This window comes from Pleurodeles waltl, chromosome 5 (assembly GCF_031143425.1).
Source record: "Pleurodeles waltl isolate 20211129_DDA chromosome 5, aPleWal1.hap1.20221129, whole genome shotgun sequence".
Lineage (NCBI taxonomy): Eukaryota > Metazoa > Chordata > Amphibia > Caudata > Salamandridae > Pleurodeles > Pleurodeles waltl.
This window is the reverse complement of record NC_090444.1, coordinates 1,664,666,690-1,665,820,122: the sequence shown is the minus strand read 5'-3', so window position 1 is coordinate 1,665,820,122 and position 1,153,433 is coordinate 1,664,666,690. Positions and strand designations below refer to the sequence as shown.

General features: G+C 47.1%; 2 protein-coding genes and 1 pseudogene across 5 annotated transcripts; all 3 read left to right on the top strand.

Annotated features, from left to right (window-relative positions):
- The first annotated feature begins 39,249 nt into the window (after positions 1-39,249).
- Positions 39,250-40,032, top strand: LOC138297421 (b(0,+)-type amino acid transporter 1 pseudogene; annotated as a pseudogene).
- Positions 40,033-73,580: 33,548 nt separating this feature from the next.
- On the top strand, positions 73,581-171,004 carry LOC138296657 (b(0,+)-type amino acid transporter 1-like). Its single transcript, XM_069235996.1, has 6 exons — positions 73,581-74,372; positions 81,631-81,764; positions 130,609-130,738; positions 132,999-133,123; positions 139,711-139,798; positions 168,639-171,004. The coding sequence occupies exons 1-6, from the start codon at positions 73,620-73,622 to the stop codon at positions 168,873-168,875; spliced, it is 1,467 nt and encodes a 488-aa protein (XP_069092097.1). The 5' UTR covers positions 73,581-73,619; the 3' UTR covers positions 168,876-171,004.
- A 157,022-nt stretch (positions 171,005-328,026) lies between these two features.
- PUM2 (pumilio RNA binding family member 2) lies at positions 328,027-1,111,616 on the top strand. 4 transcript variants are annotated; one of them, XM_069235995.1, is made up of 21 exons: positions 328,027-328,123; positions 355,341-355,409; positions 378,984-379,086; positions 409,584-409,771; positions 438,598-438,770; positions 456,759-456,966; positions 499,904-499,997; positions 530,302-530,424; positions 557,570-557,718; positions 622,248-622,386; positions 643,154-643,297; positions 686,490-686,846; positions 714,518-714,754; positions 787,588-787,855; positions 841,530-841,659; positions 869,776-869,904; positions 954,884-955,021; positions 963,009-963,134; positions 1,038,611-1,038,732; positions 1,072,912-1,073,104; positions 1,108,528-1,111,616. In XM_069235995.1, the coding sequence occupies exons 2-21, from the start codon at positions 355,359-355,361 to the stop codon at positions 1,108,657-1,108,659; spliced, it is 3,204 nt and encodes a 1,067-aa protein (XP_069092096.1). In that variant the 5' UTR covers positions 328,027-328,123; positions 355,341-355,358; the 3' UTR covers positions 1,108,660-1,111,616. The 4 variants fall into 4 exon arrangements, with proteins under 4 accessions (XP_069092096.1, XP_069092095.1, XP_069092094.1 ...); XM_069235994.1 differs by having other exon boundaries at positions 869,776-869,910; XM_069235993.1 differs by having other exon boundaries at positions 456,759-457,026.
- Positions 1,111,617-1,153,433: the final 41,817 nt, after the last annotated feature.

Below are 1,153,433 nucleotides of genomic sequence, written 5' to 3'. Positions count from 1 at the left end.
TGTTTTGCTGGCTTTTAGACTCTGCGCACTTTACCACTGCTAACCAGTGCTAAAGTGCATATGCTCTCTCCCTTTTTAAACATGGTAACTTTGGATCATACCTGATTGGACTATTTAATTTACTTATAAGTCCCTAGTAATGTGCACTATCTGTGCGTAGGGCCTGTAGATTAAATGCTACTAGTGGACCTGCAGCACTGGTTGTGCCACCCACTTAAAGAAGCCCCCTTAACCTTGTCTCAGGCTTGCCATTGCAAGGCCTGTGTGTGCAGTTTCACTGCCACTTCGACTTGGCATTTAAAAGTACTTGCCAAGCCTAGAACTCCCCTTTTTCTACATATGTCACCCCTAATGTGTGCCCTAGGTAACCCCTAGAGAAGGGTGCTGGGTAGGTAAAAGGCAGGACATGTACCTGTGTAGTTATATGTCCTGGTAGTGTAAAACTCCTAAATTCGTTTTTACACTACTGTGAGGCCTGCTCCCTTCATAGGCTAACATTGGGGCTGCCCTCATACATTGTTGAAGTGGCAGCTGCTGATCTGAAAGGAGCAGGAAGGTCATATTTAGTATGGCCAGAATGGTAATACAAAATCCTGCTGACTGGTGAAGTCGGATTTAATATTACTATTCTAGAAATGCCACTTTTAGAAAGTGAGCATTTCTTTGCACTTAAATCTTTCTGTGCCTTACAATCCACGTCTGGCTGGGCTTGGTTGACAGCTCCTTGTGCATTCACTCAGACACACCCCAAACACAGGGTACTCAGCCTCACTTGCATACATCTGCATTTTGAATGGGTCTTCCTGGGCTGGGATGTTGGAGGGCCTGCTCTCACACAAGGGACTGCCACACCCCCTACAGGGGCCCTGGCAGACTGGATTGAACTGAAAGGGGACCTGGTGCACTTCTTAGCCACTCTTTGAAGTCTTCCCCACTTCAAAGGCACATTTGGGTATAAAACAGGGCCTCTGCCCTACCTCATCAGACACTTGCTGGAGAAGAAACCTGAACCAGAAACTACATCCTGCCAAGAAGAACTGCCTGGCTGCTCAAAGGACTCACCTGTCTGCTTTCTACAAAGGACTGCTACCTTGCTGTTGGCCTGCTGCCTTGCTGAACTCTTGTCTGGCTGTGAAAGTGCTCTCCAAGGGCTTGGATAGAGCTTGCCTCCTGTTCCCTGAAATCTCAGGACCAAAAAGACTTCTCTTTTTCACTTAGACGCTTCGTGCGCCGAACTTTTCGACGCACAGCTTGTTCTGCAGCGAGAAAAACGGCGCACACCGACGCTGATCGACGCAACACCTTCAGGACGACCGGAACTTCGACGCACGGCCTCGCAAGGACAACGCCGCTCGACCTCCAGAGGAGAAATCGACGCGACGCCTGCCGTGAGAGCGAAACTTCGACGCGCAGCCCCGCAGAACGACGCGCAGCCGGAAAACAAGCAGGAGAATCCACTCAGAGACCCGGGACATCTGGTAATCCCCGTGATCCACAGAAAGAGACTGTCCGCGTGCCGGAAAACGACGCACGGCTTCCCCGCGTGAAAAATAACGACGCAAGTCTGTGTGTGCTGGGGAGAAATCGACGCACACACCATTTTTCCACGTATCTCTTCTTCTGTGGCCCTCTGAGGAGATTTTCCAGTCCAAACCAGGTACTTTGTGCTTGAAAGAGACTTTGTTTGCTTTTTAAAGACTTAAGACACTTTATATCACTTTTCAGTGATATCTCTACAAATTCACATTGCAACTTTATTTGTTTTGACCCACAATTATCCTGATAAATATTATATATTTTTCTAAACACTGTGTGGTGTATTTTTGTGGTGCTATATGGTGGTATTGTATGATTTATTGCACAAATACTTTACACATTGCCTTCTAAGTTAAGCCTGACTGCTCGTGCCAAGCTACCAGAGGGTGGGCACAGGCTAATTTTGGATTATGCGTGACTTACCCTGACTAGAGTGAGGGTTATTGCTTGGACAGAGGGTAACCTGACTGCCAACCAAAAACCCAATTTCTAACAATATAGAAACTTAAACTAAGGCACCAAGTATGCGGTTGGAAACGGATTTGCAAAGATACATGCATCGCCTAAGTTTGAAGAAAAGGAACATTTTCAGGGTCATGGCCCTATGCGAGTCAGCACACTGAAAAACAGAAAAATGCTTTTTAATATGAAAGTCAGGCAGCTAAAAACTCCACAACTCACGCTAACTTAAGGCCTATAGGGTTTTCAATACAATATTGCAAACGTTAATATAAGCTTGATTAACCATAGCATTAACAATTCTACTCATTAATTGTTATTAGTTTGCATACATATTGATATAGTCATAATTCAAATGCACATTTAAGCAAAATCACTATTATTGTCGTTTTCTATGCAGCATCATTAAACATTAATATATGCATTTCGCTTTAATATACTTATTATTTAAACTACGCTCTCTCAGTCTCTCCTCTGATGACGCTCGTCATCACACAAACCTTTCCCTTTGATCTTTCACCTTTAATTTTTCATTGTGCGCATAATGCGCATTTCAACATCTTGTCCCTTATGTGAACTTTCCCAAATTTCATTGAACCTTTTCTCTCTCTCACTTTCTTCGTTTCTTCTGTATCTTTTAGTCCAATTTTTCTTCATTTTGTCATTAATTTTTCATGCTCTCCACAATCCTAATAGACAGGCCAGAACAATTAATAGACCCATTAATATTTTTGCAAGCACCCCATTCCAAATACTGGTAAACCAGCTCCCTACTCTGGCAATTCATTTTCCAAATTTCTCCCAGGCACCAAATTCTTTCAAATCCTTCAAATCTGTACTATCTCTAGTTAGGTTAGTAAGCATACCTCTAATCTTTTTGCTATTGTCCGGAATGAACAAGCAACAATGGCGCTCGTTGAGCATCTTGCAGACCCCTCCAATCTTTGCTAAAAGAATGTCTAAAGCAAGCCGATTTTGAAGAGTCATAGCTCTTTCTGTAGCAAGTTCAGTATCCATCAGGAGTATAGCCCCTGTGAAATTTGTCAACATGTTATCCACAATAGTAGACAACCTTTGAATCTTCATAGAATTCAAAATAACCCCCACTGAAGGGATTATAGCTCCAAATATGTCACCAATGACAGCAGCCACTGATTCTCGTTTCTGTCTAGTGTGTTGTAATTCAGACGTTTTAGGTATTTGTTTTAAGTCATCAATCTGGTATATCTTTGGGAAAACTATTCCCAAATAACATGTCCCATACCATCCCTTTGGGAGACGGTAATAGGCATTAAGCCCACAGATGTAATAGATTCCAGGGATCGCTGGATCCTGTCCATTCAACATAAATGTCCATTTACTCTGAAACAAAAACACATGTCTGCATTCACTCGTTCCCATAAACAAATTGTTCTGCTCAGATTTTGGCCTATATATACAAAGTCTACCTACATGTAATGCATCTATAGCTAGCTTGCCTTGTGTCTTGACTGCAATGTAAGCATAATCATTTGCATACGTGCGTTTTTCTAATCCTTTCTCTAGTCTTTCTTTTAACCCCTTCGCTGCCAGGCCTTTTCCCTCTCCTGTGCCAGGCCTTTTTTTGCCTATTTGGGGCAGTTCGCGCTTAGGCCCTCATAACTTTTTGTCCACATAAGCTAACCAAGCCAAATTTGCGTCCTTTTTTTCCAACATCCTAGGGATTCTAGAGGTACCCAGACTTTGTGGGTTCCCCTGAAGGAGGCCAAGAAATTAGCCAAAATACAGTGAAAATTTCATTTTTTTCAAAGAAATTGGAAAAAGGGCTGCAGAAGAAGGCTTGTGGTTTTTCCCCTGAAAATGGCATCAACAAAGGGTTTGCGGTGCTAAACTCAGCAGCTTCCCCCCAGCTTTCAGGAACAGGCAGACTTGAATCAGAAAACCCAACTTTTCAACACAATTTTGGCATTTTACTGGGACATACCCCATTTTTGCAATTTTTTGTGCTTTCAGCCTCCTTCCAGTCAGTGACAGAAATGGGCATGAAACCAATGCTGGATCCCAGAAACCTAAACGTTTCTGAAAAGTAGACAAAATTCTGAATTCAGCAAGGGGTCATTTGTGTAGATCCTACAAGGGTTTCTTACAGAAAATAACAACTGAAAACGAAAAATATTGAAATTGAGGTGAAAAAAACATCAATGTTTCTCTACGTTTTACTCTGTAACTTTTCCCTGCAATGTCAGATTATCGGAAGCAATATACCATTACGTCTGCTGGACTCCTCTGGTTGCGGGGATATATAGGGCTTGTAGGTTCATCAAGAACCCGAGGAACCCAGAGCCAATAAATGAGCTGCACCCTGCAGTGCGTTTTCATTCTATACCGGGTATACAGCAATTCATTTGCTGAAATATAAAGAGTAAAAAATTGCTATCAAGAAAACCTTTGTATTTCCAAAAAGGACACAAGATAAGGTGTTGAGGAGCAGTGGTTAGTTGCACATCTCTGAATTCCGGGGTGACCATACTAGCATGTGAATTACAGGGCATTTCGCAAATAGATGTCTTTTTTACACACTCTCCTATATTTGTAAGGAAAAAATGTAGAGAAAGACAAGGGGCAATAACACTTGTTTGATAATCTATGTTCCCCCAAGTCTCCCGATAAAAATGATACCTCACTTGTGTGGGTACGCCTAGCGCCCGCGACAGGAAATGCCCCAAAGCGCAACGTGGACACATCCATATTTTTGAAAGAAAACAGAGGTGTTTTTTGCAAAGTGCCTACCTGTAGATTTTGGCCTCTAGCTCAGCCGGCACCTAGGGAAACCTACCAAACCTGTGCATTTCTGAAAACTAGAGACCTAGGGGAATCCATGATGGGGTGACTTGTGGGGCTCGGACCAGGTTCTGTTACCCAGAATCCTTTGCAAACCTCAAAATTTGGCTAAAAAAAAACATGTTCCTCACATTTCTGTGGCAGAAAGTTCTGGAATCTGAGAGGAGCCACAAATTTCCTTCCACCCAGCGTTCCCCCAAGTCTCCCGATAAAAATGATACCTCACTTGTTTGGGTAGGCCTAGCGCCCGCGACAGGAAACGCCCCAAAGCGCAACGTGGACACATCCAATTTTTTGAAAGAAAATAGAGGTGATTTTTGCGATGTTCCTAAATGTAGATTTTGGCCTCTAGCTCAGCCGGCACCTAGGGAAACCTTCCAAACCCGTGCATTTCTGAAAACTAGAGACCTAGGGGAATCCATGATGGGGTGACTTGTGGGGCTCGGACCAGGTTCTGTTACCCAGAATCCTTTGCAAACCTCAAAATTTGGCTAAAAAAAAACATGTTCCTCACATTTCTGTGGCAGAAAGTTCTGGAATCTGAGAGGAGCCACAAATTTCCTTCCACCCAGCGTTCCCCCAAGTCTCCCGATAAAAATGATACCTCACTTGTTTGGGTAGGCCTAGCGCCCGCGACAGGAAACGCCCCAAAGCGCAACGTGGACACATCCAATTTTTTGAAAGAAAATAGAGGTGATTTTTGCGAAGTGCCTACATGTAGATTTTGGCCTCTAGCTCAGCCGGCACCTAGGGAAACCTTCCAAACCCGTGCATTTCTGAAAACTAGAGACCTAGGGGAATCCAAGATGGGGTGACTTGTGGGGCTCTGACCAGGTTCTGTTACCCAGAATCCTTGGCAAACCTCAAAATGTGGCTAAAAAAACACATGTTCCTCACATTTCTGTGGCAGAAAGTTCTGGAATCTGAGAGGAGCCACAAATTTCCTTCCACCCAGCGTTCCCCCAAGTCTCCCGATAAAAATGATACCTCACTTGTGTGGGTAGGCCTACCGCCCGCGACAGGAAATGCCCCAAAGTGCAACGTGGACACATCCAATTTTTTGAAAGAAAACAGAGCTGTTTTTTGCAAAGTGCCTACCTGTAGATTTTGGCCTCTAGCTCAGCCGGCACCTAGGGAAACCTACCAAACCTGTGTATTTGTGAAAACTAGAGACCTAGGGGAATCCAAGATGGGCTGACTTGTGGGGCTCTGATCAGGTTCTGTTACCCAGAATCCTTTGCAAACCTCAAAATTTGGCTAAAAAAACACATGTTCCTCACATTTCTGTGGCAGAAAGTTCTGGAATCTGAGAGGAGCCACAAATTTCCTTCCACCCAGCGTTCCCCCAAGTCTCCCGATACAAATGATACCTCACTTGTGTGGGTAGGCCTAGCGCCCGCGACAGGAAATGCCCCAAAGCGCAACGTGGACACATCCAATTTTTTGAAAGAAAACAGAGCTTTTTTTTGCAAAGTGCCTACCTGTAGATTTTTGCCTCTAGCTCAGCCGGCACCTAGGGAAACCTACCAAACCTGTGCATTTCTGAAAACTAGATACCTAGGGGAATCCAAGATGGGGTGACTTGTGGGGCTCGGAGCAGGTTCTGTTACCCAGAATCCTTTGCAAACCTCAAAATTTGGCTAAAAAAACACATGTTCCTCACATTTCTGTGGCAGAAAGTTCTGGAATCTGAGAGGAGCCACAAATTTACTTCCACCCAGCGTTCCCCCAAGTCTCCCGATAAAAATGATACATCACTTGTGTGGGTAGGCCTAGCGCCCGCGACAGGAAACACCCCAAAGCGCAACGTGGACACATCCAATTTTTTGAAAGAAAATAGAGGTGATTTTTGCGAAGTGCCTACCTGTAGATTCTGGCCTCTAGCTCAGCCGGCACCTAGGGAAACCTACCAAACCTGTGCATTTCTGAAAACTAGAGACCTAGGGGAATCCAAGAGGGGGTGACTTGTGTGGCTCGGACCAGGTTCTGTTACCCAGAATCCTTTGCAAACCTCAAAATTTGGCTAAAAAAACACATGTTCCTCACATTTCTGTGGCAGAAAGTTCTGGAATCTGAGAGGAGCCACAAATTTCCTTCAACCCAGCGTTCCCCTAAGTCTCCCAATAAGAATGATACCTAACTTGTGTGGGTGGGCCAAGCACCCGCGACAGGAAACGCCCCAAAGCGCAACGTGGACACAGCCAAATTTTTGAAAGAAAACAGAGGTGTTTTTTGCAAAGTGCCTACCTGTAGATTTTGGCCTCTTGCTCAGTCGGCACCTAGGTAAACCTACCAAACCTGTGCATTTTTTAAAACTAGAGACCTAGGGGAATCCAAGATGGGGTGACTTGTGGGGCTCGGACCAGGTTCTGTTACCCAGAATCCTTTGCAAACCTCAAAATGTGGCTAAAAAAACACATGTTCCTCACATTTCTGTGGCAGAAAGTTCTGGAATCTGAGAGGAGCCACAAATTTACTTCCACCCAGCGTTCCCCCAAGTCTCCCGATAAAAATGATACCTCACTTGTGTGAGTAGGCCTACCGCCCGCGACAGGAAATGCCCCAAAGCGCAACGTGGACACATCCAATTTTTTGAAAGAAAACAGAGCTTTTTTTTGCAAAGTGCCTACCTGTAGATTTTGGCCTCTAGCTCAGCCGGCACCTAGGGAAACCTACCAAACCTGTGCATTTCTGAAAACTAGATACCTAGGGGAATCCAAGATGGGGTGACTTCTGGGGCTCGGACCAGGTTCTGTTACCCAGAATCCTTTGCAAACCTCAAAATTTGGCTAAAAAAACACATGTTCCTCACATTTCTGTGGCAGAAAGTTCTGGAATCTGAGAGGAGCCACAAATTTACTTCCACCCAGCGTTCCCCCAAGTCTCCCGATAAAAATGATACATCACTTGTGTGGGTAGGCCTAGCGCCCGCGACAGCAAACATCCCCAAAGCGCAACGTGGACACATCCAATTTTTTGAAAGAAAATAGAGCTGATTTTTGCGAAGTGCCTACCTGTAGATTCTGGCCTCTAGCTCAGCCGGCAGCTAGGGAAACCTACCAAACCTGTGCATTTCTGAAAACTAGAGACCAAGGGGAATCCAAGATGGGGTGACTTGTGTGGCGCGGACCAGGTTCTGTTACCCAGAATCCTTTGCAAACCTCAAAATTTGGCTAAAAAAAACATGTTCCTCACATTTCTGTGGCAGAAAGTTCTGGAATCTGAGAGGAGCCACAAATTTCCTTCCACCCAGCGTTCCCCCAAGTCTCCCGATAAAAATGATACCTCACTTGTTTGTGTAGGCCTAGCGCCCGCGACAGGAAACGCCCCAAAGCGCAACGTGGACACATCCAATTTTTTTAAAGAAAATAGAGGTGATTTTTGCGAAGTGCCTACATGTAGATTTTGGCCTCTAGCTCAGCCGGCACCTAGGGAAACCTACCAAACCCGTGCATTTCTGAAAACTAGAGACCTAGGGGAATCCAAGATGGGGTGACTTGTGGGGCTCTGACCAGGTTCTGTTACCCAGAATCCTTTGCAAACCTCAAAATGTGACTAAAAAAACACATGTTCCTCACATTTCTCTGGCAGAAAGTTCTGGAATCTGAGAGGAGCCACAAATTTCCTTCCACCCAGCGTTCCCCCAAGTCTCCCGATAAAAATGATACCTCACTTGTGTGGGTAGGCCTACCGCCCGCGACAGGAAATGCCCCAAAGTGCAACGTGGACACATCCAATTTTTTGAAAGAAAACAGAGCTGTTTTTTGCAAAGTGCCTACCTGTAGATTTTGGCCTCTAGCTCAGCCGGCACCTAGGGAAACCTACCAAACCTGTGTATTTGTGAAAACTAGAGACCTAGGGGAATCCAAGATGGGCTGACTTGTGGGGCTCCGATCAGGTTCTGTTACCCAGAATCCTTTGCAAACCTCAAAATTTGGCTAAAAAAACACATGTTCCTCACATTTCTGTGGCAGAAAGTTCTGGAATCTGAGAGGAGCCACAAATTTCCTTCCACCCAGCGTTCCCCCAAGTCTCCCGATACAAATGATACCTCACTTGTGTGGGTAGGCCTAGCGCCCGCGACAGGAAATGCCCCAAAACGCAACGTCGACACATCCAATTTTTTGAAAGAAAACAGAGCTTTTTTTTGCAAAGTGCCTACCTGTAGATTTTGGCCTCTAGCTCAGCCGGCACCTAGGGAAACCTACCAAACCTGTGTATTTGTGAAAACTAGAGACCTAGGGGAATCCAAGATGGGCTGACTTGTGGGGCTCTGATCAGGTTCTGTTACCCAGAATCCTTTGCAAACCTCAAAATTTGGCTAAAAAAACACATGTTCCTCACATTTCTGTGGCAGAAAGTTCTGGAATCTGAGAGGAGCCACAAATTTCCTTCCACCCAGCGTTCCCCCAAGTCTCCCGATACAAATGATACCTCACTTGTGTGGGTAGGCCTAGCGCCCGCGACAGGAAATGCCCCAAAGCGCAACGTGGACACATCCAATTTTTTGAAAGAAAACAGAGCTTTTTTTTGCAAAGTGCCTACCTGTAGATTTTGGCCTCTAGCTCAGCCGGCACCTAGGGAAACCTACCAAACCTGTGCATTTCTGAAAACTAGATACCTAGGGGAATCCAAGATGGGGTGACTTGTGGGGCTCGGAGCAGGTTCTGTTACCCAGAATCCTTTGCAAACCTCAAAATTTGGCTAAAAAAACACATGTTCCTCACATTTCTGTGGCAGAAAGTTCTGGAATCTGAGAGGAGCCACAAATTTACTTCCACCCAGCTTTCCCCCAAGTCTCCCGATAAAAATGATACATCACTTGTGTGGGTAGGCCTAGCGCCCGCGACAGGAAACACCCCAAAGCGCAACGTGGACACATCAAATTTTTTGAAAGAAAATAGAGGTGATTTTTGCGAAGTGCCTACCTGTAGATTCTGGCCTCTAGCTCAGCCGGCACCTAGGGAAACCTACCAAACCTGTGCATTTCTGAAAACTAGAGACCTAGGGGAATCCAAGAGGGGGTGACTTGTGTGGCTCGGACCAGGTTCTGTTACCCAGAATCCTTTGCAAACCTCAAAATTTGGCTAAAAAAACACATGTTCCTCACATTTCTGTGGCAGAAAGTTCTGGAATCTGAGAGGAGCCACAAATTTCCTTCAACCCAGCGTTCCCCTAAGTCTCCCAATAAGAATGATACCTAACTTGTGTGGGTGGGCCAAGCACCCGCGACAGGAAACGCCCCAAAGCGCAACGTGGACACAGCCAAATTTTTGAAAGAAAACAGAGGTGTTTTTTGCAAAGTGCCTACCTGTAGATTTTGGCCTCTTGCTCAGTCGGCACCTAGGGAAACCTACCAAACCTGTGCATTTTTTAAAACTAGAGACCTAGGGGAATCAAAGATGGGGTGACTTGTGGGGCTCGGACCAGGTTCTGTTACCCAGGATCCTTTGCAAACCTCAAAATGTGGCTAAAAAAACACATGTTCCTCACATTTCTGTGGCAGAAAGTTCTGGAATCTGAGAGGAGCCACAAATTTCCTTCCACCCAGCGTTCCCCCAAGTCTCCCGATAAAAATGATACCTCACTTGTGTGAGTAGGCCTACCGCCCGCGACAGGAAATGCCCCAAAGCGCAACGTGGACACATCCAATTTTTTGAAAGAAAACAGAGCTTTTTTTTGCAAAGTGCCTACCTGTAGATTTTGGCCTCTAGCTCAGCCGGCACCTAGGGAAACCTACCAAACCTGTGCATTTCTGAAAACTAGATACCTAGGGGAATCCAAGATGGGGTGACTTGTGGGGCTCGGACCAGGTTCTGTTACCCAGAATCCTTTGCAAACCTCAAAATTTGGCTAAAAAAACACATGTTCCTCACATTTCTGTGGCAGAAAGTTCTGGAATCTGAGAGGAGCCACAAATTTACTTCCACCCAGCGTTCCCCCAAGTCTCCCGATAAAAATGATACATCACTTGTGTGGGTAGGCCTAGCGCCCGCGACAGCAAACATCCCCAAAGCGCAACGTGGACACATCCAATTTTTTGAAAGAAAATAGAGCTGATTTTTGCGAAGTGCCTACCTGTAGATTCTGGCCTCTAGCTCAGCCGGCAGCTAGGGAAACCTACCAAACCTGTGCATTTCTGAAAACTAGAGACCTAGGGGAATCCAAGATGGGGTGACTTGTGTGGCGCGGACCAGGTTCTGTTACCCAGAATCCTTTGCAAACCTCAAAATTTGGCTAAAAAAAACATGTTCCTCACATTTCTGTGGCAGAAAGTTCTGGAATCTGAGAGGAGCCACAAATTTCCTTCCACCCAGCGTTCCCCCAAGTCTCCCGATAAAAATGATACCTCACTTGTTTGTGTAGGCCTAGCGCCCGCGACAGGAAACGCCCCAAAGCGCAACGTGGACACATCCAATTTTTTTAAAGAAAATAGAGGTGATTTTTGCGAAGTGCCTACATGTAGATTTTGGCCTCTAGCTCAGCCGGCACCTAGGGAAACCTACCAAACCCGTGCATTTCTGAAAACTAGAGACCTAGGGGAATCCAAGATGGGGTGACTTGTGGGGCTCTGACCAGGTTCTGTTACCCAGAATCCTTTGCAAACCTCAAAATGTGGCTAAAAAAACACATGTTCCTCACATTTCTGTGGCAGAAAGTTCTGGAATCTGAGAGGAGCCACAAATTTCCTTCCACCCAGCGTTCCCCCAAGTCTCCCGATAAAAATGATACCTCACTTGTGTGGGTAGGCCTACCGCCCGCGACAGGAAATGCCCCAAAGTGCAACGTGGACACATCCAATTTTTTGAAAGAAAACAGAGCTGTTTTTTGCAAAGTGCCTACCTGTAGATTTTGGCCTCTAGCTCAGCCGGCACCTAGGGAAACCTACCAAACCTGTGTATTTGTGAAAACTAGAGACCTAGGGGAATCCAAGATGGGCTGACTTGTGGGGCTCTGATCAGGTTCTGTTACCCAGAATCCTTTGCAAACCTCAAAATTTTGCTAAAAAAACACATGTTCCTCACATTTCTGTGGCAGAAAGTTCTGGAATCTGAGAGGAGCCACAAATTTCCTTCCACCCAGCGTTCCCCCAAGTCTCCCGATACAAATGATACCTCACTTGTGTGGGTAGGCCTAGCGCCCGCGACAGGAAATGCCCCAAAACGCAACGTCGACACATCCAATTTTTTGAAAGAAAACAGAGCTTTTTTTTGCAAAGTGCCTACCTGTAGATTTTGGCCTCTAGCTCAGCCGGCACCTAGGGAAACCTACCAAACCTGTGCATTTCTGAAAACTAGATACCTAGGGGAATCCAAGATGGGGTGACTTGTGGGGCTCGGACCAGGTTCTGTTACCCAGAATCCTTTGCAAACCTCAAAATTTGGCTAAAAAAACACATGTTCCTCACATTTCTGTGGCAGAAAGTTCTGGAATCTGAGAGGAGCCACAAATTTACTTCCACCCAGCGTTCCCCCAAGTCTCCCGATAAAAATGATACATCACTTGTGTGGGTAGGCCTAGCGCCCGCGACAGGAAACGCCCCAAAGCGCAACGTGGACACATCCAATTTTTTGAAAGAAAAAAGAGGTGATTTTTGCGAAGTGCCTACCTGTAGATTCTGGCCTCTAGCTCAGCCGGCACCTAGGGAAACCTACCAAACCTGTGCATTTCTGAAAACTAGAGACCTAGGGGAATCCAAGATGGGGTGACTTGTGTGGCTCGGACCAGGTTCTGTTACCCAGAATCCTTTGCAAACCTCAAAATTTGGCTAAAAAAACACATGTTCCTCTCATTTCTGTGGCAGAAAGTTCTGGAATCTGAGAGGAGCCACAAATTTCCTTCAACCCAGCGTTCCCCTAAGTCTCCCAATAAAAATGATACCTAACTTGTGTGGGTGGGCCTAGCGCCCGCGACAGGAAACGCCCCAAAGCGTAACGTGGACACATCCAATTTTTTTAAAGAAAATAGAGGTGATTTTTGCGAAGTGCCTACCTGTAGATTCTGGCCTCTAGCTCAGCCGGCACCTAGGGAAACCTACCAAACCTGTGCATTTCTGAAAACTAGAGACCTAGGGGAATCCAAGATGGGGTGACTTGTGTGGCTCGGACCAGGTTCTGTTACCCAGAATCCTTTGCAAACCTCAAAATTTGGCTAAAAAAACACATGTTCCTCACATTTCTGTGGCAGAAAGTTCTGGAATCTGAGAGGAGCCACAAATTTCCTTCCACCCAGCGTTCCCCTAAGTCTCCCAATAAAAATGATACCTAACTTGTGTGGGTGGGCCTAGCGCCCGAGACAGGAAACGCCCCAAAGCGCAACGTGAACACATCCAAATTTTTGAAAGAAAACAGAGGTGTTTTTTGCAAAGTGCCTACCTGTAGATTTTGGCCTCTTGCTCAGTCGGCACCTAGGGAAACCTACCAAACCTGTGCATTTATTAAAACTAGAGACCTAGGGGAATCCAAGATGGGGTGACTTGTGGGGCTCTGACAAGGTTCTGTTACCCAGAATCCTTTCCAAACCTCAAAATGTGGCTAAAAAAACACATGTTCCTCACATTTCTGTGGCAGAAAGTTCTGGAATCTGAGAGGAGCCACAAATTTCCTTCCACCCAGCGTTCCCCCAAGTCTCCCGATAAAAATGATACCTCACTTGTGTGGGTAGGCCTACCGCCCGCGACAGGAAATGCCCCAAAGTGCAACGTGGACACATCCAATTTTTTGAAAGAAAACAGAGCTGTTTTTTGCAAAGTGGCTACCTGTAGATTTTGGCCTCTAGCTCAGCCGGCACCTAGGGAAACCTACCAAACCTGTGTATTTTTGAAAACTAGAGACCTAGGGGAATCCAAGATGGGCTGACTTGTGGGGCTCTGATCAGGTTCTGTTACCCAGAATCCTTTGCAAACCTCAAAATTTGGCTAAAAAAACACATGTTCCTCACATTTCTGTGGCAGAAAGTTCTGGAATCTGAGAGGAGCCACAAATTTCCTTCCACCCAGCGTTCCCCCAAGTCTCCCGATAAAAATGATACATCACTTGTGTGGGTAGGCTTAGCGCCCGCGACAGGAAACACCCCAAAGTGCCAACGTGGACACATCCAATTTTTTTAAAGAAAACAGAGCTGTTTTTTGCAAAGTGCCTACCTGTAGATTTTGGCCTCTAGCTCAGCCGGCACCTAGGGAAACCTACCAAACCTGTGTATTTTTGAAAACTAGAGACCTAGGGGAATCCAAGAGGGGCTGACTTGTGGGGCTCTGATCAGGTTCTGTTACCCAGAATCCTTTGCAAACCTCAAAATTTGGCTAAAAAAACACATGTTCCTCACATTTCTGTGGCAGAAAGTTCTGGAATCTGAGAGGAGCCACAAATTTACTTCCACCCAGCGTTCCCCCAAGTCTCCCGATACAAATGATACCTCACTTGTGTGGGTAGGCCTAGCGCCCGCGACAGGAAATGCCCCAAAACGCAACGTGGACACATCCAATTTTTTGAAAGAAAACAGAGCTTTTTTTTGCAAAGTGCCTACCTGTAGATTTTGGCCTCTAGCTCAGCCGGCACCTAGGGAAACCTACCAAACCTGTGCATTTCTGAAAACTAGATACCTAGGGGAATCCAAGATGGGGTGACTTGTGGGGCTTGGACCAGGTTCTGTTACCCAGAATCCTTTGCAAACCTCAAAATTTGGCTAAAAAAACACATGTTCCTCACATTTCTGTGGCAGAAAGTTCTGGAATCTGAGAGGAGCCACAAATTTACTTCCACCCAGCGTTCCCCCAAGTCTCCCGATAAAAATGATACATCACTTGTGTGGGTAGGCCTAGCGCCCGCGACAGGAAACACCCAAAAGCGTAACGTGGGCACATCCAATTTTTTGAAAGAAAATAGAGGTGATTTTTGCGAAGTGCCTACCTGTAGATTCTGGCCTCTAGCTCAGCCGGCAGCTAGGGAAACCTACCAAACCTGTGCATTTCTGAAAACTAGAGACCTAGGGGAATCCAAGATGGGGTGACTTGTGTGGCTCGGACCAGGTTCTGTTACCCAGAATCCTTTGCAAACCTCAAAATTTGGCTAAAAAAACACATGTTCCTCACATTTCTGTGGCAGAAAGTTCTGGAATCTGAGAGGAGCCACAAATTTCCTTCCACCCAGCGTTCCCCGAAGTCTCCCAATAAAAATGATACCTAACTTGTGTGGGTGGGCCTAGCGCCCGCGACAGGAAACGCCCCAAAGCGCAACGTGGACACATCCAAATTTTTGAAAGAAAACAGAGGTGTTTTTTGCAAAGTGCCTACCTGTAGATTTTGGCCTTTTGCTCAGTCGGCACCTAGGGAAACCTACCAAACCTGTGCATTTTTTAAAACCAGAGACCTAGGGGAATCCAAGATGGGGTGACTTGTGGGGCTCTGACCAGGTTCTGTTACCCAGAATCCTTTGCAAACCTCAAAATGTGGCTAAAAAAACACATGTTCCTCACATTTCTGTGGCAGAAAGTTCTGGAATCTGAGAGGAGCCACAAATTTCCTTCCACCCAGTGTTCCCCCAAGTCTCCCGATAAAAATGATACCTCACTTCTGTGGGTAGGCCTACCGCCCGCGACAGGAAATGCCCCAAAGAGCAACGTGGACACATCCAATTTTTTGAAAGAAAACAGAGCTTTTTTTTGCAAAGTGCCTACCTGTAGATTTTGGACTCTAGCTCAGCCGGCACCTAGGGAAATCTACCAAACCTGTGCATTTCTGAAAACTAGATTCCTAGGGGAATCCAAGATGGGGTGACTTGTGGGGCTCGGACCAGGTTCTGTTACCCAGAATCATTTGCAAACCTCAAAATTTGGCTAAAAAAACACATGTTCCTCACATTTCTGTGGCAGAAAGTTCTGGAATCTGAGAGGAGCCACAAATGTACTCCCACCCAGCGTTCCCCCAAGTCTCCCGATAAAAATGATACATCACTTGTGTGGGTAGGCCTAGCGCCCGCGACAGGAAACGCCCCAAAGCGCAACGTGGACACATCCAAATTTTTGAAAGAAAACAGAGGTGTTTTTTGCAAAGTGCCTACCTGTAGATTTTGGCCTCTTGCTCAGTCGGCACCTAGGGAAACCTACCAAACCTGTGCATTTTTTAAAACTAGAGACCTAGGAGAATCCAAGATGGGGTGACTTGTGGGGCTCTGACCAGGTTCTGTTACCCAGAATCCTTTGCAAACCTCAAAATGTGGCTAAAAAAACACATGTTCCTCACATTTCTGTGGCAGAAAGTTCTGGAATCTGAGAGGAGCCACAAATTTCCTTCCACCCAGCGTTCCCCCAAGTCTCCCGATAAAAATGATACCTCACTTGTGTGGGTAGGCCTACCGCCCGCGACAGGAAATGCCCCAAAGTGCAACGTGGACACATCCAATTTTTTGAAAGAAAACAGAGCTGTTTTTTGCAAAGTGCCTACCTGTAGATTTTGGCCTCAGGCTCAGCCGGCACCTAGGGAAACCTACCAAACCTGTGTATTTTTTAAAACTAGAGACCTAGGGGAATCCAAGATGGGCTGACTTGTGGGGCTCTGATCAGGTTCTGTTACCCAGAATCCTTTGCAAACCTCAAAATTTGGCTAAAAAAACACATGTTCCTCACATTTCTGTGGCAGAAAGTTCTGGAATCTGAGAGGAGCCACAAATTTCCTTCCACCCAGCGTTCCCCCAAGTCTCCCGATACAAATGATACCTCACTTGTGTGGGTAGGCCTAGCGCCCGCGACAGGAAATGCCCCAAAACGCAACGTGGACACATCCAATTTTTTTGAAAGAAAACAGAGCTTTTTTTTGCAAAGTGCCTACCTGTAGATTTTGGCCTCTAGCTCAGCCGGCACCTAGGGAAACCTACCAAACCTGTGCATTTCTGAAAACTAGATACCTAGGGGAATCCAAGATGGGGTGACTTGTGGGGCTCGGACCAGGTTCTGTTACCCAGAATCCTTTGCAAACCTCAAAATTTGGCTAAAAAAACACATGTTCCTCACATTTCTGTGGCAGAAAGTTCTGGAATCTGAGAGGAGCCACAAATTTACTTCCACCCAGCGTTCCCCCAAGTCTCCCGATAAAAATGATACATCGCTTGTGTGGGTAGGCCTAGCGCCCGTGACAGGAAACGCCCCAAAGCGTAACGTGGACACATCCAATTTTTTTAAAGAAAATAGAGGTGATTTTTGCGAAGTGCCTACCTGTAGATTCTGGCCTCTAGCTCAGCCGGCACCTAGGGAAACCTACCAAACCTGTGCATTTCTGAAAACTAGAGACCTAGGGGAATCCAAGATGGGGTGACTTGTGTGGCTCGGACCAGGTTCTGTTACCCAGAATCCTTTGCAAACCTCAAAATTTGGCTAAAAAAACACATGTTCCTCACATTTCTGTGGCAAAAAGTTCTGGAATCTGAGAGGAGCCACAAATTTCCTTCCACCCAGCGTTCCCCTAAGTCTCCCAATAAAAATGATACCTAACTTGTGTGGGTGGGCCTAGCGCCCTCGACAGGAAACGCCCCAAAGCGCAACGTGAACACATCCAAATTTTTGAAAGAAAACAGAGGTGTTTTTTGCAAAGTGCCTACCTGTAGATTTTGGCCTCTTGCTCAGTCGGCACCTAGGGAAACCTACCAAACCTGTGCATTTTTTAAAACTAGAGACCTAGGGGAATCCAAGATGGGGTGACTTGTGGGGCTCTGACCAGGTTCTGTTACCCAGAATCCTTTCCAAACCTCAAAATGTGGCTAAAAAAACACATGTTCCTCACATTTCTGTGGCAGAAAGTTCTGGAATCTGAGAGGAGCCACAAATTTCCTTCCACCCAGCGTTCCCCCAAGTCTCCCGATAAAAATGATACCTCACTTGTGTGGGTAGGCCTACCGCCCGCGACAGGAAATGCCCCAAAGTGCAACGTGGACACATCCAATTTTTTGAAAGAAAACAGAGCTGTTTTTTGCAAAGTGGCTACCTGTAGATTTTGGCCTCTAGCTCAGCCGGCACCTAGGGAAACCTACCAAACCTGTGTATTTTTGAAAACTAGAGACCTAGGGGAATCCAAGATGGGCTGACTTGTGGGGCTCTGATCAGGTTCTGTTACCCAGAATCCTTTGCAAACCTCAAAATTTGGCTAAAAAAACACATGTTCCTCACATTTCTGTGGCAGAAAGTTCTGGAATCTGAGAGGAGCCACAAATTTCCTTCCACCCAGCGTTCCCCCAAGTCTCCCGATAAAAATGATACATCACTTGTGTGGGTAGGCTTAGCGCCCGCGACAGGAAACACCCCAAAGTGCCAACGTGGACACATCCAATTTTTTTAAAGAAAACAGAGCTGTTTTTTGCAAAGTGCCTACCTGTAGATTTTGGCCTCTAGCTCAGCCGGCACCTAGGGAAACCTACCAAACCTGTGTATTTTTGAAAACTAGAGACCTAGGGGAATCCAAGAGGGGCTGACTTGTGGGGCTCTGATCAGGTTCTGTTACCCAGAATCCTTTGCAAACCTCAAAATTTGGCTAAAAAAACACATGTTCCTCACATTTCTGTGGCAGAAAGTTCTGGAATCTGAGAGGAGCCACAAATTTACTTCCACCCAGCGTTCCCCCAAGTCTCCCGATACAAATGATACCTCACTTGTGTGGGTAGGCCTAGCGCCCGCGACAGGAAATGCCCCAAAACGCAACGTGGACACATCCAATTTTTTGAAAGAAAACAGAGCTTTTTTTTGCAAAGTGCCTACCTGTAGATTTTGGCCTCTAGCTCAGCCGGCACCTAGGGAAACCTACCAAACCTGTGCATTTCTGAAAACTAGATACCTAGGGGAATCCAAGATGGGGTGACTTGTGGGGCTTGGACCAGGTTCTGTTACCCAGAATCCTTTGCAAACCTCAAAATTTGGCTAAAAAAACACATGTTCCTCACATTTCTGTGGCAGAAAGTTCTGGAATCTGAGAGGAGCCACAAATTTACTTCCACCCAGCGTTCCCCCAAGTCTCCCGATAAAAATGATACATCACTTGTGTGGGTAGGCCTAGCGCCCGCGACAGGAAACACCCAAAAGCGTAACGTGGGCACATCCAATTTTTTGAAAGAAAATAGAGGTGATTTTTGCGAAGTGCCTACCTGTAGATTCTGGCCTCTAGCTCAGCCGGCAGCTAGGGAAACCTACCAAACCTGTGCATTTCTGAAAACTAGAGACCTAGGGGAATCCAAGATGGGGTGACTTGTGTGGCTCGGACCAGGTTCTGTTACCCAGAATCCTTTGCAAACCTCAAAATTTGGCTAAAAAAACACATGTTCCTCACATTTCTGTGGCAGAAAGTTCTGGAATCTGAGAGGAGCCACAAATTTCCTTCCACCCAGCGTTCCCCGAAGTCTCCCAATAAAAATGATACCTAACTTGTGTGGGTGGGCCTAGCGCCCGCGACAGGAAACGCCCCAAAGCGCAACGTGGACACATCCAAGTTTTTGAAAGAAAACAGAGGTGTTTTTTGCAAAGTGCCTACCTGTAGATTTTGGCCTCTTGCTCAGTCGGCACCTAGGGAAACCTACCAAACCTGTGCATTTTTTAAAACTAGAGACCTAGGGGAATCCAAGATGGGGTGACTTGTGGGGCTCTGACCAGGTTCTGTTACCCAGAATCCTTTGCAAACCTCAAAATGTGGCTAAAAAAACACATGTTCCTCACATTTCTGTGGCAGAAAGTTCTGGAATCTGAGAGGAGCCACAAATTTCCTTCCACCCAGCGTTCCCCCAAGTCTCCCGATAAAAATGATACCTCACTTCTGTGGGTAGGCCTACCGCCCGCGACAGGAAATGCCCCAAAGAGCAACGTGGACACATCCAATTTTTTGAAAGAAAACAGAGCTTTTTTTTGCAAAGTGCCTACCTGTAGATTTTGGACTCTAGCTCAGCCGGCACCTAGGGAAATCTACCAAACCTGTGCATTTCTGAAAACTAGATACCTAGGGGAATCCAAGATGGGGTGACTTGTGGGGCTCGGACCAGGTTCTGTTACCCAGAATCATTTGCAAACCTCAAAATTTGGCTAAAAAAACACATGTTCCTCACATTTCTGTGGCAGAAAGTTCTGGAATCTGAGAGGAGCCACAAATGTACTCCCACCCAGCGTTCCCCCAAGTCTCCCGATAAAAATGATACATCACTTGTGTGGGTAGGCCTAGCGCCCGCGACAGGAAACGCCCCAAAGCGCAACGTGGACACATCCAAATTTTTGAAAGAAAACAGAGGTGTTTTTTGCAAAGTGCCTACCTGTAGATTTTGGCCTCTTGCTCAGTCGGCACCTAGGGAAACCTACCAAACCTGTGCATTTTTTAAAACTAGAGACCTAGGAGAATCCAAGATGGGGTGACTTGTGGGGCTCTGACCAGGTTCTGTTACCCAGAATCCTTTGCAAACCTCAAAATGTGGCTAAAAAAACACATGTTCCTCACATTTCTGTGGCAGAAAGTTCTGGAATCTGAGAGGAGCCACAAATTTCCTTCCACCCAGCGTTCCCCCAAGTCTCCCGATAAAAATGATACCTCACTTGTGTGGGTAGGCCTACCGCCCGCGACAGGAAATGCCCCAAAGTGCAACGTGGACACATCCAATTTTTTGAAAGAAAACAGAGCTGTTTTTTGCAAAGTGCCTACCTGTAGATTTTGGCCTCTAGCTCAGCCGGCACCTAGGGAAACCTACCAAACCTGTGTATTTTTGAAAACTAGAGACCTAGGGGAATCCAAGATGGGCTGACTTGTGGGGCTCTGATCAGGTTCTGTTACCCAGAATCCTTTGCAAACCTCAAAATTTGGCTAAAAAAACACATGTTCCTCACATTTCTGTGGCAGAAAGTTCTGGAATCTGAGAGGAGCCACAAATTTCCTTCCACCCAGCGTTCCCCCAAGTCTCCCGATACAAATGATACCTCACTTGTGTGGGTAGGCCTAGCGCCCGCGACAGGAAATGCCCCAAAACGCAACGTGGACACATCCAATTTTTTTGAAAGAAAACAGAGCTTTTTTTTGCAAAGTGCCTACCTGTAGATTTTGGCCTCTAGCTCAGCCGGCACCTAGGGAAACCTACCAAACCTGTGCATTTCTGAAAACTAGATACCTAGGGGAATCCAAGATGGGGTGACTTGTGGGGCTCGGACCAGGTTCTGTTACCCAGAATCCTTTGCAAACCTCAAAATTTGGCTAAAAAAACACTTGTTCCTCACATTTCTGTGGCAGAAAGTTCTGGAATCTGAGAGGAGCCACAAATTTACTTCCACCCAGCGTTCCCCCAAGTCTCCCGATAAAAATGATACATCGCTTGTGTGGGTAGGCCTAGCGCCCGTGACAGGAAACGCCCCAAAGCGTAACGTGGACACATCCAATTTTTTTAAAGAAAATAGAGGTGATTTTTGCGAAGTGCCTACCTGTAGATTCTGGCCTCTAGCTCAGCCGGCACCTAGGGAAACCTACCAAACCTGTGCATTTCTGAAAACTAGAGACCTAGGGGAATCCAAGATGGGGTGACTTGTGTGGCTCGGACCAGGTTCTGTTACCCAGAATCCTTTGCAAACCTCAAAATTTGGCTAAAAAAACACATGTTCCTCACATTTCTGTGGCAAAAAGTTCTGGAATCTGAGAGGAGCCACAAATTTCCTTCCACCCAGCGTTCCCCTAAGTCTCCCAATAAAAATGATACCTAACTTGTGTGGGTGGGCCTAGCGCCCTCGACAGGAAACGCCCCAAAGCGCAACGTGGACACATCCAAATTTTTTAAAGAAAACAGAGGTGTTTTTTGCAAAGTGCCTACCTGTAGATTTTGGCCTCTTGCTCAGTCGGCACCTAGGGAAACCTACCAAACCTGTGCATTTTTTAAAACTAGAGACCTAGGGGAATCCAAGATGGGGTGACTTGTGGGGCACTGACCAGGTTCTGTTACCCAGAATCCTTTGCAAACCTCAAAATGTGGCTAAAAAAACACATGTTCCTCACATTTCTGTGGCAGAAAGTTCTGGAATCTGAGAGGAGCCACAAATTTCCTTCCACCCAGCGTTCCCCCAAGTCTCCCGATAAAAATGATACCTCACTTGTGTGGGTAGGCCTACCGCCCGCGACAGGAAATGCCCCAAAGCGCAACGTGGACACATCCAATTTTTTGAAAGAAAACAGAGCTTTTTTTTGCAAAGTGCCTACCTGTAGATTTTGGACTCTAGCTCAGCCGGCACCTAGGGAAACCTACCAAACCTGTGCATTTCTGAAAACTAGATACCTAGGGAAATCCAAGATGGGGTGACTTGTGGGGCTCGGACCAGGTTCTGTTACCCAGAATCCTTTGCAAACCTCAAAATTTGGCTAAAAAAACACATGTTCCTCACATTTCTGTGGCAGAAAGTTCTGGAATCTGAGAGGAGCCACAAATTTACTCCCACCCAGCGTTCCCCCAAGTCTCCCGATAAAAATGATACATCACTTGTGTGGGTAGGCCTAGCGCCCGCGACAGGAAACGCCCCAAAGCGCAACGTGGACACATCCAATTTTTTTAAAGAAAATAGAGGTGATTTTTGCGAAGTGCCTACCTGTAGATTCTGGCCTCTAGCTCAGCCGGCACCTAGGGAAACCTACCAAACCTGTGCATTTCTGAAAACTAGAGACCTAGGGGAATCCAAGATGCGGTGACTTGTGTGGCTCGGACCAGGTTCTGTTACCCAGAATCCTTTGCAAACCTCAAAATTTGGCTAAAAAAACACATGTTCCTCACATTTCTGTGGCAGAAAGTTCTGGAATCTGAGAGGAGCCACAAATTTCCTCCACCCAGCGTTCCCCCAAGTCTCCCGATAAAAATGATACCTCACTTGTGTGGGTAGGCCTAGCGCCCGCGACAGGAAACGCCCCAAAGCGCAATGTGGACACATCCAATTTTTTTAAAGAAAACAGAGGTGTTTTTTGCAAAGTGCCTACCTGTAGATTTTGGCCTCTAGCTCAGCCGGCACCTAGGGAAACCTACCAAACCTTTGCATTTCTGAAAACTAGAGACCTAGGGGAATCCAAGATGGGGTGACTTGTGGGGGGCCGAACTGGCCTAAAATAAATTTGCCCCCCAACCCCCACCCCCCTCCGGGAGTGACCCTTGCCTACGGGGTCACTCCCCCTGCGTGACATCGGCGCCAAAAAACAAATCCCCGGTGCCTAGTGGTTTGTGCCCCCTTGGGGGCAGATTGACCTAAAATCGACCAATCTGCCCCCAAGGGGGGCAGAAATGGTCTAAATACAATTTGCCCCCCAGGGCAGCGACCCTTGCCTGATGGGTTGCTCCCCATCTCTAAAAAAACAAACAAAAAAAAATATTTGCCCTGGCGCCTAGAGGTTTCTGCCCCCAGGGGGGGCAGAAATGGCCTAAAATAAATTTGCCTCCCAACCCCCACCCACCCCCCGGGAGCGACCCTTGCCTACGGGGTCGCTCCCCCTGCGTGACATTGGCGCTAAAAAACAAATCCCAGGTGCCTAGTGGTTTCTGCCCCCATGGTGGCAGATTGACCTAAAATCGGCCAATCTGCCCCCAAGGGGGGTAGAAATGGTCTAAATACAATTTGCCCCCCAGGGGAGCGACCCTTGCCTGATGGGTCGCTCCCCATCTCTAAAAAAACAAACAAAACAAAAATTGCCCTGGCGCCTAGAGGTTTCTGCCCCCCCCCGGGGGCAGAAATGGCCTAAAATAAATTTCCCCCTCCCAACCCTCCCCCCCTCCGGGAGCGACCCTTGCCTACGGGGTCGCTCCCCCTGCGTGACATTGGCGCCAAAAAACAAATCCCCGGTGCCTAGTGGTTTCTGCCCCCTTGGGGGCAGATTGACCTAAAATCGACCAATCTGCCCCCAAGGGGGGCAGAAATGGTCTAAATACAATTTGCCCCCCAGGGGAGCTACCCTTGCCTGATGGGTCGCACCCCATCTCTAAAAAAACAAACAAACAAAAAAAAAACACACAAAAAAATTTTGCCCTGGCGCCTAGAGGTTTCTGCCCCCCTAACCCCCACCCCCCCGGGAGCGACCCTTGCCTATGGGGTCGCTCCCCCTGCGTGACATTGGCGCCAAAAAACAAATCCCAGGTGCCTGTGGTTTCTGCCCCCTTGGGGGCAGATTGACCTAAAATCGCCCAATCTGCCCCCAAGGGGGGCATAAATGGTCTAAATACAATTTGCCCCCCAGGGCAGCGACCCTTGCCTGATGGGTCGCTACCCATCTCTAAAAAGAAAAAAAAAAAACACAAAAAAAATTAATTGCCCTGGCGCCCCAACCCCCCCGGGGAGTGACCCTTGCCTATGGGGTCGCTCCCCCCTGCATGACATTGGTGCAATAAAAAAGATCCCCGGTGCCTAGTTGTTTCTGCCCCCAAGGCCGATTTGCCCCCAAGCGGGGCAGAAATGGCCTAAATACAATTTGCCCCCCAGGGGAGCGACCCTTGCCTGATGGGTCGCTCCCTATCTCTAAAAAAACAAACAAAAAAAAAAATTCCCCTGGCGCCTCGAGGTTTCTGCCCCCCCTGAGGGCAGATCGGCCTAATAATAGGCCGATCTGGGGGGCAGAAATGGCCTAAAATAAATTTGCCCCCCCAGGGAGCGACCCTTGCCTAAGGGGTCGCTCCCCTTGCGTGAAATTCACGCAAAGAAAAAACTCCCTGGTGTCTAGTGGTTTCTGCCCCCCTTGGGGGCAGATTTGCCTCATCAAAATAGGCCAATCTGCCCCCAAGGGGGGCAGAAATGGCCTAAATATAATTTTCCCCCAAGGGGAGCGACCCTTGCCTAAGGGGGCGCTCCCCACCTAAAAAAATAAAATAAAACATAAAAAAATTTTTTTTTAAAATGATCCCTGGTGCCTAGAGGTTTCTGCCCCCCCTGGGGGCAGAAAAGGCCTAATAATAGGCCGATCTGCCCCCAGGGGGGGCAGAAAAGGCCTTCCCGAAAAAATGCCCTTCCTTGGAGCGACCCTTGCCCAAGGGGTCGCTCCCTTATATCAATTTCACACAAAAAAAAACCCTGGTGTCTAGTGGGGTTTCAAAAGCCGGATTGCAAGCAATCCGGTTTTTGAAACCCTGGGAGAGACTTCAAAGGGAAGGAAATACATTACCTTCCCTTTGAAGCCCCTCCGGGCCTCCCCCATTGATTGAAAGAGAAATGCTTTGCATTTCTCTTTCAGCTTCCTGCGCGATGGGGGAGGCCCCTGTGACAAATCAGCGCATGCTCGCGTGCTGACGTCACAGGGAGGGGTGGGGGTGGGGGGGGGGTCGGGGTGGACGGGGAAGGTCTTCCCCTTCCATCCCCGCCTTGTGGGGGGGTGCACGGGGGGCACGCTAGCGCTCCCCCAAGTTCCCCTGTGCCTTGGACGAGGTGACCTTGTCCAAGGCACAGGGGAACTGTAGCCTTGGACGAGGTCACCTCGTACAAGCCACAGAAGCGGTTAATGCTTTGCGTCTATCATCAGTGTGATCTAAAAAGCTTTTCTCTGCAGGTGATAGCAAGCAAGTCAAATTATTGCGGTGTGCATAAGCAGTTCCAAATGTAAGCGTTGGCTCAAAGAATCCTCTAACTATTTTTATATCATGTTCTTTAGCTAGTTTGTTCAGGAATTCAATCACAGGCACAAAAGAGAACACAACATCCAGATTTGAATAAAAGTATTGCACATGCTCTTGATTATAGAATCTTGTTAGTAGCAAACTACAACTAATCCCTTATGTTAAAGGAAGGCTGTGATACGTAACTCCTTCCTGTATAGATGAAGGAATTTTAGTGCACACATAACAGTCTTTTGCATCCATGGTCTCCACATATTCATTTAGTAAGCGATAGAAGACATCAGTAGAAAGTTCCCCCTTTGAATTAGTTCCCTCATGCAAGTGTCTTGCATCCTGCTCAAATCTCTCCCACGGTGTTAATGTTGTAGTTTCAGGCTTCGAAGTAGCATTAATAGTCTTTTTCTCTATCCATGGCATTCCCACAATCACTCCCACAATTATTATTGCACACACAACACCTATTATAAGACCTAGCCAACCACACACCTTACTTCCCTTGTTACTACCTCTATTATAAGCCATGTCTGTATAGAATCAGATAGTAGACTAACAATCAACTCAGGAATGATTTAGAATTTTCTCTTGCTCTCTGCGTGTATTTACAGTGTCTTCACTCACTCCAGGACCCCCTTTTGTCAAATCAGGTTAGCAGCTTGTCATAATCCGGTTTCTCAAAGTCAAATCCGGTTTCAATATCACATTCGGTAATTTATAAAGTCTCTTTTCTCAAGTTTCAATTTTTCAAGTTTAACCAAGTCTCTTCTTCTTATTAGTTCAGGTACCGTAGTACTGGCCTGGTACTTCTCGGTCAAAACAGAATGCTAGGAATTCTTGTTGCCACTCAGATGTTGTAGCATACGCCCATTCAGGACCTATATATCTTCTGTTTGTGACTCTCTTTCTTTTCAGTCTTCGTTCACCTTGCTGTTCTCCTTCACTCAAATCTTCCACTGTGGATGAATTGTTCTCCTCTATTATTGTGTCTCTTGGTATGTCTCTTATCCTGAAGAGTGGTTTCTCTGGCCAATTATCACCCTTATGCGTCTTCTTTCGGTGTGTCTTTTCAGAACATTGGACAGCACCTTCCTCTTGTGATATGGTGTTTTCGCTTGACGGACCTGCAGCTGGTTCAGGAGATGCTGGCACGCTTCGATTTTTCTCTATTATTTCTCCTTCTTCTTCTGGATCTGTGCCAGGTTCGAGTTCTAACCCGTATCTGTCTACTTCTGGGAGAACCTCTCCTTGACTTAGTTCTCCTGTTGCTTCTACTGAGATAGGCACTCTATCACCTCTCTCGAACTCATTAACTGTTTGAGGGACGAGGCTGTTCTCAGTGGGCTCTCCGGCAGTCTCAGTTCCTTCTTGACTGTTTTCTATCTCTGAGACTTCTCTTCCTGGAGCAGTTGTGCCGGAAACTTCAAGTTCCTCTTCAACCGGGCACTTTACCTTTTTTGTGTGACTGGCGTGTATCCAGTTTGGAACTCCTGCACACTTCACAGCAGTAGTAGTTGTCAGGATTACTTGGTACGGACCTTTCCAACGTGGTTCGAGACACCACTTTCTCACGTGTTTCTTGACAACCACCCAGTCAACGGCTTGTAGGGTGTGGCCTGGATCGCCAATCGGCAGCAATGTGTTAGCTTCCACCTGGTGGGAGAAAGAGCGAATCGCATCAACCAAACCTTTGCAGTTGTCCAACACCATATCATCTGTGATATTCACTAGAGCATTTGAAGGTACTGCTGTCAGCCTCATAGCTCTACCCATGAGGATTTCATGGGGGGGTAGCCCAGTTTTCTTGTCTGGGGTGTTTCTCATTGACATCAGCACTAAGGGCAATGCATCTGGCCATTTCATATTGGTAGCTGCGCACATTTTTGCCATTCTCGATTTCAAAGTGCCATTCATTTGCTCTATTAGTCCTGATGCTTCAGGGCGATAGCTACAATGCAGCTTTTGTTCGATGTCGAGTGCGGCACACAGGAGTTTAATCACCTCATTGTTGAAGTGTCTGCCCCTATCTGACTCTATAGAGACCGGAAACCCCAACCTTCGTATTAGCTCCCTAAGTAGCAACTTTGCAACTGTGAGACTGTCATTCCTGCGTGTGGGGTAGGCTTCAATCCAGTGACTGAAAACACACACAATCACCAACACGTACTTCAATCCTCCACAAACAGGCATTTCAATGAAGTCCATTTGCATTTTGCTGAATGGACCGCCAGCTCTCCCAATGTGGCTCAAGGTTACCACTGTCCCTTTTCCGGCATTCATCTGTTGACAGATGATGCACCTGTGACAAATGACCTCAGCAGCATGTCTGAATTTTGGGTTGAACCAGTCGATTTTAAATGACCTGATCATTGCATCCCTCCCAAGGTGAGCCTGTCCATGATATAGTCTGGCAAACTGTGATAGAAGGCTGTTTGGTAGAACTAATTTTCCTCCTTCTGAGACCCACAAATCATCAGCTCTCTGTATACATTGCATTCTCTGCCAGGAACGTTTTTCCTCTTTGCTTGCACGACTTTGTAATGTTTTTAACTCATCTAGCGTGTCAACCACCCGTAATGCAAGGCTCAAACATGTGTCATTTTCAGTTTGCGGTAACAATTCCCATTGCTCTTTGAACGATATACAGTTCAATGCACAAAACCTTGCGACTTGATCTGCATAACCGTTTCCCATGGACACAAAGTCTTGTGATTTAACATGAACACTGCATTTCACCACAGCAATTTCAAGAGGTAACTGAATTGCATGTAACAAATCCTTTATTTGTTCACCATTTTTCACAGGAGAACCGGAAGAGGTCATGAAACCTCTCTGTGAACAAAGTTGGCCAAAGTCATGTCCGATTCCGAATCCGTATCTGCTGTCAGTATAGATAGTGACCCTCAAGTTCACAGCTGCGTGGCATGCTTTGGTAAGGGCCATTAATTCTGCCACTTGAGCGGAAAACACTCTCTCAAGCCAGGAGGCTTCAATGATACCAGCTATGGTACATACAGCATAACCAGCTCTCAGTGTTCCAACAGAATACCTTAAACAGGACCCATCGACAAACATGATACAATCATTTTCTTTTAAATGTGTGTCCTGAATATCTGGTTGTGGTTTGGTACATAATTCTGTTACCTCAAGAGAGTCATGTTCGAATTCTTCCTCATTGTTAGTCTCAGTGCTTTCAACAGGAAGTAAAGTTGCCGGGTTCAATACAGTACATCGTTTGAGTGAAACATTCGGTGACCCCAGTATAATTGTCTCATACCTAGTGAGACGAGCATTTGTCATGCGCTGTGTTTTAGTTCGAGTCAATAGAATTTCAACTGAATGTGGAACCATTACTGTTAGGGGGTATCCCATGACTATGCCTTCACATTGCGTAAGGCTCTGACCAACTGCTGCAACTGCGCGCAAACAACCCGGTAAGGCTGCTGCGACGGGGTCCAAAGTAGCTGGAAAATATGCGACAGGGCGATTTGCACCTCCATGGACCTGTGTTAAGACAGACAAAGAACAAGCATCACGTTCATGACAAAACAGTAGAAAAGGCTTCGTGTAATCAGGCATGCCTAACGCTGGTGCCCTGCACATGCATTCCCTCAATTCCATAAACGACTCAAGCTCCTCTTTGGACAAAGCTATGGTATACGGCTCATCCTTGATTTCCTTTCCTGTCAGTCTTATTAAGGGTTTCGAGATGATTGAGAAGTTGGGTATCCACTGACGATAGTAGCCCACCATTTCCAAAAACATCCTGACATCTCTTTTTGTCGTTGGAGGGTTAATTTGCAAAATGGCTGTTATCCTTTCTTTTGATATTCTCCTGGACCCTTTTTCGATCAAATGCCCTAGGTATTTTACCTCTTTCTGACAGTATTGCAGCTTCTTAGGTGACACCTTGTGCCCATTCTTTCCCAGATGATTCAGTAAGGCAATGGTATCATATTTACAGTTGTCCCTTGTTTTGGGCGCAATCAGCAAATCATCAATGTACTGCACTAGAGTTGAGTTAAAAGGCAGTACTAAGGCTTCTAAATTCTTTTTCAGTATCTGGTTAAAAATGGACGGTGATTCAGAAAACCCTTGCGGAATTCTGCACCAACTGTACACCTTATCCAGGAATTTGAAACTGAACAAAAATTGGCTGTCCTCGTGAAGTGGTATAAAAAAGAAGGCTTGTGACAAGTCTACGACAGTGAACCACTCAGCATCACAGGGAACTTGGAACATGATTACTGCTGGATTGGGCACTACGGGGCAACATTTTACCACAATTTTGTTTATTTTTCTCAAATCCTGCACAATTCGAACTTTCCCACAGGGCTTCTTCAAACCCATTATGGGAGAGTTACACGGACTGCTCAAAACTTCTTTCAGGACTCCCTGTCTCAGAAAATCTGTAATTATTTGTGACACTTCGATGAGAACATCTTGTGTTATATGATATTGTGGCACCTGAGGAAACACTGCATTTGGCTTTATCTGTACTCTAACTGGTTCTACCCCTTTTATTAGTCCCACTTCCTTTCCAGTCAGGTCCCATACCTTCTCTGTTACCGTCCCCTGTAACTGGACTGGTAGATCAATCATGGTAATCAAAGGTTAATCCTCATTAGCTGTCCCTGTGTCCTCCTCCTCTAAAAACTGACCTTCATCTCCCTCATCGTCACTATTCGTCTGTACTTCGATTCCGTCATTGGAACAGGTAATCGAGCATTTTGTTTTGCACAGTAAGTCCCTTCCCAGCAGGGATACCAGACTTGAATCGCAGACTACAAACCTATGCAGCCCCTGGAAGTTGCCAATCTCAACCTGTATTGGGTCTGTAATCGGGTTTGTCAGATACTGATTTGCCACCCCGACCACCCTTATAGTACGTCCTGAAAGTGGTAATTTCTGGAACTTCTACACTTCTGACCTTAGAGCGTGTAGCTCCAGTGTCAACAAGAAACGAGACCTTATAACCCATCACCTTTCCTTCCACATATGGACCCCTTTAATCCACCTCTAAGGATGCTGCAAGCCTGCACTCTTCGCTGTCTGAGCTATCATCTGACCATTCTCCATTCATGCCATTTTCACCCCATAATGGAAACAGTTGTACTGTATTATTTTGACTCATTACTTGACCTGTGGCCTGCTGAGGAAGCATCACCTGTTGCTGTCCCATCGGAGTCATTGGTAATTGCATTTGCTGTCTAGGTACCACAGGAATCTGCTGTTGTACTGGTTGCATTTGCACTGACTGGAAACGCTGCATTTGCATTTGCTGCATGGGCTGTACCCCTTGCAATTGTACCAGATTGTTTTGAAAATTCGGGTTTTGATGTCTCATTTTTGGGCCTCTTACATTTTGCAATGTACCAACATTAGCACTTTTCTGAACAACACCATCCTGTACCATATTCGGGCACTCCCGTTTCCAGTGCCCCACGCCCCCTCACGCGTGACATGGTAACATCTTTTTCACTCCTTGTACGTCATTTTGAACCACAACAGTATTCAAGTCTGGACCGCGATTCACAAACACTTGGCCTCGACCTCTCGGCTGTGTCTGAAACGCACCATTCATTTGCAGTTGCTGCTGTATCATCTGTTGAACTCCGTTTCCCTGTATTCCTGCCTGTGCAGCCCTTATCTTCATCACCATCACTTTCTCCTTCAGCTTTTTCTGCTGCAACTCAATCTCATCACTACAGTATTTCGCATACTGTAACACTTCATCGATCGGGTTTTGCTTGCCAACAAATCAAATGATTCTTAATCATCTGGCTAACTTCTGGTCTCAACCCTTTGACGAACCTGAACACGAGATGATTCATGTCTTTCGGTTCAATAGTCTCAGTACCACTGTAGTGCTTAAATGCTTTTAACAATCTCTCAAAGTAAGCATGTATTGATTCCTTAACCTCTTGAGAGGTCCGGTCGATTTTGTGCCAATCAGTCACCTTCGGCGACACCTTCTGTTTCAAAAACTCAATCACCTTATGATAATACTTCATCACCTCTTCAGAGGGTGCCCCGGTCACCTTATCCCTTGTCGGCTCCTTTGTCGGCCAATCTACTCCTCTCTTGCACTCAAGCTACAAATCGGGGGGAACAATAATCTCAAACAAAGTATTTAAATATTCCCAAAGACATTTTGCAAGTTTCACAAACCTGTCTGTTTGCTGATACCACTCGATCGGTTTCTCTCTCAATCTGAGGTAATCATTAGTAAAAGATAGGATGTCTCCTCTGGACCACGGTACATGGACTAAGACACCACCAGCTGTCTCTCTCATGGGTAATATTTTTACTGATTCTAAATCAGGTGAGGCCTTAGCTAGGTTAGACCCCGGACTGTCACCCTTCTCCTTATCTCTTTTCTTTGCCCATCTGCCTTCCTATTTTTCCAGCGCACCCCAAACTTGCGCAATCTGCAACAATTCTTTCAAATGTGCCTTCATTCCCGCAGACCTCATGTACTCAAAGTCTTTAGAGTCAAAATCCAATCTGTAACTTCTTTTCAGGTGTTTAGTGTTTCCGATATCAATATTGTATTTGTCTGCCAGGTTCACTAATCTCTGATGCACCTTGCCCACTTCTTTGGTAATCTTAGGACATAAGTATCTTAATTCTGCTTCCGTGTATGATTCCAATCTATTTACCCCCCATCGTACCTTCCACTAATTCAGTAGCTTCTGCTCCTAACCTTACAAAATTTAGGTACTCATCTTGCTTTTCTTTTTCTGGTTCAACTGTGGTCACTGCAGCCTTTGGTGTAGTATAAGTCTTTTCTAGCCATTCGTTTAGCTGTTGAACTGTGAAACCCTGCAGCGAGATATTCCCTGCATGTATCATCGGTGAGTGTAAGGTGCTTGTACTCATTGTCTGTGGGGTTAAAACTCCTAACCCTGCTTGACGCATTGCTTTTTTGGGGGCCCCCACTTGGCTAAGGTCCATTAAAGACCTCAGCTGTTCTACTGCTTGCTCTCCTGTGGCCATTATCTGGGGAGTTCCCATAGACCCTCCTCTTATCACATCCCGGGTCATTACCCCCTGGTCACATACACCAGTTTTGCCCTGCACATACAATGGCACTGGTGGACCCACAGTAATCGGCAATGATATGGCAGCAAGTGTCTGACCTGGTCCCAGACTTCTTGGAGCAGCAACTCCATAGGTCTGTTCCAGTGTACTGGGGACAGGCATGTACTAATGGCAGACCAGCTACTGGGATGTACAGGGATGTGGAGACATGCAGGACATCTTGTTTGGGGTCAAGGGCAACAAGTTTTTATGTTTACTCTGTCCTTGGGACAAGTAGGCCCAACCCTCTGCAGCACAAACCCGTTGGCTGCCTGTTTACAGAGAGTGGAACCCTCTGCAGTTTAGGTAATATGTTTCCGAAAGACAATGCTGGTCGCACATGTATTTATGGTTCATTATTTCAAAGCCTTCATTATTAGGGTGAGTGCTGTAAATAAATGTTTTAAGGTCACACCTCACTACTGACGTTGGTTCCAGTACAAAAAAAAAAAGTGTATACACATGTTTGAAATGTTTAGGCTGTGAGGCTAAGTATAATGCTCCCAGAATGCTCTCTGATTAGATGCAAATGAAGTGTCATTTAGTAAAATGTGTTGATGCATGCTAGTATTTCCCAAAAATATTTATAATGGAAAATCAGTGTAACCATTTTCAACATGATAATGGGAAGCATGAAAATAAACAAACACTGATAAAGCCAACTGATCTGACATATTTTCATAAGTCTTTTAGTTTCATCAATGCGTGTCTTGTTTTGACATGGCTTTTGTAACACTTTATTGTTGTGGGAGCTACCAGGCCCTCAACATTGTAACAAACACTGGCAAAAAAAAAACCCAAAAAGTTTTTGAACTCTAAAAGCACACGTTGCCACCAGTGGCATAACAAAGGCCCCGCTGCCGCCCTCCAGGAGGCCCCTTCAGCACAGCACCTGCCCTGAGTGAGTCTGGAGAGGGGGCTCCTCCATGTTCTTTGCAAAGGGGCACCCTCCAGTTTCGTTACGTCACTGATTGCCACTGTAGTTCCCGACACTGAACAAAACTACTTTGTGTGCCAATATGCTCCTTGTGGAAGAGCAGAATGCGATCACTCACAGTAAAGCCAACCGAAAGAGAGAGATATAGAAGTTTAATAAAAACAAAATGTCTTTGTTAACACCAGACCTAATTAGGGACCAAGACCCACATGTAGGTAGCTTTTTGCATGTCGCAAACAGCGACTTTCTCTGTTTGTGACGTGCAAAAAGCACACTGCGATGCACAAACCCAGTTTTGCGATTCAGTAACCTGGTTACTGAATCGCAAAACAGGTTTGCGACTCGCAATTAGGAAGGGGTGTTCCCTTCCAAATTGCGACTCGCAGTGCAAAGTAGGATTGTTTTGTGACCGCGGGCGCAAACCAATCGCGTTTGCACCCATTTCAAATGGGTGCTAACACTTTCGCAAAAGGGAAGGGGTCCCTATGGGACCCCTTCCCCTTTGTGAATGTCACTGTAAACATTTTTTCAGAGCAGGCAGTGGTCCTGCTGACCACTGCCTGCTCTGAAAAAATGAAACAAAAACGTTTCATTTTTCGTTTTTGTAATGCATCTCGTTTTCCTTTAAGAAAAACGGGCTGCATTACAAAAAAAAAAACTGCTTTATTGAAAAGCAGTCACCAACATGGTGGTCTGCTGTCTCCAGCAGGCCACCATCCCTGTGAGGGCCGCCATTCGCAAGGGGGTCGCAAATTGCGACCCACCTCATGATTATTCATGAGGTGGGCATTTGCGAAGCCCTTGCGAATCACAGATGGTGTCAGGGACACCATCCTACATTTGGATTTGCGACTCGCAAATTGCGAGTCGCTCTGACTAGCAATTTGCGGATCGCAAATCTGAACCTACCTACATGTGGCCCCAAATTCTTAAAGAAAGTCACAAAAGTGCACCCATGGTATCTGTCGTACCCCTATAAAATATTTGTGAACTGTATTTTAGCATGGGTAAATACGCATGTGTAGATTTGCTCATGTGAAAATCTATTGAGCATTTGCAAGTTCATTTTCCCTCCAGCCACTTTCTTCCCAACCCTGGAAGAAGTTCTAATTCTGCCATTGTTAGGAGTAAATGTCCAACCTTTCTTATTATGGGACAATATTAGAGAGAAGCTGGTGAAAATCTTTAAAACATGCAGGTTAGTAGGTTTGCAGACTCAAAGGCATTCCAGTCCTGGAACTATTGCTTACTGCTTCCTCCAGCCCCAGTATGCAGATCTGCAGAAAGGTGGCAAAATAAGGAAATTGCTACAGTAGGGATTGAAACTGCAAGTATTCAAGCCCTACTATGGTAGTAGCCCTGGCATAATCAGAGAGGCTATTATCAGAGCTATTACATAATGAGATTGCTGCCATAATTTTTCGCCACACTACATGGCACCAAAGGGACAAGTAGATCTTTTTACAGGACAAGTAGATTTGAGAAGCAACCTGTCCCCTGGACAAGTAGATATTTTAATAAATTTCACACCCCTGGATGTACCCTGGTATCAGCAGTGGCTGTGGCTGAGACAGTAGTTTCAGAGTTGACTCAATCTGCATATCGGGTCTGGCGGCACTATCAGATTCGTAGTAGTTTCAAGTACTGGGACGTCTGGGTAGATTCTCTGTATTTGCGGTGGAGGTTGCAACTGTATCGGTATGTCTGGAGCAGTGGGTACACTGACACTATTGTGTATCGAAGCTGTATCACTAGTCTGTACCGTATCAGCAACTCCCTTTTCCTGCGTCTGGTTCCCAGGGTCTATGCTAGTGCTTGGAGTACTGTCGCTCACCGCATAAGGTGGCGGGCGATCATGTAGTAAACTGTCCAGAAATTCCTAATCGTCTGAATCATCTTCCTCTTCCCAAGGTCTTTTATTCTATTTAGATTTGTCCGAGTCTTTATCTGTCTTACAGGAGGCTTTCTTTCCCTTTGTTTCTTCTCCCTGTGTTATTGCTGGGAACAGTTTTATTCCATCGACAATTCCCCTTCTCCACATTTTACTCTCGTCATCCCATCTAGCCTCTGCGTATGATTTTTCTGCCCTTCTCAGCCTTCTCTGAAACTTTTCTTGCCTCTGTTTAAGAGCCATTAGCTCCCAAACCGCTAAAGCCTCGTACTGTGCTGGCCTTGGAAGTGGTTTCTGGGTACTTAACATCCATCTCAAATTTTCTAGCACCCTAGTATTGAATGTTCCATGTTCTGGGAACGCTAAACTTCCCTCCTTCTCTGTCAATTTGCGCCACTGTTTCATCCATAAACATGGTGCGATACCTTTCTCTTCCATGACTGTATAAGCTGGAGTACCCTCCGGTGGTGTAGGCTCCCCCTCAGTCGCTATAATATATGCGTCTCCTTTCAGAGCGCTCTTAAATGCCTTGACAAAATTCATTTTGCAATTTTCTCTTGTTTATTTTTTATTCAGAAGTGACTTAGTTCCCAGGACACTCTTCACCCACCTTTCCCAACCTATTGCCTCTCACGGACGGCAGCCAATCCGTGCGCGACCCCTCTCGACAACTGACCTATCTCAGCGCGGCACCACTGACGTCACACTCACACACACTGCAGCTGACAAAGTCTTGCGGCTCGTCCGCTCCTCACTAAACCCACACAAACTAATGCAAATTATTGAGAGCACTTTAAATGACAACACAAATCTGCCAGTTTACTATAGGAAGGGTAACACATTTGCTTCAGAACTTTACAGAGATTTCACTTGAAGCCTCAGCCGCTACTTTCTCCTTGTCAGTTCCCGCATATGCAAGCAGAATTCGACCCGCAAATTCTACTCGCGACTTGTCAATGGCTCATCCTAGTGCACTTTAGAACTTGACAAATCTCCATCAAAGGTTTCACACATACATTTCAATTCAAACTTGACTTGTCAACCACGCCCGATTGACCTATTAAACCGCACAGATTACAACATAAACCCAAGTGTCTCCTACACTTGTCAACATACTCCGGAGTCTTAGACCACAGCGGGTCCGTACATAAACAACCAACCACGTGGATAAATTTTTTTTTTGCATTAAGCGCCACACTCATATAATGTACGCCGACTTCCCTACTCTCATACTGTGGAGTACGCCCACTCCTATTAAACAACATTTACTTGGCCTAGATACACTCAAATTTCACAATCACCTGCAAAAGGCATAAGCTAAGCAAGCGCAAAAAAAAACTAAACCACACACATTATGGCGCCGAGAACATTTCCCAACTCACTTAGGCAGGCTCCGAGATCCCAGGAAAGTCATGGTGAACTTAGAAACCCATCATACCTCCAATTTGCATTATCACAGAAAAACAAATTAAACAATAATTCTCCGTCCTAGGGCCCCCAAGGGCCAAACCGTCGCTCTGCTACCAGAACTGATAACGCGTCCTTCTATGTCAATTTATTACACATTAGGACTCGTTTTAGGCCAATGAATCCTGTGACCCAGTGGTGAGACACTGTAGGACGAGATAACTGATCAATATGTCAAGCAATATATCAATAATGTCATCAATATTTACCACCACAATGCACTTTATTTTGGACAAAGTCATTAATCAAATTGTCGACGCAACCATGACCTTTCAGCCATGAATAACCACACCTTTTGATAGAATTTTATGAATTTTATTCCCTATTGATTACAATCTACGAGCAGAAGAGTTAATCTCAATACCAGGAAACATAAGAGCATAGTCACGATATGACAGCTGTGATAAGATTTCATTAATGCAAGAACCACAAACATAAGAACATAGCACGGCGTGAACATAGATCAGCATACAGTGAATATCATATAGGTGTCAGTTCAGCACAGCGTAATGTCAGTCATTTGTCTATTTGCGTCAGTCAGAGTGAACTCCTATCCTAACCACTAATTAGCATCAGCATGTTGGGCTTCATGCAAAACAATTTAGAACACCAATTTAGAAAACATCTAAACTATGGCCTCTATAAAAATGAGCAGTTGGTACCTAGAAAGGAAAAGCAAACAGACAAATTACAGATCGCATTGTCATAATTACCCTCCAAAGATTAGGTCAGCACGCAGGATCAGTCTTCGTCTTCAGGACATCGGTCGAAACGCCATCAGTCTAAACTTGTCTAAAGGACAGGGGACACTTCCCTCAAAAAGGTGGAGAAATGTAAAAGGGGCAGTCTATGGGTGAGGATGGTTCAATAATTCTCAAAGTCACCAAACAGAGTGACAGAGTTTCTGGATAAAATCAGTAGCATTCCCTACCTAGTTCTTTCGACTCTTCTGTGACATGGGTTTTTATCCCTTTTTCGTAATACCTTCCCCCAAAATTCTATTGGACAGTTGCTATACCCCACTATCTTTAACCTATCAAATTATGCATTAGGTAATTCCAATTGTCACCCCACGATAATTCATAACACTTTGATTGGTCTTCTTAATTCACGTCTTCGGAGGTGGCACATCCGGGGTTACTTCACCGTTTTGGCACGTCTTCTTGGGTCATGAGTTCCTTTGTCCATGGTTTGAACGTCCTTGTACATTACATTAATCTTCACTTGTTACAATTTTGTATACAAACTTAAACTAAGGCACCAAGTATGCGGTTGGGAACGGATTTACAAAGATACATGCATCGCCTAAGTTTGAAGAAAAGGAACATTTGCAGGGTCATGGCCCTTTGCGAGTCAGCACACTGAAAAACAGAAAAATGCTTTTTAATACGAAAGTCAGGCAGCTAAAAACTCCACAACTCACGCTAACTTAAGGCCTATAGGCCCGTATTTATACTTTTTTTGCGCCAAATTTGCGTCGTTTTTTGACGCAAAAAACGGCGCAAACTTGCAAAATACCATTGTATTTTGTAGGTTTGCGCCGTTTTGCGTCAAAAAGCGGCGCAAATGCGGCGCTAAAAAAAGTATAAATACGGGCCATAGTGTTTTCAATACAATATTGCAAACGTTAATATAAGCTTGATTAACCATAGCATTAACAATTCTACTCATTAATTGTTATTAGTTTGCATACATATTGATATAGTCTTAATTCAAATGCACATTTAAGCAAAATCACTATTATTGTTGTTTTCTATGCAGCATCGTTAAACATTAATATAAGCATTTCGCTTTAATATACGTATTATTTAAACTACGCTCTCTCAATAGCACAATGAATAAATGAAACACTAGGTCACCACAAGAACATAACACAACAAAATATCACACACCAATATAAAACACCAAAAAAAAAAACATACACAGCATACCATCATCCCAACAAAATACAACTCAGTTGTTTTGTGTTATCCTGTTAAATTGCCTTCTATGCTGTTTTTGTGTTTTGTAGATGCGTATTGTTTTTTGTGTTTTACTGTGCTATGTCGATTGTTTTATGGCTTGTATGGTGGAATATAATGAGTTGTGTTTCCTTGGGTTATGTTTTGTTGCTGTCTTTTGTGGTTGAGATTTGTTGTGGTTCTGTACATTCTTTATGCATGCTCATAGTACATGGTGCTAACACTGTTAAAAATGTTGTTAGCCATCACTAGTTAGAAGCACTGTTCGCACCCGCTTTAAAACTTGCACATGCATCAAAGTGACCTAGATATTCTTAACTTTCCTTAGGAAGAAACATCGAGAAAATAGTTACCACATCCTTGCTTACTCTGAATCCTGTGCGAGGCATCAAAGATTACAAGCGTGTGTCCATCAGTTAAATATATTATAGATTAACAGAGTTAATGTGTAAAAAGGGCCTCCATTTACAGTCGCTACCATTCATTGTGTCTAAATGTTTAAGTTGAGCAGGTAGCAGTCTGATTCAAAGCTGAAGACATACGATGCACACACAAGCACAGGGTGAGAAGCCAAGTCAGGTTCTCCCATCAGCAGCCATGGATGGAAAGACGGAGAAACTGAGGCTAAAAAGGGAGATTGGTCTCCTCAGCGCTGGCTCTTTAATTGCAGGGACCATGGTTGGGTCAGGCATCTTCATGTCGCCCCAGGGAGTGCTCTCCTACATGGGCAGTCTGGGTGGCAGCCTCGGGATTTGGGCTGTCTGCGGCTTCATGGCCTTTCTCGGGGCCTTGTGTTATGCAGAACTCGGGACCACAATAAAGGAATCGGGTAACGATTATATTTACCTGATGAGGATATATGGCCCTTTGCCAGCCTTTCTGTACACATACCTCACCGTGTTCCTGTTGTCACCCGCCAGTAACGCAGCTATTGCCTTGAGTTTTGCCCAGTATGTGGTAAACCCGTTTTACCCAGGATGCCCTTCCCCGGAAGCTGTGGTTAAAATTACCGCCATTGCCTGCATTTTGGTTGTCGTCACTATAAACTGTCTGAATGTGAAGACTGCTACGTTGGTCATGAATATCTTCACTGTGGCTAAATTCGCGTCCCTCCTGGTCATTGTTGTGGGCGGCGTGGTGTTTCTTGTCAACGGGCACACAGGACACTTCCAGAACGCATTTCAGGGCACAGCGACAGGATTTGGGGCCATTGGAATCGCCTTTTATCAAGGGCAATGGCCGTACTCTGGATGGAACTCTGCCAACTTTGTGACAGAAGAACTGAAGCACCCTGAAGTAAGTGTGCATGTTTGCAGATAGGCTCTTATTTTTGCGCCCTTTAGGAATCCTGATAACCGATACCAGAAATTACCAACTGCAGCATTGTTTATTTTTCCACAGTGGCACATCACCAAAAATGCCCACTGCCACTCGCTCACTCAATTCCATGTGCCAATATCTGGTGTATTTTTGTATCAGCTCTTGGATGCCTCTGTGTCTTATAGTGTCTTATTTGGAATATTAGTGGAAAGATCTGTGGCCCGATCCACAAAACGAATCTTAATTCTGCCCTCTTTCTTATAAATTCTATGACTCGAGGGAGGAAAATGACAAGTTCCCATTATACACAAAACACAGTAGTGACCCTAGAAAGCTGCAGCAGGCGCAGTTTCCCAGTCATCCTACCGAGAATTAGAGTTTTTAAAGTCTGCTGCTACCTCAATGCGCACGTAATTATATAATGCACAATTACACACTATGTTGTCAGGCAGCCAAGTGTGGAAAAGCATTTATTTTTTATTTTCTCAATGGAAAAACTTTTTTTACCCATGGACGAATTTCTATCTCTACAAAGTATGGGTACTCACCATTCCAGGGTGGGAACGGATAAAAGTCTGTGACTCCTCACATGTTTGAGAGTATTCCCAGTTGCAAGAAAAAACGTCCCTTGATTCGCCCACTCTGCACTACTTGTGTGGGGTTTGCTACTGCATAATTCTACACAGTCAAGGCCAGGGGTGGCTCCTCTGCTAAGGCGGAGGAGCATCGCCCCTCTGGATTGCGGGGAAAGGAAAAATAAAATAGTAACACTACGTTATTATCAATTTATTTTTCCTGGGAGAAGGGGTAGGGCTGGGCTGGAGGAAGGGGGCATGTCTGTTTGGCCTGCCGTGTTGAGCCGGCCAAACAGACGTGCACTTTGCATGTTCTCTACCTGACTGTATTGCACAGCCAAGTAGAGAACGTGCCCAGGCTTCCATTCCCAGTCTGAGCGGTGAAGCAGGCCGCTCAGACCAATCACAACAGTGTTGTTGCTGGTGACAGCAGCATCGTGATTGGCTGGGAGCCTGGAAACAGGAAGAGGACAGAGGGGAGACAAACGCTCTCCCCTACAGGTAAGCTTTTTTTTTTTTTTTCTTTTCACCCTAACTACTTCCATCCCCCTCACCACCGCCCACATAAAGTGGCAGCGGCCACTGGTCAAGGCACAGAAATATTAAGTAGAGAAACCATTTACTCTTGACTGGTCAGCTCCCTGGAATAAATCGGGCCATTTATGGCATCCCCTGCATAACATTTGTAATTTTGCTTATATTACACATTAGACATGGGGAGAATACACTATATTCTTCCTGACCACCTTTTGCATCTGGGTTATTTTGGCGTTAAGATTTCATTCAAGCCTATATCACAGTATTTTAGTTGGCTGTCTTTGTGTCAAACACTAGAGCTGTTTGCTCTGGCACCTCCCCGCCGTCTCCCCTGCGCATACATTAGCAAGTGGGTGAGTTCTGCGCAACACAAAGAGAATTTGGCACTTTCTTCGAATCAGTGCAAAATAGTTTCTGCGTGTAAAAATGATGGGCACTGCCATTTGTGCCACAGCTCCAGCTCGCGTGAATACCATCTCTAAGCTACAGTAAATTTTGGGCCTGGTTATGAAGTTTGTAACTTGGTGACTACACATTATGTCCTCCCGAGTGATTCCAAGGATTTATTCATGCTCATACACAAGCGTTACGAAAAATTACAGATTGATCCTTATACAAATGGTGTATGTTTTTTATTAGTGCCTCCCTAATGTTCATTGTATCCTGATAGGGTCGTGCTGGAGCCCTGACAATCTCCTTGGTCAATCTCTCCCTTTCCATAACTCTACTCTCCCTCTCTCTCTGATCGCTTTCTCTCAGAGTGGGACTGGGCCAGAAAATAGGCCCCGGGCACCAAAATAAAAGTGTCCCCCATCAGTGAATTAGAAAGTTAAAAACATGGCCCATGTTTCCACATTAGAGCAGTTTTGAACTTGTAAAGACACACTGTATAAGTGTTTTGCAGAATGTGAACGGCTGCTTGGATTCAAGCTTGCAACAGACAAAAACCCTGACCTGTCTGACCAGCCCATTTTGCGCTGCCTGATCACACTATACACCAGCCAGGTCTTGCTTTCTTTCTCCTTACCCCCACCTCCTTTTCTTAGGTTGAGCATATAGCCGCGCTCAAGCACTGCTTTTTTTAGGCTGAGCATATAGCAGCGCGCAAGTGCTGTTTTTCTTTTCTACCCCCTGTGAACTATTCTCTGAGTTTTAACCACACCCATCTCATGCCCATCACTTTAATTTGTTTGTAGGCTTGCCTAACAAAATTCCCTTGATTTCATATGTTCAAGGCATGCATATGTCAAGTATTTTCCAGTGTTTAGCCCTCCTCAAGAGCACCGGCCAACTACTGTTAACATACGCAGCGTCCATGTTTTATAGACGGTTTGTGGACTACTTTTTTACTTTTAGCTTGACATTCTCTCGATCGGCAATATTGGAGCAATTTGCATAACTACCAGTTACTTTTTATTGTTAATTTTTCAGTCACACTCTTGCCGCTTACAATTTCTATACAGCGGGAACTCGAGCTGCAGTGTTGGAACGCTTTACGCAAATTGCTCTAATACTGCTGACCGAGTTTCCACTGTAAAAAAATTGAAAGCGGATGAGTGCAACGAAAAACAAAACAAACAATAACAAGTAACTACAACTCATGAACATTGCTCCAATAGTGCTGACCGAGTTCCCGCTAGGGGAACTCGATCGGCAGTATTGTAACGATTTGCATAACTACGAGTTACTTGTCATTGTTTCTTTTGTTTTGAGTTGCGCTCATGGCCGCTATGGCGCATTCAAGTTTTACACAGTGCAATGGGCAGTAATGGAGTGCTTTGCATGACTACAAGTTACTTCACATTGGGCCAGAAGTACAAAGCCCTTTTGCATTTCTTAATGGTCCGAGTCAGTATTTTGGGCCATTAAGAAATGCAAAACAGCCTTTTCTTAGGTACAAAGGCCCTTAAGGAATCGCAGATTGCGATTTTTACCTTGTAGAAATTGCAATTTGCGATTCCCAGAATAGAAATCGCAAATAGGGGATCCCTATTAGCGACGCCTAGTCTGATGTACAAAGCATTTCCTAAATGCGACTTAGGCATTTAGGAGATGCAATTACCACCAAAGTCGGTAGTAACCAGGTGCAATAAAAAAAAAAAGCACCCCAAAGTGCTTTTTTTAATTGAAATAGAGCACACATGCCCCTTAGGCATATGTTTGCTCTACTTGGGGTGCACCAAGCAGGGCCTTTTGCCCTTTGCCATCCCTGGTTGTGCATTTTCTAAGTAGTGATTTCTTAATAAGAGATCGCTATTTAGAAAATGCAAAACCGGCCGATTGACTAAAATACAATAGGATTTCTTCATACCAATTTTGCTATTAGGAAATCGGTATGTCTGTACATAGGGTTTTGCATTTCTTAAATAGCAATTTCTATAAAGTTGCTATTTAAGAAATGCAAAATTGCATTTTTGTGCATCTGGCCCATAATTTCTTTTGTTTTTCATTTGCACTCATGGCGGACATCACACTTTCAAGTTATATACAGTAGAATGGGCAGTATTGGAGCATTTTGCATGACTACCAGTTACTTCTTATTGTTTGTTTTCTTTTTCCTTTGTGCTCATGGTGCCATGGCGCTTTCAAGTTTTACACAGCACAATGGGCAGTATGGGAGCGATTTGCATAACTACCAGTTGCTTGTCATTGTTTGTTTAATTTTTTCTTCACGCTCATGGCACTATCAAGTTTTACACAGTGCAATGGGCAGTATTAGAGCATTTTGCATGACTATCAGTTACTTCACACTGGTCCAGATGTATCAAAGTACCCATTTGCATTTCCTAAATAGCAAATTTTAAGAAATCACTATTTGAGAAATGCAAAATGGTATGTAATAAATTAGCGAATCCCTAATAGCGATTTCTTAAAATTCGCAATCGCAATTAGGGAATCGCTATTAGGGAATGGGACTCCATTCATCCCTATGGGCCTGAAGGCCTTTAGGTGTGAATGGTTTTGCATTTCCTAATTTGTGAATTCCTCTTAGGAATTCACAAATTAGGTAATGCAAATCCAAGGGTGCTGGGGGCCTAAGGCCACCTTTGATGCACCCCCGCCAAAGAAATTGTGCACATGTAAAGCACACATATGCCCTAGTGGCATGTGTGCGCTACATGGCACTTTTAAAAATTTATTTTCAAAGCATTTGTTTAAATTGTACATGGTTACCACCAAATTGGATTTGGTGGTAATTGCATTTCCTAAATGCCCAGTTCGCATTTAGGAAATGCACAATACATGTGCATAGGAAATCGCAAATAGGAATTCCCTATTTGCGATTTCCTATTTAGGGAATCTCAATTTACGATTCCCTATTCGGAGTCGCAGTTTTAGGGAATCACAAAAAATTGTGATTCCCTAAAATTGCACTGCACTGCCTTTCATACATCGTGAAAGGCAATTTTGCATTCGCAAACGGTGGAATCTTGCAATTCGCACATATCTTGATAGATCTGGCCCTGAGAATCCACTTGACAACCTCAAAGTAAGTTATGCGTGAGTGATGCGCAGAAAGGGCTTTGCTTTTTGCCCTTCCATGTTTATCTTACCACAAGGGCTGTGCTCCCATGTTGCAGTAGTCTCTTTGGGTCGAGAGTTGGGGGCTCATTAATAAACACACATTAAAATCTAGCATTCTGTTGACTAGAGGGAGTGTGGAACTGTTACCTCTAAAGCCAAGTGCTCTCACTCGCACCTTCAGGTATAGCCATGAAAATGAGCACGGCACTGGAACATTTTTTCACTTCCTGTGAGTCTGCCTGTGTTTTTGGGTGCGCCAAGCCGGGTGCTTCTGTGTATCATTGGATGATGGGCATATCTGGGTTTTTGTTTTTCACTTACAAGCTGATAGGCGTGGTGTAGCAATCGGTGTAGCTCCATTCCGAGTATATCTGAGCTGGTGTCTTGACTGCTCAGAGTGAATGATGTAATAGAATGTTGGTGTCTGGTATGGAGTGGAACCTAGGAGACAGTGACAGCCAGAGGGAGGATGGAGCCTTGACAACGGCTACCTTCTGTTGCTGTAACCTAAGGGCCTAACATGAAATAAAGAACTTACCTCCTACTTGAATGGCTCCAGACAATTACTGCATTCATCTTGCTGCAACGGTAAAATTCAAGGTATATGACTACACGTTTTTGTGTGCTCTAATGGTGTAATCATTGTGTCTATGCATGTAAAAGGAAATGCAGGGACATATAAAGAATGCTGATGTCCCAGTAGAGGAAGACATGTTAAGAAATGTTCAACTACAATACCAGAGAGTAGGTATTGCATTTGAAAGCCACAGTAACAGTAGGGGCTGTTTCCAAGGTTGTAGTTGGCATTTATGTTCCTGAAGGTGGGTAGTATATTTTAGAAGAGTCGACCTACTACTCTCAGTGACAGTCTATCGGTTCGGAACAGGGTCCTGTTTCATCTAAGGGGGCTATATGCTTACCAGGTATGTGGACTTGCTCAAGTATCACAGGTGCAGCATATGCAATGGAAATTACACTGGTATGGAAAGTAAAAGTGGTGGTTATTGGGAGTATAGGATTATGGGGGAAGGTTTCCTTTGGAACACAATGAAACGTTCGTGTTTACTCTATTCATTTAATTTCTTAGTGTTTAGGAAAAACAGTGAAAGCAAGAACAAAAGTCAGAATTCAATAAACTTATTCACTACATCAACCCACCAGTCTTAAATATTACACATGTTAAATGCCCTGAAAAGCCCAAGGTGCTCCCAAAGCTGTTGTCACAGTGTGCAGTTACCAGCCTACCACTGGAGAATGCTGGACCATAGATTCCTTACAGACTCAAGAGGGTGATGCACATCACATATGTCACTTTTAATTTTGCAGAACCACCATCACATTGTTTAGTGCTGTAATTTGATAATTGATGTATCTTCAAAATGCATTTGTAGATTGGTAGCATTCTACTCTGGGGGAGCACTATTGGATGGTAGAGTTTGTCGCTGTCCTCTGACAGTACTCTTTTCATGGCATGTGTGAGGACCAGATTTATGCTATTTTCGTGCTTTGTTTGCTGCACATTTGTAGGTACTGAAGGGAACAAAATGAAAGATAGGATCTTTAGGCTTATAAGTTGTTTGTGTTCAGGTGGTGAAAACAGTAAACGGAACAGTAGTCAAAGTGCCTTAAAAATTGTGTAAACTGTGATCTTGAGTCCAATGGGGTGAGGGGCAGTGAGTTTGCAGGCTGGAGCAAAAGTGTGGCTAAAAATAACAAAATATTCCATAGTTATATTTTTTGAACTATAAATGCAAATTAAACTACTCAATGAAAAATGAATTTGTTATGTTGTGAAACCTCTATTAGTTAATTTGATCGTTGCTGATATATGTGTGTTACCAAAAAGGTACATAGTTAGATTCTTGTTGGTGTACTTGGGGAATAGTGACTTTTTGAATTTTTATTGTGAGGAGGTCCCAGTCTGTGACAGAAAGCACTGTGAATATGTACAGCATTAAACATAGCATAAGATAGGGTGTCACAATAGTGAACAAAAAGATTTAAGTTTAGGATAAAAAAAAGTGCTTCCAATATCTATATCTATGTATGTATATTTACCAGTTATAGTTAGCAGCACTGGCTATAACTTGCTTCCCCGCCATGCACTTCTTATGACCTCACATATAACATCACTCATGACGTTCTATGACATCATATATGACATCACTGATCACATCTCGAATGACATCATTTCAGATATATTCAGTTCTGCTGAGCACAACTCAAACAGATTTCCTTCTCCAAAGCACAAAGGACAAACTCAGCTATCTCTGGTCACAGCATTTCTTCAACCACGTAATAAAAATTGTAACTGTTGGTTGAGTCTTGGCCCTTTTTTACTTCTCCACCTACGCTTTCGCAAGACTCTCACAGGAACGTAAAACACCTTGTGGCATGTCCAGTAATTTTCCATGCGAGTCTCGCCAGCTGCTTACGAGATCAAACTAAACCCATAAGAATTAACCATCTACTCAACACAGTACGTATCTCTTACACACTTTCTCTCAAAACCAAAACACCACAATATGCATCCTACTAATGGAGTGCATGAAGACTTCATCTAATCATTTTTACCATTCACAATCCCGCAAGAGTTCCACACGATCTCAAAAATTACTTGAAAACAATATACATTTATTTTCTTCACAGTAGCTGTCCCTTTGGCACCTCCTATCAAAATCTAGAGGGGTAGCATACCTTTCTGCGGTCCCCTTGTATATATTTTTTACATCATTTCCTCACTATCTCTAATTTATCACAGTAAACAATATTGGCCGCCATTTAATTTCTAACATTCCAACATCCAATCAATCAGGGAGCTTGCTCTTGCGGGACTTACAGGAGCCTTTCTGCCCCCCAGAAGAGCATGGAGGCTCTCAGGAAAAAGAAGCCTCTTGAGGGCTCCCAAGGAAGTCTTGCAGGTCTCTTGCAAGCCCAACTGTCCAGCTATACAATCATTTTTTACCCTTAATTTCTCAAAAACTACTGAACGGATTTACACCAAATCACATAAAGCACAATCTGCAGACCAAGATATTGCTTCCTGCTGAATTTGGTAGAATTACATTCAGCAGTTTTTGCTGTAGCCATATCTAAACAAGTCAATGGAAAATGCATGGGGATTTTATGTTTTGGGACCCCCCCTTTTTTATCAGTCCCTTCTTGACAGATCACCTCAAACCTTTCCAGGAAGGTGCTTTGGTGGATACATTTGTTTTGGGAAAGTTTTGTGAATAATAGGGGAAACCGCATGAATTACTTGAGTGGATATACCTGCAGACTGTGAAGGGCTAGGGATTTGTGAAAACACAGATTCATTTGATTTAGCGGTGTTCCCTAACTCATTTATTCACTGTTTTATTTGGACTGTTTCTTCTATGGTGTTATTTAATTGTTTCTGTAACCCTTCCAAAACGGTGGCTAATGCTTTTATATCAATTCCTTCTGCCATTCTGCTCAGGAGGAAATCTGGTTTTTTTCCCCCTAAAATTAGGGTGATGGCACTTCAATCTGTCAGGATACTTCAATTCGATTTCCTCAGAAGCAGAAGATAACTCCTCAGTCCCGACCCGAGCTACTCACAACGAATATTAATCCTTCGTGCTGAGTACCCCGGAGGGGGAAAGGGGAATGGGATGGTAGAGAGACTGCCACAGAGATGATGAACGCCAGTACTCAGTCTGCCTCTTCACATCTAAGATTGAATACAGCACCTGCAAGAGTCACAGTCGCAATTACTAGGGACATACAACATCAGTTTTTTACTTTCTACTCTCAACACTTAATTCTCTTTAATTCTATTATTTCTTCACTCACCCTGAGTTCTCTGTAGCCTTGCTTCTCTCTATAAATGATAGCTCTTCTTAAAAAAATGCTTCTTACTGATTCTGGAAGAACTTCTCAACCTTTGTTAGAGATTGGTTTTATGTTGCTATATATATATATATATATATATATATATATATAGTTGGTGATAATGCGTTCTTCAAATCAGCTGATGTTATTTAATTTCTCCTGTCTTATGTGACTTCTGTCAATACTTGCATTTGTAAATGCTTGTTTATTTAAGTTCGTTTCTCCTTTCTTACTTCGACATTTGTTGATAACTTGTATTTGTAAATGCTTGTTTATTACAGTTAGTTTCTCCTTCCTTACTTCGACATCTGTCGATAACTTGTAGTTGTAAATGCTTGTTTATTTAAGTTCGTTTCTCTTTTAAACTCTATTTTGGTTTATTACCATTGAATTTGTAAATGCTTATTTGTTAACAGTGCGTTTCTCCTTTAAACTTGGCCTTTGTTTATAACCTTGACATTTATAGATACTTGCCCTTTTAAAGTTCGTTTTTTCTTGACTTTTATATCTTAAACAAGAACCTTGTAAACATAAGGTTAATTCATACATTAACTCTGTAGCCTTGCCGACTTCCACGGGAACGGTCTACTATCAAACTCTTCGACTAAACCTTGACAATATTTATCTGTTTTCTGTAATATAATCTTCAAATGTAATTTTACCTCACAGGAGTTTCTGTTCTGAAGCGCGCTCTCTCTCCACACAGCTGATTCCTGTCAGACCTCAGTTGAAGTGCAAGGCTTCCAGCTGGAGAGCTCGTAACCTAGCAACCAACCGATTGCAAGACTAGAACTGTAACTAACCTTCAGGACTCACAGCGGCCATCTTGGATCTTCTCTTCTTGATTCTTCCTTTGAAATAAGCGCAAGATTACTCTGCAAACCTTCTTCCAGTTTGGGCTTTGCTGTCTCCACTGAGGATATCTCTTTGCTTTTCTCATGCACTTCTTAGATTTGACTTGGCAAGTTTGTGTGGTCATGACAGTACTCCCCCTCAAGGAACAGTTCTCCAATTTAGGTTTGCTTGGGTAGGTTCTATGAAAGTTTCTCACTAATCTTGAAGCATGTACATACTCGTGCGGCTCCCAGGATCGTTCTTCTGGACCATAACCTTTCCAATCAATTAGATAATAAAGCTGGCCATTACGGATTTTGGAATCTAAGATTTGATTGACCTCATACTCTTCTGCAGAGCTAATCTGGATAGGAATTGGAGGGGAGTTTTGACGTAAATTTGGAGGACTGTTCTTTAACAAGGAGACATGGAAAACAGGATGTATCTTTAGATGAGCTGGCAACTGCAATTTAACTGCCACTGGATTGATCATCTTGTCAACTTTGAATGGGCCTATAAATCGTGGCTGAAATTTGTGATTTCCTTTGAGACGTAAATGACGAGTGGATAACCAACCTTTGTCTCCTTTCGAATAAATGGGTCTCTCTCTTCTTTTTCTATCAGCCTGAGTCTTATTTGAGTCTTTTGCTTGAATTATGTTTTTTCTAGCCCTAACTAACGTGGTCTGCAAATCCCTCACCATCTCTTCTACTGCAGGCACTGAATCATCTTCTTTACCCAACATTAAATTAGGATGTCTACCATGGTTCAGATAAAAGGGGGTGAACCCAGTGGTGGAATGTACAGCATTATTGTAAGCAAATTCAGCTGCCCACATCAACTCGGGCCATTCCTTCTCTTTATCGAATAAATTGAGTCTTAAATACTGTTCTAACTCTTGATTCACTCTCTCTGTTTGCCCATCGGTTTCAGGATGGTAACTGGTAGAGTAACGAGAATCAATTGGGACCCCCTGTCTGAAACTAGAATTTTTGGGATACCATGGGCGCGTACTATGTGTTGTGTAAACAACTGTGCAACCTGTGGGGCTCGAGGGATTTCTTTCAAAGGAATGAAATGCGCCATTTTAGTGAAAGTGTCTACAAAAACTAGGATAGTGTTAAAACCTTGGCTACTAGGGAGGTCCACTATAAGATCCATAGTAACAGTATGCCAGGCATGGGGTGCAGTGGGCAAAGGTCTTAACAGACCTTGTGAAGCTGTTTTATTTGATTTCCCTCTTTGACATTTGTCACAAGTTGACACATATTGTCTTATCTGAGTTTTCATTTTTGGCCACCAAAATTCTCGTTGTATTAGATTTTGAGTCTTTTGAATTCCTTTGTGTCCAGCCAATTGATCGTCATGATAAGCCTGAAGAATTTTTTCTTGCAGCTCCACAGTCGGAACATACAGTGCACCTTTAAAGTATGGCAAACCTTTTTTGATTTCTCTGCCTTGGCCTTCTTTGGACCACTTCAGCATTCCTTTGAATGTTAAGTTTTCTTGAATTTATTTGGTTACATTTTCATACACTATGGCAGATATGAACTTCTCTTGTGGAATAATCAATTCTTTTTCTCGAGGCTCTTTAACTGCACCGGTATCAATACGAGATAGAGCATCTGCCTTCCCATTTACTTTTCCTGGTCTGAAAGTGATAACAAAATCAAAGTCTGCAAAATATAGGGACCAACGCAGTTGTCTAGCTGTTAGAGTTCGAGCTGATTTTAAAAACTGTAAATTTCGGTGGTCCGTGTAAACGGTCACTTTATGCTTAGCTCCCAAAATGTAATGCCTCCACTCACGAAAAGTTTCTTTGACTGCCAATAGCTCCTTATCCGCAATTGAATAATTTATCTCTGGTGGTGTTAATTTTCGAGAGAAATAGGCCACTGGATGTAATTGACCTGTATCTTTATGACGCTGGGAAAGGATACCTCCTATGGCAACATCTGAAGCATCTGCCTCCACATAATATGGCTCATCTGGATTGGGGTGGAGCAAGATTGGAGCTGAGACGAAGGAATTCTTCAAAAAATTAAAAGCATTTTCAGCTTCTTTTATCCACTCAACAATCGAGTAATGGGTGTAACTGTTTGAGAAAAATTGGATATGAATCTTCGATAAAAATTCGCGAACCCAAAGACACTCTGGATCTCTTTGACATTGCAAGGAGAAGGCCAATGTTGCACTGTCTTTATCTTGACAGGATCCATACTAACTCCTTCTGGTGACAAAATGAATCCTAAGAACTCAACTCGTTCCACATGAAATGCACACTTCTCCAATTTTACATAGAGATGGTTTTCTTGCAACCTTGTGAGGATGGATCGAACATGAGAAATGTGCTCCTGTAGATTGTCGGAAAAGATTCAAATGTCATCTATATAAACCACGGCAATCCGGTCGAGGAATTCTCGTAATATATCATTAACGAAATGCTGGAAGGCAGCGGGAGCATTGCATAACCCATAAGGCATCACTTGATATTCAAATAATCCGTATCGAGTCCGAAAAGCGGTTTTCCATTCATCCCCTGAAGCCACTCAAATCAAATGATATGCTCCTCGCAGGTCCAATTTGGTGTAGATTCTAGCATTCTTTACTTGATCTAATAAAACTGACACAAAAGGCAGTGGGTATCGATCCTTGATGGTAACCTGATTGAGGGCTCGATAATCAATGCAAGTTCGAAGACTCCCATCCTTCTTTGGTATGAAAAATAGTGGGGATGACACTGGAGATTCAGAAGGACGAATAAAACCATTAGCAAGATATTGATCCAAATACTCCTTTAAATGTTGATTCTCTGCTTCGGTCAATGCGTATATTCAGCTACATGGCAATATCGCACCTGGCTCCAGTTCAATTTTGCAGACGTAGGGTCGATGTGGTGGCAATTTCTCAGCCTCCTTTTCATCAAAAGCAGCGACTAAATCCTCATATTCTTTTGGGATTTCTGCTGTCTTTAGTGCACAGATCATTGAAGAGTGTGATGATAAACAGGCCGCTTGGGACTTGGTGGACACTTCCACTCCATCATGAAAGCAATTCTCTTTGTAGTAAGAGGAATTCATCTTGATCGTTCTTTTGCTCCAATCAATTTGTGGATTATGTTCTGTAAGTCAGGGCAGACCCAAAATGAGTTGAAATTGTGGAGCATCTATCAAATTAAAGATTATCTGCTCCTGATGTGCACCAAAACCTTGCATCTGAATTGGTTCGGTCTCATGGGAAATGGGTCCTGAAGAAAGATTGGTTCCATCCACAGCTCTTACTACTTCCAAAGTAGATTTCTTGATAAATCGAATACCCATCTTACGAGCGTATTTGATATCACAGAAGTTGCCCGTAGCTCCAGAGTCTATCATAACTGAGATCCCTTGAATTTCCTTCTCAAGGGTCTTAACTGATACTGTTTGTACCAAATGTGGCGCTGCGGTTTGTAAGGTATTCGCCACTCGTTGATCTAAAGGAGTTGTCTTGTGTTCTGCTTTCATCAGGGCAACTCCCTCTACTGATGAAGCTGACCTTTTCCCGACTGAAGAGCTTTGGGTTTCTTGGGACAGTTTTTAACAAAATGCCCAGATGCACCGCAATATAAACATAGTTGATTCACTCTTCTTTTCTCTTTTTCTTCCTTAGATAAAGGACCTCGGATGGAACCAATTTGCATTGGTTCTTCTATCGTTATCCCTTCTCCGGCTCTCGTATGATCATTTCTTACACGATTAATTCTCAGGGGAAAAGGTCGATACTCTCTTCTCTTTTCTGCTCTTCGTTCAGTTAACCGGTGGTCAATCTGTAACACAAGATCAATTAACTCCGAAATTTCGGTGGGTCTATTTGGAACTTGTGCTAAGGCATCTTTCAATTCATCTCTCAGTCCACGATAAAATATGGCTGCTCTTTTTGACTCCGGCCAGGCAGTTTCTACAATGAGTTTATTGAAATGAGCCAGATAGGCTACTAGATCTTTATTACCTTGCCTGATTTCCAGTAGTTCATTGTCAGTGGCTTGAGCTGCAGTTCGCCGATCAAAAATTCTTAAGAACTCTTCCTTGAAATTTTGGAAATTATATAAAACAGGATAATTTCTGGAAATTATTGGCATGGACCATGCAGCCGCATCTCCTGTCAGATAAGACAATATAAATGCCACTTTGGACTGGTCTTCGGAAAAAATGACTGGTCTACATAAAAAATGCAATGAGCATTGGGTCAGAAAAATCTGCGCCTTATTTGGATCCCCACCGAAGCGCTCGGGTTGAGCCAAAGGAATAATAGGGGAAACCGCATGAATTACTTGAGTGGATATACCTGCAGACTGTGAAGGGCTAGGGATTTGTGAAAACACAGATTCATTTGATTTAGCGGTGTTCCCTAACTCATTTATTCGCTGTTTAATTTGGACTGTTTCTTCTATGGTATTATTTAATTGTTTCTGTAACCCTTCCAAAACGGTGGCTAATGCTTTTATATCAATTCCTTCTGCCATTCTGCTCAGGAGGAAATCTGTTTTTTTTCCCCCTAAAATTAGGGTGATGGCACTTCAATCTGTCAGGATACTTCAATTCGATTTCCTCAGAAGCAGAAGATAACTCCTCAGTCCCGACCCGAGCTACTCACAACGAATATTAATCCTTTGTGCTGAGTACCCCGGAGGGGGAAAGGGGAATGGGATGGTAGAGAGACTGCCACAGAGATGATGAACGCTAGTACTCAGTCTGCCTCTTCACATCTAAGATTGGATACAGCACCTGCAAGAGTCACAGTTGCAATTACTAGGGACATACAACATCAGTTTTTTACTTTCTACTCTCAACACTTAATTCTCTTTAATTTTATTATTTCTTCACTCACCCTGAGTTCTCTGTAGCCTTGCTTCTCTCTATAAATGATAGCTCTTCTTAAAAAAATGCTTCTTACTGATTCTGGAAGAACTTCTCAACCTTTGTTAGAGATTGGTTTTATGTTGATATATATATATATATATATATATATATATATATATATATATATATATATATATAGTTGGTGATAATGCGTTCTCCAAATCAGCTGATGTTATTTAATTTCTCCTGTCTTATTGTGACTTCTGTCAATACTTGTATTTGTAAATGCTTGTTTATTTAAGTTCGTTTCTCCTTTCTTACTTCGACATTTGTTGATAACTTGTATTTGTAAATGCTTGTTTATTACAGTTAGTTTCTCCTTCCTTACTTCGACATTTGTCGATAACTTGTAGTTGTAAATGCTTGTTTATTTAAGTTTGTTTCTCTTTTAAACTCTATTTTGGTTTATTACCATTGAATTTGTAAATGCTTATTTGTTAACAGTTCGTTTCTCCTTTAAACTTGGCCTTTGTTTATAACCTTGACATTTGTAGATACCTGCTCTTTTAAAGTTCGTTTTTTCTTTGACTTTTATATCTTAAACAAGAACCTTGTAAACATAAGGTTAATTCATACATTAACTCTGTAGACTTGCCGACTTCCACGGGAACGGTCTACTATCAAACTCTTCGAATAAACCTTGACAATATTTATGTGTTTTCTGTAATATAATCTTCAAATGTAATTTTACCTCACAGGAGTTTCTGTTCGGAAGCGCGCTCTCTCTCCACACAGCTGATTCCTGTCAGACCTCAGTTGAAGTGCAAGGCTTCCAGCTGGAGAGCTCGTAACCTAGCAACCAACCGATTGCAAGACTAGAAGTGTAACTAACCTTCAGGACTCACAGCGGCCATCTTGGACCTTCTCTTCTTGATTCTTCCTTTGAAATAAGAGCAAGATTACTCTGCAAACCTTCTTCCAGTTTGGGCTTTGCTGTCTCCACTGAGGATATCTCTTTGCTTTTCTCATGCACTTCTTTGATTTGACTTGGCAAGTTTGTGTGGTCATGACATCAGCAAACCAAAGAACGCTCAGTCTATGCAAAAGCAGACCTAATTATAATTACCTAGTGTCAAGCGCCTCTAGGTAATCTATCTATCTATCTATCTATCTATCTATCTATCTATCTATCTATCTATCTATCTATCTATCTATCTATCTACCTATCTATCTATCTAATATATATGTGTGTGTGTATATATCTATATATATATGTGTGTGTGTGTGTGTATGTATGCATATATATATATATATATATATATATATATATATGTATATATATCCAAGAAAGAAGTGACTCAAACAGATGATCTCACTAAAGAACAAAAATATATTTCTACTACAACGTTTCAGCTTCCGCCTTCCTCAGGTAGTACAAGATTGTTTGCTCAGTGGCTGCACAGCTGACACTGGTGGATTTTCAAAAAGTATCATGAGTGAAGATTCCAATTGGAATGTGGAATCAATGCAGTCCTGAGAACTCTTCAGATATGCAGAAATCAAGTGGTATTGTCAGTGATGTTCAGTCCATCTGGATGCAGTGATTTTAAACGGTACATCCAGAAATTTTCTCTGATGTCCAGTAGTTCTTCCTTTAAAACATGTTCCACAGGGAAAATCTTCAAATCTGATAGTAAATGGTCCACAAGGTTAAAATGGTTGGCTACAGGCTGGTCAAGTTTCTTGTTAATTATTGCCGATTTGTGGTTCCTGAATCGTGTACGGAGGTCATTCACAGATTGAACTACATATTGTTTTTTACAGCTTTGACGTTGGCACTGAATCCCATAAATAATGCATGTAGAGCGACATGTAAGATGCTGTCTTATTCCATAGGTCCTTTTTGTAACAGAGCTAGTTACTGATGATGTTTGTAAATGGTATTCACATGTGATGCACCTTTTGGAATCACAGCAATGAACTCCTGCATTTGTTACAGCTTGCTTAAGTTCAGCTCTCACAATAAGTGATCGTAAATTGGGAGCTCTGCGGTAAGCAATGACTGGCGGTTTTGGAAAAAGCTTTTGCAATTTTTCACAAGTAGATAGTAAGGGAAAAGTTGTTTGTATTATATTTCTGTAGTTGGGAGCTGATGGATGATAGTCAACCACAAAAGGGATTCTGTCACTTTTGTTTCTTCTGTTGTTATTAAAAATAAGTGCTTCCCTGGGTAACTGCAAAGACTTGTCAATTTGTTGCAGAATGATATTCAGGGGATAGCCTCACTTTTTAAATAATCTAACAAGCTCCTGTAAATGGCCTTTACAAGTGTCTTCATTGCTGCAGATGCGTCTTATTCTGAGTGCTTGGCTGTAGATGATGCTGAGTTTAGTGTGGCGTGGGTGACATAAAGTCCAGTTTAGATACAAATGAGCGTCTGTAGGCTTGTGGTACAGATCAGTTATAATTTTTTGTTCATGAATGGTGAGTAACACATCCAGAAAAGGGAGATGACTCTTCTGTGTAGTATTGCTGCCAGTGAATTTGATGGTAGGATGGATACTGTTGATAAAAGCTGTAAATTGCTCAAGTGTTCTGCTTCCTGCATTCCATATTATAAATATGTCATCAATGTATCGTAGCCATACCAGTGGTTTGATGTTAGAACTTGCAAGTATATAGTCCTCCAGTTTTCCCATGAAGATATTTGCATAGGAAGGAGCCATCCGAGTGCCCATTGATGTCCCTTGTATCTGCAAATAGTGTTTACCATTGAAGGTAAAATTGTTGGATTTAAGTATAACTCTTGCAAAGTTGGTAAGCACATTTGTTGATGGTTTTTTCACAGTTCTTTTATTAAGCGCTTCAGATAATGCCATAAGCCCATCATCATGTGGTATATTGGTTTATAATGATGTAACATCAAATGTAGCCAGAAGAGTGTCTTCATCAAATGTATAGGTTTGATTTAATTTTTCAATAATCTGAATAAAGTGACTGGTGTCCTTAACAAATGATGGAAGTTGTTGGACAATGGGCTGGAGGTGCAAGTCAACAAATAAAGATAGTCTCTCAGTGGCCGTATCATTGCCAGAGATGATGGGGCGGCCAGGATTGTTCATTTTGTGAATTTTGGGAAGCATATAAAATCTTCCAGGTCGTGGTTTGGGATGGACAAGTATATCTGCTGTATCATCAATAAGGTTTAAGCTCCTGTACTTTGCAACCATGTTCTTGATTTCTTTATTCAAGTCTTCTGTGGGATCAGTTTCTAAAGGTTTGTAAGTGTTGGTATCCATCAGTTGTCTCATTCCCTCCTCAATATAATCACATACTTTCATGGCAACCACTGCACCACCTTTGTCTGCTGGTTTTATAATGACATCTGTTCTCTTTTGAAGGTGGTAGAGGGCGTGTCTTTCCTCTCTGGTAATGTTATCAAAAATACTTTTAGGTGTTGATTCTTTGATGAGTTTGTTAATGGATAAAATGTATGTATCAAGAACGGGATTTCTACCACATTGAGGGGTCCATGACTTGGGATGGCGGAACTTCTTAAATGGATCTGGAAGGTAGCTTGGCAGATCAACATTAGAATTATTGTTAAAGTATTCTGCAAGTCTGCATCTTCTCTCAAAGGATTTTAGGTCTCTCTTCATGTTGGCTGTATTATGGTCTTTAGGTACAGGACAGAAATAGAGGCCTTTGCTCAAGAGGTTTAATTCGCCTGGTGATAGCAGCCCTCCAGTTAAGTCAACAACTGTATCTGATGTCTGGAAGGGTTGTAGCTGGCTGGTGCTATGCAGTCTTTTTTGTCTTAGAAATCTTCCGGTTTTTTATGCGGTTTACTCACAGGACATACACTGACAAGTGAATCTCCAAAAACAGAATGATTTATGAAGTGGTGATTTGGGAGAGGAGGTATATGAAATCTTAACATGTCTCTTTTCAGTTTTGCAGATTTAATTTTAAAAGCATTCCTTGCTGTTATCTTTTTTACTTCTGCAATCCTCTGCAGTATGTGTGCCACTTCAGAGTCACTTTTTGTGTTCTTTAAAAGTTCCAATTCTTATTGTAGCTTGGTTTTAAGCATCTGCATTTTTTGAATGGTTACTTTAACATGTATTGATAGTGTATTGATAAATCATTCTGTTTTTGGAGATTCACTTGTCAGTGTATGTCCTGTGAGTAAACCGCATAAAAAAACCAGAAGATTTCTAAGACAAAAAAGACTGCATAGCACCAGCCAGCTACAACCCTTCCAGACATCAGATACAGTTGTTGACTTAACTGGAGGGCTGCTATCACCAGGCGAATTAAACCTCTTGAGCAAATGCCTCTATTTCTGTCCTGTACCTAAGGACCATAATACAGCCAACATGAAGAGAGACCTAAAATCCTTTGAGAGAAGATGCAGACTTGCAGAATACTTATAACAATAATTCTAATGTTGATCTGCCAAGCTACCTTCCAGATCCATTTAAGAAGTTCCGCCATCCCAAGTCATGGACCCCTCAATGTGGTAGAAATCCCGTTCTTGATACATACATTTTATCCATTAACAAACTCATCAAAGAATCAACACCTAAAAGGATTTTTGATAACATTACCAGAGAGGAAAGACAAGCCCTCTACCACCTTCAACAGAGAACAGATGTCATTATAAAACCAGCAGACAAAGGTGGTGCAGTGGTTGCCATGAAAGTATGTGATTATATTGAGGAGGGAATGAGACAACTGATGGATACCAACACTTACAAACCTTTAGAAACTGATCCCACAGAAGACTTGAACAAAGAAACCAAGAACACTTATTGATGATACAGCAGATATACTTGTCGACCCCAAACCACGACCTGGAAGATTTTATATGCTTCCCAAAATTCACAAAATGAACAATCCTGGCCGCCCCATCATCTCTGGCAATGATACGGCCACTGAGAGACTATCTTTATTTGTTGACCTGCACCTCCAGCCCATTGTTCAACAACTTCCATCATTTGTTAAGGACACCAGTCACTTTATTCAGATTATTGAAAAATTAAACCAAACCTATAAATTTGATGATGACACTCTTCTGGCTACATTTGATGTTACATCATTATACACCAATATACCACATGATGATGGGCTTATGGCATTATCTGAAGCGCTTAATAAAAGAACTGTGAAAAAACCATCAACAAATGTGCTTACCAACTTTGCAAGAGTTATCCTTAAATCCAACAATGTTACCTTCAATGGTAAACACTATTTGCAGATACAAGGGACATCAATGGGCACTCGGATGGCTCCTTCCTATGCAAATATCTTCATGGGAAAACTGGAGGACTATATACTTGCAAGTTGTAACATCAAACCACTGGTATGGCTACAATACATTGATGACATATTTATAATATGGCATGCAGGAAGCAGAACACTTGAGCAATTTACAGCTTTTATCAACAGTATCCATCCTACCATCAAATTCACTGGCAGCAATACTACACAGAAGAGTCATCTCCCTTTTCTGGATGTGTTACTCACCATTCATGAACAAAAAATTATAACTGATCTGTACCACAAGCCTACAGATGCTCATTTGTATCTAAACTGGACTTCATGTCACCCACGCCACACTAAACTCAGCATCATCTACAGCCAAGCACTCAGAATAAGACGCATCTGCAGCAATGAAGACACTTGTAAAGGCCATTTACAGGAGCTTGTTAGATTATTTAAAAAGCGAGGCTATCCTCTGAATATCATTCTGCAACAAATTGACAATTCTTTGCAGTTACCCAGGGAAGCACTTATTTGGAATAACAATAGAAGAAACAAAAGTGACAGAATCCCTTTTGTGGTTGACTATCATCCATCAGCTCCCAACTACAGAAATATAATACAAACAACTTTTCCCTTACTATCTACTTGTGAAAAATTGCAAAAGCTTTTTCCAAAACCGCCAGTCATTGCTTACCGCAGAGTTCCCAATTTACGATCACTTATTGTGAGAGCTGAACTTAAGCAAGCTGTAACAAATGCAGGAGTTCATTGCTGTGATTCCAAAAGGTGCATCATATGTGAATACCTTTTACAAACATCATCAGTAACTAGCTCTGTTACAAAAAGGACCTATGGAATAAGACAGCATCTTACATGTCGCTCTACATGCATTATTTATGTGATTCAGTGCCAACGTCAAAGCTGTAAAAAACAATATGTAGGTCAAACTGTGAATGACCTCCGTACACGATTCAGGAACCACAAATCGGCAATAATTAACAAGAAACTTGACCAGCCTGTAGCCAACCATTTTAACCTTGTGGACCATTTACTATCAGATTTGAAGATTTTCCCTGTGGAACATGTTTTAAAGGGAGAACTACTGGACATCAGAGAAAATTTCTGGATGTACCGTTTAAAATCACTGCATCCAGATGGACTGAACATCACTGACAATACCACTTGATTTCTGCATATCTGAAGAGTTCTCAGGACTGCATTGATTCCACATTCCAATTGGAATCTTCACTCATGATGCTTTTTGAAAATCCACCAGTGTCAGCTGTGCAGCCACTGAGCAAACAATCTTGTACTACCTGAGGAAGGCGGAAGCTGAAACATTGTAGTAGAAATATATTTTTGTTCTTTAGTGAGATCATCTGTTTGAGTCACTTCTTTCTTGGATATTACATTTTCTTGTGGCTCATTGTATCCTTTGGGATCCAGATGATTTTTGCCCTGGCTGGCTGTTGTTTTCTTTTGATCCTGCATCTTCCAGTATATATATATATATATATATATATATATATATTTATATATATATATATATATATATATATATATATATATATATATATATATATATATGTATATATATGTATGTATATATATGTATATATATGTATATATATATATATATATATATATATATATATATATATATATATATATATATATATATATAAAATATTACTTACTGGCGGTCACCAGTAGGTAGTTATAGTTAGGACCTAGTTTCCATCAGAAGAGCATTATATATTTAACCAACAACTTTGGCGCCGCTTGGTGCATCTTCAGGAAATTTTCAGAACTTAGGGCTCATTACGAGTCTGGCGTCTTAAGACTGACAGACTTGCAGTGGTGGGCGGATCACCGCACTGCTGGTGGTCCGACCGCCAGATTACGTCCCTGGTGATCGGTCTGCCAGGAGACTGCTTCCACCACCAGGAGCATGGTTCCCGATGGAATGGCGGTGGTCGGAGTCATGGTCTGCCACAGCGGCTCCGTCATGCTGATCACGAGTCTGCTTTCCTAAAGGCAGTGCTGGGGGCCACGGGGGGCCTGCTGGGCAATGCAGGGGCTCAAATGCGCAGCACCCTCGGAATGCGCACTGTCTGCTATGGCAGACAGTGCGCATTCCGAGGGTGCTGGTGACCCCCTCTGTGTGACACGATTGGCCTCATCTTCATGAGAAGCCGAGGCCAATGCCACCACACTGTTTCCACTGGACTGACTGGCAGAAACCTCCTCATATGGAGGTTTCCGCTGGTCAGTTCAGTGGAAACATCGAAATAGGGTCAGGGAGGGAGACCGCCAGCTCCGTGGCAGTCTCCTCCCGACAGGGCTGGCGGGCCGGTGGTCTACCTGCCAACCTTGTAATGAGGCCCTTTTACTTTGGTTGGTTCAGCTGCTGTCTTGAAAGTTTTGGGGTGATCCGTCAAGCGGGGGCTGAGAAAAAGGGGGGTCCCAAAACATGTATTTCCCATGCATTTTCAAGGTGGGCCAGGCCCTAGGGGCATAAAAAAGGAGGGGGGCCCCCCCAGAGCTTGTATTAGCCCCGGGGACCACCACCTCCCGAGTGCGATGATACTAAAATATGAGGGAAGGCGTGGCCCCCCCACATCCTAGGGACCACCACCTCCCCAGGGAAAAATGGTAATTTGAAATGGGGAGGCCTGTATGGCTCTCCGACAGCACCGGGGACCTCCCCGGTGCTAAATATGAAATGTATGCAGGGGGCACTTTTGCACCCCCCCGCAGGTCACCTCCCCAGGGCAATTTATTCAATTTAAGAGGGGGCACCACCACCCCGGGGCTGAACTAAAATAATCAAGGGGGTCTGTTGTGGCCCCCTAGGCCCAGGGACCACCACCTCCTTGGGGCTAAGTTAAACGTTGGAGGGGGGCTGCGTGGCCCCTCTTGTGAGCCAATAATGGCCCTGGAGACCTCCAACACCCCTTCCAATCCAATGCTGACCCCTGCGTGTGTCCCTACGCGCCCACCTCCAGGACATAGCTGTTTGCTCTGACTTGGCGAGGTCTTTAATACCTCCCGCCAAGTCAGAGCAAATACGAACTCGACTCCCAAGAAGCGAGAGCTGTCAAACTGCTCTCGCTTGCTGGGAGTGGATTTTTCATTCATTTCCCTGCCCACACAGATGAGGGTAGAGAAAGAGACAAAAAGATGCTCTCACACACAGGGAGCTGCATGCTTAGCAGCTCCCTGTGTGTGAGAGCAGTGCCGGCTCCGCAACGCTGCTGAGTGGGTGCCCTGCGGGCACCCAGGAGACAAGAGTGGGCCTGGGGGTCAAAATCGGCAGAGGGAAGGAGTCCACTCACAGACATGCTTAGACACTCACTCACTTACGCACCCACTCACAGACCCACTCACACACCCACTCACAGACCCACTCAGACACTCATACACCCAGTTACAGACCAACTCAGACATTCAAGCACCCACTCACTGACCCTCTCACACATTCATGCACCCTCTCACAGACCCACTCAGGCTGATGCTCCCACTCACAGACGCACTAAGAGACTCATAATCACTTACAGACCTACTCAGACACTAATGCACCTGCTCACAGACCCATTCAGACATTCATGCACCCACTCACAGACCCTCTCAGACTCTCACATGTCCACTCACAGACCCACACAGACAATCACACACCCACTCACAGAGACACTCTTACACTCAGACACCCTCTCACACCTACTGTCACACTCAGACACTCTCACCCTCTCACCCCCACTCTCACACCCACATAGACCCTCTCACACCCACTCTCACACCCAGACACTCTCACACCCCATCTCATACCCAGAGACACCCTCTCACACTTATCCTCACACCCAGAGAGACAGGCCCTTCAGCCAACTCCCACCGCACACGTGTGAAAGACGTGCACAGCACTGAGTTGGGTGGTTATGATGGTTGGCCTCAGGCTGTAGGCCCTAAGGCAGAAGATCGTGTGTGGCTCAGGGTTGCCCGGCCCTGTGGTCAACTGACGGTGGTTGGATTAAAGTATAGTAATTAAAATTACCTTATGTTAAAATAAACATTAAAATTCACTGAAAAAAACTGAGGTAACAAACCTAACTGCAATGTTTAAACAGTCTTGACATACTTAAACATTGCCAACTTAATAGAATAATTGTGAAAAATGATATTGCGATTATTTTTTCCCCCCACTGGGGTGGGGCTCGGCATTAAAATGTTTGAAAACCACTGCCCTAAGGTAACTATAACGTGCCCCCTTGCCATGCACTGCTAATTACCCTGGATATTACAGCATTACAGCAGTCATGACAACTTTTGTAACATCAATAAAAATAGCAATGAAACATTAGCAGTCAAAATATTGAATAAAAAACTGCATGGCAAGGGCATGACTTATAGTTACTAGAAATAACTCTAACTACAGTACAACTGCTGAATTTCACCTTACCCCACTTAGATTGCGAGATCACTTTGGAGTACGAGAAGCAGAATGCCCCCGGTGTGGCACGGAGGCAGCGGATTTTCTCCACATGTTGTGGTCCTACCCTCGGCTGGAATTTTACTGGGACACAGTGATTGTGGAGGTAGCAAACATTATTGAGATTGAGATTGCCCGCACACCCACTAGGTGCCTACTTCATTGGTTCCCTCACACACCCAAGAACAAGGCTTCTAGTAGATTCCAAGACCTTGCATTTATCTTAGCCAACAGAGAGCTGACACGGAACTTGAAGACCCCGGGGAGCCCAGACCCCCGAGACTGGTGAAGGGAACATAGGAAATGGGCAGATAGTGAGGGAATGGCGTTGCACACGGAACTAAGAAGGGGATCGGGGTCCCCCGAGATGAAGGGGGCTTGGAATCAGATTATCATAGCACTACAGAGGAAGCACTTGGACCCGTGCGGGGGCGGCCCCACACAGGCCATCGCACCTGAAGACTGGTACCCTCACAGAGGTCAAATTACATTGCACCCAACACAGATAGAGCGGATCCCCGAGTAAAGCGATTAGGATACTTTGCGCGACTGACACGGCCATGCACGACCAGGCATGATACATCGCCACTACGGGAGGCAAGCTGAGGGGGAGGGAGGGAGGTAGCAACACATAGGCTGAGCAATACGCACCCTCAATAGATAAGCACAGTTTTAGTTATCAGACGCATCTCGATCTCGCCACCACTTTCGAACATACATCTACTCACCTGGTGAGTGTAGCAGACCAGCCCGACCTTAACACTGATAGAAGGGATAGCAACACCAACAGTTTCTACAGTGGTAGATGGAAATTATTATTGAACAATGATGCTAACAGCTGCTGTGTTTCGGGTTCTGTAAAGAAATGATCTACTGTTAATAATCCTGGCATGCATTATGAGGCACCATGACCTATTTTGCTTACTGTTCTCTATATCTGCCTTTTCTTTCTTTTACTTAATAAAATCTGTTTAGAAAAAAAAAACTATAACTGCTGAATTTCTTTGGTTTTGTGTGTGTGTGTGTGTGTGTATATATATATATATATTAAGAACGAGAGCTGTAGACCAGAATCAAATGTTAGCACATTGCAATGTCAAGAAGACAACAGGATGAATTGATTAGAGTAATTCTGATTTACAGCAAAAAAACAGAAAAATCTACAACATATTGAACAAATACTGGAACTTGATAAGCAAAGATCCGGATATTGGACAGAAAGTGGGTCCCCACCCGAGAATAACATACAAAAAGGTTTCCCTCTATAAAGGACAAACTGGTGAGAAGCCATTTGACAATGTCAAAGAAACAGACATGGCTGGACAAGGGGAATTTAGGCTTTGTGAAATGCAATAAACGCAAGGCCTGTCAAATAACGAAAAATACTAAGTGGATACAGGACTACAAAGGCCATGAGATCAATAATGACCACACAATAACTTGTGACAGTAAATATGTAGCATATGTAATAGAATGCCATTGTGGACTAAAGTATGTGGGCAGTACAGTGTGCAGTCTGAAGAAAAGGATTCTGGAACACATCCAAGTAGTACAAAACAAGTATGTGAGCTATGCAGTTGCAAAACATTATCTGTCACGTCCAGAGGATGATTCAAGGACAATGAGATATTATGGCATTGCTTGCATACCAAAGCATGAAAGAGGGGGTAATGGAGAACTTAAATTACGAAGGCTAGTATCCCACCTGTTATAAATAGGGTCTCCGTTTGGCAGTCAGTTTGCACTCTGTCCAAGCTGGGACCCTCACTCTAATCAGGGCAAGGGAGATACTCACTTAAGATAACTCCTGCTCACCCCCTTGGTAGCTTGGCACAAGCAGTGAGGCTTATCTCAAAGGCAATGTGTAAAGTATTTGTACCAAAACACACACAGTAATACAATGAAAACACTACAAAATGGACACCACACCAGTTTAGAAACATAGGCAATATTTATCTAATTCAAACAAGACCAAAACAACAAAAACCCAACATACACAAGTAAAGTTATGAATTTTCGAAATAATAGAATCTTACTCCATAGGAAACGTTGCTACACAAAGTACCTTGTTGGCGTCAGAAATAAAGCCGCACGGGAGAGCGTTGCTTGGAAAAGTCAGTGATGTATTGATTCCTTACTCACAAGTGAGGCCATGGGTCGTTTTTTCTCCAGACAGTTTGGCGATGTGTCATTTTTCTCTCCTGCAAGACAGCGATGCATCGATTTCCGGACGGGGCACCTCGGATTCATGCAGGTTCACAATTATTTTTTAAGCCCAGCAATGTTGCATGAGAAATCTGGCTGCTTGGTGATGGAAACCCGCGCTGCATGGGGTATGCATTGTTTTCAGCAGCCGCAAGCGGGTGTTGCGTCGTTTCTCCAGCTGCAATGCAGGTGATGCATCAATTTCCCAGCCGCGATGCAGGTCGTGCCTCGAAATCAGCCGCAAAGCAGGTGGCGTGTCATTTATACGGCCGGTTTGCAGGTGGTGCATCAAACTTTTCCCTGCACGGCTTACTGTGCATGGATTTCAGTCCTTGTTCTACCAGCTTCACCTTTCAAGAGCCCAGGCACTTCATAGGGCACCACTTGGTAGGGCAGGAGTCTCAGCAGATAGTCCAGGTGCTGGAAGAGGATGTCTTTGATGGCCCAAGCCATTGGAGATTCTTCACAAGCAGGAATATACCACAAGGTCCAGACTTTGTTCTCTTTCAGGCAGAAGCATCACTGCAGGCCAAGCCAGCAAAGCACAGTCACCGGCAAAGGGGCAGTACTCCTCCTCCAATTCTTCAGCCCTTCTCCTTGGCAGAGGTTCCAGAAGTAATCTTAATATCTGGGGTTTTGAGTCCACTACTTATACTCCTTTCTGCCTTTGAAGTAGGCAAACTTAAAAGGAAAGTCTCTGTTGTTCACAAGACCCTGCTTTGCCCAGGCCTGGCTCCAGGCTCACTCCAGGGGCTTGGAGACTGCATTGTGTGAGGTCAGGAACAGCCAATTCAGGTATAAGTGACCACTCCATTCTATTTCAGATGGCCCTTCAGGATATACAGGCTACACCCCAGCTCCCTTTGTGTCACTGTCTAGCGGAGATTCACAAACAGTCCAACTGTCAGTCTGTCCCAGGCAGAGAATACACAAGCAGGCAGAGTCACAGAATGGTTTAAGCAAGAAAATTCCCACTTTCTAAAAGTGGCATTTTCAAACTGACAACTTAAAAACCAACTTTATCAAAAGACGTATTGTTAAATTGTGAGTTCTGACACCCTAAACTCTATAGCTCTATCTGCTTCCAAAGGGAAACTGCACTTAAAAGTTATTTAAAGGCAGCCTCCATGTTAACCTATGAGAAAGATAGGCCTTGCAACAGGGAAAACGGAATTTGGCAGTATTTCACTGTTAGGACATGTAAAACACATCAGTACATGTACCACCTTTAACATACACTGCACCGTGCCCATGGGGCTACCTTAGGGGTGCCTTACATGTATAAAAAAGGAAGGTTTGGGCCTGGCACGTGAGTACACTTGTCAGGTCGAATTGGCAGTTTAAAACTGGGCACCCAGACACTGCAGTGGCAGGTCTGAGCCATGTTTACAAGGCTACTCATGTGGGTGGCACAACCAGTGCTGCAGGCCCACTAGTAGAATTTGATTTACAGGCCCTGGGTACCTCTAGTGCATTCTACTAGGGACTTACTGATACATCAAATGTGCCAATCATGGAAAAGCCAATTACACATACCATTTACACAGGGAGCACTTGCACTTTAGCACTGGTCAGCATTAGTAAAGTGCCCAGAGTACCAAAAACAGCAAACACAGAGTCCAGCACACAGTCAAAACATGGGAAGCAGAGGCAAAAAAGACAGGGTAGACCACGCTAAAGATGCCAGGTCTAACACTGTTTCATTACAAGATTATGAAAAAAGACTCCATATGGACTGAACAATGATGAGGAGATGTATATACATCTGTGACTGGTAGTGAAATGTGATATATGAACTGGGGGTTGAGGAACATTTCCTTCTTAGATTGCACATCAGTAATAAATGCAGCATTATGTAAGGGGAAATGTATGTAAAGATGCAGGAAATTAACAGTGGAGGTCAACACATGAACTGAGTTTGAACTATACTTATCTCATATACTATATGTCAGTAAGGACAGTGTTAATAACAAAACAAGGTAAGGAACAAATATACTCAAGTATATAAAGGAAAGGTCTTCCATGGTGGGGCTTAATAATGAACACACAGATATAAGAGCACTGAGCTTAGAAGGGCTACAATATGGCATTTGTAAGTACTGGGCCTGTGAGTTGTGGATATGTATACATCTGTGACTGGTAGTGGAATGTGTTATATGAACTGGGGTTTGAGGAATATTCACTCCTTAGATTGTACATCAGTAATAAGTACAGCATTATGTAAGGATAAATTTATTTAAAGATACAGGAAATTGGCAGTGGAGGGCATCACATGAACTGAGTTTGAACTATTCTTATCTCATATACTATATGTCAGTAGGGACAGTGATAACAACAAAACTATGTAAGGAACACATATTATCAAGTATATAAAGGAAAGGTCTTTCCATGGTGGGGCTTAGTAATAACAGGACAGGAGTAAAATACATAGGTATAAGAGCACTGAGATTAGAAGGGCTACAAGAGCCTGTGAGTTGTGGATGGAATGCAACTGCGGGGTAGGCTTATACTGTCAAACATTCAGTAACTTACCACACTAGAGCAGTGGTAATCTGTAAGGCACTAAGCTAAAAGATAATGTGAGGAGGCATACGGCCCGAAAAATGGATGTCAGCTGTGGTGATGTAAATACTGTCTAATATTTAGGAACTCGCCGCACCAGAGTGGAGATACTTTGTAATATGTAATGTAGTATACATAATGATGGTGGTGAGGTGGCAGTAGGCTGACTCATGGTTGAGAGGGTCAAATGAAATGAAGCAATGGTTTATTCACAAGGTTTAAGACACTGTACTGAGGATGTAGATGCCAGAAATGGATATATCTTAATAGCTGTAAACCATCCAATTACAAATATGAGCATACATTTCCCACCATGGAGACCTCAGGTTCAGAGAACGCACTTGATTGTTAATTCATGTCCTCGTGGAATCTCGTCTAGTGCATGTTTTCTCAGTTTTGCCACAGTGGCTGATATTGAGTTAATATCACTCAGCTGCAACCTCTGTGCTCAGCCTGAGATTACAAGCCAATTCGCATCATTGATTTGTGGTTTGGGAAAACTCAAGAAAATTAAAGTACAGCTTCATACCAACGAAGACGTTCGTTCGTTTGTCCAGCGGCACCGTAGAGTTCCTTTTCATCTGCAAAAATCTGTAGAGAAAGAGTTGCAAACACTTTTGAAACATGACATCATTGAACATTCCACAGGCCCCACGCCATGGGTTGCGCCAATAGTAGCTGTACCAAAAAAAGACGGTAATGGAACAGTGCTCACTTGTGTTGTGCTTGTGCACCAGCCAAACAGCGCCATTGAGAGGGACAGACACTTTGGTCCCCATATGGGGTCATGATCATGCAACTGAAAGGAGCTAAAGTCTTTTCCCGTCTTGGCCTAAACAGAGGGTACCACCAACTCCAGTTAGAAGAGAACTATAGATATATGACCACTTTTTATACTCATGTTGGTTTGTTCAGATACAAGAGACTGAGTTGTGGGGTATCTTTGGCTAGTGAGATATTTCCAGATGTTATCTGCAGAGAATTTCAACCTCTTGCTCATGCTTTCGCTTACAGTGAAGACATACTGGTCTTTGGGAGAACCCTGAAAGAACGTGATAAAGCCCTCACTCAAGTGTGCCACTTGCTTGCTGATGCAGGTCTCGCGTTAAATGCCACAAAATGTGAATTTCACAAAACCAAACTTACGTTTTTTGTGCACATATTCTTTAATGGAAGAATGACTCCAGATCCAGACAAGGTGCAAGCACTGTCATCCACTTGCCCCTTTCTCCCCACCCCACAAGATTGTACCATGCTGTGATCCCTTCTAGGCATGGCCAGTTACTGTTCAAGATATATTTGCAATTGTGTCACAGTTAGTGCCAAATTGGGAGGCTCTACAAAGTGTAATGTTCCTTTTCAGTGGGCTCCTGAATGTAATCAGTTTAAAGAAATAAAACATGCAATTGAGAATACAACTGAAATGGCTCACTTTGACCCCAAGCTGCATTGCATGTCAAGGTAGATGTGAGCCCAGTGGGACTGGGGCCAATCCTTGCTCGATGCAATGGCTGTCCGAGTGCTCAGAGACACATTGTGGCCTACGCCAGTTAAAAGCCTGTCTGAAACAGAATGCGCCTACTCTCAGCCGGTGGAGAGTCTGGCTGTGGTCTGGGCCTGCAAACATTTTCATGTATTCCTCTATGGGAAATGATTTACTGCCATCACCGACCTCCATGTGTTGCTCACTATTTTTGGAAACCGGAAGGGAAATATACCTTCTAAAAGGTGGGGGTTGAGGCTACAAGAGTACGACAATGAGATTGTGCACAAACCGGGTAAGGATGAAAACCTGGCAGATTACTTTTCAGGAGCACCACTACATCGTCCTAGTTTGACATCCAGGACTGCTGAAGAAGAGCTCGATTTTATTATGAGGTCCAGCTCACCAGTGGCTGTGTCTGTACACCAAACCATTGCTGGTACCAACACTTACCAAGGCATGAAAATTGCCAAAGAACTCATTGAGACACAATCATGAAGACAAGCCGCATGGCCTTTGGCTGATAATTCTGAATTCCAGAAGTGCAAAAACGTACACAATGAGTTAGCCGTTACACAAGAAGGCATAATACTGAAAGGCTTGAGAATCAACATACCTGAGAGCCTAAGGCAACGGGTCATCGAGTTGCCCCATGAAGGGCATAGTGGCATTGTAGCCACCAAAAGAGCTTTGAAAGACAGAGTGTGGTTCTCTTGACTAGATGAGCAAGTAGAAAAGGAACTGAAAGCATGCCACATCTGCAATTGCCTCTCCTGCAAGGTGATGCAGCACCTTCCTGTCCATGCCTGGGAGACAGTCACAGTTGACTTCTTCAGACTATTAGGAGATGGACAGCATCTCATGGTACTCTTTTTCCTTTGGTGGAAACACTGTTCTCAACAACTCATGTCATAGAAAAGCTTGATGACATCATTACAACTTGGGAAATTCCAGAGATGCACAAATCCGATAATGTCCCACCCTTCAATAGCAAAGAGTTCAAAGAGTTTCTTGAACGACTCAAGATGAAGTACACCCGTCTGGCCCCAAGCCAAAGGTGTAGTCGAAAGATTTATGGGCACCCTCAAGAGAGTAATTCAGTGAGCATCCATGGAAGGAATTGATTTGAGCCAAGCTATGGGCAGGCCCCTCAGGCTTACCAATCAACTCCTCACTCTGCAACGTATGAGAGCCCTTGTTGTTTTGAGAGCCATCAGAACAAAACTACCTCAATTGACATCAGATCGAGCAGTGAATATGAACAAACTTCATGACACTGATGCTACTCATAAGAGCAAAATAAAAGCTTATGCAGATCAGTGCCGAAACCCCTGAGGACCGCAGCTCCTGTGTCTGACTAATCTATTTGCATGATTAGTGCAGGCCCCCAAAAGTAAATGCAGGTACCCCCCACCGGCAACCACCAGCTCAAATTAAGCACTGATGCATATATTAGAGGCTGCTCATACCCCATCGCTGTGAACAGGTAGCTTGCTTGTAGGTGTAATGCAAAGGACAGTGAGAGATGGTTACGCATCAAGCTCTGGCTGTCACCCAGAAGGTGGCTAGTTGCAATTTTTGGGCGCTATCACCCTGAGTTCTGATTATTCACCCCTCCTAGTGATGGCAGGTTCTACGGTCTGCTCACCGGAGAGAAGAGACACATCATTACTGCTTTTGGTAATTCCTGAAGCCTTTAGAAGTGTCTTGTCTTTGTCTAGAGAAAGTTCAGGAGCTTGCTTCTTGTCCTGAGAAGGATCCTATAATCTAGTTTAGTAAGAAATACAGAATCCACAGTGTCGGCACAAGGAAGGCCTCTCCTTGGATTTCACCAGGGCGGCTTCAGTGTTTTGCAGAACGATATAATTCCTCAAATGAAGAGATGACATTTGTGAGATGAACATTTGATGCTCCATGTGAATGGATATGTTATGTTGTACTATTCGCGTCTGTAACTCTTACTGTTGCATATCATGGGTTATGTATATTCACAGGGCTCCAGCGACTAAACTGCGAGAAATGATTTATATGTACTGTGCATATGTACTGTGGAATACCATGTGGGAAAAATGGCACGCAATTCATTGGTTAAAGAAAAACGTCCCGTCTAGTGCTTTGCGCACTATAATAGGATCAACATTCTCTGTTTATACAGCAAAATTAAATCAGATCTTTGAGAGTAACGCACAAATATTGTATTGGTACATAAAGCTGTATGCAATAGTTGGGTCATTAAATATATACACAATACACCACGCTCGAAAGCGCGCAGTTTGCAGACGCATGCAGTCATTAACAGACATATAATCACATCACCAGAAGTCAGGCAATAGGCAAACTCCGAGGACGTCGTATCTTTGTAATATCGCAGCATCCTAATCATGGGGCGTATCCCGTAAACAAACCGTGGCTGTGTTATCTGCCTAAGGTAGAGTTCATTTGAGACGGTAAGATATCACCAAGTAATGGGGTTTGTGGGTGTAATTAGATGAGCACATTTTAACCTCCATCTAATCCCGTCACTGCAGCATTTACTTTTGGATATTTTCCAATCTCGCAGTGCCCCGCTGCTCTCCTAACTTCACAACAGGCAACACAGCCATAGGTTAAACCATCACAAAGTGCACAGGTCCATCATTTTGGGATAACACAGTTTGCACTAATGATGGAGCAAAACTGCATCAGCACTGGTGAAATCAATGTTATATGAAAACATTTGGTGCAAATGGCACCACTGCAGGTAATGTAGTCCCTGGACTGTAACACGATCGGCGCATCTTCAAACACCGTCTGCTGCCCTGTAGCCAAACTTACTCTGCTGAATCCACTAGGGAATGGGGCTTGGTGAAGAGTCATTGACTTAGACGCTATTTATTCAAACCCCATCATGGATCGATAAAGTGTCCATTAATCTGAGACTGCATTGTCTTTTCGGCGGGCCTTTGTTCTCAGCATATGTAAACCCGTGAGCAGCTCTTGAAGTGATGGCAAAGCCACACTGCTGGAAAGACACAAAAAGCTGTACGATGGCACATTCCTTGAAACTGTGGTTGGAGTGTGATGGAGTCGCCACAAGCATTTGAAGTATCGTACACATATTCCGATCCGAAATCTACTTGAGTGTTAAATTAAATGTACTCGTTAATCTTCCCATTTGCAAAGCACCACCTGTCCAAACAAGAAAAGCTGTGAACAGTGACACATTAACAAGCGAGACAACAAGGAGGGCAGGTTAAATAAGTAGTTTTCGTGACTCCATGATCCCTTTGCAAACACTAAACGTCCATCAAGTTAACAAGTAGGTTAATGTTTAGATTCTGACACATTGATATAGGACACAATTCTTGCAGCCTGCCGCTTATGCTTAAATGTGCGGGGTCCGGATGTGACAGGCTACCAGTCGTCAATGCACAGTAGCCATGAGGAGGCAGAAGGAAGAGGAGCGTAGAAGCCAGAGCCTTCCCTCCCTAGATGGAGATGGCCAGAGAGAACCACTCAGGATGAAACGCCGCATTGGCCTTTTTAGTGCTGTGTCATTGGTTGCAGGATCAATGATTGGTTCTGGCATCTTTATGACTCCACAGAGGATGCTGGCCTACATGGGAAGCATAGGAGGAAGCCTCACAGTCTGGGCCGCAGGCGGCCTGGTGACTATGCTTGGCGCCTTGTGCTATGCAGAACTTGGAACCACAATTCCGGAATCTGGAGGAAACTACACATACCTTTTGAGGAATATTGGTCCATTACCTGCCTTCCTTTACATCTACCTCACCGTATTCCTGCGGAGGCCTTCAAGTACGGCTGCCATATCTTTAAGTTTTGCTCACTACGTTGTAAAGCCATTTTACCCAGGGTGTCCATCACCTGAAATCGCAGTCAAAAGTGCTGCTATAGCGTGCATTCTTTTTATACTAGTTATCAACTGTTTGGCTGTGAAGCTGTCCACATCAGTGATGAACATATTTACATCTGCAAAAGTTATAGCCCTACTCATCATCGTCTTTGGCGGTGTGGTGATGTTAGCCAATGGAAACAATTTGCATTTCCAGAATGCATTCCAGGGTACCGCCACAGGATATGGACAGATTGGGATAGCGTTTTATCAGGGTCTTTGGACCTATGGTGGATGGAACAACATCAACGCTGTGACAGAAGAACTCAAGCGACCGGAAGTAAGTGTTTTGTTATGTTATCCTTGATTTGTTATGACCACATTCCACAACCACAGGAAGAAAGAAATAGTTCCATATGATTTTTTACATCCACAGATATGTTATACCTTGAATCTGTTCAAATTATTTTGGATTAATTTCATCAACAGGTATGTTATACATCTAACCTATTCAAATTAATTTAATCAAATCCCGAAAATGCATGCAATGGCCATTCAACATAAAACCATTGTATTGTTGCAGCGTCAGAGTACGATAATCATTCACCATCAATGCAGATGGCGCACTGCTCAAACGTGACAAATATTACATGCATATGCTCACATGCACTTCAAAACCCAGGGCTCTCACATCAAGGGTTCCTCTTAATAGTCGAGTATCATAATTATTTATTTTGTCAGATTTTCTGCCAAGCCATCGCTGGAGTTTTGTGGACATCTCGATCCTGTGGGCTCAATTCGCCATAGAGACGTTTTAATGCATGGGCAAAGTGTGCTCTGGCCCAGGGACCCCGCCTTTCCGCCGCCCCCCACAGAACCAGCTCAGTTCTGCAGAACAGAAAAACCTGCCCTGATGAACAAGAATAATTTTTAAGGAGTTCTGCTGAAAATACCGTTTTCCTTGAATTTATTTTTAATGTGGATGATGTGTGACAGTCTATTACGGACATTTTGCAGAGAAAAGTTGTGTTTATGTTTCATGCTATATCCATAAAAAGTTTATTTTAGTTCAAAACAGGGGACCTCACATAAGAGAAATTGGAGGATGTCACAGAAAATATTTTCAGTAATATTAGTTAGCTGCTGCTGTGTAACAATATTAAAAGAGCATGCCACTTTACCTGAATATCAGATGTAAACATGCTTAGAATTTGGGCCAGCCTGTGCACTGTCAGTGACCTGGCCAAAAAAGGGCATGAAAGAGCTGAAATTGGATCATAAATTCACAGCTATTATGAACAGGGGCCCCAAAATATGTTTGGCCCAGGGCCCCCAAAATCCTTAGGATGTCCCTGATCCGAAGTCTCCTCAGGAGATGATCCATCCGCCTACCAATCTTTGAAGTAGATCACCACACAGTCCATCCTACGAGTCTGTCATCTGTTCTCCAAACTTTTCAATCCGTAACCTGAAATGCTCTGAAAAGATCTGTGACCGCCAGTCACCGAAGTGAAATACTTTACCTGTTGGCCAGTAAGAATGCTCTAGACAGATGGTTCATGCCCTGACCTGCGGACTGAGTGTACGCCATCTTTTCTTCTCTTTTATTAACAGTATGCAATTAAGGAATATGAGGATGGCTGCAATGACTGACTGCATGTAAACCCTGTCCACACAGAATTTTAAATATCATCATGTTCTGCTCCCGTGCTGGTCGAAGAAGGTTGAAATGCACCAGCGGGTACTGTTTTTCCCAATTAAACTATGGGGTGAAACTTCAAGACCCTTTATGCAATGAGATTCAGGCTGGATATCCTACGCTATAGATTTGCTATCCTACAAGGAATGAGCATCTAAATTATTCCCTGGAAGACAAGGAATCGTTTAAGGATCTTCAGGAAAACATGCTTAATTTTTCTCTACTAATAAATCCTGAATGTTTCTATAGGCCACAAATATTTTTTAAGATAGTGAACAAAGTCACTGAACCCGTAGCAGGTAAAAAATACCGCAATAGAAGGCTCTTATCCCTCCCTGTTCTCTTCAGCTCCAATACCCATGGCCCCAGAGATAAATACTTTTATGCATATTAGTTTCCCAGATATTCGTTATAATAGTAGCTACTCTTAAAGCAAGGGGTCCATTAGATCTTTGTCCTGAAAGACTAGTGCACCAACTAGACCAACGTTGTTGTTTCTCCATTGAACATCTTGTATTTCTCATTCAATTAAGGCCTTGTTCCTCAGAACTCCAAAATAGCTAAAAAGCCTTTATCATAATAGCAAAATAGCCTTCACCATAAAATGTTTTGCACAGTTCTACAAAGTTCACATTTCAGATTCAAGCTTGAAAACGATTTTGAACAAGTTGCATCTGTAACTATGTAATATGTGGTACATGTTTGTGCAACAAAATGCAGAGACATTTGTTTAAAAAGTACAACACAGACAAAAACGTGACAATTAATAACTTCTGTCAGGTATATGATACAAACATCAGATTCACAGAGTAGGAGGAAATGACAAAGTCAATGAAAAATTCAATTCTGACAATATACCATTTACTCTATGTTTTATAGCTTGTCTTTCTGCCTGCCTGAAGCTTAGCAACAGTGTTTGCAAGAAGCTAATTTCATTTCTCTGTCTGAACCCCAATGGTTTCACTTGAATCTCTGCAAATCTGCCTGGCTTTAAGGATCTGCTGAAACAATGAGATGTTGGAAAGGGGAGACTAGCTCCACAAACTAAAGTCATGTTTTCTGTGAAATGAAAGTCACAAAACTTGGGACCTGATTTAGAACTTGGCAGACGAGTTACTCAGTCACAATGATGATGGATGTCACATCGACCGAAAGCTAAATCCCATTAAATTCAATGGGATTTAGATTTTGGCAGACTGGACATCCATCACCATTTTGATGGAGTAATCCATCTGCCAAGTTTTAAATAAGGCCCTAGGTTTCTTTTTGTAGAGAGGACATATTCAGATGAGTAGACCTTGTCACAACATTGGGACCAGGGAGGTGGAGATTTGGGTTGGCCTTGGGCTGAGTTTGGAGGGACAGGCACAGAGACAGAAAATAATCAGGCTTCTGGCATCTTGGATTTCTGTATTACACAGATTACTTGAATCATACTGCTTAAAATAGAACTTGTGCCCTAAAATAACTATGACTCATGCCCTTGCCATGCTCAGTGTTATCACCAACATAATTTCAGATGTGAGTAAGGATGTTATCAATGCCATCACTGAACATGTCATGAGTTATGTAATATGTGAGGGTCAAAGCAGTGCAAGGCCAGAGTGTGAGTTATAGATACATAGGCACATGTTCTAGTTACTTTTGATAAATATATGTGGTGGTTTTGTTAGCTTAAAACATGTTGTTTTAACCGACATTTTTACTTATCTATAATGTCCCTTTAACCATTTTTCAGTGAATTTCTGAGGTTTTTGTAAAGTAAGGAAAGAGGTTATTAGGGGTAGGATTTTTTTGTAGTTGGTTTTTCTTTCCCTGTTCCGCTCCCCCATATTTGTTTCAGGGGTGCCTTCTTCTCTGGTTTCTAGTTATTACCATGCCTAACTATAATGTCACTTTAACCTTTGTTTGTTCAGTGAATTTCTGAGTTTTATAAACATAAAATAACAATCTAAAGGCTGTCATTTGAAGTAAGGCAGACCTACCGGCTTCTTTAAAGGGTCAGAAGTCGAAAATAGAAAAGGCATGTCCATTGGCATTATTAGGGGCTCAGCACTTCACCGTACAACATCAACCTATTTATTGGCTTTGTCAATATATCACAACAATAATTTATCACTAACTTTAATCCAGTGTGTTAGACCTGACAGCCTTAGGGTGGTCATTCCTAACTTTTTGCCTGCCTCCCTCCATTTTTTCAGACACTGTTTTTGCTGGTTTTAGGACTTTTCACACTTTACCACTGCTAACCAGTGCTAAAGTGCATATGCTCTCTCCCTTGAAACATGGTGACATTGGTTTATACCCAATTTGCTTATTTAATCTACTTGTAAGTCCCCAGTAAAGTGCATGACATGTGCCTAGGTCCTATAGATTAAATGCTACTTGTAGGCCTGCAGCACTGATTGTGCCACCCACCTAAGTAGCCCTCCAACCATGCCTCAGGCCTGCCATTGCAAGGCCTGTGTATGCAGTTTCACTGCCACTTCGACTTGGCATTTAAAAGTACCTGCCAAGCCTTAAGCTCCCCTTTTTCTACATATAAGTCACCTCTAAGGTAGGCCCTAGGTAACCCATAGGGCAGGGTGCTATCTAGGTATAAGGCAGGACATATACCTGTGTAGTTTTGTATGTCCTGGTGGCGTAAAACTCCTATATTCGTTTTACACTGCTGTGAGGCCTGATCCTTTCATAGGTTAACATTAAGGCTACCCTCATAGACTGTTTGAGTGGTAGCTTCTGGTCTGAAAGGAGTGACAAGGCCATATTTAGTATGGCCAGAATGGTAATACAAAATGCTGCTGACTGGCGAAGTTGGATTTATTATTACTGTTTAAGAAATGGCACTTTTAGAAAGTGAGCATTTCTAGGCACTTAAATCCTTCTGTGTCTTACAATCCACGTCTGGCTAGGTTTAGTTGACAGCTCCCTTGTGTATTCACTCAGACAGTCCCAAACACAGGATGCTCAGTCACACTTGCACACATCTGCATATTGAATGGGTCTCCCTGGGCTGGGAGGGTGGAGGGCCTGACACTTACATGTCAAAGGACAGTAGCCTGCCCTCACACAAAGGACTGCCACACACCCTACTGGGACCCTGGCAGATAGGATGGAACTGAAAGGGGATCTTGTGCAGTTCTAAGCCGCTCTTTGAAGTCTCCCCCACTTCAAAGGCACATTTGGGTATTTAAACATGGTCTCTGACCCTACCACCTTAGACACTTCTGGACAAGATACCTCTGGAGAAGAAACCCTGAACCAGAACCTGCAACCTGCTAAGAGGAACTGCCTGGCTGCCCAAAGGACTCACCTGACTGCTTTTCTGCAAAGGACTGCTGCCCTGCTGTTGCCCTGCTGCCTTGCTGTCCTCTGGCTGTGCTGAGAAGTGCTCTCCAAGGGCTTGGATAGAGCTTGCCTCCTGTTCCATGATGTCTCAGGAACAAAAGACTTCTTCTCTGCAAAAGAACTCCTTGTGCGACGAAAACAGACTCACAGCCTGTTAGAAACGACACACAGCCTGCATCGTGATGAGAAAATCACTGCATGCCGAACTGGAACAACGCAGCACGACTTCCCCAAGAGGATATCGATGCAGCGCCAGCATTGTGACCGGAAATCCGACGCATGGCCCACTGGATTGACGCAAAGCTGAACCGGAATGACACAGCCTGACTTCCTGCAAGAAGAATCAACGCAGCGCCTGCCGGGTGGCAGAAATTTCCACGCATCGCCTGTGACTTCATCCTGCACGCCCAGGATTTCAACGTATCATCCCTGGGGCGTCCGAAAACACCGCAACCCGAAGAGGATCCCAGTCTACATGCCAGAAATCGACACAAAGCTTGCCCTGCATGAAATTTCAATGACACATCCTCTGTGTGTGCCAGAAAAATTGACGCAAACCTCCCCGTTTTCCACGCATCTCCTCCTCTGCGGTACCTTGCAGAGAATTTGAACACAAACCAGTTACTTTGTGCTTGCAAGAGACATTTGTTACATTTTAAAGACTTAAGACTTATTTTATCATTTACTACAGTGATAATTCAAAGTGTACTTATCAAATCTTAATCGTTTTGACCTGCATTTTATCAGATAAATAATATATATTTTTCTAAACACTTTGTGGTGTATTTTTGTGGTCTTATACTGTGTTATTGCATGTTTTATTGCACACATACTTTACACATTGCTTTCTAAGTTAAGCCTGACTGCTCAGTGCCAGGCTACCAGAGGGTGGGCACAGGATAATTTGGATTGTGTGTGACTCACCCTGACTAGAGTGAGGGTCCTTGCTTGGACAGGGGGTAACCTGACTGCCAACCAGAGACCCCATTTCTAACACAGCGTATTCCCATGTATGGCTATGTTTAATAATAATTACTGTTGCAAAGTATTTTGAAATATTTACAATAAAGCATTTTTATTCAAAAGAAACATAAACATGTGTTGAGTCTTTTGGTCATACTCTTTAGGCCACAACATGTAGCCATAGAACCAACCACAAGGGGTCTACGCCCTCCTGCTAAAGAGCTTACAGCTCCAGCTGGAGTGCTTTAAAAATGTTAAGCTCTCCTTGGGTCATGTATTCAATGACCCACTTACTGCCAGTTGTTTAATGTTCTTAGAGGAGCTGCTGCACCCCTAACTTAAAGAAATGCTTGGTGGCACCCCTACACCTTCTCAGGGCAGCACCAGGATCTAAAAGTAAAAGCAAAAGGTTCTTTTTGGGCATTATGGGGCACTCCCCAGCGGAAGCAGTGAATATGAAATGAGTGCCTACTCCACTCATCAGTGAATATGAAATGAGTGGCTACTCCACTCATTTCATAATCACCCACCTGGGGCACCCAACAACTGTAGGCAATGTTGGGGCCCACAGGAGAAAGGCCTAGAGTCCCAGCGGCCCCACCGGCTTCCTTGCCATCCAGGGTGTGATGGAAGCTGGATTTTTTTTAAGTGTGTGCCCCGGGCCCACTCGGGACACCCACTACCTGTCTCTGAGACATAAACTGCCCTTGAGGCCCTAGGGAAAGGCCCTTGGCCCCTGCTGCCCCTCTGGCTCCCCATCAAACATCCCTCCAGTTTGCCTGATGGAGAGCTGGCTTACAAATGTTTAAAAAGGGGAAGGGAATGAGGGTTGAGCGTGCACAGAGGTTTTGGTGCTCCCTCGACAGTGGTGATAAATAGCATATTATACTCTGCGCAGCTGCATGCATGGTTAATGTGATGGCCTTTTTTCGTGTTTGTTTGTTTTAACAACTTTGTTTAACCAAAACCGGAATGCAAGGGTTTACATTTGTGCAGCAAGTTAAAATCACTGAAGAGATATGTGACTATTAGAAGAGTTGTTTCCCTTTGTTTCCTTTTGTAAAATAATAATTACAGTCAATCTGTAAGGCAGTAAAAAGTATTACAGCAATACAGTTTCTCCAAATAACATTAGCTTACACATTAAGCAGTGAGCATAACTTTTAACTAAAAAAAAATGAAAAAATAAGGCGGCAAGGGAGTAATTTGCATTAGGCTTCTGGAATTTAGGAATGTTTCTCTACAACTACTTCACACACTGTGGTATGGGTCAGAAAAGTATATTTGAATTTGACCTTCCTGCTCTGAGTTTTAGAACAAACTTAAATTTATAATCCAAAAGTTGTGCATTTATGTCCATGAGACTGATGATCTCAATAGGGAATCGCAGAAGGAGTGTATACCATATGTGTTTTGTTGTGGAGGCTCAGGAACTCTTAGTCAATTACTTTATGTACAGCACAAGGTGATAGGTTCAGTGCTCAAGGTCTGTGAGATAAGTACTCAAGGCCTACAGCTTAACTACATATATTAATGTAATTTCTACCTTTTATATTAAAATATAGGACGTTTTTGTTGTATGTTTCAGGTAAACCTTCCAAGAGCGTTGATGATCGCTGTCCCACTAGTCACCTGTCTTTATATAATGGTGAACATCAGCTACTTCACCATAATGAGCACTGGTGAGCTTCTGGCATCAGGAGCTGTGGCTGTGAGTTGGGGGTAAGTATGGAAGCTGCCATCACTGGCCTTTGTATTGTACAGTGCATTGTATTTTAAATGCAATAGAAAGTATGACAACATAACAGCATTTCCTGAGATGTTTCTTGGCACTATTGGCAGGTAACAGATGTTTAATGCTACCCAACTCAGTGGTACTCATTTTAACAACCCCCGAAGGAAGAAAGGCTAAGTGGACTTGCCAGGATTTGAACCTGTGACCATGAGGTTGCATATGGATCACTGGAGTGTATGCATTAGTCCAGTGATCCCCAGAGCCAGCATAAAGTATCACTGCATGGTATCCTGGAGCTAAAGGACTGAGACTCATTTTGACATGTAGCTAAGATTACAATTATAGGGTCGCTCTTCCAAAATGGTCTATTTTAGTTGCACAACACCAAGTTCGGGGAGTCACAAAGAAATAATAGATAATAGGACTCCAAATGTGACAACTAGATTTGCTTACCACTGGTGCTCTGAAGCCACAGTACTTTTGGACTGCAGTTTGGCTTGCCAAGCATTCCGATGTAGCATTTGACTCTTCGGATACTGAGACAGAGCAGGCTAAGGCGTTCCAAAGAGGAGGTGTGGGCTAGAAACTCAGAACGCAGTTAAATTTCTTAATACATCTAAATAACTAAGGGCCTGATTTAGAGTTTGGTGGATTGGATAGTCCATCACAAACTTGATGGATACCCCGTCTGCCATTTTACAGGTGCATTATATCCAATGGCACTTGCAATACAGCATACGGGATATCTGTCACGTTTGTGATGGAGTATCCCACCCCGACACACTCTAAATCAGGCCCTAAAGTCCAGTCAATGTTTTACTTTGTGAAAAGAAAGCTTTTAAGACATACAAAGATGTAATACTAGTCAGAGATATGAGCCTAAATGTTATAATAGTGCCAATGTGCTAAGTGATTGGTTTCTTATAACATTATGTCCAAGGCAAGTCTTTTTCTATGATGATCTTGTATACAGTGTCTGTAATCCTAAATAGAATTTATTGACATAAGAGTTCAGCGGCCATACACATCAGTTGCATTTCTTCATAGGGAGATACCAGGGTTTATCACAGATTAGAGAGACTGTGTGTCACTTAAAAAGGTCACATGATTTATGGCTTATCTGTCATCATACACAGAGACTAGAGAGCCTCAAAAGGAAGCCCACATCCCAAATTGTCCAGAAGGCCCCACCCTGATATTGCAATGCTGATATAGGCACAGAAAGAGGGTCCTGGGGACAATGTCCAGTGCTTCCAGTGACACAGATCACAGGGGGTCACATCATCAGAGGATTAAATAAGTCCACTCCACATCTTCAGAAATCCTCCCACTGGTGGCGGGGGCGCTGACATCACAACAACTCCAAAAGGTCCTCAGGCAGATGAACTAATGACCTCCTTTTAGGTGGACTTCCCTCTGTTGGGTGTAATCCAGTATCCCCTTTCCCAGCAGGACGTCTCCTTCTCTAGACAGGACAGAGGTAATCTCGCCATGTCAGAAACAAGTAAATAAGTCTGCTGCTTAACTATAAATTATGCTGCCACTAATGCGCACATAGAGAGGGTAGTAGCCAGTCTCTCAATGAAAGGGCACTTTGGGTGTTTGCTTCGGCCTCAGGACATCACTCTGGGGTCTGAATTTATGTAACAGGGAAACCCACGTTGAACTTGCATGATCATTAAGCTCACTGGTAAATAAATGAAAAACACAGTGACTGAAACACCGGGAGAAATTATGTTAAGTGCACACTCCAAAACTGTGCAGGGAGCTTTCTGACCATTGCTTAGTAGTGCACATTCCAGCATGATTATATGCCAGAAGTCCTAATGCCAAGCTTCACATTGTGAGGGTATAAATAGAGTGGGAACACATCAGATAACCTTTTTTTGAACAGCTTAAGTATTGTTCACACAACCACAGAATTGCTTGCTTTTCACATCCAGAAGGCACTACAGTGTGGTAGAAATAATTACATTGTACAGCCTTTCCTTTCACACTTGCTATACCCAGCAAGAGTATGGCCTAATTCACTTTATGAAACCATCAGAAGTACTAAGGATTCCAGATCCATCTTGAGGTGTATTTGACAGAGAAAAAGAAAAACAAATCTCTGGCTGCAAATGTACCATTTATAATTTTAACTGAGGTATGCATTAAATTGGAGCATGTTGGCTTTATAATAGGGACAGATCTAGACCATGTCCTGTCATGTGTTTCCCTTATACAGACATAGCATACTGCTGTATTCATACAGTCATATCATGCAAATGGCTTTCTTCTTACCGACACTATTCTTACTAAGTCCCTAACAGACCCAAACACAATGCAGTATGTTCAGAGTGTACACAACATCTGATTCTTGAGGACCTCATGAAGATGTAGCATTTCTTCTGGCATACGTCTACTGGTGGGGCCTATGGCAGGATACCCTCATTCTGGGTTGCATAGTCTGCTCACACCCAGACTTTGAATGTTTTCAACAAGAATATGGTGAAGCTTTACAAGCCCTACAGTCCTGGCACTATGGCCCTCATTACAACCCTGGCGGTCGGTGTTAAAGCGCGGTAATTCAGCCAACAGGCCAGCGGTAAAAAAAATGGGATCATGACCACAGCGGAAAACGCCAACACAGACAGTCACTTTAACACTCCGACCGTCACAGCGGTAGCAACAAACCCCGTGGCGGTAACCGCCAACAGACAGGTGGAAGACAATGTACCACCCACCTTATCACAACCCACCAATCTGCCAGCTTTTCCGTGGCGGTACCAACGCTATCAAAAGCCTGGCGTAAACAGGACTTGGAAGGCAATCCACTCACCTTTCGACAAGAAACGAAGAACCAGGACGCCATGGAGGCCGAGCTGCAGGTTTTCCCCATGCTGGTGTATCTTCTCATTCACGACGGATATCAAAGGCGGCGGGTACAACCACGGTGAGTACTGCACCTAGCACACAGGGGGGGGGGAGGAAAAAGTGAGTGACACATACACACACAACACGCAACACCCCCACCCACACCCACAACACCATACACACAAAAACATAAAGCAACATTACATTTACACCCCGTAACCCCTTGGAAGAACACAAGGACAAAATGAATAGAGTCCAATCAGTGATATATTAGAAATAGGCAGACATAGTTAACAATTATAAAAGCAGTATGTACAAATATTTACGATATGTACAGAAGGCCGTACACTGTCCTTTGCAAATGTCCATGGCCCACTGGGCCAAAAAATCATGGGCGAAGCCCACACTTGACTCCTGCCTCAAAACGGAGAGGACACTGTAGGGGCATCAGGTCGAAAACACACAGGCGCCTCAGGGGGAAAGGGGGGGGCACCTCAGCCTGAAGATAGTACTATGCCACTGCTCCTGGAGGGGGCAACATGCCCACAGCGATGTTCTGGGGAGTGCAAACCCACAGTCTCTCAAGTGGGTGGTTTGCCCACTGCTTGGTCCTGGGGAGTGCAAAGCCACAGTCTCTAAGTTGGTGGTTTGCCCACTGCTCGGTCCTGGGGAGTGCAAAGCCACAGTCTCTCAAGTGGGTGGTTTGCCCACTGCTTGGTCCTGGGGAGTGCAAGGCCACAATCTCTGTAGTGGGTGGCTTCTTCCACTGGTTCTGGAGGGGGCATTGTGCACAGTATGCTTCATCCTGCCAAGGATAGGGTGAGTGGATGCATGTCTCCACTGGTTCTGGAGGGGGCATTGTGCCCAGTCTGCTTCATCCTGCCAAGGATAGGGTGAGTGGATGCATGTCTCCACTGGTTCTGGAGGGGGCATTGTGCACAGTCTGCTTCATCCTGCCAAGGATAGGGTGAGTGGATGCATGTCTCCACTGGTTCTGGAGGGGGCCTTGTGCACAGTCTGCTTTATCCTGCCAAGGATACGGTGAGTGGATGCATGTCTCCACTGCCTCTGAAGGGGGCATTGTGCCCAGTCTGCTTCATCCTGCCAAGGATAGGGTGAGTGGATGCATGTTTCCACTGGTTCTGGAGGGGACATTGTGCCCAGTCTGCTTCATCCTGCCAAGGATAGGGTGAGTGGATGCCTGTCTCCATTGGTTCTGGAGGGGGCATTGTGCCCAGTGATGCTGCACTTTGGGTGTGGCAGTTCACATTCCCTCACCTGGGTATCTAAGGCATGATATTTGCAGAGAACAGTTAGCATGATACCCCATGGAGGCTGAGCCAGACTCCATCCTGCGGCGACTAAGGCTGCAAACTGGTGGTAGTGCCGGTGCTGGTGGGGGTGCTTCAAGTGGTGGTGGGAGGTTCCTGGCAGTCTCCTGCAGCCCAAGACAGCTGCCCACTGGGGATGCTGCTGCTGACAGTTGTAGTGGCACCGGCTGGGCATGTGGCGGTGTTGATGGCGTTGCAGGTGGCGGTGCTTGCGGCGGGGTCTGTGGCGGGGATGCTGCCGGTGCTGGCCGTGGTGCAGGTGCTGGTAGTGGGGGAGGGAGACACCAGGCCGTCTCCTGCAGCCTCGGAGGGCTGCCCACTGGAGATGATGCTGCTCACAGTTGGTATGGCAGCAGCGGTGCAGGTGGTGGTGCAGGTGGCGGGGAGGGGGCGGTGCAGGTAGCAGTGCCTGTGGTGGTGCTTTCCGCTGTACAGGTTGCGGGGCTGTTGGGACTGATGGTGGGCACTAGTTCCTCACCTCCGAGGCCTGAAGTGCCTTGCTTTGGGTTTTTTCCCATTCCCCACATTGGCAAATGCTGTTGGGACCTTTGCACTGGCAGCTTGAGTTTTGGAGGAGGCCTTGCTGGGTGGGTTGTGCTTCTTGCCCGTGCTGCATGCTGGCCCCTTCTTCACCTTGGCAGGTGGCGGAAGGGGATGGTCCTTTGCAGTGGTCGGTGGCACACTGGCTGCCCTGACGGGTGGCCCCTTTGATCCTCTGGGACTTGCAGGTACCACAGCAGACGCCGACTCGGTGGCTGAGGTGCTGGCCTGGGATCTTGACACCCTGGCACAAGGGGAAGGCCGGTGGGAAGGTGAAGCGGTAGGGAAGAGGTTAACGTTAGCCAGGAAGCGTTTTTAGACACACTGGGACGGGAAAATGGAGAGGGCTTGGGAGTGGATGAAAAGGGAGTGGTTGTAGGAGGTGTACGTCTGCTGAGTTTGGGTGAAGGTGCATGGGCTGGATGCTGTTGTGAGGTGGATGGCTGTTGGGTGGGTGGGTGCTTGTGTTTGTGTACTTTGGGAGGAGGGGTCACAGACACACTGGGAGAGGACTTAGGGGATGTGTGCATGGTTGTGGGGGTGGTGACTGCCAGTGAGGGGCGTGTAGTGATGGGCGCGCTGGTGATGGAGGTAGTGGAAGAAGATGTAATGCATGCAAGTGTGAGTGTAGATGCTACTGGGAGGGAGGTGGAGGAGGAGGAGGAGGGGGAAATGGTGGAGGCAGTGGATGTTGGTGTGTTTGCATGGGCATGGTGCTTGTGTGGGTGCCTGTGAGATGAAGTGTGGTGCTTATATTTGCCTGAGCCACTTTGGTGTGGTGATTTGGGTGCATGCTGGTCTGAAGGTGTGCTTGGGATAGGCTGAGGTAGAGGGGATTGTGTCTGGGTAGTGGAAGTTGGAGGGGGGAGGCTGGACACAGGAACAATGGCTGCCGTTAGTGCTGAGGCCAGAGCCTGAAATGCTCTCTGTTGGGCCACCACGCCAGAGTGAATGCCCTCCAGGTATGCATTTGTTTGTTGCAAATGCCCTGCTATACCCTGGATGGCATTCAGTATGGTTGACTGCCCAACAGAGAGGGATCTCAGGAGGTCAATAGCCTCCTCACTGAGGGCAGCAGGGCTGACTGGGGCAGGGCCTGGGGTGCCTGGGGCGAAGGAGATGCCCACCCTCCTGGGTGAGCGGGCACGGGAAACACACTGAGGGGCTGCTGGGAGGGCAGTGCTGGTGGGGGGGGTGGCGGCTGTACCTGTTGTTGGGGTGGGCACAGAGGTGTCCTCCACCGCCAGGGTGCTTCCATCGGAGGAGGAGTCGCTGTCAGTGGTCTCCCCTCCTGTCCCCGTCATGGAGCTCCCCTCGTCCTCCGTCCCACTGGTGCCTTCAACCTCGGTGGATTCGGCTTCCAGGCCCATGTGGGATGCAGTGCCCTCCATCGCGGTTGCCTCTGCTCCTCTGCCAAATGATGCTAATGCACACAAGGACAGGGCGACAAAACAAAAAGGGGGGCGGTGAGACAGAGGATACACTTGGTCAATGCCAGCAACACCACTACCATTGGCGGACACAGCACATAGTGAGCTGCCCTATGCACTAGGCCATGCCAACCAGTCACTTAGATAATCACCGGCCCATGGGGTACAGTGCCTAACACCAGCATCTGCACACCTGACACCCACAGGACCCTGCCCAGTAGTAGATGGCCACTCACACCATTGGGGTAGGAGTGTGCCAGAGCCTACAAACAAGGAACCTACCCAGCCATGATCGCCCTGGCCTACGGGCACCCACAGCCCCCACCCAGCTACCTCCTAAAGCACGCAAAATCAGCTTTCTGAATCTGTACTCACCCCGTTGTGGCTGCTGTGATGCCCTCATACGCCCATCCAACTCCGGATAGGCCACCGCCAGGATGCGGAAAATCAGGTGGGTCATGGTGCGACGGGCACCCCTTCCACATTCGGAGGCCAGCCCCAGCTGGGCCTCTGCCGTTTTCTTGGTCCAGCGGCGCAGGTCCTCCCATCTCTTCCGGCAGTGGGTGCTCCGCCTGTGATAGACCCCCAGGGTCCGAACCTCCTTGGCGATGGCACGCCAAATACCCTTTTTTTGGTGGGCGCTGACCTGGAAGGAAAAGACAGCAGAAAAGGAAATCACTCACACGTCCGGACCGGCATACCCATTGCCCACCAGTTCCCACCCTTGCCCTGACACACATACACTGACCACCTCTCATGCAGCACTCAGGCCAGGACGCATCAGCACCCACCAACATGTGGCTTACATCCACACCACTCCAAACATGCATTGTCCACACATCATGCTCACAGTGTACTCACCTGTTTGTCTGGAGGACCGTAGAGTAATGTGTACTGGGGTAGGACCCCATCCACCAGTTTCTCCAACTCCTCCGCAGTGAAGGCAGGGGCCCTTTCCCCAGACACATGAGCCATTGTCGCTTCCAGACTCAGGTCACAGCAGCACTTGCAGTGTAGGTCCTCTCCTGTTGATGGTCACGTAGCAAGTGAGTGAAGAGATAGAAAATGGGGATGACGTCCACAGCAGTGCGTACCGTCACCGCCGGCGTACATCGTCATTGGCTCCTGAAACCCATAGGGCCCAATGATAACCAATGCGCAGTTGCGCGGCGGTCATCAACCGCCTACCGCGATGACGCACAACGCCAGCGCACTTACCTCAATTCCACTTGGCCCTCCTCATAGCTCAGGCAGCCACCGTTTCAGGGGGCCACATGGCATGGCACCTAACTGTGTCACAGCAGACATTGGCACATCATCTGACTCTCGATTTCACATACTGCATCTGTGACGTAAATTCAGCAATATTAATGCAATCTATGTGGAAATATGACCCTCTGCTCACCGTTCTCCTCCATAGGCTACAACCACTGAGGCAGATTATGAGATTGTACAGACCCCTGGTGGACCTGTCGACAATGGAGGACAGACACATTATCATCACATACAGACTTGATCGTGCCACAATCCAAGAACTCTGTGCCCAATTGGAGCCAGACCTGATGTCAGCTATTCGCCAGCCCACAGGAATCCCCCCTCTAGTGCAGGTCCTGTCAGTGGTCCATTTCCTGGCAAGTGGTTCCTTTTAAACTACAGTGGCCATGGCATCAGGGATGCCTCAGCCAAAGTTCTCCAACGTGTTGACCAGAGTGTTGTCTGCCTTGCTGAAACACATGCGCAGCTACATTGTGTTCCTCTAGGTGGATGAATTAGCCACAGTGAAAGCTGACTTTTATGCCCTGGTGACATATCCCCAACATCATAGGTTCCATTGATATTACACATGTGGCATTTGTTCGCCTCCGGAGAAATGAACAGGTTTGCAGGAAAAGAAAAAGCTATCACTCGTTGAATGTGCAGATGGTGTGTTTGGCGGACCAGTACATCTCTCATGTGAATGGCAAATATCCTGGCTCTTTGCATGACGCTTATATCTTGAGGAATAGCAGCATCCCATATGTGATGGGCCAACTCCAGAGGCACCGGATGTGGCTAATAGGTGAGCCCAAGGTCCCCACCCAGTATAAGTAGGTGTCTGGGTATGGGGTTGTCCCTAAGGGTTAGTGTGTGTCTAACAGTTGTCCCTCGATATTTACAGGTGACTCTGGTTACCCCAACCTGTCATGGCTACTGACCCAAGTGAGGAATCCCAGGACAAGGGCAGAGGAACGTTACAATGATGCACATGGGCATACAAGGAGGATAATTGAGAGAACCTTCAGCCTACTGAAGGCCCGGTTTTGTTGCCTCCATCTAACAGGTGGATCCTTGTACTACTCACCCAAGAAGGTGTGCCAGATCATCGTGGCATTCTGTATGTTGCACAACCTGGCCTTGAGACGCCAGGTGCCTTTTCTGCAGGGGGATGACCCTGGAGATGGTCTTGTGTCAGCGGTGGAGCCTGTGGACAGTTCAAAGAGGAGGCAGAGGAAGAAGATGTGAACAACTGAACAAACAATACAGCAGTACTTCCAGTGACACACAGGTAAGAGACTGTAACTCCACTTAACATTTCAGTAATCTGTTGGACATTGTACATGGCAGCCTCTTACCCTATGTCTATGGCCACTGACTGTTCCCTTTTGATTCTCTATTTTCAGACCTCTGTGCCCCATTCTGGCTCCTGCTATATGTACTGCTGCCCACCAAAGGTCATCCTGTAGTATTTTCACTATACATATATGTTGCAATGCTTTGAGAACGTTGTACTAATACATTTGGGATTCATTACACTGACTCCAGATTGGTATTTGTTTCAAGGGTGTTTATTTAGGTGTTAATAAATATAGGGGTATGTGCAAGGGGCTGGGGTGATGGTGGAGGAAAGTCCATGGTAGAGTCCATTCTCTTGGTATCACAGGTGCATTGTCCAAGAGGGCATAGGAATGGGAGCAATGGCAGTTCAAAGTGGACAGGGGAACAGAGTGGGACAGAAGGGTGACTATCAGGAGAGTCGTATTTCCTTGCGGGGCTCTTGGCAATGTTCTCTGTCTTCTGCCTGGATCGCAGGAACCGTTCACGGGGTGGTTCTCCTTCTGCAGGGGGTGGGGTGCTGGTGGCCTGTTGGTCCTGTGGAGGGGCCTCCTGTCCAGTAGCACCGGCGGAGGTGGAAGGCTGTTCCTCGGTTTGGCTAGTTTCAGGCACCCTTTGTTGTGCCACTGCCTCGCTCATGGTCTTGCCCATGTCAGCCAGCATCCCTGCAATGGTGACCAGGATGGTGTATATTTTTGTTAGGTCCTTCCTGATCCCCAGGTACTGACCCTCCTGCAGCCGCTGGGTCTCCTGCAACTTGGCCAGTACCTGGCCCATGGTCTCCTGGGAATGGTGGTATGCTCCCAGGATGTTGGAGAGTGCCTCGTGGAGAGTGGCTTCCCTGGGCCTGTCCTCCCCCTGTCGCACACCGGTCCTCCCAGCTTCCCTGTTGTCCTGTGCCTCTGTCCATTGAATCGTGTGCCCACTGCCATTGACCCCAGGTCCCTGATCGTCCTGTGTTTGTGAGGTTGCCTGGGGTCCCTGTAGTGGTGGACACGCTGCTGATTGACGTGTCCTGGGGACAGTGGCATGGGCCCCCTGGGTGGGTGCTGTGGTGGTGTTTCCTGAGGGGGGAGGCTCTGTGGTGGGTTGGGACTGTGGCAGGGGAACCGACTGTCCAGAGGTCCCTGATGGGCCAGGTTGGTCACCCTGATCCAGGCGTGCAGAGCTGCTGTCATCACTGTGGGCCTCTTCAGGGGGGGAGGGACTGGATGTAGCTGACACCTCCACTCCGCTGACACTGGGTAGCGGTCCTGTTGGGATGCAAATGCATTGTTATCAATCAATCAATCAATCACTGGATTTATAAAGCGCTCTACGTACCCGTGAGGGTTTCAAGGCGCAGGGGGGGAGGAGAGGGTGGGTTACTGTTACTGATCGAAGAGCCAGGTCTTGAAGAGTCTTCTGAAGGTGAGTAGGTCTTGGGTCTGTCGTAGGTTGGTGGGGAGGGTGTTCCAAGTTTTGGCGGCGAGGTATGAGAAGGATCTGCCGCCGGAGGTCTTTCTTCGGATGCGGGGAACGACGGCGAGGGCGAGGTTAGCGGAGCGGAGCTGGCAGGTGAAGGGTGTAGAAGCTGAGTCTGTTGTTCAGGTAGGCTGGTCCGGTGTCGTGGAGCGCTTTGTGGGCATGGGTAAGAAGCTTGAAAGTGATCCTCTTGTCCACGGGGAGCCAGTGAAGGTTTCTCAGGTGGTGGGAGATGTGGCTGTGGCGGGGTACGTCGAGGATCAGCCGGGCGGAGGCATTTTGGATGCGTTGGAGGTGTAGTAGGTCTTTTGCTGGGATGCTTGTGTAGAGTGCGTTGCCGTAGTCCTGTCTGCTGCTGATGAGGGCCTGTGTCACAGTTCTTCTGGTTTCTGTCGGGATCCGCTTGTAGATTCTACAGAGCATGTGAAGTGTGTTGTAGCAGGAGGAGGAAACTGCGTTGATCTGTTTAGAAAAGGTGAGGGAGGAGTCGAGGATGAAGCCCAGGTTGCGAGCGTGGTCAGTCGGTGTCGGTGGGGTTCCTAGTGTGGTAGGCCACCAGGAGTCTTCCCAGGCGGCGGGGGTGGGTCCGAGGATGAGGACCTCTGTCTTGTCCGAGTTTAGTTTCAGACGGCTGCTTCTCATGCATTCGGCGATGGATTTCATTCCCTCGTGGAGGTTGGTTTTGGCGGTGCGCGGGTCTTTGGTGAGAGAGAGGATGAGCTGGGTGTCGTCGGCGTAGGTGAGAATGTTGAGGTTGTGTTGTCGGGCTACTTGTGCGAGGGGGGCCATGTAGATGTTGAACAGCGTAGGGCTCAGGGATGAGCCTTGGGGGATGCCGCAGATGATGTCTGTGGCTTTGGAGCGGAAGGGGGGAGGCGGACTCTCTGGGTTCTGCCAGAGAGAAATTAGATGATCCAGTCGAGGGCTTTTTCTTGAATTCCGATTTCTTGGATACATGATTTCATGGTGCGGTGGCAGACTGTGTCGAAGGCGGCGGATAGGTCCAGGAGGATAAGGGCTGATGTTTCACCATTGTCCATTTGGCGTCTGATGTCGGCTGTGGCGGCGAGAAGGACGGTCTCAGTGCTGTGGTTTCGTCTGAAGCCGGAGTGGGAGGGGTCCAGGATGTCGTTGTCTTCGAGGTGGCTGGTTAGTTGTGTGTCAACGATTTTTTCAATCACCTTTGCTAATTGTTAATGTATCTGCGTGTGCCATCTTGTGCATGGGTGTGTTTCTCTGTATGATTGTGATTTCCCTGTCGGCTTGGCCTTGTGTGAGTGGTGATTTCTCTATTCCTCTATTGGGTGATGGCTGTCCATGCAGGTCTGTGAGTGATGCCCATGCATTGTTGTTGCATGCATGGCTTGGTATTGGGATGGGTGGGTTGTGCTAGTGGGGTACATGTGAGGTGGTGGAGTGATGGAGGTGAGGGTATGGGTAGGAGTTTGTGATGGCATGCAGGTAGGGTGGTGGGATGAGGTAGTTAAGATTTGACTTACCAGGATCCAGTCCTCCTGCTACTCCTGTGAGGCCCTCAGGATGCATGATCGCCATAACTTGCTCCTCCCATGTTTTTAGTTGTGGGGGAGGAGGTGGGGGTCCACCGCCAGTCCTCTGTGCAGCAATCTGGTGTCTTGATACCACAGAACGCACCTTCCCCCGTAGGTCGTTCCACCTCTTCCTGATGTCATCCCTGGTTCTTGGGTGCTGTCCCACGGTGTTGACTCTGTCCACGATCCTCCGCCATAGCTCCATCTACCTTGCAATGGACGTCTGCTGCACCTGTGATCCGAATAGCTGTGGCTGCACTGGGATGATTTCCTCCACCATTACCCTTAGCCCCTCCTCAGAAAACCTGGAGTGTCTTTGGGGTGCCATGGATGTGGTGCGAGTGATATGTGTGAGGATGTGTGGAGTGATGTGTGGGGGGATGTGTTATTGTGTATGTTGTGATGTGCGTGAATGGTGTATGGGTGATGGTGTTATGTGCCTCTGATTGGGTGGGTGCTCCTGGCTTGTCTCTCTCAGTTAGCTATCTTTTTTTTAGTTGTAAAGGGTTGTGGGTATTGTGGGTGTGTTTTTTATAGTGGTGTGAGTGTGCAGGTTTGGTGTGTGTATATGTGTCAGGTGTGTGTGTAGTTTGAATTGTCCAATGTGGTGATGTTTTGTAAATGTGTGTGTATTTTGAGTGCGGCCGTGTGTACCACCAATGGTTTACCGCAGTTGAAAGACCGCCGCGTTGATTCGTGGGTCGTGATACTGTAGGCGTATTCCTGTTGGCGTAATGGTGTGGGTTTTGCTATCACCAGTTTATCACTGACCTTTGGTGTGGCGGACTTGTGTGGGTGTCTGTATAGTGGAGGTATTCTATGTGTGGGTCATAATACCCGTAGTAGAATACCACTGCGGTCACAGTATGTTGGCGGCTGTCAGCACAGCAGTAGGAGGCATTTACCGCCAGGGTTGTAATGAGGGCCTATATGTCAAAGCTGGTAATACTTAATCAGACTCTACCACCAATGACAGTCTTTGCTATGCACTTGCCCAAGAACCAGCATGCCTGGTGCCAACTTCCAGCTCCTACTGTGTGCTGTGAGTGGTACTTTAAGGGCACAGTGTTAGACTTTCAGATGTTCTTCTACTGGTCTCAGCAAGAGGCCTTCTGTGCTTAGCTCTTGACTCCTTGGTTCCATCACAGCCTAGAGAGGTTGGAGTATGCATCTACCAGGAGCTGTTTTTGCAAAGCTGTCAAGCCTTTTGTTTTATAGCAAGACAGACCCATCTTTCTATTGACAGTCAGAAGGTTCCATTTGAGAGCAATCTCCAGTTGAAATATAGTGCAAACTAGCAAGAAAACTCTTTAGTTCAGCATTTCGCAAATTGTTGGTCGTGACCCACTGGTGGGTCGCCAGCCAATTTGTGGTGGATTGAGAAAGACTGAGCAATACAAAAAGATGCCTTCAAATTCCATGTTTATCTCAACAAAGCTAAATCCCTCCTGGTGCCCTCTGAGCGTGATTCAAGGTGTGTATTCTTGTTTCCCACGATTCCACACCATTGTCTTTTTTCAAGTACTAGGGCATCTGCATCTCCTCTCTTCCAGCATTGGTGTGGAATCTTATCATACAGCCCCTTACAACCTGGCTGAATAGGGATCTGCAACAATGGGGCCTTCTACCTTTGAATTCTTTAGGGTGGGTAACCTTTGTAATGGCAGACATTCTCCCTACGGGTTTGGGAATGGCAGACCTTTCTGGCTATTATTTAGCTGCACAACTAATGATGATAAATGATTGGTTTAACTGGGGATGGGACAATTCAACTAATCGTGTGGAATTGAATCTGCTCTACAGTGCCCCACTCCCACTAGCACTTCCTGATTTCATCCCAGTGACCTAACTTTGCTGGAGGGCGGCTCTTCGATTCATTAAATGGGACCGCTGACCTAGTAGTGGCAGGGTGCATGGTTACATCATGCTACTAACCTACAATTTGAGGGTGAGGTGGAACCGAATACTGATTACTCACCTGGGAGTCGTCTGACGGGGTGATGTCATGCTGTCGTTCCAGGAAATGTAGGAACAGTACCAACTCTCCCGCACATAGTTAGTTACACTGCCATTGAGAATTGCACCATGCCATATCAATGCATTTTCTAACAGGTACACTATGCAGTGTATGTAAAAGATAAGACATGCACTGGTGTGTTTTACATGTACTACCAAATTCGTTTTTCACTCTTGCAAGGCCTATCTCTCCCATAGATTAACATGTGCATTGCCTTTAAATATCTTTTAAGTGAAGGGCGTGGCTTAGGGTGTCAAGATGGTGGTCACACTCTAAGAGTGCTCTCGACCCCTCCGTCATCTGCCACAAGCCATGCTGTCAGACTGCCTGCTGGATCCACACAAAAGACGGTAATCTACCTGTGACATACTATAGGCACGATGTGAAGCCCTCATCGCATCGGGGGGAGCCAGACGTCCCACCGGGGCGACGGAGATGACGCACCCACGTTGGGGCGGTTCGCAGCCTGCCGGGGAGACTGATGGCGCGCCACCCTTCACCCCCTGTATCTGACTGCAGCTAGGCTGGCCTCTTGGTACTCGTGGCTCTGAGAGTAAGCCCGGACCTTTGTAGGCAGGACGTGTCCCCTGAGGACAGGGGACTGCAGACACAAGCCCTGGTAGAGTGAGGCAACACACCGGGCGCACTCCGGTCCTTAAGCCGAGTGGTGCGGGACCAGGCCGGATGCACCTTCCCAGTCGCCTGAGGCCTGAGACCGTGTTGGAGTTGAATTGATTCCTAGGCAGTGGCTCTGAATTGGAAGTTGGGGTACCATCGATCAGAGGGGGAAGGCCAGAGTGATAGCATTGGAGGTGTCTGTGGACACCCAAGGATACTGCATAGCTGTACCACGTTGCTGAAGACAACATGCGGTGAGACACACAGTACACTGCTCTCCCCCCCTCTCCTCCCTCTCAGCCTCACGCTGGGGCTGCTGTGATTGTGAATTGAAGGCTATTGAGGGGTAGAGAGGTACTGAAATAATAAACAATTGGTTGACCCCATGGGGCCTTGATACTGCCCCTTCCTGAGTCCCAGGGGCACCTCTGTGCTGGTGGAGGAATTGTGGTTCCCGCATACAGGAATCCAGAGACTGAGACACGATTGGTTGGGTGCAGTTGTCACGATTGCACCCCCAGAGACTCTACGCCTCCCCAATCACCTTCGAGCCTGTTCATCGGGTTGAGGATTGCAAAGTGGGCACGGTTCCCTGCCTGGATGACCCTGGCAATGGGGAAGGAGAAGCGGGCGCTGCCTTCTTCTTCCCAAACCTGTATCGATAAATATACCATCCCGGCTGGGGTGCAGGACGGGGACTACCGGGAAGATGCGATCTCAATTCACAGGAGACACCGCTGAGATCCTACAGGCTATCCAGTCTTCCCAGGTAGCAGTTGAGCATAAGATTAGGGAGGTGAGAGTGGCCATGGCTTTGCTATGGTAGAACCTTAAAAATGCCACACCACGTGTTACTGATACAGAGGAACATGTCTCCTCAGTAGGGAATGAGGTTCAAGAGTTAAAGACCAAAGTAAATTGCTTACTCACTCACATTCATGAACTACAGCGACGGGCAGAGGATGCCGAAAATCGATCGAGACGCAACAATTTGCACTTCATTGGTCTTCTGGAAAGAGCTGAGGGTTCCTATCCTGGTGATTTCCTCGAGGCATGGCTCAAGACATGGATACCCTCCGATAAACTGGCCTCATGGTTCAATGTGTAGGGAGTCCATAGAGCACTTACCGCAACTCCACCCCTTTACCCCCTCACCACTCCCCCCACCCTGGGCACTTCTCTTAGGGCACTGATCACCCGTTTCTTCAACTTCAATGACCAAGACTGTATTCTAACAGAGCCCTGCCGACAAGAAGGAGTACAGTTCCAAAATTCAAACATCCCAATTTATCCGGGCTACTCCAGTGAGGTTCAGACTAAGGGGCGCTCTTATGAACAAGTAAAACGGAAATTGAAAGCACTATACATGCAACACATGCTCCTTTTTCCAGCCCACCTTAAGGTCCTGCATGCCGGAAAAGCCCATTTTTCTATACCCCTGAATCTGCATGGGAATGGGCAACAGAAGAGTGGCTGCTCCAGTCATGTTCTGAGGCAGAGGATCCTTCAAGCCGGACCTCGGCCCGCGGCCCTGAGGTGATTGAGAGAGAAGGCACCCGGCCCAAGTGCTCCCGCACTCAATCGAGCCAAGAGAGATGAAAAACCCCACAAATATCAAGATCATCCAGTCCCGGTTCTCTTGGCCCATCGACTCCACAGCATACAGGTGCGCCTTGCAGTCTGGTCTGGTGGGCTCGAATGCCCCCACCTGAGGGGGAGAGACTAAGTCAAACACAATTATTCTGACTGATCGTGGAGCCACGAGGTTGTGGCTGATTGGGTCAACAGGCAGGACAGCCATAAAGATCTTACTTCCTGGAGGAGTCCGCAACTTCATATCATATAATTCTTTTTCTCCTTTCTTCTGAGTTACTGGTAGACGTTACTGAAAGGTGACAGATGCTTCTCCAGTTGGGAAGGGAAGTGTGGGGAGGGGGGATGTTGGGTGATGTTCACCTTGATTTGTTATTATTTGAGTATTGTTATTCTTGTTTTTTATGTTGATGTCACGTGGTACTGAACACTTACACACAGATGGGACCCATGCAGTAGTTCAAACCCACATCGCATGTTCCTTCGCTGAGCCTCGGGGACCCTCTATTGGGGGGCTCTCTTGGGCCCAACTCTTTATCTTCCCACGTTCCATGGCCCCCGTACCATAATGTTGTGGAATGTCAACGGGCACCACAATAAAATCAAAAGGGAGGCTGTACTGCGACACTTGCAGCATCTTCGTCCCTCCATCCTGTTCCTTCAGGAAACACATCAAATGGGGACTACTTGCCTGTTTCTTGCCCGATATGGATATGATCGGGTATACCATGCGGGATTCACATACGGAGCCAGGGGAGTTTCGATACTCCTACACCGCAGTTTCCCCATGCTGGTGCACCAGGCATGGTCTGTCCGTCAAGGGAGATTTATTGCCCTGGCGGGCATGACAAAAGGCTTTCCTATCAATCTTCTCAGTGTATATGCCTCTTCCACAGTGATCAAGTTATTCTTCACCACTTTAACAGACTCAATCACTCAGATGCCTACGGGCCACACTATTATAGGGGGTGACATGAATGCTGTCCTTCTTTTGGATCTAGATATTACCGGCCCTTTCTCGCAAATCCACCACAGGTGATTTGTTCTTCTGAATAAATGGCTATCGAGTCTGGGCTTGTGTGATATGTGGCGCACTTGGCACCCTCATTCCCAGGAATACACTCATACCTCAGTGGCTCACCACACACATGCCCACATAGATATGCTCCTTATGCCGGCTACCGATCTCCCTCTGCTCACCCACGCACAGATACTCGTGCAGGGCATTTCTGGGCATGCCCCATTACTTCTAAGTATGGGCTTTCCGGACTGTGCTCAGAGGCCAATGTGGTGCCTCAATTCCTGGGATCTACAGGATGCAGCCTATTCCGCCAGCCTCCGTGTTGAAATCGAGCACTACTTTTGGGAAAATGTAGGTACTGTCCAGTCCAATATAATGTTCTGGACGGCAGGTAAAGCCACTATCCGGGGTCATGCTAAGGCTCTCTTGCGTCGACAATATAAAAGGAGAACCAAAAACACATATCACAGCTTGGAGCCCAGGCATTGCTGCTGGAACGAGAGCTTGATGAGGAGGGTGTGGAGGGCCAGGAAGGGCCCTGGAGTTGGTAAGAGAGGAGCTCAGTACTTTTTCCCTCAAAGATGCGAAGCTGATTTGGCCCGCCTCCCAAGTGCGCATATATGGCTCGGGAGACAAAAATAGCAAACTATTATACCACCTGGCCCGAGGTGATGAATGCAGCCAGGGTAATTCATAGCACTCCTCTGGGCATAACCACTACTTCTGCCCAATATTATGCCACTCTATATACACCTACCCCCAGGCCGACCATTGAGCAGGATGCCCAAAATCTTGCATGAGATTTCCCTGTTCTGCCTCCCAACAGTGGTCAGTCGAACTCTGGAAAAGCCCATATCGCCCATGGAGATCGGTTTGTCTATTATGGCCCTGAAGCCGGGTAAGACCCCTGGCCCAGACGGTTAACTCACCAAATATTATCTAAATTTAGCAACATATTGATACCCCGCCTTCATGACCTCTATAACGAGGCACTACAAAGGGGTGCTCTGACAGTGAGCTAGATCAGGCCACAATTATAGTACTTCCAAAATCCCAACCCCCTCTCATGCCCTGCGCTGCATACCGGCCCATTTCACTAATGAATGGAGAGATAAAGATATATGCCACTATCTCAGCTACAGTCTTACACCATCTGGTCCATGCTGATCAATGTGGATTCTTGCCCACTCGTGGGACTCAACATTGTCTATGTTGCCTGGACATACCATTTCCTCTCCTTTGGCCGTACTATTGATAGACTTCGAAAAGGCATTTGATTCAGTGGACTGCGGAGACCTAGACTCAGTTTTCCAGAAAATTGGATTGGGAAGCGCCTTCAATCGTATGCTGCAACTTATCTACCAAACACCAACTGCCCAGGTTCTCGTTAACAGAGTGCTGTCAGAGACCTTCTCTGTAGGTAGAGGGACGCGGCAGTGCTGTCCTCTATCCCCTCTTCTCTTTGCCCTTGCCATAGAACCACTAGCATACTTAATTTGTCAAGATGCATTTCTTACTGGGTGGCGGTGGACTGGGGAGAGGAGGACTGCATAGCTGAATATGTGCTACTGTATTTATTCCACCTGGCGGTAAGCGGTCCCAGATGCCTGTATTTACTCCGGGTCTTTGATGAGGCCTCAGGCCTTCGAGTAAATTATCGGAAATCTCTCTTGATTCCTCTCACAAGCTACCGCAACATCATAGATTGGCAATCACATATTCCTATCCGGCGCCTCAGCTTCACTGACCTGGGCATCAAAGTCGTTTTGGAGCTGTCCATGAATTGGTCCCTAAACAGCACACCCCTTGTCAGGAGAGTGAAGACCGACCTCGGACGATGGCAAACATTGCCTCTGCATATAATGTGGTTTATAACCTCAGATAAGATGTTAGTTCTAGCTCACTTCTTTTATATCCTCCAGAACATATACCTGTGTGTTTTTTATGTCCCGGTAGTGGAAAACTCCTAAATTCGTTTTCCACTGCTGTGAGGCCTGCTCCTTTCATAGGCTACCATTAGGGCTACCCTAATATCCTGCTTGAGTGGTAGATTATGATCAGAAAGGGGTAGACAGGTCATATTTAGTATGGCCAGAATGGTAATACAAAATACTGCTGACTGCTGAGGTTGGATTTTATATTAATATTTTAGAAATGCCCCTTTTGGAAGGTGAGCATTTCTCTGCACTTAAAATCCTTCTGTGCCTTACAGCCTGTCTCCAATCCACGTCTGGGCTGGGCTGGTTGACAGCTCCCTTGTGCATTTCACCCAGACAACCACAAACACAGGATGCTCAGTCACACTTGCACACATCTGGATACTGAAAGGGTCTTCCTGGTCCGGAAGGGTGGACTTGACACTTACATTTCAAAGGCTAGTGACCTGCCCTCACCCAAAGGACTGCCACCCCCCTACTGGGCCTCTGGCAGACAGACCTGTACTGAAAGGGGGACTTGTGCACTTCAAAACCACGCTTTGAAGTCTTCCCCACTTCAAAGGCACTTTTGGGTATATAAACCGGGTCCCTGACCCTACCAACTCAGACACTTCCTGGGACAGACACTCTGAACCAGATTCTGCAACCTGCCAAGAGGAGCTGCCTGCCTGCCCAAAGGACTCACTTGGACTGCTTTGCTGTGAAGGACTGCTGCCTTGATGTTGCACTACTGCCTTGCTGGCCTCTGGCTTTGCTGGGAAGTGGTCTCCAAAGGCTTGGATTGAGCTTGCCTCCTATTTCCTGAAGTCTCAGGGCCAAAAAGACTTCTCTTCAAAGGAACTCCTTGTGTGGCGAAAATCGAAGCACAGCCTGCCGGAATCGACGCACAGCCTGCCTAGCGGTGAAAAAATCACTGCATCGCCGCTCCGGAACAATTCAGCCCGGCTTGCCGAGTGGAGATTGACGCACCGTTGCGACCGGAACTTCGACGCACAGCCCACTGTATCAACGCATCGCCGAGCTGGAATGACGCAGCCCGAATTCCTGCAGGAGGAAACGACACAGCACCTGCAGTGCGACTGAAACTCCGCCACATCTCCCACCAGACCGACGCAGCACCTGTGACTTCGTCCAGCACGCCCAGGATTTCCACGCATCGTAACTGGGAGTCAAAAGACCACGCACCGTAAAGAGGATTCAAACCTGCACACCGGAATTCGACGCAAAGTCCTTGCCGCATGGAAAAGAATCGATGCATCGTCTGTGTGCACCTGGAAATCCGACTCACATCCTTTGTTTTCCATGCATCTCCTCCTTTTCAGTCTCCGTGTGTGTAATTTTGGCACATACCAGGTACTTTGTGCAAACAAGAGACAATTGTTGCTTTTTAAACACGTAAGACTCTTCTTATCATTGCAAAAAAGATATTTCAATTTGTACTTATAAAATCTTGATCGTTTTGACCTTAATTCATTCAGATAAATATCTTATATTTTTCTAAACCTGTGTGGTGTATTTTTGTGGTGTTTTCACTGTGTTATTGCATGATTTATTGCACAAATACTCTAAACATTGCCTTCTAAGTTAAGCCTGACTGCTCAGTGCCATGCTACCAGAGGGTGGGCACAGGATAATTTGGATTGTGTGTTAATTACCCTGACTAGGATTGTGGTCCCTACTTGGACAAGTGTGTATACGTCTGCCAACTAGAGACCCTTTTTCTAACAATATCTAAATACGTGATTGTATGGGACCTTTGCAAATTGCTCAACTTGTCTAATGGGTTTACACCATTTCGTGACGTTTTCATCCAAAACAATAAAGTTGGTTATCAAACAAATATATATCTTTTAAGCACAATTTCCCATTGGGAGCAGATAGAGATTTGGAGTTTGGGGTCTGTTGGACTTTTTCCCTTTTGCAGGGCCATCCCCAATCTTTTTGCCTCCTTCCTCCTAACTTTTCTGACCTGTTTTTGTTGGCTTTAGGACTCTGGGCACTTTACTACTGCTAACCAGTGCTAAAGTGCATATGCTTTCTGTGCAAATTGTATTGTTGATTGGTTTATCCACGATTGGCATATTTGATTTACTAGTAAGCCCCTAGTAATGTGCACTAGAGGTGCCCAGGGACTGTAAATCAAATGCTACTAGTGGGCCTGCAGCACTGTTTGTGCCACCCACATGAGCAGCCCTATAATCATGTCTCAGACCTGCCATTGCAGTGTCTGTGTGTGCCGTTTTAAACTGACACTTCAGCTTGTCAAGTGTACCCACTTGCAGGCCTAAGCCTTCCTTTTCTTACATGTAAGACACCCCTAAGGTAGGTCATAGGTAGCCCCATGTGCAGGGTGCAGTGTATGTTTAAGGTAGGGCATATACTGATCTGTTTTATATGTCCTGAAAGGGAAATACTGCCAAATTCGTTTTTTACTGTTGCAAGGCCTATCTCTATCATAGATTAACATGGGGGCTGCCTTTAAATATGATTAAAGTGTAGATTCCCTTTGGGGAGCATATAGACATATGGAGTTTGGGGTCTCTAAACTCACAATTTAAAAATACATCTTTTAGTGAAGTTGGTTTTGAGATTGTGTGTTTGAAAATGCCACTTTTAGAAAGTAGGCATTTTCTTGCTCAAACCATTCTGTGACTCTGCCTGTTTGTGGATTTCCTGTTTGGGTTAGTTCAACAGTTTGGCTGCTTGCACCTCTCTCTAGACAGTGACACAAAGGGAGCTGGGGTGTAGCCTGAATACCCTGATGAGCCACATGTGCTAGGAGGGAGGGGAGGAGTGGTCACTTACACCTGAGAGGGCTGTGCCTGCCCTCACACAAAGCAGTCTCCAACCCCCTGGTGCGTGTCTGGAGCCTGGCCTGGGCAAGACAGGATCTCACAAACAAGAGAGACTTTCCTTTGAAGTAGGCAGAAAGGGGTATAAGAAGAGCACCCAAACTGCTGAAAGAGCTGAGGAGTAGTGTTGCCCTGCCTCTGACTGTGCTTTGTGGAGCTATCCTGCAGTTGCTGCTTCTGCCTGTGAAATCTACGCGGCTGGAAGATCGATGCAAAGCAGCTGGAGAAACAATGCGCAACACCCGCTAACGGAGGCTGATAACGTTGCAACGCCCACGCAGCGCGGTTTGGTAATACCGTGCAACTGGATTTTCAACGCAACATCGCTGGGGGTGGAAAAACAACGCAAAGCCTTGCCGGACCCGAGGTGCCTGTCGGATCGACGCATCGCTCTCTTGCTGGAGAGGAAAAATTATGCACACCGACCCAACCGGAGGAGGAACAACGCACGGTCTTGCTTGCAACTGAGAAATCCACGCATCACTGGCCTTTTCCAATGCACACTCACCTGTGTAGTGTTATTTTGACACTACCCAGGTACTTTTGTACCCTAACAACGTTCTCACTGTTTTCTAATGCATTTAAGACTTTTATTCTTTGAAAATTCATAACTTGACTTGTGCATGTTGGATGTTTGTCGTTTTGGTCTTGTTTTGTTTAGATAAATATTGTCTATTTTCCTAAACCTGTGTTGTGTCATTTTGAAGTGTTTTCACTGATTTACTGTGTGTATTGTACAAATACTTTACACATTGCTTCTGAAGTTAAGCCTACCTGCTCGTGCCAAGCTACCAAGGGGGTTAGCGGGTGCTGAGTGTCATTCTCCTTTACCCTGACTAGAGTGAGGGTCCTTGTTTGGACAGGGGGTAACCTGACCCCATTTCTAACAGGGTCTCTGAACTCACAATTTAAAAATACATCAGTTGGTAAAGTTGGTGTTTAGGTTGTCTGTTTGAAAATGCCACTTTTAGAAAGTGATCATTTTCTTGCTTAACTGTTCTATGCCTCTGCATGGCTGCTGAATACACGTCTGGGTCAAACTGACAGTTGGGCTGTTTGTGAATTCACTCGAAACAGTGACACAAAAGGAGCTGAGGTGTGTCTTGCATATCCTAATGAATCTTCCTTGGCTAGAGTGGGAGGGAGGAGCTGACAACTGCACTTAAAAGGGCTGTGCATGACCTCACACAATACAGTCTCCAACCCCCCAGAGTGTGGCTGGGGCAGGGCAAGGAAGAGACAGGAGGCCTGATTCTAACTTTGGAGGATGGTGTTAAACCGTCCCAAAAGTGGCGGATATACCACCTACCGTATTACGAGTTCCATAGGATATAATGGACTCGTAATACGGTAGGTGGTATATCCGCCACTTTTGGGACGGTTTAACACCGTCCTCCAAAGTTAGAATCAGGCCCAGGGTCTTGTGCACTACAAAGACAATTTTTAAGTTTGCCTACTTAAAAAGGCAGAAATTAGTATAAGTATTGGACTGCTGACCCCACAATTTTAGAACACTTCTGGATCAAGAGGAACCTCTGCCAAGAAGAAGAGCTGAAGAGCTGTGAGTAGGAGTACTGCCCTTTTGCTGTGTGTGCTTTGCTGGGTTGGTCTGCAGTTGCTGCTTCTGCCTTAGAGAGGACAAAGACTAGACTTTGCTGTGTATCCTGCTTGTGAAGTTTCTCCTTGGGCTTTGACTGAGCTTGCCTTCTGTTAAGAAGTCTCAGGGACATCAAAGACTTCATCTGCCAGCACTAGAGCTCTCTTGCTGAGACCCTTGATTTGCTAAGTGGTGCCACATCCAATCCCTGGGCCCTTGGAAGGAGAAGCTGGTAAACCCTGAGAGAAAATCCATGCTCTGAAGCCGAGCGGCAGAAAAATCAACACAGCTTCTGCACCGCGGCTGAAAAAAATCGATGCAACGTCGGTGAGCTAGATGCATCACCAGCTCATCGCAGATTCATTGTTGCTGTGCATCCGGATTTTCCATGCATCATCCCTGGGCTTCAAATCTTCAACATCACAAGACCGACCCGAGGTTGCCTGTCCAGAAATCAATGCATTTCTTCCCTGCGAAGAAAGAATCAACACATCGCTTATCCAGTGGAGAAAGAATCGACGCACGGCCTCACTTGCGAGTAAAGAATCGATGCATCACTTGTGCATACCAGGTACTTTGTGCTAAAACAACATATCTATTGACTCTTATGGATTAAGACTCTTTTTTTTTCCTTAATATTTGATCTCTTTACTTGTGTATGTTGGATTTTTATCATTTCAGTCCTGCTTGATTTTTATAAATATTGTTTATTTTTCTAAACTGGTGTGGAGTCCTTTGGTGGTGTTTCACTGTGTTACTGTGTGTTTGTACAAATACTTTAGACATTGCCTCTGAGATAAGCCTGACTGCTTGTGCCAAGCTACCAAAGAGGTGAGCAGGGGTTATCTTAGGTGTGAGACTCCCTTGCCCTGACTAGTGGGAAGGTCCCTACTTGAACAGGGTGTAAACTGACTGCCAACTAGAGACCTCATTTTTAAAATTTGCTATATAGTTTTGTCAGTTAAACTGGATGTCTGTGCAAAATTAGTGAGTGTGCTTTAATGCTGAGGGGATGCTGCAGAGGAGCCTGTGTCACCGAAGCTCAGAAGACCAATGTGGCTGTGCAGGGCCAGAGACCTACCAGACTAACTGCTGTTTGTAAGAAGTGAATGCAGTGGACTCTGGGCACAACACTGGGAATTGCAGCTCCTGCAGCATGGGGGGCAAGGGAATAGCCCATTCATGGCAAGTTCAGTGGCTGTATACCTAACACACCGTCGGTCTGCATGAATTGTGTGTACTGTTGGATACTTGCTTGTGTGTCCTGAATATGTGTGTGTGCCTGTTTATAGTATATACCATGGGGGCCTGTGAATTTCATTTTGGAAATAAAGGGCATGTAAGGTGAGATGAGATGAATATGCCAAGCCCTAGAAAGTAGATTGCTGACACTCCTGAGAGCTGGAGTGGAACACACACACTGAAGGGAGAGGAGCAGGGCTTTCTCTGTGTCTCTTTGATTCCAGGAAGAGGTGCTGGTCAGTGGAGTCCTGCGCTCATTGTCAGGGAGATGGTGCAAATAATAAGGTTGGCATTGTGGATCAAGGAATTTTGATAGAGAAGAAAGCTAGCACCTTTGTGAGGCATACTTCAGTGGAGGCTCATAGCCAGATGTGATCACTGGTTACTCCCCTGGCTTGTGTTGTGGGTCAGTGAGAACTGAAGCCATTCCAGCTGTGGCAGATTGTCATTTTGACAAAGGACAGTGCAGAGGACATAGCAGATCAAAGGAGCTGACACCCATAACCAAACCTTCAAAAGATCAGACTCCAAATCACATTTGTGTCTGGAGTAGGACTTGAAAAGTGGGAGCATGAGACCCACAGGTTGTTGATCAGCACTGTGCTACAGGAGAGAAGATGATCAAGACTTCTACCTGCTGGAACCAGGACTAGGGGCCATGGTCTGGTAGCCTCCTTCTGGGTGAGGGGGCTATCACCAAGGAAGTCTAGACCACTTGCCATGAGTCTGGAGCACCAGTCTTCTGCCTGTCTGCCAAGGACCCTGTGACAAGGAGGAGTGCACCTGGAGGGAGCAAGGCCCAGTGATCATACTGCTGAGTGGATCCTCGTGAGCAAACTAGTAGATGCCCAATTCAGTTGTGACTGCTGTATGGACAAAGTTAGCAACCTTCATATGCCAGCTGGGGCCATTGTGAAATAAGGGCATTCACCTTTGTGCATCGCCAGACAGCAACCCCCTTCATGCCAGGTAGGGACTAATGTGAAGTAAGGCCATCACCCTTGTGCAGCACCAGTAGTGACCAAGTATGCCAGGTGGGGACCACCATGAAGTAAGGGCTGCCATCCTACTTTTTTCATAAAAACAAGTATTAGACTGGAAAATCACCTTATTGAGGTTACTATTAGAACTTAGAGTCTTGTGCCTCACATCTACCTCCTCCTCAAAGAGCCTTGGACTGCTTTTAATCTCCCCTACCCCCAACCACCACTGAGAGTCAAGTGCCGGAAAGGGCTTGTACTTGGCCCATTTACTAAGGACCTATGCTAGACTGACCCCTGAACAGTAGGAATAAACTGCCACAACCCCCACATTTGAGACCAGTAGCCCCTGCTTGCAACGTTATTCTTGGAAAGGGGTTATGACAAATGGGAAATTGCCCTTATAAGTGACATATGTGAGAATTTGACTCAAATAAATATGCAAACGCCATTTCTCAGCTGAATTCTGAAAAAGCAACAAACAACAAAGTGATGAAAGGAATAAATATATATATGTATATAACCACTGCTTCATGGCTGACTGGAACACTGGATCCCAGGACAGGTTTCCGTCAAAACGTTGTCTTCCTTATGCATGGTTCAAAAGATTTTGGCCATGCCATTCTTAAAACTGCTGTTGCAAAGATGGGACTGAGAACTGTCGAGGGATAGCATGTTTTCTTGTCTGGCCACTGGGAGAGAGAATTTAACAGATCACAGTGAGAAATTTCCACATTGAGGCCCATATTTAAGAAAAATGATGCACAACTGTGCAAGCGTAATTTTTCTTAACGCAAGCTAACACCATTCCCTAACGCCATCCGTGCGCCATATTTAAGAAATGAAGCACGATGTTGCTAAAGAATGGCTAGCTTCTCAAAAAAAGACGCTAGCAGGTGACGGATGGCATATGGGGAAATGGCGCTAATGGGTCAAAAATGACTTTGGGCTGATTAGCGGCAAAATATCTGCTGCTACTCAGCCTAGTGTCATTTTTTGATACACAAGCAGCCAAAAACTGACTCCTGTCTTAGTGTAGATAGGAGTCATTACCACTACCCTAATGCCCATCAGTGTCCCGTGGGCAAACCCAACTCATCCAGTGCCAGCCAAGTGGCCCCATGTAAGGGGCCCCCAGTGGCACACTACACTTACACATGTACACTTACCTGGAGTTTACATGGGATAGGCTCCCTCCTCCTGTAGTGTCCCTGTGGTGTGAGTGATGTTGGGGGTTGGGGTGGGCATCTTTGTGCCCATTCCATGGTGTTTCCCCATGGAAATGGGCCTACCAGCATATAATGCCTGATCTGACCAGTTGTTAAATAATGACGCAAATCTGGCTTAGCGCCGTTATTTAGGCCCGCCTCCTAGTTGCGCGCAGTTCAGCATTGGGAGTTAAATATGGCAGTGGGAGGCTATCGTCATTTTTAGGAAGGGAACGCCTACCTTGCATCTCATTGTCGTAATGAGACACAAGGTGGGTTGGTGCTTCCTAAAAATGGCGCTATCTCCAATATTTTGACGCGACAGGTCTAGTGTCAAAATATAAATATGGAATTAAGTTAGAGCTGCTTTAACGTCAAAATAAATTACGCTGAGGCAACGCTGACTTTCCAAATACATGGGCCTGAATGTCTTTGATGCAAAAGTCTGAGCGCTCTTCCCGGTGACTGGTCTTTAACTTGCTTTGATATTCATCTCTGCGGTATTAGCCAGCACTTCTCTTTACACTTTCTTGATGGATGAGTCGTGAACAACTTCACATCAGCATTCAATGACCTGACACGGAGCCCGCATGCACCTCCGCATTTTTATATTCCGCTCACATTCGAACTGTAGTTTTGAATAGCTGTGGTGTCTTGTGAAGAATGGATTTTGTCCTTGATGTTTTACATTTTGACTCTCTTACTGGCATATTTAAATTCTTTTTAGGATGAGTTATGTGTACTAGAAAAAAGCAAAATGCTGATCACTAATGGCACCATGGATATTTCATCAAGATTTCGGGTGCTTTACTTTTGCCCTACTTATCGTTTTCAGATAGAGCCCCTCCCTTACAAAAGACAGAGCAGGAAAACAAAACTCCATCCGCCTAGTATTTCTTAGACTCTTCATTGCAAACAAGCCGATTTCGAGGTGTGCCTTATTGGTTGGTGATTTTCTTGAGAACTGGGTTATTTTAATTCCAAAAGAAGCATAGCACACCATCCAAGAATCGGACTGAAATCACCAGACTATTGTTATACTTTTACCTATAATATAATAAACAGCCAAAGCTGGGATCGAACTTGTGTTGCTAGAGGTGAAGTTTGCTGTCCCTACCCCAGACTTTAGAAAGGTAATACGAATGTCATTGCCGATGGTTTTTTAGACGTTAGATTTTTTTCTAGAGTTAGCTCTTTTCTCCTTCTTTCATTTATTTTTGCACTTTCAGAAATTATTTTGTAAATCGACTGGGAAACCTGGCTGTTATTCGCAGGTAAGGACATTAGGGTGTGGACTAAAGGCTCAGCTTGCTTGATGTAAAATAGAGTGAGGCTGGTGCACTTCTAAGAAATCGTGTTATTTCTTTCTAAGTTATTTTCACTGTATTATGAATAAACACTTTTTGTTTGAATGCTCCTAAGTATTTTAATGATGCCGGGGATGGGGGCCACTTCCTGCGTTTAATTTCCCAGAAAGGAGACCCGGCTACCTGGCGTTAATAAGCTACAATGCGCTAGCAGGCCAACAGACGGCGCTAGAATAAAGGTTGGCCCAGTTGTGTGATTAGGTCACTGAATATTAATATGAAATGAACGTAGCTGCCGCCGAACGAATGTTGTCAGCAAATAAGGCTCAATTAACAGCGGGACTCAAACACTTTTTTATAAGGCCTCCCTGCAGGGACATTTCGGACAGCAAGGTCCACCCTGTTGCTGTATAGAGAAGATGGTATTGTATATATGGCGAGTACATATTAACCAAGACCACAAATGAAACACCCAAATTGGTTACACAAAGTACATCTGTGTACCTTGTGTCCTTGTAAGTGTGTGCCCATTAGAATCTAATTTAATGCTATCTCAGTTAGAGAGGTGCTAAATAAACGGGTCACATGGTCACTGACCTGCTTGGATCCCCAGTGAGGAAATGAGTTATCGTTGTCAGTGCGGAGCAGTATGCTCATGTCGGCTAAGCACACGGCATTCCCTTGCTTTCTCAGTAAGATCGATGTGCCCTATCAAGTAGTTCAACTTTTAGCCCCATCAGCACCTTCAAGTTGTGGCAAAGAAGCAGATCAGCTATGGAGGTCTGTAAGAGACATGGAAAGATGGGTGAAATTGCCCACATGAGTTCCAGAGCTGGCCAAACCCTCCTGAAAATTCCAGAGCATTACCATCTCTGAGCCTGGCCAGCACCAGAGTCTAATCCTCATGCTTGCACATTGACTATTTCAGTCGTCCGTCCATTTTAACGGATAATGGTGGACTGCGAGCCTACCCCAAGCCACTCTTCTCCCACCCTTCCTGAATTAAATTTCATGTATGAAAGTCTCGTCCGAGTTGGTCCATGGCCTGCAGCATGCTTTATGCTCACTCCTGCGTCTAATCATTCTGTGGGTTGCCTGCACTTGGCTTTCACCCATACCAAGTATTTGCCTTCGAAAAAAACTCATAGTGATCAACTTGATTGAAATGGACCCAGGAGAATCCGATTGAATCAGATAAGAATCATTGAACTACTGGATATTAGTGCCACAGCCATGCACCAATCTCTGCTTCCATGTATGTCCCCCGCCTAGTCCTACCTGCCATGTTCCCTAATTCACTCACCAAAGTCAGAACTTCAGTACCCAAGAAGGTGTTATTTTAGAGGTGTGCTTACTTTTAAATTACATTGATGGTAGTCGGTTCCTCTTCTGCATTTGTCTTTCTCCTTTCAGTTATGTTGAGCACAGGTCCTACACGCAGCTTTATGTGGTGACAATCAACTGGACACGGCATTTAACCATGTGCAGTTTTGTTCCTCATTCACAACCACATTTCCTTGGCACTAATCTGACTGTTCCTGTTCTTTGGCCGTTCACAGAGAGGACTTGGCACACAATGTTACCTTTGCCCTTATCTGCACCTAGCCCTCATTCCTTCCAAACTTTGGTTGATGCTGGTGTCGTACGTGATATTATCAATGATGTCACTTGAAATGCTACCAGTGATGTCATCAATGACGCCATGTAAAATATCATCACAAAAGTGACATATTGCACTGCACAGCCTACACAGCTGGATGGAAATTAGACAAGGGTGCATACAGTATTCACATTTGTGTGTCATAACCTATTATTTAGGCATTGTTTTTATCCAATCCACATTCTATAAAACATCAGACACTGATAAATGCTAATTTTATAGACAGTGGGGACAATGCAATTGTTGCATTTGTTCCACAAAAGTCTGGAAGGAGCAGCACCCCGCGCTTACTTGTATTTAGGACACACAATAGGTGACGATATTTCAATAAAATAAGGCATAATATGTAGTAAAACCAGCAGTGGAAAAATTAATATGCAGACACATTAAGCCTGACTACAAAACTCTTGAAATCAGTGTGTTCACTGACGCACCACACTTCTTCCCGTTGTTCCATGACTAAGGACATGGTCACGTTTATGACAAAAGTTAAACTTAAGGCTTTAACATTTCATAGCAAAAGCATTTACAGTACGTCACTAAAATCATGTCAACCGGGGTTGTGCGAAGTTGAGAAATTTTCTCTCACACGTTTCACATAATTCTCCTGAAAATGATGAACTAGGCGGAAGAATGGGAGTGGGAGGCGGATCTTCATTTTACGGGCCAAAGGCCGCTCCCATTCACCCTATGAAAAAACAGAAAAGTTTCAGGGAATGGTGACACGAAATAAAAGGTACGGATGGGGATTCAGTTGGTTGGAAACACCGTTTAATTGCAAAAAAAACTTTAAAAAAAATATATTTCTTTATTGGAATTTTCCAAGTCGTTACATCAGTGAACAAGACAGCAGCGCAGCATAACAGATGTTAGCATATAAAACAAGAGTCTCTGTTTTGCAGTAGTAAGTTGTTGGAAAATGGCCTAGCTGCAAGGTCACCCCAAACTTTTTGCCTTCCTCCTCTTCTTTTTCTGACCTAATTTTTGCTGGCTTTAGGACTCTGGACACTTTACCACTGCTAACCAGTGCTAAAGCTCATATGCTCTTTCCCTAAAAACATGGTAACGTTGGTTCATCCCTAATTGGCATATTTGATTTACTTATGAGTCCCTAGTAAAGTGCACTACATGTGCCTAGGGCCTGTCAATTAACTGCTACTAGTGGGCCTGCAGCACTGATTGAGCTACCCACATAAGTAGCCCCTTAACCATGTCCCAGGCCTGCCATTGCAAGGCCTGTGTGAAGTTTCACTGCCACTTTGACTTGAAATTTAAAAGTACTTGCTAAGCCTTAACCTCCCCTTTTTCTACATGTAAGTCAGCCCTAAGATAGGCCCTAGGTAATCCATAGGACAGGATGCTATGTAGGTAAAAGGCAGGTCATGTACCTATGTGTTTTATATGCCCGGGTAGTGAAAAACCCCTAAATTTGTTTTCTACTACTGTGAGGCCTGCTCTTCTCATAGACTAGCATTAGGACTGCCCTCATATACTTTTTGAGTGGTAGATTCTGATCTGAAAGGGGTAACCAGGTCATATTTAGTATGTCCAGAAAGGCAATGGAAAATCCTGTTTATTGGTGAGGTTGGATTTTATATTACTATTTTAGAAATGCCACTTTAATAAAGTGAGCATTTCTCTTCACTTAAAACCATCTGTGTCCTACAGCCTGTCTCCAATCCACATCTAGCTGTGCTGGTTGACAGCTCCCTTGTGCATTTCACCCAGACAACCACAAACACAGGACACTCAGTCACATCTGCATTCATCTGCATACTGAATGGGTCTTCCTGGGCTGGAAGGGTCGAGGGCCTGACAATTAATTTCTAAGGCCTGTGGCCTGCCTTCACACTTTGGATTGCTAAACCCCCTACTGGGACCCTGGCAGACAGGACTGAACTGAAAGGGGAACTTGTGTACTTCAAAAACACTCTTTGAAATCGCCCCCACTTCAAAGGCATTTTTGGGCATATAAACTGGGACTCTGACCCCACCAACTCAGACACTTCTGGACCTACACCTGCACCCTGCCAGAGGAGCTGCCTGGCTGCCCAAAGGACTCATCTGGACTGCTTTGCTGAGAAGGACTGCTGCCCTGCCGTTGCCCTGCTGGCCTCTGAGTTTGCTGAGAAGGGGTCTGCCTTCCCCAAAAATGTTCTCCAAGGGCTTGGATTGAGCTTGTCTCCTATTTCCTGAAGTCTCAGGGCCAAAAAGACTTTGGGGGTCATTCTGACCTCGGCGGTAAAAGGCTCTTACCGCCGGTCAGAAGTCCGCCATTCTACGGCCGCGGTAAACCGCCACGGTCATTCTGACCCACAACTGCCAAACCGCCAAAAACCCAACATCCACGGAAGGCCGCCTCATCAGCGGTCAGCGATAAACTGGAGATGGCCAAACCTCCACCGTCACGCCAACACAAACACGCCCATGCCATTACGACCCACGAATCCACGCGGCGGTCTTTCAACCGCGGTATTCCATTGGCGGTACACCCCGCCGCGGTCAAAATACACACACCTTTACAAAACACAGCCGCATTGGACAATTCGAAATACACACACCTGATACACATACACACACCACACCCACACATCCAATCAACTATAAAACACACACCCACATCACCCACAAACCCCCACTACTAGAATTTCAGAGATAAGGCGAGAGAGAGAGAGAGAGAGAGCACAGCTATCGAAAAACCCAACACACACAGGAACACAACATCATCACCCACACTACATCCACGCACAAAACACCACACACCACCACACACACCACACTCATCACCACAAACACCACCCCACACCACCCCATGGCACCCCAAAGACACCCCAGGTTCTCGGACCAAGAACTCAGGGTCATGGTGGAGGAAATAATAAGGGTAGAGCCCCAGCTATTCGGCACACAGGTGCAGCACACCACAATAGCTAGGAAGGCGGAGCTATGGCAAAGGATCGTCGACAGGGTCAACGCTGTGGGACAGCATCCCAGAAACCGGGAAGACATCCGAAAGCGCTGGAACGACCTACGGGGGAAGGTGCGGTCGGTGGTGTCAAGACACAACATCGCTGTGCAGAAGACTGGCGGCGGACCCCCACCCACTCCACCCAAATTCACAGCATGGGAGCAAGAGGTCTTGAACATCCTGCATCCTGAGGGCCTCGCTGGAGTAGGCGGAGGAATGGACTCTGGTAAGTCTAATCTCAACTACCTTACCCCCCCCAAACACCAGCATGCCAACCCACACCCCCGCCCTCACCCTCAACCCCCCAGCACACATCCTCCCTGCCAATGTCTCACCAGCACAACCCACCCAACACAACCCCAATCCCTGAATGCCACCACTAACCATGGACACCCATCACCTAAGCATGACCACTGCACATACCCAACCCCCCTCACAAACCACCCTCACAACTCCTCCCACAAGGGAATGCCAGCACTGGGGGACAAGGGCACCCACAAATCGCACGCCATGGCACACACAGAAGCAATAACCATACTCTTTTACCCCTGCAGGGCCCGAACGCCAACACACCGGCCAGGAGGGTCCAGATTTGTCCATCCCACCCCCAGAACAGGCCCCCAGTGATGACAGCAGCTCTGTCGACCTAGAACCTGATGACCAGCCCGGACCATCGGGGACCTCTGGACAGTCGGTTCCCCACACACAGACACTGGCCACAGCAGACCCAACCCCCTCTGGGAATACCAGCACAGCTCCCACCCAGCGGGCCCATGCCTCTGTCTCCAGGACGCGTCAATCAGCGGTGTGTCCGCCACTACAGGGCACCCAGGCTGACCCACCACCCCAACGACAACAGGGACCTGGGGGCAGTGGTAGTGGGCACACCGTCCAGGGGACAGAGGCCCGGGGAAACAGGGGAACTGGGAGGGCTGCTGTGCGAGAGGGGGTTGACCGGCCCAGGGAACCCACTCTCCAAGAGGCCCTCACCACCATCATGGGAGCATACCACCACTCCCAGGAGACGATGGCGACGGTACTGGTCAGGTTCCAGGAGATCCAGGCACAGCAGGAGGAACGGTACATGGGGTTCAGAGACGAACTCAGGAACATCGGTACCGCAATGGGGACCATCGTCCTGGCCCTCAACCAGATAGTCACCACATTGCGGGACCATGTGGCACCCCAAAGGGCCCCTGTCACCAGCCCGGACGACGAACAGCCTACCACCTCCGCCGGCGCTAGTGGACAGGAGGCCCCCACACCACGACAGGCCACCAGAACCCCACCTCCTGCTGAAGATCAACCACCCCGCAAGCGGAACCTGAGATCACACAAGAAGACAGAGTAGGATGCCAAGACCCCCGCCAGCAAACGATACCCCCTGATGTCATCCCACTGTCCCACATTGTCACCCTGTCCAACCTTGAACTGCCCCTGCTCCATCCTTCCACAGGCATATGGGCAATGCACCTGTGCTACTGAGAACTGGACTCTGCCATGGACATTACTCCACCCCCACCCATCACCGTTTTACTATCATGGACCTATACGCAGCACTTTAAATAAATCACCAATTGCACTTCAAATGTCAGGAGTCTGCTTGTATTCTTTACAAATGTATTACACATAACGGTGCAATAATGTTCATTTACATTGTGATGACAACATACCAGTGTCAATAAGCATTAGTCCATGGGCAAACAAAGCAGAAGTCACGCTGTGGGTCATACAGCTCTGAAAAGGGAAGGGAAAGTCAAAAATCAGTGAAAAGGAACTGGGGGGAAACACAGAAAGTAGAGATGCAGGAGGCCAGAAGTAAATGTAAAATGGCGTGGGTGATTCTTACCTGTGTGCTACTGAAAATACTGTTGTATAACTGTGTCCCTGTTGTCCGTGTCGTCCCCGTCGTCTTCCTCCTCTTCACTCTCCACAGGCTCCACAGCTGCTACAACACCACCATCTGGACCATCCTCCTGCAGGAAAGGCACCTGGTGTCGCAAAGCCAGGTTGTGAAGCATAGAGCAGGCCACGATGATCTGGCACACCTTCTTTGGTGAGTACATTAGGGATCCACCAGTCATATGGAGGCACCTAAACCTGGCCTTCAGGACCCCGAAGGTCCGTTCTATAATCCTCCTAGTTCGTCCATGTGCCTCATTGTACCGTTCCTCTGCCCTGGTCCGGGGATTCCTCACTGGGGTCAATAGCCAAGGCAGGTTGGGGTAACCAGAGTCACCTATTAGCCACACACGGTGTCTCTGTAGCTGTTCCATCACATAAGGGATGCTGCTATTTCGCATGACATACGCGTCATGCACTGACCCAGGGAACTTGGCATTTAGATGGGAGATGTACTGGTCAGCCAAACAGACCACCTGGACATTCATCGAATGGTAATTTTTTCTATTTCTGTACACCTGCTCATTGTCTTTTGGGGGTACTAAAGCCACATGGGTCCCATCAATGGCACCAATGATGTTGGGGATATGTCCAAGGGCATAGAAATCACCCTTCACAGTGGCCAAATCACCCTCCTCAGGGAAAACAATGTATCTCCGCATGTATTTCATCAGGGCAGACAACACTCTGGACAAAACCTTAGAAAACATAGGCTGAGACATCCCTGATGACATGGCCACTGTTGTCTGAAAAGACCCACTTGCCAAAAAATGGAGTACTGACAGAACCTGCACCAGAGGGGGAATCCCTGTGGGTTGGCGGATGGGGGACATCAGGTCTGGCTCCAGCTGGGCACACAGTTCATGTATAGTGGCTCGGTCAAGTCGGTATCGAAGTATAATATGTCGTTCTTCCATTGTCGACAGGTCCACCAGCGGTCGGTACACGGGAGGATTCATCCTTCTCCTCGCAAGTCCCAGCGGACGGTGCCTAGGAAGGACAACATGGAGCACAGAGTCAAGCAACCCACAGGTTCGTTCACACAGCTTGCACAGTACACGAATCGCTATGCATTGAAAGGCTTGTATGAGTGGCAATGCAAGTCCTAGGCCTGTGTGACGCAGTAGAAATCATGCCATGTGGGCCCTTGAAATGGCGGCTGCCTGACCTGTGAAGTGTGACAGTGGGATGTGAGGTCACTGCGCTGGCGTGGCACACCGTGGCGGTAGGCGGTCGAAGACCGCGGCGCAAAGCAGCATTGGTTAACATTGAACCCTATGGGTCTCAGGAGCCAATGACGATGTGCGCCGGCGGTCGCGGTACGCACCGCCGCGGTACGCTCCGCCGCGGGCGTGACCGCCATTTTCTAACTGCTTAATCACTCGAGACCTGATCATTCACAGGAGAGGACCTATACTGCAAGTGCTGCTGTGACCTCGGTCTGGAAGAGACAATGGCTGCTGCGACTGGGGAAAGGGCCCCTGCCTTCACTTCTGAAGAGTTGGAGAAACTTGTGGATGGGGTCCTGCCCCAGTATGCGCTACTCTACAGTCCTCCAGACCAACAGGTAAGTACACTGGGTGCACGTTGAATGGGCTATGCCTGGGTTGTGTATGGTGGATGTAAGATGGTGGGGTGGGGAGCGAATGAGGAGTGCAAGGCACGACAGATGAGAGCATGTGCCACATGGCAGGGTTGGGGAGGGGGGGGCAATCACATCTAACATGCAGAAAATGTTGAAATTTCCTTTCCCACCCTGTACATGTCAAATAGGTCAGCGCCCATCAGAAAGTAGACATTTGGCGTGCCATCGCCAAGGAAGTCCGGGACCTGGGGGTCCACAACAGACGGGGCACCCACTGCCGAAAGAGGTGGGAGGACATCCGCCGCGGGACCAGGAAGACCGCCGAGTCACTGCTGGGGATGGCCTCCCAACGTAGGAGGGGTGCCAGTCGTACCTTGACCCCCCTGATGTCCCGGATCCTGGCGGTGGCCTACCCCGATTTGGATGGGCGCGTGAGCACATCACAGCAGACACAAGGGGGTGAGTACCAGCACATTCTGCTATCTTTACACGCAGTGGAGGCGTCTGGGTGGGGGAGGAGGGCTGTGGGTGACATTAGGCCAGGGCGCTTTCTGTAGTGTAGTCCCCTCCTTTAGGCATGGCCCTGTGCCCCCGCCCCCCACCTCTGTAGGGTGCCAAGTACAGCAATCCATGGTCCAGCATCACCCATGTGCGCATTTGTTGTCCATAGACCTGTTGGCCTAGTCACAAGTACTGAGTAGTGTACCCCGATTGCGCGGCGTAGTGCATGAGGCTCCTGTGTCTGTCCTCTCCGCCAACGGTGTTGGCAATGCATGCACTCAACCTGTTTTTATTTCTCCCCCCACCCTTTTTCTTTATCTTCTTGTGCATGTGTGCATTAGCATCATCAGGCGGAGGAGAATTGGCATCGGAGCACGAGGGAGCTGCAACTCACAAGGCCCCGGTGGGCCATGGTACAGACACCGAGGTCACCAGTGATACGGAGGGCGAGGGGAGCACCACAACGGGGACCCGTGGTGACACCAGCGACACTGACACGTCCTCGGAAGGGAGCTCCCTAGCGGTGGCGGCAACATCCGGGCCCCCGCCTCTACAGGTACAGCCGCCACCCAGCGCACCAGCTCCGCCCTCCCAGCAGCCCCTCAGCCTTCGCTCCGTGCCCGCTCGCCCAAGAAGACGGGCATCTCCTTCGCCCCAGGCACCTCAGGCCCTGCCCCAGTTACCCCTGCTGCCCTCAGTGAGGAGGTCATTGACCTCCTACAGACCATCATTGTTGGGCAGTCTACCCTTTTGAATACCATCCAGGGGGTAGAGAGGGAGGTGCATCGGAGCAATGCATACCTGGAGGGCATTCATTCGGGTCAGGCTGCCCATCAACGATCGTTCAATGCTCTGGCCTCAGCACTGACGGCAGCCATTGTCCCTGTTTCCAGCCTCCCTCTTCTAACTGCCTCCACCCTGTCTCTGTCTCCTGTTCCTCAGCCTATCCCATCCACACCATCAGACCAGCCTGCATACACCTCAACACCCAAGGGCAGCTCATCCAGACATAAGCACCACAGATCACACAAGCATTCACCCAAGCAACACCCAGATGCAGACATGCCAACAGTCACTACCACCCCTGTGTCCCCCTCCTCCTCGTCTCCCTCCTCCCTCCCTGTGACGTCTCCACTCACACCTGCATGCACACCACCATCAGCCAGTACTTCCATCACCAGCACACCCTCCAGTACAGTCCGCACACGTGCAGTCACCACCCCCACTGCCATTTACACGTCCCCTGTGTCCTGACACACAAACGCAGGCAGCCACCCACCCAACAGCCATCCACCTCACGACAGCCTCTGTCACAAGCACCTGCACCCAAAGACAGCACACCTGACTCTCCTACAACCACATCCTCTTTCTCCACTCCCATACCCACTACACCTACCCTTTACATTGGTCCTAAAAAACGTTACCTCACCAAACTTAACCTCTTTGCCCCACCTGACCAACCCCCTCCATCTGGAGGGCAAGGGCAGCAGGGCGGAGAAGTCAGCCAGCAGGGGCGCGGACCAGGAGGGCCCCACAAGCCCCATCCCGGGTGTGAGGGAGGACACCCACGGGCCCAGGACTCCGTCAGCGAAGGGTCCAGCAGATGCACGGTCGGAGGGCGACTAAGCAGGGAGTCCTGGCCAGGTCTGGCTCCCTTGATTGACTGGACAAGGACCGCTGAAGAGGGCCCCGCCGTGCAGAAAGGCACCGCTGAAGAGGGCCCCGCTGGGCAGAAAGGCACCGCTGAAGAGGGCCCCGCCGGGCAGAAAGGCACCGCTGAAGAGGGCCCCGCCGTTCAGAAAGGCACCGCTGAAGAGGGCCCCGCCGGGCAGAAAGGCACCGCTGAAGAGGGCCCCGCCGGGCAGAAAGGCACCGCTGAAGAGGGCCCCGCCGGGCAGAAAGGCACCGCTCCGCTGGGCCCTTCCTGTCAAGCACCGCTCCGCTGGGCCCCGCCGTCTCAAGCACCGCTCCGCTGGGCCTCGCCGTCTCAAGCACCGCTCCGCTGGGCCCCAGCGTCTCAAGCACCGCTCCGCTGGGCCTCGCCGTCTCAAGCACCGCTCTGCTGGGCCCCGCCGTCTCAAGCACCGCTCCGCTGGGCCTCGCCGTCTCAAGCACCGCTCTGCTGGGCCCTTCCTGTCAAGCACCGCTCCGCTGGGCCCCGCCGTCTCAAGCACCGCTCCGCTGGGCCTCGCCGTCTCAAGCACCGCTCCGCTGGGCCCTTCCTGTCAAGCACCGCTCCGCTGGGCCCCGCCGTCTCAAGCACCGCTCCGCTGGGCCCTTCCTGTCAAGCACCGCTCCGCTGGGCCCCGCCGTCTCAAGTACCGCTCCGCTGGGCCTCGCCGTCTCAAACACCGCTCCGCTGGGCCCTTCCTGTCAAGCACCGCTCCGCTGGGCCCCGCCGTCTCAAGCACCGCTCCGCTGGGCCTCACCGTCTCAAGCACCGCTCTGCTGGGCCCTTCCTGTCAAGCACCGCTCCGCTGGGCCCTTCCTGTCAAGCACTGCTCCGCTGAGCCCCACAGTCTCAAGCACCGCTCCGCTGGGCCTCGCCGTCTCAAGCACCGCTCCGCTGGGCCTCGCCGTCTCAAGCACCGCTCCGCTGGGCCCTTCCTGTCAAGCATCGCTCCGCTGGGCCCCGCCGTCTCAAGCACCGCTCCGCTGGGCCTCGCCGTCTCAAGCACCGCTCCGCTGGGCCCTTCCTGTCAAGCACCGCTCCGCTGGGCCCCACAGTCTCAAGCACCGCTCCTCTGGGCCTCGCCGTCTCAAGCACCGCTCCGCTGGGCCTCGCCGTCTCAAGCACCGCTCCGCTGGGCCCTTCCTGTCAAGCACCGCTCCGCTGGGCCCCGCCGTCTCAAGCACCGCTCCGCTGGGCCTCGCCGTCTCAAGCACCGCTCCGCTGGGCCCTTCCTGTCAAGCACCGCTCCGCTGGGCCCCACCGTCTCAAGCACCGCTCCGCTGGGCCTCGCCGTCTCAAGCACCGCTCCGCTGGGCCCTTCCTGTCAAGCACCGCTGGCCCATTGACAGTGCTGGTTGTGTGTCGAGCTAGTGTCCACGCTGCACTCGGGGCACCCTGCCTCCTCCATTACCTGTGGAGTCTGTAATCCACCTGATGGCCTGTGTCTCTGCACTCCCCAGGATGGCAGAGTGGGCAGACCACCCACTGTAGAGACTTGAGAGACTGTGGCTTTGCACTCCCCAGGATGGCAGAGTGGGCAAACCACCCACTGTAGAGACTTGTGAGACTGTGGCTTTGCACTCCCCAGGATGGCAGAGTGGGCAGACCACCCACTGTAGAGACTTGTGAGACTGTGGCTTTGCACTCCCCAGGATGGCACAGTGGGCAGACCACCCACTGTAGAGACTGGTGAGACTGTGGCTTTGCACTCCCCAGGATGGCACAGTGGGCATGGTGGCCCCTTCGTGGATCTGGCATCGTGGACTCATGTGGCTGAGGTGCCCCCCCTTCCCTTCCCCCTGAGGTGCCTGTAGTTTTGTCATCTGATGCCCCAGCAGTGTTATCTCCAATGGACTCAGTTCTCCTGTGTGGGCTTTGCCCATGTGTTGATACACTTTGGCCCACGGACAGTGGAAATTTAAGTGACTGTGCAGGACTTATTGCCTATGTTTATCGGTCTCGCAAGGTTCTTACTTGATTTTTTTGAATTCATATTGCTATTTTACCATGACTTCAATGACCCTCTTTTATACATAAATTTTGATTCTCACTTTAATTATGTCTTTGGATTATTCCGGGGGGTTTGGGTGGTGTCACTGTGACTTGGTGCTCTGCATTGGTGTGTAGATAGTTGGGGGGGTCGCATATGTGTGTGCCCGTAAGCTTTCGTCCTCCCCCTCCCCTGTGTCGTAGGTGCAGTACTCACCGTTGTCGTCTGGGCCGGCGTTCGTACTCGTGGTAGATGAGCAGGTAGACAATAGCTGGTAGGATGTTTAATTCGGGTTCCATGCTGTTCTCCGTCCTCGTGGAGTGTGTATAGGTGAGCGTTTTCCTGTTCGTAGTCTGTTTCCGCTGTGTTTTTATCGGCGGGGCTCCCGCCCCGGAAAAGGTGGCGGATTGGTGAGTTGTGATAGTGTGGGCGGTACATTGTCTGCTGCCTGCCTGTTGGCGGTGACCGCCGCGCTGTTTGTTTGTGCCGCCGTGGCGGTCGGAGTGTTAAAGCGGTGGCCTGTGTTGGCGGTTCCCGCCAGGGTCAGAATTCCATTTTTTGGACCGCCAGCCTGTTGGCGGGTTGGCCGCCGCTTTAACACTGACCGCCAGGGTCAGAATGACCGCCTTTATCTCTTCAGGAAACTCCATGTGCGTCGAAAATTAACACACCGTCTGCCAAAATCGACGAGAGGCCTGCATTGTGACTGAGAAATCACCGCACAGCCAACCGGAATGACGCAGCCTCAACTTCCCAACAGGAAATTCTACACAGCGCCTACCTTGCGATGGAAAATTCAACGCATTGCCTATCGGTTCAAAGCAGCACCCATGCCTTCTTCCAGCACGTAAAGGATTTTCCCCGCATCTTCCCTGACCGTCAAAATATCCCTGTACTGCAGTGAGGAACCAAGACTGCATGCCGAAAAATTTCGCAAATCCCTTGCAGCGTGGAAAGAAATGACGCATCATCTGTGCCGCATTGGAAAATTCGACACAACACCCTGTTATTCCACGCATCTCCTCATCTGCGGTCTCCGTACGTCATTATTTTTGACGCGTACAAAGTACTGTTTGTAACAAAGAGACAACTGTTTATTTCTAAGGATTAAGACTCTCTTTCAAACCTTTTAAAAATGATATCTCAACTTGTGCTGATTGGAACTCTTTTCATTTTGACCTTATTTTATTCAGATAAGTATTATCTAGTTTTCTAAACATGTGGTGTCTCTTTGTGGTGTTTTCACTGGGATCCTGTATGATTTATTGCACAAAACCTTTACACATTGGCTTCTAAGTTAAGCCTGACTGCTCAGTGCCAAGCTACCAGAGGGTGGGCACAGGATCCTTTGGATTGTGTGAGACTTACCCTGATTAGAACTGTGGTCCATACTTGGATAAGGGTGTATATCTTTGCCAACTAGAGACCCCATTTCTAACATAAGTCATAAGGCGATATGAAGAGACACATAAAACGGAAATCAAACTAGGTTTCTCCTTGTTCATCGTCAGCCTCTGTGCTAGGGGAGGTAGGTTAAAACAACATAGTCCCCATACAATGCCATCAATATATGTTCTTTTTGTAACAACAGCCAACAAAGTATACAACTGAAAACAAGAGTAAACCATCTGGGTACCTGGGGGCGGCTGTGGGGTCTTAGAGGAATTGTCTATGTGACACCAAGGAGATAGGCTACAAAAGGGGGAAGTGTAGAGTGTCGTGGGGGCATCCAAGTATGCCTTTATGTGGGATGTCGCTCACCACTCAATCCATCAGCAATGCTGCCATGAGTCGTGTTGCACCCTGTGCCCGAGGGGATTAGCGCAAACTCTAGTCGGGGCTCTCCAAGTCTGACAGACCGACAGATATCCCACATGTGGTGCTCAGCAATCTCCAGCGGCTCGGAACCTGTCAGTAATCATGTTGAGGCATCCAGCTTGTTCTTTAGTTTAAGTATATATGTGTCACACAGGGTGGTATCACCTTCCCCTCCCACTACTTGTGAGTCACGTGTTATAGCATCAGCCTCGGCCGTCGCCCATCTAAGCACAACTTAAAGCCAAAAGTCATTTGAGGGTGGTTGCACCACCTACCACGACATAGCTATTAGGCACTTGAAAATCACCATTGCCAGGTCGGCCAGTTTCAAGTAGTGCTTCAAGCGCTTTGTGTGCTCAGTGATACCCAATAAACAGCAGGGGGTCAGTTGGCAATTGCACATCAATTATCTCTGATGTGTGGGTCATAACTTGCTCCCACATCCGTGCCAAAGGGGATCATTCCCACACCCTGTGTATGAATTTTGCATCATAATAACTGCATTGGGACACACTGTAGCGACTCCTGGGAGCATTTTATGTAAGCGGTGTAGGGTGAGGTGTGGGGTGAGGTAGGTGTGCTGCAGTTAGTTAAACTTGGTAAACTTCAGGCAAGCATTGCGAGATACCTGTTTCACTTGTTCAAGTGTCATCCCACATTGCCTCTAGACTTGAGTCCCATTGGGGCTTACAAAGCCCCGCTAGGGCAATGTCCACAGTTTGTAGAACTGCACATAGCAATGGCTCTATGACCTAAGCCGTATGTCAGGATGCCCTGCAACCTATGGTGTAGGACAGGGACCTTCGTACCTACTAGCCAAGTATTCCTTATCACCAGGACAAGAGCACTGTATGCCAAAAATCGGACGATTCCCAAGGCCTTACCATCCTGCAGTTCCAGAAAAGAGCACAGGTCCCCGTTGTTATACAAATCTCCCAGGCAGGACACCCCCACGTCTTGCCAAACATCAGGTCATGTATATCTAGCAGGTCTCTCGTTCTAGGCATGTTCCAAAGTGGTAATTGAGGGGTGTTAAGCAGCGGGCTACTGCATGGTTGTATAAACCTGTTCCAACATCTCTTTGCGGTGCTCCCCAATTTGCTCATCCCCCAGTGCAGGCCACCAGATAGCAACAACCACTCTTGTATTCCTAAACCATGCAATTCCTGCATCTCCTGCCAACCACTACATGGGCCACTGCAGTTGTGCTGCCTCAAAGTAGAGCTCAAGTTCAGGAACCCCCCAGACTACCCTCCACTAATGAGCACTGAAATAGCCAAATGGACAATTGCGTACACGCTTCACCCCACACCAAGTCAGAGATCAACCTCCTCAACTCCCCGAAGAAGGCCCTGGTGGGGTTCACAGGTACAACTGGTATGGAGGCCAGGCCCATCAGTGAAAGGGGCAGGTGCATTCAGAAGCCCACTGACTGTCGCAGTGATGCCAAAGCTCTACCATGATTCCCATTAAGGAGGTCCCTGTCAGTGTTGTAGATGTTAACCCCAAGATAGGGGAATGTCCCGAATTGGCAAGGGAGACGGTCAGATTCCAGTTCGTTCGCATCCGTGAGCTCCTCCCTCTGCAGGGGGAGACACAGGACTTCCCCAAATTCACCCTAATACCTGCCATGTCCCCAAAAAGATACAATAGAGTGAAAAGAGCTGCAGCTCGCGTCCAGGGTTCCATAAGTATACCAGGACATTGTCTGCGTAGAGCAAGACCACGTGCCAGCGGGGCCTCACTGCCACACCCCATTCCAGGCCTCTCACCCAGAACAGGACAGGAAGGGGTTCTATGGCCAGTGCAAAAATTATGGGGTAGAGGGAGCAACCCTGCTATCTACTCCTACAGATGTCAAACTGACAAGAGATTGGATGTCCCGTCCGTACTCAGGCCTGTGGTGCTGTGTAAAGCAACTTAACCCATCGTAGGAACTCCAGACTCAACCCTGGGGCTTCCAGGCCAAGCAATAAGTATGACCACCCCAGTGTGTCAAAAACTTTTTTGAGGTCCATAGAGACCGCCACCAGGAGCCCTGCTGACCCCACAACTGCAGACATAACTTGGCATAACCAACACATATTCTATGAGGTGGCCCATTGGGGGATAACTACAAATTAAAATACACCATTCTGATACAGTTAACTCCACTCAACCAATTAAGTGTGGAGTCACCAGGTCATCACATATCCATTTGTTTAGAACAATTGCCCTCACTCGCCCATAGGTGACATGCTTCATCAAAAGGCATTGCTCCTCATCAGGCTGGCACTGCGATGCCTGATGGGCCCTGCAAGGGAGCTCTTCACCGGAGATTTTCCGATTGTTGTTGCCAGGAAGGAATGGGAAAAGAAGAGAGGACTGGATAATGTGAGATTAAAAATGACTATAGGTACCAAAAACAAGTCTTTATTCACAGTATCAGTAGGAACCTATTTCACGATTAAAACCAAATAGAGGGGCGTATCAGGTACAATGACAAAATTCCCCACAGGTGCAAAGGTATCCTCTACTTTCCACACACAGATGGAGGAGAATACTAATGTTAGGTGTGCCTACTTATCTACCCTGCAGATATCATGGTCAACATGTTTCTTGCCCTAACCGTCCCTATGGATCAAGCAGCAACTCAACAGGACCTAAAGTATCTAGTCCTCACTAAGAAGGTATTAATACTCCTCTTTTATGTAACCCAATGGTACTTATCTCTTGACAAGGGGGAACTATCCTACTCTCAGTGATGACCTGTAAAACATGATTAATAATCATATGTTTGTTTAAGGCAACATATCCTTTCTTGCTTTTAGCTAGTTTCGGCTAGTGCTCTTCTTCAGGGGCTTGAGCCTTGGGCTTGAGAAGGTGGAGTGGCTGAGCATGCATGAAATGCATGAACCTCTGCAATTTTCTTAACATATGTCGACTTTGCACACAACAGTAGCCCTAGTAGGATAGCTTACAATGCTCCGGGCATGTTTACTTCATCTTGGATTCCCCAAAAGAAAACCTTTTTGTTAAATATTAATAGCCACCCCTTTGTATGCTTTGAATCTCTGAAAGCAGGGTGCACAGCATTTAAAAGTAGAAAATGTACAAATTTCAAGATAACATGTCCTGTGCATTGTCAAGGCTGGCCGGCCCATAGAGAAACAATGGGAAGTGGGATTAAATATTAATGTGCTATCTCTGGATTGGAACCAGCTAGAATTGTGATTAAACTACTATTTTTAATTTTTATTGAAAGCCCAATTCAATGGTGAAGTTGGATGTTTAATAAATATTAGGGAAAAGTAACATTGAGAAAGTTACAATTTTTCTGCCTAAAGCTCATTGAGGCTAACTTGAATTAACTCTCTAGCAGTGGCCCAGTGAATGATTTGACCTAATGAGGTTTTTACTTGAGGGAGAGCAAATTATATCACTGACACAGCCTCCCTTTATGGATGAGGCTTGTTTTATGTTGACTTTTATTTCCTGGAGAAATATGGAGGAATTATTCATTGAAGAATATATTTTAACTGATTTCAGTATTTTGAAATCTTCCTTCTCCTCACTAGGTGATTGATACCCTTAACGTTTTAGGAGATTATATTAAGCATATTGTTATCTGACTCTGCATACAAGTTTATTTCTGTGATGACATAGTTAGATCACAAGAAATTATAAGGGAAATAAGTGTTTGTATTGAGTGATTAGTAGTCAGAGTTACTGAAAATACACACCCAATAGGGTGGTTTAGAATGCAATTCAATTAAGAGTCATTTAGAGCACTAAGAAAATGTATATTGACAAGCACCAGGGAACATGAGAGAGAAGAAGAAGAAAGTATGGAAAGTAAGAAGGGAAAGAGAAGGAAAAAGGAATGCAAGTCTCAACACTTTGGACAAACATACCCCTACCCCTCACCCTCAACAGTTTGAGATAGGATGTGCATGAAGATAACGTGGAAAAGAAAACAGTGTCCCTTCCACAAGTCATCCAGCACTGAACATGTGAGTGAATAAGTGAGTGACTAAGTGGCAGGTAAAAGATAATAAAAATAACAACTTCACATAAATCAGTAGTAACCTTTTATTCCCCTGGTATAATTTAACCAGCTAATTAATTTGAATATTGTATACATTAACCAACTTTGTACATTAATGACAAGTAAACACTTATCTAAATCATTAAGAAAATTAATGGTGCTAAACAGTTAGCGTTTCAAGTTACTTATGGAAATTCAGAAATTTTAACAAAGTTAAGACACAATACAGTTGGCATGACATTGAACATTAGGAAAATCTTTCGTCAAGTGATGTTCTTTAACAGTAATGGGTATAAAGTGGGTTTAGATGAGCAAGAAATTGGTTGGAGGAAGCTGGAGATATGTTATGGTAAAATGGAGTACTTCAAATACAATATCCTACTCTAAGGATTATGCATCAAGATATGGTGTTGTGTAAGGATTGAAGGATTTTAGTTGTAACTAACATACAAAGTATAGTATACACAGACAAAACGGTATTATGAAGATCCAATGATAACAGGATATTTGCTGTGAGTATACAAAGAGTTCTAATGTATACCATTAGCACCAACCGAGATCAGCAGCCTCTCCCTCCAGTTTTGAGGTCCAACTGATCTACCTAGAATACTCATCTCATAACATTCTAAGATGACCCATACTGACAGAGGCAAGTGACATAACTCACTCATTAGGGACAATTTCATTGTTATTATTTATTATTGCTGCACCACACTGGTCCCTAATGAGTGAGTCTGTGAATGGGTCAAATTCACAAGTGCATGCAAGTGTACGTAAACATGCCACATAATTCACCACACTATCGCCCTTCCCTTGTATTCTCAAGAAAGGTTTGTGGCACTCCAATACCACATAGATCCTTGCCTCAAAATGTTTCTCCAACATTAATTCAGACATGCCAAAAACAACCCTTTCATCTCCTTTCGCATTGCCAGTTGGGATGGTCTCCAAACTGTTGTAAATGTTGCATCCTGGTCGCAGAAATTTGCCCCCCCAGTAGCCACAAGGTATGAATCAAATAAATTCTTCTACCTTATTGGAGATGATGGCATATTGGCCGTAGCCATTCCAATGATGAAAAAAATAAACAAATGTAAAAACAATAACACCAGATTTCAGAGAGGAACAGCTGGAACAAACTGTGAATAATAAATACAGGTTAGAAAATTGCCATAACTCCGTAACCTGATTGTGTAACTTGTAATGGCTTCGCTGTATACTGGCTCTTCAAAGAAAAAATAAAGAGAGAAAAAAGAGAAGAACAGGACAAATTACTTAACAACTGTCGTCTGAAGAAAGAAATGAGTGTTGATGCTGTCACTCATGCACCAAATGATACTGTCTTTGCTGAAAGGGAACTATTTCTGCATAGATGCCCCAGTAATGAGAAATAAGAGTGAAAATGGTGCCAAGTTGAACTGACATCAACAATACCTCATGTGCCTTTAGTGTTCCATGACGAGGTTTATGAAGCATTCAACCAACCATACACTACCCAAGGCTCCATTATGCCCCCGACCACAGCGCAAATCACAAAAAGCAAGCTTTCTTGACCAAGATCTAGCTTTTTGCCACATTTGGTGCAATTCCCTTCAGCCGTTTTGACTGTATCAGAGGTTCCTATGGAAAATTACATGGGGAAAACGTGTTTTGGGACCTCCCCTTTTTCTCGACCTCCCTCTCCCCCGCTTGACAGATCACCCAAAACTTTCCAGGAAGAAGCTAAGGTGGATGGCACTTTTTTGGAAAGGTTTTTGAAGGTTCGTCAAATGGCGACAAAGTTATTAGTAAACAAAAAAATCCATTTCCTGTAGAATCATGTTCCTAAATCAATCTATCTATCTATCTATCTATCTATCTATCTATCTATCTATCTATCTATCTATCTATCTATTTATACATATTCACCGAAAAAAGCAAAAATTAAAGGAACATTATTGTTAGGGAAGATGTCAGTTAAAGTATACCATTTCAAACTAACAAAACAACTGAAATTCACCATTTATAATTACCTCAAGTCACTGAATCTCACTGCATGGAGTGGGCGCCAGTTACAGTTTTAAGATAACTATAATAGGTGAATTTGAGTCGTTTAGTTCATTTAAAATTGTATGCTTTTACTGACATGTTAATCTAACTATAGCATCCCTTTAACCTTTCATTTTTTTCAGGTAATTACAAAGGTTTTTTTTAATACATGCTCAAATATTATTATCGTACCTAACTAAAATGTCACTTTAACCTTTTTTTTTTCATTGAATTAATAGGTTTTTTTTTCCACTGAAAGTAACCTTTTATTACCAAACATCACACCAACCACATGGCAGCGTCCTAGTGAAAATGGCTAAAAAAAAAATGTACAAGTTGCTGGAATTCATAAATGTAAAGTAGATAGATTGTCACATGGATGCATATTTCCTGGAGTATTCCTGTTTTTCTTTGCGAATCTCACAAAAGCCTAAAACAAACTTCAAATGTATGAGTAAACCTATGGAAGGATATTTTCAGCTTTACCAATTCGAGCTTCTTGAATCAGGACATTAAATAAAACATACTATCCTTTTTTTCCTAAATAGGAGCAGAGTACTGGGCAGCTGGATGTGGTTAATGCCTTTGGCCGTGGCAATGTCAACATTTGGCTGCATTAATGGTGGATTCTTCAGTGGAGGGCGTTTGTACTATGCAGCAGCACGAGAAGGCCATCTGGTAAGAAAACTGACATTTTAAGCAGTCTGCTCTAGACAACTCTCAGGTAGCTGGGAGTATCACTGGTTTTAATGCTGAATGCAATCTCTGCCCATTTTGGATCAAAGTATAAGAATGCATATGCCTCTCCTATGTATGTATGCATGTAGAATTATTTCGATAAAAAAACACCTGCACGGCAAGGCAACACTGTACAGTAACACACAATACAATGTATCTGGATCAGCTATAGAGATAGTAGACAATGGAGTACAGAAGCAGGTAACAGAGAAGTGGGAAGGAGAATACAGGATGATGTGGTACTGTGCGGTACAGTATAGAGAGTATCAGCAGGAAAGGGGCAACAGTGGTAGATCAAAGGGAAGGTAGATACTAGTAGATACAATAATGCCAGTACAGAGAAGAGGTGAGGAAAGGACAGCCTTCTGTACCACTGGAGGAAGGGTGTAGGGTAAGAAAAGATGCATTGAGTGAGGCACAGGGAGAACGTGCCATCGGTTGGCAGTGGGGAAGTGGACAGGGCTAGGAAGAAGGGGCAGAAGCTTAGGAGGGGTGCAAGGCAAGTGGGGTGCGAAGGTTGCCAATATAGAGGGAGCAGGACCAAAACTGATGGGCAGGACAGGTGATCTGTGGAACTCTTCAGAGAGGTCTGGTCACCTAGAGGCTGCAAAGTGATAGGGTATGGAGTAAGGTCTTGAGTGACATCTTGAGCTCTTATCCATAGTGGAAAAGGGACAGTGCTTGGTAGATTTCCACTAGGACAGAATTCCACATCAGTGGAGCAATGCAAGGAAAAGCCTAGCATCTAGTCTTCTTCCTGCATTTTCTGGTCCAGAATCTGATGGCTCTGTCACTGCATGTCTTGTATGCCTTCTGAATGTCTTGATCGAGAATGCTAGTTAATGTGGAGTGTTATCTTTGACTGGCTTGTCAGCGACATAGAAGGTATTGAAGATGATGTAGGAGGGCAGGGAAAGGGAGTTGATGGGTGTTTTTGAGCATTGAAGTTATCCTAATAAAATTCTGACCACCTTCATGCCACACACTTCATGTTTGTCATTTGAGTATCTGGGACCTTTCTATTACAGTATTGCCACAGTTGAAATGCGATAGGATTATAGAGTGTATGCCCACTTTGAAGTCATCCTCAGGATTAAATGCATTTCCTCAATTGAGCAGGGCAACTAATACAATGTGCTCTTGGGCTTGCAGGCAAGATGAATCCTAAGGCTGATATCTGTAATAATGGAAGCCCAGGAATTAGGTGCTTTCAATAAAATTGAGGTGTTAAGTGATCTAGAATCATTTTATTGAACCATTTCTTGACCTTGTGTTGTCTGCCAAAATTTGAGCCCAGGTTTGATCTTGATCCAGTTTGAGATAGGATATCCAAGTTTGGATGGTAGTGAGGCAATTCTTCAGTAGCAACTAGATGTGACCTGAAAGAAGAGTTAGATGTTATCCATGCACTGCTGGATGGTTAAATCCTTATCAGCCAGTAAAAGTTCAAGAGATTCAATCTACAAAGTAAAAGCACTGAAAGAGAACGGAGTCCTAGTAGAAGCCACATGTTACAGACACGTGTTATAGACTGGCATGTGGAGCATAGGACCAATTGGATTCAAGCTAGCCTGGCTGATGAGGGGTGATACCCTGAAACCAGACCCAGGATGCTTGTTTCCGGTCTAGGGAGGACCTGGCCTAGCACTTCAGGCTGGACTTTTCCTAAGGGGACAGTATCAAGACTGCTTTGCATATTGCTGGGTCCAAACTGGGGTGGCGTGATGAGCAAATGGACGGATTAGAGCCAGATCAGTGACTGAGGGTGAATGTTTGATTTGTTCTGTATTCCGTACATCATCTTTTATTTTTGCTCTCCTCTCATTCTGTCATTTTAACTACACCTTGGATAGCTCACACATGGTCCCACATCATGTATGACACTCCCAGCTAGCCTGTAGATTTTACCCAAAACACTTGCTGGCAATTGCAGTGCACTTTTAATGAAGGGATACGCCAGGTGCAAGCCCATTAAAGTGTTCTTACCAACAATCTATGGCAACCTGAATTTTTTTACATATGAAGTGAAGTCACTTGGAAAGGTTGTGCTCATAGATAACCTTTGCTTGATTTCTTTACCAAAGCAACCAGTTGGTAAAAATAAAAAGAACTATTAATAATATTTATATTTGATATTTTTAGAAAGTATTTCAGTGTATTGCATATCTTTATTAATTTATCTACTTTTTTTAAACTTTAGCCTGCAATTCTGTCAATGATCCACGTGAGACGCCTGACTCCATCACCTGCCCTGATATTCACAGCCATTTCTTCTATAATTTTAGTAATACAGGGCAACTTCAGCAGCATAGTCAACTATAGCAGGTAAGGCCAGCTCTTCTGCGTATCGAAATGTGGAAAGAAATATAGCTACAGGCACTGTTATTTCTTATATGGTGAATGTAATTTGTTAAATGCTCAATGCATCCATTAGTTGAAGGGATCTAAAAAAATGTGGTTCCAATTATTTCCAAATGCAGGCCAAGGAGCATATATCTTGTTTGCGATAGTTTACAAAAATTGCACAGGTGCATAACTGGGACAGTGTTTGCCACCAGGGCAATGGTATTTGGTATTAGCCACCCCTAGAGATGTCTGCAAGCCCTATTGACACCAATGTAAAATGTATGGATGTAAAATAATATATGCACAGAGTAGGATATGACTCTACCCAAAAGAGTAATTTTTATCTCACCTCATGCCATTGGTTGTTTGATATATCATTCTGTCTCATATGCAGGGATTGCAATGTAAAGCCTGAGACACTATTTTAAGTGTCAAAAATACGCAGAATCATCACATATACTAATCTTTAACCCACTCACACAGTGTATGCAGAAAGCAAGCATTATTTGTTATGCGTTTTACTGCAGCCGGATATTTTATGTTTTAGTGGACTCAAAATACAAGCAAGAACTATTGACTGCCAGCGCATGTAGGAGCACATTAGCTAAGTCACTCTGAACTACAATAGGAGAGAACGATGTCTGAGAATGGCTGAATGGAGGAGTTTTACTTACTTTGGCACAGTGCTTACAGATTCACTTTTAAAGTCATACTGGGCCTAATTCACAGACTCCTCATAAAAAGTCAGTGTAGGAAGTTGGCTCTGTATATACTATTTCAAAGTAAGAAATAGTGTGCACAGAGTCCAAGGGTTCCCCTTAGAGGTAAGATAGCGGCAAAAATAGATAATTCTAATGCTCTATTTTGTGGTAGTGTGGTCGAGCAGTAGGCTTATCGGAGGGTAGTGTTAAGCATTTGTTGTACACACACAGGCAATAAATGAGGAACACACACTCAAAGACTGATTCCAGGCCAATAGGTTTTTATATAGAAAAATATATTTTCTTAGTTTATTTTAAGAACCACAGGTTCAAGATTTACAAGTAATACTTCAAATGAAAGGTATTTCACTCAGGTATTCTAGGAACGTTGAATAATCACAATAGCATGTACAGTTTTGACAAAAATGGCAATAAGCTAGTTTAAAAAGTGGACACTGCAAAAATCAACAGTTCCTGGGGGAGGTAAGTAATTGTTAAGTTCACAAGTAAGTAAAACACTTCCAGGGTTCAAAGTTGGGTCCAAGGTAGCCCACCGTTGGGGGTTCAAGGCAACCCCAAAGTTACCACACCAGCAGCTCAGGGCCGGTCAGATGCAGAGGTCAAATTGGTGCCCAAAACACATAGGCTTCAATGGAAATAGGGGTGCCCCGGTTCCAGTCTGCCAGCAGGTAAGTACCCGCGTCCTCGGAGGGCAGACCAGGGGGGTTTTGTAGGGCACCGGGGGGGACACAAGCAGGCACAGAAAGTACACCCTCAGCGGCACAAGGGCGGCCGGGTGCAGAGTGCAAACAGGCGTCAGGTTTCAGATAGGAATCAATGGGGAGACCCGGGGGTCTTCAATGATGCAGGCAGGTACAGGGGGGCTCCTCGGGGTAGCCACCACCTGGGCTAGGCAAAGGGTCGCCTGGGGGTTACTCCTGCACTGGAGTTCGGTTCCTTCAGGTCCTGGGGGCTGCGGGTGCAGTGCTGGTTCCAGGCGTCAGGTTCCTTGTTACAGGCAGTCGCGGTCAGGGGGAGCCTCTGGATTTCCTCTGCAGGCGTCACTGTGGGGGTTCAGGTGGGTCAACTCTGGCTACTCACGGGCTCGCAGTCGCTGAGGAGTCCTCCCTGTAGTGTTAGTTTTCCGCAGGTTGAGCCGTGGGCGTCGGGTGCAGAGTGGAAAGTCTCACGCTTCCGGTGGGAAACGTGGGGTCTTTAAAGTTGCTTCTTTGTTGCAGAAAGTTGCAGTTTCTTGAACAGGGCTGCTGTTCTCGGGAGCTTCTTGGTCCTTTAGAAGCAGGGCAGTCCTCTGAGGCTTCAGAGGTCGCTGGTCCCTGTTGGATGCTTCGCTGGTGCAGTTTTCATCGAAGTAGGGAGACAGGCCAGTGGGGCTGGGGCCAAATCAGTTGTTGTCTCCGTCTTCACTGCAGTGCTTCAGGTCAGCAGTCCTTCTTCTTCTTTAGGTTGCAGGAATCTTTCTTCCTCGGTTCTGGGAGCCCCTAAATACTGAATTTAGGGGTGTGTTTAGGTCTGGGAGGGCAGTAGCCAATGGCTACTGTCCTTGAGGGTGGCTACACCCTCTTTGTGCCTCCTCCCTGTGGGGAGGGAGGCACATCCCTAATCCTATTGGGGGAATCTTCCTTCTACAAGATGGAGGATTTCTAAAAGTAAGAGTTACCTCAGCTCAGGACACCTTAGGGGCTGTCCTGACTGGGGGGGTGACTCCTCCTTGTTTTCCTCATTATCTCCTCCAGCCTTGCCGCCAAAAGTGGGGGCAGTAGCTGGAGGGGTGGGAATCTCCACTAGCTGGGATGCCCTGTGGTGCTGTAACAAAGGGGGTGAGCCTTTGAGGCTCACCGCCAGGTGTTACAGTTCCTGCAGGGTGAGGTCAGAAGCACCTCCACCCAGTACAGGCTTTGTTCCTGGTCACAGAGTGACAAAGGCACTCTCCCCATGTGGCCAGCAACATGTCTGGTGTGTGGCAGGCTGGCAAAAACTAGTCAGCCCACACTGGAAGTCGGGTATGTTTTCAGGGGCATCTCTAAGATGCCCTCTGGGTGTATTTTACAATAAAGTGTACACTGGCATCAGTGTGCATTTATTGTGCTGAGAAGTTTGATACCAAACTTCCCAGTTTTCAGTGTAGCCATTATGGTGCTGTGGAGTTCGTGTTTGACAGACTCCCAGACCATATACTCTTATGGCTACCCTGCACTTACAATGTCTAAGGTTTTGCTTAGACACTGTAGGGGCATAGTGCTCATGCACATATGCCCTCACCTGTGGTATAGTGCACCATACCTTAGGGCTGTAAGGCCTGCTAGAGGGGTGACTTACCTATGCCACAGGCAGTGTAAGGTTGGCATGGCACTCTGAGGGGAGTGCCATGTCGACTTAGCCATTTTTCTCCCCACCAGCACACACACAAGCTGGCAAGCATTGTGTATGTGCTGAGTGAGGGGTCCCCAGGGTGGCATAAGACATGCTGCAGCCCTTAGAGACCTTCCCTGGCATCAGGGCCCTTGGTACCAGGGGTACCAGTTACAAGGGACTTACGTGGGTGCCAATTGTGGAGACAAAGGTACAGTTTAGGGAAAGAACACTGGTGCTGGGGCCTGGTTAGCAGGGTCCCATCACACTTTCAAATCATAACTTGGCCTCAGCAAAGGCAAAAATTCAGGGGGTAACCATGCCAAGGAGGCATTTCCTTACAGTCAGATATCTGTGAATGTGAGTTTAATGGGATTCAGAAAAAAAAACATTGTAGGACCTGGCCCTTTCTCCATGGTCATCCCAAGATGTTTTGGCTTTAGCATTCTGTACACTTTACCACTGCTGACCAGTGCTAAAGAGCAGGTGTTCTTTACTTAAAACGTGGTAATATTGGGTTATCCACAATTGGCCTATTTAATTTGCTTGTAAATCCCTAGTAAAGTGCACTGTGTGCGCCCAGGGCCTGTAAATTATGTTGTACTAGTGGGCCTGCAGCACTGATTGTGCCACCCACTACAGTAGCTCTGTAAACATGTATCAGGCCTGCCACTGCAGAGCTTGTGTGTGTAGTTTTAAACTGTCATTTCAACCTGGCAAGTACACCCACTTGCGAGGCCAAACCTTCCTTTTTATTACATAGGTCACCCCTAAGGAAGGCCCTGGTTAGCCCCAAGGGCAGGGTGCAGTGTATTTAAAATTTACATGTACTTTAGGTTTAACATGTCCAGGTAGTGAAAAACTGTTAAATTCGTTTTTCACTACTGCAAGGCCTATCTCTCCCATAGGTTAACATTGGGGTTACCTTGAAGCAACCTTTAAGTGTAACTTCCAATTGGAAAAAAATAGAAATTTGTCGTTTGGTGTCTCTGACTCACAATATAAAAGCACAACTTATGGTGAAGTCGGATTTTAAATTGTAAGCCTGAAAATTTCACTTTCAGAAAGTTGGCATTTTCTTACTTTAACCTTTCTGTGCCTCTGCCTGTCTCTGAACACGTCTGTGGTGAGGAACAGCAAGGCTTTGTGCATTCCCTCTAGACAGTCACACACAAAGGCAGCTGGGTTGTGACATTTGCATCCTGGCATTCTGCCAGGAAGAAGGACTGCTGTGCTGCCAGGAAGGAGTGTAACTCTGCTAACTGCATTGCTCTGTTGGTCTACTGCTTGCTGTGTATTGTGCTGTAAGAGGGACTGCCACTTTGCTACTTGCTTTGCTGTGCTGGCCTGCCGCATATTGCTTCTTGCCTGGAGGGAGAACGACTGGAGTTGTTCTCTACATCCTTGAACCCAAGATTCTCCAAGTGCTTGTTGTCGTGCCCCCTGTTCCTGAAGTCTCAGGTCCATCAAAGACTTTAATCCCTTTCATGACACTCTGCCGTACAGGAGTTTGGCAGTTGGACTTCAGCCATAAACCACCAGGGCCTGCTAGCCAGCTTGTTCTGCCCCAAATTGAGCTCCTTGTTGGGAGCAGAAATCAAGCGTTGGCCACTTTGGCCTAACTCAGCTCGGTGATCTGAGGGCTGATCTCAGAAGTAGTGCCAGGTTGTGAGCAGTTCACAAATGGGAGTAATTGGGCAGAAAAAGGAAAGACAAGAACAACAAACTCCCAACCAACATCCATGCTCTCCTCATGCTAAAGCTTATCAGTCAGCTATTCCATGATACAAAAAATGGGTAGTAGTGGATTAAAAACCTGCACCTCCACATGCAAGAGAAATTCAAAAATAGTAGTGGAAAATTATCATCAAAAAAATAATCAATATATTTGGTGTTGGTAAGGTAATGACAGCCCTACTACCAAAGCTCATGTTCAGTCAGTCCCCAAGAGACCAATATGAATTATTAAATAGCATAAACTTTCCATACACAGTTAAATTAATGCATAGCAAATTGTAGATAATCCTGTTGTAGTAAGGATACGTAGAAAACTTAGGCGAAATAGTTTTTTTTATTGGCTTTTCATATAGGTCCACAAACAGCCGACATGTGTTCATCACTAATATGACTTTTTCAAGGCTAAACAACGTCACAGAAGCCACAATGTCAGTTAACAGCATTCAAGGTCTCCAAAAAATGGTAGGATATTGTGTGTTAGTGGTAAGGTTGCATGTAACTACAAAAGGTCTTAGCCTTTCGTCACTGATGAAGAACCCATCCCATTTGGGCTCCCTAAGTAGAAACCAGTAGGTCCATTAGTGAATGTATCTTAGTAAGGTGAACAAAAGGTTCTGTCACGAAGTCAAAATGCCAAACCGTGATAAGTCTGTAGTCTATCGCGTTGACGAGCAGCATCCCTCTGAACGTCATTTCACTTTTAGAGGGACACTGCTCGACAACGTTGTCTCCCTCCTTCTCTTCTCTCTCTTCTCCCTTTCTGATTGCTTGCTGTCTACCTTCCACCTCCCTCTCTATCTTTCTCTCTCTTGAGTACCTCCTGTGCTTCCTGCAGTTAACCAAGAGGATCTGGGGACTGCACGAGTGGACATGGGCTTTCAAAGCCAGGCACCAAGTGCTCCAGCCCACTGGGGAAATGCCCGGTGGAATAAAAGGACTGTCCAGCATTGCAGTTGATCAAATGCTTCCTCTGCATCTAAACTAATTGCTGCCATCGTGATATTTTTGGTTTTGTTGATCCTGAACACACCCACTGCATTCCGAAAATAAAGACTACAATAGCATAGCCAATATTTGTTTTAGCTCTTAAAAAAAAGAAATGTGCCTATTATTGTCAGTCACCCTTAGCTACATTACTTCCCAGCCAGAAAAGTTGCCTTTATAGCACTCCTCTTTTGTAGAAAGCATATGCTGGCCTGTCGCAGCTCCAAGGACAAATCTGACAAAGAAATCTAGACTCACAAGATAACTAATTCTTCAAAGTAATTCTGAACATTTTAGGTCACTCTGCTAAAGGAGTAAGGGCCAGATGTACCAAAGGATTTTACCCATTCTGTGTCTATGGGAAAAAGCTTTCGTACATATGGCCCTAAGTTTCAAGACCTTCTAGAAACTAGTGCTTATGAAATATCGAGGAACACTTGCAGCATCTCTGAACTTACAAAAAGGCAAGCCTTTGCCTGCAGTAGGTCAGAGCACTTCAGCCACACTTTGTTCAGGGTAAATCAGCAACATTTACATGGAATATAAAATAGTTAAACTATTGCAGATACTTAAATCTTTGTAAAATTAATACAAAGATAAACAGATATGCTGCAACATGTCATGTTTGGATAAAGTATAAAGTTGTTTTATGCTAAAAGATTTAAATGCTAATGTTTTCAGAATTTGTTTTCGTTAAATGTCATGGTCAGATGTTCTGCATATGGAAATATGTGCTAGCTGATGTGAACCTAATTTTATGTTTTATCTATGAAGTATTTGCACATGGACAATATATGCTGTAACAGTTTCAAGTCTGCTGTACATGAAAATTAAGAAGCCTGATATCCCAAGACCATACAAGGTAATCACAAGAAAGTATTATTTAACACCTTTTTAAATTAAACCCTGTCTTGCTGCATAAAACCCCTGTTGTCCTATCACACCCTTAATTTGGGTCTTCACATTTCCCACTCAATTGGGCTCCCTACGACTCCCCTCTAACCCCGGACATTAACAATACATCACTGTGGTGTTGCTTCCGACCCCTCCCCACGCCTTGTTCACTTTTGGTTTCTAATTAATTTATTCTCAGTTTTGGTTTCTGCTATAAAGGGACTTTCATTGTTAACTGTCTTCAATTCATCACCTGATGTTTCTAGAACAGGATGTATTGCAATTAGTAATTTCTCTTCATGAACATGCTATATGCTAAGGATGATTTTGATAAATGGGTATAATGAGCAAAAGCAGAATCTGTCTACATGTCATGGTGAAATGTCTACTTTTTCAGAAAAAGTTAAACTATTTATGACAACATTACTGCAATTCATTAAAGAAATTTAAGCTGGTATTTAGTAGTATTTCTTTTTCGGTTCAGGAGGTTTGTTGCTGATTTTGGTTATTTGGTACCAGACAGTACTAACTTCTGTTGGTGCTATTGTATTTCCATGGAGAATTTCATCATCTTTATTATCACTACAGTTGTTGGAGTCCTGTCCATGTACAGTTTGTGTAACCTGTCTGATCCTACAAGTTCCGTTATTGATCAGTAGCATTGTGTATGATCCTGTGAGATTTGTATGCTTTATTTGTCCTTTAATTGCAAGATTTATAATATTTTTGGTTTTTTTCCACCTCGCCTATTCCAAGAAAATCTCAGCCATATGACTGAGAATCTACACTGAAGAGTTTGAATGGAAAAATGAAGTCAAAGAATAAATTCGGAAAAACATGGGACATGACCACATATGTTACCTACCTGTAGCTCTTTATCCATTTTTGAGGGAAATGTCCTTTATAGAATTGTCCTTAATAGAATTGAAACTTTCCTTCACGATAGCTAGGAAATATCTCATTCTATGGCAGGACCGGAGGTGAGGATTATGCAAGTTCAAAGCTTACTTACCACCAATGAGGCCGCCTTATGGATCGGTTTAAAATATAATTTTTTGAAAACGGACTCCGAGGACCAATTTGCTGCATTCATGATGTCCTCAAGCCTACCACCTACCTGCACTGCCTTAGAAGCCATAGCACCCCTAGTCGAGTGGGCTCCAAAAGCCTGAATATCCACACCAGCTTTCGCTAGGATCATCTGATCCACCTAGCAATGGTAGGCGAGGAAATCGCTTTAAACGGTTTCTTCAGGGAAATCAGTAGCTGGCATTCACCCGGAGGACGAAGGGCAGCCGTCATCTCCTCGTACGCCTTTAGGCAGCGAACAATGCATAATTTAGGAGAAAACGGAAACGCCGGATAAGACACTGTCCTGGTATTACATTTTGTCCTACGGGCGAGCGTAAAGGTTACTCCCTCAGGAGAACAAACTCTGGACGAAACGTCAAGAGCCCTAACGTCCGACACCCTTTTACAGGATATGAGACACAACAACATGGCCAATTTAGCCGATAACTCCTCCCTAGAAAGGAAAGAATTGTCCTGCCAAGTGGATAACAACCGCAGCACTAGGTTGACATCCCAAAGTTTAGAATATCTGGGTTGAGGAGGATGGGACAGGCGTATGCCCTTGAGAAGTTTGCACACCCACGGGTGAGCTCCCACTGGATGGCCCTCTAAAGGAGGATGTCCTGCCGAAATAGCCGACCTAAAAGAATTCTCAGTGTAGTACGATAGACCTGCCGCAACCATTTCAGCCAGAAAATTCAGCACGTCTGTAATGTGGGCCCCCGTGGGATCTGTATGGCTGTCCAAACACCAGCTAGACCAGCAAGACCAAGATGATTTGTATCTCTTACCAGTCCCTGTAGCCCAGGACTGAGAGATGAAGGTTTGAGCTTCTTGTGAAAGTCAGCAATCCTGCCAGCGGTTCCTGAAATCCTCCAGGCTACAAGCTGCAGGTGACCCTGGAGCACCATCGGGTGGCCCTGACCCATTGAATCCAGAAGGATTGAGGGATAAGATGGGAGGCAAAGAGGAAAATCGCACAATAGTTCCAGTAGGGTCGGAAACCAAGCCTGAGAACGCCAGAGAAGAGTCACCAGGATAATCGTGGCTTTCTGCCAACGCACTTGAGACAGAACTCTCGGAATCAACAGAAACAGGGGAAAAGCGTACCCCAGAAACGGACTCCAGATCTGTTGGAACGCATCCACGGCCTCTGCTCCCGGATCGGGACGCCAACTGAAATAGCGAGGAAGATGTGCATTCCACCGGGATGCAAAGAGGTCCACCGCACAAGGACCTCAATAGGACATGATCGCTTGAAAAATCATCGGATCCAGCTGCCAGTCGCTGGAATCCGTCAGATACCTGGAGTTCCAGTCCACTGTGGCGTTCTGGATGCCCGGGAGATACTCCGCTGTGACTGATATCTGGCATGCCAGACAAAAATGCCAAAAATCCTTCCCCAATTCCACCAGTGCCCTTGACCGGGTGCCCCCCAGACGGTTGATGTATTGAACCGCCGATATATTGTCCATCCGAAGGAGCACCACACAAGAGATCTTTTCCCGAGCCAGGGACTTGATCCCGAACGAACCCGCTAGGAGTTCCAAGCAATTGATATGCAGGCTGAGTTCCTGGGACGTCGACCCACCCCCGAAGAAAAGGTCCCAACATCGGGCTCCCCAGCCCTGCAGACTGGCATCCGACTCTATGACAAGATCGGGAGAAGAACCAAAGATGGCCCTGCTGTTCCAGGCCTCCATGTGGTCCAACCACCATTGCAACTCCGTCCTGGCTTCCGAATTGAGGGAAATCCGTTCGGAGTAAGTGAGACCCCGGCGAAGATGATGCGCTTTGAGGCGCTGGAGAGCCCTGTAATGAAGTGGGGCTGGAAAAATGGCCTGGATCGATGAGGACAGTAAGCCCACTACTCTGGCAAGTTGGCGAAGTGAAATCTTGTCCCGTCTCAACACAATCCTCAGCTCCTTCTTGATTTTTATAATTTTCTGGAGCGGAAGACTCAGTGAGGCTGCCTGGGAATCTATGAGGAAACCCAAAAAGGTCATTGACTGCGAGGGGGTCAGATCGGACCTCTGGTAATTGATCACAAACCCCAGATCTTGCAACAAACCAATAGTCATGTTCACATTGGACATGAGATGTGATTTGGACTGATCCATCAAAAGGATAACTTCCAGGTAGATAATGAGGCGGATCCCCCGAGAATGACAGAATTCCACCACAGGTTTGAGGAGCTTGGTAAAGCACCAAGGGGCTGAAGAGAGTCCGAAAGGGAGAGAGGTGAATTCGAACACCTGTTGCCTCCACAGAAATTGTAGAAACCTGCGATGAGGAGGAAAAATGGGGACCGTGAGGTACGCGTCCTTGAGGTCCAGACAAACCATCCAGTCCCCTTGTAGTAAGATGTCCCGCAGGAGGTAAATACCCTCCATTTTAAAGTGCCGATAGACAACCCAGTCGTTGAAGGAACGCAGATTGATCACCGGACGAAAACCTTTGTCCTTCTTTTCGACTAGGAAAAGATTGCTGATGAAACCCCTTGGGTGGAGCGATGCGGGGCAGTTAGCGCCTTTGCGCAACAACTCCTGGACCTCTGCGTCTATGAGGATGGAGTCCGAGCCTGAAAAGACCATAGGCCTGGGAAGCACCTCCTGAACTGGAGACCCCCAGAACTCTATGTGGAAGCCTGACACTGTTTGTAAGACCCATGCGTCTGAGGTGAGGAGTTCCCAGTTGCGTCTGAACAAGCAAAGTCGGCCCCCCAGTTCTTGGGGGAAAGAAGAGGTAATCCTTACCCGAGGTTCCTCCTGGGGCGTTGGCTGCTCCGCGGGCTCCTCTACTCGCTTTACTTCTTCCTTTACCCCTGTTGGGGAAGAAGGTCCCCTGGCGACCATCTCACCAACCGGACTGTCGGAAAGCCTCAGGGCCTTATTGGAATTGGCGGGCGGAAGAGCGACCCCTTCCTCGTCCGGCCCCGCCAAAAACCTTCCCAGGAATGATCTTCTTTATCGATGATTGGGCCTTATCAAGGGCCGGAAAAGTGGGCACAAATTTACCGAGCTCCTTGACAAAAGGGTCCCCGAACAAATTACCCTGTGCCACTGCCCCTGCCTCCACAGTTGACAATTCCCCCAACTTGGGGGCAATCTTAATAAGCAGGGAGCGGCACCTCTCTGCTGATATGACGCAGTTGGCATTGCCGAGAAGGCATAATACCCTCTGGGCCCATCCCGCCACGACATCAGTCTGGAGAGGTGTATTTGACAATTTGGCACGCTCGGCCAATTGGATATTCTGGGTCCGAGGCCCAACGACGTCCAGGAGCTTATCCTGGCATGCTCGCCAAGACCTATCAATCCCTTTTTTAGGGTCCTTAACGTACTTTCTGAAGAAAGTACATATTTTAGGGTCTATATCTGGGGTGGCTGCCACCCTATCAGGGAGGGTAGGGCGGGGGCATTCAGCCCAGAGCCGCGCCCGTACATCCTTATCCAAAGGTTGGCAAATTTTGCTCGCCACATAGTCTGCCACCTTCGGATCCGGGCGCCATTCAGATGAGCAGGGGTGGTAGATTCCCTCCGGCTCAAACATGTCGAAATCCGACTCCCCCGGATCCTGAGATTCCGGGATAGAGGCTCCTGGGGGCCACGGACGACCCGTTTCCACCTCCTCAACTGAGGAAGAATCCCCCTCAGAGTCGTCAATCATGCCCAATGAAAACCCCACAAGTAGGTCCGATTTGGGGTGCCACTTGTCACCAGTAACCCCGGGAAAGGAACCCTCCCGGGAGGGTAAACGCAGTTGCGTGTGCACACTCTTACCGGATAGCGCAGAAAAAGGCTCCGTTTCCCCTAGGTGCCCTGCTGCACGCTTGGGTGATTTCTTGGGGGAAGCCTCATGGGCGACCCTCGTCATGCCTAGCCCTTTAGAAACCTGTTCGGCCAGCTGCGCCATGCTCTCCTTAATAGGAGCGAGAGCCTGCGCGATGGCCTGCGACAGGACGACATCCACCCCAGGGGGAAGGATGCAAAGCGAAGGGACCTCTGCAGACATGAGGGGAAACGAGTCTTGGTCCTGGGCAGGTTGCATGCTGTTAGTAAGGGTAATGACAGGAGAAATACACCCCAAAACCTTCCGGGGTAGCCCCCTCACTCTCCTGTCGTCAAAAAAAAGTCCACAAGCCTAAATGCCAAAGAAAACGCACACACTAACCTGTGTGACCGCGTATTATGAGCGTACTTCCCGCTCTAGGTACGCACAACCAAACAGTGTTAAGTGAGGGGGAGAAAAAACAGGGCAGTCGAAGAACACACCAAATTGCCTTAAACGCGTTAGGAAAAACACAGCGCTGAGCGTAAAAACGACTCACGCGCTGTGAACGCGTAGCAAAACTGTGACAAGCGCCCTCCAGAGGGCCCGATGCGTCACCGCAGTACAAACGCGCTCGGGCTGTGAAAAGCCTACCGAGCGTTTAGCAACAGTGAACACACCAAGAAGTGAAGGTTTGACGTGCGCTAAGCCAAAGAATCAAATACACACTCTAGAATGTCAAAACAGAGCTCAGAGGGAGAAAGTCACTTATCTGTCACCGTGAGCAGTGAAGAAAGAGGGAGAATAACGTTACTTTGGGCATTTATACTGTCGGCATTATCGGTGTTCATTGGACTATGGTTGCCATAACTACGGACTCATGGGATTTGTGGTTCTAATGTTTTTTATGTTGAACTTTGAACCTGCTGTTGTAATAAAAAGTGAAGAAAGAACTGCATAATCCTTGCCTATGGTCCTGCCATAGAATTGCGCTGAAAAATCAACTGCCGCCATTTCATAATCTTCAAGAGGATGAGCCTCAACTCTCCTGTGGAATATAAAGCGCAGCTCATACACCACAAAAATATTAGAATATTTAATTCAGAAACTCTGGATTTTTAACCAATGTACCTGATTATTGTACTGTAAATTGCATATTTCTGCCATATTATTCAAACTTTTCTCAGGCAAGACCAGGCTAGATTAAAAATTACATATTAATTTAAAGATGACCGCATTAAAGGCATTTGTAATATAAAGATGCCTGCGGGGATGCTGCACCCACTTTTTGATGGGTTTATAAAGTAATACAAACCCATTGATAAGTGCCCGTCACTCATGTGTGCGCACTTACAAGTGGCTATCTTGAAATGGGTAACAACAATTTTAAGACATACAACCACTGATTCTGTGGTTGGCGCAATAAAGTAAAAAAAAAGCAAAAATGAAGAGGGTAAGGCTAATTTTAAAAGAATGAGTAAAATGGGGAGGTGTGAGGCTTGAAATGAGGTGGAGATAGAAGATCAATACAGAGAGGGAGGGTTGTGGGGGGGGCAAAGTGACGAGGAAGTGGCATACGGGGAGAGAGTAAGAAAACACATGCACACCCATTGAGGGCTTAAAGGGAAGCAAAAAGTAATTTCATTGGTAATGTTTTCTGTATTACCTGAATACAAACATCACCACCAGAGGAAGGATGTAAGTCATCCAGTAAGAACACTGCAAGACTGACAAGTGCCTGGGTTGGACAAATACAAAATAGGGAGGAAGGCCATTCAATCAAGAGAACCAGCTAAGATAGACTACAAAGCCATTAGGCTGACCGAAACCCACTCTATTCTTATTGGAAACAGTAGGTCTTGCCCACACACTGCTAAGATGTCCTAAAAAGAACAGAATCAGTGCTGCAGCTATTGAAAATATAAATGGAGAAAGAAGGCTTATTGAAGGCAACCATTTTGCCTGACCTAATTCTCACTCACACAACATGCACACACTACCCATGGCGCAAACAGCAAATTAACTCCCCAAGATAAACTGAGAACAACTGTTAAGCGAAACCCTTTTGAAGTGATACAACTTTACCCATTCTAGCACACTCAAACTGTAGCACATGTGCCACCAGTAATCACATGTAAAGAAACAGTGTATTTCAAATGTCAAAGCACACACTTAGTTGTTAGTTATAAGATCTGTAGTGTGGCATGAACAAGAGAAGGCTTTAATCCAAGGATAAGGGACTTTAATGGTATTCCCACAGCATGTGTTACACATTTGTGCAAAATGTATCACTGACCCTCAAGCATAAACCATTTAACATCAGATTGCCAGGTTTCTGGGTGTGAACTACTGTCACAATGGCTGAATCCTCAGATTTTAGGATGACAGCTTGGGCCCTCAGGCCCATACAACTGCTACCGGTTTTATGTCACACGGCAGCAGGAGGCTGGAGCCAAGGGGAGGAGTTTGTGAATAAATAGTAAGCTAAAATAGTAAAGGGCATACAGAGCAGGTTGTGTGTACCTCTATGGAAAGTGAAGAGAAAAGAATTATCAATACTTCCTTGTAAACTCCCAAAGACACCTTTCACCTCCCCTGGTTCCTATAGGTTTACCTGAATGAGGGGTAGAGGACAACTTACCACTCCCTTTATCAGCAGTGGCTCCTGCGCAGTGGCAGAGGAGCATCGCCTCACTAGCTCAGAGCCAAAAGCTGAAAAATGAAACAATATTTCATTATAGTTTTATTTTTCAGCTGCTGGCTGAGCCAGCGTGTGCAGGAAGGGGCAGGGCCATGGGAGAAGGAGTGGGGTGCACTTAAAAGTGTGCACGTCAGTTTGGCCGACTGTCTTAGGCCGGCCAAACTGACATACGCACTTAGGTTTCTCCAATCCAGCTGTATTGTACAGCCGTAATAGAGCAACAGCACAGACTCCCATGCACTGTCTGAGCGCTAGACCAAGCAGCATAGACCAATCCTTGCATGGGGAGCCTGTTCAGGGAGCAGTCACTGGGACACCAGCAGGAGCAGGAACAAAGACGAGCGAGACCGCATGACAGGTACGTTTAAAAAAAATATATATTTCCCCTGTCCCTGTCCATCCCTCCTGCTGCTCCCCCCTTGAGATTTGCGGCAGCCGCCACTGCCCCTCACTTGTTCGGAGAAGTGGAGAAGTCCTTCTTTAGTGTTTATACGTCAATCTAGCAAGAGCCTGCCTACAAACTGGCTAGACTCTGATTTCCACATAAAATGTTGTTGTTGGAAGTAAAAAAAAAAAAAACTAGATCCAAACTCAAAAGGGAATAGCTTTAGCAATATTTGTTCAAGCTTTCTTTGGGTTCTATGGCTGGAGTTAATCAAGGAGCTTGAGCTTGCGTCTGTTATTGCAAGTCCTGTTTCTGAAGGTTTAATATAGAATTTAATATTATTCAGCATCATGAGTGCATAAAGTAGCTGATAACGGGTAATAAAATTAATGATGTTCAAAAGAGGCAGCCCCAAAGTATAAAATGCCCAGGGCCCCACAAATCCTGAGATGCCAGTGCTCACTACACAGAGATGGCTGCAAGGCACCACTTATATGCAGTTTTGGGGAAAAGGGGGAGCATAACCGAGACTGACAATGGGCTGTGTGGAAAAGGATGCTTTATTGAAAATAGGTGCACGTAACAATACCAACCCCAAGGCCTGTGCCTTCACAAAACTAACAACCTCACTATACATATGATTTACCTGCAACACTCCACCCACTCCTACCATTGAACCATCTGACTCGTTTATCGTAGCCCCGCCTACCCTTTCCTTTTCCACCTGGGCTGCCGCATTTAAGCCTAAAACTCTGAACACTAAGACAACTTGCCCTCTCCTTGCCAATACACCTGCTTTCAAGCAACAACTACTAACAATAGCTTTAACCAGCACACCTGTAAACAACAAAGCTTCCCAAATGACCGCTTTAAGAAATTGCCCCTGCCCCCACTGAAGAACTAGCCCTTTGGGATGGGAAGCACGGGAACAAATTACTAAGCCCCTGACTGATGCCCATTCACCTTGTCATCTCCATAAAATGGTGGCTGGAGACACAAAGGGGGTCATTCTGACCCTGGCGGCCGGTGACCGCCAGGGTCACGGACCACGGGAGCACCGCCAACAGGCTGGCGGTGCTCCCAAGGGCATTCTGACCGCGGCGGTTCAGCCGCGGTCAGAAAGGGTAAACCGGCGGTCTCCCGCCGGTTTACCGCTGCCCCATTGAATCCTCCATGGCGGCGGAGCGCGCTCCGCCGCCATGGGGATTCAGACACCCCCTACCGCCATCCTGTTCATGGCGGGAAACCCGCCATGAACAGGATGGCGGTAGGGGGTGCCGCGGGGCCCCTGGGGGCCCCTGCAGTGCTCATGCCAATGGCATGGGCACTGCAGGGGCCCCCGTAAGAGGGCCCCACAAAGTATTTCAGTGTCTGCTTTGCAGACACTGAAATACGCGACGGGTGCAACTGCACCCGTCGCACCCCTGCAACTACGCCGGCTCAATTCTGAGCCGGCGTCCACGTTGCAGGGGCATTTCCGCTGGGCCGGCGGGCGCTCTTTTGGAGAGCGCCCGCCGGCCCAGCGGAAATGTTTGAATGGCCGCCGCGGTCTTTTGACCGCGGTGCGGTCATTTGTCGGCGGTACGTTGGCGGACGGCCTCTGCCGTCCGCCAAGGTCTGAATGACCCCCAAAGGGCCTGATTCTGACCCTGGCGGCCGGTGACCGCCAGGGTCACCGGCCACGGGAGCACCGCCGACAGACCGGCGGTGCTCCGAAGGGCATTCTGACCGCGGCGGTTCAGGCGCGGTCAGAAAGGGTAAACCGGCGGTCACCCGCCGGTTTACCGCTGCCCTTCTGAATCCTCCATGGCGGCGGAGCGTGCTCCGCCGCCATGGGGATTCAGACACCCCCTACCGCCATCCTGTTCATGGCGGGAAACCCGCCATGAACAGGATGGCGGTAGGGGGTGCCGCGGGGCCCCTGGGGGCCCCTGCAGTGCCCATGCCAATGGCATGGGCACTGCAGGGGCCCCCGTAAGAGGGCCCCGCAAAGTATTTCAGTGTCTGCTATGCAGACACTGAAATACGCGACGGGTGCCACTGCACCCGTCGCACCTTCCCTCTACGCCGGCTCAATTCTGAGCCGGCGTCCTCGTGGGAAGGTTGATTTGCCCTGGGCTGGTGGGCGGCCTTTTGGCGGCCGCCCGCCAGCCCAGGGCAAATCTCAGAATCACCGCAGCGGTCTTTCGACCGCGGTGCGGTGTTCTGACGGGGTTACTTTGGCGGGCGGCCTCCGCCGCCCGCCAAAGTAAGAATGACCCCCAAAATGTCTGCATATATATCCCTGACCCCAGCAAATAGCACAACAAGCCCAAAATAGCCCAAACAGACCTAGACTGCTCCATTTCCCCTAATACTCATGGAGGGGGACCTCCCTTGATGTCAACTGCACTCCCCCTAAAACCCCATTGACAAAGAGGGGGAGCATAACTGAGACTGACAACAGGCTATGTGAAAAAGGCCACTTTATTGAAAACAGGTGCACCTAACAATACCAACCCCTAGGCCTTTGCCTTTACAAAACTAACAGCACCTCACTATACATATGATTTACCTGAGGCACTCCGCCAGCTCCTACCCTACCATACCCTCTCCTCCCCCGCTTCCATTATTGCACTTCTGAACTCCTGAACATCCTATTCTAGTTGACTGACTGCTGTCTTATAAACTCCTTTCCGTATGATAGTAACTCTGCAACTGTTACTAGGATAACTTCAAGGCGAACAATGAGCAACCTGGCTCATTCTGGCATAGCCCCGTCTACCCTTTCCTTTTCCATCTGGGCTGCCACCTTTAAACCTAAAACTCTGAACACCAAGGCAACTTGATCTGTTCCTGCCACCCAGAAACAGCCTGACCAGGCTTTTCTGCCCCTCAACCACCCACCCTCAGAGATCTAGTAATGGACCTGGAGCATACTGCACAAATTATCCTTAATATGGAACAAGTGAAGCTCCATGCCCATAAAGGATAAGTGGACACCATCCCCCTGAAAAATTCATCATCTTCCAAACGAAGGTCCGTACGTTCTGAACAAAAGTGATGCCTTTCTCTCTACAAAAGCCCCTTATCTGCTTTTTGCCCTTCCTATTCGCACTCGGCTGCCGAGCCAGATCCTATGCAGAACAAAAGCTGCCCACAATATGACAGCCTGACCATTGCCGCTGTATTTTTCTAAGGTCCTTCCTCATGCTGTTTAGAATATGCAAGCGCCTCTGACAAACTAAATTATTTTCTCCCAGGTGGAGTAACAAAACATCCGGGCACTGATCCCTCACCATCCATTTATTTAAAGAAGGTAACAACTCAGACCTCCGCATCCCCCTGTGCCATGCCACTGTAACCTGTAAGATGCTGAGTCCAGGCCCAAATTGCCTCCCTGGCTGCCCTTTTGCACTTAAATTTTGGCCCATTTGATGAAGGAGAGGCCCACCAACCAAATCAACAAGACCTCACTCTTCGGGCTGGCCACCGAAGCTGTAAAGAAACAAGCACAACAAAACAGTCACCAACATGAGATTAAGGTGCTTCCTCCTCCACTTGCACATAATGCTGAAAACTGTAAGAAAACCACCTCCCGGCTTTCTTGATGTGCTCCTTGCTCCAGTCCATGCTTCCTGCTTCTGTAGCCAGACCAATCCTAAAGGAATGCGTGCCAAAAGTTGTGGGACGAGGCCTAAAAATGTAACTGCTTTCCGAAGCACGGATAGCAGCTGTAAAGCTGTCACTGGCTTATTATCCTTGTGTATAAACACTGGCTCACTAAAAGTTTGCTGCTGTTTTTCTAACCTATGACCCCATCCCACTAGGCATAAGGTCCTGTCAGGGTAAGACTTCAACTGAACACTATTGCCTCACCCTCCCTGGTCTGTTTTAGACTTACTGAGCCAGATCCAAACCGACTCCCCGCTAAACTTGACATCCTCCCACAAGACTCCCCACTTTTCTCTACCTCCCAGCGATTCCAAGACCTGAAAGGCCCCACAGAACATCCGCACCATCAATGTACTGAATAAAATCAGCTCCACCCTGTCGATACATTTTGAGGATACGTTCAGGACTATGTTAGTAAGAATCCCTAAAGATACTTGCCTCCTAACTAACCCCTTGGCTCTTACCTCCCTAGCCCATCTTTCAATATCCTGGTCCCTAACACTCCTGCGGAGGGGGGTACCCCCAAATTAGCTTCCCCATAAAAGCTATTCCTGCCAGTTTGCCTGAGATTGTCACCTTGGATTGACCCTTTTGTATGAGTGTCAGGATAAACTGCACCACATCTTCAACTCTATCCCATTCCTGCTGTCTTTTGTAGGTCCTGCTCTGCAAAAATTCCCTCCAGGCTTGCGAATATGCTTGCAGCATGGAGACTGCCAGTGAATTCCACATCAGTTGAAGTATCCCTTGTCGCCTATTGTCCACAATTCTGGAGGCATCGTGACTTTCCTGAGCTCCGCGTCCATGGCCAGATCAAGGAACCTCTCCCACTATGAACGAGACAAGCATCTGCAATGTCATTGTCCACACCAGGGATGTGCCTCGCTCAAAATGCAATATGGTACTGAAGAGAAAGAAGCACAAAAGCTGTCAGAAACTTGGGCACCTGCACATCCCTGGCGGATTGCCAGTTAACCATATGTACAACAGCTATATTGTCAATTCTGTAAAGCACCCTCTTGTGCACCAGCTCTTGTCCCTAGAGGGTCACTGCCACTACCAAAGGAAAGAACTTGATCAAGGCAATGCTCCGCCTGCCCAATTTCCACTGTCTAGGCCACTCTTTCAAGCACCACCTCCCCTGCAAATATATGTCAAACCCAGCCTGCCTGCCGCATCAGACAAAATCTGGCCATTCCATTCCAACTCCAGCCTTGTCATCAAGGGAACCCCATTAAACGCCTCCAACTGTGCCACATCCTTAAGGCCTACTTGGCCCCTGCTGTCAAGTGCACATGTTGGTGGGGCAACTGTCTACCTGCCAAGGCTAAGCCAAGCCTACTGCAGAAAGACCTCCCTGCCCATACAACCCTGCAGGCAAATTTCAAGTGACCTTGCAGGACCTGAATATCTCTCACCTTTACTTTCAATCAACCCAACATGTCATTGAGCAAGCTTGTCATTACTACCCTCTTGTCTACTGGCAATCGGGCCTCCATTGTCACTGAATACATTTCAATGCACAAAAAGGAAAGAGAAGTGCTAGGGCCAAGGGTCTTTTTGGGTGCCAGGTGAACTACTAACTCACCAATAATGGTCTGGAAAGCCTCCAACAACTGCTGACAATGTGATGAATCAGGAGGACCTACCATGAAGAAGTAGTGTGTGATCATATAGCTTCAAGTCTGTTTTGAAAAGACCCACTGCAAAAATGTACTGAAACATTCAAAAAGCATACAAGAGTTGGAGCACCCCATCGGCAGCACTTTATCCACGTACCAGCAGTCTTCAAACTGGATACCGGCAACAAACGGAACGCTGACTAGATGTCACTCTTAGCCATCAGCACCTCCTGTCCGACCTGCCTCACCAAGGAGAAAGCCACATCTACAGATGCATACGTGACTGACACCTGCTCAGGATAAAGTTGTTCACCGAATTTCCTTTCGGCCATGACAAATGCTGAATCAAGCGGAACTGCCCAGGCTCCTTCTTTGGCACCACACCATTAGGCGATATGATCAGATTTTGCACCGGCCAATCTAAGAACAGGACTGCCATATGACCTTCCGAAACCTCCTTTAGCCGCTTGTCCCACACTACTTGTCTGTGAGCCCTAACTGATTTTAATTTGTCCATCCGGCATCACCCCCTATGTCCAGTGTACCCCAGTTGGATTCCCCAAGTAAAGCTGTCCGGAAGAAGAGCTGCATCACCTGGTTTGTCATATAGGGGCAAACAAAAGAGCTTCAACATTTCTCCATATTTTTTTGTTTTGTTGATAACATCAGGTGAGCTCTTAAAAGTTCCCATGTATAGGAGCTTTTTAATCTTAATCTCTTTGCTCTCTAAGCCCTCTTGTTTGTCTATTTTATCTCCGACCACTAAAGCCCTCTCTGACCCTGACCCAGTTGTTAGTTTGTCAACTGTCTGATGAGAACTGTCAGTTTTAACCGTCCCCTTCCTGACTCACTTCCTCCGTCCCCACTCCTAGGTCAGCCATGTACACCTCCTTAAAAAGGCTTGCTTTGCCACCAGTACCAGACTTCATAGCCTCCACTGCCACCGATCCCATGTCTTTGCGGCTCCGCCATGAGAGCTTACCTGGTGTCAAGGTTGGTGACCGCTCTTGACTATACCGCCTTGCGAGTTGCGCTGTTCTTGGTGCACCCCGGTGACTGTCAGGGCTTCATGCAGCACTCGCCACCTGCAATTCATGATGAACAAGGTCAGGTCCCCCCCGTCCCCACCCCTTCGTCACTGTTCCACCATGCCCATTCACTGCCCAGTTGTGCCAAATTCTCTTCACGCACCTCACCATCCTCTAGACTCTCATCATCATCAAAGTATGCCCACTCAACTCATAACCTGCAGCCCATGAGGGCCCAGCCTGTTCATCAATGGAACTGCTCATTTTTGATTGGTGATTTCAAGCGTTTGCCGGTGGGCGCTAAGGGGCTATAGCCTGCCCTTTCTCCCACCCTGCTGCTGAACGATGATCCCGTAGCTGACCTGGGATGGTGGCGGTTGCCCGAAACCTGTCTTCCTTCTGTGCTTCCCATCTGGCAATGGCCCGCTGCGCTGACAAACGAACGTCTCCTACAGAGCTCCAGCAGACCACTCGGGCCCTGCCTTCTCTTTTTCCTGTGGGTATTGAGCCGCAATAAGCTCCCCTTCATCGCTTTTGCTACTATAAGCTGGAACCTGCAAAACAGACCAGAGGCCCGGTGTGCTAGACAAGTTCCTATCTATCCATTCCCCACTCACCCAACCATGATCTGACTTGTCATCGCCAGCTCCACCCGACCCACCTGTGCGAGAGTCATTCCACGTAACAAGTGCTACCCGCCTATGCTGCGTCCCAGGAACCACCCCTCCTCCCGACCCACTCCCCTCCTGCCTACCATATACTCTGGTTGGGGGGCTACACTGCAAAACCCCTTCCTCCTCCTCTTATGTGCTCGCCATGTCCCCTGCATCCACCCTTGTGTCCCCCTGTTCCACTCCTTTGTTCCATTCCAACATCACAGCCACTAAAGTAGAGGCGGGCCCAATTCTCTCTCCGCCACAATATCTGTCTGACCAACTACCCCCTGCTCATAGGCCTCAAGCCTAAGGGTGCCTATCAATGGACTGCCTACTGCCTCCACGCTCCTGCCTCTGTGGTGACACATTTCTCTTCAACCATCTGTGGCCCCATACTCACTCTCTGGTATCCTAACTGTTGGGTCTTATCCACATTTACTGCCAATTCCTCATGCAGAGGCCTCCCCACTTCGTATTCACCCATTCCTTCCCTCTTGGTGTCTTGAATTTCCCACACGCCTCCCCCAGCCCCTCTACTCCTTGTTCCATCATGGGTGTGAGGTCGCCAGTCAAGGGCCTCTCCCCTTCAAACTATCCCCCTCCCTCCCCTTGCCTTTGCAATAGGCCCCACGTGGCCTCTCCCTCCCCTCTCCCCCATCCTACCTCCTCTGTCTCTGCCCTTCAATGCTGAGGCCCACGCACTGTGCGAGGCTCTGCCCCTCGCTAACCCGACTCAGCAGGGCATGCCATCCTCATCTGGTAATGCGCCCTGCCAGCCTGCGCTGGATTCTATGTCCTCCCAGCGCAGCTTCTGGGAGCCTTGCTGCCACGTACCGTGGTAGCGCAAGTGCCTTTCATCCAAAGTAGGAGTGGCCTGGAAAGCTTAACTGTCCTCCATGGCGGCAAACAAGCGAAAATTGCTGCCGCAACCCCAGCTTTAGCACGCCTCGAAGGTTGCACCACACGGAGTGTATTTTCTACAGGGAAATCAATGCGACCTGCCTCCTCCAGCAATTGCATGTCCTGCTGCACCTTATTGTCTGCTGCCATCACCAAGGTATGACAGTTCGGCTAATTAACTAGAAATGCCTATTTAAATGCTACGCACCTAAATACACTAACGTCTAACTAACTACGAACAAATAAATTACTAAGCCCCTGACTGATGTTCAGCCCCCGTGTCACCTCCATAAAATGGTGGCTGGAGACACAAAATGTCCACGTATATATCTCTGACCCCAGCAAATAGCCTAAGGAGCTCAAAGTAGCCCAAGCAGTCCTGGACTGATCCATTTCCCCAATACTCCCGGGTGGGGGGCCTCTCTGGGGTTGGCTACCCTCCCAAAACCCCGTTCTCATGGCAGCATCGCTGATCTTTCTATGTGAGTGTCAGCCCCGAATGACGCCTCCCAGGTCCTCAATGGGATGCATTGAGAACCCGTGGGCAAGGTCCCAACGTGGCCAATGAGATACCCCAGTCTCGTGAGAGCAGGTGATTTTGTGAAACCTAATGTGTTCAGAGCGTGAATGGTATGAAAAAGAAGAACGCCTTCCCCGCAGCTAACATGAGCTGTCATTAATTATTATTAAGGAAAGGAAGGGACATTTGATGCTGAGCGATTCTGAGTTTTCTCCTGACTTTGCTAATGAACATTATTCCAGAAGAGTGGCAATCATGGGATAACCTCATGCGTTAAACCGGCTATGCACTTTTGTACACTTGTTCCGGCTGTAGAGATGAATGGTGCCTTCCCTTTTGTGGAATGCACCCCATGGTGTATCATGAAATCTACCAATGACTTCACACGGCACCTGTGATTGTGTGCCTTCATATGACTCAATAATTTGGTTCTTCTCTATAATGATCCCATATGCATATTCCATTTTAAGAGAGCAGCCACTCAGTGGATTCTCCTTTTGTCCCATTAATCAAAGGGTGTTGCCTGTGTTTGTGAATATTATTAGGCCAGGCAGCACAGAATAAATCTGCCCTTCCCTCTGTGACTAGAGTTGCCCTTGTGGGTTCACTGACATAGTCAGGCCACAACTGTGTTCCCATCTGGAGGCTGGCCACTGGTTTTACTGCTGCTGGACTAGAGGCATTATTTTTGTTTTTACAACCAGGGTTTCCAGTTTAGTGTCCTTTAGTTGTGCAATCATGGAACCAAGCCTTATTGGGATCAAAGTGTCTTCCCTTGTACTAACCCCTGGACTGTGAGGAGCCACAGGGCCCACCCTCCTGTACAGGTTTTTGGGGGCCTAGAGAAGAGGCTCCCATCTTTCCTTTGGGGGTGCTGTTTGGCTTTTTTCATTTGCTCTCCCCCACCAGTGGTAGTTTTGGTCACACTTGTTTTGACCCAGTGGTCTGCCTTCTTCCCCAACTCAAGAAGTAAAAGTGAACCTAGGTCTACCAGGTATTGATGTAGCGTCTCATTGTAACAATTACTTAGCAGATGCTCTTTCATGAACAGGTTATACAGCCAGTCATAATCTTGTACCTTGTTACCAGCTAACCAACCATGCAGCATTTGTAGTGAATAGTCTACAAATTCTACCCAAGTTTAGCTCTGTTTTTTTTAGCCTCCCTGAACTTTGTACGGTACTCTTCAGTTGTAAATCCAAATCCCTCAATCAGGGCACACTCCTTAAGGATTTGTAGGCTGCCACTAGAGATGGGTCCTAAGCCCAACTCTTTTCTTTTAGTTTCTATCTCCAAAGGCTGAGTCTCCAAGGCCAATCTTTTGGCCAGCCTGGCTAAAGCCAGGTCCTCTGTGGGTGCACTAGAGATAGGGGAAGAGGAGCTAGGCTACCTTCTTCCCCAAGAATTTGGAACCCCTTTTTACAAAGGCCAACTATAGTAAGGACTTTTAAACTCTAACTCTTGTTGCAGGGACCTAACTTAACCTGTACTCAAAGTATCAATAAATGTGGACACACTCAAAAGAATAACTTGTACTCACCAGTGTCCAACACATGCATTTAAAATGGCTGCTTTGTACACTTTCTTATGTCGCAGGTTTGGCATGGACACAGTAGGGGCATTTTGCTCATGCACCTATGCCCACACATGCATTATAGTGCACCCTGCCTTAGGCTGTAAGGCCTGCCACAGCTGTGGCTTACCTATATTGCATGTGGTGTGTAGTGGACAGGTCACACAGGCTGTGTGTCATATCATTTTTGCATTTTAGGACTGCACCAGGACACTCAACCTGCAATGGCGGGGCTGAGTGCACTTGGATGCAGGGTCCCTGACAATCTGTGCTGCTGCCCTCAGGGGCCTACCCTTAGTACCCCATGCCCTGGGTACCTACGTACCATTTACTAGGGACTTATAGTGGCAGCTAAAGATGTTGCCACTTGTACCAATGCATCACAACAGTTTTGAGAAAGAGATCTGCCCCTGGGAATCTGTTTAGCAGTGGCCCAGGGCACTTACAACTTTAAAACCACATCATATACCAGGCAAAACGTGGGGGGCTAACCATGTCAAAAGAGGCACTTTCTCACAATGTTTTGTCCCTCCAATGATGGACAAACCTCTGGTGCTGGTGGGGGTGTTGAGAGAGAGTTTACCCATTTGTGATACCTTCTGGAAATTAGCAAACTCCGAAACAGGATAGTCCAGTGCTCCCTTTTAGTCCGCCTCATTGATATGCATGTGACATCAAGTATAACATCACATTCACATTGGAAGGATCTGTGAGGGATTCTGTAGCCTATCACAGGGCCTTCTGAGGATCAACCCAGTGCATGGAGCTATGGGGGAAGGAGGTATGGGTAGCTACCACAGCCCCCAGCTCCTCCTATTCCCATCAACCTAATCCACTTTTTCTGGAGGTGGTGATTGAGGTGGAAGGCATGGTAGAAGGAGCTGCCAAACTAATTCAACCCTCCATCTCACCACATCAACGGACGTTGTAATCCAAGAGCGGGCATTGGAAAGGGCGAAAATAGAACTGTTGTTCTTCAGTAATTTGAGTGATAATGTTTCAGTTATATTTTTAATGATGTTATAGCAGTTGTCATGAGTGCTGTAATATATGGGTTAATTAGCAGTACATGGCGAGGGCGAGAATTATAGTTACCTTAGGGCAAAGTTATAGTTGCTTGAAAGAACTCTAACTATAACTGCTGAATTTCTTTGGTTTTGTACTAGTAAATTCAGAGCCTAACTATAATGTCCCTGTAACCTATGTTTTTTTCAGTGAATTTCTAAGGTTTTTTAATTTTATTTCCTAACTATAACGTTGCTGTAACCTTTGTTTTTTTTCAGTGTATTTCTATGTTTTTCTTAATGTAAAGTAATTTTCATTACTATACGTTAATCCACCACCACCGCCTGTGGCCAGGTCCTTCAGCCAACCCCTATAGCCACCCAAACCTGTACTGCACACAGCCTTTGAGGTTGGCCACAGGGCCTGGCCTGCGGCATGACCTTGCGGCCAACCCCCTATAACAACCCAACCCGCATGGTCCCCCTCCTGAGGCCGATCTCTGCCCTGGGGACCCGTTCTCCCCTGGCCCAGCCTAAATATTTATTTTTGGGGGGGGATGAGGGGCATGAGAGGCCCGGCCTAAATATTAAAAAACATTTTTTGGGGGGGGCATGTGCCCCGCTCCCTAGGCCGATCTTGGCCCCGGGGACTCCATCCCCTGCGGCCAAGCTTAAACATGTAATTTCATTTTGGGGAGGGGGGCTGCGCAGCCCCCCTCCGCAGCCTAATATTGGTCCCAGGAACCTTATCCACCGGAGCATAGCCTAATTATTTTTTGGGGGGTAAAAGGGAGCCACGCTGCGCTCTCTCCCCAGACCGATCTTGGCCCCGGGGAACCCATCTCCCAGGGCCCGGCTATGTGACCTGGGTGCCCCCCAGGGCACCCATTCATAATGTTAGGGGCCATGTGGGGAGCCTGAAGACCCCCACTGTCCCAGCTGGCTCCCCACCTCCTGTGGGAGCCAGAATTACTGTCAATTGCTAAAGCAGCTCCCCCTCTGCATCTTTGCAGACAGGGAGACAGAGGAAACCTCCACTCTGGTGAAGGGAGAGCTGTTTGACAGCTCTCCCTTCATCAGACTGGAGTCTTTGCTGTGACTTGGCAGCAGCTTCAAAGTTGCCACAAAGTCACAGCAAACAGGTATGTCCCAGGGGTGGGCACCCCAGGACATGGTAGGAGCTGGCTCCGGGGGATTCCGGTCCCCAGGGTCATCAGTGGCTCCTCAAGGAGGGGCCATGTGGCCTCCCTCCCATGAATGTAGCCCTAGGGAGGTGGTTGTCCCTGGGGCTGCAAGGGGTCAGAAACGGACACCCTTTCTATTTTTTAGTGTTTGCCCCGGGGAGGTGGTGGTCTCCAGGGCTGCCAGGGTGGGGAGAGTGAGCACCTGTCCCCCACATAGTATTTATGTCAGTGGTTCCAAACCTTTTGACTTCTGAGGACCCCTACCTTATCATTACTGGAGCCCGGGGACCCCCACTGTATCTTTATCGGAATCTGAGGACCCCCTCACTGAGTCATTACTGAAAGCTGGGGACTTAATCTGATAATAAAATGTAATTTTCTAAGCAGTCATGGATCCCCTGAGAAGGCTTCAAAGACCCCAGGGGTCCCAGGACCATCGGTTGGGAACCACTCATTTATGTTATGCCTTGGGGAGATGGTGGTCCCTTGACCACTAGTTGGGAACCACTGATTTATGTTATCCCTGGGGAGACGGTGGCCCCCGGGGCCGTGGGTGGGGCCGTGCAGCCCCCCACATAGTATTTATGTCATATCCCAGGGAGGTGGTGGTCCCCGGGGCAGCAGAGGGGCTACACAGCCCCCCCATAGTGTTTATGTCATGCCCCAGTGAGATGGTGGTCCCCGGGGCTGTGGGGGGGCAGCGCTGCACCCTTGCACCCAATTGTTAAAAGCCCCGGGGATGTGGTGGTCACCAGGGCTGCAAGGGGGGCATGTGGACCCCGCATCATATTTGGTTAAAGCCCTGGAGAGGTGGTGGTCCCAAGGCTGTGGGGGGCAGCGCTGCACCCCCAAACCCAATTTGTTAAAAGCCCCGGGGAGGTGGTGGTCACCAGGGCTGCAGCAGGCCGTGTGGACCCTGCATCAAATTTGGTTAAAGCCCTGGGGAGGTGGCGGTCTCTGGGGCTGTGGGTGGGGCCGGCCTCCCCCCGCATTTCATTTCACAGTAGCCCCAGGGAGGTAGTCGTTCCAGGAATGAGGTGGTCGGCAAGAGACCCCTCCCATTTAAAAATAACAATGACCCCGGGACTTGGCCCACCCGGAGACTTGTTAACTAACAAGCGAGGAAGTCTGCGCTCATTTTTTTAATTTGTTCCTGCAAATTTTGTAAATTTGCGGCAAAAAAATGCCTTTTTTGCACTGAGGCCTACCACCAGAGCATGATGTGTCTCTACCCTGGCCCCTTTTCTTTTTTTACACTTTTTTCTGGGTCTCGGCTGAAGACAAGTCCCAAGATGGCTTCCAACACTTCTGGTTGAAAGTGTTGGCAGCGAATCAGAGCTGTGCATTTCCCTGCACAAGCTTGTCTTCTTTTGCAAACCATCGCAAATATCCAAATGTATTTTCCCTTTAATTTCTCAAAAACTACTGAACAGATTTACACCACATAAGCAAAAGCGTGATCTGTGTACCAAAAGCTAGCTTTCTGCCAAATTTGATGTAATTCCATCCAGCGGTTTGGAGTGTACTCATGTCTAAAGGTCCTATGGGAATTAGCGTGGGAAATGCAACTTTTTTGACCCTCCCCCCTTTTTCACGGCCCCTGATTGATGGATCACCCCGAAACATTCCGTATACAACAAGAGTCACCGTGCCACTTTTTTTGCAAAGTTTTATGAAGATCCGTCAAATGGTGCCAAAGATATAGGCAAGTCAATAAAAGCTTTTTCTAAACATGGTTCTAACTATAACTACCTAGTGGCTTCTGTCACTAAGTAATATATATATATATATATATATATATATATATGTGTATATATATATATATATATATATATATATATATATAATTATATCTATACACACACACACTGAAAAAAACATAGGTTACAGGGATGTTCTAGTTAGGAAATAGAATTATATAGAATTTTAAAAAACCTAGAAATTCACTTAACAAAACAAAGGTTACAGGGACATTATATTTAGATTCAGATTTTACTTGCACCAAACCATAGAAATTCAGCAGTTATAGTTGTTGTTAACTCAAGTTACTAGAACTTGTGCCCTACGGTAACTATAACTCACACCCCTGCCATGCACAGTTTTCTCTTCAGTAATTTTACTGTAAATGTAACATTGATATTATGATTGATGTTATCAAAGATGTCATGAGTGATGTATTATGTGGGGTAATTAGCAGGGCATGGCGAGGGTGCAAGTTATAGTTACCTTAGGGTCCTGCGACCTACCTTGTATATGCATCCAACCTTGAGCCACGTACTGCAGGCCCTGCAGCAGCCCCTATAAAACACCCAACTCCACGCCACACACGTTCCTATATATATCTATATATTTTTTTCCTTCAATATCTCAAAAAATACTGAACGGATTTACACTAAATCACGAAAAGCATGATATGCACACCAAGAGCTAGCTTCCTGACAAATTTGGTGTTATCCGTTCAGCAGTTCGGGCTTTAGTCAGGTCTAAAGACTCTATGGAAAAATGCATGGGGATGAGGAAAAAGTGATTTGGGACCCCCTCCTCCCCAACTTTTTTCTGTGCCCTCACTTGGTGGATCACCCCTAAACTTTGAAGACAGCAGCTGAACCGACTGTAGTATTATTTTTAAAAATGTCTCGCGGATTCATCAAACATTGCTCAAGTTATTGGCAAAGCAAAAAACGTTTTTCCTGTGGAAACTAGGTCCTAACTAAAACTACCTACTGGCGACCGCCAGTATGTAATGTATATGCATGTATAAACTCCAGCACAGAGGTGTTTGCAAACATCCTAAAAGAGGTAATAGCTGCATTGAACTCTACATATTATAGTCCTAAAACCAAAAAAGTATAAGAGTTTCAAACAAATTGACTTATGGGTTGGAGAGTATCAGACATAATAATAGAACCCTGAGAGGGACACCAGTGCGGTATAAAATATTCGCCCTATGAAAAATTAACAACTATGAGGAAGTTACTAAACTGTGCAGAAAATTGTTGAGTAATTTCATTTAGTTCCACAAGTGAACACAGGAGGGCAGCAAAGGAACATTGGCAGCCAGATTCATCCATAAAGCCTAATGGAAAATCCTGTGGCTGTGGTGTAACAAACTCTTGAGGAGCCCGGGTCCACTCTTCCCACAAAATAAAATCAGCCAGCAAACCTCATTTTCAAGCACCTCACCCCTGTAAAGTATCCTAAAATATCAACAGGACTTTCTGTGTTATTATTCGCTTCATGGAGTTTGACCTTCACTGTAGTCACGGTGAAACCTGCATATTAGAGAACGTTTTCATTGTAATTATTATCTTACCGAATGGGGGTTCAGCAGCTAAGAAGTACAGAGCGCTAAGTCATTGCAACACTTAAAGATAGGGTCTTCAGGGGCTTGCTTTATGAAGATTAAACCCATTCAATAAGAAAGAAAGACGAAACCATCATCAGAATGTTAAACCCTTGATTATGAGCTGTTCTTCCTTCTCATGTGCAATTGTCATGTTCTGTAGCTCCTTTTTCAGAGAACAGTTGTCCACCTGAAGTAGTGACACCTACGTGCCACTAGTAAAGAAATATAGTCTCCGATTAGATGCTGCATTGTAGCTAAAGAGACAACGATTTGGATCCCAGCGCCTAACTGGCCAAAATGAATGATCCTCTGCAATGCGCTGCGTATTCCTATGCATTGGTTGACTTGTGTGCCAGCAGTGGCAGGTTCTAGAGGTGATAAAGGTTGTAGTTGAGGAATAAATACCATCCCCATATCTCGATGAGGGGGCAACTAAAGCTCCTTCCAGGTGTCTCATCCTACAGGAAAAAATGAAACACAATATTACTTATCTTTGCTCTTTTCAACACGGTTTAAGAAAGGAAATAGCCAGTAGTTCTTAGATTTTACAGACTGCCCTGAAGGGATGCTCATGACAATCCAATATTTGAGGGTCTTTCAGAAAACTCAGATTCAGCATTTATCTGGATCTAGAACTGGTGCATGTACCTATCCGGAATGTGTGTGCCGATGCACAGGACGCACGAAGGACCAATCACTATCTGCGCTGCGGAAGATGCAACTACTGTATTTTCATCAGTGATCCCCCACATTTTGTTTTAGAGTTTAGGCCATAAAAATGTGTGTGCAAAAAAAATAAAACGTCATCAGAATTTATATTATAGCATGACAATACCAAACTGGTATTATATTATTTTCATTCATATCCATTTATAGATGCAAGAGCATACACCAGAGTATTTCTAAAGTGTTCACATTATTTGTACGCTTTAAGAAAGTATGGCGCGTCTCTTTGGACAGCTGAAGGGACTGGGGGGCATATTTACAAGAAAGTGGCGTATCGGTTCCAGTGCCCCACTTTTCTTATATCGCCCCTCCCTCACCTAATGAGACCATGGTTACGGTACACCATGGCAGTCATTAGGAAAATAGAGTCAATATTTTTGATGCTATTGTGGTGCTTTGCTGCAATAGCGTAAAAAATGTTGATGCTAGTGCAGCAAAGCACAGGGATGCCCATTGATTAAAATGGGTGTGTCATTTTGATGCCTGCTCTGAGCAGGAGTTAAAAATGATAGAAACCAAAGGCACAGTGAAATGTTGTACATTTCACTGCGCCATTTTTTCAGGCCCCCTTTGCATACATTATGCCTGACGCAGGCATAATGTGGTACAAGGATTTCCAAAGTGGTGCAATGCAAGCACTATGCCACTTTGTAAATACTGCAAGGGTGAATGGCCTCCTTAACGCCACCTTAGCATAAAATAAATGATGCTAGGGCAGTGCAAGGGGGCGCTAGCGGCTTGTAAATATGCCCCTATGTTTATTATCTCTGTCTGACAAGGGTGGAACCCGGCTCGATTGTCTGCTAGGGTGTGAAGCACATACCTCAAGGTTTCCAAACAGAGAAATTCCTGGTTATGAGAAATCCCAGTGCAGAGACATATGCAGTGGGCATATCAAGGATGACTGTGAGCAAAAGTGTTGCCTTTGTGCTGTTGAAAGGTTAATGTGCAATGGCCCAATACACCTTGTTACCAGTCCTAGTAGAAACTGAGCAATATACTCTTTCAGACAACTCGTATAGCACAGACAGGAGCTGTTCACGTTACTCATACACAAGGTACGGCTCCCAAACAAAACAGGCGTATTATGGGTAGGATTGCAATACTCCCTCAAACAGAGAACAAGGAGAGCACAGGCAGCATCAGTGGAAGTTTCCTTCACATGAGACAGGTACATCACACGGAGGGGCACTGCAATATTATCTGATGCTAGACAAGTACAGAACAGGCAGCAGCTGTACAGACTCCCTTTGCACAACAAGGGCAGCAGCTGGGCACATCACTCACAAAAACAGGTGAGTGAGCAGCAGTGCAAGCCTCCATAAACAGGTGTTGTGCAAGATTCTTTTGCACAAAACATGATAATTATAGCGGGAAGCTGCAGAAGTCTTCATTGAGGAGTAACAAAAGCTGCCCTTGCAAGAGACATATAGCTGTGCAAGCAGGTCTCACAAACACAAGTACAATACCAGAGTGGCAGAACAAAACTATCTGCAAAAGTAAGAAATGTGTGAGCAGCATGAAGAGATAGTTGTGGACAGTTCCCAAGTGGCACCATGTCACGTGGGAATGCAAAAAGAGCAGATGATGGACGTAATGCTGAATAATGTCACACATTCACCCTCAGTCACAGATCTGGGACTAAATCCATCTGCTCCAGTTTGAACCTTGCCATACACAAATCAGCCTTGTCCCAGCTACCCATGGGAACAGTCCAGCCTGAACTGCCAGGGATACAAGCATCTTGGGACTGGTTTCAGGGTGTCACCCCCATCAGCCAGGGTGGCTTTAATCCAGTGGCATAGTGAGTACATGACCCATATCTGGGCATATATTTCCCACTGAGGGTGACAAATGCAAAAAGAACAGATGATGGATGGAATGCTGAACAATGTCAAACATTCACCCCAGTCACAGATCTGAGCCTAAATCCATTGTTCTTTGCTCGCCACGCCATTCCAGTTTGGACCTAGCCATATGGAAATCAGTCTTGATCCTGCTCCCATGTCACGTGGGACATCTCCAGCCAGTCCTGGCTTTTCATCCAAAAGCACTTCGAAAATATGATTTTTAAACCCATTTTTAGAAAGGTAAATACAAAGTTACCAGAATGCACAGTGATGTTGGCTAAAAAGATAGTAGCTGAACGTGTACCTATGACATGGACTGTGTGTGCATAACTCTGACAAATGGGCTCAAACCGATCATAAAATGGAACTAATTCAGCTGCTACAACGAACACTGAATCTCAGTGGCGCCAGGTGCAGTTGAATTATACACTTTAAGATGCACGCTTTGAATCTGGCAGTGGTGTCCTGAACGCTGTGTCACATAAGCTTTTGGGATATTTACAGTATTTAACATGGTGTCTAAAACTTGTTTTTTGCATTTTACTTTACTGGCGTGTGCAATTCACATTAGTCTGCAAGTGTATGCCTTTCATCAATAAAGTGATTTACTTTCAGGAAACTGCTAAAAACTTGCAAAAAACTTGGTTATTCTGACTTCTCATGTAACCAGGATATCTTCTTGTTCCTCACGGACACCTCTTCTCATGCAGATGCTAGCACCAAGATGCCCTCTGGCATTCGTCGTGCTTTACAAATCATATAACATAACATATAACATAACAATGAAACAGAAAAAAAAAACTTACACTTTTTGAATGTATAATGATTTTGGCAAAGAGTTCAGCCCGGGGCCTCAGAGCATTATGTAAAAGGACCTGTGGACAAGTTGCTGAAACGTTGACCCATTTTTAATCAGGGGCAGGCCACACACCTTCTGCCAGCTCTGATTTCAACTGTTCTTTTCAGGTACTTGGGTTAGAGGTCCAGCCTGTGTGAATTTGAGAAGCAGACAAGAGTGTGAAACTAACCATTAAGAGTGCAATGCACCATCTCTGTGCAGGTGAACTATTTGGCCGACACCAACCCTACCCCTGCAAGGACCCCTACCCTCTCCTTTAAAACTGCCAGTAGTAGAGGGAGGGGCCCATCCAGGTGTGCTTCAACATTAAGAGGTTCACCAGACCTCGCTGTTCCTCCCAAGTTACTTAAAAAAAAAATTATTTGCAGCCAACCAGCAGGGTCCTTGGGGCACTCTCAGAAATTTAGGGGCTGATTTAAGAGCCCCTAGCACCTCGTTGCACCACATTAGCATAATTTTTCTTTTACGCTAATGTGGCCCATTGAGGCCAAAATTTCTGCTCCAGATTTAAAAATTGGCGCATTGCATGCATTACGCCACTTTGTAGCCCTTTGCGCTACATTATGCCTGTCCCAGGCATAATGTATGCAAAGGGGGCACTCCCCCGTTGGGGGGGGGGGACAAAAAAAAATACAAAGAACTTGAAAAGATTTCTTTGCATCATTTATTTCGGCACTTTTAACGCCTGCTCTGAAAGGAGGCATACCATTGTTTTCGATGGGCCTCAATGTTCTTTGCAGGATTAGCGTCAACATTTTTGATGCTAGTCCTGCAAAACTCTGAACTAGCCTCAAACATTTTGACGCTAGGTCCCCTAACTAGCACCATGGTGTGCCGTATCATATATACGGCGCACACATGGTGGTGCTAGAGGGGCGATAAGGGGCTTCTTCACCATACTACTAGGATGATGTTGGGAATTCCACAGTTAGAAACTCCTACAGATTTAGCATTTCTCCTGGAATTTGGATGATTGGCCTTGGGTTGTTTGTGTGCCACTGGAACCAAGCTGCACTCAACTGACAAGCCCCAGTCAGGGCAAAACTAGTCTTGATTTTCTTATGTTCTGGTTCAAGGAGGCCCTAAAATGGCAGTTCAGGCTGGACTATTCCTATTGGAGCAGGGTCAAGACTAATTTGCACGTGGCTGGGTCCAGACTGTGGTGACATGGTGGGTAAAAGAACACTGGGTTGGAACGCTACCCAGAGCAATTGCCAGCTGGGTAGACTTATTTCAAGCATTCCTTCCATCATCTTTTGAGTGTTTGATGTACCACCTATGGTCATACTGCTTGTTAAAGACACAAGTTATGTAAGGGCTGTTAACAACCTTCATAGCCCAAACCAATAGGGCTATATTAGTATATCACCCACTAATAGTAGAATGTCCTAAATGAAATGGAGAGAATCATAAAGCCAAGCATTGGAATTCTGAGGGCAAATGTTTAAACCACTCACTATTGGAGCTCTTCCACTAGATTCTCTTCAGTGGAGATCCCAACATTCCAATGTTCTAATCTCTCTTGAAAACCAAATGGTGTATCTGTCTATAAAGGGTTGTATTGGGTGTGTTGTGGGAAGAGACAGTAGTTATCCATTTTCAAAGATACCAATGGTATCTTCCCAATAAATATATTTTTTACAGCGATTAATACTTAAATCGACTCCACAATCTTGACTATCAGCATATTTCAAGGTAAGTAAATGGAGTGTTAAGAATAGAAAATGTTTACTTTTCTATATGTGATTACCGTAACAATATGCTGATAGTCAGTATTCTGGAGTTTATATAAGCGTAGATCGATATTACTGATTTTAATACTTTGATATACAGTCATACATGCTGATAGTATTCTGGAGTCGATATAAGTGCTGATTAATATTACTGATTTCAATATTTCGACATACAATCATACAAATCAATGTAATATATAATTTTTTATATCTATATTTTTGCAGGTTCCTATCATAGTTCCAGTAATTTTTCTGATTGTGTGTATCTACCTGATTCTGGCTCCGGTCATCGACAGTCCACAGATAGAGTTTCTCTACGTCTTCCTATTCGCTCTTAGTGGCATCATATTCTACATCCCAATGGTCCATTACAAACTCTATCCGCAGTTCCTAAGCACTGCCACCCTACATCTCCAGCTTCTGCTAGAAGTTGCCCCCACTGACAAATTTGAGGATGAATAGACAAGAGATCTTTGAAGACATTTGATGAAGGGTGGTTTGTAATACAAATGTACAGTACGCAAATTGAACATAGGACGTATTTAATTACATTCCAAATAATACTATTTACTTCTCTTGTAAATATAACTTCATATAGAATCACCCTTGAAAGTATATGTATGATTAAGTTTCTTTATTCTGCTAAGAATGGAGTTACACAAACTGTATAAATCCCTTGGCTACCATGTTCATCATTTATTGCACTTCATACAAATGAGCTGCATTTGGCTTTCTCAGTCAGACACTATTAAGTGTAGATTAACCACCAACAATGCATCTTATTTATTACTTTGTTAATAATCTTTTGGAGAATGGCAGGTGTGGTTTGTGGCTGCTAAATTTTCTGAGATAAGCCCTGATTACGATCATGACCAGTAGACATGACGGAAGGAGCTTTAGTTGGCAGTACCAGTACCAGCAGCCATTACTGCCATATTTAGATTTCAAGTTGGTTATTTGTGGAATGTCCAGTGAAAAGATTGTTTCTGCCAGTAGTTCCGCTGCCATGTCCTTGTAATTAACCAGAGGATATGTTTGTAGTATGTGTAGATGGTGCGATAGTACAGAGAAGTTTTCATAATGCAGTGGAGTTTAAAAAAGACTAACGCCAATTACCAGACATGTCATTCCCTCCGCACAATTCCCATGCTCATACTGAGGGTGACAGTTGTATAGTCTCCCAATACTGAGTTCAATTATGGGCATTCTATGCTTCAGACAGATATGTGTGACATTCAGTTAGTTATTGTTTCCCACAACAGATAACTTTGTAATCAAAATTGATCACATACATAAAAAGATAACAGGTTGGAACAAGCTCTTGGGGTGTTGCCGCAGACACACAAATATGTTTTCTAATTAGTTCACCCTTCCACATCTACACAGCATTTCGCTTGAGTACATGAAACAGGGAATTGAGGTAGGATTACATTATCCTTTGCTTACTTACACTAGAAGGATGTGTTTGATGTAAACAGAGACCTGAAATTTTACTTATTGAGTAAGAGACACAAATTTGGATGTCAGGATGAGTCCTCACTCACTCATTTCAGGCTAAATGTCACACCTGCTTAGAAGGGCTACATGCTGAACTCTAAAGAATCCTCCGTTCAGGGCTCTGCTGTTGCCAGAGCAACTTCTGGGAGAGGTATCAATCCCCCAAAGCCATCCAGGGTAAGCCCTCTTAAACACCTGATTGGAGAAGCTGCTTTGGACAAATGAGAGGACTGATCCCCTACTTCTGTAAGCCATGGATTTGGTGTGGGTTGTGTATTATTCTACTAATGTGACCATTATGTTCATTATTGTACATTTCATTGATGTCATCTCCTCTGATATAAAAAAAAGTACCAATTAGTGCTTACTCCTAAGACTTTTCAGAACTTTAAAGGGCAGGATCAGGTAGCTTGTTGACCCAATGAGCAATTGCAGAACCCTTTGAAGTATCACTGACTGTGGTGTCATTACCTTGAGAAAGTTTGTGCTTAACATTTATGACATGATGTACCTGACCCACAAGCACTTTACAAATAACAACCTCTATGCCTCCGAGTGTACTACAATGCAACAAAACACGTTAAATTGAGATGTCAAATGTGATAGTTTTATTCCAATAATACTTGCTAACCCTTTTTGTACAGCATGTCAGACTTCCTTGTTGAAGGAAACATTCTCACAATGTAATCCATCAGGGTGTAAAGGACATTTTCAAAATTTCCTCGAATTGGCAGAGCTTTGTGGTTTCAAACCAAACGTGATGGGTTGTGCATGTTCTCATTCATATGTTAAGTGTTTCATAACTTGGCTGCTTTCCTTGTGGCTTTTGAATTGTGTCTTTTTGTTTGTGTTTCACGTGTGCTGCTGCATACAGCATACTTCGTCATGCCTGATTTGTTATCCATTTCCTAAGGAAAGAGTTTTGGCAACACATGCATTGCCCTGCTTAAAGGAACTATCCGTATGAAAGCCATGTTCTGCAAATGTATCCAAGTACTGATTTATTGTACAGGTGGCTTAATAAAGAGAGATTACAACACAAACGTTTCAGTGATGTGCGATGCACTGATTTTAGATAGAGCTCAGTGAGTGTAGCTACCTAAACACACCCCAGAGATCTAGGGCCAGATGTATCAACGGTTTTTACCCATTCTATGTCCATGGGAAAATGTGTTCATACATATGGCCCCTAGTCTTCTGTTGGTGCTGACTATCAGCTGAAGAAGAAAACAGTGGATTCTAGGAGAGCCAGTGAGTGAGTGAACATCATTTAAAGACATCGTAAAGACCAGGCCATCTCTTGGCGCATATCATCTACACCTGACAAGAAGAATGGATACTGCGAGAAAACGAGTGAGCGTGTGAGAAAATATAAAATCATAAGTTTAGTCTTAGTATCATTTTTAGAATAGAAAAATGACCATGAGTGAGTGATTGAACAGATTTATTTGAAAAACATCACGCAGACCATCTCTTGGTGAATACAGTCAACCTCTGGAAAAAGCAGTTCCTCCTTGGAGAAAAAAGTGAGTGAGACTAACACAAATCCCCAAAAACATTGTTTTCATGCTGTTGCCATCAGAAGACAGCAATGCTGACTAGGAGTACACATATGTGAGTGAGTGAGTCGGTTTTATTAAAACTGATCTCACGGGTCAGACTTTGGTGATAGTGGTCAGCTTCATAAAAGAACATTACTGACAGGTTGCAGTGACAATGCACAGTATGTAGGCCCTTTGTGTGAAGACAGAGCACAGAACATTCAGTTGCAAGTAGGGCATACCTAATCCCTCTATTGTGTGGCTGTCTGGGAGGAATTCACAAAGTCTACCTGGCAGTTACACCCTGTCATGTAACCCAAGACAGGCTACATGCACAAAAGGCAGGAAGATGCCAACTTTCTAAAAGTGGCATTTTCAAAATTGTAATGAAAAATAAAACTTTCCCATTAAAGAGGGTTTATCATTACAATTTCATAGACACCAAACATGAAATAGCCCCCTGCCCTCAAATGGAAATGACAGCTTATTAAATGTAATATGGAAGCCCCAATGTTATCTAACGGGAGTGGTAGGCCTCACTGTAGTGAAAAACAAATGTAGGAGTCATTCACTACCAGGACATGTAAAAGTTAAGCATACATGTCTAACTTTTTAATTACACAGCACCCTGCCTATGGGCAACACAGGGCCTATGTTAGGGGTGAATTGTATGTAATACAAGGGACATTTAAGGTTTGGCCAAGGGAGTTTTAACACCACGTCTGCATGTCAGTTTATAACTGCCTTCAGGCTGCAGTGACAGGCCTAAGGCATGTTTTAAGGTGCTACTTAAGTGTGTGGCACAATAAATGCTGCAAGCTCACTGGTTGTATTTAAATTACAGGCCCTGTGGAGTGTATGGTATGTCACTCCACAAGGCACGTATAAGAAAATTAACTATGCCAATTAGGTATAAACCAACCTAACATGTTTTAAGGAAAGAGAACAAGCACATGAGCACTGGTTAGTAGTGGTAACGTGCAAAGAGTCCTAAAAGCCAATGGAAACGGGTTTAGAAAACAGGGGGGTAAAGGAAAAAAGAGTTTGGTATGACCCTGCAGAAAGGGCCAAGTCCAACGCTTGCCATCATCTACAGAAGACAGCAATGCAGAGGAGAGAAAAAGTGAATGAGTGCATATGATTGAGTAAGTAAGTGAGTGACAATCCAGAGACATTTGAAGCCCTCTGACTACATACTTACTGTTGCAATCTGAACACACCCACAATCCCAATGACACTGCGAATCGTTAACAGGTTGGGTGGCGGGACAAAGGGAGGAACAGCTAAATGTTTTCTGTTATATAGGTGATTATTATACGTGAGCATTTATGGTGGAAATGTGGGTAAGGTTCCTTTGTGTTCTTTTTCCATACTTTTATAGTTGTTTTGTTATTAGTGTCAAATGTACTGTAACATCTGAAATACCTTCAATAATAAAAAAAAGTGAGTGAGTGACGATGACTTAATCAAACGTGTCCCATTTATCCTGGTGCCAAATGTAGAGGAGACAGTGCAGGAAACAGAAGGGCTGAGATTCAAACAGCCACAGGTTTTGAAAACATTTTATAGCTTCTTTTTAAAGATGGCAATGTCAAGTTCTTTGAAAATGGCTAGCAGAAAGCTACTCCAATATTTGGAATTCAAGCAGAAAAAAGGGCTGACTACCAATCTAGCTCAGAAGGGACTGGCAGTAGCAAAGATAAGCCTTATAAAAGGTGAATAACAGGGAATCCATGTTGTAGAACAAATTGACTGTTTTATGCATTACATGGTGAGCTATGCATACAACTTTGAAGAAAGAGTGTTCAGCACCTAGAAGCCAGTAAAGAGAATTCAGACAGCTTGAGATTGAAGTCAGGGGGCGCCAGGGAGACCAGAAATCACAGGACAGCAACATTTATGAGCAGTATGCAATTTGCTTATACTATAGGAAGGAAGTCAGTGAGAGGATGAGTCACCATAGTTGAGGCAGGCTAAAATGATGGATTGTGCAAACATCTTTGCGCTGTACAGATAGTAGCATGGGGATAATTTTATGTAGCTTACAAAGATAGAAAAAGCAGTTGGGCACAACCTTAGTCATCTGATGCTTGACATTCAAAGAGGAGTCGAAGAAAACGCTGACAGTCTTGTCAGGTTGAACAGGAACAGGCATGCTGCCAAGATGGTTGGGGTTACCAAGCAGAGGTCAGATCGAAATTGGTACCCAGGATATGAGGTAGTAGTATCCAAAAGGCTGCTACTGCCATGTAGAACTTGAAGTTCTCTGCCATACCGTCTGAGACTTCATTGAACAAGATGACTATCTGAGTGTTCAGTAGTGTAAGACATTAGAGAGAAACCAAAAGAATGGACACAAGACGGTAATATAGAGGTTGAAGAGAGGAGCCTTGCAGAACTCCACAGAGAACAGACTTTGGTTCGGAACAGAAGAGGTCAAGACAGACAGAAAGACTGACTTCTGTCCAAGAGGAAAGACAATGGCGAGGTCATGGCAGTGACTGATGTACCACTCAACTTCCCACCCTAGACTTAAAGCTGTAGTGGGATGTGATGTCAAAGGGTGCACTTAGATCCAGTAGCATCAGGATACTCTTTGTTCTTAATCTACAATCATTTGTCAGACATCTGTGACTCTCAGAAGGGCAACTTTTGTGCAATGCACAGGGTAGAAATCTCTCTGACCAGGGTCAAGAATGACACTGAATACTATGTAAGTGACAAAGGGGCCAATTAAGAGTTTGGCAGACAGAGATTACTCTTTCTGGATGGTGGAGGATATTACCTTTGATGGCAATGAACATTACCTCCACATCCCAAAGGAACTCAGCACACAAAATTTAAGGATGTTTGCCAGCCCTATTGATATCTCTACATTGACAGGAATTGCCGTAATGGCAGTTCTTGTCAATGTAGGAAAAGGTAGATAAACGGTAATCACCCGTGATAGCAGACGGTCATTTAGAGACAGGAGGCGTTTGTTTCTGCGAAACAAAAAAACTTTTGAAAAGTTTGACAGCTGGCCATCATGGCTACTGGTACAACCCGTCAAACATTTCCTACATTGACAGGAACCACCATTACGGAGGCTCCTGTCTGTGTAGATATGTCTGTGGGGCACACAGACATCTCAAAGTTTGGCTGGCGAGTTCCCTAAGAAAGCCGGACATAATGTCATGTCTCTGTTTAGGTCAGTACACAGTTCTAGGAGAATCTCTGCTCACCTCCGGTAGCAATGGCACAAGCAACAAGCAGTACCCGAGAGAAACGTGTGTCAAGTTCAATCAGAACCAAATGATTTCATAGTCTGGAACAAAGTGCACTAAAATTCCTAAACCGATTTAGAAATATCAATAAATATTAAATAAGCAGAAAGACAACAAAACGACCAAAAGCAGAGAACTTGAACTATGATTTTTTCAGATTGTGCAGAAAAATGAACATAAAAAAACAAATCACCTTTCAGAAGCCTCAGTTCACAGCTGGCTGGGGCCTATCACAATGTCAGGCTGACCTTTATTGACCAGAGGTCGAGTAGGCCAAGCAGGTTGTACCAAAATCTTTAAACTTCTGACAATATACTTTTTGGAGTTCCCTAGTCATGCAAGGCAGGAATCTAAAGTAAGCGAAAGTGAGTTAAAATCACATACGTATGTATTAGTAGAGTATGCAGTCCCTAAAAGAATCAGAAAAGGAAACAGAACAGGCAATAGGGTGGGATGGGTATGAGCACGAAGATCGGGGGAATCTGATTGCTTAGAAGCAAGAGCCCTCACACACCCAGATTGGTGTCATGCTTCATCATTGGGCAGCTCCTCGTTGGACTGGCACTGCAATGCCCAACAGGCGCCTGGACGGGGCTGTTTGCTGGAATTCTTTTAAAATATGGTGACAGAGAGGGGTAGGTCTCAGCTATCCTAACGTGCTGGACGCCTTTCGCTCCGCAGCTAGCACGTCTCTGCCATCACCTAAGGCGCCATTTACTTACTCAAATTGGGTCACATTTTAGATATCATAAGGTATGCCCTACACTTTGAGGTTGACCTCTTGAGATTGGGTCTTGTTGCTAATTACCACTACTATAACCCCAATCGTTGGTAGATTAGGTTACATGGTCCTGACAAAGTGCCCAGATCCTCAGGGACAAAACATGTTGACTGACGTTCTCACTTTCCTGTGAGCTCTACTGGATCATTATCCCCAACACAGCCACCCTTTGTTTATATTTATAACAAGAGGCCCCACATATTAAAACTTTCACTGTTTTTCTTGGTTATTTTTATACCATTCTTACACCAATCTACACACACAGCACCCTCACTTACTCTTCATCACAGTGTCTTATTTTAAAAGGATTCCGGCAAAGGTCCCCCTTGAGGGACCCGTTGGGCATTGCCTGGCTGTCCCAACGAGAATCTGCCCAATGGTGAAGCATGGCACCTATCTGGGTGTGTTAGGGCTCTTGCTTTTGAACAATCAGATCCCCTGATGTATTTGCTCTGACCCATCCCGACCTACGGCCTGTTCTGTTTCCTTTTCTGATTCTTTTAGGAACTGTGTACTCTACTTGTATACATGTACATTTAGGGTGCTTGTATGCTGGACCTACACGTGCTCACAGTCCCCCCATTATTGTGTTATAAAAATCCATTACATCATTGTAAAGTTCTCACTGAAGCCTTCATGTTTGGCACCAAAAACTAGCAAGACAAAACATAGCCTCCAAGGTCGCTTTGCTGCTAAGTGGCTTTGACTCCTCACCCAGGTCAAACATTTTGCCATCAAACGTAGGGCCTTATTTATAGTTTGTCAGATGGTTCACTGTCAAAATGCGATGAAAACCCCAAATGTATTCAGTAATTTTAGAGTGCAAACCTAATGAAGAGGTAGTGGATGCTAAACAGGGTCAAAAGTAAATGTATAGTCAATGAGTAATTAAAAGGGAAGCTGGATTTTTAGAAAGGAATTGCACTGTTACTTTGCCTTGATGTGTTCTTAAAGGAGAAGTGTCTCCAGCTCTTTGTCAAACTTTAGCATGATCGGGCAGTGCTAATGATTACAGTGATGTTATTGAAGATCCTGGAGGCATAAATGGAGATGGCCTGATGTCTTGGTTTTGCTTTTTTGCACCTATCTCCAGTCTTATGGCATTGTGGCTGTGCCTAGAGCAACCACAGGCTGTAAGCTTGCCAGCCAGGTATGCAGGAATGCTGGCCATAATGGCTTTGTAGAGGATGCAGGTGGTTTTGAGGATCCTGCGAGTTGGGGAGGGAAGCAGTGGAGCTATATCGTGGAGTGGGTAATTTGATCACATTTCTTCAAGCCATTCATGTTTGCTACTGTTTATAGGATATTGTTGAGGGGAAACAATGTGGATTCTGAAAGGCTATGCAGCAAATTGTTGCCACATTTCAGATACAGTGGTACTAGACTAGTTCTGAAGTAGCTTTCTAGGAAGAATGTTTTTTTTTCTTCAGGAGAGCTGATACCAGACCATCCTGGTCCTTTTCATGATGTGTTCCTGAGGGTGAGTTTGGTGTCCAGGGTGCATCTGAGTAACTAATAATACAGCCCTCCCCTCTCAACAAATAAGAGTAGTATGCCACAGTTAACTAGCTGCTGTCAGTGGCTGGTTCTCAAAGATTTAGTTGTGATTTAAGACTTCCCATTCCTTTACTGGGAAGAAACAGCACCCTGAAGTCCTGGAGGACTGGAAAATTCTGGGTGGGTGGTGAAAGAGGGACAGAATTAGAATTCAGCCCATTTGGAGGAAAACCATGGAACCCTGAAAACACCTCTGTTGAGGAGATAAGTCTTCTGAAGAAGATGGCAAAGCTGAAGCAACTAAAGGAAGGAAGAGGATGTAAGAAAGTCACCACTCCAAATGCATCCAGAGCAAGCAATTGCCAGGAACATCACTGCATTATTGCTTGTGGTGAAAGTAGAAGACGATTCGTCACAGGGGCCAATCAATGTATCTGGACACAGGCTTTGGGCACATTAAGGGTTCCTTACACTTAGACATTCAGAATATTATATCTTGAAAATGGATTTCATGTTTTCAGAGTTGAATACAGACTTAAGTAACATTTGATAGTTCTCAGATGGAAGCCAAAATAGTGAATGTCTGGTGCTTCTTTTCAAAACCATGATGGCGACCGCACAGTGAAAATGTCATTCCAAATGAGAATAAATATGAAATAAAATGTGTCAGCCATCTTTGAACTCTAGTATATCAAGTAGCTTACCCTGAGGAGGCTTACTTCCCACTTACCGCATTTTGTTTGCTTACGTCACAATCAGTTTTAAAAATCAAATTGTGCTATGCTCATCTCTGGAAAGCCTCTTTATTGTATCAGCTGTAATTCTTCAGTGAATCTGATTGTTGTTGGAGTACCAACAAAAGTGTTTCTATGGACCCGGACATTTCTTCGAATGCAGTTTTGTTTCATGACCAATTCTATTGCACTAATGTTAAGTTTTCATCTGCTGAGCAACAATCTCCCATTCCTGAAAAAGACTTTGAACCACATAATTAAATTGGTTTTTAGAGCATATCCAAAAATGTCCTATATTATTCCTGTATATATAACATCACTCAACAGAGACTAATATGCCATATTATATGTTTCAGGACAGCCATTTCTATACACAAGCATGCATAGCGGTAGAGTGCTACCTGACTCTAAATAGTATTTTATTTCATACTCAGCATTTTAAATAGTTCATTTTCGGAGACTATATAGTAAAGTAGTTTATTAACACTTTTCAAGGCCCGAACATGAGACAAGTCCATACTGTTAGAAATTGGGACTCTAGTTTGCTTTGTCCAAATAGGGATCTCAATCCTAGTCAGGGTAAGTCACACACAATCCAAATTATCCTGTGCCCACCCTCTGGTAGCTTGGCACTTTGCAGCCAGACTTAACTTACAAGGCAATGGGTAAAGTATTTGTGCAATAGTATTTGTGCACAGTGAAAACACCACAAAAATACACCACACAGTTTTGGAAAACTATGAGATATTTATCTGAATAAATTAAGGTAAAAAAATAATCAAGATTTGATAAGCCAAAGTGGAAATATCACTTTTGTAATGATAAGAAGAGTCTTTTTGTTCCTAAAAGCAACAATTCTTGCAAACACAAAGTACATGGTAAGCGTCAAAATTACACGCACAAAGACCGCAGAGGAGGAGATGCGTGGAAAAAGGTAGGTGTGTGTCGGTTTTCCGGGTGCACACAGACAATGCGTCAATTCTTTTGTGTCTTGAATCCTCTTTGAGATGCAGGATCTTTTGACGCCCAGGATGATGCGTGGAAATCCTGAGCATGATGGACAAAGTCACAGGTACTACGTTGATCCGATGGGCAATGCAGGGAAGTTTCTGTCACACAGCTGATGCTGCGTTGATTCCTCCAGCTGGCGATGGGTCGATCCGGTGTGCTGTGCGTCGAAGTTCTGGTCGAAACGCTGGCACTGCGTCGACCTCTCAGGAAGCGAGGCTGTGTTATTCCTGTTCGGCGATGCAGTGATTTTCTCACCGCTGGGCAGGCTGTGCATTGATTCCAGCAGGATGTGCGTCGATTTTCACTGCACAAGGAGTTTCTTTGCAGAGATGAAGTCTTTTTGGCTCTAAGACTTCAGGAAACAGGAGGCAAGCTCAATCCAAGCCCTTGGAGAGCACTTCTCAGCAGAGCCAGAGGCCAGCAAGGCAGCAGGGCAACAGCAAGGCAGCAGTCCTTTACAGCAAAGCAGTCCAGGTGATTCTTTTGGGCAGCCAGGCAGTTTCTCTTGGCAGGTTGCATGTTCTGGTGCAGAATGTCTTCCCAAGAAGTGTCTCATTTGGTAGGGTATTTTATATACCCAAATGTGCCTTTGAAGTGGGGGTGACTTCAAAGAGTGCCTCAGAAGTGCACAAGATCCCCTTTCAGGACAATCCTGTCTCTCAGGGTCCCAGTAAGGGGTTTGGCAGTCCATTGTGTGAGGGCAGGCTACTGTCCTTTCAAATGTAAGTGTCAGGCCCTCCACCCTTCCAGCCCAGGAAGACCCATTCAGTATGCAGATGTGTGCAGGTGTGAATGAGCATCCTGTGTTTGTGGTTGTCTGGGTGAAATGCACAAGGGAGTTGTCAACCAGCCCAGCCCAGACGGGATTGGAGACAGGCTGTAAGGCACAGAAGGATTTTAAGTGCAGAGAAATGCTCACTTTCCAAGAGTGGCATTTCTAAAATAGTAACATTAAATCCAACCTCACCAGTCAGCAGGATTTTGTATTTCTCCTCCGATCACAAGGAGGGGCCGAGAAAGGCATCAAAGGAAAGGAAACGTCTTTCCTTTCCTTTGATGTCTTTCTCAGCAATGCCCACTAGACGCCTGGGAATTTTTGTTGTTGTTGTAATTGTATAAGGGGAGCGGCCCCTTGGGCAAGGGCTGCTCCTCAGGGGGACAATTTATTTTTAGGCCATTTCTGCCACCCCCCCTCCGGGGGCAGATCGGCTTATTATAATTAGGCCGATCTGCCCCCGGAGGGGGGGGGGGCAGAAACCGCTAGACACCGGGGATCATTTTTTTTTCTTTTTTTTATGTATGTGGGAAGCCACCCCTTAGGCAAGGGTCGCTCCCCTGGGGGGGGGCAAATTGTATTTAGGCCATTTATTTTTATTAGGCCAATCTGCCCCAAGAAGGGCAGAAACCACTAGTCACCAGGGATTTTTTTTTGTCAGTTTCACGTGGGGGAAGCACCCCTTTAGGCAAGAGTCGCTCCCCTGGGGGTGGGGTAAATTTGTTGTATGCCATTTCTGCCCCCCTGGGGGGAAGATCGCCTATTGTAATTAGGCTGATCTTTCCCCAGGGGGGGCAGAAAACCCTAGACACCAGGGATTTTCTTTTTTTCTGTTTTTTTTTTATATGTGGGGAGTGACCCCTTAGGCAAGGTTCGCTCCCCCGGGGGGCAAATTGTCTTTAGGCCATTTCTGCCCCCCTGGAGGGCAGATCAGCCTATTTGTGATAGGCCAATGTGCCCCCAAAGGGGGCAGAAACCACTAGGCACCAGGGATTTTGTTTGCACCAATTTCACGCAAGGAAAGCGACCCCTTAGGCAAGGGTCGCTCCCCTGGGGGGGGGGGCGGGGCAAATTTATTTTAGACCATTTCTGCTCCCCTTGGGGGCAGATCAACCTTTTTCTATCAGGCCGATCTGCCCCGGGGGGGGGGCAGAAACCACTTAGGCACCAGGGATTGGTGTGTGTGTATGTGTGTGTTTTGTTTGGAGGGGGAGCCCTTTTGGTAAGGGTCACTCCCCATGGGGGCACATTACTGTTGGCCATATCTGCCCCCCTTAGGGGCAGATCGGCCTATTTTTGGAAGGCCCAGCTGCCCCCAACGGGGGCAAAAAGCGCACCAGAGATCAGGGAAGATTTTTTTTTCCAAAATCAGAGGGTGGGGGTGTGGCCATACCCCCACCCCAAATTAATGGGGCCAAAGTTGTTCTGTCCACTAGTGGGCAGATGGGGTAATTACTCCCGATCCACACCCTAAGGGTGGCAAAAAGTCTACTAGATGCAAGGGAATTTAAAAAAATATATATATATAGTGGGGTGGTGGCTACCAACCAGTATGGGCCTGGTTATGCCCCCACCCCAGCTGAAGGGAGTAACAGTCTTTCAGCTCTCCCCCTGCACACTAAAACATGTTATCTCATGGCAAGCAAGAGGACATTTGATTATTTTGGGTTTTGGTTTTACATTTAGTGCCATGAGAACTTGGCTAACTATCAAAATCGTCACACTTGGAATGGTGAGGTCTGCACTTTTTGGACTTTGGGACACAGCCATGTAGAAACATCCACAAGACCTAGACACATCTGAAAACTAAACATCTGGGTGATTCCAGGGTGGTGTGCTTCACATGCACCCCACACCATTTTCTTACCCACCATGCCCTGCAAACCTCCAACTTTGCTGGAAATCACACATTTTTCCCACATTTATGTGATGGAATCTTCCAGAATCTGCAGGAATCCACAAAATTCCTACCACCCAGCATTGTCTCATCCATACCGATAAAAATTCTGCTGCACTTGTCAGCCTAAAAACTATTTTTTTCAAACTGCCCTTTTAGACCCACTTTGGTTCCCTCTCAATTTCAATATGTTTTTGGCTCATCCCTGTCACAGGCACTTGGCCCATCTACACAAGTGAGGTATCATTTTTACCAGGAGACTGAGGGGAACGTTGTGTGGTAGGAAATTTGTCCCGGTGTGCTGATCGCACACAGAAATGTGGAAAAATTAGATTTTTTTAGCTAAATTTGAGGTTGGCTGAGGATTCTGGGTAAGAAAACATTAGGGAATTGATGCAAGTCACACCTCCCTGGACTCCCTCGGATGTCTAGTTTTCAGAAATGTCTTGGTTTGGTAGGTTTCCCTAGATGGCTGCTGAGCCCAGGACCAAAAACGCCGGTGTCCCCTATCCCCGCAAAAACAGGTAGTTTTGTATTTGATAATTTTGATGTGTCCAGATAGTATTTAGGGGCATTTCCTTTTGCAGCCACTAGGCATACCCACACAAGTGAGGTACCATTTTTATCGGGAGACTGGGGGGAACGCTGGGTGGAAGGAAATTCGTGGCTCCTCTCAGATTCCAGGACTTTCTGTCACTGAAATATGAGGAAAAACTTTTGAGGTTTGCAAAGGATTCTGGGTAACAGAACCTGGTGAAAGCCCCACAAGTCACCCCATCCTGGATTCCCGTAGGTGTCTAGTTTTCAAAAATGCACTGGTTTGCTAGGTTTCCTTAGGTGCCGGCTAAGCTAGAGGCCAAAATCCACAGCTAGGCACTTTGCAAAAAACAGCTCTGTTTTCTTTGGGAAAATGTGATGTGTACACGTTGTGTTTTGGGGCATTTCCTGTCGCGGACGCTAGGCCTACCCACACAAGTGAGGTACCATTTTTATTAGGAGACTTGGGGGAATGCTGGGTGGAAGGAAATTTGTGGCTCCAGAACTTTCTGTCAACGAAATGTGCAGAAAAAGTGTTTTTGGCCACATTTTGAGGATTGCAAAGGATTCTGGGTAACAGAACCTGGTGAGAGCCCCCATCTTGGATTCCCCTATGTGTCTAGTTTTAAAAAATGCGCAGGTTTGGTATATTTCCCTAGGTGCCGGCTGAGCTAAAGGCCAAAATCTACAGCTAGTCACTTTGCAAAAAACTCGTCAGATTTCAATGTAAAAATGTGATGTGTGTATGTTGCGTTTTTTGTCGCGAGCATTAGGCCTACCCACGGACGTGGGAGAACACAGAATAGCAAAACAAGTGTTATTATCCCTTGTCTTTCTCTACATTTTTTCCTTCCAAATGTAAGACAATGTGTAAAAAAGACATCTATTTGAGAAATGCCCTGTAATTCACATGCTAGTATGGGCACTCCGGAATTCAGAAATGTGCAAATAACCACTGCTTATCAACACCTTATCTTGTGCCCATTTTGGAAGTACAAAGGTTTTCTTGATACATATTTTTCACTCTTTATGTTTCAGCAAATGAATTGCTGTATACCCGGTATAGAATGAAAACTCATTGCAAGGTGCAGCTCATTTTTTGGCTCTGGGTACCTAGGGTTCTTAATGAACCTACAAGCCCTATATATCCCCACAACTAGAAGACTCCAGCAGACGTAACGGTATATTGCTTTAAAAAATCTGACATTGCAGGAAAAAGTTACAGCTTAAAACGTTGAAGAAAATGGCTGATTTTATACCTCAATTTCAATATTTTTTCATTTCAGCTGTTATTTTCTGTAGGAAAATCTTGTAGGATTTACACAAATTACCCCATGCTGAATTCAGACTTTTGAGAAATGTTTTGCTTTCTGGGATCCAGCATTGGTTTCACGCCCATTTCTGTCACTAACTGGAAGGAGGCTGAAAGCACAAAAAATAGTAAAAATGGGGTATGTCCAAGTAAAATGCCAACATTGTGTTGAAAAATTGGGTTTTCTGATTCAAGTCTGCCTGTTCCTGAAAGCTGGGAAGATGGTGATTTTAGCACCGCAAACCCTTTGTTGATGTCATTTTCAGGAGAAAGAAAACACAAGCCTTCTTCTGCAGCCCATTTTTTCCCATTTGTTTGAAAAAAAATGAAAATTTCCCTGTATTTTGGCAAATTTCTTGGTCTCCTTCAGGGGAACTGTAAGGAAATGCCTCCTTGGCATGGTTGCCCCCTGACTTTTTGCCTTTGCTGATGCTATGTTTACAATTGAAAGTGTGCTGAGGCCTGCTAACCAGGCCCCAGCACCAGTGTTCTTTCCCTAACCTGTACTTTTGTATCCACAATTGGCAGACCCTGGCATCCAGATAAGTCCCTTGTAACTGGTACTTCTAGTACCAAGGGCCCTGATGCCAAGGAAGGTCTCTAAGGGCTGCAGCATGTCTTATGCCACCCTGGAGACCTCTCACTCAGCACAGACACACTGCTTGCCAGCTTGTGTGTGCTAGTGAGGACAAAACGAGTAAGTCGACATGGCACTCCCCTCAGGGTGCCATGCCAGCCTCTCACTGCCTATGCAGTATAGGTAAGCCACCCCTCTAGCAGGCCTTACAGCCCTAAGGCAGGGTGCACTATACCATAGGTGAGGGTCCCAGTGCATGAGCATGGTACCCCTATAGTGTCTAAACAAAACCTTAGACATTGTAAGTGCAGGGTAGCCATAAGAGTATATGGTCTGGGAGTCTGTCAAACACGAACTCCACAGCACCATAATGGCTACACTGAAAACTGGGAAGTTTGGTATCAAACTTCTCAGCACAATAAATGCACACTGATGCCAGTGTACATTTTATTGTAAAATACACCCCAGAGGGCACCTTAGAGGTGCCCCCTGAAACTTAACCGACTATCTGTGTAGGCTGACTAGTTTTAGCAGCCTGCCACAAACCGAGACATGTTGCTGGCCCCATGGGGAGAGTGCCTTTGTCACTCTGAGGCCAGTAACAAAGCCTGCACTGGGTGGAGATGCTAACACCTCCCCCAGGCAGGAATTGTCACACCTGGCGGTGAGCCTCAAAGGCTCACCTCCTTTGTGCCAACCCAGCAGGACACTCCAGCTAGTGGAGTTGCCCGCCCCCTCCGGCCAGGCCCCACTTTTGGCGGCAAGGCCGGAGAAAATAATGAGAAAAACAAGGAGGAGTCACTGGCCAGTCAGGACAGCCCCTAAGGTGTCCTGAGCTGAAGTGACTCTAACTTTTAGAAATCCTCCATCTTGCAGATGGAGGATTCCCCCAATAGGGTTAGGATTGTGACCCCCTCCCCTTGGGAGGAGGCACAAAGAGGGTGTACCCACCCTCAGGGCTAGTAGCCATTGGCTACTAACCCCCCAGACCTAAACACGCCCTTAAATTTAGTATTTAAGGGCTACCCTGAACCCTAGAAAATTAGATTCCTGCAACTACAAGAAGAAGGACTGCCTAGCTGAAAACCCCTGCAGAGGAAGACCAGAAGACGACAACTGCCTTGGCTCCAGAAACTCACCGGCCTGTCTCCTGCCTTCCGAAGATCCTGCTCCAGCGACGCCTTCCAAAGGGACCAGCGACCTCGACATCCTCTGAGTACTGCCCCTGCTTCGAAAAGACAAGAAACTCCCGAGGACAGCGGACCTGCTCCAAGAAAAGCTGCAACTTTGTTTCCAGCAGCTTTAAAGAACCCTGCAAGCTCCCCGCAAAAGGCGTGAGACCTGCAACACTGCACCCGGCGACCCCGACTCGGCTGGTGGCGATCCAACACCTCAGGAGGGACCCCAGGACTACTCTAAGACTGTGAGTACAAAAACCTGTCCCCCCTGAGCCCCCACAGCGCCGCCTGCAGAGGGAATCCCGAGGCTTCCCCTGACCGCGACTCTTTGAGTCCCAAGTCCCGACACCTGGGAGAGACCCTGCACCCGCAGCCCCCAGGACCTGAAGGACCGGACTTTCACTGGAGGAGTGACCCCCAGGAGTCCCTCTCCCTTGACCAAGTGGAGGTTTCCCCGAGGAACCCCCCCCTTGCCTGCCTGCAGCGCTGAAGAGATCCCGAGATCTCCCATTGACTTCCATTACAAACCCGACGCTTGTTTCTACACTGCACCCGGCCGCCCCCGCGCTGCTGAGGGTGAAATTTCTGTGTGGGCTTGTGTCCCCCCCGGTGCCCTACAAAACCCCCCTGGTCTGCCCTCCGAAGACGCGGGTACTTACCTGCAAGCAGACCGGAACCGGGGCACCCCCTTCTCTCCATTCTAGCCTATGCGTTTTGGGCACCACTTTGAACTCTGCACCTGACCGGCCCTGAGCTGCTGGTGTGGTGACTTTGGGGTTGCTCTGAACCCCCAACGGTGGGCTACCTTGGACCAAGAACTAAGCCCTGTAAGTGTCTTACTTACCTGGTTAACCTAACAAATACTTACCTCCCCTAGGAACTGTGAAAATTGCACTGTGTCCACTTTTTAAACAGCTATTTGTGAATAACTTGAAAAGTATACATGCAATTTTGATGATTTGAAGTTCCTAAAGTACTTACCTGCAATACCTTCCGAATGAGATATTACATGTAGAATTTGAACCTGTGGTTCTTAAAATAAACTAAGAAAAGATATTTTTCTATATAAAAACCTATTGGCTGGATTTGTCTCTGAGTGTGTGTACCTCATTTATTGTCTATGTGTATGTACAACAAATGCTTAACACTACTCCTTGGATAAGCCTACTGCTCGACCACACTACCACAAAATAGAGCATTAGTATTATCTCTTTTACCACTATTTTACCTCTAAGGGGAACCCTTGGACTCTGTGCATGCTATTCCTTACTTTGAAATAGCACATACAGAGCCAACTTCCTACATTGGTGGATCAGCGGTGGGGTACAAGACTTTGCATTTGCTGGACTACTCAGCCAATACCTGATCACACGACAAATTCCAAAATTGTCATTAGAAATTGATTTTTGCAATTTGAAAAGTTTTCTAAATTCTTAAAAGACCTGCTAGGGCCTTGTGTTAGATCCTGTTTAGCATTTCTTTTAGAGTTTAAAAGTTTGTAAAAGTTTGAATTAGATTCTAGAACCAGTTGTAGATTCTTAAAAAGTATTCCAACTTTTAGAAGCAAAATGTCTAGCACAGATGTGACTGTGGTGGAACTCGACACCACACCTTACCTCCATCTTAAGATGAGGGAGCTAAGGTCACTCTGTAAAATAAAGAAAATAACAATGGGCCCCAAACCTACCAAAATACAGCTCCAGGAGCTTTTGGCAGAGTTTGAAAAGGCCAACCCCTCTGAGGGTGGCAACTCAGAGGAAGAGGATAGTGACTTGGAGGACAATTCCCCCCTACCAGTCCTATCTAAGGAGAACAGGGTCCCTCCAACCCTGACTCCAAAAATAATAGTCAGAGATGCTGGTTCCCTCACAGGAGAGACCAACACCTCTGAAATCACTGAGGATAGCCCCAGTGAAGAGGACATCCAGTTAGCCAGGATGGCCAAAAGATTGGCTTTGGAAAGACAGATCCTAGCCATAGAGAGGGAAAGACAAGAGATGGGCCTAGGACCCATCAATGGTGGCAGCAACATAAATAGGGTCAGAGATTCTCCTGACATGTTGAAAATCCCTAAAGGGATTGTAACTAAATATGAAGATGGTGATGACATCACCAAATAGTTCACAGCTTTTGAGAGGGCTTGTGTAACCAGAAAAGTGAACAGATCTCACTGGGGTGCTCTCCTTTGGGAAATGTTCACAGGAAAGTGTAGGGATAGACTCCTCACGCTCTCTGGACAAGATGCAGAATCTTATGACCTCATGAAGGGTACCCTGATTGAGGGCTTTGGATTCTCCACTGAGGAGTATAGGATTAGATTCAGGGGGGCTCAAAAATCCTCGAGCCAGACCTGGGTTGACTTTGTTGACTACTCAGTGAAAACACTAGATGGTTGGATTCAAGGCAGTGGTGTAAGTAATTATGATGGGCTGTACAATTTATTTGTGAAAGAACACCTGTTAAGTAATTGTTTCAATGATAAACTGCATCAGCATCTGGTAGACCTAGGACCAATTTCTCCCCAAGAATTGGGAAAGAAGGCGGACCATTGGGTCAAGACAAGGGTGTCCAAGACTTCAACAGGGGGTGACCAAAAGAAAGGGGTCACAAAGACTCCCCAGGGGAAGGGTGAGGAGACAACCAAAACTAAAAATAGTAAAGAGTCTTCTACAGGCCCCCAAAAACCTGCACAGGAGGGTGGGCCCAGAGCCTCTTCACAAAACAATGGGTACAAGGGTAAAAACTTTGATCCCAAAAAGGCCTGGTGTCATAGCTGTAAACAGCATGGACACCAAACTGGAGACAAGGCCTGTCCCAAGAAAGGTTCCACTCCAAACTCCCATCCAGGTAACACTGGTATGGCTAGTCTCCAAGTGGGATCAACAGTGTGCCCAGAGCAAATCAGGGTCCACACTGAAGCTACTCTAGTTTCTGAGGGTGGGGTGGATTTAGCCACACTAGCTGTCTGGCCGCCTAACATGCAAAAATACAGACAGCAACTCTTAATTAATGGGACTAGAATAGAGGGCCTGAGGGATACAGGTGCCAGTGTCACCATGGTGACAGAGAAACTGGTTTCCCCTGGCCAATACCTGACTGGAAAAACTTACACAGTCACCAACGCTGATAATCAGAGAAAAGTACATCCCATGGCAATGGTTACTTTAGAATGGGGAGGGGTCAATGGCCTGAAACAGGTGGTGGTCTCCTCAAATATCCCAGTGGACTGTCTGCTTGGAAATGACCTGGAGTCCTCAGCATGGGCTGAGGTAGAACTAAAAACCCATGCAGCAATGCTGGGTATCCCTGAACTGGTGTGTGTGAAAACAAGAGCACAATGCAAGGCACAGGGTGAAAAAGTAGAGCTGGAGTCTGGAAAAATGGCCCAGCCTACCAAGAGAACAGGAAAGTCAGTTGGGAAACCAACTGCAACACAGCAAAAGAAAGGGAACCTCTCTTCTCAGGAAGAAGTTCTGCCCTTTGAGGGAACTGAGCCTTTGGAGCTTGAACCTTATCAGGTTGAGCTCTTAGGCCCAGGGGGACCCTCAAGGGAGGAGCTGTGTAAGGGACAAGAAACCTGTCCCTCTCTTGAAGGCCTTAGGCAGCAAGCTGCTGAAGAGTCCAAAGGCAAGAAAAATGGAACGCATAGGGTCTATTGGGAAGATGGACTCCTGTACACTGAGGCCAGAGACCCCAAACCTGGTGCCACTAGGAGAGTGGTAGTGCCTCAGCTGTTCAGGAAGTTCATCCTAACATTGGCCCATGACATTCCCCTTGCTGGACATTTGGGACAAACCAAGACGTGGGAGAGGTTAGTCAACCACTTCTACTGGCCCAATATGTCCAACATGGTTAAGGAGTTTTGCCTCTCCTGCCCCACCTGTCAAGCCAGTGGTAAGACAGGTGGGCATCCAAAGGCCCCCCTCATTCCACTTCCAGTGGTGGGGGTTCCCTTTGAAAGAGTGGGTGTGGACATAGTTGGTCCACTGGAACCTCCCACAGCCTCAGGAAATCTGTATATCCTGGTAGTAGTGGATCATGCTACCAGGTACCCTGAAGCTATTCCCCTTAGGTCGACTACTGCCCCTGCAGTAGCCAAGGCCCTCATTGGTATCTTTACCAGAGTGGGTTTCCCTAAGGAGGTGGTGTCTGACAGAGGTACCAACTTCATGTCAGCATACCTAAAGCACATGTGGAATGAGTGTGGAGTGACTTATAAATTCACTACACCATACCATCCACAAACTAATGGCTTGGTTGAGAGATTCAACAAGACATTAAAAGGCATGATCATGGGGCTCCCAGAAAAGCTCAAAAGGAGATGGGATGTCCTCTCGCCATGTCTGCTTTTCGCAGACAGAGAGGTGCCACAGAAGGGAGTAGGATTCTCACCCTTTGAACTTCTGTTTGGTCATCCTGTAAGGGGACCACTTGCCCTTGTTAAAGAAGGCTGGGAGAGACCTCTCCATGAGCCTAAACAGGACATAGTGGACTATGTACTTGGCCTTCGCTCTAGAATGGCAGAGTACATGGAAAAGGCAACCAAAAACCTTGAGGCCAGCCAACAGCTCCAGAAGTTTTGGTATGACCAAAAGGCTGCACTGGTTGAGTTCCAACCAGGGCAGAAAGTCTGGGTTCTGGAGCCTGTGGCTCCCAGGGCACTCCAGGACAAATGGAGTGGCCCTTACCCAGTACTAGAAAGGAAGAGTCAGGTCACCTACCTGGTGGACCTGGGCACAAGCAGGAGCCCCAAGAGGGTGATCCATGTGAACCGCCTTAAGCTCTTCCATGACAGGGCTGATGTGAATCTGTTGATGGTAACAGATGAGGATCAGGAGGCAGAGAGTGAACCTCTCCCTGATCTTCTGTCATCAGACCCAAAAGATGGCACAGTAGATGGAGTGATCTACTCAGACACCCTCTCTGGCCAACAGCAAGCTGATTGTAGGAGAGTCCTACAACAGTTTCCTGAACTCTTCTCCTTAACCCCTGGTCAGACACACCTGTGTACCCATGATGTGGACACAGGAGACAGCATGCCTGTCAAAAACAAAATCTTTAGACAGTCTGACCATGTTAAGGAAAGCATCAAGGTGGAAGTCCACAAGATGCTGGAATTGGGAGTAATCGAGCGCTCTGACAGCCCCTGGGCTAGCCCAGTGGTCTTAGTCCCCAAACCTCACACCAAAGATGGAAAGAAAGAGATGAGGTTTTGTGTGGACTACAGAGGGCTCAATTCTGTCACCAAGACAGATGCTCACCCAATTCCAAGAGCTGATGAGCTCATAGACAAATTAGGTGCTGCCAAATTCTTAAGTACCTTTGACTTGACAGCAGGGTACTGGCAAATAAAAATGGCACCTGGAGCAAAAGAGAAAACAGCATTCTCCACACCTGATGGGCATTATCAGTTTACTGTTATGCCCTTTGGTTTAAAGAATGCCCCTGCCACCTTCCAAAGGTTGGTGAATCAAGTCCTTGCTGGCTTGGAGTCCTTTAGCACAGCTTATCTTGATGATATTGCTGTCTTTAGCTCCACCTGGCAGGATCACCTGGTCCACCTGAAGAAGGTTTTGAAGGCTCTGCAATCTGCAGGCCTCTCTATCAAGGCATCCAAATGCCAGATAGGGCAGGGAACTGTGGTTTACTTGGGCCACCTTGTAGGTGGAGGCCAAGTTCAGCCACTCCAACCCAAGATCCAGACTATTCTGGACTGGGTAGCTCCAAAAACCCAGACTCAAGTCAGGGCATTCCTTGGCTTGACTGGGTATTACAGGAGGTTTGTGAAGGGATATGGATCCATTGTGACAGCCCTCACTGAACTCACCTCCAAGAAAATGCCCAAGAAAGTGAACTGGACTGTGGAATGCCAACAGGCCTTTGACACCCTGAAACAAGCAATGTGCTCAGCACCAGTTCTAAAAGCTCCAGATTATTCTAAGCAGTTCATTGTGCAGACTGATGCCTCTGAACATGGGATAGGGGCAGTTTTGTCCCAAACAAATGATGATGGCCTTGACCAGCCTGTTGCTTTCATTAGCAGGTGGTTACTCCCCAGGGAGCAGCGTTGGAGTGCCATTGAGAGGGAGGCCTTTGCTGTGGTTTGGTCCCTGAAGAAGCTGAGACCATACCTCTTTGGGACTCACTTCCTAGTTCAAACCGACCACAGACCTCTCAAATGGCTGATGCAAATGAAAGGTGAAAATCCTAAACTATTGAGGTGGTCCATCTCCCTACAGGGAATGGACTTTATAGTGGAACACAGACCTGGGACTGCCCATGCCAATGCAGATGGCCTTTCCAGGTTCTTCCACTTAGAAAATGAAGACTCTCTTGGGAAAGGTTAGTCTCATCCTCTTTCGTTTGGGGGGGGGTTGTGTAAGGAAATGCCTCCTTGGCATGGTTGCCCCCTGACTTTTTGCCTTTGCTGATGCTATGTTTACAATTGAAAGTGTGCTGAGGCCTGCTAACCAGGCCCCAGCACCAGTGTTCTTTCCCTAACCTGTACTTTTGTATCCACAATTGGCAGACCCTGGCATCCAGATAAGTCCCTTGTAACTGGTACTTCTAGTACCAAGGGCCCTGATGCCAAGGAAGGTCTCTAAGGGCTGCAGCATGTCTTATGCCACCCTGGAGACCTCTCACTCAGCACAGACACACTGCTTGCCAGCTTGTGTGTGCTAGTGAGGACAAAACGAGTAAGTCGACATGGCACTCCCCTCAGGGTGCCATGCCAGCCTCTCACTGCCTATGCAGTATAGGTAAGCCACCCCTCTAGCAGGCCTTACAGCCCTAAGGCAGGGTGCACTATACCATAGGTGAGGGTCCCAGTGCATGAGCATGGTACCCCTACAGTGTCTAAACAAAACCTTAGACATTGTAAGTGCAGGGTAGCCATAAGAGTATATGGTCTGGGAGTCTGTCAAACACGAACTCCACAGCACCATAATGGCTACACTGAAAACTGGGAAGTTTGGTATCAAACTTCTCAGCACAATAAATGCACACTGATGCCAGTGTACATTTTATTGTAAAATACACCCCAGAGGGCACCTTAGAGGTGCCCCCTGAAACTTAACCGACTATCTGTGTAGGCTGACTAGTTTTAGCAGCCTGCCACAAACCGAGACATGTTGCTGGCCCCATGGGGAGAGTGCCTTTGTCACTCTGAGGCCAGTAACAAAGCCTGCACTGGGTGGAGATGCTAACACCTCCCCCAGGCAGGAATTGTCACACCTGGCGGTGAGCCTCAAAGGCTCACCTCCTTTGTGCCAACCCAGCAGGACACTCCAGCTAGTGGAGTTGCCCGCCCCCTCCGGCCAGGCCCCACTTTTGGCGGCAAGGCCGGAGAAAATAATGAGAAAAACAAGGAGGAGTCACTGGCCAGTCAGGACAGCCCCTAAGGTGTCCTGAGCTGAAGTGACTCTAACTTTTAGAAATCCTCCATCTTGCAGATGGAGGATTCCCCCAATAGGGTTAGGATTGTGACCCCCTCCCCTTGGGAGGAGGCACAAAGAGGGTGTACCCACCCTCAGGGCTAGTAGCCATTGGCTACTAACCCCCCAGACCTAAACACGCCCTTAAATTTAGTATTTAAGGGCTACCCTGAACCCTAGAAAATTAGATTCCTGCAACTACAAGAAGAAGGACTGCCTAGCTGAAAACCCCTGCAGAGGAAGACCAGAAGACGACAACTGCCTTGGCTCCAGAAACTCACCGGCCTGTCTCCTGCCTTCCGAAGATCCTGCTCCAGCGACGCCTTCCAAAGGGACCAGCGACCTCGACATCCTCTGAGGACTGCCCCTGCTTCGAAAAGACAAGAAACTCCCGAGGACAGCGGACCTGCTCCAAGAAAAGCTGCAACTTTGTTTCCAGCAGCTTTAAAGAACCCTGCAAGCTCCCCGCAAAAGGCGTGAGACCTGCAACACTGCACCCGGCGACCCCGACTCGGCTGGTGGCGATCCAACACCTCAGGAGGGACCCCAGGACTACTCTAAGACCGTGAGTACAAAAACCTGTCCCCCCTGAGCCCCCACAGCGCCGCCTGCAGAGGGAATCCCGAGGCTTCCCCTGACCGCGACTCTTTGAGTCCCAAGTCCCGACACCTGGGAGAGACCCTGCACCCGCAGCCCCCAGGACCTGAAGGACCGGACTTTCACTGGAGGAGTGACCCCCAGGAGTCCCTCTCCCTTGACCAAGTGGAGGTTTCCCCGAGGAACCCCCCCTTGCCTGCCTGCAGCGCTGAAGAGATCCCGAGATCTCCCATTGACTTCCATTACAAACCCGACGCTTGTTTCTACACTGCACCCGGCCGCCCCCGCGCTGCTGAGGGTGAAATTTCTGTGTGGGCTTGTGTCCCCCCCGGTGCCCTACAAAACCCCCCTGGTCTGCCCTCCGAAGACGCGGGTACTTACCTGCAAGCAGACCGGAACCGGGGCACCCCCTTCTCTCCATTCTAGCCTATGCGTTTTGGGCACCACTTTGAACTCTGCACCTGACCGGCCCTGAGCTGCTGGTGTGGTGACTTTGGGGTTGCTCTGAACCCCCAACGGTGGGCTACCTTGGACCAAGAACTAAGCCCTGTAAGTGTCTTACTTACCTGGTTAACCTAACAAATACTTACCTCCCCTAGGAACTGTGAAAATTGCACTAAGTGTCCACTTTTTAAACAGCTATTTGTGAATAACTTGAAAAGTATACATGCAATTTTGATGATTTGAAGTTCCTAAAGTACTTACCTGCAATACCTTCCGAATGAGATATTACATGTAGAATTTGAACCTGTGGTTCTTAAAATAAACTAAGAAAATATATTTTTCTATATAAAAACCTATTGGCTGGATTTGTCTCTGAGTGTGTGTACCTCATTTATTGTCTATGTGTATGTACAACAAATGCTTAACACTACTCCTTGGATAAGCCTACTGCTCGACCACACTACCACAAAATAGAGCATTAGTATTATCTCTTTTACCACTATTTTACCTCTAAGGGGAACCCTTGGACTCTGTGCATGCTATTCCTTACTTTGAAATAGCACATACAGAGCCAACTTCCTACAGGAACCCACAAAGACTTGGTACCTCTAGAACCCCTAGGATGTTGGAAAAAAGGACACAAATTTGACGTGGGTAGCTTATGTGGACAAAAAGTTATGAGTGCCTAAGCGCAAACTGCCCCAAATAGCCAAAAAAAAAGGCCTGGCACCTGAGGGGAAAAGGCCTGGCAGCGAAGGGGTTAAGGGAGAGAGCATATGCACTTTAGCACTGGATAGCAGTGGTAAAGTGTGCAGAGTCCTAAAACCAGCAAAAAACAGTGTAGGGGCTGCACCTTGCCACCACCTACTAGGTGTCCCAAGTACACCACAGAACCCTGCCCAATCTGGCACTTACTTGCCTTGATGGTCAGTCCTGCCTGCTGCACAGCCTGAAGCACCTCTTTGAGGTGGAGCAGGTGTTTCTCCCAGCTGGAACTATAGACGGCAATGTTGTCTAGATAGGCTGCACAGAAGGCATCCTTGCCAGCCAGCACCAGGGGCTGGACCAAGGACTGCTGTACTTCTCTATCACCCAAAGAGCCAGCATCTTGGCAACTTCCTCCTTGATGCTGGACCTCACCTTATCTGACACTTTGTAAATGTTATTCTTTAAAGAGGAACTGTCTCCTGTGTCAATGTCATGGACACACACATGTGTGAGTCCAGGGGTGAGGGAAAACAGGGAAGAGAACTGCTCCAATAACTCATAGCAGTCCCCTCTCTGGTCCAGGGCCAGGGAGTCAGAGAGATTGACACCCTCCACTGACTCATCACCTTCTCTGGCAGAGAGGAGGTAGAGAAGAGGCTCACTCTCCTCTTCCATACCCTCATTTGTCACCAGAAGCATGTTGACTTCTGACCTCTCAAAATGAGATTTCAGTCTATTTTGATGGAGCACCCTTAGTGGGTCTCTGGGGGACTTGAGGTCCACTAAGTAAGTGGCCTCCCCCTTCTGTTCCTTGATTTCGAATGAGCCAGTCCAGCGGTCCTGGAGAGCTCTAGGCTCCACTGGCTCCATTACCCAAACCTTGTTTCCAAGTGAGAATTCTACCAGGGTGGCCTTCTGGTCATATTATTGCTTCATCATCTCTTGACTGGCCTCGAGGTTTGCTCTTGGCCTGTTTCCAGAAGCGTTGCATCTGGTTGCGGAGGGCCAGCATGTAGCTGACCACATCCTGGGGGTGGGGTCCTGGGAGCTTTCTCCCACCCCTCTTTTACTATGCTTAAGGGTCCCCTGACAGGGTACCCATAGAGAAGTTCAAAGGGGCTGAACCCCACCCTTTTCTGCGGCACCTCTCTATAAGCAAAGAGAAGGCGTGGCAAGAGGGCGTCCCACTTACCCCTCATGGTCTCAGGCAGGCATGTGATCATGCCTTTTAGGGTCTTGTTGAACCGTTCCACAAGCCCATTGGCTTGAGGATGGTAAGGGGTGTTGAACCAGTAGGTCACCCCACACGCATCCCACATGGACTTCATGTACACAGACACGATGTTTGTGCCTCTGTCAGACACAACCTCCTTTGGGAATACCACAAAGGTAAATATTCCCATCAGAGCTCTGGTCAGCACCAGTGCAGCCACTGTCCTTAGAGGGATCACCTCTGGATAGCAGGTGGCATGGTCCACCAAAACCAGAATAAACCTGTTGCCTAGGGCAGTTTTGGGGTCCAGGGGACCAATGATGTCAATGCCCACCCTTTCAAAGGGGGGCCAACGACGGGGAGTGGGGTCAGGGGGGCTTTTAGCCTTTTCCCTGTCTTCCCACTAGCCTGGCAGGTTGTGCGGGACCTACAGAAAGCATCTGAGGCTACCGCATTCGGGGCTAATAAAAGTGGGTGACGTGCCTGTCACGGTCTGCACGTCTCTTACCGCAGTAAGCTGCAGTGCTAGAAGGGACACCTGGTTTCTTACTGGTTCTGGACTGGCCAAGATAAGGGCGACCCCTTCTAATAGACACGGTGCTGCTGACTAGAAAAAATGCCAAGGCAGACCGTACCCTCTAGAAGGAGTCCCAGAGGAAAAACCCAAGGAATGGGAAAAAACCTCTATCACAGGAACTCCTGAAAAAGACAAAAAAAAACAATGAAAAAGTAAAAAAAATAGAAGTCAATCCGCAGAGAAAAAGAAGGGGAGCAAGTAGAAGAACTGGAAACAGGAGCGTGGATCCCCACGAAGACGGAAGTGTTTGCAATGCAAAGAAAGAAGGAACTGTAGTGCTTATATACCATTAAACAGGAAGTGACAAAACAGGAAAATGAATGACACAATCTTGGATTGGAGAAGGCTACACAGAAATGAATGGGAAGAAAAGCCAAGTAGAAAAGGAAAGACACAATGCATGCTTGTAAGACAACCACAACCGATTAAGGCAATACGGAGAACCAAGAAGAAAGAAGAAGAAGAAGGAAAAAGAACTGAGTAGGTAAGTGGGGGGGCGGGAGTCAGGGAGGCTGCCAGGGTTCATTGCGTAACCCAGAGCTCTAAACGAGACTCCTGGGCTGCATCGCGGCATGAAAAGCCAGGCCGACAACAAAAGATGGGCCGTGGCGCTTCCAGCGTCCCGAGATGCGGGCTGCCGGCCTGACTGCGGCCCGCAAAAGGGACCACAATGCCTGATGAAGGTCTTGTCTTGCCTCAAATGTCCTGCCAGGGGGATGTTGTGAGCCAACCCCAGTAGGAAGGCCCGGTAGCACTGGGGGACCACTAGCACAAGTGCTGCCCCAGCTTCCGGTACTATGGGCTCACTGTAAAGGAGATCAATAGATATGGTGATTGCCAGAGTCTTCACCTACTGCCTGGGCCGTGGCCTGTTGCATCAAACCCTCAAGATTAGGGCACTCTTTCTGCGCTCTGCAGAACTCCTCCCTGGTTGGCCCACCCTCAACTTGCCAGCCCGCAAGCTCAGGCAGGTTACCCAGGGCGGCAATGTCCTCCCTAGTTGGCTCAGTGGCCTCCTCCTCTGGGACCTTGTCAACCACATTGGAACTTCTGGGACCGATTTCCCGCACCCCTTGCCCTTCCTCTTTGCAGCTGTCTGGGCCATTGTTCCAGGCTCCAGATGCCCTTGACTCCCTTCCTGGGCCTCCATGGACTGTGTGGTCATGCAGACCCATTCAGGCAAACCTAACACCTCCAGGTGAGACCTGAGCTCCACCTCCTTCCAGGTAGTATGCTCAAGGTTGTTGCCTAACAGATAATCCACAAGCATGGCAGGACTCACAGCTACTTTTAGAGTACCAGAGATCCCCCTCCAGCTCAAAGGGAACGAGAGCCACCGGTAGCTGACTCTCACGATTGTCAGCGACTTTTAAGTGGTGGAATGTATTGGGGATTACCTGCTCTGCTGACACCAGCTGACCCCTGACAGTAGTCATGCTGGCTCCTGTGTCACTCAGAGCCTCACCCTTTGCCCATTAAGGGTTACCCACTGCCTGTACTTGGAAGTATTTGCAGGCATGTGGGCTTTTGGCACCATTTCCTCATCTCCCAGGGACACTTTAGTTACCTCTATCTGTTCCTCAAAACTATCTGGGACTACCTCCTCCCCAAGTGCTATGCTAGCCAACACAGGTGTCTGCCCTCCAGTGGGGGGCTGTACCCGCATTGGATACTGGGAGTCGCCCTTGTAGTGACCAAACTTAGTGCACTCTAAGCATTTGGGTATAAACTTTCCTTTCTTTTTATCAAAGAACCCTGGCCTCTTTTCAGGATCAGGTTTGGCTGGTTTTCACCACCCCCTGGGAATTGTTTTGGGGGCCTTTTGAGAACTCCTTACTTTTAAGTGTTTCTCCCCCCTTTTTCTTCTAATGGGAACCCTGGCCACCTTTGTGGGTGTCCCCCGCCCAGATACCTTTCTGGACACTCTGGTGCTAACCCAGAGGTCCACCTCCACAGCAAGCTTCCTAGGGTCAGTCAGCTTACTGTCAACTAGGTGCTGGTTCAACTCTGTAAAGCAAACACAGAGCATATGCTCTCTCAGGATCAAATTATACAACCCCACATAGTCATCTACTTTACTTTACTGCCCCGCACCCATCCACAGTGCCTTATTGGGCAAAAGAAGGAGATGAATTTGGAAGACAGATTTTGGTTCTTTGAATATCAGGCTGTCGTTAGGATTGTGCAATGCACCACCTTCATTTGAACATTTTATTAATGGCCACCTTTGTGAGTTCATGGACATTTTTCTAAACATCAACATCAATGACATCCTTAACTTTACTGACAATGAACAATATCAAATTTTACATATTCAAATTGTACTACAAAGCTTGAGAGAGAATTTGTTGTATGCCAAAGCAGAGCAGCGTTCCTTTCATTATACCACTGTGGAATCTATAGGCTTCATAAATACTTCAAAAGGGCTCCAAATGGACAACAACAAAGTTAAGGTTATCATGAATTGTCCAACTCCTCAAATGCATTAGATATTCATAGCGTGTTAGGTTTTTTGCTAATTTCTATCATTAATTTATTCCTACATTTTCCAAGGTAATCACTCCTATTAGCAGAATGCTTAAGAAAGGGATTCTGTTCAGATGGTCTGAAGAAGCAAATAAAGCCTTTCAAACATTTAAGAAGAGTTTCACTACAGTACCGAAACTGGGTCTCTAGTTGGCAGTGATGTACATCCTTGTCCAAGTAGGTACCACAGCCCTAGTCAGGGTAACTCACTACACAACCTAAATTATCCTGTGCTCACCCTCTGGTAGCTTGGCACAGAGCAGGAGGCGTAACTTAGAAGGTAATGTGTAAAGTATTTGTGCAATAACTCATACAGTAACCCAGTGTAAACACCACAAAAAGTACTCAACACCAGTTTAGGAAATCAGATATTCATCTGGTTAAAATAAAACCAAAACAGCAAAAATCCAATATGCACAAGCCAAGATATCACTTTTTAGAGGTTTAAATGAGTCTGAGTCCTTAAGAATCAGTGGTTATATTCTTTTAACACAGTGTAATGCGTCAAAAATAACAATGCACAGGGCCGCAGAGGAGGAGTTGCGTCGAAAAATAGGGTTCTGCATCGGATTTTCCCGTGCGGCAAAAACGATGCATCGGTTTTTTCCATGCTGCACAGGGATGCGTTGATTTCCAGGAGCGCAGCCTTGGTTCCTCACTGCGATACAGGGATATTTTGACACCCAGGAATGCTGCGTTGAAAATCCTTGATGCGCTGGTAGAAGATGCAGGTGCTGCGTCGATCTGGTAGGCGATTCGACGATTTCTGCAGGTGTTGCGTCGATTTCCCGACACACAGGGATTTTCTTCTCTTTGATGACGTTTTTGTGGCCCTGAGACTTCAGAACAGGAGGCCCGTTCAGTCCAAGCCCTTGGAGAGCACTTTTGGGGAAGGCAGAGTCCTTCCAACAGAGTCAGGGGCCAGCAGGCAGCAGGGCAACAAGCAGGGCAGCAATCATTCTCAGCAAAGCAGTCCAGACGAGTCCTTTGGACAGCCATGCAGTTCCTCTGACAGAGTCCAGTTGTAGGTCCAGAAGTGTCTGATTTGGTGGGGTCAGATACCCAGTATATATATATATATATATATATATATATATATATATATATATATCCCAAAATACCTTTGAAGTGGGGGAAACGTCAAAGAGTGGTTTTGAAGTGAACAAGGTCCCCTTTCAACCCAGCCCTATCTGCCAGGAACCCTGTGGGGGGTTACCAATCCTTTGTGTGGGGTCAGGCCACTGGGCCTTTGAAGTGTAAGTGAGAGACCCTACACCATTTCTGCCCAGGGAGACCCATTCAGTATGCAGATGAATGCAGATGTGACTGAGTGTCCTGTGTTTGTGGGTGTCTGGGTGAAATGCACAAGGGGAGCTGTGAACCAGCACAGCCCAGACGTGGATTGGAGACAGGCTGTAAGGCACAGAAGGAAAAAAGTTGGGGGAGGACAACCCTAAGGCTGTCAGGTCTAACAAGTACCCATACTGCATCATCCAGGTCTCCAGCAACCATACTTTGTAGAAGCAGCTGCCTCAGATGCCGTCCTTGGAGCAATTTTGTACAAACTGCATCCAGGGACAGGTGAGTTACATCTCATGGCTTGTTATTCCAGAAACCTTACACCATCAGGAATAAACTGTACACTTTTAGATAAAGAATGCCAAGCTATCAAATCAGCTTTTGGGAAATCAAGGCATTATCTCTTAGGATCTAAATCTCCAGTCACAGTGTATACTGATCATCAAACTCTTACTTTTCTCAAATCTGCTAATGCATTAACAAGACAATTGAGATGGTCCTTATTTTTCACCGAGTTTGATTTTGTCATCACCTTTAGACCAGTATGTCAAAATTGGAAAGCAGATGCAGTACCAAGAAATCAAACTCCAGTCTCATTCATAAAAGTGAAGTCTTCTATGCCAATAATTCCAAGTGCAAAAATAATCAGAGCAAAGATCATGATGCAAGTATTATAGAATTAATAAACGTTAATGAAGGAAAAACTGGCTTCTGAATTAATTAGTCAATAGATGGCAAGAGATAAACCTATCAATCAATTAATCAGTACTTGTGAAGTGCAGCTTATCACCTGTGACAGTATCCAGGCACTGGGTTGCTGGGCTTAGTCAAAGTGCCAGGTCTTGAGTCTCTTCCTAACATCTGTCAGCGAGGATGATGTTCAGAGGTAGAGGGAGTAGGCCCATCCAGGATTTGCTGTGAGATGGGAAAAGGAGCGGCCTCTGCTGTGGCTACGGTGGATGTGCGGGTCTATGAGAGGGCGAGGGAGGCAAAGGTTTCTGGGTGGTTGTTGGTAGTTCAGGCCACCCAAGAAAAGTAAAAAAAAACAAAAGGTGGTATATTGCGCTAGAAAGGGAGCATTTATGTACCTACTTCAAATTATGACAACAAGTTTACAATTCCTGTTGTTCTTGTCTCATTGGTATTACTAAAACCGAGGTACTAATTAAAATCTGTTTCTGGTGGGAAAGATCAAGAGAGTAAGGCAAAGAATGACAGAATAACTCAATGGGTCATTTATACCCACCTCTTACCCACTGTTAATTAATTCACTACTATTATCATTACGGGTGTGTTTCAATCAGACCTACTCTGCTGTGGTCCATCCAGTGATACCTCTGAGGCAACTGGCATACCAAGGAAGGGCAGTACACAACCATATTATGTCTATATGGCATTTTGCTAGTGTAAGGCCCAGCAGTACAAATTTCCTGCTAAGTTTCCTACCAGAGAGGGAGGGGATTGGGCCTAATATCACTTGTCGCATTACCAATGGTACCCTCCACCAAGTGCCTCCATTAAGATTGCCAAGTATCAGCCGCCAGTATGGTGAGAGAGCCACACAGTCCCAGATCATGTGTATAAAGTCTGCTGTCAGGCTTCGGACCCAAGGACAAGTGTCGGAGCATGGGGGTAAAAAACATGTACGTTCTTGGGGGAAAGGTAGGTTTGATTAATAAAGTTTATAGGAAACTGGCTCTCTTTATATATGGCACACTAAAAAGAAGTACACCATGGAGAGAGTCCAGTGTATCCCATATTGGTTTGCAGAGACAAAAGTAGATAGGACTGATGCTCTATTTTGTGGTAGTGTGGGCGAGCAGTTAGGCTAATCAGAGGGTAGCGTTAAGCATTTGTTGTACTCACTGATGCTATAAATGAGACACGCACTCAAAGAATAAATCTGAGACCAATTTAGAAAATATACACTTCTTTTTATACAGACTTTAAACCCAAGAGCTTCGTTATAAAGTAAGTTTGTTTTCAAGCATAAATACTTTTTAGTTTAAAAAATCGACACAGTGCAGTTTCAGAGTTCTTCAAAGTAAACCTATGGAAGGAAAACACGGTGGGCAAACAAGCACTTATTGACAACTCACAGGACCAATCTTTTAGACTTAAGGTCATGACTGGGCAAGGGTCAGGACAACACCAACAGGTCATTCTGGGCAGCACTGGGGCAGAGGTGCAGTATGCGTCGGGTGCCCAATGTATTTCAATAGGGATTGGTCTCTGTGGATTTAAGCTGCAGGCTCCAGCTGGTGGTATGAGGCTGCAGGTGTCGTCGTAGCGTCCAGGAGGGGTGAAACTACAGTGGACTCAAGCTCAGGGGAGCCTGGGGACGTCATTGCCATCAGGGGTCCACTTCAACTCGAGCCAGTGGCAACGGGTGCAGTTGCTTTAGGTGTCTGGTTCTCTCAATTTAGAAGCTGTAGGAGAAGGGGGCCTGTGTGCCAGGGCTGCAGGCGACTTTCGGGAGTCCAGGAGGTGTAAAACCACGATGGACTCAGACTCTGGAAAGCTGGAGACCTTGCTGGCACCAGAGGTCCACTACCACGCGGGTCAGTGACAGTGGGTGCAGTGGTAACTTCAGGCGTCGAGTCCTTGCAGTTCCGGAGGCTGCAGTCTTTTCTGTGGAGCTGGTTGGAGAGCAGGTCCGCTGCTCATGAGACTTGAGTCTTTCTCAAAGGCAGGCAGTCCTTCCAGGTTTCTGGAGCTTCAGCTACAGGATGAGGCATCTCTTGTTGCAGAGTCTGTCGAGGATGGCAGACAGGCCCTCAGGGTTAATATCAGGTCAGCTTCTCCTTCATCTCCCCTTCTGCTAATGCATCTCTTCTTTGTCCTATTCCTTCTGTGTCATCAGGCTCTGAGTTCTAGGGTTCAGGGGTGCCACCTAAATAATCAATTTCGGGTGTTACAGGGAGTGTCAGGTGGTAAACAATGGGATGACCAACTTTAGGGTGACTAAAGAGTGTGGCAATTGTGGAGAACAAATGTGCAGTTTTGGGAAAGAGCTAGGGATCTGGTTAGCAGGGACACATTGTACCTTTAGTTGATATCACATCTAATACCAAGCAAACAGTAGGGGCTAACCATGCCAAAAAAGGGTGCTTTCCTACAAAGTTGTATTGTGTGAGTTTAAACTTAGCCTTTGAACTGGCACTGCAGGCTCCCTCATCCAGTCCCTCCCGGTCTGTGGGTCCGGTGGTAATTCCTCCCACTTGGCCTGGATCAGGAGGGGTTCCCTTGGGAGGTCCTCGCGTAGTGCCCTATAAATATGTGACACCAATCGTCGACCCCCGCCGACCCAGTAATGTGGTGAGAGTGTCAGAACTGGGCAGGGCTTCAGGAAAGGTGGGGCATATCTCTCTCGATGTGGCCAATATTTTCTGGTATTGCAAGAATAGGCCCGGGTCGAGTTCAAAAGATTCCACTGCAGCGACACATGCAATGAAGCTCCTTTCCAGGTAGCGATCCCCCAGTGTGTTGCATTCTCTGTCCTTCCATCGTTGGAGCAACAGAGACTGTGCTATCATGCAGAAAGGCTGCAGAATCCAAAGCGGTACATCTGGAGCCTAGTGAACTTGTTGCAGCACCCTTTTAACCATTCCTTCCCAAAACCCCACCATGTGACGTATCAGATGAGGTGTGTCGGGGGTTCCAAGAACCACTCACCAGTAGTGTAGGGAGTGCACTATTGGAACGGAAGCCCCTCAAAAGGGTCCTCTCCCAGGAGTCCTCCGTATCTAGCCAGGACACTGCAAGCAGTAAGTGTTGCGCATATCATAGAGTTCCATGCAAGGGACCTTGATACCTCCTTGGGACCATGTTTTTTTCAGAGTGAGGAGACTCACCCATCTACACTTGTCTGCCTATAATAAGCAAATCAGCAGGCTGTCAATCATCCTAAAGTATCGACAAGGGATCACATAAAATGTGCTCTGAAGGATAAACAGGCATCTAGGGAGCAGTAACATGTGTGCAATGACAAGTTTCCCCATAAGGGAATAAGGCAAGTCTATCCAGAATCATAAGGAGGCCTGTAGTCCCCAAATTATTCTCCCGATATTACGATCCAGGGACACCTCCTCAGCACTCCTCAGTAGGCACTAGCTGAAGTCCCAGATATGAGACGTCTTGCAGTTCCCAAGAAAGCCCTACCGGGGAGATCCAGGAGGGAAGATCCTGTCAAGTAACCCATAGAGTGTAGTCATGACTTAGAGGGGTTAATCCCTAGTCCAGACATCTCACCTAACTCCCACACCACACCACCTGCAGAAGTAGAAGTAGAAGTATAGGCACAGAATAGGTTGGGAGACTAAGATATATCAGAGCATCATCTACGTAAAGGAAGACCACTTCAGTGGTCTCTTCTATCATAATCCCCAAGGGACTCATTGTGTTACAAAGTCTCACAGCCAGAGGCTCCATCGCAAGCGTGAATAGGAGTGGCAAAAGAAGGCAGTCCTGCCTGGTGCCCCCACATAGATTAAACATGCCAGAGACCTCCCCACCAGAATGCGCAAGGGTGAGGGTATGTATATAGTAGCTGGACCCATTGAAAAAATGTAAGTCCCATCCCGATCTTTTGCAGGGCATGTCATAAGTACATCCAGCTCAAAAAGTCAAATGCCTACTCAGTGACTAAGAGGGCAAGCGCAAACACATTGTCATGACTCTCCGAGGCATGGTAGATGTGGGAGGGCCGACTCAGACTATGCATCATACTTTTTCCATGGATAAACCCCAACTGGTCCGTATGTACGAGAGACAAGAGACACAGAAGAATATTGTGACATCAATGTTCAGTAGGGATATGGGTCTGAACGCTGCTGCTACAGTAGGGTCCTTACCAGCTTTATGGACCATTACTAATAGAGCTTCATGGAGAGTAGGGGAAAGGCTGCCCTTCTGCAGGGCTTCCTCAAAGACCTCTCTATATATTTATATATTTCCGATACAACTCAGCATGGATACCATCGTTCCCTGGCGTTTTGGCCGATTTCAGCCTCCAGACTGCAGCGAGAATCTCCTTGCATGTAATGGGCTTATCTAGGTTGGTACTGCCATCAGAAGGTTGAGGAGTGGAGCTTCCAACAGATAGTTTACTATGGTGCACAGTGGGGTTGGTTCCCAGCTAGCATAGATGTCACTTAGATAAGAATGAAAAACCTCATCCTCATTAATGGCCCTTTGTGTGCAAACAGGATGTCCTGTGTGTTCATTCAGAAGTAGGATCGGTGTCTGGAAATTCTCCTGTTTAACCAGCAAGCCAGCATTGCTCCATTCATATCTTTCTCAGCGTGAAGTCTTTGGTGGAACATAGGGAAAGTATGTTTTACAGGTCTTAACACTTGTCTTTCAGTCAATCTGGATGTAACGGGAGCATTCTCTCTATGTCACCCAAGCTACTGTCTGACTCCATATGTTGTCTTAAGGTAGGCTCCACGGAGGACAGATTTCATTGCCTCGCAGTCCATGATTCTACTGCCCGAGGTGCCCCAGTTCTCAGGAAAGTAATGTGTCAGTGTGTCTGCGGTTGTAGCTGCAAAGGGAGGGTCTGTAGGTGCCTCTACATGGAGACGCCAGAGCAGTATCGCTGGTCTATGGGTCATTTTAACAAGCACTAACAGGATGGGGAAGTGGTGTGACATATATCTAGGCAAGTAGGAGATTCTGAGAGACCAGAGGTGCCAAAACCTTAGGAACCAGGCATAATCTAATCATCTGTGGGTGCCTGTGGCAGGAGTATAAAAGGAGAATTGTTAGGCTTCTCTGTACCTAACTTGCCAGAATATGTCAAACTTTATACCAGTTAAAGACAACCTACCAGCAGAAGAAACGTGTGATGTTCTGCAAAATATTGTGCTACCTCATGGAATTCCCTCAGTAATAATTTCAAATCAAAGATCTTGGTTTATGCTAACATTTTGGGGAGACGTTTGCAAGAAGGTAGGATCTGCAATTTGACCCTCTCCTGCATTCCATCTACAATCTGATGGCAAAACGGAAGAAGCAAATGAAGATCTGGAGGCTTATCTATGATATTATGTGCAAAATCAAAGAACTTGGGTACAACGTGTGGCTGGCAGAATTTTGATTCTTTAAATCATGATTCTTTAAATCATAGTCTTTTTTTGTCATTAAATCACTAATTTACATGAGGAGACATTTTAATGGAAGCCAAACAACTGAATGAGAAATACACAGCTAAACAATGAAATAAGGCCCTAAGTTATCACAATGGAGACTCAGTATGGCTTTCTACTAAGAATTGGATTTGCATGGAAAATGAAAGTTAACCCCATCCTATTATTCCATTTCCCTTCACAAAAATAACAAATGGTGTAGCTGTGAAATTAGCTTTTTCACCAACTATGGTGATTCCACCAGTCCTTCATGTGGCTCTATTAAAACTAGTGGAGAAAAATACTTGTACCCATACTTGGAACCTCCTCCATCTATTGTTAGTTTTGTAGAGTGTACTGTCTCTGTTGTATATCTTCTCATGATATGAAATCAGCACCACAAAGGCACCTGTATGACAGAACAAGGACAACAAAAAGTTTCATCAACAATTTCTGAAATGATAAATTGTGTCTGGTGTCATATTTCATGAGGATATATTATATTTATATATATATATATATATATATATATATATATATATATATATATATAAGTTTTCATTGGTTTGTCGAGTTGTCTCCAGGGGCCCCCAACAAGAGAATGAGAGGGTGCATCGGGAATTTCACCCTTCTAATCATCCCCCCGTTGGATCACCCCCCCCAGTGCAGACTATTGGGCAGAACAACCACAGAGGCAGTAGATCTCCTCTGTCCTGGACGCCCCTCCAGCAGTGGTTGGAGCCGCCGTTCATGGCCTTCAATCGCTTAAGGGTGAAATACCATCTGGTGAGTAATTTATAGGTGTTTTCTTTGTTTATTCTGCACACAAATAGATGACTTCACCACTCTAGTCCAAGCCTTCCCCCAGGTGTTCTCTGATATCTTTTGGCCCAGGTCCCTACTCCATGTCACTGTGTAAGTGGGGGGTTGCGCAGTGTGTGCTTGATTATAAGAGAGAAGTCCCCTTTATTTTTGTCCCCATTATTTCCGTTTCGTTGTAGCTTAAATGGTGTTTTGTCTCTTAGTGCTTTAAACTGGATTCTCTGACTTTTAACCAATGTAATAGCTGAGTCACACTATACTCATTACGCTGTTGGAGATTAAAACAGTCAATGCAAGTACCTCTCTCTGCTACTACCCCATCAATGTAAAAGTCTCCCAGTTGAGGTGGTGTTCCGTCGTTCCACTGGGAAAAGTGCAGGTCAAGCATGCCTGGTGGAAAGTCAAGGTTGTGAGTTAAAGGGGTAATTGGCAATGGGAAGGTATTTAGGTCATGCATTCCGGAAATCATCTCCCAGTAGGCTAACAGGGTTGCGCTAGAGTGAAGTAAAGTTCTAGAGTTTGGTCTGTTTTTGCAGGTCAGCCAAAGCATTTGTGGCAAATTGTGGTATAGTGTTGTTCTATTTCCATGCTAAGTGTGGTGTTGGTGTGGGGCGTTGCGTGCCATAGTAATGCTTGGCGTAGCTGGACTGCTTGCACATATCCAGCGATGTTGGGAAGTCCCACTTGGCATCAGTTTGTTTCTTGTAGAGAGTGGATCTCAAAACCCTTGGTGATGTGTTACACCAAACAAAGGTGAGGAGATTGTTTTGTATCTGCTAGAGTGTGGAGGGAGGGCACCAAAGAGGGAGTGCTTGGAGGACATGTAGAAGGTTGGGAAGAAAATGAATCTTGATAGTGGCCACCAGCTCTAGCCAAGATATTTCCAGCTTCCCCCAGCTGTGTAAATCTTTGTAAAGAACCTCCAGTACTGGCAGGATGTCGGCCTCATTGAACGTTGTTTGTCAGGGTGATTCCCAAATACCGGAGTGAATCATTGCTCGACAGCAACCCCAAATCTTGTAATATTGGTTTAAAAAGGTGGTGGAGGTTTGAAACCCCCAGCACAGAGGACTTTGTTTAGTTGATTTTGAAGCCCAAAGCCTTTTCAATTTGGTCGAGTTGAGGAGCAAGCCCTGGAATGGTTGTGGCCAGATTTGCTAAAAAGCAAAGCACGTTGTCTGCAAAAAGAGGCAACTTATATTCCCCTCAGGCTGCAATGAAGGACCTGGATGTGGGGGTTGGCCTTTATCCTCTACACTAGGGGCTCCATTGTGAGGGCAAAAATGAGGGGGGTTGGGGACAACTCTGCCTCACTCCTCTGGTTAAGATGGGTCTGTCGGAGTACATGCTGTTAATTTTCAGGCATGCTGAGGGATTGATGTAATTTACCATCATGAGTTTTAAAAAGTTTTGGCCAGCCCAACCCAATCATCCAATCAGTCATTTTTAGAGCGCGCTACTCAACCATAGGGTCTCAAGGCTCTGTGGGGTATGTCCTCAGGGTTCAGTCGAAGAGCCAGGTCTTGAGGTCCTTCCTTGTCTTAGTACTTTTATTAGAAGCCCTACATCCACTCTGTCTAAAGCCTTCTCCACATCTATAAGACAATGACTATTCACATGTTTTTTCTACCCGCTGCGTTAATTATGTTATATCCCAGACTAATGTTGTAAATTGCTTGACGGTTGTTGATGGAGCCAGATGGCTCCGGGGATATTATTAGAGGCCAAGCGGCTTGTATGCAGATGACCAAGATTGATGGGAAAATCTTCACATCAAAATTCTTGACTGCAGGAAGGAGTTATATAGTGTTATTAGTGGGTGGTGTGTGGCTAATGTGTTATTAAATGCCTTATAGAAGAATGTTGACATGCCGTCAGGGACTGGTGCTTTAGTGGGCATGAGCCGTTTGATCACGTCCTTTGTTATGGGGCCATCAATTAAAAAAAAGTCCAGGACTCCCGCACTGGGGAACGATACAGGCTCAAAGTAGGAGTCCTGAGTTGACTTGGTTGAAGGCTGGGAGAAGTACAAGCCTGAATAGTAGGAGTGAAAGGCTTTCAGTATATAGAGTGTTGTGTTATGTGTTACCACTGCTGCATCTGTAATGCGAGAAATAACATTTATAGTTTGGTGTTTTAGCAGTTTGTAGGCTACAAGCCTGTTTGCTTTGTTTCGCTTCTCATAATCTTTTTGGTTGATATATAACATTTTCTTTGTGTCTCCATCAGGAGATGTTGTAGTTCCCCGCACACTGCTTGCAATTCTCTATATGCTTATTGGGAGCCATTATGTTTATGGAAGCTCTCCAAATCTTGCATCAAGGCCTCAAGTTCCACTTTCTTCTGGACAGCAATTCAGCGAAAGTGGGCTGTATGTGAGATAAGCTCACCTTTAATGACCGCTTTGGCTGTGTCCCATATCATGTTCCAATCGACCCCTCCATTATCATTTTCTTTAAAGTAGTTCTCAAATGTTTTACATATGATTCGTACAAGTATGTATCTCGGAATGCTATTTCATTAATTGCTCATCAATTTGGTGTTGGGAGTTGGGGGAGAGACAATCAAAGTGCATTGGCACAGTGGAGTGATCCGATAGGACCACAGTGCCTAAGTCGGTATCCCGCGTTTGGGGAGTCAGGCTCCTATCCAGGAGGAAATAGTCGATCCTAGACAAAGATCTATGTATATTAAAAAAAAAATGTGTAATCTCATTCCACCTTGTGCTGGCGTCGCCATATGTTGATCAGGGATAGATATTCCATCTCCTGAAGCAGAGAGGCCGGGCCTGTTTGCCGGAGTTCTCTGGTGTCGGCCTGTCACTCCATGGGTCCAGGTCCATATTAAGATCTCTGACGAGTACCACTGGGCTCTTGCAGAATGCTGCAAAATGTGGGAAAAGATCAGCATAGAACTGCTATTTGTCATCATTCAGTCTGTTGATCTGTTGGACTTGGCCCATTTTGCAGGGTTATCCCCAAACTTTTTGCCTTCTTTCTCCTATTGTTGCTGACCTGTTTCTGTTGGCTTTTGGACTCTGGGCACTTTACCACTGCTAACCAGTGCTAAAGTGCATATGCTCTCTGTGTAAGCTGTATTGGTGATTTGTTTTTCCATGATTGCCATATCTGATTTGCTAGTTAGTCCCTAGTATAGTGCACCAGATGTGCCCAGTGCTTGTAAATCAAATGCTACTAGTAGGCCTGCAGCACTGATTGTGCCACCCACATGAGTAGCCCTGCAGACATGTCTCAGGCTTGCCACTGCAGTGTCTGGGTGTGCAGTTTTAAACTGCCATTTTGACCTGGCAAGTGCACCTACTTGCCAGGCCCAAACCTTCCATTTTACTACATGTAGGCCACCACTAAGGTAGGCCCATTGCAGCCCCCTGGGCCGGGTGCAGTGTATGAAGGTAGGACATGTACTGGTGTGTTTTACATGTCTTGCTAGTGAAATACTGCGTCGGTTTTCACTATTGCAAAGACTATCTCTCTCATAGGGTAACATGGGGCTTGCCTTGAAATATCTCTTAAGTGTAATTTCCCATTGGGAGCAGATAGAGATGTCGAGTTTGGGTGTCACTCGCAATTAAAAAATACATCATTTGGTGAAGTTGGTTTTCAAATTGTAAGTTTGAAAATGCCACTTTTAGAGATAGGGCATTTTCTTGCTTAAACATTCTGTGCCTCTCCTTGTCTGCTAAATTCACATCTAGGTCAAGATGGCAGTTGGGCTGTTGGTGTATTCAATCTAGAAAGTCACACAAAGGGAGCTGATGTATGCCCTGCATATCCTGATGGCCTATCACCATGGTTGATGGGTCTTCCTGAGCTAGAGTAGTTGGAGGAGATGACCTGACTAGGACTCAGCATGTCACCGCACAAAGCAGTCTTCAACCCCCTAGAGTGTGTCTGGGGCCTGGGCAGGGGAAGGCAGGGTTGTGTGTACTACAAAGACCTCTCTTTGATGGTTGCCTACTTCAAAGACAGAAATGGGTATGAGTACTGGTCCTCTGACACCACAGAGTTAGAATGCTTCTAGACTGAGGACATTCTGCCAGGAAGAACTGGATGCTGTAGGAGGGACTGCCACTCTGCCTGCTGCTTTGCTGTGCTGGCCTGCTGCTTGTTCCTTCTGTCTTGGGAGTGAAAGGACTGGGCTTTTTACATCCTGCTTCCAAAGGTTCTCCAAAGGCTTGTACTGAGCTTGCTTCCTGTTAAGAATTCCCAAGGACATCAAAGACTTTGGGGGTCATTATGACCCCGGCAGTGAGTGTTAATTTGGCGTTAGTACCGCCAACAGGCTGACAGTACATGCGTCCACATTATGAGCCACTTCTCCACTCATACCGCCATGGCAGTATCAGCCGCCGGGCCGGAGATATCAATCTCCGGCGCGGCTGCCAGCACAGTACCACCGGCAGCATTATGAGCCTGCCTACCACCATGGTTTTCACGGCATTAGCAACGCCACAAAAACCATGGCAGTAGGCTCTACCAATGACAGGGAATTCCTTCCCTGTCACCGATAGAAAGCTCCCCCCCAACACACACCTGACACCCCTCAACCCCCTAAATCCAAAGACCCCTACCCACATACACAAACTAACCCCCCACCCTGACATTCAAATAAACACCCCACCCCGATCCAAACACACACACACCCTCATCCCTCCGATCATCACACACACACCCCCACCCCCTCCGATCATCACACCCCCCATACACTCACACACCCACAGACACACATCACGCATACACCCATTCACACTGGCATACATGCATTCATACACGCATACTTCCAGACATGCTCGCACACATTCTTACACACAGTCACACTGACATGCAGACACGCACTCACTTCACCATTCTTAAACGCATTCGCTCACACACAAACAACACACCACACACAGACGCATTCACACACTCACTCACACATTCATGCACACACTCAGACACACACACACAACACCCCCAACCCTCCCACCCCCTCCCCTGTCGGAAGTCTGACTTACCTTGAACAAGGAGGTCTTTCGGCAGTTAACGGGAAGGGGCGCTGCTACTGCCTGCAGCGCCCCGCCAGCAGAACACCACCAGGCTGTATTACTTGTCATAATACGGCTGGTAGCGTCCTACTGGCGTGGCGGTGCTGGTGGTAACAGGGCCACCTTACCACCGTCCACCACCATGAACACTGCCAGATTTCCGCCCTTCTTGTGGTGGAAGACCGGCAGTGCTCATAATCAGGCGGACGTATGCTAGCCGAGGTGGCAGTATTTTGGCAGCCGTCACTGCAGTGGTAGTCGGTTATTACTGCCAATGTCAAAATGACCACCTTCATCTGCTAGTGCCTGGGCTCTCTTGCTGAGAGTCCTGCTTTGCCAAGTGGTGCCAAATCCAGTTCTGGGGCCCTTAGGAGTGAGTTCTGGTGTACCAAAGAAGAAACAAGTTAATCAACATCCAGAACAACTTTGTACCTGGTGCTGCTTTCTGACCCCGTGCCACTGCCTGCACCGGAGCTGTGGTCCCGGTGAGTGCAACTGACATCACAGGCCGACGCTGCTGCAGCACTTCTGAAGTACTGCCACAGTGTGAGTCCAGCGTGCCGTGTCTCCGACATCCATGGCACCCGACTCCGACTTTGCGGCAGCACCAGTGGCCCCTGGGTGTGTTTGCAACACTGCGAAGTTGACATCTCACATATTGACCTGCTGGATCCATCAACCCCAACCTTGTCATAAGGAACCGATGTCATGCCGCCAATGCTGCATCACCTCCCATGCGACCATAAGGAACTGACGTTTCATCTCCCCTGCCTCGCAGTAAGTAACAAAAGCAGTGCTAGCAGGTAAGTACCTCCGTCCTCAGGGAGCAGACCAGGGGGGTTTTGTAGAGCACTGGGGACACACACACAAGCACACAAAACACATCTTCAGCAGCATGGGGTGGCCGGGTGCAGTGTGCAAAGTAGGTGTCGGGTCTGCTATAGAAAGCAATGGAGGGACCCGGGGCGGCCACTCTGGCGATGCAGGCAGGGCACAAGGGGGCTTCGCTGGCCAGCCACCGACTGGGCTAGGATGAGGGCTGCCTGCTGGTCACTCCTGCACTGGTAGTTGGTTCCTCTCGGTCCCGGGGGTGCAGTGCTTGGTCCAGGCGTCGGGTTCCTTTGTTACCAGCAGTCGCAGTCAGGGGGAGCCTCTGGATCCTTTCTGCAGGTGTCGCTATGGGGTGCAGGGGGGTCGACTAGGGGTGTCCACATCGTTGGAGTCGTCTGGGAGTCCTCTCTGCAGTGTTGGTTGTCCTGAACTCGAGCCGGGGGCGTCCGGTGCAGAGTGTGAAGACTCATGCTTCTGGCGGGAAGTGAGAGTCTCTTTAAAGTTGTTTCAAAGTTGCAAAGTTGTTGCAGTTTCTGAACAGTGCCGCTGTTCTCAGGATGTTCTTGGTCCTTTGGATGCAGGGCAGTCCTCTGAGTCCTCAGAGGTCGCTGGTCCCGCTGGATGCGTCTCTGTGCAGGTTCTTCTGAGTCTGGAGACAGGCCGGTAAGTCAATTGGTGTCTCCGTCGTCTCTGTGGGGCTTTCAGGTCGGCAGTCCTTCTTCTTGTTGTAGGTTGCAGGAATCTGATTTCCTGGGTTCAGGGTCGCCCCTAAATACTGAATTTAGGGGTGTGTTTAGGTCTGGGGGCAGTAGCCAACGGCTACTGTCCTTGAGGGTGGCTACACCCTCTTTGTGCCTCCTCCCTGAGGGGAAAGGGGCACATCCCTATTCCTATTGGGGGAATCCTCCAAAACTAAGATGGAGGATTTCTAAAGGCAGGGGTCACCTCAGCTCAGCGCACCTTAGGGGCTGTCAAGACTGGTAGGTGACTCCTCCTTGTTTTTCTCATTATCTCCTCTGGACTTGCGCCAAAAGTGGGGGCTGTGTCCAGAGGGGCGGGCATCACCACTAGCTGGGATGTCCTGGGGTACTGTAACAACAAGCAGGAGCCTTTGAGGCTGACCGCCAGATGTTACAGTTCCTGCAGGGGGAGGTGAGAAGCACCTCCACCCAGTGCCGGCTTTGTTCCTGGCCACAGAGTGACAAAGGCACTCACCCCTTGTGGCCAGACACTCGTCTGGTTGTGGCAGGCTGGCAGAAACTGGTCAGCCTACCACTAGGAGTCGGGCTGGTATTCAGGGGGCATCTCTAAGATGCCTTCTGTGTTTATTTTTCAATAAATCCCACACTGGTATCAGTGTGGATTTATTGTGCTGAGAAGTTTGATACAAAACTTCCCACATTTCAGTGTAGCCATTACGGAACTGTGGAGTTTGTAATTGACAGACTCCCAGACCATATACTCTTTATGGCTACCCTGCACTTACAATGTCTAAGGTTTGGCTTAGACACTGTAGGGGCATATTGCTCATGCAACTATGCCCTCACCTGTAGTATAGTGCACCCTGCCTTAGGGCTGTAAGGCCTGCTAGAGGGGCACTTACCTATGCCACAGGCAGTGGGATGTGGGCATGGCACCCTGAGGGGAGTGCCATGTCGACTTAGTCATTTTCTCCCCACCAGCACACACAAGCTGTGAGACAGTGTGCATGTGCTGAGTGAAAGGGCCCCCAGGGTGGCATAATACAGGCTGCAGCCCTTAGAGACCTTTCCTGGCCACAGGGCCCTTGGTACCAGGGGTACCATTTTCAAGGGACTTATATGTGTGCCAGGGCTGTGCCAATTGTGGGAACAAAGGTACAGTTTAAGGAAAGAACACTGGTGCTGGGGCCTGGTTAGCAGGGTCCCACACACTTCCAATCATAACTGGCATCAACAAAAGGCAAAAAGTTAGGGGGGAACCATGCCAAGGGTGGCATTTCCCTACAGGGTGTCACACTTCATCAGCCAGACTAGCTTGAATCTAGTGCCGCAGTGAGCACGGGACCCACATCTGGGCGTACCCTTTCCACTTGGGGCAACAACTGCAAAAAGAACAGATGACGGACGGAATGCTAAACAATGCAGACATTCACCCCCAGTTGCAAAGATCTGGGTTTAATCCACAGTTTTTTTGCTCACCACGCCACCCCAGTTTGGACCCAACCATATGCAAATCAGTCTTGACCCTTCACCCCCAGTCGCAAAGATCTAGGTTTAATCCATTGTTTCTTTGCTCAACACGCCACCCCAGTTTGCACCCAACCATATGCAAATCAGTCTTGACCCTGTTCCCCATGAGAACAGTCCAGCCCGAACTGCCAAGCCAGGTCCTCCCTGGACCAGAAACAAGCATCCTAGGACCGGTTTCAGGGTATCACCCTTCATCAGCCAGGCTAGTTTGGATCCAGTGGCGCAGTGAGCATGGGACCCACGTCTGGGCATACCCTTCTCACTTAGGGCAACTTTAGCAACACAAAAGGATGATGGACGGAGTGCTGAACAATGCAAACACTCACCCCCAGTCACAGATCTGGGTTTAATCCATCGTTCTTTTGCTCACAAGCCACCCCAGTTTGGACCCAGCCATTCACAAATCAGTCTTGACCCTGTTGCCCATGGGAACAGTCCAGTCCAGTCTAAACTGCCAAGTCAGGTCCTCCCTGGACCAGAAACAAGCATCCTAGGACCAGTTTCACAGTATCACCCTTTATCAGCCAGGCTAGCTTGAATCCAGTGGCACAGTGAGCACGGGATCCACGTCTGGGCATACCCTTCCCACTTAGGGCGACAAATACAAAAAGAACAGATGATGGACGGAATGCTGAACAATGCAGACATTCACCCCCAGTCGCAAAGGTCTGGGTTTAATCCATTGTTTTTTTGCTCACGAAGCCACCCCAGTTTGGACCCAGCTGTATGCAAATCAGTCTTGACCCTGTTTCCCCATGGGAACAGTCCAGCCCGAAATGCCAAGCCAGGCCTCCCTGGACCAGATACAAGCATCCTAGGACCGGTTTTAGAGTATCACCCTTCAGCAGCCAGGCTAGCTTGAATCCAGTGGCGCAGTGAGCACGGGACCCATGTGTGGGTATACCCTTCCCATTTGGGGTGACAAATGCAAAAAGAACAGAAGTTCACCAAGGGTTGGGGTAACCTAAGACCCTCCTGGATTAACCACAGCTTTGAACGATTAGCCCTATCAAATGCGTAGCTTAAATCCACGAAGGCCAAGTACACAGCTCCCTTCTTGGCCACCACATATTTACCCACCAGTAGATTGAGATTCAGGCACTGTTCCATCATTCCCTTACCCTCTCTAAATCCCAACTGGGCTAGACAAAGAACACCCTTAAATACGGAGAAGAACAATACACCAACAATCATGATCGCGGAGTTCTTGCCTACAACATTTTTTGAATACTGGAACAATAACCGCTGACTTCCATGATTTGGGGATACCAGTTTGTGCGGCAGAGTTAATTACATTGGTCAACAGTGGTGCCCACAGACTAACATTATCCTTGTATAGATCCATAGGAACGCCATCTGGGCCAGGGGCTTTGTTAGAGGGGCTAACGATGATGGCCTGTTGAACCTCCTCCAAATTAAACTGTAGACCCAAGGGAAAGACACTACGTCTTCCCCCTCAGTCAGTTGCTCCACACTATACAAGAAATAGACCTTCTCCAAATGGGCAAGCCATTTTTGGGGAGTATATTCAACCATACAATCTCGTAGGGAAATAAGTATGCAGGTTTACCATTCCCTATCTTCAAGAAACTACTCACAACCCACAGCTTACAAGCGCTCACTAGCTGCTTCCACCTCTCTTCCTTGAGGCATTGCTTTCTATTTCTAATTGCCTCTTTATAGGCTACCCTTTCTAGGCTGATAGACTGCTGATCTCTTGGTTAAACCTTAAGGGCTTCATGCAGACGCTTTTTATCAAACCACCACTCTTTGGGGTCCCCTATGGGTCCAGAAAGATCCAGCATAATGGATCTAAGGGTACTATTCAGGGTCTGAAAATCTGCCAAAACAGCAGCCAGCAGAGCTTCATACAATGCAAGAGAGCTAAAAAGCACTTTCCTGCAACTCCTAACTACCCTTATCAATAAAGTAGGAATTGGGATGTGGATGAGGATGAGAATCCAATAACAGTTGATTCTTTGCCAACTGATTCTCCTACCCTGGTTCTTTGGGGACGTCTCAACTACACCTAATGCCACAGTCTGATGGCCGAAAACAGAGGTTACCATCCTGGCTTAAATGGAATTATGGTCACTCTGCAGTGAACCATGAATCTGTCCTTTAGTGAAAAAATCTCCAAAATTACTGGAGGTAAAAATATAATCAATTATATCCCCCTCACCCCAACCTACAAATGTAGGTTTATATAGGTCAGGGCTAGCCACCCGCTCCAGCATATTCTATAGGCCAGCCCGCCCCAGTTCATTGATCAGCTGCCTATCTCTAAGGTCAGGCAACACCACATTCAATACCCATCGCCCAGAGAAAAGAGATCTATAATAGCGGGAATCATACCTAGTTTAGCAATGAAATCCCCAACTAAAAAAACACTAAAACAACCCAGCCGATGAGCAGCCCTTTCCTCCACAATTGATAGTACTTGGAATAGAGTCTCAATCTGACATCCTGTGTTACACACAGAGTTATAAAAATTCACTATTGTAAAGTGGAAATCTGCAGAAAGACCAACTCTGTATTCGACTGTGCTTAAGGGAGATCGTACAGCTCGTAACTGTGCAGAAACTCGGAGCATGATGGCCAGGCCTCCCCTAGCTCTCAAACCTGGAGAAGGGGTTGTCCGGACAACATGAATCGCGACCCCCCTCCCACATTAAACAGCTCCTGTGCCCATGTTTCTTGGAGCAGTATAATATCATACTGGGAAATAAACGTAACCCATTGGGGGTCAAAAAATTTATCCCCAAGACCAGCACAATTCCATGAAAGGAAACTAAGTTTCCTGCCTGCGCATATAGGGGGTCATTACAACCTTGGAGGGCGGCTGAAGCTGGAGGGGGACTTGTAATCCCCAGGGCAGCACTGCAAGGAGCGCTGCCCTGGACGATTACTCCCACCGGGACAAAAGTGGTGGGAAACCGCCGGTCCCGGCGGTGCAACCGCGGAGCTTCCGCCGCGGTCGTAATCCCCAGGATTTCACCGCCAGCCTGTTGGTGGTGAAATCCCTAAAAATGACCCCCATAGTGTTTCTCACCCACGAGCAAACATCATGGCCTTTGTCTACAGCTAAAACCCCTGCAGGCACAGTATTGGACTGTCAATCATTTTCACCCAACTCAGACAAAGGAGAGAATCTGTTCCTTGTGGGGATAGAAAAACTCCCTAGTCTCTGCTCAAAGCGGTTGTGACCCCTGGAAATTTGCAAGAATGTGGGCTTATAGAAGAAATCCAATGGCAAAGTCCTAATACCCAATCCTAGGTTAGGTGGTTGCCTAGTTGTAAATATTAGCTTCCTAGTCATACCAAGTGTTCTACAGTTTATCACCACACGATCTCCCACAATAGTCTTATTCATTGGACCAATTCAATCAAATCTTCTCACAAATAATATATCCCTTGATTCCTTAACGTAAAAATTTGCATTTTGACTCTCCCAATAACAAACTTTATTTTACAAATTTTCAGTAGACTCACCATGAGATATCTCAAGATGGGGGAATCCTGCTAATACTGCTACATCTGGGCAGCATTCGGGTGGAAAATTCACGGCAATCTCTGAGCTGGCCGATGAGGAGCTTCCTCACCACTACCCCTACCCCTAAAAACCCCATCAGCAGTTTGCTTATATCGTTCTTCACCCCTCCCACCCCCCCACCATCCAGAGACTGGCAGCACCTGGTGTTGCCTGCCGATAACCCAAGTGTGCAAGACTGAAAGAAAGGGGCATTTGACGGGGTGTTAGGCAGATCTCCAGAGATTGGGGGACCTCCTTCGCTGGCCTCAGGATCACTCAGAGCCTCCCCGGATGAATGAGACTCGTCAGTCATGTTATCACCCAGAGTGGAATTCCTAGCAGCAGTAACTGCAGGCGCTGATCAGTCCATGGTAAGGACAGTCAACTCCAATTTGTGCAGCCTTTCTATCAAAGGGGCCATACACTGTTCAATAACGCACTTAAATGCATCCAAGATAGAATCCCAATCCAAGGTGGGCACTTCCTGAGCTTCATTTATAACCAAGTCCCCCACCAACTCCCCAAGGTATCATTTATCCCTGTTTGCTTTGTCTGTCGCTTCCTTTTAACTGCCGGTGCACAGTCTCTAGTTGTTTGAGGGTCCTGTGCTGGTGTATCCGTCAAAGGGACACCCCCAGCTACCACCACCCTTGAGTGAGTATTGGGGGCTCCTAGATTTGATTTTTCATGGAGCAATGTAGAATGATAAGAATCCAATAACAGAGACACAGTTGATTGCAGAACACAACTTGGGCCCTCCCCAGGGTCCACTGATAACCATCTCTCAGCCAAGTCAATTTCTTTGGAAAAGAGTTTAAAGATATGGAGCCCAGCCCAGTCTCTTCCGGTTGACGAAGAGGGGCCCGCTCTTGCCCCGTGCGAGTCATCCCACCCTAAAGTGCCTCCAGGCGAAAGTGATGTGGTGTGGGGGTGGGCCTCCTGGTCCTGTCGATATCTGAGCCGCGTAGTCGGCCCCACTGTCAGGCTCCCCCCAGAGTCTCTTGATCTACTTTAGGCACAGTGCTTTTTCTCAGGTTGACATCTCCTTCTCAAACTTACTCCAGCTCCTTCATGACGATGCGCAGTGGGTCCCTCTCTCCTTTCAATTCCACCATCACAGAAGTGCACAACGCGAACTGAAGGGTGTATTTTCCCACAACCTGGCCACGCTCGTAGTTGGTCATGTAGTTGGTTGTAATTTGCATTTGGTTGGCCTGCTGCCCTCCTATGGAGGGTAGGATCTCTACTCGCTCATGGTCTTCCTCCTCTGCATTGTCCAAGTCGTCAAGACCTTCATCCTCCTCAACATCATCAAAATCATCACCATTCGCCAAGAGTCAACCTCCTCAGAGTCACTTTTAGCCTTCAAACGAGTAAAACGACTCCTATTAACTCCAAAAGGATCACCAGCCTATGAAAACCTCCAGAAACATATTGCATCTCCCATTGCTTAAAAAAAACATATTTTTTTATAGATCATTTCTTTTTGCCACATGTCCTAAGTTTACCATCTTTCTTAAAAGACACTACTGATTTTCTAAAACATTATAAGTAATTTAATGGGAATTGGATTGTCTAAAACATTATAAGTAATTTAATGGGAATTGGATATGTGGCTAGGAACTATGGATGTGAAGGTGCTATTTAAAATCTATTCGTCATGGTATTAAAGCAGCAGAGTCATATCTAAAAATGAAAATGCGTGAGTTGCTTACAACATTCTCAATGGCGTTGATGATGATTCATTTTGTGCTTCACATAAATATTTTAATTTCAACAAAGAATTGTTTTTAAGAATCTGTGAAGTCACCATGGGTTGTCATTTTGAGCTGTCATTGGCAAATTTTGCCATGGGGTGGTGGGAACACAATCATGCTTGCCAAGATACTGAACAAAACTTTGTAAGACACCTATGAAACAGGCTTAATTTTTATTGATGACATATATGTAATTTGGAATGGGACAAGAACTGCACTAAATGAATTATGTGGTGTTTTAAATGTTAATCCAAAGAATATCGGACTAACAATGACTAAATGCAGAGAAAGAGTAATATTTATTTTTAAATACAGTAGTAGAGATCAATAATGGTAAAATCACTTCAAGAATCCATAGAAATGAGACTACATGTAGTTTGATTCTACACGTAGCTTCATGTCATCCTAAAAATTAATATAAAATATCCCTTATGGAGTATACCTAAAGCTAAACAAATCTGTGCCCTAGAAACAAAGTTCTAAGAAGAATTTAACTTGATGACCAAAAAACATTTTCAGTGGCACAATAACGCTGCAAACGTTGAAATCTGAATTAGCTAAATTTAACTCAATATATTGATGGATTTATTTTTTAAACATAATTCAGAGGTAGACATTAACAGTTTAGATTCTAAAAAAACTCTTGGTAATCCTGGTAATCCAATATAATTCTGATCATCATGAAATTTAAAAAAAACAACAACCATTGCTATTTGATAACTCAAGGTAAGTGTCTAAATGCTCCTAACTGTTCTGCTATCACACATAAAAAGTTATCTCATTTAAAAGACATTCTCAGTGATAGTGATTTTGAGAACAAAGGAATTTCAGATTAGAACCTGGCCTCCCTCTTTACCAAATAGTTTTTAAAATGTGTTTCCATGCAAGAGGTGCAGTAAAAAAGTTTGATAATGAAGAGAGGGATAAATATGACATAAGATACTTTATGAATTGTCTTTGTGCCTTTGTGGTATACATAATTGAAAGTGCATGTACAAAGAAATATGTTGGGAGTACAGAACATGCTCTAATATTATACATTGCAGAACATATTAGTAAAATTTATAAAAGTGATTTAATTTGCACTACAGCAGTACATTGTGTTTCAGGACACAATTTGACTAGGTAGGTTTTTGAATTCTATGCAGTTGATCGAATTCTGCAAAATACAAGAAGTGGTGACAATAACAGATATCAAGCAGCCACACCTCTCCCTTGTCCCAAAAATTTTTGGGAGAATGATGTGCACACACCAGAAGTATCCGCTGCTCAGAGATACACTGCAAACCAGCCGCAAACATACACATCCATGTAGAGGTGCACCAACAAAGAACATATGTATAAAAGTCCAATCAAACTGTGGATTGTTCCATGTCTTCTTAATTTCAAAGCAGTCATTAAAATGTTATGACTCCATAACATTACAGCCAAACAGACAGCCAGCACATTGTGTACACCACCGTGAACTTCTTCAGGGCATCCACATTTGTTTAGATGATAAATCATCCAGTTGGGATTAGTAAAATGCATGCCTTATTCCAGAATATTGGCATTTGTACTTGTGGTTCCTGTTGTATTCCAATCCAATGCCCCACTTGTATTTCTAGCAAGGCAAACCCCTCGAGAGACAAACATTGGGGAGGTGTAGGCGGCTCTGAGCATATTGCTAGGATACAGATTCAGATATGGAAAGCTTGCTGAAAGCCCCCCCTTGAAATGAGCATGTCATACATATTATTTTTTAAATCTAAAGGTTTTGGCTAGCACCAGACCTAAAAAAAAGGACATGATCGATATAAAAGCGTGGTAGCGTATTATATTTTGTACGCCATAATGAATGTGAGTTTTAACAAGCAAGATAAATGTGAATCATTTTTGTTAGACCAGAAATGTAAATTAAATATTTTTTTACGTTTTCTGCTTTACTACTGGATCCGAGGCAATGGACCTTGGAGGCGTATTATGAGCAGCGAGAAGCTGCATATCAAAGCATTAACACAATTCTCAAATTCACAATGGTATTTTATGTAAGTCAATGATGAGAGTTTGAGGAAGGTTTAGTATTTTTATTTTCAGTTTTCTTGGTCTCTCATCTTTATTTGACAGGATCAGAAATGATATATCAAAGGACAATAAATCAAAGCTAAACAGAACAATGCATGAAGCACGTCCCATACAATTTAAACTCCCTAATCTAACCCAGAGGACGGTTTCATAAAAGAGAGCACTCATTTAGCTAGTGGAACCCAAAAAGAATTCATAAATCAGAGATGTAAAACCATTTAGAAATTTCAGTTTTAGAGCAAAATCAGTTTCAGGCACAGAGTCTCACATTGAATCTAAGGCATATATTTATGGAAAATGACACACAACTGTGCAGTTGTGCGTCAAAAAATGTAATGCGAGCTACCATAAATTCCTAGCGCCATCCTTGTGCCATATTTTAAAAATGGCGCACAATTGCGCTAATGAATGGTTAGCATCGTAGCCAATAACGCAAGCCGGTTATGGATGGCGTTAAATTACGCTAGACTGATTAGCACCTAAAAATCTGCCACTAGTCAGCCTAGCGTCCTTTTTTTGGCTGCACAAGCAGACAAAAAATTACGCCCGTCTAAGAATAGACAGGAGACATTACCACAACCACAATGTCCACCACAGGGGACCAGTGTCTCCAGGAAAACCCCAACAGAACCAGTGCGAGCCAGAGGGCTCCATGTAAGTGGCCCCCTGTGGCACACAACAGTTAAGCATGTATACTTACGTGTGATGGCTCCCTCCACTTGTAGTGTCCCTGTGGTGTGGGTGGTGGTGATGCTGGGGTTTGGAGTGGGCCTCTATATGCCCACAATAGTGACACCATGGTGGAATCCATGGTGTTTCCCATAGAAATGTGCCCAGCATCACTTTAACACCTGGTCTGACTAGGTGTTAAAAATTTACACTAATCAGACTTAGCGACATTTTTTGGGTCCGCCTCCTTAGAGTGCCCAGTTTTAGCATTGGGAGGTAAATATGGCACTGGAAGGCTAGTGTCATGTTTTCCAGGGAATGGCTACCTTGCATATCATTGTTGCAATACAACGCAAGGTGGGTTGGCGCTTCCAAAAAAGGACTCTAAGTCAGATATTTTGATGCTAGACGGGTCTAGCGTCAAAATATAAATATGGAGTTAAGTTAACGCTGCTTTAGCGTAAAGAAATGGCGCTAAAGTAGCGCAAACTTTCCAGAAATATGGGCCTAAGTGTCAAACATAGAGCAGCTCAAAGTGAGGCTGACCGGTATCTCAGAGAGCATCTGCAAGAAATTACAGTGTCAAAATGGAGAGAAGGTTTGAGCCCCGCTTCTAAGCTTCTCACACTAATATAGGAACACACATTATATGGTAGTACAATCTTCTTTCTTCACCTCAACCACTTTTTTTCAACCAAATTTTGATGTCTTCATAAGAACAGGATAGCTTCCGTTGACTAATCTATCTAATAAAGCAGCTAAGAATGAATTGATTTATTTTGTTCTAATGTTGCAACTAAACTATCTACTGGATGCCGATTATCACCATTTCAAGAAACAAGAGTGCAAATGTTAATGGTTGGTGTAATGCATATTTGCAATTCACATTTCCATTCCCATACGCTCTTTTCTTTCCAGCATATTCCTTAGTCAGAGTTTGTGATATTACTAACATTTGTATTCATTAGATGAATTTATGAATATGTGAAGTTTAAACGGAATGTGTTTTATAGCATGGTTCATTGTTAAAAGGTTCTAAGCATGTTTTAACAGTTATTCATGATACACTCTTAACCTAGGGCACTAATGTCAAATCAAGTAAAATATGTGCATGATGGTGCATTCTTCAACTAAAGCCTACAGATATTGTTGCCTTGTGCTTTTTCAGCTGCTAAGATAGCACAGAAAGGAAAATAGAGACATTTATTTTTTGTTTTTGTTATTTTCTACACTTTTAATTCTGCACCCATTAGTTTGATAATTAAAAAACATTCTTCCTCTCCTCCATCTGATGGTTTGGAGCCATCCCAAAACACATTCACAGATGTATTCAGAGTTCACTCATCTTCTGCTAAATCTCTCCTTTTTGCCTTCAAATTGTCTCTTTCTTTTAGTCTATTATATTCATTATTAATATGCTCACTTAATTATAAATCTTTCTTCAGTCTTCTATTCATTTATCTAATTCTCTTCTTTATTAATAGCATTTTTATTGTCTTGTAAATTGCTAAGGTAGATAGAAAAGAAAGAAATACCATTAGTGCAGGAAATACAACAGCCTTCAGGATTCCTCGTCCTGCTGCTTCTATTCAGTTTCCTATTGATGAAATTCCCTTAGTAAAGCTGTGCACTATGCTAGTGGTTTCTAGAGGTTCTAAATCAAGCTTTATATCAGAAATATTCTTTGCATTGAAGATAATCTTCCTACTCTCAACTGAGACAGTTTTCAGTCTTTGGCATCTTCCAGACTCCACATTTTTCTATGAGTAAAATGTCTAAAGCATAGCAGCTTTGAAGTACCGTTGATCTTATTGCAACTAATTTTGTGTTTTTAAATAATAAAGCTCAAGATGTACTTGTCAGCCATTTGTCTACTACTGTTGAACTCTTTCTAATCTTTGCATCATGTAATACTACCACTGCTGGTATAATAGCTCCAAATATGTCTCCCACTAAGGCCCTCATTCTAACCCCGGCGGTCTCAGACCGCCGGGGCCAGGGTCGGCGGGAGCACCGCCGACAGACCGGCGGTGCCCCGCAGGGCATTCTGACCGCGGCGGTTTGGCCGCGGTCAGAAAGGGTAAACCGGCGGTCTCCCGCCGGTTTACCGCTGCCCTTCGAATCCCCCATGGCGGCGCAGCTTGCTGCGCCGCCATGGGGGATTCTGACACCCCCTACCGCCATCCTGTTCCTGGCGGTTCGCCCGCCAGGAACAGGATGGCGGTAGGGGGTGCCGCGGGGCCCCTGGGGGCCCCTGCCGTGCCCATGCCAATGGCATGGGCACGGCAGGGGCCCCCGTAAGAGGGCCCCACAAAGTATTTCAGTGTCTGCCTAGCAGACACTGAAATACGCGACGGGTGCAACTGCACCCGTCGCACCTTCCCACTCCGCCGGCTCAATTCTGAGCCGCCATCTTAGTAGGAAGGTTGATTTGCCCTGGGCTGGCGGGCGGCCTTTTGGCGGCCGCCCGCCAGCCCAGGGCAAATCCCAAAATACCCTCAGCGGTCTTTCGACCGCGGAGCGGTATTTTGGTGGGGGAACTTTGGCGGGCGGCCTCCGCCGCCCGCCGAAGTTAGAATCACCCCCTAAGTGTCTTCCCTCATTCTATTCAGACTGCATAAATATCTATGTGCAGGTGTCATTTTTAGTACATCTAAACTATCTACATGATACATTTTTGGAGAAAGAAAACCTAAATAGCAAATTCCTTTCCAGTCAGCTGGCAATCTAAAATAAGCATTCTCTCCACAGATAACATATACTCCACATGTAGTTGGATCATCCTCCTGCAAAATTTGAAATGTTCCCCCTGATAATTAAAAAACATGTTCACAATTACTACTCCTTACTGGTGTCTTTCTTAAACACACATAATTTCCCTTTGTGCCTCTTCTCTAATTTTAAATTAGGAACAGGCATTTACTTTCTAAACTCATCTCTTTTCCACACATTATTCAAGACATCTTCCTTTTTATATGCATTTCGTGCAAACTGTGTTTCTTTACTCTAACATTAATATAAAAGCCCTTTCTAGTGGATTCATTAAGCATGTTAAGTTATTTTCATGAGCTTTGCAGGAAGTCTCCATCTTCTTAGCTTGTGGATGTAGATTCATGTTTTTCATTGGTGGAACATTTAAAAAAACGCTATGTCAAAGTTTTAAAAGTAGCATTCAAAATGTCTCTCCCTATATAATAATCTAGGCAATGCACTGCATGAGATAGCATAGGAAAGAGGAATATGATAATAAGCTACTTGTTCATCAGCAGAAGAAGGCATGTGTGCACAAACATTGCAATCCTTTACTTCAACAGCGTTTATATACTCTTGCACTAATCTAAAATAAACATTTGTCGAATAATCTTCCTTCATGTAATCTACACAAGAAACCTTCAACTCATCTTCATTAATATCTGTTCCAGATGTTGTGTCAGTTATCATTTCTACTAATTTCCCTGTCTCTGGTACTAAATGTATTAGCAATATTATAGCAACTGCAAACAGAACTATAAGTGTAAATAAAATACCTGTAATAACCTTCCATCTATTTCTGGTTAAGGTACACGTTTATCTAGAGTCAAATTTATAAAGCAAAAATGTGTGTTACAGCAAAGTTAATGTCTCTGTCTCAGTTTTTCAGATTCCTTGATTATTTTGATCTTTCTGAGTTTCTTGCAGCTTAGTCTTCCTTAATCCTACTCCCTGTTCTTCTAAAATGTTATCCCTACTCTTCTGCCGCTGCCTCAGGCATAGGTACTCTTCTTATCTTCTTTTAATAACTTTATTTAAATCTCAATCTAAACAGTTCATTTAATGCATTGGTTCACAACTGAATTTTCTTCCGAATTTTTCAAGGAGTTGGGGGCAACTCCTTAATCCAGTAAAGCAAATCTGAAATTGGGATGTTTAGTACTTACCTCACAAAATGTGTCCATTCAGATGCCGAATATCTTCAACAAGGTACTCTAGTTCTTTTAGATCTTCTGGGTCACTTATACCACTTGATTCCGTTTCTTCATAAATAGTCAGTGGTATGGATTCAACTGACACACTTGATTTTAGTTTCTTTCGATTGTATGACTTTGGCCATTCAGCATTGTGGTGTCTTTCGTTGTTCTTGGCCCAGAACTTGTTTCTTTTCCTGGAGCTACTTGTAATTCTTCAGGTGTTTCAAGCATCACTTCAGTTTGAGCTTCTGTTTCTCTACTTTGTACGTCAAGACCTCCAATGCCACTTTGTGAAATATGCGTAAATTGGATTTTTTTCTTTCATCTATCCAAGGATCTTAACCCCTTTCTTCTTCTTGTCTCTGATCCTAAGCTCTCTTTTTCACTATTCAAGTCTGCACAATTTGCAGTGTACATCCATCAGTCTCCCCGGTTCAGGCTAATAGAAAACTATTTCTTCATAAGAATCTTTTGGTCTCTAAGTATGAGAAGCATGTACCCAGTTTGGCACCCCAGCACACTTGACAGCTGTATTCATGATCAAATGGACTTGATAGAGCCCTGTCCACCTTGACTCTAGACAAGACTTCCTAGCATGCTGCTTGACCAAGACTCGGTCTCCTGGACTAAGGTGATGGCACTGCTCTTGATGTGAATTTACCATGACAGCTTCAACCTGTTGAGAGATAGAGCGCACCAGATCAGCTAGTCCTTTGCAATAATCGAGTACAATTTAATCTGTAATGTTCACAAGTGCATTTGCAGGAACTGAGGTAATCTCATTGCTCCCCCCCATGAGTATCTCATGTGGAGATAAACAAGTCTTTCTATCAGGTGTACTTTGCATAGTCATTAACACCAGTGGTAATGCATCAGGCCACTTCAGTGACGTTGAAGCACAAACTTTTGCCAATCTGGATTTAATGATTCTGTTGATCTGCTCAACGATTCTGGTTGCTTGAAATCAATAATTGTGGTGTAGCTTCTGTTCAATTTGCAATGCTGCACACAACATCTTAATCATCTCACTGTTAAAGTGAGTCCATTGATCTAACTCCAAAGAAACAGGTATACTATACCTTGAAACTACCTCCCTCGAAAGCAGTTTGGCTACTGTGAGACTGTCATTTCTCCTTGTTCGGTAGGCTTCCACCCACCAAGAGAAAATGCATACCATAACCAGGACATATCTCAGCCTGTTACAGACATTTCTATTAAATCCATCTGCGTTCTGTTGAAAGGACCTTAGGACCTTCCTATGTGGCTCAATGTAACTGGTGTTCGTTTTCCAACATGTATTTGTTGACATGTTACACATCTGTGACATAATTCTTCTATATGGGGTCTGAATCTGGGGTTAAACCAGTTTTGTTTGAAGGAACTAACCATAGCGTCCCTACCTAGATGCGTAGGTCCATGAAAATGTTGTGTCATTGGAGATAACAGATTGTTTGATACCATTGGTCTTCCATCTATTAGAACCCAAATGTCATTCTTGTCTTTCCCACATCCTTCCCTGATCCAACTCGGTTGTTATGCTTCAGACAATTTTCCTGCAAGGCTTTCAAATCTTCCCAAGTTTCAGCTGCTGTCATCAGCATTGAATAGGCAGTGTCCTCGAATTCCACCTGAAAATGTTCCATTAAATGTACAGGTCACAACTGTACAATAGCGTGCTACTTAACCTGCATTTCTGTTGCCAACAGTTACAGAACCATTGTCGCTCCTCTGTGCCAACAGTGACAGAACCATTGTCCCTCCTCTGTGCTGCACACTTTAACAACACCAATTTCAGTTGGAAGCTGTAAAGCTTCCAGTAGTTGTCTCACATGTTCACCATTCCTTATGGGTGAACCAGAAGAAATATTAAACCCTCTTTGTGACCATAACTATCCAAAATCTTGGACCACACCAAAGCCATATAAACTATCTCTAAATATAGTCACTCTCATTCAGGCCATCAAACTGCAAGCTCTAGTAGGACCAATCAGTTCTGCAACTTGTGCTAAGAAACCTCCTTAAAGCCATGAAGCTTCTATTATTTCTTGCATTGTGCAGACAGCATATGCTCCCCTCAAGGAACCGTCATTCTGAGACAAGAGCCATCCACAACAAGGACATAATCAGGACTTTTCAATGGATCATCCTTTATCCCAGGTCTTGACTTGGTGCATAAATCTGTGACACCACGGCATTCATGTTCGAATTCATCAGAATACATCATCTTCAGGTAGAGGGAGCAATGCACTAGCATTCAAAACTTGGCATCGTTTCAATGTTATGATGCTGGAACCAAGTATTTGCTGCTCAAACTTAGTGAGTCTTGAACTCGTCATGTATTGGTTCTGGTGAGCAAAACTTAAACCGTGTGAGGGACCACAACAGTTATAAGATGCCCCATCACTATGCTTTCACATCTTTCTAAACTTGCACTGATGGGTGCAACTGATTTAAGGCGACCAAGCAGTGTAGCAGCTACAGTATCATGTGTGACTGACAAATAGAGCATAGGCTTTTTAGCATCACCATGCATGAGTGCAAGCACTGAGTGAGTGCAGCCATCCCTAACAGTGCAAAACAAGGCACCATCTTTTGAATAATCTGGCATTCCCAGTGCCAGGCATGACAGAGATTCTCTCTCAGCTCTAGGAAAGCTTTCATGAATTTGTTGTCCCATGGAATTGGAATAGGCACATCTCTGTGTGTCAGCCTCAGTACAGGCTTTGCCACCAAGGAAAAGTAGGGTATCCACTGTTTGCAGTAGCCAACCATTTCCAAAAACATTCTGACTTCTCTCTGTGTCCTTGGAGGGCTCATATATAAAATAGCTTCCTCTCTCTTTTGACACTTTTGTGTTCCTTTGTCCCAAATACTGAACTTCTTTTTGACAGTATTGCAACTTGCTTGGGAATACTTTATGTCAATTTTCCACTAAATAATTAAGTAATGCATTGGTGCCTTGTTTGCAAGATTCTCTTGTCCCTGCTGCCACTAATAGGTCATGAATGTACTGGACAAGAACTGAGTTACAGAGCATAATTAATAATTCCAGATATTTCTTTAGAATTTGATTAAATACAGAGGGACCCTCAGTATAGCCTTGTGGGACTCAACACCATGCTAATACTTTCTCTTGAAACATGAAGAAGAATGGGTGTTGACTACCCTTGTGTAACAGAACAGAGAAGAAAACATGGCAAGGATCTACAACTGTGAACCATTTCGCTGAACATGGAATTTGGTGACTGGATTTGGTACCACAGGACAACATGGGATTAGAATATCATTATCCTTTTTCAGGTCTTGCATGATCCTATAACTGCCATTTGGTTTCTGTAATCCAGTAATAGGTGAGTTGCATGGACTTCTGACTATTTCATTTAGAATTCCTTTCTAGATCATATCCTCAATTATTGGTGCTATTCCTGCTATTATTTCTGGAGTCATTTGGTAGGATGGTATTCTTGGGAAAATAGCATTCAGCTTAACATTTATCTGGACTGTTTGTACACCTTTAATTAGTCTGATACATTTTCCTGTGAAATCCCATGCTTCCGGATTCACTGTCTCTTTAAAACCTGGTGGTAAATCCTCTACAGTCAGCATTGGGTAAAGCTCTTCTGTTTCTTCTTGAGCCAATTTGAACTCAACATCCTCATCATAGGTCTGTACCCATTTGGTGTACAATAAATAGTACAGTTTAGTTTACACAGTAGGTCCCTTCCCAATACAGTTACGGGACATGAGTCGCAAACAACAAACTGATGATCCTCTTCAAATGAGCCTATTTTTACAGGAATTTATTTAGAAACTGGATTAGAAATTTGTCTATTTGTAACACCTACAACTGAGATCTTCTTTGCCGAGAGAGGTAGGTCTGGGGCTTCCTCTGTTCTCACAGTGGAACTGTTACGCGATATGGAGGAGGACCCAAAACATTGCTGTGGCCCTCTTCCCATATTACCGAACCAAAAGGACTTCTCACTTTTTCACAGGCTGCCAGGGAAACATGGCTCTTTAAATATCCTTCTCTGGATACCAGGGAGGAGTGGCTGGAGCCCGGACAAAAGAGGATGTACTGCTGGCGGGAGGAGACAAAGAGGACGGAATAAGATGCGTACTGGGAGAGACCATGTGAGAACAACACGCCTACCAATGGAACCCTGGGAAATGATGACCCAAGAGCCAGAAGAAGGGGAGTACCAAGCCAGTTCAAGAAACAAGAAGCAGACTGACACGAGGAAGAAGGTGCTGCCCCACACAGAGTTCCAGAGGAAGGAGTGACCCGCCAGTTGGGTGTATATGCCAGCCACACTCCTGGAGGAGCGTGACTCTCACAGGTGTATGCTAGGGTGCAGGCTTGATTTGGAGGCAGGAAGGTTTGTAGAGAATTGCACTAGAAGCTGGCAGGTGTTTAGCGGCTGCCTGAGCAATGGTTGTTTGTATTGTTTTCATTTACTTTTACTTTTTTGTATTTAGCCCCTGGTGATGGAGTCACTTACTGGCTTGGTTCACAAGTGTGTATTACACAAAATTGTATCCTGGGAAAAGGTGGACACAACTCAAGTGGAAAACCTCTTTAGGCACTATTAGGGTTAAAATATCTCCTTCCCTTTACCTCAGAACATTGTGGTGAGACACAAAGTGGTAGAACACAGGTTCAGGGGACATCACCATTCGAGATGAACAGGGAGGAAGAACAAAACACGTACTTGCATTATTTTAAATTCTTGCCAGGGTACAGGTGGGATCCGCTTCAGACACCTGACTTAAAGAGAGGAGACAAACCAACCGGAAAAGAAGATTAACCCCTCCCCCAACCTGCAAACCTTTTGTTGCCAGCCTTCACAATAAATACCTCACTAAAGAAAACTCTTGTGTTTCTGGACTTATATGAAGAGCTGATACATCTTCAGACACCATACGTGACAGGGTAGCTCCTGTTTCAATTAGGAATGACACTCAGTGGCCATTAACTTCACCTTCTACAAATGGTCCACTCTGGTCTATCTTTAAGACTGCGTAAGTACGCAATCTGCCTCCCCTCTCATCATGACATGCCTGAATCTAAGCTCTCATCATCAAACATAGGAAATTGCTGAATCGCATTTTGATTTTGTATTAGCATTGCATTTCAAACTACTTGGGGCAATTGATATTGATTCAGTCTTGTTTTGCTCACATTCTGTTGCACTATAGAGCTTGTGGAAATGGTATCCTTTGAACTTGATTTTGCACTGCGATTTGCACTTGCTGCGCGGGCACACTTTGCATTTACATCTGGCTTCCTCTCTGCAATTGATTTTTATTCATGCTATCTGGATTCAGCCTACATTTGCACTTAGTTTTCCCACACAAATGACAAGGAGTCATGTTCTTTAGCGTTGACATCCACACCTGTATTTAGATAAATTGGAGCTCCTCAACCTCTACATCAGGCCCTCAGTTTTTAATCTTGAAACATTCAATCGACCTTCTTTTTTTAAATTTGGGCTAGTATTTGGACTTTGGACTTCAACTAGTACTGGGTCTTTCTTTATCCTCAACTTTCATAAATTTCTAGCAGCCTCTTCAAACCACGAGGGACAAATTCCATCAACTAACAGATTAATTTTGCCTGGTGCTCTTTGTGTTGTGAAGACAATTCATCTTCCTTCTATTAATGTTTGAATAGTTTGTGGAGGTGTCCAAACTACAATCTTGCCATTTTGTGATGTCAGAACGTATCCGTTCACTGGATCACCTCCAGCAGCTCACTGGGTCACTGTATTTGGGGAACAAGAAATTTGAACAGGTACTGTCTGTGTCATAATCATTCTTGCAATTTGTGCAGGTGCCATTATTACAGGCGCAGTAAAGCCTACAGGCATCACAGTTTGAGCAGCTCTTATTTGAGTTTGTACATTATTGGAAATGACTTGTTGAACCACAGGCTGTGCTGTAACAGGTTGTGCCACAATCGGATGGGTTATGAGTAGATGTGCTATTGTTGTTTGTGTCAACACCGGTTGTGAAACAACAGGTTGTATTGCTTGCAATTGGCTAGTAATCTGATATACATTCAGGTCAACCGGAGCTCTAGCTACTGTTACATTATTATTTACAGTTGTATCAGCGATTGCTTCACGTCCCACATATGGTGGTGGATGTCCAGGTAATAGTTCTACCAAAATCCCATCTCCTGAATCTGTTTCAGAATCTGCTTTTGGTTCAGCCTTTATTTCTGAATCTTCTTCAATCTTTTTCTATTTAGGTTTCTCTGTCTTCTCTGACTGCCTGCTTTTCTCTTTTGTAATGGCAGGATATAATCTAGTTTCCTCTACTATGTGTTTTATTCATCTCTTTTTATGTTCATCCCAAACTGCATCTTCATCTTTTTGCATAGCTATTTTTGTTCATCTTTGGTATTTGTCTCTATCCCTATCTCTCTGAATTTTCTACCAAGGGATTAAGGCTTCAAATTGTGTGGGCCTGGGAGGTGGCTTGATTGCACAAAACATTTCTGGTAACTTGCCTATTATTCTCAAATTAAATGATCCCTTTTAGCCTTGGAATCTGTTTTTGCTCTTTTTGATACTCTGGGCACTTTACCACTGCTATCCAGTGCTAAAGTGCAAGTGCTCCTATATACAATTTATGTGTAATTGGCTTTCCATGATTGGCATATTTGATTCACTAGTAAGTCCCTAGTACAGTGTACTAGTGGTGCCCAGGGACTGTAAATTAAATGCTGCTAGTGGGTCTCCAGCACTGGTTGTGCCACTCACATTAGTAGCCCTCTAAACACGACTCAGACCTGCCACTGCAGTGTCTGTGTGTGCAGGTTTAAACTGCCAATTCCACTTGGCAAGTGTACCCACTTGCCAGGCCTAAGCCTTCCCTTTTTATATATGTAAGGTACCCCTAAGGTAGGCCCTAGGTAGCCCCATGGGCAGGGTGCAGTGTATGTAAAAGGTGGGACATGTACTTGTGTGTTTTAAATGTCCTAATAGTGAAATACTGCCAAATGTGGTGTTCACTGTTGCAAGACCTATCTCTCTCATAGGTTAACATGGGGGCTGCCTTTAAATATTATTAAAGTGCAGATTCCCTTTGGGAGCAGATAGACATGTGGAGTTTGGGGTCTCTGAACTCACAATTTAAAAATACATCTTTTAGTGAAGTTGTTTTTTAGATTGTGTGTTTGAAAATGTCACTTTTAGAAAGTAGGCATTTTCTTGCTTAAACCATTCTGTGACTCTGCCTGTTTGTGGATTCCCTGTCTGGGTCGGTTTGACAGTCGGGCTGTTTGCACCTCTTTCTAGACAGTGACACAATGGGAGCTGGGGGTGTAGCCTGCATATCCTGATGAGCCATCTGTGCTAGGAGGGAGAGGAGGAGTGGTCACTCACACCTGAAGGGCTGTGCCTCCCCTCACACAATGCAGTCTCTACCCCCCAGTGTGTGTCTGGGGCCTGGCCTGGGCAAGGCAGGATCTTGAAAACAACAGAGACTTCTTTTTGAAGTAGGCCTACTCCAAAGGCAGAAAGGGGTATAAGAAGAGCATCCAAAACCCCAGAAAATTAGATCACTTCTGGAATCAAGAGGAGCCAAGGAGAAGAGCTGAAGAGAAGTGCTTCCCCTACCTGTGACTGTGCTTTGTTGGGCTATCCTGCAGTTGCTGCTTCTGCCTGTGAAAGGGGACAAAGACTGGACTTTGTTGTGCATTCCTGCTTGCGAAGAATTTCCAAGGGCTTGAACTGTGCGTGCCTCCTGCTGTTAAAGTCTCAGGGCCATCAAACACTTCCACTGCCAGCACCCGGACTCTCTGCTGAGACCAAGGGGTGCCCTAACCACTTCCTGGGCCCTTGAGGGATGAAGCTAAAATCAACACTCCACCTGCATCGCAGCTAGAAGATTGACACAACGCGGCTGGAGAAATGATGTACAACACCAGCAGCGGCTGCTGTTAATGACGCAAGCCCCCACGCAGCGCAGTTTCTTGACACCGTGCAACCAGAATTCAAAGCAAAATCGCTGGGCAAAGAAAATCAATGCAAAGCATGTCCAGACCCGAGGTGCCCGTCCAGATTGACGCATCACTCTCTTGCAGGAAAGAAACGGCGCGTGCCAACCCGACCGAAGGAGGAATGACGCACGTTCTAGCTTGCGGGTGAGAAATCGCTGGCCTTTTTCGATGCACACTCGCCCGTGCTCCTTCATTTTGACACTACATAGGTACTTTTGTGTGCTAACAGCATTCTCACTGTTTTCTCAGGATTAAGACTCTTATTCTTTAGAAAATTCATAACTTGACTTGTGTATGTTGGGTTTTTGTCGTTTTGGTCTTGTTTTGTTTAGATAAATATTACCTACTTTTCTAAACTGTGTTGTGTCATTTTGTTGTGTTTTCACTGAGATACTATGTACATTGCTACAAATACTTTACACATTGCTTCTGAAGTTAAGCCTGCCTGCTCGTGCCAAGCTACCAAGGGGGTGAGCAGGGGCTCAGTAAGGGTGATTCTCCTTTACCTTGACTAGGGTGAGGGTCCTTGCTTGGAAAGGGGGTAACCTGACTGCCAACCAAAGACCCCATTTCAACAATCCCCATCTAGGAAAGGTCAGTGGACCCTCTTTCTCAGTGATCTTGCACCACTGCTGAAGTCAAACTCATATAGGTAAACCTTCCTCAATCATCATATGATGTGCAAGTGAAAGTGAAGAGGCACCTCAGGAGGTGCCTTTTCACCTTCCTAAACAGCAATAGTCACATCACCTCTAATAAAATTTCTAATAGCTTTAAAAAATTTCATGATTTGGAATTTTATTGAACAAATGGCAAATTAAATAGCATACGAAGTTTCAATGTTTTGAATTTGTTCCGTATACGTCAAGCTCAAAAAAAGCCCTTCCTCCAATCTTATTGTGACTCAGTAATCCAATCCACCAAAGGATGTGTGATGCTCTACACAGCTGAACCAATCCAGCATGAAGTTTACACAAATCGACCGATACCAGTGCTGCACAATATGATGCAACAACTCGCTCCTTGCAGCAGTTCACCCTCACAGACAAAGCTTCAATTCAATAATTCTATGAAACATAAAATAACAGTCTTTGTATGCTTCATCTACAGAAAACAATAGAACAATCAACAACCGCTTACGAGTCTCCGGGAGTGATGGGAGGGCTGGCTGGGTCCGCTGCAGGAAGAGGATTGGCGCGACGCCTTAATGGTCCCCAGGAGGCCGACCATAACTACCCGCCTCCAGCTGGTACAAACATATTATCTACACACTGCATACCTTACCCCTGGCAGAATGCAAAGAGCGGGTCTCCGACCTCATGCTGATTGCCCGCGCTGCTCAGGTCCCAATTCAGACTTTTGCCACATGTTGTTGAAGCAATAAAATCAATAATGCGGCTTATCAAAAAAAAAAAAAAGAACAATCAAAAACTGGAATGTTGAGTTTCTGTTTTTTTACACCTTCTGACTTTTCAACCAAAAAGAGTTTTACACCCACAATGATGAAATCTCAATCAACAGGAAATCACCTAATCAATGTAGTGTCACTTGTGTGCATCAGATTCACCAACACTGATCAATATTAGTACAACCACAAGAAATTGTTATTGTCCCTATCTTAATTGTGCAGTTGACGACTTCTGACTACCTGCACTTTAACTCATTACCAGACAAGAGTACTATAAATCAAATCTTATTTATCTATATATCTATACAGGGATCTTGGACTACTTCTTAGTCCAATAATCTTTTTATCTTCTTCTACAAAAACACATAAACATCATCAATGCAATTCAAAACATCAATGAATATGCATTTTAAAAGAATATACAATTCACAAAACACAACTATCACACTTACGACACACAACCCAATTGATACACACACCTGAAACTGGAATTCACCATGCTGCAACCACTACCAGCAACCAATTCAGGAACCGCACTCCATCAATCTTCAAACGCAGGCTTTGGGCAATTGGGCATTTATATACCCTGAGCACTTTAAAATTTTTGCAGCCAATTTTTCTCATTACCTAACCTTCTCTCTGCTACCAACTTTTTTAGAGTGGAAATATTGATTTAAATAATTTTTAAAGTTCTCCGATTTACTACTGGACCCTAGGCAATGGACCTTAGAGGGGTATTATGAGCACGGAGAAGCTGCAAATCAAAGCATTACAAATTATCAAATTATGTGTGGCAATTTATGTTAGTCAATGATGAGAGTTTAAAGAAGGTTTAGTATTTTTATTTTCAGTTTTCTTAGCTTCTCATCTTTATTGACAGAATCAGAAATAATATATCAAAGAACAATAAATCAAGGTTAAACAGAACAATGCATGAAAAGCGTTCCATAAATTCTGTAGAGGATAGTTTCATAAAAGAGAGCAATCAGTTTACTAGAGGAACCCATAAAGAGTTCATAAATCAGAGTTGTGAAAGCATTGAGAAAACTCATAAGAGTTTTAGAGCAAATTAAGTTTCAGGCAGAGAGTATCACATGGAATTTAAGTGTCAAATTTAAAGCAGCCCAAAGTGAGTCAGAGAAATATCTCAGGGAGAGTTTGTGAGAAATCACAGAGTATCAGAATGGAGAGTAGGATTGAGCCTCACTTCTAAGCCTCAAAACAACCTTCTCACGCTAAACTAGGAACACACATTATATGGTAGAACAGTTTTGTAACTTGTATCTTCTGTTTTCGTCTCCACTGGTTCGTCCAATCAAATTTCAATGTCTTCATGAGAACAGGACAGCTTCTGTCGCTAATCTATCTAAACAAAGCAGCTAAGAAACAATTTATTTATTTTGTTCGAACGTTGCAACTAAACTATCTACTGAATGACGGTTCTTACATTTGTAGAAACAACAAAGAAAAAGTTCATAGTTAGTGTAAAGTATATTTGCAATTCACATTTGTTTTCCCATACACGCTTTTCTAATCAGCTTAGTCTTAAAGAAACAGATTTTGTGATATTACAAACATTTGTATTCATTAGATGAACGTATTAACATGTCTTCCACTAAAATCTATAGATATTGTTGCCTTGTGTTTTTTCAGCTGCTAAGATAGCAAAGAAAGGAAAATAAATGCATTCCTTTCTCATTTTAAGGTCTAAATGTTATTTTCTATACATTTAATTCAGCACCCCATATTTTGTTAATGAAAAATGCTGTTCCATCATCATTACTATAAATTAATATGTATTAAAAAGATTAAGGTATTTGTCCACTATAACAGTGTTTCCCAACCTTTTGACTCCCAAGGACCCCCCCACTGAATCACTACTGGACCCCCAAGAAATTTGTACGATTTCAATTTCAAACATTAAAACAGTAATTCGCAAAAAATACACAAACAGGTACACGCCAAACAAATACTCAAATTTGTAAAGATATCATTGTTTTATATTGAAAAAAATTGCTAAAATTTGAAAACTTTAATGGGAAGGTTGGTGCTGCATCTCGGCGACTAACTTTTCAATGTTTGGTTTTATTTAGGAAAGCTGAATCCTCAAGTCAGTTTCTACATTTCCCAATCGATTTTTGTTCTTATTTTTTAGATACATAAACTTTTGAATTTAATGTGTGGTGGGCAAAGGAAGTAAAACCATAAAGGCCTCTCACCTCTCCATAGCCTCTCTGTCACTGTATTTAGTTGGATTATAGCACCTCTCATACCAGTGAAGGGTGTTGAAACACTTTACCTCATCCATACTGTTAGGCATTTTCTAAGAGTGCTTGGTCTGGAAAAACACAAATTAAGGATTTAGAACATAACACATTGACTAGCCTTGACTTTAATAATAGTGTACTCCTATGCAAGCAAACCTTTTTTTTTTTTTTTAGCAGTAATGAAAGAATTGGAAAAAATATACTTTTCTAATTTGTTCCATGTAGTTCTTTATTGGCAGTTCATAACTCACTGTGCTAGATTATGATTGTGACTTATGAACTGCACAATAAAAAAAGAATCTCTGTGACAAAAGCGGTAACCCACTGTGCTATGCACATAAAATGTGGTTCTCTTTGCATGATACACATTCTTTGCATCTGGCATATTAACCATCTGCATTACCTCCAATGAGTCAAAACTGCCACTACTAGACAAACTCTCATCTCTCCAGCAGGTACATTAATCACCAGAGTTATCTTGACACAATTATTTATGTCCGAAAGCTTACACTGAACTTTGCAGTGCTTTTAAAGCTGCCGCACAAATGAATAAACAGATAAAAAAGCATGCACATGTCTCTGTAGAGGGCCCAGCTGGAGAAGTGCCTTCATGCGGGTCCAGGCCTGCGGACCCCCTGGGAATGTGTCACGGACCCCTGGGGGTCCGCGGACCACAGGTTGGGAAACGCTGCACTATAATATAACTTTTTATGTATATTTTGCATTTGCTCTAAAGATGGTACTGTGGATCTTAATCTGAATGTTTAAGGACATATGCCTTAAGTGAGTATAAATTGTGAACAGACTCATGTTGATTTTGAAAGTGAAAGGCGTGTCTATTAATTTTAATTGTATATAATAAGGTGAGGCTAGAGTAAATGAATTGATTACATTGATCATCACACACAATTATTTTTTATTTTGAAATGGTGCATTTTGGTTGGGTTAAAGTTAATTGAGATAATTGTTTTAATTAATCATGTAGCTGTATGATGGTTTGATGGTGATAGTATAACAGAGTTTGAAGAATGTTTCCACTGTTTGGTTCTGTTTTTGTATGAATGGCAGTCTTGGAAACTTCTGAGGAAGAACTAGTGTGGAGCTCAAAACGTGGTGGCAGGGGAAAATGCTGCTATGCTTGACTACTTTTCAATGAGAAAATAAGATATTTTTGATACTGTCTGAAGCAATGCAGGCTGCAGTATATTATACTACTTTAAAATCTTGTAAACCAGTGCATGAGGAAATGCTGTTTGTTGAGAGGACATTTTTTCATCTCTGCTTTGATAGTTAATTAACCGTTGTTGATACACACTTTCGATGCCAGCCCCATAGTCTCAGTCTGTCTGTGTTTGGGAAATTGCAAGGCAAAAAGGATCAATTTTGGTGGCCTCTAAGGTTTCAGAGGCTTAGCATTTTCTAATTACAATGCAATGAATCAACAAACTATTATATCTACTAAGTAGACAACCACTAGCTGTTGAACATTTGTTTAGCTGTGAGATGTATAGGAAAATGTTCCTTGACAGGGTGAGGGACTGGGGCAGGGGAATAACACAGGCACCCTGCAGTCCATGTGGCTCAGGGGCCCACTCAACCCTTCTGGGTGACCCCAACACTTGGGGTGGCTCCAGTATGGCCCAAAGTCTATGACTATTTGTGCAATATGAGACTCAGGCCCCTTATCACATTCTGTAGCAGGCCCATCATTTTGTGTTACGCCACTAGAGTGAGGTGAGGGAAAAGCAGGGGAAACTGTCAATCTCTTCCCAATTTTTTTCACAATAAAATGTAAAACTTCTATGACCAATTCTCATTGCTAACAATACCTGATGTGAGCACCCCTGGTGTCACGAAGTCAGATCCTCTTCTCCTGAGGTTTGATCCTATCTCCTTAGAAGATTCAGAGCCAGAACTGGCTTGGTATGATTCAGGATCCCTTTTGGTCCTCTGGATATTTAAAATCTGGCCTCTAATGTGGTTAGCCCCACCCTCATTATTCTGTTGAATAACTCCCTGGAATTGGGGGTGGTTCCAGCATGCTGGAAACATGTGCTATTGCTCCCTCTGCTGAAAAAGCCGTTGAATGATCCCAAGGTTCTCAGCAACTTTAGATCTATCTCTGTTCTTCCTAATGTTGCCAAGCTTCTAGAGAAAAGGGTCAACAAACAGCTGTCACTCATCCTTGAATCTAACCTCCTTCTGCATGACCCCAGTCGCGATTCCGCACAGATACAGTACCAAGTCCACCCTACTTGAGGTATCTGAATTTATTAAGGAAAAGCTTGATCTGAGCTTTCCTGTGATGGGCATGCTTTAGGATGTTTGGGTACAAGCAAGAAGAAAATGAGCTACAACTAATGTTCAAAATTATCAAACAAATACAAAACTGACATTGCTGATTGAAATAACAGGATTATGTTATTTTTAATATTGTCAGGGTTTTTGCTGATAGAGGAAATACTTATATTAATCTGTAATTAAATATATCTTTGAGGTTTTATAGATTTATGTATTTATTGTTGTGTTATCACTATTGTATTGTCCTGTCTTGCGTGGCACTCTGTCCTTGTGAGTTATTTGTGTACCTGTACTTATTGTATTGAACTGTTTTTTAATATTCATGGATGATTTAGGCTTATATTTGTTTGCTTCCCTTTACCATATCTGTATATCCATATAATCAAGATATGTTTGTTTTGTTGTACATACACACTTAATAAATATCATTGTTTGAACTTATTGTTAAATATTTTTTTTTGTGTTTTGTATTTGTTTGATAATTTTGAACATTAGTTGTAGCTCATTTTCTTCTTGCTTGTACCCAATTATATTTCCCTGGATGGGCTACTGATCATACCAGGGACCCTCAATAGCTCATTCCATGCTTTTGGATGTGTCTTCGACCTCTGATACTGTTTCTCATGCCATTCTACTTGACAGATTTGAGAGAATTTGTATCAGAGGCCAGTCTCTGCATTGGCTTAAATCTTTCCTGTCTAATTGCTTGCAAGCAGTCTTCCTTTCGCTTTTCACATCTCCTTCAAAACGTTTGGTTTGCGGCATCCCCCAGGGTTTAGCGCTCAGGCCCATCTTTTTTAATATCTACCTTGAACCACTGGCAAATCTGGTGGAGTCCGGGGGGTGAGGGTGGTCTCCTATGCGGATAACACCCAGCTCCTCTTGGACTTCCATGAAAACACGCCTGCAACTATACTCTCCATCAAGCTTTGCCTGAAGTGAGATATATATATTTTTTTTCACTTAGGGGGTCATGACGACTTCGGCGGTCGACCATAATATGGCGGTAAGTACTGCCAACAGGCTGGCGGGACTTACCGCCATATTATGAGCCAACGGGCCAATGTACCACTCTGACTGCCATGGTGGTAACAGCCGCCGGGCTGGAGAAATTCATCTCCAGCCCGTCGGCTGTCACTATTCTGACTGCAGGATTATGACCCCGCCTACCGGCATGGTTTCCGTGGCTTTCTTAAAGCCACGAAAACCATGGCAGTAGGCACTATCAGTGACAGGGAATTCCTTCCCTTTCACTGATGCAGGTCTCCCCCTCTTCCCCTCGAGTTAGCCCTCCCCACTGTGAGAAAGTAGCCTCTTTCTAGCCTTGTTACCCCCACTTTTGGTCTGTTTGTGAGTGTATGTCAGGGTATTTGTAGGAAAGTACCATCTTGCCTGGCATGTTACCCCCATTTTTCACTGTATATATGTTGTTTTAGTTGTATGTGTCACTGGGACCCTGGTAACCCAGGGCCCCAGTGCTCATAAGTGTGCCTGAATGTGTTACCTGTGTAGTGACTAACTGTCTCACTGAGGCTCTGCTAATCAGAACCTCAGTGGTTATGCTCTCTCATTTCTTTCCAAATTGTCACTAACAGGCTAGTGACCATTTTTACCAATTTACATTGGCTTACTGGAACACCCTTATAATTCCCTAGTATATGGTACTGAGGTACCCAGGGTATTGGGGTTCCAGGAGATCCCTATGGGCTGCAGCATTTCTTTTGCCACCCATAGGGAGCTCTGACAATTCTTACACAGGCCTGCCACTGCAGCCTGAGTGAAATAACGTCCACGTTATTTCACAGCCATTTTACACTGCACTTAAGTAACTTATAAGTCACCTATATGTCTAACCTTTACCTGGTAAAGGTTAGGTGCAAAGTTACTTAGTGTGAGGGCACCCTGGCACTAGCCAAGGTGCCCCCACATTGTTCAGAGCCAATTCCCTGAACTTTGTGAGTGCGGGGACACCATTACACGCGTGCACTACATATAGGTCACTACCTATATGTAGCTTCACAATGGTAACTCCGAATATGGCCATGTAACATGTCTATGATCATGGAATTGCCCCCTCTATGCCATCCTGGCATAGTTGGCACAATCCCATGATCCCAGTGGTCTGTAGCACAGACCCTGGTACTGCCAAACTGCCCTTCCTGGGGTTTCACTGCAGCTGCTGCTGCTGCCAACCCCTCAGACAGGCATCTGCCCTCCTGGGGTCCAGCCAGGCCTGGCCCAGGATGGCAGAACAAAGAACTTCCTCTGAGAGAGGGTGTGACACCCTCTCCCTTTGGAAAATGGTGTGAAGGCAGGGGAAGAGTAGCCTCCCCCAGCCTCTGGAAATGCTTTGTTGGGCACAGATGTGCCCAATTCTGCATAAGCCAGTCTACACCGGTTCAGGGACCCCTTAGCCCCTGCTCTGGCGCGAAACTGGACAAAGGAAAGGGGAGTGACCACTCCCCTGACCTGCACCTCCCCTGGGAGGTGTCCAGAGCTCCTCCAGTGTGCTCCAGACCTCTGCCATCTTGGAAACAGAGGTGCTACTGGCACACTGGACTGCTCTGAGTGGCCAGTGCCACCAGGTGACGTCAGAGACTCCTTGTGATAGGCTCCTTCAGGTGTTGCTAGCCTATCCTCTCTCCTAGGTAGCCAAACCCTCTTTTCTGGCTATTTAGGGTCTCTGTCTCTGGGGAAAATTTAGATAACGAATGCAAGAGCTCATCCGAGTTCCTCTGCATCTCTCTCTTCACCTTCTGATAAGGAATCGACTGCTGACTGCGCTGGAAGCCTGCAAACCTGCAACATAGTAGCAAAGACGACTACTGCAACTCTGTAACGCTGATCCTGCCGCCTTCTCGACTGTTTTCCTGCTTGTGCATGCTGTGGGGGTAGTCTGCCTCCTCTCTGCACCAGAAGCTCCGAAGAAATCTCCCGTGGGTCGACGGAATCTTCCCCCTGCAACCGCAGGCACCAAAAAGCTGCATTACCGGTCCCTTGGGTCTCCTCTCAGCACGACGAGCGAGGTCCCTCGAATCCAGCAACTCTGTCCAAGTGACCCCCACATTCCAGTGACTCTTCAGTCCAAGTTTGGTGGAGGTAAGTCCTTGCCTCACCTCGCTGGGCTGCATTGCTGGGAACCGCGACTTTGCAGCTACTCCGGTCCCTGTGCACTTCCGGCGGAAATCCTTTGTGCACAGCCAAGCCTGGGTCCACGGCACTCTAACCTGCATTGCACGACTTTCTAAGTTGGTCTCCGGCGACGTGGGACTCCTTTGTGCAACTTCGGCGAGCACCGTTTCACGCATCCTTGTAGTGCCTGTTTCTGGCACTTCTCCGGGTGCTACCTGCTTCAGTGAGGGCTCTTTGTCTTGCTCGACGTCCCCTCTCTCTTCAGGTTCAATTTGCGACCTCCTGGTCCCTCCTGGGCCCCAGCAGCGTCCAAAAACGCCAAACGCACGATTTGCGACTAGCAAGGCTTGTTGGCGTCCTTTCAGCGGGAAAACACTTCTGCACGACTCTCCAAGGCGAGAGGGATCCGTCCACCAAAGGGGAAGTCTCTAGCCCTTTTCGTTCCTGCAGAAACCTCAGCTTCTTCTGTCCAGTAGAAGCTTCTTTGCACCCGCAGCTGGCATTTCCTGGGCATCTGCCCATCTCCGACTTGCTTGTGACTTTTGGACTTGGTCCCCTTGTTCCACAGGTACCCTAGATTGGAAATCCACAGTTGTTGCATTGCTGGTTTGTGTCTTTCCTGCATTATTCCTCTAACACGACTTCTTTGTCCTTAGGGGAACTTTAGTGCACTTTGCACTCACTTTTCAGGGTCTTGGGGAGGGTTATTTTTCTAACTCTCACTATTTTCTAATAGTCCCAGCGACCCTCTACAAGGTCACATAGGTTTGGGGTCCATTCGTGGTTCGCATTCCACTTTTGGAGTATATGGTTTGTGTTGCCCCTATCCCTATGTTTCCCCATTGCATCCTATTGTAACTATACATTGTTTGCACTGTTTTCTAAGACTATACTGCATATTTTTGCTATTGTGTATATATATCTTGTGTATATTTCCTATCCTCTCACTGAGGGTACACTCTAAGATACTTTGGCATATTGTCATAAAAATAAAGTACCTTTATTTTTAGTATAACTGTGTATTGTGTTTTCTTATGATATTGTGCATATGACACTAAGTGGTACTGTAGTAGCTTCACACGTCTCCTAGTTCAGCCTAAGCTGCTCTGCTAAGCTACCATTATCTATCAGCCTAAGCTGCTAGACACCCTATACACTAATAAGGGATAACTGGGCCTGGTGCAAGGTGCAAGTACCCCTTGGTACTCACTACAAGCCAGTCCAGCCTCCTACATTGGTTGTGCAGTGGTGGGATAAGTGCTTTGAGACTACTTACCACTCTTGTCATTGTACTTTTCATAAGAGAAAAATATACAAAACAAGGTCAGTGTATATACACATAGCCAAAAAGTTTTGCATTTCCTCTTTTCACTCTTTTCTAAGTGCTGAAAAGTACTTCTAACTTTCTAAAAAGTTCTAAAAAGTTTAAAAAGTTTTTTTCTCTGTCTTTCTAAAAGCTCTGACAAACTTTTTATGTTTTACTATCACTTTTACTCTCTCTAAAAATGTCTGGCACAGGCCAAAATGTTGATCTGTCCAAACTTGCATATGACAACCTTAGCTGGAAAAGAGCAAGGAGTCTCTGTATAGAGAGAGGTTTGAGTGTAGGGAAGAATCCTTCCTTGGAACTGTTACTTAACATGCTTAGAGAACAGGATAAGGCCATAGGTGCCTTATCTGTTGAAAAAGTACCTAATAGTTCTCAATCTGATTCAGGGACTCCCCCAGGAAAAGATTCAGGAAAGAAACTTCCTAGCCTGCCCATTACTAGACAGTCTAGCATAGTTGGTAATGATGATGAGCCACACCATACAAATAGTGTTGTCTCACATCATAGCAAAAGCATTTATTCTCACCATACTGGTAGTAATGTTTCTGTTAACCAAGCTGTTAGGGTGGCTTCTGTAAGGGACAGGTCTCCTTCTGTTCATTCCCATCATACCTCCGTTTCTAGGAATGTCCCTCCCACCAACCCTGATGACAGAATGTTAGAGAGGGAACTCAATAAGTTGAGGGTGGAACAAACCAGACTGAAGCTTAAAAAGCAACAGCTGGATTTGGATAGACAGTCTTTTGAACTAGAGAAGGAAAGACAGAAGTTGGGTTTAGAAACCCATGGTGGCACCAGCAGTATTCCCCATAGTCATCCTGCAAAAGAGCATGATTCCAGGAATCTGCACAAGATAGTTCCCCCTTATAAGGAGGGGGATGACATTAACAAGTGGTTTGCTGCACTTGAGAGGGCCTGTGTTGTACAGGATGTCCCTCAAAGGCAGTGGGCTGCTATCCTATGGCTATCATTTAGTGGAAAAGGTAGGGATAGGCTCCTTACTGTGAAAGAAAATGATGCTAATAATTTCCAAGTTCTTAAGAATGCACTCCTGGATGGTTATGGCTTAACCACTGAACAGTACAGGATAAAGTTCAGAGAGACCAAAAAGGAGTCTTCACAAGACTGGGTTGATTTCATTGACCATTCAGTGAAGGCCTTGGAGGGGTGGTTACATGGCAGTAAAGTTACAGATTATGACAGCCTGTATAACTTAATCCTGAGTGAGCATATTCTTAATAATTGTGTGTCTGATTTGTTGCACCAGTACTTGGTGGACTCTGATCTGACCTCTCCCCAAGAATTGGGAAAGAAGGCAGACAAATGGGTCAGAACAAGAGTGAACAGAAAAGTTCATACAGGGGGTGACAAAGATGGCAACAAAAAGAAGGATGGTAAGTCTTCAGACAAGGGTGGGGGCAAATCTAAAAATGAGTCTTCATCAGGCCCACAAAAACACTCTGGTGGGGGTGGTGGGTCCAAATCCTCCTTTAATCAGAACAAGGAAAAGAAACCATGGTGCTATTTATGTAAAATAAAAGGCCATTGGACAACAGATCCCAGTTGTCCAAAGAAAGGCACCACTGCTCCTACCACTACAACCCCTACTGCTACACCTAGTGTCCCTACTAATAGCAGTGGTGGTGGGAGCAAACCTACTAATAGCCAATCCAAGGGAGTAGCTGGGCTCACTTTTGGTAATTTAGTTGGGGTTGGCCTTGTTAGGGAGGCCACAGAGGCTGTGTTAGTCTCTGACGGGGCTATTGATTTAGCCACCTTAGTTGCTTGTCCCCTTAATATGGATAAGTACAAGCAGCTACCCCTAATAAATGGTGTTGAGGTTCAGGCCTACAGGGACACTGGTGCCAGTGTGACTATGGTCATAGAGAAACTGGTCCACCCTGAACAACACCTACTTGGTCACCAGTACCAAGTAACCGATGCTCACAACAACACACTTAGCCACCCCATGGCTGTTGTTAATCTCAACTGGGGGGGGGGTTACTGGTCCAAAGAAAGTTGTGGTAGCTTCAGATTTACCTGTAGACTGTCTATTAGGGAATGATTTGGAGACATCGGCTTGGTCAGATGTGGAGTTGGAGGCCCATGCAGCAATGCTGGGCATCCCAGGGCATATTTTTGCTTTGACAAGGGCTCAGGCCAAAAAGCAAAAAGGACAGGGAAGCTTGGATCCTGGAACAATGGACCAAGTGCTCCCTAAAGCTAGGGCTAGTAGAAGCAAACCACTTCCTACTACCCCTCCCTCTACAGTGGATTCTACTTCTGAGGAAGAAGAATTCCCTCCCTGTGCAGAACCTACACCAGAGGAGCTGGAAGCAGACACTGCTGAGCTTTTGGGTGAAGGGGGGCCTGCCAGAGAGGAGCTGAGTGTGGCACAGCAAACCTGTCCCACATTAGAGGGTCTCAGACAGCAAGCTGTCAAACAGGCTAATGGGGATGTCAGTGACTCTCACAGAGTTTACTGGGAGGACAACCTCTTGTACACTGAGCATAGGGATCCTAAACTTGGAGCTGCCAGGAGATTAGTGATTCCTCAGGAGTACAGAAAGTTCCTCCTAACACTGGCACATGACATTCCCTTAGCTGGGCACCTAGGACAAATGAGAACTTGGGACAGGCTTGTTCCCCTGTTTCATTGGCCTAGAATGTCTGAGGACACAAAGGAATTTTGTAAGTCCTGTGAAACCTGTCAAGCCAGTGGCAAGACAGGTGGCACACCAAAGGCACCCCTTATTCCACTGCCTGTGGTTGGGGTTCCCTTTGAAAGGGTAGGGGTTGACATAGTTGGCCCCCTTGACCCTCCAACTGCTTCAGGCAATAGATTCATCTTAGTGGTAGTGGACCATGCCACAAGATATCCTGAAGCTATTCCTTTAAGGACCACTACAGCACCTGCAGTGGCAAAGGCCCTCCTGGGAATATTTTCCAGGGTGGGCTTCCCAAAGGAAGTAGTATCAGACAGAGGAAGCAATTTCATGTCTGCATACTTAAAGGCCATGTGGAAGGAGTGTGGTGTAACGTACAAGTTCACAACACCCTATCATCCACAAACAAATGGACTGGTGGAGAGATTTAATAAAACTCTCAAAGGCATGATTATGGGTCTCTCTGAAAAACTCCGCAGGAGATGGGATATCCTTCTACCATGCCTCCTTTTTGCCTACAGGGAGGTACCCCAGAAAGGAGTGGGCTTCAGCCCCTTTGAACTTCTTTTTGGACACCCTGTTAGGGGTCCACTCACACTTGTAAAGGAGGGTTGGGAACAACCTTTAAAAGCTCCTAAGCAGGATATTGTGGATTATGTACTTGGCCTCAGATCAAGGATGGCTGAGTACATGAAAAAGGCCAGTAAAAACCTTCAGGCCAGCCAAGAGCTCCAGAAGCAATGGCATGATCAGAAGGCTGTTTTGGTTCAGTACCAACCAGGGCAGAAAGTGTGGGTCTTGGAGCCTGTGGCCCCAAGAGCACTCCAAGATAAATGGAGTGGTCCCCACACAATTGTTGAAAAGAAGGGAGAAGTCACCTATTTAGTTGACTTAGGCACTGCCAGGAGTCCCCTTAGGGTGCTCCATGTCAACCGCCTGAAACCCTACTATGACAGGGCTGATCTCACCCTGCTCATGGCAACTGATGAGGGACAGGAAGAAGACAGTGATCCTCTACCTGATCTCTTCTCTTCGACAGAACTAGATGCTCTTGTGGAAGGTGTAGTTTTGGCTGATTGTCTTACTGCTGAGCAGAAAGATAATTGCATAAATCTCCTAGATCAATTCTCTGAACTCTTCTCTACTGTGCCAGGTACCACTTCTTGGTGTGTGTGCACACTATAGATACTGGAGACAGTTTACCTGTCAAAAGTAAGATCTATAGGCAGCCTGACCATGTCAGGGACTGCATAAAGCAAGAGGTCCAGAAAATGTTAGAACTAGGAGTGGTTGAGCACTCTGACAGTCCATGGGCTTCTCCTGTGGTACTGGTACCAAAACCCCATTCCAAAGATGGAAAGAAGGAAATGCGGTTTTGTGTAGACTATAGAGGTCTCAACTTGGTAACCAAAACTGATGCTCACCCTATACCCAGGGCAGATGAGCTCATAGATACACTGGCATCTGCCAAGTATCTAAGCACTTTTGACTTGACTGCAGGGTATTGGCAGATCAAATTGTCAGAAGATGCTAAACCTAAGACTGCATTTTCTACCATTGGAGGACATTACCAGTTTACTGTAATGCCTTTTGGTTTGAAAAATGCACCTGCCACTTTTCAGAGGTTGGTGAACACAGTCCTGCAAGGGCTGGAAGCTTTCAGTGCAGCATATTTGGACGATATAGCTGTCTTTAGCTCCAGCTGGGATGATCACCTGGTCCACCTATGGAAAGTTTTGGAGGCCCTGCAAAAGGCAGGCCTCACTATCAAGGCTTCAAAGTGCCAGATAGGGCAGGGTAAGGTGGTTTATCTGGGACACCTTGTTGGTGGGGAACAGATTGCACCACTTCAGGGGAAAATCCAAACAATTATGGATTGGGTTCCCCCTACCACTCAGACTCAGGTGAGAGCCTTCCTAGGCCTCACTGGGTATTACAGGAGGTTCATTAAGAACTATGGCTCCATTGCAGCCCCTCTTAATGACCTCACATCCAAGAAGATGCCTAAAAAGGTATTATGGACAGCAAACTGTCAGAAAGCTTTTGAGGAGCTGAAGCAGGCCATGTGCTCTGCACCTGTCCTGAAAAGCCCTTGTTACTCTAAAAAATTCTATGTCCAGACTGATGCATCTGAATTAGGAGTAGGGGCAGTCCTATCACAACTTAATTCTGAGGGCCAGGATCAACCTGTTGCTTTTATTAGTGGGAGGTTGACCCCTAGAGAAAAGCGTTGGTCTGCTATTGAGAGGGAGGCCTTTGCTGTGGTCTGGGCTCTGAAGAAGTTGAGGCCATACCTGTTTGGCACTCACTTCATTGTTCAGACAGACCACAAACCTCTACTTTGGCTAAAACAAATGAAAGGTGAAAATCCTAAATTATTGAGGTGGTCCATATCCCTACAGGGAATGGACTATACAGTGGAACATAGACCTGGGAGTAGCCACTCCAATGCAGATGGACTCTCCAGATATTTCCACTTAGACAATGAAGACTCATCAGGTCATGGATAGTCTTATTGTCCTTCGTTTGGGGGGGGGTTGTGTAGGAAAGTACCATCTTGCCTGGCATGTTACCCCCATTTTTCACTGTATATATGTTGTTTTAGTTGTATGTGTCACTGGGACCCTGGTAACCCAGGGCCCCAGTGCTCATAAGTGTGCCTGAATGTGTTACCTGTGTAGTGACTAACTGTCTCACTGAGGCTCTGCTAATCAGAACCTCAGTGGTTATGCTCTCTCATTTCTTTCCAAATTGTCACTAACAGGCTAGTGACCATTTTTACCAATTTACATTGGCTTACTGGAACACCCTTATAATTCCCTAGTATATGGTACTGAGGTACCCAGGGTATTGGGGTTCCAGGAGATCCCTATGGGCTGCAGCATTTCTTTTGCCACCCATAGGGAGCTCTGACAATTCTTACACAGGCCTGCCACTGCAGCCTGAGTGAAATAACGTCCACGTTATTTCACAGCCATTTTACACTGCACTTAAGTAACTTATAAGTCACCTATATGTCTAACCTTTACCTGGTAAAGGTTAGGTGCAAAGTTACTTAGTGTGAGGGCACCCTGGCACTAGCCAAGGTGCCCCCACATTGTTCAGAGCCAATTCCCTGAACTTTGTGAGTGCAGGGACACCATTACACGCGTGCACTACATATAGGTCACTACCTATATGTAGCTTCACAATGGTAACTCCGAATATGGCCATGTAACATGTCTATGATCATGGAATTGCCCCCTCTATGCCATCCTGGCATAGTTGGCACAATCCCATGATCCCCTGAGTCTCTAGCACAGACCCGGGTACTGCCAAACTACCTTTCCCGGGGTTTCACTGCAGCTGCTGCTGCTGCCAACCCCTCAGACAGGTTTCTGCCCTCCTGGGGTCCAGCCAGGCTTGGCCCAGGATGGCAGAACAAAGGACTTCCTCAGAGAGAGGGTGTTACACCCTCTCCCTTTGGAAAAAGGTGTCAGGGCTGGGGAAGAGTAGCCTCCTCCAGCCTCTGGAAATGCTTTGATGGGCACAGATGGTGCCCATCTCTGCATAAGCCGGTCTACACCGGTTCAGGGATCCCCCAGCCCTGCTCTGGCGCGAAACTGGACAAAGGAAAGGGGAGTGACCACTCCCCTGACCTGCACCTCCCCTGGGAGGTGCCCAGAGCTCCTCCAGTGTGCTCCAGACCTCTGTCATCTTGGAAACAGAGGTGCTGCCGGCACACTGGACTTCTCTGAGTGGCCAGTGCCAGCAGGTGACGTCAGAGACTCCTTCTGATAGGCTCTTACCTCTGTTGCTAGCCTATCCTCCTTCCTAAGTAGCCAAACCTCCTTTTCTGGCTATTTAGGGTCTCTGCTTTGGGGAATTCTTTAGATAACGAATGCAAGAGCTCATAAGAGTTCCTCTGCATCTCTCTCTTCACCTTCTGCCAAGGAATCGACCGCTGACTGCTCTGGACGCCTGCAAAACCGCAACAAAGTAGCAACGACGACTACTGCAACCTTGTATCGCTGATCCTGTGGCCTTCTCGACTGTTTTCCTGGTGGTGCATGCTGTGGGGGTAGTCTGCCTCCTCTCTGCACTAGAAGCTCCGAAGAAATCTCCCGTGGGTCGATGGAATCTTCCCCCTGCAACCGCAGGCACCAAAAGACTGCATCACCGTTCCTCTGGGTCCCCTCTCGGCACGACGAGCGTGGTCCCTGGAACTCAACAACTCTGTCCAAGTGACTCCCACAGTCCAGTGACTCTTCAGTCCAAGTTTGGTGGAGGTAAGTCCTTGCCTCCCCACGCTAGACTGCATTGCTGGGTACCGCGTGATTTGCAGCTGCTCCGGCTCCTGTGCACTCTTCCAGGATTTCCTTTGTGCACAGCCAAGCCTGGGTTCCCGACACTCTAACTTGCAGTGCACGACCTGAGTTGTCCTCCGGCGTCGTGGGACCTTCTTTTGTGACTTCGGGTGAGCTCCGGTTCGTAGTGCCTGTTCCGGCACTTCTGCGGGTGCTGCTTGCTTCTGAGTGGGCTCCTTGTCTTGCTGGGCGACCCCTCTGTCTCCTCACGCAATTGGTGACATCCTGGTCCCTCCTGTGCCACAGCAGCATCCAAAAACCCTAACTGCGACCCTTGCAGCTAGCAAGGCTTGTTTGCGGTCTTTCTGCACGGAAACACCTCTGCAAGCTTCTTCGCGACGTGGGACATCCATCCTCCAAAGGGGAAGTTCCTAGTCCTCTTCGTTCTTGCAGAATCCACAGCTTCTACCATCCGGTGGCAGCTTCTTTGCACCCTCAGCTGGCATTTCTTGGGCATCTGCCCACTCACGACTTGAGTGTGACTCTTGGACTTGGTCCCCTTGTTCCACAGGTACTCTCGTCTGGAAATCCATCGTTGTTGCATTGCTGGTGTTGGCCTTCATTGCAGAATTCCCCTATCATGACTTCTGTGCTCTCTGGGGAACTTAGGTGCACTTTACAGGGTCTTGGGGTGGGCTATTTTTCTAACCCTCACTGTTTTCTTACAGTCCCAGCGACCCTCTACAAGCTCACATAGGTTTGGGGTCCATACGTTATTCGCATTCCACGTTTGGAGTATATGGTTTGTGTTGCCCCTATACCTATGTGCTCTCATTGCAATCTATTGTGACTGTACATTGCTTGCATTACTTTCTATTGCTATTACTGCATATTTTTGGTATTGTGTACATATATCTTGTGTATATTTGCTATCCTCATACTGAGGGTACTCACTGAGATACTTTTGGCATATTGTCATAAAAATAAAGTACCTTTATTTTTAGTATATCTGTGTATTGTGTTTTCTTATGATATTGTGCATATGATACCAGTGGTATAGTAGGAGCTTCACACGTCTCCTAGTTCAGCCTAAGCTGCTCTGCTAAGCTACCTTTTCTATCAGCCTAAGCTGCTAGACACCTCTTCTACACTAATAAGGGATAACTGGACCTGGTACAGAGTGTAAGTACCACTTGGTATCCGCTACAAGCCAGGCCAGCCTCCTACATTGGTGGCAGCGGTGGGATAAGTACTTGCAACTACTTACCACTTTATCATTTTGTACTTTTCATAAGAGAAAAATATACAAAACAAGTTCAGTGTATGTACACCTAACCAAAACGTTTTGCTTTTCTTCTCTTACTCTATTGCTAAGTACTGAAAAGTACCTCTAAAACTTTCAAAAAGTTTCTTAAAAGTTGAAAAAGTTTTTTTCTGTTCCTTAAAAAGTTCTGAAACTTTTTCTTTCTTTTTCTGTCCCTTAAACCCTTTTCTATCATGTCTGGTACAGGTCAAACTCTGGATCTGGCCAGCACAGCTTATGACCACCTTAACTGGAAAGGCGTAAGGAGTCTCTGCATTGATAGAGGTTTAGGGGTAGGGAAGAATCCCTCTAGAGAATTGTTAGTTAATATGCTCATAGAAAATGATAAGGCCTTAGCTGGCACATCAGGTGACAGATAGCTGATGGTTCACACTCTGATTCTGGGGTAGCCCCAGTAAGAGTGTTATATGAGAATCTTCCCAACCTGCCCCTTAGCAGGCCACCTAGCATGGCTGGTACTAATGTGAGCTCTCATCACAGTAGGAATATCACTCCTTTAGGCCAGGTTGTTAGAGTGCCATCTGCTAGGGACAGGTCTCCCTCTGTTCATTCACACCATTCTTCTGTGTCAAGGCATGCCCAACCCACCCACCCTGATGACAGAGTGTTAGAAAGGGAACTCAATAGATTGAGAGTGGAAGAGTCCAGGCTGAAGCTTAAAAAGCAACAGCTGGATCTAGACAGGGAAGCATTTGACTTAGAAAAAGAAAGGCAGAGGTTGGGGTTTGGACCCCATGGTGGCAGCAGCAGTATTACAGATAGTAATCCTGTGAAAGAGCATGATTCTAGGAATCTGCACAAGATAGTTCCCCCTTATAAGGAGGGGGATGACATTAACAAGTGGTTTGCTGTACTTGAGAGGGCCTGTGTTGTACAGGGGGTCCCTCAAAGGCAGTGGGCTGCTATCCTATGGCTATCTTTCAGTGGAAAGGGTAAGGATAGGCTCCTTACTGTGAAGGAAAGTGATGCCAATAATTTTACACTTCTTAAGAATGCACTCCTAGATGGTTATGGCTTAACCACTGATCAGTACAGGATCAAGTTCAGAGAAACCAAAAAGGAGTCTTCACAAGACTGGGTAGACTTTGTTGACCATTCAGTGAAGGCCTTGGAGGGGTGGTTACATGGCAGTAATGTTTCTGACTATGAAAGCCTGTATAACTTAATCCTGAGAGAGCATATTCTTAATAACTGTGTGTCTGATTTGTTACACCAATATCTAGTGGACTCAGATCTGACCTCTCCCCAAGAATTGGGAATGAAGGCAGACAAATGGGTCAGAACAAAAGTGAACAGAAAAGTTCATACAGGTGCTGACAAGGATGGCAAGAAGAAAGATGGTGAGAAATCTCAGGATAAGCATGGGGATAAGGGTAAAACCAAAGATCCTTCTTCAAATCCTAAACACTCTTCAGGGGGTGGGGATAAAACAAATTCTTCCTCTTCTTCACAACCTGCACACATTAAAAAGCCTTGGTGCTTTGTGTGTAAAAATAGAGGCCATAGGCCAGGGGATAAGTCCTGTCCAGGTAAACCCCCTGAGCCTACCACCACTAATACATCAAGCTCTAGTGCCCCTAGCAGTAGTGGTACTAGTGGTGGGACTGCTGGCAACAGTCAAGCAAAGGGTGTAGTTGGGTTCGCTTATGGGTCCATCATAGAAACTGGGGTAGTCAGTCCCAAGACAGTTTCTGTCACACCTAGTGGCATTGGCCTTACCACACTGGCTGCTTGTCCCCTTACAATGGATAAGTACAGGCAGACAGTTTCAATAAATGGTGTTGAGGCCTTGGCCTACAGGGACACAGGTGCCAGTATCACTTTGGTGACTGAAAACCTAGTGGCTCCTGAACAACACATCATTGGACAACAGTATAAGATTATTGATGTCCATAACTCCACTAAGTTTCTTCCCTTAGATATAGTTCAGCTTAGTTGGGGTGGAGTTACTGGCCCTAAGCAGGTGGTAGTATCACCTAGCTTACCTGTAGACTGTCTCTTGGGTAATGACCGCGAGGCCTCAGGTTGGGCTGATGTAGAGTTTTATACCCATGCAGCCATGCTGGGTATCCCTGAGGAATTGTTCCCTCTCATTTCTACTGAAATGAAAAAGCAAAGGAGAGAAGGCCTGAAAACTCAGGATCCCTCTCCAACAACAGGTAAAAAGGGTATCACTGTATCCCCTAACCACCCTGCCATTCAGGATACCATTCCTGTGGTGGGAGAAACCTCTCCTAGGGTGGCACCTGTTCCAAGGGAACCATCAGCTGGCATAGCTGTACTCCCTGAGGTGGAAGTACCTCTCTGTGGGATAACTCATATTGGTGAGAAAAAGAGCACCATTTTAGTTAACATGGAACATCCCTCCAACCCTCCCAGAGAAACTTTAGTGCAGAAACCCTGCACTGCCTCACAACACTTAGGACAGCATCCCTGCCCTAGTGTGGAGCTCATAGGACAGCATCCCTGCCCTGCTCCAACTCAAGAGAAACAGCACCCCTGTTCTCTCTTCCAGCCATATGGACAAAGTTTTTGCCCAGCTATGGCTTTACTGAGACAGCATCCCTGTCTGGCATTCTCATCACTAGAAATAGGCTCAGTGGATAATTCCCACTGCTCTAAACTAAAACTTACTGATAGAAACTCTGAAAATATATCTTCACATTGTTGCTTAGCTAAAGAACTTCAAACAGGGTGGTTTACATCCCCACAGGGAAGTAACCATATAGTGGATGATAAAGGGAGTAACCAGTCTATTGCAGAGCTACTCTCTACTTATCACCACTTAGACAATAAAGTCTCAACTGGCCAAGGTTAGCCTTATTGTCCTTCGTTTGGGGGGGGGGGGGGGCGTTGTGTGAGAAAGTAGGCTCTTTCTAGCCTTGTTACCCCCACTTTTGGCCTGTTTGTGAGCATATGTCAGGGTGTTTTCACTGTCTCACTGGAATCCTGCTAGCCAGGGCCCAGTGCTCATAGTGAAAACCCTATGTTTTCAGTATGTTTGTTATGTGTCACTGGGACCCTGCTAGTCAGGACCCCAGTGCTCATATGTTTGTGACCTATATGTATGTGTTCCCTGTGTGATGCCTAACTGTCTCACTGAGGCTCTGCTATCCATAACCTCAGTGGTTATGCTCTCTCTTTACAAATTGTCACTAACAGGCTAGTGACCAATTTCACCAATTCACATTGGCATACTGGAACACCCTTATAATTCCCTAGTATATGGTACTGAGGTACCCAGGGTATTGGGGTTCCAGGAGATCCCTATGGGCTGCAGCATTTCTTTTGCCACCCATAGGGAGCTCTGACAATTCTTACACAGGCCTGCCACTGCAGCCTGGGTGAAATAACGTCCATGTTATTTCACACCCATTTACCACTGCACTTAAGTAACTTATAAGTCACCTATATGTCACCTATATGTCTAACCTTTACCTGGTAAAGGTTGGGTGCTAAGTTACTTAGTGTGTGGGCACCCTGGCACTAGCCAAGGTGCCCCCACATTGTTCAGGGCAAATTCCCCGGACTTTGTGAGTGCGGGGACACCATTACTCGTGTGCACTATACATATGTCACCACATATGTATAGCGTCACAATGGTAACTCCGAACATGGCCATGTAACATGTCTAAGATCATGGAATTGTCACCCCAATGCCATTATGGCATTATGGCATTGGGGAGACAATTCCATGATCCCCCAAGTCTCTAGCACAGACCCGGGTACTGGCAATCTACCTTTCCTGGGGTTTCACTGCAGCTGCTGCTGCTGCCAACCCCTCAGACAGGTTTCTGCCCTCCTGGGGTCCAGCCAGGCTTGGCCCAGGAAGGCAGAACAAAGGACTTCCTCAGAGAGAGGGTGTTACACCCTCTCCCTTTGGAAAAAGGTGTCAGGGCTGGGGGAAGAGTAGCCTCCTCCAGCCTCTGGAAATGCTTTGATGGGCACAGATGGTGCCCATCTCTGCATAAGCCAGTCTACACCGGTTCAGGGATCCCCCATTCCCTGCTCTTGCGCGAAAATGGACAAAGGAAAGGGGAGTGACCACTCCCCTGACCTGCACCTCCCCTGGGAGGTGCCCAGAGGTCCTCCAGTGTGCTCCAGACCTCTGCCATCTTGGAAACAGAGGTGCTGCTGGCACACTGGACTGCTCTGAGTGTCCAGTGCCAGCAGGTGACGTCAGAGACTCCTTCTGAAAGGCTCTTACCTCTGTTGCTAGCCTATCCTCCTTCCTAAGTAGCCAAACCTCCTTTTCTGGCTATTTAGGGTCTCTGCTTTGGGGAATTCTTTAGATAACGAATGCAAGAGCTCGTCAGAGTTCCTCTGCATCTCTCTCTTCACCTTCTGCCAAGGAATCGACCGCTGACTGCTCTGGACACCTACAAAACCGCAACAAAGTAGCAAAGACGACTACTGCAACCTTGTATCGCTGATCCTGCGGCCTTCTCAACTGTTTTCCTGGTGGTGCATGCTGTGGGGGTAGTCTGCCTCCTCTCTGCACTAGAAGCTCCGAAGAAATCTCCCGTGGGTCGACGGAATCTTCCCCCCGCAACCGCAGGCACCAAAAGACTGCATCACCGGTCCTCTGGGTCCCCTCTCAGCACGACGAGCGTGGTCCCTGGAACTCAGCAACTTTGTCCAAGTGACTCCCACAGTCCAGTGACTCTTCAGTCCAAGTTTGGTGGAGGTAAGTCCTTGCCTCCCCACGCTAGACTGCATTGCTGGGTACTGCATGATTTGCAGCTGCTCCGGCTCCTGTGCACTCTTCCAGGATTTCCTTTGTGCACAGCCAAGCCTGGGTCCCCGACACTCTAACATGCAGTGCACGACCTCCCGAGTTGTCCTCCGGCGTCGTAGGACCTTCTTTTGTGACTTCAGGTGAGCTCCAGTTCACTCTTCTTCGTAGTGCCTGTTCCGGCACTTCTGCGGGTGCTGCTTGCTTCTGAGTGGGCTCCTTATCTTGCTGGGCGCCCCCTCTGTCTCCTCACGCAATTGGTGACATCCTGGTCCCTCCTGGGCCACAGCAGCATCCAAAAACCCTAACTGCGACCCTTGCAGCTAGCAAGGCTTGTTTGTGGTCTTTCTGCACAGAAACACCTCTGCAAGCTTTTTCATGACGTGGGACATCCATCCTCCAAAGGGGAAGTTCCTAGTCTTCTTCGTTCTTGCAGAATCCACAGCTTCTACCATCCGGTGGCAGCTTCTTTGCACCCTCAGCTGGCATTTCTTGGGCATCTGCCCACTCACGACTTGAGTGTGACTCTTGGACTCGGTCCCCTTGTTCCACAGGTACTCTCGTCTGGAAATCCATCGTTGTTGCATTGCTGGTGTTGGTCTTCCTTGCAGAATTCCCCTATCACGACTTCTGTGCTCTCTGGGGAACTTAGGTGCATTTTACACCTACTTTTCAGGGTCTTGGGGTGGGCTATTTTTCTAACCCTCACTGTTTTCTTACAGTCCCAGCGACCCTCTACAAGTTCACATAGGTTTGGGGTCCATACGTTATTCGCATTCCACTTTTGGAGTACATGGTTTGTGTTGCCCCTATACCTATGTGCTCTCATTGCAATCTATTGTGACTGTACATTGCTTGCATTGCTTTCTATTGCTATTACTGCATATTTTTGGTATTGTGTACATATATCTTGTGTATATTTGCTATCCTCATACTGAGGGTACTCACTGAGATACTTTTGGCATATTGTCATAAAAATAAAGTACCTTTATTTTTAGTATATCTGTGTATTGTGTTTTCTTATGATATTGTGCATATGACACCAGTGGTATAGTAGGAGCTTCACACGTCTCCTAGTTCAGCCTAAGCTGCTCTGCTAAGCTACCTTTTCTATCAGCCTAAGCTGCTAGACACCTCTTCTACACTAATAAGGGATAACTGGACCTCGTACAGAGTGTAAGTACCCCTTGGTACCCACTACAAGCCAGGCCAGCCTCCTACACCCACCCCCTACTTCTCCAAAGCCACCCCCCTACATTCACGCCCCCTTCACACACACACACACTGGCATACACACACCCATTCCCAAATGCATCCACGCATGCATACATCCATTCACACACTTTCATACATACATGCAGACATGCATTCACATAACACAACATACACGCACTCACACCTCCATACATGCCCACACATTCAACACGCAACACACACCCGCATCCACGCACACACAAACATTCACACACACACATACACCCCCCACCCCACTCGGAGACCCGAATTACCTGGATCCAGGGAGTCTTCCGGCAGGAGACGGGAGGGGGCGCTGCTACCGCCAGCAGCGCCCACCAGCAGAACACTGCCAGGCTGTATTATGGGTCATAATACGGCTGGCGGTGGTCTACTGGTGTGGCGCTGCTGGTGGCAGCAGCGCCGCCTTAGCGCCATCCGCCGGCATGGCCGCAGCCAGATTTCCGCCATTATTCTGGCGGAAAGCCGGCTGTGGTCACAATACGGCGGACGGCTGGTAGCCACGGCAATGGTCTTTTGGCGGCGGCCGCCGCTGTGGTAGGTGGCACTTACCGCCAATGTCTTAATGAAGGACTAAGTCCTTCTCAACGCTTAGTCTATGGTGGCTACCTGAATTGGGTGTTGGCCCTCGACCCTCAACTCAGATGGCCAGATACCTTGGGGTAAAACTTGATGCAAATCTCACTTTTGAGCCCCAAATTAAGGCCCTATCCGCTACTTATTATGCTACTCTCAGATCTCTCATAAGGATGCTCTACCTCATTTCTGTGGACTCTTAAAAAACTGTCGTCCACGCCCTGGTTATGCCAAAACTGGATTACGCTAAGAGTTTATATCTGGGACTACCGGCTTTTCTAATCCATCGGCTCCAAATTATCCAGAACTCCGCTGCACTCCTCATCTTGAAGATCCCCTGCATTCGCCAGTCTCTCATCACCATCAGCATCTTTACTGGCTCCCAGTTATCAAAAGGATCCAATTTAAGGCACTCACTTTTGTCTTCAGAACCTTCACTCATAAAGGATCTCTTTACCTGAGGAGAAGGCTTAAGCCTTGCCTCCATTCTAGAGCTCTCAGATCTATCAACCTCAAGTTGCTCCAAGTTCCCCGCATCTATCAAGCTAGTAGAGGTGGGTGATCCTTCACTTAGCTGGCCTCCAAATTGTGGAAAGCATTGCCGCTCAGTTCGCACTGCAGTCCCTCGGAACTGGTCTTCAGACTTAAGGCCTGATGTAGATCCAGGCGGATTAAATACTCCATCACAAACATGACAGATGTCCCGTCCATCTTATTATGATCCCCAAATGATACAATAGGATCGTATAACGGCGGACGTGATATCCGTCACATTTGTGACTGAGTATTACCCTTCGACAGGATCTAAATCAGGTCCTTAATCTCAAAACCCTTCTGTTCAATACCAGTCTTACGGGTGTGTAGTTTTATAGTTCCTTCCCTCGCTCATGCGCTTTCCCTAGCACCGGGACACCTCATTCAGGCTCTGTAAATGCCATGAACGGAACTGAATTTAAATTATGGGTGTGAGGAGGGGATGTTCATTTACCAGTTCAATCAATCAATCAATCAATCGATTTGTATAGTGCAGCTAATCACGCAAGAGTATATTCAGGCACTTTCAGGGTCTGAAAGACTCAGTCGAATAGCCAGGTCTTGAGTGCTTTTCACAATTTCGGTAGGGACTTTGAGGTCCGGAGCTGCAGAGGAGGTCATTCCATGTCTTTGCTGTGAGATAGGAGGAGTGTGCTCTGCTTGTGCTTCTGGTGATGCATGGAGTGTGGGAGAGTGAGAGAGAGGCGGACCGCAGTTGTCTAGATGGTTGTTGAAAGATCAGATGGTGGTTGATGTAGGTCGATCCTATGTTGTTTAAGACCTTGTATGAGGGGGTCAGCAACTTGAACTGGCATCTCTTCTGCACAGGGAGCCAGTGGAGGTCTTTGCGATGCAGAGTGATGTGGGTACACTGAGTGAGGTCAAGTATGAGTCTGGTTGAGGCATTCTGAATCATCTGTAGTCTCTGTAGGAGGTGTACAGTGATCCCTGAGTAGAGTGCATTGCCATAGTCCAGTCTTTTGGTGATGAGGGCTTGTGTGGCAGCGACCCTAGTGTTCAGGGGGAGTCACTTGAAGATCTTTCGTAGAATGCGCAGAGTAAAGAAGCAGGAGAAGGAGACTCCGTTGATCTGGGACATCATGGTAAGCTTGCTGTCAAGGATGGTGCCGAGGTTTCTGGGGTGGTCTAACTGGGAGGGTGCTTGTCCTAGTTCAGCAGGCCACCAGGAAGCGTTCCATGGAGTGTTGTTGTGGCAGATTAGTACTTCCATTTTATTAGTGCTGCGCTTCAGGTAGTTGTTTCTCATCCAGTTAGCGACGCTCGTCATGCACCTGCAGAAGCCAGATCTGGTGGTGGTGGGGGTCCTTGAAGAGGGAGAGGATGAGTTGCATATCGTCTGAGATGATATGATGTTGAATCCATGGGATCTGACGATGTCGGCCAAGGGTATCATGTAGGTGTTGAAGAAAGTGGTGCTGAGGGATGTGCCCTGAGGGACAACGCAGACTATTTTCCTTGGGTTTGGGGGTGAAGTGCAGTATGCAGATTTTCTGTGTTCTTCCGGTAAGGAATGAGGCGATCCATCTCAGAGAGTCCCCTTGTATGCCGATGCTGCGTTGTCTGGTGATCAGTGTGTGGTGGGATACGTTGTTGAAAGCTGCAGAGAGACTGAGGTGGATTAAAGCCCCATCTCTCCTTGATCAAGGAGGCTCGAATGCCATCTTTGGCCGTGATCAAGGCCGTCTTGGTGCTGTGATTGCTGGAGAAGCCGCAGTGGGATGATTTTGCTCAAGATGTTTGGTGAGTTGTTTGTTGATAGCTTTCTCCAGGACCTTGGCTGGAAAAGGGAGAAAGGAGATAGGCCAGTAGTTCTTACGTTTACTGGGGTTGGCTCATTGCTTCTTTAGTAAGGGTTTAATCTGGGTGTGTTTCCAGTCTTCTGGGAAGATGGCTATGGTTATTAAGGTGCTAAGCGGCGAGGTTTGTGGCTGACCAGCTATGCATGTGTCTTGGGCGTTACTATGGTAAGTAGGTCTTATTGATAAAACTAGGGCATGTATTATATCCAGTAGGGGACCAGGGGAGGTGTGATGGAGTAGTCTAATGTGTTGAAGAAATGGGGCAAATAGCTGGAAGGCTTAGATCATAGGTGATACGCCATTCACTCTGGAGATTGGTGGTTCAGATTTGTCGCATTCATCATCTAGTTGGGCAATCTCTCAACATCAACATGCTGTGCAATTCAGGCAACCATTCCTCTTCCTCCCTCTTAAATTGATGTTGGGTGACCTCCAATGACAGAGTACGCATACTTTGATAGTGAGGCGCAGGCCTGTCTTCTCCGGTGAAGTGTGTGTCTCAGGATATTGATAAAGTTATCCAAGGTTTCCAGTTTGGTAATGGGATTAAATGTAATGTTGCTAAGTATGTATATAATTTCCAAGATGGAAAACTTGCAAGGGACAATATTAAGATATTCCGACTGTATGTGGTATACAGCTGTAGAGGCTGTCTCTCTATGTAGTGGGCAAAACCAGGAACCCTGTGCAGAGACTCCAGGCAAACATACGTTGGTTTACAGAGGTAAAAACTAGACCACCTATGAAGTGGTTCCCAACCTGTGGTCGGGGAACCCCCGGGGATCCGTGAAGCCTCCTCAGGGGGTCTGTGACTGCTTAGAAAATTAAATAATATTAACATATTAGGTCCCTAGCTTTCAGTAACGACTCAGTAGGGGGTGGTCCCTGGATTCGAATTATGATTCAGTGGGGGTCCCCGGGTTAAAGTAATGATAATGTGGAGGTCCACAGAAGTCAAAAGGTTGGGAACCACTGACCTAATGCTCTAATTGTTATGGTAGCTTGGTCGAGCAGTTAGGCCCATCTTGGAAAAGTGAAAAGCATTTGTGGTACTCACAGTATCACTAAATATGGACACACTCAAAGGAATAACTCAAAACTAATATACAAAACTACTTCTGAGTTTAATAAACATTTTAAGACCGAGATCATCAAAATCAGGTAAGTACTTTTTAAGTTATGTTTCTTAAAAGTTTGGAAACTGTCTTGTTTCTGTGCGTAATTACGAACCATAGGAATCAATGGGAGAAAACTTTAAAAATGCGTAAAAAAATCAGGCAATGCATTTACCAATGTCTCTTTTTGCTTTTAGGTCGAGGTCGTTAAGAGGTCCTGTGGGCCTGCTGAGGAAGTTCGGGCAGTTCCCATATTAGCGGGAAGAGCCGCTGAAGAGTCCTTGGAACTGGTGCAGCACCACTGCGGGGATCACTTGGAAAAGCAAAGCAAAGTCGGACTTCCAGGTGAGTCCAGTGGGTCCCCTTGGACAGTAGAGGTCACAAGCGGTGGGGGACCCTTAGAGGACAGCTGGTTCTCTGGTGTAGGGCAGATAGGTGAGCCAAGAGATGTGAGCAAAGGTGCCCTTAGACGCAGGAGGCAGGTCACTTTGAGGGTGAATTGCAGGTCAGCAGGGCCACTCCAGGGGTGGTTCTTACTTGTTCTGGAGTCCCTTGACTGGGGCTTGCCCCTGGTCCTTTTGGAGCCCAGAGTGGACTTTTCTTCTGGGTGTCCGATATTGGGGTTCCAGTACACCAGGCTATTGCACGGTTGAGCCACTGGAGGTCTCAGTTCCACCAAACTTGGCACGCTTGCAGGATTGGGCCTCTGGGTTCATCAGGTTAAATTTGGTCTGGCTGCTTGTCCGGTTCCTTGGTCAGCAGCCGGCCAGTGAACTGGACTTCACTGGTCTTTTGCTTCTTTGTTGCAGGGAGTGATGCCTCCACTCTGGAGGGAGATATTTGATGATTTTCAGAAGAGTGGAGTTCCTCTGGGGTTTTGTAGAGTCTGTTTGATGTCCATGCGATTGCCGAGTCCTGGGTGCAGCAGGCAGGGTTTGGTGCCTTTTTCTTTGTACAGCACGAATGCAGTTCTTGAGCCTTGCGTCGTCTTTGTTGCAGGCATTCTTGTGTCTTTGGAATCTGACCTGCAGGCCAAGGGATGCCCACTAAATACTGCATTTAATGAGTACCTAGTAGTGACCAATGGGTCATCTTCCTTAGGGTGGCCACACCCAGTATGTGGCCACTTCCTGTGGCAGAGGTCACTTCTCTATCCCTGATAGGCTATTTTTCTACCACGCAAGATGGAGGAAAATGAAATGGAAAGGTTACCTCACATGCAACACCTTAGGGGTTGTGCACGCTGGGGGTGGCCACTCCTCTTGGCCTTTGTGCATTTTCCAACAGTTGCTCCCACCAGAAGTGGGGGTTTGCAATGGGGTGACCATCTGCTGCTAGCAGCAGGGCTGGGGGTCGAGTTTCAAGGGCAGTAAGCCCTTTGAAGCTCGTAGACAGGGCTGTGCACATTCCTGGGGAAGGAGGTGTAGGACCTCTTCCCAGGAAGGGTTTTGTTCTCTGGACCCACAGAGCACAGGCTCTCACCCCAGAGTTCCATAATCTTGTCGGGTGGTGGCAGGCTGGTTGTGACAGGCCGGCAACCATGCTACTGTGGTTAGCAGGGGGCACCTCTAAGGTGGCCCCTGGGTACAATATGCAATAAATCCAATACTGGTGCCAGTTTTGATTTAGCATTCTGAGTTGTTTGATACCAAACAACCCAGGGTGCACAGTGGCCCCATGTACCTGTGAAACACATGCTTACTACTGTCCAGCACATGCATGTAAAATGGCTGCTCTGTTCGCTTACTATGCATCAGGTTTGGCAGGGACACAGTAGGGGCACATTGTTCATGCATCTATGCCCACACATGCACAATAGTGTACTCTGCCTTAGGGCTGGAAGGCCTGCCAGAGGGGTGACTTACCTATATTGCCTGCAGTGTGTAGTGGACAAGGCACCAGGATGCTCAGCCTGTAATGGCAGTGCTGGGTGCACGTGGATGCATGGTCCCTGAGGGTGGAACAAGCTGTGCGGTAGCCCTCAGGGGCCTTCCCTTAGTACCTCATGCCCTGGGTACCTTAGTACCATTTACTAGGGACTTGTAGTGGCATCAAAAGATGTTTCCAATTGTACCAGTGCATCACAATAGTTTTGGAAAGAGATCTGGCCCAGGGAACATGGTTAGCAGGGGCCCTGGACACAAACAACCTTTAAATCACATCAAATACCAGGCAAAAAGTGGGGGCTAACCATGTCAAAAGAGGCACTTTCCTTTAACAGTGTCTTTCTGTTGGAGGTGTCTCCAACACAGCCTTTTATGACTGAGTCACACATGAAAAGGTTTTGAGGGAGTACGGTATCAGTTCTGCAGCATCTTAAATCTACTGCATTTAACTTGGCCTTCCTCGGGCCGAAGATGTTAGGTCATTCCTCTTCTTTGTAATCGTAGAATAGATTCTGTTCTCAAAAATATGGTGAATTGCACCATTATCGTAAAAAATACAATATTCTTCAGTTAATGTTGAAATAAATAAGTGGTGTATAATGGTTACATTTGTCTTCGGTAAATGCGTTCTAAGCTGTTTATGCCTTTTGGAAACCAAGCTTCCCTGTGACCACTGATTACAAACAATCGTTTGGTTTTCCCCATTATATATATTTTGTAGTAGAAGATTTGTGTCAACTGTGAGGCTGTCGATTTTTACTAGATCAGAGGTTTCTCATTGTTGTTTATTAATGTCTTGACTGATTGCTTCCTAAAACAAATTACAAATGCTTAGGGTTTTATCAAAGTTTCCAATTGGTTGATGAAGTCTGGCATGCGTCTGCACATATAGTGGAATCATAAACAGCGCCTGTTTCACCGCAACGCAAAACTTTTAACAGGGTGCCACTGGTTTACCTGAAGCTCCCTCCCAACTATTGGTAATGCTCAAAGCGAATTTGATATGGAAAAATGAGAATAATCTAACCAACCTGTGATCCAAAAATATCTTTTTTTACATTGGTGTGCTATGTTACTTGCAATGGCTTTCTTTTACGTGAAAAGACAGACATTCACATTTCTACAGGATTCTGTTTTATCACATGAGCATTTCAGTTTTTTTAATTCGTGCGGTGAAGTAGAATTCACCTGACCCACATGAGAGCTTTACGTTATCATTATCGTAAAAAATACAATATTCTTTATTTCTACTGACAAATGCAGTTGAATGTGTTTCAACATCTGCAGAAACACAAAGCCTGCCATCATAAGCACCATTACTGTCATTCTCTGAACTTGAATGAATCCATTACTTACAGGAATTATGTTCTTTGCTATTGGGTTCATGTAACATCCATCCATTATTTGCTTTCTAGCTTGCAATTGGCAGGCAGATTTAAAGATAATGCGTAGCCAATGGAACTGAGCAACCTTGACCTGTTGAAGGGCATTGACAGGGATGATGCCTCTTTAGTCAGGCTTGCTTTGTGCTGATAGCCAAGACAATGGTCTCTGATTTTATAATTCCTTAATCTAGCTGGATTCATGGGATGGGTGTTTGTCTCAAGAAGATTAGTAGGAAGGCACCATTCAGACTAGACTTCTAACAGGAAGGTGTAAACAGGAAAGTTAATTCTGGGAGACAATTTTCTCTTGCATTTCTTTTCCTTTGCACCAAACTCTAAAGTAGCCCACTAATGTTTTAGTCCCCTGTTAACTGATCAGTGATCTTTATGACTCTCCCAATGTGTGGGTATCTGTATTATCGGTGCCCCACAGACTCCTGCTACCTGTATTGTGGCAACATTTGGTCTTATGATATCTTTACAGAAGACTCTGAGCAAGCACTTTTTATCATTGTTCTTTCTCTGTCCTTTCACATTGCTTATGATGCAGTCAGGTACTTTTCCTAATTGACTAAATGTTTTGTCAGTGTTACCTGAATGTCCAGTACAATGCTTATATTCACCAGTTGTGTACATACGTTTTTTCCAACAAAAGAAGCCCAGCTTCCCAGCATTTGTACCAAAGCTAAAGGGATGCAAAAATCTTATTGATCTTCATAAGAACAGGTCTTAAGTCTAGTATACAATAGAGGACATGATCTGCTGCCATCTAAAAAGATGGTCCCTATGTATGCTAGGCATCAATCATGTAAGTAGGGAATGCATTGCAGCCTCAACCCTACAAAGCAAAATGAAAGCAAACATGCATTGAAACAGATAATGTTAATTAATAAGTGAACAAGATTAGAGTAGGCACACCTCCAATTAAATATTTGATCAATAATAATATCACTGGCATTAGGATGAAAATGTAAAGCTCAGGGTGGCTTTGCTGTTTATATACCAGTGTACTTAAAAAACCTTATGCCTATAAGTTGACGGATCAGTGACAGGTAACTCAATACGAATGAGCATTAATAGAAAGGGAGGCTTGTGAATAGGGGCTCATTCTGAGGGAAATGGCACATCACCTGGCAACCCATATGATTAATGGCAATGACAATTACTGGAAGAATGCATTGGAAAAAATCTAGGCATGGTTAACATTTTTAATTATATTCACTAAAAAGAAGTCGCAGAAGTTGAGCTCTGTAGGTATTTTTGGTGTGTTTAAAGCAATAAAAACATGCTTACCATTTATGTCAACATTTGTCCCCAGTGTAAAATTAGGCATGCATCTGGGGCACTGAAAAAACCACAGGCTCTATGATAGAAACATGCAAAGGTTATAACAATAACTCCAGGCATGGAAGAAACCCGGGAACTACTTGTTCTTGTTTGCCAGTAAATAAGGGAAAAATAATTGCATGACCGCATGCTTTTCCTCGAGGTTGTCCTGAACACATCTCATTGACCTCATAATCCATATTTAATCACTCTATTTCCTTGATCTCTATCAGGTAGAAGTACCATGGTCAGAGAAGAATTCTGCACTGTATTTGGAAAGAAATATGGTTTTGGCTGCTATTGTTAATCTCTTCTGTGGGTTGTGCTTTGGATGAGTGTGCATCTGTAGTATATATCTGTAAACCTTTCATGTCTAAAATGAGGGTGAAATTGGTATAAAGCCAAAAAGACCTTCAGCAGAAGGCACACAGGCCAACATTTGGGAATAACTAGGAGTGAGATGTAAACAAATAAAGGGAAAGTCATTTCCCCATTAACTTGCATTGGAATGGAGAAGACTTAAATTGGAAGAAAGCTAAAATAGCAATATTTCTGTCACAAGCATGACAGATATCCAGTCTGTCTTAATAGAAATGATTTATATTCTACTGCACTCGTAATTAGGTGGACAGGATAGCTGTCATGTTTCTAACATGTCTGCTAAACTATAAATCCGGCCCTAGATTGTCTTCCTTCATCCCTTCTCCCAATTCTTCTTTCTCACATTCTGTCGTCTTAGCTCTCCTCTCCCTTATTTGCCCACATATTTTGTTTCTCTCACCCGAACAGAAGGTGTTGTTCTCCCTTCACTCTTCTATCCTGGACCATTTTCTCCAACTGAGATTCCATCACTTACTTTCACAAATTATCATCTCCCTCCTGCTTAGCTATTCTTTCCCTCCATCTGCTAAAGTTCCCTATTGGCCCAGCCAGAGCTAGCCCGCATTTTTATAACATCTGGCATTTCCCCAGTGGGGAGGAGCCATTGGAGGAAGGTTTTGCAAGCCCAGGCTGATTGTGCAATTGTCTCTTTACAGTCGCAAAAGTACTAGGAAAGTCCAAACTCACAATGAAACACCTCAATATGACTAGCATTGGCACAACACTGATGGAAGAATCAGACAAGACTGTGTCGCCGCATCTTGAACAAGTACATCTTATCTCAGCCATTGATAACTGCATTCTCTCGCACTGATCACAACCAAGATCTGAACTACAGGGAGTGCAGAATTCTTAGGCAAATGAATATTTTGACCACATCATCCTCTTTATGCATGTTGTCTTACTCCAAGCTGTATAGGCTCGAAAGCCTACTACCAATTAAGCATATTAGGTGATGTGCATCTCTGTAATGAGAAGGGGTGTGGTCTAATGACATCAACACCCTATATCAGGTGTGCATAATTATTAGGCAACTTCCTTTCCTTTGGCAAAATGGGTCAAAAGAAGGACTTGACAGGCTCAGAAAAGTCAAAAATAGTGAGATATCTTGCAGAGGGATGCAGCACTCTTAATATTGCAAAGCTTCTGAAGCGTGATCATCGAACAATCAAGCGTTTCATTCAAAATAGTCAACAGGGTCGCAAGAAGCGTGTGGAAAAACCAAGGCGCAAAATAACTGCCCATGAACTGAGAAAAGTCAAGCGTGCAGCTGCCACGATGCCACTTGCCACCAGTTTGGCCATATTTCAGAGCTGCAACATCACTGGAGTGCCCAAAAGCACAAGGTGTGCAATACTCAGAGACATGGCCAAGGTAAGAAAGGCTGAAAGACGACCACCACTGAACAAGACACACAAGCTGAAACGTCAAGACTGGGCCAAGAAATATCTCAAGACTGATTTTTCTAAGGTTTTATGGACTGAGGAAATGAGAGTGAGTCTTGATGGGCCAGATGGATGGGCCCGTTGCTGGATTGGTAAAGGGCAGAGAGATCTAGTCCGACTCAGACGCCAGCAAGGTGGAGGTGGAGTACTGGTTTGGGCTGGTATCATCAAAGATGAGCTTGTGGGGCCTTTTCGGGTTGAGGATGGAGTCAAGCTCAACTCCCAGTCCTACTGCCAGTTCCTGGAAGACACCTTCTTCAAGCAGTGGTACAGGAAGAAGTCTGCATCCTTCAAGAAAAACATGATTTTCATGCAGGACAATGCTCCATCACACGCGTCCAAGTACTCCACAGCGTGGCTGGCAAGAAAGGGTATAAAAGAAGGAAATCTAATGACATGGCCTCCTTGTTCACCTGATCTGAACCCCATTGAGAACCTGTGGTCCATCATCAAATGTGAGATTTACAAGGAGGGAAAACAGTACACCTCTCTGAACAGTGTCTGGGAGGCTGTGGTTGCTGCTGCACGCAATGTTGATGGTGAACAGATCAAAACACTGACAGAATCCATGGATGGCAGGCTTTTGAGTGTCCTTGCATAGAAAGGTGGCTATATTGGTCACTGATTTGTTTTTGTTTTGTTTTTGAATGTCAGAAATGTATATTTGTGAATGTTGAGATGTTATATTGGTTTCACTGGTAATAATAAATAATTGAAATGGGTATATATTTGTTTTTTGTTAAGTTGCCTAATAATTATGCACAGTAATAGTCACCTGCACACACAGATATCCCCCTAACATAGCTAAAACTAAAAACAAACTAAAAACTACTTCCAAAAATATTCAGCTTTGATATTAATGAGTTTTTTGGGTTCATTGAGAACATGGTTGTTGTTCAATAATAAAATTAATCCTCAAAAATACAACTTGCCTAATAATTCTGCACTCCCTGTATACATACATGGAAAACCCATGACCATGATAGACACGGAGCCATAGTGGGTGTGATGTTGAGAACACTGATCTCAGTCCTGCATACAACCTCAACACAGATATTCATCTACAGGAGTGCAACTCCACTGAGCTGGCTAGAGTTTTCACTACTAGAGTGACCCACCAACACGAGTCGATTTCTGCATGTTTTTTTGTTCCTAAAGCCACAGGCACCACCCTCATTAGTTGCAGCACTGCGTATTCCTTGAAGCTTACTGCTTTACCATTTGGGGTGCAGTTACAAGGCATCACGCAGATGCTGGGAAACTTTGCCGATTTCTTCAATGGCACTGGATCTCTCAAAGGAAAATCACTTAAACTTCATATCGACCCAACCATTCAGCCAGTGGCAGTCTTCACTACAGGATCTTGTTTCACTTACAGCTACAACCAGAGAAAAGGTTTAAAACAATTGAAAGCTGCAGGCATCATAGTGAAGGTGTAGTATCCCCAGTTATCATACTGAAAAAGCCGAAAAAAACTAGTGCAGTCCACATAAGCGGCAATATGTGGATGCCATGTAAAGCCATAAAGAGAGAACACCACTGGACAACACACCCACAGTGAATGATATTGTTAATGGAGCCAAATAGTTCTCCAAAGTAGACATGATGCCAGAAAATGATCATATCCAACTGAGCAAAGAATGCGGATATATAACAACGTTTTTTACACTTGTGGGACTACAAAAGTACCATAGGCTCAACTTTAGTAACTCTACCACAGAGTAAAACGTTTTTCAGAATTGCATCAAAGAGATGTCTTCTTGTTTACAAGAGATGCTAAACATCAGTGATGACATTTTATCGAACAGCACAACAGATGCCTCCAAGTGTTACTAGAGCCAAAGCAGTGGGCTGACTCTCCACCATGAGAAGAGCAAATTTCTCTAGAACACCATCAAATTCGTGGGGTATCGCTTATCATAAGAAAGTGTTTTCCCTGGTCCCAAAAATATGCAGGGATATCCAGACAGTGAGTCCCCCTTCCAATGTATCTGAAGTACAGAGTTCTTTTTGGGCATGGTCACGCACTGTGGCAGGTTTATACAAAACCTAATGGCCCTGGGGAAACCCTTAATAGACACCTTGTAGACCTGGGGGGAAAGGCAACAACCATTTCACAACATCAAAATGACTTTGTCCACTGACACTACAATGAAGTGCTATGACTCAACCAAGCAAGCTGAACTAGTCGTTGATGTCAGCACACATTGTCATGACATATAGGAACCCGTTGCCTTTGCGAGCACAGCCTTGACAGATAAGGAGTAGAGATACTGCCAAGTAGAGAAGGAGGCAATTGTGGTGCTCTGGAGATGTAGACATTTTCACTTGTGCATCTATGGTAGTACTTTTCAACTATGCACTAATCACAAAGCCCTGATACCCTAATTGCAAGGGTTAAAGTCCATGTCGCCACCTCGGGTTGAAAAACTGGTGTTACAGTAAGTGCCTTGAGGAGGAAGTGGTCTCTGAAGATGTGGTGCAGAGGTCAGAAAAAATATTTGCCATGCATAGTCTCCCCCAAGAGACTGGAATTAATAATGAGCCTCCCTTTCAAAGCCATGAACTGTCAACATATTTCAGATCATTAAATATCGTTATCCACAATGCTGTACTGATGCACTTAGATCTGAGCCACGTCCATGGCATGTATCTGGTGTAAAAGTGACAAGGGTGGCATCTTTGACAGGAAACAAGAGTCTCACCGAAACACTCCAGCTATGAATCAGTGTGATATTAGGCCGAAATACTGCTTACTCCTTGTGGTGAAGTGATGCCTTCACATGAAAGACTGCTGTGTATGCATCCCTAAGTCCATCGTAAGAGGTGGCTCTTCATTGGATGGAGATCAGTGAGATACTGGTAGGCCCCTGACTCTACAAGTGGTAAATCCTCATGCTGGTCAACATCAGTAGTCAATGAAACCTCAACCTCTGCTGCTTCAGTGCTAACAAGACTTTCAAGTCTGCATTAAGGTGGATTGCAATTAATTGAAGCATTCCAAGTTTGTTTTATGAATGAACACACGGCCGACCCCCTGGACCTCAAGAATTACCACCCCATCTCCCTGCTGCCTTTCCCAGCCAAGGTCATCGAAAAGGCCAGCAACGCTCAGCTTTGTAAGCACATGGAGGACAACAATACCCTGGACACCTCCCAATCAGGTTTCAGGAGCAACCACAGCACGGAGACCGCCCTCCTCACTGCCAAAGATGACATCCACTCGCTAGACTGTGGACATGCAGCAGCCATCATCCTACTGGCCCTATCGGCCACCTTCGACACGGTCTTGCACCTAACCCTCTGCTCCAGGCTCCATGCAGCTGGCATAAGCTGTAAGGCCCTACAATAGATATGCTCCTTCCTGTCTGGCAGTACATAGAGAGTCAGACTCCTGCCTTACCTGTCAGAACCTATGGAGATCAGCTGCGGAGTTCCACAGGGTTCCTCCCTGAGCATCACACTGTTCAACATCTACATGGCCCACTCGCATCCATCGTCAGGAACCACAGGCCGAACATTGTCTCCTAAGCCGAAAACCCCACTACTGTCAAGAAGGATTTCCACAACGAGATGGAAGCCATTGTTAACGCGTCCCTCACTAGATAATTTATTCACTCTGGGACTCGTTTTAGGCCAATAAATCTTTTGACTCTGCTTGAAGACACCTTAAGACGAGATAACTAATCACCATGTCAATCAATAAGTCAATAACATCATCAATAATCACCATAACACATCAATTTAATGTCATTAATGAGAATCGGGACACAACATGACCTTTCAGTCATGAATAACCACACCAGATTTTAGTAAGTTTGTGATGTTTATTCCCTATTGATTACACTCTACTAGCAAGTTTATTAGTCTCAAAACCAAGAAGCACATCAGCATTGTCATAATATGGCAACTCGAATAAGATTTCATCAAAGCAAAGATTATGAATATTAGGACATAACACGACGTCAACATAGATTAACCTTAGCAGAGTATCATTAGCGCATTATTCAACAAAGCATTGATTCAGTCATTTGTCTATTTGCGTCTGTTTAGTGAACCCCTTAACTAACCTCGAATTAGCATTGGCATGTTGGGCTTCATGCAAAACAATTTAATAACACAAATTTAGAAAACATCTAACTATTGTCTCTGTCAAAAGAAGCAGTTGGTACCTAGAAAGGAAAGGCAAACAGACCACTACAATTTCATCATCATATAGTTACCCTCCGTAATGGGTCAGCATACAGAGTCAGTCTTCATCCTCAGGACATCAGTTGATTCGCCATCAGCCAGGAAACACAGCAAAGTTCAACCAGACGGGGTAAGTAGGGACACTTCCCTCATAAGGAGGAGAAGTATAGAACGGGCAAGGTAAGGGTGAGGATGGTTTGAAGAGTCAAACAGCAAAGTCTCTAGGCAGAGTGACAAAGTGTCTGGGTCATAGCAAATGTTCGCAATAGCATCCCCCAATGGCTCCTCGTGTCAAAGGTTTTTATCCCTTTTCTGTTGTACAGTCCCCTGTTTTCTAATTGGGCAGGTTTGGCACCCCTCTATCTCCACCCAATGGGTTTCCAGTGGTACCATCAAAATTGTCACCTCATAACAGTTCTCACATAGTTTATTGGTTCTTGTGATTGACGTCTCCAACGGGTAGAATGTCCGGTATGATTTCATATTCTCGTGGTCCTCTTCGCATCCCCAGTCAGTAGTTCCATTGTCTATACCAGTTTAGGCGACCTTGTACCTTTTACGAGTCTACACTGTTGCATTCAGCAAGAATGTTTCCTTGAGCAAGTCGAGTTTCATGAGAACGGATCTATTACAGTTACACTCATCTTCTAGCTTCTGGAAAAATACGATTACATGTCCTTCAGCAAGTCAGCACACTGCACGTTAGAAAAACACATTTAATATGAAACCGGGCAGCTAGGCCCCGTCTCATGCTAACTAAGGCCTAGTGAATTTTTTAGCAAAATCTTAATATATAGCTCTTAATACTAATACAAAATCATACATTAGTGCATCAATAACTCTTATTAGTCAATTTTATTAGTCCCCGTATAAATTGGCGGCCACTCCCCGTGGGCACATTTCAGACTCACGTTTAGTAAAAACACATTAATACATTTTCAATGCGTCATTATTATGCATTAGTTCATAAACATTTCATGTTAATTTTGATTATAAGAGCTACGCTTCAACAATCCCTCCTCTAATGACACTTGTCATCACACAAAACCTTTCCCTTCACAACCTTTCACTTTCTTAAATTACGCCTTTCAATTTCTTCACCCTTCCTTAATTTTGCATAAGTTTCTTTGAATATTTTCTCCTTTTTCTTTTCTTCTTTCCTTTTATTGCGTTTTGCCAATTTTTCTCTAATTCTTTTAGTAATTTTACATGATAACCATAGTCCGAATAAACAAGCTAGAACAATCAATATACCTCATATTATTTTTGCAAGTATTCCATCCCAAACACTACTAAACCAATTACCTACTTTAGCAATTCCCTTTCCAACCATTTCCCAAACTCCAGGTTCCTTCAGTTCCTTCAAATCTGTACTATCTCTTGTTAGGTTAGTAGGCATACTCCTAATCTTATTACTATTATCAGGTATGAATGCACAACAGTGGTACACATTAAGCATCTTACAGACTCCGCCACTCTTCGCTAAAAGAATGTCTAAAGCATGCCGGTTTTGACGAGTCATAGCCCTCTCCGCAGCAAGTTCAGTATCCATCAGGAGTATAGCCCCTGTGAAGTTTGTCAGCATGTTATCCACAATAGTAGATAACTTTCGAATCTTTATGGAGTTTAAGATAACCCCCACTGAAGGAATAATGGCTCCAAATATATCACCTACGACAGCAGCCGCTGTCTCTCTCTTTTGTGTAGTATGATGTAATTCAGACATTTTAGGAAGTTGCTCTAAGTCATCAATTTGGTAAATCTTTGGGAAAACTATTCCCAAATAACATGTCCCATACCATCCCTTTGGAAAACGGTAATAAGCATTGAGTCCACATATATAATAGATCCCAGGGATCGCTGGATCCTGTCCATTTAACATGAATGTCCATTTAATCTGAAACAAAAACACATGTCTGCACTCACTCGTTCCCACAAACAAAGTGTCATGCTCAGATTTTGGCCTATATATACAAAGCTTTCCTAAGTGTAATGCATCTATAGCTAGCCTGCCTTGCGTCTTTATTGCGCTATAAGCATAATCAGTTGCAGACGATTGTTTTTCTAATCCATTTTCTAGCTTTTCCTTTAATGCTTTTCTTCTATCATCAGTGTGATCTAAGAAGCTCTTCTCTACAGGCGTTAGTAAGCAGGTTAGGTTACTGCGGTGCGCATAAGCTGTCCCAAATGTCAGTGTTGGCTCAAAGAAAACCCTAACTATTTTTATGCTATGTTCCTTAGCTATTTTATTTAGAAACTCAAATATAGGCACAAAAGAAAATACTACATCTAGATTAGAATAGAATTATTGGACATGTTCTTGATCATAGAATCTTGTTAATAGCAAACTACAGGTTATTCCATAGGTAAGTGGTAAACTATGATAAATAACCCCTTTTTGTACTGACAAAGGAATTTTTGTGCACACATAGCAATTCTTCGCATCCACTGTTTCAACATACTCATTCAGCAAGCGATAGAAGACATTAGTAGATAGCTCTTTTTTCGTATTAGTTCCCTCATACAAGTACTTCGTATCCTACTCAAACCTTTCCCATGGTGTTAGTGTAGCAGTCTCAGGAGTTGGAGCATTGTTAATCGCACTCTAATCCACTAATGGCTTTCCCACAATCACACCTATAATTATTATTGCACACGCAACACCCAAAATAACACTCAACCATCTACGAATCCTACCCCTATTATCATTATCTCTAGTGTTACTCATGATCTGTAAAGAATCAGAGAGCAGAATAATATAAAGCAAACAATCAACTTGAGGAAGATCTAAAGCTCTTTCTTATTTTTCTCGTGCAAAGTCTCTCTCTCTTGGCAAGTATTTACAGCGTTTCACACACTCCCAGGACCCTTTGTCAAATCAGGTTAGCAGCTTGTCATAATCGGTTTTTCAGAGTCAATTCAGGTTAACAGTGTCACATCCGGTAATTTATCAGTCTCTTTTCTCAGGTTTCTCTCTCTATTTTAATTTCAATTTAACACAGCCTTTTTCTATGGTTGAATTCAGGTGCCGTAGTATTGACCTGGAATTTCTCGATCAAAACAGAATGCCAAGAATTCTTGTTGCCACTCAGCTGATGTTGCATAAGCCCATTCAGGACCTGCGTACCTCCTGTTTGCAACCCTCTTTCTTTTCAGCTTGCGATCACTCTGCAACTCTCCTTCACTGAGATCTTCTTTACTTGTTGTGTCAATTTCTTCTTCTATTGTTTCGTTAAGGACCACTTTCTCCTTTGTAGCTTGCGGCTCCGGCCAATTATCTCCTTTAAGTGTTCTCCTACCGCTCGGCCTTTTAGGATGTTGAACAGTGCCCTCCTCTTGTGCTATGGTGTCTTCTCTTGTTGGATCTGCAAGCGGCTCAGGAGGAGTCGGATTACTTTGACCTCCTTCTACCTCACCTCCTTCGCCTTCTGTGTCTGTCAAGGGCTCATCTTCAAACCCGTATCCGTCTGCTTCTGGGAGAACATCTCTTTGGGTCGGTCCTCCTGGCGCCTCAGTTGAGATAGGCTCACCGTTACCCCTCTGGACTTCGTTTGCTGTTTGAGTGACCAAGCCGTCCTCAACAGGCTCTCCTTCAGTCTCAGTTCCCCTTTGATTACTCTCCGGCCCTGAGACTTCCTTCCATGCAGCTGTTGTTTTCGACAATTCGAGTTCCTCATCAGTTGGACACGTCACCTTCTTTGTGTGACTGGCATGGATCCAGTTTGGAAGTCCTGCACATTTCACAGCAGTAGTAGTTGTCAGTATTACTTGATACGGCCCCTTCCAACATGGCTCCAAACACGACTTCCTCACGTGTTTCTTGACAACAACCCAATCACCAGCTTTCAGGGTGTGACCTGGATCAGTTATCGGTGGTAATGTGGTAGCTTCCACCTGGTGAGAGAAAGAGCGGACCACGTCAGCCAGACCCTTGCAGTAGTCCAACACCATATCATCCATGATATTCACAAGAGCATTTGCAGGCACTGCGGGCAATCTCATAGCTCGGCCCATAAGAATTTCATGAGGAGACAGTCCTGTTTTCTTGTCGGGTGTGTTTCTCATTGACATCAGCACTAAGGGCAATGCATCTGGCCATTTCAAATTTGTGGCTGCACACATCTTTGCCATTCTCGATTTCAAGGTACCATCCATCGGCTCCACTAGTCCTGATGCTTAAGGGCGATAGCTACAGTGTTATTTCTGTTCAATGTTCAGGGCAGCACACAAGAGCTTAATCACCTCATTGTTGAAGTGACTTCCCCTATCTGATTCTAAAGAGATCGGAAACCCAAAACGTGGTATCAATTCCCTAAGCAGCAGCTTCGCTACTGTGAGACTGTAATTTCTACATGTAGGGTAAGCTTCAATCCAGTGACTGAAAATGCACACAATCACCAACACGTACATCAGACCTCCACATACAGGCATCTCAATAAAATCCATCTGCATTCTGCTAAATGGACCTCCTGCTCTCCCAATGTGGCTCAAATTCACCACGGTCCCTTTCCCCGCATTCATCTGCTGACAGATAATGCACCTGTGACAGATAACTTCTGCAGCTTGTCTGGATTTTGGATTGAACCAATCGACTTCGAACAACCTGATCATTGCGTCTCTCCCAACATGTGCTTGACCATGGTAAAACCTCGCAAACTGTGACAAAAAGCTGTTTGGCAAAACCATTTTCCCCTCTTCTGAAACCCATAGATCATCAGATCTCTGTACGCATTGCATTTTGAGCCAAGAGCGTTTCTCCTCTTTGCTGGCACGTCCCTGCAACAACCTCAACTCATCCAGTGTGTCAACCACCCTTAATGCATACCCTGAGCATGCTTCATTTTCAGTTTCAGGTAATAATTCCCATTGGTCTCGAAACGATATACAGTACAATGCACAAAACCTTGCGACTTGATCTGCCTATCCATTTCCCATTGACACAAAGTCTTGTGATTTAACATGAGCATTGCATTTCACCACGGCAATTTCAAGAGGTAACTGAATCGCATGCAACAATTCCTTAATTCTTTCGCCATTTTTCACTGGTGAGCCAGAAGAGGTCAGGAAACCCCTCTGTGACCACAACTGGCCAAAATCATGGACAATTCCAAATCCGTATCTGCTGTCAGTATAGATAGTGACTTTTAGGTTCTCAGCAGCATGGCATGCCCTAGTAAGAGCAATTAATTCAGCCACTTGAGCAGGGTATACTCTTTCGAGCCAGGATGCTTCTAGGATACCGGAGATTGTACACACGGCATATCCAGCTCTCAATACTCCTACTGAGTCTCTCAGGCATGAACCATCAACAAAGATAATGTAATCATTTTCTTCCAATTGGGCATCTTTTATGTCGGGTCTCGGTTTGGTGCACAGATCCGTTACCTCAAGACAATCATGTATAATTGTTTCATACTTAGTTAGGCGAGCATTTGTCATATGTTGAGTCTTGGCTTGGGTCAACAGAATTTCAACTGAATGTGGGACCATTACTGTTCAGGGATGTCCCATCACTATACCTTCACACTGAGTGAGGCTTTGACCAACTGCTGCAACTGCACGCAAACAACCCGGTAAGGCTGCTGCGACTGGGTCCAAAGTAGCTGAAAAATATGCTACTGGGCGGTTTGCACCTCCATGGACCTGTGTCAGGACAGACAAAGAACAAGCATCACGTTCATGACAAAACAATAGAAAAGGCTTTGTGTAATCAGGCATACCTAAAGCTGGTGCCCTGCACATGCTTTCTCTCGATTCAATGAATGCCCTCATCTCTTTCTCGGACATGGTTATGGCACCCGGGCCGTCTTGAATTTCTTTGGGTGTCAACCTTATCAATGGTTTAGAGATAATCGAGAAGTTGGGAATCCACTGACGACAGTAGCTCACCATTCCCAGAAACATTCTATCATCTCTCTTGGTTGTCGGGGGATTCATGTGCAATATGGCTGTCACCCTTTCTTTGGAGATTTTCCTCGACCCTTCTTCAATCAGGTGACCCAAGTACTTCACCTCTTTCTGACAGTACTGTAGCTTCTTTGGGGACACTTTGGGGGTCATTCTGACCCTGGCCGTAGACTACCGCCAGGCCAACGACCGCGGATGCACCGCCAACAGGCTGGCGGTGCATCCATGGGCATTCTGACCGCGGCGGTACCGCCGCGGTCAGAAACGGAAAGCCGGCGGTGTCCCGCCAGTTTCCCGCTGCCCTGGGGAATCCTCCATGGAGGCGCTGCAGGCAGCGCCGCCATGGGGATTCCGACCCCCTTACCGCCAGCCTGGCTCTGGCGGTTTTGACCGCCAGAACCTGGCTGGCGGTAACGGGTGTCGCGGGGCCCCCTAACAGGGCCCCACCAAGATTTTCAGTGTCTGCCAAGCAGACACTGAAAATCGCGACGGGTGCAACTGCACCCGTCGCACCCCTTCCACTCCGCCGGCTCCATTCGGAGCCGGCATCCTCATGGAAGGGGGTTTCCCGCTGGGCTGGCGGGTGGCCTTCTGGCGGTCGCCCGCCAGCCCAGCGGGAAACTCAGAATTACCGCGGCGGTCTTCTGACCGCGCAGCGGTATTCTGACGGCGGGACTTTGGCAGGCGGCCTCCGCCGCCCGCCAAGGTCAGAATGACCCCCTTTATGTCCGTTCTTTCCCAAATGATTCAGTAAGGCAATAGTATTGTACCTGCAGTCATCTCTCGTTTTGGACGCGATTAACAAATCATCAATGTACTGTACTAGAGTCGAACTAAAAGGCAATTCTAATGATTCCAAGTCCCTCTTCAATATCTGATTGAAGATGGAAGGTGATTCAGAAAACCCTTGAGGAATTCGACACCAACTGTAAACCTTGTCCAGAAATTTGAAACTGAAGAGAAATTGGCTGTCCTCATGAAGAGGCACCGAAAAGAATGCTTGAGACAGGTCCACAACTGTGAACCATTCTGCATCACACGGAACCTGAAACATAATCACTGCTGGATTTGGCACTATGGGGCAACATTGTACCACAATCTCATTAATTTTTCTCAGGTCTTGGACAATTCAAACCTTCCCACAAGGCTTTTTCAGACCCATTATTGGTGAATTACACGGGCTGCTCATCACTTCTTTTTAGAACCCCTTGCTTTACAAAGTCTGCAATTATCTGCGTCACCTGTATAATAACATCTTGTGCCATGTGGTACTGCGGTACCTGGGGAAACACGGCATTTGGCTTCACTTCTACCTTGACTGGCTCCACTCCTCTTATTAATCCCACTTCCTTTCCTGTCAAGTCCCACACTTTCTCTGTCACTGTTTCCTGTAATTCGGCTGGTAAATCAGTCACTGTGAACATTGGGAAGAAGGTTACCAAAGGGTACTCCTCATTTGCGGTCTCCGTCTCTGTCTCTGAGATCTGACCATCTTCCCCTTCATCATCACTGTTTGTCTTCCCCTCAATCCCTCCATTGGAACAGGTAATTGAACACCTCGTCTTACACAGTAAGTCTCTTCCCAGTAGGGATACGAGACTCGAGTAACAGACTACAAACCTATGTAATCCCTGGAAAGTACCAATCTCAACTTGGACCGGATCTCTAATCGGATTTGTCAGGAGCTGATTTGCTACTCCTACCACCCTTATGGTACGCCCCAAAAGTGGCAATTTCTGAACCTCTGCACTTCTGACTGTAGAGCGTGTAGCTCCTGTATCAACTAGGAACGAAACCTAATGACCCATCACCATTTCCTGGACATAGGGTCCCCTCTGATCTACTTCTAGGGACGCTGCAAGCTTGCACTCCTCACTATCTGAACAATCATCCGACCATTCATTGTTTATTCCATCCTCACCACGCAATGGGAACTGTTGTACTGTATCATTTCGACTCATTGTTTGACCTGAGACCTGTTGAGGAAGCATCACCTGTTGCTGTCCCATTGGAGCTAGTGGTAACTGCATTTGCTTTCTAGGTACCATGGGAATCTGCTGTTGCACCTGCTGCATTAGTGCTGGTTGAACACGTGGCATTTGCATTTGTTGCATAGGCTGGAGACCCTGCATCTGCACCATGTTATTCTGGAAGTTCGGATTTTGACCCCTCACTCTTGGACCCCTCACATTTTGAAATGTACCGACATCATTGCTTTGTTGAACAACACCATCCTGCACCATCATTGGGCACTCCCGCTTCCAGTGTGCCACGCCCCCGCACGCGTGACATGGTAACACCTTTTTCATCCCTTGCACATCATTCTGAACCACAACGGTATACAAATCTGGACCACGGTTCACAAAACCTCCTCGACCTCTGCCTCTTTGTTGCGTCTGAAACAGTCCATTTCCTTGATGTTGTTGTAGTTCCACCTGCTGCACTCCATTTCCCTGCATCCCTGCCTGAGCTGCCTTAATTTGCATCACCATCAGCTTCTCTTTCAGCTTTCTCTGTTTCAATTCAATCTCATCACTACAGTATTTCAAATACTGCAACACCTCATCAATCGGCTTTGCTTGCCAACAGATCAAATGATTCTTATTCATCTGGCTAATCATCTCTGGTCTCAACCCTTCAACAAACCTGAATACAAGGTGAATCATGTCTTTCGGTTCTATGACCTCAGTGCCACTATAGTGTTTGTATGCCTTCAGCAACCTCTCATAGTAAGCATGTATCGACTCTTTGCCATCCAGTGACGTTCGGTCAATTTTCTGCCAATCAGTACCTTTCGGCGACACCTTGTGTTAACTCAATCACCTTATGATAATACTTCATCACTTCAGAAGACGGTGCTCCAGTAATCTTGTCCCCTGCCGGTTCCTCCGTCGGCCAATCCACACCCCTCTTGCACTCAAGCCATAAGTCAGCTGGGACTATGATCTCAAACAGGGTATTCAAGTCTTCCCAAATACATTTCGCAAGCTTCACAAACCTGTCCGTCTGCTGGTACCACTCTATTGGCTTCTTCCTCAACCTGGGATAGTCATTTGTGAATGACAGGATGTCACCCCTCGACCACGGTACATGGACTAAAACCCCTCTAGCTGTTTCTCTCATTGGTTACATTTTTATTTTTCCTGTGTCTGGTGCAGCTTTTGCCTTCTTCGGTTCCGGGCAGTCACCTTTCTCTTTATCTCTCTTCTTTGCCCATCTGCCTTCCCACTTCTCTAATGCTCCCAAGATTTGAGCACTCTGCAATATCTCTTTAAGATGTGCCTTCATTCCGGTAGATCTCATGTGATCAAAATCTTTAGGTTCAAAGTCTAACCTATAACTCCTCTTCAATTGCTTAGTACTGTCTAAGTCTATGCTGTATCTGTCCGCTAGGTTTGCCAACCTCTGATGTACCCTGCTCACTTCTTTGGTTATTTTGGGGCACAAAAACCTCAATTCTGCTTCAGTGTATGACACTAGTCTGTTTACCCCCATTGTTCCTTCTACTAATTCTGTGGCTTCTACACCCAGCCTCACAAAATTCAGGTATTCCTCTCTTTCTGACCTCTCTGTGGTCAATGAAGTAGTCTGCGGAGTGTTGAGCTTGTCTAACCACTCATTCAATTGTTGCGCTGTTAAGCCTTGCAACAAGACATTTCCAGACTGCATCTTTGATGTCTGTGACGTATTTGCACTCATCACCTGTGGGGTTAGTGTACCTAACCCTGCTTGCCTCATTGTCTCCAAAGGAACCCCAATCGGACTGAAATCCAAAAAGGATCTGGACCTTTCAGCTGTCTGTCCCCCTTGTGTCATTCCCTGCAAATTTCCTGCAAACCCTGCTCTTATCGCCTCTTGGGTCATTATTTGCTGGTCACATACGCTATGCTTAGCTTGCGCATACAACGGTACTGGCGGACCAACAGTAATTGGCAATGATATAGCAGCTGGTGTCTGTCCGATTCCCAAACCCTGTGGAGCATTAACTCTCACAGCTTGATTCATCATGGGTGCTGTAGCTATTGACTGCGGTCTTGCGACCGAAGTGTAACTTGGAACCACCTGTTGCTGCGGCTGGGGCAGCAATTGTGGAGTTGGCTCAATCTGCACTAACTTTGCTCTTGTGTATACTGGATCAGGCGGCACCATCAGACTCGTAGTTGTCTCTAATACTGGAACATCATAGAGCCTCTGAATTGGCGGTGGCTGCGGTGACTGTATCTGCGTATCTGGTGCAGTGGGTACACTGACACCATTCTGTATCGGAACTGTATTGCTTGTCTGTACTGTATTTGTGATTCCCTTATCTTGTGTCGGATCTTCAGGACCCGCACTCGTACTCGGTCCATTATCATTCATGGCATATGTTGGCGGGCGATCATGTAACAACTGATTAAGAAACTCCTCATCGTCTGAATCATCTGTATCTGCCCAAGACTTCTGAATCTCCTTTGGCTTACTAGAGCCCTTGTCTATCTTACAAGTGGCCTTCTTTCCCTCTGTTTCGGCTTCTTGTGTTATTGCTGGAAACATCCTAACTCCGTCAACTATTCCCCTTCTCCACATCTTAGTCTTGTTATGCCATTTAGCCTCCGCTAGAGTCTTTTCTGCTTTTCTCATTCTCCTCACAAATTTCTGCTGCTTATGTTGTATGGCCATTAAATCCCAGATCGCTAATGCCTCAAACTGAGCTGGTTTCGGAGGCGGTTTTTGCTCACTTAACACCCTCCGCAAATTTTCCAAAATCCTTATATTAAACGTTCCGTACTCCGGAAACGCCAAACATCCCTCCTTCTCTGTCATTTTGCACCACTGCTTTAGCCAAAGACATGGCGCGACTCCCTTCTCCTCCATTACGGTATAAGCCGGAGTATTCTCTGGCGGTGTAGGCTCCCCCACACTCGCTTTAATGTATGTATCTCCCCTCAAAGCACTCTTAAGAGCCTTGAAAAACTTCATTTTTGCGTCTTTTATTTTGTTTAGAATCTAATCAGGAAGTGACTTTAATTCCCAGAACACTCTTCGCCTACCTTATCAACCAATTGCCTCTCACCAATCCGTGCGCCAACCCTTTTGGCAACTGACCTATCCCAGCGCGGCTCCAAGGACGTCACACTCACACACACTGTGGCTGACAAAGTCTTGCGGCTTGTCTTCCTCACACAGAAACTAATGCCATATATTGCGAGCACCTTAACAATAAACTCAAATTTGCCGGTTTACTACAGGAAGGGTAACACAATCGCTTCAAAACTTTACAGAGATTTCACTTGAAGCCTCGGCCGCTACTCTCTCCTTCTCAGCTCCCGCACTCGCACGCAGAATTCGACCTGCAAATCCTACTCTCGACTTGTCAATGGTTCGTTCTGGTGCACTTTAGAACTTGCCAAATCTCCATCGAAGGTTACATTCACACAATTGACTCAAACTCGACTTGTCAACCACGCCCGATTGACCTATTAAACCGCACAAATTACAACATAAACCAAGTGTCTCATACACTTTTCAATATACTCCGGAGTCTCAGACCACGACAGGTCTGTACATCACCAACAACCACGTGGACAATGTTTGAGCACAAAGCGCCACACTCAGATGAAGTTCGCCAACTTCCCTACACTCATACTGCGGAGTACGCCCACTCCTACTAAAACATTACCTGGCCTAAATTCACACAAACTTCACAAATCACCTGCGATATGCATAAGCTGAGCAAGCGCAAATTCTATTTCACACATACTAGGACACCGAGAACATACCCAATTCACTTAGGCAAGCTCCGAGATTCCGGGAAAGTCATTTGGGACTTAGAGACACATCATACCTTCAATTTGCATTATTTCGAAAAAACACTTTTAAACAATGGTCCCTCGCCCTAGGGCCCCAAAGGGCCAAGCCGTCGCTCTGCTACCAGAACTGTTAACGCGTCCCTCACTAGATAATTTATTCACTCTGGGACTCGTTTTAGGCCGATGAATCTTTTGACCCTGATTAAAGACACCTTAAGACGAGATAACTAATCACCATGTCAATCAATAAGTCAATAACATCATCAATAATCACCATAACACATCAATTCAATGTCATTAATGAGAATCGGGACACACCATGACCTTTCAGTCATGAATAACCACACCAGACTTTAGTAAGTTTGTGATGTTTATTCCCTATTGATTACACTCTACTAGCAAGTTTATTAGTCTCAAAACCAAGAAGCACATCAGCATTGTCATAATATGGCAACTCGAATAAGATTTCATCAAAGCAAAGATTATGAATATTAGGACATAACACGACGTCAACATAGATTAACTTTAGCAGAGTATCATTAGCGTATTATTCAACAAAGCATTGATTCAGTCATTTGTCTATTTGCGTCCGTTTAGTGAACCCCTTAACTAACCTCGAATTAGCATTGGCATGTTGGGCTTCATGCAAAACAATGTAGTAACACAAATTTAGAAAACATCTAACTATGGTCTCTGTCAAAAGAAGCAATTGGTACCTAGAAAGGAAAGGCAAACAGACCATTACAATTTCATCATCATATAGTTACCCTCCGTAATGGGTCAGCATACAGAGTCAGATTTCATCCTCAGGACATCAGCTGATTCGCCATCAGCCAGGAAACACAGCAAAGTTCAACCAGACAGGGTAAGTAGGGACACTTCCCTCATAAGGAGGAGAAGTATAGAACGGGCAAGGTAAGGGTGAGGATGGTTTGAAGAGTCAAACAGCAAAGTCTCTAGGCATAGTGAAAGTATCTGTGTCATAGCAAAAGTTCTCAATGGCATTCCCTAATGGCTCCTCGTGGCAAAGGTTTTTTTCCCTTTTCTGATGTACAGTCCCCTATTTTCTAATTGGGCAGGTTTGGCACCCCACTATCTCCATCCAATGGGTTTCCAGTGGTACCATCAAAATTGTCACCTCATAACAGTTCTCACGTAGTTTATTGGTTCTTGTGATTGACGTCTCCAACGGGTAGAATGTTTGGTATGATTTCATATTCTCGTGGTCCTCTTCATATCCCCAGTCAGTAGTTCCATTGTCTATACCAGTTTAGGCGACATTGTACCTTTTACGAGTCTACACTGTTGCATTCAGCAAGAATGTTTCCTTGAGCAAGTCGAGTTTCATGAGAACGGATCTACTACAGTTACACTCATCTTCTAGCTTCTGGAAAAATACGATTACATGTCCTTCAGCAAGTCAGCACACTGCACGTTAGAAAAACACATTTAATATGAAACCGGGCAGCTAAGCCCCGACTCATGCTAACTAAGGCCTAGTGAATTTATTAGCAAAATCTTAATATATAGCTCTTAATACTAATACAAAATCATACATTAGTGCATCAATAACTCTTATTAGTCAATTTTATTAGTCCCCGTATATATATTGACGGCCACTCCCTGTGGGCACATTTCAGACTCACGTTTAGTAAAAACACATTCATACATTTTTCATGCGTCATTATTATGCATTAGTTCATAACATTTCATGTTAATTTTGATTATAAGAGCTACGCTCCAACACCGTTGCCGTCCGGATGAAGGACAGCTGCCTCAACCTCAGCTCTGACAAAACTGAGATACTCATCCTGCGACCATTCACATCAGCCTGAGATCACTCCTGGTGGCCATCCACCCTTGGTACCCCCTCCAACAAACCACGTACGCAACCTCTTTCATCCTGAACTCATTGCTCACCATGACCCGCAAAAATCAACTCTGTCGCATCCTCCTTCTTTCACAAACTCTGACTTCTCCGGAAGATCTACAAATGGATCCAAAAGGATTGCCACAAAACCGTAACCCATGCCCAGGTTACCAGCAGACTCAACTATGGCAATGCCCTCTACGCCGACACCACCCAGAAAAACCTGAAGAAACTACAACACATCCAAAACGCCTCCGCCAGACTAATCCTGGACATTCCCCGCATCAAACACATCTTCAGTCACCTAAAAGACATCCACTAGCTTCCTACTGAGAAAAGAATTAATTTTAAACTCCTCGTCAACGCAAACAAGGACCTCCACGACCTAGGACCCGCCTACCTCAACCACTGCATCACCTTCTACTCCCCCACCAGACCTCTCTGCTCAACAAGCACTAGGCACCATAATCCACATACGGAAGACCTAGGCGGGTGGAAGATCCATCTCCTACATCGCGACAAAGAGCTGGAACACCCTGCCCCTGCACCTCAGGCAGTCACCCTCTCTACCTCAATTCAGGAAGGACCTTAAAACCTGGCTCTTCAACTGAAGCTCAGAGGACAAACCTCCTTAGCGCCTTGAGGCCCTTCCGGGTGAGTAGTTGCGCTCTATAATCCTCTGATTTGATTTATGAATGAAAAACCTTTTGGTACTTTAAGATTTTGCACTGATCGATTTGATTTCTTATTTCTTTTCAACACTTTTACTTACCTTCCTTTGAATCTTAAATGGCTCATAGCTAAATGTTGGAAGGAATGTAGTATTGTTCATATCGTCCAGGGTCCATTACTCCTCCATGTCGCCTGTGTTGTTTGGTTTATTCTGTAACTGTTGACATACATACTATAAATAACATAAGCATGCATGTGCTGGGCATTAGGTTTGCCGATGTTAATCCCACTGCTGTGTGTGCCCTAGTCTCTTTTCAATAGGCCCAGAGCCCTGGGGCCAACTTAACAGTGGTCTTAGGTCTCTATTAGAGGTGGAGATCCTTGGCTATCTAGTAACCCCTTCAGCAAGCGATTGCCAAGTAGGTTAATGGCAGGCCCCAAGATTATTCATTCATCTACACAGCACCAATCTGTGTAACAAGACTCTAGAATAAATATAGTTAAAAAGACTAATTTGCGGGTGTGCTGGCGACATCCACAATTTGCAGAGGACTTGACAGGCATCCCATGAAACCTTGACCTCTGCCCTGTACAGTCCAACTCTGTAGAGTTTACACAAATTATTATTCTACAGCAGTTGAATATACTGCTACTTATAGAAATTGTAATACTTTGGTGATCAGCTTAAAATCTCAATCATAAAAACGTTTTATCTGGAGAAAAGAACACCATTAATAAACTAAATACAATTCGAAATATAAATCAGGTATGTAACCATTGTTAGCAAACCTGTCAAAACGCAGTCAAAAATATTTTTAAAAAGGGTTATCTGTCTGTGTAATTGTGAATAATGTCTGGATACACACTGGTAAATCTTATTATCCTTAGTCTCTATTGACCTTGTCACAGTTATTACTTTTGAGGTGGAACCACCTCAGACAGGAAAGAAAAACAAAGTAGAGGAGTAAAAGCCCTCCTACCCAAACACTTCCTGAAAATACCAAGCTTCTGAAGGCCAGCAATCAGGATGGGTGCCTCCCAGAGCCACATAAGATTATAATCCTCAAAGGCAATTACTTGGTTCAGTACATCAATAATTGAATTAGAAAGCCAGTTGGACTGTAGCCCTAACACAAACCTGCTGAGCAGTCCTCCATAGGTTGTGTTTTCAGATTACCATCAGTCCCTCTAGATGAGTTCAGGGACACAGTGACAATCCAAACATTATTTTGTTTATGAATAACACACTCAACATTAGCACTCAGATTATGGGACATTCAGTGTAAAATATTTTGAAACCCCTGTTCTAGTGCATAAAATATGGATGGTATCCACACAGAATGCAAAAACAAAAGCAGATAAGCAGGTTACGGTCAGCGAAAACAAGATAAACACTTTTAAAATTGTTAGCGAGCTTCTGACATTTTAAAACTTTATAGCTATTTCAAGCACTATGCTAAATCCCAGCTAAAGCATGAAATAGCAAGACCTGCCTTGCGAGTTTCTCAGGATTGACCGCACAGCATACCTTTCAATAGCTAGCTGCAGCTATTCTTTATCAGAGATCCACTGCAGAAGAAGGATATGTGCTCTTGGTGAAGGACAACTTCTGCATGGCTTCTGGAATCAACTATCTGACTGAGAGAATGGGGCTCAGAAATCTGGTGTGAACTATGGCAAACGTTCTGGTGTGAAAACCTCTCCTACTCAGAGGTCAATTCCTGGGGGCTTTATACCATTTGACCAATGATTGTATCTCATATTTACAAAATAAAACTGGTTTTGCAGGCATAAGGCCTACTGTCAGAATAAATTAATATGGCGCAAAATGTGTCAGTTTAATCCAAGTGTTGACATTAAGCAATCATCTTTGTAAACAATAAGTTTGCACTGCAAGTGACATAAACAAAAAACATGTCGGTTTACAGAGTTGTCTGCCATGATGATATAAGCATTTCTGCATGTGCTATTAAAATTTCACACTTTAAAATAAAGAAAAAAGAAAAACTGACAGCAAGTACAGAAAGAAAGCAGGCTAAAAGAGTTAGCACTGTCACAGTTTTCACGACTGTTCAGTATTAGGGAAAGATGCGGAAGACATTGTAACGCGAAGGGTTAATTAGCTTGAGCAGTGTAGATGAGCGTAATGCCTGTTGAAACCCCCTCCCAAACATCGTGGAAAAGTTCATGATATTATTTTCACGCTTGTTTGTGTAGAAGACTCTGTCTCAACCTTGAGAACGAGAGTACAGGGAGAAGATGGAATGAAAACAAAGGCTGGAGCAGAGCAGAGCAGCCAAGTACTGATAACATAGCTAGAAAATGCCAGAATGAGATAGAATCCAAGCTTCGAGTTATTTAAGCACTGAACTGTGGGTGAGGGATTTGGAAGCTCGCAGATGGAATTGTGGAAGCTGCCATGGCCCAGCGCTGCCTCCCTATTTGCTTGAGGGGGAGAGAGGTCCAAGCAGGCGGTAGAGGGCTCCCCAGCATGTTGTGGATTAAGTTAAGTTTCCACACAGGGATAAAACACCTTTGTTTCTCTGCTCTATTATTATGACTGATTATTTATGCCTGCACTGTGTTTATAACCTGAAGTATTCAGCTCGTTTTTATTTTGCGTTCTAAACCTATTAGTGTGAACTGCTGCAATAACTGAAACATGCATTTAGGTGTGCAGTAAATCAAAGCTTATCAGAAGTATTTAGTTTGTTTATATATTGCCTCCTGAACATCGTAGTGAGAGCCTGCTGCAGTAATTGAAACATGCATTTTGGTGTGCAGTAAATCAAAGCTTATCTGAAGTATTCAACTCATTTATATTCTGCTTCCTGAATATCGTAGTGCAATGCATTTTAGTATACAGTTAATCAAAACATATCTGTCAATTAATTCTTTGCCTATATATATATAAACAGATGCTTTTCATTGCTATTCTTATTCTACTATTGTTAATGTGCTAAATGCTTACATTTTACCTGCAATTCTAGTAAAGCTAAATTGTATTTATAATTGGCGTGTAGTCCTTCATTGAGCGTCCTTATTGACTTATACCGAACAGGTGTCAACCAGACACCTGGATAAGACATTTGGTACCAGGAGTGGGGTATAAGTCAATAATGCCTCTTTGGGGACGTAAGAAAAGTGAGGCAGAGAGCGGAAGGCAGCATGGGGCAGAAGTCAGATCAATTCCCGGGTGATTAGCAACTGACCCGTTCTCTGGTGTGGCAGGACTCCTGAACCGGTGGGCAGCGCCGGTGGTTAGATGAGAAAGTGACTCCTCTCTTAGTGGAAGATGCGTTTGAGAGTGTGAAGCTAAGAGGGGCAAAGCTGGAGCTGAAAGCAGCAGGGCAAGTGGGATGGCTTTACCTGTCTGCGCTCCGTACGGTATACAGGAAAACATTAACACACAATGCAGAGATAATAAAACTGCGGGATGAGGTTGCAGCCTTGCAGGAAAGGCAGTTACTTATGAAACAGACCATAGAAAGTGCAGTGACTCAGGGTGATCAAATGGAGGCAAGGTGCACCGCATTAGCAGTACGAGTAGCAAAACAGAAGAGTGGGCAGAAGCCTAAAATACCCTCAACTGTGCAAGTGAGGGCACTGATACGCAAACAGAAGAGTAGGCAGAAGCCTAAAATACCCTTAACTGTGCAAGTGAGGGCATTGGTACGCAAAGAAAATTGGGATCCACATACTTGGGAGGATGAGGTGGAAGTACGTGTAACAAAACTAGGTGGAGTTGAAAGTGGAGAAGGACGTGTAGGTGAAATTGAAGGTGAAAAGGGAGCGAATGGCGGGCAAATACAGAATTCTTGTTTGGTAAGAGATTATACGCAGAGTGAGTTGTTGCAGAGAACCCGTATGTTAAGGCAGATGCCTGCAGAGCCTTTGTTTAAATGGCTGGTGAGGTTGTGGGACACTGGAGCAGAAGATGCATTACAGAATCCTTTTACGTTAGGTCCCATCACAGAAGGAGACCCGTTTGAGCTGGAAATGATAGTACAGGATGATGTAGATGATGTAGTGATGTGGAGCCTATGGCAGAGGCAGAAAAAAAAGAGGGTGCCACAAGATTGGGCCTTAGTGGAAATAGAACGCATAACTGATGATCGGCCGGTCACTTTAAAAACATGGGTCCCCTTACTAGGTTGGACAAGAGAAGGAGGGGTTGGCAATAAAGTAGGCAGAGCGCAGGAGTTTGCCATCGTGAAGTGGAAATGGTATCTGCAGCAGAGGGCAAAAACCGGGCCAGCAGGAGTATCTAAATTACAAGAAGATATGCTGGCGGCAGTGGACTTACAAGCAATGGTCCCCTCACCAGAGCCATCTGAGATGGAGTCCTCACCATTTAAAACAGCCCCGCCTTTTGAACAACTAACCGAAGAAGAACGGCAAAATGCATGGCTCACAGATGGTACCGCCCGGTACTATCAAGGAAAAAGACAAAGGCAAATAGTCGCATTCCAGTCTGCTACAGAAACTATGTTGCTGCGAGAAGGGGATAATGAATCAAGCCAGCTTGCAGAACTGCAGGGGGTAGCAGCAGTGATCGAACCAGCCCCCATCAGAGAGAAAACATTTGTGCACACTGACAGTCGGGCCACTTACCAAGGACTAGCAAGCTGGGCCCCGACTTGGCGCAAGGATGGATGGAAAATTAAAGGCACCCCCATTTCGGGAGGCGAGCAGCTATGGGAAGAGATGTGGGAGAAAGGGCACAAATGTCCAATCTATGTGGGACATGTGGATGCCCATTGCCCATTGGATACCTCACATCCATCTCTATTCGACAACACCGTAGATCAGATGGCCAAAACGCGAACGGTGGTCATCAAGGAGGAAGCTGAAGCTGCTTTAGCAAACAGGGCCCATGCAACATCCGGACATCCAGGAGAGAATGGCACTTATGCATGGGCACAGCTACGACAAATTCCAGCCACTAAAGAACAAGTGCAAAAAGCAGTAAAGGAGTACCCCACATACAACCGGATTAGACAAATGCCCTTGCAAAAGAAGCCTAGCGGCCATATCAGAAGTGGAACTGCAGCTACTACAGTGTGGCAATTGGACTATATCGGGCCGCTACCAAAGGAAGAAGGAAAAAGCCACGTATTGACCATGGTGGACACCTACTCTGGCCTTATGTTGGGTATGCCCTGTAAGTCTGCAGACCAAAAGTCCACTTTGCGAGGGCTAAACTACCTGATAAAACATTATGGGGCACATGATGAGATCCAAACAGATAGGGGCACACACTTTTCAGGGAAAACAGTGCAGGGCTGGGTGCAGGAACAGGGAATTCAGTGGATTGTGCACCTTAGTTATTATCCACAAACTGTAGGCATGATTCAGAGATATAACGGATTGTTGAAAGAACAGCTAAAAAAGTTATCAGCACATGATAGGCTTGCTCAAGTGATTTGTGAACAAGCGTACACCCCTCACATTGAAGAAAGATCTGGCCCCCCCTGATAACACCCAGAGAGGTGAGGGAGGATTTGGAAGCACAGGAAGAAAAGAATGGGTGAACCATCCAGGAAAAAAGCCAGAGGCAGGTGAGCTATTGAGTCAAGGGGTGGGGAGTATGTATATTATACTTTTAAAGAACTCAAATGTACCTGTATTTGTACTTGCAGTGAGACTTACCCCACGGTCGTAAATGAGGACATCTGCATCGATGACGTGGTTCATGATTATAACCGGAAAAAGTGTATGAGTCCAACCGAATATAGTCCGTCATGTCACTTGTGCACCTCAAGCAGCTAACATAACTGATGACCAGGGAAATGTTTTACTTTGCAACGTGGAGGTACCTGGAGGCAAGTGGATGGCTGCCAAAGCTGTGACCTGGAAGGTAACTGGACAGCAAATCCGACATGCCAATGGACTGAACAAGGTGGATAGGACGCCAGCAACAGTACAGGCTTTGAGTTACATGCTAAACATGATATGTAAATATTGTGATACCAGGACACATGGTGGTTGTTACATTGAACAATAGAATACCAGCCTTCATGTTTTACATAACCGAAAGACGCATGGTTAACAACTTAAGCAATGTTTCTATAATGCGATATAGAATAGGATGTAAGCAAGTTCTGCATGCAAGCATAATTAATCGTATTGTGTTACAGATACATTTTGTCAAGGGGAATGTCTCAAAGTATGATCTATTATGTGCACCATGGACACCACAGTTATGGCCCTTGCCAAAGTTACGCAATAGAAGAGATCTAGGGTCCTTGATAGCTGGGGCCACCGGAATCGGGGTAGGGGCCCTGAATTCTTTTGATATTGAAGACATTAGGAATAAGCTATCCTCTACAGGATATAGTACAGGAGAGGCCATAAAAGTAATTTCTCAATGGGGGCCTACACACTCACAAGAAGTATGGAAAGTCCTGCATGGGTTGTATCGTGATTGGCAATGGCATAATTTCACTTATGAACAATTTGGAAAAGGCTTTCAAAGCACCCAAACAATGTCCAAAGGAATTCAGTGCATACTATGGCAAAGTGTTGTTAATCAACAGTATATAGACTTCAAAGCGGAATGGGGACAGCTTCATGGTGAATATTGGAGACAACAATTGCATTTGCCTGAGGAAATATGGGTAAAGCCTATACAATTCCATTGTGAGGGAGAGATGTGTTATGCTCATTTTGATATAGCTAGAAGTAATCTTCCTCCTGAAATATGGTGCCCCTTTATATTGCTCCATGTAGTAATAGGTGAAGAATGGTGGATACCTCACACTGACAAAAAATGGATTGATCAAACAAATCACACCGTAGATTCCACTAGATGTGCAGATTGGTCTAAGGGGTGGGTACGTACCCACACTGGACGGGCGCTAGACCCATGCCTTCACCCAATACCAGGAGAATGCGAATGGTTACCTTATACTATTAATGGCACAGACTTATATCAGATAGGAACAGAGAGTATATGTTACGTTACTAATCATCCCTTACTTATTAACGGATTTATACAAACCACCGGAGAGCAAGTAATGTGTACGCGCAATATTACCAGCATTATTGACATAAGCACTCACATCTTGTACCGACCAAGTTCACCATAACCACATTACAGACGCAAATGCGTGCGCAGTTAGAGTGGAACATCCCAGACAAGAGGCAATCAAGCACTACGCACAAGTTACCTTTGCTAAATTTGATATGGCAGCTAAATACACCAAGGATACAGCCATATTGATGACCATAAACACTAAACAGCTTATGCACACTGCTTCATGCATCCAGCAAATAACTGAGCACCATTGGTATGACATCTTCTTAGGCTGGGCACTAGGAGCCATAAAGACGCTAACTATAGTGTTACAACAGCTAATTTGGTTATTGATTGTTTGTGTTACGCTAATGACTATACTATGTAGACTATATATATGCACAAAGCTGTTTTCATACTAAAGATGCAAGCGCTTAGAATAACGTTGACCAGGATTAGTAGCAACCTAGCTAGCGGAATGTCCAAGCAAATGATATCCGTTTCAACATGCATCACGCTCATCTAAGGGGTGGAGTGTTCAGTATTAGGGAAAGATGCGGAAGACATTGTAACGCGAAGGGTTAATTATCTTGAGCAGTGTAGATGAGAGTAATGCCTGTTGAAACCCCCTCCCAAACATCGTGGAAAAGTTCATGATATTATTTTCATGCTTGTTTGTGTAGAAGACTCCGTCTCAACCTTGCGAACGAGAGTACAGGGAGAAGATGGAATGAAAACAAAGGCTGGAGCAGAGCAGAGCAGCCAAGTACTGATAACATAGCTAGAAAATGCCAGAATGAGATAGAATCCAAGCTTCGAGTTATTTAAGCACTGAACTGTGGGTGAGAGATTTGGAAGCTCGCAGATGGAATTGTGGAAGCTGCCAGGGCCCAGCGCTGCCTCCCTGTTTGCTTGAGGGGGAGAGAGGTCCAAGCAGGCAGTAGAGGGCTCCCCAGCATGTTGTGGATTAAGTTAAGTTTCCACACAGGGATAAAACACCTTTGTTTCTCTGCTCTATTATTATGACTGATTATTTATGCCTGCACTGTGTTTATAACCTGAAGTATTCAGCTCGTTTTTATTTTGCTTTCTAAACCTACTAGTGTGAACTGCTGCAATAACTGAAACATGCATTTAGGTGTGCAGTAAATCAAAGCTTATCAGAAGTATTTAGTTTGTTTATATATTGCCTCCTGAACATCGTAGTGAGAGCCTGCTGCAGTAATTGAAACATGCATTTTGGTGTGCAGTAAATCAAAGCTTATCTGAAGTATTCAACTCATTTATATTCTGATTCCTGAATATCGTAGTGCAATGCATTTTAGTATACAGTTAATCAAAACATATCTGTCAATTAATTATTTGCCTATATATATATAAATAGATGCTTTTCATTGCTATTCTTATTCTACTATTGCTAATGTGCTAAATGCTTACATTTTACCTGCAATTCTAGTAAAGCTAAATTGTATTTATAATTGGCGTGTAGTCCTTCATTGAGCGTCCTTATTGACTTAGACCGAACAGGTGTCAACCAGACACCTGGATAAGACAACGACCATTGGTTGAGTCATAATGACTGTGAAAAGGACAACAGATCCTAAGAGGAGTGATATTTACCAGTAAATAACCAAGCATTATACCTATGCAATATCCCTACGTCAAGTCCTGTCCCAGTCGTTACTTTTGAGGCTCACCCAAGCTAAGATGGCCTTCACGACTTTAAACAATTGATTTGTTGGTTAAGGGGGGGGAGGGGTGGAAGCCCTATTCAGGCAACAACAACAATCCTTGTCAGGCTTAACCACAAAAGTCACAAAATCAACCTGTGCTTACCCTCTGGTAGCTTGGCACAAATTGCAGTCAGGCTTAACTTAGAGACAATGAGTAAAGTATTTATGCATATTGAACACAAAGGGACAGCCCTTATACCCCCAGTGGGCTTGGGTAATTATAATTAGGTAGGTAGGAGAACCAACAAGGGATTTACTTTAAAAGTCTTTCCAATAGATCTGTTATACATTTATGACATCTAAAAATGACATCCCAAGTGATCTGAAAAAACAGTCTCTAGTTGTGTGTTAGAAAGTGGACATAAAGTACATTGACATGTTATACAAGACTTTAAATGCATTGTAACAAACATTGTCAAGGGACATTGATACGTTTATGTTTCGAACCCCTGTGATTATTTGTCTAAAAATCTGTTTTTTCTCATATAAATTTGAAAACACATACACCTGCATTTCAGATTCATTTCTTCCTCTATTTTTTCTATACAGGCCAAATAATTATTCAATTCACTTGGGATGCCATTTTTAAATGTCATAAATGTCTAACAAATCTATTGGAAAGACTGTTTTTAAGTAAAACCCTTGTTGACACCCTTATCTACCTAAAGTATTTATACAGCACACAAGCAGTAATAAAGTGAAAACATGACAGAAGAAAAATCGCAAACAGATTTAGAAAAATAGAGTTGATTTTAACCGGTTCTGTGCCTTGGACGAGGTGACCTCGTCCAAGGCTACAGTTCCAGTGTGCCTTGGACGAGGTGACCTCGTCCAAGGCAAAGGAACTGGGGGGAGCGCTAGCGCTCCCCCCCTGTGCTCCCCAACCACCCCCCCAAGGCAGGGATGGAAGGGGAAGCCCTTCCCCTTCCACCCCCCCACCCCCCTGTGACATCAGCGCGCGAGCGCGTGCTGATTTGTCACAGGGCCTCCCCCATCGCGTTGGAAGCTCAGCTTCCAGCGCGATCGAAAGAGAAATGCTTTGCATTTCTCTTTCGATCACGTGGGGGAGGCAAGGAGAGGCTTCCAAGGGAAGGAAATGTATTTTCTTCCCTTTGAAGTCTCTCCAAGTGTTTTCAAAAGCCGGATTGCTTGCAATCCGGCTTTTGAAACGCCCACTAGACACCAGGGATGTTTTTTTTTTTTTAAATAGAAATAAGGGAGCGACCCCTTGGGCAAGGGTCGCTCCCAATGGGGGGCATTTTTTAGGAAGGCCTAAACCTCTAGGGCACCAGGGATCATTTTTTTTTTTTTTTTAGGTGGGGAGCGACCCCTTAGGAAAGGGTCGCTCCCCTAGGGGGCAAATTATATTTAGGCCATTCCTGCCCCCCTTGGGGGTAGATTGGCCTATTTTGATGAGGCCAATCTGCCCCAAGGGGGGCAGAAACCACTAGACACCAGGGAGTTTTTTTAGTTTTCGTGAATTTCACGCAAGGGGAGCGACCCCTTAGGCAAGGGCCACAAGTGGGGCAGAAACCACTGGGCACCAGGGATTTTTTTTTTGGCGCCAATGTCACGCAGGGGGAGCAACCCCGTAGGCAAGGGTCGCTCCCGGGCGGGGGATGGGGGGGGGCAAATTTATTTTAAGCCATTTCTGCCCCCCCTGGGGGCAAATCGGCCTATTATTAGGCCGATCTGCCCCCAGGGGGGGCAGAAACCTCTAGGCGCCAGGGCAATTTTTTTTTTGTGTTTTATTTTTTGTTTGTTTGTTTTTTTAGAGATGGGGAGCGACCCATTCGGCAAGGGTCGCTCCCCTGGGGGCAAATTGTATTCAGACTGGCCGATTTTAGGTCAATCTGCCCCCAAGGGGGCAGAAACCACTAGGCACCGGGTATTTTTGTTTTGCGCCAATGTCACGCAGGGGGAGCAACCCCGTAGGCAAGGGTCGCTCCCGGGGGGGGGGGGAATTAATTTTAGGCCATTTCTGCCCCCAGGGGGGGCAGAAACCTCTAGGCGCCAGGGCAATTTTTTTTTTTGTGTTTTTTTTTTTTGTTTGTTTGTTTTTTTAGAGATGGGGAGCGACCCATTAGGCAAGGGTCGCTTCCCTGGTGGCAAATTGTATTTAGACCATTTCTGCCCCCCTTGGGGGCAAATTGGCCGATTTTAGGTCAATCTGCCCCCAAGGGGGCAGAAACCACTAGGCACCGGGGATTTTTTTTTTTGGCGACAATGTCACGCAGGGGGAGCGACCCCGAAGGCATGGGTCGCTCCCGGGGGGGTGGGGGAGGGCAAATTTATTTTAGGCCATTTCTGCCCCCCCGGGGGCAGATCGGCCTATTGTTATTTGGCCGATCTGCCCCCAGGGGGGGGCAGAAACCTCTAGGCGCCAGGGGACATTTTTTGTTTTGTGTGTTTGTTTTTTTAGAGATGGGGAGCGACCCATTAGGCAAGGGTTGCTCCCCTGGGGGGCAAATTGTATTTAGACCATTTCTGCCCCCCTTGGGGGCAGATTGGCCGATTTTAGGTCAGTCTGCACGCAAGGGGGCAGAAACCACTAGGCACCGGGGATTTTTTTTTTGGGCGCCAATGTCACGCAGTGGGAGCGACCCCTTAGGCAAGGGTCGCTCCCGGGGGCAGGGCGGTGGAGGGGCAAATTTATTTTAGGCCATTTCTGCCCCCCCTGGGGCCGGCTGAGCTAAAGGCCAAAATCCACAGGTAGGCCCTTTGCAAAAAACACCTCTGTTTTCTGTGAAAAAATGTGTTGTGTCCACGTTGTGTTTTGGGCCATTTCCTTTAGTGGGCGCCTAGGCCTACCCACACAAGTGAGGTACCATTTTTATCGAGAGACTTAGGGGAACACTGGGTGGAAGGAAATTTGTGGCTCCTCTCAGATTCCAGAACTTTCTGTCACCGAAATGAGAGGAAAAAGTGTTTTCTTGGTCAAATTTGGATGTTTGCAAAGGTTTCTGGGTAACAGAACCTGGTCAGAGCCCCGCAAGTCACCACATCTTGGATTCCCCTGGGTTTCTAGTTTTCAAAAATGCGCTGGTTTGCTAGGTTTCCCCAGGTGCCGGCTGAGCTAGAGGCCAAAATCCACAGGTAGGCACTGTTTTCTGTGAAAAAATGTGATGTGTCCACGTTGTGTTTTGGGCCATTTCCTTTTGTGGCCGCTAGGCCTACCCACACAAGTGAGGTACCATTTTTATCGGGAGACTTGGGGGAACGCTGGATGGAAGGAAATTTGTGGCTCCTCTCAGATTCCACAACTTTCTGTCACCGAAATGAGTGGAAAACTTATTTTTTTAGCCAAATTTTGAGGTTTGCAAAGGATTCTGGGTAACAGAACCTGGCCAGAGCCCACAAGTCACCCCATCTTGGATTCCCCTAGGTCTTTAGTTTTCAGAAATGCTCAGGTTTGGTAGGTTTCTCTAGGTGCCGGCTGAGCTAGAGGCCAAAATCTACAGGTAGGCATTTTGCAAAAAACACCTCTGTGTTCTTTCAAAAAATGTGATGTGTCCACGTTGCGTTTTGGGGCATTTCCTGTCGCGGGCGCTAGGCCTACCCACACAAGTGAGGTACCCCATCTTGGATTCCCCTAGGTATCTAGTTTCCAAAAATGCACAGGTTTGGTAGGTTTCCCTAGGTGCCGGCTGAGCTAGAGGCCAAAATCTACAGGTAGGCACTTTGCAAAAAACACCTCTGTTTTCTTTCGAAAAATATGATGTGTCCACGTTGCGTTTTGGGGCATTTCCTGTCGCGGGCGCTAGGCCTACCCACACAAGTGAGGTATCATTTTTATCTGGAAACTTGGGGGAATGCTGGGTGGAAGGAAATTTGTGGCTCCTCTCTGATTCCAGAACTTTCTGTCACCAAAATGTGAGGAAAATGTGTTTTTTTAGCCAGATTTTGAGGTTTGCAAAGGATTCTGGGTAATAAAACCTGGTCAGAGCCCCACAAGTCACCCCATCTTGGATTCCCCTAGGTCTCTAGTTTTCAAAAATGCACAGGTTTGGTAGGTTTCCCTAGGTGCCGGCTGAGCTAGAGGCCAAAATCTACAGGTAGGCACTTTGCCAAAAACACCTCTGTTTTCTTTAAAAAAATTTGATGTGTCCACGTTGCGTTTTGGGGCATTTCCTGTCGCGGGCGCTAGGCCTACCCATACAAGTGAGGTATCATTTTTATCGGGAGACTTGGGGGAACGCTGGGTGGAAATAAATTTGTGGCTCCTCTCTGATTCCAGAACTTTCTGTCACCAAAATGTGAGGAAAATGTGTTTTTTGGCCAAATTTTGAGGTTTGCAAAGGATTCTGGGTAACAGAACCTGGCCAGAGCCCCACAAGTCACCCCATCTTGGATTCCCCTAGGTCTCTAGTTTTCAAAAATGCACAGGTTTGGTAGGTTTCCCTAGGTGCCGGCTGAGCTAGAGGCCAAAATCTACAGGTAGGCACTTTGCCAAAAACACCTCTGTTTTCTTTAAAAAAATGTGATGTGTCCACGTTGCGTTTTGGGGCATTTCCTGTCGCGGGCGCTAGGCCTACCCATACAAGTGAGGTATCATTTTTATCGGGAGACTTGGGGGAACGCTGGGTGGAAGGAAATTTGTGGCTCCTCTCTGATTCCAGAACTTTCTGTCACCAAAATGTGAGGAAAATGTGTTTTTTTTAGCCAGATTTTGAGGTTTGCAAAGGATTCTGGGTAATAAAACCTGGTCAGAGCCCCACAAGTCACCCCATCTTGGATTCCCCTAGGTCTCTAGTTTTACAAAATGCATAGGTTTGGTAGGTTTTTCTAGGTGCCGGCTGAGCTAGAGGCCAAAATCTACAGGCAGGCACTTTGCAAAAAACACCTCTGTTTTCTTTAAAAAAATGTGATGTGTCCACGTTGCGTTTTGGGGCATTTCCTGTCGCGGGCGCTAGGCCTACCCATACAAGTGAGGTATCATTTTTATCGGGAGACTTGGGGGAACGCTGGGTGGAAGGAAATTTGTGGCTCCTCTCTGATTCCAGAACTTTCTGTCACCAAAATGTGATGAAAATGTGTTTTTTTAGCCAGATTTTGAGGTTTGCAAAGGATTCTGGGTAATAAAACCTGGTCAGAGCCCCACAAGTCACCCCATCTTGGATTCCCCTAGGTCTCTAGTTTTACAAAATGCATAGGTTTGGTAGGTTTTTCTAGGTTCCGGCTGAGCTAGAGGCCAAAATCTACAGGTAGGCACTTTGCCAAAAACACCTCCGTTTTCTTTCAAAAAATGTGATGTGTCCACGTTGCGTTTTGGGGCATTTCCTGTCGCAGGTGCTAGGCCTACCCACACAAGTGAGGTATCATTTTCATCGGGAGACTTGGGGGAACGCTGGGTGGAAAGAAATTTGTGGCTCCTCTCTGATTCCAGAACTTTCTGTCACCAAAATGTGAGGAAAATGTGTTTTTTAGCCAAATTTTGAGGTTTGCAAAGGATTCTGGGTAACAGAACCTGGCCAGAGCCCCACAAGTCACCCCATCTTGGATTCCCCTAGGTCTCTAGTTTTCAAAAATGCACAGGTTTGGTAGGTTTCCCTAGGTGCCGGCTGAGCTAGAGGCCAAAATCTACAGGTAGGCACTTTGCCAAAAACACCTCTGTTTTCTTTAAAAAAATGTGATGTGTCCACGTTGCGTTTTGGGGTGTAGGAAGTTGGCTCTGTATGCACTATTTCAAAGTAAGGAATAGTATGCACAGAGTCCAAGGGTTCCCCTTAGAGGTAAGATAGTGGCAAAAAGAGATAATTCTAATGCTCTATTTTGTGGTAGTGTGGTCGAGCAGTAGGCTTATCAGAGGGTAGTGTTAAGCATTTGTTGTATACACACAGGCAATAAATGAGGAACAGACACTCAGAGACAATTCCAGGCCAATAGGTTTTTGTATAGAAAAATATATTTTCTTAGTTTATTTTAAGAACCACAGGTTCAAGATTTACAAGTAATACTTCAAATGAAAGGTATTTCAGGTAGGTACTTTAGGAACTTTGAATTAGCAAAATATCATATACAGTTTTCACACAAATGGCAAATAGCTATTTTAAAACTGGACACATTGCAATTTTCAACAGTTTCTGGGGGAGGTAAGTGTTTGTTAGTTTTTGAAGGTAAATAAACCACCTACGGGGTTCAAGTTTGGGTCCAAGGTAGCCCACCGTTGGGGGTTCAGAGCAACCCCAATGTTACCACACCAGCAGCTCAGGGCCGGTCAGGTGCAGAGGTCAAAGTGGTGCCCAAAACGCATAGGCTTCAATGGAGAAGGGGGTGCCCCGGTTCCAGTCTGCCAGCAGGTAAGTACCCGCGTCTTTGGAGGGCAGACCAGGGGGGTTTTGGAGGGCACTGGGGGGGACACAAGTCCACACAGAAAGTACACCCTCAGCAGCACGGGGGCGGCCGGGTGCAGTGTGCAAACACGCGTCTGGTTTGTAATTGAAATCAATGGGAGACCAAGGGGTTTCTTCAGCGATGCAGGCAGGCAAGGGGGGGGGGGCTCCTCGGGGTAGCCACCACCTGGGCAAGGGAGAGGGCCTCCTGGGGGTCACTCCTGCACTGGAGTTCAGATCCTTCTGGTCCTGGGGGCTGCGGGTGCAGAGTCTTTACCAGGTGTTGGGATCTGAGGAGCAGGCAGTCGCGGTCAGGGGGAGCCTCGGGATTCCCTCTGCAGGCGTCGCTGTGGGGGGTCAGGGGGGGGGGCAACTCTGGCTACTCACGGTCTCGCAGTCGCCGGGGAGTCCTCCCTGAAGTGATTGTTCTCCACAAGTCGAGCCGGGGGCGTCGGGTGCAGAGTGTCAAGTCTCACGCTTCCGGTGGGAAACGCAAGTTGTTTCAAAGTTGCTGCTTTGTTTCAAAGTTGCAGTCTTTGGTGAACAGGGCCGCTGTCCTCGGGAGTTCTTGGTCCTTCTAGATGCAGGGCAGTCCTCTGAGGCTTCAGAGGTCGCTGGTCCCTGGGGAGAGTGTCGCTTGAGCAGTGTCTTTAGAAGTGGGGAGACAGGCCGGTAGAGCTGGGGCCAAAGTAGTTGGTGTCTCCGTCTTCTCTGCAGGGTTTTTCAGCTTAGCAGTCCTCTTCTTCTTAGGTTGCAGGAATCTGATTTCCTAGGTTCTGGGGAGCCCCTAAATACTGAATTTAGGGGTGTGTTTAGGTCTGGGAGGACAGTAGCCAATGGCTACTGTCCTTGAGGGTGGCTACACCCTCTTTGTGCCTCCTCCCTAAGGGGAGGGGGGCACATCCCTATTCCTATTGGGGGAATCCTCCAAAATCAAGATGGAGGATTTCTAAAGGCAGGGGTCACCTCAGCTCAGGACACCTTAGGGGCTGTCCTGACTGGTGGGTGACTCCTCCTTGTTTTTCTCATTATCTCCTCTGGACTTGCCGCCAAAAGTGGAGGCTGTGTCCAGGGGGCGGGCATCTCCACTAGCTGGAGTGCCCTGGGGCATTGTAACACGAAGCCTGAGCCTTTGAGGCTCACTGCTAGGTGTTACAGTTCCTGCAGGGGGGAGGTGTGAAGCATGTCCACCCAGAGCAGGCTTTTGTTTCTGTCCCCAGAGAGCACAAAGGCCCTCACCACATGGGGTCAGAAACTCGTCTCTCAGCAGCAGGCTGGCACAGACCAGTCAGTCCTACACTGAACAATTGGGTAAAGTACAGGGGGCATCTCTAAGATGCCCTCTGTGTGCATTTTTTAATAAATCCAACACTGGTATCAGTGTGGGTTTATTATTCTGAGGAGTTTGGTACCAAACTTCCCAGTATTCAGTGTAGCCATTATGGAGCTGTGGAGTTCGTTTTTGACAGACTCCCAGACCATATTCTCTTATGGCTACCCTGCACTTACAATGTCTAAAGTTTTGCTTAGACGCTGGAGGGGCATAGTGCTCATGCACCTATGCCCTCACCTGTGGTATAGTGCACCCTGCCTTAGGGCTGTAAGGCCTGCTAGAGGGGTGACTTACCTATGCCACAGGTATTGTGAGGTTGGCATGGCCCCTGAGGGTAGTGCCATGTCGACTTAGTCATTTTCTCCCCACCAGCACACACAAGCTGGCAAGCAGTGTGTCTGTGCTGAGTGAGGGGTCCCTACGGTGGCATAAGACATGCTGCAGCCCTTAGAGACCTTCCCAGGCATCAGGGCCCTTGGTACCAGGGGTACCAGTTACAAGGGACTTACCTGGGTGCCAGGGTTGTGCCAATTGTGGAGACAACGGTACATTTTAGGTGAAAGAACACTGGTGTTGGGGCCTGGTTAGCAGGGTCCCAGCACACTTCTCAGTCAAGTCAGCATCAGTATCAGGCAAAAAGTGGGGGGTAACTGCAACAGGGAGCCATTTCTTTACATGGGGCATTTCCTGTCACGGGCGCTAGGCCAACCCACACAAGTGAGGTATCATTTTTATCGGGAGACTTGGTGGAATGCTGGGTGGAAGGAAATTTGTGGCTCCTCTCTGATTCCAGAACTTTCTGTCACCAAAATGTGAGGAAAATGTGGTTTTTTAGCCAGATTTTGAGGTTTGCAAAGGATTCTGGGTAATTAAACCTGGTCAGAGCCCCACAAGTCACCCCATCTTGGATTCCCCTAGGTCTCTAGTTTTCAAAAATGCACAGGTTTGGTAGGTTTCCCTAGGTGCCGGCTGAGCTAGAGGCCAAAATCTACAGGTAGGCACTTTGCCAAAAACACCTCTGTTTTCTTTAAAAAAATGTGATGTGTCCACGTTGCGTTTTGGGGCATTTCCTGTCGCGGGCGCTAGGCCTACCCATACAAGTGAGGTATCATTTTTATCGGGAGACTTGGGGGAACGCTGGGTGGAAGGAAATTTGTGGCTCCTCTCTGATTCCAGAACTTTCTGTCACCAAAATGTGAGGAAAATGTGTTTTTTTAGCCAGTTTTTGAGGTTTGCAAAGGATTCTGGGTAATAAAACCTGGTCAGAGCCCCACAAGTCACCCCATCTTGGATTCCCCTAGGTCTCTAGTTTTACAAAATGTATAGGTTTGGTAGGTTTTTCTAGGTGCCGGCTGAGCTAGAGGCCAAAATCTACAGGTAGGCACTTTGCCAAAAACACCTCCGTTTTCTTTCAAAAAATGTGATGTGTCCACGTTGCGTTTTGGGGCATTTCCTGTCGCAGGTGCTAGGCCTACCCACACAAGTGAGGTATCATTTTTATCGGGAGACTTGGGGGAACGCTGGGTGGAAAGAAATTTGTGGCTCCTCTCTGATTCCAGAACTTTCTGTCACCAAAATGTGAGGAAAATGTGTTTTTTAGCCAAATTTTGAGGTTTGCAAAGGATTCTGGGTAACAGAACCTGGCCAGAGCCCCACAAGTCACCCCATCTTGGATTCCCCTAGGTCTCTAGTTTTCAAAAATGCACAGGTTTGGTAGGTTTCCCTAGGTGCCGGCTGAGTTAGAGGCCAAAATCTACAGGTAGGCACTTTGCAAAAAACACCTCTGTTTTCTTTAAAAAAATGTGATGTGTCCACGTTGCGTTTTGGGGTGTAGGAAGTTGGCTCTGTATGCACTATTTCAAAGTAAGGAATAGTATGCACAGAGTCCAAGGGTTCCCCTTAGAGGTAAGATAGTGGCAAAAAGAGATAATTCTAATGCTCTATTTTGTGGTAGTGTGGTCGAGCAGTAGGCTTATCAGAGGGTAGTGTTAAGCATTTGTTGTATACACACAGGCAATAAATGAGGAACAGACACTCAGAGACAATTCCAGGCCAATAGGTTTTTGTATAGAAAAATATATTTTCTTAGTTTATTTTAAGAACCACAGGTTCAAGATTTACAAGTAATACTTCAAATGAAAGGTATTTCAGGTAGGTACTTTAGGAACTTTGAATTAGCAAAATATCATATACAGTTTTCACACAAATGGCAAATAGCTATTTTAAAACTGGACACATTGCAATTTTCAACAGTTTCTGGGGGAGGTAAGTGTTTGTTAGTTTTTGCAGGTAAATAAACCACCTACGGGGTTCAAGTTTGGGTCCAAGGTAGCCCACCGTTGGGGGTTCAGAGCAACACCAACGTTACCACACCAGCAGCTCAGGGCCGGTCAGGTGCAGAGGTCAAAGTGGTGCCCAAAACACATAGGCTTCAATGGAGAAGGGGGTGCCCCGGTTCCAGTCTGCCAGCAGGTAAGTACCCGCGTCTTTGGAGGGCAGACCAGGGGGGTTTTGGAGGGCACTGGGGGGGACACAAGTCCACACAGAAAGTACACCCTCAGCAGCACGGGGGCGGCCGGGTGCAGTGTGCAAACACACGTCTGGTTTGTAATTGAAATCAATGGGAGACCAAGGGGTTTCTTCAGCGATGCAGGCAGGCAAGGGGGGGGGGCTCCTCGGGGTAGCCACCACCTGGGCAAGGGAGAGGGCCTCCTGGGGGTCACTCCTGCACTGGAGTTCAGATCCTTCTGGTCCTGGGGGCTGCGGGTGCAGAGTCTTTACCAGGTGTTGGGATCTGAGGAGCAGGCAGTCGCGGTCAGGGGGAGCCTCGGGATTCCCTCTGCAGGCGTCGCTGTGGGGGGTCAGGTGGGGGCAACTCTGGCTACTCACGGTCTCGCAGTCGCCGGGGAGTCCTCCCTGAAGTGATTGTTCTCCACAAGTCGAGCCGGGGGCGTCGGGTGCAGAGTGTCAAGTCTCACGCTTCCGGTGGGAAACGCAAGTTGTTTCAAAGTTGCTGCTTTGTTTCAAAGTTGCAGTCTTTGGTGAACAGGGCCGCTGTCCTCGGGAGTTCTTGGTCCTTCTAGATGCAGGGCAGTCCTCTGAGGCTTCAGAGGTCGCTGGTCCCTGGGGAGAGTGTCGCTTGAGCAGTGTCTTTAGAAGTGGGGAGACAGGCCGGTAGAGCTGGGGCCAAAGTAGTTGGTGTCTCCGTCTTCTCTGCAGGGTTTTTCAGCTTAGCAGTCCTCTTCTTCTTAGGTTGCAGGAATCTGATTTCCTAGGTTCTGGGGAGCCCCTAAATACTGAATTTAGGGGTGTGTTTAGGTCTGGGAGGACAGTAGCCAATGGCTACTGTCCTTGAGGGTGGCTACACCCTCTTTGTGCCTCCTCCCTAAGGGGAGGGGGGCACATCCCTATTCCTATTGGGGGAATCCTCTAAAATCAAGATGGAGGATTTCTAAAGGCAGGGGTCACCTCAGCTCAGGACACCTTAGGGGCTGTCCTGACTGGTGGGTGACTCCTCCTTGTTTTTCTCATTATCTCCTCTGGACTTGCCGCCAAAAGTGGAGGCTGTGTCCAGGGGGCGGGCATCTCCACTAGCTGGAGTGCCCTGGGGCATTGTAACACGAAGCCTGAGCCTTTGAGGCTCACTGCTAGGTGTTACAGTTCCTGCAGGGGGGAGATGTGAAGCATGTCCACCCAGAGCAGGCTTTTGTTTCTGTCCCCAGAGAGCACAAAGGCCCTCACCACATGGGGTCAGAAACTCGTCTCTCAGCAGCAGGCTGGCACAGACCAGTCAGTCCTACACTGAACAATTGGGTAAAGTACAGGGGGCATCTCTAAGATGCCCTCTGTGTGCATTTTTTAATAAATCCAACACTGGTATCAGTGTGGGTTTATTATTCTGAGGAGTTTGGTACCAAACTTCCCAGTATTCAGTGTAGCCATTATGGAGCTGTGGAGTTCGTTTTTGACAGACTCCCAGACCATATTCTCTTATGGCTACCCTGCACTTACAATGTCTAAAGTTTTGCTTAGACGCTGTAGGGGCATAGTGCTCATGCACCTATGCCCTCATCTGTGGTATAGTGCACCCTGCCTTAGGGCTGCAAGGCCTGCTAGAGGGGTGACTTACCTATGCCACAGGTAGTGTGAGGTTGGCATGGCCCCTGAGGGTAGTGCCATGTCGACTTAGTCATTTTCTCCCCACCAGCACACACAAGCTGGCAAGCAGTGTGTCTGTGCTGAGTGAGGGGTCCCTAGGGTGGCATAAGACATGCTGCAGCCCTTAGAGACCTTCCCAGGCATCAGGGCCCTTGGTACCAGGGGTACCAGTTACAAGGGACTTACCTGGGTGCCAGGGTTGTGCCAATTGTGGAGACAACGGTACATTTTAGGTGAAAGAACACTGGTGTTGGGGCCTGGTTAGTAGGGTCCCAGCACACTTCTCAGTCAAGTCAGCATCAGTATCAGGCAAAAAGTGGGGGGTAACTGCAACAGGGAGCCATTTCTTTACATGGGGCATTTCCTGTCACGGGCGCTAGGCCAACCCACACAAGTGAGGTATCATTTTTATCGGGAGACTTGGTGGAATGCTGGGTGGAAGGAAATTTGTGGCTCCTCTCTGATTCCAGAACTTTCTGTCACCAAAATGTGAGGAAAATGTGTTTTTTTAGCCAAATTTTGAGGTTTGCAAAGGATTCTGGGTAACAAAATCTGGTCATAGCCCCACAAGTCACCCCATCTTGGATTCCCCTAGGTCTCTAGTTTTAAAAAATGCATAGGTTTGGTAGGTTTTTCTAGGTGCCGGCTGAGCTAGAGGCCAAACTCTACAGGCAGGCACTTTGCAAAAAACACCTCTGTTTTCTTTAAAAAAATGGGATGTGTCCACGTTGCGTTTTGGGGCATTTCCTGTCGCGGGCGCTAGGCCTACCCACACAAGTGAGGTATCATTTTTATGGGGAGACTTGGGGGAACATAGATTAGCAAAACAAGTGTTATTGCCTCTTGTCTTTCTATACATTTTTTCCTTCCAAATATAAGAGAGTGTGTAAAAAAGACATCTATTTGAGAAATGCCCTGTAATTCACATGCTAGTATGGTCACCCCGGAATTCAGAGATGTGCAAATAATCACTGCTCCTCAACACCTTATCTTGTGCCCATTTTGGAAATACAAAGCTTTTCTTGATAGCTATTTTTCACTCTTTATATTTCAGCAAATGAACTGCTGTATACCCGGTATAGAATGAAAACGCACTGCAGGGTGCAGCTCATTTATTGGCTCTGGGTACCTAGGGTTCTTGATGAACCTCCAAGCCCTATATATCCCCGGAACCAGAGGAGTCCAGCAGACGTAACGGTATATTGAATTCGAAAATCTGACATTGCAGGAAAAAGTTACAGAGTAAAACGTAGAGAAAAATTGCTGTTTTTTTCACCTCAATTTCAATATTTTTCTTTTTCAGTTGTTATTTTCTGTAGGAAACCCTTGTAGGATCTACACAAATGACCCCTTGCTGGATTCAGAATTTTGTCTACGTTTCAGAAATGTTTAGGTTTCTGGGATCCAGCATTGGTTTCACGCCCATTTCTGTCACTGACTGGAAGGAGGCTGAAAGCACAAAAAATTGTAAAAATGGGGTATGCCCCAGTAAAATGCCAAATTTGTATTGAAAAATTGGGTTTTCTGATTCAAGTCTGCCTGTTCCTGAAAGCTGGGAAGCTGGTGATTTTAGCACAGCAAACCCTTTGTTGATGCCATTGTCAGGGAAAAAACCACAAGCCTTCTTCTGCAGCCACTTTTTCCCATTTTTTTGAAAAAAACGAAATTTTCACTGTATTTTAGCTAATTTCTTGGCCTCCTTCAGGTGAACCCACAAAGTCTGGGTACCTCTAGAATCCCTAGGATGTTGGAAAAAAAGGACGCAAATTTGGCTTGGCTAGCTTATGTGGACAAAAAGTTATGAGGGCCTAAGCGCAAACTGCCCCAAATAGCCAAAAAAAGGCCTGGCACAGGAGGGGGAAAAGGCCTGGCAGCGAAGGGGTTAATAATTAAAATTACACCAAAACAAAAAAAATTAGATCAGTAGAACCTGAGATGTTCAGTTTCAAAGTTTTCAGTAAATATAGCACCTAAAGGCAAAAAGGGCCACTCGCAGTCATTTGGTTGTGCAGGCCGGAGGAAATGGAGCAGGGGTTAGATACAGGACAAAGTTAGTCCCGCTGAAAAAGTTACCTTCTCAAAGTTGGGTCCAAAATCTTCAGGATTTCACCTTCTTTCCTAGAAGGGGCTCTCCTGAGGCCAGGACATGGGGAGGTACCTCATGGGGACCAGGAACTCACTCCAGCATAGGCCAGCAGGGCTCAGACAGGTCCACTTGCATGTCCAGTGCAGCAGGTCAACTGGGCAGTTGAAGGATGCCCTCCGGAGCTTGCAGTGTCCCTGTAGCTCAAACAGAAGGACAATCAACTGGCCCTTGGAGTCACTCAGGTTAGCCTGGGATGAAGGGAGCAAGTCCAGTCTTTCTTCTCAAAGAGCAGGGCAGTCCTCAAGCTGCAAGGCATTCCTCTGGTGGTGCCAGCACAGTCCTGGTAAATTACATTTAACAACCAAGAGGGTTTATCAACGTTTTGACCCAGTGTGACTGTCAGGGTCTCTTCAAAATGTAGTCATCATACTACCAGGCCTATCCCAATCAAATTTCAGTGCCAGAGTGGTTTCTAAAAGAACCAGTACTAATCCTCTTCATACCAAATGCAGCAAAGCTGGTCCCATACAGATCAAACCAGTACCAATATTGAGGCAAAATTGCCCAAACTGTCATTTCAATGTATTCTTCAAAAAGTATGCAGTGGAGCTAATCTCACTCCGTTTGCCATCACTGAAGTGCGGAGAGTCTGTCTTGTTAAGTTTAATTTACTTTCAAAGGATTCCACACTGACATATGTAAACCCTGTTATGAATTTTATCAATCAATGCATAAAACCTTGGGAATTGTACTGTGTCTTTTATCTATGTTCTTTATTTATAATAACCATTGGAGAACGGTGTATTCTGCACTATGATCACTTATTTTGTTGATTGTTACACTTAATTGGAGTCAAAACATTACGAGATGCAATCTATATCAGTCTTATGTTTTGTTTTCTTTGTAATTAATTTTGGTCCAATGTGGTACCTTCTAAGATGCATAATGTAGGAAGTTGGCTCTGTATGCACTATTTCAAAGTAAGGAATAGTATGCACAGAGTCCAAGGGTTCCCCTTAGAGGTAAGATAGTGGCAAAAAGAGATAATACTAATGCTCTATTTTGTGGTAGTGTGGTCGAGCAGTAGGCTTATCAAAGGAGTAGTGTTAAGCACTTGTTGTACATACACACAGGCAATAAATGAGGAACACACACTCAGAGACAAATCCAGCCAATAGGTTTTGTTATAGAAAAATATATTTTCTTAGTTTATTTTAAGAACCACAGGTTCAAATTCTACATGTAATATCTCATTTGAAAGGTATTGCAGGTACGTACTTTAGGAACTTTGAATAATTACAGTAGCATATATACTTTTCATATAAAACACAAATAGCTGTTTTAAAAGTGGACACAGTGCAATTTTCACAGTTCCTGGGGGAGGTAAGTTATTGTTAGTTTTATCAGGTAAGTAAATCACTTACAAGTCTCAGGTTTGGGTCCAAAGTAGCCCACCGTTGGGGGTTCAGAGCAACCCCAAAGTTACCCCACCAGCAGCTCAGGGCCGGTCAGGTGCAGAGGTCAAAGAGGTGCCCAAAACACATAGGCTTCAATGAAGAGAAGGGGGTGCCCCGGTTCCGGTCTGCCAGCAGGTAAGTACCCGCGTCTTCGGAGGGCAGACCAGGGGGGTTTTGTAGGGCACCGGGGGGGACACAAGTCAGCATAAAAAGTACACCCTCAGCAGCGCGGGGGCGGCCGGGTGCAGTGTGCAAACATGCGTTGGGTTTTCAATGGTTTTCAATGAGAGACCAAGGGATCTCTTCAGCGGTGCAGGCAGGCAAGGGGGGGCTCCTCGGGGTAGCCACCACCTGGGCAAGGGAGAGGGCCTCCTGGGGGTAACTCCTGCACAGAAGTTCCGTTCCTTCAGGTGCTGGGGGCTGCGGGTGCAGGGTCTTTTCCAGCCGTCGGGACTTTAGGTTCAGGCAGTCGCGGTCAGGGGGAGCCTCGGGATTCCCTCTGCAGGCGTCGCTGTGGGGGCTCAGGGGGGACAACTTTGGTTACTCACAGTCTCGGAGTCGCCGGAGGGTCCTCCCTGAGGTGTTGGTTCTCCACCAGTCGAGTCGGGGTCGCCGGGCGCAGTGTTGCAAGTCTCACGCTTCTTGTGGGGATTGCAGGGGTCTTTAAATCTGCTCCTCTGTAACAAAGTTGCAGTTCTTTTGGAGCAGTGCCGCTGTCCTCGGGAGTTTCTAGTCTTTCTTGAAGCAGGGCAGTCCTCTGAGGATTCAGAGGTTGCTGGTCCTTTGGAAAGCGTCGCTGGAGCAGGTTTCTTTGGAAGGCAGGAGACAGGCCGGTAGGACTGGGGCCAAAGCAGTTGGTGTCTTCTGTTCTTCCTCTGCAGGGGTTTTTCAGCTCAGCAGTCTTCTTCTTCTTGTAGTTTCAGGAATCTAAATTCTTAGGTTCAGGGAAGCCCTTAAATACTAGATTTAATGGGGTGTTTAGGTCTGGGGGGCTAGTAGCCAATGGCTACTAGCCCGGAGGGTGGGTACACCCTCTTTGTGCCTCCTCCCAAGGGGAGGGGGTCACATTCCTATCCCTATTGGGGGAATCCTCCATCTGCAAGATGGAGGATTTCTAAAAGTTAGAGTCACTTCAGCTCAGGACACCTTAGGGGCTGTCCTGACTGGCCAGTGACTCCTCCTTGTTATTCTCATTATCTCCTCCGGCCTTGCCGCCAAAAGTGGGGCCGTGGCCCGAGGGGGCGGGCAACTCCACTAGCTGGAGTGCCCTGCGGTGCTGGAACAAAGGGGGTAAGCCTTTGAGGCCCACCGCCAGGTGTTACAGCTCCTGCCTGGGGGAGGTGATAGCATCTCCACCCAGTGCAGGCTTTGTTACTGGCCTCAGAGTGACAAAGGCACTCTCCCCATGGGGCCAGCAACATGTCTCGGTTGTGGCAGGCTGCTGGAACCAGTCAGCCTACACAGATAGTCGGTTAAGGTTTCAGGGGGCACCTCTAAGGTGCTCTCTGGGGTGTATTTCACCATAAAATGTACACTGGCATCATTGTGCATTTATTGTGCTGAGAAGTTTGATACCAAACTTCCCAGTTTTCAGTGTAGCCATTATGGTGCTGTGGAGTCCGTGTTTGACAGACTCCCAGACCATATACTCTTATGGCTACCCTGCACTTACAATGTCTAAGGTTTGGCTTAGACACTGTAGGGGCACAGTGCTCATGCACTGGTGCCCTCACCTATGGTATAGTGCACCCTGCCTTAGGGCTGTAAGGCCTACTAGAGGGGTGACTTATCTATACTGCATAGGCAGTGTGAGGTTGGCATGGCACCCTGAGGGGAGTGCCATGTCGACTTACTCGTTTTGTTCTCACCAGCACACACAAGCTGGCAAGCAGTGTGTCTGTGCTGAGTGAGGGGTCCCTAGGGTGGCATAAGATATGCTGCAGCCCTTAGAGACCTTCCCTGGCATCAGGGCCCTTGGTACCAGGGGTACCAGTTACAAGGGACTTACCTGGATGCCAGGGTGTGCCAATTGTGGAATCAAAAGTACAGGTTAGGGAAAGAACACTGGTGCTGGTGTCTGGTTAGCAGGCCTCAGCACACTTTCAATTAAAAAAATAGCATCAGCAAAGGCACAAAGTCAGGGGGTAACCATGCCAAGGAGGCATTTCCTTACACAACCCCCCCCCAAACGAAAGAGGATGAGACTAACCTTTCCCAAGAGAGTCTTCATTTTCTAAGTGGAAGAACCTGGAAAGGCCATCTGCATTGGCATGGGCAGTCCCAGGTCTGTGTTCCACTATAAAGTCCATTCCCTGTAGGGAGATGGACCACCTCAACAGTTTTGGATTTTCACCTTTCATTTGCATCAGCCATCTGAGATGTCTGTGGTCAGTCTGAACTAGGAAGTGAGTACCAAAGAGGTATGGTCTCAGCTTCTTCAGGGACCAAACCACAGCAAAGGCCTCCCTCTCAATGGCACTCCAACGCTGCTCCCTGGGGAGTAACCTCCTGCTAATGAAAGCAACAGGCTGGTCAAGGCCATCATCATTTGTTTGGGACAAAACTGCCCCTATCCCATGTTCAGAGGCATCTGTCTGCACAATGAACTGCTTGGAGTAATCTGGAGCTTTTAGAACTGGTGCTGTGCACATTGCTTGTTTCAGGGTGTCAAAGGCCTGTTGGCATTCTACAGTCCAGTTTACTTTCTTGGGCATTTTCTTGGAGGTGAGTTCTGTGAGGGCTGTCACAATGGATCCATATCCCTTCACAAACCTCCTATAGTACCCAGTCAAGCCAAGGAATGCCCTGACTTGAGTCTGGGTTTTTGGAGCTGCCCAGTCCAGAATAGTCTGGATCTTAGGCTGGAGTGGCTGAACTTGGCCTCCACCTACAAGGTGTCCCAAGTAAACCACAGTTCCCTGCTCTATCTGGCATTTGGATGCCTTGATAGAGAGGCCTGCAGATTGCAGAGCCTTCAAAACCTTCTTCAGGTGGACCAGGTGATCCTGCCAGTTGGAGCTAAAGACAGCAATATCGTCAAGATAAGCTGCACTGAAGGACTCCAAGCCAGCAAGGACTTGATTCACCAACCTTTGGAAGGTGGCAGAGGCATTCTTTAAACCAAAGGGCATAACAGTGAACTGATAATGTCCATCAGGTGTGGAGAATGCTGTCTTTTCTTTTGCTCCAGGGGCCATTTTGATTTGCCAGTACCCTGCTGTTAAGTCAAAGGTACTTAAGAATTTGGCAGCCCCTAATTTATCAATCAGCTCATCAGCTCTAGGAATGGGATGGGCATCTGTCTTGGTGACAGAGTTAAGTCCTCTGTAGTCCACACAAAACCTCATCTCTCTCTTTCCATCTTTGGTGTGAGGTTTGGGGACTAAGACCACTGGGCTAGCCCAGGGGCTGTCAGAGTGCTCAATTACTCCCAATTCCAGCATCTTGTGGACTTCCACCTTGATGCTTTCTTTAACTTGATCAGACTGTCTGAAGATTTTGTTTTTGACAGGCATGCTGTCTCCTGTGTCCACATCATGGGTACACAGGTGTGTCTGACCAGGGGTTAAGGAAAAGAGCTCAGCAAACTGTTGCAGGACCTTCCTACAATCAGATTGCTGTTGGCCAGAGAGGGTGTCTGAATAGATCACTCCATCCACTGAGCCATCTTTAGGGTCTGATGAGAGGAGATCAGGGAGAGGCTCACTCTCAGCTTCCTGGTCCTCATCTGTTACCATCAACAGATTCACATCAGCCCTATCATGGAAGAGTTTTAGGCGGTTTACATGGATCACCCTCGTGGGGCTCCTGCTGGTGCCTAGGTCCACCAGGTAGGTGACCTGACTCTTCCTCTCTAGCACTGGGTAAGGGCCACTCCATTTGTCCTGAAGTGCCCTGGGAGCCACAGGCTCCAAAACCCAGACTTTCTGCCCTGGTTGAAATTCAACCAGTGCAGCCTTTTGGTCATACCAAAACTTCTGGAGCTGTTGGCTGGCCTCAAGGTTTTTACTTGCCTTTTCCATGTACTCTGCCATCCTTGAGCGAAGGCCAAGTACATAGTCCACTATGTCTTGTTTAGGCTCATGAAGAGGTCTCTCCCAGCCTTCTTTAACAAGAGCAAGTGGTCCCCTTACAGGGTGGCCAAACAGAAGTTCAAAGGGTGAGAACCCTACTCCCTTCTGAGGCACCTCTCTGTAAGCGAAAAGCAGACATGGCAAGAGGACATCCCATCTCCTTTTGAGTTTTTCTGGGAGCCCCATGATCATGCCCTTTAATGTCTTGTTGAATCTCTCAACAAGGCCATTAGTTTGTGGATGATAGGGTGTAGTGAATTTATAAGTCACCCCACACTCATTCCACATGTGTTTCAGGTATGCTGACATGAAGTTGGTACCTCTGTCAGACACCACCTCCTTAGGGAAGCCCACTCTGGTAAAGATACCAATGAGGGCCTTGGCTACTGCAGGGGCAGTAGTCGACCTAAGGGGAATAGCTTCAGGATACCTAGTAGCATGATCCACTACTACTAGGATGTACATATTTCCTGAGGCTGTGGGAGGTTCAAGTGGACCCACTATGTCCACACCCACTCTTTCAAAGGGGACCCCCACTACTGGAAGTGGAATGAGGGGGGCCTTTGGATGTCCACCTGTCTTACCACTGGCTTGACAGGTGGTACAGGAGATGCAAAACTCCTTAACCTTCTGGGACATGTTGGGCCAGTAGAAGTGGTTGACTAACCTCTCCCACGTCTTGGTTTGTCCCAAATGCCCAGCAAGGGGAATATCATGGGCCAAGGTCAGAATAAACTCTCTGAACGCCTGAGGCACTACCACTCTCCTAGTGGCACCAGGTTTGGGATCTCTTGCCTCAGTGTACAGGAGTCCATCTTCCCAATAGACCCTATGTGTTCCAGTTTTCTTGCCATTGGACTCTTCAGCAGCTTGCTGCCTAAGGCCTTCAAGAGAGGGACAGGTTTCTTGTCCCTTACACAACTCTTCCCTTGAGGGTCCCCCTGGGCCCAAGAGCTCAACCTGATAAAGTTCCAGCTCCATAGGCTCAGTTCCCTCATAGGGCAGAACTTCTTCCTGAGAAGAGAGGCTCTCTTTTTCTTGTTGTGTTGCAGCTGGTTTCCCAGCTGACTTTCCTTTTCTCTTGGTAGGCTGGGCCTTTCTTCCAGACTCCAGCTCTACTTTTTCACCCTGTGCCTTGCACTGTGCCCTTGTGTTGACACACACCAGTTCAGGGATACCCAGCATGGCTGCATGGGTATTCAGTTCTACCTCAGCCCATGCTGAGGACTCCAGGTCATTTCCAAGCAAACAGTCTACTGGGATATTTGAGGAGACCACCACCTGTTTCAGGCCATTGACCCCTCCCCACTCTAAAGTTACCATTGCCATGGGATGTACTTTAGTTTGATTGTCAGCATTGGTGACAGGATAGGTTTGTCCAGTCAGGTATTGGCCAGGGGAAACCCGTTTCTCTGTTACCATAGTGACACTGGCACCTGTATCCCTCAGGCCCTCTACACTTGTCCCATTAATTAAGAGCTGCTGCCTGTATTTTTGCATGTTAGGGGGCCAGGCAGCCAGTGTGGCTAAATCCACCCCACCCTCAGAGACTAATGTAGCTTCAGTGTGACACCTGATTTGCTCTGGGCACACTGTTGATCCCACTTGGAGACTGGCCATTCCAGTTTTAGCTGGAGTGGAGTTAGAAGTGGTATTTTTCTGGGGACAGGCCTTGTCTCCAGTTTGGTGTCCAGGCTGATTACAGCTACGACACCAGGCCTTTTTGGGATCAAAGTTTTTACCCTTGTACCCAAAATTGGTTTGTGAAGAGGCTCTGGGCCCACCCTCCTGTGCAGGTTTTTGGGGGCCTGTAGAAGACTCTTTACTATTTTTGTTTTTGGCTGTCTCACCACCCTTTCCCTGGGGAGGTTTTGTGACCCCTTTCTTTTGGTCACCCCCTGTGGAAGTTTTGGACACCCTAGTCTTGACCCAATGGTCCGCCTTCTTTCCCAATTCTTGGGGAGAAATTGGTCCTAGGTCTACCAGATGCTGATGCAGTTTATCATTGAAACAATTACTTAACAGGTATTCTTTCACAAATAAATTGTACAGCCCATCATAATTACTTACACCACTGCCTTGAATCCAACCATCTAGTGTTTTTACTGAGTAGTCTACAAAGTCAACCCAGGTCTGGCTCGAGGATTTTTGAGCCCCCCTGAATCTAATCCTATACTACTCAGTGGAGAATCCAAAGCCCTCAATCAGGGTACCCTTCATGAGGTCATAAGATTCTGCGTCTTTTCCAGAGAGTGTGAGGAGTCTATCCCTACACTTTCCTGTGAACATTTCCCAAAGGAGAGCACATCAGTGAGATTTGTTCACTTTTCTGGTTACACAAGCCCTCTCAAAAGCTGTGAACCATTGGGTGATGTCATCACCATCTTCATATTTAGTTACAATCCCTTTAGGGATTTTCAACATGTCAGTAGAATCTCTGACCCTATTTATGTTGCTGCCACCATTGATGGGTCCTAGGCCCATCTCTTGTCTTTCCCTTTCTATGGCTAGGATCTGTCTTTCCAAAGCCAATCTTTTGGCCATCCTGGCTAACTGGATGTCCTCTTCACTGGAGTTATCCTCAGTGATTTCAGAGAGGTTGGTCCCTCCTGTGAGGGAGCCAGGATCTCTGACTATTATGCTTGGAGTCAGGGCTTGAGAGGCCCTGTCTTCCCTAGATAGGACTAGTAGGGGGGAATCACCCTCCAAGTCACTATCATCATCCTCTGTGTTGCCATCCTCAGAGGGGTTGGCCTTTTCAAACTCTGCCAACAGCTCCTGGAGCTGTAGTTTGGAAGGTCTGGGGCCCATTACTATTTTCTTTATTTTACAGAGTGACCTTAGCTACCTCATCTTAAGATGGAGGTAAGGTGTGGTGTCGAGTTCCACCACATTCATCTCTGCACTAGACATTATGCTTCTAAAAGTTGGAATACTTTTTAAGAATCTAAAACTAGTTCTAGAATCTAATTCAAACTTTTACCAAACTTTTAAACTCTAAAAGAAATGCTAAACAGGATCTAACACAAGGCCCTAGCAGGTCTTTTAAGAATTTAGAAAAATTTCAAATTGCAAAAACTATTTCTAATGACAATTTTTGGAATTTGTTGTGTGATCAGGTATTGGCTGAGTAGTCCAGCAAATGCAAAGTCTTGTACCCCACCGCTGATCCACCAATGTAGGAAGTTGGCTCTGTATGCACTATTTCAAAGTAAGGAATAGTATGCACAGAGTCCAAGGGTTCCCCTTAGAGGTAAGATAGTGGCAAAAAGAGATAATACTAATGCTCTATTTTGTGGTAGTGTGGTCGAGCAGTAGGCTTATCAAAGGAGTAGTGTTAAGCACTTGTTGTACATACACACAGGCAATAAATGAGGAACACACACTCAGAGACAAATCCAGCCAATAGGTTTTGTTATAGAAAAATATCTTTTCTTAGTTTATTTTAAGAACCACAGGTTCAAATTCTACATGTAATATCTCATTTGAAAGGTATTGCAGGTAAGTACTTTAGGTACTTTGAATAATTACAGTAGCATATATACTTTTCATATAAAACACAAATAGCTGTTTTAAAAGTGGACACTGCAATGTTCACAGTTCCTGGGGGAGGTAAGTTATTGTTAGTTTTATCAGGTAAGTAAATCACTTACAAGTCTCAGGTTTGGGTCCAAGGTAGCCCACCGTTGGGGGTTCAGAGCAACCCCAAAGTTACCACACCAGCAGCTCAGGGCCGGTCAGGTGCAGAGGTCAAAGAGGTGCCCAAAACACGTAGGCTTCAATGGAGAGAAGGGGGTGCCCCGGTTCCGGTCTGCCAGCAGGTAAGTACCCGCGTCTTCGGAGGGCAGACCAGGGGGGTTTTGTAGGGCACCGGGGGGTACACAAGTCAGCACAAAAAGTACACCCTCAGCAGCACGGGGGCGGCCGGGTGCAGTGTGCAAACATGCGTCGGGTTTTCAATGAGAGACCAAGGGATCTCTTCAGCGGTGCAGGCAGGCAAGGGGGGGGGCTCCTCGGGGTAGCCACCACCTGGGCAAGGGAGAGGGCCTCCTGGGGGTCACTCCTGCACAGACGTTCCGTTCCTTCAGGTGCTGGGGGCTGCGGGTGCAGGGTCTTTTCCAGCCGTCGGGACTTTAGGTTCAGGCAGTCGCGGTCAGGGGGAGCCTGGGGATTCACTCTGCAGGCGTCGCTGTGGGGGCTCAGGAGGGACAACTTTGGTTAATCACAGTCTCGGAGTCGCCGGAGGGTCCTCCCTGAGGTATTGGTTCTCCACCAGTCGAGTCGGGGTCGCCGGGTGCAGTGTTGCAAGTCTCACGCTTCTTGCGGGGATTGCAGGGGTCTTTAAATCTGCTCCTCTGTAACAAAGTTGCAGTTCTTTTGGAGCAGTGCCGCTGTCCTCGGGAGTTTCTAGTCTTTCTTGAAGCAGGGCAGTCCTCTGAGGATTCAGAGGTCGCTGGTCCTTTGGAAAGCGTCGCTGGAGCAGGTTTCTTTGGAAGGCAGGAGACAGGCCGGTAGGACTGGGGCCAAAGCAGTTGGTGTCTTCTGTTCTTCCTCTGCAGGGGTTTTTCAGCTCAGCAGTCTTCTTCTTCTTGTAGTTTCAGGAATCTAAATTCTTAGGTTCAGGGAAGCCCTTAAATACTAGATTTAAGGGCGTGTTTAGGTCTGGGGGGTTAGTAGCCAATGGCTACTAGCCCTGAGGGTGGGTACACCCTCTTTGTGCCTCCTCCCAAGGGGAGGGGGTCACATTCCTATCCCTATTGGGGGAATCCTCCATCTGCAAGATGGAGGATTTCTAAAAGTTAGAGTCACTTCAGCTCAGGACACCTTAGGGGCTGTCCTGACTGGCCAGTGACTCCTCCTTGTTATTCTCATTATCTCCTCCGGCCTTGCCGCCAAAAGTGGGGCCGTGGCCGGAGGGGGCGGGCAACTCCACTAGCTGGAGTGCCCTGCGGTGCTGGAACAAAGGGGATAAGCCTTTGAGGCTCACCGCCAGGTGTTACAGCTCCTGCCTGGGGGAGGTGATAGCATCTCCACCCAGTGCAGGCTTTGTTACTGGCCTCAGAGTGACAAAGGCACTCTCCCCATGGGGCCAGCAACATGTCTCGGTTGTGGCAGGCTGCTGGAACCAGTCAGCCTACACAGATAGTCGGTTAAGGTTTCAGGGGGCACCTCTAAGGTGCCCCCTGGGGTGTATTTCACCATAAAATGTACACCGGCATCAGTGTGCATTTATTGTGCTGAGAAGTTTGATACCAAACTTCCCAGTTTTCAGTGTAGCCATTATGGTGCTGTGGAGTCCGTGTTTGACAGACTCCCAGACCATATACTCTTATGGCTACCCTGCACTTACAATGTCTAAGGTTTGGCTTAGACACTGTAGGGGCACAGTGCTCATGCACTGGTGCCCTCACCTATGGTATAGGGCACCCTGCCTTAGGGCTGTAAGGCCTACTAGAGGGGTGACTTATCTATACTGCATAGGCAGTGTGAGGTTGGCATGGCACCCTGAGGGGAGTGCCATGTCGACTTACTCGTTTTGTTCTCACCAGCACACACAAGCTGGCAAGCAGTGTGTCTGTGCTGAGTGAGGGGTCCCTAGGGTGGCATAAGATATGCTGCAGCCCTTAGAGACCTTCCCTGGCATCAGGGCCCTTGGTACCAGGGGTACCAGTTACAAGGGACTTACCTGGATGCCAGTGTGTGCCAATTGTGGAATCAAAAGTACAGATTAGGGAAAGAACACTGGTACTGGGGCCTGGTTAGCAGGCCTCAGCACACTTTCAATTCAAAACATAGCATCAGCAAAGGCAAAAAGTCAGGGGGTAACCATGCCAAGGAGGCATTTCATTACACATAAGAAGGTACCACTTTTTAATGAGTCCCACTGGAAAATTGTTATATTAATACATATCTACCTAGCCCATGTGGCACATAGGAATGTCCTTGTTATTTAACCACAATATTTTACTCAGACAGCATAAGCACTTTACCACTGTTTAACCAGTAAAAAGTGTACAGTGGCCTAATGCCAGCAAAGATGGGCTCAGCAACAAAAGGCAGAAAATCTGGGGAGACCATGCAAATAAGGTCCAACAACAATCAACCCATTACTATATACCGTACAACACTAGTCATGCTTACTTTTTTTAATCAGTTCACCAAAGACAACATAATTTTTTGCGCAAAACACTGCACTCGACACATTTTCCCTAAAAGATTTTCCTTTCATTACACTCTCTATTTGATAGTGCTTAAAACATGTGGAAGCCAAAGCCCAATTTGCTGCTTAAAAGATTTCAGGCAATGGTACCCCTTGTATATCAGCCCAAGAGGCCACCACTCCTCTTGCAGATCTTCCCTATATTCCTTCAGGTAGTGACTTTAGACAACAAATAGGCCAGTAGGCTTTTTGACCAAATGCACCGGTTCAAGGTAATGTTAAAAGCTTTTTTACCCTGGTTAAGCCCACTAAAAGTCACAAAAAAATGCCATGATTTTCCATACACCTCTGAGTGCTGGAAGTAAATGGATTGTGTTCTTCTTACATTTAACAAATACTGAAGTTCCTTCTCGTTAGATGGTGGAATTGAGAACGCTTAGCTTAGTTTGGGATTTATACTGTGCATGGCTACCAAAGGCTTCAAAGCACTAGAGCAAGACCAGTAGACTGAGAGAAGCTATATGATGTGAATAGTAGAGTCTTTAATTTTGAAAGGAGAGTTCTTGGTCATCTTGACGGAGCTCCAACGTGAGAGAATTCCAAAGGTTGGCCAATCTAAAAGCAAAGGATCTGCCTCCCCATCTTGATTTTTTGACCCGTGGAATATTGATTAGTGAAGCTGTTGAGGACCTGAGCGACCTCTGCGGAATATAAGCTGTTACAATCGGCCTGAGGAAGGCTGGGCCCTTAATATGCAGGGCTATGTGCACAGTGCACATGGCTTTGAAGTTGATATGCTGTTCAACAGGGAGCCAGTGAAGAGAGACTAGGGCCGGTTTAGCAGAAAGATGTCTTGGGATGTTCAAAAGTAAGCGTGCAGCAGCATTTTGTACCACCTGCAGTCTCTTTAGTACATGAGGAGGTGAGCTCAAGGAGAGGACATTCCCATAGTCCAGGTGTGACATGGTAAGAGCCTAGATAATAATTATTTTGGCCAAAAATGGAAGTAGCTTGAAGACTTTCCTAAAAAGTCTTAATAAATTGAAACAAGTGGCTGCCAGCTTTTTGGAGTGATATTCCATCGTAAGGTGAGAATCCAACCAGAAGCCTAAGCTCTTTATATTCTCTTTTGATGGGTGAAGGTCTTTCAATCCTTCCGGAACTGGATCAGGATCTAGATCTGGATCTAGAGAGAACAAGATTCCCTACAAGCTTTACTTCTTTTTTATCATCGTTTAGGTTGAATTTACAGTCGGCCATCCACCTGGCAACAGCTCGGAGGCAAGATGTTAAACTGGACTGGTCAGAATTGATGTTGGTAGAAAAAGAAAAGAGCAATTGGGTGTTGGCAGCATAAGACACCAGCGATAGACCGTCTACGATCTCAGCTAATGGTGACATATAGATATTTTTTTAAAAAAGAGTAGGACTCAAAGAAAAGCTCTGTGGTACCCCACAGCTGAGAGAGAAACTGCTGGAGAAAAAGGAACGGTAAAGGACTTGAAAGGTCCTATCCTTCAGAAAGGAGGAGATCCACTTACATGTGATCCCCTTAATACCTTCATATGAGATTCTGTGAAGCAACGTACTGTGGTCCACAGTATCAAATGCCGGACTCAGATCTAATAAGATGATAGCTGTGTATCCCCCTGAATCTACCCGTTGTCGTGTATCTTCCGTAACAGCCAGAAGGGCAGTCTCAGTGCTATGTTGAGGTTTAAAACCCATTTGGGTGTGATAAAGAAGCTTGTGGTCTTCAAGAAAGCCTGCCACTTGTCTGCTGACATGTTTTTCAAGTACTTTAGATGTTATGGGAAGAAGAACAATTAGTCTATAATTGCTTAATAGTGTTGCATCAAGCTTAGGTTTTTTGAGTTAAGGCTTGACAATCGAATGCTTCCAGTCATGCGGTATCTGGCCTGTTGTTAAGAATTTGTTGAGGACATTGGTTAGAACGGGAACCGTAATGTCAGAGCCTAAAGCCAAGATGTGTAGGGGGCAATGCCAGTGGGGATCCAGATTTTATGGTACATAGCAGATTAGATACTACGTCTTCCATAAGTGGAAAAAAACCTGAAAGTGAGGCTCTAGTGCTATGGACTTCATCCTGACCTACCAAATCGACTTTCTGAAAGGACCTCTCCGGGAAGGTTGCATGAATGTCGAGAATTTTCTTTTGGAAGAAACATGCCAAATTGTTGGTGTTTCTTGGAGGCTTCCGTCAAATCAATATGGGGTGGCTCCTGAATCATTTCTTTAAATATTAGGAAATTTTATTTTGGGGAATTAGAGGATTGTTCTATTTTGGTTGCATAAAAGGAGGCCTGTGAGGATTTAATTCCTGCATGAAAGTTTCTAATCGCTTCCCTATATTCAAGTTTAGAAGCGTCATCATAAGATTTCCTCCACTTTCTTTTGAGTTGTTTGCACTCCTTTTTTAGCCGCAGCAACTGAGGAGTGAACCATGGCGATTTCTTTTGGAGAGCATTTCTGGCAGTGGTTTTTACAGGTAGTATAATATCTAGGGAGGTGGAAATCCGCTCATTAAATTTATCAGCTGAGCATAACAAAGGGTCAGAGGGATTGGATCGAGTATTTTCGAGGGTGGCAATCCATTCATTACGGTTCAGTTTTGGCAACTGACGACCGGCTAACTTATTTGGCTGTTGGTAAACGCATCGGCACGCCTCATCCTCGACGTACCCCGCAACAGCCACATCTCCGCACACCTGAGACACCTGCATTGGCTCCCAGTCAGCAAAAGGATCACCTTTCGACTCCTCACCCACGCACACAAAGCCCTCCACAACAAGGGACCGGAATACCTCAACCGACACCTCAGCTTCTACGTCCCCACCCGCCTCCTCCGTTCCTCTGGTCTCGCACTCGCTGCCGTCCCTCGCATCCGCCGCTCCACGGCGGGTGGGAGATCTTTCTCCTTTCTGGCGGCCAAGACCTGGAACTCCCTCCCCACCAGCCTCAGGACCACCCAGGACCACTCCGCTTTCCGGAGACTCCTAAAAACCTGGCTATTCGAGCAGCAGTAACCCCCCCCTTTCCCCTAGCGCCTTGAGACCCGCACGGGTGAGTAGCGTGCTTTATAAATGTTAATGATTTGATTTGATATCTAGAAGCAGAAGAGTTGGTGAATCGTGAGTGTAAGTAAGAAATGATCCGACCATAACAGAAGGAGAGGGGTCTGAGCGGATAGGTCTGGAATGTTGCTAAACACCAGATCAACTGTATAGCCTTTAATGTGTGTGGGGCCATTTACCAGGTGTGTCAGGTCAAGCGCTGCTAGGTGTGTGAGCAAGGTTTCAGCAGATGTGTTCCTCGCCTCATCCCTGTGAATGTTAAAGTTCCCGAGTAGGATAAAGTTGGGGTTCCTACACGCTAGATCCACAACCAGTTCCAGAAGAGTTGGTATAAACCTCTCATAGGGGTCAGGGGGACGGGAAAAACCAAGGCAATAAGATTTCCTGCTCCTTATGCATCCTGGAAGCCACATAAGGAAGAAAAGGCCTGATTGTGTTTAAATAAAACCCCACCAGACAGGACTTTAAAGAATAGTGGTTTACATAAGGCTCCACCTTCATGAATCCTTGCAGCTGAAGTGATGGCCACTAAAAATGTCACCCTTAAGGTTAAAGTACTTCAGATCAACAGAGATCATTGGATCAAACAGTACAACTTGTAATGCCTTTGAGACTAGAGGTAGAAACAAGTCTAGACAAAGTAAAACGTTTAGCAGTCTAACCACCAAATCAAAAACATTGCCAGAGTTCCCCCACTGTTCCCTGAATGCTTTAATGACTGACCACTAAGCCAGCTAAATACATCTGGGACCCATCTAGCAGGAATTGTAATATTGAGGGTAGACAAAGATCTAGAGGAATGCAATTCTTTCGTGCAATTCCTTGAAATTCCTCTAGTGCTTGGAGTAGGACTTCAGAACAGATGGATACCTAGAACCCTTAATGATTTCTGCTAAATGTACTACATTGTGTGGAACTGATATGCAAGAGCTGGTAGAAGATCTTAGCTCCCGCAAATGTGCAGAGCTACTCTTGCCTTTTTTCAGTGGCACGCTGTCCTGCATTTTACACAACCATACATACAGCAGATCCGAATAGGGTGGAGACTCCTGATTTTTAAGCCCAAAGTGACTTTTATGAGATGTCTCTTGCCTCAAATCTTCGTTTCAATGTCAGTCTATTTGAAAAACTAATTCCCCAGATTTTTTCAAATAAATTTCCCTCTTACCAGGTTCAAAACATTGGGATATAAGTACAACAAAAACATGTTCCTTAAGTAAGAGACTAGACCGGAAGTAAGGTTTAGAAGTGCACGAGTCTGGGACAGCGAGTTACGAGTAACACGTGCTTGATCGACAGGGGCCGAAGAAGTAAACAATTCTCCATTTGGTATCTAGTCATATGAAACTATAGGCTCTGAAACACGTTGTGACGCTTAAAAAAACAACAGAACCATAAATTCAGTGATGTGTTTCTATCTCCATCGGGATGTCCGTGCACCGTAGAAGTTTTCGTTCCATATTTCTGCTGTGTTTAAATGAGGGTACCTTGGGCGCTATTTTCTCACGAAAGCGACAAGAAATGTCCGACATCTCGCGAGGCTTCAGCCATCTTTGTGTCAGGCCGTCAGTGCTGCTACCGGTCCATTTGCCCCGCCTTCAAAAAGCCCAGCATGAGGCCTTTCTCCTTGCCCCTCATTACCTGTGCGACTACGGGTTTTTGTTGGTTGATCACGTCCCGCGCATCAAAGTCATCCCTACTCTGCCGCCGTCTTTGTGAGGAGCATTAGGATACCGTTATTTATCATTTAGGTGTGTTACCTAGTTGTGCTCCCCGTTCCCTAGCTATAATAACGTAGTACGAGAACACACCGTACATCCATGAAGCACATACATTAATGATGTAACTTAGCTGAAATTCTCATTTGGTGGCTAAATGTTCTACAAGATCGAAACATATTAAACAACTCAAATATGATTTTTTTTCTCATGTAAAATCAATTTCTATAAAAAAAAAGACTTGAAGACCAACTCCTAAAATAATACCATAATTGATTACTGAGTGGCAATGTTTGTCTCAATCAGAGGCTGCCGTGTTTCTTTTTCAAAAGGGCGGCCACAGCAGCACCAAAGGAACAAATACACAAAAAGACTGTGCAATCCTTGTCCTTCCTCTATCTTCGTCGCTGCCTCCTCCTCTGTTGGTGTGCGTCATCAGTGAGCCGGGCGCAGCGGCCTCCACCTCCCACTCCGAGATCTGGGCGCTTATGTGACGGGCGTCACTTGCGGGGTGAGTGTCGAGCCTTTATTTGTAAACCCGGCCCGTTCCTCGGTGCTCCTTTGTTGCCGTTTTCTTTTTAGTTGCCGTGCAGACGACTACAACGAAACGTAACCTAAAGGAGTGTGAGACAGCACTCACTGGCAGGCTGCAAACATCGAGCTGTAATTGTGTTTACATGTTTAAAATGGTGGGGTGTCTGCGCCCTTGGGAGTATACTGTTTTTCCTTTCATAAATCCCCTTCGCATTCGGCAGGCTGCGGACCACCCCCACAGAGCGTTCATAGTGTAGACCCTAGGACGTGGTTCGCAGTCAATCTCAGTTTTCACGCACAGCTGCGGTAGGATCAGCAGCAAAGTGTGCATTGTCAAGTATGCAAAATAACTCCCTGAAAACCAGTGGTCTTTGGTCCGTAATGGTACGGACTCCTTAAGAAAAGCAAGCCAGTGTCTAGGTTATGTTGTGATATAATAAAAGGTAAACATGAGCATCCGTTTTATCCACCCTCTCCCCATAATTTCTCGACGTGCTTTTCAGAAATGCTCAACCCTTGTTCTGTTTTGCTCACTTTCAACATTTTACACTGCATATGTGCACTGTGAGAATTTTAAAGGGCATCTATTGCTAGTGCTATTTCCAAGCCCTGTTACAGTGTGTTGGCTAACGAAGAATTTGAAAGTTTTTAGCTATTAGTTTTAGGAAAAATATGACTCTTATTTTGCTATTTTGGGATCCTGGCCTGGTTATTTTACTTAATGGGGGACGCTGCGTAAAAGTTTAGAAAGCCCTTATGGCAGAGAGATGCTGATGGTTCAACTATATATAGAGCCATTGCCCAGGGCAGCGTTCCCCAAATTGTGGGTCAGTACCCGGTTTTAGGTGGCTCGCGGAAGTTCTAGTCTATACGTAAGTTACATTTAAAAATTATTTGCCTGGTTTGTGCACCTGTTCCATGGCGTTGAATGAACGGTCCGAAGTCAAGTTTTACAACACACCTTTGCAAGTATTCCCAAGCAGGACTCTGGATGCAACTTCCTTCATTTGTTTGCACTGTATTTTTACTTCACAGAGACATTTCGCCAAAGAAGGGGCTTACTATACTTGATCATTCACAACCATACCACTTGTGTATGACTTTCATACATAAACTGAGAGATATGGATGTGGCCAAAAAGCCAGACCTCCTGACTTTGGATTTCCCAGAATCAAAGAGTTATGACCCAACGCCGGGACGCAAACCTGATTCCACTAATAACTTAATCTGCTGTGCTTATTGTAAAATTAGTGGACTGTGTAGTGTAATCTGGTGCTTATTTAAAAGTGTTCTAAAGCCCTTGGGCATAGGAACCTTCGCTATATAAACTGCACAGTAAATACCAAAAATAAAGATAAAGTCCAGAATGCGCCATTGAGCCTCATTTTAACCAAAAAGTGGATATGAGGCCGTACCCCATACTCTGGTACAGAAGTTTTTTTTCCTGATTTGCTAAAATCACTGATATCACCAAGATTTTTAAGAAGCTTTATGATCTTAGTGAACAGATGTCACAGGCCAGCATCCCACTTTGAAATACGTTACCGCTGCAGAATTTAGTGTAGTTCACAGTCTGCCATTTTTATGGTCAAATTAATATTTTGACCGCAGTCCGATCAAACTAGTTCATAGTTTTAGAAAGTTTGGGAAGTACTGTTCTAGGGGAATGCCATCAAAACAAGCAATGCCAGCCTATGTTATCTTAGCTTCTCCTGGATTTATGGCTGCAGTACGCTGGATCACGGATGTAAAAAACTTTGTCAACTACTTCTACTTTGAGTTGGGTTGTTTCAGACTTGCCTCTAAAATTTGGAACATGCTCCTGTGCAACTGCAGATTAACCTGGTGTCATTTCAAATGACATGAAACCAGTAATCCTGTTTCATAATCTGTACATAATATTTTCCCGAAACTAGTAGTTAAATGTGATGGGTTGATGGCTTACCTGTACAAACACGCGCCTTTGGTTCGTTTTTGTTATTTAGAGTGATAAACTGTCTGTGATATTTTGTAGGCATATATGTAAGCAGCTTCTGTTGCAAAGTCTCTCAAACTTACGATTTATTACTCCTTTCATACTAACCTTGAAACATGTTATGTAAAACAACATCATGATTCATTTTCTCTGCTCTTCAATTGATTAATCCACACATAATAAAAGTAAGCCGTGGGTAGCTTTTATGCGGCCGGTGTGCATGTGACTATCATTACATATCAAAGTTTCTTAGTTAAAGGTCACTGAAGAGCCTTGCACATATGTATAGGCATCAGGGTTTTAAGTGGAATGAAAAAAGTGGCAGGGGAGTCTCTAAAACTAGTCTGGCCTATTAAAGGTGTGGCTTAAACATGTAAACTACATTTCTGTGATCCCTTAGTGTGACTGATATTTTGGTACCTCTGAGCTTTCTCTTATTGCACCCAGGTATATAGTGCAACAGCTGACATACATATAAAACCAGTCAGGGGTTGTTAGCTGTTTAAGATAAACGAGTAACCGTAATGATCTTTATTGCAAATGTTTAATAATGAAAATGTTTCAATTCTGAAATTGTGAGGCTGTGAATTAAACATTGCCGAGGGCCGTGGAGGGGGTAGTGGTTATTAGCATGTCTCAGTCAATGTTCTGATCACTCTCTGTTAGATATGTACTCCCTTTTCTATCAGCGTATCTTACACATCTCTTTCCTCTTCAGCACTGTCTTTTCACTACCTCCTGAATGGACTTTCTTGCATCTCCTGCACTTCACCACCCCAAACGCACAAAGCACCAACTCACCTGTGCCGCATTTTCTTTTGCTTTCACCTTGTTAATAGTTTGACAACTGTGTACCTCATCACAATTGCTACTGGAATACGGGACCATTGTTTTGTGTGCTTTGCAGAGGCGCCAAAGATTGGATGCCCATGTATTCTGAACACATTTTATTTTGACTCACTGCTGGCACTGTAAGAAACTTGCACTGCCTTCAGCCTCAACTCCAGAGCTCTTAATTGTGGTCCTTTATAAATATCCTGGAAATAGCCCAGACTCTTAAAGGGGATACAAAATTAAATAAAATATGCGAAAGATAAACAGCTAAATGTCTCACATGGATTACCTTAGTGTTTTTTAAATTCATTGTTCAGAAATCAATGTTTTTGCCACTAAAGTTAAGGACATTAATATTTGGCCCCATATGGACCCTCTTTAATGCCCAATTTTAATTGCTGCCGGGTCTAAGACCTGGAGGGACATGGCTTACTTAATTCCCTGATAGGCATTCTGATGAGTGTTGCTGATTCTTTTAATGTACTCGGGAGTCGTTAGCAGCATGTCCTGATGATGTACCACATAATGTATGTGAATGAAACTTTCAGTAAGCCCTGCTATACTTACGAGTGTACTAATACGTTTCCGGGGTTCCATGCTGCTCTTGTGAATCATGCAGCATGTCATGCATGTTTGAATGTATTGTTTATATAGCATGAACCTTGCCAAGAGACATCAGTGTGTTTATAGATGGTGAAAGGCACATATACAGTCTGAAAATGGTTGAAGAGGTAGCTGTGTTCTAGGGGCAGAAGTAAACTAGTTGCTTCATCATAATGTCGTGCTTTGTTTAAAGAGGTGTGTCTTCAGCTCTTTTTTTTTATATATTTTTTTAATATAAAGTACAGCAGGATTCTGACATTCCTGATGCATAGGGATGTTGTTCCAGATCCTGGGCTAATAGTTCGAGAAGGCCTGCTGTCTGTGTTTCCTCTTCTTTTCTCAATTGTGATTTAGGGTATGATTAAGTACAATTTAATCTGGCTGCAGTTTCTTTGGTGCCAAACATAAACATTGTGTGATGTTCAATTTGAATTATGATGCCTACATATGTTGAAAGTATATTATTTTTTATTTTTCATTACAAAGTACTGTGACTGTCGATTAATCCAGGGGGTTCATTATCTTTGGATTTCACTTTTACTGTCAACCTTGTTTATTCTATTCTTTGTTGGCAGCTCTTGGTAATCGAGGTACTAGTACTGTAGGCACGTTAGACTCCATTTGCTAGTTTAGTGTACTTTTAATGAAAATGGCAGTGGTTTCAGACCAGAGAAGTATTTGTAGTGTAAATCTGTGTCACAATTGCACTAGAGTCAGGCAGTTGCATTCTACAGTACCCTCTTCATTTCTGTGGTTATTATGTGGCTAAAACTTATTATAGTTGACTTGTGTTTTTAAGAGGATGGTTTGGCAAAATCTGAAAATGCCAACTATGCATGATAAAAGTAAATTAGGCATGTGCTACTTGATTGATACAGTGCATTTTTATTTAGTTTCCTGCTTTTTTATATTGGTATTTTTGTAGAAGCAACTGTGGATGGCTTTATTTCATGCAAACGTAAGCTTGTACATGTGCAGAGTGGGACTTGCACCTGTTTGGCTTTAATAAGCAAATAAATTCATACCTATTGGCTTTACCTCTGCTTTTTATTAAGCTCATGCTGTTTATAGAGCTCGGCTGAATTCCTTATAGTAGAACCAGTTGAAAATGTATAACATGCTCGAAGTGCAATAATTGCAAAGTTTACTACTAATAGTAATTATACACACAAAAATGTTTCTATATGTTATTACTAGATTTCTTTACATCCTTATTTGCCATGGTGTCCCATAGTAGGGCCGTTAAGGTAGGTCCTGGAGGGGCAGATCTGTGCAGAGTTTCAGTATATCCACACAAGAAAAGTATTTATACCATGAATCTATATGATAATTGTTAGAAATGGGGTTTCTGGTTGGCTAGGGTATGCACCTCAGCCAGGCAGAACTTACCCACTCTAGTCAGGGCAAGGGAGTTACACGTCCAAGATAACCCCTGCTCACCCCCTTGGTAGCTTGGCACGAGCAGTCAGGCTTAACCCGGAGGCAATGCGTAAAGCGTTTGCACAACACACACATACATGTGACGCAATATCCCCACCACAAAGGAAACACAACACCAGATTATATAAAAATACACTGTATTGTACACAACGTAATTATTAGACCAACATCACATAACAGTACTATCCTGCTACCTTAGCAGTTGTCAGAACACGTTACACATTAATTACTCTGCAAACTAGCAGTAGTCACACATAACACACAGGTTACTCAGTATTCTGCAACATAAGCAGTAGTCAGGAAACACGTTATCACATTAGAACACTTGTCATAAGCATATCATAAAATGCCCATAGTAGGAACATTAGAAAATCTATGGCAAGTTAGGGAAACATATTAGCAAGTCATGCCCATAAAAGGAACATGTGCACCTATATGTAAAAGCATCATAGAACAGGTAGGCAATATAACACTATTAACAAAGTCTGTAGCAAGAACTTCAATTATGGTTATACTGGTCCTTTTACAAGTACCTGGCTTGATGAAGAGGCACTTCCAGTGCCTAAAATGAATAATGGGGCCCCCGGCGCTCCTCTGCGCAAAACGGGGGCCTCCCTGATCTCCTGGGGTCAGGGGAGGGCGGCACGCACCTCCTCTATGCCAAAAACGGGCCCCTGAGGGGACCGTAAACACTGGGGGCCCCCCTAGGCCTCCACCGGCCCTCTCGAGGGGGGGGCCAGGTCAGGGAAACCTTTGAAGTGGGGAGGGGGGCGCCACGCACCCCCTCCTGGTTGAAAAACGGGCCCCTCTGGGGACCCGCAAGCTCCGGGGGTCTCCCCGGGCCTCTACTGGCCCTTACACGGGGGAGACTCCCAGATAAAGATGCCACTGCCCCGCGAGGGGGCCAACAAGGGAGCCGGTGGCCAGGGCGAGCCTCCGGTGAGGCTGCCGCCCGGCCCGTAGTGGCAGAGGAGTCCTCCGGGACTCCCGCAAGCGAAGGAGAGGCGTCCTCCTCTCCCTCACAGTCCCGATGGCGTCGTGGCCCAAGGTGGGGCCGGCTGGTGCCCCGGGGGTGCTCCTCGGAGCGATCCCGACCCCGGGGGCACCGCTAGGAGCGCGCTGGCTCCTGATGTAAAAAAGAAGGTTGTCTTCGTGCCCTGGGGGCACCGGTAAGCGCGCAACACTCGCGCTTTACCGAATTAACTTCCCCGGGCTGCGGCGGTGATCTTTGGGACACCTTCACGGCAGCGCGCTCAGGAAAGCGCAAGGGCTCATTTACAAGCCCAGGCTGCGGCGGTGATTTCAGTGCCCCATATAAAGCGCTCTTCACAGCACTAAGGCCACATCTGAGGCCCGGGCTGCGGCGGTGATCCTCTGCAGCAGTTATAAGCAAGAGCGCTTTTCCTAAGCGCTAAGGCAATGCTGTAGAAGATCGGTGCAGGGGTCAGGGGCCACAGCACCCTGCCCCTGGGAACAATAATCAAGGAAAAGGTACTGGGCTGGTGGGCCCAGCTACAGGCCAGCACAAGGGGTGCAGTTGGTGGCAGTTCCTCCTAGTGACCAGGCAGGTCACAGGTCAGCACAGCAGCAGCAGTCCAAGGCGGTTTCCTGGGGAGTCCATTCATCAGCGTTCTGTGCCCAGTTTCAAGTTCCAAGAATGTTCAAATTGTGGGGAAAATTCCCCTGTACTTATAGTCAGTTCTTACAGTGTTTTACAGTGGTAGGGAGAGGAGGTTCCAGCCAGTTACAACTGGTTCTGGGAGTGCCCCCTCTCTCCTTTCAGCACAGGCTCCAAACATCAGTGGGGGGTTAACGACCCTATTGTGTGAGGCCAGGGCACAGCCTTTACAAATGTAGGTGTGCCCCGCCTCTCCCTTCTCTCAGCCCAGGAAGACTATTCAGTATGTAGATGCACCTCAGTGACACCTCCACCCTCCCTGTGTACAGGCTGTCTGAAAAGTATGCACAAAGCCCCAACTGTCACTCTGCCCAGACGTGGATTGGAGTCAAGCTGCAAAACACCAGAATCATAAGCACAGATAAATGCGCACTTTCTAGAAGTGGCATTTCTGTGATAGTAATAAAAAATACACCCACACCAGTAAGCAGTATTTATTATCACCATCACAACCATACCAAACACGCCTACGCTAGCCCTCATAAATCAGACAATACCCCTACACATAAGGCAGGGCATTTCTAATGCAATCCTATGAGAAGGCAGCACTCACAGCAGTGAGACACCAAGTTAGGCTGTTTGTCACTACCAGGACAGGCCATGCAATATGGCACATGTCCTGCCTTTCTACATACATGGCACCCTGCCCACAGCGCGTACTTTAGGGGTGACTTACATGTAGTAAAAGGGGAGTCCTGGGCCTGGCAAGTAAATTTAGATGCCAGGTCCCTGTGGCAGAAAACTGCGCACACAGGCCCTGCGCTAGCAGGCCTGAGACAGGTTTGAAAGTCTACTTCCGTGGGTGGCGCAAGCAGCGCTGCAGGCCCACTAGTAGTATTTAATTTACAGGCCCTGGGTATAGAGATACCACTGTACAAGGGACTTATAGGTAAATTAAATATGCCAATCAGGTATAAGCCAATCATACCAACTTTAGATGGGAGAGCACCTGCACTTTAACACTGGTCAGCAGTGATAAAGTGCTCAGAGTCCTAGAGCCAACAGCGAAAGGTCAGAAAAACCAGGAGGAAGGAGGCAAAAAGACTAGGGATGACCATGCGTATGGCCAAAAGTCCAACACAACCCCCTACCAGCCAAAATCCAGGGGAGAACAATCAATACCTTGATGTACTTTCCTGATTGGGGCGATAGAACAAGGACCCAGGCCCACAACAGCAGGGGCATGTTCCAGTTCTACGCCTTCCTGACTCCACTGGGATCTCTCTGTCAATGCGTCCCAGGCAGCCTAGACCAACCCACGGGGATTCTCTAGCTGCCAATGGCCAGAACCAGGCCCCAGGCCATCTAGGAGCCTCTGGTCTCTGAAACCATAATGAGTGGGGGGCGGTAGCCCCAGGTGCAAAGCAACCTGTCTCCACCCTATTTCCGATCAGTTCAGGGGCTCTACCCTGCCACTGATCCACCAACCTAGGGTCCGCACCCATAGGTTCTACAGGGGCTAGAGGCGAGGCTCTCCTCCCTCTACCCCTCCTTCTAGGATCCCGCCCTCCTCTCCTAGGAGGGGTATCACCAGAATCCACACTTGCCAGGGTGCTGGGTACAGCAGCCCTGCACAACTTTCTCGCCAGCCCAGGATCACTACCTGGCGACTGACCACCCAACCCAGGGACGACACCCTTGGGTTGCACCGGGGTCCGGGGCGGGCTTCCCCCTCCCTGAACCCCACTTCCAGAGTCCTGCGTCTCCCCACCTCGGGAGAAGCCACCAGAAGTTTCACACGGGGAGGTGAGCGCACTAACCGCCCCCCCAACCAGGTCAGAGTTTACCCCCTGAACCTGTCTATCTAGTCCAGGGACGACACCCTTAGACTGGACCATTGCCCAGCGAACCAGGACTTCCTTGGGAGCACACCTACCCCCTACCAGATCAGAGTTTACCCCCTGAATCTGGCAATCCAACCCAGAGTCACTACCCTGCGGTTGAACCACTGCCTGGCGCACCAGGACTTCCTTGGGAGCACACGTACTCCCCATCAGGTCAGAGTTTACCCCCTGAACCTGATCATCCAACCCAGAGTCACCACCCTGCGGTTGAATCATTGCCTGGCGCACCAGGACTTCCTGGGGGGCACACCTACCCCCCACAAGGGAAACACTTTCCCCAAGGGCCACACAAGAGTCTGGCTGGCGCAGGTCTCCTGACCTCTGCCCATCTGACAGAGTCTGGATTCCCCCCAGCCCAGAAATGGTCTCACCAAGGTCATTCCTGGGGGGCTCTGCACTCAGAGCTGACCCCTGACCCTCCAGGTTCTCCACTGGGGCCCGCAGCCCCCTCTCAACCCTATGCCTGGATTTCCGCCTCCTCCGCTGTAGAGCTAGACTACCAGACACCAGGACCGGCGGAACGCTATCACCAGCCACCCGCCCAAGTCCTAATGACAAAATGGGATCCTTCTGAACAGCTGGCCCTACGGCACAGGCTAGGCTCACCTCCTGGCGTTCACTCATGGAACCCTCCAGGACCTGGGACTGGAGCTCGGGTACCCTGGGCCTCAGCCCAACCCCATTCCCTCTCCTCTGAGACTGGACATGGGGTGCCTTACCCGCCCCAATACACTGGGACCTACCTGGGACACAAGCCTTTCCCACCACACCTGGTTGGGAAACACCTAGACCACTCTCATTAGGAACACCCCCTAATGTCACACCAGACCCTCTGGTACGCAACCAGAAGTCTGCCTCCTTTGCAAGCTCCCTGGGGTCAGAGAGCTCACACACTGACAAGTGTTGGCGTAACTCTGAAAAACAACAACGAAACAGGTGCTCTCTGAGAATCAGATTAAACAGCCCTTCAAAATTGTTTACTGTGCTACCCTTCACCCATCCATCTAGTGCAATGCAGCAATCCTCCACAAACTCCTCCCAAGACTGGTGGGACAGTTTCTTACCACCCCTAAACCTTTTTCTGTATTCCTCAGGGGAAAAACCATACTTCACAATCAGTGCGTTCTTCACAGCGGAGTACCCCTCCCTGTCACTCTCTTCTAGAGTCAGTAGGGCATCCCTCCCCTCCTCAGGAATAAAACTCCCTAGGCCAGTTCCCCAATCCTTCTCGGGGATCCTGCGCTCTACCAGAGCCCTCTCATATTCCTTTAACCACTGACGTATGTCACCCCCCTCTTGGAACCTAGGTACCAGATCTATGGGTATGTGAGGAACATCTTTGTTACAGCACTGTACATTGCTGCCACCACTGGACTCCACCTGCAGCGCTGGTGAGTCCAGAACCTTCAGACTGCGCTCTAGAGCGAGTCTTTCTCTGGCAAAGGCCCTCTCTGCCTCTGCCATTCTCTCCTGTACTAAGGCCTTCTCTACCTCAGCCCTTCTCTCCTCAACAGCTAGGCGCGCTAACTGCAACTTCAGGTCCCTCTCTTCCCGCCTATCTCTTAGCTCATCAGGCGTCAAGGAATGAGAGGTAGCCCTGCTTCTTACACTGGACCCAGCAAGGGACTCCCTATCACTGGGGCCTTCCCTGTCAACTGGCGTCCCCAACCGGTCATTCTCACCCTCCTGATCAGTCTCTCTACCACTCTCTAGGGATGAGGTCTGGGAGCCCTCCCATTGGGAACCCTCGCTACACTCAGGATCCTCTGGGTACCCCCTACGCACACTCCCTCCCTGGGTAAATGTCACAAACCTTTCAAAGAAATTCAGAGATCTCCTGAGGTCCCCTCCTACAGGCAGCCCTCTCTCTCTACAGAACCCCTCTAATTCCCCCTGCGTGTAAAACGGCAGGTCCTCTAAATCAAAGGTAAGCCCCATCTTGAAAAGGTACAAATAACTCAACTGTGACAACCACAATACCCAAGCGTGAGAACTGAAAACAGGAAAAATGACCAAAGAGAGAAAGTTAAGAGAAGCCAAACATGTGATGGTCTAAACGCAATCCTTGTAGTGAAATAATGAGTCACAATGGTATTGTGCAAGCGCAAGTCCTATCCTCACCGCTGACTTCCAATGTTAGAAATGGGGTTTCTGGTTGGCTAGGGTATGCACCTCAGCCAGGCAGAACTTACCCACTCTAGTCAGGGCAAGGGAGTTACACGTCCAAGATAACCCCTGCTCACCCCCTTGGTAGCTTGGCACGAGCAGTCAGGCTTAACCCGGAGGCAATGCGTAAAGCGTTTGCACAACACACACATACATGTGACGCAATATCCCCACCACAAAGGAAACACAACACCAGATTATATAAAAATACACTGTATTGTACACAACGTAATTATTAGACCAACATCACATAACAGTACTATCCTGCTACCTTAGCAGTTGTCAGAACACGTTACACATTAATTACTCTGCAAACTAGCAGTAGTCACACATAACACACAGGTTACTCAGTATTCTGCAACATAAGCAGTAGTCAGGAAACACGTTATCACATTAGAACACTTGTCATAAGCATATCATAAAATGCCCATAGTAGGAACATTAGAAAATCTATGGCAAGTTAGGGAAACATATTAGCAAGTCATGCCCATAAAAGGAACATGTGCACCTATATGTAAAAGCATCATAGAACAGGTAGGCAATATAACACTATTAACAAAGTCTGTAGCAAGAACTTCAATTATGGTTATACTGGTCCTTTTACAAGTACCTGGCTTGATGAAGAGGCACTTCCAGTGCCTAAAATGAATAATGGGGCCCCCGGCGCTCCTCTGCGCAAAACGGGGGCCTCCCTGATCTCCTGGGGTCAGGGGAGGGCGGCACGCACCTCCTCTATGCCAAAAACGGGCCCCTGAGGGGACCGTAAACACTGGGGGCCCCCCTAGGCCTCCACCGGCCCTCTCGAGGGGGGGGCCAGGTCAGGGAAACCTTTGAAGTGGGGAGGGGGGCGCCACGCACCCCCTCCTGGTTGAAAAACGGGCCCCTCTGGGGACCCGCAAGCTCCGGGGGTCTCCCCGGGCCTCTACTGGCCCTTACACGGGGGAGACTCCCAGATAAAGATGCCACTGCCCCGCGAGGGGGCCAACAAGGGAGCCGGTGGCCAGGGCGAGCCTCCGGTGAGGCTGCCGCCCGGCCCGTAGTGGCAGAGGAGTCCTCCGGGACTCCCGCAAGCGAAGGAGAGGCGTCCTCCTCTCCCTCACAGTCCCGATGGCGTCGTGGCCCAAGGTGGGGCCGGCTGGTGCCCCGGGGGTGCTCCTCGGAGCGATCCCGACCCCGGGGGCACCGCTAGGAGCGCGCTGGCTCCTGATGTAAAAAAGAAGGTTGTCTTCGTGCCCTGGGGGCACCGGTAAGCGCGCAACACTCGCGCTTTACCGAATTAACTTCCCCGGGCTGCGGCGGTGATCTTTGGGACACCTTCACGGCAGCGCGCTCAGGAAAGCGCAAGGGCTCATTTACAAGCCCAGGCTGCGGCGGTGATTTCAGTGCCCCATATAAAGCGCTCTTCACAGCACTAAGGCCACATCTGAGGCCCGGGCTGCGGCGGTGATCCTCTGCAGCAGTTATAAGCAAGAGCGCTTTTCCTAAGCGCTAAGGCAATGCTGTAGAAGATCGGTGCAGGGGTCAGGGGCCACAGCACCCTGCCCCTGGGAACAATAATCAAGGAAAAGGTACTGGGCTGGTGGGCCCAGCTACAGGCCAGCACAAGGGGTGCAGTTGGTGGCAGTTCCTCCTAGTGACCAGGCAGGTCACAGGTCAGCACAGCAGCAGCAGTCCAAGGCGGTTTCCTGGGGAGTCCATTCATCAGCGTTCTGTGCCCAGTTTCAAGTTCCAAGAATGTTCAAATTGTGGGGAAAATTCCCCTGTACTTATAGTCAGTTCTTACAGTGTTTTACAGTGGTAGGGAGAGGAGGTTCCAGCCAGTTACAACTGGTTCTGGGAGTGCCCCCTCTCTCCTTTCAGCACAGGCTCCAAACATCAGTGGGGGGTTAACGACCCTATTGTGTGAGGCCAGGGCACAGCCTTTACAAATGTAGGTGTGCCCCGCCTCTCCCTTCTCTCAGCCCAGGAAGACTATTCAGTATGTAGATGCACCTCAGTGACACCTCCACCCTCCCTGTGTACAGGCTGTCTGAAAAGTATGCACAAAGCCCCAACTGTCACTCTGCCCAGACGTGGATTGGAGTCAAGCTGCAAAACACCAGAATCATAAGCACAGATAAATGCGCACTTTCTAGAAGTGGCATTTCTGTGATAGTAATAAAAAATACACCCACACCAGTAAGCAGTATTTATTATCACCATCACAACCATACCAAACACGCCTACGCTAGCCCTCATAAATCAGACAATACCCCTACACATAAGGCAGGGCATTTCTAATGCAATCCTATGAGAAGGCAGCACTCACAGCAGTGAGACACCAAGTTAGGCTGTTTGTCACTACCAGGACAGGCCATGCAATATGGCACATGTCCTGCCTTTCTACATACATGGCACCCTGCCCACAGCGCGTACTTTAGGGGTGACTTACATGTAGTAAAAGGGGAGTCCTGGGCCTGGCAAGTAAATTTAGATGCCAGGTCCCTGTGGCAGAAAACTGCGCACACAGGCCCTGCGCTAGCAGGCCTGAGACAGGTTTGAAAGTCTACTTCCGTGGGTGGCGCAAGCAGCGCTGCAGGCCCACTAGTAGTATTTAATTTACAGGCCCTGGGTATAGAGATACCACTGTACAAGGGACTTATAGGTAAATTAAATATGCCAATCAGGTATAAGCCAATCATACCAACTTTAGATGGGAGAGCACCTGCACTTTAACACTGGTCAGCAGTGATAAAGTGCTCAGAGTCCTAGAGCCAACAGCGAAAGGTCAGAAAAACCAGGAGGAAGGAGGCAAAAAGACTAGGGATGACCATGCGTATGGCCAAAAGTCCAACAATAATCAATAACATAGTCATTGGTTATCTGTAAATCTGGCATGTGTCCGTCCCTCCTGAATCTTCTCTGGGCACACATGGTCTAGGGCAGTGATTCTTGACCTTTTGACTGTTGTGGACCCCCATTAAATCACTGCTGCAATTTGGAGACCCCCAGTGAATCATTATTGGAATCCAGGGACCCCCACTGGATTATTATTTGAAACCGGGAACCTCGGCCCAAGCAGTTTCGAACATTTGAACCGCAAAACTGTACACACAAATGAAGAATCAAGCATTCATCAAACAAATACTCAATGGTGAAATATTTTAATTTATTCACAAATCCCCAAATCATAATTTCAACAGAAACATTGAAGCTTTTTAAAATGCTGTTGAGGCCACCCATCGTCCGTACTATGTTCTGTTGAATGCACTTTCACTTCTTCCACAAATCAATCTGAGGATACCAACTTAATTTTTTGCTGCCTATCTTAAATTCATTCTTGTTTAGACATTAATATTTTTTCAATATTACATTTTGCTTCTTTATTGATATAAACTTTATTAATCTGACAGTTGTCTGTGCGCACCTTCCATATTGTACATGCTAGTTTTTTAATACATATATTTTATGAGTAGCGGGCTTGGGTTAATTATTTTCACGAAATGTGAGTAAACAAAACATTTCAAAGGTTTGCCATTTTTTAAGGCTATAGAAAAATGTGAGAAGAAAAAGGTGGATAAACCTGGTCATTTTTAAAAATCGTATGCTTCCACGATGACCTATTTAACATTACTGACATTGTAATGATATTCACCCAGTCTTCTCTTCTAAAGGTAGATTTTTTTCAGCAATATTTGCAAATCTGTTGGTTTTCAGAATTACCTTTTTTGACATGACTGAGATGGCCATAATATTATGTTATGCCAGAGGTTTGCAGCGCTAGTTTCTCTTTACCCCTTCCTGTTCTAGGATATATGGTGGCTCAGTGATAAGTCCACTCCACAGTTTGACTACTTCTTTGCATGTATAGAGATTCTCAGCAGGATATATGTGTGCTTGTTCTAAATGAAGAAGCACTTTGTTTAAGATGATGTGGGCATAGTAGAAAAAGGGTTATTTTCTGATATTGCTACTCTTTTCCATGATGATCTCCTGTTCCATTAGACCTTCTTTTATGTTTGATAATGCTGCATCCACAGGGGTAAACATTTTCACCTGAACTGTTTGTTTTGCTGGTATATATGTCCTTGCAGGTTATGCTAATTGATTTAAACATAATGTATTAAGGTAATTGGAGCCTTAGAATATCCTTGACATTGGAAGGTGATGTGGTTGTACTTGCATTGCCCGATGATAAAACAGAGCTGTCTGGAGGATGCCTTTATTGAGCTTGTCAGAAGAAGCAAAAATGTAATACAAATCATGAATCTCTTTAATTGTGAAGAATCGATTTGGGAAGGAAGGGATTTTCCAACTGAGGAAGAATCTTTAAAATATGCATATATTTCAACACTTCCTCAACTTTATGCTTTTGTTTTAATTTTCACCTCATTTGTAACCCTGCCAGTCTCTGAGAGTTCAGCAGACTATTAGTCTTTTGCATCTCTCTTCTGGTATTATTTTCTCACCGCTTACACCCATAGGTGTCACTTAAACCCAGCTTACTTTTATTTGCTACTAGTGTGTCCTGTACATAATCTACAGTTTCTCTTGGGCACTCTTAGGGTTCAGTGACTTTTATATACGGAGCTGAAGATTTATGTGAGCAATTACAATGAATTTGTTTAAGACTTATTGAACAGAGCTTGAAGGAGTCACGCAAAGGATGAACTGTGAATTGTAGACTTTTTTCTTAAAAAAAAAAAAAAAAAAAAATCTTTATTAACCAATAAAACAGCCATTACATCTTGAAATGTGACTATTAATAACCCCTCTTTTAAGAGTAAATCGGAGTGAGGAAATCAAACAATGTAGTATCACATTAGCAACATAGACAAACACCCCCTTGTTAACATACAGTAAATGAGCTACCACCCACTTGTCATACCCCACTGCAGCCAAGCACCCACTAGATACATCCTTTCCCCTGTAGGCCCCCCACCCATCCCAGATTTTGCATCATTTTTTTCGGGCACACCCTACTTTCATATACTACTTTTTCCGCGCTGCGGCACCAGTGAATTGTAGACATTTTTGGAATGTACAACCAAGAAGAAAGACAAGATGAGCCTATTATTCGCTTAAGCCACTTTTAAAAGTAATTGAGATTTTATTCTTACCTAGCGATCACGTTTCTTCACCTAAACTAAGTATTCACAAGTTGCCGTGTGATTACTTCCTGTTTTCGAGCTCTGTCTTTAGAGGAGATGGATGCCATTGTCTGTACGCCCAAAGCTTTCAAACCTTATTCCAGATCAGACGTTTTCATAGCATGTTCTAGCAGGAAATAGCACATTGTAGATGAAGGCCCAGAGTCATAAAAATCTAAATGCTATTTATTAGGGATAGAGTGCCTCTCACTTTTAAGTATCTGGCATTTGTGTTTGCCTACTTTTGGTGGTATTAGGATTTGATTGGGCAATGTTTTCAACACTTTTTCTTTCTGACTGCGATCCATTTTGCAAAATTGCTTTTTCAACAGTGTCAGCTGACAGGTTATTTGATTAGTATGGTTGTGCCCTGGTGAGCGTTTTTAAGTCCTCCGTTTGTCAGCTGAGTCACTTTTGAGAATATTTCCTTTGTGTTATGTATTGCCACAATACAAGATCATTTTAATTTATTGTCCTGTGGTGCTGTCAGTGCCATTTGAAATTTACCAAGTAGGCAGGCAACCAGTATTAAGTTACAGTGGTTTTTCTTGACTGTTGGAGATTTGCTTGTGTGCTCATTTTTAGGGTCGAGCGCAAATCGCTCTGTCCCATGTGTAATCTCTGTGGGATTTTAACCGCGCCCACCGCACGCCCATCAATTTGGTTGGTTCGTGGGATTGCCTTTTAAAATTCGCTTGATTTAATTAGTGAAAGGCATGCATACGTAATGCCTTTTCCGGTGTTTAGCCCGCCGGCCAACTACTGAAAACCAAACCATGCTCCATGTTTTCGGCATGGTTTCTGGACTACATTTTCTTTTTAATTCGTAGGCAGTGCGATCTCTCTGGGCAGTAGTCAAGCACTTTGCATGACATCGACTCTGTTACATGGCTATTTACACTTTTGCCGTTTACATGGGTAAGTGTACTTTTTTCAGTTACATGGATAATTGCACTTTTTCCCAATGCGTTTCACTGTGAGCAAACTTCTGTTTCCTTTTGTGTGTGTGCTTTGCGCTCATGGCGGCCTTTGGCTTGCTTTTGTGAAACTGTTTTTCTTTCCATTTTCAGTTTGTATGGCAAGAAAAGTCTGGTTAGGAGTTTCCTTGAGTTTAGTATTGTAAACACAAGACCCATAGCATTGCAAATGCTTGTTCTTGGTTATTGTGTCAGGATACTGGTCCACATCATAAGGCAGCAATTTCAGGTCGAACCAAGCAATGTACTTCATGGTTTCAAATATTCCTCTTATTTGTTGATAAATCAGACTTAGTCACACGTTTTCACGGTCTTCTGGATCTGAGGATTTTTCAGACCATTACAATAAAATGGTTCTACTGGTATGTAGATGTTTCATAGAGTGGTAAATCTGGTTATGAGATTTACGTTTTCTGAAGTCTTATGCATGCTGTAGAAAGCCAATAGACTTTTTTAAATTCAGTTTTGGTGGAAACATTCCTGCTTATTCATTTATTTTTGTACAATGCCTATTTATCTTCATTTACTAATATGCATCCTTCCCATTTTAATGATCAGGCCCCTGTTTTATATAGGAAATGTTTTTTAATTGTTGCATTGATCTGTCTGGAGGCTCCCAGATTTAGTGACTAATAGCTGGTATGCTTAAAATCTCAATCCAGTCAGAACTAGTGTTGACTGCCTGCCATTTTTGTAAATAAATGAAAACCGATTGAAAATCGCCATTCTTGGCCTGTCGAATGATATAAAGCTAGCCTGTTTGTAAATGCAGTAAATAAATAGTCCCTCCCCTTTTTAGACATAGCTGCCCTCTATCAAGCAAACTTGATTTTTAACCCTAGAATTATACGTGAATGCAGGGGACAGGCGACCTGGCAACAATAGTAAGAGAGTAGACTTTGTGGGGAAAAGCATGTAGTTTTGGAGATGCTCCATCATTGTGTCCGATGTAACCACCAATGGGAGAAGATAGAGGAGTTGCTCAAGCACCTTCCTGACACATAGAAGAAAAGAACAAAGGAGGTTGTGCAGCAGGGGAAAATCATTTTCAGTGTCACGATTTGGTGTGCAGTGGACACAGCTGTCACATCCTCCAGAGAGAGTGAAAAACTGAATTATTTTGTGCCCCTGTGCTTGGCTTAGTGTCTGGCTTCCATCCTGAGGTTAACCAACATCTTATAGGTTTGTCATTTGATGGTGAACACATCTTTGGCCTCTTGTGAATGAGAGATTGGAGAAGATTAGAAAAGACACATACATGGTGAAAGCTATGAGGGTCCTGTAGGAGCAGAAAATGAGTGCCTGCTGAATGCTAACCTGCACAGCATCTAAAGCAATGTTCACAAGCATTTAGGCGCAAACATCAGACCTTTTCAGGAAGCCGGCAGCCTTCTCAGCAAGGACAGTGTGGTAGGTGGAACTTTCACGGTAAGAGCATACTAAGACAGCAAGACATTATAAAAACACCTCAGCCCAAAAAAAATAATTTCCCTGCTTCTTGTTTGCCTGGACTTTCCAGCTTCTGTTGGAAGACCTTTGCTATTATACCTTCCAAAGAGGCTGGGTATGTCGGATCAGTGGGTGGTTTTCACAATTTCCTATCATTATTGGCCAGAATTTTACACCAACCCCTGCCCTATACTATTGACAAGGATTTTCTCTGGCTCTGTATGGCGGAGGTACTTGTTCTCCTTCTCAATCATGCCATAGAAGTTTTCCTGGACCACAAAGCGGGTAAGGAATAAACTCCTTTTATTTCCTCGCCCCCAAAAAGGACAAACCATTGTGCCTAATACTCTATCTATGAGTGCTCACCTGCTACATCTGGTCCAGTCACTTCAGAATGATGTCTTTTTAGGATGGAATTCCACCATTGCAGGAGGAAAACTGCATGGTAACCCTCAAACTTTACTTTGCATACCCATCTGTCTACCTCACATACAGTACCTCTGGTTCGTAGTAAATGAAGTTCCAGTTCATAGCCCTACCACTTTGTGTCACTATGGCTCCCAGGGTCTTTACAAAATGTCAGGCAGTAGTTGCAGGACCTCTTTGGCACAACCACATTTATGTATTTCTGTATCTGGGTGCCTAGCTAGGAAAGAAGTGCTCAGTGACCAATGCCTTACCCATACTTTACAAATTATCCTTCTTCTTAATGAACTGGAGTTTACGATCAGTGTCAGGAAGTCTCACCTGTATCTTCAATATACTTAAGCACACTCCGAGGCTGAGGCCGCTAGAAATCTACTTGCAACACTTACTGTGGTGAGTCAGATTTTGTCAGGGTGAGCTATTTTTAGGGCTTACTGGCCCGTTCTTGTGAGAGAGCTCGAGCTAGTAAAGAACAGGTGTTCTGTTCATTCAGAAAGTCAATGTGCAATAAAGATGCCTTTAAGTCTTGCTTTTATCTGGTCACACTTGCTGTTCGTTCATAGGCAGAGGTCAGATGTCAGCCTATGTCTTACAGCTTCTTGTATTCTGGAGATTGGTGTTTACTTTTCTTTCTCTGACTGGAAAGTTAGAGGATTTTGTTAAGTGAACTGCCTGACAATCAGACTGGGGTAAAGGGACTGTAAAATGAAAGACTGTAGTATATCATTTTTTTTCTAAACAACATTTAAATGGATTGTAAATGAACAGCAAATATTTAAAAATATATTTCATTAGTTGGGAAAGCACATTTCTTTGTAATTTTATAGTGTGATATAAACAACGATTTCAATAGGATCAAATCTGATTTGAACAGTTTACCTGGTAATATGTGAATAAATAATATTTTCTAAAACCCTGATTTGCACACATTACCGTTTATACGCTATATAGATTATTCAGTAAAACTGCATGTCCTTGGAAAGATGTGTGGCTATTTCAGTGGAAAATGTCATCTCTGTAAATGACGGTGCTCTACCAAATCATGTTTTCATAATTTATATTAAAAGTAAGTATTTTTAAACACAAACTAAGAAACGTTGCTGCTCCCACCCTAATGGCAATGCTGTTAGTGAACTAAAAGGCAAGTCAGGGTTAATATGTACCTTATATGTGGGCTAGATTCTAATAATACTCAGTGCTCTCATATGTGATAATGAAGAAGAAGGTGGCTCTGTGAAATATTTTCTAGAGTCACACAACTTGTGGCTAGTTTATGGGGCAAGAACATCACAGTTAGGTCAAGTAGATTATTCAAGTTATTAGACCTGCGGGTCTGGTAACATTTTTATGATTTTTCTAGACCCGATACCCAAGTACAATGCAACTATTGGCAAAGCTTATCCCAACAACGAGAGAGTGATGGCTTTTCAGAGGTTGTTTCCTCTTTAGCAGATGCTGCATGCTATTACAGGGAGAGCAGTAGGGAAGCTGTTAGAAATGGCTGCACCATGTATGCAGAATGCCAGTTTAAACATTCGTCCTTTAAGGAAGGTCATGATAAAAAATGGTCTCAGGTGAAAAGGAAGTTCTAAGTTCTAGTTTTGGTGGAGCACTATGTTCAGTAAAAACTGCAGTGGTGCAACAAGAACAGCCTGTTACTGAGCAAGTCATTTCACGACGCTCAGTTGTAGATGACATTCCGACACCTTCCTTATGAGTTAGGGTGTTCACATGGGCATTTTCACAATATAGGACTAGTGGTCTTTGTACTTTGCAAATATCTCAGCCCATTAATATGCCAAAGCTGATGGCAGTAAATCAGTTAGTTCTATGAGCAGTTCAGATCTGAATTTGCAACAAGGTAGTACTCGTTCGAACATACGTGACTATTCTTACTTATAGAAACATGGGAGCTTGGATTCATTACAATTACATGAGACTATTTACTCATCACAGTTGTCCAAACTCATACAACCATTTTGGCAGTAGTCCTCTGCACATCCTCAAGTGCAGGTTATTCAGTAATTGGTTCCAATAGTGGGGTATGCCAACAGTCGTCCTGTCGTCTCACACAAGAATGCAAAGTCCTAATGTTTTGTGTTCAGGTACCTTCATCTGTATTCCCTGTGCAATGCCCTATTGATCTGCTAGTCAGAGTTATTTACATAAAATTTCGCCTGTTATCTCAGATTCTGTATGACTTCAGGAAAACAAAGCAAGTACCAAAGACATTAACCCTCAATGTCCCAACTAGGCTTGACAGACCTGGTTCCCTCTACTTTTAGATATTCCCACCTCCCCCATATGACCTTATATCATTTGAGTCTGCTCACACAACCTCAGGGGCAGTAAGTGCGCCCCACCCTTGAGATTCTTTATATTGTCGTTTGGCACTGAGGCCCTATAATTTGGATATTTCCATCTTCTTGTAGAATGCATGCAAATATTGAAAGATGCTAGAAGGCCGTCCAAATGAGAATCTTATACAGCTAGATATAAGAGCTTTGTTTACTACTGTAACAATCGAAACCAGAGGTCTCCAACCTTTTCTGTAATGAAAGCTACCTATGTTCAATGAAAGCTACTAATATTATTCCTTTTGTAATAGAGACCACATCAGACAAAATTACATTAGAGGCTATCACTCTATGCAAGATTGTGTGCAGTGGTCACTCCAGTGCATCAGACAGGGGTACCAAGAGTAGTGTAAAAAGGCTTAGTAACTTGCCTTTAAATAGGAAACATAAAAAACAAAGCTGCAGTGCTCATGCGGTGAGGTAGTAATAATATGTCTCCACTGTGACAACTGATTTATTATTCAAAAATCTTTTAAAATATTTTGGAAATTCATCCATATTTTTCAAATATCAGTTTGAGTTCTGAAACTTTTCAGTTTTGGTATAAATATATTAATTCAGCCAAGGAAAACCTTCTAAATTAGCAGACTGAACTGCACACAAGCTACTCAGAGGAAGCATCTGAGCTAGCAGTAGCTCAGATGCTACTCATTTGAGAAGCCTGATCTAAGCATACTGCCCTTGTTAGCCACTGTACAAAAATATCACCAGATGGCAGGAGTGTGCATAGCTTGTGAATCTACAGCACTGCAAGGTGCAAACAAATTGTTACAGATAAGTAATGCTTTAAAAATCTCTGTTAATGTAGCCTGTTTTTAAACAACTGCTGGGAAAGAACCAGGTAGATAAGATATGGCAGGACAACACTGTAATGTTCATGGGACAATAGCAGTATTCCTCAGATCTGGCCACTGATAAGGTATTGAGGCATAGCCCCATAAGTTCTGTCAAGGCCAATAACTTACATATTTGGATTCCTTTGCTGTAAATAGTGTTAAATATGTGCCTCAACCAGTACTGTTTTCCAATATCCATGAACCGAACTAAACATTATCAGTTCTGTGGCTCCCTCTGGGTTTAGCAAGCATTTCCTGCATGTTGACATTTCTCAACTCTTTATATAGGGGCATGAAATCTCACATATATTATCTATTTTTGGGTCTAATCCTGTACTCCCAGAATTGGCCCAGCTCCATAGAGAAAGCGATTATCAAGACAGCTGACGATCTTCCATTAGCCTCCTGAGGAATGGAGAAAATAACATAGACACTCATCATTGGCCTTGTGGTTAACTGGTACAACCGCATTGTCTGATTCTCCAAAAGTTTAAATTCCATCTGTCCCACTGCATTGTTACAAAACTGGTATTTTTGTTTTGTTTTGTTTTATCTAGCAATATATTTAAATAGTATTCCATTCTTGCCCCAGTACATGACAAAAATCCTTAAAACTCATCCTTCCCCCAAGACCCTTATGTTCTTAGCCCTTTGTGAGAAAACAAATAGGTCAGCCATTTAACTGCCCCCATCCCCTACTCTTTTCTACCTGAAGGATCTTCAGTTTAGAGGATATAAACTTGTAATTTGTTTGACTTTTTGAGTGTACATCAATGTTGTTACATTCACTCCTAATTTGGTATTAATCTCAGAATGTACATTAGTTTGTGACAGGCCTGATTTGTATTGATATGTACAATCTGTTCAAAATTGTATATATGATTTGTTAATGCAAAACCTGTAATATTAGGGTTGGCACTCTAAGGAAATTAAGTGAGCTTGTAATCCCTTCTTGTATTACTGCTAGTTGTTTGAATGTGAAAACTTACACATTGATTAAATTGTGCAATTTTAGGCTATATGTGAAGAATGCTGCACCCCAGGAGTTTTTATTGTATTTATATAGTCATCCAACATTTGTGTCTCACCACTGATGCGTTTTGACACAAAGCTGTAGTCCAAGAATACCCCGAGCATATGTGGCATTCATCTGCACGTTGGGACTAAAAATGTAGTTGGAAATGACACTCTACAATTTATATTTGCAGGGATACACAGATAGAACAGGGTTAGTTTTATGTATCCAGGTATTTGAAATTAGATGTGCACTAAGCAGAGACTACAATTTATACAGTACAATATATGTGTACTATATATAATTGTATCGGCTGACATAGGAACAGTGAAAATAACTGTGAAATGATATGTGCAACAAGTATTTCCAAATGTCACCCTTATGCTTTCATATAAACATATATATTTTTTTTAAATATTCATGGACTACAGCTCCTCCAATGCCACATAATGGCCCAATTGGGCGAATGTATTTAAGATGAAAGTGAGAAGGGTCTTACTAACCGTGAGCAGGAAGGAATTTGTGTCAAAACGAGTTTGTGTGGTGAGATGCGGGTGTTACATGAATATATCGTTGTGAATACAAGACCCCTGGAGTGCAGTGTTATTGCAGAGACTGGTCGATCTCCAACGCGTGCACCAGCAAAGTGAAAGCGCGTCACAATGACAACCTTGGGACGGTTTTATATTGGTATCAGAGCTCACACCTCCAGTGCAGGAGCAAAAATGGGCACTCTGGGACAGTCGTTCCTTAATAGAATTTTATTCCCACATAAAACTGACACGTTTTGGCTCTTTGGCCTTCATCCTTGTCCACGACTGCACGTATAGACACCATTAAATCAACTTCCGTGGTAGTAACAACATAGATGACAGAACATCACTGATGCATACAATTGGGTACAAAAGTATCCGTTGCCCATCCTGACTCATTTCTATTTATGTAGCATTCTGTTTCAGTTCTTATACTCATTCATTAACAACCTGAATTGGAGGCATAATGCATTAACCAATTATTTTCGTGTTTGACCCATTTTATATGCGTGAAATGGTAACCTTTGCCTGTTAAGGGCATGGCAGTATCACTTACCCAACGTTATATTATGGAAAAATGACAGAGACAAGGTTATTACCTTTATTGCTAGGAGGTGATAACTGACCAATGAAGGGGGGGACATAGGGATATTCATTTGGGGTCTTATTGCTTGGCCACTTCTAATTTTGGTGATACTATGTATCTACATTTGTGTACTACTGGGGCATGTCATTGAAGGTGTTTCTCAGATTCCTGCATATAATTGGGCCAAACACAAAAACCGTTGCTTAATGCATGATGCCTGTTGCGTGGCCTAGAACATATATTGATTGGGCATGGCTGCCAAAATGATCGTTTTTTTTTTTTTTTTTTTTTTTTTTTTTTTTTGCAATAACCCTTATTTCACTTCACCCATTCAGGACGTTATTGTGTTGAGGTATGTTAGAATATATAACTTTTTTTCTGGGAAGAGTAACACCTTAATTCAGGCTTTTAATGAATGAGTATAAGAAAACATTAATCTGTGTTATTCTTATACTTCATTTGAAACTTGTTAGCCTGGATTTAATGATGAATGACTGTTTAAGGAAACAGAATGTTACATGAATAGAAATGGGCCAAGATGGCCGACCTGGATACAAATCTTGTATCCAGGTCGGCCATCTTGTATGTATCAGTGGTGTTCGATCGATTATGTTACTACTACCATGGAAGTTGATTTAATGGCATCTATGCATGCAGTCATTGACACAGACAATGGCCAAGGAACTGAAACGTTTCTGTTTTATGTGGCAAAACAATTCTGGTAAGAAACGACTGCCCCGGATTTCCCATCTTTAATCCCGAGGCATTCTTTCCTGTATTGTACGTGAGGACCACCCCCACGGATGGAGGCACTGCTGCGTTGAGGAGCGGCAGCATCGGTGGACTGATAAATTAATGTGTGTGTGTGTGTATATATATATATATATATATATATATATATATATATATATATATATATATATACATACACACACACACACACTCCCTGACTTATGCAGAAGCATGAAAGCCAGATTGGCTATTATTTGGCTTTCAAAGAAAAATGTACAAAAAAAATGCATTTTGAAAACAAATATTTCCCTTAACTGTTTTGAGGCAACATCTAGGAAAATATGCTTGATGCATGTCAATATTATAAGCAAACTTGTGTTTGAGAATCAATGTGAAACAAGCAACATCAAAATAAATTATAATAGAAAGCCATTAAAGTGCACCCTCATGTCTAGGACCTTGCATTGGTGCATATGTACGACGTCCAGGAATTCACAAGAGATTATAGTAGCATGCCTGAAATTTGTTCTGCCAACAAGCTTTCATGAACATTATTTTTGCAAGCCAAGTATACAAATGTATATTTGCTCATGAGAACAATCGTAGGGAGACCACAAATGGACTTATTGATTTAGTTTTATTTTTTCCTTAGGAGGTATATTTTCCCTCATTGAGAAAACAGTTTCCCTACACCCACATATTTTACTAGCCCTGGAGAGTGTTTTACTTCTGCCTTGTCAGGAGTAATTTTCAACCTTTTACAGTGTAGGAAAAGATTGGGGCAGAGGTGGTCATTGTGAACAAACTCACATGGCTTTCAACTGTTGAAAGTAATGCTTTCAGATTCCTCTCAGCTCTTGTAAGTATACTTGTCAAAAGTTGGGAACGCAGATCCTTGCTAGAATCCAAACCCTGATCCAATCATAATCGTAGAGGCTACTATCTAATAAAATGAGAATAGTGCCATAATTTCTCATCTCCCCGCATGGTGTGAAAAAGGGCCTTTTTTTTTTCTTGGAACAGGTAGATTTCTGCAGCATCCTGGATACTTGGACAAGTAGATATACTATAAAATCCCACACTTGCTTGTTTTAGGAATATCTTTTTTTATTTTTATTTTTTTTACTGTTTTGAGTGTAGGGGATTTGCATAATTTACTAGGCTTAAAACATACATCTCGTCAATATGTTTTGTCAAAAGTGAATAAAACATCGGTCATATTCCCATTCAAACGTAGCTTATTTGAATGCATCCAATTATTAACTGCTCGAATTCATTTTTGAGTATGCAAGTTGGTATGCTGTGGATTAGGGTTACTGTAACAAGTTGCATGTTATTGGCATGCCTTAACAATTTCATGCTGAAAGATTAAATCCAAGGTGCCAACGGACTGACGTATAGGTGGAGCAGGAAAGGGAATAAAATTGGTCCTTGAGGAACTCCACATTCTAAGTTCGGACTGTTGAGGGATACAATGAAGAACACAAAGTACAATGAGTCATAAGGACCTCCAGCCATTTAAGCTCTTCCTAGGCCTTGGATTCTGAATTACGTCACTTTGCTTACTAAGGTGCGGTGGTTGATGGTGTTGAGCCCTGCCACGGTGACAACACTACCAGTCAAAGTAGTGCATTGAATCATAAAGGAATTTAATCTCCTGCATTTAGTGTAAGAATAATTTGCTCTCGTCTTTTTAAAGGTAAAGTATTCATTTACTGTAATCACAGCTGAATAGTTGCTTCTACCAATCAGGGCAGTAAATCAGTCATGGTAATATTTTGTAATCTAATTTAGTTAAAAGATCGTGCTGTAATCCTGTGTGCCCATGAGCTGCACTGCAATTAAATTAGTTTGCTTATTATCTAATGTAGAATAAAGTACAACCTTATTTTGTAATCCAAAATAGGGAAGAATAGTCTAGCATAATCACCTCATGTATTTTATGCAGGGTAAGTACATTAAAATAATCTTCTGGAAACCGGTGCAGTCAAATACTGATGCAACTTGTGCTTCTGCCCCCCTTTCTGTATTTGTTCAATATCTGCCTGGCATGGTAGCTACATATGCTGTGTGTTTTGCCTGTGTGTTAGGGTGGCCGACACTAGTGCTCCAGTGTTACATTTATTCCATGCTTGATTCAAGCTCACATTGCTGAAGCTATGCTGTACTAACTCCTTCTCCTAAGGTAATATTGTGCTGTTGTAGCTAATGGTATACCAGTTTCTCGTGTCTCTTGAATCTTGCAGAATTACTAAATATTCAGTGCTTATATTGAAGTTAGATGACTGTTTTTAAAGTAATAATCATTTTAGAATGTCACAAAATGGTTCTTTTGAGGTGCACCATTTGAGATAGGCTCAAACATGAGGTCTTAAATTGTGCTATGAAGAATTGACATGGAAAGTAACAGCTCAAATATTAATTATTTAAATTGGCCAGTAAATCGCTGTAAGATTCTGTAAACTTAAGCGTACCATTAATCTGATATACTACTGTTCCACAGCTGAAATGCTATCCGCTCATTTCATTTAAATTCAAAATGCTAATAGCGTTTATTACATTTGATATATGTCCAAACAAATAGCTTAAATGGTCTTTGTTTTCTTTACTCCAGGTTTGACCTGTGGATGAGATGAATCATGATTTTCAAGCTCTTGCACTAGAATCCCGGGGAATGGGAGAGGTAAATATCTTTGTGGGCATGTTTTTAATATTAAGATTCGCAGTATGAGTGACAGAGGGCAATAACAGTGCTGTGTGCTTGTGAGGATGAAGCCACTGACATTTTGTTGGTTTTTCCGTGCAGTATATGTTTTTCTTTACAGTATTTGTCGATTATGTATGTTAAATTCCACTTTTCAGTGTTACCCTTAAAAGGCACGATGTCTAATCTGATTTGCTTGACATGAAAAGATAATTACAGTTACATTAAAGTCACCTTTTTGTATAACAAATATGTTGCTTTTATAATTAGATTTCACATGAATAAGTCGCAAACCCATGTAAGGGGCATTTATTAATTTGAATGCAGTTGGCTAAACAAGAATGAAAAGTAGAGCCATCTGGAATGTACATTTAGCTTACAAATGTGCATTGAGTATTACCCACGTTGAATATACCAGTACTTGGTGCAGCTTTAGAATGATTAAGCACGTGGACATTTGGCTCTGCCTTTTCACTATAAGACATCCCAGAGAAAAACTATAGCATTTTTTTCCCTTTAAATTGAAATCCATGTAAATTAAATAATTACATGTTGGCCTACAGCGCACTGAAATTTCAGTGGAAAATGGCATTTATTTTCCATAAACACTCCCTATGCAATGGGGTTTGTTCATTTATAGTTTTTCTAAAGTGTTTACAAGAAAGTCATTGAAACCTAACGTTACCCCCATACCATAACATTTGATCCTAGCTAAAATGTAAATTTTCCTAGTAAGTTTATGAAGGAAAGTCTTCAGGGGAACTGAGGGGGGGAGGGAGAGGAGGGGAGGGGGGTCGGGGGGAACAAAGACAAAAAATAATTTGTAGAGGTGGGATAATGCTCGCCTCCGTGCCTTTAATAAAATTAAAACTTTCCTTCATAAACTTACTAAGAAAATCTACATTTTATGACAAGACTGGAGGATCCTATTATGCTATTTCAAAGCGAATCTATCACATTTAATGAAGCATATTGAACAGGTTTACAATAAAACATTTTGAAAACATTATCATTAGACCAGTCAGCCGATCTGAGAATGTCCTCTAGACGGGAACCGGCCCAAAAAGCTTTAGAAGCCATAGCTCCCCTAGCAGAATGGGCCCCAAAGGCAGAAGTATCAATACCTGCTAAAGCAGGGGAGGAGACAGGTTTGAAAGGTTTTCTGAAGGAAATATGGAGTTGAGATGCGCAGGAAGCTCTCAAATCGTCTGTCTGTTGTTAATAAACTTTTAAACATTGGCCAACACATAATTTGGGGTGGTCAGGAAAGTAAGGATAAAAAGCTGAGGAAAGGTTAGTTTTGTACACCTGTGAACACTAAACCGAACACCTGTTGGGGTAAAATGACGAGCTCTAACATCAGAGAGACGTTTAAAAGAAACAAGGCATAGTAACATGGTAAGCTTGGCAGATAATTTTCTGAGAGGAAGCAAAGCGTTGTCCGGCCAAGAAACAAATGAAATACAGCATTCATGTCCCACAAAGAAATATATCTAGGTTCGGGTGTTCTCCCACTGATTTGCTGTTGATGTATGTGTGTAAAAAAGAAATGGCGGACCTGTGCGAGTTAATAGTACAGTAAGTCTTACCTTTGCTGGCTTCCGCTGCCAGAAAATTAACTATGAAAGTTACATCTGCTGTAATGGGATCAATGTGTTTTCCCACACACCAGCTATGCCAGAGAGACAAGGCTGATTTGTACACCTTTTTAGTTCCTGGAGCCCAGGAAAGGTTGATGAGGTTTGAAGCCTCTGTCGAAATAGAAGGGAAAGGCTGGGGTTCCCTGATATTTTCCAGGCTGAAAGAGTTAGGAGATTGTCTAGGATGAGGTTGTGAGGAAGGACAACGGGATTGGAGAGTGTAGGAAAATGGCTCCCTGTTGCAGTTAACCCCCACTTTTTGCCTGATATTGATGCTGACTTGACTGAGAAGTGTGCTGGGACCCTGCTAACCAGGCCCCAGCACCAGTGTTCTTTCACTTACAATGTAACATTGTTTCCACAATTGGCACACCCCTGGCACACAGATAAGTCCCTTGTAAAAGGTACCAGTTGTACCAAGGGCCCTGTGACCAGGGAAGGTCCCTAAGGGCTGCAGCATATGTTGTGCCACCCTAAGGGACCCCTCACCTAACACATGCACACTGCCATTGTAGATTGTGTGTGTTGGTGGGGAGAAAAATACAAAGTCGACATGGCATCCCCCTCAGGATGCCATGCCCACAAAATACTGCCTGTGACATAGGTAAGTCACCCCTCTAGCAGGCCTTACAGCCCTAAGGCAGGGTGCACTATACCACAGATGAGGGCATAGCTGCATCAGCAATATGCCCCTACAGTGTCTAAGTCTATTCTTAGACATTGTAATTACAGTGTGGCCATATTAAGTATATGGTCTGGGAGTTTGTCAAAACGAACTTCACAGCTCCATAATGGCGACACTGAATACTGGGAAGTTTGGTATCAAACTTCTCAGAATAATAAACCCACACTGATGCCAGTGTTGGATTTATTAAAAAATACACACAGAGGGCATCTTATCGATGCCCCCTGTATTTTACCCAATCCTTCAGTGCAAGACTGACTGGTCTGTGCCAGCCTGCTGCTGAGAGACGAGTTTCTGACCCCATGGGGTTGAGGGCCTTTGTGCCCTCTGAGGCCAGAAACCAAGCCTGCTCTGGGTGGAGGTGCTTCACACCTCCCCCTGCAGGAACTGTAACACCTAGCAGTCAGATTCAAAGGCTCAGGCTTTGTGTTACAATGCCCTGGGGCACTCCAGCTAGTGGAGATGCCCGTCCCCTGGACACAGCCCCCACTTTTGGCGGCAAGTCCAGGGGAGATAATGAGAAAAACAAGGAGTCACCCACCAGTCAGGACAGCCCCTAAGGTGTCCTGAGCTGAGGTGACCCCTACCTTTAGAAATCCTCCATCTTAGTTTTGGAGGATTCACCCAATAGGATTAGGGATGTTCCCCCCCCTCCCCACAGGGAGGAGGCACAAAGAGGGTGTAGCCATCCTCCAGGACAGTAGCCATTGGCTACTGCCCTCCCAGACCTAAACACACCCCTAAATCTAGTATTTAGGGGCACCCAAGATCCCAGGAAATCAGATTCCTGTAACCTGAACTACAAAGAAGAACTGCTGACCTTACAAGCCTGCAGAGACGACGGACAACGACAATTGCTTTGGCCCCAGTCCTACCGACCTGTCTCCAGACTCGAAAACCTGCAACCAGCGACGCATCCAACAGGGACCAGCGACCTCGGAAGCTTCCGAGGACTGCCCTGACCCCAGGCGACCCTCTGCCTAGCCCAGGTGATGGCTGTCCCGAGAAGCCCCCCCCTGTTCCTGCCTGCACTGCTAGAGTGACCCCCAGGTCCCTCTATTGTTTCCTATCTAAACCCCGACGCCTGCTTTGCACACTGCACCCGGGTGCCCCTGTGCTGCTGAGGGTGTGTTTTGTGTGCCTACTTGTGTCCCCCCCCCCCCCACCCCCCCCCCCTCCCCAGTGCTCTACAAAACCCCCCTGAGGACGTGGGTACTTACCTGCTGGCAGACTGGAACCGGAGCACCCCTGTTCGCCGTAGGTGCCTATGTGTTTTGGGCACCTCTTTGACCTCTGCACCTGACCGGCCCTGAGCTGCTGGTGTGGTAACTCAGGGGTTGCCCTGAACCCCCAACGGTGGGCTGCCTATGCCCAGGAACTGAGACTTGTAAGTGTCTTACTTACCTCACAATCTAACCTTTTACTTACCTCTCCCAGGAACTGTTGATTTTTGCACTGTCCACTTTTAAAATAGCTTATTGCCATTTTAACAAAGACTGTACATTATATTGCTTTTATTCAAAGTTCCTAACTTACCTGTGTGGAGTACCTTGCATTTTATGTATTTACTTCAAATCTTGAACCTGTGGTTCTTAAAATAAACCAAAAAATGTATTTTTCTCTATAAAAACCTATTGGCCTGGAGTAAGTCTTTCAGTGTGTGTTCCTCATTTATTGCCTGTGTGTGTACAACAAATGCTTAACACTACCCTCTGATAAGCCTAATGCTCGACCACACTACCACAAAATAGAGCATTAGAATGATCTAATTTTGCCACTATCTTACCTCTAAGGGGAAGCCTTGGACTCTGTGCACACTACTTCTTACTTTGAAATAGTATATACAGAGCCAACCTCCTGCAGAGAGTAGATCTGGGAAGGAGGGAATAAGAAAGGGGGGGGCCTCCTGAAGTTCCAGTTCCAGAAGAGTGGGAAACCACACTTGAGATTGCTAAAAGGGAGCGATGAGTAGCAACGTAGTTTGTTGACGTCGTACCTGAGCTAACACTTGGGCTATCATGATGAAAGGAAGGAAGGCATAGTTGAGGGAGGTTGACCAATCTTGAGAAAAAGCATTGAAGACTAAAGCTGAGGGATCCGGGCGCCAACTGAAAAACTGCGGAAGTTGAGTGTTGAGACGAGAAGCAAAGAGATCTATGCGAAAAGGACCCCATTTGAGAAGGATGGTGTGGAAGAATTCGGGATGAAGCTTCCAGTCGCTTGAGTCTCGAAAATGGCGAGATTGCCAATCCGCTACTGAATTGAGATTGCCTGGTAAGTACTCTGCATGGACGGAAATTCTGTCCTGAGACAAAAATCCCAAAACCCTTTTGCTAATTCCTCTAAAGGTTTGGATTTTGTGCCTCCCAAATGGTTGATGTAATGAACTGCTGGTATATTGTCCACCCTGAGAAGGACTGAACAACAAACCCTGTCTCTTGCGAGGCTTTTGATCGCAAAGGAACCAGCAAGCATCTCTAAACAATTGATGTGCAACCTTGACTCCTCTAGAGACCATGTGCCTCCAGTAGAGATTTGACCACACCGGGCTCCCCAACCCAGCAGGCTTGCATCTGATTCTAATACAAGATCTGGGGCCGATGCAAAGATAGTCCTGCCGTTCCAAGCATCTAAATGTCAGTTCTGTTCGAGAGACTTGATCTAGGGTGATACAGTCCGAATAAGCCAACCCTTTTTGAAGATGACAGATTTTTAATCTTTGGAGAGCTCGGTAATGTAATGGTCCTGGAAAAATGGACTGGATTGAAGACGATAGAAGACCTTCTATTCTTGCTAGGGATCTGATGGAAAGAAGAGAACTGCGCAAATTCTGAAGGATTTCTGACTTTATAGATTTTATCTTTGCTGATGGCAGAAGAAGGGTGGCTGAAATGGAATCCACTAGGAAACTTAAAAACTCTATTCTTTGAACAGGAATTAGGAAAGACTTCTCGTCATTGATAATGAAGCCGATATCTGTGAAAAGAGAGAAGGTTAGATGAGCATGAGAGAGAAGGGCCGAACGACTTTGGCTCATGAGGAGGCCCTCGTCTAAGTAGATAATTAATCTGACTCCCCGAGCTCTGAGAAAGGCTACAACTGGTTTCATAAGTTTTGTGAAATACCAAGGGGCGGAAGACCGTCCCAAAGGGAGAGAGGAAAAATTATGTTTGTTTGAGCCATTGGAATTGCAAAAACTTTCTTGAAGCTAGGTGCATGGTAACTCTGAGATAGGCATCCTGAAGGTCTAACCGAACCATCCAGTCGCCTTGGAGTAGAGAATCTCTGAGGTGCAGGATGGTCTCCATTTTGAAGCGACGGTAAACTACAAATTGGTTGAAATGTTTGAGATTGAATACGGGCCGTATCTTCTTGTTTTTCTTCTAAACTAGGAAGACTGAACTGACAAAACCCGAAGGGTCGCGGGGGCAAGGGACGATAGCTTGTTTTTGGAGGCATGATTGAATTTCCGTGGAAATCAGGTGTTTCATTTTCAACAAAAACTGCGGAGGATGAGGAAAAATTGATTGAAGATGCTCTTAGTAGAGCTCAATAGTGTATCCCTGCATGGTGTAAGACCCAAAGATCTGCTGTGAGTGACCGCCACTTTGGGATGAACAGTGAAAGATGACCCCCCACCACAGGAAGGTGAAGAGGATGACTTACCGGGCTGGGAAGAGAACTTGGAGCCTCTGCTGCCCTTGTTTCTGAAACCTCGATTCCTTTGGGGATAAAATTGAGGTCTGTTCTCTTGATAGGAGTTGGAGTGTGCGCCACGGGAACCTTGGTTATTATATGTTCGGCCGGCAAAGCGGTTCCTGCCTCTACCTGACCTGGCGAAAACTCGACTGGAGAACATCTTCTTCAGAGATTGCCTTGTCTAATGATGCAAACTTAGCAACATATTTGCTGAGTTCTTTGGTAAATGAATGTCCAAAAAGGAAACCTTCTGCTTTGACCCCTGCCCCTGAGGTTGCCAGACTGACAAGCTTGGGATCCAGCTTGAGCAAGAGCCCTTTCCTGCGTTCATGGGTTATAGCACAATTAGCGTTACCTAATAAGCAAACGGCTCGTTGCACCCATGACAGCTCTGCCGGATCCAAACTAGCATTTTCCAAACGGGCTGCTTCTGCCATATCAAAAATGCAGGTCAAGGGGCCCACAACATCCAATAGTTTGTCCTGGCAAGTGGACCAGGCCTTATCGACCCCTTTGCTTGGGTCTTTGCCAAATTTGGAGAAAAAAGTAATGAGGAAAGTGTCAATAACTGGGGTTGCTGAGATTTTTGAACGGAAGGAAGGACGAAGACATTCCGGTTTTAGTTTCGCTCGGACTTGCTAGTCAAGGGGGGTGCACAACCTGGAGGTCATATATTCAGCCACATGGTCCCCGGGTAACCAATCAGTAGAGTGTGGATGCTGAATGTCATTGGGGTCAAACATGGGTTCCTTATCCGCATCTCTGATTTTGCATGACTTGGAAAGCTCGAGGGTATCTAGTTTGGCTTTTTTAGGAGGAGAGACGAAGTCTTTATTATCAATGTCGGAAGCATCAGAATCCGGGTCATTGTCATGTAATTCGTCGTCGTCCGTGTCCAACATTTTTGAGATTATTATAGGAAAAACGTGTTTTTGGCTACACTCATTTTTTTTTAGACGATTTAGTTGAAACTAACCCCTCCCTTAAGGGAGGCCTTTGAGGAACCACGTCCTCTGTCTTGTGTGAGGAACCCTCACCACTCAATAGCTTTGTTTTAGTATTCTTGGAAGCACAAGGACGCTTTCTGCAATCCCCCGGAGATTAGGCCAAAATTGTCTTGGACACTAATTTTACCACAGAGTTTTTGACACTCTGTCCAAAGAAGCAGAGACTGCTTGCTCAACTGAGGTTGGGATGAAATCATTTACATTTTCCTTAATAATCTCCTCCTCCTCAATGGCAGCGTGAGAAATAGGGGTGCTGTCCATTGTACTGAAGTTGTAAGCTGAGGGAAGTAAAGGGACCAAAAAACGGTGAGGAAAGGGTTAATTTTCCTTCGCCAGAGACAGAGTAGAAAAAGGCTCCACCTAGGGGCGGGGAATCCACAGAGACGAAGGCTGGGGATTGGCATGGAAAAAAAGAGCTGTCGGAAGGTCCGACGCGAAGTAATGGGAGAAATTAGCAGGTAAAAGGTAAAAAAAAAACGCTTATCTGCATGTATATTGTTAAGCTGAGTGAGGATTTGCCCTTTATTCACCGCGACGTCAAAGGAAAATGGCGGTCACGCTGAGGAAAAAACAAACAAAATGTATTTGGGACACGTGCGCCGCGAGGGAGACGTGCGGCTACAAGCCGACAGGGAACACAGAAGCGTGATACAGCTACGTGCAAGCCAGCACTCTAAAACAATACACTTAGTGCCAAATAAGAAAACAGGATAATATAACGAATGATAATACTTATCTTGACTGCGAGCAGCAAGAAAAGAGGGCTGTTCTCAGTCAAGATAAGTATTATAGAGGCAGCCTGTTAGTGATTGGTGCATCATTGTGACTACTACTTGCTTCCCATTGGCCACTTTCTTTAGCCTCATGAGAGTTGTAGTTTTGTCTTGACTGCAGCTGCTATTTAATTAAACAAGAAAAGCATAAGAGCCTCCAGTCTTGTCATAAAATTCTAACCCAAGATTTGACAAAAAGAAATATTCGTTTTACTTTCTCCCACCCTAACCTAACCCTGACATTTACCTTAGCAGTGACCTTACTCCCTAAACTTGACCACAGCCATACCTTCAACATTATTCCTGATGAAACTGACCCTAACATTGATCGTGAGCCATAATTTAACCTTAATTTCTTCCACCAGCCTGTGCTTTCTTTATCTCACTCTCACCGGTTCCTTTTCTATCCTTTTCTACCCCTGCTTTCTCCTTTTATCACTGTTTTCATGTATTTCACTCTCTTCTCCTTTCTACATTTTCTGCCTTATTCTCTCTTGCTCTGAGCCAATTTATTGATAAAAAAAAATAGGTCCTGGTGCTTGTACAAATTAAGCACTTTGTAGCCCTAATTCTTAACTTTACCATGATCCCAACCCTATATTTCATGTTATTGGCCTACTACTCCAGGGGTGTGGAATTTATTAAAATATCTACTTGTCCAGGGGACAGGTTGCTTCTCAAATCTACTTGTCCTGTAAAAAGATCTACTTGTCCCTTTGGTGCCATGTAGTGTGGCGACAAATTATGGCAGCAATCTCATTATGTAAGAACTCTGATAATAGCCTCTCTGATTATGCCAGGGCTACTACCATAGTAGGGCTTGAATACTTGCAATTTCAATCCCTACTGTAGCAATTTCCTTATTTTGCCACCTTTCTGCAGATCTCCATACTGGGGCTGGAGGAAGCAGTAAGCAATAGTTCCAGGGCTGGAATGCCTTTGAGTCTGCAAACCTACTAACCTGCATGTTTTAAAGATTTTCACCAGCTTCTCTCTAATATTTTCCCATAATAAGAAAGGTTGGACATTTACTCCTGACAATGGCAGAATTAGAACTTCTTCCAGGGTTGGGAAGAAAGTGGCTGGAGGGAAAATGAACTTGCAAATGCTCAATAGATTTTCACATGAGCAAATCTACACATGCGTATTTACCCATGCTAAAATACAGTTCACAAATATTTTATAGGGGTACGACATATACCATGGGTGCACTTTTGTGACTTTCTTTAAGAATTTGGGGCCACATGTAGGTAGGTTCAGATTTGCGACTCGCAAATTGCGAGTCGCAAATCCGAATGTAGGATGGTGTCCCTGACACCATCTGTGATTCGCAAGGGCTTCGCAAATGCCCACCTAATGAATAATCATGAAGTGGGTCGCAATTTGCAACCCCCTTGCGAATAGCGGACCTCACAGGGATGGTGGCTTGCTGGAGACAGCAGACCACCATGTCTGTGACTGCTTTTCAATAAAGCAGTTTCTTTTTTTTTTTTGTAATGCAGCCCGTTTTCTTTAAAGGAAAACGAGATGCATTACAAAAACGAAAAATGAAACTTCTTCGTAAAAATTTTTCAGCTGGACCACTGCCTGCTCTGAAAAAATGTTTACAGTGACATTCACAATGGGGAAGGGGTCCCATGGGGACCCCTTCCCTTTTGCGAAAGTGTTAGCACCCATTTGAAATGGGTGCAAACTGCAAATGGTTTGCGCCCACTTTCGCGGTCACAAAACAATCCTACATTGCACTTCAAGTCGCAGTTAGGAAGGGAACACCCCTTCCTAATTGCGACAACCCGTTTTGCGATTCAGTAACCAGGTTACCGAATCGCAAAACTGGGTTTGTGCATCGCAATGTGCTTTTTGCACCTCGCAAACAGCGAAAGTCGTTGTTTGCGACATGCAAAAAGCTACCTACATGTGGGTCTTGGTCCCTAATTAGGTCTGATGTTAACAAAGACATTTTGTTTTTATTAAACTTCTATTTCTCTCTCTTTCGGCTGGCTTTACTGTGAGTGATCGCATTCTGCTCTTCCACAAGGAGCATATTGGCACACAAATTAGTTTTGTTCAGTGTCAGGAACTACAGTGGCAATCAGTGACGTAACGAAATTGGAGGGTGCCCCTTTGCAAAGAACATGGAGGAGCCCCCTCTCTAGACTCACTCAGGGCAGGTGCTGTGCTGAAGGGGCCCCCTGGAGGGCGGCTGCGGGGCCTTTGTTATGCCACTGGTGGAAACGTGTGCTTTTAGAGTTCAAAAACTTTTTGGGGGGGGTTTGCCAGTGTTTGTTACAATGTTGAGGGCCTGGTAGCTCCCACAACAATAAAGTGTTACAAAAGCCATGTCAAAACAAGACACGCATTGATGAAACTAAAAGACTTATAAAAATATGTCAGATCAGTTGGCTTTGTCAGTGTTTGTTTATTTTCATTCTTCCCATATTCGTGTTGAAAATGGTTACACTGATTTTCCATTAGAAATATTTTTGGGAAATACTAGCATGCATCAACACATTTTACTAAATGACACTTCATTTGCATCTAATCAGAGAGCATTCAGGGAGCATTATACTTAGCCTCATAGCCTAAACTTTTCAAACATGTGTATACACATTTATTTATTTTTTGTACTGGAACCAACGTCAGTAGTGAAGTGTGACCTTAAAACATTTATTTACAGCACTCACCCTAATAATGAAGGCTTTGAAATAATGAACCATAAATACAACTTCGAACAGCCTTATCTTATGGAAACACATTACCTCAACTGCAGAGAGTTCCACTCTCTGTAAACAAGCAGCCAAAGGGTTTGTGCTGCAGAGGGTTGGGCCTACTTGTCCCAAGGACAAAGTAAACATAAAAACTTGTTGCCCTTGACCCCAAACAAGATGTCCCGGGCGTCGGGCGATAGGAATTCCACTTCCCTGTACTCTAAAATCCTCTGGGATGAAGTGATAGGAAGTAGAGTTTTGCATGTTGTTCACTCAAATTATCATAGTAAAAACACTTCCTATGCTTCTTACCCGGAAAGCAATTTATCGGAGAAATAACTATTTAAGGTTTGTGTTTTTAAATCTACTTTATAAAAGAGTTTTTTTTTTTTTTCTTCAGCACTCCTCAAAATATACTCTCATTTACTCTCTAGAGATAATGCGCAGTGCCATCTGTATTTATTAGGCACATACATTTTAGCCCAGTAAGGCCAAATCAAGAGATTAAAATCGAGGACCATGCTTCATAGAACTGCAAAGTCATGATGTAATGATTAACTCTCACCTTGTTTGTCGCTGCCTCACCACATTTTCTGCTGTCCCTCCCCTCTACAACGAATCACCTTTTCCTGTACCGACAGTGTCAAAAAAGAGGCGCAGCATTTGATGTTCTGATGTGTACCTCCCTTAGCCACTATTCCCACTAATGTTCTTAAACATTTGTCTACTTAAACATAGCTATTTAAGATCCTTCTTATGATGGGGGCCTTCTCGTGATCCATTGTATGTACTGTTGATCAGCAGATTTAGAAAGCCTGCAGGATTAGGGTCAAATTTGAGGCATTTGCATCATACGTTAAGAGTAAATTTATTCCTTCCTCTGTGTGTAGTGTATTTGCTTGGACTTACCCGCCATGCTAAAATAAGATTTGTACATAATTGTCTGTTCATGCTTAATTCAGCTAACATTATCTGTTCGTTGTTCCTTTTTCCCTGTGTTGGCCTTGCATGCTGTTAAGGGTTTGTAAATGCCAATTATTATTCTCTTAACCTTATTGTCCTCTCCAGTATGAATAATCCTTGTTAAAGAAAGTTGATGAATCTTTTATGAACATGTGGATCACCCATGCGAAGCTTAGAATGCAGTTGAAAACCAAACAGCTTCTCTTGATCTTGGGCCCAAACTTCACTAGTATCTACCATTGTTATTAGTAGTGCCATCAACAAAAAGATTATTTCTGTGAAGACTGCACCTTAACAAGTATGGTCTATCAGTCTGGTGTATTACAAAGCCACGTGAGTCCTCGGAGAACTTGATCTTCGATATGTTTATACAAGTCTTTGGGTTTGACAGTGTGTTTTTATTCAGTGCTGCAAGAATGCCTTTTTGCAGGCCAGTGCATTCTGCTCCATCTTGTGTGCCTCACATCTTCTGGTTGTTAAAAATTTACATTCTTGCAATGTGCTCGATTCTTCTAGCTAACCTGCAATGTCAGTGACAGTGTCAACCTATTATAACACCTAGCATTTTATTCAAAGCTAAATTTGAAGGATGCACTTCTCTGCCAGCAGGACATCTAGTTGTGCGCTTTCCTGTCACTCAAGGACTTTTTTTTTTTTTTGTTTGTACATGAAGGACTGTTAATTTACATTAGTGATCTTTTTATTTCAGTAAGCCATTCAGCCAGGGTGCAGCTCTTGGAGCATGGAGCTGAACTCTCTTGCTTTAACTCATTTGTGATCTACTTACAGTGGCCCAATACTGGCAGGGTCCTTAGGCCTCTTACGACTAACCTGATCCGTTCATGATGTTTCAGTTCTTAAAACAAGCTTGTGCAGCCTCTCATCTGAAGGACTGCAAAAATCTGGAGGACTGCGAGAAAAGCTCCCCTGCTAGTTGGCCAGCATTCCAAAAAGCAGACTGACTTCACTCATTATTCTGGTACACATAGTACATTTTTATTAATTCCATTTCATTGTTGGAATGGTTATGTATAAAGTAGAAATACTTCACCATAACCTAACAGTATCTAAAAAGTTGACATTTACTAGATTACCCTTGCAGCCTAGCTTATTTTACTACTTACGTCTCCTTTCCCAGGAGCTGCTTTTGGGGAGAGGAAAAACTATTGCCATGGGAGCTTAAGAAATGATGCTAACGAAGTAAGCAGATCGTTCCTACATTGCCAGCGCCTTTGCTTGTTTCTTAACTATCAACAGTAATCTGTGATCCTCCAACTCTTCAAGTATCTGTAGGAAGTTGGCTCTGTATGCACTATTTCAAAGTAAGGAATAGTAGGCACAGAGTCCAAGGGTTCCCCTTAAAGGTAAGATAGTGGCAAAAAGAGATAATACTAATGCTCTATTTTGTGGTAGTGTGGTCGAGCAGTAGGCTTTCAAAGGAGTAGTGTTAAGCATTTGTTGTACATACACACATGCAATAAATGAGGTACACACACTCAGAGACAAATCCAGCCAATAGGTTTTGTTATAGAAAAATATCTTTTCTTAGTTTATTTTAAGAACCACAGGTTCAAATTCTACATGTAATATCTCGTTTGAAAGGTATTGCAGGTAAGTACTTTAGGAACTTTGAATCATTACATTAGCATGTATACTTTTTACATAAAACACAATAAGCTGTTTTAAAAGTGGACACAGTGCAATTTTCACAGTTCCTGGGGGAGGTAAGTTTTTGTTAGTTTTGTCAGGTAAGTAAATCACTTACAAGTCTCAGGTTTGGGTCCAGGGTAGCCCACCGTTGGGGGTTCAGAGCAACCCCAAAGTTACCACACCAGCAGCTCAGGGCCGGTCAGGTGCAGAGGTCAAAGAGGTGCCCAAAACGCATAGGCTGCAATGGAGAGAAGGGGGTGCCCCGGTTCCGGTCTGCCAGCAGGTAAGTACCCGCGTCTTCGTAGGGCAGACCAGGGGGGTTTTGTAGGGCACCGGGGGGGACACGAGTTCACACAAAAAGTACACCCTCAGCGGCACTGGGGCGGCCGGGTGCAGTGTAGAAACAAGCGTCGGGTTTGCAATGTAAATCAATGAGAGATCAAGGGATCTCTTCAGCGTTGCAGGCAGGCAAGGGGGGGCTCCTCGGGGTAGCCACCACCTGGGCAAGGGAGAGGGCCTCCTGGGGGTCACTCCTGCACAGGAGTTCCGTTCCTTTAGGTGCTGGGGGCTGCGGGTGCAGGGTCTTTTCCAGCCGTCGGGAAAGGGAGTTCAGGCAGTCGCGGTCTGGGGGAGCCTCGGGATTCCCTCTGCAGGCGTCGCTGTGGGGGCTCAGGGGGGACAACTTTGGTTACTCACGGTCTCGGAGTCGCCGGAGGGTCCTCCCTGAGGTGTTGGTTCTCCACCTGTCGAGTCGGGGTCGCCGGGTGCAGTGTTGCAAGTCTCACGCTTCTTGCGGGGAGTTGCAGGGGTCTTTAAGTCTGCTCCTTGAAACAAAGTTGCAGTTCTTTTGGAGCAGTGCCGCTGTCCTCAGGAGTTTCTTGTCTTTCTTGAAGTCGGGCAGTCCTCAGAGGATTCAGAGGTCGCTGGTCCCTTGGAAAGCGTCGCTGTAGCAGGGTTCTTTGGAAGGCAGGAGACAGGCCGGTAGGACTGGGACCAAAGCAGTTGGTGTCTTCTGTTCTTCCTCTGCAGGGGTTTTTCAGCTCGGCAGTCTTCTTCTTCTTGTAGTTTCAGGAATCTAAATTCTTAGGTTCAGGGGAGCCCTTAAATACTAAATTTAAGGGCGTGTTTAGGTCTGGGGGGGTTAGTAGCCAATGGCTACTAGCCCTGAGGGTGGGTACACCCTCTTTGTGCCTCCTCCCAGGGGGAGGGGGTCACATTCCTATCCCTATTGGGGGAATCCTCCTTCTACAAGATGGAGGATTTCTAAAAGTCAGAGTCACCTCAGCTCAGGACACCTTAGGGGCTGTCCTGACTGGCCAGTGACTCCTCCTTGTTTTTCTCATTATCTCTCCTGGACTTGCCGCCAAAAGTGGGGGCTGTGTCCAGGGGGCGGGCATCTCCACTAGCTGGAGTGCCCTGGGGCATTGTAACACGAAGCTTGAGCCTTTGAAGCTCACTGCTAGGTGTTACAGTTCCTGCAGGGGGGAGGTGTGAAGCACCTCCACCCAGAGCAGGCTTTGTTTCTGTCCTCAGAGAGCACAAAGGCTCTCACCGCATGAGGTCAGACACTCGTCTCTCAGCAGCAGGCTGGCACAGACCAGTCAGTCCTGCACTGAACAATTGGGTAAAATACAGGGGGCATCTCTAAGATGCTCTCTGTGTGCATTTTTTTTAATAAATCCAACACTGGTATCAGTGTGGGTTTATTATTCTGAGAAGTTTGATACTAAACTTCCCAGTATTCAGTGTAGCCATTATGGAGCTGTGGAGTTCGTTTTTGACAGACTCCCAGACCATATACTCTTATGGCTACCCTGCACTTACAATGTCTAAGGTTTTGCTTAGACACTGTAGGGGCATAGTGCTCATGCACTGGTGCCCTCACCTATGATATAGTGCACCCTGCCTTAGGGCTGTAAGGCCTACTAGAGGGGTGACTTATCTATACTGCATAGGCAGTGTGAGGTTGGCATGGCACCCTGAGGGGAGTGCCATGTCGACTTACTCGTTTTGTTCTCATCAGCACACACAAGCTGGCAAGCAGTGTGTCTGTGCTGAGTGAGGGGTCCCCAGGGTGGCATAAGATATGCTGCAGCCCTTAGAGACCTTCCCTGGCATCAGGGCCCTTGGTACCAGGGGTACCAGTTAAAAGGGACTTATCTGGATGCCAGGGTGTGCCAATTGTGGAATCAAAAGTATATTTTAGGTGAAAGAACACTGGTGCTGGGGCCTGGTTAGCAGGGTCCCAGCACACTTCTCAGTCAAGTCAGCATCAGTATCAGGCAAAAAGTGGGGGGTAACTGCAACAGGGAGCCATTTCTTTACAGTATCCAACCAACAATTGATTAAAAACAGTTGCTGTGGTGGAAATGCTGGCCTCCTGGTAGGTTGGAGAATAGCTCTGTGCAATAATTCCAGAAGAGAGACATTTCCGAATATCTATTTCCCAATCTGTTTATAATTTTTGAGGTTTGTGGCTGGAGATGGGCACTTCTCAGCATAGAGTTCTGACCGAAGCAAATTAACAAACATTGTGGTCCTTTTGTTGTACATCTCTATTACATAAACCTCTAATAATAACTGCTTAAATTCTGAACTCGCATCTGACCAAAGAGAACATACATTAAATCTTAAAATTATTTTCAAGTAGATGTTACCAATATTGCATATTCAGCCTTCCCAATCTCTTATCCTCCTTCATGGTTTATTCTCTCCCACTTACAACCACTATGCTTAGCAATAAATATTGAAGAACATCATTTTTAATTGCTTCATAAAAATCTAGTTTTCACGCTCCTATGTGGATCACATTTTTTTTTGCAGTAGTGGTTTATCAGTGCCTTTGTGGGCACAGCTCATCATGCTCCTGGATAGACTCTATTGAATATTTTACTTGTGACTTAACTGGGCTTCTATCATGCCTGGATGAACCCAACATAATGTTTTAATTGAGTCATAATAGTGTAGAAATCGGGCGTTTGGCTCCTGATTTGACTTTAGAGAGTATTTCACAGGTTTATTTGCCTTAAGGCACTGAGCCCTTTTTTTTTTTATTTTTTTTTTATTTATTTTTTAGGTAAGGAGTTGAGGTAAGGAGTTGAGGTAAAGAGAGAAGTAAGGTAGGAGGCATCTACCAAACCAGGAGTGGGTTGGCAGAACAAGGCTTAGTTCTAATGTCGATAACAAGTGAGGGATGAGACTCTCCAGACCCAAAGCACCACAGACTAGGTTGCCCAAGCACTCAACCTGCCACAGCTTACATTTCAATCAGTTGCAGTGAGTTGAAAGCTACCTCTGACGTGGGGTATGGCTGACCTGGTTGTTCAACATTTAAGCAGGGCAAAGCCCATGGGGGAAGAAATCTTACTCACACAAATCCTGGAGTGAAATAGGCATACAGATGCTATTCGCAGCTATCTGCCAGTCTAAGGCCTCAAGCAAATATGCACACAGGCATACTTTTTGTTATGTTCCAGGCTTCTCTCCACTGATCAGTGTTGCTTTATTACACTGCTATTCCTACCTATTAGTTTTGGTTTTTACAAGTGTCTTGTTTATTAAGGAAGAATTTTTGGGCATTGTTGTAAATTGTGACAGTGTAGCTGTTGATGACTCCAGGTTGAGTGCACATGCTGCTTCCTTAAAGTCTGGCAGCCAAAATCAGGACAATTTCAGTGACCTCTAAATTTAATGAATACACAGCTTCCTCTCATTTTTCTTAGCGTAGCGAATGGAAGCAAAAGATTTAAGTTTTTGCCTGAATGGTTAACTTTGAAAACCATGGGTGGATGTGCACAAGCGTTAGTGAGAATTGCAGTGGTGTAAATGAACACAATCAGGCTTGTTTACAAATATTTCTGAAGACGGAGCTGAGCACCTTCACAAGGCGCTAACATTGCCTGGAACCTAAGAAAGAAGAATTAGAAGTACAAATATGAATGGTCTCCATTCTCTGTGTCTGTTAAAGTAGAGGTGGCATAATAGCACCTGTGTAAACAATATCTCCAGGGATTCCATTTTGAACCTGAAGATGGGGACCTGCCGAACCTTCAGCAATTGAAATTGTGCGGCTCATTAGGTGCTAAAGCTCGAAAACCACAACGTAGCTAAGAACTTGGTCCCAGGTGAGGTGCTGATAACAAATATGCTCTGGCAACTAGTGAATGTAGAAAGAAGCCATAAAAGTAGATTAAGAGGAGAACCCCAAAATCCCAAAATGATGTCAGTAGGAACACTTGAGTATCAATCAATCAACAAAAATGTATAGAGTGCACTACTCACCCGTAAGGGTCTCAAGGCGCTGGTGGAGGGGGATTAAGAAGGGGGGGGGGGGGGGGATTACTGTCATGTCTTGAGATTTTTTCTGAAGAGCAGGAGGTTCTGAGTCTTGTGGAGGTTGGTGGGGAGGGAGTTCCAGGCCTTGGGGGCGAGGTAGGAGAAGAAGAATCTGCCTCCGGTGGTGGCGCGTTGGATGCAGGGGACTGTGGCGAGTGCGAGGTCGGTGGAGCGGAGGTGGCGAGCGAAAGTGTGGAAGTTCACTCTTTCGTTGAGGTAGGTTGGTCCAGTGTTGTGGAGGGATTTGTCTGCGTGGATGAGGATTTTGAAGGTGATGCTCTTGTCGATCGGAAGCCAGTGAAGGGATCAGAGGTGTGAGGAGATTTGTTCATGTCGTGGGAGGTCCAGGATGAGGCGGGCGGCTGCGTTCTGGATCCTCTGGAGTTTGAGTGTGGTGCCAGCGTAGAGGGCGTTTCCGTAGTCGAGCCTGCTGCTGATGAGTGCATGGGCGATGGTCTTTCTGGTCTCTATGGGAATCCATTTGAAGGTTTTTCGCAGTGTGCGGAGGGTGTTGAAACGTTGATTTTCTGGGTCATGGAGAGGGTTGGGTCCAAGATGATGCCGAGGTTGCGTGCGCCCCATATGGTTTTGTTGAGGCCGCAGATGATGATTTCGGTTTTGTTGGAGTTGAGCTTAAGGTGGTTTGCTGTCATCCGTATAGCAGTGTCAAGGAGTCCAGCGTGGAGGTTGATATTGGCGGTGGTAGGGTTTCGGGTGAGGGAGATGATGAGTTGGGTGTAGTCTGCGTAGGATATGATGGTGATTCCGTGTGGTCAGAGGATGTTTGCGAGCGAGGTCATGTAAATGTTAAAAAGGGTAGGGCTGAGGGAGGACCCTTGGGGGGACTCCGAAGGGGATTTTGGTGGCTGTGGAGTGGAAGGGAGGGGAGGGAGGCGGACTTTCTGGGTTCTTTCGGTGAGGAAGGTCGTCAGCCAGTCTAGGGCCTTGTGTCGAATACCTGCGTTGTGAAGGCAGGTGCGGAGTGTTTGGTGGCAGAGAGGTCCAGGAGGATGAGTGCGATGGTCTCGCCCTTGCCTACTCTGGTTCTGATGTCGTCAGTACATGCGGTGATGGCGGTCTCAGTGCTGTGGTTCTTGTGGAACCCAGACTGGGAGGTGTCAAGTGTGTTGCTTTCCTCTAGGAAGTGAGACAGGCGGGTGTTAACTAGTTTCTCAGCGACCTTGGCGGGGGAGGGGAGGAGTGAAATGGGGCAGTAGTTGGTGAGGTCATCAGGGTCTGCTTTGGGCTTTTTCATGAGTGCGGTGACTTCTGCGTGCTTCCAGGGGTCTGGGAAGGTGGCGTCATCGAAAGAGCTGTTGATTATGTCGCGAAGCTTGGGAGCGATGGTTGAGCTGGCTTTGTTGTAAATGCGTTATGGGGGCAGGGGTCTAAGGGGAGCCTGAGTGGATGAAATTCGTTTTTTCAGTTTCTTCGTCGTTGGTAGGGGCCCAGGTGAGTAGTAGGTTGGGGGGGGGGGCTTATTGAGTCGGTGGTGCGTGTGGTGTGAAGCTGTTGTATATGTCTAAGATTTTGCAGTGGAAATGGTTGGAGAGGGAGTCGCAATGTGTGCGTGGGGTCGATGTTGCTGGCTTTGGGTTTGGAGAGCTCTTTGATGATGGTAAAGAGTTCCTTGCTGTTGTGTGAGTTACAGTCTATGCGTTCCTTGTAGTATTCTCTTTTGGTGGTGCGAGTAGCACATTAAAACAAGTATTTCCAATGCAATAGGGCTTGCATTTGCTTGAGTTAAAGCTATTGGCGTTTTAAATCCATAACTGGACTTTTCTTGCCACATAAACTGGTCAACCCTGCCTCTTAATTTTGTCTTTTCCTGCCATATAATTCCAGTGGCCCTGCATATAGTTACCTCCTTCCTCTATCTGCAGAAAAAATAAAAATGCTGCCATATAGCATCCTAATTTTAATATTTAAATCTATATTCAAGCAATAGATGCACACAAAAATCAAACAATGTCTTAAAAAAAAATCAAATCACGGTTAAGCTATAAAACAGACTTAGACACGGAAGTATTATATAAAGAAGTAGGCGTTTTTCTATAAATACATGTACACAAATGCACATGTATAAAATATATACATTCAAATCATATTAATTCACATACACACACAGGTGAATTTACGATCACAGAAATCCTCTAAATGCATTAGTTGCTCATATAAAAATATACTTAATCCAGTTACGCAGAAGATTCAGTAAGTATTTCAACAACCACATCAATTACCCCCTTAAAATGGTACAAAAGGCTTCCACAGGAATAAGACCGATTTAGCTGACATGCAAAACATTGAAGACAGTGGGGTAGCACAAGGCGATCTGAGCAGAATTACTGAAAATAAACACAACTTAGTTTTCAGACAACCCTCAGCCCTTGCTATTGGGCTACAAACATCCTTTTGTAGCCTCCCAAAAAAAAAAAACATGCCCTTGAGAGATGAGAAGATAACTGCATTACCTTGAGTTGTGTAAACATCTGAGCAGAAATGATAAAATAAGGCTGGAAAAGTATTTTCTTTTTATGTTAACAGAATGAACATTCTTGCTACACATTTCAACAAAGCTCTAATGAAGTGAACTATAGCAGAGACCATCTGATTTAGGAAGACACAGACATTACCTCAAAGTTTATTTTGAACAAAAAATTGTAAATTCAGTTTTATCTGACAAGTGGCGTATGTTGTGTATCTACCTATTAAAAGAAAACTAAACTGACAGATTAAGGGAAAATTGACATGTTAGCTAAATCCAAAATTGTCAGCATTTTAACTTAATTTTCTGCAGGGCAGTCTAGAAGTCAGTCAATCAAATGGTTAAGATGAACGTTGTCACTGCTTACAAGTGTTAGAAAGGTTAAAAGGATGCAAAGGTACACTAAAATAGGTGTATCTGCTAGTTGAAAATACATCACTGATCAGTATGTCTGATTGTTTGCAGTAGCCACTTAGGATACCAGTAACCCTTTAACAGGGTCACAGTATCTACCAAAGTATTACCAGCTGTAGGTAGCTGGGTTCTGGTTGCAGTACCCTGCACACTTTTTGCCTGTTTTTCAGGTACAACGTGACTAACGTGCACTGGGTCCCTGGTTCGATTAACCAGGTCCCCAGTGGTAGTGTTCCTTCCCTAAAACAAATTACCTCAGTCCCCTGTAAGTCCCTAGTAAATGGTACCCCTCGACCTGTTCTGAAGACGGCCCTTCAGAGCTGCAGCACAACTTGTGCCACTCTGAGTGATCCAGCACCAACCTTATTCTGATTGCCATTGAAGGCTGTGTGACAAGGTGCTTCCAAAATTGAAAACGAAAAAACATGGCACACAGCCTGTGTGCCATGTCCCCTAACACTGCCTGTAATATTTGTAAGTCACCCTTCTAGCAGACCTTCCAGTCCTAAGGCAGGGTGCATTATATTAAATTTGAGGGCATATCTGCCTGAGCAGATATGCTCCTGGTATGTCTGTCGATTCTCCGATATAGCAAGTGACCACAGAAGCCATTTTAAATACATGTGCTGTTTGGTATTAAGCATCTCAGATCAATAAACCCTCATTGAGTTCAATGAGGGATTTATTAATAAAGGCACCCAGAGGGAACCTTAGAGGTGCCCCAGGAAAACCTACCAGCTACTAGTGCATTGACAGACTGGTCCTGACCAATTCAGCCACCTTAGACATGCTTCTGGCCCCCAAGGTGAGTGCCAGTGCTCTTGAGGGCCAGAGACAAAAGCCTGCACTGTGCAGGGATGCTAGCACGAGCTGAAGTGGACTCCACTTTTTTAATTCCTCCACCTTGCGTGGAAGGAATTGGGCCACTGGGGTTAGGGTAAGGACCACTTCCGAAAGGAAGCATAAGAAAGGAGTAATCAGCCCATTGGCTACCACCTGGCACTCCCCTTAAGACCCCTAAATTATAGGTGGCACCCCTGAACCAGATCCTGGTGACCTAAGAAGAAAAGGACACACAGGACCCGAACCTGCAGAAGCGGATAAGAAGTAGCAGCTGGCTTGGTACTAGCCCCACCAGCCTGCCTGCTGACCTCGACAGACTCTGCCAAAAAGACGACTCATTGTGCAGCTGAGCCTCCAAGTAACCCAGGAAGCGTTCCATAAAGACCCAGACTCCAGTGAGCAGCGTATCTGCTCTGCAACAAAATCTCAAGGAAGGCCTCTGCAGCCTCCGGAACAGCAACGAGCTGACACCCGAAGTAACCTCTGCACCTGACGTCCACGACCCGAGGTGAAGCCAACCAGTGGTGCCAACAAGGATCCTCAACTGTCCAGAGTCCGAGTCCACTCAGGTTTTACCCCTCTTGAAGTCCCCCAAGTCGCCTGCAGCATCTGAGTGCATATCTCCCTCTCCTGAAGCCTTGTGGTGAGAGAAAATTTGACACCTCCAGCAGCCACTGCACCCTTCGCCCGATCCTATCTGAGGTGGATCACTGGTGCCAACGACGTGCCCTGGCTCCTCTGAGTTTGAGGTCACCCCCTGCTGGACTCCCCGATGATGCCTGCAGCCTCAACACACAGGACCCCTGACTGTGAGTACTCCAGGACTAAGAAACCCGATGCCTAAGGACATCCCTTCATTCATTGCCCCTGGGCCCTGGAGAAAAGGACCAAAGGTGCACCTACATCCCCAAGCACCCCACACCTACAACCTACCTGCTTGTTGTTCCCGACTGGCTTCCTAGCCAGAGCCTGCAGCTTGTTTGTCCAGAGGACCAGCTCCCATTGAAGACTTTCTGCACCCGGCTGCCCCATTGCTGACCGGAGTGACCTGCTGGTGTGGTTCTGATCAGTGCTCAGTACTTGCGTTAAGTGTCTGAGATTGGCCTCTTAGTCGTTGTTAACCCAATGATGCTGTGCGTTGTTTTCTTCCATAGTTTAACATTGAGGAACTCTTAAATTGCACTGTCGATTATTCTTATTTTTTTTTTTTTTTTACAATAACTAAAAAAGTATATATGTTTGAAAACGTACTTACTGTGTAACGAAGTTCTTGACTTTTAAGTATTTATAATCAAAAGTATTTTTCTAAATTGGTCTTGGATTTATTCTTTGAGTGTGTCATTTATTGCCTGTGAGTACAAGAAATACTTAGCACTACCCTCTGATAAGGCTAACTGCTTGCCCACACTACTACAAAATAAAGCATTAGCCCTGTCTATTTTTGCCTCTGCAAACCAATTGGGGATCTACTGGACACTCCACATGGTGTGTTACTTGTTAGTGCACCATATAGAGAGCCAGCGTTCTACATCAGCCCTTCACTAAAGCAGCTTTTTCCTACATATTCATCTTCACCAAGTGCTGTGATTTTTCCTTTAGCTATAACAATGAAAGAATAATTATGAATACATTGTTTACAGTTATGAGTCCATGTTTTACCTAAGCAGTGCCTTACTTGTAAATGAGTAGTCCAGTCATGTATTGTCACCAAGTCAGTTAGTTGCACTTTTAAACTGTGAGTTGGTGTTAATAGGAGTGTGCTGTAAACAGGTTATTGTATGCTTTTGGAGAGACTTTAGAGCAGTGGAGCAGCAAAGCTCAATTTTCTTTATGAAGGAGCACAGTACACCTTCAGTGTTAATTACTTTGTATAAAGTGATCTGATGAGTATCCCCTGTGAAGTCATGTGATTGTCGTTTTCTTGTAATGAGTGTTGTAATGACACAAAAAGGCATGGGTTTTGGCTGCATGAGATGGCAGAGATTCTAATATTCTTTGAGACCCCATTGTATTTTAATACAGATATAGTGGAAATGCAGTAAAAATTAGTTACTGGGAAGCAATCTATGATCCTTCATTCATGCACAGTTTGTGTTTCTATTCAAGATACAGCTAGTGAACAATTGTATGTAATTAATTTGAAGTTTCTCAGCTGTGGCTGGATCGATTTCACGAAGACTCTTGTTCAGCAAAGTCTGTTCACTCCGAAGAATATTTATTTAGATAATAATTTTTTTTCTTTATGCTGTTCATAGTCCTGGAATATCTCTGTCAGGTGGATCCGTGTGCTCAGAAGACTTGACGTTTAAAAAGTTAGTTTAAATTTTATGTTTTGCTTGTTTTCTTAAAAGCTTTTACCTGCCAAAAAGTTCTGGGACCCCGAAGATACAAAAGATGGGCAGAAAGGGATATATCTTGGAGAAGAATGGCGGGAGAACGCCTGGGGAGCATCCCGTAAGTTGCTGTTTAAATGAGTACATTACATTTCCAGAAAATTAATGTATGCATGTTCAGTAAAGGAACATGAACCTGTGTCTATTGCCTACTAGATCATACATGAAGTACTTTGAAACCTAAGAAGTGTGGCTCTAATTTAGTCAGTAAATAAACTGTTGCCTAGGAGTTAACAGCTTCAGAGTAAATAGGCAGATGTTAGTTTGTTAGAAACTAACATATCCCAAAGACACTCATCTTTATACTGCCCCAGTACCTTCCTAAATGCCAAAGACTTAATTTAATCAAACAATTTGGCTTACTTTTGCACTTCTTTTTACTCTGCAGTGCATTACAAAACTGTTTAGTTTGCAAGTCATATTTAAACTATGGTCTACTAATATACAGTTGTGTTTTTAGGTCCCTTGTAAGGCAAAGTTCTTTGTTTTAACATAAGCACTACTTTTATGTTTGGTTGCTAAGAAATCTTTGCCCCTGAAACAAATTTAGTGTAGTGTATTTCATTTATACGTGCTGTGTTTGTTTAACATTAATCTTCTCTTACAACCGTGTCCAGGTCCTGCACCTCAATCTGACCCGTGTTTTGTCTGTTAACTCCACTAAAATTGTACTGGTATACATTTTTTCTTTTTTAGTAGCACAAATTTTGCCCGGAGTAGAAGTGGTGTGCTTTAGGAAGAACTAAGCTGTACTAGCCAAAAGGACAAGAAAAATTATGCAGCATGTGGCAGTTTACAAATGGAAGAGCCAAGAACAAGGGGGTGGCGGACTTGCACACTGGACCATATACTTGCTGCAGTGCAGAAGTAACTATAGATGATATGGATAGATCACTAAAGGACCAGACACTTTACATAATATACAATTGCACGTGTATAAATTATAACTTGCTTTGTATGGATAAGTTATAGATTACATTGTAAGTAAGAGGAATGTTCAGATATATTCTCAAAGTGGTATGGGGTTTGGAGGAATGTTTGAAAATCAGATTTTTAATGCTTGATATAAGGTCCCATGATAATATATTTTTTCTTTTGTACATTATTTTTCTTGAAGTCGGTCATACCTGCATTTTGGAATTGTGTCCATGGCTTTAATAATCTTTTGCCCTAAATGATGCATATCAAGAAAATATTTTCCTATTGGCTCTCTGCAGTGCTGACCTACATGCATTAGATAGCCTGACTGGCTAGGGCCAATTCAAATGGAGTTTAACAACTTGTTTTCAGACATACAGTAAAATATAATACATGCTTTATGTCTGGAGTTTGACGTTATTTTATTTTCTCCAGCACCTTTCCACTAGGAACATTTCCAGTATTTGTTTCCCTTCTCTGATAAAACTACTACTTTGTTTAAGTCTGACTTGAAAGAGGTAGCTAAGCAAGTAAGCAGAGGTGGTGATTGTTTAGAAGAGAAAACTTTGAGTTTATTTGGTGACTGTACTTTTTTTTAATTTTTTTAATCTTTATAAAATGCTCGATAGAACTCTACAACCCAAGCTATTTCACAAGAGGTAATTAAACAGGGTGGCAAGTAAAGGACCTAATCCATAATGTTTTATCTAGAGTTTTTTTCACTAAGCAAATAGGATTTGCATTTTCTGCGTATTTTTTTCATGTTGTATAAGACGTTGCTCTTCAGAAATTATTTTGAAAAAATGAAACCGCTTTTAAGAGATCAAGGGAAAGAAGGTGCTACTGCAAATGTCACCTAGGTTGCAGTGTGTAAAGCTGTGCATATGACTATAACCAAACCTATTGTGTTTGAGCCATTCAAAATGAAATACAAATTCATTAACCTTTCACCACCTCAAAGCTTTTTGAAATTCTTCCAGTATTAAAAGCTGTATAAATCGTTCCTCACTTTATCCTAAATGTTGCTTCTATTTGTGACTCAGTGTTTCTATTGGATTCTTGGTACACCGTATTCCTAAATTGGACCCCTTTCTCTTCACTCAAGACTGTATCTGAATATTTTGAAACAGTTACTGGTGCTAGGTGGTGCCTCTTAGTGTCCTTACGGACATTTTGTGGTGCCACTAAAAGCAAGGTGCTGGCACTTAACACTCAAGTGTCAGTGATGTCTGCACCTTTCCTTTGAGCATCTTCACCATGGTTTTTCCAGATTTTCTTATTTGCTATTTGTCAAGGTTTTTAATGAATGTGGTGCGTCCTGTTGACCCCAAGTCATTGGACTTTGCTAAAGCCCCTTTGCACTGTGCCATGTTGTGTTGTGCCTGCCTTCTGATGCAGTCCATGTGGTTGTGATGCCTAACCATATAGGCTCCCTGTGCTGAGGTCCCTTGATGTCCCCTCTTACGCTCCACAGCTGGCAGTTACAGCACTGGTACCAACAGTTTTTTTTATTTTTTATTTTGAATAATCTTGCATTTATAACAAAAAATAAAAAGTGTAACAAAAATGTAGCAGACCACTGAGTAGAAAAATGTAAACACATGTTATTGAATTCCTTTGCTACATGTGTAAGCAAGAAGTCAGAGGGGTGTGTAATTACTGGCAATATTTCAACCCTGAAGCAATATGCATTATTAGTACCATGAGGTGACGTGAGTTGCTGTTAGGATGTTCAGCACTACACACATTTCTCCACTCTTTTACACCATCATCCAATTCGGAATCATTGTACACTGCAATTGTAAGAGTACCCTCAGTGAGAGATCAGTCAGAAGATCTTTGCACTGTAGTTTATAATATTCAATCGATCGATTGCTTGTCGTAACTGTGTGAAGATGAGGCACAGAGCCTCTTTTCGGGACATGAGTAGGTGCCCATTACACATTGGCGGAGTTCTTAAGTAATCATGTTACCAGTCACCCTTTTCAAATGTAATACAGTGAGTTTACAGCAGTTTGACAGCCTGACATTACCCATACCATAAGCAAAAACCCAGATGACTTTTCTGAACATCCTTGACTTCTCTTCAGTTTAAAGCTGTAGGTATAAGACATTTTCTGTGTAGGAATTAAAAATGCGCAAATTAAATCAAGCAATACTTGTTAGTAATTTATTATATCTTAACACTACACTCCAGTCACTCTGAGATTGGGCTTCAACAGTTTTCGTTTAATTTAGATTTATATTAATTAATGTGTGCTTCCGGCATTCGTTTCTCAATGCCCTCTAGAATACTGGCAGGGGCCTTTGGGAGGTTGTGGGTAGCATTGGGGTTCCCGCTGTGCCAGGGACAGCAGCTTTAGAAGTATTTCAGATTTCAAGGGTCAAACTGGGATCCTCTCTCAATTGACGTGACATGGAGATGGTATTGTAGTACAAGAACTGGTCTGCCTGTTCCCAGTTTGTACTCTGGATGCCTCAGAAGTGTGGAGTCTTCCCCCTCTGCAAAAAGTCTGGATAATAATATAAATTTTAAACTTTAAAACTATCATGCTAAAAGTTACCAATGTAGAGATGTGTCAGTCTTAATTACGAAATATTACGATTTGTTAAGCGCATGACTACCCGAAAGGGTTTCCTAGCACTAGATAAACAGTGAAGAGAGAAAATAAAGAATTAGAAAAGTCACGTGTTTAAGAGAATCCTGAACATACCAAGAAATGTACATGATATCAACGGGGCTGGCAAAGAGTTCCATAGTTTAGGACTCAAATAGGATAAGGACCCACCACTTTGTTGAGCCTTGCCAAACCTAGGGACCATTGCCAGACTCGGATTACTAGAACGGAGTGGCCAACTGGAACAATGGGTGTTGCCAGTGACCTGAGCTAGAGTGGACCAGAATTTTCCAAAGCTTTAAACACATATCATAGTGCTTTAAATTGAACTTGCTTGCTAATCAGGAGCCAATGAAGGTCTTGAAGATTAGAGGCTGAAGATGGTTTAGGAAGATGAAAAGGCTTCTGGGTATTCGCATTCTTAAATGCCTTTTGTCTAAGTGCAGCCTTTGACACCCCAGGTAGAGAATGTTACCGTAGTCGAACCTAGAACTGATTAGTGCCTATACTATCCTTTGCGCTGAAACTGGAACGAGTCCAAGTATTTTCCTCAGTCACCTCAGGACACCAAAACAGGTGGAGACCACAGAAATAATTTCATGATCCATCAAGCCAAAAACCCAAGTTCTTACCTACCTGAGCTGGGGTAGGAGCGATACCCGGGACATCAGGCTAACAGTGAGGACCCCAAAGATAAGGCTGGTTACCAACCGGTAAAATATAATAATATATAAATTGCAGGAGAAAGGAAAAAACAAGAACATTGTTAGAATGCACCCCATCTGATTATGCAGCCTTTGCTGAAATGCCAGTTTTATTAACACAAAAGCTGAACAAGAGCTTCTTTTTGAAACAGTCTTAACACTGGATTTAAAAAGCAGATTGTGGACTGAGAGGTGTTGGATGATGTGCTATACAAGTTCTTAAATTGTAAAGTAATACTTTTATTAACCCCTTTGCTGCCTGGCCTTTTCCCACTCAGGTGTCGGGCCTTTTTTCAGCTATTTGGGGGCAGTTCGCGCTTAGGCCCTCATAATGTATTGTCCACATAAGCTACCCACCCCAAAATTGCATCCTTTTTTTTTCCAACATCCTGGGGATTCTAGAGGTACCCAGAGTTTGTGGGTTCCCCTGAAGGAGACTAAGAAATTAGCCAAAAATACAGCGAAAAATGTGTTTGTTTAAAAAAAAAATGGGGGGAAAATGCTGCAGAAGAAGGCTTATGTTTTTTCCCCTGAAAATGGCATCAACAAAGGGTTTGCGATGCTAGAATCACCAGTTTCCCAGCTTTCAGGAACAGGCAGACTTGAATCAGAAAACCACATCTTTCAACACAATTTTGGCATTTTACTGGGACATACCCCATTCTTACTATTTTTGGGTGCTTTTAGCCTCCTTCCAGTTAGTAACGGAAATGGGTGTGAAACCAATGCTGGATCCCGGAAAGCTAAACATTTCTGAAAATTAGACATTTTGATTTCAGCAAGGGGTCATTTGTGTAGATCCTACAAGGTTTTCCTACAGAAAATAACAGCTGAAATAAAATAAGTATTGAAATTGAGGTGAAAAAAAAACCAGCCATTTTTCTGCACGTTTTAATCTGTAACTTTTCCCTGCAATGTCAGATTTTTTAAAGCAATATATTGTTACGTCTGCTGGACTCTTCTGGTTGCGCGGATATATAGGGCTTGTAGGTTCATCGAGAAGCCTAGGTACCCAGTGTCAATAAATGAGCTGCACCTTTCAGTGGGTTTTCATTCTGTACCGGGTATACAGCAATTAATTTCCTGAAGTATAAAATAGGGATCAAGAAACCCTTTGTATTTCCAAAATGGGCACAAGATAAGGTGTTGGGAAGCAAATTGTATTTAGGCCATTTCTGCTCCCCTTGCGGGAAATTGGCGCAAAAATATAAAAATCCCTGTTGTCTAGTTGTTTCTGCCCCCCTTGGTGGCAGATTGGCCTAATAAAAATAGGCCGATCTGCCCCAAAGGGGGGCAGAAATGGCCTAAATACGATTTGCACCCTAGGGGAGCGACCCTTGCCTAAGGGGTCGCTCCCCATATATAAAAAAAATAAACAAAAAAAATATCCCTGGTGTCTAGGAGTTTCTGAAAGGCCTTTCCTCTCCTTTTATGCCTCTCTCGACCCCCACCACGTGATCGGAGGAGAAATGCTTGTGCCCTCCCTTTAAAATAGAAAGGCTCCAGGGGATGGGGTTCCTGGGTTCCCTAGGTGGATGGGAAGGGGAGCTGCATACCTTCCCTCACCTTTATAATAGAAGAAGGCCACAGAGGATGGGGTACTGAGGCCCATAGCGGCTTGGAAAGGAAGGCATCTACCACCATTAAACATGTTTCTGCCCTGGGGGGGGGGGAATAAGATCCCTGGAGTCACTGTAGGCTCCTGTCCCCCTTTCTTTAAAGGCTCAGGTGGCTGGGGTTCTCTCAGCCTCTTGTGGCCAGGCCCTGCGGCCAACCCACTACTCACACTGCCAAAGACCATGAGCATGGGGGTGGCTGCCTGTGAGCATTCAATGCAGGGCTTTCCCTCAAGCTATGTCCTGCAACCAACTCCATGTGGCATTGTGCGACATGCTGTTAGCTGCCTAATGCGGTTTTGGCTTTAAGTATGGCAATAGTAATAGTAATAGTAAGAAAATATTACTTCATGTCAACAATTTTTTTTTTTAATTTACTGAACAAAAAAAGGTGAAAGTGACTTATAGTTAGGTAAAAACTTCAGTGACAATGTATTGTTTTAAACATTAAAAAAAACTTTGAAATGAACCATTTACACTTATCTCCAGTTACTGTATGTAACTCATGCACTGAGAACTATAAAGTGTGTACTGTGCATGGCGAGGTGCGAGTTAGTTAATTGAAATTACTCTAATTATCCCACATATTCCATCACTCATGACTTGTACTGTATCATCATTGATAGCATCACCTCAACATTTGAAATGACATCATTAGTGACAAGACTGTGCATAACCTGAGTGCCAGTTATAATTAACCTTGGGCATGAGTTATAGTTACTAGATATAACTATCACTGGTGAATTTCATGGTGTTTGTTTTTATTTTATTTTTTAAAGTTAAAAACGTTATGTGGTCTCTGAAATTTGTACCTAAATATAACATCACTTTAACCTTTGTTTTTTCAGTATATATATCTATATACAGTTGCTTAAAAAAACAAAGGTTACAGGGACACTGTAATTAGGCACACATTTATAAACCTACAAAACCATAGAAATTCAGCAGGTATAATTAGGTATTTCAAGTAACTAAAACTCGCACCTCGCCATGCATACATTGCTAATCGTTAATTTTCTTGCAAAGGTTGCAGTAATATTTTCAAGTATGCCATTGAAGATGTAATATATGGGGTAGTTAGCAGAGCATAGAAAGGGCAAGAGTTATTGTAAGGAAATGCCTCCTTGGCATGGTTGCCCCCTGACTTTTTGCCTTTGCTGATGCTATGTTTACAATTGAAAGTGTGCTGAGGCCTGCTACCCAGGCCCCAGCACCAGTGTTCTTTCCCTAACCTGTACTTTTGTATCCACAATTGGCAGACCCTGGCATCCAGATAAGTCCCTTGTAACTGGTACTTCTAGTACCAAGGGCCCTGATGCCAAGGAAGGTCTCTAAGGGCTGCAGCATGTCTTATGCCACCCTGGAGACCTCTCACTCAGCACAGACACACTGCTTGCCAGCTTGTGTGTGCTAGTGAGGACAAAACGAGTAAGTCGACATGGCACTCCCCTCAGGGTGCCATGCCAGCCTCTCACTGCCTATGCAGTATAGGTAAGACACCCCTCTAGCAGGCCTTACAGCCCTAAGGCAGGGTGCACTATACCATAGGTGAGGGTACCAGTGCATGAGCATGGTACCCCTACAGTGTCTAAACAAAACCTTAGACATTGTAAGTGCAGGGTAGCCATAAGAGTATATGGTCTGGGAGTCTGTCAAACACGAACTCCACAGCACCATAATGGCTACACTGAAAACTGGGAAGTTTGGTATCAAACTTCTCAGCACAATAAATGCACACTGATGCCAGTGTACATTTTATTGTAAAATACACCACAGAGGGCACCTTAGAGGTGCCCCCTGAAACTTAACCAACTATCTGTGTAGGCTGACTGGTTCCAGCAGCCTGCCACACTAGAGACATGTTGCTGGCCCCATGGGGAGAGTGCCTTTGTCACTCTGAGGCCAGTAACAAAGCCTGCACTGGGTGGAGATGCTAACACCTCCCCCAGGCAGGAGCTGTAACACCTGGCGGTGAGCCTCAAAGGCTCACCCCTTTGTCACAGCCCAGCAGGGCACTCCAGCTTAGTGGAGTTGCCCGCCCCCTCCGGCCACGGCCCACACTTTTGGCGGCAAGGTTGGAGGGAACAAAGAAAGCAACAAGGAGGAGTCACTGGCCAGTCAGGACAGCCCCTAAGGTGTCCTGAGCTGAGGTGACTCTGACTTTTAGAAATCCTCCATCTTGCAGATGGAGGATTCCCCCAATAGGGTTAGGATTGTGACCCCCTCCCCTTGGGAGGAGGCACAAAGAGGGTGTACCCACCCTCAGGGCTAGTAGCCATTGGCTACTAACCCCCCAGACCTAAACACGCCCTTAAATTTAGTATTTAAGGGCTACCCTGAACCCTAGAAAATTAGATTCCTGCAAACTACAAGAAGAAGGACTGCCTAGCTGAAAACCCCTGCAGAGGAAGACCAGAAGACGACAACTGCCTTGGCTCCAGAAACTCACCGGCCTGTCTCCTGCCTTCCAAAGATCCTGCTCCAGCGACGCCTTCCAAAGGGACCAGCGACCTCGACATCCTCTGAGGACTGCCCCTGCTTCGAAAAGACAAGAAACTCCCGAGGACAGCGGACCTGCTCCAAGAAAAGCTGCAACTTTGTTTCCAGCAGCTTTAAAGAACCCTGCAAGCTCCCCGCAAGAAGCGTGAGACTTGCAACACTGCACCCGGCGACCCCGACTCGGCTGGTGGCGATCCAACACCTCAGGAGGGACCCCAGGACTACTCTGATACTGTGAGTACCAAACCCTGTCCCCCCTGAGCCCCCACAGCGCCGCCTGCAGAGGGAATCCCGAGGCTTCCCCTGACCGCGACTCTTTGAACCTAAAGTCCCGACGCCTGGGAGAGACCCTGCACCCGCAGCCCCCAGGACCTGAAGGACCGGACTTTCACTGGAGAAGTGACCCCCAGGAGTCCCTCTCCCTTGCCCAAGTGGAGGTTTCCCCGAGGAATCCCCCCCTTGCCTGCCTGCAGCGCTGAAGAGATCCCGAGATCTCTCATAGACTAACATTGAAAACCCGACGCTTGTTTCTACACTGCACCCGGCCGCCCCCGCGCTGCTGAGGGTGAAATTTCTGTGTGGACTTGTGTCCCCTCCGGTGCCCTACAAAACCCCCCTGGTCTGCCCTCCGAAGACGCGGGTACTTACCTGCAAGCAGACCGGAACCGGGGCACCCCCTTCTCTCCATTCTAGCCTATGTGTTTTGGGCACCACTTTGAACTCTGCACCTGACCGGCCCTGAGCTGCTGGTGTGGTGACTTTGGGGTTGCTCTGAACCCCCAACGGTGGGCTACCTTGGACCAAGAACTAAGCCCTGTAAGTGTCTTACTTACCTGGTTAACCTAACAAATACTTACCTCCCCTAGGAACTGTGAAAATTGCACTAAGTGTCCACTTTTAAAACAGCTATTTGGGAATAACTTGAAAAGTATACATGCAATTTTGATGATTTGAAGTTCCTAAAGTACTTACCTGCAATACCTTTCGAATGAGATATTACATGTAGAATTTGAACCTGTGGTTCTTAAAATAAACTAAGAAAAGATATTTTTCTATATAAAAACCTATTGGCTGGATTTGTCTCTGAGTGCGTGTACCTCATTTATTGTCTATGTGTATGTACAACAAATGCTTAACACTACTCCTTGGATAAGCCTACTGCTCGACCACACTACCACAAAATAGAGCATTAGTACTATCTATTTTTACCACTATTTTACCTCTAAGGGGAACCCTTGGACTCTGTGCATGCTATTCCTTACTTTGAAATAGCACATACAGAGCCAACTTCCTACATTGGTGGATCAGCGGTGGGGTACAAGACTTTGCATTTGCTGGACTACTCAGCCAATACCTGATCACACGACAAATTCCAAAATTGTCATTAGAAATTGATTTTTGCAATTTGAAAAGTTTTCTAAATTCTTAAAAGACCTGCTAGGGCCTTGTGTTAGATCCTGTTTAGCATTTCTTTTTAGAGTTTAAAAGTTTGTAAAAGTTTGAATTAGATTCTAGAACCAGTTGTAGATTCTTAAAAAGTATTCCAACTTTTAGAAGCAAAATGTCTAGCACAGATGTGACTGTGGTGGAACTCGACACCACACCTTACCTCCATCTTAAGATGAGGGAGCTAAGGTCACTCTGTAAAATAAAGAAAATAACAATGGGCCCCAAACCTACCAAAATACAGCTCCAGGAGCTTTTGGCAGAGTTTGAAAAGGCCAACCCCTCTGAGGGTGGCAACTCAGAGGAAGAGGATAGTGACTTGGAGGACAATTCCCCCCTACCAGTCCTATCTAGGGAGAACAGGGTCCCTCAAACCCTGACTCCAAAAATAATAGTCAGAGATGCTGGTTCCCTCACAGGAGAGACCAACACCTCTGAAATCACTGAGGATAGCCCCAGTGAAGAGGACATCCAGTTAGCCAGGATGGCCAAAAGATTGGCTTTGGAAAGACAGATCCTAGCCATAGAGAGGGAAAGACAAGAGATGGGCCTAGGACCCATCAATGGTGGCAGCAACATAAATAGGGTCAGAGATTCTCCTGACATGTTGAAAATCCCTAAAGGGATTGTAACTAAATATGAAGATGGTGATGACATCACCAAATGGTTCACAGCTTTTGAGAGGGCTTGTGTAACCAGAAAAGTGAACAGATCTCACTGGGGTGCTCTCCTTTGGGAAATGTTCACAGGAAAGTGTAGGGATAGACTCCTCACACTCTCTGGACAAGATGCAGAATCTTATGACCTCATGAAGGGTACCCTGATTGAGGGCTTTGGATTCTCCACTGAGGAGTATAGGATTAGATTCAGGGGGGCTCAAAAATCCTCGAGCCAGACCTGGGTTGACTTTGTAGACTACTCAGTGAAAACACTAGATGGTTGGATTCAAGGCAGTGGTGTAAGTAATTATGATGGGCTGTACAATTTATTTGTGAAAGAACACCTATTGAGTAATTGTTTCAATGATAAACTGCATCAGCATCTGGTAGACCTAGGACCAATTTCTCCCCAAGAATTGGGAAAGAAGGCGGACCATTGGGTCAAGACAAGGGTGTCCAAGACTTCAACAGGGGGTGACCAAAAGAAAGGGGTCACAAAGACTCCCCAGTAGAAGGGTGATGAGACAACCAAAACTAAAAATAGTAAAGAGTCTTCTACAGGCCCCCAAAAACCTGCACAGGAGGGTGGGCCCAGAGCCTCTTCACAAAACAATGGGTACAAGGGTAAAAACTTTGATCCCAAAAAGGCCTGGTGTCATAGCTGTAAACAGCATGGACACCAAACTGGAGACAAGGCCTGTCCCAAGAAAGGTTCCACTCCAAACTCCCATCCAGGTAACACTGGTATGGCTAGTCTCCAAGTGGGATCAACAGTGTGCCCAGAGCAAATCAGGGTCCACACTGAAGCTACTCTAGTTTCTGAGGGTGGGGTGGATTTAGCCACACTAGCTGTCTGGCCGCCTAACATGCAAAAATACAGACAGCAACTCTTAATTAATGGGACTAGAATAGAGGGCCTGAGGGATACAGGTGCCAGTGTCACCATGGTGACAGAGAAACTGGTTTCCCCTGGCCAATACCTGACTGGAAAAGCTTACACAGTCACCAACGCTGACAATCAGAGAAAAGTACATCCCATGGCAATGGTTACTTTAGAATGGGGAGGGGTCAATGGCCTGAAACAGGTGGTGGTCTCCTCAAATATCCCAGTGGACTGTCTGCTTGGAAATGACCTGGAGTCCTCAGCATGGGCTGAGGTAGAACTAAAAACCCATGCAGCAATGCTGGGTATCCCTGAACTGGTGTGTGTGAAAACAAGAGCACAATGCAAGGCACAGGGTGAACAAGTAGAGCTGGAGTCTGGAAGAATGGCCCAGCCTACCAAGAGAACAGGAAAGTCAGCTGGGAAACCAACTGCAACACAGCAAAAGAAAGGGAACCTCTCTTCTCAGGAAGAAGTTCTGCCCTCTGAGGGAACTGAGCCTTTGGAGCTTGAACCTTATCAGGTTGAGCTCTTAGGCCCAGGGGGACCCTCAAGGGAGGAGCTGTGTAAGGGACAAGAAACCTGTCCCTCTCTTGAAGGCCTTAGGCAGCAAGCTGCTGAACAGTCCAAAGGCAAGAAAAATGGAACGCATAGGGTCTATTGGGAAGATGGACTCCTGTACACTGAGGCCAGAGACCCCAAACCTGGTGCCACTAGGAGAGTGGTAGTGCCTCAGCTGTTCAGGAAGTTCATCCTAACATTGGCCCATGACATTCCCCTTGCTGGACATTTGGGACAAACCAAGACGTGGGAGAGGTTAATCAACCACTTCTACTGGCCCAATATGTCCAACATGGTTAAGGAGTTTTGCCTCTCCTGCCCCACCTGTCAAGCCAGTGGTAAGACAGGTGGGCATCCAAAGGCCCCCCTCATTCCACTTCCAGTGGTGGGGGTGCCCTTTGAAAGAGTGGGTGTGGACATAGTTGGTCCACTAGAACCTCCCACAGCCTCAGGAAATATGTATATCCTGGTAGTAGTGGATCATGCTACCAGATATCCTGAAGCTATTCCCCTTAGGTCGACTACTGCCCCTGCAGTAGCCAAGGCCCTCATTGGTATCTTTACCAGAGTGGGTTTCCCTAAGGAGGTGGTGTCTGACAGAGGTACCAACTTCATGTCAGCATACCTAAAGCACATGTGGAATGAGTGTGGGGTGACTTATAAATTCACTACACCATACCATCCACAAACTAATGGCTTAGTTGAGAGATTCAACAAGACATTAAAGGGCATGATCATGGGGCTCCCAGAAAAACTCAAAAGGAGATGGGATGTCCTCTTGCCATGTCTGCTTTTCGCTTACAGAGAGGTGCCACAGAAGGGAGTAGGATTCTCACCCTTTGAACTTCTGTTTGGTCATCCTGTAAGGGGACCACTTGCCCTTGTTAAAGAAGGCTGGGAGAGACCTCTCCATGAGCCTAAACAGGACATAGTGGACTATGTACTTGGCCTTCGCTCTAGAATGGCAGAGTACATGGAAAAGGCAACCAAAAACCTTGAGGCCAGCCAACAGCTCCAGAAGTTTTGGTATGACCAAAAGGCTGCACTGGTTGAGTTCCAACCAGGGCAGAAAGTCTGGGTTCTGGAGCCTGTGGCTCCCAGGGCACTCCAGGACAAATGGAGTGGCCCTTACCCAGTACTAGAAAGGAAGAGTCAGGTCACCTACCTGGTGGACCTGGGCACAAGCAGGAGCCCCAAGAGGGTGATCCATGTGAACCGCCTTAAGCTCTTCCATGACAGGGCTGATGTCAATCTGTTGATGGTAACAGATGAGGATCAGGAGGCAGAGAGTGAACCTCTCCCTGATCTTCTGTCATCAGACCCAAAAGATGGCACAGTAGATGGAGTGATCTACTCAGACACCCTCTCTGGCCAACAGCAAGCTGATTGTAGGAGAGTCCTACAACAGTTTCCTGAACTCTTCTCCTTAACCCCTGGTCAGACACACCTGTGTACTCATGAGGTGGACACAGGAGACAGCATGCCTGTCAAGAACAAAATCTTTAGACAGTCTGACCATGTTAAGGAAAGCATCAAGGTGGAAGTCCACAAGATGCTGGAATTGGGAGTAATTGAGCGCTCTGACAGCCCCTGGGCTAGCCCAGTGGTCTTAGTCCCCAAACCTCACACCAAAGATGGAAAGAAAGAGATGAGGTTTTGTGTGGACTACAGAGGGCTCAATTCTGTCACCAAGACAGATGCTCATCCAATTCCAAGAGCTGATGAGCTCATAGATAAATTAGGTGCTGCCAAATTCTTAAGTACCTTTGACTTGACAGCAGGGTACTGGCAAATAAAAATGGCACCTGGAGCAAAAGAGAAAACAGCATTCTCCACACCTGATGGGCATTATCAGTTTACTGTTATGCCCTTTGGTTTAAAGAATGCCCCTGCCACCTTCCAAAGGTTGGTGAATCAAGTCCTTGCTGGCTTGGAGTCCTTTAGCACAGCTTATCTTGATGATATTGCTGTCTTTAGCTCCACCTGGCAGGATCACCTGGTCCACCTGAAGAAGGTTTTGAAGGCTCTGCAATCTGCAGGCCTCTCTATCAAGGCATCCAAATGCCAGATAGGGCAGGGAACTGTGGTTTACTTGGGCCACCTTGTAGGTGGAGGCCAAGTTCAGCCACTCCAACCCAAGATCCAGACTATTCTGGACTGGGTAGCTCCAAAAACCCAGACTCAAGTCAGGGCATTCCTTGGCTTGACTGGGTATTACAGGAGGTTTGTGAAGGGATATGGATCCATTGTGACAGCCCTCACTGAACTCACCTCCAAGAAAATGCCCAAGAAAGTGAACTGGACTGTGGAATGCCAACAGGCCTTTGACACCCTAAAACAGGCAATGTGCTCAGCACCAGTTCTCAAAGCTCCAGATTATTCTAAGCAGTTCATTGTGCAGACTGATGCCTCTGAACATGGGATAGGGGCAGTTTTGTCCCAAACAAATGATGATGGCCTTGACCAGCCTGTTGCTTTCATTAGCAGGAGGTTACTCCCCAGGGAGCAGCGTTGGAGTGCCATTGAGAGGGAGGCCTTTGCTGTGGTTTGGTCCCTGAAGAAGCTGAGACCATACCTCTTTGGGACTCACTTCCTAGTTCAAACTGACCACAGACCTCTCAAATGGCTGATGCAAATGAAAGGTGAAAATCCTAAACTGTTGAGGTGGTCCATCTCCCTACAGGGAATGGACTTTATAGTGGAACACAGACCTGGGACTGCCCATGCCAATGCAGATGGCCTTTCCAGGTTCTTCCACTTAGAAAATGAAGACTCTCTTGGGAAAGGTTAGTCTCATCCTCTTTCGTTTGGGGGGGGGGTTGTGTAAGGAAATGCCTCCTTGGCATGGTTGCCCCCTGACTTTTTGCCTTTGCTGATGCTATGTTTACAATTGAAAGTGTGCTGAGGCCTGCTACCCAGGCCCCAGCACCAGTGTTCTTTCCCTAACCTGTACTTTTGTATCCACAATTGGCAGACCCTGGCATCCAGATAAGTCCCTTGTAACTGGTACTTCTAGTACCAAGGGCCCTGATGCCAAGGAAGGTCTCTAAGGGCTGCAGCATGTCTTATGCCACCCTGGAGACCTCTCACTCAGCACAGACACACTGCTTGCCAGCTTGTGTGTGCTAGTGAGGACAAAACGAGTAAGTCGACATGGCACTCCCCTCAGGGTGCCATGCCAGCCTCTCACTGCCTATGCAGTATAGGTAAGACACCCCTCTAGCAGGCCTTACAGCCCTAAGGCAGGGTGCACTATACCATAGGTGAGGGTACCAGTGCATGAGCATGGTACCCCTACAGTGTCTAAACAAAACCTTAGACATTGTAAGTGCAGGGTAGCCATAAGAGTATATGGTCTGGGAGTCTGTCAAACACGAACTCCACAGCACCATAATGGCTACACTGAAAACTGGGAAGTTTGGTATCAAACTTCTCAGCACAATAAATGCACACTGATGCCAGTGTACATTTTATTGTAAAATACACCACAGAGGGCACCTTAGAGGTGCCCCCTGAAACTTAACCAACTATCTGTGTAGGCTGACTGGTTCCAGCAGCCTGCCACACTAGAGACATGTTGCTGGCCCCATGGGGAGAGTGCCTTTGTCACTCTGAGGCCAGTAACAAAGCCTGCACTGGGTGGAGATGCTAACACCTCCCCCAGGCAGGAGCTGTAACACCTGGCGGTGAGCCTCAAAGGCTCACCCCTTTGTCACAGCCCAGCAGGGCACTCCAGCTTAGTGGAGTTGCCCGCCCCCTCCGGCCACGGCCCCCACTTTTGGCGGCAAGGTTGGAGGGAACAAAGAAAGCAACAAGGAGGAGTCACTGGCCAGTCAGGACAGCCCCTAAGGTGTCCTGAGCTGAGGTGACTCTGACTTTTAGAAATCCTCCATCTTGCAGATGGAGGATTCCCCCAATAGGGTTAGGATTGTGACCCCCTCCCCTTGGGAGGAGGCACAAAGAGGGTGTACCCACCCTCAGGGCTAGTAGCCATTGGCTACTAACCCCCCAGACCTAAACACGCCCTTAAATTTAGTATTTAAGGGCTACCCTGAACCCTAGAAAATTAGATTCCTGCAAACTACAAGAAGAAGGACTGCCTAGCTGAAAACCCCTGCAGAGGAAGACCAGAAGACGACAACTGCCTTGGCTCCAGAAACTCACCGGCCTGTCTCCTGCCTTCCAAAGATCCTGCTCCAGCGACGCCTTCCAAAGGGACCAGCGACCTCGACATCCTCTGAGGACTGCCCCTGCTTCGAAAAGACAAGAAACTCCCGAGGACAGCGGACCTGCTCCAAGAAAAGCTGCAACTTTGTTTCCAGCAGCTTTAAAGAACCCTGCAAGCTCCCCGCAAGAAGCGTGAGACTTGCAACACTGCACCCGGCGACCCCGACTCGGCTGGTGGCGATCCAACACCTCAGGAGGGACCCCAGGACTACTCTGATACTGTGAGTACCAAACCCTGTCCCCCCTGAGCCCCCACAGCGCCGCCTGCAGAGGGAATCCCGAGGCTTCCCCTGACCGCGACTCTTTGAACCTAAAGTCCCGACGCCTGGGAGAGACCCTGCACCCGCAGCCCCCAGGACCTGAAGGACCGGACTTTCACTGGAGAAGTGACCCCCAGGAGTCCCTCTCCCTTGCCCAAGTGGAGGTTTCCCAGAGGAATCCCCCCCTTGCCTGCAGCGCTGAAGAGATCCCGAGATCTCTCATAGACTAACATTGAAAACCCGACGCTTGTTTCTACACTGCACCCGGCCGCCCCCGCGCTGCTGAGGGTGAAATTTCTGTGTGGACTTGTGTCCCCCCCGGTGCCCTACAAAACCCCCCTGGTCTGCCCTCCGAAGACGCGGGTACTTACCTGCAAGCAGACCGGAACCGGGGCACCCCCTTCTCTCCATTCTAGCCTATGTGTTTTGGGCACCACTTTGAACTCTGCACCTGACCGGCCCTGAGCTGCTGGTGTGGTGACTTTGGGGTTGCTCTGAACCCCCAACGGTGGGCTACCTTGGACCAAGAACTAAGCCCTGTAAGTGTCTTACTTACCTGGTTAACCTAACAAATACTTACCTCCCCTAGGAACTGTGAAAATTGCACTAAGTGTCCACTTTTAAAACAGCTATTTGTGAATAACTTGAAAAGTATACATGCAATTTTGATGATTTGAAGTTCCTAAAGTACTTACCTGCAATACCTTTCGAATGAGATATTACATGTAGAATTTGAACCTGTGGTTCTTAAAATAAACTAAGAAAAGATATTTTTCTATATAAAAACCTATTGGCTGGATTTGTCTCTGAGTGTGTGTACCTCATTTATTGTCTATGTGTATGTACAACAAATGCTTAACACTACTCCTTGGATAAGCCTACTGCTCGACCACACTACCACAAAATAGAGCATTAGTACTATCTATTTTTACCACTATTTTACCTCTAAGGGGAACCCTTGGACTCTGTGCATGCTATTCCTTACTTTGAAATAGCACATACAGAGCCAACTTCCTACAGTTATACTGTGCCAAATTTGGTGTAATTCCATCCAGTGGTTTGGGCGGTAGTCGTGTTGAAAATCCGTATAGACAAATGCACAGGGAAAACAAGTTCTGAAGATCCCTCACCCTCTTTTTCTCGGACTCCCCCTTGATGGATCTCCCAGAAACTTTAAAGACTACTGCTGGAACCGACTGTAGTATTAGTTTTGAAAATTTCATGAAGATTTGTCAAATAGCGCCAAAGTTATTGGCAAAACAAAATATACTCTTACTATGGAAACTAGGTCGTAACTATATCCAGTAGGTTTTTAGATAGACTAAAAGTGTATCCTTGCACGATGAAAGGAAAAAGGTACGGACACCTTTGGAAAGTGAGGAGGATCTTTTGATAGTAAATAGTATTTTGCCACTTTCCAAAGGTGTCCGTACCTTTTTCCTTTCATCGTGCAAGGATACGCTATTATATTAGGATTTCCCGGTTCCACGGTTGGACCGTATTGTGTTCTCTCGAGTCTCGTGCTCGCTCTGAGATTCTACGACACAAGACTCAACATAAGGAACGGGGAGAACGGTTGGGACGGTGACTAAGGTGGATGCAGTGTTCTGCTGTCCTATGCTCATCATTCTTAATAAACTTACTTTTTAAACGCTATGCTTTATTTGGCAACGAGGGAGGCCAGCAGCACAGCGTGTGATTTCCCACGCATGCAGTTCGGCTTCCGGACGACATTTCTTCAGGCAGCGGACGTCCTTTTCTGGGTGCGGTTATTTTTATCCTTGCTGGCTGTTGTGGCTTCTACGGACTTCTTGTTTCGGCTGGTCTTGCCGGTAAGACTAAGTGCGGTGTGCTCACTAAATTTGATACACGCGCGCTTCGCACAGACGTTGTCTGTGTCGCGAGGTACAGAAGATGCCTCGCCCAAACGCACTGCTTTGCGCACGCGTGCACCGTGTCACCAGAATTCAGGAGATATCTGTCTCCTGGGCAACAGAGACGCTCTCTCTGCGGCAAGATTTCTTTCAAGCACCGGTGACGCTTCCATTGCTGGCGATTCAACATTTTTGCCAGTTTTACAACTTCAAAGAACTAATTAACTGTGATCCGCACACTGTTTTAACCTTATTAACTGTACTGTCACAGATAGAGAAGTCGTTTCAACGTGATACGCACACCTTGTTAAAGCTTATCATTTCATTTAACTACTGTGCTTTGCGGTGATACGCAAACCAATATTATCTATAATATAATTCTACCTTGATACGTAATCCAGTATATTCTTATTATGCAGCACTCCATTGTGCCTCGTCCTGTTTTTTTCTCCTGATCCAGTTTTGTCAGAAGCTGATTGGGATTCGTAGAAGGAAGGTTTTGAAGCATACCTGGATGCTGTTGATGGTGACTTTTACTCATAAAAAACACATTGCCGTCTTACGTCATTGTTTAGGACCAGAGGGTCGTAACATTTTAAAACATATTCCTCAAGTTTGTGTTTCACTGGCTGAGGGATAAAGGGATGGAGGAATTGACGAATATCCTTCTGCCATTGTCATGTGATGTTAGATTTAAAGCCTGTAAAAATTTCACTATGGAGAGACACAAATTTTACAAGAGAGTTCAGGTTCCTGGTGAACCTGTTGCGAGCTTTGTGGGAGCTTTGTGAATGTTAGCTGTTTCATGTGATTATAAGGCCTGTGAGGATGAAATGATGAGGGATCAACTAGTTAAGAAAACTAATAATAAGGTTCAAGAAACTCTCTTATCTACTCCTAACTTAATGTTAGAAAAGGTGGTGGAGATTGCTACCAGAATTGAGAGTACTACTATTTTTATGGAGCAGATTAAGACACCTTGTGATAAGGATTCACAACAGTGTATCTTTAGTGTAGGACGTTGGCTCTGTATGTGCTATTTCAAAGTAAGGAATAGCATGCACAGAGTCCAAGGGTTCCCCTTAGAGGTAAAATAGTGGTAAAAAGAGATAATACTAATGCTCTATTTTGTGGTAGTGTGGTCGAGCAGTAGGCTTATCCAAGGAGTAGTGTTAAGCATTTGTTGTACATACACATAGACAATAAATGAGGTACACACACTCAGAGACAAATCCAGCCAATAGGTTTTGTTATAGAAAATATATTTTCTTAGTTTATTTTAAGAACCACAGGTTCAAATTTCACATGTAATAGCTTGTTTGAAAGGTATTGCAGGTAAGTACTCTAGGAACTTTGAATCATTACTTTAGCATGTATATTTTTCACATAAAACACAATAAGCTGTTTTAAAAGTGGACACTTAGTGCAATTTTCACAGTTCCTGGGGGAGGTAAGTTATTGTTAGTTTTCACAGGTAAGTAAGTCACTTACAGTTCTCAGTTTTTGGTCCAAGGTAGCCCACCGTTGGGGGTTCAGAGCAACCCCAAAGTTATCACACCAGCAGCTCAGGGCCGGTCAGGTGCAAAGGTCAAAGAGGTGCCCAAAACACATAGGCTATAATGGAGAGAAGGGGGTGCCCCGGTTCCAGTCTGCCAGCAGGTAAGTACCCGCGTCTTCGGAGGGCAGACCAGGGGGGTTTTGTAGGGCACCGGGGGGGACACAAAGTAGCACAGAAAGTACACCCTCAGCAGCGCGGGGGCGGCCGGGTGCAGTGTGCAAACACGCGTCAGGTTTCCTTCAGTTTTCAATGGGAGACCAAGGGGTCTCGTCAGCGATGCAGGCAAGGGGGGGGCTCCTCGGGGTAGCCACCACCTGGGCAAGGGAGAGGGCCTCCTGGGGGTCACTCCTGCACAGAAGTTCCGTTTCTTTGGGGGCTGCGGGTGCAGGGTCTTTTCCAGCCGTCGGGAAATGGAGTTCAGACAGTCGCGGTCAGGGGGAGCCTGGGGATTCCCTCTGCAGGCGTCGCTGTGGGGGCTCAGGGGGGACAACTTTGGTTACTCACAGTCGTAGAGTCGCCGGAGGGTCCTCCCTGAGTTGGTTGTTCTCCACCAGTCGAGTCGGGGTCGCCGGGTGCAGTGTTGCAAGTCTCACGCTTCTTGCGGGGAGTTGCAGGGGTCTTTAAATCTGCTCCTTGTAACAAAGTTGCAGTTCTTTTGGAGCAGTGCCGCTGTCCTCGGGAGTTTCTTGTCTTTTTCGAAGCAGGGCAGTCCTCAGAGGATTCAGAGGTCGCTGGTCCCGTGGAACGCGTCGCTGGAGCAGGTTCTTTGGAAGGCAGGAGACAGGCCGGTAAGTCTGGGGCCAAGGCAGTTGGTGTCTTCTGGTCTTCCTCTGCAGGGGTTTGTCAGCTCGGCAGTCCTTCTTCTTGTAGTTGCAGGAATCTAAATCTTTAGGTTCAGGGAAGCCCTTAAATACTAAATTTAAGGGCGTGTTTAGGTCTGGGGGGTTAGTAGCCAATGGCTACTAGCCCTGAGGGTGGGTACACCCTCTTTGTGCCTCCTCCCAAGGGGAGGGGGTCACATCCCTAATCCTATTGGGGGAATCCTCCATCTGCAAGATGGAGGATTTCTAAAAGTTAGTCACCTCAGCTCAGGACACCTTAGGGGCTGTCCTGACTGGCCAGTGACTCCTCCTTGTTATTCTCATTATTTTCTCCGGCCTTGCCGCCAAAAGTGGGGGCCGGGGCCGGAGGGGGCGGGCAACTCCACTAGCTGGAGTGTCCTGCGGGGCTGTGACAAAGGGGTGAGCCTTTGAGGCTCACCGCCAGGTGTTACAGCTCCTGCCTGGGGGAGGTGTTAGCATCTCCACCCAGTGCAGGCTTTGTTACTGGCCTCAGAGTGACAAAGGCACTCTCCCCATGGGGCCAGCAACATGTCTCTAGTGTGGCAGGCTGCTGGAACCAGTCAGCCTACACAGATAGTCGGTTAAGTTTCAGGGGGCACCTCTAAGGTGCCCTCTGTGGTGTATTTTACAATAAAATGTACACTGGCATCAGTGTGCATTTATTGTGCTGAGAAGTTTGATACCAAACTTCCCAGTTTTCAGTGTAGCCATTATGGTGCTGTGGAGTTCGTGTAAAACAGACTCCCAGACCATATACTCTTATGGCTACCCTGCACTTACAATGTCTAAGGTTTTGCTTAGACACTGTAGGGGCACAGTGCTCATGCACTGGTACCCTCACCTATGGTATAGTGCACCCTGCCTTAGGGCTGTAAGGCCTGCTAGAGGGGTGTCTTACCTATACTGCATAGGCAGTGAGAGGCTGGCATGGCACCCTGAGGGGAGTGCCATGTCGACTTACTCATTTTGTTCTCACTAGCACACACAAGCTGGTAAGCAGTGTGTCTGTGCTGAGTGAGGGGTCTCTTAGGGTGGCATAATACATGCTGCAGCCCTTAGAGACCTTCCCTGGCATCAGGGCCCTTGGTACCAGAGGTACCAGTTACAAGGGACTTATCTGGATGCCAGGGTGTGTCAATTGTGGAATCAAAAGTACAGGTTAGGGAAAGAACACTGGTGCTGGGGCCTGGTTAGCAGGCCTCAGCACACTTTCAATTCAAAACATAGCATCAGCAAAGGCAAAAAGTCAGGGGGTAACCATGCCAAGGAGGCATTTCCTTACATTTAGTTAAACAAAAGTTTAACAAAACTCATATGAATGTCAAACCTGAAACGTCTGCTAGGAAGGAAAATTATAAGAAGCTTTTTCTCATTTAGGTAATGCAAGTAGTTGCCTGCAGTAGGAAAGAAATGTTCCAAGTGTTCCAAAATTGGGCATTTTGTTAGGGTGTGTAGGGCCGCCAATAGGACAGGTTCTCGTTCAAAGGACAAAGTTCTTAAACTACATAGTAACGACTTGGGTGGTTTGGAGCCTTCTACTAGCGAGGAGGATGAAATTCTTACTATCTCCAGTATTTCTAAAACAAGTGGTAGTAGTAATGAGGGTGATTTCTTTAACAGGTTTAAGAGGCCCTCTTGTAAGGTGTCAATTAATGAATGTGCGAAAGTTGTAGTAGCTGATTCAGGTTCACCCTATACTCTTTTGAGTGAGAAGAAATGGAAGGAGAATTTTGACCATATTGAGCTTAGGAAATCTCTCATTAGGCCTGTGGGGTATGGTGGAAAACCTGTGGAGGTCTTGGGTGAATGAGGCTGAGTTGGGTTTCCAAGGCAATTTTACTAAAAGTATAGTGTATGTGGCTAAGGATGACACATGCCTGTTAGGTTGGGAAGATCAAAGGAACTTAGGAATTTTATTGGATCCTAATAACCCTGAACAGGTACTTTTAAGCAAAAATTATAACCATGTGTTGGTTGGTTCTACGTGGGTGGATGCTTTTCCTGATGTTTTCACAGAAGGAATTGGTATGTTCAAAGGTTTTGCGCACAGAATTAAATTGAAAGACAAAGCTATTCCTAAGGTCCATTGAGTACGTAGGGTGCCTTTAGTGCTGAGAGCGGAATTGAACGAGGATTTTGACAGATTGTGTGGTCAACACATAATTGAGAGAATTGAAGCTTCTGATTGGGTCGTTCCCATTGTGATTGCTCGCAAAGCTAATGGTTCGATCCGCTTGTGTGTGGATTTGCATGATCCCAATGCACAAATTTGGGTGGATCGTCCTCCCTTGCCTAACATCGTTGAATTATTATCTACACTTGGCAATGATAGTAAGTTCACCTTGTTTGACATGACCTCAGCTTATCATCAAATTAATTTGTATCATGATTCTAGACATTTAAAAGCTTTTGTTACACCTGAATTGTTGTTCCAATTTAAACGCATGCTGTTTGGCTTAGCATCAGCTTCAGCTGTGTTCCAAAGGGCGGTGAACAGTTTATTCAGGAATGTGGAGAGTGGTATTGCCTTCCAAGATGATATTTTGATTTGTGGGAAGGATCAGTAACAACACGACGAAAGGTTGAGACAAGTGTTGAATGTGTTGAGTGACAAAGGTATTGCTCTCCGTGCGAACAAATGTTTAGTACACCATGCATTGATTATTTAGGTTATAAAATATCAGAACAAGGGGTGGAACCGAAGTAGAGTTTGATTAAAGCTATTGAGGATTTTCCATCTCCAGGTAATAAGGATCAAGTTAGGTCCTTTATGGGTCTGATTCAATTTTATGCCAGATTCATTCCCAATTGTGCTAGTAAAACTTATTATGTCAAGCCTCTTTTGAAATAAAATGTTAAATTTGAATGGTGTAACGAATGTGAGCAGGAGTTAACTGCTATTAAAAAGGAAGTTGCATTGGCCATTCCATTGAAGGCATTCAATACCAAGGACGAGGTTGTAATTATGACTGATGCTGGTCAACTTGGTTTGGGGGCTGTCTTGCTGCAGCGGAGAAATGGTAAAGATGAAGTGATAGCCTTTGCCTCAAGAAGTCTGAGAGGGGCGGAAGCAACTTATTCGACTATAGAGAGAGAAGCTCTTGCATGTTGGTGGGAATTTTGCACTTGAAATCTTATTTGTGGGGTGTGCATTTTACGATCAGAATGGAACACCAACCCTTAGTGCAATTATTTTCTACTTCAGGTGCGAAACGTGCTGCTCCAATAATTGCCAAATGGCAGTATAGATTGCAGATGTATGAGTTTCATGTGGAATATGTGTGGGGGGGGGAATTTTTGCTTGCTGTTTGCCTTTCACGTCTTCCTCGCAGAAGTGTGTATGATGAGAAGGATGCAGATGATGGATATTCTGGTGTGTTCCCTAGAGTGTCATTTGGAAGGTGCGGTGACGGAAAGTGAATGGAGGGAAGCATGTGGAAGAGATGAACAGATGAAGGAGGTTAAGGAGGGTATTGTATAAGGGTGGTCTTCCTGTAAATCTGTTCAGTGTGAGGCATACAAGCAAATCTTTGAAGAATTGTCTGTAGTGAATTATATTTTAATGCATGCTGGGGTACTGGTTGTGCCAGAGGGAATGAGAAATAGAATATTGACCTTGGTACATGAAGGACACATAGGCATGTGAGCCATGAAAAGGAGAATCAGGGAGAATTTTTGGTGGCCCGGGTTGGATAAGGATGTGGAACATCTTGTGAGGGATTGCTTGGCGTGTGCAATTAGTGATAAGTCTCAGGTCACCCTTCCATCTCATGTGGAGGCTATTGAGGTGCCCAAGAAAGCGTGGAGTAAGACTGCTGTCGATTTGATTGGGCCTGTGAGTTTGTCGGATGGGCAAGTGGAATATGGTATAGTGCTAGTTGACTTTCATAGTCGTTGGCTTGAACTTAAATTAATTAAGGTTCCTAATTCATAGGTCATTGAGTTTTTAAAATCTGTTTTTGACAGAGAAGGTATTCCTTATGAAATTCTCACAGATAATGGGAGTCAGTTCACATGTGTTCAGTTTTCCAACTTTCTGATGCACATGGGTATTTGGCATGTCAAAACATCCTTATATCATCCTAGAAGTAATGGATTGGTTGAACGTTTTAATAGAGTGATCAAGGAGAATGTGCAACTGGCTAAGGCCGGAGGTTTGAATTGCAAAGAAGAGTTGAGGAAGTTGTTGTGGGTGGTGCAGATACTGGTGTGTCCCCTTTTCTGTTATTGAGAGGAAGAGTTCCTGCAACCAAGTTGACAAGAAAATGGATGGGTGAGTTTGTAGTTAAGGAAGGTTTGATTGAGGAAGTGAGTGAGAAAAGGGTTGTTGCTCAAAATAAATATAAGGAAGGTTCAAGGAAGACTATTTGTGTTAAGGTGGGAGATTATGCGAAGATCAAACTGCTCGCATTATTCAGAAAGGTGAATCTAAGTTTTTGAATCCTAAAAGGGTCATCAAAATTTGTAAAAATGCAGTCAAATTGGAAGATAGCATTTGGTGGAATAAGGAGAAGTTGTCATTAGCTCGCGATGTGGAACTGATGAGAGAGCCATTGTGGGATTCCACCAGAGTGAAGCAAGGGACAATGGACACATTGCAGAAAGCTTCACCTTGTGATATGGAGATGTTGAGCAAGGCATTGGATGGATCATCCAAGGAGAAGTATGAGACTAAGGATGGAACGCAGAAACTTTGTCTAGGAACAAAATGCCTCCCAGCAAATATCGTGATTATGTACTTTTTGTTTAGAGTTGTATAATTTTAATGTTTGGTGGTAACGTATATTTTATTGCAATGTTCTTAGTGTTGTTAAGGTGAAGGATGTGTTGGGTTCTCTCGAGTCTTGTGCGCGCTCTGAGATTCTACAACACAAGACTCGACAGAAGGAACGGGGGAGAACGGTTGGGACGGCGACCAAGGTGGATGTAGTGTTGCACTGTCCTGCGCTCATCATTCTTAATAAACGTACTTTTTAAACGCTACGTTTCAGACCGCCACCAGTGATGCTTCGATATTCCAGGACATGTGTGTGTGTATATATACTTTATGCTTTACAGATCACCCTGAATGAGTGCAACAATAATAAGCAACTTTTTTTGGGAAACTTTGTGAAGATCCGTCAAGTGGTGGCAGGGATATAGGCAAATAAAAAAAAACCAAAAAAAAAACACTGTTTTTATGGAAACATGGTCCTCACTATAACTACATACTGGCGACCTCCAGGAGGCAAACAGACATCCACACCTGACGGTCGCCAGTATGTGTTATTTATAGTTAGGACCATGTTTCCATGAAAAATGTTTTTTTTTTTTTTTTTTTTTTAATGGAAACATGGTCCTAACTATAAATAATACATACTGGTGACTGTCGGGTGTGGATGTCTGTTTGCCTCCTGGAGGTCGCCAGTATGTAGTTATAGTTAGGACCATGTTTCCATAAAAACAGTGTGTTTTTGTATTTTTTTTTTATTTTTATTTGCCTGTATCCCTGCCACCACTTGACGGATCTTCACAAAGCTCCCAAAAAAAGTTGTTTATTATTGTTGCACTCATTCGGGGGTGATCTGTAAAGCAGGGGCAGAAAATGGGGGTGGAATGAGGGTAAAAAAAAGTGCATTTTTCATGTTAATTCCCATAAGAGTTTTGAATACAACTTCAGCCGAACCACTGGACAGAATTGTACCAAATTTGGCAGAAAGGTAGCTTTTGATCTGCAGATTACGCATTTTGTTGTTTTGTGTAAATCTTTCCCGAAGTGGAAGAGAAATTTTAAGAAAATCCAAATTTGTATATCTAGGGCAGCAGATCTTCTCTTTCGACTTTGTGAATAATAAGAGCTCTGATTGGCTGCCAACACTTAAACCAGGAAACGTTGGCAGCCATCTTGGTACTGTACTTTAGCCGCAACCCTAAAAAAAAGTGAAAAGAAAGAGGGCCAGGTAGGGACACCCAGGCCCCTTTGCTCAGCTCTGGTACTGAAATCCCACAGGGACCCTGCAAGTGCAAAATAGCACAATTATTAAAAAAAAAATGTAACAAAATGGCAGCAAATTTATGGCTACGCAAATTAGTGGCAAACATTTTTTAAAAACATGGTCTCCTGCGCTTGTTTCAATAAAGCCTCTGGGTGGCTCAGGTCCCGGAGGTGAACGGGGGCCCCCTCCTGGGCTTAATTATGCCCCAGTGACGGCCTCCTCCCCGGTACTTCCATTCAGTAGTATGCCGGTGGTGGAATTTTTAGCTGCTTCCTGCATGCAGGAGCAGCCGGCAGGGACTACAGGGGCCTTGAGGCTACCCTCACGGTCTCTATCTGAAATAGGATTGGGGGGGGGGCAGAGAGGGGCCAACCTCCACTGCACATGGCCAAAGGTGTGAGGTTAGATTCATACAAAGGGTTGTAACCTTTGTTTTTTCAGTGAATTTCAAAGTTTTTTTTAATGCCAATCCCTTACTAAAACATCCCTATAACCAGTTTTTTTCAGTAAAAACAATTATGAATGTGTGCATATATATAATATATATAATATATATATATATGTGTGTGTATGTATATATATATATATATATATATAATATATATACATGCGTTGTGAGCTATTTTTCATTTGCAATTAGTGTGTGTGTGTGTATATATGTATGTATATATATATATATATATATATATATATATATATATATATGTGTGTGTGTGTGTGTATATACACACACACACTTAGTATACTTAGCCTCAATCAAACATTTATAGAGCGCGACAAATCACCAATGAGGGTCTTACTTGTGCTTAGTCACAAGAAACGTGTATATCAAACCATGTAAATATTGCTGTTTCTGAAAACCTATGGGTGTAACTATGTAGAGGGCTTTATGCTCACTAAAATTTTACTCAGTGTCAGATGTATGTACTTATATATGTATGTATCAGTTAACTTCATGTATTCCTTCAATCTTTTTTTCCATCACTTGCCTTTCAGACCCATCCCAAACCTTTCTAACTACCAAGAAACCCCAAACACCAGTTTCTAACTTCCCCCTCCTTTTTAGCCAATTCACCCAGTAAACAGGTGCACATGACCACTACTCCCAATAACAACTTACAACCTTCCTCTTCTAATCCATTCTATTCGTTTTATCCCTACTGAAAACACTGTTCAACACACACGAAATCGACAGCACAAATTTACCACAACTAATCCAGAAGGAAAAAACAGAAAGCCCATATTAGTAATCTGCAATCTATTTAACTCTGATGTTGGGTTATGGAGCAGCGTGCTACTCGCCTCAAAGCACTTCTAATGCTCGTCAGCAGTAGTAAGTGCCATATAAATTCAATGTACAATTACATGTATGTTGTTTCAATTTCTTCTTATATGTATGTCCTTATAAATACAAGCATAAACCCATATTCATACCCACATGTGTATATAGACAACCCCATCTACATAACCAGGCATAAATAAGCTGTCATTTTAGAATATTCATGAAGTGTTTTTATATCTAAATATTAGAAAATATAGAAAGCATAAAAATTAATATGCATAGGTAACCTGAAATCCTATTGACATAATCTGACATATGTATTATCATACAAAGATGCATAATAATAATATAGAGCCTCATGTACATATGTTATGTACTTAGTATGCTGTGTGTAATGCATAAACATACATTTATTGTTAACTTTATTTTTTATGTACACATAAATCTTACTCCCTTATACAAAGCTTAATTTCAAGTACATTGATGCATCTACATGCACATCGCCATATTTACATAGGCAGACATGCGTACTTACCTAGTGCATGCACATTCGTGGATTGTCTTAATGATTCTTTTTTTAAAGGTGCATGGAGTCACACACTTGCAAATATACACACGTTTTTAATTTATACTATGTAAATGCATTTACCTACAAGTAAACAGGTACAGTCTTACACATGGGCTAACCCAATAGTGATGCACACATCTATACAGCAACAGTTACTTATCCAGATATACGTATTGTCTGTAGTGCACAAATATATCTACATTACCATATTACTGTTATTTTTTTATATATGTATATTTAAATAGACATGTTTGCATTCACATACATACACAGAGCAGTGCCATCCCTGTATATGACACAGGCCATTACCTACGCACATTTTACCAACATATATGTACATACATATTATGATTTCTCTCTTTATGTGTAATGTTTGTGTTTGGTATAAATACACATGCATTGTTGTATACATAACAGATGTTAGGTGTTTTTAATATATAATTTGTTTTGATATCTTGTTCAAATGATTGGTGTACATGGTTGTGTTGTGAGTATTGTAATCATGGTGGGTAAAGCCAGCTCTTCATTAGTCTTATCAAACAGAGATGGTTTTCAATGGATCTTATTTATGTGGGTAAGGAATTCCATAATTTAACTGCCTGTACTGAGAAAGAGTCCCCGACCATGTGTTTTTTCTTGCAAGCTAGGATTTTGCGATGTGGTGCTGCTCTAATGTGTTCACTTTTTTTTTTGGATGTATTTTGTGATTTCCGTTCTGATTCCTGAAGAAAAGTGGTCCTTTGCCATGTATTGCCAGCAACTGGTAGCCAGTGGAGGGTTTTTACGGCAAATGAGATATGGACTTGTGGCATTACTTGTTGTGATAGTCTGGTAGCTGAGTTATGAATTCTCTGTAAGCTTCTCACTATTGACAAAGTTGAGCCATGATAAACACGATTAGTGCAATCTAGTTTTTATTGAACAGGATTCTTGCTTTGGCTGTGTGAGGGAATCTTAGGTGGGGTAAGATGAGCCGCAGCATTTTTCTGGTAAGAAAGCCTGATCTGATAAGTTTGTCCACTTGGGCATTCGTGGACAGCTTGCAGTCCATGGTAATTCTAAGGTTTCTTACATCCTTCGATATTTTTAACAGTGATCCTAGATCCTCAGACCAGATTCAGAGGGGGCCATATCTTTTCCAGTCAGCACAGGTAAGTCAGTTTTGGAAGTGTTCATTTTGAGGTGGCTGCATGCATACATTCATTGCTTTCCTGGAGGCAGCTGAAGACTTCCTTTAAGTTGGCTGGTGTAAAGGTCATTGCTAGGTTATGCCCATGCAATTTGGGTAAATATTCACAGGAAAAACTACTGCTCTTGATTGCTTTTGAGTGCTCCCACAACACGTCTTATTCACGTTAGTTAATGACACTTTTAGTGAGTCTATTTTGTTTTCTGTCCTTTGTGTTTTCTCTTACATCTGTTGTTTTTTGAGAAGGTGGCCCTGAATGCCAGACATTAGGGTCTTTAAAAACTTTGTCTTTTGACTGAAATGTTTGAGTTCATTATGCCTGGAGAAAGCTCTTGGGCATTTACTTTTTTGCTGATATATTAAGTGTGTAACTCTTGAAAAACGTGTTTCCTAATTTTCTATTTGTCTCAATGACAGTGCCTTGTTGTGGTAAGCAATTACCTGTATAGTTTGTATTATATTTCAAAAGACCTCTCTTGAAGAAACCATTGCTACCAGTTGATACCAGCACTTCTTTGAGACCAATAACATCACTGTGATAAAACAAAAGGGTGATCTCAAAAACTGAAAGCTACGTATTTGAATAGTGAGTGAAAATGTCAGAGTTAAATAATGTTATTTAAAACATAATTCTCCATTGTAAAGCTGCAGGAATAAGGCTATGGTTAGAATAACTAGGACTTATACTGGGAAGTAAAGCTCCCTTGTCTGAATGTTAAAGACTGTGATTCAACATTATGAGCAGCTCTTACACATAGTTATACTGATTCTGATTTGTGGCATATTGATACAACTCTTATTGATCTACCCCATTGGTTATCTCTACTGAAATTTATTGAATTGAAATCTCATGTATGTTTATTTTGTTTAACTTTGAAGACCATTCAATGTCCCAGCCTATTATGGTACAAAGAAGACCTGGTCCCGGATTCCACGGAAATAGTGATGTGAACACTGTCCTTTCACCTCGATCTGAAAGCGGTGGCCTTGGTGTGAGCATGGTTGAATATGTATTAAGTTCTTCGCCAGCAGATAAACAGGACTCGCGGTATAGGAAAGGAGCCTATGTGAGTATATTTTCTTAAGGGTGATTTTATAAGCAGTCGCCTCATTGAATACAGATATTCTGCACTAATGTGTTTGAAAGTTCTGATTCAACTATAAACTGTGTGTGTATGTAATGTTTTCATTTTCTACTGGAACATTAAAATGGTTGGATAACAACACTATGTTAAGCATACCTCAAGGTCTTAAAGGCAACATTTTCCCATTAGGCCCGTCATGTGCCCTTAATGTAACCTCATCTATTTTAGCCCATCCTCCTTCTTTGATATGTCAAATCAAATTGAAGAAATGGCTCTTAAATAGCATTACTGAACACCCCCAGCCAAATGGGCTTGTATTCTCTAAAGATCTCGCCCCTTTCAGTAGCCAATCTTCGAAAACGTTCCAAGAGAAAACCAGCAAAAACTGAGCATTTATTGCAGGATAGGAGCAATGTGGAAAATCGTGATGCTGAACCCTTTGAACATAGTGATATCACTAGGTTCGTGGAACCCTGGACATTAAATTACTCCCTTCATTGGCCAATATGGTTGGAGGCAAGAGTAGTAAAGCTGGAGGCTTCCACTGGGAGAAGAAGTGCTTTGACCACAAGTGTGCCTGTACAGGATTTTGTTTTTACATATCAGGCCTCGAAAATTCATAAAAATGTTACTAGACTTGAAGTTTGAGTAACTTGAATAATCTACTTGACCTAACTGTAATGTACTTGAGTCGTTAACAGTTCTCCAATTGTGTGATCCTAGCCAAATAACTTATTTTACTGATGTAAGGAAATGGCTCCCTGTTGCAATTACCCCCCACTTTTTGCCTGATACTGATGCCGACTTGACTGAGAAGTGTGCTGGGACCCTGCTAACCAGGCCCCAGAACCAGTGTTGTTTCACCTAAAATGTACCATTGTTTCCACAATTGGCACACCCCTGGCACACAGATAAGTCCCTTGTAAAAGGTACCAGTAGTACCAAGGGCCCTGTGACTAGGGAAGGTCCCTAAGGGCTGCAGCATATGTTGTGCCACCCTAAGGGACCCCTCACCCAACACATGCACACTGCCATTGCAAATTGTGTGTGTTGGTGGGGAGAAAAAAGGTGAGGGCATAGCGGCATGAGCAATATGCCCCTACAGTGTCTAAGCCTATTCTTGGACATTGTAAGTACAGTGTGGCCATATTAAGTATATGGTCTGGGAGTTTTTCAAAAACGAACTCCACAGCTCCATAATGGCTACACTGAATACTGGGAAGTTTGGTATCAAACTTCTCAGAATAATAAACCCACACTGTAAGGAAATGCCTCCTTGGCATGGTTACCCCCTGACTTTTTGCCTTTGCTGATGCTACGTTTTGAATTGAAAGTGTGCTGAGGCCTGCTAACCAGGCCCCAGCACCAGTGTTCTTTCCCTAACCTGTACTTTTGATTCCACAATTGGCACACCCTGGCATCCAGATAAGTCCCTTGTAACTGGTACCCCTGGTACCAAGGGCGCTGATGCCAGGGAAGGTCTCTAAGGGCTGCAGCATATCTTATGCCACCCTGGAGACCCCTCACTCAGCACAGCTTGTGTGTGCTGGTGAGAACAAAATGAGTAAGTCGACATGGCACTCCCCTCAGGGTGCCATGCCAGCCTCTCACTGCCTATGCAAGTATAGATAAGTCACCCCTCTAGCAGGCCTTACAGCCCTAAGGCAGGGTGCACTATACCATAGGTGAGGGCACCAGTGCATGAGCACTGTGCCCCTACAGTGTCTAAGCCAAACCTTAGACATTGTAAGTGCAGGGTAGCCATAAGAGTATATGGTCTGGGAGTTTGTCAAACACGAACTCTACAGCACCATAATGGCTACACTGAAAACTGGGAAGTTTGGTATCAAACTTCTCAGCACAATAAATGCACACTGATGCCAGTGTACATTTTATTGTAAAATACACCCCAGAGGGCACCTTAGAGGTGCCCCCTGAAACCTAATCCAACTACCTGTGTAGGCTGACTGGTTCTAGCAGCCTGCCACACTCGAGACATGTTGCTGGCCACATGGGGAGAGTGCCTTTGTCACTCTGTGGCCTGTAACAAAGCCTGCACTGGGTGGAGATGCTATCACCTCCCCCAGGCAGGAGCTGTAACACCTGGCGGTGAGCCTCAAAGGCTTACCCCCTTTGTTCCAGCACCGCAGGGCACTCCAGCTAGTGGAGTTGCCCGCCCCCTCCGGCCACGGCCCCACTTTTGGCGGCAAGGCCGGAGGAGATAATGAGAATAACAAGGAGGAGTCACTGGCCAGTCAGGACAGCCCCTAAGGTGTCCTGAGCTGAGGTGTGTAAAGAAATGGCTCCCTGTTGCAGTTACCCCCCACTTTTTGCCTGATACTGATGCTGACTTGACTGAGAAGTGTGCTGGGACCCTGCTAACCAGGCCCCAGCACCAGTGTTCTTTCACCTAAAATGTACCATTGTTTCCACAATTGGCACAACCCTGGCACCTAGGTAAGTCCCTTGTAACTGGTACCCCTGGTACCAAGGGCCCTGATGCCAGGGAAGGTCTCTAAGGGCTGCAGCATGTCTTAGGCCACCCTAGGGACCCCTCACTCAGCACAGACACACTGCTTGCCAGCTTGTGTGTGCTGGTGGGGAGAAAATGACTAAGTCGACATGGCACTCCCCTCAGGGTGCCATGCCAACCTCCCACTGCCTGTGGCATAGGTAAGTCACCCCTCTAGTAGGCCTTACAGCCCTAAGGCAGGGTGCACTATACCACAGGTGAGGGCATATGTGCATGAGCACTATGCCCCTACAGTGTCTAAGCAAAACCTTAGACATTGTAAGTGCAGGGTAGCCATAAGAGTATATGGGCTGGGAGTCTGTCAAACACGAACTCCACATCACCATAATGGCTACACTGAAAACTGGGAAGTTTGGTACCAAACTTCTCAGAATAATAAACCCACACTGATGCCAGTGTTGGATTTATTAAAAAATGCACACAGAGAGCATCTTAGAGATGCCCCCTGTATTTTACCCAATTGTTCAGTGTAGGCTGACTGGTTCCAGCAGCCTGCCACACTAGAGACATGTTGCTGGCCCCATGGGGAGAGTGCCTTTGTCACTCTGAGGCCAGTAACAAAGCCTGCACTGGGTGGAGATGCTAACACCTCCCCCAGGCAGGAGCTGTAACACCTGGCGGTGAGCCTCAAAGGCTCACCCCTTTGTCACAGCACAGCAGGGCACTCCAGCTTAGTGGAGTTGCCTGCCCCCTCCGGCCACGGCCCCCACTTTTGGCGGCAAGGCTGGAGGAAACAAAGAAAGCAACAAGGAGGAGTCACTGGCCAGTCAGGACAGCCCCTAAGGTGTCCTGAGCTGAGGTGACTCTAACTTTTAGAAATCCTCCATCTTGCAGATGGAGGATTCCCCCAATAGGATTAGGGATGTGACCCCCTCCCCTTGGGAGGAGGCACAAAGAGGGTGTACTCACCCTCAGGGCTAGTAGCCATTGGCTACTAACCCCCCAGACCTAAACACGCCCTTAAATTTAGTATTTAAGGGCTCTCCCTGAACCTAGAAACTAGATTCCTGCAACAACAAGAAGGACTGCCCAGCTGAAAACCCCTGCAGAGGAAGACCAGAAGACAACAACTGCCTTGGCTCCAGAAACTCACCGGCCTGTCTCCTGCCTTCCAAAGAACTCTGCTCCAGCGACGCCTTCCAAAGGGACCAGCGACCTCTGAATCCTCTGAGGACTGCCCTGCTTCGACGACGACAAGAAACTCCAGAGGACAGCGGACCTGCTCCAAAAAGACTGCAACTTTATCCAAAGGAGCAGCTTTAAAGAACCCTGCAATCTCCCCGCAAGAAGCGTGAGACTTGCAACACTGCACCCGGCGACCCCGACTCGGCTGGTGGAGAACCAACACCTCAGGGAGGACCCCCGGACTACTCTACGACTGTGAGTACCAAAACCTGTCCCCCCTGAGCCCCCACAGCGCCGCCTGCAGAGGGAATCCCGAGGCTTCCCCTGACCGCGACTCTCTGAAACCTAAGTCCCGACGCCTGGAAAAGACCCTGCACCCGCAGCCCCCAGGACCTGAAGGACCGGACTTTCACTGCAGAAGTGACCCCCAGGAGTCCCTCTCCCTTGCCCAAGTGGAGGTTTCCCCGAGGAAGCCCCCCCTTGCCTGCCTGCAGCGCTGAAGAGATCCCTTGATCTCTCATTGACTTCCATTGCGAACCCGACGCTTGTTCTAACACTGCACCCGGCCGCCCCCGCGCCGCTGAGGGTGAAATTTCTGTGTGGGCTTGTGTCCCCCCCGGTGCCCTATAAAACCCCCCTGGTCTGCCCTCCAAAGACGCGGGTACTTACCTGCTGGCAGACTGGAACCGGGGCACCCCCTTCTCTCCATTGAAGCCTATGCGTTTTGGGCACCACTTTGAACTCTGCACCTGACCGGCCCTGAGCTGCTGGTGTGGTAACTTTGGGGTTGCTCTGAACCCCCAACGGTGGGCTACCTTGGACCAAGAACTGAACCCTGTAAGTGTCGTACTTACCTGGTAAAACTAACAAAAACTTACCTCCCCCAGGAACTGTGAAAATTGCACTGTGTCCACTTTTTAACTAGCTATTTGTGAATAACTTGAAAAGTATACATGCAATTGAAATGATTCAAAGTTCCTAATGTACTTACCTGCAATACCTTTCAAACAAGATATTACATGTTAAATTTGAACCTGTGGTTCTTAAAATAAACTAAGAAAATATATTTTTCTATACAAAACCTATTGGCTGGATTTGTCTCTGAGTGTGTGTACCTCATTTATTGTCTATGTGTATGTACAACAAATGCTTAACACTACTCCTTGGATAAGCCTACTGCTCGACCACACTACCACAAAATAGAGCATTAGTATTATCTCTTTTTACCACTATTTTACCTCTAAGGGGAACCCTTGGACTCTGTGCATGCTATTCCTTACTTTGAAATAGCACATACAGAGCCAACTTCCTACAAGGTGACTCTGACTTTTAGAAATCCTCCATCTTGTAGAAGGAGGATTCCCCCAATAGGGATAGGAATGTGACCCCCTCCCCTTGGGAGGAGGCACAAAGAGGGTGTACCCACCCTCAGGGCTAGTAGCCATTGGCTACTAACCCCCCAGACCTAAACACGCCCTTAAATTTAGTATTTAAGGGCTTCCCTGAACCTAAGAATTTAGATTCCTGAAACTACAAGAAGAAGAGGACTGCTGAGCTGAAAAACCCCTGCAGAAGAAGAACAGAAGACACCAACTGCTTTGGCCCCAGTCCTACCGGCCTGTCTCCTGCCTTCCAAAGAAACCTGCTCCAGCGACGCTTTCCAATGGACCAGCGACCTCTGAATCCTCAGAGGACTGCCCTGCTTCAAGAAAGACAAACTCCCGAGGACAGCGGCCCTGCTCCAAAAAGACTGCAACTTTGTTTCAAAGGAGCAGATTTAAAGACCCCTGCAACTCCCCGCAAGAAGCGTGAGACTTGCAACACTGCACCCGGCGACCCCGACTCGACTGGTGGAGAACCAACACCTCAGGGAGGACCCTCCAGCGACTCCGAGACCGTGAGTAACCAAAGTTGTCCCCCCTGACCCCCTACAGCGACGCCTGCAGAGGGAATCCCGAGGCTCCCCCTGACCGCGACTGCCTAAACCTAAAGTCCCGACGGCTGGAAAAGACCCTGCACCCGCAGCCCCCAGCACCTGAAGGAACGGAACTTCTGTGCAGGAGTGACCCCCAGGAGGCCCTCTCCCTTGCCCAGGTGGTGGCTACCCCGAGGAGCCCCCCCCTTGCCTGCCTGCACCGCTGAAGAGACCCCTTGGTCTCCCATTGAAACCTACAGAGAACCCGACGCTTGTTTACACACTGCACCCGGCCGCCCCCGTGCTGCTGAGGGTGTACTTTTTGTGCTAACTTGTGTCCCCCCCCGGTGCCCTACAAAACCCCCCTGGTCTGCCCTCCGAAGACGCGGGTACTTACCTGCTGGCAGACTGGAACCGGGGCACCCCCTTCTCTCCATTGAAGCCTATGTGTTTTGGGCACCTCTTTGACCTCTGCACCTGACCGGCCCTGAGCTGCTGGTGTGGTAACTTTGGGGTTGCTCTGAACCCCCAACGGTGGGCTACCTTGGACCCAAAACTGTGACCTGTAAGTGATTTACTTACCTGCTAAAAATAACAATACTTTACCTCCCCCAGGAAGTGTGAAAATTGCACTGTCCACTTTTAAAACAGCTATTTGTGTTTTATGTGAAAAGTTTATATGCTACTGTAATTATTCAAAGTTCCTAAAGTACTTACCTGCAATACCTTTCAAATGAGATATTACATGTAGAATTTGAACCTGTGGTTCTTAAAATAAACTAAGAAAAGATATTTTTCTATTACAAAACCTATTGGCTGGATTTGTCTCCGAGTGTGTGTTCCTCATTTATTGCCTGTGTGTATGTACAACAAATGCTTAACACTACTCCTTTGATAAGCCTACTGCTCGACCACACTACCACAAAATAGAGCATTAGTATTATCTCTTTTTGCCACTATCTTACCGCTAAGGGGAACCCTTGGACTCTGTGCATACTATTCCTTACTTTGAAATAGTGCATACAGAGCCAACTTCCTACACACACTGATGCCAGTGTTGGACTTATTTAAAAATGCACACCCCTGTATTTTACCCAATTGTTCAGTGCAGGACTGACTGGTCTGTGCTAGCCTGCTGCTGAGAGACGAGTTTCTGACCCCATGTGGTGAGGGCCTTTGTGCTCTCTGAGGACAGAAACAAAAGCCTGCTCTGGGTGGAGGTGCTTCACTCCCCGACCCCCCCCCTTGCAGGAACTGTAACACCTAGCAGTGAGCCTCAAAGGCTCAGGCTTCGTGTTACAATGCCCTAGGGCACTCCAGCTAGTGGAGATGCTCACCTCCTGGACACAGCCCCCACTTTTGGCGGCAAGTCCAGGGGAGATAATGAGAAAAACAAGGAGGAGTCACCCACCAGTCAGGACAGCCCCTTAAGGTGTCCTGAGCTGAGGTGACCCCTGCCTTTAGAAATCCTCCACCTTGGTTTTGGAGGATTCCCCCAATAGGAATAGGGATGTGCCCCCCTCCCCACGGGGAGGAGGCACAAAAAGGGTGTAGCCACCCTCAAGGACAGTAGCCATTGGCTACTGCCCTCCCAGACCTAAACACGCACCTAAATTCAGTATTTAGGGGCTCCCCAGAACCTAGGAAACTAGATTCCTGTAACCTAAAGAAGGACTGCTGACCTGAAGCCCTGCAGTGAAGACTGAGAAGACAACTGATTTGGCCCCAGCCCCACCGGCCTGTCTCCCTACTTCGACGAAAACTGCAACAGCGACGCATCCAACAGGGACCAGTGACCTCTGAAGCCTCAGAGGACTGCCCTGCACCCAAAGGACCAAGAAGCTCCCGTGAACAGCGGCTCTGTTCAACAATCTGCAACTTTCTGCAACAAAGAACAACTTTTAAAGACCACACGTTTCCCGCCGGAAGCGTGAGACTTTCCACTCTGCACCCGACGCCCCCGGCTCGATCTGCGGAAAACCAATACCTCTGGGAGGACTCCCCGGCGACTGCAAGCCCGTGAGTAACCAGAGGCGAGCCCCCACACCGACGCCTGCAGAGGAAATCCAGAGGCTCCCCCTGACCGTGACTGCCTGTAACAAGGGACCCGACGCCTGGAACCAACACTGCACCCGCAGCCCCCAGGACCTGAACGAACCGAACTCCAGTGCAGGAGCTACCCCCAGGCGACCCTCTGCCTATCCCAGGTGGTGGCTACCCATAGGAGCCCCCGTGCCTGCCTGCATAGTTGAAGAGACCCCCGGGTCTCCCCATTGCTTTCAATACAAAACCCGACGCCTGTTTACACTCTGCACCTGGCCGACCCTGTGCCGCTGAGGGTGTACTTTCTATGCCTGCTTGTGTTCTCCCCAACCCCCCCCTCCCACACCGGTGCCCTACAAAAACCCCCCTGATCTGCCCTCCGAAGTCACGGGTACTTACCTGCTGGCAGACTGGAACCGGGGCACCCCTATTTCCATTGAAGCCTATGTGTTTTGGGCACCACTTTGACCTCTGCACCTGACCGGCCCTGAGCTGCTGGTGTGGTAACTTTGGGGTTGCCTTGAACCCCCAACGGTGGGCTACCTTGGACCAAACTTTGAACCTTGTAAGTGTTTTACTTACCTGTGAACTTAACATTTACTTACCTCCCCCAGGAACTGTTGATTTTTGCACTGTGTCCACTTTTAAAATAGCTTATTGCCATTTTTGTCAAACTGTACATGCTATTGTGATAATTCAAAGTTCGTAGAATACTTGATACCTTTCATTTAAAGTATTGTTTGTAAATCTTGAACCTGTAGTTCTTAAAATAAACTAAGAAAATATATTTTTCTATATAAAAACCTATTGGCTTGGAATTGTCTTTGAGTGTGTGTTCCTCATTTATTGCCTGTGTGTGTACAACAAATGCTTAACACTGCCCTCTGATAAGCCTACTGCTCGACCACACTACCACAAAATAGAGCATTAGAATTATCTCTTTTTGCCACTATCTTACCTCTAAGGGGAACCCTTGGACTCTGTGCACACTATTTCTTACTTTGAAATAGTATATACAGAGCCAACTTCCTACAACTGAGTTGCATTTTTCCTCATTCTTACATGAGTTCACCTTCAAAAGTGCATTTCTGCTGTACAAAAAACCCTCTTTTGTTTAATTAGACTAAACTGTTGCTTCATGTATCAAGCCCACATATAGGCTGCATTGTATCCATGACTTGCCTCTTAGTTTACTAATAACATGGCCATGCTAAGGGCAGGAGTGTTTCTCAGTTTGTTTAAACACTCACTTGTAAGAAATATACTGCTAAAGCATGATGTGGTAGCACACTATCATTTACAGGCAGTACATTTCCAAGAGTATCCACAACCCTTCCCACTAACTTGCAGCTTTACTGATAACGACATATAGTGTATTAACAATAATCTTTGAAAATTGGGTTTCAGAAAACATATTTGTCATTTGCAAAACACCAAATTGTGTTTTTCTGATTTTCTTTCATCCTATTAAAATATTTTTTCATCACACAGTAGTAGAAAAATGGGCTCTCAACTACTGAAATATATTTTGAAATGTGTGTACAGTTTGCTTAGTTTTTTAAATGTGTGTTAATACAAATCTGACACCCTACAGCTTTTAATTTCACACTTTGTACAGCAGGTCAGACAGTTCACCTTACAGATCCTGGAACTCTGACAAGATAAGCTTTAAAGGTGTCTTTATTGCTCCTTTACTTTCTGACTGAACAGAGCAACTATTCTTTGTCAACTTGCCAGAAGAGGCGAGTAGGTCTTAAAAATAGCTTGAACTAATAAAATATGACTCGCCATTGCGTGTGTGCGAGTAGATTTTCTTGAGGCCTGCATTAGTGTACAGACAAGTGCTGTAAAATGTAACTGAGTTTGAGGTATATCCTTCACTAAGCTACGTGGGAGATTTCATGACTCACAGTTGACACAATTAGCAGAAGTGTTACATTAGTATCAGGAATATTTTGACATGCTATTTCCAACAAGTAACTGTGCTGGACAGGAAAATGATAGCGACAAAAGAATACCACCGGGTTGCTTTGCAAACAGCTAAGCAAAGATACTTTGTTGACAGTCGTATCCTTTTTTTCTTTCATCTGCAAATGTCTTTGTTTGACGCAGTTACACCATGTATACATGGATGTAGATATAACTAGTGCATTGGGAGATGCTAAAAAGAAATTGGTGATGGCAAATGTCACAGATACCAGTCGGTGTGTTAGACCTGACATTATTGGTCTGGTATTCCCCCAAATGTTTTCCTTTCACCCCCCATATTTTGCATATTTTGCTTAATTTGTTTTTGTTGGCTTTAAGGAGTCAGTGTTCTTTAACATTGCTAACCAGTGCTAAGGTGCTTGTGCTGTCCCCTTTAAACATGGTAAAAGTGGCCTACCCCTTCGCACATTTAATTTATTTGTAAGTCCCTAGTTAATAGAACTACATGAACCCAGGGACTGTAAGTAAGTAGATCTGCCTCACTTATTGTGCCACCTACTAAAGTAGCCTTTTAAAACATGTCTCAAGTCTGCCGCTGCAGCCTGTGGTATAGTTTTAAACTGCAATTTTGACTTGACAAAATAAACCTTAGGGCAGAGTACATTGTATTTATAAAGTAGGACATTTGTTCAAGTTTCACATGTCCTAGTAATGATCTACTCCTAAAGTCATTTTTCATTGTTGGAAGGCCTATCTCTCCCACTGACTAACCCTGGGTAACCTTATTACATTCAGTAAGTGCTAACTTTGGATTTGCAGCAGATGGAGATATGCTTTTTATACTCAAATTGTAGTTTAAAATCCCTTTTAGTGGTAGAGTCGGATTTCAAGTCACAATTCTGAAAACACCACTTTTAGGCAGTTGACATTTTCCTGTCCGAAGGATTTGTGCCTTCTGTCAGTGTCCTGGGCCACATAACTATGAATGGCTCTGCTATTGGGTTTTGTGTGGACAGGATGGGCCATCCTGGCCTTATTACTCAGGGGGGGCTGTTTACCTCCCCCAACTGGAGGTAAGTAAACACACTATTATATACACATTGGCAATCCATAAATAGCATAAAAAGCAATAAGCATTGGTAGAAGCAATAGCAAACAGTGAGGGCCCTAGGGGAGAGCCATACCATTTATTAAAAAAGTGGAATGTGGAACGCAGTTCCCCACCCAAGTAAGTGGGATCAGTAGAAGGGACCTGGAGGAAATAGGAACCCTTAGAGGTGTGTACCAGAGTGACCCCCCCCAGCGACCAGGAGAGCTGAGGTAAGTACCTAGGGTTTTCACTAAAACAAACAGGAGGACTTTGGAAAAGGATTATGCAAGACTCAACCAAGACCTGAATAACCCAAAGGTGGATCCTGACCGAAGAGGACCTACAAAGGAAGGGGACCAAGACCAGTTCGAGTTGGAGTGTCCGGTAGTGTCAGGAGCCACTACCCACCCTTCTGTGAATGCAGGACCAGGTGGACGAAGAAGGTCAGCGTTGCAGCACAGGAGCTGAAGAGGGGTCCCAGAAGTGATGCAAGTGATGTCCCGAGTCGGCGGTCGAGATTCAGTCGGTCAGTGGTGCTGGAAGACCACCTACAAGCCTTGGAAAATGCAAGAGACTGAGAAGAAGGTTTGCAAGGTTGAAGAGGTCCAGCACGGTCCAGGGGTCTCGACCCAAGGAGGGGAAGTCCGGAGTGACCCTCAGCAGCTGGGAGAGCCTTAAGAAGAGAAGGCAGCACATTTAGGCAACCCACTGGCAGCAGACCCAGGAGTCTGAAGAGGAGTACCATGTCACTGGAGCAGCAGGCAGAAGACTGCCTTGATGGAAGGAGGAACAAACAAGCCTTGGTAGTTGCAAGAGTCACGCTGCACAGGGGTATTTTTCGGCAAGAAGAGCTGAGGGCTTGCCATCTCCCAAGTTCGGCAGCTAACAGAGAGGTCCAAGGGGACCTCTTCAGACCTCCACCTGTGATGCAGGATCCACACAGCTCTGGAGGAAAGATCCACGCAGCCGGTCGTTGTTGCAGTTGGTGCCTTCGGATACAGGGGAGTGACTCCTTCACTCAAAGGGAGATTCCTTCTTACTTCTTGTGCAGGCTGAAGACTCGCTGCCCTCAGGATGCACAGCCGGGGAAATGTTGCATTTGCTGGAAGGAGATGAAGAAACAAATGTTACAGAGCGGAGTTGTTGCTGAAGTAGCAGATTGTCAGTTCCAGCAGGGTCCAGTTGCAGTCCCAGTGGCCAGAAGATGAAGTAAACAATGTAGAGGAGTCCTGCTGGAATCTTGCATGTCGAATCTGAGGACCTACCCCATAGGGAGACCCTAAATAGCCCAGGAAGGGGGATTCATCACCTTGCAGGATGACCACGTATCAGGAGGTGCCTATCTGACTTTGCAGAATCAAATGGCTACCCGGAGGAGCTCTGGGCACCACCCCTAGGATAGTGATGGACTAGGGAGTGGTCACTCCCTTTTCCCTTTTCCAGTTTTGCGCCAGAGCAGGGCCCGGGGGTGCAGGAATGGTGGGGATCCCTCAACTAGTGCAAACCGGTTAATGCAAGGAGGGCACCAAATGTGCTCTTCAAAGCATACCAGTGGCTTGGGGAGGCTTCCCCTCCAAGCCATGTAACAGCTATTTCCAAGGGAAGAGTGTGTTGCCTCTATCTTCCACAGGAAATCCTTTGTTCTGCCTTCCCCTGCTTGATCTGGTCAAGCATCAGAAGGGCAGAAACCCATCTACAGGGTGACAGCAGCACAGGCTGCTTGCAAAACCCCAAAAGACTGTTGGGAGCAATACTTGTGGGGGGGGGTGGCGTAGGAGGCTCTAAGGAGCCCCCAGAGTACATGGAATCATATAACCAATACTGGCAACAGTATTAGATTATGATTCTGACATGTTTGATGCCAAACATGCCAAAGTTTGGAGTTACCATTATGTAGCTGGGCACTGGCGAGCCTGTGTCCAGTACACCGGTAAAATTGCTGCCCCACCCTTACGAAGTCGAGTGCAATGGAGCTGGAGTTCGTAAGGGCACTTCTGCTCCCTGCAGGGGTGCCCTCACACAGTTACCTGCACCCTCCCCTCTGGGATAGGAGGGCCTACCATTGGGGTGATTTACAGTGACCTGGTGCAGTGACTTTTAGTGAAAGGGTGCCTGAATCTTTTCACGCAGGCTGCAATGTCAGGCCTGGAGACACATTTTGCATAGGCTCCCATGGTTGGCTTAATACATGCTGCAGCCCATGGGGAACCCCCGGTGCCCTGGGTACCTTAGTACCAAATACCAGGGACCGACATGGGGGCATCAGTATGCCAATTGTGGGGTGTGCAGAGTCCTAGGCAACCAAATTTAGAGGGAGTGAGCAAAATCGCTGGGGTCCTGGTTAAGAGGAGCCCAGTGAAAACAGTCAAAACACACTGACAGCATGCAAAAAGTGGGGGTTACCATGCCAAAAAGAGGGTATGTTCTTAAGAGGTCTGCTATGCATTTTATCACCCAAAGACAGATTGGAGTCTTGCAGGCAAAGGTGAAGAACAGGGAGCCCCCCACCACATCCCATAACGACTGACACTAAGTGTAAATATTGGGACCTCCTGAGTCATTCACCAAACACTCCTGTATCTGTGGAAGTTAGAGGAAGGATTACACTGTTGCTAGAGGACTACCCTGCTGCCTGAGAATGAAGACTGGGCCTACTTAGCTGCGTCCTAGGCTAAACCATAGCGACTCAGCGACCTCCTGTGTGAGCTACAGGGACACAACAAGCTTCAGAGGCCTCACTGCACCTGCCCAGCTGACCTGCTGCAACTGGGCCTGCCTGAGTCTGTTGGGCTCTTCTGGAGGGAGTGAGTCCCTAATCCCCAAGAGAGACCTCCCCAGGTCATGGACACTAGGCTGGCATCAGAGTGTAAACCTCTGCAGGAAAAGGGGAACATTCTGAAGTTTTGGGCCCCTTTTGATGGCAAACAGCCCTGTTCTCACAAAGACTCTGCTGTCTGTGATGGCCGCCAATGCGAAGCTTGGGTGAAAACTGCTCTTTGCGTTGCATTGAGTGCGGTTGTCAACTAGCAATGCGAGAGCTGCACTTAAAGCTACAGCAAGGACAGCCTGTGGTGACTGTCAACCCAAAGCTAAAGCGACTGTCTGCGACACCCGACGCTCTGCCCTACAGCAACAACAGTCCACGATTCCCAGCCTGTTCTGTGCGCTACAGCAATGACCATCCATCCCAGCGGGACCAGCAACCTGTGAGGACTCAGAGGACTGCCCTGCACCCAAAGGACCAAGGACCTCCCGAGAACTGAGGCACTGTTCAGAAACAGCAACAAACGTGCAACAAAGAAGCAACTTTAAAGAGACTCTCACTTCCCGCCAGGAGCGTGAGTCTTCACACTCTGCATCCGATGCCCCCGGCTCGAGTCCAGGACAACCAACACCGCACAGAGGACTCCTAAGCAACTCCGACGACGTGGGCCCCCTGCACCCCCACAGCGATGCCTGCAGAGAGGGTCCAGGGGCTCCCCCTGACTGCGACTGCCTGGTAACAAAGTAACCCGATGCCTGGATCAAGCACTGCACCCGCAGCCCCCGGGACCGAGAAGAACCACTTACCAGGGCTGGAGTGACCAGCAGACGGCCCTCATCATAGCCCAGTTGGTGGCTGGCCCAAGAAGCCCCCCCGGTGCCCTGCCTGCATCGCCAGAGTGACCCCCGGGTCTTTCCATTGCTTTCAATAGCAAACCAGACGCCTACTTTGCGCACTGCACCCGGCCGCCCCTGTGCCGCTGAGGGTGTGTGTTGTGTGCTTGTGTGTCGTTCCCACCCCTTCACAGTGCTCTACAAAATCCCACTGATCTGCTCTCTGAAGATGCAGGTACCTACCTGCTAGCAGACTGGAACCGGAGCACCCCTGTTCTCCATAGGCGCCTATGCGTTTTTAGGCCCTCCTTTTGACCTCTACACCTGACTGGCCCTGTGTTGCTGGTGCTGTGGCTTTGGGGTTGCCTTGAACCCCCCAACGGTGGGCTGCCTATGCCCAGGAGACTGACTGTGTAAATGCTTTACCTACCTGAAAAACTAACCAAAACTTATCTCCCCCAGGAACTGTTGATTTTTTTTTTGCTGTGTCCATTTTTAAAATAGCTTATTGCCATTTTAACCTAAATTGTGTGTACTACTGTTGTAAATCAAAGTTCCCTACTTACCTGTGTGAAGTACCTTGCATATTATGTACTTACCTCAAATCTTGAATCTTGTGGTTCTAAAATAATGTTTCTATATAAAGAAACCTAATGGCCTGGAGTTAAGTCTTTGAGTGTGTGTTCCTCATTTATTGCCTGTGTGTGTACAACAAATGCTTAACACGACCTTCTGATAAGCCTACTGCTCGACCACACTACCACAAAATAGGGCATTAGCATTATCTAATTTTACCACTCAACCTCTAAGGGGAACCCTTGGACTCTGTGCACATTATCTCTCACTTTGAGATAGCAGATGTAAAGAAATGGCTCCCTGTTGCAGTTACCCCCCACTTTTTGCCTGATACTGATGCTGACTTGACTGAGAAGTGTGCTGGGACCCTGCTAACCAGGCCCCAGCACCAGTGTTCTCTCACCTAAAATGTGCTTTTGATTCCACAATTGGCACACCCTGGCATCCAGGTAAGTCCCTTGTAACTGGTACCCCTGGTACCAAGGGCCCTGATGCCAGGGATGGTCTCTAAGGGCTGCAGCATATCTTATGCCACCCTGGGGACCCCTCACTCAGCACAGACACACTGCTTGCCAGCTTGTTTGTGCTGATGAGAACAAAACGAGTAAGTCGACATGGCACTCCCCTCAGGGTGCCATGCCAACCTCACACTACCTATGCAGTATAGATAAGTCAACCCTCTAGTAGGCCTTACAGCCCTAAGGCAGGGTGCACTATACCATAGGTGAGGGCACCAGTGCATGAGCACTATGCCCCTACAGTGTCTAAGCAAAACCTTAGACATTGTAAGTGCAGGGTAGCCATAAGAGTATATGGTCTGGGAGTCTGTTTTACACGAACTCCACAGCACCATAATGGCTACACTGAAAACTGGGAATTCTGATGGATACAACTACCTGTGGATTCCTCACCTCATGAATACTCCCATGGCGCCAGCATTCGACGGAAATCTTCTTACTAGTCTCTGCACGTCGACGAGGACGTCACTGTCTCGCACGCGACGCCGTCTGACGTCATACAGGCAATAAGAGGTCCTCGACGACGTGCGGACGTCAGTTCCCTTTTTTCCGTGCATTCGAAACGGTTATCTTCGAGGGAGCAACTGTTACTCTTGCGGTTACAGTGTATATCTTGCTGCGTACTCTTTCTCTGTGGAAATAATGTCGCAGAGAAAGTCTGGATTTAAGCCTTGTCGTGAGTGTGGAGGCAAGATGTCGGTGACGGATCCTCATTCCGATTGCCTTTGGTGTTTGAGCTCCGACCACGACGTCTCGACTTGTGATTCATGTCAGCACATGAATCCGAAGGCCCTTAAAGAACGTGAGGCGAAGCTGTTTATGGCCAAGTCAAAGGAGAAGCATCACAAGAAGTCTTCTCCAAGACATCGGCGTCATCGAGACTCCCGGCGCCGTAGAGAATCTCGGCGTCATTCAAGGGAGGCTCGTTCCAGGTCTCCGGATCGGCGCCGAAAGACATGGGAGGTCAGCCCCACGGTGACGCCGCATCCTTCGACGCCGTTGCCCTCTCCGGCGTCACCAACTTCGCCTGGACAGGCGTCGGTGATTGAGGTATTGGAGCCTCAAATGTTTTCTCCGGCGCAGACGCCGAGGCCGGCGTCGGGGTCGCCTCCGAGACAGGCACCCCAGTATCCGGCTTTTCCCACCCCTGGAGCCGATAGTTCCGCATTCTTGAATGCGATGTATGCCATCTTCCAACAGATGGCTCCAGGGGGTGCTCCGGCTGGGCCTTTGGCCTTTTCTTTGGGTGATCCTGCGCCTCTTCGGCCGGCACCCTTTATGCCCTTTCTCCCGTTTGGGAACGTGGGCTCGGCGCCAGTGTCGGCGCCGGTGGCCGCTCCGGTGGCTTCGGAGGGATTGGCCCCAGGGATTTCCATCCCGTCGACGTCGAGATTTCGGCCTGTGACTCCGGTGGGTCCATCTGTTTCAGCTGCTCTTCAGTCGGCGCCGAAGTTACCCGTGGCGCCGGATGCGGCGTCGGTGGCTTCGGAAGATCGGCGCCGATCTCCGACTTCGGCGGAGGCATTGTCGACTCCGCGGATTGAGCAACGACTGCATTCAAGGAGGCGTGCTCTCCGGGTACTAGAAGAGCAGGAGTACCAACGAGCCCTAGAGGAAGGAGAGCTAGAGGACTCGGGTGATGGGCTGCGTGGACTGGAGTCGGCCAGTGGGCTGGACACTTCCCCTGAGTGGGACCTTTCGTCCCCGGGGGAATATACTGAGGAAGCTGCTTCCTTTCATACAGTGGTACGGAAGGCAGCTAGTTTTTTGGACCTGCCTTTGCCGGTGGTGGAGGCGAAACAAAACCTTTTGACGGAGGTGTTGCATCCGGCCTCAGCCGCGGCGGAGCCTCTGTTACCTTTTAATGACGCTCTGCTGGATCCGGTTTTAGAGGTGTGGAAGAGGCCGGCATCTTCCCCAGCAGTTCACAGAGCCGTGGCCAGGAGGTATCGGACGGCTCCAACTGATCCTGGTTTCCTATCTAGACACCCTACACCGGAGAGCTTGGTAGTGCAGGCCTCCTGTTCGTCCAAGTCAGCGCCTGGTTCTTTCCCGACGGTGCCTGGGGACAGAGACTCAAAAAAGCTAGAGGCGCAGTCGAAGAAGATTTTTTCGTCCTGCAGTCTGGCGTTAAAAGCCACTAATGTGACCTGTATCCTGGGGAGGTATATTCATGCTCTGATGGATGACATCTCCTCTTCGTTTACAGAGCTTCCCCAGGGTCTTTTGGATCTTGTCTCTGATGCCCAGGCTGCTGCGACCCAAATTATCCAGACGGGACTGGATACCACCGACTCGGTAGCCAGAGCAATGGGCACAACTGTGGTGGAAAGGAGACAGGCCTGGCTCCGTAACTCGGGCTTTTCGGCAGATGTACAGTCCACATTGTTGGATCTCCCGTTTGATGGGGAAAAACTGTTTGGGGCTAAGGCTGATTCGGCCTTGGAACGTTTTAAGGAGAGCAGGGCCACGGCTAAGTCGTTGGGACTCCAAGCTCCTTCTTCCACGGCCTCTTCCAGATTCTTCAGGAGGTTTCGTGGATTTGGGCGTGGCTCTTCCTCCTCTTCCTTTCGGGGAAGATATCAGCAACCTGCCTCTTCCCATCCCTATAGATCTTTTAGGGGGAGGGGTAGGGTCCGCACCAGGGGAGCCTCTCAGCAGCACTCTGCCTCTTCCTCATCCTCTGGCGGGGTGCAGCAGGGGAAGCAGCCTTAGGCTTCCACCATTTCCCACTCACTCCTCTCCTGTAGGGGGAAGATTACAGCATTTTCTCACCAAATGGGAGACTGTTACGTCGGACACTTGGGTTCTCAGTGTTGTGGGAAAAGGCTACACCCTTCCCTTTCGGGAGTTTCCGCCCCTCGTCCCGCCCCGCCCTTCGTATTGTTCACAAGAACACCTCCTGTTGCTAGAACAGGAGGTAGAAGTCCTCCTTTTAAAGGGCGCGGTGGAGTTGGTCCCGGAGCAGGAAAGGGGTCAAGGAGTTTACTCAAGGTATTTCCTGATTCCCAAGAAGGATGGTCGTTTGAGACCAATTCTGGACCTGAGGATCTTGAATTGGTTCCTCAAGCAGGAAAAGTTCAAGATGCTGACCCTAGCACAGGTGCTTTTGGCGTTGAACATGGAAGACTGGATGGTGTCTGTCGACTTGCAGGATGCTTACTTTCATATCCCGATACTCAAGTCACACAGGAAGTATCTCCGGTTTGTGGTGGGATCGCAACACTACCAGTTTGCGGTCCTTCCGTTTGGTCTTACTTCAGCACCTCGAGTCTTCACCAAGGTGATGTCGGTGGTTGCGGCAGAGCTCAGAAGGAAGGGGATAGCAGTATTCCCTTACTTGGACGATTGGTTGATCAAAGCCAAGTCCCCGGAGCTTGTGTTGCGTCATCTGCAGTCAACAACCCAGTTGTTGTTCGACCTGGGCTTTTCGGTGAACGAGCCCAAATCTCACCTAGAGCCCTCTCAGCGCCTCCTGTTCATAGGGGCAGTACTGGATACAACATTGGGTCGGGCCTTTCCTCCGCCTCAGCGGATTCAAGATATTCAGGATTTGGTTCCAATGTTTCGAAATGGAGCGGTAGTTCCAGTCCTCAAGGTCCTTCGTCTGCTCGGTCTTTTTGCCTCCTGCATTCTGTTGGTCACGCATGCTCGCTGGCACATGAGGGCTCTTCAGTGGTGCCTCCGAAGGCAGTGGTCTCAACACAGAGGGGATCTAGAGGGTACTGTCAAGATCTCCAGAGATGCTGCTGTGGATTTGAAGTGGTGGATTGCAAGCAACAATCTTTCACAAGGAAAGCCGTTCCAGCAGTCGCCACCAGTGGCCACAGTCATAACGGATGCTTCCACTCTAGGGTGGGGAGCTCATCTGGGGGATCTGGAGATCAAAGGTCTTTGGTCTCCAGAGGAACAGATTTTTCACATCAATCTGTTAGAGTTACGGGCTGTACGTCTGGCTCTCAAGGCCTTCCTCCCTTCCCTTCGTGGTCAGTCGGTACAGGTCCTAACGGACAATACTACCACGATGTGGTACATAAACAAGCAGGGAGGAGTGGGGTCGTACCTTCTCTGCAGAGAAGCTCTTCGACTATGGTCCTGGGCAAAGGACCATCGGATTTGCTTGATAGCAAACCATCTGGCCGGAGTCTTGAACGTGCGTGCGGACAGTCTCAGTCGCCACTTCTCGGCAGACCACGAGTGGCGTCTCCATCCAGATCAAGTCCGTTTAAACTTCCAGAAGTGGGGGTTTCCTCGGGTAGATCTGTTCGCCACTCGAGAGAACGCGCATTGTCCGTTGTTCTGCAGCCTTCAGTATCCGATGCAAGAAGCGTTGGGGGACGCGTTTCAAATGACCTGGTGCGGCCAGTTGCTTTACGCGTTTCCTCCCATACCCTTGATTCCTCGAGTATTGAGGAAGATTCGCCAAGACCGGGCTCTAGTAATCTTAATAGCTCCGGATTGGCCAAGGAGGGTGTGGTACTCCGACCTTCTCCAACTCTCAACGTGCCCGCTGCTCCGTCTCCCTTTCAGGGCAGACCTCCTCTCACAGTCGCAGGGGCAGGTTCTACACCCCAACCTCCAGAGTCTGCACCTACATGCCTGGAGATTGAACGGGGCAACCTGAGTTCCTTCTCTCTCCCGCCTGAGGTAGTGGATGTTATATTAGCGGCCAGGCGACACTCCACTAAATCTATCTACGCTAATAGGTGGTCTAAATTTGTTGCGTGGTGTGGAGAGAGGCAGATTGATCCTTTACATGCTCATCTATCGGACGTTTTGTCTTTTGCTCTATCTCTGGCGCAGAAAGGTTGTGCAGTGGCTACCATTAAAGGTTATTTATTGGCCTTGTCAGCCTTCATATGTCTTCCAGACCAACCATCTTTATTTAAATCCCCTATTGTTATCAGATTCTTGAAAGGTCTTCTAAATCAATATCCTCCAAAGCCATTCGTTATGCCGCAATGGGATTTGTCCTTAGTCCTGACTTTCCTTATGGGGTCCCCTTTTAAACCTATGCATTCTTGCCCCTTGAGGTATTTGGTTTTAAAAACAGTCTTCCTGATAGCTATAACATCAGCAAGGAGAGTGAGTGAGTTGCAGGCCTTATCAGTAAAACCCCCTTATACAACTTTTTATGGGGATAAGGTGGTGTTGAGGACCAAGGCTGCTTTCCTCCCGAAGGTTGTTTCACCCTTCCATTTGGCTCAGGCAATTACTTTGTCCACGTTTGTAGGAAGTTGGCTCTGTATGCACTATTTCAAAGTAAGGAATAGTATGCACAGAGTCCAAGGGTTCCCCTTAGAGGTAAGATAGTGGCAAAAAGAGATAATACTAATGCTCTATTTTGTGGTAGTGTGGTCGAGCAGTAGGCTTATCCAAGGAGTAGTGTTAAGCATTTGTTGCACATACACATAGACAATAAATGAGGTACACACACTCAGAGACAAATCCAGCCAATAGGTTTTTATATAGAAAAATATCTTTTCTTAGTTTATTTTAAGAACCACAGGTTCAAATTCTACATGTAATATCTCATTCGAAAGGTATTGCAGGTAAGTACTTTAGGAACTTCCAATCATCAAAATTGCATGTATACTTTTCAAGTTATTGACAAATAGCTGTTTTAAAAGTGGACACTTAGTGCAATTTTCACAGTTCCTGGGGGAGGTAAGTTTTGGTTAGTTTTACCAGGTAAGTAAGACACTTACAGGGTTCAGTTCTTGGTCCAAGGTAGCCCACCGTTGGGGGTTCAGAGCAACCCCAAAGTCACCACACCAGCAGCTCAGGGCCGGTCAGGTGCAGAGTTCAAAGTGGTGCCCAAAACACATAGGCTAGAATGGAGAGAAGGGGGTGCCCCGGTTCCGGTCTGCTTGCAGGTAAGTACCCGCGTCTTCGGAGGGCAGACCAGGGGGGTTTTGTAGGGCACCGGGGGGGACACAAGCCCACACAGAAATTTCACCCTCAGCGGCGCGGGGGCGGCCGGGTGCAGTGTAGAAACAGGCGTCGGGTTTGTAATGGAAGTCAATGGGAGATCTAGGGATCTCTTCAGCGCTGCAGGCAGGCAAGGGGGGGGTTCCTCGGGGAAACCTCCACTTGATCAAGGGAGAGGGACTCCTGGGGGTCACTCCTCCAGTGAAAGTCCGGTCCTTCAGGTCCTGGGGGCTGCGGGTGCAGGGTCTCTCCCAGGTGTCGGGACTTAGGATTCAAAGAGTCGCGGTCAGGGGAAGCCTCGGGATTCCCTCTGCAGGCGGCGCTGTGGGGGCTCAGGGGGGACAGGTTTTGTACTCACAGTCTTAGAGTAGTCCTGGGGTCCCTCCTGAGGTGTTGGATCGCCACCAGCCGAGTCGGGGTCGCCGGGTGCAGTGTTGCAAGTCTCACGCTTCTTGCGGGGAGCTTGCAGGGTTCTTTAAAGCTGCTGGAAACAAAGTTGCAGCTTTTCTTGGAGCAGGTCCGCTGTCCTCGGGAGTTTCTTGTCTTTTCGAAGCAGGGGCAGTCCTCAGAGGATGTCGAGGTCGCTGGTCCCTTTGGAAGGCGTCGCTGGAGCAGGATCTTTGGAAGGCAGGAGACAGGCCGGTGAGTTTCTGGAGCCAAGGCAGTTGTCGTCTTCTGGTCTTCCGCTGCAGGGGTTTTCAGCTGGGCAGTCCTTCTTCTTGTAGTTGCAGGAATCTAATTTTCTAGGGTTCAGGGTAGCCCTTAAATACTAAATTTAAGGGCGTGTTTAGGTCTGGGGGGTTAGTAGCCAATGGCTACTAGCCCTGAGGGTGGGTACACCCTCTTTGTGCCTCCTCCCAAGGGGAGGGGGTCACAATCCTAACCCTATTGGGGGAATCCTCCATCTGCAAGATGGAGGATTTCTAAAAGTTAGAGTCACCTCAGCTCAGGACACCTTAGGGGCTGTCCTGACTGGCCAGTGACTCCTCCTTGTTTTTCTCATTATTTTCTCCGGCCTTGCCGCCAAAAGTGGGGCCTGGCCGGAGGGGGCGGGCAACTCCACTAGCTGGAGTGTCCTGCTGGGTTGGCACAAAGGAGGTGAGCCTTTGAGGCTCACCGCCAGGTGTGACAATTCCTGCCTGGGAGAGGTGTTAGCATCTCCACCCAGTGCAGGCTTTGTTACTGGCCTCAGAGTGACAAAGGCACTCTCCCCATGGGGCCAGCAACATGTCTCGGTTTGTGGCAGGCTGCTAAAACTAGTCAGCCTACACAGATAGTCGGTTAAGTTTCAGGGGGCACCTCTAAGGTGCCCTCTGTGGTGTATTTTACAATAAAATGTACACTGGCATCAGTGTGCATTTATTGTGCTGAGAAGTTTGATACCAAACTTCCCAGTTTTCAGTGTAGCCATTATGGTGCTGTGGAGTTCGTGTTTGACAAACTCCCAGACCATATACTCTTATGGCTACCCTGCACTTACAATGTCTAAGGTTTTGTTTAGACACTGTAGGGGTACCATGCTCATGCACTGGTACCCTCACCTATGGTATAGTGCACCCTGCCTTAGGGCTGTAAGGCCTGCTAGAGGGGTGTCTTACCTATACTGCATAGGCAGTGAGAGGCTGGCATGGCACCCTGAGGGGAGTGCCATGTCGACTTACTCGTTTTGTCCTCACTAGCACACACAAGCTGGCAAGCAGTGTGTCTGTGCTGAGTGAGAGGTCTCCAGGGTGGCATAAGACATGCTGCAGCCCTTAGAGACCTTCCTTGGCATCAGGGCCCTTGGTACTAGAAGTACCAGTTACAAGGGACTTATCTGGATGCCAGGGTCTGCCAATTGTGGATACAAAAGTACAGGTTAGGGAAAGAACACTGGTGCTGGGGCCTGGTTAGCAGGCCTCAGCACACTTTCAATTGTAAACATAGCATCAGCAAAGGCAAAAAGTCAGGGGGCAACCATGCCAAGGAGGCATTTCCTTACAACGTTCTATCCTCCGCCTCATCCTTCCAAAGAGGAAGAAAGACTGCACCGTCTGGACCCAAAGAGAGCGTTGAGCTTCTTTATCGATAGAACAAAGGATTTCAGGCTGGAGGATCAGCTGTTTATTGGATACGTGGGCAAGAGGAGAGGAAAGGCAGTCCACAAGAGAACACTATCCAGGTGGGTTGTTCTTTGCATTAAAATATGTTACTCTTTGGCAAAGAAGGATCCTCCTGAGGGCATTAGAGCTCATTCCACCAGAGCTAAGTCGGCCACTTCGGCCTTAGCCAGAGGTGTTCCTGTGGTCGACATCTGCAAGGCCGCAACTTGGTCGTCCCTTCACACTTTTGCAAAACATTACTGTTTAGATTCTGAGGTTAGAAGAGACGGCCATTTTGCACGGTCAGTGCTGCAGGATTTCTTGGTTTGACCATTTAGGCACCCACCGCCGGGCGTGGTACTGCTTTGGGACTCTATTCATGAGGTGAGGAATCCACAGGTAGTTGTATCCATCAGAAGAACGAGTTACTTACCTTCGGTAACGACTTTTCTGGTGGATACATTAGCTACCTGTGGATTCCTCACGGTCCCACCCGCCTCCCCGTTGCCTTTATGGTCTTGCCAAGTAATCCTTGAGTGCGCTCCTCTTGGTCTTTGAGGGTGCAATAGATGTATATATATAATATATTTATATATATGTAGGTATATGTGTATATATCTTTATGTATATACTTGGTGTGTGTATATATTTTAAAAGAGAGAGTTTTATATATATATATATATATATATATGTACATAAAAAGATTTACAGTTATTCATACAATGTGGTGTATTTTTACAATATAATGGATGTTGCTTTGTTCTTTCATTGCATTGCCTGGTTGTTCTCATGCACGTAAAAAATGATTGGTACTGACGTCCGCACGTCGTCGAGGACCTCTTATTGCCTGTATGACGTCAGACGGCGTCGCGTGCGAGACAGTGACGTCCTCGTCGACGTGCAGAGACTAGTAAGAAGATTTCCGTCGAATGCTGGCGCCATGGGAGTATTCATGAGGTGAGGAATCCACAGGTAGCTAATGTATCCACCAGAAAAGTCGTTACCGAAGGTAAGTAACTCGTTCGTTTGGTATCAAACTTCTCAGCACAATAAATGCACACTGATGCCAGTGTACATTTTATTGTAAAATACACCACAGAGGGCACCTTAGAGGTGCCCCCTGAAACTTAACCGACTATCTGTGTAGGCTGACTGGTTCCAGCAGCCTGCCACACTAGAGACATCTTGCTGGCCCCATGGGGAGAGTGCCTTTGTCACTCTGAGGCCAGTAACAAAGCCTGCACTGGGTGGAGATGCTAACACCTCCCCCAGGCAGGAGCTGTAACACCTGGCGGTGAGCCTCAAAGGCTCACCCCTTTGTCACAGCCCCGCAGGACACTCCAGCTAGTGGAGTTGTCCGCCCCCTCCGGCCCCGGCCCCCACTTTTGGCGGCAAGGCCGGAGAAAATAATGAGAATAACAAGGAGGAGTCACTGGCCAGTCAGGACCGCCCCTAAGGTGTCCTGAGCTGAGGTGACTCTAACTTTTAGAAATCCTCCATCTTGCAGATGGAGGATTCCCCCAATAGGATTAGGGATGTGACCCCCTCCCCTTGGGAGGAGGCACAAAGAGGGTGTACCCACCCTGAGGGCTAGTAGCCATTGGCTACTAACCCCCCAGACCTAAACACGCCCTTAAATTTAGTATTTAAGGGCTTCCCTGAACCTAAAGATTTAGATTCCTGCAACTACAAGAAGGAGGACTGCCGAGCTGAAAGACCCCTGCAGAGGAAGACCATAAGACACCAACTGCCTTGGCCCCAGACTTACCGGCCTGTCTCCTGCCTTCCAAAGAACCTGCTCCAGCGACGCTTTCCAAGGGACCAGCGACCTCTGAATCCTCTGAGGACTGCCCTGCTTCGAAAAAGACAAGAAACTCCGGAGGACAGCGGCACTGCTCCAAAAGAACTGCAACTTTGTTACAAGGAGCAGATTTAAAGACCCCTGCAACTCCCCGCAAGAAGCGTGAGACTTGCAACACTGCACCCGGCGACCCCGACTCGACTGGTGGAGAACAACCAACTCAGGGAGGACCCTCCGGCGACTCTACGACTGTGAGTAACCAAAGTTGTCCCCCCTGAGCCCCCACAGCGACGCCTGCAGAGGGAATCCCCAGGCTCCCCCTGACCGCGACTGTCTGAACTCCATTTCCCGACGCCTGGAAAAGACCCTGCACCCGCAGCCCCCAGCGCCTAAAGAAACGGAACTTCTGTGCAGGAGTGACCCCCAGGAGGCCCTCTCCCTTGTCCAGGTGGTGGCTACCCCGAGGAGCCCCCCCTTGCCTGCCTGCGACGCTGAAGAGATCCCTTGATCTCTCATTGACTTCCATTGAAAACCCGACGCGTGTTTGCACACTGCACCCGGCCGCCCCCGCGCTGCTGAGGGTGTACTTTTTGTGCTGACTTTTGTCCCCCCCCCGGTGCCCTACAAAACCCCCCTGGTCTGCCCTCCGAAGACGCGGGTACTTACCTGCAAGCAGACTGGAACCGGGGCACCCCCTTCTCTCCATTGAAGCCTATGTGTTTTGGGCACCTCTTTGACCTTTGCACCTGACCGGCCCTGAGCTGCTGGTGTGATAACTTTGGGGTTGCTCTGAACCCCCAACGGTGGGCTACCTTGGACCAAAAACTGAAACCTGTAAGTGACTTACTTACCCGTTAAAACTAACAATAACTTACCTCCCCCAGGAACTGTGAAAATTGCACTGTGTCCACTTTTAAAACGGCTTATTGTGTGTTATGACAAAAGTATACATGCTAATGTAATGATACAAAGTTCCTAGAGTACTTACCTGCAATACCTTTCAAACAAGCTATTACATGTGAAATTTGAACCTGTGGTTCTTAAAATAAACTAAGAAAAGATATTTTTCTATTACAAAACCTATTGGCTGGATTTGTCTCTGAGTGTGTGTACCTCATTTATTGTCTATGTGTATGTACAACAAATGCTTAACACTACTCCTTGGATAAGCCTACTGCTCGACCACACTACCACAAAATAGAGCATTAGTATTATCTCTTTTTACCACTATCTTACCTCTAAGGGGAACCCTTGGACTCTGTGCATGCTATTCCTTACTTTGAAATAGCACATACAGAGCCAACTTCCTACAGAGCTGCAAAGTAAAAAAATAAAATAAACTGCTTTATTTAAAAAGCAGTCACAGACATGGAGGTCTTCTGTCTTCAGCAGGCCACCATCCCTGTGAGTGCAGGGACTCGCTATGGGGGTTTCAAAATGTGACCCACCTCATTAATATTAATGAGGTGGGTCTTTGCGACCCCATAGCTACTCGCGGACGGTGTCTGAAACACCGTTCTGCATCTGATTTTGCGAATCGGAAAATGCTACATCTGGCCCTAAGTCTGCTTTACAAACGTTTCAGAATATATTTCAGTAGCTGTGAAAGACCATTTTTTGTACTTCTGTGTGCTGAAAAAAATATTTTAATACGATGTAAAAAAAAAAAAAAGTCAGAACACTTTACTTGGTGATGTGCAAATAATGTTTTTTGAAACCCACAGATTATTCTTACAACAGTATATAGTTGTACATATAAAGCTGCAAATTAGTGGAAATGTTTTTGGTCTTTTCTTGAAACTTTACTGTATGTAAATGACAGTGCACTACCACATCATGCTTTAGTATTATATTTATTAAAAGTGAGTGTTTAAACATAAACTAAGAAACACTCCTGCCCTGATGGCAAAGCTATTATTAAACTAAGAGGCAAATCATGCATGGATCATGTGTACCCCATGTGTGGGCTAGATTTGTTATACGTGGTATTTAATCAAACAAAAGTGTTTTTTTTGTTTTTTTGTACAGCTGAAATGCTGAACTCAAGTATTTGAAGGTGCACTCGTGAGTATGAAGAAAAAGGCCACTTAAAAATAAATATTTGCTTAGGATCACACAATTTGAGACCCATTTCCGGGTCAAGTACATTACAGTTAGGTCAAGTAGATTATTCAAGCTACTACTCCACCTGCAGGACTAGTACATTTTTAAAGATTTTTTGAGGCCTGCTTAAGAAAGGGCTCACCAATGATTTCCGTAGTTTACAAAAGGCCAATTTCAGTGAGTTTGCGGCTACTTGCTGGGCGTGGATATGGGCTGAAGTGCGGCCCTTATGGTCCAACGAAACCCCCAAATATTTGTAGGATTCCGCTACTTCCACAGAGCTCACCTCAATGAAACAGTCCTGACGCTTTTCCAGTTGTCTTGAGATTACCAAGACTTTTGTTTTTGTAATGTTTATTTGTAGGCTGTTCTCTGGCAATGGACTTCAAGTGCATTAAAAAGTCACTGCAGCCAAGTAGGCATCTGGTCCAGGAGCACAGTATCATCTGCATATTGTAACAATTGTATTCTGGTGGCAGACGTTTTTGGAGGGAACGCCCTCACCCTCTCTAGATGGATTAGCAGGTCAGCCCGCTAAAAGTTATATAACATCAGTGCTAAAATGCATCCTTGTTTTAGGCCCTTGTCAGTCCTGATTTTGGCTGTGGTGGTCCATTTGCTCCTGACCTTTATTTTTACCGGTGTGTCTTTATAAAGCACAGTCATGGTGTTTAGCAGGTTAGTTGGGATTGCCGTTTGGAAGTCTATAAAGCCTGCGTATAGAGCCTTTCACTTCATAGCCATAGTTGCTTCGTTCAGATGGGCCAGACAAAAAAGATTGTACTCATTATGGCTTCTCCTTTAGAAACCTGTTTGACTAGACGGGATTACATTGATGCTTTCGGCCTAAGCTTGGAGCTCCGTGTTTACAATGCTAGCAAAGCACTTCCCTTCTGTATCAAGGAGCACAATTAGCCTATAATTTGTGGGGGGTGACTTGGGTCCCTTTTTGTGTATTGGTACAAGTAGTGAGCCCCTCCATGACTAGGGAATGACTGACCCCAGCAAGTATTGTTGGAAAAGGGGGGCTATAACTGAGGCTCATCTCGCTGGAGCCCTTTTATATACCGCAAACAGTATGCCACTTGAACCAGGGGCACCCCCTGGGCTCACTGCTTTAATCACATTCATTACCTGCGCGGGCTGATTGTTGTCTGGTCACTAACTGCAGAACTTGATGATCTTGGAGACAAATACTAGGTCTTGCCAAGTTCCGCACTGTCAATTTCCTTTGTGATAGTGGCTTCCGCCTTTTCCATATATAGACTGGGAATCATATTTCTCAAAACAGATGGACCAACATTGCCACTGTAGAATAATATTTTTAATATTGCAATGTGTTATTTGTACATAACATTGTGTCTATCACAAGGCTTCTGTTACCAATTTCTAAATACAAAGTGTTAATTAAAATGTGTGTGATTGTTTGTGGCTGTGCCCCATTGTCAATTTATTTCATTAAGTTTACACCGTCTAAATAAACAAATTATAATTTTGTCAACAGATACACCCTTTGTCTGTTCAGACGTATAAAGCTTTTTATCCCACTGAATTTCATTTTTGCAGGGTACCAGAGATTCAGAGACAGAAGGACAAGAGAAAGTAGATCAAAAGAGCAAAACTTCGACATTTGAGGAGGACAAAAACAGAGATCTTAAGCAAGGAGATGATGAAGACCTTTCCAAAATCAATGGCAGAGGTTTACCAAATGGAATTGATGCAGATTGCAAAGAATTCAAGTGAGCATTACATGTTTCTCATGGGCACTCATGCATGTTTCTCATGAGGAACTTGAGTCTTGTTTATTGGTATACACATTAATTTGTTTGCAATAACCATATTTCCGTGTCACTTATTAAAGTTCACTGGTATTTTGAAAAAATCATTTATTAGAATGTAATAAATGTATTGTTATTTAGGAGGTCGGTTCTGCCAAACCTATGTAGTCTGCCTTCCTCCTGTCTCAAGCCAAATGTGAAATCTTTTATTTTCATCCCCAATTTTTATAGAAAATGCTTCTTTCAACACTTTTGTTGAAAAAGCTTTTCCAGTTATATACTTTAATTCCTCCCTGCTGCATGTTATTACTTGGTATTCTTGGGGTACTACTTTGCTGAGTTTGTGAGGAAGTAGAAAACATGTGGACTGTCATTTATGGAGGTAATTATCATTTTATTCTGCAATGAAACGGTTGCTGGTGCCCCAAGTCAAACAAATGTTAGATCTCGTCAGTCACTTTACCACAAGCGGATAAATAAGGGGTCTGGCAAGGAATTTTTCACATTGACATACAAATGCCTGTAAGCATTGACTGTCAAGTTCAATCCAATTCCTGTATATCAAGAGTGTAGGAAAGTCCTCCTTTTTGCCCTGGTCACCCCTAAACGTTTTGGACAGATACTTGTGTTTACTGACTGTGCCCTGGGTACTGTTAACCAGTCGCAGGGCCAGTGCTCTGTGTAAAATGGATTATGCAAATTAGGCTAATTATAATCGGCTGTATCAACCTACCTATAAGTCCCTAGTATATGGCAGGGCATATAGGTTTAGGTTTAAGTATCCCAGCATAGGTGAGGTGCCCAGTGTTATTTTAAAAGCAAGCCTTCCTTGCTGGCTGCTTTTAAGTTAAATATAACCCCAAATTCGATTTTGGAATTAAAAGTACTTCCAAAGTCTTATTTTTTTTTAATTTATTTTTTTACATATGTCACCCCTAAAGTGTGGCATAGGTGCCCCCAGAGCTTGGTGCAGTGCAATTATAAGCAGAGACTTTATAAAATATAAGCCCTGGTGAGGGAAGAATAGCTATGTGTTTTCCCCCCTTGTAGTGAATGGGCTCTATAGGCTAAGATGGAGATACTTAATTTTAAAATGATAGTCTTATTTTACATAGGAAGGATCAAAAGTTATAATAAATTCAACACCTTGCCACTGTTGCATTTAATATAACTTGCACCTACAAAGAGTTGTAGAACTCTTTCTAAAAGTTACAATTTTCAGCTCTGTAGTGCCCTTCTCTGATTTGCCTGGCCAGGCTGCCTTGATGAGATGTGAAGTGGCCTCGGCTGAACACAAAGGAAGTACCTGGGGGGGGGAGAACTGCCTCAGCAGATGGTGAAACAGGATGTGAGGGAGAGCAACCAAACTGTAGTTCAAAGGAGGAAAGGAAACTTGGGCCAGCAAGTGCCCCCCCACCCCCCACCCCCCATTTCCTGCAAAACCAGACAGCCAGGTGCTGGGGAGGGGTGTGCCAAGGGAACCTTTGCCACACCAGTGGGTGGGCTCAGCCTGACCTAACATCTGAGATTGAATTTTTGCCATCTTGGATTTTTAGAGAATGTTGCTCCCTGTGATTGATTTTTGCCACACTTCCCAGGAAGTGGTCACTCAAGAGGGTGGTGTCCTGCACATGATTGGGCAGAGGCTCTCCTTGCTTTCCTTCCCAGGAGCAAAGATAAAACTGGCAGAGCTGCACCCCACCTCAGACCCCTACAAGGAACAAGACAAGAAGAAGGACCGCCCTGCTGGACCCCTGGCCTGCACCTGGACACTGCACTCTGAAGGACTGCACCAGCTGCACACTTGGGCTTCACCACTAAAAGGACTTTCACTGTCTTCTGCTTCAAGAAGGGGCTCCCAGTTTGAAGAAGATCCAGAAGTTTGGAGCAACTTTGGAAAAAATCTCCATAAGTGGACCGACCTCACTTCGTGAGTCAAGCTGGCTTACGTTGGCCGCGACCCGGCCTGCCTTGCAGGTTCATCCCGCTGAAAAGCTCCAGAGCCCCAGACTTCCAGGATTTCACTGGGGGCTAGTGGAAAGGCATTCCGACGATGTTGAATTTAAATCGGCTTGCTGTGGAGGGTCCGACGTTAGAGGTAAAAAGCTCCAAAAAAGTTTCTAAGTCTGAACGTAAAAAGTTGACTGAGGCTTTCTATGCTGCGTATCTGAGGAAGGTTCCAGGGAGGTCGGCTTCAATTTCAAGTTTGGCCCATACGAAGATTCCTGTCCCACAAACTCATCTTTTAAGTCAGAATGTAGAATTCTTTACAGAGGTCTCCTGCGACGCATCTCTGAAGAGGGCTCCACGGAGGCCGGGTACATCTTCCGACTTAGTCCAGGTGAAGAAAATCTTCAAGAAAAAGACTAAGGGCCAGATGTACAATCCTTTTTGCACTTCGCAAAAAAAAAAGCGAATTTCACTGTTTGCTACGTGCAAAAAGCACATCGCAATGCCCAATCCCCGTTTTGCGAGTCGGTAACCTAGTTACCGACTCGCAAAACGGGACTGCAAGTCGCAATTAGGAAGGGGTGCTCCCCTTCCTAATGGCGAGTCGCAGCGCGATGCTGTATTGCTTTGTGACAGCGAATGCTGTCGCAAAGCAATCGCAGTTAACACCAGTGTCACACTGGTGGTAACCCATTTATTTGCAAAAGGGAATGGGTCCCCAGGGGACCCCTTCCACTTTGTGAATGGCATGGAAGACATTTTTTCAGAGCAGGCGGTGGTCCTATGGACCACCGCCTGCTCTGAAAAAATGATCTGAAAAAGTTTCGTTTTTTCATTTTGTAATGCATCTCGTTTTTCTTTAAGGAAAACGGGCGTCATTACAAATAAATAAAATAAACTGCTTTATTTAAAAGCAGTCACGGACATGGTGGTCTGCTGTCTCCAGCAGGCCACCATCCCTGTGAGTGCCGCCACTCGCAAGGGGGTTGCAAATTGCGACCCACCTCAAAAATATTAATGACGTGGGCCTTTGTGACCCTCTTGCGAGTCGCAGATGGTGTCAGGGACACCACCCTACATTCTGGAATCGCAATCCAGAATTTTTGTACATCTGGCCCTAAGTCTGAAGGTAACATTTTGACCGAGGCCTTCTGCTCACTGTATTCGAACATGGCTCCATCACAGTCAGCCTCACATTTTGACTTTGCCCCGGTCGAGTGCCACCAGATGTCCAGATTGGTGCTTGTAGTTTCCATGCACTAAAAAAACATTTAATCTTTAAGAAATCATATCCCTGGTTCCCTTTTTTGGATTTTTGTCATTTTAGTGTCATTATAAATGTAAAAATATAATCTATTTTTATAAATTGGAGTTGTGCTTTTATTGTGTTTTGTGTTTTACTTATTTACTATTTTGTGATTTTTTTTTTTTTTAATTCTTTACTCACCTGTCTCCTAAGTTAAGGCTGACTGCTTGTTGCCAAGCTACCAAGGGTTGAGCTGGGATTAATTTATTGAGACCTGACTGGGCCTATTGGGGGTTATTGGCCTATTGCTAAGTGTAGGTACTTCCCTGCCCTTACAAATAATTCACTTTCCAACAAAGTGTACCTGTCCAACTATCACTTGTGGTAGCAACAACCTAAGACTATATTATTTAAATAGTGAGGCACTTAGAGACATCTGAAAGAGTTTTTATATATATAATATATATATATATATATCTTATTCAGATCTTCGACACCTGGTTTCCAGAGGCTCGCTGCATTTGTATTCATTTTTGAGCAAACAGTTCTGAAGGAAAATTCTTACTCACCATGGAACTCAATGTTGATTCAAAAGGTGCAGCATATTAAAGCCCTGTCTGCCACTTGTAGGAAAGTGCCTCTTTTGACATTATCTCCCCCACTTTTTGCCACTGGCACGGATGTTTTTCGACTGAAGGTGCAATGGGTTCCTGCTAGTCAGTTCCCCAGTGCCTGTGCTCTTTCCCTAAAACAAGGTAAAATTGTTTAATTGTGTACAATTGGCACAACTTTAACATCTCTGTATGTCCCTAGTAAATGGCACCCCTGATAGCTAGGATACGGGTAATAAAGATGGGCCCTAAGGGCTGCAGCATGTATTATGCTATCCTGAGGGACCCCCATACAAACTTCATGCAGGCTGCGTGACATGGTGCAAACCATGTGTGAAAACCCAACATGGCACACTCATTGGGTGCCATGCCAAAACTCGCTGCGTATAATGTATGTAAATCACCCTTACAGCAGGCCTTAGAGCCATAAGGCAGGGTGCTTTATATTTTGTGTGAGAACATATCTGCATGAGCAGCTGTGCCCCTGTGATGTCCGGTCCTATTACTATATATTACTAGTGAACAAGGAAGCCATCTTAAGGTATGTGCTGGTGTAGGAAAGTGCCCTTGTTTTCATGGTTGCCCCCCCACACTTTTTGCCTCATATTAATGCCACCTTTGACTGAGTGTGTGCTGGGGTCCTGCTAATCAGGCCCCAGCTCAGTGTTCTTTCCCAAAATCTGTACCTTTGTTTACACAGTTGGCACGCTCGTGGCACACAGTTAAGTCCCTTGTAAAATGTACCCATGATACCAAGGGCCCTGGGCCAGGGAAGGTCCCCAAGGGCTGCAGCATTTATTATGACACCCTGGGGGGGGGGGGGGGCCCTCACCAAGTACATTGTAGGAAAATGCCACTGTTGGCATGGCTACCCCCCACTTTTTGCCCAGTGTTGATGCCAACTTTGATTGAAAGTGTGCTGGGACCCTGCTAACCAGGCCCCAGCACCATTGTTCTTTCCCTAAAACTGTATCTTTGTTTCCACAATTGGCACAGCCCTGACACACAGTTAAGACCCTTGTAAAAGGTACCTCTGGTACCAAGGGCCCTGTGGCCAGGGAAGGTCCCTAAGGGCTGCAGCATGTATTATGCCACCCCTCACTCAGTACATGCACACTGCCTTGCAGCGTGTGTGTTCTAGTGGGGCGAAAAGACAACTTTGACATGGCACTCCCCTCAGTGCCATGCCCACAAGCCACTGCCTGTAGCATAAACATAGGTAGGTCACCCCTCTAGCAGGCCATACAACCCTAAGGCAGGGTGCACTACACCACAGGTGAGGGCATAGCTCCATGATCACTATGCCCCTACAGTGTCTGTCATTTTTTAGACATTGTACGTGCAGTGTAGCCGTATTGAGTATATGGTCTGGGAGTCTCGTTACGAACTCCACAGCTCCATAATGGCTTCACTGAATGCTGGGAGGTTTGGATCAAACTTCTCAGCACAATAAACCCTCTCTGATGCCAGTGTGGGATTTATTGAAGAATGCACACAGAGCATCATAGAGATGCCCCCTGTATGTTAGCCCAACTGCTAGTGTGAGGATGACCGGTCTTTGCCTACTGTAGCACCTGGCGGTGAGCCTCAAAGGCTCAGGCCTCCTGTTACAGTGCCCCAGGGCACTTCAGCTAGTGAAATGCACCCCCCCTCCTCCCATTCCCCCCGAAAAAGCGTCACTTTTGGCAGCAAGTTTGGCGGGTAAGTTAGGTAAAACAAGAAGTGACTTTTGCAGCTAGGACACTGAGGTGTCTAGAGCTGAAGTGACCCCCTCCTTGGAAAATCCTCCATACCCAATGCTAAAAGGTACACTGCACCTGCAGCCCCTTGGCCTTGGGGAACCCGACCTCCAGTGCAGCAACGCTCAGCAGGTGGCCATCCTACTTTTCCAGCATGTGGTTTTCTGGAACCGACCCCATGGACCCTGCCCCGCCTGCAGCATCTAAGTGACCCCTGGGGTCCCCACATAGGAAAGCATTGGGAGGCAGATGCTGCGTTTGCACCCAGTCGCCCCTGTGCCGCTGTGGGGGTGTGTGGACCTGTGCCCCCCCTCACACACCTTCCGGCCAGCACCCTAAAGATGCGAGTACTTACCTGCAAGCAGATATGATTCCAAGTGCCCCCAGTCTCCTGTGGAGCCCATTGTAGAACCGGCAGCCACTTTGACCTCTGCACCCGACAGGGCATGTGTTGCTGGTAGTTGGTGTTTGGGGTTAACTTGAGCCCTGACCGAAGGACATCCTAACCCCTGGAGACTGGAACTGTAAGTCTGTTACTTACCTCTAAAAATTTACTTTTTCTTCCCCCTGGAACTGCTCCCCTGAAAAATGCACAGTGTCCACTTTTGAAATAGATATTCTGTGTTTTCTTAAAAAAACATTGGTACCTATGTTGAATACTTATCTGCAACAGTATTTATTTTCGAACTCTGGTTCTAGAAATAAATTAACAAAAGATATTTTTCTATATAAAAACAATTGGTCTGGAGTTTGTCTCATTTGTTGCCTGTGTGTGTACAGCAAATGCTTTCCACTACCATCTGATAAGCCGAACTGCTCGACCACACTACCTCAAAAGAGAGCATTAGTATTATCTACTTTAGCCTCTGTTGAGCGTTCGGGGGACCCCTGGACTCTGTGCACACTATCTTATTTTGATATAGTATACCGGGCTAGCTTCCTACAGCTGGATAACTGGCCATTACAAGTTACCCAGCTACATATTGGCGTCACTGAAACCTGTGGCATTTGGTATCAAACAGCTTGTCTTAATAAATCCATACTGATAACAGTATGGGATTTATTTTGACATGAACGTACTAGTCCTTTAGAGTTCTGGCTTACTTGTATCAACCAGCCGGTCACCACAGACACGTTTTTGTCCCCTGGCGAGCCCACGCTCTGAGGCTAGAAACATTGCCTGATGTGGAGGAAGGTGTTATCACCTCCTCCAGCAAGATGGCTAGCAAATCAGTCTGTCGTCTTGCAGACATGGGGAATGCCACCAACTTCCTTGAGGCCCATTTGGCACCTGGATAGATGGGAAATTAGCAATGCAGTAGGCGTGGTGCACCTCCAGGCTAGTCATACCCCAAAGCTGCCTGACGTGCTTCATGATGGAAGGGTTCCAACATCTTGTTTTTTGGTGGATCTAGGAACTCTGGGTCAGGAAAATGCCCGTTCCTTACAGGAAGTGGTCACTTAGGGGGTGTAGTCACTCCTGTGGTAAGTACCCTACACTCCCCTTAACGCTCCTATATTTAGTATTTAAGAGTGCCCGGTCACTTGGGTCCGTATAACTGCTAGAAGAAAAGAACAAAGAAGAGCTGGATAGCGCAAGCACTATGGACTAGTTGTGGACGTTGGTGACAAACCCTGCCTACCTGCTCCAGTCCTGACAGTTGTAAAGACCTGACTCGTCCTGCAGCTGTGCATCCTCCAGTAGCCTCAGAGGCCTACCAGCACTTTGCCAACCAGCCAGCCTCTCCGTTGAAGTGAGAAGCCACTAACCTGCACCACAAGGCACCAACCGCAACTGTCCGGTTCCCCGTTTTGCCAACCATTGGGTCCACAGAGGGAGCAACTCACCAGGAAGTGGATCCTGAGTGGCCAGGAGTGCAGCCCAGTTGACCCATCCAGTCTTGGAAATGCTGAGCCTGTCCAAAACCTCCCTGCACCCACACTTGGGTTACCACTGTCAGTTGCAAGCATCAAGGCTTGTTAAGTGTCCAGCCGAATACGAACACTGCCAAGACCGAGCTGCCGACGTGTGATGCCTGCGTCACTGAGCTCATCATTGAGCGTGGCACTGTTGTCCTGTTTTGTTCCATTTTCTAGGTGAACCAAAAAGTAACCTGAGTTTGCGCCCACTGACTATGTACTATTGTTCGAGAGACCCTCAAGGGCCAAGCCTTCCTTTGGGTTCTGCCAGACTAGTCACCCAGTCCCCACTTACAGCCATTTTCTATTACTGGTTTTCCCATTAACTTCAGCGGTAGTGGCTACCCTTGCAACCAGCACCTCTGCACTCAGTTAGACCAGGACAGATAACCTGAAACTGCTAGTCGTTCTACAGACTCTGACCCCCCCCTACTTACCTTAAGTCCAGAATAACAAACCTGTATGTCATTCAAGTGACCCTATGCGGTGTATGTTTTCCCCATAGGATAACATTACCACGTTCGAGGCTCATCCCTCAAATCTGGCAGCTGTATTTTCTATATTTTGAAAAATCGCTAACTCGAAGCGTACTTATCTGATCTGGTAGATCTTGGTGTCTACATTAATCTACAAAATTTTTATTTTTCTAAATTAGTCTCAAATTTTGTCTTCAGTGTGTGTCTCATTTATTGACTTTGTTCAACAAATGCTTAAACCTACCCTCTGATAAGCCTGAACTGCTTGCCCACACTACCGCAAAAGAGAATATTTGGGATTATTAATTGAAGCCCTATAACCCAGTAATGGTCGACTGGACTATCTGCATGGCATACCCCTACATTGGTACACTGCATAGATAGCCAGCTTCCTACACCACTGCTTAGTTTCCTCTAAAATAGAGCCTTATGGAATGATTCAACTGAACATTCAAAAATGCCGTAGACTTGCATCACTTGGAAGATGCACTGTCTATAGCTTGAGTCTTGTTGTATATATTGAGAAACGTATGGGTACCCCAAGAATACAGTAGAGGCAGAATACAGCAGTGTATTCACCTACAAATCCATTTCACTGGAGAACATCCTCAGGGGGACAATAGGGTATTGTTTCTTTTTTCCCACTAATGAAGATACATTTCAGACTTCACAAGAAGGACTTCAGACTAAAGAAAAATAATCTGAAGTACATTTACTGGGTTCAGCAACCTAATCTACGTAACCAAGAGCAGATATCTCACATCAATCTATCGACCATGTGGTTTGAATTGTTGGGAATGATTGGAGTTGTTTCTTGACAGGAAGAGCCCACGTCAAATTATTCCTGGAGGAGACCAACTCTTGCATTTGCCCAGTCCCTGGATCTAACTCCCTAGTAGTGCCTTGTTTAACGGCCCTCGCAATTCAAACCAAAGCAGTGTTCCAGCTGTACTGTTTTATTTGTATTGTATTATTGGTATGGGGCAAAATTTGTATTGTTTATAACTGATACGTCTCCCAATGTGCGTTTTGTCTTCCGAAGGTGCACTTGATTTTACCTTAACTGGAAACTGCTTCCCTACCAGTGTTTTTCTATCATTACAGCATTTCCCTGTTGGGCCATATTTTGTCTTCCATTTGTAACTGGCATCGAGACACCTGCACTTAATTTTCTTGGAAGCTGCTAATCCCTTGTCTCATCAAGCAGAGAACTGTTCACCCAAATATTCACATCTTGTAGCTGTTATCTCCAAGGTGGATCTTGTAGGCACACGGTCTCCGATTGTTGTCTCATCCTTGGCCCTGGGAGTGCAGCAAACAGTGGTGAAAAATGCCAGCAATGCTCGCTGGGGGATAGCAGAACCTATGAGAGGAAAGCCGTACCCGCGTCTAAGCCAAAGATTCTAGTGCTCAACTGAAAAAAAATGTCAGCCAATGCAGTGTGCTCAGTCAGGATGATATGAGAAATTAAGAGGGTGCATAAAACCGGGCCTAAGCAATTGCACTCTATCTTTCTGCACACTTAAAAAGAAGTGATTCATATTAGGAGCAAGGACTTGTTAACGGATAAGATAAGTTTAACCTTAAAAGCTGAAATTCAGAGAGCGCACCAACTCTTGTCCGAAATATTGAAGGAAATGAAAACTAAGAAGCTGGCTCTTTATATAGTATCTCAAAATTAGACATACTGTGAAAGAGTCCAGGGGTTCCCTTAATAGTGGAAACAGGCTTGCTTTAGCAATACCAAAGTGCTGTTTTATGGAGGGGGAGGTAATGTGATTGAGCAGCCTTAAGTTTATCAGAGAGGAGTGTTATATGTTTGTTATTTACCATAGGCACACAACTCAAGGAGCTCCACACTAATTTACAAAGATAACAAGTATCTTTATATATGTTTGGGCTCCAGAATCAATACAAACAGGTAAGTATGTTTTGCAGTAGAAATTATCACAGGTTTGAAATGTGTACAATGTTCTGGAGCTGCAGTGTTAACCAATGGGAGAGACAGTATATTCAGCAAAAAGGCACTCCACAGTAACTTACAGGACCCATCTTCTGGACTTAAGGTGATTCTGGGGCAGGGTCCTAGGCCACACCAACAGGTCACCTAAAGTGATACTGGGGCAGTGGTGCAGTTGAGCGTTGGGTACCCCATTTCAGTCGAGGAGGATCAGTCCGGACAGAAAGATGCTGGAGAGCACCAGTCAGGGTGGTGAACCACCAGGTGGGCTCAGTTCTTGCAATGCTCTGGGACGTTCCTTTTCTCTTTGGTCTGCGTGCAGAAGGTTCTTGGTCTGTCTGGTGTCCATCACCGGTGGTGGTGGAGTGGGCTGCAGGAGAGGACTGGGGTCCAACCCAGCTTAACCAACAATTGGGCTCAGGTCTCGCAAGCCTGGGGGACGTAGGGACTCAGTGGTCGTCTTCTCCTTGGTCTAGGTGCAGTGGACCTTGGGGTTGCTGCGACGAGGTGGTTGTGGTTTGGGAGGCGGGGTGGGGGTGTTGCAGGAAAAGGCTGCAGGTGTCATAGTGAAGTCCGTAGTGGGCTAACTCAAGGAGGGCTTCATCTCTGGAGGGCCAGGGAACCACACTGACACCGTTGGCCCTCTTCAGGTCGGGCTTGGAGTCTTGGGCGCAGTGGTGCTGTCAGGTTTTGGCGGTCTTGGGTCCTCTCAGGGTTCTTTGGTTACCTGCAAGATGCAAGGGAGCAGCTCTGCTGTTTCACAGGAGTTCCTCATTCTTGGATGAAGGCTGGCAGTCCTTTTGGAGGCTCAGGCAGCTCTAGGATGAGGTGTCTTTTGCACGATTATTAAAGGCAGGGTTGGCACAGAGTCAGTCACTGGTCTTCAGTTCTCGCTTTTGGGTCTCTGGAGTGTCCTTCAGGGTGGCAGGATCTGATTTTCTGGTGCCTGTGGATCTGCTAAATACTGAATTTAGGGGTGTTTTGGGGCATGTAGGGTAGTAGCCATTGAGCTACTTACCCTTAGGGTCACTATACATCTTATATGGCCACTTCCTGTGGGATGTGGGCATAAACGTGTCCCAGAGTTCCTAATTCTGCCATCACCAAGATGGCAGATTTCTAAATGTTATGTCCACATCAGGCAGCTCACCTTAGGGGTGGGTCTGACCTGCTAGGTGGGCGCCTCTCTGACTACCAATTTTTCTCCCTGTCCAGGTGCCAAATGAGCCCGGGGTGGCATCTCCTTTCTGAGGGAACCCAGATCTGCATACCAATAGCGGTGGGCTTCTTTGTAGCCCCCTTCTTTGGACTGCAGATTTGAAGGTCATCCTGTTGGGAAGGGTGTGTTAACAAACGTGCCAGAGCAGGCTTTGTTCCTGACTGCCCAGGAGCTGAGGCTTTCACCCCTGGGTGTCAGAAACATGTCGGTTGGTGGCAGGCTGGCTAAAAATAGTAAGCCAGTATACCAGCAGCTGGTAAAGTGCCCTCTGGGTGCATGTATTAATAAATCCAACGCTGAAATCGGGGCAGGTTTATTATTACGAGATGTTTGATACCAAACATCCCTAGTTTCAGTGAAGCCATCATGTTGCTGGGAAACTCATATTGACCAGTGTCCAGCACATGCTTTTAAGATGGCTTCCCTGAGTACTTACTATGTCTGAGACTCGACAGAGACATAGTAGGGGCATATCTGCTTGTGCAGATATGCCCTCACATGTAATATAATAGTGCACCCTGCCTCAGGGCTGTGAGGCCTGCTGTAGGGGTGACTTTACATATATTGCATGCAGTGTTGGGGGACGTGGCACACAGGCTGTGTGCCATGTTGTGCTTTAGGTTTTAGCTGCTCCAAGACATGCAGCCTGCAGTGGCAGTTTGCATGTGCTAGGTGAGGAATCCCTAAGGGTGGCACAATGCATGCTGCAGCCCTTAGGGTCCCTCTTTGGTGCCCATGCCCTAGTTATGTGGACTACTATTTACTAGGAACGTAGTGGTGGTGACAAGGTGTAAGGAAATGCCTCCTTGGCATGGTTACCCCCTGACTTTTTGCCTTTGCTGATGCTATGTTTTGAATTGAAAGTGTGCTGAGGCCTGCTAACCAGGCCCCAGCACCAGTGTTCTTTCCCTAACCTGTACTTTTGATTCCACAATTGGCACCCCCTGGCATCCAGGTAAGTCCCTTGTAACTGGTACCCCTGGTACCAAGGGCCCTGATGCCAGGGAAGGTCTCTAAGGGCTGCAGCATATCTTATGCCACCCTGGAGACCCCTCACTCAGCACAGACACCCTGCTTGCCAGCTTGTGTGTGCTGGTGAGAACAAAACGAGTAAGTCGACATGGCACTCCCCTCAGGGTGCCATGCCAGCCTCTCACTGCCTATGCAGGTATAGATAAGTCACCCCTCTAGCAGGCCTTACAGCCCTAAGGCAGGGTGCACTATACCATAGGTGAGGGCACCAGTGCATGAGCACTGTGCTCCTACAGTGTCTAAGCAATACCTTAGACATTGTAAGTGCAGGGTAGCCATAAGAGTATATGGTCTGGGAGTCTGTTTTACACGAACTCCACAGCACCATAATGGCTACACTGAAAACTGGGAAGTTTGGTATCAAACTTCTCAGCACAATAAATGCACACTGATGCCAGTGTACATTTTATTGTAAAATACACCCCAGAGGGCACCTTAGAGGTGCCCCCTGAAACCTTAACCGACTATCTGTGTAGGCTGACTAGTTCCAGCAGCCTGCCACAACCGAGACATGTTGCTGGCCCCATGGGGAGAGTGCCTTTGTCACTCTGAGGCCAGTAACAAAGCCTGCACTGGGTGGAGATGCTAACACCTCCCCCAGGCAGGAGCTGTCACACCTGGCGGTGAGCCTCAAAGGCTCACCCCTTTGTGCCAGCACCGCAGGACACTCCAGCTAGTGGAGTTGCCCGCCCCCTCCGGCCACGGCCCCCACTTTTGGCGGCAAGGCCGGAGAAAATAATGAGAAAAACAAGGAGGAGTCACTGGCCAGTCAGGACAGCCCCTAAGGTGTCCTGAGCTGAAGTGACTCTAACTTTTAGAAATCCTCCATCTTGCAGATGGAGGATTCCCCAATAGGATTAGGGATGTGACCCCCACCCCTTGGGAGGAGGCACAAAGAGGGTGTACCCACCCTCAGGGCTAGTAGCCATTGGCTACTAACCCCCCAGACCTAAACACGCCCTTAAATTTAGTATTTAAGGGCTCCCCTGAACCTAAGAATTTAGATTCCTGCAACTTACCGAAGAAGAAGACTGCTGAGCTGAAAACCCCTGCAGAAGAAGAAAGAAGACACCAACTGCTTTGGCCCCAGTCCTACCGGCCTGTCTCCTGCCTTCTAAAGAACCCTGCTCCAGCGACGCTTTCTCCAGGACCAGCGACCTCTGAATCCTCAGAGGACTGCCCTACTTCCAAGAGACCAAGAAACTCCCGAGGACAGCGGCACTGCTCCAAAAGAACTGCAACTTTGTTTCAAGGAGCAGCTTTAAAGACCCCTGCAACTCCCCGCAAGAAGCGCGAGACTTGCAACACTGCACCCGGCGACCCCGACTCGACTGGTGGAGAACCAACACTTCAGGGAGCACCCTCCGGCGACTCCGAGTCCGTGAGTAACCAAAGTTGTCCCCCCCGAGCCCCCACAGCGACGCCTGCAGAGGGAATCCCGAGGCTCCCCCTGACCGCGACTGCCTGAACTCCCTTTCCCGACGGCTGGAAAAGACCCTGCACCCGCAGCCCCCAGCACCTAAAGGAACGGAACTCCTGTGCAGGAGTGACCCCCAGGAGGCCCTCTCCCTTGCCCAGGTGGTGGCTACCCCGAGGAGCCCCCCCCTTGCCTGCCTGCGACGCTGAAGAGATCCCTTGATCTCTCATTGATTTACATTGCAAACCCGACGCTTGTTTCTACACTGCACCCGGCCGCCCCAGTGCCGCTGAGGGTGTACTTTTTGTGTGAACTCGTGTCCCCCCCGGTGCCCTACAAAACCCCCCTGGTCTGCCCTCCGAAGACGCGGGTACTTACCTGCTGGCAGACCGGAACCGGGGCACCCCCTTCTCTCCATTGCAGCCTATGCGTTTTGGGCACCTCTTTGACCTCTGCACCTGACCGGCCCTGAGCTGCTGGTGTGATAACTTTGGGGTTGCTCTGAACCCCCAACGGTGGGCTACCTTGGACCCAAAACTGAGACTTGTAAGTGATTTACTTACCTGACAAAACTAACAAAAACTTACCTCCCCCAGGAACTGTGAAAATTGCACTGTGTCCACTTTTAAAACAGCTTATTGTGTTTTATGTAAAAAGTATACATGCTAATGTAATGATTTGAAGTTCCTGAAGTACTTAACTGCAATACCTTTCAAATGAGATATTACATGTAGAATTTGAACCTGTGGTTCTTAAAATAAACTAAGAAAATATATTTTTCTATAACAAAACCTATTGGCTGGATTTGTCTCTGAGTGTGTGTTCCTCATTTATTGCCTGTGTGTATGTACAACAAATGCTTAACACTACTCCTTTGATAAGCCTACTGCTCGACCACACTACCACAAAATAGAGCATTAGTATTATCTCTTTTTGCCACTATCTTACCTCTAAGGGGAACCCTTGGACTCTGTGCATACTATTCCTTACTTTGAAATAGTGCATACAGAGCCAACTTCCTACACAAGGGCATTGCCAGTTGGGGAACAATTGTACAGTTTGAGAAAAGGAGATCTGACTCTGGGGACCTGGATAGCCGGAACCCAGTGCACTTTCAGTAAAATTGTCAAAATTGCATAATTTACCAGGCAAAAAGTGGGTGTGACCGTGTTCTACAGAAACTGAAAAGGATTGATAGACTCTACAGAGAGTAATTAAGGTACATGAGGGCAAAAAATTGGAAAGCATTAGCGTTTATCTTCAGGCAATTGTACCATCCAAATGACAAACTCCATTTATCCTCTCTGGCTGTGAAGTGCTCCTTGACTCTTCCAGAGTTCAGTTTGAGCTTTTTCCCCTTGGTGGATAGGATCGTGCTTGGTATTTCTGCAAATCCAGACTTGCGCTCTTTTTTTTTTTTTTTCCCCTCACACAGCACTACCCCACTAGTAGGTTAGACTCCACATAACATATTTAGTGGTGATAAGCCCTACATTGGGCTATAACAGTGCTCCAGTGAATGCTTGTCCCAAGACACACCACTGACATCTGTGCTGCCAGCAACACCAGGACTAAACTATCTGTAACTGCTGGACTATCTAACAATGTAAAAGCAGTTAGGTAATTACTACTGACACACGTCTAACACCAAAATCGCACACTGTTGCAAAATAAACACTTTTTGGGTGGTCATCTCCATATTTTTTATTTGTTTGGGACTCTTCTGCTGATAATCTTGAACTCTTAACACAAGGAGACTGCCATCCAGTGCCCAGTAGTGTATGTGCTGTAATCCCTAAACCATATTGAAATTGGCTTAAAACCTGAATAGCACATTTAATCTTTCTGTAAGTCCATAGTAACTGATGCTGAAATACACCCATGACTTAGAAACTTAAATGCGACTCTTGGACTGTAGCACCTAGTATGCCGTCCCGTGTAGCCTGACAGCAGTAGCTTGAACCTTGTAGCACAGACCTATCAAAATCACCTTCTGTCAGGTAGGACTGTATTTTTTAAAAAATTGATAAGTTACCTGTGAAGGTCACATTGCCTCCCACAAGGTAGGGCGCATAATATATAAGAGTGGAACATGTGTTTTGTTAGAAATGGCATGTTCCTGCAGCGATGAGGCTCAAAACTGCATTGTCACTGTTCAGGCTGTTCCTGGTAAACCAGAAAAGTTGAAGCATAGATTATACACTTTATAACTTTTAACCTGTAAAAGCTAGAGGCTCCATTCAAAGACCTGTTTTTTATTTTTTTATATTTAATAGAAATGCAATGATTGAGTCGGATTTTTATAAATTGCATGATAAGCTTAACTTTCAGAAAATTACCTTTACCCTGCCTGAAGGTGCTGGAGGTTAATTTGTATTAGTTCTTCAGCACATTACCAGTCTGTACTTGGACAAAATTAGGGGTGTAAAATGTGTGAAAAATGTTGCTTGAGCGGGGACAATGACCTTGCAGTGGGAAGGTGTTTTCTTCCCCTGGTAGAAAGACCAGTTGTTGTGGCTTGGACTCAGGAACTTAATTTACTACTAAGGGGCCTTTCCCCTGTCACAAGTAAATGTTAGATGACATCTTATGAAGCCCCAGCTTTTGGCCGCCTATTCAGGCTACTCCAAATCCATTGGGAGGAAAGCTACCCCCAGAACCGGATTTCAGTGACTACATTGGAGAGGACTGCTCATTACCATGGCCTCATCCCTAGGTGGGCACAAAGGCTCAGCACAAGGGGAGAAGGGTGTTTCGATACTGGATTTTGGGGCATTGTGGGATTGTTTGCAGTAGTGCAAACAGTAACTGCTGAAAAGTTGGGTTGGAGGGCCCCTGAGAACTTTCACCCCATTGGTTAGGGAGTGCCCAGGAGTCTTCCCCACCTGCAGGCTGGCAATCCCTACAGAGCTGGGCCTTCACCAGCCTTCCTCTCAACACTTTCTGGACTAGCAAAAGATCAGAAGAGGATTGAATCCATTGTCTGAGACCTGAGAGGAGCCATGACTGATTGTACCTTCTCCTTCATATACTCAGGGCAAAGGATTGGACTCCAAGGGGCAGGTGGCTGACGTCCTGTGTGCCTAGAGGGACACAACAAGCTGAATGACATCTTTCCATGGAAGTACCCAGCTGACCCAGTGGCACCTGGACTGGGCTTTGCTGTTGACCTCTGCCTGACATACTAAGAGTCTTTAAGTGCCCTCGCCTGAGGTCCTTGGAGCCTTAGAAGTGGGCTTCTGTGATTGTTTGGTCACCAGAGGAAAGTTTGGAAACTTTGAGGACCTTTTCTCCTAAATTCAAGGGGACCTGTGGGGAAAAATGGTATCTTACTGGCAGTTTCACAGCATCTGATTGAGTTTTCAGCTTTGTTCTCGTCAAGACTCTGAGCAGCTGAAAAAAACAATTAAGTCCTATTGTGCATTGTTGCCTTCAACCAGCTTTCTATCAGGGTCTGCCTCGAATCGTGCGTAGGTCCCGGTCTACATCTTCCATAGACTACCATATTTCTTTTTAGTGCTATTTTCACTTAAAAATACATATATCTGGTTCTCCTTTTTGGAGTTTTGTCATTTTGGTGTGTTTTACCCATAATTTGTCGTCATTTTTTATTTTATTTTTTAATTGGTTGTGAAATTTTATGTGACTTTTTCTACTATTTTTTGCAGTGTTTAAATACTTTATACAGTGCCTTTAAATTCAGCCTACTTTGTGTCACTGGACCAGGGATTTAGCACAGGTTTATTTATTGCATCTACTTTGAGGTGGACACTTGTCCACGCCAAATAATGACTTAATTTCCTACACACGTCCACAGGTCATTGAACATGACAGTGCCACCCAGCCAGAGGCAGAACAGAACACAATACTGAAAACCTAACGCTACAGGGTAGCTCAGAACCTGGTCAGCAATGGAATCCTCAGAATTACGTCTTGAGGCACCCCAGACAGCCACTTTGCTACAAGGCAAAATTAATGGCTGATTGCATCCTATAAAAAATCAAGAACTTTACATAACAAGGAAGTGTTCAAAAAGTTTACAATATCACTGAGTGTTACATAGTCTCCCACCTGTCTTTGAGTTCATAAAGTTAATGAAGATGAGGAAGCTACGTCTTTCTTTTTATCTAACAGGTGTCCTTTGTGTCGTGCTTAAAGGGTGCATAATCATTCTTCTTTGTCCTTGTACACCTGTGGAAACATCACATGATGGTATGTTTATGGTGTTACCCTCATAGAAAGATGCAAGGTGTATACATCAGTTTGAAAGTTCCTTTGTGTTCAGTTTGTGTGGTGCTTTTTTGTTTTCTGTAATACACTGATTGTACCACCATCTTTTGAAGGTCAGTAATGTGCTTCATGTGTACTTTTTGCATAAGCCGCACTCCTGGAAGCCGCCAAGCATCACCAACAGAAGTAACTGAGCGACTGGCCCCTAACCCAAACACCACAGAATGCTTGGGACATCTTTCCAATCCTGCTGCCAACAAGCCTCTGATGGAAGAATTTTCAAACCCTGAATCTCAGAATTTGGATGGCCTGGAACAAGGTCTGGAATCTTTACAGTTTGACTACCCTGGCAATCAGGTACAGATGGACTCTTCAGGGACCACTGTGGGGCTTTTTGATTACAATTCCCAACAGCAGGTTTGTGTAATAATCTTAAATGTATTAATATTGATGTCATTGCTGATAAATGCTTAGATTCTCTAATCTGGGATCTGCCTGAAAAGATTTAATACGTACACTACTTTGGAGCACAAGACATCAAGGTTTTCAGACGAACCGGTTCACGGTCATGTTTAGTTAATATGCTAGGAGAACATTCACCATATCATATGAACCATATTAAAGTACAAAATTTTGAAGTTATTTCCAACAAAGTTTTTATTTAGGTTATCTTAAAATCTCTTTATATAGTATGTTTAAAAATACTTGGGGCCTGATTTAGATTTTGGCAGATGGGTTAAATCCCGTCCTCTGAAATATAAATCCAGTAGGGAATAATGGGATTTATGTTTCGGCAGATGGGATATCCGTCACCATTGTGATGGAATAACCCGTCCTCCGAAATAGAAGTCAGGCCCTTAATGCAAAATGGCAAATAAGGAAGTAAGACACTCCTTGGCAGTTATGGTTTGCAAAGTTTTTTTTTAATATCGATCAATGCTATTTTTTTCCACTCTCACTACTGGGTATTTCGCATATAAACCAAAAGCCAGGAAAAGTATAATTTTTTTTGACTATTTAAATAATTACATGTTTATAAATGCTTTTAAAGACGTCCCTGGAGATCTTTTTCTGTGAAATACTGGCTATTATATAATTGCTTTTACTGATTGAAAAAACAAGTAAATATTCAACTACACTTAGTATTACAGCCACTGCTATACCAGCATATGCCAGGAAGTTGCCGCTCCCACTTCCCGTTTAGTGCAGAAACCCATGTAGCTGATTAGCCGGCTGGCTTTGTAAAACCCCCTCAGTTATTGACACCCTTCCTCCTGTTATGGTTCTCAGGAATGACGGAATCTGTGGACTGATACTCGTGCGCCATGATATTAGATCTTGCATTTAAATATATAAATCATCTTTTCTCCCCTGTGCATAGCTCAAGTAGAGTCCTAGCCTGGAGTGGGAGTGTGACTTTTCTTTTTCCTAGGGAGCAGGGGTAGCGCTAACAGCACTCTTGAAAGGGCTAGATGTTTCAGTATGTCACCCACTTTATCGGTGTCATCATCCCGGAACCAAGGCATGACTTACTGCATGTGGGAAGCCCAATAATAGGCTCAGAAATCCGCAGCCTGTATCCCCCCCATGTTTTCAGGGCAATCTCAAAACATCTAAGCTTATCCTCGTATGCCCATTCCCCCAGTAGAGTAGCGTTAGGAGTTTGTCCAGTCTACGGAAGCAGGTGTCTGGAATACGCGTTGGCATAGTCTGTAATAGATATAAGAACCTGGGTAACATCATTTTACTAATGACTATACACCCCATTAAGGACATGGGGAACCTCACCCGTCTGCGTATACTTCTCTCAAGGTTCACCAGCAACCCACCCACATTCACCTCATAGGTTTCAGTCATGTGTGGGCTCAGATATATCTTTAGGTATTTAACCAGATTTGTCTGCATTCACGATGAAGCCCGAGTGAATCCCTACTTCTCTTGTGGTATAATTGAGCATTGTCCTACTGTTTTCTGGGTTCCTCTGTATCAATAAGACATCATCAGCATATAGTGAAAGTATTTCCCTCTTTCCCCCTTCAAAATACTAACATCTGAGTGTCTTTGCTTTATAATCTGTGCTAGAGGTTCTATAACCATAGCAAATACCGGAGGAGATAGAGGGCACCCCAGTCGGGTCCCCCTCTCCATCAGCCAGGCTTTTACCATTCTATGACCCACCTTCACTCTGGCTGTGCTATCGATGTATACCAGCTCCACCCATCGGAGGTAGTCAACCCCCAGTCCGTATTTATGTATAGTCCTGTCCATGATTAGCCAGTTGACTGTACCAAACGCCTTTTTGAGCGTCCAAGCTAACAAAAGCACACGTCTCTCCTGCCAATGCAGCCTGCTCTGCGATGAGGAATGCTTTCTGAATGTTAGTGGTGGTTCAGACCCACGCCCCCAAAACAAAATAAATCCCTGCCTCGTCTGTATGTACCACCTTGTCAGCCACTTTAGCTAGACTGTGGGGTAGGATTTTCCCTAGAGTTTTCACATCCACTGTGATCATCAACAGCAGTCAGTATGATTTGCAATCTCCCCCTGTAGGAAGTTGGCTCTGTATGCACTATTTCAAAGTAAGGAATAGTATGCACAGAGTCCAAGGGTTCCCCTTAGAGGTAAGATAGTGGCAAAAAGAGATAATACTAATGCTCTATTTTGTGGTAGTGTGGTCGAGCAGTAGGCTTATCAAAGGAATAGTGTTAAGCATTTGTTGTACATTCACCCAGGCAATAAATGAGGAACACACACTCCGAGACAAATCCAGGCCAATAGGTTTTGTTATAGAAAAATATCTGTTCGATGGCATCTGTCGCTGTAGATACGCATGTTCTGCAATAGCTCGCTGTAAGGAAATGCCTCCTTGGCATGGTTGCCCCCTGACTTTTTGCCTTTGCTGATGCTATGTTTACAATTGAAAGTGTGCTGAGGCCTGCTAACCAGGCCCCAGCACCAGTGTTCTTTCCCTAACCTGTACTTTTGTATCCACAATTGGCAGACCCTGGCATCCAGATAAGTCCCTTGTAACTGGTACTTCTAGTACCAAGGGCCCTGATGCCAAGGAAGGTCTCTAAGGGCTGCAGCATGTCTTATGCCACCCTGGAGACCTCTCACTCAGCACAGACACACTGCTTGCCAGCTTGTGTGTGCTAGTGAGGACAAAACGAGTAAGTCGACATGGCACTCCCCTCAGGGTGCCATGCCAGCCTCTCACTGCCTATGCAGTATAGGTAAGACACCCCTCTAGCAGGCCTTACAGCCCTAAGGCAGGGTGCACTATACCATAGGTGAGGGTACCAGTGCATGAGCATGATACCCCTACAGTGTCTAAATAAAACCTTAGACATTGTAAGTGCAGGGTAGCCATAAGAGTATATGGTCTGGGAGTCTGTCAAACACGAACTCCACAGCACCATAATGGCTACACTGAAAACTGGGAAGTTTGGTATCAAACTTCTCAGCACAATAAATGCACACTGATGCCAGTGTACATTTTATTGTAAAATACACCACAGAGGGCACCTTAGAGGTGCCCCCTGAAACTTAACCGACTATCTGTGTAGGCTGACTAGTTCTAGCAGCCTGCCACAAACCGAGACATGTTGCTGGCCCCATGGGGAGAGTGCCTTTGTCACTCTGAGGCCAGTAACAAAGCCTGCACTGGGTGGAGATGCTAACACCTCTCCCAGGCAGGAATTGTCACACCTGGCGGTGAGCCTCAAAGGCTCACCTCCTTTGTGCCAACCCAGCAGGACACTCCAGCTAGTGGAGTTGCCCGCCCCCTCCGGCCAGGCCCCACTTTTGGCGGCAAGGCCGGAGAAAATAATGAGAATAACAAGGAGGAGTCACTGGCCAGTCAGGACAGCCCCTAAGGTGTCCTGAGCTGAGGTGACTCTAACTTTTAGAAATCCTCCATCTTGCAGATGGAGGATTCCCCCAATAGGGTTAGGATTGTGACCCCCTCCCCTTGGGAGGAGGCACAAAGAGGGTGTACCCACCCTCAGGGCTAGTCGCCATTGGCTACTAACCCCCCAGACCTAAACACGCCCTTAAATTTAGTATTTAAGGGCTACCCTGAACCCTAGAAAATTAGATTCCTGCAACTACAAGAAGAAGGACTGCCTAGCTGAAAACCCCTGCAGAGGAAGACCAGAAGACGACAACTGCCTTGGCTCCAGAAACTCACCGGCCTGTCTCCTGCCTTCCAAAGATCCTGCTCCAGCGACGCCTTCCAAAGGGACCAGCGACCTCGACATCCTCTGAGGACTGCCCCTGCTTCGAAAAGACAAGAAACTCCCGAGGACAGCGGACCTGCTCCAAGAAAAGCTGCAACTTTGTTTCCAGCAGCTTTAAAGATCCCTGCAAGCTCCCCGCAAGAAGCGTGAGACTTGCAACACTGCACCCGGCGACCCCGACTCGGCTGGTGGCGATCCAACACCTCAGGAGGGACCCCAGGACTACTCTGATACTGTGAGTACCAAAACCTGTCCCCCCTGAGCCCCCACAGCGCCGCCTGCAGAGGGAATCCCGAGGCTTCCCCTGACCGCGACTCTTTGAACCTAAAGTCCCGACACCTGGGAGAGACCCTGCACCCGCAGCCCCCAGGACCTGAAGGACCGGACTTTCACTGGAGAAGTGACCCCCAGGAGTCCCTCTCCCTTGCCCAAGTGGAGGTTTCCCCGAGGAACCCCCCCCTTGCCTGCCTGCAGCGCTGAAGAGATCCCGAGATCTCTCATAGACTAACATTGCGAACCCGACGCTGGTTTCTACACTGCACCCGGCCGCCCCCGCGCCGCTGAGGGTGAAATTTCTGTGTGGACTTGTGTCCCCCCCGGTGCCCTACAAAACCCCCCTGGTCTGCCCTCCAAAGACGCGGGTACTTACCTGCAAGCAGACCGGAGCCGGGGCACCCCCTTCTCTCCATTCTAGCCTATGTGTTTTGGGCACCACTTTGAACTCTGCACCTGACCGGCCCTGAGCTGCTGGTGTGGTGACTTTGGGGTTGCTCTGAACCCCCAACGGTGGGCTACCTTGGGCCAAGAACTGAACCCTGTAAGTGTCTTACTTACCTGGTAAAACTAACAAATACTTACCTCCCCTAGGAACTGTGAAAATTGCACTAAGTGTCCACTTTTAAAACAGCTATTTGTGAATAACTTGAAAAGTATACATGCAATTTTGATGATTTGAAGTTCCTAAAGTACTTACCTGCAATACCTTTCGAATGAGCTATTACATGTAGAATTTGAACCTGTGGTTCTTAAAATAAACTAAGAAAAGATATTTTTCTATATAAAAACCTATTGGCTGGATTTGTCTCTGAGTGTGTGTACCTCATTTATTGGCTATGTGTATGTACAACAAATGCTTAACACTACTCCTTGGATAAGCCTACTGCTCGACCACACTACCACAAAATAGAGCATTAGTATTATCTATTTTTACCACTATTTTACCTCTAAGGGGAACCCTTGGACTCTGTGCATGCTATTCCTTACTTTGAAATAGCACATACAGAGCCAACTTCCTACACTCGCCATCTGGTGTTGGGCCGGAGTGTTACAAGTTGTTTTTCTTCGAAGAAGTCTTTCGAGTCACGGGACCGAGTGACTCCTCCTTTTGTCTCCATTGCGCATGGGCGTCGACTCCATGTTCGATTGTTTTTTTTCCGCCATCGGGTTCGGACGTGTTCCTGTCGCTCCGAGTTTCGGAACAGAAAAAATAGTTAATTTCGGAAGATTTTCGTCGGTATTGTTGCGTTCGGGATCGGCGTACTTAGATTCAACACCGCATCGAAGATCGAAGAGCTCCGGTGCCCTTCGGGGTAGTTTTTCGATCCTCCGTCGGGGCCTGGTCGGCCCGACCGCGTGCTGAGGAACGCCGATGGAACGGACCCCGTTCCGTTTCTGCCCCAAATGCCACAATAAATACCCCTACACAGACCAACACTTGGTCTGCAACCTGTGCCTGTCACCTGAGCACAGCGAAGACACCTGCGAGGCCTGTCGTGCGTTCCGGTCCCGAAAAACACTCCGAGACCGTCGAGCCAGAAGACTTCAAATGGCGTCCGCACCGACAGCCCGACGGGAGTTCGAGGAACAGGAAGAGGAAGGTACCTTCTCGATCCAAGACTCAGACTCCGAAGGATTCGACGATACACAAACCGTGAGTAAGACGTCGAAAACCACACAAAGAAACATTTACAAGGCCCAGGGGACGCCACTGCCACCAGGCCATGGCTTAACCCATAAAATCGGTGACCGACCATCGGCACCGAAAAAGGCCCAAACAGTGCCGAGATCGTCCGACTCCGGTCGAGACACCGGCACGCAGCCTTCTCGGGACCGAGAAAGTGCTGGAGACAAGCCTCGACACCGAGATGCCGGTGTGGACACGGCTCGACGCCGAGACAGCGGCACCGAAACAGATCGACGCCGAGAGGTTTCGGCCCCGAAAAGGAAAGAAGTCACCTCGGAGCCGAAAAAACACGCAGACAAAGTTTCGATGCCGAAACAAACTGCAATCGACCCAGCTTCAGGCTCTTATACAGAAGAGCACTCGCTAACCTCCCAAATGCAGAAGCATAGGTTTGAGGAAGAGCTACAAGCAACTGATGCGGACCATACGCAAAAGCGTATCTTCATTCAGCAGGGGACAGGAAAAATAAGCACCCTTCCCCCCATTAGGAGAAAGAGAAGGTTGGAGTTCCAGACGGAACAAGCACCACAACCAAAAGTGGTGAAAAGAGTTACACCACCACCCTCTCCTCCGCCCGTGATTAACGTTTCACCAGCACAAACGCCATCACACTCCCCAGCTCACACCACCATGAGCCAGGGTGACCAAGACCAGGACGCATGGGACCTATACGACGCCCCAGTGTCAGATAACAGCCCAGAGGCATACCCTACAAAACCATCTCCACCAGAAGACAGCACCGCGTACTCTCAGGTGGTGGCTAGAGCAGCACAATTTCACAACGTAAGCCTCCACTCAGAACAGGTCGAGGATGATTTCTTGTTCAACACACTCTCCTCCACCCACAGCTCCTACCAAAGCCTGCCTATGCTCCCTGGTATGCTCCGGCACGCAAAAGACATATTTAAGGACCCGGTCAAAAGTAGGGCAATCACACCAAGGGTGGAAAAAAAGTATAAGCCGCCTCCTACGGACCCGGCTTTCATCACAACACAGCTGCCACCAGACTCTGTTGTTGTAGGAGCAGCTAGGAAAAGGGCCAACTCTCACACATCTGGAGATGCACCACCCCCAGATAAAGAAAGCCGCAAGTTTGATGCAGCTGGTAAGAGAGTCGCAGCACAAGCTGCAAACCAGTGGCGCATCGCGAACTCCCAGGCACTACTTGCGCGCTATGACAGAGCCCACTGGGACGAGATGCAACATCTCATTGAACATCTGCCCAAAGACTTCCAAAATAGGGCAAAACAAGTGGTTGAGGAGGGACAGGCCATCTCCAACAACCAGATCCGCTCCTCCATGGACGCTGCAGATACAGCTGCACGGACAATTAATACATCTGTAACTATCAGAAGGCATGCATGGCTCCGAACGTCTGGATTTAAACCAGAGATTCAACAAGCAGTTCTCAATATGCCTTTTAATGAAAAAGAACTGTTCGGTCCAGAAGTGGACACAGCGATTGAGAAACTCAAAAAAGATACGGACACTGCCAAAGCCATGGGCGCACTCTACTCCCCGCAGAGCAGAGGGAATTACAGCTCATTCCGTAAAACGCCCTTTCGAGGGGGGTTTCGGGGTCAAAGCACACAAGCCAGCACCTCACAAGCCACACCGTCCAGTTACCAAGGACAGTATAGAGGAGGTTTTCGGGGACAATATAGAGGAGGGCAATTCCCTAGAAATAGAGGAAGATTCCAAAGCCCCAAAACCCCTACTACTAAACAGTGACTCACATGTCACTCACCCCCTCCACACAACACCAGTGGGGGGACGAATAGGTCATTATTACAGAGCATGGGAGAAAATCACTACAGACACTTGGGTTCTAGCAATTATCCAACATGGTTACTGCATAGAATTTCTACAGTTCCCTCCAAACATACCACCAAAAGCACAAAATTTAACAACACACCATTCCAATCTCCTAGAGATAGAAGTGCAGGCACTATTGCAAAAGAATGCAATCGAATTAGTGCCAAACACACAAATAAACACAGGAGTTTACTCACTGTACTTTCTGATACCAAAGAAGGACAAAACACTGAGACCAATCCTAGACCTCAGAGTAGTCAACACTTTCATCAAATCAGACCACTTCCACATGGTCACACTACAAGAAGTATTGCCATTGCTAAAGCTGCACGACTACATGGCAACTTTAGACCTCAAGGATGCTTATTTCCATATACCAATACACCCATCGCACAGGAAATACCTAAGGTTTGTATTCAAAGGAATACATTACCAATTCAAGGTACTGCCTTTCGGATTAACAACCGCACCAAGAGTCTTTACCAAATGTCTAGCGGTAGTCGCTGCACACATCAGAAGGCAGCAAATACATGTGTTCCCATATCTAGATGACTGGCTAATCAAGGCCCATTCGTTAATAGAGTGCTCAAATCACACAAATCATATCATACAAACCCTCTTCAAACTAGGGTTCACCGTCAATTTCACAAAATCCAAAATTCTGCCACGCAAGGTACAACAATACCTGGGAGCCATAATAGACACATCAAAAGGAGTAGCCACTCCAAGTCCACAAAGAATTCAAAATTTCAACACCATCATACAACGCATGTATCCAACACAAAAGATACAAGCAAAGATGGTATTACAACTCCTAGGCATGATGTCATCATGCATAGCCATTGTCCCAAACGCAAGACTGCACATGAGGCCCTTACAACAATGCCTAGCATCACAGTGGTCTCAAGCACAGGGTCACCTTCTAGATCTGGTGTTAATAGACCGCCAAACTTACCTCTCGCTTCTGTGGTGGAACAACATACATTTAAACAAGGGGCGGCCTTTCCAAGACCCAGTGCCACAATACGTAATAACAACAGATGCTTCCATGACAGGGTGGGGAGCACACCTCGATCAACACAGCATACAAGGACAATGGAACGTACATCAAACAAAACTGCATATCAATCACCTAGAACTTCTTGCAGTTTTTCAAGCACTAAAAGCTTTCCAACCAATAATAGTTCACAAATACATTCTCGTCAAAACAGACAACATGACAACAATGTATTATCTAAACAAGCAGGGAGGGACGCACTCCACGCAGTTAAGCCTGTTAGCACAAAAAATTTGGCATTGGGCAATTCACAACCAAATTCGCCTAATTGCACAGTTTATACCAGGGATACAAAATCAACTCGCAGACAATCTCTCTCGAGATCACCAACAGGTCCACGAATGGGAAATTCACCCCCAAATACTGAACACTTATTTCAAACTCTGGGGAACACCTCAGATAGACTTGTTTGCGACAAGGGAGAACGCAAAATGCCAAAACTTCGCATCCAGATACCCACACAAACAATCCCAAGGCAATGCCCTATGGATGAACTGGTCAGGGATATTTGCTTACGCTTTTCCTCCTCTCCCTCTCCTTCCTTACCTGGTAAACAAACTCAGTCAAAGCAAACTCAAACTCATATTGATAGCACCAACTTGGGCAAGGCAACCCTGGTACACAACGCTGCTAGACCTATCAGTGGTACCCTGCATCAAATTGCCCAACAGGCCAGATCTGTTGACACAGCACAACCAAAAGATCAGACACCCAGATCCAGCATCGCTGAATCTAGCAATCTGGCTCCTGAAATCCTAGAATTCGGGCACTTACAACTTACCCAAGAATGTATGGAAGTCATAAAACAAGCAAGAAGGCCATCCACCAGGCACTGCTATGCAAGTAAATGGAAGAGGTTTGTTTGCTACTGCCATATTAATCAAATACAACCATTACACACAACTCCAGAACATGTAGTGGGTTACTTGCTTCACTTACAAAAATCTAACCTAGCTTTCTCTTCCATTAAGATTCACCTTGCAGCAATATCTGCATACCTGCAGACTACCTATTCAACTTCCCTATATAAAATACCAGTCATTAAAGCATTCATGGAGGGCCTTAGGAGAATTATACCACCAAGAACACTACCTGTTCCTTCATGGAACCTAAATGTTGTCCTAACTAGACTTATGGGTCCACCTTTTGAACCCATGCACTCCTGCGACATACAGTTCCTAACCTGGAAGGTGGCATTTCTCATCGCCATTACTTCCCTGAGAAGAGTAAGCGAGATTCAGGCGTTTACTATACAGGAACCTTTTATACAACTACACAAAAATAAAGTTGTCCTAAGGACCAATCCTAAATTTTTGCCAAAGGTTATTTCACCGTTCCATCTAAATCAAACAGTGGAACTTCCGGTGTTCTTTCCACAGCCAGATACCGTAGCTGAAAGGGCACTACATACATTAGATGTCAAAAGAGCATTAATGTATTACATTGACAGAACAAAGAACATCAGAAAGACTAAACAACTCTTTATTGCATTTCAAAAACCTCATGCAGGAAACCCAATTTCAAAACAAGGTATAGCCAGATGGATAGTTAAATGCATCCAAATCTGCTACCTTAAAGCTAAACGACAGCTGCCCATTACACCAAGGGCACACTCAACCAGAAAGAAAGGTGCTACCCTGGCCTTTCTAGGAAACATCCCAATGCAAGAAATATGTAAGGCAGCCACATGGTCTACGCCTCACACATTCACCAAGCACTACTGTGTAGACGTGTTATCCGCACAACAAGCCACAGTAGGTCAAGCCGTATTAAGGACATTATTTCAGACTACTTCCACTCCTACAGGCTGATCCACCGCTTTTGGGGAAATAACTGCTTACTAGTCTATTGCAGAACATGCGTATCTACAGCGACAGATGCCATCGAACTGAAAATGTCACTTACCCAGTGTACATCTGTTCGTGGCATCAGTCGCAGTAGATTCGCATGTGCCCACCCGCCTCCCCGGGAGCCTGTAGCAGTTTGGAAGTTACCTTCAATTATTTATATATGTATCATCTCAACCTTAAATAAGTGCATACTTAGTCACTCCATTGCATGGGCACTATTACTACAATTCAACTCCTACCTCACCCTCTGCGGGGAAAAACAATCGAACATGGAGTCGACGCCCATGCGCAATGGAGACAAAAGGAGGAGTCACTCGGTCCCGTGACTCGAAAGACTTCTTCGAAGAAAAACAACTTGTAACACTCCGGCCCAACACCAGATGGCGAGCTATTGCAGAACATGCGAATCTACTGCGACTGATGCCACGAACAGATGTACACTGGGTAAGTGACATTTTCATTTCTTAGTTTATTTTAAGAACCACAGGTTCAAATTCTACATGTAATATCTCATTTGAAAGGTATTGCAGGTAAGTACTTCAGGAACTTTAAATCATTACATTAGCATGTATACTTTTTACATAAAACACCATACGCTGTTTTAAAAGTGGACACTTAGTGCAATTTTCACAGTTCCTGGGGGAGGTAAGTTTTTGTTAGTTTTGTCAGGTAAGTAAATCACTTACAAGTCTCAGGTTTGGGTCCAAGGTAGCCCACCGTTGGGGGTTCAGGGCAACCCCAAAGTTATCACACCAGCAGCTCAGAGCCGGTCAGGTGCAGAGGTCAAAGAGGTGCCCAAAACGCATAGGCTTCAATGGAGAGAAGGGGGTGCCCCGGTTCCGGTCTGCCAGCAGGTAAGTACCCGCGTCTTCGGAGGGCAGACCAGGGGGGTTTTGTAGGGCACCGGGGGGGGGGGGGGACACAAGTCAGCACAAAAAGTACACCCTCAGCAGCGCGGGGGCGGCCGGGTGCAGTGTGCAAACACGCGTCGGGTTTCCAATGGTTTTCAATGAGAGATCAAGGGATCTCTCCAGCGTTGCAGGCAGGCAAGGGGGGGGCTCCTCAGGGTAGCCACCACCTGGGCAAGGGAGAGGGCCTCCTGGGGGTCACTCCTGCACAGGAGTTCCGTTCATTTACGTGCTGGGGGCTGCGGGTGCAGGGTCTTTTCCAGCCGTCGGGAAATGGAGTTCAGGCAGTCGCGGTCAGGGGGAGCCTCGGGATTCCCTCTGCAGGCGTCGCTGTGGGGGCTCAGGGGGGACAACTTTGGTTACTCACAGTCGTAGAGTCGCCGGAGGGTCCTCCCTGAAGCGTTGTTTCTCCACCAGTCGAGTCGGGGTTGCCGGGTGCAGTGTTGCAAGTCTCACGCTTCTTGCGGGGAGTTGCAGGGGTTTTTAAATCTGCTACTTGAAACAAAGTTGCAGTTCTTTTGGAGCAGGGCCGCTGTCCTCGGGAGTTTCTTGTCTTTCTCGAAGCAGGGCAGTCCTAAGAGGATTCAGAGGTCGCTGGTCCCTTGGAAAGCGTCACTGGAGCAGGTTTCTTTGGAAGGCAGGAGACAGGCCGGTAAGTCTGGAGCCAAAGCAGTTGGTGTCTTCTGTTCTTCCTCTGCAGGGGTTTTTCAGCTCAGCAGTCCTCTTCTTCTTGTAGTTTCAGGAATCTAAATTCTTAGGTTCAGGGAAGCCCTTAAATACTAAATTTAAGGGCGTGTTTAGGTCTGAGGGGTTAGTAGCCAATGGCTACTAGCCCTGAGGGTGGGTACACCCTCTTTGTGCCTCCTCCCAAGGGGAGGGGGTCACATCCCTAATCCTATTGGGGAATCCTCCATCAGCAAGATGGAGGATTTCTAAAAGTTAGTCACTTCAGCTCAGGACACCTTAGGGGCTGTCCTGACTGGCCAGTGACTCCTCCTTGTTTTTCTCATTATTTTCTCCGGCCTTGCCGCCAAAAGTGGGGGCCGTGGCCGGAGGGGGCGGGCAACTCCACTAGCTGGAGTGTCCTGCGGTGCTGGCACAAAGGGGTGAGCCTTTGAGGCTCACCGCCAGGTGTGACAGCTCCTGCCTGGGGGAGGTGTTAGCATCTCCACCCAGTGCAGGCTTTGTTACTGGCCTCAGAGTGACAAAGGCACTCTCCCCATGGGGCCAGCAACATGTCTCGGTTGTGGCAGGCTGCTGGAACTAGTCAGCCTACACAGATAGTCGGTTAAGGTTTCAGGGGGCACCTCTAAGGTGCCCTCTGGGGTGTATTTTACAATAAAATGTACACTGGCATCAGTGTGCATTTATTGTGCTGAGAAGTTTGATACCAAACTTCCCAGTTTTCAGTGTAGCCATTATGGTGCTGTGGAGTTCGTGTAAAACAGACTCCCAGACCATATACTCTTATGGCTACCCTGCACTTACAATGTCTAAGGTATTGCTTAGACACTGTAGGGGCACAGTGCTCATGCACTGGTGCCCTCACCTATGGTATAGTGCACCCTGCCTTAGGGCTGTAAGGCCTGCTAGAGGGGTGACTTATCTATACCTGCATAGGCAGTGAGAGGCTGGCATGGCACCCTGAGGGGAGTGCCATGTCGACTTACTCGTTTTGTTCTCACCAGCACACACAAGCTGGCAAGCAGGGTGTCTGTGCTGAGTGAGGGGTCTCCAGGGTGGCATAAGATATGCTGCAGCCCTTAGAGACCTTCCTTGGCATCAGGGCCCTTGGTACCAGGGGTACCAGTTACAAGGGACTTACCTGGATGCCAGGGTGTGCCAATTGTGGAATCAAAAGTACAGGTTAGGGAAAGAACACTGGTGCTGGGGCCTGGTTAGCAGGCCTCAGCACACTTTCAATTTAAAACATAGCATCAGCAAAGGCAAAAAGTCAGGGGGTAACCATGCCAAGGAGGCATTTCCTTACACAACCCCCCTCCCCAAACGAAAGAGGATGAGACTAGCCTTTCCCAAGAGAGTCTTCATTTTCTAAGTGGAAGAACCTGGAAAGGCCATTGGCATTGGCATGGGCAGTCCCAGGTCTGTGTTCCACTATAAAGTCCATTCCCTGTAGGGAGATGGACTACCTCAACAGTTTTGGATTTTCATCTTTCATTTGCATCAGCCATCTGAGAGGTCTGTGGTCAGTTTGAACTAGGAAGTGAGTACCAAAGAGGTATGGTCTCAACTTCTTCAGGGACCAAACCACAGCAAAGGCCTCCCTCTTAATGGCACTCCAACGCTGCTCCCTGGGGAGTAACCTCCTGCTAATGAAAGCAACAGGCTGGTCAAGGCCATCATCATTTGTTTGGGACAAAACTGCCCCTATCCCATGTTCAGAGGCATCTGTTTGCACAATGAATTGCTTGGAGTAATCTGGAGCTTTTAGAACTGGTGCTGTGCACATAGCTTGCTTCAGGGTGTCAAAGGCCTGTTGGCATTCTACAGTCCAGTTTACTTTCTTGGGCATTTTCTTGGAGGTGAGTTCTGTGAGGGCTGTCACAATGGATCCATATCCCTTCACAAACCTCCTGTAGTACCCAGTCAAGCCAAGGAATGCCCTGACTTGAGTCTGGGTTTTTGGAGCTGCCCAGTCCAGAATAGTCTGGATCTTAGGCTGGAGTGGCTGAACTTGTCCTCCACCTACAAGGTGTCCCAAGTAAACCACAGTTCCCTGCCCTATCTGGCATTTGGATGCCTTGATAGAGAGGCCTGCAGATTGCAGGGCCTTCAAAACCTTCTTCAGGTGGACCAGGTGATCCTGCCAGGTGGAGCTGAAGACAGCAATATCATCAAGATAAGCTGCACTAAAGGATTCCAACCCAGCAAGGACTTGATTCACCGACCTTTGGAAGGTGGCAGGGGCATTCTTTAAACCAAAGGGCATAGCAGTGAACTGATAATGCCCATCAGGTGTGGAGAATACTGTCTTTTCTTTTGCTCCAGGGGCCATTTTGATTTGCCAGTACCCTGCTGTTAAGTCAAAGGTACTTAAGAATGTGGCAGCCCCTAATTTGTCTATTAGCTCATCAGCTCTAGGAATGGGATGCGCATCTGTCTTGGTGACAGAGTTAAGTCCTCTGTAGTCCACACAAAACCTCATCTCTCTCTTTCCTTCTTTGGTGTGAGGTTTGGGGACTAAGACCACTGGGCTAGCCCAGGGGCTGTCAGAGTACTCAATTACTCCCAATTCCAGCATCTTGTGGACTTCCACCTTGATGCTTTCCTTAACTTGGTCAGACTGTCTAAATATTTTGTTTTTGACAGGCATGCTGTCTCCTGTGTCCACATCATGGGTACACAGGTGTGTCTGACCAGGGGTTAGGGAAAAGAGTTCAGCAAACTGCTGCAGGACCTTCCTACAGTCAGACTGCTGTTGGCCAGAGAGGGTGTCTGAGTAGATCACTCCATCCACTGAGCCATCTTTAGGGTCTGATGAGAGGAGATCAGGGAGAGGTTCACTCTCAGCTTCCTGGTCCTCATCTGTTACCATCAACAGATTTACATCAGCCCTGTCATGGAAGATGTAGGAAGTTGGCTCTGTATGTGCTATTTCAAAGTAAGGAATAGCATGCACAGAGTCCAAGGGTTCCCCTTAGAGGTAAAATAGTGGTAAAAAGAGATAATACTAATGCTCTATTTTGTGGTAGTGTGGTCGAGCAGTAGGCTTATCCAAGGAGTAGTGTTAAGCATTTGTTGTACATACACATAGACAATAAATGAGGTACACACACTCAGAGACAAATCCAGCCAATAGGTTTTTGTATAGAAAAATATCTTTTCGTAGTTTATTTTAAGAACCATAGGTTCAAATTCTACATGTAATATCTCATTCGAAAGGTATTGCAGGTAAGTACTTTAGGAACTTCAAATCATAAAAATTGCATGTATACTTTACAAGTTATTGACAAATAGCTGTTTTAAAAGTGGACAGTGCAATTTTCACAGTTCCTGGGGGAGGTAAGTTTTTGTTAGTTTTACCAGGTAAGTACGACACTTACAGGGTTCAGTTCTTGGTCCAAGGTAGCCCACCGTTGGGGGTTCAGAGCAACCCCAAAGTCACCACACCAGCAGCTCAGAGCCGGTCAGGTGCAGAGTTCAAAGTGGTGCCCAAAACACATAGGCTAGAATGGAGAGAAGGGGGTGCCCCGGTTCCGGTCTGCTTGCAGGTAAGTACCCGCGTCTTCGGAGGGCAGACCAGGGGGGTTTTGTAGGGCACCGGGGGGGACACAAGTCCACACAGAGATTTCACCCTCAGCAGCGCGGGGGCGGCCGGGTGCAGTGTAGAAACAAGCGTCGGGTTTTCAATGTTAGTCTATGAGAGATCTCGGGATCTCTTCAGCGCTGCAGGCAGGCAAGGGGGGGATTCCTCGGGGAAACCTCCACTTGGGCGAGGGAGAGGGACTCCTGGGGGTCACTCCTCCAGTGAAAGTCCGGTCCTTCGGTCCTGGGGGCTGCGGGTGCAGGGTCTCTCCCAGGCGTCGGGACTTTAGGTTCAAAGAGTCGCGGTCAGGGGAAGCCTCTGGATTCCCTCTGCAGGCGGCGCTGTGGGGGCTCAGGGGGGACAGGTTTTGGTACTCACAGTATCAGAGTAGTCCTGGGGTCCCTCCTGAGGTGTTGGATCGCCACCAGCCGAGTCGGGGTCGCCGGGTGCAGTGTGGCAAGTCTCACACTTCTTGCGGGGAGCTTGCAGGGTTCTTTAAAGCTGCTGGAAACAAAGTTGCAGCTTTTCTTGGAGCAGGTCCGCTGTCCTCGGGAGTTTCTTGTCTTTTCGAAGCAGGGGCAGTCCTCAGAGGATGTCGAGGTCGCTGGTCCCTTTGGAAGGCGTCGCTGGAGCAGGATCTTTGGAAGGCAGGAGACAGGCCGGTGAGTTTCTGGAGCCAAGGCAGTTGTCGTCTTCTGGTCTTCCGCTGCAGGGGTTTTCAGCTGGGCAGTCCTTCTTCTTGTAGTTGCAGGAATCTAATTTTCTAGGGTTCAGGGTAGCCCTTAAATACTAAATTTAAGGGTGTGTTTAGGTCTGGGGGGTTAGTAGCCAATGGCTACTAGCCCTGAGGGTGGGTACACCCTCTTTGTGCCTCCTCCCAAGGGGAGGGGGTCACAATCCTAACCCTATTGGGGGAATCCTCCATCTGCAAGATGGAGGATTTCTAAAAGTTAGAGTCACCTCAGCTCAGGACACCTTAGGGGCTGTCCTGACTGGCCAGTGACTCCTCCTTGTTATTCTCATTATTTTCTCCGGCCTTGCCGCCAAAAGTGGGGCCTGGCCGGAGGGGGCGGGCAACTCCACTAGCTGGAGTGTCCTGCTGGGTTGGCACAAAGGAGGTGAGCCTTTGAGGCTCACCGCCAGGTGTGACAATTCCTGCCTGGGAGAGGTGTTAGCATCTCCACCCAGTGCAGGCTTTGTTACTGGCCTTAGAGTGACAAAGGCACTCTCCCCATGGGGCCAGCAACATGTCTCGGTTTGTGGCAGGCTGCTAAAACTAGTCAGCCTACACAGATAGTCGGTTAAGTTTCAGGGGGCACCTCTAAGGTGCCCTCTGTGGTGTATTTTACAATAAAATGTACACTGGCATCAGTGTGCATTTATTGTGCTGAGAAGTTTGATACCAAACTTCCCAGTTTTCAGTGTAACCATTATGGTGCTGTGGAGTTCGTGTTTGACAGACTCCCAGACCATATACGCTTATGGCTACCCTGCACTTACAATGTCTAAGGTTTTATTTAGACACTGTAGGGGTACCATGCTCATGCACTGGTACCCTCACCTATGGTATAGTGCACCCTGCCTTAGGGCTGTAAGGCCTGCTAGAGGGGTGTCTTACCTATACTGCATAGGCAGTGAGAGGCTGGCATGGCACCCTGAGGGGAGTGCCATGTCGACTTACTCGTTTTGTCCTCACTAGCACACACAAGCTGGCAAGCAGTGTGTCTGTGCTGAGTGAGAGGTCTCCAGGGTGGCATAAGACATGCTGCAGCCCTTAGAGACCTTCCTTGGCATCAGGGCCCTTGGTACTAGAAGTACCAGTTACAAGGGACTTATCTGGATGCCAGGGTCTGCCAATTGTGGATACAAAAGTACAGGTTAGGGAAAGAACACTGGTGCTGGGGCCTGGTTAGCAGGCCTCAGCACACTTTCAATTGTAAACATAGCATCAGCAAAGGCAAAAAGTCAGGGGGCAACCATGCCAAGGAGGCATTTCCTTACAGAAGAGCTTAAGGCGGTTCACATGGATCACCCTCTTGGGGCTCCTGCTTGTGCCCAGGTCCACCAGGTAGGTGACCTGACTCTTCCTTTCTAGTACTGGGTAAGGGCCACTCCATCTGTCCTGGAGTGCCCTGGGAGCCACAGGCTCCAGAACCCAGACTTTCTGCCCTGGCTGAAATTCAACCAGTGCAGCCTTTTGGTCATACCACAACTTCTGGAGTTGTTGGCTGGCCTCAAGGTTTTTACTTGCCTTTTCCATGTACTCTGCCATCCTTGAGCGAAGGCCAAGTACATAGTCCACTATGTCTTGTTTAGGCTCATGAAGAGGTCTCTCCCAGCCTTCTTTAACAAGAGCAAGTGGTCCCCTTACAGGGTGGCCAAACAGAAGTTCAAAGGGTGAGAATCCTACTCCCTTCTGAGGCACCTCTCTGTAAGCGAAAAGCAGACATGGCAGGAGGACATCCCATCTCCTTTTGAGTTTTTCTGGAAGCCCCATGATCATGCCCTTTAATGTCTTGTTGAATCTCTCAACAAGGCCATTAGTTTGTGGATGATATGGTGTAGTGAATTTATAAGTCACCCCACACTCATTCCACATGTGCTTTAGGTATGCTGACATGAAGTTGGTACCTCTGTCAGACACCACCTCCTTAGGGAAACCCACTCTGGTAAAGATACCAATGAGGGCCTTGGCTACTGCAGGGGCAGTAGTCGACCTAAGGGGAATAGCTTCAGGATACCTAGTAGCATGATCCACTACTACCAGGATGTACATATTTCCTGAGGCTGTGGGAGGTTCTAGTGGACCAACTATGTCCACACCCACTCTTTCAAAGGGGACCCCCACCACTGGAAGTGGAATGAGGGGGGCCTTTGGATGCCCACCTGTCTTGCCACTGGCTTGACAGGTGGGGCAGGAGAGGCAAAACTCCTTAACCTTCTGGGACATATTGGGCCAGTAGAAGTGGTTGACTAACCTCTCCCACGTCTTGGTTTGTCCCAAATGCCCAGCAAGGGGAATATCATGGGCTAAGGTCAGAATGAACTCTCTGAAACCCTGAGGCACTACCACTCTCCTAGTGGCACCAGGTTTGGGATCTCTTGCCTCAGTGTACAGGAGTCCATCTTCCCAATAGACCCTATGTGTTCCATTTTTCTTGCCTTTGGACTCTTCAGCAGCTTGCTGCCTAAGGCCTTCAAGAGAGGGACAGGTTTCTTGTACCTTACACAGCTCTTCCCTTGAGGGTCCCCCTGGGCCTAAGAGCTCAACCTGATAAGGTTCCAGCTCCATAGGCTCAGTTCCCTCAGAGGGCAGAACTTCTTCCTGAGAAGAGGTTCTCTTTTTCTTGCTGTGTTGCAGCTGGTTTCCCAGCTGACTTTCCTTTCCTCTTGGTAGGCTGGGCCTTTCTTCCAGACTCCAGCTCTACTTTTTCACCCTGAGCCTTGCACTGTGCCCTTGGCTTGACACACACCAGTTCAGGGATACCCAGCATGGCTGCATGGGTTTTCAGTTCTACCTCAGCCCATGCTGAGGACTCCAGGTCATTTCCAAGCAAACAGTCTACTGGGATATTTGAGGAGACCACCACCTGTTTCAGGCCATTGACCCCTCCCCACTCTAAAGTTACCATAGCCATGGGATGTACTTTAGTCTGATTGTCAGCGTTGGTGACTGGATAAGTTTGTCCAGCCAGGTATTGGCCAGGGGAAACCAGTTTCTCTTTCTCCATAGTGACACTGGCACCTGTATCCCTCAGGCCCTCTACACTTGTCCCATTAATTAAGAGCTGCTGCCTGTATTTTTGCATGTTAGGGGGCCAGGCAGCCAGTGTGGCTAAATCCACCCCACCCTCAGAGACTAATGTAGCTTCAGTGTGACACCTGATTTGCTCTGGGCACACTGTTGATCCCACTTGGAGACTGGCCATTCCAGTTTTAGCTGGAGTGGAGTTAGAAGTGGTATCTTTCTTGGGACAGGCCTTGTCTCCAGTTTGGTGTACAGCTACGACACCAGGCCTTTTTGGGATCAAAGTTTTTACCCTTGTACCCAGAATTGTTTTGTGAAGAGGCTCTGGGCCCACCCTCCTGTGCAGGTTTTTGGGGACCTGTAGAAGACTCTTGACTATTTTTGTTTTTGGCTGTCTCACCACCTTTCCCCTGGGGAGGTTTTGTGACCCCTTTCTTTTGGTCACCCCCTGTGGAAGTTTTGGACACCCTAGTCTTGACCCAATGGTCCGCCTTCTTTCCCAATTCTTGGGGAGAAATTGGTCCTAGGTCTACCAGATGCTGATGCTGTTTGTCATTGAAACAATTACTTAACAGGTGTTCTTTCACAAATAAATTGTACAGCCCATCATAATTACTTACACCACTGCCTTGAATCCAACCATCTAGTGTTTTTACTGAGTAGTCTACAAAGTCAACCCAGGTCTGGCTCGAGGATTTTTGAGCCCCCCTGAATCTAATCCTATACTCCTCAGTGGAGAATCCAAAGCCCTCAATCAGGGTGCCCTTCATGAGGTCATAAGATTCTGCATCTTTTCCAGAGAGTGTGAGGAGTCTATCCCTACACTTTCCTGTGAACATTTCCCAAAGGAGAGCACCCCAGTGAGATTTGTTCACTTTTCTGGTTACACAAGCCCTCTCCAAAGCTGTGAACCATTTGGTGATGTCATCACCATCTTCATATTTAGTTACAATCCCTTTAGGGATTTTCAACATGTCAGGAGAATCTCTGACCCTATTTATGTTGCTGCCACCATTGATGGGTCCTAGGCCCATCTCTTGTCTTTCCCTTTCTATGGCTAGGATCTGTCTTTCCAAAGCCAATCTTTTGGCCATCCTGGCTAACTGGATGTCCTCTTCACTGGAGTTATCCTCAGTGATTTCAGAGAGGTTGGTCCCTCCTGTGAGTGAACCAGCATCTCTGACTATGATTTGTGGAGTCAGGGCTTGAGAGGCCCTGTCTTCCCTAGATAGGACTAGTAGGGGGGAATCACCCTCCAAGTCACTATCATCATCCTCTGAGTTGCCATCCTTGCCAGAGTTTGAAAAGGCCATCCTCAGAGGGGTTGGCCTTTTCAAACTCTGCCAACAGCTCCTGGAGCTGTAGTTTGGAAGGTCTGGGGCCCATTACTATTTTCTTTATTTTACAGAGTGACCTTAGCTCCCTCATCTTAAGATGGAGGTAAGGTGTGGTGTTGAGTTCCACCACATTCATCTCTGCACTAGACATTATGCTTCTAAAAGTTGGAATACTGTAGGAAGTTGGCTCTGTATGTGCTATTTCAAAGTAAGGAATAGCATGCACAGAGTCCAAGGGTTCCCCTTAGAGGTAAAATAGTGGTAAAAAGAGATAATACTAATGCTCTATTTTGTGGTAGTGTGGTCGAGCAGTAGGCTTATCAAAGGAGTAGTGTTAAGCATTTGTTGTACATACACACAGACAATAAATGAGGTACACACACTCAGAGACAAATCCAGCCAATAGGTTTTGTTATAGAAAAATATATTTTCTTAGTTTATTTTAAGAACCACAGGTTCAAATTTTACATGTAATAGCTCTTTTGAAAGGTATTGCAGGTAAGTACTCTAGGAACTTTGAATCATTACTTTAGCATGTATACTTTTTGCATAAAACACAATAAGCTGTTTTAAAAGTGGACACAGTGCAATTTTCACAGTTCCTGGGGGAGGTAAGTTATTGTTAGTTTCAACAGGTAAGTAAGGCACTTACAGGTTTCAGTTTTTGGTCCAAGGTAGCCCACCGTTGGGGGTTCAGAGCAACCCCAAAGTTGTCACACCAGCAGCTCAGGGCCGGTCAGGTGCAAAGGTCAAAGAGGTGCCCAAAACACATAGGCTATAATGGAGAGAAGGGGGTGCCCCGGTTCCAGTCTGCCAGCAGGTAAGTACCCGCGTCTTCGGAGGGCAGACCAGGGGGGTTTTGTAGGGCACCGGGGGGGACACAAAGTAGCACAGAAAGTACACCCTCAGCAGCGCGGGGGCGGCCGGGTGCAGTGTGCAAACACGCGTCGGGTTTCCTTCAGGTTTCAATGGGAGACCAAGGGGTCTCTTCAGCGATGCAGGCAGGCAAGGGGGGGGGCTCCTCGGGGTAGCCACCACCTGGGCAAGGGAGAGGGCCTCCTGGGGGTCACTCCTGCACAGAAGTTCCGTTTCTTTAGGGGCTGGGGGCTGCGGGTGCAGGGTCTTTTCCAGCCGTCGGGAAATGGAGTTCAGACAGTCGCGGTCAGGGGGAGCGTGGGGATTCCCTCTGCAGGCGTCGCTGTGGGGGCTCAGGGGGGACAACTTTGGTTACAGTCGTAGAGTCGCCGGAGGGTCCTCCCTGAGTTGGTTGTTCTCCACCAGTCGGGGTCGCCGGGTGCAGTGTTGCAAGTCTCACGCTTCTTGCGGGGAGTTGCAGGGGTCTTTAAATCTGCTCCTTGTAACAAAGTTGCAGTTCTTTTGGAGCAGTGCCGCTGTCCTCGGGAGTTTCTTGTCTTTTTCGAAGCAGGGCAGTCCTCAGAGGATTCAGAGGTCGCTGGTCCCTTGGAAAGCGTCGCTGGAGCAGGGTTCTTTGGAAGGCAGGAGACAGGCCGGTGAGTTCTGGGGCCAAGGCAGTTGGTGTCTTCTGGTCTTCCTCTGCAGGGGTTTTCAGCTTTGCAGTCTTTCTTCTTGTAGTTGCAGGAATCTAGTTTCTAGGTTCAGGGAGAGCCCTTAAATACTAAATTTAAGGGCGTGTTTAGGTCTGGGGGGTTAGTAGCCAATGGCTACTAGCCCTGAGGGTGGGTACACCCTCTTTGTGCCTCCTCCCAAGAGGAGGGGGGCACAGCCCTAATCCTATTGGGGGAATCCTCCATCTGCAAGATGGAGGATTTCTAAAAGTTAGTCACTTCAGCTCAGGACACCTTAGGGGCTGTCCTGACTGGTCAGTGACTCCTCCTTGTTGCTTTCTTTGTTTCCTCCAGCCTTGCCGCCAAAAGTGGGGGCCGTGGCCGGAGGGGGCGGGCAGCTCCACTAAGCTGGAGTGCCCTGCTGTGCTGTGACAAAGGGGTGAGCTTTTGAGGCTCACCGCCAGGTGTTACAGCTCCTGCCTGGGGGAGGTGTTAGCATCTCCACCCAGTGCAGGCTTTGTTACTGGCCTCAGAGTGACAAAGGCACTCTCCCCATGGGGCCAGCAACATGTCTCTAGTGTGGCAGGCTGCTGGAACCAGTCAGCCTACACAGATAGTCGGTTAGGTTTCAGGGAGCACCTCTAAGGTGCCCTCTGGGGTGTATTTTACAATAAAATGTACACTGGCATCAGTGTGCATTTATTGTGCTGAGACGTTTGATACCAAACTTCCCAGTTTTCAGTGTAGCCATTATGGTGCTGTGGAGTTCGTGTAAAACAGACTCCCAGACCATATACTCTTATGGCTACCCTGCACTTACAATGTCTAAGGTTTTGCTTAGACACTGTAGGGGTACAGTGCTCATGCACTGGTACCCTCACCTATGGTATAGTGCACCCTGCCTTAGGGCTGTAAGGCCTGCTAGAGGGGTGTCTTACCTATACTGCATAGGCAGTGAGAGGCTGGCATGGCACCCTGAGGGGAGTGTCATGTCGACTTACTCATTTTGTTCTCACTAGCACACACAAGCTGGTAAGCAGTGTGTCTGTGCTGAGTGAGGGGTCTCCAGGGTGGCATAACACATGCTGCAGCCCTTAGAGACCTTCCTTGGCATCAGGGCCCTTGGTACCAGAGGTACCAGTTACAAGGGACTTATCTGGATGCCAGGGTGTGCCAATTGTGGAATCAATGGTACATTTTAGGTGAAAGAACACTGGTGCTGGGGCCTGGTTAGCAGGGTCCCAGCACACTTCTCAGTCAAGTCAGCATCAGTATCAGGCAAAAAGTGGGGGGTAACTGCAACAGGGAGCCATTTCTTTACACAAGCCCCCCCCCCAGCCCACAGGCCAGGAGACTCAGCCAAAGCTGGGAGAGTCTTCCTAGTCTGGGAGGCGAGGAAGAGTAGAGGAAATAGGCTGGTTTGTTGCAGGGCCTACTCTGCCTTACATCCTCCTGCTCAGGTCATTCCCTCTGGGGAACTGACCCACTTCCACAGTGATAGGACCTAGTCTGAATTGCCTCTTGTCTGTGTCTTTAATGTCTCCACCCATTCTCTCTATTTTGGGGTTAGAGGTATCCACCTCTGCTAGTCTTATTTTAGCCAGGGTCACCCCTAGCTTACCCATAGAGGTTACCCAGAGCTGGAGTAACCCCACCATGACCAACAGGGTCAGGGGGCCTAACTTGCTATTTGGCATGGGGTCAGACCACCATGCCAAGGATAGTGCAGCCATAAAGGCTAACACCCAGCAGAGGCCACTGACAGCTGTCAGTGCCCAGAACCACACCTTTAGCTCTTCACCTACAAGGGAAGGGGCTAAGTTACAGGCTTCTTTGGGTTCAGGGTGCCTGTCTGCTGTATTAGAGTGGGGGGTTACCACATCTTGTAGTAAACACCCTTCTTCCACTCTTTCTTCTGTTAGCTGAGGAGCCACCCACTCAGGCTTAACAGTTGCCTGACTAGCCAGGACTTCTTGTGGGTCAGGTTGGACTTTATCAGAGCCACTTTTGGAGTTCTCCCCTACTGGAGCAGAATCTCCTTGGCTTGCTGGAACCTTGGCTAAAGGTTGTCCACCTTTCCTACTCTGTTTCCTTTTCTTTTTCTTCTGGGGCCTACTTGCATTTACTGCAGAGGTAGGCACTCCAGAATCCTTGGGAGAGGACTGGCACTGGACCAGTTCCTCTCTTGGGCTCTGACTAACCTCTGGGTAGTCATTTCCAAGGAGACAATCAAGGGGGAGGTCTGTACTGACTACCACCCTTCTCCAGCTAAAAGTCCCACCCACTTCTATGGGCACAAAAGCCACTGGCCTACAAGTGACCCTGTCTGGGCTAACTCTTACTCTGGCAGTCTCACCTGGGATGTACTGGTTTGAGAACACCAGCCTGTCATGCACAATAGTGTGACTGGCACAAGTGTCTCTCAGGGCAGTGGCTGGGATTCCATTCACCAGTAGGTGGTGGAAGTGTCTACTTCCCTCTGGAATCTCCAACTCACCTGTTGGGCCCTTTTTCCAGTTGAAGGCTATGAAGACCTCCTCATCTGAGGAGTCATCCCCAATGGCTACACTGGTCACCCCTGGAATTTTGCTAGGGGGTTTGTTTTTGGGACAAGAAGTGTCCTTGGTGTGGTGCCCTGTCTGTTTACAGTTATGGCACCATGCCTTAGTGGCATCCCAGCTCTTACCGTGGTACCCACCTTTGTTTTGGGTTGTCTCTCTGGGCCCACCCACCTGGTCTGGTTTTTGGGGGCCTACAGTGGACTCTTTTTCTTTGTTTCTAGTGTCACCCACTTTCTCCTGGGGAGGCTTTGTAACCCCTTTCTTTTGGTCACCCCCAGTGGAAGTTTTGGTTACCCTAGTCTTGACCCAGTGGTCTGCCTTCTTTCCCAATTCTTGGGGAGAAATTGGACCTAGGTCTACCAGATACTGATGCAACTTTTCATTGAAGCAGTTACTTAAAATGTGTTCTTTCATAAACAAATTATAAAGCCCAACATAGTCATACACTTCATTTCCAGTTACCCAACCATCCAGTGTTTTCACTGAGTAGTCAACATAATCAACCCAGGTCTGGCTCGAGGATTTTTGAGCCCCCCTGAATCTAATTCTATACTCCTCAGTGGAGAATCCAAAGCCCTCAATCAGGGTACCCTTCATGAGGTCATAAGATTCTGCATCTTTTTTTAGAGAGTGTGAGGAGTCTATCCCTACACTTTCCTGTGAACATTTCCCAAAGGAGAGCACCCCAGTGAGATTTGTTCACTTTTCTGGTTTCACAAGCCCTCTCAAAAGCTGTGAACCATTTGGTGATGTCATCACCATCTTCATATTTAGTTACAATCCCTTTGGGGATTTTCAACATGTCAGGAGAATCTCTGACCCTAGTTATGTTGCTGCCACCATTGATGGGTCCTAGGCCCATCTCTTGTCTTTCCCTCTCTATGGCTAGGATCTGTCTTTCCAAAGCCAATCTTTTGGCCATCCTGGCTAACTGGATGTCCTCTTCACTGGGGTTATCCTCAGTGATTTCAGAGTTGTTGGTCCCTCCTGTGAGGGAACCAGCATCTCTGACTATTATTTGTGGAGTCAGGGCTTGAGAGGCCCTGTCCTCCCTAGATAGGACTGGTAGGGGGGAATCACCCTCCAAGTCACTATCATCATCCTCTGAGTTGCCATCCTCAGAGGGGTTGGCCTTTTCAAACTCTGCCAACAGCTCCTGGAGCTGTAGTTTGGAAGGTCTGGGGCCTATTACTATTTTCTTTAATTTACAGAGTGACCTTAGCTCCCTCATCTTAAGATGGAGGTAAGGGGTGGTGTCGAGTTCCACCACATTCACATCTGTACTAGACATTATGCTTCTAAAAGTTGGAATACTTTTTAAGAATCTAAAACTAGTTCTAGAATCTAATTCAAACTTTTACCAAACTTTTAAACTCTAAAAGAAATGCTAAACAGGATCTAACACAAGGCCCTAGCAGGTCTTTTAAGAATTTAGAAAAATTTCAAATTGCAAAAACAATTTCTAATGACAATTTTTGGAATTTGTCGTGTGATCAGGTATTGGCTGAGTAGTCCAGAAAATGCAAAGTCTTGTACCCCACCGCTGATCCACCAATGTAGGAAGTTGGCTCTGTATGTGCTATTTCAAAGTAAGGAATAGCATGCACAGAGTCCAAGGGTTCCCCTTAGAGGTAAAATAGTGGTAAAAAGAGATAATACTAATGCTCTATTTTGTGGTAGTGTGGTCGAGCAGTAGGCTTATCAAAGGAGTAGTGTTAAGCATTTGTTGTACATACACACAGACAATAAATGAGGTACACACACTCAGAGACAAATCCAGCCAATAGGTTTTGTTATAGAAAAATATATTTTCTTAGTTTATTTTAAGAACCACAGGTTCAAATTTTACATGTAATAGCTCTTTTGAAAGGTATTGCAGGTAAGTACTCTAGGAACTTTGAATCATTACTTTAGCATGTATACTTTTTGCATAAAACACAATAAGCTGTTTTAAAAGTGGACACAGTGCAATTTTCACAGTTCCTGGGGGAGGTAAGTTATTGTTAGTTTCAACAGGTAAGTAAGGCACTTACAGGTTTCAGTTTTTGGTCCAAGGTAGCCCACCGTTGGGGGTTCAGAGCGACCCCAAAGTTGTCACACCAGCAGCTCAGGGCCGGTCAGGTGCAAAGGTCAAAGAGGTGCCCAAAACACATAGGCTATAATGGAGAGAAGGGGGTGCCCCGGTTCCAGTCTGCCAGCAGGTAAGTACCCGCGTCTTCGGAGGGCAGACCAGGGGGGTTTTGTAGGGCACCGGGGGGGACACAAAGTAGCACAGAAAGTACACCCTCAGCAGCGCGGGGGCGGCCGGGTGCAGTGTGCAAACACGCGTCGGGTTTCCTTCAGGTTTCAATGGGAGACCAAGGGGTCTCTTCAGCGATGCAGGCAGGCAAGGGGGGGGCTCCTCGGGGTAGCCACCACCTGGGCAAGGGAGAGGGCCTCCTGGGGGTCACTCCTGCACAGAAGTTCCGTTTCTTTAGGGGCTGGGGGCTGCGGGTGCAGGGTCTTTTCCAGCCGTCGGGAAATGGAGTTCAGACAGTCGCGGTCAGGAGGAGCCTGGGGATTCCCTCTGCAGGCGTCGCTGTGGGGGCTCAGGGGGGACAACTTTGGTTACTCACAGTCGTAGAGTCGCCGGAGGGTCCTCCCTGAGTTGGTTGTTCTCCACCAGTCGAGTCGGGGTCGCCGGGTGCAGTGTTGCAAGTCTCACGCTTCTTGCGGGGAGTTGCAGGGGTCTTTTAAATCTGCTCCTTGCAACAAAGTTGCAGTTCTTTTGGAGCAGTGCCGCTGTCCTCGGGAGTTTCTTGTCTTTTTCGAAGCAGGGCAGTCCTCCGAGGATTCAGAGGTCGCTGGTCCCTTGGAAAGCGTCGCTGGAGCAGGGTTCTTTGGAAGGCAGGAGACAGGCCGGTGAGTTCTGGGGCCAAGGCAGTTGGTGTCTTCTGGACTTCCTCTGCAGGGGTTTTCAGCTTTGCAGTCCTTCTTCTTGTAGTTGCAGGAATCTAGTTTCTAGGTTCAGGGAGAGCCCTTAAATACTAAATTTAAGGGCGTGCTTAGGTCTGGGGGGTTAGTAGCCAATGGCTACTAGCCCTGAGGGTGGGTACACCCTCTTTGTGCCTCCTCCCAAGGGGAGGGGGTCACATCCCTAATCCTATTGGGGAATCCTCCATCTGCAAGATGGAGGATTTCTAAAAGTTAGTCACTTCAGCTCAGGACACCTTAGGGGCTGTCCTGACTGGCCAGTGACTCCTCCTTGTTTTTCTCATTATTTTCTCCGGCCTTGCCGCCAAAAGTGGGGGCCGTGGCCGGAGGGGGCGGGCAACTCCACTAGCTGGAGTGTCCTGCTGTGCTGGCACAAAGGGGTGAGCCTTTGAGGCTCACCGCCAGGTGTGGCAGCTCCTGCCTGGGGGAGGTGTTAGCATCTCCACCCAGTGCAGGCTTTGTTACTGGCCTCAGAGTGACAAAGGCACTCTCCCCATGGGGCCAGCAACATGTCTCGGTTGTGGCAGGCTGCTGGAACTAGTCAGCCTACACAGATAGTCGGTTAAGGTTTCAGGGGGCACCTCTAAGGTGCCCTCTGGGGTGTATTTTACAATAAAATGTACACTGGCATCAGTGTGCATTTATTGTGCTGAGAAGTTTGATACCAAACTTCCCAGTTTTCAGTGTAGCCATTATGGTGCTGTGGAGTTTGTGTAAAACAGACTCCCAGACCATATACTCTTATGGCTACCCTGCACTTACAATGTCTAAGGTTTTGCTTAGACACTGTAGGGGTACAGTGCTCATGCACTGGTACCCTCACCTATGGTATAGTGCACCCTGCCTTAGGGCTGTAAGGCCTGCTAGAGGGGTGTCTTACCTATACTGCATAGGCAGTGAGAGGCTGCCATGGCACCCTGAGGGGAGTGTCATGTCGACTTACTCATTTTGTTCTCACTAGCACACACAAGCTGGTAAGCAGTGTGTCTGTGCTGAGTGAGGGGTCTCCAGGGTGGCATAACACATGCTGCAGCCCTTAGAGACCTTCCTTGGCATCAGGGCCCTTGGTACCAGAGGTACCAGTTACAAGGGACTTATCTGGATGCCAGGGTGTGCCAATTGTGGAATCAATGGTACATTTTAGGTGAAAGAACACTGGTGCTGGGGCCTGGTTAGCAGGGTCCCAGCACACTTCTCAGTCAAGTCAGCATCAGTATCAGGCAAAAAGTGGGGGGTAACTGCAACAGGGAGCCATTTCTTTACAAATACTTTTTAAGAAACTAAAACTAGTTCTAGGTTCTAATTCAAACTTTTACCAAACTTTTAAACTCTAAAAGAAATGCTAAACAGGATCTAACACAAGGCCCTAGCAGGTCTTTTAAGAATTTAGAAAAATTTCAAATTGCAAAAACAATTTCTAATGACAATTTTTGGAATTTGTCGTGTGATCAGGTATTGGCTGAGTAGTCCAGCAAATGCAAAGTCTTGTACCCCACCGCTGATCTTCCAATGTAGGAAGTTGGCTCTGTATGCACTATTTCAAAGTAAGGAATAGTATGCACAGAGTCCAAGGGTTCCCCTTAGAGGTAATATAGTGGCAAAAAGAGATAATACTAATGCTCTATTTTGTGGTAGTGTGGTCGAGCAGTAGGCTTATCAAAGGAGTAGTGTTAAGCATTTGTTGTACATACACACAGGCAATAAATGAGGAACACACACTCAGCGACAAATCCAGCCAATAGGTTTGTTATAGAAAAATATCTTTTCTTAGTTTATTTTAAGAACCACAGGTTCAAATTTTACATGTAATATCTCATTTGAAAGGTATTGCAGGTAAGTATTTTAGGAACTTTGAATCATTACATTAGCATGTATACTTTTGACATAAAACACAATAAGCTGTTTTAAAAGTGGACACAGTGCAATTTTCACAGTTCCTGGGGGAGGTAAAGTAATGTTAGTTTTCACAGGTAAGTAAGTCACTTACAGGTTTCAGTTTTTGGTCCAAGGTAGCCCACCGTTGGGGGTTCAGAGCAACCCCAAAGTTACCACACCAGCAGCTCAGGGCCGGTCAGGTGCAGAGGTCAAAGAGGTGCCCAAAACGTATAGGCTGCAATGGAGAGAAGGGGGTGCCCCGGTTCCGGTCTGCCTGCAGGTAAGTACCCGCGTCTTCGGAGGGCAGACCAGGGGGGTTTTGTAGGGCACCGGGGGGGACACGAGTTCACACAAAAAGTACACCTTCAGCGGCACTGGGGCGGCCGGGTGCAGTGTAGAAACAAGCGTCGGGTTTGCAATGTAAATCAATGAGAGATCAAGGGATCTCTTCAGCGTCGCAGGCAAGGGGGGGGGCTCCTCGGGGTAGCCACCACCTGGGCAAGGGAGAGGGCCTCCTGGTGGTCACTCCTGCACAGGAGTTCCGTTTCTTTAGGTGCTGGGGGCTGCGGGTGCAGAGTCTTTTCCAGCCGTCGGGAAATGGAGTTCAGGCAGTCGCGGTCAGTGGGAGCCTCGGGATTCCCTCTGCAGGCGTCGCTGTGGGGGCTCAGGGGGGACAACTTTGGTTACTCACAGTCGTAGAGTCGCCGGAGGGTCCTCCCTGAAGCGTTGTTTCTCCACCAGTCGAGTCGGGGTCGCCGGGTGCAGTGTTGCAAGTCTCACGCTTCTTGCGGGGAGTTGCAGGGGTCTTTAAAGCTGCTCCTTGAAACAAAGTTGCAGTTCTTTTGGAACAGTGCCGCTGTCCTCGGGAGTTTCTTGGTCTCTTGGAAGTAGGGCAGTCCTCTGAGGATTCAGAGGTCGCTGGTCCTGGAGAAAGCGTCGATGGAGCAGGGTTCTTTAGAAGGCAGGAGACAGGCCGGTAGGACTGGGGCCAAAGCAGTTGGTGTCTTCTTTCTTCTTCTGCAGGGGTTTTCAGCTCAGCAGTCTTCTTCGGTAAGTTGCAGGAATCTAATTTCTTAGGTTCAGGGGGGCCCTTAAATACTAAATTTAAGGGCGTGTTTAGGTCTGGGGGGTTAGTAGCCAATGGCTACTAGCCCTGAGGGTGGGTACACCCTCTTTGTGCCTCCTCCCAAGGGGAGGGGGTCGCATCCCTAATCCTATTGGGGAATCCTCCATCTGCAAGATGAGGATTTCTAAAAGTTAGTCACTTCAGCTCAGGACACCTTAGGGGCTGTCCTGACTGGCCAGTGACTCCTCCTTGTTTTTCTCATTATTTTCTCCGGCCTTGCCGCCAAAAGTGGGGGCGTGGCCGGAGGGGGCGGGCAACTCCACTAGCTGGAGTGTCCTGCTGTGCTGGCACAAAGGGGTGAGCCTTTGAGGCTCACCGCCAGGTGTGGCAGCTCCTGCCTGGGGGAGGTGTTAGCATCTCCACCCAGTGCAGGCTTTGTTACTGGCCTCAGAGTGACAAAGGCACTCTCCCCATGGGGCCAGCAACATGTCTCGGTTGTGGCAGGCTGCTGGAACTAGTCAGCCTACACAGATAGTCGGTTAAGGTTTCAGGGGGCACCTCTAAGGTGCCCTCTGGGGTGTATCTTACAATAAAATGTACACTGGCATCAGTGTGCATTTATTGTGCTGAGAAGTTTGATACCAAACTTCCCAGTTTTCAGTGTAGCCATTATGGTGCTGTGGAGTTTGTGTAAAACAGACTCCCAGACCATATACTCTTATGGCTACCCTGCACTTACAATGTCTAAGGTATTGCTTAGACACTGTAGGGGCACAGTGCTCATGCACTGGTGCCCTCACCTATGGTATAGTGCACCCTGCCTTAGGGCTGTACGGCCTGCTAGAGGGGTGACTTATCTATACCTGCATAGGCAGTGAGAGGCTGGCATGGCACCCTGAGGGGAGTGCCATGTCGACGTACTCTTTTTGTTCTCACCAGCACACACAAGCTGGCAAGCAGGGTGTCTGTGCTGAGTGAGGGGTCCCCAGGGTGCATAAGATATGCTGCAGCCCTTAGAGACCTTCCTTGGCATCAGGGCCCTTGGTACCAGGGGTACCATTTACAAGGGACTTATCTGGATGCCAGGGTGGGCCAATTGTGGATACAAAAGTACAGGTTAGGGAAAGAACCCTGGTGCTGGGGCCTGGTTAGCAGGCCTCAGCACACTTTCAATTCAAAACATAGCATCAGCAAAAGCAAAAAGTCAGGGGGTAACCATGCCAAGGAGGCATTTCCTTACACCCCCCCTTAGACAGTCTCACTATATGTGCTTCCCTCAGTCATGCAGGCAGTACTCCTGTTTCAAATGCCTCTCTGTACATGGCAACTAATGGCATGCACAGGAGGTCTAAATATGTTTGGTAGAATTCTTCTGGCAGTCTGTCGTTGCCCAGAGCTTTCTCAGTGTTCGTGTGTATTAGCCCATCTTATGTCCCCCTCTCTCAGTTGACCAGCCATGCCAGCAACAGTCCTGCGGTGTCACCCGGTTCATGTTGTGTTTCTAGGTATGTACAATAATCATGTTTTCCTAGTGTGTTGCAGGCCTCATCCAGTTCAGCCTGTAGTTTCTGCCGTACTTCCCAGACCTCGTCTGTGTCTGAAGCCTGCCTATCTATATCTGCTATTTGTTTTTCCAGTCGTATAACTTTGTCACGTAGGGATTTTCGCGCTCCATACATTGTAACCATACATTTTTCCCCTCATACTCACTGTAAAGGCCTCCCACAGTATTTCAACATACTGAACTGTACCAGTGTTAAGGTGTGAGTATTCCCATATCGCCTCTTGGATATCTTCCCTGTAAGCCTGATCATGCAACGCCTTGGATTGGAAGCACCATTGCGGCATTAAAGCTGCATATGCCTGGCATTGCAATTCCACTGCAAGTGGCGCGTGGTCTGATAATGTGCGATCCAAGTATTTTATGTCCCCAAATTGTGCTGTCTGCTCAAGATGTATAAACATATAGTCTAGCCTGGAGAATGTCTTGTGGTGGGGAGTAGACTGAATAGCTCATGTTTGCCCATGACGTGCCCATTACAGTTCCACTGGGTCTAGCGTGTCCAGTTTCTCTAGTAAAGCTCTTGATGACCTACCCAGTGGTCGCGCCATAGGTCTTGAACTATCTAATTCCATGTTCAGCACACAATTGCAAACCCCCATTTATATGATCTCACAGTTTGCATATGGTGCTAACAAACGTGTCACTTCAGGAAAGTCTGGGGTATCTATATTTGGTGCATATGTGTTGAAGAGCACTGTGGGAGACTGGCTCAGTTTAAGGTGTACACCTATGATGCGGCACCCACTGCTGAGTCCAGTAAACCCTTAATGATAGTGAAGAGTTATCCAGATAGCAAAAGCTCTCTAGGAGTACCTGAGGCGTGCAGCTGAAGCTTATCCAGGAGGAATGTAAAGCACTTGCAATACCACAGTGTAAAGAAATGGCTCCCTGTTGCAGTTACCCCCCACTTTTTGCCTGATACTGATGCTGACTTGACTGAGAAGTGTGCTGGGACCCTGCTAACCAGGCCCCAGCACCAGTGTTCCTTCACCTAAAATGTACCATTGTATCCACAATTGGCACACCCTGGCATTCATATAAGTCCCTTGTAACTGGTACTTCTAGTACCAAGGGCCCTGATGCCAAGGAAGGTCTCTAAGGGCTGCAGCATGTCTTATGCCACCCTGGAGACCTCTCACTCAGCACAGACACACTGCTTGCCAGCTTGTGTGTGCTAGGGAGGACAAAAACGAGTAAGTCAACATGGCACTCCCCTCAGGGTGCCATGCCAGCCTCTCACTGCCTATGCAGTATAGGTCAGACACCCCTCTAGCAGGCCTTACAGCCCTAAGGCAGGGTGCACTATACCATAGGTGAGGGTACCAGTGCATGAGCATGGTACCCCTACAGTGTCTAAACAAAACCTTAGACATTGTAAGTGCAGGGTAGCCATAAGAGTATATGGTCTGGGAGTCTGTCAAACACGAACTCCACAGCACCATAATGGCTACACTGAAAACTGGGAAGTTTGGTATCAAACTTCTCAGCACAATAAATGCACACTGATGCCAGTGTACATTTTATTGTAAAATACACCACAGAGGGCACCTTAGAGGTGCCCCCTGAAACTTAACCGACTATCTGTGTAGGCTGACTAGTTTTAGCAGCCTGCCACAAACCGAGACATGTTGCTGGCCCCATGGGGAGAGTGCCTTTGTCACTCTGAGGCCAGTAACAAAGCCTGCACTGGGTGGAGATGCTAACACCTCCCCCAGGCAGGAATTGTCACACCTGGCGGTGAGCCTCAAAGGCTCACCTCCTTTGTGCCAACCCAGCAGGACACTCCAGCTAGTGGAGTTGCCCGCCCCCTCCGGCCAGGCCCCACTTTTGGCGGCAAGGCCGGAGAAGATAATGAGAAAAACAAGGAGGAGTCACTGACCAGTCAGGACAGCCCCTAAGGTGTCCTGAGCTGAAGTGACTCTAACTTTTAGAAATCCTCCATCTTGCAGATGGAGGATTCCCCCAATAGGGTTAGGATTGTGACCCCCTCCCCTTGGGAGGAGGCACAAAGAGGGTGTACCCACCCTCAGGGCTAGTAGCCATTGGCTACTAACCCCCCAGACCTAAACACGCCCTTAAATTTAGTATTTAAGGGCTACCCTGAACCCTAGAAAATTAGATTCCTGCAACTACAAGAAGAAGGACTGCCTAGCTGAAAACCCCTGCAGAGGAAGACCAGAAGACGACAACTGCCTTGGCTCCAGAAACTCACCGGCCTGTCTCCTGCCTTCCAAAGATCCTGCTCCAGCGACGCCTTCCAAAGGGACCAGCGACCTCGACATCCTCTGAGGACTGCCCCTGCTTCGAAAAGACAAGAAACTCCCGAGGACAGCGGACCTGCTCCAAGAAAGGCTGCAACTTTGTTTCCAGCAGCCTTGAAAGAACCCTGCAAGCTCCCCGCAAGAAGCGCGAGACTTGCAACACTGCACCCGGCGACCCCGACTCGGCTGGTGGAGATCCAACACCTCAGGAGGGACCCCAGGACTACTCTAAGACTGTGAGTACCAAAACCTGTCCCCCCTGAGCCCCCACAGCGCCGCCTGCAGAGGGAATCCCGAGGCTTCCCCTGACCGCGACTCTTTGAACCTAAAGTCCCGACGCCTGGGAGAGACCCTGCACCCGCAGCCCCCAGGACCTGAAGGACCGGACTTTCACTGGAGAAGTGACCCCCAGGAGTCCCTCTCCCTTGCCCAAGTGGAGGTTTCCCCGAGGAATCCCCCCCTTGCCTGCCTGCAGCGCTGAAGAGATCCCGAGATCTCTCATAGACTAACATTGCGAACCCGACGCTTGTTTCTACACTGCACCCGGCCGCCCCCGCGCCGCTGAGGGTGAAATTTCTGTGTGGGCTTGTGTCCCCCCCGGTGCCCTACAAAACCCCTCTGGTCTGCCCTCCGAAGACGCGGGTACTTACCTGCAAGCAGACCGGAACCGGGGCACCCCCTTCTCTCCATTCTAGCCTATGTGTTTTGGGCACCACTTTGAACTCTGCACCTGACCGGCCCTGAGCTGCTGGTGTGGTGACTTTGGGGTTGCTCTGAACCCCCAACGGTGGGCTACCTTGGACCAAGAACTGAACCCTGTAAGTGTCTTACTTACCTGGTAAAACTAACAAAAACTTACCTCCCCCAGGAACTGTGAAAATTGCACTAAGTGTCCACTTTTAAAACAGCTATTTGTGAATAACTTGAAAAGTATACATGCAATTTTGATGATTTGAAGTTCCTAAAGTACTTACCTGCAATACCTTTCGAATGAGATATTACATGTAGAATTTGAACCTGTGGTTCTCAAAATAAACTAAGAAAAGATATTTTTCTATACAAAACCTATTGGCTGGATTTGTCTCTGAGTGTGTGTACCTCATTTATTGTCTATGTGTATGTACAACAAATGCTTAACACTACTCCTTGGATAAACCTACTGCTCGACCACACTACCACAAAATAGAGCATTAGTATTATCTCTTTTTGCCACTATCTTACCTCTAAGGGGAACCCTTGGACTCTGTGCATACTATTCCTTACTTTGAAATAGTGCATACAGAGCCAACTTCCTACACACAGTAATCACAGTAACTCGCTCACAAGAAAGACCCACACAAGTGTTGCAAAAATAAAGGATAAAGCACTAACTACTACACTAGCCTTGGCATATCTCCCTTTGCAGATATCTACACACTATATACACAAAATAACCAGCAGAAATAGGATAGAACACACAGAGCCCTGGCAGGGTGAGTTGGGGGATGGGTTTGGAGGGGTTTGGGGCAAACCATTCTAAATAAGTGGAATGCAAAATAGTGAACCCAACCAAGGTACGTTTGTTAGTTAAAGGCTGAGGGTAGATGAAAACACCAGAGAAAAGTACGGTAAGTGTCCCTAGTGACCAGGTTCAAAGTAGTTACCTACTCACTCGTACCATAGACTAACACAGGGAGTAGTGATTGGATTTTGTGGGATTCAGGACCCTTCCCAGTGGACCCCGAGCAAACCAACAGACAAGAAGGTTTGAGAGTGCCCTCACCTGAGGATACCCAGAAGACAGGAGTACCTACACCAGGGTACCTGGATGCAGAGGATAAAAAAGACTCTGAAGTCAGTGGAAGCCTTATATTGTCCTGCTGCTGTCACGAACCATGGACCAGGCCGGTGTAACACAGGGACAGATTCTGAGCATGGAGGACCTGAAAAGGAAGAGGATAGTCCGCACCGTTGGAGGTGCCTAGGGGTTGCAGGTGGCAAGCCCACCCTCCTAGAGAAGAAGTTCTTGCAAGTCGGTGGAGGAAGAAGACCTCCTGCAGGGTCCAGGAGCTGCAGAAGATCCCAGGAGTTGCCTACGAGCTGTCCCTCGACAGTTGCCGGATTGCAGGAGAGTCAGTGAACAGCCAGGTCACCAACAAGCACTGGCAAATGCAATCAGGAGCTGAGGATGTATTTCCAAAATTGTGGGAACCAGGAAGGTCCAGGAGACTCTACCTTTGAGATAGTCAGGGCTGGCCCTCAGCACACAGGAAAGCCAGCAGAAGTCGTTGGAGCCTCCATGAATGACCCACAGGCGATGACACAGGGAGTCACTAGGAGGCCTCAGCAGCACAAATAAACGGAAGTTCCATGTTGCAGTAGTTACAGGACAGGGGCTGATTTTCGAGTTGCAGGGTGCTGGAAGCGCCTGAAGATCTCCTGGAGGAAAGCGTCAAGAAGCCTTGGCAAAAGCAACAGTTGCGGTCCGCAGGTGTTCCAGTTCAGTGGCAGAAGCAGGAACCCACAGTCTCCCAAGTTGGTCAGAAGAAGAGCAGGACCCAGAGGAAGCCACAGACTTGCCACCTCTGAAGCAGAGCCTTTTGATGATTGTGGTACAGCAGACCCCTCCAGCCATTTGACATTGTCTTGAGTTGCCTGTGGTTGCAGGGGAGTGACTCCTTCACCCCAAGGGATATTCCTTAATGTTTTCTGGTGCAGACAGTGTCCTTGTGACTGGAGGATGCACAGCCTTGGATATTGCAGAATTCTTGCAGGATCTGGAGAAACAATATTGCAATGGGAGCCTTCCTACCAGAAGCAGACGTGTTTCAGCTCCAAAGCAATCCCGCAGCTGTTCTAGAAGCCAGGAGTAGAAGATTTCTTGCTCGACGAATCTGAGGACCCACCCGCGTTGGAGCACTTAAATAACTCTAATAGGGGATTGGTCACTCTATGCAGTGACCCGCTTATCAGAGGGGGTTAGAGTCGTCTTCTACCTGGCCTAACCAACCAGATGCTCCCAGGGGCTTCTGCACATCTTATTTTCAAGATGGCAGAATCAAGTTGTAAGGAAATGCCTCCTTGGCATGGTTACCCCCTGACTTTTTGCCTTTGCTGATGCTATGTTTTGAATTTAAAGTGTGCTGAGGCCTGCTAACCAGGCCCCAGCACCAGTGTTCTTTCCCTAACCTGTACTTTTGATTCCCCAATTGGCACACCCTGGCATCCAGGTAAGTCCCTTGTAACTGGTACCCCTGGTACCAAGGGCCCTGATGCCAGGGAAGGTCTCTAAGGGCTGCAGCATATCTTATGCTACCCTGGGGACCCCTCACTCAGCACAGACACACTGCTTGCCAGCTTGTGTGTGCTGGTGAGGACAAAACGAGTAAGTCGACATGGCACTCCCCTCAGGGTGCCATGCCAACCTCACACTGCCTATGCAGTATAGACAAGTCACCCCTCTAGTAGGCCTTACAGCCCTAAGGCAGGGTGCACTATACCATAGGTGAGGGCACCAGTGCATGAGCACTGTGCCCCTACAGCGTCTAAGCCAAACCTTAGACATTGTAAGTGCAGGGTAGCCATAAGAGTATATGGTCTGGGAGTCTGTCAAACACGAACTCCACAGCACCATAATGGCTACACTGAAAACTGGGAAGTTTGGTATCAAACTTCTCAGCACAATAAATGCACACTGATGCCAGTGTACATTTTATTGTAAAATACACCCCAGAGGGCACCTTAGAGGTGTCCCCTGAAACTTAAACCAACTACCTGTGTAGGCTGACTGGTTCTAGCAGCCTGCCACACTCGAGACATGTTGCTGGCCACATGGGGAGAGTGCCTTTGTCACTCTGTGGCCAGTAACAAAGCCTGCACTGGGTGGAGATGCTATCACCTCCCCCAGGCAGGAGCTGTAACACCTGGCGGTGAGCCTCAAAGGCTTACCCCTTTTGTTCCAGCACCACAGGGCACTCCAGCTAGTGGAGTTGCCCGCCCCCTCCGGCCACGGCCCCACTTTTGGCGGCAAGGCCGGAGGAGAAAATGAGAATAACAAGGAGTCGTCACTGGCCAGTCAGGACAGCCCCTAAGGTGACCTGAGCTGAAGTGACTCTAACTTTTAGAAATCCTCCATCTTGCAGATGGAGGATTCCCCCAATAGGGATAGGAATGTGACCCCCTCCCCTTGGGAGGAGGCACAAAGAGGGTGTACCCACCCTCAAGGGCTAGTAGCCATTGGCTACTAACCCCCCAGACCTAAACACGCCCTTAAATTTAGTATTTAAGGGCTCCCCTGAACCTAAGAATTTAGATTCCTGCAACTTACAGAAGAAGAAGACTGCTGAGCTGAAAACCCCTGCAGAAGAAGAAAGAAGACACCAACTGCTTTGGCCCCAGTCCTACCGGCCTGTCTCCTGCCTTCCAAAGAAACCTGCTCCAGCGACGCTTTCTCCAGGACCAGCGACCTCTGAATCCTCAGAGGACTGACCTGCTTCCACGAGACCAAGAAACTCCCGAGAACAGCGGCCCTGTTCAACAAAGACTGCAACTTTGTATCCAGAGGAGCAGATTTAAAGACCCCTGCAATCCCCGCAAGAAGCGTGAGACTTGCAACACTGCACCCGGCGACCCCGACTCGACTGGTGGAGAACCAACACCTCCGGGAGGACCCCCCGGCGACTCCGAGGCTGTGAGTAACCAAAGTTGTTCCCCCTGAGCCCCCACAGCAACGCCTGCAAAGGGAGTCCCGAGGCTCCCCCTGACCGCGACTGCCTGACTCTAAAATCCTGACGGCTGGAAAAGACCCTGCACCCGCAGCCCCCAGCACCTGAAGGATCGGAACTTCAGTGCAGGAGTGACCCCCAGGAGGCCCTCTCCCTTGCCCAGGTGGTGGCTACCCCGAGGAGCCCCCCCCCCCCCTTGCCTGCCTGCACCGCTGAAGAGACCCCTTGGTCTCCCATTGAATTCTATTGAGAACCCGATGCTTGTTTGCACACTGCACCCGGCCGCCCCGCGCTGCTGAGGGTGTACTTTCTGTGTGGACTTGTGTCCCCCCCGGTGCCCTACAAAACCCCCCTGGTCTGCCCTCCGAAGACGCGGGTACTTACCTGCTGGCAGATTGGAACCGGGGCACCCCCTTCTCTCCATTGAAGCCTAAGTGTTTTGGGCACCACTTTGAACTCTGCACCTGACCGGCCCTGAGCTGCTGGTGTGGTAACTTTGGGGTTGCTCTGAACCCCCAAAGGTGGGCTACTTTGGACCCCAATTTGAACCCCGTAGGTGGTTTACTTACCTGCAAGAACTAACATTACTTTACCTCCCCCAGGAACTGTGAAAATTGCACTAAGTGTCCACTTTTAAAACAGCTAAATGTGTTTTATGTAAAAAGTATATATGCTATTGTGATTATTCAAAGTTCCTAAAGTACTTACCTGCAATACCTTTCAAATGAGATATTACATGTAGAATTTGAACCTGTGGTTCTTAAAATAAACTAAGAAAATATATTTTTCTATAACAAAAACCTATTGGCCTGGATTTGTCTCTGAGTGTGTGTGTTCCTCATTTATTGCCTGTGTGTATGTACAACAAATGCTTAACACTACTCCTTTGATAAGCCTACTGCTTGACCACACTACCACAAAATAGAGCATTAGTATTATCTCTTTTTGCCACTATCTTACCTCTAAGGGGAACCCTTGGACTCTGTGCATACTATTCCTTACTTTGAAATAGTGCATACAGAGCCAACTTCTTACACAAGTACAAAGTTGCAGTCTTGGGTGAACAGGGCCGCTGTCCTCGGGAGTTTCTTGGTCCTTCTAGAGCAGGGCAGTCCTCTGAGGATTCAGAGGTCGCTGGTCCCTGGGGAGAGCGTCGCTGGAGCAGTGTCTTTAGAAGGGGGGAGACAGGCCGGTAGAGCTGGGGCCAAAGCAGTTGGTGTCTCCGTCTTCTCTGCAGGGGTTTTCACCTTAGCAGTCCTCCTCTTCTTAGGTTGCAGGAATCTAAGTTCCTAGGTTCTGGGGAGCCCCTAAATACTGAATTTAGGGGTGTGTTTAGGTCTGGGAGGGCAGTAGCCAATGGCTACTAGCCCTGAGGGTGGCTACACCCTCTTTGTGCCTCCTCCCAAGGGGAGGGGGTCACATTCCTATCCCTATCTGCAAGATGGAGGATTTCTAAAAGTCAGTCACCTCAGGTCAGGTTGCCTTAGGGGCTGTCCTGACTGGCCAGTGACTCCTCCTTGTTTTTCTCATTATCTCTCCTGGACTTGCTGCCAAAAGTGGGGGCTCTGTCCAGGGGGCGGGCATCTCCACTAGTTGGAGTGCCCTGGGGCATTGTAACACGAAGCTTGAGCCTTTGAAGCTCACTGCTAGGTGTTACAGTTCCTGCAGGGGGAGGTGTGAAGCACCTCCACCCAGAGCAGGCTTTGTTTCTGTCCTCAGAGAGCACAAAGGCTCTCACCGCATGGGGTCAGAAACTCGTCTCTCAGCAGCAGGCTGGCACAGACCAGTCAGTCCTGCACTGAACAATTGGGTAAAATACAGGGGGCATCTCTAAGATGCCCTCTGTGTGCATTTTTTAAAATAAATCCAACACTGGCATCAGTGTGGGTTTATTATTCTGAGAAGTTTGGTACCAAACTTCCCAGTTTTCAGTGTAGCCATTATGGTGATGTGGAGTTCGTGTTTGACAGACTCCCAGACCATATACTCTTATGGCTACCCTGCACTTAAAATGTCTAAGGTTTTGCTTAGACACTGTAGGGGCATAGTGCTCATGCACCTATGCCCTCACCTGTGGTATTGTGCACCCTGCCTTAGGGCTGTACGGCCTGCTAGAGGGGTGACTTACCTATGCCACAGGCAGTGTGAGGTTGGCATGGCACCCTGAGGGGAGTGCCATGTCGACTTAGTCATTTTCTCCCCACCAGCACACACAAGCTGGCAAGCAGTGTCTGTGCTGAGTGAGGGGTCCCTAGGGTGGCATAAGACATGCTGCAGCCCTTAGAGACCTTCCCTGGCATCAGGGCCTTTGGTACCAGGGGTACCAATTACAAGGGACTTACCTGGGTGCCAGGGTTGTGCCAATTGTGGAGACAATGGTACATTTTAGGTGAAAGAACACTGGTGCTGGGGCCTGGTTAGCAGTGTCCCAGCACACTTCTCAGTCAAGTCAGCATCAGTATCAGGCAAAAAGTGGGGGGTAACTGCAACAGGGAGCCATTTCTTTACAACTTGCACATCTGATAAGGTAAAAATCGGTTACTAATAGTGCAAGAGAGTCACTAACTGAAGTGGGCAGACCCATTGCCCCATTCCATATCCTATGGTGGAGTGAAGCAAAATGTGAATGGCAGCTGAACTGACTTATGTTTGAAGGAGGTGACCCAAAGCCCCTTTATCAATGTGTATTTTGTTATGACTTTTATTTTGTCACTTTAGATGGGATAAGAAAGCTAAAGCTTTCTCTAGGTCAAACCTAGAAAGAGCTTTCCCCTATGCCTCCCCTGAAGGTAAAAAGCCTGATCCAGTTTCAGTGACTGGACGTTTGATTAGTCATCTTTGAATGCTTGACGGTGCTATAAGAAGTCTCACTGCAGAGATACATAGTCCAAGATCTTGTTAAATTCATCATTTATCAATGATAGTTAAATGTTTCAAGAACGTCTTAAAAAGTCAGCAATAAAAAAGCAAAGTGCTTTAAACAGGATTTTGTTGTTTTTAAGAAACTGCATCATCAGGCACCTGCAAGATCCCTGTTGCCGTCGGTTCTAGAACGTTACAGTGCATTAAATATCTGACACACCACAGTCTTCAGTCCCCAACTGATGCAAACATTGGAAAGTTAGACTTTATCTTACATTGAAGATCTAATAGATTGCGCTCAGAGTATGGCTTGTCAAACAGACTAACTAATAAGTGAATTAGTTATGCTTTTTCTACTTGCTAACATCTAATGGTACCTGAAAATGCATCACTGGATGTCCATATTTTGGATAGTCTGGCATAACCAATATGACATTTGCTGGATTAGAATTTCATATTGCATTTATTTTAAAAAGTCGTTTCAACTATGTGAATCTAAGGTAAAAACGTGGAACATTTTCGATGATATGTATGGTTTATATCACTTCTGTGCAAACTGTGTATATACATTTTTTTGAGTAACTGTTAATTTACAGAACGAGCTAATTATTTTTAAAGAAGCAGGTTGTATTTAAGTTCTACTTCTCTCTCATAAATTGTGCACGTTACTTTTAGATTATTTGATGAACTGTCATTTTAAACCAGATTTTCTTTCTTTAGCTCTTCCAACGACAAAATGCACTAACAGTCCAGCAGTTAACTGCGGCCCAGCAGCAACAGTATGCACTGGCAGCAGCCCAGCAACCCCATATAGGTAAGAATCTATTTAAATCTACACTAGTAAGCTTTTGGCTTTGTACCTCAAGTGAAAGCAGCATTATTTCCTTCTGTCAATGTAGGCCTGTGTTTTGCGGAAACACATGATCAGATTTATTTAACAGGTTGGAATCCTGTTGAAGTATACTTCATAAGACCTTTTCATGGCCTACCTGGATGAATATATTGGAGACCCAGATCATATATTATGGAAGAAAATTAATAATGTACTCCACCATCCTCGTAGAAAGGGTTATCTGAAAAGATATTGTGGCTATATGTGCACATTCACCTCAGGACAGCTCTTTTCGTTTGACTTCACAACAACAGGGTCATTTATTTATAGACGGTGAGTCTTCCTGCTGTTATGGAGACATCCTCCTTTAATGATACATAGTGCTTTGTACTTTGCAACTCTTTTGACAGTAAAATGCAGCACATCATTCTAGTATTTGAGTTCATAAGTATCTGCAGTCTGCTTTTTAGACCTGGGCTTTGACAGCGCAGCTGTCAGACAGACCATCTGTTAACAATATACTTGGAGTGGGATTTGGACCCTCCCCTTTTAGCCATTGGCTTTCTTTGCCTAGCCTCTTTTACCCATTGAGTTGAGATTGTTAGTCATGTCATCGCTTGGCTCAGCCTAGCAGAGTATTTGTCTGTCACCAAATGCTATTGGCTTTTAGGATGCTTCCTTCGGACTCCATTTGAGTGGTTGCTTTGAACAGCTTAAGGGGCTACTTTACAGCTGTCTCCCTTGTGTCTTGCTCTATTGTGCTGCTGCTCTATGTATTAGCACATTTAAACCAACCCTGACCTATTTGTGTTGCCAATGCTTCAGACTCCCACCCCCTTGTCTCTCCCCCCCCCCCTGCTCCCCTTGTGCATAGACGTGGGAGGTGTCCTTATTACTCACTATGTCAATCATAATCTCACCGTGCCTCCACATGTGATTTTAATTTTAGATTCTACTTTTTTGCCATTGGGTTCAAAGGTGTATCTGGAGAGTTCTCAAGAAAATATTTGATGGAAATTGTGATGTGATTTTTAGGGTCAAGAATCATTACACCTTGAACATCGCTGGAATGAGGATACAAGATTTTGACTGAAGGGCTTCCACTGAGTCAGAGAATGCGTTGAATGCAGGGTGTTGTTTATTAGGCGTGCCATTGCCTTTTTCTGTTATGAGTATGTCATTTAAATTCTGTGCTTACTACAAGTTCTCTGTAAATGATATCTAGCTGATGTGTATGCTAGAGTACGGTAAAGCCTGCTTATCATTCAAGAAAAAAATAATTCATAAATAATGTCATTTTTGTACATTGGGTATACCAGTGTTTGTTTATTAAGAATTGGAGAACCAGAGGAAGCAAGCACCTGCTAAGCAGAAGATGGTCCGTTCAGATTAGAGAAGCGGAGGAAATTTGAACCAACTAAGCAGATGGTGCTGTCGGAAGACAAAGAAAATACATCGGTGGAGGGTCAGAGGTATCTGCATTCGTACTCTGACCTTGAGGTAGTTTACACTAAAATAGTCAAGGCACAAGAAACATTTCACAAAAAACTCTATGAATATAGCCTAATGGTCTGCAGTGCCACTTTAAAAGACGGTAAGAAAATACCAAAAAATAGGATAGAGTGGGATAAGAGATACTTTTATTAGATTGATCTTGCTCCTCAAATTGAGAAGGCGAGTAAGATAGTCCCTCATTAAGAATCATTAATCAAGGATCAATATGACAATATGGTACACGAGGCAAAAGAGATGCGATCTGCTGCTCTAATTAGCCAGGGCTCCATACAACATAAAAAACTATTCTCAAGTTATTGAGCGGGTAGTCCTAAACAAGTCCCCGATCATGCCTAACCAACACTGACAATCTGATGAACTTCATGAAAACAAATTGCTTAAAATGCAGCTCTGTATATTGGTAAAGAAATCCAGAATTGTCATCCTGCTATCATATAAATTCACCTCACATGGAATCATCTTTCTGCTCTCTTACAAATCTAAGCAGGGACCCAGTGCTCAAACTGGAAATCAGGTGAAGCTTCTCCTTTCGCCCTGCTGTAGATAGAAGTGCTTCATACCTCCTCCATGCAGGAACTGTAACACTTGGCGGTGAGCCTCAAAGATCTGAGGCCTCCTGTTACAGTGGCCCAAGGCATTCCAGCTTGTGGAGATACCCGCCCCCTGGACCAAGCCCCACTTTTGGCAGCAGGTCCAGCAGGAAAATTAGGTAAAACAGAGAGAAGTGAACACTGCAGCTAGCTCCACCCCTAAGGGGTCCAGAGCTGAAGTGACCCCCTCCTTGCAGAATCCTCCATCTTGTTTTGGAGGGTAGGGACCAATAGGGTTAGAAATGTGCTTCCCTCCCTGAAGGGAGTGGGCACCGGAAGGGTGTAGCCACCCTCTGGGGCATTACCAATTGGCTACCGACCCTTGTAACACCCCTAAGTCTAGTATTTAGGGGCTTCCCTGAACCTCACTCACCAGATTCCTGGAGTCCTAAAGAAGGACTGCTAAGCCGACTCCAGCAGTGAATACTCCAGACTACAACTGACTTGGCCCCAGGCCTACCGGCCTGTCTGCAGCTTCAAAGACCCCTGGTCCAATAAGGTGACACATCATGCAGGACCAGCAACCGCTACAAACCCCCAGAGGACTGCCTGTCCAGGAGAGGCTCAAGAACCCTCTAGGACAGCAGCCCTGTCCAGAAGAAAACACAGAAAGGACTCCAGAACAGGCTTGGAATGCCAAACCCTTCCACTTTGCACCTGATGCCCACGGCCTGAGTCGAGGTGGCCCACCAGTCCAGAGAAGGTTCCCAGGCAGTTCCGACCTCGTGTCCATTCTGGGTTGACCCTCCTGGCCACCATGACAATGCCTACAGCCTGAATTCAGAGGCCCCCCCCGACCGTGCCTGGATCCGACGAAGATTCCTGATGTCTAAAGAGGCTCCTGTCCTTGGGGAATCCAACCAATGGTCCAGCAACGTCCAGGGGCGCCTCTCCTTCCTGTCCAGCCTTTGTTTTTCCGGAACTGACTTCCTGGACCCAGCCTGCAGCATCTTTGTGAATCCTGGGGTTATCTCATTGAGAAGCATTGAGCGCCCAATGCTGTGTTTGCGTCCTGCACCCAGCCACCCCTGTGCTGCTGAGGGTGTATGTTTGGTGCTGATCTAACACCCCCTGCCCCCCCAAATGGGGTCTTTGGCTGGCAGTCAGATTATCCCCTGTCCAAGCAAGGACCCTCAATCTAGTTAGGGTAAGTCACACACAATCAAAATGAACTTCTACCTTCTGGTAGCTTGGCACTGAACAGTCAGGCTTAACTTAGGCAATGTGTAAAGTATTTGTGCAATAAATGATGCAATAACCCAGTATAACACCACAAAAATACACCACACAGGTTTAGAAAAATATAGAATATTTATCTGAATAGATTAAGGCCAAAACAATCAAGATTTGATAACTACCAGTTGAAATATCACTTTTGTAATGATAAATAGAGCCTTTAGTTCTTAAAACGCAGTAAGTGTCTCTTGCAAGCACAAAGGACCTGGTTTGCGTCTAAATTATCCGCACAGGACCACAGAGGAGGAGATGGGTGGAAAACGGGGAGGTGTGTGTGTATTTCTTCCGGGCGCGCACAGATGCGTAAATGTTTTTACACTCAGCAAGGGCTTTGCATCTATTTCCGGCACACAGGCTTGGATCCTGTTTGGGTTGTTTAGTATTTGGACGCCCCGGGCATGATGTGGAGAAAGCCTGGGCTTGCAGGACTAAGTCACAGGCGCTGCGTCGATCCAGTGGGCGATGCGGGGACATTTCTGTTGCACGGCAGGTGCTGCATCGATTCCTCTCCCAGAAAGTCAGGCTGCATCGTTCCGGCTTGGAGATGCGTCGATCTGGTGGGCCGTGTGTCGAAGTTCCAGTTGCAATGCTGGCGCTGCGTCGATCTCCACTCGGGGAGCTGGGCTGCATTGTTCCGGTTCGGTGATTTTCTCACCGCAGGGCAGGCTGTGTGTCGATTTTCTCCGAGGAATTCTTTGCAGAGATTAAGTCTTTGGCCCAGAGACTTCAGGAAACAGGAGGCCAGCTCAATCCAAGCCCTTGAAAGGCACTTCTCAGCAGAGCCAGAGGGCAGCAAAGCAGCAGTCCTTTACAGCAAAGAAGTCAAGTGAGTCCTTTGGACAGCCAGGCAGCTTCTATTCGCAGGTTGCAGGTTCTGGTTCTGAGTTTCTTTCCCAGGAGGTATCTTGTCAAGAAGTGTCTGAGTTGGTAGGATCAGGGACCCAGTTCATATACCCAAATGTGCCTTTGAAGTTGGGAGACTTCAAAGAGTGGCTTAGAAGTGCACAAGATCCCCTTTCAGTACAATCCTGTTTGCCAGGGTCCCAGTAGGGGGTTTACCAGTCCATTGTGTGAGGGCAGGTCACAGTCCTTTGACATTTTTCAGGCCCTCCACCATTCCAGCCCAGGAAGACCCATTGAGTATGCAGGTTTGACTGAGCATCCTGTGTTTGTGGTTGTCTGGGTGAAGTGCACGAGGGAGCTGTCAACCAGCCTAGCCGTGGATTGTAAGGCACAGATGGTTTTAAGTGCAGAGAAATGCTCGCTTTCTAAAAGTGGCATTTCTAAAATAGTAATATAAAATCCAACTTCACCTGTCAGCAGGACTTTGTATTATCATTCTGGCCATACCAAATATGACCTGTTTACCCCTTTCTTATCAGAATCTAGCACTCAAACAGTTTGAGGGTAGCCTTAGTGTAAGCCTATGAAAGGAGCAGGCCTCACAGTAGTGTAAAACGAATTTAGGAGTTATACACTACCAGGACATATAGCACACATATTCTCATGTCCTGCTTTTTACTTACCATTCACCCCACTCTATGGGTTACCTAGGGCCTACCTTAGGGGTGACTTATATGTCGAAAAAAGGGAGTTTAAGGCTTGGCAAGTACTTTTAAATGCCAAGTCGAAGTGGCAGTGAAACTGCACACACAGGCCTTGCAATGGCAGGCCTAAATCATGGCTAAGGGGCTACCTATGTGGGTGGCACAATCAGTGCTGCAGGCCCACTAGTAGCATTTAATCTACAGGCCCTGGGCACATGTAGTGCACTTTACTAGGGATTTACAAGTAAATTAAATATGCCAATTGGGTATGAGCCAATGTTACCATATTTTTAGGGAGAGAGCACATGCACTTTAGCACTGGTTAGCAGTGGTAAAGTGCACAGAGTCCTAAAACCAGCAAAAACAGGGTCAAAAGGTGGAAGGAGGCTGGCAAAACATTGAGGGTGACCACCCTAAAGCTGTCAGGGGTCTCAAATGGCCAACAAAAATGTTCATTTAGTGAAATTGCCTGAGAGGGAACTCAGCACACAAATAAGGGACATTTCACAAAATGCACCAATAAAAATGAAGCGTTTAAAACAAGCACAACAAAGAATTAATAAGAGTGGGCGTCGTTAAAAGCCCACAGAGAGATTACAACAGGCCAGAGCTCTTGCGCTCCCGACCCTAGCCAAGCAAAAAGTGGGAGGTTACTTGAACCAGAACCCAGCTTCCTACATCCATAGGATAACGTTGGAGCTTCAGAAAATTGTACAGGCGACTTACCAAAACTGTAATAATTTTTATTATAAAACTTAGTTACCTGATCGTATTGATTCTGATGCCTAAACATTTATAAGATACTTGCTGTTTTTGTAAATTGGTGTGGGTCTCCTTATTGGGTCTTATGTCTCCTCTATTGGCTGTGTGCCTATGGTAAAAAAAACTAACACCCCTCTCTGATAAGCCTAAGGCTGCTCTGCCACTCTACCCCCTAAGAGTGCACATTGATAATGCTAGAGCAACCCCCTGCCCACTATTAAGGGAACCTTATGTTCGATGGCATCTGTCGCTGTAGATACGCATGTTCTGCAATAGCTCGCCATCTGGTGTTGGGCCGGAGTGTTACAAGTTGTTTTTCTTCGAAGAAGTCTTTCGAGTCACGGGACCGAGTGACTCCTCCTTTTGTCTCCATTGCGCATGGGCGTCGACTCCATCTTCGATTGTTTTTTTTCCGCCATCGGGTTCGGACGTGTTCCTGTCGCTCCGAGTTTCGGAACGGAAAATTAGCTAATTTCGGAAGATTTTCGTCGGTATTGTTGCGTTCGGGATCGGCGTACTTTGATTCCACACCGCATCGAAGATCGAAGAGCTCCGGTGCCCTTCGGGGTAGTTTTTCGATCCTCCGTCGGGGCCTGGTCGGCCCGACCGCGTGCTGAAGAACGCCGATGGAACGGACCCCGTTCCGTTTCTGCCCCAAATGCCACAATAAGTACCCTTACACAGACCAACACTTGGTCTGCAACCTGTGCCTGTCACCTGAGCACAGCGAAGACACCTGCGAGGCCTGTCGTGCGTTCCGGTCCCGAAAAACACTCCGAGACCGTCGAGCCAGAAGACTTCAGATGGCGTCCGCACCGACAGCCCAACGGGAGTTCGAGGAACAGGAAGAAGAAGGTACCTTCTCGATCCAAGACTCAGACTCCGAAGGATTCGACGATACACAAACCGTGAGTAAGACGTCGAAATCCACTCAGAAGAACATTTACAAGGCCCAGGGGACGCCACTGCCACCAGGCCATGGCTCCACCCATAAATTCGGTGACCGCCCGTCGGCACCGAAAAAGGCCCAAACAGTGCCGAGATCGTCCGACTCCGGTCGAGACACCGGCACGCAGCCATCTCGGGACCGAGAAAGTGCTGGAGACAAGCCTCGACACCGAGATGCCGGTGCCGACACGGCTCGACGCCGAGACAGCGACACCGAAACAGATCGACGCCGAGAGGTTTCGGCCCCGAAAAAGAAAAGAGTCACCTCGGAGCCGAAAAAACACGCAGACAGGGTTTCGATGCCGAAACAAACTGCAAGCGACCCAGCTTCAGGCTCTTATACAGAAGAGCACTCGCTAACCTCCCAAATGCAGAAGCATAGGTTTGAGGAAGAGCTGCAAGCAACTGATGTGGACCATACGCAAAAGCGTATCTTCATACAGCAGGGGACAGGAAAAATAAGCACCCTTCCCCCCATTAGGAGAAAGAGAAGGTTGGAGTTCCAGACGGAACAGACACCACAACCAAAAGTGGTGAAAAGAGTTACACCACCACCCTCTCCTCCGCCCGTGATTAACGTTTCACCAGCACAAACTCCATCACACTCCCCAGCTCACACCACCATGAGCCAGGGTGACCAAGATCAGGACGCATGGGACCTATACGACGCCCCAGTGTCAGATAACAGTCCGGAGGCATACCCTACAAAGCCATCTCCACCAGAAGACAGCACCGCGTATTCTCAAGTGGTGGCTAGAGCAGCACAATTTCACAACGTAAGCCTCCACTCAGAACAGGTCGAGGATGATTTCTTATTCAACACCCTCTCCTCCACCCACAGCTCCTACCAAAGCCTGCCTATGCTCCCTGGTATGCTCCGGCACGCAAAAGACATCTTTAAGGAGCCGGTCAAAAGTAGGGCAATCACACCAAGGGTGGAAAAAAAGTATAAGGCGCCTCCTACAGACCCGGCTTTCATCACTACACAGCTGCCACCAGACTCTGTCGTCGTAGGAGCAGCTAGGAAAAGGGCCAACTCTCACACATCTGGAGATGCACCACCCCCAGATAAAGAAAGCCGCAAGTTCGATGCAGCTGGTAAAAGAGTCGCAGCACAAGCTGCAAACCAGTGGCGCATCGCGAACTCCCAGGCACTACTTGCGCGCTATGACAGAGCCCACTGGGACGAGATGCAACATCTCATTGAACATCTGCCCAAGGACTTACAAAATAGGGCAAAACAAGTGGTTGAGGAGGGACAGACCATTTCCAACAACCAGATCCGCTCCTCCATGGACGCTGCAGATACAGCTGCACGGACAATTAATACATCTGTAACTATCAGAAGGCATGCATGGCTCCGAACGTCTGGATTTAAACCAGAGATTCAACAAGCAGTTCTCAATATGCCTTTTAATGAAAAAGAACTGTTCGGTCCAGAAGTGGACACAGCGATTGAGAAACTCAAAAAAGATACGGACACTGCCAAAGCCATGGGCGCACTCTACTCCCCGCAGAGCAGAGGGAATTACAGCACATTCCGTAAAACGCCCTTTCGAGGGGGGTTTCGAGGTCAAAGCACACAAGCCAGCACCTCACAAGCCACACCGTCCAGTTACCAGGGACAGTATAGAGGAGGTTTTCGGGGACAATATAGAGGAGGGCAATTCCCTAGAAATAGAGGAAGATTTCAAAGCCCCAAAGCCCCTACTACTAAACAGTGACTCACAGGTCACTCACCCCCTCCACACAACACCGGTGGGGGGAAGAATAGGCCATTATTACAAAGCATGGGAGGAAATCACTACAGACACTTGGGTTCTAGCAATTATCCAACATGGTTATTGCATAGAATTTCTACAATTCCCTCCAAACATACCACCAAAAGCACAGAATTTAACAACACACCATTCCAATCTCCTGGAGATAGAAGTGCAGGCACTATTGCAAAAGAATGCAATCGAATTAGTGCCAAACACACAAATAAACACAGGAGTTTACTCACTGTACTTTCTGATACCAAAGAAGGACAAAACACTGAGACCAATCCTAGACCTCAGAGTAGTGAACACTTTCATCAAATCAGACCACTTCCACATGGTCACACTACAAGAAGTATTGCCATTGCTAAAACTACACGACTACATGGCAACTTTAGACCTCAAGGATGCTTATTTCCATATACCAATACACCCATCGCACAGGAAATACCTAAGGTTTGTATTCAAAGGAATACATTACCAATTCAAGGTACTGCCTTTCGGATTAACAACCGCACCAAGAGTCTTTACCAAATGTCTAGCGGTAGTCGCTGCACACATAAGAAGGCAGCAAATACATGTGTTCCCATATTTGGACGACTGGCTAATCAAGGCCCATTCGTTCAAACAGTGCTCAAATCACACAAATCAGATCATACAAACCCTCTTCAAACTAGGGTTCACCGTCAATTTCACAAAATCCAAAATTCTGCCACGCAAGGTACAACAATACCTGGGAGCCATAATAAACACATCAAAAGGAGTAGCCACTCCAAGTCCACAAAGAATTCAAAATTTCAACACCATCATACAACGCATGTATCCAACACAAAAGATACAGGCAAAGATGGTATTACAACTCCTAGGCATGATGTCATCATGCATAGCCATTGTCCCAAACGCAAGACTGCACATGAGGCCCTTTCAACAATGCCTAGCATCACAGTGGTCTCAAGCACAGGGTCACCTTTTAGATCTGGTGTTAATAGACCGCCAAACTTACCTCTCGCTTCTGTGGTGGAACAACATAAATTTAAACAAGGGGCGGCCTTTCCAAGACCCAGTGCCACAATACGTAATAACAACAGATGCTTCCATGACAGGGTGGGGAGCACACCTCGATCAACACAGCATACAAGGACAATGGAACGTACATCAAACAAAACTGCATATCAATCACCTAGAACTTCTAGCATTTTTTCAAGCACTAAAGGCTTTCCAACCAATAATAGTTCACAAATACATTCTCGTCAAAACAGACAACATGACAACAATGTATTATCTAAACAAGCAGGGGGGGACGCACTCCACGCAGTTAAGCCTGCTAGCACAAAAAATTTGGCATTGGGCAATTCACAACCAAATTCGCCTAATTGCACAGTTTATACCAGGGATACAAAATCAACTCGCAGACAATCTCTCTCGAGATCACCAACAGGTCCACGAATGGGAAATTCACCCCCAAATTCTGAACACTTATTTCAAACTCTGGGGAACACCTCAGATAGACTTGTTTGCGACAAGAGAGAACGCAAAATGCCAAAACTTCGCATCCAGATACCCACACAAACAATCCCAAGGCAATGCCCTATGGATGAACTGGTCAGGGATATTTGCTTATGCTTTTCCTCCTCTCCCTCTCCTTCCTTACCTGGTAAACAAACTCAGTCAAAGCAAACTCAAACTCATATTGATAGCACCAACTTGGGCAAGGCAACCCTGGTACACAACGCTACTAGACCTATCAGTGGTACCCTGCATCAAATTGCCCAACAGGCCAGATCTGTTGACACAGCACAACCAAAAGATCAGACACCCAGATCCAGCATCGCTGAATCTAGCAATCTGGCTCCTGAAATCCTAGAATTCGGGCACTTACAACTTACCCAAGAATGTATGGAAGTCATAAAACAAGCAAGAAGGCCATCCACCAGGCACTGCTATGCAAGTAAATGGAAGAGGTTTGTTTGCTACTGCCATATTAATCAAATACAACCATTACACACAACTCCAGAACATGTAGTGGGTTACTTGCTTCACTTACAAAAATCTAACCTAGCTTTCTCTTCCATTAAGATTCACTTTGCAGCAATATCTGCATACCTGCAGACTACCTATTCAACTTCCCTATATAAAATACCAGTCATTAAAGCATTCATGGAGGGCCTTAGGAGAATTATACCACCAAGAACACTACCTGTTCCTTCATGGAACCTAAATGTTGTCCTAACTAGACTTATGGGTCCACCTTTTGAACCCATGCACTCCTGCGACATACAGTTCCTAACCTGGAAGGTGGCATTTCTCATCGCCATTACTTCCCTGAGAAGAGTAAGCGAGATTCAGGCGTTTACTATACAGGAACCTTTTATACAATGTAGGAAGTTGGCTCTGTATGTGCTATTTCAAAGTAAGGAATAGCATGCACAGAGTCCAAGGGTTCCCCTTAGAGGTAAAATAGTGGTAAAAATAGATAATACTAATGCTCTATTTTGTGGTAGTGTGGTCGAGCAGTAGGCTTATCCAAGGAGTAGTGTTAAGCATTTGTTGTACATACACATAGACAATAAATGAGGTACACACACTCAGAGACAAATCCAGCCAATAGGTTTTGTTATAGAAAAATATCTTTTCTTAGTTTATTTTAAGAACCACAGGTTCAAATTCTACATGTAATATCTCATTCGAGAGGTATTGCAGGTAAGTACTTTAGGAACTTCAAATCATAAAAATTGCATGTATACTTTACAAGTTATTGACAAATAGCTGTTTTAAAAGTGGACACTTAGTGCAATTTTCACAGTTCCTGGGGGAGGTAAGTTTTTGTTAGTTTTACCAGGTAAGTAGGACACTTACAGGGTTCAGTTCTTGGTCCAAGGTAGCCCACCGTTGGGGGTTCAGAGCAACCCCAAAGTCACCACACCAGCAGCTCAGGGCCGGTCAGGTGCAGAGTTCAAAGTGGTGCCCAAAACACATAGGCTAGGATGGAGAGAAGGGGGTGCCCCGGTTCCGGTCTGCTTGCAGGTAAGTACCCGCGTCTTCGGAGGGCAGACCAGGGGGGTTTTGTAGGGCACCGGGGGGGACACAAGCCCACACAGAAATCTCACCCTCAGCAGCACGGGGGCGGCCGGGTGCAGTGTAGAAACAAGCGTCGGGTTCGCAATGTTTGTCTATGAGAGATCTCGGGATCTCTTCAGCGCTGCAGGCAGGCAAGGGGGGGATTCCTCGGGGAAACCTCCACTTGGGCAAGGGAGAGGGACTCCTGGGGGTCACTTCTCCAGTGAAAGTCCGGTCCTTCAGGTCCTGGGGGCTGCGGGTGCAGGGTCTCTCCCAGGCGTCGGGACTTTAGGTTCAAAGAGTCGCGGTCAGGGGAAGCCTCGGGATTCCCTCTGCAGGCGGCGCTGTGGGGGCTCAGGGGGGACAGGTTTTGGTACTCACAGTATCAGAGTAGTCCTGGGGTCCCTCTTGAGGTGTTGGATCGCCACCAGCCGAGTCGGGGTCGCCGGGTGCAGTGTTGCAAGTCTCACGCTTCTTGCGGGGAGCTTGCAGGGTTCTTTAAAGCTGCTGGAAACGAAGTTGCAGCTTTTCTTGGAGCAGGTCCGCTGTCCTCGGGAGTTTCTTGTCTTTTCGAAGCAGGGGCAGTCCTCAGAGGATGTCGAGGTCGCTGGTCCCTTTGGAAGGCGTCGCTGGAGCAGGATCTTTGGAAGGCAGGAGACAGGCCGGTGAGTTTCTGGAGCCAAGGCAGTCGTCGTCTTCTGGTCTTCCGCTGCAGGGGTTTTCAGCTAGGCAGTCCTTCTTCTTGTAGTTGCAGGAATCTAATTTTCTAGGGTTCAGGGTAGCCCTTAAATACTAAATTTAAGGGCGTGTTTAGGTCTGGGGGGTTAGTAGCCAATGGCTACTAGCCCTGAGGGTGGGTACACCCTCTTTGTGCCTCCTCCCAAGGGGTGGGGGTCACAATCCAAACCCTATTGGGGGAATCCTCCATCTGCAAGATGGAGGATTTCTAAAAGTTAGAGTCACTTCAGCTCAGGACACCTTAGGGGCTGTCCTGACTGGTCAGTGACTCCTCCTTGTTTTTCTCATTATTTTCTCCGGCCTTGCCGCCAAAAGTGGGGCCTGGCCGGAGGGGGCGGGCAACTCCACTAGCTGGAGTGTCCTGCTGGGTTGGCACAAAGGAGGTGAGCCTTTGAGGCTCACCGCCAGGTGTGACAATTCCTGCCTGGGAGAGGTGTTAGCATCTCCACCCAGTGCAGGCTTTGTTACTGGCCTCAGAGTGACAAAGGCACTCTCCCCATGGGGCCAGCAACATGTCTCGGTTTGTGGCAGGCTGCTAAAACTAGTCAGCCTACACAGATAGTCGGTTAAGTTTCAGGGGGCACCTCTAAGGTGCCCTCTGTGGTGTATTTTACAATAAAATGTACACTGGCATCAGTGTGCATTTATTGTGCTGAGAAGTTTGATACCAAACTTCCCAGTTTTCAGTGTAGCCATTATGGTGCTGTGGAGTTCGTGTTTGACAGACTCCCAGACCATATACTCTTATGGCTACCCTGCACTTACAATGTCTAAGGTTTTGTTTAGACACTGTAGGGGTACCATGCTCATGCACTGGTACCCTCACCTATGGTATAGTGCACCCTGCCTTAGGGCTGTAAGGCCTGCTAGAGGGGTGTCTTACCTATACTGCATAGGCAGTGAGAGGCTGGCATGGCACCCTGAGGGGAGTGCCATGTCGTCTTACTCGTTTTGTCCTCACTAGCACACACAAGCTGGCAAGCAGTGTGTCTGTGCTGAGTGAGAGGTCTCCAGGGTGGCATAAGACATGCTGCAGCCCTTAGAGACCTTCCTTGGCATCAGGGCCCTTGGTACTAGAAGTACCAGTTACAAGGGACTTATCTGGATGCCAGGGTCTGCCAATTGTGGATACAAAAGTACAGGTTAGGGAAAGAACACTGGTGCTGGGGCCTGGTTAGCAGGCCTCAGCACACTTTCAATTGTAAACATAGCATCAGCAAAGGCAAAAAGTCAGGGGGCAACCATGCCAAGGAGGCATTTCCTTACACAACCCCCCCCCCAAACGAAAGAGGATGAGACTAACCTTTCCCAAGAGAGTCTTCATTTTCTAAGTGGAAGAACCTGGAAAGGCCATCTGCATTGGCATGGGCAGTCCCAGGTCTGTGTTCCACTATAAAGTCCATTCCCTGTAGGGAGATGGACCACCTCAACAGTTTAGGATTTTCACCTTTCATTTGCATCAGCCATTTGAGAGGTCTGTGGTCGGTTTGAACTAGGAAGTGAGTCCCAAAGAGGTATGGTCTCAGCTTCTTCAGGGACCAAACCACAGCAAAGGCCTCCCTCTCAATGGCACTCCAACGCTGCTCCCTGGGGAGTAACCTCCTGCTAATGAAAGCAACAGGCTGGTCAAGGCCATCATCATTTGTTTGGGACAAAACTGCCCCTATCCCATGTTCAGAGGCATCAGTCTGCACAATGAACTGCTTAGAATAATCTGGAGCTTTGAGAACTGGTGCTGAGCACATTGCCTGTTTCAGGGTGTCAAAGGCCTGTTGGCATTCCACAGTCCAGTTCACTTTCTTGGGCATTTTCTTGGAGGTGAGTTCAGTGAGGGCTGTCACAATGGATCCATATCCCTTCACAAACCTCCTGTAATACCCAGTCAAGCCAAGGAATGCCCTGACTTGAGTCTGGGTTTTTGGAGCTACCCGGTCCAGAATAGTCTGGATCTTGGGTTGGAGTGGCTGAACTTGGCCTCCACCTACAAGGTGGCCCAAGTAAACCACAGTTCCCTGCCCTATCTGGCATTTGGATGCCTTGATAGAGAGGCCTGCAGATTGCAGAGCCTTCAAAACCTTCTTCAGGTGGACCAGGTGATCTTGCCAGGTGGAGCTAAAGACAGCAATATCATCAAGATAAGCTGTGCTAAAGGACTCCAAGCCAGCAAGGACTTGATTCACCAACCTTTGGAAGGTGGCAGGGGCATTCTTTAAACCAAAGGGCATAACAGTAAACTGATAATGCCCATCAGGTGTGGAGAATGCTGTTTTCTCTTTTGCTCCAGGTGCCATTTTTATTTGCCAGTACCCTGCTGTCAAGTCAAAGGTACTTAAGAATTTGGCAGCACCTAATTTGTCTATGAGCTCATCAGCTCTTGGAATTGGATGAGCATCTGTCTTGGTGACAGAATTGAGCCCTCTGTAGTCCACACAAAACCTCATCTCTTTCTTTCCATCTTTGGTGTGAGGTTTGGGGACTAAGACCACTGGGCTAGCCCAGGGGCTGTCAGAGCGCTCAATTACTCCCAATTCCAGCATCTTGTGGACTTCCACCTTGATGCTTTCCTTAACATGGTCAGACTGTCTAAAGATTTTGTTTTTGACAGGCATGCTGTCTCCTGTGTCCACATCATGGGTACACAGGTGTGTCTGACCAGGGGTTAAGGAGAAGAGTTCAGGAAACTGTTGTAGGACTCTCCTACAATCAGCTTGCTGTTGGCCAGAGAGGGTGTCTGAGTAGATCACTCCATCTACTGTGCCATCTTTTGGGTCTGATGACAGAAGATCAGGGAGAGGTTCACTCTCTGCTTCCTGATCCTCATCTGTTACCATCAACAGATTCACATCAGCCCTGTCATGGAAGAGCTTAAGGCGGTTCACATGGATCACCCTCTTGGGGCTCCTGCTTGTGCCCAGGTCCACCAAGTAGGTGACCTGACTCTTCCTCTCTAGTACTGGGTAAGGGCCACTCCATTTGTCCTGGAGTGCCCTGGGAGCCACAGGCTCCAGAACCCAGACTTTCTGCCCTGGTTGGAACTCAACCAGTGCAGCCTTTTGGTCATACCAAAACTTCTGGAGCTGTTGGCTGGCCTCAAGGTTTTTGGTTGCCTTTTCCATGTACTCTGCCATTCTAGAGCGAAGGCCAAGTACATAGTCCACTATGTCCTGTTTAGGCTCATGGAGAGGTCTCTCCCAGCCTTCTTTAACAAGGGCAAGTGGTCCCCTTACAGGATGACCAAACAGAAGTTCAAAGGGTGAGAATCCTACTCCCTTCTGTGGCACCTCTCTGTAAGCGAAAAGCAGGCATGGCAAGAGGACATCCCATCTCCTTTTGAGTTTTTCTGGGAGCCCCATGATCATGCCTTTTAATGTCTTGTTGAATCTCTCAACCAAGCCATTAGTTTGTGGATGGTATGGTGTAGTGAATTTATAAGTCACTCCACACTCATTCCACATGTGCTTTAGGTATGCTGACATGAAGTTGGTACCTCTGTCAGACACCACCTCCTTAGGGAAACCCACTCTGGTAAAGATACCAATGAGGGCCTTGGCTACTGCAGGGGCAGTAGTCGACCTAAGGGGAATAGCTTCAGGATACCTGGTAGCATGATCCACTACTACCAGGATATACATATTTCCTGAGGCTGTGGGAGGTTCTAGTGGACCAACTATGTCCACACCCACTCTTTCAAAGGGCACCCCCACCACTGGAAGTGGAATGAGGGGGGCCTTTGGATGCCCACCTGTCTTACCACTGGCTTGACAGGTGGGGCAGGAGAGGCAAAACTCCTTAACCATGTTGGACATATTGGGCCAGTAGAAGTGGTTGACTAACCTCTCCCACGTCTTGGTTTGTCCCAAATGTCCAGCAAGGGGAATGTCATGGGCCAATGTTAGGATGAACTCTCTGAACAGCTGAGGCACTACCACTCTCCTAGTGGCACCAGGTTTGGGGTCTCTGGCCTCAGTGTACAGGAGTCCATCTTCCCAATAGACCCTATGGGTTCCATTTTTCTTGCCTTTGGACTCTTCAGCAGCTTGCTGCCTAAGGCCTTCAAGAGAGGGACAGGTTTCTTGTCCCTTACACAGCTCCTCCCTTGAGGGTCCCCCTGGGCCTAAGAGCTCAACCTGATAAGGTTCAAGCTCCAAAGGCTCAGTTCCCTCAGAGGGCAGAACTTCTTCCTGAGAAGAGAGGTTCCCTTTCTTTTGCTGTGTTGCAGTTGGTTTCCCAACTGACTTTCCTTTCCTCTTGGTAGGCTGGGCCATTCTTCCAGACTCCAGCTCTACTTGTTCACCCTGTGCCTTGCATTGTGCTCTGGTTTTCACACACACCAGTTCAGGGATACCCAGCATTGCTGCATGGGTTTTTAGTTCTACCTCAGCCCATGCTGAGGACTCCAGGTCATTTCCAAGCAGACAGTCCACTGGGATATTTGAGGAGACCACCACCTGTTTCAGGCCATTGACCCCTCCCCATTCTAAAGTAACCATTGCCATGGGATGTACTTTTCTCTGATTGTCAGCGTTGGTGACTGTGTAAGTTTTTCCAGTCAGGTATTGGCCAGGGGAAACCAGTTTCTCTGTCACCATGGTGACACTGGCTCCTGTATCCCTCAGGCCCTCTATTCTAGTCCCATTAATTAAGAGTTGCTGTCTGTATTTTTGCATGTTAGGCGGCCAGACAGCTAGTGTGGCTAAATCCACCCCACCCTCAGAAACTAGAGTAGCTTCAGTGTGGACCCTGATTTGCTCTGGGCACACTGTTGATCCCACTTGGAGACTAGCCATACCAGTGTTACCTGGATGGGAGTTTGGAGTGGAACCTTTCTTGGGACAGGCCTTGTCTCCAGTTTGGTGTCCATGCTGTTTACAGCTATGACACCAGGCCTTTTTGGGATCAAAGTTTTTACCCTTGTACCCATTGTTCTGTGAAGAGGCTCTGGGCCCACCCTCCTGTGCAGGTTTTTGGGGGCCTGTAGAAGACTCTTTACTATTTTTAGTTTTGGTTGTCTCATCACCCTTCCCCTGGGGAGTCTTTGTGACCCCTTTCTTTTGGTCACCCCCTGTTGAAGTCTTGGACACCCTTGTCTTGACCCAATGGTCCGCCTTCTTTCCCAATTCTTGGGGAGAAATTGGTCCTAGGTCTACCAGATGCTGATGCAGTTTATCATTGAAACAATTACTTAACAGGTGTTCTTTCACAAATAAATTGTATAGCCCATCATAATTACTTACACCACTGCCTTGAATCCAACCATCTAGCGTTTTCACTGAGTAGTCTACAAAGTCAACCCAGGTCTGGCTCGAGGATTTTTGAGCCCCCCTGAATCTAATCCTATACTCCTCAGTGGAGAATCCAAAGCCTTCAATCAGGGTACACTTCATGAGGTCATAAGATTCTGCATCTTGTCCAGAGAGTGTGAGGAGTCTATCCCTACACTTTCCTGTGAACATTTCCCAAAGGAGAGCACCCCAGTGAGATCTGTTCACTTTTCTGGTTACACAAGCCCTCTCAAAAGCTGTGAACCATTTGGTGATGTCATCACCATCTTCATATTTAGTTACAATCCCTTTAGGGATTTTCAACATGTCAGGAGAATCTCTGACCCTATTTATGTTGCTGCCACCATTGATGGGTCCTAGGCCCATCTCTTGTCTTTCCCTCTCTATGGCTAGGATCTGTCTTTCCAAAGCCAATCTTTTGGCCATCCTGGCTAACTGGATGTCCTCTTCACTGGGGCTATCCTCAGTGATTTCAGAGGTGTTGGTCTCTCCTGTGAGGGAACCAGCATCTCTGACTATTATTTTTGGAGTCAGGGTTTGAGGGACCCTGTTCTCCCTAGATAGGATTGGTAGGGGGGAATTTTCCTCCAAGTCACTATCTTCTTCCTCTGAGTTGCCACCCTCAGAGGGGTTGGCCTTTTCAAACTCTGCCAAAAGCTCCTGGAGCTGTATTTTGGTAGGTTTGGGGCCCATTGTTATTTTCTTTATTTTACAGAGTGACCTTAGCTCCCTCATCTTAAGATGGAGGTAAGGTGTGGTGTCGAGTTCCACCACAGTCACATCTGTGCTAGACATTTTGCTTCTAAAAGTTGGAATACTTTTTAAGAATCTACAACTGGTTCTAGAATCTAATTCAAACTTTTACAAACTTTTAAACTCTAAAAGAAATGCTAAACAGGATCTAACACAAGGCCCTAGCAGGTCTTTTAAGAATTTAGAAAACTTTTCAAATTGCAAAAATCAATTTCTAATGACAATTTTGGAATTTGTCGTGTGATCAGGTATTGGCTGAGTAGTCCAGCAAATGCAAAGTCTTGTACCCCACCGCTGATCCACCAATGTAGGAAGTTGGCTCTGTATGTGCTATTTCAAAGTAAGGAATAGCATGCACAGAGTCCAAGGGTTCCCCTTAGAGGTAAAATAGTGGTAAAAATAGATAATACTAATGCTCTATTTTGTGGTAGTGTGGTCGAGCAGTAGGCTTATCCAAGGAGTAGTGTTAAGCATTTGTTGTACATACACATAGACAATAAATGAGGTACACACACTCAGAGACAAATCCAGCCAATAGGTTTTGTTATAGAAAAATATCTTTTCTTAGTTTATTTTAAGAACCACAGGTTCAAATTCTACATGTAATATCTCATTCGAGAGGTATTGCAGGTAAGTACTTTAGGAACTTCAAATCATAAAAATTGCATGTATACTTTACAAGTTATTGACAAATAGCTGTTTTAAAAGTGGACACTTAGTGCAATTTTCACAGTTCCTGGGGGAGGTAAGTTTTTGTTAGTTTTACCAGGTAAGTAGGACACTTACAGGGTTCAGTTCTTGGTCCAAGGTAGCCCACCGTTGGGGGTTCAGAGCAACCCCAAAGTCACCACACCAGCAGCTCAGGGCCGGTCAGGTGCAGAGTTCAAAGTGGTGCCCAAAACACATAGGCTAGGATGGAGAGAAGGGGGTGCCCCGGTTCCGGTCTGCTTGCAGGTAAGTACCCGCGTCTTCGGAGGGCAGACCAGGGGGGTTTTGTAGGGCACCGGGGGGGACACAAGCCCACACAGAAATCTCACCCTCAGCAGCACGGGGGCGGCCGGGTGCAGTGTAGAAACAAGCGTCGGGTTCGCAATGTTTGTCTATGAGAGATCTCGGGATCTCTTCAGCGCTGCAGGCAGGCAAGGGGGGGATTCCTCGGGGAAACCTCCACTTGGGCAAGGGAGAGGGACTCCTGGGGGTCACTTCTCCAGTGAAAGTCCGGTCCTTCAGGTCCTGGGGGCTGCGGGTGCAGGGTCTCTCGGGACTTTAGGTTCAAAGAGTCGCGGTCAGGGGAAGCCTCGGGATTCCCTCTGCAGGCGGCGCTGTGGGGGCTCAGGGGGGACAGGTTTTGGTACTCACAGTATCAGAGTAGTCCTGGGGTCCCTCTTGAGGTGTTGGATCGCCACCAGCCGAGTCGGGGTCGCCGGGTGCAGTGTTGCAAGTCTCACGCTTCTTGCGGGGAGCTTGCAGGGTTCTTTAAAGCTGCTGGAAACGAAGTTGCAGCTTTTCTTGGAGCAGGTCCGCTGTCCTCGGGAGTTTCTTGTCTTTTCGAAGCAGGGGCAGTCCTCAGAGGATGTCGAGGTCGCTGGTCCCTTTGGAAGGCGTCGCTGGAGCAGGATCTTTGGAAGGCAGGAGACAGGCCGGTGAGTTTCTGGAGCCAAGGCAGTCGTCGTCTTCTGGTCTTCCGCTGCAGGGGTTTTCAGCTAGGCAGTCCTTCTTCTTGTAGTTGCAGGAATCTAATTTTCTAGGGTTCAGGGTAGCCCTTAAATACTAAATTTAAGGGCGTGTTTAGGTCTGGGGGGTTAGTAGCCAATGGCTACTAGCCCTGAGGGTGGGTACACCCTCTTTGTGCCTCCTCCCAAGGGGTGGGGGTCACAATCCTAACCCTATTGGGGGAATCCTCCATCTGCAAGATGGAGGATTTCTAAAAGTTAGAGTCACTTCAGCTCAGGACACCTTAGGGGCTGTCCTGACTGGTCAGTGACTCCTCCTTGTTTTTCTCATTATTTTCTCCGGCCTTGCCGCCAAAAGTGGGGCCTGGCCGGAGGGGGCGGGCAACTCCACTAGCTGGAGTGTCCTGCTGGGTTGGCACAAAGGAGGTGAGCCTTTGAGGCTCACCGCCAGGTGTGACAATTCCTGCCTGGGAGAGGTGTTAGCATCTCCACCCAGTGCAGGCTTTGTTACTGGCCTCAGAGTGACAAAGGCACTCTCCCCATGGGGCCAGCAACATGTCTCGGTTTGTGGCAGGCTGCTAAAACTAGTCAGCCTACACAGATAGTCGGTTAAGTTTCAGGGGGCACCTCTAAGGTGCCCTCTGTGGTGTATTTTACAATAAAATGTACACTGGCATCAGTGTGCATTTATTGTGCTGAGAAGTTTGATACCAAACTTCCCAGTTTTCAGTGTAGCCATTATGGTGCTGTGGAGTTCGTGTTTGACAGACTCCCAGACCATATACTCTTATGGCTACCCTGCACTTACAATGTCTAAGGTTTTGTTTAGACACTGTAGGGGTACCATGCTCATGCACTGGTACCCTCACCTATGGTATAGTGCACCCTGCCTTAGGGCTGTAAGGCCTGCTAGAGGGGTGTCTTACCTATACTGCATAGGCAGTGAGAGGCTGGCATGGCACCCTGAGGGGAGTGCCATGTCGTCTTACTCGTTTTGTCCTCACTAGCACACACAAGCTGGCAAGCAGTGTGTCTGTGCTGAGTGAGAGGTCTCCAGGGTGGCATAAGACATGCTGCAGCCCTTAGAGACCTTCCTTGGCATCAGGGCCCTTGGTACTAGAAGTACCAGTTACAAGGGACTTATCTGGATGCCAGGGTCTGCCAATTGTGGATACAAAAGTACAGGTTAGGGAAAGAACACTGGTGCTGGGGCCTGGTTAGCAGGCCTCAGCACACTTTCAATTGTAAACATAGCATCAGCAAAGGCAAAAAGTCAGGGGGCAACCATGCCAAGGAGGCATTTCCTTACATACAACTACACAAAAATAAAGTCGTCCTAAGGACCAATCCTAAATTTTTGCCAAAGGTTATTTCACCGTTCCATCTAAATCAAACAGTGGAACTTCCAGTGTTCTTTCCACAGCCAGATACCGTAGCTGAAAGGGCACTACATACATTAGATGTCAAAAGAGCATTGATGTATTACATTCACAGAACAAAAAACATCAGAAAGTAACTCTTTATTGCATTTCAAAAACCTCATGCAGGAAACCCAATTTCAAAACAAGGTATAGCCAGATGGATAGTTAAATGCATCCAAATCTGCTACCTTAAAGCTAAACGACAGCTGCCCATTACACCAAGGGCACACTCAACCAGAAAGAAAGGTGCTTCCATGGCCTTTCTAGGAAACATCCCAATGCAAGAAATATGTAAGGCAGCCACATGGTCTACGCCTCACACATTCACCAAGCACTACTGTGTAGACGTGTTATCCGCACAACAAGCCACAGTAGGTCAAGCCGTATTAAGGACATTATTTCAGACTACTTCCACTCCTACAGGCTGATCCACCGCTTTTGGGGAAATAACTGCTTACTAGTCTATGCAGAACATGCGTATCTACAGCGACAGATGCCATCGAACTGAAAATGTCACTTACCCAGTGTACATCTGTTCGTGGCATCAGTCGCAGTAGATTCGCATGTGCCCACCCGCCTCCCCGGAAGCCTGTAGCAGTTTGGAAGTTACCTTCAATTATTTATATATGTATCATCTCAACCTTAAATAGGTGCATACTTAGTCACTCCATTGCATGGGCACTATTACTACAATTCAACTCCTACCTCACCCTCTGCGGGGAAAAACAATCGAAGATGGAGTCGACGCCCATGCGCAATGGAGACAAAAGGAGGAGTCACTCGGTCCCGTGACTCGAAAGACTTCTTCGAAGAAAAACAACTTGTAACACTCCGGCCCAACACCAGATGGCGAGCTATTGCAGAACATGCGAATCTACTGCGACTGATGCCACGAACAGATGTACACTGGGTAAGTGACATTTTCATTTTTCATCTACTATTTAAAGAGCCTGCTCCCTACAGCAACAAATTTGCGGGCCTGTTAAGCAGGATGCATTGACAAGTCCACGAATGGGCACTCCCACCCGCAAGTCCTCCACAAGTACTTCTATTTCCAACGGTGGGAACCCCAGTCATCTACCTCTTAGCCATCCCTCAAAAAAACAAAATACTCACAATTCATGTCCAGCTATTTGCACCCACAGTGTGTAACCAGGGCACAATGGATGAACTGACCAGGAATATTTTCCATCTCCTCTTCTACCTCTCATCCTGAACAATGTTAGGAAAATGGGCGGGAGATGTGCAGCTTCCTCCCAGAGCCTTTAAAAGGCCCTGTAAATCCCATCCGATGTGACAAATACATATTTAGAGATGAGGGCATGCCCCTCCTCAAGCAATTAACAGGTCTAGGGGCTCCCTACACTTTGGGGCTGCACTACATTTTACAAGGATGAAGGTGTACGGTTCCATCCCCAGGCCATTACAGACCCCCAAGGCTGCAACACTTGATTGTGTGGGTGCTCTAGTTTCCACACGGGACACCCACAGCAATTGCTGCCCATTGGGCTGCCGGGGGAGGGGGTTTGGGGTGGGGTCTTGGGGGCTGCCTTCCCTGCCTGCACCCATCCCGGTTGTGGCAGGAGCCAGCTACATCTGTTTGCTCCTTCCCTGCGGTATTGGCTTTTCTTTGCTCCTGCCTGGCAAAAGCAAACCTGTGTTCCATGCCCACAAGAGCACAGACAAGAAATTGAAGGTTCGATGGCATCTGTCGCTGTAGATACGCATGTTTTGCATAGCTCGCCATCTGGTGTTGGGTCGGAGTGTTACAAGTTGTTTTTCTTCGAAGAAGTCTTTCGAGTCACGGGACCGAGTGACTCCTCCTTTTGTCTCCATTGCGCATGGGCCTCGACTCCATCTTCGATTGTTTTTTTTCCGCCATCGGGTTCGAACGTGTTCCTGTCGCTCCGAGTTTCGGAACGGAAAAACAGCTAAATTTCGGAAGATTTTCGTCGGTATTGTTGCGTTCGGGATCGGCGTAGTTAGAATCAACACCGCATCGAAGATCGAAGAGCTCCGGAGCCCTTCGGGGTAGTTTTCGATCCCCCGTCGGGGCCTGCTCGGCCCGACCGCGTGTAGAAGAACGCCGATGGAACGGACCCCGTTCCGTTTCTGTCTCAAATGCCACAAAAAATACCCCTATTCAGACCAACACTTGGTCTGTAACCTGTGCCTGTCACCTGAGCACAGTGAAGACACTTGCGAGGCCTGTCGTGCGTTCCGGTCCCGAAAAACACTCCGAGACCGTCGAGCCAGAAGACTTCAAATGGCGTCCACGCCGACAGCGCACCGAGAGTTCGAGGTACAGGAAGAGGAAGAAACCTTTTCGATACACGAATCGGACTCCGAGGAATTCGACGATCCACGAACCGTGAGTAAGACGTCGAAAACCACTCATAAGAAGATTGTCAAGGCCCAGGGGACGCCACTGCCACCAGGCCATGGCTCCACCCATAAATTCGGTGACCGACCGTCGGCACCGAAAAAGGCCCAATCAGTGCCGAGACCGTCCGACTCCGGTCGAGACACTGGCACGCAGCCTTCTCGGGAACGAGAAAGTGCTGGAGACATACATCGACACCGAGATAGCGGTGTAGACACGGCTCGACGCCGAGACAGCGGCACCGATGAAGATAGACGCCGAGATGTTTCGACTCCGAAAAAGAAAAAAGTCACCTCGGAGCCGAAAAAAAATGCAGACAGGGTTTCGGTGCCAAAACAACCTGCAACCGACCCAGTTTCAGGCTCTTATACAGAAGAGCAATCAATGACCTCCCAAATGCGAAAGCATAGGTTTGAGGAAGACCTGCAATCCACCCATGTAGACCATACGCAGAAACTTATTTTTATACAGCAGGGGACAGGAAAGATAAGCACCCTTCCCCCTATTAGGAGAAAGAGAAGACTTGAATTTCAAACTGACCAAACACCACAAACAAAAATGGTGAAAAGGGTTACTCCGCCACCCTCTCCTCCACCTATAATTCACGTCTCACCAGCACAAACTCCATCACATTCCCCGGCTCACACCACCATGAGCCAAGGTGACCAGGATCAGGACGCATGGGACTTATACGACGCCCCTGTGTCAGATAACAGTCCGGAGGCATACCCTACAAAGCCATCACCACCAGAAGACAGTACTGCATATTCTCAGGTGGTGGCTAGAGCAGCACAATTCCACAATGTAAGCCTCCACTCAGAACAAGTCGAGGATGACTTTCTATTCAACACCCTCTCCGCCACCCACAGCTCCTACCAAAGCCTGCCTATGCTCCCTGGTATGCTTCGGCACGCAAAAGACATCTTTAAGGAGCCGGTCAAAAGTAGGGGAATCACACCAAGGGTGGAAAAAAAGTGTAAAGCGCCTCCTACAGACCCTATTTTCATAACTTCACAGCTGCCACCAGATTCTGTCGTTGTAGGAGCAGCTAGGAAGAGGGCCAACTCCCACACATCTGGGGATGCACCACCCCCAGATAAGGAAAGCCGCAAGTTCGATGCAGCTGGAAAGGGAGTCGCAGCACAAGCTGCAAACCAGTGGCGCATCGCTAACTCACAGGCACTTCTTGCGCGCTATGACAGAGCCCATTGGGATGAGATGCAACATCTCATTGAACATCTACCCAAAGACCTACAAAAGAGGGCAAAGCAAGTGGTTGAGGAAGGACAGAACATTTCAAACAACCAGATACGCTCCTCCATGGACGCAGCAGACACAGCTGCAAGAACAATAAATACATCTGTGACCATCAGAAGGCATGCATGGCTACGAACGTCTGGGTTTAAACCAGAGATTCAGCAGGCAGTTCTCAATATGCCATTCAACGAAAAAGAACTGTTCGGTCCAGAAGTGGACACGGCGATTGAGAAACTTAAAAAGGACACGGACACTGCTAAAGCCATGGGCGCACTCTACTCCCCGCAGAGCAGAGGAAATTACAGCACCTTCCGCAAAACACCCTTTAGAGGGGGGTTTCGAGGTCAGGCCACACAAGCCAGCACCTCACTGGCAACACCATCCAGTTACCAGGGACAGTACAGGGGAGGCTTTCGGGGCCAATATAGAGGAGGGCAATTCCCTAGGAATAGGGGAAAATTTCAAAGCCCCAAAACCCCTACAACTAAGCAGTGACTCACATGCCACTCACCCCCTCCACACAACACCAGTGGGGGGAAGAATAGGTCATTATTACAAAGCATGGGAGGAAATCACTACAGACACTTGGGTTCTAGCAATTATCCAAAATGGTTATTGCATAGAATTTCTACAATTCCCTCCAAACATACCACCAAGAGCACAAAATGTATCAAAACATCATTCCGAGCTCCTGGAGATAGAAGTTCAAACACTATTGCAAAAGAACGCAATCGAGTTAGTACCAAACACACAAATAAACACAGGAGTTTATTCACTGTACTTCTTAATACCAAAGAAGGACAAAACGCTAAGACCAATCCTAGACCTAAGAATACTAAACGCATACATCAAATCAGACCACTTTCACATGGTCACACTACAAGAAGTGTTACCATTGCTGAAACTACACGACTACATGACAACATTAGACCTCAAAGACGCGTATTTCCATATACCAATACATCCATCGCACAGGAAATACCTAAGGTTTGTATTCAAAGGAATACACTACCAATTCAAGGTACTGCCTTTCGGTTTAACAACCGCACCAAGAGTCTTTACCAAATGTCTAGCAGTAGTCGCTGCACACATCAGAAGGCAGCAAATACATGTATTCCCGTATCTAGACGACTGGCTAATCAAGACCCATTCGTTAATAACGTGCTCACACCACACAACTCAAATCATACAAACCCTCTACAAACTAGGGTTCACTGTCAACTTCGCAAAATCCAACATTCTGCCGCGCAAGGTACAACAATACCTAGGAGCCATAATAAACACAATAGGAGTGGCCACTCCAAGTCCACAAAGAATTCAAAATTTCAACATCATACAACGCATGTATCCAACACAAAAAATGCAAGCAAAGATGATATTACAACTCCTAGGCATGATGTCTTCATGCATAGCCATTGTCCCAAACGCAAGACTGCACATGAGGCCCTTACAACAGTGCCTAGCATCACAGTGGTCACAAGCACAGGGTCACCTTACAGATCTGGTGTTAATAGACCGCCAAACTTACCTCTCGCTTCTATGGTGGAACAATATAAATTTAAACAAAGGGCGGCCTTTCCAAGACCCAGTGCCACAATACGTAATAACAACAGATGCTTCCATGACAGGGTGGGGAGCACACCTCGATCAACACAGCATACAAGGACAATGGAACGTACATCAAACAAAACTGCATATAAATCACCTAGAACTACTAGCAGTTTTTCAAGCACTAAAGGCTTTTCAACCAATAATAGTTCACAAATACATTCTCGTCAAAACAGACAACATGACAACAATGTATTATCTAAACAAACAGGGGGGGACGCACTCAACGCAATTGAGCCTGCTGGCACAAAAAATATGGTGTTGGGCAATTCACAACCAAATTCGCCTAATAGCACAATTTATCCCAGGAATTCAGAATCAACTCGCAGACAATCTCTCTCGATCACCAACAGGTCCACGAATGGGAAATTCACCCCCAAATTCTGAACACTTACTTCACGCTCTGGGGAACACCTCAAATAGACTTGTTTGCGACAAAAGAGAACGCAAAATGCCAAAACTTCGCATCCAGATACCCACACAGGCAGTCCCACGGCAATGCTCTATGGATCAACTGGTCAGGGATATTTGCCTACGCTTTTCCTCCTCTCCCTCTCCTTCCTTATCTGGTAAACAAACTCAGTCAAAACAAACTCAAACTCATATTAATAGCACCAACTTTGGCAAGGCAACCCTGGTACACAACCCTGCTAGACCTATCAGTAGTACCCCACATCAAACTGCCCAACAGGCCGGATCTGTTAACACAACACAACCAAACGATCAGACACCCAGATCCAGCATCGCTGAATCTAGCAATCTGGCTCCTGAAATCCTAGAATTCGGACACTTACAACTTACCCAAGAATGTATGGAAGTCATAAAGCAAGCCAGAAGGCCATCCACCAGGCACTGCTATGCCAGTAAATGGAAGAGGTTTGTTTGCTACTGCCATATTAATCAAATCCAACCATTACACGCAACCCCAAAACATGTAGTGAGTTACTTGCTTCACTTACAAAAATCTAACCTAGCTTTCTCTTCCATTAAAATACACCTTGCAGCAATATCTGCATACCTGCAGCCTACCTATTCAACTTCCCTATATAGGATACCAGTCATTAAAGCATTCATGGAGGGCCTTAAAAGAATTATTCCACCAAGAACACCACCTGTTCCTTCATGGAACCTAAATGTTGTCTTAACTAGACTTATGGGTCCACCTTTTGAACCCATGCACTCCTGCGAAATACAGTTCCTAACATGGAAGGTTGCATTTCTCATCGCCATTACCTCTCTAAGAAGAGTAAGCAAGATTCAGGCGTTTACAATACAAGAACCTTTTATACAACTACACAAAAATAAGGTCGTCCTAAGGACTAATCCTAAATTTCTACCAAAAGTTATTTCACCGTTCCATCTAAATCAAACAGTGGAACTTCCAGTGTTCTTCCCACAGCCAGATTCCGTAGCTGAGAGGGCACTACATACTTTAGATGTCAAAAGAGCATTAATGTATTACATTGACAGAACAAAGAGCATCAGGAAAACTAAACAGCTATTTATTGCATTCCAAAAACCTCATGCAAGAAACCCAATATCAAAACAAGGTATAGCCAGATGGATAGTTAAATGCATCCAAATCTGCTACCTTAAAGCTAAACGACAACTGCCCATTACACCAAGGGCACACTCAACCAGAAAGAAAGGTGCTACCATGGCCTTTCTAGGAAACATCCCAATGCAAGAAATATGTACGGCAGCCACATGGTCTACGCCTCACACATTCACCAAGCACTACTGTGTAGACGTGTTATCCGCACAACAAGCCACAGTAGGTCAAGCCGTATTAAGAACATTGTTTCAGACTACTCCCACTCCTACAGGCTGAGCCACCGCTTTGGGGAGATAACTGCTTACTAGTCTATGCAAAACATGCGTATCTACAGCGACAGATGCCATCGAACTGAAAATGTCACTTACCCAGTGTACATCTGTTCGTGGCATCAGTCGCTGTAGATTCGCATGTGCCCACCCGCCTCCCCGGGAGCCTGTAGCAGTTCGGAAGGTACCTTCAACTATTTGTATATATATTATTTTAACCTTAAATAGGTACATACTTAGTCACTCCATTGCATGGCCACTATTACTACAATACAACTCCTACCTCACCCTCTGCGGGGAAAAACAATCGAAGATGGAGTCGACGCCCATGCGCAATGGAGACAAAAGGAGGAGTCACTCGGTCCCGTGACTCGAAAGACTTCTTCTAAGAAAAACAACTTGTAACACTCCGACCCAACACCAGATGGCGAGCTATGCAAAACATGCGAATCTACAGCGACTGATGCCACGAACAGATGTACACTGGGTAAGTGACATTTTCATTATCCCTTCCTGTGCTCTTGCAGGCAGTGTCCCGGGGGTTGGGTCTCCTGGGCAATGCTGGTATCAGGCCCTGTTGGATTGGGTCCCAGGCCCACTGGATGGCTCAGGGCAGGAGGCGGCATGCTCCCCTTGCCACTTAAAAAGAAAAAAAAAGAAAAAATTGGGTTGGCTAGGCTGCTTTAGGAACGTTATTTCAAACATCTGCCCACTACTTGGTTTGCTTTACACTTGACTCAGCACATGCATATCTACAGCTTCACATGTTACAAATTGAAAATGTTACTTAGCCTGCAAGCATCTGTTCCTAGTGTGTATTGCTGCATGTGCTCACTCTCCTCCACACTAGCTGGCAAATATAGCATCTCTCTCATTCTCTCACACAGTTTTCCGACTTTAAGTGCACATAGCACAGGGCAAACCTATTATTCTACAGTTCAATTTCACCTGATGAGCTGAAGGAAAAACAGTCTAAGGTGAATATGGTGCCTATGCACATTGTAGACTAAGGAAGTAGTAATATCACATCCTGTGACTGGGTGTTTCTTTCCTTCTTTCAAAAAAGGAAGTTGTGGTGTTCGACTCCCAAAACTAGGTGTCAGGAGCAGGTGAATCTACAGCACTACATGCTACAAACAGATGCTCACAGTTTAAGTAATATTTCCTGTACTTTCTGTCACTATCTATGTATCAATAATATTACTGTTCTCCTTTTGTAATTTGGTATATGGTCCTGCTTTTTTCACACTTTTTTCATGCTTTTTTTAATATATGATTAGTTAAACAAGTCTCAACGTTGCACATGATCTCCAGAACAAACCTGGTTGATAAACATTGTTTGTCTGAGAGCTAGCTCAGCATATGTTAAGAGAAATGTGACATCCAGTGGTCCTTAACATCAATTATAGTTTCAGAATAAGAACAAAAAAACTGGACTTTGAGAAGCTGTCGTAAGGTTTGATTTGTTGAGGATAATAATCGGACTACACAGTGCTGGTGCACATGTTCTTAGATGACTCTGGAACCACATAATGAAGGTGTTCATCTACAAAGCTCTTGCTACCGTTATCTCAAGAAGGCTTTGCTGTACAGCAAGATGAAACATTGTCCCAGCTTTTAATGTCCAGCCTTGCACACATGCTTTAGCTTTATTGTAAATTATTGGTCTGTTGAAATGTTGAGAGAAATTAAAATCCACCAGCATTCTGATCAGTTTGATTAAGTCGTTGTGTTTAGCACACTTTTTGTGACGTAAAGGGCCTTGAATTATCTGGACAATTGAACTGAGCTCAGAATCTTATGTCCTCTATTCAGTGTTTTCATTTTTTGGAATGTTACTATTTGTTAAAGCAAATGTTTTTTTTTTTTGACTGCACGCATAAAATCTTGGTGTCTGTCCTTAGCTTAATGTTGCGTTTGTTTTTCTTTCAGCTGGCGTATTCTCAGGCCTTGCTCCAGCTGCCTTTATGCCAAATCCCTATATCATCAGTGCTGCTCATCCAGGCACTGACCCATACACTGCTGCTGGACTAGCTGCAGCAGCAACATTAGCAGGTAAAGAATCCATTCGACTTCGTACTGTATACATTACCACTGTCAGGTGGCTGGGCCTAAAACAGTTTGACCACTACTTTGTATTTTCAATAAATATTTGGTTTCAGAAACCATACAACGAAAATCCTCAATTTACATTACAGGCAGATTTATTTCTATTTCTGTAGGTGTTTGCCCTATTTTGGGTGGATTTCTATTTTCGTAATAACTTGCTAACATTTATGTATTTTTATTGTTACTTAATTGTTTAATTGCTTTCCAACTATGCAGTACTTTAACACTGCATTTCATTGAAAGGATTCACACTTTTTCGTACTTGGATGCTATTCGTTACATTAGGACTATTAGAGATGTGCATTTATTCTGTTGGTTCAGAATATAATTAGTCGACGATGAGCAGTCAGATGTTGAATAGACACTAGCTTTTAAGTATCTCAATATTAATGCCAGCGCCTTCAAAGCATACATGATCATTGATGGATTATACTGTGCCACATTCATAAGTTTTGGGAGATACATTGGTATTAAAATAAAGCAGTAAGTCCCTGCCAAAGAAGATATGAACATCGACCAGAACTTTGGTTTATGATATGATTATAAAGGAGTTAGCTTCACTAAAATATTGTTTAAGACACATCTCGCAGTGTGACAACAATTATGTTTAGTAAATACTCCTGGTGCCTACTTTAAAAAGTATGAGCAAGCAAGTTAACAGGCCTTTCAGGAAAGGGAGCAGCAGATCACTTATGACATAGAAAAACCATAAGGGACTTTAGGAAATGCAGATAATTGCATGAAGATTGCAGACAGGAGATACGAGGAAAGTCTGAGGGAAATTCCTAGCACCAGTCCACACACATGAAGTGTAACAACTTTCCAGAACCTACACCAACATCACCAGTGAAGCTGTGCCTGATTCATGCCATCAGGTTCAATAAGGTTGGGCATTTAGACGCTACATTGAATGAGGGTTGAAATGAGAATTCCTTCCTCATGCCAAATCCCATTGCGAATATAGCAACAAACCTTTCTACAGGTGCTGCATTATGGTATTGTTGGAGCACCGCTTTTCTTGTTTAAATCTCACTTGCATAAAGCCGTGCGCTAACAACAAGATCTTTAGCTTAACCTCCCAATGACACCTGTAAACATGTTCTAATGGATATGGATGCCGGTGTGAGCATCTGTACTCATTCTTGAGGGCTTAGGTACATACATACATACAACATGACATGCGGTAGTAACTGTGTTTTTTGTTGTTTTTGTTTTGGAAGGTTGAGGCCGGGCCCTGAGGTGTCATGTCACTTTTCTGAGGGAAGAATAGCTGTAGTGTTGACCCACCTTTACTCAGCTGAGGAGTCTCCAACTGACTGATATAATCATCTGAGCTAGCCCCTTGCACTCACACTTGTCTCTGCTCCCAGTGGCCTCCCTGAACCTCATGGGTGTTTATAGCCCACTCGTGGCCCTCACCTTCTAAAGCAGCGGACTGCTCAATGCTCAGCCCTGACTGTAGCGGCACAGACGAGCACTCTGGCCAACAAAGAACAACAGGGAGCAGAGGTGCCGTTTGAGTGAACGGCCTGTGGAACAGGGAGGCATACGATGACTGGCCAATCTCCACAACTGGAACATCGCACAAGTGCGTTGCACGTCGTGATGGCGGCACAGTAACGTCGATACCAGTCCACCTGTGTACATATGCAGGGCAGCGACCCGGACTGAAAAATTGACCTAAAGCAACTAGACCTCCTTCTCACTAAAGCCTTACCACCAGTGACCAGACTTGTAGTTTAGCAACAGTGTGTTGATTTTGTTTGTATGTTAAATGTTTTCAGTGTGTGTGACATTTTATTGCCTTAATTATGAGGCATTAGGGGCATTTTATTCTGAGTAGATTAAAGATGCTAAATCACATTTAATAAGCACGATGCTAAATCACATTTGATAAGCATTTTAGAAATTTCCCACTTCTGTGCTATATAAAGGTCTACAACCTGTCTTAAAACGACTGCAGCACACCAAAAGTGCTTATGCAGTGTCACAAACTTGCTTCTTTAAGCCATTTTGCCATATTGAACAAGCTATTTGTTTACAGTACCATAGCTTATTAATGTAGATAATATTGACATTTAAGCTTCTGTTTTGTTCAGCCATGAAACCAAACGTGAGCTTTTCCTCTAGAAATGGAGAAGACTCTACTCTGTTTCTAATAATTAGTAAAATAATATTCTGGCATTTGTTTGTCACACGTGACAGATTGTTGTTAGCCATTACTATTGTTATCAGATACTAAATGATCTAGGCAAAGTCAGACTGACTGATTAGCTCCAGGCAACCACCAATTCATTTTACCAGGGGTTATGTAGTTCATGAGAGTCTGTCAGTCAGATGGCATATGTGGAGACGAGCAGTTCTAGCCTAGTTTGACTCCTTGGAAGCATCCAAAGACTGGTGCTAGGTGCCTGGTAGTCTTTTTCCTGGCTGCCTGAGTAGCCTCCGATGGAGAGTCTTAATTGTCTAAGGCATCTGTCTGGGCTTCGGCTATGAAAGGAATGCCATAAGCATGCGACCGTTTAGTAGGGGTGCATTTCTTTGTCGCTCTATGTATACCCGTGTGTAAGGAAATGCCTCCTTGGCATGGTTGCCCCCTGACTTTTTGCCTTTGCTGATGCTATGTTTACAATTGAAAGTGTGCTGAGGCCTGCTAACCAGGCCCCAGCACCAGTGTTCTTTCCCTAACCTGTACTTTTGTATCCACAATTGGCAGACCCTGGCATCCAGATAAGTCCCTTGTAACTGGTACTTCTAGTACCAAGGGCCCTGATGCCAAGGAAGGTCTCTAAGGGCTGCAGCATGTCTTATGCCACCCTGGAGACCTCTCACTCAGCACAGACACACTGCTTGCCAGCTTGTGTGTGCTAGTAAGGACAAAACGAGTAAGTCGACATGGCACTCCCCTCAGGGTGCCATGCCAGCCTCTCACTGCCTATGCAGTATAGGTAAGACACCCCTCTAGCAGGCCTTACAGCCCTAAGGCAGGGTGCACTATACCATAGGTGAGGGTACCAGTGCATGAGCATGGTACCCCTACAGTGTCTAAACAAAACCTTAGACATTGTAAGTGCAGGGTAGCCATAAGAGTATATGGTCTGGGAGTTTGTCAAACACGAACTCCACAGCACCATAATGGCTACACTGAAAACTGGGAAGTTTGGTATCAAACTTCTCAGCACAATAAATGCACACTGATGCCAGTGTACATTTTATTGTAAAATACACCCCAGAGGGCACCTTAGAGGTGCCCCCTGAAACTTAACCGACTGTCTGTGTGGGCTGACTAGTTTTAGCAGCCTGCCACAAACCGAGACATGTTGCTGGCCCCATGGGGAGAGTGCCTTTGTCACTCTGAGGCCAGTAACAAAGCCTGCACTGGGTGGAGATGCTAACACCTCCCCCAGGCAGGAATTGTCACACCTGGCGGTGAGCCTCAAAGGCTCACCTCCTTTGTGCCAACCCAGCAGGACACTCCAGCTAGTGGAGTTGCCCGCCCCCTCCGGCCAGGCCCCACTTTTGGCGGCAAGGCCGGAGAAAATAATGAGAAAAACAAGGAGGAGTCACTGGCCAGTCAGGACAGCCCCTAAGGTGTCCTGAGCTGAAGTGACTCTAACTTTTAGAAATCCCCCATCTTGCAGATGGAGGATTCCCCCAATAGGGTTAGGATTGTGTCCCCCTCCCCTTGGGAGGAGGCACAAAGAGGGTGTACCCACCCTCAGGGCTAGTAGCCATTGGCTACTAACCCCCCAGACCTAACCACGCCCTTAAATTTAGTATTTAAGGGCTACCCTGAACCCTAGAAAATTAGATTCCTGCAACTACAAGAAGAAGGACTGCCTAGCTGAAAACCCCTGCAGCGGAAGACCAGAAGACAACTGCCTTGGCTCCAGAAACTCACCGGCCTGTCTCCTGCCTTCCAAAGATCCTGCTCCAGCGACGCCTTCCAAAGGGACCAGCGACCTCGACATCCTCTGAGGACTGCCCCTGCTTCGAAAAGACAAGAAACTCCCGAGGACAGCGGACCTGCTCCAAGAAAAGCTGCAACTTTGTTTCCAGCAGCTTTAAAGAACCCTGCAAGCTCCCCGCAAGAAGCGTGAGACTTGCAACTCTGCACCTGACCGGCCCTGAGCTGCTGGTGTGGTGACTTTGGGGTTGCTCTGAACCCCCAACGGTGGGCTACCTTGGACCAAGAACTGAACCCTGTAAGTGTCTTACTTACCTGGTAAAACTAACAAAAACTTACCTCCCCCAGGAACTGTGAAAATTGCACTAAGTGTCCACTTTTAAAACGGCTATTTGTCAATAACTTGTAAAGTATACATGCAATTTTTATGATTTGAAGTTCCTAAAGTACTTACCTGCAATACCTTTCGAATGAGATATTACATGTAGAATTTGAACCTGTGGTTCTTAAAATAAACTAAGAAAAGATATTTTTCTATACAAAAACCTATTGGCTGGATTTGTCTCTGAGTGTGTGTACCTCATTTATTGTCTATGTGTATGTACAACAAATGCTTAACACTACTCCTTGGATAAGCCTACTGCTCGACCACACTACCACAAAATAGAGCATTAGTATTATCTCTTTTTGCCACTATCTTACCTCTAAGGGGAACCCTTGGACTCTGTGCATGCTATTCCTTACTTTGAAATAGCGCATACAGAGCCAACTTCCTACATTGGTGGATCAGCGGTGGGGTACAAGACTTTGCATTTGCTGGACTACTCAGCCAATACCTGATCACACGACAAATTCCAAAATTGTCATTAGAAATTCATTTTTGCAATTTGAAATTTTTCTAAATTCTTAAAAGTCCTGCTAGGGCCTTGTGTGTTAAGTCCCTGTTTAGCATTGTCTTTTAGAGTTTAAAAGTTTGTTAAAAGTTTGAAATTAGATTCTAGAAACAGTTTTAGATTCTCTAAAAAGTCTTCCAACTCTTAGCAGAATAATGTCTGATATAGAGATGCAGGTGGTGGAACTCGACACCACACCTTACCTCCATCTTAAAATGAGGGAGCTAAGGTCTCTCTGTAATATCAAAAAAATAACCATTGGCTCCAGACCTACCAAAATTCAGCTCCAGGAGCTGTTGGCAGAGTTTGAAAAAGCCAACCCCTCTGATGATGACCTCACAGAGGAAGAAATTAGTGACTTGGAGGCCAATGTCCCTCCTCCAGTCCTAAATAGGGAGAACAGGACCCCTCAAGTCCTGTCTCCAACTGTGTTAGTCAGAAATAGTGAGTCCCTCACAGGAGGGTCCCACATTTCTGAAATCACTGAGGATGCTCTCAGTGAAGATGACCTCCTGTTAGCCAGGATGGCCAAAAGATTGGCTTTAGAGAGACAGCTCCTAGCCATAGAAAGGGAAAGACAAGAGATGGGCCTAGGACCCATCAATGGTGGCAGCAATATAAATAGGGTCAGAGATTCTCCTGACATGTTAAAAATCCCCAAAGGGATTGTGACAAAATTTGAAGATGGTGATGACATCACCAAGTGGTTCACAGCTTTTGAGAGGGCTTGTGTAACCAGAAAAGTGAACAGATCTCACTGGGGTGCTCTCCTTTGGGAAATGTTCACTGGAAAGTGTAGGGATAGACTCCTCACACTCTCTGGAAAAGATGCAGAATCTTATGACCTCATGAAGGGTACCCTGATTGAGGGCTTTGGATTCTCCACTGAGGAGTACAGGATTAGGTTCAGGGGGGCTCAAAAATCCTCGAGCCAGACCTGGGTTGACTTTGTTGACTACTCAGTGAAAACACTAGATGGTTGGATTCAAGGCAGTGGTGTAAGTAATTATGATGGGCTGTACAACTTATTTGTGAAAGAACACCTGTTAAGTAATTGTTTCAATGATAAACTGCATCAGCATCTGGTAGACCTAGGACCAATTTCTCCCCAAGAATTGGGAAAGAAGGCGGACCATTGGGTCAAGACAAGGGTGTCCAAGACTTCAACAGGGGGTGACCAAAAGAAAGGGGTCACAAAGACTCCCCAGGGGAAGGGTGATGAGACAACCAAAACTAAAAATAGTAAAGAGTCTTCTACAGGCCCCCAAAAACCTGCACAGGAGGGTGGGCCCAGAGCCTCTTCACAAAACAATGGGTTCAAGGGTAAAAACTTTGATCCCAAAAAGGCCTGGTGTCATAGCTGTAAACAGCATGGACACCAAACTGGAGACAAGGCCTGTCCCAAGGAAGGTTCCACTCCAAACTCCCATCCAGGTAACACTGGTATGGCTAGTCTCCAAGTGGGATCAACAGTGTGCCCAGAGCAAATCAGGGTCCACACTGAAGCTATTCTAGTTTCTGAGGGTGGGGTGGATTTAGCCACACTAGCTGTCTGGCCGCCTAACATGCAAAAATACAGACAGCAACTCTTAATTAATGGGACTAGAATAGAGGGCCTGAGGGATACAGGTGCCAGTGTCACCATGGTGACAGAGAAACTGGTTTCCCCTGGCCAATACCTGACTGGAAGAACTTACACAGTCACCAACGCTGACAATCAGAGAAAAGTACATCCCATGGCAATGGTTACTTTAGAATGGGGAGGGGTCAATGGCCTGAAACAGGTGGTGGTCTCCTCAAATATCCCAGTGGACTGTCTGCTTGGAAATGACCTGGAGTCCTCAGCATGGGCTGAGGTAGAACTAAAAACCCATGCAGCAATGCTGGGTATCCCTGAACTGGTGTGTGTGAAAACAAGAGCACAGTGCAAGGCACAGGGTGAAAAAGTAGAGCTGGAGTCTGGAAGAATGGCCCAGCCTACCAAGAGGAAAGGAGTCAGTTGGGAAACCAACTGCAACACAGCAGAAGAAAGGGAACCTCTCTTCTCAGGAAGAAGTTCTGCCCTCTGAGGGAACTGAGCCTTTGGAGCTTGAACCTTATCAGGTTGAGCTCTTAGGCCCAGGGGGACCCTCAAGGGAGGAGCTGTGTAAGGGACAAGAAACCTGTCCCTCTCTTGAAGGCCTTAGGCAGCAAGCTGCTGAAGAGTCCAAAGGCAAGAAAAATGGAACGCATAGGGTCTATTGGGAAGATGGACTCCTGTACACTGAGGCCAGAGACCCCAAACCTGGTGCCACTAGGAGAGTGGTAGTGCCTCAGCTGTTCAGGCAGTTCATCCTAACATTGGCCCATGACATTCCCCTTGCTGGACATTTGGGACAAACCAAGACGTGGGAGAGGTTAGTCAACCACTTCTACTGGCCCAATATGTCCAACATGGTTAAGGAGTTTTGCCTCTCCTGCCCCACCTGTCAAGCCAGTGGTAAGACAGGTGGGCATCCAAAGGCCCCCCTCATTCCACTTCCAGTGGTGGGGGTTCCCTTTGAAAGAGTGGGTGTGGACATAGTTGGTCCACTAGAACCTCCCACAGCCTCAGGAAATATGTGTTCGATGGCATCTGTCGCTGTAGATACACATGGTATGCATGAGCTCGCCATCTGGTGTTGGGTCGGAGTGTTACAAGTTGTTTTTCTTCGAAGAAGTGTTTTCGAGTCACGGGACCGAGTGACTCCACCTTCTGTGCTCATTGCGCATGGGCGTCGACTCCATCTTCGATTGTTTTCTTTCCGCCATCGGGTTCGGACGTGTTCCTGTCGCTCCGAGTTTCGGAACGGAAAGATAGCTGAAGACGGAAGATTTTCGACGGTATCGTTGCGATCCGGTTAGAGATAGACACATACAACGACGCGTTGAACATCGAAGCGCTTCGGTGCCCTTCGGGGTAGATTTCGGCACCCCGTCGGGGCCTAGTCGGCCCGACCGCGTGGAGGACAACGCCGATGGAACGGACCCCGTTTCGATTCTGCCCCGAATGCCACAACAAATATCCTTATACGGACCTACACTCGGTCTGTAATCTGTGCCTGTCACCCGAGCACAGCGAAGAATCCTGTGAGGCCTGTCGGGCGTTCCGGTCCCGAAAAACTCTGCGCGACCGTCGAGCGAGAAGACTCCAGATGGCGTCCACGCCAAAAGAGCGTCGACAGTTCGAGACAGAAGAGGAACAGGAGGAATCCTTTTCCATCCAGGATTCAGACTCCGACGAGCTACACTCTACAAGAACTGTGAGTAAGACGTCGAGATCAAACCTTAAAAAAGGAAAGAAGGCCCAGGGGACGCCACTGCCAACCGGCCATGGCTCCACCCAAATTCTCGGTGACCAACAATCGGCACCGAAAAAGGCCCATTTAGTGTCGAGATCGTCCGACTCCGGTCGAGACACCGGCACGCAGCCTCCTCGAGACCGAGAGAGTGCTAAACAGAAGCATCGACACCGAGAGTTCGGTGTCGACACGGATCGACGCCGAGACAGTGGCGCCGAAGACCATAGAGGCCAAGAATTTTCGGCACAGAAAAAAAGGAAGGTTACCTCGGAGCCGAAAAAACAATCGACAGGGGTTTCGGAGCCGAAAAAAGCGACATCAGACCCTGTTTCTGGCTCCTACACTGAAGAGCATTCTATGTCTTCTCAAATGAAGAAACATAGATTTGAACAAGAACTGCAATCCACTGACGTGGATCACACGCAAAAGCGTATCTTTATTCAGCAGGGGACTGGGAAGATCAGTACCCTTCCACCTGTCAAACGAAAGAGAACGCTTCAGTTTACTCCTCAGCAACAAACAGCACAAAAGGTAACACCTCCTCCCTCGCCTCCACCTGTAACTCCGGCTTCGCCAACTTACACCCCGTCACATTCGCCAGCTCACACCGCCATGAGCCACGATGACCAAGATCAGGATGCGTGGGACTTGTACGACGCACCAGTGTCTGATAACAGCCCAGACACATACCCAACTAGGCCATCACCACCGGAAGACAGCACAGCCTACTCACAAGTGGTGGCTAGAGCAGCACTATTCCATAATGTGGAACTACACTCGGAACAAGTAGAGGATGATTTTTTATTTAACACCCTCTCTTCAACCCACAGCTCCTACCAAAGCCTGCCGATGCTCCCAGGCATGCTACGCCATGCAAAGGACATTTTCAAGGAGCCAGTAAAAAGTAGGGCAGTGACGCCTAGGGTGGACAAGAAGTATAAGGCGCCTCCTACGGACCCTGTATTCATCACCTCCCAGCTGCCACCAGACTCTGTGGTGGTAGGGGCTGCCAGAAAAAGGGCAAACTCACACACTTCTGGGGATGCACCTCCCCCAGATAAAGAAAGTAGGAAGTTCGATGCAGCCGGGAAGAGGGTTGCTGTCCAAGCAGCAAACCAGTGGCGCATCGCAAATTCACAAGCGCTGTTAGCGCGATACGACAGAGCCCACTGGGATGAGATGCAGCATCTCATTGAACATCTCCCAAAAGATCTGCAAAAGAGAGCAAAACAGGTTGTTGAGGAGGGTCAAAACATTTCCAACAATCAAATACGCTCCTCCATGGATGCAGCAGACACGGCCGCAAGAACCATTAATACGTCGGTTACCATCCGTAGGCACGCATGGCTCAGAACGTCTGGATTCAAGCCAGAAATTCAGCAGGCAGTGCTTAACATGCCAGTAAACGAAAAACTTCTGTTCGGACCGGAGGTCGACACAGCCATAGAAAAGCTCAAGAAGGACACTGACACTGCCAAGGCCATGGGCGCACTCTATTCCCCGCAGGGCAGAGGATCTTATAACACCTTCCGCAAAACACCTTTTAGAGGAGGGTTTCGGGGTCAGGCCACACAAGCTAGCACCTCACAGTCCGCACCGCCCACCTACCAGGGACAGTACAGGGGAGGTTTTCGGGGCCAGTATAGAAGGGGGCAATTCCCTAGGAATAGGGGAAGATTTCAAAGCCCCAAAACCACTACCAACAAGCAGTGACTCACATGTCACACACCCCTCCCACACAACACCAGTGGGCGGGAGGATACGTCAATATTACGAAGCATGGGACAAAATAACTACAGACACATGGGTCTTAGCAATTATCCAGCATGGTTATTGCATAGAATTCCTGCAATTCCCTCCAGACATACCACCAAAATCACAAAATTTAACAAAATACCATTCACAGCTTCTAGAGATAGAAGTTCAAGCACTACTGCAAAAAAATGCAATAGAATTAGTACCAAGCACACAAATAAACACAGGAGTTTATTCACTGTACTTCTTGATACCAAAAAAGGACGAAACACTGAGACCAATTCTAGACCTCAGAGTAGTAAACACATTCATCAAATCAGACCACTTTCACATGGTCACACTACAAGAAGTGTTACCATTGCTCAAAAAACACAACTACATGACAACCCTAGACCTCAAGGATGCATATTTCCATATACCAATACATCAATCACACAGGAAATATCTAAGGTTTGTATTCAAAGGAATACATTACCAATTCAAAGTATTGCCTTTTGGTTTAACAACCGCTCCAAGAGTATTCACAAAATGCCTAGCAGTAGTCGCTGCACACATCAGAAGGCAGCAAATACATGTGTTCCCGTATCTAGACGACTGGCTAATCAAAACCAGTTCGCTCACACAATGCTCAAACCACACAAATCAAGTCATACAAACCCTCTACAAACTAGGGTTCACCGTCAACTTTGCAAAATCAAACATTCTGCCAAGCAAAGTACAGCAATATCTAGGAGCCATAATAGACACGACAAAAGGAGTAGCAACGCCAACTCCACAAAGGATCCACAATTTCAACAGGGTCATTCAACACATGTCTCCAAACCAAACAATACAAGCAAGAACAATACTACAGCTCCTAGGCATGATGTCCTCATGCATAGCCATTGTCCCAAACGCAAGACTGCACATGAGGCCCTTACAACAGTGCCTAGCCTCACAGTGGTCTCAAGCACAGGGTCACCTTCTAGATCTGGTGTTGCTAGACCGCCAAACTTACCTCTCGCTTCTATGGTGGAACAGTATAAATTTAAACATAGGGCGGCCTTTCCAAGACCCAGTGCCAGAGTACGTAATAACAACAGATGCTTCCATGACAGGGTGGGGAGCACATCTCAATCAACACAACATAAGAGGACAATGGAACATACATCAAACAAAACTGCATATAAATCATCTAGAATTATTAGCAGTTTTTCAAGCACTAAAAGCTTTCCAACCAATCATAACCCACAAATACATCCTTGTCAAAACAGACAACATGACAACGATGTATTATCTAAACAAACAAGGAGGAACACATTCAACGCAGTTAAGCTTGTTAGCTCAAAAAATATGGAAGTGGGCAATCCACCATCAGATTGGTCTAATAGCACAGTTTATTCCGGGGATCCAGAATCAGCTGGCAGACAATCTCTCTCGAGATCACCAGCAAGTCCACGAATGGGAAATCCACCCACAGATTCTGTACACCTACTTCACACTCTGGGGAACACCACAAATAGACTTATTTGCAACAAAAGAGAACGCAAAATGCCAAAACTTCGCGTCCAGATACCCACACAAGCAATCCCAAGGCAATGCCCTATGGATGAACTGGTCAGGAATATTTGCTTACGCTTTTCCTCCTCTCCCTCTCCTTCCTTACCTAGTAAACAAATTGAGTCAAAACAAACTCAAACTCATTTTAATAGCACCAACTTGGGCAAGACAACCCTGGTACACAACACTGCTAGATCTGTCTGTAGTACCACACATCAAACTGCCCAACAAACCAGATCTGTTAACGCAACACAACCAACAGATCAGACACCCGGACCCAGCATCGCTGAATCTAGCAATCTGGCTCCTGAAATCCTAGAATTCGGACACTTGCAACTTAGCCAAGAGTGTATGGAAGTCATAAAGCAGGCCAGAAGGCCATCCACTAGACACTGCTACGCAAGTAAGTGGAAAAGATTTGTTTGGTACTGCCATCATAATCAGATACAACCGCTAGATGCAACTCCAAAACATATAGTAAATTACTTGCTCCATTTACAAAAAGCAAAGCTAGCCTTCTCTTCTATTAAAATACACCTTGCAGCAATATCTGCATACCTGCAAACTACCTATTCAACTTCCTTGTATAGGATACCAGTTATCAAAGCATTTATAGAAGGGCTTAAAAGAATTATACCACCAAGAACACCACCTGTTCCTTCATGGAACCTAAACGTGGTTCTAACAAGACTCATGGGCCCACCTTTCGAACCCATGCACTCTTGCGGAATACAATTCCTAACCTGGAAAGTTGCCTTTCTCATCGCCATTACATCTCTAAGAAGAGTAAGTGAAATTCAAGCGTTCACAACACAAGAGCCTTTTATACAAATACATAAAAATAAGGTCGTCCTACGACCTAATCCAAAATTTTTACCAAAAGTTATTTCACCATTCCATCTAAATCAAACGGTAGAACTACCAGTATTTTTCCCACAGCCAGATTCTGTGGCTGAAAGAGCACTACATACATTAGATGTCAAAAGAGCATTAATGTACTACATTGACAGAACAAAGAACATCAGAAAAACTAAACAGCTATTTATTGCATTCCAAAAACCTCATGCAGGTAACCCAATATCAAAACAAGGTATAGCCAGATGGATAGTTAAATGCATCCAAATCTGCTACCTTAAAGCAAAAAGACAACTGCCCATTACTCCCAGGGCACATTCAACAAGGAAAAAAGGTGCTTCAATGGCCTTTTTAGGAAACATCCCAATGCAGGAAATATGTAAGGCAGCCACTTGGTCTACGCCTCACACATTCACCAAACACTACTGTATAGATGTGCTATCCGCACAACAAGCTACAGTAGGTCAAGCTGTATTAAGAACTCTATTTCAGACAACTTCTACTCCTACAGGCTAAACCACCGCTTATGGGGAACTAACTGCTTACTAGTCTATGCATACCATGTGTATCTACAGCGACAGATGCCATCGAACTGAAAATGTCACTTACCCAGTGTACATCTGTTCGTGGCATCAGTCGCTGAGATTCACATGGACCCACCCACCTCCCCGGAAGCCTGTAGCAGTTCAGAAGTTACCTTCAATTTTGTACATTTGTATATATTACTTAATCCTTTAATAGGTACATACTTACATTTTTCATTGCGCGGGCACTATTACTATAGTACAACTCCTACCTCACCCTCTGCGGGGAAAACAATCGAAGATGGAGTCGACGCCCATGCGCAATGAGCACAGAAGGTGGAGTCACTCGGTCCCGTGACTCGAAAACACTTCTTCGAAGAAAAACAACTTGTAACACTCCGACCCAACACCAGATGGCGAGCTCATGCATACCATGTGAATCTCAGCGACTGATGCCACGAACAGATGTACACTGGGTAAGTGACATTTTCAATATCCTGGTAGTAGTGGATCATGCTACCAGGTATCCTGAAGCTATTCCCCTTAGGTCGACTACTGCCCCTGCAGTAGCCAAGGCCCTCATTGGTATCTTTACCAGAGTGGGTTTCCCTAAGGAGGTGGTGTCTGACAGAGGTACCAACTAAATGTCAGCATACCTAAAGCACATGTGGAATGAGTGTGGAGTGTCTTATAAATTCACTACACCATACCATCCACAAACTAATGGCTTGGTTGAGAGATTCAACAAGACATTAAAGGGCATGATCATGGGGCTCCCAGAAAAACTCAAAAGGAGATGGGATGTCCTCTTGCCATGCCTGCTTTTCGCTTACAGAGAGGTGCCACAGAAGGGAGTAGGATTCTCACCCTTTGAACTTCTGTTTGGTCATCCTGTAAGGGGACCACTTGCCCTTGTTAAAGAAGGCTGGGAGAGACCTCTCCATGAGCCTAAACAGGACATAGTGGACTATGTACTTGGCCTTCGCTCTAGAATGGCAGAGTACATGGAAAAGGCAACCAAAAACCTTGAGGCCAGCCAACAGCTCCAGAAGTTTTGGTATGACCAAAAGGCTGCACTGGTTGAGTTCCAACCAGGGCAGAAAGTCTGGGTTCTGGAGCCTGTGGCTCCCAGGGCACTCCAGGACAAATGGAGTGGCCCTTACCCAGTACTAGAAAGGAAGAGTCAGGTCACCTACCTGGTGGACCTGGGCACAAGCAGGAGCCCCAAGAGGGTGATCCATGTGAACCGCCTTAAGCTCTTCCATGACAGGGCTGATGTGAATCTGTTGATGGTAACAGATGAGGATCAGGAGGCAGAGAGTGAACCTCTCCCTGATCTTCTGTCATCAGACCCAAAAGATGGCACAGTAGATGGAGTGATCTACTCAGACACCCTCTCTGGCCAACAGCAAGCTGATTGTAGGAGAGTCCTACAACAGTTTCCTGAACTCTTCTCCTTAACCCCTGGTCAGACACACCTGTGTACCCATGATGTGGACACAGGAGACAGCATGCCTGTCAAGAACAAAATCTTTAGACAGTCTGACCATGTTAAGGAAAGCATCAAGGTGGAAGTCCACAAGATGCTGGAATTGGGAGTAATTGAGCGCTCTGACAGCCCCTGGGCTAGCCCAGTGGTCTTAGTCCCCAAACCTCACACCAAAGATGGAAAGAAAGAGATGAGGTTTTGTGTGGACTACAGAGGGCTCAATTCTGTCACCAAGACAGATGCCCATCCAATTCCAAGAGCTGATGAGCTCATTGATAAATTAGGTGCTGCCAAATTTCTAAGTACCTTTGACTTGACAGCAGGGTACTGGCAAATAAAAATGGCACCTGGAGCAAAAGAAAAGACAGCATTCTCCACACCTGATGGGCATTATCAGTTTACTGTTATGCCCTTTGGTTTAAAGAATGCCCCTGCCACCTTCCAAAGGTTGGTGAATCAAGTCCTTGCTGGCTTGGAGTCCTTTAGCACAGCTTATCTTGATGATATTGCTGTCTTTAGCTCCACCTGGCAGGATCACCTGGTCCACCTGAAGAAGGTTTTGAAGGCTCTGCAATCTGCAGGCCTCTCTATCAAGGCATCCAAATGCCAGATAGGGCAGGGAACTGTGGTTTACTTGGGCCACCTTGTAGGTGGAGGCCAAGTTCAGCCACTCCAACCCAAGATCCAGACTATTCTGGACTGGGTAGCTCCAAAAACCCAGACTCAAGTCAGGGCATTCCTTGGCTTGACTGGGTATTACAGGAGGTTTGTGAAGGGATATGGATCCATTGTGACAGCCCTCACTGAACTCACCTCCAAGAAAATGCCCAAGAAAGTGAACTGGACTGTGGAATGCCAACAGGCCTTTGACACCCTGAAACAAGCAATGTGCTCAGCACCAGTTCTAAAAGCTCCAGATTATTCTAAGCAGTTCATTGTGCAGCCTGATGCCTCTGAACATGGGATAGGGGCAGTTTTGTCCCAAACAAATGATGATGGCCTTGACCAGCCTGTTGCTTTCATTAGCAGGAGGTTACTCCCCAGGGAGCAGCGTTGGAGTGCCATTGAGAGGGAGGCCTTTGCTGTGGTTTGGTCCCTGAAGAAGCTGAGACCATACCTCTTTGGGACTCACTTCCTAGTTCAAACTGACCACAGACCTCTCAAATGGCTGATGCAAATGAAAGGTGAAAATCCTAAACTGTTGAGGTGGTCCATCTCCCTACAGGGAATGGACTTTATAGTGGAACACAGACCTGGGACTGCCCATGCCAATGCAGATGGCCTTTCCAGGTTCTTCCACTTAGAAAATGAAGACTCTCTTGGGAAAGGTTAGTCTCATCCTCTTTCGTTTGGGGGGGGGTTGTGTAAGGAAATGCCTCCTTGGCATGGTTGCCCCCTGACTTTTTGCCTTTGCTGATGCTATGTTTACAATTGAAAGTGTGCTGAGGCCTGCTAACCAGGCCCCAGCACCAGTGTTCTTTCCCTAACCTGTACTTTTGTATCCACAATTGGCAGACCCTGGCATCCAGATAAGTCCCTTGTAACTGGTACTTCTAGTACCAAGGGCCCTGATGCCGAGGAAGGTCTCTAAGGGCTGCAGCATGTCTTATGCCACCCTGGAGACCTCTCACTCAGCACAGACACACTGCTTGCCAGCTTGTGTGTGCTAGTAAGGACAAAACGAGTAAGTCGACATGGCACTCCCCTCAGGGTGCCATGCCAGCCTCTCACTGCCTATGCAGTATAGGTAAGACACCCCTCTAGCAGGCCTTACAGCCCTAAGGCAGGGTGCACTATACCATAGGTGAGGGTACCAGTGCATGAGCATGGTACCCCTACAGTGTCTAAACAAAACCTTAGACATTGTAAGTGCAGGGTAGCCATAAGAGTATATGGTCTGGGAGTTTGTCAAACACGAACTCCACAGCACCATAATGGCTACACTGAAAACTGGGAAGTTTGGTATCAAACTTCTCAGCACAATAAATGCACACTGATGCCAGTGTACATTTTATTGTAAAATACACCCCAGAGGGCACCTTAGAGGTGCCCCCTGAAACTTAACCGACTGTCTGTGTGGGCTGACTAGTTTTAGCAGCCTGCCACAAACCGAGACATGTTGCTGGCCCCATGGGGAGAGTGCCTTTGTCACTCTGAGGCCAGTAACAAAGCCTGCACTGGGTGGAGATGCTAACACCTCCCCCAGGCAGGAATTGTCACACCTGGCGGTGAGCCTCAAAGGCTCACCTCCTTTGTGCCAACCCAGCAGGACACTCCAGCTAGTGGAGTTGCCCGCCCCCTCCGGCCAGGCCCCACTTTTGGCGGCAAGGCCGGAGAAAATAATGAGAAAAACAAGGAGGAGTCACTGGCCAGTCAGGACAGCCCCTAAGGTGTCCTGAGCTGAAGTGACTCTAACTTTTAGAAATCCCCCATCTTGCAGATGGAGGATTCCCCCAATAGGGTTAGGATTGTGTCCCCCTCCCCTTGGGAGGAGGCACAAAGAGGGTGTACCCACCCTCAGGGCTAGTAGCCATTGGCTACTAACCCCCCAGACCTAACCACGCCCTTAAATTTAGTATTTAAGGGCTACCCTGAACCCTAGAAAATTATATTCCTGCAACTACAAGAAGAAGGACTGCCTAGCTGAAAACCCCTGCAGCGGAAGACCAGAAGACAACTGCCTTGGCTCCAGAAACTCACCGGCCTGTCTCCTGCCTTCCAAAGATCCTGCTCCAGCGACGCCTTCCAAAGGGACCAGCGACCTCGACATCCTCTGAGGACTGCCCCTGCTTCGAAAAGACAAGAAACTCCCGAGGACAGCGGACCTGCTCCAAGAAAAGCTGCAACTTTGTTTCCAGCAGCTTTAAAGAACCCTGCAAGCTCCCCGCAAGAAGCGTGAGACTTGCAACTCTGCACCTGACCGGCCCTGAGCTGCTGGTGTGGTGACTTTGGGGTTGCTCTGAACCCCCAACGGTGGGCTACCTTGGACCAAGAACTGAACCCTGTAAGTGTCTTACTTACCTGGTAAAACTAACAAAAACTTACCTCCCCCAGGAACTGTGAAAATTGCACTAAGTGTCCACTTTTAAAACAGCTATTTGTCAATAACTTGTAAAGTATACATGCAATTTTTATGATTTGAAGTTCCTAAAGTACTTACCTGCAATACCTTTCGAATGAGATATTACATGTAGAATTTGAACCTGTGGTTCTTAAAATAAACTAAGAAAAGATATTTTTCTATACAAAAACCTATTGGCTGGATTTGTCTCTCAGTGTGTGTACCTCATTTATTGTCTATGTGTAGGAAGTTGGCTCTGTATGTGCTATTTCAAAGTAAGGAATAGCATGCACAGAGTCCAAGGGTTCCCCTTAGAGGTAAAATAGTGGTAAAAATAGATAATACTAATGCTCTATTTTGTGGTAGTGTGGTCGAGCAGTAGGCTTATCCAAGGAGTAGTGTTAAGCATTTGTTGTACATACACATAGACAATAAATGAGGTACACACACTCAGAGACAAATCCAGCCAATAGGTTTTTATATAGAAAAATATCTTTTCTTAGTTTATTTTAAGAACCACAGGTTCAAATTCTACATGTAATATCTCATTCGAAAGGTATTGCAGGTAAGTACTTTAGGAACTTCAAATCATAAAAATTGCATGTATACTTTTCAAGTTATTCACAAATAGCTGTTTTAAAAGTGGACACTTAGTGCAATTTTCACAGTTCCTGGGGGAGGTAAGTTTTGGTTAGTTTTACCAGGTAAGTAGGACACTTACAGGGTTCAGTTCTTGGTCCAAGGTAGCCCACCGTTGGGGGTTCAGAGCAACCCCAAAGTCACCACACCAGCAGCTCAGGGCCGGTCAGGTGCAGAGTTCAAAGTGGTGCCCAAAACACATAGGCTAGAATGGAGAGGAGGGGGTGCCCCGGTTCCGGTCTGCTTGCAGGTAAGTACCCGCGTCTTCGGAGGGCAGACCAGGGGGGTTTTGTAGGGCACCGCGGGGGACACAAGTCCACACAGAAATTTCACCCTCAGCAGCGCGGGGGCGGCCGGGTGCAGTGTAGAAACAAGCGTCGGGTTTGTAATGTTAGTCTATGACAGATCTCGGGATCTCTTCAGCGCTGCAGGCAGGCAAGGGGGGGATTCCTCGGGGAAACCTCCACTTGGGCAAGGGAGAGGGACTCCTGGGGGTCACTTCTCCAGTGAAAGTCCGGTCCTTCAGGTCCTGGGGGCTGCGGGTGCAGAGTCTCTCCCAGGCGTCGGGACTTTAGGTTCAAAGAGTCGCGGTCAGGGGAAGCCTCGGGATTCCCTCTGCAGGCGGCGCTGTGGGGGCTCAGGGGGGACAGGTTTTGGTACTCACAGTATCAGAGTAGTCCTGGGGTCCCTCCTGAGGTGTTGGATCGCCACCAGCCGAGTCGGGGTCGCCGGGTGCAGTGTTGCAAGTCTCACGCTTCTTGCGGGGAGCTTGCAGGGTTCTTTAAAGTTGCTGGAAACAAAGTTGCAGCTTTTCTTGGAGCAGGTCCGCTGTCCTCGGGAGTTTCTTGTCTTTTCGAAGCAGGGGCAGTCCTCAGAGGATGTCGAGGTCGCTGGTCCCTTTGGAAGGCGTCGCTGGAGCAGGATCTTTGGAAGGCAGGAGACAGGCCGGTGAGTTTCTGGAGCCAAGGCAGTTGTCGTCTTCTGGTCTTCCGCTGCAGGGGTTTTCAGCTGGGCAGTCCTTCTTCTTGTAGTTGCAGGAATCTAATTTTCTAGGGTTCAGGGTAGCCCTTAAATACTAAATTTAAGGGCGTGTTTAGGTCTGGGGGGTTAGTAGCCAATGGCTACTAGCCCTGAGGGTGGGTACACCCTCTTTGTGCCTCCTCCCAAGGGGAGGGGGTCACAGTCCTAACCCTATTGGGGGAATCCTCCATCTGCAAGATGGAGGATTTCTAAAAGTTAGAGTCACCTCAGCTCAGGACACCTTAGGGGCTGTCCTGACTGGCCAGTGACTCCTCCTTGTTATTCTCATTATTTTCTCCGGCCTTGCCGCCAAAAGTGGGGGCCGGGCCGGAGGGGGCGGGCAACTCCACTAGCTGGAGTGTCCTGCTGGGTTGGCACAAAGGAGGTGAGCCTTTGAGGCTCACCGCCAGGTGTGACAATTCCTGCCTGGGAGAGGTGTTAGCATCTCCACCCAGTGCAGGCTTTGTTACTGGCCTCAGAGTGACAAAGGCACTCTCCCCATGGGGCCAGCAACATGTCTCGGTTTGTGGCAGGCTGCTAAAACTAGTCAGCCTACACAGATAGTCGGTTAGGTTTCAGGGGGCACCTCTAAGGTGCCCTCTGTGGTGTGTTTTACAATAAAATGTACACTGGCATCAGTGTGCATTTATTGTGCTGAGAAGTTTGATACCAAACTTCCCAGTTTTCAGTGTAGCCATTATGGTGCTGTGGAGTTCGTGTTTGACAAACTCCCAGACCATATACTCTTATGGCTACCCTGCACTTACAATGTCTAAGGTTTTGTTTAGACACTGTAGGGGCACAGTGCTCATGCACTGGTACCCTCACCTATGGTATAGTGCACCCTGCCTTAGGGCTGTAAGGCCTGCTAGAGGGGTGTCTTACCTATACTGCATAGGCAGTGAGAGGCTGGCATGGCACCCTGAGGGGAGTGCCATGTCGACTTACTCCTTTTGTTCTCACTAGCACACACAGGCTTGTAAGCAGTGTGTCTGTGCTGAGTGAGGGGTCTCTAGGGTGGCATAAGACATGCTGCAGCCCTTAGAGACCTTCCTTGGTATCAGGGCCCTTGGTACTAGAAGTACCAGTTACAAGGGACTTATCTGAATGCCAGGGTGTGCCAATTGTGGATACAATGGTACATTTTAGGTGAAGGAACACTAGTGCTGGGGCCTGGTTAGCAGGGTCCCAGCACACTTCTCAGTCAAGTCAGCATCAGTATCAGGCAAAAAGTGGGGGGTAACTGCAACAGGGAGCCATTTCTTTACACAAGCCCCCCCCAGCCTACAGGCCAGGAGACTCAGCCCAAGCTGGGAGAGTCTTCCTAGTCTGTCAGGCGAGGAAGAGTAGGAGAAATAGGCTGGTTAGTTGCAGGGCCTACTCTGCCTTACATCCTTCTGTTCAGGTCATTCCCTTTGGGGAACTGACCCACTTCCACAGTGATAGGACCTAGTCTGAATTGCCTCTTGTCTGCCTCTTCAATGTCTCCACCCATTCTTTTTATTTTGGGTTTAGAGGTATCCACCTCTGCTAATCTTATCTTGGCCAGGGTTACCCCTAGCTTACCCATAGAGGTTACCCAGAGCTGGAGTAACCCCACCATGACCAATAGGGTCAGGGGGCCTAACTTGCTATTTGGCATGGGGTCAGACCACCATGCTAAGGATAGTGCAGCCATAAAGGCTAACACCCAGCAGAGGCCACTGACAGCTGTCAGTGCCCAGAACCACACCTTTAGCTCTTCACCTAAAAGGGAAGGGGCTAAGTTACAGGCTTCTTTGGGTTCAGGTTGCCTGTCTGCTGTATTGGAGTGGGGGGTTACCACATCTTGTAGTAAACACCCTTCTTCCACTCTTTCTTCTGTTAGCTGAGGAGCCACCCACTCAGGTTTAACAGTTGCCTGACTAGCCAGGACTTCTTGTGGGTCAGGTTGGACTTTATCAGGGCCATTTTTGGAGTTCTCCCCTACTGGAGCAGAATCTCCTTGGCTTGCTGTAACCTTGGCTAAAGGTTGTCCACCCCTCCTACTCTGTTTTCTTTTCTTCTTTTTCTGGGGCCTGCTTGCATTTACTGCAGAGGCAGGACTTCCAGAATCCTTGGGAGAGGACTGGCACTGGACCAGTTCCTCTCTTGGGCTCTGACTAACCTCTGGGTAGTCATTTCCAAGGAGACAATCAAGGGGGAGGTCTGTACTGACTACTACCCTTCTCCAGCTAAGAGTGCCACCCACTTCTATGGGCACTAAAGCCACAGGCCTCTTAGTGACCCTGTCTAGGCTAACTCTTACCCTGGCAGTCTCACCTGGGATGTACTGGTTTGAGAGCACCAGCCTGTCATGCACAATAGTGTGACTGGCACAAGTGTCTCTCAGGGCAGTGGTTGGGATTCCATTCACCAGTAGGTGGTGGAAGTGTCTACTTCCCTCTGGAATCTCCAACTCACCTGTTGGGCCCTGTTTCCAGTTGAAGGCTATGAAGACCTCCTCATCTGAGGAGTCATCTCCCATGGCTACACTGGTTACCCCTGGAATTTTGTTCTGGGGTTTGTTTTTGGGACAAGAAGTGTCCTTGGTGTGGTGCCCAGACTGTTTACAGTTGTGGCACCATGCCTTAGTGGCATCCCAGTTCTTACCCTGGTACCCACCTTTGTTTTGGGTTGTGTCTTGGGGCCCACCCACCTGTTCTGGTTTTTGGGGGCCTACAGAGGACTCTTTTTCTTTGTTTCTAGTGTCACCCACTTTCTCCTGGGGAGTTTTTGTAACCCCTTTCTTTTGGTCACCCCCAGTGGAAGTTTTGGTTACCCTAGTCTTGACCCAGTGGTCTGCCTTCTTTCCCAATTCTTGGGGAGAAATTGGACCTAGGTCTACCAGATACTGATGCAACTTTTCATTGAAGCAGTTACTTAGAATGTGTTCTTTCATAAACAAATTATAAAGCCCAACATAGTCACACACTTCATTTCCAGTTAACCAACCATCTAGTGTTTTTACTGAGTAGTCTACAAAATCAACCCAGGTCTGGCTCGAGGATTTTTGAGCCCCCCTGAATCTAATTCTATACTCCTCAGTGGAGAATCCAAAGCCCTCAATCAGGGTACCCTTCATGAGGTCATAAGATTCTGCATCTTTTCCAGAGAGTGTGAGGAGTCTATCCCTACACTTTCCAGTGAACATTTCCCAAAGGAGAGCACCCCAGTGAGATCTGTTTACTTTTCTGGTTACACAAGCCCTCTCAAAAGCTGTGAACCATTTGGTGATGTCATCACCATCTTCATATTTTGTTACAATCCCTTTGGGGATTTTTAGGATGTCAGGAGAATCTCTGACCCTATTTAAGTTGCTGCCACCATTGATGGGTCCTAGGCCCATCTCTTTTCTTTCCCTTTCTATGGCTAGGATCTGTCTTTCCAAAGCCAATCTTTTGGCCATCCTGGCTAACTGGATGTCCTCTTCACTGGAGTTATCCTCAGTGATTTCAGAGTTGTTGGTCCCTCCTGTGAGGGAACCAGCATCTCTGACTATTATTTGTGGAGTCAGGGCTTGAGAGGCCCTGCTCTCCCTAAATAGGACTGGTAGGGGGGAATTTTCCTCCAAGTCACTATCTTCATCCTCTGTGTTGCCATCCTCAGAGGGGTTGGCCTTTGCAAACTCTGCCAACAGCTCCTGGAGCTGTAGTTTGGAAGGTCTGGGGCCCATTGTTATTTTCTTTATTTTACAGAGTGACCTTAGCTCCCTCATCTTAAGATGGAGGTAAGGTGTGGTGTCGAGTTCCACCACATTCACATCTGTACTAGACATTATGCTTCTAAAAGTTGGAATACTTTTTAAGAATCTAAAACTGGTTCTAGAATCTAATTCAAACTTTTACAAACTTTTAAACTCTAAAAGAAATGCTAAACAGGATCTAACACAAGGCCCTAGCAGGTCTTTTAAGAATTTAGAAAACTTTTCAAATTGCAAAAATCAATTTCTAATGACAATTTTGGAATTTGTCGTGTGATCAGGTATTGGCTGAGTAGTCCAGCAAATGCAAAGTCTTGTACCCCACCGCTGATCCACCAATGTAGGAAGTTGGCTCTGTATGTGCTATTTCAAAGTAAGGAATAGCATGCACAGAGTCCAAGGGTTCCCCTTAGAGGTAAAATAGTGGTAAAAATAGATAATACTAATGCTCTATTTTGTGGTAGTGTGGTCGAGCAGTAGGCTTATCCAAGGAGTAGTGTTAAGCATTTGTTGTACATACACATAGACAATAAATGAGGTACACACACTCAGAGACAAATCCAGCCAATAGGTTTTTATATAGAAAAATATCTTTTCTTAGTTTATTTTAAGAACCACAGGTTCAAATTCTACATGTAATATCTCATTCGAAAGGTATTGCAGGTAAGTACTTTAGGAACTTCAAATCATAAAAATTGCATGTATACTTTTCAAGTTATTCACAAATAGCTGTTTTAAAAGTGGACACTTAGTGCAATTTTCACAGTTCCTGGGGGAGGTAAGTTTTGGTTAGTTTTACCAGGTAAGTAGGACACTTACAGGGTTCAGTTCTTGGTCCAAGGTAGCCCACCGTTGGGGGTTCAGAGCAACCCCAAAGTCACCACACCAGCAGCTCAGGGCCGGTCAGGTGCAGAGTTCAAAGTGGTGCCCAAAACACATAGGCTAGAATGGAGAGGAGGGGGTGCCCCGGTTCCGGTCTGCTTGCAGGTAAGTACCCGCGTCTTCGGAGGGCAGACCAGGGGGGTTTTGTAGGGCACCGCGGGGGACACAAGTCCACACAGAAATTTCACCCTCAGCAGCGCGGGGGCGGCCGGGTGCAGTGTAGAAACAAGCGTCGGGTTTGTAATGTTAGTCTATGACAGATCTCGGGATCTCTTCAGCGCTGCAGGCAGGCAAGGGGGGGATTCCTCGGGGAAACCTCCACTTGGGCAAGGGAGAGGGACTCCTGGGGGTCACTTCTCCAGTGAAAGTCCGGTCCTTCAGGTCCTGGGGGCTGCGGGTGCAGGGTCTCTCCCAGGCGTCGGGACTTTAGGTTCAAAGAGTCGCGGTCAGGGGAAGCCTCGGGATTCCCTCTGCAGGCGGCGCTGTGGGGGCTCGGGGGGACAGGTTTTGGTACTCACAGTATCAGAGTAGTCCTGGGGTCCCTCCTGAGGTGTTGGATCGCCACCAGCCGAGTCGGGGTCGCCGGGTGCAGTGTTGCAAGTCTCACGCTTCTTGCGGGGAGCTTGCAGGGTTCTTTAAAGTTGCTGGAAACAAAGTTGCAGCTTTTCTTGGAGCAGGTCCGCTGTCCTCGGGAGTTTCTTGTCTTTTCGAAGCAGGGGCAGTCCTCAGAGGATGTCGAGGTCGCTGGTCCCTTTGGAAGGCGTCGCTGGAGCAGGATCTTTGGAAGGCAGGAGACAGGCCGGTGAGTTTCTGGAGCCAAGGCAGTTGTCGTCTTCTGGTCTTCCGCTGCAGGGGTTTTCAGCTGGGCAGTCCTTCTTCTTGTAGTTGCAGGAATCTAATTTTCTAGGGTTCAGGGTAGCCCTTAAATACTAAATTTAAGGGCGTGTTTAGGTCTGGGGGGTTAGTAGCCAATGGCTACTAGCCCTGAGGGTGGGTACACCCTCTTTGTGCCTCCTCCCAAGGGGAGGGGGTCACAGTCCTAACCCTATTGGGGGAATCCTCCATCTGCAAGATGGAGGATTTCTAAAAGTTAGAGTCACCTCAGCTCAGGACACCTTAGGGGCTGTCCTGACTGGCCAGTGACTCCTCCTTGTTATTCTCATTATTTTCTCCGGCCTTGCCGCCAAAAGTGGGGGCCGGGCCGGAGGGGGCGGGCAACTCCACTAGCTGGAGTGTCCTGCTGGGTTGGCACAAAGGAGGTGAGCCTTTGAGGCTCACCGCCAGGTGTGACAATTCCTGCCTGGGAGAGGTGTTAGCATCTCCACCCAGTGCAGGCTTTGTTACTGGCCTCAGAGTGACAAAGGCACTCTCCCCATGGGGCCAGCAACATGTCTCGGTTTGTGGCAGGCTGCTAAAACTAGTCAGCCTACACAGATAGTCGGTTAGGTTTCAGGGGGCACCTCTAAGGTGCCCTCTGTGGTGTGTTTTACAATAAAATGTACACTGGCATCAGTGTGCATTTATTGTGCTGAGAAGTTTGATACCAAACTTCCCAGTTTTCAGTGTAGCCATTATGGTGCTGTGGAGTTCGTGTTTGACAAACTCCCAGACCATATACTCTTATGGCTACCCTGCACTTACAATGTCTAAGGTTTTGTTTAGACACTGTAGGGGCACAGTGCTCATGCACTGGTACCCTCACCTATGGTATAGTGCACCCTGCCTTAGGGCTGTAAGGCCTGCTAGAGGGGTGTCTTACCTATACTGCATAGGCAGTGAGAGGCTGGCATGGCACCCTGAGGGGAGTGCCATGTCGACTTACTCCTTTTGTTCTCACTAGCACACACAGGCTTGTAAGCAGTGTGTCTGTGCTGAGTGAGGGGTCTCTAGGGTGGCATAAGACATGCTGCAGCCCTTAGAGACCTTCCTTGGTATCAGGGCCCTTGGTACTAGAAGTACCAGTTACAAGGGACTTATCTGAATGCCAGGGTGTGCCAATTGTGGATACAATGGTACATTTTAGGTGAAGGAACACTAGTGCTGGGGCCTGGTTAGCAGGGTCCCAGCACACTTCTCAGTCAAGTCAGCATCAGTATCAGGCAAAAAGTGGGGGGTAACTGCAACAGGGAGCCATTTCTTTACACTATGTGTATGTACAACAAATGCTTAACACTACTCCTTGGATAAGCCTACTGCTCGACCACACTACCACAAAATAGAGCATTAGTATTATCTCTTTTTGCCACTATCTTACCTCTAAGGGGAACCCTTGGACTCTGTGCATGCTATTCCTTACTTTGAAATAGCACATACAGAGCCAACTTCCTACACCGTGCTACCTACATAAGTAAGTATATAAGGAGCCTAATCAAGGTGAATAACAAGCAAACGTCTGCAGCGCTTAAGATGCACGCGGTTAGGAGCCATTCGGCTCTCAAAGGCAAATGCTAATTTAGAATTTAGAAGAAACACAGCAGTGAAATTGATGGAGGCATGAGCTCTCTATTACAAGTCGGTACTGAGAAGGTGTCATAATTATTTCATTTTAATACTCCTAAAACATGATATCTTCCTATTCTAAAAATACTTTGTACACAATTTGCACCTGAGATGGAATGTTGGGAGTTGGCCAACCCATAAAAATGCTTCCGTTGTAGGCTAATGCTACTGTTAAAGCCCACAATGGGAGCGTTCTGCCATCTCCCAGCGTCCCTCTGGTGTGCTGTATGTCCTGGGAGCACTGCAGAAGCTTTCTCTTGCCTGAAAAGATAATGGGGGAAAGCGCCCAATAATCCTGCAGTGCTCCCACGGCCACTTCAAAACTACCTTGCTGTTTACGAGGCGTCTGGGCTCCGCTCTTTAATTTTGCTGAGAGAGAAGTCCAGTCAGAAAAAAATAAGTTGAAAAGCGTTGGTACTGCAGGATATAGCCTTTTTCTCCCTTCCGAGGTAAGCGCTCCTGCAGTGGTCCCACTTTTTAGAGGGTGAGTACTGACAGCGTCTTTTGCCCTTACCTGCTGGTCAGGTAACAGCTATTAGTAACCCTAACGTCTGGGGCCATACCTACGCAGAGAATAATTAAAAGCTCTTATAAGCACTTAACTAGGTACTCTGGATTGGTGAGCAAATGTGGTAGCTCAGGGCCTATAAGGGCTAGCATAAACCACCTGCTCCAGCATTCTAATGCCTGCCTTTCTGTGTCTCCCTCCTAATTTGGAATATTTTACACTCAGTCCTTCCTCAGGCTATGCTGGTGGTTAAATGCGCTCTAGCTCTTTATATTGCCTAGCTTGCAGTTCAGGCCTACCCGTCTTGTACACTGTAAATATACCTTCATTAGCTCAAATTTCATATAGGCCGTGCAGTTGTACCAAGGCTTTTGGAAAGTATATGATCTATGTACTATTGTGTACAGTTCACTAGCTGACTGGTGCTTAATCAGCCTCTTCTGACAGTTACATTTCTGTGGTTATATTTCACACTTTAGGTCCTACTGTGGTCCCTCCCCAGTATTATGGAGTTCCCTGGGGTGTTTATCCAGCAAATCTGTTCCAGCAACAAGCAGCTGCAGCGGCTGCAGCAAACAACTCTGCAAACCAACAAGCAGCCTCACAAGCACAACAAGGACAGCAGCAGGTAAACGAAATAAAGATGATTCTAGCCTGAAAATCATTGTAATATTTTGGTCAGTTTAAATTGTCCATATTGTTCTCTAGAATCAGGTAGAATACTGTATTTCCTGTAGCTTTATTGACTTTGTTTCTGTGTGGCTTTTCTGTTCGTACTGTATTTCTGCTGGTTCCCCTAAAGCACCCTACTTTTACCACTCCACACGTTGTATTTGCCCAGGTCCTTTATATTTGGCTTTCTAGGAAATGCTCATGCATAAGTACGATGAAGAGATGTGTGTGTGTGTGTGTGTGCGCGCGCACACAAGTGCCTGTATCCGAGTGTTGGACGGGGGGGTCACAGGGCGGCACCTCTTGCATTGAAATGGTTCCAGGTTCCATACAATATATTCAACACAAGCATATGAGCTCATTCCATCCTCCTGTACTCATACTGGTTAACTTGCACACCCAGACCAAGTGCTATAGCTATATATATGTGTACCTCGAGAAGCGCTATCTTAAGTGTTTGTATGTGTACGTTTATAGTGAGTTGTAATCTTTTGAATGCTCTTCTCGATTGTATGCTGTTAAGCTTCAGCTTCTATTTCTCTGGGCCTGGCCTTGTACATATTTTTGCAGGCACCAGACTGGAAGCAGTACTTCTGCGCGGTGGTAGGCGTTGTGCAGTTCCATGCCGTTTTTGAAGTGTTTTTAATGAATACAAAATAATGCTTAGTTTTAAATGTGTTTAAGGTTTACATAACAAGATTTCAGTCGGAGAGTAGGCCAAATCCAGCTTGGCTTGATATTCTTTTTACAATGACAGAGAAAGTGGCTTCTAAAAAATACATGAATGAGGTTTCTACATGCGTGTTTCTCTTTTGTGTGTGTGTATTTTAAACAAAATGAGCGAAATATAATTAATTTTGTGGTATTGGTTTTGCTGTGCTGAAATGTGTAGGAAAGTACCCTCTTTTTGGAATGGTTAACCACATTTTTTGCCTGCTATCGGTATGCTTAGACTGTTTTCACTGGGATCCTGCTAACCACAACACCAGTGATTGTGTTCTCTCCCTCCAAATTTGGTTACCTTGGACCTTTGTGCACTCCACAGTTGGCATACTGGTGTCCCCTTATAAGTCCCTAGTATATGGTACTTAGGTACCCAGGGCATTGGGACTCCAGGAGTCCCAATGGGCTGCAGCATGTATTACGCCATGTATGGGGGCCCATGCAAAACGTGTCCGCAGGCCTGCCATTGCAGCCTGCGTGTGAAGGTACATGCACCCTTTCACCACAGGCCACTACACCAGGTCACTAATTCACACCTATGGTAGGCCCGCTCAGCTGAGAGGGCAGGGAGGAGGGCCCTGTGTGTGAGGGCACCCCAGTATGAACAGAGGTGCCCATTTGAACTCCGGTTCCATTGCTCTGGGCTTCCTAAGTGTGGGGAAGCCATTTTACCTGTGTACTGGGCACAGTACTCCGCTAGATAATGGTAACTCCGAACCTGGGCACGTTAGGTATCAAACATGTTGGAATCATACCCCAGTATTAATGCCAGTATTGGCTGTATGATTCCATGCACACTGGGGCCTCCTTAGAGGACCTCCTAGTATTGCTCCAGGCATCCCACGCAGCACCTCAGTCAGGTTTCTGCCCTCCTGCTGCTTGTCCAGCTCAGGCAGGGGAAGGCAGAACAAAGGATTTCATATGGGAGAGGGAGGCAACACGCCCTCCATTGGAAGTAGGTGTTACAAGGCTTCGGAGGGGTAGCCTCGCCAAGCCACCAGTTTGCTTTGAAGGACACATTTGGTGTCCTCCTTGCATAAACCGGTTTGCACCAGTCCAGGGACCCTGATCCCAGCTCTGAGGCGAAACTGGACAAAGGAAAGGGGAATGACCACTCCCCTGTCCATCAGCACCCCAGGGGTGGTGCCCAGAGCTCCTCCATGTGGCCATTTGGCTCTGCCATCTTATTTCCAAGATGTGCAGAGGCCCCTGGGAGCATCTAAGTGGCCAGGTCAGGCAGGTGACTGATAGGTGGTCACTGTGGAAAGTGACCAAAATCCCAATTAGGGCTATTTAGGGGCTCCCTTGCAGGTGGATCCCCAGATTTGGTGTGCAAGACTCCACCATGTCTCTACGACCTTGTCTTGCAACATGGCTTCTTACAGCAACAATTCCCTGGCAGTGCATTCTCTGGGGTCAGCAAGACTTCAGTTGCACTAAGAAACAAGAAGGAATCTCCCTTGGAGTGAGGGAGTCAATTCTTTGCATCTGTAGGCACCTACAGCAACAGCGTCCGGCTGCGTGGATCTGCTCGCCTCTGGAACTGCGTGGATCCTGAATCACAGGTTGTGTTTGGAGCAGTCCCCTTGGTCTTCTGTACCCACTGTCCATCTTGGGAGACGGTGAGCCCTTGCCTCTCCTTTCAGGACAGTACCCTTGTGCACCACGACTCTTGCAGCAACCAAGGCTTGTTTTGTTCTGCTCCAAGGGATCTTCAGGCTCCGGGTAGCCCCGTCCTCCAACACTTCATCCTTGCAAGGACAGTCTCCTCTTTGGTGCTCCAGCGACGTGGGACTCCTCATGGTGTGCTGATTCGGCCTCACTGCAACTTGCTGTGCTTGCTGCCAGTGGGGGCTGCAACTGCTTCTGCTGGCTCTCCCGATTGCTGAAGGTCAGCCCAGACACCCCTCCAAGGGTCGAGCCCCCTGGACCTTGCTGGTTCTCCTCAGCTTTGCAACTCTTCTTTAGCTTCCTCTTGCATTTGCCAAGCTTTGTTGGTGGTTCTCCTAAACCTCTGATCATCTGCGACATGGCGACCAACGTGGTACATCATGTGCACCACTCCTAGGTCTTCTCTGCAGCTCCTGGGCTCCACAGCTGATCTTCTCCTTCCCTTGTTGACTCTGATCTTTATCCACTGAAGGGTGGGTATTGGCTCCTTCCCCAGTTGGACACTCCATTGTCTACTGGACTCTGTCCATTTCTTTTGTAGGTCCTCTTATTCTTTGGGTTCCTCTGGTCTGGTCCTGTTATAGCACCATCCATTTTCTAAGTCCTCCTGTTAGTCCTTGGAAAGACCAGGTACTTTCCTAGCGACCAGGAGAGCAGAGGTGTCACTTAGGTACTTTCATCTCGGTGTCCCAAGTTCTTCCGTCCCTTTAACTATTTCATATGCTTGGGTAGGGGACTTTGCTTTGCATTCCACTATTTTAGTATGAGTTGGTCCTCTCCTAGGGCCCTAACTATTTTCTTCAATTCTTGCCAGTGCTAGTTTCCTCTGTTAATTCCTAATTATTATTGTGTGTGTATATATAGTGTATACGTACCTCCAGTTGGGGGATTGCCCATAAATATTCTAGTGTAGTGTTACTGTAATAAAGTACCTTTATTTTTGTAACACAGTGTTGTTCCTTTTTATGTGTGATAAGTTACTGTGTGACTATTTTGGTATTGCATAAGCTTTGCATGTCTCCTAGATAGGTCTTGGCTCCTCATCCACAGCTACCTCTAGAGAGTCCTAGCTTCCTAGACACTATCTTTATTCAATAATAGGGTTGCCTGGACCTGGCATAAGGTGCCAACAACATAGATTTCCACCACACACCTGGCCAGCTTCCTACAACATGGTATTAAATTGTGTTTCTTGAGAAGGAAGCCATATGCTGAATGTCCTGGTAGTGGGTACATAGTCAAGTTATTAGCCCTGGTGTAGTCTGTATAACTGAACTGTGTATTGTTTTTGTAGGAAGTTGGCTCTGTATGCACTATTTCAAAGTAAGGAATAGTATGCACAGAGTCCAAGGGTTCCCCTTAGAGGTAAGATAGTGGCAAAAAGAGATAATACTAATGCTCTATTTTGTGGTAGTGTGGTCGAGCAGTAGGCTTATCAAAGGAGTAGTGTTAAGCATTTGTTGTACACACACAGGCAATAAATGAGGAACACACACTCAGACAATTCCAGGCCAATAGGTTTTTGTATAGAAAAATATATTTTCTTAGTTTATTTTAAGAACCACAGGTTCAAGATTTACATGTAATACTTCAAATGAAAGGTATTGCAGGTAGGTACTTTAGTAACTTTGAATTAGCAAAATAGCATATACAGTTTTCACATCAATCACATATAGCTATTTTAAAACTAGACAGTGCAATTTTCAACAGTTCCTGGGGGAGTAAGAGTTTGTTAGTTTTTGCAGGTAAGTAAACCACCTACAGGGTTCAAGTTTGGGTCCAAGGTAGCCCACCGTTGGGGGTTCAGAGCAACCCCAAAGTTACCACACCAGCAGCTCCGGGCCGGTAGGTGCAGAGGTCAAAGTGGTGCCCAAAACACACAGGCTTCAATGGAGAAGGGGGTGCCCCGGTTCCAGTCTGCCAGCAGGTAAGTACCCACGTCTTCGGAGGGCAGACCAGGGGGGTTTTGTAGGGCACCGGGGGGGGACACAAGTCCACACAGAAAGCACACCCTCAGCAGCACGGGGGCGGCCGGGTGCAGTGTGCAAACAAGCGTCGGGTTTCCAATAGAAAGCAATGGGAGACCAAGGGGTCTCTTCAGCGATGCAGGCAAGGGGGGGGCTCCTCGGGGTAGCCACCACCTGGGCAAGGGAGAGGGCCTCCTGGGGGTCACTCCTGCACTGGAGTTCAGATCCTTCAGGTCCTGGGGGCTGCGGGTGCAGAGTCTTTACCAGGCGTCTGGATCTGAGGAGCAGGCTGTCGCGGTCAGGGGGAGCCTTGGGATTCCCTCTGCAGGCGTCGCTGTGGGGGCTCAGGGGGGGCAACTCTGGCTACTCACGGTCTCGCAGTCGCCGGGGAGTCCTCCCTGAAGTGATTGTTCTCCACAAGTCAAGCCGGGGGCGTCTGGTGCAGAGTAGCAAGTCTCACGCTTCCGGTGGGAAACGCAAGTTGTTTCAGAGTTGCTGCTTTGTTTCAAAGTTGCAGTCTTGGGTGAACAGAGCCGCTGTCCTCGGGAGTTCTTGGTCCTTCTAGAGCTGGGCAGTCCTCTGAGGATTCAGAGGTCGCTGGTCCCTGGGGAAAGCGTCGCTGGAGCAGTGTCTTTAGAAGTGGGGAGACAGGCCGGTAGAGCTGGGGCCAAAGCAGTTGGTGTCTCCGTCTTCTCTGCAGGATTTTTCAGCTTAGCAGTCCTCTTCTTCTTAGGTTGCAGGAATCTGAGTTCCTAGGTTCTGGGAGCCCTTAAATATAAATTTTAAGGGTGTGTTTAGGTCTGGGGGGTTAGTAGTCAATGGCTACTATCCCTGAGGGTGGGTACACCCTCTTTGTGCCTCCCCCCAAGGGGATGGGGGCACATCCCTATCCCTATTGGGGGGAACCCTCCATCTGCAAGATGGAGGATTTCTAAAAGTCAGAGTCACTTCAGCTCAGGACACCTTCAGGGCTGTCCTGACTGGCCAGTGGTGACTCCTTGTTTTTCTCATTATCTCCTCCGGCCTTGCCGCCAAAAGTGGGGCCGTGGCCGGCAACTCCACAAGCTGGAGTGCCCTGGGGTGCTGTAACAAAGGGGGAGAGCCTTTGAGGCTCACCGCCAGGTGTTACAGTTCCTGCAGGGGGAGGTGATAAGCATCTCCACCCAGTACAGGCTTTGTTACTAGCCACAGAGTGACAAAGGCACTCTCCCCATGTGGCCAGCAACATGTCTGGAGTGTGGCAGGCTGCTAAAACCAGTCAGCCTACACGGGTAGTCGGTTAAGGTTTCAGGGGGCACCTCTAAGGTGCCCTCTGGGGTGTATGTTACAATAAAATGTACAGTGGCATCAGTGTGCATTTATTGTGCTGAGAAGTTTGATACCAAACTTCCCAGTTTTTAGTGTAGCCATTATGGTGCTGTGGAGTTCGTGTTTGACAGACTCCCAGACCATATACTCTTATGGCTACCCTGCACTTACAATGTCTAAGGTTTTGTTTAGACACTGTAGGGGCACAGTGCTCATGCACTGGTGCCCTCACCTATGGTATAGTGCACCCTGCCTTAGGGCTGTAAGGCCTGCTAGAGGGGTGACTTATCTATACTGCATAGGCAGTGTGAGGTTGGCATGGCACCCTGAGGGGAGTGCCATGTCGACTTACTCGTTTTGTCCTCACCAGCACACACAAGCTGGCAAGCAGTGTGTCTGTGCTGAGTGAGGGGTCCCCAGGGTGGCATAAGATATGCTGCAGCCCTTAGAGACCTTCCCTGGCATCAGGGCCCTTGGTACCAGTTACATGGGACTTACCTGGATGCCAGGGTGTGCCAATCGTGGAAACAAAAGTACAGGTTAGGGAAAGAACACTGGTGCTGGGGCCTGGTTAGCAGGCCTCAGCACACTTTCAAATCAAAACTTACATCAGCAAAGGCAAAAAGTCAGGGGGTAACCATGCCAAGGAGGCATTTTCTTACAGTTTTCATTTGTTGAGTAAATATCACATTCGTTTTCTTACAATTATGCACGAAAGTTGGTGTTCCTAAATGTTTCCTATTTGTATGTAACTCACTTTCTTTTTTTCGTGTTGGTATGAATGTATGATTAAGAGTATACCTTTCACTCTCTGGGACCTGTAAAATATGACTTTTTAGGAGATGCACAATATTTTGTTCTTAATTTAACAAAGGCAGAACATCACATTGGCTTGTCTGCTGATTTATACTTAGGACCTTTCTTGCCTTTTAAACCATCCTTGACTGTTCACTAGTCTGCCCATTTGATTCATACTTTAAAGTGGAGTTTCACTAGCTACTGTGCTAAGTGCTAACTTCCATTTAAGACTACCAAAGATATTACTGCAAGGTGTCAGATTAATTATTACATTAAACCAGACTCGTTGAAACTGAATTTAAAGCATATTTTAATAGAAAGGTGACTTGAGAAAGTCACCACTTTGTTGTCCAAACTTCTCATAGCATTTCCTTACTATCTGCAGCAGTTGTCACCCAAGACAACATCATACATACCAATATTTTAGTAGAGGTAAGTGAAAGATTTTTTAAAAAAATAATCGGGAGTATGAATTTCCCCTTTACATTCTATTGAATCTAAGGCAATTACAAATGGGAGAGGGCCAAAATAAAGGCATTTTGTTAAAAAAAAAAGAAATAAAAAAAAAAAAAATTGGGGAGTCTCCCGTCTGAATTGGGTCTGTTAGTGAGTAAGCAGCATCTCCTCCCACCCCGTCAATACGCTTCGAAGCACTCTCAGGAAAAATAAACAAAAGAATCGCTGAGGTGGTGTGACCTCCTCCACCAGGATGACTAGCGGGTGGTGGCCACAAATTGCACAGCTTCAAAGATGCTATCGCCTCAGAGAAGCAAATGTCAATCACCCTATTGCCTGCTTGCTCCTTGGTGAAGGCACACAGGCTGACATGTCCTCCAAAAGGAGAAAAAACAATGCAGAATCTGTTATCTAGGAGGAGTGGCTCATTATGCTAGATGCACCCCAGGGGTGTGCCCAGGCTCCTCACAGAGTATGAAGGCGGCTTGCACCATCTTGAATTTGGTTAGAGAGGGACGTTATGGAATTATTTGTTGGCCAGCCCCTCTGGAAGGGATGTAAAGAAGAAAAGGTTGCCTTTTTGGGAGATATTGCACTGTTGACTAGTGAGTCCTCACATTGGGTAACTTGCAAACGACTTTGTGGACTGTTCTTCTGGATTTAAGGTTAGGAAGGGGCTAATGTCCAAGGAAGCACAAATTTGGGTTTATCTGCCATGGTATGCCTAGGTTGCGAGGCGTTTCCAGCGGTGATAGCCTTGAATGCTATGCATTCAAGTAATGGGAAAAGTACCTGTAGGAAAAAGGCAGCAAGTGGGGAATGTGGGATCAGTCTGGCAGAACCCTTAGAAGGGCTCCGGTCTTGAGGGTCTCAGGACACAGTGACACCATTGGTTTCAGTGGACTCTTTCTGGGGGCCTCAGATGCATAGGTGTTTTGTCCGGTGGTCGGCGAGTTTGAGGCTCTCACAGTTCTCAAGTTACCTGCAGAAGAGGGGAAAGAAACAAACACAGCAAGATTACTTCTGGGGTGGAGCTGGCCTCTTTAGAAGTTCCCTGTTGTGCAGGTAAGTTTTGGCAGTGGTGGTGTTCTGGCTGAACACAAACAAGCCTTGATGCTTGCAATTGGCTGTGGCACCCTGTAAAGAAATGGCTCCCTGTTGCAGTTACTCCTCACTTTTTGCCTGATACTGATGCTGACTTGACTGAGAAGTGTGCTGGGACCCTGCTAACCAGGCCCCAGCACCAGTGTTCTTTCACCTAAAATGTACCATTGTCTCCACAATTGGCACAACCCTGGCATCCAGGTAAGTCCCTTGTAACTGGTACCCCTGGTACCAAGGGCCCTGATGCCAGGGAAGGTCTCTAAGGGCTGCAGCATGACTTATGCCACCCTAGGGACCCCTCACTCAGCACAGGCACACTGCTTGCCAGCTTGTGTGTGCTGGTGGGGAGAAAATGACTAAACCCTCAGGGTGCCATGCCAACCTCACACTGCCTGTGGTATAGGTAAGTCACCCCTCTAGCAGGCCTTACAGCCCTAAGGCAGGGTGCACTATACCACAGGTGAGGGCATATGTGCATGAGCACTATGCCCCTACAGTGTCTAAGCAAAACCTTAGACATTGTAAGTGCAGGGTAGCCATAAGAGTATATGGTCTGGGAGTCTGTCAAAAACGAACTCCACAGCTCCATAATGGCTACACTGAATACTGGGAAGTTTAGTATCAAACTTCTCAGAATAATAAACCCACACTGTTGCCAGTGTTGGAATTATTAAAAAATGCACACAGATGGCATCTTAGAGATGCCCCCTGTATTTTACCCAATTGTTCAGTGCAGGACTGACTGGTCTGTGCCAGCCTGCTGCTGAGAGACGAGTTTCTGACCCCATGCGGTGAGAGCCTTTGTGCTCTCTGAGGACCGAAACAAAGCCTGCTCTGGGTGGAGGTGCTTCACACCTCCCCCCTGCAGGAACTGTAACACCTAGCAGTGAGCTTCAAAGGCTCAAGCTTCGTGTTACAATGCCCCAGGGCACTCCAGCTAGTGGAGATGCCCGCCCCCTGGACCCAGCCCCCACTTTTGGCGGCAAGTCCAGGAGAGATAATGAGAAAAACAAGGAGTCGTCACTGGCCAGTCAGGACAGCCCCTAAGGTGTCCTGAGCTGAGGTGACTCTGACTTTTAGAAATCCTCCATCTTGCAGATGGAGGATCCCCCCAATAGGGATAGGAATGTGACCCCCTCCCCTTGGGAGGAGGCACAAAGAGGGTGTAGCCACCCTCAGGGCTAGTAGCCATTGGCTACTGCCCTCCCAGACCTAAACACACCCCTAAATTCTGTATTAGGGGCTCCCCTGAACCTAGGCACTCAGATTCCTGCAACCTAAAGAAGAAGAGGACTGCTGAGCTGAAAACCCTGCAGAGAAGACGGAGACACCAACTGCTTTGGCCCCAGCCCTACCGGCCTGTCTCCCCCCTTCGGAAGAAAACTGCTCCAGCGACGCTTTCCCCAGGACCAGTGACCTCTTGTAGGAAGTTGGCTCTGTATGCACTATTTCAAAGTAAGGAATAGTATGCACAGAGTCCAAGGGTTCCCCTTAGAGGTAAGATAGTGGCAAAAAGAGATAATACTAATGCTCTATTTTGTGGTAGTGTGGTCGAGCAGTAGGCTTATCAAAGGAGTAGTGTTAAGCATTTGTTGTACATACACACAGGCAATAAATGAGGAACACACACTCAGAGACAAATCCAGCCAATAGGTTTTGTTATAGAAAAATATATTTTCTTAGTTTATTTTAAGAACCACAGGTTCAAATTCTACATGTAATATCTCATTTGAAAGGTATTGCAGGTAAGTACTTTAGGAACTTTGAATCATTACATTAGCATGTATACTTTTCACATAAAACATAATAAGCTGTTTTAAAAGTGGACACAGTGCAATTTTCACAGTTCCTGGGGGAGGTAAGTTTTTGTTAGTTTTGTCAGGTAAGTAAATCACTTATATTATATTTCCGGTCTGCCAGCAGGTAAGTACCCGCGTCTTCGGAGGGCAGACCAGGGGGGTTTTGTAGGGCACCGGGGGGGGACACAAGTCCACACAAAAAGTTCACCCTCAGCGGCACTGGGGCGGCCGGGTGCAGTGTAGAAACAAGCGTCGGGTTTTCAATGGAAATCAATGAGAGATCAAGGGATCTCTTCAGCGTTGCAGGCAGGCAAGGGGGGGGGGCTCCTCGGGGTAGCCACCACCTGGGCAAGGGAGAGGGCCTCCTGGGGGTCACTCCTGCACAGGAGTTCCGTTCCTTTAGGTGCTGGGGGCTGCGGGTGCAGGGTCTTTTCCAGCCGTCGGGAAATGGAGTTCAGGCAGTCGCGGTCAGGGGGAGCCTCGGGATTCCCTCTGCAGGCGTCGCTGTGGGGGCTCAGGGGGGACAACTTTGGTTACTCACGGACTCGGAGTCGCCGGAGGGTCCTCCCTGAGGTGTTGGTTCTCCACCAGTCGAGTCGGGGTCGCCGGGTGCAGTGATGCAAGTCTCAAGCTTCTGGCGGGGAGTTGCAGGGGTCTTTAAGTCTGCTCCTTGAAACAAAGTTGCAGTTCTTTTGGAGCAGTGGCGCTGTCCTCTGGAGTTTCTTGGTCTCTTGGAAGCAGGGCAGTCCTCTGAGGATTCAGAGGTCGCTGGTCCTGGAGAAAGCGTCGCTTGAGCAGGGTTCTTTAGAAGGCAGGAGACAGGCCGGTAGGACTGGGGCCAAAGCAGTTGGTGTCTTCTTTCTTCTTCTGCAGGGGTTTTCAGCTCAGCAGTCTTCTTCTTCGGTAAGTTGCAGGAATCTAAATTCTTAGGTTCAGTGAAGCCCTTAAATACTAAATTTAAGGGCGTGTTTTTGTCTGGGGGGTTAGTAGCCAATGGCTACTAGCCCTGAGGGTGGGTACACCCTCTTTGTGCCTCCTCCCAAGGGGAGGGGGTCACATCCCTAATCCTATTGGGGGAATCCTCCATCTGCAAGATGGAGGATTTCTAAAAGTCAGAGTCACCTCAGCTCAGGACACCTTAGGGGCTGTCCTGACTGGCCAGTGACTCCTCCTTGTTATTCTCATTATTTCTCCTGGACTTGCCGCCAAAAGTGGGGGCTGTGTCCAGGGGGCGGGCATCTCCACTAGCTGGAGTGCCCTGGGGCATTGTAACACGAAGCTTGAGCCTTTGAAGCTCACTGCTAGGTGTTACAGTTCCTGCAGGGGGGAGGTGTGAAGCACCTCCACCCAGAGCAGGCTTTGTTTCTGTCCTCAGAGAGCACAAAGGCTCTCACCGCATGAGGTCAGACACTCGTCTCTCAGCAGCAGGCTGGCACAGACCAGTCAGTCCTGCACTGAACAATTGGGTAAAATACAGGGGGTATCTCTAAGATGCCCTCTGTGTGCATTTTTTAATAAATCCAACACTGGCATCAGTGTGGGTTTATTATTCTGAGAAGTTTGATACTAAACTTCCCAGTATTCAGTGTAGCCATTATGGAGCTGTGGAGTTCGTTTTTGACACTCCCAGCCCATATACTCTTATGGCTACCCTGCACTTACAATGTCTAAGGTTTTGCTTAGACACTGTAGGGGCATAGTGCTCATGCACATATTCCCTCACCTGTGGTATAGTGCACCCTGCCTTAGGGCTGTAAGGCCTACTAGAGGGGTGACTTATCTATGCCACAGGCAGTGTGAGGTTGGCATGGCACCCTGAGGGCAGTGCCATGTCGACTTAGTCATTTTCTCCCCACCAGCACACACAAGCTGGCAAGCAGTGTGTCTGTGCTGAGTGAGGGGTCCCTAGGGTGGCATAAGACATGCTGCAGCCCTTAGAGACCTTCCCTGGCATCAGGGCCCTTGGTACCAGGGGTACCAGTTACAAGGGACTTACCTAGGTGCCAGGGTTGTGCCAATTGTGGAAACAATGGTACATTTTAGGTGAAAGAACACTGGTGCTGGGGCCTGGTTAGCAGGGTCCCAGCACACTTCTCAGTCAAGTCAGCATCAGTATCAGGCAAAAAGTGGGGGGTAACTGCAACAGGGAGCCATTTCTTTACACCTCTGAATCCTCAGAGGACCGCCCTGCTCTAAAAGGACCAAGAAGCTCCCGAGAACAGCGGCCCTGTTCATCAAAGACTGCAACTTTGTTTCCAGAGGAGCAACTTTAAAGACCCCTGCAATTCCCGCCAGAAGCGTGAGACTTGCAACACTGCACCCGGCAACCCCGACTCGACTGGTGAAGAAACAACGCTACAGGGAGGACCCCCAGGCGACTCCAAGACTGTGAGTAACCAAAGGTTCGTTGGCATGTGTAGCTGCAGATACTCATGCTGTGCATAGTCCGCCGTCTGGTGTTGGGCTCGGAGTGTTACAAGTTGTTTTTCTTCGAAGAAGTCTTTTCGAGTCACGAGACTGAGGGACTCCTCCCACCTCGGTTCCATTGCGCATGGGCGTCGACTCCATCTTAGATTGTTTTCCTTCCGCCGTCGGGTTCGGACGTGTTCCTTTTTCGCTCCGTGTTTCGGGTCGGAAAGTTAGTCAGAATCTCAGAAACTTCGTCGGTATTGTTTCGTTCGGTATCGGGGTAGTTAGAACCAATCGACACCGAATCTTGAAGAGCTTCGGGAGCCCTTCGGGGTAATTTCGAACATCCGTCGGGGCCTGGTCGGCCCGACCGCGTGCAACATCGAGACTGATGGAACGGACCCCGTTCCGATTCTGTCCTAAATGCCACAATAAATATCCTTATACAGACCAACATTTGGTCTGTAACTTGTGCCTGTCCCCCGAGCACAAGGAGGAGACGTGTGAGGCCTGTCGCGCGTTTCGGTCAAGAAAAATGCTGAGAGACCGAAGAGCCAGAAGGTTGCAGATGGCGTCCACGCCGACAGGACAACAACGGTTCGAGGAAGAGGAAGAAGAAACTTTCTCCATCCATGAGTCGGATTCCGAAGAATTCGACGTCGAAGAGCAACCAACCGTGAGTAAAACGTCGAAACAAAGATCACACGAAAGAACAGACAAATTCCAGGGGACGCCACTGCCAACAGGCCATGGCTTAACCCATAAAGTAGGTGACCGTCCATCAGCACCGAAAAAGGGCGAGCTGGTGCCGAAGTCGTCCGACTCAGGTCGAGACACAGGCACGCAGCAATCTCGGGACCGAGAGAGTGGTGCAGAAAAGGGTCGACACCGAGATAGCGGCACCGAAGCTGCTCGGCACAGAGACAGCGGCACCGAAACTGCTCGGCACAGAGACAGCGGCACTAAAGATGGTCGGCACTGAGAGGGCACGACACCGAAAAAAAGAAAGATCTCTTCGGAGCCGAAAAAAACTAAAGACACGGTTTCGGTGCCAAAACACCCGGCAACCGAACCGAAAACCAGTTCCTACTCAGAGCAACAATCACTGTCCTCCCAACTAAAAAGACACAGATTTGAGGAGGAATTACAAACAACAGAAGTAGATCACACGCAAAAGCGGATCTTTATCCAAAGGTGTATAGGGAAGATCAGCACTCTTCCCCCAATCAGAAGGAAAAGGAAACTTGACTTCCAGCAACAAGACAAGCCACCACAAGCAACGGTGGTAAAGAAGGTAACCCCTCCACCCACTCCACCACCGTCAACTCGTGTATCACCGGCACAGACTCCACCACAATCACCAGCTCATACCACCATGAGCCAAGATGATCAGGATGCATGGGACCTCTATGACGCTCCAGTATCGGACAATAGCCCAGAGTCGTACCCAACTAAACCCTCACCACCTGAGGACAGTACAGCATATGCACAGGTGGTAGCTAGGGCAGCCCAATTTCATAATGTATCACTACATTCGGAGCCTATCGAGGATGACTTCCTCTTTAACACCCTGTCCTACACCCATAGCCATTATCAAAGCCTTCCTATGCTCCCGGGAATGCTAAGGCACGCTAAACAGATTTTTAAGGAGCCAGTTAAAAGCAGAGCAATAACTCCAAGGGTGGAGAAAAAATACAAGGCACCGCCCACAGACCCTGCTTTTATTACATCATGTAGGAAGTTGGCTCTGTATGTGCTATTTCAAAGTAAGGAATAGCATGCACAGAGTCCAAGGGTTCCCCTTAGAGGTAAAATAGTGGTAAAAAGAGATAATACTAATGCTCTATTTTGTGGTAGTGTGGTCGAGCAGTAGGCTTATCCAAGGAGTAGTGTTAAGCATTTGTTGTACATACACATAGACAATAAATGAGGTACACACACTCAGAGACAAATCCAGCCAATAGGTTTTGTTATAGAAAAATATCTTTTCTTAGTTTATTTTAAGAACCACAGGTTCAAATTTAACATGTAATATCTTGTTTGAAAGGTATTGCAGGTAAGTACATTAGTAACTTTGAATCATTTCAATTGCATGTATACTTTTCAAGTTATTCACAAATAGCTATTTTAAAAGTGGACACTTAGTGCAATTTTCACAGTTCCTGGGGGAGGTAAGTTTTTGTTAGTTTTACCAGGTAAGTAAGACACTTACAGGGTTCAGTTCTTGGTCCAAGGTAGCCCACCGTTGGGGGTTCAGAGCAACCCCAAAGTTACCACACCAGCAGCTCAGGGCCGGTCAGGTGCAGAGTTCAAAGTGGTGCCCAAAACGCATAGGCTTCAATGGAGAGAAGGGGGTGCCCCGGTTCCAGTCTGCCAGCAGGTAAGTACCCGCGTCTTCGGAGGGCAGACCAGGGGGGTTTTGTAGGGCACCGGGGGGGACACAAGCCCACACAGAAATTTCACCCTCAGCGGCGCGGGGGTGGCCGGGTGCAGTGTTAGAACAAGCGTCGGGTTCGCAATGGAAGTCAATGAGAGATCAAGGGATCTCTTCAGCGCTGCAGGCAGGCAAGGGGGGGCTTCCTCGGGGAAACCTCCACTTGGGCAAGGGAGAGGGACTCCTGGGGGTCACTTCTGCAGTGAAAGTCCGGTCCTTCAGGTCCTGGGGGCTGCGGGTGCAGGGTCTTTTCCAGGCGTCGGGACTTAGGTTTCAGAGAGTCGCGGTCAGGGGAAGCCTCGGGATTCCCTCTGCAGGCGGCGCTGTGGGGGCTCAGGGGGGACAGGTTTTGGTACTCACAGTCGTAGAGTAGTCCGGGGGTCCTCCCTGAGGTGTTGGTTCTCCACCAGCCGAGTCGGGGTCGCCGGGTGCAGTGTTGCAAGTCTCACGCTTCTTGCGGGGAGATTGCAGGGGTCTTTAAAGCTGCTCCTTTGGATAAAGTTGCAGTCTTTTTGGAGCAGGTCCGCTGTCCTCGGGAGTTTCTTGTCGTCGTCGAAGCAGGGCAGTCCTCAGAGGATTCAGAGGTCGCTGGTCCCTTTGGAAGGCGTCGCTGGAGCAGAGTTCTTTGGAAGGCAGGAGACCGGCCGGTGAGTTTCTGGGGCCAAGGCAGTTGTTGTCTTCTGGTCTTCCTCTGCAGGGGTTTTCAGCTAGGCAGTCCTTCTTCTTGTTGTTGCAGGAATCTAATTTTTCTAGGGTTCAGGGTAGCCCTTAAATACTAAATTTAAGGGCGTGTTTAGGTCTAGGGGGTTAGTAGCCAATGGCTACTAGCCCTGAGGGTGGGTACACCCTCTTTGTGTCTCCTCCCAAGGGGAGAGGGTCACAATCCTAACCCTATTGGGGGAATCCTCCATCTGCAAGATGGAGGATTTCTAAAAGTTAGAGTCACCTCAGCTCAGGACACCTTAGGGGCTGTCCTGACTGGCCAGTGACTCCTCCTTGTTATTCTCATTATTTTCTCCGGCCTTGCCGCCAAAAGTGGGGGCCGGGGCCGGAGGGGGCGGGCAACTCCACTAGCTGGAGTGTCCTGCGGTGCTGTGACAAAGGGGTGAGCCTTTGAGGCTCACCGCCAGGTGTTACAGCTCCTGCCTGGGGGAGGTGTTAGCATCTCCACCCAGTGCAGGCTTTGTTACTGGCCTCAGGGTGACAAAGGCACTCTCCCCATGGGGCCAGCAACATGTCTCTAGTGTGGCAGGCTGCTGGAACTAGTCAGCCTACACAGATAGTCGGTTAAGTTTCAGGGGGCACCTCTAAGGTGCCCTCTGGGGTGTATTTTGTAATAAAATGTACACTGGCATCAGTGTGCATTTATTGTGCTGAGAAGTTTGATACCAAACTTCCCAGTTTTCAGTGTAGCCATTATGGTGCTGTGGAGTTCGTGTAAAACAGACTCCCAGACCATATACCCTTATGGCTACCCTGCACTTACAATGTCTAAGGTTTTGCTTAGACACTGTAGGGGTACAGTGCTCATGCACTGGTACCCTCATCTATGGTATAGTGCACCCTGCCTTAGGGCTGTAAGGCCTGCTAGAGGGGTGTCTTACCTATACTGCATAGGCAGTGAGAGGCTGGCATGGCATCCTGAGGGGAGTGCCATGTCGACTTACTCGTTTTGTCCTCACTAGCACCCACAAGCTGGCAAGCAGTGTGTCTGTGCTGAGTGAGAGGTCTCCAGGGTGGCATAAGACATGCTGCAGCCCTTAGAGACCTTCCTTGGCATCAGGGCCCTTGGTACTAGAAGTACCAATTACAAGGGACTTATCTGGATGCCAGGGTCTGCCAATTGTGGATACAAAAGTACAGGTTAGGGAAAGAACACTGGTGCTGGGGCCTGGTTAGCAGGCCTCAGCACACTTTCAATTGTAAACATAGCATCAGCAAAGGCAAAAAGTCAGGGGGCAACCATGCCAAGGAGGCATTTCCTTACACATCACAACTGACACCAGATTCAGTAGTCGTAGGAGCAGCTCGTAAAAGAGCCAACTCGCAGACATCAGGCAAAGCACCACCTCCGGACAAGGAGAGCCGCAAGTTTGATGCAGCTGGGAAAAGGGTTGCAGCACAAGCTGCAAATCAGTGGCGCATCGCCAACTCGCAAGCACTCCTAGCGCGATACGACAGGGTCCGTTGGGACGAGATGCAGCATTTCATCGAGCACCTCCCCAAAGAATTCCAGAAACGAGCGCAACAAGTGGTTGAAGAGGGACAAAATATCTCCAACAACCAGATACGTTCTTCTATGGATGCAGCAGATACAGCTGCAAGAACAATAAATACTGCTGTGACGATAAGGGGGCACGCATGGCTGCGCACATCTGGCTTCAAACCTGAGATACAACAGGCAGTGCTCAATATGCCGTTTAATGAACAGCAATTGTTTGGGCCAGAAGTGGACACTGCAGTTGAAAAATTAAAGAAGGACACCGACACAGCCAAAGCCATGGGCGCACTCTATTCCCCGCAGGGCAGAGGCACATTTGGCACATTTCGTAAAACAACTTTTAGGGGAGGGTTTCGAAGTCAACCCACAGAAACCAGCACCTCACAAACAAGACCACCAACCTACCAGGGACAATATCAAAGGGGAGGTTTTTGGGGACAATACAGAGGGGGCCAATTCCCAAGAAACAGGGGAAAATTTCAAGGTCCCAAAACCCCTCAAAATAAACAGTGACTCACAAGTCACACAACCCCTTCACACAACACCAGTGGGGGGAAGACTAAGCCAGTTTTACACATCTTGGGAGGAAATAACAACAGACACTTGGGTCTTAGCAATTATCCAACATGGTTATTGCATAGAATTTCTACAACTCCCTCCAAACGTCCCACCGAAAACACACAACATGTTCGAACAGCATATAGACCTTCTAGGACTAGAAGTTCAGGCATTGCTGCAAAAGGACGCAATAGAACTGGTACCACGTCATCAAAAGAACACAGGAGTTTACTCACTGTACTTTCTAAAACTATAAGACCAATACTAGATCTCAGAACACTAAACACCTACATCAAATCAGACCACTTTCACATGGTCACATTACAAGACGTAATCCCACTGCTCAAGCAGCAGGACTACATGACAACTTTAGATCTAAAAGATGCGTATTTCCATATACCGATACATCCTTTGCACAGGAAATACCTAAGGTTCGTATTCAAAGGAATACATTACCAGTTCAAAGTGTTGCCATTCGGAATAACAACTGCGCCTAGAGTCTTTACAAAATGCCTGGCAGTAGTAGCTGCACATATCAGAAGGCAGCAAATACATGTGTTCCCATACCTAGACGATTGGTTAATCAGAACCAATACGCTAAAACGGTGTTCACAACACACAAAATATGTCATAGAAACCCTACACAACCTAGGTTTCTCAATCAACTACGCAAAGTCACACCTGCAGCCGTGTCAAACACAGCAATACTTAGGAGCAACAATCAACACAGCAACAGGGATTGCTACTCCAAGTCCACAAAGAGTACAAACATTTCACAATGTAATACAAACCTTGTCTCCGAAACAAAGAGTACAAGTCAAAATAATACTGAAACTACTAGGCATGATGTCTTCATGCATAGCCATTGTCCCAAACGCAAGATTGCACATGCGGCCCTTACAACAGTGCCTAGCATCACAGTGGTCACAGGCACAGGGTCAACTTCTAGATCTGGTGTTGGTAGACCGCCAAACATACATCTCGCTTCTATGGTGGAACAGTACAAATTTAAACAAAGGGCGGCCTTTCCAAGACCCAGTGCCAACATACGTTATAACAACGGATGCTTCCATGACAGGATGGGGAGCACACCTCAATCAACACAGCATCCAAGGACAATGGGACATACATCAAAGAAATTTTCACATAAATCACCTAGAACTGTTAGCAGTATTTCTAGCGTTGAAAGCATTCCAACCCATGATAACCCACAAATACATTCTTGTCAAAACAGACATGACGACAATGTATTATTTGAACAAACAAGGGGGGACACACTCGACACAGTTGTGTCTCCTAACACAAAAGATATGGCATTGGGCAATTCACAACCATATTCGCCTAATAGCACAATTTATTCCAGGGATCCAGACCCAACTAGCAGACAATCTCTCTCGGGATCACCAACAAATCCATGAATGGGAAATTCACCCCCAAATACTGAACACTTACTTTCAAATTTGGGGAACACCTCAAATAGATCTCTTTGCAACAAAAGAAAACGCAAAATGCCAAAACTTCGCATCCAGGTACCCACACAAATACTCCCAAGGCAATGCTCTATGGATGAATTGATCAGGGATATTTGCGTACGCTTTTCCCCCTCTCCCTCTCCTTCCATATCTAGTAACAGATTGAGTCAAAACAAACTCAAACTCATACTAATAGCACCAACATGGGCAAGACAACCTTGGTATACAACACTACTAGACCTGTCAGTAGTGCCTCATGTCAAACTACCCAACAGACCAGATCTGTTAACACAACACAAACAACAGATCAGGCATCCAAACCCAGCATCGCTGAATCTAGCAATTTGGCTCCTGAAATCCTAGAATTTGGACACTTAGACCTCACACAGGAATGTATGGCGGTCATAAAACAAGCTAGAAAACCTTCCACTAGACACTGCTATGCAACTAAATGGAAAAGATTTGTTTATTACTGCCATAATGAGCAAATTCATCCGTTGCATGCGTCTCCAAAAGATGTAGTAGGATATTTACTACATTTGCAAAAATCCAATCTAGCTTTCTCTTCCATAAAGATACATCTCGCCGCAATTTCTGCTTACCTGCAGATTACTCATTCAACTTCCCTGTTTAGAATACCTGTCATTAAAGCGTTTATGGAAGGCCTAAAGAGAATTATACCACCAAGGACACCACCTGTTCCTTCATGGAACCTCAACATTGTCTTAACAAGACTCATGGGTCCACCTTTCGAACCCATGCATTCTTGTGAAATGCAATACTTAAAGTGGAAAGTTGCATTTCTCATTGCCATCACATCTCTAAGAAGAGTAAGTGAAATACAGGCGTTTACCATACAAGAACCATTTATTCAAATACACAAGAATAAAGTAGTTCTAAGAACAAATCCAAAATTCTTACCAAAGGTTATCTCACCATTCCACGTAAATCAAACAGTAGAATTACCAGTGTTCTTCCCACAGCCAGATTCAATAGCTGAAAGAGCACTACATACATTAGACATCAAAAGAGCACTAAAGTACTACATTGACAGAACAAAAGTAATTAGAAAGACAAAACAACTATTTATTGCCTTTCAAAAACCTCATACAGGAAATCCAATTTCTAAACAAGGTATTGCCAGATGGATAGTTAGGTGCATCCAAACCTGCTATCTTAAAGCAAAGAGAGAGCTGCCTATTACACCAAAGGCACACTCAACCAGAAAAAAAGGTGCTACTATGGCCTTTCTAGGAAATATTCCAATGAACGAAATATGTAAGGCAGCAACATGGTCTATGCCTCATACATTTACTAAACACTACTGTGTAGATGTGCTATCTGCACAACAAGCCACAGTAGGACAAGCCGTACTAAGAACTTTATTTCAAACTACTTCCACTCCTACAGGCTGAACCACCGCTTTTGGGGAGATAACTGCTTACTAGTCTATGCACAGCATGTGTATCTGCAGCTACACATGCCAACGAACGGAAAATGTCACTTACCCAGTGTACATCTGTTCGTGGCATTAGTCGCTGCAGATTCACATGCGCCCACCCGCCTCCCCGGGAGCCTGTAGCCGTTTGGAAGTATATCCTCAACATTTGTACATTTGTAAATATATTACTTTAAACCTACATTAGGTACATACGTATTCATTCCATTGCATGGGCACTATTACTAGCATACACAACTCCTACCTCACCCTTGGCGGGGAAAACAATCTAAGATGGAGTCGACGCCCATGCCCAATGGAACCGAGGGGAGGAGTCCCTCGGTCTCGTGACTCGAAAAGACTTCTTCGAAGAAAAACAACTTGTAACACTCCGAGCCCAACACCAGACGGCGGACTATGCACAGCATGTGAATCTGCAGCGACTAATGCCACGAACAGATGTACACTGGGTAAGTGACATTTTCCTTGTCCCTCCTGAGCCCCCACAGCGACGCCTGCAGAGAGAATCCCGAGGCTCTCCCTGACCGCGACTGCCTGACTAAGATCCCGACACCTGGAAAAGACCCTGCACCCGCAGCCCCCAGGACCTAAAGGATCGGAACTCCAGTGCAGGAGTGACCCCCAGGAGGCCCTCTCCCTTGCCCAGGTGGTGGCTACCCCGAGGAGCCCCCCCCTTGCCTGCCTGCACCGCTGAAGAGACCCCTTGGTCTCCCATTGATTCCTATTACAAACCCGACGCTTGTTTGCACACTGCACCGGCCGCCCCCGCGCTGCTGAGGGTGTACTTTCTGTGTGTACTTGTGTCCCCCCCCGGTGCCCTACAAAACCCCCCTGGTCTGCCCTCCGAAGACGCGGGTACTTACCTGCTGGCAGACTGGAACCGGGTGTAGGAAGTTGGCTCTGTATGTGCTATTTCAAAGTAAGGAATAGCATGCACAGAGTCCAAGGGTTCCCCTTAGAGGTAAAATAGTGGTAAAAAGAGATAATACTAATGCTCTATTTTGTGGTAGTGTGGTCGAGCAGTAGGCTTATCCAAGGAGTGGTGTTAAGCATTTGTTGTACATACACATAGACAATAAATGAGGTACACACACTCAGAGACAAATCCAGCCAATAGGTTTTTATATAGAAAAATATCTTTTCTTAGTTTATTTTAAGAACCACAGGTTCAAATTCTACATGTAATAGCTCATTTGAAAGGTATTGCAGGTAAGTACTTTAGGAACTTTAAATCATAAAAATTGCATGTATACTTTTCAAGTTATTCACAAATAGCTGTTTTAAAAGTGGACACTTAGTGCAATTTTCACAGTTCCTAGGGGAGGTAAGTATTTGTTAGTTTTACCAGGTAAGTAAGACACTTACAGGGTTCAGTTCTTGGTCCAAGGTAGCCCACCGTTGGGGGTTCAGAGCAACCCCAAAGTCACCACACCAGCAGCTCAGGGCCGGTCAGGTGCAGAGTTCAAAGTGGTGCCCAAAACACATAGGCTAGAATGGAGAGAAGGGGGTGCCCCGGTTCCGGTCTGCTTGCAGGTAAGTACCCGCGTCTTCGGAGGGCAGACCAGGGGGGTTTTGTAGGGCACCGGGGGGGGACACAAGCCCACACAGAAATTTCACCCTCAGCAGCGCGGGGGCGGCCGGGTGCAGTGTAGAAACAAGCGTCGGGTTTGCAATGTTAGTCTATGAGAGATCTCGGGATCTCTTCAGCGCTGCAGGCAGGCAAGGGGGGGATTCCTCGGGGAAACCTCCGCTTGGGCAAGGGAGAGGGACTCCTGGGGGTCACTTCTCCAGTGAAAGTCCGGTCCTTCAGGTCCTGGGGGCTGCGGGTGCAGGGTCTCTCCCAGGCGTCGGGACTTTAGGTTCAAAGAGTCGCGGTCAGGGGAAGCCTCGGGATTCCCTCTGCAGGCGGCGCTGTGGGGGCTCAGGGGGGACAGGTTTTGGTACTCACAGTATCAGAGTAGTCCTGGGGTCCCTCCTGAGGTGTTGGATCGCCACCAGCCGAGTCGGGGTCGCCGGGTGCAGTGTTGCAAGTCTCACGCTTCTTGCGGGGAGCTTGCAGGGTTCTTTAAAGCTGCTGGAAACAAAGTTGCAGCTTTTCTTGGAGCAGGTCCGCTGTCCTCGGGAGTTTCTTGTCTTTTCGAAGCAGGGGCAGTCCTCGGAGGATGTCGAGGTCGCTGGTCCCTTTGGAAGGCGTCGCTGGAGCAGGATCTTTGGAAGGCAGGAGACAGGCCGGTGAGTTTCTGGAGCCAAGGCAGTTGTCGTCTTCTGGTCTTCCGCTGCAGGGGTTTTCAGCTGGGCAGTCCTTCTTCTTGTAGTTGCAGGAATCTAATTTTCTAGGGTTCAGGGTAGCCCTTAAATACTAAATTTAAGGGCGTGTTTAGGTCTGGGGGGTTAGTAGCCAATGGCTACTAGCCCTGAGGGTGGGTACACCCTCTTTGTGCCTCCTCCCAAGGGGAGGGGGTCACAATCCTAACCCTATTGGGGGAATCCTCCATCTGCAAGATGGAGGATTTCTAAAAGTCAGAGTCACCTCAGCTCAGGACACCTTAGGGGCTGTCCTGACTGGCCAGTGACTCCTCCTTGTTTTTCTCATTATTTTCTCCGGCCTTGCCGCCAAAAGTGGGGCCTGGCCGGAGGGGGCGGGCAACTCCACTAGCTGGAGTGTCCTGCTGGGTTGGCACAAAGGAGGTGAGCCTTTGAGGTTCATCGCCAGGTGTGACAATTCCTGCCTGGGAGAGGTGTTAGCATCTCCACCCAGTGCAGGCTTTGTTACTGGCCTCAGAGTGACAAAGGCACTCTCCCCATGGGGCCAGCAACATGTCTCGGTTTGTGGCAGGCTGCTAAAACTAGTCAGCCTACACAGATAGTCGGTTAAGTTTCAGGGGGCACCTCTAAGGTGCCCTCTGGGGTGTATTTTACAATAAGATGCACACTGGCATCAGTGTGCATTTATTGTGCTGAGAAGTTTGATACCAAACTTCCCAGTTTTCAGTGTAGCCATTATGGTGCTGTGGAGTTCGTGTTTGACAAACTCCCAGACCATATACTCTTATGGCTACCCTGCACTTACAATGTCTAAGGTTTTGTTTAGACACTGTAGGGGTACCATGCTCATGCACTGGTACCCTCACCTATGGTATAGTGCACCCTGCCTTAGGGCTGTAAGGCCTGCTAGAGGGGTGTCTTACCTATACTGCATAGGCAGTGAGAGGCTGGCATGGCACCCTGAGGGGAGTGCCATGTCGACTTACTCGTTTTGTCCTCACTAGCACACACAAGCTGGCAAGCAGTGTGTCTGTGCTGAGTGAGAGGTCTCCAGGGTGGCATAAGACATGCTGCAGCCCTTAGAGACCTTCCTTGGCATCAGGGCCCTTGGTACTAGAAGTACCAGTTACAAGGGACTTATCTGGATGCCAGGGTCTGCCAATTGTGGATACAAAAGTACAGGTTAGGGAAAGAACACTGGTGCTGGGGCCTGGTTAGCAGGCCTCAGCACACTTTCAATTGTAAACATAGCATCAGCAAAGGCAAAAAGTCAGGGGGCAACCATGCCAAGGAGGCATTTCCTTACACCGGGTCTCCCCCTTCTCCATTGAAGCCTATGTGTTTTGGGCACCACTTTAAACTCTGCACCCCTACCGGCCCTGAGCTGCTGGTGTGGTCACTTTGGAGTTGCTCTGAACCCCCAACGGTGGGCTACCTTGGACTTAAACTTGAACCCCGTAGGTGGTTTACTTACCTGCAAGAACTAACAATTACTTACCTCCCCTAGGAACTGTGAAAATTGCACGGTCTAGTTTTAAAATAGCTATATGTGTTTTATTTGAAAAGTATTTATGCTATTGTGATTATTCAAAGTTCCTAAAGTACTTACCTGCAATACCTTTCATGCAAAGTATTACATGTAGAATTTGAACCTGTGGTTCTTAAAATAAACTAAGAAAATATATTTGTTCGATGGCATCTGTCGCTGTAGATACGCATGTTCTGCAATAGCTCGCCATCTGGTGTTGGGCCGGAGTGTTACAAGTTGTTTTTCTTCGAAGAAGTCTTTCGAGTCACGGGACCGAGTGACTCCTCCTTTTGTCTCCATTGCGCATGGGCGTCGACTCCATCTTCGATTGTTTTTTTTCCGCCATCGGGTTCGGACGTGTTCCTGTCGCTCCGAGTTTCGGAACGGAAAATTAGCTAATTTCGGAAGATTTTCGTCGGTATTGTTGCGTTCGGGATCGGCGTACTTAGATTCCACACCGCATCGAAGAGCTCCGGTGCCCTTCGGGGTAGTTTTTTCGATCCTCCGTCGGGGCCTGGTCGGCCCGACCGCGTGCTGAAGAACGCCGATGGAACGGACCCCGTTCCGTTTCTGCCCCAAATGCCACAATAAGTACCCTTACACAGACCAACACTTGGTCTGCAACCTGTGCCTGTCACCTGAGCACAGCGAAGACACCTGCGAGGCCTGTCGTGCGTTCCGGTCCCGAAAAACACTCTGAGACCGTCGAGCCAGAAGACTTCAAATGGCGTCCGCACCGACAGCCCAACGGGAGTTCGAGGAACAGGAAGAAGAAGGTACCTTCTCGATCCAAGACTCAGACTCCGAAGGATTCGACGACACACAAACCGTGAGTAAGACGTCGAAAACCACACAAAGAAACATTTACAAGGCCCAGGGGACGCCACTGCCACCAGGCCATGGCTCGACCCATAAATTCGGTGACCGACCGTCGGCACCGAAAAAGGCCCAAACAGTGCCGAGATCGTCCGACTCCGGTCGAGACACCGGCACGCAGCCTTCTCGGGACCGAGAAAGTGCTGGAGACAAGCCTCGACACCGAGATGCCGGTGTGGACACGGCTCGACGCCGAGACAGCGGCACCGAAACAGATCGACGCCGAGAGGTTTCGGCCCCGAAAAGGAAAAAAGTCACCTCGGAGCCGAAAAAACACGCAGACAAAGTTTCGATGCCGAAACAAACTGCAAGCGACCCAGCTTCAGGCTCTTATACAGAAGAGCACTCGCTAACCTCCCAAATGCAAAAGCATAGGTTTGAGGAAGAGCTACAAGCAACTGATGTGGACCATACGCAAAAGCGTATCTTCATTCAGCAGGGGACAGGAAAAATAAGCACCCTTCCCCCCATTAGGAGAAAGAGAAGGTTGGAGTTCCAGACGGAACAAGCACCACAACCAAAAGTGGTGAAAAGAGTTACACCACCACCCTCTCCTCCGCCCGTGATTAACGTTTCACCAGCACAAACTCCATCACACTCCCCAGCTCACACCACCATGAGCCAGGGTGACCAAGATCAGGACGCATGGGACCTATACGACGCCCCAGTGTCAGATAACAGCCCGGAGGCATACCCTACAAAGCCATCTCCACCAGAAGACAGCACCGCGTACTCTCAGGTGGTGGCTAGAGCAGCACAATTTCACAACGTAAGCCTCCACTCAGAACAGGTCGAGGATGATTTCTTGTTCAACACACTCTCCTCCACCCACAGCTCATACCAAAGCCTGCCTATGCTCCCTGGTATGCTCCGGCACGCAAAAGACATATTTAAGGAGCCGGTCAAAAGTAGGGCAATCACACCAAGGGTGGAAAAAAAGTACAAGCCGCCTCCTACGGACCCGGTTTTCATCACTACACAGCTGCCACCAGACTCTGTTGTTGTAGGAGCAGCTAGGAAAAGGGGCCAACTCTCACACATCTGGAGATGCACCACCCCCAGATAAAGAAAGCCGCAAGTTCGATGCAGCTGGTAAAAGAGTCGCAGCACAAGCTGCAAACCAGTGGCGCATCGCGAACTCCCAGGCACTACTTGCGCGCTATGACAGAGCCCACTGGGCACGAGATGCAACATCTCATTGAACATCTGCCCAAGGACTTCCAAAATAGGGCAAAACAAGTGGTTGAGGAGGGACAAACCATCTCCAACAACCAGATATGTTCCTCCATGGACGCTGCAGATACAGCTGCACGGACAATTAATACATCTGTAACTATCAGAAGGCATGCATGGCTCCGAACGTCTGGATTTAAACCAGAGATTCAACAAGCAGTTCTCAATATGCCTTTTAATGAAAAAGAACTGTTCGGTCCAGAAGTGGACACAGCGATTGAGAAACTCAAAAAAGATACGGACACTGCCAAAGCCATGGGCGCACTCTACTCCCCGCAGAGCAGAGGGAATTACAGCACATTCCGTAAAACGCCCTTTCGAGGGGGGTTTCGGGGTCAAAGCACACAAGCCAGCACCTCACAAGCAACACCGTCCACTTACCAGGGACAGTATAGAGGAGGTTTTCGGGGACAATATAGAGGAGGCCAATTCCCTAGAAATAGAGGGAGATTTCAAAGCCCCAAAACCCCTACTACTAAACAATGACTCACAGGTCACTCACCCCCTCCACACAACACCAGTGGGGGGGAAGAATAGGTCATTATTACAAAGCATGGGAGGAAATCACTACAGACACTTGGGTTCTAGCAATTATCCAACATGGTTATTGCATAGAATTTCTACAATTCCCTCCAAACATACCACCAAAAGCACAAAATTTAACAACACACCATTCCAATCTCCTGGAGATAGAAGTGCAGGCACTATCGCAAAAGAATGCAATCGAATTAGTGCCAAACACACAAATAAACACAGGAGTTTACTCACTGTACTTTCTGATACCAAAGAAGGACAAAACGCTGAGACCAATCCTAGACCTCAGAGTAGTGAACACTTTCATCAAATCAGACCACTTCCACATGGTCACACTACAAGAAGTATTGCCATTGCTAAAACTACACGACTACATGGCAACTTTAGACCTCAAGGATGCTTATTTCCATATACCAATACACCCATCGCACAGGAAATACCTAAGGTTTGTATTCAAAGGAATACATTACCAATTCAAGGTACTGCCTTTCGGATTAACAACCGCACCAAGAGTCTTTACCAAATGTCTAGCGGTAGTCGCTGCACACATAAGAAGGCAGCAAATACATGTGTTCCCATATTTGGACGACTGGCTAATCAAGGCCCATTCGTTCATACAGTGCTCAAATCACACAAATCAGATCATACAAACCCTCTTCAAACTCGGGCTCACCGTCAACTTTACAAAATCCAACATTCTGCCGCGCAAGGTACAACAATACCTAGGAGCCATAATAGACACATCAAAGGGAGTAGCCACTCCAAGTCCACAAAGAATTCTAAATTTCAACACCATCATACAACGCATGTATCCAACACAAAAGATACAGGCAAAGATGGTATTACAACTCCTAGGCATGATGTCATCATGCATAGCCATTGTCCCAAACGCAAGACTGCACATGAGGCCCTTACAACAATGCCTAGCATCACAGTGGTCTCAAGCACAGGGTCACCTTCTAGATCTGGTGTTAATAGACCGCCAAACTTACCTCTCGCTTCTGTGGTGGAACAACATAAATTTAAACAAGGGGCGGCCTTTCCAAGACCCAGTGCCACAATACGTAATAACAACAGATGCTTCCATGATAGGGTGGGGAGCACACCTCGATCAACACAGCATACAAGGACAATGGAACGTACATCAAACAAAACTGCATATCAATCACCTAGAACTTCTAGCAGTTTTTCAAGCACTAAAAGCTTTCCAACCAATAATAGTTCACAAATACATTCTCGTCAAAACAGACAACATGACAACAATGTATTATCTAAACAAGCAGGGAGGGACGCACTCCACGCAGTTAAGCCTGCTAGCACAGAAAATTTGGCATTGGGCAATTCACAACCAAATTCGCCTAATTGCACAGTTTATACCAGGGATCCAAAATCAACTCGCAGACAATCTCTCTCGAGATCACCAACAGGTCCACGAATGGGAAATTCACCCCCAAATTCTGAACACTTATTTCAAACTCTGGGGAACACCTCAGATAGACTTGTTTGCGACAAGGGAGAACGCAAAATGCCAAAACTTCGCATCCAGATACCCACACAAACAATCCCAAGGCAATGCCCTATGGATGAACTGGTCAGGGATATTTGCTTACGCTTTTCCTCCTCTCCCTCTCCTTCCTTTCCTGGTAAACAAACTCAGTCAAAGCAAACTCAAACTCATATTGATAGCACCAACTTGGGCAAGGCAACCCTGGTACACAACGCTGCTAGACCTATCAGTGGTACCCTGCATCAAATTGCCCAACAGGCCAGATCTGTTGACACAGCACAACCAAAAGATCAGACACCCAGATCCAGCATCGCTGAATCTAGCAATCTGGCTCCTGAAATCCTAGAATTCGGGCACTTACAACTTACCCAAGAATGTATGGAAGTCATAAAACAAGCCAGAAGGCCATCCACCAGGCACTGCTATGAAAGTAAATGGAAGAGGTTTGTTTGCTACTGCCATATTAATCAAATACAACCATTACACACAACTCCAGAACATGTAGTGGGTTACTTGCTTCACTTACAAAAATCTAACCTAGCTTTCTCTTCCATCAAGATTCACCTTGCAGCAATATCTGCATACCTGCAGACTACCTATTCAAGTTCCCTATATAAGATACCAGTCATTAAAGCGTTCATGGAGGGCCTTAGGAGAATTATACCACCAAGAACACTACCTGTTCCTTCATGGAACCTAAATGTTGTCCTAACTAGACTTATGGGTCCACCTTTTGAACCCATGCACTCCTGCGAAATACAGTTCCTAACCTGGAAGGTGGCATTTCTCATCGCCATTACTTCCCTAAGAAGAGTAAGCGAGATTCAGGCGTTTACTATACAGGAACCTTTTATACAAATACACAAAAATAAAGTCGTCCTAAGGACCAATCCTAAATTTTTGCCTAAGGTTATTTCACCGTTCCATCTAAATCAAACAGTGGAACTTCCAGTGTTCTTTCCACAGCCAGATACCGTAGCTGAAAGGGCACTACATATATTAGATGTCAAAAGAGCATTGATGTATTACATTGACAGAACAAAAAACATCAGAAAGACTAAACAACTCTTTATTGCCTTTCAAAAACCTCACGCAGGAAACCCAATTTCAAAACAAGGTATAGCCAGATGGATAGTTAAATGCATCCAAATCTGCTACCTTAAAGCTAAACGACAGCTGCCCATTACACCAAGGGCACACTCAACCAGAAAGAAAGGTGCTACCATGGCCTTTCTAGGAAACATCCCAATGCAAGAAATATGTAAGGCAGCCACATGGTCTACGCCTCACACATTCACCAAGCACTACTGTGTAGACGTGTTATCCGCACAACAAGCCACAGTAGGTCAAGCCGTATTAAGGACATTATTTCAGACTACTTCCACTCCTACAGGCTGATCCACCGCTTTTGGGGAAATAACTGCTTACTAGTCTATGCAGAACATGCGTATCTACAGCGACAGATGCCATCGAACTGAAAATGTCACTTACCCAGTGTACATCTGTTCGTGGCATCAGTCGCAGTAGATTCGCATGTGCCCACCCGCCTCCCCGGGAGCCTGTAGCAGTTTGGAAGTTACCTTCAATTATTTATATATGTATCATCTCAACCTTAAATAGGTGCATACTTAGTCACTCCATTGCATGGGCACTATTACTACAATTCAACTCCTACCTCACCCTCTGCGGGGAAAAACAATCGAAGATGGAGTCGACGCCCATGCGCAATGGAGACAAAAGGAGGAGTCACTCGGTCCCGTGACTCGAAAGACTTCTTCGAAGAAAAACAACTTGTAACACTCTGGCCCAACACCAGATGGCGAGCTATTGCAGAACATGCGAATCTACTGCGACTGATGCCACGAACAGATGTACACTGGGTAAGTGACATTTTCATTCTATAACAAAAACCTATTGGCCTGGAATTGTCTCTGAGTGTGTGTTCCTCATTTATTGCCTGTGTGTATGTACAACAAATGCTTAACACTACTCCTTTGATAAGCCTACTGCTCGACCACACTACCACAAAATAGAGCATTAGTATTAACTCTTTTTGCCACTATCTTACCTCTAAGGGGAACCCTTGGACTCTGTGCATACTATTCCTTACTTTGAAATAGTGCATACAGAGCCAACTTCCTACACACCCCGAGTATTGGTGCAGGGAGGCTTCAGGTAGACTTAGCTTCTCGAACAATGGATGGGCTGTCAAAGTTGCACTCCTGGATACTTGGGATTCTCTTCCTGACGAGTTGCTCCCTCGGTGGACTTGATGGTCAGCAAAAACGAGAAATGAGGCAGTTGTTATTGTGCCTGCTGGTGCAGGGAAGTGGTTCCTCTAATCCAAGGGAGGTGCTGGCTGGTTGGTGAAGTGCCTGCAGGCCTCCAAGGCTTTTGGAGGATGCACAGCTATAGAATGGGATGTGTCCTTGCCATTATCGGGACAGGAACAGGTAGGCAGAGTTTGGTGCCAAAATCACCATCTAGTCCACAGTTCTTGCGCTGGTTGGCTCATCTTTATCCTTCTTCTGTCAGTCGAATCTAAGTACCTGGTGTCGGGGGGGGGGCACCTAAATACTCAATTTAGGGGCGTATAGAGAAGTGTAGGGTGGTAGCCAATTTGATACTTACCCTTGGGGTGGCTACACTCCCTTGTATGAGCACTTCCTGTCGGGAGTGGGCATAACTCTGTCCCAGAGTTCCTAATTCCACCAAAACCAAGATAGTGGAACCCTTCTTTCATGGAGCACATCAGGCAGCCCATCTTAGGGTGTGTGACTAGCCTGGTGGTATAACACGCCTACTTGCATTACTAATTTCCTGCCTATCCTGGTGCCAAATGGGACTCGGGCAGGGTGTGGCATCTCCCTGGTCAAGGAGTAGCTGGGATCACCTATCAAAGGTGGCAGGGATTTTGAAGTCTCTGGCCTTGGAATGCAGATTCACTAGCCATCCTGCTGGAGAGAAGTGAGCACCTTCTTCTGGAGCAGGAATTTTTTATCGCCGCAGAGGAGCATGGGTTTTCTCATCCAAGGGGTCTGTGATTGTAGGCTGGTTGATATCAGTTAGCCAACACACTAGAGGAACTAGTAGGTATTTAGGGGGCTCCTCTAAGGTGCCCTCTAGGAGCATGTCATAATAAATCCAATATTGGCATCAGTATGCATTTATAAGGGCGATTAGAAGATCAATGAGGAAACCTCCAGGGCTTCCTCATTGAAAAACATTGGGCGCCCGACGCAGTGTTGGGACCCTGCCGCCCATGTGCAGCTGAGGGTGTGCGTTTGGTGCTGACCTGTGCACTTACCTGCAATGTGTACTCTACTGAGTCCCCCCAGTCCTCATAGGATTCCATTGAAAACCCGACACCAACTTTGACCTTTGCATCCCACTGGCCCCGTGTTGCTAGTGGCAAAATTAGATAATTCTAATGCTTTATTTTGTGGTAGTGTGGTCGAGCAGTAGGCTTATCAGAGGGTAGTGTAAAGCATTTGTTGTACACACACAGTTAATAAATGAGGAACACAAACTCACTTAACTCCAGGCCAATAGTTTTTTATATAGAGAAATATATTTTCTTAATTCATTTTAGAACCACAAGATTCAAGTTTCGAGATAAGGATATAAAATGCAAGTTACTTGACACAGGTAAGCATCGAACTTTGATTCAAAGCAGTAGTACACACAGTTTTAGTTAAAATGGCAATAAGATATTTTAAAAGTGGACACAGTGCAAAAATCAACAGTTCCTGAGGGAGTTAAGTTTGGTTAATTTTCTCAGGTAAGTAAAGCACTTAGTCATTCTCCTGGGCATAGGCAGCCCACCGTTGGGGGTTCATGGCAACCCCAAAGTCACCGCACCAGCAACACAGGGCCGGTCAGGTGCAGAGGTCAAAGGAGGGCCCAAAACACATAGGCGCCTACGGATAACGGGGGTGCTCTGGTTCCAGTCTGCTAGCAGGTGAGTACATGTGTCCTCGGGGAACAGACCTGGGGGGTTTTGTAGATCACTTGGGGGGGACACAAACAGGCACACAAAACACACCCTCAGCGGCACAGGGGCGGCTGGGTGCAGTGTGCTAAGTAGGCGTCTAGTTTGCTATTGAAAGCAATGGAGGGACCCGGCGGTCACTTAAGAGATGCAGGCAGGGCATAGTGGGGCTTCTCGGGCCAGCCACCGTCTGGGCTAGGAAGAGGGCCGCCTGCTGGTCACTCTTGCACTGGAAGGTGGTTCCTCTCGATGCTGGGGGCTGTGGGTGCAGTGCTTGGTCCAGGCGTCGGGTTCCTTGTTACCAGGCAGTCGAGCTCGTAGTCGCCTGGGAGTCCTTTCTGCAGTGTTGGTTCTCTGGAGCGCGAGCCAGGGGCGTCGGGTGCAGCATGAGAAGTCTCACGCTTCTGGTGGGAAGAAAGTTCTTTGGAAGTTGCTAAAAAGTTGCAAAGTTGTTGCTGTTTTTGAACAGTGCCGCTGTTCTCTGGAGTTTCTTGGTCCTTCTGGTTCAGGGCAGTCCTCTGAGGTCGCTGGTCCCTATCAGATGCGTCGCTGTGCAGGCTCTGAGTCTGGAGACAGGCCAATAGGGCTGGGGCCAAGTCAGTTGGTGTCCCAATAGTCTCTGCGGGGCTTTCAGGTCATCAGCCCTTCTTCTTTCTTCAGGTTGCTGGGATCTGATTTCCTGCATTCAGGGTCACCCTTAAATATTAAATTTAGGGGTGTCTTTAGGTCTGGGGGGGGCAGTAGTCAATGACTACTGTCCTGCAGGGTGGCTACACCCTCTTTGTGCCTCCTCCCTGAATGGAGGGGGGCACATCCCTATTCCTATTGGGGAAATCCTCCAATCTCAAGATGGAGGATTTCTAAAGCAGGGGTCACCACAGCTCAGGGCACCTTAGGGGCTGTCCTGACTAGTGGGTGGCTCCTCTTTGTTTTCCTCATTATCTCCTCCAGCATTGCTGCCAAAAGTGTGGGTAGTGGCCAGAGGGGTGGGCATCTCCACTAGCTGGATGCACTGGGATGCTGTAACAATGCATGAGCCTTTAGGCCCACCGCCAGGTGTTACAGTTCCTGCAGGGGGAGGTGAGAAGCACCTCCACCCAGTACAGGATTTGATCCTGGCCACAGAGTGACAAAGGCACTCACCCCATGTGGCCAGAAACTTCCCTGGTTGTGGCAGGCTGGCAGAAACTGGTCAGCCTAGCCCTAGGAGTCTGACTGGTATTCATGGGGCATCTCTAAGATGCCCTCTGGGTGTATTTTACAATAAATCCCACACTGGCATCAGTGTGCATTTATTGTGCTGAGAAGTTTGATACCAACCTTCCCAGATTCAGCGTAGCCATTATGGCACTGTGGAGTTCATGTTTGACAAACTCCCAGACCATATACTCTTTATAGCTACCCGCACTTACAGTGTCTAAGGTTTTGCTTAGACACTGTAGGGGCATAGTGCTCATGCACATATTCCGTCACCTGTGGTATAGTGCATTCTGCCTTAGGTCTGTAGGGCCTGCTAGAGGGATGACTTAACTATGCCACAGGCAGTGTGAGGTGGGCATGGCAGTGTGAGGGGAGTGCCATGTCGAAGTAGTCATTTTCTCCCCACCAGCACACACAAGCTGTGAGGCAGTGTGCATGTGCTGAGTGAGGGGTCGCCAGGTTGGTATAAGACATGCTGCAGCCCTTAGAGACCTTCCCTGGCAACAGGGCCCTTGGTACCAGGGGTACCATTTACAAGGGACTTACTGTGTGCCAGGGCTGTGCCAATTGTGGGAACAAAGGTACAGTTTAGGGAAAGAACACTGGTGCTGGGGCCTGGTTAGCAGGGTCCCAGCACACTTTCAATCATAACTGACATCAACAAAAGGCAAAAAGTCAGCGGTTAACCAAGCCAAGTAAGGCATTTCCTTACAGTGAACTTTGGGGTCAGCCTAAACTTTGACCCGTGGACATTCTAACCCCCGCAGACTGGGATCGTAAGTCGAGTACTTACCAATTAAATGTGTTAACACTTTTCCTCCCCTTTGACTCTATTAATTCCTATGAAAAATTGCAGTCAACTTTTAAAACTGAAAAGTGTAAACAGCTTTATCTGCAAAACCCAAACAAAGTACATTTGATACATATGTCTTTTACTTTCTTACAACTGTACTTACCTGCAACAAAGGCCTTTTGGTTCTAGTAATAAAGTAACAAAATATATTTTTGCTATACAAAAACATTGGGCTCGAGTTCGTCATTGAGTGTGTGCCTCATTTCTTTACTGTGTGTGTACCTCATTTCTTTACTGTGTGTGTACAACAAATTGTTTGCACTGCCCTCTTATAGGCCTAACTGCTCAACCACACTACCATAAAAGAGAGCATTTGTCTTATATACTTTAGCCTCTGTTAAGATCTGGTAAGCCCCAGGGGAACTCCTGGACCTCGTACACACCATACCTCATTTTGAAACATATACAGAGGGTTCTACACCTGACTTCCCAAGAGCAAAGGCTCTCTGCCTTTGGGAATCAGAAACCCATCTGTTGGTGACATACTGGTGGAAACTAGTCAGGCAGCCCACCAGCAGTTGGTAGGATTTCAGGGGGAAACTCTGAGGTGCCTGCTGGGTGCTTGTATTAATCCATGGCTGGAATCAGTGAGGGTTTACTAATCTGAGGTGTTTGATACCAAATATCCCTATTTCCAGTGAAGCTCTCACGTGTCTGGGAATTTGTATTGACCAGTGTCCAGCACATGTATTTAAAATAACTTCCCTGTTCACTTACTATGTCTAAGAATTGACAAATGCTTAGTATTGGCATATTTGCTCATGCAGGTATACCCTCACCTGCAATATAATGCACCTCCCTTAGGGCTGTAAGGCCTGCTGTAGGGGTGAATGACAAGTCTTACAGGCAGTGTTGGGGGTCATGGCACACAAATGGGTGCCATTTCGTGTTTTCACTTTTTTGAGCACCTTGTCACGCAGCCTGCAGCAGCAGTGTTGTTTGGAGCTGGGTTCCTTAGAGTGTCACAGGTTGTGCTGCAGCTCTTGGGGGATCCTCTTTAGTATCCCTGCCCTAGGTACCAAAGGCACTATTTACTAGGGACTTAAAAAGATTCTAAAGGGCCTGCCACAAGGGTATCAAGTAACCAGGTGTTTTTCTTTGGGGATGTAGCACTGGCGCTGGATAGCAGGAACCCAGTGCACTTCAGTCAAAGTTGCATCAAAAACCAGGCAAAAATTGGTTGGCTTCTGTAGAAAAGTGCCCTCTTTCTGGCATAGTTGTCCCCACTTTTTGTCTAATGTCAGTGTACTTGGACTATAGTTCACTGAGATCCTGCAAGACAGGACCCCAGTTACTGAGCTCTGCCCCCTAAATTTAGTTTTGCATCCACAATTGGCATACTGGTGCACCCCTGTAAGTCCCTAGTATATGGTACCTAGGTAACCAGGCATTAGAGCACCAGGGGTCCCCCATGGGCTGCAGGTTGTATTATGCCACCCATAGGAGCCAATACAAACTGACTGCAGGCCTGCCATTGAGGCCTGGATGAAGGGGTGCAAGCACATTATAGGTCACCCCTGTGGTGTAGGCCCCTCACCCCAATGGCAGGGTGCATGTCTCTAAGTGTGAGGGTACCCCTACAAACCCCAGGCCAATTCCTGGATTCTAAGTGTGGGGAAGCCATCTTAAGATATGTAGAGGACACTGGTCAGTAGAAGTGGTCCAGCTACATAATGACTACTCCGAACCTAGGCATGTTTGGTATCAAACATGTTGGAATCATGCAACTACACCAATTCCAATGTTAGTTGCATGATACCATGTACCCTAGTTCCCTATGAGATCCCCAAGTTCTGCCTCTGCAGCCTTATGGGTCCAGCTGCCTGCCCGCACTGCTGCTGTCCCCAGACACTCTTCTGCCCTCTTGCTGATTAGCAAGGGTCAGGCCAGAGGAGCAGATTAAAGGATTTCCTGCAAGGGAGAGGTGGGACCGCCACTCCCTGTGTATTAGGTGTCCAAGGGCTTGGTTGGGGTGGCCTCTGGGAACCACCACACTGCTTTGAATGGCACATTTTGTGCTTTCCTTGCATAATCCAGCTTGCACCAGTGCAAGAACCCCCGGTTCCCGCTCTGATTCGAAACTACACAAGGGACAGGGGAGGTGCCAAAAGCCTAGGCCTAGGGTTTGGTTTGCCGATGGAGAAGCTGCTTCACTAGCACCTCCCAAGTGACAATGCAGCCTTCTGGAAAGCCATGAAGTGACAATGCAGCCTTCTGGAAAGCCATGGAAAGTAGACTGTCCGAGCAGGAAAGGTCCCAGGGCATGTCTGTAGGCTGCTGTGAGGGCTCTGCAGCAAATGATGGCTTCAAGGCACTGGGGTCTGGCAGGTGCATGGCCCTCAAGAAAAGTACTCCCTGTTGGTGCGCCCAAAAAGACCAATGGGAAGGATCGCACCATGTGAATGAACCAGTTAAAGAGATCGCCGCCAGAGCTAAACTAGGGAATAGCCGTACTTGTTGCAGCTTTCCTCTGCCCCCCAAGCTGTTGTTCTGATCTCAAGCTGTATTCCTGCTGAATATAGTAACATCCCTCCATATCGAGCAGGCTATCACTCTTCTGATTTTTTCCTCCCGCCTCACCCCTTAGAAGAGGAAGAGAGACTCTATTGTGTGGATTATTGGTGATTGATCAACTCTTTATGGGCTCTGGAGCACTAAAGGGCAAGGTAGTGCAAAAAAGATCCATCTCCAGGTGGATAGTCCTCTGCATCAAAACCAGCTACAAGTTAGCAAAGAAGTAGCTGCCTAAAGTAGCGAGGGATCATTCCACTCAAGCCAGGACTGCTACTACTGTGCTAACACCTGGAGTGCCTGCCTTGGATTTGTCATGCTGCTACGTGGGCATCAATGCACATGTTCACAAAGCACTGTTGCCTTGATAGGTCTGTTGGGATGAACGTTTTGCACATTTGGTCCTGCTGGACTTTTTGGTCTGAGCGGTTCCACAGACCCGTCGCCTTGTAGTGGGGTAGTAAGAGGTAGGTGGCGCGGGGAGTAGTATTGCTTTGGTATCTGTTTGCAATGTGAGGAATCTGCAGTTAATTATTCATCAAAAGAACAAGTATTTGCCTTCAGCAGTTCTCTTTCTGGTGGATACTCTAACCGCAGATTTTACACCTCCCTAGGGTATCCTAGTGCAACTATTATGGATAACCTACACCCGGACTGTAAGGAAATACCTCATTGGCATGGTTGCCCCCTGACTTTTTGCCTTTGCTGATGCTATGTTTACAATTGAAAGTGTGCTGAGGCCTGCTAACCAGGCCCCAGCACCAGTGTTCTTTCCCTAACCTGTACTTTTGTATCCACAATTGGCAGACCCTGGCATCCAGATAAGTCCCTTGTAACTGGTACTTCTAGTACCACGGGCCCTGATGCCAAGGAAGGTCTCTAAGGGCTGTAGCATGTATTATGCCACCCTAGAGACCCCTCACTCAGCACAGACACACTGCTTACCAGCTTGTGTGTGCTAGTGAGAACAAAATGAGTAAGTCGACATGGCACTCCCCTCAGGGTGCCATGCCAGCCTCTCACTGCCTATGCAGTATAGGTAAGACACCCCTCTAGCAGGCCTTACAGCCCTAAGGCAGGGTGCACTATACCATAGGTGAGGGTACCAGTGCATGAGCACTGTGCCCCTACAGTGTCTAAGCAAAACCTTAGACATTGTAAGTGCAGGGTAGCCATAAGAGTATATGGTCTGGGAGTCTGTTTTACACGAACTCCACAGCACCATAATGGCTACACTGAAAACTGAGAAGTTTGGTATCAAACTTCTCAGCACAATAAATGCACACTGATGCCAGTGTACATTTTATTGTAAAATACACCACAGAGGGCACCTTAGAGGTGCCCCCTGAAACTTAACCGACTATCTGTGTAGGCTGACTGGTTCCAGCAGCCTGCCACACTAGACATGTTGCTGGCCCCATGGGGAGAGTGCCTTTGTCACTCTGAGGCCAGTAACAAAGCCTGCACTGGGTGGAGATGCTAACACCTCCCCCAGGCAGGAGCTGTAACACCTGGCGGTGAGCCTCAAAGGCTCACCCCTTTGTCACAGCACCGCAGGACACTCCAGCTAGTGGAGTTGCCCGCCCCCTCCGGCCCCGGCCCCCACTTTTGGCGGCAAGGCCGGAGAAAATAATGAGAATAACAAGGAGGAGTCACTGGCCAGTCAGGACAGCCCCTAAGGTGTCCTGAGCTGAGGTGACTCTAACTTTTAGAAATCCTCCATCTTGCAGATGGAGGATTCCCCCAATAGGGTTAGGATTGTGACCCCCTCCCCTTGGGAGGAGGCACAAAGAGGGTGTACCCACCCTCAGGGCTAGTAGCCATTGGCTACTAACCCCCCAGACCTAAAACACGCCCTTAAATTTAGTATTTAAGGGCTACCCTGAACCCTAGAAAATTAGATTCCTGCAACAACAAGAAGAAGGACTGCCTAGCTGAAAACCCCTGCAGAGGAAGACCAGAAGACAACAACTGCCTTGGCTCCAGAAACTCACCGGCCTGTCTCCTGCCTTCCAAAGAACTCTGCTCCAGCGACGCCTTCCAAGGGGACCAGCGACCTCTGAATCCTCTGAGGACTGCCCTGCTTCGACGACGACAAGAAACTCCCGAGGACAGCGGACCTGCTCCAAAAAGACTGCACCTTTATCCAAAGGAGCAGCTTTAAAGACCCCTGCAATCTCCCCGCAAGAAGCGTGAGACTTGCAACACTGCACCCGGCGACCCCGACTCGGCTGGTGGAGAACCAACACCTCAGGGAGGACCCCCGGACTACTCTACGACTGTGAGTACCAAAACCTGTCCCCCCTGAGCCCCCACAGCGCCGCCTGCAGAGGGAATCCCGAGGCTTCCCCTGACCGCGACTCTCTGAAACCTAAGTCCCGACGCCTGGAAAAGACCCTGCACCCGCAGCCCCCAGGACCTGAAGGACCGGACTTTCACTGCAGAAGTGACCCCCAGGAGTCCCTCTCCCTTGCCCAAGTGGAGGTTTCCCCCGAGGAAGCCCCCCCTTGCCTGCCTGCAGCGCTGAAGAGATCCCTTGATCTCTCATTGACTTCCATTACGAACCCGACGCTTGTTCTAACACTGCACCCGGCCGCCCCCGCGCCGCTGAGGGTGAAATTTCTGTGTGGGCTTGTGTCCCCCCCGGTGCCCTACAAAACCCCCCTGGTCTGCCCTCCGAAGACGCGGGTACTTACCTGCTGGCAGACTGGAACCGGGGCACCCCCTTCTCTCCATTGAAGCCTATGCGTTTTGGGCACCACTTTGAACTCTGCACCTGACCGGCCCTGAGCTGCTGGTGTGGTAACTTTGGGGTTGCTCTGAACCCCCAACGGTGGGCTACCTTGGACCAAGAACTGAACCCTGTAAGTGTCTTACTTACCTGGTAAAACTAACAAAAACTTACCTCCCCCAGAAACTGTGAAAATTGCACTATGTCCACTTTTAAAATAGCTATTTGTGAATAACTTGAAAAGTATACATGCAATTGAAATGATTCAAAGTTCCTAATGTACTTACCTGCAATACCTTTCAAACAAGATATTACATGTTAAATTTGAACCTGTGGTTCTTAAAATAAACTAAGAAAAGATATTTTTCTATACAAAACCTATTGGCTGGATTTGTCTCTGAGTGTGTGTACCTCATTGTAAGGAAATGCCTCCTTGGCATGGTTGCCCCCTGACTTTTTGCCTTTGCTGATGCTATGTTTACAATTGAAAGTGTGCTGAGGCCTGCTAACCAGGCCCCAGCACCAGTGTTCTTTCCCTAACCTGTACTTTTGTATCCACAATTGGCAGACCCTGGCATCCAGATAAGTCCCTTGTAACTGGTACTTCTAGTACCAAGGGCCCTGATGCCAAGGAAGGTCTCTAAGGGCTGCAGCATGTCTTATGCCACCCTGGAGACCTCTCACTCAGCACAGACACACTGCTTGCCAGCTTGTGTGTGCTAGTGAGGACAAAACGAGTAAGTCGACATGGCACTCCCCTCAGGGTGCCATGCCAGCCTCTCACTGCCTATGCAGTATAGGTAAGACACCCCTCTAGCAGGCCTTACAGCCCTAAGGCAGGGTGCACTATACCATAGGTGAGGGTACCAGTGCATGAGCATGGTACCCCTACAGTGTCTAAACAAAACCTTAGACATTGTAAGTGCAGGGTAGCCATAAGAGTATATGGTCTGGGAGTTTGTCAAACACGAACTCCACAGCACCATAATGGCTACACTGAAAACTGGGAAGTTTGGTATCAAACTTCTCAGCACAATAAATGCACACTGATGCCAGTGTACATTTTATTGTAAAATACACCCCAGAGGGCACCTTAGAGGTGCCCCCTGAAACTTAACCGACTATCTGTGTAGGCTGACTAGTTTTAGCAGCCTGCCACAAACCGAGACATGTTGCTGGCCCCATGGGGAGAGTGCCTTTGTCACTCTGAGGCCAGTAACAAAGCCTGCACTGGGTGGAGATGCTAACACCTCCCCCAGGCAGGAATTGTCACACCTGGCGGTGAGCCTCAAAGGCTCACCTCCTTTGTGCCAACCCAGCAGGACACTCCAGCTAGTGGAGTTGCCCGCCCCCTCCGGCCAGGCCCCACTTTTGGCGGCAAAGCCGGAGAAAATAATGAGAAAAACAAGGAGGAGTCACTGGCCAGTCAGGACCGCCCCTAAGGTGTCCTGAGCTGAAGTGACTCTAACTTTTAGAAATCCTCCATCTTGCAGATGGAGGATTCCCCCAATAGGGTTAGGATTGTGACCCCCTCCCCTTGGGAGGAGGCACAAGGAGGGTGTACCCACCCTCAGGGCTAGTAGCCATTGGCTACTAACCCCCCAGACCTAAACACGCCCTTAAATTTAGTATTTAAGGGCTACCCTGAACCCTAGAAAATTAGATTCCTGCAACTACAAGAAGAAGGACTGCCTAGCTGAAAACCCCTGCAGAGGAAGACCAGAAGACGACTACTGCCTTGGCTCCAGAAACTCACCGGCCTGTCTCCTGCCTTCCAAAGATCCTGCTCCAGCGACGCCTTCCAAAGGGACCAGCGACCTCGACATCCTCTGAGGACTGCCCCTGCTTCGAAAAGACAAGAAACTCCCGAGGACAGCGGACCTGCTCCAAGAAAGGCTGCAACTTTGTTTCCAGCAGCCTTGAAAGAACCCTGCAAGCTCCCCGCAAGAAGCGTGAGACTTGCAACACTGCACCCGGCGACCCCGACTCGGCTGGTGGAGACCCAACACCTCAGGAGGGACCCCAGGACTACTCTGATACTGTGAGTACCAAAACCTGTCCCCCCTGAGCCCCCACAGCGCCGCCTGCAGAGGGAATCCCGAGGCTTCCCCTGACCGCGACTCTTTGAATCCAAAATCCCGACGCCTGGGAGAGACCCTGCACCCGCAGCCCCCAGGACCGGAAGGACCGGACTTTCACTAGAGAAGTGACCCTCAGGAGTCCCTCTCCCTTGCCCAAGTGGAGGTTTCCCCGAGGAACCCCCCCCTTGCCTGCCTGCAGCGCTGAAGAGATCCCGAGATCTCTCATAGACTAACATTGCGAACCCGACGCCTGTTTCTACACTGCACCCGGCCGCCCCCGCGCTGCTGAGGGTGAAATTTCTGTGTGGGCTTGTGTCCCCCCCGGTGCCCTACAAAACCCCCCTGGTCTGCCCTCCGAAGACGTGGGTACTTACCTGCAAGCAGACCGGAACCGGGGCACCCCCTTCTCTCCATTCTAGCCTATGTGTTTTGGGCACCACTTTGAACTCTGCACCTGACCGGCCCTGAGCTGCTGGTGTGGTGACTTTGGGGTTGCTCTGAACCCCCAACAGTGGGCTACCTTGGACCAAGAACTAAGCCCTGTAAGTGTCTTACTTACCTGGTTAACCTAACAAATACTTACCTCCCCTAGGAACTGTGAAAATTGCACTAAGTGTCCACTTTTAAAACAGCTATTTGTGAATAACTTGAAAAGTATTGTAGGAAGTTGGCTCTGTATGTGCTATTTCAAAGTAAGGAATAGCATGCACAGAGTCCAAGGGTTCCCCTTAGAGGTAAGATAGTGGCAAAAAGAGATAATACTAATGCTCTATTTTGTGGTAGTGTGGCCGAGCAGTAGGCTTACCCAAGGAGTAGTGTTAAGCATTTGTTGTACATACACATAGACAATAAATGAGGTACACACACTCAGAGACAAATCCAGCCAATAGGTTTTTGTATAGAAAAATATCTTTTCTTAGTTTATTTTAAGAACCACAGGTTCAAATTTTACATGTAATATCTCATTCGAAAGGTATTGCAGGTAAGTACTTTAGGAACTTCAAATCATCAAAATTGCATGTATACTTTTCAAGTTATTCACAAATAGCTGTTTTAAAAGTGGACACTTAGTGCAATTTTCACAGTTCCTAGGGGAGGTAAGTATTTGTTAGGTTAACCAGGTAAGTAAGACACTTACAGGGCTTAGTTCTTGGTCCAAGGTAGCCCACCGTTGGGGGTTCAGAGCAACCCCAAAGTCACCACACCAGCAGCTCAGGGCCGGTCAGGTGCAGAGTTCAAAGTGGTGCCCAAAACACATAGGCTAGAATGGAGAGAAGGGGGTGCCCCGGTTCCGGTCTGCTTGCAGGTAAGTACCCGCGTCTTCGGAGGGCAGACCAGGGGGGTTTTGTAGGGCACCGGGGGGGACACAAGTCCACACAGAAATTTCACCCTCAGCAGCGCGGGGGCGGCCGGGTGCAGTGTAGGAACAGGCGTCGGGTTCGCAATGTTAGTCTATGAGAGATCTCGGGATCTCTTCAGCGCTGCAGGCAGGCAAGGGGGGGATTCCTCGGGGAAACCTCCACTTGGGCAAGGGAGAGGGACTCCTGGGGGTCACTTCTCCAGTGAAAGTCCGGTCCTTCAGGTCCTGGGGGCTGCGGGTGCAGGGTCTCTCCCAGGCGTCGGGACTTTAGGTTCAAAGAGTCGCGGTCAGGGGAAGCCTCGGGATTCCCTCTGCAGGCGGCGCTGTGGGGGCTCAGGGGGGACAGGTTTTGGTACTCACAGTATCAGAGTAGTCCTGGGGTCCCTCCTGAGGTGTTGGATCGCCACCAGCCGAGTCGGGGTCGCCGGGTGCAGTGTTGCAAGTCTCACGCTTCTTGCGGGGAGCTTACAGGGTTCTTAAAAGCTGCTGGAAACAAAGTTGCAGCTTTTCTTGGAGCAGGTCCGCTGCCCTCGGGAGTTTCTTGTCTTTTCGAAGCAGGGGCAGTCCTCAGAGGATGTCGAGGTCGCTGGTCCCTTTGGAAGGCGTCGCTGGAGCAGGATCTTTGGAAGGCAGGAGACAGGCCGGTGAGTTTCTGGAGCCAAGGCAGTTTGTCGTCTTCTGGTCTTCCTCTGCAGGGGTTTTCAGCTAGGCAGTCCTTCTTCTTGTAGTTGCAGGAATCTAATTTTCTAGGGTTCAGGTTAGCCCTTAAATACTAAATTTAAGTGCGTGTTTAGGTCTGGGGGGTTAGTAGCCAATGGCTACTAGCCCTGAGGGTGGGTACACCCTCTTTGTGCCTCCTCCCAAGGGGAGGGGGTCACAATCCTAACCCTATTGGGGGAATCCTCCATCTGCAAGATGGAGGATTGCTAAAAGTCAGAGTCACCTCAGCTCAGGACACCTTAGGGGCTGTCCTGACTGGCCAGTGACTCCTCCTTGTTTTTCTCATTATTTTCTCCGGCCTTGCCGCCAAAAGTGGGGCCTGGCCGGAGGGGGCGGGCAACTCCACTAGCTGGAGTGTCCTGCTGGGTTGGCACAAAGGAGGTGAGCCTTTGAGGCTCACCGCCAGGTGTGACAATTCCTGCCTGGGGGAGGTGTTAGCATCTCCACCCAGTGCAGGCTTTGTTACTGGCCTCAGAGTGACAAAGGCACTCTCCCCATGGGGCCAGCAACATGTCTCGGTTTGTGGCAGGCTGCTAAAACTAGTCAGCCTACACAGATAGTCGGTTAAGTTTCAGGGGGCACCTCTAAGGTGCCCTCTGTGGTGTATTTTACAATAAAATGTACACTGGCATCAGTGTGCATTTATTGTTCTGAGAAGTTTGATACCAAACTTCCCAGCTTTCAGTGTAGCCATTATGGTGCTGTGGAGTTCGTGTTTGACAGACTCCCAGACCATATACTCTTATGGCTAACCTGCACTTACAATGTCTAAGGTTTTGTTTAGACACTGTAGGGGTACCATGCTCATGCACTGGTACCCTCACCTATGGTATAGTGCACCCTGCCTTAGGGCTGTAAGGCCTGCTAGAGGGGTGTCTTACCTATACTGCATAGGCAGTGAGAGGCTGGCATGGCACCCTGAGGGGAGTGCCATGTCGACTTACTCGTTTTGTCCTCACTAGCACACACAAGCTGGTAAGCAGTGTGTCTGTGCTGAGTGAGAGGTCTTCAGGGTGGCATAAGACATGCTGCAGCCCTTAGAGACCTTCCTTGGCATCAGGGCCCTTGGTACTAGAAGTACCAGTTACAAGGGACTTATCTGGATGCCAGGGTCTGCCAATTGTGGATACAAAAGTACAGGTTAGGGAAAGAACACTGGTGCTGGGGCCTGGTTAGCAGGCCTCAGCACACTTTCAATTGTAAACATAGCATCAGCAAAGGCAAAAAGTCAGGGGGCAACCATGCCAAGGAGGCATTTCCTTACAAGTATACATGCAATTTTGATGATTTGAAGTTCCTAAAGTACTTACCTGCAATACCTTTCGAATGAGATATTACATGTAGAATTTGAACCTGTGGTTCTTAAAATAAACTAAGAAAAGATATTTTTCTATAACAAAACCTATTGGCTGGATTTGTCTCTGAGTGTGTGTACCTCATTTATTGTCTATGTGTATGTACAACAAATGCTTAACACTACTCCTTGGATAAGCCTACTGCTCGACCACACTACCACAAAATAGAGCATTAGTATTATCTATTTTTACCACTATTTTACCTCTAAGGGGAACCCTTGGACTCTGTGCATGCTATTCCTTACTTTGAAATAGCACATACAGAGCCAACTTCCTACACTCATTTATTGTCTATGTGTATGTACAACAAATGCTTAACACTACTCCTTGGATAAGCCTACTGCTCGACCTCACTACCACAAAATAGAGCATCAGTATTATCTCTTTTTACCACTATTTTACCTCTAAGGGGAACCCATGGACTCTGTGCATGCTATTTCTTACTTTGAAATAGCACATACAGAGCCAACATCCTACATTGGTGGATCAGCGGTGGGGTACAAGACTTTGCATTTGCTGGACTACTCAGCCAATACCTGATCACACGACAAATTCCAAAATTGTCATTAGAAATTGATTTTTGCAATTTGAAAAGTTTTCTAAATTCTTTAAAGTCCTGCTAGGGCCTTGTGTTAGTCCCTGTTAGCATTTCTTTTAGAGTTTAAAAGTTTGGTAAAAGTTTGAATTAGATTCTAGAACCAGTTTTAGTTTCTTAAAAAGTATTCCAACTTTTAGAAGCATAATGTCTAGCACAGATGTGAATGTGGTGGAACTCGACACCACACCTTACCTCCATCTACAGATGAGAGAGCTAAGGTCACTCTGTAAACTAAAGAAAATAGCAATGGGCTCCAAACCTACCAAAGTACAGCTCCAGGAGCTTTTGGCAGAGTTTGAAAGAGCCAACCCCTCTGAGGATGGCAACACAGAGGATGAAGATAGTGACTTGGAGGGAAATTCCCCCCCTCCAGTCCTACTTAGGGAGAACAGGGCTTCTCAAGCCCTGACTCCACAAATAATAGTCAGAGATGCAGGTTCCCTCACAGGAGGGACCAACAACTCTGAAATCACTGAGGATAACTCCAGTGAAGAGGACATCCAGTTAGCCAGGATGGCCAAAAGATTGGCTTTGGAAAGACAGATCCTAGCCATAGAAAGGGAAAGACAAGAGATGGGCCTAGGACCCATCAATGGTGGCAGCAACATAAATAGGGTCAGAGATTCTCCTGACATGTTGAAAATCCCTAAAGGGATTGTAACTAAATATGAAGATGGTGATGACATCACCAAATGGTTCACAGCTTTTGAGAGGGCTTGTGTAACCAGAAAAGTGAACAGATCTCACTGGTGTGCTCTCCTTTGGGAAATGTTCACAGGAAAATGTAGGGATAGACTCCTCACACTCTCTGGAAAAGATGCAGAATCTTATGACCTCATGAAGGGTACCCTGATTGAGGGCTTTGGATTCTCCACTGAGGAGTATAGGATTAGATTCAGGGGGGCTCAAAAATCCTCGAGCCAGACCTGGGTTGACTTTGTAGACTACTCAGTAAAAACACTAGATGGTTGGATTCAAGGCAGTGGTGTAAGTAATTATGATGGGCTGTACAATTTATTTGTGAAAGAACACCTGTTAAGTAATTGTGTCAATGATAAACTGCATCAGCATCTGGTAGACCTAGGACCAATTTCTCCCCAAGAATTGGGAAAGAAGGCGGACCATTGGGTCAAGACAAGGGTGTCCAAAACTTCCACAGGGGGTGACCAAAAGAAAGGGGTCACAAAACCTCCCCAGGGGAAAGGTGGTGAGACAGCCAAAAATAAAAATAGTAAAGAGTCTTCTACAGGCCCCCAAAAACCTGCACAGGAGGGTGGGCCCAGAGCCTCTTCACAAAACAATCCTGGGTACAAGCTGTAGGAAGTTGGCTCTGTATGTGCTATTTCAAAGTAAGGAATAGCATGCACAGAGTCTAAGGGTTCCCCTTAGAGGTAAAATAGTGGTAAAAATAGATAATACTAATGCTCTATTTTGTGGTAGTGTGGTCGAGCAGTAGGCTTATCCAAGGAGTAGTGTTAAGCATTTGTTGTACATACACAAGACAATAAATGAGGTACACACACTCAGAGACAAATCCAGCCAATAGGTTTTTATATAGAAAAATATCTTTTCTTAGTTTATTTTAAGAACCACAGGTTCAAATTCTACATGTAATATCTCATTCGAAAGGTATTGCAGGTAAGTACTTTAGGAACTTCAAATCATAAAAATTGCATGTATACTTTACAAGTTATTGACAAATAGCTGTTTTAAAAGTGGACACTTAGTGCAATTTTCACAGTTCCTGGGGGAGGTAAGTTTTTGTTAGTTTTACCAGGTAAGTAAGACACTTACAGGGTTCAGTTCTTGGTCCAAGGTAGCCCACCGTTGGGGGTTCAGAGCAACCCCAAAGTCACCACACCAGCAGCTCAGGGCCGGTCAGGTGCAGAGTTCCAAGTGGTGCCCAAAACACATAGGCTAGAATGGAGAGAAGGGGGTGCCCCGGTTCCGGTCTGCTTGCAGGTAAGTACCCGCGTCTTCGGAGGGCAGACCAGGGGGGTTTTGTAGGGCACCGGGGGGGACACAAGTCCACACAGAAATTTCACCCTCAGCAGCGCGGGGGCGGCCGGGTGCAGTGTAGAAACAAGCGTCGGGTTTTCAATGTTAGTCTATGAGAGATCTCGGGATCTCTTCAGCGCTGCAGGCAGGCAAGGGGGGGATTCCTCGGGGAAACCTCCACTTGGGCAAGGGAGAGGGACTCCTGGGGGTCACTTCTCCAGTGAAAGTCCGGTCCTTCAGGTCCTGGGGGCTGCGGGTGCAGGGTCTCTCCCAGGCGTCGGGACGTTAGGTTCAAAGAGTCGCGGTCAGGGGAAGCCTCGGGATTCCCTCTGCAGGCGGCGCTGTGGGGGCTCAGGGGGGACAGGTTTTGGTACTCACAGTATCAGAGTAGTCCTGGGGTCCCTCCTGAGGTGTTGGATCGCCACCAGCCGAGTCGGGGTCGCCGGGTGCAGTGTTGCAAGTCCCACGCTTCTTGCGGGGAGCTTGCAGGGTTCTTTAAAGCTGCTGGAAACAAAGTTGCAGCTTTTCTTGGAGCAGGTCCGCTGTCCTCGGGAGTTTCTTGTCTTTTCGAAGCAGGGGCAGTCCTCAGAGGATGTCGAGGTCGCTGGTCCCTTTGGAAGGCGTCGCTGGAGCAGGATCTTTGGAAGGCAGGAGACAGGCCGGTGAGTTTCTGGAGCCAAGGCAGTTGTCGTCTTCTGGTCTTCCGCTGCAGGGGTTTTCAGCTAGGCAGTCCTTCTTCTTGTAGTTGCAGGAATCTAATTTTCTAGGGTTCAGGGTAGCCCTTAAATACTAAATTTAAGGGCGTGTTTAGGTCTGGGGGGTTAGTAGCCAATGGCTACTAGCCCTGAGGGTGGGTACACCCTCTTTGTGCCTCCTCCCAAGGGGAGGGGGTCACAATCCTAACCCTATTGGGGGAATCCTCCATCTGCAAGATGGAGGATCTCTAAAAGTTAGAGTCACCTCAGCTCAGGACACCTTAGGGGCTGTCCTGACTGGCCAGTGACTCCTCCTTGTTTTTCTCATTATTTTCTCCGGCCTTGCCGCCAAAAGTGGGGCCTGGCCGGAGGGGGCGGGCAACTCCACTAGCTGGAGTGTCCTGCTGGGTTGGCACAAAGGAGGTGAGCCTTTGAGGCTCACCGCCAGGTGTGACAATTCCTGCCTGGGGGAGGTGTTAGCATCTCCACCCAGTGCAGGCTTTGTTACTGGCCTCAGAGTGACAAAGGCACTCTCCCCATGGGGCCAGCAACATGTCTCGGTTTGTGGCAGGCTGCTAAAACTAGTCAGCCTACACAGATAGTCGGTTAAGTTTCAGGGGGCACCTCTAAGGTGCCCTCTGGGGTGTATTTTATAATAAAATGTACACTGGCATCAGTGTGCATTTATTGTGCTGAGAAGTTTGATACCAAACTTCCCAGTTTTCAGTGTAGCCATTATGGTGCTGTGGAGTTCGTGTTTGACAAACTCCCAGACCATATACTCTTATGGCTACCCTGCACTTACAATGTCTAAGGTTTTGTTTAGACACTGTAGGGGTACCATGCTCATGCACTGGTACCCTCACCTATGGTATAGTGCACCCTGCCTTAGGGCTGTAAGGCCTGCTAGAGGGGTGTCTTACCTATACTGCATAGGCAGTGAGAGGCTGGCATGGCACCCTGAGGGGAGTGCCATGTCGACTTACTCGTTTTGTCTTCACTAGCACACACAAGCTGGCAAGCAGGGTGTCTGTGCTGAGTGAGAGGTCTCCAGGGTGGCATAAGACATGCTGCAGCCCTTAGAGACCTTCCTTGGCATCAGGGCCCTTGGTACTAGAAGTACCAGTTACAAGGGACTTATCTGGATGCCAGGGTCTGCCAATTGTGGATACAAAAGTACAGGTTAGGGAAAGAACACTGGTGCTGGGGCCTGGTTAGCAGGCCTCAGCACACTTTTAATTGTAAACATAGCATCAGCAAAGGCAAAAAGTCAGGGGGCAATCATGCCAAGGAGGCATTTCCTTACACAACCCCCCCCCCAAACGAAAGAGGATGAGACTAACCTTTCCCAAGAGAGTCTTCATTTTCTAAGTGGAAGAACCTGGAAAGGCCATCTGCATTGGCATGGGCAGTCCCATGTCTGTGTTCCACTATAAAGTCCATTCCCTGTAGGGAGATGGACCACCTCAACAGTTTAGGATTTTCACCTTTCATTTGCATCAGCCATTTGAGAGGTCTGTGGTCAGTTTGAACTAGGAAGTGAGTCCCAAAGAGGTATGGTCTCAGCTTCTTCAGGGACCAAACCACAGCAAAGGCCTCCCTCTCAATGGCACTCCAACGCTGCTCCCTGGGGAGTAACCTCCTGCTAATGAAAGCAACAGGCTGGTCAAGGCCATCATCATTTGTTTGGGACAAAACTGCCCCTATCCCATGTTCAGAGGCATCAGTCTGCACAATGAACTGCTTAGAATAATCTGGAGCTTTGAGAACTGGTGCTGAGCACATTGCTTGTTTCAGGGTGTCAAAGGCCTGTTGGCATTCCACAGTCCAGTTCACTTTCTTGGGCATTTTCTTGGAGGTGAGTTCAGTGAGGGCTGTCACAATGGATCCATATCCCTTCACAAACCTCCTGTAATACCCAGTCAAGCCAAGGAATGCCCTGACTTGAGTCTGGGTTTTTGGAGCTACCCAGTCCAGAATAGTCTGGATCTTGGGTTGGAGTGGCTGAACTTGGCCTCCACCTACAAGGTGTCCCAAGTAAACCACAGTTCCCTGCCCTATCTGGCATTTGGATGCCTTGATAGAGAGGCCTGCAGATTGCAGAGCCTTCAAAACCTTCTTCAGGTGGACCAGGTGATCCTGCCAGGTGGAGCTAAAGACAGCAATATCATCAAGATAAGCTGTGCTAAAGGACTCCAAGCCAGCAAGGACTTGATTCACCAACCTTTGGAAGGTGGCAGGGGCATTCTTTAAACCAAAGGGCATAACAGTAAACTGATAATGCCCATCAGGTGTGGAGAATGCTGTTTTCTCTTTTGCTCCAGGTGCCATTTTTATTTGCCAGTACCCTGCTGTCAAGTCAAAGGTACTTAGAAATTTGGCAGCACCTAATTTATCAATGAGCTCATCAGCTCTTGGAATTGGATGGGCGTCTGTCTTGGTGACAGAATTGAGCCCTCTGTAGTCCACACAAAACCTCATCTCTTTCTTTCCATCTTTGGTGTGAGGTTTGGGGACTAAGACCACTGGGCTAGCCCAGGGGCTGTCAGAGCGCTCAATTACCCCCAATTCCAGCATCTTGTGGACTTCCATCTTGATGCTTTCTTTAACATGGTCAGATTGTCTAAAGATTTTGTTCTTGACAGGCATGCTGTCTCCTGTGTCCACATCATGGGTACACAGGTGTGTCTGACCAGGGGTTAAGGAGAAGAGTTCAGGAAACTGTTGTAGGACTCTCCTACAAAGCCAGAGAGGGTGTCTGAGTAGATCACTCCATCTACTGTACCATCTTTTGGGTCTGATGACAGAAGATCAGGGAGAGGTTCACTCTCTGCCTCCTGATCCTCATCTGTTACCATCAACAGATTGACATCAGCCCTGTCGTGGAAGAGCTTAAGGCGGTTTACATGGATCACCCTCTTGGGGCTCCTGCTTGTGCCCAGGTCCACCAAGTAGGTGACCTGACTCTTCCTCTCCAGTACTGGGTAAGGGCCACTCCATTTGTCCTGGAGTGCCCTGGGAGCCACAGGCTCCAGAACCCAGACTTTCTGCCCTGGTTGGAACTCAACCAGTGCAGCCTTTTGGTCATACCAAAACTTCTGGAGCTGTTGGCTGGCCTCAAGGTTTTTGGTTGCCTTTTCCATGTACTCTGCCATTCTAGAGCGAAGGCCAAGTACATAGTCCACTATGTCTTGTTTTGGCTCATGGAGAGGTCTCTCCCAGCCTTCTTTAACAAGAGCAAGTGGTCCCCTTACAGGATGACCAAACAGAAGTTCAAAGGGTGAGAATCCTACTCCCTTCTGTGGCACCTCCCTGTAAGCGAAAAGCAGACATGGCAAGAGGACATCCCATCTCCTTTTGAGCTTTTCTGGGAGCCCCATGATCATGCCTTTTAATGTCTTGTTGAATCTCTCAACCAAGCCATTAGTTTGTGGATGGTATGGTGTAGTGAATTTATAAGTCACTCCACACTCATTCCACATGTGCTTTAGGTATGCTGACATGAAGTTGGTACCTCTGTCAGACACCACCTCCTTAGGAAAACCCACTCTGGTAAAGATACCAATGAGGGCCTTGGCTACTGCAGGGGCAGTAGTCGACCTAAGGGGAATAGCTTCAGGATACCTGGTAGCATGATCCACTACTACCAGGATATACATATTTCCTGAGGCTGTGGGAGGTTCTAGTGGACCAACTATGTCCACACCCACTCTTTCAAAGGGAACCCCCACCACTGGAAGTGGAATGAGGGGGGCCTTTGGATGCCCACCTGTCTTACCACTGGCTTGACAGGTGGGGCAGGAGAGGCAAAACTCCTTAACCATGTTGGACATATTGGGCCAGTAGAAGTGGTTGACTAACCTCTCCCACGTCTTGGTTTGTCCCAAATGTCCAGCAAGGGGAATGTCATGGGCCAATGTTAGGATGAACTTCCTGAACAGCTGAGGCACTACCACTCTCCTAGTGGCACCAGGTTTGGGGTCTCTGGCCTCAGTGTACAGGAGTCCATCTTCCCAATAGACCCTATGCGTTCCATTTTTCTTGCCTTTGGACTCTTCAGCAGCTTGCTGCCTAAGGCCTTCAAGAGAGGGGCAGGTTTCTTGTCCCTTACACAGCTCCTCCCTTGAGGGTCCCCCTGGGCCTAAGAGCTCAACCTGATAAGGTTCAAGCTCCAAAGGCTCAGTTCCCTCAGAGGGCAGAACTTCTTCCTGAGAAGAGAGGTTCCCTTTCTTTTGCTGTGTTGCAGTTGGTTTCCCAGCTGACTTTCCTGTTCTCTTGGTAGGCTGGGCCATTCTTCCAGACTCCAGCTCTACTTGTTCACCCTGTGCCTTGCACTGTGCTCTTGTTTTCACACACACTAGTTCAGGGATACCCAGCATTGCTGCATGGGTTTTTAGTTCTACCTCAGCCCATGCTGAGGACTCCAGGTCATTTCCAAGCAGACAGTCCACTGGGATATTTGAGGAGACCACCACCTGTTTCAGGCCATTGACCCCTCCCCATTCTAAAGTAACCATTGCCATGGGATGTACTTTTCTCTGATTGTCAGCGTTGGTGACTGTGTAAGTTTTTCCAGTCAGGTATTGGCCAGGGGAAACAAGTTTCTCTGTCACCATGGTGACACTGGCACCTGTATCCCTCAGGCCCTCTATTCTAGTCCCATTAATTAAGAGTTGCTGTCTGTATTTTTGCATGTTAGGCGGCCAGACAGCTAGTGTGGCTAAATCCACCCCACCCTCAGAAACTAGAGTAGCTTCAGTGTGGACCCTGATTTGCTCTGGGCACACTGTTGATCCCACTTGGAGACTAGCCATACCAGTGTTACCTGGATGGGAGTTTGGAGTGGAACCTTTCTTGGGACAGGCCTTGTCTCCAGTTTGGTGTCCATGCTGTTTACAGCTATGACACCAGGCCTTTTTGGGATCAAAGTTTTTACCCTTGTACCCATTGTTTTGTGAAGAGGCTCTGGGCCCACCCTCCTGTGCAGGTTTTTGGGGGCCTGTAGAAGACTCTTTACTATTTTTAGTTTTGGTTGTCTCATCACCCTTCCCCTGGGGAGTCTTTGTGACCCCTTTCTTTTGGTCACCCCCTGTTGAAGTCTTGGACACCCTTGTCTTGACCCAATGGTCCGCCTTCTTTCCCAATTCTTGGGGAGAAATTGGTCCTAGGTCTACCAGATGCTGATGCAGTTTATCATTGAAACAATTACTCAATAGGTGTTCTTTCACAAATAAATTGTACAGCCCATCATAATTATTTACACCACTGCCTTGAATCCAACCATCTAGTGTTTTCACTGAGTAGTCAACAAAGTCAACCCAGGTCTGGCTCGAGGATTTTTGAGCCCCCCTGAACCTAATCCTGTACTCCTCAGTGGAGAATCCAAAGCCCTCAATCAGGGTACCCTTCATGAGGTCATAAGATTCTGCATCTTGTCCAGAGAGTGTGAGGAGTCTATCCCTACACTTTCCTGTGAACATCTCCCAAAGGAGAGCACCCCAGTGAGATCTGTTCACTTTTCTGGTTACACAAGCCCTCTCAAAAGCTGTGAACCATTTGGTGATGTCATCACCATCTTCATATTTAGTTACAATCCCTTTGGGGATTTTCAACATGTCAGGAGAATCTCTGACCCTATTTATGTTGCTGCCACCATTGATGGGTCCTAGGCCCATCTCTTGTCTTTCCCTCTCTATGGCTAGGATCTGTCTTTCCAAAGCCAATCTTTTGGCCATCCTGGCTAACTGGATGTCCTCTTCACTGGGGCTATCCTCAGTGATTTCAGAGGTGTTGGTCTCTCCTGTGAGGGAACCAGCATCTCTGACTATTATTTTAGGAGTCAGGGTTTGAGGGACCCTGTTCTCCCTAGATAGGACTGGTAGGGGGGAATTGTCCTCCAAGTCACTATCCTCTTCCTCTGAGTTGCCACCCTCAGAGGGGTTGGCCTTTTCAAACTCTGCCAAAAGCTCCTGGAGCTGTATTTTGGTAGGTTTGGGGCCCATTGTTATTTTCTTTATTTTACAGAGTGACCTTAGCTCCCTCATCTTAAGATGGAGGTAAGGTGTGGTGTCGAGTTCCACCACAGTCACATCTGTGCTAGACATTTTGCTTCTAAAAGTTGGAATACTTTTTAAGAATCTACAACTGGTTCTAGAATCTAATTCAAACTTTTACAACTTTTTAAACTCTAAAAGAAATGCTAAACAGGATCTAACACAAGGCCCTAGCAGGACTTTTAAGAATTTAGAAAACTTTTCAAATTGCAAAAATCAGTTTCTAATGACAATTTTGGAATTTGTCGTGTGATCAGGTATTGGCTGAGTAGTCCAGCAAATGCAAAGTCTTGTACCCCACCGCTGATCCACCAATGTAGGAAGTTGGCTCTGTATGTGCTATTTCAAAGTAAGGAATAGCATGCACAGAGTCCAAGGGTTCCCCTTAGAGGTAAAATAGTGGTAAAAATAGATAATACTAATGCTCTATTTTGTGGTAGTGTGGTCGAGCAGTAGGCTTATCCAAGGAGTAGTGTTAAGCATTTGTTGTACATACACAAGACAATAAATGAGGTACACACACTCAGAGACAAATCCAGCCAATAGGTTTTTATATAGAAAAATATCTTTTCTTAGTTTATTTTAAGAACCACAGGTTCAAATTCTACATGTAATATCTCATTCGAAAAGTATTGCAGGTAAGTACTTTAGGAACTTCAAATCATAAAAATTGCATGTATACTTTACAAGTTATTGACAAATAGCTGTTTTAAAAGTGGACACTTAGTGCAATTTTCACAGTTCCTGGGGGAGGTAAGTTTTTGTTAGTTTTACCAGGTAAGTAAGACACTTACAGGGTTCAGTTCTTGGTCCAAGGTAGCCCACCGTTGGGGGTTCAGAGCAACCCCAAAGTCACCACACCAGCAGCTCAGGGCCGGTCAGGTGCAGAGTTCCAAGTGGTGCCCAAAACACATAGGCTAGAATGGAGAGAAGGGGGTGCCCCGGTTCCGGTCTGCTTGCAGGTAAGTACCCGCGTCTTCGGAGGGCAGACCAGGGGGGTTTTGTAGGGCACCGGGGGGGACACAAGTCCACACAGAAATTTCACCCTCAGCAGCGCGGGGGCGGCCGGGTGCAGTGTAGAAACAAGCGTCGGGTTTTCAATGTTAGTCTATGAGAGATCTCGGGATCTCTTCAGCGCTGCAGGCAGGCAAGGGGGGGATTCCTCGGGGAAACCTCCACTTGGGCAAGGGAGAGGGACTCCTGGGGGTCACTTCTCCAGTGAAAGTCCGGTCCTTCAGGTCCTGGGGGCTGCGGGTGCAGGGTCTCTCCCAGGCGTCGGGACGTTAGGTTCAAAGAGTCGCGGTCAGGGGAAGCCTCGGGATTCCCTCTGCAGGCGGCGCTGTGGGGGCTCAGGGGGGACAGGTTTTGGTACTCACAGTATCAGAGTAGTCCTGGGGTCCCTCCTGAGGTGTTGGATCGCCACCAGCCGAGTCGGGGTCGCCGGGTGCAGTGTTGCAAGTCCCACGCTTCTTGCGGGGAGCTTGCAGGGTTCTTTAAAGCTGCTGGAAACAAAGTTGCAGCTTTTCTTGGAGCAGGTCCGCTGTCCTCGGGAGTTTCTTGTCTTTTCGAAGCAGGGGCAGTCCTCAGAGGATGTCGAGGTCGCTGGTCCCTTTGGAAGGCGTCGCTGGAGCAGGATCTTTGGAAGGCAGGAGACAGGCCGGTGAGTTTCTGGAGCCAAGGCAGTTGTCGTCTTCTGGTCTTCCGCTGCAGGGGTTTTCAGCTAGGCAGTCCTTCTTCTTGTAGTTGCAGGAATCTAATTTTCTAGGGTTCAGGGTAGCCCTTAAATACTAAATTTAAGGGCGTGTTTAGGTCTGGGGGGTTAGTAGCCAATGGCTACTAGCCCTGAGGGTGGGTACACCCTCTTTGTGCCTCCTCCCAAGGGGAGGGGGTCACAATCCTAACCCTATTGGGGGAATCCTCCATCTGCAAGATGGAGGATCTCTAAAAGTTAGTCACCTCAGCTCAGGACACCTTAGGGGCTGTCCTGACTGGCCAGTGACTCCTCCTTGTTTTTCTCATTATTTTCTCCGGCCTTGCCGCCAAAAGTGGGGCCTGGCCGGAGGGGGCGGGCAACTCCACTAGCTGGAGTGTCCTGCTGGGTTGGCACAAAGGAGGTGAGCCTTTGAGGCTCACCGCCAGGTGTGACAATTCCTGCCTGGGAGAGGTGTTAGCATCTCCACCCAGTGCAGGCTTTGTTACTGGCCTCAGAGTGACAAAGGCACTCTCCCCATGGGGCCAGCAACATGTCTCGGTTTGTGGCAGGCTGCTAAAACTAGTCAGCCTACACAGATAGTCGGTTAAGTTTCAGGGGGCACCTCTAAGGTGCCCTCTGGGGTGTATTTTATAATAAAATGTACACTGGCATCAGTGTGCATTTATTGTGCTGAGAAGTTTGATACCAAACTTCCCAGTTTTCAGTGTAGCCATTATGGTGCTGTGGAGTTCGTGTTTGACAAACTCCCAGACCATATACTCTTATGGCTACCCTGCACTTACAATGTCTAAGGTTTTGTTTAGACACTGTAGGGGTACCATGCTCATGCACTGGTACCCTCACCTATGGTATAGTGCACCCTGCCTTAGGGCTGTAAGGCCTGCTAGAGGGGTGTCTTACCTATACTGCATAGGCAGTGAGAGGCTGGCATGGCACCCTGAGGGGAGTGCCATGTCGACTTACTCGTTTTGTCTTCACTAGCACACACAAGCTGGCAAGCAGGGTGTCTGTGCTGAGTGAGAGGTCTCCAGGGTGGCATAAGACATGCTGCAGCCCTTAGAGACCTTCCTTGGCATCAGGGCCCTTGGTACTAGAAGTACCAGTTACAAGGGACTTATCTGGATGCCAGGGTCTGCCAATTGTGGATACAAAAGTACAGGTTAGGGAAAGAACACTGGTGCTGGGGCCTGGTTAGCAGGCCTCAGCACACTTTTAATTGTAAACATAGCATCAGCAAAGGCAAAAAGTCAGGGGGCAACCATGCCAAGGAGGCATTTCCTTACACAAGGGTAAAAACTTTGATCCCAAAAAGGCCTGGTGTCGAAACTGTAGTCAGTCTGGACACCAAACTGGAGACAAGGCCTGTCCCAAGAAAGGTTCCACTCCAAACTCCAATCCAGGTAACACTGGAATGGCTAGTCTCCAAGTGGGATCAACAGTGTGCCCAGAGCAAATCAGGGTCCACACTGAAGCTACTCTAGTCTCTGAGGGTGGGGTGGATTTAGCCACACTAGCTGCCTGGCCGCCTAACATGCAAAAATACAGGCAGCAGCTCCTTATTAATGGGACAAGTGTAGAGGGCCTGAGGGATACAGGTGCCAGTGTCACCATGGTGACAGAGAAACTGGTTTCCCCTGGCCAATACCTGACTGGAAAAACCTATACAGTCACCAATGCTGACAATCAGACTAAAGCACATCCCATGGCAATGGTAACTTTAGAATAGGGAGGGGTCAATGGCCTGAAACAGGTGGTGGTCTCCTCAAACATCCCAGTAGACTGTCTGCTTGGAAATGACCTGGAGCCCTCAGCATGGGCTGAGGTAGAACTAAAAACCCATGCAGCCATGCTGGGTATCCCTGAACTGGTGTGTGTAAAAACAAGAGCACAATGCAAGGCACAGGGTGAAAAAGTAGAGCTGGAGTCTGGAAGAAAGGCCCAGCCTACCAAGAGAAAAGGAAAGTCAGTTGGGAAACCAACTGCAACACAGTCAGAAAAAGAGAACCTCTCTTCTCAGGAAGAAGTTCTGCCCTCTGAGGGAACTGAGCCTTTGGAACTGGAACCTTATCAGGTTGAGCTCTTAGGCCCAGGGGGACCCTCAAGGGAGGAGCTGTGTAAGGGACAAGAAACCTGTCCCTCTCTTGAAGGCCTTAGGCAGCAAGCTGCTGAAGAGTCCAAGGGCAAGAAAAATGGAACACATAGGGTCTATTGGGAAGATGGACTCCTGTACACTGAGGCCAGAGACCCCAAACCTGGTGCCACTAAGAGAGTGGTAGTGCCTCAGTCGTTCAGAGAGTTTATTCTGACCTTAGCCCATGATATTCCCCTTGCTGGGCATTTGGGACAAACCAAGACGTGGGAGAGGTTAGTCAACCACTTCTACTGGCCCAATATGTCCCACAAGGTTAAGGAGTTTTGCCTCTCCTGCCCCACCTGTAAAGCCAGTGGTAAGACAGGTGGGCATCCAAAGGCCCCCCTCATTCCACTTCCAGTGGTGGGGGTCCCCTTTGAAAGAGTGGGTGTGGACATAGTTGGTCCACTAGAACCTCCCACAGCCTCAGGAAATATGTATATCCTAGTAGTAGTGGATCATGCTACTAGGTATCCTGAAGCTATTCCCCTTAGGTCAACTACTGCCCCTGCAGTAGCCAAGGCCCTCATTGGTATCTTTACCAGAGTGGGTTTCCCTAAGGAGGTGGTGTCTGACAGAGGTACCAACTTCATGTCAGCATACCTAAAACACATGTGGAATGAGTGTGGAGTGACTTACAAATTCACTACACCATACCATCCACAAACTAATGGCTTAGTTGAGAGATTCAACAAGACATTAAAAGGCATGATCATGGGGCTCCCAGAAAAGCTCAAAAGGAGATGGGATGTCCTCTTGCCATGTCTGCTTTTCGCTTACAGAGAGGTGCCACAGAAGGGAGTAGGATTCTCACCCTTTGAACTTCTGTTTGGTCACCCTGTAAGGGGACCACTTGCTCTTGTTGAAAGAAGGCTGGGAGAGACCTCTTCATGAGCCTAAACAAGACATAGTGGACTATGTACTTGGCCTTCGCTCTAGAATGGCAGAGTACATGGAAAAGGCAAGCAAAAACCTTGAGGCCAGCCAACAGCTCCAGAAGTTTTGGTATGACCAAAAGGCTGCAATGGTTGAGTTCCAACCAGGGCAGAAAGTCTGGGTTCTGGAGCCTGTGGCTCCCAGGGCACTTCAGGACAAATGGAGTGGCCCTTACCCAGTGCTAGAAAGGAAGAGTCAGGTCACCTACCTGGTGGACCTGGGCACAAGCAGGAGCCCCAAGAGGGTGATCCATGTGAACCGCCTTAAGCTCTTCCATGACAGGGCTGATGTAAATCTGTTGATGGTAACAGATGAGGATCAGGAGGCAGAGAGTGAACCTCTCCCTGATCTTCTGTCATCAGACCCAAAAGATGGCACAGTAGATGGAGTGATCTACTCAGACACCCTCTCTGGCCAACAGCAAGCTGATTGTAGGAGAGTCCTACAACAGTTTCCTGAACTCTTCTCCCTAACCCCTGGTCAGACACCCCTGTGTACCCATGATGTGGACACAGGAGACAGCATGCCTGTCAAAAACAACATTTTTAGACAGTCTGACCATGTTAAGGAAAGCATCAAGGTGGAAGTCCACAAGATGCTGGAATTGGGAGTAATTGAGCGCTCTGACAGCCCCTGGGCTAGCCCAGTGGTCTTAGTCCCCAAACCTCACACCAAAGATGGAAAGAAAGAGATGAGGTTTTGTGTGGACTACAGAGGGCTCAACTCTGTCACCAAGACAGACGCCCATCCAATTCCTAGAGCTGATGAGCTCATAGACAAATTAGGTGCTGCCAAATTCTTAAGTACCTTTGACTTGACAGCAGGGTACTGGCAAATAAAAATGGCACCTGGAGCAAAAGAGAAAACCGCATTCTCCACACCTGATGGGCATTATCAGTTTACTGTTATGCCCTTTGGTTTAAAGAATGCCCCTGCCACCTTCCAAAGGTTGGTGAATCAAGTCCTTGCTGGTTTGGAGTCCTTTAGCACAGCTTATCTTGATGATATTGCTGTCTTTAGCTCCACCTGGCAGGATCACCTGGTCCACCTGAAGAAGGTTTTGAAGGCTCTGCAATCTGCAGGCCTCTCTATCAAGGCATCCAAATGCCAGATAGGGCAGGGAACTGTGGTTTACTTGGGCCACCTTGTAGGTGGAGGCCAAGTTCAGCCACTCCAACCCAAGATCCAGACTATTCTGGACTGGGTAGCTCCAAAAACCCAGACTCAAGTCAGGGCATTCCTTGGCTTGACTGGGTATTACAGGAGGTTTGTGAAGGGATATGGATCCATTGTGACAGCCCTCACTGAACTCACCTCCAAGAAAATGCCCAAGAAAGTGAACTGGACTGTAGAATGCCAACAGGCCTTTGACACCCTGAAACAAGCAATGTGCTCAGCACCAGTTCTAAAAGCTCCAGATTATTCTAAGCAGTTCATTGTGCAGACAGATGCCTCTGAACATGGGATAGGGGCAGTTTTGTCCCAAACAAATGATGATGGCCTTGACCAGCCTGTTGCTTTCATTAGCAGGAGGTTACTCCCCAGGGAGCAGCGTTGGAGTGCCATTGAGAGGGAGGCCTTTGCTGTGGTTTGGTCCCTGAAGAAGCTGAGACCATACCTCTTTGGGACTCACTTCCTAGTTCAAACTGACCACAGACCTCTCAAATGGCTGATGCAAATGAAAGGTGAAAATCCAAAACTGTTGAGGTGGTCCATCTCCCTACAGAGAATGGACTTTATAGTGGAACACAGACCTGGGACTGCCCATGCCAATGCAGATGGCCTTTCCAGGTTCTTCCACTTAGAAAATGAAGACTCTCTTGGGAAAGGTTAGTCTCATCCTCTTTCGTTTGGGGGGGGGGGGGGGGTTGTGTAAGGAAATGCCTCCTTGGCATGGTTGCCCCCTGACTTTTTGCCTTTGCTGATGCTATGTTTACAATTGAAAGTGTGCTGAGGCCTGCTAACCAGGCCCCAGCACCAGTGTTCTTTCCCTAACCTGTACTTTTGTATCCACAATTGGCAGACCCTGGCATCCAGATAAGTCCCTTGTAACTGGTACTTCTAGTACCAAGGGCCCTGATGCCAAGGAAGGTCTCTAAGGGCTGTAGCATGTATTATGCCACCCTAGAGACCCCTCACTCAGCACAGACACACTGCTTACCAGCTTGTGTGTGCTAGTGAGAACAAAATGAGTAAGTCGACATGGCACTCCCCTCAGGGTGCCATGCCAGCCTCTCACTGCCTATGCAGTATAGGTAAGACACCCCTCTAGCAGGCCTTACAGCCCTAAGGCAGGGTGCACTATACCATAGGTGAGGGTACCAGTGCATGAGCACTGTGCCCCTACAGTGTCTAAGCAAAACCTTAGACATTGTAAGTGCAGGGTAGCCATAAGAGTATATGGTCTGGGAGTCTGTTTTACACGAACTCCACAGCACCATAATGGCTACACTGAAAACTGAGAAGTTTGGTATCAAACTTCTCAGCACAATAAATGCACACTGATGCCAGTGTACATTTTATTGTAAAATACACCACAGAGGGCACCTTAGAGGTGCCCCCTGAAACTTAACCGACTGTCTGTGTAGGCTGACTAGTTCCAGCAGCCTGCCACACCAGAGACATGTTGCTGGCCCCATGGGGAGAGTGCCTTTGTCACTCTGAGGCCAGTAACAAAGCCTGCACTGGGTGGAGATGCTAACACCTCCCCCAGGCAGGAGCTGTAACACCTGGCGGTGAGCCTCAAAGGCTCACCCCTTTGTCACAGCACCGCAGGACACTCCAGCTAGTGGAGTTGCCCGCCCCCTCCGGCCCCGGCCCCGGCCCCCACTTTTGGCGGCAAGGCCGGAGAAAATAATGAGAATAACAAGGAGTCGTCACTGGCCAGTCAGGACAGCCCCTAAGGTGTCCTGAGCTGAGGTGACTCTAACTTTTAGAAATCCTCCATCTTGCAGATGGAGGATTCCCCCAATAGGGTTAGGATTGTGACCCCCTCCCCTTGGGAGGAGGCACAAAGAGGGTGTACCCACCCTCAGGGCTAGTAGCCATTGGCTACTAACCCCCCAGACCTGAAACACGCCCTTAAATTTAGTATTTAAGGGCTACCCTGAACCCTAGAAAATTAGATTCCTGCAACAACAAGAAGAAGGACTGCCTAGCTGAAAACCCCTGCAGAGGAAGACCAGAAGACAACAACTGCCTTGGCTCCAGAAACTCACCGGCCTGTCTCCTGCCTTCCAAAGAACTTTGCTCCAGCGACGCCTTCCAAAGGGACCAGCGACCTCTGAATCCTCTGAGGACTGCCCTGCTTCGACGACGACAAGAAACTCCTGAGGACAGCGGACCTGCTCCAAAAAGACTGCACCTTTATCCAAAGGAGCAGCTTTAAAGACCCCTGCAATCTCCCCGCAAGAAGCGTGAGACTTGCAACACTGCACCCGGCGACCCCGACTCGGCTGGTGGAGAACCAACACCTCAGGGAGGACCCCCGGACTACTCTACGACTGTGAGTACCAAAACCTGTCCCCCCTGAGCCCCCACAGCGCCGCCTGCAGAGGGAATCCCGAGGCTTCCCCTGACCGCGACTCTCTGAAACCTAAGTCCCGACGCCTGGAAAAGACCCTGCACCCGCAGCCCCCAGGACCTGAAGGACCGGACTTTCACTGCAGAAGTGACCCCCAGGAGTCCCTCTCCCTTGCCCAAGTGGAGGTTTCCCCGAGGAAGCCCCCCCTTGCCTGCCTGCAGCGCTGAAGAGATCCCTTGATCTCTCATTGACTTCCATTACGAACCCGACGCTTGTTCTAACACTGCACCCGGCCGCCCCCGCGCCGCTGAGGGTGAAATTTCTGTGTGGGCTTGTGTCCCCCCCGGTGCCCTACAAAACCCCCCTGGTCTGCCCTCCGAAGACGCGGGTACTTACCTGCTGGCAGACTGGAACCGGGGCACCCCCTTCTCTCCATTGAAGCCTATGCGTTTTGGGCACCACTTTGAACTCTGCACCTGACCGGCCCTGAGCTGCTGGTGTGGTGACTTTGGGGTTGCTCTGAACCCCCAACGGTGGGCTACCTTGGACCAAGAACTGAACCCTGTAAGTGTCTTACTTACCTGGTAAAACTAACAAAAACTTACCTCCCCCAGGAACTGTGAAAATTGCACTAAGTGTCCACTTTTAAAATAGCTATTTGTGAATAACTTGAAAAGTATACATGCAATTGAAATGATTCAAAGTTCCTAATGTACTTACCTGCAATACCTTTCAAACAAGATATTACATGTTAAATTTGAACCTGTGGTTCTTAAAATAAACTAAGAAAAGATATTTTTCTATACAAAACCTATTGGCTGGATTTGTCTCTGAGTGTGTGTACCTCATTTATTGTCTATGTGTATGTACAACAAATGCTTAACACTACTCCTTGGATAAGCCTACTGCTCGACCACACTACCACAAAATAGAGCATTAGTATTATCTCTTTTTACCACTATTTTACCTCTAAGGGGAACCCTTGGACTCTGTGCATGCTATTTCTTACTTTGAAATAGCACATACAGAGCCAACATCCTACACTGACTTCCCCACAATAAACACTATAATTTAAATGGACCTACAATATACATAGCCAAATTAATCCACTGTCACTCCGGTGATTTTACAATTTTTAACAGATGCGGAGCAGTGAAATTTGACTATTTGCTGATGGCACACAGATCTCGCTCAGTCCACCAGAAAACTTTTCTGATCCTCTGTTTCATGGCCCTTACTTGTGCATGTTCTTCATTGGCTACATGTTCAGATTTAACAGCATATGGCACCAATACAAAGTCTTTCAGTTTATCATACAGTCTACTGCTTGTGCTTTTTCAAGAGTGGATAAGTATATTCATAACAGTCCATGGTTTAATTTTGTTTTTTGTTTTAAAACACAAAGTCAAATTGTTTAAGTGATGTTAAGCCATATTTTTTGTTTGTTATTTTTAATTTGAAAAATAAATATATTTTAAAATCTGTTTCAGTATATGTTGCATGCATGGTCATATTCTGCCTTATAAGCATTTCGCAAGAATACCCTAGAAGTCGAATTAGGATTATAAGAAGCTGTTCTTTAGTTCAGTTTCTACAACTAGTACCTTACTTAGATTTTGTAATTTGATTGTCATTATAGTTGGTAATTTACTTCTTTACAGTATTTATCCCAAATTATGGATTGCTTTTCATGTCTTTTTGTTGTTTATATAGGTACTTCGAGGAGGATCAAATCAGCGTCCTCTAACTCCAAATCAGGCTCAGCAAGGGCAGCAGGCAGAATCACTTGCTGCAGCAGCCGCTGCCAACTCTGCTTTAGCTTTTAGTCAAGGACTTGCAACAGGCATGCCAGGTAGAATTTAAACATTGTTTTTCAAATCTATTTTATCAGAGATTCCCCATTACAACATACCATACTTAGCTCACAACGTTCAAATTTTATTTTTTCTATCGTTTCGCTTTTCCCATTCTCTATCATGAAATCTTCTTAAATGGTTTTTAACATGTGATATATATCCTCTGATGTGCAAGATTACAAATGCTGCCAAAAGACACAACTAAATCATTAATTTTTTAGGCCCGATTTCTAAGTCACAATTTCCTTCTTCCTTTCCTTGTGATTTTTAATACAATAATAATGGCCATTAATTACATGAAAATTGCTCGAAAAGTAACCTTTACCATTTGCTAAATTATTATAGAGAAATACTGACGCTCAGGCACAATAGGTGTGTAGCTGCAGATACACATGCTGTGCACATCCCGCCATCTGGTGTTGGGCTCGGAGTGTTACAAGTTGTTTTTCTTCGAAAAAGTCTTTTCGAGTCACGAGATCGAGGGACTCCTCCCATTTCGGCTCCATTGCGCATGGGCGTCGACTCCATCTTAGATTGTTTTTTTTCCGCCATCGGGTTTGGACGTGTTCCTTTTCGCTCCGTGTTTCGGGTCGGAAAGTTAGTTAGAATCTCGGAAAAATCGTCGGTATTGTTTGTGCTCGGTATCGGGTTAGTTATAACAGATCGACACCGACTTTTGAAGAGCTCCGGTGGCCCTTCGGGTTTTTTTTTTCGATTCCCCCCCGTTGGGGCCTGGTCGGCCCGGCCACGTGTCTCTTCAAGGCTGATGGAACGGACCCCATTCCGCTTCTGCCCAAACTGCCATAACAATTATCATATACAGATCAGCATCTGGTCTGTAACTTGTGTCTGTCTCCAGAGCACAAGGAGGATACCTGTGAAGCCTGTCGAGCGTTTCCGTCGAGGAAGACATTAAGAGACAGAAGAGCAAGAAGACTGCAGATGGCGTCGGCGCCGACAGGACAAGGGTGTTTCGAGGAGGAAGACGAAAGCTTCTCCATCCATGAATCGGACTCGGACAAGCTAGATTCCGAAGAAACGCCGAAAACCGTGAATAAGACGTCGAAACATAAAACTCACGAGAAGACAACAAAAGCCCAGGGACGCCACCGCCAACAGGCCATGGCTTAACCCGAAAAATAGGTGACCGATCATCGGCACCGAAAAAGGGCATGCTTGTGGCGAAGTCAACCGACTCCGGTCGAGATACCGCCACACAGCAATCTCGGGCCCGAGACAACGGCTCCGAACAGATTCGGCACCGAGACAGTGGCACCGAAATGGTTCGGCACCGAGAAACCACGACGCCGGAAATAAAGAAGGTTGCCTCGGAGCCCAAAAAGGCGACCGAAAAGATTTCGATTCCGAAACATCCAGCCTCGGAACCTAAAACAGGTTCCTACACAGAGGAACAGGGATTGTCCTCCCAGATGCAAGGACATAAGTTCGGAGAGGAACTTCAATCTGTTGAGCCAGACTACACTCAAAGAAGGCTACATACAAAAAGACACAGGGAAGATAAGCACTCTTCCCCCAATTAAGATGAAAAGAAGACTTGCCTTTCAAGAAAAGGACAAGCAGCCACAGGCAAAGGTGGCAAGACAAACAACTCCACCACCATCTCCACCACCATCAATGCACACATCACCGGTAGCCACTCCACCACTGATGCAATCTCCGACTCATACTGCAATGAGTCAAGGTGATCCTGATGCATGGGACCTTTATGATGCTCCTGTATCAGATAACAGCCCAGACTGTTACCCTACAAGGCTGTCGCCACCTGAAGACAGTACATCCTACACGCAGGTGGTCTCAAGGGCAGCTGCGTTTCATAACGTCACCTTGCATTCAGAACCAATTGAGGATGACTTTTTATTTAATACACTCTCCTCCACTCATAGCCAATACCAAAGCTTACCTATGCTCCCAGGAATGCTAAAACATTCAAAACAAATATTTCAGGAGCCTGTTAAAGGCAAGCCACCACCAACAGACCCTGTTTATATTACGCAGCAATTAACACCAGATTCTGTGGTTGTTGGGGCAGCTCGCAAGAGAGCAAACTCTCATACCTCGGGAGATGCACCACCTCCAGACAAGGAGAGTCGCAAATTCGATGCTGCGGGTAAAAGAGTTGCAGCACAAGCAGCAAACCAATGGCGTATTGCCAATTCACAAGCACTTTTGGCAAGATACGATAGAGCTCATTGGGACGAAATGCAGAATTTCATAGAACAATTACCCAAAGAGTTCCAGAAAAGGGCACAACAAGTGGTAGAAGAAGGACAAAGTATCTCCAATAATCAGATACGGTCATCAATGGACGCAGCAGATACGGCTGCAAGGACAGTAAATACTGCAATAACAATAAGGAGACACGCATGGTTGTGTACGTCAGGATTCAAGCCGGAAATACAACAAGCTGTGCTGAATATGCCCTTTAATGAACCGCAGTTGTTTGGGCCGGAAGTCGACACTGCTATTGAAAAACTCAAAAAAGATACTGATACCGCAGAAGCCATGGGCGCACTCTACTCCCCACAAAGCAGAGGCACATTTCGCAAAACACCATTTAGGGGAGGGTTTCGAGGTCAACTTACAGAGGCCACAACCTCACAAGCAAGGCCCACTTATCAAAGCCAATACCAGCGGGGAAGTTTTCGGGGGCAATATAGAGGGGCACAATTCCCAAAAAATAGAGGAAAGTTCCAAAACCCCTCAAAACAAACAGTGACTTCCAAGTCACACATCCCCAACACATAACACCTGTGGGGGGGAGACTAAGACAATTTTACAAACATTGGGAGGAGATAACAACAGACACTTGGGTGCTGGCAATTATCCAGCATGGTTGTTGCATAGAATTTCTCAAATTCCCTCCAAACGTACCACCGAAAACACACAATATGTCAAAACAACATATAGATCTTCTAGGACTAGAAGTTCAGGCATTACTACTAAAAGAAGCAATAGAATTAGTACCAGAACACCAGAAAGGAACAGGAGTTTACTCTCTGTACTTTCTCATACCCAAAAAAGACAAGACTCTGAGACCTATATTAGATCTCCGAACATTAAATACCTACATCAAACCAGATCACTTTCACATGGTGACATTACAAGACCTAATCCCACTACTCAAACAACAAGACTACATGACAACACTAGACCTAAAGGATGCATATTTCCATATACCGATACATCCTTCACACAGAAAGTACTTAAGGTTTGTATTCCAAGGAATACATTACCAATTCAAGGTGTTGCCATTCGGAATAACAACTGCGCCAAGAGTTTTTACAAAGTGCCTAGCAGTCGTAGCTGCACATATCAGAAGGCAGCAAATACATGTGTTCCCGTACCTAGACGATTGGTTAATCAAAACCAACACTCTAGAAAAGTGTTCACAACACACAAAGTATGTCATAGAAACCCTCCACAAACTAGGTTTCTCAATCAACTACACAAAGTCACACCTTCTGCCGTGTCAAACACAGCAATACTTAGGGGCGACAATCAACACAGCAAAGGGGATTGCCACTCCAAGTCCACAAAGGGTTCAGGCATTTCACAATGTAATACAGGCCATGTATCCAAATCAAAAAATACAAGTCAAAAAGGTGATGAAACTCCTAGGCATGATGTCTTCATGCATAGCCATTGTCCCAAACGCAAGGTTGCACATGCGGCCCTTACAACATTGCCTAGCATCACAGTGGTCACAGGCACAGGGTCAAATTCTATATCTGGTGTTGGTAGACCGCCAAATATACACCTCGCTTCAATGGTGGAACAGTATAAATTTAAACCAAGGGCGGCCTTTCCAAGACCCAGTGCCACAATATGTAATAACAGATGCCTCCATGATAGGGTGGGGAGCACACCTCAATCAATACAGCATCCAAGGACAATGGGACACTCACCAAAAACAGTTTCACATAAATCACTTAGAACTATTGGCAGTATTTCTAGCGCTGAAAGCATTTCAACCCATAATAAGCTACAAACACATTCTTGTCAAAACAGTCAACATGACAACGATTGTAAGGAAATGCCTCCTTGGCATGGTTGCCCCCTGACTTTTTGCTTTTGCTGATGCTATGTTTACAATTGAAAGTGTGCTGAGGCCTGCTAACCAGGCCCCAGCACCAGTGTTCTTTCCCTAACCTGTACTTTTGTGTCCACAATTGGCAGACCCTGGCATCCAGATAAATCCCTTGTAACTGGTACTTCTAGTACCAAGGGCCCTGATGCCAAGGAAGGTCTCTAAGGGATGCAGCATGTCTTATGCCACCCTGGAGACCTCTCACTCAGCACAGACACACCGCTTGCCAGCTTGTGTGTGCTAGTGAGGACAAAACGAGTAAGTCGACATGGCACTCCCCTCAGGGTGCCATGCCAGCCTCTCACTGCCTATGCAGTATAGGTAAGACACCCCTCTAGCAGGCCTTACAGCCCTAAGGCAGGGTGCACTATACCATAGGTGAGGGTACCAGTGCATGAGCATGGTACCCCTACAGTGTCTAAACAAAACCTTAGATATTGTAAGTGCAGGGTAGCCATAAGAGTATATGGTCTGGGAGTCTGTCAAACACGAACTCCACAGCACCATAATGGCTACACTGAAAACTGGGAAGTTTGGTATCAAACTTCTCAGCACAATAAATGCACACTGATGCCAGTGTACATTTTATTGTAAAATACACCACAGAGGGCACCTTAGAGGTGCCCCCTGAAACTTAACCGACTATCTGTGTAGGCTGACTAGTTCTAGCAGCCTGCCACAAACCGAGACATGTTGCTGGCCCCATGGGGAGAGTGCCTTTGTCACTCTGAGGCCAGTAACAAAGCCTGCACTGGGTGGAGATGCTAACACCTCTCCCAGGCAGGAATTGTCACACCTGGCGGTGAGCCTCAAAGGCTCACCTCCTTTGTGCCAACCCAGCAGGACACTCCAGCTAGTGGAGTTGCCCGCCCCCTCCGGCCAGGCCCCACTTTTTGGCGGCAAGGCCGGAGAAAATAATGAGAATAACAAGGAGGAGTCACTGGCCAGTCAGGACAGCCCCTAAGGTGTCCTGAGCTGAGGTGACTCTAACTTTTAGAAATCCTCCATCTTGCAGATGGAGGATTCCCCCAATAGGGTTAGGATTGTGACCCCCTCCCCTTGGGAGGAGGCACAAGGAGGGTGTACCCACCCTCAGGGCTAGTAGCCATTGGCTACTAACCCCCCAGACCTAAACACGCCCTTAAATTTAGTATTTAAGGGCTACCCTGAACCCTAGAAAATTAGATTCCTGCAACTACAAGAAGAAGGACTGCCTAGCTGAAAACCCCTGCAGAGGAAGACCAGAAGACGACTACTGCCTTGGCTCCAGAAACTCACCGGCCTGTCTCCTGCCTTCCAAAGATCCTGCTCCAGCGACGCCTTCCAAAGGGACCAGCGACCTCGACATCCTCTGAGGACTGCCCCTGCTTCGAAAAGACAAGAAACTCCCGAGGACAGCGGACCTGCTCCAAGAAAGGCTGCAACTTTGTTTCCAGCAGCTTTAAAGAACCCTGCAAGCTCCCCGCAAAAGGCGTGAGACTTGCAACACTGCACCCGGCGACCCCGACTCGGCTGGTGGCGATCCAACACCTCAGGAGGGACCCCAGGACTACTCTAAGACTGTGAGTACAAAAACCTGTCCCCCCTGAGCCCCCACAGCGCCGCCTGCAGAGGGAATCCCGAGGCTTCCCCTGACCGCGACTCTTTTAAATCCAAAGTCCCGACACCTGGGAGAGACCCTGCACCCGCAGCCCCCAGGACCTGAAGGACCGGACTTTCACTGGAGGAGTGACCCCCAGGAGTCCCTCTCCCTTGCCCAAGTGGAGGTTTCCCCGAGGAACCCCCCCCTTGCCTGCCTGCAGCGCTGAAGAGATCCCTAGATCTCCCATTGACTTCCATTACAAACCCGACGCTTGTTTCTACACTGCACCCGGCCGCCCCCGCGCTGCTGAGGGTGAAATTTCTGTGTGGGCTTGTGTCCCCCCCGGTGCCCTACAAAACCCCCCTGGTCTGCCCTCCGAAGACGCGGGTACTTACCTGCAAGCAGACCGGAACCGGGGCACCCCCTTCTCTCCATTCTAGCCTATGTGTTTTGGGCACCACTTTGAACTCTGCACCTGACCGGCCCTGAGCTGCTGGTGTGGTGACTTTGGGGTTGCTCTGAACCCCCAACGGTGGGCTACCTTGGACCAAGAACTGAACCCTGTAAGTGTCTTACTTACCTGGTAAAACTAACAAATACTTACCTCCCCTAGGAACTGTGAAAATTGCACTAAGTGTCCACTTTTAAAACAGCTATTTGTGAATAACTTGAAAAGTATACATGCAATTTTGATGATTTGAAGTTCCTAAAGTACTTACCTGCAATACCTTTCGAAGGAGATATTACATGTAGAATTTGAACCTGTGGTTCTTAAAATAAACTAAGAAAAGATATTTTTCTATATAAAAACCTATTGGCTGGATTTGTCTCTGAGTGTGTGTACCTCATTTATTGTCTATGTGTATGTACAACAAATGCTTAACACTACTCCTTGGATAAGCCTACTGCTCGACCACACTACCACAAAATAGAGCATTAGTATTATCTATTTTTACCACTATTTTACCTCTAAGGGGAACCCTTGGACTCTGTGCATGCTATTCCTTACTTTGAAATAGCACATACAGAGCCAACTTCCTACATTGGTGGATCAGCGGTGGGGTACAAGACTTTGCATTTGCTGGACTACTCAGCCAATACCTGATCACACGACAAATTCCAAAATTGTCATTAGAAATTGATTTTTGCAATTTGAAAAGTTTTCTAAATTCTTAAAAGACCTGCTAGGGCCTTGTGTTAGATCCTGTTTAGCATTTCTTTTAGAGTTTAAAAGTTTGTTAAAAGTTTGAATTAGATTCTAGAATCAGTTTTAGTCTCTTAAAAAGTATTCCAACTTTTAGAAGCATAATGTCTAGCACAGATGTGAATGTGGTGGAACTCGACACCACACCTTACCTCCATCTACAGATGAGAGAGCTAAGGTCACTCTGTAAACTAAAGAAAATAACAATGGGCCCCAAACCTACCAAAATACAGCTCCAGGAGCTTTTGGCAGAGTTTGAAAAGGCCAACCCCTCTGAGGGTGGCAACTCAGAGGAAGAGGATAGTGACTTGGAGGACAATTCCCCCCTACCAGTCCTATCTAGGGAGAACAGGGTCCCTCAAACCCTGACTCCTAAAATAATAGTCAGAGATGCTGGTTCCCTCACAGGAGAGACCAACACCTCTGAAATCACTGAGGATAGCCCCAGTGAAGAGGACATCCAGTTAGCCAGGATGGCCAAAAGATTGGCTTTGGAAAGACAGATCCTAGCCATAGAGAGGGAAAGACAAGAGATGGGCCTAGGACCCATCAATGGTGGCAGCAACATAAATAGGGTCAGAGATTCTCCTGACATGTTGAAAATCCCTAAAGGGATTGTAACTAAATATGAAGATGGTGATGACATCACCAAATGGTTCACAGCTTTTGAGAGGGCTTGTGTAACCAGAAAAGTGAACAGATCTCACTGGGGTGCTCTCCTTTGGGAAATGTTCACAGGAAAGTGTAGGGATAGACTCCTCACACTCTCTGGACAAGATGCAGAATCTTATGACCTCATGAAGGGTACCCTGATTGAGGGCTTTGGATTCTCCACTGAGGAGTACAGGATTAGGTTCAGGGGGGCTCAAAAATCCTCGAGCCAGACCTGGGTTGACTTTGTTGACTACTCAGTGAAAACACTAGATGGTTGGATTCAAGGCAGTGGTGTAAGTAATTATGATGGGCTGTACAATTTATTTGTGAAAGAACACCTGTTAAGTAATTGTTTCAATGATAAACTGCATCAGCATCTGGTAGACCTAGGACCAATTTCTCCCCAAGAATTGGGAAAGAAGGCGGACCATTGGGTCAAGACAAGGGTGTCCAAGACTTCAACAGGGGGTGACCAAAAGAAAGGGGTCACAAAGACTCCCCAGGGGAAGGGTGATGAGACAACCAAAACTAAAAATAGTAAAGAGTCTTCTACAGGCCCCCAAAGACCTGCACAGGAGGGTGGGCCCAGAGCCTCTTCACAAAACAATGGGTACAAGGGTAAAAACTTTGATCCCAAAAAGGCCTGGTGTCATAGCTGTAAACAGCATGGACACCAAACTGGAGACAAGGCCTGTCCCAAGAAAGGTTCCACTCCAAACTCCCATCCAGGTAACACTGGTATGGCTAGTCTCCAAGTGGGATCAACAGTGTGCCCAGAGCAAATCAGGGTCCACACTGAAGCTACTCTAGTTTCTGAGGGTGGGGTGGATTTAGCCACACTAGCTGTCTGGCCGCCTAACATGCAAAAATACAGACAGCAACTCTTAATTAATGGGACTAGAATAGAGGGCCTGAGGGATACAGGTGCCAGTGTCACCATGGTGACAGAGAAACTGGTTTCCCCTGGCCAATACCTGACTGGAAAAACTTACACAGTCACCAACGCTGACAATCAGAGAAAAGTACATCCCATGGCAATGGTTACTTTAGAATGGGGAGGGGTCAATGGCCTGAAACAGGTGGTGGTCTCCTCAAATATCCCAGTGGACTGTCTGCTTGGAAATGACCTGGAGTCCTCAGCATGGGCTGAGGTAGAACTAAAAACCCATGCAGCAATGCTGGGTATCCCTGAACTGGTGTGTGTGAAAACAAGAGCACAATGCAAGGCACAGGGTGAAAAAGTAGAGCTGGAGTCTGGAAAAATGGCCCAGCCTACCAAGAGAACCGGAAAGTCAGTTGGGAAACCAACTGCAACACAGCAAAAGAAAGGGAACCTCTCTTCTCAGGAAGAAGTTCTGCCCTCTGAGGGAACTGAGCCTTTGGAGCTTGAACCTTACCAGGTTGAGCTCTTAGGCCCAGGGGGACCCTCCAGGGAGGAGCTGTGTAAGGGACAAGAAACCTGTCCCTCTCTTGAAGGCCTTAGGCAGCAAGCTGCTGAAGAGTCCAAAGGCAAGAAAAATGGAACGCATAGGGTCTATTGGGAGGATGGACTCCTGTACACTGAGGCCAGAGACCCCAAACCTGGTGCCACTAGGAGAGTGGTAGTGCCTCAGCTGTTCAGAGAGTTCATCCTAACATTGGCCCATGACATTCCCCTTGCTGGACATTTGGGACAAACCAAGACGTGGGAGAGGTTAGTCAACCACTTCTACTGGCCCAATATGTCCAACATGGTTAAGGAGTTTTGCCTCTCCTGCCCCACCTGTCAAGCCAGTGGTAAGACAGGTGGGCATCCAAAGGCCCCCCTCATTCCACTTCCAGTGGTGGGGGTGCCCTTTGAAAGAGTGGGTGTGGACATAGTTGGTCCACTGGAACCTCCCACAGCCTCAGGAAATATGTATATCCTGGTAGTAGTGGATCATGCTACCAGGTATCCTGAAGCTATTCCCCTTAGGTCGACTACTGCCCCGGCAGTAGCCAAGGCCCTCATTGGTATCTTTACCAGAGTGGGTTTCCCTAAGGAGGTGGTATCTGACAGAGGTACCAACTTCATGTCAGCATACCTAAAGCACATGTGGAATGAGTGTGGAGTGACTTATAAATTCACTACACCTTACCATCCACAAACTAATGGCTTAGTTGAGAGATTCAACAAGACATTAAAGGGCATGATCATGGGGCTCCCAGAAAAACTCAAAAGGAGATGGGATGTCCTCCTGCCATGTCTGCTTTTCGCTTACAGGGAGGTACCACAGAAGGGAGTAGGGTTCTCACCCTTTGAACTTCTGTTTGGTCATCCTGTAAGGGGACCACTTGCCCTTGTTAAAGAAGGCTGGGAGAGACCTCTCCATGAGCCTAAACAGGACATAGTGGACTATGTACTTGGCCTTCGCTCTAGAATGGCAGAGTACATGGAAAAGGCAACCAAAAACCTTGAGGCCAGCCAACAGCCCCAGAAGTTTTGGTATGACCAAAAGGCTGCACTGGTTGAGTTCCAACCAGGGCAGAAGGTCTGGGTTCTAGAGCCTGTGGCTCCCAGGGCACTCCAGGACAAATGGAGTGGCCCTTACCCAGTACTAGAGAGGAAGAGTCAGGTCACCTACTTGGTGGACCTGGGCACAAGCAGGAGCCCCAAAAGGGTGATCCATGTAAACCGCCTTAAGCTCTTCCACGACAGGGCTGATGTCAATCTGTTGATGGTAACAGATGAGGATCAGGAGGCAGAGAGTGAACCTCTCCCTGATCTTCTGTCATCAGACCCAAAAGATGGTACAGTAGATGGAGTGATCTACTCAGACACCCTCTCTGGCCAACAGCAAGCTGATTGTAGGAGAGTCCTACAACAGTTTCCTGAACTCTTCTCCTTAACCCCTGGTCAGACACACCTGTGTACCCATGATGTGGACACAGGAGACAGCATGCCTGTCAAGAACAAAATCTTTAGACAATCTGACCATGTTAAAGAAAGCATCAAGGTGGAAGTCCACAAGATGCTGGAATTGGGAGTCATTGAGCGCTCTGACAGCCCCTGGGCTAGCCCAGTGGTCTTAGTCCCCAAACCTCACACCAAAGATGGAAAGAAAGAGATGAGGTTTTGTGTGGACTACAGAGGGCTCAATTCTGTCACCAAGACAGATGCCCATCCAATTCCAAGAGCTGATGAGCTCATTGATAAATTAGGTGCTGCCAAATTTCTAAGTACCTTTGACTTGACAGCAGGGTACTGGCAAATAAAAATGGCACCGGGAGCAAAAGAAAAGACAGCATTCTCCACACCTGATGGGCATTATCAGTTTACTGTTATGCCCTTTGGTTTAAAGAATGCCCCTGCCACCTTCCAAAGGTTGGTGAATCAAGTCCTTGCTGGCTTGGAGTCCTTTAGCACAGCTTATCTTGATGATATTGCTGTCTTTAGCTCCACCTGGCAGGATCACCTGGTCCACCTGAGGAAGGTTTTGAAGGCTCTGCAATCTGCAGGCCTCTCTATCAAGGCATCCAAATGCCAGATAGGGCAGGGAACTGTGGTTTACTTGGGACACCTTGTAGGTGGAGGCCAAGTTCAGCCACTCCAACCCAAGATCCAGACTATTCTGGACTGGGTAGCTCCAAAAACCCAGACTCAAGTCAGGGCATTCCTTGGCTTGACTGGGTATTACAGGAGGTTTGTGAAGGGATATGGATCCATTGTGACAGCCCTCACTGAACTCACCTCCAAGAAAATGCCCAAGAAAGTAAACTGGACTGTGGACTGCCAACAGGCCTTTGACACCCTGAAACAGGCAATGTGCTCAGCACCAGTTCTCAAAGCTCCAGATTATTCTAAGCAGTTCATTGTGCAGACTGATGCCTCTGAACATGGGATAGGGGCAGTTTTGTCCCAAACAAATGATGATGGCCTTGACCAGCCTGTTGCTTTCATTAGCAGGAGGTTACTCCCCAGGGAGCAGCGTTGGAGTGCCATTGAGAGGGAGGCCTTTGCTGTGGTTTGGTCCCTGAAGAAGCTGAGACCATACCTCTTTGGGACTCACTTCCTAGTTCAAACCGACCACAGACCTCTCAAATGGCTGATGCAAATGAAAGGTGAAAATCCTAAACTGTTGAGGTGGTCCATCTCCCTACAGGGAATGGACTTTATAGTGGAACACAGACCTGGGACTGCCCATGCCAATGCAGATGGCCTTTCCAGGTTCTTCCACTTAGAAAATGAAGACTCTCTTGGGAAAGGTTAGTCTCATCCTCTTTCGTTTGGGGGGGGGTTGTGTAAGGAAATGCCTCCTTGGCATGGTTGCCCCCTGACTTTTTGCCTTTGCTGATGCTATGTTTACAATTGAAAGTGTGCTGAGGCCTGCTAACCAGGCCCCAGCACCAGTGTTCTTTCCCTAACCTGTACTTTTGTGTCCACAATTGGCAGACCCTGGCATCCAGATAAATCCCTTGTAACTGGTACTTCTAGTACCAAGGGCCCTGATGCCAAGGAAGGTCTCTAAGGGATGCAGCATGTCTTATGCCACCCTGGAGACCTCTCACTCAGCACAGACACACCGCTTGCCAGCTTGTGTGTGCTAGTGAGGACAAAACGAGTAAGTCGACATGGCACTCCCCTCAGGGTGCCATGCCAGCCTCTCACTGCCTATGCAGTATAGGTAAGACACCCCTCTAGCAGGCCTTACAGCCCTAAGGCAGGGTGCACTATACCATAGGTGAGGGTACCAGTGCATGAGCATGGTACCCCTACAGTGTCTAAACAAAACCTTAGATATTGTAAGTGCAGGGTAGCCATAAGAGTATATGGTCTGGGAGTCTGTCAAACACGAACTCCACAGCACCATAATGGCTACACTGAAAACTGGGAAGTTTGGTATCAAACTTCTCAGCACAATAAATGCACACTGATGCCAGTGTACATTTTATTGTAAAATACACCACAGAGGGCACCTTAGAGGTGCCCCCTGAAACTTAACCGACTATCTGTGTAGGCTGACTAGTTCTAGCAGCCTGCCACAAACCGAGACATGTTGCTGGCCCCATGGGGAGAGTGCCTTTGTCACTCTGAGGCCAGTAACAAAGCCTGCACTGGGTGGAGATGCTAACACCTCTCCCAGGCAGGAATTGTCACACCTGGCGGTGAGCCTCAAAGGCTCACCTCCTTTGTGCCAACCCAGCAGGACACTCCAGCTAGTGGAGTTGCCCGCCCCCTCCGGCCAGGCCCCACTTTTTGGCGGCAAGGCCGGAGAAAATAATGAGAATAACAAGGAGGAGTCACTGGCCAGTCAGGACAGCCCCTAAGGTGTCCTGAGCTGAGGTGACTCTAACTTTTAGAAATCCTCCATCTTGCAGATGGAGGATTCCCCCAATAGGGTTAGGATTGTGACCCCCTCCCCTTGGGAGGAGGCACAAGGAGGGTGTACCCACCCTCAGGGCTAGTAGCCATTGGCTACTAACCCCCCAGACCTAAACACGCCCTTAAATTTAGTATTTAAGGGCTACCCTGAACCCTAGAAAATTAGATTCCTGCAACTACAAGAAGAAGGACTGCCTAGCTGAAAACCCCTGCAGAGGAAGACCAGAAGACGACTACTGCCTTGGCTCCAGAAACTCACCGGCCTGTCTCCTGCCTTCCAAAGATCCTGCTCCAGCGACGCCTTCCAAAGGGACCAGCGACCTCGACATCCTCTGAGGACTGCCCCTGCTTCGAAAAGACAAGAAACTCCCGAGGACAGCGGACCTGCTCCAAGAAAGGCTGCAACTTTGTTTCCAGCAGCTTTAAAGAACCCTGCAAGCTCCCCGCAAAAGGCGTGAGACTTGCAACACTGCACCCGGCGACCCCGACTCGGCTGGTGGCGATCCAACACCTCAGGAGGGACCCCAGGACTACTCTAAGACTGTGAGTACAAAAACCTGTCCCCCCTGAGCCCCCACAGCGCCGCCTGCAGAGGGAATCCCGAGGCTTCCCCTGACCGCGACTCTTTTAAATCCAAAGTCCCGACACCTGGGAGAGACCCTGCACCCGCAGCCCCCAGGACCTGAAGGACCGGACTTTCACTGGAGGAGTGACCCCCAGGAGTCCCTCTCCCTTGCCCAAGTGGAGGTTTCCCCGAGGAACCCCCCCCTTGCCTGCCTGCAGCGCTGAAGAGATCCCTAGATCTCCCATTGACTTCCATTACAAACCCGACGCTTGTTTCTACACTGCACCCGGCCGCCCCCGCGCTGCTGAGGGTGAAATTTCTGTGTGGGCTTGTGTCCCCCCCGGTGCCCTACAAAACCCCCCTGGTCTGCCCTCCGAAGACGCGGGTACTTACCTGCAAGCAGACCGGAACCGGGGCACCCCCTTCTCTCCATTCTAGCCTATGTGTTTTGGGCACCACTTTGAACTCTGCACCTGACCGGCCCTGAGCTGCTGGTGTGGTGACTTTGGGGTTGCTCTGAACCCCCAACGGTGGGCTACCTTGGACCAAGAACTGAACCCTGTAAGTGTCTTACTTACCTGGTAAAACTAACAAATACTTACCTCCCCTAGGAACTGTGAAAATTGCACTAAGTGTCCACTTTTAAAACAGCTATTTGTGAATAACTTGAAAAGTATACATGCAATTTTGATGATTTGAAGTTCCTAAAGTACTTACCTGCAATACCTTTCGAAGGAGATATTACATGTAGAATTTGAACCTGTGGTTCTTAAAATAAACTAAGAAAAGATATTTTTCTATATAAAAACCTATTGGCTGGATTTGTCTCTGAGTGTGTGTACCTCATTTATTGTCTATGTGTATGTACAACAAATGCTTAACACTACTCCTTGGATAAGCCTACTGCTCGACCACACTACCACAAAATAGAGCATTAGTATTATCTATTTTTACCACTATTTTACCTCTAAGGGGAACCCTTGGACTCTGTGCATGCTATTCCTTACTTTGAAATAGCACATACAGAGCCAACTTCCTACAACGATGTATTACCTAAACAAACAGGGAGGCACACACTCAACACAGTTGTGTCTCCTGGCACAGAAAATATGGCATTGGGCGATTCACAACCACATTCGCCTAATAGCACAATTTATTCCAGGAATTCAGAACCAGCTAGCGGACAATCTTTCTCGGGATCACCAACAGATCCACGAATGGGAGATTCACCCCCAAATACTGAATACTTACTTCCAGAGTTGGGGAACACCACAAATAGATCTATTTGCAACAAAGGAAAACGCAAAATGCCAAAACTTCGCATCCAGGTACCCACAAAATCAGTCTCAGGGCAATGCGTTATGGATCAGTTGGTCAGGGATATTTGCTTACGCTTTTCCCCCTCTCCCACTCCTTCCATATCTAGTAAACAAGTTGAGTCAAAACAAACTCAAACTCATACTAATAGCACCAACATGGGCAAGGCAACCTTGGTACACAACACTACTAGACCTCTCAGTAGTGCCTCATGTCAAACTACCAAACATACCAGATCTGTTAACGCAACACAAACAACAGATCAGACACCCAAATCCAGCATCGCTGAATCTAGCAATCTGGCTTCTGAAGTCCTAGAGTTCGGACATTTAGACCTTACAGAGGAATGTATGGAGGTCATAAAACAAGCTAGGAAACCTACCCCTAGACATTGCTATGCAAATAAGTGGAAAAGATTTGTTTATTACTGCCACAATAATCAAATTCTACCCTTACACGCATCTGCCAAAGACATCGTAGGATACTTACTACATTTGCAAAAATCAAAGCTAGCTTTTTCTTCCATTAAAATACATCTTACAGCAATTTCAGCTTACCTGCAAATTACGCACTCAACTTCTCTATTTAGAATACCAGTCATAAAAGCATTTATGGAAGGTCTAAAGAGAATTATACCACCAAGAACACCACCAGTTCCTTCATGGAACCTCAACATTGTCTTAACACGACTCATGGGTCCACCTTTTGAGCCCATGCACTCTTGTGAAATGCAATACTTAACATGGAAAGTTGCATTTTTAATTGCCATCACATCTTTAAGAAGAGTAAGTGAAATTCAAGCATTTACCATACAAGAACCATTTATTCAGATACACAAGCAGAAAGTAGTTCTACGAACAAATCCTAAATTTTTACCAAATGTCATATCACCGTTCCACTTAAATCAAACAGTAGAATTACCAGTGTTCTTCCCACAGCCAGACAATGTAGCTGAAAGAGCACTACATACATTAGACATCAAAAGAGCGTTAATGTACTACATTGACAGAACAAAACTAATTCGCAAAACAAAACAATTATTTATTGCTTTCCAAAAACCTCATACAGGAAATCCAATTTCTAAGCAAGGCATTGCTAGATGGATAGTTAAGTTCATTCAAACCTGTTATCTTAAAGCAAAAAGAGAACTGCCTATTACACCAAAGGCACACTCAACTAGAAAGAAAGGTGCTACCATGGCCTTTCTAGGAAATATTCCAATGACAGAAATATGTAAGGCAGCTACATGGTCTACGCCTCATACATTTACCAAACACTACTGTGTAGACGTGCTAACAACACAACAAGCCACAGTAGGCCAAGCAGTACTACGAACATTGTTTCAGACAACTTCAACTCCTACAGGCTGAACCACCGCTTTTGGGGAGATAACTGCTTACTAGTCTATGCACAGCATGTGTATCTGCAGCTACACATGCCACCGAACGGAAAATGTCATTTACCCAGTGTACATCTGTTCGTGGCATTAGTCGCTGCAGATTCACATGCGCCCACCCGCCTCCGCGGGAGCCTGTAGCCGTTTAGAAGTTGATCTTGAACATCTGTATATTTGTAAATATATATATATTACTTTAAACTACATTAGGTACATACGTAATCACTCCATTGCATGGGCACTATTACTAGCATATACAACTCCTATCTCACCCTCTGCGGGGGGAAAACAATCTAAGATGGAGTCGACGCCCATGCGCAATGGAGCCGAAATGGGAGGAGTCCCTCGATCTCGTGACTCGAAAAGACTTCTTCGAAGAAAAACAACTTGTAACACTCCGAGCCCAACACCAGATGGCGGGATGTGCACAGCATGTGAATCTGCAGCGACTAATGCCACGAACAGATGTACACTGGGTAAGTGACATTTTCCATATATATTTAGCTCTGTTGAGAAAGAGCCATGAGAGATTGGCTTCACTGTACAATATTTCTTGTCTGAAAATCTACTTAATGTATTTTCTAAGCCTCCACTTGACATTTCTAGTACTTCTCATAATATCTGCTGATTATTTTCAAGTAAACCTTAATTTGTACAGTTTTATTCCTCTCAGCGGGAACATTTCTAGTCAGGGTCTCTATTTTTGAGAGTTGCCATTTGCAGAGCACTAAAAAAAATAGGTATAGGTTATTCATTTATTCAGCGCTTCCTTGATGTTCTGACATCTGTTGTTTGGGTGAGTCCCCACTTTGCCAAAGTATGACCAGCAACTTTTAAGAAGCAGTTGGCATAAGGAAGTTTGGAGCACACCAAAACATATATTTCCATGAAAGCTTGGGCTTCACCCATTGAAAAGGCCAGTGGTGAACCTCCTTTTTTTAATTTTACACCAGACACTTTACTCTTAACGTAGATGTTGACATTCCCTGTAACATGAAAGACTAAACCGGCAAATGACTTCTCATTGCCAAAGGAACCCCTTTGTCAAAGGCGGTGTCACTATTGAGAGTCTGTTCAATAGCTAAAAATGAAACAACATTGAATATTAAATCTGCTTAACTTACAAAGGTAGAATCACAGGCTAAGGCAGCAGGGCTCCTACAGTCAAAGCATTGATCGAACTTGAAGTGGCTATCAGCAAGGAAACATCAGCAGTGCTTTCATTTTGGGGGTAGGATGAATTTACCCTTCTAGCACATGATGGAAATCTTAAGATGCTGTAGCTTCCACTGTCCATCAAAGCATCTACCCTCTGTTACAGGAGTAAACTTTTTATTCAGATATTGTGACTTCAGTGGAGAGTGAAATGTGCTCACGTTACTCAAAAGTACTACCCAATCCCAGCTATTACTTATGGTTTGGGCGACTTCACATCTGTTCCATTTGGTATTAATCCTTGTTTTTAAAGCCACAATATGCCCATTAGACCCTCCCTGCTATTGCTGATCCAAGTTGTTCAAATTATATTGTTTTCTGTCTAACTCCATTCTCTGGTAAATAAAAGGAGGGTTGCTTTGAAGTTAATCGATTAATTCTGTATCACCTATCATCCTTCACACTTTGACATAAGTAACGTCTTTCAGTCAATTTAAATCCCTCCAAATGAAAAGCAATTTGTTGGTCTAGTTGCTTCTGTAGCTTCCTTCTGGGACATGTGGCGGAAGCATTTGAAACAGTTCTAACATAAGGTTAACATTAAAAGCTGATATGCTTGTTGCCCTGAAGACCTACGCATTCCTCTGTCTGGTATGGTTTACAATAGTAGAGTTCAACAAGGCTAGCAACATTGTCTCCCTCTTGCAGGAAGCTGGCTTTTTATAAAGTGGTTAAAAAAAGGGTACACTGTGCAAAGAGTCGAGGCAAACCCCAAAGGAATTAAAGAGGCACAAAGCACACCCCAAATGCTTTCTCTTGTGGTTGAGTGGGCGTGCAGTTAGGCATATCAGAGGGTAGTGCTATGCTAGTATTGCACACACAGGCATTGAGAAACACACTCAATAAAGAAATCCGACACCAATTTATAAAAGTAATAAGGACTTTTATCCAAGATCATCTGAATCCGATATGTACTTTTCTAATTATGAATTTTTACAATTTTCAGAAGTTGCCAGTGCAATTTTTGGAGCAGTAATGTTATCCATTGTGGGGAAGCATACTGCATACAGGTACTTAACAGCGACTTAGAAGAACATTATTATGGAGTTAAAGTACGTATGGGTCAAAGTCCAAAGCAGCACCAACAGATCACCTAGGGAGGCACTCGGGCATCCGGGTGCAGATGTGCTTTTCAGCCTTGGGTGCCCTAATGTTATCCTATGGGAAAGAACCAGACACTGCATACATGCTGCTTAGCAATGACATACAGGGCTGTTCTTCTGGACTTGAGGTGAGTATGGTGCAAAGTCCAAGACCACACCAACAGTTCACCTCGAGGTGCTCTGGTGCATCTAGATGCAGAGGTGTGTTATGGTGTTGGGTGTCCCATTCAATTCAATGGAGATAGGTCCAGCCAGGAAGAGGCTGCAAGCAGGGACTTGGGGCCTAGTCAGGTGGAACCCACGGGGGAGCTCGACCCTTGAGCTTCTCAGGCACGTAGGGACACCATTTGCCCACTTCTTATGCTGTGGAACTCTGGTGCAGTGATTTCTTTTGCCGTTGGGTTCCGGTGTAGGGGATACTTGCAGTTTGAGGGGGTCTGCAGGTGGCATCAGGAAGTCCACTGTTGGCAAACCCAAGGTGGGCTTTGGCTCTGAAGGGCCTAGGGACCACGCTGACACAGTTGGCCCACTTCAACTCAGGTTAGGTGGCACGGGTGCAGCGATGCTGTCCTTGTGAGTCCTCTTTGGTGCAGGGAAGGAGTGCCACCATTCCACTGGGGATCCTGGCTACTTCTCGAAGTGCTGGCAGTCCTCTCAGGCTTTTGGGGCAGATCAGCTGCAGTATGAGTCATCTTTGGCGCAATTCTTGAGGACAGCAAGCAGGCTGGGGGTGTTGGGGCCACGTCAGTTGCTGCTCCTCAGTTCTTGCTTTTCGCAACTCTTCAGGTCTTTCTTCTTCTGTAGTCCTGTGAATCAAAAGTCTTAAATACTCAATGTAGAGATGTTAAGGGGGTAAGAGGTAGTAGCCAATGGGCTATTTACCTCTGGGGTCACTACGCCCCCTAGAAGACAACTTCCTGGTGAGTGGGCATCACCCTGTCCCAGAATTCCTAATTCCACCACACACAAGGTGGTGAAATTCCTAACTTCGTGTTCATGTTAGGCTGGTCACCCTAGAGGTGTGTCCAGCCTGCAAGTGCAACACTCCTGCATAGCTAATTTTTTCACCTGTCCAGGTGCCAAATCACCTCAGAAGGAAGCACGGTTCGCATACCAAAGGCGGCAGCCTTTTTGAAGCTCCCTGCCTTGGAATATTTACAGGTCATGCTGTTGGGAGGGGTGTACAACATCCCTTGCAGAGCATACTTTGTTCCTGACCGCCCAGGAGTGTGTGCTCTCACCTGGGGAGTCAGAAACTCATCTGTGGTGGCAGGCTGATTAGAACCAGTCAGTCAGCTCACTAGTAGTTGGTAGGTTTTCAGGTGGCACCTCGAAGTGTGTGTCATGTTGTGCTTTCACTTTCTAGAGCACCTTGTCATGCAGCCTGCAGTGGCAGTCTATATGAGTTTGTTGCTGGTTCCCGTAGAGTGGCACAGGGTACGCTGCATCTCTTAGGGACCCTCTTTAGTACCTCTGCCTTAGGTACCACTTACTAGGGAGTTAGAGGTGCTAAACGCCTGGCCACTTGGAGATCAAGTGACCAGTGGCCTTTTTTGGGGGAATGAACACTGCAGACCTGGTTAGCAGTAGCCCAGTGCACTTATGTCAGTCACATCAGAAACCAGGCAAAAAGTGGGGGGTCTACTGCAACCAAAACCCAGTTTCCGGCACCTCTAGATTATAAGTAGTAGTCAAGTTAATCCCGTCAGTGCCCTATTGAGGTATATAATTTTCCTTTGGCAGGAAGGGTTAGCTTCCAAATGAATCCCCTTTGGGAACGTTTATGTAAAACGTGACATCATAAAACGTAATTTTATAGGTTTTTATGATCATCACAAAAGAGTAGACTGCCATCAATTTTGAAAATTCATGATAAGCTGTCTCGGATTTAAAAACGTGGACTAAATGAGTTCGCCCAAGGCATATTGCTACCATTATACTTAAGCTCCTCCAGGAGTTCCCGGAATTGAGAAGCCATGCAGAGTCTTTTAAAATAAGATGGCTCAATAGTGTAATATGCTTTTTCTGCAGTCCTTGCTTCTAGTAAACTGATAGAGCATGGCTTTATAACACGATACCATCTAACCTATTACATACTGCATATGTTTCAGTTGACAGTTCTGAATGTGCTATTTATGTGCTTTATCATTGTTTATAAAGACACAATGATAGTTATGTTTGATTAATATCAAAGACAGGTTAGGTGTAGGCTAAGTATAATGACTGCCACAACACATCTCAAACAGTTGTAGATTAATCTCACTTTTCTTTTATCTAGGTTACCAGGTTCTTACTCCCACTGCCTATTATGATCAGACTGGTGCCTTGGTGATGGGGCCTGGAGCAAGAACTGGCTTGGGAACCCAGGTTCGATTAGTCGCTTCAGCACCTATGTTAATCAGTCCTGCTGCAGCACAAGCAGGTAAGTGCTTTTTCACAACTCACATTTTAGTTTGAATGTGAAATATTTAGCTATCCATTTGAGAGCTTAGTCGGTTTATGTGATGTGGCAGGATGGATCAGTGAGCTGACTGGTAGGTGCTGAGAAGAAGTATTGTGGATATCATGCTTAGATTCTTGGCTGAACAGTCAGCCTTTCAACCTCCAAGGTTTCTAAATGTAGTACTGTAAATTGGGTGATGTTTTACAGTTCTTAAAAGAGAGGACAATCTTCAGTCACAAATAAAGGATAGTTGACAGTGGTGAAAGTTTAGCTGTATTTCGGTAGATCAATTAGTTATGGTGCTTTTTTTTTTTTTTTTAATTGACTGTAGGAAGTTGGCTCTGTATGCACTATTTCAAAGTAAGGAGTAGTATGCACAGAGTCCAAGGGTTCCCCTTAGAGGTAAGATAGTGGCAAAAAGAGATAATACTAATGCTCTATTTTGTGGTAGTGTGGTCGAGCAGTAGGCTTATCAAAGGAGTAGTGTTAAGCATTTGTTGTACATACACACAGGCAATAAATGAGGAACACACACTCAGAGACAAATCCAGGCCAATAGGTTTTGTTATAGAAAAATATATTTTCTTAGTTTATTTTAAGAACCACAGGTTCAAATTCTACATGTAATATCTCATTTGAAAGGTATTGCAGGTAAGTACTTTAGGAACTTTGAATAATCACAGTAGCATATATACTTTTTTCATAAAACACAATAAGCTGTTTTAAAAGTGGACACTTAGTGCAATTTCTAGGGGAGGTAAAGTAATGTTAGTTCTTGCAGGTAAGTAAACCACCTACGGGGTTAAGATTGGGGTCCAAGGTAGCCCACCGTTGGGGGTTCAGAGCAACCCCAAAGTCACCACACCAGCAGCTCAGGGCCGGTCAGGTGCAGAGTTCAAAGTGGTGCCCAAAACACATAGGCTTCAATGGAGAGAAGGGGGTGCCCCGGTTCCAGTCTGCCAGCAGGTAAGTACCCGCGTCTTCGGAGGGCAGACCAGGGGGGTTTTGTAGGGCACCGGGGGACACACAAGTCCACACAGAAAGTACACCCTCAGCAGCGCGGGGGCGGCCGGGTGCAGTGTGCAAACAAGCGTCGGGTTTCCAATGGGAGTCAATGGGAGACCAAGGGGTCTCTTCAGCGGTGCAGGCAGGCACCACCTAGGCAAGGGAGAGGGCCTCCTGGGGGTCACTCCTGCACTGAAGTTCTGATCCTTCAGGTGCTGGGGGCTGCGGTGCAGGGTCTTTTCCAGCCGTCGGGATTTTAGAGTCAGGCAGTCGCGGTCAGGGGGAGCCTCGGGATTCCCTCTGCAGGCGTCGCTGTGGGGGCTCAGGGGGGACAACTTTGGTTACTCAGTCTCGGAGTCGCCGGAGGGTCCTCCCTGAGGTGTTGTTTCTCCACCAGTCGAGTCGGGGTCGCCGGGTGCAGTGTTGCAAGTCTCACGCTTCTTGCGGGGATTGCAGGGGTCTTTAAATCTGCTCCTCTGAAACAAAGTTGCAGTCTTTTTGGAGCAGGGCCGCTGTCCTCGGGAGTTTCTTGTTCCTCTTGAAGCAGGGCAGTCCTCTGAGGATTCAGAGGTCCGCTGGTTCTGGAGAAAGCGTCGCTGGAGCAGGTTTCTTTAGAAGGCAGGAGACAGGCCGGTAGGACTGGGGCCAAAGCAGTTGGTGTCTTCTTTCTTCTTCTGCAGGGGTTTTCAGCTCAGCAGTCTTCTTCTTCGGTAAGTTGCAGGAATCTAAATTCTTAGGTTCAGGGAAGCCCTTAAATACTAAAGTTAAGGTCGTGTTTAGGTCTGGGGGGGTTAGTAGCCAATGGCTACTAGCCCTGAGGGTGGGTACACCCTCTTTGTGCCTCCTCCCAAGGGGAGGGGGTCACATTCCTATCCCTATTGGGGGAATCCTCCTTCTGCAAGATGGAGGATTTCTAAAAGTCAGAGTCACCTCAGCTCAGGACACCTTAGGGGCTGTCCTGACTGGCCAGTGACTCCTCCTTGTTTTTCTCATTATCTCTCCTGGACTTGCCGCCAAAAGTGGGGGCTGGGTCCAGGAGGCGGGCATCTCCACTAGCTGGAGTGCCCTGGGGCATTGTAACACGAAGCTTGAGCCTTTGAAGCTCACTGCTAGGTGTTACAGTTCCTGCTGGGGGGAGGTGTGAAGCACCTCCACCCAGAGCAGGCTTTGCTTCTGTCCTCAGAGAGCACAAAGGCTCTCACCGCATGCGGTCAGAAACTCGTCTCTCAGCAGCAGGCTGGCAGAGACCAGTCAGTCCTGCACTGAACAATTGGGAAAAATACAGGGGGTATCTCTAAGATGCCCTCTGTGTGCATTTTTTAATAAATCCAACACTGGCATCAGTGTGGGTTTATTATTCTGAGAAGTTTGATACTAAACTTCCCAGTATTCAGTGTAGCCATTATGGAGCTGTGGAGTTTGTTTTTGACACTCCCAGCCCATATACTCTTATGGCTACCCTGCACTTACAATGTCTAAGGTTTTGCTTAGACACTGTAGGGGCATAGTGCTCATGCACCTATGCCCTCACCTGTGGTATAGTGCACCCTGCCTTAGGGCTGTAAGGCCTGTTAGAGGGGTGACTTACCTATGCCATAGGCAGTGTGAGGTTGGCATGGCACCCTGAGGGGAGTGCCATGTCGACTTAGTCATTTTCTCCCCACCAGCACACACAAGCTGGCAAGCAGTGTGTCTGTGCTGAGTGAGGGGTCCCTAGGGTGGCATAAGACATGCTGCAGCCCTTCAAGACCTTCCCTGGCATCAGGGCCCTTGGTACCAGGGGTACCAGGTACAAGGGACTTACCTGGGTGCCAGGGCTGTGCCAATTGTGGAGACAATGGTACATTTTAGGTGAAAGAACACTGGTGCTGGGGCCTGGTTAGCAGGGTCCCAGCACACTTCTCATTCAAGTCAGCATCAGTATCAGGCAAAAAGTGGGGGTTAACTGCAACAGGGAGCCATTTCTTTACATTGACATATACTTTTCTTCCTGTAACCAGTCAGTGTATGAGGTGGTATCTGTATATGTGTCAGTAAAGTACAATACTCTCATCCCCTTGTAGCTTTTTTCCATTTTGGAATCCAGTCACAAATCATGCCTCCAACAGTCACTATGTTTTTTGGCTAAAATATTTGCCTACTTCATTTGCATAAGTGAGTTTGGTATCAAAACTAGCCAGGTATGTAATAAAGGAAAATTAATATATTACTTTGTACTCTTACCCACTGATTAGTTTTTATTATTATTGGTTAGAAATCATGACAACTTAGTACCGCTAGTGGAACTGAGATGTATAGCAAATTGAATACATACAAGATTTCGTTAACATACAGACTTGTTGTAGCTCATTTTCTAATCATCAAACTCAAATTGCTTTCATAATAATGATTTTCATTAGATTATCTTATGAGTAACGATCCTGTATGGACATTTTAAGAGAGAGAAATGGTTGAAAGGACACAAATGATGAGTTCCTTTGAGATTGAAAATGAAACGTGGATTTGTGAGACAATAAACAAAACTGAGAAATGGGAAATCAACTTTGTTGTATTGCTTCCACTTAGTGGTGCAACCTTGTACCAGTAAAGACTATTATGGACTTATTTCTGATGGATACTTCTGACAGTAAATTCCTTACCTTGGGACTATTCCCAGGTTTCAGATTGGAATCGGAGATTTTTGTTGTATTGTTCCAGCTTAGGTTCAGTGGTGTTGAGCAGCTCTCTGCTGTCCCGAAAGTATCAAATCATTATAAGCTCTACAAATGAGATTTCATTTCCTTCTATTGACTCAACTGCATACTAGGAGCTTATAGCGAGGGCAGCTAACTTCACAAGTGAAATCTCAAGGAGGTTTTCGTATTTGAAACACACTCTTCCACTTACAGAGGCACACAATATCTGCCTGTGTTGAGACATACTCTGACATATGGAAGACATATTTAAGGACCCTGTTAGGGCATGCATTATCACTTCCAGGGTCAATAAAAAATCTAAAGTCTCTTCCTCAGACCCGGTATACATAAGAGGTCAAGCACCACCTGACTCCCTAGTCGTCACCAGTGCTGGAAAGAGAGCTAATCCCCAAGTGTCAGGCAACACCCCACGGCAAGGCAAAGAAAGTAAAAAATATATATATTTTGAGCTGTGGGTAAACTGGTTGCATCTTGGTCTGCAAACCAAGGATGCATCACCAATTCCATGGGGCTGTTAGTACTATACAACTGTGCTCACTGGGATGAGATGAAGGAACGCCCAGAACAGCACCAGAAAAGAGGGCCGGAATTAGTTGCTGAGAGCAAACTAATATCAAACACGTCAGTTGGAGGCATCCTTTACTCTGCTGGCACAGCAGCCAGGAGTATTAATAACAGTGTACTCATTAGACGACACGCCTGGGTTTGTGTTTCCGGTTTCAAGTGTGATGTTCAGCAGAACATTGTTAATCTCCCCTTTGATAAGGAACATCTTTTTGGCCCACAGATCGATAAGACACTAGAAAAAATAAAAAAGTGACACAGAGACGGCGAACTCCATGAAAACCCTTGGGAACCCTACATCTTTGGGCTCCTACTGCTGCTCCAGCTATCACGGAGGCTCAGAGACCACCATGCCAGAAGCCTCCACCTCATACCAGAATGGGTAGAGCCAGTGCTCTCGCACAAAATCCTACTATAGGCGCTCCTATAGAGGAAACAACACCAAAGATAGAGGCAAAAGTGCTTATTGTCTAGAACTCATTACCACACCTTACCAACGTTCCGCCTCATAATTATCAGTTCTCAATAGAACATCAACATTACTCAAACAGGACTTCCAGGCTCTCTTTCTCAAAGATTCAATAGAACCTGTCCCTCTCTAACAACAACGTTGAGGAGCATTCTCCCTAGACGTTCCCAACCCGAGCGACTTAGGGCCTTCGCCCGTGCGTGTTGGGGGTTGGCTGCAGTGCCAGTCCTGTGGCCAACCCCCTATAGGCACCTTGACCTCCTACCCCAAGTGCTGAGATCCCCAAGGGTCCCTGCCCATGCAAAAAATGTTTTTTGTTTTTGTAAAAAATTTAAGCCAGAATTCATGGAGGATCCACAAATCCGACAAAAATTTTAAACCCTTTTTTAAAAAAAAGGTTCAGTATAGACTGCAGGTGTGCCAGGTCCTGGGGGCATTCAACATTATGGAAAAAAGAGAGGGGGGGGCACAGGGCCCCCTCTTTAAGGTTCCATTGAGCCCCAGAGACCACCACCTCCCTGGAGCTTGACTTTTAAAAATGGAGTGGGCCACACAAACCCCTTGCATTAAGTGTCTAGTTTTAAAATAGCTATATGTGTTTTATCTGAAAAAGCAAAAAACTTTTTTCCCCTTACAATTTCCCACAGCGATTTTGGGCACAACTACAGCCTGAACCACTGGACGGAACTGCACCAAATTTGGAAGAAAGGTAGATCTTGGTTCAGAAACAGTTCTTTTTGTTATTTGGTATAAAGTAGTTTCTGAGCTATTGCGAGAAAACCAACTTTGTATGTCTAGAGACGCTAACCCTTTGCGTATCCTCCCGATCTCGGGCAGAGATCTGATTGCCTAGAAACAAATGTGATGCACTCAGAGTGCATTACATTTGTTTTTATGTTTGTATGTGTTTACTTTGTAAACCAGTTAGGGGACTTGGGGTGTTCCCTTGTGTTTGCACCATTTATATATAATATATAACTTTCAATCCCTGAGCGCTGGTTCTTTCCCCCAACTCACACCCTATTAGAATAATCTTAGAGATCTGATTGCCCGCTAACACTTCTACCAGAAAGTGTCCGCAGCCATTTTGGGACTCAGACTTAGTCGAGTTCCAAACAAAAATAGGAAAAAAAAAAAAGAAGAAAAAAAAGAAAGAATACTGGGCAGGTTAAGAATACCCCTAGCCTTGTCCCACTGGGACCCCACCAGAGCAAAAAAGCATTCTTTTTAGTGACATAAATCGCAGCAGATTTGCAAATTCGGCAAGGATAAAAACAAAACAAACAAGTCTCTTGTGCTTGTTAACAATTTAGCCCCCGGGTGGGCCTGGTCCAATGGGACATGTGGCAATATTAAATAAGGTGAGGGGTGCCCAGGGCTCCCCTCCTGGTGCTCCTTTGAGCCCCATGGATCACCATCTTCATGACATTATAGCAAAAATGGAGGGGAGCACAAAGACCCCCCCCGAGGGCTAAAACATGCTTCAGGGACCCCATAAAGTCCCCAAGGCTAGATTCAATAGCTGGGTAGGGGGCCGCATGGACCACCTAGGCCCCCAGGACCACGACCTCCCCAGGGCCAGAAACAAAATGGCTACTTCCTAGTAGGAGTAGTTTTGCAGCATGAAGAGTTTTCGGGATTCATATGCTTTGCATTATTCCGCCATCTAGTGGTTGGGTCAGGAATTGTCGACCACTATTTGGTGCGTCCCCTGTGTGATGCCAGATGGCACACAGGAAGTTCCTCTGCATGGTAGCCATCTTCAGATTCATTTTCCGTTCTTATTTTTCTCTCTTGCTCTGTTTTTTTTTTTTTAAACAGTTTATCCTTATATGTGACCATTTCCGAACCTGTTCGTCTTGTTCGCGTTTCCAGGTAAGTGGGTGGGTCGCACGTGAATCCAGAAAACTCTTCCGGCTGCAAAACTCCTCCTACTGGTAACCATTTTGTTTTGCAGCATGAATCCTTTTCTGGATTCACATGCTGTGCATTAGATGTAGCAGTTACCCCTTCCTTGGGATGGTTGGGGTGAAATGATGAGATCGCAAACACGTGCTGTAGTACCATCTGTCCCACTTGAGCTTCCTTATGCATTTGTATGTCCACACAATAATGGTGAGTCAATGTGTGTGTGGATGCCCATGTTGCTGATGCTGATGTGCAGAAAGTGTCAATGGGCACCTTTCCCATGAAAGCTAGTTGTAAGGAAATGCCTCCTTTGCATGGTTACCCCCTGACTTTTTGCCTTTGCTGATGCTATGTTTTGAATTGAAAGTGTGCTGAGGCCTGCTAACCAGGCCCTAGCACCAGTGTTCTTTCCCTAACCTGTACTTTTGTTTACACAATTGGCACACCCTGGCATCCAGGTAAGTCCCTTGTAACTGGTACCCCTGGTACCAACTGCCCTGATGCCAGGGAAGGTCTCTAAGGGCTGCAGCATATCTTATGCCACCCTGGGGACCCCTCACTCAGCACAGACACACTGCTTGCCAGCTTGTGTGTGCTGGTGAGGACAAAACGAGTAAGTCGACATGGCACTCCCCTCAGGGTGCCATGCCAACCTCACACTGCCTATGCAGTATAGATAAGTCACCCCTCTAGCAGGCCTTACAGCCCTAAGGCAGGGTGCACTATACCATAGGTGAGGGCACTAGCGCATGAGCACTGTGCCCCTACAGTGTCTAAGCCAAACCTTAGACATTGTAAGTGCAGGGTAGCCATAAGAGTATATGGTCTGGGAGTCTGTCAAACACGAACTCCACAGCACCATAATGGCTACACTGAAAACTGGGAAGTTTGGTATCAAACTACTCAGCACAATAAATGCACACTGATGCCAGTGTACATTTTTTTGTAAAATACACCACAGAGGGCACCTTAGAGGTGCCCCCTGAAACTTAACCAACTATCTGTGTAGGCTGACTGGTTCCAGCAGCCTGCCACACTAGAGACATGTTGCTGGCCCCATGGGGAGAGTGCCTTTGTCACTCTGAGGCCAGTAACAAAGCCTGCACTGGGTGGAGATGCTAACACCTCCCCCAGGCAGGAGCTGTAACACCTGGCGGTGAGCCTCAAAGGCTCACCCCTTTGTCACAGCCCAGCAGGGCACTCCAGCTTAGTGGAGTTGCCCGCCCCCTCCGGCCACGGCCCCCACTTTTGGCGGCAAGGCTGGAGGGAACAAAGAAAGCAACAAGGAGGAGTCACTGGGCAGTCAGGACAGCCCCTAAGGTGTCCTGAGCTGAGGTGACTCTAACTTTTAGAAATCCTCCATCTTGCAGATGGAGGATTCCCCCAATAGGATTAGGGATGTGACCCCCTCCCCTTGGGAGGAGGCACAAAGAGGGTGTACCCACCCTCAGGGCTAGTAGCCATTGGCTACTAACCCCCCAGACCTAAACACGCCCTTAAATTTAGTATTGACGGGCTCTCCCTGAACCTAGAAACTAGATTCCTGCAACAACAAGAAGAAGGACTGCCTAGCTGAAAACCCCTGCAGAGGAAGACCAGAAGACAACAACTGCCTTGGCTCCAAAAACTCACCGGCCTGTCTCCTGCCTTCCAAAGAACTCTGCTCCAGCGACGCCTTCCAAAGGGACCAGCGACCTCTGAATCCTCTGAGGACTGCCCTGCTTCGACGACGACAAGAAACTCCCGAGGACAGCGGACCTGCTCCAAAAAGACTGCAACTTTATCCAAAGGAGCAGCTTTAAAGAACCCTGCAACTCCCCGCAAGAAGCGTGAGACTTGCAACACTGCACCCGGCGATCCCGACTCGGCTGGTGGAGAACCAACACCTCAGGGAGGACCCCCGGACTACTCTACGACTGTGAGTACCAAAACCTGTCCCCCCTGAGCCCCCACAGCGCCGCCTGCAGAGGGAATCCCGAGGCTTTCCCTGACCGCGACTCTCTGAAACCTAAGTCCCGACGCCTGGAAAAGACCCTGCACCCGCAGCCCCCAGGACCTGAAGGACCGGACTTTCACTGCAGAAGTGACCCCCAGGAGTCCCTCTCCCTTGTCCAAGTGGAGGTTTCCCCGAGGAAGCCCCCCCTTGCCTGCCTGCAGCGCTGAAGAGATCCCTTGATCTCTCATTGACTTCCATTGCGAACCCGACGCTTGTTCTAACACTGCACCCGGCCGCCCCTGCGCCGCTGAGGGTGAAATTTCTGTGTGGGCTTGTGTCCCCCCCGGTGCCCTACAAAACCCCCCCTGGTCTGCCCTCCGAAGACGTGGGTACTTACCTGCTGGCAGACTGGAACCGGGGCACCCCCTTCTCTCCATTGAAGCCTATGCGTTTTGGGCACCACTTTGAACTCTGCACCTGACCGGCCCTGAGCTGCTGGTGTGGTAACTTTGGGGTTGCTCTGAACCCCCAACGGTGGGCTACCTTGGACCAAGAACTGAACCCTGTAAGTGTCGTACTTACCTGGTAAAACTAACAAAAACTTCCCTCCCCCAGGAACTGTGAAAATTGCACTGTGTCCACTTTTGAAATAGCTATTTGTGAATAACTTGAAAAGTATACATGCAATTGAAATGATTCAAAGTTCCTAATGTACTTACCTGCAATACCTTTCAAACAAGATATTACATGTTAAATTTGAACCTGTGGTTCTTAAAATAAACTAAGAAAATATATTTTTCTATAACAAAACCTATTGGCTGGATTTGTCTCTGAGTGTGTGTACCTCATTTATTGTCTATGTGTATGTACAACAAATGCTTAACACTACTCCTTGGATAAGCCTACTGCTCGACCACACTACCACAAAATAGAGCATTAGTATTATCTATTTTTTACCACTATTTTACCTCTAAGGGGAACCCTTGGACTCTGTGCATGCTATTCCTTACTTTGAAATAGCACATACAGAGCCAACTTCCTACATTGGTGGATCAGCGGTGGGGTACAAGACTTTGCATTTGCTGGACTACTCAGCCAATACCTGATCACACGACAAATTCCAAAATTGTCATTAGAAATTGATTTTTGCAATTTGAAATTTTTCTAAATTTTTAAAAGACCTGCTAGGGCCTTGTGTTAGATCCTGTTTAGCATTTCTTTTAGAGTTTAAAAGTTTGGTAAAAGTTTGAATTAGATTCTAGAACCAGTTTTAGATTCTTAAAAAGTATTCCAACTTTTAGAAGCAAAATGTCTAGCACAGATGTGACTGTGGTGGAACTCGACACCACACCTTACCTCCATCTTAAGATGAGGGAGCTAAGGTCACTCTGTAAAATAAAGAAAATAACAATGGGCCCCAGACCTTCCAAACTACAGCTCCAGGAGCTGTTGGCAGAGTTTGCAAAGGCCAACCCCTCTGAGGATGGCAACACAGAGGATGAAGATAGTGACTTGGAGGAAAATTCCCCCCTACCAGTCCTATTTAGGGAGAGCAGGGCCTCTCAAGCCCTGACTCCACAAATAATAGTCAGAGATGCTGGTTCCCTCACAGGAGGGACCAACAACTCTGAAATCACTGAAGATAACTCCAGTGAAGAGGACATCCAGTTAGCCAGGATGGCCAAAAGATTGGCTTTGGAAAGACAGATCCTAGCCATAGAGAGGGAAAGACAAGAGATGGGCCTAGGACCCATCAATGGTGGCAGCAACATAAATAGGGTCAGAGATTCTCCTGACATGTTGAAAATCCCCAAAGGGATTGTAACAAAATATGAAGTTGGTGATGACATCACCAAATGGTTCACAGCTTTTGAGAGGGCTTGTGAAACCAGAAAAGTGAACAAATCTCACTGGGGTGCTCTCCTTTGGGAAATGTTCACTGGAAAGTGTAGGGATAGACTCCTCACACTCTCTGGAAAAGATGCAGAATCCTATGACCTCATGAAGGGTACCCTGATTGAGGGCTTTGGATTCTCCACTGAGGAGTATAGAATTAGATTCAGGGGGGCTCAAAAATCCTCGAGCCAGACCTGGGTTGATTATGTTGACTACTCAGTGAAAACACTGGATGGTTGGGTAACTGGAAATGAAGTGCATGACTATGTTGGGCTTTATAATTTGTTTATGAAAGAACACATTTTAAGTAACTGCTTCAATGAAAAGTTGCATCAGTATCTGGTAGACCTAGGTCCAATTTCTCCCCAAGAATTGGGAAAGAAGGCAGACCACTGGGTCAAGACTAGGGTAACCAAAACTTCCACTGGGGGTGACCAAAAGAAAGGGGTTACAAAGCCTCCCCAGGAGAAAGTGGGTGACACTAGAAACAAAGAAAAAGAGTCCTCTGTAGGCCCCCAAAAACCAGACCAGGTGGGTGGGCCCCGAGACACAACCCAAAACAAAGGTGGGTACCAGGGTAAGAGCTGGGATGCCACTAAGGCATGGTGCCATAACTGTAAACAGACAGGGCACCACACCAAGGACACTTCTTGTCCCAAAAACAAACCCCCTAGCAAAATCCCAGGGGTGACCAGTGTAGCCATTGGGGATGACTCCTCAGATGAGGAGGTCTTCATAGCCTTCAACTGGAAAAAGGGCCCAACAGGTGAGTTGGAGATTCCAGAGGGAAGTAGACACTTCCACCACCTACAGGTGAATGGAATCCCAGCCACTGCCCTCAGAGACACTTGTGCCAGTCACACTATTGTGCATGACAGGCTGGTGCTCTCAAACCAGTACATCCCAGGTGAGATGGCCAGAGTAAGAGTTAGCCCAGACAGGGTCACTAATAGGCCTGTGGCTCTTGTGCCCATAGAAGTGGGTGGAACTTTTAGCTGGAGAAGGGTGGTAGTCAGTACAGACCTCCCTCTTGATTGTCTCCTTGGAAATGACTACCCAGAGGTTAGTCAGAGCCTACGAGAAGAACTGGTCCAGGGCCAGTCCTCTCCCAAGGATTCTGGAGTGCCTGCCTCTGCAGTAAATGCAAGTAGGCCCCAGAAAAAAAAGAAAAGGAAACAGAGTAGGAAAGGTGGACAACCTTTAGCCAAGGTTCCAGCAAGCCAAGGAGATTCTGCTCCAGTAGAGGAGAACTCCAAAAGTGGCTCTGATAAAGTCCAACCTGACCCACAAGAAGTCCTGGCTAGTCAGGCAACTGTTAAGCCTGAGTGGGTGGCTCCTCAGCTAACAGAAGAAAGAGTGGAAGAAGGGTGTTTACTACAAGATGTGGTAACCCCCCACTCTAATACAGCAGACAGGCACCCTGAACCCAAAGAAGCCTGTAACTTAGCCCCTTCCCTTGTAGGTGAAGAGCTAAAGGTGTGGTTCTGGGCACTGACAGCTGTCAGTGGCCTCTGCTGGGTGTTAGCCTTTATGGCTGCACTATCCTTGGCATGGTGGTCTGACCCCATGCCAAATAACAAGTTAGGCCCCCTGACCCTGTTGGTCATGGTGGGGTTACTCCAGCTCTGGGTAACCTCTTTGGGTAAGCTAGGGGTGACCCTGGCTAAGATCAGATTAGCAGAGGTGGATACCTCTAACCCCAAAATAGAGAGAATGGGTGAAGACATAAAAAGCACAGACAAGAGGCAGTTCAGACTAGGTCCTATCACTGTGGAAGTGGGTCAGTTCCCCAGAGGGAATGACCTGAACAGGAGGATGTAAGGCAGAGTAGGCCCTGCAACAACCCAGCCTATTTCCTCTACTCTTCCTCGCCTGACAGACTAGGAAGACTCTCCCAGCTTGGGCTGAGTCTCCTGGCCTGTGGGCTGGGGGGGGGCTTGTGTAAAGAAATGGCTCCCTGTTGCAGTTACCCCCCACTTTTTGCCTGATACTGATGCTGACTTGACTGAGAAGTGTGCTGGGACCCTGCTAACCAGGCCCCAGCACCAGTGTTCTTTCGCCTAAAATGTACCATTGTTTCCACAATTGGCAGACCCTGGCATCCAGATAAGTCCCTTGTAACTGGTACTTCTAGTACCAAGGGCCCTGATGCCAAGGAAGGTCTCTAAGGGCTGCAGCATGTCTTATGCCACCCTGGAGACCTCTCACTCAGCACAGACACACTGCTTGCCAGCTTGTGTGTGCTAGTGAGAACAAAACGAGTAAGTCGACATGGCACTCCCCTCAGGGTGCCATGCCAGCCTCTCACTGCCTATGCAAGTATAGGTCAGTCACCCCTCTAGCAGGCCTTACAGCCCTAAGGCAGGGTGCACTATACCATAGGTGAGGGTACCAGTGCATGAGCATGGTACCCCTACAGTGTCTAAACAAAACCTTAGACATTGTAAGTGCAGGGTAGCCATAAGAGTATATGGTCTGGGAGTCTGTCAAACATGAACTCCACAGCACCATAATGGCTACACTGAAAACTGGGAAGTTTGGTATCAAACTACTCAGCACAATAAATGCACACTGTAAGGAAATGCCTCCTTGGCATGGTTGCCCCCTGACTTTTTGCCTTTGCTGATGCTATGTTTACAATTGAAAGTGTGCTGAGGCCTGCTAACCAGGCCCCAGCACCAGTGTTCTTTCCCTAACCTGTACTTTTGTATCCACAATTGGCAGACCCTGGCATCCAGATAAGTCCCTTGTAACTGGTACTTCTAGTACCAAGGGCCCTGATGCCAAGGAAGGTCTCTAAGGGCTGCAGCATGTCTTATGCCACCCTAGAGACCTCTCACTCAGCACAGACACACTGCTTGCCAGCTTGTGTGTGCTAGTGAGGACAAAACGAGTAAGTCGACATGGCACTCCCCTCAGGGTGCCATGCCAGCCTCTCACTGCCTATGCAGTATAGGTAAGACACCCCTTGTAGGAAGTTGGCTCTGTATGTGCTATTTCAAAGTAAGGAATAGCATGCACAGAGTCCAAGGGTTCCCCTTAGAGGTAAGATAGTGGCAAAAAGAGATAATACTAATGCTCTATTTTTGTGGTAGTGTGGTCGAGCAGTAGGCTTATCCAAGGAGTAGTGTTAAGCATTTGTTGTACATACACATAGACAATAAATGAGGTACACACACTCAGAGACAAATCCAGCCAATAGGTTTTTATATAGAAAAATATCTTTTCTTAGTTTATTTTAAGAACCACAGGTTCAAATTCTACATGTAATATCTCATTCGAAAGGTATGGCAGGTAAGTACTTTAGGAACTTCAAATCATCAAAATTGCATGTATACTTTTCAAGTTATTCACAAATAGCTGTTTTAAAAGTGGACACAGTGCAATTTTCACAGTTCCTAGGGGAGGTAAGTATTTGTTAGGTTAACCAGGTAAGTAAGACACTTACAGGGCTTAGTTCTTGGTCCAAGGTAGCCCACCGTTGGGGGTTCAGAGCAACCCCAAAGTCACCACACCAGTAGCTCAGGGCCGGTCAGGTGCAGAGTTCAAAGTGGTGCCCAAAACACATAGGCTAGAATGGAGAGAAGGGGGTGCCCCGGTTCCGGTCTGCTTGCAGGTAAGTACCCGCGTCTTCGGAGGGCAGACCAGGGGGGTTTTGTAGGGCACCGGGGGGGACACAAGTCCACACAGAAATTTCACCCTCAGCAGCACGGGGGCGGCCGGGTGCAGTGTAGGAACAGGCGTCTGTTTCGCAATGTTAGTCTATGAGAGATCTCAGGATCTCTTCAGCGCTGCAGGCAGGCAAGGGGGGGATTCCTCGGGGAAACCTCCACTTGGGTAAGGGAGAGGGACTCCTGGGGGTCACTTCTCCAGTGAAAGTCCGGTCCTTCAGGTCCTGGGGGCTGCGGGTGCAGGGTCTCTCCCAGGTGTCGGGACTTTGGATTCAAAGAGTCGCGGTCAGGGGAAGCCTCGGGATTCCCTCTGCAGGCGGCGCTGTGGGGGCTCAGGGGGGACAGGTTTTGGTACTCACAGTATCAGAGTAGTCCTGGGGTCCCTCCTGAGGTGTCGGTTCTCCACCAGCCGAGTCGGGGTCGCCGGGTGCAGTGTTGCAAGTCTCACGCTTCTTGCGGGGAGCTTGCAGGGTTCTTTAAAGCTGCTGGAAACAAAGTTGCAGCTTTTCTTGGAGCAGGTCCGCTGTCCTCGGGAGTTTCTTGTCTTTTCGAAGCAGGGGCAGTCCTCAGAGGATGTCGAGGTCGCTGGTCCCTTTGGAAGGCGTCGCTGGAGCAGGATCTTTGGAAGGCAGGAGACAGGCCGGTGAGTTTCTGGAGCCAAGGCAGTTGTCGTCTTCTGGTCTTCCGCTGCAGGGGTTTTCAGCTAGGCAGTCCTTCTTCTTGTAGTTGCAGGAATCTAATTTTCTAGGGTTCAGGGTAGCCCTTAAATACTAAATTTAAGGGCGTGTTTAGGTCTGGGGGGTTAGTAGCCAATGGCTACTAGCCCTGAGGGTGGGTACACCCTCTTTGTGCCTCCTCCCAAGGGGAGGGGGTCACAATCCTAACCCTATTGGGGGAATCCTCCATCTGCAAGATGGAGGATTTCTAAAAGTCAGAGTCACCTCAGCTCAGGACACCTTAGGGGCTGTCCTGACTGGCCAGTGACTCCTCCTTGTTGCTTTCTTTGTTCCCTCCAGCCTTGCCGCCAAAAGTGGGGGCCGTGGCCGGAGGGGGCGGGCAACTCCACTAAGCTGGAGTGCCCTGCTGGGCTGTGACAAAGGGGTGAGCCTTTGAGGCTCACCGCCAGGTGTCACAGCTCCTGCCTGGGGGAGGTGTTAGCATCTCCACCCAGTGCAGGCTTTGTTACTGGCCTCAGAGTGACAAAGGCACTCTCCCCATGGGGCCAGCAACATGTCTCTGGTGTGGCAGGCTGCTGGAACTAGTCAGCCTACACAGACAGTCGGTTAAGTTTCAGGGGGCACCTCTAAGGTGCCCTCTGTGGTGTATTTTACAATAAAATGTACACTGGCATCAGTGTGCATTTATTGTGCTGAGAAGTTTGATACCAAACTTCCCAGTTTTCAGTGTAGCCATTATGGTGCTGTGGAGTTCGTGTTTGACAGACTCCCAGACCATATACTCTTATGGCTACCCTGCACTTACAATGTCTAAGGTTTTGTTTAGACACTGTAGGGGTACCATGCTCATGCACTGGTACCCTCACCTATGGTATAGTGCACCCTGCCTTAGGGCTGTAAGGCCTGCTAGAGGGGTGTCTTACCTATACTGCATAGGCAGTGAGAGGCTGGCATGGCACCCTGAGGGGAGTGCCATGTCGACTTACTCGTTTTGTCCTCACTAGCACACACAAGCTGGCAAGCAGTGTGTCTGTGCTGAGTGAGAGGTCTCCAGGGTGGCATAAGACATGCTGCAGCCCTTAGAGACCTTCCTTGGCATCAGGGCCCTTGGTACTAGAAGTACCAGTTACAAGGGACTTATCTGGATGCCAGGGTCTGCCAATTGTCGATACAAAAGTACAGGTTAGGGAAAGAACACTGGTGCTGGGGCCTGGTTAGCAGGCCTCAGCACACTTTCAATTGTAAACATAGCATCAGCAAAGGCAAAAAGTCAGGGGGCAACCATGCCAAGGAGGCATTTCCTTACACAACCCCCCCCCCCCAAACGAAAGAGGATGAGACTAACCTTTCCCAAGAGAGTCTTCATTTTCTAAGTGGAAGAACCTGGAAAGGCCATCTGCATTGGCATGGGCAGTCCCAGGTCTGTGTTCCACTATAAAGTCCATTCCCTGTAGGGAGATGGACCACCTCAACAGTTTAGGATTTTCACCTTTCATTTGCATCAGCCATTTGAGAGGTCTGTGGTCAGTTTGAACTAGGAAGTGAGTCCCAAAGAGGTATGGTCTCAGCTTCTTCAGGGACCAAACCACAGCAAAGGCCTCCCTCTCAATGGCACTCCAACGCTGCTCCCTGGGGAGTAACCTCCTGCTAATGAAAGCAACAGGCTGGTCAAGGCCATCATCATTTGTTTGGGACAAAACTGCCCCTATCCCATGTTCAGAGGCATCAGTCTGCACAATGAACTGCTTAGAATAATCTGGAGCTTTTAGAACTGGTGCTGAGCACATTGCCTGTTTCAGGGTGTCAAAGGCCTGTTGGCATTCCACAGTCCAGTTCACTTTCTTGGGCATTTTCTTGGAGGTGAGTTCAGTGAGGGCTGTCACAATGGATCCATATCCCTTCACAAACCTCCTGTAATACCCAGTCAAGCCAAGGAATGCCCTGACTTGAGTCTGGGTTTTTGGAGCTACCCAGTCCAGAATAGTCTGGATCTTGGGTTGGAGTGGCTGAACTTGGCCTCCACCTACAAGGTGTCCCAAGTAAACCACAGTTCCCTGCCCTATCTGGCATTTGGATGCCTTGATAGAGAGGCCTGCAGATTGCAGAGCCTTCAAAACCTTCTTCAGGTGGACCAGGTGATCCTGCCAGGTGGAGCTAAAGACAGCAATATCATCAAGATAAGCTGTGCTAAAGGACTCCAAGCCAGCAAGGACTTGATTCACCAACCTTTGGAAGGTGGCAGGGGCATTCTTTAAACCAAAGGGCATAACAGTAAACTGATAATGCCCATCAGGTGTGGAGAATGCTGTCTTTTCTTTTGCTCCAGGTGCCATTTTTATTTGCCAGTACCCTGCTGTCAAGTCAAAGGTACTTAGGAATTTGGCAGCACCTAATTTATCAATGAGCTCATCAGCTCTTGGAATTGGATGGGCATCTGTCTTGGTGACAGAATTGAGCCCTCTGTAGTCCACACAAAACCTCATCTCTTTCTTTCCATCTTTGGTGTGAGGTTTGGGGACTAAGACCACTGGGCTAGCCCAGGGGCTGTCAGAGCGCTCAATTACTCCCAATTCCAGCATCTTGTGGACTTCCACCTTGATGCTTTCCTTAACATGGTCAGACTGTCTAAAGATTTTGTTCTTGACAGGCATGCTGTCTCCTGTGTCCACATCATGGGTACACAGGTGTGTCTGACCAGGGGTTAAGGAGAAGAGTTCAGGAAACTGTTGTAGGACTCTCCTACAATCAGCTTGCTGTTGGCCAGAGAGGGTGTCTGAGTAGATCACTCCTTCTACTGTGCCATCTTTTGGGTCTGATGACAGAAGATCAGGGAGAGGTTCACTCTCTGCTTCCTGATCCTCATCTGTTACCATCAACAGATTCACATCAGCCCTGTCATGGAAGAGCTTAAGGCGGTTCACATGGATCACCCTCTTGGGGCTCCTGCTTGTGCCCAGGTCCACCAGGTAGGTGACCTGACTCTTCCTTTCTAGTACTGGGTAAGGGCCACTCCATTTGTCCTGGAGTGCCCTGGGAGCCACAGGCTCCAGAACCCAGACTTTCTGCCCTGGTTGGAACTCAACCAGTGCAGCCTTTTGGTCATACCAAAACTTCTGGAGCTGTTGGCTGGCCTCAAGGTTTTTGGTTGCCTTTTCCATGTACTCTGCCATTCTAGAGCGAAGGCCAAGTACATAGTCCACTATGTCCTGTTTAGGCTCATGGAGAGGTCTCTCCCAGCCTTCTTTAACAAGGGCAAGTGGTCCCCTTACAGGATGACCAAACAGAAGTTCAAAGGGTGAGAATCCTACTCCCTTCTGTGGCACCTCTCTGTAAGCGAAAAGCAGACATGGCAAGAGGACATCCCATCTCCTTTTGAGTTTTTCTGGGAGCCCCATGATCATGCCTTTTAATGTCTTGTTGAATCTCTCAACCAAGCCATTAGTTTGTGGATGGTATGGTGTAGTGAATTTATAAGTCACTCCACACTCATTCCACATGTGCTTTAGGTATGCTGACATGAAGTTGGTACCTCTGTCAGACACCACCTCCTTAGGGAAACCCACTCTGGTAAAGATACCAATGAGGGCCTTGGCTACTGCAGGGGCAGTAGTCGACCTAAGGGGAATAGCTTCAGGATACCTGGTAGCATGATCCACTACTACCAGGATATACATATTTCTTGAGGCTGTGGGAGGTTCTAGTGGACCAACTATGTCCACACCCACTCTTTCAAAGGGAACCCCCACCACTGGAAGTGGAATGAGGGGGGCCTTTGGATGCCCACCTGTCTTACCACTGGCTTGACAGGTGGGGCAGGAGAGGCAAAACTCCTTAACCATGTTGGACATATTGGGCCAGTAGAAGTGGTTGACTAACCTCTCCCACGTCTTGGTTTGTCCCAAATGTCCAGCAAGGGGAATGTCATGGGCCAATGTTAGGATGAACTTCCTGAACAGCTGAGGCACTACCACTCTCCTAGTGTCACCAGGTTTGGGGTCTCTGGCCTCAGTGTACAGGAGTCCATCTTCCCAATAGACCCTATGCGTTCCATTTTTCTTGCCTTTGGACTCTTCAGCAGCTTGCTGCCTAAGGCCTTCAAGAGAGGGACAGGTTTCTTGTCCCTTACACAGCTCCTCCCTTGAGGGTCCCCCTGGGCCTAAGAGCTCAACCTGATAAGGTTCAAGCTCCAAAGGCTCAGTTCCCTCAGAGGGCAGAACTTCTTCCTGAGAAGAGAGGTTCCCTTTCTTTTGCTGTGTTGCAGTTGGTTTCCCAACTGACTTTCCTGTTCTCTTGGTAGGCTGGGCCATTCTTCCAGACTCCAGCTCTACTTGTTCACCCTGTGCCTTGCATTGTGCTCTTGTTTTCACACACACCAGTTCAGGGATACCCAGCATTGCTGCATGGGTTTTTAGTTCTACCTCAGCCCATGCTGAGGACTCCAGGTCATTTCCAAGCAGACAGTCCACTGGGATATTTGAGGAGACCACCACCTGTTTCAGGCCATTGACCCCTCCCCATTCTAAAGTAACCATTGCCATGGGATGTACTTTTCTCTGATTGTCAGCGTTGGTGACTGTGTAAGTTTTTCCAGTCAGGTATTGGCCAGGGGAAACCAGTTTCTCTGTCACCATGGTGACACTGGCACCTGTATCCCTCAGGCCCTCTATTCTAGTCCCATTAATTAAGAGTTGCTGTCTGTATTTTTGCATGTTAGGCGGCCAGACAGCTAGTGTGGCTAAATCCACCCCACCCTCAGAAACTAGAGTAGCTTCAGTGTGGACCCTGATTTGCTCTGGGCACACTGTTGATCCCACTTGGAGACTAGCCATACCAGTGTTACCTGGATGGGAGTTTGGAGTGGAACCTTTCTTGGGACAGGCCTTGTCTCCAGTTTGGTGTCCATGCTGTTTACAGCTATGACACCAGGCCTTTTTGGGATCAAAGTTTTTAACCCTTGTACCCATTGTTTTGTGAAGAGGCTCTGGGCCCACCCTCCTGTGCAGGTTTTTGGGGGCCTGTAGAAGACTCTTTACTATTTTTAGTTTTGGTTGTCTCATCACCCTTCCCCTGGGGAGTCTTTGTGACCCCTTTCTTTTGGTCACCGCCTGTTGAAGTCTTGGACACCCTTGTCTTGACCCAATGGTCCGCCTTCTTTCCCAATTCTTGGGGAGAAATTGGTCCTAGGTCTACCAGATGCTGATGCAGTTTATCATTGAAACAATTACTTAACAGGTGTTCTTTCACAAATAAATTGTACAGCCCATCATAATTACTTACACCACTGCCTTGAATCCAACCATCTAGTGTTTTCACTGAGTAGTCAACAAAGTCAACCCAGGTCTGGCTCGAGGATTTTTGAGCCCCCCTGAACCTAATCCTGTACTCCTCAGTGGAGAATCCAAAGCCCTCAATCAGGGTACCCTTCATGATGTCATAAGATTCTGCATCTTTTCCAGAGAGTGTGAGGAGTCTATCCCTACACTTTCCAGTGAACATTTCCCAAAGGAGAGCACCCCAGTGAGATCTGTTCACTTTTCTGGTTACACAAGCCCTCTCAAAAGCTGTGACCCATTTGGTGATGTCATCACCATCTTCATATTTTGTCACAATCCCTTTGGGGATTTTTAACATGTCAGGAGAATCTCTGACCCTATTTATATTGCTGCCACCATTGATGGGTACTAGGCCCATCTCTTGTCTTTCCCTTTCTATGGCTAGGAGCTGTCTCTCTAAAGCCAATCTTTTGGCCATCCTGGCTAACAGGAGGTCATCTTCACTGAGAGCATCCTCAGTGATTTCAGAAATGTGGGACCCTCCTGTGAGGGACTCACTATTTCTGACTAACACAGTTGGAGACAGGACTTGAGGGGTCCTGTTCTCCCTATTTAGGACTGGAGGAGGGACATTGGCCTCCAAGTCACTAATTTCTTCCTCTGTGATGTCATCATCAGAGGGGTTGGCTTTTTCAAACTCTGCCAACAGCTCCTGGAGCTGAATTTTGGTAGGTCTGGAGCCAATGGTTATTTTCTTTATATTACAGAGAGACCTTAGCTCCCTCATCTTAAGATGGAGGTAAGGTGTGGTGTCGAGTTCCACCACCTGCATCTCTGTATCAGACATTATTCTGCTAAGAGTTGGAATACTTTTTAAAGAATCTAAAACTGTTTCTAGAATCTAATTTCAAACTTTTAACAAACTTTTAAACTCTAAAAGACAATGCTAAACAGGGACTTAACACACAAGGCCCTAGCAGGACTTTTAAGAATTTAGAAAAATTTCAAATTGCAAAAATGAATTTCTAATGTCAATTTTGGAATTTGTTGTGTGATCAGGTATTGGCTGAGTAGTCCAGCAAATGCAAAGTCTTGTACCCCACCGCTGATCCACCAATGTAGGAAGTTGGCTCTGTATGTGCTATTTCAAAGTAAGGAATAGCATGCACAGAGTCCAAGGGTTCCCCTTAGAGGTAAGATAGTGGCAAAAAGAGATAATACTAATGCTCTATTTTTGTGGTAGTGTGGTCGAGCAGTAGGCTTATCCAAGGAGTAGTGTTAAGCATTTGTTGTACATACACATAGACAATAAATGAGGTACACACACTCAGAGACAAATCCAGCCAATAGGTTTTTATATAGAAAAATATCTTTTCTTAGTTTATTTTAAGAACCACAGGTTCAAATTCTACATGTAATATCTCATTCGAAAGGTATGGCAGGTAAGTACTTTAGGAACTTCAAATCATCAAAATTGCATGTATACTTTTCAAGTTATTCACAAATAGCTGTTTTAAAAGTGGACACTTAGTGCAATTTTCACAGTTCCTAGGGGAGGTAAGTATTTGTTAGGTTAACCAGGTAAGTAAGACACTTACAGGGCTTAGTTCTTGGTCCAAGGTAGCCCACCGTTGGGGGTTCAGAGCAACCCCAAAGTCACCACACCAGTAGCTCAGGGCCGGTCAGGTGCAGAGTTCAAAGTGGTGCCCAAAACACATAGGCTAGAATGGAGAGAAGGGGGTGCCCCGGTTCCGGTCTGCTTGCAGGTAAGTACCCGCGTCTTCGGAGGGCAGACCAGGGGGGTTTTGTAGGGCACCGGGGGGGGACACAAGTCCACACAGAAATTTCACCCTCAGCAGCACGGGGGCGGCCGGGTGCAGTGTAGGAACAGGCGTCGGGTTCGCAATGTTAGTCTATGAGAGATCTCGGGATCTCTTCAGCGCTGCAGGCAGGCAAGGGGGGGATTCCTCGGGGAAACCTCCACTTGGGTAAGGGAGAGGGACTCCTGGGGGTCACTTCTCCAGTGAAAGTCCGGTCCTTCAGGTCCTGGGGGCTGCGGGTGCAGGGTCTCTCCCAGGTGTCGGGACTTTGGATTCAAAGAGTCGCGGTCAGGGGAAGCCTCGGGATTCCCTCTGCAGGCGGCGCTGTGGGGGCTCAGGGGGGACAGGTTTTGGTACTCACAGTATCAGAGTAGTCCTGGGGTCCCTCCTGAGGTGTCGGTTCTCCACCAGCCGAGTCGGGGTCGCCGGGTGCAGTGTTGCAAGTCTCACGCTTCTTGCGGGGAGCTTGCAGGGTTCTTTAAAGCTGCTGGAAACAAAGTTGCAGCTTTTCTTGGAGCAGGTCCGCTGTCCTCGGGAGTTTCTTGTCTTTTCGAAGCAGGGGCAGTCCTCAGAGGATGTCGAGGTCGCTGGTCCCTTTGGAAGGCGTCGCTGGAGCAGGATCTTTGGAAGGCAGGAGACAGGCCGGTGAGTTTCTGGAGCCAAGGCAGTTGTCGTCTTCTGGTCTTCCGCTGCAGGGGTTTTCAGCTAGGCAGTCCTTCTTCTTGTAGTTGCAGGAATCTAATTTTCTAGGGTTCAGGGTAGCCCTTAAATACTAAATTTAAGGGCGTGTTTAGGTCTGGGGGGTTAGTAGCCAATGGCTACTAGCCCTGAGGGTGGGTACACCCTCTTTGTGCCTCCTCCCAAGGGGAGGGGGTCACAATCCTAACCCTATTGGGGGAATCCTCCATCTGCAAGATGGAGGATTTCTAAAAGTCAGAGTCACCTCAGCTCAGGACACCTTAGGGGCTGTCCTGACTGGCCAGTGACTCCTCCTTGTTGCTTTCTTTGTTCCCTCCAGCCTTGCCGCCAAAAGTGGGGGCCGTGGCCGGAGGGGGCGGGCAACTCCACTAAGCTGGAGTGCCCTGCTGGGCTGTGACAAAGGGGTGAGCCTTTGAGGCTCACCGCCAGGTGTCACAGCTCCTGCCTGGGGGAGGTGTTAGCATCTCCACCCAGTGCAGGCTTTGTTACTGGCCTCAGAGTGACAAAGGTACTCTCCCCATGGGGCCAGCAACATGTCTCTGGTGTGGCAGGCTGCTGGAACTAGTCAGCCTACACAGACAGTCGGTTAAGTTTCAGGGGGCACCTCTAAGGTGCCCTCTGTGGTGTATTTTACAATAAAATGTACACTGGCATCAGTGTGCATTTATTGTGCTGAGAAGTTTGATACCAAACTTCCCAGTTTTCAGTGTAGCCATTATGGTGCTGTGGAGTTCGTGTTTGACAGACTCCCAGACCATATACTCTTATGGCTACCCTGCACTTACAATGTCTAAGGTTTTGTTTAGACACTGTAGGGGTACCATGCTCATGCACTGATACCCTCACCTATGGTATAGTGCACCCTGCCTTAGGGCTGTAAGGCCTGCTAGAGGGGTGTCTTACCTATACTGCATAGGCAGTGAGAGGCTGGCATGGCACCCTGAGGGGAGTGCCATGTCGACTTACTCGTTTTGTCCTCACTAGCACACACAAGCTGGCAAGCAGTGTGTCTGTGCTGAGTGAGAGGTCTCCAGGGTGGCATAAGACATGCTGCAGCCCTTAGAGACCTTCCTTGGCATCATGGCCCTTGGTACTAGAAGTACCAGTTACAAGGGACTTATCTGGATGCCAGGGTCTGCCAATTGTGGATACAAAAGTACAGGTTAGGGAAAGAACACTGGTGCTGGGGCCTGGTTAGCAGGCCTCAGCACACTTTCAATTGTAAACATAGCATCAGCAAAGGCAAAAAGTCAGGGGGCAACCATGCCAAGGAGGCATTTCCTTACACCCCTCTAGCAGGCCTTACAGCCCTAAGGCAGGGTGCACTATACCATAGGTGAGGGTACCAGTGCATGAGCATGGTACCCCTACAGTGTCTAAACAAAACCTTAGACATTGTAAGTGCAGGGTAGCCATAAGAGTATATGGTCTGGGAGTTTGTCAAACACGAACTCCACAGCACCATAATGGCTACACTGAAAACTGGGAAGTTTGGTATCAAACTTCTCAGCACAATAAATGCACACTGATGCCAGTGTACATTTTATTGCAAAATACACCCCAGAGGGCACCTTAGAGGTGCCCCCTGAAACTTAACCGACTGTCTGTGTAGGCTGACTAGTTCCAGCAGCCTGCCACACTAGAGACATGTTGCTGGCCCCATGGGGAGAGTGCCTTTGTCACTCTGAGGCCAGTAACAAAGCCTGCACTGGGTGGAGATGCTAACACCTCCCCCAGGCAGGAGCTGTAACACCTGGCGGTGAGCCTCAAAGGCTCACCCCTTTGTCACAGCCCAGCAGGGCACTCCAGCTTAGTGGAGTTGCCCGCCCCCTCCGGCCACGGCCCCCACTTTTGGCGGCAAGGCTGGAGGGAACAAAGAAAGCAACAAGGAGGAGTCACTGGCCAGTCAGGACAGCCCCTAAGGTGTCCTGAGCTGAGGTGACTCTAACTTTTAGAAATCCTCCATCTTGCAGATGGAGGATTCCCCCAATAGGGTTAGGATTGTGACCCCCTCCCCTTGGGAGGAGGCACAAAGAGGGTGTACCCACCCTCGGGGCTAGTAGCCATTGGCTACTAACCCCCCAGACCTAAACACGCCCTTAAATTTAGTATTTAAGGGCTACCCTGAACCCTAGAAAATTAGATTCCTGCAACAACAAGGAGGACTGCCCAGCTGAAAACCCCTGCAGAGGAAGACCAGAAGACAACAACTGCCTTGGCTCCAGAAACTCACCGGCCTGTCTCCTGCCTTCCAAAGAACTCTGCTCCAGCGACGCCTTCCAAAGGGACCAGCGACCTCTGAATCCTCTGAGGACTGCCCTGCTTCCACGACGACAAGAAACTCCCGAGGACAGCGGACCTGCTCCAAAAAGACTGCAACTTTGTCTCAAGAAGCAGCTTAAAGAACCCTGCAACTCCCCGCAAGAAGCGTGAGACTTGCAACACTGCACCCGGCGACCCCGACTCGGCTGGTGGAGAACCAACACCTCAGGGAGGACCCCCGGACTATTCTACGACTGTGAGTACCAAAACCTGTCCCCCCTGAGCCCCCACAGCGCCGCCTGCAGAGGGAATCCCGAGGCTTCCCCTGACCGCGACTCTCTGAAACGTAAGTCCCGACGCCTGGAAAAGACCATGCACCCGCAGCCCCCAGGACCTGAAGGACCGGACTTTCACTGCAGAAGTGACCCCCAGGAGTCCCTCTCCCTTGCCCAAGTGGAGGTTTCCCCGAGGAAGCCCCCCCTTGCCTGCCTGCAGCGCTGAAGAGATCCCTTGATCTCTCATTGACTAACATTGCGAACCCGACGCTTGTTTCTACACTGCACCCGGCCGCCCCCGCGCTGCTGAGGGTGAAATTTCTGTGTGGGCTTGTGTCCCCCCGGTGCCCTACAAAACCCCCCTGGTCTGCCCTCCGAAGACGCGGGTACTTACCTGCAAGCAGACCGGAACCGGGGCACCCCCTTCTCTCCATTCTAGCCTATGCGTTTTGGGCACCACTTTGAACTCTGCACCTGACCGGCCCTGAGCTGCTGGTGTGGTGACTTTGGGGTTGCTCTGAACCCCCAACGGTGGGCTACCTTGGACCAAGAACTGAACCCTGTAAGTGTCTTACTTACCTGGTAAAACTAACAAAAACTTACCTCCCCCAGGAACTGTGAAAATTGCACTAAGTGTCCACTTTTGAAATAGCTATTTGTGAATAACTTGAAAAGTATACATGCAATTGAAATGATTCAAAGTTCCTAATGTACTTACCTGCAATACCTTTCAAACAAGATATTACATGTTAAATTTGAACCTGTGGTTCTTAAAATAAACTAAGAAAATATATTTTTCTATAACAAAACCTATTGGCTGGATTTGTCTCTGAGTGTGTGTACCTCATTTATTGTCTGTGTATGTACAACAAATGCTTAACACTACTCCTTGGATAAGCCTACTGCTCTACCACACTACCACAAAATAGAGCATTAGTATTATCTCTTTTTACCACTATTTTACCTCTAAGGGGAACCCTTGGACTCTGTGCATGCTATTCCTTACTTTGAAATAGCACATACAGAGCCAACTTCCTACACACACTGATGCCAGTGTACATTTTTTTGTAAAATACACCACAGAGGGCACCTTAGAGGTGCCCCCTGAAACTTAACCAACTATCTGTGTAGGCTGACTGGTTCCAGCAGCCTGCCACACTAGAGACATGTTGCTGGCCCCATGGGGAGAGTGCCTTTGTCACTCTGAGGCCAGTAACAAAGCCTGCACTGGGTGGAGATGCTAACACCTCCCCCAGGCAGGAGCTGTAACACCTGGCGGTGAGCCTCAAAGGCTCACCCCTTTGTCACAGCCCAGCAGGGCACTCCAGCTTAGTGGAGTTGCCCGCCCCCTCCGGCCACGGCCCCCACTTTTGGCGGCAAGGCTGGAGGGAACAAAGAAAGCAACAAGGAGGAGTCACTGGCCAGTCAGGACAGCCCCTAAGGTGTCCTGAGCTGAGGTGACTCTAACTTTTAGAAATCCTCCATCTTGCAGATGGAGGATTCCCCCAATAGGATTAGGGATGTGACCCCCTCCCCTTGGGAGGAGGCACAAAGAGGGTGTACCCACCCTCAGGGCTAGTAGCCATTGGCTACTAACCCCCCAGACCTAAACACGCCCTTAAATTTAGTATTTAAGGGCTCTCCCTGAACCTAGAAACTAGATTCCTGCAACAACAAGAAGAAGGACTGCCTAGCTGAAAACCCCTGCAGAGGAAGACCAGAAGACAACAACTGCCTTGGCTCCAGAAACTCACCGGCCTGTCTCCTGCCTTCCAAAGAACTCTGCTCCAGCGACGCCTTCCAAAGGGACCAGCGACCTCTGAATCCTCTGAGGACTGCCCTGCTTCGACGACGACAAGAAACTCCCGAGGACAGCGGCACTGCTCCAAAAGAACTGCAACTTTGTTTCAAGGAGCAGATTTAAAGACCCCAGCAACTCCCCGCAAGAAGCGTGAGACTTGCAACACTGCACCCGGCGACCCCGACTCGGCTGGTGGAGAACCAACACCTCAGGGAGGACCCTCCGGCAACTCCGAGACCGTGAGTAACCAAAGTTGTCCCCCCTGAGCCCCCACAGCGACGCCTGCAGAGGGAATCCCGAGGCTCCCCCTGACCGCGACTGCCTGAACTCCATTTCCCGGCGGCTGGAAAAGACTGCACCCGCAGCCCCCAGCACCGAAAGGAACGGAACTCCTGTGCAGGAGTGACCCCCAGGAGGCCCTCTCCCTTGCCCAGGTGGTGGCTACCCCGAGGAGCCCCCCCCTTGCCTGCCTGCAACGCTGAAGAGATCCCTTGATCCCTCATTGATTTACATTGAAAACCCAACGCTTGTTCCTACACTGCACCCGGCCGCCCCAGTGCCGCTGAGGGTGTACTTTTTGTGTGAACTTGTATCCCCCCCGGTGCCCTACAAAACCCCCCTGGTCTGCCCTCCGAAGACGCGGGTACTTACCTACTGGCAGACTGGAACCGGGGCACCCCCTTCTCTCCATTGAAGCCTATGTGTTTTGGGCACCTCTTTGACCTCTGCACCTGACCGGCCCTGAGCTGCTGGTGTGGTAACTTTGGGGTTGCTCTAAACCCCCAACGGTGGGCTACTTTGGACCCAAACCTGAGACTTGTAAGTGATTTACTTACCTGACAAAAACTAACAAAAACTTACCTCCCCAGGAACTGTGAAAATTACACTGTGTCCACTTTTAAAACAGCATATTGTGTTTTATGAGAAAAGTATTCATGCTAATGTAATGATTCAAAGTTCCTAAAGTACTTACCTGCAATACCTTTCAAATGAGATATTACATGTAGAATTTGAACCTGTGGTTCTTAAAATAAACTAAGAAAAGATATTTTTCTATAACAAAACCTATTGGCTGGATTTGTCTCTGAGTGTGTGTTCCTCATTTATTGCCTGCGTGTATGTACAACAAATGCTTAACACTACTCCTTTGATAAGCCTACTGCTCGACCACACTACCACAAAATAGAGCATTGGTATTATCTCTTTTTGCCACTATCTTACCTCTAAGGGGAACCCTTGGACTCTGTGCATACTATTCCTTACTTTGAAATAGTGCATACAGAGCCAACTTCCTACACTGGCCTCAAGGTTTTTACTTGCCTTCTCCATGTACTCTGCCATCCTTGAACGTAGGCCAAGTACATAGTCCACTATGTCTTGTTTAGGCTTATGAAGAGGTCTCTCCCAGCCTTCTTTCACAAGAGCTAGTGGTCCCCTTACAGGGTGGCCAAACAGAAGTTCAAAGGGTGAGAACCCTACTCCCTTCTGAGGCACCTCTCTGTAAGCGAAAAGCAGACATGGCAAGAGGACATCCCATCTCCTTTTGAGCTTTTCAGGGAGCCCCATGATCATGCCTTTTAATGTCTTGTTGAATTTCTCAACAAGGCCATTAGTTTGTGGATGATAGGGTGTAGTGAATTTATAAGTCACTCCACACTCATTTCACATGTGTTTCAGGTATGCTGACATGAAGTTGGTACCTCTGTCAGACACCACCTCCTTAGGGAAACCCACTCTGGTAAAAATACCAATGAGGGCCTTGGCTACTGCAGGGGCAGTAGTCGACCTAAGGGGAATAGCTTCAGGGTATCTAGTAGCATGATCCACTACTACTAGTATGTACATGTTCCCTGAGGCTGTGGGAGGTCCACACCCACTCTTTCAAAGGGGACCCCCACCACTGGAAGTGGAATGAGGGGGGCCTTTGGATGGCCACCTGTCTTACCACTGGCTTGACAGGTGGTGCAGGAGACACACAACTCCTTGACTTTCTGGGACATGTTGGGCCAGTAGAAGTGGTTGACTAGTCTCTCCCATGTCTTGGTTTGTCCCAAATGCCCAGCAAGAGGAATATCATGGGCTAAGATTCAGTATGAACTCTCTGAACTCCTGAGGCACTTCCACTCTCCTAGTGGCACCAGGTTTGGGATCTCTTGCCTCAGTGTACAGGAGTCCATCTTCCCAATAGACCCTATGTGTTCCAGTTTTCTTGCCATTGGACTCTTCAGCAGCTTGCTGCCTAAGGCCTTCAAGAGAGGGACAGGTGTCTTGCCCCTTACACAACTGCTCCCTTGAGGGTCCCCCTGGGCCTAAGAGTTCAACCTGATAAGGTTCCAACTCCATAGGCTCAGTTCCCTCAGAGGGCAGAACTCCTTCCTGAGAAGAGAGGTTCTCTTTTTGTTGTTGTGTTGCACCTGGTTTCCCAGTTGTCTTTCCTTTTCTCTTGGTAGGCTGGGCCCTTTTTCCAGGCTCCAGCTCTACTTTTTCACCCTGAGCCTTGCACTGTGACCTTGTCTTGACACACCAGTTCAGGGATACCCAGCATGGCTGCATGGGTTTTCAGTTCTACCTCAGCCCATGCTGAGGACTCCAGGTCATTTCCAAGCAAACAGTCTACTGGGATATTTGAGGAGACCACCACCTGTTTCAGGCCATTGACCCCTCCCCACTCTAAAGTTACCATAGCCATGGGATGTACTTTAGTTTGATTGTCAGCATTGGTGACTGGATAAGTTTGTCCAGCCAGGTATTGACCAGGGGAAACCAGTTTCTCTCTCACCATGGTGACACTGGCACCTGTATCCCTCAGGCCTTCTACACTTGTCCCATTAATTAAGAGCTGCTGCCTGTATTTTTGCATATTAGGGGGCCAGGCAGCCAGTGTGGCTAAATCCACCCCACCCTCAGAGACTAATGTAGCTTCAGTGTGACACCTGATTTGCTCTGGGCACACTGTTGATCCCACTTGGAGACTAGCCATTCCAGTGTTAGCTGGAGTGGAGTTAGAAGTGGTGCTTTTCTTGGAACAGGCCTTGTCTCCAGTTTGGTGTCCAGACTGATTACAGCTACACCAGGCCTTTTTTGGGATCAAAGTTTTTACCCCTGTACCCAAAATTGTTTTGTGAAGAGGCTCTGGGCCCACCCTCCTGTGCAGGTTTTTGGATGCCTGTAGAAGACTCTTTACTATTTTTGTTTTTGGATGTCTCAACACCTTTCCCCTGGGGAGGCTTTGTGACCCCTTTCTTTTCGTCACCCCCTGTGGAAGTCTTGGTCACCCTAGTCTTGACCCAATGGGGAGAAATTGGTCCTAGGTCTACCAGATGTTGATGCAATTTATCATTGAAACAATTACTTAGCAAGTGTTCTTTCACAAATAAATTGTACAGCCCATCATAATCATTTACACCACTGCCTTGAATCCAACCATCCAGTGTTTTCACTGAGTAGTCCACAAAATCAACCCAGGTCTGGCTCGAGTATTTTTGAGCCGCCCTGAATCTAATCCTATACTCCTCAGTGGAGAATCCAAAGCCCTCAATCAGGGTTCCCTTCATGAGGTCATAAGATTCTGCATCTTTTCCAGAGAGTGTGAGGAGTCTTTCCCTACACTTTCCAGTGTACATTTCCCAAAGGGGAGCACCCCAGTGAGATTTGCTTACTTTTCTGGTTACACAAGCCCTCTCAAAAGCTGTGAACCATTTGGTGATGTCATCACCATCTTCATATTTAGTTACAATCCCTTTAGGGATTTTCAACATGTCAGGAGAATCTCTGACCCTATTTATGTTGCTGCCACCATTGATGGGACCCAGGCCTATCTCTTGTCTTTCCCTTTCTATGGCTAGGATCTGTCTTTCCAAAGCCAATCTTTTGGCCATCCTGGCTAACAGGAGGTCCTCTTCACTGAGGCTATCCTCAGTGATTTCAGAGGTGCTGGCCCCTCCTGTGAGGGAATCAGCATCTCTGACTATCACATTTGGAATCAGGGATTGAGTGTCCCTGGGTTCCCTAATTAGGACTGCAAGGGGGGAATTCTCCTCCAAGTCACTATCTTCCTCTGGGTTGTCATCCTCCGAGGGGTTGGCTTTTTCAAACTCTGCCAAAAGCTCCTGGAGCTGTTGTTTGGAGGGTCTTGAGCCAATTGTTATTTTCTTTATTTTGCAGAGTGACCTTAACTCCCTCATCTTAAGATGGAGGTGGTGTGAGGTCGAGTTCCTCAACATTCACTTCTGCACCAGGCATTATGTTTCTAAAATTGGAATACTTTTTAAGAATCTAAAACTAGTTCTAGAATCTAATTCAAACTTTCACAAAACTTTTAAACTCTAAAAGAAATGTTAACCGGGACTAACACAAGGCCCTAGCAGGACTTTTAAGAATTTAGAAAAATAGCTCAAATTTCCAAGAATTGTCATTAGAAATTGATTTTTGCAATTTGTCGTGTGATCAGGTATTGGCTGAGTAGTCCAGCAAATGCAAAGTCTTGTATCCCACTGCTGATCCACCAATGTAGGAAGTTGGCTCTGTATGCACTATTTCAAAGTAAGGAATAATATGCACAGAGTCCAAGGGTTCCCCTTAGAGGTAAGATAGTGGCAAAAGGAGATAATACTAATGCTCTATTTTGTGGTAGTTTGGTCGAGCAGTAGGCTTATCAAAGGAGAGTTGTTAAGCATTTGTTGTACATACACACAGGCAATAAATGATGAACACACACTCAGAGACAATTCCAGGCCAATAGGTTTTTGTATAGAAAAATATATTTTCTTAGTTTATTTTAAGAACCACAGGTTCAAATTCTACATGTAATACTTTGCATGAAAGGTATTGCATGTAAGTACTTTAGGAACTTTGAATATTCACAATAGCATATATACTTTTCAGATAAAACACATATAGCTATTTTAAAACTAGACACTGTGCAATTTTCACAGTTCCTAGGGGAGGTAAGTAATTGTTAGTTCTTGCAGGTAAGTAAACCACCTACGGGGTTCAAGTTTGGGTCCAAGGTACCCCACCGTTGGGGGTTCAGAGCAACCCCAAAGTTACCACAACAGCAGCTCAGGGCCGGTCAGGTGCAGAGTTCAAAGTGGTGCCCAAAACACATAGGCTTCAATGGAGAAGGGGGTGCCTCGGTTCCAGTCTGCCAGCAGGTAAGTACCCATGTCTTCGGAGGGCAGACCAGGGGGGGTTTTGTAGGGCACCGGGGGGGGACACAAGTTAGCACAGAAAGTACACCCTCAGCAGCACGGGGGCGGCCGGGTGCAGTGTGCAAACACACGTCGTGTTTTCAATTGGAATCAATGGGAGACCAAGGGGTCTCTTCAGCGATGCAGGCAAGGGGGGGCTCCTCGGGGTAGCCACCACCTGGGCAAGGGAGAGGGCCTCCTGGGGGTCACTCCTGCATTGGAGTTCCGATCCTTTAGGTCCTGGGGGCTGCGGGTGCAGGGTCTTTTCCAGGCGTCGGGATCTGTGAGTCAGGCAGTCACGGTCAGGGGGAGCCTCGGGATTCCCTCTGCAGGTGTTGCTGTGGGGGCTCAGGGGGGGCAACTCTGGCTACTCACGGTCTCGTAGTCTCCGGGTAGTCCTCCCTGAAGTGTTTGTTCTCCACAAGTCGAGCCGGGGGCGTCGGGTGCAGAGTTGGAAGTCTCACGCTTCTGGCGGTAAACGCAGTTGTCTTGATGTTGCTTCTTTGGAAACAAAGTTGCAGTCTTTGGTGAGCAGGGCCGCTGTTCTCGGGAGTTTCTTGGTCCTTCTAGAGCAGGGCAGTCCTCTGAGGATTCAGAGGTCGCTGGTCCTGGGGAAAGCGTCGCTGGAGCAGTGTCTTTAGAAGGGAGGGAGACAGGCCAGTAGGGCTGGGGCCAAAGCAGTTGGTGTCTCAGTCTTCTCTGCAGGGTTTTTCAGCTCAGCAGTCCTCTTCTTCTTAGGTTGCAGGAATTTGAGTTCCTAGGTTCCGGGGAGCCCCTAAATACAATCTGCAAGATGGAGGATTCCTAATAGTCAGAGTCACTTCAGCTCAGGTTGCCTTAGGGGCTGTCCTGACTGGTCAGTGACTCCTCCTTGTTTTTCTCATTATCTCCTCCGGCCTTGCCGCCAAAAGTGGGGCCGTGGCCGGAGGGGGCGGGCAACTCCACTAGCTGGAATGACCTGTGGCGCTGTAACAAAGGGGGTGAGCCTTTGAGGCTCACCGCCAGGTGTTACAGCTCCTGCAAAGGGGAGGTGATAAGCATCTCCACCCAGTGCAGGCTTTGTTACTAGCCACAGAGTGACAAAGGCACTCTCCCCATGTGGCCAGCAACATGTCTCGAGTGTGGCAGGCTGCTAAAACCAGTCAGCCTACACAGGTAGTTGGTTTAGGTTTCAGGGGGCACCTCTAAGGTGCCCTCTGGGGTGTATGTTACAATAAAATGTACACTGGCATCAGTGTGCATTTATTGTGCTGAGAAGTTTGATACCAAATGTAGGAAGTTGGCTCTGTATGTGCTATTTCAAAGTAAGGAATAGCATGCACAGAGTCCAAGGGTTCCCCTTAGAGGTAAAATAGTGGTAAAAATAGATAATACTAATGCTCTATTTTGTGGTAGTGTGGTCGAGCAATAGGCTTATCCAAGGAGTAGTGTTAAGCATTTGTTGTACATACACATAGACAATAAATGAGGTACACACACTCAGAGACAAATCCAGCCAATAGGTTTTTATATAGAAAAATATCTTTTCTTAGTTTATTTTAAGAACCACAGGTTCAAATTCTACATGTAATATCTCATTCGAAAGGTATTGCAGGTAAGTACTTTAGGAACTTCAAATCATCACAATTGCATGTATACTTTTCAAGTTATTGACAAATAGCTGTTTTAAAAGTGGACACTTAGTGCAATTTTCACAGTTCCTGGGGGAGGTAAGTTTTTGTTAGTTTTACCAGGTAAGTAGGACACTTACAGGGTTCAGTTCTTGGTCCAAGGTAGCCCACCGTTGGGGGTTCAGAGCAACCCCAAAGTCACCACACCAGCAGCTCAGGGCCGGTCAGGTGCAGAGTTCAAAGTGGTGCCCAAAACACATAGGCTAGAATGGAGAGGAGGGGGTGCCCCGGTTCCGGTCTGCTTGCAGGTAAGTACCCGCGTCTTCGGAGGGCAGACCAGGGGGGTTTTGTAGGGCACCGCGGGGGACACAAGTCCACACAGAAATTTCACCCTCAGCAGCGCGGGGGCGGCCGGGTGCAGTGTAGAAACAAGCGTCGGGTTTGTAATGTTAGTCTATGACAGATCTCGGGATCTCTTCAGCGCTGCAGGCAGGCAAGGGGGGGATTCCTCGGGGAAACCTCCACTTGGGCAAGGGAGAGGGACTCCTGGGGGTCACTCCTCCAGTGAAAGTCCGGTCCTTCAGGTCCTGGGGGCTGCGGGTGCAGGGTCTCTCCCAGGCGTCGGGACTTTAGGTTCAAAGAGTCGCGGTCAGGGGAAGCCTCGGGATTCCCTCTGCAGGCGGCGCTGTGGAGGCTCAGGGGGGACAGGTTTTGGTACTCACAGTATCAGAGTAGTCCTGGGGTCCCTCCTGAGGTGTTGGATCGCCACCAGCCGAGTCGGGGTCGCCGGGTGCAGTGTTGCAAGTCTCACGCTTCTTGCGGGGAGCTTGCAGGGTTCTTTAAAGTTGCTGGAAACAAAGTTGCAGCTTTTCTTGGAGCAGGTCCGCTGTCCTCGGGAGTTTCTTGTCTTTTCGAAGCAGGGGCAGTCCTCAGAGGATGTCGAGGTCGCTGGTCCCTTTGGAAGGCGTCGCTGGAGCAGGATCTTTGGAAGGCAGGAGACAGGCCGGTGAGTTTCTGGAGCCAAGGCAGTTGTCGTCTTCTGGTCTTCCGCTGCAGGGGTTTTCAGCTGGGCAGTCCTTCTTCTTGTAGTTGCAGGAATCTGATTTTCTAGGGTTCAGGGTAGCCCTTAAATACTAAATTTAAGGGCGTGTTTAGGTCTGGGGGGTTAGTAGCCAATGGCTACTAGCCCTGAGGGTGGGTACACCCTCTTTGTGCCTCCTCCCAAGGGGAGGGGGTCACAATCCTAACCCTATTGGGGGAATCCTCCATCTGCAAGATGGAGGATTTCTAAAAGTTAGAGTCACTTCAGCTCAGGACACCTTAGGGGCTGTCCTGACTGGCCAGTGACTCCTCCTTGTTTTTCTCATTATTTTCTCCGGCCTTGCCGCCAAAAGTGGGGCCTGGCCGGAGGGGGCGGGCAACTCCACTAGCTGGAGTGTCCTGCTGGGTTGGCACAAAGGAGGTGAGCCTTTGAGGCTCACCGCCAGGTGTGACAATTCCTGCCTGGGGGAGGTGTTAGCATCTCCACCCAGTGCAGGCTTTGTTACTGGCCTCAGAGTGACAAAGGCACTCTCCCCATGGGGCCAGCAACATGTCTCGGTTTGTGGCAGGCTGCTAAAACTAGTCAGCCTACACAGATAGTCGGTTAAGTTTCAGGGGGCACCTCTAAGGTGCCCTCTGGGGTGTATTTTACAATAATATGTACACTGGCATCAGTGTGCATTTATTGTGCTGAGAAGTTTGATACCAAACTTCCCAGTTTTCAGTGTAGCCATTATGGTGCTGTGGAGTTCGTGTTTGACAAACTCCCAGACCATATACTCTTATGGCTACCCTGCACTTACAATGTCTAAGGTTTTGTTTAGACACTGTAGGGGTACCATGCTCATGCACTGGTACCCTCACCTATGGTATAGTGCACCCTGCCTTAGGGCTGTAAGGCCTGCTAGAGGGGTGTCTTACCTATACTGCATAGGCAGTGAGAGGCTGGCATGGCACCCTGAGGGGAGTGCCATGTCGACTTACTCGTTTTGTCCTCACTAGCACACACAAGCTGGCAAGCAGTGTGTCTGTGCTGAGTGAGAGGTCTCCAGGGTGGCATAAGACATGCTGCAGCCCTTAGAGACCTTCCTTGGCATCAGGGCCCTTGGTACTAGAAGTACCAGTTACAAGGGACTTATCTGGATGCCAGGGTCTGCCAATTGTAGATACAAAAGTACAGGTTAGGGAAAGAACACTGGTGCTGGGGCCTGGTTAGCAGGCCTCAGCACACTTTCAATTGTAAACATAGCATCAGCAAAGGCAAAAAGTCAGGGGGCAACCATGCCAAGGAGGCATTTCCTTACACCAAACTTCCCAGTTTTCAGTGTAGCCATGGTGCTCTGGAGTTCGTGTTTGACAGACTCCCAGACCATATACTCTTATGGCTACCCTGCACTTACAATGTCTAAGGTTTGGCTTAGACACTGTAGGGGCACAGTGCTCATGCACTGGTGCCCTCACCTATGGTATAGTGCACCCTGCCTTAGGGCTGTAAGGCCTGCTAGATGGGTGACTTATCTATACTGCATAGGCAGTGTGAGGTTTGCATGGCACCCTGAGGGGAGTACCATGTCGACTTACTCGTTTTGTCCTCACCAGCACACACAAGCTTGCAAGCAGTGTGTCTGTGCTGAGTGAGGGGTCCCCAGGGTGGAGTAAGATATGCTGCAGCTCTTAGAGACCTTCCCTGGCATCAGGGCCTTTGGTACCAGGGGTACCAGTTACAAGGGACTTACCAGGATGCCAGGGTGTGCCAATTGCATAATCAAAAGTACAGGTTAGGGAAAGAACACTGGTGCTGGGGCCTGGTTAGCAGGCCTCAGTACACCTTCAAATCAAAACATAGCAAAGTCAGGGGGTAACCATGCCAAGGAGGCATTTCCTTACAGTATATATATATATATATATTCGATGGCATGTGTAGCTGCAGATACACATGCTGTGCACATACCGCCATCTGGTGTTGGGCTCGGAGTGTTACAAGTTGTTTTTCTTCGAAGAAGCCTTTTCGAGTCACGAGACCGAGGGACTCCTCCCATTTCGACTCCATTGTGCATGGGCGTCGACTCCATCTTAGATTGTTTTTTTTCCGCCATCGGGTTCCGACGTGTTCCTTTTCGCTAAGTGTTTCGGGTCGGAAAGTTAGTTAAAATCTCGGAAAAGACGTCGGTATTGTTTGCGTTCGGTATCGGGTTAGTTACAACAGATCGACACCGAATTTAGAAGAGTTCCGGTGGCCCTTCGGGGTTTTTTCGATCCCCCGTCGGGTCCTGGTCGGCCCGGCCACGTGTGAATTCAAGACTGATGGAACGGACCCCATTCCGCTTCTGTCCAAAATGCCATAACAAGTATCCGTATACGGATCAGCATCTGGTCTGTAACTTGTGCTTGCCCCCAGAGCACAAGGAAGATACTTGTGAGGCCTGTCGAGCGTTTCGGTCCAGAAAGACGTTAAGAGACCGAAGAGCCAGAAGACTGCAGATGGCGTCGACGCCGACAGAACAAGAGCGTTGCGAGGAAGACGAGGAAGCTTTCTCTATCCAAGAGTCGGACTCGGATGAGCTCGAGGCCGAAGAAACGCCGAAAACCGTGAGTAAGACGTCGAAACATAAGACTCACAAGAAGTCAACAAAAGCCCAGGGGACGCCACCGCCAACAGGCCATGGCTTACCCCAAACAAGCGGTGACCGAGCCAAGGCACCGAAAAAGGGCACGCTGGTGTCGAAGTCATCCGACTTCGGTCTAGATACTGCCACACAGCAATCTCGGACCCGAGACATCGGCTCTGAGAAATTTCGGCACCGTCACAGCGGCACCGAACAAATTCGGCATCGAGACACCACCACGCCGAAAATTACAAAGGTTTCTTCGGAGCCTAAAAAGACCTCAGAAAAAGTTTCGGTTCCGAAACATCCAGCCTCGGAGCCGAAAACAGGTTCCTATACAGAGGAGCAAGGATTGGCCTCCCAAATGAAAAAACATAGATTTGGAGAGGAACTTCAAGCTGTAGAGCCAGACTATACTCAAAGGAGGCTCCACATTCATCAAGACACAGGGAAGATAACCACTCTTCCTCCAATTAAGATAAAAAGAAAACTTGCCTTTCACGAAAAGGACAAGGAGCCACAGGCAAAGGTGGCAAAGAAAACAACTCCACCACCTTCTCCACCACCATCAGTGCACACATCACCAGTAGCAACTCCTCCACTGATGCACACCCCGACTCATACTGCCATGAGTCAAGATGATCCTGATGCATGGGACCTTTACGATGTCCCAGTATCGGACAACAGCCCAGACTCATACCCTACCAGGCCGTCCCCTCCTGAGGACAGTACATCTTACACACAGGTGATCGCAAGGGCAGCTGCTTTCCATAACGTCACCTTGCATTCAGAACCAATGGAGGATGACTTCTTGTTTAACACGCTAACCTCCACTCATAGCCAATACCAAAGACTACCTATGCTCCCAAGAATGCTGAAACATTCAAAACAAATCTTTCAAGATCCTGTTAAAGGCCGAGCCATAACTCCAAGAGTGGAGAAAAAATACAAGCCACCGCCAACAGATCCTGTTTATATTACAACGCAGCTAACTCCAGACTCAGTAGTTGTCGGGGCAGCTCGTAAGAGAGCAAACTCTCATACCTCGGGAGACGCACCACCTCCAGACAAAGAGAGTCGCAAATTTGATGCTGCAGGCAAAAGGGTTGCAGCACAAGCAGCAAACCAATGGCGCATTGCCAATTCACAAGCGCTTTTGGCAAGATATGACAGAGCGCACTGGGATGAGATGCAACATTTGATAGAACACTTACCCAAGGAGTTCCAAAAAAGAGCACAAGTGGTGGAAGAAGGACAAAGTATCTCTAATAATCAGATACGGTCTTCAATGGATGCAGCAGATACGGCTGCAAGGACAGTAAATACTGCAATAACAATAAGAAGGCACGCATGGCTCCGCACGTCAGGTTTCAAGCCAGAAATTCAACAAGCCGTGCTAAATATGCCATTTAATGAACAGCAGTTGTTTGGGCCGGAAGTCGACACTGCTATTGAGAAACTCAAGAAGGACACTGATACGGCAAAAGCCATGGGCGCACTCTACTCCCCGCAGAGCAGAGGCACCTTTCGCAAAACACCTTTTAGGGGAGGGTTTCGAGGACAACCTACAGAAACCACAACATCACAAACAAGGCCCACTTACCAAAGCCAATATCAGCGGGGAAGTTTTCGGGGGCAATATAGAGGGGGACAATTCCAAAGAGGTAGAGGAAAATTCCAAAGCCCCAAAAGTCCTCAAAATAAGCAGTGACTCACAAGTCACCCATCCCCATCACATAACACCTGTGGGGGGAAGATTAAGCCAATTTTACAAACATTGGGAGGAGATAACAACAGATACTTGGGTACTAGCAATTATCCAGTATGGTTATTGCATAGAATTTCGAGAATTCCCTCCAACAGTCCCACCGAAAACACACAGTATGTCGAAACAACATATAAATCTTCTAGGATTAGAAATTCAAGAATTGCTCCAAAAAGACACAATAGAATTAGTACCAAAACAAGAACTAAACACAGGAGTTTACTCACTGTACTTTCTAATACCCCAAAAAGACAAAACTCTAAGACCTATACTAGATCTCAGAATATTAAATACATACATCAAATCAGACCACTTTCACATGGTTACATTACAAGAAGTAATCCCACTGCTCAAACAACAAGACTACATGACAACACTGGATCTAAAGGATGCATATTTCCATATACCAATACATCATTCACACAGAAAGTACCTAAGGTTTGTATTCCAAGGGATACATTACCAATTCAAAGTGTTGCCATTCGGAATAACAACTGCACCAAGAGTTTTTAAAAAATGTCTAGCAGTAGTAGCTGCACATATCAGAAGGCAGCAAATACATGTGTTCCCGTACCTAGACGATTGGTTAATCAAAACCAACACGCAAAAACAGTGTTCACGACACACAAATTACGTCATAGAAACCCTACACAAACTAGGTTTCTCAATCAATTACTCAAAGTCACACCTTCTGCCGTGTCAAACACAGCAATACCTAGGAGCAACAATCAACACAGTAAAAGGGATTGACACTCCAAGTCCACAAAGAGTCCAAACATTCCAAAATGTAATACAAGCCATGTATCCAAACCAGATGATACAGGTCAAATTAGTAATGAAACTCCTAGGCATGATGTCCTCATGCATAGCCATTGTCCCAAACGCATGGTTCACATGCGGCCCTTACAACAGTGCCTAGCATCACAGTGGTCACAAGCACAGGGTCAACTTCTAGATCTGGTGTTGATAGACCGCCAAACATACATCTCGCTTCAATGGTGGAACAGTATAAATTTAAACCAAGGGCGGCCTTTTCAAGACCCAGTGCCACAATGCGTAATAACAGATGCATCCATGACAGGGTGGGGAGCACACCTCAATCAGCACAGCATCCAAGGACAATGGAACATTCAGCAAAAACAGTTTCATATAAAGAACTGTTAGCGGTGTTTCTAGCTCTGAAAGCATTTCAACCCATACTAACCCACAAATACACTCTTGTCAAAACAGACAACATGACAACAATGTATTACCTAAACAAACAAGGAGGAACACACTCGACACAGTTGTGTCTCCTAACACAAAAAATATGGCATTGGGCGATTCACAACCACATTCGCCTAATAGCACAATTTATTCCAGGGATTCAGAATCAGTTAGCTGACAATCTCTCTCGGGATCACCAACAGATCCACAAATGGGAAATTCACCCCCAAATACTGAACACTTACTTCAAAATGTGGGGAACGCCACAAATAGATCTATTTGCAACAAAAAAAAACTCAAAATGCCAAAACTTCGCATCCAGGTACCCACAACATCAGTCTCAGGGCAATGCACTATGGATGAACTGGTCAGGGATATTTGCATACGCTTTTCCCCCTCTCTCACGTCTTCCATATCTAGTAAACAAGTTGAGTCAAAACAAACTCAAACTCATACTAATAGCACCAACATGGGCAAGGCAACCGTGGTACACAACACTACTAGACCTTTCAGTAGTACCTCATATCAAACTGCCAAACAGACCAGATCTGTTAACACAACACAAACAACAGATCAGACATCCAAATCCAGCATCGCTGAATCTAGCAATTTGGCTCCTGAAATCTTAGAATTCGGGCACTTAGACCTCACACAGGAATGTATGGAGGTCATAAAACAGGCTAGAAAACCTACCACTAGACACTGTTATGCAAATAAGTGGAAATGATGTGTTTATTACTGCCATAATAATCAAATTCAACCTTTAGACGCATCTGCAAAAGAGATAGTAGGATACTTACTACATTTGCAAAAATCTAAACTAGCTTTCTCTTCCATTAAAATACATCTTACGGCAATTTCAGCTTACCTGCAAATTACGCACTCAACTTCATTATTTAGGATACCAGTCATAAAAGCATTTATGGAAGGCCTAAAGAGAATTATACCACCACGAACACCACCAGTTCCTTCATGGAACCTCAACATTGTCTTAACACGACTCATGGGTCCACCTTTTGAGCCCATGCACTCTTGTGAAATGCAATACTTAACGTGGAAAGTTGCATTTTTAATTGCCATCACATCTCTAAGAAGAGTGAGTGAGATTCAAGCATTTACCATTCAAGAACCATTTATTCAAATACACAAAAATAAAGTTGTTCTACGGACCAATCCAAAATTTTTACCAAAAGTAATCTCACCGTTCCACTTGAATCAAACGGTAGAATTACCAGTGTTCTTCCCACAGCCAGATTCGGTAGCTGAAAGAGCACTACATACATTAGACATCAAAAGAGCACTAATGTACTACATTGACAGAACAAAACTAATTCGAAAGACAAAACAACTATTTGTCGCCTTTCAAAAACCTCATACAGGAAATCCTATTTCAAAACAAGGCATGCTAGATGGATAGTTAAGTGCATTCAAACCTGCTATCTTAAAGCTAAAAGAGAACTGCCTATTACACCAAAGGCACACTCAACCAGAAAGAAAGGTGCTACCATGGCCTTTCTAGGAAATATTCCAATGAACGAAATATGTAAGGCAGCAACATGGTCTACGCCTCATACATTTACCAAGCACTACTGTGTAGATGTGTTAACTGCACAAAAGGCAACAGTAGGTCAAGCTGTACTAAGAACATTATTTCAAACTACTTCAACTCCTACAGGCTGAACCACCGCTTTTTGGGGAGATAACTGCTTATTAGTCTATGCACAGCATGTGTATCTGCAGCTACACATGCCATCGAACGGAAAATGTCACTTACCCAGTGTACATCTGTTCGTGGCATTAGTCGCTGCAGATTCACATGCGCCCACCTGCCTCCCCGGGAGCCTGTAGCCGTTTAGAAGTAGATCTTAAACATTTGTAAATATATTACTTAAAACTTCATTATGTACATACGCATTCACTCCATTGCATGGGCACTATTACTAGCATACACAACTCCTACCTCACCCTCTGCGGGGAAAACAGTCTAAGATGGAGTCGACGCCCATGCGCAGTGGAGTCGAAATGGGAGGAGTCCCTCGGTCTTGTGACTCGAAAAGACTTCTTCGAAGAAAAACAACTTGTAACACTCCGAGCCCAACACCAGATGGCGGGATGTGCACAGCATGTGAATCTGCAGCGACTGATGCCACAAACAGATGTACACTGGGTAAGTGACACACCTCACCAGTAAAAATATACGTGGCTCAATAACATCTTATGTAGGGAAACGTATTATAAAGTCAATAACACTACACTCTAGCACAAACATCAATTTTCCTATTTTTTCCCACGGTAGAGTGAAATTAACACTAGAATAACACTTTATACTGTCTCACAGATTGCATATTTTGCTTCAGAAAACTGTGCTTTGGCTAAATATTTTTTTATCAAATACACATAAAACACCATGGCATAAACGTTATATGCAGATGCTCAAAATGTATTATGCTATCCATCACCATTGTTCAGGGGTGTAGTGGCAGTGACACACTTGAGGCATGGCCTCTCCCCACACTCAGTAGTAATAAATAGTCTATTCCTTTGTACTTATCTGCATATATATTATATGTTAGCACATAGATTTTGCCTTTAACATGTGAATAGCTTTACAGTTGTTAATTATTGGCTACAATGAGCATGATGCGCCAGCTTAGTCCCATTTCTTTTGAAACATTATTTGAAGCCCTAGGAAATGTGAAAGATTTAATACATTTGAGTGTGGTATTTATTTGCAATGTTGTCTTATGCCATTAAAAGAGAAATTTCCCAAAACATCTTGTTAATTGAAAAACTATCTTCCAGCTGCTGCAGCATCTGCGTCCGGAGCACCAAACAATATTTCAGGAGCCACAAATGGGTTATTTCGACCTCTCAGTACTCAGCAGCAGCAGCAACAACAGCAGCAACAGCAGCAGCAACATCTACATCAACAACAACAGCAGCAGCAGCAGCAGCAGCATCAGCAGCATCAGCAGCAACCAAATAACCTCCAAACTAGTTCTTTCTATGGGAATAACTCAATGACCAACAACTCCCAGAGTAGCTCCCTTTTCTCTCATGGTTCAGGACACGGTCAACCAGGAAGTGCATCCCTTGGGTTTGGAAGTGCTAGCTCCTTGGGTGCAGCAATTGGATCTGCTCTTGGTGGATTTAACTCTGGTAGGTTTCTGTTTACCTGGCACAATGGAAATCTAAAGCAGTGTTTTATTACTTTTAGGCTTGATATTCAGATTCTTTATGGTGATAACGAGCCTGATTCACAAAAAAGTGTATGCATCCTAGACCTCCATTCATGATTTGTATAGATTTACAAATGTCTGATTTTTTTCAAATTGTGCTATGTAACTTTGTTTGTCAGCAGTATTCAGAATATTAAACATAAAAAAGCCACTGTTACATAGTTTAGGGGAAGGAGCAAAAGTCAACCCGTAAGCTAGCAGGGTATTGTACATATTCATTCAGATCTCTACATCACCATTGGTCAAAGTTGGACTCCCTCTGTATACCCAAGTTATTATCCTTGCCCTGTTAAGACACAGAATCTCTTCCTTACTACACTTCCTCCTGCTCTTGAAAGACCATGTATTCAGCGGAGATTGAGATCTGGGAAGAGTGGGAAGGGTTAAGAGTTATGGGAGGTATGGGGACGCTCAGAGTAAGTCACAGCCCACATGGTCAGGAGGTCTGCCATTGCTTCTGGAGACTTTTATGTGAGTCTTGTCTGCCACTGTCTACTCAGTCAAGGTTTTTGTTTCCCATTACCGACTTGTTGGGACCTAGAAAAGCAGCTAGTTAATGGCAATGATGTACCATGTAGGAAGCTGGCTCTGTATGTACTATATCAAAATGAGATATAGTTTGTACAGAGTCCAGGGGTTCCCCAGAGGCTAAAGTAGATAATACTAATACTGTATTTTGTGGTAGTGTGGTTGAGCATTTAGGCTTATCAGAGGGTAGTGCAAATCATTTGTTGTACATACACAGTCAACAAATGAGGCACACACTCAATAACTACCTCCAGGCCAATTGTTTTTATATATAAAAAATGTATTTTGTTACTTTATTACTAGAAGCAGAAGAACTTTGTTGCAGGTAAGCACAGTTGTAAGTAGGTATCAAGCATATGTATCAAATGTATTTTGTTTCAGTAGGTAAAGCAGTTTACAAGTAAGTAGCAATTTTCTATTTCAAACGTTGACTCAGTGAAGTTTTTCATAGTAGTTCATTGAGGGCAAAAAGTATTAGCACAGAAAACAGGTAAGTACACAACTTGCAGTTCCAGTCTCTGGGGGTTAGGATGTCCACTGGTCAAGGTTCAAGATGACCCCCAACACCACCCCCCCAACAACACGGGCCGTCCGGGTGCAGAGGTCAAATTGGTGTTGGATTTAGAATAAGATCCTATGGCGACTGGGGGCACTCGGAAACAGATCTGCTGGCGGGTAAGTACCCATGACTCTGAAGGGCAGACCTGGGGGATGTAGATGAGCACGGGGGCCCACAGGTCAGCACCAAACGCACAGCCTCAGCAGCACTGCGGCGGATGTGTACAAACACAACATTGGGCTCCCATTGCTTTTCAATAAGGGGACCCCGTGGGTCAAAAGATGCTACAGACTGGGTCCAGGGGGTCTGTTCCGGAAAACCACAGACTGGACAAGGAGGAGGGCCGCCTGCTGAATGTCGCTGGACGGTTGGTAAGATTACCCAAGGTATGGGGCTTCCGGCTGCAGGGGTACCTTCAGGCGTCGAGAAGCTTCCTCCGGTTCTCTCTCGGTAACGGGGGGTCCTCGGGATTTAGGCTGCATGCATCGTTGTGTTGGCCAGGAAGGGTCAACCTAGGGGTGGACACTATGTCGAAACCGCCTAGGGACGTGCTCTGGGCCAGTGGGCCACCTAGACTCGGGCATTGGGTGCAGAGTGGGCAGGACTCACGGATCCGGGGCAGTTCTGGAGTCCTTTTGGAGGGTTTCTTCTGGACAGGGCCGCTGCCCTCTGGAGTTTTGTCCTCTAGTGGGTAAGCAGTTCTCTGGGGGTTTGGAGAGGCCACTGGTCCTGCTGGATGCGTTGCCTTCTGGTAGCAGAGTCCTTGAAGCTGCAGACTGGCCAGTAGTGCTGGGGCCAAGTCAGTTGTCATCCGACGTCTTCACTGCTGGGGGGGGATCGGCTTAGCAGTCCTTTTTTTCTTGTCCGGAGGGTGCCAGAAATCTGGCGAATTCGGTTCAGGGGAACCCTTAAATCCTAGATTTAGGGGCGTTAAAGGGGTCAGAGGGCAGTAGTAAATGGCTACTGGCCCTGAGGGTGACTCCACCCTTCCGGTGTCCACTCTCTTTAGGGGATGTGGGCACAGTCCTAACCCTATTGGTCCCTGTCCTCCAAACCAAGATGGAGGATTCTGCAGGGAAGGGGGTCACTTCAGCTCTGGACAACTTAGGGGTGGGCCTAGCTGGAGTGGTTACTCCTCCCTGTTTTACCTAATTTTCCCGTATGACTTGCCGCCAAAGTGGGGCTTTGTTTGGGGTGGAGGAGGCGGCATTTTCACTAGCTGGAGTGCCATGGGGCACTGAAACAGAAGGCCTGAGCCTTTGAGGCTCACCACCAAGTGTTGCAGTTTCTGCAGGGGGGACTCTGGAGGGGTATATTGCTCATGCAGCTATACCCTCCCCTGAGGTATAGTGCGTTATGGCTGTAAGGCCTGCTAGAGGGGTGGCTTATCTATGCAACAGCAGTGTTTTGTGGGCATGGCACCCTGAGGGGGATGCCATGTTGACTATGCCTTTTTCTCCCCACCAACACACACAAGCTGTAATGGCAGTGTGCATGTGTTAGGTGAGGGGTCCCTTAGGGTGGCACAATACATGCTTCAGCCCTTAGGGGCCCTCCCTGGTCACAGAGCCCTTGGTACCATGGGTACCTTTTACAAGGAACTTAAGTGTGTGCCAGGGGTGTGCCAATTGTGGAAGCAATGGTACAATTTTGGTAAAGAACATTGGTTCTGGGGCCTGGCTTGCAGGATCCCAGCACACTTTCAGTCAAGCCACCATCAATATCAGGCAAAACGTTTGTGCGTGTTGGGGGTGACTGGGGATGGGGGTGGTGGTAATCATGCCAAAAGGGGCACTTTCCTACATACCAGTATCCCCCCGTATGTTGTGAACCAGTGTCTCATTTTGCCTATAACCCTGAAGTAACTTGAATACCATGCGTGACGTGGTCATGTGTATTAAGTTCACCTTCCGTATCACTGCACCTTGGTGAAGCAGACGATATTTCTTGGTAGATTTCTTTAAGTTTAGAGGGGTCAGACAGTGCAGCCTAAATAGTGAGTGTGTCCATGTAACCCTTGTGTTACGTATGACCTTCCTGACTTGGAGGCACGCCGCCTTACAGTCCTTGTCTGTGCAGTTCCAAGTCATTCTTTTCTACTTCTAGATCCATATAGATGCCATGCAAGCCTTTGTCCTTGGGTGGTAAGAATTTGGATTAGTAGTTGAAAAGGGGTGGAAGACCCACTCAAATAATGAACGCAGTGCATGTGAGGGTGAACCACAATGAAAGCTACATTAACCTGTTTTTAACGCTGTGGGAGCTTGGCACAAGAGCAGTCCACTTAACTTCTAGGCAATGTGCATAATATTTATGCAGAACACACTTATTAAGTATAAACACAAGAAAAATCACTAACCAATGTAGAAAAATAGAGCAAAGTTTAATAAATAAAATGACATGAAAACGTACAAAATTAAATCTGGAACCGAAGATCATAATTTTTAAAGTTTTAGGTAAAAATAGCACCAAGAATTACAAAGTGCCACTCACGGTTAGCTTGTTGTGCTAGGTCAGAGGAAAGTCTTGAATTTCAGGCTGACCGGGATGGAGTGCAGTTGGTGTAAGGAAATGCCTCTTTGGCATGGTTACCCCCTGACTTTTTGCCTTTGCTGATGCTATGTTTTGAATTGAAAGTGTGCTGAGGCCTGCTAACCAGACCCCAGCACCAGTGTTCTTTCCCTAACCTGTACTTTTGTTTTCACAATTGGCACACCCTGGCATCCAGGTAAGTCCCTTGTAACTGGTACCCCTGGTACCAAAGGCCCTGATGCCAGGGAAGGTCTCGAAGGGCTGCAGCATATCTTATGCCACCCTGGGGACCCCTCACTCAGCACAGACACACTGCTTGCCAGCTTGTGTGTGCTGGTGGGGACAAAACAAGTAAGTCAACATGGCACTCCCCTCAGGGTGCCATGCCAACCTCACACTGCCTATGCAGTATAGATAAGTCACCCCTCTAGCAGGCCTTACAGCCCTAAGGCAGGGTGCACTATACCATGGGTGAGGGCACCAGTACATGAGTACTGTGCCCCTACAGTGTCTAAGCCAAACCTTAGACATTGTAAGTGCAGGGTAGCCATAAGAGTATATGGTCTGGGAGTCTGTCAAACACGAACTCCACAGCACCATAATGGCTACACTGAAAACCGGGAAGTTTGGTATCAAACCTCTCAGCACAATAAATGCACACTGATGCCAGTGTACATTTTATTGTAAAATACACCCCAGAGGGCACCTTAGAGGTGCCCCCTGAAACTTTATCCAACTACCTGTGTAGGCTGACTGGTTTTAGCAGCCTGCCACACTCGAGACATGTTGCTGGCCACATGGGGAGAGTGCCTTTGTCACTCTATGGCCAGTAACAAAGCCTGCACTGGGTGGAGATGCTATCACCTCCCCCAGGCAGGAGCTGTAACACCTGGCGGTGAGCCTCAAAGGCTCACCCCCTTTGTTCCAGCACCACAGGGCACTCCAGCTAGTGGAGTTGCCCGCCCCCTCCGGCCACGGCCCCACTTTTGGTGGCAAGGCCGGAGGAAATAATGAGAATAACAAGGAGTCGTCACTGGCCAGTCAGGACAGCCCCTAAGGTGTCCTGAGCTGAGGTGACTCTGACTTTTAGAAATCCTCCATCTTTCAGATGGAGGATTCCCCCAATAGGGATAGGAATGTGACCCCCTCCCCTTGGGAGGAGGCACAAAGAGGGTGTACCCACCCTCAGGGCTAGTAGCCATTGGCTACTAACCCCCCAGACCTAAACACGCCCTTAAATTTAGTATTTAAGAGCTCCCCTGAACCTAAGAATCTAGATTCCTGCAACTTACGAAGAAGAGGACTGCTGAGCTGAAAAACCCTGCAGAGAAGAAGACGACACCAACTGCTTTGGCCCCAGCCCTACCGGCCTGTCTCCCTCCTTCAGAAGAAAACTGCTCCAGCGACGCTTTCCCCAGGACCAGCGACCTCTGAATCCTCAGAGGACTGCCCTGCTTCCAAAAGACCAAGAAACTCCCGAGAACAGCGGCCCTGTTCAACAAAGACTGCAACTTTGTTTCCAGAGGAGCAGATTTAAAGACCCCTGCAATCCCCGCAAGAAGCGTGAGACTTGCAACACTGCACCCGGCGACCCCGACTCGACTGGTGGAGAAACAACGCTACAGGGAGGACCCCCCGGCGACTCCAAGACTGTGAGTAACCAAAGTTGTCCCCCCTGAACCCCCACAGTGACGCCTGCAGAGGGAATCCCGAGGCTCCCCCCCCTGACTGCGACTGCCTGACTCTAAAATCCCGACGCCTGGAAAAGACCCTGCACCCGCAGCCCTCAGGACCTGAAGGATCGGAACTCCAGTGCAGGAGTGACCCCCAGGAGGCCCTCTCCCTTGCCCAGGTGGTGGCTACCCCGAGGAGCCCCCCCTTGCCTGCCTGCATCGCTGAAGAGACCCCTTGGTCTCTCATTGAAACCTATTGAAAACCCGACGCATGTTTGCACACTGCACCCGCCGCCCCAGTGCTGCTGAGGGTGTACTTTCTGTGCTGGCTTGTGGTCCCCCCCCCCCCCCCCCCCCCAGTGCCCTACAACACCCCCCTGGGGTCTGCCCTCCGAAGACGCGGGTACTTACCTGCTGGCAGACTGGAACCGGGGCACCCCCTTCTCCATTGAAGCCTATGTGTTTTGGGCACCACTTTGAACTCTGCACCTGACCAGCCCTGAGCTGCTGGTGTGGTGACTTTGGGGTTGCTCTGAACCCCCAACGGTGGGCTACCTTGGACCCCAATTTGAACCCCGTAGGTGGTTTACTTACCTGCAAGAACTAACGATTACTTACCTCCCCTAGGAACTGTGAAAATTGCACTAAGTGTCCACTTTTTAAATAGCTTTGTGTTTTATGTAAAAAGTATTTATGCTATTGTGTAAGGATATGCCTCCTTGGCATGGTTACCCCCTGACTTTTTGCCTTTGCTGATGCTATCTTTTGATTTGAAAGTGTGCTGAGGCCTGCTAGCCAGGCCCCAGCACCAGTGTTCTTTCCCTAAACTGTACTTTTGTTTTACACAATTGGCACACCCTGGCATCCATGTAAGTCCCTTGTAACTGGTACCCCTGGTACCAAGGGCCCTGATGCCAGGGAAGGTCTCTAGGGGCTGCAGCATATCTTATGCCACCCTGGGGACCCCTCACTCAGCACAGACACACTGCTTGCCAGCTTGTGTGTGCTGGTGAGGACAAAACGAGTAAGTCGACATGGCACTCCCCTCAGGGTGCCATGCCAGCCTCACACTGCCTATGCAGTATAGATAAGTCACCCCTCTAGCAGGCCTTACAGCCCTAAGGCAGGGTGCACTATACCATAGGTGAGGGCACCAGTGCATGAGCACTGTGCCCCTATAGTGTCTAAGCAAAACCTTAGACATTATAAGTGCAGGGTAGCCATAAGAGTATATGGTCTGGGAGTCTGTCAAACACGAACTCCACAGCACCATAATGGCTACACTGAAAACTGGGAAGTTTGGTATCAAACTTCTCAGCACAATAAATGCACACTGATGCCAGTGTACATTTTATTGTGAAATACACCCCAGAGGGCACCTTAGAGGTGCCCCCTGAAACCTTAACCAACTACCCGTGTATGCTGACTGGTTTTAGCAGCCTGCCACACTCGAGACATGTTGCTGGCCACATGGGGAGAGTGCCTTTGTCACTCTGTGGCCAGTAACAAAGCCTGCACTGGGTGGAGATGCTATCACCTCCCCCAGGCAGGAGCTGTAACACCTGGCGGTGAGCCTCAAAGGCTCACCCCCTTTGTTCCAGCACCACAGGGCACTCCAGCTAGTGGAGTTGCCCGCCCCCTCTGGCCACGGCCCCACTTTTGGCGGCAAGGCCGGAGGAATTAATGAGAAAAACCAGGAGTCGTCACTGGCCAGTCAGGACAGCCCCTAAGGTGTCCTGAGCTGAAGTGACTCTAACTTTTAGAAATCCTCCATCTTGCAGATGGAGGATTCCCCCAATAGGGATAGGAATGTGACCCCCTCCCCTTGGGAGGAGGCACAAAGAGGGTGTACCCACCCTCAGGGCTGGTAGCCATTGGCTACTAACCCCCCAGACCTAAACACGCCCTTAAATTTAGTATTTAAGGGCTTCCCTGAACCTAAGAATTTAGATTCCTGCAACTTACAGAAGAAGAGGACTGCTGAGCTGAAAAACCCTGCAGAGAAGAAGACACCAACTGCTTTGGCCCCAGCCCTACCGGCCTGTCTCTCTCCTTCAGAAGAAACCTGCTCCAGCGACGCTTTCCCTGGGACCAGCGACCTCTGAATCCTCAGAGGACTGCCCTGCTTCCAAAAGACCAAGAAACTCCCAAGAACAGCGGCCCTGTTCAACAAAGACTGCAACTTTGTATCCAGAGGAGCAGCTTTAAAGACCCCTGCAATCCCCGCAAGAAGCATGAGACTTGCAACACTGCACCCGGCGACCCCGACTCGACTGGTGGAGAACCAACACCTCAGGGAGGACCCTCCGGCGACTCCGAGACCGTGAGTAACCAAAGTTGTCCCCCCTGGGCCCCCACAGCGACGCCTGCAGAGGGAATCCCGAGGCTCCCCCTGACCGCGACTGCCTGACTCTGAAATCCCGACGCCTGGAAAAGACACTGCACCTGCAGCCCCCAGGACCTGAAGGATCCGACCTCCAGTGCAGAAGCGACCCCCAGGTGGCCCTCTCCTTTGCCCAGGTGGTGGCTACCCCGAGGAGCCCCGCCTTGCCTGCCTGCATCGCTGAAGAGACCCCTGGGTCTCCCATTGAAACCTATTGCAAACCCCACGCCTGTTTGCACTCTGTACCCGGCCGCCCCTGTGCCGCTGAGGGTGTACTTTTTATGCTGACTTGTGTGCCCCCGGTACCCTACAAAACCCCCCTGGTCTGCCCTCCGAAGTCCTCGGGTACTTACCTGCTGGCAGACTGGAACCAGGGCACCCCCCTTCTCCATTGAAGCCTATGCGTTTTGGGCACCACTTTGACCTCTGCACCTGACCGGCCCTGAACTGCTGGTGTGGTAACTTTGGGGTTGCCCTGAACCCCCAACGGTGGGCTACTTTGGACCCAACTTTGAACCCTGTAAGTGCTTTACTTACCTGAAAAACTAACAAATACTTACCTCCACCAGGAACTGTCGAATTTTGCAGTGTCTAATTTTAAAATAGCTTACTGTCATTTTTGCCAAAACTGTACATGATATTGTGTTGATTCAAAGTTCCTAAGATACCTCAGTGAAATACCTTTCATTTGAAGTATTACATGTAAATCTTGAACCTGTGGTTCTTAAAATAAACTAAGAAAATATATTTTTCTATATATAAAAAAACCTATTGGCCTGGAATTGTCTCTGAGTGTGTGTGCCTCATTTATTGCCTGTGTGTGTACAACAAATGCTTAACACTACCCTCTGATAAGCCTACTGCTCGACCACGCTACCACAAAATAGAGCATTAGAATTATCTCTTTTTGCCACTATCTTACCTCTAAGGGGAACCCTTGGACTCTGTGCATGCTGTTTCTTACTTTGAAGTAGTACATACAGAGCCAACTTCCTACAGGGTGCGACTAGCCTAATAATGCAACACATCTACTTGCCTAGCTAATTTCCTGCCTGTCCTAGTGCCAAATGGACCTCGGACAGGGGGTGACATTCCCCAGGTATGGGGGATGCCAGGGTCGCCTATTTAAACAGCGGTAGAGACTTTTAAGCCTGCAGCTCAGATATGATGATTAAATAGCTGTTCTGCTGTAGGAGGTGATAACTCCTTCCTCCATGGGAGGCATTGTTTTAGACCTCTGAGAGTGCGATCTCTTGCCGACAGTGAGTCAAACTCGCCTGTGGTGGCAAGCTGGTCGATGCCAATCAGCCAGCACTCTAGAGGACTAGTAGGTTTTCATGGGGCACCTCTAAGATGCCCTCTGTAGACATGTCATATTAAATCCAATACTGACGATAGTCTAGATTTATCAAGACGACGTGTTTTATGCCAAACACCATATGTTTCAGTGAAGCCATTATTTAGCTGGGTAAGTCGTAAAGACCACTGCCTAGTACATACCTTAAGATGGCTTCTCTGTTCACTTGAACTAGACATCACACAGGCATATGTTATCCTGCAGTTATGTTCTCACATATTATATAATGTACCCTACCTTGGGACTTCAAGGCCCGCTGTAGGGGTTACCTACATCTGTTATCTTCAGTGATTTCTTTGTGTTTTCACTCATGGTTTGCACCATGACATGCAACCTGCAGTGGCAGTCTGCATATAATTTGTATGGAAGTCCCTTAGGGTGGCATAATGCATGCTACGGCCCTTAGTGACCCTCTTTAGTACCCATGCCCTTGGTACCAGGGATACCATTTACTAGGCATTTACAGGGGTGCTAAAGTGCTTGCTGATTGGGTTGTAATTAGGTATTTTGTTTTTAGGTGAAAGAACACTGGCACAGGAGCCTAGTTAGCAGTCTTCGGTGTACTAGTCGAAAACCAAGTCTAGCAGTGCAAATGGGGACCTAAAAGTGAGGAGACAACCTGCAAAAAGCCTGGATTCCTACAGCCTTCCTTCAGGACGATTTAAAAGTATTAAAAAGGAATTTATGGGCAGTTGACATAGTTTAAAACTGTACTGCAGGCTGCAGTAGTAGGCGTGGGACATGACTTTCTGTGCTACTTTAAAGGGTGTCACAACTAGGGCTGTTGCCCACTAGGAGCATTTAATTTACAGGTCCCTGGAATATCATTTACTAGGGACTTTTAAGTACATTAAATATGCCAATTAGGTGTAGGCCAATGTTAAGATGTTTTAAAGAGAGATCATAAGCACTTAAGCACTGGGTAAAGTGCCCAGAGTCCAAATGCCAGAAGAAAATAAGTTCAGGCAAAATTAGGAAGTGAGAACAAAAGTTTAGAGAAATACTACACCAAGTATGTCACGTCTAACAAGTGACCTGTGGAAGTTCATTAGCTCTTTTGAGATCTCTTTTACAATTTTTTGTACCAGTCTGCCTTTGTAACTAAGATGCATGCCTCTGTGGGTATAAATCACCCAGATTGTATAGTTTTGGTTAGATCTAACTTTCCATTGTAAGGATGATAATTGCTTTGCATATAAGCCGCTGTACTGACGCACAACTTGATGCTGGTGAACTTTCAATAGAGGGGTGGGAATACTGGCAACGTCCATTGTACACTGTAGTAGCGAGGATCTGTTCTGTGATGGTGGAGTTATGGAGGGCAGCCCATGCCTGTAATGTCACTTTGTCAACTCCTATACCACTTCTCTTGAGTAGCTTTGTGAAATAATATTGTGTATAGTCCTCTAACCTAGCATGCCCCTTAAGATTTCCTCTCTCATTCCAAGACCCACCACCTCGACTTTCATGACCTCTACTTCACCGTTGTTGATTGACCAGCCTGATGTAGAATGTGACTATTAAGGTACTGATTGTACTGAAGCTGCTGTAGCTAAGACCATCCTCTTCCTCAAATGAGTGTCTCCTTAATGGTATGCGTTTGAGACATCTACAGGCACCAAGCTCACTACCACAGGCTGTTGTTATGAAGTCCCTCATGCCAGGTGGTCTACTATGCCCCTCAGCTTATTCTGATTTCCCTGTTGTACACTTCTCTTTAGCCCACCTTTCTAGACCATTGAGTGTACCAAATCCTTCAGCCATGTGTACTCTGCACAACTCACCACTGACCTTGCAGAACCAGGTTACAGGTCTGCTAACTGACTCCTTGATGCCTTAGTCACTGTCATACAGATGCTTTTCACACCCGCAACAAACTATACTGTCCTTTACATTTCATATTGATGTCACTTTTTTGCATCTGCAGTGCAAAATGCTAGTTGAGATTTACGAAACCATGCAAGGGCAGATTTGTGTTGACTTGTGAGGCTGTGGGTAGGCGTTTTGTTAATGGAGCATGGGTGTTTTCATGCAGCCACCTATGTATTTTGAGACTAACCCTTATAAATACTAAAGTAAATACTAAAGACAGTAAACCTTGGTTTGTGCCAAACTGGTGTGCATACCAGAGAGAGGCGTAATGAAGAAAAAATATCTTTAATACTCCTTGTTACTTCTTCTTTCCTTGTGTACTGAATTCTGCATCACATAGACAAAAAGGAATATATTTATAAGGACTGTTTTTATGCTGTAAAGTTTCCCTTCCTGCACAAAAACAATCCTGCCTGTAACACATTACCCTTGCACTTAGGCGCTGGGGGGGCTGAAGAGCACCATTACAATGAGAGAGCAGAAATGCGCCCTTTCTTAGTAGAAACAGCCCATTTCTGCTCTTTGTTACACAACACAGTGCAGCAAGTTTCCTTGCTGCATTGCTTTGCATGAAAGATAACTAAATTCAGGGCCAGCTTTTTAAATGATTAAGACTTTCAGGGTTTTGTGGGGGGTGGGAGAGGGGCAGTACCTAGAAACAGGCTGCAGAGGGGGGGCTCTGGGACAAGTCCTCTAGCTCCCAACAGGGAGCTCAGTCGGTGGGGTCTAGGAGCAGAGAAACACTGCCAGTTGTCGTGGACCCGGGCTGTGGAGCTCTCGTGCAGCGGGGTTTGTTGGTCAGGTATTCCTCCATCAAGGCTCCCACGGTTCTCAAGAGGACCTGCAAGAAGGAGTCAAAACAGGGCAGACGGTCCACTGTCTGTGATGGCCTATGCAATACTGATATCCCTCAATGGCTGGTCTCTGGTTGCGGCTTTTGTGTCCGGGTTGGGCTCAAGCAAGTGTTGGTTGTTGCAAGGGATCCGGGAACCTGGGTATCAGTGCAGGGCAGCTCCTATGGGTCCTGGAATCTTCTCACTTGGTGGGGAGATGAATCTGGCCTCCTGGAGCATGATGACCTCCTCCTGGGCAGCCTCTGTGGCAGTGGACCAAGTGGTTAGCAGAGTGGTCATCCGGACATTGGCGCTTGGTGCCTGCAGGGTGCAGGAAAGTGGCTCCTCCACTTCAAGGGAGATGCTGACAGCTTGGTGAAGTGCTGGAGGCCCTGCGAGGCTTTTGGAGGATGCACAGCTGCAGGACGAGTCGGGCTGTCGCAGTAGTTGGGACCGGAGCAGGTTGGCAGGCAGGGTTTCATGCCAAACTCCGCCAGCAGTCTGCAGTTCTTGCATCTTCAGCTCTTCTTGGACTTCCACTTTTGTCAGCTGAATTTATTCTTCTGGTGTCAGGGCATCACCTAAATACTCAATTTAGGGGAGTGTAGTGTAGTAGCCAGTGGGCTTGGTACCCCTGGGGTGACTACACCCCATATGACCACTTATGTAAGGAGTGGGCATGGCCCGTCCCAGAGTTCCTTGTTCCACAGAACTCAAGATGGTGGAACACTTCTTTTGTGGAGAACATCTGGCTGCCAACCTTAAGGGTGTGACTAGCCTGGTAATGCACCACGCATACATGCATAGCTAATTTCCTGCATGTCTTGGTGGCAAATGGGCCACAGGGTCAGGGGTGGCAACTCTGGGTAAGCCAGAGTTGCATATAAAAGGCGGCCAGGCTTTGAAGTTCCTGGCTTTGGTATGCAGATTCACAAGCCATTGTGTTAGAGGCGGTGAGAACACCTTCTCCAGAGCAGACATTGTTTCTGGCTTCTGAGAACACTGGCTCTCACCTCCAGAGGGTCAGAAACATGTCTGTGGTGACAGGTGTAGGAGGCTGGCTCAGTTAAAGATGTACACCTCTGGTGTGGCACCCTGTACTGAGTCCGGGCAACCATTAGTGATATTGAATAGGTGTCCAGATAGCAGAAGCTCTCTAGGGGTAGCTGAGACGAGCAGCTGAAGCTTATCCAGGAGGAATGCTAAACACTTGCAATACCACAGTAGTCTGACAGTAACTCACTCACAAGAAAGAACCCCACAAGTGTTGCAAAAATAAAGGATTCTTTATGACCGCACTACTACTACTAGACAGACATTAGTATATCTTCCTTTGGCGATACCTACACGCAATAGATACGCAAAATAATGAACAGAAGTAGCATAAAATATACAGGGCCCTATGGGAGGGCCAAACCATATACAAGAAAGTGGAATGTGAAATAGTGAACCCAACCAAGGTAAGTGTGATAGTTAGCTAGAGGCTTAGGGGTAGATAGTAAACACCAGAGGTAAGTACGTTAAGTGTCCCCAGCGACCAGGTACAAGGTAGTTACCCACCCAGTTGTCCCATAGGCTAACACAGAGAGGTGTGGTTGGACTTTGTGGGATTCAGAACCCTTCCCAGGGCCTCTCTCCGAAGTCAGTGGATGCCTAGGATTGTCCAGCTGTTCGTGGACTAGGCTGGTGGAACCCAGGGATGGATCTTGGACGTGGAGGAGCTGCAAAGGAAAGGGACAGAGTCCAACACCCTGGGTGGTGCAGGTGGCAATTCCCACCCTCCTAGAGGTGATGTTCCTGCAAGTCGGTGAAAAAAGAAGTCCAGCTGCGGGATCCAGGAGCTGCTGAAGGTCCCAAGAGTCACTGTAAGGAAATGCCTCCTTGGCATGGTTGCCCCCTGACTTTTTGCCTTTGCTGATGCTATGTTTACAATTGAAAGTGTGCTGAGGCCTGCTAACCAGGCCCCAGCACCAGTGTTCTTTCCCTAACCTGTACTTTTGTATCCACAATTGGCAGACCCTGGCATCCAGATAAGTCCCTTGTAACTGGTACTTCTAGTACCAAGGGCCCTGATGCCAAGGAAGGTCTCTAAGGGCTGCAGCATGTCTTATGCCACCCTGGAGACCTCTCACTCAGCACAGACACCCTGCTTGCCAGCTTGTGTGTGCTAGTGAGGACAAAACGAGTAAGTCGACATGGCACTCCCCTCAGGGTGCCATGCCAGCCTCTCACTGCCTATGCAGTATAGGTAAGACACCCCTCTAGCAGGCCTTACAGCCCTAAGGCAGGGTGCACTATACCATAGGTGAGGGTACCAGTGCATGAGCATGGTACCCCTACAGTGTCTAAACAAAACCTTAGACATTGTAAGTGCAGGGTAGCCATAAGAGTATATGGTCTGGGAGTTTGTCAAACACGAACTCCACAGCACCATAATGGCTACACTGAAAACTGGGAAGTTTGGTATCAAACTTCTCAGCACAATAAATGCACACTGATGCCAGTGTACATTTTATTGTAAAATACACCACAGAGGGCACCTTAGAGGTGCCCCCTGAAACTTAACCGACTATCTGTGTAGGCTGACTAGTTTTAGCAGCCTGCCACAAACCGAGACATGTTGCTGGCCCCATGGGGAGAGTGCCTTTGTCACTCTGAGGCCAGTAACAAAGCCTGCACTGGGTGGAGATGCTAACACCTCCCCCAGGCAGGAATTGTCACACCTGGCGGTGAGCCTCAAAGGCTCACCTCCTTTGTGCCAACCCAGCAGGACACTCCAGCTAGTGGAGTTGCCCGCCCCCTCCGGCCAGGCCCCACTTTTGGCGGCAAGGCCGGAGAAAATAATGAGAAAAACAAGGAGGAGTCACTGGCCAGTCAGGACAGCCCCTAAGGTGTCCTGAGCTGAAGTGACTCTAACTTTTAGAAATCCTCCATCTTGCAGATGGAGGATTCCCCCAATAGGGTTAGGATTGTGACCCCCTCCCCTTGGGAGGAGGCACAAAGAGGGTGTACCCACCCTCAGGGCTAGTAGCCATTGGCTACTAACCCCCCAGACCTAAACACGCCCTTAAATTTAGTATTTAAGGGCTACCCTGAACCCTAGAAAATTAGATTCCTGCAACTACAAGAAGAAGGACTGCCTAGCTGAAAACCCCTGCAGAGGAAGACCAGAAGACGACAACTGCCTTGGCTCCAGAAACTCACCGGCCTGTCTCCTGCCTTCCAAAGATCCTGCTCCAGCGACGCCTTCCAAAGGGACCAGCGACCTCGACATCCTCTGAGGACTGCCCCTGCTTCGAAAAGACAAGAAACTCCCGAGGACAGCGGACCTGCTCCAAGAAAAGCTGCAACTTTGTTTCCAGCAGCTTTAAAGAACCCTGCAAGCTCCCCGCAAGAAGCGTGAGACTTGCAACACTGCACCCGGCGACCCCGACTCGGCTTGTGGCGATCCAACACCTCAGGAGGGACCCCAGGACTACTCTAAGACTGTGAGTACAAAAACCTGTCCCCCCTGAGCCCCCACAGCGCCGCCTGCAGAGGGAATCCCGAGGCTTCCCCTGACCGCGACTCTTTGAATCCTACGTCCCGACACCTGGGAGAGACCCTGCACCCGCAGCCCCCAGGACCTGAAGGACCGGACTTTCACTGGAGGAGTGACCCCCAGGAGTCCCTCTCCCTTGATCAAGTGGAGGTTTCCCCGAGGAACCCCCCCCTTGCCTGCCTGCAGCGCTGAAGAGATCCCTAGATCTCCCATTGACTTCCATTACAAACCCGACGCTTGTTTCTACACTGCACCCGGCCGCCCCCGCGCTGCTGAGGGTGAAATTTCTGTGTGGGCTTGTGTCCCCCTCGGTGCCCTACAAAACCCCCCTGGTCTGCCCTCCGAAGACGCGGGTACTTACCTGCAAGCAGACCGGAACCGGGGCACCCCCTTCTCTCCATTCTAGCCTATGTGTTTTGGGCACCACTTTGAACTCTGCACCTGACCGGCCCTGAGCTGCTGGTGTGGTGACTTTGGGGTTGCTCTGAACCCCCAACGGTGGGCTACCTTGGACCAAGAACTAAGCCCTGTAAGTGTCTTACTTACCTGGTTAACCTAACAAATACTTACCTCCCCTAGGAACTGTGAAAATTGCACTAAGTGTCCACTTTTAAAACAGCTATTTGGGAATAACTTGAAAAGTATACATGCAATTTTGATGATTTGAAGTTCCTAAAGTACTTACCTGCAATACCTTTCGAATGAGATATTACATGTAGAATTTGAACCTGTGGTTCTTAAAATAAACTAAGAAAAGATATTTTTCTATACAAAAACCTATTGGCTGGATTTGTCTCTGAGTGTGTGTACCTCATTTATTGTCTATGTGTATGTACAACAAATGCTTAACACTACTCCTTGGATAAGCCTACTGCTCGACCACACTACCACAAAATAGAGCATTAGTATTATCTATTTTTACCACTATTTTACCTCTAAGGGGAACCCTTGGACTCTGTGCATGCTATTCCTTACTTTGAAATAGCACATACAGAGCCAACTTCCTACATTGGTGGATCAGCGGTGGGGTACAAGACTTTGCATTTGCTGGACTACTCAGCCAATACCTGATCACACGACAAATTCCAAAATTGTCATTAGAAATTCATTTTTGCAATTTGAAATTTTTCTAAATTCTTAAAAGTCCTGCTAGGGCCTTGTGTGTTAAGTCCCTGTTTAGCATTGTCTTTTAGAGTTAAAAGTTTGTTAAAAGTTTGAAATTAGATTCTAGAAACAGTTTTAGATTCTTTAAAAAGTCTTCCAACTCTTACCAAAATAATGTCTGATACAGAGATGAATGTGGTGGAACTCGACACCACACCTTACCTCCATCTTAAGATGAGGGAGCTAAGGTCTCTCTGTAATATCAAAAAAATAACCATTGGCTCCAGACCTACCAAAATTCAGCTCCAGGAGCTGTTGGCAGAGTTTGAAAAAGCCAACCCCTCTGATGATGACCTCACAGAGGAAGAAATTAGTGACTTGGAGGCCAATGTCCCTCCTCCAGTCCTAAATAGGGAGAACAGGACCCCTCAAGTCCTGTCTCCAACTGTGTTAGTCAGAAATAGTGAGTCCCTCACAGGAGGGTCCCACATTTCTGAAATCACTGAGGATGCTCTCAGTGAAGATGACCTCCTGTTAGCCAGGATGGCCAAAAGATTGGCTTTAGAGAGACAGCTCCTAGCCATAGAAAGGGAAAGACAAGAGATGGGCCTAGGACCCATCAATGGTGGCAGCAATATAAATAGGGTCAGAGATTCTCCTGACATGTTAAAAATCCCCAAAGGGATTGTGACAAAATTTGAAGATGGTGATGACATCACCAAGTGGTTCACAGCTTTTGAGAGGGCTTGTGTAACCAGAAAAGTGAACAGATCTCACTGGGGTGCTCTCCTTTGGGAAATGTTCACTGGAAAGTGTAGGGATGGACTCCTCACACTCTCTGGAAAAGATGCAGAATCTTATGACCTCATGAAGGGTACCCTGATTGAGGGCTTTGGATTCTCCACTGAGGAGTACAGGATTAGGTTCAGGGGGGCTCAAAAATCCTCGAGCCAGACCTGGGTTGACTTTGTTGACTTCTCAGTGAAAACACTAGATGGTTGGATTCAAGGCAGTGGTGTAAGTAATTATGATGGGCTGTACAATTTATTTGTGAAAGAACACCTATTGAGTAATTGTTTCAATGATAAACTGCATCAGCATCTGGTAGACCTAGGACCAATTTCTCCCCAAGAATTGGGAAAGAAGGCGGACCATTGGGTCAAGACAAGGGTGTCCAAGACTTCAACAGGGGGTGACCAAAAGAAAGGGGTCACAAAGACTCCCCAGGGGAAGGGTGATGAGACAACCAAAACTAAAAATAGTAAAGAGACTTCTACAGGCCCCCAAAAACCTGCACAGGAGGGTGGGCCCAGAGCCTCTTCACAAAACAATGGGTACAAGGGTAAAAACTTTGATCCCAAAAAGGCCTGGTGTCATAGCTGTAAACAGCATGGACACCAAACTGGAGACAAGGCCTGTCCCAAGAAAGGTTCCACTCCAAACTCCCATCCAGGTAACACTGGTATGGCTAGTCTCCAAGTGGGATCAACAGTGTGCCCAGAGCAAATCATGGTCCACACTGAAGCTACTCTAGTTTCTGAGGGTGGGGTGGATTTAGCCACACTAGCTGTCTGGCCGCCTAACATGCAAAAATACAGACAGCAACTCTTAATTAATGGGACTAGAATAGAGGGCCTGAGGGATACAGGTGCCAGTGTCACCATGGTGACAGAGAAACTGGTTTCCCCTGGCCAATACCTGACTGGAAAAACTTACACAGTCACCAACGCTGACAATCAGAGAAAAGTACATCCCATGGCAATGGTTACTTTAGAATGGGGAGGGGTCAATGGCCTGAAACAGGTGGTGGTCTCCTCAAATATCCCAGTGGACTGTCTGCTTGGAAATGACCTGGAGTCCTCAGCATGGGCTGAGGTAGAGCTAAGAACCCATGCAGCAATGCTGGGTATCCCTGAACTGGTGTGTGTGAAAACAAGAGCACAATGCAAGGCACAGGGTGAACAAGTAGAGCTGGAGTCTGGAAGAATGGCCCAGCCTACCAAGAGAACAGGAAAGTCAGTTGGGAAACCAACTACAACACAGCAAAAGAAAGGGAACCTCTCTTCTCAGGAAGAAGTTCTGCCCTCTGAGGGAACTGAGCCTTTGGAGCTTGAACCTTATCAGGTTGAGCTCTTAGGCCCAGGGGGACCCTCAAGGGAGGAGCTGTGTAAGGGACAGGAAACCTGTCCCTCTCTTGAAGGCCTTAGGCAGCAAGCTGCTGAAGAGTCCAAAGGCAAGAAAAATGGAACGCACAGGGTCTATTGGGAAGATGGACTCCTGTACACTGAGGCCAGAGACCCCAAACCTGGTGCCACTAGGAGAGTGGTAGTGCCTCAGCTGTTCAGGAAGTTCATCCTAACATTGGCCCATGACATTCCCCTTGCTGGACATTTGGGACAAACCAAGACGTGGGAGAGGTTAGTCAACCACTTCTACTGGCCCAATATGTCCAACATGGTTAAGGAGTTTTGCCTCTCCTGCCCCACCTGTCAAGCCAGTGGTAAGACAGGTGGACATCCAAAGGCCCCCCTCATTCCACTTCCAGTGGTGGGGGTTCCCTTTGAAAGAGTGGGTGTGGACATAGTTGGTCCACTGGAACCTCCCACAGCCTCAGGAAATATGTATATCCTGGTAGTAGTGGATCATGCTACCAGGTATCCTGAAGCTATTCCCCTTAGGTCGACTACTGCCCCTGCAGTAGCCAAGGCCCTCATTGGTATCTTTACCAGAGTGGGTTTCCCTAAGGAGGTGGTGTCTGACAGAGGTACCAACTTCATGTCAGCATACCTAAAGCACATGTGGAATGAGTGTGGAGTGACTTATAAATTCACTACACCATACCATCCACAAACTAATGGCTTGGTTGAGAGATTCAACAAGACATTAAAAGGCATGATCATGGGGCTCCCAGAAAAGCTCAAAAGGAGATGGGATGTCCTCTTGCCATGTCTGCTTTTCGCTTACAGAGAGGTGCCACAGAAGGGAGTAGGATTCTCACCCTTTGAACTTCTGTTTGGTCATCCTGTAAGGGGACCACTTGCCCTTGTTAAAGAAGGCTGGGAGAGACCTCTCCATGAGCCTAAACAGGACATAGTGGACTATGTACTTGGCCTTCGCTCTAGAATGGCAGAGTACATGGAAAAGGCAACCAAAAACCTTGAGGCCAGCCAACGGCTCCAGAAGTTTTGGTATGACCAAAAGGCTGCACTGGTTGAGTTCCAACCAGGGCAGAAAGTCTGGGTTCTGGAGCCTGTGGCTCCCAGGGCACTCCAGGACAAATGGAGTGGCCCTTACCCAGTACTAGAGAGGAAGAGTCAGGTCACCTACTTGGTGGACCTGGGCACAAGCAGGAGCCCCAAGAGGGTGATCCATGTAAACCGCCTTAAGCTCTTCCACGACAGGGCTGATGTCAATCTGTTGATGGTAACAGATGAGGATCAGGAGGCAGAGAGTGAACCTCTCCCTGATCTTCTGTCATCAGACCCAAAAGATGGCACAGTAGATGGAGTGATCTACTCAGACACCCTCTCTGGCCAACAGCAAGCTGATTGTAGGAGAGTCCTACAACAGTTTCCTGAACTCTTCTCCCTAACCCCTGGTCAGACACACCTGTGTACCCATGATGTGGACACAGGAGACAGCATGCCTGTCAAGAACAAAATCTTTAGACAGTCTGACCATGTTAAGGAAAGCATCAAGGTGGAAGTCCACAAGATGCTGGAATTGGGAGTGATTGAGCGCTCTGACAGCCCCTGGGCTAGCCCAGTGGTCTTAGTCCCCAAACCTCACACCAAAGATGGAAAGAAAGAGATGAGGTTTTGTGTGGACTACAGAGGGCTCAATTCTGTCACCAAGACAGATGCTCATCCAATCCCAAGAGCTGATGAGCTCATAGACAAATTAGGTGCTGCCAAATTCTTAAGTACCTTTGACTTAACAGCAGGGTACTGGCAAATAAAAATGGCACCTGGAGCAAAAGAGAAAACAGCATTCTCCACACCTGATGGGCATTATCAGTTTACTGTTATGCCCTTTGGTTTAAAGAATGCCCCTGCCACCTTCCAAAGGTTGGTGAATCAAGTCCTTGCTGGCTTGGAGTCCTTTAGCACAGCTTATCTTGATGATATTGCTGTCTTCAGCTCCACCTGGCAGGATCACCTGGTCCACCTGAAGAAGGTTTTGAAGGCTCTGCAATCTGCAGGCCTCTCTATCAAGGCATCCAAATGCCAGATAGGGCAGGGAACTGTGGTTTACTTGGGACACCTTGTAGGTGGAGGCCAAGTTCAGCCACTCCAACCCAAGATCCAGACTATTCTGGACTGGGTAGCTCCAAAAACCCAGACTCAAGTCAGGGCATTCCTTGGCTTGACTGGGTATTACAGGAGGTTTGTGAAGGGATATGGATCCATTGTGACAGCCCTCACTGAACTCACCTCCAAGAAAATGCCCAAGAAGGTGAACTGGACTGTGGAATGCCAACAGGCCTTTGACACCCTGAAACAAGCAATGTGCTCAGCACCAGTTCTAAAAGCTCCAGATTATTCTAAGCAGTTCATTGTGCAGACTGATGCCTCTGAACATGGGATAGGGGCAGTTTTGTCCCAAACAAATGATGATGGCCTTGACCAGCCTGTTGCTTTCATTAGCAGGAGGTTACTCCCCAGGGAGCAGCGTTGGAGTGCCATTGAGAGGGAGGCCTTTGCTGTGGTTTGGTCCCTGAAGAAGCTGAGACCATACCTCTTTGGGACTCACTTCCTAGTTCAAACTGACCACAGACCTCTCAAATGGCTGATGCAAATGAAAGGTGAAAATCCTAAACTGTTGAGGTGGTCCATATCCCTACAGGGAATGGACTTTATAGTGGAACACAGACCTGGGACTGCCCATGCCAATGCAGATGGCCTTTCCAGGTTCTTCCACTTAGAAAATGAAGACTCTCTTGGGAAAGGTTAGTCTCATCCTCTTTCGTTTGGGGGGGGGTTGTGTAAGGAAATGCCTCCTTGGCATGGTTGCCCCCTGACTTTTTGCCTTTGCTGATGCTATGTTTACAATTGAAAGTGTGCTGAGGCCTGCTAACCAGGCCCCAGCACCAGTGTTCTTTCCCTAACCTGTACTTTTGTATCCACAATTGGCAGACCCTGGCATCCAGATAAGTCCCTTGTAACTGGTACTTCTAGTACCAAGGGCCCTGATGCCAAGGAAGGTCTCTAAGGGCTGCAGCATGTCTTATGCCACCCTGGAGACCTCTCACTCAGCACAGACACCCTGCTTGCCAGCTTGTGTGTGCTAGTGAGGACAAAACGAGTAAGTCGACATGGCACTCCCCTCAGGGTGCCATGCCAGCCTCTCACTGCCTATGCAGTATAGGTAAGACACCCCTCTAGCAGGCCTTACAGCCCTAAGGCAGGGTGCACTATACCATAGGTGAGGGTACCAGTGCATGAGCATGGTACCCCTACAGTGTCTAAACAAAACCTTAGACATTGTAAGTGCAGGGTAGCCATAAGAGTATATGGTCTGGGAGTTTGTCAAACACGAACTCCACAGCACCATAATGGCTACACTGAAAACTGGGAAGTTTGGTATCAAACTTCTCAGCACAATAAATGCACACTGATGCCAGTGTACATTTTATTGTAAAATACACCACAGAGGGCACCTTAGAGGTGCCCCCTGAAACTTAACCGACTATCTGTGTAGGCTGACTAGTTTTAGCAGCCTGCCACAAACCGAGACATGTTGCTGGCCCCATGGGGAGAGTGCCTTTGTCACTCTGAGGCCAGTAACAAAGCCTGCACTGGGTGGAGATGCTAACACCTCCCCCAGGCAGGAATTGTCACACCTGGCGGTGAGCCTCAAAGGCTCACCTCCTTTGTGCCAACCCAGCAGGACAGTCCAGCTAGTGGAGTTGCCCGCCCCCTCCGGCCAGGCCCCACTTTTGGCGGCAAGGCCGGAGAAAATAATGAGAAAAACAAGGAGGAGTCACTGGCCAGTCAGGACAGCCCCTAAGGTGTCCTGAGCTGAAGTGACTCTAACTTTTAGAAATCCTCCATCTTGCAGATGGAGGATTCCCCCAATAGGGTTAGGATTGTGACCCCCTCCCCTTGGGAGGAGGCACAAAGAGGGTGTACCCACCCTCAGGGCTAGTAGCCATTGGCTACTAACCCCCCAGACCTAAACACGCCCTTAAATTTAGTATTTAAGGGCTACCCTGAACCCTAGAAAATTAGATTCCTGCAACTACAAGAAGAAGGACTGCCTAGCTGAAAACCCCTGCAGAGGAAGACCAGAAGACGACAACTGCCTTGGCTCCAGAAACTCACCGGCCTGTCTCCTGCCTTCCAAAGATCCTGCTCCAGCGACGCCTTCCAAAGGGACCAGCGACCTCGATATCCTCTGAGGACTGCCCCTGCTTCGAAAAGACAAGAAACTCCCGAGGACAGCGGACCTGCTCCAAGAAAAGCTGCAACTTTGTTTCCAGCAGCTTTAAAGAACCCTGCAAGCTCCCCGCAAGAAGCGTGAGACTTGCAACACTGCACCCGGCGACCCCGACTCGGCTGGTGGCGATCCAACACCTCAGGAGGGACCCCAGGACTACTCTAAGACTGTGAGTACAAAAACCTGTCCCCCCTGAGCCCCCACAGCGCCGCCTGCAGAGGGAATCCCGAGGCTTCCCCTGACCGCGACTCTTTGAATCCTACGTCCCGACACCTGGGAGAGACCCTGCACCCGCAGCCCCCAGGACCTGAAGGACCGGACTTTCACTGGAGGAGTGACCCCCAGGAGTCCCTCTCCCTTGATCAAGTGGAGGTTTCCCCGAGGAACCCCCCCCTTGCCTGCCTGCAGCGCTGAAGAGATCCCTAGATCTCCCATTGACTTCCATTACAAACCCGACGCTTGTTTCTACACTGCACCCGGCCGCCCCCGCGCTGCTGAGGGTGAAATTTCTGTGTGGGCTTGTGTCCCCCTCGGTGCCCTACAAAACCCCCCTGGTCTGCCCTCCGAAGACGCGGGTACTTACCTGCAAGCAGACCGGAACCGGGGCACCCCCTTCTCTCCATTCTAGCCTATGTGTTTTGGGCACCACTTTGAACTCTGCACCTGACCGGCCCTGAGCTGCTGGTGTGGTGACTTTGGGGTTGCTCTGAACCCCCAACGGTGGGCTACCTTGGACCAAGAACTAAGCCCTGTAAGTGTCTTACTTACCTGGTTAACCTAACAAATACTTACCTCCCCTAGGAACTGTGAAAATTGCACTAAGTGTCCACTTTTAAAACAGCTATTTGGGAATAACTTGAAAAGTATACATGCAATTTTGATGATTTGAAGTTCCTAAAGTACTTACCTGCAATACCTTTCGAATGAGATATTACATGTAGAATTTGAACCTGTGGTTCTTAAAATAAACTAAGAAAATATATTTTTCTATACAAAAACCTATTGGCTGGATTTGTCTCTGAGTGTGTGTACCTCATTTATTGTCTATGTGTATGTACAACAAATGCTTAACACTACTCCTTGGATAAGCCTACTGCTCGACCACACTACCACAAAATAGAGCATTAGTATTATCTATTTTTACCACTATTTTACCTCTAAGGGGAACCCTTGGACTCTGTGCATGCTATTCCTTACTTTGAAATAGCACATACAGAGCCAACTTCCTACAGTCACCTACAAGTTGTCCCTCAACGGTCGCAGGATTGTAGGATGGTCATTGAGCAGCCAGGTCACCAACAAGCACAAATACAAGCAGGAGCTGAAGGAGTATTTGCAACAAAATTTTGGGGAATAATAAGGTCCAGTAGACTCTACCTAGGAGGGGGAGTCAGGACTGGCCTTCAGCACACAGGAAGGCCAGCAGAAGCTGATGGAGCCCCCACGTGTGACCCACAGGCGATGGACACAGGGAGTCACAAGGAGGCCTCACAGGACAACAAAAACAGAAGTCCCATGCCACAGGAGTTGCAGAACAGGGGCTGATCTAAGAGTTGCAGAGTGCTGGAGGCTGGGACTTTGTGGCACCTGAAGATCTCCTGGAGGAAGAGTCCGCAAGCCTTGGCAAGTGCAAAAGTGTCTGTGCAGGGGATTTCCAGTCCAGTGGCAGGAGCAGTTGGTCAGAAGACAAGCAGGACCTACAGGAAGCTACAGACTCAACACCTGTGAAGCAGAGCCTTTAGATGTTTGTGGAACAGTAGACCCCACCAGCTGGTCAACGTAGTCTTAAGGTGCCTGCGGTTGTAGGGGAGTGACTCCGTCACTCCAAGTGAGATTCCTTCGTACTTCCAGGTGCAAACAGTTTTTGTGACCCTGGAGGATGCACAGCCTTGGATGTGGCAGAATTCGTGCAGGATCCGGAGAAACAATGTTGCAATGGGAGCCTTCCCACCAGAAGCAGACGTGTTTCGGTTCCAAAGCAGACCAGCAGCAGTTCCAGAGGCCAGGAGCAGAAGATTTATTGCAAAGAGTTCCTTGGAGAATCTTGATTGATGCATCGGAGGACCCACCCATTGGTGAGCCCTTAAGTAACCCCAAAAGGGGGTTGGTCACTCTCTGAAGTGACCCACCTATCAGAGGAGATCAGGGACATCATTTACCTGGCCTAACGAATCAGATGCTCCCAGGAGCCTCTGCCCATCCTGTTGTCAAGATAGCAGAATCAAGTGGTCATCTGGCAGAGCTCTGTGCGCCTCACTAGGGAAGGAGCTGCAGGTTGAGGGGGGAGAGGGACGGTCTTTTCCCATGTCCTTTGTGTAGTTTTGTGCCAGATCGAAACCTGGCGGTTCCTGAACTGGTGCAAACCTGATTATGCAAGGAGGGCACCAAATGTGCCCTTCAAATCAAAGCAGTCTGGTGGTGCTCAGAGGCCACCCCAGCCCGTGGACACCTAATACACAGGGGGAGGTGGTCACACTTCTCCCTTGCAGGAAATCCTTTGTTCTGGCTCTCCGGCCTGAGCCTGGCTCGCCAGCAGGAGGGCAGAACAGTGTCTGAGGTCAGCAGCAGCACGGGCTGGCAGCTACACACCCTAAGGCTGCACAGACAAAAATGGAAGATCCTCTAAGGAACCACCAGAGTACATGGTATAATGCAACAAGCACTTCAATCGGTGTAGTTGCACGATTCCTACATGTTTGATGCCAAAAATGCCTAGGTTCGGAGAGGCCATTATGTAGTTGGACCACTCTTGTGTTGACCAGTGCCCACTACATACCTTAAGATGGCTTCCCCACACTTACAAAGTCCAGGAATTGGCCTGGGGTCTTTAGGGGCTCCCTGCTCATGCAGGTGTGTCCTCCCGCTTAGGAACAGGCACCCTGCCCTTGGGCTGATGGGCCTACCGTAGGGGTGATGTATAGGGTCTAAGTGCAGTGACCAGGTTCTGTGGTTTAAGGATGCCTGCACCATTTCACGCAGGCTGTAATGGCAGGCCTGCTGTCACAGTTTGCATGGGCTCCCATGGGTGGGACAATACATGCTGCAGCCTATTTGGAACCCCTGGTGTACCAGTGCCCTGGGCACCTAGGTACCATATTTTCGGGGCTTACATGGGTGCACCAGTATGTCAGTTGTAGTTGTTTTAAGTTTACCAGTGGGGTCCTGGTTAGCAGGATCCCAGTGAACTACAGTCTAAGCACATTGACATCCGGCAAAATGTAGGGGTAACTATGCTAGAAAGATGGCACATTCCTACAATAGGCTGGTCAGTACTAGTGAACCAGCACACTAGAGGGCTAGTGTGTTACAGGGGGCACCTCTAAGGTGCCCTCTGAGTGCATGTCATAATAAATGAAATGCTGGCATTAGTATGGATTTATTAAAATGTGGTGTTTGATATCAAGCACCATAGGTTTCAGTGATGCCATTATGTAGCTGGGGAACCTGTTAGGACGAGTGACCAGTACATACCTCAAGAGGGCTTCCCTGCTCACTTGAAACATCTAGTAATCAAATTAGTCATCACAGGGACATATCTGCTCATGCGCAGATATGCCTTCACATCAAATATAATGCGCAGATGTGTCCTCACGTCAAATATAATGCCTGCGTTAGCGCTCTAGTCCTGCTGGAGTGGTGACTTGCATATATTTAGATGCAGTGATTCGGGCGTGGCACACAATGTGTGTACCCTGTGTTGTGTGTTCACTCATGGCTTGCACCATGTTATGCAGTTGGCGATGCCAAGCTGTTTGCAACTTTTAGAGTGGCCCCATAGTGTGGCACCATACATGCTGCATCCCTTAGGGACCCTCTGCTACGCAGACCCCAAGTACCATGGGTACCATGTACTAGGGAATTACATAGGTTACTAGTGTGTGTGTCAGTTGTACACAATTAGACCTTTTACCTCGTTTCAGGGAAAGAGCACTGGTACTGGGGACCTGTTTAGCAGGACTTCAGTGCACATTCAGTCAAAAAAAACCTCAGTGCCAGTGGCCAGAAGTGGTGGAAGGTGACCATGTCCAAAAGAGGCACTTTCCTACAGTCCTGGTTTAGCCTTTTTGTTTTTTATGATGAGCTTGCTGTTCCATGCATTTTTTAATAAATAATAAGACATCCCATGCTGAAGGATAAAATGCTTATGTCCAATGGATAATAATTCCTTTTCAGAGCTTTTTCTTTAAAAAAAATAAATCTGTGAAACAGTCACTTGCTACGACCTCAGAATCTCTTACTCACCAGTGTTGTAGGCATTTAGATCATCTTCTGTCTCCATAAGCTTCTTCACATCCCTTAACCCTTAATGTAATGGCTTCTTATTTTTATTGTGGCTTGTGTAATTGTCTTTTCATGCCGTTTGTGAGTTTGGGATGCAAAGGACCAGCAGTAAATCAATATATAAGAGATTTTTCCAGTTTTGTATTCAGTTCAGTATGTGTTTGATTCAACAGCATATTGTGCATTGCTCAATACCTCAATAGTTGGCTGTTTTTATTACGTACAAAAAACCTATGTATGTCTTTTCCAAAGTACGATATAGAGAATGCAGTTTGGCAGAGCATCAAAACATGATTAGTTCTTGAACCCTTCATAATGTATGTGAGCTTGTTTAATGTGAACTGCATATCCAATATTTACTTTCCAGTGTAATGTTTGTTATGAAAAACTGTCTTGTGTGTCCTTGCCATTTTTACACCTTATTCAGGCTGATGCTGGGTTATATTTCTTTAACTTTCTAAATGTAATTGGGCCATTTTTTAATCTTCAGTTGGCAGTTCTGCAAGTAACAGTGCCTCCAGGAGAGAGTCTCTGTCTGCTACCTCTGAATTGTACAAACGGTCTGGTAGCAGCCTAGCTTCCATCGGGCAACCATTTTACAATAGCCTCGGATTTTCTTCTTCTCCAAGTCCACTTGGTATGCCTCTGCAAAGCCAAACTCCAGGACATTCACTTACCCCACCACCATCGCTTTCATCGCATGGATCCTCGTCCAGTTTGCATTTAGGTAAAATTAAGTATTCTTTTTTTTGCATGTTAGTGTTTAAATACATGAATATGTTAGTCTAGTACACCATGCCCCAACTTGTATTATGATTTTGTTGCTGTTATACTAGATATCCAATTTGTTTTTATCACATTGTACGTCTGACACACTGAGCCTCAATGTTCTTTAGATGTGACTGTTATGGTGTTTTATTACTTTTCCCCAATCTTGAATACCTTTTTTGGTTGCACTGTATATGCTATGTATTTAAGTTCCTCCTTTGTGTGTACATGATATATAAACTAAAGTACACTTGATAAATTGTCTTTTGAAATTGTGCCACCCTCAGGGACCCCTCACCTAACCTAAACAGTGTGGCCATTGCAGACTACATGTGTTGGTGCAGGCTAAATTGAAAAGACGACCTTTCACACACCCCTGTGTGCCAGGTCCCTTAACAGTCCATGTGCCAGGTGTAAGTCACCCCTCTAAAGCAGAGGGCATATATGCACAAGCAGATATGTCCCTGCTATGTCTGTTGATTCCGAGACATGGTAATTGTACAGGGAAGCCATTTTAAATGCATGTGTTGGACGCTGGTCATCCCGAGTTCCCTAGCTACATGATGGCTTCTCTGAATTGTGGGATGTTTGGTATCAAACATCTCAGAATAATAAACCTTCACTGTTCCAGTGATGGATTTATTAATAAATGCACAAAGGGGGCATCTTAGAGGTGCCTCCTGAAAACCTACCAGCTACTAGTGTGCTGACAGTTCAGCCACTACAGATGCGTTTCTGCGCCCCCGCCAAAAAAAAAAAAAACAGATGAGAGCCAGTGCTCTCGAGGGCCTGAGACGAAGGCCTGCTCTGGGCTGTAGTGTGACCACCTCCCCCAGGCAGTATGGACATTCCAGGCCAGGGGGTCGCCTTTGTATTGCGACCCAGGTGTCTCCAGATGGGGGAGATGATCAACACCCCTGTCCTGACCCCACTTTTGGCTGTTGCACAGGCAGGAAAACTAGTTAAACTAGAATAAGTGCCCACTTTATGCCAGGCCCACCCCTAGCGTGGATGAACTGAAGTGGACACTACTTTGCAATTTCTTCCATCTTGCTTGGAAGGAATTGGGGCACTAGGGTTAGGGTGGTGCCCACTCCCCAGTGGAAATGATCATAGGAAGGGTGTAGTCATCCTAAAAGCGGTCAGCCAATTGGCTACCAGCTGGTACTCCCTGTAACACCCCTAAATTGAGTATTTAGGTGGCACCCCCAAAACCCTAGAACTCAGATTTCAACAATCTAAGAAGACCCAGACAAAGAAGAGTTACACCCACCGAAAAGGAAAAGAAGCAGCAGCTGACTTGGAACCAGCCCCTCCGGCCTGTCTTCTGACCTCGAAGGATCCTACACAAGAAGCCAGCTTCATCCTTCAATAAAGACTCAAGTCTCCCGTGGGCACCGGACTTGCCCTGTGACAAGAAATTTCAAAAACAAAAAAAGATTCTGCGGCTGCAGGAACCGGGAAACCAGATACCAGAAGTGACCACTGCACCGGACATCCACGACTCAAGGTGAAGCCAGTCGACGGTGCCAGCTGCCCAGAGACCGAATCCAGTGTGGTCCCACCCATCTTGGACTCTCCAGCGACGCCTGAGCCTCTGCACGCAGGCCCCCCGCCACAGGCTAGTGGAGTGAGAAAACCTAACATCTCCACCAACCTTGACCCCTGATCCCAGCTGAGGTGGGTCATTGACACCAACCACGTTCCCTGACTCCTAAGAGCTCTGTTCCATCCTGGGTCCATCCTCCCAGACACCCCGATGACGCCTGCAACCTCAACAAACAGAACCCCCTGACAGAGACTGTTCCCGGATGTGAAACCTGACGCCTAAAGACACCCCTGCATCCTTCACCCTTGGGCACAGGAGAAGAGGACCAAAGGTGCACCTACATCCCAAGCACCCCAGGTCTACTACCTCCCTGTTTGTTGTGCCTGACTGACATCCTTGCCAGAGCCTGCAGCCTGTCTTCACAAGGGCCAACCTTCCATAGGAAACCTCTGGGCACCCAATGCCTCACTGCACCTGGCCCCCTGATGTTGGTGTGGCCTGTTGGTGTGTTTCTGATCAGAGCCCAATACTTATCTTAACTCCCTGAAATTGGCTTTGTAAATCGTTGTTAACAATGTGCTTGCTGAACATTGTTTTTCCTCTACAAGAAAACATTGAGAGAATTAAAACAAAATTGCACTATTTCTGAAACTGCAAAGTATTTATGCTTAAAATTCTACTTACCCGATTATGAAGTTCTTGGGTTTGAAACATATATAAAGAATAAGTGTTATTTTTCTAAAGTGGTCTCTGATTTATTCTTTGAGTGTCTCATTTATTGCCTCAGTGAGTACAACAAATGCTTAGCACTACCCTCTGATAAGCCTGCTGCTTTCCCACACTACCACAAAATACAGCATTAGTCCTATCTACTTTTTTTTAATTTTTTTATTCTTTATTGGGGATTAAGGTATGGTACAAAGTAATACAGTATGTAGTGTACATTAAAGTATGTTGCCCATATGTTTCTGACAGTTGACAGTGGCTGATTACTCTATTATCGGACATATAGGTGTAACAACTATATAACGTAAACATTATCAACATATGAGGTATGAAGTCAGGAATGGTTAGAAGAAACAGTAGATAATAGGTGTGGAGGGGGGAAGGGTTGAGGGGAGGGGGTTGGGTAGGGTAAGGAGGGGGGGGGAGCAGGGGGAGGAGTTGAGTCAGTGTACCAGGGTGACTCGTAGTGTATATTGATGATTCCTTTTATTGCACATACCATCATGGAGGATTTTGTATAGGTATGTGTGTGGATATTTATGATGCGAGATATAGTATCCGGGATGATGATGATGAGGAGGGGACCGGGGGCAGATGAGGAGGATGGGGTTGCTGATTAAGGTTGTGACCCTTGTAGAGTTGGAGGGTTCCGTCTGGGGTGGGTGGTCTAAGAGTTGGGGAGGGAAGGAGAGGCTGAAGTTGGCGTGAAAGATAGGGATGGGGATGAGTTGGATTAAGGCTGGTGAGCAAGATATGCGATGTAAGATGTTGAGAGAAGGGGAAGGAAGAGAGAGGGAGGGGAGGAGGAGGGGGATCTAGTTGGTATCTGTCAGCTGTCCACCAGCTAGTGGGAAGTGAGGGGGGGGGGGGATGAGGATGAGGTGTTGCGGGTGCCAAGGATTCTAAGTGTAGTGTATTGGGGAAGGGTTCAGACATCTACGGTCCTGTCAGGAAGGGACTCCAGACTTCAGTAAACGGGGCCGCCTGATCTTGTAAATTATAGATTATCTGTTCAAGGGCAGCAGTTTGTATCATAGCGGTCATCCATTCTTTCAGTGTAGGGGCGGTGCTAGATCTCCAGTGCTGGAGAATGCAAATTTTGGCTGTGGCGATTGCCGTGCGCAGCAATCTCTGCTGAGAACGTGTCAGGGGGGATATGGGCGCATGTCGTGAAGAAGGATGAATGATGGCGGGATCGGGTGCGGTATTTGAAGAGAATCCGCCAGGGTACGGGGCACAGTGTCCCATAAAGAGTGTACCGATGGGCAGTGGCAAAGGATATGTAGCAGGTCACAGTAAGGGTCTGTGCATCGCCAGCAGTTTGCATGTGGTATTAGGCCCGCTTTGTAAAGCCTCATTGGTGTCCAGTACCAATCCTAGAGGATTTTGAATAGAAACCCCTTCAGTCGGGCCTCGCGGTTGCCTCGATCTAGCGCTTCCAGGATGCTCAGTATATGCCGTCCCAAGCCGGCCTTGCCATTTTAGGCGTAGGCTTTCAAGAAGGGGTTGTGAGTAGAGGTGATTAAGTAGCACAGTCCTATCTACTTTTGCCTCTGAAATACCAATTGAGGACTCACTGGACTCTCTGCACAGTGTACTTCATGTTAATTTACTATTGTGGGACGATGGCTCTCTAAATAGTGCACTATCAGCCTGCAAGAATACCACTTAACCACAAAAGAACACACTAAGTGGTAGCAGGGGTACCATTTACTAGGGACTTAAAGTGGTTGCTAAAGAGTTTGCCAGTTGTGCAAAACAACTGTGCAGTTTTGGGGAAAGAGATCTGGCACTGGGGATCTGGTTAGCAGGGACCCAGTGCACTAACAGTCAGTCACATGAGGAACCAGGCATAAAGTTGGGGCTAACCATGTCAAAAAAGGGTGCCTCCCTACAGCTATGAACCCTTCTTACTTCACAAAAGGCTATTTCACCATCTCCTCCTTCACCTTTAGCAGTGCATGTACATTTTTTCATTCTACAATAAACAGTGTTCCTACATAGCTTGACAGTAGAGATTTGTGAGATTCTGATCTCCTGTGCTTGCCATTCTATGCTGAGCATGGCCCTTATCTGCCCCACACTCATTACTGGATTCTCTGGTCTTGCTAGGTAAACAGGGCACTCCCCCCCAGCATTTCATTCCCTTCTACAAGTCGTTCATCATCTATAGTGGAGGCCTTGATGTTTTTATGTTTTTCCATGGTTAATGCTAGACATCTGCAAAACTATCTCCATCGCTTAGATTTATTAGGAGTTCAGTTTTTATATCTTCCTGAAGTAACAATACTTTGATCATGTGCATGAAAAATCCAGGCTATTGATTGGTCATGGAAAAAATTAGCTCTTTTGCCTGAGAGAAAGTATGATGTCTTGAATGGGGGATGGGGGGGGGGGGGGGTCAGGGAGAAATATTTTTATGTTATGTTGATTTGTTTACCACACTAATCACCCATGAGGGTATCCAGGCACTTGGTCTGGTGTGTAGTTTTGCTTTTTGCAGATGTGTTGAATGCGTGCAAATGAGGCAGAGCGTATGTGTCTGCTGGATTAGTGTCTTTGTATGTGTGCATGAGAAGTTTGAATTGGTTGTGAATGGGAAGCCACTGAAGCTTCCTGAGGTACGGTGCAAAGTGGGTGTGATATGGGACGTAGAGTATGAGTCTTGCAGCAGTGTTCTGAATGGTCTGACGTCTGTGTAGGAGTCGAAGTAGTGTGTGTTGCCAAGGTCCAGGCTGCTGGTGATGAATGCTTGCGTGGCGGCCCATTTGGTATTCCGAGGCAACTATGTGAAGATTTTTCCCAGCATGCGTAGAATGTGAAACCAGGAGGTGCACACTACATTGATTGGAGCTGTAATGTTGTGCATGCCGTCTAGGATGATCTCTAGATTTTCTGCGTGGTCTGTGGTTGTTGGTCCTAGCTCTAACAGCCACCAGGTGGAGTCCCATGGGGAGGTGGTGTTGCCGAAGACCAGTACTTACACCTTGTTGGAATTGAGCTGCAGGCAATTGGCTCGTATTCTCTGTCAGTATGGTCTTGCAGTTAATGAAGTTGGTTCTGGCAGTGGTTGTTTTGTAGGTGAGATTGAGGGACGATCCCCGTGGGACTCCACGTAACAACTTGGTCTCTGATGTGAAGGTGGCAGCCTGACCTTTTGGGTTCTTCCTATGAGGAAGGAACAGATCCATTTGAGAGCAGATCCTTATATTCCAGTCTTATGTAGTTTTCTAATGAGGGTGTTATGGGAGACTGTATCAAAGGCCGTAGTGAGGTTGAGCAGGATGAGGGTTACTGTTTCTCCTTGGTCCAGGATGATTTGAATGTCATCAGTGGCCGCAATGAGTATTGCCTGTAGTATATGATACTTAGGTACCCAGGGCATTGGTACACCAGGGATCTCATATGGGCTGCAGCATGTATTATGCCACCCATAGGAGCCCATGCAAACGGTCTCTGCAGTCCTGCCATTGCAGCCTGTGTAAAATGGTGCATGCACTTTTCACTTCAGATATAAGGATTGCCTTATATCACAATCACAGCACTTGGACACTGTAAATCACCCTGCTGGTAGGACCTTCAGCCCAAAGGCAGGGCGCATGTACCTAAGTGTGAGGGTACTCTTGCATGAGCAAGGCATCCCCACAAACCCCAGACTCCATTCCCTGGGCTTTGTAAGTGCGGGGAAGCCATCTTAAGGTATGTAGTGGACACTGGTCAACACGAGTGAACCAGCTACATAATGGCTTCTCTGAACCTAGGCATGTTTAGTATCAAACATGTTGGAATCATGCAACTACATCAATTCCAGTTCTATTTGCATGATCCAATGCACCCTTGGGGGGGGGGGGGGGGGGCGGATGTCCTCAGAGGATCCTCCAGTTCTGCCTGTGTAGGCTTATGGGTCTGGCTACCAGATCAGTCTGCTGCCGACCCCACACACTGTTCTGCCCTCCTGCTGATGACCTGAACTCAAGCAGGGGAAGGCAGAACAAAGGATTTCCTGCAAGAGAGGTGTGAGCACCTCTCCTTTTAAAATGGGTGTCTCTGGGCTGGAGTGGCCTCTAAACACCACCAGACTGCTTTGAAGGGCCCATTTGGTGCCCTGCTTGTATAGTCCGGTTTGCACAAGTTCAGGAACCCCTGGTTCCCGCTCTGGCACAAAATTACATAAAGCACAGGTGTAGGAAGTTGGCTCTGTATATACTATTTCAAAGTAAGAAATAGTGTGCACAGAGTCCAAGGGTTCCCCTTAGAGGTAAGATAGTGGCAAAAGTAGATCATTCTAATGCTCTATTTTATGGTAGTTGTAGGAAGTTGGCTCTGTATGCACTATTTCAAAGTAAGGAATAGTATGCACAGAGTCCAAGGGTTCCCCTTAGAGGTAAGATAGTGGCAAAAAGAGATAATACTAATGCTCTATTTTGTGGTAGTGTGGTCGAGCAGTAGGCTTATCAAAGGAGTAGTGTTAAGCATTTGTTGTACATACACACAGGCAATAAATGAGGAACACACACTCAGAGACAATTCCAGGCCAATAGGTTTTTGTATAGAAAAATATATTTTCTTAGTTTATTTTAAGAACCACAGGTTCAAATTCTACATGTAATATCTCATTTGAAAGGTATTGCAGGTAAGTACTTTAGGAACTTTGAATAATCACAATAGCATATATACTTTTTACATAAAACACATATAGCTATTTTAAAAGTGGACACAGTGCAATTTTTAACAGTTCCTGGGGGAGGTAAGTTATTGTTAGTTCTTGCAGGTAAATAAACCACCTACGGGGTTCAAATTGGGGTCCAAGGTAGCCCACCGTTGGGGGTTCAGAGCAACCCCAAACTCACCACACCAGCAGCTCAGTGCCCGTCAGGTGCAGAGGTCAAAGAGGTGCCCAAAACACATAGGCTTCAATGGAGAAGGGGGTGCCCCGGTTCTAGTCTGCCAGCAGGTAAGTGTAAGGAAATGCCTCCTTGGCATGGTTACCCCCTGACTTTTTGCCTTTGCTGATGCTATGTTTTGAATTGAAAGTGTGCTGAGGCCTGCTAACCAGGCCCCAGCACCAGTGTTCTTTCCCTAACCTGTACTTTTGATTCCACAATTGGCACACCCTGGCATCCAGGTAAGTCCCTTGTAACTGGTACCCCTGGTACCAAGGGCCCTGATGCCAGGGAAGGTCTCTAAGGGCTGCAGCATATCTTATGCCACCCTGGGGACCCCTCACTCAGCACAGACACACTGCTTGCCAGCTTGTGTGTGCTGGTGAGAACAAAACGAGAAAGTCGACATGGCACTCCCCTCAGGGTGCCATGCCAACCTCACACTGCCTATGCAGTATAGATAAGTCACCCCTCTAGTAGGCCTTACAGCCCTAAGGCAGGGTGCACTATACCATGGGTGAGGGCACCAGTACATGAGTACTGTGCCCCTACAGTGTCTAAGCCAAACCTTAGACATTGTAAGTGCAGGGTAGCCATAAGAGTATATGGTCTGGGAGTCTGTCAAACACGAACTCCACAGCACCATAATGGCTACACTGAAAACTGGGAAGTTTGGTATCAAACTTCTCAGCACAATAAATGCACACTGATGCCAGTGTACATTTTATTGTGAAATACACCCCAGAGGCCACCTTAGAGGTGCCCCCTGAAACCTTAACCGACTATCTGTGTAGGCTGACTGGTTCCAGCAGCCTGCCACAACCGAGACATGTTGCTGGCCCCATGGGGAGAGTGCCTTTGTCACTCTGAGGCCAGTAACAAAGCCTGCACTGGGTGGAGATGCTAACACCTCCCCCAGGGAGGAGCTGTCACACCTGGCGGTGAGCCTCAAAGGCTCACCCCTTTGTGCCAGCACCGCAGGACACTCCAGCTAGTGGAGTTGCCCGCCCCCTCCGGCCACGGCCCCCACTTTTGGCGGCAAGGCCGGAGAAAATAATGAGAATAACAAGGAGGAGTCACTGGCCAGTCAGGACAGCCCCTAAGGTGTCCTGAGCTGAAGTGACTCTAACTTTTAGAAATCCTCCATCTTGCAGATGGAGGATTCCCCTATAGGATTAGGGATGTGACCCCCTCCCCTTGGGAGGAGGCACAAAGAGGGTGTACCCACCCTCAGGGCTAGTAGCCATTGGCTAAAAACCCCCCAGACCTAAACACGCCCTTAAATTTAGTATTTAAGGGCTCCCCTGAACCTAAGAATTTAGATTCCTGAAACTACAAGAAGGAGAAGACTGCTGAGCTGAAAAACCCCTGCAGAGGAAGAACAGAAGACACCAACTGCTTTGGCCCCAGACTTACCGGCCTGTCTCCTGCCTTCCAAAGAAACCTGCTCCAGCGACGCTTTCCAAGGGACCAGCGACCTCTGAATCCTCTGAGGACTGCCCGACTTCAAGAAAGACAAGAAACTCCAGAGGACAGCGGCACTGCTCCAAAAGAACTGCAACTTTGTTTCAAGGAGCAGATTTAAAGACCCCTGCAACTCCCCGCAAGAAGCGTGAGACTTGCAACACTGCACCCGGCGACCCCGACTCGACTGGTGGAGAATCAACACCTCAGGGAGGACCCTCCGGCGACTCCGAGACCGTGAGTAACCAAAGTTGTCCCCCCTGAGCCCCCACAGCGACGCCTGCAGAGGGAATCCCGAGGCTCCCCCTGACCGCAACTGCCTGAACTCCATTTCCCGACGGCTGGAAAAGACCCTGCACCCGCAGCCCCCAGCACCTAAAGGAACGGAACTCCTGTGCAGGAGTGACCCCCAGGAGGCCCTCTCCCTTGCCTAGGTGGTGGCTACCCCGAGGAGCCCCCCCCCCTTGCCTGCCTGCACCGCTGAAGAGATCCCTTGATCTCTCATTGAACATCATTGAAAACCCGACGCATGTTTGCACACTGCACCCGGCCGCCCCCGCGCTGCTGAGGGTGTACTTTTTGTGCTGACTTGTGTGTCCCCCCCCCCCGGTGCCCTACAAAACCCCCCTGGTCTGCCCTCCGAAGAAGCGGGTACTTACCTGCTGGCAGACCGGAACCGGGGCACCCCCTTCTCTCCATTGAAGCCTATGTGTTTTGGGCACCTCTTTGACCTCTGCACCTGACCGGCTGTAGGAAGTTGGCTCTGTATGTGCTATTTCAAAGTAAGGAATAGCATGCACAGAGTCCAAGGGTTCCCCTTAGAGGTAAAATAGTGGTAAAAATAGATAATACTAATGCTCTATTTTGTGGTAGTGTGGTCGAGCAGTAGGCTTATCCAAGGAGTAGTGTTAAGCATTTGTTGTACATACACATAGACAATAAATGAGGTACACACACTCAGAGACAAATCCAGCCAATAGGTTTTGTTATAGAAAAATATATTTTCTTAGTTTATTTTAAGAACCACAGGTTCAAATTTAACATGTAATATCTTGTTTGAAAGGTATTGCAGGTAAGTACATTAGGAACTTTGAATCATTTCAATTGCATGTATACTTTTCAAGTTATTGACAAATAGCTATTTCAAAAGTGGACACAGTGCAATTTTCACAGTTCCTGGGGGAGGTAAGTTTTTGTTAGTTTTACCAGGTAAGTAAGACACTTACAGGGTTCAGTTCTTGGTCCAAGGTAGCCCACCGTTGGGGGTTCAGAGCAACCCCAAAGTCACCACACCAGCAGCTCAGGGCCGGTCAGGTGCAGAGTTCAAAGTGGTGCCCAAAACGCATAGGCTAGAATGGAGAGAAGGGGGTGCCCCGGTTCCGGTCTGCTTGCAGGTAAGTACCCGCGTCTTCGGAGGGCAGACCAGGGGGGTTTTGTAGGGCACCGGGGGGGACACAAGCCCACACAGAAATGTCACCCTCAGCAGCGCGGGGGCGGCCGGGTGCAGTGTAGAAACAAGCGTCGGGTTTGCAATGTTAGTCTATGAGAGATCAACGGATCTCTTCAGCGCTGCAGGCAGGCAAGGGGGGGCTTCTTCGGGGAAACCTCCACTTGGGCAAGGGAGAGGGACTCCTGGGGGTCACTTCTCCAGTGAAAGTCCGGTCCTTCAGGTCCTGGGGGCTGCGGGTGCAGGGTCTTTTCCAGGCGTCGGGACTTAGGTTTCAGAGAGTCGCGGTCAGGGGAAGCCTCGGGATTCCCTCTGCAGGCGGCGCTGTGGGGGCTCAGGGGGGACAGGTTTTGGTACTCACAGTCGTAGAGTAGTCCGGGGGTCCTCCCTGAGGAGTTGGTTCTCCACCAGCCGAGTCGGGGTCGCCGGGGGCAGTGTTGCAAGTCTCACGCTTCTTGCGGGGAGTTGCAGGGTTCTTTAAAGCTGCTTCTTGAAACAAAGTTGCAGTCTTTTTGGAGCAGGTCCGCTGTCCTCAGGAGTTTCTTGTCGTCGTCGAAGCAGGGCAGTCCTCAGGGGATTCAGAGGTCGCTGGTCCCTTTGGAAGGTGTCGCTGGAGCAGAGTTCTTTGGAAGGCAGGAGACAGGCCGGTGAGTTTCTGGAGCCAAGGCAGTTGTTGTCTTCTGGTCTTCCTCTGCAGGGGTTTTCAGCTGGGCAGTCCTTCTTGTTGTTGCAGGAATCTAATTTTCTAGGGTTCAGGGTAGCCCTTAAATACTAAATTTAAGGGCGTGTTTAGGTCTGGGGGGTTAGTAGCCAATGGCTACTAGCCCTGAGGGTGGGTACACCCTCTTTGTGCCTCCTCCCAAGGGGAGGGGGTCACAATCCTAACCCTATTGGGGGAATCCTCCATCTGCAAGATGGAGGATTTCTAAAAGTCAGAGTCACCTCAGCTCAGGACACCTTAGGGGCTGTCCTGACTGGCCAGTGACTCCTCCTTGTTGCTTTCTTTGTTCCCTCCGGCCTTGCCGCCAAAAGTGGGGCCGTGGCCGGAGGGGGCGGGCAACTCCACTAGCTGGAGTGCCCTGTGGTGCTTTGAGGCTCACCGCCAGGTGTTACAGCTCCTGCCTGGGGGAGGTGTTAGCATCTCCACCCAGTGCAGGCTTTGTTACTGGCCCCAGAGTGACAAAGGCAATCTCCCCATGTGGCCAGCAACATGTCTCGAGTGTGGCAGGCTGCTAAAACCAGTCAGCCTACACGGGTAGTCGGTTAAGGTTTCAGGGGGCACCTCTAAGGTGTCCTCTGGGGTGTATTTTACAATAAAATGTACACTGGCATCAGTGTGCATTTATTGTGCTGAGAAGTTTGATACCAAACTTCCCAGTTTTCAGTGTAGCCATTATGGTGCTGTGGAGTTCGTGTTTGACAGACTCCCAGACCATATACTGTTATGGCTACCCTGCACTTACAATGTCTAAGGTTTGGCTTAGACACTGTAGGGGCACAGTGCTCATGCACTGGTGCCCTCACCCATGGTATAGCGCACCCTGCCTTAGGGCTGTAAGGCCTGCTAGAGGGGTGACTTATCTATACTGCATAGGCAGTGTGAGGTTGGCATGGCACCCTGAGGGGAATGCCATGTCGACTTACTCGTTTTGTCCTCACCAGCACACACAAGCTGGCAATTGTGTGAACAAAAGTACAGGTTAAGGAAAGAACACTGGTGCTGGGGCCTGGTTAGCACCTTAGGGGCTGTCCTGACTGGTGGGTGACTCCTCCTTGTTTTTCTCATTATCTCCTCCAGCCTTTCCACCAAAAGTGGGGGCAGTGGCCAGAGGGGCGGGCATCTCCACTAGCTGGATGCCCTGGGGCGCTGTAACAAAAGGGGTGAGCCTTTGAGGCTCATTCCAGGTGTTACAGTTCCTGCAGGGGGAGGTGAGAAGCACCTCCACCCAGTGCAGGCTTTGTTCCTGGCCACAGAGTGACAAAGGCACTCTCCCGATGTGGCCAGCAACATGTCTGGTGTGTGGCAGGCTGGCAGGAACTGGTCAGCTTACACTAGAAGTCGGGTAGGTATTCAGGGGTCATCTCTAAGATGCCCTCTGGGTGTATCTGACAATAAATTGCACACTGGCATCAGTTTGGCATTTATTGTGCTGAGAAGTTTGATACTTGTAAGGAAATGCCTCCTTGGCATGGTTACCCCCCCGACTTTTTGCCTTTGCTGATGCCAAGTTATGATTTGAAAGTGTGCTGAGGCCTGCTAACCAGGCCCCAGCACCAGTGTTCTTTCCCTAACCTGTACCTTTGTTTCCACAATTGGCACACCCTGGCATCCAGGTAAGTCCCTTGTAACTGGTACCCCTGGTACCAAGGGCCCTGATGCCAGGGAAGGTCTCTAAGGGCTGCAGCATGTCTTATGCCACCCTAGGGACCCCTCACTCAGCACACACACACACACTGCTTGCCAGCTGGTGTGTGCTAGTGGGGATAAAACGACTAAGTCGACAGGGCACTCCCCTCAGGGTGCCATACCAACCTAACACTGCCTATGCAGTATAGATAAGTCACCCCTCTAGCAGGCCTTACAGCCCTAAGGCAGGGTGCACTATACCATAGGTGAGGGCATAAGTGCATGAGCACTGTGCCCCTACAGTGCCTAAACAAAACCTTAGACATTGTAAGTGCAGGGTAGCCATAAGAGTATATGGTCTGGGAGTCTGTCATGCACAAACTCCACAGCACCATAATAGCTACACTGAAAACTGTGAAGTTTGGTATCCAACTTCTCAGCACAATAAATGCACACTGATGCCAGTGTACATTTTATTGTAACATACACCCCAGAGGGCGCCTTCGAGGTGCCCCCTGAAACCTTAACCGACTACCCGTGTAGGCTGACTGGTTTTAGCAGCCTGCCACACACCAGACATGTTGCTGGCCACATGGGGAGAGTGCCTTTGTCACTCTGTGGCTAGTAACAAAGCCTGTACTGGGTGGAGATGCTTATCACCTCCCCCTGCAGGAACTGTAACACCTGGTGGTGAGCCTCAAAGGCTCACCCCCTTTGTTACAGCCCCCCAGGGCATTCAGCTAGTGGAGTTGCCCGCCCCCTCAGGCCACGGCCCCACTTTTGGCGGCAAAGCCGGAGGAGATAATGAGAAAAACAAGGAGGAGTCACTGGCCAGTCAGGACAGCCCCTAAGGTGTCCTGAGCTGAGGTGACTCTAACTTTTAGAAATGCTCCATCTTGCAGATGGAGGATTCCCCCAATAGGGATGTGCCCCCCTCCCCCCAGTTTTCAGTGTAGCTATTGTGGAACCGTGGAGTTCGTGTTTGACAAACTCACAGACCATATACTCTTATGGCTACCCTCAACTTACACTCTCTAAGGTTTTGCTTAGACACTGTAGGGGCATAGTGCTCATGCACATATGCCCTCACCTGTGATAAAGTGCACCCTGCCTTAGGGCTGTAAGGCCTGCTAGCGGGGTGACGTACCTATGCCACAGGCAGTGTGGGGTTGGCATGGCACTCTGAGCGGAGTGCCATGTCGACTTAGTAATTATCTCCCCACCAGCACACACAAGCTGGCAAGCAGTGTGCATGTGCTGAGTGAGGGGTCCCCAGGGTGGCATAAGACATGCTGCAGCCCTTAGAGACCTTCCCTGGCATCAGGGCCCTTGGTACCAGTTACAAGGGACTTACCTGAGTGCCAGGGTTGTGCCAATTGTGGGGACAAAGGTACAGTTTAGGGAAAGAACACTGGTGCTGGGGCCTGGTTAGCAGGGTCCCAGCACACTTTCAAATCATAACTTAGCTTCAGCAAAGGCAAAAAGTCAGGGGGTAACCATGCCAAGGGGCCATTTCCTCCCAACAGGGAAGTGACCACCCCCCTGCCCAGCTCCTCCCCTAGGGAGGTGCATAAAGCTCTACCATCTTGGAAACAAGCTATACAGAGGCCCCTGAAAGCATCTGACTGGTTAGGCCAGATAGAAGATGTCCCTGACCTCCCTGTGATAGGTAGGTCTTTTAGTGTTACTTAAGGGCTCCCTCGAGGGTGCGTTCTCAGATTTGTTGAGCAAGACTCTTGAACCGCTGCTGGTCCGTATTTGGAACTGAAACAAGACTGTATCCAGTTAAGAGGGCTCACACTGCAACATTGTTTTTGCAGCTCCTGCAAGATTTCTGCAACATCTGTGGCTGTGCATCCTCCAGGGTTACAAGGACCCCGTTTGCATCCAAGAAGCGAGAAGGAATCTCAATTGGAGTGAATGAGTCGCTCCCCTGCATCCTAAGGCACCTCAGGCAGAAAACAGCTGGTTGATGGATCCTGCTGTTTCATGGACAACGAAAAGGCTTTGCTCACAGTTGGTGATTCTGTGGCCCTCTGGGTCCCCCTTGTCTTGTGACCAACTTGGGAGACTGTGGACTCTTGCTGCAGCCCCTGGAATGGAACCCAGTGTACCGCAACTGTTGCTTTTGCCAAGGTTTGTTGGCTCTTTTTCCAGGAGATCATCAGGCTCTAAGAAGTCCCAACCTCTGGCTCTCTGCGACTCAAAGATCAGCTTACACTCTGCCGCTCCTGCGACTTGGGACTCCTGTTTTGTTGTGCTGCTGAGGCTTTCATGCAACTCTGTGCCTGCTGCCAGTGGGTCACTCATGGGGGCTCCTCTGACTGGCTTTCCTTCCTGATTCTCTTCCAAGGGTCGAGTCACTAGGACATTGCTGGTCCTCAAAAACCCAAAAGTTTCTTTGCATCAGCTATTTGCATTTGCCAAGGCTTGTTGGTGGCCCTCCTGGCCACGGACCCTTCTGCAATCCAGCAACTGAAGTAGGACAGCTCGTGGGCGACTCTAAGCATCCCCTGCATCACCTGGACATCTTCCTACACCGTCCTGCAGAAAACTCACCTCCAAGAGGTTGGGCATTGCCTACCTGCACTCCTGGACATCTCAGAGTGGTCTGGAAACTCCCCCCTTTTTTTTCAGGTTCTTCACGTCCCGAATCCACACTTGGGTTCATGGGTCGCGACAGCAGCTGGACAATTGAGGCTTCTATTGACTTCAACGAGGGTTTCTGACACCACTTCACCCCTATACACCTGCGCTCCCTAGTGTAGGTACTCTGTTGTGCTGGATATCCACGGAGCACTCTAACATCCTTTTTAGTGCAAACTATTTTCTTTGGCGTCCACTGGGAAGGGTCCGAAATCCACAAAAACTAACTGCGATGGTCCTGTGTTAACCCATGGGACACTCTGCTCGATAACTCTGCACCTGGGCGCCTGTGGGATTTTTGCTACTTACCTTGGGTAATTTCTTTATCCAGTATTGGATCTTTCATAAATTCACATGCTTGCATCATCCCCGTCGTCGAAGTGGGAGTCCCACGGTACATAAAATAGCAATAATTAACAAATAAACAATTTTTGCCATAGGCTATAATGGAGACAGTAATTGCTCATATAGCCCATCCATGTCCTTTTGTGAAAAGGACCCAAACCTGCCTTCTGACCAATCTGTCACCAGCACCCTCTAGAACACTCTCCAGAGAAGCTCCTTCCCTCAGATTTTCTACCGCACGTCGTGTGAAGGGAGTCTCCCTGAGCTCTGCTCAGTTTTCTACTACTTCAGAACCTTTTTTCTCTCAAAGAATTGAAAATATGTCGGATTCTTCTAGAAAAGGCCTTTTTCGCCCTTGCAAGACCTGTGGAAAGAAAAGGCTCCATGTGGATGATGCACATAAAGACTGCTTGTATTGTCTCTACCCACAACACCAGGTTAAAGACTGCAAGATATGTCGCACTTTCCCCACAAAAACCCTCGGGGACCGTGAGGGTAGACTCCTGACATGGTTACAGGCTACATCCTGTACTTGAGGTGAGGAGAGTGGGTCAGAGAGGCCAAATAAAAGGTCCAAATCTGAGGACCTGGGCCACACAGACAAATCTAGAAAGAGGCAGAAATTACATCATGGGAAGGGCTTACAGACTTCAGTCTCCTCTGAGCCTTCCTCTCCTCTTCAAAAGAAGGAGTCCTACCGTCTTTCTCCTTCTTCAGAGCCTTCTACTTCTGGAAAAGTGACTCTTAAAATCAGATCGACGGCGACACCACCGTCAACGACTGTGACGATGACGACGGTATTAACAACTACCGTCTCCACTACATCGTCGACAAGACCGTCGTCAGGATCGACTACTCTGACATCAACGGTAAGGGCTCCTATCCCTCACTCAAACCTCCGTCGACGAGAACTCCAGAACGGAGTGAGTCGTTGACGTCCTGGACGACAACATCGTCGCTTATAACATCGTCGACGACAGCCCCGTTGATTATCATATCAACGACAACAATGTCATCTGCTGTCTCACTGTCGACGAGGACACCGTCAAAGAAGCCGTCGTCGACGAGACCACCGTCGACGGAAAAATCAGTACCGTCCACGGCGTCGTCAACTTTAACACCATCGACGACTGCACTGGTGCCTGTCAGGCAGATAGAGGCAACTCCTACCTCTTCCAGGTCTCCGGATCTCCGAGCCATGGTCAGGATCACATCTCTGCCCACACCAGACATTTATCCAATAGACACGTCTCCAAGCAGGGTGTCAACTTTAGTACCCAGTCATCTCCTTGACTGGGAGGAATCTGATGAAGGTCCATTCGGAGATGCACACAGCCCATCACAGCTCCACGTCAAGTATCAAGAAGATGACGATGATGAGTATGACCAGTACCAACCATACTACTCTCATCAGGAACACTATTACCAACCAAGAGAGCCTCAGCATAGAGACTCTATACGGATGCCTTGCTCCTTAATCCAGGATTTACAATCTATGCTACAGGATTATAGGAGAAGGTTCCCAGTGGCAGCAGCAGATAAGCCAACACTGCCAGTCTCTCCGGTTACACCAATCAATGTCCCTCCTCCTCCAGCTACTCCAAGAATGACACCCCACTCGGTGTTAGCTGCACCCCCTAGAGTTGAAGGTTCCACTTCAGGGAAAGAAGAGGAAGGAGAAATTTCTACCCCGCAACATCCTACTGAGGAATGGGATGACTACTTGGCCCCCACTCCTTCTCCACCATCTCCTCTCCCCTCTGATTCTCCACCCGAGGACATAGGTGGTTTCCATAATCTTATGGACAGAGCTGCTGTACACTTCCACCTTCTAACATCTGTCTCCCAGTCGGAATGTTTCCTACATGATTTTAAGGAGCAGTCAAGGAAGACTGTACGGTCCATTCATATTATCGATTTTATCTGGAGCAAGGGTACAAAGATTATGCGCAACCCGGCAACAGTCCCACCAGTCCCGCAAAAACTGGACAAGAAATACAAGGCAACCCAAGACACTCCGGCATGTCTTACTGGCCACTCAAAGCCTGACTCAGTTATCTCACAAGCTGCTCAAAGGCGTTCTAAAAACCCATTGACGCCTATCTCTACTCCTCCAGACAAAGAAGGACGGAGATTAGATAAAATAGGCAAAAGATTCTCATCTATGTCGGCAATCACTGTCAGAGCAGCAAATTCTTTGGCAATCCTGGGTCGTTATGACCGGCAAATGTGGTCGGACATGCAACCTTTCTTGGACCTCATCCCTGAAAGTAAGCAAGCAGAGGCACGGAAGATCCTCCAAGAGGGTGAGCGTACGTCGGAAGAAATAATCGACTGCGCTCTTGATATAGCCTCTAATGGTTTTCGTCAACTAGCAGGTGCCGATGTCTTACGCCGCCAAGGTTGGCTCAAAGCCACATCTTTCAGGCCGGAAGTGCAGTCCTGTATCCTCGACATGCCTTACGATGGCGAATCTCTCTTTGGCAAGCACGTAGATGGACGCGCTCCAAGCCATCAAGACCGACACGGACACTGCCAAGTCCCTAGGTACCCTGCAGTACCGGAAACAGCCCTTTCGGGGTGCTAGAGGAAGAGGTTTCACCTCATTTCGAGGTTCCTTCCACAGGCAGTACCAGCAATCCCAGTATAGGCCTTCCTACCACCAACAGTACAGGCAATCCTCTACGGCTTCCTACGCCAGACAGGGAGGAAAGAGAAGACAGGGTTCACAAACCAGAGATCAACCCAGAAAACAATGATCTTCTCCAGGCACCGGCTATGCTTCCCCAATGGTCACACCATCAGCAAATAGGAGCAAATATTTCCAACTACATCCAAGAGTGGAAGAAAATAACATCAGACAAATGGGTGCTGGATATAGTGACAAGAGGTCATACCCTGGAATTCATACAAAAGCCACTGCATCATCCACCAAGATCAGGCAGACCTCTCCATCTTAGTCTGCTTCAACAGGAGTTTTTCAGCCTGCTTGCCAAAGGAGCTATAGAGGCAGTTCCAGTTCAACAACGAGGTCTCTGATTCTACTCCCGTTTCTTCCTCATAAGGAAGAAGTCAGGGGAATGGCGTCCTATACTAGATCTCAGGAAACTCAACAAGTTCCTTCGGAAGCAATCTTTCCGGATGATCACACTGTCAGATATCCTGCACCTCCTCAATCCTGGAGATTTTATGACAACTCTAGATCTCCAGGATGCCTACTTCCACATACCATTACACCAAAAACATCGCAAATAGCCGGTGCCCATTATCAGTTCAAAGTCCTACCATTTGGTCTGAGATCAGCTCCAAGAATCTTCACGAAATGCCTTGCCCCAGTCGCAGGTTTCCTCCGAAGCAAGGGTTTCCAGGTGTTTCCATACCTGGACGACTGGCTCATAAAAGCTCTGTCAACGCTACTAGCTTCCAAAGCGACAAACGCCTGCTTAACATTATTCCACAGTTTGGGTCTAACACTGAATCTACAGAAGTCAGTCGTACTTCCCTCATGCAGAAGAGTTTTCCTGGGAGCAGAATTAGACACTATCCAAAACAAGGCATATCTCACTCCAGCAAGGCAGCAGAAGCTAACCCACTTGGCTGTCAGAATCTCCACAAAAGAGTTCGTTTCAGTACGACTGTTCAAGTCGCTTCTGGGCATGATTTCCTCGGCCATAGTCCTAGTACGACTAGCAAGACTCAGAATGAGGCCGCTGCAAGAAGAACTGCAACTCCAATAGACCCACTCGCAAGGGTCCTTCGACGACTTAATAACTATCACATCAAAAATTCGGCAGGCGTTGAAGTGGTGGTCTCACACCAACCACCTCTCCCAAGGTCTTACTTTTCTAGCACCAATAACAGACTTTGTCATCACCACAGACGCCTCCTTGGAAGGCTGGGGAGGCCATTTGCAGGACATGCGCATTCAAGGCAGATGGTCCAATTTCCAGAAAGAAATGCACATAAACCTGCCAGAACTGAAGGCTATCCATCTCACGCTCAAAGCTTTTCTTCCACGCATCGCAGGGTCCTCAGTGTTAGAACGGACAACACAACAAGTATGTTTTACATCAACAAGCAGGGAGGAACACCATCCCTCTCCCTCTCAAGGGAAGCTCGGTCTCTTTGGGACTGGCTCACACTGAACAGCGTCCGCCTCAGGGTGGAGCACCTGCCTGGGATCAACAACGCCCTAGCGCACTCTCTCAGCAGGACGGACGACAACTGCCACAAGTGGGAACTCAACCAGAACATACTCGACGGCATCTTCCAACAATGGGGGCGGCCTGATCCTAGACTTGTTTGCCACCAACCTTGTAGGAAGTTGGCTCTGTATGTGCTATTTCAAAGTAAGGAATAGCATGCACAGAGTCCAAGGGTTCCCCTTAGAGGTAAAATAGTGGTAAAAAGAGATAATACTAATGCTCTATTTTGTGGTAGTGTGGTCGAGCAGTAGGCTTATCCAAGGAGTAGTGTTAAGCATTTGTTGTACATACACCTAGACAATAAATGAGGTACACACACTCAGAGACAAATCCAGCCAATAGGTTTTGTATAGAAAAATATCTTTTCTTAGTTTATTTTAAGAACCACAGGTTCAAATTTAACATGTAATATCTTGTTTGAAAGGTATTGCAGGTAAGTACATTAGGAACTTTGAATCATTTCAATTGCATGTATACTTTTCAAGTTATTCACAAATAGCTATTTCAAAAGTGGACACTTAGTGCAATTTTCACAGTTCCTGGGGGAGGTAAGTTTTTGTTAGTTTTACCAGGTAAGTAAGACACTTACAGGGTTCAGTTCTTGGTCCAAGGTAGCCCACCGTTGGGGGTTCAGAGCAACCCCAAAGTTACCACACCAGCAGCTCAGGGCCGGTCAGGTGCAGAGTTCAAAGTGGTGCCCAAAACGCATAGGCTTCAATGGAGAGAAGGGGGTGCCCCGGTTCCAGTCTGCCAGCAGGTAAGTACCCGCGTCTTCGGAGGGCAGACCAGGGGGGTTTTGTAGGGCACCGGGGGGGACACAAGCCCACACAGAAATTTCACCCTCCGCGGCGCGGGGGCGGCCGGGTGCAGTGTTAGAACAAGCGTCGGGTTTGTAATGGAAGTCAATGAGAGATCAAGGGATCTCTTTAGCGCTGCAGGCAGGCAAGGGGGGGCTTCCTCGGGGAAACCTCCACTTGGGCAAGGGAGAGGGACTCCTGGGGGTCACTTCTGCAGTGAAAGTCCGGTCCTTCAGGTCCTGGGGGCTGCGGGCGCAGGGTCTTTTCCAGGCGTCGGGACTTAGGTTTCAGAGAGTCGCGGTCAGGGGAAGCCTCGGGATTCCCTCTGCAGGCGGCGCTGTGGGGGCTCAGGGGGGACAGGTTTTGGTACTCACAGTCGTAGAGTAGTCCGGTGGTCCTCCCTGAGGTGTTGGTTCTCCACCAGCCGAGTCGGAGTCGCCGGGTGCAGTGTTGCAAGTCTCACGCTTCTTGCGGGGAGATTGCAGGGTTCTTTAAAGCTGCTCCTTTGGATAAAGTTGCAGTCTTTTTGGAGCAGGTCCGCTGTCCTCGGGAGTTTCTTGTCGTCGTCGAAGCAGGGCAGTCCTCAGAGGATTCAGAGGTCGCTGGTCCCTTTGGAAGGCGTCGCTGGAGCAGAGTTCTTTGGAAGGCAGGAGACAGGCCGGTGAGTTTCTGGAGCCAAGGCAGTTGTTGTCTTCTGGTCTTCCTCTGCAGGGGTTTTCAGCTAGGCAGTCCTTCTTCTTGTTGTTGCAGGAATCTAATTTTCTAGGGTTCAGGGTAGCCCTTAAATACTAAATTTAAGGGCGTGTTTAGGTCTGGGGGGTTAGTAGCCAATGGCTACTAGCCCTGAGGGTGGGTACACCCTCTTTGCCCCTCCTCCCAAGGGGAGGGGGTCACAATCCTAACCCTATTGGGGGAATCCTCCATCTGCAAGATGGAGGATTTCTAAAAGTTAGAGTCACCTCAGCTCAGGACACCTTAGGGGCTGTCCTGACTGGCCAGTGACTCCTCCTTGTTATTCTCATTATTTTCTCCGGCCTTGCCGCCAAAAGTGGGGGCCGGGGCCGGAGGGGGCGGGCAACTCCACTAGCTGGAGTGTCCTGCGGTGCTGTGACAAAGGGGTGAGCCTTTGAGGCTCACCGCCAGGTGTTACAGCTCCTGCCTGGGGGAGGTGTTAGCATCTCCACCCAGTGCAGGCTTTGTTACTGGCCTCAGAGTGACAAAGGCACTCTCCCCATGGGGCCAGCAACATGTCTCTAGTGTGGCAGGCTGCTGGAACTAGTCAGCCTACACAGACAGTCGGTTAAGTTTCAGGGGGCACCTCTAAGGTGCCCTCTGGGGTGTATTTTGCAATAAAATGTACACTGGCATCAGTGTGCATTTATTGTGCTGAGAAGTTTGATACCAAACTTCCCAGTTTTCAGTGTAGCCATTATGGTGCGGTGGAGTTCGTGTTTGACAAACTCCCAGACCATATACTCTTATGGCTACCCTGCACTTACAATGTCTAAGGTTTTGTTTAGACACTGTAGGGGTACCATGCTCATGCACTGGTACCCTCACCTATGGTATAGTGCACCCTGCCTTAGGGCTGTAAGGCCTGCTAGAGGGGTGACTGACCTATACTTGCATAGGCAGTGAGAGGCTAGCATGGCACCCTGAGGGGAGTGCCATGTCGACTTACTCGTTTTGTTCTCACTAGCACACACAAGCTGGCAAGCACTGTGTCTGTGCTGAGTGAGAGGTCTCCAGGGTGGCATAAGACATGCTGCAGCCCTTAGAGACCTTCCTTGGCATCAGGGCCCTTGGTACTAGAAGTACCAGTTACAAGGGACTTATCTGGATGCCAGGGTCTGCCAATTGTGGATACAAAAGTACAGGTTAGGGAAAGAACACTGGTGCTGGGGCCTGGTTAGCAGGCCTCAGCACACTTTCAATTGTAAACATAGCATCAGCAAAGGCAAAAAGTCAGGGGGCAACCATGCCAAGGAGGCATTTCCTTACAAACCTGAACGCTAAATGCCAGTTCTACGCCAGTCGATACCCACTCCCGGGGTCGTGGGGAAATGCTCTTTTGATGAGATGATCCGGGATCTTTGCCTACGCTTTTCCCCCCATCCCTCTTATTCCCAGGCTCCTCAGGAAAATGAAGTCCGAATGCTGCAGGATCATTCTAATAGCCCCCAGATGGCCCAGACAGTACTGGTACACGGAGCTCCTACTCCGGTCCGTGGCCAATCCAATCCACCTTCCTTACAACCACAATCTTCTAACGAAGAATCAGGGTCTCATCCTTCATCCCGACCCAGCTTCACTACAATTGCATGCTTGGCTCCTGAGTACAGAGAGTTTCACGATATGAACATCGATCAAGAATGTAGACTAATATTATCTAGGGCACGAGCAGAGAGCACAAATAAGACGTACAAACTCAAGTGGAAGAGATTTTGTGTGGTGCTCTCAGAACAATTTTCACCCGTTTCAAATTAACCCTGAGCAAATTCTGTCTTTCCTGCTCTCTCTCTCTCCAAGGCTGGTCTTTGCCATGCATCAGTCAAGATTCACCTAGCAGCTATAGCCTCATATAGGCGATCGGCTGAGATGCCATCTATCGGCTCATCCAGAATCATTAAGCAGTTTGTGAAAGGGCTTTTCTGCACTTTTCCCCCGGTGCGGTTACCTCCGCCAGAGTGGCACCTTAATATTGTCCTGTCTCAGCTCATGAAAGCTCCTTTCGAGCCCATTCACAGGGCGGAACTCAAGTACATCACTTGGAAAGTGGCAACCTTGCTCGCTCTCACTTCTACCAGGAGAGTCAGTGATATACAGGCGTTCACTACTAAAGAACCCTTTTTAGTTTTTTCTGAGGACTTTGTTATGCTCAGAACCAACCCCAAATACATTCCCAAGGTGCCATCTTCATTCCATCTCAATGAACCCGTGATACTGCAAACCTTTTTTCCAAATCCCACTACGATCGCAGAGAAAACTCTACACTCTTTGGACATCAAATTATGCCTCAAATTTTATCTTCAAAGTACCAAACAAATCAGAAAATCAGACCAACTCCTGGTATCTTATTCTCTTGGACGACAGGGAACAGGAGTAACCAAGGCCACTATAGCTCGGTGGATTTCCTCGACAATCCAATTCTGTCACACCAAGGCAGGAAGACCACTGACTAGGCTCCCAAGAGCCCACTCCACGAGAGCAGTCTCCACATCGGCTGCTTTGTTTCAGGGTATTGCCCTTGATAAATTATGTCAAGCTGCGACATGGAAAACTACACACTCCTTTACGCAGCACTATTGTTTGGAGTCATCACAGAGAACCGGCTCTCTAGTAGGACAAGCTGTTCTACGCCATCTCTTTCATTAAGGTGAGACCTTTCCTTAGTTATATAAGAAATGGTTTGAGATGCAAATAACCGTGATTTCCATTTTATATTAATAATATGCTTCTATATAAGTATATGCATGTATGTGTATATATATATATATATATATATATTCGATGGCATGTGTAGCTGCAGATACACATGCTTTGCACATCCCGCCATCTAGTGTTGGGCTCGGAGTGTTACAAGTTGTTTTTCTTCGAAGATGTCTTTTTGAGTCACGAGATCGAGGGACTCCTCCCATTTCGGCTCTATTGCGCATGGGCGTCGACTCCATCTTAGATTGTTTTTTTTCCGCCATCGGGTTCGGACGTGTTTCTTTCGCTCCGCGTTTCGGTTCAGGAAGATAGTTAGAATCTCGGAAAATTTGACGGTATTGTTTGCGTTCGGTATCGGGTTAGTTACAACAGATCGACACCGACTTTTGAAGAGTTCCTGTGGCCCTTCGGGTTTTTTTTCGATCCCCTGTCGCGGCCTGGTCGGCCCGGCCACGTGTCTCTTCAAGGCTGATGGAACGGACCCCATTCCGCTTCTGCCCCAAATGTCATAACAAGTATCCGTATACAGATCAGCACCTGGTCTGTAACTTGTGTTTGTCTCCAGAACACAGAGAAGATACTTGTGAAGCCTTTCGGGCGTTTCAGTCGAGGAAGACATTAAGAGACCGAAGAGCAAGAAGACTGCAAATGGCGTCGGCGCCGACAGAACAAAGGCACTTGGAGGAGGAAGAAGAAACCTTCTCCATACGGGAGTCGGACTCGGAGGAGCTCGATCCAGAAGAAACGCCGAAAACCGTGAGTAAGATGTCGAAACAAAACTCATGAGAAGACCAAAGCCCAGGGGACGCCACTGCCAGCAGGCCATGGCTTAACCCGAAAAATAGGTGACCGATCATCGGCACCGAAAAAGGGCATGCTTGTGTCAGTCATCCGGCTCCGGTCGAGATACCGGCACACAGCAAACTCTGGCCTGAGACAGCGGCTCCGAGCAAGTTCGGCACCGAGAGGGCGGCACCGAAATGAGTCGGCACCGAGAGACCGGGACGCCTAAGATAAATAAAGTGTAGTCAGAGCCGAAAAAGGCTACCGAAAAGGTTTCCATTCCGAAACATCCAGCCTCGGAACCGAAATCAGGTTCCTACACAGAGGAACAGGGACTGTCCTCACAAATGCAAGGACATAAGTTCGGACAGGAACTAGAATCAATGGAGCCTGACTACACTCAAAGAAGGCTCCACATCCAAAAGGACACAGGGGAAGATAAGTACACTTCCCCCAATTAGGATGAAAAGAAGACTTGCCTTTCAAGAAAAGGACAAGCAGCCACAGGCAAAGGTGGCAAGACAAGCAACACCGCCACCATCTCCACCACCATCAACGCACACATCACCGGTAGCCACTCCACCACTGATGCAATCCCCAACCCATACTGCAATGAGTCAGGATGATCCCGACGCATGGGATCTTTATGATGCGCCAGTGTCGGATAACAGCCCAGACTGTTACCCAGCGAGGCCGTCGCCACCAGAGGACAGTACAGCCTACACGCAGGTGGTGTCAAGTGCAGCGGCATTTCATAATGTCACCTTACATGCAGAACCGATTGAGGATGACTTTTTGTTTAATACATTATCCTCCACTCATAGCCAGTACCAGAGCTTACCTATGCTACCTGGAATGCTAAAACACTCCAAACAAGTGTTTCAGGAGCCAGTAAAAGGCAGGGCTGTAACTCCAAGGGTGGAGAAAAAGTACAAGCCACCGCCAACAGACCCTGTGTATATCACGCAGCAATTAACACCAGACTCTGTGGTAGTAGGGGCAGCTCGCAAGAGAGCAAACTCTCACACCTCAGGAGACGCACCACCTCCAGACAAGGAGAGTCGCAAGTTTGACGCTGCAGGGAAGAGGGTTGCAGCACAAGCAGCAAACCAGTGGCGCATTGCCAACTCACAAGCACTGCTGGCAAGATATGATAGGGCTCATTGGGACGAAATGCAGCATTTCATTGAACACTTACCCAAAGAGTTCCAGAAAAGGGCACAACAAGTAGTGGAGGAAGGACAAAGTATCTCAAATAATCAGATACGGTCAGCAATGGATGCAGCAGAAACAGCTGCAAGGACAGTAAATATTGCAGTAACCATAAGGAGACACGCATGGTTGCGTACGTCAGTATTCATGCCGGAAATACAACAAGCCGTGCTGAATATGCCTTTTAATGGGCAGCAGTTGTTTGGGCCGGAGGTGGACACTGCTATCGAAAAACTGAAAAAAGACACTGATACGGCCAAAGCCATGGGCGCACTCTACTCCCCACAGAGCAGAGGCACTTTCTGCAAAACACAGTTTAGAGGGGGGTTTCGAGGACAAGCTACAGAACCCACAACCTCACAAACAAGGCCCACTTATCAGAGCCAATATCAGCGGGGAAGTTTTCGGGGACAATATAGAGGGGGACAATTCCAAAAGAGTAGAAGGAAGTTCCAAAGCCCCAAAACTCCTCAAAACAAGCAGTGACTTCCAGGTCACAAATCCCCAACACATTACACCTGTGGGGGGGAGACTAACCAAGTTTTACAAACATTGGGAGGAAATAACAACAGACACTTGGGTACTGGCAATTATCCAGCATGGTTATTGCATAGAATTTCTCAAATTCCCTCCAAACGTCCCACCGAAAACACATAATGTCAAAACAACACATGGATCTTCTAGGACTAGAGGTCCAGGCATTGCTACAAAAAGGAGCAATAGAATTAGTACCAATTCAACAAAAAGGAACAGGAGTTTACTCTCTGTACTTTCTCATACCCAAAAAGGACAAAACACTGAGACCTATATTAGACCTCAGAACATTAAATACCTACATCAAATCGGATCACTTTCACATGGTGACATTACAAGACGTAATCCCACTACTCAAACAACAAGACCATATGACAACACTAGACCTAAAGGATGCATATTTCCATATACCAATGCATCCTTCACACAGAAAGTACTTAAGGTTTGTATTCCAAGGGGTACATTACCAATTCAAGGTGTTGCCATTCGGAATAACAACTGCACCAAGAGTTTTTACAAAATGCCTGGCAGTGGTAGCTGCACATATCAGAAGGCAGCAAATACATGTTTTCCCGTACCTAGACGATTGGTTAACCAAAACCGACACACTAGAGCGGTGTTCACAACACACAAAGTACATCATAGAAACCCTCCGCAAACTAGGTTTCTCAATCAACTACATAAAGTCACACCTTCAGCCGTGTCAAACACAGCAATACTTAGGGGCGACAATCAACACAGCAAAAGGGATTGCCACTCCAAGTCCTCAAAGGGTACAGGCATTTCACAATGTAGTACAGGCCATGTATCCAAGACAAAAGATACAAGTCAAAATGGTGATGAAACTCCTAGGCATGATGTCCTCATGCATTGCCATTGTCCCAAACGCAAGGTTGCACATGCGACCCTTACAACAGTGCCTAGCATCAAAATGGTCACAGGCACAGGGTCAACTTCTAGATCTAGTTTTGATAGACCGTCAAACATACACCTCGCTTCTATGGTGGAACAATATAAATTTAAACCAAGGGCGGCCTTTCCAAGACCCAGTGCCTCAATACGTAATAACGACAGATGCCTCCATAATAGGTTGGGGAGCACACCTCAACCAACACAGCATCCAGGGACAATAGGACACTCAGCAAAGACAGTTTCACTTAAATCACTTAGAACTACTGGCAGTATTTCTAGCGTTAAAGGCATTTCAACCCATAATAAGCCACAAACACATTCTTGTCAAAACAGACAACATGACAACAATGTATTACCTAAACAAACAGGGAGGAACACACTCAACACAGTTGTGTCTCCTGGCACAGAGAATATGGCATTGGGCAATTCACAACCACATTTGCCTAATAGCACAGTTTATTCCAGGAATTCAGAATCAGTTGGCAGACAATCTCTCTCGGGATCACCAACAGTTCCACGAATGGGAGATTCACCCCCAAATACTAAACACTTACTTCCAAAGTTGCGGAACACCACAAATAGATCTATTTGCAACAAAAGAAAACGCAAAATGCCGAAACTTCGCATCCAGGTACCCACAAGATCAGTCCCAGGGCAATGCGTTATGGATGAGGTGGTCAGGGATATTTGCATACGCTTTTCCCCCTCTCCCACTCCTTCCATATCTGGTAAACAAATTAAGTCAAAACAAACTCAAACTCATCCTAATAGCACCAACTTGGGCAAGACAACCTTGGTACACAACACTACTAGACCTCTCAGTAGTACCTCATGTCAAACTACCAAACAGACCAGATCTGTTAACTCAACACAAACAACAGATCAGACACCCAAATCCAGCATCGCTGAATCTAGCAATTTGGCTCCTGAAATCTTAGAATTCGGACACTTAAACCTGACACAAGAATGTATGGAGGTCATAAAACAAGCTAGGAAACCAACCACTAGACATTGCTATGCAAACAAGTGGAAAAGATTTGTTTATTATTGCCATAATAATCAAATTCAACCCTTACACGCATCTGCTAAAGACATCGTAAGCTACTTACTACATTTGCAAAAGTCATAGCTAGCTTTTTCATCCATTAAAATACATCTTACCGCAATTTCAGCTTACCTGCAAATTACGCACTCAACTTCACTATTTAGGATACCAGTCATAAAAGAGTTTATGGAAGGCCTAAAAAGAATTATACCACCAAGAACACCACCAGTTCCTTCATGGAACCTCAACATTGTCTTAACACCACTCATGGGTCCACCTTTTGAGCCCATGCACTCATGTGAAATGCAATATTTAACATGGAAGGTTGCATTTCTAATTGCCATCACATCTCTAAGAAGAGTAAGTGAGATTCAAGCATTTACCGTACAAGAACCATTTATTCAAATACACAAACATAAAGTAGTCCTACGGACAAATCCTAAATTTTTGCCAAAAGTCATATCTCCGTTCCACTTGAATCAAACAGTAGAACTACCAGTGTTCTTCCCACAGCCAGATTCTGTAGCTGAGAGAGCACTACATACATTAGACATCAAAAGAGCGTTAATGTATTACATTGACAGAACCAAACAAATTCGGAAAACAAAACAATTATTTGTTGCTTTCCAAAAACCTCATTCAGGAAATCCAATTTCCAAACAAGGCATTGCTAGATGGATAGTTAAATGCATTCAAACCTGTTATCTCAAAGCAAAGAGACAACTGCCTATTACACCAAAGGCACACTCAACTAGAAAGAAGGGTGCTACTATGGCCTTTCTAGGAAACATTCCAATGATTGAGATATGTAAGGCATCCACATGGTCTATGCCTCATACATTTACCAAGCACTACTGCGTAGATGTGTTAACAGCACAACAAGCCACAGTAGGCCAAGTACTACGAACTTTGTTTCAAACAACTTCAACTCCTACAGGCTGAACCACCGCTTTTGGGGAAATAACTGCTTACTAGTCTATGCAAAGCATGTGTATCTGCAGCTAAACATGCCATCGAACGGAAAATGTCACTTACCCAGTGTACATCTGTTCGTGGCATGGGACGCTGCAGATTCACATGCGCCCACCCACCTCTCCGGGAGCCTGTAGCCGTTTCGAAGTTGATCTTGAACATTTGTAAAATTTTAAATATATCACCTTAAACTACATTATATACAAACATATTTACTCCATTGCATGGGCACTATTACTATAATACACAACTCCTACCTCACCCTCTGCGGGGAAAACAATCTAAGATGGAGTTGACGCCCATGCGCAATGGAGCCGTAATGGGAGGGGTCCCTCGATCTTGTGACTCGAAAAGACTTATTCGAAGAAAAACAACTTGTAACACTCCGAGCCCAACACTAGATGGCAGGATGTGCAAAGCATGTGAATCTGCAGCGTCCCATGCCACGAACAGATGTACACTGGGTAAGTGACATTTTCCATATATATATGTTCGATGGCATGTGTAGCTGCAGATACACATGCTGTGCACATCCCGCCATCTGGTGTTGGGCTCTGAGTGTTACACATTGTTTTTCTTCAAAGAAGTCTTTTCGAGTCACAAGATCGAGGGACTCCTCCCATTTCGGCTCCATTGCGCATGGTCGTCGACTCCATCTTAGATTGTTTTTTTTCCGCCATCGGGTTCGGACGTGTTCCTTTTCGCTCAGTGTTTCGGATCGGAAAGTTAGTTAGAATCTCAGAAAAATCGTTGCTATTGTTTGCGTTCGGTATCGGGTTAGTTACAACAGATTGACACCGACTTTTGAAGAGCTCCGGTGGCCCTTCGGGGATTTTTCGATTCCCCCGTCGGGGCCTGGTCGGCCCTGCCACGTGTCTCTCCAAGGCTGATGGAACGGACCCCATTCCGGTTCTGCCCAAAATGTCACAACAAGTATCCGTATACAGATCAGCATCTGGTCTGTAACTTGTGTTTGTCTCCAGAGCACAGGGAAGATACTTGTGAAGCCTGTCGAGCGTTCCGGTCCAGGAAGACATTAAGAGACCGAAGGGCGAGAAGACTGCAGATGGCGTCGGCACCGACTGGATAAGGGCGTTTCGAGGAGGAAGAAGAAACCTTCTCCATCCAGGAGTCTGACTCGGACGAGCTCGATCCCGAAGAAACGCCGAAAACCGTGAGTAAGACATCGAAACATAAAACTCACGAGAAGACCACAAAAGCCCAGGGGACGCCACCGGCCAACAGGCCATGGCTTAACCCGAAAGATAGGTGACCGATCATCGGCACCGAAAAAGGGCACGCTGGTGGCGAAGTCATCCGACTCCGGTCGAGATACTGCCACACAGCAATCTCGGGCCCGAAACAGCAGCTCTGAGCAAGTTCGGCACCGAGACAGCGGCACCGAAATGGGTCACCACCGAGAGACCACGACGCCGAAATTAAAAAAGGTTTCGTCGGAACCGAAAAAAGCAGCCGAAAAGGTTTCGATACTGAAACATCCGGCTTCGGAACCGAAATCAAGTTCCTACACAGAGGAACAAGGACTGTCCTCACAAATGAAAACACATAGATTTGAACTGGAGATAATGGAGCCAGACTACACCCAAAGAAGGCTCCACATCCAAAAAGAAACAGGGAAGATCAGCACTCTCCCTCCGATTAGAATGAAACGCAAACTTGCCTTCCAGGAAAAAGACAAGCAGCCACAGCCAAAGGTGGCTAAACAAGTAACCCCGCCACCGTCTCCGCAACCATCACCAGTAGCCACACCACCAATGATGCAATCCCCGACTCATACAGGGATGAGTCAAGACGATCCAGACGCGTGGGATTTTTGATGCGCCAGTGTCAGATAATAGTCCTGACTGTTATCCAGCTAGACCGTCACCACCAGAAGATAGTACAGCCTACGCACAGGTGGTGTCAAGGGCAGCGGCGTTTCATAATGTCGGCCTGCATGCAGAGCCAATTGAAGACGACTTTCTATTTAATACACTGTCGTCCACACACAGCCAGTACCAGAGTCTCCCCATGCTACATGGAATGCTAAAACACTCCAAACAAGTGTTTGAGGAGCCTGTAAAAGGAAGGGCCATTACTCCAAGAGTGGAGAAAACATATAAACCGCCACCAACAGACCCCGTGTACATCACACAACAGCTAACACCGGACTCAGTGGTAGTAGGGGCAGCTCGCAAGAGAGCGAACTCACACACTTTAGGAGATGCACCCCCTCCAGATAAAGAGAGTCGTAAATTTGACGCCGCAGGGAAAAGGGTGGCGGCACAGGCAGCAAACCAGTGGCGTATTGCAAACTCACAGGCTTTGTTAGCCAGATACGATAGGGCTCATTGGGACGAAATGCAACACTTTATAGAACATTTGCCCAAGGAGTTCCAAAAGAGAGCACAGCAAGTAGTGAAAGAAGGACAGAGTATCTCAAACAATCAGATACGGTCAGCAATGGATGCAGCAGACACAGCTGCTAGAACTGTAAACACAGCAGTGACAATAAGGAGACATGCATGGCTGCGTACATCAGGATTCAAGCCGGAAATACAACAAGCCGTGCTGAATATGCCATTTAACGGACAGCAGTTGTTTGGGCCGGAGGTGGACACTGCCATCGAAAAACTTAAAAAAGACACTGATACAGCCAAAGCCATGGGCGCACTCTCCTCCCCACAGAGCAGAGGCACATTTAGTAAAACACAGTTTCGAGGACGAAGCACAGAACCCACAACCTCACAAACAAGGCCCACTTATCAGAGCCAATATCAGCAGGGAAGTTTTCGGGGACAATATAGAGGGGGACAATTCCCCAAAAGTAGAGGGAAGTTCCAAAACTCCACAAAACAAACAGTGACTTACACGTCACAAATCCCCTACACATAACACCTGTGGGGGGGGGAGGCTAACCAAGTTCTACAAACAATGCGAGGAAATAACAACAGATACTTGGGTCCTAGCAATTATCCAGCATGGTTATTGCATAGAATTTCTCAATTTCCCTCCAAATGTCCCACCAAAAACACACAATATGTCAAAACAACACATAGATCTTCTACAACTAGAAGTCCAAGCGTTGTTACAAAAAGAAGCAATAGATTTAGTACCAGTTCATCAGAAAGGAACAGGAGTTTAATCTCTGTACTTTCTCATACCCAAAAAAGACAAAACTCTAAGACCTATATTGGATCTCAGAACGTTAAATACCTACATCAAATCAGATCACTTTCACATGGTGACATTACAGGACGTAATCCCATTGCTCAAACAGCAAGACTACATGACAACACTAGACCTAAACGATGCATACTTTCATATACCGATACATCCTTCACACAGAAAGTACCTAAGGTTTGTATTCCAAGGGGTACATTACCAATTCAAAGTGTTGCCATTTGGGATAACAACTGCGCCAAGAGTTTTTACAAAATGCCTGGTAGTGGTAGCTGCGCATATCAGAAGACAGCAAATACACGTGTTCCCGTACCTAGACGATTGGTTAATCAAAACCAACACGCAAAATCGGTGTTCACAACACACTACGTATGTTATCAAAACCCTCCACAAACTAGGTTTCTCACTCAACTACACAAAGTTGCACATTCAGCCGTGTCAAACACAGCAATACTTAGGGGCAACAATCGACACAACAAAAGGGGTTGCCACTCCAAGTCCACAAAGGGTACAAGCATTTCACAAGGTAAATACAGGTCATGTATCCAAAACAAAGAATACAGGTCAAGATGGTAATGAAACTACTAGGCATGATGTCCTCATGCATAGCCATTGTCCCAAACGCCAGATTGCACATGCGGCCCTTACAACAGTGCCTAGCATCACAATGGTCACAGGCACAGGGTCAACTTCTAGATCTAGTGTTGATAGACCGCCAAACATACACCTCGCTTCTATGGTGGAACAATATAAATTTAAACCAAGGGCGGCCTTTTCAAGACCCAGTGCCTCAATACGTTATAACTACAGACGCCTCCATGATAGGGTGGGGAGCTCATCTCAATCAACACAGCATCCAGGGACAATGGGACACTCAGCAAAGAAAGTGTCACATAAATCACTTAGAACTACTGGCAGTATTTCTAGCGTTAAAAGCATTTCAACCCATAATAAGCCACAAACACATCCTTGTCAAAACAGACAACATGACAACGATGTATTATCTAAACAAACAGAGAGGAACACACTCAACTCAGTTGTGTCTCCTAGCACAAAGAATATGGCATTGGGCGATTCACAACCACATTCGCCTAATAGCACAGTTTATTCCAGGGATTCAGAATCAGTTAGCAGACAATCTCTCTCTGGATCACCAACAGATCCACGAATGGGAGATTCACCCCCAAATACTAAACACTTACTTCCAAAGATGGGGAACACCACAAATAGACCTATTTGCAACCAAAGAAAACTCAAAATGCCAAATCTTCGCATCCAAATACCCACAGGATCAGTCTCAGGGCAATGCGTTATGGATGAGTTGGTCAGGGATATTTGCATACGCTTTTCCCCCTCTCCCACTCCTTCCATATCTGGTAAACAAATTGAGTCAAAACAAACTCAAACTCATACTAATAGCACCAACTTGGGCAAGACAACCTTGGTACACAACACTACTAGACCTCTCAGTAGTGCCTCATGTCAAACTACCAAACAAACCAGATCTGTTAACTCAACACAAACAACAGATCAGACACCCAAATCCAGTATCGCTGAATATAGCAATTTGGCTCTGGAAATCTTAGAATTCGGACACTTAGACCTTACACAGGAATGCATGGAGGTCATAAAACAAGCTAGGAAACCAACCACTAGACATTGCTATGCAAATAAGTGGAAAAGATTTGTTTATTATTGCCATAATAATCAAATCCAGCCATTACACGCATCTGCTAAAGACATTGTAAGCTACTTACTACATTTGCAAAAGTCAAAGCTAGCTTTTTCATCCATTAAAATACATCTTACCGCAATTTCAGCTTATCTGCAAATTACGCACTCAACTTCATTATTTAGGATACCAGTCATTAAAGCGTTTATGGAAGGACTGAAGAGAATTATACCACCAAGAACACCACAAGTTCCTTCGTGGAACCTCAACATTGTCTTAACTCGCCTCATGGTTCCACCCTTCGAACCTATGCACTCATGTGAAATGCAATACTTAACATGGAAAGTTGCATTTCTAATTGCTATCACATCTCTAAGAAGAGTAAGTCAGATACAAGCATTTACCATACAAGAACCATTTATTCAGATACACAAGCATAAAGTAGTCTTACGAACAGATACTAAATTCTTACCAAAAGTCATATCACCGTTCCACTTGAATCAAACAGTAGAACTACCAGTGTTCTTTCCACAGCCAGATTCGGTAGCTGAAAGAGCACTACATACATTAGACATCAAAAGAGCGCTAATGTACTACATTGACAGAACAAAACTAATTCGAAAAACAAAGCAATTATTTATTGCCTTCCAAAAACCTCATACAGGAAATCCAATTTCTAAACAAGGCATTGCTAGATGGATAGTTAAGTGCATTCAAACTTGTTATCTCAAAGCAAAAAGAGAACTGCCTATTACACCAAAGGCACACTCGACTGGAAAGAAAGGTGCTACCATGGCCTTTCTAGGAAATATTCCAATGACCGAAATATGTAAGGCAGCCACATGGTCTACGCCTCATACATTTACCAAACACTACTGTGTGGATGTGTTAACAGCACAACAAGCCACAGTAGGCCAAGCAGTACTACGATCATTGTTTCAAACAACTTCAACTCCTACAGGCTGAACCACCGCTTTTGGGGAGATAACTGCTTACTAGTCTATGCACAGCATGTGTATCTGCAGCTACACATGCCATTGAACGGAAAATGTCACTTACCCAGTGTACATCTGTTCGTGGCATTAGTCGTTGCAGATTCACATGCGCCCACCCGCCTCCCCGGGAGCCTGTAGCCGTTTAGAAGTTGATCTTGAACATTTGTAAATTTGTAAATATATCACTTTAAACTTCATTATGTACATACATATTCACTCCATTGCAAGGGCACTATTACTATAATACACAACTCCTACCTCACCCTCTGGGGGGAAAACAATCTAAGATGGAGTCGACGCCCATGCGCAATGGAGCCAAAATGGGAGGAGTCCCTCGATCTCGTGACTCGAAAATACTTCTTCGAAGAAAAACAACTTGTAACACTCCGAGCCCAACACTAGATGGCGGGATGTGCACAGCATGTGAATCTACAGCGACTAATGCCACGAACAGATGTACACTGGGTAAGTGACATTTTCCATATATATCTGCATTTATAACACTAATGTTCAGTATATGTGTACATGTACTTAGAAGTATCTATATTCCTCTGAAGCTCATGATGCAAAATTTATGAGTTAACTATTTTATATTGGGAATAAAGGATCTTCATGCTCGCACCCTCCATCCACGGTGGGTATAATGTTTATCAACAGTACTGCTGTAAAGAAATGGCTCCCTGTTGCAGTTACCCCCCACTTTTTGCCTGATACTGATGCTGACTTGACTGAGAAGTATGCTGGGACCCTGCTAACCAGGCCCCAGCACCAGGGTTCTATCACCTAAAATGTACCATTGTCTCCACAATTGGCACAACCTTGGCACCCAGCTAAGTCCCTTGTAACTGGTACCACTGGTACCAACGGCCCTGATGCCAGGGAAGGTCTCTAAGGGCTGCAGCATGTCTTATGCCACCCTAGGGATCCCTCACTCAGCACAGACACACTGCTTGCCAGCTTGTGTGTGCTGGTGGGGAGAAAATGACTAAGTCGACATGGCACTCCCCTCAGGGTGCCATGCCAACCTCACACTGCCTGTGGCATAGGTAAGTCACCCCTCTAGCAGGCCTTACAGCCCTAAGGCCGGGTGCACTATACCACAGGTGAGGGCATAGGTGCATGAGCACTATGCCCCTACAGTGTCTAAGCAAAACCTTAGACATTGTAAGTGCAGGGTAGCCATAAGAGTATATGGTCTGGGAGTCTGTTAAAAACGAACTACACAGCTCCATAATGGCTACACTGAATACTGGAAAGTTTGGTATCAAACTTCTCAGAATAATAAACCCACACTGTAAGGAAATGCCTCCTTGGCATGGTTACCCCCTGACTTTTTGCCTTTGCTGATGCTATGTTTTGAATTGAAAGTGTGCTGAGGCCTGCTAACCAGGCCCCAGCACCAGTGTTCTTTCCCTAACCTGAACTTTTGATTCCACAATTGGCACACCCTGGCATCCAGATAAGTCCCTTGTAACTGGTACCCCTGGTACCAAGGGCCCTGATGCCAGGGAAGGTCTCTAAGGGCTGCAGCATGTATTATGCCACCCTAGAGACCCCTCACTCAGCACAGACACACTGCTTACCAGCTTGTGTGTGCTAGTGAGAACAAAATGAGTAAGTCGACATGGCACTCCCCTCAGGGTGCCATGCCAGCCTCTCACTGCCTATGCAGTATAGGTAAGACACCCCTCTAGCAGGCCTTACAGCCCTAAGGCAGGGTGCACTATACCATAGGTGAGGGTACCAGTGCATGAGCACTGTGCCCCTACAGTGTCTAAGCAAAACCTTAGACATTGTAAGTGCAGGGTAGCTGTAAGGAAATGCCTCCTTGGCATGGTTGCCCCCTGACTTTTTGCCTTTGCTGATGCTATGTTTACAATTGAAAGTGTGCTGAGGCCTGCTAACCAGGCCCCAGCACCAGTGTTCTTTCCCTAACCTGTACTTTTGTATCCACAATTGGCAGACCCTGGCATCCAGATAAGTCCCTTGTAACTGGTACCACTGGTACCAACGGCCCTGATGCCAGGGAAGGTCTCTAAGGGCTGCAGCATGTCTTATGCCACCCTAGGGATCCCTCACTCAGCACAGACACACTGCTTGCCAGCTTGTGTGTGCTGGTGGGGAGAAAATGACTAAGTCGACATGGCACTCCCCTCAGGGTGCCATGCCAACCTCACACTGCCTGTGGCATAGGTAAGTCACCCCTCTAGCAGGCCTTACAGCCCTAAGGCCGGGTGCACTATACCACAGGTGAGGGCATAGGTGCATGAGCACTATGCCCCTACAGTGTCTAAGCAAAACCTTAGACATTGTAAGTGCAGGGTAGCCATAAGAGTATATGGTCTGGGAGTCTGTTAAAAACGAACTACACAGCTCCATAATGGCTACACTGAATACTGGAAAGTTTGGTATCAAACTTCTCAGAATAATAAACCCACACTGTAAGGAAATGCCTCCTTGGCATGGTTACCCCCTGACTTTTTGCCTTTGCTGATGCTATGTTTTGAATTGAAAGTGTGCTGAGGCCTGCTAACCAGGCCCCAGCACCAGTGTTCTTTCCCTAACCTGAACTTTTGATTCCACAATTGGCACACCCTGGCATCCAGATAAGTCCCTTGTAACTGGTACCCCTGGTACCAAGGGCCCTGATGCCAGGGAAGGTCTCTAAGGGCTGCAGCATGTATTATGCCACCCTAGAGACCCCTCACTCAGCACAGACACACTGCTTACCAGCTTGTGTGTGCTAGTGAGAACAAAATGAGTAAGTCGACATGGCACTCCCCTCAGGGTGCCATGCCAGCCTCTCACTGCCTATGCAGTATAGGTAAGACACCCCTCTAGCAGGCCTTACAGCCCTAAGGCAGGGTGCACTATACCATAGGTGAGGGTACCAGTGCATGAGCACTGTGCCCCTACAGTGTCTAAGCAAAACCTTAGACATTGTAAGTGCAGGGTAGCTGTAAGGAAATGCCTCCTTGGCATGGTTGCCCCCTGACTTTTTGCCTTTGCTGATGCTATGTTTACAATTGAAAGTGTGCTGAGGCCTGCTAACCAGGCCCCAGCACCAGTGTTCTTTCCCTAACCTGTACTTTTGTATCCACAATTGGCAGACCCTGGCATCCAGATAAGTCCCTTGTAACTGGTACTTCTAGTACCAAGGGCCCTGATGCCAAGGAAGGTCTCTAAGGGCTGCAGCATGTCTTATGCCACCCTGGAGACCTCTCACTCAGCACAGACACACTGCTTGCCAGCTTGTGTGTGCTAGTGAGGACAAAACGAGTAAGTCGACATGGCACTCCCCTCAGGGTGCCATGCCAGCCTCTCACTGCCTATGCAGTATAGGTAAGACACCCCTCTAGCAGGCCTTACAGCCCTAAGGCAGGGTGCACTATACCATAGGTGAGGGTACCAGTGCATGAGCATGGTACCCCTACAGTGTCTAAACAAAACCTTAGACATTGTAAGTGCAGGGTAGCCATAAGAGTATATGGTCTGGGAGTTTGTCAAACACGAACTCCACAGCACCATAATGGCTCCACTGAAAACTGGGAAGTTTGGTATCAAACTTCTCAGCACAATAAACGCACACTGATGCCAGTGTACATTTTATTGCAAAATACACCCCAGAGGGCACATTAGAGGTGCCCCCTGAAACTTAACCGACTATCTGTGTAGGCTGACTAGTTCCAGCAGCCTGCCACACTAGAGACATGTTGCTGGCCCCATGGGGAGAGTGCCTTTGTCACTCTGAGGCCAGTAACAAAGCCTGCACTGGGTGGAGATGCTAACACCTCCCCCAGGCAGGAGCTGTAACACCTGGCGGTGAGCCTCAAAGGCTCACCCCTTTGTCACAGCACCGCAGGACACTCCAGCTAGTGGAGTTGCCCGCCCCCTCCGGCCCGGCCCCCACTTTTGGCGGCAAGGCCGGAGAAAATAATGAGAATAACAAGGAGGAGTCACTGGCCAGTCAGGACAGCCCCTAAGGTGTCCTGAGCTGAGGTGACTCTAACTTTTAGAAATCCTCCATCTTGCAGATGGAGGATTCCCCCAATAGGGTTAGGATTGTGACCCCCTCCCCTTGGGAGGAGACACAAAGAGGGTGTACCCACCCTCAGGGCTAGTAGCCATTGGCTACTAACCCCCCAGACCTAAACACGCCCTTAAATTTAGTATTTAAGGGCTACCCTGAACCCTAGAAAATTAGATTCCTGCGACAACAAGAAGAAGGACTGCCCAGCTGAAAACCCCTGCAGAGGAAGACCAGAAGACGACAACTGCCTTGGCTCCAGAAACTCACCGGCCTGTCTCCTGCCTTCCAAAAGAACTCTGCTCCAGCGACGCCTTCCAAAGGGACCAGCGACCTCTGAATCCTCTGAGGACTGCCCTGCTTCGACGACGACCAGAAACTCCCGAGGACAGCGGACCTGCTCCAAAAAGACTGCAACTTTGTTTCAAGGAGCAGCTTTAAAGACCCTGCAACTCTCACGCTTCTTGCGGGGAGATTGCAGACTGCAATCTCCCCGCAAGAAGCGTGAGACTTGCAACACTGCACCCGGCGACCCCGACTCGGCTGGTGGAGAACCAACACCTCAGGGAGGACCCCCGGACTACTCTACGACTGTGAGTACCAAAACCTGTCCCCCCCTGAGCCCCCACAGCGCCGCCTGCAGAGGGAATCCCGAGGCTTCCCCTGACCGCGACTCTCTGAAACCTAAGTCCCGACGCCTGGAAAAGACCCTGCACCCGCAGCCCCCAGGACCTGAAGGACCGGACTTTCACTGGAGAAGTGACCCCCAGGAGTCCCTCTCCCTTGCCCAAGTGGAGGTTTCCCCGAGGAAGCCCCCCCTTGCCTGCCTGCAGCGCTGAAGAGATCCGTTGATCTCTCATAGACTAACATTGCGAACCCGACGCTTGTTTCTACACTGCACCCGGCCGCCCCCGCGCTGCTGAGGGTGAAATTTCTGTGTGGGCTTGTGTCCCCCCCGGTGCCCTACAAAACCCCCCTGGTCTGCCCTCCGAAGACGCGGGTACTTACCTGCAAGCAGACCGGAACCGGGGCACCCCCTTCTCTCCATTCTAGCCTATGCGTTTTGGGCACCACTTTGAACTCTGCACCTGACCGGCCCTGAGCTGCTGGTGTGGTGACTTTGGGGTTGCTCTGAACCCCCAACGGTGGGCTACCTTGGACCAAGAACTGAACCCTGTAAGTGTCTTACTTACCTGGTAAAACTAACAAAAACTTACCTCCCCCAGGAACTGTGAAAATTGCACTGTGTCCACTTTTAAAATAGCTATTTGTCAATAACTTGAAAAGTATACATGCAATTGAAATGATTCAAAGTTCCTAATGTACTTACCTGCAATACCTTTCAAACAAGATATTACATGTTAAATTTGAACCTGTGGTTCTTAAAATAAACTAAGAAAATATATTTTTCTATAACAAAACCTATTGGCTGGATTTGTCTCTGAGTGTGTGTACCTCATTTATTGTCTATGTGTATGTACAACAAATGCTTAACACTACTCCTTGGATAAGCCTACTGCTCGACCACACTACCACAAAATAGAGCATTAGTATTATCTCTTTTTACCACTATTTTACCTCTAAGGGGAACCCTTGGACTCTGTGCATGCTATTCCTTACTTTGAAATAGCACATACAGAGCCAACTTCCTACATTGGTGGATCAGCGGTGGGGTACAAGACTTTGCATTTGCTGGACTACTCAGCCAATACCTGATCACACGACAAATTCCAAAATTGTCATTAGAAATTGATTTTTGCAATTTGAAAAGTTTTCTAAATTCTTAAAAGACCTGCTAGGGCCTTGTGTTAGATCCTGTTTAGCATTTCTTTTAGAGTTTAAAAGTTTGTAAAAGTTTGAATTAGATTCTAGAACCAGTTGTAGATTCTTAAAAAGTATTCCAACTTTTAGAAGCAAAATGTCTAGCACAGATGTGACTGTGGTGGAACTCGACACCACACCTTACCTCCATCTTAAGATGAGGGAGCTAAGGTCACTGTGTAAAATAAAGAAAATAACAATGGGCCCCAAACCTACCAAAATACAGCTCCAGGAGCTTCTGGCAGAGTTTGAAAAGGCCAACCCCTCTGAGGGTGGCAACTCAGAGGAAGAGGATAGTGACTTGGAGGAAAATTCCCCCCTACCAGTCCTATCTAGGGAGAACAGGGTCTCTCAAACCCTGACTCCAAAAATAATAGTCAGAGATGCTGGTTCCCTCACAGGAGAGACCAACACCTCTGAAATCACTGAGGATAAATCCAGTGAAGAGGACATCCAGTTAGCCAGGATGGCCAAAAGATTGGCTTTGGAAAGACAGATCCTATCCATAGAGAGGGAAAGACAAGAGATGGGTGTAAGGAAATGCCTCCTTGGCATGGTTGCCCCCTGACTTTTTGCCTTTGCTGATGCTATGTTTACAATTGAAAGTGTGCTGAGGCCTGCTAACCAGGCCCCAGCACCAGTGTTCTTTCCCTAACCTGTACTTTTGTATCCACAATTGGCAGACCCTGGCATCCAGATAAGTCCCTTGTAACTGGTACTTCTAGTACCAAGGGCCCTGATGCCAAGGAAGGTCTCTAAGGGCTGCAGCATGTCTTATGCCACCCTGGAGACCTCTCACTCAGCACAGACACACTGCTTGCCAGCTTGTGTGTGCTAGTGAGGACAAAACGAGTAAGTCGACATGGCACTCCCCTCAGGGTGCCATGCCAGCCTCTCACTGCCTATGCAGTATAGGTAAGCCACCCCTCTAGCAGGCCTTACAGCCCTAAGGCAGGGTGCACTATACCATAGGTGAGGGTACCAGTGCATGAGCATGGTACCCCTACAGTGTCTAAACAAAACCTTAGACATTGTAAGTGCAGGGTAGCCATAAGAGTATATGGTCTGGGAGTTTGTCAAACACGAACTCCACAGCACCATAATGGCTACACTGAAAACTGGGAAGTTTGGTATCAAACTTCTCAGCACAATAAATGCACACTGATGCCAGTGTACATTTTATTGTAAAATACACCACAGAGGGCACCTTAGAGGTGCCCCCTGAAACTTAACCGACTATCTGTGTAGGCTGACTAGTTTTAGCAGCCTGCCACAAACCGAGACATGTTGCTGGCCCCATGGGGAGGGTGCCTTTGTCACTCTGAGGCCAGTAACAAAGCCTGCACTGGGTGGAGATGCTAACACCTCTCCCAGGCAGGAATTGTCACACCTGGCGGTGAGCCTCAAAGGCTCACCTCCTTTGTGCCAACCCAGCAGGACACTCCAGCTAGTGGAGTTGCCCGCCCCCTCCGGCCAGGCCCCACTTTTGGCGGCAAGGCCGGAGAAAATAATGAGAATAACAAGGAGGAGTCACTGGCCAGTCAGGACAGCCCCTAAGGTGTCCTGAGCTGAGGTGACTCTAACTTTTAGAAATCCTCCATCTTGCAGATGGAGGATTCCCCCAATAGGGTTAGGATTGTGACCCCCTCCCCTTGGGAGGAGGCACAAAGAGGGTGTACCCACCCTCAGGGCTAGTAGCCATTGGCTACTAACCCCCCAGACCTAAACACGCCCTTAAATTTAGTATTTAAGGGCTACCCTGAACCCTAGAAAATTAGATTCCTGCAACTACAAGAAGAAGGACTGCCCAGCTGAAAACCCCTGCAGCGGAAGACCAGAAGACGACAACTGCCTTGGCTCCAGAAACTCACCGGCCTGTCTCCTGCCTTCCAAAGATCCTGCTCCAGCGACGCCTTCCAAAGGGACCAGCGACCTCGACATCCTCTGAGGACTGCCCCTGCTTCGAAAAGACAAGAAACTCCCGAGGACAGCGGACCTGCTCCAAGAAAAGCTGCAACTTTGTTTCCAGCAGCTTTAAAGAACCCTGCAAGCTCCCCGCAAGAAGCGTGAGACTTGCAACACTGCACCCGGCGACCCCGACTCGGCTGGTGGAGATCCGACACCTCAGGAGGGACCCCAGGACTACTCTAATACTGTGAGTACCAAAACCTGTCCCCCCTGAGCCCCCACAGCGCCGCCTGCAGAGGGAATCCCGAGGCTTCCCCTGACCGCGACTCCTTGAACCTAAAGTCCCGACGCCTGGGAGAGACCCTGCATCCGCAGCCCCCAGGACCCGAAGGACCGGACTTTCACTGGAGAAGTGACCCCCAGGAGTCCCTCTCCCTTACCCAAGTGGAGGTTTCCCCGAGGAATCCCCCCCTTGCCTGCCTGCAGCGCTGAAGAGATCCCGAGATCTCTCATAGACTAACATTGCGAACCCGACGCCTGTTCCTACACTGCACCCGGCCGCCCCCGCGCTGCTGAGGGTGAAATTTCTGTGTGGACTTGTGTCCCCCCCGGTGCCCTACAAAACCCCCCTGGTCTGCCCTCCGAAGACGCGGGTACTTACCTGCAAGCAGACCGGAACCGGGGCACCCCCTTCTCTCCATTCTAGCCTATGTGTTTTGGGCACCACTTTGAACTCTGCACCTGACCGGCCCTGAGCTGCTGGTGTGGTGACTTTGGGGTTGCTCTGAACCCCCAACGGTGGGCTACCTTGGACCAAGAACTGAACCCTGTAAGCGTCTTACTTACCTGGTAAAACTAATCAAAACTTACCTCCCCTAGGAACTGTGAAAATTGCACTAAGTGTCCACTTTTAAAACAGCTATTTGTCAATAACTTGAAAAGTATACATGCAATTTTGATGATTTGAAGTTCCTAAAGTACTTACCTGCAATACCTTTCGAATGAGCTATTACATGTAGAATTTGAACCTGTGGTTCTTAAAATAAACTAAGAAAAGATATTTTTCTATATAAAAACCTATTGGCTGGATTTGTCTCTGAGTGTGTGTACCTCATTTATTGTCTATGTGTATGTACAACAAATGCTTAACACTACTCCTGGGATAAGCCTACTGCTCGACCACACTACCACAAAATAGAGCATTAGTATTATCTATTTTTACCACTATTTTACCTCTAAGGGGAACCCTTGGACTCTGTGCATGCTATTCCTTACTTTGAAATAGCACATACAGAGCCAACTTCCTACATTGGTGGATCAGCGGTGGGGTACAAGACTTTGCATTTGCTGGACTACTCAGCCAATACCTGATCACACGACAAATTCCAAAATTGTCATTAGAAATTGATTTTTGCAATTTGAAAAGTTTTCTAAATTCTTAAAAGACCTGCTAGGGCCTTGTGTTAGATCCTGTTTAGCATTCTTTTAGAGTTTAAAAGTTTGTTAAAAATTTGAATTAGATTCTAGAACCAGTTTTAGTTTCTTAAAAAGTATTCCAACTTTTAGAAGCATAATGTCTAGCACAGATGTGAATGTGGTGGAACTCGACACCACACCTTACCTCCATCTACAGATGAGAGAGCTAAGGTCACTCTGTAAACTAAAGAAAATAGCAATGGGCCCCAAACCTACCAAAGTACAGCTCCAGGAGCTTTTGGCAGAGTTTGAAAAGGCCAACCCCTCTGAGGATGGCAACTCAGAGGATGAAGATAGTGACTTGGAGGGAAATTCCCCCCCTCCAGTCCTACTTAGGGAGAGCAGGGCTTCTCAAGCCCTGACTCCACAAATAATAGTCAGAGATGCTGGTTCCCTCACAGGAGGGACCAACAACTCTGAAATCACTGAGGATAACTCCAGTGAAGAGGACATCCAGTTAGCCAGGATGGCCAAAAGATTGGCTTTGGAAAGACAGATCCTAGCCATAGAGAGGGAAAGACAAGAGATGGGCCTAGGACCCATCAATGGTGGCAGCAACATAAATAGGGTCAGAGATTCTCCTGACATGTTGAAAATCCCCAAAGGGATTGTAACTAAATATGAAGATGGTGATGACATCACCAAATGGTTCACAGCTTTTGAGAGGGCTTGTGTAACCAGAAAAGTGAACAGATCTCACTGGGGTGCTCTCCTTTGGGAAATGTTCACAGGAAAGTGTAGGGATAGACTCCTCACACTCTCTGGACAAGATGCAGAATCTTATGACCTCATGAAGGGTACCCTGATTGAGGGCTTTGGATTCTCCACTGAGGAGTACAGGATTAGGTTCAGGGGGGCTCAAAAATCCTCGAGCCAGACCTGGGTTGACTTTGTTGACTACTCAGTGAAAACACTAGATGGTTGGATTCAAGGCAGTGGTGTAAGTAATTATGATGGGCTGTACAATTTATTTGTGAAAGAACACCTGTTAAGTAATTGTTTCAATGATAAACTGCATCAGCATCTGGTAGACCTAGGACCAATTTCTCCCCAAGAATTGGGAAAGAAGGCGGACCATTGGGTCAAGACAAGGGTGTCCAAGACTTCAACAGGGGGTGACCAAAAGAAAGGGGTCACAAAGACTCCCCAGCAGAAGGGTGATGAGACAACCAAAACTAAAAATAGTAAAGAGTCTTCTACAGGCCCCCAAAAACCTGCACAGGAGGGTGGGCCCAGAGCCTCTTCACAAAACAATGGGTACAAGGGTAAAAACTTTGATCCCAAAAAGGCCTGGTGTCATAGCTGTAAACAGCATGGACACCAAACTGGAGACAAGGCCTGTCCCAAGAAGGGTTCCACTCCAAACTCCCATCCAGGTAACACTGGTATGGCTAGTCTCCAAGTGGGATCAACAGTGTGCCCAGAGCAAATCAGGGTCCACACTGAAGCTACTCTAGTTTCTGAGGGTGGGGTGGATTTAGCCACACTAGCTGTCTGGCCGCCTAACATGCAAAAATACAGACAGCAACTCTTAATTAATGGGACTAGAATAGAGGGCCTGAGGGATACAGGTGCCAGTGTCACCATGGTGACAGAGAAACTGGTTTCCCCTGGCCAATACCTGACTGGAAAAACTTACACAGTCACCAACGCTGACAATCAGAGAAAAGTACATCCCATGGCAATGGTTACTTTAGAATGGGGAGGGGTCAATGGCCTGAAACAGGTGGTGGTCTCCTCAAATATCCCGGTGGACTGTCTGCTTGGAAATGACCTGGAGTCCTCAGCATGGGCTGAGGTAGAGCTAAAAACCCATGCAGCAATGCTGGGTATCCCTGAACTGGTGTGTGTGAAAACGAGAGCACAATGCAAGGCACAGGGTGAAAAAGTAGAGCTGGAGTCTGAAAAAATGGCCCAGCCTACCAAGAGAACAGGAAAGTCAGTTGGGAAACCAACTGCAACACAGCAAAAGAAAGGGAACCTCTCTTCTCAGGAAGAAGTTCTGCCCTCTGAGGGAACTGAGCCTTTGGAACTTGAACCTTATCAGGTTGAGCTCTTAGGCCCAGGGGGACCCTCAAGGGAAGAGCTGTGTAAGGGACAAGAAACCTGTCCCTCTCTTGAAGGCCTTAGGCAGCAAGCTGCTGAAGAGTCCAAAGGCAAGAAAAATGGAACACATAGGGTCTATTGGGAAGATGGGCTCCTGTACACTGAGGCCAGAGACCCCAAACCTGGTGCCACTAGGAGAGTGGTAGTGCCTCAGCTGTTCAGAGAGTTCATCCTAACATTGGCCCATGACATTCCCCTTGCTGGACATTTGGGACAAACCAAGACGTTGGAGAGGTTAGTCAACCACTTCTACTGGCCCAATATGTCCAACATGGTTAAGGAGTTTTGCCTCTCCTGCCCCACCTGTCAAGCCAGTGGTAAGACAGGTGGGCACCCAAAGGCCCCCCTCATTCCACTTCCAGTGGTGGGGGTGCCCTTTGAAAGAGTGGGTGTGGACATAGTTGGTCCACTGGAACCTCCCACAGCCTCAGGAAATATGTATATCCTGGTAGTAGTGGATCATGCTACCAGGTATCCTGAAGCTATTCCCCTTAGGTCGACTACTGCCCCTGCAGTAGCCAAGGCCCTCATTGGTATCTTTACCAGAGTGGGTTTCCCTAAGGAGGTGGTGTCTGACAGAGGTACCAACTTCATGTCAGCATACCTAAAGCACATGTGGAATGAGTGTGGAGTGACTTATAAATTCACTACACCTTACCATCCACAAACTAATGGCTTAGTTGAGAGATTCAACAAGACATTAAAAGGCATGATCATGGGGCTCCCAGAAAAACTCAAAAGGAGATGGGATGTCCTCCTGCCATGTCTGCTTTTCGCTTACAGGGAGGTACCACAGAAGGGAGTAGGGTTCTCACCCTTTGAACTTCTGTTTGGTCATCCTGTAAGGGGACCACTTGCCCTTGTTAAAGAAGGCTGGGAGAGACCTCTCCATGAGCCTAAACAGGACATAGTGGACTATGTACTTGGCCTTCGCTCTAGAATGGCAGAGTACATGGAAAAGGCAACCAAAAACCTTGAGGCCAGCCAACAGCTCCAGAAGTTTTGGTATGACCAAAAGGCTGCACTGGTTGAGTTCCAACCAGGGCAGAAAGTCTGGGTTCTGGAGCCTGTGGCTCCCAGGGCACTCCAGGACAAATGGAGTGGCCCTTACCCAGTACTAGAGAGGAAGAGTCAGGTCACCTACTTGGTGGACCTGGGCACAAGCAGGAGCCCCAAAAGGGTGATCCATGTAAACCGCCTTAAGGTCTTCCACGACAGGGCTGATGTCAATCTGTTGATGGTAACAGATGAGGATCAGGAGGCAGAGAGTGAACCTCTCCCTGATCTTCTGTCATCAGACCCAAGAGATGGCACAGTAGATGGAGTGATCTACTCAGACACCCTCTCTGGCCAACAGCAGGCTGATTGTAGGAGAGTCCTACAACAGTTCCCTGAGCTTTTCTCCCTAACCCCTGGTCAGACACCCCTGTGTACCCATGATGTGGACACAGGAGACAGCATGCCTGTCAAAAACAAAATCTTCAGACAGTCTGACCATGTTAAGGAAAGCATCAAGGTGGAAGTCCACAAGATGCTGGAATTGGGAGTAATTGAGCGCTCTGACAGCCCCTGGGCTAGCCCAGTGGTCTTAGTCCCCAAACCTCACACCAAAGATGGAAAGAAAGAGATGAGGTTTTGTGTGGACTACAGAGGGCTCAATTCTGTCACCAAGACAGATGCTCATCCAATTCCAAGAGCTGATGAGCTCATTGATAAATTAGGTGCTGCCAAATTTCTAAGTACCTTTGACTTGACAGCAGGGTACTGGCAAATAAAAATGGCACCTGGAGCAAAAGAAAAGACAGCATTCTCCACACCTGATGGGCATTATCAGTTTACTGTTATGCCCTTTGGTTTAAAGAATGCCCCTGCCACCTTCCAAAGGTTGGTGAATCAAGTCCTTGCTGGCTTGGAGTCCTTTAGCACAGCTTATCTTGATGATATTGCTGTCTTTAGCTCCACCTGGCAGGATCACCTGGTCCACCTGAGGAAGGTTTTGAAGGCTCTGCAATCTGCAGGCCTCTCTATCAAGGCATCCAAATGCCAGATAGGGCAGGGAACTGTGGTTTACTTGGGACACCTTGTAGGTGGAGGCCAAGTTCAGCCACTCCAACCCAAGATCCAGACCATTCTGGACTGGGTAGCTCCAAAAACCCAGACTCAAGTCAGGGCATTCCTTGGCTTGACTGGGTACTACAGGAGGTTTGTGAAGGGATATGGATCCATTGTGACAGCCCTCACTGAGCTCACCTCCAAGAAAATGCCCAAGAAAGTGAACTGGACTGTGGACTGCCAACAGGCCTTTGACACCCTGAAACAAGCAATGTGCTCAGCACCAGTTCTCAAAGCTCCAGATTATTCTAAGCAGTTCATTGTGCAGACTGATGCCTCTGAACATGGGATAGGGGCAGTTCTGTCCCAAACAAATGATGATGGCCTTGACCAGCCTGTTGCTTTCATTAGCAGGAGGTTACTCCCCAGGGAGCAGCGTTGGAGTGCCATTGAGAGGGAGGCCTTTGCTGTGGTTTGGTCCCTGAAGAAGCTGAGACCATACCTCTTTGGGACTCACTTCCTAGTTCAAACTGACCACAGACCTCTCAAATGGCTGATGCAAATGAAAGGTGAAAATCCTAAACTGTTGAGGTGGTCCATCTCCCTACAGGGAATGGACTTTATAGTGGAACACAGACCTGGGACTGCCCATGCCAATGCAGATGGCCTTTCCAGGTTCTTCCACTTAGAAAATGAAGACTCTCTTGGGAAAGGTTAGTCTCATCCTCTTTCGTTTGGGGGGGGGTTGTGTAAGGAAATGCCTCCTTGGCATGGTTGCCCCCTGACTTTTTGCCTTTGCTGATGCTATGTTTACAATTGAAAGTGTGCTGAGGCCTGCTAACCAGGCCCCAGCACCAGTGTTCTTTCCCTAACCTGTACTTTTGTATCCACAATTGGCAGACCCTGGCATCCAGATAAGTCCCTTGTAACTGGTACTTCTAGTACCAAGGGCCCTGATGCCAAGGAAGGTCTCTAAGGGCTGCAGCATGTCTTATGCCACCCTGGAGACCTCTCACTCAGCACAGACACACTGCTTGCCAGCTTGTGTGTGCTAGTGAGGACAAAACGAGTAAGTCGACATGGCACTCCCCTCAGGGTGCCATGCCAGCCTCTCACTGCCTATGCAGTATAGGTAAGCCACCCCTCTAGCAGGCCTTACAGCCCTAAGGCAGGGTGCACTATACCATAGGTGAGGGTACCAGTGCATGAGCATGGTACCCCTACAGTGTCTAAACAAAACCTTAGACATTGTAAGTGCAGGGTAGCCATAAGAGTATATGGTCTGGGAGTTTGTCAAACACGAACTCCACAGCACCATAATGGCTACACTGAAAACTGGGAAGTTTGGTATCAAACTTCTCAGCACAATAAATGCACACTGATGCCAGTGTACATTTTATTGTAAAATACACCACAGAGGGCACCTTAGAGGTGCCCCCTGAAACTTAACCGACTATCTGTGTAGGCTGACTAGTTTTAGCAGCCTGCCACAAACCGAGACATGTTGCTGGCCCCATGGGGAGGGTGCCTTTGTCACTCTGAGGCCAGTAACAAAGCCTGCACTGGGTGGAGATGCTAACACCTCTCCCAGGCAGGAATTGTCACACCTGGCGGTGAGCCTCAAAGGCTCACCTCCTTTGTGCCAACCCAGCAGGACACTCCAGCTAGTGGAGTTGCCCGCCCCCTCCGGCCAGGCCCCACTTTTGGCGGCAAGGCCGGAGAAAATAATGAGAATAACAAGGAGGAGTCACTGGCCAGTCAGGACAGCCCCTAAGGTGTCCTGAGCTGAGGTGACTCTAACTTTTAGAAATCCTCCATCTTGCAGATGGAGGATTCCCCCAATAGGGTTAGGATTGTGACCCCCTCCCCTTGGGAGGAGGCACAAAGAGGGTGTACCCACCCTCAGGGCTAGTAGCCATTGGCTACTAACCCCCCAGACCTAAACACGCCCTTAAATTTAGTATTTAAGGGCTACCCTGAACCCTAGAAAATTAGATTCCTGCAACTACAAGAAGAAGGACTGCCCAGCTGAAAACCCCTGCAGCGGAAGACCAGAAGACGACAACTGCCTTGGCTCCAGAAACTCACCGGCCTGTCTCCTGCCTTCCAAAGATCCTGCTCCAGCGACGCCTTCCAAAGGGACCAGCGACCTCGACATCCTCTGAGGACTGCCCCTGCTTCGAAAAGACAAGAAACTCCCGAGGACAGCGGACCTGCTCCAAGAAAAGCTGCAACTTTGTTTCCAGCAGCTTTAAAGAACCCTGCAAGCTCCCCGCAAGAAGCGTGAGACTTGCAACACTGCACCCGGCGACCCCGACTCGGCTGGTGGAGATCCGACACCTCAGGAGGGACCCCAGGACTACTCTAATACTGTGAGTACCAAAACCTGTCCCCCCTGAGCCCCCACAGCGCCGCCTGCAGAGGGAATCCCGAGGCTTCCCCTGACCGCGACTCCTTGAACCTAAAGTCCCGACGCCTGGGAGAGACCCTGCATCCGCAGCCCCCAGGACCCGAAGGACCGGACTTTCACTGGAGAAGTGACCCCCAGGAGTCCCTCTCCCTTACCCAAGTGGAGGTTTCCCCGAGGAATCCCCCCCTTGCCTGCCTGCAGCGCTGAAGAGATCCCGAGATCTCTCATAGACTAACATTGCGAACCCGACGCCTGTTCCTACACTGCACCCGGCCGCCCCCGCGCTGCTGAGGGTGAAATTTCTGTGTGGACTTGTGTCCCCCCCGGTGCCCTACAAAACCCCCCTGGTCTGCCCTCCGAAGACGCGGGTACTTACCTGCAAGCAGACCGGAACCGGGGCACCCCCTTCTCTCCATTCTAGCCTATGTGTTTTGGGCACCACTTTGAACTCTGCACCTGACCGGCCCTGAGCTGCTGGTGTGGTGACTTTGGGGTTGCTCTGAACCCCCAACGGTGGGCTACCTTGGACCAAGAACTGAACCCTGTAAGCGTCTTACTTACCTGGTAAAACTAATCAAAACTTACCTCCCCTAGGAACTGTGAAAATTGCACTAAGTGTCCACTTTTAAAACAGCTATTTGTCAATAACTTGAAAAGTATACATGCAATTTTGATGATTTGAAGTTCCTAAAGTACTTACCTGCAATACCTTTCGAATGAGCTATTACATGTAGAATTTGAACCTGTGGTTCTTAAAATAAACTAAGAAAAGATATTTTTCTATATAAAAACCTATTGGCTGGATTTGTCTCTGAGTGTGTGTACCTCATTTATTGTCTATGTGTATGTACAACAAATGCTTAACACTACTCCTGGGATAAGCCTACTGCTCGACCACACTACCACAAAATAGAGCATTAGTATTATCTATTTTTACCACTATTTTACCTCTAAGGGGAACCCTTGGACTCTGTGCATGCTATTCCTTACTTTGAAATAGCACATACAGAGCCAACTTCCTACAATGGGCCTAGGACCCATCAATGGTGGCAGCAACATAAATAGGGTCAGAGATTCTCCTGACATGTTGAAAATCCCTAAAGGGATTGTAACTAAATATGAAGATGGTGATGACATCACCAAATGGTTCACAGCTTTTGAGAGGGCTTGTGTAACCAGAAAAGTGAACAGATCTCACTGGGGTGCTCTCCTTTGGGAAATGTTCACAGGAAAGTGTAGGGATAGAATCCTCACACTCTCTGGACAAGATGCAGAATCTTATGACCTCATGAAGGGTACCCTGATTGAGGGCTTTGGATTCTCCACTGAGGAGTATAGGATTAGATTCAGGGGGGCTCAAAAATCCTCGAGCCAGACCTGGGTTGACTTTGTAGACTACTCAGTAAAAACACTAGATGGTTGGATTCAAGGCAGTGGTGTAAGTAATTATGATGGGCTGTACAATTTATTTGTGAAAGAACACCTGTTAAGTAATTGTTTCAATGATAAACTGCATCAGCATCTGGTAGACCTAGGACCAATTTCTCCCCAAGAATTGGGAAAGAAGGCGGACCATTGGGTCAAGACTAGGGTGTCCAAAACTTCCACAGGGGGTGACCAAAAGAAAGGGGTCACAAAACCTCCCCAGGGGAAAGGTGGTGAGACAGCCAAAAATAAAAATAGTCAAGAGTCTTCTAAAGGCCCCCAAAAACCTGCACAGGAGGGTGGGCCCAGAGCCTCTTCACAAAACAATCCTGGGTACAAGGGTAAAAACTTTGATCCCAAAAAGGCCTGGTGTCGAAACTGTAGTCAGTCTGGACACCAAACTGGAGACAAGGCCTGTCCCAAGAAAAGTTCCACTCCAAACTCCAATCCAGGTAACACTGGAATGGCTAGTCTCCAAGTGGGATCAACAGTGTGCCCAGAGCAAATCAGGGTCCACACTGAAGCTACTCTAGTCTCTGAGGGTGGGGTAGATTTAGCCACACTAGCTGCCTGGCCCCCTAACATGCAAAAATACAGGCAGCAGCTCTTTATTAATGGGACAAGTGTAGAGGGCCTGAGGGATACAGGTGCCAGTGTCACCATGGTGACAGAGAAACTGGTTTCCCCTGGCCAATACCTGACTGGAAAAACTTATACAGTCACCAATGCTGACAATCAAACTAAAGCACATCCCATGGCAATGGTAACTTTAGAATGGGGAGGGGTCAATGGCCTGAAACAGGTGGTGGTCTCCTCAAACATCCCAGTAGACTGTCTGCTTGGAAATGACCTGGAGTCCTCAGCATGGGCTGAGGTAGAACTAAAAACCCATGCAGCCATGCTGGGTATCCCTGAACTGGTGTGTGTAAAAACAAGAGCACAATGCAAGGCACAGGGTGAAAAAGTAGAGCTGGAGTCTGGAAAAATGGCCCAGCCTACCAAGAGAAAAGGAAAGTCAGTTGGGAAACCAACTGCAACACAGTCAGAAAAAGGTAACCTCTCTTCTCAGGAAGAAGTTCTGCCCTCTGAGGGAACTGAGCCTTTGGAGCTTGAACCTTATCAGGTTGAGCTCTTGGGCCCAGGGGGACCCTCAAGGGAGGAGCTGTGTAAGGGACAAGAAACCTGTCCCTCTCTTGAAGGCCTTAGGCAGCAAGCTGCTGAATAGTCCAAGGGCAAGAAAAATGGAACACATAGGGTCTATTGGGAAGATGGACTCCTGTACACTGAGGCCAGAGACCCCAAACCTGGTGCCACTAGGAGAGTGGTAGTGCCTCAGTCGTTCAGAGAGTTTATTCTGACCTTAGCCCATGATATTCCCCTTGCTGGGCATTTGGGACAAACCAAGACGTGGGAGAGGTTAGTCAACCACTTCTACTGGCCCAATATGTCCCAGAAGGTTAAGGAGTTTTGCCTCTCCTGCCCCACCTGTCAATCCAGTGGTAAGACAGGTGGGCACCCAAAGGCCCCCCTCATTCCACTTCCAGTGGTGGGGGTCCCCTTTGAAAGAGTGGGTGTGGACATAGTTGGTCCACTGGAACCTCCCACAGCCTCAGGAAATATGTACATCCTGGTAGTAGTGGATCATGCTACTAGGTATCCTGAAGCTATTCCCCTTAGGTCGACTACTGCCCCTGCAGTAGCCAAGGCCCTCATTGGTATCTTTACCAGAGTGGGTTTCCCTAAGGAGGTGGTGTCTGACAGAGGTACCAACTTCATGTCAGCATACCTAAAACACATGTGGAATGAGTGTGGAGTGACTTACAAATTCACTACACCATACCATCCACAGACTAATGGCTTAGTTGAGAGATTCAACAAGACATTAAAAGGCATGATCATGGGGCTCCCAGAAAAACTCAAAAGGAGATGGGATGTCCTCTTGCCATGCCTGCTTTTCGCTTACAGAGAGGTGCCACAGAAGGGAGTAGGATTCTCACCCTTTGAACTTCTGTTTGGTCACCCTGTAAGGGGACCACTTGCTCTTGTTAAAGAAGGCTGGGAGAGACCTCTTCATGAGCCTAAACAAGACATAGTGGACTATGTACTTGGCCTTCGCTCTAGAATGGCAGAGTACATGGAAAAGGCAACCAAAAACCTTGAGGCCAGCCAACAGCTCCAGAAGTTTTGGTATGACCAAAAGGCTGCAATGGTTGAGTTCCAACCAGGGCAGAAAGTCTGGGTTCTGGAGCCTGTGGCTCCCAGGGCACTTCAGGACAAATGGAGTGGCCCTTACCCAGTGCTAGAAAGGAAGAGTCAGGTCACCTACCTGGTGGACCTGGGCACAAGCAGGAGCCCCAAGAGGGTGATCCATGTGAACCGCCTTAAGCTCTTCCATGACAGGGCTGATGTAAATCTGTTGATGGTAACAGATGAGGATCAGGAGGCAGAGAGTGAACCTCTCCCTGATCTTCTGTCATCAGACCCAAAAGATGGCTCAGTGGATGGAGTGATCTACTCAGACACCCTCTCTGGCCAACAGCAAGCTGATTGTAGGAGAGTCCTACAACAGTTTCCTGAACTCTTCTCCTTAACCCCTGGTCAGACGCACCTGTGTACCCATGATGTGGACACAGGAGACAGCATGCCTGTCAAAAACAAAATCTTTAGACAATCTGACCATGTTAAGGAAAGCATCAAGGTGGAAGTCCACAAGATGCTGGAATTGGGAGTAATTGAGCGCTCTGACAGCCCCTGGGCTAGCCCAGTGGTCTTAGTCCCCAAACCTCACACCAAAGATGGAAAGAAAGAGATGAGGTTTTGTGTGGACTACAGAGGGCTCAATTCTGTCACCAAGACAGATGCTCATCCAATTCCTAGAGCTGATGAGCTCATAGATAAATTAGGTGCTGCCAAATTCCTAAGTACCTTTGACTTGACAGCAGGGTACTGGCAAATAAAAATGGCACCTGGAGCAAAAGAGAAAACAGCATTCTCCACACCTGATGGGCATTATCAGTTTACTGTTATGCCCTTTGGTTTAAAGAATGCCCCTGCCACCTTCCAAAGGTTGGTGAATCAAGTCCTTGCTGGCTTGGAGTCCTTTAGCACAGCTTATCTTGATGATATTGCTGTCTTTAGCTCCACCTGGCAGGATCACCTGGTCCACCTGAAGAAGGTTTTGAAGGCTCTGCAATCTGCAGGCCTCTCTATCAAGGCATCCAAATGCCAGATAGGGCAGGGAACTGTGGTTTACTTGGGCCACCTTGTAGGTGGAGGCCAAGTTCAGCCACTCCAACCCAAGATCCAGACTATTCTGGACTGGGTAGCTCCAAAAACCCAGACTCAAGTCAGGGCATTCCTTGGCTTGACTGGGTATTACAGGAGGTTTGTGAAGGGATATGGATCCATTGTGACAGCCCTCACTGAACTCACCTCCAAGAAAATGCCCAAGAAAGTGAACTGGACTGTGGAATGCCAACAGGCCTTTGACACCCTGAAACAAGCAATGTGCTCAGCACCAGTTCTAAAAGCTCCAGATTATTCTAAGCAGTTCATTGTGCAGACAGATGCCTCTGAACATGGGATAGGGGCAGTTTTGTCCCAAACAAATGATGATGGCCTTGACCAGCCTGTTGCTTTCATTAGCAGGAGGTTACTCCCCAGGGAGCAGCGTTGGAGTGCCATTGAGAGGGAGGCCTTTGCTGTGGTTTGGTCCCTGAAGAAGCTGAGACCATACCTCTTTGGGACTCACTTCCTAGTTCAAACTGACCACAGACCTCTCAAATGGCTGATGCAAATGAAAGGTGAAAATCCTAAACTGTTGAGGTGGTCCATCTCCCTACAGGGAATGAACTTTATAGTGGAACACAGACCTGGGACTGCCCATGCCAATGCAGATGGCCTTTCCAGGTTCTTCCACTTATAAAATGAAGACTCTCTTGGGAAAGGTTAGTCTCATCCTCTTTCGTTTGGGGGGGGGGGGTTGTGTAAGGAAATGCCTCCTTGGCATGGTTGCCCCCTGACTTTTTGCCTTTGCTGATGCTATGTTTACAATTGAAAGTGTGCTGAGGCCTGCTAACCAGGCCCCAGCACCAGTGTTCTTTCCCTAACCTGTACTTTTGTATCCACAATTGGCAGACCCTGGCATCCAGATAAGTCCCTTGTAACTGGTACTTCTAGTACCAAGGGCCCTGATGCCAAGGAAGGTCTCTAAGGGCTGCAGCATGTCTTATGCCACCCTGGAGACCTCTCACTCAGCACAGACACACTGCTTGCCAGCTTGTGTGTGCTAGTGAGGACAAAACGAGTAAGTCGACATGGCACTCCCCTCAGGGTGCCATGCCAGCCTCTCACTGCCTATGCAGTATAGGTAAGACACCCCTCTAGCAGGCCTTACAGCCCTAAGGCAGGGTGCACTATACCATAGGTGAGGGTACCAGTGCATGAGCATGGTACCCCTACAGTGTCTAAACAAAACCTTAGACATTGTAAGTGCAGGGTAGCCATAAGAGTATATGGTCTGGGAGTCTGTCAAACACGAACTCCACAGCACCATAATGGCTACACTGAAAACTGGGAAGTTTGGTATCAAACTTCTCAGCACAATAAATGCACACTGATGCCAGTGTACATTTTATTGCAAAATACACCCCAGAGGGCACCTTAGAGGTGCCCCCTGAAACTTAACCGACTATCTGTGTAGGCTGACTAGTTCCAGCAGCCTGCCACACTAGAGACATGTTGCTGGCCCCATGGGGAGAGTGCCTTTGTCACTCTGAGGCCAGTAACAAAGCCTGCACTGGGTGGAGATGCTAACACCTCCCCCAGGCAGGAGCTGTAACACCTGGCGGTGAGCCTCAAAGGCTCACCCCTTTGTCACAGCACCGCAGGACACTCCAGCTAGTGGAGTTGCCCGCCCCCTCCGGCCCGGCCCCCACTTTTGGCGGCAAGGCCGGAGAAAATAATGAGAATAACAAGGAGGAGTCACTGGCCAGTCAGGACAGCCCCTAAGGTGTCCTGAGCTGAGGTGACTCTAACTTTTAGAAATCCTCCATCTTGCAGATGGAGGATTCCCCCAATAGGGTTAGGATTGTGACCCCCTCCCCTTGGGAGGAGACACAAAGAGGGTGTACCCACCCTCAGGGCTAGTAGCCATTGGCTACTAACCCCCCAGACCTAAACACGCCCTTAAATTTAGTATTTAAGGGCTACCCTGAACCCTAGAAAATTAGATTCCTGCAAACTACAAGAAGAAGGACTGCCTAGCTGAAAACCCCTGCAGAGGAAGACCAGAAGACGACAACTGCCTTGGCTCCAGAAACTCACCGGCCTGTCTCCTGCCTTCCAAAGAACTCTGCTCCAGCGACGCCTTCCAAGGGACCAGCGACCTCTGAATCCTCTGAGGACTGCCCTGCTTCGAAAAAGACAAGAAACTCCCGAGGACAGCGGACCTGCTCCAAAAAGACTGCAACTTTGTTTTGAGGAGCAGCTTTAAAGACCCTGCAATCTCCCCGCAAGAAGCGTGAGACTTGCAACACTGCACCCGGCGACCCCGACTCGGCTGGTGGAGAACCAACCCCTCAGGGAGGACCCCCGGACTACTCTCCGACTGTGAGTACCAAAACCTGTCCCCCCTGAGCCCCCACAGCGCCGCCTGCAGAGGGAATCCCGAGGCTTCCCCTGACCGCGACTCTCTGAAACCTAAGTCCCGACGCCTGGAAAGGACCCTGCACCCGCAGCCCCCAGGACCTGAAGGACCGGACTTTCACTGGAGGAGTGACCCCCAGGAGTCCCTCTCCCTTGCCCAAGTGGAGGTTTTCCCGAGGAAGCCCCCCTTGCCTGCCTGCAGCGCTGAAGAGATCCGTTGATCTCTCATAGACTAACATTGCGAACCCGACGCTTGTTTCTACACTGCACCCGGCCGCCCCCGCGCTGCTGAGGGTGAAATTTCTGTGTGGGCTTGTGTCCCCCCCGGTGCCCTACAAAACCCCCCTGGTCTGCCCTCCGAAGACGCGGGTACTTACCTGCAAGCAGACCGGAACCGGGGCACCCCCTTCTCTCCATTCTAGCCTATGCGTTTTGGGCACCACTTTGAACTCTGCACCTGACCGGCCCTGAGCTGCTGGTGTGGTGACTTTGGGGTTGCTCTGAACCCCCAACGGTGGGCTCCCTTGGACCAAGAACTGAACCCTGTAAGTGTCTTACTTACCTGGTAAAACTAACAAAAACTTACCTCCCCCAGGAACTGTGAAAATTGCACTAAGTGTCCACTTTTAAAGTAACTATTTGTCAATAACTTGAAAAGTATACATGCAATTGAAATGATTCAAAGTTCCTAATGTACTTACCTGCAATACCTTTCAAACAAGATCTTACATGTTAAATTTGAACCTGTGGTTCTTAAAATAAACTAAGAAAAGATATTTTTCTATAACAACACCTATTGGCTGGATTTGTCTCTGAGTGTGTGTACCTCATTTATTGCCTGTGTGTATGTACAACAAATGCTTAACACTACTCCTTGGATAAGCCTACTGCTCGACCACACTACCACGAAATAGAGCATTAGTATTATCTATTTTTACCACTATTTTACCTCTAAGGGGAACCCTTGGACTCTGTGCATGCTATTCCTTACTTTGAAATAGCACATACAGAGCCAACTTCCTACAAGGTCTGACTGGTCTGTGCCAGCCTGCTGCTGAGAGACGAGTTTCTGACCCCCATGTGGTGAGAGCCTTTGTGCTCTCTGAGGACAGAAACAAAGCCTGCTCTGGTGGAGGTGCTTCACACCTCCCCCCTGCAGGAACCTGTAACACCTAGCCTTGAGCCTCATGTTACAATGCCCCAGGGCACTCCAGCTAGTGGAGATGCCCGCCCCCTGGACACAGCCCCCACTTTTGGCGGCAAGTCCAGGAGCGATAATGAGAAAAACAAGGAGTCGTCACTGGCCAGTAAGGACAGCTCCTAAGGTGTCCTGAGCTGAGGTGACTCTGACTTTTAGAAATCCTCCATCTTGCAGATGGAGGATTCCCCCAGTAAGATTAGGGATGTGCCCCCTCCCCTCAGGGAGGAGGCACAAAGAGGGTGTAGCCACCCTCAGGGCTAGTAGGCCATTGGCTACTAACCCCCCAGACCTAAACACACCCCTAAATTGAGTATTTAGGGGCTCCCAGTAACACAGCAAGATAGATTACTGCACACCTAAGAAGAAGAGGACTGCTGAGCTGAAAAACCCTGCAGTGAAGACGGAGACACCAAACTGCTTTGCCCCAGCTCTACCGGCCTGTCTCCCCACTTCTAAAGACACTGCTCCAGCGACGCTTTCCACAGGGACCAGCGACCTCTGAAGCCTCAGAGGGACTGCACTGCATCTAGAAGGACCAAGAACTCCAGAGGACAGCTGGGCTCTGTTCACCAAAGACTGCAACTTTGTAACAAAGGAGCCAACTTTAAAACAGCACGCATTTCCTGCCGGAAGCTTGAGACTTGGCACTCTGCACCCAACGCCCTGTGGAGAACAATCACTTCAGGGAGGATTCCCCGGCGACTGCGAGACCGTGAGTAGCCAGAGTTGACCCCCCTGAGCCCCCACAGCGACGCCTGGCAGAGGGGATCCCGAGGCTCCCCTGACCGCGACTGCCTGCTTCTAATGAACCCGACGCCTGGTAGGGACACTGCACCTGCAGCCCCCAGGACCTGAAGGATCCGACCTCCAGTGCAGGAGCGACCCCCAGGTGGCCCTCTCACCCTTGCCCAGGTGGTGGCTACCCGAGGAGCCCCCCCTTGCCTTCCTGCATCGCTAAAGAGACCCCTTGGTCTCCCTTTGCTTTCTATTACAAACCTGCCGCTTGTTTGCTCACTGCACCCGGCCGCCCCGTGCCGCTGAGGGGGTACTTTCTGTGTGGACTCTTCCCCCCTGCCGCCCCCCCCCCCTCCCCGCTGTCTGCCCTCCGAAGACGCGGGTACTTACCTGCTGGCAGACTGGAACCGGGGTACCCCCCTTCTCCATTGAAGCCTATGCGTTTTGGGCACCACTTTGACCTCTCCACCTGACCGGCCCTGAGCTGCTGGTGTGGTAACTTTTTGGGTTGCTCTGAACCCCCAACGGTGGGCTACCTTGGACCCAAACTTGAACCCCGTAGGTGGTTTACTTACCTGCAAAAACTAACAAACTCTTACTCCCCCCCCCCCCCCCCCCCCCCCCCCCAACCCCGAACTGTTGAAATTGCACTGTGCCTAGTTTTAAAATAGCTATATGTGATTTATGTGAAAACTGTATATGCTATTTGCTAATTCAAAGTTCCTAAAGTACCTACCTGCAATACCTTTCATTTGAAGTATTACATGTAAATCTTGAACTTGTGGTTCTTAAACTAAGGAAAAGATATTTTTCTATACAAAAAACCTATTGGCCTGAAATTGTCTCTGAGTGTTGTGTTCCTCATTTATTGCCTGTGAGTGTACAACAAATGCTTAACACTACTCCTTTGATAAGCCTACTGCTCGACCACACTACCACAAAATAGAGCATTAGTATGATCTCTTTTTGCCACTATCTTACCTCTAAGGGGAACCCTTGGACTCTGTGCATACTATTCCTTACTTTGAAATAGTTGCATACAGAGCCAACTTCCTACAACTGCTGACTATTCAGATTCAAGCATGTGAATTTATGAAAGATCCAATACTGGATAAGAAAACAAGTTACTTACCTGTAACTACAGTTAACCAATATTGGTATCTTTCATAAATTCACATGCGAGCCACCCTCCTCCCCTTTGACGCTCGCATTTCCTCTCAGGTTATAATCTTTCACTCATGTGCTGGAAAATCTGAGGGAAGGAGCTTCTCTGGAGAATGTTGGTGCCTGATTGGTCAGCAGGCAGGTTTGGGTCCTTTTCACAAAAGGACATGGACAGGCTATATGAGCAATTACTCTCTCCATTATAGCCTATGGCAAAAAACTTTTATTTGTTAATTATTGCTATTTTATGTACCGTGGGACTCCCACTTCGACGACGGGGATGATTCAAGCATGTGAATTTATGAAAGATACCAATACTGGATAACTGTAGTTACAGGTAAGTAACTTGTTTTCTACTCCGCCAGACCCTGGGAGTCTTAACATTTTAACCTTGGTTGGGCATCTCCATTCTTTTACTACTTTCTTAGTATATGGTTTGGCCCCTATAGTGTCCTATGTTCTTCTGTGCTTTTTTGCTTGTTACTAGGTGTATATTTTGTGTGTTGATGTCTCTAAGTGGAGATAAACAAATGTTTGTGTAGTCCTAGTGTTGTACTAAAGGACAGCAAGGCAAAATTCTGGTATGAAGGACATCCGTAGAGAATGAAAGAATGCAGAATACAGCAATGCCCCCCTTGGGTGAAGGTCGCCAACTCTTTTGAAAAGGCTATGCAATACCCTTAATTTTACCCTGGCTTCATCCTCCCAAATTAGAATTAATTTTGTCGAGAACTTGATAATTCTGATGCATGAGTTAAATCTTCTGCTCTTCAAGGGTGCCTGTGAACGGGCATTTGACTTGTAGAGAATAATGCTATTTAGACTATTTCCTTGTCCCGTAGGGTGATTGTAGTGTGTGTGCAGTCGTTATGAGGAGGAATGAGACCTACCCTAGATGATTGCCTGTTGAATTCCTTCCTGCGCAAGGAAACATTAGAAATGTTCACATTGACTCAGATTCTATATGTAAAGTCTCGCCTGAGCCCTGTGCAGTGATTTTGGGGCAGTTCTAGACACTAAAGTTCAATGCTTCACTCTGCGTCAGGCGAGACTGGAACATTCAGGGTATGACCCTTGTTTTTGTCTCAAACATTTTATTAATGGTTTTACATGTTACAGCATTGTACTTAATAAGACAAATTAATAATAATCTGCGATGTTTCAAGTACAGTAAAAGGTCAGAAATTGGCATATGTGATGAAGCAATTACAAGTTGTCCCAGCAAATAAGGAAGTATAGAGATAAACCGGAAACAAATCAAAAACATGGAGCCTATTTTCATTATTCAAGTACAGTAACAGTGTGTGAACTATCCCATGAACTGCATTACCTGGTGTGTCATAGTAGTGTCCTGAATGTGCATGTGAGTTGGTGGTCATTGCCACGGTTACTGCAAGCCAGCGTTGGAATTGGGATTGCTCTGAAATATATATAAAAGGTCATCCCTGGTTGCAGTTATGGGTGGCCGACGGAGGCCCCACAGCTCCTCTCTGTGTAGTGCAGCGGATTCTGCAGTAGCCCATTGCAGCACTGCCAGCTGCTATTGTGAGCGATGTGCCTTCTATTTGCATTGTGAATGTGGGTGAGGCCAGTGTCAGATTATCAAAGCACATCATTGCCCCCGTGTCCTCCTTGAAGACCGAGGCAGGGTATGATCCTGATGTTTCAGAATGAGTCCTGGGTGAGGATGACTCTGAAGCATCTTGGACTTTTTTGGCCTTCTATTTCCTCCTCTGCCACTATGCCAGGTGGCAAATGCACCCCTGTAATGGAACCTCAAATCACAGTGTACTATACATTGGAGCTTCCTCTCCAGCTCCATCTGGGTCACAAGGGAGATTGCTCAGGAACCACAGTGGTGTCTGTTTGTGCCAATTTGACTGGCAGCAGGCCACACTCTCCTCCTATCCTAGAGCTCACAGTTGTGCCAGTCTTGGCACTGCTGGGATGGGGAGTTGACCTAGATGAGGCTGAGATCAGAGGTCTCTGGTCTCCAGTTGCTGCCTGCTTTTCATGAATCTATTGATGCTTTGAGTGTCCAGGTGGGCCCTCAGAGCCTTCCTTCTGTTACTAAATGAGAATCTGGTACAGGTTCTCACAGGCAGTACTATTGTCATGTGCAACAAGCTGGGTAGTGTGTTGCTGGGTAGTGTACCTCTCGAGGTGGCTGAAACTATGGAACATCCTGTTGGTCACAACCACCTGGCAGGTTCCCCGAATACATTAGTGGATAAACAGAGCAGGTGCTGTTTGGCGTAACATGAGTGGAGTCTTCATTCCAAGGTGGTGCAGGACGTTTTCGAATGCTGGGGCATCTCAGACTTAATTTCTTCAGTGATGTAGAGTATGGGCAGTGTCAGCAATTTTGTGCACTGGAGTTTTATCCAAGGCACCCAACAGGAGACTCATTACAGGTGGAGTGGTATGAGGAACTACTGCATGCCTTGTGCCTCAGATTCTAAAGAAGACCAAGAAAAAGCAGGCCCAAGTCTTGGCCTGGATATTATTGTACCCAGAGCTTCTAAGTAGAAGGATTTGTTCTCTATTGAGGTTTCGGCTTTGGCTAGACCTCCTGACTCAGCAACAAGAAACAATCCTGCATTTGAATCTCCACAGCTTACATCTCCATAAATCATGGGGTAGGGTATTTGCTCCTTCTCTGTTTTTCAGGTGCAAAGGAGGGCATAGCGGTGAAGAAGATGACCCAGTGATGTTGCCTTGTCCTCTGCGTTATGACCTGCAACACACTGGTCTAAAACTACCCCCCAGAATTCATGAGAACGCATTCTGCAAAGGAAAAGGCTGCTACTATGGTATTGGCATGAGGAGTGCCTATCCTTGATATGCCAGGCTGCAATGTGGGTGTTGTTACATATGTTCACTATTGCCGTGCTAGCCAAGGCCGATAAGAATGTCACTTGACTTGCTTAGTCCTGCAAGGCATTTTGTTCGGTGTGCCCTCTTCTGACCTTCAACATTTAGGCAGTACTACTTTGGTTTCTCTTCCAGAGGATCCTCATCAATAGTCATAAACACTGAATATTCCCACCCACATGCAGGGACCCTGGAGCATACATAAACACACATGTATATGTATCAAATGTATATGCAAAAGTAATATCCGAGTGGAGAATTTTAATACATATATATTATATACATGTGTAAGCAATAATGCAGTCTATGTTGAGAAACAGGCTAAAAATGCTTTATTTTTTTGTGAAGTTTTTCTTTAATTAAACTTCAATTAGAGGTAAAGCCTTTCTGCAATCAAAGAAGAGAGCATAGAAAGTATAAACAATTCACTGTAGAAAGAAAAAACTAGATTGAAAATACAGCAGCATTATTAGCCAATAGGCTGCATCCAAGTTAACATAACAGAACCAAAATAACTGGCACCGTGCCTTTAAGGCTCTGAGCACCTCCAGTATCCCACCATGCCTCAGAGGTGAGAGTGAGGTGACATTTGGGTCACGGTTAGGTCATTTCTTTTTTCTGGCTCCTTCTGTTAGGATCTTGGAGCATTGAGCTCTCATTTTTCTGAGTTTTTTTAACCAGAGAAACTTCTAAAAAGACAGCTTTCTTTATTTTACTCAATGTCTTTTCTCATTTCCTGAGTAAAGTAAGATTTGTCTCTGAGAAAAATGCCTTCCCTTTTTGTAAAATGCCCTGCTTGTGGCAAAAAGAAGGCTCAGACTGACCCACATTCAGTCTGCATAGTGTTCTTGCCACAAAGCCACTGTCCTGAGACGTGCAAACACTGCCAGAACCTGTCAAAAAGAACATGGAAAGACAGAGAAAGAATTTGTCTCCATGGCTTACATGAAAGGGAGAAAACGTCATCTTCATCTCTTCATAAGAAGGTCTCCAGAGTAAAAGTTTCCTCTGACAAGCGGCGAGCAAGATCCATCTCAGCAGGTAGGAAGATTCCTGTTTGTTCTCCGTCAACGTCATGACTCCCATCGTCATCGCATCAGCGTTGTCAACCAACGTCAACACATGCGACTTCAAGGGACATGACGTCGAACAAGCAACTACCTCTGAGGGATAGATCCCTGTCGGCGGCCGCCCACCGCTCGATGTCGAGCCAGCACAGGCGTGCTGAGACTCCATTAAGGGCGCGCCCAGACCCTTCGACGACGAAACACTCAATGTCGAAGACAACCTCAAGAACAAGGTCGAGGTCTCCGCTGATGGCGACAAGTCGCCATTCGACGTCGAGACACTCGCTCCCGTTGGCCCTTCACTCGGCGTCAGGACGTTCAACATCGAGACTCTCGACGCCAAGACTGTCAGTCTCATTGACGACACTACATTGAGACACTCCTCACCTTTTCCGGTAATGTCGAAACAAACTTCTCACCGATCCAGCTCGCCTCAGAGTCGACCAAAGACGGCAATAGGACAAACTTCACCTGCTGAGGCGGCGTTGCTGCCTCATGACCCGATCATAACTATACCAAGTAGGTCATCTAAAGTGTCCTCGAGAGCCTCATCACACAGACAGCTCTGACCCATAAATCTTTTGCTGAGGTGGTTAGAAAGCCATAACAAGAATCCGGCCCCTCAATCTCTGGTCTCCCAGTACTCTCAGTTGTATTCCGCCTCTGCATCTTTTTACCATCTCCAACACCTCCAGCCAAGCGGGAGACAGTGCCATCTACAGAACAGCCCGATCCACGACGATGGTGGCGCAGTCCTTCTTGGTCGCGCACAAGGAGTAGGTCACCACAGGCATCCAGATTAATGCCAAGATGGTCTATAGATCCCATCACCAGAGTCGCCCATCTCCTTCATGGTCCATGGCATCTAAGTCTTCTATCAAAGACTCCTCTGGCAAGAGTATCTCCAGTGGACGACATAAACACTTTTAATGAGGTGTTGGTTAGAGGAGCCCAAAAACTCAATATAGACCTTCTGGAACCTACAGCGTCCTCGTTTGTGATTTTTTTTTTTTTTAAACTGCACCATCGCTCCTCTTTGAGACAGCTTTTGCTGTTAGTTCCTGGGCTTTTGCAGCCAACCATGGCTACCTTCCTGACACCAGCAAGCCTGCGTGCAGCTCCTGCTCGAATCCTAAAGAACTACAAGGCCCCAGACCAGGAGCCTTTATTTCTTAGAGCTTATCCTCCACTGGATTCTGTCATTTTAGCTGCAGCCAGAAAGACCCATTCAGTGGCATCCACATCAACGGTCCCTCCAGATAAGGAGAGCAAGCATCTGGACTAGTTGGGTATAAAGATGGGTGTTACCTCTGCATCCTTTATGAAGGTATCTAGTGCCTCTGCACTTTTAGGAAGGTACGATCGTTCTTTGTGAGACTCTCTGAAAAGGTTTGTCGACAAACTGCCTAGGGAAGACAGACAGGATTTCCAAGAAATCCTACAGGAAGGAGGCCTAGTAGCCAATCAGGTGATCAGTGCGGCTGCTGATGGTTCGGAGCTAGTGGCTCATGGATATGCACATGGCATATGTGCAAGAAGGTGATCTTGGCTCCGTCTCACAGGGCTAAAGCCGGAGGCTCAACATCGCATTTTTAACCTGCCGTTTACTGGAAATTCTTTACACAGATGACGAAATGACCAAAACGAAATCTGAATTGGACACACAAAGACGTAGGGCTAGAGAAATGCAAGGAATAGTGTAGAAGGTATAGGCCATATGATAGACGTCCATACTAGCAAGAGGGTTCAAACCCCTCATTGGTCCCAAAGGCAACAGCAAAGACAGGAACGACCGTTCTAACCAGTCCCAAAAGACAACAAGGAAACGTGGATCGAGCAGACAAAATCAGTCTGCATCCAAAACATCTGGTAAACAATGAGGACTCGCTTACCCTGATCCTGTCAACCACTCCAGTGGGGAATGGGGGAAGTATTGTGAATTATGTAAACGAGTGGCCTCCATAACAAAGGGCAAATGGGTGCTAAATATTGTCGAGAATGGGTATTCTCTACGTTCAAGTCCCCTCCTCCTCCGGTGCAACCAACAAAAACAGATTGTCATCACCAGCCTCTCCTGCAGAAAGAGGTTCTCATTCTACTGCAAAAAAGAGCTATTGAAAAAGTTCCACCTTCGCAGAGGGGAGAAGTAGTGTACTACAGCTATTTCCTAGTACAAAAGAAAAGTCCAGACAGGGTTTTCAATCCTATTTTGGATCTGAGACATCTAAACAAGTACATTCGAAAAGAAAAATTCAGAATGCTGGCCCTTCATCAAATTTTCCCTCGGCTCCAACAAGGGGACTGGATGTGTCCATAGATCTACAGGATGCAGATTTTCACATCCCGGTGACCGCAAAATGCCGCAAATTCCTTTGCTTCGTAGTTGCATCCCACCACTACCAATTCAAGGTACTACCTTTCGGGCTAAAATCAGCCCCTGGAACATTTTCCAAATGTGTAGCAACAATAGCAGCACACTTGAAGAAGAAAAAGATTTTTATTTACCCATACCTCGATGATTGGTTACTGAAAGGCAGCAATTCAGTCCAAACCTTTCACCACCTCAAAATCGTTTTGGACACCTTCAAAACCTTATGTCTACAGGTCAGTCTACAGGTCCATACTAACTCCAACCCAGAGGATCCATTACTTAGGAACGGTGCGGGACACAAACCTAGAAAAAGTGTATGCTTCGGAGGAGAGACTATTATCAATAGCACAGAAGTGTCACAGCATCCTTCACACTATATGATCTACAGTCAGACAAATAGCTTCATTACTGGGTTCAATGGCCTCCTGCATTTTCATTCTTCCGAATGCCAGGTTACACATGAGACCTCTTCAGGAGAACCTGGAAGATCAGTGGAGCCAACTTACAGCCAAATGGGAAGACAGAATAATCCTCTCACCTGTGGCAAAAACCTCACTACAGTGGTGGACTCATTGACAAAATCTGTTAGTAGGGGTCCCTTTTCATCAGAGCACTTCTACCGAGACGCTTGTAACGGATGCATCAGTGCAGTGTTGGGGAGCTCACATGGGCTCTCTCCAGGCTCAAGGACTGGTCGGACAAAGAGCAGCAATACCACATCAATCTGCTGGAACTGAGAGAGGTTCTTCTAGCTCTCAAGTCTTTTTGACCATTCATCAAGGGCAACTCCATTTTAGTCCAAACAGACAACACAACCACAATGTACTATTTGACCAAACAGGGGGGGGACTCTATCTCACCCTCTATCTCGAGAGTCACAAGCCATCTGGCATTGGTTACTAGAGAGGAGGCTGTCAATCATAGCGGTTCACCTTCCGGGGGAACGGAACTCAAAAGCAGATTCCCTCATCCGAAATCTCTGACTTGCACGACTGGGTGCTTCACCCCGTAACAGACATTTTTCGACCATGGGTGTGTTCTCAATTAGACCTGTTTGCTGACAACTAAAAATGGCAAGACTTCGCATGCAGGTTTTACTGACCAGGAATGAGAGGACATTTCTCTACGCTTTTCCCCCATTCTCCTAATTCCCACAGTGATCAACAAATTCTACAGGGCCAAACCCAGGATGAAACTAATATCCCCGGAATGGCCCTGTCAATGGTGGTACACGGATCTCCTCCAGTTGTCAGAACAACCTCACAAGAGGCTGCCATGCAAACCGGATCTTCGCATCAGATTAGAGGGGAAAGTACTGCATCCCATCCTTCCCTCGCTGAGCTTTACGGCATGGCTCCTGAATTCCTGCAGTATGGCCATCTAGTCCTCTCACAGGAATGCATGAATATTCTAAAGGAGTCCAAATGACCCTCGACACGGCGCTCTTTTGCATTCAAATGGAAGAGATTCTACATGTGGTGCTTCCAGAATGATCTCAATCCTATCCTGGCTCGAGGAGGTTATTCTACCCTGCCTTCTTCACCTTGCGAAGCCAGTACTGCAGTTTTCCTCTATTAAGGTACATTTGTCTGCCATTACTGCTTATTGTAAATCACCCTTTCAAAAGTCATTCTTTACTATGCAAGTGGTTAAGGATTTTCTAGAGGGCTTGAAAACACTGTTTCCACCAGTTCGTACACCTTCACCCCCGTAGGAATTGAATGTGGTCCTGTCTAGACTTACCTCCCTGTGAGCCTACACACAAAGCTTGTAAGGAAATGCCTCCTTGGCATGATTACCCCCTGGCTTTTTGCCTTTGCTGATGCCAAGTGTAGGAAGTTGGCTCTGTATGCACTATTTCAAAGTAAGGAATAGTATGCACAGAGTCCAAGGGTTCCCCTTCGAGGTAAGATAGTGGCAAAAAGAGATAATACTAATGCTCTATTTTGTGGTAGTGTGGTCGAGCAGTAGGCTTATCAAAGGAGTAGTGTTAAGCATTTGTTGTACACACACAAGCAATAAATGAGGAACACACACTGAGACAATTCTAGGCCAATAGGTTTATGTATAGAAAAATATATTTTCTTAGTTTATTTTAAGAACCACAGGTTCAAGATTTACATGTAATACTTCAAATGAAAGGTATTTCAGGTAGGTAGACTGTCTTTTAGAAATCCTCCATCTTGCAGATGGAGGATTCCCCCAATAGGATTAGGGATGTGCCCCCCTCCCCTCAGGGAGGGGGGCACAAAGAGGGTGTAGCCACCCTCAGGGCTAGTAGCCATTGGCTACTAACCCCCCAGACCTAAACACACCCCTAAATTGAGTATTTAGGGGCTCCCAGAACACAGCAAGATAGATTCCTGCAACCTAAGAAGAAGAGGACGGCTAAGCTGAAAAACCTGCAGAGAAGACGGAGACACCAACTGCTTTGGCCCCAGCTCTACCGGCCTGTCTCCCCCCTTCTAAAGACACTGCTCCAGCGATGCGTTCCACAGGGTCCAGCGACCTCCTAAGCCTCAGAGGACTACCGTGCATCTAGAAGGACCAAGAACTCCCGAGGACAGCGGCTCTGTTCCACAAAGACTGCAACTTTGCAACAAAGAAGCAACTTTGAAACAACACACGTTTCCCGCCGGAAGCGTGAGACTTTGCACTCTGCACCCGATGCCCCCGGCTCAACTTGTGGAGAACAAACACCATAGGGAGGACTCCCCGGCGACTACGAGACCGTGAGTAGCCAGAATTGACCCCCCCTGAGCCCCCACAGCGACGCCTGCAGAGGGACTCCCGAGGCTCCCCCTGACCGCGACTGCCTGCTTCAAAGACCCGACGTCTGGTAAAGACACTGCACCCGCAGCCTCCAGGACCTGAAGGATCCGACCTCCAGTGCAGGAGCGACCCCCAGGTGGCCCTCTCCCTTGCCCAGGTGGTGGCTACCCCAAGGACCCCCCCCCCCCCCCTTGCCTGCCTGCATCGCTGAAGCCCCCCAGTGCCCTACAAAACCCCCCTGGTCTGCCCTCCGAAGACGCGGGTACTTACCTGCTGGCAGACTGGAACCGGGGCACCCCATCTCCATTGAAGCCTATGCGTTTTGGGCACCGCTTACCACTTTGAACTCTGCACCTGACCGGCCCTGAGCTGCTGGTGTGGTAACTTTGGGGTTGCCCTGAACCCTCAACGGTGGGCTACCTTGGACCCAACTTTGAACCCCGTAGGTGGTTTACTCACCTGCAAAACTAACAAACACTTACCTCCCCCAGGAACTGTTGAAAATTGCACTAAGTGTCTAGTTTTAAAATAGCTATGTCATTTATGTGAAAACTGTATATGCTATTTTGATAATCTAAAGTTCCTAAGTGAAATACCTTTCTTTTAAAGTATTGTTTGTGAATCTTGAACCTGTGGTTCTTAAAATAAACTAAGAAAATATATTTTTCTATACAAAAACCTATTGGCCTGGAATTGTCTGTGTGTGTGTGTTCCTCATTTATTGCCTGTGTGTACAACAAATGCTTAACACTACCCTCTGATAAGCCCACTGCTCGACCACACTTCCACAAAATAGAGCATTAGAATTATCTCTTTTTGCCACTATGTTACCTCTAAGGGGAACCCTTGGACTCTGTGCATACTATTCCTTACTTTGAAATAGTACATACAGAGCCAACTTCCTACAAAACTTCTTTGCAACACCTTACATGAAAGACCGCTTTTCTTGTTGCCATTACTTCAGCTAGAAGGGTCTGTGAAATTCAGGCTCTTTGTTCAAAAGAACCCTATACAGCTTTTCATGATAACAGGGTAGTTTTACAGACCCATCCTGGGTTCTTACCTAAGGTGGTTTCTGACTTCCATATTAATCAGACCATATCTCTTCCACCATTCTTTCCCTAACCTCCTACACTAGCAGAGAGAGCCTTGCACTCCCTGGACTTGAAGAGAGTGTTAAAGTTTTATCTTGATAAGACTGAGGATATCAGACAATCTGATCAATTATTTGTAAACTATGGCTACATGAGAACAGGCAGAGTGGCCTCAAAACAGACCATTTCTAGGTGGATAGTCTCCTGTTTTCTGTTTGCATACCAATTGGCAAACAAACAATTGGCTGCCAGGCCTAAAGCGCAGTCCACAAGAGGCAAGGCGTCAACGACAGCCCTTCTCAAGAATGTACCCATCTCCGAAATTTGCAAGGCTGCAACATGGAGATTGGTACATACTTTTACAAGACATTACTGTCTAGATTCAGATGCTAAGACAGACACTCAAGTGGGTCAGGCTTCATTAAGAAATGTATCTAACTAAGACAAATAGACTGCTTGTGCTTCTACGGCTCCGTCCGCATGGATACGGAATGAGCTTGCTAATCTATTCAGTGTTTCCGACTATTGATTAGGATCCCCTGGAAGAGAAGGATACGTTACTTACCTGTAAATCCTAGTTCTCTTCCAGGGGTATCCTCATCAGAGTCATAAACAACCCACCCTCCTCCCCAGACGCAATTTTGGAGGTACAGCAGTACTCACTTGTCTAATCTATTTCTTCTTATCACCGTAAAAAAGTACTGACCTAACTGTCACCTCTGAGGCATGGTGGAATACTGGAGGTGCTCAGAGCCTTAAAGGCACGGTGCCAGTTTCTTTGGTTCTGTTATGTTAACTTGGATGCAGCCTATTGGCTAATAATGCTCCTTTATTTTCAAAGTCGTTTTTTCTTTCTACAGTGAATTTATACTTTCTATGCTCTCTTCTTTGATTGCAGAAATGCTTTACCTCTAATTGAAGTTTAATTAAAGAAAAACTTCACAAAAAATAAAGCATTTTTAGCCTGTTTCTCAACATAATCCGCATTATAGCTTACACGTATATTATATATATATATTAAAATTCTCTACTCATTACTTCTGCATATACATTTGATACATATACATGTGTGTTTATTTATGCTCCGGGGTCCCCGCACATGGGTGGGAATATTCAGTGTTTATGACTTTGATGAGGAGACTTTGGTTATGTTTGAATTCATCAATAAAGATAAAACATTGCCTAAAAACCTTTCAAAACATAATTTTATACACATCATTATCCGGTAGCATGCCAGTGCTGGGTAACTCATTTTACAGCTGAGAATATTGTACATCAGTATTACTTCCATCGCTGTGCTGTTGAGAAACTTTTCTTAGTATAACGCTGTTTATTATAATGCTCTTTAATTAGTATTTGATATGCGCAGTTCATTTTTTCATGTTCAGTCTAAATTGTGCTGTGTTGTGAAATGCGTAATCCTCAATCAAATATACTTCTGTTTACAGTTTGTATTCTGATGTTTCACTGATGACCTTTTTTTCCATTTTGTAGGTGGACTGACAAATGGTAGTGGACGATATATATCAGCCGCACCTGGAGCTGAAGCCAAGTACCGCAGTGCCGGCAGTACATCCAGCCTTTTTAGTTCCAACAACCAGCTCTTCCCGCCATCGCGTCTTCGTTACAGCCGATCTGATATCATGCCCTCTGGTCGTAGCAGATTACTGGAAGATTTCAGAAACAATCGTTTTCCCAATCTTCAACTTCGAGATCTCATTGGACATATTGTTGAATTTTCTCAAGACCAGCATGGCTCAAGGTTTGTGTCAAAACAAAAGCTTTGTAGTAGGACCAAAGATGTAGTGCCACTCTCCTGTAATTACAACTGGAGAAGGCGCTTTGTAGTATTTGTTGCTTTCAATCAAATAGTGTTATAATAAAACAATGTTATAACTGTCAAGGGTGAAACTGAACTTCATATGTGCCCAATCTAAGCAAGGCGTAGAACATAGCTGAGGTGGATAGCAAAACCAATAGATACTGTTTACTTAGATTCTTTATCATTGATCAAGCACAGGTCCCCGACTGACCCTAGATCTTTTTTCACAGTTTCAGTGCTTGGTTGCTCTATTTATGCCCCAGGGTTTTATCCTTTTACTGGTCATTTCCGCTGAGATGTGAAGATTGCTTACTATAAACAAGTCAACACTGTGGGAGCTTTGTCGAAGTACTGTGGCTAGTGCCCTTCCACCCCCACCCTCCCAAAGTGTTTTATTTTTATTTTCATCTGTGCCAGTGGTGCTTCTGCAACGTCGTCAGTTTCATGTCCTTTACAAAACTATACCAAACCTTGAGGTGTTAAGGTATTAATTGTTTGGACTTGTGTACCATATAGTAATCCGACGCGCCTCACCTACTGATGTGGTTAAATGCTACCATGGGATGTTTGTCTGCTGCCTCTCCAGTGCACAAGCCTTAGTGTCCAGGCGCAGCTTGGTGCCTCCCTCCCCACTGCTTTTATCCAGCTTTGCATTTCGGCAGCATAGGAGAGATCGCAGGGTCAAGCTTGGATATTGACTATCTTAGGTGGCGTTGTGCGAGTGCAGTTTGCATGGCACCTTTGCACCTCACCCTGAACTTCAGGTTTGTTCATTGGTGCTATAATCTTCCATGTTCTTTCGAAGCCGTGTGCGGACAACATAAGCTAAATATCCTGCTATTGTGCGCTATAGAACCAGGGCCGGCTGTTTCACATTCATGATTGCGCTCTGCCCTCTACTGGTTAATAGTATATAGACTTCATTAACAAAGGCGCCAGTTAAAGTGCAAGTTCCTTTTAAACAACACAAGCATTGGCAATGCAATACGTCTCATATTTCGAACAAGTTAATTGTCATCTTTTGACAACAGCGCCCACGAGCAAAAACACAAAGGAAACATGAGAAGAAACTTGGCAAAATAAAGGTACCTTAAAAAATAAAACTTTGCCATTTTGTGCCAGCAGGGCACGTTTTTGTGCCAGTCACAAGCCTTCTGTTTACGGGGCACAAATAGTAAGTAGCTCGATCAGTGGGGAGCAGCGGACGGCCACTAATTAAGCTGCATTCATTAGTTTTTGACCCCTGTGCACCACAGAGAAATGGAAGTGATGCCAGGGGTAGCTTTACGAATTACGAGGCTGTAAAGAAGAGTGCAACGCAAACCAACAAATGGTGAGCTATGGGCGGGTCCAAGCCCTGTACTGAACACCAGCAGTCTCTCGCAAGCGAGACACATGCGCTAGCATATGTGTAAGGAAATGCCTCCTTGGCATGGTTACCCCCTGACTTTTTGCCTTTGCTGATGTCAAGTTATGATTTGAAAGTGTGCTGAGGCCTACTAACCAGGCCCCAGCACCAGTGTTCTTTCCCTAAAACTGTACCTTTGTCTCCACAATTGGCACACCCTGGCATCCAGGTAAGTCCCTTGTAACTGGTACCCCTGCACACTTTCAGTCAAAACTTAGCATCATCAAAGGCAACAAGTTAGGGGGTAACCATGCCAAGGAGGCATTTCCTTACAATCACTCTGTCCTTTGAGTATGGCAGTGTACTAGGAGGCAGCATACCTGCAGTTATTTCCCCTGCATGAGTTTTGAGGAGGCAAGAATAAAGTTAGAACTGCAATAGGCTAGGCCACGCTAAAGATTGACATCTGGGTAGAACACAGAAGGATAGGTGGCCCTTTTAGAGTCTGAAATTCTCTGACCTTGAAAGCAGAAGTATCCACACCAACAGAACTATTATAGAGCGAGAAGCTAAAGAAAGAAGCTGAGTCTGCAGGCAATGCCATCAACAAAGTCTAAAGAAGATTCAAATACCGCTGATCCACAATAAATGGGTGTAAACCAGTTAAACCATTCAGAACACGTGCCATGAGTGGCGACTTAAACAAGTAAGACTTATCTGGAAGGTGAATAAATGCAGACAAAAACTGCCAGACCTTGTGTTGTGCAAGGGAAAAGGCATATCAGACAGGTGAGATTTAAAATTATAGATGCCTTTCGAATCAAGCCACTGCACAAATCTATTCCAACAGCCTGTGCAAATGGATCTAGTGATGGTCTTCTGGGCAGTTAAGATAACATCTGCAACCTCATCAGGAAGGCAATAGGATCCTTTTCATTATCTTTGATTGCAGGCAACAGCAAAATCTAGGGATGGGGTGGGGTGAAGGTTTGCTGTGAAAGAGGGGAAGAGGTGGCCAAATGCTGAGTAGCACCAAATCAGCACACCAAACCCGCTTTGCCCAGTTTGGTGCAAACAGTATCAGCTGGAACCTATCATCCTGTACTTTGTGCAGCATTCTCAGTATGAGCAGGATTTATGAAAATCCCCCCCACAGAGGAGACTCAGTTCTTGAGATGCTCGGGCGTAGGGACCCCTTTGGTCGTATTCACCTCGGGCCAGGGCAACCGGGTGCAGATGTGTCAAGTTTCTGCCACCAGGGCACTTGTTGAGTGGTTGGGGCTGCAGGTGGCGACAGGGAGTCAAGCTTTGCCAAACCCAAAAGTGGGCTCAGCTCCAAAGGGTCTCAGGACTCATCATCGACTTCCTCGGCCTAGGGCTGTGGGGCTCGGTTGCAGAGGTACTGTCCTAGAACTCTTGTCATGGGGACGAGTCCTCTGGTTTCAGGCAGCAGCACCACCACATGTGGGGTACAGGATGCTGGCCTGGTGTGTGGTGAGCACCTGTGGTACTATCACCTTATACCAAGGCCAGATATCCCCTATTAGTAAGGTGTAGACAATGTCTAGAAAACTAGGGCTGTCTAGAGGTAGCTGTGTATGAGCTGCTAAGACTTATGCAATGCAACTTCAGTGACACAGCACTAAACATGAAAGGACCACACATTGTTAGAAAAATAAAGGTACTTTATTATAGTAGCACAAACACTCAAATATTGTATAGGCAATACCCTAACTGGAGGTAAGTAAACACACTATTATATACACATTAGAAATCAATAAATCGCATAGAAAGCAACAGGCATTGGTAAAACCAATAGCAAAGAGTAAGGGCCCTAGGAAAGGGCCAAACCATATACTAAAAAAGTGGAATGTGAAAGGCAGTCCCCCACACAAGGAAGTGGAATCAGTCGACAGAAGCTGGAGGAACAAGGAGCCCCATGAGGTGAGTACCAAAGTGACCCCCAGCGACCAGGAGAGCAGAGGTAAGACTTGGTTTTCCCCAAATCCAACAGGAGGACTTTGGAAAATGATTTTGCAAGACCCAACTGTAGGAAGTTGGCTCTGTATGTGCTATTTCCAAGTAAGGAATAGCATGCACAGAGTCCAAGGGTTCCCCTTAGAGGTAAAATAGTGGTAAAAAGAGATAATACTAATGCTCTATTTTGTGGTAGTGTGGTCGAGCAGTAGGCTTATCCAAGGAGTAGTGTTAAGCATTTGTTGTCCATACACATAGACAATAAATGAGGTACACACACTCAGAGACAAATCCAGCCAATAGGTTTTTGTATAGAAAAATATCTTTTCTTAGTTTATTTTAAGAACCACAGGTTCAAATTCTACATGTAATATCTCATTCGAAAGGTATTGCAGGTAAGTACTTTAGGAACTTCAAATCATCAAAATTGCATGTATACTTTTCAAGTTATTGACAAATAGCTGTTTTAAAAGTGGACACTTAGTGCAATTTTCACAGTTCCTGGGGGAGGTAAGTTTTTGTTAGTTTTACCAGGTAAGTAGGACACTTACAGGGTTCAGTTCTTGGTCCAAGGTAGCCCACCGTTGGGGGTTCAGAGCAACCCCAAAGTCACCACACCAGCAGCTCAGGGCCGGTCAGGTGCAGAGTTCAAAGTGGTGCCCAAAACACATAGGCTAGAATGGAGAGAAGGGGGTGCCCCGGTTCCGGTCTGCTTGCAGGTAAGTACCCGCGTCTTCGGAGGGCAGACCAGGGGGGTTTTGTAGGGCACCGGGGGGGACACAAGTCCGCACAGGAATTTCACCCTCAGCAGCGCGGGGGCGGCCGGGTGCAGTGTAGGAACAGGCGTCGGGTTCGCAATGTTAGTCTATGAGAGATCTCGGGATCTCTTCAGCGCTGCAGGCAGGCAAGGGGGGGGTTCCTCGGGGAAACCTCCACTTGGGCAAGGGAGAGGGACTCCTGGGGGTCACTTCTCCAGTGAAAGTCCGGTCCTTCAGGTCCTGGGGGCTGCGGGTGCAGGGTCTCTCCCAGGCGTCGGGACTTTAGGTTCAAAGAGTCGCGGTCAGGGGAAGCCTCGGGATTCCCTCTGCAGGCGGCGCTGTGGGGGCTCAGGGGGGACAGGTTTTTGTACTCACAGTCTTAGAGTAGTCCTGGGGTCCCTCCTGAGGTGTTGGATCTCCACCAGCCGAGTCGGGGTCGCCGGGTGCAGTGTTGCAAGTCTCACGCTTCTTGCGGGGAGCTTGCAGGGTTCTTTAAAGCTGCTGGAAACAAAGTTGCAGCCTTTCTTGGAGCAGGTCCGCTGTCCTCGGGAGTTTCTTGACTTTTCGAAGCAGGGGCAGTCCTCAGAGGATGTCGAGGTCGCTGGTCCCTTTGGAAGGCGTCGCTGGAGCAGGATCTTTGGAAGGCAGGAGACAGGCCGGTGAGTTTCTGGAGCCAAGGCAGTTGTCGTCGTCTTGTCTTCCTCTGCAGGGGTTTTTCAGCTAGGCAGTCCTTCTTCTTGTAGTTGCAGGAATCTAATTTTCTAGGGTTCAGGGTAGCCCTTAAATACTAAATTTAAGGGCGTGTTTAGGTCTGGGGGGTTAGTAGCCAATGGCTACTAGCCCTGAGGGTGGGTACACCCTCTTTGTGCCTCCTCCCAAGGGGAGGGGGTCACAATCCTAACCCTATTGGGGGAATCCTCCATCTGCAAGATGGAGGATTTCTAAAAGTCAGAGTCACCTCAGCTCAGGACACCTTAGGGGCTGTCCTGACTGGCCAGTGACTCCTCCTTGTTGCTTTCTTTGTTCCCTCCAACCTTGCCGCCAAAAGTGGGGGCCGTGGCCGGAGGGGGCGGGCAACTCCACTAAGCTGGAGTGCCCTGCTGGGCTGTGACAAAGGGGTGAGCCTTTGAGGCTCACCGCCAGGTGTTACAGCTCCTGCCTGGGGGAGGTGTTAGCATCTCCACCCAGTGCAGGCTTTGTTACTGGCCTCAGAGTGACAAAGGCACTCTCCCCATGGGGCCAGCAACATGTCTCTAGTGTGGCAGGCTGCTGGAACCAGTCAGCCTACACAGATAGTTGGTTAAGTTTCAGGGGGCACCTCTAAGGTGCCCTCTGTGGTGTATTTTACAATAAAATGTACACTGGCATCAGTGTGCATTTATTGTGCTGAGAAGTTTGATACCAAACTTCCCAGTTTTCAGTGTAGCCATTATGGTGCTGTGGAGTTCGTGTTTGACAGACTCCCAGACCATATACTCTTATGGCTACCCTGCACTTACAATGTCTAAGGTTTTGTTTAGACACTGTAGGGGTACCATGCTCATGCACTGGTACCCTCACCTATGGTATAGTGCACCCTGCCTTAGGGCTGTAAGGCCTGCTAGAGGGGTGTCTTACCTATACTGCATAGGCAGTGAGAGGCTGGCATGGCACCCTGAGGGGAGTGCCATGTCGACTTACTCGTTTTGTCCTCACTAGCACACACAAGCTGGCAAGCAGTGTGTCTGTGCTGAGTGAGAGGTCTCCAGGGTGGCATAAGACATGCTGCAGTCCTTAGAGACCTTCCTTGGCATCAGGGCCCTTGGTACTAGAAGTACCAGTTACAAGGGACTTATCTGGATGCCAGGGTCTGCCAATTGTGGATACAAAAGTACAGGTTAGGGAAAGAACACTGGTGCTGGGGCCTGGTTAGCAGGCCTCAGCACACTTTCAATTGTAAACATAGCATCAGCAAAGGCAAAAAGTCAGGGGGCAACCATGCCAAGGAGGCATTTCCTTACACAACCCCCCCCCAAACGAAAGAGGATGAGACTAACCTTTCCCAAGAGAGTCTTCATTTTCTAAGTGGAAGAACCTGGAAAGGCCATCTGCATTGGCATGGGCAGTCCCAGGTCTGTGTTCCACTATAAAGTCCATTCCCTGTAGGGAGATGGACCACCTCAACAGTTTAGGATTTTCACCTTTCATTTGCATCAGCCATTTGAGAGGTCTGTGGTCAGTTTGAACTAGGAAGTGAGTCCCAAAGAGGTATGGTCTCAGCTTCTTCAGGGACCAAACCACAGCAAAGGCCTCCCTCTCAATGGCACTCCAACGCTGCTCCCTGGGGAGTAACCTCCTGCTAATGAAAGCAACAGGCTGGTCAAGGCCATCATCATTTGTTTGGGACAAAACTGCCCCTATCCCATGTTCAGAGGCATCAGTCTGCACAATGAACTGCTTAGAATAATCTGGAGCTTTGAGAACTGGTGCTGAGCACATTGCCTGTTTCAGGGTGTCAAAGGCCTGTTGGCATTCCACAGTCCAGTTCACTTTCTTGGGCATTTTCTTGGAGGTGAGTTCAGTGAGGGCTGTCACAATGGATCCATATCCCTTCACAAACCTCCTGTAATACCCAGTCAAGCCAAGGAATGCCCTGACTTGAGTCTGGGTTTTTGGAGCTACCCAGTCCAGAATAGTCTGGATCTTGGGCTGGAGTGGCTGAACTTGGCCTCCACCTACAAGGTGGCCCAAGTAAACCACAGTTCCCTGCCCTATCTGGCATTTGGATGCCTTGATAGAGAGGCCTGCAGATTGCAGAGCCTTCAAAACCTTCTTCAGGTGGACCAGGTGATCCTGCCAGGTGGAGCTAAAGACAGCAATATCATCAAGATAAGCTGTGCTAAAGGACTCCAAGCCAGCAAGGACTTGATTCACCAACCTTTGGAAGGTGGCAGGGGCATTCTTTAAACCAAAGGGCATAACAGTAAACTGATAATGCCCATCAGGTGTGGAGAATGCTGTTTTCTCTTTTGCTCCAGGTGCCATTTTTATTTGCCAGTACCCTGCTGTCAAGTCAAAGGTACTTAAGAATTTGGCAGCACCTAATTTATCTATGAGCTCATCAGCTCTTGGAATTGGATGAGCATCTGTCTTGGTGACAGAATTGAGCCCTCTGTAGTCCACACAAAACCTCATCTCTTTCTTTCCATCTTTGGTGTGAGGTTTGGGGACTAAGACCACTGGGCTAGCCCAGGGGCTGTCAGAGCGCTCAATTACTCCCAATTCCAGCATCTTGTGGACTTCCACCTTGATGCTTTCCTTAACATGGTCAGACTGTCTAAAGATTTTGTTCTTGACAGGCATGCTGTCTCCTGTGTCCACATCATGGGTACACAGGTGTGTCTGACCAGGGGTTAAGGAGAAGAGTTCAGGAAACTGTTGTAGGACTCTCCTACAATCAGCTTGCTGTTGGCCAGAGAGGGTGTCTGAGTAGATCACTCCATCTACTGTGCCATCTTTTGGGTCTGATGACAGAAGATCAGGGAGAGGTTCACTCTCTGCCTCCTGATCCTCATCTGTTACCATCAACAGATTGACATCAGCCCTGTCATGGAAGAGCTTAAGGCGGTTCACATGGATCACCCTCTTGGGGCTCCTGCTTGTGCCCAGGTCCACCAGGTAGGTGACCTGACTCTTCCTTTCTAGTACTGGGTAAGGGCCACTCCATTTGTCCTGGAGTGCCCTGGGAGCCACAGGCTCCAGAACCCAGACTTTCTGCCCTGGTTGGAACTCAACCAGTGCAGCCTTTTGGTCATACCAAAACTTCTGGAGCTGTTGGCTGGCCTCAAGGTTTTTGGTTGCCTTTTCCATGTACTCTGCCATTCTAGAGCGAAGGCCAAGTACATAGTCCACTATGTCCTGTTTAGGCTCATGGAGAGGTCTCTCCCAGCCTTCTTTAACAAGGGCAAGTGGTCCCCTTACAGGATGACCAAACAGAAGTTCAAAGGGTGAGAATCCTACTCCCTTCTGTGGCACCTCTCTGTAAGCGAAAAGCAGACATGGCAAGAGGACATCCCATCTCCTTTTGAGTTTTTCTGGGAGCCCCATGATCATGCCCTTTAATGTCTTGTTGAATCTCTCAACTAAGCCATTAGTTTGTGGATGGTATGGTGTAGTGAATTTATAAGTCACCCCACACTCATTCCACATGTGCTTTAGGTATGCTGACATGAAGTTGGTACCTCTGTCAGACACCACCTCCTTAGGGAAACCCACTCTGGTAAAGATACCAATGAGGGCCTTGGCTACTGCAGGGGCAGTAGTCGACCTAAGGGGAATAGCTTCAGGATATCTGGTAGCATGATCCACTACTACCAGGATATACATATTTCCTGAGGCTGTGGGAGGTTCTAGTGGACCAACTATGTCCACACCCACTCTTTCAAAGGGCACCCCCACCACTGGAAGTGGAATGAGGGGGGCCTTTGGATGCCCACCTGTCTTACCACTGGCTTGACAGGTGGGGCAGGAGAGGCAAAACTCCTTAACCATGTTGGACATATTGGGCCAGTAGAAGTGGTTGACTAACCTCTCCCACGTCTTGGTTTGTCCCAAATGTCCAGCAAGGGGAATGTCATGGGCCAATGTTAGGATGAACTTCCTGAACAGCTGAGGCACTACCACTCTCCTAGTGGCACCAGGTTTGGGGTCTCTGGCCTCAGTGTACAGGAGTCCATCTTCCCAATAGACCCTATGCGTTCCATTTTTCTTGCCTTTGGACTCTTCAGCAGCTTGCTGCCTAAGGCCTTCAAGAGAGGGACAGGTTTCTTGTCCCTTACACAGCTCCTCCCTTGAGGGTCCCCCTGGGCCTAAGAGCTCAACCTGATAAGGTTCAAGCTCCAAAGGCTCAGTTCCCTCAGAGGGCAGAACTTCTTCCTGAGAAGAGAGGTTCCCTTTCTTTTGCTGTGTTGCAGTTGGTTTCCCAACTGACTTTCCTGTTCTCTTGGTAGGCTGGGCCATTCTTCCAGACTCCAGCTCTACTTGTTCACCCTGTGCCTTGCACTGTGCTCTTGTTTTCACACACACCAATTCAGGGATACCCAGCATTGCTGCATGGGTTTTTAGTTCTACCTCAGCCCATGCTGAGGACTCCAGGTCATTTCCAAGCAGACAGTCCACTGGGATATTTGAGGAGACCACCACCTGTTTCAGGCCATTGACCCCTCCCCATTCTAAAGTAACCATTGCCATGGGATGTACTTTTCTCTGATTGTCAGCGTTGGTGACTGTGTAAGCTTTTCCAGTCAGGTATTGGCCAGGGGAAACCAGTTTCTCTGTCACCATGGTGACACTGGCACCTGTATCCCTCAGGCCCTCTATTCTAGTCCCATTAATTAAGAGTTGCTGTCTGTATTTTTGCATGTTAGGCGGCCAGACAGCTAGTGTGGCTAAATCCACCCCACCCTCAGAAACTAGAGTAGCTTCAGTGTGGACCCTGATTTGCTCTGGGCACACTGTTGATCCCACTTGGAGACTAGCCATACCAGTGTTACCTGGATGGGAGTTTGGAGTGGAACCTTTCTTGGGACAGGCCTTGTCTCCAGTTTGGTGTCCATGCTGTTTACAGCTATGACACCAGGCCTTTTTGGGATCAAAGTTTTTACCCTTGTACCCATTGTTTTGTGAAGAGGCTCTGGGCCCACCCTCCTGTGCAGGTTTTTGGGGGCCTGTAGAAGACTCTTTACTATTTTTAGTTTTGGTTGTCTCATCACTCTTCCCCTGGGGAGTCTTTGTGACCCCTTTCTTTTGGTCACCCCCTGTTGAAGTCTTGGACACCCTTGTCTTGACCCAATGGTCCGCCTTCTTTCCCAATTCTTGGGGAGAAATTGGTCCTAGGTCTACCAGATGCTGATGCAGTTTATCATTGAAACAATTACTCAATAGGTGTTCTTTCACAAATAAATTGTACAGCCCATCATAATTATTTACACCACTGCCTTGAATCCAACCATCTAGTGTTTTCACTGAGTAGTCAACAAAGTCAACCCAGGTCTGGCTCGAGGATTTTTGAGCCCCCCTGAACCTAATCCTGTACTCCTCAGTGGAGAATCCAAAGCCCTCAATCAGGGTACCCTTCATGAGGTCATAAGATTCTGCATCTTGTCCAGAGAGTGTGAGGAGTCTATCCCTACACTTTCCTGTGAACATCTCCCAAAGGAGAGCACCCCAGTGAGATCTGTTCACTTTTCTGGTTACACAAGCCCTCTCAAAAGCTGTGAACCATTTGGTGATGTCATCACCATCTTCATATTTAGTTACAATCCCTTTGGGGATTTTCAACATGTCAGGAGAATCTCTGACCCTATTTATGTTGCTGCCACCATTGATGGGTCCTAGGCCCATCTCTTGTCTTTCCCTCTCTATGGCTAGGATCTGTCTTTCCAAAGCCAATCTTTTGGCCATCCTGGCTAACTGGATGTCCTCTTCACTGGGGCTATCCTCAGTGATTTCAGAGGTGTTGGTCTCTCCTGTGAGGGAACCAGCATCTCTGACTATTATTTTAGGAGTCAGGGTTTGAGGGACCCTGTTCTCCCTAGATAGGACTGGTAGGGGGGAATTGTCCTCCAAGTCACTATCCTCTTCCTCTGAGTTGCCACCCTCAGAGGGGTTGGCCTTTTCAAACTCTGCCAAAAGCTCCTGGAGCTGTATTTTGGTAGGTTTGGGGCCCATTGTTATTTTCTTTATTTTACAGAGTGACCTTAGCTCCCTCATCTTAAGATGGAGGTAAGGTGTGGTGTCGAGTTCCACCACAGTCACATCTGTGCTAGACATTTTGCTTCTAAAAGTTGGAATACTTTTTAAGAATCTACAACTGGTTCTAGAATCTAATTCAAACTTTTACAAACTTTTAAACTCTAAAAAGAAATGCTAAACAGGATCTAACACAAGGCCCTAGCAGGTCTTTTAAGAATTTAGAAAACTTTTCAAATTGCAAAAATCAATTTCTAATGACAATTTTGGAATTTGTCGTGTGATCAGGTATTGGCTGAGTAGTCCAGCAAATGCAAAGTCTTGTACCCCACCGCTGATCCACCAATGTAGGAAGTTGGCTCTGTATGTGCTATTTCCAAGTAAGGAATAGCATGCACAGAGTCCAAGGGTTCCCCTTAGAGGTAAAATAGTGGTAAAAAGAGATAATACTAATGCTCTATTTTGTGGTAGTGTGGTCGAGCAGTAGGCTTATCCAAGGAGTAGTGTTAAGCATTTGTTGTACATACACATAGACAATAAATGAGGTACACACACTCAGAGACAAATCCAGCCAATAGGTTTTTGTATAGAAAAATATCTTTTCTTAGTTTATTTTAAGAACCACAGGTTCAAATTCTACATGTAATATCTCATTCGAAAGGTATTGCAGGTAAGTACTTTAGGAACTTCAAATCATCAAAATTGCATGTATACTTTTCAAGTTATTGACAAATAGCTGTTTTAAAAGTGGACACTTAGTGCAATTTTCACAGTTCCTGGGGGAGGTAAGTTTTTGTTAGTTTTACCAGGTAAGTAGGACACTTACAGGCTTCAGTTCTTGGTCCAAGGTAGCCCACCGTTGGGGGTTCAGAGCAACCCCAAAGTCACCACACCAGCAGCTCAGGGCCGGTCAGGTGCAGAGTTCAAAGTGGTGCCCAAAACACATAGGCTAGAATGGAGAGAAGGGGGTGCCCCGGTTCCGGTCTGCTTGCAGGTAAGTACCCGCGTCTTCGGAGGGCAGACCAGGGGGGTTTTGTAGGGCACCGGGGGGGACACAAGTCCGCACAGGAATTTCACCCTCAGCAGCGCGGGGGCGGCCGGGTGCAGTGTAGGAACAGGCGTCGGGTTCGCAATGTTAGTCTATGAGAGATCTCGGGATCTCTTCAGCGCTGCAGGCAGGCAAGGGGGGGGTTCCTCGGGGAAACCTCCACTTGGGCAAGGGAGAGGGACTCCTGGGGGTCACTTCTCCAGTGAAAGTCCGGTCCTTCAGGTCCTGGGGGCTGCGGGTGCAGGGTCTCTCCCAGGCGTCGGGACTTTAGGTTCAAAGAGTCGCGGTCAGGGGAAGCCTCGGGATTCCCTCTGCAGGCGGCGCTGTGGGGGCTCAGGGGGGACAGGTTTTTGTACTCACAGTCTTAGAGTAGTCCTGGGGTCCCTCCTGAGGTGTTGGATCTCCACCAGCCGAGTCGGGGTCGCCGGGTGCAGTGTTGCAAGTCTCACGCTTCTTGCGGGGAGCTTGCAGGGTTCTTTAAAGCTGCTGGAAACAAAGTTGCAGCCTTTCTTGGAGCAGGTCCGCTGTCCTCGGGAGTTTCTTGTCTTTTCGAAGCAGGGGCAGTCCTCAGAGGATGTCGAGGTCGCTGGTCCCTTTGGAAGGCGTCGCTGGAGCAGGATCTTTGGAAGGCAGGAGACAGGCCGGTGAGTTTCTGGAGCCAAGGCAGTTGTCGTCTTCTTGTCTTCCTCTGCAGGGGTTTTTCAGCTAGGCAGTCCTTCTTCTTGTAGTTGCAGGAATCTAATTTTCTAGGGTTCAGGGTAGCCCTTAAATACTAAATTTAAGGGCGTGTTTAGGTCTGGGGGGTTAGTAGCAAATGGCTACTAGCCCTGAGGGTGGGTACACCCTCTTTGTGCCTCCTCCCAAGGGGAGGGGGTCACAATCCTAACCCTATTGGGGGAATCCTCCATCTGCAAGATGGAGGATTTCTAAAAGTCAGAGTCACCTCAGCTCAGGACACCTTAGGGGCTGTCCTGACTGGCCAGTGACTCCTCCTTGTTGCTTTCTTTGTTCCCTCCAACCTTGCCGCCAAAAGTGGGGGCCGTGGCCGGAGGGGGCGGGCAACTCCACTAAGCTGGAGTGCCCTGCTGGGCTGTGACAAAGGGGTGAGCCTTTGAGGCTCACCGCCAGGTGTTACAGCTCCTGCCTGGGGGAGGTGTTAGCATCTCCACCCAGTGCAGGCTTTGTTACTGGCCTCAGAGTGACAAAGGCACTCTCCCCATGGGGCCAGCAACATGTCTCTAGTGTGGCAGGCTGCTGGAACCAGTCAGCCTACACAGATAGTTGGTTAAGTTTCAGGGGGCACCTCTAAGGTGCCCTCTGTGGTGTATTTTACAATAAAATGTACACTGGCATCAGTGTGCATTTATTGTGCTGAGAAGTTTGATACCAAACTTCCCAGTTTTCAGTGTAGCCATTATGGTGCTGTGGAGTTCGCGTTTGACAGACTCCCAGACCATATACTCTTATGGCTACCCTGCACTTACAATGTCTAAGGTTTTGTTTAGACACTGTAGGGGTACCATGCTCATGCACTGGTACCCTCACCTATGGTATAGTGCACCCTGCCTTAGGGCTGTAAGGCCTGCTAGAGGGGTGTCTTACCTATACTGCATAGGCAGTGAGAGGCTGGCATGGCACCCTGAGGGGAGTGCCATGTCGACTTACTCGTTTTGTCCTCACTAGCACACACAAGCTGGCAAGCAGTGTGTCTGTGCTGAGTGAGAGGTCTCCAGGGTGGCATAAGACATGCTGCAGTCCTTAGAGACCTTCCTTGGCATCAGGGCCCTTGGTACTAGAAGTACCAGTTACAAGGGACTTATCTGGATGCCAGGGTCTGCCAATTGTGGATACAAAAGTACAGGTTAGGGAAAGAACACTGGTGCTGGGGCCTGGTTAGCAGGCCTCAGCACACTTTCAATTGTAAACATAGCATCAGCAAAGGCAAAAAGTCAGGGGGCAACCATGCCAAGGAGGCATTTCCTTACACCAACCAAGACTGGAAGAACCCAAAGATGGATCCTGACAGAAGAGGACCTGCAAAGGAAGGGGGGGGACCAAGTCCAGTTCAAGTTGGCGTGTCCTGTTGTGGCAGGAGCCACTACTCACCCTTCTGTGCATGCAGGACCAGGTCGACGGTTGACGAAGGAGGTCAGCAGTGCTGCACAGGAGCATAAGAGGAGTCCTAGAAGTGATGCAAATGATGTCCCACGTCAACAGTCGTGTTGCAGTCGGTCAGTGGTGCTGGAAAATCACCAACAAGCCTTGGCAAATGAAAACATTGGGGAAGAAGGTTGTGAAAGGCTTAAGAGGACCAGCAAGGGTCAGGAGGAGAGTCTGGGCTGACCCCTCAGCAGCTGGGAGAGCCACAAGAGGAGGCAGCCCCCACAGGCAACCCAAGGACAGCAGGTACTGGAGTTGCAGTGAGGCCCACTCAGCAGACCCCAAGAACTGCCCCACGTCGCTGGAGCAGCAGGCAGGAGACTGTATGTTGCAGGGAGAATTGCTGTTAGCCGGGGCTACACAGAGCCTGAAGATCCCTTGGAGGAGGAACAAACAAGCCTTGGTAGCTGCAAGAGTTGCAGTGCACAGGGGTGGTGTCCTGCAAGGGATGGCAAGGGCTTACAATATCTCAAGTTGGATAGCCTGGTAGAGAGGACCAAAGGGAACCATTCCAGACACCTCCTGTGGTTCAGGATCCAAGCAGCTCTGGCGGGGAGAAGATCCACTCAGCCGGTCGTCATTGCAGTTAGTGCTTGCAGATGCCGGGGAGTGACTCCTTCACTCCAAAGGAGATTCCATCTTATTTCTTGTGCAGGCTGAAGACTCGTTCGTGTCAGAGGATGCACAGCTGGGGAAATGTTGCAGTTGCTGGAAGGAGCCTGAGTAACAATGTTGCATAGCGGAATCGTCACTGAAGTTGCAGATTGTCAGTTCATGGAGGGTCCAGTTGTAGTACCAGTGGCCAGAAGATGAAGCAAACGATGGAGAGGAGTCCTGCATGAATCTTGCACGTCGAATCTGAGGACCCACCCAAGAGGGAGACCCTAAATAGCCATGGAAGGGGGATTGGTCACCTAGCAGGGTGACCACCTATCAGGAAGGCACTGTGATGTCACCTACCTGACCTGACTCCCAGGGGCCTCTGCCACATTGGATTCAAAATGGCAAACTCAAGTGGCTACCTGGAGGAGCTCTGGGCACCACCACTAGGGTGGTGATGGACAGGGGAATGGTCACTCCCCTTTCCTTTGTCCAGTTTCGTACCAGAGCAGGGACCAGGGGAATGGATTAGTCTAGGGTGGACTGGATTGTGCGAGATGGATTGGTGTGGGGTGAGGTGGGGTGAATTTGGGGTGCACTGCACAATTATGTGTTAAAGCATAATTTTGGAAATTACACATAAGAAAAACAATGCCGCTTTACTCCGTGTAAAACAAGATAATCAGCATCTTTTGAGAACAGCGCCCACAAGCAGAAACAAAACATGAGTGCAATGTAAGAAAAGAAGACTTGGCAAAATAAAAGTAAAGAGTTAACTATAGAACTTAAAACTCTGCAATTTTGTTTGTCTTTTTGGGTACGTTTGTGCCAGACACACGCCTTCTGTTTTCAGGGCCCCAGAGGTTAAAAAGAAGTATCTCAACCATGTCAGGAGCACTGATTAGGATGAATCAATCCGTGCTCGGTCCTTGCTCCAAAGACAGCAAATAAATGTTACTTACCTGTAACGGTAGTTCTCTAGTCCCTGGTACCATACAACAGCAATGCAAAGTCAGATATAGAACATGAAGGTCTTAGGGCCTACAATTTTCCAACCTATCAATCTTTTTAAAAAAGAGACCATACTTATCTGTCAGGCTGCTTTGCCCTGTAGAACACTCCTGTGAAAAGCTCCAGTACCTCAGATTTTCCATAGCAGAAGTGTAGGAGAACCACATACAGGAGAGAAAGGCAAGCTTCTCAGGGGGAAGGGTGGCTTGCATGTGAATGAATGAAAGATTCCAATACTGGAGAACTACAGTAACAGGTCAGTACTTCCGCCAGTATTGGAATTGTCTGAGATTAACATGCTTGAATAAGAGTAAAAAGCATTAGTGAGGCATACTGCACTGTGATTAGCTAAGAATACAATTCTATCGAGATATCACATAGGAACATTATACCCAGAAATAATATAAATGACAACATAACTGTACGTAACTAATGTGATTCCCATATATGAAAACAATTTACTATGATGTTATGAAAGGATAACACGTTATATTTTAGGCAATGTGCAGAACTGTTAAGTGGATGTTGGGAAGAAAGAGGTAGCTCCCTTTTACTGGAAGAGATGTCTTAGAACTGCTGGGCCTGCTGTAACATATCCTTGAGGGGTCGAGTCCAGACAGTAGTGTTGCACAAAGGTGTGCCTGTCCTTCCAGGTAGCTGCTCTGCAAATGTCCTGGAGTGGTACACCGGCAAACAGTACTGTTGAGGTTGATATAGTACTTTTAGAGAGAGCATGCACCAAAGTCTGTATTGGCATTCCGCTGCTTGCTGACAAAAGAAAATTACAGTAGATATCCATCTAGCTATGCTCTGTGTGGACAGGGGTTGCCCTTTCTGTGGTGCACTGTAAGCCACCAACAGCTGTCTATATTTACATAAGTTCTTCGTCTTGTCTATTTTCAACTTGATGCATCTCTTGATGTCCAAACAATGAAGAGACTTTTGGGCTGGTGTTGAAAGGTTCGGAAATAAGGTCCTTAAGAACAAAGGCTCATTGAGATGAAAGTCCAAAGCCACTTTAGGAATATGTTTTGGGTTTCTTTCAAATGTAATGCACATGGTAATATCTGTTCCGGTGATAAGGACAGGGGATGTATCCGCTTCTGTTGACACCATAAGCAAAATATCTTCCACTTGTGAGAATAAGCTTTGTTGGTACTGGCCGCTCTGGCCCTGGAAAATATCTCTCTACATTCAGGTGAAATGTTTAGATGGGCGAATCCATTGTATTCAGTAGCCAAGCTGATAAGTGAAGAGACTTTCAGTTGGATGTGAGATTTTCTGACAGTAGGAAAAGCTCTGTAAACCAGTGTTGACGAGGCCACATTGAGGCTATTAGTACTATTCTGCAAGAGTCTATCATCTTCATGAGAACCTTTGGAATCCAGGGAGTGAGCAAAAAGTGTAATGAAAGATTCCTGACCATGCCATCGAAAATGCATTGCGCCACGATCTCCGATGGTGATGCCAGCTTGTAAAGAATTGGCATTTGGTGTTTCTGGGCGTTTGCAAAAAGGTTAAGATTGGGTTTGCCCCACTTTGACAATATTTGGTTGACTGTCTCCTAATTCAGTTCCCACTCATGGCAAGAGGACCTTAGTCTGCTCAGAATGTCCACTATCTTCTTTTGCTTTACTGAGACATGCGCTGCTCGTAGATGCACTGCATTTCTGATGGACCAGTTCCAGTGATCTTGCACCCCCTTGTTTGTTTATGTAGCGCATCATTGTTGTATTGTCAGTTCATATGAGAACTGCGGAGTTCTTTAGGTTATAGTTCTTGAGGGTTTCTGGTCTGACTATTTCCAGTTCATTCTAAAACACAGCCTGTTCAACAGAGCTATGCAGGTGTAGGAAGCTGACCTGGTGTGTGGTGGGTACCCAAGGTACTTACACCTTATTCCAGGTATCCCCTCTTGGTGAAGTGTAGGCAGTGTTTAGAAGCCAGGCTTTCTAGGGGTAGCTGTGGATGAGCAGCCAAGGAGTATCTAGGAGACATGTAAAACCACTGTAGTCACACATCACTTACAAACACGAAAGGAAACACTCAGTTGTACAAAAATAAAGGTACATTATTTTTGGAACACAATACCACAAATTCCTGGAAAGGCTACCCTGCAATAGATGGTAAGGTATACACTAAAAATATACACTGGTAAACAGTGATAGTCATAGAAAAGGTTAGAAAACAGTACAAATAGTAATAACAAGTAGTGACCCTAAGGGGAGCCCAAACCATATACTACAAAAATGAAATGCAAACACAGGACCCTCACCTAGGTAAGTGGAATGTGTAGAGAGGAGCTGGGAGTACTCTAAAACCACAGAGGTAAGTAACACAGTACCCCCAACAACCAGGAAAGTAGGAGTAAATCGCTGGATGTTTCCCAGACCACCCAAAAGGAGAACAATACACCACCCGGACAAGACTGCAAGAAACCAGTAATGGATTCCTGGAGAAGAGGACCTGTGGACAGAGGGGACCAAGTCCAAAAGTCACAGTGGAGTCCAGGAGGAGTAGGAGCTACTACCAACCCAGCTTACGTGCAGGAGTTGGTCGACAGTGAAGAAGAACATGTAGGCACTGCAGCCCTGGAGCCTGTGAAGAGTTCCTGATGGATGCAGAAGATGTCCAAAGCTGAAGTGAAGATTACAGATGGGTGCCAGAGAAGGGACTGGGGTTCCCTGAATCGGTGTGGATGGGTTATTGCACGGAGGGCACCAAACGTGCCCTTCAAAGCATATCAGTGGCTTGGGGTGGCTACCCCATCCTAAGCCAGTCACACCTATTTCCAAGTGGGGAGGGTGTTACTTCCCTCTCCTTCGGAAACCCTTTGTTCTGCCTTTCTGGGCTTGATCAGATCAATCCGCAGGAGGGAAGAAACTTGTCTGAGGGGTGGCAGCATCTTGGGCTGCCTGGAAAACCCTGTAAGAATTGTGATAGCAATGCTGGGGGTCTTCTAAGGAGCTGCCAGTGTGCATGGATCAATACTTCCAATACTCGCAATAGTATTGGGGTATGATTCCGACATATTTGATACCAAACATGCCCAGGTTCGGAGTTACCATTATGTAGCTGGACATAGGTAGTGACCTAAGTCCAGTGCACACGTAAAATGGTGTCCCCGCACTCCAAACGTTCGGGAAAATAGGTCTGGAGTTTGTGGGCACACCACTACTAGTGCAGGGGTGCCCTCCCACACAGGTACTTGCACCCTGCCCTCTGGGCTGAGAGGGCCTACCATAATGGTGACTTATAGTGACCTGGTGCAGTGACCTGTAGTGAAAACAGGTGCATGCAACCATTTCACGCAGACTGCAATGGCAGGCCTGCAGAACCCTTTGCATGGGCTCCCTATGGGTGGCATAATAACTGCTTCAGCCCATAGGGATTCCTTGGTACCCAAATGCCCTGGGTACCAAGGTACCATATAATAGGGACTTATGTGGGGGGACCAGTATGCCAATTGTGGGAAAAAAAAGGTACAGTTAGAAGGGAGAGAGCCTAATTGCTGGGGTCCAGGTTAGCAGGATCCTAGTGAACACAGTCAAACACACTGACAGCAGGCAGAAAAATGGTGTAACAATGCCTAGAAAGAGGGTAATTTCCTACAGCAGGCATTTGTTGATTTCTGTAGTGCTTTATTGGAATCTGCCTTTACGAGTGTAAGAAGCTGGCTCTCTATATAGTGCACTAAAATGAAGTACACTGTGCAGAGTCTCTAATGGTATTGGTATTGCAGGAGGCAAATGTAGAGAGGACTAATGCTCTGTTTTGTGGTAGTGTGGACGAGAGGTTAGGCTTATAAGAGGGTAGTGCTAAGCATTTGTTGGACTCGGAGGCAATAAATGAGACACACAGTGTAGGAAGTTGGCTCTGTATGTGCTATTTCAAAGTAAGGAATAGCATGCACAGAGTCCAAGGGTTCCCCTTAGAGGTAAGATAGTGGCAAAAAGAGATAATACTAATGCTCTATTTTGTGGTAGTGTGGTCGAGCAGTAGACTTATCAAAGGAGTAGTGTTAAGCATTTGTTGTACATACACACAGGCAATAAATGAGGAACACACACTCAGAGACAAATCCAGCCAATAGGTTTTGTTATAGAAAAATATCTTTTCTTAGTTTATTTTAAGAACCACAGGTTCAAATTCTACATGTAATATCTCATTTGAAAGGTATTGCAGGTAAGTACTTCAGGAACTTTAAATCATTACACTAGCATGTATACTTTTTACATAAAACACAATAAGCTGTTTTAAAAGTGGACACAGTGCAATTTTCACAGTTCCTGGGGGAGGTAAGTTTTTGTTAGTTTTGTCAGGTAAGTAAATCACTTACAAGTCTCAGGTTTGGGTCCAAGGTAGCCCACCGTTGGGGGTTCAGAGCAACCCCAAAGTTACCACACCAGCAGCTCAGGGCCGGTCAGGTGCAGAGGTCAAAGAGGTGCCCAAAACGCATAGGCTTCAATGGAGAGAAGGGGGTGCCCCGGTTCCGGTCTGCCAGCAGGTAAGTACCCGTGTCTTCGGAGGGCAGGCCAGGGGGGTTTTGTAGGGCACTGGGGGGGGACACAAGTTCACACAAAAAGTACACCCTCAGCGGCACTGGGGCGGCCGGGTGCAGTGTAGAAACAAGCGTCGGGTTTTCAATGTAATCAATGAGAGATCAAGGGATCTCTTCAGCGTTGCAGGCAGGCAAGGGGGGGGCTCCTCGGGGTAGCCACCACCTGGGCAAGGGAGAGGGCCTCCTGGGGGTCACTCCTGCACAGAAGTTCCGTTCCTTCAGGTGCTGGGGGCTGCGGGTGCAGGGTCTGTTCCAGCCGTCGGGACTTTAGGTTCAGGCAGTCGCGGTCAGGGGGAGCCTCGGGATTCACTCTGCAGGCGTCGCTGTGGGGGTTCAGGGGGGACAACTTTGGTTACTCACGGTCTCGAAGTGGCCGGAGGGTCCTCCCTGAGGTGTTGGTTCTCCACCAGTCGAGTCGGGGTCGCCGGTTGCAGTGTTGCAAGTCTCACGCTTCTTGCGGGGAGTTGCAGGGGTCTTTAAATCTGCTCCTTGAAACAAAGTTGCAGTTCTTTTGGAGCAGTGCCGCTGTCCTCGGGAGTTTCTTGTCTTTCTTGAAGCAGGGCAGTCCTCAGAGGATTCAGAGGTCGCTGGTCCCTTGGAAAGCGTCGCTGGAGCAGGGTTCTTTGGAAGGCAGGAGACAGGCCGGTTGGACTGGGGCCAAAGCAGTTGGTGTCTTCTGTTCTTCCTCTGCAGGGGTTTTTCAGCTCGGCAGTCTTCTTCTTCTTGTAGTTTCAGGAATCTAAATTCTTAGGTTCAGGGAAGCCCTAAAATACTACATTTAAGGGCGTGTTTAGGTCTGGGGGGTTAGTAGCCAATGGTAAGCAGTGTGTCTGTGCTGAGTGAGGGGTCCCCAGGGTGGCATAAGATATGCTGCAGCCCTTAGAGACCTTCCCTGGCATCAGGGCCCTTGGTACCAGGGTTACCAGTTACAAGGGACTTACCTGGATGCCAGGGTGTGCCAATTGTGGAATCAAAAGTACAGGTTAGGGAAAGAACACTGGTGCTGGGGCCTGGTTAGCAGGCCTCAGCACACTTTCAATTCAAAACATAGCATCAGCCAAGGCAAAAAGTCAGGGGGTAACCATGCCAAGGAGGCATTTCCTTACACACAGTGAAAGAATAAATCGAGACCAATTTAGAAAAATAACAATTATTTTTATATGTTTCAAACCCAAGAACTTCATAGACAGGTAAGTAGCCTTTTAAGCATAAATAATTTGCAGTTCTCTCAATGTTATGCTATGGAGTAAAAAACAATGTTCAGCAAACACAGGGTTAATGACGACTCATGAGGTCGAGCTCAGGAAGCAAAGGTAAGTACTGGGCACTGATCATAACCACACCAACAGGTCACACTGGGCCCAATGGTTCTGTATGGGAGTTGAACCTCGTGACCAACAGGCTGCAGGCTCTAACTAGAAAGCCAGTCAGGGACAACATGCAGGTAGGTAGTAGACTTGGGGTGCATGGGGACTTGGGTGCACCTTTGGTCGTCTTCTCCTGTGCCAGGGGTGACAGCTGCAGGGGGTCTCTTTAGGTGTTGGGTTATCATGTCAGAGAGCCTGGGGGTCCTGTGTGTTGAGGCTACAGGCGTTGTCGGGGAACCTGGCAGGAGTGTGGATCCAGGGTGGACTCTGACTCTTAGGAGCGGGGGAGGTCGTTGGCACTGATGACCCACCTCAGCTGGGGTCACGGGTGCACTGGTTGCTGGAGGTGTTGGATTTTCTCTCTCCACAAGCCTATGGGACTGGGGACTCTGTGCAGAGGCTGCAGGCGTCTTGGGAGAGTCCAATATAGGTGAGACCACACTGGACGCAGTCTCTGGGCAGCTGAGGAACTGCATTGGCACCAGTGGTTGGCTTCACCTCTGGTCATGGGCGCTGGGTACAGTGGTCACTTCAGGTGTCGTGTTTCTGTGGTTCCAGCACCAGCAAAGGGTTTTCCTTTGAGTTTCTTTTTGCAGGGTAGGTCTGCTGCCCATGGGAGCGCTGAGTCTTTATTGAAGGCTGGGTAAGTTAGCTTCTTGTGCAGGATCCTTTGAGGTCAGCAGGCAGGCCATGGGGGCTTGTTCCAAGTCAGCTGCTTATTTTTTTCCTCTTCTGCGGGTGCAAGTCTACCTTGTCCAGGTCTTCTTAAATTGTCGATACATGAGTTTCTAGGGTTTAGGGATAACACCTAAATACTTAATTTAGGAGTGTTACAGGGAGTAGCCAATGGGCTGACCATCTTTGGAGTGCCTACACTCTTCTTATGACCACTTCTGCTGGGAAGCGGACATTACCCTAACTCTAGTAGCCTAATTCCTTGCAAGCAAGATGGACGAATTTGAAAAGTAATGTCCTCTTCTTTTGTTCAATTTAGGGGTAGGCCTTGCATGAAGCGAGTACTCCTAATTTAACTCATTTTCTCGCAAGTCCTGCCACCAAAAGTGGGGTCAGGATAGGTGGGTTGGTAATCTCCACCATCTGGAGAGACCTGGATCGCATTACAAAGGCAGCTAGGCCTTTAAAGTTCCCCACCCTGGAATGTCCATTGTACCTGGGAGAGAAGGTTGTTGGCTCTCACCTTGGGGGCCCAGAAATGCATCTGTGGTGGCTAAACTGGTCATGAACAGTCAGCACACTAGTAGCTGGTAGGTTTTCAGAGGGGCACGTCTAAAGTACAAATTTGTTTATGCAAGCATGCCATACACATGTGCCTGGATGCACCCTGCCTTAGGGGTGACTTACACCTGGCACACGCAGTGACAGGGTACCTGGTGCACAGGGGTGTGTGACGGGTCGTGTTTTCAACTTAGCTGACACCAACACACAGTCTGCAATGGCAGCACTGTGTGGGTTTGGTGAGGGGTCCCTGAGGGTGGCACAATTGGTGCTCAGCCCTCAGAGACCTTCCATAGTACCACAGGCCACCATTTAATAGTGACATACAATGGTAACTAAAGAGTTTGCCAATTGTGCAAAACAACTGTGCAGTTTTGGGGAAACAGACCTGGCACTGGGGACCTGGCCCAGTGCATTGACAGTCTGATCATAAACAAGACAAAAATTGGGAGATAACCATGTCAAAAAGGTGCTTTCCTACAATGAGCTAGTCACTAAGTATGGGAGCGCTTGGCATTTTTTGTTTTCTTAAGAAGGCTGCTACAGGAGCCAGACACTTTGTAAATATCCTAGAGGCTGACTTCAGACCAAAAGGAAGAACTCCTAACTGGTAGTGGCTACTGGTTACTGTGAATCTTGGAAATCCTCTGTGTGAAGGATGGATGGGGATGTGAAAACATGCATCCTGCAGGTCTAGAGTTGACATATAATCTCTGTGGTTTAGTTGTAGGGGAATATCTTGCAATGTAATCATGCAGAATTATTGTTTTTGAGATATTTGTTGAGATCTGAGGTCGAGGATAGGCCATCATTCTTTCCACTTTTTGCGAATCAGGAAGAAACAGGAATAAAATCCCTTTCCTTGTTGTGCAAGGGGAACTCTCACTATCGCTCCCTTTTGGAGCAGGGTCTTGACCTCCAACTTGAGCAATTGTAGATATTTGGGAATGTAGGTGTGTGTGGTGGGATCTGAATAAATTCTAGGGTGTGGTTTAATTGAACAAGGTCTAGGGCCCATTGGTCGGATGTTATCTCTTGACAGCGTTTGGTGAACCGGGATATTCTTCCTTCTAGTCTGAGTGGTGGGGATACAGGAGTAACCAGAGCCAGAGGGCAATGGCGACAACCAACTTCCTTTCCCTGGCTCTTCCTCTAGGTGTAGGTCTGATGTAGGTCACTCAAGGTGGTTGTCTTGTTGAAAATTATGGACAAAACTGTTGGGAGGTAGACGTGTAGGAAGGATATCTGCATTGCTGATAGCCTCCCCTATATGATGGTATCCTTCTTCCACTGGCCTTGCAAAAAAGCACCTCTTTGAACTGGAGAGTTCCCAGCGAGCTAGCTGTGTCTCTATCCGTTTTACTCAGTTGTAGGGCCTCGTTGACATGCTTGCTGAAAGGGGCTTCTCCATCAAAGGGAAGATCCCCCCCCCCCTGCAAGATTTTCTTTCGGTTGATGTCAGCCCATAGCTGTTGATCATCATCTTACCAAAACAGCCAGAGAATTTGACACCCTCACAGTTAGCGCTGACAGTTAAGAAAAACGCTTACCGATATTATCCAAGTGTTTTCCCTCCTTGTCCGGAGACACAGAGATCTGAGTGGAGGGGGTTCTTAGATATTCCTTGGGCTGCCTGCGTAATTACTGAATCCAGCTTTGGATGGCCAGTTAGACAATCTGAGGCGCCTTAAGGGGCTTTTAATTTTTTCCCAAATATAGCTGACAATGGGCAAGGACCGTAAGTAATTCTGGAATGGCTCCTGAAGTCATACAAGAAATAGTCCTGGTGCTTAGTGGGCATGGGGAGTGCAAATTGTTTAGCTGCACTTTCCAGCAAATTGTGAAAACCTCCAATATCTTCTGGCAGTGAGTCCACTGGGGTAGGTGATGGAGACTCTCCAAGAAACTCTCTCCAAGACATGTTATGCCCCTGTCCTCTGGAACCGCTGCTGGACTGCTTTGGAACCGAAACACATCTGCTCCTGGTGGGAGTACTGCAAAACAAATTCTCCGGATCCTGCAGGAATTCTAAAACATCCAAGGCTATGGATCCTCCAGGATCACAAGGACTTTGTTTGCACCTGGAAGTACGAAGGAATCTCCCTTGGACTGAAGGAGTCACTCCCCTGCATCCTCAGGCACCTCAAGACAACTTCAACCGACTGGTGGGGTTTGCTGTCCCACACACATCTAAAGACACTGCTTCACACGTGGTGAATCAGTGGCCTCCTCTGGGTCCTGCTTTCCTTTTAGCCAACTTGGGAGACTGTGCGCTCCTGCTCCTGCCACTGGACTGGAAAGCCTGAGCACCGCAACTGTTGCGTTTGCCAAGGCTTGTTGACTCTTCCTCCAGGAGATCGTCAGGCACCAAGAAGCCCTGGTCTCCACCACTCTGCAACTTGAAGATCAACCCACGACCTGCAACTACTGCAATGTGGGACTTCTGTTGTGCTGGTAAATCCTCCTTGTGACTCCCAGCGTTCTTTGCCTTTGTGTCACTTGTGGGGCTCTGTTGCCTTCTGCTGAGCTTCCTGTGTGGTGAGGGTCGGCCTGACTCCCCCACTTGCATAGAGTCTCCTGGACCTTGCTGGTCCCTAAAACTTTGCAAAATCTTCAGCTCCTGTTTGCATTTGCCAGTGCTTATTGGTGACCAGGCTGTCCTCCTACAATCCGGCGACAGCTGAGGGACAGCTCGTAGGTGACTCCTGGTATCTTCTTCAGCTCCTGGACCCCGCAGCTGGACTTCTTCCACCAACTTGCAGCAGGAACTTCACCTCTAGGAGGGTGGGCTTTGCCACCTGCACCACCTGGGCATCTCCAAGGGTGCTGGACTCTGTCCCCTTCCTTTTCAGGTCCTCCAAGTCCGGAATCCACCCTTGGGTTCCACGTGCGAGGTGCACAGGGTGTGACAGTATCTGGGTGAACCAAGTTTTTCACAGACTTCAAAGAGAGTCCCTTCTCCCCTCTGCATCCGCTCCCTGGTGTAGGCACTCCTGTCTTCTGGGTATCTTGGGGTACGAGCACTCTCCAAACTTCCTCTCTTCTGCTGGTTTCTTCATGATCCACTGGGAAGGGTCCTTAATCACATGAACTCCAACCAGTTCAAGAGCTTTTGTAAATCTAGCCAACTGCTGGTGGCTTACAGTGCACCACAGAATGGGCAACCCCTGTCCACACAGAGCATAGCTAGATGGATATCTGCTGTAATTCACTTCTGTCAGCAATTTAGGAATGCCATTACAGACTTTGGTCCATGCTCACTCTAAAATAACTATATCAACCTCAACAGCACTGTTTGCTGGTGTGCCACTCCAGGACATATGCAGAGCAGCTACCTGGAAGGGTAGGCACACCTTTGTGCAACACTACTATCTGGACTCAACCCCTCTAGGGGATGTTACAGTAGGCCCAGCAGTTCTAAGGCTTCTCTTCCAGTAAAGGTGAGATACCTCTTTCTTCTCACCATCCACTTACCAATTCTGCACATTGCCTAAAATGTGCACATTGCCTAAAATGTGTTTTCCTTAAGTGAAATGTTTTCATATTTTGAATCACATCTTATGAGTTACGTACAGTTATGTCGTCATTTATACAATGTCTGGATCTAATTTTCTAATGTGATATCTCATAGAGTTGTATTCTTAGCTAATCACAGTGCAGTGTGCCTCACTACTTCTTTATACTCTGATTCAAGCATGCGTATCTCAGAAAATTCCAATATTGGATGAAGTACTGACCTGAAACTGTAGTTCTCCAGTATTGGAATGTTTCATTGATTCACATGCAAGAAACCCTCGTTCCCTGAGAAGCTCGCCTTTCTCACCTGTATGTGGTTCTCCTGCACTTGTGTTTTGGAAAATCTGAGGGAATGGAGCTTTTCTCAGATGTGTTCTAGAGTGCAAAGCAGCCTGATTGGCTGACAGATAAGTTTGGTCTCTTTTTTAAATAGACTGAATTGAAGGGCCTAAGGCCTTCATTGTCTATATTTGACTTTGCATTGCTGTTGTATGGTGCCAGGGGCTAAAGAACTACAGTTACAGGTAGGTAACATATTTTTTTTAGCTGTCTTTGCAGCAGGGACCGAGCACTTACTGAGTCAACATAATCAGTGCTCCTGATATTGCTAAGACACTTCTTTTTAACTTCTGGGGGCCTGCAAATAGAAGGTGTGTGACTGGCAAAAACATGCCCGGGAGGACAAATACAATTGCAGAGTTTTAAGTTCTATAGTTAACTCTTTACTTTTACTTTGCCAAGGCTTCTTTTCTCACTTTGCACTCATGTTTTGTTTTTGCTTGTGGGCGCTGTTCTCAAAAGATGATGATTTTGTTCTACATAGACTAAAGCAACATTGTTTTATTTTCTTATGTGTAATTTTCAAAATTATGCTTTATTACATAATTGTGCAGTGCACCCACAATCCACCCCACTCCAATCTCTACCACACCTCACCCCACCCAACACAATCCATCTCACTCAGTCCAGTCTACCCCAGACCAATCCATTCCACCCCACCCCAAACAACTCTCCAATCCACTACACTCCAGTACTCCCAACCCACTCCATTCTGCACCTCTCCAATCAAAAACAGTCTGCCCCACTCCAATCCAAAATAATATGCCCCACTCCAATCTGCCTCACTCCAAGCCAAAGCAATCTACCCCACTTCAGTCTGCCCCACTCCAATCCCATCCACTTTACTCTAGTCCAATCCAACTCAGTTCACCCCAATTCAATCCACCCTACCCATACCAACTCAAATCCAGTCTACTTCACACCATTCCAGTCCATCACACACCAATCAATTCTATCCAGCCCACCCTTCTCAAATTCACCCCTCTCTAATCCACCCCAGTCCTGTCACTCCAGTTCAGTCCACCCACCCCAGGCAAATCCTTTCTACCCCACTCCATCCAACCACCCCACTCTAGCCAACACAGTCCACCCCATTCTACACCAATCCATCAGACCACCTCAACCCACTCCTCCCTATTCCACCTCACTCCACACCACTCCATGAAACTGCACTCTACAACATTGTCACTGAACTCCCCTCTACGACACTCTACTCCCCCTACTCCGCTCTGCGACACTACTCCAACAAATCCGCTCTACAACTCTACTCCCCCGCTCCACCTCTCTAAATTTCAGCCATGCAGGACAGCAGCCACACTAGTGTACTTCATGGCAAAAACACATTGCCTAGCCAATAGCGCTTGTATAAGAGCGGCCTATGGGCATTGCCATTGCTTGTTGGGTCGAGTGCGCAAGCGCTTTAACTTGTGAGTGTTGTGGGCTTTTAACCATGCCCATCACTTTCACCTGTTCGTGGGCTTGCCTTTCAAAAATGACTTGACATTATTGGTAAATGCTTCACGTTTGTCCCGCCTTGAGTATGTTTTTGTCACGTCTTGCAGACTGCCCCTGTTACATGGATTATTGCACGATTGCCGATACTCTTCAGCATGACCGAACTATTTTTTGCTTTTGTCTCTCCCCTTCCTGCTGCATGGTGGCCATGTTTCTCACAGAGAGAACAGGCACAACAGAATGAACTCAATCGGCGGTATTGAAGTGCTGGTCACATTGTTCAGTTACCAAATCAGTCATTTCTTCTGGCTCTCCCTTAAAACACTTGAAGTTGGTAAATGCTTTACACAAACAGAAATCCTCAAAGTGAAAGCGACTCTCCCGGCACAGCGGGAGAGGCGATATCAGAATATTCACTGCTCTCTGGAAAATCGCCCCATAATTCTTTACAAGGCATTACTTTTACATCTTTGCCCATAACTCAGCCTGTGGTGGTCATAGGACAATGAGACCATGTAGGAAGTTGGCTCTGTATGTGCTATTTCAAAGTAAGGAATAGCATGCACAGAGTCCAAGGGTTCCCCTTAGAGGTAAAATAGTGGTAAAAAGAGATAATACTAATGCTCTATTTTGTGGTAGTGTGGTCGAGCAGTAGGCTTAACCAAGGAGTAGTGTTAAGCATTTGTTGTACATACACACAGACAATAAATGAGGAACACACACTGAGACAAATCCAGCCAATAGGTTTTGTTATAGAAAAATATATTTTCTTAGTTTATTTTAAGAACCACAGGTTCAAATTTTACATGTAATATCTCATTTGAAAGGTATTGCAGGTAAGTACTCTAGGAACTTTGAATCATTACTTTAGCATGTATACTTTTTACATAAAACACAATAAGCTGTTTTAAAAGTGGACACAGTGCAATTTTCACAGTTCCTGGGGGAGGTAAGTTTTTGTTAGTTTTGTCAGGTAAGTAAATCACTTACAAGTCTCAGGTTTGGGTCCAAGGTAGCCCACCGTTGGGGGTTCAGAGCAACCCCAAAGTTATCACACCAGCAGCTCAGGGCCGGTCAGGTGCAAAGGTCAAAGAGGTGCCCAAAACGCATAGGCTATAATGGAGAGAAGGGGGTGCCCCGGTTCCAGTCTGCCAGCAGGTAAGTACCCGCGTCTTCGGAGGGCAGACCAGGGGGGTTTTGTAGGGCACCGGGGGGGACACAAGTCCACACAGAAAGTACACCCTCAGCAGCGCGGGGCGGCCGGGTGCAGTGTGCAAACAAGCGTCGGGTTTCCTTTAGTTTTCAATGGGAGACCAAGGGGTCTCTTCAGCGATGCAGGCAAGGGGGGGGGCTCCTCGGGGTAGCCACCACCTGGGCAAGGGAGAGGGCCTCCTGGGGGTCACTCCTGCACAGAAGTTCCGTTTCTTTAGGGGCTGGGGGCTGCAGGTGCAGGGTCTTTCCCAGCCGTCGGGAAATGGAGTTCAGACAGTCGCGGTCAGGGGGAGCCTGGGGATTCCCTCTGCAGTCGTCGCTGTGGGGGCTCAGGGGGGCCAACTTTGGTTATTCACAGTCGTAGAGTCGCCGGAGGGTCCTCCCTGAGTTGGTTGTTCTCCACCAGTCGAGTCGGGGTCGCCGGGTGCAGTGTTGCAAGTCTCACGCTTCTTGCGGGGAGTTGCAGGGGTCTTTAAATCTGCTCCTTGTAACAAAGTTGCAGTTCTTTTGGAGCAGTGCCGCTGTCCTCTGGAGTTTCTTGTCTTTTTCGAAGCAGGGCAGTCCTCAGAGGATTCAGAGGTCGCTGGTCCTTTGGAAAGCGTCGCTGGAGCAGGTTTCTTTGGAAGGCAGGAGACAGGCCGGTAAGTCTGGGGCCAAGGCAGTTGGTGTCTTCTGTTCTTCCTCTGCAGGGGTTTGTCAGCTTGGCAGTCCTTCTTCTTGTAGTTGCAGGAATCTAAAATCTTAGATTCAGGGAAGCCCTTAAATACAAAATTTAAGGGCGTGTTTAGGTCTGGGGGGTTAGTAGCCAATGGCTACTAGCCCGGAGGGTGAGTACACCCTCTTTGTGCCTCCTCCCAAGGGGAGGGGGTCACATCCCTAATCCTATTGGGGGAATCCTCCATCTGCAAGATGGAGGATTTCTAAAAGTTAGAGTCACTTCAGCTCAGGACACCTTAGGGGCTGTCCTGACTGGCCAGTGACTCCTCCTTGTTGCTTTCTTTGTTCCCTCCAGCCTTGCCGCCAAAAGTGGGGGCCGTGGCCGGAGGGGGCGGGCAACTCCACTAAGGTGGAGTGCCCTGCTGTGCTGTGACAAAGGGGTGAGCCTTTGAGGCTCACCGCCAGGTGTTACAGCTCCTGCCTGGGGGAGGTGTTAGCATCTCCACCCAGTGCAGGCTTTGTTACTGGCCTCAGAGTGACAAAGGCACTCTCCCCATGGGGCCAGCAACATGTCTCTAGTGTGGCAGGCTGCTGGAACCAGTCAGCCTACACAGATAGTCGGTTAGGTTTCAGGGGGCACCTCTAAGGTGCCCTCTTTGGTGTATTTTACAATAAAATGTACACTGGCATCAGTGTGCATTTATTGTGCTGAGAAGTTTGATACCAAACTTCCCAGTTTTCAGTGTAGCATTATGGTGCTATGGAGTTCGTGTAAAACAGACTCCCAGACCATATACTCTTATGGCTACCCTGCACTTACAATGTCTAAGGTTTTGTTTAGACACTGTAGGGGCACAGTGCTCATGCACTGGTACCCTCACCTATGGTATAGTGCACCCTGCCTTAGGGCTGTAAGGCCTGCTAGAGGGGTGTCTTACCTATACTGCATAGGCAGTGAGAGGCTGGCATGGCACCCTGAGGGGAGTGCCATGTCGACTTACTCATTTTGTTCTCACTAGCACACACAAGCTGGCAAGAAGTGTGTCTGTGCTGAGTGAGGGGTCTCCAGGGTGGCATAATACATGCTGCAGCCCTTGGAGACCTTCCCTGGCATCAGGGCCCTTGGTACCATTGCTGATGCTATGTTTTGAATTGAAAGTGTGCTGAGGCCTGCTAACCAGGCCCCAGCACCAGTGTTCTTTCCCTAACCTGTACTTTTGATTCCACAATTGGCACATCCTGGCACCCAGATAAGTCCCTTGTAACTGGTACCTCTGGTACCAAGGGCCCTGATGCCAGGGAAGGTCTCTAAGGGCTGCAGCATGTATTATGCCACCCTAGAGACCCCTCACCCAGCACAGACACACTGCTTACCAGCTTGTGTGTGCTGGTGAGAACCAAATGAGTAAGTCGACATGGCACTCCCCTCAGGGTGCCATGCCAGCCTCTTACTGCCTATGCAGTATAGGTAAGACACCCCTCTAGCAGGCCTTACAGCCCTAAGGCAGGGTGCACTATACCATAGGTGAGGGTACCAGTGCATGAGCACTGTGCCCCTACAGTGTCTAAGCAAAACCTTAGACATTGTAAGTGCAGGGTAGCCATAAGAGTATATGGTCTGGGAGTCTGTTTTGCACGAACTCCACAGCACCATAATGGCTACACTGAAAACTGGGAAGTTTGGTATTGTAGGAAGTTGGCTCTGTATGTGCTATTTCAAAGTAAGGAATAGCATGCACAGAGTCCAAGGGTTCCCCTTAGAGGTAAAATAGTGGTAAAAATAGATAATACTAATGCTCTATTTTGTGGTAGTGTGGTCGAGCAGTAGGCTTATCCAAGGAGTAGTGTTAAGCATTTGTTGTACATACACATAGACAATAAATGAGGTACACACACTCAGAGACAAATCCAGCCAATAGGTTTTGTTATAGAAAAATATATTTTCTTAGTTTATTTTAAGAACCACAGGTTCAAATTTAACATGTAATATCTTGTTTGAAAGGTATTGCAGGTAAGTACATTAGGAACTTTGAATCATTTCAATTGCATGTATACTTTTCAAGTTATTCACAAATAGCTATTTCAAAAGTGGACACAGTGCAATTTTCACAGTTCCTGGGGGAGGTAAGTTTTTGTTAGTTTTACCAGGTAAGTAAGACACTTACAGGGTTCAGTTCGTGGTCCAAGGTAGCCCACCGTTGGGGGTTCAGAGCAACCCCAAAGTTACCACACCAGCAGCTCAGGGCCGGTCAGGTGCAGAGTTCAAAGTGGTGCCCAAAACGCATAGGCTGCAATGGAGAGAAGGGGTGCCCCGGTTCCGGTCTGCTTGCAGGTAAGTACCCGCGTCTTCGGAGGGCAGACCAGGGGGGTTTTGTAGGGCACCGGGGGGGACACAAGCCCACACAGAAATTTCACCCTCAGCGGCGCGGGGGCGGCCGGGTGCAGTGTTAGAACAAGCGTCGGGTTCGCAATGGAAGTCAATGAGAGATCAAGGGATCTCTTCAGCGCTGCAGGCAGGCAAGGGGGGGCTTCCTCGGGGAAACCTCCACTTGGGCAAGGGAGAGGGACTCCTGGGGGTCACTTCTGCAGTGAAAGTCCGGTCCTTCAGGTCCTGGGGGCTGCGGGTGCAGGGTCTTTTCCAGGCGTCGGGACTTAGGTTTCAGAGAGTCGCGGTCAGGGGAAGCCTCGGGATTCCCTCGGCAGGCGGCGCTGTGGGGGCTCAGGGGGGACAGGTTTTGGTACTCACAGTCGTAGAGTAGTCCGGGGGTCCTCCCTGAGGTGTTGGTTCTCCACCAGCCGAGTCGGGGTCGCCGGGTGCAGTGTTGCAAGTCTCACGCTTCTTGCGGGGAGTTGCAGGGTTCTTTAAAGCTGCTTCTTGAAACAAAGTTGCAGTCTTTTTGGAGCAGGTCCGCTGTCCTCGGGAGTTTCTTGTCGTCGTCGAAGCAGGGCAGTCCTCAGAGGATGCAGAGGTCGCTGGTCCCTTTGGAAGGCGTCGCTGGAGCAGAGTTCTTTGGAAGGCAGGAGACAGGCCGGTGAGTTTCTGGAGCCAAGGCAGTTGTTGTCTTCTGGTCTTCCTCTGCAGGGGTTTTCAGCTAGGCAGTCCTTCTTCTTGTGGTTGCAGGAATCAAATTTTCTAGGGTTCAGGGTAGCCCTTAAATACTAAATTTAAGGGCGTGTTTAGGTCTGGGGGGTTAGTAGCCAATGGCTACTAGCCCTGAGGGTGGGTACACCCTCTTTGTGCCTCCTCCCAAGGGGAGGGGGTCACAATCCTAACCCTATTGGGGGAATCCTCCATCTGCAAGATGGAGGATTTCTAAAAGTCAGAGTCACCTCAGCTCAGGACACCTTAGGGGCTGTCCTGACTGGCCAGTGACTCCTCCTTGTTATTCTCATTATTTTCTCCGGCCTTGCCGCCAAAAGTGGGGGCTGGGGCCGGAGGGGGCGGGCAACTCCACTAGCTGGAGTGTCCTGCGGTGCTGTGACAAAGGGGTGAGCCTTTGAGGCTCACCGCCAGGTGTTACAGCTCCTGCCTGGGGGAGGTGTTAGCATCTCCACCCAGTGCAGGCTTTGTTACTGGCCTCAGAGTGACAAAGGCACTCTCCCCATGGGGCCAGCAACATGTCTCTAGTGTGGCAGGCTGCTGGAACTAGTCCGCCTACACAGACAGTCGGTTAAGTTTCAGGGGGCACCTCTAAGGTGCCCTCTGGGGTGTATTTTGCAATAAAATGTACACTGGCATCAGTGTGCATTTATTGTGCTGAGAAGTTTGATACCAAACTTCCCAGTTTTCAGTGTAGCCATTATGGTGCTGTGGAGTTTGTGTAAAACAGACTCCCAGACCATATACTCTTATGGCTACCCTGCACTTACAATGTCTAAGGTTTTGCTTAGACACTGTAGGGGTACAGTGCTCATGCACTGGTACCCTCACCTATGGTATAGTGCACCCTGCCTTAGGGCTGGAAGGCCTGCTAGAGGGGTGTCTTACCTATACTGCATAGGCAGTGAGAGGCTGGCATGGCACCCTGAGGGGAGTGCCATGTCGACTTACTCGTTTTGTCCTCACTAGCACACACAAGCTGGCAAGCAGTGTGTCTGTGCTGAGTGAGAGGTCTCCAGGGTGGCATAAGACATGCTGCAGCCCTTAGAGACCTTCCTTGGCATCAGAGCCCTTGGTACTAGAAGTACCAGTTACAAGGGACTTATCTGGATGCCAGGGTCTGCCAATTGTGGATACAAAAGTACAGGTTAGGGAAAGAACACTGGTGCTGGGGCCTGGTTAGCAGGCCTCAGCACACTTTCAATTGTAAACATAGCATCAGCAAAGGCAAAAAGTCAGGGGGCAACCATGCCAAGGAGGCATTTCCTTACAGGTATCAAACTTCTCAGCACAATAAATGCACACTGATGCCAGTGTACATTTTATTGCAAAATACACCCCAGAGGGCACCTTAGAGGTGCCCCCTGAAACTTAACCGACTGTCTGTGTAGGCTGACTAGTTCCAGCAGCCTGCCACACTAGAGACATGTTGCTGGCCCCATGGGGAGAGTGCCTTTGTCACTCTGAGGCCAGTAACAAAGCCTGCACTGGGTGGAGATGCTAACACCTCCCCCAGGCAGGAGCTGTAACACCTGGCGGTGAGCCTCAAAGGCTCACCCCTTTGTCACAGCACCGCAGGACACTCCAGCTAGTGGAGTTGCCCGCCCCCTCCGGCCCCGGCCCCCACTTTTGGCGGCAAGGCCGGAGAAAATAATGAGAATAACAAGGAGGAGTCACTGGCCAGTCAGGACAGCCCCTAAGGTGTCCTGAGCTGAGGTGACTCTAACTTTTAGAAATCCTCCATCTTGCAGATGGAGGATTCCCCCAATAGGGTTAGGATTGTGACCCCCTCCCCTTGGGAGGAGGCACAAAGAGGGTGTACCCACCCTCAGGGCTAGTAACCATTGGCTACTAACCCCCCAGACCTAAACACGCCCTTAAATTTAGTATTTAAGGGCTGTCCCTGAACCTAGAAACTAGATTCCTGCAACAACAAGAAGAAGGACTGCCTAGCTGAAAACCCCTGCAGAGGAAGACCAGAAGACAACAACTGCCTTGGCTCCAGAAACTCACCGGCCTGTCTCCTGCCTTCCAAAGAACTCTGCTCCAGCGACGCCTTCCAAAGGGACCAGCGACCTCTGAATCCTCTGAGGACTGCCCTGCTTCGACGACGACAAGAAACTCCCGAGGACAGCGGACCTGCTCCAAAAAGACTGCAACTTTATCCAAAGGAGCAGCTTTAAAGAACCCTGCAATCTCCCCGCAAGAAGCGTGAGACTTGCAACACTGCACCCGGCGACCCCGACTCGGCTGGTGGAGAACCAACACCTCAGGGAGGACCCCCGGACTACTCTACGACTGTGAGTACCAAAACCTGTCCCCCCTGAGCCCCCACAGCGCCGCCTGCAGAGGGAATCCCGAGGCTTCCCCTGACCGCGACTCTCTGAAACCTAAGTCCCGACGCCTGGGAAAGACCCTGCACCCGCAGCCCCCAGGACCTGAAGGACCGGACTTTCACTGCAGAAGTGACCCCCAGGAGTCCCTCTCCCTTGCCCAAGTGGAGGTTTCCCCGAGGAAGCCCCCCCTGGCCTGCCTGCAGCGCTGAAGAGATCCCTTGATCTCTCATTGACTTCCATTGCGAACCAGACGCTTGTTCTAACACTGCACCCGGCCGCCCCCGCGCCGCTGAGGGTGAAATTTCTGTGTGGGCTTGTGTCCCCCCCCCGGTGCCCTACAAAACCCCCCTGGTCTGCCCTCCGAAGACGCGGGTACTTACCTGCTGGCAGACTGGAACCGGGGCACCCCCTTCTCTCCATTGAAGCCTATGCGTTTTGGGCACCACTTTGAACTCTGCACCTGACCGGCCCTGAGCTGCTGGTGTGGTAACTTTGGGGTTGCTCTGAACCCCCAACGGTGGGCTACCTTGGACCAAGAACTGAACCCTGTAAATGTCTTACTTACCTGGTAAAACTAACAAAAACTTACCTCCCCCAGGAACTGTGAAAATTGCACCAAGTGTCCACTTTTAAAATAGCTATTTGTGAATAACTTGAAAAGTATACATGCAATTGAAATGATTCAAAGTTCCTAATGTACTTACCTGCAATACCTTTCAAAAAAGATATTACATGTTAAATTTGAACCTGTGGTTCTTAAAATAAACTAAGAAAAGATATTTTTCTATACAAAACCTATTGGCTGGATTTGTCTCTGAGTGTGTGTACCTCATTTATTGTCTATGTGTATGTACAACAAATGATTAGCACTACTCCTTGGATAAGCCTACTGCTCGACCACACTACCACAAAATAGAGCATTAGTATTATCTCTTTTTACCACTATTTTACCTCTAAGGGGAACCCTTGGACTCTGTGCATGCTATTCCTTACTTTGAAATAGCACATACAGAGCCAACTTCCTACATTGGTGGATCAGCGGTGGGGTACAAGACTTTGCATTTGCTGGACTACTCAGCCAATACCTGATCACACGACAGATTCCAAAATTGTCATTAGAAATTGATTTTTGCAATTTGAAAAGTTTTCTAAATTCTTTAAAGTCCTGCTAGGGCCTTGTGTTAGTCCCTGTTAGCATTTCTTTTAGAGTTTAAAAGTTTGGTAAAAGTTTGAATTAGAACCTAGAACTAGTTTTAGATTCTTAAAAAGTATTCCAACTTTTAGAAGCATAATGTCTAGTGCAGAGATGAATGTGGTGGAACTCGACACCACACCTTACCTCCATCTTAAGATGAGGGAGCTAAGGTCACTCTGTAAAATAAAGAAAATAGTAATGGGCCCCAGACCTTCCAAACTACAGCTCCAGGAGCTGTTGGCAGAGTTTGAAAAGGCCAACCCCTCTGAGGATGGCAACACAGAGGATGAAGATAGTGACTTGGAGGAAAATTCCCCCCTACCAGTCCTATTTAGGGAGAACAGGGCCTCTCAAGCCCTGACTCCACAAATAATAGTCAGAGATGCTGGTTCCCTCACAGGAGGGGCCAACAACTCTGAAATCACTGAGGATAACTCCAGTGAAGAGGACATCCAGCTAGCCAGGATGGCCAAAAGATTGGCTTTGGAAAGACAGATCCTAGCCATAGAAAGGGAAAGGCAAGAGATGGGCCTAGGACCCATCAATGGTGGCAGCAACATAAATAGGGTCAGAGATTCTCCTGACATGTTGAAAATCCCTAAAGGGATTGTAACTAAATATGAAGATGGTGATGACATCACCAAATGGTTCACAGCTTTTGAGAGGGCTTGTGTAACCAGAAAAGTGAACAGATCTCACTGGGGTGCTCTCCTTTGGGAAATGTTCACAGGAAAGTGTAGGGATAGACTCCTCACACTCTCTGGAAAAGATGCAGAATCTTATGACCTCATGAAGGGTACCCTGATTGAGGGCTTTGGATTCTCCACTGAGGAGTATAGGATTAGATTCAGGGGGGCTCAAAAATCCTCGAGCCAGACCTGGGTTGACTTTGTAGACTACTCAGTAAAAACACTAGATGGTTGGATTCAAGGCAGTGGTGTAAGTAATTATGATGGGCTGTACAATTTATTTGAGAAAGAACACCTGTTAAGTAATTGTTTCAATGACAAACTGCATCAGCATCTGGTGGACCTAGGACCAATTTCTCCCCAAGAATTGGGAAAGAAGGCGGACCATTGGGTCAAGACTAGGGTGTCCAAAACTTCCACAGGGGGTGACCAAAAGAAAGGGGTCACAAAACCTCCCCAGGGGAAGGGTGGTGAGACAGCCAAAAATAAAAATAGTAAAGAGTCTTCTACAGGCCCCCAAAAACCTGCACAGGAGGGTGGGCCCAGAGCCTCTTCACAAAACAATCCTGGGTACAAGGGTAAAAACTTTGATCCCAAAAAGGCCTGGTGTCGTAGCTGTAATCAGCCTGGACACCAAACTGGAGACAAGGCCTGTCCCAAGAAATGTTCCACTCCAAACTCCAATCCAGGTAACACTGGAATGGCTAGTCTCCAAGTGGGATCAACAGTGTGCCCAGAGCAAATCAGGGTCCACACTGAAGCTACTCTAGTCTCTGAGGGTGGGGTGGATTTAGCCACACTAGCTGCCTGGCCGCCTAACATGCAAAAATACAGGCAGCAGCTCTTTATTAATGGGACAAGTGTAGAGGGCCTGAGGGATACAGGTGCCAGTGTCACCATGGTGACAGAGAAACTGGTTTCCCCTGGCCAATACCTGACTGGAAAAACTATCCAGTCACCAACGCTGACAATCAGACTAAAGCACATCCCATGGCAATGGTAACTTTAGAATGGGGAGGGGTCAATGGCCTGAAACAGGTGGTGGTCTCCTCAAACATCCCAGTAGACTGTCTGCTTGGAAATTACCTGGAGTCCTCAGCATGGGCTGAGGTAGAACTAAAAACCCATGCAGCCATGCTGGGTATCCCTGAACTGGTGTGTGTAAAAACAAGAGCACAATGCAAGGCACAGGGTGAAAAAGTAGAGCTGGAGTCTGGAAGAAAGGCCCAGCCTACCAAGAGAAAAGGAAAGTCAGTTGGGAAACCAACTGCAACACAGTCAGAAAAAGAGAACCTCTCTTCTCAGGAAGAAGTTCTGCCCTCTGAGGGAACTGAGCCTTTGGAGCTTGAACCTTATCAGGTTGAGCTCTTAGGCCCAGGGGGACCGTCAAGGGAGGAGCTGTGTAAGGGACAAGAAACCTGTCCCTCTCTTGAAGGCCTTAGGCAGCAAGCTGCTGAAGAGTCCAAGGGCAAGAAAAATGGAATACATAGGGTCTATTGGGAAGATGGACTCCTGTACACTGAAGCCAGAGACCCCAAACCTGGTGCCACCAGGAGAGTGGTAGTGCCTCAGTCGTTCAGAGAGTTTATTCTGACCTTAGCCCATGATATTCCCCTTGCTGGGCATTTGGGACAAACCAAGACGTGGGAGAGGTTAGTCAACCACTTCTACTGGCCCAATATGTCCCACAAGGTTAAGGAGTTTTGCCTCTCCTGCCCCACCTGTCAAGCCAGTGGTAAGACAGGTGGGCATCCAAAGGCCCCCCTCATTCCACTTCCAGTGGTGGGGGTCCCCTTTGAAAGAGTGGGTGTGGACATAGTTGGTCCACTAGAACCTCCCACAGCCTCAGGAAATATGTATATCCTAGTAGTAGTGGATCATGCTACTAGGTATCCTGAAGCTATTCCCCTTAGGACAACTACTGCCCCTGCAGTAGCCAAGGCCCTCATTGGTATCTTTACCAGAGTGGGTTTCCCTAAGGAGGTGGTGTCTGACAGAGGTACCAACTTCATGTCAGCATACCTAAAACACATGTGGAATGAGTGTGGGGTGACTTACAAATTCACTACACCATACCATCCACAAACTAATGGCTTAGTTGAGAGATTCAACAAGACATTAAAAGGCATGATCATGGGGCTCCCAGAAAAGCTCAAAAGGAGATGGGATGTCCTCTTGCCATGTCTGCTTTTCGCTTACAGAGAGGTGCCACAGAAGGGAGTAGGATTCTCACCCTTTGAACTTCTGTTTGGTCACCCTGTAAGGGGACCACTTGCTCTTGTTAAAGAAGGCTGGGAGAGACCTCTTCATGAGCCTAAAAAGGACATAGTGGACTATGTACTTGGCCTTCGCTCTAGAATGGCAGAGTACATGGAAAAGGCAAGCAAAAACCTTGAGGCCAGCCAACAGCTCCAGAAGTTTTGGTATGACCAAAAGGCTGCAATGGTTGAGTTCCAACCAGGGCAGAAAGTCTGGGTTCTGGAGCCTGTGGCTCCCAGGGCACTTCAGGACAAATGGAGTGGCCCTTACCCAGTGCTAGAAAGGAAGAGTCAGGTCACCTACCTGGTGGACCTGGGCACAAGCAGGAGCCCCAAGAGGGTGATCCATGTGAACCGCCTTAAGCTCTTCCATGACAGGGCTGATGTAAATCTGTTGATGGTAACAGATGAGGATCAGGAGGCAGAGAGTGAACCTCTCCCTGATCTTCTGTCATCAGACCCAAAAGATGGCTCAGTAGATGGAGTGATCTACTCAGACACCCTCTCTGGCCAACAGCAAGCTGATTGTAAGAGAGTCCTACAACAGTTTCCTGAACTCTTCTCCCTAACCCCTGGTCAGACACACCTGTGTACCCATGATGTGGACACAGGAGACAGCATGCCTGTCAAAAAGAACATTTTTAGACAGTCTGACCATGTTAAGGAAAGCATCAAGGTGGAAGTCCACAAGATGCTGGAATTGGGAGTAATTGAGCGCTCTGACAGCCCCTGGGCTAGCCCAGTGGTCTTAGTCCCCAAACCTCACACCAAAGATGGAAAGAAAGAGATGAGGTTTTGTGTGGACTACAGAGGGCTCAACTCTGTCACCAAGACAGACGCCCATCCAATTCCTAGAGCTGATGAGCTCATAGACAAATTAGGTGCTGCCAAATTCTTAAGTACCTTTGACTTGACAGCAGGGTACTGGCAAATAAAAATGGCACCTGGAGCAAAAGAGAAAACAGCATTCTCCACACCTGATGGGCATTATCAGTTTACTGTTATGCCCTTTGGTCTAAAGAATGCCCCTGCCACCTTCCAAAGGTTGGTGAATCAAGTCCTTGCTGGTTTGGAGTCCTTTAGCACAGCTTATCTTGATGATATTGCTGTCTTTAGCTCCACCTGGAAGGGTCACCTGGTCCACCTGAAGAAGGTTTTGAAGGCTCTGCAATCTGCAGGCCTCTCTATCAAGGCATCCAAATGCCAGATAGGGCAGGGAACTGTGGTTTACTTGGGCCACCTTGTAGGTGGAGGCCAAGTTCAGCCACTCCAACCCAAGATCCAGACTATTCTGGACTGGGTAGCTCCAAAAACCCAGACTCAAGTCAGGGCATTCCTTGGCTTGACTGTGTACTACAGGAGGTTTGTGAAGGGATATGGATCCATTGTGACAGCCCTCACTGAACTCACCTCCAAGAAAATGCCCAAGAAAGTGAACTGGACTGTAGAATGCCAACAGGCCTTTGACACCCTGAAACAAGCAATGTGCTCAGCACCAGTTCTAAAAGCTCCAGATTATTCTAAGCAGTTCATTGTGCAGACAGATGCCTCTGAACATGGGATAGGGGCAGTTTTGTCCCAAACAAATGATGATGGCCTTGACCAGCCTGTTGCTTTCATTAGCAGGAGGTTACTCCCCAGGGAGCAGCGTTGGAGTGCCATTGAGAGGGAGGCCTTTGCTGTGGTTTGGTCCCTGAAGAAGCTGAGACCATACCTCTTTGGGACTCACTTCCTAGTTCAAACTGACCACAGACCTCTCAAATGGCTGATGCAAATGAAAGGTGAAAATCCTAAACTGTTGAGGTGGTCCATCTCCCTACAGGGAATGGACTTTATAGTGGAACACAGACCTGGGACTGCCCATGCCAATGCAGATGGCCTTTCCAGGTTCTTCCACTTAGAAAATGAAGACTCTCTTGGGAAAGGTTAGTCTCATCCTCTTTCGTTTGGGGGGGGGTTGTGTAAGGAAATGCCTCCTTGGCATGGTTACCCCCTGACATTTTGCCTTTGCTGATGCTATGTTTTGAATTGAAAGTGTGCTGAGGCCTGCTAACCAGGCCCCAGCACCAGTGTTCTTTCCCTAACCTGTACTTTTGATTCCACAATTGGCACACCCTGGCACCCAGATAAGTCCCTTGTAACTGGTACCTCTGGTACCAAGGGCCCTGATGCCAGGGAAGGTCTCTAAGGGCTGCAGCATGTATTATGCCACCCTAGAGACCCCTCACCCAGCACAGACACACTGCTTACCAGCTTGTGTGTGCTGGTGAGAACAAAATGAGTAAGTCGACATGGCACTCCCCTCAGGGTGCCATGCCAGCCTCTCACTGCCTATGCAGTATAGGTAAGACAACCCTCTAGCAGGCCTTACAGCCCTAAGGCAGGGTGCACTATACCATAGGTGAGGGTACCAGTGCATATGAGCACTGTGCCCCTACAGTGTCTAAGCAAAACCTTAGACATTGTAAGTGCAGGGTAGCCATAAGAGTATATGGTCTGGGAGTCTGTTTTGCACGAACTCCACAGCACCATAATGGCTACACTGAAAACTGGGAAGTTTGGTATCAAACTTCTCAGCACAATAAATGCACACTGATGCCAGTGTACATTTTATTGCAAAATACACCCCAGAGGTGCCCCCTGAAACTTAACCGACTGTCTGTGTAGGCTGACTAGTTCCAGCAGCCTGCCACACTAGAGACATGTTGCTGGCCCCATGGGGAGAGTGCCTTTGTCACTCTGAGGCCAGTAACAAAGCCTGCACTGGGTGGAGATGCTAACACCTCCCCCAGGCAGGAGCTGTAACACCTGGCGGTGAGCCTCAAAGGCTCACCCCTTTGTCACAGCACCGCAGGACACTCCAGCTAGTGGAGTTGCCCGCCCCCTCCGGCCCCGGCCCCCACTTTTGGCGGCAAGGCCGGAGAAAATAATGAGAATAACAAGGAGGAGTCACTGGCCAGTCAGGACAGCCCCTAAGGTGTCCTGAGCTGAGGTGACTCTAACTTTTAGAAATCCTCCATCTTGCAGATGGAGGATTCCCCCAATAGGGTTAGGATTGTGACCCCCTCCCCTTGGGAGGAGGCACAAAGAGGGTGTACCCACCCTCAGGGCTATTAGCCATTGGCTACTAACCCCCCAGACCTAAACACACCCTTAAATTTAGTATTTAAGGGCTGTCCCTGAACCTAGAAACTAGATTCCTGCAACAACAAGAAGAAGGACTGCCTAGCTGAAAACCCCTGCAGAGGAAGACCAGAAGACAACAACTGCCTTGGCTCCAGAAACTCACCGGCCTGTCTCCTGCCTTCCAAAGAACTCTGCTCCAGCGACGCCTTCCAAAGGGACCAGCGACCTCTGAATCCTCTGAGGACTGCCCTGCTTCGACGACGACAAGAAACTCCCGAGGACAGCGGACCTGCTCCAAAAAGACTGCAACTTTATCCAAAGGAGCAGCTTTAAAGAACCCTGCAATCTCCCCGCAAGAAGCGTGAGACTTGCAACACTGCACCCGGCGACCCCGACTCGGCTGGTGGAGAACCAACACCTCAGGGAGGACCCCCGGACTACTCTACGACTGTGAGTACCAAAACCTGTCCCCCCTGAGCCCCCACAGCGCCGCCTGCAGAGGGAATCCCGAGGCTTCCCCTGACCGCGACTCTCTGAAACCTAAGTCCCGACGCCTGGGAAAGACCCTGCACCCGCAGCCCCCAGGACCTGAAGGACCGGACTTTCACTGCAGAAGTGACCCCCAGGAGTCCCTCTCCCTTGCCCAAGTGGAGGTTTCCCCGAGGAAGCCCCCCCCTGGCCTGCCTGCAGCGCTGAAGAGATCCCTTGATCTCTCATTGACTTCCATTGCGAACCCGACGCTTGTTCTAACACTGCACCCGGCCGCCCCCGCGCCGCGCCGCTGAGGGTGAAATTTCTGTGTGGGCTTGTGTCCCCCCCGGTGCCCTACAAAACCCCCCTGGTCTGCCCTCCGAAGACGCGGGTACTTACCTGCTGGCAGACTGGAACCGGGGCACCCCCTTCTCTCCATTGAAGCCTATGCGTTTTGGGCACCACTTTGAACTCTGCACCGGACCGGCCCTGAGCTGCTGGTGTGGTAACTTTGGGGTTGCTCTGAACCCCCAACGGTGGGCTACCTTGGACCAAGAACTGAACCCTGTAAGTGTCTTACTTACCTGGTAAAACTAACAAAAACTTACCTCCCCCAGGAACTGTGAAAATTGCACTAAGTGTCCACTTTTAAAATAGCTATTTGTGAATAACTTGAAAAGTATACATGCAATTGAAATGATTCAAAGTTCCTAATGTACTTACCTGCAATACCTTTCAAACAAGATATTACATCTTAAATTTGAACCTGTGGTTCTTAAAATAAACTAAGAAAATATATTTTTCTATACAAAACCTATTGGCTGGATTTGTCTCTGAGTGTGTGTACCTCATTTATTGTCTATGTGTATGTACAACAAATGCTTAACACTACTCCTTGGATAAGCCTACTGCTCGACCACACTACCACAAAATAGAGCATTAGTATTATCTCTTTTTACCACTATTTTACCTCTAAGGGGAACCCTTGGACTCTGTGCATGCTATTCCTTACTTTGAAATAGCACATACAGAGCCCACTTCCTACACATGGGTTTTCAGTTCTACCTCAGCCCATGCTGAGGACTCCAGGTCATTTCCAAGCAAACAGTCTACTGGGATATTTGAGTAGACCACCATCTGTTTCAGGCATTGACCCCTCCCCACTCTAAAGTTACCATTGCCATGGGATGTACTTTAGTTTGATTGTCAGCATTGGTGACTGGATAGGTTTGTCCAGTCAGGTATTGGCCAGGGGAAACCAGTTTCTCTGTCACCATAGTGACACTGGCACCTGTATCCCTCAGGCCCTCTACACTTGTCCCATTAATTAAGAGCTGCTGCCTGTATTTTTGCATGTTAGGGGGCCAGGCAGCCAGTGTGGCTAAATCCACCCCACCCTCAGAGACTAATGTAGCTTCAGTGTGACACCTGATTTGCTCTGGGCACACTGTTGATCCCACTTGGAGACTGGCCATTCCAGTTTTAGCTGGATGGGAGTTAGAAGTGGTATCTTTCTTGGGACAGGCCTTGTCTCCAGTTTGGTGTCCAGACTGACTACAGTTACGACACCAGGCCTTTTTGGGATCAAAGTTTTTACCCTTGTACCCAGAATTGTTCTGTGAAGAGGCTCTGGGCCCACCCTCCTGTGCAGGTTTTTGGGGGCCTGTAGAAGACTCTTTACTATCTTTGTTTTTGGCTGTCTCACCACCCTTCCCCTGGGGAGGTTTTGTGACCCCTTTCTTTTGGTCACCCCCTGTGGAAGTTTTGGACACCCTAGTCTTGACCCAATGGTCCGCCTTCTTTCCCAATTCTTGGGGAGAAATTGGTCCTAGGTCCACCAGATGCTGATGCAGTTTATCATTGAAACAATTATGTAAGGAAATGCCTCCTTGGCATGGTTGCCCCCTGACTTTTTGCCTTTGCTGATGCTATGTTTACAATTGAAAGTGTGCTGAGGCCTGCTAACCAGGCCCCAGCACCAGTGTTCTTTCCCTAACCTGTACTTTTGTATCCACAATTGGCAGACCCTGGCATCCAGATAAGTCCCTTGTAACTGGTACTTCTAGTACCAAGGGCCCTGATGCCAAGGAAGGTCTCGAAGGGCTGCAGCATGTCTTATGCCACCCTGGAGACCTCTCACTAAGCACAGACACTCTGCTTGCCAGCTTGTGTGTGCTAGTGAGGACAAAACGAGTAAGTCGACATGGCACTCCCCTCAGGGTGCCATGCCAGCCTCTCACTGCCTATGCAGTATAGGTAAGACACCCCTCTAGCAGGCCTTACAGCCCTAAGGCAGGGTGCACTATACCATAGGTGAGGGTACCAGTGCATGAGCATGGTACCCCTACAGTGTCTAAACAAAACCTTAGACATTGTAAGTGCAGGGTAGCCATAAGAGTATATGGTCTGGGAGTTTGTCAAACACGAACTCCACAGCACCATAATGGCTACACTGAAAACTGGGAAGTTTGGTATCAAACTTCTCAGCACAATAAATGCACACTGATGCCAGTGTACATTTTATTGTAAAATACACCCCAGAGGGCACCTTAGAGGTGCCCCCTGAAACTTAACCGACTATCTGTGTAGGCTGACTAGTTTTAGCAGCCTGCCACAAACCGAGACATGTTGCTGGCCCCATGGGGAGAGTGCCTTTGTCACTCTGAGGCCAGTAACAAAGCCTGCACTGGGTGGAGATGCTAACACCTCCCCCAGGCAGGAATTGTCACACCTGGCGGTGAGCCTCAAAGGCTCACCTCCTTTGTGCCAACCCAGCAGGACACTCCAGCTAGTGGAGTTGCCCGCCCCCTCCGGCCAGGCCCCACTTTTGGCGGCAAGGCCGGAGAAAATAATGAGAAAAACAAGGAGGAGTCACTGGCCAGTCAGGACAGCCCCTAAGGTGTCCTGAGCTGAAGTGACTCTAACTTTTAGAAATCCTCCATCTTGCAGATGGAGGATTCCCCCAATAGGGTTAGGATTGTGACCCCCTCCCCTTGGGAGGAGGCACAAAGAGGGTGTACCCACCCTCAGGGCTAGTAGCCATTGGCTACTAACCCCCCAGACCTAAACACGCCCTTAAATTTAGTATTTAAGGGCTACCCTGAACCCTAGAAAATTAGATTCCTGCAACTTCAAGAAGAAGGACTGCCCAGCTGAAAACCCCTGCAGCGGAAGACCAGAAGACGACAACTGCCTTGGCTCCAGAAACTCACCGGCCTGTCTCCTGCCTTCCAAAGATCCTGCTCCAGCGACGCCTTCCAAAGGGACCAGCGACCTCGACATCCTCTGAGGACTGCCCCTGCTTCGAAAAGACAAGAAACTCCCGAGGACAGCGGACCTGCTCCAAGAAAGGCTGCAACTTTGTTTCCAGCAGCCTTGAAAGAACCCTGCAAGCTCCCCGCAAGAAGCGTGAGACTTGCAACACTGCACCCGGCGACCCCGACTCGGCTGGTGGAGATCCAACACCTCAGGAGGGACCCCAGGACTACTCTGATACTGTGAGTACCAAAACCTGTCCCCCCTGAGCCCCCACAGCGCCGCCTGCAGAGGGAATCCCGAGGCTTCCCCTGACCGCGACTCTTTGAACCTAAAGTCCCGACGCCTGGGAGAGACCCTGCACCCGCAGCCCCCAGGACCTGAAGGACCGGACTTTCACTGGAGGAGTGACCCCCAGGAGTCCCTCTCCCTCGCCCAAGTGGAGGTTTCCCCGAGGAATCCCCCCCTTGCCTGCCTGCAGCGCTGAAGAGATCCCGAGATCTCTCATAGACTAACATTGCGAACCCGACGCCTGTTTCTACACTGCACCCGGCCGCCCCCGCGCTGCTGAGGGTGAAATTTCTGTGTGGACTTGTGTCCCCCCCGGTGCCCTACAAAACCCCCCTGGTCTGCCCTCCGAAGACGCGGGTACTTACCTGCAAGCAGACCGGAACCGGGGCACCCCCTTCTCTTCATTCTAGCCTATGTGTTTTGGGCACCACTTTGAACTCTGCACCTGACCGGCCCTGAGCTGCTGGTGTGGTGACTTTGGGGTTGCTCTGAACCCCCAACGGTGGGCTACCTTGGACCAAGAACTAAGCCCTGTAAGTGTCTTACTTACCTGGTTAACCTAACAAATACTTTCCTCCCCTAGGAACTGTGAAAATTGCACTAAGTGTCCACTTTTAAAACAGCTATTTGTGAATAACTTGAAAAGTATACATGCAATTTTGATGATTTGAAGTTCCTAAAGTACTTACCTGCAATACCTTTCGAATGAGATATTACATGTAGAATTTGAACCTGTGGTTCTTAAAATAAACTAAGAAAAGATATTTTTCTATATAAAAACCTATTGGCTGGATTTGTCTCTGAGTGTGTGTACCTCATTTATTGTCTATGTGTATGTACAACAAATGCTTAACACTACTCCTTGGATAAGCCTACTGCTCGACCACACTACCACAAAATAGAGCATTAGTATTATCTCTTTTTGCCACTATCTTACCTCTAAGGGGAACCCTTGGACTCTGTGCATGCTATTCCTTACTTTGAAATAGCACATACAGAGCCAACTTCCTACAAATTACTTAATAGGTGTTCTTTCACAAATAAATTGTACAGCCCATCATAATCATTTACACCATTGCCTTGAATCCAACCATCTAGTGTTTTTACTGAGTAGTCTACAAAGTCAACCCAGGTCTGGCTCGAGGATTTTTGAGCCCCCCTGAATCTAATCCTATACTCCTCAGTGGAGAATCCAAAGCCCTCAATCAGGGTACCCTTCATGAGGTCATAAGATTCCGCATCTTTTTTAGAGAGTGTGAGGAGTCTATCCCTACACTTTCCTGTGAACATTTCCCAAAGGAGAGCACCCCAGTGAGATTTGTTCACTTTTCTGGTTTCACAAGCCCTCTCAAAAGCTGTGAACCATTTGGTGATGTCATCACCATCTTCATATTTTGTTACAATCCCTTTGGGGATTTTCAACATGTCAGGAGAATGTCTGACCCTATTTATGTTGCTGCCACCATTGATGGGTCCTAGGCCCATCTCTTGTCTTTCCCTTTCTATGGCTAGGATCTGTTTTTCCAAAGCCAATCTTTTGGCCATCCTGGCTAACTGGATGTCCTCTTCACTGGAGTTATCCTCAGTGATTTCAGAGAGGCTGGACCCTCCTGTGAGGGAGCCAGCATCTCTGACTATTATTTTTGGAGTCAGGGCTTGTGAAGCCCTGTTCTCCCTAGATAGGACTGGTGGAGGGGATTCTTCCTCCAGTTCACTATCATCCTCCTCTGTGTTATCCAGAGGGGTTGGCTCTATCATACTCTGCCAACAGCTCCTGGAGCTGTACTTTGGTAGGTCTGGAGCCCATTGTTATTTTTCTTATGTTACAGTGTGACCTTAGCTCTTTCATCTGGAGATGGAGGTAAGGTGTGGTGTCGAGTTCCACCACATTCATCTCTGTACTAGACATTATTCTTCTAAAAGTTGGAATGCTTTTAAGAATCTAAAACTAGTTCTAGAATCTAATTCAAACTTTTAAACTCTAAAAGAAATGCTAACAGGGACTAACACAAGGCCCTAGCAGGACTTTAAAGAATTTTGAAAACTTTTCAAATTTCAAAAATCAATTTCTAATGACAATTTTGGAATTTGTCGTGTGATCAGGTATTGGCTGAGTAGTCCAGCAAATGCAAAGTCTTGTACCCCACCGCTGATCCACCAATGTAGGAAGTTGGCTCTGTATATGCTATTTCAATGTAAGGAATAGCATGCACAGAGTCCAAGAGTTCCCCTTGGAGGTAAAATAGTGGTAAAAAGAGATAATACTAATGCTCTATTTTGTGGTAGTGTGGTCGAGCAGTAGGCTTATCCAAGGAGTAGTGTTAAGCATTTGTTGTACATACACACAGGCAATAAATGAGGAACACACACTCAGAGACAAATCCAGCCAATAGGTTTTGTTATAGAAAAATATCTTTTCTTAGTTTATGTTAAGAACCACAGGTTCAAATTTTACATGTAATATCTCATTTGAAAGGTATTGCAGGTAAGTACTCTAGGAACTTTGAATCATTACTTTAGCATGTATACTTTTTACATAAAACACAATAAGCTGTTTTAAAAGTGGACACTTAGTGCAATTTTCACAGTTCCTGGGGGAGGTAAGTTTTTGTTAGTTTTGTCAGGTAAGTAAATCACTTACAAGTCTCAGGTTTGGGTCCAAGGTAGCCCACCGTTGGGGGTTCAGAGCAACCCCAAAGTTATCACACCAGCAGCTCAGGGCCGGTCAGGTGCAAAGGTCAAAGAGGTGCCCAAAACGCATAGGCTATAATGGAGAGAAGGGGGTGCCCCGGTTCCAGTCTGCCAGCAGGTAAGTACCCGCGTCTTCGGAGGGCAGACCAGGGGGGTTTTGTAGGGCACCGGGGGGGACACAAGTCCACACAGAAAGTACACCCTCAGCAGCGTGGGGGCGGCCGGGTGCAGTGTGCAAACAAGCGTCGGGTTTCCTTTAGTTTTCAATGGGAGACCAAGGGGTCTCTTCAGCGATGCAGGCAGGCAAGGGGGGGGGGGGCTCCTCGGGGTAGCCACCACCTGGGCAAGGGAGAGGGCCTCCTGGGGGTCACTCCTGCACAGACGTTCCGTTTCTTTAGGGGCTGAGGGCTGCGGGTGCAGGGTCTTTCCCAGCCGTCGGGAAATGGAGTTCAGACAGTCGCGGTCAGGGGGAGCCTGGGGATTCCCTCTGCAGGTGTCGCTGTGGGGGCTCACGGGGGACAACTTTGGTTACTCACAGTCGTAGAGTCGCCGGAGGGTCCTCCCTGAGTTGGTTGTTCTCCACCAGTCGAGTCGGGGTCGCCGGGTGCAGTGTTGCAAGTCTCACGCTTCTTGTGGGGAGTTGCAGGGGTCTTTAAATCTGCTCCTTGTAACAAAGTTGCAGTTCTTTTGGAGCAGTGCCGCTGTCCTCGGGAGTTTCTTGTCTTTTTCTAAGCAGGGCAGTCTTCAGAGGTCGCTGGTCCTTTGGAAAGCGTCGCTGGAGCAGGTTTCTTTGGAAGGCAGGAGACAGGCCGGTAAGTCTGGGGCCAAGGCAGTTGGTGTCTTCTGTTCTTCCTCTGCAGGGGTTTGTCAGCTCGGCAGTCCTTCTTCTTGTAGTTGCAGGAATCTAAAATCTTAGGTTCAGGGAAGCCCCTTAAATACAAAATTTAAGGGCGTGTTTAGGTCTGGGGGGTTAGTAGCCAATGGCTACTAGCCCTGAGGGTGAGTACACCCTCTTTGTGCCTCCTCCCAAGGGGAGGGGGTCACATCCCTAATCCTATTGGGGGAATCCTCCATCTGCAAGATGGAGGATTTCTAAAAGTTAGTCACTTCAGCTCAGGACACCTTAGGGGCTGTCCTGACTGGCCAGTGACTCCTCCTTGTTGCTTTCTTTGTTCCCTCCAGCCTTGCCGCCAAAAGTGGGGGCCGTGGCCGGAGGGGGCGGGCAACTCCACTAAGGTGGAGTGCCCTGCTGTGCTGTGACAAAGGGGTGAGCCTTTGAGGCTCACCGCCAGGTGTTACAGCTCCTGCCTGGGGGAGGTGTTAGCATCTCCACCCAGTGCAGGCTTTGTTACTGGCCTCAGAGTGACAAAGGCACTCTCCCCATGGGGCCAGCAACATGTCTCTAGTGTGGCAGGCTGCTGGAACCAGTCAGCCTACACAGATAGTCGGTTAGGTTTCAGGGGGCACCTCTAAGGTGCCCTCTGGTGTATTTTACAATAAAATGTACACTGGCATCAGTGTGCATTTATTGTGCTGAGAAGTTTGATACCAAACTTCCCAGTTTTCAGTGTAGCCATTATGGTGCTATGGAGTTCGTGTAAAACAGACTCCCAGACCATATACTCTTATGGCTACCCTGCACTTACAATGTCTAAGGTTTTGTTTAGACACTGTAGGGGCACAGTGATCATGCACTGGTACCCTCACCTATGGTATAGTGCACCCTGCCTTAGGGCTGTAAGGCCTGCTAGAGGGGTGTCTTACCTATACTGCATAGGCAGTGAGAGGCTGGCATGGCACCCTGAGGGGAGTGCCATGTCGACTTACTCATTTTGTTCTCACTAGCACACACAAGCTGGCAAGCAGTGTGTGTGTGCTGAGTGAGGGGTCTCTAGGGTGGCATAATACATGCTGCAGCCCTTAGAGACCTTCCCTGGCATCAGGGCCCTTGGTACCAGGGGTACCAGTTACAAGGGACTTATCTGGATGCCAGGGTGTGCCAATTGTGGAATCAAAAGTACAGGTTAGGGAAAGAACACTGGTGCTGGGGCCTGTTTAGCAGGCCTCAGCACACTTTCAATTCAAAACATAGCATCAGCAAAGGCAAAAAGTCAGGGGGTAACCATGCCAAGGAGGCATTTCCTTACAGACCACCACTAAAATGTTCAGCACAGTGTGATCTTTCTGTCTACATCACCTCTGGGTCCCCACACTCGGTTAGTGGGGACCCAAAAATAACCCCTACCACCATTTATTACCTTTTCAAGCTCTCTCATGGTTGCAACTTTGTTTTACAGCTGAGTTGTTTGTCTTAAGGGCCTTGTTTGTTATATCATTGTTATAGGTCTGCTGTCCCTGAAAATATTCAATGTACTACACCCTCTAGGGTCTAAACATGTGGTTACATTGCATTATTTAATGGCATTTTCTTTTTGTGTGGTTAAGGTTAACTATATAATTACATGACCATGTTTTCATTGTGGTGTTCTCTAGCAGCTGCTCTAAGCATTACAGTCATATCCACATAAAAAAATATTTGTGACACGCGAAAACTTACCCCATAGGGCTGTGCAGGGCATTACTTTTACAAAACATTTTTTTCTCATAACTCAGCCTGTGGTGGTCCTAGGAGAAAGGGACCACTGCCAAAATGTTCAGCACAGGCGTGCTCTTTCTGGGTCCCTACTCTGTTAGTGGGGAGTCAAAATAATAGCCCCTACCACCAATGATTATCTTTTTAAGCTCTCTCATGGTTACAGCTTTTGTTTTACAGGTGAGAAATTGTTTTATGGGCCTTGTTTGTAATATCATTGCAATTGCTCTGCTAGCCTTGAAAATGTGTAATACACTATGCCTTCTACAGGCTAAATATATGGTTACACTGCGTTACTTTCACCTGTCTTTTTTTATTAGGTTATGCCCTCTAGGGACTAACAATGTGGTTACATGACCATGCTTCTTACAAATTATATTTTTGTTATAGTGTTTTAAGCATTACAGTCTAATGCCGAAAGTTTATTTCTGATAAAGGTTTATATGATAATTGGGCTATATGTTTTAATAATCTCATTATTATAATTATGACCATGATTCAGGCCAATTTAACATCCTTATTACACTCTGTTTGAACACTCGTGATATGTTTGAGTAACCCTTCTAGTTTATTTCTCCTCTGTGACTGTCTTGTGTCTTTTTTGCAAATTTCATTAGTCAGCTAGGGGTGGGGTTGTGAAAGTGGTATTGTATTGGAATTAGCGTAGCTGATTTGAATTAGCATGATAAATAGCAACAGTTGTATTTTTTGCTGCAGATAAAGGACGAAGGTAAATGGAAGGGCTTTGGTTAGATTTAGAGCCACTGGAATTATATGGGAGGAAAAGACGAACTTATGAGGCAGGGTTAACCAATTTATGTGGCAAGGAAAGTCCAGTTATGAATTTACAATGCCAAAAGCACTAACTCAAGAAAATGCGAGACCTATTGCATTGTAAAAGTTTGTTTTGTTATTATTATGGCCCTCTCTTGGTGCCTGTCTACACACTGCCATGAGAAGCAGGAAAAAAAAAGTAAGGCATCAGTGACTAATATATTCTAGTAACGTCACGTAATAAAGCAAAGTCGTAACTGGAGACATCTTGCCCCATTTGGTGGCATTCTAAAGGTTTTGCTGGAGAAATATATTTCCCAAACATGTCTGAAGCCTGGAAGTATTCATAGCGTGAGAAATCTGCAGGTAGATTATGGTCTCACCAGAAATATTACCGAAGATGATTAATTTTTTTTCTTTATGATGTTATTGACACACTCTCTGACTAAAGCCTGGGAAACATCATTATAGAGTCATTTTGGAAAAGATCGTTCTTCACCTGTGCTATGGTGATAATTTACAGAAAGTTACTTTGACTTATTAAATTGTTCTATATTCAGTAAAACCATTTACAACAGTGATCTATAAAAAAAAAAAATATTGAGTTTTAAAAAATAAATCACCTGAATTATTTTTGCTCGGGCAAACCGCTTTTAAAATGTTCTGTATTTCAACAGCTTAAGATACTGAATCAGCCTTTCCTTACAACTACCCTAAAAATGTTATTGGTCCTATTTGTGTTTCAGTAGCCTCGCAGATTATAATTTGATTATTCAGTTTTTACCCTCCATTTTGATATTGCAACATAAGTATATTGTCAGATTTTTACATTTGCATTATTTCACTGTTGTTCATTTCTAGATTTATACAGCAAAAATTAGAACGAGCAACACCAGCTGAGCGTCAAATGGTATTTAATGAGATTGTACAAGCTGCCTATCAGTTGATGACTGATGTGTTTGGAAACTACGTAATTCAGAAGTTCTTTGAGGTGAGTATACATTTAAACATGAACACTGTGCCCTTATTTCCAGCTCTCTTCGGTATTCGAATTTGGAAACTGAGACACTGTGTAAAATGTATTAAGTGTGAAAAAACTTCATGTAAGTTGGCCAGCGATTTGTGTTCTTTTAATGTAACCTGCACTTGTACCACATGTTTACTCTATGCAGGTCTTCCCCGAGTGACATCATGTCTTTATATGTTCGATGGCATGTGTAGCTGCAGATACACATGCTGTGCACAGTCCGCCGTCTGGTGTTGGGCTCGGAGTGTTACAAGTTGTTTTTCTTCGAAGAAGTCTTTTCGAGTCACGAGACCGAGGGACTCCTCCCCTTTCGGTTCCATTGCGCATGGGCGTCGACTCCATCTTAGATTGTTTTTTTTCCGCCATCGGGTTCGGACGTGTTCCTTTTCGCTCCGTGTTTCGGGTCGGAAAGGTAGTTAGAATCTCGGAAAAAATCGTCGGTATTGTTTCGTTCGGTATCGGGTTAGTTAGAACAAATCGACACCGAATCTTGAAGAGCTCCGGTGGCCCTTCGGGGTAATTTCGATCCCCCGTCGGGGCCTGGTCGGCCCGACCGCGCGCGACTTCAAGACTGATGGAACGGACCCCGTTCCGCTTCTGTCCTAAATGCCATAACAAATATCCGTATACGGATCAGCATCTGGTCTGTAACTTGTGCCTGTCCCCGGAGCACAAGGAGGATACGTGTGAAGCCTGTCGAGCGTTTCGGTCGAGGAAGACGCTCAGAGACCGAAGAGCCAGAAGATTGCAAATGGTGTCCACGCCGACAGGACAACATTGGTTCGAGGACGAAGAGGAAGCGTTCTCCATCCACGAGTCGGATTCGGGGGAATCCGTCGCCGAAGACATAACAACCGTGAGTAAGACGTCGAAAATTAGGACTCACAAAAAGTCCACAAAAGCCCAGGGGACGCCACTGCCAACAGGCCATGCCTTAACCCAAAAACTAGGTGACCGAGCCAAGACACCGAAAAAGGGCATGCTGGTGTCGAAGTCATCCGACTCCGGTCGTGATACCGCCACAAAGCAACCTCGGAGCCGAGACAGCGGCTCCGAGAAAATTCAGCGCAAAGACAGCGGCACCGAAGATGTTCGGCACCGAGATACCGCGCCGAAATCAAAGAAATCTTCTTCGGAGCCGAAAAAGCCTACCGAAACGGTTTCAATACCGAAAAAATCCTCGGAACCGAAAATTAGTTCCTATACAGAGGAACAAGGACTAAACACCCAATTGCATAGATTTGGTGAAGAGCTTCAAACTGTAGAAACTGACTACACTCAAAGGAGGCTTCACATCCAGGAAGACACAGGGAAGATAACCACTCTTCCCCCAATCAAGATGAAAAGAAAATTTGTTTTCCAACAAGGGGACAAGCAACCACAAGCAAAGGTGGTAAAGAAAGTAACACCACCACCTTCTCCACCACAAACAACACATGCATCACCGGCGCAAACTCCACCACTAACACACTCGCCAGCTCATACAACAATGAGCCAGGATGATCCCGATGCATGGGACCTCTACGACGCCCCAGTGTCTGACAATAGTCCAGACTCATATCCAACTCAACCGTCACCACCTGAGGACAGTACATCATATGCACAGGTGGTCGCAAGGGCAGCCGAATTCCACAATGTCTCACTACATTCGGAACCTATTGAGGATGACTTTCTCTTTAACACCCTGTCATCCACCCATAGCCAGTATCAAAGCCTTCCCATTCTCCCGGGAATGCTAAGGCACTCAAAACAAATATTTCAGGAGCCAGTTAAAGGCAGAGCCATAACTCCAAGGGTGGAGAAAAAATATAAGGCACCTCCCACAGACCCAATATTTATTACAACACAACTAACACCGGACTCAGTAGTTGTGGGGGCAGCTCGTAAAAGAGCCAACTCGCATACATCAGGCGACGCACCACCTCCAGACAAGGAGAGCCGCAAGTTTGATGCAGCGGGAAAAAGAGTTGCAGCACAAGCAGCAAGTCAGTGGCGTATCGCCAACTCGCAAGCACTCTTGGCAAGATACGACAGGGCTCATTGGGATGAAATGCAACATCTCATCGAACACCTTCCCAAGGAGTTCCAAAAAAGAGCGCAACAAGTGGAGGAAGAGGGACAAAGTATCTCGAACAATCAGATACGGTCTTCCATGGATGCAGCCGATACAGCTGCAAGGACAATAAACACTGCTGTCACAATACGGAGGCACGCTTGGCTGCGCACTTCTGGGTTCAAACCCGAAATCCAACAGGCTGTGCTCAATATGCCGTTTAATGAACAGCAATTGTTTGGGCCGGAGGTGGACACTGCCATTGAAAAACTAAAAAAGGACACCGATACAGCCAAAGCCATGGGCGCACTCTACTCCCCGCAGAGCAGAGGCACATTTCGGAAGACACCTTTTAGGGGAGGGTTTCGGGGTCAACCCACAGAAACCAACACTTCACAGACAAGACCACCTACCTACCAGGGTCAATATCAAAGGGGAGGTTTTCGGGGACAATATAGAGGAGGCCAATTCCCAAGAAGTCGGGGAAAATTTCAAGGTCCCAAAACCCCTCAAAATAAACAGTGACTCACAAGTCACACAACCCCATCACACAACACCAGTGGGGGGAAGACTAAGCCAATTCTACGAATCTTGGGAAGAAATAACAACAGACACTTGGGTCTTAGCAATTATCCAACATGGCTATTGCATAGAATTTCACAAATTCCCTCCAAACGTCCCACCGAAAACACACAATATGTCAAAACAGCATATAGATCTTCTAGGACTAGAAGTTCAAGCATTACTACAAAAGGACGCAATAGAATTAGTACCAAGCCTACAAAAAAACACAAGAGTTTACTCACTGTATTTTCTAATACCAAAGAAGGACAAAACTCTGAGACCAATACTAGATCTCAGAACACTAAATACCTACATCAAATCAGACCACTTTCACATGGTCACATTACAAGACGTAATCCCACTGCTCAAACAGCAAGACTACATGACAACATTAGACCTAAAGGATGCGTATTTCCACATACCGATACATCCTTCCCACAGGAAATACCTGTAAGGAAATGCCTCCTTGGCATGGTTACCCCCTGACTTTTTGCCTTTGCTGATGCTATGTTTTGAATTGAAAGTGTGCTGAGGCCTGCTAGCCAGGCCCCAGCACCAGTGTTCTTTCCCTAACCTGTATTTTTGATTCCACAATTGGCACACCCTGGCATCCAGGTAAGTCCCTTGTAACTGGTACCCCTGGTACCAAGGGCCCTGATGCCAGGGAAGGTCTCTAAGGGCTGCAGCATATCTTATGCCACCCTGGGGACCCCTCACTCAGCACAGACACACTGCTTACCAGCTTGTGTGTGCTGGTGAGAACAAAACGAGTAAGTCGACATGGCACTCCCCTCAGGGTGCCATGCCAACCTCACACTGCCTATGCAGTATAGATAAGTCACCCCTCTAGTAGGCCTTACAGCCCTAAGGCAGGGTGCACTATACCATAGGTGAGGGCACCAGTACATGAGTACTGTGCCCCTACAGTGTCTAAGCCAAACCTTAGACATTGTAAGTGCAGGGTAGCCATAAGAGTATATGGTCTGGGAGTCTGTCAAACACGGACTCCACAGCACCATAATGGCTACACTGAAAACTGGGAAGTTTGGTATCAAACTTCTCAGCACAATAAATGCACACTGATGCCAGTGTACATTTTATTGTAAAATACACCCCAGAGGGCTCCTTAGAGGTGTCCCCTGAAACCTTAACCGACTATCTGTGTAGGCTGACTAGTTCCAGCAGCCTGCCACACTAGAGACATGTTGCTGGCCCCATGGGGAGAGTGCCTTTGTCACTCTGAGGCCAGTAACAAAGCCTGCACTGGGTGGAGATGCTAACACCTCCCCCAGGCAGGAGCTGTCACACCTGGCGGTGAGCCTCAAAGGCTCACCCCTTTGTGCCAGCACCGCAGGACACTCCAGCTAGTGGAGTTGCCCGCCCCCTCCGGCCACGGCCCCCACTTTTGGCGGCAAGGCCGGAGGAAATAATGAGAATAACAAGGAGTCGTCACTGGCCAGTCAGGACAGCCCCTAAGGTGTCCTGAGCTGAGGTGACTCTAACTTTTAGAAATCCTCCATCTTGCAGATGGAGGATTCCCCAATAGGATTAGGGATGTGATCCCCTCCCCTTGGGAGGAGGCACAAAGAGGGTGTACCCACCCTCAGGGCTAGTAGCCATTGGCTACTAACCCCCCAGACCTAAACACGCCCTTAAATTTAGTATTTAAGGGCTTCCCTAAACCTAAGAATTTAGATTCCTGAAACTACAAGAAGAAGAAGACTGCCGAGCTGAAAAACCCCTACAGAGGAAGAACAGAAGACACCAACTGCTTTGGCCCCAGTCCTACCGGCCTGTCTCCTGCCTTCCAAAGAACCCTGCTCCAGCGACGCTTTCCAAGGGACCAGCGACCTCTGAATCCTCTGAGGACTGCCCTGCTTCAAGAAAGACAAGAAACTCCGGAGGACAGCGGCACTGCTCCAAAAGAACTGCAACTTTGTTTCAAGGAGCAGACTTAAAGACCCCTGCAACTCCCCGCAAGAAGCGTCAGACTTGCAACACTGCACCCGGCGACCCCGACTCGACTGGTGGAGAACCAACACCTCAGGGAGGACCCTCCGGCGACTCCGAGACCGTGAGTAACCAAAGTTGTCCCCCCTGAACCCCCACAGCGACGCCTGCAGAGGGAATCCCGAGGCTCCCCCTGACCGCGACTGCCTGAACTCCATTTCCCGACGGCTGGAAAAGACCCTGCACCCGCAGCCCCCAGCACCTAAAGGAACGGAACTCCTGTGCAGGAGTGACCCCCAGGAGGCCCTCTCCCTTGCCCAGGTGGTGGCTACCCCGAGGAGCCCCCCCTTGCCTGCCTGCACCGCTGAAGAGATCCCTTGATCTCTCATTGAAATCTACAGAGAACCCGACGCTTGTTTGCACACTGCACCCGGCCGCCCCCGCGCTGCTGAGGATGTACTTTTTGTGCTGACTTGTGTCCCCCCCGGTGCCCTACAAAACCCCCCTGGTCTGCCCTCCGAAGACGCGGGTACTTACCTGCTGGCAGACCGGAACCGGGGCACCCCCTGCTCTCCATTGAAGCCTATGCGTTTTGGGCACCTCTTTGACCTCTGCACCTGACCGGCCCTGAGCTGCTGGTGTGGTAACTTTGGGGTTGCTCTGAACCCCCAACGGTGGGCTACCTTGGACCCAAACCTGAGACTTGTAAGTGATTTACTTACCTGACAAAACTAACAAAAACTTACCTCCCCCAGGAACTGTGAAAATTGCACTGTGTCCACTTTTAAAACAGCTTATTGTGTTTTATGTGAAAAGTATACATGCTAACGTAATGATTTAAAGTTCCTGAAGTACTTACCTGCAATACCTTTCAAATGAGATATTACATGTAGAATTTGAACCTGTGGTTCTTAAAAATAAACTAAGAAAATATATTTTTCTATAACAAAACCTATTGGCTGGATTTGTCTCTGAGTGTGTGTTCCTCATTTATTGCCTGTGTGTATGTACAACAAATGCTTAACACTACTCCTTGGATAAGCCTACTGCTCGACCACACTACCACAAAATAGAGCATTAGTATTATCTCTTTTTGCCACTATCTTACCTCTAAGGGGAACCCTTGGACTCTGTGCATACTATTCCTTACTTTGAAATAGTGCATACAGAGCCAACTTCCTACAATACCTAAGGTTCGTATTCAAAGGAATACATTACCAATTCACAGTGTTGCCATTCGGAATAACAACTGCGCCAAGAGTCTTTACAAAATGCCTGGCAGTAGTAGCTGCACATATCAGACGGCAGCAGATACACGTGTTCCCTTACTTAGACGACTGGTTAATCAAGACCAACACGCTAACAAGGTGTTCACGTCACACACAGTATGTCATACAGACCCTTCACAAGCTGGGTTTCTCCGTCAACTATGCAAAGTCACACCTTTTGCCGTGTCAAACACAGCAATACTTAGGAGCGACAATCAACACAACAGAAGGGATAGCCACTCCAAGTCCACAAAGAGTTCAAACATTTCACAAGGTGATACAGGCCATGTATCCAACACAAAAGATACAAGCAAAACTGGTATTAAAACTCCTAGGCATGATGTCTTCATGCATAGCCATTGTCCCAAACGCAAGATTGCACATGCGGCCCTTACAACAATGCCTAGCATCACAATGGTCACATGCACAGGGTCAACTTCTAGATCTGGTGTTGATAGACCGCCAAACATACATCTCGCTTCTATGGTGGAACAGTACAAATTTAAACAAAGGGCGGCCTTTCCAAGACCCAGTGCCACAATACGTCATAACAACGGATGCTTCCATGACAGGGTGGGGAGCACACCTCAATCAACACAGCATCCAAGGACAATGGGACATACATCAAAGGAAGTTTCACATAAATCACTTAGAACTGTTAGCAGTATTTCTAGCGTTGAAAGCATTTCAACCCATGATAACCCACAAATACATTCGTGTCAAAACAGACAACATGACAACAATGTATTATTTAAACAAACAGGGGGGGACACACTCGACACAGTTGTCTCCTAACACAAAAAATATGGCATTGGGCAATTCACAACCACATTCGCCTAATAGCACAATTTATTCCAGGGATCAATAACCAGCTAGCAGACAATCTCTCTCGGGATCACCAACAAGTCCACGAATGGGAAATTCACCCCCAAATACTGAACACTTAATTTCAAATTTGGGGAACACCTCACATAGATCTATTTGCAACAAAAGAAAACGCAAAATGCCAAAACTTTGCATCCAGGTTCCCACACCATCAATCCCAAGGCAATGCTCTATGGATGAATTGGTCAGGGATATTTGCGTATGCTTTTCCCCCTCTCCTTCCATATCTAGTAAACAGATTGAGTCAAAACAAACTCAAACTCATACTAATAGCACCAACATGGGCAAGACAACCTTGGTATACACCACTACTAGACCTGTCAGAAGTACCTCATGTCAAGCTACCCAACAGACCAGATCTGTTAACACAACACAAACAACAGATCAGGCATCCAAACCCAACATCGCTGAATCTAGCAATTTGGCTCCTGAAATCCTAGAATTTGGACACTTAGACCTCACACAAGAGTGTATGGAGGTCATAAAACAAGCTAGAAAACCTTCCACCAGACACTGCTATGCAAATAAATGGAAAAGATTTGTTTGTTACTGCCATAATAACCAAATTCAACCATTGCACGCATCTCCAAAAGATGTAGTAGGATATTTACTACATTTGCAAAAATCAAATCTAGCTTTCTCTTCCATAAAGATACATCTCACCGCAATATCTGCTTACCTGCAGATTACTCATTCAACTTCATTATTTAGGATACCAGTCATAAAAGCGTTTATGGAAGGCCTAAAGAGAATTATACCCCCCAATAACGCCACCAGTTCCTTCATGCAACCTCAACATTGTCTTAACACGACTCATGGGCCCACCTTTTGAGCCCATGCACTCTTGTGAAATGCAATACTTAACGTGGAAAGTTGCATTTTTAATTGCCATCACATCTCTAAGAAGAGTGAGTGAAATTCAAGCGTTTACCATTCAAGAACCATTTATTCAAATACACAAAAATAAAGTTGTTCTACGAACAAATCCCAAATTTTTACCAAAAGTAATCTCACCGTTCCACTTGAATCAAACAGTAGAATTACCAGTGTTCTTCCCACAGCCAGATTCTGTAGCTGAAAGAGCACTACATACATTAGACATCAAAAGAGCACTAATGTACTACATTGACAGAACAAAACTAATTCGAAAGACAAAACAACTATTTATCGCCTTTCAAAAACATACAGGAAATCCAATTTCAAAACAAGGCATTGCTAGATGGATAGTTAGGTGCATTCAAACCTGCTATCTTAATGCTAAAAGAGAACTGCCTATTACACCAAAGGCACACTCAACCAGAAAGAAAGGTGCTACCATGGCCTTTCTAGGAAATATTCCAATGAACGAAATATGTAAGGCAGCGACATGGTCTACGCCTCATACATTTACCAAGCACTACTGTGTAGATGTGCTAACTGCACAACAAGCAACAGTAGGTCAAGCTGTACTAAGAACATTATTCCAAACTACTTCAACTCCTACAGGCTGAACCACCGCTTTTGGGGAGATAACTGCTTACTAGTCTATGCACAGCATGTGTATCTGCATCTACACATGCCATCGAACGGAAAATGTCACTTACCCAGTGTACATCTGTTCGTGGCATTAGTCGCTGCAGATTCACATGCGCCCACCCGCCTCCCCGGGAGCCTGTAGCCGTTTAGAAGTAGATCTTAAACATTTGTACATTTGTAAATAGATTACTTGAAACTTTATTATGTACATACGCATTCACTCCATTGCATGGGCACTATTACTAGCATACACAACTCCTACCTCACCCTCTGCGGGGAAAACAATCTAAGATGGAGTCGACGCCCATGCGCAATGGAGTCGAAATGGGAGGAGTCCCTCGGTCTCGTGACTCGAAAAGACTTCTTAGAAGAAAAACAACCTGTAACACTCCGAGCCCAACACCAGATGGCGGGATGTGCACAGCATGTGAATCTGCAGCGACTAATGCCACGAACAGATGTACACTGGGTAAGTGACATTTTCCTTACTTAACAATCGTCAATAACCTTTTTAACAACATTAGATGACCATTATGTTTACATGTTGTAGGAAGTTGGCTCTGTATGTGCTATTTCAAAGTAAGGAATAGCATGCACAGAGTCCAAGGGTTCCCCTTAGAGGTAAGATAGTGGCAAAAAGAGATAATACTAATGCTCTATTTTGTGGTAGTGTGGTCGAGCAGTAGGCTTATCCAAGGAGTAGTGTTAAGCATTTGTTGTACATACACATAGACAATAAATGAGGTACACACACTCAGAGACAAATCTAGCCAATAGATTTTGTTATAGAAAAATATATTTTCTTAGTTTATTTTAAGAACCACAGGTTCAAATTCTACATGTAATATCTCATTCGAAAGGTATTGCAGGTAAGTACTTTAGGAACTTCAAATCATAAAAATTGCATGTATACTTTACAAGTTATTGACAAATAGCTGTTTTAAAAGTGGACACTTAGTGCAATTTTCACAGTTCCTGGGGGAGGTAAGTTTTTGTTAGTTTTACCAGGTAAGTAAGACACTTACAGGGTTCAGTTCTTGGTCCAAGGTAGCCCACCGTTGGGGGTTCAGAGCAACCCCAAAGTCACCACACCAGCAGCTCAGGGCCGGTCAGGTGCAGAGTTCAAAGTGGTGCCCAAAACGCATAGGCTAGAATGGAGAGAAGGGGGGTGCCCCGGTTCCGGTCTGCTTGCAGGTAAGTACCCGCGTCTTCGGAGGGCAGACCAGGGGGGTTTTGTAGGGCACCGGGGGGGACACAAGCCCACACAGAAATTTCACCCTCAGCAGCGCGGGGGCGGCCGGGTGCAGTGTAGAAACAAGCGTCGGGTTTGCAATGTTAGTCTATGAGAGATCAACGGATCTCTTCAGCGCTGCAGGCAGGCAAGGGGGGGCTTCCTCGGGGAAACCTCCACTTGGGCAAGGGAGAGGGACTCCTGGGGGTCACTTCTCCAGTGAAAATCCGGTCCTTCAGGTCCTGGGGGCTGCGGGTGCAGGGTCTTTTCCAGGCGTCGGGACTTAGGTTTCAGAGAGTCGCGGTCAGGGGAAGCCTCGGGATTCCCTCTGCAGGCGGCGCTGTGGGGGCTCAGGGGGGACAGGTTTTGGTACTCATAGTCGTAGAGTAGTCCGGGGGTCCTCCCTGAGGTGTTGGTTCTCCACCAGCCGAGTCGGGGTCGCCGGGTGCAGTGTTGCAAGTCTCACGCTTCTTGCGGGGAGTTGCAGGGTTCTTTAAAGCTGCTTCTTGAAACAAAGTTGCAGTCTTTTTGGAGCAGGTCCGCTGTCCTCGGGAGTTTCTTGTCGTCGTCGAAGCAGGGCAGTCCTCAGAGGATTCAGAGGTCGCTGGTCCCTTTGGAAGGCGTCGCTGGAGCAGAGTTCTTTGGAAGGCAGGAGACAGGCCGGTGAGTTTCTGGAGCCAAGGCAGTTGTTGTCTTCTGGTCTTCCTCTGCAGGGGTTTTCAGCTGGGCAGTCCTTCTTCTTGTTGTCGCAGGAATCTAATTTTCTAGGGTTCAGGGTAGCCCTTAAATACTAAATTTAAGGGCGTGTTTAGGTCTGGGGGGTTAGTAGCCAATGGCTACTAGCCCTGAGGGTGGGTACACCCTCTTTGTGCCTCCTCCCAAGGGGAGGGGTCACAATCCTAACCCTATTGGGGGAATCCTCCATCTGCAAGATGGAGGATTTCTAGAAGTTAGAGTCACCTCAGTTCAGGACACCTTAGGGGCTGTCCTGACTGGCCAGTGACTCCTCCTTGTTATTCTCATTATTTTCTCCGGCCTTGCCGCCAAAAGTGGGGGCCGGGGCCGGAGGGGGCGGGCAACTCCACTAGCTGGAGTGTCCTGCGGTGCTGTGACAAAGGGGTGAGCCTTTGAGGCTCACCGCCAGGTGTTACAGCTCCTGCCTGGGGGAGGTGTTAGCATCTCCACCCAGAATATTCGACAACACAACACCACACAATAACAACAAGACTACATGAACAGGCCCGATCCTGCAGACAAGTCGTAATGCTGTCCCCTCTCAGCTAAATCTACCACTCTCCACTTCTCCCTTAAACGGCCGTTCCGGGAAACGAAACGAATGTAATATAATCTACACGCAATAATACACATCCCGACGATCACTAGAGTACTGCCACAGGGGACGATAAGATATAATACAACACAACATTACATATTACGGAGATGCACTACTACCTCTTACTGGAACACTATATCTCCATGGAGACATGACAAACAGGTCGACATTCATACGTATTCCCCAGAATCCCTCCACATGAAGGGGATGCAACCCCCCCATATACTTGCGATGACACCTGACCACGTAGATGATGAGCAGTAGACCAACCACTTGTATACACAACCCATGTTCCACCCTTCAATAACAACACCCACCCCGGGGCTGGTCCCACGACATATAAACTAATAGAATGTAATAAGATTACCTGTGTGGAAATAAGTTATATTGCGTTACGTTATGCTATATTATACTATGTTATACAAATTAACAGATTGCAGTGACATTATGCTGTTTGACATTATGTTGTTTGACATAGCGATATTATGCTATATAAGTATAGTAATATTTCAACTGTTATTATGTGCAAATGTACTCCAATAACCTGATCTGAACCGGCATTATGTTACTTAACTCCCGCCCTCTCCTCTCCTCCGGTCCTTTAGACACCCACCCCTTGATCCCACAAATCACTTCTCCCCCCCCTTACACAAATACCAACACCTACGGTAACATCTACATTACAACCATCACCACATTTATATCTATCATTATAATCATGATTACAAATACACACCCTGATCCACCCCCACCCCCCTTCTCGACCAATATACCCTCACAACATAGAACCCATCACGATGACATACATCAAGTACAGTGATCGCTAGCCCCCTTTCACTCGAAAATAGGCTAAACATCTACCCTATTAACTTAGACACTGGACACTGTGAGGTATCAACTGGATCCTTCTCCATCTCTTAATCCAGGCCAGTGCGAACTCCCCCTCTACCACCTTTCCCACTGTACCCACTTTCACCATATTAAAATGATGTCACCAAATTCCCTCCCCCCCCCCCATTATCCACACATCATACCCTCCCTCATCAACATAGCTATTACCCTCTCCCGCCCCCCCCCCCTCCATAATATGCCCATGGCTTCCCCCCATATCCGTTCCCTTCCTCCGGAGCTCAGCTCAGAACCTGTGCATTCGACCACCTTGGATCAATACTGACCTCCCCCCTGCCCCAACGCCGCCTCCTCGGCAGAGAGGCTGCATCAATGGCATTAGGAGGTCAGATAGGACTCGGACTCGCCGTTTACAGACCGTCCCTAAGGGAGCATTGTACTCCCGGTCCTCCCTATATCCCTCTAACCTCTTCCCCTCCTAATCATCACATCCATCCCCCTTTACAGACAAACGCTAACTCTAGCCTTCTTTCCTCCCATATTATCCCTTTCCCCTCCCTCACCAACCCCTACACGTTCTTGTCCCTCCCTCCCACCCCCCCCCCCCCCCTTTTTTTCTTGTCGGGGCACCCGACCCTCATCAGCTGCCTCTGTCTCACCCCTCGAACTCCCAAATATTCACATTACAGCGAACACAGTATCACACGACTACCATCCCCAGTATTGCTGAAATTCCTTCCTCCAACTCAGTATGCCAGACACAACCCCCCACATAGTACATCCTCTACGAATCCTCTCCTGGAATGTTCATGGCATGACGAATTACATCAAACGGAAAAAGATCTTGTCATATTTCCAATCTAAAAAAGCAGACATAGCCCTGATCCAAGAAACGCATCTTGATAATATAGAGTCCGACAAACTTAGACGTGACTGGGTGGGAAAGGTCCTCTTCAGCTGCTGTCCAGAAGATCAGGGAATCAAGGGAGGCACACCTCGTAAATGTGGCGTAGCAATACTAATACGTAAATCCCTGCCGACCACGATCATTAAAACATGGTATGACACAGAAGGGAGATATACATTTGTCAAACTGAAAATAGGAAATACCTTCCTATGTGTGGGCTCTGTCTATGCACCAACCGGACCAAAGCGTTCCTTCTTCCTACAACTCAATCGCGTACTGACCGAAATAGGGACCACACGCTATATCATCGGAGGGGATTGGAATCTTGCTAGAGATGCCATACTGGACAGGACAGGCCCCATCGATGTGGGCAATAATCCCGATAGGGCCTTACTGACGGACATCACAGCAGATGTAGGTCTAGTCGACTGCTGGAGACAAACACACCCAAAGGACAAGGAATTCACATTCATTTCGTCCGTCCATGGCACCCAATCACGCCTGGACTATTTTCTTGTATCACACACCATAATCCCCCAAATACTAGACACTAGCATCTTAGATAGCGGACTCTCAGACCATTCCCCGATTTCACTCTCTATTCAGGTGGGCTTGACCTCTCCTGGTCGTAAACTATGGCGCTTTGCCATACACAGATACCGTTCCCCCCAGGGGAAAGAGCAACTCAAGGCCCAAATATCCACATACATGACCGAAAACATAGGCTCTGTGACATCCAAGCGGGTCTTATGGGCAGCGGCTAAGGCCACTCTGAGAGGGAACATGATGAGGGACGCAGCACTGGCCAATAGAGATAGGGAGGTCCGCTACCGCACCCTAGAAGACACGATCCAACGCCTCACCAAACAATACACTACTCAGCCGTCCCCAGCGCTACGCCGCTCCCTCGAACAAGCCCGAATGGCACACAACGATCTTTACCAAACGCAGGCAGAATATGCACTACAAAGATTACGTCACCGCCACTATGAACAAGGAGAAAAGGCCGGACGCCTCTTAGCGGCACAGCTCCGACAGAGAGATGCTGCCTCCGCTATCCCAGCTATAACGTCTCCCTCCAGAGCAGTACTGACCCGCCCGCAAGACATTGTGAATGAATTTGCTGCATATTATCAACTCCTTTACACCCCCGAAACCCCGACCAACCAGGCACAGACAGAGGCATTTCTCACTGTGGCAAAATTGCCCTGCCTATCAGAAGCCGGCCGAGCTCTCCTTGAGGGCGATATAAGCAAGGAAGAAATTATACAGGTTATCACAAAATTCCCATACCATAAATCCCCGGGCGAAGATGGATTCCCAGCGGAATTTTACAGATGTCAGGAGAGGAGACAACCACGGCAGTACACGAGGCACTCATGGAGGCGTGCCAGGAGGGCTCTCTGGGTGCCCTGTCCAACATGGCCACGATTGTCATCCTGCCTAAACCTGGAAGGGACCCCCTACTTTGCAGTAGCTATCGCCCCATCTCCCTTTTAAACAGAGACGTTAAATTACTAGCTAGTGTCCTTGCAGCACGTCTACGCAAAGTCATACCGTCCCTAATCCATCATACCCAGGTGGGATTCGTACCGGGCCGCACTTCCAGAAACCATATGCGCACACCATGCCACACCCTGCTTGAATCGTTAAACTTACCAGAAGAAGCCTTGGCACTATCCCTCGACGCGGAGAAGGCATTCGACCGCATCGAATGGCCCTATCTATTCACCACCATGAAACATTTTGGTCTCGGAGATCAATTTATTTCTAAAGTCCGATTATTATACGATCACCCTACAGCACAAGTTAACTGCGGGGGCTTTCTGTCGGACCCATTCCCCATCGGAAGGGGCATTCGACAGGGCTGCCCCTTGTCTCCGCTCTTATTCCTACTAGCAATGGAACCGCTGGCGGCAACTATAAGGAATTCTCAACAGATAACAGGTATCTCCTTACCAGGGGGTTCCTCCAAAATCTATCTATATGCAGACGATATTCTGTTAACCTTGTCTGACTTAGAGAGATCCATCCCATCCCTACTCTCTATCATAGAAAGCTTTGCACCCTTGTCCGGGTATCGAGTAAACTGGGACAAGAGTGAATCGTTGCCCCTATCTCGCGTAACAACGAGAGCTGCAATCCATGGCCGCCCATTTAAATGGACCCCAACCCACCTCAAATATCTGGGGACATATATTAACCGAGGCTCAGAACACATGGTCAGGGATAACCTAGACCCTCTTATATCCCGGATGAAACAGGACTTTGCCAAGTGGACCTTACTCGGCCTATCTATGTGGGGCAGAACACAGGCGGTTAGGATGGTCACCCTCCCCCGCTTCACATATGTTTTAGGCATGCTCCCCCTACAGATTCCGCTCGCTCTTCTCCGAAGGATTGATACTTTGATAAGGTCCTTTGTCTGGGGTTCTATACGGCCAAGACTAAAACCGGGGACAATATTAGCGCGCAGACCCTATGGAGGACTAGGTCTACCCTCAGTAGAACAATACGCTCTAGCCCTACAACTATCACAACTAGCCTATACACTACCAGGCACTCCAGACCCCCCACAATGGACAATCACGGAGAAACACATACAGGGACAACACTCCGAACTAGGCGGGATATATACCGACTACTCTCACTCGTCCAATCCTATCCTCGCGGCCACAAATACAGCGTGGCGCAGAGCCCACCGGCTACTGGGAGTGCACCCTTCTCTACATGCTCAAGCCCCTTTAGCGGGAAACAAATGTATAAAAATAGGGGGAAGTACCCTAAGATGGCCCCAGTGGAACGACGGTGGTATCCACAACATAACTCAAATAATAGATGGCAATGATTTCCGGTCCTTTGAATCCCTATGGGAAGAGTTCGGAATCCACAAAAATCAGGAATGGAGGTACATGCAACTCATGCACTGTATGCGCAAGGCCCTAGGATCCCCCCCCCCCGTGGACGATCAAAACCTCACCCGTTGTCAATTACCTGCAGAAATGGGGCCGGCACAGAGGAGTTATGGTCGGTCTATACGCAGAGATTACGAACCATCTTTACTCGCAACCCCTCCTTGAACGACTGCGTCTCAGATGGCAAGATCGACTAGCGATAGCCTACACAGAAGAAGATTGGCAAGACATAATCGAAGCCCTAGACAGAGGGGTCCACGAGGCCCGCCTGAAATTCTGTCTCTTCAAAATCCTCCAGGACTGGTACTGGACCCCCACAAAACTCTTCAGGGCAGGTCTGATACCACATGTTAGGTGTTGGCGATGCGCAGAGCTCCATTTTGATCTACTTCATATTCTGTGCCACTGTCCGACGATACAGCCCCTATGGGAAGCTGTGTTCCAGACACTTAGGGATTTCATATCAATACCAAACCCGTCACCGATAACACTCATTATCTTACACGACATGCCCCCATAAACGACTACTTCACACGGCAATTGCCACAGCGAAAATCTGTATTCTTCGACACTGGAGGTCTGCTGTTGCCCCAACACCAACGGAATGGATGACAGCCATGTTCCAAACAGCTACCCATGAGCGAGTCATTTCTAACCTACAGGATCAAGCGGCCCTATTTACAGAAATTTGGAGCCCCTTCCTGACAAGACCATGAGGCAGCTGGCTGATGGTCAGTGGATGGCAGTTGACACCCCACCATCTTCCTTTCTCTCCTTCCCTCGCTGCTCTCCTACCCCTTTCCTCCACTCCGGAGACTATTCATCCCAGAGAACATCCTTTACACCATACCATATCGACCCGCTTAAATACGTACTAGAAACTATCTTTCTTGGTTTCGCTCGATCAGAGGCTAACTGTCCAACATTAGTAGACAAGACCGGATTCTTTATACATCTAATCCTGAATCTACACAGATACTCTCCCTTGTCTACCCTCCCCTGGAATGGCCCTCTCCCCCCCCCCCCCCCCACCCCCCCCCACACCCCCCATAAATATATCCTCTTGGCCCACCCTACAATACACGTTGATAAATGTATCACATGGCACAATCCTATAAGATCGTCGGCAAATGACGAGGATCAACCGGAATATCCATCTAATAACTCAAACACGGAGCCAAAATATTTGCCTTCCCCCCCTAATATTCTACCTAACCCTCCTACTTCCCCGTTCTCCTCTCTATCACTCTTCTCTCCCTCCTGCTCCCCTCTATTACAATTTGACCCCCCAATAACCTCTACCTCCCTTCCCCGCACCCTCCCTAATTTTCAAACTATAGTCTGTCGACGAATCAATGTACCTATTAGACAATGTACATTCAGATATCATTTGTAAAATTAGCATCTGAACCACGGATTACTGAAAAATGTCAATGCATACTGTGTATCATCTTATATTTTTTCTCTAATTTACAAAAAAGAAAGCAAGCTCAGTGAATTGTCACCCATGGATGTCGTTTCATATGAAGATTACTTTACCAGCACACAAGCCTCTGTTCCTGACTTCTCACTTTCCACAGTGTCAAAGGATGCTTTGAGACGAATATATAGAAAACAAGCACATCTAATTGAAAGAAGCCCATTCATCTACTCATTTCTTCAGAATTCATCAAAAGCAAGAAACCACAACCTACCCAGTTACTAGTCAGGACCTAGCGGAATTCTTCTGGCTTAACCCTGTCACAACTGGCTTCACACAACTAGTTATTTCTAAACCTTCAGATTTCTGGATATGTTTTTGTCCAAATAGAATGCTCAGAGAACTCCACCCCTTCCATTATCGCTGTCTGCAGTGCCACAGCTGTAGGCACTAGTGAAATAAAGAAAGGACCACAGCCGGTAGAAGACTTATTCTGTCAGCATCTTCAAGAAAATAGTTGTGTATCGCGTAAAAGTCAAACAGCCGAAGTTGTTGAGTTGGAAGAATGTGATCTTGCATTTTGTCATGCCCAGCAAGACTCTAGAGATAATGTATGCATTTGCAGTTGAACATCAATAGCTTAAGCAACCAGTTATGTTTCAAATAATATCTAAGGCAATCACAGCAGGGTTGTGGCTTCGTAAGATATTGATCTGTCAAGTTGCTTTAGTCCATTGCCACTTATCAACCCACAGACAGATGGTCTGGTACCATATCAGCTTTTCTGGAAAGATGAAAAGGCCAAACCAAAGTGCTATCTTTTCCACACTCTGATGCTTTCAGAAGGTCCGTATACATTCCATCAAGCAAGTAGACTGTTATTCTGCCTCTGTATAATCCTGGGAGCTGAGTTAGTCCATCCTGAAAAACCTTCTGCAGTAGTAGAAAATACAAATAATATTACAGCTCTGTATTTTGAAGATGATTTTAAGGCGGTGTAGTCACCAGAATCCAAACTAGGTGTTTAGTGTGTCTCAAATGCTTAAGTAATCATTTATAACCTTCCTGATCATGGACAAACGCATTCCTGTTATCTATTTTTCTCAACTGCAATAAAACGTATGTTCGAGACGTGTGTGACTACATATACATCATGTTGTGCATACTACTGCTATCTAGTGTTGGACCTGGATGTGTACAATTAGTTTTTTCTTCGAAGAAGTCTTTTGAGTCACAAGGTATAGTGACTCCTTCTCTTGCTGGTAACGCAGATGGTCATTGGCTTCATTGTTAGAATGTTTTCTGTCCGCATTTGTGTTCGGAAGTGTGTTCCAGGTAAACACCATCTCAGTGCTCTTTTTTTTCGGTTAACATGGGTCCTTTCCCTCAGTCAGTATTTTATTTCGAACACGTATCCCTTAAACTCCGTCTCTGGTCGACGTTTGGGTACTTTGCTCGATCAAGGTCTTGGTCAATTGCAGCCTCTCTTGGGCCCTCGCCCTTCGGCGCCTACTTCTGTGTCTCACTTCTGTGTCTCAGTTGTCTTTCCACCATACTTTGCAAGTGATGAAACAAACACCTTTCCGGTTTTGTCCTGTGTCACACAAAATATCTTCGGACTGACCTCCAAGTCTGCAATTTGTGCCTGTTGCCTGGGCACTATGAACATGACTTCTCCAGCAAGGCGGCTTCTTGACTGTGGTCGACCTGAAAAACGCTTATTTCCACATACCAGTACATAGTACATCTGACCCGTCACCGGTATCTCAGGGTCGTGGTCAGTGGAAAATATTATTCATTCAGAGTGCTCCCTTTTGGGGTTTCTACTGCACCTCGGGTGTTTACTGAGTGACAGGGGGTTCATGTCTTCCCTTTTCTTGATGACTGGCTTATCAGAAGTGCTACCTGCCAGCAATGCTTCAAACACACACAATTTACAATAAACCTTCTTCACAAGTTAGGGTTTATGATCAGACCCCAAAATCCCACCTCCAACCCCCTCCAGATCCTACACTACCTGGGGGCCATTCTCAACTCTGAGGTAGGCATGGCCTATCCAAATGCGATCAGGATCTGGTCCTTTAAGGCACTGATCCCTCTTTTCCAGCCAGATTTGCAAGTCACAGTCAGAACAGTCATGTGCTTCCTAGGCATGATGGCCTCCTCCATTGCCATAGTTCCCCATTTCAGGTTACGCATGCTCCTTTTGCAGGAATGCCTATTGCAACAATGATTTCAGGCAGATGATCATTAGGTCAATCTAGTGTTGGTGGGTGTAGGAAGCTGGTCTGGTGTGTGGTGGGTACCCAAGGTACTTACACCTTATACAAGATCCAGTTATCCCCTCTTAGTGAAGTGTAGGCAGTGTCTAGATGCCAGGCTCTCTAGAGGTAGCTGTGAATGAGCAGCCAAGGCTTATCTAGGAGACATGCAAAGCTCATGCAATACCACTGTAGTCACACAGCACTTACACACATGAAAGAAAACACTCAGTTGTACAAAAATAAAGGTACTTTATTGTCGGAACAAATCACCATAAAATACTAGAAGGGTAACACACCAAAAGGAGGTAAGCAATACACTAAATATCGACACTAGTAATCAGAAACAGGCTTAGAAACGGTTAGAAAACAGTGTAAATAGCAATAACAATAATAACCCTAGGGGGAGCACAAACCTTATACTAAAAAAGTAATGCGAATACGGTACCCCCCTCTCGATAAGTAAAATGTGTAGAGGGGAGCTGGGAGTACTAGAATACCATAGACGTAAGTAACAGTACCCTCCCTCCCCCCCAACGACCAGGAATACAGGAGTAAAATACTGGATTTTCCCCAAACCACCCAAAAGAAGGAAAAGAAGAAAAAGAAGACACACAGTGAAGACTGCAAGAAACCCAGCAGTGGATTCCTGAAGAAAGAAGACCTGTGGAGAGAGGGGGCCCAAGTCCAAGAGTCACAGTGGAGTCCAGGTGGCGTAAGAGCTACTACCCACCCAGCTGTAGTTGCGGGAGTTGGTCAACAGTGATGAAGAACAGGTCAGCACTGCAGCCCTGGAGCTAGAGAAGAGTTCCCGATGGATGCAGATGATGTCCCACACTGGAAGGAAGATTGCAGATGGGTGTCAAGGCAGGAATTCCATCAACAAGCCTTGGCAAAGGTAAACTCGCACTTAGTGGAAAAGTGGTGCTGCCGGGGACCTGCAAGGCCCAGGAGGATTCAACCCAGGAGGGGGAGTTTCAGGGGATTCTCAGCTTCACAGAGTCCACAGGAGCAGAGGCAGGAGTCCCACAGGATAGGGTCACAGGAGTCACAGAAGAAGCCCACACAGCACTACAAAAGAGGATCCCACACCGCTGGAGAACCACATAGGAGGCTGTGCTTTGCAGGGTGGAGTGCTGGGGGCTGGAGCTACACGTCGCTTGAAGATCCCTTGGAGGAGATGCAAACAAGCCTTGGCAGCTGCAAGGGGCGCGGTGCACCTGGGTACTGTCCTGCGTGGGAAGGCAAGGGCTTACCTCCACCAAAGTTGGACAGCTGGCAGAGAGGACCAAGAGGACTACTCTAGGCCACCACCCACGATGCAGGATCCACCCAGCTCAAGATGAGGGGAGATCCACGCAGCCTGTCGTCGCTTGCTGTAGGTGCCTGCGGTTTGCAGGAGAGTGACTCCTTCACTCCAAGGGAGATTCCTTCTTCTTCATGTGCAGGCTGAAGAGTTGCAATCTTCTGAGGATGCACGGCAAGGGAAATGTTGCAAAGCTGGCAGGAACCCTGGAAGGTAGCTTTTCGGGTCCTGGAGGTTCCAGCCCCGTTTCCGGAGGCCAGAAGTTGAAGCAGAGGTTGCAGAGCAGTCATGCAGGAATCTTGCAAGCTGAATCTGAGAACCCACCCAAGAGAGAGACCCTAAATAGCCCTGAAAGAGGGGGTGGTCACCTAACCAGGTGAGCACCTATCAGGAGTGGTCTCTGACGTCACTTGCCAAGCCTGGCCACTCACATGCTCCCAGAGTTCACTGCCAACCTTGGAAAAAGATGGCTGAACCCAGGAACCCTCTGGAGGAGCTCTGAGCACCCCCTCTGGGGTGGTGATGGACAGGGGAGTGGTCACTCCCCTTTCTATTGTCCAGTTCCCCGCCAGAGCAGGAACAGTGGGGTTTCCTTGATCTAGTGTGGACTGGTTTATGCACGGAGGGCACCAAATGTGCCCTTCAAAGCATATCAGTGGCTTGGGAGGCTACCCCTCCCAAGCCAGTCACACCTATTTCCAAAGGGAGAGGGTGTTACTTCCCTCTCTCAAAGGAAATCCTTTGTTCTGCCTTCCTGGGCTTGATCAGATCAAGCAGCAGGAGGGCAGGAACCTGTCTGAGGGGTGGCAGCAGCTGGGCTGCCTGGAAAACCCTGTAAGACTGGTTGTGGCAATGCTGGGGGTCCTCTAGGTAGTCCCCAGAGTGCATGGAATCATACTTCCAATACTTGCAACAGTATTGGGGTATGATTCTGACATGTTTGATACCAAGCATGCCCAGGTTCGGAGTTAAAATTATGTAGCTGCACATAGTTAGTGACCTATGTCCAGTACACATGTAAAATGGTGTCCCCGCACTCACAAAGTCCAAGAAAATGGATCTGGAGTTTGGTGGGGGGGGGGGGGGCACCTCTGCCAGTCCAGGGGTGCCCTCACACTCTGGTACCTGCACCCTGCCCTCTGGGCTGAGAGGGCCTACCATTGGGGTGATTTACATTGACTTGGTGCAGTGACTTGTAGTGAAAACGGATGCATGCACCTGTTTCACACAGACTGCAATGGCAGGCCTTCAGAATCCTTTACATGGGCTCCCTATGGGTGGTAGAATAACTGCTGCAGCCCATAGGGATCCCCTGGAACCCCAATGCCCTGGGGACTTACATGAGGGGACCAGTATGCCAGTTCTGGGAAGGAAAAGGTGCAGTTTAGAGGAGAGAGCAAAACAACGGGGTTCCTGGTTAGTAGGACCCCAGTAGAGACAGTCAAACACTATGACAACAGGCAGAAAATGGAAAGCTGCAAGATTTCTGGAGTGCGTCTGGTTTTGCATGAGAGGCTTCCAAACAGTTTGGACCATCTCCCAAAACCATGCCCAGGCCCCAGGCCTCTCAACCTTGCGATCTGGCTCCTGAGGTCATAGAATTTGGGTGCCTAAATCTTCCACCTGAAGGCATGAGCATTCTCAGGAAAGCACGCAGACCCTGGGCCTGCCTTGCGGCCTAGGGGAACAGATTTGTGTAGCACTGCCACTCAAAAGATATTGATCCTCTTACAGCCACAGTGCAGGAAATTTTCTGCTACTTACTTCACTTGTAGGTTTCTGGTCTAGCCTTCACCTCCATACGACTACACTTGGCCACTGTGGCTGCCTACCTTTGGAATAAAAACACTTCTCTCTCTTCAGGATTCCAGTGATTAAAGCTTCCATGGAGGGACTCGAGGGTCTTTCCTCCACAGGTCCTACTGCCTCAGCGTGGAATCTCGACGTTGAACTCTCAAGACTCATGGGTCTTCTGTTTGAGCCTCTCTGCTCTTTCCCGCTTCAGTTCCTCTTGTAGAAGGTGATTACTGTGGGTGTTAAGGCGTGTCAGTGAGCTGCAGGCATTAATTTTGGAAGAACCCTTATTCTGAGTTCATAGGGATAGGGTTATCTTTCGCACCAACCCCAAATTCCTCCTTTCACTTTCACCTTAACCAGTGCATTGAGCTGCCTGTCTTTTTCCCACAACCTGATTCAATTGCGGAATGAGCTTTACATACTTTGGATGAAAAACAAATTCTCATGTACCATATTGATAGAACCAAACCAGTTAGGAAGACGCCCTTTGTTGCGTTCTCCAAACCCAGAAAGACAAGGCTCTTCCTGTGTAGGAAGCTGACTATCTAAATAGCTGCATAGTGTAGGGGTACACTATGCAGATAGTACAGATGACCCTTATTGGCTGACTTAAAAGTATTTTAAAGTAACCCTAAATGCTCTTTTTTATGGTAGTGTGGGCAAGCAGTTTAGGTGTATCAAATGGTAATGCTAAGCATTTGTTGAAACACAGTCAATAAATGAGAAACACACTCAAAAAGAAAGTCAAGACCAATTTAAAAAAAACACAAAATATACACAGGTAAGTACTAGGAATTAGCATAAAAACATTAGAAATAGCAATGGCCCAACATGGGGGCCAAACCATATACTAAAATAGTGGAGTGCGAGAATGGGTCCCCCAACAGAGGATATGGCATAGTTAGGCAAGGGTTGGGAGAGTAGGGAACCCCAAGATGTGAGTAACTAGAAGACCCCCCCACCCCTCACTGGATCAGGAGAGCAGAGATAAATTACCTGGTCGTCCAATAGGCCAACATGGGGATTTGGAATTGGAGCAGTGCAAAAACAGGAAAGGCCGGTGGAACCCAGCGGTGGATTCCGGAGGAAGAGGACCTGTGGAAGAATGGGCAGAGTCTAGACCACACAGGAGTGTCCAGGATGGGCAGGAGACATTGCCCACATTTCTGTGGGTGAAGATCCGGGACTACGGTGACAGGAGATAATGCCCACTCATCTGTGGGTGATGGATGAAAGACAGCTGCTGAGTCCAGGAGCTGCAGAGAGGTCGCTGAAGTCGCCTAGGAGCTGTCCCTCGATGGTCGCAGGATTGGAGACGGGTCACTGGTCAGGAGGACCACCAACAAGCAAGTGCAAGTTGGAGCAGAAGAAGATTTGCAGGGCTGGAGAGGACCAGCAAGGACCTGGGGACTTGGCCCTTAAAGGGGAATCCCGGCTGACCCTCGGAAGACAGGAAACCTAGCAGAAGCAGTCGGAGCTCCCACGAGCAACCCACTGGCAGAAGGCACAGTAAGTAGCAGTGAGGCCCAAGCAGCACACCTGAAGAGTCCAACCTCGCTTGAGGAGCTGAGAGGAGACTGTCCTTGCAGCGGTAGAGTGCTGGGGGCTAGGGCTACTCGGAGCCTGAAGATCCCTTGGAGCAGGAGTCAACAAGCCTTGGTTGCTGTAGCAGTCACAGTGCACAATGATTCTGTCCTGGAGGAAGAGGCAAGGGCTCACCATCTCCCAAGTTGGACAGAAGGCAAAGAGGACCCAGGGGACCCCTCAGAACCACCAGCGGTGGTTAAGTATCTTCGCAGACCCAGAGGACAGAAGATCTCAGCAGCCGGAAATCGTTGCCTCAGGTGCCTGTGGCTGCAGTGGAGTGACTCCTTCACTTCAAGGGAGATTCCTTCTTGCTTCTTTGGTGCATCTGAAGTCTTGCCAACCCCAGAGGATGCATAGCAGTGGAAATGTTGCAAAGTTCTGACAGGAGCTGCGGAAACAATGTTACAAGATGAGGTCATCTTCGTGTTGCAGTCTTGTTTGGTTCCTGTTAAGTCCAGCAGCAGTTCCGATGGCCAGGAGCAGAAGTTGTTGTTGCAGAGGAGTCCTGATGGAGTCTTGCATGCCGAATCTGGGGACCTACCCGCATGGAAGTCCCTAAGTATCCGAAAAAAGGGCTTAGTCACTTTGCAAGGTGACCACCTATTAGAGGGTGTCACGGACGTCACCTGCTTAACCTGCCCCCTCACATGCTCCCAGGGGCCTCTGCCCACCTTGGTTTCAAGATGGCAGAATGGAGCTTTGGGCATCGCCTTAGGGGTGGTAGTGGTGGACAGGGGAGAGGCCCCTCCCCTGTCCTTTGTGCAGTTGTGTGCCAGAGCGGAAACCAGGGGTTTCTGAGGAGTTGGGATGATCCACTGGTCGTTACGGACAATATTCAGAAAGAAATGCAATGGTGGAACCTAAAGAACCTCACTGTAGGTAAACATTTCAAACAACCAACTTCCTCATTGAGCATCACAACGGACGCATCACACGTAGGATGGGCATCTCACATGTAGAAACTAAACATCAGAGGTCTTCAGAAGTCTGAAGAAGCCTTGCAGTAAACAAATGTGGTGGGGCTTAACATGGTCTTCCTAGCACTGAAGGCCTACCAGTAACATCCAAAGGGGGGAACCGTTCTTGTTCAGACAGACACCACAGCAATGTTCTACTGTTCTACCTGAACAAACAATCCCCCCCCCCCCCCCCCCCCGCAATAATACTGAAGGAGATACACAGTTCAAATCGGGAACATTTCATCCTAATTCCGATAGCCCCACAGTGGGGTCCACACACATGGTTCTCAGACCTCATGGAGATATCTCACGGACAATACATCTGACTCCCAGCGCACGTAGACTGACAATGCAGGCGGGACGGGTATGTTGCCTTGAGTCAGACATACTTGGTTTTGCCAGCCTGGCTCCTGAGGACTTACAGTTTGGTCTCCTCAAATTGCCAAGGACAGCAGTGGAGATCTTGAAGGAAGCAAGACAACCGTATTGCTACCGCTGCTAGTGGAACAGATTTGTACAGAGGTGCAACAAAGCAGGGGAACACAGAGACTGCGGATAAGGCATGACATACTTGCTAGGCAAGCTCTTCTCCTGTGCCTCAATCAAGGTTCAACAAGCAACATTATAGCAAATACAAGAGGCATACTAGGGAAAAGTTTCTTCACCCACCAGTGAGAAAATGCTTCCTAAAGGGAGTGTAAAAGGGGTTACCCCTAAAGAGCACGCCCATGCCCACATGGAACCTGGATGTAGTGCTTACACAACTAATGACCTCACCTTTCTAAACAATGTAAAATGCACAACTCAAGTTCCTAACTCTGAAAACAGCATTCCTAATCGCTTTTACTTTGATATGGAAAGTCTGTGAAATACAAGCACTGATAAGCCAAGAACCATATTTTAAAATATACAAGGACAAAGTGGTGATGAGAACAAACCCAAGGCACGTGCCAACCATCATATGGAAATTTCACGTTAACCAGCCCATCCACTTATCAGCTTTTCTTCAACAACCAAAGACACAGGCAGAGAAGGCTCTGCACACACTGGATGCCCGAAGGGCAATAATGTACCACCTAGAAACAACAAAACCTGTTGGGAAAGGAGATCAGTTATTTCTGTCTTTCGTACACGCAAGAAGAAGCTCCCTTGTCACCAAAGGGACTATCGCAAGATTGGATAGTGCAGACAATACAATATTGTCACAAGTAAGGGGGAGCAATTCTTACAGACAAGCCACAGACACACTCAACATAGAGGAAGGAAACAACACTCTCCTTCCTGGGTAGCTTAGCGTTAGAGGACCTCTGCGTAGCTGCACGTGGTCCATACTGTACACACTTTTAATAGGCATCACTGAGTGGACATCCCCATAAACTAGCGGGCAGAAGTGGGACAAAAATTGCTTAAAACTTTTGTTTGTAAACACACTCAAAAGGGCCCAGCTTACCCACAGGACGAAATACCAATTTATAATTGATGCACAGCATGTGAATCCAGAAACAAAATCACACTGCAAAACGAAAGGGTTACTTACTGGTAGAAGTAGCTTTGCAGCTTGAGGAAGTTTCAGGATTCACATGTGAACTGCCCACCTCCACCATCAGAGGTGTGTTTGCAAAATTAACACATTGAAAACATCAACAAAGATTAAGGAAACCAACATGTCACTTTGCAAACGTAATAAGCATTTGCAATGCAAAAGGTCTCACATTTTCTTGAGTTAGAGCTATTGCCATTGTAAATTCAGAACTGGACTTTTCTTGCCACATAAATTAGTCAACCCTGTCTCATAATTTCAACTTCCTGCCATATTTTGGTGGCCACTGGCGGCTACGGACATCAGAAATCACAAGCCCTTGAGGAGAGATGAAACAACTGCATTACCTCCCATTGTGTAAACGTCTGAACAGAAATTGGAAAATAAGGGTGGAAAAGTATTTTATTTTTATTTTAACGGAATGAAAAGTCTTGCAAGCAGTCTTGCCTTGCATTACAAGGAGCAGAGCAGCCTAGAGAGTTTTGTGGCCTCAATAAAGGAGATAAGCAACGCCCTGTGTGCGGTGTCATGAGTGCTGGCAGGGAGGGGCCCTGGAGAGATAGAGACTCCACATGCGTTGTGAGGATAAGCAAGCTTCAAAGAATTGCTTCTAGGTTTAGCTACATTGTACCCGAAAGAGCATATTGTGGCTTTCGTGAGCAGTGAAGTAAACGGCCGGGTGTTTCTTTTATAAAATAAGCTTATTTTAGGAGCCAGAGATAAACCAGGAGAGCAGTGGGATGAAGCCAAAACAAATGTCAGCGAGATGGGAGGAGGTGGGAGGCACAGAATCCTGCAATAAAACACAGGCAGCTACCAGCCTAAAACACAGAGACAGGGAAGCACCAAATAAATAACAAAAACAAGTCGGTCAAAGCAACAGATAAAGAAACCAAAGTGGAATGATATAGTAGTTTATCACTGCTCTGAAACAGAAAAAGGAGGGAGAAAAAGGCAGAACTGACCACTAGCGAGCAGGACTCTGCAACCAACAAATAAAATTGCTTTAAGTCCATAGTATAAGTATACTTACGTATGGACTAGGATGAAAACTTGCACTCGACCTACAAAGGAAAGAAGAGACAGAATCTGTAGATGGCGACTGTGTCCAGGGGTTCTGATGTTACTCATGGACTGGTTGAAGCCCAAATGGTTGACGATTCCCAAGAAAGAAAAAGAGGCGAGACTACAAGGTGACAATTCCATGCCAAGCCACTAGATGGCAGAATAATTAGCAGCATGTGAATCCAGAAAATTCTTCAAGGTGCAAAACTACTCCTACCAGTGAAGTAACCATTTTGTTATCCTTCACCCCTCATGCATGCCTTGTTCTAGGGACAACTTCCCATATAGCTGACCTTGAAATCCCAGCTTTAGTTTGCAGTGTGACCAGCCCCCCACACCTCCCAAATAACTTGTATAGAAAATGTAAAGGAGCCAAATTTAAAAATGAAAGAAATTACCATTTTAATTGTTTTCCTTGTGCATTGGCACCCTCGCACTAATGCATGACCGCCATGGAATTTTAACATTGATAGATGGGTCGCTCAATAAATGTATTTTAAAATATAGATAATGTGATGTAGCTTTGTGGCAGACAGCTACTTTCTATGTTTGGGCTAAATTTTTTGCGATTGTTCTGCACTTGAACACGATGTATCTATTGAAATTTGTAAACTTCCTATCTTATTGAAAGTCTTTTGGTTGCTTTATTTTTAACTCAAAAATATGTTTTTGTAGTTTGGGAGTATGGATCAGAAATTAGCCCTGGCTACCCGTATTCGTGGTCATGTTCTGCCACTTGCTCTTCAGATGTATGGATGTCGTGTTATCCAGAAAGCTCTAGAATCTATTTCACCTGACCAGCAGGTAATTGTAAGTTGTTGCTATGTATTTTGTGCTTTAGTTACTTAGCTTGATAATTTTCCCTTTTATATACATTACGCATATGCAAAGTCTAAGGCATTAGATACTTTCAGACATTTCAACCTGTTGATTGTATTACCGTTTTGTCCTGTGAATGTATACCTTGTATAAGACTGAGTACCTTGTTATCCATTCTATTATATATTTGTGTTTATTAGACCTATTTGTGTACCATAGATGTAGACCTACAAACAGTAGAACAAGCAGCTAGAAAATTCATAAAGAATTAATTAAAGGGTCAAATAGCATAAATATGGTTAAAGCAGGGGGAATCAAAAAAGGAAAGCTGGTGATAGTTGTATAGTTATGCTTTTAAGTGGTGCATCTTCAGTTTCATATTAAATGATGGCAAGTTGCTATTGAGACTTGGTTTCTGTAGGAAGTTGGCTCTGTATGCACTATTTCAAAGTAAGGAATAGTATGCACAGAGTCCAAGGGTTCCCCTTAGAGGTAAGATAGTGGCAAAAAGAGATAATACTAATGCTCTATTTTGTGGTAGTGTGGTCGAGCAGTAGGCTTATCCAAGGAGTAGTGTTAAGCATTTGTTGTACATACACACAGGCAATAAATGAGGAACACACACTCAGAGACAAATCCAGCCAATAGGTTTTGTTATAGAAAAATATCTTTTCTTAGTTTATTTTAAGAACCACAGGTTCAATTTCTACATGTAATATCTCATTTGAAAGGTATTGCAGGTAAGTACTTTAGGAACTTTGAATCATTACATTAGCATGTATACTTTTTACATAAAACACAATAAGCTGTTTTAAAAGTGGACACAGTGCAATTTTCACAGTTCCTGGGGGAGGTAAGTTTTTGTTAGTTTTGTCAGGTAAGTAAATCACCTACAAGTCTCAGGTTTGGGTCCAAGGTAGCCCACCGTTGGGGGTTCAGAGCAACCCCAAAGTTACCACACCAGCAGCTCAGGGCCGGTCAGGTGCAGAGGTCAAAGAGGTGCCTAAAACGCATAGCCTTCAATGGAGAGAAGGGGGTGCCCCGGTTCCGGTCTGCTAGCAGGTAAGTACCCACGTCTTCGGAGGGCAGACCAGGGGGGTTTTGTAGGGCACCGGGGGGGACACAAGTCAGCACAAAAAGTACACCCTCAGCAGCGCGGGGGCGGCTGGGTGCAGTGTGCAAACATGCGTCGGGTTTTCAATGATGTTCAATGAGAGATCAAGGGATCTCTTCAGCGGTGCAGGCAGGCAAGGGGGGGGCTCCTCGGGGTAGCCACCACCTAGGCAAGGGAGAGGGCCTCCTGGGAGTCACTCCTGCACAGGAGTTCCGTTCCTTTAGGTGCTGGGGGCTGCGGGTGCAGGGTCTTTTCCAGCCGTCGGGAAATGGAGTTCAGGCAGTCGCGGTCAGGGGGAGCCTCGGGATTCCCTCTGCAGGCGTCGCTGTGGGGGCTCAGGGGGGACAACTTTGGTTACTCACGGTCTCGGAGTCGCCGGAGGGTCCTCCCTGAGGTGTTGGTTCTCCACCAGTCGAGTCGGGGTCGCCGGGTGCAGTGTTGCAAGTCTCACGCTTCTTGCGGGTAGTTGCAGGGGTCTTTAAATCTGCTCCTTGAAACAAAGTTGCAGTTCTTTTGGAGCAGTGCCGCTGTCCTCGGGAGTTTCTTGTCTTTCTTGAAGTCGGGCAGTCCTCAGAGGATTCAGAGGTCGCTGGTCCCTTGGAAAGCGTCGCTGGAGCAGGTTTCTTTGGAAGGCAGGAGACAAGCCGGTGAGTCTGGGGCCAAAGCAGTTGGTGTCTTCTGTTCTTCCTCTGCAGGGGTTTTTCAGCTCAGCAGTCTTCTTGTAGTTTCAGGAATCTAAATTCTTAGGTTCAGGGGAGCCCTTAAATACTAAATTTAAGGGCGTGTTTAGGTCTGGGGGGGTTAGTAGCCAATGGCTACTCGCCCTGAGGGTGGGTACACCCTCTTTGTGCCTCCTCCCAAGGGGAGGGGGTCACATCCCTAATCCTATTGGGGAATCCTCCATCTGCAAGATGGAGGATTTCTAAAAGTTAGTCACTTCAGCTCAGGACACCTTAGGGGCTGTCCTGACTGGCCAGTGACTCCTCCTTGTTATTCTCATTATTTTCTCCGGCCTTCCCGCCAAAAGTGGGGGCCGTGGCCGGAGGGGGCGGGCAACTCCACTAGCTGGAGTGTCCTGCGGTGCTGGCACAAAGGGGTGAGCCTTTGAGGCTCACCGCCAGGTGTGACAGCTCCTGCCTGGGGGAGGTGTTAGCATCTCCACCCAGTGCAGGCTTTGTTACTGACCTCAGAGTGACAAAGGCACTCTCCCCATGGGGCCAGCAACATGTCTCGGTTGTGGCAGGCTGCTGGAACCAGTCAGCCTACACAGATAGTCGGTTAAGGTTTCAGGGCGCACCTCTAAGGCGCCCTCTGGGGTGTATTTCACAATAAAATGTACACTGGCATCAGTGTGCATTTATTGTGCTGAGAAGTTTGATACCAAACTTCCCCGTTTTCAGTTTAGCCATTATGGTGCTGTGGAGTCCGTGTTTGACAGACTCCCAGACCATATACTCTTATGGCTACCCTGCACTTACAATGTCTAAGGTTTGGCTTAGACACTGTAGGGGCACAGTACTCATGTACTGGTGCCCTCGCCTATGGTATAGTGCACCCTGCCTTAGGGCTGTAAGGCCTACTAGAGGGGTGACTTATCTATACTGCATAGGCAGTGTGAGGTTGGCATGGCACCCTGAGGGGAGTGCCATGTCGACTTACTCGTTTTGTTCTCACCAGCACACACAAGCTGGCAAGCAGTGTGTCTGTGCTGAGTGAGGGGTCCCCAGGGTGGCATAAGAGATGCTGCAGCCCTTAGAGACCTTCCCTGGCATCAGGGGTACCAGTTACAAGGGACTTACCTGGATGCCAGGGTGTGCCAATTGTGGAATCAAAAGTACAGGTTAGGGAAAGAACACTGGTGCTGGGGCCTGGTTAGCAGGCCACAGCACACTTTCAATTCAAAACATAGCATCAGCAAAGGCAAAAAGTCAGGGGGTAACCATGCCAAGGAGGCATTTCCTTACACAACCCCCCCCCCCCAAACGAAAGAGGATGAGACTAACCTTTCCCAAGAGAGTCTTCATTTTCTAAGTGGAAGAACCTGGAAAGGCCATCTGCATTGGCATGGGCAGTCCCAGGTCTGTGTTCCACTATAAAGTCCATTCCCTGTAGGGAGATGGACCACCTCAACAGTTTTGGATTTTCACCTTTCATTTGCATCAGCCATCTGAGAGGTCTGTGGTCAGTCTGAACTAGGAAGTGAGTACCAAAGAGGTATGGTCTCAGCTTCTTCAGGGACCAAACCACAGCAAAGGCCTCCCTCTCAATGGCACTCCAACGCTGCTACCTGGGGAGTAACCTCCTGCTAATGAAAGCAACAGGCTGGTCAAGGCCATCATCATTTGTTTGGGACAAAACTGCCCCTATCCCATGTTCAGAGGCATCTGTCTGCACAATGAACTGCTTGGAGTAATCTGAAGCTTTTAGAACTGGTGCTGTGCACATAGCTTGTTTCAGGGTGTCAAAGGCCTGTTGGCATTCTACAGTCCAGTTTACTTTCTTGGGCATTTTCTTGGAGGTGAGTTCTGTGAGGGCTGTCACAATGGATCCATATCCCTTCACAAACCTCCTATAGTACCCATTCAAGCCAAGGAATGCCCTGACTTGAGTCTGGGTTTTTGGAGCTACCCAGTCCAGAATAGTCTGGATCTTAGGCTGGAGTGGCTGAACTTGGCCTCCACCTACAAGGTGTCCCAAGTAAACCACAGTTCCCTGCCCTATCTGGCATTTGGATGCCTTGATAGAGAGGCCTGCAGATTGCAGAGCCTTCAAAACCTTCTTCAGGTGGACCAGGTGATCCTGCCAGTTGGAGCTAAAGACAGCAATATCGTCCAGATAAGCTGCACTGAAGGACTCCAAGCCAGCAAGGACTTGATTCACCAACCTTTGGAAGGTGGCAGGGGCATTCTTTAAACCAAAGGGCATAACAGTGAACTGATAATGCCCATCAGGTGTGGAGAATGCTGTCGTTTCTTTTGCTCCAGGTGCCATTTTGATTTGCCAGTACCCTGCTGTTAAGTCAAAGGTACTTAAGAATTTAGCAGCACCTAATTTATCAATCAGCTCATCAGCTCTAGGAATGGGATGGGCATCTGTCTTGGTGACAGAGTTAAGTCCTCTGTAGTCCACACAAAACCTCATCTCTCTCTTTCCTTCTTTGGTGTGAGGTTTGGGGACTAAGACCACTGGGCCAGCCCAGGGGCTGTCAGAGTACTCAATTACTCCCAATTCCAGCATCTTGTGGACTTCCACCTTGATGCTTTCCTTAACTTGATCAGACTGTCTGAAGATTTTGCTTTTGACAGGCATGCTGTCTCCTGTGTCCACATCATGGGTACACAGGTGTGTCTGACCAGGGGTTAGGTAAAAGAGCTCAGCAAACTGTTGTAGGACCTTCCTACAGTCAGCTTGCTGTTGGCCAGAGAGGGTGTCTGAATAGATCACTCCATCCACTGAGCCATCTTTAGGGTCTGATGAGAGGAGATCAGGGAGAGGCTCACTCTCAGCTTCTTGGTCCTCATCTGTTACCATCAACAGATTCACATCAGCCCTGTCATGGAAGAGTTTTAGGCGGTTTACATGGATCACCCTCTTGGGGCTCCTGCTTGTGCCTAGGTCCACCAGGTAGGTGACCTGACTCTTCTTTTCCAGGATTGGGTAAGGGCCACTCCATCTGTCCTGAAGTGCCCTGGGAGCCACAGGCTCCAAAACACAGACTTTCTGCCCTGGTTGAAATTCAACCATTGCAGCCTTTTGGTCATACCAAAACTTCTGGAGCTGTTGGCTGGCCTCAAGGTTTTTACTTGCCTTTTCCATGTACTCTGCCATTCTTGAGCGAAGGCCAAGTACATAGTCCACTATGTCTTGTTTAGGCTCATGAAGAGGTCTCTCCCAGCCTTCTTTAACAAGAGCAAGTGGTCCCCTTACAGGGTGGCCAAACAGAAGTTCAAAGGGGGAGAACCCTACTCCCTTCTGAGGCACCTCTCTGTAAGCGAAAAGCAGACATGGCAGGAGGACATCCCATCTCCTTTTGAGTTTTTCTGGGAGCCCCATGATCATGCCCTTTAATATCTTGTTGAATCTCTCAACAAGTCCATTAGTTTGTGGATGATATGGTGTAGTGAACTTAGAAGTCACTCCACACTCATTCCACATGTGTTTTAGGTATGCTGACATGAAGTTGGTACCTCTGTCAGACACCACCTCCTTAGGGAAGCCCACTCTGGTAAAGATACCAATGTGGGCCTTGGCTACTGCAGGGGCAGTAGTCGACCTAAGGGGAATAGCTTCAGGATACCTAGTAGCATGATCCACTACTACTAGGATGTACATATTTCCTGAGGCTGTGGGAGGTTCCAGTGGACCCACTATGTCCACACCCACTCTTTCAAAGGGGACCCCCACCACTGGAAGTGGAATGAGGGGGGCCTTTGGATGTCCACCTGTCTTACCACTGGCTTGACAGGTGGTACAGGAGGTGCAAAACTCCTTAACCTTCTGGGACATGTTGGGCCAGTAGAAGTGGTTGACTAACCTCTCCCACGTCTTGGTTTGTCCCAAATGCCCAGCAAGGGGAATATCATGGGCTAAGGTCAGAATGAACTCTCTGAACCCCTGAGGCACTACCACTCTCCTAGTGGCACCAGGTTTGGGATCTCTTGCCTCAGTGTACAGGAGTCCATCTTCCCAATAGACCCTATGTGTTCCATTTTTCTTGCCTTTGGACTCTTCAGCAGCTTGCTGCCTAAGGCCTTCAAGAGAGGGACAGGTTTCTTGTCCCTTACACAACTCCTCCCTTGAGGGTCCCCCTGGGCCCAAGAGCTCAACCTGATAAGATTCCAGCTCCATAGGCTCAGTTCCTTTTGAGGGCAGAACTTCTTCCTGAGAAGAGAGGCTCTCTTTTTCTTGTTGTGTTGCAGCTGTTTTCCCAGCTGACTTTCCTTTTCTCTTGGTAGGCTGGGCCTTTCTTCCAGACTCCAGCTCTACTTTTTCACCCTGTGCCTTGCACTGTGCCCTTGTCTTGACACACACCAGTTCAGGGATACCCAGCATGGCTGCATGGGTTTTCAGTTCTACCTCAGCCCATGCTGAGGACTCCAGGTCATTTCCAAGCAAACAGTCTACTGGGATATTTGAGTAGACCACCATCTGTTTCAGGCCATTGACCCCTCCCCACTCTAAAGTTACCATTGCCATGGGATGTACTTTAGTTTGATTGTCAGCATTGGTGACTGGATAGGTTTGTCCAGTCAGGTATTGGCCAGGGGAAACCAGTTTCTCTGTCACCATAGTGACACTGGCACCTGTATCCCTCAGGCACTCTACACTTGTCCCATTAATTAAGAGCTGCTGCCTGTATTTTTGCATGTTAGGGGGCCAGGCAGCCAGTGTGGCTAAATCCACCCCACCCTCAGAGACTAATGTAGCTTCAGTGTGACACCTGATTTGCTCTGGGCACACTGTTGATCCCACTTGGAGACTGGCCATTCCAGTTTTAGCTGGAGTGGAGTTAGAAGTGGTATCTTTCTTGGGACAGGCCTTGTCTCCAGTTTGGTGTCCAGACTGACTACAGCTACGACACCAGGCCTTTTTGGGATCAAAGTTTTTACCCTTGTACCCAGGATTGTTTTGTGAAGAGGCTCTGGGCCCACCCTCCTGTGCAGGTTTTTGGGGGCCTGTAGAAGACTCTTTACTATTTTTGTTTTTGGCTGTCTCACCACCCTTCCCCGGGGAGGTTTTGTGATCCCTTTCTTTTGGTCACCCCCTGTGGAAGTTTTGGACACCCTAGTCTTGACCCAATGGTCCGCCTTCTTTCCCAATTCTTGGGGAGAAATTGGTCCTAGGTCTACCAGATGCTGATGCAGTTTATCATTGAAACAATTACTTAATAGGTGTTCTTTCACAAATAAATTGTACAGCCCATCATAATTACTTACACCACTGCCTTGAATCCAACCATCTAGTGTTTTTACTGAGTAGTCTACAAAGTCAACCCAGGTCTGGCTCGAGGATTTTTGAGCCCCCCTGAATCTAATCCTATACTCCTCAGTGGAGAATCCAAAGCCCTCAATCAGGGTACCCTTCATGAGGTCATACGATTCTGCATCTTTTCCAGAGAGTGTGAGGAGTCTATCCCTACACTTTCCTGTGAACATTTCCCAAAGGAGAGCACCCCAGTGAGATTTGTTCACTTTTCTGGTTACACAAGCCCTCTCAAAAGCTGTGAACCATTTGGTGATGTCATCACCATCTTCATATTTAGTTACAATCCCTTTAGGGATTTTCAACATGTCAGGAGAATCTCTGACCCTATTTATGTTGCTGCCACCATTGATGGGTCCTAGGCCCATCTCTTGTCTTTCCCTTTCTATGGCTAGGATCTGTCTTTCCAAAGCCAATCTTTTGGCAATCCTGGCTAACTGGATGTCCTCTTCACTGGAGTTATCCTCAGTGATTTCAGAGAAGTTGGTCCCTCTTGCGAGGGAGCCAGCATCTCTGACTTATGCTTGGAGTCAGGGCTTGAGAGGCCCTGTCTTCCCTAGATAGGACTGGTAGGGGGGAATCACCCTCCAAGTCACTATCATCATCCTCTGTGTTGCCATCCTCAGAGGGGTTGGCTCTTTCAAACTCTGCCAAAAGCTCCTGGAGCTGTAGTTTGGAAGGTCTGGGGCCCATTACTATTTTCTTTAGTTTACTGAGTGACCTTAGCTCCCTCATCTTAAGATGGAGGTAAGGTGTGGTGTCGAGTTCCACCACATTCATCTCTGCACTAGACATTATGCTTCTAAAAGTTGGAATACTTTTTATGAATCTAAAACTAGTCTAGGTTCTAATTCAAACTTTCACAAAACTTTTAAACTCTAAAAGGAAATGCTAAACAAGGACTAACACAAGGCCCTAGCAGGACTTTTAAGAATTTAGAAAAATAGTTCAAATTGCAAAAACAATTTCTAATGACAATTTTTGGAATTTGTTGTGTGATCAGGTATTGGCTGAGTAGTCCAGCAAATGCAAAGTCTTGTACCCCACCGCTGATCCAACAATGTAGGAAGTTGGCTCTGTATGCACTATTTCAAAGTAAGGAATAGTATGCACAGAGTCCAAGGGTTCCCCTTCGAGGTAAGATAGTGGCAAGAAGAGATAATACCAATGCTCTATTTTGTGGTAGTGTGGTCGAGCAGTAGGCTTATCCAAGGAGTAGTGTTAAGCATTTGTTGTACATACACACAGGCAATAAATGAGGAACACACACTCGGAGACAAATCCAGCCAATAGGTTTTGTTATAGAAAAATATATTTTCTTAATTTATTTTAAGAACCACAGGTTCAATTTCTACATGTAATATCTCATTTGAAAGGTATTGCAGGTAAGTACTTTAGGAACTTTGAATCATTACATTAGCATGTATACTTTTTACATAAAACACAATAAGCTGTTTTAAAAGTGGACACAGTGCAATTTTCACAGTTCCTGGGGGAGGTAAGTTTTTGTTAGTTTTGTCAGGTAAGTAAATCACCTACAAGTCTCAGGTTTGGGTCCAAGGTAGCCCACCGTTGGGGGTTCAGAGCAACCCCAAAGTTACCACACCAGCAGCTCAGGGCCGGTCAGGTGCAGAGGTCAAAGAGGTGCCCAAAACGCATAGGCTTCAATGGAGAGAAGGGGGTGCCCCGGTTCCGGTCTGCTAGCAGGTAAGTACCCGCGTCTTTGGAGGGCAGACCAGGGGGGTTTTGTAGAGCACCGGGGGGGGGACAAGTCAGCACAAAAAGTACACCCTCAGCAGCGCGGGGGCGGCCGGGTGCAGTGTGCAAACACGCGTCGGGTTTTTAATGATGTTCAGTGAGAGATCAAGGGATCTCTTCAGCGGTGCAGGCAGGCAAGGGGGGGGGGTTCCTCGGGGTAGCCACCACCTAGGCAAGGGAGAGGGCCTCCTGGGGGTCACTCCTGCACAGGAGTTCCGTTCCTTTAGGTGCTGGGGGCTGCGGGTGCAGGGTCTTTTCCAGCCGTCGGTAAATGGAGTTCAGGCAGTCGCGGTCAGGGGGAGCCTCGGGATTCCCTCTGCAGGCGTCGCTGTGGGGGCTCAGGGGGGACAACTTTGGTTACTCACGGTCTCGGAGTCGCCGGAGGGTCCTCCCTGAGGTGTTGGTTATCCACCAGTCGAGTCGGGGTCGCCGGGTGCAGTGTTGCAAGTCTCACGCTTCTTGCGGGGAGTTGCAGGGGTCTTTAAATCTGCTCCTTGAAACAAAGTTGCAGTTCTTTTGGAGCAGTGCCGCTGTCCTCAGGAGTTTCTTGTCTTTCTTGAAGTCGGGCAGTCCTCAGAGGATTCAGAGGTCGCTGGTCCCTTGGAAAGCGTCGCTGAAGCAGGTTTCTTTGGAAGGCAGGAGACAGGCCGGTGAGTCTGGGGCCAAAGCAGTTGGTGTCTTCTGTTCTTCCTCTGCAGGGTTTTTTCAGCTCAGCAGTCTTCTTCTTGTAGTTTCAGGAATCTAAATTCTTAGGTTCAGGGAAGCCCTTAAATACTAAATTTAAGGGCGTGTTTAGGTCTGGGGGGTTAGTAGCCAATGGCTACTAGCCCTGAGGGTGGGTACACCCTCTTTGTGCCTCCTCCCAAGGGGAGGGGGTCACATCCCTAATCCTATTGGGGAATCCTCCATCTGCAAGATGGAGGATTTCTAAAAGTTAGTCACTTCAGCTCAGGACACCTTAGGGGCTGTCCTGACTGGCCAGTGACTCCTCCTTGTTATTCTCATTATTTCCTCCAGTCTTGCCGCCAAAAGTGGGGGCCGTGGCCGGAGGGGGCGGGCAACTCCACTAGCTGGAGTGTCCTGCGGTGCTGGCACAAAGGGGTGAGCCTTTGAGGCTCACCGCCAGGTGTGACAGCTCCTGCCTGGGGGAGGTGTTAGCATCTCCACCCAGTGCAGGCTTTGTTACTGGCCTGAGAGTGACAAAGGCACTCTCCCCATGGGGCCAGCAACATGTCTCGGTTGTGGCAGGCTGCTGGAACCAGTCAGCCTACACAGATAGTCGGTTAAGGTTTCAGGGGGCACCTCTAAGGCGCCCTCTGGGGTGTATTTCACAATAAAATGTACACTGGCATCAGTGTGAATTTATTGTGCTGAGAAGGTTGATACCAAACTTCCCAGTTTTCAGTGTAGCCATTATGGTGCTGTGGAGTCCGTGTTTGAGAGACTCCCAGACCATATACTCTTATGGCTACCCTGCACTTACAATGTCTAAGGTTTGGCTTAGACACTGTAGGGGCACAGTACTCATGTACTGGTGCCCTCACCTATGGTATAGTGCACCCTGCCTTAGGGCTGTAAGGCCTACTAGAGGGGTGACTTATCTATACTGCATAGGCAGTGTGAGGTTGGCATGGCACCCTGAGGGGAGTGCCATGTCGACTTACTCGTTTTGTTCTCACAAGCTGGCAAGCAGTGTGTCTGTGCTGAGTGAGGGGTCCCCAGGGTGGCATAAGATATGCTGCAGCCCTTAGAGACCTTCCCTGGCATCAGGGCCCTTGGTACCAGGGGTACCAGTTACAAGGGACTTACCTGGATGCCAGGGTGTGCCAATTGTGGAATCAAAAGTACAGGTTAGGGAAAGAACACTGGTGCTGGGGCCTCGTTAGCAGGCCTCAGCACACTTTCAATTCAAAACATAGCATCAGCAAAGGCAAAAAGTCAGGGGGTAACCATGCCAAGGAGGCATTTCCTTAAAGTTTCCTTTTAGATACATCTTCCTGCAGATTTCTTACCTTGTGAATTCTCACTCCAAGCTGCTGACTGGCACGGCAATCTTTTTCCTCAGCAATGACTTTCGGGCACAACCAGATGGTGCACAAGGCTCCAGCCGCGATTCTTCCTGTTGGTGTGACATTAGTGCTGTTAGTTGCCAGATTGTGCAGTGGATGTCAGTTCCTGTTTTGCCACACCTCATTACCATGGTCCAGCGCTCTTTCTCAGGCTCTCACTTACACATTTCTCCGATGTTAGACATTAAGTTCAATGTCACCTCAAATGAGTTCAGGCTTTAAATCTTGGACTATGTTTTAAGAGGATGTACTTTTCAGACCAGCACAATTGACTGTATGCAGTGTCTATATTCAGGACACAACACTGGGCCTTGCTACGCTTGTGCCTCCATGCATCCAAAGGCAATTCAAGAATATGAGCCCAAGTTTTGTTTGGATAAGGCCCAAAGGCAGACTCCCAAGTGACTCCTTCTCCCAAATGTAGTCTACCTTCCAAGGAAGAATCTCAGATGTGAGCTTCCTACTAAAAAATACAAAATTTGCCTAGCTCATCTTTCTCAAGGATGCTTTCCCGGGACCATTCGGAATCTGTGTCAGACTTTTTATTGATGTTGAGTGACAAACCAGCACCTAAAAAAGATCGCTCCCTGCTTCTTCAGCCGACTGCTCATAGTTGAAGGTGTTCCAACTAGCAATGCTGGATCGACTACAGGTGGCTCCTCTGCCGTCTGGGCAACTCCCTAGGAAAGCCAGTGCCTGCTGCCTTGTTGGCTCCAATGTCCAGTGCTGTGCCTCCACAGACTCAGCCTTGGCAGGTAAGAGGAAGTTGAAAACTGCTAGGGGGCCTCCTCTTCATTTATGCCTTTCTTTGACTCAGAACTCTTAATTCGATTGCAGTGACGTCCACTGAGTCATTAGGGGGAAAAATTATTCATGTGGCAAACGAGAAGGCTAGAACTAATTTTAAGAGCAAACCGACATGCAAGCCTCCTTCAAGGGTTGACTCAAAGGTTTGTTTGCTGGGTTGAGATTTTGTTTTGATGCAGATGAATTGGGTGTGGAGTACAGAGATCATAGCTGAATGGAGGATAATGTCTCAGCAAACGATCATCTGCCACCCTTCAGTACTGATGCTGCTATTTACTAAGAGGTATACATTTCCAGGCGCTGGATACTTCAATGAAAGATGTCATTTCAAGCACTTCTCGTGCTGCTTCTGGGGAGGTCTCACCTTACACAGTGGTCATCAGAGAGCAGCAGAATCCTTGGAGCTTGCCTTGCCTTTTGTGTAAGTGAAGTCTTATAATGTGACTGAAGTAATGCAGTCCTCTACTGGTTTTATGAAACCCTTGCACCCATTTGTGGCTGCCCTAGACCTTATATTATCTGCAGGGAGAACCTATTTTGGGTCCAGCAGTATAAAGGCAGTTTTGAAAATGCTTTAGATGTGTTAGTGTGAGGGGGCATGGATTTTTTTGTCATCCTACCAGTCACCAAAGGTACTGGTTCTTCAGACAGTCTTCAAACCAGAACCCAGACACCATCCTTACTTTCCTCCTTGCCATGGAATCTAAAAAGCTTGATGCCATGGGTCATAAAGTTTGTCTCTCTGGTAGCTTCGCTCCTCACTGAGCTAATGCCACTTCTCTTTTACCCTGCTATATCCGTGCCCTGTGGGAACTAGCAAAATGTTCCATCATAACATATGACAAAGCAGTTCTATACATCAAAACAGATCCTGAGGTGTGGTTTTGACTCCTTGAGTACCCTTGCTGAGTCACACTATTTGTACCTGATTTCCAGCAAATGTCCAGGCTACTCACATGGACAGGCCCCTTGACAAAGAGGTGCTATTAGTAGAGAAGGCAGACTGCTCCTTGGAATGTACTGGAGCAGTGCAACATATCTCATACAAAGGGTGTTTCCGAAATATGGTTCGTTCTTTGAGTCCCCGGCAGGTATTCCTAGTAACCTAAAAATGTTGATTAGTGAAGCCATTTACAGCAAATTGGATAGTGAAGCATGGCCAATGTACACTGTTCCTCTTGGCAGCCTCTCTCTGGGTGTTACCTGATTTCATAGAAAAACTCATTCAAAGTATGTTGTGTAGATTTTCTTGCAGTGTTGTGGTCTGAAGGACGATGTGTTCACTACAATTTATGCATATAAAATGTAAGAAATTTTCTTTGATGGAAATAATAAAAAGGTCATCGCTGATGTTCACAGCTCTCGTAATGAGCACCTTAACCTCATGGACATTTTATGAATTTATGCACTATGAATCTCTTCTAGATTAACATGCTTTTCATAATTTTATTTTCATGCATTTTAGTGGCTGGGGCAGAATATCTGGACTTAGATGGTTTTTTTTTTCTTTTTGGGCTTTGACTATAGGCAAAGTCCATGAAATTAAGTGTAAGCCCAAAATGTCCCAGTGTGTCTCCTCTCTGTTAAGATTTTTTCACTATTTGCGCCGCAGTCTGGGTCGACAGAGGAGGCGGTTTATCAGAGGCAAAGACTGAGAAGACGACATTAAAGTCAGTCTTGAGGAGAACAGGTTTCTGTGGGGCACTTATATCATTTGTTGGCCTGAGCGTGTACCTTCTGAGGTTTATTACGCGCTTTGTCCTTTTCATACCCTCTGCATCGTAAATGGAAAATATCACTTTTTTTCATTTCTGCTCAGTGTCACAGAAAAAATGCACTGATGAATGGCTATGCACTGCCTACCAAAGGGCTAAAAAAACAAACATCTCCAAGACTTGTGTTCATTTCAGACTTAAAACATAAACAGTTGACAAAAACAGTGAGTGCCCTTGCTACAGCCCAGACAATAAGGGGGGAGTTTGATAGGATACATCTTGTCCAAAGAGGGGAGCTTTGAGACAGAGGGTACAGAGAAGACGCAAGGGCAACAGATCCATGATTCAGATGTTGAATACACAATGCCATTAAACATTGATATACCTGAAACAATTATGAACGATATCCTTCCAACACTGAAAAATCCTAAGCAAGCAATGCCTCATGAGCGAACATTTTTGCAGCAGAAAGCACACTACAAGAATGAGTTGAAGTCTTCGTGGAAAACGCAGTCGATTGAAAACAAAGGTTTATGAAAAAAAGGACACTGATGTTTGAAAAAATCCTAAACTGTCTGGCTCTGCATTGCCAGAGGATTGACACATGGGGAACACTGAGGGCAAGGAACCTGAGACACCACAACGCATAACGTAATCCTGTAATACTCTGGATGAGTAAAGGGCACTTGCAAGCCTTTGTGTCTTAAAAAAAAAAAAAAAAAAAAAAAAGAAACAATTTGATGCTGTTATGACCTCTTTAACAATTCATTGCAAAACAGGCTAAAAAGGGGGAGATGCTGAATTAAAAGGGAAGGAAGGAAGGAAGTATTAAATAGTCTTTGTACACTAGAAGTAGATAGTCCTGGAAAGGATCCTCACAGACTGGAGGGGGAAGGTACACAGAATAAAAAGACATGAGAGAGCAGATAGAAACATAGTCAACACAAGAGGAGAAAGTCGCATAACCACCTAGACGATCTTCGCCAAGTGATTTTACCATGTATCATACTGTAATTAAAAGGGAGCTGATACATGGCCTACAACTACGGAAAGAAAAGGAAAAAACGTCCTTCCTTCTGCATCCTTTACATAGAATAAAACACTACCTCACAATGCCAAGTAGCTTGCTACAGCTGGAGTTTTTCTTTTTTTTTAAAGGCAGGTTCTTGCGAAGCTGTTATGCCTAAATTGGAGACGAAATATAGACCCTCTCCACAGAACATACCTCTGAGTTCTCCAGCGAGTAGCCCCAGAGCTACTGTTAGCTCTCTGAGTAGAATCCCTGCATTGAACATAGACTAATTAATGAAAAACATTTGGTTGGTTAAATGTAAAATGTCCTAGCTTTCTGAGGAAATGTTTCAATACTGTTAAAGACAAGGAGGCAAGAAGTATGTATTGTCTTTCTTCTTCTGGTAACTCAGCAGCCCATTAGTCCATTTTTAACCATACAACAACGTTCTGGGACTGCATATTTCACGAGTCCCAAACTCAAGAACACAGTCCATCAATCCCAATGTTTTCTTTCCCTGTAAAACAGCCCACAGGAAAAACACTCTTCATCTTTCTTCGCCTCCCAGCAGACAGATGAGTGTTTTTCCTCATGGGGTTTTATAGGAAACTTGTTGCTTTCATTTTTATTTATAGAATTGTGGTTAGTGTTTAAAGTAATGAGCTTATCTTTCATAAAACAGGACTGTTTCTCTTTCGTTAATTGATGCAGCGAGGATGCACGTCGACCACAGGCTTCGGTGAACCACCTTCATGCAGGCCGCATACCCACCCACCTCTTTGCTGGGGTGCACGGGCTGCCGCAGAGGAGTTTCTCTGTCTCTGGCCCTCTCTGCACATTAGTATATCCAGAGCTGCATGGCACTAGAAGCATGTGAGGGCCTGAAAGGAGTGTTGTGTCTCACTGGCACTCAGCACCATTTCCCTCTTGTTCAACAAAGTAGCAGAGCTATTCGATGGGAGGGCTCAATTTTGAATAGCCCAATGGTATTTTTTCTTGTTCTTTTTCTCTTCCGGCGGTAAAGCAGGCAAACAGTAGCCTGAAGTGAGGGGAGGAGGGGGATGTTGTTAATTCAAGATACCTTTCTACAGTGTACCTGCACTTTGTATCCCAGGGCTGTTCGAGGTCTCAGTAATAAAGCTGAACAATGGCGCCTATTGTTTGAATAAGGATAGTTACTCTTCCAGCTGTCCACGTTTTACATTTCTTGATCCATTACAATTATAAATATTTACATTGTCACCTGAACACTATGGTAGGTGTTCAAAGGGAGTATGAAACCGAGGAGGCGCTGGGCGTCCACATGGTGTGCCTTCACTGAAAATAGTTTGTGATATTTCCTCCCATTACCAATATTGCAGAATGATCAGCAAGCTTATGATCCTAATTTTCCCAGCAAGGGTAGTCATCTCATGACAGTGTCCAAGGGATGGATAAAAAGGTTAGCAAGACTCTCAAACCTGCTCAGCGTGCAAGTGCAGAACTTATGCCATTTCCAATCAGGCCAGATATTTCTTGTGACATGACTGAAAGAAAAAGAATCCCAATGTCGTCTACAAACTCCTGCACATGTATAGGTCATGATGATGTGGCAGCCCAGCGTGATGTGTGCGCATAGATTCATCACCATGCATACACATATACAGCATGCAGTCGCCACCATCTTGGTCAAATTGATTTAAATATGTGCAAATTCATCTCCAAAGTACACACAATTGGCATGCATTAAATTGTTTATCTCATAGATACATTGCTTATAGAAGGCAATCATGTTTTTTGGTTTAATTTCCTCTGCAGCAGTGTTTTTTTAAATGTTTTATTTTTACATGTTCTAGGGGACTCATATGCAAGTTAGACCTATTGGCTTTGACAAAACTTGTTTGACACGGTAATCAGAAGCTGTCTGAGTCAACACAGGTCGACTGTGAGACAGCATTGTATAAGAGTTCGTCACATTTCCAGCTCTCTAGAACCATCGGGTCGGTGTGTACTCCGTAACTGCATTACCACCAATCTGAGTCAAGCTGCACATAATACAACAGGCCACTGGTATAAAAAATGGGCCTTTCAAGTTTTAGCCTAACACTCCATTGAAGTGTATGGTTCAAGTCTATAATCTTGTGATGTTCTGAGGAAATATCAAGAGAAGACCAACAGAAGTTTAAGGAAATCTTTCTAGAACAAATTTTGGTGTCCAACCAAATTATTAGTGCTGCTGCAGTTTCCTCAGACCTATCTGCTCACGGGTATTGCGACAGAACTTGCCTTAGAATGCGTGGTTGAGGCTCACTGGGTTAGAACCAGAACCCCACCAAAGAGTTCTTAACCTCACATTTTCAGGCAGTTCCCTTTTCGGTTCCCATCTGGATGTTATGGCCTGAATGAAGACAGAGATTGACACTTTGAAGGCAGTAGTAATCAAGAAGTTAAAGAAATTCAAGAGACACTACAAACATTATGATGGGTATTTACCTCAGAGGGTTCAAACTCCTCAATGGTAACCACAACAGGAAAGAGAGCTTTTCCACCAAAGAAGAACTTTGAAAGACCGAGAAGGTCCGCAAACCTGGACTGTCACAGGAATGCCTTCAGAGAATCAATGAAGGCTTACTTCCTTCCTCTCTGTTACTCACTGCAGTACGGGGATGTATCTCAAACCATCCACAAGATTGGTAGAATATAACAAAGGAAAAATGGGTCTTGAATATTGTTTAGTATGGACATTCTCTCAAGTTTAATTCTCCTCCACGTACTGTACAACTGAAGAAATTTTTCCAACACAGGCAAGACTTGCTTCGCGAGGAAGTGAACATGTTACTTTAAAAGATGCAGTGGAGGAAGTGCCTCCTCACTAATAAGGGCAAAAAGAACAGATGATGGACGGAATGCTGAACAGTGTCAAATATTAATCTCCAGTCAGAGATCGGGGCCTAAATCCATTGGTTTTTTAGTCACCACTCCATTGCAGTTTGGACCCAGCCATTTGCAAATCAGTCTTGACTTTGCTCCCCACAAGAACAATCCAGTCCGAACTGGCAGGCCTGGTCCTCCCTGGACTGGAAACAACCACGCTGGGACCGGTTTCAGGGTATCACCTCTCATTAGCTAGGCTAGTTGGAGTCCGGTGGCAAGGCAATCACAGGACCCTAGTCTGGGCATACCTGTAAACTTAGGGGGACAAATTAAAAAAGAACAGGGGATAGAGGGAATGCTGAACAATGTCAAACATTCACCCCCAGTCAGAGATCTGGGCCTGAATCCAGCATTAGTTTTCTTTGTTTGTTTGTTTTTGCTTACTGCGCAATTCCAGTTTTGACTGAGCCATATGCAAATCAGCCTTGACCCTGCTCCCCATGGGGACATGAAATTTGAAAGTTTGCCATCTTGGTGATGGTGGTCCACTTCAGTGTTTTCTGTTGGCACACCCCACCATACCGGCTGTCATCCCTAGTATTGTGACATTTCATCTTCCTTCCTATCTAATGATTCTCCCCTCCTCTGGAGCATTTCATGGTTACAGCAATTCTTGCTGGCTGACATTCCCACTCACATCCCAGATATTCATTCCATTCTTTCTTGGTAATCCCTGCATGATAATTATACCCCAGTAGCTACTTTAATCTTCATCACATTGATCTCTCCCTGAAAGTCTGACTGCCACTTGAACCACAGTTGTACCTTCTTGAAGGCTCGCTCACCTTCAAATGCCCTTCCATTTTGTCTGCCAGACTGATTCCCCCCCCCCCCGACAATACCTGTCCATTCACTCCATTTTCTCTGCGTAGGTGTGTTCTGTCTGTTGGTTGTGTGTAATTTTGTAGAAGACACGATTTAATGGAATACCATTACTAAGAAGCCATCCAATCTAAATGATTTAATGGAAATTTTCATGTTGAATAGCGTTTACCATTTCATTGAAATTAATTCTTAGGAAATCATAATTTTAAATGTATTTATTAAATTGGCTTTTACATACGTATGTGACCTGATAGAGACTTCTAGCCGCAGATTCCTTACTTTGAATTTCCTCAGACATCAGACTGGATCCAGAAGATTATCGTGAGCAGCAACCCTGTGGGCCGTTAGGGGGTGTCGACTGGCACTGTGCGGCAGCATCGGCAGTGTCTGCGCCAGATGTGATGTTCGGGTCACCTATGTAGGCTCCACCTCGGCAGGCTGACATCAGTTCTTTACCTGTGTGCCTATGACGTCTGGACCACTCCATGTCGTGATCTGACTGTCATGCCATCGAGCCAAAGACTTTGAGGGAGCTGTCCCTAAAGCTGCTAGTGGCCTGGAAGGTGATTCTGTGGCAATCTAAGTCCCGGTCGAGGGGAAGGTCCTGATACTGCTCAAGGAACCCCAATTCATCTTAGTCCCATTCTAAGTCTCTGGACATTCAAGTAAGAGGCACACGCAGTCGAACCCTGCTTTGACTTCTCCTCTTCCGCCGGTCGATGTGTTGAAAGGAGCATCGCATTTGAGGCATGATTCTGCGGAGCATATGCCTGCGTTGATTTCACACCTCCAACTTTTCCGGGAGCCAGAGCAACCCCTGCTCAGATGAGACTTTTATGAGGCCATGCCCCTCTTTTTTGAGTGTGCCGAGCCTTACTAGTGCCTTCGGGCCCCATGGGGTTGGAGGGGGCCCCATCTGGTTCGGTGCTGGCTGCTTTGGCCTTTGTTCCGATTGGCTCCCATGGATCTGATCAGAGATCTGGACAGGCCCTGATCATGCCAATGCGAACTTCTCTGACGCCGGCCCCAACGCTGCTGCTCCCATGGGTGGTGCCAGCACCATTTGTATCCCTGAATCAGACAGTGCTGGAGTGACGTCGACCGACGCGGACTGCAGTACCGACAGGACCCATGTGTCCTAGGCTGGTGTCTCAGCCCTATTATGAAGGGCTAGGCCTCGGGGAAAGAATGGAAGGAGTCACTTGACCCTTTGGAATACCAGTCAGTAGGTCAGGACATGGACTGGTATGACGAACTGGGTGATGCCGCGGACTGGACACGTCTCCAGATACTGGCATGCTTTCTACCTCTACTGTAGCTATGGAGGAGGGAGCCACATACGCTATGGTGATGAAGAGGGTGGACCTCAAGTTGCCCTCGGTGGCAGCCGAGACTAACATCTTGACGGAAGTGCTTCAGCAGGGAGCTTCCTCCTCTGAACCCCTGTTCTCTTTCAATAACCCACTTACAGATGCTCTACGTGGAACCTGGTCCAAGTCCAGCACAGGGGCTTCAGTGAATAGGACAGTTGTCCTCAGCCATTACCCCGCATCAGCTAACCAAGTTTTTACCCACAACATCCCACCCCGGAAAGCTTGGTGGTCCAGTCTTCCACTTCACATGGCGTGTTCCCTTCCACACCGCTGGACAGGTAATCCAAGAGGCTGGATAGCTTTGGTAAGAAGATGTTTTATTCCACCAGCCTTGCATTGCAGTCGATAAACACTGCATGTGTATTAGGCCATTATTCTCACACACTGTGGGACACAATTGCATAGGTGCTGCCTCAGGTCCTGTAGGAGTTTCAGGCTATTCTCTCCCAAGCGGTCAAGGATGGGAGAGACGCAGCCATGTTCAGTTTTCACTGTGGTATAGTCACCACTGACTCACTGGGCAGAGTGGTTTTCATGATAGTGGCACTAAGATGGCATGCCTGGGTAAGATTTGGCTTCAGAAACTCACTTTAAGGTCTTGCGGGAAACAGCCAAAGTCCTTGGGCCTCAAGGCCTCCTGCATCAACCACAGTCTGCCTTTGGCTTCTTTTGTGGCCATGGAAGGGGCGTTCAAGCTTGCCAGCTCTATCCCATCCACCATCCTGTGCACACTTCCTAGCCAATGCCCGGGTGCTGTTCTTCCCGACCCCTGGGTTGGGTAGCCAGTGGTCTGCTACAACCACCAATTCCCCAGCAGCTGCAGCCTCTAAGACCTCCTAATCCTTCCCTTCAAGGTCATGGGTGTCCAGTTGGTGGCAGATTCCACCGTCATCTCCACCACTGGCAGTCCATAACGTTGTACAGGCCAATCTTCTAGAACATTCTGAGGGGCTACTCCCTCCCCTTTGAATCTACTCCTCCCTCCATTCCTCTATCTTACGACTGGCTGACAAAGGATCATCTGTCCTTCCCCTGCAAGGAAGTCAAGGTTCTGTTGGCCAAGGGAGCCATAGAGTGGATTTCATGGCCAGTAGTAGGCTCTTTGTTGCTCCTCCCCCCTATTTTCTGGTCCCCAAAAAGGACAAGGATGTTCGCCCTATCCTAGACTTCGAAACCCACAGCCTCTTCCTCAGAAAGGAGACATTCAGGATGCTCACATTGGCTCAGGTCTTGTTTGCCCTTGATCCCAAAGACTGGATGATAGTGTTGGACTTGAAGGACACCTATTTTCACATCCCCATCCTGCCTGCCCACAGACGTTACTTCCTGTTCACGGTAAGGCCACAAGCACTTTCAGTTTATTGTGCTCTCCTCCAGCATTACCAGCGCCCCTCGGGTGTTCACAAAGTTGATGGCTGTGGTCGCAGCTTATTTGTGCAGATCAGGTGCGTCAGTCTTCCCCTATCTTGAAGACTGGCTGCTGAAGAGGGGCTCATCCCAGGCTGTTGTCTCCCACCACCAGACTACAGTAAACCCCCTGCATTCGTTGGGATTCACTATAAACGTGCCAAAGTCACACCTGGTGCCCTCTCAGATGCTTTCTTGCATCTGAGCTGTTCTGTAAGGGTGCATTTTCGGGCTTATCCTCCTGAGCAGCAAATCTGGGATATTAAGGCTATAATACTGATGTTTCAGCCTCTGTCCTGGGTTTCGGTGAGACTGACTCTGAGGCTGCTGGGCCTCATGGCCTCCTGCATCCTGCTAGTGACACATACCAGGTGGCATATGTGGGTTCTGCAGTGGGACCTGACGTTCCTGTGGGAGCTGCATCAGGGTAATCTCTCTGACATGGTCCAGGTCTCAGAGGAAACTGCAAAAGACCTGCATTGGTGGCTAACAAATTGCGATGGGGCCCGAGGCAGATCCCTCTCCCTTCCCCCAACCAGATCTCACAGTAGTGACACAAACGTCACTTCTCGGATGGGGCGGCCACCTGGGAGAGGTGGAGATCAAAGGATTCTGTTCTCTGGCGGAATCTGGACTCCGTGTAAACATCCCGTGCAGTCCGGCTGACATTGAAAGCCTTACTACCCTCCAGCAAAGGAAGTCTATTGCAGGTGTTAACGGACAGCACCAATGTCATGTGATACTGCAAGAAACAGGGTGGGGTGTGGTAGTGGACCCTATGTCAAGAGGCTCTGCATCTCTGGAAGTAGCTAGAATAACAAGGCATATCCCTGGTGGTTCAAAATCTGGCTGGTTCCCTGAACGCCATAGAGGAAAAACTCAGCTGTTGATTACTAACATCGCGAGTGGCGTCTCCTCCCAGAGGTGACGCAAAGTGTCTTTCAGCAGTGGGAGAGCTTTGGTTAGATCTGTTTACTGCCGCAGAGAATGCACATTGTCAGTATTTTTGCCCGCTGGAGTTCCAAGTCTGCTCTCATTCGGAGAATCTTTTAATTTTGAGTGATGCTAAGGTCAACTGTATGTCTTTCCCCCATACCACTCCTGTCTGCAGTTCTCAAGAAGATCTGGGATGACTGGGCCCAAGTCATCCTTTTGGCCCCGGGCCGGGCACAGGGGTTCTGGTATCCCGATAGTCTGATCTGGTTGCCCCTTCGGGAGGATCCTCTGTCACAGCAGCAGGTGAGGGTCCTCCACCCAAACCTGTCAACTCTGTCTTACATGGCGATTGAGTGGCAACAGTTCACAGCTTTCAATCTTCCGCACAAAGTCTGCAATGTTATTCTGGCAGCCAGGGGTCCATCTACAAAAACGATATATGCCTGCCGATGGAGAAAATGTGTATCATATTGTACAGGCAAGTCTGTTGACCCTCTTTCCTCCTTTTAATTCAGAATCTTGCCCAGCAGGGCTCTGCTTTGGGTACTCTGAAGGGTTATCTTTCTGTTGTGGCTGCTTAGCCAACCTGTTTTATTTAAATGCCCCATTGTAAATATGTTTTTGAAGTGTCTTTGTAGGAAGCTGGCTCTGTATATACTATATCAAAATGAGATTTAGTGTGCACAGAGTCCAGGGGTTCCTTAGAGGTTTAACAGAGGCTAAAGTAGATAATATTAATGCTCTCTTTTGTGGTAGTGTGGTCGAGCAGTTAGGCTTATCAGAGGATAGTGCAAAGCATTTATTGTACACGTACAGTCATCTCCACTCCACTAGCTGGAGTGTCCTGGGGCACTGTAACAGGAGGCCTGAGCCTTTGAGGCTCACCACCAGGTGTTATTTCCTGCAGGGGGAGGTGTGAAGCACCTCCACCCAGCGCAGGCTTTGTTTCTGGCCTGAGAGAGCACAAAGGCTCTCACCTCATGAGGTCAGAAACCTGTTTTTTAGTGGCAGGCTGGCACAGACTGGTCAGCCTTACACTAAAGGATTGGTTAAATACAGGGGTATCTCTAAGATGCCCTCTAGGTGCATTGTACAATAAATCCCACATTAGCATCAGTGTGGGTTGATTGTGCTGAGAATCTTGATACCAAACTTCCCAGCCTTCAGTGAAGCCATCATGGAGCTGTGGAGTTCGTAATGACAAACTCCAAGCCCATGTGCTTAATATGGCCACACTGCACTTACAATGTCTAAGAATGGACTTAGACACTGTAGATGTATATTGCTCATGCAGCTATGCCCTCACCTTTGGTATAATGCACCCTGCCTTACGGTGTAAGGCCTGCTAGAGGGGTGACTTACCTATGCCAAAGGCAGTGGTTTGTGGGCTTGGCACCCAGGAAGGGGTGCTATGTCGACTTTACCTTTTTCTTCTCACTAGCACAGACAATCTGCAATGGCAGTGTGCATGTGCTTGGTGAGGGGTCCTTTGGGGTGGCACAATATATGCTACAGCCCTCAGGGGCCCTCCCTGGTCACAGAGCCCTTGGTACCACTGGTACATTTTACAAGGGACTTAGCTGTGTGCCAGGGGTGTTCCAAATGTGGAGACAATGGTACAGTTTAGGGAAAGATCACTGTTGCTGGGGCCTGGTTAGCAGGATCCCAGCACACTCTGTCAAGTGAGCATCAATATCACGCAAAAAGTAGGGGTGTAACCATGCCAAAAGTTTCCTACTATCTTGCACATATGTTTTCACCCTCCTCCTTCCATTATGCTTTAGGTGGACCTTACTTTGGTCCTCACCTTCTTGATGTGTGCTTATTTCGAGTCTCCTCATAACTGTCCCCTCTGGCTGCTCACAATCAAAAGACTTTCTTGTGGCAATTACATCTGCCCAGAGGGTGTCAGCTGCAGGTGTTATCATCCAAACCTCTGTACTTGTCCGTCTTTCCTACCGAATGTGGTAACACCATTTCACGTGGGCCAATCTGTTACCCTGCCCACCTTTTATGCTCATCCACATCCCTCTAAAGAAGAGGAGTGACTGCACTGTCTGGACCCAAAAAGAGTATTGTTCAACTTTGATTCCACAAAAGAGTTCCAGGTGGACGACCAACTTATTGTAGTGTATGTTTGTGCAAAGAACGGTCGGACAGTGCAGAAACGGACCATCTCCTGATGGATCATTCTATGTATCAAAATTTGCTACGCATTGGCCAAGAAGCAAACTCCAGAGGGCTTGCAGGCTCATTCCGCTAGAGCCAAAGCTGCAACCACTGCGTTAGCATGTGAAGTCCCATTCCTGGACATCATCCAGGCAGCGTTTGCTTCCTTGCACACATTTACCAAACATTACTGCCTGGACATTGCTTTGGTATCTATTGAAAGGTAAGTAATCTGCAGCTAGAATTCTCTATCAGATGAACAAGTAACTTAACTTCAGTAATGTGTTATCTGGTAGAGACAATATCTAGCCGCAGATTCCTTACCGCTTCTCCCATCCTCCCCGCTCTGCAGACAGATTTCTAGGGTTAGGGATGATCCCTTCCAGGGCCTTCGTCTGGACACACCAGTGGCAGTGCACTTCATGGCCTTGCACTCCTGCTGTGGAAAGTCGTGAAAAGGAACTGATGTCAGTGCGCCAGTGTAGGAAGTTGGCTCTGTGTGTACTATTTCAAAGTAAGAAATAGCATGCACAGAGTCCAAGGGTTCCCCTTAGAGGTAAGATAGTGGCAAAAAGAGATAATTCTAATGCTCTATTTTGTGGTAGTGTGGTTGTAAGGAAATGCCTCCTTGGCATGGTTGCCCCCTGACTTTTTGCCTTTGCTGATGCTATGTTTACAATTGAAAGTGTGCTGAGGCCTGCTAACCAGGCCCCAGCACCAGTGTTCTTTCCCTAACCTGTACTTTTGTATCCACAATTGGCAGACCCTGGCATCCAGATAAGTCCCTTGTAACTGGTACTTCTAGTACCAAGGGCCCTGATGCCAAGGAAGGTCTCTAAGGGCTGCAGCATGTCTTATGCCACCCTGGAGACCTCTCACTCAGCACAGACACACTGCTTGCCAGCTTGTGTGTGCTAGTGAGGACAAAACGAGTAAGTCGACATGGCACTCCCCTCAGGGTGCCATGCCAACCTCTCACTGCCTATGCAGTATAGGTAAGACACCCCTCTAGCAGGCCTTACAGCCCTAAGGCAGGGTGCACTATACCATAGGTGAGGGTACCAGTGCATGAGCATGGTACCCCTACAGTGTCTAAACAAAACCTTAGACATTGTAAGTGCAGGGTAGCCATAAGAGTATATGGTCTGGGAGTCTGTCAAACACGAACTCCACAGCACCATAATGGCTACACTGAAAACTGGGAAGTTTGGTATCAAACTTCTCAGCACAATAAATGCACACTGATGCCAGTGTACATTGTATTGTAAAATACACCACAGAGGGCACCTTAGAGGTGCCCCCTGAAACTTAACCGACTGTCTGTGTAGGCTGACTAGTTCCAGCAGCCTGCCACACTAGAGACATGTTGCTGGCCCCATGGGGAGAGTGCCTTTGTCACTCTGAGGCCAGTAACAAAGCCTGCACTGGGTGGAGATGCTAACACCTCCCCCAGGCAGGAGCTGTGACACCTGGCGGTGAGCCTCAAAGGCTCACCCCTTTGTCACAGCCCAGCAGGGCACTCCAGCTTAGTGGAGTTGCCCGCCCCCTCCGGCCACGGCCCCCACTTTTGGCGGCAAGGCTGGAGGGAACAAAGAAAGCAACAAGGAGGAGTCACTGGCCAGTCAGGACAGCCCCTAAGGTGTCCCGAGCTGAGGTGACTCTGACTTTTAGAAATCCTCCATCTTGCAGATGGAGGATTCCCCCAATAGGGTTAGGATTGTGACCCCCTCCCCTTGGGAGGAGGCACAAAGAGGGTGTACCCACCCTCAGGGCTAGTAGCCATTGGCTACTAACCCCCCAGACCTAAACACGCCCTTAAATTTAGTATTTAAGGGCTACCCTGAACCCTAGAAAATTAGATTCCTGCAACTACAAGAAGAAGGACTGCCTAGCTGAAAACCCCTGCAGAGGAAGACCAGAAGACGACAACTGCCTTGGCTCCAGAAACTCACCGGCCTGTCTCCTGCCTTCCAAAGATCCTGCTCCAGCGACGCCTTCCAAAGGGACCAGCGACCTCGACATCCCCTGAAGACTGGCCCTGCTTCGAAAAGACAAGAAACTCCCGAGGACAGCGGACCTGCTCCAAGAAAGGCTGCAACTTTGTTTCCAGCAGCCTTGAAAGAACCCTGCAAGCTCCCCGCAAGAAGCGTGAGACTTGCAACACTGCACCCGGCGACCCCGACTCGGCTGGTGGAGATCCAACACCTCCGGAGGGACCCCAGGACTACTCTGATACTGTGAGTACCAAAACCTGTCCCCCCTGAGCCCCCACAGCGCCGCCTGCAGAGGGAATCCCGAGGCTTCCCCTGACCGCGACTCTTTGAATCCAAAGTCCCGACGCCTGGGAGAGACCCTGCACCCGCAGCCCCCAGGACCTGAAGGACCGGACTTTCACTGGAGAAGTGACCCCCAGGAGTCCCTCTCCCTTGCCCAAGTGGAGGTTTCCCCGAGGAACCCCCCCCTTGCCTGCCTGCAGCGCTGAAGAGATCCCGAGATCTCTCATAGACTAACATTGCGAACCCGACGCCTGTTTCTACACTGCACCCGGCCGCCCCCGCGCTGCTGAGGGTGAAATTTCTGTGTGGGCTTGTGTCCCCCCCGGTGCCCTACAAAACCCCTCTGGTCTGCCCTCCGAAGACGCGGGTACTTACCTGCAAGCAGACCGGAACCGGGGCACCCCCTTCTCTCCATTCTAGCCTATGCGTTTTGGGCACCACTTTGAACTCTGCACCTGACCGGCCCTGAGCTGCTGGTGTGGTAACTTTGGGGTTGCTCTGAACCCCCAACGGTGGGCTACCTTGGACCAAGAACTGAACCCTGTAAGTGGTTTACTTACCTGGTAAAACTAACAAAAACTTACCTCCCCCAGGAACTGTGAAAATTGCACTAAGTGTCCACTTTTAAAACAGCTATTTGTCAATAACTTGAAAAGTATACATGCAATTTTTATGATTTGAAGTTCCTAAAGTACTTACCTGCAATACCTTTCGAATGAGATATTACATGTAGAATTTGAACCTGTGGTTCTTAAAATAAACTAAGAAAAGATATTTTTCTATACAAAAACCTATTGGCTGGATTTGTCTCTGAGTGTGTGTACCTCATTTATTGTCTATGTGTATGTACAACAAATGCTTAACACTACTCCTTGGATAAGCCTACTGCTCGACCACACTACCACAAAATAGAGCATTAGTATTATCTCTTTTTACCACTATTTTACCTCTAAGGGGAACCCTTGGACTCTGTGCATGCTATTCCTTACTTTGAAATAGCACATACAGAGCCAACTTCCTACAGTGGTCGAGCAGTAGGCTTATCAGAGGGTATTGTTAAGCATTTGTTGTACACACACAGGCAATAAATGAGGAACACACACTCAGACAATTCCAGGCCAATAGGTTTTTGTATAGAAAAATATATTTTCTTAGTTTATTTTAAAAACCACAGGATCAAGATTTACAAGTAATACTTCAAATGAAAGGTATTTCAGGTAGGTACTTTAGGAACTTTGAATTAGCAAAATAGCATATACAGTTTTCACATAAATGACATATAGCTATTTTAAAACTAGACAGTGCAATTTTCAACAGTTCCTGGGGGAGGTAAGTGTTTGTTAGTTTTTGCAGGTAAGTAAACCACCTTCGGGGTTCAAGTTTGGGTCCAAGGTAGCCCACCGTTGGGGGTTCAGAGCAACCCCAAAGTTACCACACCAGCAGCTCAGGGCCGGTCAGGTGCAGAGGTCAAAGTGGTGCCCAATACGCATAGGCTTCAATGGAGAAGGGGGTGCCCCGGTTCCAGTCTGCCAGCAGGTAAGTACCCGCGTCTTCGGAGGGCAGACCAGGGGGGGTTTGTAGGGCACCGGGGGGGGACACAAGTCAGCACAGAAAGTACACCCTCAGGAGCACGGGGCGGCCGGGTGCAGTGTGCAAACAAGCGTCAGGTTCACAAAAGAAATCAATGGGAGACCAAGGGGTTTCTTCAGCGAGCCACCACCTGAGCAAGGGAGAGGGCCACCTGGGGGTCGCTCCTGCACTGGAGGTCGGATCCTTCAGGTCCTGGGGGCTGCGGGTGCAGAGTCTTTACCAGGCGTCAGGTCTTTGAAACAGGCAGTCGCGGTCAGGGGGAGCCTCGGGATTCCCTCTGCAGGCGTCGCTGTGGTGGCTCAGGGGGGTCAACTCTGGCTACTCACGGTCTCGTAGTCGCCGGGGAGTCCTTCCTGTGGTGTTTGTTAACCACAAGTCGAGTCGGGGGCGTCTGGTGCAGAGTGCAAAGTCTCACGCTTCCGGCGGGAAACGTGTGTTGTTTCAAAGTTGCTTCTTTGTTGCAAAGTTGCAGTCTTTGGGGAACAGAGCCGCTGTCCTCTGGAGTTCTTGGTCCTTCTAGATGCAGGGTAGTCCTCTGAGGCTTCAGAGGTTGCTGGACCCTGGGAACGCGTCGCTGGAGCAGTTTCTTTAGAAGTGGGGAGACAGGCCGGTAGAGCTTGGGGCCAAGGCAGTTGGTGTCTCCGTCTTCTCTGCAGGATTTTCAGTTCAGCAGTCCTCTTCTTCTTAGGTTGCAGGAATCTATCTTGCTGTGTTCTGGGAGCCCCTAAATACTCGATTTAGGGGTGTGTTTAGGTCTGGGGGGTTAGTAGTCAATGGCTACTAGCCCTGAGGGTGGCTACACCCTCTTTGTGCCTCCTCCCTGAGGGGAGGGGGGCACATTCCTAATCCTATTGGGGGAATCCTCCATCTGCAAGATGAAGGATTTCTAAAAGTCAGAGTCACCTCAGTTCAGGACACCTTAGGGGCTATCCTGACTGGCCAGTGACTCCTCCTTGTTTTTCTCATTATCTCTCCTGGACTTGCCGCTAAAAAGTGGGGGCTGTGTCCAGGGGGCAGGCATCTCCACTAGCTGGAGTGCCCTGGGGCATTGTAACACGAAGCCTGAGCCTTTGAGGCTCAATGCTAGGTGTTACAGTTCCTGCAGGGGGGAGGTGTGAAGCACCTCCACCCAGAGCAGGCTTTTGTTTCTGTCCTCAGAGAGCACAAAGGCCCTCACCACATGGGGTCAGAATCTCGTCTCTCAGCAGCAGGCTGGCACAGACCAGTCAGTCCTGCACTGAACAATTGGGTAAAATACAGGGGGCATCTCTAAGATGCCCTCTGTGTGCATTTTTTAATAAATCCAACACTGACATCAGTGTGGATTTATTATTCTGAGAAGTTTGATACTAAACGTCCCAGTATTCAGTGTAGCCATTATGGAGCTGTGGAGTTCGTTTTTGACAGACTCCCAGACCATATACTCTTATGGCTACCCTGCACTTACAATGTCTAAGGTTTTGCTTAGACACTGTAGGGGCATAGTGCTCATGCACCTATGCCCTCACCTGTGGTATAGTGCACCCTGCCTTAGGGCTGTAAGGCCTGCTAGAGGGGTGACTTACCTATGCCACAGGCAGTGTGAGGTTGGCATGGCACCCTGAGGGGAGTGCCATGTCGACTTAGTCATTTTATCCCCACTAGCACACACAAGCTGGCAAACAGTGTGTCTGTGCTGAGTGAGGGGTCCCCAGGGTGGCATAAGATATGCTGCAGCCCTTAGAGACCTTCCCTGGCATCAGGGCCCTTGGTACCAGGGGTACCAGTTACAAGGGACTTAGCTGGATGCCAGGGTGTGCCAATTGTGGAAACAATGGTACATTTTAGGTGAAAGAACACTAGTGCTGGGGCCTGGTTAGCAGGGTCCCAGCACACTTCTCAGTCAAGTCAGCATCAGTATCAGGCAAAAAGTGGGGGGTAACTGCAACAGGGAGCCATTTCCTTACAGCCAGGGTGGCGCTTATCTAAGTGACACGGACGTCACATCCGGTATGGCTGATGCATAAAGCTCCTCAGCGCCACCTACTGGGACGCAGGGATACTGCTTATGAAAATCTTATGGCTCCAGTCTGACGCTTGAGGAAATTCAAGGGTAAGGAATCTGCGGCTAAACATTATCTCTTCCAGATAAGACGTTACCTAAGGTAAGTAACTTTAAGGTGTAAATTAAATGGTTGCACGTCTTACTTTATGAAACATTATTGTTGAAGGTATTTATTCCAGTACTTTGTCTAGGGTCATTATTTTAGATTTCTATTTTTTTACATTGTCAGACAATTACTTTGGATGCTTTTAATTTGCTGTACCCTTGCCACCTCTAAACACCATCTATCTCTGCCCCTTAAAAATGCCTCCTTTTGTACAAACTACACCGATCTCTAACCTCCACCTATCCTTGAAACACTTAAAGCCATTTCTACTCTTAAACTCTACCCATCTCTTAACCTAAAACCCCCTCACTAACGATAAAGTCCACCAGTTCTTGATCCCTAAAAACCCCTTTCTATGCCTAAACCCCACCCATCCCTGAACCTTTAAAATGTTGCAATACCGCTAAACTTCAGATCCCTGAACCCTAAAAACCCCCTCTGCATATAAACTTAATCTATCTCTGAAGCCTTAAAACCCCAAACCACCCTAAACTGCACCAATTCCAGAGCATTAGAACTCTTCACCATCCTGTAACTACCCATCGCAGAACCTTAAAAACACTCACCAGCCCTAAACTCCACTGTATGAAACTGCTACTGAGGTTTTTCAACTGAGGTGCACTGGGTCCCTGCTAAATAGGTTGCCAGTGCTCTTTCCCTAAAACAGGTAATTGTACAATAGGCACACTACTTTACCTGTGTAAGTTCCTAGTAAGTGGTACCCTTGGTTCCCTAGAGCATTGGTGGAGAGGGTCCGTAATGGCTGCAGAAAGTATTGTGCCACCCTGTGGGACCCCATAAAAACAAGATGCACATTGCTGCCATTGTGGTCTGCGTGTCCTGGTGCAAGCCAGGCGAAAACACAACATGGCACACCAATTGTGTGCCATGTCACCATCACTACATCTAAATATATGTAACTCACCCCTGCAGGAGGATTTCGAGCCCTAAGGCAGGGTGCATTATATTTGATGTGAGGTCCTTTCTCCATGAGTAGATATGGCAGTGTGATGCCCAGCCCCATTTCTGAGCATTGCAAGTGATCAAACAAGCCATATTGAGGTATGTGCTGGCCACTCGTCCTCACTAGTGACCCTATCCAATAATGGCTTCACTGAAACTTATGGTGTTTGGTATCAAACACCTCCTCTTAAATCCAGGCTGATGCCAGCCTCGGATTTATTATGACATGCACTCAGAGGGCATCTTAGAAGTGCCCCCTGATCCACACTATTCTCTTGAGTGTGTTGGCTGACTGGTTTCGACCAGCCTGCCACCACAGACAGGTTTCTGACCCCCTGGAGGTGAGAGCCTGCTGTAGGAAGTTGGCTCTGTATATACTATCTCAAAGTGAGAGATAGTGTGCACAGAGTCCAAGGGTTCCCCTTAGAAATTGAGAGTGGCAAAATTAGATGATACTAATGCTCTATTTTGTGGTAGTCTGGGCGAGCGAGTAGGCTTATCAGAGGGTACTGTTAAGCATTTGTTGTACACACACAGGCAATAAATGAGGAACACACATTCAAAGACTTACTCCAGGCCAATAGGTTTTTATATAGAAAAATATTATAGGTAAGTATGGAACCTTGAATTAAAACAGTAATGTACACAGTTTTGGCAAAAATGGCAATAAGCGATTTTAAAAGTGGACACTGCAAAAATCAAAAGTTCCTGGGGGAGGTAAGTATTTGGTTAGTTTCTCAGGTAAGTAAAGCACTTACAAATGTAGTCTACTGCGCATAGGCAGCCCACCGTTGGGGGTTCAAGTCAACCCCAAACACCCAGTGTAGGAAGTTGGCTCTGTATGTGCTATTTCAAAGTAAGGAATAGCATGCACAGAGTCCAAGGGTTCCCCTTAGAGGTAAAATAGTGGTAAAAATAGATAATACTAATGCTCTATTTTGTGGTAGTGTGGTCGAGCAGTAGGCTTACCCAAGGAGTAGTGTTAAGCATTTGTTGTACATACACATAGACAATAAATGAGGTACACACACTCAGAGACAAATCCAGCCAATAGGTTTTGTTATAGAAAAATATCTTTTCTTAGTTTATTTTAAGAACCACAGGTTCAAATTTAACATGTAATATCTTGTTTGAAAGGTATTGCAGGTAAGTACATTAGGAACTTTGAATCATTTCAATTGCATGTATACTTTTCAAGTTATTGACAAATAGCTATTTCAAAAGTGGACACTTAGTGCAATTTTCACAGTTCCTGGGGGAGGTAAGTTTTTGTTAGTTTTACCAGGTAAGTAAGACACTTACAGGGTTCAGTTCCTGGTCCAAGGTAGCCCACCGTTGGGGGTTCAGAGCAACCCCAAAGTCACCACACCAGCAGCTCAGGGCCGGTCAGGTGCAGAGTTCAAAGTGGTGCCCAAAACGCATAGGCTAGAATGGAGAGAAGGGGGGTGCCCCGGTTCCGGTCTGCTTGCAGGTAAGTACCCGCGTCTTCGGAGGGCAGACCAGGGGGGTTTTGTAGGGCACCGGGGGGGACACAAGCCCACACAGAAATTTCACCCTCAGCAGCGCGGGGGCGGCCGGGTGCAGTGTAGAAACAAGCGTCGGGTTTGCAATGTTAGTCTATGAGAGATCAACGGATCTCTTCAGCGCTGCAGGCAGGCAAGGGGGGGCTTCCTCGGGGAAACCTCCACTTGGGCAAGGGAGAGGGACTCCTGGGGGTCACTTCTCCAGTGAAAGTCCGGTCCTTCAGGTCCTGGGGGCTGCGGGTGCAGGGTCTTTTCCAGGCGTCGGGACTTAGGTTTCAGAGAGTCGCGGTCAGGGGAAGCCTCGGGATTCCCTCTGCAGGCGGCGCTGTGGGGGCTCAGGGGGGACAGGTTTTGGTACTCACAGTCGTAGAGTAGTCCGGGGGTCCTCCCTGAGGTGTTGGTTCTCCACCAGCCGAGTCGGGGTCGCCGGGTGCAGTGTTGCAAGTCTCACGCTTCTTGCGGGGAGTTGCAGGGTTCTTTAAAGCTGCTTCTTGAAACAAAGTTGCAGTCTTTTTGGAGCAGGTCCGCTGTCCTCGGGAGTTTCTTGTCGTCGTCGAAGCAGGGCAGTCCTCAGAGGATTCAGAGGTCGCTGGTCCCTTTGGAAGGCGTCGCTGGAGCAGAGTTCTTTGGAAGGCAGGAGACAGGCCGGTGAGTTTCTGGAGCCAAGGCAGTTGTTGTCTTCTGGTCTTCCTCTGCAGGGGTTTTCAGCTGGGCAGTCCTTCTTCTTGTTGTCGCAGGAATCTAATTTTCTAGGGTTCAGGGTAGCCCTTAAATACTAAATTTAAGGGCGTGTTTAGGTCTGGGGGGTTAGTAGCCAATGGCTACTAGCCCTGAGGGTGGGTACACCCTCTTTGTGCCTCCTCCCAAGGGGAGGGGGTCACAATCCTAACCCTATTGGGGGAATCCTCCATCTGCAAGATGGAGGATTTCTAGAAGTTAGAGTCACCTCAGTTCAGGACACCTTAGGGGCTGTCCTGACTGGCCAGTGACTCCTCCTTGTTATTCTCATTATTTTCTCCGGCCTTGCCGCCAAAAGTGGGGGCCGGGGCCGGAGGGGGCGGGCAACTCCACTAGCTGGAGTGTCCTGCGGTGCTGTGACAAAGGGGTGAGCCTTTGAGGCTCACCGCCAGGTGTTACAGCTCCTGCCTGGGGGAGGTGTTAGCATCTCCACCCAGTGCAGGCTTTGTTACTGGCCTCAGAGTGACAAAGGCACTCTCCCCATGGGGCCAGCAACATGTCTCTAGTGTGGCAGGCTGCTGGAACTAGTCAGCCTACACAGATAGTCGGTTAAGTTTCAGGGGGCACCTCTAAGGTGCCCTCTGGGGTGTACTTTGCAATAAAATGTACACTGGCATCAGTGTGCATTTATTGTGCTGAGAAGTTTGATACCAAACTTCCCAGTTTTCAGTGTAGCCATTATGGTGCTGTGGAGTTCGTGTTTGACAGACTCCCAGACCATATACTCTTATGGCTACCCTGCACTTACAATGTCTAAGGTTTTGTTTAGACACTGTAGGGGTACCATGCTCATGCACTGGTACCCTCACCTATGGTATAGTGCACCCTGCCTTAGGGCTGTAAGGCCTGCTAGAGGGGTGTCTTACCTATACTGCATAGGCAGTGAGAGGCTGGCATGGCACCCTGAGGGGAGTGCCATGTTGACTTACTCGTTTTGTCCTCACTAGCACACACAAGCTGGCAAGCATTGTGTCTGTGCTTAGTGAGAGGTCTCCAGGGTGGCATAAGACATGCTGCAGCCCTTAGAGACCTTCCTTGGCATCAGGGCCCTTGGTACTAGAAGTACCAGTTACAAGGGACTTATCTGGATGCCAGGGTCTGCCAATTGTGGATACAAAAGTACAGGTTAGGGAAAGAACACTGGTGCTGGGGCCTGGTTAGCAGGCCTCAGCACACTTTCAATTGTAAACATAGCATCAGCAAAGGCAGAAAGTCAGGGGGCAACCATGCCAAGGAGGCATTTCCTTACACAACCCCCCCCCCAAACGAAAGAGGATGAGACTAACCTTTCCCTAGAGAGTCTTCATTTTCTAAGTGGAAGAACCTGGAAAGGCCATCTGCATTGGCATGGGCAGTCCCAGGTCTGTGTTCCACTATAAAGTCCATTCCCTGTAGGGAGATGGACCACCTCAACAGTTTTGGGTTTTCACCTTTTATTTGCATCAGCCATTTGAGAGGTCTGTGGTCAGTTTGAACTAGGAAGTGAGTCCCAAAGAGGTATGGTCTCAGCTTCTTCAGGGACCAAACCACAGCAAAGGCCTCCCTCTCAATGGCACTCCAACGCTGCTCCCTGGGGAGTAACCTCCTGCTAATGAAAGCAACAGGCTGGTCAAGGCCATCATCATTTGTTTGGGACAAAACTGCCCCTATCCCATGTTCAGAGGCATCTGTCTGCACAATGAACTGCTTAGAATAATCTGGAGCTTTTAGAACTGGTGCTGAGCACATTGCTTGTTTCAGGGTGTCAAAGGCCTGTTGGCATTCCACAGTCCAGTTCACTTTCTTGGGCATTTTCTTGGAGGTGAGTTCAGTGAGGGCTGTCACAATGGATCCATATCCCTTCACAAACCTCCTGTAATACCCAGTCAAGCCAAGGAATGCCCTGACTTGAGTCTGGGTTTTTGGAGCTACCCAGTCCAGAATAGTCTGGATCTTGGGTTGGAGTGGCTGAACTTGGCCTCCACCTACAAGGTGGCCCAAGTAAACCACAGTTCCCTGCCCTATCTGGCATTTGGATGCCTTGATAGAGAGGCCTGCAGACTGCAGAGCCTTCAAAACCTTCTTCAGGTGGACCAGGTGATCCTGCCAGGTGGAGCTAAAGACAGCAATATCATCAAGATAAGCTGTGCTAAAGGCCTCCAAGCCAGCAAGGACTTGATTCCCCAACCTTTGGAAGGTGGCAGGGGCATTCTTTAAACCAAAGGGCATAACAGTAAACTGATAATGCCCATCAGGTGTGGAGAATGCTGTTTTCTCTTTTGCTCCAGGTGCCATTTTTATTTGCCAGTACCCTGCTGTCAAGTCAAAGGTACTTAAGAGTCTGGCAGCACCTAATTTATCTATGAGCTCATGAGCTCTGGGAATTGGATGAGCATCTGTCTTGGTGACAGAATTGAGCCCTCTGTAGTCCACACAAAACCTCATCTCTTTCTTTCCATCTTTGGTGTGAGGTTTGGGGACTAAGACCACTGGGCTAGCCCAGGGGCTGTCAGAGCGCTCAATTACTCCCAATTCTAGCATCTTGTGGACTTCCACCTTAATGCTTTCCTTAACATGGTCAGATTGTCTGAAGATTTTGTTCTTGACAGGCATGCTGTCTCCTGTGTCCACATCATGGGTACACAGGTGTGTCTGACCAGGGGTTAAGGAGAAGAGTTCAGGAAACTGTTGTAGGACTCTCCTACAATCAGCTTGCTGTTGGCTAGAGAGGGTGTCTGAGTAGATTACTCCATCTACTGAGCCATCTTTTGGGTCTGATGACAGAAGATCAGGGAGAGGTTCACTCTCTGCCTCCTGATCCTCATCTGTTACCATCAACAGATTCACATCAGCCCTGTCATGGAAGAGCTTAAGGCGGTTCACATGGATCACCCTCTTGGGGCTCCTGCTTGTGCCCAGGTCCACCAGGTAGGTGACCTGACTCTTCCTTTCTAGCACTGGGTAAGGGCCACTCCATTTGTCCTGGAGTGCCCTGGGAGCCACAGGCTCCAGAACCCAGACTTTCTGCCCTGGTTGGAACTCAACCAGTGTAGCCTTTTGGTCATACCAAAACATCTGGAGCTGTTGGCTGCCCTCAAGGTTTTTGGTTGCCTTTTCCATGTACTCCGCCATTCTAGAGCGAAGGCCAAGTACATAGTCCACTATGTCTTGTTTAGGCTCATGAAGAGGTCTCTCCCAGCCTTCTTTAACAAGAGCAAGTGGTCCCCTTACAGGGTGGCCAAACAGAAGTTCAAAGGGTGAGAATCCTACTCCCTTCTGTGGCACCTCTCTGTAAGCAAAAAGCAGACATGGCAAGAGGACATCCCATCTCCTTTTGAGTTTTTCTGGGAGCCCCATGATCATGCCTTTTAATGTCTTGTTGAATCTCTCAACTAAGCCATTAGTTTGTGGATGGTATGGTGTAGTGAATTTGTAAGTCACTCCACACTCATTCCACATGTGTTTTAGGTATGCTGACATGAAGTTGGTACCTCTGTCAGACACCACCTCCTTAGGGAAACCCACTCTGGTAAAGATACCAATGAGGGCCTTGGCTACTGCAGGGGCAGTAGTCGACCTAAGGGGAATAGCTTCAGGATACCTAGTAGCATGATCCACTACTACTAGGATGTACATATTTCCTGAGGCTGTGGGAGGTTCCAGTGGACCAACTATGTCCACACCCACTCTTTCAAAGGGGACCCCCACCACTGGCAGTGGAATGAGGGGGGCCTTTGGGTGCCCACCTGTCTTACCACTGGATTGACAGGTGGGGCAGGAGAGGCAAAACTCCTTAACCTTCTGGGACATATTGGGCCAGTAGAAGTGGTTGACTAACCTCTCCCACGTCTTGGTTTGTCCCAAATGCCCAGCAAGGGGAATATCATGGGCTAAGGTCAGAATAAACTCTCTGAACGACTGAGGCACTACCACTCTCCTAGTGGCACCAGGTTTGGGGTCTCTGGCCTCAGTGTACAGGAGTCCATCTTCCCAATAGACCCTATGTGTTCCATTTTTCTTGCCCTTGGACTCTTCAGCAGCTTGCTGCCTAAGGCCTTCAAGAGAGGGACAGGTTTCTTGTCCCTTACACAGCTCCTCCCTTGAAGGTCCCCCTGGGCCTAAGAGCTCAACCTGATAAGGTTCAAGCTCCAAAGGCTCAGTTCCCTCAGAGGGCAGAACTTCTTCCTGAGAAGAGAGGTTCTCTTTTTCTGACTGTGTTGCAGTTGGTTTCCCAACTGACTTTCCTTTTCTCTTGGTAGGCTGGGCCATTTTTCCAGACTCCAGCTCTACTTTTTCACCCTGTGCCTTGCATTGTGCTCTTGTTTTTACACACACCAGTTCAGGGATACCCAGCATGGCTGCATGGGTTTTTAGTTCTACCTCAGCCCATGTTGAGGACTCCAGGTCATTTCCAAGCAGACAGTCTACTGGGATGTTTGAGGAGACCACCACCTGTTTCAGGCCATTGACCCCTCCCCATTCTAAAGTTACCATTGCCATGGGATGTGCTTTAGTTTGATTGTCAGCATTGGTGACTGTATAAGTTTTTCCAGTCAGGTATTGGCCAGGGGAAACCAGTTTCTCTGTCACCATGGTGACACTGGCACCTGTATCCCTCAGGCCCTCTACACTTGTCCCATTAATAAAGAGCTGCTGCCTGTATTTTTGCATGTTAGGAGGCCAGGCAGCTAGTGTGGCTAAATCCACCCCACCCTCAGAGACTAGAGTAGCTTCAGTGTGGACCCTGATTTGCTCTGGGCACACTGTTGATCCCACTTGGAGACTAGCCATTCCAGTGTTACCTGGATTGGAGTTTGGAGTGGAACTTTTCTTGGGACAGGCCTTGTCTCCAGTTTGGTGTCCAGACTGACTACAGTTTCGACACCAGGCCTTTTTGGGATCAAAGTTTTTACCCTTGTACCCAGGATTGTTTTGTGAAGAGGCTCTGGGCCCACCCTCCTGTGCAGGTTTTTGGGGGCCTGTAGAAGACTCTTGACTATTTTTACTTTTTGCTGTCTCATCACCTTTCCCCTGGGGAGGTTTTGTGACCCCTTTCTTTTGGTCACCCCCTGTGGAAGTTTTGGACACCCTAGTCTTGACCCAATGGTCCGCCTTCTTTCCCAATCCTTGGGGAGAAATTGGTCCTAGGTCTACCAGATGCTGATGCAGTTTATCATTGAAACAATTACTTAACAGGTGTTCTTTCACAAATAAATTGTACAGCCCATCATAATTACTTACACCACTGCCTTGAATCCAACCATCTAGTGTTTTCACTGAGTAGTCTACAAAGTCAACCCAGGTCTGGCTCGAGGATTTTTGAGCCCCCCTGAATCTAATCCTATACTCCTCAGTGGAGAATCCAAAGCCCTCAATCAGGGTACCCTTCATGAGGTCATAAGATTCTGCATCTTTTCCAGAGAGTGTGAGGAGTCTATCCCTACACTTTCCTGTGAACATTTCCCAAAGGAGAGCACCCCAGTGAGATTTGTTCACTTTTCTGGTTACACAAGCCCTCTCAAAAGCTGTGAACCATTTGGTGATGTCATCACCATCTTCATATTTAGTTACAATCCCTTTAGGGATTTTCAACATGTCAGGAGAATCTCTGACCCTATTTATGTTGCTGCCACCATTGATGGGTCCTAGGCCCATCTCTTGTCTTTCCCTCTCTATGGCTAGGATCTGTCTTTCCAAAGCCAATCTTTTGGCCATCCTGGCTAACTGGATGTCCTCTTCACTGGGGTTATCCTCAGTGATTTCAGAGTTGTTGGTCCCTCCTGTGAGGGAACCAGCATCTCTGACTATTATTTGTGGAGTCAGGGCTTGAGAAGCCCTGCTCTCCCTAAGTAGGACTGGAGGGGGGGAATTTCCCTCCAAGTCACTATCTTCATCCTCTGAGTTGCCACCCTCAGAGGGGTTGGCCTTTTCAAACTCTGCCAAAAGCTCCTGGAGCTGTATTTTGGTAGGTTTGGGGCCCATTGTTATTTTCTTTAGTTTACAGAGTGACCTTAGCTCTCTCATCTGTAGATGGAGGTAAGGTGTGGTGTCGAGTTCCACCACAGTCACATCTGTGCTAGACATTTTGCTTCTAAAAGTTGGAATACTTTTTAAGAATCTAAAACTGGTTCTAGAATCTAATTTCAAACTTTTACAAACTTTTAAACTCTAAAAGAAATGCTAAACAGGATCTAACACAAGGCCCTAGCAGGTCTTTAAAGAATTTAGAAAACTTTTCAAATTGCAAAAATAAATTTCTAATGACAATTTTGGAATTTGTCGTGTGATCAGGTATTGGCTGAGTAGTCCAGCAAATGCAAAGTCTTGTACCCCACCGCTGATCCACCAATGTAGGAAGTTGGCTCTGTATGTGCTATTTCAAAGTAAGGAATAGCATGCACAGAGTCCAAGGGTTCCCCTTAGAGGTAAGATAGTGGTAAAAATAGATAATACTAATGCTCTATTTTGTGGTAGTGTGGTCGAGCAGTAGGCTTACCCAAGGAGTAGTGTTAAGCATTTGTTGTACATACACATAGACAATAAATGAGGTACACACACTCAGAGACAAATCCAGCCAATAGGTTTTGTTATAGAAAAATATATTTTCTTAGTTTATTTTAAGAACCACAGGTTCAAATTTAACATGTAATATCTTGTTTGAAAGGTATTGCAGGTAAGTACATTAGGAACTTTGAATCATTTCAATTGCATGTATACTTTTCAAGTTATTGACAAATAGCTATTTCAAAAGTGGACACTTAGTGCAATTTTCACAGTTCCTGGGGGAGGTAAGTTTTTGTTAGTTTTACCAGGTAAGTAAGACACTTACAGGGTTCAGTTCCTGGTCTAAGGTAGCCCACCGTTGGGGGTTCAGAGCAACCCCAAAGTCACCACACCAGCAGCTCAGGGCCGGTCAGGTGCAGAGTTCAAAGTGGTGCCCAAAACGCATAGGCTAGAATGGAGAGAAGGGGGGTGCCCCGGTTCCGGTCTGCTTGCAGGTAAGTACCCGCGTCTTCGGAGGGCAGACCAGGGGGGTTTTGTAGGGCACCGGGGGGGACACAAGCCCACACAGAAATTTCACCCTCAGCAGCGCGGGGGCGGCCGGGTGCAGTGTAGAAACAAGCGTCGGGTTTGCAATGTTAGTCTATGAGAGATCAACGGATCTCTTCAGCGCTGCAGGCAGGCAAGGGGGGGCTTCCTCGGGGAAACCTCCACTTGGGCAAGGGAGAGGGACTCCTGGGGGTCACTTCTCCAGTGAAAGTCCGGTCCTTCAGGTCCTGGGGGCTGCGGGTGCAGGGTCTTTTCCAGGCGTCGGGACTTAGGTTTCAGAGAGTCGCGGTCAGGGGAAGCCTTGGGATTCCCTCTGCAGGCGTCGCTGTGTGGGCTCAGGGGGGACAGGTTTTGGTACTCACAGTCGTAGAGTAGTCCGGGGGTCCTCCCTGAGTTGGTTGTTCTACACCAGTCGAGTCGGGGTCGCCGGGTGCAGTGTTGCAAGTCTCACGCTTCTTGCGGGGGGTTGCAGGGGTCTTTAAATCTGCTCCTTGTAACAAAGTTGCAGTTCTTTTGGAGCAGTGCCGCTGTCCTCGGGAGTTTCTTGTCTTTTTCGAAGCAGGGCAGTACTCAGAGGATTCAGAGGTCGCTGGTCCCTTGGAAAGCGTTGCTGGAGCAGGTTTCTTTGGAAGGCAGGGGACAGGCCGGTAAGTCTGGGGCCAAGGCAGTTGGTGTCTTCTGTTCTTCCTCTGCAGGGGTTTGTCAGCTCGGCAGTCCTTCTTCTTGTAGTTGCAGGAATCTAATTTCTAGGTTCAGGGAGAGCCCTTAAATACTAAATTTAAGGGCGTGTTTAGGTCTGGGGGGTTAGTAGCCAATGGCTACTAGCCCTGAGGGTGGGTACACCCTCTTTGTGCCTCCTCCCAAGGGGAGGGGGACACAATCCTAACCCTATTGGGGGAATCCTCCATCTGCAAGATGGAGGATTTCTAGAAGTTAGAGTCACCTCAGCTCAGGACACCTTAGGGGCTGTCCTGACTGGCCAGTGACTCCTCCTTGTTATTCTCATTATTTTCTCCGGCCTTGCCGCCAAAAGTGGGGGCCGGAGGGGGCGGGCAACTCCACTAGCTGGAGTGTCCTGCGGTGCTGTGACAAAGGGGTGAGCCTTTGAGGCTCACCGCCAGGTGTTACAGCTCCTGCCTGGGGGAGGTGTTAGCATCTCCACCCAGTGCAGGCTTTGTTACTGGCCTCAGAGTGACAAAGGCACTCTCCCCATGGGGCCAGCAACATGTCTCTAGTGTGGCAGGCTGCTGGAACTAGTCAGCCTACACAGATAGTCGGTTAAGTTTCAGGGGGCACCTCTAAGGTGCCCTCTGGGGTGTACTTTGCAATAAAATGTACACTGGCATCAGTGTGCATTTATTGTGCTGAGAAGTTTGATACCAAACTTCCCAGTTTTCAGTGTAGCCATTATGGTGCTGTGGAGTTCGTGTTTGACAGACTCCCAGACCATATACTCTTATGGCTACCCTGCACTTACAATGTCTAAGGTTTTGTTTAGACACTGTAGGGGTACCATGCTCATGCACTGGTACCCTCACCTATGGTATAGTGCACCCTGCCTTAGGGCTGTAAGGCCTGCTAGAGGGGTGTCTTACCTATACTGCATAGGCAGTGAGAGGCTGGCATGGCACCCTGAGGGGAGTGCCATGTTGACTTACTCGTTTTGTCCTCACTAGCACACACAAGCTGGCAAGCAGTGTGTCTGTGCTTAGTGAGAGGTCTCCAGGGTGGCATAAGACATGCTGCAGCCCTTAGAGACCTTCCTTGGTATCAGGGCCCTTGGTACTAGAAGTACCAGTTACAAGGGACTTATCTGGATGCCAGGGTCTGCCAATTGTGGATACAAAAGTACAGGTTAGGGAAAGAACACTGGTGCTGGGGCCTGGTTAGCAGGCCTCAGCACACTTTCAATTGTAAACATAGCATCAGCAAAGGCAAAAAGTCAGGGGGCAACCATGCCAAGGAGGCATTTCCTTACACCCAGCACCAGCAACACAGGGCCGGTCAGGTGCAGGGGTCAAAGTAGGGCCCAAATAGCAAACGCGTCTATGGTGAACTCGGGTGCTTCGGTTCCAGTCTGCTAGCAGGTAAGTACCTGCGTCCTCGTGGAGCAGACCAGGGGCGTTTTGTAGAGAACTTTGGGAGTCACAAACAGGCACACAAAATACACCCTCAGCGGCCCAGGGGCGGCCGGGTGCAGTGTGCGAAGTAGGTGTCCGGTTTTGCGTTGAATGCAATGGAGGGACCTGGGGGTCACTCTGGTGATGCAGGCAGGGCACAGGGGGGCTTCTTGGGCCAGCCACTGACTGGACTAGGAAGAGGGCCGCCTGCTGGTCACTCCTGCACCGGTAGTTGGTTCCTCTCAGTCCTGGGGGCTACGGGTGCAGTGCTTTGTCCAGGCGTCGGGTCCTTTGTTACCAGGCAGTCGCGGTCAGGGGGAGGCTCTAGATCTTCGCTGCAGGCGTCACTGTGGGGATGCAGGGTGATCGACTCAGGGTGTCAACGTCGTTGAAGTCGCCTGGGGGTCCTTTCTGCGGTGTTAGTTCCTCTGACCACGAGCCAGGTGTGTCGGGTACAGTGTGTGAAGATTCATACTTCCAAAGTGAGGCTGGAATCTTCTTTAAAGATGGTTTCTTTGTTGTAGTTTTAGACAGAGCCGCTGTCCTCTAGAGTTTCTTGGTCCTTTAGGTGCAGGTCAGTCCTCTGAGTCCTCAGAGGTCGCTGGTCTCGCTGGATGTGTCGCTATGCAGGTTCTTTGAACCTGGAGACAGGTTGGTATGGCTGGGGCCGAGTCAGTTGTTGTCTCGGTCTTCTCTGCGGGGCTTTCAGGTCAGCAGTCCTTCTTTCTTTAGGTTGCATGAATCTGATTTCCTGGGTTCAAGTCTCCCCCAAATACTCAATTTAGGGTGTCTTTAGGTCTGGGGGCAGTAGCCAATGGCTGCTGTCCTTGAGGGTGGCTACACCCTCTTTGTGCCTCCTCCCTGTGGGGAGGGGGGCACATCCCTAATCCTATTGGGGGGAATCCTCCAAAACAAAATTGAGGATGTCCTAAGGCAAGGGTCATCTCAGGACACCTTAGGGGCTGTTCTGACTGGAGGGGACTCCTCCTTCTTTTTCTCATTATCTCCTCCAGACTTGCCGCCAAAAGTGGGGGCTGTGCTTGGGGGGGGGGGGGAGGAAAGAGATCTCCACTAGCTGGAGTGGACTGGGGCATTGTAACACGAAGCCTGAGCCTTTGAGGCTCACTGCTATGTGTTACAGGTCCTGCAGAAGGGAGGTGTGAAGCACCTCCACCCAGTGCAGGCTTTGTTTCTGGCCTCAGAGAGCACAAAGGCTCTCACTCCATGGGGTCCGAAACTCGTCTCAGTGGCAGGCTGGCACAGACCAGTCAGTCCTGCACTGAAGGATTGGGTTAAATACAGAGGCATCTCTAAGATGCCCTCTGTGTGCATTTTGTGATAAATCCAGCACTGGCATCAGTGTGGGTTTATTATTCTGAGAAGTTTGATACCAAACTTCCCAATATTCAGTGTAGCCATTTATGGGACTGTGGAGTTCATTTCGACAAACTCCCAGACCGTATACTTAATATGGCTACCCTGCACTTACAATGTCTAAGAATGGACTTAGACACTGTAGGGGCATAGTGCCCATGCAGCTATACCCTCACCTGGGGTATAGTGCACCCTTCCTTAGGGCTGTAAGGCTTGCTAGACGGGTGATCTACCTATGTCCCAGGCAGTGGATTGTGGGCATGGCACCCTGAGGGGGATGCCATGTCGATGCCTTTTTCTCCTCACCCACACAATCTGCACTGGCAGTATGCATGTGTTAGGGGAGGGGTCCCTTAGGGTGGCACAACACATGCTGCAGCCCTTAGGGACCTTCCCTGGTCACAGGGCCCTTTGTACCACTGGTACTTTTTACAAGGGACTTAACTGTGTGCCAGAGGTGTGCCAACTGTGGAAACAATGGTACATTATTAGTGAAAGAACACTGGTGCTGGAGCCTGGTTAGCAGGGTCCCAGCACACAGCTTAGTCACGTCAACATCAATATCGGGCAAAAAGTGGGGGTTAACTGCAACAGGGAGCCATTTTTCTACACCCGCACTCTAAGAAGTCAAACAAATCCTGCTCTTGAGAGGGGTGTTGTCACGCGTTCCACCAGAATGGCTAGGAGATCTTCACACCAAGTCCATGTGCTGCAAAAGCCCACCGCCTTTGGAACACAACCCTCTGCTTCCTCATACCTGGGTGTTGCTCAAGTGACTCAACTGTGGACTTCCAACGCCTCCTGCAGCCTCTTTGTGCACGTCCCCTTAACCACAAACATTTCTGGTGACAAAGACCCGACACCTCAGGACACCTCTGCACCTGGATTTCAGGAACTGAGGAGAATAGGGCCAAAGGTGTCTCTACATCCCTGAGCCTCGCAAGGTGTAAGCCTCCCTGATGGTTCAGTGGGACTGCCCCCGAGTCCTCACCTGCAGCTTTTCCCCAGGACCGGGGCACCCCATGTCATAAACTACCTCTGCAACCGCACGCCCCAGAGCTCCACGAGGTGACCTGTTGGTGCTGCCTCAGATTGTTCCTCGGACTTACATTAATTCCTGAAGAATGGTCCTGTAAGTCGCTGTTGAGTGCCCGTGGGCAATAAATGTTTTTTCCCCATAGGATTACATTACTACCTGTAAGGAAATGCCTCCTTGGCATGGTTACCCCCTGACTTTTTGCCTTTGCTGATGCTATGTTTACAATTGAAAGTGTGCTGAGGCCTGCTAACCAGGCCCCAGCACCAGTGTTCTTTCCCTAACCTGTACTTTTGTATCCACAATTGGCAGACCCTGGCATCCAGATAAGTCCCTTGTAACTGGTACTTCTAGTACCAAGGGCCCTGATGCCAAGGAAGGTCTCTAAGGGCTGCAGCATGTCTTATGCCACCCTGGAGACCTCTCACTCAGCACAGACACACTGCTTGCCAGCTTGTGTGTGCTAGTGAGGACAAAACGAGTAAGTCGACATGGCACTCCCCTCAGGGTGCCATGCCAGCCTCTCACTGCCTATGCAGTATAGGTAAGACACCCCTCTAGCAGGCCTTACAGCCCTAAGGCAGGGTGCACCATACCATAGGTGAGGGTACCAGTGCATGAGCATGGTACCCTTACAGTGTCTAAACAAAACCTTAGACATTGTAAGTGCAGGGTAGCCATAAGAGTATATGGTCTGGGAGTCTGTCAAACACGAACTCCACAGCACCATAATGGCTACACTGAAAACTGGGAAGTTTGGTATCAAACTTCTCAGCACAATAAATGCACACTGATGCCAGTGTACATTTTATTGCAAAATACACCCCAGAGGGCACCTTAGAGGTGCCCCCTGAAACTTAACCGACTGTCTGTGTAGGCTGACTAGTTCCAGCAGCCTGCCACACTAAAGACATGTTGCTGGCCCCATGTGGAGAGTGCCTTTGTCACTCTGAGGCCAGTAACAAAGCCTGCACTGGGTGGAGATGCTAACACCTCCCCCAGGCAGGAGCTGTGACACCTGGCGGTGAGCCTCAAAGGCTCACCCCTTTGTCACAGCCCAGCAGGGCACTCCAGCTTAGTGGAGTTGCCCGCCCCCTCCGGCCACGGCCCCCACTTTCGGCGGCAAGGCTGGAGGGAACAAAGAAAGCAACAAGGAGGAGTCACTGGCCAGTCAGGACAGCCCCTAAGGTGTCCTGAGCTGAGGTGACTCTAACTTTTAGAAATCCTCCATCTTGCAGATGGAGGATTCCCCCAATAGGGTTAGGATTGTGACCCCCTCCCCTTGGGAGGAGGCACAAAGAGGGTGTACCCACCCTCAGGGCTAGTAGCCATTGGCTACTAACCCCCCAGACCTAAACACGCCCTTAAATTTAGTATTTAAGGGCTACCCTGAACCCTAGAAAATTAGATTCCTGCAACAACAACAAGAAGAAGGACTGCCTAGCTGAAAACCCCTGCAGAGGAAGACCAGAAGACAACAACTGCCTTGGCTCCAGAAACTCACCGGCCTGTCTCCTGCCTTCCAAAGAACTCTGCTCCAGCGACGCCTTCCAAAGGGACCAGCGACCTCTGAATCCTCTGAGGACTGCCCTGCTTCGACGACGACAAGAAACTCCCGAGGACAGCGGACCTGTTCCAAAAAGACTGCAACTTTGTTTCAAGAAGCAGCTTTAAAGAACCCTGCAACTGCCCGCAAGAAGCGTGAGACTTGCAACACTGCACCCGGCGACCCCGACTCGGCTGGTGGAGAACCAACACCTCAGGGAGGACCCCCGGACTACTCTACGACTGTGAGTACCAAAACCTGTCCCCCCTGAGCCCCCACAGCGCTGCCTGCAGAGGGAATCCCGAGGCTTCCCCTGACCGCGACTCTCTAAAACCTAAGTCCCGACGCCTGGAAAAGACCCTGCACCCGCAGCCCCCAGGACCTGAAGGACCGGACTTTCACTGCAGAAGTGACCCCCAGGAGTCCCTCTCCCTTGCCCAAGTGGAGGTTTCCCCGAGGAAGCCCCCCCTTGCCTGCCTGCAGCGCTGAAGAGATCCCTTGATCTCTCATAGACTAACATTGAAAACCCGACGCTTGTTTCTACACTGCACCCGGCCGCCCCCGCGCTGCTGAGGGTGAAATTTCTGTGTGGGCTGGTGTCCCCCCCGGTGCCCTACAAAACCCCCCTGGTCTGCCCTCCGAAGACGCGGGTACTTACCTGCAAGCAGACCGGAACCGGGGCACCCCCTTCTCTCCATTCTAGCCTATGCGTTTTGGACACCACTTTGAACTCTGCACCTGACCGGCCCTGAGCTGCTGGTGTGGTAACTTTGGGGTTGCTCTGAACCCCCAACGGTGGGCTACCTTGGACCAAGAACTGAACCCTGTAAGTGTCTTACTTACCTGGTAAAACTAACACAAACTTACCTCCCCTAGGAACGGTGAAAATTGAACTAAGTGTCCACTTTTAAAACAGCTATTTGTGAATAACTTGAAAAGTATACATGCAATTGAAATGATTCAAAGTTCCTAATGTACTTACCTGCAATACCTTTCAAACAAGATATTACATGTTAAATTTGAACCTGTGGTTCTTAAAATAAACTAAGAAAAGATATTTTTCTATAACAAAACCTATTGGCTGGATTTGTCTCTGAGTGTGTGTACCTCATTTATTGTCTATGTGTATGTACAACAAATGCTTAACACTACTCCTTGGATAAGCCTACTGCTCGACCACACTACCACAAAATAGAGCATTAGTATTATCTATTTTTACCACTATTTTACCTCTAAGGGGAACCCTTGGACTCTGTGCATGCTATTCCTTACTTTGAAATAGCACATACAGAGCCAACTTCCTACACTACCTAAAATACATTTTATGTATTCTGCAGGTTCTCTTCAAACTGCATCATTATTTATTTTGGTAACAGTAGTCTGGTGTTGAAACATAATCTAAACAAAGTAACTATTGTTGGAAAGTGCCACTGTTGGAATGGTTAACCCCCCACCCTCCACTTTTTGCCTAGTGTTGATGCTAGTTATGATTGAAAGTGTGCTGGGACCCTACTAACCAGGCCCCAGCACCAGTGTTCTTTCCCTAAAAACTGTACCTTTGTTTCCACTATTGGCACACAGTTAAGTTCCTTTTAAAAGGTACCCAGGGTACCAAGGGCCCTGTGGCCAGGGAAGGTCTCTAAGGGCTGCAGCCTGTGTTATGCCACCCTAGGGGATCTTTCACCCAGCGCTTGCACACTGCCTTGCAGCTTGTGTGTGCTGGTGGGGAGAAAGACAGTCAACATGGCACCTCTCTCAGCGTGCCACGCCCACAAACCACTGCCTGTGGCATAGATAAGTCACCCCTCTAGCAGGCCTTACAGCCCCAAGGCAGGGTACACTATACCACAGGTGCAGCATAGCTGCATGAGCAATATGCCCCTACAGTGCCTAAGTCTATTTTTAGACTGTCTGCAGGGATAGAACTCACTGGATCTGGAACTTCCACAGGCGAGTCCAGCTCCTCTGGGAAAATTGTGGCAGCCTCAATGAAGAGGACATCCTTTTAGTATGGATGGCCAAAAGGTTAGCTTTGGAGCAACAACTCCTGGCTATAGAAAGGGAGAGAGCAGAAATGGGCTTAGCACCCATTAATGGTGGCAACAATATAAATAGGGTCAGAGAGAATACTGACATCCTAAAAATCCCCAAAGGAATTGTTTAAAAATATGAAGAAGGTGATTATATCACCAAGTGGTTCACAGCTTTTGAGAGGGCTTGTGCAGCCAGAAAGTTAAACAAATCTCACTGGGGAGCGCTCCTTTGGGAACTGTTCACTGGTAATTGTAGGGATAGACTCCTCACACTCTGGTAAATATGCAGACTCCTATGAACTCATGAAGGCTACCCTGATTGAGGGCTTTGGATTCTCCACTGAGTACTATAGAATTGGGTTCGAGGGGGTCTCACAAAACCTTGAGTCAGTCCTGGGTTGACTTTGTTGACTACTCAGTGAAAACACTCGATGGTTGGATAACTGGCAGTGGAGTGTGTGACGATGATGGGCTTTATAATTTGTTTTTGAAGGAACACCTGTTAAGTAACTGCTTCAATGATAAGTGACATCAACATCTGGTAAACCTAGGTCCGATTTTTTCCCCAAGAATTGTGAAAGAAGGCAGACCATTGGGTCAAGACTAGGGTGACCAAGACTTCCACAGGGGGTGACCAAACGAAAGGAGTCACAAAGCCTCCCCAGGCGAATGGTGGTGAGACACCTAAGGGCAAAAGCAAAGAGCCTTCACAAGGGCCCAAAAACCTGCTCAGGAGGGTGAGCCCTGAGCCTCTTCACAGTCCACAAATGGGTACAAGGGTAAACACTTTGATCCCAAGAAGTCCTGGTGTCACAACTATAATCAACATGAACACCAAACTGGAGACATGGCCTGTCCCAAGAAAAATACCACTAGCACTACTCCAGTTAGTACTGGAATAGCCAGTCTACAGGTGGGACCAACAGTGTGCCCAGAGCAAATCAGGGTTCACACTGAAGCTACTTTAGTCTCTGAAGGTGGGGTGAATATAGCCACACTGGCTGCCTGGCCACCTAGCATGCAAAAATACAGGCAGCATCTCTTAATCAATGGGACAAAGGTAGAAGCCCTGAGGGATACAGATGCCAGTGTCACCATGGTGACAGAGAACCTGATTTCCCCATGACAGTATTTGGCTGGACAGACATATCCAATCACCAATGCTGACAATGTAACTAAAGTCCATCCCATGGCTATGGTGACTTTAGAATGGGGAGGGGTTACTGGCCTGGAACAGTAGTGGTCTCTTCTGCAATCCCAGTGGAATGTTTGCTAAGGAATGATCTGGAGTCCTCATCATGGGCTGAGGTAGAGCTAAAACCCCATGCAGCATGCTGGGAATCCCTGAGCTGGTATGTGTGAAACCCAGAGAACAGAGCAGAGCACAGGGTGAAAAAGAAGTGTTGGAGCCTGGAATAATGGCCCAACCTTCCAAGAGAAAATGTAAGAGGACTGGGGGACCAGCCTCTGAAAAGCAAAACAAAAAAAACCTCTCTTCCCAGGAAGATGTCTTATCCCCTGAAGGAACTGAGTCCATGGAGCTGGAGCCTCATCAGGTAGAGCTCTTGGGCCCAGGGGGACCCACAAGGGAACAGCTGTGCCAGGGGCAAAATACTTATCCCTCTCTTGAAGGCCTGAGACAGCAAGCTGCTAATGAGGAGAAGGGAGATGTCAGTGGCTCCTACAGGGTCTATTGAGAGGATGAACTCCTTTACACTGAGGCCAGAAACCCCAAACCTGGTGCCACTAGGAGAGTAGTAGTGCCTCAGGCATTTAGAGAGTTTATCGTCACTTTGGCCCATGACATCTCCCTAGCTGAACATTTAGGGCAAACCAAAACATGGAGCAGACTTGTAAACCATTTTTATTGGCCCAACATGTCCCAGAAAGTAAAGGAGTTTTGTAGCTCCGGTGTCATCAGTCAAGCCAGCGGCAAGACAGGTCCCCGCCCAGGGGCTCCCCTCATTCCACTTCCAGTGGTGAGGGTACCCTTTGAGAGGGTTGGTGTGGACATTGTGGGTCCACTTGAATGCCCCACTGCCTCAGGGAATTGGTACGTACTGGTAGTTGTGGATTATGCTACCAGATACCCTGAAGCAATTCCCCTTAGGTCAGCTACTGCCCCTGCAGTAGCCAAAGCCCTAATTGGTGTTTTTACCAGTGGGGGTTTCCGTAAGGAGGTGGTTTCTGACCGAGGTACAAACTTCGTCAGCTTACCTAAAACACATGTGGAATGAGTGTGGGGTGACTTATGCGTTCACCACACCTTATCATCCACAAACCAATGGCCTTGTTGAAAGGTTTAAAGAAGACATTAAATCGCACGATCATGAGGATCCCTGAAAAACTTAAAAAGAGATGGGATGTCCTCCTGCCATGCCTGCGTTTCCCATACAGAGAGGTGCCTCAGAAGGGAGTAGGGTTTTCCCTCTTTGAACTTCTGTTTGGCCATCTTGTAAGGGGAACACTGGCTCTTGTTAGAGAAGGCAGGGAGAGACCTCTCCATGACCCTAAACAAGATGTGGTGGACTATGTACTTGGCCTCCGCTCTAGGATGGCTGAATACGTGGAAAAGGAATCCAAAAACCTTGAGGCCAGCCAACAACTCCAGCAGCTGTGGTATGACCAAAAGGCTGCCCTGGTAGAGTTCCAGCCAGGGTAGAAAGTCTGGGTTCTGGAGCATGAGGCTCTCAGGGCTTATCAGGGCAGATGGAGTGTCCCTTGCCCAGTCCTGAAAAAGAAGAGTCAGGTCACTTACTAAGTGGACCTGGGCTCTAGCAGGACAACCAAAAGGGTGATCCATGTTAACTGCCTGAAACTCTACAATGATAAGGCAGACATAACCATGCTGATGATTACTGATGAGGATCAGGAAGCAGAGTGTGAACCTCTCCCTGACTTCCTCTCAACTGATCCTAATGATGGGACGGTAGATAGAGTGGTCTATTCAGACACCCTCTCTACCCAATAGCAAGTTGACTGCAGGCAAATCCTGCCGCAGTATGCCGAGCTCTTCTCTTTGACCTGTGGTCAGACACACCTGTGTACCTATGATACCTGTCAAAAACAACATTTATAGACAGTTTGATCAAGTCAAAGAGAGCATCAAAGTGGAAGTCCACAAGATGCTGTATTTAGGTGTAATAAAGCACGCTGACAGTCGCTGGGCTAGCCCAGTGGTCTTGGTCCCCAAACCTCATACCACAGATGGCAAGAGAGAAATGAGGTTCTGTGTGGACTATAGAGAGCTCAACTCTGTCACTAAGACAGATGCACACCCCATACCCAGACCAGATGAATTGATTGAGAAGTTAGGTGCAGCCAAATTGCTGAGTACCTTTGTCTTAACTGCAGGGTACTGGCAAATTAGGATGGCACCTGGAGCAAAAGAAAAGACAACATTCTCAACACCTGATGGGCATTATCAGTTTATTGTTATGACCTTTGGCTTAAAGAATGCCCCTGCCACCTTCCAAAGGTTGGTGAATCAAGTCCTTGCCGGTTTGGAGTCCTTTAGTGCAATATATCTTGATGATATTGCTGTCTTTAGCTCCAGCTGGCAGGATCACCTGGTCCACCTGGGGAAGGTTTTGCAGGCCTTGCAATCGGCAGGCCTCTCTATTAAAGCATCTAAGTGCCAAATAGGGCAGGGCACAGTTGTATACTTGGGTCACCTTGTAGATGGAGGCCAAGTGCAACCTTTACAAGCCAAGATCCCAAACCATTCTGGACTGGGAAGTTACAAAAACCCAGACTCAAGTCGGGGCATTCCTTGAATTGACTGGGTACCCAGGAGGTTTGTGAAGGGTTAAGGGTCCAATTTGACTCACCTCACTGAACTGACCTCAAAGAAGATGCCAAAGAAGGTAAACTGGACTGTTGAATGTCAAAAGTCCTTTGCCACCATGAAAGAAACAATGTGCTCAGCTCCAGATTATTCTAGCAGTTCATTGTACAGACAGATGCCTCTGAGCATAGGATAGGAGCAGTCCTGTCCCAAACCAGTAATGATGACCTTTACCAGGCTGTTGCTTTCATTAGCAGGAGATTACTCTCCAGGGAGCAGCGTTGGCGTGCCATTGAGAAGGAGGTCTTTGTTGTGGTTTGGTCTCTGAAAAAGCTGAGGCCATACTTGTTTGGCACTCACTTTTTTGTTCAAACTGACCACAGACCTCTCCGATGGCTAATGCAAATGAAAGGTGAGAACCCTAAACTTTTGAGGTGGTCCATATCCCTACAGGGAATGGACTTTGTAGTGGAACACAGACCTGGGACTGCCCATGCGAATGCAGATGGCCTTTTCAGGTTCTCCCACCTAGACCATGAAGACTCTCTTGGGAAAGGTTAGTCTCATCCTCCTTCGTTTGGGGGTGGGTGGGTGTTAGGGGTTGTAAGAAAGTGCCACTGATAGTGTGCTTACCTCTCCACCCCCACCCACCCCCCACTTGTTGCCTAGTGTTGATGCCAACTTTGATTGAAAATGTGCTGGAATCCTGTTAACCAGGCCCCAGCACCAGTGTTCTTTCCCTAAAAACTGTACCTTTGTTTCTACAATTGGAATACCCCTGGCACACGTTAAATTTGCTCACCTTTGACCTCTGCACCCGACCGGCCCTGTGTTGCTGGTGGTGGGTGTTTGGGGTTAACTTGAACCCCAATCGGTGGACATACTAAAACCCGGAGACTGAAACTGTAAGTGTTGTACTTACCTGTAAAACGATCTAACATTTCTACCCCAAGAACTGTTTCTGAAAATTGTAGTGTCCATTTTTAAAACAGATTATTGCCAATAATTCAAAAACTGTATCACTTAACTATTTCAAGCAAAGTACTGTTAACACCTGTGTGGAATACAAAACTTTGAAGGTACTTACCTGCAACTTGAATCTTATAATTCTAAAAAGAAATTAAGAAAATATATTTTTGCTACAATAACACCATTGGTCTGTAGTTAAGTCATTGAGTGTTTCTTACATTGTCTGTGTGTGTACAACACATTCTTTGCACTACCCTCTGATAAACCTAACTTCTCGACCACACTACCACAAAAGAGTGCATTAGTATTATCTACTTTAGCCTATGTTAAGCCTCTGGGGAACCCCTGGATTCTGTGCACGCTATATTTCACTTTGTTACAGTATATACAGCGCCAGCTTCCTATAACTTTTTCTAAACAATCGTTTTTGAGATCCTTCTTGAGTGTGTCTTATTTACTGCCTCTGTGAGTACAACAAATGCTTAGCACTACCCTCTAATAAGCCTAACTTCTCGCACACACTACCACAAAAGAGAGCTTTCTGGATTGTCATTTGTAACTCTGTAAACCAATAGGGGTCACTTGGACTATCTGCATAGTGTCCCCACACTGCACTGCATAGATGGCGAGCCTCATACATCCACCCATCTGTAAAAACTAAAACAAAAAACAAAAAACTCAACAACCCTGCACACCACCTATCTCTGAACCCCAAAAACCAACTCCCCACTTCTAAACTCCATTCATTCATCCATGAACCATAAAAGCCCCTCACTGCCCTAACTGCCACCCATGCCTGAACCCTAAAAAAAACCTCACCACACCTAAACTCCATGTAGGAGGCTGGCTCAGTTTATGGTGTGGCTCCTTATACCGAGTCCAGGCAACCCTTATTGATAGTGAATAGGTGTCCAGATAGCAAAAGCTTTCTAAGGCGAGCAGCTGAAGCTTATCCAGGAGAAATGTAAGGCACTTGCAATACCACAGTAGTCAGACATTAACTCACTCACAAGAAAGGAGCACACCAAGTGTTGCAAAAAATAAAGAATACTTTATTACAGTACTACTACTACTAGACTAGCAATTGCATATCTCCATTTGGAGAGAGATATATTTGTAGAAAAGTGCCCCTTTTAGCATAGTTACCCCCTTCCTTTCCACTTTTTGCCTTGTGTTGATGCCAACTTGACTAAGTGTGTGCTGGGATTCCACTAACCAGCTCCAAGCACCAGTGTTCTTTCTCTAAACTGTGCCATTGTTTCCACAATTGGCACACAGCTAAGTCCCTTATAAAAGGTACCAGTGGTACCAAGGGCTCTATGACCAGGGAGGGTCCCTAAGGGCTGCAGCATGTATAATTCCACCCTAAGGGACCCCTCACCAAACACACGAACACTGCCTGTAGGAAGTTGGCTCTGTATGTGCTATTTCAAAGTAAGGAATAGCATGCACAGAGTCTAAGGGTTCCCCTTAGAGGTAAAATAGTGGTAAAAATAGATAATACTAATGCTCTATTTTGTGGTAGTGTGGTCGAGCAGTAGGCTTATCCAAGGAGTAGTGTTAAGCATTTGTTGTACATACACATAGACAATAAATGAGGTACACACACTCAGAGACAAATCCAGCCAATAGGTTTTGTTATAGAAAAATATCTTTTCCTAGTTTATTTTAAGAACCACAGGTTCAAATTTAACATGTAATATCTTGTTTGAAAGGTATTGCAGGTAAGTACATTAGGAACTTTGAATCATTTCAATTGCATGTATACTTTTCAAGTTATTCACAAATAGCTATTTCAAAAGTGGACACTTAGTGCAATTTTCACAGTTCCTGGGGGAGGTAAGTTTTTGTTAGTTTTACCAGGTAAGTAAGACACTTACAGGGTTCAGTTCTTGGTCCAAGGTAGCCCACCGTTGGGGGTTCAGAGCAACCCCAAAGTTACCACACCAGCAGCTCAGGGCCGGTCAGGTGCAGAGTTCAAAGTGGTGCCCAAAACGCATAGGCTTCAATGGAGAGAAGGGGGTGCCCCGGTTCCGGTCTGCTTGCAGGTAAGTACCCGCGTCTTCGGAGGGCAGACCAGGGGGGTTTTGTAGGGCACCCGGGGGGACACAAGCCCACACAGAAATTTCACCCTCAGCGGCGCGGGGGCGGCCGGGTGCAGTGTTAGAACAAGCGTCGGGTTCGCAATGGAAGTCAATGAGAGATCAAGGGATCTCTTCAGCGCTGCAGGCAGGCAAGGGGGGGCTTCCTCGGGGAAACCTCCACTTGGGCAAGGGAGAGGGACTCCTGGGGGTCACTTCTGCAGTGAAAGTCCGGTCCTTCAGGTCCTGGGGGCTGCGGGTGCAGGGTCTTTTCCAGGCGTCGGGACTTAGGTTTCAGAGAGTCGCGGTCAGGGGAAGCCTCGGGATTCCCTCTGCAGGCGGCGCTGTGGGGGCTCAGGGGGGACAGGTTTTGGTACTCACAGTCGTAGAGTAGTCCGGGGGTCCTCCCTGAGGTGTTGGTTCTCCACCAGCCGAGTCGGGGTCGCCGGGTGCAGTGTTGCAAGTCTCACGCTTCTTGCGGGGAGATTGCAGGGTTCTTTAAAGCTGCTTCTTGAGACAAAGTTGCAGTCCTTTTGGAGCAGGTCCGCTGTCCTCGGGAGTTTCTTGTCGTCGTCGAAGCCGGGCAGTCCTCAGAGGATTCAGAGGTCGCTGGTCCCTTTGGAAGGCGTCGCTGGAGCAGAGTTCTTTGGAAGGCAGGAGACAGGCCGGTGAGTTTCTGGAGCCAAGGCAGTTGTCGTCTTCTGGTCTTCCTCTGCAGGGGTTTTCAGCTAGGCAGTCCTTCTTCTTGTTGTTGCAGGAATCTAATTTTCTAGGGTTCAGGGTAGCCCTTAAATACTAAATTTAAGGGCGTGTTTAGGTCTGGGGGGTTAGTAGCCAATGGCTACTAGCCCTTAGAGTGGGTACACCCTCTTTGTGCCTCCTCCCAAGGGGAGGGGGTCACAATCCTAACCCTATTGGGGGAATCCTCCATCTGCAAGATGGAGGATTTCTAAAAGTTAGAGTCCCCTCAGCTCAGGACACCTTAGGGGCTGTCCTGACTGGCCAGTGACTCCTCCTTGTTGCTTTCTTTGTTCCCTCCAGCCTTGCCGCCAAAAGTGGGGGCCGTGGCCGGAGGGGGCGGGCAACTCCACTAAGCTGGAGTGCCCTGCTGGGCTGTGACAAAGGGGTGAGCCTTTGAGGCTCACCGCCAGGTGTTACAGCTCCTGCCTGGGGGAGGTGTTAGCATCTCCACCCAGTGCAGGCTTTGTTACTGGCCTCAGAGTGACAAAGGCACTCTCCCCATGGGGCCAGCAACATGTCTCTAGTGTGGCAGGCTGCTGGAACTAGTCAGCCTACACAGACAGTCGGTTAAGTTTCAGGGGGCACCTCTAAGGTGCCCTCTGGGGTGTATTTTGCAATAAAATGTACACTGGCATCAGTGTGCATTTATTGTGCTGAGAAGTTTGATACCAAACTTCCCAGTTTTCAGTGTAGCCATTATGGTGCTGTGGAGTTCGTGTTTGACAGACTCCCAGACCATATACTCTTATGGCTACCCTGCACTTACAATGTCTAAGGTTTTGTTTAGACACTGTAGGAGTACCATGCTCATGCACTGGTACCCTCACCTATGGTATAGTGCACCCTGCCTTAGGGCTGTAAGGCCTGCTAGAGGGGTGACTGACCTATACTGCATAGGCAGTGAGAGGCTGGCATGGCACCCTGAGGGGAGTGCCATGTCGACTTACTCGTTTTGTCCTCACTAGCACACACAAGCTGGCAAGCAGTGTGTCTGTGCTGAGTGAGAGGTCTCCAGGGTGGCATAAGTCATGCTGCAGCCCTTAGAGACCTTCCTTGGCATCAGGGCCCTTGGTACTAGAAGTACCAGTTACAAGGGACTTATCTGGATGCCAGGGTCTGCCAATTGTGGATACAAAAGTACAGGTTAGGGAAAGAACACTGGTGCTGGGGCCTAGTTAGCAGGCCTCAGCACACTTTCAATTGTAAACATAGCATCAGCAAAGGCAAAAAGTCAGGGGGCAACCATGCCAAGGAGGCATTTCCTTACACTGCCATTGCGGATCGTGTGTGCTGGTGGGGAGAAAAAGGTAAAGTCGACATGGCTTCCTTCTCAGGTTGCCAGGCCCACAAACCACTGCCTGTGGCATAGGTATGTCACCCCTCTAGCAGGCCTTGCAGCCCTAATGCAGGGTGCACTATTCCACAGGTTAGGGCATAGCCACGTGAGCAATATGCCCCTACAGTGTCTAAGTCCATTCTTAGACAAGTGTAGCCATATTAAGTACATGTGCTGGGAGTTTGTCATTACGAATTCCACAGCTCCATGATGGCTTCACTGAAGGCTGGGAAGTTTGGTATCAAACTTCTTAACAGGTAAACGCACACTGATGCCAGTGTTGGATTTATTGTACAATAAACTCAGAGGGCATCTTAGAGATGCCTCCTGTGTTTTACCCACCCTTTAGTGTAAGGCTCACCAGTCTGTACCAACCTGCCACTAACAGACAAGTTTCTGACCCTTTGGGGTGAGAGCCTTTGTGCTCTCTGGGGACAGAAACAAAGCCTGCTCCTGGTGGGGTTGCTTCACACCTCACCCCTGCAGGAACTGTAACACTTGGTGGAGAGCCTCACAGGCTCAGACCTCCTGGTACAGCGCCCCAAGGCACTCTAGCTAGTGGAGATGGATGCCCCTTAGACAAAGCCCCACTTTTAGCAGCAGGTCCGGTGGGAAAATTAGGTAAAGCAGGGAGGAATGATCACTGCTGCTAGGACCACCCGTAAGGTGTCCAGAGTTGAAGTGATCTCTTCCCTGCAGAATCTTCCATCTAGTTTTGGAGGGTAGGGACCAATAGGGTTAGGAATGTGCCCCCCTCTCCCAAGGGATTGGGCACAGGACGGGTGTAGCCAGCCTCAGGGACAGTAGCTATTGGCTACTGCCGTCTAACCCCTCTCACAGACTTAAATCTGTTATTTAGGTGCTCCCCTGAACCTCACTCACCATGATTCCTGGCGACCTCAAGAAGAAAGAAATATGGGCTGCTAAGCTGACCTCAGAAGAGAAGACTCCAGACAACAACTGACTTGGTCCCAGTCCTACCAACCTGTGTGCAGCTTCAAAGACGCCTACTCCAAGAAGATGACACATCCTGCAGGACCAGCAGTCTCTACAAACCCCAGAGGACTGACTGCCCAGCAGATGACCAAGAACTCTCGAGGACAGTGGCCCTGTCCAGAACAAACCTTCAAAAAGGACTCCAGAACCGCCCCAGATCCACAAGCCCTGCACCCGACACCCATGGCCCGAGTCCAGGTGGCCCACTGGTCCAGAGAAGGTCCTCAGGCAATTCCGACCTCAAGTACATCCTGGGTTGACTCCTCCTGGTCAACACAACACCACCTGACTGCGAGCGGATTCTACCAAGTTTCCTGATACCCAAAGAGACCCCTGCATCCACAGCCCCCTGACCTTGGGGAATCTGAGCGACGTCCAGCATGCGCCTCTCCAGCCTTTGGTTTCCCAGAACCGACCCCGGCCCCATCCTTCAGCATCTTTTGTGGCTCCCCCGTCCCCATATTGAAAAGCATTGGGCACACAGCTCTGTTTGCGCACCCTGCACCGCTGAGGGTGTGTGTGTTTGGTTTAGACCTATGCAGAAGGTGCTCCTCTAAACCCCCCCTCATCTGCTCTCGAAGGATGCGGGTACTTACCTGCCAGCAGATCTTTTTCAAATGCCCCCAGTCGCCATAGGATCCCATTCTAAACCCGTCATCAGCTTTAACCTCTTCACCCGGCCAGTGCTGTGTTGCTGGTGGTATGTGTAGGAAGTTGGCTCTGTATGTGCTATTTCAAAGTAAGGAATAGCATGCACAGAGTCCAAGGGTTCCCCTTAGAGGTAAGATAGTGGCAAAAAGAGATAATACTAATGCTCTATTTTGTGGTAGTGTGGTCGAGCAGTAGGCTTATCAAAGGAGTAGTGTTAAGCATTTGTTGTACTTACACATAGACAATAAATGAGGTACACACACTCAGAGACAAATCCAGCCAATAGGTTTTGTTATAGAAAAATATCTTTTCTTAGTTTATTTTAAGAACCACAGGTTCAAATTTTACATGTAATAGCTCTTTTGAAAGATATTGCAGGTAAGTACTCTAGGAACTTTGAATCATTACTTTAGCATGTATACTTTTCACATAAAACACAATAAGCTGTTTTAAAAGTGGACACAGTGCAATTTTCACAGTTCCTGGGGGAGGTAAGTTATTGTTAGTTTTCACAGGTAAGTAAGTCACTTACAGGTTTCAGTTTTTGGTCCAAGGTAGCCCACCGTTGGGGGTTCAGAGCAACCCCAAAGTTATCCCACCAGCAGCTCAGGGCCGGTCAGGTGCAAAGGTCAAAGAGGTGCCCAAAACACATAGGCTATAATGGAGAGAAGGGGGTGCCCCGGTTCCAGTCTGCCAGCAGGTAAGTACCCGTGTCTTCGGAGGGCAGACCAGGGGGGTTTTGTAGGGCACCGGGGGGGACACAAGATAGCACAGAAAGTACACCCTCAGCAGCGCGGGGGCGGCCGGGTGCAGTGTGCAAACAAGAGTCGGGTTTCCTTCAGTTTTCAATGGGAGACCAAGGGGTCTCTTCAGCGATGCAGGCAGGCAAGGGGGGGGCTCCTCGGGGTAGCCACCACCTGGGCAAGGGAGAGGGCCTCCTGGGGGTCACTCCTGCACAGAAGTTCCGTTTCTTTAGGGGCTGGGGGCTGCGGGTGCAGGGTCTTTTCCAGCCGTCGGGAAATGGAGTTCAGACAGTCGCGGTCAGGGGGAGCCTGGGGATTCCCTCTGCAGGCGTCGCTGTGGAGGCTCAGGGGGGACAACTTTGGCTACTCACAGTCGTCGAGTCGCCGGAGGGTCCTCCCTGAGTTGGTTGTTCTCCACCAGTCGAGTCGGGGTCGCCGGGTGCAGTGTTGCAAGTCTCACGCTTCTTGCGGGGGGTTGCAGGGGTCTTTAAATCTGCTCCTTGTAACAAAGTTGCAGTTCTTTTGGAGCAGTGCCGCTGTCCTCGGGAGTTTCTTGTCTTTTTCGAAGCAGGGCAGTCCTCAGAGGATTCAGAGGTCGCTGGTCCCTTGGAAAGCGTTGCTGGAGCAGGTTTCTTTGGAAGGCAGGGGACAGGCCGGTAAGTCTGGGGCCAAGGCAGTTGGTGTCTTCTGTTCTTCCTCTGCAGGGGTTTGTCAGCTCGGCAGTCCTTCTTCTTGTAGTTGCAGGAATCTAATTTCTAGGTTCAGGGAGAGCCCTTAAATACTAAATTTAAGGGCGTGTTTAGGTCTGGGGGCTTAGTAGCCAATGGCTACTAGCCCTGAGGGTGGGTACACCCTCTTTGTGCCTCCTCCCAAGGGGAGGGGGTCACATCCCTAATCCTATTGGGGGAATCCTCCATCTGCAAGATGGAGGATTTCTAAAAGTTAGTCACCTCAGCTCAGGACACCTTAGGGGCTGTCCTGACTGGCCAGTGACTCCTCCTTGTTATTCTCATTATTTTCTCCGGCCTTGCCGCCAAAAGTGGGGGCCGGGGCCGGAGGGGGCGGGCAACTCCACTAGCTGGAGTGTCCTGCGGTGCTGTGACAAAGGGGTGAGCCTTTGAGGCTCACCGCCAGGTGTTACTGCTCCTGCCTGGGGGAGGTGTTAGCATCTCCACCCAGTGCAGGCTTTGTTACTGGCCTCAGAGTGACAAAGGCACTCTCCCCATGGGGCCAGCAACATGTCTCTAGTGTGGCAGGCTGCTGGAACCAGTCAGCCTACACAGATAGTTGGTTAAGTTTCAGGGGGCACCTCTAAGGTGCCCTCTGTGGTGTATTTTACAATAAAATGTACACTGGCATCAGTGTGCATTTATTGTGCTGAGAAGTTTGATACCAAACTTCCCAGTTTTCAGTGTAGCCATTATGGTGCTATGGAGTTCGTGTAAAACAGACTCCCAGACCATATACTCTTATGGCTACCCTGCACTTACAATGTCTAAGGTTTTGCTTAGACACTGTAGGGGCACAGTGCTCATGCACTAGTACCCTCACCTATGGTATAGTGCACCCTGCCTTAGGGCTGTAAGGCCTGCTAGAGGGGTGTCTTACCTATACTGCATAGGCAGTGAGAGGCTGGCATGGCACCCTGAGGGGAGTGCCATGTCGACTTACTCATTTTGTTCTCACTAGCACACACAAGCTGGTAAGCAGTGTGTCTGTGCTGAGTGAGGGGTCTCTAGGGTGGCATAATACATGCTGCAGCCCTTAGAGACCTTCCCTGGCATCAGGGCCCTTGGTACCAGAGGTACCAGTTACAAGGGACTTATCTGGATGCCAGGGTGTGGCCAATTGTGGAATCAAAAGTACAGGTTAGGGAAAGAACACTGGTGCTGGGCCTGGTTAGCAGACCTCAGCACACTTTCAATTCAAAACATAGCATCAGCAAAGGCAAAAAGTCAGGGGGTAACCATGCCAAGGAGGCATTTCCTTAAACAACCCCCCCCCCCCCCCCCCCCCCCCCCCCCAAACGAAAGAGGATGAGACTAACCTTTCCAAGAGAGTCTTCATTTTCTAAGTGGAAGAACCTGGAAAGGCCATCTGCATTGGCATGGGCAGTCCAGGTCTGTGTTCCACTATAAAGTCCATTCCCTGTAGGGAGATGGACCACCTCAACAGTTTTGGATTTTCACCTTTCATTTGCATCAGCCATCTGAGAGGTCTGTGGTTAGTCTGAACTAGGAAGTGAGTACCAAAGAGATATGGTCTCAACTTCTTCAGGGACCAAACCACAGCAAAGGCCTCCCTCTCAATGGCACTCCAACGCTGCTCCCTGGGGAGTAACCTCCTGCTAATGAAAGCAACAGGCTGGTCATCATCATTTGTTTGGGACAAAACTGCCCCTATCCCATGTTCAGAGGCATCTGTTTGCACAATGAATTGCTTGGAGTAATCTGGAGCTTTTAGAACTGGTGCTGTGCACATAGCTTGTTTCAGGGTGTCAAAGGCCTGTTGGCATTCTACAGTCCAGTTTACTTTCTTGGGCATTTTCTTGGAGGTGAGTTCTGTGAGGGCTGTCACAATGGATCCATATCCCTTCACAAACCTCCTATAGTACCCAGTCAAGCCAAGGAATGCCCTGACTTGAGTGGGTTTTTGGAGCTGCCCAGTCCAGAATAGTCTGGATCTTAGGCTGGAGTGGCTGAACTTGGCCTCCACCTACAAGGTGTCCCAAGTAAACCACAGTTCCCTGCTGTAAGGAAATGCCTCCTTGGCATGGTTGCCCCCTGACTTTTTGCCTTTGCTGATGCTATGTTTACAATTGAAAGTGTGCTGAGGCCTGCTAACCAGGCCCCAGCACCAGTGTTCTTTCCCTAACCTGTACTTTTGTATCCACAATTGGCAGACCCTGGCATCCAGATAAGTCCCTTGTAACTGGTACTTCTAGTACCAAGGGCCCTGATGCCAAGGAAGGTCTCTAAGGGCTGCAGCATGTCTTATGCCACCCTGGAGACCTCTCACTCAGCACAGACACCCTGCTTGCCAGCTTGTGTGTGCTAGTGAGGACAAAACGAGTAAGTCGACATGGCACTCCCCTCAGGGTGCCATGCCAGCCTCTCACTGCCTATGCAGTATAGGTAAGACACCCCTCTAGCAGGCCTTACAGCCCTAAGGCAGGGTGCACTATACCATAGGTGAGGGTACCAGTGCATGAGCATGGTACCCCTACAGTGTCTAAACAAAACCTTAGACATTGTAAGTGCAGGGTAGCCATAAGAGTATATGGTCTGGGAGTTTGTCAAACACGACCTCCACAGCACCATAATGGCTACACTGAAAACTGGGAAGTTTGGTATCAAACTTCTCAGCACAATAAATGCACACTGATGCCAGTGTACATTTTATTGTCAAATACACCCCAGAGGGCACCTTAGAGGTGCCCCCTGAAACTTAACCGACTATCTGTGTAGGCTGACTAGTTTTAGCAGCCTGCCACAAACCGAGACATGTTGCTGGCCCCATGGGGAGAGTGCCTTTGTCACTCTGAGGCCAGTAACAAAGCCTGCACTGGGTGGAGATGCTAACACCTCCCCCAGGCAGGAATTGTCACACCTGGCGGTGAGCCTCAAAGGCTCACCTCCTTTGTGCCAACCCCAGCAGGACACTCCAGCTAGTGGAGTTGCCCGCCCCCTCCGGCCAGGCCCCACTTTTGGCGGCAAGGCCGGAGAAAATAATGAGAAAAACAAGGAGGAGTCACTGGCCAGTCAGGACAGCCCCTAAGGTGTCCTGAGCTGAGTGACTCTAACTTTTAGAAACTCCTCCATCTTGCAGATGGAGGATTCCCCCAATAGGGTTAGGATTGTGACCCCCTCCCCTTGGGAGGAGGCACAAAGAGGGTGTACCCACCCTCAGGGCTAGTAGCCATTGGCTACTAACCCCCCAGACCTAAACACTCCCTTAAATTTAGTATTTAAGGGCTACCCTGAACCCTAGAAAATTAGATTCCTGCAACTACAAGAAGAAGGACTGCCTAGCTGAAAACCCCTGCAGAGGAAGACCAGAAGACGACAACTGCCTTGGCTCCAGAAACTCACCGACCTGTCTCCTGCCTTCCAAAGATCCTGCTCCAGCGACGCCTTCCAAAGGGACCAGCGACCTCGACATCCTCTGAGGACTGCCCCGGCTTTGAAAAGACAAGAAACTCCCGAGGACAGCGGACCTGCTCCAAGAAAAGCTGCAACTTTGTTTCCAGCAGCTTTAAAGAACCCTGCAAGCTCCCCGCAAGAAGCGTGAGACTTGCAACACTGCACCCGGCGACCCCGACTCGGCTGGTGGCGATCCAACACCTCAGGAGGGACCCCAGGACTACTCTAAGACTGTGAGTACCAAAACCTGTCCCCCCTGAGCCCCCCACAGCGCCGCCTGCAGAGGGAATCCCGAGGCTTCCCCTGACCGCGACTCTTTGAATCCTAAGTCCCGACACCTGGGAGAGACCCTGCACCCGCAGCCCCCAGGACCTGAAGGACCGGACTTTCACTGGAGGAGTGACCCCCAGGAGTCCCTCTCCCTTGATCAAGTGGAGGTTTCCCCGAGGAACCCCCCCCTTGCCTGCCTGCAGCGCTGAAGAGATCCCTAGATCTCCCATTGACTTCCATTACAAACCCGACGCCTGTTTCTACACTGCACCCGGCCGCCCCCGCGCTGCTGAGGGTGAAATTTCTGTGTGGGCTTGTGTCCCCCCCGGTGCCCTACAAAACCCCCCTGGTCTGCCCTCCGAAGACGCGGGTACTTACCTGCAAGCAGACCGGAACCGGGGCACCCCCTTCTCTCCATTCTAGCCTATGTGTTTTGGGCACCACTTTGAACTCTGCACCTGACCGGCCCTGAGCTGCTGGTGTGGTGACTTTGGGGTTGCTCTGAACCCCCAACGGTGGGCTACCTTGGACCAAGAACTGAACCCTGTAAGTGTCTTACTTACCTGGTAAAACTAACAAAAACTTACCTCCCCCAGGAACTGTGAAAATTGCACTAAGTGTCCACTTTTAAAACAGCTATTTGTCAATAACTTGTAAAGTATACATGCAATTTTTATGATTTGAAGTTCCTAAAGTACTTACCTGCAATACCTTTCGAATGAGATATTACATGTAGAATTTGAACCTGTGGTTCTTAAAATAAACTAAGAAAATATATTTTTCTATAACAAAATCTATTGGCTAGATTTGTCTCTGAGTGTGTGTACCTCATTTATTGTCTGTGTATGTACAACAAATGCTTAACACTACTCCTTGGATAAGCCTACTGCTCGACCACACTACCACAAAATAGAGCATTAGTATTATCTCTTTTTGCCACTATCTTACCTCTAAGGGGAACCCTTGGACTCTGTGCATGCTATTCCTTACTTTGAAATAGCACATACAGAGCCAACTTCCTACATTGGTGGATCAGCGGTGGGGTACAAGACTTTGCATTTGATGGACTACTCAGCCAATACCTGATCACACGACAAATTCCAAAATTGTCATTAGAAATTCATTTTCGCAATTTGAAATTTTTCCAAATTCTTAAAAGTCCTGCTAGGGCCTTGTGTGTTAAGTCCCTGTTTAGCATTGTCTTTTAGAGTTTAAAAGTTTGTTAAAGGTTTGAAATTAGATTCTAGAAACAGTTTTAGATTCTTTAAAAAGTCTTCCAACTTTTAGCAAAATAATGTCTGATACAGAGATGAATGTGGTGGAACTCGACACCACACCTTACCTCCATCTTAAGATGAGGGAGCTAAGGTCTCTCTGTAATATCAAAAAAATAACCATTGGCTCCAGACCTACCAAAATTCAGCTCCAGGAGCTGTTGGCAGAGTTTGAAAAAGCCAACCCCTCTGATGATGACATCACAGAGGAAGAAATTAGTGACTTGGAGGCCAATGTCCCTCCTCCAGTCCTAAATAGGGAGAACAGGACCCCTCAAGTCCTGTCTCCAACTGTGTTAGTCAGAAATAGTGAGTCCCTCACAGGAGGGTCCCACATTTCTGAAATCACTGAGGATGCTCTCAGTGAAGATGACCTCCTGTTAGCCAGGATGGCCAAAAGATTGGCTTTAGAGAGACAGCTCCTAGCCATAGAAAGGGAAAGACAAGAGATGGGCCTAGGACCCATCAATGGTGGCAGCAATATACATAGGGTCAGAGATTCTCCTGACATGTTAAAAATCCCCAAAGGGATTGTGACAAAATATGAAGATGGTGATGACATCACCAAATGGTTCACAGCTTTTGAGAGGGCTTGTGTAACCAGAAAAGTGAACAGATCTCACTGGGGTGCTCTCCTTTGGGAAATGTTCACTGGAAAGTGTAGGGATAGACTCCTCACACTCTCTGGAAAAGATGCAGAATCTTATGACCTCATGAAGGGTACCCTGATTGAGGGCTTTGGATTCTCCACTGAGGAGTACAGGATTAGGTTCAGGGGGGCTCAAAAATCCTCGAGCCAGACCTGGGTTGACTTTGTTGACTACTCAGTGAAAACACTAGATGGTTGGATTTAAGGCAGTGGTGTAAGTAATTATGATGGGCTGTACAATTTATTTGTGAAAGAACACCTGTTAAGTAATTGTTTCAATGATAAACTGCATCAGCATCTGGTAGACCTAGGACCAATTTCTCCCCAAGAATTGGGAAAGAAGGCGGACCATTGGGTCAAGACAAGGGTGTCCAAGACTTCAACAGGGGGTGACCAAAAGAAAGGGGTCACAAAGACTCCCCAGGGGAAGGGTGATGAGACAACCAAAACTAAAAATAGTAAAGAGTCTTCTACAGGCCCCCAAAAACCTGCACAGGAGGGTGGGCCCAGAGCCTCTTCACAAAACAATGGGTACAAGGGTAAAAACTTTGATCCCAAAAAGGCCTGGTGTCATAGCTGTAAACAGCATGGACACCAAACTGGAGACAAGGCCTGTCCCAAGAAAGGTTCCACTCCAAACTCCCATCCAGGTAACACTGGTATGGCTAGTCTCCAAGTGGGATCAACAGTGTGCCCAGAGCAAATCAGGGTCCACACTGAAGCTATTCTAGTTTCTGAGGGTGGGGTGGATTTAGCCACACTAGCTGTCTGGCCGCCTAACATGCAAAAATACAGACAGCAACTCTTAATTAATGGGACTAGAATAGAGGGCCTGAGGGATACAGGTGCCAGTGTCACCATGGTGACAGAGAAACTGGTTTCCCCTGGCCAATACCTGACTGGAAAAACTTACACAGTCACCAACGCTGACAATCAGAGAAAAGTACATCCCATGGCAATGGTTACTTTAGAATGGGGAGGGGTCAATGGCCTGAAACAGGTGGTGGTCTCCTCAAATATCCCAGTGGACTGTCTGCTTGGAAATGACCTGGAGTCCTCAGCATGGGCTGAGGTAGAACTAAAAACCCATGCAGCCATGCTGGGTATCCCTGAACTGGTGTGTGTGAAAACAAGAGCACAATGCAAGGCACAGGGTGAACAAGTAGAGCTGGAGTCTGGAAGAATGGCCCAGCCTACCAAGAGGAAAGGAAAGTCAGTTGGGAAACCAACTGCAACACAGCAAAAGAAAGGGAACCTCTCTTCTCAGGAAGGAGTTCTGCCCTCTGAGGGAACTGAGCCTTTGGAGCTTGAACCTTACCAGGTTGAGCTCTTGGGCCCAGGGGGACCCTCAAGGGAGGAGCTGTGTAAGGGACAAGAAACCTGTCCCTCTCTTGAAGGCCTTAGGCAGCAAGCTGCTGAAGAGTCCAAAGGCAAGAAAAATGGAACACATAGGGTCTATTGGGAGGATGGACTCCTGTACACTGAGGCCAGAGACCCCAAACCTGGTGCCACTAGGAGAGTGGTAGTGCCTCAGCTGTTCAGGAAGTTCATCCTAACATTGGCCCATGACATTCCCCTTGCTGGACATTTGGGACAAACCAAGACGTGGGAGAGGTTAGTCAACCACTTCTACTGGCCCAATATGTCCAACATGGTTAAGGAGTTTTGCCTCTCCTGCCCCACCTGTCAAGCCAGTGGTAAGACAGGTGGGCATCCAAAGGCCCCCCTCATTCCACTTCCAGTGGTGGGGGTTCCCTTTGAAAGAGTGGGTGTGGACATAGTTGGTCCACTAGAACCTCCCACAGCCTCGGGAAATATGTATATCCTGGTAGTAGTGGATCATGCTACCAGGTATCCTGAAGCTATTCCCCTTAGGTCGACTACTGCCCCTGCAGTAGCCAAGGCCCTCATTGGTATCTTTACCAGAGTGGGTTTCCCTAAGGAGGTGGTGTCTGACAGAGGTACCAACTTCATGTCAGCATACCTAAAGCACATGTGGAATGAGTGTGGGGTGACTTATAAATTCACTACACCATACCATCCACAAACTAATGGCTTGGTTGAGAGATTCAACAAGACATTAAAAGGCATGATCATGGGGCTCCCAGAAAAACTCAAAAGGAGATGGGATGTCCTCTTGCCATGTCTGCTTTTCGCTTACAGAGAGGTGCCACAGAAGGGAGTAGGATTCTCACCCTTTGAACTTCTGTTTGGTCATCCTGTAAGAGGACCACTTGCTCTTGTTAAAGAAGGCTGGGAGAGACCTCTCCATGAGCCTAAGCAAGACATAGTGGACTATGTACTTGGCCTTCGCTCTAGAATGGCAGAGTACATGGAAAAGGCAACCAAAAACCTTGAGGCCAGCCAACAGCTCCAGAAGTTTTGGTATGACCAAAAGGCTGCACTGGTGGAGTTCCAACCAGGGCAGAAAGTCTGGGTTCTGTAGCCTGTGGCTCCCAGGGCACTCCAGGACAAATGGAGTGGCCCTTACCCAGTACTAGAAAGGAAGAGTCAGGTCACCTACCTGGTGGACCTGGGCACAAGCAGGAGCCCCAAGAGGGTGATCCATGTGAACCGCCTTAAGCTCTTCCATGACAGGGCTGATGTCAATCTGTTGATGGTAACAGATGAGGATCAGGAGGCAGAGAGTGAACCTCTCCCTGATCTTCTGTCATCAGACCCAAAAGATGGCACAGTAGATGGAGTGATCTACTCAGACACCCTCTCTGGCCAACAGCAAGCTGATTGTAGGAAAGTCCTACAACAGTTTCCTGAACTCTTCTCCTTAACCCCTGGTCAGACACACCTGTGTACCCATGATGTGGACACAGGAGACAGCATGCCTGTCAAGAACAAAATCTTTAGACAGTCTGACCATGTTAAGGAAAGCATCAAGGTGGAAGTCCACAAGATGCTGGAATTGGGAGTAATTGAGCGCTCTGACAGCCCCTGGGCTAGCCCAGTGGTCTTAGTCCCCAAACCTCACACCAAAGATGGAAAGAAAGAGATGAGGTTTTGTGTGGACTACAGAGGGCTCAATTCTGTCACCAAGACAGATGCTCATCCAATTCCAAGAGCTGATGAGCTCATAGACAAATTAGGTGCTGCCAAATTCTTAAGTACCTTTGACTTGACAGCAGGGTACTGGCAAATAAAAATGGCACCTGGAGCAAAAGAGAAAACAGCATTCTCCACACCTGATGGGCATTATCAGTTTACTGTTATGCCCTTTGGTTTAAAGAATGCCCCTGCCACCTTCCAAAGGTTGGTGAATCAAGTCCTTTCTGGCTTGGAGTCCTTTAGCACAGCTTATCTTGATGATATTGCTGTCTTTAGCTCCACCTGGCAGGATCACCTGGTCCACCTGAAGAAGGTTTTGAAGGCTCTGCAATCTGCAGGCCTCTCTATCAAGGCATCCAAATGCCAGATAGGGCAGGGAACTGTGGTTTACTTGGGCCACCTTGTAGGTGGAGGCCAAGTTCAGCCACTCCAACCCAAGATCCAGACTATTCTGGACTGGGTAGCTCCAAAAACCCAGACTCAAGTCAGGGCATTCCTTGGCTTGACTGGGTATTACAGGAGGTTTGTGAAGGGATATGGATCCATTGTGACAGCCCTCACTGAACTCACCTCCAAGAAAATGCCCAAGAAAGTGAACTGGACTGTGGAATGCCAACAGGCCTTTGACACCCTGAAACAAGCAATGTGCTCAGCACCAGTTCTAAAAGCTCCAGATTATTCTAAGCAGTTCATTGTGCAGACTGATACCTCTGAACATGGGATAGGGGCAGTTTTGTCCCAAACAAATGATGATGGCCTTGACCAGCCTGTTGCTTTCATTAGCAGGAGGTTACTCCCCAGGGAGCAGCGTTGGAGTGCCATTGAGAGGGAGGCCTTTGCTGTGGTTTGGTCCCTGAAGAAGCTGAGACCATACCTCTTTGGGACTCACTTCCTAGTTCAAACTGACCACAGACCTCTCAAATGGCTGATGCAAATGAAAGGTGAAAATCCTAAACTGTTGAGGTGGTCCATCTCCCTACAGGGAATGGACTTTATAGTGGAACACAGACCTGGGACTGCCCATGCCAATGCAGATGGCCTTTCCAGGTTCTTCCACTTAGAAAATGAAGACTCTCTTGGGAAAGGTTAGTCTCATCCTCTTTCGTTTGGGGGGGGGGTTGTGTAAGGAAATGCCTCCTTGGCATGGTTGCCCCCTGACTTTTTGCCTTTGCTGATGCTATGTTTACAATTGAAAGTGTGCTGAGGCCTGCTAACCAGGCCCCAGCACCAGTGTTCTTTCCCTAACCTGTACTTTTGTATCCACAATTGGCAGACCCTGGCATCCAGATAAGTCCCTTGTAACTGGTACTTCTAGTACCAAGGGCCCTGATGCCAGGGAAGGTCTCTAAGGGCTGCAGCATGTCTTATGCCACCCTGGAGACCTCTCACTCAGCACAGACACCCTGCTTGCCAGCTTGTGTGTGCTAGTGAGGACAAAACGAGTAAGTCGACATGGCACTCCCCTCAGGGTGCCATGCCAGCCTCTCACTGCCTATGCAGTATAGGTAAGACACCCCTCTAGCAGGCCTTACAGCCCTAAGGCAGGGTGCACTATACCATAGGTGAGGGTACCAGTGCATGAGCATGGTACCCCTACAGTGTCTAAACAAAACCTTAGACATTGTAAGTGCAGGGTAGCCATAAGAGTATATGGTCTGGGAGTTTGTCAAACACGACCTCCACAGCACCATAATGGCTACACTGAAAACTGGGAAGTTTGGTATCAAACTTCTCAGCACAATAAATGCACACTGATGCCAGTGTACATTTTATTGTCAAATACACCCCAGAGGGCACCTTAGAGGTGCCCCCTGAAACTTAACCGACTATCTGTGTAGGCTGACTAGTTTTAGCAGCCTGCCACAAACCGAGACATGTTGCTGGCCCCATGGGGAGAGTGCCTTTGTCACTCTGAGGCCAGTAACAAAGCCTGCACTGGGTGGAGATGCTAACACCTCCCCCAGGCAGGAATTGTCACACCTGGCGGTGAGCCTCAAAGGCTCACCTCCTTTGTGCCAACCCAGCAGGACACTCCAGCTAGTGGAGTTGCCCGCCCCCTCCGGCCAGGCCCCACTTTTGGCGGCAAGGCCGGAGAAAATAATGAGAAAAACAAGGAGGAGTCACTGGCCAGTCAGGACAGCCCCTAAGGTGTCCTGAGCTGAAGTGACTCTAACTTTTAGAAATCCTCCATCTTGCAGATGGAGGATTCCCCCAATAGGGTTAGGATTGTGACCCCCTCCCCTTGGGAGGAGGCACAAAGAGGGTGTACCCACCCTCAGGGCTAGTAGCCATTGGCTACTAAACCCCCAGACCTAAACACGCCCTTAAATTTAGTATTTAAGGGCTACCCTGAACCCTAGAAAATTAGATTCCTGCAACTACAAGAAGAAGGACTGCCTAGCTGAAAACCCCTGCAGAGGAAGACCAGAAGACGACAACTGCCTTGGCTCCAGAAACTCACCGGCCTGTCTCCTGCCTTCCAAAGATCCTGCTCCAGCGACGCCTTCCAAAGGGACCAGCGACCTCGACATCCTCTGAGGACTGCCCCGGCTTTGAAAAGACAAGAAACTCCCGAGGACAGCGGACCTGCTCCAAGAAAAGCTGCAACTTTGTTTCCAGCAGCTTTAAAGAACCCTGCAAGCTCCCCGCAAGAAGCGTGAGACTTGCAACACTGCACCCGGCGACCCCGACTCGGCTGGTGGCGATCCAACACCTCAGGAGGGACCCCAGGACTACTCTAAGACTGTGAGTACCAAAACCTGTCCCCCCTGAGCCCCCCACAGCGCCGCCTGCAGAGGGAATCCCGAGGCTTCCCCTGACCGCGACTCTTTGAATCCTAAGTCCCGACACCTGGGAGAGACCCTACACCCGCAGCCCCCAGGACCTGAAGGACCGGACTTTCACTGGAGGAGTGACCCCCAGGAGTCCCTCTCCCTTGATCAAGTGGAGGTTTCCCCGAGGAACCCCCCCCTTGCCTGCCTGCAGCGCTGAAGAGATCCCTAGATCTCCCATTGACTTCCATTACAAACCCGACGCCTGTTTCTACACTGCACCCGGCCGCCCCCGCGCTGCTGAGGGTGAAATTTCTGTGTGGGCTTGTGTCCCCCCCGGTGCCCTACAAAACCCCCCTGGTCTGCCCTCCGAAGACGCGGGTACTTACCTGCAAGCAGACCGGAACCGGGGCACCCCCTTCTCTCCATTCTAGCCTATGTGTTTTGGGCACCACTTTGAACTCTGCACCTGACCGGCCCTGAGCTGCTGGTGTGGTGACTTTGGGGTTGCTCTGAACCCCCAACGGTGGGCTACCTTGGACCAAGAACTGAACCCTGTAAGTGTCTTACTTACCTGGTAAAACTAACAAAAACTTACCTCCCCCAGGAACTGTGAAAATTGCACTAAGTGTCCACTTTTAAAACAGCTATTTGTCAATAACTTGTAAAGTATACATGCAATTTTTATGATTTGAAGTTCCTAAAGTACTTACCTGCAATACCTTTCGAATTAGATATTACATGTAGAATTTGAACCTGTGGTTCTTAAAATAAACTAAGAAAAGATATTTTTCTCTAACAAAATCTATTGGCTAGATTTGTCTCTGAGTGTGTGTACCTCATTTATTGTCTATGTGTATGTACAACAAATGCTTAACACTACTCCTTGGATAAGCCTACTGCTCGACCACACTACCACAAAATAGAGCATTAGTATTATCTCTTTTTGCCACTATCTTACCTCTAAGGGGAACCCTTGGACTCTGTGCATGCTATTCCTTACTTTGAAATAGCACATACAGAGCCAACTTCCTACACCTGCCCTATCTGGCATTTGGATGCCTTGATAGAGAGGCCTGCAGATTGCAGAGCCTTCAAAACCTTCTTCAGGTGGACCAGGTGATCCTGCCAGGTGGAGCTGAAGACAGCAATATCATCAAGATAAGCTGCACTAAAGGATTCCAGCCCAGCAAGGACTTGATTCACCAACCTTTGGAAGGTGGCAGGGGCATTCTTTAAACCAAAGGGCATAACAGTGAACTGATAATGCCCATCAGGTGTGGAGAATGCTGTCTTTTCTTTTGCTCCAGGGGCCATTCTGATTTGCCAGTACCCTGCTGTTAAGTCAAAGGTACTTAAGAATTTGGCAGCCCCTAATTTGTCTATGTGCTCATCAGCTCTAGGAATGGGATGGGCATCTGTCTTGGTGACAGAGTTGAGACCTCTGTAGTCCACACAAAACCTCATCTCTCTCTTTCCATCTTTGGTGTGAGGTTTGGGGACTAAGACCACTGGGCTAGCCCAGGGGCTGTCAGAGTGCTCTATTACTCCCAATTCCAGCATCTTGTGGACTTCCACCTTGATGCTTTCCTTAACTTGATCAGACTGTCTAAATATTTTGTTTTTGACAGGCATGCTGTCTCCTGTGTCCACATCATGGGTACACAGGTGTGTCTGACCAGGGGTTAGGGAAAAGAGTTCAGCAAACTGCTGCAGGACCTTCCTACAGTCAGACTTCTGTTGGCTAGAGAGGGTGTCTGAGTAGATCACTCCATCTACAGAGCCATCTTTAGGGTCTGATGAGAGGAGATCAGGGAGAGGCTCACTCTCAGCTTCCTGGTCTTCATCTGTTACCATCAACAGATTTACATCAGCCCTGTCATGGAAGAGCTTAAGGCGGTTTACATGGATCACCCTCTTGCGGCTCCTGCTTGTGCCCAGGTCTACCAGGTAGGTGACCTGACTCTTCCTTTCTAGTACTGGGTAAGGGCCACTCCATTTGTCCTGGAGTGCCCTGGGAGCCACAGGCTCCAGAACCCAGACTTTCTGCCCTGGTTGAAATTCAACCAGTGCAGCCTTTTGGTCATACCACAACTTCTGGAGTTGTTGGCTGGCCTCAAGGTTTTTACTTGCCTTTTCCATGTACTCTGCCATCCTTGAGCGAAGGCCAAGTACATAGTCCACTATGTCTTGTTTAGGCTCATGAAGAGGTCTCTCCCAGCCTTCTTTAACAAGAGCAAGTGGTCCCCTTACAGGGTGGCCAAACAGAAGTTCAAAGGGTGAGAATCCTACTCCCTTCTGAGGCACCTCTCTGTAAGCGAAAAGCAGACATGGCAGGAGGATATCCCATCTCCTTTTGAGTTTTTCTGGGAGCCCCATGATCATGCCCTTTAATGTCTTGTTGAATCTCTCAACAAGGCCATTAGTTTGTGGATGATATGGTGTAGTGAACTTATTAGTCACTCCACACTCATTCCACATGTGTTTTAGGTATGCTGACATGAAGTTGGTACCTCTGTCAGACACCACCTCCTTAGGGAAGCCCACTCTGGTAAAGATACCAATGAGGGCCTTGGCTACTGCAGGGGCAGTAGTCGACCTAAGGGGAATAGCTTCAGGATACCTAGTAGCATGATCCACTACTACTAGGATATACATATTTCCTGAGGCTGTGGGAGGTTCTAGTGGACCAACTATGTCCACACCCACTCTTTCAAAGGGGACCCCCACCACTGGAAGTGGAATGAGGGGGGCCTTTGGATGCCCACCTGTCTTACCACTGGCTTGACAGGTGGGGCAGGAGAGGCAAAACTCCTTAACCTTCTGGGACATATTGGGCCAGTAGAAGTGGTTGACTAACCTCTCCCACGTCTTGGTTTGTCCCAAATGCCCAGCAAGGGGAATATCATGGGCTAAGGTCAGAATAAACTCTCTGAAACCCTGAGGCACTACCACTCTCCTAGTGGCACCAGGTTTGGGATCTCTTGCCTCAGTGTACAGGAGTCCATCTTCCCAATAGACCCTATGTGTTCCATTGTTCTTGCCTTTGGACTCTTCAGCAGCTTGCTGCTTAAGGCCTTCAAGAGAGGGACAGGTTTCTTGTCCCTTACACAACTCTTCCCTTGAGGGTCCCCCTGGGCCCAAGAGCTCAACCTGATAAGGTTCCAGCTCCATAGGCTCAGTTCCCTCAGAGGGCAGAACTTCTTCCTGAGAAGAGAGGTTCTCTTTTTGGTGTTGTGTTGCAGCTGGTTTCCCAGCTGACTTTCCTTTTCTCTTGGTAGGCTGGGCCATTTTTCCAGACTCCAGCTCTACTTTTTCACCCTGTGCCTTGCACTGTGCCCTAGTCTTGACACACACCAGTTCAGGGATACCCAGCATGGCTGCATGGGTTTTCAGTTCTACCTCAGCCCATGCTGAGGACTCCAGGTCGTTTCCAAGCAAACAGTCTACTGGGATATTTGAGGAGACCACCACCTGTTTCAGGCCATTGACCCCTCCCCACTCTAAAGTTACCATTGCCATGGGATGTACTTTAGTCTGATTGTCAGCATTGGTGACTGGATAAGTTTGTCCAGCCAGGTATTGGCCAGGGGAAACCAGTTTCTCTGTCACCATGGTGACACTGGCACCTATATCCCTCAGGCCCTCTACACTTGTCCCATTAATTAAGAGCTGCTGCCTGTATTTTTGCATGTTAGGGGGCCAGGCAGCCAGTGTGGCTAAATCCACCCCACCCTCAGAGACTAATGTAGCTTCAGTGTGACACCTGATTTGCTCTGGGAACACTGTTGATCCCACTTGGAGACTAGCCATTCCAGTGTTACCTGGATTGGAGTTTGGAGTGGAACATTTCTTGGGACAGGCCTTGTCTCCAGTTTGGTGTCCAGACTGACTACAGTTACGACACCAGGCCTTTTTGGGATGAAAGTTTTTACCCTTGTACCCAGAATTGTTTTGTAAAGAGGCTCTGGGCCCACCCTCCTGTGCAGGTTTTTGGGGGCCTGTAGAAGACTCTTTACTATCTTTGTTTTTGGCTGTCTCACCACCTTTCCCCTGGGGAGGTTTTGTGACCCCTTTCTTTTGGTCACCCCCTGTGGAACTTTTGGACACCCTAGTCTTGACCCAATGGTCCGCCTTCTTTCCCAATTCTTGGGGAGAAATTGGTCCTAGGTCCACCAGATGCTGATGCAGTTTATCATTGAAACAATTACTTAATAGGTGTTCTTTCACAAATAAATTGTACAGCCCATCATAATCATTTACACCATTGCCTTGAATCCAACCATCTAGTGTTTTTACTGAGTAGTCTACAAAGTCAACCCAGGTCTGGCTCGAGGATTTTTGAGCCCCCCTGAATCTAATCCTATACTCCTCAGTGGAGAATCCAAAGCCCTCAATCAGGGTACCCTTCATGAGGTCATAGGATTCTGCATCTTTTTTTGAGAGTGTGAGGAGTCTATCCCTACACTTTCCTGTGAACATTTCCCAAAGGAGAGCACCCCAGTGAGATTTGTTCACTTTTCTGGTTTCACAAGCCCTCTCAAAAGCTGTGAACCATTTGGTGATGTCATCACCATCTTCATATTTTGTTACAATCCCTTTGGGGATTTTCAACATGTCAGGAGAATCTCTGACCCTATTTATGTTGCTGCCACCATTGATGGGTCCTAGGCCCATCTCTTGTCTTTCCCTTTCTATGGCTAGGATCTGTTTTTCCAAAGCCAATCTTTTGGCCATCCTGGCTAACTGGATGTCCTCTTCACTGGAGTTATCCTCAGTGATTTCAGAGAGGCTGGACCCTCCTGTGAGGGAGCCAGCATCTCTGACTATTATTTTTGGAGTCAGGGCTTGAGAAGCCCTGTTCTCCCTAGATAGGACTGGTGGAGGGGATTCTCCCTCCAGTTCACTATCATCCTCCTCTGTGTTATCCACAGAGGGGTTGGCTCTATCATACTCTGCCAACAGCTCCTGGAGCTGTACTTTGGTAGGTCTGGAGCCCATTGTTATTTTTCTTATGTTACAGAGTGACCTTAGCTCTTTCATCTGGAGTTGGAGGTAAGGTGTGGTGTCGAGTTCCACCACATTCATCTCTGTACTAGACATTATTCTTCTAAAAGTTGGAATGCTTTTAAGAATCTAAAACTAGTTCTAGAATCTAATTCAAACTTTTACAAACTTTTAAACTCTAAAATAAATGCTAACAGGGACTAACACAAGGCCCTAGCAGGACTTTAAAGAATTTAGAAAACTTTTCAAATTGCAAAAATCAATTTCTAATTACAATTTTGGAATTTGTCGTGTGATCAGGTATTGGCTGAGTAGTCCAGCAAATGCAAAGTCTTGTACCCCACCGCTGATCCACCAATGTAGGAAGTTGGCTCTGTATGTGCTATTTCAAAGTAAGGAATAGCATGCACAGAGTCCAAGGGTTCCCCTTAGAGGTAAGATCGTGGCAAAAAGAGATAATACTAATGCTCTATTTTGTGGTAGTGTGGTCGAGCAGTAGGCTTATCAAAGGAGTAGTGTTAAGCATTTGTTGTACTTACACATAGACAATAAATGAGGTACACACACTCGGAGACAAATCCAGCCAATAGGTTTTGTTATAGAAAAATATATTTTCTTAGTTTATTTTAAGAACCACAGGTTCAAATTTTACATGTAATAGCTCTTTTGAAAGATATTGCAGGTAAGTACTCTAGGAACTTTGAATCATTACTTTAGCATGTATACTTTTCACATAAAACACAATAAGCTGTTTTAAAAGTGGACACTTAGTGCAATTTTCACAGTTCCTGGGGGAGGTAAGTTATTGTTAGTTTTCACAGGTAAGTAAGTCACTTACAGGTTTCAGTTTTTGGTCCAAGGTAGCCCACCGTTGGGGGTTCAGAGCAACCCCAAAGTTATCCCACCAGCAGCTCAGGGCCGGTCAGGTGCAAAGGTCAAAGAGGTGCCCAAAACACATAGGCTATAATGGAGAGAAGGGGGTGTCCCGGTTCCAGTCTGCCAGCAGGTAAGTACCCGCGTCTTCGGAGGGCAGACCAGGGGGGTTTTGTAGGGCACCGGGGGGACACAAGATAGCACAGAAAGTACACCCTCAGCAGCGCGGGGGCGGCCGGGTGCCGTGTGCAAACAAGCGTCGGGTTTCCTTCAGTTTTCAATGGGAGACCAAGGGGTCTCTTCAGCGATGCAGGCAAGGGGGTGGCTCCTCGGGGTAGCCACCACCTGGGCAAGGGAGAGGGCCTCCTGGGGGTCACTCCTGCACAGAAGTTCAGTTTCTTTAGGGGCTGGGGGCTGCAGGTGCAGGGTCTTTTCCAGCCGTCGGGAAATGGAGTTCAGACAGTCTCGGTCAGGGGGAGCCTGGGGATTCCCTCTGCAGGCGTCGCTGTGGGGGCTCAGGGGGGACAACTTTGGTTACTCACAGTCGTAGAGTCGCCGGAGGGTCCTCCCTGAGTTGGTTGTTCTCCACCAGTCGAGTCTGGGTCGCCGGGTGCAGTGTTGCAAGTCTCACGCTTCTTGCGGGGGGTTGCAGGGGTCTTTAAATCTGCTCCTTGTAACAAAGTTGCAGTTCTTTTGGAGCAGTGCCGCTGTCCTCTGGAGTTTCTTGTCTTTTTCGAAGCAGGGCAGTCCTCAGAGGATTCAGAGGTCGCTGGTCCCTTGGAAAGCGTTGCTGGAGCAGGTTTCTTTGGAAGGCAGGGGACAGGCCGGTAAGTCTGGGGCCAAGGCAGTTGGTGTCTTCTGTTCTTCCTCTGTAGGGGTTTGTCAGCTCGGCAGTCCTTCTTCTTGTAGTTGCAGGAATCTAATTTCTAGGTTCAGGGAGAGCCCTTAAATACTAAATTTAAGGGCGTGTTTAGGTCTGGGGGGTTAGTAGCCAATGGCTACTAGCCCTGAGGGTGGGTACACCCTCTTTGTGCCTCCTCCCAAGGGGAGGGGGTCACATCCCTAATCCTATTGGGGGAATCCTCCATCTGCAAGATGGAGGATTTCTAAAAGTTAGAGTCACCTCAGCTCAGGACACCTTAGGGGCTGTCCTGACTGGCCAGTGACTCCTCCTTGTTATTCTCATTATTTTCTCCGGCCTTGCCGCCAAAAGTGGGGGCCGGAGGGGGCGGGCAACTCCACTAGCTGGAGTGTCCTGCGGTGCTGTGACAAAGGGGTGAGCCTTTGAGGCTCACCGCCAGGTGTTACAGCTCCTGCCTGGGGGAGGTGTTAGCATCTCCACCCAGTGCAGGCTTTGTTACTGGCCTCAGAGTGACAAAGGCACTCTCCCCATGGGGCCAGCAACATGTCTCTAGTGTGGCAGGCTGCTGGAACCAATCAGCCTACACAGATAGTTGGTTAAGTTTCAGGGGGCACCTCTAAGGTGCCCTCTGTGGTGTATTTTACAATAAAATGTACACTGGCATCAGTGTGCATTTATTGTGCTGAGAAGTTTGATACCAAACTTCCCAGTTTTCAGTGTAGCCATTATGGTGCTGTGGAGTTCGTGTAAAACAGACTCCCAGACCATATACTCTTATGGCTACCCTGCACTTACAATGTCTAAGGTTTTGCTTAGACACTGTAGGGGTACAGTGCTCATGCACTGGTACCCTCACCTATGGTATAGTGCACCCTGCCTTAGAGCTGTAAGGCCTGCTAGAGGGGTGTCTTACCTATACTGCATAGGCAGTGAGAGGCTGGCATGGCACCCTGAGGGGAGTGCCATGTCGACTTACTCATTTTGTTCTCACTAGCACACACAAGCTGGTAAGCAGTGTGTCTGTGCTGAGTGAGGTGTCTCTAGGGTGTCATAATACATGCTGCAGCCCTTAGAGACCTTCCCTGGCATCAGGGCCCTTGGTACCAGAGGTACCAGTTACAAGGGACTTATCTGGATGCCAGGGTGTGCCAATTGTGGAATCAAAAGTACAGGTTAGGGAAAGAACACTGGTGCTGGGGCCTGGTTAGCAGACCTCAGCACACTTTCAATTCAAAACATAGCGTCAGCAAAGGCAAAAAGTCAGGGGGTAACCATGCCAAGGAGGCATTTCCTTACCGTATGTGTTTGGAGTCAACAGAAGTCGATGGAGCCCCACGAGTCACCCACAAGCGAAGGACACGAAGTCACAAGGAGGCCTTAACAGCACAACAAAACAGAAGTGCCACGTCACAGGAGTTGTAGGATAGAGGCTGAATTCGAGTTGCAGAGTACTGGAGGTCGGGTGTTCTTGGTGCCCGAAGATCTCCTGGAGAAAGGGTCACCAAGCCTTGGCAACTGCTACAGTCTCAGTGCACAGGGGTTCCAGTCCAAGTTGGTCGGAAGACTAGTAAGAACCAGATGAAGCCCCACGAACTTGCCAACTGTGAAGCAGAGCCTTTCGTAGTTCGTGTAACAGCAGACCCCGCCAGCCTATCAACGTTGTCCGGAGGTGCCTGCAGATGCAGGGGAGTGACTCCCTCACTCCATGGGAGATTCATTTGTGTTTCCAAGTCCAAACAGTCCTTGTGTCCCCGGAGGATGCACAGCCTTGGATGTTTCAGAATTCTTGCAGGATCCAGAGAAACAATGTTGCAGTGGGAGCCTCATCACCAAAAGCAGGTGTGTTTCGGTTCCAAAGCGGACCAGCAGCGGTTCCAGAGGCCAGGGGTAGAAGATATCTTGCAGAGAGTTCCTCTTGCTTGACGAATCTGAGGACCACCCACGGGGGAGCCCTTAAATAACCCTAAGAGGGAGTTGGTCACTCCCTGAAGTGACCCACCTATCGGATGGGGTCAGAGGGGTCAGTGAGGTCATCTCCGTGGTCTAACCATTCAAATCAGGGACCTCTGCCCATCTTGTTTTCAAGATGGCAGAATCGAGTGGCCACCTGACATGCGCCAGAGCAGGAACTGGGGGTTCCTGCACTGGTGCAAACCGTATTATGCAGTGGTACTCAGAGGCCACGCCACCCCAGCCATTAGACCCCTAATACACAAGGGGAGGTGGTCACACTTCTCCCTTGCTGGAAATACTTTGTTCTGCTTCTCTGGCCTGAGCCTGGCTCACCAGCAGGAGGGCAGAACAGTGGTCTGGCAGCTAGACCTCGTAAAGCTACCTTGGCAGAACTGGGAGATCCTCTAAGAAATCCCCAGAGTACACGTATCATGCAACTAGCACTGGAATAGGTGTAGTTGCATGATTCCAACATGTTTGATACCAAACATGCTTAGTATCCGAGAAGCCATTATGTAGTTGAGTCCTGGAAAAGGCCTGGGGTCTTTATGGGCACCCTGCTCATGCAGGGGTACCCTCACACTTGGAGACATGGACCCTGCCCTTGGGCTGAAGGGTCTATTAGAGGTGTGACTTATAATTTCTAAGTGCAGTGACCAGGTTTGGTGGTGAAAGGGTGCATGCATTGTTTCACGTAGGCTGCAATGGCAGGCTTGCAGAAACAGTTTGCATGGGTGGCATAATATAAGCTGCAGCCCATGGGAGACCCTTGGTGTACCAATGCCCTGGGTACCTAAGTACCATATACTAGGGACATACTTGTGTGCAGCAACATGCCAATTGTGGGTGTAAAACGCAACCAAATTTAGAGGAGAGAGCGCAGTCACGATAAACAGGATCCCTGTGAACTACAATCTGAACACACTGACATCAGACAAAAAGTGGGGTTAACTGCTAGAAAGATGGTACTTTTCTACACACCATTCATCCTTGAACCCAACAAACCCTCACTACCCCTAATCTTCACCCAAGGGTGTGATGTTCGGAATCTTCCCTAAAATTATCTTTCCTTTATAATGTTTTCTTTAATTTTGGTTTATAAATAGTGGCATAAGCTAATTTACATAAAGGTCCCTGGTACATTTTACCCAGAGGGTTGGAGGAGGGTTAGAGGGTCACCCCTGGGGTTGTTGCAATGGTTTTGCTACCCTTGGAGTGACCAAGGTAAATCATGTCTCCTAGTCTGCCACTGTAAACTGGAAGAGCAGTGTGAAACTGCTAGCCCTAAGGCAGGGTTACATTTTCTGGCAGTAAAAATGCTAAACTGCCGTTTTTACTGTGGAAAGATTTGACTGCCTTTTTGATGAGTACAGGATAACACACTGACCTATCAGCAGTGCCAACCCTTGAACGGTACGACCAAAGTTGATGCCTCAATGTATCAAACAACTCATTACATTAAGCCTGACTGATATCCATATCGAAATTAATGTAACTTGTTGCAGGATGTCACTTTTACAAAGTTACTCAAAAAAGAAAGTGGTTGATGCCAACGTAGCACATCCGAAACACAATACCGATAAGTCTTCAAATAACAAGAAGTAAATAGCAAATGGTGCAATCCTGGTTTGAAAAAACCCAACCACCACAGGTTTTATAGGTACACAAAACCATAGGTGGACCTAGGAAAAGGAACCGTCTATGGCATGTGCTGTAAAGACAAGATGCGACAGAAAAAAGCACAACCAGGGCACTCCAAGGTCAATAAAGTGTCCGAGTGAATCCAGTTGTTGTAGAATGTTTATTTCTCAAGAAAGTCTTGTTATAATGGTTCAAGAAATGTATAAATCCATAAATGTCACAAAAGAACAACAGCCAACACGTGTTTCGTCCTATTAGGACTTTTTCAAGGCCAGGTTGAAGAAAATGCCGTAAGGGGGTAAGGAATGTCGTCAAAACGGCGTAGATTCAAGTGCTTCTAATGACAGTACGGTGTAGTATAGTAATAGTCTGAAATTAGGTCCGTCCTACTTGAAGGAAAAGTAGAGATCCAATGTTACGAGGTAGCAGCAGCGCATGGTAACGCTTCCAGTCGGTGCAACACACGATAACGAGAAGCGTGTCCGCGTAATATAAACGCGCACTCAAACTAGAGAAGAGACTACAACTCGAGGTAAAGGCAGCGCATGGTAACGCTTCCAGTCGGTAATACCCGACTGGAAGCGTTACCATGCGCTGCCTTTATAATAATACCCGACTGGAAGCGTTACCATGCGCTGCCTTTACCTCGAGTTGTAGTCTCTTCTCTAGTTTGAGTGCGCGTTTATATTATGCGGACACGCTTCTCGTTATCGGGTGTTGCACCGACTGGAAGCGTTACCATGCGCTGCTGCTACCTCGTAACATTGGATCTCTACTTTTCCTTCAAGTAGGACGGACCTAATTTCAGACTATTACTATACTACACCGTACTGTCATTAGAAGCACTTGAATCTACGCCGTTTTGACGACATTCTTTACCCCCTTACGGCATTTTCTTCAACCTGGCCTTGAAAAAGTCCTAATAGGACGAAACACGTGTTGGCTGTTGTTCTTTTGTGACATTTATGGATTTATACATTTCTTGAACCATTATAACAAGACTTTCTTGCGAAATAAACATTCTACAACAACTGGATTCACGCGGACACTTTATTGACCTTGGAGTGCCCTGGTTGTGCTTTTTTCTGTCGCAACTTTTACAAAGTTGCCAGTCCATGGTCACACAAGAGGTCTGTCCCAGGCCCTTCTGGGACAATAAGCAAACGACTCCCAGGAAAGAAGACAATAGCATCCTGCACACGGGAGAGGTGCTACCTCTCCCGGGCAGGAAAAAGACAGCTTTCTAACAAGAAACCACCTATGAAGAGCAATTGAAGAACCTTCCCTATTGTTTAGGTAGACAAGCGAATCTCGGACAGGAGAATGAATATCAGTTGCTAAACGGGTTTTTCAGGGGCATGTAGCCTCCTCGGTAGCCACACCTCTGTATGCCAAGAGAGGTGTTCTAACATGTTGGAAGTGGGCCTAATTGGTGCATCGTGACATAGACAGATGCCACACTTCACATGAAGCGGTCATCAAGAGGGAGGGGACCTGATAGTCCATTTGCTACCAACCACCATGGCGACCAGCTCCAGTTCCGAGGACGAAGATCCAATGGGAGTTGGAGATCATCGAGGTGGCTTATCTTTGAAATGCTTCTTATGTTTTTGGTGCTTTCATTTCTTACCATAATGACAGTGACCTGGAGCAAACTCTGGAGCAACATCAACTGTGCATCTCATCTCTGGCCGAGCCCCTGAACAGCTTGACCTCATGCTCCTTGATGGCATCCAGATGCATTCCCCGGCAGCAGTCACAGCACCTGGAGTTATGGTCTGAGCTTAGGCACCAGATGCAGGTGGATTGGGGATCAGCTATGGGTGTCTCACCATCTCTACAGGGCTTCAATCCTGATCTCTTGGGAGGAGACATGGTACTGCAATTTCTGTAAGAAATCTCACAACTTTCAGAGCGAGCAAACTCTGGACCTGTGTCGGAGGTGTGGAAAAAAGGGAACTGACGAAGTTGAACTGGGGCGGGCCCTATGTGCCTTTGAAATTTCATCATCTAGTGTGACACCTAGGGGTTTTTTCTGTTGGCAAGGAATCTGCAGGTAGAGTATCCACCAGAAAAATCATTACCGCAGGTAAGTAATTTTTTTTTCTAGCCTTTAGATACAGTTTCACTTAGAAATGTAAAGAAACAAACAGGTATTACAGTTGTTCCAGCTCAGCCAGCCAAGGGAAACACTATTCTCGGATATTAACATCCAGAAAACCATGTTTGCACATGCTCCCCAGCATTCTCTCATAAACGTTTCAGATAGTCTTCATTTTAGTGCAGCTTTGAGAGTGGACGTGCATTAGCTGCAGAGCTGCTTTCGGCTGTACTCGCATACTTAAAAACAGTGTATTGGCAACATTTAACAAAAGAATTTGGCATGCTATTATTTTCCATATTTCTGTGCAGCCCTACATAGTTTAAGGTGCTGCTAATCTTTTAAAAACCCTTTTAAAAGATGTGTGGAGCTTCATGTCTTACATCATGTTGTTACGAGTTTCTACAAATATTCACTTAATTGTTTTAGGGTATTAGATTCAAGTGGTGGTGGGCAGATACCAAGGTGTCAGATGAATTTACATTTAGTAACATTTTGCACGGCCAGATGATTTGTTTTTAACAAATTGTTCTTCGTAATCTTTCTTTTTTCACATTTGAACATTTTGATTAATTACATTTGGATTTCATTTTTCATAGAGTGAAATGGTGAAAGAGCTCGATGGGCATGTCCTCAAATGCGTGAAAGATCAGAACGGGAACCATGTTGTTCAAAAATGCATTGAATGTGTCCAGCCACAGGCACTTCAGTTCATCATTGATGCTTTCCAAGGACAGGTACTGTCAATACTGAATACTGCACTCTATTACAGCTTATGTTCTTTTTATATTGTTTTTACACTGTACAACAACTGCATTTGGGCACTATCTGCTAATAATCACTTTTGTTTATTACAAAAGATTTTCTACGACCTTGCTTTTCTTAACTTTATAGCACTATATTACTGTCAATATTACTTCACTCAGTGGTGCTCCGCTTATTTTCTTTGGAAGAATGAGAGTATGAGGGTGTGCTGCAATTTGAAGTTTTGCGCTTTATCTTAGGCTTGCAGTGCCCAGTTCTATTTGGAATAAAACTGTGGTTTTCTGATAGAAACTTAAAGCCACAGATTTCTCACTTTTTGAATACTCCCTGGGCATCGAATTGGATCCAGGAACTTTTCAGCAGTACCTCTTTAGCTAGAGGGTGGTGGAGTGCGACTCTGCATTGATGCCATTCCACTCCAGAAATGGCATGCAGAGCCTGTATAGGTGCCACTCTGTGCGCTGATTAGTTTAAAGCCAGAGCTCTGTCTCGTCTGTCAAAGAGACTTCAATATTTTCACTTAAAAAAAAAAAAATCTACATGTGCAAAGGATATCACCCTCTTAAACGAAATGCTTCAAGCCCTACGAAGACTGTCGCAAACAAGTGTCTGACTGATCCCCTCATCAGGTATGCCAGTGGTGTCTGCGGTCCAGTCATGACTCCAAAGCCTGCAGTGACTTTGCGTCAATGAACCCGATGGACATCCGGGACCATGAGGCAAACCCTTACATCACCCAGTGTAAGAAGACTCTTGCTGAGGCCACTGTAAGTCGAGGTTCATGTTCAAGGTTCAGTCACTGTCCCATTCTCGTTCCAAAGGTCAGTCTTCGAATTCCAGACCGTCCAGTAAGCCCAAAAAGAAACCTCAGAAATCAAGCAGCACTCTGCCCCTTCTTTCCAATTGCACTTGCCTGAGCAGGTGCGAGGGTTGCACCATGTCTCCTGATCTTGCTGCTGTAATCGCCCGACTGCAGAGCCGATCTAGCAACTGGTCTCAGCACAACCAGAGTTTCTGGAGCTGTCTGCCACACCTCAACAAATCGAAGAGCTTGGCGCAGCCATGCTCCAGCTCTTTGGATCCTTGCTGACTCATTCCAACACGCCTTTGGGCCCCAAGGAGCCGAGAGACTTTCCATCTGGGGTACAGCCGGCGGATTGTCCGCTGGCACCAGTTAGACCGTCCGCCGGCACCAGTTGGACCATCCAAGCCTGTCGGGACGCTTCTGATTTCAACTGCTCCTTTGGTGCCACAGTCCATGCTGGTCCCTGGAATTTAGATGCTGCCAGCAGATCCATCAACGCTGATGAGAATCTACCCAAAGTCCTGTCCAACAGAGAGTCTGTGCTGGTTAGACCGAAGACGCAGCCGATGGCAGTTGAGGTGCCACTCCCTCCACTTGATCTGCTGCCTCCGCAAGGTAGACAACACACCATACACTCATTTTTTTTCAGCATGGGCTCAGGTAGTGATTACGACATGGATGATGAGTTCCTTCAACTCTTCCAAAGTTGTTAAGTGGTATGATGACTTTCAGGAGGCTAGTGGTCTCAATACCTCCCCTGAAACAGACGTTCTCTCACCCGTCTGGGCCAGCAGCCGAGGAATCCGCTTCCTGTGACGTAGTTATGCCTAGGGCAGCCAAAGTCCTTGACCTGAAGCTCTGCACCTTGGTGATAAAAACTAACATGGACAGAAGTTCTCCAGCTAAGGCAAACATCTTCTGGGCCCCTTTTACCATTCAATATGGCACTGCCAGTTACATTATTGGGGCGCTTGGGCCAAACTCTGGCCTTCTAGTCATTAGACAAGTTGTGATACTCCATCCTCCTGGCCTGGGCGACCCTGAGTACCTCTCGCAGCACACTTCGCTGGAAAGTTTAGTGGCGCAGGTCTACCCCCCATCACCTTTCCCACTGCTGATCTCAATATGGAAACTAAATGAGTGGAAACATTTAGTAAGCAAGTGGATTTTCTTCTATCAGCCTGAACGTCTCCTCTGTAAACATCAGCTGCCTCCTGGGACACTACACCCACGCCCTTTGGAACTCTCTGCCTTTCCAACCTGTACTTGCTCAGGCTATTGAAGAAGGTCGTGATGCAGCCAAGTTCTCCAGTCCATGTGACTTGGACACCATCAGTTAAATCTGATGAGTCATTGGTGCCAGTAATTTTATTTACTGCCATTAGTAGGGTTCTCAGATGATGTCCAGTCCTCTCTTATGGAAATGCCCTTTGCTGGGTGTAGGAAAGTGCCTCAAACCTCCCCCCCCCCCCCCCCCACAAAAACAAAACTCACCACCACCTCCCCCTTACACACACACACACATTTGTTTGTCTGGTTTCCGGAGCAATTTTGACTGAAAATGCACTGGATCCCTGCAACACAGGTCCCCAGTGCCAGATCTCTTTCCCTAAAACTGCACAGTTGTTTTTTCCCCAATTGGCAGGCCTTTAGCTACCACTATAAGTTCCTAGTAAATGGTACCTAGGGCATAGGGTGCTAAAGGAAGGTCCCTGAGGACTGCAGCACGAATTGTGCCACCCTCAAGGACCCCCTCACTAAGTGCACACAGTGCTGCTTTTGCAGACTGCGTGCCTTGATGCAGACCTAAAATGAAAACACGACATGGCTCCCACCCTGTATGCCCTTTCCCCTTACACAGCATGCAATATATGTAATTCACCCCACTGGCAGGCCTTCCTACCCTAAAGGCAGGGTGCATTATATTACATGTGAGAGCATATCTGCTTGAGCAGATATGCCCCTCCTATGTTTTTGTCAATTCTCAGACATTGTAAATGAACAATGAAGCCATTTTAAGTACATGTGCTGGACACTGGTCATTACGGGTTCCCCTACTACATGATGGCTTCACTGACCATATGGATGTTTGGTTTCTATTAATAAACCCTCACATAATCCAGTGATGGAATTATTAATACATGCAATCAGAGGGCACCTTAGGCATGCCCCCCGGAAAAACCTACCAATCCCCAGCATGGGCACTGACTGGTCAAAACCAGTACAGCCACCTTAGACCTCCTGGTAGGAAGCGGAATTCTAAGAAGGTAAAAAGGGAGTAGGTGTTAGTTCTTCAGTGTTTAGCGCAACTTATCTTGCAACCCTGTTAGTCATTTCCATTTGTGTAGTTTCTGATGGATACTTTTCAGCCACAGATGCCTCACCTTTTGAACATCTCCGGTCACCAGACTACATTCAGATATATTTTTTTTTTTTCTTCAAACAATCACTCCTGCATGCCAGCAGGCGGCACCATCGGACTACAGAGCAGCATTGCATCACCTCCTGTAGTGACAGCGTAGAACCACATATAGGTGCCACCTCTACTCACTGTTGTCAGTTCCTTCCTTTCTGCTCCCTGGATACTGAACTGTAACTGCGCCCTGGAACGCAGATCTGGAGCTCCTTTCCTGTTTGTTAGTTATATCGACCCAAAACAAAATTTTGACAGTGTACCAAGGCAAATATTTCCCCCCAAGACTGCAGGCTTTACATTGTGCTGCAATTACAGGTGGACAGATGCGATTCCACATCATCCCATTGTCTGCCTGTGCTGCCTAGGTTCCAATCATAGCTCCAATGTGTGTAATAAATGTTCCCTTGTGCACCTGAATGAGATCAAGGAGTGTCATGTGAAACTTAACGTCACAGATCACAATAATCCAAGTTTGCCCAGTGCAAGTGGTGTGGCTGCACCAGCGCAAAGACCTGTTATTCCTCTAAACCACTTAGTGAGTTTAAATGCAAATTGTGCAACAAGGGCAAAAAGTCCAAATGGAGTTCTTCCCCCTCTTGCCAATTATGTGCAGAGAAAAAGCTGAGTCACTCAGAATTGTAGCCATCAGTGCTTGTTCAAATCCTAACCCATTCCAAGGCTAGTCATGGCATGCTCTGAATGTCCCAGGTTGCTGTCTACCCTACAGCAAATAGAGACTTTTAAGAAGGTAGGCTGCTTATTTCAAGGCAAGATGTGCTCCAGTTTGATTGCTGCTGGATCCTCAGTTGTGTTTCTGCTGATGGGGCCTTCTCTGGCATCATCTGACCACATTCGGCCTCTTCCTTGGTCCTTTCAGTTGCCCATGAACGCCTTTGTTCTATCCTTCATGGGGAGTTCTGTGCATGTCTTATAACAGCACAACTGTCATGTGGTACTGCAGCATAAAGAACAGTATGTAATCTTGAACTTTGTGCCACAAAACATTGCACCTTTGGGAATGTCTGAGCCATTGTGCGATTTCCCTTGTAGGCAGCCATCTGGAAGAGCCACATAGCAAGTGGGGGTGACAAGCTGAGCCGGCAGCAACTGGCAGAAGATGAGTGGCGTTTCCACCCAAAGGTGTTTCAGGACATCTTTGCTCAGTAGGGAAGCATGATTTTCTGCAGGGTGGCGCAGGACTCCTGTACACCTTTCTGTCACTATCTCTCTTGCCCCAAGTTGCAAGGAACATGACAGACAGATTGGAACAGCTGTTTAGCTCTGGATCAAGCGAGGAGTAAGGTACCTCGACTTCTTGAGCCTCCTTATCTCTCCCCAAGTCTGCATACCTTTTCTGGAGGAACTCCTGTCTCAGCAACAGGGCAGGGGTCTACACGTTAATCTGCGCAATCTGCCCCTCTATACATGGCGATTGAATGTTGAAGACTGAGGGGTTTCGACTTTATGTGCTGACATTGTGGATGTGATTCTAGCAGCTAGGAGCCTTTTGACCAAATCTATCTATGTGGGACATTCGATCAAAATTGTGGTCTGGGAAGGGGATGGTCAATTTGATCTGCTACATGCTAGTTGTCTGCTGTTATCTTGTTTTGTCTCTAACCCAGCTTTGCAGTGGGCAAAGTTAAATTGGTAAGTCGTCTCTTTAGGCCTTTTTATGTTTACCTGATCAACCTCCTGTATTCAAGTCAGCAGCAGTGATGAAATTTCTAAATGGACTGATGTACATATGTCCTCCAACACCTTTCATTCTGGTTCAGTCGATCCTTGTTACTGTCTTTCCTTATGGGTATGCTTTTCGATCACATGCAAAGCTGTCAAACTGCTTAAGGTCAAGGTGTTTTTTCTTATCGCAGTTTCTTCTTCGTGGTGTGTAAGTGAGCTGCAGTTCGCCAGACCCTCAAGAACAGGTACTGACTGTAGGAAAATGGCTCTTTGTTTCAGTTACACCCCCCCACCCCCAGCCCCCCCCCCCCCCCCCCCAATTTTTTGCCTGATATTGATGCTGACTTGACTGAGAAGTGTGCTGGGACACTGCTCACTAGGCCCCAGCATCAGTGTTCTTTCACTAAAAACTTACTATTTTTCCCACAATTGGAATACCCCTGGCACCCTGATAAGTCCCTTGTAAAAAGTACCAGTGGTACCAAGGGCTCTGTGACCAGGGAAGGTCCCTAAGGGCTGCAGCATGTGTGTGCCATCCTAAGGGAGCCCTCATCTAACACATGCACACTGCCATTGCAGATTGTGTGTGTTGGTGAGGAGAAAAAGGCAAATCGACATGGCATCCCCCTCAGGATGCCATGCACACAAAATACTGCCTGTGGCATAAGTAAGTTACTCTCTAGCAGGCCTTAGAGTCCTATGGCAGGGTGCACTATACCACAGGTGGGGGCATAGCTGCATGAGCAATATACCCCTACAGTGTCTAAGTCCATTCTTAGACATTTTAAGTACAGTGTGGCAATATTAAGTATATGGTCTGGAAGTTTGTCAAAGCAAACTCCACAGTTCCATAATGGCTACACTGAATACTGGGAAGTTTGGTATCAAACTTCTGAGAATAATAAACCCACTGATGCCAGTGTTGGATTTATTTAAAAATGCACACGGCGGGCATCTTAGAGATACCCAATGCTTCAGTGCAGGACTGACTGTTCTGTGCCAGCCTGCCACTGAGAGACTGGTTTCTGACCTCCTGCAGTGAGAGCCTTTGTGCTCTCTGGGGTCAGAAACAAAGCCTGCACTGGGTGGGGGTGCTTCACACCTCCCCCCTGCAGGAACTGTAACATCTAGTAGTAAGCTCAAAGGCTCAGGCTTCGTATTACAATGCCCCAGGTCACTCCAGCTAGTGAAGATGCCTACCCCCAGCCCCGGTCACAGCCCCCATTTTCGGCAGCATGTCCGGGGAGATAATGAGGGGAAAAAGGAGGAGTCACCCCCTCAGCAAGGTCCACCCTTAAGGTGACCAGAGTTGAAGTGACCCGCTCCTTGGAAAATCCTCCATCTTGTTTTTGAGGACTTAGCCTAATAGGGATAGGGATGTGCTCCCCTCCCCAAGGGGAGGGAGCACAAGGAGGGTGTAACCACCCTCAAGGACAGTAGCCATTGTCTACTGCCCTTTGACCCTAGCACACCCTTAAATTCAGTATTTAGGGGCGACCCTGAACTCGGGATTTCAGATTCCTGACGACCTCAAGAAAGAAGGACTGAGCTGAAAACCCTGCAGAGAAGAGAAGGAGACAACAACTGACTCGACCCCGGCCCTACCCGCCATCTCCTACTTCAAAAAGCTGCAACGCATCCTGAAGGAACAGTGACCTCTGAAAAGCATCCATGGTACTGCCTGCATCACCCGGGACCAGAAACTCCTGTGGACAGCGGACCTGTCCAAAAAGAAGATCAAGAAACCAACTTTTAAGGGACATCCACCTCACTCCAGAAGCGTGAGCCCAGCGACTCTGTACCTGACGCCCCTGACCCGTGTCCAGAGAAACCAACTATACAGAGAGAACCCCCAAGCGACTCCGACGATGTGTCCACCCTGGGCTGACCTCTCTGCACCTCCATGACGACGCCTGTAGAGGGAATCCTGAGGACCTCCCTGACCACGACTGCCCAGGACAAAGATATCAGACACCTAGAGAAGCACTGCATCCGCAGCCCCCAGGCCCGAGGAAACTGACCACTGGTGTAGCAAGGACCAGCAGACGGCCCTCATCCTTGTCCCGTCGGTGGCTTGTCTGAGAGGCCTCCCTGTGCCCTGCCTACAGCGCCTAAGTTACCCCTGGGTCCCTCCATAGAGTTATATTGAGAACCCGACGCCCTGTTTGCACACTGCACCCGGCCGCCCCCGTGCCACTGAGGGTGTGGTTTATGTGCCTACTTGGGGCCCCTCCAGTACTCCTCTAAACCCCCCTTGTCTGCCCTCCGACAACGCAGGTACTTATCTGCAAGCAGAGCAGAAACGGAGCACCCCCTGTCTCCATAGGGGCCCATGTTATTTTGTCTCCTGCTTGACCTCTGCACCTGACCGGCCCTGTGTTACTGGTGCTGGGTGTTTGGGTTTACCTGGAACTTTCAACGGTGGGCTACCTATGCCCCGTAGACGGAACCGTAAATGTGGTACTTACCTCAGAAACTGTACTGTACTTACCTCCTCCAGGAACTGTTGGAAATTGCAGTGTCCACTTTTAAAATAGCTTTTTGCAATTTTAAAGAAAACTGTGTACAATATTGATTCTATTCAGAGTCCTAAGTATTACTATGCAAAGTACCTTTCATTTTATGTTCTTACCTGCTAAATGAATCTTGTGGTTGTAGAAATAAGTTAACAAAATAATATTTTCCTATATAAAAACCTATTGGCCTGGAGTTAAGTCATTGAGTGTGTGTTTTCACTTATTGCTTGTGTGTATAACAAATGCTTAACACTTCCCTCTGATAAGCCTAACTGCTCGACCACAGTACTACAAATAGAGCATTAGTATTATCTATTATTGCCTCTGTCAAGCCTCTTCGGGAACCCCTGGACTCTGTGCACACTATCTCATTTTGAAATAGTATATACAGAGCCATCTTCCTACACTGACTACTTATTTTGGTCTATTAGGTCACTTGGTTGTAAAATTTCGAATGTAGTGTTTAGCACAAATAGAATCAATGCTTTATTTTCTCTGGATACCTCTTTGCAAAAGTTTAAGTATTTTCTTTCTTTAAGGTATATGTTCTTTCAACTCATCCCTATGGCTGTAGAGTTATACAGCGCATTTTGGAGCATTGCACTGCTGAACAGACACTGCCTGTTCTGGAAGAATTACATCAGCACACAGAACAACTTGTCCAGGTATTGTTTTATTTTCTGTCCTCCTGTTTCTACTCAGTATGAAAAATAGAAATATCCATTAATAAAAATGTTCTGTGCAGGATCGTATGTGAAACCAGCAGTAAGCAAGTGATTTTCTTATGGGTATTTATTACTAATGTGTGCCTACTCCCTTATTGAGTATTTTGTATGTTCTTGTTGTTATTAAAGTGTGTTGATTCAAAACCATTATCTATTATACAAGAACTGACCCTTTCTTTAAAACTCTGGCCCTCTTCCTACAGCATGGTTTTTACTGATAAATTTAGATAGGACCATTAGTTGATCAGAGCTAGCCGTTTAAAAAAATAATTTGGGGAAGTAGCCTAAAAAGGGGCTTCCTCCCTGAGCCAATTATAGACCCCAGGGAGCCATCTGTGTAGGAAAGTTCCTCTTTCTGGCATGGTTACCCACACTTTTTGCCTGTTGTCAGTGTGCTTAGACTGCTTTCACTGGGATCCTGCGCACCAGGACCCTAGTGATTGTGCGCTCTCCTCTAAATTTGGTTGTCTAGGTACTTTTTACACCTCACAATTGGCCTACTGGTGTACCCCTACTAGTCCCTAGTATATCGTACTTGGGTACCCTGAGCATTGGTACACCAGCGGTCCCCCATGGACTGCAGCATGTATTATGCCACCCATGGAGCCCGCCCATGCAAACTGTGTCTGCAGGCCTGCCATTTGCAGCCTGCGTGAAAAGGTGCATCCACCCTTTCACTGCTAGTCACTGTCCGTCACACCTATGGTAGGCCCTTCCAGCCCTAAGGGCAGGATACAGATCCCTGTGTATAGGCACCGCTGCAGGAGTAGAGGAGCCCCTACGAACTCCAGTTCCAATTCCCTCGACTTCCTAAGTGCAAGGAAGCCATTTGAGCAATGTGCTGGCCAGAGATAACTACCTATGGTCCAGCTACATAATGGTAACTCTGAACCTAGGCATGTTTGGCATCAAACATGTTGGAATCATACCCCAATACTGATGCCAGTATTGGTGGCATGATTCCATGTACTGTCGGGGCTCCTTAAAGGACCCCCACAGCATTGCTTCTACCAGTCCTTCAGGGTCTGTGAGCAGCACACACTGCTGGAGCCCCTCAACAGGATTCTGCCCTCCTGCCGCTTGACCAGTTCAAGCAGGGTAAGGCAGCACACAATTTCCTGGGGAGACGGGTGCAACCTCCTCTCGCTTGGAAATAGGTATTACAAGGCTGGGGTGGTGTGGACTCCCCATTCTACCAGTTTGCTTTGAAGTGCACATTTGCTGCCCTCCTTGCATAATCTGGTTTGCACCAGTCCAGGGACTCCCGGTCCCTGCTCTGGTGCAAAACTGCACAAAGGAAAGGGGAGTGACCACTCTCCTGTCCATCGCCACCCAGGGGGGGTGCCCAGAACTCCTCCAGGTGGCCACTTGATTCTGCCATCTTGAAAACAAGATGTGCAGAGGCCCCTGGGAGCATCTGACTGGTCAGGTTGGGCAGATGTCAGTGACCCCCTTTGATAGCTGGTCACCTTGTAAAGTGACCAAGCCCCTTTTTGGGCTATTTAGGGACTTTTTGTGGGTGGGTCCCCAGATTTGGAGTGCAGGACTCCTCTGCAAGAACCTCTTCTGCTCCTGGCCACCAGGACTGCTGCTGGACTTCACAGGAACCGAACAAGACTGCAACACCTAGGTCACCTCTCCTTGCAACATGGTTTCTGCGGCTCCTGTCGGCACCTTGCAACATTTCCATTGTTGTGCATCCTCTGGGGTCGGCAAGAATGCAGCTGCACCAAAGAAGGAATCTCCTGTGGAGTGCAGGAGTCACTCTCCTGCATCTGAAGGCACCTAAGGCAATTATGTCCGGCTGGTTGGATCTGCTGTCCTCTGGACCTGCGAAGATTCTCGAAAACCAGTGGTGGTTCTGAGGGGTCCTCTGGGTCTTCTCTGCTTTCTCTCCAACTTGGGAGACGGTGAGTCCTTGCCTTTTCCTCCAAGACAGAACTCCTGTGCACTGTGACTTTTGCAGCAGCCAAGGCTTGTTGACTCCTGCCCTGAGGGATCTTCAGGCTTCAAGTCGCCCCGGCCCTTAGTACTCTCCCTCTGCAAAGACAGTCTCCTCTCTAATGCTTCATAAATGTGGGACTCCTCTTGAGGTGTGCTACCTGGGCCTCACTGCAACTTACTGTGCCTGCTGCCAGTGGGTTGCTCACTGGGGCTCCAGCTGCTTCTGCTGACTCTCCTGTCTTCTCATGGTCAGCCCAAACTTCCCTCCAAGGGTCAAGTCCCCAGGACCTTGCTGGTCCTCTTCAGCTCTGCAAATCTCCAACAGCTCCTCTTGCATTTGCTTGTGCTTGTTAGTGGTCCTCCTGACCACTGGCCTGTCGGCAGTCCAGTGACAGTCTAGGGACAGCTCGTAGCTGACTTCAGGGACTCCTCTGCAGCTCCTGGACTCCGAAGCTGGACTTCATCCACCACCATTGATTCCGATCTTCACCCACAGAAGGGTGGGCATTGCCTCCGGCCCCACCTGGACACTCCTGCATGGACTGTACTCTGTTCCCTTCTTTTGCAGGTTCTCTTCTTCCAGAACCCACCTTTGGGTTCCACTGGCATGTTCCTGCTTTTGCAATATTCCATTTACGAGTCCCCATGTCAGCCTATGGGATGACCATGTAACTTACCTCTGCTCTCCTGGTCACTGGGGTTCTTCTAAATACTTACCTTACCTCTTGGAGTTCCACTCTCTCCCAGCCCTTGGCTAACTACTCCATATTCTATGGTGGGGGCCCATTCTCGCATTCCACTTTTTTAGTATATTATTTGCCTCCCGACCAGCCCCCCCCTGGCCCCCCCTAATGCCCCCCAACCCCCTTTTTAGGGCCCTTGCTATTTTTTACTGATTTCTAATACTTACCTTGGTATATCTTGTGTGTCCTTAAAGGGGATTTGCCTGTAGTAATCTAGTTTGGTGTTCCTGTAATGAAGTACCTATATTTTTGCAACTCTGTGGGGTTGCTTTCATGTGTGATAAGTTACTGTATGACTACTGTGGTATTGAAAGAGCTTCACACTCCTCCTAGATAATTCTTGGCTGCTCACCACAGCTACCACTAGAGAGACATGCCTATCTAGACACTTAACACTATCTAATAAGGGTTGCCTAGAACCATTAGAGGTGCAGCGGTGGAATAAGACACTTGCAATTGTTTTACCTCTCTATCACCAGTGACTTTCCACAGGAAAGGTCAATACTAGTCTTTAGAACACATAACAATTGGTAGTAGGTATTTCTAGACCTCTATTTTAGGCAAGTTGGGGGCCTAGCATAGCCCTTTCTCTAAATGCTTAGAAAGTGTAGACCCTTAGAGTAAATAGGTGCACTCACTACTCTGTGACATGCCTTCAGCTGAGGACACAACTCAGGCCCAGAAGCCAAGTATGAGGGCCTTGCCTTTTAGGAGTTTAGGGAGTTATATGCCTTTAGGAAGCTAAAGACAGGAAGAAATCCTAACATAACTGGACTTCTGGGGTTGCTCATTCAGTCTGATCTCCAACATTCAGAGGGCCAAGAAGAGCAGGAAGTAGAGACTGACCCTGCAGTGTTAAATAGAATAGACTTAGATCCTACTGGGGAGGGTCAGTAAGAATCTGGGGAACACCACAGTCCTGTTGGGAGCACTCATGGTATTGAGAAGAGGGGACACACAAGTAGGCCCACCTTTTCTCCCAGGGGGTTGGTGCAAAGGGTCCCCAGGAGGAGGGATAGATCCTCCTCATCTGTCCCCAACCATGTCTCAGCAGTGTCTGGTCCCACTAACCACTCCAGCTCAAGGGGTGGGAATCCCTAGATAGGGAATTTAGTAAACTGATACTAGAAGAGGCCCCAATGAGGATGCAGCAGGAGCAGTTAGCCCTAGATAGGAAGGCCTTGACAGTGAAGGCGCAGAATTTGGGATTGATACCCTGTGGTGGCAGTAACAGCTTTAGAGAGACCAGAGTCGGGGAGGACTCCTATGACTCCAGTAATCTCAGAAAAATAGTCCCACCTTACAAGGCTGGGGACAACATCCACAAGTGGCTCACTGCATTGGAGAGGGATTGTAGAGTACAAAAAGTCCCTCAAAGGCAGTGGGCAGCCATCTTGTGGTTTTCCTTTACTGACAAGGTTTGGGACAAACTCCTCACTGTCAGGAAGGAAGATGCAGACAGTTATCATTAACTTAAGGATGCCCTCATTGAGGGGTTTGGGTTAACCACAGAAGAGTATAGGATAAAATTCTGGGAAACCAGAAAGGAGTGCTCCCAGGATTAGGTAGATTTTGTGGACAGCTCTGTCAAGGCCCTTGAAGGCTGGTTACATGGCAGTAATGTGCATGATTATCAGAGCTTGTACAATCTTCTTATGAGAGAGCACATTCTTAATAATAGTATGTTCGATGGCATATGTTGCTGCAGATACACATGTTTGGCACAGTCCGCTGCCTGGTGTTGGGCTCGGAGTATTACAAGTTGTTTTTCTTCGAAGAAGTCTTTTTTGGTCACGGGACCGAAGGACTCCTCCCTCTTCGGCTCCATTGCGCATGGGCGTCGACTCCATCTTAGATTGTTTTTTTCCGCTGTCGGGTTCGGACGTATTCCTTTTCGCTCCGTGTTTCGGTTCGGAAAGTTAGTCAGAATCTCGGAAGAAAGCGTCGGTATTGTTCCGTTCGGTATCGGGATAGTTAGGTACATCGACACCGATCATCGGAAGACTTTGGGGTAGCTTCGATTCCCCCATCGGGGCCTGGTCGGCCCGACCGCGTGCGACATCGAAGCCGATGGAACGGACCCCGTTCCGTTTCTGCCCAAAATGTCACAGTAAGTATCCTTATACAGATCAGCACTTGGTCTGTAACTTGTGCTTGTCCCCCGAGCACAAGGAGGATACCTGTGAGGCCTGTCGAGCCTTCCGGTCCAGAAAAACACTCCGGGACCGAAGAGCCAGGCGTCTACAAATGGCGTCCACGCCGACAAAACAACGTTTCGACGACGAAGAGGAAACATTCTCGGTTCCGGAATCAGAATCCGGAGACTCCGACGTCGAACAACAGCAACAAACTGTGAGTAAGACGTCGAAAAGTAAAACCATCGACAAAACGAAAGCCCAGGGGACGCCACTGCCAACAGGCCATGGCTCGACCCATAAAACAGGCGACCCGTCGAAGGCGCCGAAAAAGGGCACGCCCATAGCGAAGACACCCGACTCCGGTCGAGGGACCGCCATGGAGCAACCTCGGAGCCGAGAAAGCGGCTCCGAGAGACAAAAACAAGATACCGGCACCGAAAAACATCGGCACCGAGAATCCATGCCGAAAGGAACAAAAATTCTGTCGGTGCCGAAACCGAAAAAAGATTCTCTCTCGGCGCCGAAAAATACCACACCTTCATCCTACTCAGAGGAACAAGGAATAAGTGGCCAGATGCACAGATTTGGACAAGAGCTCCAAAGTGTAGAATCAGACTACACACAAAAGAGACTGTACATCCAGCAAGACACAGGGAAGATATCAACCCTTCCCCCAATAATGAGGAAAAGAAGGATCAGTCTCCTCAAGGATGACGCACAACCACAAGCCAAAGTGGTCAAAAAAGTCACGCCTCCGCCCTCTCCACTACAACAGGCATCGCCGGCACAAACACCGCCACAAATGCACTCACCAGCGCAAACTACCATAAGTCAACATGATCAGGATCAAGACGCTTGGGACCTATACGACACCCCAGTGCCGGACAATGATCCAGATTCATACCCCACAAAGCCGTCACCGCCAGAGGACAGTACCTCATACTCACAACTGGTGGCTAGGGCTGCAGAATTCCACAATGTCCAACTGCATTCAGATCCTATAGAGGATGATTTTTTATTTAACACCCTCTCGGCTACACATAGCCAATATCAATGTCTCCCAATGCTACCGGGGATGTTACGGCACGCAAAACAAATTTTTGAAGAGCCCGTAAAATCAAGAGCCATCACCCCAAGGGTGGATAAAAAATACAAACCACCACCCACAGATCCAGTGTTTATTACTTCGCAGTTACCACCTGACTCCGTAGTAGTAGGGGCAGCTCGCAAAAGAGCAAATTCCCATACATCTGGTGACGCCCCACCTCCGGACAAAGAAAGCAGAAAATTTGATGCGGCAGGAAAAAGAGTAGCATCACAGGCAGCCAACCAGTGGCGCATCGCAAATTCTCAAGCGCTGCTGGCCAGATATGACCGCGCTCACTGGGATGAGATGCAACTTCTCGTAGACCATCTTCCCCAAGAATACCAAAAAAGGGCGCAGCAAATAGTTGAAGAGGGACAAACGATCTCAAACAATCAAATCCGCTCTTCACTGGACGCAGCCGATACTGCAGCGAGAACAGTCAACACTGCTGTCACCATAAGGAGACACGCTTGGCTCCGCACTTCAGGCTTCAAACCTGAAATCCAGCAGGCTGTCCTTAATATGCCCTTCAACGAAAAACAACTTTTTGGTCCTGAAGTGGATACAGCCATTGAAAAACTTAAAAAGGACACAGACACGGCCAAGGCCATGGGCGCACTCTACTCCCCGCAGAGCAGAGGCTCTTTCAGAAAAACTCCATTTAGAGGGGGGTTTCGTGGCCAACCCACAGACACCACCAGCCAACAAACAAGAACCACACCATATCAGGGTTCCTTCCAAAGGGGAGGTTTCAGGGGATATAGGGGGGGTCAATTCCCAAGGAGTAGGGGAAGATTCCAGACTCCAAAAACACCTCCACCTAAACAGTGACTTTCAAGTCACGCAACCCCTTCACTCAACACCAGTGGGGGGAAGACTAAGCCAATTCTACCAATCTTGGCAACAGATTACAACAGACAATTGGGTATTAGCAATAATCCAACATGGCTATTGCATAGAATTCCACAACTTCCCACCAAACATCCCTCCCAAAACACGCAAAATGTCACCACAACATTTAGAACTTTTAGGACTAGAAGTTCAAGCACTACTGCAAAAGGATGCAATAGAGTTAGTACCAGTACAACAAAAAAACACAGGAGTTTACTCCCTGTACTTTCTAATTCCAAAAAAAGACAAAACATTAAGACCAATATTAGATCTCAGGACACTAAATACCTACATCATATCGGACCATTTTCACATGGTCACACTACAAGACATCATTCCACTGCTCAAACAGCAAGATTACATGACCACATTAGACCTAAAGGATGCGTACTTTCATATACCAATACACCCTTCTCACAGAAAGTACCTACGGTTCGTATTCAAAGGAATACATTACCAATTCAAGGTGTTGCCATTCGGAATAACAACTGCACCAAGAGTGTTCACAAAATGTCTAGCAGTAGTAGCAGCACACATCAGGAGACAACAGATACATGTGTTCCCTTACCTAGACGATTGGCTAATCAAGACCAACACAGTAAAAAAATGCGCAAACGACACCACATTTGTCATACAAACCCTTCACAAACTGGGGTTTTCCATCAACTATACAAAATCACACCTAGAACCGTGTCAGACACAACAATATCTAGGAGCAACCATCAACACATCAAAAGGAATTGCCACTCCAAGTCCACAAAGAGTGCAGGCATTCCACAAGGTAATAAGTGCTATGTTTCCAAACCAAAAGATACAAGCAAAATTTGTGCTAAAACTTCTAGGCATGATGTCATCATGCATAGCCATTGTCCCAAACGCAAGACTACACATGCGACCCTTACAACAGTGTCTAGCATCACAATGGTCACAGGCACAGGGTCAACTTCAAGATCTGGTGTTGGTAGACCGCGAAACATACCTCTCGCTTCTATGGTGGAACAGCAAAAATGTAATCAAAGGGCGGACATTTCAGGACCCAGTGCCTCAATACGTTATAACAGATGCTTCCATGACAGGGTGGGGAGCACACCTCAATCACCACAGCATTCAAGGACAATGGGATATACACGAAACAAAATTTCATATCAATTACCTAGAACTGTTAGCAGTATTTCTAGCGTTAAAAGCCTTCCAACCCATAATAACACACAAATACATTCTTGTCAAAACAGACAACATGACAACAATGTATTATTTAAACAAACAAGGAGGAACACACTCAACACAATTGTGCCTCCTAACACAAAAAATTTGGCAGTGGGCGATTCACAACAACATTCGCCTAATAGCACAATTTATTCCAGGAATACAAAACCAACTAGCAGACAACCTTTCGCGAGACCACCAACAAGTCCACGAATGGGAAATTCACCCCCAAGTTCTGAACAAGTACTTTCAAATTTGGGGAACACCCCAGATAGATTTGTTCGCAACAAAAGAAAACTCAAAATGCCAAAACTTCGCATCCAGGTACCCACACCGCAAATCACAAGGCAATGCTCTATGGATGAGTTGGTCAGGGATATTTGCGTACGCTTTTCCCCCTCTCCTTCCATATCTAGTAAACAAGTTGAGTCAAAACCAACTCAAACTCATACTAATAGCACCCACATGGGCAAGACAACCTTGGTATACAACTCTACTAGACCTTTCACTAGTACCGCATGTCAAACTACCCAACAGGCCAGATCTGTTAACACAACACAAACAACAGATCAGGCATCCAAACCCAGCATCATTGAATCTGGCAATTTGGCTCCTGAAATCCTAGAATTCGGACACTTAGACCTCACACAAGAATGCATGGAGGTCATAAAACAAGCTAGAAAACCTTCCACTAGACACTGCTATGCATCTAAGTGGAAAAGATTTGTTTACTACTGCCATGCCAATCAAATACAACCATTACATGCCTCTACTAAAGACATAGTAGGATACTTACTACATTTGCAAAAAGCAAATCTCGCTTTTTCATCTATAAAAATACACCTCGCAGCAATATCTGCTTACCTACAAACTACTCATTCATCGTCTCTATTTAGAATACCAGTTATTAAAGCATTTATGGAAGGGCTAAAAAGAATTATACCACCAAGAACACCACCAGTTCCTTCATGGAATCTTAACATCGTCTTAACAAGACTCATGGGTCCACCTTTCGAACCCATGCATTCCTGTGAAATGCAATATCTAACCTGGAAGGTCGCATTTCTCATTGCAATCACATCCCTCAGAAGAGTAAGTGAAATACAGGCATTTACCATACAAGAACCATTTATTCAAATACACAACAATAAAATAGTTCTAAGAACAAATCCAAAATTTCTGCCAAAGGTAATCTCACCATTCCATTTAAATCAAACAGTAGAATTGCCAGTGTTCTTCCCACAACCAAATTCTGTGGCTGAAAGGGCACTACATACATTAGACATCAAAAGAGCACTAATGTATTACATTGACAGAACAAAGCTAATCAGGAAAACAAAACAACTGTTCATAGCTTTTCAAAAACCACACATAGGAAATCCAATCTCTAAACAAGGCATTGCTAGATGGATAGTCAGATGTATTCAAACATGCTATCTTAAAGCCAAAAGAGAATTGCCTATTACACCAAAGGCACACTCAACCAGAAAGAAAGGTGCTACAATGGCCTTTCTAGGAAACATTCCTATGAGCGAAATATGTAAGGCTGCAACCTGGTCTATGCCTCATACGTTTACTAAACACTACTGTGTAGACGTACTAAATGCACAACAAGCTACAGTGGGCCAAGCTGTACTAAGAACATTATTCCAAACTACTTCAACTCCTACAGGCTAAACCACCGCTTTTAGGGGAGGTAACTGCTTTATAGTCTATGCCAAACATGTGTATCTGCAGCAACATATGCCATCGAACTGAAAATGTCACTTACCCAGTGTACATCTGTTCGTGGCATTAGTCGCTGCAGATTCACATGTACCCTCCCACCTCCCCGGGAAGCCTGTAGCCATTTAGAAGTAGATCATAAATCTTAAACATCTGTACATTTGTAAATAATTATTATAAACTCTTAACGTACATACATATTCACTCCATTGCATGGGCACTATTTATACCAAACAACTCCATCCTCACCCTCTGCGGGGAAAACAATCTAAGATGGAGTCGACGCCCATGCGCAATGGAGCCGAAGAGGGAGGAGTCCTTCGGTCCCGTGACCAAAAAAGACTTCTTCGAAGAAAAACAACTTGTAATACTCCGAGCCCAACACCAGGCAGCGGACTGTGCCAAACATGTGAATCTGCAGCGACTAATGCCACGAACAGATGTACACTGGGTAAGTGACATTTTCATTCTGACAAACTGCATCAGCATCTGGTGGACTCAGATCTGACCACTCCCCAGGATTTAGATAAGATGGCAGACAAATGGGTCCGCAGAAAAGTGGGTAGAAAAACTCACACTGGGGGTGACCAGAAGATGAAGGGTTCTTCCAAGACTCAGAACAAAGGTGGTGACAAATTTAAACACAAGAGTCTTCATCAGGCCCACAAAACTCCTCCGGGGGGTGAGTCTAAATCCCCTTCCTCTGCATCCTCCCACTAGAAAGCTTGGTGCTATATCTGTAGTCAAAAAGGCCACAGGGCAGGCGACAGCACTTGTCCTAGAAAGAGCACTAAGCCTGCTACTACCACTTCTACCCCTAGTGCCCCCTTAGCAATAGCACTGGTAGTAGTAGTCAGTCCAAGGGTGTAGCTGGGTTCACCTTGGGAACTGCAGAGGGCTCTGAGTTAGTCAGGGAGATCTGACGGTGGCATTGATCTTGCCATCTTAGCTGCTTGTCCCCTTAATATGGGTAAGTACAGGCAGCATCCCCTTACCAATGGGGTTGAGGCTGAGGCCTACAGAGACACCGGTGCCAGTGTCACAATGGTGACTGAAAAACTAGTGTCCCCTAAACAACACCTACTTGGTCACACTTACCAAGTTATTGACGCTCACAACAACGCACAGTGCCACGCCATGGCTGTTGTTGACTGTTGTTAAACTTAGCTGGGGAAGATAACTGGCCCAAAGAACGTTGTAGTGTCCTCTGACCTGCCTGTAGAGTGTTTACTGAGCAATGATTTGGAGACTTCACCCTGGGTTAAAGAGGAGTTGGAAGCCTGTGCAGCAATGCTGGGCATCCCTGGGCATATATGTGCACTGATAACAGAACAGGCCAAGAGACGGAGAGCAAGGAGCACTTGAGCCTGGAAAAATGGCTCAGGAGATTCCCAAAAAGAAAGGCAGGAAGGGTAAGAAATTCCCCCTTGTCCAGGCATCAAGTGAGAATCCCACTCCTCGGGGAAAGGAATCTGCCCCTTGTGTGGAAACTACAACAGAAGAACTTAAAGCTGATATAACTGAGCTCTTAGGTGCCTGAGGACTCACCAGGTAGGAAGCTAGCCTGGGACAGAAGTCCTGTCCTTCTCTGAAAAGCCTGAGACAGCAAGCTGCTGCTCAGGAAGCAGAGAATATCAGTGGGACCCTTAAGGTCTACTGGAACAATGGCCTCCTTTATTCTGAGGGACCCCCAAACCTGGTGCAACCAGGAGGCTGGTCATTCCTCAAACGTTTAGGGAGTTCTTATTAACCATGGCACACTGTATTCCCCTTGCAGGCCATTTGGTGCAAAGCATGACGTGGGACAGACTTGTCGCTTACTTTCATTGGCCTCATATGTCTGAGGACACAAAGGAGTTTTGTTGCTCTTGTGTTACCTGTCAAGTCAGTGGCAAGACAGCTGGTAACCCAAAGAGCCCCCCCTGCTTCCACTACCAGTGGTTGGGGTACCCTTTGAAAGGGTGGGGATAGACCTTGTTGGTCCCTTAGACCCTCCCATTGCATCTGGAAACAAATGTATGCTGGTGGTAGTGGATCATGCCATCAGGTACCCAGAAGCAATTCCCCTTGGGACCACTACAGGCCCTGCAGTGGCCAAGGCCCTCCTAGGAATTTTCTCCAGGGTGGGTTTTCCTAAGGAAGTGGTGTCAGACAGAGGTACAAACTTCATGTCTGCATACCTGAAAGCTATGCAGAAGGAGTGTGGTGTAACATATAAATTCACCACCCCTTACCATCCACAAACAAATAGTTTAGTTGAAAGATTCAACTGAACCTTAAAAGGTATGATCATGAGACTGAAAAACTCAGGAGGAGATGGGATGTCCTATTTCCTTGCCTCCTCTTCCCCTACAGGAAAGTTCCACAGAAGGGAGTGGGCTATAGTCCATTTTAGCTTCTGTTTGGACACCCAATTAAGGGTCCACTTGCTCTTGTAATAGAGGGCTGGAAGCAACCTCTCAGCCCCCCCCCCCCCCCCAAGCAAGACCTAGCAGATTGTGTACTAGGCCTAAGATCTAGAATGGCAGAGTGTAGGAAGTTGGCTCTGTATGTGCTATTTCAAAGTAAGGAATAGCATGCACAGAGTCCAAGGGTTCCCCTTAGAGGTAAAATAGTGGTAAAAATAGATAATACTAATGCTCTATTTTGTGGTAGTGTGGTCGAGCAGTAGGCTTACCCAAGGAGTAGTGTTAAGCATTTGTTGTACATACACATAGACAATAAATGAGGTACACACACTCAGAGACAAATCCAGCCAATAGGTTTTGTTATAGAAAAATATATTTTCTTAGTTTATTTTAAGAACCACAGGTTCAAATTTAACATGTAATATCTTGTTTGAAAGGTATTGCAGGTAAGTACATTAGGAACTTTGAATCATTTCAATTGCATGTATACTTTTCAAGTTATTGACAAATAGCTATTTCAAAAGTGGACACTTAGTGCAATTTTCACAGTTCCTGGGGGAGGTAAGTTTTTGTTAGTTTTACCAGGTAAGTAAGACACTTACAGGGTTCAGTTCCTGGTCCAAGGTAGCCCACCGTTGGGGGTTCAGAGCAACCCCAAAGTCACCACACCAGCAGCTCAGGGCCGGTCAGGTGCAGAGTTCAAAGTGGTGCCCAAAACGCATAGGCTAGAATGGAGAGAAGGGGGGTGCCCCGGTTCCGGTCTGCTTGCAGGTAAGTACCCGCGTCTTTGGAGGGCAGACCAGGGGGGTTTTGTAGGGCACCGGGGGGGACACAAGCCCACACAGAAATTTCACCCTCAGCAGCGCGGGGGCGGCCGGGTGCAGTGTAGAAACAAGCGTCGGGTTTGCAATGTTAGTCTATGAGAGATCAACGGATCTCTTCAGCGCTGCAGGCAGGCAAGGGGGGGGCTTCCTCGGGGAAACCTCCACTTGGGCAAGGGAGAGGGACTCCTGGGGGTCACTTCTCCAGTGAAAGTCCGGTCCTTCAGGTCCTGGGGGCTGCGGGTGCAGGGTCTTTTCCAGGCGTCGGGACTTAGGTTTCAGAGAGTCGCGGTCAGGGGAAGCCTCGGGATTCCCTCTGCAGGCGGCGCTGTGGGGGCTCAGGGGGGACAGGTTTTGGTACTCACAGTCGTAGAGTAGTCCGGGGGTCCTCCCTGAGGTGTTGGTTCTCCACCAGCCGAGTCGGGGTCGCCGGGTGCAGTGTTGCAAGTCTCACGCTTCTTGCGGGGAGTTGCAGGGTTCTTTAAAGCTGCTTCTTGAAACAAAGTTGCAGTCTTTTTGGAGCAGGTCCGCTGTCCTCTGGAGTTTCTTGTCGTCGTCGAAGCAGGGCAGTCCTCAGAGGATTCAGAGGTCGCTGGTCCCTTTGGAAGGCGTCGCTGGAGCAGAGTTCTTTAGAAGGCAGGAGACAGGCCGGTGAGTTTCTGGAGCCAAGGCAGTTGTTGTCTTCTGGTCTTCCTCTGCAGGGGTTTTCAGCTGGGCAGTCCTTCTTCTTGTTGTCGCAGGAATCTAATTTTCTAGGGTTCAGGGTAGCCCTTAAATACTAAATTTAAGGGCGTGTTTAGGTCTGGGGGGTTAGTAGCCAATGGCTACTAGCCCTGAGGGTGGGTACACCCTCTTTGTGCCTCCTCCCAAGGGGAGGGGGTCACAATCCTAACCCTATTGGGGGAATCCTCCATCTGCAAGATGGAGGATTTCTAAAAGTCAGAGTCACCTCAGTTCAGGACACCTTAGGGGCTGTCCTGACTGGCCAGTGACTCCTCCTTGTTATTCTCATTATTTTCTCCGGCCTTGCCGCCAAAAGTGGGGGCCGGGGCCGGAGGGGGCGGGCAACTCCACTAGCTGGAGTGTCCTGCGGTGCTGTGACAAAGGGGTGAGCCTTTGAGGCTCACCGCCAGGTGTTACAGCTCCTGCCTGGGGGAGGTGTTAGCATCTCCACCCAGTGCAGGCTTTGTTACTGGCCTCAGAGTGACAAAGGCACTCTCCCCATGGGGCCAGCAACATGTCTCTAGTGTGGCAGGCTGCTGGAACTAGTCAGCCTACACAGATAGTCGGTTAAGTTTCAGGGGGCACCTCTAAGGTGCCCTCTGGGGTGTACTTTGCAATAAAATGTACACTGGCATCAGTGTGCATTTATTGTGCTGAGAAGTTTGATACCAAACTTCCCAGTTTTCAGTGTAGCCATTATGGTGCTGTGGATTTCGTGTTTGACAGATTCCCAGACCATATACTCTTATGGCTACCCTGCACTTACAATGTCTAAGGTTTTGTTTAGACACTGTAGGGGTACCATGCTCATGCACTGGTACCCTCACCTATGGTATAGTGCACCCTGCCTTAGGGCTGTAAGGCCTGCTAGAGGGGTGTCTTACCTATACTGCATAGGCAGTGAGAGGCTGGCATGGCACCCTGAGGGGAGTGCCATGTTGACTTACTCGTTTTGTCCTCACTAGCACACACAAGCTGGCAAGCAGTGTGTCTGTGCTTAGTGAGAGGTCGCCAGGGTGGCATAAGACATGCTGCAGCCCTTAGAGACCTTCCTTGGCATCAGGGCCCTTGGTACTAGAAGTACCAGTTACAAGGGACTTAATCTGGATGCCAGGGTCTGCCAATTGTGGATACAAAAGTACAGGTTAGGGAAAGAACACTGGTGCTGGGGCCTGGTTAGCAGGCCTCAGCACACTTTCAATTGTAAACATAGCATCAGCAAAGGCAAAAAGTCAGGGGGCAACCATGCCAAGGAGGCATTTCCTTACACAGAGTATATGAAGAGAGCAGCCAAAAACCTTTAGGTCAGCCAAGAGAACAGCAGGTGCTTCATGGGAATCGCCTGAAGCCTTATTATGACAGGACTGACATGACTTTACTCATTGCCACTGATGAAGGTCATGAAAAAGAGAGTGACCCTCTCCCTGACCACTTCTCCCACAACACAGTTTATGGTTCAGTGGAGGGAGTAGGCCTTGCTGATTGCCTCTCTGATCAGCAACAGTCTGACTGCAGAAATTTCCTCAGTCAGTTCTCACAATCTTTTCTTTGACCCCTGGACAAACCACCTGGTGTGAACCTGCTATTGACACAGTTGACCGTCGGCCTGTAATAAGTCAAATCTATAGCAGCCTCACCATGTCAGAGAATGCATCAAAGCAGAAGTTCATAAGGTGCTTGAGTTGGGAGTCATTGAGTCTTATGACAGCCTTTGGGCTAGTCCTGTAGCCTTGGTACTCAAGCCTCATTCCCAAAATGGAAACAGAGAAATTAGGTGTTCGATGGCATCTGTCGCTGTAGATACGCATGTTTTCCATAGCTCGCCATCTGGTGTTGGGTCGGAGTGTTACAAGTTGTTTTTCTTCGAAGAAGTCTTTCGAGTCACGGGACCTAGTGACTCCTCCTTTTGTCTCCATTGCGCATGGGCGTCGACTCAATCTTCGATTGTTTTTTTTCCGCCATCGGGTTCGGACGTGTTCCTGTCGCTCCGAGTTTCGGAACGGAAAAACAGCGAAATTTCGGAAGATTTTCATCGGTATTGTTGCGTTCGGGATCGGCGTAGTTAGAATCAACACCGCATCGAAGATCGAAGAGCTCCGGAGCCCTTCGGGGTAGTTTTCGAACCCCCGTCGGGGCCTGCTCGGCCCGACCGCGTGTAGAAGAACGCCGATGGAACGGACCCCGTTCCGTTTCTGTCCCAAATGCCACAACAAATACCCCTATACAGACCAACACTTGGTCTGTAACCTGTGCCTGTCACCTGAGCACAGTGAAGACACTTGCGAGGCCGGTCGTGCGTTCCGGTCCCGAAAAACACTCCGAGACCGTCGAGCCAGAAGACTTCAAATGGCGTCCACGCCGACAGCCCACCGAGAGTTCGAGATACAAGAAGAGGAAGAAACCTTTTCGATACACGAATCGGACTCCGAGGAATTAGACGATCCACGAACCGTGAGTAAGACGTCGAAAACCACTCATAAGAAGATTGTCAAGGCCCAGGGGACGCCACTGCCACCAGGCCATGGCTCCACCCATAAATTCGGTGACCGACCGTCGGCACCGAAAAAGGCCCAAACAGTGCCGAGACCGTCCGACTCCGGTCGAGACACCGGCACGCAGCCTTCTCGGGACCGAGAAAGTGCTGGAGACATACATCGACACCGAGATAGCGGTGTAGACACGGCTCGACGCCGAGACAGCGGCACCGACGAAGATCGACGCCGAGATGTTTCGACTCCGAAAAAGAAAAAAGTCACCTCGGAGCCGAAAAAAGATGCAGACAGGGTTTCGGTGCCAAAACAACCTGCAACCGACCCAGTTTCAGGCTCTTATACAGAAGAGCAATCAATGACCTCCCAAATGCGAAAGCATAGGTTTGAGGAAGACCTGCAATCCACCGATGTAGACCATACGCAGAAACTTATTTTTATACAGCAGGGGACAGGAAAGATAAGCACCCTTCCCCCTATTAGGAGAAAGAGAAGACTGGAATTTCAAACTGACCAAACACCACAAACAAAAATGGTGAAAAAGGTTACTCCGCCACCCTCTCCTCCACCTATAATTCACGTCTCACCAGCACAAACTCCATCACATTCCCCGGCTCACACCACCATGAGCCAAGGTGACCAGGATCAGGACGCATGGGACTTATACGACGCCCCTGTGTCAGATAACAGTCCGGAGGCATACCCTACAAAGCCATCACCACCAGAAGACAGTACTGCATATTCTCAGGTGGTGGCTAGAGCAGCACAATTCCACAATGTAAGCCTCCACTCAGAACAAGTCGAGGATGACTTTCTATTCAACACCCTCTCCGCCACCCACAGCTCCTACCAAAGCCTGCCTATGCTCCCTGGTATGCTTCGGCACGCAAAAGACATCTTTAAGGAGCCGGTCAAAAGTAGGGCAATCACACCAAGGGTGGAAAAAAAGTATAAAGCGCCTCCTACAGACCCTATTTTCATCACTACACAGCTGCCACCAGATTCTGTCGTTGTAGGAGCAGCTAGGAAAAGGGCCAACTCCCACACATCTGGGGATGCACCACCCCCAGATAAGGAAAGCCGCAAGTTCGATGCAGCTGGAAAGAGAGTCGCAGCACAAGCTGCAAACCAGTGGCGCATCGCTAACTCTCAGGCACTACTTGCGCGCTATGACAGAGCCCATTGGGATGAGATGCAACATCTCATTGAACATCTACCCAAAGACCTACAAAAGAGGGCAAAGCAAGTGGTTGATGAAGGACAGAACATTTCAAACAACCAGATACGCTCCTCCATGGATGCAGCAGACACAGCTGCAAGAACAATAAATACATCTGTGACCATCAGAAGGCATGCATGGCTATGAACGTCTGGGTTTAAACCAGAGATTCAGCAGGCAGTTCTTAATATGCCATTCAACGAAAAAGAACTGTTCGGTCCAGAAGTGGACACGGCGATTGAGAAACTTAAAAAAGACACGGACACTGCTAAAGCCATGGGCGCACTCTACTCCCCGCAGAGCAGAGGAAATTACAGCACCTTCCGCAAAACACCCTTTAGAGGGGGGTTTCGGGGTCAGGCCACACAAGCCAGTACCTCACAGGCAACAACATCCAGTTACCAGGGACAGTACAGGGGAGGCTTTCGGGCCCAATATAGAGGAGGGCAATTCCCTAGGAATAGGGGAAAATTTCAAAGCCCCAAAACCCCTACAACTAAGCAGTGACTCACATGTCACTCACCCCCTCCACACAACACCAGTGGGGGAAGAATAGGTCATTATTACAAAGCATGGGAGGAGATCACTACAGACACTTGGGTTCTAGCAATTATCCAAAATGGTTATTGCATAGAATTTCTACAATTCCCTCCAAACATACCACCGAGAGCACAAAATTTATCAAAACATCATTCCGAGCTCCTGGAGATAGAAGTTCAAGCACTATTGCAAAAGAATGCAATCGAGTTAGTACCAAACACACAAATAAACACAGGAGTTTATTCACTGTACTTCTTAATACCAAAGAAGGACAAAACGCTAAGACCAATCCTAGACCTAAGAATACTAAACACATACATCAAATCAGACCACTTTCACATGGTCACACTACAAGAAGTGTTACCATTGCTGAAACTACACGACTACATGACAACATTAGACCTCAAAGACGCGTATTTCCATATACCAATACATCCATCGCACAGGAAATACCTAAGGTTTGTATTCAAAGGAATACACTACCAATTCAAGGTACTGCCTTTCGGTTTAACAACCGCACCAAGAGTCTTTACCAAATGTCTAGCAGTAGTCGCTGCACACATCAGAAGGCAGCAAATACATGTATTCCCGTATCTAGACGACTGGCTAATCAAGACCCATTCGTTAATAACGTGCTCACACCACACAAATCAAATCATACAAACCCTCTACAAACTAGGGTTCACAGTCAACTTCGCAAAATCCAACATTCTGCCATGCAAGGTACAACAATACCTAGGAGCCATAATAAACACAACAATAGGAGTGGCCACTCCAAGTCCACAAAGAATTCAAAATTTCAACAACATCATACAACGCATGTATCCAACACAAAGAATACAAGCAAAGATGATATTACAACTCCTAGGCATGATGTCTTCATGCATAGCCATTGTCCCAAACGCAAGACTGCACATGAGGCCCTTACAACAGTGCCTAGCATCACAGTGGTCACAAGCACAGGGTCACCTTTTAGATCTGGTGTTAATAGACCGCCAAACTTACCTCTCGCTTCTATGGTGGAACAATATAAATTTAAACAAAGGGCGGCCTTTCCAAGACCCAGTGCCACAATACGTAATAACAACAGATGCTTCCATGACAGGGTGGGGAGCACACCTCGATCAACACAGCATACAAGGACAATGGAACGTACATCAAACAAAACTGCATATAAATCACCTAGAACTGCTAGCAGTTTTTCAAGCACTAAAGGCTTTTCAACCAATAATAGTTCACAAATACATTCTCGTCAAAACAGACAACATGACAACAATGTATTATCTAAACAAACAAGGGGGAACGCACTCAACGCAATTGAGCCTGCTGGCACAAAAGATATGGCGTTGGGCAATTCACAACAAAATTCGCCTAATAGCACAATTTATCCCAGGGATTCAGAATCAACTCGCAGACAATCTCTCTCGAGATCACCAACAGGTCCACGAATGGGAAATTCACCCCCAAATTCTGAACACTTACTTCACGCTCAGGGGAGCACCTCAAATAGACTTGTTTGCGACAAAAGAGAACGCAAAATGCCAAAACTTCGCATCCAGATACCCACACAGGCAGTCCCACGGCAATGCCCTATGGATGAACTGGTCAGGGATATTTGCCTACGCTTTTCCTCCTCTCCCTCTCCTTCCTTATCTGGTAAACAAACTCAGTCAAAACAAACTCAAACTCATATTAATAGCACCAACTTGGGCAAGGCAACCCTGGTACACAACGCTGCTAGACCTATCAGTAGTACCCCACATCAAACTGCCCAACAGGCCGGATCTGTTAACACAACACAACCAAAAGATCAGACACCCAGATCCAGCATCGCTGAATCTAGCAATCTGGCTCCTGAAATCCTAGAATTCGGACACTTACAACTTACCCAAGAATGTATGGAAGTCATAAAGCAAGCCAGAAGGCCATCCACCAGGCACTGCTATGCCAGTAAATGGAAGAGGTTTGTTTGCTACTGCCATATTAATCAAATCCAACCATTACACGCAACCCCAAAACATGTAGTGGGTTACTTGCTTCACTTACAAAAATCTAACCTAGCTTTCTCTTCCATTAAAATACACCTTGCAGCAATATCTGCATACCTGCAGCCTACCTATTCAACTTCCCTATATAGGATACCAGTCATAAAAGCATTCATGGAGGGCCTTAAAATAATTATTCCACCAAGAACACCACCTGTTCCTTCATGGAACCTCAATGTTGTCTTAACTAGACTTATGGGTCCACCTTTTGAACCCATGCACTCCTGCGAAATACAGTTCCTAACATGGAAGGTTGCATTTCTCATCGCCATTACCTCTCTAAGAAGAGTAAGCGAGATTCAGGCGTTTACAATACAAGAACCTTTTATACAACTACACAAAAATAAGGTCGTCCTAAGGACTAATCCTAAATTTCTACCAAAAGTTATTTCACCGTTCCATCTAAATCAAACAGTGGAACTTCCAGTGTTCTTCCCACAGCCAGATTCCGTAGCTGAGAGGGCACTACATACTTTAGATGTCAAAAGAGCATTAATGTATTACATTGACAGAACAAAGAGCATCAGGAAAACTAAACAGCTATTTATTGCATTCCAAAAACCTCATGCAGGAAACCCAATATCAAAACAAGGTATAGCCAGATGGATAGTTAAATGCATCCAAATCTGCTACCTTAAAGCTAAACGACAACTGCCCATTACACCAAGGGCACACTCAACCAGAAAGAAAGGTGCTACCATGGCCTTTCTAGGAAACATCCCAATGCAAGAAATATGTAAGGCAGCCACATGGTCTACGCCTCACACATTCACCAAGCACTACTGTGTAGACGTGTTATCCGCACAACAAGCCACAGTAGGTCAAGCCGTATTAAGAACATTGTTTCAGACTACTCCCACTCCTACAGGCTGAGCCACCGCTTTGGGGAGATAACTGCTTACTAGTCTATGCAAAACATGCGTATCTACAGCGACAGATGCCATCGAACTGAAAATGTCACTTACCCAGTGTACATCTGTTCGTGGCATCAGTCGCTGTAGATTCGCATGTGCCCACCCGCCTCCCCGGGAGCCTGTAGCAGTTCGGAAGGTACCGTCAACTATTTGTATGTATATTATTTTAACCTTAAATAGGTACATACTTAGTCACTCCATTGCATGGCCACTATTACTACAATACAACTCCTACCTCACCCTCTGCGGGGAAAAACAATCGAAGATGGAGTCGACGCCCATGCGCAATGGAGACAAAAGGAGGAGTCACTCGGTCCCGTGACTCGAAAGACTTCTTCGAAGAAAAACAACTTGTAACACTCCGACCCAACACCAGATGGCGAGCTATGCAAAACATGCGAATCTACAGCGACTGATGCCACGAACAGATGTACACTGGGTAAGTGACATTTTCATTAGTGTTGATTACAGAGGCTTCAATGCATTCACCAGGACTGATGCCCATCCAATTCCAAGGGCCGATGAACTAAAAGATACTTTGGCTGCAGCCAAGTATCTCAGCATATTTGACTCAACTGCAGGATAATGGCAGATCAAGTTATCTGATGCTGCAAAAGGTAAAACAGCATTCTCACCACCTAGTAGGCATAATCACTTCACAGTGATGCCCTTTAGTTTGAAAAATGCCCCTGCAACATTTCAAAGGTTAGTGAACAAAGTTCTCCAAGGCTTGGAAAGCTTCAGTGCAGCTTATCTAGATGATATAGCTGTCTTTAGCTGCACCTGAGAGGATCACCTGGTCCACCTTAGAACTGTGCTGGTGGCCTTAGGAAAGGCAGGCCTCACTATCAAGTCATACAAATGCCAGATATGGCAGGGAAAAGTGGTTTATCTGGGCCACCTCGTAGGTGGAGGCCAAATTCAGCCACTACAGGGCAAAATCCGAACCGTAATGGATTGGGTTGCCTCTACCACTCAACCCCAAGTTAGAGCCTTCTTAGAACTGACTGGGTACTATAGAAGGTTCAAAAAAGGGTATGGCTCTACTGCACCCCCTTTAAATGACCACACATCCAAAAGGATGCCCAAGAAAGTCTTATGGACAGCTAGCTGCCAGAAACCCATTGATGACCTGAAACATGCCATGTTCTCTGCTTCCATTCTAAGAAACCCTGACTTTTCAAAACAATTAATTGTCCAGAAAGATGCTTCAGAGGTAGGGATAGTACTTTCTCAGCTTAATGAAGATGGCCGGGATCAACCTGTTGCTTTTATAAGTAGAAGGTTGACCTCCAGAGAAAGCGTTGGTCAACTGTTGAGAGGGAGAGCTTTGCTGTGGTCTTGGCCTTGAAGAAGCGGAGTCCATACCTGTTTGGCACTCACTTCCTTGTTCTAACAGACCACAAGCCCCTCCTATGGCTTAAGCGAATGAAAGATGAGAGTTCCAAACTGTTGTGGTGGTCCATTGCCCTACAGGGAATGGACTATACAGTGTAACATAGACCTGGTAGTAACCACTTGTAGGAAGTTGGCTCTGTATGTGCTATTTCAAAGTAAGGAATAGCATGCACAGAGTCCAAGGGTTCCCCTTAGAGGTAAAATAGTGGTAAAAAATAGATAATACTAATGCTCTATTTTGTGGTAGTGTGGTCGAGCAGTAGGCTTATCCAAGGAGTAGTGTTAAGCATTTGTTGTACATACACAAGACAATAAATGAGGTACACACACTCAGAGACAAATCCAGCCAATAGGTTTTTATATAGAAAAATATCTTTTCTTAGTTTATTTTAAGAACCACAGGTTCAAATTCTACATGTAATATCTCATTCGAAAGGTATTGCAGGTAAGTACTTTAGGAACTTCAAATCATCAAAATTGCATGTATACTTTTCAAGTTATTGACAAATAGCTGTTTTAAAAGTGGACACAGTGCAATTTTCACAGTTCCTGGGGGAGGTAAGTTTTTGTTAGTTTTACCAGGTAAGTAGGACACTTACAGGGTTCAGTTCTTGGTCCAAGGTAGCCCACCGTTGGGGGTTCAGAGCAACCCCAAAGTCACCACACCAGCAGCTCAGGGCCGGTCAGGTGCAGAGTTCAAAGTGGTGCCCAAAACACATAGGCTAGAATGGAGAGAAGGGGGTGCCCCGGTTCCGGTCTGCTTGCAGGTAAGTACCCGCGTCTTCGGAGGGCAGACCAGGGGGGTTTTGTAGGGCACCGGGGGGGACACAAGTCCACACAGAAATTTCACCCTCAGCAGCGCGGGGGCGGCCGGGTGCAGTGTAGAAACAAGCGTCGGGTTTTCAATGTTAGTCTATGAGAGATCTCGGGATCTCTTCAGCGCTGCAGGCAGGCAAGGGGGGATTCCTCGGGGAAACCTCCACTTGGGCAAGGGAGAGGGACTCCTGGGGGTCACTTCTCCAGTGAAAGTCCGGTCCTTCAGGTCCTGGGGGCTGCGGGTGCAGGGTCTCTCCCAGGCGTCGGGACTTTAGGTTCAAAGAGTCGCGGTCAGGGGAAGCCTCGGGATTCCCTCTGCAGGCGGCGCTGTGGGGGCTCAGGGGGGACAGGTTTTGGTACTCACAGTATCAGAGTAGTCCTGGGGTCCCTCCTGAGGTGTTGGATCGCCACCAGCCGAGTCGGGGTCGCCGGGTGCAGTGTTGCAAGTCTCACGCTTCTTGCGGGGAGCTTGCAGGGTTCTTTAAAGCTGCTGGAAACAAAGTTGCAGCTTTTCTTGGAGCAGGTCCGCTGTCCTCGGGAGTTTCTTGTCTTTTCGAAGCAGGGGCAGTCCTCAGAGGATGTCGAGGTCGCTGGTCCCTTTGGAAGGCGTCGCTGGAGCAGGATCTTTGGAAGGCAGGAGACAGGCCGGTGAGTTTCTGGAGCCAAGGCAGTTGTCGTCTTCTGGTCTTCCGCTGCAGGGGTTTTCAGCTAGGCAGTCCTTCTTCTTGTAGTTGCAGGAATCTAATTTTCTAGGGTTCAGGGTAGCCCTTAAATACTAAATTTAAGGGCGTGTTTAGGTCTGGGGGTTAGTAGCCAATGGCTACTAGCCCTGAGGGTGGGTACACCCTCTTTGTGCCTCCTCCCAAGGGGAGGGGGTCACAATCCTAACCCTATTGGGGGAATCCTCCATCTGCAAGATGGAGGATTTCTAAAAGTCAGAGTCACCTCAGCTCAGGACACCTTAGGGGCTGTCCTGACTGGCCCGTGACTCCTCCTTGTTTTTCTCATTATTTTCTCCGGCCTTGCCGCCAAAAGTGGGGCCTGGCCGGAGGGGGCGGGCAACTCCACTAGCTGGAGTGTCCTGCTGGGTTGGCACAAAGGAGGTGAGCCTTTGAGGCTCACCGCCAGGTGTGACAATTCCTGCCTGGGAGAGGTGTTAGCATCTCCACCCAGTGCAGGCTTTGTTACTGGCCTCAGAGTGACAAAGGCACTCTCCCCATGGGGCCAGCAACATGTCTCGGTTTGTGGCAGGCTGCTAAAACTAGTCAGCCTACACAGATAGTCGGTTAAGTTTCAGGGGGCACCTCTAAGGTGCCCTCTGTGGTGTATTTTACAATAAAATGTACACTGGCATCAGTGTGCATTTATTGTGCTGAGAAGTTTGATACCAAACTTCCCAGTTTTCAGTGTAGCCATTATGGTGCTGTGGAGTTCGTGTTTGACAAACTCCCAGACCATATACTCTTATGGCTACCCTGCACTTACAATGTCTAAGGTTTTGTTTAGACACTGTAGGGGTACCATGCTCATGCACTGGTACCCTCACCTATGGTATAGTGCACCCTGCCTTAGGGCTGTAAGGCCTGCTAGAGGGGTGTCTTACCTATACTGCATAGGCAGTGAGAGGCTGGCATGGCACCCTGAGGGGAGTGCCATGTCGACTTACTCGTTTTGTCCTCACTAGCACACACAAGCTGGCAAGCAGTGTGTCTGTGCTGAGTGAGAGGTCTCCAGGGTGGCATAAGACATGCTGCAGCCCTTAGAGACCTTCCTTGGCATCAGGGCCCTTGGTACTAGAAGTACCAGTTACAAGGGACTTATCTGGATGCCAGGGTCTGCCAATTGTGGATACAAAAGTACAGGTTAGGGAAAGAACACTGGTGCTGGGGCCTGGTTAGCAGGCCTCAGCACACTTTCAATTGTAAACATAGCATCAGCAAAGGCAAAAAGTCAGGGGGCAACCATGCCAAGGAGGCATTTCCTTACACAACCCCCCCCCAAACGAAAGAGGATGAGACTAACCTTTCCCAAGAGAGTCTTCATTTTCTAAGTGGAAGAACCTGGAAAGGCCATCTGCATTGGCATGGGCAGTCCCAGGTCTGTGTTCCACTATAAAGTCCATTCCCTGTAGGGAGATGGACCACCTCAACAGTTTAGGATTTTCACCTTTCATTTGCATCAGCCATTTGAGAGGTCTGTGGTCAGTTTGAACTAGGAAGTGAGTCCCAAAGAGGTATGGTCTCAGCTTCTTCAGGGACCAAACCACAGCAAAGGCCTCCCTCTCAATGGCACTCCAACGCTGCTCCCTGGGGAGTAACCTCCTGCTAATGAAAGCAACAGGCTGGTCAAGGCCATCATCATTTGTTTGGGACAAAACTGCCCCTATCCCATGTTCAGAGGCATCAGTCTGCACAATGAACTGCTTAGAATAATCTGGAGCTTTGAGAACTGGTGCTGAGCACATTGCTTGTTTCAGGGTGTCAAAGGCCTGTTGGCATTCCACAGTCCAGTTCACTTTCTTGGGCATTTTCTTGGAGGTGAGTTCAGTGAGGGCTGTCACAATGGATCCATATCCCTTCACAAACCTCCTGTAATACCCAGTCAAGCCAAGGAATGCCCTGACTTGAGTCTGGGTTTTTGGAGCTACCCAGTCCAGAATAGTCTGGATCTTGGGTTGGAGTGGCTGAACTTGGCCTCCACCTACAAGGTGGCCCAAGTAAACCACAGTTCCCTGCCCTATCTGGCATTTGGATGCCTTGATAGAGAGGCCTGCAGATTGCAGAGCCTTCAAAACCTTCCTCAGGTGGACCAGGTGATCCTGCCAGGTGGAGCTAAAGACAGCAATATCATCAAGATAAGCTGTGCTAAAGGACTCCAAGCCAGCAAGGACTTGATTCACCAACCTTTGGAAGGTGGCAGGGGCATTCTTTAAACCAAAGGGCATAACAGTAAACTGATAATGCCCATCAGGTGTGGAGAAGGCTGTCTTTTCTTTTGCTCCAGGTGCCATTTTTATTTGCCAGTACCCTGCTGTCAAGTCAAAGGTACTTAGAAATTTGGCAGCACCTAATTTATCAATGAGCTCATCAGCTCTTGGAATTGGATGGGCATCTGTCTTGGTGACAGAATTGAGCCCTCTGTAGTCCACACAAAACCTCATCTCTTTCTTTCCATCTTTGGTGTGAGGTTTGGGGACTAAGACCACTGGGCTAGCCCAGGGGCTGTCAGAGCGCTCAATTACTCCCAATTCCAGCATCTTGTGGACTTCCACCTTGATGCTTTCCTTAACATGGTCAGACTGTCTAAAGATTTTGTTCTTGACAGGCATGCTGTCTCCTGTGTCCACATCATGGGTACACAGGTGTGTCTGACCAGGGGTTAAGGAGAAGAGTTCAGGAAACTGTTGTAGGACTCTCCTACAATCAGCTTGCTGTTGGCCAGAGAGGGTGTCTGAGTAGATCACTCCATCTACTGTGCCATCTTTTGGGTCTGATGACAGAAGATCAGGGAGAGGTTCACTCTCTGCCTCCTGATCCTCATCTGTTACCATCAACAGATTCACATCAGCCCTGTCATGGAAGAGCTTAAGGCTGTTCACATGGATCACCATCTTGGGGCTCCTGCTTGTGCCCAGGTCCACCAGGTAGGTGACCTGACTCTTCCTTTCTAGTACTGGGTAAGGGCCACTCCATTTGTCCTGGAGTGCCCTGGGAGCCACAGGCTCCAGAACCCAGACTTTCTGTCCTGGTTGGAACTCAACCAGTGCAGCCTTTTGGTCATACCAAAACTTCTGGAGCTGTTGGCTGGCCTCAAGGTTTTTGGTTGCCTTTTCCATGTACTCTGCCATTCTAGAGCGAAGGCCAAGTACATAGTCCACTATGTCTTGTTTTGGCTCATGGAGAGGTCTCTCCCAGCCTTCTTTAACAAGAGCAAGTGGTCCCCTTACAGGATGACCAAACAGAAGTTCAAAGGGTGAGAATCCTACTCCCTTCTGTGGCACCTCCCTGTAAGCGAAAAGCAGACATGGCAAGAGGACATCCCATCTCCTTTTGAGCTTTTCTGGGAGCCCCATGATCATGCCTTTTAATGTCTTGTTGAATCTCTCAACCAAGCCATTAGTTTGTGGATGGTATGGTGTAGTGAATTTATAAGTCACTCCACACTCATTCCACATGTGCTTTAGGTATGCTGACATGAAGTTGGTACCTCTGTCAGACACCACCTCCTTAGGAAAACCCACTCTGGTAAAGATACCAATGAGGGCCTTGGCTACTGCAGGGGCAGTAGTCGACCTAAGGGGAATAGCTTCAGGATACCTGGTAGCATGATCCACTACTACCAGGATATACATATTTCCTGAGGCTGTGGGAGGTTCTAGTGGACCAACTATGTCCACACCCACTCTTTCAAAGGGAACCCCCACCACTGGAAGTGGAATGAGGGGGGCCTTTGGATGCCCACCTGTCTTACCACTGGCTTGACAGGTGGGGCAGGAGAGGCAAAACTCCTTAACCATGTTGGACATATTGGGCCAGTAGAAGTGGTTGACTAACCTCTCCCACGTCTTGGTTTGTCCCAAATGTCCAGCAAGGGGAATGTCATGGGCCAATGTTAGGATGAACTTCCTGAACAGCTGAGGCACTACCACTCTCCTAGTGGCACCAGGTTTGGGGTCTCTGGCCTCAGTGTACAGGAGTCCATCTTCCCAATAGACCCTATGCGTTCCATTTTTCTTGCCTTTGGACTCTTCAGCAGCTTGCTGCCTAAGGCCTTCAAGAGAGGGGCAGGTTTCTTGTCCCTTACACAGCTCCTCCCTTGAGGGTCCCCCTGGGCCTAAGAGCTCAACCTGATAAGGTTCAAGCTCCAAAGGCTCAGTTCCCTCAGAGGGCAGAACTTCTTCCTGAGAAGAGAGGTTCCCTTTCTTTTGCTGTGTTGCAGTTGGTTTCCCAGCTGACTTTCCTGTTCTCTTGGTAGGCTGGGCCATTCTTCCAGACTCCAGCTCTACTTGTTCACCCTGTGCCTTGCACTGTGCTCTTGTTTTCACACACACTAGTTCAGGGATACCCAGCATTGCTGCATGGGTTTTTAGTTCTACCTCAGCCCATGCTGAGGACTCCAGGTCATTTCCAAGCAGACAGTCCACTGGGATATTTGAGGAGACCACCACCTGTTTCAGGCCATTGACCCCTCCCCATTCTAAAGTAACCATTGCCATGGGATGTACTTTTCTCTGATTGTCAGCGTTGGTGACTGTGTAAGTTTTTCCAGTCAGGTATTGGCCAGGGGAAACCAGTTTCTCTGTCACCATGGTGACACTGGCACCTGTATCCCTCAGGCCCTCTATTCTAGTCCCATTAATTAAGAGTTGCTGTCTGTATTTTTGCATGTTAGGCGGCCAGACAGCTAGTGTGGCTAAATCCACCCCACCCTCAGAAACTAGAGTAGCTTCAGTGTGGACCCTGATTTGCTCTGGGCACACTGTTGATCCCACTTGGAGACTAGCCATACCAGTGTTACCTGGATGGGAGTTTGGAGTGGAACCTTTCTTGGGACAGGCCTTGTCTCCAGTTTGGTGTCCATGCTGTTTACAGCTATGACACCAGGCCTTTTTGGGATCAAAGTTTTTACCCTTGTACCCATTGTTTTGTGAAGAGGCTCTGGGCCCACCCTCCTGTGCAGGTTTTTGGGGGCCTGTAGAAGACTCTTTACTATTTTTAGTTTTGGTTGTCTCATCACCCTTCCCCTGGGGAGTCTTTGTGACCCCTTTCTTTTGGTCACCCCCTGTTGAAGTCTTGGACACCCTTGTCTTGACCCAATGGTCCGCCTTCTTTCCCAATTCTTGGGGAGAAATTGGTCCTAGGTCTACCAGATGCTGATGCAGTTTATCATTGAAACAATTACTCAATAGGTGTTCTTTCACAAATAAATTGTACAGCCCATCATAATTATTTACACCACTGCCTTGAATCCAACCATCTAGTGTTTTCACTGAGTAGTCAACAAAGTCAACCCAGGTCTGGCTCGAGGATTTTTGAGCCCCCCTGAACCTAATCCTGTACTCCTCAGTGGAGAATCCAAAGCCCTCAATCAGGGTACCCTTCATGAGGTCATAAGATTCTGCATCTTGTCCAGAGAGTGTGAGGAGTCTATCCCTACACTTTCCTGTGAACATTTCCCAAAGGAGAGCACCCCAGTGAGATCTGTTCACTTTTCTGGTTACACAAGCCCTCTCAAAAGCTGTGAACCATTTGGTGATGTCATCACCATCTTCATATTTAGTTACAATCCCTTTGGGGATTTTCAACATGTCAGGAGAATCTCTGACCCTATTTATGTTGCTGCCACCATTGATGGGTCCTAGGCCCATCTCTTGTCTTTCCCTCTCTATGGCTAGGATCTGTCTTTCCAAAGCCAATCTTTTGGCCATCCTGGCTAACTGGATGTCCTCTTCACTGGGGCTATCCTCAGTGATTTCAGAGGTGTTGGTCTCTCCTGTGAGGGAACCAGCATCTCTGACTATTATTTTAGGAGTCAGGGTTTGAGGGACCCTGTTCTCCCTAGATAGGACTGGTAGGGGGGAATTGTCCTCCAAGTCACTATCCTCTTCCTCTGAGTTGCCACCCTCAGAGGGGTTGGCCTTTTCAAACTCTGCCAAAAGCTCCTGGAGCTGTATTTTGGTAGGTTTGGGGCCCATTGTTATTTTCTTTATTTTACAGAGTGACCTTAGCTCCCTCATCTTAAGATGGAGGTAAGGTGTGGTGTCGAGTTCCACCACAGTCACATCTGTGCTAGACATTTTGCTTCTAAAAGTTGGAATACTTTTTAAGAATCTACAACTGGTTCTAGAATCTAATTCAAACTTTTACAACTTTTTAAACTCTAAAAGAAATGCTAAACAGGATCTAACACAAGGCCCTAGCAGGACTTTTAAGAATTTAGAAAACTTTTCAAATTGCAAAAATCAATTTCTAATGACAATTTTGGAATTTGTCGTGTGATCAGGTATTGGCTGAGTAGTCCAGCAAATGCAAAGTCTTGTACCCCACCGCTGATCCACCAATGTAGGAAGTTGGCTCTGTATGTGCTATTTCAAAGTAAGGAATAGCATGCACAGAGTCCAAGGGTTCCCCTTAGAGGTAAAATAGTGGTAAAAAATAGATAATACTAATGCTCTATTTTGTGGTAGTGTGGTCGAGCAGTAGGCTTATCCAAGGAGTAGTGTTAAGCATTTGTTGTACATACACAAGACAATAAATGAGGTACACACACTCAGAGACAAATCCAGCCAATAGGTTTTTATATAGAAAAATATCTTTTCTTAGTTTATTTTAAGAACCACAGGTTCAAATTCTACATGTAATATCTCATTCGAAAGGTATTGCAGGTAAGTACTTTAGGAACTTCAAATCATCAAAATTGCATGTATACTTTTCAAGTTATTGACAAATAGCTGTTTTAAAAGTGGACACTTAGTGCAATTTTCACAGTTCCTGGGGGAGGTAAGTTTTTGTTAGTTTTACCAGGTAAGTAGGACACTTACAGGGTTCAGTTCTTGGTCCAAGGTAGCCCACCGTTGGGGGTTCAGAGCAACCCCAAAGTCACCACACCAGCAGCTCAGGGCCGGTCAGGTGCAGAGTTCAAAGTGGTGCCCAAAACACATAGGCTAGAATGGAGAGAAGGGGGTGCCCCGGTTCCGGTCTGCTTGCAGGTAAGTACCCGCGTCTTCGGAGGGCAGACCAGGGGGGTTTTGTAGGGCACCGGGGGGGACACAAGTCCACACAGAAATTTCACCCTCAGCAGCGCGGGGGCGGCCGGGTGCAGTGTAGAAACAAGCGTCGGGTTTTCAATGTTAGTCTATGAGAGATCTCGGGATCTCTTCAGCGCTGCAGGCAGGCAAGGGGGGGATTCCTCGGGGAAACCTCCACTTGGGCAAGGGAGAGGGACTCCTGGGGGTCACTTCTCCAGTGAAAGTCCGGTCCTTCAGGTCCTGGGGGCTGCGGGTGCAGGGTCTCTCCCAGGCGTCGGGACTTTAGGTTCAAAGAGTCGCGGTCAGGGGAAGCCTCGGGATTCCCTCTGCAGGCGGCGCTGTGGGGGCTCAGGGGGGACAGGTTTTGGTACTCACAGTATCAGAGTAGTCCTGGGGTCCCTCCTGAGGTGTTGGATCGCCACCAGCCGAGTCGGGGTCGCCGGGTGCAGTGTTGCAAGTCTCACGCTTCTTGCGGGGAGCTTGCAGGGTTCTTTAAAGCTGCTGGAAACAAAGTTGCAGCTTTTCTTGGAGCAGGTCCGCTGTCCTCGGGAGTTTCTTGTCTTTTCGAAGCAGGGGCAGTCCTCAGAGGATGTCGAGGTCGCTGGTCCCTTTGGAAGGCGTCGCTGGAGCAGGATCTTTGGAAGGCAGGAGACAGGCCGGTGAGTTTCTGGAGCCAAGGCAGTTGTCGTCTTCTGGTCTTCCGCTGCAGGGGTTTTCAGCTAGGCAGTCCTTCTTCTTGTAGTTGCAGGAATCTAATTTTCTAGGGTTCAGGGTAGCCCTTAAATACTAAATTTAAGGGCGTGTTTAGGTCTGGGGGGTTAGTAGCCAATGGCTACTAGCCCTGAGGGTGGGTACACCCTCTTTGTGCCTCCTCCCAAGGGGAGGGGGTCACAATCCTAACCCTATTGGGGGAATCCTCCATCTGCAAGATGGAGGATTTCTAAAAGTCAGAGTCACCTCAGCTCAGGACACCTTAGGGGCTGTCCTGACTGGCCCGTGACTCCTCCTTGTTTTTCTCATTATTTTCTCCGGCCTTGCCGCCAAAAGTGGGGCCTGGCCGGAGGGGGCGGGCAACTCCACTAGCTGGAGTGTCCTGCTGGGTTGGCACAAAGGAGGTGAGCCTTTGAGGCTCACCGCCAGGTGTGACAATTCCTGCCTGGGAGAGGTGTTAGCATCTCCACCCAGTGCAGGCTTTGTTACTGGCCTCAGAGTGACAAAGGCACTCTCCCCATGGGGCCAGCAACATGTCTCGGTTTGTGGCAGGCTGCTAAAACTAGTCAGCCTACACAGATAGTCGGTTAAGTTTCAGGGGGCACCTCTAAGGTGCCCTCTGTGGTGTATTTTACAATAAAATGTACACTGGCATCAGTGTGCATTTATTGTGCTGAGAAGTTTGATACCAAACTTCCCAGTTTTCAGTGTAGCCATTATGGTGCTGTGGAGTTCGTGTTTGACAAACTCCCAGACCATATACTCTTATGGCTACCCTGCACTTACAATGTCTAAGGTTTTGTTTAGACACTGTAGGGGTACCATGCTCATGCACTGGTACCCTCACCTATGGTATAGTGCACCCTGCCTTAGGGCTGTAAGGCCTGCTAGAGGGGTGTCTTACCTATACTGCATAGGCAGTGAGAGGCTGGCATGGCACCCTGAGGGGAGTGCCATGTCGACTTACTCGTTTTGTCCTCACTAGCACACACAAGCTGGCAAGCAGTGTGTCTGTGCTGAGTGAGAGGTCTCCAGGGTGGCATAAGACATGCTGCAGCCCTTAGAGACCTTCCTTGGCATCAGGGCCCTTGGTACTAGAAGTACCAGTTACAAGGGACTTATCTGGATGCCAGGGTCTGCCAATTGTGGATACAAAAGTACAGGTTAGGGAAAGAACACTGGTGCTGGGGCCTGGTTAGCAGGCCTCAGCACACTTTCAATTGTAAACATAGCATCAGCAAAGGCAAAAAGTCAGGGGGCAACCATGCCAAGGAGGCATTTCCTTACACAACCCCCCCCCAAACGAAAGAGGATGAGACTAACCTTTCCCAAGAGAGTCTTCATTTTCTAAGTGGAAGAACCTGGAAAGGCCATCTGCATTGGCATGGGCAGTCCCAGGTCTGTGTTCCACTATAAAGTCCATTCCCTGTAGGGAGATGGACCACCTCAACAGTTTAGGATTTTCACCTTTCATTTGCATCAGCCATTTGAGAGGTCTGTGGTCAGTTTGAACTAGGAAGTGAGTCCCAAAGAGGTATGGTCTCAGCTTCTTCAGGGACCAAACCACAGCAAAGGCCTCCCTCTCAATGGCACTCCAACGCTGCTCCCTGGGGAGTAACCTCCTGCTAATGAAAGCAACAGGCTGGTCAAGGCCATCATCATTTGTTTGGGACAAAACTGCCCCTATCCCATGTTCAGAGGCATCAGTCTGCACAATGAACTGCTTAGAATAATCTGGAGCTTTGAGAACTGGTGCTGAGCACATTGCTTGTTTCAGGGTGTCAAAGGCCTGTTGGCATTCCACAGTCCAGTTCACTTTCTTGGGCATTTTCTTGGAGGTGAGTTCAGTGAGGGCTGTCACAATGGATCCATATCCCTTCACAAACCTCCTGTAATACCCAGTCAAGCCAAGGAATGCCCTGACTTGAGTCTGGGTTTTTGGAGCTACCCAGTCCAGAATAGTCTGGATCTTGGGTTGGAGTGGCTGAACTTGGCCTCCACCTACAAGGTGGCCCAAGTAAACCACAGTTCCCTGCCCTATCTGGCATTTGGATGCCTTGATAGAGAGGCCTGCAGATTGCAGAGCCTTCAAAACCTTCCTCAGGTGGACCAGGTGATCCTGCCAGGTGGAGCTAAAGACAGCAATATCATCAAGATAAGCTGTGCTAAAGGACTCCAAGCCAGCAAGGACTTGATTCACCAACCTTTGGAAGGTGGCAGGGGCATTCTTTAAACCAAAGGGCATAACAGTAAACTGATAATGCCCATCAGGTGTGGAGAAGGCTGTCTTTTCTTTTGCTCCAGGTGCCATTTTTATTTGCCAGTACCCTGCTGTCAAGTCAAAGGTACTTAGAAATTTGGCAGCACCTAATTTATCAATGAGCTCATCAGCTCTTGGAATTGGATGGGCATCTGTCTTGGTGACAGAATTGAGCCCTCTGTAGTCCACACAAAACCTCATCTCTTTCTTTCCATCTTTGGTGTGAGGTTTGGGGACTAAGACCACTGGGCTAGCCCAGGGGCTGTCAGAGCGCTCAATTACTCCCAATTCCAGCATCTTGTGGACTTCCACCTTGATGCTTTCCTTAACATGGTCAGACTGTCTAAAGATTTTGTTCTTGACAGGCATGCTGTCTCCTGTGTCCACATCATGGGTACACAGGTGTGTCTGACCAGGGGTTAAGGAGAAGAGTTCAGGAAACTGTTGTAGGACTCTCCTACAATCAGCTTGCTGTTGGCCAGAGAGGGTGTCTGAGTAGATCACTCCATCTACTGTGCCATCTTTTGGGTCTGATGACAGAAGATCAGGGAGAGGTTCACTCTCTGCCTCCTGATCCTCATCTGTTACCATCAACAGATTCACATCAGCCCTGTCATGGAAGAGCTTAAGGCGGTTCACATGGATCACCCTCTTGGGGCTCCTGCTTGTGCCCAGGTCCACCAGGTAGGTGACCTGACTCTTCCTTTCTAGTACTGGGTAAGGGCCACTCCATTTGTCCTGGAGTGCCCTGGGAGCCACAGGCTCCAGAACCCAGACTTTCTGTCCTGGTTGGAACTCAACCAGTGCAGCCTTTTGGTCATACCAAAACTTCTGGAGCTGTTGGCTGGCCTCAAGGTTTTTGGTTGCCTTTTCCATGTACTCTGCCATTCTAGAGCGAAGGCCAAGTACATAGTCCACTATGTCTTGTTTTGGCTCATGGAGAGGTCTCTCCCAGCCTTCTTTAACAAGAGCAAGTGGTCCCCTTACAGGATGACCAAACAGAAGTTCAAAGGGTGAGAATCCTACTCCCTTCTGTAGCACCTCCCTGTAAGCGAAAAGCAGACATGGCAAGAGGACATCCCATCTCCTTTTGAGCTTTTCTGGGAGCCCCATGATCATGCCTTTTAATGTCTTGTTGAATCTCTCAACCAAGCCATTAGTTTGTGGATGGTATGGTGTAGTGAATTTATAAGTCACTCCACACTCATTCCACATGTGCTTTAGGTATGCTGACATGAAGTTGGTACCTCTGTCAGACACCACCTCCTTAGGAAAACCCACTCTGGTAAAGATACCAATGAGGGCCTTGGCTACTGCAGGGGCAGTAGTCGACCTAAGGGGAATAGCTTCAGGATACCTGGTAGCATGATCCACTACTACCAGGATATACATATTTCCTGAGGCTGTGGGAGGTTCTAGTGGACCAACTATGTCCACACCCACTCTTTCAAAGGGAACCCCCACCACTGGAAGTGGAATGAGGGGGGCCTTTGGATGCCCACCTGTCTTACCACTGGCTTGACAGGTGGGGCAGGAGAGGCAAAACTCCTTAACCATGTTGGACATATTGGGCCAGTAGAAGTGGTTGACTAACCTCTCCCACGTCTTGGTTTGTCCCAAATGTCCAGCAAGGGGAATGTCATGGGCCAATGTTAGGATGAACTTCCTGAACAGCTGAGGCACTACCACTCTCCTAGTGGCACCAGGTTTGGGGTCTCTGGCCTCAGTGTACAGGAGTCCATCTTCCCAATAGACCCTATGCGTTCCATTTTTCTTGCCTTTGGACTCTTCAGCAGCTTGCTGCCTAAGGCCTTCAAGAGAGGGGCAGGTTTCTTGTCCCTTACACAGCTCCTCCCTTGAGGGTCCCCCTGGGCCTAAGAGCTCAACCTGATAAGGTTCAAGCTCCAAAGGCTCAGTTCCCTCAGAGGGCAGAACTTCTTCCTGAGAAGAGAGGTTCCCTTTCTTTTGCTGTGTTGCAGTTGGTTTCCCAGCTGACTTTCCTGTTCTCTTGGTAGGCTGGGCCATTCTTCCAGACTCCAGCTCTACTTGTTCACCCTGTGCCTTGCACTGTGCTCTTGTTTTCACACACACCAGTTCAGGGATACCCAGCATTGCTGCATGGGTTTTTAGTTCTACCTCAGCCCATGCTGAGGACTCCAGGTCATTTCCAAGCAGACAGTCCACTGGGATATTTGAGGAGACCACCACCTGTTTCAGGCCATTGACCCCTCCCCATTCTAAAGTAACCATTGCCATGGGATGTACTTTTCTCTGATTGTCAGCGTTGGTGACTGTGTAAGTTTTTCCAGTCAGGTATTGGCCAGGGGAAACCAGTTTCTCTGTCACCATGGTGACACTGGCACCTGTATCCCTCAGGCCCTCTATTCTAGTCCCATTAATTAAGAGTTGCTGTCTGTATTTTTGCATGTTAGGCGGCCAGACAGCTAGTGTGGCTAAATCCACCCCACCCTCAGAAACTAGAGTAGCTTCAGTGTGGACCCTGATTTGCTCTGGGCACACTGTTGATCCCACTTGGAGACTAGCCATACCAGTGTTACCTGGATGGGAGTTTGGAGTGGAACCTTTCTTGGGACAGGCCTTGTCTCCAGTTTGGTGTCCATGCTGTTTACAGCTATGACACCAGGCCTTTTTGGGATCAAAGTTTTTACCCTTGTACCCATTGTTTTGTGAAGAGGCTCTGGGCCCACCCTCCTGTGCAGGTTTTTGGGGGCCTGTAGAAGACTCTTTACTATTTTTAGTTTTGGTTGTCTCATCACCCTTCCCCTGGGGAGTCTTTGTGACCCCTTTCTTTTGGTCACCCCCTGTTGAAGTCTTGGACACCCTTGTCTTGACCCAATGGTCCGCCTTCTTTCCCAATTCTTGGGGAGAAATTGGTCCTAGGTCTACCAGATGCTGATGCAGTTTATCATTGAAACAATTACTCAATAGGTGTTCTTTCACAAATAAATTGTACAGCCCATCATAATTATTTACACCACTGCCTTGAATCCAACCATCTAGTGTTTTCACTGAGTAGTCAACAAAGTCAACCCAGGTCTGGCTCGAGGATTTTTGAGCCCCCCTGAACCTAATCCTGTACTCCTCAGTGGAGAATCCAAAGCCCTCAATCAGGGTACCCTTCATGAGGTCATAAGATTCTGCATCTTGTCCAGAGAGTGTGAGGAGTCTATCCCTACACTTTCCTGTGAACATTTCCCAAAGGAGAGCACCCCAGTGAGATCTGTTCACTTTTCTGGTTACACAAGCCCTCTCAAAAGCTGTGAACCATTTGGTGATGTCATCACCATCTTCATATTTAGTTACAATCCCTTTGGGGATTTTCAACATGTCAGGAGAATCTCTGACCCTATTTATGTTGCTGCCACCATTGATGGGTCCTAGGCCCATCTCTTGTCTTTCCCTCTCTATGGCTAGGATCTGTCTTTCCAAAGCCAATCTTTTGGCCATCCTGGCTAACTGGATGTCCTCTTCACTGGGGCTATCCTCAGTGATTTCAGAGGTGTTGGTCTCTCCTGTGAGGGAACCAGCATCTCTGACTATTATTTTAGGAGTCAGGGTTTGAGGGACCCTGTTCTCCCTAGATAGGACTGGTAGGGGGGAATTGTCCTCCAAGTCACTATCCTCTTCCTCTGAGTTGCCACCCTCAGAGGGGTTGGCCTTTTCAAACTCTGCCAAAAGCTCCTGGAGCTGTATTTTGGTAGGTTTGGGGCCCATTGTTATTTTCTTTATTTTACAGAGTGACCTTAGCTCCCTCATCTTAAGATGGAGGTAAGGTGTGGTGTCGAGTTCCACCACAGTCACATCTGTGCTAGACATTTTGCTTCTAAAAGTTGGAATACTTTTTAAGAATCTACAACTGGTTCTAGAATCTAATTCAAACTTTTACAACTTTTTAAACTCTAAAAGAAATGCTAAACAGGATCTAACACAAGGCCCTAGCAGGACTTTTAAGAATTTAGAAAACTTTTCAAATTGCAAAAATCAATTTCTAATGACAATTTTGGAATTTGTCGTGTGATCAGGTATTGGCTGAGTAGTCCAGCAAATGCAAAGTCTTGTACCCCACCGCTGATCCACCAATGTAGGAAGTTGGCTCTGTATGTGCTATTTCAAAGTAAGGAATAGCATGCACAGAGTCCAAGGGTTCCCCTTAGAGGTAAAATAGTGGTAAAAAATAGATAATACTAATGCTCTATTTTGTGGTAGTGTGGTCGAGCAGTAGGCTTATCCAAGGAGTAGTGTTAAGCATTTGTTGTACATACACAAGACAATAAATGAGGTACACACACTCAGAGACAAATCCAGCCAATAGGTTTTTATATAGAAAAATATCTTTTCTTAGTTTATTTTAAGAACCACAGGTTCAAATTCTACATGTAATATCTCATTCGAAAGGTATTGCAGGTAAGTACTTTAGGAACTTCAAATCATCAAAATTGCATGTATACTTTTCAAGTTATTGACAAATAGCTGTTTTAAAAGTGGACACTTAGTGCAATTTTCACAGTTCCTGGGGGAGGTAAGTTTTTGTTAGTTTTACCAGGTAAGTAGGACACTTACAGGGTTCAGTTCTTGGTCCAAGGTAGCCCACCGTTGGGGGTTCAGAGCAACCCCAAAGTCACCACACCAGCAGCTCAGGGCCGGTCAGGTGCAGAGTTCAAAGTGGTGCCCAAAACACATAGGCTAGAATGGAGAGAAGGGGGTGCCCCGGTTCCGGTCTGCTTGCAGGTAAGTACCCGCGTCTTCGGAGGGCAGACCAGGGGGGTTTTGTAGGGCACCGGGGGGGACACAAGTCCACACAGAAATTTCACCCTCAGCAGCGCGGGGGCGGCCGGGTGCAGTGTAGAAACAAGCGTCGGGTTTTCAATGTTAGTCTATGAGAGATCTCGGGATCTCTTCAGCGCTGCAGGCAGGCAAGGGGGGGATTCCTCGGGGAAACCTCCACTTGGGCAAGGGAGAGGGACTCCTGGGGGTCACTTCTCCAGTGAAAGTCCGGTCCTTCAGGTCCTGGGGGCTGCGGGTGCAGGGTCTCTCCCAGGCGTCGGGACTTTAGGTTCAAAGAGTCGCGGTCAGGGGAAGCCTCGGGATTCCCTCTGCAGGCGGCGCTGTGGGGGCTCAGGGGGGACAGGTTTTGGTACTCACAGTATCAGAGTAGTCCTGGGGTCCCTCCTGAGGTGTTGGATCGCCACCAGCCGAGTCGGGGTCGCCGGGTGCAGTGTTGCAAGTCTCACGCTTCTTGCGGGGAGCTTGCAGGGTTCTTTAAAGCTGCTGGAAACAAAGTTGCAGCTTTTCTTGGAGCAGGTCCGCTGTCCTCGGGAGTTTCTTGTCTTTTCGAAGCAGGGGCAGTCCTCAGAGGATGTCGAGGTCGCTGGTCCCTTTGGAAGGCGTCGCTGGAGCAGGATCTTTGGAAGGCAGGAGACAGGCCGGTGAGTTTCTGGAGCCAAGGCAGTTGTCGTCTTCTGGTCTTCCGCTGCAGGGGTTTTCAGCTAGGCAGTCCTTCTTCTTGTAGTTGCAGGAATCTAATTTTCTAGGGTTCAGGGTAGCCCTTAAATACTAAATTTAAGGGCGTGTTTAGGTCTGGGGGGTTAGTAGCCAATGGCTACTAGCCCTGAGGGTGGGTACACCCTCTTTGTGCCTCCTCCCAAGGGGAGGGGGTCACAATCCTAACCCTATTGGGGGAATCCTCCATCTGCAAGATGGAGGATTTCTAAAAGTCAGAGTCACCTCAGCTCAGGACACCTTAGGGGCTGTCCTGACTGGCCCGTGACTCCTCCTTGTTTTTCTCATTATTTTCTCCGGCCTTGCTGCCAAAAGTGGGGCCTGGCCGGAGGGGGCGGGCAACTCCACTAGCTGGAGTGTCCTGCTGGGTTGGCACAAAGGAGGTGAGCCTTTGAGGCTCACCGCCAGGTGTGACAATTCCTGCCTGGGAGAGGTGTTAGCATCTCCACCCAGTGCAGGCTTTGTTACTGGCCTCAGAGTGACAAAGGCACTCTCCCCATGGGGCCAGCAACATGTCTCGGTTTGTGGCAGGCTGCTAAAACTAGTCAGCCTACACAGATAGTCGGTTAAGTTTCAGGGGGCACCTCTAAGGTGCCCTCTGTGGTGTATTTTACAATAAAATGTACACTGGCATCAGTGTGCATTTATTGTGCTGAGAAGTTTGATACCAAACTTCCCAGTTTTCAGTGTAGCCATTATGGTGCTGTGGAGTTCGTGTTTGACAAACTCCCAGACCATATACTCTTATGGCTACCCTGCACTTACAATGTCTAAGGTTTTGTTTAGACACTGTAGGGGTACCATGCTCATGCACTGGTACCCTCACCTATGGTATAGTGCACCCTGCCTTAGGGCTGTAAGGCCTGCTAGAGGGGTGTCTTACCTATACTGCATAGGCAGTGAGAGGCTGGCATGGCACCCTGAGGGGAGTGCCATGTCGACTTACTCGTTTTGTCCTCACTAGCACACACAAGCTGGCAAGCAGTGTGTCTGTGCTGAGTGAGAGGTCTCCAGGGTGGCATAAGACATGCTGCAGCCCTTAGAGACCTTCCTTGGCATCAGGGCCCTTGGTACTAGAAGTACCAGTTACAAGGGACTTATCTGGATGCCAGGGTCTGCCAATTGTGGATACAAAAGTACAGGTTAGGGAAAGAACACTGGTGCTGGGGCCTGGTTAGCAGGCCTCAGCACACTTTCAATTGTAAACATAGCATCAGCAAAGGCAAAAAGTCAGGGGGCAACCATGCCAAGGAGGCATTTCCTTACACCACTCCAATGCAAATGGACTGTCCAGATATTTCCACTTAGACAATGAAAACTCAATTCGGCAAGGTTAGTCTTATTGTCCTTCGTTTGGGGGTGGAGTTGTGTAGGAAAGTCCTTCTTTCTGGCATGTTTACCCCAACCTTTTGCCTGTTGTCAGTGTGCTTAGACTGTTTTCACTGGGATCCTGCTAACCATGACCCCAGTGATTGTGCACGCTCCTCTAAATTTGGTTGTCTTGGTACACTTTACACCCTACAGTTGGCATACTGGTTTACCCCTGGGTGCAGCATGTGATATTCCATCCATGGGAGCCCATGTAAACTCTGTCTGCAGGCCTGCCATTTGCAGCCTGTGTGAAAAGGTGCATGCACCTTTTCACTGCTGGTCACTACACTAGGTCACTGTAAGTCACCACTCTGTAGTCCCTTTCAGCCCTAGGGCAGGGTGCAGGTCCCTGTGTGTGTGGCCACCCCTGCAGGACCAGAGGAGCCTCTATGAACTCCATTTCCAAATCCGTTAACTTCATAAGTGCAGGGATGCCATTTTAACTATGTACTGGCCATAGGTCACTACCTATGGTCCAGCTACATAATGGTAACTCCGAACCTAGGCATGTTTGGTATCAAACATGTCGGAATCATACCCCAATACTGATGCCAGTGCATGATTCCATGCACTCTAAGGGCTCCTCAGAGGACACCCAGTATTGCTTTTACCTGTCCTTCAGGGTCTGCAAGCAGCCCCCACTGCTGCAGCCCCTCAGATAGGGAGGATAGTGGTAAAGACAGTGCTCTCCAGAGTAGCCCCCACAACACTTTTATACATTGATAGTTGTGCTCCTGCCCATTCTTGGGCCGCCAGGACAACTACAATTCTGCAAACAAAGTCCAGCCTAGGCCATTATGGGGCACTCCCAGGAGGGAGCAGTGAATACTTATTGAATATTCAATATTGAGTCACTCTGGTTTTCTAGTACTCCCAGCTCCCCTGTACACTTCCCACTTACCTAGGTGGGAGTCCTGTGTTGGTCTTCCCTTTTTTTTAGTATATGGTTTGAGCTCCCCCTAGGATCACAATTGGCTATTGCTATTTGCACTGTTTTCTAAACTTTTCTATGCCTGTTTCTGACTACTAGTGTATATATTTGGTCTATTACTTACCTCCTATCGGAAGGTTGGCCTTCTAGTATTTTGTGGTATTGTGTTCCAAAAATAAAGTACTTTTATTTTTGTATAATTTAGTGTTTTCTTTCATGTGCGCAAGTGCTGTGTGACTACAGTGGTATTGCATCAGCTTTGCATGTCTCCTAGATAGGCCTTGACTGCTCATCCACAGCTACCTTTAGAGAGCCTGGCTTCTAGACACTGCCTACACTTCACTAAGAGGGGGATACCTGCACCTAGTATAAGGTGTAAGTACCCTAGGTACCCACCACACACCAGGGCAGCTTCCTACAATCCCACTCGTCCAGCCACATGGAGCGGTAGGGCACTAAGGGACTATGTAGGAAGCACGCACCTGTGGCCTCTTCCCTTCTCTTTCCTTTGAGGTCTGTGGACGGGGTTCTGGAATACCTTAAAACCTGTGTTTCCCCAGGGAGATTGGTGGTGGCGGGGGGTGACTACACACCCCCTCGAAACATATAACGCTGATCTCCCCAAATCCCTGATCCCTCCCCTCCCAGTGCGTATTATAATTGAACAGGAAAGGCCCGTTGTTTTTTTTTTTTTTAACAGCAGTACTGCTGGGATATCACTTCTTTTTTATTTATTTTTTTTTTTTTAATTATTATTTTTATTTTTATTTTATTTTTGGTCTCCCGGTCTTTCTGGAATGGAACATGGGCAGGGCTAACTATAACTTGTGCTCCACGATGCACTGCTAATGACCTCACGTACTACATCATGCGTGACATGCTCTATGACATCATCTGCGATCATTTGTGAGCTCACTGATGACATAATCCAATTAATGTGTTACTTTGTTTTATACTTTACATACTGGCAGGTAACTACTACGTAACTTCTTTACCTAATTTTGTAGAGCCTGCGTCTAGCTAATGGGTGTAACTGTTTACAAAACACATGTGCTCTTAATACGTCCTAGTTCTGTAGAGGTATTAAACATGCTATAAATCTTCGTATTCAGGAGTAACTGTGTGTAGGGGACAGTTGTGTCCAGTATGTTCCACACAAGGGTTATGGTCCTGCAGAAAACGTTTCCAACAAGACAAATCTTCTACGTAGTAGATACTAGGTATTGAAAGCAGCCTTGAGTATTTAGACAAAATTGTCCCCGCATGACAGTCTCTACATGAGATAGAAGCCTGTTTGAACTAGGTACTTACCTATGTACATGTGCCTGATTAGCTCCAGAAGATGGACGATCTGTAAAGTTCTCACCACAGTACGAAGGTTGCAGGTCATATGACCTTTAGAACTCTACTCCTAGGGTATTTTCTGTGAATAGTGTCTTTTTGGAGAGGTTTATCATAGAGTGGACATGGTTCTTGGTAGATACTCTATAATACTCTGTGATGAATTTCTCATGAGACTTTCACTATCTGCAAAATGTGTGGTACACAGTAAACTCTCTCCATAGCGTTAACCCTTTTTATAGCAGTGCTTCTGGGATACCACAATTACTTTTTGGTCTCTCTGGAATATGGGCAGAGATAAATATAACTTGCGCCCCCTGCCATGCACTGCTTATGACCTCACTTATTACATCACTCATGACATTTTCTGTGACATCATCCAACCTTCTTTTCTACCCATTACCCTATATAGGAGTATGGCATATGCGCAGTCGGGGGTGGGCCACAGGGCCTGGTCTGCAGCCAACCCACGGTGTGCATGGCCTGCAAAGGTGCGCAGCAGGAAGTTGACAGAGCCTGGCCTGCACACAGCCTCCCTTTGTGTGCAGATTGTAGCCTTACACATCCCATACCTAATGGGCCAAACCATATATGTAAGGGGAGGGGACACAAGAGCGTTATTAGGCCCCAGGAACCCCATTCCTCTGGGTCAAATTCAATTAAAAAGGGCAGGAGCTCCCAACCCCCTCCCCGAGCCTTCATATTCATAGGCCCAGGATCCCCATCCCCGTGACGTATGTTATTTAATAGGTGATCACAAGGCCTCCTCTCGCTCCCTGAGCCTTCTTGGGCCCCAGGGACCCTTGCCAATCTCTTACACCTTAAATCCTTTTTTTAAAATTATATTATAATGACAGAATTAAAAAGGCCTAACTGTGTGGTAAAGTACCAAATAGTAAAATACAAAAAAGGTCTACTTGGTACTTATGCGGATTAAAGATTGTGTGGTACAGACTTTATACCGTGTGAACCTTAGAAGCCCACTCATGCAAGAATGATATAAAATGAGCTGATCACTGCTACACATTTGAGGTTAACATAATAACTCAATTCACATTTTCGAAAGCAGCTGCTAGGTTGAGCATCACTACCAACTTCTACTTTGAGATGTTTCTTATTAAAGTCCAGCAGCAGATAGATGCCTTTAATTTACCAAACTCCACGTTACTGATAACATTATTAGGTCACATCTCAAGTATATATATGGTTTTTACAATTTTATCCTCACAGATTATCTGTATCTTGATACTGAATCCTTTGAAAGCTTCAACTTTGAGATGTGTAAGTTGACTATTTGTCTTCTTAAAAATTGCCCATACACGCTGGAGCTATTGCGTACGTGATTGACAAACTCACATTTTGATTTGCGACTGAGACATTTTCTTCTTATGTTTTCATAAATCTAGCATTTCAACTATGTATTTTGCCAAATATTGGAGCACAACTAGAGTAATCCAGGCAGAAGTTGCTAGGCATAATAACATCATTTATAACAAAAATTAGGTATTGATGCCCAGCAAAGACTTGCATTCCTTTTCTGAGATAGTGTCCTTAGTTATAGTCCTTGTGGGTGCATTTGTACTTAGGAAGCATGCCTTGCAAACTACAGGGAGTGCAGAATTATTAGGCAAATGAGTATTTTGACCACATCATCCTCTTTATGCATGTTGTCTGACTCCAAGCTGTATAGGCTCGAAAGCCTACTACCAATTAAGCATATTAGGTGATGTGCATCTCTGTAATGAGAAGGGGTGTGGTCTAATGACATCAACACCCTATATCAGGTGTGCATAATTATTAGGCAACTTCCTTTCCTTTGGCAAAATGGGTCAAAAGAAGGACTTGACAGGCTCAGAAAAGTCAAAAATAGTGAGATATCTTGCAGAGGGATGCAGCACTCTTAAAATTGCAAAGCTTCTGAAGCGTGATCATCGAACAATCAAGCGTTTCATTCAAAATAGTCAACAGGGTCGCAAGAAGCGTGTGGAAAAACCAAGGCGCAAAATAACTGCCCATGAACTGAGAAAAGTCAAGCGTGCAGCTGCCACGATGCCACTTGCCACCAGTTTGGCCATATTTCAGAGCTGCAACATCACTGGAGTGCCCAAAAGCACAAGGTGTGCAATACTCAGAGACATGGCCAAGGTAAGAAAGGCTGAAAGACGACCACCACTGAACAAGACACACAAGCTGAAACGTCAAGACTGGGCCAAGAAATATCTCAAGACTGATTTTTCTAAGGTTTTATGGACTGATGAAATGAGAGTGAGTCTTGATGGGCCAGATGGATGGGCCCGTGGCTGGATTGGTAAAGGGCAGAGAGCTCCAGTCCGACTCAGACGCCAGCAAGGTGGAGGTGGAGTACTGGTTTGGGCTGGTATCATCAAAGATGAGCTTGTGGGGCCTTTTCGGGTTGAGGATGGAGTCAAGCTCAACTCCCAGTCCTACTGCCAGTTCCTGGAAGACACCTTCTTCAAGCAGTGGTACAGGAAGAAGTCTGCATCCTTCAAGAAAAACATGATTTTCATGCAGGACAATGCTCCATCACACGCGTCCAAGTACTCCACAGCGTGGCTGGCAAGAAAGGGTATAAAAGAAGGAAATCTAATGACATGGCCTCCTTGTTCACCTGATCTGAACCCCATTGAGAACCTGTGGTCCATCATCAAATGTGAGATTTACAAGGAGGGAAAACAGTACACCTCTCTGAACAGTGTCTGGGAGGCTGTGGTTGCTGCTGCACGCAATGTTGATGGTGAACAGATCAAAACACTGACAGAATCCATGGATGGCAGGCTTTTGAGTGTCCTTGCAAAGAAAGGTGGCTATATTGGTCACGGATTTGTTTTTGTTTTGTTTTTGAATGTCAGAAATGTATATTTGTGAATGTTGAGATGTTATATTGGTTTCACTGGTAATAATAAATCATTGAAATGGGTATATATTTTTTTTTGTTAAGTTGCCTAATAATTATGCACAGTAATAGTCACCTGCACACACAGATATCCCCCTAACATAGCTAAAACTAAAAACAAACTAAAAACTACTTCCAAAAATATTCAGCTTTGATATTAATGAGTTTTTTGGGTTCATTGAGAACATGGTTGTTGTTCAATAATAAAATTAATCCTCAAAAATACAACTTGCCTAATAATTCTGCACTCCCTGTAGATAGATATGTTTTGGGACGTTTCTCCGTGATACTTTTGTGGGGCAAATTGGCCAGGCTGTTTATCAGCATAAATGGCTAATTTGTCTAAATTGCCCATTCATTGGATTGTAACATTTGTATAGCGCTTAACCCATTGTGAAGTGCCGATGCATTCACTCGCATGGCTAGGAAGTTACTCTGCTTTGAACCTGTGAGAGAAGCATCTTTGTCGTACATGGGGACAATTGAGCTACGGTTACCCTGTTATTAGCTGCAGTGCCTCGTTGTGTGATTGTTGAGGGTGTATGAGTGACAGGACATCATATTATAATAATCGCTAAACAGTTTAGCCACGGGTGAGTGGGATGCTGCGAACGCGATATCAGATGTCACAATGCCTGTTGCCAAAGCCAGCAGCGGAGGTAAAAGACAGATTGGATCATGGAGCAGGTGTCTAAAGCTAAAAAAAAAAAAAAAAATTGTTGCTTTTCTCTCTTCTGCTCTGTTTCTAGCTTACAGTGACAAAAAGAAAGAACGTGTTTATTTTTTACACTCCTTAGAGAATTATAGAAAAGGTAGACTTCCTGCATTTTTCTAAACTAGCTAATGCAGCGTTTTTAACTGACTTATATTGAACTGTTTCTTATATCTTTTTGCAACAAATATCTAACAGGTTTTTGATGTATTTAAATTTGCGCTCTAGGGTATATTTTTATTCTTCATGTTTGCCAACATGCTCTCTTTCATATGAAAGAGCTATTCATCAAGGGTTTAAGTGACTTGTGGGAAAGGTGATGGTGTGACCATATATTATATGGTATAAAGTACCAGCATAAATAATGCTGTTGCAAGGAATACGACAGGGGGTACTTTATAGACCTTGTATTTTTAAAAGACAAGGGACACAGTGTACTGCTGAACAAATACATCCCATGAAGGACGAAGGATGTCGAAGATCAATCAAGGTTGGCAACTTGAGTAGAAAAGTTCAGATTACACTTACTTGTACTAGGCCTAAGAAAGCCACCATTTTGAGCATAGTTCACATCCCTAAGCCCCTCTCTGGGTCTAGAAGGCTCTCAAAAGCAAACAAACACTAGTGGGGCAAGCCCCGGTCTGGTCATAGCTCACCATGCACATGCATGAGTGAGAGACGAAGCACATGGGAGAGAGTTTTCCTCACAGCGCAAGAGTGAGGCAACTTTTACACTGCTGCCCTCACCCCTCCATGCGCAAACCCATTGCTTTTCTTGGTTCACAGATACCCTTGTTCTTTGTAGTTTATATAATGAGGCATCCTCCTGACCTTAAAGAATTTCATCCAGAACAATGTCCACCTTCATTATAAGTCATTGACCTTTCAGAGTGAAAAAAAGAGAATGTGGGGAAAATGTGACGTACCCTGCTACCATGATTTTGTCTAGGATAGCAGAATGGGATCAGTTAGATTATTCTCAGTTTGTTCAGTCTTAGCCCAGCTATTCTCTGACCTGTCCGCCTTGTGAAAAACACATTTTATGTATGCCTCCACAAGTTAACTTCCGTTACAAATTCCTTTGTTCTAGCCTCACTGATTCTTGGACACATGGCCTCATCCTGCAGACCTTTCTTACTGCTTTAATATGACCCACAGCCTGCCTTTATCAGCATAGAAGATGCATGTACACTGCTATCCAGGAAATATCAAACTGCCACTTATAAAATATCTCACGCTAGCCTTGCTGAATCCTAGGCGTTTGATCCTGTGCTGCTGACTTTCCTCATAGTGACAGTATGAGCTGCAATCTGCATCAGATGATAAAAATATTGAGCTAGGAAAAAATCAGACTACCTTCTGCCACATTGAGACTGGTCGCAATGTCTTGGGCTAGCCGTGCAGATTTCTGGGCACTTAGTCCCATCTTACCGGCCCTTTACGTATTGAAGATATGTCCAGCATTCAGCTTTTATTAGCATTAGAAGATGCAAGTACTTTTCTAACTGGGAGCACCTCCCTAGTACCTCAGTTTTGTTCTCAGTGTTTCAGGCTAACCTTGCTAAATTCAATGGAAATTATCCTGTCCTGCTGGCCCTTCTCATTGTGAAGATATGACCCGCAGTCTGCCTTTACCAGTGTAATAAGATGAAAGTATGCAGAGCTCTGGTAGCCAGGGAAATTAAACCACACCCTGCCCTTCTAAGGCAGGTTTCAGTGAGTTGGGCCAGCCTGGTGGATTCCTTGGCACATGGTCCCTTCCTTTTGACACGCATGATTACAGAGATGTAGTCCATACCCTGCCATTATCAACATTTGAAGTTAAAGTACATTGAGTGCTGTCCACTAGTAATTTTCCATATCCTTAAAATTGACCTGATATATTGGTGACAGTGGAGCTAGCTGGTGCAGTTGTGGGGACTTTGCCACTCAAGTCTACCAATTAGAAATGCCTATGCTCAATTGTATTGTATTATAGAATTTAGGTAGCACTTACTACCCATATGTGTGGTGTACTTTCAAAACATTTCACTAGTCCTTTACAGAAGCGTTTCCAAAGACAGTAGGTGTAGGCATCTGGTGTACTTTCAACTGAAAGTGCACTGTATCCCTGCTAAACAGGTCCCCGCTGCCAGATCTCTTTCCCTGAAACTGCACAGTCGCTTTTTACAATTGGCAAACCTTTAGTTACCACTGTAAGTCCCTAGTAAATGGTAGCCCTGGTACCTAGAACATGGGGTACTAACGGAAGTCCCCTGAGGGCTGCAGCACAGATTGTGCCACCCTCAGGGACCCTCACACCTAAGTGCACCAAGTACTGCCTTTACAGACTACTTGTCTTGGTGCAGACCCAAAATGAAATCACGACCTGGCACACGTGTTCTCTCTCCCCTGACACTACATGCAAATATATGTAAGTCACCCTCTGGCAGGCCTTCCAGCCCTAAGACAAAGTGCATTATATTGCATGTGAGGGCATACCTGCATGAGCAGATATGCCTCTGCTATGTCTGGTTGATTCTCAAACATAGTAACTGAAGAGTGAAGCCATTTAGTACATGTGCTGAACAATGGTCATTATGAGTTCCCCAGCTATATGATGGCTTCACTGAAGATAGGTGTAAGGAAATGCCTCCTTGGCATGGTTACCCCCTGACTTTTTGCCTTTGCTGATGCTATGTTTTGATTTGAAAGTGTGCTGAGGCCTGCTAACCAGGCCCCAGCACCAGTGTTCTTTCCCAAACCTGTACTTTTGTTTTACACAATTGGCACACCCTGGCTTCCAGGTAAGTCCCTTGTAACTGGTACCAAGGGCCCTGATGCCAGGGAAGGTCTCTAAGGGCTGCAGCATAGCTTATGCCACCCTGGGGATCCCTCACCCAGCACAGACACACTGCTTGCCAGCTTGTGTGTGCTGGTGAGGACAAAACGAGTAAGTCGACATGGCACTCCCCTCATGGTGCCATGCCAACCTCACACTGCCTATGCAGTATAGATAAGTCACCCCTCTAGCAGGCCTTACAGCCCTAAGGCAGGGTGCACTATACCATAGGTGAGGGCACCAGTGCATGAGCACTGTGCCCCTACAGTGTCTAAACAAAACCTTAGACATTGTAAGTGCAGGGTAGCCATAAGAGTATATGGTCTGGGAGTCTGTAAAACACGAACTCCACAGCACCATAATGGCTACACTGAAAACTGGGAAGTTTGGTATCAAACTTCTCAGCACAATAAATGCACACTGATGCCAGTGTGCATTTTATTATGAAATACACCCCAGAGGGCACCTTAGAGGTGCCCCCTGAAACCTTAACCAACTACCTGTGTAGGCTGACTGGTTTTAGCAGCCTGCCACACTCGAGACATGTTGCTGGCCACATGGGGAGAGTGCCTTTGTCACTCTGTGGCTAGTAACAAAGCCTGCACTGGGTGGAGATGCTATCACCTCCCCCTTGCAGGAGCTGTAACACCTGGTGGTGAGCCTCAAAGGCTCACCCCCTTTGTTCCAGCGCCACAGGGCATTCCAGCTAGTGGAGTTGCCCGCCCCCTCCGGCCACGGCCCCACTTTTGGCGGCAAGGCCGGAGGAGATAATGAGAAAAACAAGGAGTCACTGACCAGTCAGGACAGCCCTTAAGGCAACCTGAGCTGAAGTGACTCTGACTTTTAGGAATCCTCTATCTTGCAGATGGAGGATCCCCCCAATAGGGATAGGAATGTGACCCCCTCCCCTTGGGAGGAGGCACAAAGAGGGTGTAGCCACCCTCAGGGCTAGTAGCCATTGGCTACTGCCTTCCCTGACCTAAACACACCCCTAAATCTTGTATTTCGGGGCTTCCCTGAACCTAAGAATTTAGATTCCTGTAACTTACAGAAGAAGAGGACTGCTGAGCTGCAAAACCCCTGCAGAAGAAGAAAGAAGACACCAACTGCTTTGGCCCCAGTCCTACCGGCCTGTCTCCTGCCTTCAGAAGAAAACTGCTCCAGCGACGCTTTCCCTGGGACCAGCGACCTCTGAATCCTCAGAGGACTGCCCTGCTTCCAAGAGACCAAGAAACTCCTGAGAACAGCGGCCCTGTTCAACAAAGACTGTAACTTTGTATCCAGAGGAGCAGATTTAAAGACCCCTGCAATCCCCGCAAGAAGCGTGAGACTTGCAACACTGCACCCAGCGACCCCGACTCGACTGGTGGAGAACCAACACCTCAGGGAGGACCCTCCGGCGACTCAGAGACTGTGAGTAACCAAAGTTGTCCCCCCTGAGCCCCCACAGCGACGCCTGCAGAGGGAATCCCCAGGCTCCCCCTGACCGCGACTGCCTGACTCTAAAATCCCGACGGCTGGAAAAGACCCTGCACCCACAGCCCCCAGCACCTGAAGGATCGTAACTCCAGTGCAGGAGTGACCCCCAGGAGGCCCTCTCCCTTGCCCAGGTGGTGGCTACCCCGAGGAGCCCCCCCCCCCCCCCCCCCCCCTTGCCTGCCTGCATCGCTGAAGAGACCCCTTGGTCTCCCATTGAAACCTATTGAAAACCCGACGCATGTTTGCACACTGCACCCGGCCGCCCCAGTGCCGCTGAGGGTGTACTTTTTGTGTGAGTTTGTGTGTCGCCCCCCCCCGTGCCTTAGAAAACCAACCTTGTTTTCCCTCCGAATACGCGGGTACTTACCTGCTGGCAGACTGGAACCGGGGCACCCCCTTCTCTCCATTGAAGCCTATGCGTTTTGGGCAACACTTTGAACTCTGCACCTGACCGGCCCTGAGCTGCTGGTGTGGTAACTTTGGGGTTGCTCTGAACCCCCAACGGTGGGCTACCTTGGACCCCAATTTGAACCCCGTAGGTGGTTTACTTACCTGCAAGAACTAACATTACTTTACCTCCCCCAGGAACTGTGAAAATTGCACTGTGTCCACTTTTAAAACAGCTAAATGTGTTTTATGTAAAAAGTATATATGCTATTGTGATTATTCAAAGTTCCTAAAGTACTTACCTGCAATACCTTTCAAATGAGATATTACATGTAGAATTTGAACCTGTGGTTCTTAAAATAAACTAAGAAAATATATTTTTCTATAACAAAACCTATTGGCCTGGAATTGTCTCTGAGTGTGTGTTCCTCATTTATTGCCTGTGTGTATGTACAACAAATGCTTAACACTACTCCTTTGATAAGCCTACTGCTCGACCACACTACCACAAAATAGAGCATTAGTATTATCTCTTTTTGCCACTATCTTACCTCTAAGGGGAACCCTTGGACTCTGTGCATACTATTCCTTACTTTGAAATAGTGCATACAGAGCCAACCTCCTACAATAGGGATGTTTGGTATCAAAGACCTCATATTAATCAACCCTCACTGAATCAGTGATGGATTTATTAATACATGCACTCAGAGTGCACCTTAGAGGTGCCCCCTGCAAAACCTACAAACTTATAGCGTAGGCACTGACTGGTCAAAACCAGTACAACCAGCATAAACAAAGTTCTGCCCCCCTGAAGTGAGTGTCAGTGCTCTTGAGGGCTCAGAACAAAGGCCTGCTCTGGGCAGACGTGTGACCTCCTCTCCCAGGCAGGATGGACATTACAGGACTGAGAGCTTTAAAGACCTTGCCACCTTTGAAATGCGACCCACGTATCTCCAAATGGTGGAGAATGTCGACCCCCTATTCCAGACCCCAGTTTTGGCAGCAGGACTGGAAGAAAAATTAAGTAAATCATTAGGAGCACCCACTTTATGCCAGCCCCACACCCTAAAGGGGGCAGGGGGGGATGGGGAGGTGAGCTGAAGTGGGCACTACTTTTTAAATTCCTCCATCTTCCATGGAAAGAGTTAGGCCAATAGGGTTTGGGCAATGCCACTTCCCAAAGGAAGTGGCCATAGAAAGGGTGTAGTCACCCTAAAGGTAAGTAAGTAGCCCATTGGCTACCCCCTAGCACTCCCTGTAACACCTGTAAATTCAGTATTTAGGTGCCACTCTAGAATCTTATTCTTGCAACCTAAGAAGAACCTGACCCATCGCCAGCAGAGAAGACCGAAGACACCCACTGACTTGACCCGAGCCCTACCGGCCTGTCTGTAGCCTCCTTCAAAGAAACATGCACCCAGAAGACAACCGTCCTGCATCCCAGCAATCTCCAAAGCGTTGGGAGGACTCCCTGCCTTTGAAAAAGACCAAGAACTCCCAAGGACAGAAGACCTGTGCAGACGAAACCATCTTAAAAGAAGAGGAGGAAGCCTGTCTGAGGAACCAGGAAACCCAACATCAGAGGTGACAGCGCTTCCGACCAAGAGTCCACTGTGGGCTGACTCCTGCCAGACTCCTCAGGGACACCTGCAGCCTAAATCTGAGGGATTGCCCTCCCCCGGAGCCTCGGGTAGCTGAACCTACAACCCCTGGCATCCCAGCTTAACTGGGCAGCTATGGGTTGTCTCCTGGCTAGAGCCTGCAGCCTTGTTTCCAGAAGCCATCTCCTCCACTGAAATACATTGGTCGCCCGATGCTGTGTTGGTATTCTGCACCCGCAGAGGGTGTAAGTTTGGTGCTACCTCGTGGACCCCCCTGTATTACCTAAATTCCAGGAGATTGACCCCTGACCCACGCTTCACTCACCTGTGAGCAGCGCTGCAGCAGATACCCCCTGTCTCCATTGGATAACATTTGGCATTCAACGCTTTGTTGGCACTCTGTACACAGCCGCCCCTGTGCTGCTGAGGGTGTAAGTTTAGTGCTGACGTGTGCCCCCACACCCCCTCGGTGCTTGCCTCAACTCCTGAAGACTCTGCCACCGCTGGTACTTAACCTGTGAGCAGCGTGTCAACTATCCCACCCCCCACCTCCATTGACTAACATTGGCCACTGACCTCAACTTTAACCTCTGTGCCCAGCCACCCCAGTGCCGCTGTGGGTGCACCTCGGATACCAACCTGAACCTTGCCCAGTGCTAGTCTAAACCCCCTGAAGACTGGGACAGTAAGTCGTGTACTTACTCTTTGTTTCCCTCCATAGGTTAACTTTGAAGACTCTTAAAATTGCACTGTCGATTTTTGAACCTGGCCCATCCTTCAGATGAGGCTACTGATCATGTAACTCACGATCAGGACAATCAGGTGAGAAAGAAAGGGTCCCTCCCCACCTTGAAATAGAGGTACATGTACCCTAGGTGACTGGGACACCTTCCTCTAGTGAGGATGGTTCATGTTCCTCAAGATCCAGAGATAGAATCTCTAAAGACGATGCCCTCTTGGATAGGTTAGCTGGGAGACTGGACCTCTAACGCAGGATCCTAGCTGCAGAGATGGGTTTAGAACCCATGAATGGGGCAGGAATATCACATCTAGGGACACAATAGAAAAGTATGACCCTAAAATCCCCAATGGGATTGTCCCCAAATATGAGGAAGTTGATGACATCACCAAGTGGTTCATAGCCTATGAGAGGGCCTGTGTTTCTAGAAAATGTAAGAAAAAGTACTGGGGAACTCTCCTTTGGGAACTGTTCTCAGGAAATTGTAGGGATTGACTCCTTACACTGAATGAGGCAGATGCAACCTCATATGAATTCTTGAAGGCTACCCTGATTGAGGTATTCGGGTTGACTCCTGAAGAGTAAATAATCAAATTCAGGGAGGCTCAAAAAACCCAGAGTCAGTCCTGGGTTGTTTGCAGACTTCTCAGTGGAAACTCTAGGTGGCTGGTTAGACGGTAAGTGTGCATGATTTTGAGGGGCTTTATAATCTTGTGATGAAAGAGCATCTGTTGAGTAATTGTGTTCAAGAAGAGCTACACCAGTACAGGGTAGACCTCGTTCCACGTTCTCCCCAAAAGTTGGGGAAGAAGGCAGACCACGGGGTCAAGACAAGGGTGACCAAAATGCCCACTGGTATTGGGGAAGGGGGAGCACAAAAAAGAGGCCAAGAAGCCCCCACACGGGAAAGAGGGTAACCACAAACAGAACAAAAACAAACTGTCTTCTCAAGGCCCCCAAAAACCTACACAGGGGGGTAGGCCCCAAGAGACTTCCCAGCCCCTGGGGGGGAACAAGGAGAAAAAATGTGATCCCAGAAAGGCTTGGTGCCATACCTGCAAACCCAGTGGACACCAAACTGGAAATTATAACCATCCTAAAAAGAAAGCTTCTAGTGCACCTGCAGTAAATGCAGTGGAAAGTCTCCAGATGGGATTCCAAGTAGGCCCTGACCATATCAGTGAGCCTAATGAGTCTCAGAGGGTGGGGTAAATATAGCTGCCCTGGCTGCCTGGCCCAGTTGCCTGGAAAAGTACAGATAACAGCCACACATAAATTGGATTCAAGTTGAATCACTGAGACGCACTGTTGCCAGTGTCACCATGGTGGCTGAGTGACTAGTGTCCTCAGATCAGTATCTTCCTAGAGAGTCATATACTGTCCTCAGTGCTGACAATCAGGCTAAGGTCCATCCTTACGCACTGGTATCCTTAGAATATGAAGGGGGTTACTGGCCAAAAGGAGGTGGTGGTATCTCCTGCTATACCTGTCCAATGTCTGCTAGGGAATGATCTGGAATCCTCAGCCTGGGCTGAGGTAGAAAGAAAGACCCATGAAGCTATGCTGGGTGTCCCTGAATGGGTCTGTTTGAAAACGAGCACAAAGCAGGATCCAGGATGAAAAATTAGAGTTGGAGCCTGGAATAATGGCCCAACATACAAAGAGAAAAGGCAGGAAGACTGAGGGCCAGCTTTCAAACAGGTCACATAACAGGATCTCTCTCCTCAGGGTGAAGACCTAACAGCCCCAGAGGGAACTGACCCTCATGAGCTTGGACTTACACGGCAGAGCTCCTAGGAGCAGGGGGATCCTCTAGGGAAGATCTGAGCCACGGACGACAAACCTGTCCCACTCTTGAAGGCCAGAGGCAGCAGGCCGCTGCACAGGAAAACGGTGGTGATAGTGGTACCCACAGGACCTAGTGGGAGGAGGGACATTTGTATACTGAGGCCAAAGACCTTAAACCTGGTGCCACCTGGAGACTGGTAGTGTCTCAGCAATGTAGAGAGTTTCTCCTAACATTGTCCCGTGTCATCCTCTTAGCTGGGCATCTTGGCCAGGCAAAAACATAAAGTTGGTTGGTTAACCACTTATACTTGCCAGGTATGTCTCAAAGTAAAGACAATTTAGAACTCCTGTGTCGCCTGTCAAGCCAGCGGCAAGACAGGTGGACAACCAAAGGACCCCCCTAATTCCACTTCCAGTGGTTGGGGTTCCCTTTGAAAGGGTTGGGATTGACATTCTGTCCCCTTGACCCGCCAACAGCATCAGGGAACAGATTATACTGGTGGTAGTGGATCATGCCACCAGGTACCCTGAAGCAGTCCCCCATAGGCCTACTACAATGACCCTGCAGTATCTAGAGCACTCATTGGTATTTTTATCTGTGGGTTTTCCAAAGAAGGTGGTGTCAGTCAGAGGTAGCGACGTCATGCCTGGCTACCTGAACCACATTTGGGCTGAGTGTGGTGTGACTTACAAGTTCACTACCCCCCTATCACCCTAAGTGCAGTGGGCTTGTCGAAAGATTTAACAAGACTCTCAAAGGCCTGATTGGTGGGCTCCCTGAAAAACTCAGAAGGAGATGAGCTGCCCTACTTCCTTGCCTGCTTTTTTGCCTACAGGGAAGTGCTACAGAAGGGAGTGGGTGTCTTCCCATTTGAACTTTAGATAGGGCATCCTGATATGGGGGTGGGGGGTGGCACTTTGCCTTGTGAAGAGAGGATGGGAGAGACCTCCCAGAGAGCCCAAGCAGGACATAGTAGATTATGTGAGTATATGAAATAAAGCAAACAAAAACCGTGAGGCCAGTCGAGAGCTCCAGAATCTCTCATTTGACCATAAAGCTGCACTGGTGGTATACCAGCCTGGGCAGAAGGTATGGGTGTTGGAGCCTAAGGCCCCTAGGGCCCTCCCAAGTTAAGGTGAGTGGACCCCACCCTATCCTAGAAAAAAAGGGGAAGTCACATATCTGGTGGTATTTGGCAGTTGCAGGCACACCAAGAGGATGTTCCGCCTGAAACCCTACCATGACAGAGCTGGCCTGACCATACTTGTGGTCACTGATGAGGGAGTCTCTCCCTGATCTGATCTCTCCAGCAATCCCAAAGATGGCCCATTTGAGGGAGTATTCTTTTGAGATACCCTCTCTAACCAACAGCAGACTTACTGCAGGCAGGTCTTGCACCAGTTCGCTGAACTTTTCTCCTTGACCCCTGGTAGAAATGCCTAGTTATACCCATGACGTGGACACTGGGGCTGTCAAGAACAACATTTACAGGCAATCTGACCATGTCAATGAGAGCATCAAGGCTGAAGTCAGCTCAACGCTGGAATTGGGACCCATTGAACACTCAAGAGACCCCCCTGGCAGTCCAGATGTGCTGGTCTCCAAACCTCATTAACAGGGTGGAAAGAAAGAGATGAGGTTGTGTGTCAAATATTGGGGTCTCGATGCAGTGACCAATACAGATGCCCACCCAATTCCAAGAGCAGATGGGCTTAACAGATTGGAAGCTGTCACATATCTGAGTACGTTTGATCTCACATAAGGGTACTGGCAGATAGGCCTAATTCCAGGAGCAAAAGAGAGATCTGCATTCTCCAGTCCTGATGGACATTATCAGTTCACTGTTATGCCCTTTTGTCTCAAGAATGCCCCTGCCACCTTTCAGATGTTGGTGAACAACGTCCTTGTTGGGTTAGAAGACTTTAGTGCAGCATTTTTAGATGATATTGCTGTCTTCAGCTCTGCCTGGCAGGATCACCTGATCCACCTCAGAAACGTCCTTGAGGCTCTGAAAAGTGCAGGACTCACTATCGAGGCAATCAAGTGCCAGACAGGGCAAGATCAAGTTGTATACTTGGAACACCTGGTTTGTGGAGGGCAGCTTCACCACTCCAACCCAAGATCTAAACAATACTGGACTGGGTACCACCAACAACCCAGACCCAAGTCGGGGCATTCCTCGGCTTGACTGGGTATTACAGAAGATTTGTGAATGGCTATGGACCATTGTGGTACCCCTCACAGAACTCGCATCCAAAAAGATGCTGAAAAAGGTTAGCTGGACAGTCAACTGTCAATAGGCCTTTGACACCCTGAAAAAAGCAATGTGCTCTGCGCCTGTTCTAGAAGCTTCAGATATCTCTTAGTAGTTCATTGTGCAGACTGATGCCTCTGAACATGGGATAGGAACAGCCCTATCCCACATCAGTGGTGATGGCCTTGACCAACCTATTGCTTTCATTAGCAGGAGGTTACTCCTCAGGGAGCAGAGTGCAGTGCCATTGAGAGGCAAGCCTTAATGTGGGGTTCGGTCCCTCAAGAAGCTGAGACCATACATGTTTGGTTCCCACTTCTTACTTCAAACTGACTACATGCCTCCCATATGGATAATGCAAATGAAAGGAGAAAACCCCAAACTGTTGAGGTGGTCCATCTCCCTACAGGGAATGTACTTTCTAGTGGAACATAGACATTGGATGGACCATGCCAATGCAGATGGCCTCTCCAAATTCTTCCACATAGAAGACGACAACCTTTCGTTTGAGAGCGGGTCATTGTAGGAGACTGGCCTAGTTTATGGTGTACACCTAGGGTGTGGCACCCTATACTGGGTCCAGGCAACCCTTAGTGTTAGTGAATAGGTGTCCAGATAGCAGAAGCTCTCTAGGGGTAGTTAAGGCGAGCAGCTAAAGCTTATCCAGGAGGAATGTAAAGAACTTGCAATACCACAGTAGTCAGACAGTAACTTACTTACAATAAAGAACTACACAAGTGTTGCCAAAATAAAGGATACTTTATTACAGCACTATTACTAGAATACCATTGGTATGTCTCCCTTTGGAGATATCTACGTACAATATCTACACAAAATAACATCAGAAATAGCATAAAAATACACAGGGCCCTATGGGAGGGCTAAACCAAATATTTAAAAAAGTGGAATGTGAAATAGTGACCCCAACCAAGCCAAGTGTGGTAGTTAGCTAGGGGCAGCTAGAAAGACCAGAGGTAAGTACAGTGAATGTCCCCAGCAACCAGCTGCAGGGTAGTTACCCACAAAGTTGTCCCATAGGCTAACACGGAGAGTAGTCATTGGAGTTTGTGGGATTCAGGACCCTTCGCAGTGGGCCCCAAGGAAACCAGCAGGCAAGAGGAAGGTTGTGGAGAGTGCCCCTACCCCATGACACCCAGAAGACATGAGTACCTACATGAGGGACCCGGATGCAGAGGGAAGAAGGGACTCGCTCTAAAGTAAGTGGATACCTCAGATTGTCCAGCTGCTGGCACGACCCATGGACGAGGCCGGTGGAATCCAGGGACAGATTCCAGATGTGGAGGACCTGCAAAGGAAGGAGACAGAGTTCTACACCCTTAGAGGTACCCACGTGGTGCAGGTGGCAGTGCTCACCCTCCTGAAGGTGAAGTTCCTGCGAGTCAGTGGAAGAAGTAGGCCAGCTGCGGAGTCCAGAAGCTGAAGGAGATCCCAGGAGTCGCCATTGAGCTGTCCCTTGACGGTCGCCAGATTGCAGAAGAGTCAGTGACCAGCCAGGTCACCAACAAGCACTGGCAAACAGGAGCTGAAGAAGAGTTTGCAAAGTTTTGGGGACCAGCAAGGTCCAGAAGGGGAAGTTCGGGCCAGCCCTCAGCACGCAGGAAGGCCAGCAGAAGTCGATGGAGCCCCCATGAGCGATCCACAGGCGATGGAAACAGGAAGTCGCAAGCAGGCCCCACCAGCACAACAAAACAGAAGTCCCATGTCGCAGGAGTTGCAGGACAGGGGCTGATCTTCGAGTTGCAGACTGCTAGAGGCTGGAGCTTCTTGGTGCCTCAAGATCTCCGAAGGGAGTGTTAACAAGCCTTTGCAAGTGCAACAGTTGCAGTTCACAGGGGTTCCAGTCTAGAAGCAGGAGCAGGGGCCCACAATCTCCCAAGTTGATCAGAAGACAATCAGGACCCAGAGGAGGCCACAGGCTCACCACCTGTGAAGCAGAGTCTTTAGACGTCTGTGGGACAGCAGACCCCATCAGCTGGCCGACTTTGTATCTTTGTATTGAGGTGCCTTCAGTTGCAGGGGAGTGACTCCTTCACTCCAAGTGAGATTTCTTTGTGCTGCCTGTGCAAAGAGTGCGTTTGTAACCCTGGAGGACGCACAGCCTGGGATGTTGCAGAATTCTTGCAGGATTTGGAGAAACAAGGTTGCAGTGGGAGCCTTCACACCAGAAGTAGACCAGCAGCTGTACCAGAGGACAGTAGCAGATGTCTTTTAGAGAGTTCCTTGGAGAGTCTTCCTCGATGAATCTGGGGACCCACCCACAAGGGAGCCCTTAAGTAACCCTAAGAGGGGGTTGGTCACTCTCTGCAGTGACCCACCTATCAGAGGGGGTCAGGGATGTCATCTACCTGGCCTAACCAGTCAGATGCTTCCAGGGCACTCTGCCCATTTTATTTTCAAGATGGCAGAATCAAGTGGCCATCTGGCAGAGCTCCTTGCACCTCCCTGGGGGAGGGGATGGACAAAATGGGTGTGGTCACTCCCCTGTCCTTTGTGTAGTTTAGCACCACAGCGGGAACGGGGGGTTCCTGAATTGGTGCAAACCGGATTATGCAAGGAGGGCACCAAATGTGCCCTTCAAAGCAGCCTGGTGGCGCTCAGAGGCCACCCCAGCCCTTTGACACCTAATACACAGGGGCGATGGTCACACCTTTCCCTTGCAGGAAATCCTTTGTTCTGCTCCTCTGGCCTGAGCCTGGCTGAAAGCAGCAGTACAGAACAGTGTCTGGGGTTGTCAGCAGCAGCACCGGCTGGCAGCTAGACCCTGTAAGGCTGCACAGGCAGAACTAGGGGATTCTCTAAGGAACCCCCCAGACTACATGATATCATTTAACTGACACTGAAATCTGTGTGGTTGCATGATTCCAACATGTTTGATACCAAACATGCCTACGTTCAGGGGAAGCCATTATGTAGTTGGACCACTCGTGTTGACCAGTGTCCAATACATACCTTAAGATGGCTTCCTCGCACTTAAAAAGCCCAGGGAATGGAGTCTGGGGTTTGTAGAGATACCCTGCTCACGCAAGAGTACCCTCACACTCGGAGATATGCACCCTGCCCTTGGGCTGATGGGCCTACCAGAAGGGTGACTTATATTGTCTGTGTGAAGTGACCAGGTTTAGTGGTGGAAGGGTGCGTGTACCATTTCACGCAGGCTGCAATAGCAGGCCCGCAGATACTGTTTCCATGGGCCCCAATGGGTGGTACAATACATGCTACAGCCCATCATTGGGCACCTCTGCACTCAGCTGCCACTGTGGGTGCGCCTTGGATACCAACCTGAACATTGCCTGGTGCTAGTCTAAACCCCTGAAGACCGAGACCGTAAATTGTGTACTTAATTGTGAAACGTCATCTTTGTTTCCCTCCATAGGTTAACTTTGAAGACTCTGAAAATTGCCCTGTGTCGATTCTTTGCATCAGTAAAGTATTTTTAATTTGAAAACTGCTCACCTTATAACGAAGTTCTTTGGTTCAAAGTATGTACAAACGCAACTGTTATTTTTCTAAATTGATCTCTGATTTATTCTGTCTCTCTCTCTCATTTATTGTCTCTGTGAGTACAACAAATGCTTAACACAACTCCTTAATAAGCCTAGCTGCTCGTCCACACTTCCACAAATAGAGCTCTAGGCCAGTCTATTTCTGCCTCTGCACATCTTTGGGGATCCTCTGGACTCTCTGCACGGTGTACTTCATTTTAATGCACTTTATAGAGAGCCAGCGCCCTACAGTAGGTTTGGCATTAATCTGCATTTCTTCATGCCTGTCTTTGCATTACTGTGAAGACCAGACCTGTAGGCTTCTCAGTACTTGTTTTATCTCTACTTGACAACATCACACTACTGTAGGTAATATTGAATTTAATTTAGAGTTTTGTGTACAGGCCACCATTTTTAGTCCACAGTAAGGAATAATAGACTGCAGATTGAATGCTTTAGCAATGTTCCACTTTGGATCAATATGGACAATATTTGTTTCTGAAATCATATTAGAGTGCTGGTGGCAATGCTGGTTAAGTCAGGGTGGTTTTTATCAAAGAAGAGGAGTAATCCATAATATTCTGTGCATGTTGGCACAAAGATGAATATGCTTATGCACTTGTTGCTCTCATTAAATGCTGAGAAGATATCTAGTTATGCTTGCTGGAAGTATTTTGTTCTCTGTTCTCTATGCTTTTGGTATCCTTTTCATTTTTATTAAAATGCTTGCTGATTTAGTATGAATTTTACTTGTACCAAAATTACAAGATTGCAGTATTTGCTCTTAGAGGCACATTTAAAATCTATTTATTTGTTTTCATGTTTCACAACATGCAGCTTTTATATTACACAATAATCAGTAATCTCAACCAAGAACTTCTTAACTGTAAACAGCACAAAAGACGCATCTGATTTGTTTACAACCCTTCTGTAATTATGTGCAATAACCCCTGTAGAGGCACTAAATAATATTGGGCTATTACTGCGTGCAGGTAACAATTTATGTTCATCTGTATTTCATACATTAGTAGAAGGAACAACCTACTTTGATATTGTGTTATTGGAACCAAACATGACTTTGCACTTCACAGCTTTGTGATCTCAGTGGTATTAGAGTAAGTTCAGTGCGACATCCCATATACTCAGTGTGTCTTGGAACATCTTGTTTCTATACCAGGCATTCATCTGTTGCCCACTGTATCATTCCTAACGCAAATGTTGTGAAAGAGGAATTGCTGGCCACTCCAACACAAAGCCATCCACCTCTTGGTAAAATCCAGCCCCCATCTTGTAAACGTATTGGTATCTGTAAGGAAATGCCTCCTTGGCATGGTTACCCCCTGACTTTTTGCCTTTGCTGATGCTAAGTTTTGATTTGAAAGTGTGCTGAGGGCTGCTAACCAGGCCCCAGCACCAGTGTTCTTTCCCTAACCTGTACTTTTGTTTCCACAATTGGCACACCCTGGCATCCAGGTAAGTCCCTTGTAACTGGTACCCCTGGTACCAAGGGCCCTGATGCCAGGGAAGGTCTCTAAGGGATGCAGCATGTCTTATGCCACCCTGGGGACTCCTCACTCAGCACAGACACACTGCTTGCCAGCTTGTGTGTGCTGGTGAGGACAAAACGAGTAAGTCGACATGGCACTCCCCTCAGGGTGCCATGCCAACCTCACACTGCCTGTGCAGTATAGATAAGTAACCCCTGTACTGGGTGGAGGTGCTTCACACCTCCCCCTGCAGGAATTGTAACACCTGGCGGTGAGCCTCAAAGGCTCACCCCCTTTGTTACAGCACCAGAGGGCACTCCAGCTAGTGGAGTAGCCCGCCCCCTCCGGCCACGGCCCCACTTTTGGCGGCAAGGCCGGAGGAGATAATGAGAAAAACAAGGAGGAGTCACTGGCCAGTCAGGACAGCCCCTAAGGTGTCCTGAGCTGAGGTGACTGACTTTTAGAAATCCTCCATCTTGCACATGGAGGATTCCCCCAATAGGGATAGGAATGTGCCCCCCCTCCCCTTGGGAGGAGGCACAAAGAGGGTGTACCCTCAGGGCTAGTAGCCATTGGCTACTAACCCCCAGACCTAAACACGCCCTTAAATTTAGTATTTAAGGGCTCCCCAGAACCTAGGAACTCAGATTCCTGCAACCTATGAAGAAGAGGACTGCTAAGCTGAAAAACCCTGCAGAGAAGACGGAGACACCAACTGCTTTGGCCCCAGCTCTACCGGCCTGTCTCCCCACTTCTAAAGACACTGCTCCAGCGACGCTTTCCCCAGGGACCAGCGACCTCTGATTCCTCAGAGGACTGCCCTGCTCTAAAAGGACCAAGAACTCCTGAGGACAGCGGCCCTGTTCACCAAAGACTGCAACTTTGAAACAAAGCAGCAACTTTGAAACAACTTGCGTTTCCCGCCGGAAGCGTGAGACTTGACACTCTGCACCCAACGCCCCCGGCTCGACTTGCGGAGAACAAACACTTCAGGGAGGACTCCCCGGCGACTGCGAGACCGTGAGTAGCCAGAGTTGCCCTCCCTGAGCCCCCACAGCGACGCCTGCAGAGGGAATCCCGAGGCTCCCCTTGACCGCGACTGCCTGCTTCTCAGATCCCGACGCCTGGTAAAGACTCTGCACCCGCAGCCTCCAGGACCTGAAGGATCGGAACTCCAGTGCAGGAGTGACCCCCAGGAGGCCCTCTCCCTTTCCCAGGTGGTGGCCACCCCCCACCCCCCTTGCCTGCCTGCATCGCTGAAGAGACCCCTTGGTCTCCCATTGATTTCAATTACAAACCTGACGCGTGTTTGCACACTGCACCCGGCTGCCCCGTGCTGCTGAGTGTGTACTTTCTGTGTGGACTTGTGTCCCCCCCGGTGCCCTACAAAACCCCCCTGGTCTGCCCTCCGAAGACGCTGGTACTTACCTGCTGGCAGACTGGAACCGGGGCACCCCCTTCTCCATTGAAGCCTATGCGTTTTGGGCACCACTTTGACCTCTGCACCTGACCGGCCCTGAGCTGCTGGTGGGGTAACTTTGGGGTTGCTCTGAACGCCCAACGGTGGGCTACCTTGGACCCAAACTTGAACCCCGTAGGTGGTTTACTTACCTGCAAAAACTAACAAACTCTTACTGCCCCTAGGAACTGTTGAAAATTGCACTGTCTAGTTTTAAAATAGCTATATGTGATTTATGTGAAAAGTATATATGCTATTTTGCTAATTCAAAGTTCCTAAAGTACCTACCTGCAATACCTTTCATTTGAAGTATTACATGTAAATCTTGAACCTGTGGTTCTTAAAATAAACTAAGAAAATATATTTTTCTATACAAAAACCTATTGGCCTGGAATTGTCTCTGAGTGTGTGTTCCTCATTTATTGCTTGTGTGTGTACAACAAATGCTTAACACTACTCCTTTGATAAGCCTACTGCTCGACCACACTACCACAAAATAGAGCATTAGTATTATCTCTTTTTGCCACTATCTTACCTCTAAGGGGAACCCTTGGACTCTGTGCATACTATTCCTTACTTTGAAATAGTGCATACAGAGCCAACTTCCTACAGTATCCCTTCCTTATTGGGAGGGATCATGCCCAAAAGACAATTAAGTCGGAATGGGCAGGGTTACAACATGTCAGGCTTGGTGATTTATACACAGTATCTGTCTCAAACTCTTGCATCTTGCCACAGATTCACCACATATGCACGTGTGCTTGCTCTGATGGTACATTTGGAGCAGCAGTCGCTATTAATCCTGTGCCTAAATTGTAGTGCTATAGATTTCCTTTGTGCACATTTATATTGGCGGCATGTGTACATTGTAACAAATATTTGTATTTTCAATGTAGAAAGTGACACCACACAGGGATGTCCTCTCTCTTGTGATTAATCTAAAGGAATCTGAATTTAAATGGAATTACTCTGTTTTGATCTCTGTACAAGACCATGGTGTATGTATATAGTGACATGCTCATAGTTATTTATTTGAGAGCGTTTGTGTAGTGCAGTCTGGTAGAAACACCTAGTTGCAGACTCCTTACCTTAAAATTGCCCCAGTCGCCAGTCTGTACCGTGTGCTTTTTCTTGAGCAGTACACCTGCGCACTCTTAGGTGGCGTTGATCCGCTCCACGTCCGTCATCTGCATCATCCACCCCAGATATGACTTTGTGGGTCCTATCTAGGCCCCACCTCGGCACGCTGACATCAGTTTTTTTTTTCTTTCCGTTCAAGCTAGCACTGATCCAAAGAAAGACCTACCCCCTCAGTCACTTTTTGACTTGTCTTTATTTCAAATGTTGTCAAAACTTTGAGTATATATACTCCTAATGCATCAAGGATCTCTTTATTTAAAACCAAGTTCAAGCCCTGCAGATCGTACCATCGGGTGATGTCTGTGACAGATCTGCACTGCTTGTGCCTTTGGTGTCTGGAGCACGACGACGACCCAAAGTTGTGCTCCACGTGCTGGAGCATGAATCTAAAGGCTTTGATAGAGCGGTCCCTAAAGCTGATGGTGGTCCGGTGCTTCACTCTGCGTTAGTCTCGATCTCAGTTGAGAGGTAGGTCTTGGCATCATTCGTGGAGTCCCCCCACCTCTTCATTGTCCCACTCCAAGTACTGAGACCGATTCGGTGAGTCAAGGCATAAGAAAAAGTAGAAGAAAGCAAAACGTTCTTCCAACTTCACCTCTCTGTTGGCTGACGGGAGCATCATCAGTCTAGGCCTCCCTCTGCGAAGCGTGCGTCTTGGTCGACTCGTGCCTCCCCGAGTTTCCAGGAGCTGGAGCGACCCCTGCCCAACTTAGGTTGTTTTTACAAGGCTATGTGCCTCATTTTTGGGCAGTTCGATTCCACTGGCGCATCAAAAGGGCCCCCTTCATCTTCTGCGCCGGTGGCCTCGGCTTTGAGGGACATCCATGGATCTGTTACTGGATCCAGACCAACATCGATCGTACCCATTCTACCTTCCCTGGCACTGGTCTCAATGTCAATGCTTCTGGCACAGCACCGTCCCCATCTTCATTGCCGACTTTGTCACGGAGCCATATGGGAATTGTTTGACGCCGACAGGTGACTTGTCCTATATGATGGATCCTGAGCCTTATTCCTATAGGCTAGGTTATGGTGAGGAATGGGAGGGGTCGCTGGACCTTTTAGAATACCAGTTCCAAGACTACTGGCGTACAGACCTGGGTGAAGCCAGTTGACTGAATACCTCCTCAGATACTCCCATGCTGTTCCCCCGTACCGTGGCTACAGAGGAGGGAGCTTCATATTCAGTGGGGGTGCGGAGAGTGTCAGAGGTCCTGGACCTCGAGCTGCCTTTGGTGGCTGTCAGGGCTAACCTGACTGAGGTGCTTCAGCCTGGGGTGTCCTCCTCAGAACCCCTGCTCACCTTTTAAATGAATGCCTTGCACATGTCCTACTTGGTCCCTGGTCCAAATCCAGCTAAGGGGATCCTGTGAATAGGACAATTGCCTTCCTCCACCGCCCTTCATCGGGTGATCCAGGTTTCCTGATGCAACAGCTCCCACCCCTGGGAGCTTGGTCATTCAAGCCTCCACCTCCCAGGGCACATTCCCTTCCGTGCCCCCAGATTGGGAATCCAAGAGGCTAGGCACACTTGGGAAGAAGATGTTTTCTCCTCAGAACCCCTGCTCCCCTTTTTAATGAATGCCTTGTGCATGTCCTACCGGGTCCTTGGTCCAAATCCAGCACAGGGGCTCCTGTGAATAGGACAATTGCCTGCCTCCACCGCCCTTCATCGGGTGACCCAGGTTTCCTGATGCAAAAACTCCCACCCCTGAGAGCTTGGTCATTCAAGCCTCCACCTCCCAGGGCACATTCCCTTCCGTACCCCCAGATTGGGAATCCAACAGGCTGGGTACACTTGGGAAGATGTTTTCTTCCACCAGCCTAACATTGCGGTCCATGAACACCCATGCCTTTTGGGCCATTATTCACACACACTGTGAGATACTGTTGCGCTGGTGTTGCCACAGGTCCCAGGGGAGACCTGGGCTGTTCTTTCCCAAGCAGTTGCTGATGGGAGAGATGCAGCAAAGTTCACAACCTAATGTGGTCTGGACACAACTGACTCACTGGGCAGAGCGGTTGCTTTAACAGTGACCTTGAGGCGCCACACCTGGTTGAGTATGTCCTGCTTTTCGGGGGATGCCCAAGCTAATCTTATGGACATGCCCTTTGATGGCACCTATCTCCTTGGAGAGAAAGCAGACTCTGCATTCAAGCGCTTCAAGGATTCTGGTGCTACGGCCAGGTCCTTGGGCCTCGCGATGGCCCCTTGTCCCCGCTCAGTCTGCTTTTTGTCCCTTACGTGGCTACAGAAGGGACACCCAGCCATGTCCATACCCCTCCAGCCACTGTGCCGAGCATGCTGCCCCAACTTCCTCTTGGCCCCAACTTCCTCTTGGCCCCTGTCCTCAGATCCATCGTCCTTGTTGCTCATGGAGGCAGCTGCCTGACTAGTCCCCCATAACCCTGCCACCACCCCCATTGCAGCTGCCTCCAAACCTTCCTAGTCTGGCTTTTCCCCTACCAGACACCAGTTGGAGGCTGGATTCGCCAGCACCTATTCTGTTGATCAACTCATCACGTTAGATGGTTTGGTTTGCCACTTCTAAAAGAGGCAGTTATGGTTCACTTGGCAGAGGGAGCCATAGAGAGGGTTCCTGCGTCACAAGTAGGACATGGTTGCTATTCCTGCAACTTTCTGGTACCCAAAAGGACAAGGTCCTCCACCCTGTCCTAATCCTTTGATCCCTCAATCGTGTCCTCAAGAGGAAGTTCAAAATGCTCGCTCTGGCTCAGGTTCTATCTCCTTTGGACCCAGGAGACCGGATCATGGCATTGGACTTGCAGGCTGCGTATTTACATATCCCAGTCCTGCCTGCACACAGACGCTACTTGCAGTTCATGGTAAGCCACTAACCCGTTCAGTTCACCATGCTCCCCTTTGACCCTGCCAGCACCCCTCGGGTGTTCACCAAGATGATGGCGGTGGTCGTAGCTCATCTGCGCAGAGGAGGGTTTTCAGTCTTCTCCTATCTTGATGACTGTCTGTTGAAGGCGGGCACACCCCAGGCTGTCATCTCCCACCTCCATGCTACGGCAGACCTCCTGCATTTGCTGGTGTTCACTATAAATGTGCTGAAGTCACACCTGACTCCCTCTCAGATGCTTCCTTTCATTGGAGCTGTTCTGGACATAGTGCAGTTTCTGGCTCATCCACCCAAGTGACGAGTCCAGGATATTCAGGCTATGATACCGATGTTTAAGCCTCTATCCTGGATTTCAGTGAGAATGACTCTGAGGCTACTGGGACTCATGGCCTTCTGCATTCTACTTGGTGACACATGCCAGGTGGCACTGGGAACTGGAGTTTTAGTGGGCACAGCATCAGGGGAGTCTCTCAGACATAGTCCAGATCTCGGAAGGAACTGCAGTGGTGGCTGTGATTTGGTCCATCGGCAGATCCCTCTCCCTCACTCACCGATCTAACAGTTGTGATGGATGCCTCACTCCTGGGATGGGGTGGCAGCAGGTGGCACAGGCGAGGATCAGAGGCATCTGGGCTTATACAGAGTCTGGACTCCCCATTAACCTGTTGGAGCTCAGGGGGATCAGACTAGCATTGAAAGTATTTCTTCCCTCTTTCAAAGGGAAGGTCGTGCAGGTGTTCATGGAGAACATCCCTGCCATTTTGTATTGCATAAGCGGGTGGGGTCGTGGACCCTTTGTCAGGAGGTTCTGCACCTCTTGATGTGGCTGGAACAACCGGGCATTTCCCTGGTGTTCAACATATTGTGGGCTCTCTGAAAGCCAGAGCAGATTAACTCAGCCGTCCATGCTTAGTCGATCACAAATGGCGTCTCCATCCAGAGGTAGCACAAGGTTTCTTTCAGCAGTGGGGAGAGCCTTGGTTAGATCTGTTAGCCTTCGCAGAGAACGCTCAATGTTAACTGTATTGCGCGTTGGAGTTTCCAAGGCGGCAACCGCTCATCAAAGCTTTTCATCTGGAGTGGAACTCAGGCCTCCTGTATGCATTTCCGCTCATACCACGTTTGCCCAGAGTTCTCAAGAAGATCAAGAATGACCAGGCCCAAGTAATCCTTGTGGTTCCAGACTGGGCACGAATAGTCTGGTATCCTGGGCATGGCCATCGATCCTCCAATCAGACTGCCTCTTCGGGAGGATCTTTTGTCACAGCAGCAGCAGAGGAAGGTTCTCCACCTCCACCTGAACCTTCCCAGTCTCCGCCATCATGCATGGAGATCGAGCGGCACCTGAAGTTGATATCTTTAGACCTTTCACCTGAAGTCTGTAATGTAATCTTGGCAGCCAGGCGTCCCTCCACCAAAATGGTATAGGCCTGTTGATGGGAGAACTTGGTGCCATGGTGCACACACGCCTATTGACTCACTTTCTGCCCCTCTTTCCGAGGTTCTCTTGTTTATACTTTGTCTGGCCCAGCAGGGCTCTGCTATGGTGTAAGGAAATGCCTCCTTGGCATGGTTGCCCCCTGACTTTTTGCCTTTGCTGATGCTATGTTTACAATTGAAAGTGTGCTGAGGCCTGCTAACCAGGCCCCAGCACCAGTGTTCTTTCCCTAACCTGTACTTTTGTATCCACAATTGGCAGACCCTGGCATCCAGATAAGTCCCTTGTAACTGGTACTTCTAGTACCAAGGGCCCTGATGCCAAGGAAGGTCTCTAAGGGCTGCAGCATGTCTTATGCCACCCTGGAGACCTCTCACTCAGCACAGACACACTGCTTGCCAGCTTGTGTGTGCTAGTGAGGACAAAACGAGTAAGTCGACATGGCACTCCCCTCAGGGTGCCATGCCAACCTCTCACTGCCTATGCAGTATAGGTAAGACACCCCTCTAGCAGGCCTTACAGCCCGAAGGCAGGGTGCACTATACCATAGGTGAGGGTACCAGTGCATGAGCATGGTACCCCTACAGTGTCTAAACAAAACCTTAGACATTGTAAGTGCAGGGTAGCCATAAGAGTATATGGTCTGGGAGTCTGTCAAACACGAACTCCACAGCACCATAATGGCTACACTGAAAACTGGGAAGTTTGGTATCAAACTTCTCAGCACAATAAATGCACACTGATGCCAGTGTACATTTTATTGTAAAATACACCACAGAGGGCACCTTAGAGGTGCCCCCTGAAACTTAACCGACTGTCTGTGTAGGCTGACTAGTTCCAGCAGCCTGCCACACTAGAGACATGTTGCTGGCCCCATGGGGAGAGTGCCTTTGTCACTCTGAGGCCAGTAACAAAGCCTGCACTGGGTGGAGATGCTAACACCTCCCCCAGGCAGGAGCTGTGACACCTGGCGGTGAGCCTCAAAGGCTCACCCCTTTGTCACAGCCCAGCAGGGCACTCCAGCTTAGTGGAGTTGCCCGCCCCCTCCGGCCACAGCCCCCACTTTTGGCGGCAAGGCTGGAGGGAACAAAGAAAGCAACAAGGAGGAGTCACTGGCCAGTCAGGACAGCCCCTAAGGTGTCCCGAGCTGAGGTGACTCTGACTTTTAGAAATCCTCCATCTTGCAGATGGAGGATTCCCCCAATAGGGTTAGGATTGTGACCCCCTCCCCTTGGGAGGAGGCACAAAGAGGGTGTACCCACCCTCAGGGCTAGTAGCCATTGGCTACTAACCCCCCCAGACCTAAACACGCCCTTAAATTTAGTATTTAAGGGCTACCCTGAACCCTAGAAAATGAGATTCCTGCAACTACAAGAAGAAGGACTGCCTAGCTGAAAACCCCTGCAGAGGAAGACCAGAAGACGACAACTGCCTTGGCTCCAGAAACTCACCGGCCTGTCTCCTGCCTTCCAAATATCCTGCTCCAGCGACGCCTTCCAAAGGGACCAGCGACCTCGACATCCCCTGAGGACTGGCCCTGCTTCGAAAAGACAAGAAACTCCCGAGGACAGCGGACCTGCTCCAAGAAAGGCTGCAACTTTGTTTCCAGCAGCCTTGAAAGAACCCTGCAAGCTCCCCGCAAGAAGCGTGAGACTTGCAACACTGCACCCGGCGACCCCGACTCGGCTGGTGGAGATCCAACACCTCAGGAGGGACCCCAGGACTACTCTGATACTGTGAGTACCAAAACCTGTCCCCCCTGAGCCCCCACAGCGCCGCCTGCAGAGGGAATCCCGAGGCTTCCCCTGACCGCGACTCTTTGAATCCAAAGTCCCGACGCCTGGGAGAGACCCTGCACCCGCAGCCCCCAGGACCTGAAGGACCGGACTTTCACTGGAGAAGTGACCCCCAGGAGTCCCTCTCCCTTGCCCAAGTGGAGGTTTCCCCGAGGAACCCCCCCCTTGCCTGCCTGCAGCGCTGATGAGATCCCGAGATCTCTCATAGACTAACATTGCGAACCCGACGCCTGTTTCTACACTGCACCCGGCCGCCCCCGCGCTGCTGAGGGTGAAATTTCTGTGTGGGCTTGTGTCCCCCCCGGTGCCCTACAAAACCCCTCTGGTCTGCCCTCCGAAGACGCGGGTACTTACCTGCAAGCAGACCGGAACCGGGGCACCCCCTTCTCTCCATTCTAGCCTATGCGTTTTGGGCACCACTTTGAACTCTGCACCTGACCGGCCCTGAGCTGCTGGTGTGGTAACTTTGGGGTTGCTCTGAACCCCCAACGGTGGGCTACCTTGGACCAAGAACTGAACCCTGTAAGTGTCTTACTTACCTGGTAAAACTAACAAAAACTTACCTCCCCCAGGAACTGTGAAAATTGCACTGTGTCCACTTTTAAAACAGCTATTTGTCAATAACTTGAAAAGTATACATGCAATTTTTATGATTTGAAGTTCCTAAAGTACTTACCTGCAATACCTTTTGAATGAGATATTACATGTAGAATTTGAACCTGTGGTTCTTAAAATAAACTAAGAAAAGATATTTTTCTATACAAAAACCTATTGGCTGGATTTGTCTCTGAGTGTGTGTACCTCATTTATTGTCTATGTGTATGTACAACAAATGCTTAACACTACTCCTTGGATAAGCCTACTGCTCGACCACACTACCACAAAATAGAGCATTAGTATTATCTCTTTTTACCACTATTTTACCTCTAAGGGGAACCCTTGGACTCTGTGCATGCTATTCCTTACTTTGAAATAGCACATACAGAGCCAACTTCCTACATATGGGCACTCTCAAAGGTTATCTGTCTGCCGTTTCTGCTTTTTTGCGGTTGCCTGATCAACCTTCCTCGTTTAAGTCTCTCATTGTAAATAGGTACCTTAAAGGCCTTACTCATGTTTCCTCATTCTCCATTCATAATGCCCCAATGGCTATTGAATTTGATTCTGACATTCCTGATGTGCTCTCCTTCCGAAACCCTCTGCAATTGTCCTCTCAGGTGTCTCACTTTGCAAACAGCCTTCCTTTTGGCTATTATAGCTGCCTGCAGGGTGAATGAGCTAGAGGCATTGTCATCTAAGTCACCCTACCTTGCCATCCTTCTTGACAAAGGACTAGGGCCTCCTTTCTGCTGAAAGTGGTTACTCCGTTCTGTGTTGGCCAGTCCATCACCTTCCCTACTTTATATGCATCCCTGCATCCTTCTAAAGAAGAGAAGACACTCCACTTCCTGGACCCAAAAAAAACCGTTGGTGTTCTACCTTGATTGTACCAAAGAGTTCAGGGTGGATGATTAAGTCTTTGTTGGGTTATATGGGTGCAAAGAAAAGCCGGGCAGTACAGAAGAAAACCATCTCCAGATGGGTCGTACTCTGTATTAAAATTTGCTACGCACTGGCTAAGAGTTAAACCCTGAGGGTTTGCATGCTCATTCTACCAGAGCGAAAACTGCGATCAATGCCTTAGCACACGGACTTCCAGTCCTTGATAGCTGTCAGGCATCTCTGCACATGTTTAACAGACACTTCTTCCTGGACAGTCAGGTCCGTAGGGGTGGGCATTTTGCCCGCTCAGTCCTGCAGGACTTTCTAGTATGATCTTAGTTCGCAGATCTCCCCCGCCCCCCCCCCCCCCCTTTGGTGATAGTACTGCTTGGGTCTCTATGGTAAGGTAAGAAATTTGCTACTAGATGTCTTTATCAGTTGGACAAGTTACTTACCTTTGCTAACACCTTATCTGGTAGAGACAATATCTAGTTGCAGATTCCTTATGACCCACCCATCTGACCCACTCTGCAAACTGATTTCTAGGCACAAGAACTCCCCTGTCAGGCCCTAGTTTTAAAGCACCAGTTGTCAGTGTTCTGTATGGCTCTGCGCTTCTGGCGTGGAAAGTCTTAAAAAGAAACTGACGTTGTTGCGCCTTTATTGAACCCACAACCTCATGTCTGGCACGTACAATGCCAACGATGGAAGCAGAGCCAATCCACGCCACCTAACAGCACTCAGGGGTACTGCTAAGAAAATTCTTTGGATCCAGTCTGACGCCTGGGAGAAATTCAAAGTGAAGGAATCTGCAACTAGAATGTTTCTCATCCTGGGGAAGTATGTCAGAGCAAAAGGGGGAAGGGGTGGATCGTTTCACCTAGACTTGTGCTATAGGATTAGGATGCGTTAGAACACCATGATGAAAATGAGGTATGGGATAATCAGGGATCTTTCTCTGGAAATCAGTACCAGGATGGGTCCGCAGCAAGGTGGTGTGCTGACCCTTTTACTTTAAAAAAGTGTGTGTGTGTGTGTGTGTGTGTATATATATGTATATATATGTATATATATATATATATATATATATATATATAATCATAAATAGGTTAGAGGAATCGCTGCACAGACAGGGGAAAGACACACCCAAAATTTTAAGGCACTATCATACCCAGTACTGTTTTATGCAGGCGCCACTGTGCTGATTGTGCAAACACCTTTGGGGCTGCAATCCGTCTTAGATGGATTTGAACACTTCATGGACACGTTAGGCCTGAAAACAAACCTAAGTAAATCTTTTGACATGATGGTGACTCTTCAAAGATAAAAAAAAAAATATGAGATTTCAAGTGGGTGGTACTAAGCTAGCTAAAGTAGAAAATGTTACTTATTTGGGAATTGAGTTTGATTCCAAGATGAGTGGGGTCTTTTTATATAGATCACGTTCTCTTCACTTTCAGAGATCAATCGATTCTGTTTTGATTTGCGAGAAGTCTAGGGAAAAAATCGGTGAAGGAACTTTGTGCAATCTATAGTGCCAAATGTGTTACAATAGTGAGCTATGGAGCAGGAGAGTAGGCGTCCTGCATATCTACCAGATAAGGCATTACCAAAGGTAAATTCCTTATTCTTTGAGACGTTTTTTAAAGGAGAGGATTCCAGTTGTCCATTGGCTGGGTGTTCCAGCCTGTGGGTGCAGAAATGGAAAAGGTGATTACCTTTGAGCAAGGGATGCTGTGAATTTCAGGGACTCTATCAAGAGCGAGTATTGGTGTGGGATTTTTAGCAGTGTAGCTAGGTCTTGTAGTGAGAAGTGCTTTGGAGGCAATGCATACATTTTTTAATTTGATTCAAGCTTTTACCAGCTTTCTTCAAAAACAATGCTCTGGACAGCAGACCAAAAGAAGCTGCTCATCGGCACGAGTCATGCTGCCAATCACTACTGCTAGTCTTTCATTAGTTTCATAATTTTTAAACGTTAGGAATAGGCATTGCCTGTCCTAGATGTAAAGAATTGTCCTTGTGTCCTAGCCGGTTTCGTCCTGCATATATGATATTTGATAACTTTGGCCAGTACCAAAGTGGATGAATGGCGCAAAGGACCCTAGTTCAATCCTAAACAACTTGTACTCATTTCCATAGGTAAGGTATCTTGTAATCCTAATGCCAGGTTATCTCCCTGGTAAACTGCTCTACTCTTTCATTTGAACTGATCCGTTTTACAGGCAATCTTACAGGAAGTCTGTCAGAAGGTGCATGTGGAAGAGGAGGTCATGGCATATGAGAAACTTGGATACGTCTCAGTACTCTACACCTTTGGCACTGTTTAAAAGACCTTTTGCAAGATGTTGGTGCACATTGAAAAGGGCTGGAGACCGAACACAATAAAACGCAGTAACTAGTTAAAGTGAACCATTTTTCATGTTGCCTGTTTTCAAAATCAAACAGTGTACAAATTACTAATGCAGGCTACTTGCACTGCCAATGTTCATTTTGTTTCAGTTTAAACCTTTGGAGTGGGATTGTGTTTTGAAATTAATGCTTGTCTTCATTTCAGGATCAATATGGCAACTATGTGATCCAACATGTACTGGAACATGGTCGCCCTGAGGACAAAAGTAAAATTGTATCCGAAATAAGAGGGAAAGTTTTAATTCTGAGCCAACACAAATTTGCCAGGTAGGAAAGTTACATTTCAGTTTCTAATAAAGTATATTTTGATTTGTGAAAGCAGTTAATGGTATGAATACTTTCACTGGATTTTTATTGTTTGCATCTCTAGTTTTGTTGCCTAATTAGTGTCCTTATTATTCATTCTAAAAGTCAGGAACCATCTCATATGTCTCTCAAATTCATGCACAATCTCAGAACTATTTTGTCTTTAATACATTGTACTATTATCTCATTAGAAGCTGATCATCTAAGAGTAAATCTGTGCATTGTCCATGTTATTTAGGTCCTATGCACATCTTGCGTGCAATGATTCCCTTAGATTTTTACTTTGCTTTTCTCCTGTGTTGTTACGGTTCAGTACTTCATTGTATTGAACACAGTAAAATATTGTGTTTGCATCTCTCCAGTGTTAACTAAATTGCAGAATTATTAATTTGTGGAATCTGCTTCATCAGCTTCCACCTCCTCTGGTGATAAATTATCATCACAAAACCACGTTACAAAACCATTTAATAATTTACGCACTACTTTTTCTTTCATAAATTCTCCATGCACGCAATTCATCATACTTTAGTCCTGATATCTTCCTTTAATATTCAGTTCTTTCTGTTCGATGGCATGTGTAGCTGCAGATACACATGCTGTGCACAGTCCGCCATCTGGTGTTGGGCTCGGAGTGTTACAAGTTGTTTTTCTTCGAAGAAGTCTTTTCGAGTCACGAGACCGAGGGACTCCTCCCATTTCGAGTCCATTGCGCATGGGCGTCGACTCCATCTTAGATAGTTTTTTTTTCCGCCATCGGGTTCGGACGTGTTCCTTTTCGCTCCGTGTTTCGGGCGGAAAGTTAGTTAGAATCTCGGAAAAAAACGTCGGTATTGTTTGCGTTCGGTATCGGGTTAGTTAGAACAAATCGACACCGAATTCTGAAGAGCTCCGGTGGCCCTTCGGGGTTTTTTCGATTCCCCGTCAGGGCATGGTCGGCCCGGCCACGTGCGACTTCAAGGCTCATGGAACGGACCCCATTCCGCTTCTGCCCAAAATGCCATCACAAGTATCCGTATACGGATCACCATCTGGTCTGTGACCTGTGCTTGTCCCCCGAGCACAAGGAGGATACTTGTGAGGCCTGTCGAGCGTTTCGGTCGAGGAAGACGCTGAGAGACCGAAGAGCCAGGAGACTGCAAATGGCGTCCACGCCGACAGGTCAAGAACGCTTCGAGGAGGAAGAAGAAGCTTTCTCCATCCGCGAGTCGGATTCTGAAGAACTCGACGCCGAAGAAACACACCAAACCGTGAGTAAGACGTCGAAAATCAAGACTCACGAGAAGTCTACAAAAGCCCAGGGGACGCCACCGCCAACAGGCCATGGCTTAACCTGAAAACTAGGTGACCCATCCAAGGCACCGAAAAAGGGCATGCTAGTGTCGAAGTCATCCGACTCCGGTCGAGATACCGCCACTCAGCAACCTCGGAGCCGAGACAGCGGCTCCGAGAAACTTCGGCACAGAGATAGCGGCACCGAAGAATTTCAGCACCGAGACACCACGCCGAAAACAAAGAAGGTTTCTTCAGAGCCTAAAAAGACTTCCGAAAAGGTTTCGGTTCCGAAACAGCCAGCCTCGGAGCCGAAAACTAGTTCCTATACAGAGGAACAAGGATTAACCTCCCAATTACACAGATTTGGAGAGGAGCTTCAAGCTGTAGAGCCTGACTACACGCAAAGAAGGCTTCATATTCATGAGGACACAGGGAAGATAACCACTCTTCCCCCAATCAAAATAAAAAGGAAACTTGCCTTTCAACAAAAGGACAAGCAACCACAAGCAAAGGTGGCAAGGAAAACAACCCCACCACCGTCTCCACCACCATCAATACATGCATCACCAGCAACAACTCCACAATGAGTCAGGATGATCCCGATGCATGGGACCTCTACGATGCTCCAGTGTCTGACAATAGCCCAGACTCTTAACCTACAAAACCGTCACCACCTGAGGACAGTACATCCTATACACAGGTGGTCGCAAGGGCAGCCGAGTTTCACAATGTCTCCTTACATTCGGAACCAATTGAGGATGACTTTCTCTTTAACACCCTATCCTCAACCCATAGCCAGTATCAATGCCTTCCCATGCTCCCAGGAATGCTAAGACATTCAAAACAAATTTTTCAGGATCCAGTTAAAGGCAGAGCCATAACTCCAAGGGTGGAGAAAAAATATAAGCCACCGCCCACAGATCCAATATATATCACAACACAACTAACACCGGACTCAGTAGTTGTGGGGGCAGCTCGTAAGAGAGCCAACTCTCATACCTCAGGCGACGCACCACCTCCAGACAAGGAGAGCCTCAAATTTGATGCTGCGGGAAAAAGGGTTGCAGCACAAGCAGCAAATCAGTGGCGTATTGCCAATTCACAAGCACTTTTGGCAAGATACGACAGGGCTCACTGGGATGAAATGCAACATTTCATCGAACACTTACCCAAGGAGTTCCAAAAAAGAGCGCAACAGGTGGTGGAAGAGGGACAAAGTATCTCAAATAATCAGATACGGTCTTCCATGGATGCAGCAGATACAGCTGCAAGGACAATAAACACTGCAGTCACAATACGAAGGCACGCATGGCTGCGCACTTCTGGGTTCAAACCGGAAATCCAGCAGGCTGTGCTCAATATGCCGTTTAATGAACAGCAATTGTTTGGGCCGGAGGTAGACACTGCCATCGAAAAACTCAAAAAGGACACCGATACAGCCAAAGCCATGGGCGCACTCTACTCCCCGCAGAGCAGAGGCACATTTCGGAAAACACCTTTTAGGGGAGGGTTTCGAGGTCAACCCACAGAAACCACAACCTCACAAACAAGGCCTACCTACCAGGGTCAATATCAAAGGGGAGGTTTTCGGGGGCAATTTAGAGGGGGCCAATTCCCCAAAAATAGAGGAAAATTCCAAGGCCCCAAAACCCCTCAAAATAAGCAGTGACTCACAAGTCACACACCCCCATCACATAACACCTGTGGGGGGAAGACTAAGCCAATTTTACAAACTTTGGGAGGAAATAACAACAGACACTTGGGTCTTAGCAATTATCCAGCATGGTTATCGCATAGAATTTCGCCAATTCCCTCCAAACGTCCCACCGAAAACACACAATATGTCAAAACAACATATAGATCTTCTAGGACTAGAAGTTCAAGCATTGCTACAAAAGGACGCAATAGAATTAGTTCCAATTCAACAGAAAAACACAGGAGTTTACTCACTGTACTTTCTAATACCCAAAAAGGACAAAACTCTGAGACCAATACTAGATCTCAGAACGCTAAATACCTACATCAAATCAGACCACTTTCACATGGTCACGTTACAAGACGTAATCCCACTGCTCAAACCGCAAGACTACATGACAACATTAGATCTAAAAGATGCGTATTTCCATATACCAATACATCCTTCACACAGGAAATACCTAAGGTTCGTATTCCAAGGAATACATTACCAATTCAAAGTGTTGCCATTCGGAATAACAACTGCGCCAAAAGTTTTTACAAAATGCCTGGCAGTGGTAGCTGCACATATCAGAAGGCAGCAAATACATGTGTTCCCGTACTTAGACGACTGGTTAATCAAAACCAACACGCTAAGACAATGTTCACAGCACACAAACTACGTCATACAGACCCTTCACAGGCCAGGTTTCTCGATCAACTACGCGAAGTCACACCTTTTGCTGTGTCAAACACAGCAATACTTAGGAGCGACAATCAACACAGCAAAAGGGATTGCCACTCCAAGTCCACAAAGGGTTCAAACATTTCACAAGGTAATACAGGCCATGTATCCAACACAAAAGATACAAGTCAAAATGGTAATGAAACACCTAGGCATGATGTCTTCATGCATAGCCATTGTCCCAAACGCAAGATTGCACATGCGGCCCTTACAACAGTGCCTAGCATCACAATGGTCACAAGCACAGGGTCAACTTCTAGATCTGGTGTTGATAGACCGCCAAACATACATCTCTCTTCTATGGTGGAACAGTACAAATTTAAACCGAGGGCGGCCTTTCCAAGACCCAGTGCCACAATACGTCATAACGATGGATGCTTCCATGACGGGGTGGGGAGCACACCTCAATCAACACAGCATCCAAGGACAATGGGACATACATCAGAGGCAGTTTCACCTAAATCACTTAGAACTGTTAGCAGTATTTCTAGCGCTAAAAGCATTTCAACCCATAATAACCCAAAAATACATTCTTGTCAAAACAGACAACAATACAACAATGTATTATCTAAACAAACAAGGAGGGACACACTAGACACAGTTGTGCCTCCTAACACAAAAAATATGGCATTGGGCGATTCACAACCACATTCGCCTAATAGCACAATTTATTCCAGGGATTCAGAACCAGTTGGCAGACAATCTCTCTCGAGATCACCAACAAACCCACGAATGGGAAATTCACCCCCAAATACTAAACAATTACTTTCAAATTTGGGGAACACCTCAAATAGATCTATTTGCAACAAAAGAAAACTCAAAATGCCAAAACGTCGCATCCAGGTACCCACAAGATCAATCCCAAGGCAATGCTCTATGGATGAACTGGTCAGGGATATTTGCGTACGCTTTTCCACCTCTCCCTCTCCTTCCATATCTAGTAAACAGGTTGAGTCAAAACAAACTCAAACTCATACTAATAGCACCAACATGGGCAAGGCAACCTTGGTACACAACACTACTAGACCTTTCAGTAGTACCTCATGTCAAACTACCCAACAGACCAGATCTGTTAACACAACACAAACAACAGATCAGACATCCAAATCCAGCATCGTTGAATCTAGCAATTTGGCTCCTGAAATCCTAGAATTCGGGCACTTAGACCTCACACAGGAATGTATGGAGGTCATAAAACAAGCTAGAAAACCTACCACTAGACACTGCTATGCAAATAAGTGGAAAAGATTTGTTTATTACTGCCATAATAATCAAATTCAACCTTTACACGCATCTGCAAAAGAAATAGTAGGATACTTACTACATTTGCAAAAATCTAACCTAGCTTTCTCTTCCATTAAAATACATCTTACGGCAATTTCTGCTTACCTACAAATTACGCACTCAATTTCATTGTTTAGGGTACCAGTCATAAAGTCGTTTATGGAAGGCCTAAAGAGAATTATACCACCAAGAACACCACCAGTTCCTTCATGGAACCTCAACATTGTCCTAACACGACTCATGGGACCACCTTTTGAGCCCATGCACTCTTGTGAAATGCAATACTTGACGTGGAAAGTTGCATTTTTAATTGCCATCACATCTCTAAGAAGAGTGAGTGAGATTCAAGCATTTACCATTCAAGAAGCATTTATTAAAATACACAAAAATAGAGTTGTTCTACGGACCAATCCTAAATTTTTACCAAAAGTAATTTCACCGTTCCACCTAAATCAAACGGTAGAATTACCAGTGTTCTTTCCACAACCAGATTCTGTAGCCGAAAGAGCACTACATACATTAGACATCAAAAGAGCACTAATGTACTACATTGACAGAACAAAAGTAATTCGAAAGACAAAACAATTATTTGTCGCCTTTCAAAAACCTCATACAGGAAATCCAATTTCAAAACAAGGCATTGCTAGATGGATAATTAGGTGCATTCAAACCTGCTATCTTAAAGCTAAAAGAGAACTGCCTATTACACCAAAGGCACACTCAACCAGAAAGAAAGGTGCTACCATGGCCTTTCTAGGAAATATTCCAATGAACGAAATATGTAAGGCAGCAACATGGTCTACGCCTCATACATTTACCAAGCACTACTGTGTAGATGTGCTAACTGCACAACAAGCAACAGTAGGTCAAGCTGTATTAAGAACATTATTTCAAACTACTTCAACTCCTACAGGCTGAACCACCGCTTTTGGGGAGATAACTGCTTACTAGTCTATGCACAGCATGTGTATCTGCAGCTACACATGCCATCGAACGGAAAATGTCACTTACCCAGTGTACATCTGTTCGTGGCATTAGTCGCTGCAGATTCACATGCGCCCACCCGCCTCCCCGGGAGCCTGTAGCCGTTTAGAAGTAGATCTTAAACATTTGTAAATATATTACTTAAAACTTTATTATGTACATACGCATTCACTCCATTGCATGGGCACTATTACTAGCATACACAACTCCTACCTCACCCTCTGCGGGCAAAACAATCTAAGATGGAGTCGACGCCCATGCGCAATGGACTCGAAATGGGAGGAGTCCCTCGGTCTCGTGACTCGAAAAGACTTCTTCGAAGAAAAACAACTTGTAACACTCTGAGCCCAACACCAGATGGCGGACTGTGCACAGCATGTGAATCTGCAGCGACTAATGCCACGAACAGATGTACACTGGGTAAGTGACATTTTCCGTTCTTGTCATTATTTCTACTTTCTTAGTCTTACTATTACTTCTTTTTTTGCAACACGTTTCCTCAAGTTTCTTAAGAATAAGAAATAAACCTGTTATACAGAAGAGAATTTTGTTTAGTGTGGTTAGCACTTTTGTAACTATGCCTAAACCAGTATCACCAAATCACTCTCCAACCTTTAAAAATCCATCCCCAATCACACTAAAACATGGACCAGCTGTTTCCCAAACAACAGTTTCTTCAAGGACATTTGCCTTGTGCAAAACATTTTTGAAATAAGGACTATATTGATTAATAAGCCTACTGTTATCAGGAACATACACACAAAACCACCTTATTCGGAACATTTGAATGACCACTCCCTCCTGCGCAAGAATGATATTTACTAATTCTAATCTATTCTGCAGAGCCATAGTCTGCAAAGTAATCATTTTTATCTTAGTACACCCGCAGTATTAGTTGCTACTCAAATTCACCAACTTCAACCACTTTCTAATACTTCATTCAAAGCAACAGTGTGAGAAATTTGGTTGTTGGATGATTGGGGTTTAAGCCCTGGTCAAGCAGGGTGAGGAACAAGCCAACCCTGAATTAACTTGTGCTCAACCCTCTGGTAGCTTGAAACAAAGCAGTCAGGCTTACCTTCAAGGCAATGTGTAAAGTATTTGTGCAACACTACAAACAGAAGAAAAAAAAAACAAATTAAAAAACACACACAAAGGATCTCATTCCAAGTTAGAAAAATAGTTTGCTTTAATAAATAAAACAAGACCAGAGCAACAAAAATCCAGTCTGTAGAACTGGAGATAAGCAATTTTGACGGTTTCAGTGAAAATAGTACCAAAAGGAACACACCTGTGGACATCTGGTTGCGTCCGACTGGGACAAAGTCACAAGCTTAGACCGACCGTAGTGGAGCACAGACCAACTGCGGGGACCCAGTTAGGCCCACTGAACAGAATACCTTAAATCCTGATTTTCAGAGTTTTGTGAGGATCCGCGCTGAAGAGGTGTTGCGCAGCTGATGCAATGCGTTGCTTCTGTCATGTGGTAAGGCTAAGATGCGAGGGCCTGTGTCGTCTAGGATCTCTTTGACTGTGAGCTTGTAATGCAAAGTCAGGCATTGGGGATGTGGCACTCATTCGGGCTATGCGTCGACTCAAAGGAGCTGCCAGACTGCACTGCAGAGTAGATTGTCATTGTAGAGGCTGTTGTTGATAAGGAATCACTGCAGTACTTGGTGTGTTTCAAAATCTCATTGAGAGACTTTGCTTGCCAACACATCACACTCTGCTGAAAATGGGAAATAATCTCTGAATTCATAACCAACACAAACGCAGAAACAAATCCACTAATGCCTTCTTTTGGGGGGTCATCGACTCAACTGTGCAGTCTATAGATAATACGCATACACTAATTCTTTAGGCTCATGTAGTTAACATAATTTTCAACCAGTTTATTTCTTTTTGCAGCACTTTAGTCTTTAAATGTTCAACCACCAATTTATATTAATCCATCACAACAAGTGAGGGGCTTTTTTGGGCCCAATCCTTAGTGATTCTCCATTTGGCCAATTTCCAACTGCATTGCTCTTCAAAATCAAATCTTCAAGCATAATGATCTTATACAGCATATACAAATCAACCCAAAGAACATTTGAAACTGACAATTCTCTCTGTTCCTATATACCACTTGTCTTGTTTGTCTTGTAAGTGTCAGGAGTTCAGACCTTGTCCACAACATGTAATCATATGCACCTCCATGCACTAGTCTCGGTGGATATTCTCCTTTTCAAGTTTCCTTCGCTTTTACTTTCCCACTTTTTCAGCTAGCTTTTAGCTAACTTTTAAGTATGCAATCATTTTAAGTTTTATTAATTCTCTTACTTTTAGTCCCAAACTAACGTGCTCAACTTCTCGTTATTTTGTCACTTAGTTCCATTCTGACATTTCTGTGCACTTTTATTTTATACAACTTTTCACCAGGTCCATCTGCTATTTCTTCAATCTTGTTAAATAAAATCACACACATGCCTTACTGCTTTTTTCCTATGTATCTCAATTCTTCTTCAGTGTGTATATGTAATCTGTCTTCATTTAATGTCCCATTAATAATTTCTCCCAATTCAGTTTCTTCTGGCTCTCTTGGTGCTGTTCAGCATTTGCAGACTGTAATCATCATTATACGGTAGTGGTATCTAATTAAACAAATCATTAAAAAAAAGCCTGTCCTCATCAGAATCACTTGAACATTCTTTTTTTCTTACTCGTTTTTAATTTATTTTGTTTTTGTTATTATTTCATTTATTTTTTGTCTATCTCTTTAGCAGTTGCAGGAAACAATCCCATTCCTTCTACCATGTCCTCTCTCCATGCTTTCTTTTGCACTCGCCTGTTGGCATCCGTCTAATGACTCAATGTTTTTGTAAACTGACCCTTCAACATTCTGTTTAGCTACAATATCCCATTTATTCAATGTTTTTGAACTATGCAAGTCTAGGTTGTGGTTTCATATTATAATATGCTTAAAATGCTTACTCCTTCTCATGTTCAGGGAAATTGTATATGTTTATCTTCAGCAGTAATCTTAAGCCATCCGTGTAACTATAGACAAGTACGAAAACCTGAATTAATGAACATATAATGAGCAGGTGATTCTGCAGGTGGGAATTCATCTCCGTCATGAACTTGAACTACATTCTGCACCCCTGAATATAAATAAGCTCTCTATTAAGAAACTGCAAACTGCACAGAACACAGAAGCAATGCTCATTTCAGACATCCCCAAGCATCAGTTGATGGCTGCTGAATTGGTCAAGCTCCACTGCTTGCCCATTATTAATGGAGTCAACTAAAAAGCCTTGTGTATTGCACACAAGGCGATACATAACCCTGGACCCTGGGCTATTGGAGCCACATTTTAGTGGTATTGACCAGCAACACCATTTCGATCTACTAACAATAACCTGGTTGTTATGCCTAAATTTCGTAGGGCAAGATGGGGAGGGTGGTCTTTCTCTGTAGCCACAGCCAAACTGTGGCATATCCTTCCACACTATTTAAATGCTATAAAAAATAATTTGGCCTTTAGAAAGGCTTTGAAAACATCGCTGTTCTCTCTGTAGACTGATGTTATTTTTATCTGATTACTTCTGTTCCCCAGCCTATATGATTTACATGGATCACAGCGTTTGGATGCCAGTTGGTATTTGAACACTCTAAAAATGTATTTTTGCTGCTTGAATCTTTTCTGGTTTCAATTGCCGTGCATTATTTCGCCATCTAGTGGTGTGGTCCGGAGTTCTCCAACTTTGTAGTCTTCTTTAGCCCTTCTTTTGTTTTTTGTTTTTTTGTTGTTGCTGCTGCTGGGCATCGACTGATCTGGCCATTTGGTGCTTCATTTGGTGTTGTAGCCCCTATTCTGGAAGCTCCCACCTTTGGTCGCCAACTGCAGATTGTTTTCCGCCATTGGGTCTGGAAGCTTGCTTAAGGATCTCCAAAACAAGGAAAGAAATTGGGAAGAAGTTCAGACAAGTTTGCCAAAAAGTTCCCAGAACTCTATAAACACCACCGAGACTGAGGGTAAAAGAGACGGAGGCGAACCCATTACATCATGCAGGGCAAACAGATGATGCCATCCTTAAGAGACCTTGAGGTTCTCAAGTGTGGAAGAGGAGAATGTCGCTGAGGAAGCAGAGGGAGGAACATCAGATGCAGAACTCAAGATTGTCGAAATCGAAGGTCAGGCGACAAAGATTAAGAGACCAACAGTAAGAGAGCCATTGTCCTCAAAAGAATTGCACAAGACATGAAATTCTGACTCAAGGGCGTTCAAGCATTCGCCGACCGCAGGCACGCCCTGATACAAAGAGCTTCCTTGATCCCTTGAAGGAAACTTTGCAGAAGAACACGAAAAAAACAAATTGTCAAGAGAGGGTTGAGGTAAAGACGCATTGGTGTTTAAATCCAGTCGGAGCAGAACACCAAATCTTGCTGACCGATATGTCTTCAAAGGACTCTTCAACGCTAAAGAGGAATGTAGGAGGCTGGCTCAGTTTATGGTGTACACCTATGGTGTGGCACCCTATGAGTCCTGGCAACCCTTAGTGATGGTGTTTAGGTGTCCAGATAGCAAAAGATCTCTAGTATTAGCTGTGGTGAGCAGCTAAAGCTTACTTAGGAGTAGTGTGAAGCACCTGCAATACCACAATAGTTAGCCGCTATCCATTCACAAGAAAGAACCAAGCTAGGTGTTGCAAAAATAAAGGTTTCTTTATTACAACCCTAAAGTTAATCAAACATTGGTATATCTCCACCTGGAGATATCAACACACAAAAATATATACTTGGCAAAAATCAGGGAATGCATAATACTCTTGGTTGGGAGGTACAAACCATATACTAAGAAAGTGGTATAAGAAGGGGGGTGCCCAACCAACGTAAGTGGGTTAGGATCCCAGGGGTTGGGGGAGTAGGACATTACCAGAAATAAGTATTTGAAAACCCACAGGCACGCAGGTGCAGTTATTATCGAGCCGGATGTCCCATAGGCTAACACAAGGCGGTTGTGGTTGGATTTTTATGGATTCCAGACTCTTCCCAGAGGACCTCGAAGAAACCAGTTGGCACAAACAAGGTTGGAGAGTGCCCCCACCCGTGGATACCAAGAAGATTGGAGTACCTACACCAGGGAGCCCAGGTGCATAGGAGTGAAGTGGCGTCAGAAACCCTCGGAGTCAGTGGAAGCCTCGGTTGTCCAGCTGCTGTAGTGATCTGCAAACGTGGTCAGTGAAACCCAAAGGTGGATTCTGGTCAAGAGGAACCAAAGAAATAAGGGGACAGTGTCCAGACCACTAGGGGATGTCCAGGCATTGCCCACCCTCTTGGAGGTGACGTTCCTGCAGGAGGGTGAAAGAAGTCCAGCTGCAGAGTCCAGGGGGATGCAGGAGATCTTTGGACTCGCCCATGAGCTGTCCCATGTCGGTCACCGGATTGCAGGTGGATCAGTGGCTGGTAGGACCACCAGCAAATGAAAATAGTGGTTGCAAGGAAGTTTGCAGATTTTGGAGGACCAGCAATGCCCTAGAGACCTGACCTTTGGTGGGGAGTCAGGGCAGGCTTTCAGCAGGAAGAAAGCCATCCAAAGTTGAAGGAGCCCCCACGAGTGATCTACTGGCAGCAGGCACAGGGAGTTGCAAGGCGGACTCAGCAGTACAACAAACAGCAGACCCACTTCGCAGGAGCTGCAGAGGGGGCAGCTGAAACTAGTGTTGCAGAGAGCCTGAGGCTGGGTCTTCTTGGAGCTCGAAGCTCTTCTTGGAAGAAGACCCAACAAGCCTTGGCAGAAACAACGGTCACGGTGAGCAGGGGTTCCGTTCCATTTGCTGCAGAAAGGGTTCACCGTCTCCCAAGTTGGTCAGAAGGCAAGGGATCTGGAGAGGACCATGAAACCACCACCTGTGAGCAGAGCACTTACGTTGTCCGTGGTACAGCAGGATCCACCAGTGGTCGTCATCTTGAGGTGCTTGCAGATGCACAGGAGTGACTCCTTCATTCCAAGGGAGATTGCTTCGTGCTTCTTGAATGCAAACAGTCATTGTGACAACTACTGATGTTGCAGAAATCTTGCAGGAGCTGGAAAAGCAAAATTCCAGTGGGAGCTCTCCTAACTGGATACAGTCTTGTTGCAGTTCCAAAAGCAGACCAGCAGCGGTTCCGGAGGCCAGGAGCAGATGTCGTCTTGCAGAGAGTTCCTTAGTCTTTCTGGACCAATCTGAGGCCCACCCCTGGGGGAACCCATAGGTAACCTTAAAAGGGGATTCGGCAATCTCTGAATTGACCTACCTATCATAGGGGGTCAGGAACATCATCTTCTGGCCTAACCAGTCAGATGCTCCCAGGGGCCTCTGCACATTTTATTTTCAAGGTGGCATTATCAACTGGCGACCTAGCAGAGCTCTCTGCACCTCCCTTGGGGAGGGGGGTAGACTAGGGGGGTGGTCATTTCCCAGTCCTTTGTGTGGTTTTGAGGCAGAGCGGGAACTGAGGGTCCCTGAACTGGTGCAAACCGGATAATGCAAGGATGGCACCAAATGTGCCCTTCACAGCAGTCTTGTGGTGCTCAGAGGCCACCCTACCAAAGCCCAGATACACCTATTTCTCACCTGTCCCTTGCAGGAAATCTTTTGTACTGCCTTCCTCTACTTGTGCTAAGTTAATCAGCAGGAGGGCAGAACTGTGTCTGGCGTCAGCAGCAGTGTGTGCTGGCAGCCAGACCCCATAAGGTTGCACAGGCAGAAGTGGTGGATCCCCATTATGCAGTGGACCATGCAGATAGCAACCGAATTGGTGTAGTTGCAAGATTCCAACATGTTTGATACCTGCCTTGCCTACATGCAGAGAAGTCATTATGTAGTTGGACCACTTGTGTTGACCAGTGTCCACTATATACCTTAAGATAGCTTCCACACACTTATAAAGCCCAGAGAATGGAATCTGAGTTTTATAGGGTTACCCTGCTTATGCGGGAGTACCCTCACACTTACGGACATGCACCCTGCCTTTGGACTGAAGGGCCTACCAGAGTGGTGACTTGCAGTGCTCAAGTGGAGTGACCGCAGTATAAGGTAAGCATTATATCAGTGGTGAAAGGGTGCATGCACCATTTCACATAGGCTGTAATGGCAGGCCTGCAGGCACAGTTTGCAGAGGCTCCCATGGGTGGCACAATACATGCTCCAGCCCATGGGAGACCCCTGGTGTAACTTAGTACCATATACTAGGGAGTTACTTGTATGCACCAGTATGCCAATTGTGGGGTGTAAAGGTTTACCAGCATCCACATTTAGAGGAGGGAGCACAGGCGCCGGTATCCTGGTTAGCAGGATCCCAGTGTACTACAGTCTAACACACTACCACCAGGCAACAACTGGAGGCACCTATGTCAGGAAGATGCTTCTTTCTTACAAAACCCTTTCCCAAACAAAAGAGGATAAGACCAGCCTAACCCAGGTGAGTCTTCATTTTCTACTTGGAAATATCTGGAAAATCCATCTGCATTGGCATGTTTAATCCAAGGGCTGTGTTCCACTGAGAAGCCCGTTCCCTGGAGGGAAATGGACCACCTCAACAGTTTTGGGTTTTCACCTTTCATCTGTTTAAGCCAAAGGAGAGGGCTTGTGGTCTGTTTGAACAATGAAGTGAGTGCCATACAGGTATGGCCTCAACTACTTCTACTTTCAAACCAAAGTGCATTACTGTGAAGTGATAATGCCCACGAGGAGTGGAAAATGCTGTTTTAGGCTTATCAGCGTCAGTTAATCTGATCTGCCAATAGCCTGCGTATATATAAAAAGTGCTTAGGTACTTGACTGCAGCCAAAGTATCAGTCAGCTCACCTGCCTTGGGGATAGGATGGGCATCAATCTTGGTGACTGCATTGAGGCCCCTGTAGTCCTCACAAAACCCGAACTCGTTTTCCACTCTGAGAATGAGGTTTTGGCACAAGTACTACTTGTCTAACCCAAGGGCTGTCTGAGGGCTCAATAACCCCTGTCTCTAGCATCTTTTGGACTTCTGCTGTGATGCAATCTCTAACATGATCAGGCTGCCTGTAGATTTTACTCTTTACAGGTAGGCTATCACCTGTTGTAGGAAGTTGGCTCTGTATGCACTATTTCAAAGTAAGGAATAGTATGCACAGAGTCCAAGGGTTCCCCTTAGAGGTAAGATAGTGGCAAAAAGAGATAATACTAATGCTCTATTTTGTGGTAGTGTGGTCGAGCAGTAGGCTTATCAAAGGAGTAGTGTTAAGCATTTGTTGTACATACACACAGGCAATAAATGAGGAACACACACTCAGAGACAAATCCAGCTAATAGGTTTTGTTATAGAACAATATATTTTCTTAGTTTATTTTAAGAACCACAGGTTCAAATTCTACATGTAATATCTCATTTGAAAGGTATTGCAGGTAAGTACTTTAGAAACTTTGAATAATTACAGTAGCATATATACTTTTCACATAAAACACAAATAGCTGTTTTAAAAGTGGACACTTAGTGCAATTTTCACAGTTCCTGGGGGAGGTAAAGTATTGTTAGGTTTTGCAGGTAAGTAAACCACCTACGGGGTTAAGATTGGGGTCCAAGGTAGCCCACCGTTGGGGGTTCAGAGCAACCCCAAAGTTACCACACCAGCAGCTCAGGGCCGGTGAGGTGCAGAGTTCAAAGCGGTGACCAAAACGTATAGGCTTCAATGGAGAGAAGGGGGTGCCCCGGTTCCAGTCTACCAGCGGGTAAGTACCCGCGTCTTCGGAGGGCAGACCAGGGGGGGGGGGTTTTGTAGGGCACCGGGGGGGACACAAGTTCACACAAAAAGTACAGTCTCAGCGGCACTGGGGCGGCCGGGTGCAGTGTAGAAACAAGCGTCGGGTTTCCAATGTAAATCAATGGGAGACCAAGGAGTCTCTTCAGCGATGCAGGCAAGGGGGGGGCTCCTGGGGGTCACTCCTGCACTGAAGTTCCGATCCTTCAGGTGCTGGGGGCTGCGGGTGCAGGGTCTTTTCCAGCCGTCGGGATTTTAGAGTCAGGCAGTCGCGGTCAGGGGGAGCCTGGGGATTCCCTCTGCAGGCGTCGCTGTGGGGGCTCAGGGGAGACAACTTTGGTTACTCACAGTCTGAGTCGCCGGAGGGTCCTCCCTGAGGTGTTGGTTCTCCACCAGTCGAGTCGGGGTCGCCGGGTGCAGTGTTGCAAGTCTCACGCTTCTTGCCGGGATTGCAGGGGTCTTTAAATCTGCTCCTCTGAAACAAAGTTGCAGTCTTTGTTGAACAGGGCCGCTGTTCTCGGGAGTTTCTTGGTCTCTTGGAAGCAGGGCAGTCCTCTGAGGATTCAGAGGTCGCTGGTCCTGGAGAAAGCGTCGCTGGAGCAGGTTTCTTTAGAAGGCAGGAGACAGGCCGGTAGGACTGGGGCCAAAGCAGTTGGTGTCTTCTTTCTTCTTCTGCAGGGGTTTTCAGCTCAGCAGTCTTCTTCTTCGATGAGTTGCAGGAATCTAAATTCTTAGGTTCATGGGAGCCCTTAAATACTAAATTTAAGGGCATGTTTAGGTCTGGGGGGTTAGTAGCCAATGGCTACTAGCCCTGAGGGTGGGTACACCCTCTTTGTGACTCCTCCCAAGGGGAGGGGGTCACATTCCTATCCCTATTGGGGGAATCCTCCATCTGCAAGATGGAGGATTTCTAAAAGTCAGAGTCACCTCAGCTCAGGACACCTTAGGGGCTGTCCTGACTGGCCAGTGACTCCTCCTTGTTTTTCTCATTATCTCTCCTGGACTTGCCGCCAAAAGTGGGGGCTGTGTCCAGGGGGCGGGCATCTCCACTAGCTGGAGTGCCCTGGGGCATTGTAACACGAAGCTTGAGCCTTTGAAGCTCACTGCTAGGTGTTACAGTTCCTGCAGGGGGGAGGTGTGAAGCACCTCCACCCAGAGCAGGCTTTGTTTCTGTCCTCGGAGAGCACAAAGGCTCTCACCGCATGGGGTCAGAAACTCGTCTCTCAGCAGCAGGCTGGCACAGACCAGTCAGTCCTGCACTGAACAATTGGGTAAAATACAGGGGGCATCTCTAAGATGCCCTCTGTGTGCATTTTTTAATAAATCCAACACTGGCATCAGTGTGGGTTTATTATTCTGAGAAGTTTGATACTAAACTTCCCAGTATTCAGTGTAGCCATTATGGAGCTGTGGAGTTCGTTTTTGACAGACTCCCAGACCATATACTCTTATGGCTACCCTGCACTTACAATGTCTAAGGTTTTGCTTAGACACTGTAGGGGCATAGGGCTCATGCACCTATGCCCTCACCTGTGGTATAGTGCACCCTGCCTTAGGGCTGTAAGGCCTGCTAGAGGGGTGACTTACCTATGCCACAGACAGTGTGAGGTTGGCATGTCACCCTGAGGGGAGTGCCATGTCGACTTACTCGTTTTATCCCCACTAGCACACACAAGCTGGCAAGCAGGGTGTCTGTGCTGAGTGAGGGGTCCCCAAGGTGGCATAAGATATGCTGCAGCCCTTAGGGACCTTCCCTGGCATCAGTGCCCTTGGTACCAGGGGTACCAGTTACAAGGGACTTACCTGGATGCCAGGGGTTGCCAATTGTGGAAACAATGGTACATTTTAGGTGAAAGAACACTGGTGTTGGGGCCTGGTTAGCAGGGTCCCAGCACACTTCTCAGTCAAGTCAGCATCAGTATCAGGCAAAAAGTGGGGGGTAACTGCAACAGGGAGCCATTTCTTTACACCTGTGTTTACATCATATGCACACCAGGTTGTCTGACTAGGTGTCAGCGGAATGAGTTCTGAGAAATGGCTGAGAACTTGTCTACACTCAGCTTATTGCTGTTCACAGAGGCAATCAGCAAGGACTGCAGTCGCGGAACTGACTGAGTGTAATCGGAGTTTTGCTGGTTCAACCTGGGTGCCATCCAATCAACCACAAGCAAGATGTCTGTTTAAAAAGCGTCATACGTTTATTGCATTGTACAATTCAGTATCACGCACATAGCATAGGTCTGAGAGCGTGCCACCCCGAGTGCTTCTCTGAGCTCATATTTATACTTTTTTTGCAGGTTGCATATGGTGGGCAGAAATGTGCAAGACGACAGTTTAAACCATAAATGAAACATATCTTAGAAATGAGAGTAACAGAGGTGGGCTCTGGCCTTTTCCCTTGACCTTTAAGAAACCCCGAAGCCTGCTATTCCTCCTATCTGTTGCAAACCACATTCCAAGCAGTCCTACAGCTGCGGAACACGGCGGTCTCACAAGGCCAGAGGCAGGCAGAGAAAGGCAGAAGCAGGTGCCTTTATCTGCACATAGTCAAAGTTTCAATAGGTCACAGTACCAAAAGTTCAGGCATTTAATTTTCCATCTCACTGTCTCATCCACTGAACCATCAATAGGGTTGTGGGAGAGAAAGTCAGGGAGGGGGTCACTCTCTGCTTCCTGCCTTTCATCAGTGGCCATGAGCAAGCTTTCATCGTAAGTCTTCAGGCAGTTCACATAAAACACCCTGTAGGAGCTTCTTGGAGAGCCCAGGTCAACCAAATAGGTGGCTTCACCTTTTTTTCTCCAGAATTGTTTGGGGGCAACTCCACTTGTCCTGGAGTGCTCTTGGGGCCACAGGCTTCAAGACCCACATTTTCTGTCCTGGCTGGTAAACAGTCCTGTTTGAGAGCTTACTTCCATCCCTCCTTTACAAGACTTAGAGGACCCCGAACTGGATGTCCAAATACAAGTTCAAATGTGCTGTAGCCCACTCCCTTTTTTGGAACCTCCCTGTAGGCAAAAAAAGGGCAAGGTACAAGGGCATCCCATCTCCTTCTGAGTTTTTCTGAGAGTCCTGTGATCATACCTTTGATGGTTTTGTTCAACCTTTCAAACAATCCATTTTCTTGTGGATAATAAGGAGTGGTGAATTTGAAGGTTACACCACATTCCTACTACATTGCTTTGAGGTATGCAGACATGAAATATGCATCTTTATCGGATACAACCTCCTTAGGGAAGCCACCCTGGAAAAGATTCCCAGAAGAGATTTCGCCACTGCAGGAACTGTAGTGGTCCTAAGGTGTTTGGCTTCTGCGTACCTGGTGGCATGGTCCACCACTATCCAGAATAAATCTGTTCCCAGATGCTGTAGGAGGGTCAAGGGGACCAACAATGTCAATCCATACCCTCAAAGAGAACCTCAACCACAGGTAGTGGGATTAAGGGGGCCTTTGTAGTGCCACCTGAGTTGCCACTGGCTTGGCAGGTCACACTGAAGCAACAAAACTCCTTGGTGTCTTCAGACATGTGGTGCCAGTGAAAGTGTGGGACAAGTCTGTCCCGAGTCTTGCTTTGCCCAAGATGTCCTGCAAAGGGAATGTCATGCACTAAGGTCAATAGGAACTCCCTAAACCGCGGAGGTATGACCAACCTGCTAGGGCCTATTAGGTTTGGGGTCCCTAGCCTCAGAATATAGGAACCCATTTTCCCAGTAGATCCTGTGGGATCCACTAACATCCCCTGCCTCTTTTGCAGCAGCATGCTGCCTGAGGTCTGAGGCCTTCAAGAGTGGGGCAGGTCTTCTGCTCCAAAGCTAATTCCTCCCTGGCGGGTCCCCCTACACCCAAGAGCTCTGCTATGTCACGCTGAAGGTCCTCTGGTGCAGGTTCCTCCCAAGGGGCAGAGGGTAATTTCTTACCTCTTTTCTTGGGAGATGGCTGGTCTATAATTTCAGGTTCCAGTGCTCCTGAATCTCCCTGTTTCCTGGCCTGTGCTCATGTTGTGTCAAAGACATTTGCAGGGATGCCCAGCATTGCTGTATGGGCATGTAACTCCACTTCAGCCTAGACTGAGGCCTCCAAATCTTTGCCCATTAGACATTCTACATGCATAGAAGAGGGCACAACAACTTTTTAGGGCCAGTAAACCACCCCTACTCCAAAGTTAACAACTACAATGGGGTGACACTTTGTGTGTTATCAGCATTGGTGATTTGGTAATTGTGACCAAGTAAGGTTTGCTCAGGAGACACCAGTTTTTCATTCACCATGGTGACACTTGCACCTGTGTCCCTGTAAGCTTCTGCCTCAATACCAATTATGAGGGGGTACTGCCTGTATTTCCTCATATGAGTAGGCCAGGCAGCCAGAGTGGAAAGGTCAGTGCCACCCTCTGATATTAGGACAGCCTCACTGGTTTCTCTGACTAGGCCAGAGTCAACCCGGTGCCCAGTGTAAACCTATCTACACACTTGGTTGAAGTACCACCACCAGTGCTACTGCTAGGGGACCCAGGGGCATTAGTAGAGGTACTGTTCTTGGTGCCTTTCTTATGAAGTTGCTATCCCCTGTCCTATGGCCTTTTCCTTACACTGAAAGCATCAAAGTTTCTTGTTGGAAGAGGTGGAGGACCTGTAGAAGACTTTCTTTGTATCTTTAGGTTTGTCCCCATCCTTCTCCTGGGATTTAAAAGCATTCTTCTTCTTTTGGTCACCCCCACCATGGGATGTCTTACCCACCCTGCACGAACCTACTTGTCTTTCTTCTTTCCCAGTTCTTAAGGAGAGGTCAAATCATAGTCCATCCGGTACTGGTGCAGTTTGGCAGACACACAGTGTTAAGGATGTGCAGATGTACAGCCCTTCATAGTCCTGCACATTACTACCATGTAACCAGCCTTCCAGAGCCTTAACTGCACAGTCAAGAAAAGCTACCCAATCTCGAGAGGACTCCTTTTGAGTTTCCCTGCACTTAATCCTATACTCCTCAGTTGTGAGCCCAAACCCACCAATCAGAGCCTCTTTCATGACTTGGTAGTTGTCTGCATCCTCTTCTCTAACTGCCAAAAGTTTTTGTCTCCCTTTATCTGCCAAGGAGAGCCACAGGATAACTGACCATTGCCTCTGGGGGGCCTCCTGGACTGTAAAGGCCCTCTCCAAAGCAGTAATCCATTTGTGGATGTCATTCCCAGACTTGTAAGGAGGGACTATCCTGCTGAGATTTCTAGAATAAAAGGTGGTTTCCCTGACACTGGACTGTGTAATGCTGCCACCATGGGGGTTCTAAACCCAAATTCTCCTCTTTCCCTGGCCATCTCTAAGGCCTCTCTCTCAAGAGCTAGCTGCTGCTTTTTCAACTTGAGGTTGGCCTTTCAAGTTTCAGCAAACTGAACCCCCTGTCTAAGGATCCCTATTCTGAGCTAGATGAGGATCTACTCCTCCTGGATACCCTTTTGACTGCTCCATGGGGAAAAAAAGATGGCCTACTCCTATGGTTCAATCCCCCTCCCCCCCCCCCCCCCCTTTGTGGTTCCAGCACTGCTCCCCACAGGTACAAAGTTCTCTCCAGAATCCTCATGGTTCTGACCAGTGAGGCCATAGGAAGTACCTGGTACCTCATTTTCCAGCACTAATGGTTTACCCTATTCATTTAAAACTCTCCCTATCAGGGTTCTGTATGTCATCCTGAATAAGTAATTCTAAGAGTAGATTTGGTAGGTTTACTACATGTCTCAGGTTTTCCAGCTGTGCATAGGGTCCTACGGCCCTGGAACTTAAGAACCCCATACCTAGACTCCTGAGTCAGGTCAGCTCTCGCAACTACAGGCATGTTGTAGTGTATGCAGTGTACCTACCTACTCTGAAGTTCTAAACTTTAGAGATTTTGGAGAAAGGGCTATGCTAGACCTCTGACTACCCAGCTATACGTTTAGAAGTCCCTGAAGTCACTAGTATAGTATGTTCCCAACAGTTAGAAGTGATATTTCTTATGGAATGTCCCTGATGACCAAGTGGTAAAGCATTGCAAGTGTCTTATCCTACGGCTTCACCACCAATGTGCAAGGCTTGCTCAGTTTATGGGGTAGCAAAAGCTCTCTAGGGATAGCAGTGGTGAGCAGCTAAAGCTAATCTTGGAGGAGTGTGAAGCACTTGCAATACCACAATAGTCTGTCAGTAACCAATCACGAGAAAGGACCGCACTAGTTGTGGCAAAAATAAATGTTTCTTTATTACAACACTAATGTTACTCTGTATATCTCCACCTGGAGATACCAACACACAAAAATATACACTTAGCAATAATCAGGGGAAGCATAAATATACATGGGGCCCTATTGGTGGCGGGGGAGGGTGGAGGGATTGTATATAAGAAAGTGGTATACGAATGGAGGTGCCCAACCAAGGTATGTGCCTCAGGATCAAAGGAGCTGGGGGAGTATGACATTTCCAGAGGTAAATACCAGAAATCCTACAGGTACCCAGGTGCAGAGTTTTCAAGCTGGGTGTCCCATAGACAAACACAGTACCTTTGCGGTTGGATTTGTATGGATTCAGGACCCTTCCCAGTAGAAACTCTTGGAGTCAATGCAAGTCTCGGCTGTAAAGTTGCTGTCGCGACCCGTGGACCAGGTCGGTGAAACCCAAAGGTGGATTCCCGTTGAAGGGGACCTGAAAAAGAAGGGGATAGTGTCCAGACTACTAGGAGGTGTGAAGGTAGGCAATGCCCACCCTCTTGGCGGTGAAGTTCCTGCAAGATGGTGAAAGGAAGTCCAGGGGGATGCAGGAGATCCTTGGAGTCGACTATGAACTGTCCCATGTTGATCGGCGATTTGCAGGGGGGTCAGTGGCCGATATGACCACCAACAAGCCTTGGAAAATGCAAATCACTGTGGCAAGGAAGTTTACAGATTTTGGAGGACCAACAAAGTCCTAATGACTCAACCCTTGGTGGGGAGTCAGGACAGGCCTTCAGCAGACAGGAAAGTCAGCCGGAGTTGGAGGAGCCCCCACGAGTGACCCACTGGTTCCAGTCACAGGGAGTCACAAGGAGGCCTCAGCAGCACAGCGAACAGTAGTCTGACGGCGCAGGAGCTGCAGAAGGGGAGCTGAATCTGGAGTTGCAGAGTGTTGGATGCTGGGGCTTCTTGGAGCTTAAAGATCTTCTTGAGGGAAGAGCCAAAATGCCTTGGCAAAAGCAACAGTTACGGTGTACCGAGATTCCAATCCAGTGATTGCAGCAAATGCCCACCATATCCCAAGTTGTTCAGAAGACAAGTGGGGCCGGAAGAGGAACACAGAACCACCACCTCTGAGCAGGGCCTTTATGTTGTCCGTGAGACAGCAGGATCCAGCAGCCGGTGGTCGTCTTGAGGTACCTGCAGATGCAGGGGAGTGACTCCTTCACTACAAGGAAGATTACTTCTTGCTTCTTGGATGCAGTGAGAGTCCTTGTGACCCTGGAGGATGCACAGCCACGGATGTTGAAGAAATCTTGCAGGAGCATGAGAAACACTGTTGCAGTGGAAGCCCTCCCAACTGAATACAGTCTTGTTTTAGTTCTAAAAGCAGATCAGCAGCAGTTCCAGAGACCAGGAGCAGACTTGCAGAGAGGTCCTGAAGAGTCTTGCTTGACAAATCCGAATACACCCTCTGGGGAGCCCTTAAGTACCCCTAAAAGGGGGTTGGTCACTCTCTGAAGTGACCCAGCTATCCGAGAGAGTCCGGGACATCATCTACTGCCTAACCAGTCAGATGCTCCCAGGGGCCTCTGCACATCTTAGTTTCAAGATGGCAGAATTAACCGGTCAACTAGCAGAGCTCTGTGCACCTCCCTAAGGGAGGAACTGGACATGGGGGCTGGTCACTCCCCTATCCTTTATGTGGTTTTGTGCCACAGTGGAACCAGAGGGTTCCTGAACTGGTGCAAACCAGATTATGAAAGGAGGCCACCAAATGTGCCTTCAGACCAGTCTGGTACAAATACCTCTTAAGCTCCTGCTTGCATTTGCCAGTACTTGTTGGTTACCTGGCTGGTCACTGACCATCCTGTAATCCAGTGTCCGTCGAGGGACAGCTCATAGGCGACTCCTGGGATCTTCTGTAGCTCCTGGACAGCGCAGCTGGACTTCTTTCTCCACCAGCTTGAAGGAACTTCACCTCTAGGAGGGTGGGCCTTGCAGCCTGCACCACATGGGCACCTCCAAGGGTGCTGGACTCTGTCCCCTTCTTTTTCAGGTCCTCCTTGTCAGGAGTTCGTCCCTGGCTTCCACCCGCCTGATCCATGGCTCGTGACACCAGCTGGACAATCTGAGACTTCCACTGACTTCAGAAAGAGAGCCCCTTGTTCCCTCCGCATTCTGGTCCGCTGGTATAGGTACTCCTGTCTTTTGGGAATCCTCAGGTTGGGGCACGCTCCAACCTTCCTCTTGTCTGTTGGTTTCCTCATAGTCCACTGGAAAGGGTCGAAAATCACACAAATTCCAACTACTTTGCCCTGTGTTAGCCTATGGGACGACTGAGTGGGTAACTACCTCGCTCCTAGTCCCTGGGGACACTTACCTCTGGTGCTTTCATGTACTCCCAGACCCTAGTTAACTACCACACTTACCTTGGTTGGGTTCACTATTTCATATTCCACTTATTTAGTATGTGGTTTGCCCAACACCTCACACCCCCAGGCCCCGTACATTGTATGCTATTTCTGTTGGTTATTTTGTGTATATATTGTATGTAGATATATCCAAAGGGAGATATGCCAATGCTAGTCTAGTAGTAGTGCTTTAATAAAGAATCCTTTATTTTTGCAATACTTGTGTGGTTCTTTCTTGTGAGTGAGTTAGTGTCTGACCACTGTGCTATTGCAAGTGCTTTACATTCCTGCTCGATAAACTTCAGCTGTTCGCCTCCGCTACCCCTAAAGAGCGTTTGCTATCTGAACACCTATTCACTATCACGAAGGGTTGCTGGACTCCGTATAGGGTGCCACACACCATAGGTGTACACCATAAACTGAGCCAGCCTCCTACAGGCCACTTCCAGAAAAAAAGAGCAAAAGAATGGACCTCTGTGAAAGGAAGTGTGAGCGTAGTGCAGGCAACCAGTGGTGCATTGCAAACTCCAATGCCCTTTTAAACCGCCATGCACACCAGCACTGGAAGGAAATTGGGGATTTAATGAAACACCTCCCTGATCTATATAGGAAAAGGGCTGGACACTTAGTGGACAGAGGCATGAACATGGCCAGCACATGCCTAAAGTCAGCATTGAACGCAGCGGATACATCAGGTTGACAAACTGTTATGGGCATAAAACTCGGACAGCATTCCTGGCTAAGAATCTCAGAATTTAAGCCAGAAGTACAGGCCAGCATCCTCAACACGTCATTCAGCGGAGAGTAGTTGTTTGGCAGCACGGTTAATGAGAAACTCAACCCATTGAAAAAGGACAGCAAAACTGCAGAGTTGATGGGAGCATTGCAGTTTCATGGTGGAGTGCGCAAGAGGCAGCACCATCCCACAGACTCACTGGGAGAGGAAGTTTCCTGGCTGGAACTTCCCACCAAAGCTTTCAAGGAGGCAGCCAAACCGCCTTGAAACAGCAAAGTTGGCAATACCAACAGCAAAGCAGTTAATCATTTCAGGGAAGGTGCAAAGTAAGTGGTCAGCCTCATGAGAGGCTGAATTCCCCTGCACAAGTCAAACGTAGGAAACCTATCACAAACACCAACAGTGAAAGACATCAACAGCAAATAAACTCCTACACACAACACCAATAGGAGGCAGAACAAAAACGTTCCTTCAATAGTGGAGGAAGAAAACTTCAGACAAATGAATACTGAACGTAATTCAATTCTGATATTGCTTTGAATATGCAAAGTTTCCCACCAGTGAGGGGACCAAGAAAGAAGGTAGATTCCAAAAAAGAAAACATCCTGTCTCCTCAAGGAGGTGGAGTAATTCCAGGGGCAGAAAACAGCAATGCAGATTGTTCCAAGGCGAGAAATCAGCAGTGGAATTTACTCAACTTGTTTCCTAATCCCTAAGGTAGATGGTCCTCTGTTGCCAATTCTAGACCTCAGGTTTATAAACAAGTTCATAAAGACACAAAGATTCAAAATGACAACATTGCAAGAGGCCATTTCACAACTACATGTAGGAGATTAAATGGCGGCTATAGGCTTAAAGGACACCTACTTACACTTCCCAATGAATGGGCAGTCCAAACAATACCACTGTACTAGTGTTTGGAATATAATCAGACCTAAGGGCGTTTACCAAGTTTGTGTCAGCTGTAGCAGTTCACCTAAGAAGACAGGGCATACATGTTTACCCGTACCTTGATGACTGATTTAATAAGGGCAAACTCCTACATCAAGTGCAGAGAGAGAAGACATACAAAAGCTAATAAGGACTCCTTTTTTTGTCAAAACTGTTTTTATTGAATTAACATATAGGATATTATTAATCAAAGATAAATCAGGTCTCCCCTTGTGAATTAGTACATCCAGTTCAATATACAATGTAGTTCATATGCTGGGTCCCTGAATAATTGTCCATTTCAACAGTTGTACAGGCTGCTGGTAAGAAAAATGTCTAAATATAAAAAAAAGCTTAGGAAGTAAACAGGAATATAAACCTGGAAACCAGTTCAGTGGCGGGCAGGTGCTCTATATTTAGTGTGAGACACATGGTGAGAGTGGGGGCAGTTTTCCCTCTGTGTGGGCTATGAATCAAAGCTGAGCAGTAGAGGGAGTCCAAGGGGCTGATGTTGCGGTTAAACCTGAAAGAGGTTAGTGCTCTAGTACGAAGGTGACATGCAGTCAGAGGAAGGCCCTTAGAAAGATACGTTATAAAAGGACCCCAGACATACTAAAAATTCTTAAAACTGCCTAGTGAGAAGTGCCTCAAGTCTTCCTATGTTGACCCTGTGCCACAGTAGTGTATGTCACTGGGTCAGGGATGGGTCTTACTTCTTCTTACAGGCTGCAGAGATTGCCGTCTTAGCCGCTCCTAAACACAGCCACATAACAGCCCTATCACTTCAGGTTTGATGTTTAAGTGATGCATCCTGCAGGCCCAAAAGAATGGGCCCAATACACTGTTGGATAGGGTATCCCAGTATTTCTTTATGTTGGACCAGTATCTTTTTCCAGAAGGGTTGAAGTACACAACAGTATATGACGAAAGAAATGGCCAACAGTTATGTGCCCCCTTTGGGGGGGGAACCCCGCCCTTAGTGGATTCTGCCCCCCTTGGAGGCAGACGACCCTTAAAATAATAGGCTGATCTTCAGCCAAGGGGGTGCAAAAATGGGCAACAGTTGTGTGACACGCCACCGAGGGCCAGATCGGCTGAAAAAAATGGACGATCGAGCCCTTGCCCTAAAAATAAAATTTACTAGATCCCTGGTGCCTAGTGGGTTTCGATTCTCACCCCCCCTCCCCAAGAGGCGGGGGACAAAACATGGATCTAATATGCCCCCAGGAGCGCAAGCCTTTCCTAAGGGGTCGCTCCACTAAATAAAAACCTGTTGCCATTTGGATGGATTCCTTGCCTCGCCCACAATCGTGGAGCAGGAATCCATTCAAAACCGTCACATAGGGGGAGAGGAAAAACACCCCAGGGCAAAACGAAACGAAAAACGAGTCCTCCTTCTTGGCTGCTCTGGAAGCAAATGCTTCCAGCGTGTCCCCAGCAGCATCAATGTCATCCGATTGCAGGGCATGTGGAGTGGCAGGGGAAGCTGTTCTCCTGCCATCTGTGACTGGGGGTGTGGGTGGGTGACCCAAGGGGGGAGCACTAGTGCTCCCCCTTTGTGCCGGGTGCAGGACAAGCTGGTCTCATCCTCGGCACTCAAGCACTGTAGCTGAGGACGAGAGCAGCTTGTCCGCGGCACCCAAGGGGTTAAGCCCCCATGTTTATAGCCTCCCCTGTGGGGTGTATTAGGTTACCTAGCCCCAGCCTCCTTTTCCAATCAATAGTGTTAAGGAGAGTCCATGTAACTAAATTCATGTGCCCTTTGAGGTTTCTATTATCCACTAAAAAACTCTCTACAAAAAAGACACACACACAACCGGTCTCAGCAATCCATAATACCTCAGATTGTATGCATGCCGTCAGCCGAGTAGGACCATATCCACTAACTGGTTTTAAGAAAAAACAATTTCAGTGGGGTTATAAAGTTGTCGAGGACATGTGATTTGTGGGAACTCTTTCAGCGCTCTACAAGAGGAACCTTCACTTCTGAGTCGACAGTGGCAGACAGCCCCCTTCTGTGCAAGTCTGGCCATTTGGAGAAGTTCCCTGGGGTTCCTCTGATTCCCTTGTGTTGTTTCACAGAACAAATAGCAAGCTGTGGAGGTTGTAATAGATCAGAAGAGCAAGCATGCTGCATTTGCCCATCATTGTTTCCTTTGTGGGCGAGGGCGACGTTGTGACAGCCAGACAAGAGGCACTCTGGGAATTGTAATTAGTCTCTTGTTGCCCTGGGTCCTTGCTGTTTGGGGACACTGAGGCAGTTGGGATGTCCAACATGCTTATGGCCTCTGCGAGGTCCGTCACATCCCTGGGTTTGTTTTGGTATTCAAATGCAAGCCCGAAGGGATAAGTCTCCTATATCTAATGTGGTCTTGGCATATCTTTTCCGTGACCGGGCAAAATTGCTGACGTTTGGCAAGTGTAGCCGGTGCGATATCTTGGAAGAGCTGACGGGTAGCTCCTTGAAAGGGATATTTATTCAGTCTTATGTGTGGCCTACAGGATGCGTTCCTTAACTTTAAATGAGTGGAGTTTTACAAGCACATCACATGGGCATTCCTTCTCTCAAGTCCTGGTTAGTCCAACACAGTGCACTCTAACTAGCACAATTTCCCCCTGAGCATCGTCCAAAAGTTCCAGCAGGCCACAATTTCCCCCTGACAATCGTCCAAAAGGTCCAACAGGCCAGTAACACGATGTAGGAAAAGGCCACTGTTGGCATGGTTACCCTCTAACATTTTGCCTTTTGTTGATGGCATCTTTGCTTGAAAGTGTGCTGGGACCCTGCTAACCAGGCCCCAGAACCAATGTTCTTTTCCTAAAGCTGTACCTTTGTCTCCACAATTGGCACAGCCCTGGCACACAGGCAAGTGCGTTGTGAACGGTACCCTTGGTACCAAGGGCCCTGTGACCAGGGAAGGTCTCTGAGGGTTGCAGCATGTATTATGCCACCAAGAGGGGCCCTCACTCAGCACCTGCACACTGCCTCACAGCTTGTGTGTGCTGTTGGTGAGAAAAAGACTCATGCTGAGTGTTTCGGGGTGGGCGCAGTGTCGCCTCCGCCCCAAAGAAAAGAAATCTCACTCTGCCACTCTGTGCCTCAGTGCGATCTGACTACATCCGCTCCCATCCTGTGGTGCCAGAGCTTGATGGGGCCTTCAAAATGTTCCCTGTGCTCCACCGCTGACATCCACAACCCTCAACATGCCCTCGGTTTCAAACTAAGGGCCTGTGTAACCCCTTTTTGCTCCTTTCTGTAGCGGAGCCTCAGTGGGTTATGTCCACTAGGGCATCCTGGCAAGCCACGGCCTGAACTATTTTTTCTTTCTTTTTTATACTTGGGTTCTCAGTAAGCAGAGAAATCATCCCCACATCCAGAAAAAGAGAAAATATTTCTGGGAGCAAGAATCAAAAAATCAACTCAATCTAGGTTAAAGTGTTTCCCAACGAAAAGAGGACGAAATCAATAGTGATGGAGACCAAGCTTTCCCAGAAGAGGCAAGCTCTGACAAGATGACCTGTAGATAGGGGGCTTCAAAGAGCCCACCGCCTTTGTTATGCACATCTGGCTTCCCTCAGGGGTGAGGAGATACCAAGCCTCCCCCACCACACACACACCACTCTAGGGTGACCAGCCTGAAGGGAACACACAATTAGGAATTCCACCATCTTGTGTGTGGTGGAATGGGGATTCTCGACAATTGCACCAAAGACATCTTGTCCTGCAGCTGTTCAGCGTCCAAAAGTGCTGTGAGGACTGCCAGCACTTCAAGAAGTAACTAGGATGTACTGTGGAGTAGCAGAAGCGCTTCCTTGCACTCTGCAGGCAGCAAAGAAAACTCAACAGGGGTTTCGTACAGCCAGAACCCAACACCGGACAGCATCATTGCACCTGTGCCCCCTAGCCTGAGTTGAAGTGGGCCAACAGTGCCAACGAGGTCCTTTAGAGCCAAAGCCCAACTTGGGTTTGCCAACAGTGGACTTCCCAATACTCCCTGCAGCCTCTTTCTGTAGGCCCCCTCCTGGAGTATCCACTGCACCAGAACCCAACACCAAAAGACACCACTGCACCTGAGCCCCAAAGTCCAAGGAGAAGTAGGCTAACAGTGTCCCTTCATGCCTGAGGACCTCAAGGGTCGAGCCCCTGGGTTCCCTCCTGCCCCACCTCCCAGTCACTGCTTGCAGCCTCATTCTGACCTGACCGATGTCCATTGAAGTGAATGAGACACCCGATTCCGTAACACACCTCTGCATCCGGATGCCCCAGAGCCCTCTGGAGGTGAACTGTTGGTGTGCCCCTTACCTTAGTCGTTGCTAAGTAACCCTTATGCAGTGTCTGGTTCTTTCCCATAGGATGACCCAAGGCTAAAAAGCACCTCTGCATCCAGACGCCTCAGTGCCTCCCAAAGTGACCTGTTGGTGCTGCTTTGGACCTTGCCCCACACTTACCTTAACTCCAGAAGAACAGTCCTGTAGAAGTGCCCGAATGAAGTATATGTTTCTTTTCCCATTAGATAACATTAGGGAACCCGAAGCTGAAAAGCATCTCTGCACCTGGAAGTCCCAGCGGTGATGCCTTGGACCTTGCCCCATGTTTAACTCCAGAAGATTGGTCGGGTAAATCGCTGATAAGTTACCCCCCCCCCTTCCCCCCAATCAGATATTACCGCTCAAACAATTGCACTGTCAACTTTCGAAAACAGTAAAAATTCATAACTCTAAAAGTACTTACCTTATTCCATTGAACTTAGTATCTAAATTCATATAAAATTAAGTTTTTTTTTCAAATAAATTGGTGGCAGATTTCTTTACTGAATTAGTCTCACTGCCTCTGTGTGCAATACATGCTTAGCACTACCTTCTGATATGCCACACTACCACTAAAGAGAGCATTCGTCATTTGTGCGTCTGTAATTCCTTTGGGGTTTGCTTGGATGCTTTACATAGCATTTCTCTTTTTGGTTTACTATATAACGAGCCAGCTTTCTACAAAAACCACTCATTAAAGCACTCAGTTAACACACATTGCAAGGCAACTCACTGAGCCTCCTATCACTTCATAAGTCAAAAAATAATGTGTGTCTTATTTTTACTCATGTAATAATTGCTTCAACCCAGACCTAATGGATCCTTGTGAAACTGGGCCTGGGGGAAGTTTGCATTCAGAGTTATCGTGTAAAGGGCCCGGGCCCTCTAACCATCTCTAACCAGGAACAGAGGAAGCATTCGACCATAGCAGAAGAAGCCTAACCCTTAACCATCCTCTGCTACCAAAAACTGTCACCACTTTTTACATCAAAAGGGGCGAGTAATGGATGGGGGTAGGTGTGAGTATTTAAAGCAAGAGGCCTAAACACTAATTGCAGGAAACCACTGAGGTACCCACATTGGAAAATCCACACTGAATAATCCACATACTAGACAAAATTTCAAGTTGTAAATGGAAAAAGTTTAAATGTAAGAAATAGTACAGAAGGCAAAAAAATGTGGTTGGTCAGTCAGTTCAGAATAATGCAATCGTAAAATAAAACTGACAGCCGAAACTAAGTCCTAACCTATCCAATAGCCATCTATTCAGTAGCACCAGGCAGAGGAGATTGAAGGTACATTTGTCATTTGGACTGCTTCATAAGACAGAAGAAGTTTGAAAAATATTGTAAGAACAGAGTCACAGACCGGCATGGAGTCTGCTAAGGTCATCAGGAAAGAACTTGGCCTATTTCCCTAACTGTGGGTTTTATACATTGTCAGACAAATACATTTTGCAGTCACTGTAGTATGACAGTTACATCTCAAACAATAAGTAAATATAAAACCTGTGGTATTCTATTATTGACTTTTACCATACATCTAATGAATACACTGTACTATGCCTTCTGCAGAAAACAATACCACATTGGCAATTTAAAGAGCCCTTCTGTTCGGCTGAATGATTGGGCTTCAATTTGTATACAGTTGTAAATGCGTCCTCTCCAGGATCACTGTGGGGAAAGTGACATGCATATCTCTCTCTCTCTCTCTCTCTCTCTCTCTCTCTCTCTCTCTCTCTCTCTCTCTCTCTCTCTCTCTCTCTCTCTCTCTCTCTCTCTCTCTCTCTCTCTCTCTCTCTCTCTCTCTCTCTCTCTCTCTCTCTCTCTCTCCCCTCCCTCCCTCGTGCCAGAGCTCTTTCCCAAAACTGCAGTTATTTCCCCCAACTAGCAAAACCTTTAGCACCCTATGGTAAGGCCCAAGTAAGTGGTACCCTTGGTGCCTGGGGTACTAAAGGAGGTCCCTAAGGGCTGCAGCACAAATTGAGCCACCGTAGGGGACCACTCGCCAAGCACATGACAAGCTGCTGTTGCAGGCTTTGTGTCTTGGTACAGACAAAAGTGAAAACATGACATGGCACACAGCCTGTGTGCTATGTCCCCTAACACTGCATGCAATGTATATAAGTCACCCCTCTATCAGGACTTGCATCCTATGGGAGGATGCACTGTATTACATTTGAGGGCATATCTGTGCAAGCTATGCCCCTGCTATGTCTTTGTCAATATTCAGGCATAGTAAGCAACCAGGGAAGCTATTTTAATAGTATGTGCTTGGACACAGGTCAGTACGAGTTCCACAGCTATATGATGGCTTCAGTGAAGATAGGGATGTTTGATATCAAACATCTCATATTGGTGAACCCACACTGATGCCAATGTTTGATTTGCCAATACATTTACCTAGAGGGCACCGTAACGGTGCCCTCTGAATCCCTGATAGTCTCAGGTGTGTCCACTTACTGGTTTCTACCAGCCTGCCACCAGTGGCACCATTCTGCTCTCAGAAGGTGCAGAACAAGCCACCTTTGAAATGCAAATCTGGCTCCCCTCACAGGAGGGGAGTGCCCCGCCCAACCCCGCCATCCAGAGCCAATTTGGCACCTGGAGGGGTGTCAAAAATTAGCTAGTCAGGTAGGCGTGCCACCCCAAGGCTGGTAGCACCCCTAAGGTGGGCTCCTGCGAGGTGGGCACGATTTTTCAGAAGTAGCCATTTTGGGGGTAGCTTACTTAGGGGCTCTGTGACATTATTATGCCCACTTCCCCAAAGGTCAGTAGCCCATTGGCTACTACCCAACACACCCCTAAATTCAGTATTTAGGGTAGCCCCTGGCACCAGAGAAGCAGATCCTGATGACCTAGGAAGACCAAAGACAAAGAAGAGCTGAAGAAGAGTAGCAGCTGACCTGGTACCGACCCCACAGGCCAGTCTGCATCCCTCGTCAAACTTTGCACCGATGTCAACCCGCACTGCAGTTGTGACTCCAGAAACCAAAGAGGACTGCCTGCCTTCAGTAAAGACTCAAGACCTCCTGTGAACACTGGACCTGTTATCCAAAAACCTCTAAAGAAAGGACACTGAGCCCTCTGGAACCGCCAAGACCCAACACCTGAAGTCACCACTGCAGCGGCTATCTCTGACCCGAGGTGCCAACAAGGTTTCCCAGCTCCCCAGAATCCAAGTCCATCGGGGTTTCAACCCTCCTGGACTCTGCATGCAGGCCCCTCTCTCGCAGCTTCTGTGGTGAGAGAAACCCGACACCTAAAACAATCACTGCACCCGTCCCCTCTGGCCTGAGTTGAAGTGGACACCCGGTGTCAGCTACGTCCCCCACCTCTCCTGAGCTCAAGTCCACTGTGATTTCACCCCTCCTGGACTTCCAGACGACACCTGTAGCCTCAGACAACAGGACCCCACAACCGCGAGTGCTCCCGAACACAGAAATTCGATGCCAAAGGACACATCTGTACCTGTCGCTTCGGACCCGGTGGGAAGAGGTGGACTTACACGGGTACACCAGTATGCCAATTGTGAGTGAAAGAACTTACCAGCAGCTAAATTTATGAGAGAGAGCACAGTCACTGATGTCCTGGTTAGCAGGATCCCTGTGAACTACAGTCCAAACATTCTGACATCAGGCAAACAGTGGGGGTAACTATGCCAGAAAGTTGACATTTTACTACAGAGGGAAAGATGTGTTAAATCAAGCATGCCAACCACACAGATATACAAACTGGAAATCACTTATGTCAGGCTAATATGGCTTCATTATATTAAACGCAGTAAAACATTGTGTGAAAATTAGTTAATACTGGTGAGATGTAAAAGCAATTATAGATTTGTGAAATCTCCTTCCACAGTGGCGTTGCAAGACAGCTATCTGAAGTGACTGCAGGACGACACTTAGAACTCTGCAAAGCAAAAAAACGAAATGGTCATAAGGATCCCTGCATCTGCCATAGGCTTTGAACGAGGCCCACCTTTCCATCACTCTTCCATCAGCCCTACATAAATTCTCTCTTTTGTAGTTTTTGCCTCTGGCTGTGTCACTTCCACTAACTGTTTTTGCTTGTTCGGTCTGCAACTTTCCCAGAACTGTTGTGGCCATGGACCACACACAAACGTTCTACAGGGCACTTTAGTCCGAACCTAGTTCACGCATCCAGGACTATTGGTTAGCCTGCTATCCAGGAGGCCCAATTAAGCATCTCTCTTTAAATAGCTGTGTGTGTTGAGTCTGCTGCTGCTTTGTTTCCCTTCTGGATTTATTCCTGGATGGCTTCCACTTGTGATACTTTCTTTCCTTGGCCCTGCAATCCGATACAATGCACGTTTTAAGTTTCAACATACGCTATTTCAGATGCTTCATGCACAGTCCTGACAGAACTGGTTATATTCATATCATCATGTATTGTTTTCAGGCATCTGATGCTCCTTAGGTATCCCCTGTCCTGATGATGACCCATGAATATTTTCATCTGGTTTGTTTTTAACGTGGGGCATTTAATATAGGTTTTTTATACTGTCCCCAAATGTGAAAGTAGTGTTTTCCCTGGCTTTACAGTCACTGTTTAAAGCTGTTTTCTCTTACAACTATCGCTTCCCTAATCTACTTTATGCAGATGTTGCACGGATTTGGTCATAATTCCTTAGGCTTCATAAATAATTTACTGAACAAGTTACCTGTCTGAACATATTGTATCTAAAATAACTGAATTGCAGGTAAAGCACTGAGTATTTCGGTTTAGCACTCATCTGTGCTGAAAGTATTAGTGTACCTATCTTCATACACTGTTTTAGTTTGTTGATCATTCATATTTTTCACATTGTTTAATGTATTTTCCTACTGCATTTTTTCCCAGCAATGTTGTTGAGAAGTGTGTCACACATGCATCTCGTGCAGAGAGGGCTTTACTGATAGATGAGGTTTGCTGCCAGAATGATGGCCCTCACAGTGCCTTATACACCATGATGAAAGACCAGTATGCAAACTACGTAGTCCAAAAGATGATCGATATGGCTGAACCTGCTCAACGAAAGATTATCATGCATAAGGTAACCAAAGAGAAATTATTCAAAATGATGTAGCTAAGCAATTTACATTTTAGAAGTGCTCATTTATCAAAAATCTTATTAGTTGTTAAATAATAATCTGAAGTCCCACCCCAAACAGAAATATGTTAATAAAGTTGATAATATTAAACCCTTAGGTATGAGTTGCCTAACATCTTCTCAAGTGCAAGATGCTTGAATTAAATCTATGATATTGTTATTGATCAATGCTTAAATACATTTCAGTGAGACAGATATGACTTGGGGAAGCAGCCACCCTGTTTAAAAGTAGACAATCACTGAAGACTAAAAAATTGTTCAAATTAAACACTTATAGTATAAATTCTCAAAGTAGAATGTGCTTGAGACACAAAGAATACTGTGCTAGGTAATAATCATCAGACAATACAGGATTTAATACCAAATTTGCTGCTCTTATTTCTGACTACTCTGTGGAACAAAACACTTCTATAATCCTGGCAGGTAACAATCTGTGGTTGCATCTCAAAGACCTGACAAACCCAGGAAATAAAAAAACACTTGGTAGATGGCCCCACTCACTTGACTAATACTACACATGGTCTCATTCTAATCTGATCAGTTTAAGATTGTTGCTTGTTACCTTGTTCTGTTGCCTTGTGAGACCACATAGCAATTGCCATTTCAAATCCAATATTAATTTATCAGATTCATAAAATGTCAAAAATAGCAATCATTACCAGGACTGATCCTAGATGACAACTTGGTTTCCCCATTTAGCAGTTTTACCTCAAGTCCTTTTTAGCCTCTAATATTGCATTTGACTAAAACATGACTTTGCAGCATGAATCCATTCAAGATACCCAGGCTATGCATTATACTGCTATCTTGGCATTGGGCTTTGAATACATTTTTTTTTTTTTTTAACTTTCTGAACATCTACCATAGTTTAAGTTCTAATGAACCATGATGACTTCAACTGTAAGTATATTATGCCCCATAATATGATCACTATCAAATTGGGAAGCAATGTCCTAATCAGGATTTAAAAATAAAGATTTACCTATTAGAGACTTCCAGCCACAGATTCCTTATCATAGAATTACCCCCAGGCGTCAGAGTGGATCCAGATTTTTTTGGGGTGAGCAGTTTCACTGAGTGCCAGTTGGTGGTGTCATTCGGCTTCGCATGATATCCTCCACGTCATCAGTGATGTGCACGGTGCCTATATAGGGACCATCGCAGTGCGCTGGTGGCAGTTTGAGTGCTGCACCTGAACTGTAAGGCCCTGGCGGCTCGATGTACGACACTGTGATGATCCAGACCTCGGTCAAGAGGAAAGTCCCAGGGATGGTCGTGGAGTCCGAGATCCTTGTCGCACTTGATTTAGATATGTCCAACTACAAGAAAAAGTCTGAAGCATTCTTCAACTTAACCTCGTCCGTTGGCTGACTAGGCAAGGGTGCATCGACCTTCGAGTCCTCGCTGTTTGAACCTGGCACGTCTCTGCGCCTACACAAGTTTCCAGGAGCAACCCATGCCAATTAAGTGACTCTTATGAGGGTATGCGCCTCATATTTTGGTGTCCCGTTCCCTCTGGGGTGCCTTTGGGCCCTGCGGGTTTGGGAGGGGCCCCTACTGGATCCACACCAACGGCTCTGGCACTTGACGGGCCCCTTAGATCCACAGATGGATGCGGATCAGCACCAGTCATGCCGCCTTGACCACCCCTAGCACCAATGCTGATGCTCCCAGCAACCACCCGCAGAACCATCCACGTTTTGATCCCCGACACAGAGGGGTGTTGTCATATGTCGACTGGAGCCATGCCTTTCAGACCAGAGCTGCAGCTTCCAGACTCCTACTACAAGACGACGACTCGTCCTGCAGGGCCAGCCACCTCTAGAAACCCACAGATGACTGCCTATCTACCCAAGGACCATGATCTTCCAAGGACAGTGGCCCTGTCCACGAAGACACCTCCAAGAAGGACTCCAGAACTGCCCCGATCTGCAAATCCTGTCCACTCTGCACCCAATGCCCACAGCCCTTGCCCAGGTAGCCCAAAGGTCCAAGCAATTCCAACCTCGGTTGACCCCTCCTGGCCAACACAACACTGCCTGCATCCTGAATCCAGTGGACACCTTCCCCACAAACACCCCCTCCCTTCTGACCGTGACTGACTCCGGTAAAGATTTCCCAGTGTCTAAAGGTACCCCTGCACCCACAGCCCCCTGGCCTTGGGGAACCCAACTGACTGTCCAGCAACGTTCAATGGGCTCTCTACTTACCTGTCCAGTAGCTGATTTCCTTCATTCGACTCCCTGGACAACACATGCAGCATCTTTGTGACACATGGGGATCCCTCATTGAAAAGCATTGGGCGCCTGACACTGTGCTTGCACCCTTCACCAGGCTGCCTTATGCCACTGAGGGGTGTATGTTTGGTGCTGACCTGTAGCCCATCAGTGCTGATCCAAACCCCCCAGGTCTGTGCCCTGAAGTCACAAGTACTTACTTGCAAGCTGTTTCTTTCTGAGCGCCACCTGTCTCCGTAGAATTCCATTGGGCGCCCCACACCAATTTGACCTCTGCACCTGGCCAGCCCCGTGTTGCTAGTGGAGCACCCTTGGTGTCTTCCTGAACTTTGTCCTGTGGACACCTTAACCCCTGAAGACTGGGATCATAAGTATGTGTACTTACCCGCAAATTGTATTGTTACTTTTCCTCACCTAGGACTGTATTGCTTTCTATATGAAATTGCACTGTATCCACTTTTAAAACTGAAAAGTATTACTTACCTGTAAACTGTTCTACCTGTAAATTCTAAACAAAGTGCATTGGATACTTGGAAATTGATACATTCTTGAAACTGTGCGTTCGATGGCATCTGTCGCTGTAGATACACATGTTCTGCAATAGCTCGCCATCTGGTGTTGGGTCGGAGTGTTACAAGTTGTTTTTCTTCGAAGAAGTGTTTTCGAGTCACGGGACCGAGTGACTCCTCCTTCTGTGCTCATTGCGCATGGGCGTCGACTCCATCTTCGATTGTTTTCTTTCCGCCATCGGGTTCGGACGTGTTCCTGTCGCTCCGAGTTTCGGAACGGAAAGATAGCTGAAAACGGAAGATTTTCGACGGTATCGTTGCGATCCGGTTCGAGATAAACACACACGACGACGCATTGAACATCGAAGCGCTTCGGTGCCCTTCGGGGTAGATTTCGGCACACCGTCGGGGCCTAGTCGGCCCGACCGCGTGGAGAACAACGCCGATGGAACGGACCCCGTTTCGATTCTGCCCTGAATGCCACAACAAATATCCTTATACGGACCAACACTCGGTCTGTAACCTGTGCCTGTCACCCGAGCACAGCGAAGAATCCTGTGAGGCCTGTCGGGCGTTCCGGTCCTGAAAAACTCTGCGCGACCGTCGAGCGAGAAGACTGCAGATGGCGTCCACGCCAAAGGAGCATCGACAGTTCGAGACAGAAGAGGAACAGGAGGAATCCTTTTCCATCCAGGATTCAGACTCCGACGAACTCGACAGTACAAAAACTGTGAGTAAGACGTCGAGATCAGAACTTAAAAAAGGCAAAAAGGCCCAGGGGACGCCACTGCCAACCGGCCATGGCTCAACCCAAATTACCGGTGACCAACAATCGGCACCGAAAAAGGCCCATTCAGTGTCGAGATCGTCCGACTCCGGTCGAGACACCGGCACGCAGCCTCCTCGGGACCGAGAGAGTGCTAAAGAGAAGCATCGACACCGAGAGTTCGGTGTCGACACGGATCGACGCCGAGACAGTGGCGCCGAAGACCATAGGGGCCAAGATTTTTCGGCACAAAAGAAGAGGAAGGTTACCTCAGAGCCGAAAAGACAAACAACAGGGTTTTCGGAGCCGAAAAAAGCACCAACAGACCCAGTTTCAGGCTCCTATACTGAAGAGCATTCTATGTCTTCACAAATGAAAAAACACAGATTCGAACAGGAACTGCAATCCACTGAAGTGGATCACACGCAAAAGCGTATCTTTATTCAGCAGGGGACAGGGAAGATCAGTACCCTTCCACCTGTCAAAAGAAAGAGAACACTTCAGTTTATAGCACTAGAGGCTCCTCAGCAACAAACAGCAAAGAAGGTAACACCTCCTCCCTCGCCTCCACCTGTAACTCCGGCTTCGCCAACTTACACCCCGTCACATTCGCCAGCTCACACCGCCATGAGCCACGATGACCAAGATCAAGACGCGTGGGACTTGTACGATGCACCAGTGTCTGATAACAGCCCAGACACATACCCAACTAGGCCATCACCACCTGAGGACAGCACAGCCTATTCACAAGTGGTGGCTAGAGCAGCACAGTTCCATAATGTGGAACTACACTCTGAACAAGTAGAGGATGACTTTTTATTTAACACCCTCTCCTCCACCCACAGCTCCTACCAAAGCCTGCCTATGCTCCCAGGCATGCTACGCCATGCAAAGGAGATCTTCAAGGAACCAGTTATAAGTAGGGCAGTAACGCCTAGAGTGGACAAAAAGTATAAGGCGCCTCCTACGGACCCTGTATTCATCACCTCTCAGCTGCCACCAGACTCTGTGGTGGTAGGGGCTGCCAGAAAACGGGCAAATTCACACACTTCTGGGGATGCACCTCCCCCAGATAAAGAAAGCAGAAAGTTCGATGCAGCCGGGAAGAGGGTCGCTGTCCAAGCAGCAAACCAGTGGCGCATCGCAAACTCACAAGCGCTGCTAGCGCGATACGACAGAGCCCACTGGGATGAGATGCAGCATCTCATTGAACATCTCCCAAAAGATCTACAAAAAAGAGCAAAACAGGTTGTTGAGGAGGGTCAAAACATTTCCAACAATCAAATACGCTCCTCTATGGATGCAGCAGACACAGCCGCAAGGACCATTAATACGTTGGTTACCATCCGTAGGCACGCATGGCTCAGAACGTCTGGATTCAAGCCAGAAATTCAGCAGGCAGTACTTAACATGCCAGTAAACGAAAAACTTCTGTTCGGTCCGGAGGTCGACACAGCCATAGAAAAGCTCAAAAAGGACACTGACACTGCCAAGGCCATGGGCGCACTCTACTCCCCGCAGAGCAGAGGATCTTATACCACCTTCCGCAAAACACCTTTTAGAGGAGGGTTTCGGGGTCAGGCCACACAAGCTAGTACCTCACAGTCCTCACCGTCCACCTACCAGGGACAGTACAAGGGAGGCTTTCGGGGCCAGTATAGAGGAGGGCAATTCCCTAGGAATAGAGGAAGATTTCAAAGCCCCAAAACCACTACCAACAAGCAGTGACTCACACGTCACTCACCCCCCCACACAACACCAGTGGGGGGAAGGATAAGTCAATATTACGAAGCATGGGAGGAAATAACTACAGACACATGGGTCCTAGCAATTATCCAACATGGTTATTGCATAGAATTCCTGCAATTCCCTCCAGACATACCACCAAAATCACAAAATGTATCAAAACACCATTCACAGCTTCTAGAGATAGAAGTTCAAGCACTACTGCAAAAAAATGCAATAGAATTAGTACCAAGTACACAAATAAACACAGGAGTTTATTCACTGTACTTTTTGATACCAAAAAAGGACAAAACACTGAGACCAATTCTAGACCTCGGAGTAGTAAACACATTCATCAAATCAGACCACTTTCACATGGTCACACTACAAGAAGTGTTACCATTGCTCAAAAAACACAACTACATGACAACCCTAGACCTCAAAGACGCATATTTCCATATACCAATACATCAATCACACAGAAAATATCTAAGGTTTGTATTCAAAGGAATACATTACCAATTCAAAGTATTGCCTTTTGGTTTAACAACCGCTCCAAGAGTATTCACAAAATGCCTAGCAGTAGTCGCTGCACACATCAGAAGGCAGCAAATACATGTATTCCCGTATCTAGACGACTGGCTAATCAAAACCACTTCGCTCACACAATGCTCAAACCACACAAATCAAGTCATGCAAACCCTCTACAAACTAGGGTTCACCGTCAACTTTGCAAAATCCAACATTCAGCCAAGCAAAGTACAGCAATATCTAGGAGCCATAATAGACACGACAAAAGGAGTAGCAACGCCAACTCCACAAAGAATTCACAATTTCAACAGAGTCATTCAACACATGTCTCCAAATCAGACAATACAAGCAAGAACAATACTACAGCTCCTAGGCATGATGTCCTCATGCATAGCCATTGTCCCAAACGCAAGACTGCACATGAGGCCCTTCCAAAGTGCCTAGCCTCACAGTGGTCTCAAGCACAGGGTCACCTTCTAGATCTGGTGTTAATAGACCGCCAAACTTACCTCTCGCTTCTATGGTGGAACAGTATAAATTTAAACAAAGGGCGGCCTTTCCAAGACCCCGTGCCACAGTACGTAATAACAGATGCTTCCATGACAGGGTGGGGAGCACATCTCAATCAACACAACATAAGAGGACAATGGAACATACATCAAACAAAACTGCATATAAATCATCTAGAATTATTAGCAGTTTTTCAAGCACTAAAAGCTTTCCAACCAATCATAATCCACAAATACATCCTTGTCAAAACAGACAACATGACAACGATGTATTATCTAAACAAACAAGGAGGAACACATTCAACGCAGTTAAGCTTATTAGCTCAAAACATATGGAAGTGGGCAATCCACCATCAAATTCGTCTAATAGCACAGTTTATTCCAGGGATCCAGAATCAACTGGCAGACAATCTCTCTCGAGATCACCAGCAAGTCCACGAATGGGAAATCCACCCACAAATTCTAAACACCTACTTCACACTCTGGGGAACACCTCAAATAGACTTATTTGCAACAAAAGAGAACGCAAAATGCCAAAACTTCGCGTCCAGATACCCACACAAGCAATCCCAAGGCAATGCCCTATGGATGAACTGGTCAGGAATATTTGCTTACGCTTTTCCTCCTCTCCCTCTCCTTCCTTATCTAGTAAACAAATTGAGTCAAAACAAACTCAAACTCATTTTAATAGCACCAACGTGGGCAAGACAACCCTGGTACACAACACTGCTAGATCTCTCTGTAGTACCCCACATCAAACTGCCCAACAAACCAGATCTGTTAACGCAACACAACCAACAGATCAGACACCCAGATCCAGCATCGCTGAATCTAGCAATCTGGCTCCTGAAATCCTAGAATTCGGACACTTACAACTTAGCCAAGAGTGTATGGAAGTCATAAAGCAGGCCAGAAGGCCATCCACTAGACACTGCTACGCAAGTAAGTGGAAAAGATTTGTTTGTTACTGCCATCATAATCAGATACAACCACTACACGCAACTCCAAAACATATAGTAAATTACTTGCTCCATTTACAAAAAGCAAAGCTAGCCTTCTCTTCTATTAAAATACACCTTGCAGCAATATCTGCATACCTGCAGACTACCTATTCAACTTCCTTGTATAGGATACCAGTCATCAAAGCATTCATAGAAGGTCTTAAAAGAATTATACCACCAAGAACACCACCTGTTCCTTCATGGAACCTAAACGTGGTCCTAACAAGACTCATGGGCCCACCTTTCGAACCCATGCACTCTTGCGGAATACAATTCCTAACCTGGAAAGTTGCCTTTCTCATCGCCATTACATCTCTAAGAAGAGTAAGTGAAATTCAAGCGTTCACAACACAAGAACCTTTTATACAAATACATAAAAATAAGGTCGTCCTACGACCTAATCCTAAATTTTTACCAAAAGTTATTTCACCGTTCCATCTAAATCAAACGGTAGAACTACCAGTTTTTTTCCCACAGCCAGATTCTGTGGCTGAAAGAGCACTACATACATTAGATGTCAAAAGAGCATTAATGTACTACATTGACAGAACAAAGAACATCAGAAAGACTAAACAGCTATTTATTGCATTCCAAAAACCTCATGCAGGTAACCCAATATCAAAACAAGGTATAGCCAGATGGATAGTTAAATGCATCCAAATCTGCTACCTTAAAGCAAAAAGACAACTGCCCATTACTCCCAGGGCACATTCAACAAGGAAAAAAGGTGCTTCAATGACCTTTTTAGGAAACATCCCAATGCTTGAAATATGTAAGGCAGCCACATGGTCTACGCCTCACACATTCACCAAACACTACTGTATAGATGTGCTATCGGCACAACAAGCTACAGTAGGTCAAGCTGTATTAAGAACTCTATTTCAGACAACTTCTACTCCTACAGGCTAAACCACCGCTTATGGGGAAATAACTGCTTACTAGTCTATGCAGAACATGTGTATCTACAGCGACAGATGCCATCGAACTGAAAATGTCACTTACCCAGTGTACATCTGTTCGTGGCATCAGTCGCTGAGATTCACATGTGCCCACCCACCTCCCCGGAAGCCTGTAGCAGTTCAGAAGTTACCTTCAATTTTGTACATTTGTATATATATTATTTAAACCTTTAATAGGTACATACTTACACATTTCATTGCGCGGGCACTATTACTATAGTACAACTCCTACCTCACCCTCTGCGGGGAAAACAATCGAAGATGGAGTCGACGCCCATGCGCAATGAGCACAGAAGGAGGAGTCACTCGGTCCCGTGACTCGAAAACACTTCTTCGAAGAAAAACAACTTGTAACACTCCGACCCAACACCAGATGGCGAGCTATTGCAGAACATGTGAATCTCAGCGACTGATGCCACGAACAGATGTACACTGGGTAAGTGACATTTTCATTACCTGCAACAAAGATCCTTTTGGTTCTAGAAATAAAGTAACAAAGTATATTTTGGATATATAAAACACTGGCCTGGGGCTAGTCATTGAGTGTGGGCCTCATTTCTTGACTGTGTGTGTGCATAACAAATGCTTAACACTACCCTTTGATAAGCCTCACTGCTCGACCACTCTACCGCAAAAGAGAGCATTAGTATTATCTAATTTTGCCACTATCAACCTCTAAGGGGAACCCTTGGACTCTGAACGCTATCTCTCACTTTGAGATAGTAGATACAGAGCCAACTTCCTACACCTCCCACGCAGGACAGTACCCCTGTGCACCTCGTCTGTTGCAGCTGCCTAGGCTTGTTTGCATCTCCTCCAAGGGATCTTCAGGCGACGTGTAGCTCCAGCCCCCAGCACTCCATCCTGCAAAGCACAGCATCCTGCGTGGTTCTCCTGTGGCGTGGGATCCACTTTTGTAGTGCTACATGGGCTCCTTCTGCAACACCTGTCCCCGTCCTGTGGGACTCCCGTGGGGGCTGCCTCTGCTCCTGTTGACTCTCTGCGATACTGAGTGTCCCCTGTGACTCATCCTCCTGGGTTGAGTCCTGGGCCTTGCTGGTCCCCGGCAGCACCTCTTTTCCACTAACCGTGAGTTTGCCTTTGTCAAGGCTTGTTGGTGGATAACCTGCACCGACACCCAACTGCAATCATCCTTCCAGCGTGGGACATCTTCTGCATCCATCTGGAACTCTTCTCCAGCTCCTGCGCTGCAGTATTGACCTGTTCTTCAGGACCATCGACCAACTCCTGCATCCACAGCTGGGTGCCTAGTTCCTCTTCTCCTTCTGTACTCCACTGTGACTCTTGGACTTGGTCCCCTCTCTCCACAGGTCTTCTCCTTCAGGAATCCTCCGCTGGTTTTCTTGCAGTCTTCCCTGGGTATCTTTTTCTTCTTTTCTTCCTTTTGGGTGGTTTGGGGGAAATCCAATATTTTACTCCTGCATTCCTGGTCACTGGGGCGTACTGTGTTACTTACTGTTGTGGTTCTGTAGAACCCCCAGCCTCACATTTTATTACCTAGGAGGGGGTACCTTGTTCGCATTCCATTTTTTGAGTATGTGGTTTGTGCTCCCCCTAGAGTCACTATTGGTTATTACTGTGGGCACAGTTTTCATACCTTTTCTATGCCTACTTCTGAATGCTAGTGTATATATTTAGTGTATTACCTCCTAAGGGTGGGTCGCCTAATTTGTGGTGATATGTCCCAAAAACAAAGTACCTTTATTTTTGTACAACTGAGTGTTTTCTTTCATGTGTAGAAATGCTGTGTGACTACAGTGGTTTTGCATGAACTTTGCATATCTCCTAGAGGAACCTTGGCTGCTCATCCACAGCTACTGCTAGAGTGCCTGGCTTCTAGACACTGAATACACTTCACTAAGAGGGGATACCTGGACCTGGTAAAAGGTGTACTTACATAGGTACGCACCACACACCGAGGCCAGCTTCCTACACAGTATATCTGCTAGAGACTTCTAGTTGCAGATTCCTTACTTTAGAATTTACCCCAGGGTGTCAGTCTGTATCTGGAGATTTTTTTTCGAGCAGTACCGCTATGCGCCGTTATGTGGTGTCATTCGACTCTGCGTGAGGCGTTGGCGTAGTGGTCACTGGATATGTTGTCGCAGGTTGTATAAGGGCTCCACCTGGCGTGCTGACAGGTTTCTTTCCGCGCCAGCCTACACGCAGATTTGACGAGATCTACCCCTGCAGTTGCTTTTTGACTCGCCTTTCAACCTTTTGTCTATGTTTTTTTACTTCTTGGTGCGTTCAGGATATCGCCGTTGAAGACGGCTTCAAGCCCTGCGACTCCTGTCACTGGATGATATCCGTGACGGATCTTCACATTGTGCGTCTGTGGTGCTTGGAGTGCGACCACGACCCAAAGTCATGCTCCGAGTGCCGGGCCATGTACCCAAGGCTTTGAGGGAGAGGTCCCTAAAACTACTTGTGGCCCGGCGCACAGTTCCACTTTGCTCCCGGGCTCAGTTAGGAGGAAGGTCCTGAGACCGCTCACGGAGCCTACACATGATGAAGTTGAAGAAGCACAAGTGCTCTTTGACTTCACCCCATCGGTCGGACGACACAGGAGAAGGAGCATCTTCGCTCTGTGCCTCCCCAAGTTTCCGGGAGCCGGAGCCACCCCTGCACAATTGAAGGAATTTTACGAGGCTATGTGCCTCATCCTTGGCCAATCCTCCCCTCGTCGGAACACCTTCGGACCCCACAGAATCAGCCGGGGGCCCCTTCCAGTGTCTGTTGTACTGTGTTGACCTTCCCCGATGACGGTTCAGGGGTTGACAATCCTGACGCCGCCCGGGCCCGCAGTGGTGTCGATCCCATACTCATTGCTGACTCCGACACAGAGCCAGACCAGCATCCCTCAATGCTGATTCCGACTTCGGTGGGGACCTTGCTCCCTTGGTCAGATCCTTACCCCTTATTCTTATGGGTATACGTTTAGTGAGAGTATGGAGTGTTTGTTGGGCCCTCTAGAATACCAGTTTGAAGACTCCTATGGACTGGGCGCCCGCAACTGGGTGAAGGCAGCGGTCTGGATACCTCCCCTGATGCTAGTATGTTTTCTCCCCCTACCTGGCTACGGAGGAGGGGGCATCTTATGCCATGGTGGTGCGGAGAGCAGCGGAGGTCTTGGGCCTCGAGCTGCCGTTGGTGGCTGGAAGGACTATCCTGCCGCCCTCCTGACTGAGGTGCTTCAGACTGGGGCTTCCACGTCGGAACCCCTTTTTCCCTTTAATGAAGACCTCACTGTTGTCCTGCTGGGGACCTGGTCCAAACATAGCACAGAGGCTCCTATCAACAGGACAATAGCCCGCCGGCATGGGCTTGCGTCTAAAGATCCGGCATTCCTGACGCTACTCCCGAGAGCTTGGTAACCAAGCTTCAACATCTCATAGCACGTTCCCTTCAGCTCACCCAGATAGTGAATCCAAGAGCTGGATCACCTTTGAAAGAAGCTGTTTTTTTCCTCCAACCTGGCATTGCAGTCTATGAACACTGCATGCCTTTTGGGATGTTACTCCCATACTTTATGGGACATGGTCGCACAAGTGCTGCCACAGGTCCCAGAGGAGGCCCGCGCTATTCTCTCCCAAGCTGTTGCTGATGGGAGAGAAGCAGCTAAGTTCACATTCATATGGGCTGGATATGACCAACTCTCCAGGCAGATCGGTTGCTTTGACGGTGGCCTTGAAGCACCACGCCTGATTAAGGACATCTGGCTTTTCAGGGGATGTCCAATCCACACTGATCTACATGCCCTTCGATGGCATCCATCTCAGCTGCCTCCCTCAGTCTGCTTGTCACCCCTTTCGTGGTAATGGAAGGGGTGCTCAGCCACATCCGTTCCCTGCCAGCCACCGTGCAGTGCATGCTGCCCGGCTTCTGCATGCCTGGGATGTGGGATCCAGCATCCGCGTGGATTAGGAGGCCAGCAGTCTAGCTAGTCCACCTCTATCCCTGAGCCTACCCCCAGAAGCCTTCCTAGTCTGATGCTTCCCTACCAGGGACCAGTCGGAGGCAGTATTCATCATTACCTGCCCCGCTTGTACACCATTACATCAGATAGGTGGGTTTTGCAAATAGTTCAGAGGGGCTACTCCCTCCCATCCATCCATGCCCACCATCCTATGATCGGATACAGGAGGATGACCTGACACTTCTCTGCGAGGAGGTTACAGCTCTCTTGGCCAAGTGACCCATAGAGAGGGTCCCTGTGACAGAAGTAGGTAGTGGTTGTTATTTCCGCGACTTTCTGGTGCCCGAGAAGGGCAAGGGCCTCACCCCTATCCTAGGTCTTTGGTCACCCAATCTCCTCCTTAAAAGGAGAAGTTCAAAATGATCACTCTGGCTCAGGCCCTTTCTGCTTTGGACCCAGGAGACTGGATGGTAACATTGGACTTGCAGGACGCATATTTTCATATTCCTGTCCTACCTGCTCACAGAAGTTACTGGCAGTTCATGAGAAATCATGAGCATTTTCAATTTACCGCGCTCTGCTTTGGCCTTGCCAGCGTTCTTCGGGTGTTCACCAAAGTGATGGCGGTGGTTGCAACTCACCTGCGCAGGTTGGGGGGGGGGGGGTTTCAGTCTTCCCCTATCTTATGTCTCGCCTCAGGCTTTCGTCTCCCACCTCCAGAGTACGACGGACCTCATGTTTTCGCTGGGGTTCACTATAAACGTGCCAAAATCACACACAGCTCCCTCTCAGACGGTCCCTTTCATCGAAGCTGTTCCGGACACAGTGCAGTTTTGGGCCTTTCCTCCGGAGCGGATAGTCCAGTCAGGCTATGATATGGATGTTTCAGCCTCTATGTTGGATTTCATGAGAATGACACTGAGGCTGCTGGGCCTCATGGCATATGTAGGCTCTGCAGTGGCCCCTGAGGTTCCAGTGGGCGCAGCATCAGAGGAATCTCTCAGATATGGTCCAGATCTCAGAAGATGTGCAGTGGTGGCTTTCGAACTGGGATTGGGTTAGAGGCAGATCCCTCTCCCTTCCCCAACCAGATCTGACAGTAGTGACTGATGCATCTCTCCTGGGATAGGCTGGCCACATGGGAGAGTCGGAGATCAGATGTGTCTGGTCTCCGGCAGAGTTTGAGCTGCATATCAGTTCTTTTAGAGCTCAGGGTCATCAGGCTAGTGTTGAAATCATTCCTTCCCTCTCTCAAAGGGAAAGTGGTACAGGTGTTTCCAGACAGCACCCCTGCCATGTGGTACTGCGACAAGTGGGGTGGGGTCGTGGGTAGTTTGTCAGGATGCTCCATGCCTCTCGACATGGCTGGAACATCAAGGCAAATCCCTGGTGGTTCAGCATCTGCTGGGTTCCCTGAACACCATAGCAGGCGAGCTCAATGCCTGGTTGATCATGAATGGCGTCTCCATCCAGAGGTGGCGCAAGGTCTCTTTCAGAGGTGTGGAGAGCCTTGGTTAGATCGGTTCGCCTCTGCATAGAATGTGCAATGTCGGCTGTTTTGCACGTTGGAGTTTCCAAGGTGGCACTCGCTCACAACACTTTTTGGCACGAGTCAAAATCAGGCCACCTTCACGCCTATACCACTTCTGCCCAGAGTTCTCAAAAAGATCAGGAATGACCAGGCCCAAGTCATTCTTGTGGCTCCAGACTAGACCAGAAGAGTATGGTATCCCGAGCTCTGGAACATGGCCATCTATCCTCCGATCAGACTGCCTCTTCGGGAGGATCTTCTGTTGCAGAAGCAGGGGCGGTTTTCCATCCAAACCTGCCCAGCGTCAGCCTTTTGCATGGAGATTGAGCGGCGGCAGCTTTGGACCTTCTCCCCGAAGTCTAACATTACCTTGGCAAGCAGGCGTTTCTCCATCAAAAATGGTATATGTCTGTTGTAGGAAGTTGGCTCTGTATGCACTATTTCAAAGTAAGGAATAGTATGCACAGAGTCCAAGGGTTCCCCTTAGAGGTAAGATAGTGGCAAAAAGAGATAATACTAATGCTCTATTTTGTGGTAGTGTGGTCGAGCAGTAGGCTTATCAAAGGTGTTGTACACACACAAGCAATAAATGAGGAACACACGCTCAGAGACAATTCCAGGCCAATAGGTTTTTGTATAGAAAAATATATTTTCTTAGTTTATTTTAAGAACCACAGGTTCAAATTTTACATGTAATACTTCAAATGAAAGGTATTGCAGGTAGGTACTTTAGGAACTTTGAATAATCACAATAGCATATATACTTTTCACATAAATCACATATAGCTATTTTAAAACTAGACAGTGCAATTTTCACAGTTCCTAGGGGGAGTAAGAGTTTGTTAGTTCTTGCAGGTAAGTAAACCACCTACGGGGTTCAAGTTTGGGTCCAAAGTAGCCCACCGTTGGGGGTTCAGAGCAACCCCAAAGTTACCACACCAGCAGCTCAGGGCCGGTCAGGTGCAGAGGTCGAAGTGGTGCCCAAAACGCATAGGCTTCAATGGAGAAGGGGGTGCCCCGGTTCCAGTCTGCCAGCAGGTAAGTACCCGCGTCTTCGGAGGGCAGACCAGGGGGGTTTTGTAGGGCACGGGGGGACACACAAGTTAGCACAGAAAGTACACCCTCAGCAGCACGGGGGCGGCCGGGTGCAGTATGCAAACACACGTCGGGTTTCCAATGAAAATCAATGGGAGACCAAGGGGTCTCTTCAGCGATGCAGGCAAGGGAGGGGCTCCTCGGGGTAGCCACCACCTGGGCAAGGGAGAGAGCCTCCTGGGGGTCACTGCTGCACTGGAGTTCCGATCTTTCAGGTCCTGGGGGCTGCGGGTGCAGAGTCTTTACCAGGCGTTGGGATCTGGGAGTCAGGCAGTCGCGGTCAGGGGGAGCCTCGGGATTCCCTCTGCAGGCGTCGCTGTGGGGGCTCAGGGGGGGCAACTCTGGCTACTCACGGTCTCGTAGTCGCCGGGGAGTCCTCCCTGAAGTGTTGTTTCTCCACAAGTCGAGCCGGGGGCATCTGGTGCAGAGTAGCAAGTCTCAAGCTTCCGGCAGGAAACGCAGTTGTTTTAAAGTTGCTCCTCTGAAACAAAGTTGCAGTCTTGGGTGAACAGGGCCGCTGTTCTCGGGAGTTTCTTGGTCCTTCTAGAGCAGGGCAGTCCTCTGAGGATTCAGAGGTCGCTAGTCCCTGGGGAGAGCGTCGCTGGAGCAGTGTCTTTAGCAGTGGGGAGACAGGCCGGTAGAGCTGGGGCCAAAGCAGTTGGTGTCTCCGTCTTCTCTGCAGGGTTTTTCAGCTTAGCAGTCCTCTTCTTCTTAGGTTGCAGGAATCTGAGTTCCTAGGTTCAGGGGAGCCCCTAAATACAGAATTTAAGGGTGTGTTTAGGTCTGGGAGGGCAGTAGCCAATGGCTACTAGCCCTGAGGGTGGCTACACCCTCTTTGTGCCTCCTCCCAAGGGGAGGGGGGTCACATTCCTATCCCTATTGGGGGAATCCTCCATCTGCAAGATAAAGGATTTCTAAAAGTCAGAGTCACATCAGGTCAGGTTGCCTTAGGGGCTGTCCTGACTGGCCAGTGACTCCTCCTTGTTTTTCTCATTATCTCCTCCGGCCTTGCCGCCAAAAGTGGGGCCGTGGCCGGAGGGGGCGGGCAACTCCACTAGCTGGAATGCCCTGGGGTGTTGTAACAAAGGGGGTGAGCCTTTGAGGCTCACCGCCAGGTGTTACAGTTCCTGCAAGGGGGAGGTGATAAGCATCTCCACCCAGTACAGGCTTTGTTACTAGCCACAGAGTGACAAAGGCACTCTCCCCATGTGGCCAACAAAATGTCTCGAGTGTGGCAGGCTGCTAAAACTAGTCAGCCTACACGGGTAGTTGGTTAAGGTTTCAGGGGGCACCTCTAAGGTGCCCTCTGGGGTGTATGTTACAGTAAAATGTACACTGGCATCAGTGTGCATTTATTGTGCTGAGAAGTTGGATACCAAACTTCCCAGTTTTCAGTGTAGCCATTATGGTGCTGTGGAGTTCGTGTTTGACAAACTCCCAGACCATATACTCTTATGGCTACCCTGCACTTACAATGTCTAAGGTTTTGCTTAGACACTGTAGGGGCACAGTGCTCATGCACTGGTGCCCTCACCTATGGTATAGTGCACCCTGCCTTAGGGCTGTAAGGCCTGCTAGAGGGGTGACTTATCTATACTGCATAGGCAGTGTGAGGTTGGCATGGCACCCTGAGGGGAGTGCCATGTCGACTTACTCGTCTTGTCCTCACCAGCACACACAAGCTGGCAAGCATCAGTGAGGGGTCCCCAGGGTGGCATAAGACATGCTGCATCCCTTAGAGACCTTCCCTGGCATCAGGGCCCTTGGTACCAGGGGTACCAGTTACAAGGGACTTACCTGGATGCCAGGGTGTGCCAATTGTGAAAACAAAAGTACGGGTTAGGGAAAGAACACAGGTGCTGGGGCCTGGTTAGCAGGCCTCAGCACACTTTCAAATCAAAACTTAGCATCAGCAAAGGCAAAAAGTCAGGGGGTAACCATGCCAAGGAGGCATTTCCTTACATCTGTTGATGGAGCAGATTTGTGGCATGGTGTACAGACAAGCTGTTAACCCCCTCTCTGTCCCTTCTGAGATTCTCTTGTTCTTTCTCTGGCCCAGCAGTGCTGTGCTCTGGGCACTTTCAAGGGTTGTCTGTCATCTCTACTTTCCTCCGATTGCCTGGCCAACCCTATTTGTTTAAATCTCCTGTTTGTTTGAAGGTTTCTGAAAGGTCTTACTCATTGGTTTCCCTTTCTCCGTTCATCATGCCCCAGTGGGATTTGCACTTAGTTCTTACTTTTCTGATGTGTGCTACTTTTGAGCCACTTCACAACTGCCCACTTAGCATGCTTAATCAGAAAACAATCTTCCTTGTAGTTATCACCTCTACCTCCAGAGTGAGTGAGCTGCAGGCTCTTTCCTCGAAACCACCTTTCATCTCCATCCATCCTGTGAACGTGGTGCTTCGTACCAGTGCTTTCTTTCTACCTAAGGTAGTCACGCCCTTTCAGGTAGGCCAACTCATCACCCTATCTACTTTTTACACTTCCCCACATCCTTCCAAAGAAGAGGAGAGACATCACCGCCTGGACCCAAAAAGAGCGCTGTTGTTCTATCTTGATGATACCAAAAAGTTCCGGGTGGATAATCAACTCTTGGCGGTTCTGTGGGTGTGAAGAAAGGTCGGTGTTAGAAATGGGGTGTAGGAAGTTGGCTCTGTATGTACTATTTCAAAGTAAGAAATAGCATGCACAGAGTCCAAAGGTTCCCCTTAGAGGTAAGATAGTGGCAAAAAGAGATAATTCTAATGCTCTATTTTGTGGTAGTGTGGTCGAGCAGTAGGCTTATCAGAGGGTAGTGTTAAGCATTTGTTGTACACACACAGGCAATAAATGGGGAACACACACTCAGACTATTCCAGGCCAATAGGTTTTTATATAGAAAAATATATTTTCTTAGTTTATTTTAAGAACCACAGGTTCAAGATTTACAAACAATACTTTAAATGAAAGGTATTTCACTCAGATATCTTAGGAACTTTGAATCATCACAATCGCATGTACAGTTTTGGCAAAAATGACAATAAGCTATTTTGAAAATGGACACAGTGCAAAAATCAACAGTTCCTGGGGGAGGTAAGTAAATGTTAGTTTCACAGGTAAGTACAACACTTACAGGGTTCAAAGTTGGGTCCCAGGCAGCCCACCGTTGGGGGTTCAAGGCAACCCCAAAGTTACCACACCAGCAGCTCGTGCCGGTCAGGTGCAGAGGTTAAAGTGGCGCCCAAAACACATAGGCTCCAATGGAAAGAGGGGTGCCCTGGTTCCAATATGCCAGCAGGTAAGTACCCGGACTTCGGAGGGCAGACGAGGGGGTTTTGTAGGGCACCGGGGGGGGACACAAGCAGGCACAGAAAGTACATCCTCAGCGGCACAGGGGCGGCCGGGTGCAGAGTGCAAACAGGCGTCGTGTTCGCAATAGGATTCAGTGGGGAGACCCAGGGGTCTCTTCAGCGATGCAGGCAAAGGTGGGGGGGGGCTCCTCGGGGTAGCCACCACCTGGGCTAGGAGGAGGGCCGCCTGGGGGTCACTCCTGCACTGGAGTTCGGATCCTTCAGGTCCTGGGGGCTGCGGGTGCAGTGTGTTTCCCAGGCGTCGGGTCCTTTGAAGCAGGCAGTCGCGGTCAGGGGGAGCCTCTGGATTCCCTCTGCAGGCGTCGCTGTAGGGGTTCAGGGGGGTCAACTCTGGCTACTCACGGGCACGCAGTCGCTGGGGAGTCCTCCCTGTAGTGTTGGTTTTCCGCAGGTCGAGCCGGGCACGTCGGGTGCAGAGTGGAAAGTTTCACGCTTCTGGCAGGAAACGTGTGGTCTTTAAAAGTTGCTTCTTTGTTGCAAAGTTGCAAGTTGGTTGAACAGAGCCGCTGTCCTCTGGAGTTTCTAGGTCCTATTAGATGCAGGGTAGTCCTCTGAGGCTTCAGAGGTCGCTGGACCCTGGGGGATGCGTCGCTGTTGCAGTTTTTCTCGAAGTGGGGAGACAGGCCGGTAGGGCTGGGGCCAAAGCAGTTGGTGTCTCCGTCTTCTCTGCAGGGCTTCAGGTCAGCAGTCCTTCGTCTTCAGGCTGCAGGAATCTAGTTTCCTAGGTTCTGGGGAGCCCCCAAATACTGAATTTTGGGCTGTGTTTAGGTCTGAGAGGGCAGTAGCCAATGGCTACTGTCCTTGAGGGCGGCTACACCTTCTTTGTGCCTCCTCCCTGATGGGAGGGGGGCACATCCCTATTCCTATTGGGGAATCCTCCAAAATCAAGATGGAGGATTTCTAAAGGCAGGGGTCACCTCAGCTCAGGACACCTTAGAGGCTGTCCTGACTGGTGGGTGACTCCTCCTTGTTTTTCTCATTATCTCCCCTGGACTTGCTGCCAAAAGTGGGGGCTGTATCCAGGGGGCGGACATCTCCACTAGCTGGAGTTCCCTGGGGCATTGTAACACGAAACCTGAGCATTTGAAGCTCACTGCTAGGTGTTAGTTCCTGCAGGGGGGAGGTGTGAACCACCTCCACCCAGAGCAGGCTTTTGTTTCTGTCCTCAGAGAGCACAAAGGCCCTCACCACATGGGGTCAGAAACTCGTCTCTCAGCAGCAGGCTGGCACAGACCAGTCAGTCCTGCACTGAACAATTGGGTAAAATACAGGTGGCATCTCTAAGATGCCCTCTGTGTGCATTTTTTAATAAATCCAACACTGGCATCAGTGTGGGTTTATTATTCTGAGAAGTTTGATACCAAACTTCCCAGTATTCAGTGTAGCCATTATGGAGCTGTGGAGTTCGTTTTTGACAAACTCTCAGACATTATACTTAATATGGCCACAACTGTACTTACAATGTCTAAGAATAGACTTAGACACTCTAGGGGCATAATGCTCATGCAGCTATGCCCTCACCTGTGGTATAGTGCACCCTGTCTTAGGGCTGTAAGGCCTGCTAGAGGGGTGACTTACCTATGCCGCAGGCAGTATTTTGTGTGCATGGCATCCTGAGGGGGATGCCATGTCGACTTTGCCTTTTTCTCCCCACCAACACACACAATCTGCAATGGCAGTGTGCATTTGTTAGGTGAGGAGTCCCTTAGGGTGGCACAACATATGCCGCAGCCCTTAGGGACCTTCCCTGGTCACAGGGCCCTTGGTACCACTGGTACCTTTTACAAGGGACTTATCTGTGTGCCAGGGGTGTGCCCATTGTCGAAACAATGGTACATTTTAGGTGAAAGAACACTGGGGTCTGGTTAGCAGGGTCCCAGCACACTTCTCAGTCAAGTCAGCATCAGTATCAGGCAAAAAGTGGGGGGTAATTGCAACAGATAGCCATAGCCATTTCCTTACACAAACCCCCCCCCAGCCCACAGGCCTGGATACTCAACCAAAGCTGGGAGAGTCTTCCTAGTCTGTCAGGCGAGGAAGAGTAGAGGAAATAGGCTGGTGTGTTGCAGGGCCTACTCTGCCTTACATTCTCCTGTTCAGGTAATTCCCTCTGGGGAACTGACCCACTGCCACAGTGATAGGACCTAGTCTGAATTGCCTCTTGTCTGTGCTTTTAATGTCTTCACCCATTCTCTCTATTTTGGGGTTAGAGGTATCCACTTCTGCTAATCTTATCTTAGTCAGGGTCACCCCTAGCTTACCCAAAGAGGTTACCCAGAGCTGGAGTAACCCCACCATGACCAACAGGGTCAGGGGGCCTAACTTGATATGTGGCATGGGGTCAGACCACCATGCCAAGGATAGTGCAGCCATAAAGGCTAACACCCAGCAGAGGCAACTGACAGCTGTCAGTGCCCAGAACCACACCTTTAGCCCTTCGCCTACAAGGGAAGGGGCTAAGTTACAGGCTTCTTTGGGTTCAGGGTGCCTGTCTGCTTTGTTAGAGTGGGGGGGGTTACTACATCTTGTAGTAAACACCCTTCTTCCACTCTTTCGTCTGTTAACTGAGGAGCCACCCACTCAGTTTTAACAGTTGCCTTACTAGCCAGGACTTCTTGTAGGTCAGGTTGGACTTTACCAGTGCCATGTTTGAAGTTCTCCCCTGCTGGAGCAGAATCTCCTTGGCTTGCTAGATCCTTGGCCAAAGGTTGTCCACCTTTCCTACACTGTTTTCTTTTCTTTTTCTTCTGGGGCCTACTTGCAGTAACTGCAGGGGCAGTACCTCCCAGAATCCTTGGGAGAGGACTGGCACTGGACCAGTTCCTCTCTTGGGCTCTAACTAACCTCTGGGTAGTCATTTCAAAGGAGATAATCAAGGGGGAGGTCTGTACTGACTACCACTATGCTCCAGCTAAAAGTCCCACCCACTTCTATGGGCACAAAAGCCACAGGCCTATCAGTGACCCTGTCTGGGGTAACAATTACTCTGGCAGTCTCACCTGGGATTTACTGGTTTGAGAACACCAGCCTGTCATGCACAATAGTGGGACTGGCACAAGTGTCTCTCAGGGCAGTGGCTGGGATTCCATTCACCAGTAGGTGGTGAAAGTGTCTACTTCCCTCTGGAATCTCCATCTCACCTGTTGGGCCCTTTTTCCAGTTGAAGGCTATGAAGACCTCCTCATCTGAGGAGCCATCCCCAATGGCTACACTGGTCACCCCTGGGATTTAGCTAGGGGGTTTGTTTTTGGGACAAGAAGTGTCCTTGGTGTTGTGCCCTGTCTGTCTACAGTATTGGCACCGTGCCTTAGTGGCATCCCAGTTCTTACCCTGGTACCCACCTTTGTTTTGGGTTGTGTCTTGGGGCCCACCCACCTCATCTGGTTTTGGGGGGCCTACAGAGGACTCTTTTTCTTTTTCTAGTGTCACCCACTTTCTCCTGGGGAGGCTTTGTAACCCCTTTCTTTTAGTCACCCCCAGTGGAAGTTTTGGTTACCCTAGTCTTGACCCAGTCGTCTGCCTTCTTTCCCAATTCTTGGGGAAAAATTGGACCTAGGTCTACCAGATACTGATGCAACTTTTCATTGAAGCAGTTACTTAGGATGTGTTCTTTCATAAACAAATTATAAAGCCCAACATAGTCATGCACTTCATTTCCAGTTACCCAACCATTCAGTGTTTTCACTGAGTAGTCTACAAAATCAACCCAGGTCTGGCTCGAGGATTTTTGAGCCCCCAAACCTATTCCTGTACTCCTCAGTTGAGAATCCAAAGCCCTCAATCGGGGTAGCCTTCATGAGGTCATAGGATTCTGCATCTTTTCCAGAGAGTGTGAGGAGTCTATCCCTACACTTTCCAGTGAACATTTCCCAAAGGAGAGCTCCCCAGTGAGATCTGTTTACTTTTCTGGTTGCACAAGCCCTCTCAAAAGCTGTGAACCACTTGGTGATATCATCCCCATCTACATATTTTGTTACAATCCCTTTGGGGATTTTTAGGATGTCAGTATTCTCTCTGACCCTATTTATGTTGCTGCCACCATTGATGGGAGCTAAACCCATCTCTTTTCTTTCCCTTTCTATGGCTAGGAGCTCCAAAGCCAATCTTTTGGCCATCCTGGTTAACAGGGGGTCCTCTTCATTGAGGCTGCCCTCAGTGCTTTCAGAGGTACTGGACTCCCCTATGAAAGAACCTGTCTCTCTGACTATGATTTGTGGAGTCAGGATTTGGGAACCCTGTCTTCCCTATTTAGGACAGGAGGGGGGAAATCATCCTCCTGTTCACTAACTTCCCCATCTGAGGGATTATCCTCAGAGGGGTGGTCCCTTGTGAACTCTGCCAAAAGCTCCTGGAGCTTTAGTTTGGTAGGGTCGGATCCAGTTTTTATCTTTTTGATTTTGCAGTCTCCTTAACTCTGACATCCTAAGATGCAGGTAAGGAGTGAGGTTGAGCTCCACCACCATCTCTTCTGCAGTAGACATTACTTCTCTAGAAGTTGGGATACTTTTTAAGAATCTAAAACTGTCTCTAGAACTTAATCCAAACTTTTACAAAACCTTTAAACTCTAAAGGAAATGCTAACAGGGACTAACGCAAGGCCCTAGCAGGACCTTTAAAAATTTAGAAAAATGCTCACATTTCAAAAATCTGTTTTTAATGACAATTTTTGGAATTTAGTCATGTGATCAGGTATTGGCTGAGTAGTCCAGCAAATGCAAAGTCTTGTACCCCACCGCTGATCCACCAATGTAGGAAGTTGGCTCTGTATGTACTATTTCAAAGTAAGAAATAGCATGCACGAAGTCCAAGGGTTCCCCTTAGAGGTATGTGTAAGGAAATGCCTCCTTGGCATGGTTACCCCCTGACTTTTTGCCTTTGCTGATGCTAAGTTTTAATTTGAAAGTGTGCTGAGGCCTGCTAACCAGGCCCCAGCACCAGTGTTCTTTCCCTAACCTGTACTTTTGTTTTCACAATTGGCACACCCTGGCATCCAGGTAAGTCCCTTGTAACTGGTACCCCTGGTACCAAGGGCCCTGATGCCAGGGAAGGTTTCTAAGGGCTGCAGCATATCTTATGCCACCCTGGGGACCCCTCACTCAGCACAGACACACTGCTTGCCAGCTTGTGTGTGCTGGTGAGGACAAAACGAGTAAGTCGACATGGCACTCACCTCAGGGTGCCATGCCAACCTCACACTGCCTATGTAGTATAGATAAGTCACCCCTCTAGCAGGCCTTACAGCCCTAAGGCAGGGTGCACTATACCATAGGTGAGGGCACCAGTGCATGAGCACTGTGCCCCTACAGTGTCTAAGCCAAACCTTAGACATTGTAAGTGCAGGGTAGCCATAAGAGTATATGGTCTGGGAGTCTGTCAAACACAAACTCCACAGCACCATAATGGCTACACTGAAAACTGGGAAGTTTGGTATCAAACTTCTCAGCAAAATAAATGCATACTGATGCCAGTGTACATTTTATTGTAACATACACCCCAGAGGGCACCTTAGAGGTGCCCCCTGAAACCTTAACCAACTACCCGTGTAGGCTGACTGGTTTTAGCAGCCTGCCACACTCGAGACATGTTGCTGGCCACATGGGGAGAGTGCCTTTGTCACTCTGTGGCTAGTAACAAAGCCTGTACTGGGTGGAGATGCTTATCACCTCCCCCTTGCAGAAACTGTAACACCTGGCGGTGAGCCTCAAAGGCTCACCCCCTTTGTTACAACACCCCAGGGCATTCCAGATAGTGGAGTTGCCCGCCCCCTCCGGCCAAGGCCCCACTTTTGGCGGCAAGGCCGGAGGAGATAATGAGAAGAACAAGGAGGAGACACTGGCCAGTCAGGACAGCCCCTAAGGCAACCTGAGCTGAGGTGACTCTGACTTTTAGAAATCCTCCATCTTGCAGATTGAGGATTCCCCCAATAGGGATAGGAATGTGACCCCCTCCCCTTGGGAGGAGGCACAAAGAGGGTGTAGCCACCCTCAGGGCTAGTAGCCATTGGCTACTGCCCTCCCAGACCTAAACACACCCCTAAATTCTGTATTTAGGGGCTCCCCTGAACCTAGGAACTCCGATTCCTGCAACCTAAGAAGAAGAGGACTGCAAAGCTGAAAAACCCTGCAGAGAAGACGGAGACACCAACTGCTTTGGCCCCAGCTCTACCGGACTGTCTCCCCACTTCTAAAGACACTGCTCCAGCGACGCTTTCCCCAGGACCAGCGACCTCTGAATCCTCAGAGGACTGCCCTGCTCTAGAAGGACCAAGAAACTCCTGAGAACAGCGACCCTGTTCACCCAAGACTGCAACTTTGTTTCAAAGGAGCAACTTTAAAACAACTGCGTTTCCCGCCGGAAGCGTGAGACTTGCTACTCTGCACCCGACGCCCCCGGCTCGACTTGTGGAGAAACAACACTTCAGGGAGGACTCCCCGGCGACTACGAGACTGTGAGTAACCAGAGTTGCCCCCCCCCCTGAGCTCCCACAGCGACGCCTGCAGAGGGAATCCCGAGGCTCCCCCTGACCGCGACTGCCTGCTTCCCAGATCCCAACACCTGGTAAAGACTCTGCACCCGCAGCCCCCAGGACCTGAAAGATCGGAACTCCAGTGCAGGAGTGACCCCCAGGAGGCGCCCTCTCCCTTGCCCAGGTGGTGGCTACCCCGAGGAGCCCCCCCCCCCCCCCTTGCCTGCCTGCATCGCTGAAGAGACCCCTTGGTCTCCCATTGATTTTCATTGGAAACCCGACGTGTGTTTGCCCACTGCACCCGGCCACCCCGTGCTGCTGAGGGTGTACTTTCTGTGTTAACTTGTGTCCCCCCTGGTGCCCTACAAAACCCCCCTGGTCTGCCCTCCGAAGACGCGGGTACTTACCTGCTGGCAGACTGGAACCGGGGCACCCCCTTCTCTATTGAAGCCTATGCGTTTTGGGCAACACTTTGAACTCTGCACCTGACCGGCCCTGAGCTGCTGGTGTGGTAACTTTGGGGTTGCTCTGAACCCCCAACGGTGGGCTACTTTGGACCCAAACTTGAACCCCGTAGGTGGTTTACTTACCTGCAAGAACTAACAAACTCTTACTCCCCCTAGGAACTGTGAAAATTGCACTAAGTGTCTAGTTTTAAAATAGCTATATGTGATTTATTTGAAAAGTATATATGCTATTGTGATTATTCAAAGTTCCTAAAGTACCTACCTGCAATACCTTTCATTTGAAGTATTACATGTAAAATTTGAACCTGTGGTTCTTAAAATAAACTAAGAAAATATATGTTCGATGGCATCTGTCGCTGTAGATACGCATGTTCTGCAATAGCTCGCCATCTGGTGTTGGGCCGGAGTGTTACAAGTTGTTTTTCTTCGAAGAAGCCTTTCGAGTCACGGGACCGAGTGACTCCTCCTTTTGTCTCCATTGCGCATGGGCGTCGACTCCATCTTCGATTGTTTTTTTTCCGCCATCGGGTTCGGACGTGTTCCTGTCGCTCCGAGTTTCGGAACGGAAAATTAGCTAATTTCGGAAGATTTTCGTCGGTATTGTTGCGTTCGGGATCGGCGTACTTAGATTCCACACCGCATCGAAGATCGAAGAGCTCCGGTGCCCTTCGGGGTAGTTTTTTCGATCCTCCGTCGGGGCCTGGTCGGCCCGACCGCGTGCTGAAGAACGCCGATGGAACGGACCCCGTTCCGTTTCTGCCCCAAATGCCACAATAAATACCCCTACACAGACCAACACTTGGTCTGCAACCTGTGCCTGTCACCTGAGCACAGCGAAGACACCTGCGAGGCCTGTCGTGCGTTCCGGTCCCGAAAAACACTCCGAGACCGTCGAGCCAGAAGACTTCAAATGGCGTCCGCACCGACAGCCCAACGGGAGTTCGAGGAACAGGAAGAAGAAGGTACCTTCTCGATCCAAGACTCAGACTCCGAAGGATTCGACGACACACAAACCGTGAGTAAGACGTCGAAAACCACACAAAGAAACATTTACAAGGCCCAGGGGACGCCACTGCCACCAGGCCATGGCTCGACCCATAAATTCGGTGACCGACCGTCGGCACCGAAAAAGGCCCAAACAGTGCCGAGATCGTCCGACTCCGGTCGAGACACCGGCACGCAGCCTTCTCGGGACCGAGAAAGTGCTGGAGACAAGCCTCGACACCGAGATGCCGGTGTGGACACGGCTCGACGCCGAGACAGCGGCACCGAAACAGATCGACGCCGAGAGGTTTCGGCCCCGAAAAGGAAAAAAGTCACCTCGAGCCGAAAAAACACGCAGACAAAGTTTTGATGCCGAAACAAACTGCAAGCGACCCAGCTTCAGGCTCTTATACAGAAGAGCACTCGCTAACCTCCCAAATGCAAAAGCATAGGTTTGAGGAAGAGCTACAAGCAACTGATGTGGACCATACGCAAAAGCGTATCTTCATTCAGCAGGGGACAGGAAAAATAAGCACCCTTCCCCCCATTAGGAGAAAGAGAAGGTTGGAGTTCCAGACGGAACAAGCACCACAACCAAAAGTGGTGAAAAGAGTTACACCACCACCCTCTCCTCCGCCCGTGATTAACGTTTCACCAGCACAAACTCCATCACACTCCCCAGCTCACACCACCATGAGCCAGGGTGACCAAGATCAGGACGCATGGGACCTATACGACGCCCCAGTGTCAGATAACAGCCCGGAGGCATACCCTACAAAGCCATCTCCACCAGAAGACAGCACCGCGTACTCTCAGGTGGTGGCTAGAGCAGCACAATTTCACAACGTAAGCCTCCACTCAGAACAGGTCGAGGATGATTTCTTGTTCAACACACTCTCCTCCACCCACAGCTCATACCAAAGCCTGCCTATGCTCCCTGGTATGCTCCGGCACGCAAAAGACATATTTAAGGAGCCGGTCAAAAGTAGGGCAATCACACCAAGGGTGGAAAAAAAGTATAAGCCGCCTCCTACGGACCCGGTTTTCATCACTACACAGCTGCCACCAGACTCTGTTGTTGTAGGAGCAGCTAGGAAAATGGGCCAACTCTCACACATCTGGAGATGCACCACCCCCAGATAAAGAAAGCCGCAAGTTCGATGCAGCTGGTAAAAGAGTCGCAGCACAAGCTGCAAACCAGTGGCGCATCGCGAACTCCCAGGCACTACTTGCGCGCTATGACAGAGCCCACTGGAACGAGATGCAACATCTCATTGAACATCTGCCCAAGGACTTCCAAAATAGGGCAAAACAAGTGGTTGAGGAGGGACAGACCATCTCCAACAACCAGATACGTTCCTCCATGGACGCTGCAGATACAGCTGCACGGACAATTAATACATCTGTAACTATCAGAAGGCATGCATGGCTCCGAACGTCTGGATTTAAACCAGAGATTCAACAAGCAGTTCTCAATATGCCTTTTAATGAAAAAGAACTGTTCGGTCCAGAAGTGGACACAGCGATTGAGAAACTCAAAAAAGATACGGACACTGCCAAAGCCATGGGCGCACTCTACTCCCCGCAGAGCAGAGGGAATTACAGCACATTCCGTAAAACGCCCTTTCGAGGGGGGTTTCGGGGTCAAAGCACACAAGCCAGCACCTCACAAGCAACACCGTCCACTTACCAGGGACAGTATAGAGGAGGTTTTCGGGGACAATATAGAGGAGGGCAATTCCCTAGAAATAGAGGGAGATTTCAAAGCCCCAAAACCCCTACTACTAAACAATGACTCACAGGTCACTCACCCCCTCCACACAACACCAGTGGGGGGAAGAATAGGTCATTATTACAAAGCATGGGAGGAAATCACTACAGACACTTGGGTTCTAGCAATTATCCAACATGGTTATTGCATAGAATTTCTACAATTCCCTCCAAACATACCACCAAAAGCACAAAATTTAACAACACACCATTCCAATCTCCTGGAGATAGAAGTGCAGGCACTATTGCAAAAGAATGCAATCGAATTAGTGCCAAACACACAAATAAACACAGGAGTTTACTCACTGTACTTTCTGATACCAAAGAAGGACAAAACGCTGAGACCAATCCTAGACCTCAGAGTAGTGAACACTTTCATCAAATCAGACCACTTCCACATGGTCACACTACAAGAAGTGTTGCCATTGCTAAAACTACACGACTACATGGCAACTTTAGACCTCAAGGATGCTTATTTCCATATACCAATACACCCATCGCACAGGAAATACCTAAGGTTTGTATTCAAAGGAATACATTACCAATTCAAGGTACTGCCTTTCGGATTAACAACAGCACCAAGAGTCTTTACCAAATGTCTAGCGGTAGTCGCTGCACACATAAGAAGGCAGCAAATACATGTGTTCCCATATTTGGACGACTGGCTAATCAAGGCCCATTCGTTCATACAGTGCTCAAATCACACAAATCAGATCATACAAACCCTCTTCAAACTCGGGTTCACCGTCGACTTTAGAAAATCCAACATTCTGCCGCGCAAGGTACAACAATACCTAGGAGCCATAATAGACACATCAAAGGGAGTAGCCACTCCAAGTCCACAAAGAATTCTAAATTTCAACACCATCATACAACGCATGTATCCAACACAAAAGATACAGGCAAAGATGGTATTGCAACTCCTAGGCATGATGTCATCATGCATAGCCATTGTCCCAAACGCAAGACTGCACATGAGGCCCTTACAACAATGCCTAGCATCACAGTGGTCTCAAGCACAGGGTCACCTTCTAGATCTGGTGTTAATAGACCGCCAAACTTACCTCTCGCTTCTGTGGTGGAACAACATAAATTTAAACAAGGGGCGGCCTTTCCAAGACCCAGTGCCACAATACGTAATAACAACAGATGCTTCCATGACAGGGTGGGGAGCACACCTCGATCAACACAGCATACAAGGACAATGGAACGTACATCAAACAAAACTGCATATCAATCACCTAGAACTTCTAGCAGTTTTTCAAGCACTAAAAGCTTTCCAACCAATAATAGTTCACAAATACATTCTCGTCAAAACAGACAACATGACAACAATGTATTATCTAAACAAGCAGGGAGGGACGCACTCCACGCAGTTAAGCCTGCTAGCACAGAAAATTTGGCATTGGGCAATTCACAACCAAATTCGCCTAATTGCACAGTTTATACCAGGGATCCAAAATCAACTCGCAGACAATCTCTCTCGAGATCACCAACAGGTCCACGAATGGGAAATTCACCCCCAAATTCTGAACACTTATTTCAAACTCTGGGGAACACCTCAGATAGACTTGTTTGCGACAAGGGAGAACGCAAAATGCCAAAACTTCGCATCCAGATACCCACACAAACAATCCCAAGGCAATGCCCTATGGATGAACTGGTCAGGGATATTTGCTTACGCTTTTCCTCCTCTCCCTCTCCTTCCTTACCTGGTAAACAAACTCAGTCAAAGCAAACTCAAACTCATATTGATAGCACCAACTTGGGCAAGGCAACCCTGGTACACAACGCTGCTAGACCTATCAGTGGTACCCTGCATCAAATTGCCCAACAGGCCAGATCTGTTGACACAGCACAACCAAAAGATCAGACACCCAGATCCAGCATCGCTGAATCTAGCAATCTGGCTCCTGAAATCCTAGAATTCGGGCACTTACAACTTACCCAAGAATGTATGGAAGTCATAAAACAAGCCAGAAGGCCATCCACCAGGCACTGCTATGCAAGTAAATGGAAGAGGTTTGTTTGCTACTGCCATATTAATCAAATACAACCATTACACACAACTCCAGAACATGTAGTGGGTTACTTGCTTCACTTACAAAAATCTAACCTAGCTTTCTCTTCCATCAAGATTCACCTTGCAGCAATATCTGCATACCTGCAGACTACCTATTCAACTTCCCTATATAAGATACCAGTCATTAAAGCATTCATGGAGGGCCTTAGGAGAATTATACCACCAAGAACACTACCTGTTCCTTCATGGAACTTAAATGTTGTCCTAACTAGACTTATGGGTCCACCTTTTGAACCCATGCACTCCTGCGAAATACAGTTCCTAACCTGGAAGGTGGCATTTCTCATCGCCATTACTTCCCTAAGAAGAGTAAGCGAGATTCAGGCGTTTACAATACAGGAACCTTTTATACAACTACACAAAAATAAAGTCGTCCTAAGGACCAATCCTAAATTTTTGCCAAAGGTTATTTCACCGTTCCATCTAAATCAAACAGTGGAACTTCCAGTGTTCTTTCCACAGCCAGATACCGTAGCTGAAAGGGCACTACATACATTAGATGTCAAAAGAGCATTGATGTATTACATTGACAGAACAAAAAACATCAGAAAGACTAAACAACTCTTTATTGCCTTTCAAAAACCTCACGCAGGAAACCCAATTTCAAAACAAGGTATAGCCAGATGGATAGTTAAATGCATCCAAATCTGCTACCTTAAAGCTAAACGACAGCTGCCCATTACACCAAGGGCACACTCAACCAGAAAGAAAGGTGCTACCATGGCCTTTCTAGGAAACATCCCAATGCAAGAAATATGTAAGGCAGCCACATGGTCTACGCCTCACACATTCACCAAGCACTACTGTGTAGACGTGTTATCCGCACAACAAGCCACAGTAGGTCAAGCCGTATTAAGGACATTATTTCAGACTACTTCCACTCCTACAGGCTGATCCACCGCTTTTGGGGAAATAACTGCTTACTAGTCTATGCAGAACATGCGTATCTACAGCGACAGATGCCATCGAACTGAAAATGTCACTTACCCAGTGTACATCTGTTCGTGGCATCAGTCGCAGTAGATTCGCATGTGCCCACCCACCTCCCCGGGAGCCTGTAGCAGTTTGGAAGTTACCTTCAATTATTTATATATGTATCATCTCAACCTTAAATAGGTGCATACTTAGTCACTCCATTGCATGGGCACTATTACTACAATTCAACTCCTACCTCACCCTCTGCGGGGAAAAACAATCGAAGATGGAGTCGACGCCCATGCGCAATGGAGACAAAAGGAGGAGTCACTCGGTCCCGTGACTCGAAAGACTTCTTCGAAGAAAAACAACTTGTAACACTCCGGCCCAACACCAGATGGCGAGCTATTGCAGAACATACGAATCTACTGCGACTGATGCCACGAACAGATGTACACTGGGTAAGTGACATTTTCATTTTCTATACAAAAACCTATTGGCCTGGAATTGTCTCTGAGCGTGTGTTCCTCATTTATTGCTTGTGTATGTACAACAAATGCTTAACACTACTCCTTTGATAAGCCTACTGCTCGACCACACTACCACAAAATAGAGCATTAGTATTATCTCTTTTTGCCACTATCTTACCTCCAAGGGGAACCCTTGGACTCTGTGCATGCTATTCCTTACTTTGAAATAGTGCATACAGAGCCAACTTCCTACAGTATGATAGTGGCAAAAAGAGATAATTCTAATGCTCTATTTTGTGGTAGTGTGGTCGAGCAGTAGGCTTATTAGAGGGTAGTGTTAAGCATTTGTTGTACACACACAGGCAATAAATGAGGAACACACACTCAAAGACAATTCCAGGCCAATAGGTTTTCATATAGAAAAATATATTTTCTTCGTTTATTTTAAGAACCACAGGTTCAAGATTTACAAACAATACCTGAGTGAAATACCTTTAATTTAATGTATCTTAGGAACTTTGAATCATCACAATCGCATGTACAGTTTTGGCAAAAATGGCAATAAGCTATTTTGAAAATGGACACTGCAAAAATCAACAGTTCCTGGGGGAGGTAAGTAAATGTTAGTTTCACAGGTAAGTACAACACTTACAGGGTTCAAAGTTGGGTCCAAGGTAGCCCACCGTTGGTGGTTCAAGGCAACCTCAAAGTTACCACACCAGCAGCTCAGGGCCGGTCAGGTGCAGAGGTTAAAGTGGTGCCCAAAACACACAGGCTCCAATGGAAAGATGGGTTCCCTGGTTCCAGTATGCCAGCAGGTAAGTACACGCGACTTCGGAGGGCAGACCAGAGGGGTTTTGTAGGGCACCGGGGGGGGGGGGGGGGGTTTTGGGGTTGGGGGAGCAGGCACAGAAAGTTCACCCTCAGCGGCACAGGAGCGGCCGGGTGCAGAGTGCCAACAGGCGTCGGGTTCGCAATAGGATTCAATGAGAAGACCCGGGGGTCTCTTCAGCGATGCAGGCAAAAGGAGGGGGGGAGCTCCTCGGGGTAGCCACCACCTGGGCTAGGAAGAGGGCCGCCTGGGGGTCGCTCCTGCACTGGTGTTCGGATCCTTCAGGTCCTGGGGGCTGCGGGTGCAGTGTGTTTCCCAGGCGTCGGGTTCTTTGAAGCAGGCAGTCGCGGTCAGGGGGAGCCTCTGGATTCCCTCTGCAGGCGTCGCTGTGGGGGCTCAGGGGGGTCAACTCTGGCTACTCACGGGCTCGCAGTTGCCGGGGAGTCCTCCCTGAGGTGTTGGTTTTCCGCAGGTCGAGCCGGGGGCATCTGGTGCAGAGTGGAAAGTTTCACGCTTCCGGCGGGAAACGTGTGGTCTTTAAAAGTTGCTTCTTTGTTGCAAAGTTGCAAGTTGGTTGAACAGAGCCGCTGTCCTCAGGAGTTTCTAGGTCCTTTTATATGCAGGGTAGTCCTCTGAGGCTTCAGAGGTCGCTGGACCCTGGGGGATGCATTGCTGTTGCAGTTTTTCTCGAAGTGGGGAGACAGGCCGGTAGGGCTGGGGCCAAAGCAGTTGGTGTCTCCTTCTTCTCTGCAGGGTTTCAGGTCAGCTGTCCTTCTTCGTCTTCAGGTTGCAGGAATCTAGTTTCCTAGGTTCTGGGGAGCCCCTAAATACTGAATTTAGGGGTATGTTTAGGTCTGGGAGGGCAGTAGCCAATGGCTACTGTCCTTGACGGTGGCTACACCCTCTTTGTGCCTCCTCCCGGAGGGGAGAGGGGGCACATCCCTATTCCTATTGGGGGAATCCTCCAAAATCTAAAAGTCAGAGTCACCTAAGCTCAGGACACCTTAGGGGCTGTCCTGACTGGTGGGTGACTCCTCCTTGTTTTTCTCATTATCTCCCCTGGACTTGCTGCCAAAAGTGGGGGCTGTGTCCAGGGGGCGGGCATCTCCACTAGCTGGAGTGCCCTGGGGCATTGTAACACGAAGCCTGAGCCTTTGAGGCTAACTGCTAGGTATTACAGTTCCTGCAGGGGGAGGTGTGAAGCACCTCCACCCAGAGCAGGCTTTTGTTTCTGTCCTCAGAGAGCACAAAGGCCCTCACCACATGGGGTCAGAAACTCGTCTCTCAGCAGCAGGCTAGCACAGACCAGTCAGTCCTGCACTGAACAATTGGATTTCTTAAAAAATGCACACGGAGGGCATCTTAGAGATGCCCCCTGTATTTTACCCAACACTGGCATCAGTGTGGGTTTATTATTCTGAGACGTTTGATACCAAACGTCCCAGTATTCAGTGTAGCCATTATGGAGATGTGGAGTTCGTTTTGACAAACTCCCAGACCATATACTTAATATGGCCACACTGTACTTACAATGTCTAAGAATAGACTTAGACACTGTAGGGGCATGTAAGGCCTGCTAGAGGGGTGACTTACCTATGCCACAAGCAGTATTTTGTGGGCATGGTATCCTGGGGGGAAGGGGGGGGGGGGACACCCACCCACCCACTTCAGTGATTAAGACAAGTAGTGCATGATCTAGATTTTTAAACCTAATTTGACATTTCACCCGCTTATATTGTAAGGGAAAATCATGTTGCAGTGCATTGTGGGCTAATGGTCGATGTTGTTTATGTTCTACAGACTACAGTTGATGCAGAACAAGATTTATATAGGTATTTTTCCTAGTCTATCCACTAGATGATAATATAAGTGCAGCATGTCAATCTTGAGTTTCCCAAATCAGTTTTTAATAGTGGCTGAAAACTATAATTCATTTGGGTTCATTGAGTAACTGTCTTACGTTTTAAAGACCCCTTAGTTTGATTTGTTTAACATTCTGGAAATTCTTAAAAAAAATAAAAGTTATAACTTGTGGGCAGAGGGAACTCAAACTATTTACACCACAAAAGTCATCTTATTAGCAGGCCCACAATTGGATTAGTCGTGTACGATATTAAACCTTAATTTCAAAAGGCATGTGTCCAGAGATACGGCACAACACAGCATCTCAGAACTGGAGTCAATTAAGGACAGACTCAATAGAAATTGTAAAGTATTTATCACACACTTTCAGAAGCTGCGATATAGAAATTATAAGATGCAGATACATAATGAATGCCATGAATGCTCTCTCAGTAATAGAACAATACAGAAATAGGATCAAAGTCAAGAAATAACCTAAGTTTCAATGGGCAGCAAAATCAATAAGAAATCAGGAACCATCCCTGCTAGTATTAGAAAGTCTTCTGGCTCACCCCCAAAATGTAGGGTTTATATACGGGGTTCTTGCATAGGAAATCATTTGTTTCTGGAAAATCATCATGGTATGAACAAATAAATTACACTTTTAGCAAATCGGAGCACAGTTCTACTAAACATCATATTGCTTTACCATCTAAGCTCTGCGCCTCTACATGAATATTGATTCTGCCCACTCTATGCTAATGTTATCCTGAGATAGCAGGGCAAACTTGTTACAAGAACAGCAGCAAGCTACTGTGAATGAATGCAATAAAGTGACCTTGAGAAAAAGCAACCTTACTGTGCCCATATTGGAAAGCTTTCTTCCAGAGCAACAGTAACTTGAAATAAACATGAGACTGTGTGCTGGAGAAATAAGGAACTGTGAACGTGCTTGAGGGGGCATCCATTTTGATCAAGATGGGTACAAGGTCTAGTTTACATAAGCCAGGAAAGGTCTCTTTTAACAAGTTGCAACAAATGTGTTTCAAATGCAATGGCAGCATGTCAGAGTGTACATGTAAATTTGAGAGTAAATACAAGTTATGCATGTTAATATTGCACAAACATATATTAATCTGCATAAAAATGCCAACAACCCCCTCTTTTTACAAAGTTGCAAGCTGGCTCAGCATTTGCAAACCCCAATGCATTACTTATTCTCAAGCAAGGAATGAAAGTGCTGTCTAGCCACTCTACCAATAAAAGATTTGTTTCAGAAGGTAAATGAGTTTTGTGAGATTAACAGTTACCTCCTTGTTACCTTAAATGAGATTAATGAATGATAAAGTTAACAGTGTATGTATTTATTTATTTTTTACAGATTCGACCCCACATCACAACACTGAGAAAATACACTTATGGAAAACACATTCTGGCCAAGTTGGAGAAGTACTATTTGAAAAACAGTGCTGATCTTGGCCCAATCGTGGGACCACCAAATGGAATGCTGTAAAAAGATATATCCAGATCAAAAATATAAATATGCATTTTTATTGTGAATTATCAAAAGGCACAACTTAACTGTTAATGTTCAGATTTTTTTAAGTCTATTTATTGATTGTTCATCCATTTGTAAATTTTTTATGGTCCTTGTGTATATTTTTGGAGAGTTTGTTTTGAAATGTCTCCAACCCTGATGGGAGACCTTTCTGATTGTCTTGCCATGTAAAGCACAGAATGCTTGTATATGATGTAATTGTATCAAAATAGCTGTCAAATATTTTGTAAATTTTTACCTTGTAAAGTCACTGTAAAATAAGTGGTAGTTTTTAAAGGGAAAGGTGCAGTATTCTTTTACCACACTGGCTGACAGTTTGATAGGTCTCCTAACAGCATAGCACAACAGGTTTGTAGAACTGTAAATAGAATTCAGACATTTGTTTTGTTCCCTTTTGTGTGGACTCTTTTATACTGGATAACAAGTGTGTTAAACATAAATAGTTAAGTTGTTTTTTTGGTGGTTCACAATGTACAATTTAAACCTTTTCCACACCTTGTTCAAAAGGTCTACCTTTTGGGAGTCTTCCCTTCCACATGAATGGAAGCTGGTTGAAGGGCCCTCTGAGGCCACATACCTTACAGCCCAGGCAAAGCAATTTTGTTTTGGGACTTTAAAGCTGTTCCTATAGTTGTTACCCCACAGATTGAAACCCAATTGCTGCTTCAGGGTACATTGATGATTCTTGGCAAAAATATAATCAGATGCAATAATGAAGCCACTTCAATACAACAAAATGAATGATTTGGGATGTGCATTGTGGCCGTTGGTCTTCAAATATTGGCCCTGTGGAGAAGGTATAGCCAGACCTACTATTCCTCAGTTTAGTATTAAAATCCATTAAGAATAACTAACTTGGAATGGTCCAGTGTCCTCAGCCATGCTTCAGGTTTTTAGGAACATTTCCCTAAAATGTTTTTGTTTAATTATGTATAGACCTATTGTATATAAATAATATGTAATTGACACTCACGGTGAAGGAATAAATCATGATGGTACCTTCATGCATAAAGTTAACTTTCTCAATACTAGGTAACATAGGTCTGCACTATCTTTGTAGCCTGATTGAAATGCAGTAAGCATTGACATCTTGTGTGTTTCTTGCATTTAGAGTTGTCTGGCAGAATGTGAGCGTTGAGCTTTTCTTTTTTTGCTTTTTTTGCTTTTTCATGGTAGATGCAAAATGTAGGACTAGTTAGCAAAGGGGTCACATTAAGGTAACAGTGATAGCTCAACATTTACTTGTACGCATGATTAAATATCTAGCCTTCTCCTTGCTCCTTATAAATATATGCATTGTATACGTGTAGGTAATTAATAGGTGTACGTTTACAGTTTGAAAACAGATCTTGTTTCAGTGTTTATTACAAGCCTTGCTAATTTAGTAGTGATGCTTACATTGGTTGTACGGATGTACATTTGTAAACCTTGATGCTGTAAATGTAATTTGTTTCACCTCTTGTTGAGATTTTTTTTTTTTTTTTTTTTGTGTGCATTCTAGTGTATATTCACCTCTCTGCCCTTCCCTGCCCACTTTTTTTTTTTTGCTCGGGCACATACTGTTGTACAATGTAAATTTATTTCTTTAAATCAAGAAATTACCTTCTTTTAATTCTATCTTTATATGGCTTTGAAAATATGAAACCGCTTTCTTTTTAACTTCTATGAGAAACATAATTTTAGTTTCTCTTTATAACCTAGCTTTTGCACCTGGTAATAATACAGGAATTTTTGAGGATAAATTAACATTGATTTGGAAGTACAATGTGCATACTAAGAAGACTGAATTGATTCAGTTATTGTGGAAATTGATGCTTCTTCCGTTCATTTCAATAAGGCATGGATTATTCCTTTGTACAGAAGAGTACTGTATTTGTCAATAGTCTACTCCAAACCAAGAGAAAAACTGTATAATATTGTCCATTTTTTTTGCTCTGAACATATGACATTGTAAGAGAAATGATGTACATTTACAAGCGGCCTTATGTACATTTCCCACAGGTCTTTTTAAAGGCAGAATTGTGAGCATATGTGTATAATTAAAATTCTTTTTAATCTGTTGCCTATGAAAATATTTTGGAAAAAACATACTTTGTATATTCAGTTTCTGAAAGAGAAAGAAAGTGCTTTGTATTTTGTTAGTCAGTATTTTGTATAGACCATTCATTTTGGTGATCTGACCTCTTGAGCCAAACCTCTGTATGTGATGTCCCTTAGTGCTGACTGCACAAAAAATACACAAGACTGTGTTAAAGACAATAAACCAGTAAGGATGCAGTCTAAGTACTGCATACTATGATGTATTCTTTGAATACATTTTTTCTTGTGCAGTGTAATTGCTAAGTACTGCATCATGTTTTCTAACCCAATGTTAAATTTTAATACTAATATTGGAAACAAAACTCCATTTGGTGTTAAATTAATTGTATGCATTTTCCTTTTTGTGACTATGGCAAACATTCATCTTGTGTAGGACGTAATGAAGATAGATCTCTGAGATTATCTTTATTAAACTGCACTTTTATTACTGTGCAGTGTCCATAATCCATTGCAGAACATCCTGTATACTCTTCATAACATCTGTATAAAAGTAACTTAGTATCATTCTACCAGGCCCGTTTTTCCCTAGTTCTTTACACAAGTTGCTAAACTTGAAGATTTATTTTTCCAATTCAAGAGAATTTCATTCTGGGCAGAACCACTAGAGTTTATGCTAGTGTTCCCTTTTTTGCTATTGATTGTTTAATGAGCTAGTTTTGTCTAGTTTGATTGGGTCTTATTTGGCTCTTAGCAGTAAATATGAAATATTGTTATATCCACTTATTTGTATATGCTGTATAAACAGAAAAATGAAAACATGTGAATAACATTATGAAATAAACCTGTCTTTGTGGTTTTCTACAGGAAACAAATGTGTCTCCTTACATTGACTAGTTACATGGACAAATATTGTGTGGACTGCTATGTGATGCAACTATGAGCATATGGAAGAGGTGTGTCCATCACTATGCCACAATGACCTACATAGAGTTTTCAGGCGATCTAAATGAAATAGGTTAGACATTTCTGACAGAACAGATTTTTCAAAATTGATTGTTTTTTTTTTTCCTTCCAAGAGCTATTCACAGTTAGGTTCTGTCTATTGCAAAAAACAACTCACATCGTAGAGCAAAATGAAAAAACCTAATCATGGGAAGTGTAGCTTAACAATTATACAAGTAATATACTATCTATGTTTGCATTAATTTGCATCATGTCCTGCACACTGTCATTTACTGATGAGTAATACAGTCAGAACATTTAATGGCATTGCTAAGAGTGCGTTCCATGGAACCAGAGGGAAACCAAGAGACAGGAGAAATGCATGTAGAGACAATTTACACTGACATCTGAATGTGAGCTGAATCTGAAGGCATCAGACCACCTCAGGTTTTTTGAGAGGAAACTTTTCCTTTGTCCTTTTTTCCTTTGAATTAGTATATGGTATGCAAGCTGTTCACTCATAGTACAATGTATGACTTTCCCAAACAGAGTCGAAGTTTACAAGTCTCTGGCATTCCTACATTAAGGTTGCAAAACCCTGATCACCTTATGTGTCCTGCTTTATCATCATCTTTGTCCTTGTAGGGCAAGCAAAGGGAGTGCTTATCCCAATGGTACCAAGTATATCCTCTTGTGATGTGGTTAAGGGGATTACGCTGAAGCACTGCTGAGGAGCGCCTCTACCCTCAATTTTCCAGTATTGATCAACCACAAAATTATTTAGATTCAACCTCATTGTATTCTCCATACTTGTATTTTATTTCTTCAATTTCCAAAACAAATAATTATGAGGGAGATAGTCCTTCCATCTTCTCTTAACAGCCCCTGTGTATTCCCCTATGCATTTCAGGGACAGAATATCCTCCTTCTGGGGTGCTACAGTACATTTCGTTCTGTAACTGAAAAGGGGGTTACATGCCTTGAGTAAATGCCAACCATCTACTGCCAATACATATCTGAAAGTTGACGAAGTCTGTCTAATTGTGTTACTAACTGTAAAACAAGTGAAGATCATGCACACCTGCCTACGGACCCTAGGTACTTTCCATACTACTAACCTTAAATGCAATATTGTACTTGTGACATTGTCAGACTCATGCAGCTTAGTGACTCCACAGTGTTGTAGATCCTGTACAATTAAATAAGTATAACTTATCACCTTCTATTCACATGCATATAGTATTGTAAAGAACATGCCACTAAGGAACCCCAAAGTGCTCTGTCATTCTACCTTACAACGTTGTGCACTGCGTAATCATTCAGAACATTCATCATAATAATCACATGTACATTTTTTTTTTACAGCTGACCCTCAATACCTTTAACCCTCAGTGTTGTAGCAGTGCATGGGGATTACTGCAGCTGTGTTGAATCAATCCCCTTACACATACACCATCTACCTAATGTGTACTTTCTACTCCGCTCAGTCCTACATATGACCGACAATCCATTAATCCTTGCTCTTATGCACAGCTGTGTTCAAATGCCGAAAGCTACTGACATGCTTACCATTGAACATGTACTCTATACTAATTTAGAGTAATTTCGCAATAAAATGAAGTGCCTTTATATATATATATATATATATATGTTCGATGGCATGTGTAGCTGCAGATACACATGCTGTGCACATCCCGCCATCTGGTGTTGGGCTCGGAGTGTTACAAGTTGTTTTTCTTCGAAGAAGTCTTTTTTCGAGTCACAAGACCGAGGGACTGCTCCCATTTCGACTCCATTGCGCATGGGCGTCGACTCCATCTTAGATTGTTTTTTTTTCCGCCATCGGGTTCGGACGTGTTCCTCTTCGCTCTGTATTTCGAATCTGGAAACTTAGCTAAAGTATTGAAAATTCGATGGTATTATCGCTCGGTACCGGGTTAGTGTTAGTGTATCAGCACCGATATCAAGACCGCTTTGGCGGCCCTTCGGGGCTTCCACTCTTCACCGAGGCCTGGTCGGCCCGACCACACCCGTCGTCCCAGACTAATGGACCGGACCCCCTTCCGTTTCTGTCCTAAGTGTCACGCAAAGTATCCTTATACAGACCAGCACGGGGTCTGTCATCTGTGTTTGTCACCCGAACACAGAGAGGATACTTGCGAAGCTTGCCGAACGTTTCGATCGAAAAAGACCTTGAGGGATCGACGCGCAAGAAGGCTGCAAATGGCGTCGAAAACAAAAGAACAGCTCGACGTCGAAGGGGAGGAAAGCATATCTATCCAAGAGACGGGCTCGGAAGAATCCGAAGGTGAACGATCCTCGACTGTGCAACGAACCGTGAGTAAACCTGCCCCGTCCAAAACTCAGGATCACACCAAATTATTTAAGGCCATGGGGACGCCACCGCCAGCAGGCCATGGCTCAACCCACCGAAAGGAAGGAGACCAAACATCGGCACCGAAAAAGGCCAAAGAATTGCCGAAGACTTCTGACTCTGGACAAGAATCCAGCACCGAACGATTTCGACACCGAGAGTTCAAATCAACCAAACCACGAAAAATCTCCTCGGAACCGAAAAAAACTGTAACAGAAACCTCGGTACTGAAAAAAGTGGCCTCGGAGCCGAAAAGAAGCTCTTTTACAGAAGAGCAAGGACTTTCCAGCCAGCTCAAGGAAAGGCATCGATTTGAACAATAGTTAGGTATGGAAGAACCTGACCATACACAACAGAGGTTACACATTCAAAAAGAGACTGGCAAGATACAAACTTTACCTCCACTCAAACCAAAAAGGAAGCTTGCATTTCAGGAGACAGAAATGCAACCTAAGGCAAAAGTGGTTAGAGACAAATCTCCACCACCGATGGTCTCACCACACTCGTCCCCACCTCACTCACCACAATTGTCACCAGTGGGAACACATATAATGCAGTCACCCACACATACTGGGATGACACAGGATGACGCTGATGCATGGGACTTATATGATCCACCAGTATCGAATAACAGTCCAGAATGTTATCCAACAAAGCCGTCACCCCCAGAAGACAGTACTGCATATACGCAGGTACTATCCAGGGCAGCTACGTTCCACAACGTAGCAATGCACACAGAGCCAGTGGAGGATGACTTCCTTTTTAACACTCTGGTATCCACCCACGCTTCCTATCAGAGTCTCCCGGGCATGCTCAAGCACGCGCAACAGGTCTCCCAGGAGCCTGTAAAGGGAAGAGCTATCACGCCTAGAGTTGAGAAAGTACAAACCTCCCCCAACAGATCCTGTGTTTATAACACAGCAAACTGTGGAGCTCCCAGTCTTCTTTACACAACCAGCCTCAGTAGCTGAAAGGGTCTTGCATACATTAGACATAAAAATAGCACTAATGTATTACATTGACAGAACAAAATAATTTGGTAAAACAATACAATTGTTTGTAGTTTTCCAAAAACCTCATGCAGGTAACCCTATATCCAAACAAGGCATTACCAGATGTATTGTTAAATGTATTCAAACTGGCTACATAAAAGCAAAAAGAGAATTACCTATTACACCAAGAGCACATTCCACTAGAAAGAAAGTCGCCACAATGACTTTTCTTGGGAATATACCAATGACAGAAATTTGTAATGCAGCCACCTGGTCTACGCCACATACATTTACTAAGCATTACTATGTAGACGTGTTAGCAACACAACAAGCCACAGTAGGACAGGCTGTATTAAGAACATTATTTCAGACAACTTCAACTCCTACAGGCTAAACCACCGCTTTCTGGGGAGATAACTGCTTAGTAGTCTATGCACAGCATGTGTATCTGCAGCTACACATGCCACCGAACGGAAAATGTCACTTACCCAGTGTACATCCGTTCGTGGCATGAGACGCTGCAGATTCAAATGCGCCCTCCCACCTCCCCGGTAGCCTGTAGCCGTTTTTAGTTGCATGAGAATTGTAAATAAATATTATTTTAATAGACATTAAATACATACATTACTACTTCATCGCATGGGCATATCTAATATACTCACAACTCCTACCTCACCCTCTGCGGGGAAAAAAATCTAAGATGGAGTTGATGCCCATGCGCAATGGGGCCGAAAGGGAGGAGTCACTCGGTCCCGTGACTCGAAAAGACTTCTTAGAAGAAAAACAACTTGTAACACTCCGAGCCCAACACTAGATGACAGGATAATGCACAGCATGTGAATCTGCAGCATCTCATGCCACGAACAGATGTACACTGGGTAAGTGACATTTTCCATATATATATATATATATATATATATATATATATATATATATATATATATATTTTCAATGGCATGGGTAGCTGCAGATGCACATGCTGTGCACTGTTCCTGCCATCTAGTGTTGGGCTTGGAGTGTTACAAGTTGTTTTTCTTCGAAGAAGTCTTTTCGAGTCACAGGACCGAGTGACTCCTCCCTTTTGGCTCCATTGCGCATGGGCATAGACTCCATCTTAGATTGTTTTCTTTCCGCCATCGGGTTCGGACGTACTCCTCTTCGCTCCGTAATTCGAATCGGGAAAATTTAGAAAAACATCGAAATCCGTCGGTATTGTTGCGTTCGGGACCGGTTTAATATAGATACATCAGTACCGACGAGACAACCGCTTCGGCGGCCCTTCGGGGCTTCTGCACTCAACCGAGGCCTGGTCGGCCCGACCACACCCGTAGTCGAAGACTCATGGACCGGACTCCCTTCCGTTTCTGTCCAACGTGTCACTCCAAGTATCCTTATACAGACCAGCATCGGGTCTGTAATCTGTGTTTGTCACCAGAATACAGAGAGGATACCTGTGAGGCCTGCAAGGCTTTTCGGTCCAAGAAGACCTTAAGAGATCGACGAGCAAGGCGTTTGCAGATGGCATCGAAGTCAACACAACACCTCGACATCGAGGAGGAAGAGATGGCTATCTCGATCCAGGGTTCGGAATTGGATGACTCCGACAGAAACCAGCCACCGACGGCAGGACAAAAAGTGAGTACGCCGGCCCTGACCCAGCCCCAAAGTCAGATGAAAAAACAGAAGGCCTCGGGGACGCCACTGCCGAAAGGCCATGGCTCGACCCACAAGAAAAGCAGTGACCAAATAACATCTTCAGCACCAAAAAAGGCCAAGATCGTGCCGAAGTCTTCCGACTCGGGTCGAGAAACTGGCATCGAAAAGAGTTGACATCGATTGGTCGAATCGAATAAGCCTAGAAAGAGCCACTCGGAGCTGAGACCGACCGTATCCATGGGTGTTTCGGTACCGAAAAAAACGGCTTTGGAGCCGAAAAAGACTTCTTATACAGAAGAAAATGGTCTCTCTCAACAACTTAAAGAGAGGCACAGGTTTGAGCAGGAGCTGGATTTGGAAGAGCTTGACCAAACTCAACCAAGGTTACAAATCCAAAAGGACACAGGCAAAATTCAAACCATCCCTCAGCTCAAGTTTAAAAGAAAATTGGCTTTTTGTGAGACTGAAACTGAGCAGCCAAAAGAAAAGGTGGTTAGAGAAAGGTCAGCACTCCCACATTTCTCACCACAAACGTCGCCACCTCACTCGGCACATTGGACAAGGTCACCAGTTGGCACACCAATGGCACAGTCACCCACAAATACTGTGCAGACGCAGGACGATGCAGGCCCCTGGGACCTATACGACCCACCAGTTTCAGACAACAGTCCTGAGTGTTATCCTTCAAAGCCTTCTCCTCCAGAGGATTGCACATCCTACATGCAATTACTGGCTAGGGCAGCGACATTCCATAATGTCACTATGCACTCAGAACCAGTGGAGGATGACTTTCTTTTTAACACACTGGCATCCATGCATGCTTCATATCAAAGCCTGCCATTGTTACCAGGCATGCCTTAAGCATGCACAACAGGTCTTTCAGGAACTGGTCAAGGGAAGGGCAATTACACCGAGGGTAGAGAAAAAATATAAACCTCCCCCGTCAGACCCTTTGTTTATTACACAGCAGCTCCCTCCAGACTCTGTTGTAGTGGGAGCCGCAAGAAAGCAGGCAAATTCTCAATCGTCAGGGGATGTACCACCCCCTGATAAAGAAAGCCGTACATTCGACGCTGCAGGAAAAAGAGTGGCGTCGCAAGCAGCCAACCAGTGGCGTATCGCCAATTCACAAGCCCTCGCCCGTTACGACAGAGCACATTGGGACGAAATGCAGGATATTATTCAGCATTTACCAAAGGAACATCAAAAACAGGCTCAACAGGTGGTGGAGGAGGGGCAGGCCATCTCCAACAACCAAATCCGTTCTGCACTGGACTCTGCTGATACAGCAGCACGAACTGTCAATACAGCAGTTACCATAAGGAGGCATGCATGGCTACGCAGTTCTGGTTTTAAGCCAGAAATACAGCAGGCGGTATTAAATATGCCGTTCAACCAACAGCAACTATTTGGGCCGGAGGTGGACACTGCGATAGACAAAATTAAGAAGGACACAGACACGGCCAAGGCTATGGGCGCGCTCTACTCTTCCCAGTATAGGGGAACATTTAAGAAGCCACAGTTTAGGGGAGCGTTTAGACAGCAACCCTCAGAGCCATCCACCTCCCAAACAAAACCCACTTACCAGTTTCAGTACCAGAGAGGGGGGTTTCGTGGTTTATACAAGGGACAGTACCCAAGAGCAAGTGGAAAATTTCAGCCTGCCAAGCAGACCCCTAGTAACAAGCAGTGACTTCAATGTCACACTTCCCCAACACACATCACCAGTGGGGGGGAAGATTAACAAAATACCGCAAAAATTGGTCAGACATTACCACGGACACATGGGTTCTATCAATTATCCAACATGGTTACTGCATAGAGTTCACACAGTTCCCTCCAGATGTTCCCCCAAGGACACGCAAACTGTCAGCACAACATCTAGACCTACTACAAATAGAGGTGCAAGCACTATTAACAAAACAAGCCATAGAACTACTACCACACCATCAAAAAGGAACAGGGGTTTACTCCCTATAGTTCCTTATTCCCAAAAAAGACAAAACACTAAGACCAATTCTAGATCTCAGGACGTTAAACCTCTTCATCAAATCTGATCATTTCCACATGGTCACACTACAAGACGTAGTTCCCTTGCTAAAACAAGGCGAATACATGGCAACACTGGATCTAAAGGATGCGTATTTCCACCTACCCATTCATCCATCTCACAGGAAATACCTCAGATTTGTAATACAGGGCAACCATTACCAATTCAAAGTATTGCCCTTCGGGATAACCACAGCACCCAGAGTATTCACAAAATGCCTAGCTGTAGTAGCAGCTCATATAAGGAGACATCACATGCACGTATTCCCATATCTAGACGATTGGCTAATAAAAGCCAACACTCAACACCGGTGTCCAAGTCACACGCAATATGTAATAGATACTCTACACAAACTAGGGTTTTCTATAAATTACCAAAAATTTCACTTGCAACCATCCCAAATACAACAATACTTGGGAGCCACACGCAAAAAGCAATTGCCACTCCAAGTCCACAAAGAGTTCAATCGTTTCAAAATATAGTGTCAAGCATACAACCAAACAAACAGTACACAGTCAGGTTTGTAATGAAACTACTAGGCATGATGTCCTCATGCATCGCTATTATCCCAAACGCACGGCTACACATGCGGCCCTTACAACAGTGCCTAGCAAAACAATGGACGCAGGCACAGGGTCAACTTCAAGATCTAGTGTTGATAGACCGCCAAACACACTCTTCGCTTCAATGGTGGAACCCTGTAAATTTAGACAAAGGGCAGCCATTTCAAGACCCAGTGCCTCACGCCATTATGACAACAGACTCTTCCATGATTGGGTGGTGAGCACACCTCAACAATCACAGTATACAAGGTCAATGGGACAATCAACAAAAACAACTTCACATAAATCTCTTAGAACTACTAGCAGTCTTTCTAGCACTAAAAGCTTTTCAACCCCTTCTAGTCCACAAACACATTCTTATCAAAACAGACAATATGACAACAATGTACTATCTAAACAAACGGGGGGGACACTCGTCACAACTGTGCCTCCTAGCACAAAAAAAATTGGCATTGGGCAATTCACAACAACATTCGCCTGATAGCACAATATATATACACCAGGCATTCACAATCAGTTAGCCGACAATCTCAGTCGAGATCACCAGCAAACTCACGAGTGGGAATTACATCCCCAGATTCTACAAGATTACTTCTACCGCTGGGGGACGCACACCCTCAGTCCAAGGGCAAAATGCTCTATGAATCAGTTGGTCAGGGATATTGGCTTACGCTTTTCCCCCTCTCCCACTCATTCCTTTCCTAGTCAACAAACTGAGTCAAAACAAACTCAAACTAATACTCATAGCACCAACGTGGGCTCACCAACCGTGGTACACCACACTGTTGGACTTCTCAGTAGTACTTCACATCAAACTCCCAAACAGACCAGATCTGTTAACACAACACAAACAACAGATCAGACACCCCAATCCAGCATCGCTCAACCTAGCAATCTGGCTCCTGAAGTCTTAGAATTTGGCCATCTAAACCTTTCAAATGAGTGTATGGAAGTCATTAAACAGGCAAGAAAACCGACAACAGGGCATTGTTATGCTAATAAATGGAAAAGGTTTGTTTTCTACTGCCAAGCAAACCAAATCACACCGTTAGAGGCCTCCATACGAAACATTGTGAGTTACTTACTACAACTACAAAAAGCAAATCTCACTTTTTCTTCCATTAAAATTCATCTCACCGCAATCTCTGCTTACCTGCAGATTAAACATACAAACTCACTTTTTAGAATCCCAGTTATTAAAGCCTTTATGGAAGGACTAAAAAACGATCATACCTCCAAGAATCCCGCCAGTACCCTGGAGTGGAATCTTAATATTGTACTTGCACGTCTCATGGGCCCACCTTTTGAACCCATGCATTCTTGCCCAATCCAATTCTTAACTTGGAAGGTAGCTTTTCTAATAGCCATCACGAAGAGTTAGCGAAATACAGGCGTTTACTATAGAAGAACCCTTTATACAAATACACAAACATAAGGTGGTTCTCCGCACAAATCCACATTTTTTACCAAAAGTCATTTCACCGTTTCATCTAAACCAAACAGTAGAGCTGCCAGTCTTCTTCCCTCAACCAGACTCGGTAGCAGAAAGAGCACTGCATACATTAGACATTAAAAGAGCGCTAATGTATTACATAGACAGAACAAAATCATTTCGTAAAACTAAGCAATTGTTCGTTGCTTTCCAAAAACCCCATGCTGGTAATCCTATATCCAAACAGGGCATAGCCAGATGGATAGTCAAATGCATTCAGACCTGTTACCTCAAAGCTAAAAGGGACTTGCCCGTTACACCAAGGGCACACTCCACTAAAAAGAAAGGAGCAACAATGGCCTTTTTAGGTAATATACCAATGACAGAGATTTGTAAAGCAGCCACTTGGTCTACACTTCATACCTTTACTAAACATTACTGTGTAGATGTGGTAGCAACACAACAAGCCACAGTCGGACAGGCTGTATTAAGAACATTATTTCAAACAACTTCAACTCCTACAGGCTGACCACCGCTTTCGGGAGGATTACTGCTTTGTAGTCTATGCACAGCATGTGTATCTGCAGCTACACATGCCATCAAACGGAAAATGTCTCTTACCCAGTGTACATCTGTTCGTGGCATGTTGTGCTGCAGAGTCACATGCGCCCTCCCACCTCCCCAGGAGCCTGTAGCCGTTTAAGTTGCATTTAAATTGTATATATGTAATAAATATTCCTTTACCACAAATTATGTACATACATATCTATTCCATTGCATGGACATCTTTAGTATCCTCATTCTACCACTCCTACCTCACCCTATGCCGGGAAAACAATCTAAGATGGAGTCGATGCCCATGCGCAATGGAGCCGAAAGGGAGGAGTCACTCGGTCCCGTGACTCGAAAAGACTTCTTCGAAGAAAAACAACTTGTAACATTCCGAGCCCAACACTAGATGGCAGGAACAGTGCACAGCATGTGAATCTGCAGCGCAACATGCCACGAACAGATGTACACTGGGTAAGTGACGTTTTCCACATATATTACATAAAATTGGAAGGGGTGTTGTGCAGCTCCACGTCTGGTCCGACCTGCCCAGACATGTTGGACCAGGATATGTGTGCCAACTCGTTGCACATTCTGACAAATTGTCCTTCAAACTTTTCTTTGGTGTGCAATGTCACCTCCCAAAACTACAGGTGTAAGTCATTTTGTGACTGTAACTGGAAGATGTCCGTAACGGACACCCACAATGTCTGCCTGGTGCCTTTGCTCCAACCACGACTTGGCGTTGTGTTCATGCTGCGCTAAGATGAACAGAAAAAGGCCGTTTGTGACAGTGAAGCCAAAGTCGCTGTCACCGAACTCAGTAGTTCCAAAAAGATCTCTTGGTGGAAGTTACGTCAGTCTCAGTCAAAGTCATTGGTGTTGAAGTGCTCCCGCTGCCATGGCCACTCTTGTGAACCTCATAGAGGTCACAATACAGAGATCATGCTGCTTGACCTGGTTACCTGACACGACTTATGGAACAGATACTTAAGAAATGAGTCAAAATAAATTGGCTACTGATAATTTTGAAGATATGGCGATATCCTGTCCATGACAAATGGTGCACACATATGAGCCCTGAAGAAGGTCTGAGTAAAAGAAATGTGTTGAAATTGGCTGCAATTGGATTTTAAAAAATGAAAGAGAAGACTGAAAAATAAAGAATAGATTGTAATTTACATTTTCAACTATGTTATATCTTTTCTATAGAGGGATAAAACCTAATTCAGATTATTACTACAGATATTGGGATTTTTTGATTGATAGAAGTACTAAGTATTGTACTGAGTTTCAAAATCCGAAATTTATTTCTGGTCAGGAATTATATTTCTGGATTTATCTGCTATATTCGTCACTGTCCACCACCACACACATGGGAAATTGGGTTGCTGGTTGAAGTGGGTGAAACCCTGCTCAAGTAACAGCAACAATCCTTGTCAGGGTGAGCCAGAAAAAGTTATTAAATCAACATGCGCTTAGCCCTCTGGTAGCTTGCAACAAATATTGTCTAGCTTAACTTAGAGGCAGTGTGTAAAGCACTTATACATCCTACAAAGAGTAATGAAGTGAAAGCACAACACAAGAAATAGGGCTCGCCAATTTAGAAAAATAGAATACATTTCTAGAAATTTACACCAAAACTACAAAAATCTAATCAGTATAACCCGAGTTATGAATTTTTAAAGTTGAGTGAAATAGTGCCTGAACTACCTAAGCACCAACCACATACATCTAGTCACGCAAGACCAGGGCAGAGTTGAAAGTTATGACCGACCACAGTAAAGCGCAGGTTGGATAAGAGAAGTGGATTAGGCCAGGTCTCCACTTAACTTGGACTCAAAGGACATTTTAGAAGAAAATGTCTTCGAAGATAAAGCTCAGCGGGGCAAGGATGCTGATGGTGTTCGAGGACAAGACGTTGCTGCCGGCAAGCTAGTGTGCAAAGTTGCGGTGAATATTTCTTTGTTTGGACTTTGTCTTTTTTCTAAAATCTCCAGCGGGACAAAGCTGCAGGCTATAGCTGACCTAAGACCAACAGAAACGTAGAAGTTAAAAAATGTGGGGGAAGACCATTGTAGGAAGCTGGCCTGGTGTGTGGTGGGTATCTAAGGTACTTATACCTTATTCCAGGTATCCCCTATTAGTGTAATGTAGGCAGTGTCTAGAAGCCGGCTCTCTAGAGGTAGCTGTGGATGAGCAGCCATGGCTTATCTAGGAGACCTGCAAAGCTCAAGCAATAACACTGTAGTCACACAGCACTAGTGTTACAAAAATAAAGGGACTTTATTTTAGTAACACAATACCAAAAAGTACTAGGGGGCAACCCTCTAATAGTAGGTAAGTAACACACTAGATATGTACACTAGTTATCAGCACTAGGCATAGAAAGTGATAGAAAACAGTGCAAATGCAAAAAGACAATAGTGACCTTAGGGGGAGCCCAAACCATGTACTAAAAAAAACAGAATGCGAACACAGGACCCTCACCTAGGTAAGTGGAATGTGTAGAAGGAAGCTGGGGGTACTAGGAAACCCGAAAGGTAAGTACCACAGTGTCCCGTAGCGACCAGTAGGAAAGGAGCAAATTACTAGATTTTCCCCAAACCACCCAAAAGGAAGAAAATGCAACACCCAGAAAATACTGCCAGAAACCAGCAGTGGATTCCTGAAGAGGAAGACCTGTGGAAAAAGGGGACCAAGTCACAGAAAAATCCAGGAGGAGTAGGAGTTTTTACCCACCCAGCTGTGGATGCAGGAGTTGGTCGACGGTAGGATGAAGACAATCAGGAATGCAGCCCTGGAGCAGGTGAAGAGTTCCTGGAGGATGCAGTCGACGTCCAACACCTGATGGATGATTACAGTCAGTGGCGTGGAAGAGCGACCCACAAGCCTTGGCAAAGGCAGAAGTCGCAGTGAAGCAAAAGCGGAGCTGCCAGGGAAGAGCAAGGTCCAGGAGCAATCAACCCACGTTGGGAGTTCTGGGGCAGCCCTCAGTAAGGCAGAGAGTCCAAAGAAGAAGAGGCAGCCCCAATAGGAGACCCACTGGAGAAGGAACCAGGCGTCAAAGAAGAGCCCATGCAACACAACTGAAGAAGGGTCCCACGCACAGAAGAAGCACGCAGAGGGCTGTGCATCGCAGGAAGGAGGGTTGAGGGTTCAGGCTACACACAGCCTGAAGATCCCTTGGAGGAGAAGCAAGCAAACCTTGGAATCTGCAAGGGACACGCTGCAAGGGGGTACTGTCCTGTGTGGGAAGGCAAAGGCTAACCTCCACCAAAGTTGGACTGCTGGTAGACAGGACTAAGACTACTACTCCGGGCCACTACCCGTGATGCAGGATCCACGCAGCTCAGGATGAGAGCAGATCCACGCAGCCGGTTGTCGTTGCAGTTGGTGTCTGTGAATGCAGGGGAGTGACCCATTCACTCCAAGGGAGATTCCTTCTTCCTTCTTGTGCAGGCTGAAGACTTGCCGCCCTCAGAGGATGCAAAGCCGGGGAAATGTTGCAGAAGCTGGAAGGAGCAGTGGAAACAATTTTGCAAGCAGTCTTTCAGTCGTGGATGCAGATTGTCGGTTCCTGGAGGGTCCAGTCACGGGTCCAGTGGCTAGACGTCGAAGTAGAGGTTGCAGAGGAGTCCTTCTGGAGTCTTGCAAGGCAAATCTGAGGACCCACCCAAGAGAGAGACCCTAAATAGCCCTGAAAGGGGGATTGGTCACCTATGAGGCGAGGACTCTGACATCATCTGCCTGACCTGGCCACTCAAGATTCTCTTGGAGGTCCCTGCCAACCTTGGATTCAAGATGGCAGAACCCAGAGACCCTCTGGAGGAGCTCTGGGCACCACCCCTGGGCTGGTGATGGACAGGGGAGTGGTCACTCCCCTTCCCATTGCCCAGTTTCACGCCAGAGCAGGGACTCGAGGTCCCTGAACCAGTGTAGACTGGTTTATGCATGGAAGGCACCAGATGTGCCCTTCAAAGCATACAAGTGGATTGGGGAGGCTACCCCTCCCAAGCCATGTAACAACTATTTCCAAAGAGAGAGGGTGGTACCCCACTCTCCTAAAGGAAATCCTTTGTTCTGCCTTCCTGAGCTTCAGCTGTTCAAGCAGCAGGAGGGCAGAAACCTGTCTGAGAGCTTGGGCAGCTTGGGCTGCCTGGAAAACCTCAGAAGGCTGGTAGGAGCAATGCTGGGGGTCCTATATGGAGCCCCCAGGGTGTATGGAATCATACTTTCAATACTGGTAACGGTATTGGGGTATGATTCCGACATGTTTGATATCAAACATGCATAGGTTCGGAGTTATCATTATGTAGCTGGACATAGGTCCCCGCACTCACGAAGTCAAGGAAAATGGAACTGGAGTTCGAGGGGGCACCTCTGCTAGTGCAGGGGTGACCTCACACACAGGTACTTGCACCCTGCCTTCTGGGCCAGGAGGGCCTGCCATAGGGGTGACCTACAGTGATCTGTAGTGAAAAGGGTGCATGCACCCTGTCACGCAGGCTGCACTGGCAGGCCTGTAGATACTTTGCATGGGCTTCCCATGGTTGGCATAATAAATGCTGCGGCCTATGGGGATCCCCTGGTACACTAATGCCCTGGGTACCATATACTAGGATCTTACATGGGGACACCAGCATGCCAAATGTGGGGTGTAAGTAACAGAGTTACCAAGTTAGAAGGGAGAGAGCATAATCACTGGGGTCCTGGTTAGCAGGATCCCAGTGAACACAGTCAAACACAGACAACAGGCAGAAAAATGGGTGTAACCATGCCAAGAAAGAGGGTACTTTCCTACAACCACCCTAAAGCTGACAGGTCTAACATGCAATTCCCCACCCCAGTTGAAAGCTGTGATAACTTCCCAATCTCCTTCAACTTCTTATCACAAAGGCAGAAAAACCTGGACAGACCATCAGCATCGGAGGTGTCTAACCCCGGACTTAATCATCCATAATATCCATTCCCTGTAGGGAAATGGTCCACCTTAGCAGTTTAAGATTCTCAACCCACACTTGCATGAGCCCACTTAAGTGGCCTGTGGTCAGTCTGAACCTAGATGTGATTCATAAACAGGTATGGTCTCAGCTACATCTATGCCCAGACCACAGCAAAACCTTCCCTATCAATAGGACTCCACCTCTGTTCCATGGGCCTGTAATCTATTGATGAAGGCTGCAGATTGGTCTAGCCCCCCCTTATTCAACTGTTAGAACAGCCCCTGTGCCATGCTCTGATGCATCAGTCTAGACAGTAAAGTGTTTGGAGAAGTCAGGGATCATGAGTACAAGTGTTGTACCCCTCATCACCTCCCTTTGCCATCGACTCACTCCACTACTTCATACTCAGTGATCCCAATTTCCACATTGACACCACCAACTCTATTTCCATCGTAGAGAACCTAAGCAACATCGGCTTCACCCAACTGGTCACTAAACCCACGCACAAAGCCAGACACACAGTGGACACCATCTTAACTTCTAGAGACAGAAACAATTTCAACCACATGACTGAACTCACCTGGACTGTCCTCTTCATCACCCACTTTACCATCTGATATTTCCAGCACACCACCTCAAGCACCTCAGCACCACTCACCGAAGCTGTAGCAAGGTAACCAAGACCGTATGGTCACAGGCCTTAGGCACCACACAACCCAAGCCCACAGCAGATCCCAACCAGGCGTCCAAAACTTCACCAGCTAGATCACCAAGTCTGCTAATAGTCACCCCACTGAAACCAGCTAAACCCAACACCTCCAACCCAGCAAGATGTAAAGCTCCGGAGCTCAGAAACTCCAAACATGACTGCTACCGAAACGGTGCGTGACCAAGGACCCCTCCGACAGAGACAACTACAAGGCAGACCTCAACTACCACCACCGCTTTAAAGCAGCAAAATGAGCAGCTTATCGCTGCCCATATCGACACCACAGCCAACCACACGAAAACTCTTAGAATCATCAAGGAATTCTCTAACCCCTAGCCACAGAGACCACCATCCACCCATACCAGGAACTCTGTGACACCCTCTAACTTCTTCCACAACATTAGCACCACCATATACAATTTCAACCCTCCGCCTCCACCCTAGACATCTCTCAAGCAGGAAACACCAGCCACTCTATAACCTTCTGGTCCCCGATTACCACACAGACCACTGCAGCTATCATGTCATCCATTTACTACAGGGCACCCTCCGACCCCTACTCCCTCTGGCTTTTCAAACTCGGTGCCAACACTATTAGCACAGGCCTAACCTGCATCCTCAATACCTCCATCTCTGTGGCAACCTTCCCGGACAAATGGAAGCACGCAGAGATCAGACCCGCCTAAAGAAATTCTCTGCTGACCCCAGCGACTTCAACAACTGCAGGCCGATCTCTCTGCTCCCCTTCCCAGCCAAAGTGGAGAGAAAGCTGTCAACCAACAGCTCACTGACTACTTTGAACGAAACAACCTTCTCAGCACCTCACAATCTGGATTCCGGGCCGACCACAGCCACGGAAAACATCAGGACCCTCCTCAAACGAGGAGAGTTAGCAGCTGTGATCCTTCTGGACCTCTCCACAGCGTTCGATACAGTCTCCCACCATACTCTCCTACCATACTCTCCTCAATAGTCTCCACAGCAAAGGTTTTCAACAAAATGCCCTTAAGTGGGTCGCCTTTTTCCTCTCAGGCCACATGCAGAGAATCTGCCTTCCTCTCTTCACTTCTACACCCAAGAACATCACCTGCAGTGTACCCCAAGGATCCTCTCTCAGCCCAACCCTTTTCAATATCTACATGCCCCCCCCCCCCCCTGCAGACATGGTCATATCCTACAGACTCAAAATAGTCTCACTCACTGAAGACTCCCACAACACCAAAGCCAACTTTCACAGCGCCATGACCAACATAGCAACATGGATGAAAAACAGCTGCTTCAAACTAAACACCACCAAAATATAAGTCCTAATCTTCGGGACGAACACTTTCGTATGGAACCACAGCTGATGGCCAGCAGAACTCGGACCATCACCCTCTCCATCAGACCACGCATGAAACCTGTGCATCATCCTCGACTGCCAACTATCCATGAATCAACATGCAAAATCAGTTGCCTCCTACCTCTATGTCCTCCGTATGCTCCTCCAAATCTTCAAATGGATCCCTACCGATGGCAGAAAGACAGTCATGCACACCCTGGTCACCAGCTGCCTCAATTAGGGCAATGCTCTCTATGCCGGAATATCCTCTCAGCTACTTAAAAGACTCCAGACTTTACAGAAACCTCCCCCCTCCTGGGCAGCCATGAACTGTGGGGTCATGCAGACCCACTCATGCAACCCCAACACCTTAATGAGTGACCTGAGCCCCACTTTCTTCAAGGCAGTGTGCTCCTTGTCATTCCCTAACAAACAATCCACAGGCATGCCAGGACTCACCCCTACTCCTAATACTTTGAACCCAAGACCCCCCACCTACTCAGTGCCCTGCTGGAATATTGTAAGAAATTCACCCAAGACTGGTGTGGGAGTTTGTGGCTGTCCATAATCTCTAGCTGTACCTTTCAGGCATCAACGTCAATATGCCAATTAAAATGGCCTTCATGGGACCATACTGCATCTGTTCCCCCACCTGTAGTGTTAGAAGGGTGTCCTTCCCCACTGTCGGCATATGCTTCCATAGGCTTTGCTCACCAATCCCCCTCTCAGCTGTTGTGCATTCCAAGAGATACCTCATATGCAGAAAACCGTTTGTCTTGGTCATCTCCCACCACATGAATGGGCACCAGGTCTTGTGGTATATGAATCTTTACCTCTCCAGTGGACACTGAGGGTGTGCTGCCATCATTGTTGCTGCATTCTCGATTATGCTTGTCTGGCTTTCAGCTCCAGCTCCTTCAAGCCCACCTCATGAGCCAGTAATAGTTTCTTTTCAACCGAAGCCCTCTCAGCCTTTCTCTCCTTTGCCTCCAATTTGAACTTGGCCAGCTGCAGTTTGATCTTCCTCTCAGCCTTTCTGTCCTCCATCCCCTCTGGGGATAGGCACATTTCTCTCTACCCTGGCAATGATCTTTTCTCCTCGGGTGGGTTGTCCTTCTGTGGGTGTTGCAGCTCAGAACTTGTGCTCAGGTCCTCCCTTTACTCTCACGTGGCTGCTTCCTCATCCTCTGATATGCTTGGCAACTGGTGAGCCTCCTCATAGGCCCTGGGAGCCTTCTGGTAACTCCTCCCTTTTGGAGGTCCTTTTTGCTGTAAGCCCCCTCTCTTTGCAGAATCTTCTGAGGACAGCTAAAGTTCAGGTTGCTGACCTCAAGCACCATCCTTACAGGTAGGGTCACAGGCAGAGTCCATTAGAATGGGAGTGAGTTTGGAAAAAGCAAAAGAAGCCAGTCAAGGAGAATTTTAAGAGATCTGAATCTGGTATTAAATTATTTCTATGGACGTTTGTGCTAAATAACTGTATGGCAATAAACAAGCGTAAGTACAGTATCACATCACTGCCACCAATGTGAGGAATTAGGTTGTTGGTTGAGGGGGCAGGGGGTGAAACACTGCTCAAGCAATAGTCATAATCCTGGTCAGGGTGAACCTCAAAATGTCATCAAGTGAACCTGTCCTTAACTCTCTAGTAGCGTGGCACAAAAGCAGTCAGACTTAACTTAGAAGCAATGTGTAAAGTATTTATGCAACACACAGCCATAAAGTGCAAACAGCACAAGAAAATCCACACAATTTAGAAAAATAGAGTCCAATTTAGTAAATTATTTAACACCAAAACAACAAAAATCCCATTCATAGATCCGGAGTTATGAGTTTTTAAAGTAGAAAATAGCATCTAAAACATCAAAGTGCCAACTGAAGACAACTAGTCAGGCAAGACTGGGGCAAAATGGAAAGGAATGGCTGACCACAATGGATCCCACTTCGGATAAACAAAGTCTATTGCACCCAGTCTCTGCCTGCTTCTGGACTAAGAAGACATTTTAGAAGTGTCAGTGAAGATAAATTTCGGCGAGGCGAGGCAAGGCAACTGGCTGGGTGTGGGAGAAGGAGGTGATGTAATCTAGGAGCCGCTGGACGGAGTTGCGGTGAAGATTCCTATGTTCAAACTTAGCCTTATTTTTGAAAGTTGAAAATCTCAAGTGTGATGAAGCTGCAGGCTCTATGAGTAACTGCTGAACAGGATTTGCTGCTGCAGAGAAAAACATAGTGGGAGCTGCTGTGAAGTCAGGCTGAGTGGTGGTGCACCTTGGGCTGATCAACGAGCAGGTAGGTCCCGGTCTCCTATTGTTTCCAGAGCCCATTTTGGGGCAAAAATGTTCCAACTCCCAGGTTATGGGTTTGTGCTACCTGGGCAACTTGAGTACCGCTTCCAAGGGTCCAGCACTGGAGAGGCTCCATTTGGAGGGTCAGGACTCGGGCAAGTTCCAGATGCAAGTTTAAAATGGTTGAAGCCTTTTCTCTCCCTGATTAGAAGGCCAGCAAAATAGTCCTTAGAGTCACACTGGAAGCCCTGGGATGAATTACAAGAGCAGGACTCAAGCATCAGGGCCGACCTCTGGAGGCCCAAAGTAGGCTTCAGGCAGCAGAGCAGTCCCTCTTGGGGCAGCACAGCAGTCTTCCAAAGGAAATAGCAGGCCACAGCAGCAAGTAGCACTCGAGTCCTTGCACTGGTCCAGAAAGTGAACTGAAGTGTGGGTCTGAGGGTCCTACTTTTATACCTGGTGCCTCCTTTGAAGTGGGAGAAACTTCTAGAGCCTTCTCCTCACAGACGTACCTGGCTTTCCTGACTCCCTACCCTGGTTGCAGTTTGTCTGTAGGCACATTACATGTAAGTGTGAAGTTATTTTGTGAAAGTAGGGTAAAGTATTTTGAAGAGCAAGTGGGGCTTTGCACAGCTCTCCCCTCTCTCACCCTGTCTGTGATGACCCATTCTGCCAGTACTTATTCCCCCTTTGTCTATTTATCTGGGAGCAGCAGACAAAGACCAACTGCGAGCTACACCCATATTCATGTGACCCAGGAACAGGCTGCAGGGCCCAAATGGCTAAGACATGAAAATGCCAACTTTCTATAAGTGACATTTTCATAATTGTGACTTAAAATCTAACATTACCATTGAAGGGGATTTTATATTGCAATTCCTCAGACACCAAGCATGACTTTCCCACCTGCTCCCAATCAAAGGTTATCTCTTATTAAATGTAGTAAGGTAACCCAATGTTATTCTATAGGAGAGGTAGACCTCACAACAGTGAAAAATGAATTTGCGAGTTTTTCACTGCCAGGACATGAAAAACTTAAATGTCCAATATTTTAAATACAATACAACCAGCTTTATGTACTGTCTAGGGCCTAGCTTAGGGGTGACTTTTATGTATTAAAAAGAGAGTTTTAGACTTGGCAAAGGGGTTATTTTTCCAAGTCGAATTTGCCGTTTTAAACCACCAACAGGCTGCAATGACAGGTTTGGTACATGTTTTAATGGGCTACTTGAGTGGGTTACAGGGTAAGTATTGTAGGCCAACTGATACCGTTTAATTTGCCCACCATGGGCATATGGTATATCACTTTAACTGGGACTCAACTAAATCAAACATGGCAATCAGGTGTAAGCCAATTTTACCATGTTTTAGGGAATAAGCACAAGCTCTGGTTAGTAGTGGTAAGCGGTGATAAAGTTCACAATCAGAAGGCCAACAAAAATTAAATCAAAAAAATAGTAAGATGATTGGGAAAAAGGATGGGGGAACACCACTCTAAAGCTGATAGGTCTAACAACACCCTTCTGCAGTGACTTCATAATACCAAAATTTGCGAACATTCTTTCAAATTGATTTCTTCTTCTCTCCAAAGTGTACCTACCCCCTTTCACATCACCCCCTCAAACAAATCAGTGCAGTGTTCCTTAGGGGTCCATCATAGTCCCTCTTTTACTCAACATCTACTTAACCCTATTAAATCTAATTAAATCTTGCAACCTCACCTGTTACAGCTCTGCAGATTATACCCAAATCTTTTTTTAAATGAATACCTCCAAAGACTTCTACAATTCAAAACTCAATGACCGCCTTTGAGCCATAAACACATGAATGATGAAAAACCATCTAAAACTCAACACCACAAAGACAGCAATGATGACATGCAGACAGTGTGAAGACTACTAGCCTACTGCCATAAGGCTTAAGGGACTTGAAGCCTCTCCGACAACATCAAAGGAAGCTAGAAACCTAGAGGTGTTATCATTGATTCAGTCTTACCCTTGATACAGCATGCTAACAATGTCCCAAAGCGTGCCTTCTACACAATGAAAACTCTAACATCTTCCCATTACGTGCATACCAACATAACTGCAACTTCTCCCCCAGCTTGTAATCTCCAATTACAGCTTATACCTTGGAGGACCAAACTTCATTATAAGCAAAATTTGAGTCATCCAAAATGCTGCAGCAATCTCATTCTCCACCTTCACCCAAGAGAACATGTGACCCCAGTTCTGCAATCGCTCCACTGGCTACCTATAGCTACAAGGGCAATGTTCAAGGCACTCTGCATTGTCCACAAAGCCTCCAAAGGGAAAGGACCACTATACCTTAAAGTTACACTCAAGCAATGCAAACCAAACGGAACCCTGCACTCCAGACTTGAACCACCTATTGTGCCATCTTACCCAAGAAATCCATAGGAGGCATTGCTTTCTCAGTGCAAGCTGCCACGTTCTCAAACTTGCTAACATCCTGCATTAGAAGCACCCAGGAGCATATATGCTTCCAAAGACAGGGGTAAACTTGGCTGTTTCCTAGAAAAATCCACCACCTGCAGACAGGCAGCAGAGCCCAGAGCTTAGAACCAGCACAGTGCAAACAACCCAACCAGCAAACTGCTTTCATTCTACAGGTAAGCATAAAAGGGCTGACCTAAGGGTCTCTGTGACATTATTTAAATATGTACTTCCATATGTAATTGTTATGGCTCACAATGTAGTGGTCAGCAACAAATTGCAAATTATACCTATTAAATTCACATATTACATATCTGCTATGAGGGTTGTCAAGCACTATATAGCGAAAAAACTGAAACTGACAAACAGTCATGGAACAACTGAAAGAGATGTTTCACACATTACTGGACTGTTGTGGAGGACTTTGATGTAGGCAAGATCTTTATCTCCCCCCCTCCATGGTGGGTAGCTATTTAAATGCTGCAATGCAATACAACCCTCGACTTGGGTCTCAGTGAGAGCTGCTCTGAGGCTTTTGGCCTCCTGTATATTGTTTGTAGGCTACACCAGGTGGCGCATGTGGCTCTGCAGTGGGATCTGAAGTCTCTGTGCTCAGCGCGAAGGGGTGGGGTAGGAAACTCTCTCCCTACCCCACCCACAGCTAAACATTCATGACAGGTGCATTGTTGCATGGTTGGGAGGGTTGGGTCATGTGGAAGAAGTGGAGAGCGGAGGACTCTGATCGCCAGATGAAGCTTCCCTCCATATCAGCCGCTTGGAGTTGCAAGTGTTCGCCTGGCACTAAAAGCATTCCTTCAGATGATCAAAGTGGAATGGGTGCAGTTTCTCATGGACAACACAAGAGCCCTGTGGTATTACAACAAACAGCGCAGAGTAGGGTCATGGGTCCTGTGCCAAGAGACCCATATTTATACTTTTTTTGCGCCGCACTTGCGTCATTTTTTCACAAAGTGGCGCAAATGCGGCGCTAAAAAAGTATAAATATGGGCCTCTGCAAGTGGCCGAAATGTTCATGGCATATCCCTGATTGCCCAATACCTGGCAGAATCTTTAAACGCCAGAGCAAACGCAGCTGATGTTGCCTCGCTGAATGGCAGTTATACTCCGAAGTGGCAAAGGGTATCTTCCAAAAATGAGGAGAATCCTGGCTCTCGAATAAATTAGGTCTATAAGCTTAGTTATGGAATGTCTGACATTCCTTCCCACGGGTGCCTGAACTTAGCTTAGTGCACCAATGCTTGAATGTGAATGTCCAGGTGGCTGTTACCCTCTGGCAGCTCCACTCAATTTTCTGGTTGATGTGGTCAGTGTTTTCTGGATTACTAACAGTCCTGAAAAGATTTTAAGGGACTCGATGGTAACTCAACCCCAATTTAAATCTTAAGAACATCACACACAAGCCCTGCACTAAACAAGAGACACTTTATAGTTTAAAAGTGTTTATTTCAACATCCCAGTTCCATTTCTTAGCTCATGACAAGTAATCACACACAATATGATTTGTACAGCAATGAGGCATGTGGCCAAAAATGTGACTAACATATATAAAAAATAATATATCAACCTAGCAACCTAACACTCTACTTTGTGCTACACCATGAGAGCACGGAGTAGATTAACTTGCATCTAGAGTTTCTTGTGAGAATATGTTCTGCAAACATGTTTACGGTAAAGTGCTGTAATTATCAGGAGGGTTGGAAGCGAGTGCTTTCTTTAAAGAAAATATACAGCAGCTCTGCTCTGCTCAGCTCTTCTCAAATCACGCTATTGGCATTCACATGGGACTGGAGACTGCAGCAGAACATCAACGTGAGGAGAATCTGAGGCCGCATCTGTTTGATAATCTAGCTTGAAGACCTCTCCAATTTGAGGGTGATTTCAGAGGGTTTCTTAAAATAAATCGACCCCTCTTATCTTTCTTAAGGAATGTATTGACATAATCGTATCCATCAGATAGATGTACTAATAAGGCAGAAATACATCAATACAGACCACTCTCTTTGTTATGGCTGGTATTTGACCTTGGAAAAAGCACCTCAGACTTCTGTTGCACGAGGAACGTATATTTATGTCACTATCAGGAGGATATGACTTATTTTGTATGTTACTACCTGGGGCTAAGACATCTTTAGTATGTCACTACTGGGCGATATGACATCTTTCATATGTCAATACCGGAGGGGTATGACATCTTTACACATTAAAGTCAAAAGGATGTGGCACATTTACAAGTCAAAGGGGTGACACATATATTTTCCCTATGAAGGTAAAGACCACCATGTTTTAAACCTAGGAAGCAAAAGGTTGCCATTTTCCAGTTAGGCCTAGGACAAAATGGAATCAAGCAATAGAGTTTACCTGACAGCTCGGTCTATTTGCCACTGCAGAAAACATGAAGGGGGTAATTCTGACCTTGGCGGACGGCGGAGGCCGTCCGCCAAGGTACCGCCGTCAGAACACCGCACTGCGGTCGAAAGACCGCGGCGGTGATTCTGACATTTGCCCTGGGCTGGCGGGCGGCCGCCAAAAGACCGCCCGCCAGCCCAGGGCAAATCAACCTTCCCACTAGGATGCCGGCTCAGAATTGAGCCGGCGGAGTGGGAAGGTGCGACGGGTGCAGTTGCACCCGTCGCGTATTTCAGTGTCTGCTGGGCAGACACTGAACTACTTTTTGGGGCCCCCAGGGGCCCCGCGGCACCCCCTACCGCCATCCTGTTCATGGCGGGAGAGCCGCCATGAACAGGATGGCGGTAGGGGGTGTCAGAATCCCCATGGCGGCGGAGCGCGCTCCGCCGCCATGGAGGATTCAGACGGGCAGCGGAAAGTCGGCGGTACACCGCCGACTTTCCGTTTCTGGCCGCGGCTGAACCGCCGCGGTCAGAATGCCCAGCGGTGCACCGCCAGCCTGTTGGCGGTGCTACCGCCGACCTCCGCCATGGCGGTAATTACCGCCATGGTCAGAATGACCCCCGAAGTGTCCAAACTTTTGCTAGTTGGAGTTCCCAAGGCTGTCCTTCCTTGGAGACCTCTTCCGCCAGCACGGGAGGTCAGGACTTCTGTATGCCTTTCCACCCCTCCCTCTGGTGGGCAGAGTACTCAAGATTATCAAGAGTGAGTAGGCCTTAGTGATCCTACTGGTCACGGACTGGATGAAGAGTGTCGCACCCAGAACATCTCGCCATGAGCATATTTCCTCCCAATTCGGCTGCCCCTTTAGAAGGACCTCCTGTTGCAGCAGCAGGGCAGAGCCTTGCACCCGAGTCTGCACAATCTACTCTTCTATGCATGGAGATTGAGTAGTGCCATTTGATGGTTTTCGATCTTCCTCATGGAGTGGTTGGTGTCATCTTGGCAGTCTGGTATCCATCAACCAAATCAGTTCATGCAGGATGCTGGGAGAAGCTTGTTTTCTGGTGCTCTTCCCAAAACATACAACCCCTGAAAGCACAGTTATGATCTCCTATTTTGTTTGCCATTGGTCCAGCAAGTTCTTGCTGTGGCAACAGTCAAAGGCTACCTTTCTGCTTCCTTGAGTTTACCTCACCAGGCATTGATATTCAAGTCTAAGGGGGTCATTCTGACCCTGGCGGTAAAATCCGCCAGGGCCAACGACCGCGGGAGCACCGCCAACAGGCTGGCGGTGCTCCCATAGGCATTCTGACCGCGGCGGTACAGCCGTGGTCAGAAACGGACAACCGGCGGTGTACCGCCGGTTTCCCGCTGCCCTGGGGAATCCTGGGGATTCCGACCCCCATACCGCCATCCTGTTCCTGGTGGTTTTGGCCGCCAGGAACAGAATGGCGGTATGGGGTGTCGTGGGGCCCCTGGGAGCCCCTGCAGTGCCCATGCCAATGGCATGGGCACTGCAGGGGCCCCCGTAACAGGGCCCCACAAAGATTTTCAGTGTCTGCCATGCAGACACTGAAAATCGCGACGGGTGCAACTGCACCCGTCGCACCCCTTTCACTCCGCCGGCTCCATTCGGAGCCGGCATCCTCATGGAAGGGTGTTTCCCGCTGGGCTGGCGGGCGGCCTTCTGGCAGTCGCCCGCCAGCCCAGCGGGAAACCCAGAATACCCGCAGCGCTCTTTTGACCGCGCAGCGGTATTCTGGCGGTTCCAGCCAGGCCGGCGGAATCCGCCGCCGGCCGGGGTCAGAATGACCCCCCAAGTGTGTTTTTTGAAGGGGCTGATCCATATGTCCCCACTGACTCCATTGGTCATGCCTCAGAGGGACTTTAATTTGGTACTCACCTACTTGAAATGTCCTGCCTTTAAACAGTTGCTTTCTTTGTCTTCCTACCTCATTGCCATAGCATTGGCATGGTGAGCGAATGAACTCCAGGCATTGTCTGTGGCTCCCGCATATACATCTTTCTCTCCAGACAAATTAGCCCTCTGGATAAAAGTGTCATTCCTGCCCTCAGTAGTCACTCATTTCTACACTCATTTCCACATATCTCAATCTGTCACCTTGGCGGCTTTGTTTGCACTGCCTCACCCCTCCAAGGAAGAAAAACAGCTTCATTGCCTGGACCCTAAATGAGCACTTAGCATCTTTGTGGACTAAACCAGAGACTGCCAACAGAATGACCAGCTTTTGTCTGTTTCTCTGAGGCTAAGAAAGGCTAAGTGATGCAAAAAAGCACCATGTCAAGATGGATTGTAATGTGCATCAAGACCTGCTCTGACCTAGCCAAGAAGCAGCCCCCAAAAGGCTTGCACACCTATTCCACCAGAGTGTATGCTGGTATCACTGCGCAGGCACATGGTAAGCCAGTTATGAGCATTTGCCACGCTCTTACGTGGGCACCCTGACACACTTTCACATAGCATTACTGCCTGGATAGCCAGGTCTAGCAGAATGGGCACTTTTCCCAGTCTGTACTATAGGATTCCCTGATATGACCCATTCCACAGGCCCGCTACTTGGGGGAGGTACTGCTTTGGTATCTACTCACAAGGTGAGGAATCAGCTGTTAGATGTTTCTGTCAGAAGACAATTTACTTACCTTCGTAATGCTGGTTCTGGTGGAGACTTTATCTGATGGCAGATTCCTTACTGACCCACTCTCCTACCTATTCTGTGGAATGGACTTGTCTAAACCATTAAAAAGATTCCAACCTAACGTCTACACACTACCATAAACTGATTCTAATGGCTCCATGTTCTTCAGCACGGCTGGAGATCAGAAATAACCTGGCGTCAGCATGCAGAGGTGATGCACATGTAGTGGCCAAGATGTCATATCCAGGTTGAGATGTGGAGGCACGCAATGCCACCTGTTAACGCGGGAGGGAAAATTCTTGGATCCAGTCCTGCATCTGAGGTAATTCACAGGGTGAGGAATCTGCAGTTAGATTGAGTCTATACCATAAAAGCTGATACCAAAGGTAAGTAACTTGTTCTTATTCCTCACAAACATGATGTGTCTTGGCTTCAAGAAGCCTTTGGCAAACTGAGGTAAAGTACCTAATAGCCCATAAAAATTCACAATCTATGGTAGTAGAGATAAGCAACATTCTTGGCCAACATTGCATCCAAAACAATTGTATGCATGGATTGGTCCCAAAATTCAATATTTTTATAATGCATCTCCAAAATCATAATTTGAATAGTCTCATGTGTTTTATCATACTTTAGGATTGAAACTTATAGCTTCTGTGCAAGTTGTCAATGAACAGAAATTAGGCTCATTATCATCAAAAACCATTATTCAGATATTCTTTTAAAAATACATAAAAGTATACATTAAGAACAATAATCGGTTACACATTTCCATTATTAAACACAATACATATAATTACAGAATAAATATGATGAAAACATTAAAGGAAAACATTCGAAACAGCAACACTACAGTGATCAGTCCTTACGCTATCGGCCCAAGGATACCAATTCATATCTATTTCTCAGGGCCAACGATTGTTTTATAAAGTTCAACATTGCCCAACACACCTCTTCACTTCCCAACTTCTGCAAAAAGCAAAAGCCCCCATTATATGATCTAATGTTTGCTTTCCGCAAAATTGGGACTAGGAACTTATGTCTTGGCACTTCATATAAACGACAAAAGAGCAAGAAATTACATGTATTTTGGGCTGAGAATCAATCACAACTGCACAACCGCACGGAGGTAGATTGCGAAACCAGCAAAACTGAGTGGGGAAGCCCATGGCCACATAAATCAATGAAAATGTGAGAAGAGAAAGGTACCTGCGATGAAAAGGATTCTTGACCCAAGTCTAGTATGGTTCCAATATCTTAGTCGTTGAGAGGGGTACATATCTTACTAAAGCAGGCATGCTTGTGCATTCCTTAGTTTAATGTTGGTGTAAAACTTTTAAACATGCTCGCATACCAGATCTTTAGGTTTAGAGGTGATAGAAGTTGGGTCATCATACAAATGTTTTAGATCTATCACTTCAAAAGTCCTCTTCAGATAGGACAACCACAGGATTTTTGCCGCGCTTGCTAAGCTTAAGCAGTTGGAAGGGCAGGCTCACACCAAAGAGGCCTCGTGATTCAACCATATCTTAACCCAATATAGAAGGGGGGCAAGTTGTAAAGAATCCTCTAGATAAGGAAGCCCAAGTTCTTCATGGAAGATCAAATTTGCCGTACCTTGGGGAACCTCTTAAGGAACAGAATTTCAGCTACTTGCAGACTATGCACTTTTGCATATCCCCATGTGGTTGCCCCATATGAACCTGCTGAAAAGCATTTTGTTTTGTACAAATCTATCAGCTCCTTAATGTGTTTTTGCCCTAATTTCTGGGGGAATCTGAAATTTGCTTCAATATTATTTTTAAAACAAGAACTTTAAACCGAGAGTAGGTATTTCCAGGCCAAAGAGAAACTAAAAGGGATATCCAGGTAATGTAACTTTTGCACTTTTTTTTAGAACTGTACCCCCATCATAAAAGTTTTTGTCTTTGTATTGCGAGGCCCAGATGTAATAACAAATGATTTACTATAATTTATTTTAAGATCCAGCCTAGGCATATGATCTGTAAAAACACTTAATAAAATTTGCACTTCACTTGCAGTGCGAGCCACTAAAACGGCATTGTCCGCATATAATAAAATCGGAATCTGATGGAGCCCCATGCAAGGAAAATCTTTTCCAATTCAACTCAGAAAACTAGAAGCAATATTTATATATAATAAAATGGTGCAAGAATGCATCCCTGCCGGACACCACGTGTAACCTTTATAGAAGACCTATGTTCATCCTGAGGTCCAAAGCAGACTTTCAACTACAGGTCCTGGTGTAGGCGCTTTAATATTTAATATTGCTAACAGTTCAGGCTCAACACCTATCCCTTCAATCCGAGCCTTTAAAGTTTTTGACTGTTTTCCAGGTCAAACGCTGTAGATAAATCAACAAAAGCCACGGGTATTGATCTCTTTTTTGCTAAGATATACTTACTCAATACCAAGTACAGATTTAAGCACTAATCAATGGTACTAACCCCTGGCCTGAAACCAAACTAGACACAACACTTCACAATACTTTGGTTTCTAAAGCCCATTGTTCCAAAAGCTTCAGTAACACTCTACAAAAAAAACTTCATACAGGGGTCCATTAGTGAAATAGGTCTGTAACATGTTGGAGAAGACCTATCACCCTTTATATAAATAGTGACCACTATTGCAAGTTTCCAAGTTGCAGGAATGCATCCCTTAGCCACATGCCTAAAAACATTTGTTAGTAATGGGGCCCAGAAATCTACATTTGACTTAAAAATATCTACCAGGACCCCCATCCTGGGCCTTCCCAGGCTTACTAATTTTTAATGCTATCTCCACCTCCTTAACATCAGAACATATAAGACCTCCATCAGATCCACTTCTTGTCTGATCATATCGGTGCTGAGGGTAAGGGGAGGAGAAGAAACAGCCTCAGGTTGGAAGACGGATGAAAAATGCATCACCCATTTCTCTGTGGGAATTATTACTGACTCTATTTTCAGGTTGCTGGCATCAGTGAAATATGGCCTATTTACATTTTCCAAATACTCCTATTATCTTTTAGAGAAGTTGCATTTTGCAACTCATCCCAGACTCACTCCCTAATTTCCACTTCCCTCTTTTTAAGGCACAATTTATATTGACATCAAGCCAACATAACTTGGTCTACTGAATGGGGTGAAGTTTGCTAAATAATTTTTAACTTCTTATGAGCTGCTGAACATTCGACATTAAATCATCGGTGTGGAGGTTTTTCCCTAATAGGTACCTCCCTAATTAGCTTTTGATTAATAGCAGTCATCAATTTTTCATAGGCCAATTGCACGGCTTGGGCTGGGGGATTCTCTGCAAGACATGAAAAAATATCAGGGGCATAATCTACAACCAACTGCTTGAGGAAAGAATCAGCATTTATCATTTCCCATTTCATTTTAAGAGCACCCCAGGCTGAAAGCTAAAAACTAATGGGTTATGATCACTCAAACAGTAAGTTTGAACCATCAAATCCTGCACAAAAGGAATTAAAACATCAGACATCAAAATAAAATCAATAGTACTACCTACATTACAGCCCATAAAAGTAGATAGTAACCTTTCTTCCCTTTCAGGAGATATCAGGTCACTTGCTGGAAAAAGGGCGAGCCTTAAGACAAGGCTATTTAAAGCATCTTTGTACATGAACTGCCAGAATTGTTTACGATTTTTATCCTCCAAATTTACTAATCCACAAACACGTCTAGTTTTTAATTAACATCATTTTATATTAAAATCCCCAACCCAAAAACAAACTGATATTACATTTTGTCTTTTCTATATATGACATGACAAATTTATCAAGTCAACAATAGGCTCTACATCAGTGTCCCTAAAATTATTATAATACAAATTGATCACCAGGGTTTTAAAATCATCCCAACCAGACACTGAAATCACTAAAAAGAAAGGTGATGACCAGATCCTAGAAGCTTTTATAGTAGGATCCGAAACCAACACCAAAGTTACCAAGCCTTCTTTTGCTCTGCCTGCCCGGAAAGATCGGGCTGGCTCTCAAAGAGCATGAAACCCTTCTTTATAGACAGCATCTTGCATCCACGTTACCTGCAAACAAATTATATCACCCTCCCTAATATAATTGATCCAATCTGAATTATTTAATTTAGCTCTCAGTCCAGCTATATGCCAGGAAATCAGTTTAGAGCCAACACCAACTACAAACGGTGACAGAAAGCAGTCATTTACCCTTACAGTAATAGAGAGTAAATCAAAGTGGGAAACCTCATTTACAGAAGGATCAAATCAGTCTAGGGATTCCAGGTTGGACAGACAGAAATGAGACTCATATTTTCATACAGTCACTAATGTAAGGGAAAGAGATCATTTGTTCCAATGTTTATTATACAGACCACCCAACGATAGAGTGTGTGCCTGCAATTTCTTCTTCAACAATCATACATCTTTTCATAGTGATTCCCAGATTGCAGAAGCCTCTATGTCTATGGCTGTTAAAAACATCCTAGTTCTTAAGTGATCCTCATGTACAAGATGCCACAAGTGTGTGCACATTAGTTCACAGCTAGGAGTTTCCACATAAATATTGTTTAAAGGGCTAATAATCATGTATGTCCCAAACTACCCTCTGGATGATCATCCAACTGTAAACATGATTTATTTATTAACTCACCTAAGTGAGCTAGTTGTACCACAATTCATTCCATCTTAAATAACCCCAGTGGGTAGCGCTATGTTCAAGGTCTACACCATTTTATAAGTATGTTTTATCTCGGATTGTATGAAGGTAGTTTCTACGTTACTTGCAGTGCTTCTGCATCCAGGGATATTAGAGCTAAGGAGTGCCAGGAAACAAGCCTCATCTGTTATCCAACAGGTGACTCGAAGAGGTCACATGGAACTTACAAATTAGATATATTGGAACAGTTTTTCATACTTTTCCAAGCCATTGGGTTGCTTTGTGCCAAGCTTGATGATATATCTTAACTCCACTTTCTTAATTTTTTTTTTCTTGATCCCTATCTTCTGGCACTGGTGGGATAGCATGGCAGTAACAAAAAATTATAATAAGCCTGCATTCTGGTTGTGGCAGTCCTGAAAATGTCTGGTAACAGGGTCATTATTTTCAGCATGTTTAATGGCTCTCAGATGTTTTAGATTCTGCTTATAAATATTAGGTATGGTGCTCTCCCCATATCTCAAACTAAATATGCATTCAAGTACATAGACACAATTGCCGGTACTACATGTAATTTTTTGTCTAATCTATATCCACGTATTATTGGGAAAAGCCAAATACAACTATTTGGTACTTGTTTTATAAGCCTTACCTTTACCACATTTTCTAAACCCTGCTAGGTTTGATGGCCAAATGCTCTACGTGGTGCTCCTCATGTGACTGAGACCTAATCTAGTCCTCAGTGATTTAGCCTTGCGATAAATGATGGATGCATATAACATGAACCCTTTCTTAATAATCTGGTCTATTTTTAAGTTGTTCTAGTGCTTAGCCAGAATTTCCTTAACCTGATTTAACTTGGTATTGAATGTAGTAACACATTTGATGGTGTTATCAGATTTAGGTTGTATATGTTGGGTTGGAGCTACAATAGCTCCCTTGTTATAGTTCTAGCTTTCTGTACTGCCTCCTTCAGAATTTTGTCGGGGTAACCCCTATGTTTAAACCTAGTTATAATCTTTTCTTCTTCTTTCTCTTATGTGGTAAGGTGCTGCAATTTCTTCTAGCATGTAATGGTTCTCCATAAAGTATGCTCCATTTGAGCTTCTTAGGATACTAACTAGTTGCATGGAGCACACTACGACCTGCTATTTCGTCATCATCATTTAAGCTTTATTTCGGCAGCAAGTACCATAAAAGCAGTGCAACTACACACATAGGATCACAATTCACAATACAACATATAAAATTTAGATAAAATACTTAAAAAGCTTTTACATTGCCAAGGCCCAGGGCATACGAGTCAAACTCTGAGTTATTCTATCAAAATACATGTGGCTAGATTTACTTACGTTTCATAAGGCTATAGCGTAGATAATTGACCATATTTATGTTCTAAATCAAACAAATAACACATAAACCTTTCACAAGTAGATTTGAATTCCTGGAATCTTGATATTCTCCTCCTCATATTGCAAGGAGGTCTATTTAGCTACAGAATATAATCACAAATCTAAAATAACAATACTAAATCAATTTAAGAAACAGTCTTTATCCTTAAATAGATATTGTATCAGTACATAAGACTTGCTATAATACGCCATATTGCCGCAAAAAACTTTGCCACAGCGCACACCACCGTCCCATGGGTGCTAGTACTACAAATCCTAAGGGCCGAGTGGCGGTTCCTAATGCCCATGGAGTTGCAGAGAGGTCTTATCCAACAGGCCCTTCACTTTTTATATGCTGGGCAGTGGAATAAAAGATGACTGATTGATTCCCTAGTGTTGCACCCCATCAGGCAGAGATCTGTTAAACTAACAGATAGCTTCCATCTAGAGGTAAGATCACACACTGGTAAAGATCGTAATCTAAATCTTACAAATTGTGCCCATGCCACAGAATGTGAAATAATATCAAGAAAGTGCTCAAACTCATAATGAAACTTGAATGATAAAAACTGTCCGTCATGCTACCCGATGGAACAGCTGCTAGAGTTGATGTTTGTACACTCTCCCAATAAGCATCCTTCAAAATCTGCAAGGCATTTTTTGGAAGATGCAAAGGATCCGCCCAATAAGAGCCCAGTCCAAGCCTGAGGAGACTTCTTTTTACATACTGGCACCATGGGATTTTCTCAACCTGGGGGTCTCCCAAGAGCGCTCCTAACCATGTCCTATAAGGGTCTAAAGCTGCTGTGGACCAAATCCAAATCCAGTATTGCAGCGGTCTCAGAGCACTAATGTCAGGCCCATAGTCGGCATAAAGTGAGTCTAATAGATACCACTTTTTTATTTAAGAAACTCCCATTTTGAGGACACTATGGACCTCCCTTGTGGTTTAGTAGGATAATTATTAATCTTTGGTAATACACAGAAGCATGGGTCAGTGTGATTATTGTTAAGAAGGAATATTCATCAAAATCAATTAAACCCTTCTTCCAGTCCCAAAGATGATTATAATATTGTCTAATTGTCACCTTATGTACATTCTTATGAATTTTTTCATAGCAATTGGAATCTAGTAACTGATGATACGTTTCCTATTGGTAAATGGTCACAGCCATTATCGCCACCTTCTCTTCCTTCTCAGAGGGTTTTATGATGATACTGTGTGTCAGTCTGTAGTGTTCTAATAACTTTCCTTTGATTTGTATTTAGATGTTGCCTCCTACGGCTCTGTTTTACTGTTTGGAATTCAGATATCTTCTTGGTAGCAAAATCAGAGAAGACATCCAAGTTGTCATGTGGCCTCATGAGGTTATAGGTGGACTTTGTTTTGAAGCCATCGCAACTTCATTTATCAATTTGCAGCAAAGCTCAAGTAACATCTCCCGTCCATCCATACTTTCAATATCATTAGTCTCTAAACTCACCAGTACCCCCCCAGACTCCTTAGCTTCGAATTATCCCCAGGGTCAGAATGGATCTGGAAATGTTTTGTGAGCAGTACCTGTGCACGCTGGTAGTGTAGTTTAGCCATTTTTTAATATAGCTTCATGCGCGTTAGCTTAACATACTAGGCCTCTGTGCACTTTGCCCTAGATACATTTTATTCAACCTCGCACTGTTATTTTACAATAACCAGTTTTACGGTCTTGTTTTTATTTTATTCTATCACACTGTTTAGCTTAGTTCAGCACTGTGTTCTCAAACAATGCATTCTTGCTCACTCTGTGCTTCAGTCAAGGCTACAGTCTGGTACATTGCCGGTAAACGTGGTAGAAGTTTAAACTCTAGTGTTCATAGAAAATACACATCCTTACGTAGGGACATTTTTTTTAGAACATCTGCGTGTTAATTATAAAAACACTTTCTAGTCCTAGTACAGGTCAGAGGGAGATTCCGACCAATAACCTACAACTAGATGCTGACTGCCCCGTTGCAGATGCTGATGCAGATTACAGGCCTTTTCTCAGGTATGAGGGTTGATGTCCACCCGGGGGAACCTGAAAGGCAGGCTTAGAGCTTCACATGCTGTGCTTGGAATATAACTTAGAGAGAACTTAATATAGTTGCACTATGATAGCCTTATTCTTGTGCTTCACTCTCATCGTTACTATTTTAATCCTACTGTGTTGTGTCGTTCTGGTCATTGCAGCTCACGCCTTACTATATAAAATGCAGTCGTTTTATTAAACCAATCTTTAAAACTTAAACTGCCTTTGTCATTTCTATATGAGACCGTACTGTGTTTGAGAGCACCGGTTGTGACCTGAGTGACCACGACTTCCCTGGAAAGTACTAAGATGTCATGCGCTCGGCTGCCCAATTGTCTCTTCCCTTTGGGAGAGATAAGGCACTGCTAGTTAGCCGGAGCATAACCCGGATTTGGGGTGACAAGGGTCCTTCACCGTGGGTCAGACTTAGTCCCCCACACTGCGAACGATCTTGCCGCCCAAAAATCCAGTAGTCTCATTATGATAATGAGAGCCTACGCGACATGACGCCGCCAACATTTGGTCAGGCTCTAATTTTCGGGTCCACCAGCATATCTCAGTCTCATATAATATAATGATCCCTCAGTTCCATTTACGGAGACGTCCGTGGTACTGGGGATTTCCACCACTGCCGTATGGGTAACCATATCTACAGCGGATGGTTGTTCAAGCTTGAACCTTAAAAGGATAAAGAACCCATCTTGGTGTGCCTTCTCTGAACTCTTGGTGCTTTTATAATGGCCAATCCCCAGGTTGTACAAATAGCTCTAAACATGAGACAACCGCTCACGGCACATTTGCTAGCACACGGCCTTACGGCCCAGGGTGGTCCAGTCACATCTGTGGTGGACGCCCACGAAGCCCATAGAACAGAACTTTTTTACTCTTGGGTCACATTTCCAGTAGTTGATGGGATCACAAATACATTCCATACATATACAGTAGCGAACGAGCCTGGACAATACAGGGTGTATGCATATTTAGAGATACCTCTTTCTTATCAAGAACATAATAATTGGCTTGATGGTGCCCTACCCAATACAATATTACCAGTAAGGTTAGGTCCACTAAGTAATGAAGGTCCTACCTGGCCTTTATTGGCCACATATACACCACATCCTGCGGCTGCAAATATGGCGGTGGCTGAGGTTCGACACTTATATACTGACTTAACGGCAATTTATAGACGCTTAGTACTGTAGTGTGGTTAGTTTTACGTATTCATTGCGCTTTAGCTTCAGGCTTTAGGCCTTTGTGCACTTTGCCCTGAATATATTTTATTCATTTGCTGACAGCTTAGAGCCTCTGTGCACTTTGCTCTACATGCTTTTTATTAGGCTTCGTACTGTTATTTTTCAAATAGCCAGTTCTACGGTGTTGTTTTTTATTCATATCACACTGTTTTGCCTACTTCAGCACTGGAGTTCTCCATAACATATTTACTCTGTGCTTCAGTCAAGGATACAGTCTGGTACATTGCCGATAGACGTGGTAAGAGTTTAGACTTGGCATTCCTGCGTAGGGACATTTTGTGATCACAATGACATGTTAGTTATAAAATCACTTCCTTGTCCCAATACACGCAAGAGGGAGATTCCGACCACGGAACCACAACTTGACGCTGACTGCTCGTTGCAGATGCTGACCCAAGATCACAGGTCTTTGCTCAGGTATGAGGGCTGATGTCTCCACAGTGATTCTAATAGGCAAGCTGGAAGCTTAACATGCTGTGCTCTAGATAGAACAAGCAGAGGGAGAGTAGAAACTGTTTGACAATATGATAGCTTTGTTTTTATGTTTTACTCTCCTGGTAACTATTACAATCCTACTGTGTTGTATCGTTCTGGTTATTGCGGCTCACGCCTTAATATCTAAAATACAGTCGTTTTATTAAAACATTATATAAAACTTATAATGTCTTTGTCATTTGTATATGAGATCATATTGGATATAAGAGAGTTGGTTTGGATCTGAGTAACCACGACTTCCCTGAGAAGTTCCAAAGATGTCATGCGCTAGGCTGCCAAATCATTCCTTCCACATGGGAGAAATGAGGCACTGCTAGTTAGCCGGAGCAAAAACCGGATTTAGGGTGACAGAGTTCTTTACACGTGGGTCAGACTCAGTCCCCCAAACCGTTATAGATCCTGCTACCTAGAAATCCAGTAGTCTCATTTAGAATAATGAGAGCCCACGCAACAGTACAATTTGTAATGCAGACACTAAATACAAACCCAGCGCGTGCTGCTCCAGCACATCCACACGCAGTAACCCCAGGTATAAATACGGTGACTGTACACTCTATTATGGGTAAAGTCCCAGCGAAACGAGAGCAGACTCCGTTTTGGCTGGCACAAAAAATTAATACGCCGGAGGCGGTATTTCCCCATACGGGACCTCAGGACAAAAATAGAATATTAACCATGTGTTTACCCTTTGGGATGGTTCCCACAGTGGAACATTGTAATACATGGGGCACGGTGTTTGCCGCGCTCTATACAACGGCACATGGTACACCTACACTAGCCAACCTACCGGAAGTGCTTAAACAAATTCAGGATGAATACGGGGCTGCCCCGGCCTTAGATTTAGGAATGCAGCTGATAGGCAATTTTGCCATGGTTTCTTCCATAATCCTAAGGAATCTTAAAGGGAAGCAGTTGCGCCTGCAGTGCGCATGCGTCTTCGTGACGTTCCGCAACAAGATCAGGAGCGGGAACTGCCTAAAATAATAGCGGAAACATTCCAGTATTGGTCGAGATAGCCTGGCGGCTAGACCACAAAAACATCAATTTCAGGGAAAAATTAATAAAGATAATACGAAACAGCAACCTGAGGGTAATAAGAAGCGCTGGCAGAAAAAACAACAAACACCTAAAAAGGAAAGGGGAGAATCTCCACATACGGAGACCCCACATAATAGATATAATCTCAGAAATAGGGATAATATTAAAACGCCTGATCGATAGCAATATACTGATACACGCCTATCTCGTTCCTTTCAGGACTCATCGGAAAAGAGAAATGAGAGAGGTGGGCGGTCAGAGCGGAGACCAGAGTACGTGAAACCAAGACAGGAATCACAACACTCTTCAGAGGTTTCTGTCAAGAAGGAAGAGAAACTGGTACAACAAAAACAACAGTTTAAAAAGAAAAAGGTGGCAGCAGTCTCAGTTAGACATGCCACTCAGGAAGAGGGTTCTCTTGAAGAACAAGACATGGGCTTTAGCACTGCTAGACAGCGCGGCAGAGGTCACAAAAGAATCTTCTAGAGCATCTGGAAGTGATAGCAACTTCATACAAGTAGAAACAGCAGACATGCGTGTCTCCGAACCCGATAGGGTGTATACAGTGACTTTACAATTGGAAGGAGACATTGAACGCACTATACATGCAATCTTTTGGGATCGTGTAGTTAAGATATATGACATTTTCCTGGCTGAACAGGATTGGCCGCCTGATTTTGTCCACACCTGCCCAGCCAGGGAGGAGGTTATTAAACCTTCCTTCTCACCCCTTGTTCCGGAAGGAACTCGCTGAGTCCTATTCTATGAAATGGGCTCTAGCACAGGCACCTGCGTTATATAGAAATCACGTACGGTGGGATAGGGATTCTCCATATCATGTCATTCCTATTAAAGGTGAGCCTCAGCCCCAACCTCAGTTGTCCATAAAACATGAAGCAAGGGCACCGGTGAGAGAAATACTTACACAATTAGAATGCCAGGAGGTAATTGAACCCTGTGTCTCACCGATGAATAATCCCTTATTCCCTGTAGCTAAACCGGACCATTCATATAGAATAGTCTTAGACTACAGACATTTGAACGGACATACACGTACATATGCTATACAAAATTCACATAGCACTGCACTAATGAGCAACATTGTGCGGAAAAAATATAAAACTACTTTGGATATCTCGAATGGATTCTTCTGCCAGAATATAGCAGCTGAAAGCAGGGATCTAACCAGCTTTAGCGCACTAGGCTACCAGAAAAATTCTGTTGTTTGTCTCAGGGGTATAAGAACAGCCCAGGACTGTTTACAGCTCGTGTGACTGATATTTTGCACGAGTTAGACCCTGAAGAGTTGTCATATGTGGATGATATCTATCTCACGGATGACGAGTTGCTACAACATTTAAGACGGGTAGCCCACATTGTTTTAGGGTTTGCCGAAATCGGCTACAAATTTAACTTCAAAAAATCGAAAATTGCCTTCCTCAGCGTCATGTTCCTGGGATATGAGCTGTCGAATGAAGGTAAGAGCCTAGTGCCACAATTCTTAGAAAAATGTGCACAATTGAAACCACCAAATACGATTAAGAAACTTCAATCATTGTTGGGATTTCTAAATTTTGGCAGAACATACATTCCTGATTATGCTACACGCATAAAACCTTTATATGAATTAATACGTCCTGATTTTTCAAGCAAATTCTGGACAATTGAACATAAACATACTCTTCGGGAGTTACAAACAGATATGCTAGCAGCGAAATATCTACACACACGGGACAATAACACACATTTGGTCATCAGGGTGATAGCTGGGGCCATTGGGTTTACTTATGTCACATTTAATGAAGGTGAGACAGTCCCAATAGCATACAAGTCACACTTGTATTCCGCTGCCGAGCAACGATTTGCACCCATAGAGAAAATACTCACTGCTGTACAGATGGCTGTTCTTAAAGAGAGACCTCTGGCCCAGGGAAAACGCATTCTTGTCGTTTCTCCTATTCCGGCCCTTGAGGCTGTTACAAAAGCTAGTGTCCCGAATGCAAAAGCACTCCACCCAAGATGGATACAATGGGCCACGTCCTTGACAGCCACTGATGTAGACTACATTTTTGACCCAAAGTTACAAACTCAGGAATTTCTACAATATGAAGTTGAATATCCAGTTCCCGCTGACACATTGCCTATTGCCCAATATCGGGTAGTCATTTACACCGTTGGCTCTGCGCAACCAGCGATTGGAACAAAAAATCAATATTCAGCTGCATGTGCGGTTGTGAGCGGCTACATGGAGGGGGAGAAATTCTGCCCCCAACATACTTATACCCAGACTTTAGGGGATTGTATAGCACAATTGGCTGAGCTAAAAGCTCTACTAATGGCACTGGAACATACGGATCCGACGCAGTTCACACTGATTGTTTGTGATTTGTATTATTGCGTCCAGTCTTTTAACGAATACCTACATTACTGGCACTTGAATGGGTTCAGAGATTCAAAAGGCAACACCATTAAACACAGACTACTGTGGGGGAAGGTAGCAGACCTGACAGAGACGCTACCAAAAGTCCATGTTGTGCATACACTTGGACACCAGCGCGTTGGAATACACGTTGCTGGAAATACTTTGGCTGATGAAGCTGCAAGGTCGGCAGTGGCAGTTGCCACTGTAGCTGCAGTGACTCATTTGAGTACCAAACCAGACACGGAGATTATGGCTGTCATAAAATCTACGGTTGATGGCACGCCTTATCCAAAAGGATTTCCGAATAAAAATCATTATTTCATGGGAAGTATGCTGAACTCTGAAGTTAAAATTCCTAGCGTAGGCGTACGTGACATCCCCAATAAAGATGTAAGACCACGATTGCTTAAAGCAGCGCATGAGGGGGTGGCATCTGCACATGCTGGCGTGGCAGCTACAATTTCGCTATTACAGGCCCGCTATTGGTGGCCTGGTCTCTATAAAGAGACAAAGCAGTATGTTCTTTGTTGTGACATCTGTCAACAAATTAAAGTTTCAATAGCTAAGCGCCCGCTGCAGACACCCCTCTTAATCTCAAACAGACCATTACAATGTGTGTACCTGGATCATTGTGGTCCATTAACGCCGGATAGTGCATACAAATATATCCTAGTCGCTCTTGATTCCTGCTCCAGATTTGTGTGCGTGTGGCCACAACGCTCGGCTGACACTCAGACTGTTATTAAAGATTTGCGAGTCTTTGTCAGTACATATGCAGTTGCGGCATTCCATTCGGACCAGGGCCCTGCTTTTGCCTCAAGGGCATTCAGGTACACCCTGGGTTCGTTGGGGGCCCAGCTCCAGTACTCGTCTCCATTTCATCCTGAGGGAAATTCTGTCGTGGAGCGATTAAACTGCGATTTAAAGCAATCCTTAACAGCCAGAGTCTTAGGTACGAGTCGTAGTTGGCTAACCCACCTGTATGGAGTTCAGAGAGCACTAAATAACCTGCTCAGAAGGTCCCTGGGGGGGTCGTACTTCATATGAGTGCCTGTTCGGAACACAAATGTTTGTTCCGGATCTTGATGGGCCTGGTTTGGAGGCGGCGGAAACACCTTTTGATTTAAATGATCGTATCACTGTTTTACAGGAATTACAGCAGTTCCGTGAAGATAACTCTTCTAAAAGTGCTGCCTCCACAGGAATTAAGGATGTGCCAGTAACACCTACCGGCTGGATTCCCAGGGTTGGGGATCTTGTGCGTGAAAAGGTTGCACTAAAAAAATAATTTGGCCCTTCTTATCGTGCACCAGTCCCTGTGTTGGGGATACACGGAACGAGAACTGTTATTCTACCACCATTGCCAGGTGCCAAAGAAAATCGCTTTGTTTCTATTGACAATGTCAAGTTACAACATGTGCCGATTCTACACAGCCGACCAAGAGGAACGTCCAGTGGTTCCCGAATCCCTCTCACTACTGGAGAAGAAGTTCTGCTTCAAGTTGTCTATACCAACACTGTTGCCTCTCCGAGCATGGGGAGGGTGGATGATGATCTCGCATTAGTTCCACTAACAACGACCAATTTAGAAACATTTGATCGAGTCACCATGACTACAGACATGACGGATGGTGCTGTCTACAGTGTACCACCGCAAGAAACACCAACTCCTCCATTGACTACGGCAACGCCTTTTGCACGAACTGCCTCTGGTTATTTTGCCGACAACAACGATGGTCTATCGGACTCGTTTGCCTCTTCAACTGCTGACCTGTCAGGTCCACGTAAGCTGATGCGTTGGCTTAAAGATACGTATTTTGTTTTTCCATGGAACTATCTATGGCTTTTATTGACTATGCTAGCATTTTTTCTTTGGATTGGGTTTGTCATTACCTTTTTTCTGTTGATACATGGTAATTTTCTTCCTGAGAGATCTTCGGTTGAACAGGTGGAGGAGGTGCTGAAACCACATTTTTCATCACATAGGGTTCGAAGAGACTTGTCCTTTGTGAACATTTCTGCAGTGCCAATTCCAGATGGGATTGTGTGGGATAAACTAATGTTTGATATATACGGTCCCACTGAA

Coding starts and splice junctions, on each gene's coding strand:
- LOC138296657 (XM_069235996.1), top strand. CDS start 73,620: ATGAGGAGGCAGAAGGAAGAGGAGCGTAGAAGCCAGAGCCTTCCCTCC. Junction 133,124..139,710: donor AGCATAGTCAACTATAGCAG/GTAAGGCCAGCT, acceptor TTATCTATGAAG/TATTTGCACATGGACAATAT. Junction 139,799..168,638: donor ATATCCCAAGACCATACAAG/GTAATCACAAGA, acceptor ATATTTTTGCAG/GTTCCTATCATAGTTCCAGT.
- PUM2 (XM_069235992.1), top strand. CDS start 355,359: ATGAATCATGATTTTCAAGCTCTTGCACTAGAATCCCGGGGAATGGGA. Junction 643,298..686,489: donor TCCTGCTGCAGCACAAGCAG/GTAAGTGCTTTT, acceptor ACTATCTTCCAG/CTGCTGCAGCATCTGCGTCC. Junction 1,038,733..1,072,911: donor AGCCAACACAAATTTGCCAG/GTAGGAAAGTTA, acceptor ATTTTTTCCCAG/CAATGTTGTTGAGAAGTGTG.